Genomic DNA, 1,153,433 nt, shown 5'->3' with positions numbered 1-1,153,433 from the left:
GACAGCACTGTCCATCATTGTTTCCAGTGATTACCACATGTGAGCATGATACTGGAGACTTGGGTTTGTCACTTTTCTGGGAACCTCACAAGTACCAGCCTACTACTGAACTGAGTATGATTCTAATTTTAAAGACATCCACATACACATTTTTCATATAAAATGGACCCTAAAAGCAAGTACTTCATTTAATGCTCAACCAAAGACACAGAAAACTGTTCCAGGGCTGGAGGAAAAACTGACTGTGTCTAACCAACTTGCTGTCTCCAATGGACCATCTCTGAAAGGAGTTTCCCAGGGTAATTTTGATTATTCATGATTTCCCCATGTTTGACTTTAGAATCCAAAAGGTTTGACTCTTTTATAAGTATCGTCAGAGAATCCACTAACATCCTGGAAAGTGTGGATGCCTCATTAGATTGTTTAACTTTGTTTTACTACACAATAGGAGGCAGTTGAAAGTTTCTGAAGAAAGTATGTCATAACCCTGGGTTTTAGTATATGTGCTGCTAAAGCCGGCACATAACACTGGGTTTTAAAAGATTACTTTGGCAATAAGACTCTGGAGTGACTGAATGGTAGCACAATTAAAGGCTGAGAGGCATTTGGACCATTATGACTGCAGAGGTAGTCAGACTAGGGCACTGAAGCAGAACAAGTTAACTTTTTTGACTAGGGTAGATTTAAGATATAGAGTTTTAAGTTTGAGCATGAGATTGGTGGCCTTAATCAGGATTATGGAAATTAGGAGACTAACTGGTTTTGGGGAGGAAGTTTAGTGTGATTTTTGATAGTGTGTGAGGTCAGTGTAGAGATTCAAGCAGAAATGTTCAGCCGTGATTGCAACTGCAGGGACGTCTTCTACAAATACTTGCTTGAGGGCTGCAATCTGTGGAGTACTGACGTTTGAAATCCTGAGGATAAACATGGCTAATGAAGATGAACCTTGTAGCAGGAAGGTAAAAGTCCAAGTGTAGATTCTTTAGGTTGCTGACCTTTGGCTCTTAATAGCTTCTCTTTTTTCTCTAAGCTTCAAACAAATCATAGAAAACTGAATTAATTTTGGAAGTGGAAGGAAGAAAACATATTGAGAGAATAAAGAAAACGATATTGAAGAATTAAACAAGTTAGGTGTTTTGAGAGAAAAATAAATTATTTGAAGTGCTGCTAAAGTTTTAGAAAGAAACTAGCTTTAGAGAAATGTGACTTTAAACTGAAAATTTAGATATACAGCCAATCAAGGAATTTTTATGATTTAAACTTCTGTGAGATGGCCAACTGTATGAAAATTAGCTCGTATTTTGTTATATAGTTGATAAACCCAAAGTAATAAAAGTATGGAAACTAAGATTTTTCTCAGAAATAACCATGCATGTGTTAATTGCTAACCTTGTGAGAGTATAAATCAGTATCTGTAAGGCAGTGAATTGGAGTGAAGAGATAAAGACTTTGCTTTTAAGAAGCTTAGTGATGAGAACAAGGAGAAAGAATTTTGTAGTTAAAGGACAGGAAAGACTTGGAAGATAGCTCAGTTCTCTCACGATTTCCTTGCAGCTTCTTAATTATTTTTCAGTTAATTTTTGTATAATTTCAGCCTTTTTCTTTGCATATGCCATTTTAAAGTCACTAATATGTCACCAATTTTTTATACATCCAGTTTTTAGAAGTGAAGAAAAACTTGGAACACTTGCTGTCATGTAAATCTATAAACACAGAAATTAATTTAGTGCATACTATGAGTGAAGAGTTCTCACAGGGGTTTAAAGAAGATTTCCATGATAATTTGATTACAGTGTCTTGAAGGCTTCTCCTGTCTGCAAAATACTGATTCTCCTTCCTCTAGGCCCAGAAGTCTTGGAAAAATCAGAGAAATGTGGACATTTCTGTGAAAGAGATTATTTCTCATTAGAGGGTGATGCTACCTACCTACCCATCCTTCCCTGATAGCTAAGACTGGTATGAGCTACGCTTTTTCATCTTAGCAGTATTATTCGGCATTTTTAGTACTTCTTGACCACAGAAAATTAGCAATAGCTTTTAGAAGACATTTGGTTTAATGAGAGAGGAATGATGCTCGTTACCTTAAAGAATCAAGGTAACCCCAAATGAGATGAAAATGGCTTAGAGATATTCTATTGGCTCAGTGAATATGAGCACAACATTTTATTCTGAGATGAAGAGTTACAGATATATCAGCACTATTATCTACGTCCCTTTAGAAAATATAACAACTACTTCACTGTATTTATCTCTGAGGCTGGAGATGTAACGTGTATCATCTTTTCACAGCTTGATCTGAAACACGTCTTATACTTTACTCCTCTCTTGAAGTCCGTAGTTCCTCCCCTACTTGTGGCCATGAAAGTTCTTGGTGAACTGGGAAGAGTTGGAAACCATATTTGGAGCAAGACCACCTAACTATGCCAGTCTTCCACCCTGTAGTAATCTACATTTCTCCAATTTTCCTTATTTGCTGAATAGTCTAATACCAAACTTGAATCTTTCTTTCCATAATAACTCATAGTTTGTGTAGCTGTTTCAATCTGTTTTTAATTTTTATTTCACTGAGTTTTTCCATTACCATCTTTTAGTTCCCCCTCCTGAATTTAGCTCCCAGTTCTCGTGATCAAACCAGACTTTATTGTTGTGAACTTGTAATAATTTTAAAATCTCAGTTTCTGACATCCAGTCACTGACCACCACACTCCTCTTTTTCCCCTTCTGCCTCTGAACTGTCTTCACTTCCCCTCTGTCCAGCATAAAGCCCATTGTCCACTTACTTTCTCGCCTGACTCTGCCTTGTGCCAATGGCGGAGCATCAATGCTCACAGTTTAGTTAGGGATTAAATGTGTGGGCTCTGGACCCAAACGCCGAGAATCCTGAGTGCATGTACTATCTTTGTGGTATTCGGTAAATTTCTTAACAACTCTGTGCCTCAGTTTCCTCATTTTGTGTATTCCAGAGGTGGTTGTGGGCTCAGAAGCATTAATAAAAATGTTTAGAAGAGTGGTTGGTACATAGCGAATACTCAAATGTTTCCCAAGCTTGCGGTTGATGTTTGCAGACAAACTTTTAATTGACTGATTTCTTACAGCTTTCCTGATTCATCTTGCTCAGGACTTTAATGCCTTTCTGAAATTCAGTTGACTGCAGTTCCCATTTCCTTATTAATTCATTTTTCCCTCATGGAGTTTACTGTTTCACACTTTTTCCTTTCTTGTGAAATTTCTACCTCCTGTTCCCTATTCTTTATTCTCAGTTAATGAGTTTGCTTCTTACATCGCTGAGAAAATAGAAGTCAGCAGATGACATTTTCTCACTAGCCAGCTTCTCACATTGGTGCTCTTTTATTACAGTGACGGTATCTTTATCTCCATTTATTTGTGCACTGGATTGCGCTTCTTTCACTTTCCAGGATCTTTGCTGACTGAATCATCTTTTTCTGTCTTGCATCATCATTACACCTTTTTCTCTCTGGCATAATGTAATGTATATTAATTAGGGTGCAGGACAAATTTCCCTTGCTTCTGCATCTGTGCAGTTATTTGTTTCTCATCTTTTACAACCCTCAGTGTCTCTACGGACTGAGTTCCCATCCTCATGATAAACCGAGACAGGCTTTCACCCTAATTGGATTCTCCTTTGGTCCTTTAAATGTTGGATTTTCTTTTTCTTTTTTGATGCCGGGATCAAACTCATGACACCGTGCTTGCCAAGTAGGCGCTTGTGCCCTGAGCTAAACCCTCAGCCCCTAAATGTTGGCTTTGAACTAATAGAGTCCCCAGATTTTATTGCTTGGCTGTCTTTGTGTTGCTGAAATGAACTGAGTGACTAAAACTGAAGGAATTAATTTCATAGGTTTCATAAGAGGTGGTAAGAACTGTGTTGAGAAGGGAATAGGCAGAGTTTGTGGAAATGAAAAAAATTTATGGTCATTTGTACACTGAATATTAGATCATTTAGTAGAAAACATTTTACTTTTGATAAATTCAGTTCCCTGAATGTTTTCTGGGCACTGGCAGTGAAAAGGGGGAAAACTCAAAGATAAAGCAGAAGAGTTTATGGTGCTGTGTTCCTGAAATTAGTCAGGTTATTATCCTAATTCAGTGAATCAAGAGCCAAATCAGTACTGGAACCAGAACCAGAATGCTTGGTGGTTCCATATCTTGGTTAAGTTATTTGCTTCACCAATTGAAATGCAATGAAGAATAAAGTATAGCTAAATTACAAGTTTAAAGGTATTCAAGTGGAAAATTGCTAGAAAGGGCAATAAAATAACAATCACAAGAATTACAACTTTCCTTGATGTTTTTGACTTAACTACCTCAGAGTTTCTAAAGACATTATTCTTGCCTTTTTCAACAAAATGTCAGAATTTTCATCCAGCCATTACTAGAAGTTTTGTTTGGTATAATTAGATTTTCTTTTTGGAAACTGATTTTTTTTTGTAGGATGCTGTACTCCTAATGTAAATCTCCAGTCCTTTTTATTTTTTGAGTCAAGGTTTACTAAGTTGCCAGACTGGCCTCAGATTTGAGATCTTCCCAAGAAACTGCGATCATAGCTATGTGCCACCATGTGTGGCTGAAAACTGATTTTTAGTCAAGAATGAACTAGGGTATGGATGGGCAATTGTAATTATTAAAAACCCCAAGTTGATACTTGGAACATAATTTCATAATGCTATTATGACAAAACTACTTGTTTACCTTAGCACTTTTCTACTATTGCTACTTAGCACTATTTCTACTAAATAACACCAACAAGACTTGAACATAGTTAATTTATTTAGATTTCAATGTAATGAATATTGTGAAAGGAGATTTATATCTTTTGAATGTTTTGTATAATGACTTGATGAGATGGTATTAAAATCCTTCACAGGAGAAACAGTGATGAAGAAAGTGATATTTTTTGTATGGAAATTAAAAGCATGCTCATAGTCCTCTTATACTTAAAGAGAAGGGAGAGAGAAATAATGAAATACCAGATAACATGCCTGGACTTTTTGTGCAACTATCTTATTTAATGAACGGTAGGAGTTCAGAAATAGATTACAACATGAATTTTATGCTTAGCAGTTTTCTTTGCATGTGTACAAGTCTGAATGGCATTTTAAATTAGGGAGATCTACAGTGCGTTACAATGACTTCCTCTTTTTTAGCAATGCATTTTGTATGTGAGGCTGGAATCTTTGACCCTATTGACAGCTAAACAAATTGTTTTGTGTCAAGGTTTTTCCTCTTATTTGTTGACTGCTGAAGCATCTATTCTTTGCAAACTAGTTTATTAAAATGGATGGTCTTTGGCTAAAAATCTAATAATAGAGTAGGTTCTTGATCCATGGACATACGTCAAAATCATATTGATAAACTTCCTATTTGGCATCCAGGCTCACAACAAGTGTAGAGTATTCTGAACTTTTTATTTAGCAGTGGTTTCTTTACAAATCTTTACATCCTTTACTGGATTAAAAGTTAGCAAATGATTTTTGTTTCCTTTTGCAAGTTGAACATATTGATAATGCATATATCAAAATGCGTTCCTAAATGTGGCCCCTCTCCCAACAAAAACAAAAATACAGAAGTAAAGATTAGTCAAATAAAATGGAAATTGCTCTTTGTAGATTACTTATAGCAAAATTCTCTTATGTAGCTGCTGAACCTTTTGTAATCATGTGTTCATGTTTTAATTGAAAGTAACATCCAGGGAGGAGTGTGAGTGGGAACTAATTGTAAAAAGGAGGCAATTGAAAGCAAGTATCCCACATGTAGAGATCCCACAAGTTATCTTCTTGGAAATTAATAGTTTTGTTTTATTCTTTTTGAGTCTTTATCATGTAAGTAGCTGCCTTTATAGATTTTTAGCCTAAAGAAATAAAATTTTAGAAAAAAGTTTCAATTCCTCACCCCTAGATGAAAAGATAGGTAGGACAAGATAGCATTTCTTTTATTTTGGCCATTGTTTAAGTTAGAAGATGGATGTATTAAGTTAGATGCAGGACTGAATGTCTTCAAACCAGAGCTTTGTAAACGACAATTTTAGAAATAAGTTGGAACCATTATTGTTCAGCACTTGCCTGGGTACCTTAAGGAAGATCCCATTGTTTCTTACTCAGGAGTTTAGCCAAGCACAAATGCACTGTAAAGTGTTGCTGATTATTGATATTAAATATGTATAAAAAGATGTGTAAGATAGTTTGATTTGTGAAGAGTTTATAGTTCCTTATGAGACCCTGGCCTAATTATTAATGATTCTTGAGTTGGTTTCCATATGAAGAGGTGGCATGGAAGGTGGAAGTGGTGCTTAATTTTGCGATAGGGGCATTCTGTATTTCACATGTTCTCGAGTTTGCATGGGACACACAGGAATCTAGAAAGTATTTTGAAAAGTTTCTTGAAGGAAAAAGTTCATCCAGAACTTCACCTTGATTTTACTAACTGTTGGGAGAATAAGTGAAAAATTTCTCCATTTGCTTGGCTAGGGGTCCCCCAATCCTCCTGGCATTTCCTCCAACTCAGCATTTCTTGAGGCTATGCAGTCATAGGACTAAGTGTCTTGAGGGTATATATGTTTGTGTATGTATAGTAATATACATATAGTCTATTATCTATCTCTCTTTTATCATCTTTTAGTCATTTTGTTTCCAGAGCTACCAAGTGCTTAGCACATTGTAAGCTCTCAATAACTTTCAGTTAGTTGAGCTGAGAAGTAGCAAAGATACTCAGCTTCTCTGATCTTATCTACCCAGCCTCACTTCTCACACTTTCTAATTGTGGATATGGAAGGATGTGTTTCCTTAATTTGTTTTTCAGAAACTGTGTCTTGGCCATGTAGTGATTTTCTTATTTCAGTTTTAAACGAAGTAAGGAAGAGCCAGGACTTCAGCTTTAGTCCATACCTTTGTTCATATTCTTTGGTTTCTGGGTAAATAATGTACATATTAAATTTGTCTCTTTGTTTCTTCATGCATCAAATTGGCATAAATCACCTGGCTCAGGTATTATACATGTCTAAAATGGCATTGTCATTTAATATTTGACAGATATTTTAGACTAGAAACTTTAAAAAAGAAAAAACATTAAGTGAAACTGGAGTCCATAACTAATAAATTCAATCATACTTTTTCCTTAATGGAATCAAAGTGTTTCAATAGATATCCTATATCCACCAGATGGCGGTGTAGTTCTTCTGATTATTTGTAATCTAGGGGCCTAGAGTGAAATGTATTTTAAAGTATCTCCCTTTCACTTTTATATACAAATAGGAAAGAATGTAAGATTATCACTTTGTGATGTACTGTTATACATAGTTTTAGAGAGGTCCGTAATAGCCACAGAATAGCTGATAACAGAAATTGACACATAATAAATAACCAGAAATGAGAAAACATAGGGGTTTTTTGCATTATTTTTATATGAACAATTGTTTATAAAAAATTGCTAAGCATAGTTCAGGTGAAAAATAATGTAGGAAATATTATTGGATAGAATTTTAGTGCTCTTTAGTATTGTAGTTTTGGTGTTCAAAATAAGTGAGCTAGTTAAATCATTGGATATTTTTAGAAGTGCAGGGGCTGGGGATTTAGCTCAGCGGCATAAGCACCTGCCTTGCAAGCAGGTGGTCATGAGTTCGATCCCTGGTACCAATAAAAATGAAAAAGACAAAAAATAAAAAAAGAAGTGCAAAGTAATAAATATAGTTATAATAATAATAATTGTACTAATTCCTTTAGCTGTTATGCTTGAAAACCTCAGGATGGCCTTGAACCTGAGATCTTCCTGCTTCAGCCTCCCTATTAGCTGGGATTACAAACGTGCACCACAACTGTTCCCAGTGCATCTCCCCAACAAAGCCAGCATTAATTTTGTCAATCTAATCTCATGGCAGTGTCTTCAGAATGATTAATTCTAATGTAAACAATTGAGTATTTTTAGTCTTATATGGAAAAACGTATGCAAAATGGATTTTTATTGATTTTCTAGGATTGATTTTTATAACTATTTTTGTGTATAATTGTATCCTTAATTTTATTTTTTCTTTGGTCGTTTTAAATTAAGTTTATTGGTACATTTTAGATGTTTGTAATGATCACATGCATCATAGGAAATTTGTACCTGTACATGATATATCTTGATTTTTTCCCCTTCAACCACACTTTCCCTACTTATTTACAAAATTTTTGTTTCTATTTTTTTCCTTCTTTTCATATTATTTCCTTTTTCCTTCCTTCCTCGCCCCCAGTTTCCCTTTCCACTTGAACATTTTCTATTTTACAATATCTATTATATATTTTGGTGCTTATTTATACTTTCTGTTTCTCACACCAGAGAAACAAGGTCTTTATACATATATGTTTGATTAATTTCACTTAAGAATATGATCTCAAGGTGTACCCATTTATCTATAAATGTTTCAAGTTTATCCTTCTTTATGGTTGAGTATTATTCCATTGTATAAAAAAACCTCACATCTTCTTTATCCATTCATTGTTGTCAATCATAGTTGATGGGTACGTGGGCTGTTTATAAGATTTAGCTATCACAAATTGTGCCATTATAAAATGGGTGTGCATATGTCACTGTGGTGTGATGCTTTCAGTTCTTTTCATAAGATACTCAGAAGGTGAATAGCTGGGTAGAATGAAATCGCTTGTTTTAGTTTTTTGACAAACCTCCACACTGATTGCCACAGTGGTTTCACCATTCTACACTCCAGAAACAATGGAGAACTGTTATTTTTTCCTCACGGTCCCACCAGCATTTGTTCTTGGTTGATTTCTTAAAAGCAGCCATTCTTTCTGGGATGACATAGAATCTCAGCATTGTTTTAATTTGCAGCTCTCAAATGACCCATGGTGTTGACCAATGATGACCCATAAGGTTGAACACTTTTTCATATGTTCATTTGCCATTTCTACTTCTTCATCTGAGAAGTATCAAACTTTTTAGATGCCCACTTTTTAACTGGTCTTTAAACTTGGGAGGAGTCTAGCTTTTGGGTTCTTTATGTAGTCTAGGTAGTAGTCTTTTGAGGAATAGCTGACAGAAATTTTTCCCACACTGCAGGTTGTCTCTTCTCTCTGTTGGTGGTTTCTCTTTCTGGGGAAAAGCTTTTTAATGAGATGAGATCCCAGTTGTTAATTCTTTTTGCTAGTTCCTGTGCAATTGGAGTTTTGTTCATAAAGCTTTTGCTTACACCAGTGTCTTCAAGAGTTTTACTTATTCTGTATTCAGCAGATTCGGTGTTTTTGTCCTAATATTTATAATTTTGATCTATTTTGATTTTAGGATTAGTGCATGGTGAAAGATAGGAGTCTAGTTTTAATCTTCAGCAAGTAGAAAGCCAGGTTTTTTTGGCACCATTGATTAAAGAGGCTGTCTTTCTTCCAGCGAGTGTGTTTGGGTCCTTTGTCAAAGATAAGGTAGATAAGTGTCTGGAGTTTTTCTGCATCTTTTTATTAAAAGATTCCATTGATACTTGGTGTTTTTTTTTTTTTGCCAGTATCATGGTGTTTTTATCACAGCAACTTTGTACTACAGTTTCAAGTTAGGGAATGTGATGTACCCCTTACTTGTCTTTGTTGCCCTGAATTATCTTTGCTATTTTAGGGCTCTTCTGGTTCCAAACGAACTTTAGGACTGTTCTCTAATTCTGTGAGATATGCTATTGGAATTTTGATTGGGACTGCATTAAATCTATATAATAATTTTGAGTATAGTGTGTCCTTAATTTTATCCCCAATACTTATAATGTAATTGTTTTTAAGTTAATACCTTCCAAAATTTTTAAGTAAGTTTTCAGTCATATCAGTTTACAGTGATGATTTTGAGCCTTTTTAGGTCCAAAGCATAGTTTCGATTGGATTAGAGAAAACAAGTTTCATCACGACTTTCTTATCATTCACTAAATATGAAAAAAGCACCACAGCATGAACTATGCTTAGAAGACTTAGGTTTAAAATTTAAGAGTGAGTTACTATTTTTTTTGTTACTGGGGATTGAATTCATGACCTTGTGCTTGCCAGGCAGGCACCTATGGCACTGAGCTAAATCCGCAGCACTGAGAGTGAGTTACTTTTGAGATTCACTTTGACCATACTGGTTTCACTTAATGAAAATTACATAATGACCCAAAATGTCGAAAATTTTAATTAATGCATCTCCTAATATAGTCTTGTTAATAATTAGACATTTATTAAATAAAATAATCCAAGCAACAAGAGAAAACAAGTGTATACAATTCTTAATTATATCTAATTACAAAGAATTTGCAATGCATTTACATTCATAAAATCACTTCACTTATCAATGTCTGAGAAAACAGTTTGTGTTTATGAATTGCACATTTATAAGGAGTGAATTAGTTAACGTGCTAATTAGAAAACTCTTGTAAAAGAGAAAACAGTTTGTGGCGCACTTTTATGTTTCTGTTTTGCTTTTACAGGCATGAGTGGGTGGAAAAGCTATGGCTTAGCTAAAGACTTCTGAATGCACATTAGCATATATAGTCACACTTAGTGGGCACTTGAAATTTTTATTTCATTTATATTCTTATTACCACTATTCCTAATTACATCTTTTGAAGGTCTATTGTGTGTGAAGTCCATCAATGACATATAATTCTTATAATAGTGGCACAGAGCAGGCATCATTATTTTGCTTTCATAGATTAAGATACTGAGACTTAGAGAAACTGGGTAATTTATAAATGTCAGGCAGCTGATGAGTGGAACCTGACCTCTAAATGCCAGTTCCTGTAATTCCAAAACCAGTGCTTTAGCCAGGTTCCATGAACCTGTATTGTATATGTGCTGTTCATGTAGCTTTTAGTGAAGTTTATCAGTTTAATCAGAAAGGCTGTATTTGTAATATGTTAGGACTAGCTTAGACTTCTAATTGTGAATGGGTAACCTTCCATAAATCTAATTTATGGAAGAATAGGGACTTTCACAGAGGGAATTTGTCAGGTTATAATGATTCAGGCAGCAAGACAGAATATCTCAGTAAAGGACAAGGGCTAGGGTGGTGGGAGACCTGGAATCTTTTGTTTTGTCACCTCCTCCTTCTTATCCTCTACTTCTCCCTTTGTTTCCCCCATCCCACTTTTCAAGATATAATTACAAGCTAACCAAGACTCTACTGGGTGAAATCTGAGGCATTTTAAAAATATTTAAAAATTACTAAATTTATCACCTTCAACAGACTTAGTCAAAAATGAAATGTATAATTCCAAAACACTATTCTATTCTTAAAAGAATTTTTTTATACTTGATAAACTAAAATTGCTACTCAAAGGCTTTATGTGTTATTCAGTAGGAAAGATTTTCCACATATTTTGATGCTAAGTACCTACAAATCATTGAAAGAGCCATGACTGTGAATAGTTTTTTTTTAAAAGTGAGTAGATAGACCTGATGTGGTGGGTTTGGGTAAGTGAAAGGTTTTTAGGGTTTACTCTAACTTTGAGTAAATCCAAAATATAAGAGTTCTTTGACTCCCTGAATGAGGTCAGAAAGATCAATTTGAAATGTGCATAAAACTGCACACAGCACAACTAATCAAAGTAGAGCAGTGCAGGCCTGATGATGCACGGTTTGTGAACTGAATTGATGTCTGAATCGTTTTTTTCCTGCAGTCATTTGTCCATCTGTCCAAGTGACACTTGACAGATCCTTAATACCTGTAGCACATTCAATTTGGTATTTATTGATCTCTCTGTTACTTGCACTGTGTGATGAATTACAAGTCTTAACTTGTACACAGAATTAAAGAATCAGTTCAATGTGGTTGCCTGATTATGTGATTATATATGTCGCTGTCATACTGACTCAACAGTTTTAGACTGTGGTCTTTATTTTTATTGGCATTTTACTTGAGCAGATGATAATGAGTTGGTGGAATTTAGTTTACTTGGGTGAATAAGTTGATCTGATTATTTGATGTTAAAAGGATTTGGTGTTTGATTTAGATATACCCAGTTACATATTTAGTAAACAAAGTGCTGTGTTACATTTATGCAGTAGTCTAGAAGCAATGTTAATAGTAATAATATTAATACTTTTTATAATTATAATACAGATAGTAGCATTTATTTGTAGGAAGCAAATGTCATATATTAATGCTTTCAATATTACACAGAGGATCTTACTTAACAACTTCTTTTCTGGAAATAGAATAAAAATATGTTTCCTTGGGAAATTCACTTTTACTTCTGCCCTTAATTCCCTCCGGTGCAACACAAATCAGCTATAGTTGATGTTCTCTAAGTTCAAACCCAATACTTAAGTTTTAAGGTTGTAGGATTTGGGTTTACTTCTACTCTTAAAAATTTGAAGAATTCTATTTTTAAATTTTTTTCTTAATTATGTCTAACAAGTATATAATAAATATAGTTGAGTGAATAAAAGATATGATATAAAGCATTAGACCACTCTCAACTTACTGGTAAGTTGCCTAACCATCGAGCATCAAAAATGCGCTGGCCAGTCATTTATGTGTCTGCAGACCTAGGGGTAAATTAGATTACAACCTAGTGGTGAATGATGGACAATATACTTGTAAAATTGTAATAATCATAGATAGCAACAAATGCCTCACAGAAAAATAAAAGGGCATGTCCAGGTAGAATGAATAGAGAAGGATACTCTGCCAGGTGAAGATCCAAGGTAAGAATGCTGAAAGGTCTGGGAAATGCTAAAGCAAAGATCTCACAGTTGGGTATAGATTGTCAGGGACATGATGGCAGATAGTGAACAAAGAAAAATGATCTGAAATGAAGATTGGAATTAGAACTTGTTGAGACTGTATTGGGGCATCCAGGACTTAGTAAGTGGTGCTTAATTACTGGCAGAGACAAAATATTCAACACTCAAAGTTAGAGGAAAGGTTTATTTAGCTCACAGTTTGTAGAGATTTCAGTTCATGATCGACTGGCCCCAAGCTAGAGTGGCACATGGTAAAGAGGCAGCTGTTCATGGTAGCAGAAGACAGCAAAAGCAACAAGGGGAAAAGACAACACTCTGTCCCTTATATTGTATGAAGGTTACCTCACCATGGTAGATATAACTCTTTCAACTTCAACCTCAGCATCACACATTATACATACAGATAACTCTGAAAAGCCTGCCCCTCATGACTGCATGAAGATTTGGGGAACATCTAGACACAAGCCATAACATGCAGAATTTGGATTATGTTCAATTTTCAGTGAGAATTTAATGTACATCTAATTCTTCTGTTAATATAAATGTGTGTTCCAATTGTCTTTAATTATGCTGTCATAGTTGCCTATTGCCCTGGATTGATTGGAAATGTTAACTTCATGGTCATTTTGATTTTGTGGAAGAGGCAGAAGTTACGGGGGGGGGGCGATCTGGTGAGGACACACTACACACCCTGCCTTTCCATTGGATAATGCTAAGCAGCAGCATTCCCCACATTTTGGAACACGCCTCATAAAGACATGAAATAGCACTTCCAGAACTATTTCAAAAAGTCACAAGAACAATGGTAAGTTAGAAATGAGAGAAAGAATATTTGAGTGAGATTAGTGCCAATGTATCTCTTACTCTAAAAACTGTTAAAAACTGAAACATTTTCTAGATATTTAGATCATCCCTTGTATTTAGCCCAAATTCTTTTCCTTTGCTTGTGTCCACAGTGCTATCCTGCTAGTCTTTGAAGCTCAAATCTAAAAATTATTTCATTAAAAATAAGAATATTTTTCCTTACTCATGAATTGAAGATCTTTTCCAAAGTTCACTTTGAGGAATGAGAAGTAAATATGGTAAACTATAGGAGGAAATGAACAATATATTTGTGGAACATCCAGCATTTACAAATGGGTTTTACATAGTGAAACTTTTGGACAATGTAACACAAATGTCTATTTTGTGAAAAGGAGTTGGAGATTTTGATTTCCCTTTAAAATGCTTGATAGCTTATGTTAAGGATAAATACAGATAGACTCAGCAGAAAAATAAAGATTTTATTTTATCTGAGATAAAGGGATGTTCTACATATGTCATTGTAGGGTGACAAAGAGAAGAAAAGTTTTGAGCTAAAGTGCATAGATACACTTTTGTAAGCTTTTAGTATATATTATGGGGTACCAGAAACCTTTGAAAGACAAATTTCAAGTTGATTCATGTCTTCTATTAAAGTGAAGCAAAATTTTAGTGGGTCAAAATTGTGTGTGTGTGTGTGTGTGTGTGTGTGTGTGTGTGTATGAGTGTGATGATAGACAATGTCTAGCTTGGCACAATTTTCCCTGCAAAATATGAAAAGATGCATTATTTATAAATTGTATCACATTGGTTTGAACTAAAGAAATATAAAACTAAGTTATACAATTTGCCATATTAGTAAGTATTTCAGGGAGCAGTTACTTAATGTACTTGAAGTTCTGTTTCCTCACCTATAAAAATAAAATTGAGCCAAGGTCTTCCAAAGACTCTTATATTTCTAAGCTTTCTATAATTCTATGTGATTAACAGTGATATTTTTATAAATAATAAGGAAAGCAGAGGAGATAGTGTATTTTATGATCAGTTTTTTTTTTTTTTTTGTCTTTTCCCTTTTCCCTTTTTATCAGTACCGGGGATCGAACTCACGACTGCCTGCTTGCAAGACAGGCGCTTATGCCGCTGAGCTAAACCTCCAGCCCCTATGATCAGTTTTTGAATCAGGAATGATATAAAGGAAGAGAATATACAATTTTAAGAAAAGATTCTTTGAAGATTAGTTAGTTACAAATAAGCTTCTGTTTTGTAGACGACAATTTAAAAATGTGCAGTTTTTCCTCTGGATTAAGTGGATACCACATTCTACAAACAGTTCCTAATACTGGCTATTTCAAAATCAGTTTCTGGAAAGAAAACTGTATGTGTTTTTGCTTCCTGCATGTGTTTTCACACTCTGATGACCTGAAGTTGGTTCTGTGAATTAGTCAGGGTATTAAGTCATTGCTATTTCTTACTTCTTTTTAATCATGAAGTTCTCTATGATCCAAAGGCATATCAGGAAAATAAAGGCAATTCAAAGGTGAGAAATCAATGTAAATTCAAACTTGTGACAGTAACTTTTCTTGGGTTTGAATGTAGATATTTATATAGGAATCTTGAGTACTTCAAAGTTTGATTTCTTGCATGGGGAACATTTATCTAAAACTTGCTTGAAACTAATAAATTTAAAATGTAAATACCAAGGTATTTAATGGATATAACGTTATCATTGATAGATGCATTTGAAATAAAACCCGATTAGGTTGAATTTAGGCCTCAAAAATTAATTTCTTCCTATTTTGGTTTGTGTCTGGATGTCTCCCCAAAGCCTTATGTGGTCATGTGGGCAGGCTTCTAGAGTTTGTAATAGATTCATGGTCCAATGCTGGGATTATGGATGTGAGTGTTACACTCATGTGAGTGTGGCCTATATACAATATAAGGGACAGAAACAGTATTTTCTCTTGCATCTCCCTTTTTGCTCTTGTTTTTGCTGTCTTCTGCTGCCATGAGCTGTTGTTTCTTTCCCATGCCACTCTGTCTTGGAGCCAGCTGAGTATGAACTAACACCGCCATAAAACTGTGAGCTAAATAAATATTTCCTTCCTTAATTTTGAGGATCAGGTATTTTGTCTCAGCAATGAGAGAAAAGTAACTAACACAGAGTTTGGTACTAGAGAAGTGAGGTCATTGCTGTGACTATACCTTCCAGCCTTTGAGATTGGCTTGTGGGAAAAGTTTGGAAAGGTTCGGAGATGTTGCTGAAAGAGTAGTGCTGAAATACCTTAGCTTGTTCTGTATGGGAGTTTCTGGTCAGAGCCCAGCAGACCAGAAGGCTGATAGAAATGCTGCCAGTAAAGTTGGGGCTTGGAAGGTTTCTGCTGGAAAGAAGGACTACATTGTTTGTTGGACTCTAGATGATGTGTGTTATGGTTTGGCAAAAAGATGGCCTGCATTTTGCTCATGTCCAGGGATTTTGCCTGAGACTAAGGCTAAGGGCAGCAGGCTAATTAATCTGGCAGAAGAAATTTCTAGGCAGTCAAATGTTGAGGCTGTGACATAGCTATGTTTGGGGACTTTTAGCCAGATTTATGTGGCAAATCAAGAACAAAGAACCCAGCAGGATGATTTAACACATTGTAAGTTTTTCCAGAAAAGAAGCTCCAGTAAAGCTGTGGACTGCAAAGACAGAGCTGAGAAAATCTTGATTGCTGAGAAGGAGATTATAAAAGATGGCCTGGGGATATCACAAGAAGCAGCACATCCCTACCCTTTGAAACCTCTGCCCTGCAAAAGTGAAAGACTTTGCGTTGAGGAGAAAGCCGCAGAACACCATGTTTCAGAATGTTGATGGCCATATTATTTTCTAGCATGGTGGTGGCAGGGGCTGCACCAGGTTCCAAAATGGTGGTCGCTGCACCAGGTCCCAGAATGATAGCAGCATAGAGAATTTGTTCCTCAGAATGAGGTTCAGAGTTCTCAGTAATGCAAACACTCAATTCCTACAGCCTAGAGAGAAGAAAGCCTGGATACTGCTCCAGCTGGCAGCAAACCTTGTCATCAGTCACACTGCACTGGATTTAGGTGCATGCAGAACACAAGAACTCTGAGGTTAAAAGTAGTTCCACACAGATTCAGAAGGTCTGGGAGGCTAGGAAGTGTGCCTCTGGGAGGGCAGTGTGTGAAGCTATGAGGGTGAAGCCAGAGGTGCAGTGGAGGTCCCAGGAGTTTGGAGAAGCCAGGATCATGGATCATCTGAGGAAACCTTCAAGGAGGGAGAAGAACAGCTCCAAGAGAGAAGCCATGGGAGCTACAACCACTGGAAGTGCCATAGGGGCAGAGCCATGCAAGTCCTTTGGACCTTACAACTTACTATAGATTGATTTGAATGTTCCACATGGAATTATAGGACTCATTGTTTGCCCTGCTGGATTTTGGACTTTGCTTTGATCCCACTCCTTTGCATTCCTATTTGTACCTTTTGGAATGGTAATGTTTGTGTTGTGCCACTGAATGTTGGAAGTGTTTAACTTTCTTTTCATTTGTTTGGGGGCTTACAGCCAAGAGTTTGCCATACATCTCAGAGGAGGCTTGGTACTTGGACTTTTCAGCAATCCTGAAACTTCAGATTTTGGTAACTCTTAAAGATGGACTAAATGCCTTTTGCATAAAGGATGTGCATGAGTCTTTGGGGAACCAGAGGTGAAATGTTATGGTTTATGTCTGGATGTCTTCCCAAAGCCTCATGTGGTCATGGGGGCAGGCTACTAGAGTTTGTGATTAACTCATTATCTAATGCTAGTATTATGGGTGTGAGCAGTACACCCATGTGGGTGTGGCCTACTTACAATATAAGGGACAGGAGTCTCCTCTTGTGCTCCTCCTTTTTTGCTCTTGCTGCTTTTTCTGCTTATGTTGCCATGAACTGTATTGCCACCCTGCCTTGGAGTAAGCTGAATACAGACTGACACCTGCATAAACTGTGAGCTAAATAAACCTTTCCTAACTTAATTTTGTGCACTGGGTATTTTGGCCTCAGCAATGAGAGAAAAGTAACCAAGAGACATCCAGTATGTGTTTAATTAAAAAAAAACAGTCAATGGAGTGGTTAACATCAGGAAAATAAAAATAAAAAATAGATCATGAAGAATTTAAGGATATATTGAAATACTTTAGTTTCTCAAGACACTTACCAAGAACATTGCCTTTCCTCTCTAAATATTTTCATAAATCTCCAAGAATTCAGTTACTTTTGTTGGTCTCTGATTCCTCATATCCATGTCTCCAGCTGAGGTGCCTCTGTAGAGACTCATTCAGGCACTCAGTGTCTACAGATAATACCTCATTGGACCCTAAATTCGTCATGGTCAAAAATAAACTCTTTTACCCATCTCCTACTACTGGATTGTTTTCCAGTTACTCATCAGAAATAATGATCTTCCAGTAGCATGAGTCAGAAATCTTGTTCCTATGTTTCACTCCTGTACTTCTCATCTGTTATAATCATAATCTACTGTTTTTGTTTTAAAGGCATGACTTTTGAATCTGTCAATTTCTTCCTGTCTACTTTCTTTCTCTGAGCTACCCTCATGTCTCTTCACTCATTCCTTCATATTTACCCTGTGCTTATCCAAGGCTAGGGGAAAAATTTAAAAGGCAAATAGAATCATTTACCCTCTTTTTGAACACTGTAAAGATTTATCACTATCTACTAGGACAAAGAGAAATACATGACCTGGCCTCAGCCCTTAGATAATGTGTCCCCTGTCCATTATATTGCATTCTCTTTGATAGGGTCCTTCCTATCACTCTTTGGGGGTCCACTTGACCTATGAATTTCTTAAATATACCTTTCTTTCCTGCATAGAATTTAATAGTATTATTACCTAAAACATCCTTCCATGTTTATTTTTCAAATTAAATCTTATTAGCCTTCCAATGAGTAATCAGAAATTCCTATTTATTACTATGCTCAAACACCACTCCTCATTTTGATCTTTTAGTAAAAGTCACATTATGTTAATATACATTCTTGTTTGTTACCTCTTTTCATTCATTCATTCAGTTATTGAACAGTTATTGGGTGTCTATATGCCATGTATTTTGCTAAAGGCTGGGTGTGTAATGAAAAGAGAGTACTCATAATCATAGGCAAGACAAAGTAATTTCAAGTAGTATATATATTATAAAGAAAATAAAACTATTGACGTAGAGAATGTGAGAGGTACTTGAATTAGGATTTTTTTCAAATGCCATTAAGTGAATGAATGGTGTATTTTGGTTTTTAGTGTTTTTTTTCTCTGCAAAGAAAAAGTTGCAGAAGAGCTGGGACTTTGCTTCGTTGTGCACACATCATCCTAGCAGTTAGTATGGTGCCCAGCACATAGATTCATTGGGTAATACTGAATGAATGAATTTGGTTACTGTATTAGTTTGCTAGAGCTGCCATAATAAAATGCAAAAAAAAAAATAGGTAGCTTAAAACAATAGAAATTTACTCCAGCACAGTCCTGGAGTTTGAAATCAATGTGGCAGTGAGGCCATTCTCCTTTTGAAGTCTCTAGGAGAAGACTGCTTCTTTGTTTTCTTCTGCATTTTGGTGCTTGCTGACAATCTTGGGCACTGTTTGGCTTGCAGCTGCATGACTCCAGCCTTTATTTTCATCATTGTGTGGCCTTCTTCCCGATGTGTTAATCTGCTCTGTCCTTGTTTCCAGATATCTCTCTTATAAGGATACTAGTCATTTGATCAGAGTCCATCCAGATTCAATATGAGTTCAGTTTAATTTTATTTGCAAAGATCATATTTCCAAATAAGATCACATTCACAGGTATAGGTATGAGTGAGGGATGAAGCTAGTGTTTCAACATGTCTTTTGGGGAGATATAGTTAAATATTCATCCTACTATTTCTACTTCTCTAAGTCTAAAATTTAACATTTTAAAAGTTTGTTTTATGTATTTTAAAAAATACTTATTTTCCAGTAAATTGCACAGAAAGCACAAACATTTTAAAAAGGAAATACCCTTTTACTTTATATAGGTATGATAAATTATTTTGATTTGTTTTGGTCTAGTTGGTTGAATCTTAACTGCAGTGAAATCCATGACATCCTAAGAAATCAAGACTATGATGTGAACTAGATACCTCTCTTATTCTCTATTCCCTTAGCAGATGAGAACTTACTTCTCCGTATATTAAAAATAAATGAATATGGAAGGATATTCATGACACTCACATTATAAAAATTCACCCTGACATTTTTGCAAAGACTGTGTGTAGGATGTTGACATATTTTGTTATAAAATGACAGTTTTAGTGCAAGTTGTTCTCACTGTGACCAAGAGGAATGAGCAAAGAAAAGGCAAAGAGTAAGTTACAGCACTATCCATGTGTGAAGTGAATTTGTCAGGCAACAGGATGGCAGAAACATTCTCTGGAAAGGTAGCAAAGTCCTCTAGTGTATGATAAGGTTAGGTAGGAGGTGGAGAAGGGCTGCTTTGTCTCGTCTGTCTTAGAAAAGTCATTCTTGATTTTTCCATCAAATGATATCTTTGAACTTCATTAGTATTTTAAACATATTTAATTTTCTCAAATGATCTTTGTGTTCTACTTATTTTGTGTGCTATGCTATGTGATCTGCATGTATTTACTCAGTCTTCCTAACAGTCCATTCATACTGCACAGACAAGGGACTGAATCGCAGAGGTTACATAACTTGGAAGGGGGAATCACATTTCAACCCACCAATCTAACTTGAGTACATGTGCTTATCAGCCATGCCATATTGCCTGAATAGTCAGTGAATTTTAAATTTTTTTGTTCTATATTTGTATCAGTCATAAAACATAGCTTAGCATTTGTTATGTATAAAATTCTCAATAAATATTTGTATAAATTAATATTAGACTATAGTTTGCACAAGTTCTTCCAGTGTCTAGATCTCTTGCTTTCTATGTCGTAGTTTAAATATGAAGATGTTTATTTGAAAAAGAAATCCTAAATAAATGTAAGTAACTGACAGAAACTGATGAATGCCAACTTTGGTGTTTCCAGCTTCTCTTATGAATGTTTCTTTCCTTTCTCCCTCCGCAGACCCCACTTAATACCTATACAAATTTTGCACTTAGGAATTTTAAATGTTTTCCCTGAGAGTAGTTTAAAGTGTTACTCCTTGTCTTAGTTACTTTTTACTCGTCGCTGGGACAAAATACCTGATGCCCAAGTTGGGAAAGGAAAGGTTTATTTCTTACAGTTTTTGGAGGTTTCAATCCACACTCAGTTGGCTCCCAGGCAAGCTGGCATGGCTGGGCCACCTTTCATGGCTGCTGCAAACAGCAAACAGGAACAAGCAAAGAGCAAGACTCACCTTCTTCCTGCCATTACATCACATCCTGGCTCCACCCCTTTGTGGGTGGAGCACTGACACCATCAATCCAAGCACTAGACAATAAACCAATCACAAATACACAATGCAAACTCATGAGGCCTGGGGGACACAGACATAAACCATGACGCTGCTTTTTAAGAATGTTTATATTTTCAAGGGAACTAATCCCTTATCGTTTCAGCCATCAGTCAATAGATAAGAGAGGTATTTATTTGGGCAGTAAAGCTGCCCCTGACCTGCAGGAATTATACTCTTTTTTTATGTTAAATAAGTCATTTGTTAGGTCTGTTGGTAACTTTTTCACTTGTTTGTATTCTCTGTATATAAACATAAGATTAATTAAAGGCAAATAACTTTAATCAATTTAAAATCTGGCAATCTTGAAATAAAATAGTCATGTTGGCATTCATATGCTTGTAGGAAATTCTGCTACATAAGAATTTAAATTTAATTTTGCCTTTTTATTATGTGATATGTGCATCACAGCCTGTGGGCAATAGATGAGCTTTAATAAAGCTAAAAATAAATAAAATTGGAATGCTAATAAACCTTGTAGCTCATTAAACATTTGAGTTCACTAAGTATATATCTATTAATTTTAGATGAGACTACATTATATGTAGTCTTTATTATATGAAGGTTATAGTTAAATGATTAATATATTCAAATTCAATACAAAAACATTTTCTTCCATATCTTTTTGCTGACAATTCTTTACTAAGAAATTTCAAGGAACTGAAAGACTTAAAAAGTAATGATTAAATATGCAAATATGACAATTTATAGTATGTTCTAAAGAATTAAAACTTAAAAGATATGTCCAAATGGATTCTCTTACTATCTTCTTAAACTACTTTAATCTTCAAAATGTCATCATTTCACTAGGAAAGTGCTCTTATCTCTTATACCACTGAATTATTCTGCTTTATTTCTACATTTGAAAATTTTTCTGTTAAAATTTTCCTTATTTCATGAAAATATTATTGCATCATTTCCAAATTATTCTTTTTTCCTATGTCTTTTGAAATGCTTCCCAGTTTCTAACCTTAAAATCCACATATAGGTACTTTGAGAATCATATTTCTAGTGCTGCCATCAACTATCCATGAAAATAAATGCAGCTTATAATCACATGACTGTGGAAAAAGTGAGCATTTAAGTTTTGAATTTGCAAGGGCTGCCATGGCAAAGGACTACAAACTGGGTGTCTTTAACAGCAAAAGTGTATTGTCTCACAGTTCTGAAGTCTAGAAATCTGAAATCTAGGTATTGGCAGACTTATTTTTATCTAAGGGGCTGTAAAGAAGATTCCATCCTTTGCCTCTCCCCTAGTTTTCGTGGTTTGTTGACAGCCTATGTTCATTAACCGAAGGTTGCATCATCTGGTTTCTTCCCTCATGTGTATTGGACCTTCTCCTTGTATTTTTGTTTGTTTCCAAGTTTTCTATTTTTTAGTCATACTGAATTAGGGCTCACTCTAATGACCTTGTTTTAACTTAATCATTTGCAAAGATAATTTCCACATAAGATCATGATTACATGGGAATTAGGACTTTATTATCTTTTGGGGAACACAATTCAACTTATTACAACTCAGTTCCATCTAACATATAGTTAGTGGACATCTATATAGCTTTGTATTCCATTAGTATCATTTTATGTTAATATTAGTAATAATTCATTTATAATTATTGCATGCTACATGCTGAGCACTGCTTATGTTAATATCAATATAATTTTGGCAATATTCTTAAGATTTATATAACTTTCATTACTTTTTTTGGTGGCAAAATTGAGGCTTAACAGTGATATTAACCTGTGTGCCCATCAACAAGTGAATGGATAAGTAAACATGGAATATATACATAATGTAACATTATTCAGCCATGAAAGAATTATTTCCTATAATTTAAAGCAAAATGGATGTAATGGGAGACCATGTTAGGTGAAATAAGTCAGATACAAGGATAAATAGCATATGTTCTATCTCTTATGTGATGCTAAAAAATATATGAATAGAATGATAATTAGTAGAGCCTGGGAAAGGTGAGGGACAGGAGAGATAGAAGAAATGAGTAACAGGCACTTATTTTGTCTTAGTCGTATCTACTCTGGGAATTAGAAATGGCATGTGTCAAGAAAGGGAAGCAATGAATGACTGTCAGCATCTGTCAAAGGACACTTGCCCTTAATCTCCTCCTAATGGCAACTTACTATTGTTCTTAACAGTTAAGTTACCCTTTATCTCCTCTTCAAGGACACTATTAGAAAGGCTTCTTTTGGAAGTTAAAGACAGACAGTGTATATAGTTAGACATAAAGTCATTAATGAGCAGAAGTGGAAGAATGAGAGTTCATTATGTGTTTGGAAATGAATTGGTTAGTATTACTTCTAAATGTACCAAAGTAAATGTCCCATGTAAATATGGAAAGAGGAAAACACCAGGTCTCAGATTTATCTCATTGGCAAGAGAATCTAACATAGTCATGTGTGAACATATAAATATGTTAACATAAGATTAGTGAGGTCATTATTGTAACTCAAATATTAATGCAAACTATTATACATTAACATAAACTATAATAGAAATGCTTCTGACTTTACAAAGCTCTTCAAAATACATCTTGCAAGCTTTGAAATTAAATGAAGCTTTGGGTTAGATGGATTACTTTACAGATGGATAAAGGGAGTCTTCTCTTTCCTCTAGAGGCCAGAGAAGTTCTGTAGCTTAGCATAAAAAGAGGGCGTAATTAAACTTAATTATAAACATCATGTTTCTCATTACATTTTTGTCACTTCCACCACCCTATATTTAGTGCCCATTAATTCTTTCTGCCTGACTACATTTTTATCATGATGATGGCATGCACTTTTTTGTAAGCCACACTTTGAAGAAAATTTGAGACAGGTGGAGGTTTTGGGATAGAAAGACCAGGAAATTTTTAAAGTGTTTTTTCAAAAGAAAAAGACTCAAAACAACCAAATAATAAAAATGCTTAATAACAGTATCAATGTTTTACTGTTGCAAACCAAATGACCACAAATTTAGTGGCTTAAAATGATGTTAATTATCTCAGAATTTCTGTGGCTCAGGAATCTGGGTACAGTTTAGCTGGGTCCTCTGCCCAGAATCTTGCAGGCTGCATTTGTAGCATGAGCTAGGCTGCATTCTGATCTAAGAGAGGACCTGCTTCCAACTCATTCAGATTGTTGGCTCATTTCATTTCTGTGAAGCCATATGGCTAAGAACCTTGTCTTTTTGCTGGCTGTTGCTTGGTGGCTGTCCTCAAGCCATGGAAGCCACCTGCAGCTCTTGGAGGCTATCAGAAGTTACTTTCCAAAGGGAATTCTGTGAGATGAGTCCATCTATACTCCTGAAACCCACAAAAGTCTCTCCTGTTTAGTGTCTCTAGTGTCATGGGGGGGGGACTCTGTTAATGACTTTCATCTTATTAAATCAGGCCCACCCAGGATAATTTATGACTATTAATTTAAAATGAACTGATATTGGACCTTAGTTTTGCTGTATTCTATTGGTTAGAAGCAAATCACAGGCCCTACATACGTGGAGACTTCCCCACTTAACAGGAGAGTATTTGACACATGGTATGAACATCAACAAATGGTAATCATGAGGCCATCTGCATTTTGCCACTGTATTTACCCATACAGAGCTCAGGAGGACATGGTAGCACTGTGCTGGCAGTATAGGATATGTAGTCTTTTTTGACTAGTAGTTATTATTATCTTTTCGTAGGTGTGGAAACTTAAGACTTAGGACAATCAGACAACCTGGATGAGTTATACTCTTTCTATGTTGTGATGTTGCATATTCTTCTGAATAATTATCGAGGAGTCAAATGGAGAGTGGTGACACTAAAGTCTTAGAAGAATCCTCTATCATTTTCTACTATGATGTGGGCTGAACTTAGTTTTTGTGCAGTACATTTCAATTGTGGCTGCATACTTAGATTAGAAACACTTGGGGAACTTTAACGTATCAGAGATGCTCTGCTCTGCTTCACAAAATGAGAGACTTTGTGATGTACACCTAGCCACTTTGATGTTATAGCTTCTTAGTGATAAATATCATGCATAAAATGTTTAGTTCAATGTAAGAATTGAATAAATACTAGTTTAGAAGGATATTTGAAGGTGAAATAGGCCATTTTGGAGGGTAGTGTTTTTTCTGTAAATCAACACGTTTCAGTAAAGATAATCTAGCTGCTCAGTGGAAATGTTACAGAGGAGCTTTGAGAATGAATGCTTGGTTGAAGACCAAGATAATTGGATTATCTTCTGATTTTGAATGTAAGATATTATGTAAGATATTTGAATGTAAGATATGTTACTGATGTCCTATGAATTTTAAACAACTTGTAATTCAACTTGAAACACCTCAAATTTTGTCATTTTCTTAATTTTATGTGCTGTAAAAATTTGTTTCAGGAAAATCATTGTATTGAGGTGAGGAAGGAGGCATTTGTGGTTATAATAGTAGATGCAATGAGGGGTGTTAGGCAGATTGGCAGAACAAAGAAAGCTCTAGATATGTTATTAGAAAAGCAACTAAGCAAAAGTCATAAAATAATTCTACCATATTTCTGGAATTCCCTTTTTTAACTCCCACCTTAGTTATCATAATTTGCATTTTTGAAAATGTGGGCTAGTGTGATGGTTGATTAATGCAATTTGTTTAACTTAGATTCTGAACCCATTTCATTTGCCTCAGCTTGTGTTTCATTTATTGTATATTAACAATGGTATTGTCTATATGTTTTCTTTATTTGCTTTCCTTGTCGATTTCCTTTACAAAATGTTAAATTCTTTCTCAACTTTATTTCCATCATCTGCAGTTATTCAGTTTTCATGCAATTCAGGTTGGCCTGTTGATTGCCTCTCATAGCTGAGTCAGCACCTTTAATACATGTTACTGTTAAATTACGTTGGCTTTCCTGGTACTTCAACTTTGATTTAAACATACTTGAAATATATAATGCAGGTTTTAGAAATTTACATATAGTAGGTGATGAAATATTACATTTTGGAAAGTGGTAGCTGTGACTGTGCATTAAAGTATTTGAAAAAGCTTTTAGATTATTCTGAAGCTAGATATTGTCCAGCCCAACTGTATTTTTATCATATTGAAACAACTTGTAGGAACTGATGAATGGTGCCATTTAACAAGTACAATGGACAGAAAACTTCATATGTGTGATTAAGACAAATTACAAGGAGTGGTGGTGGTTATTTTATAATACTTTCCCCACTTTTCACATCTGTTCCTATAAAATGCAGACAGTGAACCCTTTGAGGGGAGTGTTCTGCATTCTAATGGCTGTTTCTCAGAAAAGTGTTGTCTGACCTTGGGCTCAGCATTTATTTTTTTTGAAGAAGAAGCTTCAGAATATGTTTCAAGTTATTAGAGAGTGAATTGTAGTCTCCATTTACTGCAAAGTATATATTACTTTCAATTCTCACATGTTCTGCCGTTCACCAGTACAATTAAATGGTCGAAGAAGAGGAAGAATAGAGATGGAAAGTCTTTAGAAAGAACACAAAATGAGAGTTTTAGCTCCTCATTAGTGCTTCTTGGTTGTTGTTTCAGATCAGATGGTAAAAAGAAGGATGAAAAAAAAACACATCCTTCATTTACTGAGATGACAAGATAACCTTGAATATTAAAAACGGAAATGAATTCAAAATTATTGATTCAGAGTTCTGAAGTATGTTACATATGTATAACATTTTAATACTTTCATTGTGCAAATTTTGATGAAGTATGTAATTTTTAACACTATGTATTTTCTGCAAAGTACATTGTTTCTATCATGTTTTCCAAACAGTACTGCGAAGACAAGTTCTGCAAATCCATTTTTACTGAAACTACTCTCTTCAATTTTAGTGCCATCTTTGCTGATGACTAATGAAATTATGTCCTCAGCATAGACCTCTTTTCAAACTTCAGGATTATATATCCAGTGGTCTGTTCAACAACTCCACTTTTTTTGTAATAGCCACAAAATACTTATTTGGTAACTAATACATGCAAGCACTGTTATATTGACTCTAGGAATAAATTAAGGAATAAAAAAGAAAAATTCTGCCTTTGTAAAGATTTCATTCCACTGAGGAGAGGAAATGGGATAAATAAGGAAAATATATGAGATGTTAGATGTTAAATGCTATGTAGGAAAAATTCTTGATAGGATTATTTGAATGGAGATGTTTGAAATTTTAAAAGAAGTAGTTGGGGAAAATTACTGAAAAGATGACACTGAGCAAAGTATAAAGCATTTACTAATATTAGGGTTAGGTTTTTATTCAATCTGGAAGGGAAAACATTTTTAGACTCATTATTTGTTTTATAGGAACACTAAAGCAAATCTTCATTTTAACAGAGTTTGTGTGACAATCAGAAAGGTAGTACATAGAAGGGAGCCCTCTTAGACTAAACTCCAAGGAGTACCTGGGAAATACTACTTATGTAGCAGTTTTTAGGCCTATTTCAGTGAAAGTGAGAATTTAAATCAGAGAATCTTCTGGAAGACTTGCTGTGAATGCTGGGTATCCAAATAAGAAGTCCAGATCTATTGCTTCCTGATCTTAGCTGCCCTGCGATGCTCTCTATTCTGAGAAATGCAAGTGTCAATTGAAGTTGCTAGAGAGGGTAAGGGAACCAAGTTGCCTAACTGGACTCATAGTAGAGTGGAAAATTGTGGTTTGATGGCCAGGAAGGACACACCAAATAGCCAAGGAGGACACTGAAGCAAACTGTTCCAGTCCATTGAGATGCAAGAGGGAACAAAGAGAAGAAAGAGAGACAGCTACTGGCTAAGCACACCCTCCTCTAGCAGGTGGAGGAAAAATGAGTCAGATGCTTCTCCTCAGTCTCATGTCTCCTCTGAGAAAATTCATCCTCTTTAATCTTAAGAGGAGCTGAAGGGGGAAGGTCCATCTTCTGTAACTGCTTCTCTAATGACTTTCGTAACCAATCTGGGAGAGTTGACTCTGTACTGGAGGAATGAAAATCTCTTACGAACTGCGCCAGTGGCATGTGTAGCATGGCACCTCCTTTCAGCTGGTGCCATCACAACTTCACCTTTTGCAATAACAAGTACCCTCTCCTCCAAGTGTTTCTGGTCTAGAAACTGCCTCCAAAAATGCATCTAGCCTGTTTCATAAGGACAAACTTGCCAATGTCTCCCATTTTTCAAGAGCTTTCACCATCATCCTCTTGAGTCTGGCCATATTCTGTTGGAACAAAGAACATAGTGGAGACTCAAATAGTACAGGAGAGAAGCTAAACACTGGGGAGAGAAACACACTGCACAGAACCAACACTATCACCTTAATGTTTCTCTAGATGTATGGAACTGTCTCAGCAAGACCACTCAAGAACTATCCAGCTGTCAGAATGGAATATCAACAGCTTACTGTAATAACTCACAGATCATTGTTAAGAGCCAGACATTCACATGAGCAGAAAGGGATTATAGATTTACCTGACACAGACTCCATACAGTAGTGGATCTACACAACTGCTTTTTAGAAACACCCTGTGGGAATCTTGATACCTTTGAGTCTGAGACCCTCTACTCCCTCAGTCGAGCATTAAAGGCACTGTTTCTGAAGTTGATCTGATACCGTAGCCAACAATCTTCCTGCCTCCAGTGTTTGGGCTGCTTTGTTTTTTGCATGAAAGCTGTAACATACTTCACTATGTGTATAAATTTCCTTTTGTAAACTTGGCCCACTGCAAACTTTCTGTGACTTACTTTACACTTCAACAAAATTTCACCATTAAAAGTTCTTTCTTTTTCAAGCATATGCTTCCTTTATATACATCTTTATTCATTTCCTTCCCTGAATCTATACTGTGCATGTCTTATTATAGTTTTCTCATCAAACAGAACCCACTTTTCTTCCATATTATATCTTCTTAACAGAAAAGCCTGATATTAGAATTGGTCTCTGGTCATCTACCAGTGTCCTTTTGCCTTTAAGAACTTTTTACCCTACTAAGGTGTCTGTACTTCCAAAGACAACCATTCATGAGTGGGTAGTTACAGCTACTGCTCTTAGACAATAAAGCTCCCCCATTGTCACTGCATGTGAACACCAGGAGATGCAGGGTACCAGTCAAGAGCTATTCCTGGTTTTGAGCAAGGGCTCCTATTGTTACTTGACATGTCTTAGAGTGCAAAGGATAACAAAAAGACTTTTTCATATCGGATGAACCAAGCATCATGTAGCCATAGCAGAAGCCAATCCCACAAAGGTTTTGAATTGTATTTGCATATTATTTTAATGCATAGGCTTACTAAAACTTAGGTAACGGGGACTAGAAGTAAGAGCCACAGAGTTTGGTGAACTACGTATTACATAAGCCAAACAAAATATTCTTAGACACAGTTTATACAACAGATGTTCTAATGTTCAAAAGAAAATTGATATATTTTATGGTGCCAATGGTTGCCAAGGCTCCTCCATGGTGATAGTGGTATCTTTTGATTGTAGTGCAACCTAGAAGATACTCACGTTTTCAGTCTACGCCAAGTCTCCCTTCAGAACAATCATTTTATCTTGAACTTCAAATGAGTTATTGCTCTTCTTTCAACTATGTGCACCCAGTTTCTATCTGATCCTTGTAAGTGAGTTTTGTGGGGGCCTTGTTAGTTACCCTGAGGTGGTGGCTGAATTAGAACAACCGTTAATTGCATCATCCTTTCCTATAATCTCTTATATTTCTTTCTTTCTGTTTTCCCCCAGGTCCCAGTTGTTATAGACTTTTTTTAAAAAATTTTATTTAAAAGGAAAAAGAGAAAAACACAAAACAAAACAAAGCGGTGTAACGGTACACGTAATACAGAACTACAAAAAAAAAACAGTAAGAAATCACCAGTTAATAGATGACATATTATCATCTTAGAAATAGTTGCTCAAATCGCAGTATCTAAGAATACAAAGTGGACATTCAAACAGTGAGACTGCAAACAGTTGTGTTCAATGATCCAACCAAAAACATTAATATGGTCAGCTATTTAACACCCCTAAACACACTTGCTATTGTATCCTTTAGAGCTCTTTTTTCCCTCTCTTTTTTACAACAAAATTTACACATTTTGGGTTTTATTACTCCTTAGTTCTTATTACTTTTTGGGGGGGGGAGAGAATAAAGTCAAATATGGCAAAACAAAGCTGTCAGTCAAAACCAAGGATAGACATAGCACATGATGTAAAACAGAGTACAAGGTTATCAACAATGGTTATCAACAATGTCTCTTGTTTCCTTAAAAAGAATTGTCTATCTCATTAGATATTATAAAGTTGAACAAAACAGTAGAGAACAAGACCAATAAAACTTAGGCATTGTAAACATTACAGGACTTCCAAAGGGGACAATAGACAAACCAGAATGGGCATCTTAGTGAATCTTATTGCCTTCAAAGTAGTTGCCTGTACCCTCAGACTTGATACTATCGCACAGAATGGAAGAGAGTCTAATCAGTCAAAACAAGATCGTGGGAGTATTACAGGACTTCAAAATAAGTTAATAGGAAATCAAAAAAAGTTACTATTATATATCCTGCTAATTTTTAAAAATTTTCCCCTTAATTAAAACAGACATAAGAAATAACTAAATAATATTTTTAAAGAATAAGGGAGAGATTGAGATAAAACAGGACATAACAATATAACAATAAAGCTCAAAGCATGACTTCTTCAGCAACCTAGTGCTTTACCACCAAATAACCCGACTTAATAGTAGTTACCATAGTGTCTGTCTTTTTCCTTGAAATATTTGAATAAAACTTCATATACTATAGCTTCAAATATTTCCATATCAAGAAGCCCAGAATAAAGCCTTTCCAATTAATAAGTGAAAACTTTATAAGGCTTCAAGGCCACATAATGGGGAATCATTGTCGGTGTCGCTCCCGGCCGGCAGGAAGAACACACGACAAGGTCTGGCGGTGGTCAGGCTTTTCTTTATTCTCTCCTTATACAGTCTGTCCCGAAGCCTCTACCGGTCCGCTCTCCGCGGCTCCTTCCGTGCTTCTTCTCTACAGTCTGTCCCGAAGCCTCTACCGGTCCGCTCTCCGCGGCTCCTTCCGTGCTTCTTTTCTCGTGGCGGGAGAGGCACTCACTTTTATAGGGTTACAGTGGCCAATCAGTTCAAAGCGCGTGATGCGGGCTGATTGGCTAACATCAGTTGTTGCTAGGCAGACTATCTTACAGGGCGGGTTGTTTACCAAGCAGGAAGCAGGAGATAAGCGCCATCTTAGCACACTCGATGGGAGGGGTAATCTAGCTCAGGCTTTGCTCTTTCTTACAGGCCTCACGTCCGCCAAGTAAGGCGACCGGGCTCGGCCGCGGCTCCCAACATCTCCCCCTATTTTATTTTACAAGAACAAGCGCATCGCAGCCCGTCCTGGATCGAGCGTAGAGGCCTATGCCCTGTATCTGAGGCCCACCATAGGCCCTTAGCGTAGACCCTGGTCGGCCGTCCCAGGGTCCACCAAGGCCTTGAGGCCCTCGTCCTTTTTTCTAGGGCCAGGAATGAACCGGATGGAACCTGGTTGCACATAGGCATGCACTCATTTCTCTCCACGAATCCCCTCGGAGAGAAATTTATCTAACAATCCAGCGGCTTTCGAGCGGAACGGGGTAGGGCCTGGCTTAGGTTGAGTCGTGCTGGGGAGGCACGCTCTTACCCGTCATTGACTCACCCACCCTGCTACATGTTGTTGTCTAGGGAGGAGAATGTGGGAAGCCTGTCACTTTTAAACGCGGTCGTAGGCCATGCGAGCGAGCCATGCGTATACAAGGGTAGCACATAGGGGAGCAAGCTGTTCCAGGCCCCCAAAAAGGGATTGTCCTGCAGTTCTTTTAGGGCTCATCTTGTTGTTGGGTCTGCGGTTGGCCTCTGGTGGAACAGGCCTGATCTTCAGTCGAGGGACTTGTTGCACGCGTCAACCTCTCTGGGACCCACAGTGGTTCTCGTCCCGGTCCCTGCGGAAAGACACAAACCGCGCCTCGGCTTCCTCTTTTGTATCTCTGCCCTCCTTGACGGACCCTTCTCGGGAGCTTCCTAACTGTGCCTGTTCAAACACCTTGCGTACTTCTACAAGTTCTTGAGAGCTCCCCCCGTAACTACCCTCACTCTTTAGGCATGCATGTATCATTTCCCACAACGGACGAGCAGAGACCGAAGCTCTACCCTCCCGTTCTGCTAGGGAAAGGTCTCTGCCCAACTTTTCCCAGGAGGGTAGGTTTACATGCCCTGTAGGCAGAAACCAGGGAGCAAAGCTGTCAATTTCTGCAAGGAAATTTTCTAGAGTCTTACGCCCCACCTTGAGGTCCTTGGACTTTAGGAGTCTCCGAAGGACCAACACCAAGGCTGTGTATCTTTGTCCAGTATGTATTTATATCTTGTTGTGTTCTATTATTTTGACTCACCTCGTGAGGCCTAGGAGACCGGCCACTTACGCGTGAGCTCGAGAGGAGTCTAAAAACCCTGTAGGTGCGCGCCACCCAGGGCCCAGGTTTATCCTCTACTCATCTGTCCTGCAGCACTGTATGGGGGAATGCTGTCCACTGCCACGTCTCGGGGCTGATCAGTTCCCCGAACGGGCCACCAGATGTCGGTGTCGCTCCCGGCCGGCAGGAAGAACACACGACAAGGTCTGGCGGTGGTCAGGCTTTTCTTTATTCTTTCCTTATACAGTCTGCCCCGAAGCCTCTACCGGTCCGCTCTCCGCGGCTCCTTCCGTGCTTCAGTCTGCCCCGAAGCCTCTACCGGTCCGCTCCCCGCAGCTCCTTTCGTGCTTCTCTCTACAGTCTGTCCCGAAGCCTCTACCGGTCCGCTCTTCGCGGCTCCTTCCATGCTTCTTTTCTCGTGGCGGGAGAGGCACTCACTTTTATAGGGTTACAGTGGCCAATCAGTTCAAAGCACGCGATGCGGGCTGATTGGCTAACATCAGTTGTTGCTAGGCAGACTATCTTACAGGGCGGGTTGTTTACCAAGCAGGAAGCAGGAGATAAGCGCCATCTTAGCACACTCGATGGGAGGGGTAATCTAGCTCAGGCTTTGCTCTTTCTTACAGGCCTCACGTCCGCCAAGTAAGGCGACCGGGCTCGGCCGCGGCTCCCAACAAATCATGATTATCACATATTTTTATATATTTGAATCATTACTTAACATTAGGGAAACTATTTGGTATTCACACATGCGAGATTGATTTATTTCACTAATGAGTATGGTCTCAAGCTGCGCCCATTTACCGATAAATATCTCAATGTGATCCTTCTTTATAGCTGAATAATACTCTATTGTATAGAAATACCACAACTTTTTTATCCATTCCTCAGTTGATGGACACTTGGGTTGTTTCCAAGATCTGGCGATAACAAATTGTGCTGCTATAAACATAGGTGCACATATATCACTGTGGTATGATGCTTTCAGTTCTTCTGGGAATATGCCTAGAAGTGGAATAGCTGGAATAAATGGGATTTCGAATCCCAACTTTTTGAGAAATCTCCAGACAGACCTCCACAAAGGCTGTACCAGTCTACACTCCCACCAACAGTGTAGGAGAGTTCCTTTTTTCCCACAGCCTCTCCAGCATTTGTTGTTGTTGGTTTTCTTGATCCTGGCCATTCTTTCAGGAGTGAGATGGTATCTCAGTGTGGTTTTAATTTGCATTTCTCTAATGACCAATGATGATGAACATTTTTTCATGTATTTATTTGCCATTTGCATTTCTTCATCTGAGAAGTGCGTATTCATCTCAGATGCCCATTTTCGGATTGGATCTTTGAATTTTGGGTGTCTGAGTTTTTTTTAATTCTTTATATGTTTTAGACAAAGAGTCCCTTGTCTGAGAGAGGGTTCACTAAAATCTTTTCCCAGTTGGTGGGTTTTCTTTTCACTATGCTGGAGATTTCTTTTGACATGCAGAAACTTTTTAATAAGAAGTGGTCCCAGTTATTGATTCTGGGAAGTATTCCCTGTGCGGTTTGAGTCCTGTTCATGAATTCTCTATCTACTCCTATGTCTTCAAGGTTTCTACCCAATTTGTCTTCCAATAGATTTAGTGTTTCTGTTTTAATATTCAGATCTTTGACCCATTTAGATTTTATTTTAGTACATGGTGATAGACATGGGTCTAGCTTTAATTTTCAGCAAATGGAGAGCCAGTTTTTCCAGCACCATTTATTAAAGAGACTGTCGTTCTTCCAGTGGACCTGCTTGGCTCTTTTATCAAAGATAAGGTGGTTGAGTGTGTTTGTAGTTGTGGTTGTATCTTCTAATCTATTCCACTGATCTTCGGCTCTGTTTTGATTCCAATACCATGTTGATTTTACTACTGTTGCTTTGTAGTATAACTTCAAGTCAGGGATTGTGATGCCTCCTGCTTTGTTTTTGCTGCTTAGAATTGCCTTTGCGATTCTAGGTCTCTTCTGGTTCCAGATGAAATTTAGGAGTGATTTCTCTAGATCTATAAGGTATGTTGATGGTATTTCTATTGGGATTGCATTGAATCTATACAACAGTTTCGGGAGAATGGCCATCTTCACAATGTTTGTTCTTCCTATCCATGAGCAAGGGATGTCTTTCCATTTTCTGAGATCATCCTCAATTTCCTTTTTCAGTGTATTATAATTTTCACTGTATAAGTCTTTCACTTCTTTCGTAAGAGTAATTCCTAAATATTTCATTTTTTTGCTTGCTAATGTGAAGAGTGTAGTTTCTCTTATTTCCCTCTCTGTGATTTTGTTGTTAGTGTATAGGAATGCTATTGATTTCTGAGTATTGATTTTGTATCCAGCCACATTACTGAATTTATTTATTGTATCTAAGAGTCTTTCAATGGAGTTTTGGGGGTCTTCTATGTAGAGTATCATGTCATCTGCAAACAATGGTAATTTAACTTCTTCTTTTCCTATCTTTACCCCTTTTATTTCTCTTTCTTGCCTAATTGCTCTGGCTAGTACTTCCAGTACTATATTAAATAGGAGTGTGGATAAAGGACATCCTTGTCTTGTGCCTGATTTTAAAGTAAAGGCTTTCAATTTTTGGCCATTTAGTATGATGCTGGCTATTGGTTTGTCATAAATGGCCTTTATTTTATTGAGGTAAAGACCATCTATTCCAATTTTCTGTAAAGTTCTTATCATGAATAAATGTTGGACCTTATCGAAGGCTTTTTCTGCATCTATAGAAATGATCATGTGATTCTTATTTTTGGCTTTATTGATATGGTGGATTACATTTATTGATTTGCGTATGTTGAATCATCCTTGCATTCCTGGAATGAATCCCACTTGGTCATGGTGTATAATCCTCTTGATGATTTGCTGCATCCTATTTGCCAATATTTTATTGAGGATTTTTGCATCTGTGTTCATTAGGGAGATCAGTCTATAGTTCTCTTTTTTAGTTGCGTCTTTCTCAGGTTTTGGTACTAGAGTAATATTTGCTTCCAGGAATGACTTAGAAAGGATTGCTTCCCTTTCAATTTCATTGAATAGTTTGAGGAGTGTCAGCATTACGTCTTCTTTGTATTTCTTGTAGAATTCTGCAGTGAATCCATCTGGGCCTGGGCTCTTCTTGGTGGGTAAGGACTTAATTACATTTTCAATTTCATTAACAGAGATTGGGTTATTCAACAGTTTTACATCCTCTTGATCTAGCTTTGGTACTTCATATGTTTCAAAGTATCTGTCTATTTCTTCTGTGTTATCAAACTTTTGAGAGTAGAGGTTTTCAAAATAGGTGTTGATGATCTTCTGTATTTCTATTGGGTCTGTAGTGATTTCACCTTTTTCATTTCTTATTGCATGAATTTGAGCTTTTTCTTTCCTTTTTTAAATAAGGTTGGCTAGGGTCTTATCAATTTTATTTATTCTTTCAAAGAACCAACTCTTTGATTCGTTGATTCTTTGGATTGTTTTCTTAGTCTCTATTGCATTGATTTCTGCTCTGATTTTTATAATTTCCTCTCTTCTTTTGGCTTTGGGCTTGACTTGCTCTTCTTTTTCTAGCTGTTTGAGGTGTAGCATCAAGGTATTTATTTGTATTCGTTCTGTTTTCCTGATGTGGGAACTCAGTGCAATACATTTTCCTCTGAGGACGGCTTTCATTGCATCCCACAGATTCCAGTAAGTTTTATCTGCATTTTCATTTTCTTTTAGGTATTGTTTAACTTCTTTAATTTCCTCTGTGACCCACTGATTACTCAAGAGTATGTTATTCAGTTTCCATGTGTTTGCGGGATTTTTGCAGTATCTTTTATCATTAATTTCTAATTTCAGAGCGCTATGATCCGATAACATGCAAGGGATGATTTCAACTCTTTTGCATTTGTTTAAATATGTTCTGTGAGCTAATACATGGTCTATTTTAGAGAATGATCCATGTACTGCTGAGAAGAATGTGTATTCTGATGTTGTTGGGTGGAACATTCTGTATATGTCTATCAAACCCATTTGTTCACAGGTGTGATTCAGTTCTTTTATTTCTTTGCTCATTTTCTGTCTGGTTGATCTGTCCCTTGGTGTCAATGGCGTATTAAGTTCTCCTGTTACAATTGTGTTTCTGATAATTTGAGTTTTCATTTCTGTTAATAGTTGTTTTATATAACTGGGTGCTCTGGAGTTTAGTGCGTATGTATTTAAGATAGTTATCTCTTCTTCTTGGAGTTTTCCCCTTACGAGTCTGTAGTGACCTTCTTTGTCCTTCATGGTCTTTGTTGGTTTAAAGTTCACGTTGTCTGCAAACAGAATGGCTACTCCTGCCTTTTTTTGTATTCCTGCTGCATGAAGTATTGTTTTCCATCCTTTGACTTTCAGTCTGTGAGTATCCTTCTGGGTTAGATGGGTTTCCTGTAAACAGCATATGGTTGGATTTTGTTTCTTGATCCATTCTGCTAGTCTGTTTCTTTTGATTGGTGCATTGAGACCATTTACATTAATGGTTATTACTGTTAAATGCTGGTTTATTGTTGGAATGTTATATCTCTGGTGTTGCATGTTTATCTTTCTGTTCTGTTTAATTATTTGCTTTGCTTAGTGGTTTTTTCCTTTGTGTATCTAAACTGTCTTTCAATATTTTTTGCAGGGTTGGTTTGGTGTTCATGAAGTTCTTCAGCTGTTCTTTGTCATGGAAGTATCGTATTTCACCATCAATTTTGAATGATAGTTTTGCAGGATATATCAGTCTCGGTTGGAAATCATTTTGCTTTAGGATCTGGAATACTTCACTCTATGCTCTTCTTGACTTTATTGTTTGTGCTGAGAAGTCTGCTGTGATTCTGATAGGTTTTCCTTTATAAGTGATCTGTCTTTTCTCTCTGACAGCTTTTAATAATCTATTCTTGTGTTGGATTTCTGGGATGGTGATTATTATATGTCTGGGTGTAGTTTTATTTGGAGTTCTATATGCTTCACTTGTCCTGATGTTGATTTCTGATCTCATGCTTGGGAAATTTTCAGCTATTACTTCTCTAAATATCCTCTTGACATCCTTCATATTGTCTCCTTCTTTTTCATTAATCTCTATCATTTTTATGTTATTATTCTTTGCATCGTCTTGCAGTTGTTGAATTGTTGCTTCCTGATTCCTTGTTATTTTTAAAAGATCTTTCCTTTCCTATTCACTAGCTGCAATCCTGTCTTCAAGGTCTGAAATTCTATCTTCACTTTCATTAAGGCAGTTTTTACAACTTTCAGTGGAGTTTTTTATTTCCTGTATATCTCTGTGCATCTGCATTATGTATTCTGTTTGTTTCTTATATTGCTCATCTAGGGATTCTGTCTTTTTGTTTAGTTCCTCCAATTTTTTAATCTATGTTTTCTTTAGATATATTGAGAATCTCTTTCATTTCTTTTATCATTTCTTCTTTTATCTGGGAGATTATTTCGTGTTTGAATTTCTTTAAATCTTCCTGGAGTTGCTTGTCAGTTTCAGTAGCTATTGTGTCCGATATTTGAGGTGAATGGCATATATTTTCTTCTATATACATTGCTCCTAGGGTTTCTTGAGATGGCTGGAGGTTTGAGGTTGTAATTTGGTCTTTCATTTGTCATTTTCCTATATTTCTGTGTTTCAAGTGTTATTTGAAAGCTTCCTCAGGATCTGTTGAAAATCCCCTTCTATGTTTGCAGCTACTGAGACTCTGGCACCACGCTACCCCAAGCCACTGGGCCTGCAGAACCAATGGCCCTCCTCTGCCTGCTCAGAACTCCGCAGTTCCAGACAAGCTGGGCCTCAGGGACACTGTGCGCCCACCTGCCCCTTGGAAGCTCCACAGCTCTCCAAGTGCAGCCGGGATGTGGAGGCAGATGTAGACGCCTCAAACCCACCTCTCCACTTCACTGCACCTGGAAGCCTGGAGGGACCCAAACAGTCTGGGTTCTGGGCAGAGTGTGCTGAGCACTCACCACAGGCTGCAGGGCCTCTGGAACCTGCAATGCTCCACCACCCGCCGAGACATCCACAGTCCTCCAGACACACAGGGAGGCCGATGCACGCACCCCAGATCCGCCCAGCCCCTCCTCTGCACACCGATGGCTAGGCGTGGCAGTCTGAAACAGGCTGGGCTCCAGGGATAGTGTGGGCCTGCCCACCTGTCGGAAGCTCAGCAGTTCTCCAAGTGCAGCCAGGATGGGGAGGCATATGTAGAGGCCTCAAACCCACTTCTCCACTTCACTGCACCCAGAAGCCTGGAGGGTCTGGAACAGTCTGAGATTTGGGCAGAGTGTGCTGAGCACTCACCACAGGCCAAGGTGCCTCAGGAATCTGCGATCCCTCCCTGCTTGCTGAGATATCCGCAGTCCTCCAGACACACGGAGAGGCCGATGCCAGTTGTTATAGACTTTTAAGGCCTCCTTCACTAAGGCTGACAACAGAGTATGGGATTCTTCAAACTTTTGTAACTAACTCCTATTATCTGGGGAAGACTGTATTATAAAATGTATAGCCATTAAACCCCCACTGCTGCTTCTGTAGATGCTCGTCAGTGTCAGTATACTTTTGGAAGAGTTTTGACACGTGATTTGAAAACACAAAACCTTTTCTTGTGCTATCTCTTTAATTCTGTCTTTTTTAAAATTTTATTTTAAAGAGAATAAAACAAACGAGGACAGAACAAAATAGATTGGAGCAGAACAATGCAAGCAACACAGCACTTCCAACAAGACAACTGGATATTAACAGTAGCTATCATAATGTCTCTTTGTGTGAAACAGTTGAACATACCTTCACATACAATTATATCAAACATAACAAAGTAGTATAAAGCCATTCAAGAGAATGAAAGTGTTACAGGGCATTCAGAACCAAATAACAGAAAATGAACAATGGCTACAATAATATCTCATTTTCCTTAAAAATCTATTTATACTATCACATATATTAAAATCCAGTAAGACACTACATGACAGAACCAATGGAAATAGAAGAACAAAAGCAATGTAGGATTCAAAACAAGATGATATTAAATCAGTAATGGCTGCCATCAACTAATGAATGAAAACATTATAAGGCTTCAAAACAATGTAATGCGGAATCATGATTACCATAAAATCTTAGGTACTCTTATCATTTCTTGTACTATGAAGATAATATGGTATTTATACATCTGAGTTTGATTTATTTTATTTATGGATATGGTCTCAGGTTGTGTCCATTTATTTATAAATATCTCAATTGATTTATAAATATCTCAATTGAGATATTTATAAATATCAAATGATCTCAATTGATCATTCCTTATAGCTGAGTAGTACTCCATTGTATAAAAATATCACAACTTTTTTATCCATTCCTCAGTTGATAGGCACTTAGGTTGTTTCCAAAATCTGGCTATTACAAATTGTGCTGCTATAAACATGGGTGCACATAAATCACTGTAACATGATGTTTTCAGTTCTAGGAATATGCCTAGAAGTGGAATAGCTGAGTCAAATGGGATTTCCAATTCCAGCTTTTTGAGAAATATCCAGACTGACCTCCACAGTGACTTCAGCAGCCTACACTCCCAACAACAGTGCCGAAGAGTTCTTTTTTCCCCACAGCCTCTCCAGCATTTGTTGTTGGTAGTTTTCTTGATCCTGGCCAATCTTTCAGGAGTGAGATGGAATCTCAGTGTGGTTTTAATTTTCATTTCTCTAGTGACCAATGATGCTGAACATATTTTCATGTTTTTATTTGCCTTTTGTATGTCTTTATCTGTGAACTGTGTGTTCATCTCAGATGCTCATTTTTGGACTGGAACTTTGGAATTTGGGGGTCTGAATTTTAAAATTCTTTATATGTTTTAGACAGAAGTTCCTCATCGAGGGACATTTCACTAAGATTTTTTCCCAGTTTTTGGGTTTTCTTTTCACTATGCTGGAGATTTCTTTTGACCTGCAGAAACATTTTAATAAGACGTGATCCCAGTTATTGATTCTGGGAAATATTTCCTGTGCGGTTCAATTCCTGTTCATGAGTTTTCTACCTACCTCTGTGTTTTTGAGATTTCTACCTACTTTGTCTTCCAACAGATTTAGTATTTCTGTTTTAATATTTAGATCTTTGATCTATTTAGATTTTAGTTTAGTACATTGTGATAGGCGTAGATCTAGTTTAGTTATTGGCATATGGAGAACCAGTTTTTCCAGCACATTTATTAAAGAGACTATCATTCTTCCAGTGAACATGTTTGGCCCCTTTATCAAAGATTAGGTGATTGAGTATGTTTGTATTTGTGATTGTATCTTCTTATCTATTCCACTGACCTTCAGATCGGTTTTTATTCCAGTACCATGTTGATTTTATTACAGCAGCTTTGTAGTATAACTTTAAGTCAGGGATTGTGATACCTTCTACCTTGCCTTTGCTGCTTAGAATTGCCTCTGCTATTCTAGGTCTTTCTGCTTTCAGATGAATTTTAGTAGTGATTTCTCTAGATCTATGAGGTAAGTTAGTGGTATGTTCATTGGGATTGCATTGAATCTATACAACGATTTTGGGACAATGGCCATTTTCACAAAATTTATTCTTCCTATCCATGAACAAGGGATGTCTTTCCATTTTCTGAGGTCCTCTTCCATTTTTTTCAAGGTATTATACTTTTCCCTGTATAGATCTTTTACTTCTTTTGTTAGACTAATTCCTAAGTATTTCATTTCTGGATGCTAGTGTAAAGGGTGTGGCTTCTTTTATTTCTCTCTCAGTGATTTTTCTTGTTAGTGTATAGGAATGGTATTGATTTTTGAGTATTGACTTTGTATCCAGCTACATTGCTGAATTTATTTATTTTATCTAGGAGTCTTTCAATGGAGTTTTGGGGGTCTTCTCTGTAGAGTATCATGTTGTTTGCAAATAATGATAATTTAATTTCCTCTTTTCCTATCTGTGTTGGTAAGGACTTAATTACATTTTCAATTCATTAATAGAAGTTGGGTTATTCAGCAGTTTTACATTTTCTTGACCCAGCTTTGGTATTTCATATGTTTCTAGGAATCTGTCCATTTTTCTGTGTTATTGAACCTATGAGAGTAGAGGTTTTTGAAATAGGTGTTAATGATCTTCTGTATTTCCATAGGGTCTGTAATGGTTTCACCTTTTTATTCCTTATTGCATGAATTTGTATTTTTTCTTTCCTTTTTAAAATAAGCTTTGCTAGGGGCTTGTCAATTTTATTTATTCTTTTTTAAAGTACCTATTTATTCTTTTTAAAGAACCAACTCTTTGATTTCATTGATTCTTTGTATTGTGTTCTTAGTCTCTATTGCATTAATTTCTGTTCTGATCTTTATAATTTTCTTCCCTCTTTTGGCTTTGGGCTTGACTTGCTCTTCTTTTTCTACATGTTTGAAGTGTAACATCAGGTTGTTTATTTGTGCTTGTTCTGTTTTCCTGATGTGGAAACTAAGTGCAATAAATTTTTCTCTGAGGACCGCTTACATTGCATCCAACAGATTCTGGTAAGTTGTATTTGTATTTTCATTTGCTTGTAGGTATTGTTTAATTTCTTCTTTAATTTCCTCTGTGACCCACTGATTGCTCAAAGTGTATTATTCAATTTCCATGTGTTATGGGGTTTTTGCAGTTTCTTTTATCATTAATTTCTAGTGTCACGGCACTATGATACAATAACATGCATGGGATAATTTCAATTCTTTTGCATTTACTTAAATATATTCTGTGGGTTAGTATATGATCCTTTTTAGATAATGTCCCATGTACTGTTGAGAAGAATGTATGTTCTGATGTTGTTGGATGGAACACTCTGTATATGTCTATCAAGTTCATTAGTTCACAGGTGTGATTCAGTTCTGTTATTTCTTTGCAGATTTTCTGTCTGGTTCGTCTGTTCTTTTGTGTCAATGGCTTGTTAAGGTCTCCTGTTATGGTTATGTTATTGCTTATTTGATTTTTCATTTCTGTTAATACTTGCTTTGTATAGCTGGGTGCTCTGGAATTTGGTGCATATGTATTTAAGATTATTATCTCTTCCTCTTGAAGTTTTCGCCTAACTAGTATGTAGTTACCTTCTTTATCTCTTTGGATCATTCTTGGTTTGAAGTTTACATTGTCTGCAAACAGCATAGCTGCCCCCACATTTTGGGGGTTCCTGTTGGATTAAGTATTGTTTTCCATCCTTTGACTTTCTGTTTTTGAGTTTCCTTTTGAGTTAGATGGGTTTCTTGTAGACAGCATATGGTTGGATGTTGTTTCTTGATCCATTCTGCCAGTCTTTTTCTTTTAATTGATGAATTGAGAGCATTTACATTAATGGTTATAACTGTTATATATTTGTTTATTGTTGACATGTTATCTTTCTGCTGTTGTATCTTTACCTTTGCATTCTGTTGAATTATCTGCCTTGCTTAGTGGTTTTTTCCTATGTGTATCTAGAATGTCTTTCAGTATTCTTTGCAGGGTTGGTTTGGTGATCATGAAGTTCTTCAGCTGTTCTTAGTCATCCATTTTGAAGGACAGTTTTTCAGGGTACATCAGTCTGGGTTTTCCTTTAGGATCTGAAATACTTCACACCATGCTCTTCTTGACTTCATTGTTTGTGTTGCAAAGTCTGCTGTGATTCTGATGGGCTCTCCTTTATAGGTGATCTGTCTTTTCTCTCTAGTAGCTTTTAATATTCTGTTCTTACGTTGAATTTCTGGGGTGGTGATTATTTTATATCTGGGTGGAGTTTTATTTTGGTTATGGCTATTTGGAGTTCTATATACTTCAATAATCTGTATGTCAGTTTTCATTCTCATGTTTGGGAAATTTTCAGCTATTACTTCCATACATAGCCTCTTAATATGATTTGTGTTGTTCTTTTTTTTTCATTTATCCCTATCAATCTTATGTTGTTTTTCTTTGCATCATCTTGCAGCTGTTGAATTGTTATTTCCTGATTCCTTGTTATTTTTGAAAGAGCTTTCCTTTCCTGTTTATTAGCTGCAATCTTGTCTTTGAGGTCTGAAATTCTATCTTTACTTTTGTTGAGGTGGTTTTTCCAACTTTCAATGGAATTTTTGATTTCCTGTGTATCTCTTTAAATCTGCTTCATGCATTCTCTTTGTTTCTTATACTGTTCATTCAGGGATTCTATCCTTTTACATTATTCCTCTAATTTTTTAGATGTGTTCAGCATTTTTTCATTAGTTTTATCATTTCTTCTTTTACCTGGGAGATTGTTTCTGATTTGCGATCCTTCAAAGCTTCCCACAGCTGCTTCTTTATTTCAGTTGATATCATTTAAGGCATTTCAGGTGTATGGCTTATATTTTCTTTCTATGTACATGGCGCTTTCTTGGGATGTGCTGGAGGTTTTGGATTGCATTCTGCTCTTTTGTTTTGTCATTTTCCTATATTTCTGTGTTTTGAGTGATGTTTCAAAGCTTCCCCTCTTTATGTTGCACATCAACTCTTTCGCCCTTGGCTCCTGGGACTGAATGGAGGTTACTGAATGTGGCCCAGTCAGGCCAGCAGACCTCCTCTGCCACCTCCAGTGTTCCAGGTAGCTGGGTGGGCTCCTAACCACTGGGGGTGATGGTCCAAAGCTCTCTCCAAGCTAGTGCAGGTACACTGGAACTCATTTTGCGTGCCCTTAGCTCCACAGATTGAAAGAAGGTTGCTGGACATGGTGCAGTCAGGCCCGCGAAACCTCCTGAGCTTAGTCTAGTGTTTCAGGAAGCTGGGTGGGCCCTTAACCGCTGGGAGCGATGATCTTAAACTCTCTGGGCCAGTGCAGGCATGCTGGGACTCACCTTGTGTGGTCTCAGCTCCCTGGATTGAACAAAGGTCACTCTTGTATCCTATCATTGATCAGACACTTTCACATTCCTTTTGAAATACTACTTACAAATGCTCCATTCTCTCCTTATAAGTAGCATTCTCGGATCCTATATGGGGTCTGTATGAGGTACTGCTTCCTCAACAGACCTCTGAATATTATGGTTTGGAGTATTAGTTGCCAACCTATAGCTACTTCAGCAGTTTTTTAAGGATAATGTTCTTTCTCATCAGGAGTGCAGCAATGAGTTAACATTCTCCCAACTACCATGTTTACCTCAAAATAAAATCTATTTCAGAGGGTTTTAGGGCTATGTCTTCCATCACAGATCCAGGAGGACAAAATGATTTCAAAGGAGTGCTTGGGTCACTTGTCACTAGCTCATTTGCTTTTTTACCATACTATACTGCAGCTGGAGGCCCTCACCAGATGCTGATGCCATGATCTCAGCATTGCAGCCTTCTACTACAGGAAATAAATTTCTTATGTTTAAATAAATTATTCAATCTGTGGTGTTCTGCTACAGATAAACAAAATAGACTGAGTCAGCAAATTTGAAAACTGGTGAAAAGTATAAAGCAGAAACTAGAGGTTAACTTTATTCTTTCATCTTGCTGTATATTCTGGTATACTGAATTTTTCAATCAAGTGTGTGGAAAAAATAATGAGAGGCGGGGAACAATGACTCTCTAATCAGGAGAAAGATAGATATAGAGTATCCTACTTAAGGAAGATCCTAAATAGCCCTGCGTTAACTTATTTTCACCAATACCTAAACAGGATAATAGCTTATTACAAAAATTTCCAAGAGTAAGCATGAAATAAACACTTTGGTAGGAAATAAAAGCATCACAAATGTAATGATTAGTGATTCTATCCTTTTCTCTTATATCATTTCTTTGCAACTTTACTTTTTAGTGTACTGAAAATTTGATTGTATTTATGGCATGATAGTTTGGTGAAGTGCTTTGAGTAGAATTAGAATGTAAGTTGTATTCTAACTTTTTAAGTATAAAGTTTGGTACACACACCTGCTATAAAAAGCAATCCCAAATCACAATAATTTTTATTTCTAGGTCATATTATAATTCAACAATGATTATTGGGAAGTAAAATTAAGACTAAGGCCCCTCTTACATACTTTTTATCATGTGGCCTTTGCTGTGCTTTGTTTTTAATCTTCAAAGACCTGAGAGAATTCAACAGGATATTTTTGCACTTATTCTTTTGATTTGCTACTTTTATAAGTTAGTTATATAAAAAAGCCTTTAGATGTTTGATAGATTTAAGTGATTCTGACCATATATATTCATTTGCCTAGAATTTGAAGATACTGTTTTAACATAAGAAAATAATCTTCATTGCATCTCATTTTTTAAGTACAAACGCTTCTTAGTTTTTTATGGTTGCTGAGGATGTTATGTTCACCTACTGCATTATGCTCAGTGATCTGGCAACCCTGACAGGTATTCTGTCAACCTCAGTAGATGATTATTATTCAGGGTCATCATGTTATAATTGAGAAGATTCAAAGCTTCTTTTTAACATCTCTATTGCAGCAGCATTTATGTGGATTTTTAAAAAACAAAAGCATGTCAGTTATATAGGTATTATATATTTGCACAAAACTTTCAGGTTCCTTTTCGAGTGAGTCACTCATGTGCTTAAAAGCCTTCATCAATTTTCTGGTAGCTTTCAAAACAAAGTCCAGAATCAATGTGGTTTTCAAAATATGGAGATTCACTTGCCTTAGTCCTTACTTTTTCACTTCCTGTATCTAAATTAGACTTCCATTTGTCTAGTAACGGGGAGAGGACTTTTGCCTGTGGTATGTCAGTCTGAAATATTCCTCACCTGATCTTTAAAACCCAGACCAAGTTCTCCCTTTGCTGAAAATTTCTCTGGTCTTTCAATGAATCTCTGTTCCTCTGTGTTCCTTTAGTACATTGAGTAGTATTTGTTTTATAGAATCACTTATATGTCACTTTGCTAGTAGTTTTCTTGTGCATACATATAGATCCTTGATTAGCCTACACCTTTCTTAGAAGCAGATAGATGATCTTACTAATATTTGCCAGTGTAGCTTGTATCACTATTGTGTATACCTTGGGTGTAGAACTTTAAGAAATGTTAATTTACTTTGATTAAATTTTATAATTATATTAATTTTAATTATTTACAAAATATCACTTAACTAAGAGTTGGAGGAGATACTATAAATTTTCTGTCAGTTTAAGGACGTCTAAGCCAGCTAACCTCAGTTGTACATTTTGAATTAAAATGTGCTTTCTTTCTTTCTTTCTTTCTTTCTTTCTTTCTTTCTTTCTTTCCTTCCTTCCTTCCTTCCTTCCTTCCTTCCTTCCTTCCTTCATTTGTTTCTCTCTCTCTCTCTCTCTCTCTCTCTCTCTCTCTCTCTCTTTTTTTTTTTGGTGCCAGGAACCAGACTCAGGACCTTGTACTTACCAGGCAGGTGGTTTACTGCTGAGTTACACCTCCAGCTCCCACTGTCTTCTTTCCTTATAAAATCTTTTCTGTGTTTCATATTAGCTTATACTAGCATATATATGTAGCAACCATCAAGAATTGCTTAGTTAGATGATTTTTATGAAATGGCATAACTTTTAACCTTTAGTAAATGATATCTTTTTGCTTTCTAATTTATCAAAATAAAGAACTGTTCTGATAGCCCCTTTTCATATCTGACTGAGTGGTCATATTTAACTACGTTGGTCTAAATGGAAATTTTGAACTCTTTTAAGGTTTTTCTTCCTTTATAACATACTAAAAGCTTTATTATTTTCTGGTCATAATAACCAGACAGTGGTACTTTATAAAACTAAATATAGCAAAACACTTTTTAAAAATGTTTTGAATGTATATATCTCTCTCTATATATGTAATGATTTATTGTCAAATAGACAGTTCATCAGTATAGACATATTAGGACATGTTAGGTGACAGAGTAATCCAGTTGTTTATTCCATCTCTATTTATATGGATGACACAATGCCATTGAAGCAAGGGAGAATTAGGCCTTGAGGCCTTGAGGTGGAAGATTATTTGCCTTGGGATGGTGTTGGTGGTGGCATCAAATCACAAGTGGTGATGATGGTGGTGGTGATGTGTGATTCCTAATATGAACTAAAATAGAAAATAAAATTCAGCAATAATCTTATTAGTTGTTGTGTATACAAATAAGATCTTGTATGTATATTTATAAAGGCAGCATGGGTTTGGAGGAGTTTGAGAACTATAGCTTCAGAGTTTCTAAATCAGATTCATGGTCAGGATCTAAAAATAATATGGTTTGTGTGTTAAGGGGAGATTTAGAACAAACTGTGACATTTTTCCTTGGCCTAAAAATATATTTTATGTTTAATTATTAGTATGAATACTAGTTTATTATATAATCAGTACACAGTTAAATGTAGAAGTGAACAACTTATTTTAAGTGAAACTAAAATAAATATATATCTTAGATCCAAATTAAGATTTCCAACTGGATATTTGTTAGCCGTTAGATTTCTAATGACTATTTGTTACATCATTGTAAAATTACCATAAATCACCCTTTGATCAATACTTATTCTCTCTAAATTTGACTTTCCACCACAACAGCAAGAATCTACTTGCTTATATTCTATGAATGCAAAGGGGCAAACTGTAGGAGACTTCCTTTCTCCATAAGGCTGTCCTCTACATTTTTTGCCTTTTTAGATCTTTTTTCCTGGTCAACTCCAGCCAATCACTTTTCTATCACTGTAACAAAATATGTGAGTTTGAGTACTGTTTAAAGAAAAGAAGTATATTTAGCTCATAGTTTTGGAAGTTGAAGTCCAAGATTAAGTGGCATCATTTATTTGGCTTTTGGTGAGCCTCTCATGGGTGATGATGTCAGGGCAATCGTATATTTGAAAGGAATAATATGGCTAACAAGAGAGTGAAAGGAGGCTGGGGCTCAGTCTTGCTGGTTTATAATAATTCACTCTAGTAGAAAATAAATAGGGCCCCACGAGAACTAATTTAATCTCTTCTGAAGGCAGCATCCACAATGATTAGATTACCTTGTACTATGCTGCTCTCTTTTAGGTCTATGACTACCCAACGCTGCTGCATTCACAACCAAGTTTCAAGTACCTGATGCTTTTGGAGGCACTTGCAGATCATATCCAAACCATGGCAGAAATTCTCAGTTCTACAAAATAAGAAATCAGTTTTATCCCAGTGTGATATATCAGACAGCACTTGACATTCTTGATGCTGTTAGTAATCTAAATATATTGGTGCAAAGAAGGAATGTGCAATATTTTTCAATGATAGGTAAATCTGAAGAGAAAATTGAAAGTTGGAAGCTTGGAAGGACAATTTTCATATTTTGTTATATGTGTTCCATAACTTAACCAAAATTATTGATGACATACTTGATCTTGGCTTTATACATCTGTGGGATATATCACTTGGGGGCCTTAAAGATTTGATAGAATGTTTATAATTTTATTTTTCATTAAAATACATGAGAAAATAGTGGATCTGTAATCCCTGTTAATTTTTGAAAGTTAATAGAAATTTAATTGCGACATCACTAAACATGTTGTAATTGTGTACAGATAAAGGATTAGAGAAGGATTGGAAAATGCAGCATCATTTGCTCCATTTTATGTACATATTAAAAATAAATATCCTGAGCTTGCTGTTACTTCTCTTCTTCCATGCCTGTCAATTTACTCTTTTGAAACTAATTTCTGTATCATTTGTGTGAATGAAATAACATAGATATATGTTATCCCCTGAAGGTCATCATCCAACCTAGATAGATTAGCAAGCAGAAAACTTAATATGTAGAATTGCTTTATTATTTATAACCTTCTTTTTGTAATAGTGTATGAATAAAGTTATGAGGATAATTAACAATGCTATAGGCAGTTTGTTTTAAGACAGAGTGACTGTCTGCTCTGCAGTTTTCCCAGATGTGCAATGAAAGAAATCACACACTCTTCCTTTATCCTTTCTGAGCACTGTAAGGTACCAGATGCCTGAAGTACTTGATTTGTTATTTATTGTTATTTTAACATTAAAGTAATGTTAATAGTTGTTGGGAGCTGACCACTTATGCTAAAGTATTTTAGCAAAATTGTGATTATATAATTATGAATATTACTAAATATGTGACATTAATTTAGCAATGTTTTGTTTAGAGGAACAGAATTGTAGGGCTGGGAAGGACTTGACATATTTAGTATATGACAGAAAAAAATGAAAATGAAGTTGATGTTTAGAGGAGTTTAAGAAAGAGCTGATTAGGAGTTTATATATTGAAGTTAGAGATTGGAGTCATACTACCACAAACCAAGGAGTGCCTGTGCAGCCCAGAAGCAGAAAGGCAAGCAAAAATGGTCCTCTACAGGTTTCAGAGGGGCATGGCTCTAACATCATCTTGCTTTTAGATTTCTGACTTACAGAGCTGTACAGAGAATACATTTTTGTTGTTTAAACCATTTAGTTTGTGAAAATTTATTGTGGCAGCTGTAGGACTAAAGACATGAACAGCAGCTTCTTTGGTATATGAAGTTCTAAAGGAGTTCAAAAAACATCCTCCCCAGGACAAAAAAAGAGATTGAGTTTTGAAATCACATTGTTAAATGCAAAGAACAGTTGTACCTCTTTCTAGTGTTGGTGTTGCCTTTGATTTCATCAGTAACAGTTTGATAACAACAAAAGCCTGTGTGTTCATTAAAGGGCTATTCCTTATGATTGATTAAATGAAATAATTCATCAAAGTTTTAAGCAGAGTGCCTGAAAGCTGATGGGAACTTTGTATATGTTGATGTTATAGTTATGAAAATGGTGGAGGTCTGGTGATGGTGATGGAGAAGATCCTTTGACTTCCCTAACTGAATAGTGAAAGAATTTGAATTACAAACCTGGGATGCTGTCAGATATCTTAGCCACTGATGAACAATCTCCAAGGATTACATAGGGAACAAAGGCATTGTGCACATACTTTGGAATAGGCTCATCTCCATTACTGTGATATTTGGTCAGCATATCTACATAATTATTAAAATATATCATTCTGAGATTCTCTCAAACTAAGGTGTAGAACCACTCTGCACAATCAAGTAAGAAAGAAAGGGAATCCCGTTTCAACATAATTAAACAAATAATACCTGCATTGAATTTGGATTTTCTGAATAGTATTTAGTTTGGACCTTAATCTTATGGGTAAGATAGACACGAGTCCTGTTCTTAACAGAATTTTCACTATAGAAAGTAGGAAATGCTAAAAAAGCTTTTTCTATATACAGTTCCAACCCATAAGAGGAACAAAACAAAATATGGAAATAAAAAGAAATTTGAAAAAAATACAATCTTTTAAAGAACAAATTCAAATGAAATAAAAATAAAAATAGTTTAAGACTTTATCTCTTAAAGAACGTGACTCCAAAAAGTCAGAGATCCAACAGGTGAAGAAGCCGTTCTGAAAACAGGGGAGCCTTTCTGGAGATGTCCCACAGGAGAACAAGACTGTTGCCTTTCTGAGCAATGGAGGCTGTTTTGTTGTTGTTGCTGGTAGTGGTGAATATTGTGCATGGAAATGCCAAGTTGGGGCAGGGCATGGAGAATTTTAGTAAGATCTGCACCTATGGTCTCAGTTAGCCTCTCTGGGCTAACTAAACCTCTCTTCTTGATGTGAATCTATTTGACATTGTTTCTTATATATTTGAAAGGTTCATCAAATTCAGAAAGCTGTGGCCATGATGGAAGAGGATAGGAAACAAAGTATGTTGTGCTCTGAATGAGGAGTAGCTCAAAAGAGGCCAAATGACTAAAATGTGAAGGAGAGTTTGGATACCAGTAGTGTATCCAAACTTGGAGGGTCAAAAATGGGAAAGGTGACTCCTTCATCAATCATGATGCATAATTGGGGATAAAGATGCGAGGGTGGTGTAATCTGCCTGTAATTCACTAGGTTTATACCTTGTAAATGGATAGTTCTAGTAGAATGGTTTTGAGAATCAACTCTGCAGTCATATTACCTATTGCCAATTCCACCTCTACCACCATCACTTACATCACGCTAGCGAGGATGTTTAACTTCTCCTGTCACTTTCCTAATGTGTAGCGAATGTATACCTCATGGAATGATTATGAGAATGAAAGAGTTAATGCACTTAGAGCAATGTCTAGCACATAGTGAACACCCCATAAACAAGAATTATTCTTTCACAGGAAAAAGTCTTGTAGAAAACAAAATTATATTTTTATGGACCTGAGTTTTGTCAATTAAAATAACTATCTTACGTAGAGAAAAAAGAGATAATTATAGTAAAGCAAAGGAAAAAATAATTTGATGTGTAGAAAAATGAAGTAGAAAGTCAAAATAGTTTTTTTTTTTTTTTTTTTTTTAATTTTTATTTAAGGAGAAAAGAAAAGAAAAAAAAAACAGTGAAATATGGGAGAATGAAATGAAAGTCAAAATAGTTTTAAAGTACATCTGCAGTGTTGGCAAAATAGTTGCCAGCCACATTGATTAAATGTGCTGTGAAGAGGGTAGAAATGAGACAAAATGAGAAGAACGTTTGTGCTTTACCCTGTGTTGGAGGTATTTTGAAGCCCTTTTTTGTGTGTATACAATCAATAAGAACCTGAGATACTGAAATGACAAGTGAAAATAAGCTGTCAATTTCTTTGCGTTGCTAAAAAAAGTTATGTTATAAAACCACTGCAAATTTTACACATTTGCTTTTGCTCAGAGACCTAGGACTCTATCAAAATCATTTGCTGAACCCATTTGGAATGTAAAATAAGGATTCAGAGATTAAAGAATCATGGTTCTATCAGAGCACCTAGCTAGAATGTTCTGTAGAAGTTAGAGGTTTTGTATCCTTCAAGTGTGCCCTCTAGAAAAAAGCTTGTTTAACTCTAGTAGATCCTAAGTGATAATAGCTACCATTCTTTGAGTGCCTATTGTATGTCATGCATATATGAGGTGCATTTATACATTATTCTTGTAGTCAACAATACATGTTGGGTCAGACTTTGCAGAGGGTTAAAAATAAAGCAGTGAACAAAATCTGTGGAAAACAGAGCATACATCCTGGGGTAGGGAATACAGACAAAAAACCAAATAAGCAGATATCTGATAAAATATATAAATAAGTAAAATTAACCAAAGAAAGCAGATAAGGAGTGCTGTATACATATATGGGGACAGTTTTAAATAGGGTCATTTGGGAAGGTCTCACTGAGAAGTGAAAAAGAGGAGTAAGTGCCATGGCTTTGTATGAGTAGAGCTCCCCATTCAGAGAAAAATGAATGTGTTAAGATCTCAAGAAGAATGATGAATGGTTTAAGGAACAGCCAAAAAGTGCTGGAACGGAGTGAATGGGGAAACACATTGAGACATTTGGTCGTGGAAGGCCATTGAGGTGGTGCATTGTTTATTTGGAAGATCTACAGACACCAGGTATATCTTTGGATTAGTCTGTGGCCATTCAGAAGGGTTCATTAATTAAAGTAGTGCCTGCACTTTGAAATTCCATGATATGAAACACGGAGCGTGATACTCATTACATAACTGGACCTTCACAAATCTGTTTAATAAATTAGGAGAATGAAGCTGAAGAGCTAACTCTAAATGAATTACTTGTGCAATTCTAAACAAATTACTTGACTTGCTTGTGATTTGGTTTGCAAACTGAGAACTTTTCACATTTTCTGAAAGATGGCCAGACTTTTCAGTAAGTCTCTTATTTTAACCTGTGGTATTGAATCAGTATACACAGGGAAAGACATGGATGACCTAAACCCTCTCTGTGCTACTCCTCCATCTATTTACCTGCTAACTCAACAGTTCTGCCTTTCTTTTTTCCTGCTCAGTTTCTGACAGTAAAGCTAAAGAGGAAGGAGGCTCTGGCAGGGTGACAGAACTCTTGGGGCATTTGTTCCTGTCAGAGGATTAGATGATATGTGTGAACAGACATTTTGGCTTAGCTAATGCTGAGTTTGGGCCCCTGCCAGACTTTTGAGATACTAACATAAACTTATCTTGTTTTGAAGCTATGCATTTAGGAAAACTGGTCTAGACTTTCTTTAGCAGCTACACATTCATCAAAATGCAATTGCAAGACTTAGGTGATGAGTCAGGAAAGACTAAATTACTGTGCCTTGAGGCCTGAGCTTAAGGTGCTTAAGGTGAGGGTTACAAGATAGTCTTAGAAACAGAGATTTACTCTTGGTGATAACAGACAGAATCAAAAGTCTTCATTTGAAAATGAAATTATTATGACTTACATATTTACTATTGCTGGAGTTAAGTTTACAGAACCATGGGAGAAATGATTTCTGGATATCACAGGAGTGTTCTGGCCTTTAGTCCTTCAGGGGAGGATTACTCATGTCCTAATGCAAGGCAAAGTCCTATCCTTTAATAGAAAACCTTAAACAAGCCCAGAAGCCAGAAAACCAGCTGGGTCCTTGTGGATGCTTCATTCTATTCAGATGAACATTAAGTACTGAAATGCACTGGCAAAAGCAGCCAGTGCTCACTATGCTTGATTACTGGCAGTTAAAAATAAGGCCTGTGTGGTGGGACAAGCTTTTGAACCAATGATTCATGGCTCTTGGACACGTTCATTTGATAAGCCAGTAATTCAGTCCTGTGCTCAAAATGTTATATGTATATTTTTAACCAGCAAGGAACTAGCTCACAGTGATAATTTAGTTAACCTTATTCACATTTCTGGTTTTCTTTTCTGTGCTATTTCTGTGGACTGACTTTGATTACTATTATTTTGCATTGTGATAACTGAATCACAAAGGGGAAGACAGAAATAGGCCAACCCTGTTGTGGCATAGTTGATGTGACAACAGGAAGAACTAGTATTCACGCATCATGCAAGCAGGCTTCCTGGGCAGCACCTTAGTTTAACTACTTCTGATTGCAGGGACAGGAAGTCTATGTCTGGTGATGGAAAGGGTGGGAATTCGATCCAGAGGTCCTAGTTTGCTTCTTTTCGCCATGATTTCTGTAGAACTGTATTGAAGATGCATTTTCATTTTTCTTACAGAGTTTCAGTCTTGGGAATAGTTCGATCCTTTGCCTTGTCCTCCAGATAGACGTCTTTCACTTTCTGCGGTCAACAAGTAATGAATGGAAACTTTGTTATGAAAATTATCTTTTCTACTTCTTTCCTTATGCGATACTTAATCTTTCTGATTCATTAGTGGTTTTTCTTTATGATATTTTAACTTATATCAGTCTTCCTTTATCTATTTTGCAGCCTAATTCTGCTTCCAGAATGATTGTTATTTATGTGGTTCTATTGTTTTGTCAAAGCTTCGCAGGTAAAATCTTAAACTTCTAGGCCTTTTCAAACCACTGTATTGAGTAAGGGAGGTATCATGGTGGGTATTTGGGTAAGTAAATCCGAGGCTATCTGCCTTGTTCCTTCGAATAGAAAGTGAGGAATTGTGATTGTAAATGAAAGGAACAATACAGAAAGTCAAGAACCACAGACCATCATCCCAGATTTTGTAGTGGGCAACAAGTTATGGAGAAATGCTATTGCACATATGAGTAGTTTCCTGTTGGTCATTGCTCAGTAGTATTCCATTGTGTGAATTTACTTATCTGTTTATCATTTGGTAGACCTTTGGGCTGTTTCTAATCTTTAGTTAAAATGAGTAAAACTAATATAATTATCCAGACAGGTATTTGTGAAGAAATATTGTTTTTATCTCTTGAGAGTAAAAACTTAGGACTGAATATTTTACTTTTCCAAAAGAACTGTATATTTTGATTTCCACAAGCAAAAAATGAGAACTTGAGACACATAGCATCTTGCCAGCATTAAGACTGTTCAGCCTATTCTTTACTTGCTTCAATAAACATGTGTATTACTGTAGTTTTAATCTGGATTTACCTAATGACTACTGATGTTGGAGTACTTTATATTTATTTTTGGCAAAGAACTTATTAAACTTTTGGTTTCTAAATTATGAGTTTCTAAATTAAGAATTTTTATATAATTTGGATACAATTTCTTCATAAGATATATTTTTGCAAACATTTTTTCTTTTCTGTACCATGAGTTTTAATTGCCTTAATGATATCTTTCAAAAAGTAGCAGTTTTTGAATTTGAAACATAATAAAACATAATTTATCAATTTACTTCTTTTAGAATATATGCATTTTGTTTCCTCCTTAGGAAAACTATTCCTATTCCAAGACACAAAGATTTTCTCCTAAAAATTTTGTAGTTTAAGTCTTAAGCTTATAATTTAAATTAGGTTAATTATTGTGTATAGTACATGGCAGGGTCAGGATTCATTTCTTCCTCTCTTCCTCCACTGTAGGATGTATAATTATTCAAGTACCATTGTTAAAAAGAATAATCTTTTATTATTGTTAAAAGAATAATCTTTTATTATTATTCTTTTAACAATGCTCATTAAAATATCTTGGTAATCTGTAAAAATTGTGTTTATACTTCTACTTTTTAATTATATTCCATTAATTTATATATCTGGTCTCATACCACAGTTTATTGATAAGTATAACTTTATAGTGTAGTTCTGAAGTCAGATACTGTGATTGTTTAGCTCTTATCTTTTTGAAAAAAAATCTACTTTCCATTCCTTTTTATTTTCCTGATAAATTTTATAATCAGCTTACCAATTGAAGATCATACAGTATTTTGATATTTTGAATCTTTAGATCATTATGAAGATCAGTAATACTATCTTATCCATGGGCATGGTAGATCTTTTCATCTATTTAGGTCTTTTTTAATTCCACTTAGCAATATTCTATAATTTTCAATATAAAGTTCTGCCTGTGTTTTCTTACATTTATTCATAGGTATTTCATATTTTTTTATTGCTGATGTGTATGATATTTTAAAAAATATATTTTCAATTATTTATTAATGTATAGAAGTCTGATTGATTTCTATATATTGATGTCATATCCTGAATCCTTGCTACAGTCACTAGTTCTGATAGTTTTTTCATAGATGCTTTGGGAATTTTCAAATGAGATGGCCATATCTTTTAGTGAAATTTCTTTTTCTTTCTTCCTAATGTGAAAGACTTTTATTTTTTTTTCTTGCCTCCTTGTTTGGAACTTCCAATATACTGTTATCTTGTTAGACTCGACAGAGGTTCTTTTCAGATGTGTTTATTAGTTTCTGTTTTCATTCTGCAGAATGATATTTATTTTATCATGACCCGTTGTTGATATTGTCAAATGCTTTTCTTGCAACAACTGATGTGATCACATAGGTTTTGTGCTATAAATTATAAATATGGTAGATTGAATTAATTAATTTAAAAAAATCTGTCTTGCATTCCTATAATAAATCCACTTAGTTGCAGTTTAGTATTTGTTTCATGTATTGTTAGATATGATTTACTAATATTCTATTGCAGATTTTGCATGTTCAAAGATATTTTTATGCCTATATTTTAATTTATTTCCTCTATTCTTCTCTCCTTCCTTCTGTCCCTCCTTCTTGCCTTGTTCTTTTTCTTTCTTCCTCCCTCTTTCCCTTTCTCCCTTTCCCTTTCCCTTCTTCCTTCTCTTCCTTTTTTTTAAAAACTGCGTTCCTCTCTTCATTTTCCTTCTTCATCTTTTTTCCTTCTCCTTCTCCTCTGTGTTTGTCTGATTTTGACTTAAGAATACTCATAGTCTCCTTAAAAAGAGACTTCGCCTCTTCTGCTATCTGGAGAAATTGTGTTAATTTTCAATGTAAAGTTCTGCCTGTATTTTCTTAGATTTATTCATAGATATTTCATATTAGCTGGTATTATTTCTTCTTTAAATGTTAGGTAGTATTTGGCATTGACCCTATATGGAACTAGAGAATGTTATTGATTAAGAGACAGGAATGTAGATGTTTCTAAGTAAAAGGTTAGATTTGTCTGTTTCTTCCTTTAATTTCCTTAGCATTTCTGTAGGCAAATGTTCTGCGTATTTTGAGGCTTTTCTGTTAAGTACATTCATTTTTATCATTGTTATATCTTCTTTATGAGCCAACACTTTTATTATTAATATACCTCTTTAGTCCCAATAATTTTTCTTGATCTAAAGATTATTTTTACTCATATTTATATAGGCACTCCAACTTTCTTTTGATTTTTATTTGCATAGGATATCTTTTTCTATCCTTTAGCTTGCTATGTTATATTTGAAGTGTTTTTATGCTGTTTTGCATTTTTATTAAATATTATATAAATTTAAATATGCTCAATTACACATATATAGGGCATATATTTTCAATGACCACAAATAGGCTTGAGACAGAAATTGAACTTAATTTTGAACTTGCTTTAAAGCAGAAAATATAATCTAGGAAGTCACAAATATGTTAAATATCTTCCAGTTTCTTTCTTCTGTAGTATCTCAAAATAAAACTGTAACCATCAATTAATGTTCATTCAATATTCTATATGAGTTTCTATTACTTTTTACTTTTCTCATATGATTTTACCCCTAATCTTTTACCCTTTTTAAAATTTTGCTTTTAGTTGGCAAATAACTCTACATGTTTAGTAGGTACAATGTGATATTTTAATGTGCATATATTGTAAAGGAAGCAAACTATCACACACGTTACCTCACATACTCCTTTTAATTGGTGTGTTTGTAATACATACTAATTACCTACTGGGGAAAATGAGTCCATATATTTATCCTGTCTTTATCATTTTTGATGCCTCTTCCCTTTCTCAACCCCAAAGTCTCCTTCCTTGTTTCCCATAATGTCTTCTTTGTTTTGCTTTTTAAATTATTTATATTTTGGGTTTCTCATATGATCAAAACTTCTGGATATGATTTATTTTACTTAACACTAATAGTCTCTGGATGTATTTTCCTACAAATAATTCAAATTTATCTGTATTTATGACTGAGTCATATAGATATATGTTCTCAGATTATCTCTATCCATTCCTTTGGCGATTGGTATGTAGGGTTTTCCTGCAATTCAGCTGTTGTGAACTCTGCTGCTGTAAAACATGGATATGCATGTTTCATTGTAAGACGATGCTTTTGCTTTTTCAGGGTGATAGCTAACAGAAGTATAGCTGGGTCAAGTTCAATGTCCATTTTTAGTTTTTTGAGGAGTCACTGTACAGATTTTCCTAGTGGTTGTTATGTTCTGACCAACAATGTATAGGTGTTCCTTTTCTCCATATCCTCCCCAGCATTTGTTGCTTTCCAAGTCCTTAATGATAACCATTTTTATTGGATTAAGATGGAATCTCAATAGTGTTTTGATTTGCATCTTCATATGACCACAGATGCTAAATATTTTTTATGTACTTATTGGACAGTTTTATTTCTTTTGAGAAGAGCCTGTGCATTTCAATTGCCCATTTTTGACTCTGTCTTTTGGTTACTGGAGTCTAGTGTTTTTGAGTTTTTAAATATATTCCAAGTATTAGTACTCTCTGAGAGGGTTAGCAGGCAAAATTTTTTCCTGTTCTGTAGATTACCTTTTCATTCTACTGACTGCTTATTGTGCAGAAGCTTTTCAGTTTGATAAAATGCTATTTGTTGATTCTTAGAATTATTTCTTATGCAATCAGGGCTTTGTTCAGGAACTTCTAGCCTATGCCTATGGCTTAAGCATATTTACTCTCTCTGTTTTTATATCAAGGTCTTTGGTTTGTTTTGATTTGACTTTAGTACTCTGTGAGAGATATGGATCTAGATTCATTCTTTTACACATGCATAACCAGGTTTCTGGCAGCTTTTGTTAAAAAAGCTTTTTTCTGATACTTATTTTTAGGCTTTTTTGGCCAGAAATCAGATGGGTGAATGTATATGAAGCTGTTTCTTTGTCTTTGCTCTTGTTCCATTGGTCTACATGTCTATTTTTGTGCTGGTATAATACTGTTTTTATTATTGTAGCTTGTGATATAACTTGTAATCAGTATCATAATGCATCTTGTTTTTCTCTTTATTTTCAGAATTGCTTTGGCTATCCTGGTTCATGCAGTTCCTTGTAAAGTTCAGGATTTTTTCATATAGTTCTGTGAAAAATATTGTTACTATTTTGACTGGAATTACATTAAATCTATCATTGGTACTAATATGGCCACTTTGGCAATATTGATTCTGACCATCTAGGAATATCAGATGTCTTTCTATTTTCTAATGTCCTCTTCAGTCTCTTTTCTTTAGAGTTCTGTTGCTTTCATTGGAGAAGTCACTCACCTCCTTACTTAGGTTGAGTAATAGGTATTTCTTCTTTTTGGAGCTACCATGAATGGGATTATTTCCATGAGTTTTTTCCCTGGTAGGTTCATTGCTGATGTAAAAGAATGCTGTAGAGTTTTGTACTGTGCTTTGCTGAATTTGCATACTGATTCTAAAAGCCTTCTGGTGGAATTTTGGCCTTCTATGTAAAGAATCACAACATCTACAAATAAAAATAGTTTGACTTCTTTCTTCCTTGTGACATCCCATTTATTTCTTTCTCCTGCCACATTATTCTTGCCAAACTGTATAGTACTATTTTAAACAAGAGGAGTGAGAATGGGCACCCTTCTCTTGATCCCAAATTTAGAGAAAACACTTTCAGTTTTTTTCTACTTAGTATGATATTGTCTGTGCATTTACAAAAAATAACTTATTAGTTTGAGGTCATATCCTCCTATCCTTATTTTCACAAGTTTTTCTAAACCAGAGCATAACACTGGATTCCACAAACATATTCCTTATTTTCTAGTATAAACTTTTACTTTAACATAATAGTAGCCAGATGTACATCTTAGTATCTTTGCCTAAGGGATACAGGAAGGAATATTTCTGTTTACCTACTTGGTACAACAAAATGCAAAGTGTGTGCATGTGTGCAGGTGTCTGAAACCAGGATTTTCACTGGCATGGTGCTCTCTTTAACAGGTTTGGCATAGGTTTATGAATATCACAGGGGGTTTAATACACTCACACCAGTCTAGAATTTGTTTTAATAAAAATTTGTTTTTGATTTTTCTGGTAGAAGTAGCCCAATTCAGTACAATGGCACATGAAAAATCAGATTTACAAATTTTGGAGAAGGTTAAAAATAAATGTGTCATCAAATTATTCATTTATAAATATGAAGATGTCCATTATTGTAAAATACATGTTTTGATAACAGAAGACTGGTGTGGGTGGATGATGATGATGATGATGATGATGATGATGATGGTAGTAATGATGACTTTGACATTGACTGTATGAGCCAGAGTTCCTGTAACAGTGCAATGGAGCAAAAATTGACCGATACAGACATGGGGAATACAGACCTCCTTGATTCAGATGATGAAGAAAACAGTAATGTGAGTACATATTTGACTGGTGGAAATGTTAAATGGTCACACAACCAAATAAAATGATCCAATTTTAGAACTAGGTCCAACAATATAATGAGGAGTTTGGCAGGGGTACAACATTTAGATAGAATTCCAGCACTGCCATTCACTATTGGAAATTGTAATAGACAAATGATATAAGATGCTGCAAAATACTCAAAGCCTAAAATACAAGTAAAACATTCTGCATGCACCTATAGCCATATTCAGAAACGTATTTATTATGACACCTCACAAGCTGAACTGGAAGCATTTATAGGTTTGTTGTATTTAATAGATATTTCTCATGGTAATTTCAGGACTATAAAAGACTTATGGAAAATCAGTAGGTCAAAATATGGCATAAATCGGGGCCCAGCTGGGAGGTGACAACTGGGATGTACCTAGCACAGGGGATGGGCAGAGGGGAGGGAGCAGTCACTGTTGCTGTCACTGCTGCTCCTAGCTCTGTGGGGGTATAGGGCATGGGAGAGCATCCGCTCATGGTGGTTTTATCTACTCCCTCCCTTAGTTTCTGGAAGAGGGGTACAAAATGCTGCTGCTTTGGCAATAGTTTCGCTTAAAATAAAGCAAAGGAAGAAAAAAAGTATGGCATAAATATTTATGCCCTTGTAGATGCAAAGACATATTTTACCTTCAATTTAAAAATTTATTGTGGAATTCAGTCATCAGGTCCTTATTCATATAGGAATAAACTGAATGATATTGTGAACGAGTTCCCAGACTTCAGAATGTGACATGAAACAATCAGTTTACCAATTTCCAATTGATGTTACATTTCTTAAAATTGCACAAATTGATCAATGCAGGAAATGTGTTCAGGAACAAGGCATAAATTCTGAGTGAAATGTTGCAATTTCAAAACAGAATTGTATAGTATGATCTTTGAATTTCGGAAAGATTTACCCTACTATTCAGCAAAGAAAAACAAACTGGCACTGTTGATGTTAACATTCCACCATGATGGAAATATTGACAGGGAAGTCATAACAAAACAGAAGCCTGAGACGGAAAATTTCTACAATGAAATCAAAGGTGGAGTAGCTGCAGCAATTATGATGTCACTTGAAACACAAATCATTGACCAATAGTTGTGCTTTATTTGATCCTAAAAGTGTGGCATAAATAATTTGATAGTTACAAAGAAAGTAACAAGCATAAAATACCTCAGAGAAATTCTCTTAGAAGACTGGAGTTGCAACTGGAGTTGCAATCCCAACAGCAAGACCAGTGAGATGTTCAGTGTATCCTATAAAAAGGCCAGGAAAGCAAAATGAATGTGCTCTTAGCATAAGCCATTCATGTGTATAGAACATGCTGTTGCCATGTGTGAAGACTGCTTTGGATGTGGTAAAGGAGGTAAAGAGAAGTAAAGGATTTTTTTGTAGAGTGCTATCAATGTCTTCATTGTAGTTCATATAGGAATTTATTCTGTTGTTCCGTTTTTAGCCTTTGTACAGCAAAAACTAGTTGATATTGAAAATTTAGATGTTATTTTATAAACAATATTAAAAATGCAATATTTTATTTTTCTGATATTTGTTTCATGTTAAGCACTCGATGTTTAATTTAATAAAACTCATAAGATTAAGATTAATAATTCATCAATAGAAAAGGTCTAAAAGATAAGTGAGTTTGACACACCCATGTGTATGGCTCTTTATGACAAAAATGTTTTATAGTCCTTGAAAATCATTCATTAGTACTGAGTCTTGTTAAAGGCTTTTTTGTGTCTATTGAGATTATCATGTAATTTTTCATTATTTCTATTTATGTGTTATATTACATCCACTGGTTTATGTATGTGTATCATCCTTCCATCTCTACAAAGAATTTGACTTGTTCAAGATGTATAATCTTTTTCCCCTAAAGAAAAACAGTTTATTTTGGATCATAGTCTTTTAATTGTTTATTGGTTTGATTTGTGTACATGATGATCATGTTTATCATGGGGAATTTGTGCCTGTACATGATATATCCTAGTTCCTTTGTTGTTTACATTCCTCTGCTCTCACTTCAACCTCTCTTTTCCTCCTAACTTACAAAGGTTTGTTTCCATTCTAGCCTTCTTTTCTCACTTTTTTCTTTTCCCTTCCTCTCTCACCCCCTAGTGTCCTTTTCCTTTTGAACAGTTTCTTCTTATTTCACATCATCGTACACATTTTGATTCTAATTTACACTTTGAGTTTTTCACACCAGAAAAACAATGAGGAATTTACACATGTGTTTCTGACTTATTTTACATAAGAGTATGGTCTAACTGTCCATCCATTTAGCTATAAATGTCACAATTCTATCCTTCTTTATGGATGAGTAGTACTACATTGTATAAAAAACCCATATTGCTTTTATTCATTCTTCAGTTGATGGGCATTTGAGTTGTTCCCAAGATTTAACTATTGCAAACTGTGCTGTATAAGCATGAGTATACATATATTGCTATGGTATGATGATTTTAATTCTTTTGGGAAGAAACCATGAAGGGGAATGGGTCAAATGGGACCTGTAATCCTAGTTTTTTGAGGAATCTCTACACTGATTTTCATAGTGGTTGCACAAATCTACATTCTCACCAACAGTGGAGAAGTGTTCTTTTTCCCTATAACCTCCCTAGGATTTGATATTGGTTGATTTCTTGATAATACCCATTCTTTGTGGAGTGAGATGAAATGTTGTTTTAATTTTCATCTCTTGAATAAACAGTAATGTTGAATATTTTTCATATATTTATTTTCTTTATCTGAGAAGTTTGTATTCATCTCAGATGTCCTTTTGGATTGGGGGTGTTTGAGTTTTTTCAGTTCTTTATGTGTTCTCATAATTAGTTCCTCTTCTGACTAACAACTGGCAGAGATTTTTTTTTTCCTTTTTTGTGGGTTGTCTTTTCACTCTGTTGGTAATTTCTTTCACTGTGCGAAAGCTTTTTAAGAAGATGAGATCTCATGTTGATTCTTGGTAGTATTTCCCATGTATTTGGATTTGTTCATAAAATCTTTGCCTACATTTCTGTCTTCAAGAGATTCTCTCTTCCTACAAATTTAGTATTTGTTTTCATATTCTGCTGCATGACTGAATTTGGTTATTAAGTGTTGTATAATCTTATTAATGATGTGTTGCATTGTTTTCAAGTTTTTTTTGGAGGATTTTTGTATCTATCTTCATTAAGTATATTGGCTTATAGTTTTCTTTTCTTGTTGAGTTCTTGTATGGTTTTGGTATCAGGGTAATGCTGGCTTTCAAGGGATTAGTGTGGCAATGCTCCTCTTTCAATTTCACGGGAAAGCTAGAGAGTATAGGAGTTAATTCTTCTCTGAGGTTCTGGTAAAATTTACTGGTGAGTGTGTTCAATCCTAGACTTTTTCTTGTTGGTATAACTTTTTTATTGCCTCAATTCCATTGATTGCCATTAGTCTATTCAGAATTTTTCTCTTTTTGTTTAATTGTTATGAGTCCTATGTGGGTAGGAATTTTTTTCTTCTACACTCTTCAGTTTATTAGAATGTGAGTTTTTTTGAGATATTTTCCCTGGGTTTCACTGGTATTTGTTTTTTTCTCTTTTTAATTTCTAAGTACATTGATACTGGTTTCTTTTCCTTCATTTGGCTATTGGTTTGTTGATTTTATGTATACTTTCATAGAAAAAACTTTGTGATTGATTAATCCTTTTTTGTTTTTAATCTCAAGGTTACTGACTTTTGCTTGAATCTTTATAATTTCTTTCATTCTATAAAATTTGCACTTAGATTGTTCTTGGGTTTTTAGGACCTTGCTATGCATCTTTCAGTTATTCATTTGGTAATGGTCTATTTTTCTAGTTTTACTTACAGCTATAAATTGTCCTATTATAACACCTTTCCTTTGTCCCAAAGGTTTTCTTGTACTACTATTTTTATTTGATTCTAGCAACTTTTTTCCTAATTTCTTCTGTGATCTATTGTTTATACAGGAATAAATATTTAATCTCCATGTGTTAGTACCATTGCTTTTTTTCTTTTGCTGTTGATACCTAGTTTCATTCCATTTTGATATGATAAGATGTAAGAGATTATTTCAGTTCTCTTGTACAGGAATGCTACTGATTTCTTTTGTCTTCATTTCAGAATACATTATAGCCTAAGATAATAGCCAGTTCTGGAGAAAGTTCTATGGCTACAAAGTATGCATATTCGGAATTATTAGGTATTTGATCTGTAGCTATTTACTAGGTCTACTTATTCAGTGGTATTGTTCAATTATGATATTCCTTTGTTGAATTTTTGTTTGTTTAATTGTTGTAAGAAGGATATTAAAGTTTCTACTATGCTTGTATTGCTGTTTATTTATTTTCAGAATTTTTTGTTTTAAGGGATTGGGTGCACATATATTTACAATTACTATCTCTTCTTATTGAATTGTTCCCTTTAGCAATATGTAGTGACCTTCTACATCTCCCAATCAGTTTGGCTTGAAGTCTACTTTATCTGCAATCAGGAAGCCTACTTCTGGCTGCTTTGGGGCTCCTATTGCATGCAGTATAGTTTTCCATTGTTTTCTTTTCAGTCCATGTGTTTATCAGTGATGTATATCTCTTGCAGGACACACGTAGCTGAGTTTTGGTTCTTGATCTAATCTTTCAGTCTTTGTCTTTTGATTGAGGAGGTAAGACTATTTACATTGAGTGTTATTATCAAGGGATATTTATTCTTGTCAATGTAATTTTTAAAATCATAATTCTTGTTTTCCTTTCATTTAACAAATCTTCTGGTCTTTCCTTTGGGAACTTTGGTGATGTTGACATTGCTGTCTTTGTTTAGCATTCCCTCAAAGGAAGCCATGAATTTCTTTAGATCCTTTTGTGATGGAAAGCTTTTATTTCTCTGTTAATTTTATTTTTCTGTCAACTGAAATGTAAGCCAAAATAAAGCTCTCTTCCTTTAAATGGTGGGTGTCAGGTATTGTGTCCCAGCAATGAGTAGAACAAGTAAGTTGAAGTGTTCACTCAAGCAGTGATTCTTATCCTGAATGGTTGTTAAAATCCAGTCATTTGTTTGTATCTTCTCTGCATAAATATCTTATTAACTGTATTATTGAACATCTTATTAATTATGATCATTTTCCGCTTATTTAAATCCTCAATAGTGCATTGAACATACCATCATTTGCTTGTTAACTCTTTCTCTCTGCAAATATTTTAACCATGTAGTTTTTGAGGTCTTTGCCTAAAACTTCCTCTACTTCTGTGCCTATCAAATCAGCTTTTGGAGAGTTATGTAATTTTTAAAGTATCTTATTGTCTTGTTTTCTTATATTCCTGTGTTTTTGTGTTGAGTGTTATACATTGTTTGGACTAGAACTGTCTTCTAGTGTAGAGATCCCAAACGCTGAATTCCACAGAAAGAACATATTTTCCCAATACCAGCATCCAAAGAGCTAGTCATATATTGACACATAATTAAGAGTTTAACATGTTTTATACTCTTTCAATTATGCAGGTATATTGAGATTTAGTAATAATTGATAAAATGTTGTCTTCAATTTATAAACTAACAGAAACCCTAAGTTTAGGTTAGAAGACCTAAGCAATGACCCTTAGGTCAATGCAAAACTCTGTGAAAAAAAATCAGTAGTAGTCACATGTAGTTGTTCATAAACATTCAGCCCTCCCATGTACTCTTAAGAAAAAATGAGAACTTAGGGGTATTGTTCAGTGTGTGAGAGCAGAGGTGGGGAAAAGAATGAGAGAGCAGCATTAAGTGGATCATGAAAGAGAATAATGGGAGATTGAATCTGATAATAACCTAACAGAAACACTAATTTTGAAAAAACCCTTATTGAGGGTTGAAAAAATCCTTAATGAGGGAGGACCCAATATGAGATGTTGAGATACTGTAGTATTTCAGTTAACCTTAATAGTTTGTATATAAAAGAAAAAAAATGTATAGAAAAAGAGAGAGGAGAAATAAAAACAAGAAAGAAAATAAATGGAAAGGGGAAACCCATGAGGGGGAAATAAGGTTATGAAAAGATGAGATTGTAGATTGGAGCTGAAGGGAGAGGTAGAGGAATGTATCTGATTGTTGAACTAAAAGTCGAGCAAGGTTAGATAACACCCAGAAACAACCTTTAAAGTTGGCATATGTGACTTAACCTACATGTGATGTTATATAAGCAACACATAGTTGTAACCATATGGATATGCATACAAAGACCTGTCACTTAATAAATCAAAGAAGAAAAAGAAGAAACACATACATAATCTATAGCAAAAACCATACACAGTGTGCTGAGCTCTAGGGCCTCTGGTGCACTGAGAATATTGATGGGTTGCGAGCACTCTTCCCATTAAAAGGAAGAAACCTCAAATTCCAAATTGTGAGTTTGCCGTGGAATCTATTGGCTCTATCCAATTCAGATACCAGAACTCTTCTTGTTTGCAGTTATGTCCCAGTTTCATCCATCCCTTCTCTGGCAACTTCAGTAGTCCCCTATAGTCAAGCAGGAAGAAGTAACCCCTACACAGAATGCCATTCCTGGGCTTTTCTCTGTCCTTTAGATGTTGAAAAGGTGTGAAAATGAATTTCCTATGGTGCTTTCAGAATGAGACATAATCTAAGGCAGTGTGGAGGGAAACCTATAGCATGCATATCGTTTTTCTTTTAAGACAAAATATATTAATATATGAATTGTTTTCTCTAAACTTAAACCTCACTATCAAGGTTTAATTGTAGTGTTGGCACTGTGATAAATAAGTGGGTTTTGGTTTACAGTTTTGGGCACTCGTCTCTAAAAGATTCACCATCATTACTCTACATCAATACTTTGGGGAGTCTGCTTTCAGATATAGTCTATGAAATGGTAAGATCATAAATTTGTGTTGTGTTAAGCCACTAAGTTTGTAATTGCGTGTTACAACAGTAATAGAAACCATCAAACATATTTTACAGGATTTAACAGAAAAATAATTAAGTATTGTTACTCTGGTGTTCACCAGTTTTTTTCCTCCTCTTCCTTCTCCTCCTCCTTTTTTTTTTTTTTTTTTGGACAGGATACTTCTATAGGCACAGTTATAGGCACATTGTTCATTCTGCCTTAGCCTCCTAAATTTTGGGATTACAGACATGTACCACCATACTTGGGTTTTTATTTATTTCTAATATACCAGTTATTTTTCTTATATTTTGTTTCTGTTTGAAGAACTTTCTTTAGCGATTCTTTTAGAGAAATTATGCTGGAAACCAGTTTTTAAAGGTGCTATTCATCTCAGGATAGTATTTTTTTATTTCTATTCCTGAAGTATATTTTCACCAGATGAAGCATTTAGACACAAAAGAATTCCTTGAGCATTTAAACAAGTGTTCCATTTTCTTTTTACCTCCATAGTTGCAATGAGAATTCATGATTCATTATAATTATTATTACCCTATATGTAATGTATCATTTTAAGATGATGGTATTGAAGATTTTTATTGATAGGTTTTATTTTCTATTGTTTTCAGTGCTTTTATTATGAGGTGTTCACTTGGTTCTCTTTAGGTATGTCTTATTGGAGTTTGCTGAGCTCTTTGAATCTGAAAGTTTGTGTCTTTGGCCAAAGTAGGGAAGCCCTTGTGTGTGTGTGTGTGTGTGTGTGTGTGTGTGTGTGTGTGTGTGTGTATGTGTGTGTGTGTCTGTGTGTATGTTACTGGGAATTGAACTCATGACCTCGTGCTTGCCAGGCAGGCACTGTGTTGTTGAATTATATTCCCAGCCCTTTAAGACATTATTTTTTGAAATATTTCGTTTACCTGTACTTTTTCACCTTTCCTTTTGATATTTTGCTGACTTCTTAATTATCTCCATTCTGCTAATGTGCACATTCTACTGATTTTTAAAAGTTCAGTTGTATTTTCCAGCTTCAAAATTTCTACTTGTTTCCTTGTTGTATCATCTGTTCAGAAGCTCCAGGGGCACAATTGGTTAGCTCATGGTGTTTATATATGGTCTCTATTCATTTGATGCCACTTTCTGTCTTTCCAGTTGTTTTAAGAATATTTGCCTTTATTTTTGTGGTAGTTTTCTAATACCTTCTTTAATATCCTTTTTCAGACATGAATGTCCTGTTAGCATTGTTATATGTTAGTTATATTTTTCTCACATAAGTTTACTTTTTATTTGTTCTTCATATGTCAAATTTAAGATTATATCTTGAACATTATGAGAACGTTATTATGAGAACGTTATGAGATTCTGAATTTTGTTAAGTACTATGGAAAATGTTGAAGTAAAATATGTAATCAGGCAGTTGATCCAGTTGGATTTATACAGAAAATTTTGCCTTATCTTCTTTTAATATTGCTTAAAGACTCTGTAGTGTTCTTCAGATCTGTCCTACGTGTGCACTTCTCAGAGGACAGTCTGTGACATTGATACTGGTCTATTTCTTAGAAACACCATAAGAAGAGTGATCCTTCAAACTTTGGTCTTCTGTCCCAGTTTGCCTGCTATTATCTAATTTTCAGAGTCCTCAAATTTCCATGCATTTTGCCAGGATTGATGGCATTGAGGGGGAATGAAGAGTCTATATTGTATAAGTAGAACCTTGTGTCACTTTTTAATGTTTGAAAACTTTTGTTTAAATATTTCTTATCACACTTTTCTATCATCTCTAGTCTCTTATTCCACATCTCTCAGTGGTCATGTTTTGCATCTCTAACATTTATGTTTTTCATTTTTTAAAAATCAGCTTGCCATGCTCTAAGTAATACTCTCAGATTTGATATTTTTCATTCTCAATTTTTTGTTCAATATTATTAGCTATACTTTTAATGCTGTTTGGTATGCCTAATGGATTTTATTAAGAGTATTTACTTTAGGTAAGTAATATTATTTTGATTATTTTTAAATAGGCCTAATATTTTCTCATACAGTTTTGTTCTTTGAATATTTCATTTGTATGCTGTTAGAGAAATCTCTGATCATTTAAAAATATTTGTTTTAAATTATTACATTTAAAGAGTGATATTCTGACCTCATGAGATACTGTTTTCTCTGTATTTGTTAGGTATGTTTCATGTTATTTTATTATTGTTTTTATTATTGTTATTGTATTTATTATTGTTATTATTATTATAATTGCTAAGCAGGAATTTTCCTCCGATGTGGCACAGTTTGGGGAAGGTTGCTTAAGAGATTTTATTTATTTATTTATTTATTTATTTTTTATTTATGTTTTGAGATGGTTTCTCTATATATAACACACTGGCCTTAAACTTACTATGTACTCTGGACTGTCCTTGAACTTGTGGTGATCCTCTTGCTTACCCTCCAGAGTGCTGAGATTACAGGCATGCACCACCGAATTCAGAAGTTTCATACTTGCTTCTTTAGAAGACCTTGGGAGAGTTATGATGGTTTTTGAGTTTAGAATTTCTGTAGCAGTGAGGAATATAATTTTGGGCCTTGTAAATAAGATTTAACATATACTACAGGTGATTTTTGTTTTTCCACTTACAATCATGTGCAGTTGGCAAATATTTTTGCTACTTCAGGGCAATGTGCAAAGATTTTAATGTTTCTTTTTATAGATAGAGCAATCCTTCCAAGTTCCCTATACTTATCAGACGGATTAGTAATAGCCTCACCCTTTCTGACCTTCACAGTAATTTATTTTTTCTAGATCTTGTTTGGATGTTAAAATCTCTGTTTTTGTAGTGTCTGAAACCTTGTGTTCTACCATCTCCTAGTCATTGTATAAGCTTTTGCTTTCTTTGCCAGTCTCTATCTATGTCTCTTTTTCTAGTATCTGGGTTTTTTTCTTTTCTTAATTTAAATATATGTATAGGTAGAAAACACTGGGCATTTTATTTAGCTTTGATCAGTGTGGTAGGGAGAGATCTCTTGAAGAACAAAAGAGTCAACTATTTTAACTGAACTTTTCATTTTGTGGCTAATATGTACTTACTTTTCTGTAGATTCTGTAAAAAATTAACACTAAAAGAATACTAACTTATGCAAAAAGAGTGCTAAAATTAAGTTAGTAGCAGCCCTATGTTCTTTTCTGAAGGTTCTCTGAGATATCTTTCTCTTTGTCCTTTCTGGTTTCTAGAAGTTGTTCAAGTTTCTTGTACTTCTGTGTTCATCTTTCTTTATATGCACCAACATCAAATCAAATGCTCCTCACATTATTCTGATTTCTTCTGCCTCTTTCTTCCATACTTAAGGATCTTTGTGATTAGTCATAGCAAGATAATTCAGGAGAATCTCCTTATTTTATGGCCATGAGAACAAGAATCCTAATTCTATCTGCAACTTTAATTCCTCATATAAAGTATCATTCACAGGTTCCAGGGATTAGAACATGAAAAACTTTTTGGGGAAGATGGGGAGCAATAGGGAGGGGTACTATGCTTCTCACAATAATTGCAAGAAAAAATTAACATTTTCTGAATAAAAGAGTTTCAGTGTAGTTGATACGCTATACAGGAATACCATGACCTAATAGAGTGGTACTGTTTTTATATTCTAATTGAAGTAGTAACATGTGGACGCAGGTAGAATGTGAAAATTTGGGTATGTATATTGTTTTCCTTAGAATGCTAATTTAGAAAGCAACAAAAAGAGCTATAATCAAACAATGCACAGATACAATGAAATACTGAATATACAGGTATATAATAGATAGAGACCAGAGAGGCTACTAATGATCCTACAAGGCACAGAAAAATCCCAACAAAGAATTAATTATCCGAACTCCAAATGTCAGTATCTCTATGAGTACCTGTCCTAATATAATGACTCATCTTTATTATGGTTTTCTAAACTTTATACTTTAGTTTTACCTAAATAACTGTCACTTCCAACTCTACTCATATTTTAATGGTTTCCATAATATCTAATTGGGTTGGGTGGTTTAAGAAGCAAAGTCAATGGAATAATTGGGGGTAGAAACACCATCCTTCTAGAGAGAGTCTGTTGTCTTGTCTGTTGACAACAATAGAGACAAGCCCAGTGTCCACCAGCTGTCAGTATATTATCAGGATAGAAAGTACTCCTAGTTTTATGAATTGAATGAAACTAGGATACAAGAACTTCTGTATATAAATATTGTTTGTATGTGTATTTATAGTCTCTCACTTTCACTTCCAATAGAACTTTAAATACCAGCATTATTTAAAATTTATTTTGTGTAACTTTTGTAGCTACAGTATTTTTATAGCTTAATGTTTTGAATGTAGTGCTATAGAAAAAACATAGAGTGCATAAAGAACAATATACAATATAAAAACCATTGTTAAACTTCTTTCATTCTGTTTTGAAGACCTGTATTGTTAATGTTTTGAGTCTGCTGTTGTTTATGCCTTTTGCTTTTTGTTTTTCTTTTCTGACTTTTCTCTTTTTTAAATAAAAAATTCCAAGAATAGAAGTAGAATACCCTTCTCCATTATAGTGAAACACTTTACACACACAGACACACATATACACACATATGCACACATGTATACACACACAAATGCGCTCCAAAACACGCTGTGCAGCCTGGAGCCAGGGACTGCCTCCTTAAACATTCTGGTATAACTTTGTAGAATCTAGTCAGAGATGTCACAGTCCCCTTGTTTGGATGGAAGATTAAGGAACTGAATTGATCTTTGCAAAGATTAGTATTTTAATCACTTTTGAAAACTATAACTTTTCCAAAAATTGAGGTGGGATGTCTTTCCTAAAAATTTATCTCGAAGTTCTAGAGAACTCCGTTGAAGAATATTATATGCCATTGAGTTTAATACACTTTTTTCTGCTACGAAACAGATTACAAATGACTTCACTTTTATGGTTCTGTGAATGTCGAAGGGCGGATAGAGCCTGCTTGAGTGTGGTTTGTGATTGGGCTGGCTTCTCTCTTGAGCTTGGACTGAAGTCTTTTCCTTCTGATTATTGCCTGTCTGCCTTTCTGTCTGTTCATCAACCCACCTACCTATCATCTATGTACCCTTCCTACCATAGCTTTGTTCCTTTGACTCCTGATGCTTTGTTTGTCTTGTGGCACTGGGTTCTGAGCCTTGGGTTTGGCAGGGGGCGCACCAGGTCCGGGAGCTGTCCAGCAACCCCTGGTGAAGTTCTCTTCTAGGCTCTCCAGCGCCCCGCCCCGGGCAGGGAACCTCTCTAGTAGGGCCCCCAGCCTGTCCCAGGCCCGCCACGCATCTCCGCGAGCCTCAGTTCCATCTCCGGAGTCTAGCGTACACTGGCTGCCTCCTTCCCTATGCCCCTGAGGAGATGCCTCGCTTTCCGCGGCTGCACAATGCAGCTCTTCCTCCTTTGCCTGTAAGAACAGCGGAACGCTTGTCCTAGCCTTGCCTCCTGCGGCTGGGTGTTCCTGGCTCTAGGTCTTGCAAGACAAGCACCCAAAATCGAGGGTGGGAGCAAAGACCGCCCATCAACTTAGCACCTTGAATTTAGGTCTTTGGATCACGCAAGGAGACTGGTGTTGCGGGGTCAGCGAAGGAGGGTGTGAGGAGGCAGAGGCTGCAGTGGCGCCGGGGCTCGCGGGAGCGGGCTGGGGACCGAGCAGCCGGTGCGGGGGAGCGCCGGCCTCGCCCTGGCAGCCCCTCCTTCTGCTTCTCTCCCCGCCCCCGGCCGCCCCGCCCTTCCCGGAGGAGCAGTCTCTCCGCGCGCGTCTCCAGGCTCTCTCCATTGTCTCTGCCTTTACAACAGGTTCAGGCGGCGGGGAGTAAGGGCAGTGCGGGCCGCCTCCCTTCCTCAGGGTGTTTTGAGTCCTCGCCTCTTTCGGCTCAGGCGCAAATTCCCGGGCGGAGCAGGTCCCCGCGAGCAGAGCCCTCCCTCCGGCCCCCTCTGGCCGCGCCGCCGCCTGGGCTCCGCGTGGGGGAACCATGAGCGCATCGCCGGCTCTAAGTTCTCCACGCGCTTGGGGGGGCCGCCCTTTTCTTTCTTAGGCAACCAAATCGTATTAATCTTCCAATTTAATTAATCTGAGGCAGCAGCAGGAGACGCAAACGCTATTTTCCCGCTTGATTCCAAGACCTCTTCGATTTTTATTTTTATTTTTAAAGAGCAAGACGATGGACTGAGCATATCCGCACCATGGAGTCTCGGGTCTTACTGAAAACATTCTGTTTGATCTTCTGTCTCGGAGCAGGTGAGTGGTCGCAGTGCTTGGGCGGGGAGACGGATGGCTCCCGCCTCCGGGCTGGCAGGGACACCCTGCTTTCCAGGACCCAAGTGGGTCTGGAGTGGGAATCCTGGAGAAGGGGGCGGATTCGAATTTGGATTTTTTTTTCGGTTTTCACATTGGAGACCGCGAGGCGGGTCGCGTCTTTAAGCAGGGTCTCAGGGCTGTGGGGGAAGTTTGCCTGGAAAAAGCCGTAAAGTAGGTCATTGAAATGAGACTGGGTGCACCTCTGTTTAAAGCTTGGCTGCTGATCTCTGGTAAGGCTCACCGCCACCTCCTAATATTGTCGCGAGGAGGTGGTTCTTTGGTTCCCTGCAGGAGGAGGCTTGTATTTTAACGGAATATTTGTGTTTCTTTTCCTTCCCTTTTTTTCTCCTCCCCATTCCACCAGTTTGGGGACTTGGGGTGGACCCTTCCCTGCAGATTGACGTCTTAACAGAGTTAGAACTTGGGGAGTTCACGGCTGGAGTGCGCCAAGTCCCCGGGCTGCATAATGGGACGAAAGCCTTTCTCTTTCAAGGTATGATCCAGCGTGACGGTTCCCAGTGCGGTTGCGGTTCCTATAACCCCGGGAGGAGTTGGCCTGGCTGCTCTTCCTAACTTTGTGTGGCCTCGTGTGTGACAGTATCTGAGCTGAGGTGTGAGGGGTCAATGAGAAAAACAGCCGCATCTATCTTTAAAGTGGCCCGTTTTTTCTCCATTCGGCACCCTCCTTCTACTCCTTATTTTGTACTCTTGCCAGTCTAACGGGTTGTCCCTTAATTAACGAATAGAAACTCCCGCGGCAGATGGTTGATTTTGGAGTCTGGGGAACAATGAATTACAACATAAATGCCTCATTTGGGTGAAATTGATTTAGGTAGGAAACAGGATATCTTAATCTTAGTTAAGACTTTATCTCTGAAAGTTTTAAGAACAATGGTCCCTGCAGCAAGACATTTCTTTATAAGGGTTAGTTTTTTGGAAAAATTAATATCTTTCAATATTTTATTGTGTATCACAAACACACTATATCTGAGGGAAGACTCGTTATGGAAAGATTGTCATTGTCCCTTTTCCACCAATGGCAAGAAAAAGGAAATGATATTCTTTTAAAATAATTTGAGAATATTTCAAGTAAAGATTAATCTGGAGGTATGCTTTTTGTAATTATTAATTTTTTTGCTTAGGATTGTAAAACTTTTTTGGAAGTAAGTGGACACTGGCTCTGTACAAATATTATTTTATCATTTCAAATTACAGTTAATTTAAATGTGTTGTGCAGTAAGAAGCAAATTCCAAAGTAATAAGCCTCTACTTTGTTTTTGCAAAGCTTTTGAAGCTTGCTTGACTCATGGAAAGATGTAACATGAGGTTTTTAATGGTAGCTAAATGTATGCTAGATTCACGGATAGTAAGGTATAGGTGAGGGTAAAGAGAAATGGAGATTAGTGTAACATAGCTGATGACCCAAAACATTGTCCCCCAAGCTGCCCACGTCTTTCTTTTGTTGTTTTTGGGACTATCACTTCAAAAAGGAATGCAATTCATAATTACTAAAGAGTTAGATATGCAAAATACAACCATGTTAACACATTTGCCATCCAGAAATAGGAATATAATAAGACTTGAGGGTTTCTCTAGTGGTGTTATTGCCTGTTTTAGCCAGTATGTGTCACCATGGACAGTAACACCACAGTTCACAGTTGGGAAAGAAGGAAACTGACATGTGTTGCATTTATTTAAAACAAGTTTGCCCTTATAAGAAATAAAAATGTGGCTTTCTGTTTTTTAAATGATCATTTTAATTATCTCTTTAGTGTTTTTATTGTGATAAATATTTATTGTGAAGTTTTATTTATGTAAAGATCTTTTTTTCCCGAGGGTGGGGCTTGGATATCAGTCATTGAAAAACAATGACCAAATTTAATAAAAGATACGAGGCTTAACTGTTAGCAAGGTTTCAGACTTGAGTAGAAATGTCATTAGGTTTAAGCTTTTGTTTTTTTCTTGTGCTTTATTTTGTTTTTATCACTGTGAAATAGAAGCAAAGTTATTTTAGTGCTGACAATTTGAATAACTACAAACCTTATAGAATCTAAAGCTTTTAATAAATGACATTGACATGCTCCTCAAATTTCTAATTTCTTAAAATTTTATTATTTTCTCCTTGCTATCTGTAAAGACTGCCTGAATTGTCACAAATAGAAACCTTCAGAGTTGTTCATTTTTATGTGAGACAGTTGAACAATTACATATCAAATAGTTCAAATTTTCTAGGGAACAGTCTTAGAAGACCAATGTCTTTGCTTGGTTATTTAAGAGTATTTTAGAAACATTGATTTCTGTATCAGTTGACAGCTTCTTCAAGGTGGGCATTATATTCCAAAATGAGGCACATGAATTATGGTTTCTTTAAGTCATCTTCGGTAACTAGATATATCAATAGTCATTGATGAGTTGGTTGTTTTTGTTTACTTATTGATATCAAGCCAAATATTGATATAGAGTAAATGCCTTTCAAATATAGTTTATGAGATTTGAAGATGTGGAATTTCATTTTCTGCCAAACTATGAACTTTATTTCATATAGCTTATCAATCAATAAGTATTTATTGCTTGCTGTGTTTCTCATATGTTACTGATGTGTTGATTATGCTGTAGTGATTTCTTTTACCTTAAGATCTGGATTCTGAAACCAACAAGTGGACCTTTGACTCTACATGGTTGTTCTGCACATTACCTTGGAAAGGTTCTTTTCTCTACCATTAGGGTAGAGAAGGTTTTGTCGAGAAGTCAGTTCTGAACCTTGCTGCTTCATTAGATTCCACAAGCTTTTAGAGAGACAAAGGCATATGGATTCTGAAGATTTTATAGATTCCATTTATATTGAATTGAGGACACTGCAGATATTTTATGTAGTGTTTAAAATGTCATAGCGGGAATAGTAACAACTTACAAAACCTGAGATGCTCTCAGATTTCAGGAGCTCATCATACAAGTTCCTCTGCAGTATCAAATTCTAAATGGATTGAAGACATTTTTGAGCTGTGACATTTCTCAGTAACAAAAATCATCATCTTCTGTGTCTTCACTTCAAAAAAATCTCAACTTACATATTCTCATTGATTTTTACTTATTTAGTATTGCTTCTCTTTTTGTCTACATTTTACTCTTTAGTGATTTCATAGATGCATGCAGTTTGGTACTGTATGAAACTGAATAATTTTGTAAATTATTATGAAATATAAATCTATTACTTAACATTTGATTATATGACATAAATGAATAGAAATATATTTCAGAGTCTTATCTTTTTTCTTACTGGACCAACCACACTATCAGTAAAATGTTTTTATTATTGCTGAATTTGATTTATGGCTGTGTAGGAAACTTAATTAATAGAATGTTAAATTAGATCATGCCTTAAGGAATGCAGCTTTTGATCTGTGCCAGTTACAATAATATTTTAAAAAAGTGTCCAAGTAATAGTTTGGAATGCACATCAATATCTTATAGTAATTTATCGCTATAGAATCTGACACATAGCCACAAAAATATACTTTTTATGCTTTTAAAAGAATAGAGGATTGAATGCTGACAATGAAAAGACCTATAAAAGAGTATAAAGAATTCTGAAATTTTAAAGAATAGAACACTACTTTGCTTTAAAGTCTAGGAAATATTTTTCCAAGATAATGATCCTAATAATATTTTTTCTTCAGAATAAAAACATTGAAGATCTGGAATGTGTGTATAGAGAGTCAAAATTCTAGGACTTGCTTGCAAAGTTAACATCAGGTTTATATCTTTGATTTAAGAATTCATCTGGCCACGTTCCAAAAACTGATAGTTTCATCCGTTGGCTTAAGAAGATTTCTTCTGAAGTATTCATAGATTTTATAATCCCATTGATCCCTGAAGAGAAGCAGATAAAATGAAAGATTATTTTTTCCTGAGCTGATAATTTCAATTATACTGGGTAATAATTTTAAAAGAACTTAAGATTTAAAAGTAAAAAAATGTTCATAGGTCTACTCTTATGCCAATATTTGAAAACAGGAATGAAATAAGGCATTTGGCATTGGGCTGTTGGGGAGGCAAAGATAACTGCATTAAGCAAAGTGAGATGGCAGTGAGTACTCATGTTTGGTATGAGGCTTAGTGAGCATCTGTGAATTTAGGGTTGATGGTCATCAGTGCCTCTGAAGGGTGGTGTTCTAGTAGTGGTCTGATAAAAAAGTAGTCTGGAGAAGAGAGAGTGTGAGGGTTCACAGAGGAAGAGAAACACAAGCAAAGGGAATAGTATGAGCCAAGGTCCTGAGCCTACAGTAAGCATTGCACATTGGCAAAAACAGAGTCTAGTGGTGCAGAGATATAGGAGTTGTGATATCAAATGAATCAAGTGAGTAAGGTAGGGATCAAATTACATGGTAGACTATATTAATTTAGTAGAATTGAAAAGGTACTGTTATACAAAGATATATTGTGGTGGGGAGAATAATGTTCCTCCAAAATGTCATGTCTTTGAAAACCCGATAATTTTATGTTACGTGGCAAGGGGAAATTAAGGTCACTAATCAGCCTAACATTTTAGATTCTAAGATATGTGAGGCCGTGTGATGTTTGTCTTTGTGCTGACTTATTTCACTTAACATAATGTATTTTAGGTCTCTCCATCGTCACAGATGACAGGAGCCTTCTTTTTAAGGCAGAACAGTATTCCATTGTGTCTATATACTGCATTTTCTTTATTCATTTATCCGTGATGGACATTTAGGTTGGTTCCATATATTGATTGTTGTGAACAGTTGTGCATTCAATGTAAAAGTTTAAATATCTCTTATTTTTGTTTGTTTATTTTGAGACAGGGTCTTGCTATGTTGTTCAGGCTGGTCCTGAACTAACTGTTTAGCCCCAGACTATCCTTGAAGACCCAGCAATCTTTCTACCTCAGCCTCCAAAGTACTGGGATTACAGACATGCATCACTGTGCCTGGCTTCTGTTTATCTCTTTGAAATATATTTCATTTCTATTGACTATATACTCATAAATAGGATTACTGGTTCATGTAATGTTTCTATTTTTAATTTTTTGAGGGAGCCTCTTGTCACCTGGAGGTGTGACCATCAAACTTGAGTTGTTTCTGTTTCTGAATTCTGAGTGAAGTACAGAAATAAAAGAGTGGAGTTCAGAGAAGTTGCAAAGTGAAAGCAAGGCTTAGTATGAGATATGGAAGACTCCTCTGGAGAGGAGGGACCCCAGAGTGGGGAAGGCTGTTGCTCCTGCAGAGCAGGGCTCACTTTATGAAGGTGTGGGCAGCCTACCTTTCCTGTTCATGCAGTGGAATTTGGTTTTAGATTAGGTTCTTCAGTTTTGTCCCTAAGCATGAAAAGCACTGTGATTTGATTAGCGGTGTTCATGAGCAGGGAAATGTGTTATGATTTGGTGAATGCTGGTGTCATGTGTCAGGGCCATTTCAGGCTTGGTTTCCCCAATCCCTGCCCCTTGTCTGTTTCTAGGAGGTTTTACTTTCCCTTGCAGGTCACCTTTCCTGTAGCTAGGGAGCCCTATCCCTAAACTCTGTACTATTTCCTGTAATAGCTGTGTTAAATTTTATTGTCACCAGAGGTGTTCAAAAATTTCCTTACCTCTACCTCCATGCTGACATTGGCTATGTGTTTTAGTTAACTTCTCTCATTGCTGAGATAAAATACTGGGCCCCCAAGTTAAAGGAGGAAAGGTTTATTTTATCTCAGAGTTTGTAGAAATTTCTGTCCATAATGGGCTGTTTCTCAGGCAATGTAGCATGGTAGTGGGGCATCAGTGAGTAGAAACAGTCCATGGCAGGGTAGGTGGGAGGTAGCAAGCAGTTATCCTTTCTCTTTTGCCCTTATATTCCATGCAGGCTCCAAATCTGTTGATTGGTGCCACCCACACTCAGGTTGGGCTTCCTATTATCCCACCCAGAACAATGCTAAACTAGTCAGGTGGGGGAATCCATTTATCATACCCTTAATCCACATGTACATACCCTTAACCCACATTCTCACACCCCAGAACCAGCCACTTCCAAAATGCCCCACATATGATCTCATGAGGCTTTGGGGCACATCTAGATACAAGCTATTACATTATCCTTTGTCCTTTAGATGGCAGCCATTCTAACGGGTTTATGTGATGTCTCATTGTAGTTTTAGTTTGAATTATAATTAGTGATTGTAAACAGTTTTTCATATACACATTAGCTATTACTAAATATTTTCCGGAGACATATCTGTTTAATTGTTGGTCTTTAAAAATTTGTTTGCTGTTACACTTTTTGCTTCTTATATATTGTGGATATTAACCCCTTGTGAAATGTATGGTTTACACATTTTTTTCTGTTCAGTGGATTAACTCTGCTGTTTCCTTTGCTGAGCAGAATCATTTTAGTTTAATCCCTAATTTTGCCTTTGTTGTCTGTGCTTTTGGTGTGATATTCAAAAAGTTATTCTGATCAATGCCTCATGGCTTTCCCCTATATTTTCTTTTAGTAGTTTAATGGTTTCAGATCTTATTTTAAATCTTTTATCCATTTTGAATTTGCTTTTATGTATACTGTCAAGGAAGAGTCCAGTTTCTCTCATCTGTTTATATATACCAGTTTTTTCAGCACCACTGCCTGAAGAGACTCTCCTTTTCCCATTGTATGTTCATGGCACTTTTGTTGAAAATAACCAAGGATAAGTGGATGAAAAATGTATCGATTTATGTCTGGGCTTTTCATTTTATTCTGTTGGCCTATATGTATATGGCTCTGGTTTGTAGTATGTTTTAGTTTCAGATACTGTTAAGCTTTGGTGTGGTCCTTTATGTTGTTTCTTTGTTGGTATTTTTTGGTGGTATCATTTGAATTTTAAGATTTTTCCCTCAATATCTGTGAAAAAATGTTGCTGGAATATTAGTAAAAATTGTATTGAATCTTTGGGTAGTACAGATATCTTAACAAAATTAATTCTCATAATCTATAAACACTAAATGTTGCAACTTCTGTTGCTGTAGGCTGGTTCCATTTCTGCAGGCTGGTCCATTGTAGGCTGGTTCTATTTCTGTGGGCCTGAGGCAGGGTAGAGCATCATGGTGAAGTCAGACTTCAACATCCCAGAAGCTAAGAAGCAGAGAGAAGGGGCTAGAATCAGAGATGAAGGGGTGTGGGAACAGGAATAGATCCCAAGTTTGCTTCCCCATAATCTATTTCTTGAAACTGGGCCCGATCTCGTATTTCTGTCTCCTCCAATAGTGGTATCAGATTATGATTACATTAGTGGGTTAGTTCACTGATCACATTAGAGCTCTCATCATCCAGTCACTTCCCCAAAGCCCCTCAGCAACCAATAAGCATTTGGGGGATATTTTTGATCCCAGCCATAGCACTATCTTTCCATTTGTTTGTTTTCAATTTTTTCACCAAATTTTATAGTTTTTATAACCTTTCATTTCCTTGGATAAATTTATACTGAAGTTTTTTACTTTTTCACAGTTATAGGAAATACTATTGTTTCCTTGATTTTTTCAGATAATTTGTCAGAAATATGGATTTTCATGTTTATTTTGTATCCTGCAACTATATTTAATTTTTTATTAGTTATGGCTTTGTTGGTGCTTTTTTCAGGATTTTGTGTGTATAAAATCATACATGCTACAAATAGAAAATTTCAACTTCTTCCTCTTCAACTTCAGTGGTTTTTCCTCTTGTTTAATTGCTCCAGTGCCCTGTCTAAAGATATTCTTGCTAGAACTTCCAATTCTGTCCAACATAATCATCAAGATTAGACATCCTTGTCTTGTTTCTACTCAAAGATGAAAAGGTTTTAACTTTTAAATACTGAGTATAATGTTAGCTGTGGTTTAGTCATATGTAACCTTAGCTGTGTTGTGATACTGTTCTTCTGTACCTAATTTGGTGAGAATTTTTAGCATAAATGTATGTTGAGTTGTATCAAAAGTCTTTTTTTTTGCATGATTTGGAATGATCACACATTTTCTCCTTATTCTGTTGGCCTATATGATGCTCCATTTTCATATATCACATTTATAGATTTGCGTATATTGAATCACTTTTATATTTTTTATATAAATTCCACTTGATCATGGTAAATGATCCTTTTAATGTGCTATTGAATTTGACTTGCAGTGTTTTGTTGAGGAATTTTGCATCTCTGTTCACCATGGATATTAGCTTATAATTTTGTTATAGTATTCTTGTCTGGCTTTGATATCATGATAGTGCTAGACTCATGAAATGAGTTTAGAAACAGTAGCTCTTCTTCATTTCTTTTAGGAGACTTTCAGAAGGACTGCTTTGAATGTTTGATAGAACTTAAAATGATGTCACTATGTTGTATGTTGTATGATTTTTTTTAAACAGAGACTTTTTATCTTTGATTCAATTTCTTTACTTGTTACTAGTGTGTTCAGTTAAATTTAGTCTTGATATGTTGTGTCTAGGAACTTATCCATTTTTTTAGTTTACCCAGACTGTTCTCGTATAATTTGTTTGTAGCACTGTCTTACGATCTTTTGAATTTCTGTGGGCTCAATCATAATGCCTTCTTTTCCATGTCTGATTTTATGTACTTAAATCCTCTCCCTTTTTTCTCTTAGGACAGTTTAAATTTATGTAAATTGTGTTTACCTTGACATAAAAGGAACAGCTCTAAATTTGGTCTATCTTTTCTATTATATTTCTGTTCTTTATTTTATTTCTTTCTGCTATGATTTTCATTATTGCACCCTTCCTACTAACATTGGATATAGTTTGTTGTTGTTTTTCTATTTCCTTGAAATATAACATTATTTGTTTGAGATATTTCTTGATTTTTTAATATAGGTATTTATTCTATAAACTTGCTTTTTAGAATTGCTTTTGCTCCATGTTATAAGGTTTGGCATGTTGTATATAAACTTATTTATTTCTAGATATTTAAAAAATTCCGTTTTATTTGGTTGTTCATTTAATTGAAGTAAATGGTTTAATTTTCATGTATTTTTAAATTTTCTGAAAGTCTTTCTGTTATTGATTTCTCATTTTACACTTGTGTTTGACTGCTTTAACAAGTACTATAGACTGCATAATTTATAAGCGATAGAAATTTAGTTCTCACATTTTTGGAGGCTAGGGAGTCTAAAATCAAGTTGCCAACAGATTGTGTATGTGGCAAGAGCCATTTTTCATGGGTGGAACCTCCAGTGTATTCCTATGGCAGAAAGGACAAATGGGCCTCGATGCCCTCTTCAAACTCTTTATAAGAACATCAGCTCTATACATAAGGATGGAATATTCACAATTTTATCACTTTCTCAAAGGCTCTACCTCAATAGTATCAAACTGAGTATTTTGTTCCAACATAGAACCTCTGAGTGACACATATACTCAAACCATAGCAATACCACTCTGATTAGAGAAGATATTTGATGTGATTTCATTCTTCTAAAACTTGTCTTATTCTTTTGCTCTAGCAAGTGATGAATCCCAGACTATATTCCATGACTTCAGAAGAATATATTTTCTGATGTTGAATAATTGTGTACATATCTGTTAGATCCATTTAGTCTTAAATATAGTTCAAGTCCAATATTTCCTTATTCATTTTTGGGGGGGTTATCTGGATCATATTTCCGTTGCTGAGAGTGTATTATTGAAATCTAGTACCATTATTGTTTTCAGTTTATTTCTTATTATAAATCTATTAATATTTACTTTTATGTGCTTACTTATAGTTATACAATTGTTTTATGTGTGGTCCATTTATATTTTCAGTTGTTATACCCGCTTGATAAATTGACTCCTTTAATAATAGACAGTGAAAATAATTCCTTCTCTCTTTGTGTAGTTTTTGCATTGACATCTATTTTATCTGAGTTAAAAATAGCTATTGTTAGTTTCTGTTTTACACTTGCATGGAATATCATATTGCATCTCTTTACTTATAGCCTATATATCTCCATAGGAGTGATATGACTATAATTATTACTTTTTATAGTATCTCTTTAACCATTCTTATCTTTAGATTAAAGGATTTAATTCATTTATCCTCACAATAATTACTTATAGGTAAGGATTCACTAATGCTATTTCATTCTTTTTTTTTTTTTTTTTTTTGGTTCTTTTGTAGATCTTTGTTCCTTTCTCATTTGGATCTTTATGATTTTCTCTGCTGATATGCATTGATTCCTTATTTTTTATTTTTTGTATAACTGTTAGGGATTTTTGCTTTTGATTATTATGCCACGCTATTTTAGGTTAGTTACAGGTTAAATATAATTGTATTAAAACTCTACAGTTTAAGCCTTTCCCACATTTTATGTTTTTGATGTCACAACTTATATCTTTTAAATTTTATGTATCCCTTACCATGTAATTGTAGCTTCAGTAATATTTAACAATTTTGTCTTTTATCCTTTGAACGAAAGATATAAATGGTCTGCATAACGTTATTGTAATATGAGGGTTTTCTGAATTTGACTTTTTGCTTACTTTTACTAGTGAGTTTTACACTTTTTTATGTTTCATTCTACTCATTAGCTTTCCTCAACTTAAAATCTCAGCATTTCTCAGAAGACATGTCTGGTGTTTATGAAATTTCTCAGCTTTTGTCTATATAGGAAAGTCTTTCTCCTTCATTTTTGGAGGACAACTTTGCTAGGTTGGGAGGTTTTTTTCCTTCTGGACCTTGACCTTTCTGTACCTGAATATTTATATATTTCTTCAGATTTGGAAAGTTTTCTGCTATTATTTCTGTAAATAATCTTTCTAGTCCTATTTCTCTCACTTCTCCTTAAATTCTTGTAACTCTGAAATTTTTCCATGTGATTCTGTTTTCCTGTAAATCCCATGACCTTTCTATATTCCTTTTCATTTTTTTCTACTTTCTGCTCTGCCTGTGCGTTTTCATATAATTTGTCTTTGAAGTTACAGATTATTTTCTTTTGCTTGATCAGTTTTGCTGATGTTGCTTTTACTGCATTTTTTAATTTCTTTCACTATTTTTCACCTCCACAAATTATTTTTAAAAAATAATTGCAATTTCTCCATTCCATTTTTCATATTGACCTTTTATTTTTCCCTGTTTTTATTGAATTATTTGTTAAATTTTTTCACATTTTGATCTTCATTAAGACAAACAAGTAGTTTTGCTTCTTTGTTAGGCAGTTCATATTTCTCTGTATTTCTTTGAGGTCAGGAACTGGGAGAATATTATTTAAATGGTGTTATGTCCCCTAAGTTTTGCATGTTTCTTACTACTTGACATTGATGACTATATATTAGAAGTAAGGACTTCAGTCTTTTTTTTTTATTTAAAGAGAGAAGGAAAAAAAGGACATAAAAAACAATGCAGTAAAAGGTACAAATAATACAGTATTTCTAGAAAAATATATACAGTACAAAATCACCAGTTAACAGGCTACACATTATCTTCCCAGAAACAGTTGTCCATATCACTAAATTAAAGCATATAAAGTGAACATTCATACAGTGAAATTGGAGACAGTTCCGTTCAATGATCCAACAAAAGCTCAGTAATATGGTTTTCCATCCTACACTCTCGAACATATCTGCGGTTATATCCCTTAGTCCATCTTCCTTTCCTCTCTTTTTTACAGTAACAATTAGACTTTTAGGGTTTTATAACTCTCACAGTTCTTATTACTCTTTTGAAGAGATAAAAACAAATGTGACTAAGCAAAACAGAGTCAGAACAGAAGGGAGGGCATAGCATGTGATGCAAAAATAGAATACCAGGTGATCAAAAGTGGTTACCATTGTGCCTCTTGCTATTTTTAAATTGAGTTGTCTATATCATCAGGTATAATAGAATTGATCAAAACAATATGGAACAAAACCAACAAAATCTACACTGAGGACCTTACAGGACTTTAAAAAAAAAAAAGGATGATAGTCAATCCATATTGGGCATCATAGTATATCTTATTGCCTTCAAAGTGATTGCCTATACCCTCAAACTTGATACTATCAAACAAAATAAAATATATAATAATCAGACAACAAGATGGGGAGAGTAATACTGGGGTTCAAGTCAGGTTAATAGGACAACAAAAAAGTTACTATAATATAGGTCTTTAGTCTTTGTAGATTAGCTTTGTCTGGAAAAGTCTTTTATAAATTCAGCTAGTCCAGTGAGTCTGAGCAAATCACTTGTTGTGGTTTGTGGTCAGTTTGTTGCTAAAGTTTTAAGGCAGGCTCTTCTGGTACTTGTGTCAGCAGGTGGTCAGACCTCTTGTCTAGATCCACTATGTGTACCTGTGCTTTGAATCTTAGCATGGGGCTGTATGATCTGGTTTGGTGCCTGGGTTGTCTTGTCTATAGGTACTGGAAGCTAATGCTGAATTTCATTGGTGCAGGGTTAATTTGCAGTTCTGGTACAAAGTCTGCTTCTCACTTGCTTTTTCCTACTTCCAGGTAAAGATTATGTCTCTTTAATTTATGCTGCCTCAGGGTGACATGGGCAATATAGAACTGTCCTTCCTACCCACTTCAAGGTGTCTTTTCTTTTTTCTGCACTTTACCCAGGTGCTGTAATCCACTGTTTCCTCATCTCTTCTGGTTGTATTTTCATATCTGGATAGTTGTTCTAATTGATGTTTCTCAGATATGATGAATACTTGAATGCTGAAGAGTTTCTGGACATTTGAATTTGATTAAAATTTTGTTGAGCTTTTATAATTGTAGTTGATACTCTATTGGGTTGAGATTTTGGGGTTATTTGATGTGGCATGTATATTAGTTAGTTTTTCATCACAGAAACCAAACTACTTAAAACAATTTAAAAGAGGAGAGGTTTAAATTGACTCATGGTTTCAGAAATTTCAATACATGTTTGGCTATCACCAAGGCAGGAACACTGTGGTGGAAGTGAGTGGTATTGCAAGGCTGCTGACTTCCTGGCTGTGGGAAAGCAGAACCCCAGTGAGAGATGTACTCTCTAACGTCATTTTCAGTTGACCACCTCCAGCTGAGCCTCACCTCCTAAAATTGCGTTTGGTTATGAACATCAGTGAACTGATCTACTCATGAATGTAGTGTCCCATGATCCAATCATCTTTTTAGGAATTACTTAACCCAGCTAAGCTGAGAATTAAGATTAACCATCATAATATGAATGCATTTGTATGCCAGATGGATATGAATCTTTGGTGGTCAGGGGACAGACTATAGTGGCCTGAATGATAATTCTTCAACTATTCATGTACTAATCCTTAGAACCTCTGAATATGTCATGTAATGTGGCAAAAGAGGATTAAATTTGAGGATAGAATTAGAGTCATTAATCAGCTAGTTTTAAGCTAGTTTTAAGATAAGGAGATTATCCTGGATAATCTGGGATACTCAAAAGAGTGTTCTGATTGTGATAAATGGAGGAATTGAGTTAATGTTAAGGTGATGTGATCTGACAATTGACTGGCTGGTGCTGGATTTGGAGCTGGAAATCAGAAAGTATACAGCCTTACGGAGATACAATTTTAGGTTAGTGAGACTCATTTTGCATTTCTGAACTCCAGAATTGTGAAATATAAATTCATGTTGATTAAGCCACTAGGTTTGTGGTGATTTTTTTATAGCATCAATAGGAAACTAATATATCTTTTAAGCATTATCATTAATTTATCTTACAACTGAATTGAACTTTTGCTTTAACCCTCATTCAACTCTCAAATATGCATCAGGGTGTTTTTGCAGGGTTTTAGAAGCTTGATCTCAACAGTTAATGCTGCTTTAGTCATTCAGGATTTAAAATAGTACTTATATGTAAACTCAGTCTTCATAGTTAGTCCTGAGTCTTTAAGGGATTCTTTCTGTCATTTAACTATGAGCGAATTCTGAGAATGGAGTGAAATCAAGCATCAGGTTTTCTTTTATATTCTTTTTCTAAAGGCATAGCTTTCTCCCTTGAAAGGTTAATACAGATGGGGGGGATTAGAAAACATAAATATTTGGGTAACAGAATAGACTTCCAGTGGGTGTGGAAGAAATAATTGTAAGAGTAAGAGAAACTCCAATTAAAAGTACCAGAGATATCTAGGGGCCCTTAACTACTATTTGATTTGGGTGAAGTTGGAGTCATCTTGGCAGGCTATATAACAAGTGGATGACTTTAAGTATCATGGTTGAAGTGTACTCCAAAAACCAGTAGCAGTAAAGTTTTTCTCCATTTCTTTGCCTTTATTCCACCTTCTAATCTTCATAGACACCTACCCTTTTCTCCATTGTTATTATTTGCCCATAATTCACTGCCTATAAAGTGCTAACTTGCAACTTGGGCATTAGACAGTAAAAGCCTATGGTGTGATGTCTTCTGTTGATTTTAAGTCATTTAACAAGTATTTACTGTATTTCATTTTTTAAGGATAGGGATCATAATACAATAGAGGACAGAAAGTCTATGTAAGTTATTTCCACAGATAAAAATCAGAACTAAAATCTCATTACAAATAATAAAGGAATTTGGGACTTTCTCTTTAAGAATGACTAGGAAGTATGAAAATTATAGTGGGTTAGACTATATGTGGTAATCATGTATGTTAGTTACTTTTTTGTTGCTGAAGCAAAATATCTGGTACTCCAAGTTATAGAAGAAGAGTTTATTTCAGCTCATGATTTGTAGCAGTTTTAATCTATATGCATTTGTCTCCAAGGCAGTATGGCAGAGGGGTTTTGCAGAGCAGAAATATTTCATGACATGGCAGGCAGAAGGCAGCAAGCCTGCCTTCAATTTTTCCTTTTGTTTTCTATCCAGGCTATAAGACTGTTGGTTGATGCCACCAACACCCAGGGTGAGGTTTTCCAACCTCACAACCAGAACTAGGCTAAATTAGTCAGTGGGCATATTTAGTTATTGCATACCTTTTATCACATTCACACTCTTAATTCATGTTCACACACTCTAGATCCAGCTACTTTTGAGAAGTCCTACTGATTAGCAGTTTAGGCATTAGGGGAACAGCAAGATATGAGCCATAAAATTCTGCGCTAGTCATCCCCACTAAGACTGACGAGCATCCCTTTACGCAAAAGGTATTTAGTCCATCTGTATGAGTTGCCAAAATCCTAACAGTTTCAGCCCTACCAAAAGTCCAAGTCCAAATTCTCTTGAGATTTACAGCAGATTCTTAGCTGTGATCCCCTGTGCAAATGAAAAGAGTTAAATGATTCTAAGACACAGTGGTATAAGATAAACATTCCCATTCCAAAAGATACAAATGGGAGATAGGAATGGGACCAAGACAAGATCAAAAGCCAGCATGGCTAACATTATAGTCTGTAGTTCCATGTCCAACATCTGGTACAATCTGTGGCAAGATATGAACTTCAAAGAGCTTAGGTCGTTCCATCTGTAAGGTATTGTGGGTGGTTGCAGCCCTCACGGCTTCTCTCTTGGATGGGATTTGCTTTTTACTTGGAATTTTTGTCAGATGATCTACATTTGTAGATCTTCTGGGGACTCCACTGCACCTTTAGCTTCATGCCCACAGGTTCACACACTGCCTTCTCTGGGGGATCTCCAAGGCCTTCTTTTGATATGTGAGTGGAAGCTTTTATGGCCCCACACTCTTGCATTCTGCATGTCCTTAAAAAAGCACTACATGGATGATATGAAGGTCTGATGCCTTCTGGAGCAGTAGCTGGACTTCCTTCTCTCTTGCCTGTAGGGGTCAAGTGTCTGGATTGCTCAGCACTGAAAACCCAGTCCTGGGGAACAAATTCTCCAGGCTGCAGCTATTCTGGAACATGGTGTTCTGGTGGTTTCTTCTCAAGAAAAAGTCATTCACCTTTGCAATTTTTTTTTTCGTCTTTTTCGTCTTTTTCGTTTTTATCAGTACCAGGGATTGAACTCATGACTGCCTGCTTATAAGGCAGGCATTTACGCTGCTGAGCTAAACCCCCAGTCCCCCACCTTTGCAATTTTGAGGTTGCTAATCTTGGAGTCCTGATGGTTCTTGTGATATCCTCAAGCCATATTTTCTATTTGGTTTATTTTCAGCTACCAGGTTTTCTGTTCTGTCTTTGCAGGCCATAACTTTATCAGGGTTTCCTTTTTGGTCAAATTCAAAACTTTTAAAATCATTCTTTTGTGTGTTTAGCTCTTAATTCTCAAGGCAGAGGTGACTAAAAGACCCTAACAGTAGCCATGCAGCTGCCCCAACATTTGATTATCTTGAAATTCTTCCATAATTAGTCTACCACCATTAATCTCAGTCTCAGACAAAGTCTCTGGACATGAGTCAAATGCAGATAAATTTTCTGCCAAAGCATAATACTTAAGATCTGGAGTCCAAAAGACAATGCAGTCCTTTTTCCCACTTGAAACTTTGATTTGGTTTTTTCCAGCTGCATTGCAGTCAATATTATGATTTTCTGAGCTCTAACAAGAATCTTACATCAAGTTCCATTCATAACATTCCAGGGCTGCTTCTTCAGCTAGCATATCCAAATCTTTTCAAACTCTTCCCACAAACTGGGTCCAAAGACTCCTAAACTACATGGCTAGTCAATGTCACAGCAATGACTCCATGTCTCTGCTACTAAATTTTTAGTTACTTTTTGCATTGCTGAGACAAAATACCTGATACTCCAAGTTACAGGAGGAAGATTTTATTTCAGCTCATAGTTCATAGAGGTTTTACTCCATAGTCAAGTGTTCCCAAGGAAAGGCAGTATAGCACAGTGGTATTGTACAGGAGAAACATTTCTTGGCATGGCAGGCAGAAAGCACTGAGCCTATCTTTCATTTTATATTCTATCCAGCATAAAAGCCTACTGGTTGGCCACCCACACGTAGAGTGGGGTTTCCCAATATCTACAACCAGAACTATGCTAAACCAACCAGTTGACTAATGTAGTTATCACACACCTAATCCAGATTACACACCTTTAATCCATGTTCACAGACTCTAGATTCATCCACTTTTAAAAAGCCCTGCCTATGAGCACGTGGGACTTTTGGGGAGACAACTAGGTATAAGCCATAACATTATATAACTATGAACTAATTATTAAAAAGTGAAAAACTCAAGTGTGGTTTTTATTGTTGATACTGTTGTTTGTGTTTTTTTTTCCTTACAAAATTATCTGAGGCCTCTTTTATCACTGATGTGGGCAATCACTCAGACTGCTTCAAAGCTCAGGGACATCTAAAGACACATGAGGATGTGTTCATCTAGCTCAGGTGCACAGTAGGGTACAGTTATGTAACTAAGACTTAGCACAAGTAAACATACATGCACTGGTTACTACACTATACGAGAATGTAAATATGAGATAATAACCTGTATGAGAACTACACAGTACAGATGCAGGTGGCTCTTGCTCTTGCTCTCTGCTCTGCTCAGTACTGCCTCTGTTCTTGCTGATATTTTTCACATGTGTATTCTTTAACCTTGTGACCTTATTTGTGAAAATCTCTCTTGGGCCTCCTGAGCAGGCTGACAATGTCCATAGTTGGCTGGACATTAAGGTGAGTGTTCCCATGCAGGCTGTGAAAGCAGCACCCGAAAGTGAGAGAGCACCCCCAGGAAATGGCTGATAAGCAAACCCATGCGTTGCCATGACTACCTGTAGCCAATTTCTTGGTGGCTGGAAGGCCCCCAAAACTGGGAATCTGTCTGGAGCCTGGGGATGGCCTGCAAGCATTGGATACTGTATACAAATTCCCTCTCCTCACCATGAAATAGCAACATGGGTGGCTTGGTTGCTTTTTGCTCTCTTTTGCTGCATCATTTAAGAGGTGGATAGCCATGTCTGGCAAGTAGGCCAGCTGCAGCAGAGATCGGTTGTGAGGTCTAGAAAGCGCTTCCTCCTCCAGATGTGTCTCCAGAAGTATAAGTTCTCATGTCTGAGAAAAGCCTTGTGAAAATTCTCCTGGTTTTGAATGCTAGGCCATCTATTCTTCAAAAAATGGAGGTAGAGCAACCCCTAGCCCAGCGAGTAAGACTGAGAGGGTGCCTACCTCTACCCAGCACACAATGTACATTACCCATACAACCATGCACATGCAAGAGCTGGCAAAACAATGAAAACAGAAGGTGAGTGAAATAATGGGGCTTATAACAACAGTTAGGCCCACAATAGCCAGCATGGCAAGCCCCTTCTCTGGGGGAGGGGAGCTGGGCAAGTAAGGCCTCTCCCACGGACAGGTCATGGGGTCCCTGGAGGTCTGTCAGAACCTGATCTAGATGGACCTGCTGGCTGCTGACCTAGCTGCAGATAAATTAGAGTGGCAGCCTTTGGATGTGTTGCTGACTCTCCGGAGGCAGTTGTGCCCTGAGTAGCAATCCCAGCCAATGGGCCAGGGCCAGAAGGCCAGAGTAGCCCTGGTGAAGCTGGAAAAAGTGACGCTGACCTCCATTTATCTTGATTAGGTACCTGGGTCTTGGGAGTTCCAGGAGGCCGTAGGCCACATGTAGAATTGACTATTTACTAGTGTCCTAAAAGTGTGTGGCATGTACTATGGTTAGTGGATGCCATAGCTGAGTCAACACTAATATACAGTTACCCAGGATTGTTTTACAGGACATACTGCATGCATAGAAGGGTCTAGAAGGCCCAGGTGACTTTGGATGTAGGCGCTTGCACCCACACCTATGTGATATTTTTGTTTCCCTGGTTGCTGAATACCTACTGGGGGTGGACATACTTAATGGTGCTCAGCTTGACATCATGCAGGGAGAATGCCAGTGGTGAATTCATGTGACAAAAATACTCTAAGGCCATCCACACAACACACTGCTGACTCTCTGATAGGCCCCCTGGGCGGTGTGCATGAAGCATCCGTGAGAGGATGGGACAGAATGTTTTGCAATTGGAAAAAGCAGAGGCAGTATTCCCTGCTCAGAACCTTTCAGTGTGGTCCACTTAGAAACCAGATTGGTTGTGGCAAATGACTGTAAACTGGTGCTAAGAAGGCAGGCAATGGATCTTCTAGATGTTTCCACAAGGCTATTTGCATAGCCCAACTTTGTGTCCCAGGACTTGGCCACCTAGGCCAAGTCAAACTCTGTGACACTGTTTTGTATTGATGATACTAAGTTAATCTCTGATTGTCTTGCAGATTTAAAAACCACTGTGCACAGTCCAAAGGATGCTTTGCTGGCATAGGGTGGAACATGAACAAAGACAAGGTCCAGGGAACTGGCTTGTTTGTCAGATTTTTGGGTGTTACATGGTTGGGTAAGACCAGACCCATGACAGTATGCCAATAATATAGGCATATGTGGACTTGCTAGGTTTTTGGTGGATGTACAGCATCCAGCTACCTTGCTGTGCTCTTTATACCAAATGAACAAAAGGAGTACATGGGGCTACTCAGATTCAGTGGAAGCTGCTTGCTGGATAGATGAAGTGGTAGCTGCTTTTCAAGACTCAAAGAGGGCTGTTGCACAGGTTCTAGCCTTATGAGTCATTGACCCTAACCATCAGTATAGATGATGATAGATTTGCTAGGGCCTATAGCTAACACAGGAAGTAGAAGCACCCTGCTGGATTTTGGTCATGGTTATAGAAGGAAACTGAGGGCTGGTATTCCCTGATTAGGAAATAGCAGTGCTATATGTTGCTCTACATGCCTAGAAGGAATCATGGGACAGATAGAAGGCTGAGTATGAATGTGAACAGCCCATCCTAGGAATGGAGTGGCACAGGCCCTCATTCTCATTCATTGGGGGGATGTACTTCCAACAGTGGGCCTCTTTCTCACCTAGCCCATTGACCAGCCATCAAACTGGCAATGGTTTTGGGACCCGTGATATATATTGCCTAGAAATGAATCCCAGAGGATGGACTATAAGACATGACCCATAAACCCTATACAAAAGAGAAAGAGGGACTTTTGGCTGGTGCTGGATGTGCTGATTGGTCTAGCCATGACACAACCCTGCAGTGGACAGTAGTCACTATCCAACCCAATACAGAAGTATTCTGATTTGAAACTGGAACAGACAAAGTCCAGCTAATAGGCAGAGTTGTGGACAGTGTGCTTGTGAAGCATGAAAAAGACTCCCAACATGTGTGTACAGACATTTGGGCTACCTTGAGGGTGCTGACATTCTGGCTGCTGACTTAGCAGCTCAGAAGTGACAGATAGGATGCCATCACTTGTGGGTTGCTGACTTATGATGAGGTATATGAGAGTGTGGCCAAAAAGCTGACCATATTAAGATATCATGGTTCAGGATATAAGCCCCTCCTATCACCAGGAAATGACCTAGGAGATGCTTTGACCGGGCATTGCTATGATTGACTGCTAGGAATAGCATCTGAGCAAGAATACTGACTGCTGATGCCATTAGGAATGGCATCTGACCAGGGGCAAGGACCATAGACTTAGACCTCCAAACTGAAGCCCAGGTCTTGAATGTTACACACCAGACTTTGATGTTGCTTGTGGATGAACCTGGTCAAATGAAAAAAGTTTTGCAAAACTATATGGTTCTCGATTTGTTAACTATAGATACTTGTGCCCTGTTTCATATAAAATGTTACATCTATACACTCCTGACCTTTGAGGGTGTGGAAGGTGGGGAACCACTCAGACTGCTTCAAAGTCAGGAATACCTAAGGACATCTGGAGATGTGACCCCACTCATCCCATTTGGAGATGTGACCCTGCTCATCTAGTGCAGGTGCACAGTGAGATGTAGTTATGTAACCATGACTTAGCACATGTAAGCATGCATGCACTGATTATGGCACTATACAAGAATGTAAATATGAGTTAACAACCTGTATAAGAATTATACAGTAAAGATCCAGGGGCTTTCACTCTTTCTCTCTGCTCTGCTCCCTGCTGCCTGCTGTTAGTGCTGATGTTTTACACACATGCATTCTTTAACCTTGGACCTCACGTGTGAAGATTTCCCTAGGGCCTCCTGAGTGGGTCAATACTCTTTAAAAAGAAACAATTCTGTTTTGAAATATTTATCATTCTGGTCAAATTTTAATTTTTTCATTTTATCAGATTGCCATTTGTTATTTCCTTTGTGTGTCATGTGAACAGCTCTCTTACATTGCTTTTATGAACTTCATAAAGTTTCTCATCTTCCACTAGGTTTTTGTTTTTATTTGACACTAAGGGAATATGCTGGTCATATGTGGAAGTATTTTCCAAGAAAATCATTTATGAGGGGTATTTTGTTATGATAGCTTTTCCTTTGCTATAAACACTTACTTGTTGAGACTCAGTTATTGACCACTGTAAATAAAAAGGATTATAGACAGTTTTGAGAGGAAGAAAAGGTGGAGACCATTCTGTTTCTTCTGTCTGATCTGCTCCAGGAACTCACCTCTTTGTCATGTATTCCTTGAGTTGTTCTTGACGGTCCCATTGCTGATCGTCTTCATTCAGGGAACCAACACAGTGATATTTCTGTTCCTGCAAAGGCAATTTATACAATAAGGACAATAAATTACTACTTTGAGAAAGTGCCTCATCTGGCATGGCTCTTGAACTTCCCTGGCCGGCAGCTGGTGGAGGATGAAGAAAGGAAGACAATATGTAGAAAACTGAGGTCAAGTGGAACCCTCTCTCCAAATGGGAGAAGAAGAAATGCTCAATGACTGTGGTGCATCTATTTACACACCTAACAGGCTGACGACAGGACCCCTCTGCCAAACAACTCACTCACCTGTCAAGTCCTGTGTTCTAGGGGTCAGGAACACCTGTTAGCCTTGGGTGCCCTGTGCCCTCAGGGCATTCTTGGGGAGATCTGTGTTATTGGCTCCTCTCCTGTGAGCATCTCCATCTTAGCAGCTTCCAACAAGGAAGGTCACATTCAAATGGTCTACAGACAAGGAAAGAAATTATGGAGTTAATTCTGAATTCATATTGCTATTCTATAATGTTTGGGACATGGGCTCTGAAATTGGAAATTTTGGGCTCCAGTCTCTGCTTGCTTGCTTTCTTTTCTTTCTTTCTTTCTTTCTTTTTCTTTCTTTCTTTCTTTCTTTCTTTCTTTCTTTCTTTCTTTCTTTCTTTCTTTCTTTCTGCATATTTATTTATTTTTTAAAAAGCAAAACAAAAAAGGGTTGAAATGATACAGAATTTCAAAAAAAATAACAGTAAGAAATCATCACATTATTACATATTGTTATCTTAGAAGTAGTTTTTTAAGTTACATAATCATAGCATAAAAAATGAACAGACAAACAATGACCGCACAAATTATTCTTTTTATGAACTAACAAAAACAGTAGTATGGTTATCTTTCACACTTAAACCTACATACAGTTATATGTGTATACTTACAAGTTCTTTCCTTTAGAGCACTTTCTTTCCCTTTCATTATGACAATATCTTTATTATAATATCTTTCATTATTTACAGTATCTTTCATTATTACAATATCTATTACTCTTTTAGTTTTTTATTATTTGTATTTTACACTAGAGAGACAATATATTTACAAATGTGAATCTGATTTATTTTATTTATGAGTATAGTCTCAAGTTGCCTCAATTTACCTATAAAAGTCTCAAGATCATCCTTTTTTATAGCCGAAAAATATTCCATTGTATAAAAGTACCGCATCTTTTTCATCCACTCTGTGGTTGATGGGCATTTTTGGTTGTTTCCAAGATTTAGCTATTACAAATTGTGCTGCTATGAACATGGGTGCACATATATTACTGTTACATGACCTTTTCAATTTATCTGGGAAAATATCCAGGAGGGGAAATTAGCTGGATTGAATGGGACTTCCAATCCTAGTCTTATGAGAAATCTCCATACTGATTTCCACAGTGGCTGCACCAGCCTACACGCCCACCAACTAGGGAGCAGTGTTCTTTTTTTCCCCCACAGCCTCGCCAACATTTGTTATCAGTTGTTTTCTTGATGGCAACTATTCTTTCTGGAGTGAGATGAGATCTCAGTACTGTTTTAATTTGCATTTCTCAAATGACCAGTGATGGTGAACATTTCTTCATGTTTTTATTTGCCATTTGTACATCTTTATCTGAGAAATGTGTGTTCATCTCAGATGCCTATTTTGAAGTGAGTCTTTGAATTTGAGGGACTTGATATTTTTTAATTCTTTGTGTGTTCTGGATATAAGCCTGTTGTGTGAAGGACTGTCAGCAAAAATTCTTTTCCATTCTGTGGGTTTTCTTTTTCATTTCACTGGTGATTTCTTTTGAAGTGCAGAACTTTTTACTAATATGAGATCCCAGTTATTGATTCTTTGAAGTACTTCCTGTGCAGTTTGCGTTTTCTTTATGAATTCTTTGCCTACCCCTATGTCTTCAGGATTTCCACCTACCTTGTCTTCCAGTAGATTTAGTGTTTCTGTTTTAATATTGAGATCTTTGTCCCATTTTGACTTTAGTGCATGGTGATACACATGGGTCTAGTTTCAGTCTTCAGTATGTAGAAAGCCATTTTTTCCAGCGCCATTTATTAAAGAGGCTATCCTCCTTCCAGAGAACATATTTAGCCTCTTTGTCAAATGCAAGATTGCTGAGTGTCTTTGTAGTTGTGTTTGCATCTTCTAATTTGTTTCATTGATCCTCAGGTCTATTTCTTTGTCTTGGTTCATTCTTTACTAGCTGTGCAAATGTCATCTTTTAACTTACCTCTGCTCTAGCTGGTATAGTGATGGTACTGCTTTTTAGAGTTGAGATGTAGATTATAGAAATAAAACTTTGCCTGACATTTACAAGCATTCAAAAAATGTTGACTGTTATTTTTACTTTGGGATTGTCTCAACAGCAGGTTATGTGCCCTTGGATTTTTTAGGGGTTTTGGGTGGAAGTGCTAGTTTTTGTGGAGGACTTGAGGTAAAGCAACTTTTGTGTGATAAAGGGAGGACAGGTGAAGGTGATCTATGCTGGGGAGAGCCTGGCACTGAAGGATTTTTTATTCTTTTTTCCCCCCCATTTTTTTACTTACTAGGACAAAGAGGGTATGTGCGTTTGGGTAGAGTGTGAGATTGAATGCCAAATTAGGGTTAATGGGTATGTATCAAACGCCATTGTACCAGAGTTTCAGAAGTGGGGGGCCATTGAGAAAATCAACAAAAGAAACATCAGGTTATAACTGACTAAAAGAATTATTTTACCTGGCCCTGTCTATCAGTGGTACTTTTTAGTAAGGCATTTATTTGGATTATTGTTGGGACCTGTTGGTCAAGGGCAAGATTCTAGGGAATTTTGAGTGATGGTTCATTGTAATATTGGGAGCAGCTCTAACATGGTCTTTCAGACCCTTTGTGAATTGGAGTCACTGATATCTCTGCTTACATTCTTGTTATCTTATAGTCTAACATAATTTTCAATGTGATCCTTTTAAAACATTTAAAAATCCCTGCCCTAGTGGATGTTACTTTTTAGCAGTGAAGACAATCATAAGACATGGACATAGTTTTAATTATAATACTTTCTCATTATTGGAACAAAACACCCAATACTATATCTACAAACTAAAAGAGGAAAGATCTATTTTGGCTCACAGTTTGTAGTAGTTTTGGTCCATGCTGGCTACAAGGCAGAGTGACATGGCAGAGTTGCGGCAGAGAAAAAAACAGCTCGTGGCATGACCACAGGAAGCAGTGAGTGACTGAGGGAGAAGGGAGATAGACTTTCCCAGGTCATGACCTCAGTGACCCACCTTCTCCCAACGGGCTTCATATCCCAACATCGTATTTAGCTATAAACTCATTGGTGCACTAATCTACCGATGAGTATCACACCTCCATGACCCAATCACCTCCTCAAACCCTACCAGGAGCACGTTAGATTTGGAGAACATCTCCATAACTAAACCACAACATATAATACAGTTCTTGCCACTGATTGGTCGTGAACTTGTAATAGTTAGCCATTTTATTCAAAAGGTAAAGTTCTCATATCCAACAGCATCCCTGCAATGCACTCCCATTGCTGCTTCATTACTTTTCAGACCTACTTTGTTTCTCTGTTCACTTTGTTTTAACTCCACTGGTCTCCTTTGTTCCTCAAACAGGAAAGATACTCTTTTGTCTCAGGACCTTTGTACTGGCAGTTCACTTTTTCTTTAGGTATGTGTATGTTTTTTTCATTGCTTCCTTCAAATGTTTCCACAAGTATCATTTTTTTAAATGAGCCCTACAATGATCATCAAGTGAAAGTTCACCTGTCTGCTATTCATGAAAGGATTCTTAATCTCCCTCACCCTGATCTATTGATTCCCTTACATTTACTATCTAACATAATGTCTAATTGATTTACTTTTTCCTTGAATTATTTATTTTCTTTTTGGCTACTAGAAAGTTAAGTTCCACAAACACAGGAAAGTTTGAATGTTTATTCACTGCTATCACAAGTGTCTGGTATTTAGCAAGAGCTTCATAAATATCTGTTAGGTGAATAAGCAAACTACCTTGTGATCTTAGGATTTAGCACACTGCTTTGTTCCTTCTTATAGCCTCTTGGTGGTGCACATAATGTGATCAGTAAACTACCAGTGAGTAAATACTTGTGGCATTGAATTAAGTCCATTTATTCATGGTAAATCTGATTGTTCTTGTGACAATATTTTATTTTATGGTTACATAATTTTAAAGAAGACTAAGTAGCCCATCTTATAAATCAGGTTACTGTCTTCTGATTTAAAGGAAAGGTGAGAGGCTTGAGAGATATAGAATAATCTAGTTCTGTGTTACTTAAGGCTATAAATTATTTTGAGGGGTCTCTTTCTAGCACACAATGAAGTATACAGCTTGTTCAAGAAATAGAACATCCTGATTGTCAAGAGACAATGAGAGTTTTAAAATTTGTTTGAAGGAATGTGATTTTAAAATTTTAATGGAGACACTCAAATCTTACAAAATTACTGAGAAACATTTCAAAGGCAGATAAGATTAATTTGGATTCTTTATGCTATGATACTTCTTCATTATTGCAAATAATTCAGGCATACTAGAGCACATCCAGAGAAAGCAATTGGGGAGTTGGAAGATTTAGAAACCATGCCAGACAAGGAAGGACTGAAAGAGCGTGAAAGCTTTAGCTTGGAGGATAGAAGACCATGATGTGGCAGTTTCTTTTAGATATGGGAGGACACTCCTGTATGGGAAGGCCTACATTGAGTGTTGTGTTTTATGTTCCAGAATGCTGTTTCCCAAGTGTCAGCTTGCTAATAAGTAGTTTACTGACTGCTTTATTAAAAAGACTTCCTTAGCATCCTAAACGTTTTGAATCTGAATCTCTGTGGATGAATCCTGGGAATCTATAGTTTAAAAAGATTTCTGTAATTCTGATTTTCAGTCAAGTTTTTCAGTCATTGTCCAATTTGTTAACCACTAACCACAGGTGGCTACTGAATATATGAAATGTGCCTTGTACAAATAAGATGCTATGTAGGTATAAAAATACATAAAAACTGTAACATATCTAATACTTTATGTTGGTTGTATGTTGAAATAATATGTTGGATATAGTAGATCAGTAAGTATAATATTAAAATTAAAATTTTGTTTATTTTGATATTTAATGTGACTGGAAATTTAAAATTACTTATGTGACTCACCTGGTTCTCATGTTTTCCACCATTACTGTGTAGAGTAAACTTAGGATCTATAATATCAGAAACAGTTCACTGAAAAATACTTTTCATAAAGTCTTCCAAAAGTAACTGATTTGTTTTATGAAATATCCAGTCTTATGATCAAATGTTTGTTTTATATTGAAGTAGGTATGAGATGAATAAAGAAAATGTTTTAATGGATCAGTGTGGGACTTAAATGATTTCTAAAGTCACATGTTTCAACTGAAAATAAATCACTTTCTCTTCCCTTTTAATTACTTTTCTTTTTTTTAATTGTAGCTTCTGATGTCTAGAACATCCTATTTTCCCATCTACCTAAAAGTCCTTCGCACTGTCAAAAGAATTATCTTTTAAATATTATGTGAAAGTGTTCTAATACTCTAAAGTTTGCTACTGAAAAATATCCTATCTTTTACTACCTGCTATGTTTTATAAATACTTATTCCTAATGGTAGTGACCCACTTTATTTCTTCCATGGACTGATGTTTTAGTGTTTAATCTATTTGTTTATCTATTTATATTGGGAATCCCCTAGGCAAGAACTGTGTCAAATTCTGTGTTTGTACAGTCTAACACATTGTACTGATGAACCATGAAATATCCCAGAAAAATTGCCAAATAGATTAAACATTTCAGCATGGAGCATAACCTGTATTTTTAGAACTTATTTAAATTTCCAGCAGTAATTGCTAGCTGAATATCCTCACTATGGGTTGTTTGTTGACATATACTTGAAACTAAGAAGAGTTCTTTCTGGAGACTGACAGATTGTTAGGAAGGTAATTAAAAAAGCATATAAAATGTTTGCTTTAGGCTACCAAGGAGATACAGTGTTCCTAGTAACTGAATTTTGACCCTGGATGTTCCCTGAGAGCCTGTAACTTTGAGGAGAGCATGCCATTCACTGATCTATTCTTCCTATAGTTCATCAAGTTGCTAATTGTACTATAATTTATTTAAAGTGTATAAGTACTCAAGAGTGGCAACTTATTTTATGATAATAATAATCATATGTTTTTTATTCCTTCTGAGACTGATTTTTAAGTTTGTTCTAAGTATTAGGGTTACTGCTTTTGTTAATACTTTCTATTCCCTTATGTTCAGAGTGAATCTATTTAGGATACTTAATAGATAATTTAATTCAAGCAATTTAGAAAAGCTGTGTGACTATGCCTTTTAAATTTTGCCTTTCAAATAAAAATAGAGAGATTTTTACTCTTGAAGAAGAAACACCATTCAATAAATAGAGAAATGCTTTAAAGTGACTCAAGGGAAGGGAATATTGAGTCCAAATTTGAATTAAAACAATTTGAACTCAGGCTTGTCTGGGAGTTTAGGGTGGTTGATGTTTGACCATTCTAGACTACCGAATTATTTAAAATTAAATTAAAAGACCAAAAATTGAAACTCATTTTAATTGGACTCTTAATATTATTAACTCAAATCTGTAGTACTCTCATTAAATTTTTTCTGAGGTTTGTCATTAATTTCTAAAGTAAGCAATAACCTTAAAAATACAGAGACATTGTTTTATGTTACATACTGTATAAGGTTACTATGTTATGGGTTAAAATTAAGAATTATTTGAAGTTGAAATGGAGTGGATTTGAGAACTCGAAGTATGAAGTTGAAGAATTCACAAGAAATAAAACCTATAGGGAGAAAGGCAAGGACACACAATAGATGTGTACTTATTGTCACTTATCTTAAAGACCGTAAGACCATGATGTAGAGGTCGAATTTTTAAATTTGCTGCAAAAATTTCATTATCCTTATCATAGATGCCTTTCTACAACAAAGCATCTTACAGTGCATTTTCATCCTTTTGCTGCTAAGAGTTCCATTTTAAATAATTGGATTGCATTTTCAATGAAAATAGTGCAATTTAAATAGTTCATTGATATCGTATTTTCAAATTAGAACACGTTTCAGAGACTAATGGGAAAAAATGAGTGTTCAATTTGTGAATCATTGACCAGGAAGGAAAGTGGTGAGTGGGGGAGAAGTCATCTGTTTAATGGGTGATAACTTTTTGTTATTTTGGTCACCAAATTAGTAAAGTCCGAGGGTGAGTTTAAGAAAGGGGCAGCTAGACTAGAGAAACTTACAGCTGAATCTTGTGTCTAACACTTTCTGGTAATTACATAGATATTAGACAAGCAAAAAGAAGAGTTCTTATTTCTTAGCTGCTTCATGAAAAATCTAGGAGTATTTAAATTGTACTCTTTCGTGTGTAACAATGTTTTATTGTCATGAGAAAAATACATAATATAGGAATAAATTCAGCACTGCTTGCTTTTGGACTTTTCTGAAATTACAATGTAAGCACTCAACAAATACACGCTCCTAAAAATTATTGGAATAAAGTGTTCATTGTCTTCCATATCTTAATAAAAGAAGTAGGTAAGAAAAGAATAATTTATTAAAATTTTAAATAGTGAATATTAAAATATAAATTCATAGAAAGGAATTCTTCAAATCATTAAATTCAGATATAGAATTTAGCCAGAACTAAAAAGTTAATGAAATGCTGGGTTGATACTGAGATACTGACAGTGAATACATTTATATTTCACTGAATTGAAAGGGTGGGAGTCATTCAAAATAAAAATATGAGAGAAGACCAATGAAAATATGAAATAAATATTCTAAGTTCTTTCTGTAGAGGAACTTTTTAATTAGATAAGTTGAAGGAAATGTTCTTTAAAAAATTGAGTGTTTTTACAGAGCAAAATCTGTCCTTGTAGCATTGTAAGTATTGAGTGAGACTTCATAAGACTGATTCAGCCATCAGTTTGTGTAAAACATGACTAGACCTGGTTGGTCACTGCTGGCCCTGGAACTCACTCTCACTGATGCAGAGTACTGCCAACATTGCAACTGAAATAGGCCATTTTGCATATGGCATTTTGTTCCTCCTAGGAGGAATGGGGTTTATAAATGTTAGTCAGCCATCTTCCTTCCTCCAGATAGACCTGGTAAGGTAGTTTTCCTGTTTGATTTTGAAATGTTCTTATGTTTGGTGTTACAGTTTAATTTTATTTATATAGTTTTATACAAACACATTACTGGTAAAAAGTAGAAATGACAACAAAGTCATACACAGGATATTAAGAGAGATTAAAATAAAGTAATATTGACTTCATCTCTTCATTCTGTTTAAGATTACCATGTGCCAGTTATATTTGATTATCTGATTATTCGCGGTGTTGATCAAACCCAGGACCTCATGCATGTTAGGCAAACACTTCACTACTAAGCTGAATGTCTAGACCTCTAACTGTCTATTTAGAGTTTTGCATGTGTACATCTTGTTATTGCCTGCAATCATAAATAATTCAAATTTGGGCTTGTTCATGGCTTTAATACATTAGTGCTTCACTATTATTCTGAAAGAAAATACATTGAAACTCTATACCAGGTTTCTTATCAAATTCTTCCTCAATTTGACCTTTAATATTTCTTTATGGATGTGAATTCATTACTCCTCTTGACTTATAGTAGAGAGGTGGTGTTGCATGGGTAAGTTTGGGACACTAACTTGGTCTACTATTGTCTATTTTCTAAACTGTGGTGAGCTCACCTGATAGATTTAGGTATTTCTGTTATTAAAAGAACCCATTTTGCTTTCATTTTTGATTCTTTGGATTCAATAGGGAACATTGTATAAATTGGTTAATAAGACATTCACAGCATCCTAGTCTAATTTATTCTTAGTTATATAAACATATGCATGTAATATAAATATTTTAAATATTTTATATGATAAACTTCAGTTCTCACATTCTTCAGATTAGCCCCAAGAACCAAATCATACTTTCCTGTTTCTTCTAATCCCTTCATCTGAAACCTCTGTTCTCCTCCTAAATTATTCATTATTCCTCCTGATTTCTTTGGGTGTTCTCTTTAGCATTTACATCTATATTATAATCACTGTTGCTGAGGAATTCTGGAGTCCCTATAGGAATAGGTTTCATTTAATAATATTGTCAGAGCTTTAATGGCATTGCTTTTCATTTCAAATTATTTTTTCATCTTATTGCTATTTTCCCTATTTTCAATTTTGTACATATTTTCAGATACTCTGAGGAACCTAGGCTCCAGAAGCTTACCTGTTCAGTAAGCCCGTTATCAACTGAGCATATTTGATTATTTCTATATATGCTTCTGATTTTAACTTTTTATAGAATGATAAATTATTGTTTATATTGATCCTCTGTTTGATAATTGAAAGTTAATTCTAATTGAATATAATCTTCAAAAATTAAGTTATAACAAATAATATTTGGGTAAACAATTTCCCTACAAAACTATTTATATATTATTATTTTGGAGTGAATAAAAATATCTCCTGATATCTTTTTTTGGGTAGTTAAGACAAGTGCTTATTTATATATTTCTATTATGTTTATTGTTACAGTTTAGATATACATAATGATCACATTTACCATAAGGAATGATATATCTTGATTTCTGCTTTTTTCCACTTTTCCTCCCCTTCTTTTAACCCTTCTTCCCCTCATTATTTACAAGGCTTTATTTTCATTTTATCTGTTTTTTTTTTCTCATTTTTTTCTTGTCTGTTCCTTTCTTTTCTCCTCCCCTCCCCCTTTCCTTTTGAACAATTTCTTCTATTTCACAATGTCTGTTATATATTTTGGTTGTTGTTTACACTTTCAATTTCTTACACCAGAAAAACAATGAGATATTTACATATGTGTCCAATTTATTTCACTTAAGAGTATGTTCTAAATGTCCATCCATTTAGCTATAAATGTCTGAAGTTTATCCTTCTTTATGGATGAATAGTACTCCGTTGTATAAGAAAACCACATCTTTGTTATCCATTCATTGGTTGAATTGTTTCCAAGATTTAGCTATTACAAACTGTGCTGCTGTAAACATAGGTGTACATATACTACTGGGATATGATGATTTTAATTATTTTGGAAAGATAATAATAAGGGGTATAGCTAGGTGAAATGGGACCTCTAGTCTCATTTGGTAAAAAAGTAGAAATAACAGCAAAGTTATCAGCAGGATATTAAGAGAGTTTAACACAAGGTAATACTGATTTCAACTATAATATTCTATTTAACATTACCATATGCCAATATTTTTGATTATTTTTTTTTGTCTTTTTCCTTTTTATCGGTACCGGGGATTGATTGATTATCTATTTTTGCAGTGTTGATTAAACCCAAGACCTCATGCCTAGTCCTAATGTTTTGAGGACTGTCCATGCTGATTTCCATTGTGGTCCTAGTTTTTAAAGGAATGTCCACATTGACTTCCACAGTGGTCACACAAGTCTACAGTGGACAAGTGTTCCTTTTCTCTCACATCTCTGCTGGCATTTGTTTTTGATTGATTTTTTTTATAACAGCCATTCTTTCCAGGGTGAAATGGAATATCAGTGTTGTTTTAATTTGCGTCTCTCAAATGACCAGTAATGTTCAACATTTTTTGATATATTTATTTTTCATTTGTATTTCTTCATCTGAGAAGTGTAATGGTGATTTATTTTGCTTTGCAAAGCTTTTTAATAAGATGAGATCTCAGTTGTTGATTCTTGGTAGTTATTTCCCATGCAATTGGGGTTTTATTCATAAAGTCTTTGCTTCTCTGTTTTTAAGAGTTCTGTCTATTCTCTCTTCCAGAAGATTAGTGTTTCTTGTTTTAATGTTTAGATATTTGATCCATTTTGATTTTAGCTTAGTACACGGTGATAGATGTGGGTCTAGTTTTAGTCTTTTAAGCCCGAGAAGAAAAATACTTCAGAAATAATAAATAAGACCATTCCGTATCGTAATCCTTTTTGTACAGCTGTTGTATGATGTCCTCAGCATGTGGAAAGCAGATTTTTCCAGCACAATATATTAAAAAGGCTATCTTTCTTCCAGTGAAGATGTTTGGCCCGTTTGTCAAAGATAAGGTGGATGAGTGTGTTTGAAATTGTTTCTGTGTCTTCTAATCTGTTCCATTGATCTTCAGGTCCGTTTTTTTCCCCCCAGTATCATGCTTTTTATCACAGTAGTTCTGTAATTTCAAGTCAGGGATTGTAATGTCCCTTGCCTTGCTTTCTTGGCTCAGAACCATTTTTGCTATTCTAAGTCATTTGTGGTTCCAAGTGAATTTTAGAAACATTTTCTCTAGTTCTGAGTTCTAGTTCTGCTAATGGTATTTTGATTGAGATTGTGTAACAATTTTGGGGAATGAATCTTTTTATTTCTTGAAACTTGCCAATACTGAGTAGGCATCCCTGTCACTTCATTTCTAGTACTTTTCCATTTACAGAGATTTTCCTTGTACTTAGCTTATGTTTATATTGTTAGGGTTATTTGTGAGTCTGCATTACTTTTATAATCATTAAAAAGAAGAGTTAGAAATATTTCTTCAGAAATACTAAATTAGCAGACCTGTCTCTCAAAATTATCATTATCCATATAAAAGTATTTTATCTGTTTTTTGTTTATATTTTCATTGAAACATGAAATTAAGTGCAGAAATCTTGAATGTTTAGTTTGCTAATTTTTTTTTTTTTTGTCTTTTAGAGACAGGGTCTTGCTACGCAGTTCAGGCTGGCCTTGAGCTCACTTTGTAACCCAGGCTGGTCTTGAACTCACAGTTCCTCTTGCCTTAGCCTCCTGAGTGCTGGGATTACATGTGTATACCTCTACACCTGGATTAATTTGCTATACTTTTAAAATATCAAACCAAGTAAATATTAGTTCCAAACTGTTCATAGAGACAAGATAGGACATTATGATGGTAAAAGGGTCAATTAACCAGATATATATAACAATTATAAATGTACTCAACATTAGAGTACCTACTTCTCTGACAAACATTGACTGAAGTGAGAAGTAGACAATACAAAAGTCAATATCTACTTTCAAAAATGGATAGCTTAACCAGACAGAAAATCAGAAAAGAATCAGAGGACTTTTTTTTTTTTATCACAAAAAGCATTATAGACCTGATGAATCTGTGTTAATCAGTTTTCCATCATGGTGACACACTACTTCAAACAATAAACTTTAAAAATTTATTTTGACTCGGGGTTTCAGTTCATGGTTACTTGGACTTACTGTGTTTGGGCCTATAGTGAGGCAGGCAGTGGGTCATGGTAGATGCATGTGGTAGAGGAAAGCTGCTCTTATCATGGCAGCCAGTAAGCAAAGAGAGAGAGATAGGAAGGATCCAGGGCCCTAATATAACTTCCAAGACATGCCCCCAGTGACCTGTTACCACTGGGTCTCACCTCCTTAATAGCAACCTGAGTTGGGGGCCAAGCCTTCACTACATGAGCCTATGAGGGGACATTTTATTCAGAACTGTAATTTGTCACCTCTGTTCACTAAAGATTCATAACACAAATTATATTCAGTCTACTTCCAAGCGTCCCTGTAGTCTTAATAGTTCCAGTACTGTTAAAAAGTCTAAGTCCAGTGACTCTTTTGTAAATCAAAGCAAACTCTTATCTGTAGGTGCCTGTAAAAACCAAGTGACAATGTCTTGTATTTCTAAAACACAATGGCAGAATAGGCAAAGAGTAAACATTCCTACTCCACACATAGGGAATAGGAGCAGAGTGATGAGAGCAAGATAGAAACTTGTCAGGGTAAAATGAAATCCTGTGATTCCTTGTCTGGCGTTTGGAGAATGTGTTGGTACAATGTGAACTCCAAAGGGCATCCCTACTCTTTTTTTTTTTTTTTTTTGTCTTTTTTGAGACGGGGTCTCGCTATTCAGTTCAGGCTGGCCTTGAGCTCACTGTGTAGCCTAGGCTGGTCTCGAACTCGAAACTATCCTCCCATCTCAGCCTCCTGAGTGCTGGGATTACAGGTGTGAGCAACCACGCCCGGCTCTGGGCAGCCCTACTGTTATGGTCTTGGAGGCAGCCCACGTGGCTGCTTTCTTGGGCTGGCTCTCTGTGATCTCTCTGTTACTTAAAGTGGGATATTGAAAGTTTTATTATTATTGTAATCTTCCCTTCAGTGCAGTTAATGTTTGCCATGTATTTGGATGCTCTGATGTTAGATACATTTATTGTTTTAATTGTCATAACTTCCTTATTAATTGACCCTATTACTTGCATAATGTCCTTCCTTGTCTCTATGGACAGTTTTAGAAAGAAATCTATTTTGTATGATTAAAAACCACCACTAAACTAAATTTGTGCATCACACATTCCTGGCATTTCTTGAAGTCCAGAGGTCATTACTACATCTTTTGCTATCTGCTCAAAGCTTCAAGACACTGTCTTCTCAGGAACTGCCTATGGGGACTCTGGGCCTGCCACACTGGCCTTTTAGTTCTTTTGGTCAAAGCCTCCATGAGCCCATAACTCTTGTATTATGCATACCTGAAAAATCACATAACATTGGCAACACTGAAGTCTACTGCGAGAAAGAGCTTAAATCATAGTTTCAGGGGCACTCTTAAGTGTCCAGATGACTGACCTTGAAGAATCAATTCGCCAGTGGCCTTGAGGGGACAGGGTAGTCCAGAGCTCTGTTTTTAAAGTAATTTACACTTTTACACCCTTAACCCGCAATGAGTGGGATATGACATTCCTATCCATTTTCTGGTCTTCTTAGCTAATATTAGAATCAACTGTTAATCTCTGCTTGTACTCTTGGGTTTATTTAGCCTGCATCTCCAAACCTGCCCTGATTTCCCCCAGTTCCAAAGGCTTCTGGAGCACTTGGTTAAGTACAGTCATAGGAGTGTCTCCACTTCTTGGTACTGATTTTCTGCATTACTTTTCTGCTTTCGTAACCAAATACCTGAGAAACATTGAGTTAGAGAAGGAAAGGCTTAATTGGGCTCATGGTTTCCTACGTTTTAGTTTGGTCCACTTTGAGCCTATAGTGAGGGCAGTCTATTGTGGTGGAAGTACAATGTGCTGAGTTTTGATAACTGTAAATCAGGTGCTCTCAACCTAAAATAAGATTACCGTGAACATTACCATGGCCCTTGAAAGCTCCCTGTGCCCCTTTCTAGTCAGATTTCTACCCCATTCTCTCTAATTACTACCTTGCCTTTCATGGAGTAGATTAAATTTTTTCATTTATTTGAGCTTATTTAAGTAAAATAATAGTATGTATCCCTTTGTTCTGACTTTTTCACTTAACATAATGTCTTTGGAATTTATCCATGGTATCTGTGTGACTAATGCATTTTTACTGTTATTATATTTTATGACTATATGATAATTTGGTATATTCATTCTTCCTGATAAATATTTGGTTAGTGTAAGACTGCTGTAAATATTCTGTACAAGTGTCTTTAGAGCTATTTATAGAAACTGGAAAACAGTTTTTAAGGTGGTTTACCATTTTGTGTGGTTCTGCACTCATATGGAAATGCATAAGAGCTCCAATTGCTCTGAAGCCTCATAAACATTTGTGATTTGGAGTCTTTTTTATGTTATCCAATTTAGTAGATGTGAAGGGGTATCTTGTTTTGATTTAATTTGCATTTTTTGATATCTTTGATCATATATTTTTGTGAAATGTTCAATTGTTTAAAATGGCTTTTTAGGGCTGGGGTTATATCTCAGCAGCACAAGTGCCTATATGGCAAGTACACGGTCATGAATTCAATCCCTGATACCCATACCCCAAACGGCTTTTCAAAGTATTTTTATTGCTGCTTTGTAGAATTTTTTCATATATGGGGAATACAAATCACTTGTAAAATATTTGATTTGTGAATATTTTCTCCTACTTTATGTATTATCTATTCATTTTCTTAATGGAGTCCTTTGATGAAGATATTTAATTTAGATGATATCTAGTTTAACAAGTTTTTTCTTTTTATGTATTAAGTATTTTGTGTCCTGTACAAGAACTCTTGTATTCATTTAATCTTAAAACTCTTTTTTACTCTGTGAATTATGTTTTCTGACATCTAAGTACAACAGAAAGAAACATCTAAACCATTTTAATATCTTAAGGCTTTGTCACAACATCATTGAGTACAGGGGCCAGGCAAATAATACACAAGACTGAGTATATAGGCAAATAACACACAAGACTGAGTATATGAATTATAAGGAATAGTTAGATCATTAGGGAATTGGAAAGTTGGGATCTGCTTTGTAGCTATTCAAATTCAAGTTTATGTATGTGGAAATGATGAAATAGGAAGAGATTATTAGCTTGTGACCTCTGTCCTAAAAGATTGTTGAGCTGTGCTGTTAGGAAATTATTTTTGTGCAGTGACCACTGCTTGAAGCATGTCTTCTTTTTAAAAGGAAAGTAGTGATCAGTCTATTTGATTAAAAACAAAAGACAAAAAACAATACTTCTTTCTTCTTCTTTTTTTTTTAAATGATGATATGTTATGAGGAGAAAAGTATGGCTTTGGTGATCTCATATCTAACAGAAAGATTTGAGATTTTTGGGAGGAGTGTTCTCTGGCTCTTCTTTGCCAGGAGGGGTTGAAGAAGATGACCATGTCCTAGGACTATCTCTGCTCCCTAGAGTTGATGTTGCTTGCCTGCCAGTCGTTATGTGTTCTGCTGGTACTTGAGGCTCAGTGTATGACGCTGTTACTTGTGTATAGGCCTTTTGCTGGCTTGATCAGAACCTCATGTTCTCCCCTAGCTGGTTGATTTATCCTGGCTCCTGATGGTGGTCTGGAGCCTTTTGTGTTCTTTCAGAGTAGCCTTGTTGAGCCTACTCTGTGTGCCTGGCCCCTCTCCATCACTCTTTATTAAGCCTCCTTACTATTTTTCTGATGATTTCTCTGTCAAAGTCCCTAACCAGACCTTGGAAAACCTAAGTCTCAGAACTCCCCTTCTTAGCCTGCTGCATGTCTAAGCTTACTTTGATGTGGCCGTACCTTAAGATATAGCACAGCCTGAAAAGCCATCATTTTACTAAGTTCAAGCAGGGAATGGGCATGAATTTTCTTCTGTCTCTTTGGTACTCTTTCTTCTTTAATGCAACTTCCTATTTACTAGGCCAAATCCTCAAGACAGGAGAAAAGTATATAGGCAAATAACACACTCTCTTCTTTCTTCTTGTTTTTATTTTCTTCACAATCCCTTTCAGTTTTACAATAATCAAAACTATTATCATTTTATCTTCATGTTTGCATCGCATTTTCTCTCATTTGTGGAAAGGGTACATTTAATATGATACTAAGGAAGTCTTTGAACCACATTTAAGAACCCTGTCCCTTGATATATTCAAGGAAGAAATTGAGAAATTTATAAAATTCTCTCTAGAGATATTAGCAGGCTTGCAAGGCTATTGCCTTTCTGTAAAATCCTATTTTTAAATTATAGAAGTTGAATATTACCTGGGCTTATTCTGTACTGAGCCACAATCTTGCCAGGCTGAAAGTTGCTTAGACTAGCTGAGGTGACTGCATTCAGAAGGGCACATTTCTAATTTATAAAATATTATTTCTGTTACACATAAGAAAATAGAAATAAATTCACTGTGTTAAATCTATTGTATTAGTCTCACTGGAGTTAAAAATTAGTTATTATAGGATACATATCATAACACTTTAGGATCACATACCTTAGATAGAACTAACAGATGTGAAACACACAGTAGAAAAATAATCTAATATACTTATTTCATGAAAATAAGGATTCAAGTATTCAACTCCTAAACTTCTTTACATTATTACTGTGCTGGTGAACTCAGTGTAGCCCAGCCAATAATAATAACAATAATAATAAATGCTGATGATGGTGACTGATAGGCTGAATGTCTGGCTCTGTCATTCTTTTCCTGTCCTGACCTCTTAACCCTAGAGCTAACGTAAGTGTAGAATGTTTTGTAATATCCTAAATTTTGATATCAGTCATTGCATAGTATGCAAGAAAACTTTGGAAACAATCAGCTATAATCTCTAGCACTCCCACAAGATACTCTCAAAGGGAAGTGACTGATACTAGCTTTCGAACATTATTTATTAAGTGTTAGAATACTACAGTGTACACATGGATGGTTTTTAATTTTGGAAGATGTTATAATTTAAAATCAAATAATGTTTATATGTATCATGCAGATAAAACTCAAGTAGAAATTAAAAGATCATTACAAGGAAAATGTAAAAGGTTGTCACATATAACTATATTTGCATAATGAAACACAGATGCTACTTGCTTGAGAAAAACTGGAAAAATATTTTATGACTTATTTTGCATGGATCATCTTAAGTGGGTTCCACTGTTTACAAGAAGATATACTTTAGCATATTGACTGAAAAGGAAAATGTGGAAGAAATATTACAAATTTTTTTTTTTTTTGGCTTGGAACATAGACTGCTCTACTACTGCAGCAACTTAAAATGAAATAGCAAGCACAATAATATTGACATGAAAAGTGATAATGGTTCCACAGGGACTATGCTGATCAATATTTCTAGTGATCCATAAACTGAGGACTCTCTTAGCAAATTTTGATATGATTAGACCACAGTAGTATGAAAGAAACCATTCCCTTCTTCTGTGTCAAGAATTTTCATTAAAGCAGAATATCTATGTTGATGGTGGTACCAAGAGACTGTATGGCAGTGCTGGAATTTTTGTTAATGTAAATGCTTCATTAACTATGGTGGCTCCTAAGGAACTTTTGTGGCTTTGGGGGTCAACAGTGTCTAAATACATACTTGCATAATGAACCACAGATGCTGCAAGAGCATTGTTACAGATGTCTGAAGTATAAATTGTCTCCTAAATGGCCTTAAACCATGTCAGTAGTCAACTCGGTAACTTCAAGGGATCTACCCCAATCATAATCATAATCATAATCATAATCATAATCATAATCATAATCATTCATTAAGTTATTAGTGCTCCTGGTGTAAATGTTTCAAGTCTCTCTCTATATAAATATACATATAGTACGTATATAGTATATATATATATAGTACTGGTAATCAAACTTAGGACCTCAGGCTTGCCAGTCAGGCACTGTGCTGTTGAGTTATATCCCCAGACCTTTATTATCATTTTTATAAGCCCAGAATAGGCACTGCCTTAACATGGAGCTCAAATCATCTTCTACTCTGAAGTCTCATATTATTTTGGGCTCTTAGTATTAAAGCCTATTCATAAGAAGGGACTAACTGAGGCTTCTCAAGATTCTCCCTAGAAATGGAGACAAATTGAATGTTGCTACCTCAATTTCTTTAGGGAGAGTAGTTAGTAAACCTGATTAATTTTTAGTTTCTGCCATTAGGTTGTGTATGTATGTATGTGTGTTTGTGTGTGCATGTGTGTTTATGTACTTCTGTTGATGAAAAATCTCTGGGTCAGAAAGTTCCAAATAGTAATCTTTAGCTTTTGAGTCATTTTCTTCACTTTAGAATACTGGGTTTGCATTAAAGAGCATGCTGTTCTTTCTCTAAATCAGAGCTGTCCAATAGACTGATGTGATGGAAGTGCGCAGTCCAGTGTAGAAATCCCTACCACCTGTGGCTAACCATTTGAAATGTGGCTAGTAAATAAAGAATTCAGACTTAAATTTTAAATTTAACTTTAATAATTTAGCCTTTTGTAGATAGTGTACTGATCTAACCATTGAATACTAATCTGTGTCTCATATTTTACTGTATTTTCTTGAACAGAACAGCTCTGCATGCTGTCTGCTATTTCTGACCCCTTTCATGTACTTGGTTCACTTTGTGTCAGAAGTCATACTACTTGATTAGGCAAGACTATTTTCAGGTAATGGTCTTTATCTTTTTATGCATAAAATCATTTGTGATAGGGAAAGTCTTATTTGATCTATAAAAACAAGACAAGACATATTAGGAAAGGTAACTTTTTAGAATAAAATTTGAAACCTGTATTATTTGATCACAATTTTGTAATTTTTTTAGGGGTTAAAAACTTTGAATTTTTCTGGTTTCTAAAGAAAGTTGTCTTACCCTACAATTAAGAAACTTCAATGGAATTTTGGGATGCTCATTATTTTCAGATTGGATGGAAAATACAAGGGATTGAAGGTAAATAATAAGGGACAAGTTGGACTTACCTGGCAGTTTATGTCAGGATTTTTTTCCATCTCTGTCTCTTTTTTGTATTGTGGATTGAATTTAGGGTCCTATGCAGGCTCGGAAAGTGCTGTACCATCAAGCTATAGCCTCAGATCCTTCAGTGTGACTTTTTTTGGGACAAATGGTTTTACGGTATTTGTCTTGGCAAATATCTAGCAGTTAGATTGCTGGCTAGGTATACAAATAGCTTGGTGTATAAGTAGCTTTACAAAAAGCTGCTTAACCACTTTGCTAAATGGTTATACCATTTTATGTCCTTACCAGTGGAGTCCAAAAGACTCACTTGCTTCACATTTTCCCTTACATCTGGTACCATGGGATCATTATTTTATCCATTCTAATGAATGTTTTTAGTAGGAGCTCATCTGGATTAAATCTGCATTTCTCTGGTGATGAATAATATATATATATATATATATATATGTGCTTGTTTATATATGTTCTTTGTGAAGTTTTTGCTTAGTTCCTTTTACTCATCTTTTATTAGTTTTTGTTATTATTGTTGAAGTTTAGTATTCTTTACATATCTCCTTATAGATTCTTGAAAAAATTTTCTCTCATGTGTAGCTTTTGTATTTATTTTCTTAATGAAGCTTTTTGATAAGCCAAAGTTTTAGTTTCTCAGGGATGATCTAACAGATTAGAACACTCTCAGCAGCTTAAACCAACATAAGTTTATTCTTTCACTGTTCTGCACACCAGAAGTCTGAAATCAAGGTGTTAGCAGCACTTCCTCTGAACAAGTCTTTCTTACTTCTTCCTAGCTTCTGTTGACTTCTGGCATCTGACATTCCTTGGCTGTTTGAATGCATCATTCTAATTTTTGCCTGCTTTCTTTTGATGAACAGAAGCTTTCTATTTTAATGAAATGCAGTTTGTCTTATTTTATAGCCAGTGTTTTCTGTGTTCAAATGAATCTTTTCCTCTCCCAAAGGTTCTCAAAGATAATCTCTTGTGCTTTATTCTGGAAATTTTATCAGTTGTACCTTTTATATTGAGGTCTGTGTTACATTTTGAGTTTATTTTTGTTTTTGTCATGTGATGATTTTTTATATTAATTTTTTTCCAGCGTGATCTACTGAAACATCCTTTCATCATTATGTTTCTTTGGTGGTTTTGTCAAAATTTGTTGATGGATAAGTATACTACTGTTTTTAAACTCTGAGTGATTCCTTTACTACGCTGTCCTGGTTATTGTGGACTTCCCAGTAAATGTTGACATTGGATGGTATAAATTCTCCAGTTCACCAACTTCCCACATTCCCTTCCTTTGTTGTTTGTTTCCTACCTTCTTTTCCAAGGCTGTTTTGGTTTTCGTAGGCCCTTTACACGCTACTGAAAATTATCATCTTCCTGTAAAGAGTCCTGAGGTTTTTTTCTGAAAAGCAATTACTTTAGTCATTATCATTATTCTGTTTATGCTTGTTTGCGGAAGAATTGCAAAGGTGGGTGGAAGAGTTAAAGAGTGGCTCCAATCCAGAAACCCGGTCTTTCTGGAATTGAATGCTTTGGATATTCAGAGAGATTGCTTCATTTTGGATAGTTATAACTTGCCATATCAAGCACTGCCACCCCTGGAATCTTCTTTCAGCTTATATAACGGGAAACTGCTCCCTGCCAACTCACTTGAGTCTTGATCTGCATGCACACAGCTAAGCCATTGGCCAAACTTGAGAAATTCATAGAATTCTTGGGAAGCCCTTTGCAAAACTTCTGGAGTTTCTCTGCACATTTTTCTTCTATCTCTGCCCAGTGAAGACTGCTGTTGTCCCTTTGAACATCATGTACTTTTTTGTGCCTCAATTTGGAAAGTACCCCTAGGCAGAAAACAAGAATTCTCTTAATGAAGATAGGCTGTGCTAACTCTTCTACAGTGTTTAAAAAATAGTGTTTTGGGGGCTTCCGGTAAAGATGGCGGATAGATAAAAGCAGAATACAAAGGCTCCCTGAGACAGATGACTCAGATGCCGAAATAAAACATCGTGGGGAGACCCAGACTGAGGGAGATGGATCCTCTCGACTCAGGAAGAAGCCAAAGTGAAAAGAACCAGTCAAACGTTTAGTCTGGGGCTACTATTGAGGCAGCTAAGATTCGTGCTCTTACATGCCTGAATTCCTGGAGCTTCAACTCGCTGATACTGCGGTCGCACTGAAGTGCAGTTGCACTTAAGTCAGAGGTTTACCTGCCCAATGGAGAACAGAGCCAGCAAGGGACTTTCATGGACCTGCACTGACCTGCAGTGAGTGCTGGGAATAAAACCCTTTCATGGTAAAGGGGCACCAACGGAGGACATTTTGGAATTCAGGAAGGACTGGCAAGAACAAGGAACAGCAGTGACTTCAGTCGGTTGTTCCCTTCCCAGATGAGATTGGTGGGATATGCTTGGCCTGGGTCACACCCCTGGCTGAGACCCAATAAGTTGTCCCAAGCCAATTCCCTAAGGCGCAGCGAAGGCCTTTGCAGGTTGACTGACCCAGAGGGGAGGGCCCAGCATATGCCGCCCCTGTTTGCACCTCAGTAACACACTGGAGTAGGCAGAAATACCTAGCCAGCATGCTTCAGAAGAACTGGAACCAACAAGGAAAGGGACGGAGACCTCCTCTATACACCTGTATGGAAGAAAACAAAAACATGATAAGAGGAAACCACAAGAAAAAGTCCCCATCCCCCATCCCTGAGAACGTTGATCCAGGAGAGGTAAATACAAAAGAGATTGAGGACAGCAAACATGCAACACCAGACACAGCATCCGTGAACATAAAGAGATATCTTCAGGACTTCATAGACGAGTTCAAAAGTGAAATATTTAATCAAGTAAAGCAAGATATAAGTAGATTAATAAAAGAAATGATAAGCACCTCTCAAGAAGACACAGATGGAAGAATTCAGGAACACAAAAAAGGAGAGAAATGTTTGATGAAGAATATAAAGAAAACATAGAATATATGAAGCAGGTTGCAAAGAGATTACCAGGAAATAAAAAACTCCATTGAAAGCTGGAAAAACTGCTTAAAAGAGACTAAGGATAGATTATGTAAAGTGGAAGACAGGTTTGCAATGTGTGATCATGAAAGGAAAAATTTCTTAAAAATAACAAGGAAACAGGCAGTAACAATACAAAGGCTAGAAGACTACAAGAGAATATTTAACTTGAGAATAAAGAATGTGAATGAAGAAACAGGGGTACAAACAAAGGAACTACAATGGCTATTCACAGAAATAATTAAGGAAAACTTCCCAAGCATAGGAAAAGGAAATGATATTCAGATGTATGAGGCATACAGAACTCCAGCCACCTACAACCAAAATAGAGCCATACTCAGACATATAAATAATCAAGATTTCAGAAATACAATATAAGAACAGAATATTAAAAGCCATCAGAGAAAAGAAACAGATCACCTACAAAGGAAAACTCATCAAAATCATGGCAGACTTCTTGACACAGACCATCAAATCAAGAAGAGCTTGGAGTGAAGTATTCCAAGCCCTGAAAGAAAATAATGTCCAGCCCAGATTGATGTACCCTGAAAATCTGTCTCTAGAAATTAATGGGGAAACAAGATGCTTCCGAGACAAAAAGGAACTAGGGGACTTCGCGACCACCAGTCCAACTCTACAGAGAATATTGAAGGACATTCATTCTAGAGAGATAGAAAAGTACCAGGATTCCAGGAACAGTGGCAGAGAGGCCTCAATGAATGGTGCAGAAAGTGGGATGAAGAAGAAGAGCAGACAATTAATCACAGAAAAAGAGCACAACAGAAATGAGCCAGAGAAGGTTGGCTAATCTGTAATATAGATGGCCTTGATACACTAAAAAAAAAAGAGAAACACAGGCAGAGTAGATCAGGAGGTAGGGCCCACTAAGATGCTCTTTATAGGAAATATAATTAACCTGAAAAAGGGTTTATGGACCGAAAATCAAATATGAGAAAACAATGCTCTATGTGACAGGGAACCAGAGAGTAACAGGGGCAATTCGGCCAGTATTTGTAGATAGGTTGGAAAGACAGGCTTTAATAGGTAAAGGAATACAACTAGAGGTCAAGTCCAAGAGGGAGAAGGTTCAGAACCACTTAGGTAATTGGCAGATTCCCCCCCTCTCCCATCTCAAAACTGATGAGACCCAAAATGCACAGTGCACCCTGGGGGAGTGAAAGGGGAGGATTGGGTTTAAAAAAGATGGCAGATGATATTGTTAATAGTGTACTAGGATTTAAAAACCCACATTACTCACACCCCTCTGCTTAGATAGATTTTATTCTGTCCCAGTTTGTCTACTTGCATTAGATCTGAGAGCACAGACAGCTATCCCCAAAATAACAGGATATACTACACTAATCATCTTTAATTTCCTATTAAGTTAATCTGGAACCCTGTATAACTTATACTGTTTTATCATGACTGATCTTAGTTAAATCTGGTTTGTTTGATTGCTGTTTGGTATTGACAGATTTTATCTAAAACTGTTATGATTGATAGTTTCAAGTCTGAAAGTATAGGCAACTACACTGAAAATGACAAGATTCACTACGATACCCATTCTGGTTTGATTATTGTCCTTTTTTGAAGTTTTACACTATCTACAAAGTTTTGTTTTTATTAACATCGTTATATACTGCTATATTCAATTATACTATGTCTGATGTTATAGACAATTCTATTAAAGATAACAAGAGACTACAAAGTAACCATTGTAGAACTCCATGTACAGTGGTTTTATGTCTTTTTCATTTCATGTGTTTATAGGAATATGTTTTGTTTTGTCTTGTTTTGTTTTGTTTCTCTCTTGAATATAGAAAGGATAGAAATACATGTTAAGACTCATGCATGTGTAGAACCTATAAACAGTTTACAAGAACTGATCTTATAATGCATGATGAAATGAACAACTAGTTGAAGAAAAAGAGACACTACGGTACCCGATGGCTGATCCTTTAGTGTCAAGATGTGAAATCCAGTAATACTATTACTCTTTTTTCAGAGTGATTTTAGCCTGCTTTGGTTTGTTTAATCTTAACATAAATGAAGGTATGGATAACTGCATATATGTTTAAGTGAATAGGATTGATAAACATATTACTAAGTTTTTGTTAGATATTTGAATAGAAATGTTTGCAGTCTCGCTGTTTGAATCCCCACTTTGTATGTTTCACTTTTGTAACTTGAATAACTATTTGTAAGAGGACAATATATAATAATCAACTAGTGATTTCTTACTGTTTATTTTTTCTTTGAAAATATGTATTATTTCTACCCATTTTCTGTTTTGTTTAGTCTTTCTTTAAATAAAATTTATGAAAAGTTGTTTTGTATATTTGCAGCATTATAGTTTTATGTAGTAGAGAGTAATTCTGATAGCCATTAGTGTACAAAGGCTGGAACAGGAAGTCTGGACTATCCTTTTAGAATGGATTGTAAATTGAATTACCATTCAATTGGATTCTTGAAAGCATGTGATATTTAAGGATTTGTTCTATAGAAAATTGAGGCAAAGTATATGGTATAGAAATAAGGAATGTGAAAAGGACCACAGGGTACACTTAGAGAAGTTCAATTACTTCTGGTAATTAGGGAAAATGTACCAATTTTGAAATGTCAAACTAGATAGCCTGCTAATTTCTGTTCTCTTTTATCCATTGTGCTTTCAGCTAAAAAATTTCTGAGGCATTGTCCAATGCACAACTGTGAATTGATCTGCTGTTTTAAATTATCGAATTTTAACAAATTTATTATGACTTTCCCAAAATTAATTGTTAGGCCATCAAGGGAAATTATTTTTAAAATATGAAAAATATCACATTTAAATGATTTCGTGCTATACTACTTTGTGAAGTTACTTTGTATTTCCTCACATTCAAACAGATAAATAACTGACAGAGAAAACCATCTTTAGAATTTTAAAGGATCCCACTTTTTCATGTATCTGACCTATTTATATCTTGAAAAAAAGAAGAAGAAACATTTGCTACATACAGTGCAGCACTTTTGATTTGCCAATGGTCTGCTTTGTTTTAAGGTAGAGTGCTTTTAAAAATGAGTGATATTCCTTTTTTTTTCCGTAGAATTTTTGTGTTAGCTTTTCATTGATATGACGAATTCTTAAGAATAACAACTTAGAGGGGTAAATGTTCATTTTGGCTCATGATTTTAGAGATTCCAGTCCAAGGCTAACTGGATCAATTGTTACGGGCCTGTGGTGAGGCAGGGAGTGTGAGGGAGCAGGGCAGCTCACCTCATTGTAGGCAGGGAGCAGGAGGATGAGACAGCCCAGGAGGAGTGGCTGGGGGATAAGATTTAGTCTTGAGACCCTTGCCCCCTGTAACTCTAGTGATTTACTTCTTTTAGTTAGAGCTGTTCATCTCCCAATAATCCTATAAACTGTGAGGCCTCATGGTGCAGTTACCTCCAAAAGCCCTATCTCCAAACATTTCTGTGTTTTCAATACGTGACTCTGGGGAAACACTTCATATTCAAACACTTCATAACAATGCTAATGCTTCATTGTTTGCTTAGATTTGTTAAGAACCACTGCAGTATATATTATTTCATTTAGAAAGAAACAAATGACCTTGCTTAAGAAAATATAAGCCCACTTCAAATCAATAGATATGTATGTTGTACTTACTCTGAGCCAGCTTGATTTTGGCATTTTCATTATAGAGAGACATTAATTTCTTAGTATTTTTTAATCAAATGTATAAACCTATTTTAATGGACAAAAATTCTTGATGACTCCTATTATGTCCCTAAATTATTTTTATTACATTGTTCCTTAAATTTACATAAACACAGTATAAATCCAAACAAATTTAAATACAGACAAATCTGCCAATAGAAATAAACACATTAGCTTAATATGAAGGATAATCTTTTTCTGGAAATCTAAATTGTTAAATCTAAATGAATGTGATACCTAGCATGCAGGCTTTCATAAACCCATTTCATTTACTGTTCAGTGACCCAATTCTACCATTACTTTGCTGTCAATACTGGAAAACTTCTGTCTTTATAATATTTAGTAATATAATTTGCCCATCTTTTGACCTGAAACCATGTTTTACATGTATGTTATTTACATGTATCTTTTTATATTTGTCGGGGATAATTGAAATAAGACTGCTGAGGTCAATGAAATTATAAACAAGATCACAAAGGTAGGTACTGAAATTTTATGACAGTCCATTAGAAGAGGTTTGTTTTCCAAATGTTTTGAGAGTGTATTACCAGTGGTAATATTTTAAAAATTGCTATATAAAAAGCTGCATAAAACACAACTCTTTCAGATAACTTTCAGACTCAGGAATGCAATCAGAGATTTTCAGTTTAATAAGCAACTAACTTTCTATTATGAATTGGAAGAGGCAAAGATGGAGTGAAGGGAGACCAAAAGTCTATGTCAATAGTCCAGAAGGTTTAAACAAGATTAAAAATGTTGGAAATTTTATTTGTCATTTTGTTACTCATTTTTTCATTTTATCTATTTATCACTGGGGAGGCAACCTTATGTGATGAAAAAATCTAACTTTTGTTATTTGTCTTTTTCTTATGAAATTGTTGAATGAGATTTAAAAACACATAAAATCTTGGTACTAAGTGAATCCTAAGTAAGTGGGAGCTGTTACTGATCCACTCACATTTATTCAGTTTTAAATTAGGTCAGCAGATGAGTTAAACTGGGGTAGTTAAACCTGAGTACTGTTCTCAAGGAGCTCAGTGTGTTGAGGGAGACTGGCAGAAAATCAAGTGAATGTTCTGCAGTGCAGTAATTTCTGCAGTGAAGACAGCTGTCAATAGATTGAGACTTACGAATACATCTCCAGTTCCACCGACTCTAATGGGCTCTTCAGAACTGCCTTCTCAATCAAGAGCAGTGTTGGATTGAACTGGAACTTGGGAAGCAGTTAGGACAGGTGGTAATTTTATGCGTTAATGACACAATGGAGGGCATTCTAGGTTGAAGACACAGCATTTACAAAGACATGGGGAGTTTAAGAGCTCAGGGCATTTGGTGGCTTGTGAGTGGTTTAGTGTGGGTAGGATGAAGCACGCATGTTGGGGTGAAGTTGAAAGTAAAACACAAATAATGTGGGCTGGGGATTTAGCTCAGTGGTATAAGCGCCTGTCTAGCAAGTGTAAGGTCATTAGTTCGATCCCCAGTACCACACACACACACACACACACACATACACAAAACAAAAAACCCACAAGTAATGCCACATCGAATTCTGGAAACCTACCCTCAGGCATCTGTCTTGCTTGTGCTACTGGTCATGAAAAGAACTGAGAAAGGCTAGGTTGAGCAATATGACCTAACTGAACAGGTAGAAAAGCATTCTAAAGCTGTGCTCCCAAATGGCAGGCAAATAGTGTTATGGATTCAAAGAACAGAATTTTTATGTTCTTCAAAAAGGTAAACTTTTCACCCTGGTCATAACCTTGTCACCAAACTTGGGGGAATGATTGCTCCCAAGTGAAGATTTCACATTTGAAAAAAGTATTCTAATACATGAAAAAGCTTAACATTAGATTTTTGCAGATAATTATGTCATATTAGTATTTCTGAATAAAATGAATATCCTCTTTTAGAAGCATTTTATTGATTTACTCTTAAGATAGTACTGTTACCACATTGGTATGGGATATTGTTACAAATAATATTTTTTTCATGAATTCTGTTGCATATAATTTGAATGCACAGGTAATTTTTGTTTCTTATAGTTTTACTTTTTAAATTGCTACCATAGTAAAGAATATAACCATACACACGAATGTATGTATATAGAAGAGTGAAAGAGAGAGAGGCTGATTTTTCTAATAATGACTATGATACCTTAAATTTCTTTAGTGTGTTCTTTTGATTTGGGATTACCAAGAGTGCTGTAAATATTCTTTAGAAGCATAATTAGTATGGTGTTACAGAATAATCCTTTACAGATGGCATAAAGGAATGAGAAAAATTTTACAAAGATCATAATGAGAATAGGAAATGGCGTAGTATAAATTCACTCATATGGCACAGATTACCACATGCGTGGGGAGTGTGGGAGCTGCACAAAATTAAATCCCCTCATCACACTCTATAAATTGCCATCTTGCAGTCATCAGGTCCTCCTCCTCCTCAGATGTTGAAAGCTATGCTACCAGACTGGCAGAAGAAATTTCATAGTTCAACATATTCACACTTAAGTTGATGAAGTCATTTATAATTGTGGCTGTTAAACACTGATGGTGTGCATGTTGAAATGACTGTTCATATCTATTAGAGAACCGTTCTACTCTTCCCATGATTATTCTGTTACCCATAAAATGTAATAAATATGTAAGTATTTTAGTTGTGCTAAAAGAGCTAGAGTTGTCTTGTTATTTGACATCAGGGCTTGGCTATTTTTTTATATTAAAGACTACTTTGAATGAAGATGATCACAATATGTGTGTGCTTGTATAAATGTATGTGTGATATATGAAAAGAGTACCTGTTATATTACACGCACTGTTCTAAATTTTTATACATGTTAGTCCTGGAAGTAATCTTTTGTACTACTGTTATTCTAATTTTCCAGATGATAACAAAGGTAACTAAGTCATGGAAAGATCCAGTAATTTTCTTAGACTAAAAAATGATAGAACTGTCATAGAACTTCAGTATTCAGTGACTTTGGTTGTATACATTTATTAAAAGTGCTTATTCTCAGTGAAGTAACTATTGGAGGTGATAATGTACTAAATCTTCTTTTTAAGAAGCTTAAAGAAAAGGATTTTAAAAGTTCTGTTTATGAAGTGATCATGTTTTTTTTGGCAATACGTATATATTTGTGTATGTGTTGCCCAAGCAAGAACTGTTTACCCTGATTTGAACATTATACAGTAATATACATGAAACATCATATTGGTGCCCCGTAAATACATACAAATTTTATGTGTCAGTTAAAAATAAAAACATAAAATGTGGTTGTTCAAAGTGTTTTTATGCAGTAAATGATTGATACAATATATATATTACCTAAATAATTCATATTGATTTTATTTGCAAAAACCTGCACAACTGTTACACGAGAGTAGTAGTTACTGATTTTCTTGATATAATCAACAACAAAAATGCTTTTACAGAATTTCCAGGGTATTCTGTGCTGATATACTTTCAGACATTCCTTTTGTGCTTTGGGGAGCACCATAATGAAAAATTTTGGTATCCTATTTCTCAGTGAGGTTGATTACCTTTAATGATGTATGTTTTAATGCTAAATCATCCAAATACTAAAATATAAGTAGAAGGTTTGAAGTTGAACCCCTTGGGTTTTGCTTTCTAGATAAATTTTAAAAATGAGAAAGATAAGCTCTATGGATTGTGGCTTGCTCATGTTGTTAATAACAGATTGCTCAGCAGCACAATCAAGTATTGTGCCTAGGTTTTCAAAGGCCATTTTACTCTTACATCTAGTATCTTTAGGAAAATGTTCTCCAGTGATATATGCTTTGACTTCAAGATGATTTTAAGATATTATGATTAAAAGGCACAATAGAAGTCTTTAATGCTGCATAGAAATCAGAATTAAATATAGACAATTGAATCAATTTTTTTTAGTTCTGTAAGGAAAACTGCTGATACCAAATGTGGGACAAAGAAGTCAGGGCTTTAGAAATCGGGAAATAAAAATGAGATTTTATGAAAAATATTGGCAAAAGTATTGGAGAAATGTCTCACAGATAAGAATCAACTTGTTAAGGAAACTGTTTAAATTCTTTTACAGTGTTTGGTTTCAAAAGTAACTATCTAGATGTACCTGGCTCATAGTAAAGCGGTCACTTAATGCTAGCTGTCATATGCTCATTTGGCTGCTTTAGTGTAGGGATTAGGAGCACAGTGTCTGAAGTAGACTGCTAGGGCTCAAATCCTGGTGTACCACTTATCAGCTGGAAAATGTAAGCAATTGCTTTCAACCTGTTTCCTAGGAAACATCTGGCAGTGTTTGGAGACATTTTGACTATCATTATCAGAGGTGGGATTCTACTGCAGGCCAGGATGCTACTAAACAATGTCTATGCGGAAGACAGCTCACCACAACAAAACATTGTCTGGTTCAAAAAGAGAATAGTGCTAAACTTGAGGAATTCTGACCTAGACAAGTAACTCAGTCTCTATATAAAATAGAGACAATTGTGCTTACTTAACTAGGAAAAATAAAGCACCTAGAAAAATGTCTTTCGTTATAAGTACTCAGTGAATGGCAACTTCTGTTGTTTATTCAGCAACTATTTAGAGAACCTTTCCTCTGTGTCACGCACTATCCTAGATATCACATATCCAGTGTAAGCAAAATGGGCTTAGTTCATACCCTTGATGAGACTGCTGTTTATGACTCCCAGAGCTGTTGCAAAGATGATCTTTGCTCCACAGGAACAGCAGCATCTATCATTGTTCCTACTGTCCCCTATCCCTCCTTCTCTGAAAGTATAGCACTTAGCTCCTTAAAAAAACAAAAACAAAAACTCTCCTCTAGATCCAGAAGAATGCACATTTATATTTCAAAAGAACAAAAATATTAACCCTCGCTTTTGCAATGCACACATCCAGACTTCAGTATCATGAATTCCTCACCTTGTGCATGTGGAGATATTGGTAGTATCTCTAAGCATAGTTTGAATCTGGGGAGGCATCTTGCATACCAGTGGTTCTCCAAAGAGTATCATTTTAGCTCTAGGGCTTCCTCTCTTTATTTCTCTCTGGCTGTGGATATCCTAGCTTTCCTTCCTCAGTGCTGGGATTCCTGAACGTCTTCGCAACCCTCATCCCTTTAATCTTTTAGACTTCCAGAAGTATCTCAGGCTGGTTCCCTTGTTCCTGTCACATAATGTGGCCCAGAGAAGGCCTCAATTGCAAGCCTTGGTTAAAGAGAAGACATTCTTGGAGTTCTAAGTGGGAAGTGTAATCATGGTTTTACCTAGAGGCTAAGCTGAAATGGACTATATCATCACATTTAGGCTTGTGTAACTGAGGCCCTATATGTGCATATTCCTAGGTTCAGAATCAGTTCTTACCAGGATGAGGAGCATATTGGGACCTCATCTCTCTAGTGTGGGGATAGAACTGATTGTAATTCATTTTGCTAATGATTGGTGTCTGGTGTTTCTAAGAAAAGCCTGTGTTGCTACATGCTGATTGAGTCATAGCTGTTCCTTATGTTGTACTCTTGTTTGCCCAATTCATGTGACTGGGCTTCTGTTCTGATTTCCTGTTGTTCCAGAAGTTCTTTGAGTAACACAGTGTCTCTGAAAAGGCTGATCATAGAACTATGATCTGTTCCTATCCACCTGTCTAGAGTCCTTGTACTTCCCCACTCCTTCCCTCCCACATGCCTTATGCTCCAGCCGTCCAGAATCCTGGTAGGTTCACAAATGTCTCATACTTCATAAATACATTGCTTGCACATACTGCTTCCTGTGTGTGGATTTTCAAACTTTAACAAGCCTGGATTCATCTTTACTCCTTTGACTTTGATATTGAATTGGAGGCTTTCTTCAGTATCTAATCAAAAGTTTGTTCAGTTATTTCATTCTTCTATATCATATTAGCTTCTGGGTTTCTCTAATGCCCACTAAGGTGTCTAGTGATGCCCAATTCAACCTACTGGCTTCATAAAGCCAAAATTTGAATTGGTCAAGATATGCTATAGTTCATTGAATTTTCTGAGTACCTAACTATAATGTACAATATTACTTCTGTGTAAAAATACTGGTCAATACTCTAAAAATTGATACACCTAAGATGTTTTAGAATTCAGTCATATTTATAAATTATGGATTAATCATAGTAAAAGTGTGTGCATGCATGTAAGTATTCAAACACATATATTTATATATTGTGTTTATACTTATACTTTGTAAAATAAGAGACAATGACATAAATTACATAAATAAAAATCAAATGAAAACCAAAATTAGAGCATGTGTCTAGTACAGTGAGTGAATGTGAGATTGTATTAAAAAAAGAGAGGGCAAGGGGAGATGTGAATGAATTATTGGCTGTCAGTGTTTAAGTAGAAAATATAATGTTGATTTTTGCATCTAATTTCCTAAATAAGAAATGGAGACTATCTTTCATATATTTATATGTAATTCAGGAGATAATCTACATGTGGTAAAGTGGAAATGTTCATTTTATCGTCCAAATTCTGGAAAGAAAACAATTTTTGCAAGTGGAATATGAATCAAACAGGAAGAAATCTACGAGTTGGAATAATATTCAGATAGGAAATGCTAGGATGAGAGAAACTGTTTTTAAACTCCACTTGGATATTATGGTTTCAAAAAAAGAATTGTAAATTCTAACTTTCCTAGCCTGCACTATTGAGATTGTTGGGTCTAGTTATTAATATTGGGTATACCTCCCAGGGTCTCTCCACAAACTTTTGTGTGGGGCAAATTGTGTTTGCCTCTGAGATTACAGGTACTGCCTACAGCTGTGCAGAGTCCAGTGTGGTTAACCTTGATTCAGTAGAGAATTAGGAGGGGAGGGGATGGACTTATTTTTACACAGCCAAGATAAACATACTGTTTTATCTTCCACACTTTGAGAAGGAAAATTAATACAATGCTATTCTACAAATATTTATTGAAAATCTCTTTCTGTCTTGGGATATAATTGCTAGTTGTTATTATCAAAAGAGAAGTATAGTATATAGTTCTTGCCCTCAAGGAGATGTAAATCAGTCTTCTTGAGAATGTAAGACTGGCATATAAACTGAATAGACAAGAAACAGAAAGATGTAAGCCAGAAAAAAGTGCTACACTGTAAAAATAATGCAAATGTATAGTAAATCTTCTAAGCCATTGACTACCAGGAAAACAAGAGAGTTCTCAAGGACATGGGATATGAGATGTTAAATCTCAATTGCAATACAATTCCAGAATTATTTTAATGTTCCATGTTCTTCTGTTTAAAATAGTATAGTTATACTGAAGAAATTATTTGTAAACTACTTTGTAGAATACCCATCCTTTTACCTGAATTATTTTCTATAATTATATCTTACACAACAAAAGAAAAAGCAAAAACTGTTTTTGAGTAAATATTCTGAATATTTTGCATAGGCCAACTCACAGTCACCCAAAGACTGATGACAGAACTGACAGAAGACAGCTGCAGTGTTACACTGGGGTCTAGAAGATGCTTCTGGTCATTTGGCTAGGATTTTTCTTTTGTATTTTGAAAATTTATAGTCTCTAGAAAACACCCAAGCTATAATTTAATCATTAGATGAGACAATTTCGTACCTGCCATGAGTTAGGTGCTCTTTTATTATTTTTTATAGAAACATGCTTCTCTTAGAATGTACCTCATTGTGTTCAGTAATCTAGTATTCTCTAACAGGGTTGGCAGTTCTTATCTTCCAAGGAAAAAGACGGTCTGTTAGTTTTAATATATAAAAATATAAAATATTGTTGGACAATATTTCATGTATATTCTTTAGTTGTTGGGATTGTCATCTACTCTGCCTTTTAAATTATAACATTGAAATAGTTGGCAATGCCTATTTTGAAGGTAAAATAAATCTATAACTTTCACTTAGTTACTTAGACATACAACAATATACTTCTTGTTATAAAAAAGATAGGGAAATTGGTAGCACAGTTATCAATAGACACGAGAGCCAGACATTGTTTTCTGCATGTAGATAACTATGCTAAAAAAGGATAATAACAAAACTGATACCTGCATTTGGTAAAGTTAGTACACAATGAGAGAAGATAAGATATATTTCCAAATAGGCACATAATATCAGTGATAGAAACAAGTGAGAAGTAAGTATTTACCTTCTTCCTATTCTGCTCCTACATCTTTTGGTCTTCCACAGAAATAAAATAATTTTACTTTATGGGGACTTAATGTCTTTAGTTGTTGCTTCAAGGAGTCAGTGAACTGTTTTACTGTTAGGGCTTATAGTCTAGATGCCCCTGACTCCCAACCAAGGTACCATGGAGTCATAGGAAGGGCTTTTCAGAGGAGGCTAGATCTAGAGTGTTTGATACTGGGATTAAGGATGTATGACTACTAAATTAGCCAACTGATTGGTTTGGCATAGTTTTGAGTGGATAATAGAAAAGCCTACCCTGCATGTGAGCTTTACCTCTCTAAGGGCATGTATTCTTGATACAATATAAGGGACAGAAAGAGGGCTGCTATCATCGCTTGCTGTTTCTTTGCTACTTTGCCGCTTGATTGCCTTATGCCTGCCATGAACTGTTTCTCCTCTGTGATGGCTTTCTGTCATGCCACCCTACCTTGGAGCAAGCTGACAATGAAAAGAAATCTCTGTAAACTGTGAGTTAGAATGAACCTTTCTTCCTTTAACTGTGAGTGTTGTGTAATCCTTAGCAATGAGAAAAGTAAGACAGAATTTGGTACCAGAGAATTGGGGTTGTTGCTGTGAATATACCCGACCATGTGGTTCAGGAGATTTTGCAACTGACTTGTGAGAAGAGTTTGGAAGGATTTGGAGATGCTAGATGAAGTAGCAGCCCTGGAATACTGTACTTGATGGGAGATTCTTGGTCAGAGCTCAGAAGACCAGAATGCTTATAGAAATGCTGCTGATAAAGACTAGACTCAGGAGATTTCTCTTGGAAAGGACTGTATTAGTTATTAGACTACAGAACCTGTTTGGCATGCAATAACAGAAAATTTGTCTGCATTTGGTCATATAAAGAGACTTTGCCTGGGACTGAGATTAGGGGCATCAGACCAGTTAATATTGCCGAAGAAATTTCAAGGTAGTAGAATGTTGAGGCAGTGCTGCGGTTAATGTTGAGGGCTTTTGCCCTCCTCTGCATTGAGAATCAAGAGCTAAGCACCAGAAGAATGATCTAAAACATATTGGGACTGCAGAAAGGAAGCTATAGTAAAGCTGTGGACTGCAGAGAGGGAGCTGAGAACTTGGTTACTGAAATGAACAGGACAATGTAAAAGATGGCCTGAGGATATCATAAGAACCAGCAGGACTCCAGCCTTTGGAGCCTCAGTGTTGCAAAAGTGAAAGAATTTGCTTTTAAAAGGAAGCCCTAGAGAACTACGTTCCAGAATTATGGTTTCCTAGGGAAGTTGTTCCTTGGGTTATGTTCATAGACACTCAACCCCTACAGCCAAAGGAGAAAGGAAACCTGGCTATTGTTCTATGGCAGACCCTGGATTCAGGCATGTGGTACTGGTTTTAGTCACATACGGCATGCAAGAGCTATGAGGTCAGGAAGGCTTCCACCCAGATTTTAGGAGAAGGCCTGCGAGGCCTTGCAGTATGTCCATGAGAGTGTAGTGTGTGAAGTTGTGAGTGTGAAGCCAAAGATACAGTGGAGACCCCAGAAGTTTGGAGAAGCCAGAAACAAGTGCACAGATGGAGCACAGCCAGCTCAAGAGAGATGCTGTTGGAGTTACAAACACAGGGAGTGCTGTAGAGGTGGAGTCACTAACGTCCTTTGGCGTTCACATTTTGCTACAGATTGCCTCAGGTATTGGACACAGAACTTCAGGACTTACTATTTATTGTGCTGCATTTTGGACTTGGTTTGATCCAATTCCTTTCTCTCCCCCTATTTCTATCTTTTTGAAATGGTAATGTTTATCTTGTGCCATTGTATTTTCACAATGTTTTAACATTCTTTTCATTTATGTAGAGATTGCCTGAAATGTTAGAGGAGATTTTGGACTTGGAATTTAGTAATGCTGAAACTATTAGAACTTTGGCAATTTTTGGAGATGGACTAAATGCCTTGCACATAAAGGGATGTTCATGAATCTTTGGGGTATCAGAGGCAGAATGTTATGGCTTATATCCAGATGTCACCTCAAAGCTTCATGTGGTCTTAGGTGGGGATTTTTGGAGCTGGCTGACTGAAGTAGGGTATGTGATGCTGAGATCAAGGATGTGATGCTGGGAGTGATTCAAGGGGTGATGCAAGGCTACCCCACATGGTGTGAGTTCTACCCACCCTAAAGATGTGTAGTCTGGATAAGATATAAGGAACAGAAAAAGAGTTGCTGCTTATTGTTCACGAAATTGCTGCTTTTGTGTCTTTTGCCTGCCATCGACTATTTCTTCCCTGTGATGCTCTTCTGCCGTGCCACTTTGCCTTGGAGTCTGCTGATTATGGACTGAAACCTCTACAAACTATGAGCCCAGTCTCCTTTCACTTTGGGTGTCAGATATTTTGTTTAAGCAATGAGAAAAGTAACCATGACAGAATTTGGTATGAAAAATGAGGTTTGAACCCATGTGGGCACTAGTCCATTGGATCTGCTGGATTATATGGCCCAGTGACAAGAGAAGCCTGCACAGCAGCCTAGATCTGTTGCAGAGCCTTGCCTTGTTCTGGGCCCCACTCAAAACCATCAGTTTTCCAATTCACTCCATAAATGAACTAGAGTAAAGCACCTAAATGAGGAATGTGTTGCCACTCAAATCCAATAGTAGGCACACTAGGCGTTGTGCCTCTTTTTTGGTTGTAGGGGGAGCCAGAGGCAACAACTTACCTTTTGTCTTGGGATCTCTACATGCCACACACCACTGGATTCTTAGGAATTTCATCTAGAGCTAAATTTGGTTCTTTTTGGTAAAAAAGAAAAAAGATATGGAAAAGAGATTTGTGAAACTTGAAATACCTAAAATATTTACTTTCTGACATTATTCTGTAGATAGAAAATGTTTGATGATCTGTATTGTAAAGGGTGATACTCCAGAGGAACACTAGAGTGAGTTACAGAAAACTCGAGAAGATGTATTACTTAAGGAATAGAATAAATGCTTGTAAGAAAGACATCTGGAATACAATACTCAAATAAGAAAGAAGTTTATTTTTCTTTCACATAATAGTTTAGAGGTAGGCAGGCCTTTCAGGACTGATGGGCAGCTCTGATACTTGAGATTATTGTAAAACCCATGTTTCCCTCTGTATTTTACTTCATGACACCTGGTTCTTATGGAAGAAGTTGTTTTATTCCCACCGTATCTGTAAAGGAAAGGAAGAGTGGAGGATCATCCATTCCTTTTTTAGTCATACATTCTGAATTGTAGCATTGTTACTTTTGCTCACATCCTAATGGCGTAGTATTAAAGATACTTGGCCACTTTAGCTGCAAAAAATACTAGAGAGTGTAGCTTTTAGATGATAAAAAATATGCCTATATAGTTTCATTACTAAAATAAGGGAATTACTGCTATTGGGAGACAACTCGCATTCTATCACAGTGAGATAAGCATTTTGTGGTATTGAAGTATTCCTGGTCTTCACTGAAGAATTCTCTACATGTCATTTTGGAGTGTATATACTAATCACATATTAAAGTGAATAGATAACTAGGGAAAACTCTTAGATGCTTAGTGAGAAATATTGCCTTGTAATGGGATAGACCCAAGCATTGTGGCCTCAGATAGGAGGCTCCTATAATGAATACATCAGCACTGTGAAGTATGTAGTTTTTAATAAGGTGAAGTCCAGTTTAGATAATAGCAAAGCTTGTGTGTTTTTGCAAAGGTAGTATCAGCATATAAATAGTGAGTTTAGTTTAGGAAAACTTACATTGGCAGACAAAACTTCAAGAAGGTGCTAGATGAGGCTCAGGGTAGGGTATGAGGATGAGTGGGGGTTGGTGTTGTCAAGTCTGGTGCATGGGTCAAGCTCAGAATTCTTTGAGCTGAAAGTTCAAAATGCATCATTTGATATATTTGGCATTCTGACACTTTTTAGCAGGATTTGTGTATTCCTAAGGGACAAAAGAGAGATTTGGTAAAATCTTGACAGAACATCACAACGTTGTCCATGTAGCCAGGTGTACAGGGTTGCATGCTGAGATGCTGAAACAGAAATTCACCTTTGTAAACTGGACCAAGACAGTGGAATGTGGAAGTGATTTATTTTATAATATGCACAAATTCCAAGCATTCCTTTTTACTGAATCTCTGAACAACAACTATTAATTCTAAATCTCACTTCTGATTTTCTGCCATTATGATCATAACTGGTTGAAAAACCAACGGAAGATACAGATCCTGGAGAAACAAGGGCAAAAATTGATGTGAAGGCTAATGTCTGGAACTCTGGACTGAGACGTTGATTACAGTGTGCTCCATGTCCTTTGTACTTTAAAATGTTGTTTTTATTCTTATAGTGAAAATAGTAATAACAAAAAAGAAGCTTAATTTTTATAGGTTAATTAAATGATACCTGGTATTTTGGTGTCTGGTTATTCGGAAGTAATTTGATCATTATAATTAAAGCAGGATAAAAGCAGAACAAACTCCAAGAATTGATGTCTCAGGTCAAATTGGCCTATTAGTATGAAGATGAAATTGTGCATTTCAGCATTTCACCCTTGCATAATTGATGGAGCACCATGTAGTATCTCTTTGACTACTCAGCAAAGATTTTGCTAGAATTGGCTTGTGCAGTCTGAGGTTGCACTATTTATAACCTTTACATTCTATGCACATGAAAATTTTTCATAGATATCTCTATTCATTATTCTTATTAATTAGTAGGTATCAATAAAATGTTAATAATATATAATAGAAGTTTTACTTAGATCATTTTACATTTTCTTTCTTATATTTTACACAATTTTCTACCATAATCAAGTCAAAACAGTTGTATATGTGTGGGTAGGAAGATAACGACCTTTATATAAAGACATTTTTTTCCTTAGTGACTTTGTAAATACTTGATCAGATCTCAAAGAAAACAAAGGAATGACCTTTGATTTATTTTTTATGTTAAAAATTACTGTTACTATCTTACTAGAGAAACACTACATAAACAGTAACTATATATATATTCCAGATATAGCTGGATAATATATGTAGCATAATTTGAAAATACAAAGATTAATCTAATTATAAAGTTATAAACTTTAATATTAACATATTATTTGTTAATTTAAACATCATTTCATATTTACGTGCTGGTGTCAGTCTATGAAAAAGCACTTCAGTCTTTTCATGTACTCTTAAGAATAGTAACAGTGAAACTTCAAATGTTTTTTAAAAGAAATTTAAATATTTCAATTATTTCAGATTTTTTTATGGCTTTAGTCAAAGCAAACTTATGTTCTATAATTTATTATAGTTCACAAATCTAGTTTTCCTTATGTATTAAGATACTGAGTCAGGATTCTAACTGACAAATTTTAGGCATTCAATGTGAGTTTAATGTTATAAAATATTTTGGATTGTGTTAAATACAAGTCCAGCAAATTCTTGATTCCTAAATATGCTATGTATGTTCAAGGTGTTAAGACTTCTATTTCCAGGCACTGAACCAGGATCAACAGGGGAATACAGTTTATTAATATTGTGGAGGACATCATCATCATCATTTTTATCATTATTATTAGTCATAATCATCTCTTTTATTTTGTAAGTTTTTATTAGTACATGTTGCTGTATCTAATGTTTACATTCCTGGTAGGGAGTTGGTGCATGTACATAACACATCTTAATTATTTTTTTATTTTCTTCTCTCTCCCCATTCCCTCCTGATGTCTCTTGATTCATTTCCCATTTGAAGATCTATCTCCTTACTTCCTATCATCTTTTATTTTGATTTTTATATTTTGGGTTTCTCACATAAGAGAAACTATGTGGTATTTCCTCCTCTTCAATATTAAATGGATATTTTGCAGGCATTTTTACCTTGTTTTCTCATGTTTTATTCTTGTTAGTTTGCTAGCTTGTTTGTGCTGGGGCTTGTGGGTTGATTAAAGTGCAAAGCTTTGTTGCTAGTATGGAGACTTTTTAATGGGTACTTTTCAGTGATGCCATCTAGATGTGGATAACTATTAGCCTTTGCTTCTGTCCCAGGATCCAGCAACCTCTGTTTATTTTATAGGGAAGGTTACAACATACTGGGTTCAGTAACTAGTTCTTTGGATTTGGGTCCGAGTATTGTTAATGACAGGAAAAACGTCTAAATATAGGCATCCGAACAAAAGCAATTAATAGAACAACTATGTCACCTTAGTTATAGTAATAAATTCAGCAATGATGACAATGTCAAAGGCAAACTGAATATTGACAAACCCTAAGAAGCATTACTGTACTGCCTTAACCATGGAAAAGAGATTTATAACTATAGTATAAACACTAAGACAAATCAAATATTTTTTTCAGTATGATGTACCTTTAGACAAATCAAATATTGACCTACAGTAAATATCTACTAAATAGAAACTAACAATAGAATAGCTTTCAACAATAAGAACAAAACTGAGGTAAAGACCATCTATTCCAACTTTATGTATTTTTTAAAAATAATGAATGGATGTTGGACTTTGTCAAATGTTTGTTAATCATATATTGAGATGGTTATGATTTTTGCCTTCGGCTTTGTTGGTATGGTATATTACATTTATTGATTTGTGGATGTTGAGCCATTCCAGCATCCCTGGGATGAATCCTTCTTGGTCATGGTGTACAGTCTTCTTGATGATTTTCTGCATTCTGTTTGTGAGCATCTTATTTAGGATTTTTGCATCTATGTTTATTAGGGAGATAGGTCTTTTCTGGTTGGATCATTCTCTGGTTTAAGTATCAGGATAATGTTTGCTTCCAGCAATGATTTTGTTTCCCTTTCAATTTTTTAAAAGTAAAAGTAAATTAATAGTATTAGAAAATGGTTAAAGATAAAAATTAAGAAAGAGAAGAAAAAAGAAAGAGACAAAACTACAGTAATACAAGACAGATAAGTGGAAGATAGGAAAATACTTAAGAGAAAAGATAAAAAGAGATGAGAGAAAAAATGCAAAAAGGGAAAAAATTCCAAATCCACAAAAAGCCAATGAAAGAAAGAAATCATAATTATATTAAAATATTATCATAAAGAAAGAAATCATATTTTTAAAATGTGTGGAACAGTTCTGAGGTTCTGAATGAGTTGCTTTTGGTGGAGGGATCTGCAGTCTTGGAATTCAGCCAGTGACAATTGTCTCTGCTTATCTTTGGGGCCTGTGGGTTTGTAAATTGCCATCCCTGTACCAAAGGCCACTCTTTCTACTCATCCCAGATTGTGGTAACTGTCCGAGCCAAAGTGTGTCCTTGCTTGCATTAGATGGGAGAAGCAATCAGTTTTTTGGTCTCCTATAGATGTAGGCCACAAGATTGGACTTTAAGCAGACTATTGATCTTTATGTGGATACTTGCTAGGTGTGATTTCTCCTTTCTGGTCCAAGCATTGTCCTGGTTCAAAATTCTGTATGATTTTACACGTATAATTAAAAAAATAAATTTATCAAAACAGAGTAAAATGGTCATTCATTGCCTAGATAATGCAAAAAATGGGAAGATAGGGACCAAAGGTAAAAAGTTTCACTCATATGGGATGGATGAGTTCTGGAGGTCTAAACTATAGCATGATATGTATAGTTACTATTAGTGTATTTTATACTTGAAATTTGATTAGAGTAGATATTAAATTTTCTCAACATGTATTTAAAAATGGAAGCTCTGATATGATATTTGTTTAATTGTGGTAATCATTTCACTATATAGATGTATATTTGCCAATATATATATGATTATATATATATATATATTTCACTATCAAAACATCATTTTATGCTCCTTAAAAATATGCACTCTTATTTGACCAAAGAAAGAAAATTCTAATCTGACCTTAGTTTCAGTAAACACCCATAGGTAAAATTATACAAAGTACATTGTTAGTTTATTTTAGAAACAAGTCTGTCTCTTTTCCACTGGTCCTTCTTTCTCTTTCTCCATTTTTCTGTCCTTCTCTTTCTCTCTGCTTAACTATGTATATGGGGAATAGATAGCACATTGTTCAAATCCATAGAAATTGTTACTATATCTACATATGAAGCCATAACTCCATCCTAGTGGTCCCATGACTAAAACTGAATATTTTGTTTTTTTCTTTTATTTTAAAGAGGGGAAAGAAAAAACAAACAAACAAAAACCAGACAAGAAAAGCAAGAAATGAAAGAGACAAGAAAAACAATAAAAACCCCAAAGCAATAGCAATATAGGCTTTCAAAACAAGATAATAGGAATTTAACAATGGTTGTTCATAGTAAAACTGAGTATTTTGATATTATTGCTTCCGAGTTGCTTCATTATTTATTAATAATCACTTTAAAACACCACTGGCTATTTTTTCAGGTGATTTTTTCAGGCTCTGCATAAAATAAAAATAGCATTGAATAAATTTTAGGTTTAAATTCAAGTATTCTCCATTTAAAAAGACCCAATGCAGTATGGGCATGTTGATAAGGTTTCTGTAGAACTTGGTGTTTGCTTTCCAAAGCTCTCCTTATTAGCCTGTTTTCCCCCTGAAGAAGCCATTCTAATGGTCTTTGCCCTGCTTTGAAGAGAAATTCAGTTTATGTTAGTCTTTGTCCATAAAAGAACGATCACTGATAATTGTCTAAGAAACAGAGAGTGGTGGGCAGGATTGTGTATATTAAGAATAACTTGATTAGTAATTGATATTTTGTGTCTCATTTTGGGATACTTAGAATGAGAAAACCTAAACTCATAAAATCACGATAAAGTTGTTATATGACTCTAAAGTCTACTGATTGTCAGATTAACAGTGATAAGTATTAAGAGCCTAATAGCCAGCTATGTGACAGGAGCAACTAACAAACTTTAATTTTTGAAGACTTGTTCTTCTGAGTTGAAAGTCTGTTTTTTAACACTATATTTTATTTTTATATTTGATTGTTAATGGGGCTTCGTTGATAGTTGCTTAATATATCTGAATTAATTTAGTCTGACCATATTAATGGTAATAAAAATGAAGCAAATTTATTCTTTTATGTTTTTTAACTTAATTTTCTGGCCAGCCCCAGAATTGAATATTGCAGTAATAATCAGGGAACTCAGATGTCCCTTGAAACATTATATAATGATCAAGATGAAAGGAGAAGGCGGAAATGTTAATTTCACAAATTGGGAAACACAAATGAGTAAAATGACCTTTCTCAGAATCACTATTGTTAGTTATTTAAGGAACTAAAATTCTTATCTTGTATAGTTGCTTTTTTATGAATCTCTCACTGGAATCAGTTCATGACTGGTAGTTTACCCTGCATAAAGCTCACAGTGATTAGGAAGCAGTGAAATACACTGTCATTCTACTGAGAACTTGCTGGGTGTCTTTGGGTGAACATGGGATTATCTCTTATCTTTTTTATTTAACTCACTGAAAAATGAAGTAGTAGTATTTCAGAGCTTCATGAGAGCAAAATGTAATGTGAATTCAAAGGGGAAAATGTGACAATTTTTTAAAAATGTTGTATAATATCACATGTACATCATTGTGTGTGTGTGTGTGTGTGTGTGTGTGTGTGTGTGTGTGTGTGTGTGTGTGTGCAGGTTATAGTTTCAGTCCCTGCTGTGCCCCTAGTTTAATGTTTCTTTGGTTTATCCTTTTATCCTTCTCTTGTTCCTATGATTACTAAAGAAATGACTTTAGATACCATATTTTGATGACTTCTAAATCTATATTGCCAACTTTGATTTCTTGTAAGATAAGATTCTGAAGTGCTAGCTTCATACTGGGCACTTCCATGTGCCTGTCTCATAACAATTTAACATTACTATTTCTGGAACCGTATGGAAACCATCATGCTCTAACTGCATTTACTTTCACTCAGTCCCTCAAACCATAAACTTTGGATTTGACTGAATTCATTTGTCTCCACTTCTTTTACCTTTTTGCATGTGGTTTATCAGTAACCAAGTACTTTAGGTTCTATTTTCTAATTATCTCCTGAAACTCACTGCTCCCATCTGTTTCACTGCCTCTCAGAGTTCTCAGGCCCACATGAAATCCTTGCTGGACTCAGGCATGATGACTAGTTGAAAAAATCTTTGTAAGGAGAGAAACAGATTTAAATATTATTAGGGAAAAGTAAGAGTTGGTGGCAAAAATGTTATATGTGTGGAGGACTGAGAATTATAATGTGATCATGACTTGTACTGCTTGGGTACTGTCTCTGCAGTGGTGGTGAACCTCTGGCACACATGCCGGTGTTTGTATCCTTGAAAGCTCTGAAAGGGCTTTCAGGTTTGCCATCACCAATCTAGAGAGGCTCTAGATCTTTACCTATGTCTTTGGGTCCCTGGCCTTGAGCGCCAAGTGAGGAGACCATCCTGAAGTATGAGGACTCAGGTCAAGTTTCCTTCCTTTTGTTGGTCTGCCACCCTCTCTCTCATTCTAATACAAGTGGGAAGCCCAGGAAATCCTCAGGTTTTAAATATTTGTGCAATGAACTTGATTAATTAGAATTGAAAGAAAGAGTAGTATCTTTCTTATCACTGCAGTCTGTGTTAAACAGGTCTTCTAGTAACCATGTTCATGCTGTAGATCTTCTTTCTGTATGTCATTCTGTTCCCATAAATGACACAGCAAAGCAGCAAGATAAAGACCTGGGAAGGGAGGTTGAATGCACTAAGTGGTCCTGCCTTGAGCTATGTCCTTATTTGAATGAATAAACTGCACGTTGAAACTGAGTGGAGGGAGGGGAGGACCTCACTTAGCATCCTGATGGGATGCAGGACAGTTGTATTCTGCAGGTTCCCTAAGCAGCTCCATGAAGATCATTAGGCTCCTTGGTGTTTACCTGGCCCTTCCCTCAGGGACAGCCTGACAAGCAGTGCTCTCTATCACTGATTCCAGTCAAAGTGAAAACTAGCAGTTTGATTGAGCAATGGTAGTTTAGGACTGTCAAAATGATGCTTACAATATGTGAAATATAATATAAATGCAGATGATCTGAATTGCCAAACTTCTCAAGACTTTTCCTGTTTTCCTTCCTTTTCTTCAGATAATCTTCCATATGACCACCAGAGAAAATTATCCCAAATACAGGTTGTTCTGTTTTTTAAATGATTTTCCTTTACTTATAGTTTTATTCATTGTGTTTTCTACCATAGTGATTTACAATTTTCTTCATGATACTCATTAGAAACTAGCCTCTTAAACCCTTCTTCAATTTTAAGGCTAACCTTTATGTGATATTTAATCTAAAAAATAAAATCAAATTGAAAAACAACAATAACAAAAATATACATTAACTTCACAAATCTGACTTCAAAAGCAATAGAGAATAATATGGAGATTTAATGCAGGTTCTTCTATGCATATCAAGCAATAAAATTACCTAAAATCTTTTGCTTTCTAAAGTTCTACCTTGTAAGAGAGCTGACACACATTTCTAAATTCTTTTTCTCTTGTGAATAGACCAACCACTCAAGCCATCCTTACCACAACTTCTGGTCTCTCTGTGGGTCTGACCATCATTTATATATTCAGTGTGGTCCTTCTTTGCTTCTCTGATTTGCATCCTCATGTGTCATCCTGCTTGGCCAGGCAAAGGATGCTGCTCAAGTTGTACCTGCCTGAAAAGAAGAGAACCCTAATACATATTTATAATTTAATTTCATTTGCTTTTATCTACCAAATTAAAACCAAGTAATGAAGAAGATTCTGTATAAATTAGTGGATTAAAGCTCACACTAGATGCAATCATTCTCAGAGAATTACATTTTGTATGCTTTCTTGAGGAAGTAGGAAGTTTTGAAGCTAGGGGGAATTGTGTGGAATCTTCTCCATAGCTATTTTATATCTGGTGGAAACTGAGGAGAAGCTATTATGTTAACCATAGTAGGATTTGTAGATTATTGTTACACCTTTAACTTGTAAATATGGAGGTAATATTTGGATGTTTCTTTATGCTACACGAAAGTTTCTTTTTCCTAAAAGTTTGAACAAAAACTGTGGGCGTGAGTTCATTGCTGATACTGGCTTCTTCATACCTTTGTATCCATGGTAATGAACACAGATAGGGTGATTACATTTTTGTTTTGTACATTTGTGGGCATTGAAAAGTGGAGAATTTGGATGAATTGTATAGCCATACTTTCAATAAGGCTGTGATTCTCTGCTGGATTTTTGCTACATGGATTGCCAGAGTGTTTGGAAATGTGTGGGAATACTTTGGGCTTTTACAATGCCTGAAGATTGGGTGCCACTAGCATTCTTTGGTGTGGTAGGGGACAGAATGCTGACTGTTCTGTAATGCACAGGACAGTCCTGAACAAGAAAGGAAAACTATTGAAAACTGCTTATCTAGTCTGATGTGTGGAAAATTAGAGGATAATTTTTTTAATCAGTACACAAGCCTCATTGTTCATTCCTATTAACTTTTTGGACATGCTATGAATAAGAAAACCTTGTGCTTAAAATTAATGAGTTGTTCGAATGACAGGATTTTCTTACCCACCTACTCTATTTCTATCCCTGTTTCTTCCATATCTTCTGAGATCTCTGACTTCTTAGGTTGCATTGGAAGAATAAATGATATGAAAGCACAGAGTAAAATTTCTCATTGCCTAGGCAAACTTTCCTTGGTTAGACTTTCTCTCAGCCTGGAAAGAAGGGATTGGGAATTAAGGACTATGCATTTCTTTAAAAAAACATATGGTGAAGTAATTTGATCGTAGTGCTTCATCCAGCTGGGGTTTAGCTCAGTGCTGTAAGCCTCTGCCTCTCAAGTGCTAGGTTGTGAGTTTGATCCCCAGTACCAAAAAACAAACGAACAAAAAGTTTCATCTACTTTATAGAAGGTTGAAATTGACTAATTTCAACTGATTTTTTTTAACCTATACCAAGTATTATGCTAAAGACATCAATGTGGAGAGTGACACAGAGATTTAAATTTACTTTTCTGTCAGGAAGTGTGAAAACGCTAAATGGTTATAGTGGTCCTTTAAGCCCTATTGTGGGAAGTTCATCTTTCTGCTCATTATTGATAGTGATATGACTATAGTTTCTGTTGTAGTTAGGGGTTATGCAGAGAACAATTAGAATCAGGGCATGGAGTTTATAATATTATTTTTATAATGGTCACCAGGAGTTAACACAAGAAAATGCAGGAAATCTCTCTGCAACAACAAAAACATAAAAATAGTCAAGGGCCTAAATCCCACAGCAATGTCCCACATGAGTCCAGATGAAAACTTAGAGCTCATGACAATGCCTCCCATGAGTCCAACTGGAGGTCCAGAGCCCACAAGGAGGACTCACGCCAGTCTCTTTTACTGATCTGTGCTGGAAAGGCCCAAAGGTCAGTGGTGGAAGCCAGAAAGTCTATGCCAGTGGGGTGAAGGAGCTGTGCTGGTGGGATGAGGGTTCTATGCTGGAGCCGCAAAATCACACTCACAACAAGACTAAGGCTGTCCTGAAAAGCACCACAGCCATCCTCAGCGACACAGAGGTCCCGAGCTCCTCTGATGACAAGCACAGTCAGGTACATGCCAGGAAGCTAGTGCTATGAGTTTATCCTGGAGACCAAGCAGCACACATCTTCTCCTCTTGGAGCCAGGAAGCAATGCTCGATGTGAGGACCAAAGCTTCTCCAGGAGAATCTAACGGCTCAAACAGCAACTCGTAGGAGAGTCCACGATGCCTCAATGCAGTAACGCAGTAATGCCTCAACACCCTGCTTCTCCTACTCCACCTATTTATGCTGGCAACTTTCCTCAGGGGGAGCATCTTCCCTCAGTGCCATGCTGATGTAATCCATGCTGATGTAGGCGTTAAGTTGATCGCCACTTCTTAATCCATAACAGTTTCTGACGTATAGAAATATGTCAAGAGAAAACTGGAAGTGCACTTCTTCAAATAAGCTGACATTTTGAAAAAGTCTCTTGAAATAAGGCTCCCTTAGTACCAGTCATTCCGCTGGCCTGTGATATAAGTGGTATATTTTAATATTATATATATATATCTTTGAGTTTTTATCGAGTCTAAACTTTGATATTTATCAGTTCTTTGATAAAATTTATTGATAGATGTTGGATTTTTATTGGTATATGTTTGTGTGCACAATATTACACTCTTCATGGGGGGTTGTTACATGTACATACCACGTCTTAATTGTCCCTTTCCCTCCTCAGTCCCTCCCTCTGTTGGTCCCCTTCCAATTATCAAAAGATGTCTCCCTGTTTCCTATCATCTAGTTTTTATTTTGCTCTTTAATTTATATTTTGGGTCTCTCAAAGATGTTATATTTAAAATATACTTTATAAAGACAAACTCTAATCTGTTCTAAACAAATATTTATGTATTTTTTTAGATACTCCCAGAAGCATAAAGGCATCCACTGATACAGCTGAAAAGTTTTTCCAGAAGCTGAAAAACAAACATGAATTTACTGTGTTGGTGACCTTGAAACAGATGCACTTAAATTCAGGAGTTATTCTTTCTATTCACCACTTGGATCATAGGTAAGTGCACTGCTGGGGTTTCCTGTGTTTTCACTGCATTGTTAAATGAATATATAAAAGAGAAGTAAGCAAAGGAAGCTATGATATATTTAGTGTGGATTTTAAGCAGAGTGGTTTGCTGTGTTGTGTAACATCACAGACAAATTATTGAGATCTGCATAAAAATAGAGGAAACTCTATCACTTTTTAGGCTGCTATGAGCTCATTCAAGTCACCATTCCTGAAATAAATTTGTTAATTTCTATATTCCTTAAAAGGTATCTTTGTCAGTGTTAAGGCTAAACTTACTGCTTTTTAATTTGAATCAGTGCCCAGAAAAGTACTGTGTTCTCTTCCTTTGTGAAATTGTTGGGTTTAGAGTTTAATAGTCTTATAATTTTAACCACAGACAGATAACTTCTTTTCTACCTTACAGACTGTAGCAGTTACAGCTATATTTCTGGATATGTGTTGAATAAAATTGCTTTCTAGTATCTTCCACCTTCCCTCATATGTAGAAACATCATTAAGAAAGCTGTTGACTGTAAGGGTGAGAAGGAGGGTGGAGAAAGGAAGAATCCATTCATATATATGATTGCAACTAAACAATACCATGCACCTTAAAGTGGTTCTTTCCTGCTGAAATAACCACAGTTGTATTTGTGGACCCTGGGCAAGTAATATAGCCTCTGTGACTTTCTAAATTGAGATAATAATAGTATCTACTTAATAGGTTGTTGTGAAGAAGCATAAAGAATTTTTATATCTAATATGTTGTACATGTATTACAGCTTTAATGATCCTGGTCAAGTGTGAGTAGAAACCTTCGTATTTGTTCTTAAAATGTGATATAGACTGGGCCTTGCAAATCATTGCTAATGTCTAAAGGCAAACACAAGCAAATGTATAAGAAGAGCAAACTATAGCAAGTCTGAAGGATGAAGGTCCTGTTTGCCTTGCTTTCTGGGCCTTGGGGTCCCATTTTCCCCGGCCCATCACTTAGCTTCCATTCTTTGCACTTCCTGGCCTGTGTTTGAAGGAAGGGTGTCATCCTGCTGAGTGGCTCAAAACTGAGGCAGAGTGAGGAAGGGAATGAAGTTCGACTTCCAAAGGATTACTGGGCTTTCCTCTGTTAAGGGATAGAGCTCCTCTTTAGGTAATTGAGACCAGGGGCAGCATTGGGCCTCTGTTCATGTTAGTTGTGTTCTTAGGTAACACGAGTCACATATAATAAACCAAGATTGTTTCTGTTGCAGAGCAACTGGATTTATTGCTGATTATCTTTGCTTACTAAGAAAATCTCTTTATTTTGCACACTAGATTTTTCCTCCCTGTAATTTTCTTTCATTGTCTTTTTGTGCAGACAAGGAACTCACTCAGCTTTTACAAGATGACATTATTTTCACGTGTGATGGCTACTGCTGCTTCTTTTTGTTTTTACCCATTTTGTTTCTGTAGTAACTCCACCTGCTCTTTTTGAGGCTTGCTGGTCAGACTTCATTTGTTTGTTGCCCTCATTTATTTGGGTTCCAGATGGTCAGTATTCTGTTGGTCCCCAGAAGAACAGAGTAACTGTATACATGTCTGACCAGCACAGACCTCTTATAATTGGCATCTACTTTCCAACTATATTTACTAAAATAGTTTGAAAATTTTCTTAGCATTTTTAGCTTTGTAAAGATATAGACAGGTGAAGTACTACCTAACTTCATCAAATGATTTGCTCTCAGGAACATCCTTTCTTAGTCTTACTATGCAGTAGATTTATTACTGTTATATGTAAGGCTTTGTATCCTCTCACTTTAATTAAAATAATTTCAAAATTATGGCAGTATGTTTTCATTATACAAAATTTGTTAAATGACAAGTGTAATGAAATAGAAAAACTTATATAAACCTCATAACCAAAAAGAAACCAATGAAATTCTGTTATATTTTAATACAATCATTTTGTCTATGGGTGTAAATTTACCATGTGTTGTTTGATCAGTTCCTTATTTTTAACTCAATTTTTGTATTTAAGGAATAATACTACAGTGAGGTGAATACAATTATGCATAGATCTTTGTGCTTCGTTCTCACACTTTCTAGTTATGTCTATAATTTATTTTACTTATTCTCCTTACCTTTGTAGCTTCCATAAATTTAATAAAATTTGGCTGAACAAATACCACATTGAGATATAATACATATTTCCATTACATAAAAAAAGAATTTAGTTTCACTTTCTGAGTAAGCTAACAATCCCGTTAAAGACTTGCCATGTGTCAGGCACAGTGCTGCATTAGTTTATTTTATCATTAGTATTCAGAAGTGGTTAACAGTGTAGACTCTGTATTCTAGTGATAGCTTTACCACTTATTGGCTTTGTGATGTTATGCAAATTGCTTCACTTTTTTTGTACCTCAGGTTCCTCATTTACAAATCCACATACACACTTGAAAATATTAGAGAAAAAAAAATCTACAGATGGTCCATGGACACACAAGGTCAACACTCTCATTCTTTTATTAAGACTCAGATGAGAAAAACAAGACTCAGAAGTGTTATATTGTTGGAAAGGCATTTACACGAGTTAAGTGGGATGAGGCTTAAACTCAGGTTTCATGGTAATAGAGCCAGCCTGTTGAGCCTAGGTACTGTGCCATCTCAATGCCTATGGAGATCTTTGGGCTGGTTCTCTTCTATTTTTTTCACTGCAACACCTAGCTAATTAGTGACAGAGTCAGGGGCCAAATCCACTTCATCTGTTTTTGAGTCTACTGTTTTTACCATTGTATCTCTGAGCCTCCTATCACCTGATAGACCCTGCATTATGACTCATATTGTTTGTTTCTTTTTTGGTGGTGGTAGGGACCAGAGATTGAACTCAAGAACTCATGCTTGCCAAGCAGGCGCTTGTGCCACTCAGCTGACCTCTAACCATGTTTGCTTCTTGTTGTTACTGTTTATCTTTACTTAGCTCTTTAAAAGATTCATTATTTCCAGGAATTTTTTTTTGTTTGTTCTCTACTCTGTTTCACACAAAAATAAAGTGTTGTATTAGTCAGTTTCCCATTGCCAAGATAAAATACCTGACACCCACACTTTGCAAGAGGAGAATTATAATTTGGCTCATACTTTGTGTCAGGGTTTTAGTTTGTAGTCGAGTGGGTACACGGCAGAAGTCGCATATTGCCATGGTTCAGGGAAGCTGCGCTATACATGGTGATAGAGAAAGTGGGTCCTAGTGCCAAGAATACATACAGCCCACTAGTGGATCCACCCCTCCAAACATGCCTCACCTTTTACCAGCCTAGGACTCAATGGATTAATCCACTCATGAGGATAGTTCCCTTTCACCTAATTGCTTTCCAAAATCCCTCCACTAAATATATGAGACTTTTGGAGGATATTTTAATCCCAAAGCATAAAAAGTGGTTTACAGAGAGATCTATGGGACAAGATAGCATGCATCTAGGTGCAAAAGACTTTTAAACAGTAGTGCATCTCTTAGAGACCTTCACTGCAGTAATGTTTGGTGCAGTCCTGTGCAATCATGTTTTCCTGCTCAGTATGCCAGTAGTCTCTTGTGTATGAAACCTTGGTATTCCACTAAAAGGCTTTTCTCTGTGTAACTCAGTCACCTCAACTGGCAGTGATTAGCGCAGGTCCACTGGTAAGGTTTTTTTTTTTTTTTTTTTTTTTCTTAATAGTTCATGATACTTAGAGGTCTTCTGCGTGCCCTGCCAATGGATAATCATTTTTCTGATTTTTCATTAGAGGTTGCATGAAGATGTGCTCAGGGTCTTCTTTTGAGCTCATGTTCTTGCCTGCAGTAGAAAGCTCAAGAGCAAGAACGTGTGAATTTAGACTCTGTGAGTGAGATTACAAAGTGTCTGCAGAGAATAAACACTAAATAAACATCAACGTTATTACTAGAGGTGATGTGAGCTATCGCTCTCCTCCTTATTCCAGCTCTTGACTCTAGTCTTTTCTCCACAAGACGAATTGCAGTGAGTTCCTGGCTCTCATGAAACCTGTTCTCAAATCTAATAAGGAGAAGAGTGGGACTGTCACCTCTCTTTATCAGCTTGTTCAAATCCTCCTCATATTTCAAAATTCTGCTCCTATTTCTGTGATTATGTTACTGATATTTCTAGTTTACATTACATTTCTTTCATTAGTTCCCAATGCATTTATAAAATGCATGTCATTCCTTTTGGCTTCTAATATAAGATATATTATTATATTTAAATGTTTCATCTGTATGCATACATAGTAATTGCATGTTCAGATATGAAAAACATCACCTACTTCTTTCAATCACAATTACTAAGTAAGGTAACAAATACTTAATGAAATATTTTAAAATTTAAAGTTTTAGGGGACAGGGATTTAGCTCAGCAATGTAAGCACCTGCCTGGCAAGCATAAGGTCATGAGTTCAATCCCAAGTACTCCCCCTACTCATTTTTTGAATGAGTAATATATCCCATGATTCAAACTTTAGAAGGCACAGAAGGTTATGAAGAGAAAAAACTCTCCTTCCATCCTTGTTCCTTGCTATTCAGGGTCTATTCCTAGGGGAGACCATTATTATCATTGAAGACATTTTGAAAAGAGAAATATAAAAGAGAAAGTAGAGCTCATCTAATCAGTGATGTGCCAAAGCCAGCTGACATCCTGGCCTTTAACAGTTAAAACTTTATGAGCTGGTTGACATTAACTTGGTAGATTGAAAGTAGACTTTAATACAAAAATCAGCAAATTATGGAAACCAACAAAGGCAAAAATGCACAGCTTTTAAAAATATATTTTTTGGTAATCCTTTGTTTTCATATTTTCCTTATATTATATTCCTTATACCAATGGATAAATTAACCAATATCTTAGGTTTATTTCTCTTGTGAGCACAGAACCAATTATTAAACATTTTATTAGTATACTGCTGCCAGTAATCCTAGCATCTAAAGATAACTACCATTAACAGCTTTTCAGTTCTATTCTTGAGTGAACTTGATTATGTAAAATTTTACATATTGGATGTCAATTTCTTTAATTTTAAGGATTTAATCATCAAGGATTGTGCTTCAAAATTGTAAATTTTATTTACATCTCTTATGATATTATACATGGTTAGATGCTAAATAAATATTTGCTGAAGGATGAAATGAGTGATGCTCAGAAGAAATGCCATCATGATAGCACTAGAAATCGTGAGAGGTACCTCAAAAGTGCCTACTGCTATATTGATACAGGGTCCTAATCTGTCCTGAAATGTCGTTAGCTCTGGTGTGAGAAATTCACTTACTAACAGCCATTGCCTTGAAACAGCTGAAAGTCAAGTTTTTAGAGGATAATGCCACCCGTAATGAGTTCCACTGCAGTATCTAAGCCACTGGGTTAAACTGGAAGCCTAATCACACAATTTGGACAGCTGAAAATAATGGATATGCTCTGGATTCTGGGGCATCTGAAGTGAGTTGAGAGCAAGACAGAAGCAGGAGAGCAGATGATCACAGCATCTAGGAATTAGAAGACAAGTCAAACCTTGGCTCTGAAACACAGCCAAACAAAGTGACATAATTATGAAGCTACTGAGAACCTAATCAGCTGTGCCCTGGTGTACTTTTTGACTTCTAGTCTGAGATGTTGTTTAAATGGTGTTTTTATACAGAGGCTATTTAAAATTTAGTGAGCACGATGTAAGAGGACTTTTGGTTTTTTCATCATTTCTATGTGTATTCATCATTACCTAAAAACAACAGACAATAACGTGGGGCACTTATCTGCAAAAACTAAGACACTCAGAATGATCAAAGGATTTTTGTCATCATTGCGATTTTCTGACTACAGTACTATGTTTCTAAAGGCAAGGAATATAAAATAGGGAATGAATTCAAGGTACTGATTTACTTATACAGAAGAAAACATATAAAAAAGTAAAAGTTCATTATAAAAGCAAAAATGTGTTTATCAGTAAAAATAAATGAGAAATTTCCACTCAATTTTAAAGGTGTCTGTTTCCTTTTTTCATGTTTTCCAAAGTGGTAGTTTGTTCAGGATACATAAAAATATTTTGTTGTCCCTTGGTACAGATTTGGTGTAGTTATCTAGACTCTGGTGTGTATTTTACAGCATTTCTCTTTTATTTCAAATAATCTTGGGATTTAGATAGATAAATTAGTTCTTGTGGTATTATTATTAGAATTTCCTTCATATTCCATGTATGCTATTATGCACCCAGCTTTGGACACATAATAGCATACATGGAAATAATTTGCATCAATAACTTTACCAATAAGTATAAAACTATCATAGTTTACCATCATGTGTATTAATAAACTTAAAGTTAAAAAATGACATTTTTCTATGGTCTGAATATTAATTATTATACATTCTGGTTAAGTAAGAATGTAGTTATGTATGAGGTTGATAAAATATATCTTTATATTTATGAGTGTTTGCCTTGTATTAAGCCATTTTTCTTTCTTGACATTAGTAAGTAAAAATTAAACTTGCTGGCAATATTTTCTTACCTTAATGGTTCTGAAGTAAAAGATGGCTTTGCTTATTATGGCTGAAATTAACAGACTGTTATAAAAGCTACTGCACTTTTTACTTTTTGTTTGCACTTTGTTTAATAAATAACATTAAAGATAATAGGATTTATAAATTAAAGTTCCAAACTCCAAGATATACAGAATTTTAAAAATTACTTAGAATTTATTCTCATACAGCGTGCCTATGTAATCATTTGTCTCTAACAAAATTGTATCTCTAATGCGTATTTTAATGTCGTTCCCTATTATTAGGAAAGTGGATATATATATATATATATATATATATATATATATAGTATAAGCATGAACTGAGGTCTGAGGTATAACCTCCTGTGTTTTGAGGAAAATAACTTGGTATTTCTGCTTGAATATTTTTATGCTTCTCATTTCTGTGCTACCATAATCATTCTTTTTAAATGATAGTAAAGGAGAATTATTCAGTAGAAATAACTGGCCGATGTGACTTTGAATGATCAGTCTGCTACTTTTTTTGACCTTAACAAATATATCTAAGGATTTAAAATTTTTCTAAATATTTAACTTGAGAATGGAAATTTTTAAAAGAATTTTTATTTCATTTAAAGAAAGAAAGAAAAGAAAATTAAAAAAATAAAAAAAGTAAATACAGAATTCAAAAAAATTAACATAAAATCATTAGTTGATATACTACATATTGTCATCTTAACAATAGTTATTAAACTTACAAAATAAAAGCATAAAAGGGGTTAGGAACTCAAACATTGACAGTGTAAACTCTTCTGTTCAATGATCTAATAGAAAATTAGTAATATGATCATTTATCTAATACACTATACATACCGTTATATCCTTTAGAGCACTTTCTTTCATTTTTACACTATCTATGACACTTTTTGGATCCTATTATTCTGTCAGTTATTATTATTTTTTACACTAGAGAGACAATGTGCTATTTACTAATGTGAGTCTTGTTTATTTCACTAATGAGGATGTTCTGAAGTTGCCTCCATTTACCTATAATGGCCCCAAGATTATCCTTTTTTATAGTTGAATAATATTCCATTGTATAAAAATGCTACATTTTTTTCATCCACTCTGTGGTCAATGGGCATTTTGGTTGTTTCCAAGATTTAGCTATCACAAACTGGGCTGCTATGAACATAGGTGTACATATATCACTGTGACAATACCTTTTCAATTTTTCTGGGAAAATACCCAGGAGGGGTTGAATGGAACTTCCAATCCTAGTTTTTGAGGTATCACCATATTAATTTCCATAGGAGCTGCACCAGTCTACACTCCCACCAACAGAGAAGTATTCCTTTTTCTCTGCATCTTCACCAACATTTGTTTTCAATTGTTTTCTTGATGGCAGCCAGAGAATAGAAAATTTGAGGTTGTTATTTCAGTTTTTTGCTTTATTTAGGACTTGTGATTTTATTATTTCCACTTTCACTATTTTTGACTTTTAGAGATTTATTTTTAATTTTTTAGAGATTTATGTTTAACTTTTAGAGATTTATTTCCCATTCTCATTTATTAAGGATTAAAATTTTCCTGTAAACATCATTTTTTCTTTAAGTAATGTTTCTGTATTCTGAATGTAGCTCATTTGTTTATTTTACTTGGCTGATATTTCAGTTAATTACCTTTTATACTTTCTTTGGTTAAAGTAATTTTTCCTATCCTGAAGGATTTACTTTAGCACAGGTAAAAGGATGTACACATTTTTTCAAGTAGATAATAATTTTTTACTTTTTTCACTATCATCTGAAATGAAATTTTACATGTATATTAAAAATTAATTCTTTTGTTCTTTGTTGTTTCATAAATTTGTATATTTTTGTTTCAGAAATACACTTACATGAAAAACTATTTTCATATTATAGTTTTTTAATGTACATATTTTAAAAACATAGATTCAAAAACTCCACATATAGATGTAACATATTTTGCTCATGTCTGATATTTAAAGTTTGTAGTAATCAGTGTGCTATGGGCACTGAACAATCAAAACGGGAAAGTGATGGTTTAGAATGGACCTTGAATGTCATCAACCAGTATGGCTATTTTGTATGTGCTATTTATTTCTAGGTTTTAGGGTATTTGATAGATTTGTAGATAAAGATGTAAATATAGATGTCAAGTTTGTGTTTTTAAATTTCATGGTATTTATATACATGATTACAGATTTTATTAAAAATTTTAATACATTACATAGTCTCATTAGCAAAGTTCTCACTTACCTTGTTTCTTCAACAATGAATTTAAAAATTTCCAATTCAAAAGGTGAAAATTAACACTTTATTGTTTGTGATTCAAAAATTTTTTTGCTTATTTTCCACTCATGTCTTTATAAGTTGTATATACTCATTTTTCTTTATTTCTCATTGATTTAAATGAACTCCATTTAATAAGGATATTAAGTCTTTATTGTTTATATCTTTTACTGTTTTAAAGTTTTTATTTTTATGTGTACTAAATTTTCTTAACTGATATCTAGCCAAATCAGTAATTTCTGTACCTGAAAGCTGGGATTATGTTAGTAACATAGAAGAATGTTTTTCCCCTCAAAAAGGAAAGAAAAACCCATTAGAAAATTTAAGATAAAGTTTTAAATTCTGTCTGAGAAATTTGTGGTAACATACATACAACAAAACTAAGTTTACCATGAGTTTGGGTAATTATTCAAAGTTAAGTGAAATCCTATTGATTTTGGCTTCTCTCAGTTGAGGAATGTAAAATACAAATAAAGAGCAAATTAAGTATTAAAACTTTATTGGGGATATAGATCTTTTGCAAATAGGAAGGGATCCAAGAGACTAAGTGGAAAGTGGGAGAAGAGGGCATAAAAAGATTTAAGATGCATATATACATGTGCCAAATACACACAATGAGTGTAAGCATCATATGTCACAAATATGAACTAAAACAAATATAATAATATTGATAAAATAGGTAAAGAATATACTAGAGACAGAAAGGCGGATGTGGGTGTGGAGGGGAAGGGGACTAAAATCAATCTAGATATGTTAAGTTCATTTATCTACTCCTTAAGGTGAATGTAAACTTCATGTACTCCAAACATATCCTAATGAAATAGATTTTAAAAATGCTTTTGAACATTCTTCTTTGGTTGTTGAAGAATTTGTGTCATGGGACACAAGAGCAGATATTTCAGCATGGTATTTCATTTTACAATTAATTCTATAAAGTAGGCATACAAGTAAATACTGATGGAGTCTTTTACTAATATTTTTTTGCTTGGGGGATCTGGAATGGTGATTATAGTACATCTACATTTTATTTCCTTTTAATCTGCTATACAGCATTCAAAGAATGGCTTATTTAAATGTGCTTTATCCCTACCAAATAAAAATAAATTGATGTTTTGGACTTAGATATAGGTGTGATTATCTCCTATTTGGCTGTTTAAGCTAGTGGTGCTAGTGTTGTTTATCTGCTAGCCCATTGTTTGTCTCACAGATTTGTAATCAAATTTCCATCACTGCAAAGAGCTGTGTTTCTGGGTCCTTGATTCTGCTCTACTAAATTTTTTAAGTACGTGTTTATAGTACATGAAGTTTATAACATAATGTACATAATACAGCTGCTAATCATCTTTTTTTGTTGATTTCTGAAGAAAAACCATACCACTCTAATTATTATAGTTTTAAAAAACTGGGTATCTAATAGTTCTAGTCTCTTTGTTATTGCCATTAAGACTTTACTGTTTGAAACTTCATTCTTTGATATAAATCTTAGAGTCAATTCATTAAGTTATATAAAAGTCATGTTGAGATTCATATTGAAATTGCTTTACATATACAGGTTAACATGTATTTTTATGATATTCAGTCTTATAGAGAGATATGGTTTATTTCTTAGTTTTTTTCATATTGTCTTGCATTTTCCTGCTAAGGCATATACCTACTTTATTAAATTTATTTTTGCAAATGTTACAGGTTGTGCTTTTAGCAAGGTAGGATCTTTGTTTTTCTGTTATATTTTAAAATTTCGTAAGATTTTTAGATCATATTTCTAGAAAAAATATTTTTGTATCAAAAATAACTTGTTACATAGTTTTAAATTGCTTTCTCTTTTGGCATTGTGATAAAATGTTTTTGGATTGAACTCACAATATAACAACAGTCTTTTCAATATACTGTCCAAGTTTAATCTTTTAATCCACTGTACATTAGCATGCACTGATATTACAGTATTCTTTTCTAGGATAATGTTAAGCCATTGTTGTAATATACTAGAATTTAATTCTTTGGCATTAAAACTTTTCCTTTAAATCTTTTGGTGTGAAGACTAAACTTCTCAAATCTTCTCTAGGCCCTTGATCAGTTACTTAAAATAATTTTACAAAAGGCTCATTAAAATTATAATGGTCTTTCTATCATTTATTATCAAGGAAATAGAATTCAGTTAATTTTAAATTTGTTTTATTATTTCATTTAGTTATGATTAGGAGCCAACATTTTAATAAAAATCTTAAGTGAAATATCATCTTGCTGTGTTTATTGATGATGGGGTGTGTTATCCCCATTACTTAACAAATCTGATTTCCTTTGTTGTATATAGTTGAATTTCATTGGTTTTAAAGAACAGTCTTATATTTTTGTGGTTCAAATAGTGTATTAATTTGTATCGTAATGGTGGAGTAAAAGCCATTCATTTCTTCCCGCTCTTTTCAGTGATTTTTATCTTTTCTGCACTTTGAAAGATGATTGAGATGCTGTCATCTAGTTTTTATACTTTAACTTCACTTATTTAAAATTCTAGGTATTGCAAAACATTTGATTATGAAATGGAATATTTTTGAGGATACCAGGTAGCCCACAGGATATGTGAATTACTGAATATTAGTTTAGTGTAACCAGTAAAGTACCCTCAACAGCGCTAAAAGGAGAGTAAGAAATGTTTTGAGCAAACTATTAAGAAAACACTCCACTTTGCAAAAGACTTAAGCTTTAAACTACATACTTGCACATTTAAACTTTAAGCCACATACGCATACATTTAGAACACATACACTTTTAAGAATTAAGCATTATGTTTAAATATTTTGCTGATATATCTGAAAAATGATTGTAATTTGTAAAATTTACAACTTCGTGTATTAATGAACTTGAATACTTTTTGCATGTTCATTAGTAAGTTGTTGGTGTTTCTGAATTAATAATTCATTTCTAAATATTCTTTGCCATTTTTTATATGGGTGTATTTTTTTAACTTATTCATAGGACCTGTATATATTATAAAGATATTAACTCACTGTTAGTCATAAATATCTGCATATATGCTACAGCTTTCCTAGACTGTTTGATTTTTATTAAAGTTTCTTTTAGTTACAAATCTACTGAAAACTTACAAGAATGATAAAAAGAAGTCATAATATTATCAGATTCTCCTGTTGGGAATATTTTTATCTCATTTCTTCCATCATCCTCTATGTCTCATTCCATGCCCCTTTAATTAATGAGAACTTTATAACCTTTAAGTATTCCCTATCATGCTTTTCATAACATGGATGCTGTCCTATATATTCACATAACCTTCTCTATCTATCCTTCCAGTCAAGAAAGCAACATTGTATTCTATATCATCCAGTCTACAAACTTCATGCAGATCTTATCAACTATCTGAACAAAGTATCATTTTCTTTGATTCTATTCAACAACATCCATTGCTTTTGATTGTCATTTATCATTATCTCCTTCAGTCTGAAGCAATTCCAGGCTTTTCCTGTTTCTAGAGTACTTATGGCATTTGAAGTATAGGTCCTTCATCTTTCAGTGCCACCCTTAGCCTTAATCATATGATGTCTGCTTGTCACTCGGGTCATGCATTCTTCTCAGGAAACTCAGAAATGACACCGACTCTTCTCGCTATACCAATCTGGAGGTGCGCTCTGTTAGTCTGTCCACTGTGGGTGCTGTTACCCTTATTCACCCGATCACATTGTTGAGCAGACAGGTAATCCTTTATATTTTTTCTTTTATTTTAATTTTATTTTATGGAAAAGATAGTCCAATTTTATTTTAGTACCCTCTTATACAGCAGACCTTTACCTACTTAACATCCATTGGCCTTTCCCACCTCTAATGGTTACTATTGTTTCTTAGTGATATGAATAAAACAATCAAATTAAAAATTGAAATATTATTCTTATTCATTTTCTGATAGTATCAAATGTGAGAAATATGTATTTATATAAATATAAATTCCTATAAAATCATTTCAAGACTTTTTATATTTTATTTTCAATGCATATCTGCAATCCTCAATAAGGCATGTTAAAATTAACTACTACGTCTTATTGGAATTTTTCATGTGTAATGAATAAAATATAGGAAAAATAACATCTTTTCCCCATAAACATGACTTGCTTAGCATTTCTTCCTTTCTCCTGGTAGCGTCTCATACACAGTATTGCTTAATTTTATTGAACTGAAACATCACACACTTTTATAAAAGCAAAATTAGAATGCACACACAAGATATATTAGACACAAATTTTGCAGAGATGGTTTTAAGTTTATCCTGATCTGAGTCTCCTATTATAGTTTAAGTTTTTTTTCATTTTCTTTTGCTATTGGTAAGCAAGCAAAATAGATTCTCATTTTTTAAAACATTTCTAATAGGTTCAGTGCATCGTTTCTTCATTTAAAAAATGAACTTTTTTTCTATTAGCTGGTAATATAATGATGTAAATATATGACACAATCTTTTTAACATCTACTTAATAGCACTGAAGGTCTTTGAAAGAGTTTTGTTCAATCACACTAAAAAATTGTACTTATTTTTAAACTTTCTATTTCTTATAATCAAGTTCATAGAATAATATGAACTAAAAATATGAAAACAATATAAATTATGTCTGAGGTCCTAAAATTACAAAATTCTCAGAAATATAAGAATTCTAGGTAGGAAAGGGGAAACCTACATATAGAGAAAATTGTCACCTTAGCAGTGTCTATTCAGGAAAAGAAAGAAAATGATGAGACGGGAAGTTTTTGAGGAACTTGATTCTTTGTCTCTGTTTTCTGTGTCTGCTGTGGTGCTTGCCATATTGGTGGCTAACAGATACCTGCTGGAATGACTGAGAAGTGCAGAATATCTTCTTGTATCAGGTGTCTTTATATTATCTGCTTATTTCTTAAATGCATCAAAATATTTAGTTTTCATTGTAAAGGAATAAAGAGCCTACCTCAGGTGGGAACACCAGGCATAAATTAATCTCATAAATGTTCATCAGAATCTTGGAGAAAGGTCCCATTTTCATTCCTGTTTGATAGACAAAGAGATTCAGTCTCTCTAGAGTACAGTAAACACTAGAAGATACTACAGTAAGCACTAGTATCTACACCTAAATCCAGCTACCTGGCATCACAATCTGGTCTCCTAGGCACTATCTTGACAACTTTTCTTTCTGCTCTTTTTTTTAGACCAGTGGTTTGACTTTTCTGTTTTCTTCAATATTGAAGAACTCTAATGATAGGGTTAGTTGTATTGCTTCTCATTGCTTCTAAAGACAGTAATATATTTTTCTGTGCTTTATTTTTTGTTATTACACTAAACATTTTTACCCAGCACTTTTCATTCTCACAATTTACTTCTTTAGTTCAACAGCACCACCAAGGCCTGCTGAGTTTGTTACAATATCAAGAAAGCCATCATTGCCTGCATGATTGGATAAATTATTCTGTTTTTTGAATTTTTGTAATTGCTCCTTCATCAAAACTTTATGATTAAGCTGGAAATTAATATCTCTAGCTTGGCGTTTTCATAATAGCTACAATTTAGGTGTATTTTGGCTAGTTAGGGGTGCTGTATTTCCATTTCAGTTGGGAGCAGTTGAGGTTATTTGCTTACTAAGAGGAAAATGTCATCTCAGTGGGTGGCCCGTGAGTCTTGTTGCCTTCTTCTATGACTCTTATTCATACTGAATGGTGGGCGAGACATGAAGAGCTGTGAAGCATGTCAGAAAGCAGATGCTGCAGTGTTGACAGCTCACTCTCCCTGGTGACTAATTCCTCTCTTTCAAACACAGTCTCCCTAGAACTTCAGTTATCTTACATGCATCAGTGCTTTTCTTTTATTGTCTGCCTGCAGTTTCAGAATATATTCCTTATATAGCTGCTGAAAATTCCTACACAGGCCAAGTCTCATTGGCTTAAAGGATTTTTATTAATTTTTAGAACCTTAGGAAAGCAAATTGTTAAGATGCTTTGAAAACAAATAAAATCATAGGACACTGAGGGTCTTGGTCACTCCAATTGGGTACATTCCTTAAAAGCCTCACAAATAATTTGTTTAAATGAAGGAAAAGATAGAAAGTTACCATTTGGGTAATATAATTTCCTTCCTAAATACATTATTTGTTCTACAAAGTGCAATTTCACATAAACCTTAGTAGGTTTGTAAAGCCTCTTAGAAATCTAAAGTTTTTCCTTTAGTAGTACTGGGGATTAAACACAGATGTTTACACTGATTTGCATCCTCACCCCTTTGAAATTTTGTTTTGTTTTGTTTTTTGAGACAAGGCCTCACTAAGTTGGCCAGGCTGGGCTTGAATTTATAATCCTGTCTCAGATTCTTAGAATGCTGAACATAGGCAGATGCCTAGCAGGCACTGGTATGGTTTTACATACACTTTGCTTCCGCCTTCAATGATATTTAATTCATTCTTAGATTGGATTTAAGCAATTACTAAATTCTTACCTTTCATTTCAGGCATAGTTGACCTAAAACCCACTGATAAATGAACCTAATCCAAAAAAGACAAATTGTATTTTATTTTTTTCACAAAATTAAAAAGCTTGACTTGACTAACCAAATTCAGAAATTAAAAAGAAACATTAATCTATATTTTAGAATAAAATGAAGTGCATAGTGTCTTATATCCTATGTGTATAAGCAATTAACTTAATAATTTCTTAATGAACATATTTCCTTGTGATCTGTGAATGTATTGATCTATTCCTGTGCATCTCTAGATCTTTTTCTTAAAATCAAAGTTGATGGACTCTGAGTATTAAATACAATATCTTTTTAAAAATTGTTATTTTAAAGAGAATAAAACCAACCAAAATAAAACAGAATAAATCCAATCAAAAAAAAAAAAAAAACAATGTGATACAAGACTTCAAAACAATATAATAGGAAATCAACAGTGGTTACCATAATGCCTCTTGTTGTCTTCAAATAGCTACTCATAACTTCAGACATAGTAAAAATCAAACAGAACAGAACAGAATAGAACTAATAAGAATAAAACAATAAATGCAATAAAGGACTTCAGAACAAGATAATAGTAAATCCAAAATGGCTATGATAATATGTGTTATTATCTTTGAGATAGTCGCCCATGCCATTGTATATATATATATATATATATATATATATATATATATATATATTAAAATCAAACAAAACAAAACTCAACCCAACAAAACAATGAAAATGATACAGGACTTGAAAACAGTTTAATAAGAAGTTAACAATGGCTACCACTTTCAGAAGGAGATCTCCCCTAGATGCTACATTGTGTATTATTATCCTCTGAATAGATAATCAGACTACTGACTTTGGACCTGCAAAGTCAGTGAAACACTAAACACTACAAGCATTAAGTTGTATTTTACTTAAGTAGCTATCATCTCAGCCTGTATTTCTCCAATCAACCAATTGCTTATGAGGGTGGAGAGAGACTTGACTCTTTTTGCCTCCCAGCCTGCATGCCGAAAGAGGCTGGCATCTGGTTCTCCCCGCCAGCAGCCCGTCCATGGTGCCAGCTTTCAGGGAGGGCTTGGCTTCTTGTTGGGTTCCTGTTCTCCTCTCCTGCAGTCTGCAAATGGTGCTGACTCATGAGAAAAGTCTGGCATCTGGTTTTCCCTCCATCAGCCTGTACATGGCACTAACTGACATGGAGGCTTTGGCTTGTTGTTAGGCTTCTTGTTCTCCTTCCTAGAAGTCCATGAATGGTGCCAACTCATGGGAAAACTCATGGCATCTGGTTCTCCCCCAAGTGGCCCACACATGGCACTGACTGGCAGGGAGGAGGCTTGACTTGTTGTTCCCTTCCCCTGCAGTCTGCAAACGGTGCTGACTCATGGGAAAAGACTGGCATCTGATTCTCCCCTCACTGGGCCGCACATGACACTGACTGGCAGTGAGTGCTTGGCTTCTTGCTGGCTTCTTGTTCTCCTCCCGAGCAGTTCATGAATGGCACCAACTCACAAGAAAAGGCTCGCATCTGCACATGGCACCAGCTGGCAGGGAGGGCTTGGCTTCTTGCTGGTTTCTTGTTCTCTTCCCTAGAAGTCCATGAATGGCGCCAGTTCACAGGAGACTGCTGGCATCCAGTTCTCCTCCCAGCAGCCTACTCATGGCACTAACTGGCAGAGAGGACTTGGCTTCTTGTTGGCTTCATGCTTTCCTCCCTCACAGTCTGCTAATGAAATAATTACATCTTTTAAACCTTACTTGAGTGCTAAAGCGTATCACATATCCAAGGGATCATTTGAATTCTTTTTGTAGGGAAATAGATTGATATTTATACTTGGTAGAGAAAGAGCATTAATATCTTATGCAAATCTTTTAAATAACCCTTTGATTGGAGTTTCATCTTCCAACTAAAATGAAATAATATTTCAGCTAACATTTTACCATCAAAAATATTTCATAACTACATCATATACATACATCTCTTTCAAGTCCTTTAAAACAGTCAGTGATGTTTACATTTAAATAATCAAACTAATCTAATATTCTTTAATATTATCAATCTAAATTTCATAGAAAAGTTATGATCATTTCTGAAGCTAGGAGTATATAATAAATTACAAAGTAGGAAGAAGCAACAGTGATTCTTTCTCACCCTTCACACATCGGTGAGACAGTTAGTTGGACAGTTATGATAGAGTTACACTTTTTTCTTCTTTTCATATATAGCTAGCATCTCCTGAATTGAGCAAGGACTATACACAGAAGAGCTTTGGAATTGCCATCAGGGCTGATATAAAATGAATCTGGTCTCCAGGCTGATGCCCTTTATTTGAGGAAGTGGAATCTTTCTGTATTGCATACAGTTTGTATTCATGGGTGATTAATAATATTAGGTGGAAATTATTTCAAAGATCTGTTTTTTCTATGTAGATACTAATTGATCTTTCACAATGTTCTAAAAGAACTAATGTTTTTCTCTCAATATTGAATGTCACATTTGCCATAAGCAGGTTACTTACTTGTGTGGACCTGTTTCTAAAATATCCAGTTCCATTACTCTACAGTTTAGATTCCTGAGTCCCTATTGTAGTTTTCCTTTTTATTGGTACCAGGGATCGAACTCACGACTGCCTGCTTATAAGGCAGGCTCTTATGCCGCTGAGCTAAATCCCCAGCCCTCCTATTGCAATTTTAATTAATATGATTTGTATAATTTTAGATTTGGTAGTATAAGTTCTTCAAATTTTGCTTCTGTCTTAAGGATTATCTTAAATACATTTGTATTTTCACCTTTATTTTAGTTTTAGAAACAGCTTGAATTTTGATTGAGATACCATTCAATTTATACATAAAATTGGGGCATGATTTACATATGTATGTGAAATATTTCTTAATTTCAGCATTGTTTTACAGTTTTTCAGACTTACTGAACATTTTCTATAAAATATATCTTGATTATGTGATATTTTGATGTTATTTTAATTGACTTGATTTAAATTTCTTTTTATATCACTTAACAATAAAAGTGAAGTCTTCACATTGATATTTTTTCAGCAAAATTGCTAAATTTATTTTTATTTATTTTTAAATTTTTTGTCTTTTTCCTTTTTATCGGTACCAGGGATCGAACTCACGACTGCCTGCTTGCAAGGCAGGCTCTTGTGCCGCTGAGCTAAATCCTCAGCCCCTGCTAAATTTATTTAGTGATTCTAATTATTATTATTTTTCCATTTACATGTTCATATTATCTATGTATAGATATAAAAACAATGATTCTTCATGTTTTGATTTATTACGCCTTTTTCAGTCTTATTGCACTGGCTAACCTACTTAATTTAATATGACATGGAAATGTGCTGGTTGATATTGTTAGGTTCCCTATCTCACAGGAAAAGGTTTGATATCCTACCATTGAAGATGATGTTTGTCAAAGTTACTTTTATTATTTTTGATAATTTTATTTCTCCTTAACTATATACTTCATTTATTCTTTGATATTCAAGAATAATGAATAAATATATAATTTTATCAATGATATTTACTACAATGATTAAGGTGATAATTTAATTTTTTATTTTGGCAGTTTTTTGTGAGTTTCAGTGGATGGATTTTAAATAAAAAACTAATATTTTAGTAGAAATACCATTTTGTTATATATCTATGTCATAGGTAAGTTGTTTATTTACCAGATTGAATGCAATAATTAAACATTGATAAGTGAAATTTATACAGAAACAAATGCTAAGGTGAAGTGGACAATAAAATTTCAGATTTTTTGTACAATTATGCATGAAACATACATATGTTTAAAATAAGTATAGCAGGAAATATGGCAAATGAAAGCTGATTTGTTAGAGATGGAAAATTTTCATTTTTAAGGATTTGTTAAACATATTATTTTAAATACTCAAAATGATAAAACATTTTAAAGGTACAACAAAATTTGCTCCTGGAGAGTCTCCGTATCCAACTAATGTTTTAAAAGTTTTATAGTAAATGCTTAGATACCCAACACTGTGTTGGGCTGTAGTTTGTTTTGAGATAACCTTTCTCTTTGTCTGAGTCATTCAGTTAAAAGTTTTTTTCCTCCCAATAAAGCTATTTGAGGAAAAGAATATCCCTTGTTATCTCCTGCTATCACTTTCAGAAAATGAATTGATCTAAAGACTGAGGCATACTTCTTTATGAAGCACATGGATCTAGTTATTTTTTAATATGTCACTTGGAATTGTATCTGCTAATGTTTATGTAGGTCTTTTATATCTATTTTTAAGAAATAAATTAGTTTGTAATTTTCCTTTCTTGAAATTTCCTTGTCAGTTTTGGACCTCATAAATGTGTCAAGGTATTTTCATTTTTTTGATAATCTCTAGAAGAATTTTTGAAAGATTGATTGTATTCTTTCCTTAAATTTTTAAAAGAATTCACAATCAATCCATCTGATGCTGGAGTAATATTTGTAGTAAGATTTTAATTACAGAATCAAATTTTAAAATAAATATTAATTATATTCAGTTCATTATTATCTGTTATATTTGAGGAATTGTGTTACTAAAGGATTTATATACATTTGTGTTGATTTCTGGGTAGTTTTCAATGAATCACCTACTTAAAAATGTTTCAAATCTATTGATACAAGGTTTTTAAATTCTTTTAAAAATTATTTAGAATTGCCCTAATTTTAAATTTATTTAAATAATTTATTTAAATGAATTATTACAATTTTATTTAAAATTATGACAAAACATAAACATTAGCAATCATAGGAAGACCAAGGTAGAAATACCAGTGATTCCTTTAGAAATTTGATTTATGGTGAAAAGACCAAAACAATTCTAAAGGAAAGCATAATTTAAGTTTAAATTACTTACAAGGGCCACACTGAAAAGAAGAGGTGCATAAAGGTAAGAGAGACAATAAATAAAGTAAATCTAATAAAAAAGTATGCATAGCAATATTAACATTAAATAATTCAACATAAAATTTACTGAACTAGTATTAGAGCTATTTTACTTTGAATGCAGATTTGTTCTATAGAAATAAAAACAAATATGGCACCAAAATGTAAATCAAAAATGGTTAAGATGAGGGGAAATATGAATACTTAGAGTAATAGTGGAAAATTAAAAAAATTCTCTTAATATTTGACAGACTCAGAGACAAAAATGAATATAAATCTAGGAGAAGGATAAAGTAATTGATACATTCTCTTTATTGCTTGTGTAAAGATATTAGACACTTAAAATGCATAGTACACATTTTTAAAAGACTATTTAAAGAAGGTGGCAAGGTACCAGTACATGCACATATACACATATCCGTCAAAATTTCTTCTGAAGTAGTTTTATGGAGGACACATTCAGATGTAATACAATAAAATGTTAAGACAATTAAAAGCCCAGTGATAAGTAGAAACACTCTTCTGTTTAATCCTTATGTCTTAGTGAATGTGATAATATCACATATAAATATCAACATGTCTAAACCAGTTTTATTCTTTAATAATAAGTGATGATGTAAGATTAATAAGCTGTAATTTCAAAAATTAAGGCAGGAAAACATACTAAAATAAAAATGTTAATGTTAAAAAAGACAAACTTTAATGATTTAGAAAAGAGAACCAAGATCAGGTACCTTAGAAATCACAAAGGATTTATACACCTTCTCCTTGTAAACAAAGGAGAAGTAGGTGTATAAATCTCAACACAGAGGGGGCTGGGGGATTTAGCTCAGCAACATAAGCACCTGTCTGCAAATAGTGCCAATTCCTGGGAAAAGGTTGGCATCTGGCTGTCTCCTCAGTGGACTGCACTGCTTCACAGGGAGGGCTTGCTTCTTGGTGACTTCTTGCTCTCTTCCCCTACAGTCTGTTGGAGAGACCATTTTTAATAACACTGAAGAAAGCTGCCTAATTGACAGTTTTGGTTCTCTACTGATTTACTTTCATATTTTGTTGGCTATTTTAGAACCTCATCTTACCAGTACTGTTAACCAATTTCTATAAAAGTGGATTAGTCTCCCATGTGTGCTTTTTTTTTTTTTTCGTGCTGCTCTTTGGGTTCTTCCACTTAAGCATTTTGAAACTGCTTATTGAAACTCCTTATTGAAACTCACTGTCATTTGCAAAATTGGGCTTAAGGAAGTGGACTTTATATATGATATCTTCATGGGATTATTGGTAAAAATGATTACCATTTATTGAGAATGTACTGTGTTCCAGGCTTCCTCCTTTATGTGAATTATTACATTGAATCTTTATTGTGCAGCTGAAAAAACCGGGGCAATGGGAGGTTAACTTATCTGCTCTGATCATTAGAAGTAGTGAGAGGCTGAGTTGAAGTCTTCTACTCTGAAGTGAGTGTGTGTAAGTACTTTGTAATTGTGCCTTCTGTGAGCTAAACTAAAGATATATTTAGCGCTACAACTGCATATGGCTTTTCTTTATGTAACTAATTTACAATGATGTTGTAGCTTAATGTACTGAGATGACCTGATCATTTTTCTATTTAGATTTCATTCAAGGCAGCAGAAAAATTCTTATTTTATGTTGTGTGTAACCTTCTTGTCAGATGAGACATGACCTTATTTTTATGCTTTGACTTGAGTTATGAAAGAGGTTGTTACAATGGATGATGTCCTGCCACTGTTGCCTATTTCTCTGAAATCTAATCTTAAAATTTGTTTGTATTTCTTCCAAAGAAAGAACATTGGAATAACAAGGGTATAAATTACTTCAAAGGGTAAAATTTATTTCTAAATTTAGTGACAACTAGATTTCAAAATTATAAATAACAGAACAGGGAGACATGATTTTTTCAAGTGTATCAATTTATCTTCTTGGAATATAAAATATGATTTTTGATTTAAGGTAATTAATGATCATTAAGGATGAAGAGGAAACAATAATACTAATAAGGTTAGAATTAGCTCTACTACTCAGATAATTATTTTTTTAAAAGTTCATTCTTCTTTTCCAATTATATATTTAAGGTAGTTAATGATCATTAAATATAAAGAGGAAATAATAATACTAATAAGGTTAGAATTAGCTCTACTACTCAGATAATTATTTTTTAAAATGTTCATTCTTCTTTTCCAATTTTATATTTTTTCTCAGCATCACAATTTTAATATGTTAATCAGGGCTCTTTATAGTAAGGTAAATTTTGGCAATATTGGGTGGAAGGGCAGTTTGAAGAACTGACAGAAGCCTGCTGCATCAGTATCTCAAATGAAACTACCCAAAGGGTGCCTTGGGGGATCAGCAAACAAGAAGCAAGACACACCGTGATCTTTGTGTAGCTGACAGTGCTTTCACCAATACTACAGTGTAGTGTTATCCTCCCCAGTATTCTTTATTACAGTTCATCAAGATTGTGAGTCTCAGGAAAGACCGTATGATTGATTGATAGGTTGTGTCATGAGCCTGACCATGGGTATACTATGGGAAGTAAGAGGGAGGATTTGGCCTCTGCTTTCTGAAATGAAAATGATAGCTAATATTTGCTATATTAATGAATGTTTCTATATACTGAATACTGTTATGAGTGCTTCATTAAATTACCTCATTCAAACAGGGGCCTGAATTCAGTCGCTGGAGCCAAACATGCTCAAGCTGAATCCCAGCACACAGTGAAGCTTTGCAACTTCACTCCAAGGTGGTAAGACCATGTTTGGCATCCCAAATAACCTGAGGATGCACAGGAGGTCCCTGGGGCCTAACTGGGCCATACCCAGTGACCTCCAAGTGGTTAGCAGGGGCCTGAATTCAGTCCCCAGAACCTAACATGTGTGAGTTGAATCCTAGTAAACAGAGAAACTTTGCAACTTTGCTCCAAGGCAGTAAGACCACACTCAGCATCCCAAATCACTAGAGGACGCACATGGGAGGTCCCCCCAGGCCTAACTGGGCCATGTCCAGTGACCTCCAAGTGGCTAGCAGTTGCCTGCAGTCTGCCAGGCAGTGGGCCAGATGATTCCCAGCACATGGGAGAAGCTTTGGAACATTGCTTGAAACCCGAAAATATGGGGGAAATGACAAAACAAAAGAGCAAAATGCAATCTCAGACTTCCAGCCCAACACAAGCAAACCTAGCAGACATGGACACAGAAGAAAATGTAAGCCATATATCTGAAATTCCTGAAATGGTAACAACTGAAGTAAAGAAACAACTCCAGGAAGCTATAAAAGAACTCAGATCAGAAATAATCTCCCAGGTAAAAGAAAAAATGGTAAATATAATGAAAGAAATGCTGAACACATCTAAAGAAGACATAGTTCAAAAATTAGAGGAACAATGCCAAAAAGATGGAAACCCTGAATGAACAATATAAGAAGCAAACAGAATGCATGAAGCAGATTCATAGAGATATACAAGAAATAAAAAATTTCATTGAAAGTGGGCAAAACCACCTCAACGAAAGGGAAGACAGAATTTTCAGACCTTGAAGACAAGCTTGAGGCTATTGAACAGGAAAGGAAAGATCTTTTAAAAATAACAAGAAATCAGGAAATAACAGTTCAACAGCTGCAAGATGATGCAAAGAAAAACAACATAAAATTGATAGGGATAAATTAAAAAGGTGACTGCACAAGTGATATCAAGAGGCTATTTGCAGAAGTAATAGCTGAAAATTTCTCAAACATGAGAATGGAAACTGACATACAGATCAATGAAGCATATAGAACTCCAAATAACCATAAGCAAAATAAAACTACACCCAGACATATAATAATCAACATCCCAGAAATACAACTTAAGAACTAGAGAGAAGAGACAGATCACCTGTAAAGGAAAAGCCCATCAGAATCACAACAGACTTCTCAACACAATGAAATCAAGAAGATTATGGAGTGAAGTATTTCAGATCCTAAAGGAAAACGACTTCCAGTCCAGACTGATGTACCCTACAAAACTGTCCTTCAAAATGAATGGAGAAATAAGTTACTTTCACAACCAAGAACAGTTGAAGAACTTCATGGACACCAAACCAAACCTGCAGAAAATACTGAAAGATATTTTAGACAGACATAGGAAAAAACCACTAAGCAAGTTAAACAATTAAAGAGTGGAAAGGTAAAGAATCAACAGCAGAAAGATAGCATGTCAAAAGTAAACCGATACATATCAGTTATAAGCATTCATGTAAATGGCCTCAATTCACCAATTAAAAGAAACAGAGAGACAGAATGGATCAAGAAACAACATCCAACCATATGCTGTCTACAAGAAACCCATCTAACCCAAAAGGAAACTCATAGACTGAAAGGCAAAGGCAGGAAAACAATACTTCATGCAGCAAGAACCCTCAAAAAGTGGGGGTAGGTATTCTGTTTGCAGACAATGTGATATTTAAACCAAGAATGATCCCAAGAGGTAAAGAAGGTCACTATATACTAGTTAGGGGAAAACTTCAAGAGCATGAGATAACAATCTTAAATATATATGTACCAAAATTCCAGAGCATCCAGCTATAAAAAGCAAGTACTAACAGAAATGAAAAATCAAATAAGTAAGAACACAATCATAACAGGAGACCTTAACATGTCATTGACACCAACAGACAGATCAACCAGACAGAAAATCAGCAAGGAAATAACAGAATTGAATCACACCTGTAAACAAATGGACCTGATAGACATATACAGACTGTTCCATCAGAATATACATTCTTGCCAGCAGTAGATGGGAAATTCTCTAATATAGATCATATACTATCCCACAGAACATATTTAAGTAAATGCAAAATAATTTAAATTATTCCATGCATGTTATTGGATCATAGCGCCATGAAACTAGAAATTAATGATAAAAGATACTGCAAACCCCCCACAAACACATGGAAATTGAGTAATATACTCTTGAGCAATCAGTGGGTCACAGAGGAAATTAAAGAAGAAATTAAACAATATCTACAAGGAAACAAAAATATAAATAAACTTACCAGAATCTGTGGGATGCAATGAAAGTGGTCATCAGAGGAAAATTTATTGCACTGGGTTCCCACATGGGGAAAACAGAACAAACACAAATAAATAACCTGATGCTGCACCTCAAACATCCAGAAAAAGAAGAGCAAGTCAAGCCCAAAGCCAAAAGAAGGGAGGAAATTATAAAGATCAGAGCAGAAATCAGTGCAATAGAGACTTAAGAAAACAATAAAAAGCATCAATGAATTAAAGAGTTGGTTCTTTGAAAGAATAAATAAAATTGATAGCCCCCTAGCTAACCTTATTTTAAAAAGAAAAAAAACTCAAATTCATGCAATAAGGAATGAAAAAGGTGAAATCACTACAGACCCAGTGGAAATACAGGAGATCATCAATATCTATTTGGAAAACCTCTACTCTTATAGGCTTGATAACACATAAGAAATGGACACATTCCTAGAAATATATGAATTACCAAAGCTGGATCAAGAAGATGTGAAACTGCTGAATAGCCAAATTTCAATTAATTAAACTGAAAATGTAAAAACGTTACCAAGAAAAAGAAGTCCAGGTCCAGATGGATTCACTGCAGAATTTTACAAGAAATTCAAAGAAGACTCAATGCCAACACTCCTCAAACTCTTCAATGAAATTGAAAGGGAAGCAATTCTCCCTAACTCATTCCTGAAAGCAAGTATTACTTTAATACCAAACCCAGAAGAGAAAGAGAGAGAGAGAGAGAGAGAGAGAGAGAGAGAGAGAGAGAGAGAGAGAGAAGAGAGAGAACCACAGGTCAATCTCTATAATGAACACAGATACAAAAATTCTCAATAAAATATTGGCAAACCAAGAGAGAAACTATGGAAATATTGCCTTTCACAGTAGTATCTAAAAAAAAAAAAAAAAAGAAATACTTAGTAATCAATCCAACTAAGAATGTAAAAGACCTATACGCTGAAAATTATGCTATGCTAAAAAAGGAGATTGAAGAGGATATTAGAAAATGGAAGGATATTCCTTGTTCTTGGGAAGAACCAACATTGTGAAAAATATGTATAACAAAACTGTTATACATATTTAATGCAATCCCAATCAAAATACCACTAATATACCTCACAGATCCAGAGAAAACACTCCTAAAATTCATTTTGGAACCAGAAGAAACCTAGAATAGCAAAGGAAATTCTGGGCAACAAAGGCAAAGCAGGAGGCATCTCAGTTCCTGACTTGAAACTATACTACAAAGCCACAGTGATAAAATCAGCATGGTACTGGCAAAGAAATAAACCTGAGAAACAATGGAACAGATTAGAAGATGAAAACACAACTATAAAGACACTCAGCTACCTAATATTTGACAAAGCGTTTAAACATGTTCAGTGGAAGGACAGTGTTTTTTAATAAATGGTGTTGGAAAAATTGGCTCTGCACATGCCAAAGACTGAAACTAGCCCCATCCCTATCACCACACAAAAAAAACTAAAGTCTAAATGGAACAAAGATCTAAATATTAAAACAGAAACACTAAATCTACAGAAAGACAAGTTAAGTAGAAGTCTTGGAGACAGGGATAGGTAAAGGATTCATGAACATAATGCAAACTACCTGGGAAACACTTCTAAGAATTAACAACTGGGATCTCATATTATTGAAAAGTTTCTGCACTTCAAAGAAATCACCAACAGAGTAAAAAGAAAACCCACAAAATGGGAAAGAATTTTAGCCAGCTACCCCCAGACAAAGGACTTATGTCCAAAACACATGAAAAGAATTGAAAAACGTCAAACCCCCCAAGTTCAAAGACCTTCTCCAGAAGTGGACATCTGCGATGAACTCACATTTCTCAAATGAAGATATAGAAATGGCAAATAAATACATGAAGAAATGTTCATCATCACTTGTCATTCGAAAAATGCAAATTAAAACAACATTGAGATTCATCTCACTCTGGAAAGAATAGCTTCCATCAAGAAATCAACTGATAACAAATGTTGGCGAGGATGCGGGGAAAAAGGAACACTGCTCTATTATTGGTGGGAGGGTAGACTTGTGCAGCCACTATGAAAATCAGTATGGAGATTTCTTAGTAGACTAGGATTAGAAGTTCCATTCAGTCCAGCTATTCACCTTCAAGGTATTTTCTCAGAAAAATGAAAAGGTCATGTCACAGTGATATATGTGCACCCATGTTCATAGTAGCACAATTTGTAATAGCTAAATCTTGGAAACAACTAAAATGCCCATCAACCACAGAGTGGATGAAAAAGATGTAGTATTTTTATACAATGAAATATTATACATAAAAAGGATGATCTTGAAGTCTTCATAAGTAAATGGAGGCGATGAGACTGTCCTCATAATGAAATAATTAAGAATAATATTTATAAATATCACATTGTATTTCTAGTACAAAAAGTAATAAGAACTATAGGAGTAATAAAACATAAATGTGCAATTGCTATTGTAGAAATAGAGGAAAAGAAAGTGCTCTAAAGGATATAACTGCATATATGTTTAAGAGTGTAAGATAGATTACCATATTACTAAGTTTTTGTTGGATCACTGAACAGAACTGTTTGCAGTCTCACTGTTTGAATGTCCACATTGTATACTTTAAGTTTGTAACTTGAACAACTATTTATAAGATGATAATACTATCAAGTAGTGCTTCCTTACTGTTTATTTTTTGAAATTTTGTATTATTTCTACTATTTTTTCTGTTTTGATTTTTTTCTCTTTAAATAAAATTTAACAAAATATTGCCAAACAGAATGCAGCAAATCATCAAGAAGATTATACATCATTATCAAATGTGATTCATCCCATCAGTGCAAGGATGGTTTAGCATACGCAAATCAATAAGTATAATCCAGCATATCAGTAGAGCCAGAAATAAGAATCACATGATCATTTCTATAGATGCAGAAAAAGCTGCAATAAGGCCCAACACTCATTCATGGTAAGAACATTATAGAAAATTGGAATAGATGTTCTTTATTTCAATCTGATAAAAGCCATCTATAACAAACCAACAGCCAGCATCATATTAAATGGCCAAAACCTGAAAGTCTTTACAGTAAAATCAGGCACAAGACAAGGATGTCCATTATCACCACCCTGTTTAATATAGTGCTGGAAATATTAGCCAGATCAATTAGGCAAGAGAGAGACATAAAAGGAATAAGGATAGGAAAAGAAGGAGTTAAATTATCATTATTTGCAGATGACAGGATACTCTACATAGAAAACCCCTAAAACTCCATTGAAAGATTGCTATGTATAATAAGTAAATCCAGTAATGTAGCTAAATACAAAGTCAACACAAAAATCAATAGCATTCCTATACACAAACAAGAAACTCACTGAGAGAGAAATAAGAGAAGCCACAACCTTCACAATAGCATCCAAAAAATGAAATATTTAGGAATCAATCTAACAAAAGAAGTAAAAGATCTATTCAGGGAAAAGTATAATACCCTGAAAAAGAAATCGAAGTAGACTTCAGAAAATGGAAAGACATCCCTTGTTTATGGATAGGAAGAACAAACATTGTAAAAATGGCCATTCTCCCAAAATTGTTATACAGATTTAATGCAATCCCAATCAAAATACCAGTAGAATACCTCACAGATCTAGAGAAATCACTCCTAAAATTCATCTGGAAGCAGAAAAGACCTAGAATAGCAAGGGTACTTCTAAGCAGAAAGGCAAGGCAGGAGGCATCACAATCCCTGACTTAAAGTGATGGTACATAGCTACTATAATAAAATCAGCATTGTGCTGGAATAAAAACGGATCTGAAGATCAGTGGAACAGATTAGAAGATACAACTACAACTACAAGAACACTCAGCCACCTTATCTTTGATAAAGGGCCATTTATATGGAAGAGAGATAATCTCTTTAATAAATGGTTCTAGAAAAATTAGCTCTCCATATGCCAAAAACTAAACCTAGATGCATGCTTGTCACCATGTACTAAACTAAAATCTAAATGGATTAAATATCTAAATATTAAAACAGAAACAATCTGTTGGAAGACAAAATAGGTAGAAATCTTGAAGAGATAGGGGTAGGTTGAGAATTATGACTAAGAATCAAAACTGCATGTGAAATACTTCACAAAATCATAACTGGGTTCACATTCTATTAAAGAAATTTTGCATCTTGAAAGAAATCTCCAGTATAGTGAAAAGAAAACCCATAAATTGGGAAAGAAGTCTTTGTGAACTGTCCCTCAGACAAGGACTTCTTTCTAGAACATATAAAAAAATTTAAAAAAAAATCAGATCCCCAAAATTCAAAGACCCGATCTAAAAATGGGCATCTGAGATCAATACACAGTTCTCAGATGAAGAATTACAAGTGGCAAATAAATACATGAAAATATGTTCAGCATCATTAGTCACTAGAGAAATACAAATTAAAACAACACTGAGATTTCATCTCACTCCTGAAAGAATGGCCTAAATAAGGAAAACTAGCAACAACAAATGTTGGAGAGGCTGCAGGGAAAAAGGAACTCTTCTGCACTGTTGGTGGGAGTGCAGACTGATGCAAGCACTGTAGAGGTCAGTCTGGATATTTCTCAAAAAGCTGGAATTGGAAATCCCCTTTGACTCAGCTATTCCACTTGTAGGCATATTCCCAGAACTGAAAATATCATACCACAGTGATATATGTGCACTCATGTTTATAGCAGCACAATTTGAAATAGCCTGACCTTGGAAACAACCTAAATATCCATCAACTGAGGAATGGATAAAGAAGATTATACAGTGGAGTACTATTCAGCTATAAAGAATGATCACATTGAGATATTTATAAATAAAGGGATGCAACTTGAGGCCATATTCATAAGTGAAATAAATCAAACTCACATGTGTAAATACTGTACAGTAGCCCTAGTGTAAGAAATTGAAAGAAGACATAAGATACAAAATACTCAATAAATACAGTGAAAGTATAAGAATCTGCTTAATGAGGAAAAATAAATCTCAGGGGAAATGAGGAAAAAAAGGGAAAAGAAAAAAATACCTAAAATTATATAAACACTTAGGATAGCTAAGATGATTGTGCTACAAATTCTGTAAGTTCTTGGAACAAAATAGTTAACATTCATAGGATTGGAACAATTGTGTGTATTATTGTATGGTGATCTGAGGAGCTCTTGAAGATCATTATGTAAAATAACAACCCCAGTTATCCTTCTACCACCTTGTTTATAAGGCCTGTATAATGCCAGTGCTTTAGGCTGTTTGCTATTGTTATTTTTCTTTTTTGTTTTGTGTTTTTTTAGGAATGTGTTTTGTTTTGCTTTTCCCTCTAATACAGAAAGGATAGGTATACATGTAAAGAGTCATACATGCATAGAACTTCTCCTAAACAGTTTGTGGTAATTGATTATATAAGGCACAATGAAATTAACAGCTACTTTGAAGAAGAAGAGACACTAAGGTACCCAGTGCTGAATCTGTAGCATCATGCTTTGAAATCCAGCAATACTATTATTTTTTGTTCAGAGTGATTTTAGTCTGTATTGTGTTAAGTTCAACATATATGAAGGTATGGACAGCTATTTTGAATAGAATGAGAGACATTATGGCGGTCATTGTTGATTTCCCTACTGTCTGGTTTTGAAGGCCTAAAATGCCTTCATCATCCTGTTCTGATCAGTTTAATACTTTTTTTGTTTTGTATGAATTCATTGTGTTTGAAGATGTGGACAACTATTTAGAAGCAAACAAGAGACAGTATGATAGAGAGTGATGATCTCCTGTTGTCTTACTTTAAAAACCTGTGTATCTTTTTTTAAATTTTTAAAATTTTATTTAAAAGGAAAAAGAAAAAACAAAACAAAACAAAGCGGTGTAAGGGTACAAGTAATACAGAACTACAAAAAAAAAAAACAGTAAGAAATCACCAATAAATAGATTACACCTAATCATCTTAGAGATAGTTGCTCAAGTCACAGTATCAAAGCATACAAAGTGGACATTCAAACAGTGGGACTGCATTGTGTTCAGTGATCCAACTTACATTGTTTTTTATCTGCTTTGTTCTGTTTTGTTATGTTTAGTTTTACCCTCTTTAAAATTTTAAAAACTTACCTCATTCAAGTCTTCACAAAAATTTCATGAGGCAAGTACTAGGTATATCTCCATTTCATAATGGAATAATAGCATCATTTTAAGAGGGGTATTGTGTGCTAACACAGACTTCTTAGTAGAGTTGGGGTTTAATACCTCAGTTATGCTGAGCCTTGGTAGCATGGCACAAGAGGCAGAGAATAAGTGCTGTCTCTTACTGTCTGCTCCATGAGCCAGAGTGTACTTCCTGAAATTTTCATTAATCAAAATACTCCCAATGCTTACTATAAAAACTTTTAAACATACAGCTATATAATATTTCCATGTCATCTTATATATTCATGTGATCTTGTATATCTTAATGGTGACTGACCTTGAAGATATTCTATTCCAAAGGTTTCATAATCAATTTGTGGGTTGATTCCTTTCTACTTGCTTTCCTGTCTTTTAATGAAAGCTATTAAATATTCACTGATATTAACCATATCAGAAATACTTTATTTTTCTCTTCTCAATTTTTTATTACGTATGTATTTTATATTTTAAAAACTGAATTATGATGGTAACAAGTATGCAAATTTTGCTGAAATCTTTGCCTTCAAATCATTTATTTTTTTATTTAAAGAGATTTTAAAAAACAGAAAAAAGCTTAGAAATAATACAGAATTTCAGAAAATAAACAGTAATAAATCACTTATTGATAAGTTACATATTGTCATCTTAGAAATAGTTGTTCAAGTTACAAAATTAAAGCATACAAAGTGACATTCAAATAACGACACTGCAAACAGTTCTGCTCAATGATCCAACAAAAACTTAGTAATATGGTTATCAGTCTTACACATTTGTTTTTTTATCTTAAAGAGGGTAAGATTAAACATGACAGTATGGAACAGAACAGTTCGTAGGAAACAATTTAAAGAAACACAGGTTTCAAAGCAAGTCTACTGGAGATCTTCACTGTCTATCTTAGTGTCTCTAGTTTTCTTCCAGATAGTTGTCCCTGTCTTCACACACATTGAATATATACTGAGCATTATAGTACTAATCAAGTCATTACAAGATGATGAAAGCTTTTTAGGTCTTCAAGACCTGATTTTGGGCAAGTCAATAATGGCTACCATAATGTCTCTCATTCTCTTCTTAGTAGCTGTCTTTATCTTTACATATGCTGAAATTGAACATAATAGACTGGACTAATATCACTCTGAACAGTGAGTAATAGTATTGCTAGATTTTATATCATAATGCTACAGAATTAGTATTGGGTTTCTTAGTGTCTCTTCTTCTTCAGAGTATCTGTTCATTACATCATGTATTATATAATCTGTTCCCATAAATAGTTTAGAAATTCTTCCCATGTGTAAATCTCTACATGTACATCTATCACTTCTGTGTTTTAGGAAAAAACAGATCAAAGCAAGACAATAAAACAAATTCCTAGAGTAACATGAAATGAAAAAGACATATAAGACCACAATAATAGGTGATCTACAGTAGTTACTATGCTTTCTCTTATTATTTTCAATAGGATTGCCCACATCATCAGGCATTATATAGTTAAATATAGCATTACATAGCTATTTTTATAAAAAATCAACTTTGAAGACATTGTACGACTTGAAAGCAGCTAATAATCAAAACTGGAATGGATATCTTTTACTTCTTGTCATCTTCAGAACTGTTGTCTCTACTCTTAGACTTGATACTATCAAGCATACCAAATTCGAATAAAATCAGTCAAGGCAAAATAGTGGTCTAACAAACCAGCTTCAAATAAGATCAATCATAGTAAGACAATGTAAGTAATACAGGGTTTCAGTTTAAGTTAATAGGAAATTAAGGATAGTTACCATGGTGTAACCTGCTATTCTTGGGATAGCTGTCTGTGCTCTCAAATCTCATATGAGTAGACAGACTGGAACAAAATATAATCAAACTAAACAGAGCGATAAAACTACTGTGGCTTTTAAATCCCGATACACTTTTAACAATGTTCTCTTCCTTCCTTTTTTAGCAATTCTTCACCTTTCATCTTCTCAGGATGCTTTGTATATTTTTGGTCACTAGCTCCTTTAGTTTTTAGACTAGGGGTCAACCTGTTATCTGAGTGAGGCTGAACTTTTTTACCTCTGAGCTTAATCTTGAGCTGTACTCCTTTACTTACTAAAGCCGCAAGGTTTTCCTTCCTTCCAGCTGTGTAGTTCTACACTGCACAAAACCTATCTGCAGCTGCTGGCCGAGTTGTCCCTATTTCTCTCTGGTTTCCTGTCACATATAGCAATTTTCTCATCTTTGATTCTCAGTTTATTAACCATCTTTCAGATATAGTGTATTTCCTATTCAGAGCACCTTGATGGATACTGCTTCCTATTCTACTCTGCCTGTGTTTCTTTTTTGTTAGTGTATCAAGGCTATCTATATTAAAGATTATAGCTTACCGTCTCTGTCTCATCTCTGCTATTATATTCTTCTGCTATTATTTGTCAGCTTTACTCCTTCATTCCACTATTCTTCCCCATTCACTGAGGCCTCTCTACCACTATTACTGGAATCCTGGTAATTTTTCCTCTCTCTCTCTAGAATGTCCTTCATTATTTTTTGTAGGGTTGAGTTGGTGGCCATTAACTTCCACAGTTCCTTCTTGTCTTGGAAATATTTTGTTTCTCCATTAATTTTGAGAGAGATTTTTTTCCTGGTATATCAGTCTTGGTTGGGGTTATTTTCTTTCAGGGTTTGGACTGTTTCCCCCCAGGCTCTTCTCGATTTGAGAGTTTGTGTTGATAAGTCTGTCATTATTTTGATGATTTGTCTTTTGTAGGTGATCTGCTTCTTTTCTCTGGCCGCTTTTAATATTCTGTTCTTGTGGTGGATTTCTGGAATCTTGATTATTATATGTCTGGGTGTAGATCTATTTTGGTTGTAGGTGGCTGGAGTTCTGTATGCCTTATTTATCTGAATATCATTTCTTTTTCTATGCTTGGGAAGTTTTCTTTAATTATATCTGTGAATAGTCTTTGTAGTTCATTTGTGGTTACTCCTGCTTCTTTGCTCACATTTTTTATTCTTAAATTATAAATGCTCTTGATGTCTTCTAGCCTTTGAATTGTTTCTTCTTGGTTCCTTGTTATTTTTAAGAGATCTTTTCTTTCACGATCACACATCATAAGTCTCTCTTCAAGTTTCAAAAGGCAACTTTAGTTTCTGTCAAGGCATTTTGCCAGCTTTCAATGGAGTTTTTAGTTTCCTGGTAATCTCTTTGGATCTGTTTCATGTATTCTAGATTTTGTTTATATTCTTCATCACAGGTTTCTCTTTCTTTTCTGAGTTCCTCCATTCTTTCATCTGTGTATTCTTGGGAGGGGCTTATTGTTTCTTTAATTAATCTTTTATATCTTGCCACACTTGAATCAGAAGTACAGTTTTAAATTCGTCTATGAGGTCACAAAGGTATTTCTTTATGTCTGCAGATGCTCCTGTCTAATATTGCATGATTACTGCACTAGTTCTCTTCTGTATTTACCTCTCCTGGGCTTATTTTCCCATGGTCAGCAGCTGAAGGTTTTTAAAATTTCTATCTCTTGTCATGTTTCTGGCGTTTTCAGGCAAGAGTGTCCTGGGGGTCTCTGGCCCTCTCCATATTGTTTAGGGTCTTTCTGAAGCATGCTGACTGGTGTTTTGCTGCCTTCCTAAATTTGCTGTTATCTGAGGTACACACAGGGATACAGGGATGGTGCAGGCTAGGCTCTAGCCTCTGAGCCAGTCGACCTGCAATTTCCTTCAGAGACTTAGGCTATACCTTGTGCATGTCACAGAGTTGTGTCCTTTTTTTCCCTGTCTACTGAGTCCCAACCAGAGGCATAGCTCAGTCCCAGCAGAGCCCACCAATCCTCTCTGCGTCAGGGGCAGCTGACTGATGCCCCTGCGGCGCCGGGCTCTGCCCAACTCCAAGACGTCCTCCAGCCAGCGACCCAATCCCCAGCCAGAAATTCTGCTATTGGTTTTATATCCTCAGTAGATAAATGCAGTATGCCAAAGTAATATCTACATTTCAATAATTACTGTGGCACTGTTTACATTAGACAAGATATGGAATCATCCTACGTGTGTGTTGATGGATGAGTGAATATAAAAAGTGCAGTACATATACACAGTACATATCTACATGCATGAGTCTGGAGGACATGATATTAAAGAAAATAAGCATCAGACAAGAACGACAAGAAATGCATTTCTTACTCATATGAGAGCTAAAATAGATCTCATAGGACATTAAGGTGGTTAGCAGAAGCTGGGAAGGGATGAAGGAAGGAATAATGCATAGATATAGGTTAACAGAGACAAAATCAGATAGAAGAGTGAAGTTCTCTTGTTTTATAGCCCAATATGGTTACTATAATTAACAATAATTTAAAATACACTTCAAGACCACTTCAAGAGATGATTTTGTATCTTCTCACTAAAAGGAATTGTAAGTATTTAAAGTGATAGATATGCTAATTATTGAGATTTGATTACATATTATAAACATGTATTAAAATCTCACATTTTGTTATATAGATATGTATAATTATTACATGTTAATTAAACTGTAAGAGTACTCTGGTTGGTGGCTTTTGGTTAAAAAGTTGTTTTATTCTTTATAATTTCTAAACAATTTATATTTTGACTATTTGAGTGTCTTTTTCATGTTAAAATGGAGTTTGTGCTATGTGAACACATATCCATGTATGAATTTTTACTCTCCTAGTACATGAACATATATGCATATATATGTATGTTTTAAGTTTTCTCATGTCTTTTCCCTCTAGTTGTACTCTCTTGAGGTAACTAATGTTAACATTTTGATATAATCCATTTTGGCTTTTTTTGTGTCAAACAAGTGTATACAGTTTTACCAAGCAAAGTGAGAATAAATAGCAATTTTTGTTAATTTACTGGTGCATTGTTATTTCTTATCTAGTTGTCCTTCTTTTCAGAGTACTGTTGTTCCACGTCCTTTCATTTTCTGTTTTTATTTTTTACTAGTACATGCTTATATTACGTAATGATTACATTCCTTATGGGGAGTTGATATGTGTTATATATATATATATATACACACACACACACATATTCTTAATTCTTTTCTTTATCCCTTTTCCTTCCTTTACCTACCTCCTTATTCCTTTCCCATGTGTACAAAATCTATCTCCCTACCTCCTGTTTTCTCTTTCATTTTACATTATATATATCTATGTCTATATCTATATCTATCTCTATATATAAATCTGTCATTTGTATTTATCATATAAGAGAAACCCTGTGGAATTTAGACTTGTGTCTAATTTGTTTCACCTAACATTATGATCTCAAGGTGCATCTACTTTCTTTAGAATGATTGAAGTTTATCCTTCTTTATCTCAGAGTAGTACTGCATTGTATATAAATGCCACATTTTCTTTATCCATTGATCTGTTGATGGACATATAGACTAGTTCTATGATTTAGCTATCATGAATTGTGCTGTGTAAGTGTGGATGTGTGTATACCACTGTAACATGATAACTGCTACTCTTTTGGGAAGATATCTAGTTGGGGAAATGGCTGGGTCAAATGGAATTTCTCATTATGGTTTTTAGAGGAATCTCCATACTTGCTTCCATAGTGGTACCAATTTGCAATCCCTCCAGCAAGGTAGAACAGTTACTTTTCCCCCACGCCTCGCCAGTATTTGCTATTGTTTGATTTTTTGATAATAACCATTTTTTCTGGAGTGAGATAAAATCTTAGTGTTGTTTTAATTTGTATCTTTCTGATGGCTAGCAGTGTTGGATGTGTTTTCATGTACTTACTGGTCATTTGTATTTCTTCTGAGATATATTTATTCTTTTCAGTTGTTCATCTTCTGCTTGTGTTTCCCTATGTTCTTATTGACCCTGAAAATTATAAAAAATTATTATTAAGTTTCAGTAATACAATTGGTAAATCCATTGAGTTACTTTTTTTTAAAGATTTGCTTCATATATTGTGGACATCAATGTCTGATGTCTGTATTTCATCTTATAAAATGCCATTTTTTTCTGATTTTGTGTTGTCTTTTCCATTAAGAAAAACTTACTTTATACAATTAAAATCTCCCTTGAATATGTGTATATCTTTCAGTATCTACCCTCCCATTCTTCCCAAAGTGCCTGTGTTCATTATCTGTAATTTCTTTTTACCAATTTTCTTTTCCTAAAAAGTGGATTTTCTCCCTAAAAAAGTTTTAAAAAATAGATTTAAATATGAGATACTCATCCAGAGATTGTCTTCATATCCTTGATGTGTCAGAGGCATTTGATACAATTCATCCCTGCCTCTGTCTGGTTTTGTGTCTGTCTCTCTCTCTCTCTCCCTCTCTGGCTCTGTCTGTCTCCATCTGTGTCTCTTTTTCTCTGTCTTTCAGCATTTGCTTCATCACTAAACTTTTAGAATTCCTCTCCTTTTTTTCTTCTGTCATCTTAATGCTCTTATTTGCTAGGTTCCTTTTTTGGTTCCTCCTCAGCATACCATCTGTGTTAATTCATCTCTGTTAGTTGCTTAGGTAATCACCATGTCTTCAGGCTTTCAATATGATCTACATGCCTATGATTTTTATGTCCATTATTGACCTCTCTTCATCTCAGACTTATAGATGTAATGTCTTCCCTATACATCCTCTTGAGTATTTATTAACAAGATGTACCTTATCTTAAGTTTGTCATATTTTATTTCCAAAATTACATTTTATTTTTAAAATTGAAATTAGATTTATTTTAATTGATAGGTTAAAAATTATATCTGATATGATACCATGTGATGTTTCAATACTTTTATATATATATTGTGTAGTATCAATTCATTAAGCATATCTATCTCCTCATATATTTATCATTTCTTTATCACAAATCATTCAAAGTTCTTTTACCTTTTTGAAATGTACATTATTGTTGTCTAGTCATCCTCTGTTCAATACCTTCTATTTTCTATCTAACTGTAATTTAGTATCTACTGATTAATCTTTCTTCATTCCTCCTTCTACCTTACTCTGTACTTTCAACCTCTGTGAGATCAATATGCTTTTGGAATCTACATATGAGTGGAAATCATGTAATCAGGTTTCTCTGTACTTGGTTTGTTTCAATTAATGATCTATAGTTCTATCCATGTTGTCAGAAATTGTACGCTTTCCTTCTTTTTATGGCTATTATGTATATGTGCCACATTTTCTTTATATATTTGCCAGCTGATGGACCTTTTGTTTCTATTTGTTGGCTGTTGTGAAGAAAGATGTCCCTTCAACATGCTAATTTCATTTCCTTTGGCTGTACACCCAGGAGTGGGATTGCTGGATAGCATGCTAGTTCTGTTTCTAATCTGTTAGGGGAATCTCCTTAGTTTTCCATAATGGTTGTGCTAATTGCATTCCCACCAACAGTGTGGAAATGTTCCCTTTCCTCCACATCTTGATTTTCTCTCTTTAAAATTGCTCCTCCAAGAATCTCTTATCGAAATCAATAAACAGCACTTACTTTCTACTTGTGCAAGTTAAAAAAGGTATATTCAAAAGCTCCGACTCCACTGTTTTTTGTTTATTTGTATTCAACATCAGCAAATTCTGTCAGCTGTACTTTCCAAGTATGTATAGGATAGAAATACTTTCCACAACATCTAGCACAACTCTCTGTTTCAGTACTAACAATTCTATAGATTATCACAGTAGCTCCAAAGTGACTTCTCTGATCAGCCCCCTTTTAAACTCCTACCTACCCATCCCTTTTAACTGTTGAATATCCTGTTGTGGTTGTACCATAGGTTTTTTCTCCTCCATTGTTTATAGTTTCTGATGCTAATATAACCATTTATTTGTCGTTGGTTAAAGAGAGAAGGGTTTTTTGTTTTGTTTTTTGGTCTGTGCTCATTCATAATTCCAAATTGTTGACTTCTTCAGCTCCAATGCTGGGATACATCAGACAAATCAGAACTTCAAGGAACTCATTATCATATTGTTCCTGGGATCCTGAGTTCCCTAGCTGTTTTTTTTTTTGGTCTTCTCATTCAAACGTTGTTGTTTTTTTTTCACTGTAATATTTTAATTTTCTCCACATTTTGTGATAATATCTGCTTGTATTCAGTGGGAGGAGTGGGAAGAGTATATCTACTGACTTTGGGGACACAGAGGTCACTTCTTTCGGTTTTGAACTGTATTTTCAATTTGTCCCCTGGGGCTCTTTTCTTTGCAGGTACCTGGAATTGGAAAGCAGTGGTCATCGGAATGAAATCAGACTTCACTACCGCTCAGGCGGTCACCGTCCACACACAGAAGTGTTTCCTTACATTTTGGCTGATGACAAGTGGCACAGGCTCTCCTTAGCCATCAGTGCCTCCCATTTGATTTTACACATAGACTGCAATAAGTAAGTATGAAATGAACTCATCTCAGTAAATGGAAGGTTCTCTGAAATGGCTGTTTATCCAAATTCCTTGTCTGATGTTTCTCTTTTACAGAATTTATGAAAGAGTGGTCGAAAAGCCTTCTACAGACTTGCCTCTGGGCACAACATTTTGGCTGGGACAGAGAAATAATGCACATGGGTATTTTAAGGTATCTATTGGGTACAGTCTGCATGTAAAGTGTACATGTAAATGCTTTCTATTGAGCCTAGGAAAAACATAACTTTCTATGGTGTGAAACAAAATTGATTTGTATAGGTTTTTATCTGTGTATTTTTTTCTATTTCTGTTTTTCACTTATGAGAGGGCAAGATAGCTTCTCAGTGAGTTTGATTTTTTAAGCATTATAGACATGATCACAAGGCTGCATTTGGGGCAGTTAACATTTCATTCTTGAAAGTAAGCATTCAATGTAATAAAAAGCTAACACGTTAACATACAAATAAACTCTTCATGACTGAAATGTAACCTTTGGTGAGGCTTTTACAGAGTTGTTCGTAGAGGATTAGAGGTTTTTTAGTCACAATCTCTTTGTATAAAACACTGCTTATTTTCTATCTTTTTCTTTAATATGTACTTAGAAGCATTTTTCATCTTTGGAAAGGATAAAAATGCATTCCATTTCATTTTCATGCATGAAAGATAAAGAAATAAAGTCTAAAGAATTTTTTGACTGCAAGCCTGCATTGTGACTGATTTCTCTCAGTGACTATAACAGTGCCTTAATGAATGATTACTAAATCAAAGAATGATAGATGATATGCTCAACTCATGAATTTCATGGGAAACTAGGTATTAATAAATTTAAAATTGGGTTGGATGGAAATTTATACTTTTAGAAAGATTTTTTAAAAACTTATTTAAACCTTGTTAGCACTAAAACAAGGTGCTTTGAATATTTTACTTCTGGCAAGCCCTGGCCTTGCTCTTATTGGTGCAGTGCCCTTTTGTCCTTTTATGCATATGCATAAACTTGCTCAGAGACTTAAGTAACTTGAACAAAACCAGGTAACTAGTAAGTGCCACATTTAGGGAGCTGACTCTATTCTTACAGATTCTAAAAAATCAATGCTCTTTTTCCATGTAAGGGTGGCAGATGCATGCTGTGAGTTCCAAATCTCTCCTCTGTTTAATTATGATAATTTTCCCAGGGAGACAGATGTGGCCTCATAGTACTAGCATATGAATTATGTGTCCATCTCTAGGCATCATCATCTTTATTGCAGTCTGTGAATGGTAATCCCTCTAGTTGTACAGTGCAAAGACTATGTAACTTTACGTGCTAGTTTTGTTTTCATGTTGTTACTTCCATAATTGTGTATAAATTGTATATAAATTATTCCTTCAATTTAAATTCAGGCAAATAACAGATCCAGTGACTGTCACATAGTGTACTGTTTATAATTCCCATGATACATTAAATTTATAAAGACACACAGATAGTATTTGACTGGAAAATCTTTATAAGTGCAATCAAAATTATCGTAACATTTGGTTAGGTCACAGCTGTCATTAGACACTCTGTTTGCATTTTTCAAAAGGATAAATGGAAATATCAATTGAAAGTATTGCGTAAAGTTGATGAAGGAAGTGGGGAGTTAGTGGATGAAAGAGGCAGCTGGACTGTTTCTGATGTGAACATTTCTGAGTTAGCACTGGCCTTTGCTTTTAGAACCCAGCAACCTGGAAGCTAATTGTACCTTAATGATCAAGGATGCATATATATATTTTGCCTTTAAAACATGTTATGAAAACTTCTGTGTAAAGTAGGCTATGTCTAGCTGGCATTTTAACAAATTTTATGCAAAACTTTCTGTATTCCTAAGGACGCGCCACTAAGTCTTACTGCAGCTGTTTAATAAATCTATTGTCCTTTTTGAATTGTGAAATCGCTTTTAAAAGAGCTCACTGGAAAATGAAAAATTCTCAAATGAGCATTGCTTTTATAACTCAGTTTTTCTTTTTCTTTTGGGTAGTTATAATAAATTCAAAATTGGTATCAGTGTTAAGGATGCTGAAGCCAGATGTGATTGTGAGGTTAATTTTTAAAGGTCATTTTCAAGTCCTACTTCAGTGGCTAACTAAAAATAACTTCTCAAAACAACATCACTGTTGCCACTTAATTATACCTCGACATTTAATCTTAAAGCTTTAAAAATATCAATAAGAGACTACATGGGTAATCATCTATTCTGCTTGATGAATTTCTTTCCCTATTGGTATTAAGTGGAAGTAATTATTTAAAAAGACTCTTTACTCAGGGATTTTGGTGAGTCTATTGTTTAATGTTTTCCTTCATGATCTTGAATATTGAACATAATTTGGACAAATGAGAATACTGTCTTTTAAATTTTTTTTTCACACACAGGGTGTCATGCAAGATGTTCAGTTACTTGTCATGCCTCAAGGATTTATTGCTCAGTGCCCAGATCTTAATCGCAGTAAGTCTATTACTTCTTGCACTGTGTGATGTGATAAAAAGTGTGCTTCTTACTTAATTTGTTCAGAATGTCAGGTTGAAATTGGAGTTCACATATAATGGTTTCAGCTTAAAGTTAACTATATGGAATCCCTTAGGAATACAACTTGACTAATGTCACGTTTGTATTTCCAGCCTGTCCAACTTGCAATGACTTCCATGGACTTGTGCAGAAAATCATGGAGCTGCAGGATATTTTAGCCAAAACATCAGCCAAGGTAAAAGCTACTGAGAATTATGGTGAAGGAGATTATTAAAAAAAATCCTTGAGGTTCCCAATAGTTCCTATTATGAAGGTAGATTTTCATCTTTGAGAGATTCCTTGTTATAATACACACATTTTGCTGTGACTGAATTTAAACCCTTGTTCAACAGAAAATCTTATAAATATTAAAACTGTAGCCATATATAAAACAAATGATTCAGTAAATCAGGAGGAATGAAGCAGATTATTTAGTTTATCCACTGCTAATGACAACAAGATATATTGTTTAGGTTAGTTTTACTATTATTTATTCCTATTTAGATTTTCATTACAAGCTAAGAAGCAGGAAGACTTTAAAGGATACAGGTACTATAATTGTATCATTTGATACTGTTGTAGGTTTAGTTACTATGTCTTGAGCATTTATCAAGTTTCCTGACAATTTCACCAAGTTTATCATTTTGCATTGTGGTTATGGATTACCTGAAGGATGTCATATCACTTATGATTTGTTATTTATGCAGTAAAAATTTTAAATTTTATTTTTCTCTTGAGTAAACATGTTTATGAAATTAAACATATGTTCAAATGCTTCTCTGTAATGTGGTTGAAACTATTTTTAACTAGCCTCCAATTTGTGCTTCATAAATTATGCTTTTTATTTTAAAGACAGGGAGCAAATTTTTCACAGAAGTCAGAAATGGAAATCCTTTCTTTAAAGGCTTACCTATGTTTATGACAAGTCATTGATGAGTACAGCCATGATTACTGCTCTACACTAAAACAATTAGATCCCTACTACAGCATTTTGCCTTTCTGTGTTGCTGGGATGGTGAACAATGTGCACCCATCTTTTGTGCCACAGCTGTCTCGAGCTGAACAGCGAATGAATAGACTAGATCAGTGCTATTGTGAGAGGACCTGCACCATGAAGGGAACCACCTACCGGGAATTCGAGTCCTGGACAGACGGCTGTAAGAACTGCACATGCCTGGTATGGCTTCCATTTGTGTTCAGACAAAGGGAACTCAGATGCCATTGCTCTTTAAAAATTTATTAAAACAATGTAATCATGAAAATTTGAAGACCTGTTTTCTCAAGATGCAACACTAAGTGCCAGCAAAACCTGGTCGCATCTAAAGAACTGTGTGTTGCATTATTAAAAACACTTTCTGGCTTGTAAGGATGATTATGGTTTAGAGATGCTATAAAGTTTAAGTTTATTGATATACACATGAAGTTAACAATTTAAATTAGGGTCCTTAAGGTGAGTCCCAAAGGATTCTCTCCTATAATTCTTATTATTCCCTGATGTTTTTATTAATGAATTTTAATGAAACTAAATTATGTACAGTATTAAATAGTGTCATATTGAACAATATAAAGAAATGTTTTCGTTTAAATGAATAAGAGCATTTTTAATAGTTTACTCCTAATGTTGAATACAAATTACAGAGTTTAAATAATATTTTTCTAATTACTAGTAAAGTAGAATAATTCATTGCATGATTATTCTAAAGCTGTATATTCATTTTCAAAGAAAACTTCAAAACGAGTTTGACTTTAGGCTTTAAATCCATATAAACAGTTAAAAAAACTGTTACTTTTTTCTGGAAAGAAGTTGGAATGAATTAAATTTGCCTTTCAAAAATTTCCCCATGTTTATCCAGGTTATTTAAAAGCAGAATGTTGTGTGTTAAGAACAATCAAGCTAGTAAGTAGTTAAAAAATAATTGTATGTGTATGTATTTTTTTATCAGCAGAATATATTCCTATCAGAATTGTAACACTACAAATACTGTAATGCTTTCTTAAAATCATTAAATCAGGACTGAAAATCTAGGCAAGTAAAATATAGAATGTAGTGTATTAAGGTCAGCAAAATGACTAGAAAAGACTGAGCAGCCAGCTTCCTGGGAGCTTGGGATGACCTTCAGGAATCAAATTCCCAGTGATTCTGTATGCAGTTTTGGAACTTCTTTAGCGATTGTCAGCGCTGCCTTGCCTTGTGTGGATAGCTTGTTCAAGCTTAAATGTCATCTGAAGATTCTGGGCCTTGAGATGAGACTTCCTGAGGTGTAGTACTCTCCTACAGGAGATAAGGACCGTAGCGCAGTTAGGATCAATTGCTGGAGAGAAGATGGAAACCAATCACCAACTGTGTCATAACTCAATTTGTATTACCATGGTGGTCTATATTATATGTATTGTGGTGTAAAGCTAAAGAAAATGGTGTTTTTTTATGTGAAGAGTTTGAAATTTAAAGAACAGATTTGAAAATCATTGAAGATTACCAATTTCCTACTTGGAAATTCTTTAAAAAATTGTTTGCTTTTTTAGAATGGAACCATCCAGTGTGAAACTCTGATCTGCCCAATCCCTGACTGCCCGCTTAAGTCAGCTCCTGCATACGTGGACGGCAAGTGCTGTAAGGAGTGCAGATGTGAGCATAAGTTTTATTAAGAATACTTTTTTTGACCAAAACTAAAACATTGTATTAATAAGTATGTAAACCCACTGGTTTAATCTGAACAAATTACATAGCTTTTAGAGAAGATGCAAATGGGAAGGATACTTTTTCTATTTTTGTTTTCCATTTTAAAATGCTATTCTTACATTCTGGTAGGACAGTTTGTTTGTTTGTTTCTAGGAAAAATGTTTTATGTATAGAAATGTTAGTAGGAAAGATTGTGAAAAAAGAACTTACTGAAAATTTTGCCTTTTATACTACTTAATGTAGCTCCTAAATAGAACAAGAATGTTCACACTGGGCCACATTAGCCAAGGAAATCCAAAATAAGTGACCCTTAACAACAGATGATGCACTCTTCTCTTACACAAATAATAGAACTCCACATTATTACGGGACTATTCTACATGTAGAAGAGCCATGGCTATATTTAGGGGGAAGAAAAAGACTCACACCAATGTGTGAGAAATCTGCTTTTTGGCACATTCATATACAGTTCATTTCTGGTGTTAGAAAATGTTTAGAATTATCTGTAGCTACTCACAAATAACACATTCAGTGACACAGATCAGTTCATCTATGTTACTTATAAGGAATTCATTGAAATTATTATTAGAGGGAACACTTAAAATATTTTGCTATTTTTGTTCAAAGGAGCAATATATGAACACTGAGTTGTTAGCATGTTGTAAAATATATAGTTATCCAAGTGCACATGTATTTGTATGTGTATAGTCATTGTCTTAGTTACTTTATGGTCGCCGCTGAGACAAAATACCTGATGCCCAAATTGGGAAAGGGAAGGTTTATCTCTTACAGTTTTTGGAGATTTCAGTCCACACTCAGTTGGCTCCAAGACAAGCGGGCATGGCTGGACTGCAGTTCATGCAGTCTGCCCACAGCGAACTCGAACCAGCAAAGAGAAAGACACACCTTCTTCCTGCCATTACATTACATCCTGGCTCCACCCCTATGTGGGTGGAGCACTGACACCATCAATCCAAGCACTATACAATGAACCATCACATGTGAACAATGCAAACTCATGAAGCCTGGGGGACACAAACATAAACCATGACAGTCATAAAGAAAGAGCCAAAAGAGGGGGTAGCCTATGATGGCACAGGAAAGAGAGGGAGCTAATGGCTGCTTCTGCTAGGGGTTTATGTTTGCTTTTTTTTTAAACTCTGCCACCCCTTATTCCTGCTTACACAGTATACTTTCCTACTGCTGGTGAGACTAACAAGTTATTGGAGAAGAATCAGGACACTGCTCTGTAGTTCATTGATTTAATTCCTCTGGAGCTCATTTATGTTTAATTATATTAGGCTTTACATTGAAGGCAGCCCATTTTATGAAATCATATTAGTCTAGTCAAGTAGATTTGGAGGAACTAAGAAAGATGGGATGGATTTGTTACACATCTCACTAGCTGATTTCCTTAGTGAGCAGTAATCTGAGTTTTGACTTGAATTTCTCTTAATATCATGAAGCTAAAGATTATACTGTATAGTTGTTTTTGTAGCTGTTTGTAGGTAAGAGGAAGGATTCTATATAAAATTTTATAATATAACAAGAGTAAGAATTGTATATTTTGTTTTAACTTCTTTTCTCCCATAATTCTATGTTATCAGTGAACATGACAGATTTGCATTAAGCGATGTCAATTTTGTTAGATACAGGCTGAGTGAAATAATGGACCATGGTAATGGCTGCATTAGTCAGAAGTGGTGAATTTCAGTTCTGATTTTACCATTTCCTCTGTTACAGCAGTAAACTGCCTATTAAATGATAGTAATACTGGAAATCTTTCCAACAAGCATGCATTTAGACTTAATGAAATGGTAAAATATTTTGAGATTCATTGAATGAAGAGTGTTTCTGCCAGACTTTGGTGTTAGTGATGGAAAATTGACTGTGTTTGCCTCATATATAAAATAGTAAAACTGGGAAAGCTAGAATTAATGAGTGAGCAGACCATAACATCACTGATTTAAAAAAAGCTAAAATAATTTATTTGGCTCTATCATTTTATGTGGCTAAAACATAATAAAGATAAAGTAGTTTTGTCTTTTTTGGTTATATTCAATGATATGTTGTAGAATATACAGGATTTATGTTTGTTACTTCTGATTTTAATGAATTTAGCATTTAGTAGAGCTACAGGATATTTCAGTAAACACTCATAAGTTTTTTATATAAGAAATACATACCTCATGTAGTAAGTATTTATGATAGATTATTTGAGGAGTCTTTCAAAGTATAATTTAAAAAGAAACAACTAACAATATTTTAGAAAACATGCTTTTGAAATCTTTTGTATGAGACAGATGGCATTTAAAGACAGTAACCCCTCCCTGGTTAGCTCTCTTAGCTTTCTATATCTGTGTTTACAGTGGGAGAAAACAATAGTTACGCAAATCCACCATATTTTTCTTAGTATGTATCTGTTACATACAAGGAAAAAGTAGTCTTAATTTTTTGTTTGTTAGTTTTGTTAGTGGCATCAATTTATAATTTAGGAGAGCTTAATTTTGTTAGAATAGAAGTTAACTTCTAAGGTGTTTTACTCTTTTAAATACATGAACACACTCATACCCTGCATTAGTTCTGTCTTCAAAACCCTTTTGATCAATGGCCTTTCTATTGACGTATTTTAATAAAATATATCCCTCAGTGAAAACTATTTAAAGAAATTAATCATTCATTGTTTCTAAGGTCCCTAGAGGGTAAAACACATTCCTGAACTGCTCAGTGTTCCTCTACCAAACTGAAGCAAGCAAAACAAATCTATGCAGCTGGTAACTTTTTGGTGTTCTTCATTCAATTCTTTTAGGCTTGTTTTGTCAGAATTATTTGGGCAGTTCTGAGCAGTCCTATTTTGTAGTTCCCTTTTTATTTTCTCTCAGTAACTTCATCTGGAGCCCTTCATGTCAGTATAAATACTGAGGAATAGCAAGAAGTTTGTTGTTCTGGGAAAGAAGTCATAGAGAACAATGCTTGTCCCAATCTTTATTTGAATATACATAAACAGTAGTGAGAAGAAAAGTTTAACTTTCTACCATTTAGCTGCTGACATGCAGTTAAACTAAAAGGATAAAATTCAAAGTCAAGAATGCAAATACCAAATCTTTAATAATAAGCACAACTACAGCAAAGTCATATCACTTCTGCAGGTGAGAAGGCACATTGCTTTGGCTTTCATTTGGTCTTTACAACTTTTTAGGTAGACATTGTCTCCATCTTCCTAATAAGAGAACTCTATGATTGGTCCAGGGGCATATTAGAGTTCCACAGAAGTTCCATCTGGAAGTGTGGTACTTTCTAGTCTATTTCCTTCTTTAAACTATGTATTAGAATTACTCTTGGTGGTCCAGTCTTCTTAGTGGGTAGCTAAGGTCACCAAAGGTGATGTGTAGTTCTAGATGAGTCTAGGCAGAATTATGAAGTAAACTGAGTTTGTTTTTGTCATTCTCCAGTCAAGCCCTACTGCCTCTGTCCTGTACCTAAGTCTTGGATTCTCAGCCAGCACAGTGAGATGCAATGTCCAAAATTCAACATAGTCCTACAAAATACAAAGTATAAATATTTTGGGTGCATTTAGTCCTGAAATAGGGTGGGGTCAAGATAATCACAGTATATAAAATTTCAGATTAAAACACATAAAATTTTTTGGAAAATACTTGTGTTCTATGAAATAGAAAGTTATTGAAAGAAACAGACACTAGAAAACATTTTAAAGCATTCAGTGCTTTCCTTTATTTTCTTTCAGTGGATTGTAAATTCAGGCTTATACACAGAACTCAGTTTCACAGAAAGAGTGTTTCAGGAAAATAGGGAATTTTAAGAGAATCTTATAGAAGACAATGCAGGAAGAGGAAGAAGAGGAAGAGGAGGAGGAGGAGGAGGAGGAGGAGGAGGAGGAGGAGGAGGAGACATTTATTCTCCATTACTATAGGAGAAATACAAGGAATGTGAATGTGAGCATCCTAATTGGTTGATGCTTGCCTGGTAGTAATAATTTAAGTGGCATTTTTTCAGAGACTGGCTTTGAATAAATTAAAATCATTCTTTTGACTGAACAACATCAGTTTCAGCGCATAATATAGATTACATTGTAATATGCTTTGTGGGGATTAGACATCAGATTATTATTCTTTATTTATTTATTTGTTACCAGGGATTGAACTCAGGACCTCATGCTCACCAAGCAGGTGCTTATGCCACTGAGCCAAATCTGCAGCCGACATCAGATTATTTTAAACTTTTTAAAAAAGTCTTCTCCACTTAGATTAAATGGATGTAGGGTTAGTAATGTGTTCATGTACTGAGTAGTTATGTCTCTAGACTGGAAGTCAAGTTTTGGGGGTTTGAATTGTGGATCTCTATAACTTACTAGCTGGGCATCTTTGGTCAAATCACTTAACATCTCACAGTTTCTGTTTCATTTTTTTTTTTGTCTTTTTCTTTTTTTATTGGTACCGGGGATCGAACTCACAACCACACACTTGCAAGGCAGGTGCTTATGCTGCTGAGCTAAAATCCCCAGCCCCTGTTTCATTTATTATGTGGAGATAATAATTGTACTTTTTACAGTTTGGGTGAAGATTAAATAAATATAGATAAAGATTTAGAAAAATGTTAGCTTTTATTGTTTTTATTCAAAGGGACATTCATGTTTATTGATAAAATACAGTGTAGTTAAATAATTTCATTGGGTCATAGGTCTTTATTTTTATCAGTGCATGTTTACAGTATGTATTACTTACATTTTGTGTGTGAAGTTGGGACTGTAATTCAGTTTTTCACCCCCTTTACTCCTCCCCTTCATCTCTTGATCTCATTCCCATTTAAGAAACATCTACTACCCTATTTCTTATTATCTATCTTTTATTTTGCTATTAATTTATAATTTGGATTTCTCATATAAGAGAAACCATGCAATATTAAAACTTGTTTTTTATTTATTTTATTGACCTCTATATATCAATTTGCAACCATTTTCCTACAAATGATTCAAGTTTATCTTTTTTATGGCAGAGTAGTACTTCATTGTATATAAGTAACGCATTTTCTTTAGCCGTTCATCTATTGATTCACATATAGATGCCTTTCAAGATTTGGCTATTACAAATTATGCTGCTATAAACATGTTTATGCATATATCACTTAAAGCCACACAGGACCTCATGAGATCTTTGAAACAGCTCTTTGCTGTAGAGCAGTTAGGATTCCATTATTCCCATTTTTATGAAAGAATAATGAAACCAGGGGAGGTGAAAGTGACTTTACTAAGATCAAACAATGGTATTACTGACACTGTCTTCTGTTATACAGTATTGCTTTTTCTAAGGCCATTCCCTTTCTCTTGATTAAAGTTGATATTCAGAACCATTTTCCACATATTATGTACCTTTGTGTGTCAGGCTTCTTTCCCTCATAATCACATTTGTGAGATTCATCCACATTTTCTGGTAGATCAAATAGGTAGGTGGAGGTCATTTATACTTGCGCTATTCTCATGTAGATGCAGATCATTCAATTATGGTATATATATTCTATTTGGTTACAGGTACATAAGGTTACATATTGTAGTGTCTCTTTGAAGATTAGTTACTTAGGTGTCCAGGTTTTGGCTATATGAATAGTTCTAAAAACATTCTTTTCATATTTTGGTCTTATATATGCTTGCATTTTTATACATGTGAGTATATTTCTTACAGTGTGTTGTTTGGTTACAGGATAAAACTTTTTTATTTTGTATGAAACACCATATAATGAAATAGCTTTCCAAAGTAGTTATACTGGTTTATCATCTCACTAACAGTGTATAGGGCTTCCAGTTGTTCAGACCTTCAAGAACACTTGGAAGTTTTGGTGTTTTCAATTTTAGCCATTTTGATAAATAATGTTGTCACATGGTATTCTATTATATTGTATTTTGAATTTATATTTTCCAGGTGACTAATTAAGATGTACATCTTTTCACAAACATTGCTTACTGGTGGACGCATATTGTGTGACATGCATCATTAAGTGTTTTTCTCATTTGTGAACATCATAGTTCATCATTTGTGAACTTACTCAAACCTGTGAGTTGCAGCCTTCTACATCCATAAGCGATGTGGTATGTAAATATGCTATGGCCTATTGCTCTTAGGGCCAAGGGAATAGAACAACACAGGATTCAATCAAGCATGTGAGAAAATGCAGTCAAGAGATGGGCTAAACATAAGACATGTAAGGTGCTGCTAATATAACAAAACTTACTGTTAAACAGTAAGCTTGTTCAGTAATAAATAGAAGGAGTGTACTCTAAAATGATGTAAAACTTAGTATAGTAAAAACATAAACTGGAGACATGGTTGCTAATCATTATAAAGATTAGGTACCTGTACAGAACTATATGTGTTGTGGTTCATAAAACTGACAGTGCAGTAGGTTTGCTTCTACCAGCATCACCACAAACTAGTGAGCAATGTTTTGAACTCTGACACCATGACAGCTACAACATCACTAAGTGGTAGGAATTCTCCAGCTTCAATATACTTTTAAGAGATCTCTATCATATTTGTAACCTGATGCTGACTTCAACGTTGTGCTGTGCACAGGCTGCTTTCATTCACTTTAAATAACACAAACTAAGAGAAAATATTATTACATGTGAAGTTTTGAAAAGAATAATTTTATTTCTTTTCAGAGAAAATGATAGTTTGGAGGTTTTAATTCTTTTATTTGAATATTAATATGGATGATGCACTTAAAATGAATAGCAAAATAAGGGGGAGGTTAAATAACAGCCACTCAGGTATTTGGAATTTTTTAAAAAAGGGACATTAAGTTAGAAAATTGAGTTGAAGATTTTGAACATGTGTTCATGACTTTTAACAAAAATCAGTGCAATGTAGTTTACCAAGAAACTAAGTAACTTTAAAAGGGGGAAATATATAACTTATTTAGGTATATTGAAAAAGAAACTAATGTTAGAGCAAAATAACCAATCAACATAGTTGTCTCTAGTGTAATAGTAGAAGAATAGAAAGTATCCAGTATATGCCCAAGGCTCTCATGCATGAACACAATTATAAATTAGCAGGGATTATAGCAATTTATGTGGCCACAAGATCAGAATGCCAATGATGGAATAGGGATTATGCAATAATGGAAAAAGTAGAAAATGCAATCAAAGAAGGCGTATTCTTTTACAGAGTAGAAATGGAATACTTTTAGAATGTTCTTGAAAGTGTGTGATCATTAAAGAATACTATGTGTTGTACTCAGAGGTTACAAGGAGACCAATTACATACAGGACACAGAATTTATAAAACTATTTATGATGGTCACCCAGAGTTAAATACAAGATAGTGCAGGAAATCTGTCCACAACACTAAAGACCTAGAAAATTCAGCTGAGGGCCTGGATCCCATAGCAATGTCCTGTATGAATCCAGCTGAAGACCTACAGCCCATGGAAATGCCTCCCACAAGTCCAACTGGATGTCTAGAGCCCATGACACAGACTCATACAAATGTGTTTTATCGATCTGTGTTGGGAAGGACCAAAGGTCAGTGGTGGAAGCTAGAAAGTCTATGCCAATGGGGTGAAGGAGCAGTGCCACTGGGTTAAGGGTTCTACACTGAAACTAAGAAGTGACACTCTAAGATAAGGACGAGGGCTCCCCCGAAAAGCACCACAGCCACCCTCGGTGACACTAATGTCCTGAGCTCCTCCAACAATGAGAACAATTGAGTACATGTCAGGAAACCTGCGTAACAAACTTCTCCTGGAGATTAAACAGCACACATCTTCCTCTCCAGAGCCAGGAAGTGATGCTCAGTGTAAGCAGCAAAGCTCCTCCAAAGTGAACCACAGCTGCTCTCAACGACAAGGTCCCAAGGTCCTTTGATGATAATGGCCAAATTCATATCAGAAAAGCTAGCTGTTGCAGGCTCCTCCAGGAGAACTAATGGCTCCAAACAACAACACTTAGGAGAACCCAAAATGTCTTGTTCTTTCTCTCCACATTTCTTTTTATGCTGGCAGCTTTCCTCAGGTGGGCCATCTATACTCAGTACCATGTTGATTTAATTCAGCTGATATGAAGTTGACCATCGGTTTTGAACCCATAGCACTATGTAACAAAAAACTGAAATGAACTGAAAGTCAGTGGTGTCACAGTTAACCATGTGTACAACCTTGTCTGAATTCAACCTCTCCTTTAGTATTTAAAATAATAGCAGGGTCAATTATACAATTCAGTTTTTTCCCTAACTTTATGTGTATGTGTGATAAAGTGGGCAAGTTTATTTGTTATTTTACTTTAAGATAAAAGCTTATTTATATTATAAGTATTCTTTTCATTAAAGATGAATAGCTAAGTATTTTACTAGAGATTTCAGAAAGATAATCTGAAGGTTTCCCAAATAATATCATTAATTTTATGCTTATATGTTTCAAAACTTCTTCAAAAAAGCATTTGGTATACTGCTCCCTTTTAAATAATATAAAAACTGAATAATGCCAAATCAGTGGAAAAATACTGAGCTGGCAATATATAATAAATAAGGCTAATTATAATTAACAATGTATTCTTCACACTAATACCAGAAGATACTACATGATACTTTTAAACGACATTTAGGAAAATATAAATCTACTGCTAATTATTTGGTTTATAGCAGAGCTGGGATGTCAGGAAAAGGCAGTGCAGAATCACAGGATGATGACAGCATTGCAGTGACTTCGCAGCTATCTCTTGTACGCCAGTTCTGAATACTATAAATTGCTTAACTATTATTCTTTCTTCCTAATCCTACTAAAGTCATTTTAACATTTTAATTAAAAATATTGGATATATAATACATATACATATGGATATATATACATATACATATTGGATATATAATACATATACATATTGGATATATAATACATATTCATTCAAACCATGCAGATAAAGCAGTAGCATTTGCTTTATCCTCCATCCTCAAACTTCTAGTCTTTGTGCATCATTCTAGATAAATTTTAATGCATCCATTAACATATGGCTATAGCTTTTTTATGTAAGTAATTTCCTTACTTGTATTTCCTTGCCCTTCTTTTCATTTTAATGTGTACAGTGTATTGATATCTCATATTAGCAAAAATTGCCACCTATTATTCCACTGTATGTTATTGTTAATTTCTTTCTTCTACAAAGTCATTTGGTTGCTTCTAATTTGTTTTTGCTTTGCTGATTAGAGGAAGTATAACAGGATATTACTAATACATGATCTCAATGTAAGTTTTGCAGCTTGGTCTATATAAAGGGTAAGTTAGGACTGAAGTTGCTAGGTCAAAAATGTATGGCCTTTTAAATATTGCCTGCTTTTGCTAAGCCACTCTTCAAAAATACTGTTCTGGATGTTTTCTTCCTTTAGTGAGGGAGTAGTACATAGAACTGCTGAGGGAAATCTTGGAACAACACTTTTCTCATCTAGGTCTTTGAAAAGGACATTAGGGGGTCTTTTTTCTTTTTTTCCAAGCTACTTTGGAAAGATAATGTCAAGTAATGGAAGGTCTGGACTGGTCATCACCCAGGAATGCTCAGAGAGGCTCTTGGGGACTGGGAAGCTGTGCACAGCAACCTGCTCATACTTGAACACCATATCTGAGGCCTGCAGGGAGTGAGAATCTGCATCCAGCAGCCCACAATCATCCAGGAACCCTCAATGAGGCCTGCAAGGACTGGAAGTCTGTTACCAGTGACCAATCCACACCTCAAAATCATCTCTGAGGCCCACCGGGACTGGAACTTGCATCCAGCAACCAGCAGTCATCTGAGAACTCTTGGTGAGTCCCATGAGGACCTGGTCTCTGAGCCCAGCAACCCAGAACCATAAGCAACCTCAGTGAGGGCTGCTTCCAAACAGCCTACCACATTGAGAAGCAACTAACACTTGGCATCCAGCTGTTTCAGAGGAACACAAGAAAATGCCAAAATGAAAAAACAAACCTCAATCTCAAACTTCCAGCTCGTCCAGATGAAGTCCAGGAGACATAGATATGGATGAATTTGGAAACACACCTGAAATCTCTGAAATGATAGCAAGGAAAGTAAACATACAACTCCAGGAAGCTGTAAAGGAAATCAGATCAGAAGTAATCACTCAGGTAAAAACATAAATGACAAACATAGTGAAAGAATTGATGAATTATCAGAGAAGACATAGATAAAAAAATAGAGGAGTGTAGGAAAGTGATGTACACCTTGAATGAACAATACAGGAAGCAATTAAAATACATGAAATAGATTCAAATAGATACTTGAGAGATCAAAAATTCCATTGAAAGCTGGCAAAACCACATGAATGAAACTGAAGATAGATTGTCAGACCTTAAGGACATGATTGCGACTAGTGATCATGAAAGGAAACAGCTTTTACAAATATCAAGGAATCAGGAAATAATAATTCAACAGCTGGAAGATGATGCAAAGAGAAACAATATAGTAATGATAAGTGGCAATGAAAAAGAAAACAGGACAAATGACATAAAAGATTATTTGCAGACGTAAGAGCAGAAAATTTCCCAGACATGGGAAAACAATCTGACATTCAGATAAGTAAGGCAAATAAAACTCCATTAGCCATAGTCAAAGTAATCTACACCTATACATATAATAATCAGTTTCCCAGAGATTCAGCATAAGAACAGAATAATAAAAGCTGCTAGAGAAAAGAAAGCGATCAACTATAAAGGAAAGCCTATTAGAATCACACCGGACTTCTCAACATAAACCGTCAAGTCAGGGAAGAGCATGGAGTGAAGTATTTCAAGTACTGAAAGAAAACAACTTCCGACCCACACTGATGTACCTTACAGAACTATCTTTCAGAATCAATGGAAAAATAAATTACTTCCATGACAAAAAACAACTGAAGAGCTTCATGACAAGCCAACTCACCCTACAAAGAGCACTGAAAGATATTCTAGAGAAAATCCAAGAACAAAAACAAAGAACAAGATACCAACAAGCAGGAAAGCTATTAAGCAGAGAGGAAAAGAAGGGAACCAACAGCAGAAAGATAACATGACAAAGATAGGCCAGTACTTATCAGTTATCACCATTAATGTAAATGGCTTCTATTCACCAAGCAAAAGATACAAACTGGCAGAGTGGATTAAGAAGAAAAATCCAACAATATTCTGTATACAAGAAACACATTTAACTCAAAAGAAAATTTGTAGACTGACAGTTAAAGGATGTAAAACAATACTCCATGCAATAAGAACCCAGAAAAAAGCAGGGGTAGTGATTCTGTTTGTAGACAATGTGAACTTCAAACTAAGAATAATCAAAAGAAATAAAGAAGGTCTCTATATACTTGTTAGGGGAAAACTTCAAAAGTTAACAATCATAAATATATATTCACCAAGTATGGAAACACCTGTAAGACAAATATTAATAGACTTGAAAAATCAAATAAGCAATAATACAATCATAACGGGCAACCTTAACACTCCACTGTTACAAAGAGAGATTAACTAGACAAAAAATCAGCAAAGAAATAAGAGAACTGAATCAAACTTGTGAGCAAATGGACTTAGTAGATTTGTACAGAGTATTCCACCTAACAACATCAGAATATACATTATCCTCAGCTGCATCCATGACATTCTCTAAAACAGGCTATATATTAGCCTGTAGAACATGCTTAAGTAAATGGAAAAGAATCAAAATTATCCCATAAATATTATCTGACTATAGTGTCATGCAATTGGAAATTAATGACAAAAGAAATAAAAACTCCATAAACACATGGAAACTAAATAATACCCTCCTGAATAATCAATGGGCCACAGAGGAAATTAAACAATATCTACAAGCAAACAAAAATGCAAATAAACTTTCCAGAACTTGTGGGATGCAATGAAAAGAGTCCTCATAGGGAAACATATTGTGGTGAATTCTCACATCAGGAATACAGAACAAACAGAAATAATAGACCTGATGATACACCTCAAACATCTGGAAAAATAAAAGCAAGTCAACCCTGAAGCCCAAAGAAGAGAAGAAATTACAAAGATTAGAGTGAAATTAATGCAATTGAGACTAAGAAAACATTAAAAAGTTAGCACACCAAAGAGTTGGTGCTTTGAAAGAATAAATTTATGAAAGGTCTTTTAATTACAGATAATCTATGAAAGCCCAGACAGGCATGTTTTACTACTAGCAGTGTTGTCTGGTAAGCTTATGTGGAAGTATTATTAAAATTAATTGCTTTTCTGCAGCCTCAGTACATTCAAGAATGACATGAAAATATATTGAATTCATGTTTTGTGAAATGAAAGTAGTTTTCTGGAAGATTACTTCCCTGTGATCCCAAGACATTATGTTGTGTGTATTTAATAATGTTTTATTTTAAAGTAATGGTGAACAGTCAGCTTTGGTTCTTCACTCTGCATTGTAAATTGTGAATTCGCTTCATTATAAAAATCCTCAAATAAATGTATTTTGTGAACTTCATTTTTTTTGTATCCCACTACATTTTCTCAAAAGAATTTCTCTGCCCATGTAATGACATTGCTTAAGTGGCCTAAAACTCTTCAGAAGAAAACTTTATACAAATCTGTCTGTGATAATAATGAACTCAAGCTGTCTAGCACTGTTCTACAGGGCTAAAAGTGTGAGTTTTTAGGTGATTGAAAGGCTACTTCTCATTTTTAGTAGTGTAATACTTTGAAACAAGTGAGAGTATTTCAGATTTGTACCAAACTAAAGAGCAATAATATAGGCATCATTCATATCAGAGTCAATTTAAGAGCAAAGAAAAGTACTTAGAAAATGCAGCTTCTTATCTCCAGCATAGTAGGTAATTGTTTTAAAAACGAGCTTATTTTCTTTTCAGTAGAGATTGTACATAATGGCATTTTGAAATCAGAATAAGGAAACATGATATATGCAATTTAAAACATCTTAGAAGTGGATTCTGGCAATTATGTGCAAAATGGTAACAGACCAATTACATAATGGTATTGAAAGGATATCATGCTATCCATTGGAGAATAAAGACACAGCACCCTGATCCTCAACAAAAAGTGCAAGACAACCACTTAGCAGTACCAGCCTTCCATAGTGTGCCTTGAAAACTGTATGTGATCTCTATTTTTCTGTACATATTTATGGACTATATAATATCAGTATAGATTAAGAATTAAAGAAGGAAAACAGTGATATAGGAGTAGAGCTTAATGAAATGATAAAGAATTTCTTTTTAGTTTAGAGATAGTTGCAAAGATTATAATTTAGCAATAGTTCTTGTGATGTAAAAGCTGGCCCCAAGAATTGTTATTGGGTTGGTGGCAGTAAGAATGGAGCTTCATCCAACTCAGGAATATTAAATTAGTAAACTGCCCAACAGATGGCTGCTTTAGTTCCCTTTCAATGCACATACGTATTCCACTCACATTGTATTCACATTATATGTGACTTTTGATTCTAAATAGCAGTGGGTCCTGTCCAAACCTTTTTATACCAGTTGCTGGTGGTGTCTCTTAGAGACCTGGGTACATGACCTCTAAGTTAGAACAAAGACATTGGGCCACATTAGGTTTTTAGGATTTGAGGTTCAGAGTTTGGAGGCTTTTAGTTGTAGTACACTTTACTTTTATTGTAGGAATAAAATAATTTCTAGGCTGCCTTCATAATTGTTCTTACTTACAAATATTTTCAACTTATAAAGAGATGCCATGCAAACGTTATGCAACATACTCAGCAACTCAGGGAAGAAGATTTTAAGTTCATATAAAACAATAGAAAATACATAAATATACCATTTATGATTTCAGTTGTTGGCAAGTAACCTCAATGACCCATGATGAATATACTGATAATTTTGCTGAGATCTCAGTTTTCATCAGACAAGCTAGATGGCCCATAAGCAGGCTTCTACATCTTAGCTCAGTACTTCTTCAGCTTTAATGGGGATGCAGATCACCTGGGGATTCTGTTAAAATGAAAATTCTCATTTAAGCTTCTAGGGTGGCACCAAGAGTTTGTATTTCTAAGCATCTTTCATGTGATGCCAATATTGCATGTGGAGAGACACACTTTGATTAACAGAGGCTTAGCTAATAATGGCTGTGCTATTCTTACCATCTAGAATCTCAGTGTAGCTTTTTCCCTTCTTTTTGATCTCAAATATGAAATAATCTCTGGCTATGTATCTTAAAGTTTATGTCTTAAGTAGACATTTTAGGAATGTTTTTTGAGTTTGAGAACATAACAGGAATCATCCCTCTGTGTCTCACAGTGGCTCCCAGTTTATAGGTGAAGAAAGTAAAGTTACTTTGCCTGCCTCCAAATAATGTGAACCACATTGTGAACATTTACATAATTTTTCATATACTTCCTCATATGATGTGTAACATATAATGAAAAAATTCAACATGAATGAAAGTGAGTTTGTGATGTTTTGGAGACAACAAATATTGTGTGTTCAAAAGATTCTTTGATTTGACTAAGCTTCGCTCCTCTGAAATCAAGTTGAAATTTAATTCTCATTGTGAAATATTAAGAGGATGTAAATTTACTCTATGATGTTTAGAGGCAAAATCTTCAGGAAGTGATTAGTATTACATAAGGTCTTCAGGGTAGAGCCTCCATGATTGAATACTGGTAATTTAAAAGAGTGAAAGGGCAGGGGAAGAGAAGGGAAGGGGAGGGGAGGGGAGGGGAGGGGAGGGGAGAGGAGAAGAGAAGAGAGGAGGAGATTGAGAAAGAAAGGGAGAGAGAACACACATACATGTATGCTGCTTTCTGTTACTTGTTGTGTGATACCCTATGCCCCTTCATGGCTGCGAGCAAGAAGGCCATCACCAAATGTGGCCCCTTGACCTGAACTTACAGAATTTTTTTAAAAAGATCTTTCCTTTTCTGTTCACTAGCTACAATCTTGTCTTCAAGGTCTGAAATTCTATCGTCACTTTCGTTGGGGCGGTTTTGCCAATTTTCGATGGGATTTTTGATTTCCTGTATGTCTCTGAATCTGCTTCATGCATTCTGTTTGTTTCTTACATTGTTCATTCAGGGTTTACTTCTTTTGGCACTGTTCCTCTAATTTTTTAACTATGTCATCTTTAGATGTGCTCAGCATTTCCTTCATTACACTTACCTTTCTTCTTTTACCTGGGAGATTATTTCTGATCTGAGTTCTTTTATAGTTCCTGGAGTTGTTTCTTTACTTCAGTTGTTATCATTTCAGGAATTTCAGGTATATGGCTTACAGTTTGTTATGTGTCCGTATCTGCTAGGTTGTTTTGGTTGGGCTGGAAGTTTGAGATTGCATTTTGCTCTTTGTTTTGTCATTTCCCTATATTTCCGGGTTTCAAGCGATGTTCCAAAGCTTCCCTCACGTGCTGGGAATCACCTGGCCCACTTTTGGCTCCTGAGGCAGACTGTAGGCAACTGCTAGCAGCTTGGAGATCACTAGGCGGGGCCCAGTTAGGCCTGCTGGTACCTCCTGAGCTTCCTCCAGAGATTTGGGACCCTGTTGGTGGTCTTACCAGGTGGGAGCAAAGTTCCAAAGCTTCCCTCTTTCCTTGTGAATCAACTCACAACAGGTTTGGCTCCTGGGACCTGAACTTACAGAATTTTTAGCCAAACTAAATTTCTTTGCTCCACCTCTTACCCCATCTGCACTACTGAATTACTAGCAATCAAAAACAGGCTAATACTACAGAAAATAGACACTGAAGAATGTGGCTGTTGGTAAAATAATAAATAGTGTACAATGTGAAGTAGCTTTGGAAATGTGTTATATGGATAGGTTGGAAAAGTTTGGAGAAGTGGGTAAGTAAAAGCCTAGAAAGTTGTAAGCAGAGTGCTATGAGTGGCTCAGCACAAGGAGAATAAGCATTTAGTCTCAGACTGAAATGAGGATATGCACACATGTCTCCAGGCTCTCGCCTGCAGTTTTGAGGGGCTCTGCCTTGACCTTAAGCCTCCAGGTCCGCAAAACAAAAATAAGCCTGTTTTCATTGCTACTTTCACTTATTCATTCTGTGGTATTATGTTAGCAACGGCAAATGGTATTATAAAAACCAGATGCACATATATATCTTTATATATATATAATGATGTGAGAAAGAATAGAAAAACTGAATGTAAATCATAGTGTTTGTTATTAAAATGAATTTATATATGCACAACTTTTATTAATTTATAGTACTTTTATATCGGACCACAAAGTGTTGATTCTGCAAGCTCAGGAAAAATAAATTCAAGGACAAATGTCTTCTGATTGGATTTTGTTCGTTTTGTAAAGAAAAAAGAAGGAAAGCACACTGAATTCGAAATTAAGAGTGCTGAAGTCACAGACCTATGTGGATTATTAACTGGAATTGTTCAAAGTCAGTGACCATGTAAAATTCTTTTGTGGTTCCAAAACCTTCCGGTTTTTATTTGCATTTTTATAACATGAGATGGTTTTCTAAATACTTCTGGAATAATTCACAGATATCTGATTTCCCAGATCTTTAGTAACGTGCTGTGCTTGAATAGAATGTGTAGTTTTAGTTTATACTGGGAGATTCTGCTGAGATGTATTGCACCGTTTCATTGTTAAATTAAGCAGTTCTGATGGAGCTTGTAACTATTAGTGCTTCGCATATACTGATGTCTTTTTAAATTTTTTTTTTTTAATTTTAGGACTTGTAAGAATAAGAATAATGAAAACAAACCAGTATGAGAAAACTTTAATACAATGCATTTTCCACAAGCTTAAATCTCCTTTCCTTTTTTCTGAAAATTCTCCCATGCTCTTAGAATTGTGTTTCAAGCAGCTTGGATTCTTGGAGTTAGTTTAAAGATGATGTTGTAGGAGGAGTTAGAGTCTGCACAAAAGCAACTGAGGACCGATGGCCCTGCACTTTCTATTGGTTTTTATTCAGCCTATTCATGCCATTTAAACTGAGTTCAAGCCTTCATAGTTTGCTGTAGAATCATTTGTCAGAAAACATGAACCATGATTCTTGTTTTTGCCCAAGTTGTTATTGTTAGATTTGGAAAACTAATTCTTTACTATGCCTGGAGGAAGAGGAAAAAAAATACAGCAGGTAATCCACTCTTTTCACATTATTTTGTAGGTATGTATTATGCTTTCAAATGAGTAAAAACTTGGTTTTTCCTGGTCATGAATTAGGACATCCTATAGTAAATAGTATTAAGAACTCGCTGTTTATGTTTATGCCTGCAGTCCACTTCAGTATTTCTCAGGCTCCAAATCTCAGAGAGGTCACTTTTATTTGTTTTCAGGGAAGAAGGGAGGGAGTGGGTTAGTATAGAACAAGATGGACATTGTATTTGTTCACTGATTTATTTAATCTATTAATGTCCCTTCAGACCACTGTTCCAAATCAGAGAGTAAGAGCTGAGGGAAACAATTGGTAGAATGTGAAATGGGATGTAAATTGGATTAATGGTCTTAGCTGAGTTTTACATATGAGTAGGAATAAGTTTAGGAACTGGACAACCTGAAATTTCCCTGCAAAGAGTAGTAGAGTATGGTAAGTTGAATCAAGGATCTTTCACTGAGTATCTTTATAGTTTTCATCTATTTAAAAAAACAGTTACTAACCACTTACTGTAATGTAGGCCCAGTGAGTTACTGGGTGTACACCAGTGCAAGAAGTGAAATTTCTCTTTGGCCTGTCAAACCAGATAATTCATTCAATGAGACAGACATTAATTAGGTAATGATCAAGTATACAGTGTTGCAGTATGAAGATGCTAAGTGCCTGTAGTAAGTGAAATTCAATTAGTAGGGTGATGATGGAAAATATTCCTCAGAAAATGATACTAGAGGTGAGAGTTATGAACAAATGGCATCAAACTAGTGAAAAAAGGAAGAATAAATATGAAGACCAAAAATTGAAAATGTGAGTACTCTGTGTAAGTGGTAGTGTGATTTAGAAGCATATTTGTAGTCAGGCCGCAGGATAAAGATGAAGAAATAGGAAAGTCGGATTGTCAGATTCAGCAGTTCATTTTTACCCTGAGGGTGATGGGATGTGCATTAGATGATTTAAGTGAGGTGAAGGGTCTGTTTTGTGCCTACCCAGGCAGAGCTGACGGGAGATTCATTAGGTAGCAGCAGTGCAAAGTGGTTAAATTCTAGATATGTTTTAGAGATGAATCAACAAAAATGTCTCATTATTAGATATGGTTATGAGTAGGAGGGAGAAGGCAAGGATCACTGCATAGTTATGGATTTAAAAAGACAGCAAATTGCCACCCCATGAGTTTGTGAATGCTCCTACTTGAGCTGAATTTAAGAGAATGGCCAAGATCATGGGTCAGTTTAGACATGTTCTTTGTGAGGCATGTTTTAGGCATTGGAGTCAAGATGTAGAGCAAGAAATTGGCTGTATGGGGCTGGGGTTTGCAATCTGGGAAAAAGCCCAAAATAAAGGTAGAAATCTGGATGTTTGAATTTGCTTTTATGTGGTTTTTGGGAATTTTCATTTTTAAACTTAATTTTCATGTCTGTTACTCAATTCTTTGTAATTTTGCTATGATTTTAAGGGGGCTTTAAAAATAAAACCTAATTTTTGGTACAACAAAAATGTACTATAATGTTGTTTCTTCTATTCAGTATTTTTCAACAAAAGATTTAAAAATTTATGTGATTCTTATTTTTTTCAAATACTTTAAAGGAAAAAAGGTTTACTTCTAATGTTCTTCTTTTCTTCTTTTTAAATTTGAAAATTTGGGGAATTTTTTTCTGTATACATAGGACAGTAATTCTGGTTAACTTTGTTGTTACTGAACAAATTAGCCAGTCATTCCAGTACTGTTTGTTAAAATAACCCTTTTGTTCTATAATCAATGTGCCACTTTAACTTACACTAAATATTCACATAAATTCTATAATTTCTTTTATTCCTTTTAATCTATTTCTCTCTAATTGTGCTAATTCTCTAGTACTTTGATTATTGTATCTAATGACACTGTTTATTACAAAACGTTGATTATTGATTGCTAGTAAGAATTTTCCAGGAAAGCAAATATGCCGTCATTCTTCTTTTAATGATTTCTTTGGATGAATTTCTTTTATTGATACTTCTAGATATCATTATCTGTTCCTAAATGACTTTAACATCATAGTCAATTGCCTTTATGATTTTGGTACCTTTTAAAGATAATTCATGGATACCACAACAAATTTTGTGGTTATTATTACTTGAAGATAAGTAATAATAAACAAATAATTCAAAACAAATGATAATTCTTTTGTATATATAAATAAGAGAAGTCTTGTGATTTAAGATGTAAAATATTTCAGAGGTACAGTAATTTTGGGTGTTGACAAGTTGAAGTGTTTGCTGTGAAAATGGAATGTTGAAGTGATGTACAAATGAAATTTATTGTATATAAGAAGATGAGGAGTCTACAAACTTATTGTGGGTGTTGAACAAGTTTTTCAGAAAATAAATTCTCCATTCAGAATTTCTCAAGAAAAATCTAACTTTCAAAAGAAAGAAAGATTGGTTCTAGGATTCAGACTTTGTGGTAACTAGGGGGTTGGTGGGAATGAAAGCCGAGAAGTGTGAGGATGAAAGCAGGAGAGACGTGTCTAACGTTGCTTTCCATTTGAGTAGTTGTGACCTAGAAGGACATGATATGAAAAATAGAGGAATGTGATGAGCTTGCATGACTCAAGATACTGATTTTTTTTCTGGTACCATTGTAGCACTGTGCAGTTACATTTTCAGAGAGTAAGCATTAGTAGAAACTAAGGGTCAGTCCCCTGTGTGAGATCAGACATGGGTGAGGCAACATGAGTTGTGTTACAGTCATGATATTTTACTTTTGGACAGTATTTCCCATAGAATGAAATAGAAATATGGTGTTAAAATGTGTGTTTTAAAAGAATACTACAGTTTAGTAGTTCATAAATTAGGTGGTCAGAGTAGCTAACTCCTAGGATTCAGTCTCAAGGTGAATACGCCAGTGAGTGGCAGGTGAAGAGTGAAGTCTCCAAAGAGTTCTGTGTAGCTCATCTTGAAAACTGAATGGAGTTTCTACTGAATGAACAGGCTACTGTGTGCCACACAAGGCAGAAGCTGTTGTTTATCTTGGCATCTCACTTGGTACACTAACTCATAGTAGATCCCCAAATGATTATTGAATCGTTTATTGCATAAATGTTTTCCATATTTCAGTTTATTTTTCAAGGATTTTTAATTCATTTTGTATCATTTGTCTATGTGAACAGTACGTTTAGATTATTGTACTCATGTATCTTTTCAAAAAGAATAATTTTTATAGTTTTCTTCAATGTATCATTTATTCTTCTTATATTTTGAAATGAGGACTGAATAAAAGTAGCTGTTATGTATTGCAGCAGCTGATAAGATTAATAGTGTTTAGAAATGCATAACTCCTGAAAACAATAGAAAGAACCCTCATTCTGAAATGGTTTCTTCTGTTACAAATGTTGCAGAATTTCACTGAGGTTAAGTTAAAAACAATTTCCTGATTTTTGAATATTTCCAGGATAAAAAGTTTCCCAAATAATATAAATGTAGTACATGAGGAATTTCTAAAAATGTACCTGGAACATGCCCTTTTGATAGTATTAAACACAATAATGAGTTTTTATATATACTGTAGTAATATTTAGTATAAATATTTTATATCAAAAGACTTTATTCCCAGATAAAACAAAATATATTTCACTAGGTGAGCAAAGATAAACGTTCATTTGTTTCCAAACTCCATTGTTATAAAATATTCCTACAATTTTATATCAGAGTCAGTATTACAAAGGAAAATTTATAAATGTTATACAAAATTTGTAGAATTCTGGCACTTATTTCTAAATTGTTTTTAGTGATATATCCTGTTTATATTTGAGTAACATAAGAAAATGCTTGTTGCTTTTCATCTATGGCAGTAGGAGTTACTGTCCTCATTAAAAAAATATTTTCTAATTTGAGCTGTGTGCTTTATTGTATGTTAACAACAGAAATTGAGCATAGTAAATAGTATTTGAGTCTGTGGAGTTAAAGGATGCGTGTAGAGGGAAGAGCAGTGACTAGATAATGCAGGCCCTTCTGTTTATTGGAAGGACCTTGGTATTTACTCCCAAGGCATCAGGAAACACTGCAGAGTTTTAAACATTCGTATGATGTGATTAAGTAGTGTGTTTTGGAGAGTTATTGCTTTTGCCCTGTAGAAATTGGGGTGGAAAAAAGCTGGAGTGTATATGGCTCTTAATACTGGCTAAATGGAGAGAGTGGGATTTGTGGGAGGAAAAGGTTGTGGAATTGGAGAGAAGCAATTCAATTTGTACATGTAGGAAGCAGGACAGGCTGCTTATGGTGATTGGATTTAAGGGTTAAGGGAAAAAATATTATGAATGAGTTTTTAAATCAGTTACATACAAAATGAATTGATGATTTTTCTTTTTCCTAGAGCTCAATGTAGGGCAAACAGATTTTTAGTTTAGTTTTAGTCATATTGAATTTAAGATGTCCTTGGACATCTATGAGGAAATATTAACATTTGGTATTATAAGTGTGAAGTCTAGAAGAAAGGTCTGAAAAGGAGTTGTAACTATGTCACGCATCTATACAGAGGTACTAATCAAAGAAAGTCATGGGAATTAGAGTCACTTAGAGATTAGAATGAATGGAAAATAAGGTATTCAGTCATTTAAAACTCTATCACCTTTCAAAATTATATGATGTGGATGAGATTATAAAATAGAATGAAAAAGAATTCCCAGAAACATCACATGGTAAACCCAAAGTAGCTCATGAAACACAGGGCACAGTGAGAAGGAGAGGGTGGCAGAGGGTAAGAAAAGGTGGGAGGGGTCAGGAATGTCACTGTCTGACATTTGTCATCGATATGGTTGTTTTAGTTAGATGTGCCAGAAAGGAAATAGATTAGAGTGGGCTCGGAGGAGTGGATAGAAGAAGTGATACTTTTTATAGTAAATTTGGGTTTGAATGGGAAAAGCATTGGGGGTTCAAGGATTATTTTCTAAAGGAGGGAATGGGAAGTAACAGTATTTCAGTATTAATGGGATGTATGTATTAGAGAGGTATTGAGAGTAACGGGCAGGGGATTATGTAAATTGAGCAGAAAGGATAGGATTCAGAGCATAATTGAAAGAGTTGACTATTACTGAAGGAAACATGTTTCTTGTATAGGAACAGGATGGAACAAGAAATTGGCAAAACACGTACTCAATGTAGAGATTTGTTGGAAAGGAAGTGGAAGGAATTGTATTTGTGTATAGCAGATTGGTTTTCTCTGTGATATGAGACCTGAGGAATTACTGGGAAGAAGAAATAGATTAAGTGGAGGTGGATTGAAAACTTCCTAGGAAATATAGTCAAGATTTTGAGAATTCAGGTGAAGTGGCTAACCAGGAGTAGTACTCTTTCTTTTCTTTTATGTTTTGATACCAGGGATCGAACTCACAACCTCTTGCTTGCCAGGCAGGCACTCAAGCAACTGAGCTTTATCCCCAGCCCTGGCATTGTGCTCTTTATCGATTTAGCTATCCACTGTCCTTCTAGAGGTATCCTATATATAAGCATGTAGAAAGTAGATTGATTAATTTATAACTGAGATTTTTCTTTCTGGATAAAGAATTTATAGTGCCAGAAAAATCTGATCCAATGTACAGATTTAAGGAGATTTACGTTAGATACAGATTAGGATAGTGGGGAGATAATCAGTGGGGAGGACGTTAATTCTTATTGAGCTGGAATTGATAAAGACTTGAAAAAATAAAAGTCTCGGGGTAGTTCAGAAGGCCACCTGGAAGTGTAAGGAGAAGGAGTCGGAGAGTAAAATGTCTGATTTAGTTGAGTTGGGGTGGGGGTGTTAAGAAGCCCAGAGACCAGAGTTCTGGATAAGTCAATTGCATGCATGTCAGAACCTCCCAGAATGTTATAGACAACAAATGAAGAGAAAGGCTGTCAAAATTGATAATGAATAAGGGAATGTGCAATGATGTGTGTGTATCTCTATTCTCTACATGCGTGAGTGGTAGAAAATTTTGAAACACACTCCCCAAAGAGCATATCTTTTTTTTCTTTTTTTGGTGATGGTAGAACAGTAACAATAACTATGTCTTCTGACACTGAGATAAGAATGTTTACTTTATGATGTACGTGAAGTATACGTTGCAGTAACACAATGATTTGAGAACTTCATTACTAAGTGGTATTATTGCTAGAAAACTAGGGTTCAGTGGAAGTAAAGATGTCAAGAGGTTGAAGCTATGGAAGAGTAGGAATTAGAATTCCAGAGCAGTCAGTTTGAAATTGAGGGGGAAGATTGAGGCTTGGGTGGGTAAACAGAGGAACACAATGTACTAGAAAGCTTGGTATTCAAGGCAAAGAGTGTACAGCATTCACCTCGCTGGCTAATTTAGGGAGAAAGAGATTGGAATTTTTGTCTGGTTTGCTCTCTCACTGTGTTGTGAGTAATGAATTCTGATGGAAAAATAGTAAGTTTGCTTTTATAGTATTTTACCTGTTTTTGCTGTTAAGGGAAAAAGCTTTACTTTATATTAAAATAGATTATTATTTAAGAGAAAGCTTCTGATTTTGGTGTACCTATTTAAAACTCAGTTTTTATTCAATTGATTATTAAGGTATTTTCTTTTTTTCAAGTAGTCATTCACAACTTTCATGAATAGCAACTACTTTGTCTGGTTTCCATTATACCTCTAATCATATTATTCTAGTAATAGTGATCCTAGGGATCCTTGTCATATAGAGTCTTTTGAACTAGGCTACAGTGTAAATTTCATTCATAGAAAATTTGTATAGAAGTCTAGATTAAAATGAAGGGAAATTAAGCCAGAGAGATGGCAGGGAAATTGAAAGAAAAGAAAGAGCTACAGTAATATAATACTGGCTCTTGTAGCAATACAGACTCTGGAGAATGGTAAAGATAATTCCAACATGTCCATTTGGGCAGCAAAGAAACAGAAAGAGGGTGTGCCTTTTGTTTCACTTTTAAGTATAGTATTATTTCTTTACAGTACATGCTTTAAAGGGTAAAGATTGATCCAGGAAATTTTAGTAGTTTTTTCAAAATCTACCAAGTTGTATCCAATTGTACCACTATATATGTTACCAAACTTCTTCACCAACACTGGATGTTTTCACTGAAATTTGGTTGTTAAGGAATAAAATAGTTATTAATTCTAAAGTAAGCTTCTCTATCTAGAGGTACAAGCACTCTAATTTTTCTCTTCATATCATTTTAGTAGTGAGATTTATTTGGATTTATCTTTGTACATAGTGCAAAGAATAGAAATGACTTCTACCAGAGTAAACTAGTTTTTGTAACTCTAGAAAGATTTTGAAAGGGGAAAATGTGACCTAGAAATTCCGTAGAATGACACTAAAATGTATTTGTTAGGAATTTTTATTTACTAGGAATAAATTAACAAAAATATTCATTAGAAATAAATCAAGTACAAACATCTAACCATAACAATTAAAGTACTAAGTTAAGGATGCAAAACTGGCAATAAGCAACCCTCTTATATTTACTGAATACTTTCTGTACTGGCTTCTGCAGAAACATTTTACATATACTTATCACATGTAATACCTTATTAAATCCCTAAAACAACCATGGAAGTAGATTATTATTATTATTATTATTATTATTATTATTATTTGAGGAGACAGATTCTGAAATGGTTAAGTGGCAGAGGTCATCACAGCGAAACCCTAGGTCAATATTTTTCATGCACTTCACACCCTTACTCACTCCTCCTTCAAACACCTTGTATTTTTATCAACTCTTCCTTTTGGTGTTATTTGAACCACAAGGGCATCACTATGAATGGTAAAGGCAGTGAAAAAAGGAGAGTTGATGAAAAACCAAATTTATCCAGCTGCTTGTTCATCCATTGATTCAACAAATAAAGCGATGCTACCATGTTCTAGCAGTAGGACAAAGACGAGGTAGGGAAGCAACATGGTAGGAATCTCTTAAGTCAGGCATCAGTAAAGTTTTATGTTTATAGGAGGGAGAGAGAACAATAAACACTAAATACTTTTATTTAAGAGAGAGAGAGAGAGAGAGAGAGAGAGAGAGAGAGAGAGAGAGAGAGTCAGTGCGTGTTTGCGCGTGTGTGTATTGGTGGTGGTGGTGGTGATATTGGGAATTGAACCAAGAACCCTGGGCATGCTAAATGCTAGGCAAGTATTCTACCACAGAGCTACACACCCAGCTCATAAATACTAGATACATTAAAATGATGTGAAGTTGAAAGTACCACAAAAGAGAACAATCAAGATGTGCGTATAGAGGTAACATTTAAATTGAGACCTGAGTTAAGTGAAGGAGTGAGCCATATGCCTATCACGCCAACAGTAGCATTGGGGACAATAAGGCTCTAGCTAGATGTTTGCTTGACTTTGGGTGCAATGAAATTCAAAAGTTCTGGACAGCAGAGCGCAGAAGTCTGAGAAGTGTGGGAGGAGATGACATGAGGAAGGGGCTGTGATTAAGACATGCAATTTTATTCTCCATGTCTTTACAGTAATGGAACAGGTAATTAATGATGACTTAAACCTGGGAGCCGGTAGTGAGTGTGATGCTACTGGGAAAGCACACAATTTGGCAACTAACTGGATACAGTTTGAAGCAGGAGTTTGTGTTGTCAACAGTTTCAGTTGACGTAAATGTAAGAATGACATACCATGCACGGAGGAAAAGATTTTCAGGAGAAAAGGACAAAGTCTAGAGGCAGGAAGTTGGAGAAGACAGGCATTTAATAAAAGTGGAAGAGGAACAATAAGAGAGGTGGCAAGGGAACTAAAGGCTGAATCTTGGGCATTTTTCAGAAGTTTTATAATTCAATTTTATCGGTCTTCCAAAATGTTATTACATTCGTTGGAAAGCAAGAGCTGCAGGGGATGGTAACTGCTGTCAGCTCTAGACGGGGGTCCAGTCTGTGTCACTTTTGAGCATTGTGAAGTTGGAGCAATTGTTTAAGGTTACCTTGATTGATTTCATTGTTTTTTTATTTGTTGTGAATTTTAATGAGATATTATGTGTTAACCAATTAATGTTATTAAATATTAAGTGGTTATTTTGTATGATGTCTATAAAATTACTGTATGAAAAGAAGTAGATATGAGGCATTAGCTATATTGATAAAACTAAATTCCTCCTTTTTTCTACTGCTTTCTAACTCTGCTAATTTTACAATTTAAGTCAATTCTGTAATGATTGAGGTAGTTTATAGATTTCCTTTTTGAAAATGAAGTGGAATGAATAGCTGATTTTTATGACAGTTTTAGAAAAGATGATGAAGTTTGCTTCCAATCTCAGTGAGAAGCGTCTGAACTGTAGTTACCTCACAGGCACTGATGCTTGTAGCCTATGAACTAGTCCCTTGAGGTCTCAGGCTGTCTATCTAAAGCAAAATATAAAGAATAAAATATAATTGAATGAAAAATTGAACTATGATTTTTCTTTAAATGAAAAATTATTTGTATAAAACCCAAAGAATATTTGTTAATATGTCTGCTATTTTTCCTTCTCCCTTTCACTTACTCTGTAATTATATTTTAGTTCCTATTACCCTGTCTGTCATCCCTAAATGACCCCAATTTTCTGATTGGTTCTCTTAGACCTACACAGAAGGCTGCTTAATTATTCAGTGAATTCTTTATGAGAGTCTGTAGTAATTTAATCTTCTCTATGAGATTCTTTTTGAAGCTTTCTAAGTTTTGGACAAGAAGGCTGTTGTCAAATTCTAATATATAGTTTTTCCTCCCATCAGTAGTATTTTAGGCAGAAGCCAAATACTTTCCCAAATATTTTATAATTATTATAATTATCTTCTGATATTGAATCACTTTTAGAAATGCAGAATTCCAATTAAAGTCATCTGACAACTCCATTCATAACCTGCTACCTTCATTTTTGCATTTAAGCTGTTTCACGCTTGCTGTCAAGCCTTATCTTTCTGAGTGTGTACTATATTCAAGGTGATATGTATAGAAACACGATAGAGGGATGCTGGCTGAAAGCTTTGGCTGGTCCTGTTGTCTTTTACTACAGTGGCACCCAGGAAGGCTACACCTGAGAAAATAGTGGAGATTTGTTTTCCACATTTAGTGGTCACCTGAATTCAGTGAGTATTCTGGTAGTGTGAGTTTGTGATTATTCTATCTTCCATTAATATAGGTTAATGTAGTTTAGCCTACATTGGTAATCCCCACTTTTTTGTAGAGTAAAGTGATTTAGAATTCCTTGATTTTGTTTGCATTATGCAATATACTCACATGAAATCATACAGCCTTATAAAGTGCTTGTTTCCTATCAGTGAATCCTCCAACATTAAAGTACTAAGAAATAACTACCAAAAAAAAAAAAAAGAAATAACTAAAATAGCTAACTTATCATATAAGTCTTAAAATATTTGTCTTCCATAATTTTGAAAAATTCCACCTTCTTATCTATCAACTCTGCTTGGTAATTATGGACTTCTCTGAGCACCATCTGCTGTCAAGGTTATAAACGAATATACCTCTCCCTTGTTTGTCTTTAGCAATACACATGTATTAACTCCATTTAATTTTTTTAAATGTAGAAGGAAAATTTAACCCCGTTGATTGGCTTTCATTTCCTTTGAAAATTGGTATTACTTCGTGTGCATGAGAGAACTTTTCTTGAACTGCACATTGCATAGAACTTGGTGTATGTTTCTCTCTTTCTCTCATATATGTTAGTATAAGTACTCTATAAATTTTTATTCTTCTTTTACTTCTATTTTCTATTTTTTAATGGTTTACATAATTTATTACTTGCTTCCTTTGGTAGTGATATTCTAGTTTTTTATTTTGCACCATTTCTGTCCTTTATACCCCAAGTTACAAATTTTGCATAGTAAGCAAGTGCTTACATATCACTTCTTCTCCTCTGTCTCCTTCTCCTTTTCCTTCTTCCTCTTTTTGCTTTTTTTCTTGGTGTTATTTACCCTTCTGTGTTTCCATTGTGAGTGAGGGCAGCATCCCTTCTCGGGTCACAGAGTGCAGTTGCATTAAGAATGCCCTCACCAGTCCTCTCTCTTTTCCAGTTCTAATGGGGGCTTTACCTCCTTGTATGGTTTAGCTAAATATAATAGCATTTTGGAAATATATGTGAAAGTGCCTAACTGACACTAATTCTTACTTTTGAGGAGGTGACAAAATAATGTCTTTGATAGGAGATGGAAAAGTTGGAAAAAATAACATGTGTAGTGAGAAGAGATATTATCTGACATTTGCTTCGGCAAAGTACTATATTTTGATCTGTGCTACATGTGTCCAGGCCGAGGGAAGCCAGAAGGAAAGAAAAATGACAAAAGCATATACAGATAGGATCAGCAAAAAACAACAGGGTCATGACAAAAACTTACAATCTCTTGGATACAAATATACTTTAGGAAAAATGGCAAGGAAATATAGGGCAAAATGGAGATAATATTGAAGCACACTGAATGTGTGCAATAAATAATTTTTAAAGGAACTCATAATGCATTATCTTCTCACCTTTACAGTAGCTACTGCTGAACAGAGCTCCCCAGGGAAATTTCCATTCATTTGCCTTTAGCTAAATTCTTTGATAAGCTGAACTGATGGAATAGACATCTTCATGAGGGTCCTCACCTGCCAGTCTTTGATTGAAACCTTTGTCAATGTAATCAGACATCAAACTTGATCCTTTTGGAACCATCTTTTTGTTGAATGGACTGATTTCATTCTGCAAGGTTAAATCTCTGTTTCTGTCAGATATTGCCTTTCATAGTCTCTAACATATTTATGAGTGTGTATGAATTTACCATAATACAATTCCCATAAAGTGGAGAAATACTAACTTTAATTGCTATCTTGTTTTCCTTTCCCCTCTGTAGTAGTCTTCAATATTCCCTCTTTGTCATTTGATTTTATAGCTTGAATGCTAAATTTGGAAAGTTGATCTTAAATTCTGACTGTTTTAACTGGTAAATGGATAGGCCTTTTCAGTGCTTTCAGAGTTTCTAAGTGTGAAGAATTTGGTTTGTGCTAAGTCAAAGCTTCCTGGCTATTTCTAACCCTATTCAGTCTGCAAAGTGTGTTCTATTTAATTACGGTCGCATGAAAACTAAGCATTTTCAACACTCAGCCTTTTATATGATTCCCTTTTAAGCCATATTATAGGTCTAGTGATGATAAAAGTGCCAGCATTGATTTACTTAGGTTTTTGTCCTTTCCATGATTAATATTTAGTGTTTTAAGTATTAAAGAAGTCATAATAGTTTGTTAAATACACTGCATAAGATCTTTAATTTTTAATTGCTACTCTCATAGCAAATTTAAAGTAGTAGATATTATTAGTAGTTTTTAATCAGTGCTACACAGTAAATCTCAGAAATTTATTCATCTTATAACCAAAACTTTGTGACCTTTGACAGCCTTCTAGCGTTTCCTCCCCTCCTGTTCACAACCTCTACCATTGTTCTACCCTCCTTGCTTAACTTTTGTAGCTTCTCCATATAAGTGAAGCCATATGGTATTGCTCTTTCTGTATCTCGTTCCTTTCACCTAGCATAATGGCCTCTAGGCACATTTTTGTTGTATCAAGTAATGGGACTGCTATCTTTTTAAAGGTTGGATAGTAGTTCATTGTGTGTGAGATTATTTGTATGTATGTTTGTTGTGTCTATGTATAATCAAATTCTCTATATCTTTTCACCTGTGGGTAGACACTATTTCTTGGCTGTTATGAATAATACTGAATTAATTTGCAGTACAGATATCTCTTTGAGATCCTGGTTTCCTTTCCATTGGGTACATACCAGAAGTGAGATAACTGGATCATGTATTCTAGTAGCATTTATTCAGAAATAAAGTTGTTCACTAAAAAATTGTTATGGTTTCACGTGCCTGCAATTTCAACATTGTGAATGCCGAAGGCAAGGAGATCACAAATCTGAGCCAAGTCTGAGCAATTTAGCAAAACTTTCTCAAAATAAAATAATAAATGGGCTGGAGATATTTCTCAGTGTGAAGGCTTTGGGTTCACTCCTGAGTACCACAAAGTTGTTGCTTAAATGTCCCCCAAACACTAATTAATTAGAGCTTGATCCTCACTGTAATGATGTTCAGAATTGATAGAGAAATGATTGTGTCATGAGGGTAGTGTTATGGTGGATACATTGTGCCAACTCTTAAGTCACATCTAGTCTCAACCCCTTCCTTTCAGGATCTTTTCCCTGTTTTGCTTCCTGGCAGCCTTGAGTTAATATGCAGAAAAGAATAACCAAGCTTTCTTTTGCCACGCCTTTTCATCATGATGTTTCTGCTAACCATGAACTGAAACCTCTGAAAGTGTGAACCAAAATAAATACTTAGTTCTCTTAGTGGTAGTAGTGCAAAAAACTGGCTAATTCATTCTTTCTTGACTAGGACTAACTATTTCACTTGACTTCATGGCTGAGAAAGCAACAGGTCTGTTATTTTATCTAGTTAATTTGTAGTCTGTTACACTGTTTTTCATGGCCAACTTTCTGTCCTTTTTGTTCTCATTTTAATCTCAGTTTCAATTAGATTGTGAGGGACTTGGGAGCAAGAAGTCTCCCTGGTTTGGATTCCAGGGGAAATGCTATGGTTTGTATCTAGATGTTCCCCCAAAGCATCATGCAGTCAGAGGGCTTTTTCAGAGGTGAGTAAATCCAGAGTGTGTGATATTGGGATTAAGAGTGTGTGATTACTAAATCATTCCACTAGGTTTGACACTGCCATAATCCCAGTTGTCTGGATAAGACAAAAGGGGCAGAATAATGCTGTTAAATTCTCTTGTTTTTGCTGTCTTCTGCTACCACGAATGATTTCCCCTACCTATGCCACTTACCTTGGAGAAAATGAATTATTGACTCTGCAAAGCATGTGCTAAATAAACCTTTATCCCTTAATTTTGGGCAGTAAGGATTTTGTTTCAACAACAAGAAAAGTAATTACATAGGAAAATATGTAGAAATGGAGAGGTAGACTTAGTTTAATAAGCACATGACAAAAATTTAAGTGATAGTATAGAATTAAAGAACAAACTCATATATAATAACTAGCAAAAGACAGACTGATTCTCTGTGGACCAATACTCCTTGAATGCTGAAGGTTGATCACAATTGTTATGTGGCCACAGAGCAATGCTCTAAATACTGGACTGACACGTTAATCATTGGGGGTTGTTGAAGAGGAACAAGAATTATGCAACAAAAATAATTAGAGGAAAAGATGTGATTTGAAGTTAAGACAATAGAAATGATATCCTTAATGATGTCTTACGTGAAAAGTTAGAAAAAGATTATGGGATGAATGGTCAAATAATACCAATCTTCCAGTTAAAGTGGTCTAATTTTATTAACCAAAGAACAAATTAATATTTTTATTATTATAATATACAAAATAAGTTCATGTATGTTGACACCATTTTTCCACTTTTGAATTTTAAAAATATTTTTGTATCTTTGCTGATAGTCTCAATTTATTCATGCATTGTTTTCTCAAGTTTGTTTAGCATTTTTATCATGGCCATTTTAAATTATTTTCAGGTCATTCATAGATCTGTGTTTTATTAGGGTCAGTTTTTAGGGGTCCTATTTTGATTCTTTGATTTGGTTGAGCACACTACCTGGTATATAATAGCCACTAAAGATCTGTGTATTGAATGAGAATATGAACAAGAACATTTCCATTATATTCTCAATAAATGCTGCTGAGGAGAAATTAACAAATATATATGATAGTATTATTAAAAGATCGAAACACATCTTTTTTTAAACCTAGTTGCAGAGGTTTAGTGGGAAATGTAATTAAATATTCATACATTATTGTGAGATTAATATTTCTATCGCAATTTAGCATTAGCTATAAATAATTTTACTTAATCTTACCTTAAGGAGAAAACAATTTGAAAATAAGAAAAAGTGTTGTATTTCAACAAATGTTTTGTCACAAAATTTAAGTAAAGTTGTGTTTAATGAGGCTCAATATCCAGTTTTATAATTCATACATGAATTTCTTCTTCTCTAGCTGTCTCTCCTTCCTCTCCCTTTCTCAATATCCTTTCCTCCTTCTCCATTTTTTTCTCACTTCCATTAACTCATTACTTTTTTGAGTTATAAAAAAGTAATTTGCAGTTAAGCCTCTGGAATAACTTGGTCTGATTCTTATAGTAATATCTATTAAATTACTTACGGAACTCACCTGAGATTGAGATTTATAGTGGAGGATATCCATATTGACTAGTTGGATTAGTTCTTTGGTGATTCTTCACATGAGTTATACATTAGAATTACCTGGCTGCTTTGAAAAGCTAGTAGTATGTGGGCCTTTTCTCTTGAGATACTGATTTAATTGGTCTGACTTTCATACGCTGATATTTTTCACAGTCTCAGTCTGTATAATTTTGTGTTAAAGTGAGGTTGTAATCACTGATTTATAACCTTGCCACTCAAACTATGATTACTGAAACTAGCATCAGTATCACCTGAAGGAAATTAAGCCTGAAGATTTTCACTCCAAAATCTCACATTGTAGAGCTACTGGATCTGAACCTGCATTTAAATAAGATCTCCAGATGATTTGAGGAATGCTTACATAAGATTTAATTGGCTCTGTTAAAAAGTTGGTAACAACTGAGCTGCATGCTACCAAGAGATAGGGGTTTGTTTCTAACACTCTTTATGTCAGTTGCCTTTGTATTATATTATTAAACTATTACAAATAAGTACATAACATAATGAGCAATGAAATGTAAATAAGAAAAGAAATTTTGTTTTGTAGAGATGAGTGATTTGGAAAAAATAGATGAAGTCAAATTACTTAAAATGGTGGTACTTTTAAATTGAGTCAGAATAATTGGGGGGAGAAAATAGTATTAGAAATATCTCTTTTTAAACTGTTGGGCAATTACCTATGCTATAATCACTTATTTTGGACTGAGATAGGTAATTGCCTAGATACTATTAGCTTTTAAAAGCATACTGATGATTCTAACATATAATTAGTGTTTAGGATCACCTAGTGGACTAATTAATGCAGGTATTTTCTATAAATCAAAATAATCTCAATAATATGAAGGCTACACATTTGAAATCATGAATTATTATGCTCTTTTCATATGGCTCATAACACTTCATATAATTATTTTGAAATTCTTACACATTGTGCCTGAGTATTTTTGCTAAGTAGTATACTGTTGTATGTATAGATATACCATAATTTGTTTATCCATTCACATCTTTGTGAATATTTAAAATGTTACCAAGATTTTGCCTATTGCTAATACAGTTTTTATGAACATTCATGTACAAAAAGTAAGCAGAATGCAAACGTGATGGAAATTTTGGGCAACACTTTAAAACATTTCACTTACACGTTTAAGACCACAGCGAGCATAATACTCGATACTAAAGAAAAGTACTCCATATATTACCAGCCAAAATTATACTAGGGATCTGATACTAAGTTTTCCAATTCTTTGTGTGTGCTGCATATTACTCCATGGGTTGAAGAGTATATGGCAAATATTTTTCCCATTTTCAAAAATTTCTTTTCTCTGTTTTGTTTCCTTTGCTGCACAAATATCTTTGTGATTTAATATGGCCACATTTGTTGATTCTTGCTATTTCTGGTGCTATTGGTGTTCTATTCATCAAAATACGTTTAACTTCTTTAGCTATCAGAGAAATGGAAATTAAAATTACATTTCGATTGCATTTCACTCCAGGAAGAACAGCTATCCTTAAGAATTCAAAATCCTAGCAAGGATTTTGGGAAAAAGAATCTTTATATACAGTATGGAGTGTATTAAGTATGTAAATTAGTACAGCTACTATGGAAGTTAACATGGAGGTTCCTCACAACACTAAAATTAGAGGTATGGTACCATTTGATCCAGCTATACCTCTTCATAGTATGTTCCCCAAAAAATTAAAGTCACCATCCTATAGAGCAGTGGTAAATAATTTATGACTCACATGCTGTAGCTGGCTGTTTGGTATCATTACAAACTCTAAAACTCTTATCATCACTGCTATAGAGCTATCTGCATATCCATGCTTTTTGCAGCCAATTCATAATAGCAAGTATATGGGATCAGCCTAGGAACTTAGGGCTCAATAGATAAATGAATAAAGAAAATGTCACACACACACACACACACACACACACTGAAGTACTATTTATCTATAAAAAAACAGATATATTGTTTTTAGGAAAATGAATGGAAATAGAGACCATCATGTTAAACAAAATAAGCCAGCTTCACAAAAACAAGCATCACAGTTTTGAATATAGCCATTGGGAGGGAAAGTAGAGAAGATAGAGAAGTCAGAGAATCAGAAAACAGCTGTTAAGAAAAAGGGAGCAAGACAAAGGGCTGTGGAAGGACAAGAGGAGTCAAGGATGGGTAGAAATAATATGGATGCATGAATCTGCCGAAAAGCAACCCGATAATTTGTATGTTTAATATGCATTAATAAAAAGAGAACATCAGTAGCATTTTAAAGAGAAATAAGGAACTTACTTAGAAAGAAATTACAGAAGCAATCCAATTCACAACAGCTACAAAAATAAAATAAAATACCTAGGAATAAATTGAATCAAGGAAGCAAATGACTTTTACAGTGAAAATTATAAAACACTGATAAAAGAAATTAATGACCCAAAATAATGGAAAGATTTCTCTTGCTTATGGATTGAAAGAAATAATAGTCTGTAAATGTTCATATTAACAAAAGCTACTCATGGGTTCACTGCAGTTTTCACCAGCATATCAATTATATTCTTCATAGAAATAACAATCCTAAAATTCATATGTAAGTGTCTTAATTACTTTTCTTCTGACTGAGAGACAATACCAGACACCTGCAAGTTAAAAGAGGAAAGAGGTTTATTTCAGCTTATGGTTTGTAGAGGTTTTGGTTCATAGCTGGCTGGCTCTGAGGCAGCGTTACACGGAAGAGGGGAATGGCAGGAGACAGGCAGTGAAGTAGGAAACCTGCCTTTCCCTTTCATCCCATTCAAGCTATGTGCTTTGTGGGTGTGCCAACCTCACCCTGGATGGGGTTTCTCTCTTCAGTAAACCCATTCAGCCACACCCAGAATGCTAATTCCATAGTCAGTGGCTAATTTAGTACCACATACCTTTAGTCCTAGTATCACACACCCTGGATCCACCAAACTCAGAAAAGCCCCACATATGAGTACACGACGCTTTGAGACAACATTTAGATAGGAGCCATAACAATAAGCAAAAGAGGAAAATAATTTTTAAAATCCCATTTGAACCAAAAAGTCTTTGAATAACAAAGTAGCCTTCACCTAAATGTACAGAGCTGGAAGTATCCATAACATCTGACCTTAAGACACACAGGGCTGTAGTGATCAACTACATTTTCAAGAATGATACCAAACACATATGTCTAAGAAGGGAAAGTCTTTTCAATAAATAGGGATGAGATATCTGTATGTAGAAGGATGAAACTAGGCCCCAATTTCTCATTTTACGCAAAATCAGCCCAAAGTGGATCAAAGACCAAATGATCTGAAACTACAAAGCTAGCTGAAGATAGCATAGGGGAAACACTTTAGAACACTGGATCAGACAAGAATGTTTTGGATAAGACTTCGAAAGCACAGATGACAAAAGAGTATGTGAGAAGAAGGTTAGTGTTTTTAATAACCAGAGAAATGAAAACTGAAGCCATAATAAGATAGCATCTCACTCAGCAAGAATGTTATCAAAAAAGCAAACAAAATGTAACACATTCTGATGTTGAAGATGTGGAAAAAAGAGAAAATTTTTTTAAATTTTGGGGGAAGATCTTAGTAATTTGCTAAGTTGCCCTAGTTGGCCTCTAATTTATGATACTTATACATCATTGGTAGGAATATAAATAAGTATGATTATAATAGAGAACAATAAAGAGATTTACCCTCAAAATGTCTAATACATAATGTAGCTATCCCACTTTTGGATATATATATCCAAAAGTAAGAGAAATCAGAATATTTAACAGACACACACAAACTCATGTCTATTGCTGTATTATTTACAATAGCCAAGATGTGGGATCAACTGAGGTGTCCATTGACAAATGTGAGAATAAAGAAAATATAGCATATCTGTCATTTGTGACAAAGTGAATAGAAATAAATGACATACTAAGTGAAATAAGCTAGCAGAGAGTGACAGATACTGTATGTTTTCCCTCATTTGTGGTAGCTAAAAAAATTGACCTTAAAATAGAAGAGAGTAGAATAGTAATTCTAGAGGCAAGATAGAATGGGAGGAGTAGAGGATGGCTGGACAACTTGCAAAACACAGATAGGAGAAATACAATAGAGTGAATTCTGTTCTAACAACCTATTACTGTATGTGTTTTATGAATAAAGAAATGTAAATGCTAACTACCTTGATCTGATCAGTCCACATTGTATACATATATGAAATATCAACCTTGTGCCTCCATAAATATGTACTATTATGACAAAAAAAGAAAAATGTACATCAAAATATTGTGGGTGCATGTGTGTAAAATGAAATGTGTAAGTCACATATTTATTGCCTATTACTTCTCAATTTCAAACAATAGACCAAATATTGATCCCTATACTGTAAGATGAAAGGTTTCTACTAAATATCCATGTGAACATTTCTTTTCAAAGTTTAATTTTACTTACCTATTTTCTTATTTCCTTTTTCTCTGCATAATAAGATAGTTTCAACTTAGTTATCTTTGGACAGCTTAAAAAAATAAAAGTTTCAATTCCTACCCTCAGATATTGTTTTAATTAGCCTAGCATTTAGCTGGGACATAGAGAATTTTAAATGTTCTAAGGTGATTCTAATATGCGTCTACACTTGAGAACCATTGATTCAAGAGGTTGGGACTTTTGGTAAAATCGACTGTAATAAGTCACTTGTAGCTTATGTAGGTTTCTCAATTGATTGTTCATTAAGACCCTCACTGAGGTATCTTACGGTTTTATTCTGGTTTTTGAGTATGAGTAGTCTTTCCCTGGTTCATAATTGTGTTATTCCTCCGTTACTACACATTTTCCAACATTGCTCTTCTGGGAAGCGGTTCTGATTCACCAGGGTAAGGCCTTGTTTTTCCTGTCTGAGTCAGACACAGTTATTCTGGGTTCCCCACTGTTTCCCACACTAGGGCTAATGTTCCCTGAAGATGGGATAGGTGCTTGCTTATCACGCTGCCCGGTGGACAGCAGGTTCTCGGGAAATGCTTCACATTTCCAGGCATGGCCACTCTTTCTGTGTATCTTTATGAAATTGTTTTGCTTGTGCTGTTTTTCATTTTGCTCTTTTCTCCTTTGCTGTGTCCTGCTGCATCTCAAGTGTAACGTTTAATTCTGCTGTCACTGCTGCTTCCTCTGCGCTCACTTGCCTCCTCCTTGTGTTTTCTTTCACTTGTCTTGTTTTACAGTTTGCTCCTTTTAACCAAGCCTCTACTTCTCTTCCTTGGCTTATAATCTTTGCATAATAAATGGATGGGGTTGTTAATGTAAATCCCAAGAAACCACTTTTAAAATGCCCTGTACTGCTAACTCTCCCACTGCCAGTCACAGTAATCTGCCTCTTGTTTCTATCTCTCTCTGCAAACTGCAGGCTGTTTTGAAACCTGTCAGTCTCTGAGTCTTTATATGAGATCTTCTTTTTTGTTTTTTTGTTTGTTTGTTTGTTTTTTGTTTCATAGAAGAAAGGTAAATAAAATTTCATAACACTAATAGAATAATAATAGTGAATACACTACATACTTTTTTACAGTGCAAAGGACCTTGCTTCATGTTCACAGGGTATTTTATGTTGAACATCTTCAAAACAACATGAAGGTAAAAGGTGCCAGTCATTTTGGAAAAACATTTCATAAGGTTTCTAAAGAGAAATTCTGGTTTTGACTAACTTCACTTTATTTTTGGTGATAGGAAAATATATATAAGATGATCACATGAATTCTAGTCCTGGCATTAGCAATGACAATGGACAACATTTTTCTTATATTATATACATGGTATTTTCTTTGAAAAATGAGAATGAAAACTTTTAACTCATGTGTGTTTATGTTCTATCTCTTTATTAGTATTTGGGTATTAACACCTATATTATATTTTCCTCCAATTCTTTACATTAATTTATTTTTCTTATCCTGAGTGGGCTAAATTAAATGACTGCATTTTAAAAAATACTTAATTCTGTGTTACAAGAAGTAGGATCAAGAAAACGACTAGTAATGGAAAGGTAGTTAAATCTGAAGAACTTTTGAATATACTTTAGTTTGCAATGTAAAGGGTAAAATTAAATTAGAGTCAAAAAATACTGAATCTCTCCTGAAAGCAAGGCTTTTTGTTGATATTCTCTAGGTACACAGTTTTTATTTTTCTATTATCTAGGATCTCTAACCCAAAGTACAAACTTGACAAGATATTTGAATTTTTCCTCTGAATCTTTTCCATAAATTATTTTTGTCCTCCCTTGTCTCTTAATCCCTGAGTACTGCTAGGTTTATGGTATTTCAGGCCCTGTTCTCTGTTTGGAAAGATAGGCTACTGACCTAAATTAAGCCCCTTTAGGAAAAGCACACTTTGGTCCTCTAGAAGCCCAAGGACATGATACACACAAAACTGGAAGACAGGGTTGTATAGTTACTCTCATTATTTCATTTCCTAAACTCCAGTATTAGTTTTGCAAACAATTAAATTCCCAAACAATTAATGAGAGTTAAAGGAAACAAATATGTATAATTAATGAATTTGTGAATTATTTAAGCACTCTGAACTTCTGTTCATTTTAAATAGCATTGACTCTCAGACTATTGGCATTAGCAAGGCGAAGAGAAGGAAGAAGTTTTGTCATCCAGTTGTCCAAGATAATTTTCCTTGAGCATGTTAACTTGTGTTACTCATGTTGTAAATTACTACTCTGCCATTAGCCAGCTACTTCCTTACTCTCTCACTTTCTATGTCAGAGGTTTTAAACATTTTACAGAAAAGTCCAAATCTTTCTGTGAGACCCAATCTGTAGAACATTTATTATAAAATCCAAAGATGAGGCCAAATGTAAAGGGAAAAGTGAGGTTAAGATAGAATTCATTCACTTATTTTCATTAGCCAGGAAATGGGGAGAAAATTAACCAAACTGAACATAATTTAGGAGTTTATTACGCTGGGTCAGTGTGGGATGCTGAATGAGGTCTGAAGATTAGTAAGACATTATTTCTCTCCAGTAAGAAAGATAAAAAATGTACAATAAAAGAGAAAAAAAGAAATTATGTTTAGTGCTGTGGTACAGATTTAAATGTTATTGAGAGAAGGGCGACATTAATTTGTATCAGTGAGTGCTCAGATATTATTACAACCATATTGTTAACAACTGACTCCAAATGAGTCAAGATTACACAAAAATGATTTTGGGCTGCATAAATGTAGCATAGTTGTTATCTTCTAAGAATATTGAAACACTTTTGGGTTTTTTGTTTGCATTTCAGTTTACCTCATGCACAAATTTATTTTATATTCTTTTAAAAACTATAATAAAGGCAGAAATATACATAATTATAATAAATAAGGCTTACCTCTTCCAACAACTTACAAATAGGTATCACATTGACTCAAAATGCCATTATATATGGTATTTTTACAAACTCATTTTTACAAAATACCATTATACAGGGGATTTTTACAAAGCAATCACATAAAACTCTTCCCTTTAAAAATATTTTTTTATTAGTACATGTTTTTAGTACGTACTGTTTACATTCCTTGTGGGAAGTTGGCACATGTACCTAACACATCATGATTCCTTTTTCATATTCTTCGTCTCCTCCTCTCTCCATCTCTTGATCCCCTTTCTCATTTGAGAGAGCTCTGGTTCCCCACTTCCTACTATTTGTCTTTAATTTTACTTTTTTATGTGTGTCTGATTTGACCCATCTTTTCTGAGTTGTCTTCCCAAAATGTTAAAGAAATCACATTATATTGATACTCATGTTTATTCTACCACAATTCATAATAATTATACATAATAATACATGAAAGAAACATGTATGTCCAACAACAGATGAATGGATAGGGAAAATATGGTATTCATGTCAGGGGAGTACTATTCTACCAAACAGGATAACCTTGAGTCATTTGTAAGAAATTTGATACACCTTGAGACTACACATTTCTTTTCTAAACATACAGCTTAATCAGTCTAAAGATCACTGATAGCTGATATTTCAAAAAGAGTATTAAAGAAGCCATGAGTCTAATTTTTAAGAGAATGTTACTAGGTTTTTATTAGTTCTATAGTAGTAGTAGAAAGGAAAAGCTCTTTAATGAGTGAAGAAATGTTTAGAGGTGAAATATTGTTATGTTTTTTCCCTACATATTCTAAAACATTTTTACACAGATTTAGATCATTCTCTGTATGAAGGTTTGTAGAAGTTAATTAAATCTCATTAGAGCTAACTGCAGTTGCTAGCTCTGTATTAATGATCCATAAATTAGGATTTTAATGTGTAATTTAGAATTTTTAGAATTTTACTGTTTTGTTCCATATATCTGTTTCTCAATTTGTGTTATAAAATACTTTTCGCTTTTAACAACCAGTGACTTTCATATGTGCATCTGGGTTGTTGTGACTTCCTATTTCCTGTTCATATGTATTTATGTTGTTAAAATGGGAAAAAGTGGAGTGAAAATAATTCATATAACGTTTTGTAGATTACATCATAATTACACTAGGAACTATAATTTGCAATGTGTAGCATAGATTTGGTAAGACAAATACCTGTCATCTCCTCCTATTTAATTGTCCGAAATTATTGTGAATACTGTTGCACAGTACCTGAACAAGATAGGAAGCTCTGGGGGACAGAATTCACATAGACCATAAAGTAAATCATACCCGTCGGAGTTACACAAACAACATCATCTATCGGTCACAGTAAATATGCATTTGACATTGGTCAATATTAAAAACTAAAATGTAGCTTTAGTCTATAAGGTCTAGTTTCTTAGTCTATATTTAAAATGTCTCTGAACAGAAGATTCATACCTAAAAATATATAGTTTCTAATCTTCTTGTAATGAAATACATGTAATATAGTCATCAATCAGCTCCACATAGAGTTTTGACAATATGATCCAATTAATTTAATTCTGTTTTAAACTGGCAAGTGATTTGGGCTTAGGAATCAAGGGTTACATTAAAAGAACTTAATGCTATATAGACAGATGACAGCACATTTATGAACACACAACAGAATTAAAGAGATGAACTCTCCAACTATAAATATGTGAGTGTATTTACATTAAAGAAGAAATAATCACAGTGACATGGTTATTCATTCACTGTTTCATTAAGTGATTTCTTTTACTTATGCTCTACTTGAGAATGTAAGCAGGCAGATTCTTTTCTACCATGGATTCTAGAGATGGTCCTTGAGACTTTGACACTGATACCTACATGGGCAGTCTTGGATGACATCAAGACATGGAGATGACCTGCTCTCCCTCTTCAGTTTAGACTCTCCCTCTTCCTGTGGCTGGCTCAGTTTCTTCATTTGATAGTTTAGCTGCCTGTGGGTCTTATTTTGATAAGCTGTCTGAACTTTCCCTTGAAGTGTAACTGTATTTTTCAAATATGTTTCCATTTACTCTCTTTAAAATTTATTTGTTCTGTTTTTCATCTCTATGGCCTTCTTAGCAACCTATCCTTCTACACGAGAATACGTAAAAGCCTCCACTGAATGACTTCTCCTGGCCACTCCATAATCCTGATTCTAGTCCTCTTTTACATTGTATGCCCAGATCCTGACTTTTGCAGGAGCCATCAATCTGGTCTCTTTAACAGCTGTCTTTGTGTACATCTGCCAGTGGAAAACACTCGCAGGAAATTGGAAGGCAGGAGGACAGAGGATTGGCATATTTCTTGCCAACTCCTTCTCTGCACTAGTTCTATCATGGGCAGTAGTTGTGCTATCATGATTGCAGTACTCTCTAGAGAGCTCCGCTTCCCTAACTCTGACGCACATTAGGTACTAGAAAATAATTTTCTCTTATTGCTCCATAGGCCTAGGGTGGTGATGATTTCTTGGTCTTAAGACTTGAGTCTGGATCTTTGAAATGCCCTTGTTTCTCTATCATCATTCAGTGTCTTTTGTTTCTCCTTAACATATAAGTTCATTAATTAGAACATTTAAGTTTGGTTTTTGTTATAATCAGTTGTGTATGAGTCTGTCTGCCCTCCTCAGTAGTGAGGACATGAATCACACCTTATTCATTTTTGAATCCCAGTACCTAGCAGAGTATATGGTATGTAAGAGTTCAATGCCTATTTGTTAAGTGTATGAATATTTTAATATGATTATCACTTCCTTAATTTTCTCTTCAAAATGTCCTGAAACTGCTGTAATTATATTTTTAACTCTTATACTGTTTTCAAGAATCACTATTGCTTTTCTGAATTTCCTCACATTTCTCCCATATAGAGCCTAGGGAAAATCTTTCTGACATTGAACTTCCATGGAACCTTAGAATTATGGAGAGTAAAGATAATTGGTCAAAATATAAATATAGACAAACTCACGTTGGGTGTCCCTAAGTGAAAGGTACTATGCACATCACTTGAAAGGGAATAAAGCAATTGTGACCTCACGCATTTCTGTGTTTTCTCCATCTTTGCCAAGCTCCATTTGGTGCCCTATTGTCCACAAGTTGCCTGTTTGCATCTTCTGAATTAAGAGTTTAGAACAGAAGGTCCATATGCTCTGCATGAATATTAACTTATCCTAAGATTTTGTATAAGGAGAATTTACCCTTGGGGTTTTGTTTGTTTGTTTTATAACTGTATAACCTTTCCCCACTAAGAAAGACTTAAAGCATACTCAATGGTTTGTATAGGCTTCAGTTATCAAGTCCTATAATACAGGCTAAGAAACCTTTGAATGATAGGTAATAAATAGAAGTAAGAATGTTTTTATTTGTTCTCATTATCTTGTAAAACATAGTAGTAATTTAAGTACTATGAAACATACAATATGTTAGATCTTGGTATTTTGAGTTTAACTTGCTTAAGTAAGAAAAAGATCACACTCTACACACTGGAGAGATATTTTTGCAGTGAATCAGGTTATTAAGTAAATGTGCATGCTATTTTAATTCATAATATGGTAGATAGTATGCAACTGACATATCTTAGATTCATTTTGAATATTCATGAGAGAGCAAGTTTCAGTAAGCCTTTAAGTAATATAATTTATACAAGTAAGTTGTATTTTTTTCTAGCAAGCTCCAAAAAATTTAAAATCAATTCACTGGTAGAGATGTATCATGTAATCAAATTTGTTAATAAAATCTGAGTAAGGAGAGTAGTTGAAATATGGATTTTTAAAAATGAGCATGGTTACCATTTTTTAAGTACATGACTTTTAAAAATCAATAGATTTTTCAGTGAAGATGAAAATTTGGATTATACCTGGGATATTAATATCTATGCAATACCATACTGATATTAATAATAGTATATCTAATTTCTGCTTTTAAAGGTAGTAAGAAAATGTAAATTCTAAAGAGTGAAAGAATTTCTTCTGTTCATTTAGCAGAATTAAAAGGAAGTGTACTTTTACTTTTTAAAATCTTCGTGGCTAAATAAAATCTGTATTCAATAAATATGAGGTATAAATTGCATCAGAGATTTACTTCTACTAGCCTTTGAACTAATGTTCTTGGTGTAGATCTAGATGTTATGGTCAACTGAAGCATATACAGTGGTAGCTTTCAAAGATAAATGATAAAAAGATAAATGATAAAAAATTATAAAATCAAATATTAGTTTAGAATCTTAGAGAAGGAACCCGAAGATTAGACTTTATTAGCCTCAGGGTAAAACTATCTGTTTAAGAGATATTTAACATGGGTAACTTGAAATTTTCATTTCAAAATAAGTAAATAATTTCTGTTGGCTAAATGTCTGTGTGAATTGTAAGTACTTTGTAAATTTCAGAAAAGTTTATACTCTATGCAGTATAACTCATTAAAACATGTTTCCTATTGAATCTGAAGTTATGCTTTAAATTTTTATATTGTTGGAAAGAAAACAAGGCAGGTCAGTTTAAAGTCATTTCAACATCCTAACTGAGATGTTTCAACTTGTATGCATTTAAAGTAATACTAAACTAGAAAACATAAAGCTTACATATCCATGCTGGAGTTAAATAGCTTCTAACTTTTTTTTTCAAAATGCTGTAACAGTGTCTTATAAAAAAAGATTCTTTTTCATATTGTATTGACAGTAATTCATTGTCATCCTATGTACCTACTTAATATGTTCTTAGTGGCACATCATCTATCAGGCATGTAACTGGCTATGAATGTGCTTTTTGGCACTCTTTTCTTCATAGTCCTGTTCTGACTTTCTAAAGTAAGTCATAAGTCATTATTCCTTTTGCACATCATTTCATCTTCTTAATTTGCAAAATGCTGACTTAAATTTACATGTACATTATAGTAGATTGAATTTAGGTTTATAATTCAAACAATTGGAAATAGATATAAAAGAAAACATATGAAAGACTTAGAAAATAATGTGAATAATTCTAAGCTGTTTTTCCTAATAAAATATCAATACATGTAATCTTTTTTATCCTAAAGCAATATGCCAATTTCAAGGACGAACCTACTTTGAAGGAGAACGAAATACAGTCTATTCTTCTTCTGGAGTGTGTGTTCTTTATGAGTGCAAGGTAAGGAATCTCTTTATGCACCTTTCCGTTTCACAAATATAGAAAATGTTTCTTTTAAAGCTCACCCTTGTAATACTGCTTTCAAATTCTAAAGCAAAACAAAAATTCAAAGTATTAATTATAGTTCTGATGTAAAGGAATTCTCATTACCTTTTCAAAATTTAAATGAATGATTGGAAAGTGGCATAAGCGCCTGTCTTGCAAGCAGGCAGGCGTGAGTTCGATCCCTGGTACCGATAAAAAGGAAAAAGACAAAAAAATTTTTTTTCAAAATAAATAATTTTTTTTCTGTCAAATTAAACTTTTATGAAGTTATCTTATACATTCTAAATTTCATTCAGCAATTTGTCTGCTGTTGTGAGGAAGATGTAAGTAAAGTTAAGCTCAGTTTGTTGTCACTCTTGATTTTGACCCAGGTAAGAGAAATAACATTCAGTTCAATTAAAAACAAAACACAAAGTTACTTGATAAAGGGTAACTGTTGTATGTAGGTTAGATGGAGACAGGTTTTAGTCCCTTTGTAGTATTCTTAAAGGGGCATTCTTTAAAATTTTAATTGCTTTGGTGTCTTGAAATATGTTTCTGAAGCCAGCATGTATCTTTTGAACTCTGCTTCCTGACCTGTAACCTGAAAAACTAATTATGTTTCACGAGGCTTTTAATATTTGCTTTTATTAATTATTATATTTCTTGATCCTATCATTGTATTTCAATTGACAGATCTCTTACACTTGCATTCTATCAGAAAGGAAATGTCTGCATCTAAAGTGTCTCTGTTAGGGTTACGTTTGATCTTTTATTGTACTCTCTAAATGCTTCCTGCTAAGCATGGTGATACACACCTATAGTTTCAGCAACAGGAGGCAGACATAGGAGGATCACTGCGAGTTTGAGGTCAGCTGGGGCTCTGAACGACTTAAAGGTCAGCCTGAACTGATAGTGAGACAAGAACAACACCACCACAACAATACTAACAGCAACAGCAGCAGCAGCAGCAACAACGAAATGTTCCCTTAATATGGATTTGAGAGTGACTTAGAATGTAGAGTACATAGAAAATAAAATAAGTGATTTACTTAGGTGATAGCACCAATAAACAGTGAGCATCGGTATGATTATTAAGAATTTGGGAAAGGAAAATCGTAAGACTTTTTCCAGAATAAATCAAGGCTGGAGGAAGATCTATTTTGTGCATCTTAATTTAAAAATCCTTTGGGATAAGCCAAGATGATCTATAAAGAGGCAGAGTGACAAATTTCATTCTAGAACATGAAAGCTATAGTTTCTTTGTGTCCATTAGATACTCCAGCTGCTTCCTTTTGGTTTTACATTGGCTTTCCTGTGATGTAGGTTACATCTTAGCGAGAACAGAGGCACGGGAACCTTAAACTGAATTACCGAACCTATATTTCAAGATGTAGTTTTCTACACCGTCACTGCACCTATGCCATGCAACCCTGTGCTGTCTGGTAGAACACTGATGCACTTACGAACATGTCTATAGAGTGAAAGAAACCTCTATTGAGAGAAGGATAGGGAAACTTAGAGCAAGATTTAGTAACTCCAGAATGAGAAAAGGAAGTCACAGAAATTAGAGTTAGATCAAGGACAGTCAGAAACTTTTGTCAGCTGGTTTCTCATGTTAATCTCTAAGGTTGAAATACCAGCTTTAAGGACTTGGATTTTTCATGTTGAAAATGTTAGGACTTTGGCAACTCTTGGAGATGACTAAATGTCTTTTGTATAAAGGATGTACATGAATTTTTGGGGGACAGTGGTGGAATGTCATGGTTTTTGTCAGTGGCTCCCAAGCCTCATGCAATTATGAACCTGACCAAATCTAGCAACGAAGTCTAGCATTGTGATTGGTTCATTGTCTAGGGCTTGGATTGTTGGTGTGTTTCAACCACCTAGGTGTGGAGCCAGGATATGATGTTTTGGCAGGAAGGTGTGTGTCTTGTGCTTGCCAGTTTATGCTTGTTTGGGGCAGCCATGAATGGTGGACCCACTATGCCACCTTGCTTTGGAGCCAACTGAGTATGGACTGAAAATCCTCCAAGAACTGTAAGAAATAAACCTTTGAAGAGCTGGGGATTTAGCTCAGTGGCATAAGTGCCTGCCTTGCAAGCAGGCAGTCCTGATTTCGATCCCTGGTACCGATAAAAACGAAAAAGACAGAAAAAAAAAAAAGAAATAAACGTTTGTTTCCCTAATTTTGGGCATCAGGTATTTTGTCTCAACAATGAGAGTGAAAATTAAGACAGATGGCATGGCAACTGTTTCAAGGATGACAAGATGTATTATGGTGGCCATTTTGCATTTACTATTGTTTTGAAGACCTTTATTGTGCTCATTGTTTTGTTTTTATTGGCTCTAGTCTATCCTATTTTGATGGATTTTTACTATCTCTGGAGGTACCTTAAGCTATTTTGAACACAACAGGAGGCATTATGGTAGCCATTGTAGATTTCCTATTGTTTGGAAGTCCTGTATCACTTGCAAGTGGTTTGTTTTGATTGGCTTTATCCTGTTTTTGCTTGGCATGGTTTTATTCTTTTTAAAATAAAAATAAAATAAATGAAATAAAGTAAATAATTTATAACCTAAAAAAAGAAATACCAGCTATAAATTTAAAAATCATGAGGGCGTCTGAATTCTCTTTATTGTGTGTGTGCATGTGTGTGTGAGTGTGTGAGTGTGTGTGTGTGTATGTGAGTGTATATATGTGTGTTTTCATTTGGCCAGAATATGTTCTATAATAATGATAAATCTGGTTTCAAAATTTTCTTGGATAGGTACTTATTTGGTTTTAAAGGTATTATATAAAATCAGCTGATTAAGCTACTTTACTTATAGGCTTGTATATAAAGAACATGCAGGTGCTCAGTAAACAAATATTAGAACACTTTTGTTCAAAGAAAAGCACCATTTCTTTCTTTAGAAGCATGTGTTGTCTGATAGAAATATGGCATAATGCACAATTTTTGTCAATCTAAATTTACTATATTTAACCCATATTGTCTAAAACATCATTTGAACATAAAGCAATATAAAACCACTAAAAATATTTCATATTCTTTTGTTATACTCTGCCTTCAAATTCTTGTTTGTATTTTACAAGCACAGTGTCCAAGAGCCACATATAGAATGTGAGTATTGATTAACCAACACAGTTCTATCAGATCATCAGAAACTTTGTAGTTTTTTACTAAATTCTTGACATTAAGGATACCCATTGTTTCTTTTCCCTTAGGCCCCTTACCTCCTGTAGTCTCAGCTTTAGATAATTGACAGATTTTTTACCCTTCCATTTTTGTGGCTGTCAGTTGCAGTCCTTATTTTTACTTTTATTGTCACTTTTATGGCCTTGAAAATATGTCCTGAGGGTCTATGATTTTAATAGTAACACAGAACAACATTGTGGTTTTGAATCTGAAATTACCAGAAGTGAACTTACTGTCAAACCAAAGAGAGACTACCATTTGACTCCAATGTGTACTTGCCTTCTACCACTGTTTTGATGAGAGGTTATGATCTGGAAAAAATCCTTTGCCCAGATAAGCTAGTAAAAGGCAGAAATTGAAAGCAGTTCTTAGAGAAATTGTATCTACAAATCTAAGCTGCTAAGTAGTAACTATAGAGGAAGGCTGCATGGTCCAAGAATTATGTTATTATTTCAGTTCTGATAGACATATTACTACATTGTCAATGATCCTTGGGGTTTTTTTTCAATTTATTTTAAATCCATGTGTGCAGTATATAATGGTTACATTTGTAGTGGAGGGTTAGTCCATGTATATAACACATCTTGGTTCTTTTTCACCTTTCTCTTCCCCTCCCTGACCCTTCTCTGTATTTTAGTTCCCCTCCTTTTTGCAAAAGATCTAATTCTTTATTTTGTATGATCCATATTTTCTTTTTCTTTATATTTTGAGTTTCTCATATATGAGAAACCATGTGATATTTAAGCTTATATATCTGAGTTATTTCACTTAACAGTATGGTCTCAGTACATCTCTTTTTCTACAAATATTTTAAGCTTATCCTTCTTTATTGTAGAATAGTACTCCATCGTGTAGAAATATCTCCTTTTTTTCAAGGTAGCAAGGTTTTAAATTTATTAAAGATATCAAAGGTAGGAAAATGAGTATCCTCTAAAGAGTGAGTGATTGTAAGTCAATTAAAGATAAGAAGTGTACTCTGCAGAGTACAGAGTAGGATGGTGCAAAGGCTCACAGAAGGCTACCACTTTTCTTTTTTTATCTATTAATTGTTGATGCACATATAGGCTGCTTCCAAGATTTATCTATTATGAATTGCAATGCCATAGTGATGGGTATGCAAGTATTACTGTAACAGGATGTCTTTAACGCTTTTGGGAAGATACCTGGAAGAATGATAGCTAGGTCACATGGAATTTCTAGTTTTAGTTTTTTGATGAATCCCTATAATGATTCCCAGAGTGGTTGTGCCAGTCTACATTCTTACCAGCAATATTGAAGGGCTCCTTCATAGCCTCTGCAGCGTTGGTTATTATTTGGTTTCTTGATGACAGGAATTTTTTCTAGTTTTAACTTGCATTCCTCTAATGACCAGAGATGTTGACATTTGTATGTATTTATTGAACATTTGTAGTTTTTCTTCAGAGATGTATTTAAGAATTTGGTTAAGAGATTGGAGATCAGTGATGCTAGAGGCATATGTTTGCTTCCAGGACAGGGTACTGCCATAGTCCGTAGAGCCATGCCTATTTGCCTTCTCCTTCTGAAAGTCTTAATTTACTTCAGTTTCCAGAACTATAGTGATTCCATTCAGTCAAAAAATTTTTGAATGCCAACTATGTGCCTGAAATATGCTAGGCATAATTAATGAGACATACAATTTCTGCCTTTATTTTCCTTTTCAGTTTAATGGGATAGCTCCATTCTTCCTGATTATTGTAATCTATGAGGCTACACCGTAAAGCTTTATAAGAAAATTTCAAAATGAAAGTGTTTAAAAAGCTCAGTTTTCTATACGTTATTTTTGAAGTGTGCTTTTGCTATATTTCAGGCTGTATCTTTACCACAGTTGTAATTGGATATGTAAATGTGTTGTAAAAGTAACCAGTAAAAGTAATTTACCCTGATACTTGGTAAATTACAGGCTGAGTGTAATGTGTTAGATTTTGCCCCACTGCTGCTTGTCCATTCTGAAGGTTTTTCAGTTGAATTTTAATGTCGTTTCTGGAGTGAGGCCTTGCCCTGTGCTTAAGTCGTCAGAATGAAAATATCAGTGGTGTATTTGAGGACGCTTGTCAGGTGCTGAATCTGGAACCTTATTAGTTAATTGATAATTAATCAGTTACCTGATTAACTGATAACTGTATACTGATTAACTGAATTAATCAGTAAACTGATAATTACAAATAATTTTGTAATTTTGATAATTGCAAAAACTGAGACACCTGTTTTCTGCTGTCTAATAGGACCAGACCATGAAGCTTGTTGAGAGTTCAGGCTGTCCAGACTTGGATTGTCCAGAATCTCACCAAATTACCTTGTCTCATAGCTGCTGCAAAGTTTGTAAAGGTAAGATTTTTCCATAAAGTAAGATTTATATGCAAGAACATGAATGGGTCTGGATATTATGTTAAGTAAAATAAGTAAGGGGCAGAAAGACAGATACCACATGTCTCCACTTAAATCTGGAAGCTAAGCAATTGATTTCAAACAAGCAGAGAATAGAATTGTGGTTACCAGAGTCTGGGAGGCAATAGGAAAGGGAAACTAGGGAGAGAATGGTTTTGGGTAGAGGGGTGCAGCTGCACAAGAATCATTTGCAATGTTCTGTATACAGTGGAAAAAATGTAGTTGACAAAAATTATTTGAATATTTCAAAATGGCTACTACAGTGGTTCCTAATACAAAGAAATGGTGTATGTCTGAGGTGCCAGATACATCAGTTACCCTGATCTGATCATTATACATTGTATGTATTTATTGAAATGTTGCACTGTACCTCAAAACTATGCACAATTACTGTGTCAATTAAAAATAAAAATAAAAATGTATTTAAAAGATTTACATGCAAGAGTTATTATATAGTAAATGAGTATAAATGATATGAAATAGAAATTTTTATAAGCAAATTATTTCTAAAGCCTACTAGTGTTTTCCTAAATTTTTCTTAAATTTTGTACCCCATAGATAGTCATGATGTATTTGCTGAAGTGATTTAAAACCAGGATGCTCTCAGGCTCTTTGCAAGTATCTGTACCTATATCTGAACCTCTCTGCTGGTTCTGAATCACCTCAATTTTGTTAAAGAAAATTATAAGTAAAGGACAGCTATGTTATTAATGGTAACTGTTGCTTAGGAACAAGTTTTTGTTTATTTTTAATTTCCCTTCAGTTTCTGTGACTGACTTATGATATTTTTTATTATAGCTGCTTAACATCCTCTCAGCATTTTCATCCTTTTTTACTCATAGACTTCTACACTAAGAAGATAGAGGCTATCAGAAAGGCTTTCTTTTAACTTTCTGTTGCCTCTAAGATCATAGGCCTGAAACCATTGAGTAGAAGAGACTTACCACTTGTGGTTCAGTATAAGAAAACAACAAGACTTGAGATATTCAGAAATGTAACAAGGCAGCGAATTTCCTCCATTAAAAGTATCTAAACTTGGGGATTCAAGCTTTAAACTAAAGCATTACTTATATAAACTTCTGCAAGGTGCCTCTAGTCATGAAACTATATGCATCTTCCTGCATTATAATGATGTTATGTATTTGTAACTCCTCCTTCTGAAGCAGACTATGCAATTTGAGGGAGCAGCTAGTGTTTATATTTATCTCTATATCTTTGTGCCTAGTGAAGCACCTGGATGTAGTTATTGTGTATGATGAATATTGATGTAACTGAATAACTAACTGCCCCAAATACACTAGCACTTGTGTAAAAGATGGCCTCTAGACTGATGCAAAGTCCATCTTACACAGAAAAAAATAAAAACAAGAAACTCAATTACTCTATTTCTAATCGAATCACCCACTCCATTTCTAGAGAACAGTAATTTTGGTTTTATTTTTGATTTGTGTTTTTAAAGCTCCTTTTCTATTTATTCAGTGAAGAATTGTAAATCTCAATTCTATGTGAAACCCTTTGGGAATTATATCATGGCTTAAAACTTGGTCTGCCCTTCAAGGAGTTTTCACGGTAGCTCTTGGGAACTGAGAAGCACTTTTCAAAGCACCATGATTAAATAGACATGGAATGAGGACCCCTAGAAAGTTCACCCTCGCAGTGCTGAGCCAGTGCTTTGCACAGAGCACATGTGGAATTTTATATGAATAAAGAAAACTCATTTTAGTCATTTGATTTGGGTTTTCATTTTGACTAGAAATTTTTAGCAACCAGAGACATGTTATACTGGTGATTTTTGAATTTATATGTGCATGGATAGATACCTTAGAGATCTTGTTAAATTCAGACACTGGGCTGAAGGTGTAGCTCAGTGGCAGATGAACTGGCAGCAGGGCCCTGGGTTCAGTCACCAGCACTGGAGAGTAAGATTTTAAAATGTAGGTCCTGATTCAGGAGCTTTGGGTTTGGCCTCCGTAATCTGCGTTTCTGATATACTCCAGGTGTGCAGATGTTGCTGGCAAGAGGAATATACTGGGTGTGGTTACCTACGGCTGCCTCAGTGACTGAAAACAACTGCTTTATTATAGATATCAGTATTGTTTGTCAGACATTCACATAGCTTTTGTTTAGATCGCCCCATTGGTGTTAACTGGGTTACTATATGATGTTCAGTACGAAGCTGGGCAGGGTGAGCAGATTCAAGATTCTCTATATACTGGACATTTTAGTAAGAGTGGCTGGGAGTCTGATCATAGCTTGGATTCCCTTCCCTACCATGTAATCACAGGACTTCTTAAATGTTGGTTTACGGCTTTTAAATGTGAAGTCTAGAACTCTTACAGCATTATTTCTATAATATTCCTTTGGTCAGTGCTGTCATGGGGCAGCTTAGATTCAAGAGGAGGAAAAATTAACTACATCATGCATTAGGAGATCATTAAGAGTTGTTATTTTTAATTTATTACAAGTGTCCAAGGACTATTTAGAGTTTAGAGAGATGAATAGCACAGAAGTTAGTCAAGACTGGATGGGAGAAGATTGGAGTAAGAAACTAAAATAGGGCTTTTCAAATGCCAAGAGAAGCCCAGATTACATCCATTTTGTTTTTAAAGAGACCTAGCATATTACAAAAAGCAAGTCGAGAAATGGAAAGTCTAGCAGTACTAAAAGAAAACAATGATAAAACATACCATGTACCCCTCTGCCTGAGATTCTGATCATAAATTATATGAGGAGAGACTTTGGCATCACTATTTTTAAAATTGGGTGATAAAGTCGCTTTTTTGCACCTAGGATTGTAAAACACAGACTTAGGTAATACTCAAACTAAAATTGCACAAGTTTACCCTTTTTGAATCATCTAGCATTATTCAAAATAAAGATTACATTAATGTCTGACTTCAAATATGCTGAATATATGAGTTCTTCTGGCATTCGGTGACTTCTAAACTAAAAACAAATCCAGCACTGCAGGCTTAAACTTTAAGTTAATTCCCACACAGATGTTGTAACAAATTCATTTGTAATAGAATTTGCCTCCAGTTCCTAGTGCTGTGTAGTAGTAAAGATGCATGTTGACATCTGAAAAAGTAAGTTGTTCAACAATGGTTAGTAGGTGTTTTCTCAGGGTAGAGCATGAGATGAAAGTGTTGACCTTTCTATCACAGGCTTGTCCAGTGGCTAGGAACCAAGCTGTGCCCTGAAATAAGGCTCTAAATTGTTAGTCACAAAATCAGATCTCACCAAGACTGATTTCTAGGTGCCCTGCAGCTGGCTATATTCTTTAGTATCAAGTCAGAAGAAATGTAGCAGAAAAGATTGTCACATTTGTTGTGTTTGATTGACATCTTAGGAAAGCTAAAAACAAATTGCATGGCAGAGAGTGATACAGAAAAAACTTTTACATACAGAAATGACCTATACTACTTTATATTGTCTTTTTTCCTGTCCATTTCTCTTTCTTGGCTTCTCTAGTCTCTGCTTGCAAGATCGTTCACTGGAGCCTCACTTCAGTATTTACCTCATCACACCTATTAAGCATAAGTAAGGATGCTTTCACTAGCTTCAGGCTGATTTGGTGTAAACTGTTTTCCTTGTTTGCTTCAGGATAAATCATAGATTCCCTCACTATTTGTCACCTTTATGACTCTTATTATCTATGAATTACTAATAACATTTTAATATTGATTTTATCTCATTTTTAAAAGTTTAATTTCATTCCTAAACAATGATATTTATAAAGTAATTTTAGTAACTTGCTATATTCATGCATTTTTGTATGACTTAAAAGAAAATCCATTGCTGATAACATTTTTTCCTTGTGCATCCGTGAACATGAAGTACACTTTGGAATACAAAGACACTATTATCTTGTAAATAGCACTTATATTCTGTTTTGTGTAAGTGGCAGAATAACCAATTTTGTTGACTTTGCCAAAGACATGGAGTATATAGCCCCCACAGGAAAAGGTGTATTGGCTTCAGGTAGCACTTAATTTAGATCACAAACTATTCCTCTTTACCTAAATGCATCTCTCATCTGTCTCTTCTGGTGTGACCGTCTTCAGAGTCAATGTGTTCCCAAGTAGATCTCTAATGTTCTTATACTCATATCACTATGACACTCAGGTAGGTGAAAGAAAAATTTCCTAAACACCTGAGTTGAAAAAAGTTCCAGAATGGAGTTTCAGTGGTCATTAGCTGAAATTGTGCTATTGAAATACATTAATAGATATGGTTTTATCCCATGTAGGGGTAGAGTCTATTTTTGTCCTGGAAGCAACTGGGATAACAAGGAGAAGTGTTTCATGCAAAGTATAACTTATTTTTTATCTCCCCAAAATAAGGAACACATACATGAGCAAAATCAACAAACACTCACCATGAAATTATTATTTTTTCTCCTCATAAGTGTGTATTAGCAATGTGTAAACCATTGTTACTCATCATCTTTTGTGAATACTTCACATGGCCAATTATAGAGAAATGCTTATTTACATCTTATTTTTAAAGTCTATACTTAATAAAAACACATAACTTTATGTATATTTGTAAAGTTTACAAGAAGAATACAGTGCTTAGTGTCCTTGATGTTAAAATCAAAGGAAGAAATATTTGTGTTATGTAATTCATCCACTTGACAATATTCAAATTTTCTTCTATGATATGGATTATAAGATATTGATTTTAGCTTATCAGTAATATTCTAAAAGCTAAAGTTACAAATAGTATACGTTATGCTTTATATAGATTATCTCATTTGAACCTCATATTCTTATAAGGTAGATTATATTTTATAGATAAGAAAAATGGAAAAGTTATTTTACTAACATAGCTAGTAATTTACACAGCCAGTAAGTGGCACAGATTGGATATAAACTTAGGTTTGCCAACCCCAAAGGCTAATCACATCTGAACAGAGACACAGCTATGAAGATAATAGACTACACTGTCAACTTGCACTCTGGTATTTTGAAGTTATTCCCTATAGATTAAAAACAACCTATTTCAACTAAATGTGAAATATTTTGCCCATTAGTAGCTAGCCCTCTGACTCCTACATTTGGTATCTAAGCAATAAAATACTTTGTGGAATCAATCAACATTTTTTGTTAGAAATATAAGTCAAAATAGTTATCTTATACATTGTCTATGTAAATTAGAATCTGATTGGAATTTTTCATTTTCAAGTCTTTGGCTTAATAAAATCCCTATCTGATAAAGAGAAAGTACTTTCTATCTCTTACCTGAAGCAGTGAAACAGGATCATGTTTTAATCTTATACTTGGAAAATTTTTCTTGCAGCAATTAACTAATACATAAGGTCTGTGTGTATCATGTCAGATGCTGAGGTAGGAGGGCTCCCCATTACTGAAGCAAGACTCAAAATATCATGGAATAGAGAATATTGGGTAGAATTTTAGAAATGGGACAAGAGAGAAATCCACAAAATGAAAGATTGAAAGACAGTTTTGAAAATCATTAATCCAAAAAGAAAAAATAAAAAAAAATCAGAAACAATACCCATACTTAGTCATAGTGCTCTCAAAGGGGTTTGAATGCTGCAGATAAAATTATAGGAGTTTCAGCACTATTTATGACTTATCTCTCAATTTTGTGTATCCTTAAGAGTGGATAATTTTTGAAATTAACTTTAATTTGCCATAAATACAAAGTGATCTGTGAAATTTTTAAATTTTAGTTTGATGATATGCTGAGCAATAGTACTAAAGAGGGTTTTTTACTAGAAAATTTTTTACTAGAAAATTTCCCCCTACAGTCACTGTAAAAATACATTTGGAATACATTTTAAGAAATGTGATCTTGACTTAGCTACTTTATAAAGAAGAAACTAAAAAGACCTAAGAGAAAATATTTTTAACTTTTCCTAACAATTTTACTCCTAAATAACAGCCTTAATCATCAGAATTCAGATTTTGAAGAATCTTGTCAAGAGACGTTAACAAGGGACTACATTAAATGCTGTTAATGACTACATATTTTTGGTTTTCATGCATCTATGTATTATTTTATTTTTATAGAAATCACTAAGCTATTTGATTTTTTCTCTCCCTTTTTAGTGACATTACTGAGTTTTTGGAGCATTACTTTTCTTAAGGGTAATGCTTTTAATCGCTAAATTGTACCAAGATTATTTTACTGTGTATCTTGGTTTCATGTAGCTTTGTTTTGTTTTTGTAGCTCTCACTCCCCTCTTTATGGGAGATATATTTTAATTCTGGAGTTATGTTCAAAATACTTGGTTTAGGTGCCATACAGTCAGAATGAACATCAAGAAATCCTAATAACCACCAATTTGATTATAAATAATTTGAACCAATTTAGAACTTCCATATTCATGATTTTCTCCAGTTAAAGTTTTTACTTGGCTGTACATACTGATAGATGAGTTTGTCCTAATGTACATGAAATATACTCTCTTTGTCCTTTTATATAGATGGACTGAAATAGCAATCCATTAGACAAGATAAAACTAGATAGATAACTTGTGCATTAGGCAATTTAGAAACTTTTTGAATCATGTATAATCATGTAATTTCCATTTATTATTGATTCCAGTGTTCATGCTTTTCATCTCACGATCTCACATGATCTTTGAGCAGGAGATTCAGACAGGAGTAAGAAATTCTGAGAAATTGCACATGATTGGTGGCTCTGCTTATAAAGTTTGCTTTCCCTTCATAAAGATTCAGGGGAATGTGAAATCTCTGTAATTCATAAAAATTTTCTTCTTTTGAATGGCCATAATTTGCCTTACATACCTCAGATAAGATTAAAGTGATATCATTTTCATTTATTGACACAACTGGAAATTTTTTTTATTATATGTGCTGCCAAAGTGAGCACATGAGAAATTTTTTAAAAGATGCTAAATTATGTTTTATTTATTAGTTTTATGACAGGCATGTTTTATCTACTTTTATTAGTTTTTTCATAGGTATTAGGCACGCTCAGGTTATCTTACGTTAGTGTTATCATCCCTTATTGTCACATTTTATTTTGTACTCACTATCTTTGTTTAAGATATACTGAGCTATGTAGAATACTAGGGACTAGATAGTATGCACAAAGTTAAACACATGGAATTAAGAAGTAGGAATTGAGTTAAATACAATGAACTTCTTTTTAGTACTCATAGTTTGTAATTCTACTGTAAACATTTCTAAAGGTATTGCTATTTTTAAAAACTGTTTAGAGAAAATGGCTTTAAAAGTTAAGTAAGCAAAGCTTATTTCTTTGGCCATCGTTTTATTTACCTTAGTAAATGTCCTTTTCCCCCTACAGGCTATGACTTTTGTTCTGAGAGGCATAACTGCATGGAGAATTCTGTCTGCAGAAACCTGAATGACAGGGCTGTGTGCAGCTGCCGAGATGGTTTTAGGGCTCTTCGGGAGGACAATGCCTACTGTGAAGGTAATCCTTATAATGATGTGTAGCTCAACTATGTAAGTTTCCTTGGATTACTGCATGCAAAATTTATGAAAATCCTAGGCTGTCAAGTTGATGGGCCCATTAAAAGCAGTGAATTTAATTTGAAGCATATTAATCAGCTAAAAATAATTATCCTTCAAATTAAATTTTTTAAAGCTATCTGCTATATGTCAGGCTAATAAATTAATATGGCTGGTTTCTTGGATTAGAAAATACTTCCATTGTGAAATTGCCTTCTTTTTTCATAATTAGATATTCAGATAACTCACATATTGATATTACTGTGGTTAGCAGTTAGAATGGTAGTTAAATTTTTCCAGACAATGTTGTGTGACAAAGGCAGTCAATGGTGAGATAAAGTACCTACTGCTAGTTTTTGTTTGCTACTATGAGTAATCTCAGTGCTTGTATTTATGCTTGGTGGTAGTTAGTAAATAGTTTCAATGGAGTAAATCATCTCCTAGTTACTCTTAAAATTTCTAACATCTAAGGTAGTTTATTCTCTCCTGGAGTCCAAACGCAGTCATTAGGCACATAAAATTCATTTTGCTTTGGCTTTGACTGTTCCTACAGGCCCCAAGAGTTCATGACATATACATTATTGCATCCTCAAGGCATAGATTTAAATCCTTACCATTTTGTGTGTGACTACCGGGTCTTGCAGATAAGAATATTGATTTGGAGATGTTTGGGTGTTAGAAGGATTTGTAGGATTCTAGGTTTACTTCTTCCAAATATTAAGCACATAATATATAGGTCCTTAGAAACAGAACACCTCTAGTGTAAACATGTAACCTCTGTTTACATACAAAAGGTATTTTCCTTAGTTTTAAAATGATTTTTTTCTGTCTTAAATTGACATTCATATTTTAAATTGACTTTTACATCATTTCTTTCAGTGCCTCTGGTTCAGTTCTAAAGAGACCTTTCTATTTTTTGCTAACGAAAAGACACCTGGCTTTTTTCCTCTATTTGTAATGCATACTTATGTAAAATTCTTCATTTAAAAAGATTTTATGTGGATTATTTTTACTTTCTGATTTTTACTTTCATATATAATGCAGAAGTGAACTTTCTTAGTAAAACAATGTATTTTCATCATAATATTTGAGATTTCTAGTGTGTTAATTTGTGTGCAAATCCACAAGATATAAATTCAGGGAAGTCTTTCTGAATCTTACCTTATGGTTTTTGTTTTTATCTCAAACTGCTTTTGCTAAGTATATTCACTTACATAGTAAATATTTGGTGAGCAACTGTGGTGTATCAAGCATTTTTCTAGGCACTAGGCAGTAATTGATGGACAAAAGTAATAACTTCCTATGCTCAAGAGCTTTGCATTTGGTGGTGGTACTAGGGTACTGGGTAACCATAGAAAAATAGAGAAAATTATTGTAACAAAAAAAATACTAAGAAAATGAACAAGACAATGTTCTAGAGGTTGACTGTGGATTTGTTTAGATGGAATGGTCAGGCTTGAGGGTGAAAGTCAAGGAAGGTGGTGATTTACCTGAGACTTGATAATAAGGGAAGTTATGGGACTGAACATTCCAATCAAAAGAAATAGCACAGTCACATTTGGGTGGAAATGGGAGGATAGCTGCAGTGTGGTAGGTAAACTTAAGTAGTGAGGTGTGCTGGGGAGAACAGAAGTGTAAGTAGTCGAAAGACTGTTGCAGTAGTCAAGACAGTGATGGTGTGACAGAGGGTGAGCAGGAGTGGGATATATTAATGGTATATTTTGAAAGTAGAAACTGGAGATGCTCATGGATAGTTAATTGTGGTGAAGAATTAAAAAGGGAATCCTGGAGGACCAAAGTGAGTTTCAACAATGTATGGATGGTCCTGTCATTATTTAAGAAATAATCTCAAGAAAAAAGTAGAGATTTATACTACATTCTTTAAATTGTATACCAGCATAACTTACTAAAATTTGTTTAATCATACATACTAGGTCATTTGGTTTTTATCTACAAATTTATGTGTTGCATTAATTACAGTTGTTTTTCATCTTGAATATATCATAATGAAAACATGTTTTTCAATTTTATGATATTTATTTGACATTTAAAGGTATAACCTTCAATACTAACAATGATGGAAAAGTTTATTATGTGGATCTTGAATTTTTTCCATATTAAGACTTCCAATATTATTGCACTTTTCATTCATTTTATGTTATACAAAACTGACTGGTTTTTGTTTTTAATAAGTTTTGCAATATGTTTTAGATTTGGTTTTCCTTTTTATGCTAACTTTGAAGGTGTTTTGACTTCTTAGAATCAATATGTTTGAAAAATGTTTATGTATTATTATATGACATGTATCAACCTCTGATCATGTGGAGTTCTGATCCAATAAAGTTAGACTTGTCATTATACATAAAAATAAGCATGTGATAGTATGCCAGTAGCATAAATTTTATTTGCCAAATTTGTGGAGTTGTTTTAATGACATTGCTGTTAATGAGACTATTGATTTATACTGTGATTTACTTGATGAGGGTTACTACAACGTTGATAAACATTGGAGTTCATTTATTTGTTTGACAGGTACTTATTGAGCACCTACTTTTCCAAGGCTAGAGCTAGAGGTGAAGCTATAAATGAAAATATGCATGACTGATATTCTCCTAAGGCGAGAAAGATCATTAACCCAAAGAGTAATTGCAAATTTGGCAAGTACTTTGATAGAGAGATACATTAACAGAGGATCTAATCTAGCTAGTTAAGCTGGTATTCGGGAAAATTTTATTTCAAGTAGAGTTTAATTCTGAAATCTGAAGGACAAATAAAAATGATCTAGCTTTAAAATTTAGAAGCAGCTATATAAACTTAAGACTCTGGATAGAACGAAGCACGGTTTAAAACAGAAAGAAGTCCAGGACCTGGAGAAAGAGCAAGGGAGAGGCATCTGATGGCAGGTAGGACATTGAATGTCACACAAAAGAAGAAAGCTTTCATGTTAAGAACAAGGGAAAGCCAAAGTAAAGATTTAAATAGAGAAGTGTCATGATCATATGTGTGTTTTAAATAAATCAGTTGAAATACACGATGTGGAACAGACTGCATGCATCATTAGTGGTCATTGGTTAGTGGAGGAGAGATAGTAATGACTCATCTTAAAAATGCAGATGGAGAAGCGCTTGAGAACTAAAACCAACCAGTTCTCATGATTAACTGATGATAGTAGATTAAGAAGATTGAAATTTGGATGTTTATTACCTGGTTTACAGCTTATGAAATAGGGAAATATAGGTGTTTTTCACTTAAGGAAAAGTTTGGGTCAAAATCATATTGGATTTGTAGTATTTCTGGGATATCTGATTTAATATGCTTTAATGTTGCTCTTAGAAATGTTTAAGTTGGACAAAAATCTTTTATATATATATAAAATAATCTCAGATTTATATATATATAAGAACTATATATATAAGAATTATATATATATATATATATATATATAGTTCTTGAGTACAGAAAAGGGGTTACTTGCAAAGTTTTGTGCAACATTTGAATGTTTTGTAGAAAAGATGCTTTGGCATTAGAGACAGGAAAATTGTATCTGAAATGTATGAGAAAAGAGAAGAGAAGCCAATGTCATAAAAAAACAAAGAGATTTTAAAATGTGGAAATCTGTCTTCATCCAATTTCTATTTCTATAACAAAGTACTTGAGAAAAGAAATTTCCTGAAGAACAGAAGCTTATATGGTTCACACTTTGGGGGGCTATGAAATCCAAGAACATGGCACTGGCATCTGCTTACCCGCTTCTTAAAAGCCACTAATGTATAACACCACCCTCATAATGTCATTTAATCTCAGATACCTTCAAAAGGCTCTACCTCATTAATGTATCTTCTGGAGATTAAATTTCCAACACATGAACTTGTGATGAGCATAATAAAACCATAATAGCTTCTTTTAGATCAAGAAAGATAAGGACTGAAAATTTTCCTTTGCATTGAACCTCACAGGTGGCACTGAAGACATTAGAAATAATGATTTTGATGCAAAGTTGGTGATAAAAGTAGCATGGAATGCATGGAAAATTGGCTAAGGACAAAGTGGAACTGAACAAAGGGAGATAATTCTGTTCAGGTGTTTGCTCTGATAGGCAGGTGAGAAAACAGGGGCATAAGAGGAAATGAAGTTAAAGAAGGGTTTTTATTTCCCATCCCATTTGTCCTTTTACATATTTGTTCCTTCTTTCCAGTTTTTTTGGCCAGGTAGATAACTTTTTGTCCTTGAATAAGATCTGTAATTCCTGCAATTTTTATGGACACACTTTAGTATTAGGATTTTTGACTGCATGGAATGTCCACCATTGACACATAAAGAATCAAGGTATATGGAAATATATTAACCAATTTAAGTTATGCATACATATAAAGTTTCTATTTTTGAAATTATGTACTTATCTCCATTTTGTGTCTTTCCTTTCCTATTAAAGTTTACTAAATTTTAAAATACTTTACCCTTGACTTGGCTGTATGTCCATAGATGTAGTCTATAAAAGTTGCCAAAAATAGGTTGGACTCATGTTTTCAGAATCATTCATTGCTATGTCTTTAAACTGAAAATTGTGGAAGACTTTGCTGTTTTGATCCTATCTTCTCTCTTCCTATTCCCTTCTGTAGTGTTGTGTTGGTCTCACTTGTCATTCTGCTTTTGATGGTGTCTTCAGGAGTCATTCATTCCATACATTTCATTCTTTAGTGGATAACATTTTTTGGAGCTCATAGGCATATTAGCTCAAAAGTATCTTATAATAAAGACACTTTTTCCTGATTCATAAAATTTGTCAAACTCAGGTATTTTTCTTATCCAAATCTTTAATTTTACACCACGAAGAGGAAAGGTATGTTTTGCATAAGTGAATCATTTATGTAATTTCAGATCACATCTAATTACAGAAGTCAACAAATTATTAATAACTAATACTGTTTATGAGATCTTTCAATTAAAAATATGGGAAATTTTTTGCTATAATCTGACCCTCATCCCAAAGTGCAATTCCTAAATGTATGTGTGCATGTGTGCGTGAGGGAGCGGGGGCAGTAGAGTTTACCCAGAACCTTCGCACTGAGCTACATCCCCAACTCAGACATTTTCAGTCTTGATAAGTTGCTAAATTGCTCGGCCTGAACTCAAATTTCCAGTCCTCCTGCTTCATACTCCCAGTGTGCTGGGATTACAAACATGTATCACTTACACTCAATTCATGATTCCTTATTGACAGAACAATTTCTCTTGGGTTCATTCAGTCTCTTTCATTCTGAGTTTTGTTGCCAGATGTCAGGGTTAATGTCATCTTCTGTTGAGGCATCGTGTCCCCATTGCTCTGACTTAACCAATACCTCTTCACTAGATTAATGCTGATGAAATGCTATTTGTGCTCCTTCAAATCTCCTGTCCCTTCTTGTTATTCACCACATAAATACATCTTTGTTGCTTACATTAACCAGTTTCTTCTACTTTGTTATGGCAGCCCTAACTAAGACAACCTGAGATTAGTAGCTTTTTGCTTTTTGGTTCAATCATGTATGATTTAATCATCTTTTTTTAAAAAAGATTTCCCAGTAAACTTAATATGCATAGATTTAATTCCTCATATTCTCTCTTATTTTATGTGATTGAACAGTTTGTACCTCATTTGTACTGCTTTATTGCCAGTTGTTCAATTGTATAATTTTTATATAATGTGCTATTTATTAATGAATTTGGATATGTTCATCTGTATGTATTTCCAGCAACAACAATGTAACCATCTTGTGGTCATAAAACAATTATTTTCTTTGAGTGATCTTAAACTTTTAAAATAGAGGCTACACATGCTTAAGAAATATTTGTTTATTGATGATACGAAGGGCTAAGATGTACTGAAGGGATGGACACCTTTAGGCTACCACATCATTAAAGAAAGACTCAAGATAATTGAACTTATTGAGCTGTTTTTATATTGTATCTAACGAAGTCTAATTGTGATACTGATTTTTGTAGCTAAAAGAAGATTTTTAAAATTTTTGAGTTACTATACATCATATTTTAAAAGAAATGTATTCATAACATTATTTACTTATATGTGTGTGGCTAAGTGATACGCATTAATGGGCCTCAAGACCTAGAAATTTTACCTTGTCTATCATTTTTTTACCAAACATGCTAAAATTTTGCCTAAGATTTTAAATCTATCTACCATTTGCAAACCAACTGACTTGAACTTGAGATGTGTAGCATGTACAAGCTGCTAAGTTAAATGTCAGTTGTATCTGGAAATTATAATCCTAAACACTGTTTTAGCACCTTTTATGGGCCTGATGTAGCGAACTCTTGAATGTAAACTACAAATTATTTTTCAGTAGCCACTTTCAGTACCTATTGTCTTTTTATTTTCCTTTTTGGATCAAAGACATATTGTTTTCTTCCCCTCGATGCCTTTTTAATGCTATTTTTTGATTAATGATGCTTCTTCTATTTGGTCTTGTTCTGTATTTCGGGAAAATCTAGACCCTGCATAATGTAGTGAACATAATTCAATATAAAACAAGAAATTAATACATTATTTTTCATTGTTTGTTCTTTACTATTACAAGTTGTTAATAGGGCTATTACAAAAAGCAACATCAACTACTATACTAACAACTATACAATTCCATGAAGGCATAAAAATATCTTTCACATGTATCATCTTAGCTCATCCAACAGTCTTTTGTAGTGGAGAAAACTGAAGAGATAAAATGACTGAGAAATCAAAAGACTTGCCCCAAATCATTTACACAGACAAAACCCAGTAAATTCAGGATTAAAGTTCATGTTATCTATCTTCAAATTCTACCTATTTTTAAAATTGCTTTTACTTTACACACTAGGCACTTAATTTTTTTATGTGACAGTAATATATATATATAAGCTTTTTAACACATCTATGTAAAAAGTGAGATGTTTCTAAAATGGGAACAAATTTATAGTTCACCCAAGAATCAACTGTATGCTATTAGAGATACTGTACTATAATAAGTTAATCCTGTATCATCTCTCTCCCTCTCTTCTCCTACCCTTTTCTTCTTTTCTTCCCTCCACTTTTTCTTCCTTTCTCTCCCTTTTCTTTCTTCCCCTTTCTTTCTTCTTGCTCTCTTTCACTTTCTTTTTTAGCTGCTTTCTATCTCACAACTAATTCACTTAGTGATGGATTCCTGACATATCCTGTATCTGAATATCATTAACTGAAATGCATAAACAGTCTGACAGGATTCTTTTAACAGTAAAATGAATGATAGTCTCACAGAGTTGCTCCAACAGATACTAAGAGAAAGATGTAGAATGAGCTGAATTCTTTGATTGCAAATCCAGCACAAGAGTCCCCACTGGAGCTAATGCAAGGCCTGCTAACAGAGCAAGGAAAAATGATCTAGAGAACTGAGCCTTATGGGATTAATTAGGGAATTCTAGCAGACACTGTAGCTCTCATAACTATAGTTAATGATGCACTCTCTGTGGTGTGTTATGATAGAATTTCTTAAATTAAAAAAAGTCCAAGGTTACTGTATTAGTCATGGTTCTCTGGAGGAAAAGAACTGATGTGATTTATTATTATGAGGAATTGGCTCACATGATTATAGAGGCTGAGAAGTCTCAAATCAGTCCCAAATGTCTGACTGGGCATCCAGGAGTGTGGTTTCAACCTGAGTCTAAAAACTTGAGAACCAGAAAAACCAGTAGTATTAATTTAGACTGAGGGGAGAAGAGGATCAAAGTCTCAAGTCAAGCAGTTGGGACAGTTGGCCAAGTTAAGCTTCTTTCAAAGGTGGACTTTTTGTTCTAGTGAGGCCTTCAGGTGGTTAGATGAGGCCCACTCACATTAAGGAAAGAGATTTGCTTAATCTAAAGGTTCAAATATTAATCTCACCCATAGATGCACTTAGAAAAATGTGTGACCAAATATCTGATCACCTATGGGCCAGATAACTATCAGAGACAGAGACAGGCAAGCAAGCAGACAGAGAGAGACAGACAGAGAGAGAGAGAGAGAGAGAGAGAGAGAGAGAGAGAGAGAGAGAGAGAGAGACAGAGAGAGAGAGAGACAGAGACAGAGACAGAGAGACAGAGACAGAGACAGACAGAGACAGAGACAGAGAGACACAGAGACAGATAGAGACAGAGACAGAGAGAGAGAGAGACAGAGAGACAGAGAGACAGAGAGAGAGATAGAGAGAGAGAGAGACAGAGACAGAGAAACAGAGACAGAGACAGAGAGAGTGCAAGTGGATATATGTTTCTGAAGATGAATTGGTGTTTTAATGGCATCACCTATTCATCTAACCAAGTAGAAAATTTGCCATGTAAAATAGCCTTCAAGATTAATACACGAGAATGTTACACCATTTTTATGGTGTAACATAAACATATTTATAGTAAAGAAATAGTGACCCTTTCCCCCAGAAAATCATTCTTTCTCTGATTGACTTTTCATATGGAACTTCTAAAAATCTCTACCAAGTGACACAGCTAAATTTGAACTTGCCTTCGGAGTTCTTCCGGGCTCATTTATCATCTACTCTCTGTGATTCTTAGTCTCAGTTTTCTCTGCCTCAAGAACAATTTCCAGTCATGTGTAATCTTGCGCACTGTGGAAATATTCAAATCAGAGGCAAAGGGGCATCTTTTTTTTTTTTTTTAATTTGAAGCAAGGGCCTCTTTCTGAAACGACATTTACATTTTAAAATCAAACCTGATAAAGAGTGAAACTTTTCTAAATGTCTTTGTAGGCATGATTTCTTCTGCAAAGCATAAAAATTTTCTCATTGTTTAAGGATGGAAGCTTTTTTTTTTTTTAAAGGACAAAAGTCGAAGAAGCAACCGATACTATCTATACACTATATTTTTTAAGCAACATGCCACTGTGGTATCTCTTTCTTAGCCATCTTATTTATCCCCCTAAAGATACATTCCTCTTGAAAATACTTATTTAAGTCTGTTGGAATTCGTGATTACTTCGAATGACACATAGAAAGGAAATAAAAACACCAGGCATTAAGTAGCAATATATCTATAGTGTATGTCCAATACTTTGTTCACTCTGGTGAGTGTACCATCTCTTGGCATTTTGATTTATGGTTTGCTTCTATCACTGGACTTTCAACATTCATTTATTCACAGTATCTTTTGATCACATACTTTATGCCAGGTCTAGAAATTGGTGCTACCCACATGACCATGAACAAAACCCTCCTTAATCCATGTTCTCATGAGTTAATTTTCTAGCAGGAGAAATATTTATATTCTCTGCCCATTTTCCAGATACAAATGGAAAGGAGACTTGTAATTGATGGTTTCGTGCTTTGTTAAAATTAGTCGTCCTTTTCTTGCATTCTCTCCATGTTTTTTTTTGTTTTTAAACCTCCTTGTTCACTGTTGGGACCAGCCTACCAATGTGAGCCACCACCTGGGAAGCTGTTAGAAATGTAACATCTTATACTTTATCTCAGACTTCCTAAATCAAAATCTGCTTGTTAATAAGATCTCTAGATGATTCCCATGCATACGAACATTTCAAAAGCACTAGTATAGGGTGTAGAATTTATTAATCACCTTAATAATCTGATATCTCTCCAGCACTCTTCAGCCTTATGTTCATCTGGAGATGAATTTAGTGTTCACATTCTCAGTTTATTTCCACCAATATACAGTTTCCTAATATCGTTTTTAGAGTATAGTTCAAGCTATGTCAAAATGAGACATAATTGCCTTGAGAATATTGTTAAAAATGTACATTCCTTGACACAGCTTTAATTCTTTTTAAGCAACTTTTAAGAGTTGCTTCTTAATGTTTTAAACATTTCCAGATGATTTTTGTTCACATAAGGACTGTTCTATTTCTATATCGATGTGATTCTAAGAATGGATTTGAAAAAAAAGTCATTGTTTTTGAGACTTTAGTTAATATCTTCCTGCCTTGAAACATGAATTATTTAACCTGTGCTTGTATTTTCCTTTGTATCAGGGTGATTTTAGTTTAAACCAGAATTTCTTAATCTTGCACTGTTGACATTTTGAACACATAATTTTCCATTGTGATGAGCTGTTCTTTGTATTGTAAGATATTTAGCAGCATCTCTGATCTCTGCTTCTGCTTTCTGGATTCTAATAGCACAGCCTGCCTACACTCCCAGTTCTGACAATTAAAAGCCTCTCAAAAACATTGCCACATTTCCCCGTAAGGGCAAAATTCCTCCTAGTTAAGAATCTTGGTTTAGACAACCCAAAGAAAAACAATGTGGTGTATGTATGATGTCCATTTCCAAAGTCCATAGCATCTGATTTTCTTGAAAGCAAAAGCCAATGGTGAAAAAAAAGTCTTAGTTATGAGCATAAGAATGCTGCCTGGCCCGTGGGACTAGTTCTAACATTCTGTGGTGACTGAGACATAAAGAAATATCGGAGAAGAAAAACTCATATTAACAAATCTACTGGTATGGTCCAGGCCCAAAGAATGAAACATTTCAGAGTCATTTTGTATATGTTAGTAAGACTGAAGATGTTGCATGGTCTCTGAAGAGTTTTGTAGCCTTGAGCATAGGAGCTCCACTGAGGGGGAATTACAAGAATTCAGGAATCTGTGTCAACATTGTTCTATGAGAACACAGAAGAGTCTTGGAGGATCCCAGGGGCAGGGTAGTGACAAGTAACAGTATGTGTTGATTTAACTCTAAACTGATAGGAATACCAGGACACACTCATAAGTAATTGGGAAAACACTGAACAGAGATGTCAGATTCATCAGCAACCAGAGATAGTTGTATACATTACCTATAATGTTACTGAATTTCTGGAATGGTTTCAAGTGTATTTGGCCCATTGTTCTCACAGATTGCTTAGCTTTGCATTTTTTATAATATGATAGAAACATTGACTGCCTTTAATATTAAAGAAATAAATACAATTGTTACCCTTTTTGTGGTCAACTGTATCAGTAATGAAAACAAATTTGATCAAATAACTTATTTGTACACATTCTTCATACATGAAGAGTTATTCTAGTATGTGCCAGGACTGATATTTTGAATATTGATATGTGGAAATACCTGTAATTATTTTTATAAAATACGTTAGAAAAATTGGGAGATTTAATAGACAAATGAATATAAAGTGTTTATACAGCTCAAATAAAAATCTCTTCATTGTTGATAAATGAGTGCAGTTTTGATGTTATAGAAAGTACATTATGCAAGAAGACTTAGATAAAATTGTATATTGCCGTTTACTAACTGTGGGAAACTGTGTGGATCATTTATTTCTCTGAGCCTCAATTCCTGCATCTGTTAAGGAGAATTTAGTCTCATGAGATTATAATGGAAGTGATTTTAAATAAGATTAAGTATGTAAAAATGTCTTCCAGAAAAATTAGTGCTTGGTAAAAGTTTGTCATTAGACTTTTGTTTTTTAACATGTATTAACTGGTGCCAGTGTGTTAACAATTTATGCAACATGAATTTGTTTTTAGAGTTGAAGTATTATATCCATTTATTGGACATTTAAAACAACATTATTCTTAGAGTCTCTATTATGATATTGTCTTATATTTGAAGTCAGTTCTCCTGAAACCTTTAGCTACTTCAGTAACTAAGTTACCACAAATTATTTTCAAGACCAAGCTATTTTGTAAGCTAATGATGTTCTAACTAGTTCTTGGATATAGAGTAGATACAATTTATTCTATTTTTTTAAAGTTGTTTATTTATTTGGTACTGGGAATTGAATTCACGACCTCACACTTGCCAGGTAGGCCCTGTGCCACTGAGCTATACCTAATTTTGTAAATTTTATGACGTCTCAAAATGTAACCATGAGGATTCTGGGTTTTTTCTTTCTTGTTGTATAGGTGTGTAAATGAACAGTAAGTTAAAATGCTTGATAATTACCTGTGCATGGAATTGTTTATTAATATTAGAGAGAAAATGGTTAGAATTAAGCAATTCATTCTAAACATATCTTTTGTAGGTGTCTAATGTGAAGCAGTCATTCATTATCATTTGGTCTCATTAGAGAAATGCATGTATGAGGGGGAAAAACTCACGTGGGAAGGAATTCATTTGAAGTGACGAATGATACCTGATTAACAATTTTTAAAAATGTAATCAATAGGAAAATTTTTTTTCCGATCCCAGTATTTCTGTCTTTTTGAGCACTTTCTTTCTCTTTCATTATTACAGTATCTATTGTATATTTTGAATCTTATCACTCTTTCTGATTTCATTTTTTATTATTTTTATACTAGGGAGACAATATGATATTTATAAATGTGAGTTTGATTTACTTCACTTATCAGTATGGTCTCAAGTTGCCGACATTTACCTATAAAAGCCTCAAGATTATCCTTTTGATAGCTGAGTAATATTCCATTGCATAAAAATACCACACTTTGGAGAAAAGGAAGACGAGAAAAGATTATGTATATGTTGGTAAACATATATAAATATATGTATGTATGTGTATTACACTAGATAGATAATTATACTATTAATCTCTGTTAGTTCATCAAAAAGAACAGTTTGTGCTGTCATTGTTTGCTTGATTACATTTGTGCCTGGACTTTATAATCTGAGCAACTAATCCTGAGATAACAATATGAAATATATTAACTACTATTAATTCCCTACTTTTTCTTTTTTGAAATTCTGTACCATTTCTATCCTTTTTTTCTGTTTTGCTTTTTAAAATAAAAAGAAAAGTTTGTTGCAACTCTATTAAGTTTATGTATAAGTGTATGTATTTAGCAAGATTAAAGTGCTAGCTTTTTCTTTCCTTCAAATCCAAGTTATATGTTAGTGTTATATTTTCTAAAAGTGCTACAGTTAGGTCACAATTTGTTGCTTGAAATGAAACTCAACTATTAGTATTCCTTTTGTAATTTGTTCTTTCTTTTTTACTAGCTTTCCATAAAAGAACCAATTTTAATATATAGTAAGATTATAATGTGTATCAGTATGTGTAGAAAAAATTTTAAGTTGGGAAATGGAAGGTATGTTTAACAGCAGCAAGATACTTCAACTGGAAATATGTAAGAATGGTAAAAATAAACCAAGTCTAACTTTAATTCAGTAATCCTAAGATTACGTTTAAGATTATATGTGGTGGTGTGAAGGAAAATGAAGCAACATTGTCAAAGTAGCAGACACTGTAGTAAATGTTAGTTTGATTGTTATTACACTGGAGAGAAATAGGAACACATTCTTAGGAGACAGTGATAAGAATGGAGAGTAAGAAGTAGATATAAGTTAAGTAAATCTGGTGTAAAAGCGTGAGAGATTTGTGTTATTCAATGGAGAAGGATCTAGTTTATTTGGGCCAATAACTACACAATTGCATAGTGAAAAGAACCCTCTGGGTTTCACACAGACAGGAAATTGGGGTTGGCTTTAATGAACAGGAAGTGTTGCTCAAGAGGCATCTCTTATTCATTGGTATGATATAAAAATAGATCTCTAGCATTTTAATAATACATCGGAAGATCTTCATTTTTACTTTAAATTCAAACCTAGCTTTGATTCTATCTTAAAGTAATTTTTCTTCAATGCAAAGAATATACTCCCAAAATAGAGTTTTTAAAATTGATAACTCCCTAAATAGAAATATGATAGTTAAGTTATGGGACTGAAATTGCAGAAATATATGTCTATGCATAATGCATTGTTATGAAGTCATATTTCTCAGTTGACATTAAGCATTGATTAAAATTATCAAATTGATTAAAATTGCCAAATTTATCCATGAAGGTTAGTCAGTGACTTATGTATAAACAAGGGGTTGAGAATTGGAGTGGCTACACATCTTTCATGTAAGCACTGAAGTAATGCTTAGATTAATCTAATTACTATGGATGGGTAGCAATTTGTATATTGATACGATTGAAATTCTTGTTTTCTGGCAAAATAAACATGTATTTGTTAAATTACTTTTTAATATTTAAAAATAATAGTTTGTCTTCTTGGAAAGAATGCTATTTAACTTGATGAATTTCAACTCCAACATGACAAGGCAGTCTTTCAAATAAGCCTGTCTGTTCTTTAGTTTCAAGCAAGCTGGATTCATCCAAGACAGCTACTAACCAGGCATGAATAAGCACAGACAAAAAAGTACAGAAGTAGAGACAGATGGGGTGCCCATGGCAAAGAGGTTAGGGAAACTACTAGGGAGGAATTGGAACTTCATGTGGGCCTTGAAATGCGAATTCAGTTTAGATTGCCAGGGAAGAGTAAGTGAGGAAGAGTGAGATGTTTTAGAATTTTTCTGCAACAGGAGGGATTTGTTCAGGAGTGTTAGTAGATTAAATTGCAAATATGGGAACCAGATTGTGGAGGAAATTATGAAGGATTTACCTCCAAATTTGCCAATCTGTAACATAAATGCCATTTGGAAAACTCCTGAGCTTCAGCAGATTTCTGTGGCTATGTTAATAGGGCTGCTGTTTATCTGTTCTTCGAGGTCACAGGTCATTGTGAGTTAACATGTAATGCATGTAAAGTACACTGTAGAACTCAAAATGTTATAAATGGTTCCAGTCGATACCCATGCAGTTTTATTTTACAGTCACTCGGCCTGGCAACCCTAGCTTCTGCTTCTTTATTTTACTCACATACCAGTATGGTAACACCTTATTTCCTACAATTTATTCAAAACTTAAATATTCTCAGAGAAATATTAATCGTATGTATTCTTTTCCCAGCACATCACTGGTTTTTTATTTTAGTTTATTAACACATGTGTGTGCATGTATAGTACACGTGTTTACATTCCTTGTGAAAAGTTGATACATATGCATAACAAAATTTAATTCCCTTCTTCAACTCCCTTCTCTTCTCTCTCCTCCCTCCCTCCCCACCTCTACCTCTATGAAAATGTTGATTCCATTCCATTTTTTACTTTTGGACATGTGTGTAGTATATATTTATGCTCCTTGTGTGGAGTTGTTATCTGTGCAAAACACATACAGATTCCTTTTTCTAGGCCTTGTCTCTTCCTTTCCACCCCTCCCTCCATCTCTTGATCTCTTTCCCCTTTGAAAACAATCTATCTCCCTGCCTCCTATTGCCTATCTATTATTTTGCACACAACTTCTTTTCCAATAAAATAGAAACTAAAATAACTGCCTCAGTTTCTTGCTGCCATTTCATAAACCCATGGAGTTTACTCTCCCTCTCTTCTTTAGCCCTAGTTTCAGTAGAAGGGAAACATTTTACTTCCTTTAGTGACGGACCCATCTTAGTACTGAACATCCTATCTTCCTATCCTCAGAGGAAACTTGCTCCAACTATTTATCCTCCAAACTCTTTCCACTTCTATTTTTTTCATTCCCATCATAGTTTAAATACTGTTTCTGTTATAAATCCACAACCCTTCTAGCTTTTGTATTATTTTTCCTCTTCCTCTTTATAGCTAAATTTCTTGAAACCATTCTATGTTCTCAGTATTTTCATTTCTTTGTGTCAGACACTCTTTTACTTGCGTCAGTCTAGAGTTTTATCCCATATTCCTCCAAGCCCAAACGGTCCCTAATAACTTCTGTGTTATTAGAGCAGACACTTTTTCAGTCTGTGTCTTGTTTGATCTCTAGATAATGGTTGATTGTACAGTCACTCTCTCGTTCATTTATTTACCGTGTCTTGATGATACTACACTCTATGGATCAAAGTTCTGATTTGCAAATAACAAAATTTATTCTGATAGTTTAAATGGAACAGAAGCATATTGAAGAATGTTAGGTAGATTATAGTATATGTCAGAGGAGAGGTGTACATAATATTCAAGTTAAGACAGCACCTATTCTATCTGGGTACAAACTGCTTTTGTCTGTTGGTGTGAGCACTACACTCACATATGCACTGTTTACTGTTCCCTGATGAGATCTGTGGTTGGACTCCTGAAGCTTCTGCTGCCTCCCTGAATGCTGAGTGCTTCTCCACCATCCTCCCTAGATTTCCCCACCTAGGTTAGTCAGGAAGTTCTCTTCTGAGTTACATTTTTACATGTGGTTATTAGTCCTAGGTCACAGGCCTAGATACTAGCTTCTAAGGAGACTAAACATCTGAGTTGAAGCTTTTATCTTGAGGAGACCAGGATCTCTTCAAAAACAGGAAGTATGTTTAGAAACAGTGATGGCCGGCCATTATTTTGACATTCATTTTCCTACAGCAGTCTTCTAGTTCTGCTGCTTCCTATTTAAGCCACCTTAATCAGCTTCTTTTCTTTACTTCACATTAATAATTAAGTTCTTCAGGGCTCTCATTCTGTATTTATTCCTTGACAGATGCTGTATAATACTATGGCTTTAGTTACCTTCTCCTTGTATATAACTACACTTTGATCTCCAGCCCGGCTGTCACAGATGAGTGAGCTCGAGACTCACATTTCTCACTGTTTCATGAACATTTTTAATTGAATATCTCATAAAAACCTCAATTTCCACATATCAAACACCGTGTTTATCTAACCCAAGTGCATTCCCCTAGTTTATGCCAGTAGAAACCCATGCACATGTTCAGGTGAAAGAGGAAGAAGTTATTTTTGAGAGCTTCTCTCTCTAGTCAAGCATCTAGTCAGATCTGGAATGCAAGCATGTTTAGATCCTATACTTTAAAGTATCTGCTACACCTTCTCAACATTGTACTGTCACAGACACAAGAACTGAAACTGATAAGTGAACTTTTTCCTAGTTTACATTTGTAATCATCTCTAATGTAACCTCTACCCTACAATTAAAAAGCTCTTGATTAGCAGTTCATATAGTATTATCCTCTTGCTCAAAACCTTTCAGAGGGAACACACCCCCCACACACTCTTCTCCGTTTGCTCATACAGGCATGGACTATTTAGCAGGTTGCACAAGAAGCTGGTAATAGCTATTGTTCCAGGCATTAGGAATAAGTGAGAGAGCTGAGTGGCTGAGAGTGAATCTTTACTTTCACTGTACAGTCTACTGAGCATTTCAAATTTCATATCACGTGGCATGTGACATATTAAAAATAAAGCTTTCGTGATTTACCACTGATCATAGAACATCAGATTCTTATGTAGGTGAAAGAACGTCCATAAAAAATAGCCCTTGCTTAAGTATTTAGTGACTTCAATGCTTAACTATTCTTCAGTTCTACCAAATTCTCCAGTTTCCAACATTTCTACATAGTTTTTCCTATTTGAGCTCTTCTCTTCTTTTTCATCTTGATAACTCTACTTCTTCTTTAGTCCTGTACATGAATATCACTTTCTTTTTACTTGCAAGACTAAGCTTGATTCCTCACTTTGTTTTTGAGGTGGCGTGCTTCTTATCGACTTTCATTACATTTAGTATTATTATTTGCCTCTCTTGTCAGAAATTGGTTCAGACACTGCAAGGTCAGATAGTGCATTTATTTTACTGGAGACTATGATCTGAGTACATTGGATGTAGTAGAAATTCAGAAATATGACATAGATAAAGTGTATATTCATTTATTCTCCATTTCTTTGTATTTTAGGTCCTCTCATCTTCTCCATGGCTAATGCTTTATGATTCACTCTCGTCTCTGTCTTCACCTGTCCTGTTAATTCAAGAACCCCAAAGTCAAGAATAATAAATTCTATTAAGATTAGCAAGATTGCTGCTATAATACAGAGCTTTTACTCTATAAATACATACATAGAGTTTACAATAACTGAATATAAAATTAAGGAAGCAAATTTGTGACCATTATTTTGAGATTTCAGAAAAAACATCATTTGTTTCAGTTATGTTTCATTCATATATTCTGGTGGATATCAATTTTCAAACATAACAGTTAATCTTTGGTAAACAAATTCACTGATGGCAATGACTTTAAAATATGATTTCTGATAATTCCTTTCAGTGTTAGCTTATTTATAAATAACATTTTAATCTATTCTTTACTTAATTTTCACTGAGCTGTCTACTTAGACTTGCAAATTTTATATTTTTTAAACTACTCTAATCTTTCCAAATGTTACTCTCAAATCTCTTTCCAGAATTAAGTTTCTCAGAACATAGTCTATTTCTCAGCTTGTGAATTAAGTTATTGATCTCTTTGCCAACTCAAAGCTGGTGAATCAAGACTTAGCAATAACCCATATAGGTCTGCACTATTCTTCAGTATGTAGAGTCTTTACAGTTGAGATGTATGACTTCAGTGTTTTATTGGCTGAACAAGAAGGCATTAGTGTTCATCAACATGCTTATATAATCCTTTTACAGGATACAGTTGAGATAAATGCCATAGCCTTAGAAACACAAAGTGCTTTAAAAATAACATTGACATCCAAGCTATAATAAGTTGGGGATAGCCAGAGATGTGTCAGAAGACAGACCTGTAGGCATCATATCTGAATGCCTGCTGACTCTGAGCTTAGCCTACAGGCAAATCCATAGTCTAAAAGGAACACTAATTTGGGTCTTAGGTCTAGAAGTGTTCTTTTTATGAGTGCCGCTAATTAACTACCTAAATTTATGCTAGAGGGATCTTCCAAAAACACAAATGTGAGTCTAATCTCCTCCTAAATCCTTTTCCATTTCGCATAGGATAAAGTCCAAATTCTTCATGGGACTCACAAATGCTTTGTGATCTGATTCCTGCCACCTCTCTAATTTGTCTCTGTCTTCTCTGTGCTTCTGTATCTTCAATTGTAAATTATTGAAATTTTAGTTAGATAATTTTAAAGTTCCTCTCAGATCTAAAAATCTATGATTCTGAATAATTACAGAATTCGCCTCAGCTTTCTCACAGGATGAAAGAGAATTTATAAATTTCTGTTTTTAAAATAGACCAGCTTGAAGTTCCCTGGGGTGAAAGAAGTTGGTGCAAGTGTAAGAAATAGACTTTACGCCTTTTTAAGTTTGGTGGACTGTGCTGTATATCTTACAAAATCTTGAAGAATCAGAAACCACTGCAACAGTGTAGACTGTTCTTTTTGTTAGATTTTTCAAAGTTTGCAGGTTGGTACTATCTTTCAAATTATCTTTTGATGCTTAATTAATGTGCAGAGAGATGAAATTACTTTAAGGTTTGTAATAGAGCCAAAATAGAATCCAGATTTTCATTATTACACTAAAATCTGTGAAAAGATTTATTGATTCATTTAAAGGTATTTAGCAATGGCAAGTCAGTTTTCTGGACAAGCTCTATTCCTTTCTGAATCTTGTATTCCAGTGGAAATAAATGTATGTCAGGCATATTACCATGTAATAGGATATTTTCAGAGACTGATAAGAATATGGAGATAATGGGGCTAGGGCAATTAGTAAACACCTATAATTCAAATTTTATTAATTGATAAATGATCTCACCTCGATTGTACCTTTTTTTTTTTTTTTTTTTTTTTTTTTTGGTACAGGAGATCAAACTCACAACCTTCTACTTGCCAAGCAGGCATTTATGTCACTGAGCTAAATCCCCAGCCCTGATTGTACCTCTCATACCAACACCTCAATTATACCATTTTGCCAATTCCTGTGAAATCTATTCACCCGTGTTCTCTCCTCATTCCCTTCTTCCATATGTTGTCTTTGTATCACTATAAATAATGTGCCTTCTTTATACTTGTTGGTTCTTTAAATGCATCATTATATCACCTTTCATATAACTATATTTCCATTATTTTTGTGTACAAACTCAAAGCAAATAGTTTATTCAAACATCCCTTAGTATTTCACTCTTTTGTGGCCTCCACTGTCTTCCGTAGATAGGAATCACTATAGTATCTAGCATATGTTTGACTGGCATAGACAGAAAATTTTCTTTTATAGAAGTTCCTTCTACTTTTGCAAGTCTTTGATTTCAAGCCTACCCTTCTTCAAAATCTACCCAAAGCCCAATGCTCGCATTAAGTATTCCTTGGTTGCCTCCACTGTTAGTCTTCAGTCTTCTTCTGAATACGGGTCCTCCTAGGATTTATTGACTAACTGATTTTTTACAAATTGCATGTGTCATATAAGATCTCATCTTATTCATGTAAGAAGTTCTGGCTTCTTATATATCTTTTACCTCTATTTGGAAGAAAGAGCAGAACTATGAAATTATTCATTTTACTAAGTATATACATTCTCAGATTTATATTTCTTTCTTTTTTTTTTTTTTTTTTTTTTTTTTTTTTTTTTTGGCTTTTTTCGTTTTTTACCAGTACCAGGGATCGAACTCACGACTGCCTGCTTTTGAGGCAGGGGCTTATGCCGCTGAGCTAAATCCCCAGCCCCTCAGATTTATATTTCACATTAGAAGTACAGGTATAGGATAACAATATGTCATATAACAACCATTGTTAAACTTCTACCATCTTGTTTTGAAATCGTGTATCACTGTTTTGTTGTTGTTGTTGATATTGATGTTGTCATCATTTGGCTTTTTTGTTTGCTTGATTGCTCTCTAATTTTTCTGTGCTTCGTTTCTCTTTTAAAAAGAGATATACAATCAAGTTGTGAAATTATTTTATGAATTATATGCATCTTAGTTTAGATGCTTAGTTTTAAAGCAATCACGCATTGTATTTTGAAAAGGAATTCATTGCTTTTTAGTCAAAGCACATTGTATATGATCCTTTTACACAATATGCACTGCTTCATAAGTTGGCATTGTGTTATTTTCTCCAGGTAGAATTTGTCTTTTTTACCTAATGCAGTCCTTGAAAGATACTGCATGCCCGTTATGTACTTACTAGATAAATGGATGAATATTTTTAAAAACAAATAGATATCTCAGAACTTGTAATTTCCTGATACACTTTGTAAATTTATAGGACAGGAAGTAGAAGAACTATAGTAAGATAATGATCTTGAAACTTATTTAACCACGCAGTACTTTGTTTTCAAGGAACTATCGACTTCTTATAGGGCTTACTTCTCCCTAAAATGTACCTTGTGAAATAATGACTTGAAAAATAAAAAGCACCTAACTGAGTGAAATGACACTGATGTGATCATTCTTTTCTTGGATTATAAGCTCTTTGAAGTAAGGATCTGTTTTGTATATTTCTTTGTACTGAATTTTGGAAGAAGCATTAAGGACCAAATGGTCTAGCAATGACTTGAATCTTGGAGTCTATAGCATGGTAAGCTCACATTTAAATATTTCCATCTGGTAGCCCACCCCAATTTTTTGTAGTTCTTTCTGTTTACTAGAAAGTTTTGTTGAGGCAAAATCTCTCTCTCTTATGCTATGCATCTATGGTTGTAGCTCTACCACTTGCAACCATCAGGTGACCAAAACTTTATCAAAGTGCTTTTTTCATAGAAGGCATTCAGTAATGTGCAGAGTCTTCAACTGAGTTAGGAGAATTGGACTCATTTAAGTTTTCAAATTGGAACTTGAAACTAAAATATACTCTGGACTAAATTTGAACATGATTTTCCACCAGATTACATTTTTGTTGTTCCATTTTTGTACCTGTGATTATCTGTACATGTAAGTGGAAGTGACACTTGTATAACTTTATAATTTTAGTACATAACTGAAGCTCTTTGGGGATGTATTTCTCTGAAGATAAGGCATGAGAAATCAAATAAGGCAAGTACAGTGTTGTGATGGCCGTGTGTGTGTGTGTGTGTGTGTGTGTATGCATTTTACTTCCTTCTCTCCCACAACACTGTTCTAAGTGATTAGCCTGCCTCTTTATATTTCTTGGTCACAAATCCAGTATGTCTGTGAGGTCCAAACCATTGAAGTTCCTAAAAGAGTTCATGTTAAGTAGGCTCATTGTCTTTGGTTCATGGTCCTACTGTAAGTTCTTTTTGAACATAAGAGAGCTTAAAGGAGAAGCATCTATAGAAAAAAACTGAACAAGTCAGTGTGTCCCATCCCTGTGAATGTAGTTTAGAATGCCAGTTTTTATCCATGCACAAATTATCCCTATTTATAGTTATCAACTAAATTATATACCAACTTACGAATGTAAATAGGGCCATATTAATCAAAGCAATAGTAAGTTTTCCCCCTACTTCCTCCTGTAAGACTTTTGTATCCTCAGAGTCCTTAACTCCAAAGTTCCTTGGGAGGCACCTGGCTTATTTCACATATACTTATGAGTTTCCTTTGCCAGATTTTCCAGCTATTCTTGATAGAGTAGGCTTCTTTTACAGGGCATTTTTTTGTCTTTGGACAGGGCTGTCACTAATGCTTGCTCTAAGACACACTCTGCCCTGGCCAACAAAGCTGCGTTCCTGTCTTTACCAGCAGCTATAGTCTATTGCCAAGGACTGCTCTTGTTTGTGAAGATTTCAAGTTAGGCTCAGAATAATTCCTCTTTCTGACAAACGCCATTTTTAGTAAGTTCTGTTCCTTACTCTTGGCACTTTTAGCCCCAAATTAAATTTTGTGCATACAGACTTCTTGATGGATGCCTCATTAGTTTTCAAACTTAAATTCTGGAACTCCTGTGTGATTTCTCTGAAATTTTCTTCTCTCTGAAGCATCCCTCTAAGGGTCAGACTGAGCTAAATATATTAACAACACCACATGATTCCAATTATGATCCTAGAAAATGAATTTTCTATTGCCACAAAGTTTGACTTTTAGGCTACAATTAAATGTGATTCTTTCCTCATAGACCAGTGCAGACATTTATCAATAGTATGGCATCATGAGAAGAATATTATTCTAGATATCAGAAAATCTGAGAGCAATTTTTAAATCTGCATAGACTAGCTTTCAAACATTTATTTATTCATTCCCTAAAATTTATTGGTTCCATAAAGTCCTATATAATTTGCATAAAATTCTGGTTACAGAAATGACTGAGTTCCTCAGTGATTTACCAGTTTAATACATTAGATAAAACCAGTTTAATACATTAGATAAAAAAACCATCAAATGATAGCCTACAAGTCAACTATGGCTCGCCACCCATTTTTGCAGATAAAGTTCTGTTAGAACACTTCCAAGCTCATTCATCTATGTATTTCATTCATTTATGTATTATATACATAATCATGGAATTTTTTTTTAAAAAGTGTTTCATCAAAGACAAATCATAAGTGAGAGTTTGGGAGTTGGCCCAAAAGCCAATATTTTAAAAAATGTATTTATTTTTTATTTAACTGATACATAACAATTATATATATGAATGGGTTAAATCAAGCTGGATGTATTTATATCCTCAGATGGTTATCATTTCTCTTATTTTTTGAAGCTTTAACTTTATTAACCTTCTCCTGAAATGTTGGCAGTATTGAAATGTCATAGTTGTTGCACAATCTTTACTCCTTGATCTGTTCTCCAATTTCCAGTTCAATTTTTCCCAGCACCAACATTGACCTCTGCAGTCCCCCCGACTTTCTCAGTTTTGTCCTTGAGTTTCTTTTGCTGTTTCCTTGTGGTGTTTTTCTTCCTATATGGATCATGTTGTGCAAGTCTCATTTTTCTTTATATAACTCAAGAAATCATAAGCTATGTCAAAGCCACTTGTCTTGCCACCACCAAAATGGAATCTCAGTCCAGATGCAAAGATAATATCCAGTGTAGTCATGACCATCTTGGTGTGCTTTCTCCAAATTTCTACCTTGTATACCATTGCTTTTCCATGATGAAGTACATGTAGGACCATTTCTTTCCTTTGAAACAATCAGTTGGTCATGAACTTCTAGGTTCAGATAGTTACTGTGTCATTCATGATGGTAAAAGAATCTCAGGCTGCCAAAGGAAAAAGTTATCATTTCATTATGGTGAAAACATTCAAAATTGTTTCTTCTATGTGTTTTTGAGATGTACAGTACATTAATGCTATGTAAAGTTACCCTACTATTTAATAGCACACCAGATCATATACTAGCATCTAAGTGGAGCTTAGCAACTGTTTCTCAACTTTCTTATCACAGACCCTGCAGCTCTTCCAGACTCTTACAATCCACATTTAACTCTGTGAGGTCAACATTTTTAGATTTTGGTATGAGTGAGATTACGTAGTAGTTGTCTTTCTATGCTTAATTTACCTCACTTAATTAAAAGATCTCCAGTTCCCCTCCATATTGTCACGAATGATAGAATTTCATTTTTTTTTTTAATAGTTAAGTAATATGGGCTCTGGGGATCTTGGACTTGCCTGCACCCTCAATTCTGGAGACAGGGCGGTCAGGGTTTGTGTCCCTGCACCATTCCGAGCCCCAGGACTTTGAGCGTTGTTCCTGCTGCACTCTACCGCTCAGCAGGTCTTGGGCCTGCCTGCATCAACTTCCCAGCTTCTTGCCATGCTCAGCCGGCTCAGGGGATCTTGGGCTTGCCTTAAGGGATCTTGGGCCTGCCTGTGCCCTCAATTCTGGAGACTGGACCGTGTGGGGCGAGTGTCCACACACCATCCAGAGCCCTAGGAGTTTAAGATTGTTGCTCCTAGCTGGCCAGGGAACTTCACGGCTTCCTACCGCACTCGACCGGCTCAATAGGTCTTGGGCCTGCCTGCACCAACTTCCTGGCTTCCCGCTAAGCTTGGCCGGCTCCTAGATCTTGGGGCTGCGTGCGCCCTCAATTCTGGAAACCAGGTGCTGGAGTTGAGTGTCCCTGCATCATGCCGAGCCCTGGAAATTTGGGATCATTGCTCCCACAAACCAAGCTTCTTGTGATACTCGACCGGCCCACAGGGCTTGGGCCTGCCTGCCCCACACCCAGTGACCCTCTCTCTATCTGGGGGACTGGGTGGCCAGAGTCCCAGGAGCCGAAGGCATAGAAGATGATTTCCAACAGGCCCAGGGGAAGCCTTGGAATAACACTTGAAACACGGAAACATATTAAAATGACAAAACGAAAGACCAAAATACAATCTCAAACCTCAAGTTCATCCCAAGAAACCTTAGGAGCTATGTGCATAGAAGAAAATATATGCCATACACCTGAAACACCTGAAATAATAGCAACTGAGATAAAGAAGCGACTCTGGGAAGCTTTAAAGGATTCAAACTAGAAATAATCTCCCAGGTAAAAGAAGAAATGATAAAAGAAATGAAAGAGATGCTGAACATATGTAAAGAAGACAGTTAAAAAATTGGAGGAACTAAACAAAAAGATAGAATCCCTGAATGAACAATATAAGAAACAAACAGAACACATGAAGGAGAGGCAAAGAGATATACAGGAAATCAAAAATTCCATTGAAAGTTGTAAAAATCGCTTCAATGAAAGTGAAGATAGAATTTCAGACCTCCAAGACAAGTTTACAGCTGGTGAACAGGAAAGGAAAGATCTTTTAAAAATAATCAGGAAATTATTCCTGATTCAGGAAATAACAATTCAACAGCTGCAAGATGATGCAAAGAAAAACAACATAAGATTGATAGATAAATGAAAAAGAAGGGGCTACTTAAAGGATGTCAACAAGCTATTTAGAGAAGTAATAGCTAAAAATTTCCCAAACAGGAGAATGGAAACTGACATCAGGGATCAGTGAAGCATATAGAACTCCAAATAGCCATATCCAAAATAAAACTACCCCAGATATATAATAATCACCATCCCAGAAATCCAACATAAAAATAGAATGTTAAAAGCTTTCAGAGAGAAAAGACAGATCACCTATAAAGGAAAACCTATCAGAATCACAGCAGACTTCTCAGCACAAACAATAAAGTCAAGAAGAGCATGGAGTGAAGTATTTCAGATCCTAAAGGAAAATGATTTCCAACCTAGACTGATGTATCCTGCAAAACTATGCTTCAAAATTGATGGAGAAATAAGATACTTCCGTAACAAATAACAGCTGAAGAACTTCATAATCACCAACCTAACCCTGCAAAGAATACTAAAAGGTAGTTTAGATACACTTAGGAAAAAACCTCTAAGCAAAGCAGACAATTAAACAGAATGGAAAGATAAAGATGCAACAACAGAAAGGTAACATGTCAAAAATAAACAAATATATAACAGTTATAACCATGAATGTAAATAGTCTCAATACACAAATTAAAAGAAACAGACTGGCAGAATGGATCAAGAAACAAAATCCAACCATATGCTGTCTGTAAAAAACCCATCTAACCAAAAAGGATACTCACAGACTGAAAGTCAAAGGATGGAAAACGATACTTCATGCACAGGAACCAAAAAAAAAAAAAAAAAAAAAGTAGGGTTAGCTATTCTGTTTGCAGACAATGTGAATTTCAAACTGAGAATGATCAGAAGAGATAAAGAAGGTCATTCATACTGGTTAGGGGAAAACTTCAAGAGGAAGACATAACAATCTTAAATTTATATGCACCAAATTCCAGAGCACCCAGTTATATAAAGCAACTATTAATAGAAATGAAAAAACAAATTAGCACTAACACAATTATAACAGAGACTTTAACACACCGTTGACACCAAGAAACAGATCAATGAGACAGAGAAGCAGCAAAGAAATAACAGAACTGAATCACACCTGTGAACAAATGGACTTGATAGACATACAGAGTGTTTCATCCAATAACATCAGAATACACATTCTTCTCAGCAGTACATGGGACAGTCTCTAAAATAGATCATATAGTAGCCTACAAAACATATTTAAATAAATACAAAAGAGTTGAACTTATCCCATGCATGTTACCAGATCATAGTGGCATGAAACTAGAAATTAATGGTAAAAGAAACTGCCAAAATCCCACAAACACATGGAAACTGAATAACACACTCTTAGCAAACAGTGGGTCACAGGGGAAATTAAAGAAGAAATTAAACAATACCTACAAGCAAATGAAAATACAAATATGACTTACCAGAATCTGTGGGATGCAATGAAAGCGGTCCTCAGAGGAAAATTTATTGTACTGAGTTCCCACATCAGGAAAACAGAACAAATACAAATGAAAAAAACTGATACTACACCTCAAACATCTAGAAAAAGAAGAGCAAGTCAAGCCAAAGCCAAAAGAAGGGAGGAAATTATAAAAATCAGAGCAGAAATTAATGCAATAGAGACTAAGAAAACAATCCAAAGAATCAATGAATCAAAGAATTGGTTCTTTGAAAGAATAAATAAAATTGATAAACCCCTAGCCAATCTTATTTTAAGAAGGGAAGAAAAAGCTCAAATTCATGCAATAAGGAATTAAAAAGGTGAAATCACTACAGACTGAGTAGAAATACAGAAGATCATCAACACCTATTTTGAAAACCTCTACTCTCACAGATTTGATAACACAGAAAAAATAGATTCCTAGAGAAATATGAAGTACCAAAGCTAGGTCAAGAAGATATAAAACTAGTGAATAAATCAATTGTTATTAATGAAATTGAAAATGCTATAAAGTCCTTGCCTACAAAGGAGAGCCCAGGACCAGACGGATTCACCTGCAGAATTCTACAAGAAATACAAAGAAGACTTAATGCTGACATTCCTCAAACTTTACAATGAAACTGAAAGGGAGGACATCCTGGAAGCAAATATTACTCTAGTACCAAAACCTGAGAAAGACCCAACTAAAAAAGAGAAACTACAGGCCAATCTCCCTAATGAACACAGATGCAAAAATCCTCAATAAAATATTGGCAAATAGGATGCAGCAAATCATCAAGAAGAGTATACACCATGACCAAGTGGGAGTCATCCCAGGTATGCAGGGATGGTTCAGCATACATAAGTCAATAAATGTAATCCACATATCAATACAGCCAAAAGTAAGAATCACATGGTCATTTCTATAGATGCAGAAAAAGTTTTTGATAAGGCCCAACATGCATTTCTGATAAGAACCTTACAGAAAATTGGAATAGATGGTCTTTACCTCAATATGATAAAGGCCATCTATGACAAACCAACAGCCAGTATCATAATAAAAGGCCCAAAACTGAAGGCCTTTACCTTAAAATCAGGTACAGGACCAGGATGTCCCTTATCACCACTCCTATCTAAGATAGTACTAGAAATACTAACCAGAGCAATTAGACAAAAGAGAGAAATAAAAGGGGTAAAGATAGGAAGAGAGGATGTTAAATTATCATTGTTTGTGGATGACATGATACTCTACATAGAAGACCCCCACAACTCCATTGAAAGACTCCTAGATATAATAAATAAATTCAGCAATGTAGCTGGATACAAAAACCAATACTCAAAAATCAGTAGCATTCCAATACAGTAACAACAAAATTACAAAGAGAGAAATAAGAGAAGCCACACCCTTCACACTAGCAACCAAAAAAATGAAAAATTTAGAAATTACTCTCACAAAAGAAGTGAAAAATCTATACAAAGAAAATTATAATACATTGAAAAAAGAAATTGAAGAGTATCTCAGAAAGTGGAAATACATCCCTTGCTCATGGATAGAAAGAATAAATATTGTGAAAATGGCCATTCTCCCAAAGCTGTTATACAGATTCAATGCAATCCCAATAAAAATACCATCAACATATCTCATAGATCTAGAGAAATCACTCCTAAAATTCATCTGGAGAGAGAAGAGACCTAGAATAGCAAAGACAGTTCTAAGCAGGGAAGGCAAGGCAGGAGACATCACAATCCCTGACTAGAAGTTATACTACAAAGGAACAGTAGTAAAATCAACATGGTACTGGAATCAAAACAGAGCCGAGATCAATGGAATAGATTAGAAGATACAACCACAACTGCAAACACACTCAACCACCTTACCTTTGATAAAAGGGCCAAACATGTTCATTGGACGAAAGACAGTCTCTTTAATAAATGGTGTTAGGAAAACTGGCTCTCCATATGCCAAAAACTAAAACTAGACCCATGCCTATCACCATGTACTAAATTAAAATCTAAATGGATCAAAGATCTGAATATTAAAACAGAAACACTAAATCTATTGGAAGACAAATTGGGTAGATACCTTGAAGACATAGGGGTAGGTAGAGAACTCATGAACAGGACTCAAACCACATGGGAAATACTTCCCAGAATCAATAACTGGGATCACGTCTTATTAAAAAGTTTCTGCACGTCAAAAGAAATCTCCAGCATAGTGAAAAGAAAACCCACAAACTGGGAAAAAAATCTTAGTGACCTATCCCTTAGACAAAGAACTTCTGTCTAAAACATATAAAGAATTAAAAAAAATCATAACACTAAAATTCAAAGATCCAATCCAAAAATGGGCATCTGAGATGAATATACAATTTCAGATGAAAAAATACAAATGGCAAATAAATACATGAAAAAATGTTCATCACTATTACTCATTAGAGAAATGCAAATAAAAACCACACTGAGATTCCATCTCTCTCCTGAAAGAATGGCCAGGGTCAAAAAAACTACCAACAACAAATGCTGGAGAGGCTGTGGGGGAAAGGAACTCTCCTGCACTGTTGGTGGGAGTGTAGACTGGTGCAACTATTGTGGAGGTCAGTCCCATTTGTTCTAGCTATTCCTTTTTAAGGCATATTCCCAGAAGAACTGATAACATCATACCACAGTGATATATGTGCACCCATGTTTATAGCAGCACAATTTGTAATAGCCAGATCTTGGATACAACCTAAGTGTCCATCAACTGAGGAATGGATACAAAAGCTGTGGTATTTTTATACAATGGAGTACTGGTCAGCTATAAAGAATGATCACATTGAGATATTTATAAATAAATGGATGCAGCTTGAGACCATACTCATAAGTGAAATAAATCAAACTCACATGTATAAATACCGAATAGTTTCCCTAGTGTAAGAAATGGTAAGAATACATAAAAGTATGTGGCAATCATGATTCCACATTATATTGCTTTAAAGTCTTATAATATTTTCATTCATTAGTTGAAATGGTTTTATTCTGGGTTGCTTGATCTTTATCATCTGTGATTGTATGAACAACTATTTTGAAGAAAACAAGACATTATAATAGCTAGTGCTGATTTAATATCATCTTGTTTTGAAGTCCCACCAAGCTTTTGTTCTTCTATCTCCATCAGTTTTATCATGTTGTATCTTATTGGATTTTGTTATATGTGATAGTATAAACAAAAATTTTTATGAACATGGAGATAATATAGTAACCATTGTTTGTTTTCTATTAGTTGGTTCTGAATGCCCTGTAATAATTTCATTTTCTTGAATGTTTTTATACTATCTTGTTATGTTTGATACTATAGTATATGAAGGTATACTCAAATATTTCAAGCGAAGAAACACTAATAATAGTTACTGTTATGTCGGATTGTCTTGTGGTGAAACACTATATTGCTTAAATTGTTCTGTTCTGACCTGTGTTGTTATGTCCTCTTTTATCTTAATGTTTTTTTAAAATAAAAAATAGTTAAATAATGTTATAAACATATACTATGCATATTATTTTTATCTATCAGTTGATGGACTCAGGTTAATTTTTATTTCTTGTTTACGTGCTACAATGAATGTGTGAATGCAAATATACTTAACATATTAATTTTATTCCCTTTATACTTGAAGTGAGATTGCTCAGTTATAAGGTACTTCTATTTTTAACTTTTGAGGTGCTTTCCGATTGTTTTCCATAATGAGTTATAATATTTTGTTCTCTTTAAGAGTATGGAAGGTTACACTTTTGCCAAATCCGTTATCTGTACTTTTAAAAAAATCTTTAGTCTTTTTTTGATAATATCTCTTCTTATTAGGGTTAGGTTTGCTCATTGTGAAGTTGATCATTTTTTCATGTACCTATTGGCCATTTATCTACTTATTTTGAGAAATGTCTACTGATACCTATTACCTTTTTTAATTGTTTTGCTGTTGAATTTTTGAAGTTCTTTGTAGATTCTGATTTTCCCACCCATTAGGTGAATAGTTTACAAATATTTTCTTCTTTTCTGGAGGTTGTCTCTGGTAGTACGCTGATTATTTAGTCTGCTCTGAATAAGCTCTTTAGTTGGATTTGACTCAACTGGTCCATGTTAGCTTTATTTGTTTCCTGAGCTTTCGTAGTCTTACCTACAAAATCACATCCTGTACCAATATCTTTAAGTGTTTACCCTGTTTCATTCTGGAAGTTTTCTATTACATTTAAGTTTTTAATCCATTTAAAGTGATTTTTGATAACTGGTAAGAATAGCCCTGTAGTTTTATTCTTCTACATGTGTATAGCCAATTCATCCAGTATCTTTTTTTAAAAAGATTATCTTATTTTCCAATGTGCCTTCTTAGCATTTTTTTGAAAATCATTTGGTTGTAGAAGCATGGGTTTATTACTAGGCACCATATTCTCTTCCATTGATATATTTGTCTTTAGTGTCACTACCATGCTGTTTTGATTACTATGGTTTGTAGTTTGTTTTGAAATCAGATAGTGTAATGCTTTCTTCATTGTTCTTTTTGTGCAAGATGGCTGAATACTCAGAGACTTCTGTGATTCTTTTAAAATAAAATTTAGAATGTTTTTCTAGCTAAGAACCACTCCAGATTAGTATTATAGACAGCTAAATTTCAGAAATACTAATAAGGAGGTTGTAAATGTATCTCAGAGCACTTGTCTACTATGTTTAGGGCCCTGTATTCAATCATCAGTATTAAGAGAGAGAGAAAGACAGACAGACAGACAGAGACAGAGAGAAAGAGAGAAAGAGATACAGTAAGTTATTTTTTAACCTTGTAGAATATTATGTAGTTTGTTGAGGAGAAAGAAATTTTAAAAATTAATAAAATATAATTAATGCACCAATAATGGAAACACTTTCACAGTCCCTAGTGAGCACTACATAGAGAAACTCGTAGTTCAATAGGAAGTTTTCACAGGAGAAGGGCTTAAAAATAGATTCTTGAAAGATAAATCAGTGCACTGGTAGACAAGGTCTCATAGAGTAAAGTCAGGAGAGGAGTAGCAGCTATGAGAAGGGAAACAGCATATGTAGAGATGCATAAATATGAAAGAATATGACCCATTCAAGGAATGATCAGAAGCTCAGAGAGCATTGAATGGGAAGAAGGGAAAAAGACCAGAGGATGTGCAACTGAAAAGTAAAAACTAAATGAAGAAGAGCTCTGTACACTACGATAAAGTTTGGAAATTTTAGTATGTTAGCTCCTCCTATGAACCTCTTTGCTCTACTTTCTCTTCACAGACATTGATGAATGTGCTGAAGGCCGCCATTACTGTCGTGAGAATACCATGTGTGTCAACACCCCGGGTTCCTTCATGTGCATCTGCAAAACTGGATACATCAGAATTGATGACTACTCATGTACAGGTAAATGGTGGCTCTTCATCAAAGAAAATATTTCTATGCTTTAATTTTACTTTTAATGTTTCTTTTAATCTTAATTTTCTAATATGTGTGCCACAACTACTCCATCCCCCCCCAAAAAAAAAAATTGAAAGCATGTCTTCTTGATGGTTAATTTTGAACCTGTTGTAAAGAAAAGAATACTTGATTATACTTGATATATTTGAGAATCATTGTTTGGAAGACAAGGAAAACTAAAGAGCCAATCTTATAGTATATTAAATTTATTGTTAAAAGTACTTATGTTCAAATCTTGTATGATTTACAAAAGCCAATATGAGAAACAGAACAGTACTTGTGTTTTGTGACAATGGGTTTTTTAGCAGAGGAAGTCATATAAGTAACGTACTTTTTTCAGAAATACATTCTTGGATGTCCAGGAAATGAGACTGATACAGAGAACTGAACTTCTTCACACTTTGGCAAAGTGCAGTTGAACACTTAATTTTATTTTGTGAGATACCACTCCTTTCAGTATCACCCAAGTTTTGCGGAAGGGTACCAAGAGACTTGGTTATCTTTGAAGTTGGTCCTAGGATAATGCAGCCTATTCTCTTCAAATTCTGTGACCTTCTAATTTATATTGAACATGAAAATGGTGCTATCAAAGTAGGTAGATGACTATGAGATTTGAAGAAATGCGAGTGTGAAGCAGCACATTCCTTTGGATTTCTGTTTTGAAGTAGAAAATAGATAAAAACATTTTATATCGTAGAATCATAAAATTGAGAACAAAGATGTTATACTGTTACACTTTTTACTCTTTCTTCCTTTGATTTTATAATCTTTTGTCAGGTGGACATTAAAAGATGTCTGCAGAGGATGAACCTCTGTAAGGCTCCCTAGTAAAAGTACAAATCTATAAAAAAGGTGCCACTTTATGTGCTTGTGTTAGTATCCATACTGTGTATTATTTGATAATTTGATATTCTTCTTGTAAGAGTTATAAGGAATGGTTTTCTTTTAGGTTCAAATATAGTGCTTATGAAAAATAATAGGAATAGAAAATAATGAAAGTGATTTCCCAATCTATGGGGCATATCTTGCAAGTAGAAAATCAATTTAATGTAGATGCTAATGAATTAACGTTTCTACTTTTAAAATTTATCTTATGCATTTCCACAGTATGGGAACAATTCTTCACTTTTTCTTTAGACAAAATTTAATCATGTTGAGTGGCAGAGTGACTTAAAAATGTTTTTCAACATAATAATATAAGAATATAGTATATTATATATATGTGTATATATATAGAATAAAGTGCACCAGTTTATTATGAGATTGATATCTCTGTTACTTTTTTGTTCCTGGACAAAAGACCTAACACCCACAATGTAAAGGAGGAGAGGTTTACTTTGCCTCACATTCGAGAAGTTTCAGACATGAATGGTGGGCTCAAATGCAGACACTGCACAGTGGAAGGCCTGCAGTGGGGCAAAGCTGCTCACATCATGGTGACCAGGAAGTGAGGAGAGAACAGAAGAGACTGAGGGGTTGATACCCCCTTGAATGTTGCACCAGCAGTAACCCACATCTTCTGTCCTGTACCCACTCCTACCAGCATATCAGCTGCTGAACTCATGTGTGGACCAATTCACCAATGAGTACAGTGCCTTAGGATCCAGTCACCTCCCAAGCACATGAGGCTGTGAGGGACACCCCAGATCTAAACCATAACAATTGATAATATTAATAAGCCTGAATTCCAATTCAGTTGTTAATAAGAATACTAAGATAAACTTAGTAATATTTGTGCTTTGGTGTTACCTCTTTTACTGCATCCTTCTTCCAAGTAAAATCCCACAAAATGCTGTATGTTTTTGACCTCTTAGGGAGAATTTTTATGAGGATTCCAATATATCTAGTGACAGAAAGGAAGTATCCTTTTGTAGGAATAGGAGTGCAGAGGAAACCTGAAATTATTTTGTGAAAGGCTGTTCAGGCTATGGTTTTTGTACCCTAGCCAAGAACTTCAAAATCTGGCAGATGATGAGGAATACATTTCCTTAATGAGGCACAGGCATTTCCAACTAGCATAATTATGTCTTTGCTCCCACTTAAAGAGAAAAAGGGGTTTTTGCCCTTAAATTTCCTATCTACCATGGCTAGGTCTACAAATTTGAGAATTCATATCTGTACCCCAAATTTGGATTTTTGCTGGAATATGAGTAGATTTTACTAGATTTCTTAGACCCAGGTCAGATGAGCATTATCAAAATCTTTATGTTAAGGCAGTCCAGCACCCCTCCCCCTTGCACTTTGATGTTAGCCTCTGTACAAAAGGCTCAAAGCAATGACTTCTTTCATGAGAGTTTACCTTGTGACTGAAGGCACCTTAGTTATACTATAACATTTTATATCGTAGAATCATAAAATTGAGAACAAAGATGTTATACTGTTACATCTAAAGGTGACTGAAGGCACCTTTTAAGAGTTCCCATAAGACCAGAGGAAGGCTTTATTTCTCTGGTAAAGATTATATTTATTTTCTCTGAATTTTAGTAACAGTCACTCACATACTTGCAGTAAAGGACCATATAGAAAAAAATGCCAAGACATTACTGCAGAGCCAGTCCATGATGCATATGGCCAAATTCTAAAGTTTTCTTTTTCATGTATAAATTGAGGTTCCAAATGTGTTTTGTACCCCTGCCACTTACTCCAGTTGGGTAGCCCTCTGTCATTGACACTCTCAAGTCTGTATCTAGCATACTTTCAAGATTATTTATTGAAACTAAAAATTAATCATGACCCATCTAATTTAAAGAAGATTCCAAGAGTGATACCCATTACTTTATAATCAAGAATCCTGGTCAATAAAACAAGACTTCTTTTGTTTGTATAACCCTATAGCCCTGGTGTTGAAATTATGTAATCACATTCTGTAGTTGGTAGAATTGCACTTTCTTTCTTTCTTTTTTTTTTTTTTTTCGGTTTCTGTTTCATGTAATTTTAATTAGATTTTCCTGATGTTTATAAAGTTTGGGGAATAGAAGAGTTAAAGACAATCTACCTGTATTTCCTTACTTTTTTTTAAATGAGGAAACTGAGGCTCATTGCCTTAAACATAGTTCTACTGGTAGTGAGAGACAAAATGGACCAGAAAATAAGTCCCCTTATCCTTAGCTTTTGTTATATTCACTAATCATACAACAATCAATAAAGTCAGATTTTCATATTTAAAATGCAAATACATTATTTTTGAATTTCCAATATACAGTAATTAAATTACCGTTCTTATAGATTTCACTTCATTAGTTTCAATTGCAAAAAGAATTTTTGTACAAATCTTGTAATAGTAATCCTAAATCAGAAATTACCAGAAGACATGTAGATCACCATGTTCTGGGCCTCTGATTCTATCACAGAGTTACACCAATGACTCAATTGTGCTGTTTTCACAAACAGTGCAGCAGTTTATACTTTTATAAACTTAATATAACTTCCTTCCAGTAAGGATACTAGATTTTTCCTAATTACTATTTCACAGTGTCTCTCCTTCCAGCAGTCTTTTCTGTCCTTTTATAAGACTGATTGAGTATAGCTACAAGGAAAAAGAAGGAAGAAAAGGGAAGGGAAGGAAGGGAAGGGAAAGGAGGGGAAGGGAGGAGAGGAGGAGGGAGGGGAGGGGAGGGGAGGGGGAAAGAGTCTAATTTACGAACCAGTATATTTGAAGCCCAATCCTCAAGGTCTTTATAAAAGTAACCTAATTTTATGCATATGGCTTTCTTGATAACTTATCTGAATGATTGGCTTTCTTATTTCACTTACATAAGCATTAGTCAAGCTGGTAAAACTCTTTGAGTTCTACTGTGCATCTTTTCTTGAAAATTGGTCTTATGTGATGAACAATGCGTGAAACATCTCAAGAAAAAGAGAATCAGGAATATTATTGGGAACATCCAAGAATAAACATCTGTGTGAAGATGCATTTATTTTAAATCTTCCTGGTACTTATCACTCTGTTCTGATTATTTTAATAAGAAAGAGAATTTCAACTCTTCTTTTGAGTTGATTCACTTGTCATCCTCCTACTGTCCTGCAGATCTTTAGGGTAGAGGCAGGAGAATGGGAAGGATGGAGGAGTATAAAGGAAGTACACTGATCATTTAAGATAATAGTTATCAAATAAGGCAGTATTGGCAGTTTTGGCTTCCCACTTGCCAGTAGTTTGTGACAATGTCTGGGGACAATTTTGACTGTCACATCTGAGAAGGGATTGTTGCTACCGGCATCTGACAGTGGGAGATCAGGGTTGCTGCTAAACATCCGATAATACTTTTCTTAGCCTAGATATCTTCTAGAGGAAGGAACTGATTTGCCTGGAGTCATTTCTCCTCAACACTTTGCTCTCATGACTGCTCAAATGAATCACTAATCTTCACTCTGCACAGGATATGTGGCAAGGAACTCCCCAGTTACATGACTCAAAATGTCAGTAGTTCCCAAATTGAGAATTTCTGTTTTGGATTTACTCCATCAAAATTGTAAGACACACACTTTCTTTTTAATTTCACTCTTCTACAAGGTTTTTATAGGTCCTGTATAGTGAGTGATGTCTTCCCTCCCTGTTTATGATAGGTACGCAATGTCCTTTGGTCCAAAAACAGAATCCTTCTTACTAAGCCTCATTCCCAAACTAAGTTCTCCTCTACCCTTTCTCCAGTCAAAACCTCACTCCAACCTTAACCTGGCAATGTGAGTCTTCAGTGGCAAAACTGGAATCAGAGTCTGTCAGGCCTCAGCAGAGCTAGCAGAGGTTTGCTAAGGCCACTCAATAGGCTTCTAGTGACTCTTACTGCTTCTATTATCCCAGAACCTTCTTATGCTTTAGTCTATGTCCCATTGTATGGGAGGTCCACAAAGTAAGTACAAAGAATTCTTGTAGGTACTTGTTAAACAACAAGCTCCCTCTGTATTCCCCAAAGAGTTTCATGCCTGAAAGTACTTAACATTTTATAGCTTTGAACATCCCTAGTGCTTATATTTTATGACCTCATTGTTGAAGTCACTTGATTTTCTTTTACATGATTAATATAACTGATTTTTTAAAAAGTTATCACTTAAGTTGTTGGGCTTGCTTAATTTGTTGATTAGAGAGGAAGAGTGGTAAATTTTGTGATACTAAGTTTTCTTCACTTTTGCTTTCTTACTGTTGACTAACATCTAAGAGTTTTGGATGGTGTCAGATACAAAAGGTTACAGAAAATGATTTACTTTGGGAAACTGAGGCAAAAATTTAAATCATTTGTAAATTATGCAGGTTCCTTCCTCAAAGAGTTGCCACGTGTGTTTGTTTAAAGTATATCTATCAAATTCTAGAGAAAGAAATATGCTTAATGTGGTTAAAGATAATATTCTGGAAGGACATAATTTCTTTTTTCCACTTTAATCAAAAATAATTTATATGGACTAACCATTATTTTTTCCTGCAAATATGCAATAACTTCATTATCAGCTATTTAAAAAGAACTCTTTATGGATTTATTAAGATCAGAAGTACATAACAAAACAGATAAGTCATTGGGCATGTTCCATGATAACTATAGGTCTATAAATGACAAAGGAAATTGAGATTACTGGGGGCAGTGACATGGGGGCTGGGGAGCTATAGAAAGCCAGTGAACAATGCTAAAGAGCAGGAAAGGCAAAAAACACATCAGCTTTCTCAAAAGTCCCAAGTAAACAAGTTATTTTAGTTTTGGGATAATTTGGATACTTTATGTCTAATGAAATAGATATCCTAGAAGAAGTGTTTAATGAATATTAATTACTCTCATTTTTATTGATATTGTTATTATCAGACAAGTTGTCCTTTTGAAGAAATATCTTATTTCTCTTGGATCCTTCTAATTGGGCACTTTTCTTTGGTTGCTTCCAAACTGAGTTATCAATTTTCATAAAGTAGATAGCTTTAGTAGAACAATGCACTCAACTGTTGTTATTTATTCAACTGTGTTTACTCTGGATCTGTGAATGAAGGCTTAAGAAAAGAAAGGAAAATGTTGGACTGAATAACAGTTTCTCTGTAGGTTAGAAAAACCCGTTCTTGAGAATTTGTTGTACTTCCTAGGACAGCAAGTTTCAGTGTATGCATCCAAAGGTCCTGTTGCAGATACTAATGTGCCCTGAGTAGAGAATAGGACCTCAAGATCAGACTCTGGTCAGTTTCAAGCAGGGAAGCTTTTATGAGCCTACTTTCTATTATGTGGATTTCTTTTCTCCAGAATCCCAGTCAACAATCAGATAATTCTATCATCTGTCCACTAGTTGCCATGACTATTGGAAAAGATTTTTGCAATTTTGTGAACAACCATTTCACATTATGTTTTGTTGAAATCAGCATTACAAACTATATTGAAAATTGTGTCATATGTCATCTTTTTTATAAAACATGAAAATAAGACAACTTTCATTTTTAAATTTTAAAATATATACCCTAAAGCTAAAAGATGCCTCATTTATCTCCTGCAGTATATTACATATTATTGCATATGAAGTTATTAATTTAAATTAAAAACATCACAAAAATAAAAGTACCAACCTTCAGAACTCAAAGGTGAAAGGCTATTTCTAAAAGAAATAGAATGCTAGAAGCACTTCTAGAGAAGTGTGTACCATACTCACTCGAATGAGTTCACATTTAGGGAACGGTAGGTGGGGTTAGAAAACTTGCAGAGAACAGAAGTGAGACATGTCTGCACAGCCAGTGAGAAGACCAAGGCAGTGTATGCCTCTCCTTCCTGAAACATATGTGCACGCATACAATTAGCAGTCAGCTCAAAAAGGAACAGGCTTCAAGGCTCAGGAAAGCAAATTGCCTTTTGAAAGAGGCACTTGGAAAGGAGTCTGTGCTTTGTGAATCTGCCAGTGAATAGGGGGAGCACAGCAATTCCAAAGGATGTCATACTTTTCACACCCATCAGAGCCTTTCTCTAGCATTGCAGTGCAGCTGTCATACCCAGGTCTATCAGCCTTGGTTTGATCTTGAGAGAACCCCATGCAGTCCCAGCAGCCTGGCTCAGGCGAGCTCACCTGTGCACTGAGATGGTAGGAGTTGTTTTATTAGCAAGCCTCACTTATTTTGACTTGGCTAGTCAGTAAACCCTTGTTCACCTTTGTTCCAAATGAATGTATTATTTGAGTTTTATTTCAGGATTCTTATATGAAAAGCATAGCACTGAAAGCTCACATGCGGGAGTAAAAAGATGATATGTTCCAGGAGTATAATAGCAGTGTCTTAGCAACAGACAAGTGTGAAGACAAGCTTGCTGAAGATGTTGCTCAGCACATGCCTTTCAGTTCCTTTTGGATTGTTATCTTTAACAAATTAACCAGAATGAAAGTTTGAGCATCTCTGTGCCTTCTCACTGAGTGTTCCACGGGCAGAGTTCATCTTCTCTTCTGCTGCTGATCCAATGTGGCAGGATTAGATTCCATGTAACTCCTGATGACATTGGCTTGTCTTGTCACTCTCCTTTACTCCACGGCCAAGGTATTTCCAGGGTGTCACATCTAAGGGGTATCACCTCAGTGACAGATCATTCTGTCTGCCTTATCTCTCTTACATGCTCCCACTGGAGTGGGGACCGCACCACTGACTTCTTGCATAGTGTTTTTCCCATCTGTTTCCACTTACTGCAAAACAAACTTTCTTTTCATAACTTCTGATACTATTTAAGAGCATTAGTTTTTCTTAAAGTTCTTTTATTGTGGGAACATGTTTTATTAATTATGTACTGATGCATAACAACTCTGAATATAGAAGCATAAAACAACAAATATATATTGTCTTCTAGTGTCTGTGGGTCAAGATTCAAGGCATCACGTAACTGAGTGCTGAGCTTCAAGGTTTTTCAAAAGGCTGTTATCACTACATGGGCAAGGATTGGGGAAGGACATTTTTGCACATTTTCCTATATGATTATTGACTGATGCGGTTCCTTTCTGATGGTTGACAGGAGAGGTTGTCACTAACTCTTTGCCAAGTAGGCCTTTCTAATATGGAATCTTGATTCATGAAGAGCAAAGGCTGCCAATAGGATGGAAATCACTAACTTTTGTTTTTTAACCCAACATTCTGTTACCTTTGCCATGGTCTTGTTTATTAGAAGCATATCACTAGGTCCAAACCACATTTAAGGAAAGAGGGTTACACAAGGACATAAATAGCAGGATTTGGAGTTCATTATGAACCATTATAAAGGCTGACAACTAGAGACTTTGACTGTTATGTCAACCCATTTCAGCCAAGTAGACAGATGTCACCAAATTAAAGATTTAGAGGAGAGGTAAGAATAGCGGAAATATTGCATGTAAGAAATGTGTGTGATTGTGGAAGACTCATAAGATAGCACATTTTTTTCACTTATTTATGCTGCAGTTTTGATATGGGTGTAGGATGAGGTTATTATAAATAGATGTAGTGTAAATCATTATAGTTGCAATGTGATACAATTTGTGATAAGCATTTAAAGAACTCTGGGGAATCTAGGGGAAATAGGTAATCTGTTGGATCTTGTGTAGACATCAATGACAAAATGACATTGAAATTAAAGTTTAAGGATGAGCAAACATTTCAGGAAAGGGAGAAATAAGAGAAGTGAAAGAAAACATTTTATAAACCTGGAATTGTGAGTACAAAAGTATAGGCTGTTTTATAAGAACAGTTTATGGGGATGGAATTATAAGAAATAAAGCCCCATCATAATGAAATTTCTGAGACACTTTTTAGGTTTTCTGAACCATTCCAGCAAGTGCAAATTTTAATGAAGATATGCCTGTTGAACTGTTAGCACTTTATTTTGTTTTAGTTGTGTATTCTTTTTTCTTTTTGTTGGCAAGTTGTTTGTTAAATTGATGATACTTCTAACATTCGGGGTAGGCCTAGGACCAAGGTGATAGGCACAGAATAATCTGTTACATTGGAACTTTTATGAAAGCTAATTTGCAGTGCAGACCAATGAGAACATGTTTTGAAATACTCTGGAACAAGCCATAATCTTTAAATTACTACCTCAGGCATTTTTTAAAAAACAAATTTGCATATATATGGTAGAGTAAAACAAAACCAATAAAAATAAGACAAGAAATGATTAAAAAGCCTATATAGCTTCTCATTAGTTTGTCCACCAAATGGAAAAACCTCCCTGGCCCACTTCTCTTCTTGAACATTTTGTAGCATTGTAATTCATGAATAATTTCTCACTTGGGCTTAGAATTTTCTTCCTTTAAAGACAGAGTCTCACCATGTAGTTCAGGTTGGCCTTGAACTCACTGTGTAGCTCAAGCAGTCTCAAACTTGCAACTATCCTCCTGCTTCAGCCTCCTGAGTGCTGGGATCGCAGCTACTCCCAGATCTCCTAGGCTTAGATTTGAATCCTTGTTGTAATACCTGTTAGCTGTGGTCTTGACCAAGCATCAGTTTCTTCATCTTTAAAACAATATTACATACATTTAATGTTGCTTTAAAATTAAAATAGATGCTGAGTAATTAGCATGATAACTGAAGCATCATATAGACTCAGAAGTAAAAGTTGTTATTGTTTCTAATAGTATTAGACAGAAAAGTACCCCCTCCCAAAGATGTCCACATCCTAATTCCCACAATCTGTGCACTTATGACCTCACATAGACACAAGAACTTTTCGGGTCTAATTAAGACTAAAGACTATGAAATGAGAAATTATCCTGTAGGTCTAAGTGGATCCCGTGTAATCACTGAATCCTTAAAAGAGAAAATCTCTCTTTACTGTCGTGAGGACCATGTGACTATAGAATGGGCAGAGAGATAACTTATGAATGGCTTTGAAGACAGTGTATGGTGTGCTAGTAGAAATGTGGATGGCCTGTTGAAGCTGGAAAAGGCAAAGAAACAGAACATAGAACCCCCAGAAAGGAGGGCCGTGCAGGAGTCCAGCTGTCAGGTTTCGGACCTCTGGAATTCTAAGGTAGGTGTATGTGATTGCAATCTACTGATTTTAGAATGATTTACTACAGCAGTGAAAAACTAGTACACTAACACTTTTAAATTATATAAAATAATTTTTAAAAATAATTGTCAGTTCCCATTTATTTTTGAATTATTAAGAAGAACTAGAAATTCTGGAACAATTCTGGTGTTTATAAGGAGAATTAAAGGGATAATCCATGAAGGGGAGGAAGATTCAATTTGTATTTATGTTCATTTCCCACTTTAATGATTAGTTGAGTTTTTTCATATTTGATTTTGCTGTAAAAATTAGAAATGCTTATTATTTTTAAAACATCATTTTAGCCTGCTTCTAATTAATATAAACACATAAAGTTATACCAAAGTAGACTCTGCATTTACCCAAAACAGAAAATTAAATATTACGGTATATTTTTTATGTACCTCAGTTCTAATGAGACTCTGACTATATTAGCATGAAGAAAGTTTGCACATGATAATTTTCAAAATACTATTGAAATTGCATTTATACATGTAGTGGATGTTGAGAATCACTCCTGTCACAGGTCTTCAAAATAGAAGGTTATTGAGGATGAGTTTTCAATTCAGGAAGGCTCTGTGCCAGCCAGGCTGTATGTAAGGCACAAATTAATGATCTGTGGTTCATGTCTGGCACTCAGTGAGGATTTATTTGGCTTTGGGAGCCTTCATTCAACACTTAAAGGGTCAAAGAGTTCATTAGGAAATTCTGGACTTCCAGCCAGATTTTCTGATATTTCTCTATTAGTTCTACATCTGCATTGCTTTACCTCAGCTGAAACTGTTATAGCCTCTTAAAGTTCTCTACCTTTTCCAAGGCACTGCTTTCCAATCCCTAAAACTCGGTAATTCCAGAAAAGAAACTTATGGTCAAATAAATAATAGAATTCTATTGCCAGTCAACCACATCCATTCATTCGATTTGTCTGATACATATAATGGAAAATTTTTAGTTTATAACCCTTAATTTACACTTTTAAGTGCTCATAGATATCATTATTTTAAGCGATAGAGATTTTAATATAGAAAAAGTATCAAAGCTTTGGCTTTTGTATGAGTCATGTACCTACTTCCATATGTCATATTTAAATAAAGCCAAGAACCAGTGAAGATACAAAAAGATTATTAGTTTTATTATATGCCATTAATAGTATTAGTTAGCTGATTATTACAACTCCTAAAAACTTAATCTATCTCAAAGTTCACAGCAGATCAAATCATTTAGACCAAGGAATATACAAAATTTGCTGATAAACTAGGAAAGATCCATAGAAGTGCAACTAATGGATGCTAGTTTTTTGTTTTTAATGGTGAGTCTCAATTACCATAACAAAATGCTAACAACAGAAATTTATGTTCTCAGTTTTCTGAAAGTTGGAATTCCATGACTGATGTTCTGACCTATATGATTTTTCTGATTTTTAGGCAGATACTTCTTCTTGTGTTTTCATACAGCCCACAAAGGTGGAGGGCTAGGCAGGAGGGAAAGCTTTCCACTCTCTGGTGTCTCTCTCTAAGCATTATCAGGGCTTCATGGCCAGAGTAGTGACTCTGAGTGTCCCACCAGACTGGCATCAGTCATTGTTTGCTCTGGGAGTCTAGTTAATAAAAAGGAGAAACAATGGTGGAGAAAAAAATCAATTTACTGAAGGTTTGGGCATAAACTCTAAGACTCAAAGGTAAAAAAAAAATGTTTTCCTGAACTTAGGCAAGGAGGAGAATTTATTGTTATTCTTCAGTCAGGGTCTCACATGTAGTTCAGGGTGGTACTGAACTCACAGCTGCAGCCAGACTGGCCTAGAACTCATGTTAATCCTCCTGTGTCAGCCTCCAGAATGTTGATATTACAGGCATGTGCTGCCATGCCCCATTTAGGAGCAGTAGATATTTTAAAGAGTAGAACAAAAGTCAGAAAATAAGGATGTTTACTGGAACAGGCCTAAAGCCCTATCAACCCACAGGTGAGTTGCCATTCTTTTTCCAGTTTCATTTGTAAACCAAGTTTATGAGGAAGTTTTCTCTCTCAGCCAGAGGTAAAGCTGGCAAGGAACTAGAAGTTTAAATGATGCTACTTGAGTATTTCCTATAGAACCTTCAGTTAAAGCAGTACCTGTTACCTAAGGACATTAGTCCTATTGGATCAGTGAGCTACTGATGAAAGAAGAATGTTGCTTTTTTACTAAGTCCATTGCAAATAGAGTTGAGAAGTGAGTTTGGAAGTGTAGGCTTTAGTTTGGCCATATTAATGGTGTTTTTTTTTTCTTTTCTCTTTATTACAGCTAGTGGTATTACACCTCCTTTGGCAATAATTCCTCTAAAATTTGTGTATAAACTGGATGAGTTCAGTGATAAACAACTGTCATCCAAGAGTGGAAATAGCCCTATGCAACTGCCTCAAATGGCCTTTGCAATCATAGATATCTGTCTTTCTGTGTGTTCTGTTAACAGAAAGAAATGTGATTTATTTGTATGTATGTAGGTATGAATGTATTTGAAGATTTTTTATTCAAATAATTGGAAAAATTGTGACTACCTTAATTTTAAAGAAATATCCTGTAAAGGTACAGGTGACCCGGAGAATATATATAAAGCTTGAGGAGGATGTGCAAAGACCAGAGAATCTCTGAAACTTTTGAGGGCCATTGCCATCTGTGGTACAGTTGCCATGGAAGGCCACATGCTCTTTGGGGACACACAGTACTGAGAATGAATTTTGTCTTTGCCTTCCAGTCACCCTGTAGTTGTCTTTATGTATGTTGCAAGGCCATGTATTTGCCAGTGCCAGGAGGCTGGCTGGGAGAAATATTTTACCTCCTTTGGCTCCCATTATGGGAGAATCACTCTACCTTCAACCTAGTCTCACACAATGAATGATGTTTCCGAAATGCAGGTGGTTCTGATCTGCATAAGAAAAAAAGGTAAGAGGAAAGAGAGGGAAAGAAAAAGAAAGGGAATGTTGGCATGAATTCTGTAGTAAAACTGTATATAAAAGAATACTGAATGCATTTTAAAATGTTACTGTAAGTTATGGGGTAAGTCATTACCAGGTGGTTGTGTGCAGTGAACAAACAGTTGGACATAGCACGCAACAGCAAGAGCACAACAGCAAAATTTATTAAGGCAATAGTGCTCGCAGAGGAAGTGGGCTCCCAACCAAGAAAGGAAAATGGCACAAGCCCTGAGGGCTTAGGGAATAGAGGTTTAAATGTTGTACCTGTTTTATAGGGCCCTCCATGGGATTCTCCCACAGTGTGACCGAACAGGTAATGAGTCACGCCAGTTGTGTCTACTGTACACGTCATTGCCCATAATTTATATGTATATGATGCGTGAATGTTCAATGAGGTCTTGGAGAAAAATGGTTACTGCAGGTTATGCAGGGAGGTCATTTGTCCATATGTCCTGGTTTGTAATTTTCTAGAGATCTTTGTTTTCCTTATCTCAGCCACCATGGATGTCATAAGCCCTAGGGCAAGAGTCCTGTAGTTACCCTGTGGGTATGACCCAGGTTCAACTGAGCTGAGAAGAGGACCTCATAGCTCCTTTTTGTGCTAGTATTACCAGGTTTTAGGCTGCTGGAGTCTCCTTTTGGAGATGGTTTCTAGGTTCTTTTTATTTTGAGCAACGAATTGGTCAAGACAAGTACAAACAATAAAGTTTTATTAAAGGTAGCATAAAAGGCAACTAAGTTAGATAGGAATATATGCAGTCAGACAGGTTTAGGCTCTCAAAGGAACCAGTGCAGAAGTCCAGATACCTGGCAACTGTGGGGAAATAGATACATCCTGCTGTGGGCCAGGCCTCAAGGCAAAAGATCAAACAAATGCCCCTATATCCTAAGGGCTGATACTCTAAATAGTTCTCTATCACTCTGAGAAAGCCAGGAATCACCATCCCAGTCCCCTACAGGAAGAGTCACTGCACTTTAAGCATGCTGCTTGCTGCATGACTTGCTTTCCCCTTTATCTCCAATTTAGTTTTAACTAAGCAGTGAATCTTGTTGGTTAACCACAGTTATGTCCCACCTTATGCCTATCTTGTGAGTTCTCAGGTTTTCCCCACCTTGGACCTGTCTCATCTTGTCGTTTAATTCTATGAAAGTCCCTAGAAAAGAGAGTCTTTAGCAATCCACTTGAGACCCCTTTTGTCTTTCAGACAGAAGCTTTATTTTTCTCAACAAATATATTCTACTGTTAACCTTCATTGTTCCTAAAATTCATTCTTTGCTTTTAGAGAACACAAATTCATACCAGACTATAGTAGGTTGGGAGTTTCATTCCCTATATCAGTGAGAAAAGAAACTGACTCTGTAGAGCAAGTTTGTGCCAGGTAAAAGTAGGAAAAGAAATACACACTACAGCATGCGGGTGTCCTACATGGAAGCGAGGACACAAAAACTCAATATGGACCATCCTTTTTGTAGTATCCACTCCTCAGGCTGACATCATGTCTGAGTCATTCTATTGAAAATATGCTCGAGTTCTCAAGAGAAGTCCAGGCATAGGGCTTTGGGAACTTTTCTGCTCATGTGTCCTGGGATTTTGTTATTAACAGGCCACACCTGCTTCCTTAGTTTGTTTTGCCACACACTAATCTCCTGTGTCCTTACTCCTGAGAAACTTATACCCATAAAATTTTTATGGGGTTCCAAAGGAGTGGAGGTCTCTGTTCTACAGTTTCTTCCACCTGGAAGAGGGTGTAGACCCTACCAACTGGAAGTTGTGTGTTTTCCAACTACTGTGGGGTTTTGTGGCTCACTGGCTGGATTGAGGAAAAAAAATCTCAGAAGACAATCAGAAAAGAGTCAGTGCCTATTGAGCTATCTGTTTTATGGGAGGAAAAATGTGACTTAACTATTCTGTTGGGGATGTAGATAGAATCCAAATGTGAGGGGCAGATCAGATTTCCAAGCTTCTAGTGGAGGAAAAAGTATGGCGAAGAGAGAGGTTAGACACATTATTGAGAGCCTGAGAGCAATAGCCTTAGCAAGATTACTCATATAATGGATCTAATTAGAAACAGGAACCTCAATTCAGGTGGCCATTTAAAATGTGGTGAATTAAGGTCATTAGTGACTCTCATTCTCTGCGCTCAGAGCAGTATTGGAGTTTGCTGTCTCAAATGGAGCCTCAGGTCTTCCAGAAGATTTCATGAAAAGATATCTTTCTAGTTCTCCGAAAATTCTAATTTTCCATTTCCCATGTAGAATTTTTATAGCTTGTCACTACATCCCTTGAGGAAGGATCAGAATAGTCCTGCCTTTTGATGTCCTTCTTGGAAAAAGCTACTTCTGTCAGTGAACCATAATTTTCAGGCTCGTAAAGTGTCAAGTTACTGATGCCTTTCCTGCTTGCATAGGTCTGGAAGACCACTTGTTCAAAAGAGGAACTAACTTTGGGCCTGTGGCATCAGAGAGGTAGGATTAAGAGTGCTGCCAGTTTTTATAACCTTAGGGGTGTCTAAGAGCATGGCCTGATATCTAGCAAGACATTCCCCAATTAACCACAAATAATCTTTGGTCTCCAAAGTGGCGCTGACCTGATAGAGAGTCAGGTCTTCTAGTTCTTATCTTGAAATCTTCCTCTGTTAGCATACTTGTAGCTGCTAGTACTGTCAGGCAGGATGGCTATCCAGTACCTGCTCAATGTAGCTTGTTGAAAAATATGCCAGCAAGCAGAATTTTTATTCTAACCTTTTGTTAAAGACTCCCACAGCAATTCTTCACTTTGGCATATGTAGAGGAAGAAGCATTTTCTTCAGGTTTTATTATACCATGCTGTAGGTTCTATCTGCTGGTTAATTAGGTAAGGGAAACCTAGCATAATCCCAACAGGTAAAATCCATTCTGGCCTTTGTGAGAATTTGAGGGTTACTCCTAATTTTGCAAGTAAATCTCTTCCTAACAAGGATATAGGACACTATGGGATAATTAGAAACTCATGGTTAAACATTTGACCTTCGAAGTGAATATCAGAATAGGTGTAAAGAATCTCTGACTAGGGATCCCCTCAACTCCATAGATCTAGAGAGGGTTTTCTAGAGAATCAAAACACAATGAAGTAATTGAATTGGCTTACACATGACATCCAGTGTAAGCCAAGGTTCCTCATAGGAGATAGTAAGTATCCATGGGCAGGGGCATTGTAAATTCTTTTGGGACTCTTCAGAGCAGGAAGTGAATGTTTTTGCTGGCCTATCCCCTCTCTAGGAGCAAGGATAGTTGATCCTTGTAGTTCCATGTGTCGGCTATATTGGCTGCCTCATACTCAGGGCAGAGCCAGGCAGTGGCTTGCTACAGTCATGTGTCTAATCCCCAGGCTTCTTGCACTTGATCATCCTTGGTTTTTCCTATGGACAATTTGAGTTTCTAGCATTTCCAACTACAGCTATCATTTTAGCCTTTTCTCCTTTGATCTCCTCCAGATCTCAATTGTTGAACACAGAAAAGGCCATGTCCAGAAATTAGATCGCATGGGTCTGGAGTCCCTTTTTAAGTCTCTTCATTAAACAGATGAGAGATATCTATATGCCCCTGAGAGGCAGGTGAGAATACAGAGACACAATCATTAAAAATATCTCTTCCTTGACAACCACTTCAAATACCATAGTTTCTGGGATTTTCCTGAGATAAAGGGTAACAAATGCATGATCATCAGTGATTTTACCCCTTCTTCTATGCTGTAAGTGGAAACAGTTTAGCTGAAAAATACTCTCAGAATTTAAGCTACCACCTTGTATCCATTGCTCACTACTTCTTAGTTCATATTGAATCCAACCTGTATTGCAATAGTAGATAAGCTATTCATTTTTAAACTGGCAGTGTCAAACCTTTTCCACTGATCGGGCAGCAAAGTGAGTGAAATCTGTGGGGCATTGGTCATGTAGTTTCTCATGCAAGTCTTGGAGCTTATAGAGACAGACAACTAGGTCTTGAGTTCTTAAAATGGCATTCCACACAGGGACACAAGATTGGATTTGAGCCCACAAGAGATCCCTTGTGAGACTCAGCAATTCACTAGACAGACCTCTCTGTCTGAAGTCACAGCATCTTTCATGTAAGCATAGAAGAAAAAGTCCCTTGGAGGGCTTTTGTCACCATAGTGGGCCCACTAACTCTTTAGGGAAAGAGGATTGAGCCACTCAATAAGGCTCTACCTAGTCCTTAAAAACTTCCATGAGGTCATAGTGGAATTCCTCCTCACAAGGATTCCCTTAGCCACTGCTGAGCCATGTGTTGACTCTGCTTAAGCAGGGTGGACTCACTGGGGAAACAATATCTCTTGCATTTACCCCTGTACTTTAAGGCAGTAGGAAAAAAAGATATTACACACTGTAGTGTAAATACTGTGTAAATGTAGTGTAGTTGTCACTGGCTACCGCCCATCCTTTAAAACTATGGCAAGCTAAAAGCCTTGGGAGGAGATGGGAGAGGAAAGAAGGGAAATAGGAATTGACTGGCTCTTGGTCATTTAATACTTCAACAGTTAAATTCAAAACGTTTTAACTTCACAAGGATTTAAGAAAATGCACAGCAGGAACGCTTACAGTGGGAGGAGGCCAAATGCTTTCACTATGTGTTAATCTTGTAGTCCAGCCTTATAGCCCTCCCAGTCTGCTTCTGCCTGACTTTCCCATACAGTGTGGTCACCTCCAAACTAGCAGCAATCTACCCTCTTCCCTTCCAGTCTCTGTGAAGAAACTGAACAATTACATTGGCTAACACCACTTGTCCTCTTGCTCACCAGCCCCACAGCATGTTAAGCAGTGACTGAAGAAACAGCTCAAAACAGCATTTGTCTTTAGCCCCATAACATTGCTATCTTTATTTCACTCACTTGGACATCTAGACCCCACTATCCTGTATGGCAGTTTCTATTATACTCTTCTCAGAAAATGTTTTTGTTAATGCAGTTTTCATTGGCTAAACAGACTTCCTTACCTTTTTACTTAGTGAAATGTTCTTCACCTTTGATAGCATAATAATGATGGTCTTATCTGTGAAGTTTCTCTGAATTCTTCTCATTAGAAAATACAAGTTAATTTAACATGAAACAAGTACATGTAATATTCACTTACGCAGTTTGGCATTTTCAATAAATTTCTTCATCTGCATTTCTTATTAAATTTGTATGATTCTGTTTTAGTGGTATACGAATTTATCTTTCCTCATTAAATTACATGTTATTTGAATACAGGGTTTATGTCTTTTTCTTTTCCATGCAACCAATATCCCTATTCAATAGTTGCCAAATCTCTCAAAAAGATTGGATAACTTGCCGAAGTTCTCAGATTTTGTACACAGAGGAGCCCTTATTCAAATAAAGAGAAAAAAGAACATTTTAGATTTTAGTGAAAGCAAAATTATCACTAGAATTCATATGAACTCAACATGGAGATACCAAGTTTGATCAAGTGAGTATCACCATCTTCAGTTTCATGTCCGTCAGGTCACATGTCACTGTGAATCCAGATGGAATTGTGTAGGGGCCCTTGTTTCCTACTCCTTGGCATTTTATTCTGTTCTCTTGGTTTGTTTTTGCCTCAAGATTCTCTCTAGGTGACTAGAATAGACATGTGCTACTGCACTGTAATGTAATCCTCCAAAAGGATTCATAAATCCCATCATTGAAGGTATGTCAACAGTGAATTATTGTACATTTTCTTTTAAGGCGCTATGCTAATAATGAGAACTAGCAGTTATTTGTGTGTTTGTGTTCACCATGTGCTGGGTGCAATGCTAGACACTTTATAAGCATCTTCTCCTTCACCGTCTTTCACATCAGCATTATTACTGTTTCCAGTTGATGCCTGAAGGAACTGAGACTAAAAACGTTTATAAAATACTTCAAATTTATAATTTTTCACATGCCTGTGAATTGGGGCTGTTTAACTAATCAACACATTTTGGCAAGTTACTCAACTCTTAGTGTTTTCATTTACTCTTTTATAAAATATAAATGAAAATAAAAATAATCCTTACATCACCATTGATGTACGGATTACATGAGTTAATGTATATGTAAGAAGTTTATAAAAGTACAGGGCCTGATTTTTTTAAATTTATCAACTGCTACTTGGAAAATATACTTGATGTTGTGGATAATACAAACATAAATAGGGATTTTTTCCTTCTTATTTATAATCCATGAAGGACAATAGAAACATATTCACTTACCATTCAATTAAAATTGATAAAAGACAAAATGAACTGATTAGCAGAGTTAGAAACAATGTGATATGGTCATCTTCTTGCATAAAATTAAAAAGGATAGATATGAACTGAGGGTTGAAAGAGTATATTCTGAATAAAAATTGGCTGGGAGTTAGGAAGTGAGGTTATATAAATATATCACTTACTAGCTGGGAAACTTAACCAGTTATTAAATCCCTCTGAGACGCCTTGGTAAAATGGAGAAAATGCACCTACTTATAAAGATATTAGAAGGATGAGAAATATTAGGCATGTAAAGTTCCTGCAACAAGGGGTATAAAATAGTGTATAGTTAATTAGATCGCATGAAATTCTGTTATTGAACTATAAAAGAAATTATTGTACCCAAGAAGCAAGTTGAAATTCAGAATATGAAAGCATTTCTTTCCAAGTCTTTTCCATTTTTGCTTCATTCACCACAAATTTGTTAAAAACAGAGACACTTAGGAATCTTCTTTTCCTCAATCACTCTTTGCAAACAGTTCATTAAGGGGCTTTTGTTTCAAAATACAGAATTCAAATCCAGATCCCAGTCTCTGTCTCTAACTCATCATACAAATTGAACTTAGCATATTTTCTGAATTCAATATTGGTTTTTCACATTTGCTTTTATGTCTCTAATCTGTTCCGCAGACAGCAGCTAAAGCAATAGTTTAAAAGCAGAATTTGGCCCATGGTATGCCCCTCCCCTTTTTTATTTTACCATTTGGTGGTAAGCCTTTGCAGATCTATGAGGTGTTCTACCTCATCTTTCTTGTTTCATTCCACACTTTTTTCTTCTTATAAGTTCATCTCAGTGATTACTTTGGTCCTAAAAGAACTCACAAATCTATTCTATCTCAGGAATTTCCTATATTTCCTTTCTTTTACTTGGAATACTGTTTGCCTTTTGCACATTGGGCTCTTGGAGCAGTGTTTGATGACTGAGCATCAGCAATCATTTAGGTCCATTAATTCACTCAAATCGGGCTATCAAGAGCAGGAAAAGACATCACTTTAAGTGCTTTAAAGAATAAACATACTGGACAGTGTGTAATATTTATTGCATGTGCATTCACACATTTTACTTTTTTGGATGTAGGATTTATATATTATCTCATTATCAGTTCCTTCTGAAGGCTGACGAACTATTCTCCACCAAAAGTTGGGACTGTATTTAGGTGAAGTCTTCCCTCTTTGTCATGTCCAGATGTAGGTCTTACTGTTCTTGAGCAGACGTTTAGGGTATATCTTTTCACCACTATAGGTGGCTGCTGTGACTATTTTCTTTTCTTAGTTATATCACCTAGAATTTTTCTCAGATATATTACACAAAATAAAACTCAGGTACTTGCCACACAGCGAGCTCATCTCTCAGTCAGATCTGTCAGCCCTTTACTTATGTTTGTTACTCTTTGCAAATAAAGCCAACTTTATCTGTGGGTTTTTTTTTTTTTCCTTTATCACTGTGTAATGACTCAAACGTATTATTTTCAGGTTGTCTCAGTAGAGTGCAATGATTGTGTTATTTGTGCACTGGCCTTTGTGTTCATAGTCTACTAAGAGTTGAATCTTCTTTGATAAGAAAAATACAAGGCAACTCTGAGGTACTTTCACAGAAAATGCCTTCTGGTATTACTCTTTTCTAGTTTGCCTTGTCCTTTCAAACGTTGCCCTGGTTAGTTTTCCCTAGTGAATGGGTTAATATTGCTCCAAGCAGAGTCTGTTACCTATGCTTCAAAATTTCTCAATGGTGTGTACAATAGGATCATTCCAGCAGAGAGAATTTGATTTTTTTTTTTTTTTTTTGTACCAGCAGTTGAATTCAGGACCTTGCTCTTGGAGTCAAGAGCTTGTGCCACTGAGCTATATCCCCAACCCCGAGAATTTGAATAATACTTATCAACAGAAATTCTACTAAAGTTTAAGAGAAAATAAAAATGCTTACTTTTAAAAGGCAGTCACTGGTTAATTTAAATATGACAACATTACATGAATTTCATTGTTTCAATTTGCTACATGTTTTATATATGTGTAATTTTTTCTGATACAAATATAATAATTTCACCCAATACAATCAATACAGAGAAGCCCAAAGAGAGAATTGAAAACCACTTAGCATCTGATCTGGAGATATTGCCATTAATATGTTAGAAACCCCCCCTTTTTTTTTGGTACTGGAGATCAAATTCACAGCCTCACACTTGCCAGGCCAGGCAGGTGCTTATGCTGCTGAGCTAAATCCCCAGCCCCTAGAAATACTTTTAATCTTTTACCTATGCAGGCAACTCCTGTGTATCTTCATTGTTTAAATTGGAATCACATTATCATATTGTTTTCTATTCTTATTGAAGCAATCAATTTAGTATCTATATTTTATTTTATTAATACTTCATAGTATAATTAATTATGACTATATAACTTTCAATAAAATAAGCTGAAATTTATTTATCCAGGCGTAAGTGCTAGAAATGTTAACTTCTAGTTGTTTCCAAAATTTTACTGTCCCACATCATATATGGTACAGGAATTTTTATAATCCTTTCAAATAATTTCTTTAACATGTAACTATATAAAGGGAGTTACTAGGCCCAAATTCTATACACTTTAATACTTCAAATTCATATTACCAATTTACATATTCATCAGAAGGGTATGAGAAAGCTGACTCTCTGGATTTTTATAATCACTAACTTTTTTCCTTTTTTCTGTCAATTTTCAATGTCTTTTTACAAAGAATTGTGCTAAGAATACAATGTAAGATCTATCCTCCTAACGAATTTTTATGTCCACAGTCCCACATGCTGTAGGAATCTAGAATTTATTCTTCATGTATAACTGAAACTTTATACCCGTTAAATGGGAACTTACCATTTCCCCTCCCGCAGCCCCTGGCAGCCACCATTCTACTCTGCTTCCATAAGTTTGAATATTTTATATAAATAATTTAAGTGGAATTTGTGAAAACTGTTTTATCATATGTGGCTATCAGAGTTTTATTTCCCATTTGTGAAATGCTTATTCATGTACTTTGATCTTTTTATCTATTTTGGTGTTGATATTTTTCTTACTGATTCTAATGATTTATGTATATTTTTAAATCATTTTGAGGTTCGATAGAAAATTATCCAGTTACAAGTCATAGCCAAACTCTTGCCTACATGATAGATTACCAGCCTATTCTACTTGTCTACCTGCCTCCTTGGTGATTTCAAAACTGTGTTGTGGAAAGTACAATAAGTACCTTACTGACAAATTTTCTTTAGCTTCACAAAAAACTGTAGATAGAGAGCAAAAATAGTATCATTTCTATCTCACATAGAAAAAAATTAACTGCGGAAATTTATAAACCTACAAGGCCTCATAATTTTTAAATACCAGGGTAACGCTTTCAGATACCAGAATTTGGTATCATTTGGTTCTGTCAATCTACTCATAGTTTCTTCTCATTATATTTTTTACTTCTATTTTTCATGCAGTGCATCAGGATTAGCAGAGACTTTCATCCACATTGGGCATTCTTGGAATGCCTTGCAAAATAATCAGTCATGTCATCATTTTTTTCTAAATGCATTTTATTGTGAGTTAACATTTGATTGAATTTTTAATTAATGGTGCTGCTCTTGAAAATAGAATGTCTTAATGAATAAGCTGAGGGAAATGAAATATGTTTTAACAGTCAAAGTAAGATCTCCTTTATATTGTTCCTGGTTCATTGTTTGGGTATATATTATGTACACATCACTATTAAAAATATATGTATTTGAATAGTAGTGGCTTTCACAGTATCATCTTATATGAAATATAAATCAGTGGCAACCTGTTAAGGAGAAAATGTGGAACAATCTTGCATGAAGCTAGACATAATGCTCCTTCTAAGTTAAATCTGATTCCAAGAAAATATAATTGTAACAGTGAGGATAAGATGTGGTATCTCTGGAAGAGGTTTCTTTTTTTCTCCCTTTGTAAAGTAAACACAGTTTCTCCAATGCTATTGCTCTTCAGCAGTAAGCAAGAATACTATTTCACTTTCTACAGTTTTAACACCCTTAGTTCTATGTTGTCACCCCAGTCATGTTGGATTCCACATTTTTGAAAACTGAAAGAAATATTCTGAAACTTCAGTGTTTCTGAATAGGAAAGCATCCATCTTATTATGTTTTATTGTTGATGTTGTATAATATGTCCTTAAACTCTGTCTATCTTATTCCTCAGCTATGAAGTATAAATAATATATTAACTATATTATAAGAAATCTAAAATATCATTTGGTCTAATATGCTTGTTGCTATGCAACCACATTCCCAAAATAGCAACTGAAGTAGTGCAATGTCAGTGAAAGATATTAAACAATGTACAGCATAGAAAATGACTGCACGTGTAATGATTTTACATTTTTCAGTTGTTAACATGAGTGTCTGCTAAAGGAAGAGGAAAAAAGTAAGTTTAAACCTTTTGGAGATTTGAGAAGACAGTACTTACTTGTGGAGATAGATCAGGGTTCACATCTCAGTTCTTTCACTTGATTGCTGAGCCACAGAGGGCAAAATACTTACCCATCACTTTTAGTTTCATCATCATTATGGGATGTCAGTATGTACTTTGTGGGGTTTTTGTGAAGATTTGGAGACTCAGGTGAAAGTATTTTACCAATCTCTTGCTGCCCAGTAAATGTTTCATAAATTTGAATCATGATGACATGATGTTAGCGATAGTCTGAAAGGTCTTGGAACCCATTTAATAACCCTTTAAGGCAGTGATCTTGATGAGCAGGTCAAGTGGGATTGTGGAATAGTCACAATGAGATTGTGTCATCTGGGATTGTCCCAGAGTTCTTGGATGAAGCTGCAGGGCAGTGGAAGAGAGCTGTTAATCCACCACCACAGAACATATGGTATATCTGGATAACATCCCTTGCATCTTCAACTTTTTTATACTGTTGTTTTATTACTTTCCCTACAAAATTTAGATTTTTCTCCTTAAGATTTGTGTTGCAGTTCATCTGTGCCTTTTCTCTAATCATGTCTTTTCTTTTGGAGTCACATGTTGTGTGCTGTATCTCCATTAACTATGTAACATTCTAGAGATAATCATAAATGATAGTACCTTGAAGAATGTTACATGACCTGTACACATCTTTCAATTCTCAAAGGTCATTTACTTTTTAATGGTACCTATAATAAAGTGATGATAATGGGGGGATGACATGGCTGAATAGAGGAGGAGCCTCTATCCAGAGTTACTCAAAGACACTCAACTAAGACTCAGGTATTTGGAAGAAAGGGGAGAGCCGTGAACTCTGAGGCTAAAATCTTTCTCACATAAGAGACTAATGGATCAAGTATAACATAGATAAAGGACTTAATAAAATGGCTAGCCAGTCCACTCTGCTTCCATGGGTCACTGGATCCAGCCAACCGCCTTCCACAGTTGGAATCTTAAAAGCAAAAAAGATATACTAAAATAGTGTGCCTAAATGAAATCATACAGGATTGAATTTGGATATAAGGTTTCCTGCCTCTTCTGCCTTTCTCCAAACAGAAGATACTAGTCCAGCAGTAAATTCTGCCTCCCCTATGATTTGCCAATTTTCCTTTCTTCTTCTTCTTCTTCTTCTTCTTCTTCTTCTTCTTCTTCTTCTTCTTCTTCTTCTTCTTCTTCTTCTTCTTTTTTGTTTTGATTTTTTTTCCCTTTTCTTCCCTTTCCTGTTGTACACCAGAGTGCTAACCGGAACTACCAGGAGCAGGAATAAAGACTATAGGAATGTATTGTAAATGGAACCCTCTCCTGCCTTGACCTCTAGTTAGAGGGGTGGGGAATTAAACAGCCTTGCACTTTGGACTGTGCAGTCCTGGGCTGCCCCTTTGCCAATGGAGGCAGGAGCAGAAAGACACCACACAGTATGCCCATCTCACTCAAGAAGGTAACATACTACAGCAGACTTGGGTGACATTGGCAGTGGAATTCATAAAGCAACAAATGGGAAGTTAGCATCTCACCTCAGAAGAGGAGTCAGAACTGAGACTGAGCAGCCTTGAACTGCAACAGCAGAAGCAGAGAACTAGACCGTAGCATAGCACTTCACCCTGCCCTGAAACAAAGAGTCTGACCAGACAGACACTTGTCAGTAGAAGAGGAACACAGAAGGCAGAGCAAAGACCAAAGAGCCAACTGTGCACAGGACTGAGGACAGTACCCTGTCTCTATCTGAAAACAGAACAGCAACTGAAAGAGAGAGACACAGCTAAGAGAAAAGGGATAAGGGTGGGGTCTAATCAAGGACACACTTGATTAGAAAGTACTTGCTGAGGACTCTGGACATCTGGAGGCCAAGATCAACCTCAAATCCACTGAAACCTCTACTTCAGGCCTACCAGTGCTCTCTAGTAGTTTTGGACCCTCCGTGAACATCAGAGGAATTTGATTTTATTTGATTAGATTTGTTTTGATTTGATTTTTATTTTTCTTTTTTTTTGCGAGTTTGTTCCTTTTTTCCTATTTCTTTTCCCTTTTTTAGTCTTTTGCCTATATATTTTTTCTAATATATTCCTCTTCTTTCCTTTCCCCTTTCCTCAGTGAACCTCTCTAGACTTAGTCATATTTTCATATGAATGAATAGTCTCTCTAATGTTTCTTGTCAACTTTGATTTCGTCCATTATTTCTCTTCTTTCCTATTTTCTAGTTTCCCAAAGCTTGCATGATCATTCTCCAGCCTAGCTTATACTTTCTTTATTCTTATCTCTCTTCTATCCACTATCCCTTTTAAATTCCCCCCACCACAGCATAAAATACACTCTACCAAGTAGAAACACTTTGCGTACAAGCTCCCAATTTACAATCAATAACATAACTGTTAACATAATTGTTAATCAATTACATAACTGTTAATTTCTTAATATAAAGGTACAAAATTAATTGTTAGTGACTAAACTGTGCCTGATATCATTTTTATTGCTAATTATACTACTTTAGGATGCCATATCTGTTTTAATCAGTTGTTCTCACTTCTGTAACAATATTGGCAATTTCTGGAGTAATAACCTCACCACATGCCATGACCAAAAGACTAGGGACTGAGCCAAATGGATAACAATATCTCACTGTTAATTAACTGGAAAGCTAGGATCTTGAGACAGATGCAAAACAAGAAACTCCTACACACAGAAGACAACCCTGAAGTATAAACAGACCCTGTGGAAATTCTGAAAATCATCAGTACCTAATTTGAGCATCTTTGCTATCATAGGATGGAAAACACAGAAGAAATGCACAGATTCCTAGATACATATGAATTACCAAAGCTGAATCAAGAAGATGTAAAATTTATAAATAACCCAGTGTCAGTTTATGAGATTTAAGATGGAATTAAAAACTTATTAACAGAGCAAACCTTGGTCGTGATGGATTCACTGAAGAAAGCTACAAGAAATTTAAAGTTTTAATGTCAATGTTCCTCAAACTCTTTAATGAAATTGAAAGAGAAGCAATACTCCCTAACTCATTCCTAGAGGCAGATATTACCCTGATACCCAAACCAGAAAAAGACCCAACCATAAAAGACAGCTAAAGTCAATATCCATAATAGACATAGATGCAAAAATCCACAGTAAGATCCTAGCAGAATACATCAAATCATCAAGAAGATTACACACAATGACCAAGTTGAATTCATCCCTGGAATGCAGAGCTGGTTCAATGTACACAAATCAATAAATGTAATATACCATATCAAAGGAGTAAAAGACAAAAATTACATAATCACATGATCATCTCAACAGATGCAGAAAAAGCTTTTGAGAAAGTCAAACATTCATTCATGATTAAAAAAAAAAACCTACAGAAAATCAGAATAGATGGCCTTTACCTCAATCTGACAGAAGCTGAGTGTGACAAACCAAGAGCCCATATCATACTAAATGAACAAAACCTGAAAGTTTTAACTCTAAAGTGAGGAACAAGACAGGAATGTCCACTATCACCACTCCTATTCAGTATAGTTCTGGAAACACTACAGGAGCAATTAGATGAGAGAGAAATAAACAGTAGAACTACAGGAAAAGAAGTTAAATTACCATTATTCACAGATGATATGATACCCCACATAGAAGACCCCAAAAATTTCACCAAAAGGCTTGTGGATTAAATAATCAAATTTAGTAGCATAACTGGATACAAAGTCAACACTAAAAGATCAACAGCATACCTGTGTACAAATAATAAACTCACTGAAAGAGAAATTAGGGAAACCACACCCTTCACAAAAACATGCCAGCATTCAGATCTTTGTACAGCCTATTTTCTCTGTCTGCCTCTTCCTGCCTAATTGCAACTCATCCTTCCGATTATAAAGTTATCTGTTATCATCAAATTTAGTAATTTGGTATTCCTTTTTCTTTCAAGAACTGCATAAAATTTTTGTTTTTAATGCTTACTGTCTGGTATTTCTACGTTTTTTCATTTCCGTTTTCCCAATTAAAGTAAGTTCTGAAGGTGCAGAAAACATTCCTATGTTTTCATCACTCTGTCATCAAAGCCTAATGTAGTGTCAGGTAGAGAGTACATGGTCAACAAATAGTTGTTGGAATAACGGTTAAAAATCAAATGATGGGTAATGAAGATTTATTCCATTTAATAGTAATGTGTTTCCATACAGTATTTGGTATTTTCCAATATATTTTCTTTTATGAAAATCATTTTCATTATTTTGGATGAAGTATTTGCATATCTCAATGTTTTATATGTCTAAAAATGTTAAATATTAAAATCATCCAGGATTAAGACTTTCAAAAGACTGATTGCTTCTAAGACTTCAACTCTAGAGAAAATTAAGACAATGTATTATATGCAAACCTGGAAAAGAATGTTAAAAAACATTTTAAGTCCAATAGTCTCATTTTGAATAATCCAAATCCCACAGTGACTTCTTATATGTTTTCTTCTTTAAAATAGTTCAGCATTTTATATAAGAGGAGAAATTGGATCGGTGTCAGTTATATAAAAGAAATGTACTCAATCAAAAGTTTATTTAAGACAAAACTTTTCAGCTTAGAGCCTTTTATTATAAAAGCATATATTATCCTTTAGGTTAAATAATTTTATAGGAATTGTTAGTATTGTACCAAGCAAAATTGCAAATTGTCCCATAGAGTAGAAGCTCTTTTAACCATTTATGACTTAATCTATACAACAGATAAATTGAAACCAAAACAAATAAAGTTGTTTTATTTTTTAAAACATTGAAAGAATAGAGAAAAATAACAACTTGAAAATTTATCAAATTAGATGCAGTGAAGAAAACTATAAGATAGTATTAAAATCTATTTTTCATTCAAATTTACATGTGTTGGTGTTTTCTTGTTCCCTTGAAATAAATTAAAGCTGAAAGTCCTAACAATTACAGAATTGGTGTGATTTATAGAAGTATGTCTTTTTACTAAAATCCAGAGACCTTATCCTTGTCTACTGACCAATGATTAAATGTTCATTTGTAGATATTAAGTTAAATTATTCAAGATATATCTGTATTTCTTAATTTTTTTCTGTCAATTATTCTGAATTATACTAATATAAAACATTTCTGTAGATTGATATTTTATGGAATGGAGAGGAACTCACTCTAGCTAGTAAATATCACACAAATGAGTTAAGAGCACAATATAGTATCCTTTTTTTCAGATCTTCTTTACCACCTAATCTCTTAGATACAGGCTTCTTCCTCTCTTCTGAATTTACTCACACAGTAATCAGAAGCAACTCCGTGAATAACTAAGCTAACCCTTTCACACATGCCTCTCTGGAATGCCATAAATTGCTATTGCATTTTTTAAAATTTAATTTTAAGGCTGGGGATTTATCTCAATGTCGAATGTTTGTTGAACAAGTGGAAAGTCCGGTGTTCAGTCCTCAGCAGCAATATTTTTTCTAAAGCTAAAAAAATTAATTTTACTGATGCATTTTAGATATACATAATGATAACATTCATCAAAAGGAATTTGTACCAATACAAAATATATCTTGATTCTTTTTTTCCCATTTCCTTCTCCTTACACCTCTTTCCCATTTCTTATTTCCAAATCCCTTTTTCTGTTTTTTCTTCTATTTTAATTTTTTTGTTTGCTTTTCCTGTCATTCCCTCTCCTTGTTCCCCTTTCCATTTGAATGTTATATTTCTACTTCACAGTATCTATTATATATTTTGCTCCTTAGTTTCTCTTATAGTTTCTCACAGTGGAAAAACTACAAGATATTTGAACACTTGTGCTTGATTTATTTCATTTAAGAATATGGTCAGGTGATGCATCCATTTACCTAGAAATGTCTCAAGTTTATTATTCTTAATGTCCAAGTAGTATCTCACTGAATTAAAAAAAAACACATCTTCTTTATGCATTCATCAAATGATGGGCATTTGAACTGTCTTCAGCCCTTAGGTTTTACAAATTGTTCTGCTATAAACATGGATTTGCATATATTGCTGTACAAAAGCTTTTTTTTTTTTTTAATAAGATCTCAGTTGTTGATTCTTTGCAATATTTCCTGTGTGGTCAGACTTTTTCATAAAAATCTTTGCCTAACTATGTTTTCAAGAATTCTACCTATTCTCTCTTCCACCAGATTTAGTGTTATTATTTTAATATTTAGATCATTGACACAGTTTAATTTTAGTTTAGTGCATGGTGGGAGATATTGGTTTAGTTTTAGTCTTTAGCATATGAAAAGCTAGATTTTCCAGCACTATGCATTAAAATGTCTATCTTTCTTCCAGGGAACATATTTGGCAACTTTGTCAAGATAAAGTGGCTGCATGTCTTTGGATTTGATTTAGATCTTCTAATCTGTCCACTTAATCTTTGGTTCTGTTTTTGAATTAGGTAATTAATTAATTCTTTGCCAGTACCATGCTGTACTTATCACAGTAGTTTTGTAATAAAATTCAAGTCAGGGATTGTGATGCCTCTGCCTTGCCTCTGTTGTCCAGAATTACTTTTGCTAGTCTAGCTCTCTTCTGGTTCCAAATGAGTTTTTGTATTTTTTCTCTAATACTGTGAAGTATGTATGATAATTTTCCTCTAATACTGTGAAATCTGAATGACAATTTGAAAGTATGGCCATTTTCACTACATTAGTTCTTTCTACTCAAGAACAAGGAATGTCTTTCTGGTATCTTCAATCTCCTTTTTCAAAATACTGTGCTTTTTCAGTGTCAAGGTCTTTTACTTCCTTAATTAGACTGATTTCTAAATATTTCTCTTTTTTTTGAATGCTACTGCACACAGTTTTGTTGTCTTTACTTCTCTCTCAGTGAGTTTTTATTTGTGTACTGCTGATTTTTGAGTGTTTGTTTGCATTCAGCTATGCTAGTGAGTTGGTTTTCTAAATCTACAAGTACTTCGGTAAAGTTTTTGGGGTCCTCTATGCACAGTATTATGTCATCTATAAATAATTATAATGTAATTTCTTCTTTTCCTATCCTTATTTCTTTCTCTTGTCAATTGTGCTGGCTAATATTTCTAGAACTATATTGACTAGGAGTGGTAATAGTGGGCATCCTTTTCTTGTTCCTATTTTAGAGTGAAAACTTTCAGTTTTTGATCGTTTAACATAATGCTATTAGTTTATTATAGACGGCATGTATCAGATTGAGATAAAGAATATCTATTCCAATTTTCTGTAGCATTTTTATCGTCAGCTGGTATTGAACTTTGGTGACTGTCTCTTTTGCACCTCTTGAGGTGATCATGTTATATTCTTTACTGTCTTAACATGATGCACTACATTTATTTATTTGCACATGTGGAACCATGCCAAATCCCTGGGATGAATTGTATTTGGTCATGGCATTATAATCTTCTTCCTTGCTTGCTGCATTCAGATTGCCAATATCTTATTGGGGATTTTTGCATCTGTGTTAAGTAGGGAGATTGACCTTTGGTTTTCTTTTTTGGTTTCATCCTTTCTGGTTTTGGTAACAGATTGATGCTTATTTCCAGGAATGAGTTTGGGGGTATTGCTTCTCTTTCAACTTAATGGAAGAATTTGAGGATTAGTGTAATTATGCCTTGTATAAATTTCTTTTAGAATTCAGCAGATAATGTGTCAGGACCTGGGATTTTCTTTGTTGGTAGTTTTAAAATTACTTCTTCAATTACATTGACATATTGAATTAGGTAGAAATTTTGCATTGTTTTGTTTCAGTTTTATTTATATGACCTGGAAATCTAATAGTTTCCCCTCTATTTTTCCCATATTATTAGAATACAGGTTCTCAAAGTATGTATTTTAAGTCCTCAGCACCAGCAAAACATTGTTTTCAAAGATTTATTGTGATTGATGAATTGAGATCATTTATATTGATGGTTTTACTTTTATGTATTGACTTATCCTTGTCATGTTATTTTCATGTTGTTGGTTTACTTTCTTCCTCCTCTGTTTAATACTTGCATTGCTTCATAGATTCATTCTGTTGGATTTCATGGACTCTATTCTTTGTTATTTTTCTCTAGAATTTCCTTCAGATCGTTTCGGACTGCATATTTGTTGATCACAAATTTCTTTAGGTGCTCTGTGTCATGGAAGTATCTTATTTCTCAATCAATTTTAAAAGATATGGGGCCTGTTAACCTGGATTGGAGGTTGTTTTCTTTTAGAGCTTGAAATATTTTACTCTAATCTCTTCTAGATTTAGCGTTTGTATTGCGAAGTCTACTATATTTTTGTTAGCCTTTCTTTTTTCTAACATCTTTTGTTTGTTTCTTTTCTCTAACACCTTTTAATATTCAGTGCTTGTGTTGAGTTTCTGGAATCTTGATTATCATATGCCTTGGTATAGATTTATTTTGATCATGACTAATTGGAGTTCTATATGCACCTCTATCTTTAAGTGAAACTCATTTTCCATGCTTGGAAAGTTTTTGCCATTACTTCTGTGAACATGTCTTTTATGTTGTTTGCACAATCTCCTGCACTTTCATTGACTTCAATCAATCTCATTAATTCTTTCTTACATCATCTAATAGCTGTTTGATTCATTTTTCATGGGCCCTTGCTATTTTTAAGAAATCTTTCTTTTTATGATCACTAACTTCAGTCCTCTCTTCTGTTACTGCATGGAAATATTGTATGGTAGGTATCTTTATTGGTAGTAGCAAGAACCCTTAGAAAATGACCACTTTTTAGAGATGTTTCCCTGATATAGCTGGCTGTTACATTTTGAATCTGTATTATGATCCTACTTCTTCAATTTGTTGGAGATGAGAAGTTGCTTCCTATTTGACCTAGCCCTTGGTTTGATACTGGCTTATGATATTATTTATGATACTCAGACAATCTCTGTATTGACATACAAAGAACAACAACTTAGAATAATAGTTTCACTTTGGAAAAATAGTACAATTCATACTGCTTTATCAGTAATGTTGTAGTCAGAGGTTATACATAGAGAACAATTAGGTTCAGGACATGGAGTTTTTAATATTTTTATAATGGACACCGGGAGTTAATACAGGAAAATTCAGGAAATCTATCCACAATACCAAAGACATAGATTATTTAGTCAAGGGCCTAAACCCCACAGCACATGTCCCACATGAGTCCACATAAAAACCCAGAGCTCAGGACAATGCCTCTTACGAGTCCAACTGGAGGTCCAGAGCCCACAAGAAGGACTCATGGCCAGTCTCTTTTATGGATCCGTGCCAGGAAGACCCAAGGGTCAGCAGTGGAAACCAGAAAGTCCATGCCAACAGCATGAAAGAGCCTTGCTAGTGGGATGAGGGTTCTACACAGGAGCTGAGAAGTCACACTCACAACAAAGACCAGGGCTATCCTGAAGGCACCACAACCATCCTCAGTGACACGGAGGCCCCAAGCTCCTCCTCCGACAAGCTCAGTTGGGTACGTGCCAGGAAGCAGCACATGTCTTCCCCGCCAGAGCCAGAAAGCAATGCATGATGTGAGGACCAAAGCTTCTCCAGGAGAACCAACAGCTCAGACAGCAACTCATAGGAGAACCCATAATGCCTCCTTAACGCCTCAACCCTCAACACCTCCCTTCTTCTCCACCTATTTATCCTGGCAACTTTCCTCAGGTGGAGCATCTGCATTCAATGCCATGCTGATGTAATCCAGCTGGTGTTAAGTTGACCACCAGTTCTCATCCCATAACAAGTAATAAGAGCAATAACATTAAACACACCCTAGAAAATGAAAAAGTGTAGTAACTATTAATTTTCCGCCTTTAACTGTATGAACAAGATTAGTAGTTATATAAAAAATCTTTAAAACACAAGATTTGTAGTTATATAAAAAATCTTTTAAAAACTAGAAAATTGTATACAGTAAATATCCCCCTCAATATAGCAATTTTACCCTTAGCCAAAAAAAATTTAAAAGATTTTTGAAGAAAAATAGAAGAAAAAGCTACTAGAAGCCAGGCTCAAGGAGAAAGGAAATTTATTCAAGCTTTGAGAACTCATGAAGAAGATGGAAGGGAAAGAAAGAAGGAAGAAACAGAAGAACAGACAAAAACAACTAAAAAACTAAAACTAGTACTCATACTTGTATAAAAAGAAGAACAAACAAGAAAAAGAAATAAAATAAAAATAAATAATAAAAATGAAAAAGCAGGAAAAAAAAAACAAAAAACAAAAAAACAAAAAAAAAAAAAAAAAAAACCTCTGTATGTCAGGGCATGTCTCTGTTGTCACTAGTATACAGAAAGGGCAAACAGAGCCCAGATCTGTGTTGAGTGATCACCAACAGCCAGCAGTAGAATTATAGCAGAATGTTGGAGAATTCCATTAAGCCTAAGACTTTATTTTCACTGAAGTTCAGGGTGATTCTGGTTTTGAGCTGTAAGGGCCTGCCTTTTTCAGCCCACAGCACTCCAAGTGCCTCCTACTGACTTGAACTTGACACTGCCAATTTGAACATGGCCCTTTGCTGGCTTGAACTTGGCTGTGCTTCGCCAGGATACTCAAAGCTGCTACATGTAGCCATTTAACAGCCTCTCTGGGTTCTGAGTTCAGTTGGCCCCTTTCCTATGCCTATCAGTGGAGTGATTTACTAATCACACATTTTTAATCCCAGTATCACACACTCTAGATTCAAGCACCTCTGAAAAATCCCCTGACTGTATGAGGCTTTGAGGGGATATCTAGACACAAACCATAACATTCCACTCCTGCCCTCTAGAGATACACACATATCCCTTTATGCAAAAGGCACTTAATCCATCTCAGAGAGTTACCATGGTTCTAACAGTTTCAGCATTACTAACAATGCTAAGTCCCAAGTTGCCTCTTAAATTTAAAGCAGACTCTTAGCTGTGAGCTCTGTACAAATAAAAAGAAAGTTAAATGGGTCCAGCATTCAGTGACACAAGATAAAGCTTTCCATTCCAAAAGTTACAATCAGGGAATTGCAATGGAATAGGACCAAAGCAAATACAAAATCCAACAGGCAAACATTAAGTCTTATAGTTTCATGTGTAGTATCTGCAGCAATCAGTGGCAAGTTGTGAATTCCAAAGGGCTGGGGGCTCTGCTTCTAAGGCACTACTTTGGCTCTCTGCTTGAGCCTGCTCTGCTCCTTGCTTGCAGATGATCCAAGTCACTGCTTCTCTAAACTTAGGTGATCTCCACTGTATCTTCAGCTTCACACTCACAACCTCACATGCTGCCCTCTCATGGATATACTGCCTGTCCTTCCAGGCCTTCTTTTGAAATATGAGTGCAAATTTTCCTGACCCCACAACTCTTGCACTGTGCCTGTGCCTATAACCAGCACCACATGGATCATGCCAATGTCTACTGCCAACTGGAACAGTAGCCAGGTTTCTCTGTTTTTTGGCTGTAAAGATCAAATGTCTGAACACTCTGCAAATAATCCTGGGGAACAAATTCTCTAGACTGTCCCCATTCTGGAATGTGGTCTCAGGGACTCTTTTCTCAAAGTAAATTTTTTCACTTTTGCAGTTTTGAGCATGTAAAAGACGGAATCCTGCTGCTTCTTGTAATGCTCTCAGGCCATTTTTTTTCAAGATCTCCTCTGTTATATAGTTACTGTCTATAGTTTTACTGGTGTTTCCATCTGGTGAAACTCAAAATTTTTTAAATTATTCTGCTCTGCTCTTTGCTCTTGATTATCAACATAAATCTGGTTAAAAGCCCCAATAGTAGCCATGCCACTGCTGCAACATGCAACTGCTTTGAAACTTCTTCTGCACAATTAATTAGTCTACTTCCCTTAATGTCAGGATCAGAATATGTCTCTGGACAAGAGAAAAATGCACACAAACTTTCTGCCAAGGTATAACACATATCTGGATTCCGGCAGCCAGTGCTGTGCTTCTTCACAAGAGTAACCTCCTGAGGATGGTCATTACTGGCTTTTTGGCATTCTGAACTCTGACCAGACTCTCTCACACATTATAGCCCCAGGTGTTCCTGCTTTACCTTTACATCTGGCATCTCCAAACCTTTCCAAATACCTCCTCTTCCCATAAACCAATTCCAAAGACTCTGGAGTTAAATTATCAGGTAACATAATAGCAATGCCCCCCTCTTCTCTGGTACCAAATGCTGTCTTAATTTCTTTGTTATTGCTGAGACAAAATGCCAGACACTCAAAGTTGAAAGAGGAATATTTTATTTAGCTCACAGTTTGTAGAGGTTTCAGTCCATAATTGACTGGCACCAAGGTGGGATGGCACATGACAGAGAGTCAACCATTTAAGGTGGTGGAAGACAACAAAACCAGCAAGACAAAACTCTTTCTGTCCCTTGTATTGTATGGAGGATACCCATGTAGTACTCACACCTTTAATCCTAGCCAGAATAATCCCAAACCATCAGTGGAGTGATGCTCAAGGCTTTTGAGGGGCCTCTACACATATACCAGAACAGGTATGGACACTGTTTCCAAAAAATTTAGCCTGTTGGAAAGTTTTGTTAAGAAATAAAACAATTTTTAAAAGCTTCAGAGTTGTGAAAACGAGACATTTAATGGGAAGTGCATCAGTAAGAAACATTTTCTTGAAAGTAATAGAATGTGAATTACATGTTCTAGGAAGAAAAGAATGTTGTTGAGTTGAAAAAAGATGGGGATTTTAGGCAAAGACACCATCATAAATGAAACTGTCATGGAAAAATACTTCTCCTGCTTCACTAAAGAAACCTCATTTTGCTCCCTTGGAACATTAAAAAATAAATCTACCTTTTTCCATACAGCCCTCAAAATAATGTCTAAAACATCACTTAGTGCTACTCAGCCATAAGGGAAGCTAAACTTGCAGCTTTTACAGGTAAATGGATGCAACTTAAGACCATACTCAAAAGGAAATAAATGAGGCTTGCATGTGTAAACATTATATTGTCTCCCTTGTGTGAGAAACTGAAAGAATAATAAAGTCTAAAAAGCACCAACAGATACTCTGGAATTGGAAGGTACTTTTCAAAACAAAAAAGGAACTAGGATGAGTGAAATGGAAAAGGATAGTAGGGAAAAGGGAAAAAATGCAAGTCAGTTATACTATTAGGGTTTCTTAGTTTGTTAAAAAAGGAAAGTTTTATTAATGTTGATTGGAAAAATTCTTATGCCCATATCTTGCACCCTGAACACTATAACCGTTCTGTTGTTATATGTTAGTTAATCCTTAAAAGGTGGGGCCCTACAATAGAACATGACTTTGACTTCTTAAATAATAATTTTCAGAGTGAAACCCAAAGAAGCCCTACTTATGAGATACAGAATGTTGAATAATGCTTTGCTTTGTGGTAAACAAATCCATAATGTTAAACTCCTGGCTGGAGTTGATTTGTAGAAGAGTTAAGAATTAACATATTTGCTTTTCATAAGATGCAAGATTTCAAATGAAAAAGACAAATTTATTTGTATCATTTCAAACTACTTTGTCACCAAGTAAAGTGATAGTGGAAATTAAAACTGAAGCATTTTGCAAAAATTTACAGGAAAAATCTTTAATTGAAATGCAAGAGAAAATAAAAGGGGGTACAGCTTTGACAATATCAAGTTGCTCCTTTAACAAAAGAAAATGAGATCAGAAAAGAGCTTCAGTTTCCACAGATCTGGTGCATGTGTTAAATGGTGGAAACGGGAGGTCCTTCCAGATGCTCAAAATTCCTTTAGTTACTTTCGTCTTGGTCTTCTAAGTCTTGAAGAGCAATGCGGTATGTTAGGGTAAATCCAGGGTTCGTAAACCTTGTGACACAGACTCTCCTTGAGTGACTGCCATGCCCTATGCAGAGCTGAGCAGGGATTTGTTCCAACATTTTTAGGTAATAAAAGAGATGTAAAATGAAGGCTGAGAGGCCAAGTTTTATTCATCTTTTAGTTACTAAATTGGGCATCTGTAAGTCCAGCCTCTAGGTCCCCACCACCTCAGAATAAAATGAAAGTTATCTTTTTAATGAGCAACTGGTTAAAGAAGTAGAAAGTCCTCTGTCCATGCACTGACCTCAGTGTCTGTGGTTTTTTTTTTTTATGAAATATAGTTTTGAATGAAAAACAATTGACTATGAAAGCAGTATACTATGAAAACATCTAGAAGACTTTGAATTCAATAAATTCAACTTTGAATTCCTAGTTTTTTCATTTAAAATTCTATGAAAAGTTTCACTTAACCTCTTCATGCCTCATCTATAAAACTAGCATAAAAATGTCATAGGATAAAGTAAATTATATACTGCAATATTTTGCATATTATAAATATTCAAGAAATAGCATTTAAACTTACACTTGAGTATAAGTACAGCTAAATAGTGGGACATTTCCCTATTCATATCAACTCTTTTATTATACAAGTACAAATTATATATCCTCAAAGTAGTAGAAAGTTAAATATTCAAAATATGCAGATAGATATTACTTCTGTGTGGATGATGAAACATCTCAACATGATTAATGAGGCTATTAGTAACATAGGACAAATAACAGTGATTCACTTTTTATTAAAATATAGTAACCAACAGGTCTATTACTATTACCCTTTTTCAGTAAATCAGGGCTAATTACCAGAATCTCTTTAGAGAGAGAAAAACAGTTTAGAAAAGAAACTTCTGGATCAAAATGATGTTCTAAAGCTTTTTATGTGTAATTCTAGGTCAGTAAAAAATTGTATTATATTGAAGTTATGACTGCTAGCAAATTACTATTGCAGTGCAAGCCAGTTTCTGAAGTTGGTGATGGTCTGGAGAAAATGATTTGTTAATAAATATTTTCATTATGCATCTTAAGTTAATTACTATGATATTAATAGGAATTAATAAGAATAATACCATATTAACCCAGAAACACCAAAGTGTTTTATCATACATTATTTTGTTATATGTGCCAAAACCATCTCTTAAATGTGAAATTCTTAAGGACTTTGTGTCAATTACAGTTGTAAAGGTGGTATCCTGTACATTTCCAAACAAGCTTGCCTTTGATGTGTTCATGTTGTTCTTTCTGTTGTTTCATTACTGCAGAGGCAACACAACTCTACATCCTGCTTCTAAACATACTATTTATTTAACTATGTCTTCATATTTTAATCCCCTAAAAATCAATGTAGTTTTAGATAGTTCTATCGACTAGATAATTCTATCAATGAGAAATGTTCTTTTAAAAAGCTTAAATTTCTAAAATTCTCCTGAGATGATTTCCCAATGATTTTTTTTAAAATAACGTCCAACTGTGAGACCCTAATATTTTTCTTTTATAGTAGACTCTGTTAAAATGCTGGAACTAAAATTATAGCCTTTCATGCTTCACTTTTAAAGTGACTACTTACGCCATTTATGTTGAAATAGTTCTCACCCATAGTTTAAATGAATTTGGCAGAATGAAATTATATTATTTGATTCCTTTGTATCCAAATTTAGATACACTTAATATAATATCATCTTCTTAAGTGTAATTCCATTTAAATAAAGGCCTGGTATTGTAGTCGCTGTATTGTACACTGAACAGAGAGGCTATTATTCTTATCCCTCAACTACATAGTCACTCATCTCCAGATATATAGAATTTCAAATTTAGAGTTACGAACTATTGAAAAAGTCATACATAAGGGAAAAAATCCTTCAGTCTGAAGGATAATACATCTGCATATTTGTGGAGGGCTTTCTCTGGACTTGGCAGAGGCCACACATCTCATGATAGAAGGCAGGCAGGTAGAAGATTAGTAAGGAAGCAAGTGAATATTATGACATGTTAACTAGGTGCTATGAAAAAAAGCTGGAGACCAACGTTGGGAGCATTTTAGGTTATGCATTCAGAGAAAGACACAAGAGTTCTTGAGGGACGAAGACCCTAGTAGAAAACTTGAGAATGGAGAAATGAACAGATTCATAAACTCCAAAACAAAATACTGACAAATAGCAAAGAACAGGTCCCGGTCCCAAGGTTGGGAACCCAGTAAGGCTGGGGATTGGATCTGAGCACATGTAATCACTTTGATCAGAACTTTTGTGAAGCTACATTTTGACTTGGGTTGTGTTGTGCTATAATACCTAAATGCTTTACCACACTCTCCCACGGGAGTGAGCATGCTACAACTACACAGTTAAGAATTCTGCAGAAGTACTTTGATTTACCACTGCATTTTCTACCCAAAGTGACATGGTAGGCACTGAATTATTTGCTAACTTTGTGTGTTATAAATTTAAATATAAGATTTTCTATTTTTAGTATGTTAAGTTATAAAGTATATGTGGAGATTTTTTTCCTTTTACTCTCTGATATTCACATAGCATGCCACCTTGACATTTTCGTTGCATTGATTTGCTCTGATTTTATTATCTTTGTTAGGAGTATGAAGTTAAATTAAATTAAATTAACAGATTGAAATAGATACAACTGCTTTGTATCAACTGTACTGTAGGAATTTCTGTGTCAGTTCATAGTGTACTCGCTTTTGACCTTCTCGTTCATTTATGGTGAGGGTGCCAAACTATGGTAGAAAATGTGAACCCAATAAGGATGGTTAGTTCCATTTAATAATTGTTCCTCTAATATGTCTTCCATGAATATATTCCATTCTTTAAAGAGGAGTCATTTATTTGAAAATTCAACTAGTTACTAATATAGTTCTATCAACATATTGCTATAATGTACAGGAGGGAAATATCTTCTTTCAATGTGCTTACAAAAGATCTTGTAGTACTTTCTCATAAATGGGCTGCTTTTTATTACCGTGTTAAATTATTTGGTCTGCTAATCTTGGACTAGGGTTAAGAAAAGGAATTTTGTCATTCTTTTCTATTTTTAAAGAATAGGGAAACAAGTTATACCTTTAGGCAACTATGTTCCTGTGTGTTTTATTTTCTATGTTGACAGCATACCTTTACCTTGTGAAGGGTTCTGGCTGTCAGCCACATTCAGAGAATTCTCCTATTGTATTTGTTTGTGTCTATGTGTATTGTCAAGTGTATTTACAGTTGAAATAAGTAACATTTGCTGTACAGTACATCACTGGAGATTGGAGATTTTGGTGTGTGCTTCATTTCATTTTCCTGATTTTAGTTTTGGTGTATATACTTTATCTATGAAGTTTTCTATAATTAGTATCCTTATAATTCATGAGAACAGATTCTTTATTTAAAGCAAAACATTGTTAGAAAAAAATTACCATTTCCCTGCACAAAGTTAGATTAAAATAGAATATATGCATAATACTCAAATGACACTTAGTAATAATGCCCATTTATATTTGAGCTCTAATTTTTAAAAGTTTATTTATTAAAATACTACTCAAAATACATAGGAAGAAATTTTGATTGGATTGACAAGAAACTCAGTTCTGAATTTCATAAAGCATTCACCAGGGAGACTACATTGTCAGCAACAGTAATTACAGCAGGTAATTGTGTCATTTACCCTGTTACAGACCACTGAATGTGATGAGCATGGGACATACCAGCTGTCATACCTTGTTAGCTTTCACATTCTGGGATTTGCAAAATCACATTAGGGTTTGCTCTTGGTGAATGGAAGAAAAACAAAAATAACCAAGATTTAAATCTAGACTCATACCTTTTACCATACACTAAACTAAAAGTGAAATGGATCAAAATTTAGATATTAAAACAGAAGCATTAAATCTGCTGGAAAATAAAATAGGTAGAATTCTTGGAGAAATTGGTGCAGGCAAAGACTTCATAAACAAAATCTCAACCACACAGGAAATATCACAAAGAATTAACACCTGGGAACTCTTACTAAAAAGCTTTTCCATGGGCTGGGGATTTAGCTCAGCGGCATAAGCGCCTGCCTTGCAATCAGGCAGTCGTGAGTTTGATTCCTGGTACCGATAAAAACAAAAAAGACCAAAAAAAAAAAAAAAAAAAAAAAAAAGAGAGAGAGAGAGAACACACAGTATAAGGTAAACATTTTTCCAGCTGTTGCTCAGGTAAAGGACTAATATTTAGAATATATAAAAAATTTAAAAACCCAGGCCCTTTCAAATTTAAAGACCCAATCCAAACATGGAAATGAGCAGATATTTCTGTGATGGAAAAGTAGAAATGGCAAATAAATATATGAAAAATGTTCAGAATTTCTGGTCGCTTGAGAGATACAAATTCCATCTCACTCATTCGAATGATTATTATCAAGACATCAACCAGTATAAAATGCTGGTGTTGCAAGGAACCTTTCTCCATTCTTGGTGGGAGTGCAGACTGGTGCAACAACTGTGGAAATCGGTGTGGAGATTCTTCACAAAGCTATTATAGGTCCCATTCCGTCCAGATATTCTCCTTCTTGGTATTTTCCCAAAAGATACAGAGTAGTATTCTAGTGTGTGTGTAAATACTATATTTTTTCTATTTGTTCATGGATGAGGATTACATCATTTTCAAGATTTAGGTCTTATAAACTGTACTGATAGATGCATTTATTTGTGAATGGATCACCATAATATGATGACTTTTAACACTTTCAGGAAAATGCCTAGAAAGAGAAAAGCTGGGTTTAATAGAATTTCTATTTTTAGCTTTTTGAAGAATCTTCATAGTAATTTCCAGTGTTGTTGTCCTATTTATATTCTCATTACAATATAGAAGTCTTTCTTTTTCCCTGCAGGCTTGTTAGCTTTTAAGATTTGTTTTCTCTAGTATTTTTTGTAAGTTTAGTTTTATTTCTTTTAACATTTTTATTTTTCATTGTACAAGTAGAATTGAAGCCTTCTTGGTCATGATCTTTTTAATATTTGTTTCTGCATTGTTTGCCATTATCATATTGATGGTTTTTGCATCTGTCCTCATTAGAGAGATTGGGCAGCTATACTCAGTTTTTTGTTTATTCTTATTTGTTTGTTTTTGTATCTTTGAAATTCATGCAGTTTGCAGTCATCTTGAAGAGTGGTTATATGCACCTGTCACAGCTTGGTTCTACACCCTTCCCCTTGCCTCCTCTTCCCTCCCTCCTCCTTCAATTTCCCTACCCCCATTATTTACTCTTGCTGATATTATTCATCTTAGCTCATTTTATAGCATATAAAATTTTATTAATTGAGGTTATTAGGTTCTTGTACATGGCAAAAAAATCCTGAATAATTCAACAACAATGAACCAGTAATAAATAGCTTACCAAATTAGAAAATCCCAATACCTGATGAAATTTATTGTCAAATTCTGCACAGAGTTCAGGAAAGTTCTAATACCAATATTCCTCAAACTGTTTAATGAAATCAAGGGGGAAGAAAGTAATTCCAACATAGTCATTGGATGTTAGTGTTACCCTATGTTCAAAATCAAACAAGGCCAAAAACTTAAGACATCAGACTAAAGATACATGCATACCAATGTTTACAGTAGCACAGCTCAGAACAGCTAAATCCTGAAAACAGCATGTATAGCTGTCTAAAGATGATTGAACAAAAATATATGGTAACCATACATAATGGCATACTATTCTGCTACAAAAAATGACAGATTGAGATATTTGTAGGAAAATGGAGTCACCTGGAAAATATAAGGTTGAGCAAATAAACGAGACGCACAAACATCACTCCATTTATTTGGAATTCTCCAAGTTTTTGGCATATACATTTGTGAATTTGCTAATAGTGTTTTAGACTTTGGCAGCACCTCTTGTGATTTTACATTATTTATTTCTAATTGTACTGATTTGCATCTTTTCTTTCCTGTTTTTTGTAAAATTGACTACAGTTTTGTCCATTTTATTTATTCTTCCAAAGAACTACCTATTCTATTCATTGGTTCCCTGAAATTTTTTAATGTAAATTTTATTGATTTCTGCTGATTGTAATAATTTCATTCTGTTAGCTCTATATTTAGATTGTTCTTATTTTTCTAAGACCTTACACCATTAGATTTTTAAATTGGGCTTATCTTAGTTTTTTGTTTGTTTAGCATTCATTATTGGCATTCATAGCTATACACTTCTCTCTTAGTGCTGCTTTCATTGCGTCCCATAAGTTCTGTTATACTGTACTGACATCATTTATGAACACTTATTTCTTCAGTGGCCCACTGTTTATTCAAGAGTGTGTCGTTAATTTTCATGCATTTTCATAGTTTCTGTGGCTCCTTTTGCATCAGTTTCTAGTTTCATTCTACTGTGATATGATCATGTGTGTGGTAAAATTTTAATTCTTCTTCATTTACTTAAGCATACGCTATTGGCTGTGTGGTCTACTTTGGAGAAAGTTTTGTGTGCAGCCAAAATATATGTGTGTTATGTTGCTGCTAGGTGAACTACTCTATACCCATCTATCAAATTTATTTGTTTGAAGGTTTGGTTCAACTCTATTTTTTATTAATTTTTTTAGAGTTCATTTAACTATTTGTGATAGTACATTACTGAATTTTTGCATGTCATTGTACTAATATTTATCTCATAGATGCAGAGCCTGCTAGGTTGGCAGTCTGACACCCATAGTGAGCAGGGTCATCCTCATACATTGCAGCAGAGGATGGGATGAACGTCAATTACTTCTGAATGTCCTTTTACCTTAGATAATTTAGAATTGCTGAAAAAGGAGATAAAAAATGCCAACCATTTGGGCTGTCAAGCTTGAATATTTCAACTTCATTTGGAAAAGATTTTGAGGTATGACAGTATGCTGCTTATTTCATTAATTGGGAATAATGAATACTTTTCTAAACACTATTATTCTCTAACATAGTTGGATGAAAACAGAAAGAAAACCGCTCAGGAATATGCAGCCAAGTAGACCTGAAAAAAAGCCCTCTGTTGCAAGAATTCAGCGTTTTAGGAGCTTTTTTAAAATAACAATTTAGATTTCTCTTTTGCTAGAACTAATATGTCATACCAGACTAGTTGATGTTTTTTTATGCAAATAATCATGCAGCAATACACATGAAAGGAGCACTAAATTTCAGTGAGATACTCTGCCAAAATCTCAGGATATAGCAGGTAGGGCAGTGATACTATTTCTGACATGGGGAGCATGGGCTTTTCTCTTGAAAGTGCATTTAAATACCAGATGATTATGCTGTGTTTACTTAGATATATAGGAGTGACTGGAATGTTGGCTGATGTCTTATATGGCAGGGCTAACTCTTCTTTCACCAATCTTTGATATGTTAATTGTGGTATAAAATAAAATGTCTACCTTGTAATCAGGAAATTCATAACCTAAAAGTAAAGATTATAAGGCAGACAAAGGCAATCCAGAGTGATCTATATTATAATAGAGAAAAGTGTAACAGGCTTAGAAAACAACATAGGCAAAGGAGTTGAGTTGGTAAAGTTCACAGAGAAAGAGAAGGAGAGTACAAATGAAGAAAACTTTCATATATCCATAATAAATCACTGACATCAATAGTATGTTCTAATAATCACTTATTCATATTCATATATATATATATATATATATATATATGGTTTACTTTTTCTCTTTTAGATAATTCTGTTGATCAACCATTTCAAATGATAATTTCATCATTATATTTTCCAAAATCTTATTAAGCATAGTCATGTAACCTTCAAAGTAATCATTTTGAAAATTTATTGATGAGACACTCTGAACAGTGGTGCACTCAACATCATAAGACAAGTGCTACTAGACACAAAAGACCAGATAAATATAAGTATAGTTATAGTGGGGAATCTCAATGTTCCACTATCATTAATTGATCAACTAAACTCAAAATTGACGAAGAAATATCAGAATGGAATCGAACCTCAAAAAATAGCCTAAGGGGCTGGGGATTTAGCTCAGCGGCATAAGCGCCTGCCTTGCAAGCAGGCAGTCTTGAGTTCGATCCCTGGTACCGATAAAAAAGAAAAAGACAAAAAAAAAAAAAAAAATAGCCTAAACAATTCAACAGAGTGTTGCACCTAATAGCACCAACGTACTTATTTTTTTCAACAGCTGTGGAACTTTCTTCAAAATACTCTATATACTAGCCAGTGGATCAACCTTAAGTGAATGTAAAGGAGTTAAAATTATGCCATATATATTGTCAGATTGTAGCCCAGTGAAACTAGCTGTCAAAAACAAAAGAAAACAGAAATTATGCAAATGAATAGAAACTAAACAGTACATTCAAATAAAAAATGAATTGCAAAAGAAATTGAAGAAGAAATAAATCAGTTTCTAGAGCTAACTGATGGTGTCAGTACAACGTGCCAGAAATTATGGGATATAGTGTAAATGCACAAGTGTATGTCTGGGAATGTTCATATGACAAAAGAGAATGAGTCCATGTTATGTTTGATATATTGTGTTAACTTGAGAAGCTTACAAGTTTAACTAACAGACTTAGCAGGGAGCCAGGGTTCTTGCTGTGTAAACACCCTCATCCTGTGCAAGAGGATGGCAAGGAGAGTGCTATACCCTCTCAGGAGGGACAGTAGGCTATATGCAATATAGAAGAGAAGAGGCTTGTTCTCCTCGCTTCTGCTCTTGTTGCTTTGCTGTCTTCTGCTGTCTTGAAGTGTTGCCTTGGTGCCATGCCACTCTGCTTTGTAGCCAGCTACTTATGGACTGAAACAAACTATGAGATAACTAAACCTTTCCTTCCTTAATTTTAGATGTCAGGTATTTTGTCCCAGCAACAAAAGAAATGTAACCGAGACAGCCCAAATAGCCTAACCATTAACCTCAGGATGCTAGTAAAGCAAGAATAATAATAAAAAGAATAATAATAACTCAAACCTAGTACAAAACGATCAGAGCCAAATCAATAAAATTGAGTCAAATAGAATCTCTAATCCTAGCTTTTGAGGACTCTCCACACTGATTTCCACAGTGTTGGCACCAGCCTACATTCCCACCAACAATGGAGAAGAGTTCCTTTTACCCCACAGTCCCGCCAGCATTTGTTATTCATTGACATCTTGATCTTGGCCTTTTTTTCTGGGGTGAGATGGAACCTCAGTGTTTTTAAATTTACATTTCCTGAGTGACCATTGATGTTGAACATTTTTTCATATAGTTATTTCCCATTTGTATTTCTTCATCTGACAAGCGTGTATTCATCTAAAATGTCCATTTTTAGAGTGGAGCCTTGAATTATTTACCCAGAAGAATGAAAAACATCATACCACAGTGATATATGTGCACCCATGTTTATAGCAACACAATATGTAATAGCCAAATCTTGGACCAACCCCAGTATCCATCAATCAAGGGATGGATAAAAAGATAAGGTATTTTCATACAATGGAGTACTACTCAGTTATAAAGAAAGAATGCTTTGAGACTTTTATAAGTAAATGGACATGACTTGAGACCATACTCATAAGTGAAATAAATCAAACTCACACGTGTAAATACCATATTGTCTTCCTAGTGTAAGAAACTGAAAAAGTATGTACAATCCAAAAATCTACAATAAATACTGTGTAAGGGTAAGAATCTCCTCAAAGAAGAAAAGTAACTGGGATGGGGGAAAAGAGGAAATAAGAAAGGGAAAATGAAAAGGAAAAAGACATAAATTTTTGCATATATATATATATATATATATATATGTATATATGATCCCTAAAATGACTATACTACTAATTATATTAGTTACTGGAAAAGAGCAGTTAATACTCATATGATTAGATCAATTTTACATGTCTATATCTGTTAATCAAAGCAACCCTTTTGAAGATAACAATATGCAATATTACAGCCATTGTCAAATTTCTATCTTGTTTTAATAAATGGTTTTTGGAAAACTGTCTATGCACATGTGGAAGATTGACTCTAGACTCATAATCTTCATCATATACTAAACCAAAATTAAAATAGATCAAAGAACTAAATGTTAAAGCAGAAACATTTAACTTGCTGGAAGATACATTAGGTAAAAGTGTTAAACTTAATAGGCAAGGATTTTCTGAGCAGAACTCTGGTTGTACAGGAAATAGTACAAAGAATCCACAAATTAGGCCATATCAAATTAAAAAGCTTTTGCACAGCAAAAGTAACAGCCAACAGGATGAAAAAAAACCTACAGAATTTGGAAAAATTTTGCCAGATATTCCTCACACAGTGGACTATTTAGAGTACAAAAAAGTAAAATACATTAGTCCTCTCAAAAATAAAAGACCCAATCAAAAAATAGGAAGGCGTCTCTGTTTATCAGAAGAAGATTGGATAAAGAAAATATCCATCCGCAGAACATGTTGACCAAGAAAGTGTAGTTTATAAAGAAAGATAAACCTGAGTCATTTGTAGGCAAATGGATGTACCTTGAGAACTTAATTTTAAGTATATCAAATGTTGATAACTTGTCAGGTATGACAGCAAGAATTGTGGATTCAAAGATCAATTATAAAAATTTCCTGCTTCACAGAATGTACTGAAGGGAAGAAACAGCTAAGAGAGTTAACAGTTCCTGAAAACATGATAAGAGCTGGTTTAGCACTCCCTCCCGAGGCACTGCTTGTGCCAGGGTTATTCTCAGTGCTTTCATTTCACTGCAGTTGTATTGCTTAAGAGATCAGGGCACTGAACTTCTCCAAGGTGATTCTCACAATTGATGACGAATATACCTAGCTACAATCCCTAACTTGTAGTTCTGTACTCCGAAAGATATTTTTAAAAATTGTCTTGGTAGATAAATTTGACCCAGTATACGGCTGTTTCTCATCTCTTTCCCACTTGTATTATTTTTACTATAGAAATAGTTGTTTAATAAACATTGCACACATCATGCTGGGGATTTTACTTCTGTGCTATCAGTAGGCTCAATTTATAGAGAGGAAACTGCTTAGGGAGATTAAATAGTTTGGCAAAGACTTCACATCTAGTAAAAAGCAAAGCCAGAATTTGAACTGAGAGGTTAGTCCCTTTCCTTAACTACTGTAGGCTCTGGCTTTCAAATATTACAGTGAATTGAACACCAGGCTCTCTGGGTTCTATGGGACTCATTTAAATTATACTAAAAGTTTCAAGAAAGATTTCTGAAGGAGGCATTGTTGATCTGTGATGAAGGTGAACAGAGAGACAAAAGTGGAAAAGGGCCTTTTTACAGGGCAGAGAATAGCATTAGTGAAGGCAAAAAACCAAAAACCAAAAACTCCATTTTTTTAAATATACAGAATCCAACTTTTATGCTCTTTGACCTTTTATAGCCATAAAATGATTTATCAATAAAATGATGTGATAGGTAGATTAATTATGATTTGATGAGAGCAAGGGATTGCACCCAAAGACTCTTTTGAATATGAAAGGCCTTGATAACTGGTAAAACAATAGACTATTACAAAACACAGAGAGATGAAGAGAGAATTGGGAGGAGCCCAGGGGAGAGATCAGATGTGTGCGAAGAGTCATTTTGATATGGTCTGAAGATGGTTCAAGATGACAGTGTTCTCATCAGGAGGCAATATTTAGCATCCAGTTAGCATCTGCAAAGCAGTGGGAATGAGGTTAGGGATGGAAATAAGAAATGTTAAGGATTGTCATTTTTTGGTCCCTGGGGTGTGGTGATTTGAGAGGAACGGATCAAAAAGTTCATGATGACTACATGATTCTGACTTGGGAGAAAGAAAGGCTTAAGCATAAGTTTAGTTACAGTTTACCTGTGAGTGGGAAATTGGAATGTATTTTCTCCTAAGGGCCCAGATGTTTTCCTGTGAAGTTGTTGCTGGAGTCATATGCTTGCAGTGAGGGGAAGGAGATGGACCAAGCATTTGAAAAGAAAGCAAAAGATATACAGGACTGCCACCTTAGAATACCATGAGCACTCTGCATTATTTGTGAATCTCTGAATATTTTGTAAGTTAGATTGAGAAACATTTCATACTGATTCATGGACTCCTTAACAGATATTCATTTGAGACCATTTTGTGCCAATCATTATGTCGGATATTGAGGTGACTGATAAATTAGACCCAAGGGTTTATCATCAAGATGGTGGCTTAACAGACAGCTTTTGAGTAGAGATTATTTACTCAGTTTATAGGTGCCATCTCAGTTTTCTAATAGGATCTTTATTTTATACTTTGACTTCCTAATTTTCTTCCTTGCCCTAAAAACAAAATAAAAGAAACACAACAAGAATAGCAAAATCCTAAAGAAAAAAATTTCCTTTATTTCTATTTATCTCAAAGCCATTTCCCAAGTCACTCATTTGGAACCTGAGATACCTAATGCCTTTTCTTCTCCTAGCCCACATATTGACTCACTTTGATTCTATATCTAAATGTGTGCTTCTTGGTCTATCATTTTTTCTATTTGACTTTAGAGCCTGTGTTTAGCACAGTTTAATTCGACAGAATCATAGGAATTACAATGTATAACATGCATAAGGTATAATTCCTGACTTAATGAAATTTCAGTCTTATGGTGTTGGTGCTACTTTCCTAACCATTATTTCTATGTCCTAGAGTATTTTCTTACGTTTCATATATACACTATGCACATAGTGCCTGGCATGTAATAGAGACTCTTATTTATTTTCTACCTCTGTTATGACTATTTTTGTCTCTTCTCCTTCTCCTCCTCTCCCCTTTCTTATTTTCCTCCTCCTCTCCTCCTCCTCCTCCTTCTTCCCCCCTTTCCTCTTCCTCCCTCCCTTGTTTTCTTCCCCCTTTTTCCTCCTTCTCCTTGTCATCATCTTCCTCCCACTCTTCTTCCTCTCCTTGTCTTTTGACTTCTCTTCTTCCTCTTCATCCGCCTCTACTTTTCCTTCTCCCTTTCTTCCTCTTTTTCCTCCCTCTCATCTTCTTAGTGTCCTACAGATTTCTATTAGAATGCTGATGAATAATTTGATTCAAAGGGGGAATAGAAGGAAGAAAGATGGAAGAGATAGAAGAATGCTATCTTTGTATCAGGGAAACTCATTTAGTCAAGGAAGTTATTTTCTCTTCATCTACATTAGCTTTTAGATTAATTTTATACATTTTATCATGCCACTTTTTCTTCTGTAGATGGAAGTGACTTTTTATTATTCTATAAACTACCAGATAATGTCATGTTGTTTCTAGTCATGGCAACACTATTCTTTACTGCTCCCTTTCAATCATCACCCTCTGCCAGCTCACGCATTTGATGGCCCTCTCATCCCACCAGCTTTTGTCTGCTGTACCGTTATCCTCTCCACATACCATGCTTTTTCCTGTGGTCACACTTTTCAGTTAAGCAACCCCTCTCCAGCTTTGAATACCTGTTTGGCTTGTTTCTCACAAAATGCTTTCCATGACCCTTCAGTCAGTCCTCTTCTCTGAGTCCTTTAAACCATATAAAACTTTTGTTTATAGATTTGAGTTTTTAAAAACAATGGAAGGTGATTCCTGGTGATTCCTGATTTTGTCACTTCCTACCTATATGATTTTGGACAAGGTATGTTATTGTTCTAAGAAATCTCTCTATTCCCATTTGTGAGTGAAGAATAATAATAGTGCCTACCTGAAAGGCTTTTTTGAAGACTGAGAGAATAACAGATATAGAAAACTTACCACAGTGATTTACAGTATACATTAAGGACTAAAAAATTAGGGTTATTAGTTATGATTTTTATTTTCTCTTACAGTGCTAAACAATTTCTACAGCATTTAACAACCTTCTAACAGTTTAAAAGTTCCTTGAGCCCATGAGCCTCAGATCATGCACCTTTCAGAACACTATAATCATGTTACAGAAGCTACAGAAACATGTTGAGAGAACAGATGTAAATTATTTGGCTGATAGCTGCAAGACTTTTGTTGCCCTAGAGTATGTTTAGACAAAGATTATTTTATGAAATACAAAATGAAACAAAACAACTTTTTGCCATAAAGTTAGAATTAGGATTACTCTGTGAAATTATTGAAGGGTAGGGAGGAAGTTTGAGTGTGTTCTGGTTAAGATTCTGATCAAATGAGAATCAGGAAAAGGCAAGAAGGAAATAAACCAAGCACGTCAGAGGGAGGAAATCTGAACAAATTCCTACTTGCCAAGCAAACAAGAATAACAAGAAGTCAGTATTGAATTGGTATGGTCAGTGAACAGGAAACTTGAATAGAAAATAAAACAAAAAATTACTTGGCATTAGAGTTTGAGAGGATTTGCTGCTGATGTGGGCATTAAACAAGTTGAAAGTCTGATTTCTTGCAGTTACTTTAAAAGCAGATTTTGATTAAAATGGTATTGAATTAAAAAATTTTTCCTGCAATGCAAAAGTAGTAAATAAGATACTCATAAGAAACAAATACCTTTTCATTAGTAGTACAGCAAGCATTTTTCCTTTAATGTCACCATTGAGAGTAATTACATTTTGGAAAGGGAAAAATATCCAAAATAAATATGATTTTAGATAAGTTTATAGATAAGTTTATGAGGAGTAAAAATGTATGTATAGAAGATGTAGGTTTTTGATAATGAATAAAAGTGTAAAAAGTAGGACACTGTACCTAAGAAAGCCAAAAGAAAATTTCTCCTTAATATAGTTAAGTAATAATTAACTCATGTGTATTATTTGCTAGGATTTTTATAATTATCACTGATGTTTATTAATTATGAAAGCTCTCCAATATAGGTTTTGACTTCCTCATTTTAGTCACAGAATAATTGACTAGCTTACTCAGGCTCATGTAACTGGGACAAAATGACATCTAAAATCAAACCTGTATGGGAAGCACAATGTGGACCAAATCACACTGCCTCCTGCTATTGCTCATTAAAATAGTACATAATTTTCTCATTTTCTTCTCACTGTGTCCTTCAAAATTAAATATATCTTAAACAGACTGGTTGATTGAGGACATTTAAAATCATATAATTTTATAAAAATATCCTCAAGAATCAGTAATCATTAGGACACAAATGTTTTGATTTTACAAATTTGTATTATTGGTGGTGAACACTGTCTTCATATACAGACTGCTAAATATCTGTGAAAACAAGGACAAAAAGAAGAGAGGAATGATTTCCAGTTCCTTTTTGTAGACTAAAAAATATTTAGAATTGTTGAATTTTAACGTAAGACATTCTTTAAACTTGGTACTCATTTTGAAGAGATATGCAACAGGAAAATTAAGAGAGTTCTAAGAAGCTGTGAGCAAGTTCACAGACTGAGTTTGATGGATTACAGATAACATGTTTTTCATGAATTCTTAAAATTGTCGCCAGTCATTTTAGAACACAAAAGAAGTCTCAGGATAGCAGATCCATGGGCTGCGATTCTGATGCTTTTCACAGGCCAGTGCAGATAACAAAGTATTTACTTTGGGAGAGTCACATCTGAGTAATAATACAGATGAGCTTCGGCAAAATCCATTCATACTTCAAGGCAAAAATCTGACCTACAGAAATGTAAGAGGAAAGTGGTTAAGCAGCTATGCATTTTTAAAGTAAACTATCCCTCTAAATGTGTACTTCAGTGCTGTTATTAAGTTCCTCTACAGACACGTACCCTTCTGTGCAATTCCCTGCTCCAAGTTTTATTTGGCCTTAAGTCTAAGGAAAATTGTTCTCGTTTCTAATAATTGGAGACAGTTAAAACAAAGGTAGTTTCTCTATATCTAGGGCCATGTCATGCCACAACCAAATAGTATATTTATTCATACGAAGTTTGTAATCCAGGAAAGAGGTCAGAAAAGATGAAGCAGCTTTTGTATATTATTTTAGCTACTGTTTCCCTAGTATTTCCAGATTTAGGCAGAATAGTAAATGAGACAGTGTACATGCAGGGCACTATATTTTAGTGGCTAAAGAAGTCCATCACAAGAAAGTTTCTCTGAAGACAGTGAGCAAGCCGTGGCATTACACTATGTTCTGTTAGCAGAAGAACAGAATCTGGAGTATAAATGTGCCAGCCACAGGATCAGAGGTGCTGATGGGCATGTCACATGCAGTTAATTGGGAGTAGTGGGCAGGGAATGTTGCCATCACAACACTGCCCTCAGACATTAGCAGCATTTGTTTGCCAAACTGGGTTAATTTTGAGTTTGAAGATTAATTTTTATTAGCTTGTGTTTACAGTACATGATGAACACTTTCATCCAGGGGGATTTGTACGTATACATGACACATCTCAAATTTTTTATCCCTTTTCTCTTTTCTCCCTCCAGATGTTATTTTCCTTCCCACTTATAAAAGCTTTGTTTCCATTTTTTCTTCAATTCTTATTGCCTTCAAATCGTTTTCCCCTTTCTTCTTCCCCATCCCCCATCTCTTCTTGTTTCCCATCTGAACAAATTCTTCCTACTTCCTAATATCCATCCTCTGTTTTGCCCATTGTTTATACTTTTGATTTCTCACAGGAGAGAAACAATATAATATTTAAACTTGTGTTTAAATGCCACTTGTATTCTCACATGGCCTGAGATATTACCGTGCAGGAGGTTTTTAGTTTGATGCGGTCTCATTTATTTATTCTTTGTAATACTTCCAAAAAAGTTTTGTTCATGAAGTCTTTTCTTATGTCTCCAAGTCTTTTAACTGATGTATGTTCCAGAAGATTGTTTCTGTTTCAATATTTAGATTTTTGATCCATTTCTATTTTAATTCAGTTGATGGTGAGAGGTATGGGTCCAGTTTTAGTCTTCAGCATGTGGAAAGTCAGTTTCCCCAGCACCATTTATTAAAGAGATTCTTATTTTCCAGTGAAGATGTCTGGCCCCTCTGTCAAAGATAAGGTAGTTGAGTGTGTTTGGAGTTAGTTCTGCATTATCTGTTCTGGTACTTCATTTGATACTTCTTGATCCTCAAGCCTGTTTTTTTTTTTTTCCTTATTTCCTCTCAATTGACACTATTTTTATACTGTAGCTTTACAGTGTGATTTGATGACCAGGATTGCAATATCTCCTGTCTTCTCCTTGTTTTAGAATTCTTTTTGATATTCTAGGTTTCTTATGTTCCATATGAATTTTAGGATTATTTTATTTAGCTGTTTTAGGAATACTATCAGTGTTTTAATTGGCATTGCATTAAATCTGAATGACAATTTCAGAATTATGGCCATTTTCACTCTACAAGTAGGTCCACAAATTTATGAATATTTGAGTTGCAAACTTTCACAGATGTGAATTGACCTCAGATTAGAACATTAAAACGTGATCAAATTGTGGAAGTGGTTCATCTGTCTAGCAAACATTCACAGTTGTGCCCCTGTGTGCTTACTGTAAGTGTGATAGTGTATGGTAGTATGGTGCTGAATCAGAGCTGAGGGTGTCTGGAAGCAAGAGGAAAAGTTTTACATCACATATTGTGTCAAAGGTGTGTAAGACTCACTTTATTGTGCTTCTGAATGAATCCAACTTAAGAACATTCTCCATGAATTGAACTTTCATAGGTTAGTGACTTACTGTGTTGGTTCTGCTTATTCAAGAACGGGATCTTCTCATTTGCAGACATCCTCGTTGATCTCCTTTCTCAGGTACTATAGTTTCCATTAACCTTGGTTAGGTTAATTCCTAATTCATTTTTCTTGATGTTGCCATGAGTAGTGTTATTCCCCTGATTTCTCTCTTGGTGAGTTTGTTATTGATGTGTAGGAACACTATTGATTTTTAAGTATTGATTTTGAATCCTGATATATTACTGAATTTTTATTGTTATCTTGTTTGTCTCTTCCTAGGATATCCTTAAGAATTTTTTGGTGTGCTGATTTGGTGATCATGAATTTCTTTAGGGGTTCCTTATTATGGAAGTATCTTATTTTTTATCAATTTTGAAAAATAATTTTTTGCAATTTGTCAATCTGGTTTGGAAGTTGTTTTCTTTCACAGTTTGAAACACTTCACTTCAAGCTCTCCTTGACTTTAAAGTTTGTGTTAAGAAGTCTGGTGTAGTTCTGATGGTTTTTCCTTTATAGACAATTTTCTTCTCTCCAAAAGCTTTTAAGATTCTGTTCTTGTATTGAATTTCTGGAACCTTAACTGTTTAAGTATCTCTCATTAGTTGATCACCAACCACAGCCTTGTCTTCTAGGTCTGATATTCAGTCTTCACTTTGGTCAGTGCTGCTATATATACTTTCGATAAAGTTTGTTACCTCCTAGAATTCTGTTAGATACTGTTTTATGAACTTCAGTTCTTTTCTCTATTTGAGCATTAATTTTTTATATCTTTTTTAGTTCCTCTATTTTTGTATCAGTATCTTCTAGTTCCTCTATTTTTGTATCAGTATCTTATCTGGACTCATTAATCATTTGTTTTCCTCAGATCATTATCTCTTTAATTATCTGTATAATTATCTCTGAGTTCATTAAGAGCCTTATTCACCTGTTTGTTACCTCTATTGCTACTATTTCAGTTATGATGTTTATGTGGCTTTTAATAGTATCCTTAATGCCTCCTAGATTTGTTTTGGGAGAGTTTGGAGTTTGGGGGGCATTTTGATTCTGTGCTTTCTCATTTTCTAATTTTTTAATTGTTTTATTTATGTTTTCTGTGTTTAATCTTGCAAATTGATTATGGTAGGTGGCTTTAATGCTAATAGCAAGACCTCTTTAAGTAATGACTACTTTTCAAAGATATCCACTAGGCATAGGTGGTTATTGGCTGTTAGATCTGTCCCATGACCCAATTACTTCTTATTAGAACAGGAAGGTGGCAGCTTGCTTGGCCCAGTACCTGGTTCTTTTGTGACAGACTATAGTATTTTTTATGACCTCCAAACAGTCTAGAGATTGGCATACAGAGAAGACTAACTGATAGCAGCAAATATGTCACGTTGGGTAAAGTAGTAAAATCAACAACAACAATAGTATCAAACACAGACTGAACAATGACAGACCATAATAACTAACACTGTACCACCTTTAACCACAGAAACAAGATCTATGACAAACAAGAGATTATATGAAGAGATATTTAAGTTGGAGAAATTAATGCTTTGATCTGGTTACTTTGTTCTGTAGAAATTGGAACTTGATCATATTTGGTAGTTCATTAAAAAACAACTTCTTTTAATCATGTGAAAACAAGAAAGCATTTAAGTATGAATATAAAGCTAACTCACTCATTTGCCATGTAAAGGTCTGTGACTCTAATATTGAACAAGGTCCGAATAATAGCAAACACCATAGTGAATAATAACTTGCTAACTACGAAGCAACAGAAGATTGAGCAAACAATGTAAAGAGATGAAACTGTGTAAACATTAAAACTTATGGTTAATTACAAAGAATATTAGGATAAAAAATAGGTTGGAGTAGTGGAAAATGTAAGCCTTAAATCCATCAAGCAACTCTAAGCTTAGTGCTCAATCCAGTATTTTGGTGTTATGTTGTGATTCACAGCTTTTAACACTTTCTAGTTCTGTGATCTTGAACAAATTATTTATTTATTTGGCTCTCCAAGCAAAATTTAATTTTCTGTAAATTTGTGAAAATGTTTCCTAATTAATATAAAGGTTGAATGAGATAACGTATGTTACAAAGTATGTGTATGTAGTAATCATTGAATCATTGCTATGTTATTATACTTCGTTCAGGTTCTCAAAGATTTTTAAGAGCTATGGTATTCTAAAAACAGAAATAAAAAGTACACCAATGATATTTATTTTTGACTCATGCCTTCTTCCATCCTAAAACGTGTGAAAATTGTCCATGCCAAATACTTCATTCCACATAAAATCGTTCTTGGATTCCCACGTGACCCTAATAGAAATTACTTTTTCCTCCCTCATTCTCTTACAATCTTCTGTACATAGAAGTTTATTTCTTTACTTTATTAGTATTCATAATGAATCATAAATCTTGTCTTACATCTCCAACTAAACTTGGAGTTTAGTACTCTGAAGGGTGCCTATTTTTGTTTATAATCATCTTGTGCCAAGAAGACCCTAAAATAAAATAAACTTTGAAGAAATGTATTTAATTCAACATAAGTGTGGTGATAGTTAACAGATAATTATTCATGTGCATTTTGGCAGTAGGTGCACTTTGTATCACATTGAAGTTCTTGAATAAAATGGGGCTAAATTGTCTTGTACATCAGTGTTAGAATCAAGATGACCAAAGCTATGCGAATTTCGGAAGGGACTGTTTTTGCCTCTCAGCACATTTTTTTTCTGGGAACAACTCATTATTAATACTAAATTTAAAGCTTAAATTAATGCCATTCATCATTATTAAGACTGATGACATTTTTAGTGTGTACTCTGAAAATGATTGGGATACATTAAACTATCAATTTTAGGAGTTAATCAGTGAAAAAAGTAGTATCATTGTTATAAATAACATCTCCATTTGGGGGAATACAAGTGTGTATATTACTTTTTTATACCTTGTGGAGGAATTTTACCATATTAAACTTTGTTGGCATAAAATCAATTTTGTGTTATATGTATAGATGCAGAAAAAAATAAATTATGGCACATAGAACACATCTTTACCAACTATCTCTTTAAAATTTGGATTCTATGTAAAATATAGTGTGAAGACACACTGAAATTTCTTCTGTTTAGTGCTACTGAGTAATGATGTTTTCTTTCTATATGTTTACTTTTCTCCATTTCATTTAAATTTCAGACTTATTCAGTGAATTAGTAAATTTTGATCAAAATAGCAATTTGCTAATATTTTAATGAAGAAGTGTTAGAAAAGTGGATTTGGGTTATCACATGACTTGAACTATAAAATATTCATTGAAGATTTGAAAATAGCATTAGCTCACATGGATTGGATGATCAGAACATCAGATCCAAATATCTGTCTTTCAGTATATGTTAAATAAACTTTAGAATTCATTTACTAGTGCATTCTGGACTGCTCTTCTCAAACATTGGACCATGATATTGATTTAAGTTTTATCTTAGAATTATTCCTTCTTTATTTTATTTAATTTTACCTATTATGTGTTGAAAATGTTAAATAAGTAATCAGGTATGTGTGAGTCTGAGAAATGGTAAGGCATTAATATTTGATCAAAAATGGATATGAAGCAGCAATAGTTATTTACTGAAATAACAAAATGCTGTCTTATTGCTTCATTTGCATTCCATTTGTGAAGGGCTATCAAATCAAACTTAATTTTCTGTTAGACATAGGAATTTTTGAAAAATTTTCCAAAGGTCATAGTTTAATTTTAGTAGTTACTATGCATGCCATTATAACCAACTTAAGTATTGTGAAATTTAAAGTTGATAATATAAAGAAATTACTATTTTCTGTTTTCATAGTATGTCCTAGTATCTTAAGTTTTTTAAATACTCAAAGTCAAATCAAACACTAGTCTAGTGAAATCAGTGCAAAAAATAGCTCAGATCTTCAAAACTACTTCACTATTTACCATCTAGTTTATAATTTTACGAGTTTGGGTTGGCTTTAGTGTTGGCAGAATCAGTTCGTACCATTGGTTTACTTATTCATTCAATCATTCATTCAAGAAATATTTTTGAATACTGAAATGAAATACAGAGAACACCCAAAATTCTTGTCTAAAAGTTTACAATCCCAAGTTGAGGCTTGAAAATATAAACTAAGAAGAAGTGGAAAATTATGGTATAGTAGAATTGTAGAGTCTGGTATATGGTACTGGGAAAAAACATGATGGCCTAACTTTGTAGGAGGAGTAAGAGACTCAGGTATTTTCACAAAATGCATGGTCTTTTAGTATAATTTTAAAAGATGGTGAGAGTTTTCCAGTAGAACACAAATTGAAGAACATTTCAGGCACAGCAAGCAGAATAAATAAAGGCAGAAGTACATTTCAAAGCCTACAAACTGTCTCCACAGTTTGTATATTCACTCATTTAAATAGCCACAAGGGTAAATGATGACAGATAAAATCAGATCTTAGGTTGAGTAATTATTTAACTTTCATCGAACATTATCATACTGAGTGCTAAACCAAATCTTGTTAGGCCATTCTAACCAGTGAGTACAGTCTAAATAAGAAGACAATCAAGGCACCAATGAGTAGATAGCATCTAGTCAATCAGCAGCTGTCTTTAAAGCACCTATAGCTGTCGATATGGAGATTTATAGAATAACTGCAGCATTCTCAATTGTATTAGGAAGAAAATGGGCAGCAAGCACAAACTTTAGAGTATAGATTTATTTTGCTCCAGGCGTCAGAATCCAAAGGCAAGAGGATACCTATCCTTGTGGCTCTGACATTTTGTGGCTCCAGCTATAGTTGTACCTAGGAGGCCCAGGTTTAATCTAGTCATTTCTAAGCTACCAACAGTAAGCAGGAATTTATTTAAAAAAAAAAAAGACTCTGAAATATTGATACTAGAGAGTAAGGTGGCATTTTGTATACTTTTGAGTAAATCATCCAGGAATTTTGAAAACAAGATGTTCATTAATAAAATTCTAAAACCTTAGTGATTAAATATCTTCTTTCTACTAACTTATTAAAATGAACTCTAAGAATTTTAATACAGGGAATGATTAAAACCGTCATGACTCTGCATCCTTATAGCATGAGACAAAAAATATCATAATGGAATGTTATTCTTTATTTTTTAAAAATGAAACACAGGGTATTCTATTTCACTTGTTGTAGTAATTTCTTTTAGTCAAATCTTGTCTGTTGCCAAGAGCAATTTTTTTGTCTTTTTCATTTTTATTGGTACCAGGGATCGAACTTAATGACCACACACTTGCAAGGAAGGCGCTTATGCCACTGAGCTAAATCCTCAGCCCCTAGAGCAATTTTTTTTAAAGCTACACTGATATATTACCATTATAATATCATAAATACAGTGTTTTAAAATGAAAAGGAAATATTTCTGTGTTTTCATGATTTACATAATACAGAGTTAATGACTCAATCAATATATCTTTAAAATGTACATTTAATTTTTGGCCCCTAAGAAATTTATATCAAAAAACAAGTAATAACCAGTGTCACTCACTATAGTGATTTTAGGTACCTAAAGTGTTTCCTTACATGCTTTGTTTCCTATTCATCTTGACCTTGATGTTAGTTTTGTTTTCTTCCTCAAAACTTACTGAATTTAATTTTTAGATTTGCATTTTTGACAGACACTGAATTCTAAAGTTATCTATGATTATTTTTATAAACTTGGCAAGTGACAAAAACTGAGTTACTTTATCTTTAAACTAGTGATAGTAATACTAGGTTTGCCTCTGTCATACAGTGCTGAAAGGATCAAATAATTCAGTAGTTTCCAAACATGATATATGTAGTCAAAAGAAGTATAGTATTAGTTGTACATTTAGTTGTACATTAATTGTACATTTTTGCATTTGGTTTTGCATATGTTACAAAACCAAGTTTCTCTTATTTCATTGATGTCTGACACATTCTTTGCAGCGGTAAGGAACTTGCTAAGGGGGTCAAATATTCCTCAACAGCTTGCATCAGTATATTTATATCTGGAAGTATGGAACAGTTGTTGATGGAGGCACCTAACTATGAGAACTTCAGTTCCATTATGCTGTAGATCATGACTCATGCAGCCAAACAGTTCCTCCTCCTTCTATTACCCTTTACATTTTACAGGGAAGAGTAAGGTGGCAGACTCATTTTGGAAGAATAAATCCCTGTGTATTAAGAGATTCATGTCAGAAGAATAGCTTGCCAGAGACTATACAGGTGACTTTAGAATATACTTCTGAGTTGGGCCTGGTGCAATCCCAAGGATCGGTTTGCGGCCAGCCTGGGCTACATAATGAGTTCAAGGTCAGCATGAACTGTGTCGTGAGACTGTCTCAAATAACCAAATATATATATATATATATATATATATATATATATATATACTTCTTAGAATCAATCCCTATTTATTTGCTTCTACCACTGATGTGCCTTTTCTTCAAATTCCTTTGTGTTTAGTGTTTCTGGAAATATAAATTGCATGTAGTTTTGAAAAATATAGAGTACTTCAAAATCTGCAGTCTTCTTTAGTTTATAATTTACATATGACTGTGACTGAAAGAATTACCATGTAATAACTAAGGTACTAGTACATTTAAAAATATTTCACCTTTAAAAAAATATTCTTAACAAAGTTATATTCTTTATTTCAGAGCATGATGAGTGTGCTACAAACCAGCACAGTTGTGATGAAAACGCTTTATGCTTCAACACTGTGGGAGGACATAACTGTGTATGCAAGCCTGGCTACACAGGGAATGGAACCACATGCAGAGGTAGGGTGTTTCAATGCCGACTCCTCTTCCATTATGTATAACACAATCTATGTCTCTATTCCTTATCATCACTGATCTGTACCTTAGAGACACCTTGCACAGTTGCTAAGAGCCTTAAAATCTGGCTCATACCAAACAGTTCTGCTCCTTTGTCTCTGTTGATATCAGCCACAGAGGTTTTCATATCTCTCTTCATAAAACCACATCGATGAGACCATTCTGAGCATTTTTGTCCAGAACTGCTCTATTCTTAGCATTTGCAATTTCCACATTTTATACTCTAACTCCTTTGTTCCTTCTACAACCTCTGATCTTCTTCAAGATCTTCTTTTTTTGAAACTTTTATTCTATCTACTTTACCTATATCCAAGTTTCAAACATTTCCATCTGAGCCTAATCATTAACAAACAATGTCAGCTATTTGTCTTCCAGCATCATCAACTCCTTTTATACTACTATCATCCACTGTGAAATATCTCCATTTTGGGTCATTCAAACGGTTTTTATTCTGCACATTTTGTCATGAGCTGTTGAGAACTATTGTAAAAGATTAACTAACCATGTATATGGTATTTGTAGAAGTTATAGTTCTTCACTTTAGCTGACTTGTCAGTGCCAGTGGGTCATTATTTTAGTTCAGATTTTCATTTTCATCAATGACTATTTCAATTAGTTCTCCACCATCTATTAAGTCACATTTGCACATTATTCTTTTTCTCTTCATTAGATGAGGTAAGAGGACTAGCAGTCCATTTTGGAAAGTCCAACAAATCCCACAGGATAACATTAATATGCCTTATTATGTCATATGATTTACCTAATTTAGGCATTTTGAACTGTAAATAGTCCCATTCTTCAAATATATTGTTTCATTTGTTTTAAGTTTACTGTAATCAAATTACTATGTTACTTTCTATACGAGAGATAGGAAAGACAAAGGAATAATTAGTAATGCAATAGTCCATGCAGTGCTCTACAGTTGTACACTGAAGTGAGATTTCAGTGGACCAGCAGATTACTCTGGTTTCCAAACCCATGGACCCATAGTTGTATTGTAGATCACATGAAGAAGGCTTTCTAAGTTGGAAAACTATGCAAATAGTTCGTTTCAGTAGCCCAGTTTTTATTAGGTCTTTTATTTAGGATATTTTTTGAGTTCTTTATACACTCTAGATATTTGTCTGTTTTCCATATTCTGTAGTTTGTTTCTGCACTTCGTTGGTTATTTCCTTTACTGTGCAGAAGGTTTTTAATTTTATGTGATCCCATATGTTAATTATTGATGTTATTTCTTATTCAAAAAAGAGCTATTGAAATTATGGAGCATGCATAGGCAGGTAATTGTTATATTTGAAAAAAGGAGAACTTTTAAGAATCTGTGTAATGTTTTTGAGTGTTTAGACAGTAGCTTCCCAGAACAAAGTCTAGTTCCTGGGTGTATCTGCTTTGAACAGGAGTAGTCAAGATGTGAGCACTGAATCTTTGATTTCTGTGCTGCAACAATAAGCTGCAAACCTTCTAAATTACTCCAAGAAAACTTGATTTGGAAGATCCATTCTTTATTATTTATGAGGTTTAAATTTTCACTTTATTTTCAGATAGTCACTGAACGAAGTATACTTCTTGTATAACATGAAAACAGACTTAAAACCTAGGATCAACAGAGCCACATAGCGTCTTTGGATACATCCTTTAATTCAACACCACAAGTACAGGTTTCTGCATTTCACTACTCTAAGTACATCTGTCTAACTAGAGAAAATACATGCAAGAAAACTTTTGCTCTGCCGCCTGGAACATCTAGCTGGTCTAGTGTAGTTATGTCAGATCTTGTCATTAAGAAGCAACTCCTGAACTTTACAGAGCCAAAGAGTAAGTGGAGAGAAGTGGAAAGAAAAGTTTATAAGGAGCTTCGTATTACTCATCTTGTTTTTATCTTCTCTGATTTTTCTCATCTGTCATATTTTCTGATTTATGGTGCTTCTTCTTTGAAGGCAGCACATACTAAAAAAAGCACCCTTGCAGTGGTTCAAACTTGAGCTCTTGTTCCTACTCACAGAAAAACTTTTCTTCTCATCTCCAAAATCACTTTAATGCATCAGGCACTGCAGTAGCTTTGCCTTTGATCCTACATCCTGACCTGTCTTTAGCAGAAGAATGTCAGGCTTTCCCTGAAGACCACTCTGGGAAATGCTTCTGATTGTTGATACTTCTGAGCCACCAGGACTGGCTGAGGACTTTTTGAAGGGTGGGTCATTTCTCTAATGTTTTTAAACTTTTCCCAGTATGTAGAATGGTGAAAGTTTCATGGCATTCAATTGTTTCCTGTTTCACAGTCTCATTTTCTAGATTATAGTTTGTTCTGTCTGAGATAGTTGTCATTTTTAGGTTTGTTTTCAAGTTGGATTGCTACAATGAGATACAATCTGAATTTTACTGCATTTTTCATTGTATAAGATTATTGGTTTTTGTTAAAAGAAATTTCATTATCTTATTTTACAGATGAAATATTCCTTTAACATTGGAAACAATAATGCTTTACTAATTGTGTTCATGTTTTGTGTATATATTGAAAATATAACATTACTGCGACTTTACAATAGGTTTTACAATCTGATGTGTTCATCTTCATGGAATGAATAAAAGTTGTATGGGGGGTTATTTAACTATTTACTTCTAAAACTCTGAAATCATGTATCTGACTTATTTTATCTGACTTATTCATATATCTGAATTATTTTAGCATTTTGCAAAGATGGCTGTAGAAATGGAGGTGCCTGTATTGCAGCTAATTTGTGTGCCTGCCCACAAGGCTTCACTGGACCCAGCTGTGAAACGGGTAAGAATATCATTTCATCTTCTAGAAAATGAATTTTTATGGAAATGCATAAAGTAATCCATGAGGAAAGTAATGTTTCAAGTGGGGTCTCAAAGCATGGAGCTATTAATAAGGGAATGCTAAGAGGGGGGAGGTGGATTGTTTCAGTGATGCATATTCACTAGGTGATTTCCCAAAGTCAATCTGAGGAGGTTTGCAGCTATTATAACTAGACATATACTGAGATTTTTCAAGACAATGTGTAGGATAGCCCCAAATTTCATGACTACAATTTTTAGTGCCCATTAGGAGCTCTTTTTTCTGAAATCTATGAATAGAATTTAAGCTTATGACCATATCTGTTCCTAGGATATGCCACTACCTGAATCCATATTGAGAATTTTCAGTAATTTATTATTGTGTATTTAGAAAATAAAGTTTTTTTATGTATATCTCATCCAAACCCATTATGAACTTATGCTTTCTGATGGATGTTAATACTAGAAATTTTAAAATTACTTTTAAAATAATACACAGTCTGAATATAGGTATAACACCAAAGTAACATATTATGTCAAGTGAGAAACATACCTTAGGGACAAAAAACTGTTTTGAATATTAGATCCTAATTAAAATCATATCAGTGATAGTTTTGTTTGCTATTGTTTAAGTAGCTCCAGTAGTAAATGACCTTAGAGTCTGGTTATTGTGCCTGAGACAAAGGTTCTGCTAGTAGTGATGGTGGTTATCATTGCCATACTGCTTTCCATAAATCCCAGTGTCATAGCTGTAGTTCATGTGCTTCATCTGTTCCACTTGCTGTCAACTGGTTACTAAACCAGTTTTTACTAAATGTTTTTACTAAAAACGTTGATCAGAATATGAGGCAGAAGATGCTCTGCCCCCTTTGGGAAATAAAATTTTACTGAATAGACACTGCCACTATGCAAAGAAAGAGTCTCACAATGGGTCTGCATCACGAGATCATCTCTTTTTATAAGTACCTCTAAATAATGTTTTTCAAAATTCAGTGATTGACTTCCTATCTTTAATACTAATACATAGAAGTATTGTAATATTTATTTATTTGCTGTATTCAGCATTGAACTTGGGACATTCACACTGAGCTACATCCCCAACCCTTTTTGTTTTTTTCTTTTTTTGAGACAGTGTCTTCCTAAATTACTACGTTACTGAGGCTGGACTTGAATTTTCAGTCCTGCTGCTTCAGCCTCCCAAAATTATGGGATTGGAGAGCTGTTTCATCATGCTTAGTTTATAAGACTCTTTTTAAAGGCATTCTTTCCTAAATTAAAAGTTATCCAAACTTGTTGCATATCTGAATCACTTATAGAGCTTGTTAACCTATTAGCCATACAGGTTTTTTGGTGATTGATTATCATAGGATCTACTTGATCAAATCATGTACCTCTAATACAGTGGTCCTCCAAATTTGCACTGCAAGCTCTTCACTACTATATGCACACACATCAAGGTACACTGAGGACTCCCATACATCTCCACTTGTGGTGACCAGTTTTCTTGAATATAATACCTTAAACTATTTCTGGAACCTGATTTGGATACTAAAATTTTGGCTTTTTAAGGACTTTTTGAAAGTGTGAGTATAATTGTATGGAATTTCAGATAAAGTCTATCTTGAAAAACCTGGAATGAACATTAGCTAAGTCTAATTCTACATATCATTCTTCCTCAAGAAACAAAATCAAATGATAAGATTAAGAAAATGATGAATTTCAAAAAATTAATCTTAGTAATGTAATATTTAAGACTGGAATAAAAATAACCCACTAGAATTTTTAGCTCTTATCTGTGTAATTACCATTGAACTTTAAATCCACATGAAGATGATCTCAAATTGACCCTAAAAAGCAGAGTAATGTTTTGAGAAGAGAAGTAGGTTTAAAGTCTAGTTCTACTGTTTACTTTTTAATGTTTATGTCGGCAGTTTACTTAATCCTCAGTGTCTTATGCCCGCTATTCATAAACTTACTTTACAGCTCTCTTCCAAAGCAGCTACTAGCTCCATTACATATAAAGGTATTGAGTTTACAGTGATTATATTTCCCCCTTCAACTCAGAATAGAAGCTGAAAGTGAAGTTTTTCTGCTCTCAAACTCAGGCTTCTTATCACTTTTTTTTTGAGACCTTAAATCTGATTACCAAACATATCATATCTTTCATGACTTCTGCCTTCTCTTTTTCCTCTCCTCCCACCAAAACTAGGTTATTCATTATTATTCTTTATTTCAATAGATAGCACTCCTATCCACCAAGTTTTGGGGGCATCGCCCAGGAAATCTTTTCACTCTCATTTCTTGCCACATCCAGTGAAATAATCTTACTTGCATCTCTTTATCTCTTTTCTGGGTTCCATTTATTTCCTTCTGGTTGACCCTGTAGTAGTTCAGTTCAGGAGTCTCAGGTTTGTCTCCCTCCTTCCCAATCCCCACAGAATATCAGAACATGATTGTATCACTCCATGCAGGAAAAATAAAAATAAAACTTCAGTGTCCTCTGTTATCCTCAGGATAAAGGCTACTTGTTTTTTTATGCACTGGGGATCCACCACAGGAGTGCTATACTACTGAGCTACATTTCCAGCTGTTTTTCTTAATCTGAAACTGAGTCTTGATGCATTACCTAGGCGTTCCTCAAACTTCCAATCCTCTTGCCACAGTCTCCCAAGTAAACAAGATCACAAAGAGAACCAACAAGGCCACATTTTTAAACATAAAGCCTTCTAGCTGTTTATTCACCCAGCCTCACCCTCTTATCCTCCTATCTCCTTATCTCATTTCCATTCCAGCATCTTGTGTGTTCAGGGTGAATCTTGTTCACTTTTGTTCCCTCAAGACCAAGAATAAAGTCTTAGTATGATTAGTAAGTGTGAACCTTAACAGATGGTCTCTCAGTACTTGGTGAACAGATAAATAAAACTGTGGGTTATCAATTAAATGATGATGAAAAATGATGTGGTAGTTTCCTTATTTGTTGGGCATTTTTGAACATTAGTTTAAAGATGACATCAGGAACATCTGATCCTACATTCTTATATGGCAAGTATTATGGTTTATGCCTAGATGTCCCCCAAAAGCCTCATGCAATCTTAGATTTTTAGAGGTGGATGAATCTAAAGTGTGACTGGAATTAACAGTATGTGATTACTAAATCAGTCCACTGATTCATTTAGCATCACTATAATCCCAGTATTCTAGATTCAGTATAAAAGGAGGAGAAAGATGCTATTAAGGTCTCCTGTTGCTTGTGCTGTCTTACACTGCCACGAATGGTTGCCTCTATGCCATGTGCCACTTTGCTTTGGAGCCAGCAAATTAAGGAGTAAAACCTGTGCAGAATTGTGAGCTAAATTAACCTTTTCTCCCTTAACTTTGGGCATTGGGTATTTTATCTCAGCAATGAGAGAAAATTAAGACAATGAGAGATGAAGTAATTTACATAAAATATGACATTATTGATCCTTGTCTACAATCTAGAACTCATTCCTAGTGTAGCATTTTTCTCCTCCCTATTTTCCTCTCTCCTTCCTTTTTTCCTAAGTTATGATGTCTGTCCAAGAATTTATCATACAACCATCCTTTACCAGCTCTGTGCTTTTTGTTATGCTCCCACTTGCAACTGCAGAATAACTCTGGTTTTAAATGCTGATGGCTGGCAATTTTTCATCCCTAGGTATGCAAAGTATCAGGATTTTCAGGATTTGTAAGTGTAAAGAAGGCCTAGCTTTGGCCTGCTGCAATTAGATATTGGCTGATACTTAGTAAGAAGACTGAGTTGTGGTCCCAGTGACCATCTCACAATGGTATCACTGAACATGAAGTAACAAAACGTACTCTTTGAAGAGGCAATATGACTGTACATGACTTTTACCAACTCTTGTTACTTTAAGTGAGAAGGTCTCCCCATAAATTCATGCCTTCATTTATTTAGTTTGTTTCTTCACTGTGTGTGTCTCAGTAGAAATGGTTGAATTCATTTACAAGCTTCATAACAGACCTACTTGTATGCTTTATACTGAGAGAAATTAATTTTTATAGACTTCTTTTTACACACTGTACAAAACTACCCACATGTACAGCATAGCATCATTTTTAATTACACACCCTAATATTCCATCAGTGTTTAACTTGGATTTAGTGGGGCGATTATTTCTTGGATAATTTAATAAAAAATGTTAGACGTCTGTGTGCTGAGGTTTACTTAACAGCTCTATGACTGCCATTCTATATTTATTACACAATTGCTAAACTTCAACAAACATGTGTTTGATAACCTAATTAATATGCAAAACTGTCTCATTATACTAAAAGTAAATCTTTCAGTAATGATTTAAGGTATAACACTGAAAGATTTGACAGTTGCCTATAAATAACCACTGACTTAAATCAAGTTACATTGTTTATAACTGGGAAAAATTTGGTGCCAAATGGCAAAGCTGAAAAATCATATGCTGAAATAAGAAAGGGGAGCTCAGATGTTTTGGTGACAAATGGCTTCTTTTTTCCCCCCTGTGTGTAAAATAATGAGTCTTAGCCACAGATCAAAACATGAGATGAGATTTTAATTATCTGTAGTGAGTAGTTAAATGAACATAAATTTAAGTTGCATTCCTGGTTTTGTCATGTTTTAATATATGTAGCTTTAAAGCATGAAGCACATGTGAGTTTTGGTTTACTTCAAAAATAACTTCTGATGGATTGAAGCTAACTAAAAAATTGATATAATTATTTTATTGGTATATGTTTGATATTATAGCATAGGTAGTTAAATCATTTTTAGCAAAAAAAATATTGTTTTCCTGGTAGTGTGTAATATTGGCATTTATTATCACTGTCAGACTATTAAGTTCCTGGATATGGTTGAGTTAACCCATTTCTCATCATTCATAATATGTATGTATATATATATATATATATATATATATATATATATATATATAATTTTATGATCGCTAAGCTTTTTAAGGCATAGTTTTCAGAAGTGTACATGAATTTATAACATTTAACATAGGAAGATAAAAATTTAGAAGTGAGAAAATTCTCAAAACATTTTGATATCACATACCTTTTCTTGCCACAATGATTTGAAATTGCATTTCCAGAGCATATACATCTTTCTGTGATAGAACAGGAGAATTTGAGTTGAAAATTTGTAATTACTTTAAAAATCTTGCCTTAGCAACAGAAACTATTTTGTAACTAAACAAACACTGTATATAGGAATCGTTATTAAACTTTGTTATAATGGAGAAAATTTGGGAAAAAAGAAACCTTGTTTCATGCTTATCACTGTCTATAAAAGGTCACTTTTCTGGATCTGAATTTCTCAAAGGAAGAAATGTAGAAAAGGTCATTGGGTGGATTTTCTGACATACATTATGCAAGGTATCTACAAATCTGCCTACAATGATATCTCTGTTCATAGATGCTCTGTTCATAATTCAGTTCTGAAACTCAGGCTTTAATGATAAAAGTGATTAAATTGCAGTTGATGAATATATGGGTATTAATCAACTTGTGTTAACTAGGAGTTTCGATTCTAATAATACTCTTCCTATTTTAGAATAAAAAAATTTTATGGTAACAAAACCATTCTCACCAAAGAGTTTTTGGTCGTACTTCAAATATAAGTTATCTTAAGTTCTCAACACATATGTTTATATTATTTATCCTTTACATATTTAAATTAGAGTTTAATTAATGTTATGCCAAATTTTTGTCTTCCTTAAGGCATTTAACACTTTTAAGAACATAAGACAGAGACATCAGCCTGAATCCTAGGCCTTGTTGTCCACCAGCTGTGTGAACTTTTTCATGTTATTTCATTTTTCTGTGTCTCAATTTGCACTTATATAAAGTGAAGATGCTAGTAATATCAACTATATTGGCTTGTTCTGGAGATTATATGAAAACACATTCATCATGTCTTGGATTTGATAAATTATATGGTTATATAAATTTTTTAGTTTGCAAATATATGTATGTATGTATTTGAGGCTTTCAGGCATCTTTGAATTAGCTGAAGATATTCTGAGAATTACAAATGAAAATACAATAATGGTTATTGCAACACCTGTTTCTAGTTTTCTCGATTCATCCACAGGCTAGCTGTACTACACTTTAGCTATACTACACTATAATAGCTTAAAATAGTTAACAAAATTTGTCTTCTTTACTTATGATTGTTATATTTAGTTCTAGTGAAAATCTTTAAAGATTAATGTATTATGGAAATTTAACCCTTGGCACTATTCAAAAAGTAGTTAAAAGTTCCCAGTGCTAAATCTCAGTCATTTGTCCAAGTACCCCAGGTTAATTGAAAGAAAATGTTACTCACTCTTTCCATGTATCAATCATGTATAATATATAAGAGCTGTGATGGGGAATTTTTCAAACTTTTTTATTTTAAGGACTACTTAATTAACTTTGAAAATGAGGACACATCATAGACTTAATGTAAGGGGAAAAAATAACTTTCAATCTGTTAGCGAGCATATCTCCATGGAAATATGCCAAGTAGATTAATTGAGTAACTTGGACAAGAACTTTGCACTAAAAATATGGATAATTTTTCAATGAATCACATTTTGTTTAACTTGTATTATGACTTTGAATTCCTAGAATTTATATCCTCTGGATTTTTTGAAGCAAGTCAAATAAAGTAATTTTAAAGTATGTTTTATTTTGTGTAAAATAACCAAATGTTTCAGTAACGTTTTAAACAAATAATATATGCACTTGGCATAATTTTTAAAAGGACAAAAAGAATATAATGACAACTAAATATCCTTTGTACTTCTTCCCCAACCATTGCTTTTTCCTCTTAACGTGTGCCATAGAAATCATGTTATCCTAACTCTTCCTTGGAATGGCTCAAATAGGAAAGCCAGTCTTAAAAAGGCTAGCTGCCATGCATAAAGTAAAATTTTAATTTGTAAAAGTCTGTGTTGCCAGTGGAAGTACATATCCTAGTGTAATGCTTTTTTCTTTCTATTTGTTTGTCCCCATATGTTGGCTAGAAATTTTCTATGATGTTTTAATTCATAAATTCTAAAATTGTTTATCCTTTTATTACATAGATGAGCTGATGAACATCTTTCATCAGATCTGTGAAGGAAAAGATACAAATGATATCCTGGCGAGACTTTAGAAAATAATAAAAACATAATCAACTCTCTGGGACTCAGTTTTCTCTTAATCAAAATATATCTTCCATGAAACATTTTATTTACACTTAAATTAATTATGCTTATGCATTGCTCTCCTTAACTGTATGTTCCTTTTCTTTCTTCTTAAAGGATATACTTCAATAATTTCTAAGAGTAAGTATATTAGTGGCAGATTCTGTCTTCATCTTTTTCATGCCATTAGGTTTCTTGGATATAGAATTTTAAAATAGTAAGAGTCTGCCTTCAATTCAATTGTTATTCATTTAAAATTACTGAATTTTCTTAACTCTGATTGTCTCCTTTTCTTTAGATCCCTTTGACTTTAGGGTACATGGCTTCAAAACTTTGTTCTGAGAATGAGTTCAGTTTCACTTGGTTTCTTGGGGGGGACGCCTTTAGATGATTAAATTAATGATTAGATTTGAGGAGCCAATTCTTTCCCCAATTTTGGAAAATATCTTTATTTCATGTAACATTGCATCTTTCCCCTACTTTTAATTTTTTCTTTCTGAAAAGTAATCCGTTGATACTGAGGATTGAACTCAGGGCCTTGAGCTGTATTCTCAGTCTTTTTTTTTAAATGGGTCTCTGTAAGTCACTATATAGTCTAGACTGGCCTCCAATTTCCAGTCCTCCTGCTTTAGCTTCCCAAATTACTAGAATTACAAGTATATGCACCAACATACCTGGTTTTTTTTCTGGACTATTCTCTGGACATGTACTGAACTTTATCTTTGTTACATGTTTTTATTTCTTTTGGGTTTTTCATCTCTTTCTCTCTCAATGTTGTGCCTCTTGTAATTTTTCATATTGGTCTCAAGTTATCTCCTTAACTCTGTCTACTTCTTTAACTTACTCATTAACTTTTAAAAACTTTAATATATTTTCATCTCTGGGAAATTTTCATTTGCAGTCTTCTGATTTTCTTCTCTTAGATTGTATTGTTTTCTTATGATTTTTGTTCCTTCTCTCATGTCTTTAATAATTTTAAACATTTATATTATAATCTTTATGATGTTTTTCTATTGCTTGCCTTTTATTATATTTATGAATTCTTACCTGTGATGTACTGTTGTATTTTATATTTTGTACTTTCATGTCTTACCTAAATGTTTCCATTAAATCTTTACCTGTGACATCTGAAGATTTTTCTCTCTACAAAAGTTCAAATTTGCTTCTGCAAATATACCAGAAATATTAAAACCCATATTTTACACTAATTTCTTAGAAAGTGGCATGCCACATAAGTTGTATAAATTTTAACTTCAAAACTCCCATGAAAGAAATCATTATTTTCTTTTTACTCAAGCTCATGCAAAAATACTATCTCCTAATCATCTGTACTGGTGGAGTGTGTGTGTGTGTGTGTGTGTGTGTGTGTGTGTGTGTGTGTGTTTCTATGTGTGTTTATCTATATTAGGAGGCAGCTGTCTAAGGACGCTAGTGTGTTAGAGTATTGGATCTTTTATAGGCCCAGGCCTCTCTCCTACTAAACATGTGGAGCCACAAAAGCCAAATCTGAGATCCAGCTTCCTCTTGTGCCACATAGAAATTTCACTGTCTTAGCAATCTGAGTTAGAAATTTAATATTTTATCTTTAAGTCATGTGTATGTGAGTTATCATGTTATCCAGATACCTGGAATTTAATAGACAAGCACCCATTTTAGATGTATGATTTTATTAATGTGCAGTAACTTTTAAGAGTGAGGAACTTTGTTCATAAATGTACAGACTGAGATGGAACTCTGGTGACACAAATGAGTTGGAACATAGGAAGGATCAGAGCTACACAAGCTTCATGGAATTTATTAGAAATAGAGCTGGGGATATGGATGTGTTTTTCTCTTTATTATCTTTTAAATTCTCTGAACAGAATCCATATATATTAGAGCTTTCTTATCTGTGACTAGTTTCTACATTTTTGATCATATAAGACTCTGGAAGAAGTTACTTTTTCAGCTGACTTTTGACTCTGCCTGTACAACTTACTGTTTTTTGAAAACACATTATATTCTTCATAAATTTTTAAAGGTTTAGACTAAAATATGGTTTAACAAATACAGGTTTTCAGTCAAGTCAAAGAAGATCATTCAAGTTCTTGAAAGTCATAGATTGGGAAAGAGAGGCAATATGACAAAAATCAGGATTCCATTATTCAAACTACAAGCCAGTAAGATGCAATAACATTGTGACACTTAGCAGAAATTTTAAAATGGCTCCCAGTGAGCTGATTTCAGCCTTTAAATAAGTCTACACTACTCCCACTGTTTTATTTTTGTATTTTTAATTCTGATCTCTTCAACCTTTGGTCCACATTTTGAATCCTTTGCTCCTACCCTTTGGATTTCTTCTTTTCTTTAGTTATCCTTTATTCTTCCCTAACCCTTTTTACTCTATTCCGCCCAATGGAGAATGGGTTTCTTATAGAATCTGGTAGAATCTACAATTTTGGGTTTTCCATAGGGTTTAAAATTATTCCCTGTCTATAATAGGCCCATGAATATAGTGAGATATAAGTACAAGTATCAACCAAAAGTATTAAGTTCTACCTCTCAAAGAAAGTTCAGACTTAAAATAATAGATAGTATATGAAATAATATAATATTCTCCCTGAATTCTGTAATACTTACTCCCATACCTGCATATTACATTTACTTTGGGCCAATACTTTTAAAAGAATATTGGCAAATTTGAGAGTACATGGGGAAATGGTTTTTTGGGGAGATTAAAATCCTGATAGATATAAAAAGGTATTTTAATAAACCTTGGATGTTTAATTGGGAAATGAACGAAATTAGAAAATTGAAATGCAATTGTAAAAGTGATCCTTAAGTGCATGAATAGCTATAATTAATATGTGTGTTTTGTATTCCATTATTCTATGTAGCTCTGAAGAGCAAAACTAGTAATTTTACTAGAAAGCAAGCTTCAGTTCAGAATAAGAAATTCAGTAATCTCAAGAACCATGCAAAAAAGGGATGGAAAAGCAGAATTGAGAGGTCAGATATTACAACACTTTATATATGGATTTATTAGGTATATATATATATATATATATATATATATATATATATATATATACCTGTGTGTGTGTGTGCGTGTGTGTGTGCACGCAGGTATATGTGTGTGTATGTGTGTGTGTATGGATTTATTAGGTAAACGTACAGGATCAGAGGTGGGAAAATCACAGTGGCCATCTATAGGATCAGGGCAGAAGGATCCAAAATGACTATCTGTGCTGGAAAACCAGAGAATCTGGTAGAAGTCAAAGGATGAAGCATTGGTAGCTCACTGTAGAGTCCAGTATGAATCTGTGTGATGTGATAAAAAAAATCTACACAGAAAGACTGAAGAAGCGGGAAACCAAAATATAAAGATAGTGGTAAAGACTGGACCTCCTCCAAGTAGGAAAACATCATTTTAGACTCCCTTTGATTCCCTCTGTAATATCACCTATTGGATAATGCCACTCACATCCAACTTGGGGTCTCTACCCATCAGTTTGCTGACTTACATGGCAATTATCCACAGACAGAGAAAGAATTTTATTTATCTGCTGGGTGGTTCTTACTCAAATCAAGTTGACATACCTCAACTAATGATCACAGGGACACTTAAGATTTCTGCACTAGATGATTTTAGTTTCTTGAGAGTGTCTAGAACTCTTCATACTTCATGATAACAACTCCTTTAAACTGCATATTTGATAGTAGAAGCGATATAGCATGCTGACTAAGTGTTAGTTAGGTTACGTTTTGGATGGCTCTCTGGGTCGAAATCAGGCCTTCTCACAGACTACTTTTGTGTCCTGTGGCAAATTGCTTAGTTTTTATATGCATGTTGAGGATTTCTTTTTAAAAAACATTTTAAGGAGAAAAAATAAAGCAAAATTTCAAAACAAGCTAATAGAGTAACAATGGTTAATACATTGTGTATTTTTATTGTCAAACTAGTTACTCAGAGTACAAGATATTGACATGAAAAATTGTCTAAATAATATTAGCACAAATCTTTCTTTTCAATCAACCTAGAGAAATTAGAAGTATAACTCTCTTAACTATTATATATATATATATGATATATTGTATCATGCTTTATAATATATAGTATTGTCTACCGAATGTGAGAATCTAAAACAGTAAATAAGATCCAAAACATATAATAAATATAGTAAAATAGGAAGAAACTTTTGAAAAGGAACAAGAAACTCAGATGGGGAAAGGAAGAAAAGAAGGAAGGGAAAAGATTTCCTTTTTGAGAAATGGCCTGATAATAATAATGCCTTTTTGATTGTTAAGAAAATTAGATTAATTGAGGCACATAAACTGCTACAGCAGTGGCTCCATAAATATTAGTTATTATCATGACCTTACCCGTTACTCCCTATAAAACCTTCTAAAATAGTTATTAGCAAAAGATGAAGAAGCTGAATGTTTCACACTTTGCTTTGGTCTGTAAAGCCAACAAAGTGAAGAAACAAGGAATTATGCCCACAGCTGTTGGATTATCATAGCATGTGCTCCTTCTGCTCTGACATTTGACCTCCTGCTGCATCGTGAAATGATAAAGTGCCTTTGAAATGGCAGCAAACTTTGTGGGATATAAGCAAATTACCCACATTAAACTTTTATTAGGTGACATGTGTGAAGATAAAGAAAATAAAATGCAGCTGTTTAATTTTGGTGCTTTCTGACTGTCTAAATAGATAGTGAATAGTGTATCTAAATGACAGGAAGAGAACAAGTGGGCACAAAAGTGTTACTAGTACCTTTTAAGTGACCGTTAACTCCCAATCTCCTCTAAGAAGTTTAGTAACCTCAGAAGAAATTGCTCTAAAGAAGCATGAATCCTGGAGCTGTTATACCAGCAGTTGTAATTTACAGGAGAAAGACTCGGGAAAAACTCCTACCGGTGAGACCTAGGAGGCAAGCAAAGAACTGATTAAATGTGTGAGAAGTACATTCTCAAGTGAGAGACAGAGTTTTCATTGCCAATTTTCCCAATATTTGTGTCTACATGTAATTATAAGGTTGAACGAGAGTGAACACCTATAGTTTAATCAAACGCCTTAAGAAAGCAAGTTAATTTATCAAAAGACATCAGCTAAAAAAAAAAAATAGAAAGAAAGTAAATTAAAGGAACTGTATAGCTTTTGTCTAGATGGGCCCTGCCAGAGCCTCATGCACTTTTGTAGGTGGAGCTTTGGGGTTGGAACACAGGTATATGATACTGGATTCTGCATGTGAAAAATGGACCAATCCATTGATTGATATAGCATAGTTGTGGATGATGGACTTACTTAAGAGGGAGACCCTTGCACTGTATGACAGACAGCACCCAATATGCTGGAATACAAATTGAAGGAAGGCAGGATTGCTGCTTCCTGCCTCCTGCCCTGCCATGCTATGAACTGTTTCTCATCTCTGATGACCGCTAGCATGTCACCCTCACTTAGAGCCAGACCGGGGCAGGGGGAGGAGGGAGGAGGAGGGAAAAGTGGCCTAGATCTCTTTAATGGTGAGCCAGGGCCACATTAGGGGAAATGTATGCGTGTGGCATTTACTAGGACTTGGTGTGCAGTGTGTCTTCTTTTCTAATGGATAATGTTAACTGTAACAACCAGGAAACTGCTGTTGGAAGGAAGCAGGTATTCTAGTTGACAGGGGAAGCAACTATATGTCTAATTAATGTCTTACAGTAATAGTTCTCAGCAGATTCTAAAAAATCAACTATACTTTTTTCCTTGAATTAAACATTTTTTTAAAAAATGGCAATTAGTTCTGGCTTGCCACTCCCTGCCCCCCTGCCATCCCAGTACACTAACTGAGTAACTATAAGGTTAGAACACAGAAAGTGTTTTCAGATTGACCAGCATTATGGTCTAAGTATGAACTTTGGAATCAGGATGCTGGCGTTCACCCTTTCAGCACTGCCATTTACCAGCTATGTGGTACTGGGTGAGTGACCCTACCTTTCTTAATTCTATGTTCTGTGCTGTGGAAAGGGCTTAATAATATTACCTTTACAGTGGGTGTTAGTATTAAATAAGTTAATTCATATAAGCACTTGCATATCATAGTACCTAGCAAATATTAAGTATTAAATAATTTTTAAGTAGTATTATTAAAATTTTCTTAAAAGAAAGTATAGACAGAAAGTTGGTTAAATGTTAGCAAGGGATGAATCTGGAGTTATCATATAATGGGCACCAGTTTTGTCTGGAACGATAAGACACTAGAATAGATAGTAATGCGGGTTCTACAACACTGTGTTCGTTCAATCACAGTGAATTATATACTCAAATATAGCTAAAATGGAAGTTTAATAAATATGTATTTATCAATAAAAAAGACAAAATATAAGTATGGATATTAGGATTAGATTGTCTCACATTCTTTTTTCTTTTCTTTTTTTGCCTAATCCATGAAACATATATGGATATTTCAGATCTAACACACTGACGTCTTTTACTGATGAGTCAAATAAAAGGGAAGACTCCAAGGAAAAGCATTTTCTACAATGTCCACTTAGGGAGTAGGGCTCATTTTGGTAGTCTAAGGAAAACCGAGGTGCAGAATCAGTGGAGAGACCATTCCTTCAGCAGGGTCCCCCGCCTTGGAAGCGAAGCACGACTTAGGAGCTGTTCCTATTGCCACAGATAGAAGGCATAGGCTTGGAATTTATAAGACTAACTCAGCCATGATGCTTACCAGTAATAACCAGATGTGCCCACATGTGTAACTTCCTACTCCATGTAAGTCAAATACTCAACACAGATATTGAGAAATTAAACAAACTCTTCTAGCATCATAAAAATTGCTTATCATTTTTAAACTAGAAGTTTCAACAAATAAACATAAAATTGGTTCACAAAAGCCAAAAAGTTAGACCCAGGCAGGACATTTTCCCTCAGGATTGCTTGCAACTAACTTGATGGATCATAAAAAGTTTACTCTTTGTTACACTGAATTACTGAAGGATAAAATTTTTCATCTATTCCTGTGCTACTTGTAACATAGAGTTAGACTATGTCCTCAGAGTTCTTTTGATTCTGATTCTGTAACTCATACCAACCCAGTATAATTAGAGATGAAAAGACACAGAATCTCAAAAAATTGGCTCTGCCAATGCATATAAAGTCCTGCATATGCTATTTGGTGATATGATACATATTCGATGGGTTTAAATGACTATTAAACTTGTATTTACGCTGTTATTGTTCAAGTAATAATCATCATAAGCTACTTCTAGTTTTATTTCACTTTGATTAGGGATAACTGTATACAACTTCATGCTTAAAATATTTAATATCTCATTCAACAACTAGTGTTGGTTGAGGTATCATTGCTCATGTATACTTCATGTAAGGCTGTGAGGCTTTAATAGTTCCTGAACATGTACTGAGCACCGACTTTGTACAGAGCACTGCTCTAGCCACTGAAAAACATGACAGGGAAACAAAGTGAGCTGCATTTTTGCCTTTGTCCCCTCAAAATAAAACCTTTACAACTTGATAATTTAGATGCTAGCATGCTCTAGAGTCAAGTAATAAATTAGTCACTTCAATATGTGTGATTATGCTTAGACAGGCAAACCTGTGGGGGGAAAATTACTATCTCTATTTTGTTAGAGAAAATATTGCCTTAAGAGACTTTCAAAACAAATTAATCATATGGTGTTGCTTATCATAGTTGTTTAGTAAATTCGATATAATTATTTTAAATACCTTTATAGAAATGTGGGAGAAACATGAGAATTAGATAGGTAGATAAATACTACTACTCTGTTTGAACAGAGCCAGTGAAAATCATCCATTTTAAAAAATTGAACAGCAACAAAGAAATGCTTGCTTTAAGAGGTTTCCTGTATATGTAACACACGTATGTGATGCATTTGATATGACAACTGCATATATGTCACCACTTTTTAAAGCCTGTTTCTTCTCACTAAACTCATTGGAACAATGGTGTTCATTTGCAGGTGACTAAGTCACCAAAGAATATATGACAATGTCTGGAAACATTTTTGGTGGTCATAATTAGAGATACAGAGCTTGTAATAGAGAGAGACTAGGCATGAGTGTTATTGTTAACCAAGCTACAGAAAAGAATTATTCAGTTCTAGTTTGAAAACAAACAAACAAACAAAAACTCTCCTCACCTTAGGAGTAACTGCTGTCAACTATTTCAGTGGATTTACACACTCATACATCATTCACACCCACATACTGTGCAAATGGGTAATTATAACATAGCCCGCTGTTTTTACTCATCACAGGCTAGAAGTCTTTTTTTGTCAATATATTTAGTTTTATCTCATTTTTGAGAACTACATGGCATTCTCTTATGCTCATATAGATACGTCATAATTCAACTCTTCTATTAATATTTAGATTGTTTTCAAGCCTTTACTATTTCAAATGCTTGCAGTGAATATCATACATATATATATGTACAGTGCAAATGTGAAAGCATTTTTTTTATCTTAAAGAGAACAAAACAAAACAAAATAGATCAGAACAAAAAAAAAAATGCAAGCAACACAGGATTTCAAAACAAGGCAACAGAAAATCAACAGTGACTACCACAATGTCTCCTGTTCTCTCCGAAATAGTTGTCCATTTCTTCACACACAGTGAATTCAAACAAAACAAAACAGTATAAAACTGATCAAAACAAAAGAATGAAAGCATTGCCGGCCTTCAAAACCAGACGATAGAAAAATCAACAATGGCTACCACTGTTCTCTTCAAAATAGCTATCCATACCTTCACACGTATTGAAATCAAATAATAGAAAACAGACTAAAACCAATCAAAACAAAGAATAAAAGAATTATTGGACTTCAAAACAAGATGACAGAAAATCAGTAATGGCTACCATAATGTCTTGTTTTCATTTTTTTAAAGAGAAGAATATATTTATTGAGAAAAGACAGCTTCTGCCTGACAGAGAGAGACGGAAGTGGTCCCAAGTGGGTTGCCCTGTCTTGTTTTCTTAAAAGTAGCTATTCACACCATCACATGTAATCAAATCAATTCTTGTAAATTCTTTAGAAGTTCTAGACATGTATAAGCCTTACATATACATCTATCCTTTCTGCATTACAGGGGAAAACTGAACAAAACAAAAGACAAGAAAAACAAACAAACAAAAAAAAACAAGCAAGACAGATAAATAACAATAACAAAGATTCCTAAACAATAACAATATAGGCTTTCTAAACAAGGTGGTAGGAATATAACTAAGAGTGTTATTTTGCATAGTTATCTTTAAAAGGGTTACTCAGATTGCCAGGTATAAACATGCAAAATTGATCTAATCCTATGAACGTTAACCGTTTTGTTCCAAGAACTAGTAGAATTAGTAGTACAATCATTTTAGCTATCTTAAATGTGTATATACAAATACATCTTCCTAAAGGTGAAATTACAAAGTCAAACTATATGAGTATTGAATGTTACCAAGTCCTCCAGGCAGGAAATATTCATGTTAATAGTCTCACCAGATGTATATGACAATGACAGGGATGTTTCCAATTTTGCAAATGTGTTTTAACAAAAAAGATTTTAATATAAGCAAATAAAATTCGGTTTGGGGAATGTTTGGACAGTCAAAGACACAACAACCTGTGAGGCTGTGTCAAAGATTATAACAGTGTTCATTGGAAAGTAGAATGTAGTCATGATGGAAATCTCTCTGTCAATGGGCATAAGGCTGGGAGGACTGACTCCATTCAGGTGTATTCACTATCTATAGCATGTGAAAAGTTACCAGAAAGCTAATGGGTTCTGTGCCTTGTAATTCACTTCGTTATCTGCCTTCATCTTGACTCCCTGGTGACTTTTATAGCAGTTGTTTACATTTTTTTAGTGACCTAGCTTTTCAATAAGGCAAAGAAAAATACACCTGAAAAAAAATTTTTTCCCTTTGAGATTATTGGAAAGGAAACCATAAAGAAATGAATTCTAAGAATGAGATATTTGATTAGAAACAGAATTGGTAAAACATGAATTCAAAAATTACTTCTTCTAATTTTCACAATAACAACGAAAATACTACCAATAAGCCTCAGGTATATAATACAATAAGGCTACTTACTGCAAAAAACTGGTTAGAAACCGTGATGAGGTTGTTGATGAGAGTGTCCTGCAATAACAGATCTCAAATTTCATGATTGCTTTGTTAACAAATACTAAGGAAATCTCTAACATGTATATGGCGTTTCAGGCAAATTGCTGTTTTTGAGCATCTGTCTTTCAGACAAGCCAGTCTACTAGTCATCTGTGAATAGGTGCTGAGTTTACAGAGCTAGGAAAGCCAGAAACTTTCTCTCCTTGTGAAATTTAGGCTTTTAGAAAGAGAAGTCTACATTTAAAAGTTGATTGTATAATTATTTAACTACCTTTGTGATCACACTTGAAGGTACTATAGAAGGATATAACAGAGTACCTGACCTCTGGAATATTAGGAAAGGTATCCCCTAAAGAGGTGACATTTGATCTAAGATTAGGACACTATCACTCTATAATGTGTTTTGAGACACAATACCAGTATCCACAATTTAAAGCAGAAAGTTTAATTTGGCTTACAATTCAAGGAAATTCAGTTCATGGTCACCTGGCTCTAAGGCAGAAACATCATACTGGAAGGGCACAGCAGAAAAAAGAGGCTTAGTTCATGGTAGCCAGGAAGCAGAGCAGAACAGTGTAAGAGAGAAAGTGGCCAGGGACCAGATCTAGTGCCCAAGGTCACACCTCCAGGTCCCACCCAGACACACCCAGATATGCCCCTCCAATCTGCTGGTCATTTCTTAATCCAGTCACAATGATATTTCAGGATTGCTGGTCACTTGTGCCTTTGAATGTTTACAACATTGTGAATCACTTTTAGGGAGTAGTTCATGCTTTCTACTGTCATCTTTCTCTACAATCGAGCTTCCTTATAGAATAAAAACTTCATAAAGAAATTCACTATAATTAATAGTGACTAATAATTAATAGTTCATGACACCATGAATGCCTAAAAAGTAATTCATTTATTTATGAATTTATTCATTCATCAATGTCTAACATACACAATTACCGTTCTAAACACCAAGTGACACATATGACAAGGTCACTGCCTATATCCTCCAATCTTTCTTGTTCACTTCCTTTTTTATCACAATTTTTTGAAAGCACTAGGAATTGAATCCAGAGCTTTTGCATTGAGCTACATCCTCGGCCCTATTATTATTATTATTATTATTAGACAGTGTGTCACTAAATCATTAAATTGCTCATATTAGGCTTAAACTTTCTATCGTCTGCTTTAGTTTCCTGGAGTGCTAATTGCAAATTTCTACATGTGACTGTCTGCATTCTTCCAACATACTCCCCTTGACTCTTTCAGTATGTGGATGCATAACCCAACCAATAGTCTAACTTTTCCTTCTATGTTTTTTAATCTCACCTTCTTTATTCTACCTCAGCTACATACTCTTATGGTTATAATCTTGACACTGTCTTTACCAGTCCACAAGTCTTACTTTCAAGCTTTCTATTCTGGATACCATTTTCTACCCTTCCATCTCACATACTCTACTACCTTTATTTTACTACTACTTCTTTAAATTTTTTTGGAAATATTAATTATTTTGCCTGAGCACATTTCTTATACACAACCTGATTCCATAAATCATCATACCATTTCACCTGGTTCACCAATCTAAAACCTCACTTACGAATGTTTTTAACTTCCTTATCGTTTCTCTGTGCATCCTTTTCCCCAGGAAAACCCTTGTCTAATAAATGTTTGGCTCCCTCCATTCTGCTTCTGAGAAGCAGACCATGGATGGTGAAAATACAGTTTTTCCTTCTAGCCACTCTTTAAATTCATGCATACAAACCTCAAAAGAGAATACAGAGCCTTAGAATGGTTTTCCCACTCGAAAATAATTACTTGATACCCATTTCTGTCTCATCAGCCTTCTCACAGCTGTCTCTACCAGACTTTTCATTTCCCAACCTTTGACTCTCACCTCTTTGGGACCTAAATGAAAAGGAGGAACTAACCTTGAAAATACTTGGGAAAAATTGTAGGATACAGTTGCTTCATATTTTTTATCCACGCTTCTCCTCGAAAGTGCCTACTGTAATATTATTTAATGTGAGTTTAATTTTCATTGAAATTTAAAAATTCACGCCATTGTCAGTTATATTTACATGTTCTCAGCCTTAGTTTGATCTTGTTTCTTTCTTTGCCCAAATTCAAACTTCCAGTGTATTTTTAAATCCTCTTGTCTTCAATTTAAGATCATATTTTCAATCATCTTTTTCAACAGACTTTTTATTACCTTATTACCTCAAAGAGCAAATGGCTGCAAGTCTTTTAAAAATCCTTTCACTTCAAAAAGATCTTTGAATTCTTAAACAATATATATTTCACTCTTTCATTCAGTCTTTACAAAGTTAAGTAGCTAAAATGAGCCACATAATGGTTTGTAACATAACATTTTAAGTGTTACAAGTTACCCTGAAGCTAAGATTCATTTCTTCTTTTGACCCATGTGTTGATTGCCAATGCTGAAGCAACCATAACAGGAAGAGTTTCAGATATTTAGCAGGATGACTTACAGTAAGATCCTTAACAAACACATGACCTCTCTGTTATGACTCAAATTAGAAAGTCTTCACTGGTTCATTCTTCCTGTTTCCGTTTATCAAGTGTGCAGTATAGATTATAAAACCAAATTACCTTTTTGCTTTTAAATTCTGTAAATGGAAGATCTTTAACTACCTCTTCTCTAATTATCTATGCAAGACTAGCTCTCCATTAGAGCCACATTGATAAGTAAAAAATGATGGCTTTTATATTTAGACTTTAGAGCTAAAAATGGTTTATTTACTGACAGACCTGAAACTATGTACATGTGACAATCACCTGAAGAAAAATGGCATTATTCGTGTGATTAGATAAAATATTAGGAGAATGAGATGTAACTGTTCTATACAAATGTTTACATTTAAAAAATTGGTCTAGGGGCTGGGGATTTAGCTCAGTGGCATAAGCGCCTGCCTTGGAAGCAGGCAGTCATGAGTTCGATCCCCAGTACCAATAAAAAGAAAAAAGAAAAAAAAATGGTCTCAAAATTATATTACCATGTGAGGACTTTACTCACCAGATTGTATCCATATTCACTTCTATACTGGTTTAAAAATATTGGAATAATTTGAAGTTAAAACTCAAGTGCTTTCTTCTTTTTAGAGCATTTCAGAAATACACATTTGTTATATAAAATGAGCTGAAATGTAAGCACACAAACAATAAAGCACCCTGAGGCACCCTTATTTGATTTTTGGAATTTAAAGTCAATTCAAGAAAGTCAGTAAGCCTAAAGCCTTCTGATTTTTGTTTCCTGTATTAGTGTTTGGAGATGTCTAGATAAGAATTTGTATTTTATAAATTTGTAATGATTTCAAACAATAAAGCTAGTTTAAGGATGTGAAGTACTATCATAAAAGTAAATTGTTTTTTGATGTTATTTCTAGAGACTAAAATACATCAGAAGAATATATTCATGTCGTGGGATCAATATTTCGATGCTAGATTTTAAAACTTATTTGTAGATTTAAATACACATAATAATTCTTGATCATTGCCACAGTTACGAAAAGTTGAGTGTGGTGTGATTTGTATTGGCAACAACTAATGTGGTTGCTCTGTCTTGCAGTCTTGAAATGAGCCAGTTACTGTGGAGCTTCACAAGATACTTGGTAGGCCACTTTATTCTGAGGGACAAGTCCCCAGTATGTGAGGAGAGAAGGGTAGAGCAAGCCTCTGAAATCCATGGAATGGCTTCTGCCCTGCTTTTGTACCCTTGAAGTGCCCAGAGCTATCTCTGTGGTATTTTATGTCACAGCTCATGGATGTGTGAGGTGAAGCAATGAGAGTAACTGGTTTCCCTTTTTTCTTGATTCAATCTTAATGGAAACATTTCTCACCTTAACTCACATGGCATTTTACAGGATTATTCTGTATTATGATAAACCCATAATAGAAGAATGATGTTACGCATTTAAGGTTATGTCAAAATAGGAGTCTCTAATAGAGAATCATAACATAAAGTGCTACAGAGTTCATTCAAACTGACTTTTAAGGGACTTGCTTTCTCCACAGAAACTTGTAGAATATTTTATTTTTTAACTTTTATAATTTTTATTAGTACATATTTGCCATAGTTAGCAGTCACATTCACTATAGGGATTTATTTATACCTGTATGTAACAGGGCTTCTTTTTTACCTCATTTTCTTTTCTCTAGCTCTTATCAAAACCAGTTTTTCCATGCTAAGAATGTATGTTTTGAATGGCTTAAAATATAAACAACCCCATAAAAATGTTTTAAACTGTTTTAAGTGTTTTACTGTGACTTAACAATTTCATAGAGCTATAAAATGTATTATGTCATTTGACACCCTCAGGAAGCCCTTGAGATACATATAACTATAGGACCCACTTCAGAGGCAAGGCAATGGAAGCTTGACAGTATTAACAGGTTTTTTTTTTTTCTTTTCTCACACAACAGAAAATTGCAGAACTAGAAATTAAAGTTTTGTCTTCTAATACCAAATAGACCTTAAAAAACAATTGGCCCTGTGATTTAAATCAGTGAGAAAGAAGAGCATATGTTAAGCTAATTGGTGTTAAAACTAATCTCATATTTAACAGACATTCTTCAACTTAAGGGGTAGTACTAAATAGTTCTGTATTATATGATAAGATATCTGGAAAGTTAGGATATAAATTGTTCAGTTAGCATTTTATAGCATCTACCAGAATACGGTTCCATTCAGCATCAGTCTATTTCATCTGTTGTTGGGGATCTTGATGGACAGATATAAGGCCAGAATGCTAAGCAGTATCATTTATTTCAGAACAAAATAATTGCCTTGGTGCAGCAACCTGAGGTCCCATGTAAATACTTGCCCTTGCACTTGAAGAGATTCAAATTAGTTTTTCAAAAATTCTAATCTTTTCTGTAAGTAGCCCCATGGTACACCGGGGAGGATAAATGAACTCTGAAAGCTAAATCAAACTTCTGATTTTTTAAAACTAAAACTTGTCAAGTTGGCTGCCCATGTGCTTAAATTAAAGTACTATGTTCTCTTCTTAATCAAAAAAACAAAATAACAATTCAGGGCATAGCCAGTAAACTCAAATTGGAAGGAACCTTGATCTAGCACTTGCCAAAAGCTGGTTTAAAATTTCTTGTTTTACAGAACAACAATCAAAAGGTCATCAAAATTCACACCCCTAAAGTTCCCTGAACTCCAACCCTGTACTGAATAAAGTAATAACAAACAAAAGAATGCCTCTGAGAAATGCCTCAGAGAAAACCAAAAGCTGAGATTGAAACTAGGAAGCACAGGTGGATTGTTGAAGACTTGTTTCTCTGCAAAACCATAATAAAACATTGACTGTCACCTTAAGACATTGCTGTTATAAATACTCTTGGAAATGAAATGAGGAAGAAAAAAACTCTTCTATAAAAAAAGTTGTATGCACCATTTTGTTGGATGTTAAAAATTCTCCATATCTCCCCTTTTCACTTTATTTCTAGAAGGCTGTCTTGCCTAGTGTAGCTTACTCTTGCCTGGAAGTTTCTATTAACTTAAAAAAAAATTAGTTATAATCCTTTTGGAGAATGTACAAGGTAGAAACTTTATTTAAATAAACACACACCTGTGATATTTAAATCAAATTAATTCAGTCTAGAAGAAAGTGAATAGCCTGCTTATAACTCCACTGTGACACTCCCATTGCTTTCAGAGCATTTTCTTATTACTGTCGACCTTCTCTTCATATCCTTATGCTTTTCTGGGTCGCAATCAATTTTTATTTTCAAGTTCTTACAGAATTAAAACTTCTATTGTTTTCTGCAACCTACAACTGAAATATTCTGTGATAAGATGGGAGTTGTTTATATTTAAACATACATTTATTTCTATATATTTAAAAATATAGTATATTTTTAAATGTTTATACAAGACAAAGTGTGACTCCAATAGTTAATTTAAAAAATTAGTAAAATAGAAACAATAAAAATACTAGTTAAGTAGTAGTTTAGAGAAAAACACTTAAAACCAGTATAAAACAGAAACAGAGAGAAACTATGAATTCAAGTAAGAATTTGTTTCAATAGTTGTTTACCAAAACTATATTCAAGAGGTAATATTCAGTACTGTAGGATACTCAAATGTAAGTGCAACTCAACTCTTATCTGAAAGGAATTTAAATTCCAGTACAGGGCAGTGGAAATGCACATATTGCTAGAGCACAAGAGGCTTCACAAAGTTTGAAGGATGGAAACAAACTCCAGATGGTATATCTAGGCAAAATTTAAAAGCACATGTTAAGTTTGTTTGCATTATGTGTTAAGGGTCACGGAGAATGGGTTAATGTTATATCATAAACAAAGATGTGCTAGTTCATTTGGAGTTGGTTTTAAGGCAGCAGGTTCCAGGAGTGAAGCATACAATAAGTGTCTCCTTGGGAATTAGATAATGATGAAAATAGGGATAGTGATGATGACAACCTTGCACCCTATTATTCAACAGGCGCCTGCTGTTACAATAGGCCCTGGGAAGGCATGGGATTTAATGATGTGAAAGCCTCAGTGCCTAATTCCAAGATCCTTATGTTTTAATGAGGAAAGAGACCTAACCAAAAAATCTACCAATAATTGGCAAGTATGCTTCCATGAAGTCTAATGGAAGAGAGAGAGGCCTGCTGTATTGCACAACTACAAAACTGGCAACCACATTGTGCCTGAAGGTGGGATGTGATCTACCCATGAATCAGAAAAAGGCTCTATTGGGGCTGTAGGGTAGAATTGAGATCTCAAGGAAGAGTAAGTGCAGTGAAGGGGAAGAGTTTTGAGGTCAGAGGCTGCAGCATGTGCGAAGAGTCAGTCATAGAGACAGCATGGTAGATTCCAGGGATGGAAAGGAGGCCTCCAAGGCCAGAGGAGCCTGTGTGTGCTGAGGCTTTCAAGGAAGGCGGGGACCAAGCTAGTAAGGTGTTTGTGTTGTTAGTATTTTGACCATTCCTTTGGACAATTCAGTGTTTTAAATATGCAGGTTTTGAGTTGCCCAGAGAGCACTTTGTGTGGGTGTATAGAAGAGACTAGATGAGAGTAAAATTAAGAGTAGAAAGAAGTGTCAGGAGGCCGATTCAAGGGGAGAGTTGCCAACTGGGATGAAGATGGGAAGAATTAAAATGTGTTGAGCTAGAACTGTACAGCAGATTCTATGCTCAGTGTTCCAATGCATCATGTGGAAGATAATGGAAATCCATACTGCCTTGTCAGAGTAAGTTCACATTTTCACTTTCCTTCCAGTCCCGCTGCATTCAACAAGCAAGATTCAGTTCCATTAAGATACTAACCAAGATATTAGAGCCAACTAAACACCCAAAAGCAAAGACCATAAACCAAGATTTCCTCTTACCATATTTCCTATCAAGTTACTCTTGTATGTGTCAGGTATAGGTAGACGTCAGTGCCATGTTGAAAAGATAAAGCAAGTCAAGAAACTCACGATTCTAGGCCCTTATGAAGCAAAAAGGCAAGTATTTATAGATTTACCTGCCTGCAAATTCCTGATTTAAAATGAATCCTCGAATTCCAAGTATAGTATCTGTAGTCACTTAAAACTCTAACATTCTAAGTTAACTATACTAATTACTAATAACAATTAGTAATAATACTATACTAATTCCATATTGTACGAATTTATTTTGCTCAAATTATTTGTTCATTAAACAAATATTTAATCACTAGTGTTTGCAATTATCACACTAGGCACTAAGGACTTGACAATGAGGTAAACAGATGAAAGTTCCTCTCCACATGACACTAATTTTGTAGAGAGAATAAACAAGATATGTAAACAATATATAGTATGGTTAGACAAGAATTATAGTAAAGCAGATGCATCCTATAATTTTCACATTTAAGTTCAAATAATAAAATAAAGCTTCCAAAATGTTAACCATGAAAAGATCTGAGTACAGAGTGTCTTCATATTGAGCATTCTGTATTAAATTTCCCAGAAAACACAGTGTTTGTCTTAATCACAAAGGCAAAGCAGAGAATGGACAGCATCAAGTATAGATGTGTTCAGAGATTGCAATTTTAGGTATACAAAGGTAGCCTCACTTAGTAACTTTATTGTGTATATATCTTGAGGAGATAAGACAAAAAGCTATGTCAATGTTGGGGGCAAGTATATTCTTAGAGGAAGAAGAAACATAATTGCAAAATCTGTAAGGCACTAAGATCTCTCAATTTAACTGGTCTTTTTCTTCATGCTGATTTATACATAAAAATTAAATTTGTAATGATATTTAACATAAATACCATTTTCTGTTGCTACAATGCAAGTAAGATTAGATGGCTTTTTTCTTTTAGCCTTCCAAACTGCATCTCATGTGACTTAACTAGAGCCTTCATGGTTTTTTTGTCACAAGATCTGTGGTATGTTTTAAAAGTTTCCCTAAGGTTAAAAAAAGAAAAAAATATATAAACAGAGTAAATGGCTGTATTTTCCATGGTAAGATAATATTGATAAAGTCTATGATGTTAAAGACAAACATTTTACATGTACTTTTAGATTTTAAAAAAATTTATTAATTTATTTATTAGTACATTTGTGTAGCACATAATGTCTACATTCCTTGTAGGAAGTTGGTACGTGTACATAACACATCTTAATTCCTTCTCTGCATTCCCTTTCCCTTCTCTCCCTCCCCTTCACCCATCTTTTGATTCTCTCCCTCTTTTTTTGCACCTATTTGCTGTACATACTGTTTCTGTTCCTCGTGTGGAGTGGATACATGTACGTAACACATCTCCATTTTTTAACCCTTATCTCTTCCTCGCTACTGCCTCCCTCCTTCTCTTAATTTCCCTTCCTGCTTTTGTTCATTTTTTAATTTATATGTTTTAAATATTTATGAAATTTAACTTCTTCCTGTAAATATAATTTGCACCAAGTTTTGGATAGAGAATGTAGGATAAAAATCAAACAAAAATAAAATTTAAAAACAGGCTTGATGATGTGAAAGCCAATGTCTCAGAGAGCTCTTGGATTATGTGACCCAGGAAGATCTCTTCGTACTAGCTGTTGTCTCAGGAAGCCAGTCACACAAAGATCTGAGTACAGAATGTTCCCATGTTGAGCCTTCTGTATCATTTCTACAAAACAGTTTGCTCTCCCATGTACAATTTAAATTTCTCTGCATTGTAATTATTTCTCATGTTCAGCATTTTAAAACACATTTCCTGTGGTTTAGAAAGATCTCTGTTTCAAAGATGCCAGTTACTTTTTCCTGAGCTATGTTTGCGCGTCTTTCCTATCTATTAGCTTCTTTCTAGTTATTTAATTATATTCAGTGATCAGCACAAGTTTCCTTTTAAGCTGTGAACTTTATAAGAATATATTCCATTATTTGTTCTTTTTTTTTTTAATTTTATTTAAGGAGAAAAGAAAAAAAAGCAGGGAAAGGGTACAAGTTATACAGATTTACAGAAAAAAAATGAACAGTAGGAAATCACTAGTTAATGGATTACATATTGTCATCTTAGAAATAATTGTTCAAGTCACAAAATTAAAGCTTGTAAAGTGGACATTCCATCAACGATACTGCAAACAGTTCTGTTCATTGATCCAATAAAACTCTGTGATATCATTTTCTATCTTATACACTTAAATATACATGCAGTTATATAGTTTGGAGCACTTTCTTTTCCTCTCTTTTGTACCATGACTATTACACATTTTGGGTTTCATTGCTCCCACGGTTCTTATTACTTTTTTGGAAGAGAGTAAAACCAAATGTGACATAACAGAACAGAATCGGTCAAGTCAAAAGGGTGGACATAATAGATAATGTAAAAACATAATACAAGGTGATCAACAATGGTTACTATAATGCCTCCCGCTATCTCTAATAGAATTGCCTATATCGTTAGTTATAATACAATTGAACAAAACAGTAAAGAATAAAACCAACAAAACCAAAACATTGGAGACATTGTAGGTCTTCAAAAGTAGATAAAAGTCAACAAGAATGGGCGTCATAATGAATCTCATTATCTTCACAGCTGATGCCTAAACTTTCGAACCTGATACTATCCAGCAAAACAGAATAGGGGAACATCAGTTAAAAACCAGATGGTGAGAGTAATACAGGGCTTTAAATCAAAGTAATGAAAAGTCAAAGTGGGTTACTATAATAGATCCTGCTATTTTTCCTTTAATTAAAAGGATAAAGATAAAAAAGTAAATAATGGAGTGGAGATTGAGATAAAAGAGGGCATAACAACGAAACAGCGCAGATCAAAACATAACCATTTAAGCAGAATAGTGTTTCACCACCAGATAATTCTAACCTAAAAGTAGTTACTATATTGTCTTTCTTTGAAATCCTTGAGTACAACTTCGTATACTGTAGCATTAAGTATATCAAAACGATGCAAAACCATTCAAGAGAATGACAGCATTACAGAGTATTTAGAATTGACTAACAGAAAATGAATAATGGTTTCTGTATAATCTCCTTGTCTTTACAAGGTTTTTGCTTATACTATCGTACATAATAAAATCCAGTAAGATACAACCTATTTAGACCATTGGAGACAGAAGGACAAAAGCTAGATGAGACTTCAAAACAAGATGATACTAAATCAGTATTACCTATTAAGATGTCATTTTCTCCAAAATAGCTATTCCTATCATCCAATCTTCTCTGCCTCATTTCTGTTGAGCTCTTTTTCTGTCAGTAGCTGTCAGTTTGTCTTCTTCATTTTGTTCTCTGCTCCATTCGTTGTGGCCTCTCTGCCATTATTTCTGGATTCTTTGTATTTTTCTTTTTTTAGAATATCCTGCAATACTCTCTGTAGAGTTGAATTGGTGGTTGCAAATTCCCCCAGTTCCTCTTTATCCTGGAAGCACCTTGTTTTTCCATCAATTTCCAGGGACAGTTGTGCAGGATATCTCAATCTTGGCTGGAGATTATTATCTTTCAAAGCTTGAATTATTTCCCCCCATGCTCTTCGTGATTTGATGGTTTGTGCCGAGAAATCTGCTGTAATTCTGATGGGTGTTCCCTTGTAAGTGGTCTGTTTCTTGTCTCTGACAGCTTTTAATATTCTGTTCTTGTATTGAATTTCTGGAATTTTTATTATTATATGCCTGGGTGTTGGTCTGTTTGGGTTGTAGGTAGCTGGGGTCCTGTATGTCTCATACATCTGAGTATCTTTACCTTTTGCTAAATTAGGAAAATTCTCCTGGATTATTTCTGTGAGTAGCTTTTGTAGTTCACTTGTTTGTGTCCCTACTTCTTCTTTTATGTTCTTAATCCTTAAGTTATGGATCCTCTTATCATCTTCTTGTCTTTGTATTATTGCTGTTTGTTTCTTTGTTATTTTTAAGAAGTTTTTCATTTCATTCTCCCATATTACAAGTCTGCCCTCCAGTTCAGATAGTCTGTCCTTAGTTTCTTTCAAGCTGTTATGCCAGTCTTCTATAGACTTCTTGGTATCTTGGTAGTCCCTTTGAACCTGCTTCACGTATTCTATGGTTTCTCTGTTTTCTCCATCAAACAATTCTCCCCTTTTTTTCTGTTCTTCCATTCCACCGCCTGTTTTTTCTTGGGTGGTACTTAGCATTTCTCTAACTATTCTGCATACTTCTAGCTTCAGGTCGTTGATAACTTCATTCCTGAATTGTTCTTTCTACTTTGCTTCAATAAAGATGGTTTGGTCATCAGTTTTCTTCCTTTTAGGATACCACTTTTACTCTGCTCATTTTTTACTGTCATATATCTTACTTTTTTTATCACTTAATGAATATGCTTCTATTAAGTGCATGTAGGCTGTTTCCTTTATTCGGAGTTATACTACTTTCTTCCAGGTTGGGTATATTCTGTCACGCTGTAATCTCATTTTGCTTGTAGTGCATATATATATATATATTTTTTTTTTAATTTTAAAGACAATAAAACCCAACAGAACAAAACAGGGTAAAGCCAATCAAAACAAAGCAATAAAAGTGATACAAAACTTTGAAGCAAGATAATAGGAAATCAACAATGGCTACTATATTTTACCTTGTTATCATCACAATAGTTGTCTATACCATTAGACATAGTAAAATCAAATAAAATAAAACAGAATAAAACCAATCAAAACAGACCACTGAATAAAGCAAAACAATAAGTCAGAACAAAGCAAAACAGAAATATTGAATTTCAAAAACAAGACAGAAGGAAATGCCCTATATTTAATGTGTTGCATACTGTTATTCTCCTAGTAATTGTTCAGACTACTGGCCTTAGGCCCCCAAAATCAATCAAAAAATGCAAACATTTAGTTGTTTTTGTAATTTAGTTGTTTTTTAATTCAGTTTTTTAAGTTAGCCTGTCCTGCAAGCCCGCCAGCGGATTGCTTACAATGGAGGCAGGGGTGGAGCGGGGTATTTCCGTTCCTGATTCTCAGCCCTTCTACTGGTGGACTCACAGAGAGGGCAATTTGGCTTGTCGCTTACTGGGTACTGCTTGGTTTGTGCACTTTACTGGAAGAGCGAACTGGCTTCTCAGTGTGCTTTTCCTAGATCTAGCATGGCTTGTGCCGACTCACAAGGAGAATGAGCTCTGTAGTACATAATTTTTGTTTGCGGTTGTTGTTGTTTATTGCTCCTATGCCATTTCCATATATTTTCCACACCTGTGGGAAGTTTAGTTTAGATTTTTCATTTCACTTTCCTTTGTCTCATCTGACAATTTTTTCTTATACTGAGGATTTTGTTCCAATCATGAATTTCTCTGACTCGAGGACCTGCAAGGCTGAGGGGGTAAGTAAGGGAGTCTTGTACTATTGGAGCTGTGCTCACAACTCTAGGATTTCATCAGCTGCTCAATGTGAGAGCTCAGTTTACAGCTGGGGAAAGGTCCTCTTCTTTCAGGTTCATGCTCTGGATATTTGCATCATTCTTGATTGTGCACTTTCACTGCTCTTCAGTGTCAGCCTGGTGTGTGCATCTCTTATTTCACGTTTTTCTCCAACTGGTGTTTCCACCATTCACTAACTAGTAGAAAATAGCTATTTATTTTTCTTTGGGCAGATCTGGGAATACAACTGAAAAATCTCAGAATTTGGTCTGTCTCCAACACTGGTTACTGGAAATGAAGTAGAAAGAGGAATTCGGTCATGTCATATGCCTGCAGCTGGCTGCAGAAACTTTAGTTTTCTTTCATAAACTGTTGCATCGTGTGTGGCTAGGTATAGATAGTGATTTCAGATGTTTCTGTAGGAATCTCTGCTTTTTATTTTATCAATAGGAGATTAAGTTGCAAATCTCCTGTTACCCTTATAATAGTCTAGGTTTTGCATATGCAATACTGAAATATTTTTACAGAACATATCTTAAAATGGATGAATGTTATATTTTCTAAAATAAATTCCTACTACATTCTTAATTTTCCAAGCTATATATTGATATTTCTTAAGAAAAATCAAAATTATTTTTATCAAAAATAACAAATATTGGGCTGGGCATATAGTTCAGCAGCACAAGTATCTGCTTGGCAAGCATGAGATTGTGTTTGATTCCTGACCAAAAAAAATAAAAAAGTAAAAGAATATTAAAATTACAAATATTGATCACTTGGTTATAAAATATGTATATATAAATAATGATAGACTAGAATTTTTTATGAACAGAAGAAAATAATAAATGACCTTGATAACCCATTTAGAATTACTTTTGCTGATAAATTTATCATTTTACTAGTAATAAAAAAATCCTCTCATTTCTTATGTCACCATCCTCTTCATTTTCTTTGTTTAATGTTTATGTGAGTGGACATTTATAATCTATACACTGAGTAAGAAAGTCTTACAGTTGATACTGAGCCCTAATTATTAGCTAAAATTCCAACTAAGGTTGAAATTTACAAGCAGCTTTAGAACTTGTCTTGGTTACTTTTCTCTTGTTGCTGGAATAAAAACACCTGACACCCAAAGTGAAGGAAGGAAAGATTTATTAAGCTCACAGTTTGTGGAGGTTCAGTCCATAATCGGCTGGTTCAAAGGCAGAGTGACATGGCACAGGGGCAGCACGCCAAGGCAGCAGCTAAAGCAAAGGAGAAAACAAACCTCTTCTCCTTGCTAATATTGTGCACAGGCCACCCTCCCTGTCCTCCAGGGAAGGTGTAGCTCTCACAAAATCTCCTTGCCCTCCTTTGTACAGTATGAAGATATTTACAAAGTAAGAACCCTGGCTCCCTGCTGAGTCTTAGTTAAATTTCTAAACTGCTCAAGTTAACACAAATGTATCGACCATAATAGAACTGAATCCAGATAAATAGTATTATATAATCAGATTATTTGTGCGTTTTTCCCATTTTCTAGCCATTGGAGTCCAAGAGATGGTTTGCCTATGGTTAAGGATGAGAACTTTTCATCCTGTGTGTATGAAGTTAGAGTGCTTCAGATCTCATTTTGTTCTTTCAATAAAGATATTTACCAAATATGGAAATGTCAACATTGTGCATAAAATTAATTCATTCACTTGATAAATATTTATTGAATGTGTCCCATGTGGCAGGAATTCTTCAAAAACTAAAGATACTCTGATGAGTAAAATGAAATCACTGTACATCTTTTGTACAAATTCAGATAAGCAATAAACCTGTGAAAATAAGCAGTTACCTAATTGAGATCTTAATAAGCATTCTCAAATTTGAACCATTTACTATTTCAACTCTATCACTGCTGATTTGAGCTCTGAGACAATGTATTAGTGCTGCAGGCTAATTACCAACTTGTGCCTGAATTATGTGCTGTGGGTGACAGGCCCATTCACACTGCACTATTCACAAGGCACCACTATGCATAAAAAATACACAAAGAGGGGGAAATAAATAGGTAAAACTGAAGATTGCCCCATTTGGTACTCTACCATGTAAAGAGAGGAAAATGGTTACAAGAGCTATTAGAAGACTGACTTCACGGTAGATCTTCCTGTGCTCCTAAAATGGCTTTTGTTTAAACAGCTGATTTCAAACCCTTCTTTATATGATTCCACCTGGCATTTCTCTCATATATAAGTGCTTTTCTGAGTTTCAAGTTTCTTAATAAAGTGCAAAAGGGTTGTTCTGACCTTGATTTCTTATGGAAGAACGTCAATAGGATTGTCAGTGCAGTTTCCATGAGTGGTTTAAAATATTAGCTGTCTTTACAAGGAAAGAAAGCAGTACTATAGTACAGCATTTTGCTAAATTTGCACTTTTTTATTCTCAGAACACATGTATGTGCTATAACTAAGTGACACTATATTCACAGTAATAGTTACACCCAAGTCTGAGATGTGAAAAATGAAGTTTAAGCTTCAAGGGCCAATTGACAAAAAGATTAATAAATGATCATTGTATGTTTAAAAAATAATACTTATACAAGCCAGATAATCAGCATATAACTCTTTTAGCCAACACTCAAATTTAAAATTGTATTCAACAGTTAATACAATTTATTTTCAGTTTGACATATTTTAGGTAGTGACAGCAACCAGAAAATACTTTGCATGTAACATTTAAAAAAATTGAAGTATACATTATTCAATTTATCATGGCTAATTAAACTGCTGAATTATCTGCTTTGATAGTTACAAATGCCATCTCCTTTGATGACATTGGCCACGTAATAGGAGACTGCCACAGTCTCAGTTGTCTATGGGTCTGTGATTGATCAATTTTTGACAACAAAGCCCTGTGTTAACAGGGCTTCATGGTAAAGCAGTCACTGGAAAAATTCATTTCACAATGTTTCACCTGATTGTGAAACACAACATCACCATACATGATATAGCAACATGATTAAATTTCATTTTGCTCACATTTAGTAGGACCTGTGAGGGTGTGCAGAAATCAATGGGGGATCAGGAGCCTGGAAAATCACATACTTGAAGAATTAATGAACTATAATTCCGTACTGCATTCTCAATCACATCGTGCTTTCTTTTCATTAATGGAAGTAAATTGGTTTTCCATTTCCAGGGTGCTTTTAAAAAATGCAATCACACTTTTGCTCAGATTAAAAAAAACCGCCACCTGTTTTTAAGATGGGTTTGTTCTATCATGAAACATTTCAGTGGGAAATTTATAAAGAAGAATTTATCTGCTATGTTCACTCAACCTGTTGAAGTGCCTTGAAAGCAGCCTTTAAATCCCTGGACAGAAATTGTAACTAATTTCCCAGCTCTTGTTTTTTGTTTTTTTATGTGAAAAATATTTTTGAGTTAGTGTTCTCTAATAGAGTGATAATCAGAGTATTCTCTGATTACAATGAATATGGTATCATAAAAATTTTCACAGTCCAAAATATGGTTAATTTTAGACTTTTTAATATCTCAATATTTCAAATTATTCCTGGGATCCAAAATCTAAAAATCCTTGGACATGGTGTATGTGCGCTAAAAAATGTAAAGTCTGAGTATTGATATCTTTAGTAAACCATAAAATAGAGCCATTTATAAATTTATATTATGTTTGGTTTTATTTATTTTGACAGTGATTAGGTAAAGAAAATACTTCTCAAGCAAGACATATTACAGATATTCATTCTAGGTTAAACATAACTGTAATAAAGCATGCTCTGTGTATGTCATATACATAATCTCTATATAGTACACATAAATATAGTATATGCACATATACATACTTTAAAGTGGTCAATGACCATGTGCCAGTCTAGTTTTGTAAAAGTAAATTCTATCAGAATTTATATATTAGAAGCAATTTTACTAATTGTTTTTATACACAAATCCCTCAAATTATTTATTTATCTTTTCTTTAAAGTACTAGAGATTGATCTCAGGGCCCTGGGCAAGGTAGGCAAGTGGTCTACCACCAAGTTATATCCTCTAACCTTTGTTTGGCTGGGGAATGGGGAGCTGCATCTTTCTGACTTGCTAAATTGTGGAACCTGTCTCTGAACTCCTGCCTTTGATTTTCCTGCCTTATCTTCCAACTGGCATTACAAACATCAGCAACACAACTAACCTCAAATTCTACCTTTTAAGAATTAGGTCATAAAGCCTTTCTGTCGAAGTTATTCTCCTTTAAATATTATAGTGACAAAAATGATAAACTGGAAGTATAGAATATAATACCTTCTTTTGGATTAATATCGTCCAAAGCCTATGCTTTTAGGTTCCCAATATTGTGTTTTATTTGCATGATATTAACTCAGATAAAAATGCAATCTGAATAGACTACTCTCTCAAATAGGAGAATAACAAGATTATAGAGAAACAAATGTACTTTTTGTTATTAAATGAGCCATATTTTGAAAATTAAGGTTAGCCTCTATGTGAGTTTTTTAACTTTCTCTCATGCAATTATAATCTGCTAGGTTTGAGCATCTCCCTTATACAAATTAACTACATTTTCCATCAAGTTAGTCTTCATGGTGTTTCTTTTAAAAGCATCAAATTAATTCTTCTCCTCTAGTCTCCCTTTCATTACTAAAGCTTTTACGGCTTCCAGGTTTGACAAGAAAAATAACTATACCTATATTTTCACTTCTACTTCTGTAAGTATCTAGTATTCAAATTTCAAATTTACTGTTTTCAATTAGTGTGATTTTATGGGTTGTCTATATGTATGCTATTTCTGTTTACCTGGGTGACCTTTTCAACTTCAAAGAAGCCTACATATAAATACATTTTTCCAGCATTCCCAATTTTTCTTACCATTCAGCTTTGGATTATAGGAAAGGCCTCATCTGTAAAGAGAAATAAATGTATCTCTCAATATATTGTAGTCAGTTCACTGTCTGAAATAGGGAGATAAATAATGTGAAGTTTTGCAGCCCAATTTAGGTCTGCTAACATAGGCATATTTTTGTGTCCAAGAATAATGGCCAGGTAATTATGGTAAAGAAATCCTAACAACAAACACAGTATGAACAGTGACATACAGTAATGAAAATGCATTCTCTGTTTGCCTTCTTCCGATTTCTAGTCTATGTTCAGATACATGCAAACGTCATCATTTCCTTTCATCACTGTCTTTCTCTGGCCTTTCCCAGTACTATTTCCTCTCTTCTTCATTTTCTTATTACCCGAGGTTACCTAAGGAAAATTCTGAATTGACTACAGTGCTAACAATTTTCAACTCTGATTCCTATTTCAAGAATTTTTTAAGGTCCTGATTAAAATAAAATTAGAGAGAGAGAGAAAAAAAGAAATTCTTAGCGCCTGAAGCAGGAGGATTGTTTCAAGTTCAAAGTTAGCGTGGGCTACGCAGTGAGGTCAAGGCCAGCCTGAACTGCATAGTGAGACCTTTTCTCAAAAAGAGAAAATAATAACAACAATAATAATAATAATAATTGGTAGACTCTGCTAGCCTGGGACTTAGCTATCTCTAACATGACATTCACCCAATTTGGTGCCGGGGCCAGAGAAGTAACTTATCTCTCTAAGAGTGACTTCTGTGTTCTCCTTATAGTTCCAGAAATAAACCTCCTGCTCCCCTTTTACGCGTGCGCCGAGTCCTCTCCAATCCCAAGACTCCGCAACCACCCAAGCGCTCTCCAGTCAACCCCAGTAAATTTTTGTTTCCTGTTTTGTCCATGCAGGTGCTCCTCAGATCAGTTGTTCATTTGTCATTTTGCCCAATTCCCAAACTCCTCCGCCAGCCAGACCTGATAAAATTCTTCCACTTCTTTGTTCTCACTGACAGTGATGCATCTCTTCTTCAGCCCTCCCATGTCTGCAAGAAAGGACTCCTTCTACTCTCTCCGTCTCTTTTATCACATCAAAATCTTATCGGTAATAATAATAATTAAAATAAAATAAATTAAAATTAGAAGCAACCCATTTGGTACCCCCTCCAGTCATTCAGGAGCTATCCTATTCCCTATTTCTACTCCCCATTCTTTTTCGCCAATAATTTTCCCCCTCTTAAAAACTAAATAAATAAAATAAAATTAGAATTTTTCCCTAAAATAAGAAAAGTATATTTGCTTTCTTTCTATCTGTTTTCTTCCTCTTTTTTTTAAAAGAACAGAATCCTGTTAGTATTAGGGATCTTTAGCTGAGATATCTAAAAACAAATTAGACAACAAAGCAAGTAGTATAGCAAGTACAGCACCTCACAATTTTCAAAATACTTTTCACAAAAATAGTGCAAAATAAGCATTATTGTCTTTGTGTTTGCAGATGATAAAACTGGATTAGCAAAATTCGCTGCTTTGCCCTAAGTCAAAGTCATCAAATAGCCAGTGTCAGCGTTTGAATACAAACTGTGGCTATAGATACCAATAATAGATAACAAATTATTGTAGTCCCTGCTGTTTTTGCTTTTTGTTTAATTATATGGCAAATATCTACTTGGGTAGATGCCAAAAATGCTATGGACTTGGTGATTAACATCTTATTTTCTTTTCCTAATTAATATCATCCATTTCTGATAAACCTACATTGTGTGCTATTACTTTTGCCAAATGTTATCCTCTCTCTATTAGTGATATCTCAGTGCTAATTATGTATTGATTTCTAAAATTTCTCTATTTGAATTTTTAATTTTCTCAAGAGCAAAAGTTACAGTAAACTTCTGAAATATGTATCTTCTCTAAAAATAATTCTGCATGCTAAAATTCTAAGAAATAACTTAAACTTCTAATCACTTGCTCACTACATCAAATCAACCCTCATTACATAATTTTCCTTCTTAAATATCTTTTGAATCTACCTGAGAAGTCTTTCCCAGTCTCCATCATGTCATTGTCCTCTCTCCCCTGAACCCTTAGCAGAACCTCCTGAGGGCTCTCTCTGCCTCTGTGGTCCCTCCCTTCAATCTGTTACCCAAACTGGTAGTAGAGTAACTGGTCAGAAATGGAGATCTGTCTAGCTGCTGTCAACTTCTGATCATCTAGAATGTAAATTCTAAACTGAGTCCTGTCATCATTTACCACTCCAACTTCATCGCTTCCCATTCCTTGCTGTTTCTTTTAGGAAGAATTGGAACACTTTGTAATTGAGAATTTGCTTAATATGCTTTGCCTGCATATTTAACAATTTGTATTCTCGTATTTAAACCTTACAGGTCAATGAACGAGGTATAAAGTTCTGTTTACAAATAAGACCACAGAAGCCTAATGATATTTAAATACAGTCTCCCCCCATGTCATTCCATTGGCAAGTGTTAAAGCAGGTATTAGAACTCATGCACTCTGATTTTAGAACTCTCTACAGATCAGGTTAGGAGTTTCTGGTAATTATGACTAAATATTTGCTCTTCTTTCTGTTTACAAGTACATTTCCCTTTCCGCAGAGATTCCTAGCAAATGTGTTCTTTTCTCGAAGCACTCTCTATTTTGGTAATTATTTGGTATTATTAATTAACACAAGTTAAACTTCAGGGCTAACAATATACTGACTTTCTTTAATTCTAAGACACACACATTACACATTTTAATATGCCAGAGTCAGTATGTGTCATATAATCCATGGTGTGTCATTGTTTAATTGGCAACATTTTCTTCATAGTAATACATACAGTTATTATTATGTGAAACTTAAAATTAATAAATTAGTAAAGTTGGATTAAAATGTGGCAGTTGTTAGAATTAGGCATCAATTTTGACACTAAATCTCTTGAAGGCTAACAGATAAACAAAGAAAGGACATCTCACAGAGCTGAGGAAGAACATGCAGAGGGGCAATCCCAGGGGAGAACATCCCGGTTTCTTAGGGTAATGGCTTTCTGACTTTGCGGTACCCCATATCACCTGTGGAGGATAGGAACATATAGCTTATGAGACCCTGTTTCCAAAGATTTGACGTCAGGGGAGAGATTTTTTAAAACGTTCATTTTTATCAAGCATCCTTAAAATTTTGATTTGTAATCCACACTCTTATACTCACCCGTTTCATGATTGCAAAGCTATTTGTAGTATTTAGTACATAAATGGTGCTTAACAAAGGCTATGGATTGCTAAAGGGGATAAAACCAGTAATACCCTCTTTCTTTAGCAAATACGAAGGACAGATATTTACAGGCTCTCTTCCAGTAGCATTTAATGAAAAAAAAAAAACAGGGTATAATCTAAAAGCATGTCGAAACATAGATTTACAAAAACCAAAGTATTACAGCCTAAATGTATCACTTGTATCTAAAATAAAAGAAGTGGATTATTAGCAAGTCCTGTGTCCAGGAAGATCTCACAAAATTTAATACACACATTTCATATTGTGTATATAGTCCAATAGGCAGAGATTTTTGCTCATAGAGCCTCACCCAGTACCTGGTATACTGAAGATGTCCACTATATGCTTTCACCAACATAGTTTCTTAATAATTTCTCACACTTCCTTGGGGATACTATGAATACGGAGAACCAAAATAATCAGCACTTAGGACTGCTAAAATATGTATATAATTTATCTTTTCCTTTGATGATGACAATTATAGGTCACATTGAATATTTCTCTTTTGTGTTTCTTCGTCAATCAAGAATTTCTTGAATATAGTGTAGCCCTGTTACAAAATACATACATTTAGCTTCCTACTACTCTCTTCTGTGGGGGCAATTAACTCAAATAACAATTCACTACTTACACAAATGTGTTTTTAGCTAACTTTAAAGACAATTTTTAGTTAGAATGGTAAAGTGAACTATCATCTCCTTTCTTTACTAAAATGATGTAGCTTAATGACTGGGAAGAGGAACATTTTGCAGTATAACCAAGATAATTTATTAAATCATGAAAATGTGCCATTATCTCAAATTATATACTTTTCCTAAATAGTTGTCCTACTAGTACCATCAATATGTTACATTCTTGGCCCACAGAAAAATGCATTAAAGTAAGATTAGTGTAGTGTAATCAGGGTAGGAAGTTTTCAACCAGAAATAGTCATAACATTTTAGGAACCAGAAAAAAACTGGCAGTTCTCTACATTTTATGATAATTGGGACACTAACCTTTTCTTTTTTCTAATCTGTCTGTAAAATTACTTAGCATATCAAAAAATAGAATAGGCCATTTCAATTTAGAGGTATCAATGAACTGACAGCTCTATATTTGCAATGAGAATTAATATTTATAATGATGGCTTCGGGACACAGAAAGATTCTTCCAAACCAGCAGAGAAAGAATGAGTTATGTTCAACACAGTTTTAGTAGCTAATAGGTTTTCTTATCTCCTAATTATTTAGCAGTGTTCATTTAAGTGGTACATGTGATGATCTATTTAATTAGGTTCACTTTTCAGTTGTGCAGGACTATCCTTTCTCAAAACAGTATAGACAAATTATGACTTACTGGGGTTAACATATACATATTCATATACACATATTTTCACATGATTGCCCCTTTAAAGATGTGATTTCCACTTTAAATTTTGAATTTAAGTTTTGTTTAGAAACAGAGACTGGATAATAAATAAAACCACCTATAATTTCCATCTTTTTTCTAAGATTTTTTTTAACCTTCTGTAATATTTTCTCTTGAACATCAGAGAATGATATAGTTTGTTTATGGACTTTTTCATGTACCTAGAAATAGTAAAATGAAAGTAAAACTCAGTTAAGTTATCCATTTTGTATTTTGTATCAATTTTTCCCTTTTTACTTGTCACATTTTCTTAGCCTATAATTATTTACAAGTTTTATAACCTTAAAAAAGTGCTTTAAATTATTGATTTTGCTTTGTACGCAAAGTATCTGTTTCTTTTCCTCAATGGTTGAATATTTGAAATTAAATTTGTATTCTCTCTCTCTCTCTCTCTCTCTCTCTCTCTCTCTCTCTCTCTCTCTCTCTCTCTGCCTTCCATCACTTTTCAACTTACTTCACTTTACACTTTTCTTGCTCCCTTCTGAATAACTGTATCCAGGGCTCTCTCTTCTGTTTTTATTTGAACCAATGTGATACTGTTAACAATTTTGTCTCTGTTGAAATGTTATCTTCCTTTTACAGTTCAAAATGTTTTTACTTAGTTTCTCTCATCTTTTCATTCCTCTTAGTCTTACTTTTCTTTTGAATACTCTGGTCTAGCAATTTCATCCTCTCATCTATTTCCATGGTTTCATTTACATCAGGATATTTCAAGTATTCAATTCCACACTTTGTTTCTAAACTTTGTTGAACCCCAGACTGAATTTTAACATTCGATTAGACATTGTTACCAAAATATCTCATAAGCACTCATGTTTCAAAGTGGTCTTTCACTATTTTCTTTACTAGTCACCAAGTTTTGTAGATTCTTCCCCCTGCGGATTTTCCCATCAATCTTCTCTGCTGCAAGGATAATTATCTCCATATTTTTTCACCAGTTCCATTCTGTACTTTAGCTGTCATTCCACCACGTTCCTTTGTAAACTACCTCCAAAACATGTTACCACACTTCTCTAACTTTCATTGGTAAACAGCTTTCTAGAGGCTAAATCCAGACACAGGACATTTTGGGGAGTTTATTTCCTTTTTAGCCATGTTGTTTTGGCAGTTAATGAAAGTAGTGTTCCCTTTGTGGTATACCAAATTAGAGTTTAGTAAAAAACCTGTAACCAAAATGAAGCAAAGCAAAAAGGTAAAGTGAGACACTCCCAAAGAAGAGGTTAGGAGCTCTGCATCTGTGTTGGGACCAGCACCTTTTCTAGGACAGTTAACAAGTTCTGTAGCAGTTCATTAACTACATTTCACAGTGCTTAATGTGCTAAGAGAGCTACAAGAGACAATCTTATGCTCCAAAACCTCTTTGTCTTCACATGATTTCCAGGATAATATCTAAGATTCCAGAAACAGCAAACAACCCTCATCAAAATCTAGCCCCAACCTATGTATCCTTCTCTTCTACCTTCCCCCCACCTATGAGCCAGTTTTCCAGTTAGCTTTCCATTACTATAATCAAGTATACGTAATAAAAAGGAAGAACAGTTTATTTTGGCTCTCAGTTTCATAAATTTCAGCTGATAGGTAGTTAGCTTTGTTATTTGGCACTGTAGAAGCATGGCATATTATGGAAGGAATGCAAGGCAGAGCAGGCTTATTCACCCTGTGACGTCTAGGAAGCCAGGAGGCCTAAGAAGAAATAAACATCCCAGTATCTCCTTTGATGGCACACTTCTAGTGATCCAACTTCCTTCTGTTAGGCCCAAACTTAAATTCCCTTTATTCCAATAGTATCACACACTGACAACCAAGTCTTTAATATATGGGGCTTTTGGGGACATTCCGTATCTAAACTGAAACTTTTTATACTGAATCACTCACGCATCTTTGATCATTGTCATCCTCCATATTTAACATCGACTGTTCCTTCTCTTTGGAATTCCTTTCCCGGCTTGTCTGTCCAGTTAGGTTAAAAATCATTTGCCCTGCATGTCCATAATGTTGGTGTAAGCCTCTGCTACAACCTTTGTAAATTTACTTATAGTGACTGGTTAACTGACTTAACTGCTGAAGAGATGTATCTTCACTGGATTAGTGCCTTTAATAAAGTCTCTATAGCCATTAGAAGAGGTTTCCACAATAGTGCCAAAAATCTGAACAGCTACTCTTAAAGTAGAGGAATACCTGCAGTTGAATTTCCACTTCTGCTTCTTGAGTTTGAGTCATCTTTGATCTGGTCTCTCATTCTATTACCAGCCCCCTCAGGGCAGTCACACGCTAAGCCTTTCCGCCTGGTGCAGTGTAGCACTTGCTTCATCCTTATATACTGCTCATACATCTCACATACTCCAGGGCAAGATCTACCCATTGGTTAGTACCAGATAGCATTTTAGACCAGATCCTTCAGGCAAGCCTCTGTTTTCCTGGAATGGCAAATCCTTATCACTCAATCCTGTTATTGGCAGCAATAACTGCCCTACATGGTGCTTGAAATGTATTGGTTGGTATCCAACCATGTTTATTGGGTTTAATTACATGAATCCTAAAGTAAATTTCAGGACCTTATTTGCCCGCTTTTCACACCAGCTATGCTGACATAAAGTCATCAAATTAGAGAGACTGTACCTCTGCCTTCTTGTATATTATGGTGATTAAAGAAAATAAGAGTTTATTTTGGTAGCTTATCCATGCTGCAGGTTGGTTCTTTCTAACTGCTGTGCTTGGTAGAGTGGATCTGGAGGCAGCATGTACTTTGAGCATATGTGTACTTAAGCCTGAGAGACTTAACAGCTTAAACCCCAGCTCCCCAGTGCCTGGTGCCTAGACATCCTTTCTTTAATCAGTTCCCCACTGGTAAAATAAAAGAAGCAGGCTTTGAAAGATAAACATTATGTGATCCATCCCCAGGCAGAGTTGTTGCTGGGTTTGTCTCCTGCTCAGACAGCTTGCTCAGAACCTCAGCCCTGTTGCATCACACAGATGGCAGCCCACAGAACTCTCCGATCAGGGGATTGAGTTCACATTTCCTAGACTCTTGCTGTGCTGTCCTTGGCAAATTTTAATAAAGTCAGCCCGAGGTTTAGTGTGGTTTAAAAGGTAGTGTGATTCAGTTGGGGATTCTTATATCCACCCTTCACTTCTGTGGGCTAAGCAGCTGATTTGTAGTAGAGAGTCTTTGAAATAGATGATGGTGTCACCTGGGGAACAGGGCTCGTAAGTTTGAGGAAGGACCAAAAGGCTAATTTTATTTATTTTCTCAATTGTTGTTAGTAACATAAGGGGTCAAAGACTGGAAAGTAATATCCCCATCTTTAGAATCTTGAGTTCATGTAGAGTTGGAGATGATAAGGCACAACCAAAATAACTCTGAGGCAAGTCAATTATGCTTAGAGACATGGTGAGCCAGTAAGTGTGACGTTTTCAGAGGGTAAAGGAATTCCACAAAAAGATGTTAAAACTCTACTTCTTGGGGCTGGGGGTTTAGCTCAGCGGCATAAGCACCTGCCTTGCAAGCAGGCGGTCGTGAGTTCAATCCCCGGTACCGATAAAAATGAAAAAAGACAAAAAAAACTCTACTTCTCACTCCTAAGTCACAAATAAGATGAGCAGTCTGCTGCCCACTGTCATATCTCCCGAGCCCCAGCCGGCTCTGACTTGGCTGCCACAGACTGCATGAAGTGGCCATTGCTTTTTATACCATCTGGGAAGGACTGTCCCAAGACTGACCTACTCAGTTCAGTTACCATTCAGAGTTGTAGCACTCCTCTGCACATTTCCTACATTCCAAGAAGGAGGCTACACAGGTTAGGAGGTCACATGTGTTCCTGAATATGGTTTGTTGTAAGACTTCCCTTTTTTAATGTGTGACTGCAGTAATGTTCTCCTCTTAAGTAAGTTTGCATCCTAACACAGGAATCCCTAAATTCGCCTCACACCCTTGCTACCTCCATTTCCCCTCAGTTGCTGTACTCAAAGGCTGATTTGGGATCCTTTATAAGGAACTATTAGTTAACTTGAGTACTCAGAGATTTTTAAGCTATTGACAGTTATGTATCAGTAAACAATTAAAAAATGATTTCTAACAAATGAGTTGATCATGTGCCTCAAGCTGAAAATACATGCTGTTTTTTCTTGTATATACTTTAGTAGCTTTATTGATTTAAAGTTTCCCTCAATAAACTACACCTATTTAAAATATAAAATTTAATATTTTTATATATATCTTGTATCTGAAAAAACATCACAATAAAAAAATTTTAGTGTTCCTTTTTTCAGTTCTTATTCTAACTTTCCTTTGTCTTCTAAGAAGCCATTGATTTTCCTTGTGTCATTACATTATCACACGTTCCCTAGAATTTATTTAAGTAGAATCACACAGTATATACTGTATTTTTCCTGTTTTATTACTTTGTTACTACTGTGGTCTTTTGATGTTTATTGTTGATAGGTATTTGGGCTGGTTAAGAAGCCCTATGCAGTGTAGGCTGTATTTGTGGGTCTGCTACTTGAGAGTAAGATGGCATTCATTCAAAAGATTCAATGTGCTCTTCTTTTAAAATTTCTAGAAGCAGAATGTTACACTAAATTGTAGCTAAAGTTTGGAATCAACCCAGAAGCTTACTTGTGATGATGTATAGTGTCCTACACATGGAACATGCTAGGTACAATCTGAATTCTTGTGTTTTGGGCCTCACTGATAGTAGAGAGTAATCAAGCACAAAATATTTTATAGCTGGCTATATCATATTTGGATAAAACTAGTATGTATAAATTACCTAAGATACTTAGGTATTACATCGGGGGGAGGATGTGTGTGTGTGTGTGTGTGTGTGTGTGTGTGTGTGTGTGTGTGTGTGTAAACAGAAAACTATATCCATGAAAATCAATACTCTTTAGTAGGGAGCACTTAGACTCTATTTTCACGTTGTCCAATTCATTGTTCTTTCTAGTCTTACTCTATGATTTACTTTCTAAAATAGGTATTTTAGCATTCATAATATGTATCTCACTATATTTTTGATGTACTATGGAATTACAGAAATAGTTATTTTAGTGTTTCTTTTTTTCATTAGTTGTAGAAATAATTGTTTCAATGCTTATTTGGGTTTTTATTTTGAGGATAAGGGAAAGCAATTCATATATTTATTGTTAGAAATTCTTAAAAGTATTTGATAAGGTTTTTTGGATGTGGCTATGAAATCAAAAGGCAGTCTAAAACAGATTTATTTGACATCTGCTTTCTTGATGTCAAAGGTTATTTGAGGTCATGAATCAATCTGGGAGATAGAGCTGAAGAAACTCATAGGAAATGTTCACCTTTAATCAAACCTCCATGGCCCAGTTGAATGGGTAGATAAATAGAGTAGATAATAGAAGCTGACCAAATAAAATCTCAGAAATGAGAATCCCAAATTATAGGTCATATTTTATGGCACAATTGGGAATTTTGGTCTATGAAAAAATAAAATTCAAAAGTCAAAGTAATAACTTTGAGAAGGAGTGGGATGCAGTTTTATTAATGTGGAGATTTTTTCAAAATGTAAACACACGTAATTGAATCCTGTGTTCTATCTTCATTTTTATCATGCAGTCTTAATGTCATGTACCAAAAACTCATTTGATAAATGTCTATTTTGTGGAGAATTCCATGTAATAAGAAAACAGCTGATAGTAACTATTGGCATATGTTTTCCCCCCTAACACCAGAAATTACATGGAAAAAGCAAGAATCACATGCAGAATTTTGAATAATTTAATTTATTACATGAGGCCTGTGAAATTTAAGTACAGTTAATCTGAGTACAGATAATATTTGGGACAATTAATCAGAAAAAAAATTATTATTTTGAAGAAAGTATCTGGAGGCTTATAGCATGTCTAGGGTTTAGAAATTTTCTTGGAGACAACTATAAGATTTTTGAATCACATTTACAAATAATAGGCTATAAAAGATAACATTTGGCCATATGGCTCAGCGGCATGGCACCTGCCTGCAAGTGCAAGGTCTTGAATTCGATCTTTAGTACAAAAATAAATAAATAAATAAATAATAATAATAATAACATTCATGTGCTTTATCATACTGAAGAATGAAGAGATGTAGAAAAGCACTCACTGCTCACCATCCAATCCTTTTGTAACATTAACATTTTGGAAAAATTTGTATTTTTGGTAACTGAAGATGTCATCAAATTATGTGCAGTGAGCAAATTATCCAAATTAAGTACTAACTTAATTAAGTACTAACTTAATCAAGTGGTGTAAAGATAATCTTTAATAAATACATAATTTTGCATCATTGACACCAAATTAGGGTAACATCTCTGTCTTGTGAGCTCCTGATTTTTGACAACCAAACTTATTGTTTCTATGACCAGTTGCCCAAAAAATAATTATGAATGTTTACATACACAGCTTGTTTCTCCAGGGAGATCTTCGATTTCATTTCCTCTGAAAATATTCTGGTATGTAACAGTATAGGAAGGTGCTTTGTCCTAGAAGTAATAAAAACATTTAATTTGCATCTTAGTTATTACCTGGTGAGTAAAAGGCAGCATCACAGGGAGCTCCTCCAGTGCGGGTTGGGTATGAGGTCCTGTCTGTGCTACTTTCAGTCTTCTGAGGGTATCTCAGACTCAGCATAACCACCTCATCGGCTGTTTCCTGATTTGTCCAAATCCTATGAGGAACACTATTTTGAGATTATTTTGTAAAATTGTCCAGTCTTTGCTACTGTTTTCTTAGTGAGAAATTCAGTTTTCTCTTTGTAAGCTGGAGGTTGTACTGAAGGAGATGAAGAAGAGCCTTGGGAAAGAAAAGGGCTATTGATAGATGATACAGAAGAAAATCGGCAGGTAGCACACATATTAATATGGGTCATATTCTGCCTATACAGCTCTGTCTCTCTTACTGGCTGTTGGGCTTCTCAGAATCATGACCCATAGTCTGTTCTCTCATGTATCCCCAAAGCCTAATAAACAGCAACTTCTCAGTCATATTCACTGCATGAGTGATTTATTGTAGATGTAAACACATATGACTTGTATATATTGCACATGCTTCTAGAAAAATAATGTCCATGTTCAAGAGGAAAGAAATCAGAAAGAAGAATTCACCACAAATTATACTTAGATTTCTACTGCATTATAAGCATGAAAAATAGGTATTAGATAGTTTAAATAGCATGTAATATAGAGTTAGCTAGGAAAATATTTTAGCCACTTAATTGAGGTAAGATAGATACATAAAATCATGCACCTTTAATGTACACATCCTGACAATTCTGTGGTTAAGTATACACCTAGGAAATCAGTACAAAGCCATAAACATGTCCATCACCTCCCAGTTTCTTCCTACCCCTTGTATTATTTTTTCTTTTGTTTTTTGGTAAGAACATTTAACATAAGTGTGTTAATGAGATTTCCATCACTTTGACAAGGCACCTAAGATAAATCAACCTACAGAGGGAAAAGTTTATTGTGGCTCACAATTTCAGAGGTTTCATCTATGACTGGTCAGTCAACTTTTGGGCCTTTGGTGTGGCAGAACATGCTGACGCTGGAAGTGAGTGGTAGAGGAGACGACATAATGTGTGACAGCCAGGAAGCCAAGAAAGAAAGAATGAGGGGCTAGGGTGCCAATATACTCTTCAAGGACATATCCCAGTAACCTACTTTCTCTAAGCATGTCTCACCTGGTAAAATTTGCACCATTGCGTAATAGTGTTATCAGAGCCAATGTCCTTTGGGCAACATGTCAAATCTAAACCATGACAATAAGATCTACCCTCTTAGTCATTTTAAATACAGTGTTTATAGCAATAGTCATTATTACTACATAGTTGATCTCCAAAACTTATTTTTCTTGCAGAACTTAAACTTTGTGCCTTTTAATCATCATCTTCCAGTCTTCTTTTCCTATCCCCAGGCAATCAGTTTTCTACTGTGTCCCCGTGAATTTGACTACTTTAAATCCTATAAATAAGATCATTAAAATATTTACTTTTTCTATGTCTGACATGTTTCACTAAACAATACCCTTCCAATCCATTTGTCACAAATGACAAGATTTCCATTTTTTACACTCAATAGTACTCTGTTGTATATGTATACCACAATATCTTTATTCATTTTCATTGGCAGACATTTAGGTTGTTTCAACAGTTTGGCTACTGTGAACTATATGCAGTGTAGATATCTCTCCATTACTTTGGCTGTGTAGCCAGAAGTGGAAGTGGTGGATCATGTTAGCTCTATCTTTAATTTTTTGGGGGAACCACTATACTATTTTCCATAAGGGCTAAATCAATATATTCTCACTTACCAATATGTAACTTTCGTTTATTTTTAATAATTAATAATTATCCTAACAGGTATTTAAAATGTCATCTAATTCTAGTGGTTTCCTTCTGTATTTCACTGGTGATTACTGACATTAAGCTCCTTTGTATACAAGAATCTGGTAACAATAGGATTAACTCATTTGTGAAGGCAGAGTCCTCATGACCTAAGCACCTGCTAAAGGGCCCATCTCTTAACTTTGTTGTACTGGGGAATACATTTTCCCATATGAACTTCAGGAAGCACATTTCAACCACAGTAGGAGTATTAGCAGCCATAGCAAATAATCAAAATGTATTATGACTTAAATATAATAGAAATTTATTTCTTATATAATTGTCCAAAGTGTTTCTGATTGATTCAAAATTTGGAGAACGCAACCCTTAACTTTTGTCTTCCCCTTTTCTTCCTCTGTTTTTTATGATCTTGTCAGCTATATCCAGCTAGCAGAATGAGAATAAATAGGGTGAAGGCAGCATACCTGCTTCTGAAGCCTTGGCCACTCATATTCCACAATCTAGCTGACGGCCCATTAAGAAGAGAAAGATTTCTGTGACCTGTTAGCAAGCAATCTCTGTCACAGTTAGTGTACTATAATATTTTGATCCTTTCTAGGTACTTAGTACCTTATTAACAGGTAGTGCGACTCTATTTTCTTCAGTGTAACTAGAAAATTAAATATGGGAGTAAAAAAATGTACAGTGAGGTGTAATTCATCCATTTTTCCTATGTGTCTAGTAATTTCACTTTTCTAGTTAGTGAGTTTCTATTCTAGGCACTATAGACACTGGAGTGGAAAGACTTAGAAGCCTTATACATGGCTTGGGCGTAATGTGTGCCTGGGACTCACATAGATGTGATCTAACAGAGTTTTCTATTTTTTTAAATAATCTTCTCTAGAAAGTTAGAAATAGAGAGTGCTTAATTTTATATCTGTGCATTATAGCTATATATATGCATTATATTTGATATGTTTCAGTTAAATAGTGGGGCAAATTTAAGGTTGACAACTTATCTTTAAAATCTCAGATTTAAATTTCAAAGAAGTTACTATAACTTTGAAAGAAAATGTTGCTTAAGTAAAATAATACAGTAGACATCAGTGTGCGTTATATTTTCTGATATACAAACATTAAAAATGGAGGAGAGTTTAATCTTTCTGGCCTACCTATCTGAATTTTATCTTTGATGTTGAAGTCTAAATTTCCCTCTATTTTATGCTAGTCATTGTGGTTTAGAATGTAGAAGGCCAACACTTAACATTTTAAACCCACTATAGAATCATTTCCTCAGAAGAATTAGAAAGGCTTCAGTCTATTCTATATTACTAAATTTAAATTGGTTGAAAACTCCACATAAAAATCCAGATGCATCCCATTTTGATTCAGTGTTATTTGTTAAGAACAAATTCATTAGAGTTCAGCAAATATTTATTGAAGCCTACTGTGTATCCATATGTACAGGGAGGAGAATCCATCCATGTGTAGAGGGCAGGAACTGGGAGGGTCAGGACCATTCTAAGAACACAGGATCTGTGAAAGACACGCAGTGCAAGAGAGAGAAGATACCCTTGATTTGTTGCTGTGACACTCATTATGTAAATGTTACATATTAGCTACTCTTCTAATTCATTCAAATTTTATTCACAAATTCTAATATCTTTTGTGTAAATCTTTTCAATTTATAAAAGTAATGTATATTTAATTTCATAACATTTATAAAATGAAGAAAAATATACAAATCATCTGTAATGTTACTGATTGGAAATAACTGCTATCTTATGAATAAGATACTTATTTACATGCTGAAGTAATAGTTTGTTCGTAATTTTAGTCTACTTTTTACATATTTATCAGAAGCATTTTTGGCCAGTAAGAATTTTCAAAAGCATAATTTTAAGAAAGCATAATATTCCCTTTTATACATGTCTCATAATTTATTTAACCATTCCTTCATCGTTGTAGGTTTAGCATTTCCTTTGCCTTAGCAGCTGAATACTGAGGCAGTTCGCGTAAAACTAGATTTCCAAATGCTTCATCTTGCTGAATCATTCTCTGAGGTCCCTAGAAAGACAAACTCCTTACATGCCTTTTGCAGATAGAATACAGTTACAATCTGCTGCTAAGCAGTAGCAGGATACATTCCTGGGACACATGTTCTGCCACAGAAACTGCAAGGAGCTTGTGGTAATTTTGTTCACATAGAGATCACTTTCCTTTTGGTCCCTTCATGTCGTCTCTTCTATTACAATGAAACCTAACAAAAGAAAAGTGCATGTGTATATAAATGATGATGTAAAGGAAACTAGATACAGAAAATAGATAAAATACCTGGGAGTTAGTAGCGAAATAACTATCAGTTACCTTACTTCTCTCTTTCCTTTTATTGTACAAAAAAAAAAAAAAAAAAAAAAATCGGGGACTGGGGATTTAGCTCAGCGGCATAAGCACCTGCCTTGCAAGCAGGCAGTGGTGAGTTTGATCCCCGGTACCGGTAAAAATGAAAAAGACAAAAAAAAAAAATCATCCCTCAAATCTGAACTAAAAGATTCCTTTTTTCCTTTAAGATGCATTGCCCCTGACCCTCTGCAGAGTAAGAGTAAGTCTGTAGGATGGAACACTCAGGATTGGAAACTTTTCACTTAGCATTCGGGGTTGCTTTAGTAATGAAATTGGATTGTACAACTGAGCTGACTGATCATGAAGAAATAGGTTGCTAAGGTGAACACAAAATATAATTAGTCTGAAGAACATTTGATTAAGTGACCTCATATTGACAGGACAAGACAGTCACCATCAGTTTCTGTGGTTAAGAGGTTTTAGAGCACCATTAAAGAATATATACGTCCTCAAAAATCCTATAGGCCATTTCACCTAATTGTAATTAGGAGGAGTTATTGGTTTTCTTGATTGCTTTCTTTTAGGTATTTTTCTATTCAATTATCTATGTGAGAAAGCATGCTGTTTCCTTGCTTACTGAAAAACCTGCATCGATATAATGGTGTTTGGGCAGACATGCAAGTGGTTGTTAATAAAATGGCCTGAAAACAGACTGTCAGACATATGACACTTGCTCAAAGCCTATAGAAGCCATTCATCAGTGTGTTTCATGGTTAGGACCCACTCAAAGGCACTAGCTGGCAACTCTTATTCAGATATATAGAAACTGTAGTACTGCATTTCTTTGTTTATTGGCATTTGTGAGCCCATTTCACTCATAGCAGTATTTCTTGTGATACAGGTTTGTCAGTTAGTTTGCAAATAAATACAGAATAGCTATTTTGGCTGTCATCTTACCATTCCTGGCATACCATTCAAAGCTCATTTTCCTGAATAGCCCGGTAAGTGAGCACATCCACTGCATAAGGCCTTTAGCAGTGCTATATTAATAATTAGAAACCTTGCACTATATTATTACACAAAAACACTCTAGCCCTCTTATTCCTAATGGGTAGTTTGAAAAAATCAGCTTCTTCTGAAAATAATCTTAAAGTAGATCAAGTAGACAGTCTAATCCTTGCTATTAGAAAGTGGCTCTGGGAGACACAGATATTAAGCTTTTCTGTTTTTGCCTTGATTAAGAGCAGTCTACTTATTATTATTAAACTAGAAGCAGATGTTTCACATTCATGTTCTCTTAGGGCCCTAAAACTCACACCATTTAATACAAAAAAAAAAAAAAACTTTCTTAAAAGTTAGTACTTTGTTATAATGTAAGAAGCAGGTAACTTTTAAAATTGCTAGAATTTATGAATAAAGCTGGAAGTTACTACTCAGACTGGTTTTATTTCAGTGACTTGGGTTTCACTGAACTTTTACCGATCTCTGAAATAGTGAGGTAGTATCTTTCTTTTCTAAATTCATATATTTGTTCATGTCTAGGTCTCATGATATCTACCTGATATCTGAATTATTGATACTTAAACTGTATTTTTTAATAAAAGAATGAGCTTTGGATGTATTCTGATACTGTGTATTACATGTTTAGATGATAGACATTTGATACACATTAGATAAATGAATAGAACTATTAAGTATAAAATTCTAAGTATACAGGCTGCAAGGATTTTTAGGGTTTTAAGAAGTTTCCAGAATTCCCTTTGTTCAATACATTGCTTATATATCTCAAGGAATTTTACTTCTATGTTGAGCCAGAAATATTTACTCATATGCATACTGATAGTGCTACAACAGACACACACACACATGGGAGAGCGGGAGAAAGAGAAAAGGGGGGGGAGAGAGAGACAGAGAGAGAGAGAGAGAGAGAGAGAGAGAGAGAGAGAGAGATTGTACGTGGCCTTTATGCCCAGGAGCTCAACTGTATTCTTTGACACTCTTCCCCCTAAGTTCCTATGGTTTGAACTCTCTACTATTAATCCTCACTGTCCCTTTTCCCAGGGAAATGTCTCAACTCTAGTAGTTTCGTCCAGTCAAGTAATTTTGGTGGCATGAGTTTCAGTTAGGTTACCTTTCTGTCTCCACTCCTATTATCTTTTTCCAGACTTTGTGTCTCATTTTGTCATCAGCACGTAAAACTCACTGTTAACTCAGTCATGATCCTATAATTTTGAGCATTTATTCTAAATTTTCTTGCTTCTGAAGCTTTTGTAAAAAATGTTTTATTTGTCTTAAAGAAGAGACACATGATTAAAGAATATAAATAACATTTAAGCATTCAGATTGAAATACAGTAGTCCCGTACTTTCATAGCAGCCTTTCTTAAAAGAAGATCATCAGCTCAGCTCAAAAACCAGAAAACAACCCAACGGACTATTTTCTCATCTCCTAAATGGTATAGCACCAGCCCCATACTTTAATTCATTACTTATACAAGATGCCTCAGACATTAGGGCTTACTTTTCACCTGAATCCCATTAGACAAGCTACAAGGGTGCCCACTTCCATGCCGTGCTTTGATTAATTAGTCAGTTTTAAACATTACCAGGAGATGGTGGGCTATGATAAATAGGGATTTAGATCACTTTGCTCTCACCTCTCCATTCCAGCATAATTAAATCACGAGTTTCATTCCTCTTGAGTTACTTTTTTTTTTTTTTTTTTTTTTTTTTTTTTTGTCTTTTTCCTTTTTATCGGTACCAGGGATCGAACTCATTGACTGCCTGCTTTCAAGGCAAGCGCTTATGCCGCTGAGCTAAATCCCCAGCCCCTTGAGTTACTTTTTAAGTCTTCAGCTATTTCGACTTCATTTCTAATTTTATAAACTGCAGAATTTTCCTTTTTGTTATTCCCTAGCACGTAAGATAAAGGTGTTGGCTCTGCGCATTACGCCTACCCCGACTTCTGTCTCCTGCCTTTTCCTATCTTGTATCTTTCCCATTCATCTTCCAACTTCTATCTTACTTTTTTTTTACATTACCATGAATAACATTTAAGTTCTGTTCAATAACTATAAATAAATATCCCATGTTCTAACTATAATTCAAAAATCTATAGCATTTTTATCATTATTCCCAGTCAAATATTAAGCATAAACATTTTATTTTTAAAATATATTGTTGCTCAAGAAGTTTCTAATTGACAATCATTTTTATTTTATTCTTTGTTATTATTTAAAATCAACTCCATCATATCTTCCGGTGTATAGAATCTTCTATATTAGAGTTCTCTGTATTCCTACCTTGAATCAGGAAGATTGAAGTACTATAAGTATCATAGGAATGAGAAATCGTATCTGAAAGTTAGACCTTCCATGACAAGGAGCTAGAGGAAATTAGACCTTACGGTGGAAAAAGCTAGGGAAGTGAAAGTCTTTAAGGCTGAACCAGACTGTGTGCAAAGTATTCACTAGTCAGTCCAGACTTAAGCACCAAGGAAAGCCAGAGCTCATGATATCCCCTAATACTGTTCGTGATGACTTTCCAAGAATAATGTCATGGGCCCTATCTCTCTCAGGTAAATTTCAGAAATTTCTCTCTTGTTTAACTCTTAAATCTATACACAGGGATGATTTTTGGTAGTCAGAAACCTGAAAACTAGAAAGTTATGAGCAACAGCTTTTTTTAAAGGTTTTTCTCTCTTAAAATTCACCGTTAGTGAGAGATAGGATCTCAGCAGGTGTGGTACAATCTGCCATACATTTTAAAAAGATCATCTGGCTGCTATGGATTCAGAATGCACTATAAAGTGGAGCTAAAAATGGAACTAAGGAAATTAATTAGGATTATATAATAGCACAGAGAAATGAGAGCAACATGGATTAGAATGGCAAGCATGAAGATGGTTAGAAGTAATTACTAGACTCTGGCTATATCTAGTTGACATTACTGATAGGATTTGCTGATGAATGTGATAAAGGGTATAAAACAGAGAAATTAAGAATTAATCTAGCCATTTTTACTTGAATAAGTGGACAGTGTTGCAATTTTCTGACTTTAGTAACTTTAGCAGGAGGAATTTTGCATCCAAATGGCAATACTGAGTGAGAAATTATATGTTCATGTCTGGACTAGTATAGAGAGACTTAGGATGAAAGTGTAAGTGATGAAGGGTATTATTTTACTGGAAATATTTCAAAAAAGAACCACAAACTCAGTAGCTGAATAAAAAAGAAAAAGGAAACAAAAAAGGAAGGGAAGGGAAGGGAAGGGGAGGGGAGGGGAGGGGAGGGGAGGGAAGGGAAGGGAAGGGAAAAAGAAAGAAAGAGAGAGAGAGAAAGGGAGAGAGAGAGAAAGAGAAAGTAAGTTACATTAAGGCATCAATAGAACCTTAATTCCTGAAGGCCGTAGGAAAGAATCCTTCCTTGCTTCATCTTCTGGTGGCCCTGGTGCTGTCTGGTTTGTGATTACATAACTTCAATCTCTGCTTTTAGCTTCAGATGGCTTCTTCAGCATATCCCTTTTGTCCTCTTTTATTTTTCCTCAAATGTATTGTTAATTTTAAATTCATAGATAGAATTGCAAGTGTTTATTATATACAGTATGTTTTGAAATTGTATATATGCATTTTAGGATAGTTAAATCTAGCTAACTAGCATGAATTACTTCACATAGTTATTTTGTGGCCAAAAGATCTAACATTTCCTCCCTTAGCCTTTTTCAAGAATAAAATTATTGCCATTAACTGTAATTTCTTTACAATAGATCTCTTGAAATTATTCTTTCTGTTTGACTTTAATTTTGTATCCTTTGGCTAACTTTTCTGCAAGCCTTTTAGTCCCCTTCCTACTCTACCATCACTACCATTCTACTGTGTCTACAATAGCAACTATATGAATGAGATCTTCGAGTACAGGTCAAACATCCTTAAACTAACTGTCCAAGATCTGGAACTTTTTGAACACTGTGTTGATGCCACAAATCGTAAATTTCACCAACCCTGTTCTCATATGATGGATCACAATCAAAATGCAGGCACCTAAATTACTAAAATGTTACATAAAATTACTTTCAGGCTACCTGTACAAGATGTACAGGAAACATTAATGAATTTCATGGTTAGACCTGGATCCCCTACCATTTCATTATCTATATATGCAAACATTCCCCAAAAATCTGAAAAAAATTCGGAAATCCAAAACATTTCGGTTTCCAAGCATTTCTAGCATAGTACAGAGCCTATATTTGTTTCTTGCTGTTTACCTAGCTCATTACACTTAACATAATATTTTCCAGGTTCATCCGTGTCATTGCAAATGACAAGATTCCATCTTTTTGTATAGTTGAATATTATACCTTTGTGTGTATATATATACGTTTTCTTTACCCATTCATCTATTGATGGACACTTAACATTCACTCTATAACTTGCCTATTGTGAATACAATAGGCATTGGGAATATACACCCAGTAGAAAGATTGTTGGATCATGTGGTGGTTCCATCTTTATATTTTCAAGGCACTTCTGTACTGTTCTGCAGAATAATAATAGTAATTCACATTCCCATCAAGTGTATAAGGTTTTTTATTGACAGTCTCTACACTTACTATCTTTTGTCTTTTTGATTATAGCTATTTGAGAGGAATGAGGTGATATCTGTTTATAGTTTTGGTGATTTTTTTATAGGTGGAAGATGTGTTCATTTTCATTGTTTTCTGCAGTAGCACCTTTTCCTGAAAATCAGTTGGCTGTAAATGCATGGGCTTATTTGGGGGCTCTCTGTCATTCTATTTCATTGTTCTGTGAGTCTGTTTGTATGCCAGTGACATGTTATTTACTTACTATAACTTTGTAGTCTATTTTGAAATGGAATAATATGTTACTACTTCGATACTTTCTATTCTGAATTTTAATCATTTTCTATAAATCTTGGGGTGTTTTTTCAAGAGTCCTCATTTCTTACAAAGATATTAACTATTGGTGTTAGAATCTATACTTAATGCAGAGAGATTTCACATAAATATTTTTACCTAATTATATCTTTAAATACTATTTCCAAATAAGGTTACATTTTGGGGTTCCTAGTAGACATTATGTTTTATGGGACACTATTATACTCAGTTCATTTTCAATATATTAGTGGCATCTGAATATTAAAGCCTTGAAACTAGGTAAAATCATTTAGAATTTAGCAGATAAAAAAGAAAAGGCCTGATGATAGTTCCCTGGAGGACTAAAGCTTTGGGAGATTAAAATGATAAGATCTGCAAAAAGATCAAGATACAGAGGCTAATGATGTAAAAGGAAAACTAAAAAAGAGTGATGTATTCTTATAACGTGAAGAAAATACTGACATACCTGATATATTGCAGATTTGGGTCCAGACAATTGCAATAAAATTAATATCATAATAAAGCTAGTCACAGGATGTTTTGTGTATATGCTGTGCATACAAGTTACTTTTATAGCCTCTCAAGTACACAAAAGCATTGTACAAAAATAGACATACCTTAATTTGAAAAGTACTTTATTGCTAAAAATGCTAACAATTATCTAAACCGTTGGGAAAATAGCAGTTATAGTTTATATGTGAATTTGTCCCCAAAGCCTCACACCCTTATTAGAGGATACTTTATGAAAGATGATTATGGATGGGGAATTATGGAGGTGCTGCCACTGGTTTGATGTTGAGGAGATAAGGCCTGGCCAGAAGAGGAAAGTCACTGGAGGTGTCACCTGGAAAGGTGTATGTCCCTTCCCAGCTACTCCTTTCTCTCTCAACCTCCAAGTGTTTGATGAGATGAGCAGCTTTCTTCCAAGCAGGCCCTTCTCCCATGCCATATCTGCCTTGGACCAACCTATAATAGACTACAGTCTTTAAAAAATGAACTAAAATAAACCTCCCCTATTTTAATATTTTGGTTTTGAATATTAACTTCAGTGACAAGGAAGTGACTGGTAACGGACTTTTGCTACCAGAGAAGTGGAGTTATTGCTGTGAATATATCTGATCATCTAATTCAGTAGGCTTTGAAACTAGTTCACAGGAGAAGTTTGGAAACATTTAGAGATGCCCAGGACATGTATATTGTGCTCTGGCAAAAAATGTGTTTCCATTTTGCTTATGCTGTGAGACTTTGTGAGGGACTAAGATTAAACACAAAAGACTAATTAATCTAAACGTCATGACAGCCCAGTGTTGAGACTGTGGCATGAGTACTATTGGTAACTTTTGCTAGATATGTGCTAAAAATTGGGAGCAAAAAGCCCACGTGAGTTTTCAGCTTTCCCATAAAGGAATCATTTGCAAATTTGGGGCCCAGAAAAGCTTGGTTGCAAAAAGATTAACTTTAAAAAGAGGCCAAGACAATAGGAGCGATCCCTTAAGAGCATCCTGGGAATCAGCAAAATCCCACCATTTAGAGTCTCAGTGTTGTAAAAATGAAACATTTTGCTTTGAAAAGAGAGCCACAGGAAACCCTAATCAAGAAAGTTGGCCTAGAGAATGGCCACTTCAGAAATTCAAGATTTGATTCCCAGGGATTTGGTTTATGGTGCTCATCCCAGTTATTCAGAAGTCTTTGCAATCATGGTTCAAGGAAGCCTGGCTGCTGCTTGAGCTGGCAGCAGATTTTGGTATCATCCATGTGGTGTTGGTTTTGCAGGCATGTAGAATGCAAGAGTTATGAGGTCAGGTTGACTATTTTAGAAGATGTCAGAAACCAGGAACTGTGCTGCTGGGAGGTCAATACAAAAAACTGTAGATATGACCAAAAAGGAAGTGAAAGGTGCTAGGAAAATGGAATATTAGCAAAGATACCTTTAAGAGCCCATGGGGTTGGGCAAGTGGGGCCATAGGTGAAGGGCTGCGCAAACCAAGGAGGCCCACATCTCACCGTGATTTGCCCTAGTGCCAGACACAAAACTACAAGAATTAATGTTTTCTTGTGGGGTTCAGTCTCGCTCTGGTCACACTGATTTCTATCCCCCTTTCTCCTTTTTGGAATAGAATGTTTACACTGTGCTGTTTTACACTGGTAATGTTAACTTTCTTTTTTATTTTTATAGGGACTGCTAAGAGTTTGCTTTGGTCTCAAAGGAGAATTGAAACTGTTAAGAATTTGGCAATTCTAAGAGATGAGGCAAATGCATTTTACAGAAAGAAAAGTACACAAGTTTTTGGGGGACCAGGGAAAATGTCATAGCTTATATCTAGAGATCCCACCAAAGCCTGATTGGATAACAAATGGAGCCCCTTAGGAGAAGGCAGGCAACTGGGAAGTACCTGGAAGAGTGTGTCCAAGCTTCTTTCTCCCTCTGCTTTCTAAATTCCATGAGGTGAACACATTGTCTCTGCATCAGCCTCTTCCTCTATGCCATTTCTGCCCTCAAGCTAGCCAACGATAGACTGAACCTCAGAAACAAGCAAACAAATATGATAAACATGAGAAAAAATAAGCTTCTTCTCTTTTAATTGATCGGTGTTGAATACTGAGTCACAGCAACAAAAAAAGTGACTAAGATAGGCATCAGTAGACACACTCCATGCAGGTTACCACTAACTTTCAGTTGGTAAAAATTACGTATCTACAGAACTCAATAAATTAGAATGCAATTAAACAAAGTGGGCCTGTATTTCACAGAGGAGAAACTGCTGAACTACTAATGAGTCTTTCCCTATTTTGATTTAGATTTTGTTTTATTAGACTACATTGTCAGTAAAATATTTTTAAAAATACTGCACAGGCCATAATTTCTTTTAAATAGAACATAATATTTTAAAAAATACTACATAGCACATATATAAGGAATTGCATATTGTGATGAGTCATCTCTACCGTCAACTTGATTGGATTGAGAAATGCCTAGAAAATTATTACAGCAAACTTCTGAGTATGTCTGTGAGGGTGCTTTCAGAGATCATTTGCATGTGAGACATCATGCTGAGTGAGAAACCCTTCCCTAGGGTGAACAGCACCACACAGCAGGGTAAGGGTCTCAGATGGAACTAAAACTGAGGAAGAAGGCAGCCCACCAGCACACACTCTGTCCTTCTCTCTCTGCTTCCTGCTGACATGGATGAGCAGCTTTCTTCTTCTATGCCATCCCTCCATGACATTTGTGCCTCATTACAGGCCTAAAGCAACGAGTGAAACTTGACCCAGATAAACCTTTCCTCCCTGGAGATGATTTTCTCATGTGTTTTGTTTGCACTCATAGATATTTGACAACAATTCTGAGTACAGAATTCTAGATTCAATATCATTATTTCATTGTTTTAAAGCATATAATTTAATTTAATTTTGTCGTGTTGGCAAGGAATTTACAATCTAAATATAAAATTTAAGTGGAAAGACAAAAAGGCTGAAGCTAACTACTTTTGAAAAGGGAGAATTATATAGGAACTTCTTTCCTAGAATTAATGACATGGATTAAATCAGTGTAATATTTGTGCAAACTTAGTTCCCTCTTGCCCCCAGGAAAAAAATCTTACAATAGGTGTTATAAAGGAAAAATACAGGGAAATTATGAGGGAAAATATAAAACTACAAGTAATAGGAGATCTAACATAGCTTCCAGAGTCAGGAAAAGCTTCCCTTCAGAAATTGATCATACTGTGAAACACAGACAGATAAGACACTAAAAGAAAAGAAGATGAAGAAGTAGAAAAAGAACATTCTAGATAATGGAGATAGGATATGCAAAGACTGGATAATAAACGATATATTAACATGAAGCTAATGATAAAATAACACGAAGCCAGCGTGTCCTGACCTTCTCTCTGGTATTTTCTCCAGACGTGTGGAATGTGAACTTGGTTTACCTGATATTAACATGGGGGGAACGATTAGTGTATTAATTGAAGTAATTAAGGTGCACTGCTTTTTCCACATTTCTGGTATTTTCCATAATTAAAATGTTTATAATCTTTTTAAATGAAAAATGTACTCACAAGGATTTGAGATTGCATCCAGACTTGGGTTGGAATTTGCACTTATCAAACAGTTTATTTCACTGTTATTCATCTGGTTGGCCAAGTGCTGGCCTCGGGAAGCAGTGTACTTTCAGGGCAAAAGGGAAATTGGGGTAACAGAGATCTGGTCAGTGGTGTGGCTCTCAGTGATGCAGGTGCTATCCTTTCTTGTCTGTGACACGGGGATAAGAATATTTTCACCTGGAAGTTATGAGAACTAAATAATATCCTGAAGAAATTATACCTATGAATTTTTAATACAGCCCATTAACCTTATAGGTATGAACTATAAAATAACAAAAACAATATTCACTGAACCTGAAATGTTATCTATACCAACTACCAATTCCAAAAGGAGAATTTTATGGCTTTTGAAGTCTATTTAAAGGTTTTCATATTGTATTTTGAAAGTTTATATGGACAAATATGCTGTACATGAAATTTTAGACATTATACCCAAATCCTGCAAACTCTTAAAAGTAACATAATTCTCAAATGAGTTTATATTTCTTGAACACTCACCCTAAATGTTGACAGCAGATTCCCAGAAATTCAACAAAAGACAGAAGGAAATGACCTTGTGATTAAAAATAAATGCTTCAGACAATCTGGAAAGCAAATAGCCCTCATGTGAGCAATCAAGAGTTGATTAATTGTTTTGATGATCTTTAATTTCCTGCTGTTTGTCAATACAATTTAACTACCAGTGCATGGGATAATGATATAAATAAGAAGTATTATGTTTTTGTGAGGAATTATGTCATATTTTATTAACAGTGAATGATATGAAATAAAATGCTCTCATTATTTGACCTTACTTCCAAAAATAGTATACTCATGCTAACAAAAGAAAGCAATTGAATTCCTTTTTATTTCTGTGCATGAGAGTAGCAATTATTGGATGCTCAGTTTAAGAGGGAGTGCCTATTGAGGTCCATTTTATGTATGGATTTAACATGTGTCCGTTTTTACTGTTCATAATTATTATAGTAGAAATAACAATATACATGAGGACATTTATAACTATTTCATTATAAATAAAATTATCTTTTATATATCACCAGCAAAAGTCTATCCCCAGTCTAAATCTGCCTTCAGGTTTATTATGTAGGTTGACTTTGATCGCCACTGGGTGACCACCTTCCGCGACTGTTGTGGGATGGCTAAATGCCTTCTGGATGCACTTTGGCACAGCAGTATTTTAGCATCACTCTCTAGTTATGGACACTGAAAAGGTCCTCGTTGTCCTGAAGGAATTCAGGAACTATTTTGCTTTCTAGACAGAAGATAATTTGTTGCAAAATTTATTTTAGTTTTCTATATAAAGAAGAGTATCCAATTAAGGTCTCAATGAGTAAGACTAAATCATATGAGTTATACCCCTTGAGCTAATATTTCTGAATAATTTTATTCAGTTTAATAGATCTAAAACTTCTTGGAATAAAATAACATTTTTATCCCCAAGATAAAAATGGTGTTTTCTGTGTACCTAATTCTATTGGATAATATAAAATTAGGTTTTAACTTATCAAAGAAAGTACCCAAGGAATCAATTACTTGACTATTTTCCTTTATTATACAATATGTAAAAAAGTGTGCATATTTAAAATGAATAACGTGCTGCTGTCTTTGCTTAGACATTATATAGACAAAATATACTCAACATAATTTTGATGGGATTTCATTATTTACTAAATATTTACTGAGTAGGGATATTCACACAGTCAAATAGCTTATAGATGAAAGTGTTTGTCTTTTTAAATCTCTGATTTTAATTAGGGTCATGGACTAAACAAATTTTGGCATGAAGGGTACTCACTGGCAATTCAAGCATGCTTTTAGTTGTTATTGACTTTAACCCAAACAGAAAATTTTCAAAAACAAAAACGATCAAAACAGCAGGTGGGGGAAACAAAATGATAGAACAAAATTTTCCAGTGATTGTCCCTCCTCCTGACCCACAGACATGTCAGTTTAAATAGTTTCTCATGCACAAAAATACCCTCACAAGAATGACAAAAACCATGTGAGTGAATACTGATCTGTGTATATAATAATAATAATAATAAACATGCATTGAAGAGTGTGGAATGGTACCATGATACCAACATGATCCATTTCCCCAGTCCAGGCAGCACAGTGTGGAAGAAAGAGAGTAGTGATCATAAGACTTTGTCCCCTTCCCTAATTCCAGGACCACCACAGTAAAACTCAGCCACCAGGCAGACACACTAAATCTAAGACCCCTAAATCCAAGTGGGTACCTCTACATGGAGTCTCTTGAATTTCCCTGGTGGTAGGCAAGAACCTAGAACCTTTGCAAAATGGGCTCAAGATCTGACCTAAACACTGAAACCACCTGAATATAATAATTTTGGCTTCTAGAAAAATATCAGCGCAAGCAGGTCTTGGCAGCTAAGCGCTTCAGATGCACCCAAGAGCTACACTCGTGTTACTGGACACTGGATTCCACCTGGTACTGTACCAGCCATGACAATCCTGAGTTTAGGGTCCTCCCAGTACTACAGTGGCTGCAATGACTGTGATGGCTCGGGAACCACACTAGAGAACCTGGTAGAATTTCTATATGCTGTCTAGAAAACACTCACTTCACCTATAGACACATAATAGACTAAAAATTAGAGAATAGAAGACCTGAGTAGATATTTCTCAAAAGACATACAAATAACCTAGAAGTACACATATATGTAAAAATGTTCATTATCACTAATTTTTGGGAAATACACATCAAAACCATAATGAGATGCCATCTCACTCCTGTTATATTAAAAGACAAAAGGCGGTGAATGTTGGCAAAAATGTGTAACAAAAGGAAACCTTGCACACCATGTAAAGCAGTATAGAGGTCCTTCAAAAAACTAGGGACAGAACTGTCATATGATCCAGCAGCCTAACTTCCAGGTATTCAGCCAAAGAAAATTAAATCAACATGTCAAACAGATATCTGCACTTCTGTGTTTATTTCACTGTTATTCACAATACTCAAGATACAGAATCAACCTAAAGATCCATAAGTAGGCTAATGATATAAATGCATTCATGCAGACTGGAAACATCATTCCAGTGAGTTTTGATTATTTGTTGCAACATGGTAAGCCTACAGGTATTCTGCTAAGAAAAATAAACTAGCTTCTGAAAGACAGATACTCTTGCTGTCAGTTTTATGTAAAAACTAAAAAAGTTGATCTTTTTAGAAGTAAAGAGCAAAACACTGTTTTCCAGGGGCTGTGGTTTCAGTGGAGGAGCACTTGGGAAAATGGTGGTCAGCAGGTACCAAAAACCCCAATAGATATGTTCAAGAGGTCTGTTCTCCAGCAGGATGACTATAATTAATGACAGTATTTTATATCCTTGAAAAATGCTGAGTGGATGTTAAGTGTTCTTACCACAAAAGCTTTAACTGTGTGAGATACTCCATTTGATAATTGACTAGGTTTAATCATCACCGAATGTATACAAATGTGTAAACATATAGCATACAGTAGTGCATGTATGTTGCAGGGGAATGAACTGAAAGCCTTCCACATCAGGCTGCACACAACAAATACACAAAATTTTTATGTTAATTTTAAAATAAAATAAATTTCACAAAAAATAGCCTGATTTTAGGAGCAACCAAGAACCTTTCGGTGGGTGAATGATGAAAACAAATTATAGTACAGCTGTACCAAGAGGTTAGTCAACATGTAGAAGAACACATTCACCTAGGGAATGTAGCTCAATGATAGGGCACTTGTTTATCATGTGTTAGTGTATGAGTTCAATCCCCACTACACCTTCCTCTAGAAAAAACAAACTCCTGTTGCACCTAAAGATCTAGATGAATCCATAGAGATTTATCTTGAGGGAGGGTTAATCCCAAAAGGTTCTACATTGTTTGATTCCATCCATAGTACAGTCTTGAAAAGTTAAAAAGTATACGTGCTAGTGATTAGCAAAAGTTAAGTAATGTTAAAAAGGTAAAAAGATAAATACTTACGGGACAGTACTGTTTTATCTCTTGTGTCAGAATCAGTATCTTGGGAATAATATTGGGCTATAGTTTTTCAAGATGTTCCCAATGGGTTGAACTGGGTAAATGAAATAGAATTGTTTCTTATACTTTCATGTGAAAATATGGTTACCTCAAAAAGCTGAAATTTAAAAAAAAAAACAGTCTCCCCAAAACAAAACAGTTAAGACAATAAAAGAAGTATAAAATGATGTGTCATATATTGTATAACTAGTTTTCTTCACTAACCTAAATTGTACGAATATGTAATATTGAGCCATGGGATATGTTTTTCATAAATTGAGTCATATTTTACAGGAAATAAGACATTTCAGTACATAAGTCATTACCCAGCACATTTTCTTGAACTGTTAATAGTTTCTGTAGACTATTGTCTTTCTTTTCTCATTGCTGAGATGAAATAACTAACACGGAAAGTTAAAGGAGGGAAAGAGTAGAGGTTTCAGTCCACTATTTTCTTGCTCCAAAGCAGAAGGTCACATGGCAGAGGGCCAACTGTTTCTCACAGCAGAAGACAGCAAAAGCAATGAGGAAGAGAGGCAAGCCTCTTTCTGCCTTTATGTTGTGTCCAATCTACCAGACTTAGGGCAGAGCTAATCCAATCAGTGGATTGATTCAGCAAGTAGCCACCCTTAATCTCAGCACCCTTAATCCCAGCATTACACTGCGAAGCAATTACATATCCAAGATTCAGCCACTTCTGAAAAAACTCGATGACTATGTGAAGCTTTGGGAGGGACATTTCGACACAAACCATAACAAACAATATAGTGATATTTCAAAACTTAATAATTTTGTTATATCCCTGTACCACATATGCCAGTGTTACTTGATATTGTTTCTATAATTCTTTTCACTTTTAAATTTAACTTTAATTTTTAACAGTACTATATCATTTGTCATAAATGGAAATAATCCAGAAAAATAAATATATAACAACTAAAGTAAAATATTTTCCCACGGACATACCATACCACCAGGGACTGATAGATCACAATTTTGGGAACACTATACTATATGATTGTAATTCAGATTTTCATAAATTTAGTTCACTTAAAAATAAAACAATTATAAACTCAGGACAGAAATTGCTCCAATCTTATACATTTTTATTTCTTCAGCACTAAGAGGTATTTACAGCACATATTAGGTATTTAATAGGTGATGAATGTTACATTAATGAATAAAGCATATATTTTTGTACTCATCCTCTAAGATATTTCCTTAAAAAGTAATAAAATAATGCTTAAACTGTATATGAACATATATTATGGCAGACCTATGTTTATATCTCCAGTCTTCCAAACCCTAAAGTAATATCGTTCATGTAGCATTTCTGTTAGAATTCAGAGAGTGTGTTTGTAGTCAAGGAAAGATGCTATGTAATGTAATTGGTGGACGGCAAGGTAAGGCAGTGTGGAAATAGGCCTGGAGCTTGGAAAAGGAATAACAAAAGAGAAAATAAATTGAGAAGTAACAACTGGAATATATGTTGATTTCACAAGGACTGAGATAAACTTACAATTACTCTAAGGTAGAAAGGAAGACTAAATTGAAGGCCAAATATCATGAGAAAGTTGCCTCAGTGAGGAAATCTTTGTGCTATATTAATAGTTACTTTGAAAGACTGAATTTTTCTAAAATGAAAGATTCTTAAGCTTCTCTTCATGGTCTTCTTCCAGTGAATCTCTCTTCTAAAGCTTAAATCTCAAACCTGTTTTCTTTTGTCCAGTTACTGAGAAATGGCACAATTTTCTGCATCATTTAGGATGAAAGAAAAGACCATATAAACTGAGATGGGCACAGCATTTTGAACCCATTTATAATTGGAGGCTTATCAGTCAGGAAGGCCCCTGAAGAACAAATAGATTCTTTCTTAACACCTGTGAAGCCTCAGTGAATGGAGGCAGGTCAGAGTGCCTATGTGCCCAGCATGTAAATGGTTGGCTAATCTGGCCACTAACAATTTTGTCAGTAGGAATTACTGGCTGTAGGAGCTAATTTTTAGGAAGAGAAATCACAGAGGCAAACCTATGCAAAATTCAAAAATAATGTTGAAATGTTACAGTGACATGAAATATTTGGTTTTTTTCCTATTACTTAGTATTAATCTAAGAGAATGTTTAACGTAGTTTTTTACTGAAAGAAACTATATCAAAAAGTAAATGAGTAATCGCTTATTTGGGAAATAAGTATTCATTCATTGTTCTCCTTCAAACAAAACATCAGAAAAGAGGAAATTTGAAAATGAAAGTTATATATACTTCCATGAATTTGCAGTTAGGTGAAGCTGATATAGGAAAGAACAGATTCTACCAATTCAAGTAGACTAAGGACTGTAACAAGCAGCTGGCCTTCCCTTCATCCTGAGACACAACACTGTTCTTGACCACTGCAGCAGGTATAGGAAGCACATAAGGAAAAAATACCCTACCTTGGCAGATAGAGCCTTCGATCACAGTATGGGCTTCTCAAGATGGGAATGGGTACATGCATTTCTGGGAACCACAGTGGTGCAGTCAGTACATTAGATTATTTGGCAAGCTCTCCATTTATCCAAAAGACCTGGAAAACCACTAATTGGTCTATAGACCCTCTGAAAATTGCTAGTCATTGTGATAGGGAAGGATATATATGAACCACACATTGCATCCTAAAGCTCCTGCCTAGAAGTAATACTTATCTCCCTTCAAAGGCTTAAGAAAGTCACAGACCCACACCTGACCTAAATGAGATCGAAAATGACCAAGAAAGGACTGAAGAACTAGAAGTACAGTAATTGGTGAGAGTCAATCAGGCTTCCAGTTTTTACAGTTGAATCGTTTTTGTAAAAGAAGCCTTCCAGACACTTCTGCTAGAACTACTACATTATTTCTGCACAGCTTTTAAAAACCAAGTGCCTTTAGTGATTTCATATTGTTTCACTTTCAAAGATTTGTTGGCATTAAAAACTATAGTAACCTTGTAGGAGGAAAATCTGGTTTCTTTGGAAGAAACAGTTGTATAAAACTTCATTTTTGTTTGCTCTGTCAACAGACATCGATGAGTGCTCTGATGGCTTCGTTCAGTGTGACAGCCGTGCTAACTGTGTCAACCTCCCGGGATGGTACCACTGTGAGTGCAGAGATGGCTACCATGACAATGGGATGTTTTCCCCAGGGGGAGAATCATGTGAAGGTCAGTACAAGGAGACGACCTAGAGTCAAGAATGCCTCTTCATTTGAACAACATACATTAAGATGTCACTAGTAGACATTAGTTAATACTTAGATCTGAATTTTTTATAATTGTTTACAAAAAGTAGTTGAAAACATGTTAATATCAATTTTTTGCTTGATAATTATGATAGTCTATTTTGAGATAGAATTTGTGACACTACACCAGTTTTATATGGATATTTTCAACTGTTAAAAGCTATTTCATAGTGCAACCTGTATTATGAACTTTTGAAAATGCAAAATCAGACCAAAGACAGTAGAAAGAGAATAGATGTGGAAAGCAGCATAGAGGGAAAAGAAAATTTGACGATGATGTAGCCAAGGAGAATCTGCCTAGTACATGACGTGCTGGCTCTGGAGTGTATGCCCATGCTTGCTGGGCTGGCAAAGTAAATACTGTTTAGTGAATGTTGAATGTTGGACACATAAGATATGGTCCCTCCTTCCAAGAAGTTTTAAATGCAGTAGGAGTAGAAAATTCAATCTTATTGTATTTGGCTAACTTTTAATTATTTTCAATGAATTGACAATTTTGCCCTTGTGTACTTTCAACGAACAGTGATAGCTTTTAGGAACAAGGCAGAATCCAGTGAACAACTGCCAGGAAAATTATTACCAGCAAGTGTGCCATCAGAATTCTTGGCATGGCAATAGGAGACAAAATTTGTAAACTTTCTTTATCATTCGTATTTATACCTTTTTGAAGCAGTAATAACCTTGGAGGAAGAGAAAGTGACATAGTCAAGGAAGGCCTTGGAGAATCTGACTTCAAGATGCCTGATACCCAAATGTTACACTATCTCTTATCTTGGGGCTTCAAAGGGTTTTCTTTATATTAAAAAAAAAAAAAGTAAAACAGACTTGGGTAATAGATATCAAGGCTTCCTCCCAGCAGGCTTCACCAGCAGCAATAGATGGAGCTGTGAGTTCATGAGGATTTTCACAGAGAAACAGGAATGTTGTTATCCTACCAGGGGCTAAAACCTGGTGTTTGCTAACAGACACTTAACTGTGGTCCTAGGGCTTTATCTTGCACTTGCAAATGCTACAGAGTGATTATTTCTAGCCCTGCATAGAATGCCAAGAACCACAAATTGCAGTTTGGAGACAGATCAAACAGTATGATTTTGCTTCTCTCTGATAAGCTACTTTGCTTGTATTCTATGGTGCTGTATTAAGATTGGCGTTTAAAAAATCATATACAGAAAAAAATGATATAAGCTGACTGTAACACTTCAAATTATATAGAAGTATACAGGTTATAGTTAAAAACATATCTTTATTTTATCTTCGCCTTTCACCCCATCATTTCCACTTACCATCTAGGGTTAACTGTTAATTTTTTCCATGCCTTTGAGCGGGAATAGAAAAAAAAAAACATACTTCTGATGTCTTATTTTAAATTTATTACTGCTTTGCTATCTGAAGTGAGATGTACTAATTATCTGTTGTTTTATAAGAAATTACTTCCACAAATTAGCTGAAAACAAAACAAAATAGCACCTCACTTATTCTCTAGGTCATATAGCTTGGATGAAAGCCACTTCTTCAAATCTCTCATGAGATTGCAATCAAAAGTTTGGCCTTGTGCTGGGTATGGTGATACGTGCCCATAATTCTAGCATCAGGAGGCTGAGAAACAGGAGGATCACTATGAGTTTGAGGCCAGTTTGGGATATATAATGAGTTCAAAGCTATTCTGAACCAAATGGTGAGATATTGGCTCAAAGAAAAAAAAAAGGAAAAAAATTGACCAGTGAAACTAGGGAAATCTATTTCCAAGGTGAGTCATGTGTCTGTTGCTACCCCTCAGTTTCTTAACATATAGATCACTCCACAGTGCTATTCAAGACATGGAAGCATGTCTTGCTCCCTAGTGAGCAATCCAAGAGAGAGCTTCAGATGGAAGACACAGTCTTATAACCTAGTATCAAAAGTGATAACATTATATTTTACAAGCTAATGTCAGATGTAGTGTTCCTTCCTGTCACAATATGTGACTGTGGCTGAATAAATAGTGAAAGATTACTCAGAGACAAGACTAATTACTGAGAGGTCCAGAGAGACCATTCCAAAGTTTCAGAAAAATAGCAACAAATTGAGACCTGTGAGGCTATTTGTAGCTGAAGAGCATTAGAAAAACACTGTCGAAGAAGAGCATTTCAACACTTGTGTAGGAGTTTTGGTTGGAGACAGGAAAGGAATAGGAAGGATTGTTAGGAGACACGGGTCAACCTAGTTTAAGCAAACTTGTTGGGGCACGGGACTCAATAGTCAGAGCAAACGTCTCTGAGTAGAACTTGTTACTGATTCTGCTGACGGTTGTCCTGCGTATCTGCTCTAAACTTTAGCTTAAGAGCCTGGGAACTCTTGCTATGAGGTCTACTCCTTTCAACACTTATTTCAAGCACTTCTCTAGCCAGAGTCTCCCCCACACCTCCTCCCATATTTTACTAGTTACGAGCAAGTAAGTACAGCTGGAATTCAAGGAGGGGAATTGTTTAATGTTCAACTTCTAAGTAGCAAGAGCACGTAGGGACCATCACAGAAGCAGCGCTTTACAAGGGTGACAGTCTCCAGAGTTCGAACGCTATCTCCTTAATTACTTCCCTCCAACTCTGATACAACCACTTCACACCTCCTTCCATCTCCTCAATCTTTAGATACTTCTTCCTTTCTCTTCATTCTCTATCAATGGCCTATTTAACTGAGAAGATAGACGTGTCAAGAGAATTGCTTCCTTTTTTTCACGTTTTTAAAGAAAAAAACAAAAAGGGTAGAGATAATACATAATTTCAAAAAATAGTAAGAAATCACTAGTTGATAATTGTATATTGTCTTCTTAGAAATTGTTGTTCAAGTTACAAAAGTAAAGCAAGTGGACGTTCAAATAGCGAGACTGCAAACAGCTCTGTTCAGCTATCCAACAAAAGCTTAGTAATATGATTATTAATCCTATACACTTAAACATACATGCAGTTATATCTTTCAGAGCACTTTATTTCCCTCACTTTTTTACATTAGCAAGTACACATTTTGGGCTTTATTACTCCTATATTTCTTATTACTTTTTATAGTAGAGACACAATGTAATATTTATAAATATGATTCTTATTTATTTCCCTAATGAGAATAGTCTCAAGTTGTCTCCATTTACTATGAAGGCCTCAAGATCATCCTTTTTATAGCTGAGTAATATTCCATTGTATAAAAATACCACATCTTTTTTTATCCTTTTCACTTTTCTATGACCCATAGATTACTCTCAGGCCTTCAACTTTCACTGGAAGAAGTGGCTGTCCTCCCGTCAAAACCAAACCCCTCACTGTGTCTTGCATCTCTTCCTTTCTGAGCTATCTGAGGATTTTGCATCAGTGTTTCTGCCTTCTTTTCTATAGTATTACATATTGTTTTATTACTGCATTATTCCCATCTACATACAATTTGGAGTTGCAAACATCTTTAAAAATCAAACCACAAACGAACTACTCGACACCATTTAACTCTTCAAATATCCATTTTCTGCTTCCTTTAGAGCAGAACTCTTTGAAAGAATTTTTTCTAGTTATCTCTGCCTTTTTTGCATCACCTGAGGCTTTATTACCCCTACTTTAAAGATTACTGGAAATTTCTATTTTGATAAATTCATTGATGGTGAATTACTGTCTCCTTTTTCTTTTTTGTCTCCTTTTTTGACCATTCAGGCATTTGCTCCAATTGATCATTCTTTCTTTCAAGACGTAACTTTTTCCCTTGGCTTTAGGGATACTGCTTTCTCTTAGCCTATAGGCATTTCTTAAATAAAACAAACATCTTTGGCTTTCCTGGCATTTCTTAAATATACCAAACTAATTCCTCTGCATGTGCGGTCCCTTTTGCATAAAATAACCTTTTTCAAGACTTGTGCATGGTTCCTCTCTCATTTAGTTTAGGTTTCTTCTTAAATGGTGTCTTACTCATTTTCTCATGGCTGAGACACAACATCCAAAACTCACAATTTAAAGAAAGAGAGGTTTACTTTGGCTCACATTTTCAGTCCATGATTGGCTGGCTGCAAGGCAAGAAAGGCATGAAGGAAGGGTCCAGGCAGAGGAAACTGCTCTCTTTATGGTGACCAGGAAGGAGAAGGTTAAGGGGAGAATGAGGAAGGCAGATATGCGTTTCTAGGTCATGCCCTAAGCACCTTCAGGCTAAGCCTACTCTCCTGCAGCAAGTCAGCTAGAGCACCCAGATCCATGACCTTCCTACAGGCCTGCCTCGGAGGGCATTGGAGATCTGGGAGTCTCTTGATCTGAGCCGTAACACATGGTTTGCCTGAACACCCAGCTTGAAGTAGTCTACCACTACTGCCGCTCTTCACTTGCCCTGCTTCAGTTTGCCTCACAGAAATCATTGGTTCTCTTGAAATTAAAGTATATATTGATTTGTTTGCTTGTCAGCCACTATATCTCCATGGTAAAAAAAAAAAATGTCTGGCACTTGGTAAATGATGAAATTATGAGGTTATCTAATGGAAAATAGACAATCTTTTTAATTAGAACTATATAGATGTATGAAATATAGTGAATATAGAGAAAGTATATTTAAAATACAGTGATACCTCAGTTAACAAACTTCATTTTAAGATTTTGGGGAAGACGGCTACGTTTGTGTTGATATGAGTAGTCACGGTCATGTTTGTCACACAAGGCAGAGTTTACAAATGGAAACAAAATTTCACCAAACCCAATTTGTATGCAAACAGAGCATTTATGAACCAAGGTATACTATACTTGTAGATCTATAGTATTGGTCAGGATAAAACATAAATAGCGCACTTGTGAATGTTCAGTCCATTAAGTAACAAGGACCAAGGACGTTAAAATAACACATGGTAAATATAAATATAAAAAGCAAAGTAATGGATTCTATGATAGCAGAAAAGGATTTTCAAGTAAATTCCATGTGCACAGACATTTTTATTTTTAAAAGCTCACTATTCTGGCAGACAATTGTACTATCATCTACCAACAGAATTTATAAAGATTAGTTTTAAAAATCTACTTTCTTAGAAGATAAAATGCTCCAAAGGAGTCTTCAAAGAATCTATCTCTGTGTGTCATTAATAAAGACTAAAAAATTGAACAACTGTCCATTTACTACAATTTCAGTGATTTGGAGAACTGTAATATTAGTATTTAGAAAGATGCAATTTAAAGAGGATGACTTATCTGGGAAGATGCCGTTTTTCTTCTGTTGCTTTAAAAAGAAGCATTACCAAGTAGACAAATTCACGCTGTGTATATTCACTCTGAAGTATAAGATCGATTCTTGAAAACATGAATAAGTACTCTTTCACCACATTTTACGCTACATTTATATGATCTACCGCATAAATGTTTATAAGCTGCATTTGTACAAATCGCGTGTTATTTTGCTCATCTGTTTGTCCTACATGCTTCAACACTCCCTAGGTAACATGCCAGGGTGCCTCTTTCCTGGTCTAGACCATCATTTCTACTGTGCCTAAAATTAGTTTTTCTCTAGCACATAAACCAGTATTTCTTTCACATATAAATGTATTTTGTCTTCATGTTCACATTTTCCTTTCTTTCTTTAATTTCTGGATAATCTTCAACCTGAAATGATTTTTTAACTTACGAAGACCATGATATTATCTTTTAACTGTTCTGTTCAAACCAAATGCTGGAAATTCTTGACCTAAACCAATAAAAAGAACACAAATGAAACAAACTGAAATTGAATCCAATGAGTAATTGCTGAACATATGTCCACGTACATTGAGACACTTTGCCAGGTATCTGTTACATAGAAATATGAAGTAAAAATGGTCACTTTTCTCTATTTGTGGAAGACATAAACTATGTTGTCATATAAGATATAAAGTAGTGGATTTTTTAATAAATGAAAAAGCCACAAGACAAGTGGAAAATGATTGCAAAAATTATTTGGTTTTGAGAAAAAATATAAATGAGGAAACAAAGATAACAGTTATTACTTTTTGACCTCAAGAGAGGTTTCTCAGAATACCTAGCATTTGTATTTGGACTTTTGCTAAGTATGATAGTATTATTGGGAGTTAGAACAGGGAGAGATGGCACAAGCAGAAGAATTATATTTAACTGCATTATGTGTGCTTTGAATTTGATCTTGACAAGCAGAGTGATGAAAGTATAACTACACCAAACCTGTATTTTAATCCAACTGTATTTTTGAGTTCAAACCTATATACTTCAATTCTGCTTAGAAGCCCAGAGGAAAGCGTATTCAATGTATGTGACGAGCGTCTACTTACATCCCTTCCCTCTCTTCCACTCCCTACTAAGCTCTTGTTCTTTTTTCTGTATATAACATCAATCACATTTTTTCAAGGGAGAAATCTAAACATTTTTTGATCCTTCCCCCTCCCTCATATTCTAAGCCCACAAATCACTAGTCATCTTGATTCTATCTTTCTTATCTCTTTCTGTGTATTACCAGCAGCTACCACCCAGTACAGCACTGGGCTTAAAAACACAAACTTAGGATCTTGACTGTTTAGGTTCTACATGGATCCTATACCTTACCTGTGACCTTGGGAAAGTTATTTAAGCTTTCTGTGTCTCAGTTTTCTAATCGATAAAAGTATGAATTCTTGAATCTTCACAGGTTGTTGCGAGGGTCAGATGAGTCAACTTTAAGTGATATGTAAGTAAAGTGCTCAGAACCTGATACACAGCAACCACTATATAACTCTTTCTCTTGCCTGGACTACTGAAACACAGTACTTACCCACATTTTAGCTTCCATCTCTTAGTACACTAGGTCTATTTTGTAAAAGCAAGCCAAAGGTATCATTTTAAAATTCAAATCTGATGATGAATTTCTTGCATTTCCCTCAAATGATATTTTATTATCCTTCGATAAAGTTCAAATATGTTAACAAGAGCTTTACATGGATGCAGTGCACCTTCAGATGTATGGCTGCCTACTCTGTCCTCTCATGGGACAGTCCAGTCATGCCAAAATTTCTACATTTGCAGCCCATTTTTAATTAATTAATTTTATTGGTACCTTTTAGATATATATACTGATTGTGTTCATCATAGGGAATGTGTACCTGCACATGATACATCTTGATTCTTTTTTTTCCATTTCCTTCCCCTCCTGTCAACCCCATTTACCCTCCTAGTTTACAAATGCATTGTTTCTATTTTTATCTTTTTTTTTTCTTTTCACTTCGTTCCTTCTCCTCTCCTTAGTTACCTTTCCTATTTTAATATATTTTTTTCCTACTTCACAATATCTATGATACATTTTGGTTCTTATTTAGTCTTTTGATTTCTCAACCAGAGAAACAATGTGATATTTATACATGTGTGCCTGATTTAGTTCACTTAAAAATATGGTCTCCAAGTGCATCCTTTTACCTAGAAATGTCTCAGATTCATTCTTCTTTGTGGCTAGGCAGTGATCCATTTTATAGCAAAACACACATCTTCTTTAAACATTCATTGGTTAATGGACCTTTAGGTTATTTCCAAGATTTAACTGTTACAAACTGTGCTGCTATAAACATCAGTGTGCTTATATTGCTTTTAATTCTTTTCAGAAGATACCAAGAAGTTGAATAGTTGGGTGAAATGGAACCTCTATTGTTTTTTGAGGTATCATTGTGGAATAATTTCTACCAAAAGTAGAGACAGGTCCCTTTTTCCCCACAGCCCAACCAACATTTGTTACTGGTTTATTTTTTGATAATAGCCATTCTTGGTGGAGTTAGATGGAATCTCAGTGTGTTTTGATTTGCATTTGTCAAATGACCAATGATATTGAACACTTTTCATATATTTATTTGATGTTTCTAGTTCTTCATCTGAGAAGTGTCTATTCATCTCAGATGCCCATTGTTTGATTGAGTCTTTAAATTTGTGAAGTCTAATTTTTTTGAATTCTTTATATATTCTAAATATGAATAATATTGTATGTCAGAAAATGGAACAATATCCCTTAATCTTGGGCAGGAAAAACCAATATAGAGAAAATGGCCATACTTCCAAAATTGTCATACAAATTTAATGCAATCTCAATCAAAATACCAAGAGCATGCCACACATAATTAAAGAAAACAATCCTAAAATTCATTTGGAACCAGAAGAGACCTAGAATAGCTAAATGAATTCTAGGAAACAAAGCCAAGGCAGGAGGCATCACCATCCCTGCTTTAAATTATACTACAAAGCTACTGTGATTTAAAAAATAGAACCAAGGATCAGTGAAACAATTCAGAATACACATAAATAACCCTAAAGACAGCCATTTTATCTTTGACAAAGAGGCCAAACACCTTTATTGGAAGAAAGATAGCCTCTTTGATAAATGGTACTACCAAAACTGGCTTTCGTCATGCTGAAGACAAAAACTAGACCTATATCTCTCACCAAACACTAAACTAAAATCAAAATGGATTAAAACAGAAACTCTACATCTGATGGAAGAGAATACAGGTACTCTTAAAGACATAGGTATAGGCAAAGACTTTATGAATGAAACCTCAAATGTACAAGAAATATTACAAAGAATCAACAACTGGGATCTCATCCTATTACAAAGCTTTTATACAGCAAAAGGAAAATAGATAACCGACAGAGTGGGAAGATACTTTTGCCAGCTATTCCTCCAGCTTGTCTTGATAGCTTTAAACTAGAATTTCAAATATAATCTTGCCTCAAAACACTCTATACTATTTTACTTCCTCTTTGCATGGCTAAATCTTCTAATTACCCTATCTAGAGAATTCATAAGCATGAGAAATATTCCAAACAGCTAACCAATGTTATAAGAAACAAAGATTATTCAAAGAGAGGGACTTTTTTTTATATCACATGCTGCCACCTAAATCAAGTTTCATGAGAACTGAGATTTGACCAATGTACTTATCAACATTATTTCTTCAGTGATCACTCACTAAAGGCAATTTCCATATTTGTACAGTTATAATTTTTATGTATTGTGAGTTTTTAGAGTGCAAACTCCTGACATCCAAAAATGTATTCCAAAGTGCAGAACCATTAATCAGCTAGGAAAAGATTCTACATTGTGAAATAGTAAGGTAATGCTATATAATAACAAGTAGAAAAATGAAAAAAACTTCAAATTAGTTTAAATTCCCTTGGAGAGCAAGAAGTAGTATTAGTTTAGCATATAGTTGATGCCCATGCACCTCCCCAGGTAGGCAACTACATGCCAACCATTGTTTTGAAAATTTTATTCAGTTTCTTTATGAAAGGTGTGTTGCATTTAAGAAATAATATTCTCCATGTGCCTAGACCTACCTTGTTTGTCTTTTTCACCAAACCCAAGGACACTCTCTGCATTTATGAAAAAAAATGTTACTTGAGTAAAACTTTTATTTTTAAGCATCAAGCAAAATGAAATGATTGAAAAAATCTAGCCTTTGCCACTAGTGTAATAAAATGTTTATAGTTAGAGGTATCTGTAAAGTTTTTGGTCAAAGAGATCACTCTTATAGTTCATGTTTTCTCTACTTACTATAATTCCTATTCCAAGACTATTAAATGGAAACAAAGATAAACTCATCAAATATACCATATGTGAGTAGATCAAATAAGAGCTAACTTTCACAATTGCATTTTTATCACAGAGAAGTTTTCTATATTCTGAAAAATGTGTATTAACATGATTTTAATTTTTAAAGTATATGTGCATGGTAGATAACATTTTTCACTTTTATCATAGTCTACAATTATAAGCAATGTTACCCTTGACAAATCAAGCTGTAATGAAGTTCATTGTATTAATACCATATTCAACCATGGTCCCAATTCATCAGTTTTGTTGAAATGGGAACTAATTAAAATGAAGGCAAATATAAAATATTGTCTGGCTTATTTTCAGGGCTACATTTATGACAGAAGTTATGTGTTTAAGAAATTAAATGTGGCCAACCTACAATCTTGAACAACCCAAGTCTTCAATTAATGTTAAAATTAAGTAATTGAAGAAAGACATTTAATAAACTCAAGCTTTAAAATCTTCAGGGGAGATCAGTATACACTTCCCCTAGTTAAAGATATACATTCCATCTTCTCTGTAACCGGCTTCTCCTGTGATTTAATTCTTTCTTTCTTGACCTTTACTTAGATGAAACAGATCAAATGGGAAATAACTGCTTACTGCCACTCACACAATCTCTCTGAAATATATTTTGGCTTGTGACCTTTAAATTATGGGGTAAATAAAATGAATCTCATCTCCTTTTATGGACTTGATCTATGGGTCAAGATACGTTTGCTTTTCATCTGTATGAAAATGCTAGAGGCTGTGATTGCCATGGAATAGGTGAGGGGGGGTGAAGAATGGGGTACTTGCCAACTGAGCCAGGGAGGGGCTGAAAAGACAATATGAAATGGAAAGTTAAGGAAGAATGGATTTTTCCTAACAGAGATAGTGATTGCAGATGACCATTTGCCCTTCGTGGGTGCATATGAGGTTCTCAGGACAGTGTGAAAATACCTGACTGTACAGGAAGGGCAAATAGGCAAAAAGCTGCAAAGAAATTACATGTACGGTGGAGTAGCTGTGAGAACAGAGTCTGAAACTGAACAAAATACCTCAGGTGTCTCATGAAATTTCTCTCTCACTAAGAAGGGATGTCTTGTAAGCACCAATTTAACATTAGGGTTGATATTCCCAATAAAATTTCATGGACACTTTTAGAGTTTTCACTGCCCAAGCTATTTTGGCTTGATAAATTGAGCTATATTCTTACTTTCAAAAAATTCGTGTTTTATAAAGCCTGATGATATTTACAGAGATATAAATAAAGTTGAAATTCTAGCCAACGTATCTGACTTTTAAAATCAGTAATATTTTCCTGTGAAATTCACAGATTGTTCACATTGCTTTAGTCAGCATTTAAAGGGAAGTGCGTGCATTAGGGTAAAAATTAATTTATAGTTAAATGCTTTATGTCAGGGGACAGCTTGCCTGCTTGCAATTGTTTGGAGATGAATGTATTCTAAGCAGGCTGCATGCTAATGTTCTTGCCTAGATATCGATGAGTGTGGGACTGGTAGACACAGCTGTGCCAATGATACCATTTGCTTCAACTTGGATGGCGGTTATGATTGTCGGTGTCCTCATGGAAAGAACTGCACGGGGGACTGCATCCATGATGGGAAAGTCAAGCACAGTGGTCAGATTTGGGTGCTGGAAAACGACCGGTGCTCTGTGTGTTCATGTCAGGTTAGTCTAAATACAACATTTTATTTGGGTTTGAATTTGCATATATTTTTTGATTAACACATACATGAATTTCAGCAGGAAAACAGTATAACAGAACATTTTCATTAAGCCCAACTGTTGCCCATGTCCTTTTCTAGTTAGTCCTGCACCTCTAAACCTGGCAGATACTGCTTTCAGTCCCTAGAGATTAAGTTAATTTTGCCTAAAGCTTTATATAAATGAAATCACTTTTTATTTTTAAAAATTTACTTGTTTATTTATTTATTGGTTCTAGTACAAGGAATCAACCCCGAGAATCCTTACTGAGCCACAGCCACGCCATTCTTTGGTGGTGGGGAGGGAGATGGGAACTTGCTATGTTATTCAGTTGCCCAAGCTGGGCCTGAACTCAGGATAATCCCTCGCTCTCCCAGAGCGCTGGGATTATTTGCATGTACCACTATGCAGGCTTATTTTAAATCTCACAATGCATACCCTGTGTGCTTGACTTCTTTGTTTCCATATTGTTTTACATTTTCATTCATATTGTGATACATCTATTCCTAAACAGCATTCTAATACCATCATACTGCAGTGTATCTGTCTATTCACATAAGATTTTATTACTAACTATGCTCATTCTTCTATTGTGATTTATATTTGGATATTAAGTTATATTTGAATAAATCATATTTGAATAAATTTAAAGTTATATTTGATTAAATTTATAAATGAAACCAGAGTAGACAAACTATGAACCAAAAATTAAAAATATCAATATGGTCTATACTTCACTTGAGAAGTTTGTGTAATAGGTACCCAGATAATAATAGAGACTTAAATTACAGTTAAATGAAAAAAAGTATTCTGAAAGAAATTGGAGTTTGTACAAAAACATAAATTCAAAAATATTGTAGAAGTTCAGCAATCTGTAGAACTTACTGATATCTCTCAAACACACATTTGCCTTCACAGAAAACAAATTTAAGTTAGTATTCAAATTCAAATTACTATACTATCTGCCTCCTACACACACACACACACACACACACACACACACACACACACACACACAGACCATGTAGCAATTATCATATGACACAGATCACCAAGCAATAATCTCTTTCTGGTCAAGTCATTTGAGGACAATTGTATAGAAAGAAAATTTGAAGTCTTAGAGCTTGGGTAATTTCTGTTAGCTGTAAAACAGCATTTTAAGGAATTTTATTATGTTAGGTAAAAATTATGAATTATGTCAACCTGCAAAATGGCAGTAACATACTGAGGAATGGGAGTTTTAGGTATCACATTTTCCCTTTTCCTACAGAATGGATTTGTTATGTGCCGAAGAATGGTCTGTGACTGTGAGAACCCAACAGTTGATCTTTTCTGCTGCCCTGAATGTGACCCAAGGCTTAGTAGTCAGTGCCTCCATCAAAATGGGGAAACCTTGTACAACAGTGGTGATACCTGGGTCCAGAATTGCCAGCAGTGCCGCTGCCTGGTAAGTTCAGCTACATAAAAAGATCTTGGAATCTAAACAGGAAAGCAGCCTTACTTTCTCTGTCCACCAACACAAAGTACCCAGCCACAGTGTTTGCAATTATGAAAATATGTGTCTGACTGGGACGATGAAACGAATGACCTGAGAAAAAGCATTCTGGAGTTGACATGGTGCACAACCTTGCATTTGCTTTTTCTGGGAGTGATGTCTCCTTTCTGAGTATTCACATGCCTCTGGAGAAGAAAAGACTCCTCCTTCACCATCCCAGCCAGCTTATACTTACTTAAAAACAGTTATGAGGAAAACAGTGGCATTTTGGGGGGAAAATTCTTTTTTTTTTCAACCAAAATTTTGTTACCCTATCTACTTCTGTCCATTCATCAGGCTTAAAAAAAAACAACTAACTTATTTTCCACCTAAAACTGTTGTCAGTGCTATTCTGGTGGCACTTTGGTTTGCATGTTTTATATTTATTATGTAAATATACTATTTATATATTTACTACACATTTATTTATTACACATCATAAAGTTGGATTTATGTATAAATTTGTGAAACTCTTTCTGGAAACAACAGGAATAAAATGAAATGAAAATACCAGTGTTTTTTCAGTTGAATAATTTTTATTTCTTTCTAATTGTATGAATAAAAAGAGAAATTGCTTTCTGTGTTTCTATAGCAGAGTTTCACAGAAGAGATCACTTTTAAGTGATAGCCAAACTCCTTTCTGTTTGTGAGAAGATATTTTAAAGGCAATGTTTTTTGGTTGCTTCTTTTTTATACTTTTCCAACCAAAAATCAATTAGAAGATCAAGGTCAGTTTCAGCGCCTGAAGGATGCTTTTATCTTTGAAACCTTGAGATTCAGAATCACAAGGAAAATAGGAAACTAGTGGGAATTACATTTTTAAAAAGATAAAATTTCACAATTTTCCCATGTGGAATAAGAAAGACTAAAACCAGTTCCTAAGCATATGTTTGTTTGGAGCATATTTTAAAGTCCTTGTATGTATTAGTTAGCTTTTCTGTCACTGGGACACAGTATCTGACACCCACAACTTAAAGGGCAGGTTTATTTTGCTCATGGTTTCAAGAGATTCAATTCAGTGTCAACAGGCTCCAAGTGAGGAACATGATAACAGCAGTTCATTTTGCTCAGTTCATGATACCTTGGAAGCAGAGCCCGGAAATAATGTCATAAGAAAGGACAAAGGGCCAGACATAGACCTTAGCACAACACCTACCTGACATACCAAGAAATACACAGAAGCAGGTTCCGCAATCCTCAGAAAAGATCTCAAAGTCAATGACATTCTTCCCTGCTACATCTTGCCTCTTGTCAGCTTATCAACATGGTGCCTAAATACATCTCCTTAAACCATACTTAATTTCTGAAAGAGTTGCCGGCCCAGATGAAACACTGTAACCAGAAAAGGCTGCAGCTAAACTCCTCCCCCACCCTGCCCCCTATAGACTTCATTGTAATTCTATATCCCCATCCTTAAGGACCTGTGCGCCAATGAGATACCTGTGCATCCCTAATGGCCTTTGGGGCACTGCCCTAAGCTTAGATTATTTAGATCCCCCACGCCACGTGTCCGAGAGAGTTTTGCCAGAGAGAGTTCGCCAGAGAGAGAGAGAGCTCGCCAGACTCCAGCGCGCCAGTCTCCACTCCCCGTGTTCCCGGAGACACCACCGGCCCCGGGTACAGAGATGCCCAGGGCCGGCGGCGGGGGCCCCCTCCCCGCATTCCCGGAATAAAGCCACCGCTGACCACTACTTTTACGGCCGTCCACTCCGCTCCATTCCTCCCACGGACTTCTCTTCTCCGCCTCCCCCTTCTCCCAGACCTAACAATTTCCAAATAAATACAATACTAAATTCATAATTCCATGTAATGTAATACACATGCCCTGTGTACAATAAAGAGTGCCCTGAGATCTCAACAGTTCCATCATCTTCTGAAAATACAAAACAGTCTCTTCTGAGACTCAAGGAAAACTCTTAGCAGTAAACCTCTGTTAAAATAAAAGACAAATTTTATAATCCCAGGTACAATGCCTATGGTAAACTTTCTCATTCATAAAGGGGGAAATAAGAGGATAAAAAGAATACCACCAGAGCAAGACCAAAACCCAACAGGCAAACATTAAGTCATGTTTCCACATATGTTATCCAGCCTCCCCAGCGGTGACATGTGAGTTTCAGTGGGTGTGAACAGCCCTACTCCTGTGACCTTGCTGTTTGCAGCCCACGTGGTTTGTCTCTTGGTCTAGCTCTGCTCATAGTCTTTGGCTTTCCTTGAAGATTACAAATTCCTAACATCTCCAACTTCCCATGGTCTCTACTTGTATCTTTGACTCCATTCCCACAGCTTCATAGATGTCTTCTTAGGGCTCCTTTCCTGGCTTCCACAACCTTTCTTTGAAATCCAGGGGACAACTCACTAAACCCATAAGTCTTCATTCTGCATGCCCATAAAACCAGCACCATGCAGGCAAGGGTGGTGTCTGCCACTGCTGCAGGCTGTAACCGGGGCCCTTTGCACAATGGCTATAGTAAACTTTAAGTACGCAGGTGATGAGCATAGTGAAATGAACTCTGGGAAACCAACTTTCTAGGCAGCTTTTCTCTAGCAGGGGCCAAGGACTCTCTTTTCAAACGAAAAGTTTACACTTTTGGACCTTTAAGCTTGTGATAGGTAGAATCTTGCTATTCCCTTAATGCATCCTTCTTCTTGTCCCTGTACAAAGTATGTTTCTTTTTAATTGCATTAAACTCTTCATCAAGCACGCCTCCTTTGGCACCAGTGTCATAGGTGGTTCACTGACTTTTTCTCCCAGTTCTCACATATATGTCCAGCTAAAAACAGCCCTTAGTACCCATGCCACACAGGCTGTATGTTGAATTGCCTTTGAATTTTCACTTTCAGATCAGTTAATACACTGTCCTTATTCTTTCTCCACAAAGTCTCAGTACATTGACAAGATGTACTCCATATTTGCCAGAATGTAGTACACATGACCTCTAGTCCAGTTGCCAATGTAGTTCTCATTCCCAATGGAAGCCTCCTGGCCTTTACTCTTTGCATTCCTGTCAGTATCCTGTCTTCTGTGCTACAATCAGAATCACCTATCCTCTGCTTGCAGCATTCTTAGGCTTCACTAGCCAATGTCTCCAAAGTTTTCCAGATTCCTCCCACCAACCAGTTTCAAAGGCTTCTAAGCCACATGGTCAGGAATAATCATAGCAATGACCTCGTTTTTCTGGTATCAGTCACTAAGACACAATACCTGACATCAACAATTTAAAAGAGGAAAGATTTAGGTGGCTTACTCTGTCAGGGGACTGGGCCCATAGAGGCGTGGCTACAAGGAAGGGCATGTCAGAGCAAAGCTACTTAGTTTATAATAGCCAAGAATTGGAGCAGTATAGCGGTGACAGATAGGAAGGGGTGAGGGACCCCAAGCTGCACGTTCATAACCTTCCCAGACTCACTCAGAAGTGTGTTCTACCAATCCTAAACCCAAACAAATTGATTCTCCTCCCTAACTGCCACACTATACTGAAAAATGTAGCTTTTTCTGTTACTGCACAAAGAACTGTTGAATCCCCTTCATATTTCAGGTTTTCTTTGTACATAGACAAAGTTTTCTCTATGAGAAAGGGATAAATGAGAAGTTTGGAGTAAAAAGATGAAAATGGTATCTTGTGTCAGAAAGTTAAATAGAAACCTCTTCCACATTAAATAACGTCTTTGTCAGGAAAAGCTAGAGGGATGCAAATTTTATTGCTTTGAGAGAAATGGTTGTGGCTTTTGTGTTATTGCTGTTGTTCTTTAATCCTTAAAGATTGTTTAAAAATTCAACTGCAATATAGATAGAACTCTGATAGAGCTTTTGCAGATTGCCTGCAAGATTCATGGGCTTTGAAGGTCGAAGTATAACTATCACTCAAATAAATTGAATATGCTGTAACACTGTTCTGCTTACCTCCCTCTCTGCCTCTTCCTTCCCCACCCTTTCTCTCCTTCTGCCCTGTTCTCCTCACAGCAAGGGGAAGTTGACTGCTGGCCCCTGCCTTGCCCAGATGTGGAGTGTGAATTCAGTGTCCTCCCGGAGAATGAGTGCTGCCCCCGCTGTGTCTCAGACCCTTGCCAGGCAGACACCATCCGCAATGACATCACCAAAACTTGCATGGACGAGATGAATGTGGTTCGCTTCACTGGATCCTCTTGGATCAAACATGGCACAGAGTGTACTCTCTGCCAGTGCAAGGTAAAACCCATTGCATTCAAGTAGTGGGCATTGCCCATCTGCACCCAATCTCTGAGATGCAAATGTGCCTAACCTGGATGATGGGAAGCTTCTTCTTCTTCTAGCTATTGTTCAAACAGAGGTGGGGAGAATGGCACTCAACTTTGTTAGTATCAAAACTGATTGTCAAGTACACTCTCTGATGTATATTCTGAGAAGAAAGTGAATGGATTGCAACCAGCATGATTAGTAGAAGCAACGCACTTAAAATTGCCTCATGTATCTAACTGTAAACGTCTTTTAAAAAGCTGCAGCACCAAACTTCATGTTTCTTCTGTCATGATGAAAGACAATATTATTTTATTGATTTTTATCTAGTTCTTTTATGAAGTCTGTAAAATATATTGACAAAGTAGATACACTACATTTTCTAAAGTGGAAATCAATAAAGCAAAATGGGAATGTTTCTCAGTTTGTTGTGGTCAGTTACATTGAGTTGAAGAATTTAAGGTCTGTGTTTACCATATTTTATTTGTACAGTTGGTGAAAAATCATTATAAAGATTTTTCTCTTTATTCTCATAGGAAAACAGTACCTTTTACTTCAATGAAAACAAAAATATAGATAATATAGCCAGGAGTAGATAGAGTTCAGAGTGATCAAGTTGAAAGCATTCGGATCATTATTTCTATAAAATTTAATTTAGTAGCCTTTGTACTTCAGAGTCATAATTTTAAGATCAACAGTAAAATTAAATATGTAATCTAAAGGTTAAAAACAACTATAGCAACAACAAAGTAAAGATGTCAGTTTTTCTCAGCATTGCATGTTTCTGTCTACTCTGGTTTTTAAGTGAACATTGTATTTTGTAAATTTTTTTCAGTAGAGCAATTTAATTCAGATTCACTTAGTTTAAATTCTTACTGGAGTGGGTTGGTTTAACAGGACAAGGAAACATAAAATGATTTAGGGTTTGAGATACTTCTTTTATCTTTTTCAGACCCAAATTTCTAGTTCTTCCAATCAGTGCAATTTGTCAATCAAGCAAGGCTTTTTCAGCGAACATTTGCTACTATTTTCTAAGAATACATTAGCAAATTTGAAAGTAACTACTACTAAAAGTTAGTAATGATGTAGATGCAGTGCTACTTCAATCTATGCTTGATAGGAGTACATTTTACAGTGAATTCTCAAAACTTGAGCACCGATGACCAACAGTGAGTTCTTTCTGTCATTTAATTACTCAATAGAGTTGAGTCTTTCTACACCCTTAAGCTAATAAATTATTGTCCTAAGCAGTGGCAATAGAAATATATACCAAGAGATGGCATGAAAATTACACTAAATATAGCTCAGACAGGTACTTCCAGCAAGAAAAATACATTTACTAACAGGCAGAAAATATTAGAGTTTTTTATGGAATACAGAGCATGAATGAGATTACAAAAAGTTAGTATAATCTTTTGCCTCTTGATAGGAATGTATTATGTACTCCAGAAAGTGTATTTTGATATTAAAGCTATTTATTCTTGTCAGACAAGTGCTGATTCTTAAAGTTATTATCTTATACACATATATTTTAATGACAAGTTTAATTTTAAGAAAATTATTCTGTTTGGAAAAAATTTATTTTATTACATTTATTTTGTGCTATTTTAAAAACTAAAGTTTTTGCAAATCTAGCTTTAGTTATTTTATTGGAGATGATGAACATTCATTAAAACTCAGTATTTTCAGGGCACTGATTTTTATTTATTACTTCTCCATCCTACTCTGACTTGCTCACTTTTTGGCAATAAATAGTGACAAATTTGGAAAATTCTAATTTGATTTCTAGCCTACAAAATTTAATTTTTACTTCATAGCCATAATTTTGGTATCTAAACTAAGTAGTGTAAAGGTTTAACAACAGTGTGGGGTATTGTGCTGGTATAAGAATATAGTGATAAGAAAAGCCAGGTACAATCATTTCTGAAAATTATTGTCTAGCAGCTTATTGTCTAAAGCTATGGTATACAGGCCATTTAAATTAATTAAAATCAAATGAAATTTGAAACTCATTCGTCAGGTACCTAGTCACATTTCAAGGGCTTATAGCCACATGTGAGTGCTTAGCACAGGTTAGGGAACATTTCTGTCTTTGCAGAATATTCTTTTGGATGGCAGGAATGCACCCTAAGAAATCAAGTTTCCAGGAGGCAATCCATGGTATATCACATTAATTACATGACTGGGCACCTTCCTTCATCCCTCTGTTGATCAGCTTGATCGTTTGAAAAATGAAAATAATGATACTTACTTGGGATATGTAATGATACCTACTTGAGAAAATTACTATAAGAATTGAAACAATCCACAGTAAATCCCTTACATTACTAACACATCAGAGTAAATTCTCAGTAGGTCCTAGTTGTTACTATGTACACCAAATAAACATTAATAGAGTCATGGCACAAATAATATTACAGCTGTAATGGGTACCATGCGACATGTACCATGCCAAGTGACTGTGCAGCATGTGAGCCAGGTACTTACTGAGGAGTAAATATCTCCTCAATAAGATTGGAACTGAAGATTAGGAGCTATAAAAGGGTAGGGTTTTCCCTTTTACCTTTTTGGAAATTATTCTCAAATTGTATTTGCTAAGGTTAAAAAAAGAAAACCTGCATCACCCATTTAGTCTCTCTCAGCTGGGGCTCTCTATGTCTCTTCTGCAGTTTGAGAATCAGCCAAAGATTTGAGGGAGGTCTGTGTTCATTCATTCTTTATAGATATTCTCCCCATCAACTTTGAGCTACTCTGCTAGCCCACAAACTGTCCTCTGACTTTTCAAGCCTAAAAAAGTGTGACCTTCTGCTTGAGTTATAGCTGCCCAGACCCAGCGAGTGCCCCAAGGGGAAGAAAAATGAATCTCCCACAGTACATTTCCCTTCTTTCAGGGTTGAAACTCCTGCAGTGTCAGCCTGCCACTGTCCATGCCTTTCAATTGTTATTTTAATATTTAGTCCTGATTTTGCAGTTGTTATCTAGAGGAAGATTAGCCTTACATATGAAATTAGGCCATTACTGAAATAGGAACCCCAGTGGGATGTTTTATTCCTCTTTCCTTGAAGTATGTTTCCCTAATTAGGGAGCTGACAGTCATATAGCATGCAGAACATTTGTCCTATAAATTGCTAAACATATTGACATGGAATAAGAGAAAAACTGGAAGACTTTCAAAAATAAATACCGGTAGAGCCTTCATAAAACACACAGATGGGACCCATGCCAGTGGCTTTACCTTACAGTGCTCTGGTACTACTGTCACATACTCTGGCAGAAGGCACCACCAGTTCCTAGCTCTATTTCTATTCAGAAGCCCCACAGTATAAGGAACTGATTCTCTCAGGAATTAGTATTCTCATCACCTCCTTGGACCAATAGATTAGGAGAGAAGGTGTAACCAGGCTATTGTTAGAAAACTTATGCCTCCAAGCAGAAAGGCAAGGCTTTAAAATGCCACTAGAGAGCTCAGAGATGATTTCATCTCACTTTCTCCCAGAATAATACTTCTGCTTAATAGTCATTTAGAAGGATGCGGACCAGGTTCAATTGATAGTATTCTTTTTGGATACACAGACTGGCTTTTCCCCTCATTTGGTGCACTTCAAAAAGAGATAGAACATTACATTTTCTTTCTTAAAGTTTTATCTTATAGAAACAAAGACCTTTTTAGTCATATTATAAGATAATACATATTCATTCACTGAAAGTCAATTATCTGAGAGAAAATACAGAATGGAGGATGAGTTGTAGTGACAGTTCATTAAATGTGAGTTTTAACCCCAGCTCTACCACTTCTTAACTGTGTGATTTTGGACATGGTATGTAAGCTTCTTGATGTTAAATTTTTGATCTAGAAAGTGTGACTATTTATAGTGAGCCTACTGGGTATGCTGTGAAGTTGAAATTAGATAATGTACTTAAAATTCCTGACAAAGTGTCTTATACAGAGTATACACTCAAAAAGTGCAAGGAAGTCATCATCACTGTGATTATAATAATGACATTAACATTACCATCATTAGTAGATAGCTGGTTAAGAAAAGTACGAGTACAAGAAGAAGGTATATAAATTTTCCTTCTTTTAGTACTTTATATCATTTTGATACTCTCTTATAAAACTAATTATATTTATCCATCCCTTGCTGGACTATTTCCCACATTTCATCTCTACATTATTTTCTCCACCAATTTAAAATTCTCACCCAGACTCCCTTTGAGTTTCATTTGTCACTTCACAGTCACTTCTCATGCCGTTTCCCTGGGCTTTCAGCCTCCCCTGGCATGCAGCTGTCTTCAGATCCTGATTTAAATATCACCTCTGCAGAGAAGTCTACCCTGGCCACCGATCTAAGCAGACAGTCTTTTGTTCATTTCGTAACACCGCCTAATTGATTTCCTCTTGTCTGAGTTTGGGCTGCTGTCACAGAATACCTCAGACGTGGTGGCTTAAACAACAGAAACTCACTTCTCACAGTTTTAGATGCTGCCAAATTCATTTCTCACAGTACAAGATCAAGATGCTGGCAGATCTGGTGTTGTAGATTGTCATCTTCTCCAGGCAGCCAGCAGAGAGAGAAGCAGCAGCGTTCTTGCATCTTTTTAGACAGCATGATTCTCGTTCTTAAAGGCTCTACCCTCATGTCATAATTAACTCCCAAACACCTCACCTCCTAATATGATTACATGGGAGATGCGGGTTTTTGAGAAGACACAAACATGCAGTCTGAAACACTTTTCCTGTACGTCTTACAATTTGTTTTCTTGATTCTTACTTGGTTTCTCCTGCAGTAAAATGTAACTCACTCAGGTTAGTACCCGGGTCTACTTTATTTAGTAATGTATGTAGTCTTTCATATACTAAATATCGTGAGCTAATAAATAAAAGGGTAAATATGATACACATTTAAGCTGTTTTACTTGCCATGTATGACTGGGTATAAGAATTCTGCAAAGGTAGTCATCTAAAGCTATCTGATCAATTTTCAATATTCAATAGAATAAACTCTACAGTTAGGTTTGTATGTACTAGTCAATAGAAATAATCATTTACTAATCGCTAAAAAATTAATACATCATCTTTCTTTCTCTAGAATGGCCAAATTTGTTGCTCAGTGGATCCACAGTGCCTTCAGGAGCTGTGAAGTCAGCTGACTGATGAAAGATTTCTGTTTCAAGAATGTCCTTTCATTCAAAAGACCAAAACAAAAGTTAAACTTTAAATTGGACAATTTGTGGGCAGTTAAGTACAGCTTTGTTAATAGCTGAGTAAACTTTCAGTTCTGAGGTCTGTGGAGCTTGAGAAAATCACAAAAGAAAAGTTGTTGGGGAAAACTGGATCCCAACTCTGCCTCTACTGCTCTGGACGTCACCCTGAGAGAAGGCTGGGTGGGCGTACCCACCTCAGAGCCACCCTGATACCCACCCCAACGCCAGAGAGGAAGCAGGAGCCGTGGATCTGAGAGTCTCTGGCTTCACTGGTGCAGAAGTTTTCCTTCTAGATTAGAGTCTTCATGAATCAGTAGGGTCTCACTGCGAAAAATCAAATGTAAGGCAGTGAATGAATTATATTTTCAGAAGTAAAGCAAAGAAGGTATAACGTGTTATGTACAGTACACACTCCGAAAAGAAATCTGAAACAAGTTATTGTTATGATAAAAATAATGCACAGGCATGGTTACTTAATATTTTCTAACAAGAAAAGTCACTCCTATTTCCTTGTTTTACTGCACTTAATATTATTTGGTTGAATTTGTTCAGTATGAGCTCGTTCTTGTGCAAATTAAATAAATATTTCTCTTACCTTATAACATGTGTGAGTCTTTGTGTCTTGTTTAATGTGTTCCTCTTTTCCATAGAAAATTCAAAATATGAATTGCTTTCTAGTTCTGCTACTGAGAAGCTCCCACTGTGTTAATTCCCAAGTGAACAGTGACTGTCACTAAATCATATGCTTAAGTGGGGATAAAGTGGATATCTTTCTAGATCCTGAATTCATTTTTCTACCTTGCTTTTGTATAATAACCAGGGAAGCTGACCTATACAAAAGGTATCAATGGGTTCTCTCTCCTCTGGATTCTGGTCTGGTCTCAGTTGTATTGCAGAAGGAACACTGGTAGCATAGCAGCCTGAGGTAAAACTTGGACATTTATTTCACTGGCTTCCTTTTTACCAGGTCACCACCCTGACTGGCTGTGTCACCTTACTGAAGGCTGCAGCTCCTATGGGCACCTTCCCTGTCCACCCACCCTATTTTACATATTATATTAGCTTCCTCTGCCTTAGAGATGGTAACAACTACGTCCTTGGGAAGTCCCTGCTCTATTTCTTGTTGGTTTTCCTATTTCCAGTCACACCCTTATAACGGTCCCTTTGTTAAACTCTTTAATCAGCCATCTTAATTGTGCCATCTGTTTCCTGCCAGAATTCTGACAGATAAACATAAGGAGGGGAATACGTGAAGGTTGAGAATGTCTTCAAGAATTGGCTCTTCACATTTGGCTATATAGATCCTTCTCAAGGTTAGAGGAAATTATTCCATGTTAAATTTCTACCAGAATCGCAAGGGAAGAACAAATATAAATCCAGAATGAAAGTTATTCCAGTATAATTTTTCCACTTTTCTTACATTTTATACTGGGATGAAAAGAAATAAAAGTATCATCAAGTTAATTTTCAGCTGCATAAAGGCATTTTTCCTTTAGAAAAAAATATAAGATGACCACTAAGATGGTACAGAAATGTTAAAGTAGCTTTTAGCTATCCTGTCACCATTGCTATGGAAACAACCTAAGATGGGTTGAGTGGAGGAATATTTATAATGTGTCAACACTTAGGCATGTGTAATATTCATTGCCTGTGTAAATTCAAGTACTCCTGTATGTTCCCTGGATTTATCATACAGAATTTTTGTAGCCTTTTTATTTACTTTAAATTTTCAGCAAAGCATAAGGCTTATTTTTGCCTACTGTTTTACCATGATAAGTAGCAGTTTAGTGTCCAGGAAAGTATCTGTTAATTTGAAAGCTTTGCCACATTCCTTTTTTAAAAATAGGTTTATCATTTCATATTTATTACTGTTAAAACGAATTTTACTTGTTTTTATGACCGTAAAAAATTGTGTACTCGTACATTTATATCCATTCACTAATATATTCATTATATAGATATGTTTCTGGAAGGGGGGTGAGTCTGGAATTTCATAGTCTAAATCATTTTTAATTCCTTATAGTATTCTGAGCCTCTTGGTGATTCAAAGACTCACACTTTTCATAAATGATGGAATGCAATAAAATTCATAATGCTGAGAAGAAAGGGAGAAAAACAAGACAGTATTTTTATCAGAGCTATTAAAGAATCTGTTCACAATGAGTGTTCTCCCTTCAAGGGGAAATACTTTAAAGAGAAGATCCACCCCCCCCCAGAGAATTACTGTTTTATCTGAGGACCCCTACAAATAGTAATCAACTATTGATTAAGGACCGTGTCCCTTGAAAACAGACAATTAATGCCTTATTCTCACTGATGATAATTGACAAAATGCGATGGTTGAGTTACACAAGCATTATGGGAAAATGAGAAGAAACATGAATTTAAGCTGAAGGTACTTAGCCCCTTTAAGTGCTGGGCTTGATAGAAATGGTTCTTATTATATTTCCTTTGTTTCTCTTCTAAGGGGAAAAAACAGCAATAATAGAGGACTTTGAAATATGTTTCTTTAGTAAGTAATATAATCTATATAATTTACCCACCTGATTGAAAGACTGCCACATTCCTGTGTTGCTTATCTTTTGTGCTGGTGAAGAGTTCTGGGTGTGTTCAGTTACACTGCAAAGTCATGGAAGACTTTATCCTCCCAATATGCGGTTGTCTACAGCTGAAGTTGAGACACCCTGCAACTGCCTTACAGAGTGAACAGTATATCAAAAGTCTAAAGCAGCAGTCAATATTCTCGAGTGCTGGAGTACAGGAGTTATTCAGTTGAACAAAGCTGAAGTTACAGGTACTGAATAAAAGATGAGCCTCGGTTCACTAAGCATTACCTCATCTATCAAAATTCCATACTGCTGACTAGTTAGGAGTTCTTCTGAAGGTCAGCAGATCCCACAGACACCTGCATGGTCTCAGTCTTATTGATCTAGTACTTAAGCATTAATGATACCAATTGTTTTTAGAGCAAGACATTTTGTCTTTTATTTTTGCAAAGAGAGAGTGTTTATAGTCCAATAGTCAATTGACCTCAGAGAGATTCATGCTGAAAGGACGCTTGAATGCAACTCAGGAACAATATGTTCTCAGTGTGCCGTTCAATGTGGTAGCTGGACCACTCCCTCTGCAGCCACCGTGGCAGTGGCTCTCTGTGTTCTTACTGCCTGTCCATTATTGATGCACTGTTCTGAAGCCTGGAGTTCAGTGTCTACCATGAAATGATTGTCACCTCTTTGCAGAATAATTGCCCTTACTTAAAAGAACTGCAGGTAGAGAGGCAAAATATCTTAGACTATAGTGGCTCCAAGTCTGTGGCGACACAAATTGGCACAGGTTAGACCCTTTGCAAGAGTTTGGATTAGGATTATCTAAGTCTCGGTGTCTTTCATGCCTTCTGTCTGCCAGGAGGCCATCTTGCTGCTCTGAGATTAAATCACTTTTTATAAGGTTGTTTGCATGACAGATTCTGAAATTTTTCTGTACTCTGAATGACAGATGGCACAATATATGAATGTCACTGCCAAAATATTTCATTTAAAACATGCTGTCCTATTTATTTTCAGTGTTAGCTGCTTTAAAATAAGTACTTAAATAAGAGTGTGACTACATGCAAAGGTAGAAATGATGCTGAGTTATTTTCAATAATCTATCTCTTTCACTGAACCACAGCTATAAATAGGGGGAAAGAGAGAAAATTTTGTGAACTATAATTGTATGGCTAAAAAAAAAAAGAAACTTAGAAGTATGTTCCTCAAGAGAGATGTATGACCATATGAAGAAAATACAAACCCATGCTCAACAAATAATTTTTGAGGACCCCCCCCCCATTCTAGGCACCACTATTCTCTGTGCGATGAACCTGTGGAGCTTGCTAACTTTACCATCATAGGATTGTTGTGAAGGACTCTCCAGGAACCATAGTGAGCAGTGTGAATAAATTGTAAATATTCATTTAATGCCTACGCACTCAATATTAACAAATAATATTTCTAATAGTGACAAGTACTGTGACATAAAATTAGGCTGCGTTGGGATGGCAATAGAATAGGGATCATAGTTTAGCTAGGGTGGTTGAAAACCTTCCCTAAAGTAAAGAACTTTAGAGCAAACTCTTGAATGGAGTGAGAATGAGCCATCTGCATATCTAGATGGGCAATTACCAGCCAAGAGAACAGGCTCAGAGCTGAGGGGGTAATATCTCGAGAAATGGGGTAAGCTCGCTGAATAAATGGGGTAAGCCCGCTGAATGCTTGCATGTAAAGCATATAATCAGAGCAGTGCTGATGACCTAGTGAGATCCTCCTAGACCATGACTGCGGGATAGGGTTTTTATTCTTACTGACATGGGAGTCATTAGACGGTTCTGAACATAACTGTGCCGTAATCTTACAGATCACTGTTGTTACTTTGTGGAGAATAGACAAGGGTAGGAGTGGGGCGTAAGAGGTGGCCAGTGGGAGGCACCCCAGGTGGCATTCATACCACAGGATTTCAGACTGATGTTAACGACTTGGGCTAGCCTAATAACAGTGAAAGAGCTAAAGGAGTTAATATTAAAGAAGCCAATTAAATGAGGAAATGGGTAAGAGACTAAATATCACAAAAATGTCAGTTTTCCCCAGTAGTCTAAGAAGGAAAAAGTCTTTAAAGATGGCAGTAAATTATTATAGAGAAACAAATGCTCAAAAATGGGCAAGACTGTTAGAAGAAGTACATTTGAAGACAGTGGCATTTGCGCTACTATGTATTTGAAAAAGACATGAAGGTATAAGGATTGAATCAAAGTTGAATAAGAGATAGATAAGTAGGGAGATGCCAAAATGTTTGTGCAGATATGTAACTTTGGAATATACACAGAAGGCAAATAATTTAATTCTTTTCCACAATTCTGGTCACTAACTGAATTGTATTGAGAACTGCATCAGGAATATAAATAATTTCCCTATAAGGTCAACATTGAAGGTATCTCTCTCTCTCTCTCTCTCTCTCTCTCTCTCTCTGTGTGTGTGTGTGTGTGTGTGTGTGTGTGTGAGTATATATATATATATATATATATATATATATATCCTAAAATTCAAATGGAACCAGAAAAAAAACTCAGAACAGCCAAAGAAATCTAGAGCAAAAACAGCACAACAGGAGGTATTGTGATACTATATTTCAAGTTATACTACAAGGCTATAAGAACAAACCCAGCACACTTCTAACACAAAAATATAACCCAATGGAGTAGAACAAAAGACATCAAAACAACCCATACACAATCGGCCTTCTGATTTTTGACAAAAGGATCAGAAACATACATTGGAAAAAGCATGTTTAACAAATGGTATTTTCCATGAGAAAACTGGTTTTCAATGCACAAAAGATTCATAATAGATCTGTATGTCTCATCCTGTACTAAAATGAAATAAAAATGCATAATACCAGAAATTTTGATGCTACTGGAAAATAACATAGGGAAACACTTGAAGCTATAGGCACAAATAAGTACTTTCTGAACAGGAAGTTCAATAACATGGAAAATAATACCAAAAATAAACAAATGGAATTACATCAAGCTAAAAAAATTATACACAGAAAATGAAAAGCCAATTACAGGACATAAAAAAATAATTTTCAGTTACTCTTCCAATAGAAGACTAACATCTAGACTACATAAAGAAAAAAGTAATCCCCCCAAACAAATGATACAATCAAAACAACAGGCAAATAAACTGAATAGATTCTTCTCCAAAGAAGTACAAATTGCCAATAAGTTTGCAGAAAAAATTATCTTTAGCCATCAAGGAAATGCATATTAGCAGTATAGTGAGACCCTCAGTCAGGATGGCTATCATGAACACAAATAGCAACAAGATGGTGGGGAGAGAGAAATCCTTTGACATTGTTGGTGGGAATGTAAACAAGTATAGCCGTAATTGAAATCAATATGGAGATTCATCAAAAGAACTATGAATAGAAATTTCACTTGACCTAGCTATACTTGTCCTGGGTATAGTCCCAAAACGAAGTCATCATAAAATAGTGGTACATGTATGTCCATGTTTATGTAGAAGCACAATTCAAATATCTAAATTTGGAACTATCCTGGATGCCCATCAACAGATAAGTGGATTTAAAAATAAGGTGCATACACACAATGGATTATTATTCAAACATAAAGTAGAATTAAATCTCTCAATTTGTAGGAAAATGCAGTGGAACTTGAACCATAAGGAAAGTAAGTCAGACATAGAAAGTTAGGTGTCACATGGTTTTTCTTACATAAGAAACCTAAAATATAAACAAATAAATGAGATGGTAACAAAGAAAAAGTCTGAATGTTTGGAGATGGAAAAAGGGATTGGAGGATGGGAGAGGAATAGAAGGAAGAGAAAAAGAAAAGGGACAAAAATGGTTAAGATGTGCTATAAATGTGTAGTAACTTTCCCAAAATGCACATCACAATTTATATATTGCAAGCAAGCACTAATTAAAAGAAAATCAATCACTGAATCCTCTCTATACACCTATTTATATCTATATCCTTATATATCTATATCTGAACATATCAATATCTATCCATATATATTTAAGCTCTTGAAGAAAAAAGATAAATCATCCCATATGAAAAGAGCAAAGCATATGCATAGATATTTCACCAGCAAAACTGAAATGAACATATGAAAAATGTGCCTGGGCTCAGAAGCCAAGTAAACGTTTGTATCTGAAAATACTGTGACAAAATTGGGGAAATGACAAAATTTTCAAGTCTGAGAACATCAATGTTTGATAAAGATGTGAAAGAAGAGGAACTTGTAATGCCAGCAGTGTTTCCAAAATCACTTTGGAGGACAGTTTCATACTCAAATAAGGGCTGTGCACAGTCCTCATGCTCCAGCACACAGAGCCCTCGTGCCTTACCTGAGCAGTACATTAGCAACTCGCCTTTTGTGGCTACTAAGGTTGGCGTGAATGAAATGCAGTAAAATTCAGTTCCTAGGTCACATGAGCACCATTTCAAGGACTCAATGGCCCTTCTGTGGTTGGTGGTTAGTGACTGCTACAGAATGGTCTACATATCTATCACTGTAGAAAGTTCAGTTGAACTGCACAAATGTAGAAAATTCTCGTGAAGACACAGAAACATTACTAACCACATAATATCAGCCAAATGTCAGAAACCACTCAATTGTTAACCAATAGGTCACCACAAAAAATGTGCTATGTTTATATTGTGGAATGATCTACAGCAACAAATTTTTTTAAATTTGAATATATATATATATATATATATGAGGATATTTTGTGAAATTTAAAAACATGAAAAACAGCTTAAGTGTTTTAGAGGGATATATTTATACATGTATTAGTATTTTTAAATGCATGGGAATTATGAACATTAAATTAGGACAGAGGATATCTCTGAGATGTGAAGGAGGACGCCAGGTATACAGGTATATAACTGTGCTGCTAATATCATATTATTCCATATACTTTAAGTATTTCAAAATAATGTAGCCTATCTCTGACATTTGTGGAAACTGAATTTACAAATTGCTTACATCTGTTATTTACTTATATCTCCATGATATAAATAAATGGTTTTATAAACATATGCAATTTTATTCAGAATATATGTTATAGATTAAGTGAGTTTTTCATGTACGTGTATAGCTATTACAAGTTTTATGGAGGCAAGGCTTTTGCAGCAGAAGTATGTACAGTAATATCTAAGCATTTGTTATTTCTAACTATTTATTAAAATAAATACAGCACAACTTAAAGACAAATTTTATATAAAAATTCACTTTTGCCTAGCAATCTTTATTATTTTCATTTTTGCATATTTGTTCATGTACCTTCCTATTTTATTTTGTTGCAGTAGTAGTATGTGCTATTTTCTTTCTACCTTTGTTAGCAGTTTTCATGAATACTAGTACAATTGTTAGATTTCTATGAAATTTTAATGGCAAATAAATATTTCATTGATTTGTGGGAAATAGACTTTATTTCCTTTTATTTTCTTTCACTATTATAAATGCTGTTATAACTCATATCATGTAAGCTATTTCCTTAGACAATTTCATCAAGCATAGATTTAATGAGGCAAGTCATGAACAACTCTGTATCATACTGTTTAACTTGTTTTATTGGTTTTCCAAGAGTTTTACCAATGTACAATGCCACTAGCAATGTATGGAATTAGTTTTAAAACAAATTTGCTACAGTGAATATTATCATTTTAATTTTAGTCTTCTATTGCGTTTCTTTCATATGTGTAAAATAAAGCAGTTCTGCTTTAAATTGAATTTCTTTAAATGACTGTAAACTTAAAGATTTCCAGGTGTTTATTTGATATATGTGAGTTGCTCATTCATGTAGAGACATTATCACTGCCTACTTATATCCTAGGCTTACATACATATTGTGTGTTGACATTTATATAAAGGAGAAAGAGATAATGCACAGTTATTAGAAAATTCTTTAATGAATTTCTGCTAAAGCTTTCCTCAATGTATTTTTATTTTATGGGTTATTTTCACTTTTATTATAAAAAATTTCGGGTATGTACCATTGATAACTTCTATTTCTTTAAAATTAACATCACTATCTCTCCCAATAACAGCTTCTGCATATTCCAGGAGTGAATATGAAGCTCCCTACCACCTGGCACTTCTGGAATTTTCTATTTGAGCATGTCTGAATATTCACCTGAAATCCATTTTCCTTAAATTGTAACTAAGTTTCTGAAATGCTGGCCTTAATTCTACTCATGGGGCCCTACTGACGAACTGATCCCTCTTCTTCCAGTATCAAAGTTTTTCCAGGTCGTTCAGTCTGTCCTCAAGAATGACGGAAGTTGTGCCTTCCCTCATGGTCTCCAGCTGCTCATCTGTGTATGTGTCATGTCCAGAAACCAACACTGTGTTCTGGGAGAAATATCTTCAGCCAAAGATATACTTGGTTTAAAATCTAATGCTATAAATTGAGACTCCGTTACTGGACATCTCTATCTCACAGAGAAGAAAAATGTATTTTTTCTCCATATGACTAGTGATCTTTTCAGATATATTTGAAATTCATAAAAACTGTGAAATTCTAAATAAGACATTTATATTCAAATTATATCCTCCCAAGTGTGTTTATAAAATCATCTTTCTAAGGGCATATTCAATGCTGTGTAAAATCACATTTGATTCAGTGATGTATTACTATTCCATAAAGAATCCAGTAGCATGTATTTTCTCCTTCAAATTGAATTTTTCTAGTAATTTTAGTTTTTGTCTGTAGTAAATACATTTCTCAGCACAGGTCTTTGCACATCATTTCAAACAGACAGTCCAAAGATATCCTTGCCTTGCTGTGAATAAAGCGGTTGATTTATGTTAATAATTTGAAATGTTTTAACTGCAATAAAGTCAGTATAAATAGAATTATATCACTTTTGTTAAATTCTCATTCTATGTAGAGCAAAACACTAGTAAACTCTTTCATCAAATGATGATTAACAATAAATACAGAATTATCGCACTGATATATTTAACCCCTGTTTTCTAAATATTAGTTTTTGCTATTCTGTGTGTCACATTTTAACCATTCCGGTTTCATCTTTTTTATTCAACCCATGAAAACAGCTTCTACCTTGACTTTCCCACATGTGAACTATTTTATGTATGACTTTTATTTTATTTTTATTAGCACATGTTTTCAGTATGCAATTATTACATTTATTATGAGTGGCACCTGTACATAACCCATCTTAATTCTTCTTATTTCCCTCTCCTCTCTCTTCCCTCCCCACCCTCTGTCTCTTGGTAAATCACTACTTTTACAGTGAGTCTCCGTCCTATTACTCTTACCATCTGAGAACTATCATTTTGTCATTGCTCTGAGGCAGAAGGCTACTTAAGCAGACTCTCTCCAAAGAGAAACTCTTTGGACACTCTTCTGATGAAAGTGACAGGCTGAAGTCAGAAAGCAATGAAGCCCAAGGGAGCCTCTTAGGTGACTTCTGATGCACCCTTTCCTTCTGAAAGTGACGAAAAAGCGATAACTCACGTGGGATTCACGGAGTGACCAAAAGTGGAAGCTTTGAAGCCAAAGCTGCTGTTCACAAGTACTAAACTGCAGTTGAAGAGCTAAGCCAGCCATGTACGATCACACACACACACACACACACACACACACACACACACACACACGGATTATTGAGGAGCAAACCGGTTTTTAAAATTTCCTATGTGTAAACAGAGAATGAATTACGAATGAGGGTCCCAAAGCCTTTCATGAAATCCATATTGAAGGAGACCACATTTTCAGACCTGTATCCACATATAAATATGCTGTATACACAAATAAACCTTGGCTATCTCGTTCTCTAAGCACCAAACTCAGCTGGGACCCTCAGGATCTATTACTACAAAAAGTGCCCTGCCTTTCCAATAAGCTACAAAGTTCTTACAGCTGCAAGTGGTAACGCCTCAGAGCTCCAGAAACTGATTCTTGTGATTTATCGGACAAATGGGATAAAACCACTTAAACTCAGCAATTGGGATATTTTTTCATTATTTGACTACACAATCAATTGTATATACTTTCCCTCAGCAATGATCTGACCAAAATTACCTCTTTTGAAACCCAGAAAGACAGACTCTGATATCTTTTTGTAACTTGAGTATATTCACCTGTAAAATGGAATTAAAAATATCACTTACTTCGTAAGGCTTTTGTAAGGGCTTGATGAAATTACCCAAAATTCCTCTGAAAATTCAAAACGATCCGAATGTTGTTCAACACAAAAATCAAGATTTGTTGAACATGAATCAACATTCTTTCTTACTTATTAAACTTCATTTTGTTACATCTCATTTTCTAAAACATGGACGTAGAGCTCAACACATAGTATGTTTCTATTAATAATAATAGCTAGCATATAAATCTGTCAAGGAAGTTACATTCTATTCATTTAATTATATCACATTTAGTAACTGAGTTTAGTGGCTTTAAGTGGGAAAATAAATTTTAAGATTGATTATAGAATAAAATATATGCAGCAAGGCATGATATAAATAATTTTATGAACTCTAAAACAAAACAAAACAGATTGAAAAGATTTTCTTGAACTTCAAACCAATTCTCAAAATTATAGTGAAAGTGGGCTGGGGATTTAGCTCAGTGGCATAAGCACCTGCTTTGCAAGCACGCAGTAGTGAGTTCGATCCCCAGTACCCACCCCCCCAAAAAAGTGAAAGTGATCATCAAAACAAAGGAAGAATAACAATAGTAACTATTAAAGGAGGAGCACTCCGTGGGGCCTGTTCATCTCATACCATGTCAGTTGCCCTGTGAGAGAGAATATAACAGTCATATGTTGCGAGAATATAACATTTCTAACATAGAGCACTTAGCTTAACCAGTATCTAATGTTCCACTAGAAATTTGAGACTGTGGCTTATCATTTGGCAAATGATTAGCAAACTGAAAATGCTGTGGAAAATATATTTTCAATAATGTGATGCCAGAAATACCTTGGTAGGCAGGTGGTATGCTTACTGAATAGTAGCTCTAGTGGAACAGGTTGGCAACCAATCCTAACAGTTCATACTAGCTAATGTGTTCTGCAATTCAAAACTATCACAAAAAGAGATGCCTTCAGGAAAGGGGTGGGTACTTTATAACTAGATATGAAAGGAAATAAGAAAAACTTGCGTATGTAAGTTTTCCAAGTGTTGGAACGATCTGTAATTACGACTTCTTGATCTCAAAACAGTAAGTCATGTGCTGGAAAAATCCTTTGTGTAAACAATAAACTTCTGTGGATCAAAGTGAATATTCTAGCTGCAACAATGACATTCATAGAAATTTTCAGTCATCTTGAAATGATTTAATTTTAGCTACCTTTACTTAAGAAAAGCTGGGGAGTTAAGGAATAAAATTAAGCTGCTTTGAGATCAATGTCTCACGGTTTAATTTGTTAGTTTATTTTGTCATGTTATAACAAAACACCTCAAACTGGGTAGCTCATAAAGAAAGATGTTTGCTTAGCTCAGTGTGTGCAGCAGAGAGCGCAGGGCTGAAGAGGAATGGGGTGAGTGGCGCCTCAAAACCACTACATGTGGAAATCGAGCTCCCAATACATGCAACTTGGGGGAAATAATCATCAAGATCAGGGTTGACTGTGATGATCCATGTCCATACTCCCACAGTGTGGTTACAGGTACATGGTACTAACTGCAAGCAAACATTTGCACATTTTTAAATGTGGAAATTGCCTGGCAGATGAAACCATGAGAATGGGCTAGAGGAGTTATAACTAATGATCTTAAAATAATTTTTAGGCAGGCAGTGCACTGGCAAAGAGATACAGCCTCAAGTCACTGACTAAGGAGGACAACAAACAAGAAAGAGCATCCCAAAGGGATAGGATCTCCTGGAGTAAAGGAACAGAACTGTCCTGGTTATTAAGGCTCAGAAGCTTCGCAGTGTTTAGCCCACTGGGTTATATTCAGCCAGTGACTACTGTGTCTTTGTTTTCCTCCCTTTAAATGAGAATATTTGTTACGGTGGATGTCAGGGATGGATTCTAAATTTATAAGCCAGAAGTCTGTAAGGAAAAATAGATGAGAGGAAAGAGAGAACACGCATTGTGTGAAGGCCCCAGGTTTTGAATTCAAAATGACTGTAATTTGTACGTGGAAAAAAGAAGAAAATAAAAATTTGGCCATCAGAAAGCACAGACTATGGTAAAAATGCCAGTGTTCATCAATAGCCACCTCGTTGTGTTTTTTGCTTGAATATAGATAGAAACTATATTTCCGTGCTTTCTTTGCTCACTTGACTATATTCTAGCTTATGGAATGTGAGCAGAAGTAAAATACTATAGTTACAGGCACATCCCACAAAACATCCTGCAGTGAATTCTGAAATCTTAGAAGAAGATCAGAAAAAATACAACACATATCTGTCTTACTACTGATATTTTTGTACAGCCTCCAAAACTAAACTGATCTTGCATTTTTAAATTATTTTGAAAATAATTTACTTCATGACATAAAAATTATACAGAATTCAAATTTCAGTGTCACAAGTAGAGTTCTAGTGGAACATATCCTTGCTCACATTTATTTGAACATTAAATATAACTACTTTATACTACAATGAAAGTGTGGAGCACTTGCCACAGAAGATATGTGGTGTTTTCATGGTTGTACTTTTCTAACAATGCACCACAGTAATGTAGTTATAACCTATCAGGATTAGAGCTATGTCATTTTATCATAACATTTTACTTTGTTTCTATGATTTTTTTTTTTTTACCACCTGCATACACATCAGCTCAAGAGAAGACAGGAAGATAAACATAGACCTCAAATGGCGCATTTCTTAAGAATAGAGCAATATGGTTTTTTATTATATTAGTTGGCAAAATGGAATGTTTTTATGCACTGACGTTATACTTAGGATAGGCTAAGTAAGAGCCCCTGCCCATGACATTCATATACGTTTGATCGTGTTACCTTTAATAAAGGTAATATGAAAAGGACTGCAGATAGAATTAAAATAAGAAACGCAATGGGGAGATTAAGCTGCTGGTCTCATTGTAATCACAGTGGTTCTTATAAGAAGGTTTCAGGGGACTCAGAGGAGTTCAGGGGAAGAGATGAGATGGTGGCACACAAAGGGTAGCTGCCAGTTGGGAACCATGGGTGAAGGAATTCAGGAATCCTCTAGGAATGTGAAAAGAGCAGGACAATAGATCATCCTTTAAATTCTTCAAAAGGAAGATAGCCAGGCCAATGCCATGATATTAACCCAGTAATACTCTCTTTAGATATCTTTAATCTAGACCTATAATAGACAGTAAAATTGAGTTGTCAAATAATTTTTGGCAATTTGTTACAGTAACAATAGAAAGTAAAAATAATATTCATTGATATTTCTAAGCTAAGAACTCATCACAATATTCCCAACGCAAAGCAAAGCAATGTCCAGAAAATTAGAAAATTTTTAGCAACTTAAAATTTCCTCACAAAAGTTAAAAAAAAAAAAAAAAAAGATGAAAATGAGGTGGCAACCTGTTTTCAAGTGTTTGCCAAGCAGACAGAGCTATCAACTGATGGTAGTTAAACTGTGCTTGACTGCAGTAAAAGAAATGTACCCAGAGAAAATTAATTTAAAACTAACAGTTTTAAATTGATGAAAACAAGTTACTCAAAGAGTTAGGATACTGAGAGCAAAACAGTCACTAAAATTATGGAAAAAAAATTGGTATGTATTAAATCCTGATGAGCAACATATATTTTTATTTTCACCATTTTTCCACCCCGAATTGCAGTTACTGATTCATCTGTCTGGAGCAGCTATATTAGAACATATTTTCAAAGAAATTGAGAAAATATTATTGAGCACACTCAGAAGCAGAATCACCTTGGAGGTAAAAATATGTATGGAAGAAAAAAGAAGTTGTGCTTGGATAAATTCACACTGATAGAAAAACAAGGTATTGAAAGTGTGTAGTTATCAGCAATTACTTTGCAGAAAATATTTGAACTACTGTGTGTTATTAAAGCAGGAGCATCAGCAGTGACTTATTGTAAATTCCATTAAATTTCCTCACAAGAAAAGTTGGGGAGACCTTGACTAACCCTACCACAGAGCAGATCAATGGTTTAGCAGTGTTAGGAATTTCTTGTTACTATTTATCTTTTTTTTTTTTTAACTCAGAAATTTTTCTGAACAAGAAAAACTGCACTTGTCCACTATTAGCAAGTTGTAAATAATTTGTAAGCAGCCTTATCCTTACAATTATAATCTTTTGTGGCTACCACCTAAAATGTCAAAGGAAGATAGAACAAAAATGTAAGCCTTTCTGAAGCAATGTGCGTAAACACTAATTTTTTTTGACATCAACCTGCTCTGCAGAGTTGATAACAACTCTGTTACATCTGTTACAAAAGTAACATCAACCTGCTCTGCAGAGTTTCTATGCTGTAGATATAAAAGGAGAAACAAAATCTCCATGTCCACACATACTCACTTTGATATTTTACCAAGTTCAGACTATCATAACTGTTTTGATACCTCAATGAAAATACAAAAGGATTTTCCATATTTTCAAATCCACATTTCAAAATCATTAAGCTGTAGAGTTTTCTCCTAGTCCTCAATTGACTACATGTAATGACATATTAAAGAACAATCTAACAGAATCCCACGAATGCCTTCCAAGGGATGAAGGTGTTCAATTAACTGTGTAGACTAAGGTAGCCATGACAGCACATGCCTGCAATCCAAATACTTGGTAGGTGGAGGCAGGAAGATTGTGAAAAAATGCTAACCTGGGCTATGTAGTAAGAATAATCAAAAGCAAGCACATAAACAGAAATTTTATGTGCTTACATGTTGATATCAGTGTTTAGCAGAATATATCTCTGTAGAAAGTCATTTTAAAAGAACAAATTGTATGAAGTTCCACTACTGATCAACATTTACCAAGGAGTACATGTAATCATTTCAGTGATATAGAAACTAATTTTGACTCTCAATAACAGTGTACACCCACCTATCATAGAGTTCAATTTTTCTCATTATTAGACTTACATTACATTAATTGTGTTTGGTTATTATATTTTAAATTTCATCAAAATAGTATTTGGTAAAATTTGTTTTCTTTTTATAAATGTATTAGATAATATCTTTGATTTTGCCTCAAAGTCAGAAGTCCAAAATATTTATTATTTGATCTTTATATAAGATGTTTTCTGGCCTCTGTTCTAAAAGATGGTGCCATTCAATGCACTGTATTCCCTAATCACTACTTGGTAAGTTGATTACTAAACATTCAATTGGATCATGACATGCATGAGAAATTAAATTTTTTGATAAGTCATTAAGATTTTTGCAATAAGAGCAAATGTTTATTCTGATTTAAACCACCTCTTAACTACATGACTGAAATTCACAATTAAAGAAATTTTGGAACTATCTCTGGTCAATACTAAGTCACTTCAGGAAATGACTGTTTATAAGTTACCCAATGCAAAGTGAGTCGGCATCAAGGATTTCTTCTTTTACTAATTCAATAAACATTTATTCAAGGCATTATGAACGAGGTAGTATGCAAGGCTGACTTGATGCTTCTCTTTGAAATTATTAATGCACACAATTGAACAGCTTAATGTATGTGCATTGTGTGAGCACATGTATCAATAAATCTCAGAAGCCCACACAATCACTTGTTCAGTGGAAGTCTTTGTTTAGACAAAGAAAGAACAAGCACTTTTTCCTCTCCAAAAGGAGGAATTTCTCTTCTCTTTAGAATGATGCTAAACTATTCCCTGCCTGCAAACTGAAAAAAAATACATTTCCAAATCTGAATGGGACATAATTTGAAATGTCCCCCAGAGAGAGCACCAGGCAAGCTTCTATAATAAAGAGCAGCCATCAAATTGCCTATATTTGTCCCAATTGCATGAGGAACTAGAAAAAGCAAAACAAAGAGAAATGTTTCTGTATTTGGCATTGCAGAGTGAACAATTACCTGAGGTGGAAATTATTTTGCTTTCTGGTTCAGAGTAGAATTGAATCTATAAAATTAAATGATATAAGTATAGTTTGGTTTTAATTATTTTAATCATGTCTTTAAAAAATATTTTCTGGATAGAATATGGCCAAGTATCACAAATCTTATTCTGATCATCTGAAACAGTATTTCTCAAATGTTCCTGAGCCTGGGGGCTGGGGATTTAGCTCAGCGGCATAAGCACCTGCCTTGCAAGCAGGCGGTCGTGAGTTCGATCCCTGGTACCGATAAAAAAGGAAAAGACAAAAAAAAAAAAAAAAAGAAAGAAATGTTCCTGAGCCTGAGAATTACTCAGGTTGAGAGGATATTTGTTGATATGTTATGTCTTATATCCTGAAATCTTGTTAGGTATGGTAGAGGTGTCAAGATTTTTCTCTTTGATGAATTCACCTCGGAGGTTAAAGTGTTTTCTGAATTTTAGAAACTGCTTCTCTTTTGCCTTGTTAGACACCTTTGAAGCTAGTTTTGTGGCTGCAAATGAGTACAATTAAGTAGATGCACCTGGAGAAAATTTGGAGGGCAATGCAAGAGAAGTCGCCTTCCTGCCTGGTTTGGTTATTTTTGTTCTTAAGCATGGATCCGGTCAGGTTTTCTGAGGTAACATTTCATTGTCCATTATCCAGTTTTCTATGTTGTACAATGACAATTTTAGAGGTAGTAGTGATATCGTTTTCCTAGTGTAGTTCCAGGGATGAGCTGTGGTTCTTGAACTGTTGCAGGTGGTCCAGACAGGAAATTACTTTTGAAACTACCTCTCAAAAATTTTTATATGTATCTGATTTCCTATATCACATCAGTTCCCACTGCAAATACAAAGAATGGTTTCTTTTTTTCAAACTAAATCGTGACTAATAAAGAACTAGAGAGCAATGTGGACGTCACAGCAGCAGGCTCTCGGGCAGCATTGCCACTGGTAGTTCTTAGAAGTGCGTTACTTTCACATTACACTGCGCAGGCAAATGTTTTTGAGAATAATTCATTAACAGCATAAAAATATCATTAAGTTTCCTTGATGAATACTTGGACAGCAAATACCCTAATAAACTGGTATCCCACACCCACATGTCTACCATACAGCAGAGGGTGACAGTAATTGTTTAACCTCTCCTCCAGACAGAGATTTATCTGGACAACAGACCCTTTCTGGGAAGGTAGAAACATGTGGGAGGACAGAGAAGAGACCCACCAGGATGTAAGCTTCATAACAGTGGATGTTTTTCTTATTTTTTTTTTCCTCTTTCAGTGCTACATAACTATACCCACGATAGTATCTGGCAATCAAAATTATAATTATGCATGACACTCAATAAACATCATTAAAAGATGAATAACTCTGGTACAGTCTAAGGGTTTACTGCTTCTTATTAAGGTCAAGCTTCCAGGTCCATGTGCTGCTCCAGAGTTAGAAAAAAATAAAGCTTTTTTAAAAAGTGTTTCAAGGTTTAGAAACAAGTATAGGCTTCCAGTAACCTGGTTTGGCTCCCAACATCTACATTTCTGAATACTCATACTTTTATGAAGTGTCGATGGGATAGGTTACTCTATTTATTTATTTATTTAGTGGCAGAGTTTCACTGTGCAGTTCAGGCTGGCCTTGAACTCACTGTGTAGTACAGGCTGGCTTGAACTTTTAGCAATCTGCCTGCCTCAGCCTCCAGAGTGCTGGGTTTACAGGTGTGTGGCACCACACCCAGCTTCATCTGTTGTCTTGAGTTAATAGTTCAGCTGTGTTTATGAGAATGTGAAGCCTACCCTCTGATCTTTTGGCATTCTAAACACCTAACACTAGATAAGTGCAAAGATAGGAGCTATATCTTAGTAATAAGAGCAAAATCTAAATTATCAAAATCAGCTTCCATGTGGAGAGTCAAGTTACCCTCAGACAACTTAAAATTGGGCCCCAGAGCACTGAGCTGATATTCTTTCCGTCCCTCCAACTACAGTCAAGATGAGTCCCAGAAATTTCAAACAAGTTGATAATTGAGCTCCTGGTTCCTATTTTAGGACTGTTTTATTGTAACACAGCTGCTTCCCCAATTAGCTATAAAATGATAAAAGGTCACTTTTGAAATAAAAGTTGTAAGTAAAAGGTAAGTATGAGCCAGATATTTAAAACATGTCCATAATAAGTACTGGCATAAAATCTCAGTTTTATAATTTAGGACATTCAAGAAATTTTACTTTAAGTCAGTGCAGGACTCAAGTGATAAGGTCACAAGCAGTTTTAATTAAACACAGAACTAATGTACCATATTGTAAATCTTTTCAATCATTTAGTACTTTTTTAACATTCCTATTTGCAGCAGTATCCTATGCCCAGGGAAGATAGTTAGGAAAGTTGGAAAGGATTAAAATGCATAAAAGGTCATGGTTTTCATAAGCACAATCAAAACTCCTATCAAGAAGTGAGGGGAATTTCCATGCACAAATACAACAACTTTCTTATTGATTTTGTAAGCCTTCTAAATTTTTTATTTGCTAAGATATAGTAAGAGAGGAAATCATTTTTTTACTTTCATCTTTCATATACTCCAAAGCCCATTCCAAGTGTAAATATTATACCTAGGTCTTAAATATAATTCCAGGATCTTATTACAGCTTACAGCTCTACTGTTATATAAGAATGTGGCTCAAATTTTTAAAAATATTTTACTGCTCAGCGTTAGAGTCTCTCTCTTTTCTTTTTTGTCCTATATCAGGCAAAGTGAACAAGAAAGCCAACGTGTCCTCCCTTTGGACACTAGTGAGAAGTTCAAGCCACAGTGAGAACTCTCCAGCCAGCCACGCTCTGTGACCACTGTAACATCCAAGCCACTTTCTCCTCAGGGCAGATTTGGTCTTTATGGACCAGATCAGGAGCCTCCCTTGTTCTCCCCTAAATCCTACTGTATGAGTAAGAAATATTTTCATGCCTTCCTGCATTCTATGTGAGTCTAGATCAGTCTCAAACCGAATATAGGTGTTGGGGAGCATCTCACTTCTGTGGCATGGCCACAGCACACAATCAGCACTGCCCCAATGACTGCAAAACTCTGTATCTTTGACCTCCCCGCTTTAATCCTCCCAGTTTTATTTTCCACAGTGCATCCAAAGTGTAATTTAAAAATATAAGTTGTCCAGCAAGCGCAAGGTCGTGAGTACCCAATAAATAAATAAATGTAAAATTGTATAACTTGCTTCTTCATTCAAAATCCTCCAGTAAAGTGAGCTTCCATCTGTTGCTCTCTGTAGTTCTCCCCTTAGCCTCTACCCTGCCTGGCCGCCATACCCTGCTCCTTCTTCCTGAGGCTTGCTAGGCATGCGCCTCCTCATTTTCACTTGCTGTTCTCTCCTGGGATTTCTCTTCCTTTGCTATTTTTAAGAATATTTTAAACATTGCTTTCTTATTTTCTTCATGTTTCTGCTCAAATTTTGCTTTGTAAATGGTTTCTTTTATGATCATTTACATAAAAATAGTAATTCCTTCATCCTCTGACACTCCCAATCTTTATTATCCTCTTAACATTGTTTGGAGCACTGATCGTGTGTGAACATGTTCACTATCACATCATCTGTTTATTGTCTGTTTTCAACTAGAAGCTAAGCTTCCTGAAGTCAGAGACCTTCTTTTGTTCATTGTTATATCCCCAGTGGCAAGTAATTATTTGTCAAACAGCATACACACACACACACACACACACACACACACACACACACACACACACACCACATAATCCAGTTTTAAAAATACCCTCTGTGATGAATTAACTAACCTAATTAATGAATTCTTTGCTTCTTTTACAAACATACAGATAGACCATAAATAGCACTGACATTCTTTTCTGATTCCTGTCCCAAATCCTTTTTCTCCCTGGGTGAGCAGACAAGGAGCAATATGTAGAACTAAAGAGGATGAGCTTTCAGTGTGCTGCTAAGGCAGCTTCAGCTTGTCGTAACTTTTGTGCTGTTAGGTTGAATCAGTATGGCAGTTATTTGAAGACAGAGAGAGCTCTGTGTTTGCATTTCCTCCAAAGACAGGAGCACTTATTGAAAGTTCTTAGAGAATGTAAAAATTGGAGTGCATGTCAGGAAATTCAGTTCCTTTAGCAAGCAGCATGAAGCGAGGGTCTAGTCTAATGGGAATCTGTGCATAGTTTATAATTTGATTGTCTACATTTTCTGTTATTGTGGTTGTTGTTGTTGCTGTTGTTGTTAAGCCACAGTTTTAAAAGTATATCTAAGCTATATTTAAATGCAAGAATGGGGGTAAATGATTTCCTGACTAGCAGGACCCATAGAGACCTGATGTGATTGTATTTTGATCTTGTGATAATTCTGATACTAGATGTGAAGTCATGTTTCTTTCGTCCTACACTTGAATGAGAACCCTGTATTTTTTTTAATATTTTAATTTTGCTTTATTTTTAAAACATCTTTAGGACATTTAGTATTTTATGTCTATATACCTTGGTTTCTACCACTCGTTCCCCTTGTGTTTTTAATTGCTGTGGTAGTCGGGGTTGTGAGGAGAACAGTTAGAATCAAGACACAGAATGTATAATATTATTTTATGATGGTCCCCCAGAGATAACACAAGAAAGTGCAGGAAATCAGTCCACAACACTAAAGATATAGAATATTCAGCCAAAGGCCTGAATCCCACAGCAATGACCTACATAAGTCCAGATGAAGACGTAGAGCCGCCCATGTGCTTCCCATGAGTTCAACTGGAGGTCTAGAGTCCATGAGAAGGACTCACACCAATCTCTTTTACAGATCCATGCTGGGAAGTCCCAAAGGTCAGCAGTGGAAGCTAAAAAGTCGATGCCAGCAGGGTGAAGGAGCTGTGCTGGTAGTCAAGCTCATAATAAAAGACCAGGGATGAAAAGCACCACAGCCATCCTCAGTGACAAGAAGGTTCTGAGTGGGGCTGGGGATTTAGCTCAGTAGCATAAGTGCCTGCCTTGCAAGCAAGCAGTCGTGAGTTCGATCCCTGGTACTGATAAAAAGGAAAAAGACAAAAATAAATAAATAAAAGAAGGTTCTGAGCTCCTCTGACAATAAGAACAGTCAAGGATATGCCAGAAAGCCAGCGTGATGAGTTTGTCCTGGAGATTAACCGGCACACGTTTTCCCCGCCAGAGCCAGAAAGCAATGCTCCATATAAGGACCAGAGCTCCCCCAAAGTGAACCATAGCCACTCTCACCAAGCCTCAACCTCCTCATACTGGGGAGCTAGTCACGATGAGCTTCTTCAGGAGAACCAGCGTCTCAAAGCAACATGTAGGAGAACCCGTTTTGCCTCCCTGGTCTTCTCCACATCTTTATGTATGCTGACAATTTTCTTCAGGTGGAACATCTATCTATGCTCAGCACTATGCTGGCTTAATTTAGCTGGTATTAAGTTGACAATTAGTTTTCAATCCATTTTGTTTGGTCTAAACAAAAATGAGTGGTTGGACTTGGGAAGACCAACCAATATAAGTTATGTGAAGGCAAGGGAAATATTTTTGGGTAAGTCCCACAACCTTCAGCCATATTCTTCACCAAAAATCAGTACGTCCAGCTATGTTACAAAATTTTATTGCCTAGTGTAAGTCAGCACCCAGTGTTTCTTAGCCTGACCCTCAAATTTGGGCCTAAAGTTGTCTGGAAAATAAATAATCTTTATGAACTACTGTCCAGATGTCAAAAGCAGCTCACACAAAAGGCATAGAGAGGCTCAGGGACTACCAGCAGTAAGATTTCCATACCTTACATTTCACGGTGATGCATCAATTTTACTTTGAGTGAGGACTTCTTAGCAGATTAGGGAGTTCTGAGTGTATCTGTATAAGTGACATGTGTGCCAGGAAGCTGAGGAGTGAAGACTTATCCCAGATGTGGGTGGCACTGACCAAAGCCATGGGCTTATAGTTTGGATAGAATAAAAAGAGAAAGAAACAGAAAGCATTTCCCTTATTTTGGAGGAACCCCTGCCTTTGCCACTGCCTTTTGACACTGGTCTTCAGTCCCTTCAGCCTCCCATAACAGACTCTTCAGACATTCAGCAAACTTCAGCTTCATGACAGGCTCTCACCAGTGACTCTGCCATCATGATCTTCCAGGCCTTTGATCTTGGACTGCTTATGAATCCTCCAGCTCTCCGCACACAGGTGGCCATTTTAGATCCTTCTGTCTTTGATATGGGAGACAACCATTGGAACTCTTCTGATTTTTATCCTGTAAGCCTGCCTAATAAATCCCTTGTATAATCAGACATATATTTTATATTGACTTTGTTCCTTTGGAGAACCCTAACTAATGCACCATAGTTGATTCTGGTCCCAACAATTGATCCTGGTCAGTGGCAGTTTTGAACCATGTTCTCTGTCAGAGAGGCAGGTGTCTTGCCCCTGAGCTCTATTAGTGTATCACATGTTGGAATGTCTCTTCTGATCTCAAATATTGTTCCTTTCCTTACAGTCGCACACTGTCTGAAGGCGAGGCTACCATTTTTGTAATGTGTTTGTATAATAGGTCATTTTCCCTATCTTTTGTTTTGAGTCTTATCTTCAATCATGTTTCTGTAGGCAGCATAAATATACTGCATATATAATAACTTATCTTATTGCGGTATAATAAATGATTGCTTTTTCTACATCCTTAGCAGTGTTAGAACTTTACAACTTTTAAATTCTGTACCCTCTCCCTTTTCTTGTTTCTGCATTATTCACTTTTGTGAAAGGTATCATTCCACTGTCCTTCAGTTTCTGTCATTTTTCTGCATTAAAATAGCCACATTTTTTCTGGCTGCCTCATTGCTTTTCTCTTATCTTTGCTTATTTCACACTGTTTTATTATGTTGCACTTCTGTGTGTTTTTCTATTATCCTGAGCAGGGTTCATAACAATTCTTGAATAAATAGCTTTCTGTCTTCCATCAGTTTTAGAAAATTATTGTTCATCATTTATTTGAATATTGCTTCTGCTCAATTCTCTGATTGCTTTCCTACGGACTCCTTCCTAACATGGTACTCTCTTCTTTAACTTGATTAGTTCCTTTAACCTTAAATTCCATGTCAACTGATTTTAATATTGCTGTACCTAGTCTCTTTGTGTTTGCATTTGCCTAGTGATTCTTTATTGATCAGTCTCTTTTTTATAGTGATTTTATTATTAATTTCATGTTGCTGCTAAACAATTTGAAACTCTTGTTTTTAATAGAATATGATGATTTCTGTCTTGAAATTTTACACTGAAATAATTATACCTAGTTTTATTTTTTGCTTTTAACTTTATTGGTTGGTTGATCTTGCAGCGCATGCTTGGTTCTGGAGAGTTGAACACTCGAACTGCTCAGCACAGGGCAGAAACTGCATTCAGTAGCTGTGTCTCCAGAACCCCTTCGTACGCCTCCTACATATTATTTCATTTAATCCCCTATGCATGCTGTTAAAGAATTCATCCATTTCCCCTAGTTTTATGTGAGGAACGATAACCTGTGTAAAACTATGTAGACACACTCTCTCTTTGAAGGTCAGGTAAAGCACAGACTCTTTTCTGAGAACAATGTGAAGTTAATTCATCTTCTTTGGAGGAAATGTTTCGATTTTATCAAATGTTATGGAAGACTAGTTGGAAGCTTTCCCATGTAATCTTTCCATATAGAGTGGTTCACATCCACAAAGCTGCCCAAAGCATCCCATGGTTCCTCAAGACAGTGTGGCAATAATGGAGAACAGGAACAGGAACAATTACAATAATATTGGTTGTGAATAATTGATTGGTTGCTTTGCACTTCCAAACAAGAATAATACTGTTACTATTCAAGAATTTTGCAGATCATTATAATTATCCTCTTGCTGCAGATAAGGAAATCGAAGCTTAAAAGAGCCTAAGAATTGTGCTTGAATTCATTCAGCTCCATTGAGAAGGCCTGGATGCAATCCATCTTGGTCTTCTCATTCTTCCTTTCCATTAAAAGACAGATGTTCAAGATGAGGTCAAGGAAGTTCTCAGGCTACCCTAGAGACTCTTGGTGTAAAGCAATTGTTTCACTGATCTTTGCTGTGATTCAGTATGTGACAAATACAAAAGGAGGAAAGATTTATTCTGGCTAACAGTTTCCACTCACAGTTACTTGGGCTCTATGATTTTGGGCTTACATCAGTGGGGAGAAGACAACAGAACAAAGCCACCTGCTTCGCACAGTCAGTAAGCAGAGAGATAGAGGAAGGGCCTGGGTTGCTAAGATCTCCTTCAAGAGCATGCGCCCAGTGACCTAACTTCCTTCCACTAGGCCCCACAGTGTGAAGGTTTAATCCTCTCTAAATAGCACCCCAGGCTGGCAGCTAAGCCTTTAGCTCATGGCCTTTAGGGGACGTTTCAGATCCACTTCGAATAGAACTAGAGTATCGCAGTTCCACCTCAACCATGCTTCCTCCTGAGAAACACAGTCCAAGGAGATCTCACAGCTGACACAAGAAGCGGTAATGGAAGATGTTACCCTGCTTCTTCTGATCAGGCTCAGTTTTGCCTTTCTGTACTGTTCTGTGTTACATGGCATGCTAAGGCTAGTTTCCCGCTGCCTAATACTACCATTTCTCTCCTCTATGCTGATCCCTGGTCTTAACTCCAGTTTCTTCCTGTAAAGTATTAAGTGATCACTAACAAAACTAAAACTACAAGAGACTTTAGAGATAAAATGAACAAACACTGTGAAGTAGTAGAAGATAAGAGATGCTTTTTAGAGCAAAAGCTCCTAAGTCATAGCTCGCTTCCACCAGGCCACAAAACTGATGGTTTCATATGGTTTAAAGTGCGATCTCTCTCAAGGACTGACTGAGAAGGCCACCTAATGATTCTGCATCTTCCTATCCCAACTACCTTTTACAGAGGCTAACTTTAGCCTTGAGGAAACAGAATTTGTAATCGACTATTCTTCCATTACATAGGACAGAATAATAGGGTAAAGACTGAGGCTATAAAAATTAGACCCAGTGTCTGACTGCTTACTTATGGCTGTCACTGGCTACTGATTTATATGATTATGTTTTCATCTTTAGTCACTCATACTTTCTAATTTAAATACATCAAGAATTAAATAAAATATTTCCTGAAGGCCTTTTTTGGTATGTGTGTTTTTATGAAACAGTCATCTTTATGCTCCAAACTCATCAGAGCTGAAATGGAAATAAAATCATCGCTCTGGCCTTAAGACCTAAAAATATCAAGATAGGTCCAAATATACATTTACTGAACTTAGTATATATTTTCTTTCCTTTTTTAAAAAATTTGTTACCATAGTGCTGGAGTCTGAGAAGTCCATGATCAAAGCAGCATCACAAGGCCAGGGATTTATTCAGTGGCATACGTGTCCTCGTGGCAAGCATGAGATCATGAATTTGGCCCCCGGTACAAAAGAAAAAAAAAGTACCGTCACAACTTTACTACCAGACATAGTATGTCTTAGTCCATTTGGGCTGCTGTAACAAAAAATATCACCCATAGATGGGGTAGTTTGTAAGAAACAGAAATTTAGGGGCCAGAGATATAGTTCAGTAGCACAGCACCTGTCTGGCAAGCGTGAGGTTGATCCATGGTTAAAAAAAAAAAAAAAATAGAACTTTTTTGCTCCTAGTTCCCAAAGATAGGAAGTCCAGTATTTAAAGTGCCATCAAGCTCAATACCTGGTGAAGGCTTTCCTGATTTATAAAGGGTGCCTTGTTATACATCCTCACAATGTAGAAAGGCTAATGGTCTCTGAAGTCCCCTTGAGCAATAATACAATTCATAAGCACAGAGTCTCAAGACTTGATCATCTGAAGACCCAGTTCTTAATATTATCACACTGGGGGTTAGCTTCCAACATATAAATTTGAGGGTAACATCAATATATAATAACAATAGCTTCTATCTGTTTGTCCAGTTCTCTCAAGATTCAAAGCTCGAGGTGGGAACATCTGATTGTACAAGCCCAAGTCACCTCCTGCTGCTGATTGGCAAGAACAGAGGCTCTGACAGGTCCTACTTCTATAGAATAATTTTTTCTTGTTAAGATTTAGACCTACAATATCTCCCAAGAGTCTCTTGTGTTCAGAGATGGAACTTTTAGCAGATGCTTTGATCGTGGGGGTGCAACACTCATCAGCGGATTAATTTATGGAGGAGTTCAAAGATGAAGTTTCTGTTAGGAGTGGGGCCCAGCTGGAGGCGGGTCACTGGGATTCCTTTGCAGAGCACATCCCTTCCTGTTTCCTCTGCTTCCTGGCTGCCAGAGATTGAGCAAATTTTTGCCAGGCTCTTTGGCCATGCATTTCTTCCTTGGAGCCAGTCAACCATGGAATGAACCCTCTGCAATCATGAGTCAGTAATAAGCATCTTCTCTTTGAAGTTGCAGGTACCAGATATTTTGTCCCAGCAACAAGCAAGTTGACTAACAAACACAGTTCTCAAAATAATTCTAGGGCTCAGTGGCTCAAGGTTAGAGGAAAAAGAATTTTTTAGGAGAATTTATTGTGAATTTTTAAAAGTCAACAAGTAAAAGTTTAAAAAAATGAAACTTGAAAATGGGAATGAATTGAATACATTTTCTTTTTTAAAAATGAATTAATTTTATTGGTACATTTTAGATATATATATGATGATTCCATTCATGATAGGGAACCTGCACATGGTATAGCTTGATTCTTTTTATTTCCCATTCCCCTCCCTCCCCTTTCACCCCTCATCCCATCCTCATTTACAGAAGCTTGTTTCCATCTTTCCTTCTGTTTTCTTTCTGCTCCCTTTCTTCCTCCCTTTTCTCTCCCATCTTCCCTAGTTCCCTTCCCATTTGAATATTTTCTTCCTACTTCACAATATCTGCTTTACATTTTGGTCCTTATTTACACTTTCAGTTTTCAAACCGGAGAAACACACAATATTTGAACACAGTTATCCAATTTATTTCACTTAAGAGTATGGTCTCAAGGTGCATCCATTTATCTAGAACATTCTCAACTTGATCTTTCCTTATTAGGATAAAAGTAATCCTTAAAATCACAGCACTTACTATAATGTCTGCTACATAGCAATATTCTCAATAAATAGTTGTCATACTATGACAAGCTACCTTTTAATTCAGCATATAACTAAATACCAGACACTGTGAAAAGCAATTTATATGCATTATGTAATCCGATTGCTACTATTTTCATAAGTTGCAGAGCAATTAGAACAGGCCTATCTAGAATGAGCTGGGAACAAGAAAACTTCTTCACACATGCACTTTGATCCCAGAGATGGTCTGCTGCCACTTTTATTTCAGTTCAATTATCTCTGAGTTCAGTATTATGATCAATCTAAGTGTATCACAGACTACAAACAGAACAGAAACTAGAAATTGTGTCTCTTTCCTCTCCATCTCTAATTGCTTATGCAATTTATCCAAACCTGTATTTCTTTGTCAGTTTGGGGAGGGGGATTTTTGAGGAGAAAAAAATAGTTTTACACACTTTGAGGCATGGTCAGAGGCTGTGATTTTAAAAGCAGGAGGAAATAGGAAGATTTTCCTATTTATTCTCTATTTACAAACACAGGATTTCCACGTACATAAGTCACCTATGTCATTCCTAAATAGAACACATAGGAAAGAATGCATGAATCCTCGAGAACTTAAAAAAAAAAAAAAGTTGACAGCTCCTAATTGACTAATTAGTGCTTAGTGAAAATGACTTAAATTTGAGCACTCCCAGATGAGCAGCAGGAAAAGGAACCAGGAAACAAATTCAGTGTCTTGAAGTGGGATAAATATGATTGTTAGAAATCAGCTGGCCCATTTTCCTGCCCACTTTTCTTGAAGTAGTGCAATGTTTTCTTGAAACAATTTGCAAAATTCGTGGAACAAGGCATTACTCAACACATAGTTTGTTTCCCCTGTAGCCTAACCCTACCCCAGTCTGCAAAGGAAGTTTTTTTTTTTTTTTTTTTTTTTTTTTTTTTTTTTTTTATTTAAAAAAGAGAAAAGTCAGAAGAGAAAAACAAAAGGCATAAACAATAACAGCAGATTCAAAACAATGACAGTAGAGGTTTTTAAAACAGAATGAAAGACATTTAACAATAGTTATTATAAGACATTGATCACTTTTTTTCAAATATAGAGATTATTATTAATGAAAATAGAAAAGAAGAAAGGAAATTTAGAACAATACCAAATTCAAAAAAATTATCTTTGTAGACTTGATAGCTGTTACATTTCTCATTGTTGTCCTAAAAAATAGTTGCCAAAGTCACAGACTCAAAGCATAAATAGTGGTTAGCCACTCAAATATTGATAGTACAAATCCTCTGTTCAATGTTCCAACAGAAATTCAGTAATATGGTCATCTATCTTATGCACCATGCATACGTTTATACTCTTTAGAGCACTTTCCTTCCCTTTCCCTTTCACAGTATCTATTATACTTTTTGGATCCCATTATTCTGTCAGTTTTTATTGTTTCTTACACTGGAGTGACAATGTGATATTTACTCATGTGAGTCTTATTTATTTCACTAATGAGAATATTTGCAAGTTGCCTCCATTTACCTATAAAGGCCTCAAGATCATCCTTTTTATAGCTGAGTAGTATTCCATTGTATAAAAATACCACATCTTTTCATCCACTCGGCAGTTGATGGGCATTTTGGTTGTTTCCAAGATTTAGCTACCACAAATTTTGCTGCTATGAATATGGGTGCACATATATCTCTGTGATATGACCTTTTCAAAATTTCTGGGAAAATATCTAGGAGGAGAATAGCTGGGTTGAATGGAATGTCCAGTCCTAGCTTTTTGAGGAATTTCCATACTGATTTCCATTGTGGTTGCACCAGTCTGCATTCCCACCAACAACGGAAAAGAGTTCCTTTTGCCCTGCATCCTCGCCAACATTTGTTGTCAGTTGTTTTCTTGACGGCAGCCATTCTTTCCAGAGTGAGATGAAATCTCTAATGCTGTTTTAATTTCCATTTCTCAAATGACCAGTGATAGTGAACATTTCTTCATGTATTTATTGCAAAGGAAGTTTTGAGGGTGCTCTTCCTGATTGTTATCTGAGAGTATACTGGAACACAGCACTCAGCACCCCACAGTTAAAGGAGGAAAAGTTTTCTTTGACTCATGGCTTCAGGGACTTCTGTACATGGTCATCTCCATGCAGAAATGCCATGGTGGGGCAAAGCTGCTTAGGTCATGTGACCGGAAAGCAACAGAGGGAGCAGTGCCAGAGAGAAACTGGCTAGGGGTCAGATACAGCACCCATGTGCTATATCTCCGTTACCCACCTAGACACAGCCCGAAGTGTGATTTACTAACTCACTGGATGCCTCTAAAGCATCAAGCTGACACTGCAGCTGAATGTCACCCAATTTACCTGTGCGCTCATTTATTTACCTGCACATCCTGGGTGTCTGTTAAACGTTAGACACTGAGTAGGCTCTGAGAAGCACCAATTAACCAACAGATACAGTCTCTACTGAATTACGTCTTCCACAGGAATAGACATTAAACAAATGACCAACTAACTTTCATGATATATGCTATGAAAATATGGGGACAAAGTGCAGAATCCAGTGAGTGAAAGGGAAAGTCCAGACCCTGAAATAGTCTCCCTTTTTCTCTTCTTCTTCCTTCTATAGGATGACTTATCTTGTGTACTTTTGCAACACTGAAGGATACAGTGTGGTGTCAGTGTTTGCATAGGCCATATCAGCTCAGAGGCAGACAAAGTCTCTAGAGAAGTGCATGAGCTCTTCCATGTAGTGCTCCTGTCAAACACTCAAGTGTTCAGCTACTTTCAGACTCCCTCACTCCTCAGGGAAGCCCTCAGCAACACACTCCCAGCCAAATCTCAGGTATCGTTAAATTCTACTAGCAAAAGAGTGCCTATCATGGCAGATACTCATTTAATGTCTGTGATAGTTAATAGGGTTGTACAGTTACCATGCATTTTGTATGTCCTTAAATCTTCGTATGGCTTCATTGCTAGGCAATTGTTCTTGTCAAAGTACTGACTTTGAAGGTCTTTATGTAAAAAATATAGACATTCAAGAACTCGCCAATATCTATGTGCAGCTGAAAATTATTCATTTTATTTTTCTTTTATTTTTGCAGTACTGGAAATTGAACCCAAGAGCACTCTACAACTAAATCCATCGTAGTCTTTTTGTTTTTTGTTTCAAGACAGAGGGGGTCTTGCTAAGTTGCCCATGCTGGCCTCCATTATGATCCTCCTACCTCAGTCTTCCAAGTGGTAAGAATTATAAACATGTGACACTACACACAGTTGAAAACTATTTCCTAATAATGACAGCTAACATTTAGTAAGCTTTCCATGCTGAATATATTCCACATGTGATATCTTGGAAGTATTATTGAACTACTTCATTAAATAGGCCAGGACTGAGGGTTTCACAATTTAATTTATTCCTTAAGTTTAAATATTTCATTTTGAACAGAAAACTTCAAGCCAGAGCTTTTGCTGCTATTTAATTTCCAGGCTACGTTTTTTATATATCACCTGGGGCAAATTACTGAAATCCTTGTACAGAGATTGTTAAAGAGGTTAAATTAGATAACTCTAAGTCCTTCCCAGCTGTACAATCTCTCTAATTCAAATCCATGTATCCTACCTTCTATTTGGAAGAGAGAGATGGTCATAGACAGTTTAAATCATTTGCTTTCACCATTCAAAGGAATACTCTCAAAAATGAGAACAGAATTATTTGAATGTCATCTAGACAGAGGCAGTATGCAGTATGTCTTTATTTTCAAAAATGTTTTCTATTTTCTACTGGATATTCTTTTCATATACAGTTTTTAGTTAGATAAAAAGTTCAGAATTGAAAACCTAGCCCTTCCCAATAAACCTAAAGCAAATCCTAATGAGGATGTGCTCGATTTAAGTAAGAGTAAGAATAAGAATAAGAGAGGGCAGGAATGTTCCTTACTACATTCTCAGCAAGCTTTTTAAAAATGGCATTCAGGTAAGGTATGTCACTATGGCTAGCATTCAGACCTCTGGGAAGTTGGAAATGAGTATTATCCTCTCACACAGAGCACAAGGCTGAGTTCAATTTTCTGCCTTATCCCTGAATTTTTTGTGCAATCATTAAAAAATCTTCAAAGTGCTCTTGTAAATTTTCTGTCTTAGAATAGAAAAAAAGAATATTTCATGCCTCACCAGAGAGCTGTGAGAAGTAATTTTTGTTTGTAAATGTTAATCAAATGATAGGCATGAATACCTGCAAAGTACAGTTTCTCTGTAATTTAAAACTGGCCAGGTTATTGAGTGAGGGCTGAGTAATTATTATAGTTCAAGTTTTGTATGTAATTTGGTGACATTATTCCCTCTGCATTAATTTGCATCTAGGTGGGAGCTTTAAGGCTTTTTGTAGAGACAGTGCCCATAATGATTTATTTAAATTCTGACCATGGTTTCTAATTATGTAAATATTCAATCATCTCTGTTGCTGACTTGACTCTTAAGATAGTCACAACATATCCTATACTAATATTTGGAAAGTTTTCCTGACTGTTATGCATTAAGTGCTATGAAAAAAAATATGTGTGACAAGGAACAAAAAATGAAGCTGAGGGTTTTTAAATAATTCACCATTCTTCCAAAGTAAAAAAATCCAGCACTTTCACTAAAAATTACTAACCATGCACCCAGGAGAATAGAAATTGCTTTTCTTCATCGGAAAAGTTGGGCGCATCATCAGATTTTCCATTCATTTGAGTGTGTTAACCAAAGCAGCAGCACATGTTCTTGGCCATTGCAAGGCAGGAGGGCACTAACTTCATAGTGGTCCATTTTTCATGTGCAACCTCAGAGAAAAGAGCCAAGCGTTAGCAGCTCTCATTATGTCTCATCATCCCTCACTTTTACCGCCCACTTTCTCCCCAAATTGGTGACTTACATTTGCTAAATCCCTCCCCCTTACTCCCTGGATAGCAGCCACCCTTGATTCCTTCTTGCTCCCTACAACACCAAAACCTGCCCATTCCAACCCCCATCTGCAGGGAAGTCACTGCTAATTCTCACTACCGTAGGACTGACTTCCCACGTCCTGCTGATCTCACCGGGCACCAATTCCTTTTTTTTTTTTTTTTTTTTTTTTTTTTTTTTTTTTTTTTCGGGCACCAATTCCTAAGCGGGCCCCAGTGGCACAGCCTGTAAGCCCACCACACTGAAAAACTCAGATAGAAGGACCATACATAAGTTTGAGCCCAGTCTGGATAACTTAAGTAACTTAGTGAGTCCCTGTCTCAAAATAAAACATAAAAACAGCTGGGAACGTAGCTCACTGGGAACTCCCTAGATTCAATTAGCCTCCTGCAAGAAACAAAGAAAAACGTTTCTTCACCACTCTCAAACAGTGCACTCTGTCTCCTTCTACTCCATCCAGGTCTCACAGTGCCTGGTTCATTCTTCTTCAATTGATATTAAATATTTGGCATTTATTTATTTGTCTTCCTTCTCTATTACACCTTCCTCCTACCATGAAAATTACCTTGATATGACATTTATTTATTGGTTTTATGTAGTTATTGTCTCTCTCCCCACACCCAATACTCCTGCAATTGATCAAAACTCTCCCCACAGAGTAAATGCTGACTGGTTAAATAAATGATTGGATGGTGACTGCTAAATCTCTGCATTTAACTAGGTGTTAAATATCCCATTGTCTAAAATTAAGGAAAAATATTCTTAACATCTGACATTTACGTCTTTTGTCATGATTGCTGGGGAGAGGACTTCCTGTGGATTCTCAAGTCCTTTATACAAAATTGCATATGACTATGTATATCTTTAAAGTATTTCTAGATTACTTGTAATACCTAATTGTTATGGCTTGTATCTAAACACACACACACACCAAACACTTATGCATTCATCAGTGGGAATTTTGTGAGGTGGCTGGATCATGAGCTAGGTTATGAATGTGGGATAATTAGCTTAGTCAAGTGATTGGGTTAAGATAGATGTAGGTGATGGAATTACTGGATAGGGAAGTGCCTCTCTGGGTGTAGGTAGCACTAACCAATAAGCTTGTAGCTTACACAAAACATGATGGAAAAGAAAGAGGCAGGCTCGCTGTCTCTTTCTAGCCCTTCTATGGACTGTTTCTCTCTGCCATGCCCCTCTCTCATGCTTCTCTGCTTTGGACCCAGCCAACTATGGACTGAAATTTGTAGCTAAAATAAATCTTTTCTCCCTTAACTTGTAGGTGTCAGGTATTTTACCAAAGCAATGAGAAAGTCAGACACTGGTACAATGTAAATGTACAATAGTTGTTATACTTCATTGTGTAGGGGAAAATCACAACAAAGAGTTTGTACATATTTAGTACAGATGTAATTTTTTTACTATTTTGTATTTGAAGTTGGTTGAATCTATGAATGTGAAACCCAGGAGTAAGAGCATCAACTGTATTTACTCCTTGCCCCATACAATGTCTTTTGTGAGAATCAGCTGTTCCTAGAAGACCTTTGCTATTCTTCCCCATGAACACTTTGTTTAACTCTACTGTGCTGCCCTCATTTAACTGAAGAAATCTTATCTCCTTTACTATCTTGTTAGAGATGCCATAAAAAAGTACCATGATGGGTGGGTTCATACAACAGAAATGCATTACCTCAGAGTTCTGCAGGAAATATATTTAGAATTAGATGTTAGCAGTGTCGGGTTTTTTTTTTTTTTTTTCCCCCTGAGGGGTATAAGAAAAAAGTTTGTTCCTTGTCTCTTTCTCTTAGCTTCTGGTGCTTTGATGGCAATCTTTGCTATTCCACGGCCTCTGATTCATTCACTCAACCTCTATACACATCTTTATTTGGTGTTCTTATGTGTGTGTGTCTGTATCTGAATTTCCCTTTCTTAAAAGTTACTAGTCATACAGGTTAGGACTCATCTACTCTTAATTATGTGATCTCCCTCTAAAGAATTACGTGGGTAACAACTCCTCCTAACTATATCTACAATAACTCTTGTCCTAAACAAGGTGGAATTTTGAGGTAGTAGCCATTAGGATGGAGTTGACACATTTGAATGCATAACACCTTCTTTCAAAACTTAGATAAAATATCACCTTTTCCAAAAACTGTTCGTTGTAACTTTTAGTTAAAATCTCTTCCATGTTCTTAAATTGCTGGTTTTATATATGCATTCTTCTTTTCATGACACTTACATTCACAAACTCATTCTTTATTTTATACTTACAGATGTACGGGAATAATAATGATTCTTTTCCCTTCAACAATAGACTTTCATTTGGGACACATCCCTATAGTAAAAGATGACTAACAAGAGAAAAACAAGTGCAAGTTTATTAGTATGTATATTTTACAGGTAATGATTTGTTCTCTGAGAAATAGCTTTGAATTTCAGTTCATATAACATCCTCAATATAGAACAATAAATTTGAGAGGAGTTTCAAGACAAAGGAAAAGGATATAGAGTCTCTAGGAGTTGTAAACTATGGGAAGGCAAATAAGTAGCAATAAAGTCTGGTTATAAATATTTTTCACGTGTATTCCTGTGATTTTATCTGTACTTTAAAAATACCTGAAGAAATCTTTAGTAGTTAAGCTTTTTTGTACCCAGTAGAGAGAAGAGGAGGGTATCTTTGGTCTGGGTGAGTCTATGTCTCACTTTTAGAAAAATGGAAGGCAGAAAACTTTGCAAGATGCACTTCTTGAATGCTTTCTTCCCAACAAGCCATTATATTTGGGGGTTACACATTTTGGTTTCCCCCGACACTAACTTTGTGTCTGGGAACATGAAGTAATAAGATACACCCTCTCACTCCAGGGAGCTCCTAGACTAAAAAGAAGGGAACTAAATTTTCTGGAAGGGCAGAAATTTCTATGTCTTTATAAATAATAACTTTTTGTCAAATTCAATAATTAATTTTCAAATTACTATCTTTAGTAATAGACATATTAAGAAGCAATGATATAACAAAAGAAGAATATTTTCACAGAACAGATGCCTACTTTTATCAGGAAAAATTGAAGGAGCTTCTGGCAGACCAAGTAGAAAGCAACAGCCCCCAGGCTTGGGGGCAATAGTCTGGGAGAGCCAGGGAAGCATGAGGGAAGTATGAGAGGCTAAAGGAGTTGCGCACACCCAGAATGTAGCAGTGTCGGGTACGTAGCTGGAGTCAACAGTCGTGACATGAATTTTGTTTTGAATCACGATTAAGAAATCAGATGTGCCTTGATAATGAATACACTTCTTCTTCTCCCCAAATTTGTTGAAAATCTCAAAGTTTAAAGTAATTGTTAAGAGCTACAGCAGCCTCTTCATTAGTTTTTACTGAAAACAGTCCGAAGAAACCTTTCCCTTCTGGCTTATGTAAGAATTCAGTGTGTTGATAAAGGGAAGGATTAACATACATAGTGAATCTTGTGTTTAAAGGGGAAGTATGTTGAATTTTCTCTTTCCTTCTCTTCCTTTCCTAGGCTGACAAGGGCAGGCAAAAAGAGAAGGAACATTTAATAAGAAGTCACATTTAACAGGAAGTTATCTCATGGCAGATAGAGAGCTGCTAATGGTTTTAGCAGCCAAGGAGCTGTGCTATCATTTTAGAAGACAACAGTAAGTTCTACATGTCACTCACACCCCAGTTATTACTTTCTCAGGCAAGTCACCGATTTCTCCACTTTGGTATGCTTCCCTTATTTCTAATATTTACTCTAATAATTGTATTTTTCAGTGTTACAGTGAGTACAAGCTGATTTTACACTTCTTACTGACATTCTTTGAAAAATGCCTGATATTCTTTGATGAATGCCTATCTAAGACACTTGCATGTATGCCTAATGGAAATTGGCACTTGTTTTTTCTTTCTTTTCATTCTCTCTTCTTTCTTATTTCTTTCTTTCTTTCCTCCTTTCCTTCTTTCGTTGATCCTAGCAATCTCTCTGTGAAAGCTTCATAAATACAAGAAGAAAACTGCATACTTAGAATTATTATATTATTATTATTATTTGTTACTGGAAATTGAACTCAGGACCTTGCACTTGCCAGGCAGGCATTCAGGCCTCTGAGCTATATCCCCAGCCCTGCATACATATTTGGCTACTATTAAAATTTCCGCTACTCTAAAAGCAGAGACAATCTCATACGTATAGCTGTATTTCTCAATTTATCTAGTAGCCAGTAACTGTTACAGTAGCCAATAACTTTTGGTTGAAATCCAATATTTTAGAACTAATTTTGAAGGCTTTCAGATCTAATAATTCCCACAGGACGTGTAGCAGGTTGGTTGTGAATGTTCCCTGTTGTCTATTCTTTTTGGCTGGTTCTTTTTCTTATTGTCTTATCTACTCATAGACTTTGTTTCATCGCTGTGTATGGGATCTTGTTTTCCAAAAATTTATCTAGAAATAATTTGGAGTATAGGACACTATTATGTTTCTCTAGAAAGTTTTTGTCTGTTTCTCTAAGAATTTGGGGACATTGGTAATCATGGATTGTTTTAATCAACTTTTTGTTTGAGATTTTCCAAGTAATCTGAATGGTTTAGAGTCAGGGTAAGAGAGCCACTTACTCCTAAAGTATAGTATTTTGGGATCCAAATTTAAGATGTCAGTAGTTTACCAAGTTTTATGTTCAGCCTTTACACTTTTTTCAGATAACTTTTTAAAGAGTGGAATATATTTGTTGAGATAAAGAAAGCTTCCATTGAGAGAGAGACAAAGGGGTCCCAAGTGGGTTGCCAAACACTGTCTTTTCTAGGAAGTTTTATGAAGCAAAATCACAAGGTAAGAGGGTCCCAGATGGGGAAAACATGAAAACTCCTAAAGCAGGCAGGCGTGAGGTAGGACAGAACTGTGTTCAACCAATAAGATTAATTGTTCAGGTAAAATTGAGTAAATTGGTGACAAATTGGGAAGTGAGTCATGTAGCAAGGGAACATGTTTAAAGAGTAGTGACTCTTCCTGCAGGGACTTGGGATGGTGACTCCTGGCTTCCTCAAGGTGATCAATACCTATTTAGAATATCAATCCCTGATGTTTATACTTAGGGTGTGGTTGCATTTGTTTTGCCTTCTGTCTTGAGATCTGGCCCACTGCAGATGTCTCTCTCCTCCAATGTCTTCTGCATTGACTCCTTTGAAGGTCCAGCCCTGTCTGACTCCCTATAATATTTCTAACTAACACTTAGATGCTTTTAACATTCTCCCTGCTGAAGAAGTATCCCAAACTGCCATGAGGGAAAAATGGATGATGATCAATTTGGCTTCTTCAAGCTGAAGGAGGTTGTAGATGTTGTTTGGCAGTCAGGGATACTCTGCAGAGGTTCCATCAAAGGCCCTCCATAGACACCAGGAATTTTCATCTTGGGTAGGCATGCAGCTTTAAGTCTGAAGGAAACAAAGCCAAATAAACAATCACATGTACATGGACCAAATAATTGAATCAACAGGCTAATTATGAGTACAATTAACAAAGATCTTTACCAGGAGGACCTAGTAATGGCTTCCCATAAGGACGATACGGAAGGTTCAGGGAATTTTGGAATCTGACATGTCTTGATTTGTCATCTAATATCTTGAACAGTTATTGTGATATTAGCAGAAGGGTCAGAAATGTACACACATTTAGTTTTTACAATTTACAAGTATCTCTTGCACTGCTGTTAGAATGTCTAATGCCATATGATTTTGGAGGATGACCTGCTCATTAATTTTGCCTTTGTTTATTTAGGAGAAAGACCAGCTGTGGTGTCATTTAAAACTTGTCTACAGTTAATTAAGGCCTCAATTTGTGTCATGTAACTTTTTCTATGGACAAGATTTGGTGGTCTGAGTAAAAGGAATCTAAAAGAAATCTAGTTTTTGTTATTGGTTTCTTCTGTATGATGCCTTGGAGTTTGGCACTTTCTGGGCAAGAGAAAACTTTAGTCAAAGCATGTATAATCAAAGTATACAAAGACATGTGTAATCAAATCAACACCATTAGAGCTGACAGGTAAGTTTAGAAACTGTTTAGGGGCTGGGGATTTAGCTCAGTGGCATAGTGCCTGCCTTGCAAGCAAGCAGTCGTGAGTTCGATCCCTGGTACTTGTAGGGAGCGGCTTTGAATAGCTGCTGCTGCCCTGCCCCTCCTGCCTGAGGGCATTTTGTGTGTCAGCCTACATTTCCCATGATCCTCATGTCCGCCTACATTACCCATAATCCTCTCCTGCTTACATCATATATCCGGATGTGATGGTGACCTATCAGATAACACTCTGTGCCCTCTTCCTGCCCTTGGCCCGCCCCCCACCCTATATAAGTGGTAGCCATTTTGAAAATAAACGAGACTGGATTGGAATCGCATCCTGTCTCCATCTCTCTTTTCTCTTGCCCTGTCCCCATCCCCAATCCCCTCTCCAGGTGAGACCCACAAACTGGTCCGCAGGCCAGATCAGGTACTGATAAAAAGGAAAAAAGAAACTGTTTAAAGGATAGTAGTCATAACTTATTGACACTTAGGTCTCTTTATTGATGGAGTCTGAAGTCCCTCTAGCTTTAAGTATAATTATCTCTAAATTTTTGATAATGTATGAAAACAAGATTAATACATTATTTTGACAAGTGAAAAACTCTTAAGTTTTTATATATGAACAATAATATGTACTATATTTGTAAAACACTTGTCTCAGCATTTTGATTAGTTGACAACTTGGATGTGTATATATATATATATATATATATATATATAATCTACACAGGATTAACTCTTTCTGGAATTAGAGTTGGGATTTTAGGCATAACTAAAAAGAATAAGTGAAGAGGAAGTTTTCCCAGTTACAGTTCAAGTAACATACTTCTGTTGACTGTTGTTTAAGGTGCGAGGCCTAGAAGGAAGACCAGAGTTGAGGACAAAGAGACATGCGTCAATGTCCAGCACTAGGCTGGTTTTTACCTCTTGTCATGACTGTTCAGCGCTCCTCAGCAGAGGTGACTGGTAGAGCTGACAGTTTGGCCACAGGGAGGAGGCAAAGTGCCCTGAGGCCCTTTAGCTTTTCAGGACCAACTGATAGCATGGGTTTGAACTCTGGGGTCTTGGCCTCAGAAGGCAGTTTGACCTCCAATGGCCACCTTTTACAGTCAGAATGTGGTTTGGGTGACCTCTTATGTGGCCGACTAAGGTGGCCTAAGATGGCCTGACTTTGCACAGTAGTAGCATTTGATACTTGAGATCTGTTTCTTTTAAGGCCATAATGAAGGCAGCCACCTTTTGGTCTCTTTGTTTTCTCTCTTTGGACTTCTCCCAGTCTTGATTATAGAATATTAAGGAGGCAATTTTAACTAAAGTATCAAGTGAACTCTCTGGAGCAAAGGCTATCTTTTGTAATTTTTCTAATATTTGGGGTGACTGGGTAATAAGTCTTTAAGCAAAATCTGTTACTCTACTGAGTCATAATCTAGGGAAGTGTATTTTATCAGTACCTCCAGTAAACTATCTAAGAAGTCAGAGGGGTTTTCAACTTTCTCCTTAAAAAATAGCTGAAAATTTAAAATAACTAGAAGGCTTAGTTTTTGTCCTTCTTAGACCTTCAGGGGCACACATTTGAAAATGTCTCCTGCTCTAATCTCCTGTCTGGTTGCTAGACCAGTAGGGGTCTTGGGTGGCAACTGTTTGTGCTTCAGTGGGAATGAGTGGTTCCTCTGGCTATCCTCTGACCTTCTAAAATTAACAATATGAGATTCATCTCCAAATGCAATAGCAAGAATCAATGTTTGATTTAAGATTAACATCACATCTTTCCAATTTAGCTCATAAAGCTCAGTCAGTCCTCTAAGACACTGATGTACTTAGCAGGGTCATCTGAAAATTTTCCTAGTTCTAGCTTTAAGTCACTAAGAGAAACAGACCTATGAATGGGGACAGTCTCATAAGGATTATAATTATATTGGAAGTATAAATAAGAATTATTTCTTAACATTAAAAAAGTTTGAACATCAAACAATTCTAACCATTATTTTCTCATTTTTACAGTTTGCCTTTAGTAGTAAAAAAATATCATAATTAATACTTCCCTCTGCGTTCCATTCTGGCTCTAGAGGGTGGGTAGGCCATGCACGTGTGCAGAGAAATGTCAAGTGGCTCTTTTTCAACATGGAAGGTTCTAACGTCTTCCAGGGTTTAGGAATGCATTCCACTGGAATAAGGACTTTGACACTGAGCTGCCCATGTCTGTAATGTAAAAAAGCAAGACATAGGGTATGAAACATTTTTTGTACCAGGTATAGAACTCAGGACCTTTTGCTGATCTATGTCTCTAACCCTATAGTACAAGAGGCTTTGAGCTACCTATCTATGCAAAAAGGATATAATCATGTATTCTTTTCTTATTCTTATTTGATATTCCACTCCAGGGCATGTGGATGCTGTCTTAAAGAGTAGAAGACAAAATTCAACCAGCCTGTCCACCCTGGAACTGGTATAGTGCTGTGACCCAATGCAGCTCCTGAGGTTCTTGGGGTTAAGGACTATGAGTGGATGAGAAAATAAAAAAACAAAAGACAAAACTGGGGTTGGGTGGAGCCATTATCCTCCTGATGGCAGGAAAGGAACTGCTCACCCAGTGAAGCAAGTTTATTTGTACCCTCCAAAGAAGATTGTCAGTTTCAAGCCCACTGCCTAGCAACTTGTTTGCCTGGCAGGTCTGGGCTCCTTTCCTTCTTGGTGCTGTAACAACTTGTTTATCTAGCTTGTTTTGGTCCCTCTGTTTTTTCTGGGCTTGCTTTAACCCCAAACATGTGATCAATCTCTAGCTTCAACAGCTCCCTACAGTACAGGCCGTTTTATATTTCTCAGTAGCTCATAGACTTTGTTTCCATAATACATTCATGAGTTACTATGACAGGAATGTTTAAAGAAAGAAGCATAACTTTGTAATAGACTATTGCTTTTGTTCATTGGAAGAGGCTGTATGTAAAAAGGAAAGTTGGTAAAGAGGATTTCTCTGGCTGTGCCATGAAGGCGATCACCTCTTGAGATAGATAAGGCAACAAATGACTTGGGGAATTCCAGTCCTGGGCTCTGGAGCAAAGAAGCCTCCGAGTCAGTTGTGTTACCTATCTAATCACCTGAGCAATATTTCCTAGCAACAGTACATGGCTATGCTTTACTAAAATATCTGTATCTTTGAAGCTCACAGGCTAAATTTATAAATTATTATCTAACAATCACATTTTATATATTAGCAAAAGCATATCAGTCTTCTATGCACACATACAAGAAAAGGCTATTTACTCTTAATTAACATAGGTAAGGCACAAATGGAAATCATTCCCCTGCTAGCTGCTGTAAAATGTAAACAATGGTTGCAAACTGCCTCAGTTTAATCTCTGAAGGGAGAAGTAGTGTAAGTGATTTTAAAATCTACTGAAAAGCTTAGGGAGCGTTTCTAATATACTAGCACAGAAATAAGCTTAGATAAGTGGAGATTTGTCTGTAGCTGGGAGTCAATTTCTATTGAGGAATCCTTGGGTGTCCTCGCAATAACCCCTCAGTTGTTCTCAGTTCTATTGGCCTACACAACCAGAGATCAGTTTCCAGAAAGGAATCCAGCTGTCTGTCTTGTCAACATTCCACTGATTCCATTGGCCACCACTGGCTTCAATAGGGATTCACCAAAGACATGCGGGGAAACCGTCCTCTGCTTTTACAAGTGGCAGCTGCTGTAGGAGTGATTAATTAGATGGCAGAGTAAACACTGTTTGTCAAGGTCCTATAAGGAACAGTTGAAAGTCTGAGCAAGATTATTGTCTAGTGCTTTATAAGTTTACAATAAAGGTTTAAAGTCTGCAACTTATTATTGAAGTAGTTTCATATAAATGAAATACTGGAAAGTCTCCCTTAGTCTAAAGGTGTTCACCTAAGTATGCTGTTTTTGGATATTGTTTCTTCTGATTTCACCCACAAGTTGGTTCTTTCCACTGTGTTTCACGTTTAGTCTCCCAAGAGAGACTGTTGCCCAGAACACCAAGCCACAACATGGCTTTTATGTGTGCTCTCCTGGACAGGCAAAAGTCACAGTCTCATCTGACCCAGAGATGGGTTATGTGTTCCTCATCAAAGATGACTTCCCATCTTCAGTGTTAGCAAATGCTTATTTTCTATGGACTTAACACAGTAAGAGAAAAAGGTTGAAACAGTCCAGATTTCTTTTCTAATTTTTCAAACTTATAGAATGGAAAGTACAAAGTGGGGGAAATGATTGGAAGTAAAGCTAAAGAAACAAAACTGAAGCAGAACAGCTTTGACCCTTCCTCTAGAGTGCAGAGGAAGATCAGAGTCAGTCTGTCTCACTGAAATCTGTCCTCTACGCCTTTAAAGCCAGCCACCAGCCTAGTGTTATTTAAACAGTAGAGAGGGGGCCCAGTTTTGTTGTAGGCATGTATATTTTTTTGTCTGAACTAGATTTTGTTTAAATCCATTTTATAGAAGCTTATATTAAACTCTACTAGGGGCATTCTAATGTTATTCTCTCGATCTCTCTTGTCTCAATAAAGTCAATCAAGGAGCACCAGTAAATTTAGTAACTAATTCAAATGCAACATGTACATGAAAAAAATAAAGTGTCCCATTAAAAAATTATAAATTTATAATTTTTGCATGTTTTAATTTAGATTTATCATTATTTTAACAAAACTATATCAGAGACAAGGCAATTATAAACAATGGGCAAAGACAAATCACAGGCAATTATGTCAAGTAATTAAAACAACAGGCAAAGACAGAGCAAAATTTGAAGCATAAAATTTGTTACCTAAATTAGCCCCAGTCCAGAGTCTATGAAACAAAAGCAAACTCTTACCTTCATCCAATGGTCTCAGTGGAAGACCTCCAAATGTTATAGAGAAAAGAAATTTCCAGCTTACTGGAGGTCTGATAAAAAATTTGTGTCCTCTAAAATCAATGAATTTTAGAAACAATGGAGGTTACGAGGTTAAGAATATATTTATTACAAGAAAGAAAGCTTCTGTCTGAAGAAAGACAGAAGGAGTCTTGAATGGGTTGCCCTACACTTTTTTAAAATAATATTTTTATTTTATGGAAAGAAAATAAAACGAAACTCATGACAAAATAATGGAAAAAAAGCAATAGTTAATGCAGCATGTGTTGTCTTTAAAGTAGTTGATTAGGATACAAAATACGGGGATAAATTTCTCCAATTAATATTAGCACAAATGATATTTCCTTTTAATGAACTAAAAGACACTAATAGTATACCTGATTTGCATTTTTCCTTTTCTCTGCTTTCTTTCTCCTTTCATCATTCTGGTTCCTTTTTCCTTTTGAACAATTCCTTCCTATTTCACAATATCTACTGTGCATTTTAGACCTTAATTATTCTTTCAGTTTCTCCCACCAGGGAGACATTATGATGTTTATATATGTGAGTCTGATTTATTTCATTTATGTTATTTATGTGTATGGTCTCACATTGCATCCATTGACTTATAAAAGTCTCCAGTTTGTCCTTCTTTATGGCTGAGTAGTATTCCAATACACATGGCAAATAAATATATGCAAAACGTGTTCAGCATCATTGGTCATTCAAGAGATGCAAATAAAAACAACACTTAGATTCCATCTCACTCCAGAAAGAATGACTATCATTCAAGAAAACAGTCAATAACAAATATTGGAGGGGCTGTAGGGAGAGGGGCTGCACTACTGGTGCAACAACTGTAAAAATTAGTGTGAGAGATCCCTCAAAAAACTGGGACTAGAGGTTCCAGTTCACCCAGCTATTTCCCTTCTGGCTATCTTCCCAAAAGAATTGAAAACATCATATCACAGTGATACATTTGCACCCATGATTATAGCAGCACAATATTAATAGTTAAATCTTGGAACAACCCAAATTTCCATCAATTGATGAATGTATAAAAAAGCACTTACATTTTTAAGGCTGTAGAAACTCTCTGAAGTCCTCAGCTGTCCCAGGATGAGCCCTGTTAGATGGACTGACCTTATTAGGACAACCCTCCCCTCTTTTTAGCCAATTGTTCTTTTTAAAATTGTTCTATCATCTCTCTGATGCCGTCAAGTAGATAATTTTTATCTCTATTGAATTTTTCTAGCTTTTCTCAATGAGTTGGTTCAGAGTATGTAGTCCATCACTGATAGATATTGAGGTCTTGAAAACCACAATGTTCAACTGAGTCAGTCCTTATTTTCTAATTTTAAAAGACTGACATTGGTTTTGGCAGATTTTAAATTAAATGTAGTAGGAATCCTGGATTGTAACCTGAAAACTGGATAACATTTTGAAAGCTAGCAGGAAACGCTAACAAATATCAGATTCTGTGCCTCTAGAGTTTGGCCAAGTGCCCTCACAATTTCAGACTGATATATGATGCACTGAAACTTTCATGAGTGTCAGCCTTAACCACCTATGAGGCTGTTTTTATCTTGGTTATAGTAAAACGTAAGAATTAACATCAGAATAATTTAAATTATTTTCATAAAGAGTACACTTATCAAAACAGCAGAACTTGTCAAAAGGCAAAAAGACAGAAACTGTCCATATAAGCCCAGCAAATCAGGCCACAAATGCAAAATTTGTTCTGCAGTGACTTCATCATTATTTAATCATCGCTATTTATCTACTATGGTATTTATTCCTGTTCATTAGGACTCCTGAATATTAGAGCGTAGTGATGGATACTGAAGTTGGGAAGAAAACACTGACAAGGGAAATGATGGTTCTGTTCTCCAAGAGTATTGCCCACTTCCAGACATCACTTTATTCTGTTGCTCTAAAAAACATTCAAAACACAACCTCTGTGTTTTGTTTCACCACCTAAACATTCTAGGACTGGGTCCAACAACTGGAGCTTTGTGTCAACAAGAGGTGACCATCTGCAGAGAGCACAGTGAAGAGGAAAAGAGCAGGACTTGGCATGATAAGGGCAGCATCCAGATGTTGTTGGGCCAGGGCGGGAAAGAAATTGGTGCACATGGTCGCCTGAGTTCTATTTTCCTCGCATACTGCCCTGTGTATAGATGGTCCTCTCCTAGGTAACAATTCTTTGTTCTTACCTCAGCTTTCTTTTAATCATGACCAAGCAAATATCGCAGAGAGAGATCTGCTCACATGAATTACTGGCTATCGGGAATGGGGCCACAGATGCGACGGCACTGCTCTCACCGTATTTACAGACGAGAAATCTTAAGGGCTGAGTAAGAACTGGACATTTTCAAACTCCAGCCTAAAATACTTTCTGGAACCTTTCCAAGAATTCCTACCAACCCTAGGGAAAAGAGCTGCTAGGCCAAGCATATTCTCTAAGTATGAAAGATAGAAAAGTGAATAGATTTAAAAATACTGTGGAAATCAGTCAAGTTTCTCATAATAATTGTCCTTGTGTCTTAAAATCAGGGCTATGACCAGGAAGTTGTAATGTCTATTTCTCTACTCTCTGTGCATTGTTAATCATTCGCCCAAAGGGTCACATCCCAGTGAAATTTAAATATGTGTGAATAAGCAGGTTGAACAAACCCTGAGAGAGCATGAATGTGGAAGCTAAAAACAAACATGTCACAAAGATGTTTTGAAGAGTTAAGAAGTAGGAAGTTCAAAATTTACAAGTGTGAATGATTTGAGAATTAAAGAGCAAAGCAAGAGAATAGAGACGGGGGACTAGCTCAGCAGCACAAGTGCCTGCCTGACCAACACAAGGTCATGAGTTCAATCTCCAGTACCAAACAAACAAACAAACAAACAAAATAAACCCACACACAAAAGACAATGCAATGGCATTAACACCACAGTAATTCATATTTCCTTGGGAAAATAATCTGCTGGTGAAAGCCTTAATTGTAGAATTGCATTCTTGTTACTATTAGATTTCTATTACATTCATTAATTAATTACTTAAAGCTAAACTTGTTTGTTCAACAAAATTTTAATTAATACAATGATTGGAACTCGTCAAACAAAGAATTGTTTACTAGCAGCCCTTTGGGAGCTGTTTAATGATCAGATCAAAATGATTTATAATTAGGTGGCAATTATTTATATGTAAATGATAGTTCTACAGGGCCTGAGAAAGTCTTGCAAAAGTTTATTCTCAGGAGGTTAGAAATTCCTTATATAGTGCTTTACAGATAATGTATATATTATTTTCTTAGCATAGTAGATACTTACCAACAGTAAAACAAGTGTTTCCCCTGTTGAGTTTTACAAATTCTAAACTTGTAGCAAGTAAATTGGTAGTGTTTTCTTATATTTTATTTGATGCAATCTTTCAAACAGAAGCTCATCAGTAGAGAGCATTGTCTCCATTGACAAGAACCAGATATAACAAAATCAGTTTAAATCAGGCTCTTTTATTTCTTTCCTTCATAGAAAACATTATAAGCTGAATTGTCTGATTTATTTTTTCTTTTTCTTCCCATTCTCCCTTTTTCCTGTCATTCCTTTCTTTACGGTTATTTTACAAGAATGTCCTGAACCTTTATGCTTAAGTGGGTGGACACACTGACCACGTGTCTGTTAAATGCAGTTTTCAAGAGAGACACTTTACATACACATAGAGCTTTTTATGTGAAAAATTTCTATTTTACTCTTCATAATTTATTTAACATATTTAGAGGTACCTTTTATTCTGTCACTCAGATGTGGGAACTAAGTTTCCGAAAAGCAAAGTATCAGACTTAAGATCAATAATTACTAATTAATGGGATGGCTCTTATTATAACATATAGTCTGATATTAACCAATCTTATGTACACAACATTTATAGGATAAATTTCATGTTTCATGATTGTGCCACATGGGTACATGGGCAGAAACTGACCTGCCTGTTAATCATTTCTTCTGCCTCTCTATTCCTTACTTCTTCTGTCTTCTCTGGCTAAGAAAACCCTAGCATCTGTTGACTTTACATAAACTTAGGCCTGCACCAATTCTGTCTCCAAACTCAGTCAAAAACCAAACATGAAAAAGGCAGGATTTTTAAATTTTCTCTCTAATGTTGCCTACAAACGATTATTTTTGGCCCTAGGTCAAGACTGCTTTTTGTGTTGCCTGTAAGATGAGACCTTGGTCCTTATCTAATGCTTTTCTCATGAAACTGAGCATGAGGGTCATGCAATTTGGATGTGACTTTGGCTTTTAATTTTGGGTAATGTAGCCATGATGACCTAGTGTCACCTTGGCTGTGATAATTTTACATTTGTATTTGTGTAAATGCCCAGAACTAAGCATGTTTTATTTTTGAAAAATCTAAATAATTTTCTTGAACAAGCACATGAGCTCCACATCTTTGCTTGTAACCTTTCTGAAGATGTTAATTTTTTTGTCTTGAAAGATTTGTGGATTTCAAAAATACGATCAGTAGGACAACATGTCCTCTATTAATCTTGGATAAAAGCAGTTTGCCCATGAAAAACAATGGCTCTAAATTCGAACAATATTCCATGTAAATATTTGTGATGATTCAAAAGCAACCTCAGGGGAAACATGATACTGAAAATCAGGCATATTTTATTTTTTTATCATTATGTATATGCATATATTAAAATAGTTATTATAATGTATTTGCATATACAAAAAGTAAAATATTAAGCACATACATGTAAGCAAAAGTATACTATTTGGAACATATCTCATATGTATGTATTTTATATATTCATAGAACATATATTTATATGTCCCAGAAACCCTCAGTCTGAGGTTATCTTACTTTTTCTTTGGTAAGCTATAAAAATGCATATGTTGACTGATTTATTTTATCCTAGATGAGAAAAAGATGGAGTGTTTTCAGAGAGACTCCTACTTATGTCTTTACTGTCAGGGACATTTTGTTCTCATTTTTATTCTTGACTAAACCCTTGGTGGAAGAAATAAGAACAGAAACTGGCAGATGTGACATTTGAATTGCACCAACAATTTGTGTATGTAGGCAGCTGCGTGTATCATGCTTACAATGATGACACTGTCATTAAATATCCTTACTATAATCACACATGAGAAAGAGTTGCTTACCTAGAATTCTTCCCACACCTCCAGTCTACCTTCCCAAATGCTGCACATTCAATTGACAAAAGGTAATGCAGGAAAAAATTTAAGGCATTTTCTACTTGTGGGTAGAGATGATGTTACTGTTAGATTATTTATGTATTTCTTTATATTATTACTTATAATTTTAGAATTTATTACTTAAAATAAAACTAAGTCATATTATTACAAATGAGTTTCATCGTATCTTGTAAGTACTTGCATGCAGTTTCTGCAGTGTTCACCACCAAGTATTCTAGAAAATCTAAGAGGTATCTGATGCCTCTTTGGCACTTTGCTGCTGCTGCATGAGCTTGCAAAGGTACCTTTGGGCATCATCATTCTCTAGCAGACTCTTTTCCCACAGGAATAATTGCCAACACATGCAAGTCCCATATTAGTATTTACATAAATGAGCAAGAATTGGAATGCCTCCCTTCCTCCCGTGCTACAATCTGTCAGAAAGTTCTGCAATTAGCACTTCTTGTATACTAACATTTCTGGTGTTTTTGTGTGAAACTAATTTTTCAGGCTTTTTTAAAATTATGTGGTTTTTTCTCTCTCTCTTTCTAGACATACACCCAGGCTGGAGAGGTATTTGAGTGACAGCTACCGTTTTACACTCAAATTTCTTATTCTTTTTCAATGACAAAGATATTGTTACAAATGTGTTATCCCTGGTTCCTTCTTCCTAACAGATAAATTCTTTTTTCAGGAGGTTGCTCAGACCCTGTGAAAACACACCCGAGTCAGGGCCATACCAAAGTTTTCTAGACTTTTCAGAATGTCAGCATGTGACATAGATTAAAGATAAAATTCTTGTCAAGAAATAAGAACACATTTATGAACGAATAGAACGGAAAAGTCATTTGATACTCTGATGTTTCATTCCAAAAAAGGAAAAAAAAGTTAATGACAATTTCAGAGGAGAGAAACTTAATATTTAATAGCCATATTAATTTATTAAGAGAATTATTAATAGTCAGCTTGGAATTTTAACTTTGACCAAAAATTTTGATGAAAGTAACTCTAGAGATGGCAGCCTTATTTTGCTAATTTCTTACTACCGTAGATTCAAAATTTTCTCCTTTGTAAAGTGGTGATCCTTAATATAATATGAAGAAAATTGTAATCTTAGGTGTTACACTACTCCTTCGTGGAAGAAACCATGTAATAATTTTTCAATTCTCTTCCTGACTCAGCTTTGCAATTCATATGTATCTAAGAATCTGCCTATTGCTTCTGTTTTCTGTCTTATTAGAACACAAGTTTTTGAAGTAGGTGTTGATGATCTCTGGATTTCTGCAGGATCTGTTGTGGTTTCACCCTTTTCATTCCTAATTGCATGGACTTGAGCTTTTTCTTTTTTTTTTCTGTTAAGCTTGGGTAGTAGTTTGACAATTTTATTTTATCTTTCAAAGAATCAACTCTTCAGTGCATTGATACTTTGTATTAGTTTCTTAGTCTCAATTGCATTAATCTCTGCTCTGATCTTTATAATTTCCTTCCTCACTTGAGCTTTGGGCTTGAATTATTCTACTTTTTCTAGAAGTTTGAGGTTCAACATTGGGTTATTTATTTGAGCTCTGTCTGTTTCCCTGATATGAGAGTTTCATCACTACAAATTTCCCTTATAGGGCTATTTTAATTGTGTCTCATAAATTCTGTTATGTTGTATTCTTATTATTTATTTATAGATATTATCTAATTTCTTCTTTAATCCCATTGGTTGTTCATATGAATTTTATTTAATTTTCATGCATTTATGTAATTTTTGTGGTTTCTTCTGCAATTGTTTTCCAGTTTTGTTGTACTATAGTCTGATAACACGTATAGGATAATCTCAATTTCTTTGCATATACTTAAGCATGTTCTATGAGGCAGTGTGTGATCTGTTTTGAAGACCCCATGTGCAGCTGAGAAGAATGTGTACTCTGATGTGGAATGGAACATTCTATAAACATCTGTGCTAATTCCATTTGTTCACAGGTTTGATTCAATTCTGATATTTAATGTTTGTTTTTTAAATGTGAAAACCCACATTATCTTTTGTAAATATTTGTAAAGCACACACATCAAGGTTAGGTCACCTTAATATTTTATAATTTTGTGCAGGGTCCTTTTCATGTGAGCCCTCCTAACCTCATGGCAGGGTTCTCCCTTCTGATTCTTCAGAATGATCTGTTTCAAGTTGCTCAGGGGCCAGACCTAAGCACAGTAGGGCAAGAAAGGCTCCATCAAATCTCATTATATTGTATAAACTCTTCTCTCCTTCATCTCAGGCCCCAAAAGGGTATTCTAGAAAAGATGAGCAGGGCTAAAATTGATGTTATTTACACCTGCTAAGCATATTGACAAGGTTTGCCTTTAAGCAATGCATTTCTTATTCTGATTAAGAAGAACCAGGATTTAAAGTGGAAATGTGTTACTCTTCCCTTAGAATTCAAAGAACTCTTTTCCTATAGCCCCAAATTTCCTCTCAGTATGGAGCTGTCAAGATGATTTGGAGTAGACAATAAATTACTATATAAATAATATTAGAGTAATAGTCACATGCAATAGAATATCAGCTGATTCATTAGGCAGAATTTATTGCTCATACTGATGACAAGAGTCTCAGCGAAGTCTGGAGTTATGTACTATGAATATGATGCCGATGACTTTGTGTACACCAGCCTTTTGAGAACAGAAATGGATTCCACAAAAGAATCCATTTCTGTTCTTAAAAGGTCACATTAATTAAGTTCATATTATCCCAGGAGTCTGTGGGGAACTATCTCTTGGTGCCTTACACTGTTCTCTATCCTGTTGGCCTCATAATTGCTCCCAGAAAGACCTAAGATGAGCAGTCGCCAAAATAGAACATTCTGCACCCCTTGTGGTGTCTAAACTGTGTCTATTCATTTTTCTGGTCTTTTGAAGGGAACTACTGGTTCCACATTGTACTCCAAAAAGAGCAAAAAATGGGAGATTGACCTTTGCTCTTTATGTTCTGCACTCTTCCTGGGTTACAGAGAAGGGCTGCCAGCCATCTCCACAAATTTTCATAAACTAACCCTTTAAGGTTCCTTTGGAGTTTTCTATATTTCACATGGGCATTGGGAGTGGAAGAAGGGGGAGGAGAGGAGGAAAGGGTGCCTCTCTGGCCTCTGATCTCTTCTTATGAAGGCACTAATCCCTTCAGGAGAATCTCACCCTGCCGACCTCATCTAACCCTAATTTCCTCTCAAAGGCCCTACTTCCAAACATCATTAGGATAGAATTTGTGTTTTTAAGGAGACTGAGTGTAGTCCAAAGGGGAAATAAGTAATGTGACACGATAGAGAGTAAAATATAAGAGGAGAGAGACTTTAGGATGGAAGGGGTGAACTTCCTGTAGGGGTGATGGGCTGTGAGAGCTGAGAAAGGAGCTATTTGTGAAGAAATCAGGTTGAACTTATTCCAGACGCAGCATAGCAAATGGAAAAGTTTCAAACATTTGAAAAGCACAAAAGGCACATGTGACTGGCAGTAGAGGAGATGATGTTCTTAGACTAGAACTGCGGCACTGCAGATATAGGGAGGGTGAATCAGAAACACAGAGCTATTAAAGACTTATGAAAGATGAGGAGAAGGGAGAATTAAAGTGTCCTTTGAGCAAATATATCCACTGTTTGCACAGAAGGGATTGTGAAGCTGTTACCTAGAAGAGTAAAGCAACTCTGTAAACTCAAGAAACTGGTAAGGCACAGGCACAAACCAGAGTGTTAACTTACTGAGTTAACTACACCTACAATTAGGGCTAATGATTTTGGAAATAGTATTTATACATACCTGAAAAAGATGTTCAGATAACACTGAGTTGACCATGCTGAAAATAGTAATGCTATATTCATAAGCTTTTACCCAAAACAAGTTTAGAGATTTCAAAGTTGGTAAAATGAATTCCAACATGAAACTGATTAAGATCAAGCAATGGATCATGAGTTAGCATATTATATTTGGATTTGCCTCCCCTTTATTTATTTCACTTTTATGATTATTCTTTATTATGAGAAAAAATATTTTCTGAATTAACGTAAATAATGAATAATTGTAATGGCTAATGCTTATGTAGAACTTATTTTGTTCTAATTTCTAAGAGCTTCATATGTAATAATAACTAAGATAAATAGTTAATTTGTTCCCTACAACAGTGCTGTCACTTGGCTTATTTGTATATGGTGGAATGAAGGCAGCACGGTTAGCTGAACTGATCATCATGAGATGGGGCCAGCAGTGAATGGGCATAGGTGGGACTCAAATCCAACAGGCTGAAACCGGAACTCATTTCCTCCCCAGTAACAGCACCCTCCTTCATGATTAAGAAGATGAATGAATTCAGGACAGTGTTAACTTAATGAGTTAAATACACCTGATCATAGATTTAACAATTTTGGAAGTAGCATGTATAAAAACATGTTTATATATTAGCTGTAGAACCAAATAGAGAACAAATGCCAAGTATAAGGGGTTCAGACCCACCCAATGAGAGTCTCTATTGTGATTTCTCTCCTAGATTTTGCTGATTGATCATCTATGTTTTCTAGAACTTATTTGTACTAATACACTATGAGCTGTTAAATTCAGCCAGTTAATAACATTTACCTATTTGTGAAAACTGTTAACAGATATATTGCTATAAATATTGTGATCTAACAAACTGAAAGCAAAATCAATAATTATTTGTTTAGTATAAGTCTATTTTTAACTTCCTACCATGTGTCAACCACTGTCCCAGGAATTGAGGACCCTCAGAATTTAATTTCTCTGTAATGAACATAATCTTGATTTTATCTTTTGAATATGGAGAAAGAGAATGCCTGGATTTTTATTATGACATTTTTACAGCCACATGTTGCTATCTATTAAGTATTATTTTTCTTCATCATGATGCAATTTTCTTCTAATGAGTAATACATCAGTATTACCAAAATTGTCAGTACCTCTATAATGATTCACCTTCAGTGATTTTTCTTGAAGGATATGTTGTTAAAGATGTCACTTATTGAGAAAGAGAGAGAGAGAGAGAGAGAGAGAGAGAGAGAGAGAGAGAGATGCTATCAATAGAATGCTAGTTCAGCATTGCACTTAGTGATACAGTAACCTGAAATTTGGTTTGGGATACAACGTTGTAAATGGTTCCTATAATGGTCACTTGCTTTGAATTCTTAGTGGTGTTTTCTAACTATTTCTAGATGTTGTCAAAACTTTTCCAATGTTTCATTTTTATAGCTTAATAACCTTGGCCTACTTATAGGGAATGTACCTACGCTGGTTTTCAACAGATTGTATGGTATGTGGAAGATCAACTTTTAACTTCAATGAGATGGATAATTTCAGTCCAGAAGAATTTCAATCTAACTTTGCATCCTACTGACAGGGAAATAAACATTTTTCTTTTTTTCAAATTGTGCAGTTTACAAGCAACAATTGACAGTTTTGTCAGACTTTCTGAGGTTAGATCTATCACAATGGCTCTTTAAAGTCTTACTGATTAGCCACGAGTGTACCTATAACCACTTTTTCCTGTCCAAGTTCAATCCTGTAAGAGTTTTCTGTCGTGATATTGCTAAATAAATGTTAAGGCTGGCAAAGTAACTGTTAATCACCTGCAAGCCAAATGGTGGTGATTGGACAGCGAGAAGTCCAAGTACTTGCTATAGGCCAAAAGGTGCAAGGTCAGTGTGGCTGTGCTTTTCACTTTAAATACCTGTCATAGGTAGCATGAACAGTAGCTCACTTCATTTTGATAATGGCTAAAGAAAGGAATAGTGAAATGATAATTTAGTAGGAGCTGGAAACCATTTTTGTGTACTTGAGCATAATTAATTCACATATATGTTCCTATGGGCATATGGTTATTACTATTTTTTAGAAAATACCAATGGAAAATGATCTGGGAACAGAACCCACATTTTTCTACTGCCTATCATGGTAGGATGCATCTTTGTTAAACATTATGATCCCTACAGAGAAATAATGTAAGTAGTCATGAGCTAAGCTGTCACTGAAATAAATACTGCTGGGAATAAGGACACATAAGAATTGCATTTTAGTTTTCTTTCATTTCCTGCTCTCATCTTTTCAAGAATACCATCCATGTCTCCTCTCTGTTCTTTCAATTATAAAATTTCCAAACCTGTTTTATTTTCTTTCTGTCTCCACCCATTTCCCCGAAGGTCCCTTTTTCTAAAAATAGAGACATAAAATACTTTTAACAATCATTCACTGAATGGTTTATCTCTTAGAAAGGACATCTTTAGACTTTTTAATATAGTCCTTTAAAGACAATTCCTTTACTACTAGAGGCAGATGTAAGACTGGGACTCATGATCATTGATTGGCAAAGAGGAGAAGGAAACAGTTGTTATGATTCTGCAGTTTTCAGTATTTCTGGGCCGTGAAGTCTGTGCCACCTGCATCACAGTTTCCTTGGTCTTAGTTAAAAGTGCTCTTCATTGGAGACCAAGGCATAAAGATCACAAATTTCAGTGCAACTTGGGCAACTTAATGGGATCCTGTTTTGAGACAGAGAAAGAAAGAAAGAAAGAAAGAAAGAAAGAAAGAAAGAAAGAAAGAAAGAAAGAAAGAAAGAAAGAAAAAAGAAAGAAAGGGAAAGAAAAAAAACGAAAGGAAAAAAGGGCTGGGGTGTAGTTGAGTGTGAAGGCCCTTGGTTCAATATGCAATACTACAAAAAATTTTTTTTTAATTTAAAACCTCATATTAGGACACCCAGTAATTTTGATTTAAATAAATACAAGGAACTTCAGTGCATTCTCTGTTTCAGATGTGCTTGTGTCATGCCATCTTGCCTTGAGAACATCGTATATTCATTTCATTATACAATGGAATTTTGAATTTCTGTGTGCTTCTGTTTGTTTGAAACACTTTTCAGAACAAGCCTACTGTTGTATAGGATAGGTACCCATCTTTGTGCCTTGCCTTTCCCCTAGTGCCTCTGTAGATGGAGACACTGAAATGATAAGGTCAGAAGGGATTTGCTCAAATTCACAGTGAGTTCTAGATTTGAAAATATTTTAATTACAGAGTACTACTACCAAAAATCATTTGAGTAAATTTAGGCTTTTAAGTGAATCTGTGTTAGATGTGCTGTGCAGAAAATATTTATGTTCTAGTAATGTTGCTGTCTATAATGCAGTGTGTACCAGTGCAGACATCAAGGTTGCAGCATAGATCTTTTTCATTTGAAGTGATGAGCAAATTTTAAGAGAAAGTACAATCCTGGTTTTTGAGAACTAGTTTTCCCTCCAACTTCTGAAATGAATGTGTTACTTATTTAGATCTCCAATAGTCTAATTAGAGATGTTAGAGGAAATAATTTCAAATACTCGGTGACAGGTTGAGGTGAATGTTCTGCTTGGTTCACTGTTAGAACGATGTTTCCACTAATATAGAAAACATGCCTTTGACTAACGGTCCCTTTTGAATTTGGCGTCTGATTTGAGAACTTTTCTATTAAGGTACTGAGGCTTAAGGAATGTTGACATTCATCCAATTATTTCTTATTTTCTTTAGTTAAAAAAATAATTGAGCAGTATGATGTGGCAAATTTCCATTGAAAAAAAGAGAGTCAAGGATAACAAAAAAATTGTTTTTAAATTGATTAGTAGCTCATTCTTTCATCATTTTCCCTTTTCCATCCTCTAATGTCACATTCCCTTCCCACAGATTTTAATTCCCTTTCTCCATCTAGAGCAACTCTGACGGCCTGTCAGTTCCTGGGCTACATACAGGATCGAGCTGCTTTCCAGCTCCATCACTTTTACATCTCCTCCCACCCCACCTCTGTTGCCCAGCCTGTGGGAACCTTCTTCCTGACTTGGGGGACCAGACTGGCTTCCCACCGGACCAGAGACCAGGCCAGAAGGGTGAGAGTAACAGCTGCGGCCGGAGCTCCGCCCAGCCTGCAGGAACTTTCGCCCTGACCTGGGGAGCCAGGCTGGTCCCCCACCAAACCCGGGGACCAGGCCAAATCAGAGACTGTGGCAGCAGTGGCTGGGAGCTCCACCCAGCCTGAGGAGACACTCTTCCTGGCCTGAGGAGCAAGCCAGAGTTCCCTGCTGGGTCCAGTGAGTGGGGCCATCACAGGGTACCCCATCCCAGGCTGGTGGATCTCTCTCCTACAACTGGAACAACACTTGAAGCTTCCAAATATAGGAAAATGACAAAACAAAAGTCCAAAATGCAATCTCAAACATCCAGCCCACCCCAAGAAAGCCCAGGAGCCATGTGCTTAGAAGAAAACACGTGCCACATGGCTGAAATACCTGAAATAAAGAAGCAAGTATGGGAAGCCTTGAAGGAATTCAAACTAGAAATATTCTCTCAGATGAAAGAAGAATTGATAAAAGAAGTGAAGCAGATGCTAAACATAGCTAAAGAAGAGGCCATTAAAAAATTAGAGGAACTAAACAAAAAGATAGAATCCCTGGATGAACAATATAAGAAACAAACAGAATACATAAAACAGATGCAAAGAGATATACAGGAAATCAAAAACTCCATTGAAAGTTGTAAAAACCTCCTCAATGAATGTGAAGGTAGAATCTCAGACCTCAAAGACAAGATTGCAACAAGTGAACAGGAAAGAAAAGATCTTTTAAAAATAACAAGAAATCAGGAAATAACAATTCAACACCTACAGGATGACACAAAAAGAAACAACATAAGGTTGATAGGGATAAATGAAAAAGAAGGGGACAACATACAGGATGTCAAGAGGATATTTAGAGAAGTAATAGCTGAAAATTTCCCAAACATGAGATTGGAAACTGATATCAAGATCAATGAAGCATATAGATCTCCAAATAGTCACAACCAAAATAAATCTACACCCAAACATATAATAATGACCATCTCAGAAATTGAACAAAAGAATAGAATATTAAAGGCTGTCAGAGAGAAAAGACAGATCACCTATAAAGGAAAACCTATCATAATTACAGCAGACTTCTCAGCACAAACAATAGAGTCAAGAAGAGCATGGAGTGATGTATTTCAGATCCTAAAGGAAAATGATTTTCAACCTAGGCTGATGTACCTGCAAAACGGTCCTTCAAATTTGATGGAGAAATAAGATACTTCCATGACAAAGATCAGCTGAAAAACTTCATGTTCACCAAGCCAACCCTGCAAAGAATACTGAAAGACAGCCTCGATACATTTAGGAAAAAACCACTAAACAAAGCAGACAGTTGAACAGAGCAGATAGATAAACATGCAACAGCAAAAAGATAATATGTCAACAATAAACCAATTCATAACAGTTCTTACTATTAATGTAAATGGTCTCAATGCACCAATTAAAAGAAACAGACTGGCAGAATGGATTAAGAAACAAAATCCAACCATATGCTGTCTACAAGAAACCCACCTAACTCAAAAGGATACTCACAAACTCAAAGGCAAAGGATGGAAAACAACATTCCATGCAACAGGAACCCCCCAAAAAGTGGGGGTAGCTATTCTGTTTGCAGACAAAGTCAACTTCAAGCCAATAATGATTAGAAAGGATAAAGAAGGTCACTACATACTGGTTAGGGGAAAACTCCAAGAGGAAGAGATAACTATCTTAAATATATATGCACCAAACTCCAGAGCACCCAGTTATATAAAACAAGTACTAACAGAAATGAAAAACCAAATCAGCAGTAACACAATTCTGACAGGAGATCTTAACATACCATTGACACCAAAGGACAGATCAACCAAACAGAAAATCAACAAAGAAATAAAAGAACTGAATTGCACCTGTGAACAAATGGACTTAATAGACATATACAGAGTATTCCACCCAACAACAACAGAATACACATTCTTCTCAGGAGTACATGGGTCATTCTCTAAAATAGACCATATATTAACTCACAGAACATATTTAAATAAATGCAAAAGAGTTGAAATTATCCCTTGCATGCTATCGGACCATAGCGCCATGAAATTAGTAATTAACGATAAAAGATACTGCAAAAATCCCACAAACACATGGAAACTGAATAACACACTCCTGAGTAATCAGTGGGTCACAGAGGAAATTAAAAAGGAAATTAAGCCATACCTACAAACAAATGAAAATACAGATACAACTTACCGGAATCTATGGGATGCAATGAAAGCCATCCTCAGAGGAAATTTATTGCACTGAGCTCCCACATCAGGAAAACAGAACGAATACAAATAAACAACACGATGCTACATATCAAACAGCTAGAAAAAGAAGAGCAAGTCAAGCCCAAAGCCAAAAGAAGAGAGGAAATTATAAAAATCAGAGCAGAAATCAATGCAACAGAGACTAAGAATACAATCCAAAGAATCAATGAATCAAAAAGTTGGTTCTTTGAAAGAAAATAAAATTGATAAGCCCCTAGCCAACCTTATTTTAAAAAGGGAAGAAAGAGCTAAAACCCATGCAATAAGAAATGAAAAAGGTGAAGTCACTACAGACTCAATAGAAATACAGAAGATCATCAACACCTATTTCAAAAACCTCTGCTCTCAAAGGTTTGATAACACAGAAGAAATAGACAGATTCTTAGAAACATATGAAATACCAAAGCTAGATCAAGAGGATGTAAAACTGCTGAATAACCCAATCTCTATCAACGAAACTGAACATATAATTAATTCCTTACCTACAAAGAAGAGCCCAGGCCCAGACGGATTCACTGCAGAATTCTACAAGAAATACAAACAAGACCTAATACCAACACTTCTCAAACTCTTCAATGAAATTGAAAGGGAAACAATCCTTCCCAAGTCATTCCTGGAAGCAAATATTACTCTAGTTCCAAAACCTGGGAAAGACCCAACTGAAAAAGAGAACTACAGACCAATCTCCCTAATGAACACAGATGCAAAAATCCTCAATAAAATATTGGCAAATAGGATGCAGCAAATCATCAAGAAGATTATACACCATGACCAACTGGGATTCATCCCAGGCATGCAGGGACGGTTCAACATACGTAAATCAATAAATGTAATTCACCATATCAATAAAGCCAAAAGTAAGAATCACATGATCGTTTCCATAGATGCAGAAAAAGCCTTTGATAAGGTCCAACATTCATTCATGGTAGGAAGTTTACAGAAAATTGGAATATATGGTCTTTACCTCAATATAATAAAGGCTGTCTACGACAAACCAACAGCCAGTATCATACTAAATGGCCAAACATTGAAAGCCTTTACTTTAAAATCAGGCACAAGACAAGGATGTCCTTTATCACCTCTCCTATTTAATATAGTACTGGAAGTACTAGCCAGAGCAATTAGACAAGAGAGAAAAATAAAAGGAGTAAAGATAGGAAAAGAAGAAGAAGTTAAATTGTCATTATTTCCAGATGACATGGTACTCTACATAGAAGACCCCCTAAACTCCATTGAAAGACTCTTAGATATAATAAATAAATTCAGTAATGTATCTGGGTACAAAATCAGTACTCAGAAATCAATAGCATTCTTATACACTAACAACAAAATCACAGAGAGAGAAATAAGAGAAGCCACACTCTTCACACTAGCAAGCAAAAAAAATGAAATATTTAGGAATTACTCTTATGAAAGAAGTGAAAGACCTATACAGGGAAAATTATAATACACTGAAGGAAGAAATTGAAGATGATCTCAGAAAATGGAAAGACATCCCATGTTCATGGATAGGAATAATAAACATTGTGAAAATGGCCATTCTCCCAAAACTGTTATACAGATTCAATGCAATCCCAATAAAAATACCATCAACATACCTTATAGATCTGGAGAAATCACTCCTATGGTTCATCTGGAACCAGAAGAGACCTAGAATATCAAAGGCCATTCTAAGCAACAAGGCAAGGCAGGAGGTATCAGAATCCCTGACTTGAAGTTATACTACAGAGCAACTGTAGTAAAATCAACATGGTACTGGAATCAAAACAGAACAGAGGATCAATGGAATAGATTAGAAGATACAACCACAACTACAAACACACTCAACCACCTTATCTTCAATAAAGGAGCCAAGCAGGTTCACTGGAAGAACAACAGTCTTTTTAATTAAATGGTGTTGGAAAAACTGGCTCTCCATTTGCCGAAAACTAAAACTCGACCCAAACCTATCACTAAGTACTAAATTAAAATCTAAATGGATCAAAGATATGAATATTAAAACAGAAACACTAAATCTATTGGAAGACAAATTAGGTAGAAACCTTGAAGACATAGGGGTAGGTAGAGAATTCATGAACAGGACACACGGGAAATACTTCCCAGAATCAATAACTGGGACCACCTCTTATTAAAAAGTTTCTGTAAGTCAAAAAACATCTCCAGCATAGTGAAAAGAAGACCCACAAATTGGGAAAAGATCTTAGTGAAGTCCCCCTCAGACAAAGGACTTTTGTCTAAAACATATAAAGAATTTTAAAAAATCAGACCCCCAAAATTCAAAGACCCAATCCAAAAACGGGCATCTGAGATGAATACACACTTCTCAGAGGAAGAAATACAAATGGCAAATAAATACATGAAAAAATGTTCATCATCATTGGTTATTAGGGAAATGCAAATTAAAACCACACTGAGATTCCATCTCACTCCTGAAAGAATGGCCAGGATCAAGAAAACCAACAACAACAAATGCTGGAGAGGCTGTGGGGAAAAAGGAACTCTCCTACACTGTTGGTGGGAGTGTAGACTGGTACAAACTTTGTGGAGGTCAGTCTGGAGATTTCTCAAAAAGCTGGGATTGGAAGTCCCATTTGTTCCAGCTAGTCCACTTCTAGGCATCTTCCCAGAAGAACTGAAAGCATCATACCACAGTGATATATGCGCACCGATGTTTATAGCAGTGCAATTTGTAATTGCCAGATCTTGGAAACAACCCAAGTGCCCATCAACTGAGGAGTGGATAAAAAAGTTGTGGTACTTCTATACAATGGAGTACTACTCAGCTATAAAGAAGAATCACATTGAGGTATTTATCAATAAATGGGCGCAGCTTGAAACCATACTCATAAGTGAACTAAATCAAACTCGCATCTGTGAACACCGAATAGTTTCCCTAGTGTAGGAAATGATTCAAATATATAAAAGTATGTGATAACCATGATTCCCCATTATATGGCCTTGAAGCCTTATAAAATTTTCACTCATTAATTGGAATGGCTTTATTCTGGGCTATTTGATATTATGGCCTGTGATGCAATGAACAGCTACTTTGAAGAAAATAAGACATAATAATAGCTAGTGCTGATTTAATACCATCTTGTCTTAAAGCCACACCAAACTACGGCTCTTCTGTCTCCATTGATTTTATCATGTTGTAATTTGCTGGATTTTATCGTATGTGGTAGTATAAACAAAAATTGTTATAGGCAAAGAGATAATATAGAAACCATTGATCATTTTTTCTGTTAGCTGGTTCTAAATACTCTACAATGCTTTCATCCACTTGAATGGTGTTACAGTCTTGATATGTTTGATGCTATAGCATATGAAGTTATATTCAAATATTTCAAAGAAAAAGACACTATGGTAACTACTATTAAGTCGGGTTATTTGGTGGTGTAGCACTAGGTTGCTGAAAGTGTCATGCTTTAACCTGTATTGTTAGGTTGTTATGCCCCCTTTTATCTCATCCTCTCCCTTAAAGAGAAAGGATAGAAGGGAAAAGAAAAAAATGCAAGTTAGTTATACCATTAGTGTCACTTAGTTCACTGAATAGGAAAGGTTGTGCTAATATTGATTGAAGAAATTTTTATGCCCATATTTTGTACTTGAGTGACTAAAGATAATGATATGTAATTTATCAACAATTGTTACTTTTTTATTATTTTGTTGTGAAAATTTGTTTTACCTTTTCTCCTTAATATTAACAAATAAAGTAAAAAAAAAAAAAACAGAACATTGTAGACATTGTAAAACTTCAAAAGCAGGTAACAATCAAACCAGAATAGGGACCCTAGTGAATCTTGTCATCTTCAGTGTAGTTGCCTATACTCTCAGACTTGATACTATCAATCATAACAGATTTGAATAAAATCTGTCAATACCAAACAGTAATCTAACAAACCAGATTCAACTAAGATCAGTCATGGTAAAACAGTATAAGTCATACAGGGCTTCAGATTAAGTTAATAGTAAATTAAGAATGATTACTGTACTATGTCTTGCTATTTTTGGAATAGCTGTCTGTGCCCTCAAATCTAGTGCAAGTAGACAAACTGGAAAGAATATAATCTATCTATACAGAGTGGTGTGAGTAATGTGTGTGTGCACTGTACATTTTGGGTCCCGCCAACTGCCTCAGTTTTTTTTATTGGAAGGATGGCAATCTGCTATTTACCTAAGTGGTTCAGAACCTTCTCACTCCTGGACTTGATTTCAAGTTGTATTTCTTTACCTACAAAAACCTGTCTTTCCAACCTATCTGCAGGGTGCTGATCAAGTTGCCCCTATAGTACTCTCTGGTTCCCTGTCAGATAGAGCAATGTTTTCTCATGTTTGATTTTTGATCCAAAAACTCTTTCAGATTAATTATATTTCCTATATAGAGCAGCCTATATAGCCCCTACCTCCTGATCTACTCTGTCTGTCTGTCTCTTTTTTAATCTCCAATACATTGGCTAACCCACTGGTTTCCTACTGAGATTCAGAACCCAATAATACCCATCAAAAAGTGTTAAAAGTTAAATTTATTTTTATTCACTATCAATTTATTTCATTTACTTATTCAAAAAACAAATTAGCAATCATAAGTGCCATTTGAAATTGAAGCTAGAAACTTGTCCTTGCTAGGCAAGTGCTCTACCACTGAGCCAACCCTCAATCTAGTGAAATTATTTGTTGATATTTTCAAGGAATAAAGAGTTATAAATAGAAAACAATCCCTTAACTTCAGGAAGGCAAGTGATCCATTGTTATCAGTTACCCAAAATGATTTGATTATGATAATTAAGCCTTATATTTGGCTGAATCAAATTTCTGCCAGTGGAGAACAGGGAGATTGAGAGAGTTGTGAATCACTGACTTTCGGAAAGAAGAAAGGATTCACAATTTTCAGTATAGAAATGTTTTCATAATTAAATTCAAGCATTAATTTATTACATGAGTTTTTAAACAATGACTTTCAAATGATGGATGCTGTTAGAATGGACAGCTCTTGAGCTGACACCGTGTAAAGCAAAAGGAATAATATTACATTGTAAGAGCAATCTCCAGTGGAAAACACACTAGAACTAAAGTCAAAAGAAGATTTGAAACCTGGTTCTACAGTGCTGGAAGACATTGTAAAAGCCAATTACAGTCTCTGAGCAACATTTAACCTAGCTGTAGCTGTGTGCTCCTAGACCTTCATTTATAGAATTAAAATAGTCTACATGAAAATGTGTAAATTTGCTTGGTTCAAGTTAGAAGATCATTAAACGTTTCTCAAATTTTAATTTAAGAAAAGAAAGGAGAAAATACCAAAATAATCAGTCTATCAACTACAAATACTTTCCCATTGTGTAGATAGATAGATAGATAGATAGATAGATAGATAGATAGATAGATATCCACCAGTGGTACCTTCTGCAGGGTATTGGTTTGAGGACCTGTTGGCATCTTTACTTCCTGAGGCACGTGGCCAGAGGAGTTCCACAATGAGCTGAGCACTCTCTACCCATGAAGTGGAGAAAACCAGTATTATTCAAAACTTGGTAAGAAAAAGAGTATGTGTTTCTTGACATCCCAGTAGGAAGTTGATGCCTTTAAATTTACCCACAGGAGCAGAAACTACTGTAGTCTCACCAACAAACAAGAGAATGCTGCTACTTGAGGTGCATCAAAAACTCATTTGAAACCCCAGTGGAGAATGATACTTTGAGTGGGCAACAAAATAGTTATTCCTCTATGGGGAATGCCTAATGTGAAATATTTGATATATGAAAAAAGAGAATTGTCACTAGTGGTATCATAATTGAAGCCTAAAAGATTGTACAGAAGAGATGCTTTGAAACATACGGAAAACCAACACAAATAGAAATCTCCTGAGAATACACACAAGATATAGAAAGCTGGTCTAACAGACTTAGATAATGGCAATTCCAAAATAAACAAAAAAAGAAATGCATGAGAGAAAAGCTTTCTTTTTTCCTTCCTTTCTCTCTCTTTCTCTCTTTCTTTCTCTTTGTGGTATAACTTTCCAATAGTGTGCATAATAATTACATTCATCTTGGAGAACTGGTACATACATGTATCTCAACGTGATCGCCTTTATTTCTCTTACTTCACCTGTTTTCCCTTTTCTGTCTCCACAGAGTGTGTCTTTCCTATCAGCTCTCTTTTATTTTGTTCTTTATACTTTGAGTTTCTCATATAAAAAAAAAAACCATGTGCCATTTATCCTTCTGTGTCGGATTTATTTTACTTTCCATTATGGTCTCGAGATCCATCAATTTTCCTAAAAATGAACCCAAATTTAATCCCTTTTTACGCTAGTGTAGCTGTCTATTGTATATATACTTAGCATATTTTCTTTATCCATTCATCTTTTGATGGCATATATGATCTCCTTCCATAACTTAATTACTGTGAATCATGATGCTAATAAACATGAGTGCATTGTATCACATAATATTGTGACTTTAAGTGTTTTGGGAAGATACCCAGAAGAGGTTTGTCTGTGTTGAGTGAAATTTCTTTCTTTCTTTCCTTCCTTCTTTCTTTCTTTCCTTCCTTCCTTCCTTCTTTCTTTCTTTCTTTCTTTCTTTCTTTCTTTCTTTCTTTCTTTTATGGATTTCCCATACCGATTTCTGTAGTGTTTTTACTGAGGCAGAAAGATCATTAGTTCAAGTATCAAAGAACAATAAAAGAAAACTAAGTAAAATTCATAGAAAATAATTGCAGTACAAAATAATCAAAGTTAACCCTCTGACAGATATAAATAAATGATTTGTTAATTTATGTGATGAGCTTTGGAAAACAAAGGCATATCATTTTAAAAGATTTCTAATTAAAAGTCATCTTTGCATTCCTGGAATAAATCATACTTATTTTATTGAATTATTTTAGAGGCATGGTGATACACTCTGTTCTGTAATATTTTATTTATATACATGTTTTAATCTATATACATAATAATATTAGTTTAAACTTCTCCCCCAGATTCATGAAACTAATGAAACTCAGGAGCCTCTTATTTTTATCTAAAATTGCAATAGTTCTGGAAAAAATATATCTTTTTTAAATTAAGAAAAAATGTGACCTTTATGTTATCTCTTGTGCCTGGTCATTTCTTAATGATATCTAATTATTTTCTAAATTTCTCCACAGTAACCAATCATTTACACATTGTTTTATTAACTTATCCTTCTAAGGGGTTAGTTTTATATTTGGCTACAATAACATTCTATAACTCATCACTGAGTTTTACCTAATATTTTCTTATGTATTTTTGAATTCCCTTTTTAACTTCTCTATTATTGGACTGTGTTTACATTTCCTTGAATTCCTTACCTGAATTATTATTCTGTTTGATGTTTACAGTCAAGCATCAGTAAATTATAAATTCCCTCCATTCTTTCCCTCTTGGGCTTCACGTTCTGAGTGTACTTGGATTTTTTCTCAAGTCTCCATTCCCACGATGCCTTCCTAGACTAGAGATAGACTGACTGTTTACTCTTTACTGCTGTTTCCTTCCTATTCTGCACTTTAGTAAATACTCCCAATGACACCCAGCAATTTTCTATTTTTGGAGTTCCATGTTCTCCATTTGTCCTCATTTCCTGAAGATTTAGCATCTAGCTCACTGTATTAACCTCAACTGTATGTTATACAAGCCTGAGGCATAGTCCCAAGAAAAGCACTCCTATTTCTCTGGAGCTCAGAAGTTTTCTCGCACATAGACTTATGCTGCCAAAAAAAAAAAAAAAAAAAAAAAAAAAAAAAAAAAAAAAAAAAATCTCAACCAAATTGGGATGAATGTTTTCCTCCTAATCCTAAATTCATACTTCCACTGTCCTTTTAGATGATATCTCCAATGTCATGGGTTCCATGCTCCTTAATCTCTACAACTATAATCTCATCCTATGCCAGGGGTTTGGCTCAGTGGCACAAGCGCCTGCCTGGAAGTGCAAAGTTGTGAGTTCCATCCCTGGTACAAAATCATCATCATCGAAGAAAGCACCTCCCTCCCTGGTAAGCAGTGGTGGTCTGGCAAACCGTGGCCCTTCCAGGGGGAAAAGCAGCAGCAGCTCCTGAGATCTGTGCCATGTTGGAACTTAGGATGCTGTGAAACCAAACAACCAGCCTGCCTCCCTGCTAAGCAATAGTGAACCTACTGATGCTGATGCACAGCCTAGAACCAAATATCCCATTCCCCTATCCCCCTTCTCTTTCCACCCGCCCCCACCCATTAGCAAATGGGAAACAGAAATCTGAGGGTCTCCTGGGAGGTTGACATAGTAAATAAGGGGGACTTCCTTCTACCATCTCTTTGAAGGCAAATATTTTTATTACTGTTTTGCTCTTTTCTGATTAATGGTACTGCTCTATTCAATATTCTATTTTGATAAGTTCTATAGTGTTCTATATTTCATCTCATTTTGATATACGTGATTGAAAGAACAACTATTACAAAGATAACAAAATATACTGTGATACTTATTTCTGTTATGCCGGTAACCTGCTGTGAAGTTCTGTACCAGTTTCACTGTACGATCTTAGTTGGCTTTATTCTGTCTTGTTCTGTTGTATAATTTCAAAATAAAATTTTAAAAAGATCATCATCATCATCATCAATCATCTCATCCTCTTCAATATTTAAGGTATTCTTTTTTTGAGCAAACTCTAAAACGTCAGTATTAAATCAGAATCTCCATGATACAAATTTTAAACTGCCCCTTCTGTTCTCTCTGCTTTCTGAATTTCAAAATTTTGACCGTTTTCAAATACATGTGTTCATGATTGCTTTTCCACTGTTCCTCAGAGTTAATGTTTCTATTCCCCTCAAAGTTTCCATATTACACCAATTTGACAGTTTTCTCCCTATTTTCTTTCTTCTATGCTGTCTCTCTCTCTACATGTTTGTTTGGAAAATACTGATTTAACTCTATCTCTCTGCCCCTTCTTTGCTCATTCTCACACAAACAAAAAGTATATTTATTATTCTTCCTGTAAATCCAAAATGTACCTTCCAACCTAACAACATTTTTCCTCGTACAGATTTCCTCCCACCCTCTGGATAACTAATGTCACAATTTATCCTGTTTCTTCAAAACTCTGGTGTTTTTCTTCCTTCTTAGCAGATGACTTTGCTTTATCTTTCATTGAAAAAAGAAAGCCAATGAGAATTTCCACAAGCTCACACCACAACTACCTACTTCAGAAGATCTAAACGCATGCCCTGGCCCCTTGTTGGTTCCAGTAAATACAAGGCCTTTCTCTCTACTTATGGGCTGAAATTTTTATTCCTACCTTTAGGGGTCTCATCTGGCATTTTTAACATCTGACTTTCTCTGTTCACTCAGTTATGTCAACAACATATACCAAGTCCTAATATGAAAAATTATTTTCATACTTATTTCCCCGTTATCATTTTTCTATTGTTCTTTCAACCACATTAAAGAGTTACAGAACTTCACTATTTTTATTTTCTCCTCTCTCATTCCTTCTAAAACTGATTGCAATCAAGCTTTCTTATTTGCCACTTTAGCAAAACGTGACACCTTGAGACTCTTTCCTTGGAAGGATTTTATGGTTTGCCTTCTGCACCACTCCTCTCTTGATCATGCTACCTCGCTGGCCACTTCTGTCGCGTCTGCCCTGCTGGTTCTACATAATCTCTTACATTTTAAGTCTGCTCAGATTCCGATTGTCTTTTCTGCGCTTGCTGAGCTCATCTCATTTCATGGATGGTGTCATTTACACACATGCCCATCGTTTCTGTGCTCCACCTTAGTCCTTTCTTCTGAATTACAGATTTATAATACTTCACTTTGTAAGAGCACACCTTTGAGGTCATCTTTGATATTTACTCTCACATAATATATTATTTATATACTCCAGAAAACTTCTTTTCTTAGAAGTTGCAAATATTTTCTCCAATTGCTACTAGCTTTTCCATTTTCTGAAAGTTATATTTTATTTTTTAAAACTTTTTTCTGTTGTTGGTATATGTTGTGGCACATAATAAATACACTCATCTTGGAGAATTAGTACATATACACAATGCATTCCCTGATAATTTGTATTCTTTTTTCTCTACTCTCTCCATATCTCTGGGTTTTTGTCTTGTTTTGGTCCAGTTCTTTTTTATTCCCCTATTCCTCCTTCTGGAATTGGGATGTTTACCCTAGGCCATTGTGCTCTGAGATTATGTAACTTATTTTTGATTCTTTTATTTTTACAAAGGTTCACAGACCAGAGTTTGCCTCAGAAGAGATTTGGATTTGAAGTTTTTAAAAGTGTTGGAACTGTTAACACTTTGAAGGTGGGATTGCAAGTGTTAATCTTAATTTGTCAACTTTTTCAGATAAAGAAACACCTAGTAGACTAGCAAAGTGTTTTCCCGGATGTGTCTTAGTGAATCTTGGAGCCCTGGTCCCAAGCGTGTTCCCAAGCCAGTTCCTCTCTGGAACTGTCGCTGCTCTGCTTCCCAGCATCTGTGAACTAAGGAGCTTTGGTCAACCATGAAGTTTCCACCACGGAATCTATCACCAAAATACCCTGAAATTTTCATCTAAATTAAACCTCTCCTTCTTTAAATTGTGGGTGTCAGTTATTGTGTTTCAGCTGTGAAAAGCTGACTAATACAGAATATGTTAAAGTTAGTAATTTGGAGAGCTGAAAAAAAATTGCCTTCACGAATATCACAGTTTCAAAGGCTAGAATTATCTCTGGCTCAGACAACTGCCAAATGAATCAGGATTGATGTTTGTATGATTTTTGAATTAATTATTATTGGAGCTGGAGATGCATGGATTTAATGCAGTTAATTTTCATTACAGTTGTTTAGCTGAAGATTAAGTATATAAGTGGTTAGCTCAAGTCTTATTTGACCCCCTCAAAATGTATTTCATCTGTCATAATGTTCCTGCTAACTTTGAATTTAGTTATACATTTTCTACAGGTGCCTCACAAGCACAGATTCATTATTAATCACAGAATTACAAGCAATGCAAGCTAAAGTTATTTTAAGTCATAAGTGGTTTTATAGAAATAGTATTGAGTAGCTCACAAGACTTGGAAAAATCTGCGAAAGCAGCCTTGGCAAACAGACAAGGATCAAGAAAGCTGTGGAGGCATGCTCCTTACACTGGTGTGTTTAATGGCTCCACTCACATTCCTTAGGAGAACACCTTGACCTCTGTTGTCCACCAGCCAAAGTGAATTTGAGCCTCTTTTTAATTTTGGTATTATTCGTTCATAACTTGATATGCTTTCGTTTTAGGCCATGTTCTGCGTGCTGTGGGTATATTAACAAAAATAAAATAAAGATGCTTACCTGTATGAAGTTTATGGCAGTAGGGAAAGGACAAAAAATAAATATGATAAATAAGGGACATATGTAATATGATAATGTGCCTAGTTCATGTTTCCCTGAAACAGAGGTGGTATTTTCCCTTTTGACACCCATGATAATAAAAACAGATGCTTCATCACACATACCCGCTGAGACATTTCCATAATATGAGGAAAGAATTAGATGTTGGGAGAGAAAAAAATGTAAGAAAAATATTGCAGTGTTGGAAATTGTCTAATTTGTAGTATAAATGAATGCTTTTTGTTATTTCATATTCATTTAAAATTTATGGACCACTTTGCTGTAGGCATTGCAAAGTCATTTACACATATATAATCTTATTTTATCCTCCTAACATTCCTATGGACACTGAATTATTATTCATCTTTTTCTGTGACAAGATAATCTGAAGTTTACAGTGGTTGGTTAGCTTTTTTGAGATTAGAGAATATGATTTATGTGTGAACACATTCTCTTTTTCTTTTGTTCTAGAAAAGGTAGACTTTTTTAAATAAAAAAAGAATTAAAACCATACAGAGTTTCAACAATGGTTAATATATTGTGTATTGTTATCTTCAAAGAAGTTGCTCAGATTACAAGATATAGGCATGAAAGAATGATCAGATAGTTTTTGAGAGCAGAGATTAGTAGCACAATTGTCTATCTTGTATATATATATCTTTTCCCTTTATTTTCTCCTTTCCCCCCTGCCAGTTCTTTCCTTTGGAACAATTTCTTCCCCTTTCACTTTACAATACCTATTGTAACTTTTTGAATCTTATTTACTGTTACTGTTTTTTACACTAGGGAAACAATACAATGTTTACACATGCCTGTCTGACTTATTTCACTTGTGAGTGTTGTCTCAAGTTGCATCCATTTACCTATAAAAGCCTCAAGCTTATCCTTATTTATTGCTGACTAGTACTCCATTGTATAAAAATGCTACATCTTTTGTATCCATTCCATGGGTGATAGTCACTTGGGTTGTTTGGCTATTACAAGATTTGACTATTACAAATTGTGCGCTGTAAACACGGGTACACATATATTGCTCTGGTATGATATTTTCAGTTCTTCTGGAAAACAACCAGCAGGGGAATTGCTGAATCTAATGGATCTCCAATCTTAGCTTTTTGAGAAATCTCCAGATTGATTTCCAATGGTTGTACCAGTCTACACTTCCATCAAGAGTTCCTTGTTTCCCCATAGACATTATTTCTGGATTTATTTATGAAATCTCAGTGTTATTTTAATTTGCATTTCTTGAGTTATCAGTGATGTTGAAATTTTTTCATATGTTTATTTGCCATTTGTAGTTCTTCATCTGAGAAGTGTACTTTCATCTCAGATGCCTATTTTTGGATTGGGTCTTTGAATTTGTGGGGTCTGGTGTTTTCAGTTCTTTATATGTTCTAGATAAAAGTCTAATGTCTGAAGGTCAGTTAGCTAAAAGTTTTTTTCCCATTGTTTGGGTTATCTCTTCCCTCTGTTGGTGATTTCTTTTGATGTGCAAAAGCTTTTTAATAAGATGAGATGCCAGTTGTTGATTCTTTGAAGTATTTCCCATGTAGTTTGCATTGTGTTCATGAACTCTTTGCCTACCGTATGTCTTTAAGATCCCTACTGTCTTTCTCTTCCAGTAGATTTTAATATTTTATATTATATTTTAATATTTAGATCTTTGATCCACTTTGACTTTAGTTTCATGCATAGTGATAGGCATGGGTCCAGTTTAAGTCTTTGACATATAGAAAACCAGTTCTCCAGCACCATCTATTAAAGCAGCTATCTTTCTCCCAGTGAACATGATTCGCCCATTTGTCAAAGACAAGGTGGATTGAGTGTGTTTGTAGTTGTTTCTGCATCTTCTAATCTGTTCCACGGGTTCTCAGGTCTATTTTTTGTCAGCACCATGCTGATTTTACCTTTCAAGTCAGGAATTATGATACTTCTTGTCTTGCCTTTTTTGCCCAGGATTGCTTTTGTTTTTCTAGGCCTCTTATGTTTCCAGATGAATTTTTGGAATGTTTTCTCTAGTTCTGTGAGGTATGTTTGTGGTATTTTTTATTGGAATTGCATTAAATCTGTATAATAACTTTGGGAGTATGGTCATTTTCACAATGTTGGTTTTTCCTATACATGAACAAGGAATATCTTTCCATTTTCTGAAATTCTCTTCCATTGCTTTTTCCAGAGTACTATAATTTTCAATGCATAAATCTTTTGCTTCCTTTGTTAGCTTGATTCCTAAGTATTTCATTTTCTTAGATGCTATTGTGAAGGGAGGGGAAATGTAGACTTTTAAGAACTTTTTATCACCGGGTTAAATCATGTAGCTATACACTGTTTAGTAATTTCTGAAAAGGCATTACTGTTAAAACAAAAAAAAGCTCCCATCCTTACACAAATAATATCTAGTACTCCATTGGGATACTTACGGTTCAAAAGGCCTTGCCTTGTGTTTCTTTCACTGTGCTACCTCTCAGTTAATACAGATTTAGTTACTTTAATCTTAACTGATGCAAAGTTTACTGTGCGTTCATCTAAAAACCATATGGCTCCAGTTCCCCACCCTAGGCAAGATAAATTCCAAAACTTTTCCCTGATCCAAGAGTCAAGTTTAATGATTTTACCTATGGCTTTTGGCAATATATCAAAATAATGAATTGCACCTCCTACAGCCCATGGTTGATTATTTCCACTTCTGAGGATAAGAAATTGGAGGACAAGAAGTAATTATGGCATCCTGCTCTGACTGCTGAAGTGTTGTCCATCCATAACAAGTCAGACCATAAAACACATCAAACTGCATAAAAATTACCAGCAACTGGAAAAGTGTTTCCCCTGACCTCAGAGGCACTCAGAGTCACTGATCTGGGGGTTGCAAGCAGGACCATTATTGTTGCTTGTTTTCCTTCATTAAGTGTTTACATTTGTCATTCTGCTTGGCAATAAGCTCAAGGTTATGCTGTCAGTGCAAGATCATTAGCTTTACAAATTTTCAAAAAGTGTTTGCCTTAGCAAATATTCTTTCTAACCTCAGTGAACATGTTTATGTCCAGGTGTAAATCCTGTTGCTGGAAAAACTGCTTGCTAATTATACTGGCTTCTGTTTTTTATTTCTCTGTGCATGAACTGGGCAACATAAATTCATCAGAAACGTTTTCTTCTTGAATGGAATTAGCTGAATTTTTAGCATAAGCATAGGTAGGTGTATCCTGGTAGGCAATTTCCTCCTCTCATTTGCCCAAGACAAGGTCTAAAGATCTGTGCCTTTTTTCCCTTAGCATCACCAAGGAAACTGTAAAAAGTAACAAATGTCTAGTTATTTTTGGTTAAAATTATGTCAGTTTAATGTCAGAAAATGTTCTGCCTAATGAATAGCTCCTCATTTTATTCTCTGCAATCTCCTTGAAAAGAAAGTTTTCCTGGTTCAGTGAGTGGTGGGGAAAGTTTAGAAAAACACCTCAGACTTTACAGAGTAATTAGAATAAGGTAGATACTGTATGCAAAATTTGAGCTACAAGGATAAGATGGCTATATTTTCCAAAAAAAGCAAAAACAAAACCAGCAGTCCAGAAAAAAGAATGACATGTAGATACATATTCACAACAGTCTGATAACTGCAATAAGAAAATTATATTTTTCATAGAGGAAAGGACACAAAAATAAAGAAGATAGCTCCCACTGGGGAGCAAATTTATAAGATTTCCTATTGGAGGTGAAATTTTTGTTGATCTTACAAGTAAGAATCCAAAGATTTGACTTATAATCTGTTTTACATTTCACATATGTTAAATTTCACAGTGTTAAATTGGAAATATGCACTCATTATTTCTTTTTCTTGCCTGGGCCTTCAATGTATAGTTTGTACTTCTTATATCTCCAAATTAAAATTGTGCATGTATTTACATTCTTACCTAATAGCTTCAGGTAATAACTGTAATGACTAGAAAGCTATTGGCCATTTGTCTGTCTCCCACAATTTGAAGGCAAACAACATCATATTTTCTAAAAAGAAAACCTGAAACCATGGGGTTAGGGGAAAGGACTGAGATATATCATGAAAACACTGAAGCAGGACCAGATGAGCTGGTTGAAGATGATTTCAGAGTCTGATCTCAAGGAAATCTTTGTGCTATGGAGTACGTGACCTTTATAAAGGTCATCCAGGAATCTCAGTGCCAGGGATATGCTATCCTCCAAATTCGTTCAAGGCCAAATTCTGCTAAATGTCAAAATGTAATAAGCAAGTAAACACCAAAACAGGGCTTTTAAAGTCAGAGACTTAGTTTCCATGTCTGGTTTGATGTCACTGAAAATGCGTGACTCAGTATAAAATCATTTCACCTACCTTTGCTCCAAAGTTATGGTCAATTATTAAGGTTTCAAGAAAAATAGAATGATATGGATACACACTCACACACATGCGCACACACGTGTGCACACACTGAGAAAGATTACAGAGAACTGGCTAATGTGTTGGGCCAATAGAAAGTGACAAATTCCTAAATTTTTTCTAAAACAAGCTGGATGACAGAAGAGCTGATGTGGCAAGGTTCCAGGAAGAAGCAATGTTTCAGTTTTGAGTCCAAAGGTATGAAAAAGAAACCAGTGTACCAAATTAAAGATAGGCAGGGAGGGTTCCTTCAATTTTACTTATGAAAGTCAGACTTCTAATTTTCTTCAGGCCCTGAATGAGTTAGATAAAGGTACGTTAGATACAGCAATCTTCTTTATCCTACCTATTAATTTAATATTTAAACCTCATCCAAAGACATGCTCATGGAAACACGTAAGTAAAATGTACACTTGTATTCCTGGGAGCCCTGTAGCCCAGAAAGCAGAGACATAAAATTGACCATCCTACTATGCAAACTTGCAAAGTAAATTAAAGCAGCAAATAATACGCATGAAGCAGTTCATATAACCCTTCTTCATCTATCACATGCTAAAAAAAACCCAGGTTCCTCATTATCTTATTCAGGAATTCATTATTCATCTGTATGTAAAGCCTGTCACCTACCAGCCACAGTGCTTGGCTTGAGGATTAAATGGTGAGCAAAACAATTCCTGACCTCATGGGCAATATCACATGCTGGATAAGCACACATTAATCAAGAGATGACAAATATAAACATTGATGAATTGTACTTATTGTTCAGAAGAAAATAACGCAAGAGGATTATCAACTGAAAGTGAGAATAGAGTAGGTTTGGTAGAGAAGTTTTCTGTGTTAGTTTTCTCTTGTGACAAAATATCTGAGACAAATCAATATTTGGTTTATTTTGGCTTGTAGTTTGAAGAGTTTCAGTCCATGCATGCTTTGGGCTTATGATGACATAGACCATCATGACAAGAATGTATGTGAAAAGAGGCCTATTTACCCCATGAGAGCAAGGAAACAGAGCAAAAGAGTAAAGTGGTCCAGATTCTAATATTCCTCCAAGATCACTTCCTGATCACTTTCTTTCACTGGTACCTACTTCAAAGAACTTTCACTACCTACCACTAGTGCTACAGATTGGTGACCAAGCCTGCAGCACGTGGCCCTTTGGGGAGCGTTTGAGATCGAACCAGAGAAATTTCCTTGAAAGAGTGAAACAAAAAACTGAGATTAGAGGATAAGAAGGAACAGCATATATAAAGATACATAAAGCAAAGAGTTTGTATTTGTTAAACAAATGTCCACTGAGCACTTTATTCCTCAAAGCCCACTTTTAGGCAGTCGGATAAATCTCCAAACAAACCAGCTAAAAAGCTCTGCTTTCAAGCAGCTCAGTCTAGCTCGAGGTGGGGCACAGAAATGCAATACACAAGTTATACAATATGCCAAGATGTGAGAAGTAGCATGAGAAGATTAACAATACCCAGTAGGATTAGAAGTCTCAAGAATATAGGAAAAATTGGCCTCATTTAGAATCTCAAATTCTCTAAGAAAAGACTTAGTGATGGTGAGAGATAGGAGTATGTTACAGGATATTCAAGAGAGAGTAGTCTGTAGAAATAAATATCCATAGGGACTTTTGTACTTAAAAGATATATTTGAGAAAAACCACAGAGGCTTATACTAACAACTAGCATATAAAAAGGTAGGGAAAGCAGGATATAACAACATACTGGGTAAAGAATAGACCAGATTCTTTATAGAAGTATCTCTTTTGCCCTTCACAACCATGGGAGACAGTTACCTCCATTTTACAGGTGAGAATGAGGTTAGGAATTATAAAGTACCTGATAACAAAATTCTGTTAATCTTTATTTCTATTTACCCAAAAGGTTTGAAAGATAAGAATGTGATTGGTTAGGAATATTGACTTTGGAAACTGACTGCCACAGTGTGAACCTAGTTCTGTTAACTACAAACTGTGTGGCACTGATCTCATTATGCAACCCCTCTGTTCTTCAGTTTTTACATTTGAGAAGACAAGCCAACAAAATGCCTCCAACACCTCACAACTTGCCCCAACTTGATTCACGGGATCAAAGAAGAGAGAATCAAAAGCCACATTCCCAAGTTATTCAAATAATATTAGGGGGTATTAAAAAATACCATAAAGGCATTTGACAAACTCACAGAAGATATAAGTTGGTCCTAATAAAAAGATACTAATAAAAAAACTAGCAAAGGTAAACAAAATGATATAAAATATGAATGCGCAACATAGAAAACAGAGTACATAGAAATACTCCAAATAGAAATTCAACAGGTTACAAATTTTTTTGAAAATGTGAACTGTTGAAGTGATCAATGTGAGGACAGAGTGCCGAGTTAGAATGACAGGGCTGTTGTTGATGACCAATTAATGAGATATCAGCGGTGCTTCTGTTCACAAACTTTATTTGTTCTGCAACTTAGGAAAAAATGATCAAATTTGTTTTTGTATAGAAAAGATGGACCCAGTTTTCTTTGTTACCCAATGCAAAATTTGCAAACAATAACAAAACTTTTCCAAACCATTATGAATGTGAACCAAATTGTTTGCAAACAAATGTGTGCCTGAACTGAAGCACCACTGTACTTACAAACAACAGAAGGACATGAAACATAGCTCTAATGCTTCCTAGATGATGCAAAGAAAACTAATATAAGATTAATTTGAATTAGTGAAAAATCACAAGAGAACACAAGTGGCACAAAAAGCCTATTTACTGAAACATTAACAGAAAACTTTCAAAAGAAGGAAGAAGAATTTTATGTATATATAAGTATTATATGTACAGAGCCCCAAATTTCCATCATTAGCAAAGAACCTTTCAATGACACATGGTAATCAAAATCCCACATGTTCAACACAAGTATAGAATCTTTAAAGTTGTTAATTATAAAGGAAAACCCATTAGACTTCCAACAAACTTCTCAACACAATCCTTAAAGGTCAGAATTATTTCAAACCCTAAAAGAAAATAATTTCCAATTCACACTAATATATCCTGCAAAACTATCTTTTAAGATTAATAAAGAAATGAAATATTTCTACAATAGAGAGAACGTAAGAAGTTTGTGACCACAGAGCCAACACCCCAAAACATCTGATGGATGTCTAGAAAAAGACAGTGAAATTAACGATAGCAAAATATCTAATAGAATGAGTACCCTGGATAGGGTTAGCAGTTAAATAGAAGGGAAAGGTAGATCATCTACAACAGGGAAATAGTACAGAATGACACGATGTCATTACCTATCAGTCAATACCTATCAGTATCTCTCAATGTTAGTGGCCTCAATTTCACAATCAAAAGACTTACACTGGCAGAATATATTGAGAAATAAAATCCAATAGTAAATTGTTCATAAGAATCACATTTGACTAAAAAAGAAATTCACAGACTCAAAGTCAAAGAATGGAAAACCATATTCCATGCAATAAGAACCTGAAAAAAGCATATGTAGTTATCCTGTATTCAGACAAAGTGGACTTCTAGCCAAAATTGGTCTAAAAGACAAAGATCACTACGTATTAGTTAAAGAAACAATCCAACAGGAAGATTTAACAATTAGTAACATAAATGCACCAAATAATGACCCAACCAAATTCATAACACAGATACTAGTGGGCAGAAAAGGCCAGATGAACATAAACATAATTATACTAAGGGACCCCCCCCAGTACTCCAATATCACAAATATACAGATCAACTAGATAAAATAATCAACAAAGTAAAATGAGAGTTGAACCAAAATTTAAACAAAAGGATTAAATAAATACCTGCAGTCTATATCCACTACACTTTCTTCTCAGCAACACATAGAAGTTTCTCCAAAATACTCCATGAACTAGCCAATAAAGCAAGCTTAATTAAATGTAAAGACGTGTAATACCATGCACATTAAGATCATAGCACAATGAAATTAGAAATCAATAAAAGAAAAACACCAAGATTATGCAGATGCATGGAAACTAAACAAATACACAATGGTTTACAGAAGAAATCAAGGAAGAAATAAGACAGTTTCTAGAGCTAAACAATACCAGTACAACATATCAGAGTTTATGAAACACAATGAGTACAGTTCTTTGAGGGAAGTGTATACATGTGAATGCCCACATCACTAAAGCAGTGCAAATATGAATAAATTACCCCACAATGCCCTTCAAAATTCTAGAAAAATAAGAGCAATTGAAACTCAAAGCTAGAACAAGGAGAAGAGACAAAGATCAGTGCAAAAGTCAATAAAATTAAACAAAAAAAACCAAAAAAGCAAAACAGAGTCAATGAATCAAAGTTTGTTTTTCAAAAAAATAAAAAAACTATTATCCAATTTAACCAATAAAGAGAGAAAAATCTGAAGCAAGAGAAATGAAAAAGGTGAAGTCAAAATGATTAGCTGGGTGTCTACTTCAAACTTGTGTGTCAGTAAATTTGAGAATTCAGAAGATATGGATAGATTTCAAGATACAGATGAATTGCAATAGTGAACCAAGATTTTTAAACCCCAAATAATTCAGCAATAGGCAATGAAATTGATGCAGTATTAGAATAATATAAACTATCAATGCGGAAAAGCCCAATTATGAATGGATTTACTGCTGAATTCTACAAAACTTCTGGAAAAATTTAACACCAATATGCATCAAGCTCTTTAATGAAACTGAAAGGGAAGGAGTATTCCCAGCTTATTCCAGGGAGCTACAATTACCCAGATTTCAAAACCAGACAAAGATCCAACCCAAAATAGTGAACTACACAACAGTCTCTCTAATGAATATATCTGCCAAAATCCTCACCGAAGTATAGGCAGAGTGCAACAAATTATCAAAAAGACCATACATTAGGACCACATAGCCTTCGTCTTAGGGGTTCCAGGGATCCAAATCAGCATCTAATGTATCACAATAACAAAAACAAGGACAAAAGCTACGGTCACCTCAATATATGCGGAAAAAGCATTCGGCAATATCCAATATCCTTTCATGATAAAACTACTGAAGAAAATAGGAACACTATAGAAGGATCTTATCTCAATACAATAAATATCATAACAAACCTACTTATATCAAGTGGGGAAAAATTATAACTTTTCCCTCTAAAATCAGACACAAGTATGTCCACTCTTACCACTGCTGTTCAACATACACTTGAAACATTAGCAAGAGTTATTGAACAAGAAAAATAAATAAATATATATATATATATATATATATATATATATATATATATAGGAAGTCAGCATCATCCCAAAATATCCACCAGAAACTCTTAGAATTATTAAAAAAATTCAGCCAGGTGTGGTAACACATATCTGTAATCCCAGCACTCAGGAGGCCGAGGTAGGATGATCTTTGTGAGTTCAAGATCAGCCTGGGCTGGGCTGGAGGTTTAGCTCAGCGGCATAAGCACCTGCCTTGGAAGCAGGCAGTCGTGAGTTCGATCCCCAGTACCGATAAAAACGAAAAAAAAAAAAGATCAGCCTGGGCTACAAAGTGAACTCAAGGCCAGCAGGAACTGCATAGCGACACCCTGTCTCTAAATAAATAAACAAACAAACAAATTCAGTCTTGTAGAAGAACACAAATCAACACATAAAAATGAATATAGTTCTTATATACTAACACGCATGATGATAAATAAATTGGGAAAATATAACATTCAAAATAGCACCATGAAAAATTAAATACTTAAGAATTAACTTAAAATCTATATGAAACCAGAATTGCAAAAGCAGTCCTAGAGGATAAGAGCAAAGCAGGAGGCATCACAATTCCAGAACTGAAATTATGTTACAAAGTAATAATGATACAGTGATAAAAACAGCATGGTAAGCATGGCACTGACATGGAAACAGGCATGAAGGTCAGTGGACAAGAACAGATGATGAAGAAACAACACCATGCATATTTACCAATTTGATCCTTGACAAAAGTGCTGAAAACATTAGAAAAGATGACTTCTTCAATAATACGTGTTAAGAAAACTAGCCATCCACATATAGAAACTTTAATCTAGACCCATGACTCCATCATGTACTGAACTAAAATTAAAATGGATCAAAGAACTAAATGTTGAAATGGAGACATTTAATCTGATAGAAAATAAAAAGGCTAAAACTACTGAGGTCATAGGTATAAGCAAGGATTTTCTTAACAGAACCCCAGTTGAACAGGAAATAACACTGAGAAACAATAAATAGGGTTATATAAAGTTAAAAACTTCTGTATATCCAAAGAAACAACCAATGGCATAGGAAAAACAAATTACCAGCTACTTCTCAGAGGACTAAGACCTAGAATATATAAGAATGCAAAAATATGACTCCCCCTCCCAAATGATAATCAAGAATGGGCAACTCAAAAGAATAGATACTTCTCAGAAGAAGCACCGTAAATGGCCAATGAATATATGAAGATATGCTTAACATTTCTGGGCATCAGACAAATGCTAATTAAAAGTACACTGTATCCCATCTTACTCTGGGAAGAATGGCCATTAGCAAGAAATCAAGTAACAACAAATGCTAGAGAGGCTTTCACTGAGAGAAAGGAACCTTTTTACATTATTAGGAGTGTAAAGTAGTACAAACAAAAAATTAAAAGTAGAAAATCCATGTAATCCAGTTATTCCTCTTCTAGGTGTCCTTCCAAAAGAATTAAAGCCATCTTACCATGGTTATGTATGCATATCTATGTTAATAGCAACACAACTGATAGCTAAGTCTAAGAAGCCACTTGTATGTCTGTCCATCAATAGATACCGATAGATAAAGACAATGTGATATTTATACACAATGTATGCTATAAAGAAAGATAAACTTGACTAATGCAATGACTGATACATTGTATCAACTTGAGAAATTTAGAGGCTTAACAAAGTGGCTCAGCAGGGGGTCAGAGTCCTCCTCTGAAGCACTCTGAGTCTGTACAATAGGAGGGCAGGGAGATGATTGCTCTCAGGCAGGTAGCCAACATAAAATATAAGGGAGGCAAATAGGCTTGCTCTCCTCCCTCTCTTTGCTCTTGTTTTTGTGTCTTTCACAGATGTGAACTGTTGTCTTCTGCCATGTCACCCGCTGATTATTGACTGAAACCTCCACAAAATGTAAGCTAAATAAACCTTTCCTTCCTTAATTGGGGCATCATGAATTTTGTCTCAGCAATGAAGAAAAATAACTAAGAGAGTTATTTGTAGCAAATGGATGCACCTTGGCACCATAATGCTTAGTGAATAAATCAAATGCACAAGTTTAAACACCATGCAGTCACTCTTACATAATCAACCCATATAAATTCATATAAATGAAGGTTAACGTAAAAGCTAGGAAGTAGGGAGATAGATCTTTCTCAAATGAGAAGTAGATCAAGAGATGGGGGTGGCAGGAGAAAGGGCAGCTAAGGGGGATTTAAAAAGGAATTAAGATGTTACATACATGTACCAACTTCAAAGAAAGAATGTAAATTTTATATATGGCACTAATAAAAAACATGTGGTACTAATAAAAGCATAAAGGATTACTATTGGTTATCACATTTCTAAGGAAGATCCAAGGTTCTTATAAAATTTTAAAATTAAAAAATATAAAGAAAGAAAGCATTTCGGGTTTTCCAACAAGAGTCTGAAGTAACATATGATTTACAATGATGTATTTGAAAATATGCCCTGGAGACAGTACTAATCACAGTACTAATCACTGTACATGTGTGATTAGTAAATAATCTAGGATTGTTTGGGTATTTCTGATTTAAGCAGGTGGTCAATTGGGGAACCAATTATCAGTTAGAAAACTGGTGTAAAGAGTTCCAAAGCCAACTTGGCAGATTGGAAGATGCTAGATTATTTGAGAAATATAGTCTCAGAGCAGAAATGGTATAGGCTACACTTCTTTTTACTTACAATCTTGCTTGTTTTTTTTTTTTTTTAAGAGGAAAAAGAGAAAAACACAAAACAAACCAAAGCGGCGTAAGGGTACACGCAATACAGAACTACAAAACAAAACAAAAAAACATAACAGTAAGAAATTACCTGCTAGTAGATTACACACTATCTTCTTGAAAATAGTTCCTCAAATCACAGTATCAAAGAACACAAGGTGGACATTCAAACAGGGAGACTGCAAACAGCTGTGTTCAATGTTCCAAAAACATTGATAAAGTCAGCTATTTAACACCCCCAAACACACTTGCTGTTATATCCGTTAGAGCTCTTTTTCTTTTTTTTTTTCCCTCTCTTTTTTACAACAAAATTTACACATCTTGGATTTTATTACTCCTTAGTGCTTATTACTTTCTTTGGGGGGGGGGGAGAATACAGTCAAATATGGCAAAACAAAGCTGTCAGTCAATACCAAGGATAGACATAGCACATGGTGTAGAACAGAGTACAAGTTTATCAACAATGGTTATCAACGTTGTCCCTTGTTTCCTTAAAAAGAATTGTCTATCTTATTAGATATTATAAAGTTGGACAAAACAGTAGAGAACAAGACCAATAAAACTTAGGCATTGTAAACATTACAGGACTTCCAAAGAAGACAATAGTCAAACCAGAATGGGTATCTTAGTGAATCTTATTGTCTTCAAAGTAGTTGCCTATGTCTTCAAACTTGATACTATCATATAGAATGGAACAGAGTCTAATCAGTCAAAACAAGATCGTGGGAGTACTACAGGACTTCAAAACAAGTTAATAGGAAATCGAAAAGAGTTACTATTTATATATGCTAATTTTTTTGAATTTTTTCTTTAACTAAGACAAACATAAGAAATGACTAAATAATTTTTTTGAAACAATAAGGGGGAGATTGAGATAAAACAGGACATAACAATATAACAATAGAGGTCACAGCATGACTGTTTCAACAACCTAGTACTTCACCACCTTATAACCTGACTTAATAGTAGTTACCATAGTGTCTTTTTCCTTGAAATATTTGGATAAAACTTCATATACTCTAGCTTCAAATATTTTCATATCAAGAAGCCCAGAATAAAGCCTTTCTAATTAATGAGTGAAAACTTTATAAGGCTTCAAGGCCACCTAATGGGGAATCATGATTATCACATATTTTTATATATTTGAATCATTTCCTACACTAGGGAAACTATTCGGTATTCACACATGCGAGATTGATTTATTTCACTAATGAGTATGGTCTCAAGCTGCGCCCATTTATTGATAAATATCTCAATGTGATCCTTCTTTATAGCTGAATAATACTCCATTGTATAGAAATACCACAACTTTTTTATCCATTCCTCAGTTGATGGGCACTTGGGTTGTTTCCAAGATCTGGCGATTACAAATTGTGCTGCTATAAACATAGGTGCACATATATCACTGTGGTATGATGCTTTCAGTTCTTCTGGGAATATGCCTAGAAGTGGAATAGCTGGAATAAATGGGATTTCCAGTCCCAACTTTTTGAGAAATCTCCAGACAGATCTCCACAAAGGCTGTACCAGTCTACACTCCCACCAGCAGTGCAGGAGAGTTCCTTTTTCCCCACAGCCTCTCCAGCATTTGTTGTCGGTTTTCTTGATCCTGGCCATTCTTTCAGGAGTGAGATGGTATCTCAGTGTGGTTTTAATTTGCATTTCTCTAATGACCAATGATGATGAGCATTTTTTCATGTATTTATTTGCCATTTGCATTTCTTCATCTGAGAATTGCATATTCATCTCAGATGCCCATTTTTGGATTGGATCTTTGAATTTCGGAGGTCTGAGTTTCTTTAATTCTTTGTATGTTTTAGACAAGAGGCCCTTGTCTGAGAGAGAGTTCACTAAAATATTTTACCAGTTTGTGGGTTTTCTTTTCACTATGCTGGAGATTTCTTTTGACATGCAGAAACTTTTTAATAAGAAGTGGTCCCAGTTATTGATTCTGGGAAGTATTTCCCGTGCGGTTTGAGTCCTGTTCATGAATTCTTTACCTACTCCTATGTCTCCAAGGTTTCTACCTATTTTGTCTTCCAATAGATTTAGTGTTTCTGTTTTAATATTCAGATCTTTGACCCATTTAGATTTTAATTTAGTACATGGTGATAGACATGGGTCTAGCTTTAGTTTTCGGCAAATGGAGAGCCAGTTTTTCCAGCACCATTTATTAAAGAGACTGTCGTTCTTCCAGTGAACCTGCTTGGCTCCTTTATCAAAAATAAGGTGGTTGAGTGTGTTCGTAGTTGTTGTTGTATCTTCTAATCTATTCCACTGATCTTCAGCTCTGTTTTGATTCCAATACCATGTTGATTTTACTACTGTTGCTTTGTAGTATAACTTCAAGTCAGGGATTGTGATGCCTCCTGCTTTGTCTTTGCTGCTTAGAATTGCCTTTGCGATTCTAGGTCTCTTCTGGTTCCAGATGAAATTTAGGAGTGATTTCTCTAGATCTATAAGGTATGTTGATGGTATTTCTATTGGGATTGCATTGAATCTGTATAACAGTTTTGGGAGAATGGCCATTTTCACAATGTTTGTTCTTCCTATCCATGAGCAAGGGATGTCTTTCCATTTTCTGAGATCATCTTCAATTTCCTTTTTCAGTGTATTATAATTTTCACTGTATAAGTCTTTCACTTCTTTCGTAAGAGTAATTCCTAAATATTTCATTTTTTTGCTTGCTAATGTGAATAGTCCAGTTTCTCTTATTTCCCTCTCTGTAATTTTGTTGTTCATGTATAGGAATGCTATTGATTTCTGAGTATTGATTTTGTATCCAGCCACATTACTGAATTTATTTATTGTATCTAAGAGTATTTCAATGGAGTTTAGGGGGTCTTCTATGTAGAGTATCATGTCATCTGCAAACAATGATAATTTAACTTCTTCTTTTCCTATCTTTACCCCTTTTATTTCTCTTTCTTGCCTAATTGCTCTAGCTAGTACTTCCAGTACTATATTAAATAGGAGTGGTGATAAAGGACATCCTTGTCTTGTACCCGATTTTAAAGTAAAGGCTTTCAATTTTTGGCCATTTAGTATGATGCTGGCTGTTGGTTTGTCATAAATGGCCTTTATTATATTGAGGTAAAGACCATTTATTCCAATTTTCTTTAGAGTTCTTATCATGAATAAGTGTTGGACCTTATCGAAGGCTTTTTCTGCATCTATAGAAATGATCATGTGATTCTTATTTTTGGCTTTATTGATATGGTGGATTACATTTATTGATTTGCGTATGTTGAACCATCCTTGCATTCCTGGGATGAATCCCATTTGGTCATGGTGTATAATCTTCTTGATGATTTGCTGGATCCTATTTGCCAATATTTTATTGAGGATTTTTGCATCTGTGTTCATTAGGGAGATCGGTCTATAGTTCTCTTTTATAGTTGAGTCTTTCTCAGGTTTTGGTACTAGAGTAATATTTGCTTCCAGGAATGACTTAGGAAGGATTGCTTCCCTTTCAATTTCATTGAATAGTTTGAGGAGTGTTGGCATTAGGTCTTCTTTATATTTCTTGTAGAATTCTGCAGTGAATCCATCTGGGCCTGGGCTCTTCTTGGTGGGCAAGGACCCAATTACATTCTCAATTTCATTAGCAGAGATTGGGTTATTCAACAGTTTTATATCCTGTTGATCTAGCTTTGGTACTTCATATGCTTCTAAGAATCTGTCTATTTCTTCTGTGTTATCAAACTTTTGAGAGTAGAGGTTTTCGAAATAGGTGTTGATGAGCCTCTGTATTTCTATTGGGTCTGTAGTGATTTCTCCTTTTTCATTTCTTATTGCATGAATTTGAGCTTTTTCTTTCCTTTTTTTAATAAGGTTGGCTAGGGGCTTATCGATTTTATTTATTCTTTCAAAGAACCAACTCTTTGATTCGTTGATTCTTTGGATTGTTTTCTTAGTGTCTATTGCATTGATTTCTGCTCTGATTTTTATAATTTCCTCCCTTCTTTTGGCTTTGGGCTTGACTTGCTCTTCTTTTTCTAGCTGTTTGAGGTGTAGCATCAAGTTATTTATTTGTAATCGTTCTGTTTTCCTGATGTGGGAACTCAGTGCAATAAATTTTCCTCTCAGAATGGCTTTCATTGCATCCCACAGATTCCGGTAAGTTGTATCTGCATTTTCATTTTCTTTTAGGTATTGTTTAATTTCTTCTTTAATTTCTTCTGTGACCCACTGATTATTCAAGAGTGTGTTATTTAGTTTCCATGTGTTTGCGGAATTTTTGCAGTATCCTTTGTCATTAATTTCTAATTTCAGAGCGCTATGATCCGATAATATGCAAGGGATGATTTCAACTCTTTTGCATTTGCTTAAATATGTTCTGTGAGCTAATATATGGTCTATTTTAGAAAATGATCCATGTACTGCTGAGAAGAATGTGTATTCTGATGTTGTTGGGTGGAACATTCTGTATATGTCTATCAAACCCATTTGTTCACAGGTGTGATTCAGTTCTGTTATTTCTTTGCTCATTTTCTGTCTGGTTGATCTGTCCCTTGGTGTCAGTGATGTATTAAGGTCTCCTGTTACAATTGTGTTACTGATAATTTGAGTTTTCATTTCTGTTAATAATTGTTTTATATAACTGGGTGCTCTGGAGTTTGGTGCGTATGTATTTAAGATAGTTATCTCTTCCTCTTGGAGTTTTCCCCTTACGAGTATGTAGTGACCTTCTTTGTCCTTTATGGTCATTGTTGGTTTAAAGTTCATGTTGTCTGCAAACAGAATGGCTACTCCTGCCTTTTTTTGGATTCCTGCTGCATGAAGAATTGTTTTCCATCCTTTGACTTTCAGTCTGTGAGTATCTTTCTGGGTTAGATGGGTTTCCTGTAAACAGCATATGGTTGGATTTTGTTTCTTGATCCATTCTGCTAGTCTGTTTCTTTTGATTGGTGCATTGAGACCATTTACATTAATGGTTATTACTGTTAAATGCTGGTTAATTGTAGGAATGTTATCTATCTGCTGTTGCATCTTTATCTTTCGGTTCTGTTTAATTATTTGCTTTGCTTAGTGGTTCTTTCCTTTGTGTATCTAAACTGTCTTTCAATATTTTTTGCAGGGTTGGTTTGGTGTTCATGAAGTTCTTCAGCTGTTCTTTGTCATGGAAGTATCGTATTGCACCATCTATTTTGAATGATAGTTTTGCAGGATATATCAGTCTTGGTTGGAAATCATTTTGCTTTAGGATCTGGAACACTTCACTCCATGCTCTTCTTGACTTTATCGTTTGTGCTGAGAAGTCTGCTGTGATTCTGATAGGTTTTCCTTTATAAGTGATTTGTCTTTTCTCTCTGACAGCTTTTAATAATCTATTCTTGTGTTGGATTTCTGGGATGGTGATTATTATATGTCTGGGTGATTATTATATGTCTGGATTATTAAATGTCTGGATTATTATATAATCACCATTATATGATGGTGATTATTATATATAGTTTTATTTTGGTTATGACTGTTTGGAGTTCTATATGCTTCACTGATCCTGATGTCAGTTTCTGATCTCATGCTTGGGAAATTTTCAGCTATTACTTCTCTAAATATCCTCCTGACATCCTTCATGTTGTCTCCCTCTCTTTCATTAATCCCTATCATTCTTATGTTATTCTTCTTTGCATCATCTTGTAGTTGTTGAATTGTTGTTTCCTGGTTCCTTGTTATTTTCAAAAGATCTTTCCTTTCCTGTTCACTAGCTGCAATCCTGTCTTCAAGGTCTGAAATTCTATCTTCACTTTCATTAAGGCGGTTTTTACAACTTTCAGTGGAGTTTTTTATTTCCTGTATATCTCTGTGCATCTGCATTATGTATTCTGTTTGTTTCTTATATTGCTCGTCTAGGGATTCTATCTTTTTGTTTAGTTCCTCCAATTTTTTATCTGTGTTTTCTTTAGATATATTTAGAATCTCTTTCATTTCTTTTATCATTTCTTCTTTTATCTGGGAGATTATTTCGAGTTTGAATTTCTTTAAAGCTTCCTGGAGTTGCTTGTCAATTTCAGTGGCTATTGTGTCCGATATATGAGGTGGATGGGATATATTTTCTTCTATATACATCGCTCCTAGGGTTTCTTGAGATGGGCTGGAGGTTTGAGGTTGTAATTTGGTCTTTCGTTTTGTCATTTTCCTATATTTCTGTGTTTCAAGTGTTATTTGAAAGCTTCCTCAGGATCTGTTGAAAATCCCCTTCTATGTTTGGAGCTACTGAGACTCTGGCGCCGCGCTACCCCAAGCCATTAGGCCTACAGAACCAGTGGCCCTCCTCTGCCTGCTCAGAACTCCGCAGTTCCAGACAAGCTGGGCCTCAGGGACACTGTGCGCCCACCTGCCCCTTGGAAGCTCCACAGTTCTTCAATCGCAGCCAGGTTAGGGTACTCACCACAGGTCGCAGTGCTTCAGGAACCTGTGGACCCTCCCTGGTTGCAGAGATATCCACAGTCCTCCAGACACATGGAGAGGCCGATGCAGGCACCCCAAATCTGCCCAGCTCCTCTGCAGACCAATGGCCAGGCGCAGCAGCTAAACAGGCTGGGCTAGGCTGGTAGTGTGGGCCAGCCCACCTATCGGGAGCTCAGCAGGTCTCCAAATGAAGCTGGGAATGGGGAGGCTGATGTGGAAGCCTCAAACCCACCTCTCCCTTCACTGCACCTGGAAGCCTGAGGGAACTACAGCAGTCTGGGTGCAGATATCCAGAGTCCTCCAGACACGCAGAGAGGCCAGTGAGGGCACCCCAGATCTGCCCAGCTCCTCCTCTGCAGGCCTATGGCCAGGCGCGGCAGCTAAACAGGCTGGGCTAGGCTGGTAGTGTGGGCCAGCCCACCTATCGGGAGCTCAGCAGGTCTCCAAATGAAGCCGGGAATGGGGAGGCTGATGTGGAAGCTTCAAACCCACCTCTCTCCTTCACTGCACCTGGAAGCCTGAGGGAACTCCAGCAGTCTGGGCGCAGATATCCAGAGTCCTCCAGACACGCAGAGAGGCCAGTGAGGGCACCCCAGATCTGCCCAGCTCCTCCTCTGCAGACCTATGGCCAGGCGCGGCAGCTAAACAGGCTGGGCTAGGCTGGTAGTGTGGGCCAGCCCACCTATCGGGAGCTCAGCAGGTCTCCAAATGAAGTCTCAAACCCACCTCTCTCCTTCACTGCACCTGGAAGCCTGAGGGAACTCCAGCAGTCTGGGCGCAGATATCCAGAGTCCTCCAGACACACAGAGAGGCCAGTGAGGGCACCGCAGATCTGCCCAGTTCCTCCTCTGCAGACCTATGGCCAGGCGCGGCAGCTAAACAGGCTGGGCTAGGCTGGTAGTGTGGGCCAGCCAACCTATCGGGAGCTCAGCAGGTCTCCAAATGAAGCCGGGAATGGGGAGGCTGATGTGGAAGCCTCAAACCCACCTCTCTCCTTCACTGCACCTGGAAGCCTGAGGGAACTCCAGCAGTCTGGGCGCAGATATCCAGAGTCCTCCAGACACGCAGAGAGGCCAGTGAGGGCACCCCAGATCTGCCCAGCTCCTCCTCTGCAGACCTATGGCCAGGCGCGGCAGCTGAACCACAATCTTGCTTGTGAATGGAATGTTACTCTGAAACCAAGTCTTAGGCCAGAATATGGCAAATGTTTAATCATGATTGGCAAAAAGGCACCAAAGACAGTATTTTTATTCTGTACCTGCTGCCTCATCAGGCCTTGCAAAAAGGCACGTGGGAAGTGATTTTAGGACTTTCTGAGAGAAGCGCAGCCAAGTTTCTAGCTGAGCTATGTTACAGGTGCTCTGTGGAGTAGGAATGTTGGACCCTTGGGACTTCAGCTTTAGCTCTAAGGAACTCTCAGATTGGGTTCCTCTTTCATGTTTGTGCAAGGGCAGAAGAACCAATAAAACAACTCCTAGCTAGTCACGTTTCTTGAACACATTCACTTTTTAAATGAAAAAATAAATCTGATATTCTTAAGATAATCACAAACTCCAGGATCTTAGATTTTGATAATGATAATACAAATTTTAGCGCCATCCTTGAAGCATTGATTTCTGAGGGGGGTCCTTTAAACAGTTGTAGCTAACTCTTCCTTCTTCCTCTTAGGACAGAGATTAGAATTAGACAATATAACCGTTTAAAATCTAAGCATACCTCACATTACCTATAAATAAACAATTTTAAAAGTAACTTATCAATGTAATAGGAAAGTCTTCCAGCAAGTCCTGAACACACTAAATATAAAAAATATCTTCAGGAATCCAAGCCTATATGCTTAACACACATTTTCATATTTAAGTGTAAATTTCAAGACAAAGATCTTGGGAATGCAGATAGTCATCAGTACAAAGGGCAGAGATAAAAAAGAAGGATAGAATGAACTTGCCTGTGCATATTGTCAGAAATTCACTTGCCTAATTACTTGAGTAGACTTGCTCAATTTCATTTCCTCATGGATAATAATCATACTGGTTTTACTAATTATATGTTATTATTTAAATCTCTCAATGACCCAGAATGTAGATATTATTATTATTTCTTTTATATAAAAAAGAAAACCAAGATACAGATAGGTAAAGTGACTTGTCTAGGATTATATAAAAAGCTTTATAGTATTATACCCTTTATCACTATAATCAAAATAAGTGTAAGGATTTTCTTTTAATTTCCTAAACAGAAAATTGAGTTACTGTCTCTAAATAAAAGTTATTGGAACATTCTGTTTCTTCTTACAAGGCCCAATTCTGTCTTAGATTTTAATGACTCTTCTTAATTGAACAGTGTAGTTAATTGGAATTTAGGAGACTTTTGGAAGTGTTCTTGTTACAGATAAGATTTTTATTGATCATTCAGTAGAAAGACAACATGAAGATACATCATTTTAAATATTCAGATTTGAGAATAATGTGAACGTTTTTCAAGTTTATTCTTATTTTTGAAGTAGGCAGATAAAATTATATGTGTTGATCTCATTTGTGCTGCAAGAGAAGCACCATTTCCAAGAGGCAGGTAAAAGGAGAAGGCAGCCTGTGGCGTAACCAGAGGAGGAATCTCAGGAAGTAGGGTAGCTTGATTTCTCCTTTTCTCCTGAAGGAAGGAGGGGTTTGGCTCATCATCCAGGTCAGGAAGCTGTGAGGAAAACTGTTTACATAACATTCCCCACTGGCAGAAGGGCAGGAGCCCTCCCTTAGCACATTTCTCTAGGGGACTGCCCGTCTTCTCTCTGCCACTCCAGGTCCTGAACTAAATTTAGGGATCTCCTGGGAATGCCAGCTGGAGAGGAAGAGGCCACACTGTAGCAGCCTTGAAAGTACATTCACATGATGTCTTACCTGGAAACATACACAGGCTGGGGACACTGGGCAGTGCTGGCTTCCTCCTTACCCTGGTTTCAGGGAGGAAACCCCTCCTTCGGGGGCTGCGTAATGCTGGCACAGGTGGGGTTATACATTTTACACGTGCAGCACAAAGCCCCCTCAGTTTTAGATACCTTTGTGTGTTCTTTCCAGATGATTTTATTCTCTAGGTTTGAGGCAGACTCTTTTTGTGACACACAGCCTTGCCAAGCTCAGGTCCCAGATCTGTCTTTTCTAGATGTGAAATCTTGGCCACATCATGCTTTAATGTCTCACCTGCTATACGATACAACTGAGAAGTTGTTAATAGTCCCTAGTACAATATAGTAAATGTCCAGCAATTGTTTGCTGCTTTAATAAAATTTATTACATTTATTCAGTGTAGCCTGAGAATGAAACAGGAGATTAGAATAAAGTACTCATCATGTAACTGTATATTTGTGACTTAACTATCTATAAAACATTGTGAATTAATATATTTAATGAATGCCATTATTATGTTACAAACAGTCTGAATTAGTGAATGGAATTTTAAAAACCAGAAGTTGGGTGCTAGCTGTGCTCATTGCTACAAGAGTGTAATTTATTTTACTGCTTCTCAGTTGACAGAATAAAGAAATATGTGTGTGTATACTAACTTACCTACTTAGATGTATTCATACATATTTCTCTCTCTATATATAAGTATTTATAATTATAGTATACTAAACTTAGTTTATACTGTCATGTTCAACTTTAATCCATTACTGTACAGATAACGCTACCCTCTACCCCACTCCAGCAGTAAGAGCCCCAGCTCTCTCTGTCTTCCATCCATTCACCTATCTCTTCAATTCCAGTGTGTATGTATAATAGTATCAAAATCGTGAGCCTGTAACCTCATGGAATATAGTGCTTCTTGGCTCTTAGTTATTTTGCTTTTGATCTTATAGACTCCAATCATTTTCAAAGCTATGTAGAGTCAATAGTTTTTCCCACCGCCCACTTTATCAAAATTATTTCATTTGTTTTATTTTTGTGGAAGGATATATTTACCTATTATATGCTTATAATTTTAGTATGATTAAATTCTTTTATTATAATTTGCCTTTCTTTCTGAGATAACAGTTTCTCAGTGATTTGTTTTTTAAGTGTGCATACCTTAAGGTTAACTCTTTGTGTAAGGATCGGTGGCTTTTGACAAGTGTATTATGTCACATGTCTACATTTCAACATTTTACAGATTTTCTCCAGTGTATCTATAGTGTTACCTTTTCCAGAAAATCAAATATTTAAAATAATTTTACTCATAGAATATGCAGTGTTTTTAGAATGACTATCAATATGTATTTAAATTCCCTTCAAATATTTTTGCAGCACGACATTCTATTTCTTTTTATTGTGAAAGCCATTCCATGTATAGATGTACCACAGTTTGTTTATCCATTACCCTTCTGAAGGACATCTTGATGGCTTCTATTTGTTGGTGACTGAAATAAAAATACTATAAGCATTTACACACAGGTTGGTATTTGGGGACCTGTTTTCAGATCAATGCAGCACATATCCATGTAATTTCTAATTGTGAGCTGACAGTACATCTAGCTTCGCGAGAGATTTCCACGTGTTATCCAAGATGGCCCACACAATTATACATTCCTACCAGGCATTCCTGGTTATTCCTCATAGCAGTATCACATCTTTTTAATATAGTCATTCTAATAGATTATATCATTTTCATCATATTTTTAATTTCTAATTGCCTAACAAAAAGTATAGTGAGTTTATCTTGAAGGCAGCCTGTGGCAGTAACCAGGGGAGGAATCTCAGGAAACAGGCATGCGTGATTCTCCTTTTCTCCCTCCTGAAGGGAAGGAGGTGTTTGGCTCATCATCCAGGTCCGGGAGCCCTGAGGAACACTATTTACATAACATTCCCCACTCACAGAAGGGCAAGAGCCCTCACTTAGCTCGCCTCTCCAGAGGATGGCGTGTCGTCTCTCTGACACACCAGGTATCTTCTTTGATGAGATGTCTGCTTAGGTGTTTTTCAAACAGAACTATTTTCTTATGGCTAAACCATAATAATTCTTCATTTATTTTTATAACTATCTGATGAGACTTGTGTTTTACAAATATTTTCTCCAATCTCTCTTCTTCCTTTTAGTTTTAGTTTTGGTACTGACGATCAAATCTTGGGCCCTGCACATACTAGAAAGTTTTCCACCACTAACCAATAGCTCTAATTCTTAATTTCATTTTCTTAATGGAGCCTTTAGCAAAGAAAAAAAACTTCAATTTTAACAAGTAACCACTTGAGTTTTTCTTTCACGAGTCATATATTTGATGTTGTGTTTAAACACTCCTCACTGCATAGAAAGTCTACATTTCCTCCTATGCTTTCTTCAATAAATTTTATTGCTTTTCACTTTACCTAATTCCTTTTTATTTTTGTGGAAGGATATAAAGTTTTGTGTTCAGATTCACTTTGTTCACATATAGATGTACAATTTTCTCTAGTACTATTTGTTGTAAGTCTGCCCTTTCTCCATTGAGTGATTTTATTCCTTTGCCAAAGATAAACTGGCCATTATGATAGTCATATTTCTGAGCTATCCAGTCTGTTACATTCTTCCATGTATCTGTTTCCTCCCAATACCATGCTGTCATAATTATTGTAACTATTCAGTAAGTCTTGAATTCCAGTAATGTGAGCCCTCTGACTTTGCTCTTTGTCTTCAACATTGTGTTGGCTATGCTGAGTATTTTGCTTTACCACATGAACTTCAAAATCAGAGTCACACTTTTTCAATATCCACAAAATTTGACTATCTTTGTTTGTGACTGTAATTGATCTAAATATGTGGATCAACTTGGGAATAACAAACATATCAAGAACATTGACTCTCCAGTTCATGAATGTGCAATATTTCTCCCTTTGTTTACAACTTCTTCAATATCTTTTATCGATCTCTGTAGTTTCCCACATGTAGATATTACTATATTTTTTAGTTAGATTTTTGCCCAAGTGCTTCGTTTCTTTTGATGATGTTATAGATAGTAGTGTTTCAACTTAAAATTCCTATTGTTCTTTACTGTTGTATTGGGAAACAATTGGCTTTTGTACATATTAGCTTTCTATCCATTTTATTTCTTCCCCAAATGTATATTTGAATTCCCTTTTATCGTCTTCTTTCACTATTTTGAGCTTCCAGTATGATGCTGAGTAAGAAGAGGTAAAAGAGGACATATCTGATACAATTATCTTGCTCCTGATTTTAGTGAGAAAGAATGTGACTTCTGAACATTAAGCACGATGTGATTATAGGGATTTTCCATGTTATTTCATGTTGTGTGAGTATGACTTTCTGTGGCTCTCTCCACCACTACTCACTCCACTGATTTTTGTATCCATTTGCATTTGAATGCTGAGCTCTCTTGCCACACACATACATTTGAATGCTACTGCTCTTAGATGAGACATTCAAAAACCACTAAGTTAAACTGAGTGTGAATGTAAAGTGTGCACTTCAAAGATCTCAACTGAATAATACTATCTTTTTGCTTTAAGGAATATGAAATGAAGAAGTTGTGATCCACATCTTCAGAAACTTACAATTCACTATGGGTAACAAGATAAAACACCTAATAACGGCACTCATCAAACTAGATACAGGTAATAATAGAAGCAAGCTTGATAAGTTCTGCTTGAAGGGAGCCGGGAAGATTAGTAGGGAGATTATATTCACATTAGGCTTTGAAGGATGAGAAGGAAAGGTGTGTGGTTTAGGCATGGGGACCACAGGACAGTGGCAAAGCCACTGACTATGAGTGGCATGTGTGTGGCAACAGGGGGGAGGGACTCAAGAGGACGAGGGGATTCCAGAAAGTAAACCTGTGCAGGTTGACAGTGCTCGGACTTCAATTTAAGAAATTCTGGTTTGTTCTGTATGTAAAAGGGGGAGAGATTACAGATCTGATTAGACAGGTGAAGTATTATAGCAGAAAAGTGAAAGAAAAGAGTAAAATGAAAGATAATTGGGAAGGTATGGAAGTTTCAAATGTGATAGAAAACTTCTATTAGGACAATAAATTTCCCAAGATCATACTTTAAACAAACACCCATTTTGATCACTGTCTCTATGGTGAAGTATTTTAAAGTAAATTTCATACATAGTAGCACTAAGATCAGGGACACAAAAAAAGGAGTGGTTTTGAGGAACTAAGAATTTGCTTATATACACGTTGACATAATACAAAAAATGTACAGCCTACATAATAGGAAAATGTTTGGTCATTATGAACAATCTCTTTTCATGTCTACTTTTCTTTGCCACTGCCCTGGTTACTTTTCTTTCACTGCTGAGACAAAACACTCAACACCCAAAGTTAAGGAAGGAAAAGGTTGATTTAGTTCACAGTTTTGTGAAGGTTTCAGTGCATAATCAACGGACTCCAAGGCAGAGTGGCACATGGCAGAAGAGTGATAGTGCATGGCTGTGGAAGACAGCAAAAACAAGAGCCAAAGAGGAAAACAAGCCTGTTTCTCCCTGTATGCAGGCTGCCCACCCCACGGCTTATGTAGCATTCACACTTATACTCCCAATGCCAATTGTGTTATTGCTTACTTGATTTTTCATGTCTACTAATAATTGTCCTACATAAGTTTGGTGCTCCTGTATTTGGTACATATATATTAATGACTGTTTCTCTTTCTTTTGAAGTTTCCCCCTAACAAGTATGTAGCAACTTTCTTTGTCTTTTTTGATTATGCTTAGTTTGAAATTCACATTGACTGCAAACAGGATAGCTACTCCTGCATTTTTCTGGGTTCCTGTTTCATGGAATGTTATTTCCATTCTTTGACTTTCAGTCAATGAATTTCTTTTTGAGTTAAGTTTGTTTCTTCTATACAACATATTGTTGGCTCTTGTTTTTTGATCCTTTCTGCCAGTTGTTTCTTTTTATTGGTAAATGAAGGCCATTTACATTGATGGTTATAATTGGTATGTATTGATTTATCTTTGTCATGGTATTTTCCTGCTTTTGGTTCCCTGCTTTTCCTCTGTCTTTAACTGATTTCCCTGCCTGGTGGTTTCTTTCTGTTGTTGTTTTTGAAATTGTCATCATTTTAATCTGTATCCTTCAGTATTCTTTGTAGGGTTGGTTTGGTGCTCATGGATTTCCTCACTTTTTCTTTATTATGGAAGTATCCTATTTCTCCATTAATTCTGAGAGATAGTTTTGCAGGGTACATCAGTCTGGGATGGAAGTTGTTTTCTTTCAAAACTTAAAACTCTTCACTCCAAGCTCTTCTTGACTTGGCAATTTGTGTTTGCAAGTCTGCTGTGATTCTGATGTGCTTTCCTTTATATGTGATCTGTTTCTTTTCTCTAACAAGTTTTAATATTCTGTTCTTGTGCTGAATTTATGGAATCTTGATTATTACATGTCTTTCTTGGTTTTGTTTTATTTTGGTCATGGCTTTTTTGGAGTTCCATATGCTTCATTTATTTGTATGCTTAATTCTTTATCCATGGGTGGGAAGTTTTCTACCATTCTTTCTTTGAAAAAAAAATTTTAAGGCATTTGTGCTGCTTCATCTTTCTCACTGAGTCTAGTGAATCTTACCTTATTCTTCTTTGCTTTGTCTTGTGGCTGTTGGATTGAGTTTTCATGGTCTCCTGTTATTTTCAAAATATCTGTCTTTTCATGATCACTAGGTAAAATTCTTTCTTCAAGTTCTGAAATTGTCGACTCCATTCAATTTGTTGAATATAGTTTCAATGGAGGTTGAATGTCTGTTTGGATCTGTTTCGTGGATTCCAATTGTTTCCTCTGCTGGGCATTTTTTTGTTTCCATCATTTTTTAAAGTTCATCTATTCTTTGATATATCTCTTCTCTAATATCTTTGATTTTAAGCATCATTTCTTTTTGTACCTGGGAGGCCATTTTCTCAATAGTCTTTTCCACTTGGTTTTTCACTTCCATTGTTATCATTTCAGAAAATCCAATGGCAAATGTAGCCAAGGAATCCCCAGGATTAACAGCTAAGACAACAACACCTTAGGTAGTTGTTACTGGACTTGAATATTTTGAGCAATAAGTTTCAAGCAATTAAGAAATAAAAGTAATAAAACCATATGTGGTACAAACCATATATGGTGTCAGATCACTTACATTGGGTTCGTCATCCATCCGTTAATTTATTCATTCTTTTACTTTGCACTCACTAAATATGTATGTACTAAAAAGTACTTTTTACAGAGCCTTATAAAGCATAGCTTTTGTTGTTGCATGTGCTGAAATGTTTTGCTCTGTGTGTGTACAAAAAATCATTTGTGTTTACAGATTCTTGGAATGATAAAATACATATGCCAATTATTTGTCTAGTGCTAGTATGGTCTAGTGAGTGCTGTTTGGTGTCAATGCTGGTTTTGCAACACAAAATAAAGCAAAAGTCCAAAAACATAACAGCTGGAGAAGAAAACCCTCAGCAAGGCTGTCCTCATGAGTCCTTTCTCATCTACCAGTGAAGACAATTCAGCAGTAGATTCATGCTTGTGGGAGCACTGATCACCTTGTCTTCAGATGACAGAGATAAACTGACCACCCTAGAAGAGGTCCTGACAAAGACAGCTTTTCTCATCACTGAGTAATGAATATCCTCAGCTCTTGTGATGCTAGAATAAATGAATTCCCACCTGTCATAGATTATCAGATATTTCTGCATCTGTTCAACAAGAGCAGCATTATTAATAGTGCAGTGAAGCTAGGACTGACTGCATCTGTGAATCTGCAGCCTTTGTTCCTTTTCTAATCTTCTGTTTTGCTTTGTGTTCCCCAGATACTGAAATAAACATGCTCTTTTGATGCATGAGGACATCTGATCTAATATTCTTTAATCAAGGTAATCTTTCAAAAAGCATCCCAGTATTCTTAGAAGGACTTTGAATACCTAGGTGGAAAGAAGAAAGGGCTTACTGCATATATTTAAAAATTCCTATTCATAGCAGCATCTTGCAAAAGTATTCTAATCAGCTGTCAGGCAGCCAGGTCTCCTAACAGCTTATGGATAGCCCCAATGTTCACAGAAAGATGGTGAAGGGGGTCAGGCTGACAGATTGTTTTTGCTGTTTTAATGAGCACAAATTAACTGATTTTGCAGAAAAATCTCTCTGGATTCTGACAAACAAAACCTCTTTTACAATGTGACATGTTTTCTTCAGGCCAGCTTGGTTTCTTCATGTAGAAGTTGACAGTTCAGCTTATATGTTGTGGTTTGTTCCTAGTTATTACTATTATTTTCCACAGTGACTCAGCCTCTCATTTTCCCACAAACACAAGAGTTTACAAGGTGATCTCTTGTATATATATATATATATATATATATATATTCCCATATAGGGTGTCTAACAACAGATGCTACTGTCTATTGGTTAATTCTATCAGAGCAAATGTTTTTTTTTTTTTTCTGAGCATGAACAATCATAGAATACATTTTTTCCTTTCAGATTTTTTCATAACCCCTACCCAACCATCCAGGTCCAGCTAATCCCAATACAAAATTTATGTCTATTCTAATCATTGGTTACTTTTGTTTTCATACAAAATATGTGAGCAGGCTAACCAACAAAAACATTAGTCATTGGAAAAAATATCTTTCAGTGTTACTCGAGGCCATCCCTGAATGAGTTATGGTAGAGTTGATGTTCACTTTCAGCTGACATTTTTATTCCTAAACAAAACATCCATAAATCAAGATTAGAATTTTTTCATTTCTATTAGTTTGTCACTTGAGATGTAGTTCATATGTGTATGATTATGGGTGTGAGTTGAAAGAGGTATTGCTATTGTAGTAGAGGAGGATGGCGTAGGGGCTTTGACTTACTTGTATGAGCACTCCTGGCTTCATTGTGTTCAGTGATTTATACTAGGTATACCACCTCTATTTTACGATGGACTGTTCCTCATCCTGCCCAACCTTGTGACTGGTTATGCTAGGACACATCATGTGATGAGCAATTGCATTGTGTAATCATGTGGTGTGTCATGGTAAACTGTTTCATTCTATGTCTGGAGTCTATTTAAAAAAATAATAATTCTCAGTGGAAAATTAGATAGCCCTGCTCCAAAAATGCAGGATTTTCTGTGTTGACCTCCAACTGGGACACAACACAATTCTAGAGCTAAGCTAAGCTAGAGCTAAGCTAGAGCTAAGCTAGAGCTAAGCTAAAGAAGCTTAGCTTCTTTTCTTACAACTAAAACTTCCAACACCTCTGGATCTGCTGATTTTATGGTCAAGTACTGGCAGTTTCTTGTCCTGCATCTTGGACCTGTTGTAGAATCTGCTTCAGCTCTAAATTTCAAGCCACTTAAATTGGAGGCCTTTCCCACTGCCTGGCATTCTGACTAGAGCAGTGTTTCTATAGGAAACATAGCTCATTAAGCATAGTGATTCTTTCAGTGCTAGAAAGTGCAGCATACATTCACTTGGTAAAGATTTTAGCATGTTTCTGGCCGTTGGAAACCCATAACAAATTTTTTTTTTCTGGTGCTTGTCATTGCACACAAGGCCTTCACACTCAGCTGTATCTCTAGACTCTATTTTTAGTTTCTGAGACAGGGTTTAACTAGGTTGCTATGTTTCTGACAATGGGCTTGACCTTGCAACCCTTCTGCCTCAGCCTGCCAGAGTGCTGGGATTACAGCACATACCATCAGTGCCCTACAAATCATATGAATGTGTCAGAACCCTGAATTTTCTTAGGACTCATATCCTATCAAATGAGATACATATCTATTACCAAAAATTTTGACTGGTAACCAGCTTATGCTGATTGTCCTCCAAAACTGTAATACCATTGGTAAAATGGCTCAGTGATGCAGATGTATTTGGACTATGTTATGACTAAGACAGGAGAGTTATCCTTGGACAACAATGTAAATGTATATGTTTTTCAACTTTATGATGTTGCCATAAAGTTGTTTCTGGTACTCTTGTGTGGTAAAAATAGAAAAGAATGCACTTGAAAAAACAAGGACAACCTACCATGTATCTGAAGATGAGCAAAGATACTGCCTTTGGCACAGCTGTTATAATTGGAATAGCAGTTTAGCAGACTATGTGGTAATCTACTCTCTTCAGCATCCACTCAGCTTCTGCAGAGTGAAACTAGTGAAAAAGAGAGGAATGAGAAGGATGACCATTTGCACATATAGAGATCTTTAAGAATGGCGTTACTTTCCATCATCCATCCTCCTCTGACAATGTATAATTTTTATTCAATTGTTTCAACTGAGGGTAACTGATTGGGTTCAGAGATTTCTACTTTGCCTTCCCCATTATAACAACTCTTACTCCAGTGGCCAAGGGCCCCTGTGGAGGTTATGTCAGCAGCCAGCCTGTCAAATCTAAGTTATTCATTCAGGGATAGAAGTGTAACCACAGGATGGGTCCACGAACCCAGCAGACTTAGTACAAGATGAAGTTAGACAGAACCCCATGTATATCTTAGCCTCTGACTCTTCCCGAATCTAATAGGAGGCTATTATGATACTTTTGAGTACCATGTATCACTCAGTATTCAGTAATCCTCAAAATACTTTCATATTCATCTTTCTTCATTGCACACATACCTTAATAAAGAGCTGTTGGTGCACTCTGAAGTAAGATTAATAAATAATTGGCATGATACATACTGTTCATTTGATGGTCCCTGGGCTAGAAACTCCCAAGGCTTATGACTTATTAGAGTGACTACTGTTAGTTTGTTGAACTAAAATTCAGTCTTCTAAACATAGTTTATTTTACTTGGACAGGCTAAATAGTAGAATAGTCACTTGCCCATTAATTTGTTCCTAATGATACTTCTTTGATTTCTATACATCAGGCCCTTGAGCATCACCCTGACAGAAATAACAATTATTGTGACTTCCTGGGTTCTGTTTAAGCAATACCATGTAGCCTCAATTGTTTTGATGTCTTGTTTCACTCTAAGTCAGATCTACAATAGCCTTTCTTACCATTGGTTTTATCATTCAGAAGAGAACTCTCACTGTTCTGGGAGAGATAGGATATCTGATATGGCAAGTAATCAAAAATTTTATAGGTTGAGAGTATGTTTGTCTACTTTTAAATAATACTGTTGCATCCTAACAATGCATTCTTTTGTCCTTGGCAAATGATATGTCCTGAGTCTTCAATGGAACTTAATCATCCAGTGACTCTTCTGACCCTGTGCTAAACCTAATATTTAAAGGTTATGTGTTGCTCCAAGAAAGGCGAGTCCCAGGGCAAGGCAGGTTCTCTACAGCTGAGGTAGACACTGAAGATAATGTCAGCTGGCATTTGGCCTTGACCACATGCCCTGTGGCTGGGAATAAATTCTTGGTGAGACATCAGAGAGTATATCTCCATGTTTTCCAGTAGTCACTCAGAGGCTTTGTATTGGTAGGGTTATTATTTTGTGAGAAATAATTGCAGAGTTCAGATTTCTTTTAAAGAGCAGATTTCATCCAGGAATGTTGGTGCACATCTGTAATCCCAGCACTCAGGAGGCTGAGGCAGGAGGATAACAGCAAGTTTGAAATCAGCCTGGACTACATAGTGAGTTCCAGGCCATCCTGAACTATATAGTAAGATCCTATCTCCAAACAAAAAACAAACACAAGACTTGCTGGGCATAGTGGGGTGCATGCCTATAATCACAGGATTTGGAGGTTGAGGCAGCAACATTGTGGAGAGTTTGAGGCCAGGCTGGGCTGGGGTACATAGTGAGTTCAAAGCCAGCCTGGAATATATACCAAGATACTTTCTTAAAAAAAAAAAGAATAGACTTTAGCTACCACTAAAACACTATGATTCTCTTTATAATTTTCTGCATTATTTGTCTATTTATATAGAAAACCAGACTTATCTACTTCTTTACTTACCAATCTCTCAGATTAACTTTTTGAACAAGCGTACACATTTCCCTTTATTTTCTGAATTGAAGGAAATCCTTTAGTCCTTGAAAAGAGCAGTGTTACAAGAGCTCTTTTGAGGTCCTTTAGATGGATGTCCCAATCTTCTATAGTCATTTTCCTGTTACCTACAGTGAGTAGACTACATTAGAACACTAATAAAAATGGAGTCCACTTGGTGTGAAGACCATCCAGACACAAGGAAGTGGTGATTTGGTTCAGTTGTGGAGAAGGGAACTAAAACATTCAAGTCAGAACTAAATTGACTGAATTATTTTTATTGACTGGGTTTTAAGCTTTACTTCTTTGTCAGAGTAATTTTTTAAACATGCTATATCTAATGATACAATTTTCTACTTACATCTAGTGATTTGTTATTATCTTTAGGATAAAGTGCAAAGATTTCAGCACAATCACTGATGATCAGCTGATGCCTATCCACCCATCCATACCAGCGTACTTGAGCGAGGCACAGGAGGCACAGCACTGAGTCTCACAAAGACCTGAAGCGAAAGCCATCCAGATCCCATGGCTTCAATCTGAAATATACCCTCAAGTTCTCATAGGCACATAGGCAAAGCTTTTGGAAAGCAACTGGACCAGTCTTTCATCAATCCATTATTCTATTGATTGATCGTCATTTGATAACATGATTGGGAAATCACGGAAATTTAAGAGGGGGACCTCACTGAAGGGACTTAGACATGGAGGCATTAATTTAAGGACTATATCCTGTCCCTGGCCCTTCCTTTCTTCTTTCACACTCTCTTTGCTCCTTGGTTGCCATTAGATAAGCAGCTTCTTCCATACAGTTTTGGTTCCACTGTGATGCACCATCCACAATGCATCCAATTGACTGTGCATTAAACTCTGAAATGATGAGGCAAAATACATATTTCTTCTTTAAGACTCGTATATTAAAGGCTTGGTCCCTAGAATGGTGCTATTCTGAAGTGGTAGAACCTTCAGGAGGTAGGCCTTAGTGAGAGGTCCTTAGACCATTGAAAGGATGTCCTGGAAGGGAATCATGGGACTCTGATCCTTCCTCCTCTAGTGTGCCTCCTGGCTCAGAGTTGAATGAGCTTTCTGCTTGCTCAGGTGCTTGTTACAGTGCCAGTCAGTACCCTCCTCAGAGATTCAGTATAATGATCTGCCCAATCTAGAAATGCAATCTCCAAACCCTTGAGCCAAAATAAATCATTTTAAAATTATTATCTCAGGTGTTATTTTTAAAGTGATGCAAAAGTGATTAATATGCTTCTTTTTTTGAGAAAAGAGTACATCAAATCAAACTCAGGACTTCTTGCTTCCCAGGTAGGTACTGTGCAACTGAACTATATCCTTGGTCCTATCATTTCTTTCTTTTTTTTTTTTTTTTGAAGTAGTTATTATAAAAGCCAATGCAATCTTTTGTGCCTTAGTAATTCTCTCACATTATTTCAGCATTTTTCTCTCTTTTTGGACAAGAGCATCCTTACATCAGTGGATTCAGCACTGAATGCCTCCTACCAAAATCTACTGATAGCAGTGTTTGGAGTTCCACCTCAGTAGGGAGTTCTGTTCTCATAATCATTTTTTTTTTTCTGGTTTAGGTGTTGAGTGGTCCTTGAGATGCTACCTTTCCCCATATGGTATGTTTGGTGGATAGAACTGGAATAGATGGCCCTTTGCCGGTAATCCAATATTATTGGTAAGCTGCCCCAACCTCAAATGCCATTTGATTGGTGGCCAAGTGACAAGTCTATCACACAATGTAAACTGATAATCCCAGAGCCTTGGGTTGTCCCTGCTCTCCTCTTTTGGCCTATCCTGGGGATGCTTCTTGTTTAAAACTGGAAAGCTTTCTTTGGAAATGTGACAACACCTCGGCCTGCTACCACATCTTTTCTTTTGTTGGGTTCTTTAAATAAAGAACATTCTCAGTCCTCCTGGACAGCTATTCCTTGACCCTTTCAGTGGATGAATGAACTCTGCAGAAAAAATTGGAATCTTGTCTCTACTTTCTGTTTTCTTCAATATTCAGATTTATTTCCTTGTTTTCAAAGTTGGGCAGTGACACACGTTTAAGCTCGTAGTATAAGAATAATCATCTCTGCTCCGTCCTGAAGGAACAAGAAGTGGGCTGAGGGTAGGAGGAAGTAGGAAAACATTTTAAATTCACCGTATTGAAGAGGTCAGTGAAGATATATTGCCAGAGAGGCAGAATGAGATGACAAGAGACACATCTACCCAAATGGTTTATTGTCCTTTACAGTCAGCTCTCTGTGCTGGGCCCCAGCCTGGCAAGGCTGGCTTGGATCCTCACATTCAGCCCCAGCACTATTGATTTGCTTAAGGCTATGAGCCAGGATTTTCTTCCAGCCCATACAAAACTAATCAAATTAATGGATGCTGCTGCTGGTTCTCATCAAATGCTATTAAAATATAACTCTTTCATGAATAATTCTAAACATTGACTCAAAGCAATTGATTACAAGAACCACATATCTCAAATGGGAAGAATAATTGATGTTTTCAACATGCAAATGGCTTGTAAAGAATTCTGAGATCCTAGTTACAGGAGTACAGTTATAATCAGTTCATTTGAGTTCTAGAGTTTCTGATTGGTATTTATTTCTCAGTTTTGCCTTCCAGAGAACAACATGTAAAAGCTTCAGGTTTATTTTATTATCTCAACTTTACTCTGTCCAGCTTTGCTTGTGAACCCACTAAGTGATTTATCTACACTAGCAGAGCTGTGAACAGCTAACAAAGAAATGTTGAATCATTTGGGGGCAGAACATTTCTTTTATTCTAAAAAACTGGCATCTCCGATACACAGTCATCATGGAACTGTCTCCCCATCCAACACAGTCAACTCCATGCAAATATTAGAAGCACTTGAATAGTAAGTGAGAGTATAACATCCATGTCTCAGAAATCATATTCACAGTTCCCACTCTGATTAGAAAACAATCTATTTCTCATGGTTTGTCTTGATTGGGCTATTAGCACCTACCTTCACCATCCTTACTTTGTATACATCTTCCTAGTTCAACTGTGAAACTCTTAGTTGAACTTTTTTTTAATTTACTATCTTTACTCTTCCTCCCCCATTTCATGCTGTTTCTCAACTTAACCTAGAAGATTTAACAGTGCTCACTACTTGCCAGGAAGAATCTGAGAGTTTGAGAATGTTATGCTAGTTAAGTGAGAAATACTTAAAATTCTTAGTATATTACTTCATTCTTAATGTATATCAAAGAAGAGAGGGAAAGAAACTAATGGCTACCACTTTCAACCTCTTATAACTGTAGAAGCCAAAGGTAGCTTGTGTTAATCTCATGATGTTGCAGTAACTTTAGTATCAAAATATTTATACAAGTGCTTCTTTTCCTGATGTATACAAATTTCTTTGAGTTGAAAACTGTATTAAAATAAAGCTGATGCATAATTCCTCCTCATGTCCTGGGTTATCACTATAGTCAGGACCAAATAGTGTATAATCTAACAGGTGATTTAAATATATATCTATAACAGAAGAGATACTAAAGATATATTAATAGACAAAAATGGATAGGTGACATAACAAAATAGTGGGAAACTCAATCCTACTTTGGAAACTGAGAAAGAAATCATAAAAGACATTATGCGTGAGTTAATCCCTGCAGTTCTGGTACAAAAGGGGAGTCTAAACAGAAGTCACTGAACAAAGTAGACTTGAGTGGATCAGTGGATACAGTCTTCAGTGCCAGACAAAAATGCCAATTTTATGAGTGATTCTCAAATTGATATATGCAAGCAAATTTCCTATAAAATGCTAAAACTTTAGCTCAGCTTCAGCTTTATCCCAAACTCACTGAACTGGAACTTCCAGGTGTAAAGCATGTCTAGATGTATTTTTTAAATGCTCCCCTGACTAGAAATTCCTCAGACATGTTTTCCATCCTTTGCAAACACAGTTGAATGGAATTTCCCAGTATACACTGCAGGTAGGCAGATTGTAACTGGTCAGTGGAATGCAAGACGTGATGTAAACCACTTTCAGATGTGTTCCTGACACTTCATAAGGATATTCCTCTTTCTTTCCTTCCTCACTGACTAGCTGGATTCACAGAAGACTGGGTCTCAGACAGACCCTCAAATAAACAAGATCTGTTCATTTTAGAGGCCATTGTGATATTCAATGATAGTTTCCTGGTATATTTAAAAGCAGATTCAAGACATCCTAATATTTCCACAGGTAATTTTCTAGTAGTTTTATGGCTAGCAAATGTGAATAATAATTGCAGAGTCATCTTTTCTGATTTGGTTTTGCTCTTACACTCATCTTACATTTTCTTTCAGTCAAGAAAAGCTATTTAGGGTGGATAGATAACAGCAGACTACAGAGGCTCTCTGAGATAGTCAACTTAGATTCCAAAAAATAATACAGTGTGGGGAGTCCCAAACAGAGGGAGATACACCCTCCAGACCCAGGAACAAACTAAGCTGAGAGAAACCAATTAAAAATACAGTCCCAGTACTACAATTGGAACAGCTACAGTCTCAGAGCTGCTACTTGAACTTGCTGCCGCTGCTGCACTTGAACTGGTGCAGCCAGGATAGCCCGCCAGTTTCTACTCACTGGAAATGCAAACGCACTGAAGGCAGGAGTTGGTGAACCAAATTGGGAGCAGAGCTGGCAAGGAACCCTGCATCAACCTGCAGTAAGTGATGGGAAATAAAATCCATCCATAGAGAAGGGGGAGCTCCAACAGATGACATTCTGGGACCAGGCACACTGGCCAGAACAAGGGGCTGCAATGACTTCACTCATCTATTCCCTTCTCAAGCAGGACTGGTGGGGAGCACTTGACCTGGGTCACGTGGTGGACTGAGACCCAATAGGCTAGCCGAAACCAAGTCCCTATGCCTGACAGTGCACCCTAATGCAGTGAAGTCTTCAGGAGGTCGACTGACATGGAGGGGTGGGCCCAGCATAGTCTGCCCCATTTTTTATCCTCTAGTACACTGCAGTGGGCAGGAGCACCTAGTCAGTGTGCTTCAGATAGACTGAAACCAACAAAGAAAGAAACTGGGACTCCTATATATCCCTGTATGGAAGGAACAAAAAATATGAGAAGAGGAGGCAACAATAAAGGGTCCCCAGTCCCCAATCCCGAGAACATTGATCCAGGAAAGGTAAATGCAAAGGAGAATAAGGACAGCAAACATACAATATCAGACACAGCACCAATAGAAATAAAGCAATAGCTTTGGGACCTCATAGACGAGTTCAAAAGTGAAGTATTTAACCAATTAAAGCAAGATATAAGTAGAATAATTAAAGAAATGCTAAGCACCTCCCAAGAAAAGACAGATGGAAGAATGGAAGAACAAAAAAAAAAAGATGGAGAAAATAGAGAAAATGAACACATGAAGCAGATTCAAAGAGATTACCAGATAATTAAAAACCCCATTGAAAGTTGGCAAAACTGCTTGAAAGAAACTAAGGATAGATTATCCAAACTGGAGGACAGGTTTGCAATGTGGGACATGAAAGGAAAAAAATTTTTTAAATTAACAAGGAAACAAGCAGTAACAATATAAAGGCTAGAAGAATATCTATAACTTAAGAATAAAGAATGTGAGTGAAGAAGCAGGGTACAAACAAAGGAACTGCAAAGGCTATTCACTGAAATAATTAAGGAAAACTTCCAAATCATAGGAAAAGGAAAAGATACTCAGATGTATGAGGCATACGGAACTCCAGACACCTACAACCAAAATAGATGTACATCCAGGCATAATAATCAAGATCCCAGAAATCCAATGTAAGAACAAAATATTAAAAGCTGTCAGAGACAAGAAACAGATCACTTACAAGAGAAAACTCATCAGAATTACAGCAGACTTCTCTGCACAAACCATCAAATCGAGAGCGTGGGGTGAAATAATCCAAGCCTTGAAAGAAAATAACCTCCAGCCAAGATTGATCTATCCTGCACAATTGTCCCTAGAAATTAATGGAGAAACAAGATGCTTCCAAGATAAAGAGGAACTGAGGGAATTCACAACCCAATCCAACTCTACAAAAATAGTACAGGACATTCTAAAGAGGGAGAAAAGCACCAGGATTTCGGGAACTGTGGCAGAGAGGTCCCAATGAATGTAACAAAAAGCAAAATGAAGAAGACAAACAGACAATTAATGACGGAGAAAGATCATAACAGAAACGAGGCAAAGAAGGTTGGATATAATTTCTAATATCTATGACCTAAATACACTAACTTAAGGGAAAAAAGAGAGAATTGCAGGCAGAGTGGATCAAGAGGTAGGGTCCACTGATATGCTCTTTATAGGAAATATAATTAACCTGAAGAAGGGGTATATGGACTGAAAATCAAATATGAGAAAACAGAACTCAATGTGATAGGGGACCAGAGAGTAATAGGGGCAACTGGACCAGTATTTATGGATAGGTTGAAAAGACAGGCTTTAATAAGTGAAGAAATACAAGTAGAGATCAAGTCCAGGAGTGAGAAAGTTCAGAAACACTTAGGTAAAAATCAGGTTGCCCCCCCAGTATAAAACCAAGAGTGTTGGGGAGACCCAAAAGTACATCCTGGGGGAGTGAAAGGGGAGGAATAGTCTTAAAATACAGCAGAAGATATTGCTAATAGTGTATCAGGAATTAAAACCCTTATTACTCGCACCACTCTGCTTGGATGGAACTTGTTCCATCCCAGTTTGTATATAAGCACTGGGTCTGAGGGCACAGACAACTGTCCCAAAGATATCAGGATATAGCACTGTGGCCATCTTTAATTGCCTATTAACTTAATCCAGATCACTGTATGACTTATACTGTTGTATCATGACTGATCTTAGTTAAATATGATTTGTTTGATTGCTGCTTATTACTAACAGATTTTATTCAAAACTGTTAGGTTGATGGTACCAAATTGGAGGGTATAAACATCTATACTGAAAATGACGATTCACTACGATACCCATTCTGATTTGATTACTACCTGTTTTTGTAGCTCTACACTATCTACAAAGTTGTATTTCTATTAATTCTGTTATGTACTGATATATTCAGTTACACTTGAACTGATGATATAGCCAGTTCTGTTGATGATAACAAGATACAGCACAGTGACCATGGTAGAACTCCTTGTACAGTATTTTACATATCTTTTTAGTTTTATGTGTCTATAGGAATATGTTTTGTTCTGTCTTGCTTTGCTCTGTTTCTCCTTTAATATAGAAAGGATAGAAATACATGTTAAGACTCATGCTTGCGTAAAACCTATAAACAGTTTATGAGAACTGATCTTATGACACATGATGAAATGAACAAATACTTTGAAGGAAAAAATGGGCACTGTAGTACCCAGTGCTGATTCCAGAGTGTTATGATGTGAAATCCAGCAATACTATTAATCTTTGTTCAGAATGATTTTAATCTAGTATGTTTTGTTTGGTCTCAACATAAATGAAGATATGGATAAATGTGTACATGTCTAGGTGTATAGGATTGATAGCCATATTACCTAGTTTTTGTTAGATAGTTGAACAGAACTGCTTACAGTCTCTTGGTTCAATTCCCATTTATATATTCCATTTTTGTATCTTGAACAATTATTTGTGGGGGGGACAATATGTAAACATCAACTAGTGATTTATTACTGTTTATTTCTTTTCTTTGAAAGTATGTACTATTTCTGCCCATTTTCTGTTTTGTTTTGTCTTTCAATAAAATTTTTAAAAAGCTATTTATAAATGTAGGTAATTTCTATTATGTTTAAGTTACCAGGACTACATGGACAAAATAATGAAGTCAAAGAAAGTAGTCTGTAAACAAGTAAGTCCATGAGATATGAAGGTGGTCTCTTTCTAAAAAGCGAGACTGGAGTGATATTCTTATTTAGAGGTGGCTGGCTTCACTGCACCCAAATACTGTGAGAAGAACCTGAAGGGCTAGGGCGCAGGTGTATGTGTCAGCTCTTTAAATGCCCTTTAAATTTGTACTTTAGGATTTATGAAAGGTGGTGGATTACTGACATGATGAGAAAGTCCTGCTAACAGAGGCTAGTAAAGCAATCATAAAGGGAAGAAATAATTTAGAACTGTAGAGCCATAGGAAACATTAAAGTTTAAGTTTGGCCTGGCAGCTCCTGGGGATTATGGCCATTGATTTCAGACAACATATCCACTTGCTCTAAACTAAGGGATCTGAACTTCTATTAAAAGCAGAAAGAGATTACACTGCAGCTTGTAGAGTTTGAAACAACAGGCAAGAAACAGAAAATTGGAAACTGGCTTTTATGTTCAGTGGTAGGCAAGCCCAATGGGCTCTGCTGAAAGCCAGGGACTGGCAGGACTGGGACCATGAGTGTGATGCCTATGTCACACTTGTGTGATCTGCTGCAGATGACACAGAACTTCCATAGCCATGAACATACCTGATCTTCAGAACCCTGTGAAGTAGTCTCATGCTGTGATGAGCCTAAGGCTCAGCATCCATGACCCATGTCTTCACAGCCAGTGCTTGTGCTATCTAACTACAGCTTGTCCACCTTCACAGATATTTTTATGAGTAAAATTTAGGTGAGTGCTCCAAAATATTGTTTCTAGATTCTGTATTCGAATTACGTTAATTGGAACTGGCCCCTAAATAGTTTTGTTTTCTTTTTCAAATCTGCATATGTATTCCTCCTCTGACACTGAGGGCTGTTCAAAATGTGCAGAGTTCCATTTACTTCCCTCCCCCAAGAAAGCAAAATCACGAAAGAAATCAATTGCAAAGGCACAAGTAGCTTTAGAAACAATCTGTGTTGTGGGTGTGCAAATGTAGTTTAAATCTAAGCACCTGAGAATGAACTGATTGCTTCTGTCATTTAATTCAAGTTTATCTGTTTCAATCTGATGATTTAACTTGTAAATTACATCCCAGCATCTGTAGAAAATTTATTTTAAAATATGTAATTTGGGTTCTTCAACAATAAAAATTGATAAAAGTCAAGCATTTTATGTTTCAACAACTATTCCCAAGGTCATCCACTAAAGATTTTGTCTGTAACAGATATTGTGACTTTTATGAATGTTTACAGATGTAATGGGAAATTAGAAGATTTTTGGGAGCAGACAAACTGGGTTTAAATCTTAGCTTTACATTTTTTCCAGCTTTCTAATCTTGAGTCAGTCAATAAACCTCTCTGAGCCTTTGGTTCATAACCTATACAATGGAATTAACCGTATTTGCTTGTAATAGTTAATGTGATGATTAAGTAGGATCATTTATTTGCCCATAGAAAATATTCAGAATGGTATGGTTAATGTGGGAATTGAGCGAAGATCTGGATACAGTAGTAAATGTATTAAGGCAATGAGCATCTCTGCATTCATTTTGTTATTATAATCCTCTATTATATGGTATAGTTGTCCTCAGTTATATAAATAAGTTCTTGAAAATTCCAGTAGTAAATCATTTGTTGATAAACAACTCAAGTTCTTTTGAAAACTCATGCTGGAAAATAAAAGTAGGAAATAAACCTGTGAACTATATTAGACATGTGATACCACAGACTAAATTAAAATATCAATAGTATTTATACATTAGTAATATTGTTTCTCAATCTTGTTTTTCAGTAAAATTTTTCATAACTTCTATCTCACAAAGTGTCTGTTTTTGTTTGGAAACTGTCAGCTTTCATATGCTAAAAATATGCCCCCTTGTTTTTTATCAAGAATGTTCCAATCTTCCTGTCTTGTTTGTGTTGGTTTTGTGTTTTCTCTCATATTGCCTACTCAGCTTCCTCTGCCTTTAGAATTTGTTTTATAAACACCGTTTCTGTGCTCTCAAATCTCACTATGCTCACTGGGCCTTCATGGTGACTTCGACACCAAGAGAGGTTTAAGAAACCAACCAATGGATTTTGTATGCAACCCTATCCACTGAACCTACATTTCTGAGTCTCCTACCTACCCCATGAGTACTGGACTCATGAGGACTGTGTGTTGAAATTCCTTTTATAAAAGCCTTGTTCCCATGTATACAGTTTTAAAGTGTGTTCACAGTAAAAACGTCCCTTTTATTTCTAGGGTTTCATTGCCGCAATCTGCATTTGTCCTCCTCATCTGTCTGATCTCTTTTCAATATAAATATCTGCCTCTTTTCAAATTATCATCAACAGAGTGACTTGTGAATTATGAACACTATACATAAACTCTAGTTGTTCAAATGATAATAAAATGTTAGTTTAGTCTAAATGGCAGTATGGCAAATATATACAAATTTGATTCCTCTATCTATATTGGTTCCCAATATTCATAATATTTTCCACAACAACATGTTTAAAAGTCAAAATAAAGATATAGGGATAAGTGGGAAGAGTTCTAGTTTGCCTGCTGTGTAATTCAATGAGTTTTTCTTGTTCTATTTAAAAGATCAGAATTGGATTCAGAGGGGCAGAGCTAGAGGAAATCAGGCTATATACAATGGTGAGCCCAGTGATAGTCTCAGAGGGAAGAGTCAGTGTCAGCACAAGCCACGGAGCAGCTGCAAAACATAGCTGGCGTTTAAAACAAGGCCCAGTGAAGACACGTAGATGATAAATAATGGTGGCATCTTGAGGACTCTGCTGAATGTCAGATGGTCCTGCTGGTATCAGGAGCTATCACTTACAGGAACAGTTTAAAATGCCTTATTAGCATGCCTCTTTTGTGTTTCCTACTGGATTATGCTGGCAACTTAAAGGGCAGCCAAATAAAATAGCAGTTTGTTGTACATACCAATGATGACATGCGGCAGACTGATACCCATTCGCATCTGACTGTCTGTCCTTACTGCATTTTCTACTGTGCTTTCAGCAAGTAGTGCTTTTGGACACAATTGTGAAATCTGAGGTTACAGGAATAAAAAGAAGTTTTGTACCTGATTGACTTTTAAAGTAAATGGGAAAAAATTCTAAATCACCTTAATAAGATTTACTGCTGATTATAAAGTAATACAATAAGTACCCACCATGGGGGAGAGAGTGGTAACCATGGTTACATAATGTAAATGGGCTTGTGGTGTTGAGATTTATTTCTAATTGTATATTATTAAGCATATATTTGTAGTTTTGTTTAATTTTCCATTGAAAATACAAATGAAACACTCAATAAATATAAGATGCTAAAATTGTGTCAAATTAGGCAAATTCTGCACTGCATGGAATACTATAATTACTGAGCAGTAGAAATATAATTTGCTCATAGTCCTGAAGCATTACTACAATTAAGACATCACATTTGTTAAACTTTTAGAATTACTGGTTAGTGGTTTTTAAAATCTTTTTTGTAAGTCTTAAGTTTCTCTGAGTTTGCTATAAATCTTTTTAAAAAAAAATTTTATGTCCCTCATAGTTCAAAAGTTTTAGTATTTTGAAAGTTCTATAAAGTCAAAATCTACTGGTAAGTGACTCAGGATCCAAGACTAAATATGAATGAATTTAATTTTAACTTTGGTATTTTTTCAGCTTATAATCATTACTTACTTTACTTACTAGCTATAAATATATAGCAAAAGAAGAAAGGAGAACCATGTATAGTATAAGAGATCACTATCATTATATACCATTGAAGCTCTGAGTTCAAATATTTTTAACTACTAAAACACCATCCCTGGAAAATATTATTGTATACTAAAGTTAGGGAAACTTTTAAATAAGACTTTCATATTAATTGATAATTTTTCTTGGCACTTTATAATACATATAAAAATAGTGCTCTATGTTTATATTTTTTTGAATGTTCTGATTAACAGATCTTCTCATTAAGTACCTTTCCCTTAATTACTTCATGTAAACAGTCTCAATGTTTCTGATAAGGAGTACATACTGAAAATAAACACTTTCATAAGCAACTTTGTTTTTCATTCTACATGAAAGTGGTCTTCAGAATGAATAAAAATATAGTCCCAAGAGAAGTTATTTATATGCTCTAGAACTAAAAATTGAGTATTCTAGATTATGCAAATTTGGTAATAGCTAACATTGCCACATGGTCAGGGGATAACACTTCTTTGGACAAAATAGTCAGTGTTTACTATAGTGAGCTTGATCTCTGTGTTTTCAGTGCCAGAGATATTTATGATTCTAAGTATACCATACATAGCTATTAAAGGTGAAAGAAACAGCAGGGGCATGGTTCCAACTGCTTAGAAAACAGTTGTAGAAGATGTTTATTAAAGCTGGCTCTCAAGTGACAGATAAATGCATAAAATTCTATTATGTATGCTTAATTCAGCATGCTGCAAATTTAAAAGCAGATAGATCAAAACAAGAGATATTTAAAAAATAATAAAGACAAAATTCATCTATGTCACTGTGTGATAGGAAAATATTGCCTTAAATGTGATCTTCTTTTGGTCTTGCAAGGACTGTGTTGTCACATTTATGAAACAAAATTAAAAGCAAATTAGTAGGCTTTCATTTCTTTAATTGCCTTGTACCAACCTTTAAAAAGATCTACTTAAGTGGGATTTGTGAAGCCAAGATATTATTGAATAATTATTGATTCATAATTCTTTTTTATTACTGTGTGATGTCTAGTTTAAAAAATAAACAAATGAAAAAATAAAATAAAAAAAGCACATATAAAATAATTCTTTTGTGTACAGCTTTTTCCACCACCCAAAATTCTGCTGCATAATTTTTGAGGTGTCCCTTGCTCAGGACTAGTACATGTTTCATTTTCACTATCCAGAATCATTATTTATAGAAAAAAATGTGCATTATTATAGATGATGAGCTGTGAAATCTTCACATGATTACAATGTCAGTTCCTTGGTTGTCTGGAGCTTTTTAAAATGCCAATAAATTTGCGAGCTCCCCTAAATGTGCCTTTTAACCTTTGTTCCCAAAGGTAAAGGGTAAGATTTTTAATCAAGCAGCAATTTATCTTTAATTAGGAAAACATAATTAGGTATTATCACCTAATTGCAATTACTGGTTGGAGAAAGTCACATTTCATGAGCAGTGACCCATATTGGACTATAGCTCTCGTATGACTGAATTTTGCATCTGTATTTATATTTGGCAGCTAGCCAATGAAATTTAAAAGGCAATCACTATGCTGCTGTGCAATTCAGGTGTCAAAGTCACCAACTCTAAATAAGAAACCAAGAAATCCTTCTTAAACCATAACTTAGCTGTATCTGTTTCCTGCTCAGACATCAAGTATAAATCAAAACACTTGTATTAAAAAACGTGAAATAGGCTAGAGAATTATTCCACACTTCATTTCCGGTATTGTTAAAAATAGTTTAATGTCTCAAGGCACCACTATGGTTGAACATCAGATACATGGGTAACCAGCTAATCTACTATGCTGTAAAGTCAATAAATAGCTTGTGCAATAATTGAAAGCAAATTTCTAGAGAACTGTTAAGTGTACAGTAGGCACGTGTATTATAATACAAATAGAAAACAATGAGTCCTAGAAAAAGCATGTTGAGCACCGTTGTGGCATTGTTTGTAATTCTTTACTTAATACTACGTAAACCTTACATTTACAAAAGAAAAGACTAACTTTTTAAAGTTACACTCAAGGTTGCTTTTTGTGCTATCTCCATATAAGTGAATGAATCTAGTTCGTAGGCGTACTTTTAGAAGTTGTTGGATCTTGATCAGCTTCTGTTGCACTGGTAGATTCATTCAAGTGAGAGCTCAAGTTTTCTGAGGTCAAATGGGAGGATTTGTAGACAATCTCATTGAAGTCAGATCTGATGCAAACCAGAGGAGCGTCATTCAATTGGTCTTCCACTGAGACCTGTGTATTTTCTCGAGTGATTCCCATGTCTTTGCTATGTTCTGATGGAGATTTTCTTTTCATGCGAGTGTAAGTTTTGTCTTGATTCTCCATGCCTTGCTCGTTTTTCAAAAACCGTCCAAAGAACCAAATGAAGAATCCAAACCACGCAAAAGCTATCAGGCTTGGAACAAAGGCCAGACACTTGACATCAAGGCTAGCCCCTATGAATCTGCTGTGCAAGAACATGTCACCCTCAACATATGTTTTATTAGTCCGAGGGTTAGTATGATTAGACCTCCATTCCCAAGACAGTTTGGTTCTGTTCAAATCCTTCAAGCTTTCTGAGTCTTTCACTGTATATATCTTCTGCCCTGGCCCAATGTACTGTCCATATTCATGAGGTTTATAAAATATTTGATTCTTCCACATATTAAGATCCAAAATCAAGACAAGAAAGATAACTCCATAGTTAAACCATTTACCTGCATTTAAAAAGAAATATTGCATTAGTCAAAGACCCATAAAACCGCAAAGGGGTTTTCTCAATAAAATGAATATAATAATATCACAATATAAATTGTCAGTGTTTTTGACTTGCTAACAATTAATTTTTGACAGTGCTATGCTACAATAAAGAGAATTGGCAAATGAAATTTACTAAATGTATTCTAGGCATACAAAAAATTTATTCAGATCCCTGAGTTAGTAATTTATAATAGTAGTGAGTTTCCTTCTTTTAAAGCACCATAATTATATTCAAACTTGATTCCATAAAGGGTATTCTGTACAAGACTTCATTTAATGTTGAAAACAAAGTTATAATGAAATTCTTAAGAAAGTTCAATGTATGATTGAACATCTCCTATAGTCTTATAATTATGTTTGGGGAAGAAATAAATCATTTTAAAATCAACCACAGTAGTATATCAATTGAATTCACATTGTTATTTGTAGGTGACCTGTTGATTAAACCATTAGTTGATGTAATTCAGATCAATAACCCTTGAGCATTCACTTTAAGACTTTAGAAATAATTGCATCGAGTCCTCATTGAACAGAATGCATTTGTCAGACATGTAAATATAACCAAATCTAATGAATTGCTTTATAAACATGGTCTGAAAAAAACTAGCTACTATTATTTCTTTGTAGCATTTAAAATATTACACGAATGTTATTTAGTGATATTCAAATGGTATCTTTAGATTCTAATATAATATTTATTATGTTATAAAAATACTACAATATGAAGTAAATAATAGTAATAGAATAATGTCTATCTCATAGGTTTGTTGTAGAAAAGCAGTAATATATGTCACAGGCACTAAAAGTTTTATTTATAATTTTATGTATTAAGCTAAAAACTATTTTCTTTTATATATGAACATAATACTATTGAACATTTTAAAATTACTATTTCATCTGTTTATGCAGTTTGCATGCACATTCGACTAAAATGTATAGCTACTTTAAAATGCAGCAAATGTGACTATGAGGAATTTAGGAGAGTATTCATTATATTCATTAAATACTTTCACGCTCCTACTACATACAAGGTTGGAGGGCATCATCATGGCTCCAAAATTTACCTGCTGTGTGATTTTGGTCAGTTGCTTAAGTTCTCTAAAGCACAGTTTCCTTATAAAAACTATATAAATATAGTATTTATTAAAGTTGTTTATATTTCATGAGATTGTTAGATGATAAGCATGATGCCTATTAAATAAAAAAGTAAAATTATTAAAGCCTGGCTTAAACCCTGATAATATCCATTTGCATGAGAAGGTACAACTTGCTCTCTATAAAGAATGTATTGATGTTAACACCTTTTTGTTTGATTAGATCTCTGGCTTGACTTTTCTTTTGTTTTATTATTAGTATGAGACTTTTAGTTTGGAAGATTTAGGCAGTGATTTGAACTTAGTGCCAAATGTGACAAATACATTGTCATGTCTGGAATTAATGTTTCCGATTGTTTTCTAGCTTGAATATGCAAAACAAAAAATCAAATACAAAGGCAAGCATCCTTACTAAACATTCCTTATGTTCTAATAGACAGTGTAGAGCATGTTTGTAGATGGTGATGATCCATGTTTCTATCTTTCAAAGGGATTTCACCATCTTGTTGGGGAAATAGAACAGAGACATCAAAAAATACTAGGAGACGATATTTGAGTGGTGCCATAGGAATTATACAAACTATAAATGTTGCAGATGTGGAAAATATGGAATAAATATTTAGGGATAATTTCTCCAGAAAAGATTTTGGAGGAGAAAGTAGTTCATGTGGTCACTGAAGATTAGGCAGGACAGAGCACACTTGGGACGGTTTTATATTTCTTTTAGTATATGCTTTAGAGAGCTGCATATTGAACAGCATATTGAGAAAGATGAAGTGATATAGAAAAGCAGAGGCAAGGGAGGAGACGAGGAAAAGTTTGGAGAATATTCCTGGAAAAGAAAGGTAGACAGGATTACAGAGAGTTGAAGAGGAAAAGTTCATAGGTTCTCATCTTCTATCAAAAAGGCACTAATCTGTAGTTTCCATGGCAGACGAAGGTGTAGAGAGGCACTGAGTTTTCCTTTTCTCTAGGAGAATCCCCTTATTCTCCACCATGAATTGTATCTATTACAAATCTAGACCAGATGGTAGAGGCAAGTGTCCGTAAGCCTACATGCCTTACCGCCACTTTCTTGACTCTTAGAGGTGCCTTGGAGGAAATGTGTGCGCCTCTTTAGGTCTTTGTAAAAAAAAAAAATCACAAAACAGCACAATCTTTACAAAGGGGTCTCTTTTTCTAGTTTTTGCTTGTTGTTTGTTTTTGTACTGGGACTCTAACTCAAGACCTAATGCTTGCCAGGAACGTGCTACTGAGTTATATCTCCAGGTCTCTGTTTCTAGATCTTGAAGGATATTAAAATAGAAGAGAGAAATACCCTAGAATCAGGGAAAATGAAGAGGAATATTTAAGAGTTTGGCAAAAGAATAGTTTCCTGGTAGGGAGGAGATGCTCAGTGTGTGGTAACAGGCAAACAGAAAACTCAAGAAAATTACAGAGTGTACGAGCAAGTGAGTAGATGTTGAGAAAGGGCATTAAGGACAAGAGGAGTTTTTTCCACTCTTTCAAATCTTTTTTCTAAAAGTCATGTAGTGTTGGGTCAGCCTGACCACTTACTTTTCATAGCGAAGAGGAATTTTATTTCTCAGATGACCTGACATCTGAATATTTAGATGGGGCAGGCAAGGAGCAAATTAAAAATCCGTTACCTAACTTCAGTGAAAGGATCCCACTACTTCACCCAATATTTACCAGTTTGCAAGAGGGAAAATATAAATGACAAAAGGTTCACACTGGAAATTGGCAGGTAGAAGTCTCATCCTGATACTAAACTTAAATAACATTAAACTAGGTAACCTATTTAGCCTCTCCTGACCAGTTATTTTACATTCAAATTAAGAAACCAAACTATGTATCTTTTTTACTTTTTGTCTTTTTGAGACAAGGTCTCACTATGCAGTTCAGGCTGGCTTTGGGCTTACTTTGTAGCCCAGGCTGGTCTCAAACTCACCATGATTTTCCTGCCTCAGCTTCCCAGCTGATGGGATTACAGGTGTGCACCACCATGCCTGGTCAATATGTTTTAGTTCTATATAATTCTGCCTTTCTTCCCCAAATCCTACTTACTAGCTATCAGGAAGAGTCCAATTCTTTTCTGTGAAAATAGAGAATAACATCAGTGTAATGACTTCAGTGGATTTTTTTGTGAGGATAAAATGAGAGGCTAAATTTGAAAGTTTTCAGAAACATACGGTCTGCCAAAAATGTAGGGTGGCTTTATTTCTCCAATTTCTTTGTCATTCCAAGTAATATTAGGTCTTAGCAACAGAACAGAGGAAAAGAAAGGCACTGTAAGGCTTGTAACAAAGATATTTCGTAAATGTTAATGGATATTTCAGTTTGGATAAATTGGCATGTATTACTGAGCACTCACATCTGCAGGTAGATTCCATGGGACCACTTATCCAACAGGACTCAGTGTGGAGCTATATGTGAATCTGCTTGTAGCTCTGTGCCCCATCTGAGAAGCTGTGTGGGACTGGGGACACATGACCTGGGAAGAGGACACTGCTTCACTCCCATATCCCCAGTGACATCACACGCTCTCTGACTCCTGTGGATGGAGCAGGGTCCATCTCCTACTGTCATGGTCGCTAAGCCTAAAGTGGAAGCTGCTAAAAGAGCAGAAGAAATGACTCGTCTTTTATTTTTGTGTGATCATGCCACCTGATATGATCTCAAGTCCATTTATCTATTTGTCCAGAGGAAAGATGTTTATCTTTTTCTCTATCATCCATTTTTTCATTTTCCTCACACAGTATTTTATGAGCTGGATAATGCTTTCTCATCTGTAAAAGACACATTCTTTTACTTTGTGGAAATCTAGTAGACAAAGCCAGATAGGGCATTTCTGTGTTATTGTTTGTAAAGTGAGCGAGTTGAGCTATGTAATCCTTAAGGTTTTTCATGCCCCTAAAAGTCTCTTTGATGAGTCTGTGAAATAAAAATCACCTAAACCTTATGTTTTATGATGGCTTGGAAAAATCTCACCATTAGAGCAAAATAGATGAAATACACAATTTTTACATGGAGAAAGATTTCCTTAAAAACATATATTCTGAGAAACTCTGCTTGCCATAAAAAAATAAATCTGAGTCCCTGACGTGACCTACATGGAAAACACGTAGCATACACAAGGGGAAAGAATACAAAGTGCTTATAATGTACAGTCATTTTCCATTTGTGCATGTGTGATCCAGAGTAACGAGAGGTTTGGTATTTCAGCATTAATCATATGAGAGCTTTTGCATTTCCTCCTGTTGTTTCAACTACATAGCATAATGTAAATCAGCAAGGAGGCAGAGTAAGAATCCATACGTTATTGCCATTAATTTCCCTATTGAAATATCTCACTGTCTTCTCTAATGAGAACCCACTGTGTGGTGTTGATAGCATTACCTCTTTCTAGCATCTTGTACATTTAATGAATCTTTCTAATTGTCAAAATGGTATTATAATGAAAACTGTATCTTTTTACTTTGTGGGAGTTTGTGAAATCCTGTGAGAGTTAATTTTAAAGGGATTCTTTATTAAATATCCTCATTTAACATACCAAATGGCAACAATTTGGTGGAAAGTTATTTTCTCAACTAAGGAATAAATCTATAAAGGACCAATATTTTACCATAAAATTAACTTTGATGAGTCAACTATAAAGCTATATTATTTTTAAATCCTTTACTCATCAGAGTTGCTACTTAGCCTAGTGAGTCAACTGTGCCAGTGGTCAATCCCTAGTAATTGTAGGACACTAGTTGGCCACACATCTGAGACAGGTCACATTCCACAAAGCCATTTAGCATCACCAGTGGGACAGCTGGAAACCATGGTGCTGAAGACAAGTTTCAGATAAATAAAAGGATAGTTTTCTATTACTCTTTTTGATCATATTTAACATCTTCTTATTCCAGACAGAATGGGAAACAGGGCTCAGTGAATTAGTACCTCTTCAAATTTCTCTCCACGTAATTTAGGGCTAGAAACCATATTAAATGCTTAGGACATGAGGAAACCATTCAGTAAACTGAAGATATTTATTTACTAATTTATGAATTGATAATGATTCTTAAGACTTAAACAGCAAATGAATATAACTTCTCAAAGTGTTTCTCCTGTCTTGATACTTCCTAAGTGGGAGACTATTTCTTTAGGATGTAATCCAATATGACAAGTACAGAGTGTTTGGTAGATCACTTTGTTATAATAAAATAAAAACAAGAGACCACGTAGGTGTACTTTATTAGATGATCCTTGGACTACGACTTATTAGTGGATATGAACTATTGTTGTGTTTATTTCTGCTCTCAAGATTGTGGTTTAGGATTTTGACACATATGAACTCAGAAAAATGTCTGTTTTCCAACATGAGACTCTGAGACAATAGCCTAGAGGAAAATGTAATCAGATTCTAATGTTTTGAATTAAAGGCATGTGTTACAACTATCTGATAGATTCTAGGCTGTTGCTGAAATAGAGTATAATCTGGAAAACTGGGAAAAGTAAAATATTCATGTCTCAAACATTATAATTAATTGCACACTGCAAATCCTTCCTTTGGCTGTGGAGACAATTGTTGATGGGAGGTAGAATTTTATCAAAAAACAATGCCGTATATGCATAAATGAAGATGAGACACCTCAGCTTGGGTAAGGAAACTAGCTCAGGTCCGCAAGGACTGACAGGTTATAGGCAAAGCAACCATGGAGATGAATTTTAAACAAATAAAAAGAATTGATGCTCCATAAGCAAACATAGTTAACTCTTAGACCTGTACAAATGCACTGAAAATGGAAATTACTTCACAGAGAGACTAGAAAAAAAATCCCAATTGACAAAACAACAAAAGCTCTTTGTGTACTTTGGATAAATTCACAATCTTCAGAGACTGTCATTGTGTACAAGATTCATCATATTTTCTTATAATGAGTCCCTTGCTAGTATTGCCACATGGAATATTCTGCTGGATGGACCACTGTCCTACCCCCTTCTCAGCTGGTCTCCTCATCTGACTGACATGGGAGAACACTTTCAGGAAACAATCTCTGGTAACCTGTTTGCTGGAAATTATGTACCTAGGAAAATAAAATGAATCATTTTTATTCATTATGTTTCACAGTCTCACCATTGCAAACAACCTATGCTCCCACACGGCTCAGGAAACAGAAATAGAACACAGAACTACAGAGGCTTGTTTACTTCCACATTTTCCACTTTTGCCAAAAGGGTTCCCGTGGGCATCACTGTGCCAACAGTGTGAATTCTCTCCTCACGGCTGCACAGGCCTTCCTTCTGGCCTTTCGACCAACCCCTCCTAATTTACTCAGATGATGGCCACCAATGGGATACTTCCTTTGTCTGGCTGAGATGACAGATGGCAGAGCTTCCACTGGGATTGGCATTAATAGGACTCAGAGGAGTTTCTGAGGCTGAATTAAGAAGCCACTCCTCTCACTCTCCCCCCAGAGACAATGCACCATGTTTTTAAATCCACCTATATACTCACTTTATAGGTAAAAGGGAAGAGGGAAGAGGCTATTATTATATAGTTGCTTTCAGCATTTACTTCAAGAGAAGAACATTAGACCTGGACTAAATGCTCAGTGTGACTTACTCACTACCCAGTTACCCCCTCTGTTACTGGAGTCAAAATTCCAAAAACTATGTATTTTAACACATCTTTGGGTAAAGATGATTTATTTTTATAAGCTGTAGCCAAGCTTATAAAATGAAAGCTCATACATACTGTAGCAAACCATCTGTCAAGGGGGATCCAGATGAGCTAAACAGATGCAACAATTTAAGTTCTTTCTGACATGCATAAATAAAGCTAGCTTAGAATCAGGATTAAAAAATACTCAAATCCTAAATGCTTTTAAAATATCAATGGGAGTTCATCTATCTTACATAACCATCTACACACACAGTATTTCATCAGAAGAGAGCATTTTTCCATTCTTGGCTTTTTTTGTGCCTGAGGACTCCAGACAGTAGATAATGGCAGAGGACTCCAAACAGTAGATAAAAGATAAGAGAGCTCTGTCTCTGCTCTCCTCAATGTTTTGGAATTAGATAGGAAACACAAACTCTGGATGAATAAAATGAAAGGCTTCTAGTGAAAAATAATGTGAAATTTTATGGACCACTTACTACATGGCAGGCAGTTTTCTGAGTGCCTTGTACACATTCATTAATTCTCACCACAATCCTGTGGGATAAGCACCATTACTGCCCCCACTTAAGAGACAAAAATTGAGCCTCTGGGATGTTAAGCAATTTATGAGGGCCACACCAGCAGTGCACACAGAGCTAGAGCCCTTATATGCAGCCTCTATGCTCCACTGGTTTACAATGTACTGTCATCTCTAGATCATACGACCATAGTAGCTGCAAGCAAGATGGAGACTCTTGGACTCTGGGAGACCCTTAGATGTCCTTGTCTGGGCTCTTGTAGTATAGAAAAAAAACAACAAAAACAAAACAAAATAGAAACACAAGTCGGTAAAGGAAAGAGGAAGCAATCTAGGGTCTGAAAATCCTCTTCCTATCCCTGGCTCTGGCTTCTTCAGTGATCACCTGGACTAGCACCTTTCTGCAATCACAATCCATCTTGAGACATTTTCTGTTGGACCCTGTTCTGAACTTTCCTGCTCCTAGAGGGGCTCTATAATGTGCCTTTCTCATTGGCCACTCCATTTCCATTAAATTTGCATTGTGCACTTTGGCTTTTGATTTTAATAGCTGCATGTGAAAATAATGAAAGCTGAGATAAGAGGAATTCTGTCAATAGAAAATGTTTCTCAGACCCCAGTGTTGCTCCAAGAATGGTCCTTGGCCTCCTGTTCAGGGATCACTTGGAGAGCCGAGAGAATGTTTCAGGCTCACTCTCATACCTCAGACACTGTATTCTGGGTGTGCTGCTGAAGGTTTTTTTTTTTTTTTTTTTTTCCTCGTTCTTTTAACAAGCTTTTCAAGTGATTCTCACACTCTCACTGATGGATACAGGGTTTTGTTTAATCACCTCAGTGGCTAGACTATGTTTTCTTATTAAGGAAGCAATAAAACCTCCCTTAAAAAAATACAACTGTGGAGGAGATAGTCTACAAGTTAGCTTCAGCAGTTCACGGCTCATATGGAGATTCACAGGGTTCTCACTGTTCAAATATGAAAATACATATGACAGTGCAGTATTTTGGAAATTTTCTGTGGTTTTCCCCAGAAACAATTGTCTTATTTAGTGGTGTAAAATAAAAGGCCCTTCACAGAGGACTAGTTACTAGTGCAGGGAAGCAAAATCTTCAGCTGAATAAAAAAGAAGGAAGAGCACAAGTATCAAAACAGGGAGGAGGAAAGTTCTGACTCTCCTGAGCCTCCGCGTCTGTAGCCATCTTCTCAAGAGTTTTAATCCAGAATCTACGCTTTCATAGAAACAAGCTGCATTTAGCACAAATTGGATTTAATTTGTTTATGGTGGAGCCCTTCACTCCAAAACCCTCACCCATTCTATTTTATTTTAAACTTAAGCTTAAGAATATCCACAGCCATTCTTGTAGATCCAGGAAATCATCATTTTCATGATGAATTTCAGGAAAAAACTCACATGTGGTTCCTCAATCAGAAAGGAACAGATCTAAATTATCAATATTACTTGAGAAACTTTTCCAAAGTCTCATTCCTGGGGCCTTCTTCAGACCAAGTAGATCAGAACCATTATAGATGGAGCACAATAATTCCTATGTTTATAAAGGGATTTGGCAATTAGCAAACTGTACACCCTCACAATATTCCTATCTTCTGGGAAATCTTATTAGTGTGCAACATCCAATATAAAAATTTAGCCTTTCTTTTCAGGTTTTAGAAAATGCTGTTTGGTGGGATAAGGGTTTGAAGCCATGAGTCTGCCTCTCTCTAATTATATAGAAAGCTTTATCCTAAAGCTGCACACATAGCCCCCTTCCAAGGTAGCACGATTTTTAGATGTAATTTTATATTAATTCTTAAATAAAGCATTCAAAATTGTATAAACATTTAACACTACAAGCCTTGAATCTACCCCTTCTATACATTTGTATATATAGCAAAGCCATTTAAAATAGTATTAAAATAAAAATTGTTTTTAACAGCTTGATTTTTTTTTCAAATCACTGTGTTCCCTAATTCTTTCCTTCCTTTTTTCTTAACCCAGTGCTCTGCATTTAAGCAGTTTATTTTTATCAGACATTCTCATAGCCAGAGACAATATTAGTGCAGTGACGGCCTGGGACAAGAGCTGAGAGCAAGAACAGATGGTTCAGGCAAAGACCCACCCATAGGGATATGATGATGTCCTGTGTGTGATAGCTATTTTAGAAGTCCAAGAAGGTAGCTTGCTGCAGAGATTAAGTGGGGACTCTGAAACCACACTGTGTGATCTGAACTCAAATTGATTGATTTATCCAGTGAATTTAATAGAAGGACATCATTCATTTTGAATAGGAAAAGACGCCAGCTGCATTTTCCCTATTCATGAGCTCATTCTCTAATTTAAGAAGGTCTCCTCACATTCAAAGCAAAAAACAGCCCCCTATCTGAGAAGCAAAGGTATTTTTTTTCCTCTAGTACTCAGACATTTTCTGTGCTTGGGCTATTTTTATTCAGCAGCACAGACGGTAGTGTAAGCACAGATTTCTTCAGCAGTTTTTATTATAGCAGGTGTGGGATTCTAGGCCATTGTCCTTAAAACACACGTTCATTCCCTGAATGTGAACAGCTTGAGAACTAATACCACTCTTTATCTACGATCATTCAGCTGTCTGCTTCTTGTTATAAGTTAAAAAAGAAAAAAGGTACAAAATGTAACTCCAGGAAATCTTTTTTAGATAAAAATGAGATGTCATGAAAGAATATTATAATAAATCATATTTTAGTCATTGCAAAAGTAGAAAATATCTGAAAATGAAACAATCTGGGGACCCACAAAAGAATCACTTGATACAAACCTGTACTCAGTCACAGATGTAGATTTTACAAAATCAAGTAAGTGGCCTACTTTATCATACAGTATATCATAATCACAGGCATATAGACTGACTGGTGCACTGAATACTACTGTCTTATCTTAGCAGTAAACAAAAAAGAACAACGTGAATTAGTGTTGAATGCATACCAAACTGTGAAAAAGAATCACTCAATGAGCAAGATCAAAGCAGAGTGATGCATGGCAGATGGTTCTTGCCTCTTTGCTAATCATACAAGGTGTGTGATGAAGCAAACAAACAAAACTACAGGAAAGGACATTGTTCCCAATCTCCCTCAAAATATTTCCCCATCTTTCAGCACATTTATCCCATCATCCTTGCCATTCCTGAAGCAACTCTGGAAGTCCTCTTTGGTGAGTCTCTTTATAAGATGTGATAAAAATTCAGTGAATGCTGCTGATGCCATCCAATAAAAGTCAGCCTCAGAAAACATTATAGTATGTCTTCATCCACTTTACTTACCAGATCTGGTATTATGTGGTTTCTGATTCTTCCACAAAGTCAAAATAACAGTGAAAGGTAAGTACTTTGAATCAATTCAGGACATCAAGGCAGCCACAACAGCACACTAAGGACATAAAATAGGACTTCCAGAAATACATAGAAAGTAGCAAGCATGATGAGGTGTGTTTTAGTGAGGAGGATATTTTAATGCAGGTTCTTGGCAATGATTCTTTTACTGTAATACCTTTAAAACAAATTTAAATATTCACTGTATTTTTTATCACACTTCACATACAGGTATGCTGGACCTGCCATTGAAGGGATTTGTATTTCCCGGCTCTCTTTCATTCTAATAAGACTATTTTCTAGCTATCACCAATACAACATGAGTGGAGGTGACATATTTCTTTTCCACATGAAGGTGGAGAAGAAGCAAGTAAGCCTTAATCATTTTCCCCATTCTTTTCATTTCTATCTGCCTACTGGTTGCTAACAGTGAAACTGCCAAAGACACTGAGTCTCCTACGGATGGTACTATGTTTCCACTCAACCTGGAACCACCACTTACTGTCAGAGAGAGATAAAATTAAATATATGCCTCTTAATGTTATAGTTTTGTTCTTTTACAGCAAGCCATGCCTAGGAGATCATCCAGCTCTGTTCAAAGTCAGATACCACACCTGTTATGTGAATGTGATATTCTTCTTTGAAGATCTTCTGCAAGAAAGGGATCTTGAATTGCATGTGAGGAGTGTGCAGGCCAGGAAGGTTTACATCAACATCACCCATGAAGTGTGGAAATTCCCAGTCCTGTCAGAGAAAATCAATATGAAAACATGTTTGTGATTTGTTTCATTCCTAACAGCAAAACACTCCAAATTAACTTTTTATAAACATTTATTTTAAAGTCATTTAAATGCAGACAGCTGTTGGATGTATCAGTTTCATTCTGTGTGATGGTTATTTTATGTACATTAGGTAGCACTACGCATTCAAAATAAAAATTAAGTCATAACTTAGATTCTTGGATTTTTCTCTTTGATGTGGTAATGAGAAACTAACACAGAAATGATTTACATCTATGCATGTTCATCTCTTTCATTCCAGAGAGCTTGTCTTAAATTTTCAGAGAAAGGAACAGATGTACATTTAATAAATCTGGAGTAAATGTATTATATTTTGCCTTGCTACTTTTCAACAATATGAATTTGATAATAGTATGTACTGTATAAGAATATAAAGTAAAGAAGTTTTGATTAATTTCACCAAGTTTTTCAACTCATACCCAGGGGCTTTAATTAATCATCTCTGATACAAACTATTACAATGTGTACAAATATCAACGACTCCGGTCTTATTCTTTTGCAATTCAGATTGATTTGAGCCAAAAGATAGAGTAGCTGACGTGATAGCATAAGAGACCCATTGTGAATTAATTCCCAAGTTGCCATTAGTTATTTCCTTGTAGTCAAGGTGAAATCGGGGAGAATAACCCTCTCTCTTAGAAGGAAGGGAAATGGGTGCACAGGAGACAGGTTTAGGTGTCTCATCTACTAGTTGTTTTTAGCTAGCAGCATCAAATTAGAGGTCTTAACTAGCATAAGAAGAAGAATGCTAGGTCTGTAGAAATTTTTGAGGGGGATCACAAGCCTAAATATAAGTTATGTATAATTTTACTTTAAATACCTAAATTACTACTAAATGATCAGTCCTATATTTAGTTGATATTTTTAACCAACTTGAATGTAAAGCCATCATGAACAAAATATTAATTCATTACTTTCAATATATTAATTAAATATAAACAGTTAAATTTATCCAAGGTTTCTATAAATACAACTGATAAACATCACTAATGACATCATGCCTGGACATTTTAGGGGTTTTAGTGTCTAGTCCAACCTGCTGGCAAGGCAGGGAAAGCAGAACCCTGAGGACGGACAGTGTGTGGGTGGTGGTAACCATCAGAGCTGCTAGTGTCTACCCGCTTTCTGATCTATGGACCATTTCAAGCTGCTCCTAGGAATTAAAGAAAATGCAAAAGTGCAGTAGCATCCTTTTATCAGTTGTGCATAAATTTCTCACTGGTTTCACCATCCCTCATGTTTCAGATACCATCAGCAAACAGATATTTAATTTAGGAAATTCAGAAAACCTAAAGCCCTAGGGAAGAATGAGCATTTTGATATTAGTAGAAAACAAATTGGTCATAACACCTCTGAACTGTAACTGAGGTTGAAATGTAGCACTTACTTTTTTCCTTGCACTGATACCATCTCTGTTCTTTTTATGTTATTTGGAGAATTCTTGCAAAGAACGCTGACAATAAATTTAACCTTTTGTTAAACTACAACTGATGAAAAAGTATGCTTGGTAAATAAAACAATTACAGTGATAACCTGGCTCATGAATTCAGTTCTCTCCACTCAGTTTTTCTGGTCGCAAACCAAACTGGAACTGGATTAGAACCGAATGAAACTTCACTGTAAAGTCAACATTGAACCAAATCATTGAATTTGAATCAATTCTTGTCTAACACAGTTTGCAACCAAAATTGTGGTAAGAATTGTTGTGAATCGAGGCATCACTGTAGTACAACAGTATCTTTCACTTGCTCTGGATAAGGATACAGTATTATCAATAGAGTTACTCGCTTTTTAATTTTTGATGTAAGAAAGTGAATGTTTGTTATTAGCAATTGGGCCAGTCTTTTATAATTGTCTTCTTTTTGGAAGGGCAGTTTTTGAATGCTCCTATTTAATTTTTCCTTCTGTGAAACTAACATTTTCTACTGGGTGTGAAATTGGTTGAAAGTGATCTCCAGAGATTTCTTGTGGACTGTGATCAAAATCCAATTTTCTAAAAAAAAATAGTTTTTCAATAATTTTTCTCCTGTAAGGAAACAGTGAGTAGAAGAAAAAAGAGAAAAGAGATATTCTGGGTCTTTATCTGGAGGCTTAACTTTTGTTTTCAGAAGAGATCAGGGAAGGGAGTTGGTGCCCGGGAGTGAAGGGGTGAAATGTGAATGAATAGGTAGTACCACATAAGAAAGCAATTTTAAGAGAATAAAAAAGAGACGATGTCTTATTCATAAAGTCTCACAGAGCCACTCCTAATATAGTCATTACGTGTTGTTTTTCAAAAACTCTTTAACTTAATCTCTTGACTCCCTGCTGCATTCTCTCTCACAATTAACAAAATTGCACTTCCATTCCTACTCTGTATACATTCTCAGGTTCAATATTCTTATGGATATATTTGCTACCATTTTGCAGGACATTTTGACCTCATTTTAGTGGAAAATGAAGGTCAGTGAAACCTTGGGTATTTCTTTAAATAAAGGAGAAAGGGAAGACAGAACGGCATTTTTGAATCTCTAGTTTCAGTCTCTTCATCTACAAACGATTACCGAATACATCAACTTCACAGGCTCTTTGGGAAGGTGAGATAATGCTTCGACCACATTTGACACATTGCTGGAGACAGAGGGTAGAGTCATGGAAATGACTGATAAGCATGGCTCATTTCCGAGTATGATTCTAAGATCTTTATTCTGACAGGGAAGCAGAGGAAGCAGACAAATCTGTTTTCAGAGTCCCATACTGGTCCTTTCAAGGTTAAGGTAATAAAGAAAGGCGTCTTCTCCTTTCTGCCAGCATCCATTGTATAGCTACTTCCTTACCTTTAACTGGCACTTAGGTCAGAGTTGAGTTCTCCCAGAGGCCCCTTTGGGTCTGGTCAAGAAGGGTTGTTTCCCTTAGAGGCATAAAGCAACGGCCTCATGAGGAGAGGAAAGAGCAAGAGTTTATTGGTTTCTTCCTCACGGTATGTGACATAACTGTGGTGAGGTCCAGACAGCACGGTGGTATTCACTAATGGTGCACAAAAGGGACGCATTGCTACTATGTATGTGGAGGAAGGAGATACCAACGCAGGCAGCCAAAGACAAAGAAAATCAGCAGATAAATTATTAAAATCTTGCAATGTTCTAATATCATCATAGGCTATATGAATATATTTATGACTATGTATATACATGCACACACACACACACACAAATGACCCTGAAATCTTGTTATCAAAGATTCATTTTCCCCAGCTTTACTGAGGTAGAATGGAAAAATAAAAATTTTAAATACTTAACAAAAGTCACAAAGGGATGTTCTAATAAATATGTTTTATGAGATGTTGTCACAATCTATTTAAATAACATATCCATTTATAGGTAAGAAAATTTGCCTCAGAGTAGTTAAGTCACTTGTCCATAGTGACAAAAATGCCATGCAGCAGAGCCCCGGATTTATCTGGCTCCAGATAATATACATTTTCTGCTAGGGGAGGCTATCTCTCACCCTGAAAAGTCACATTACTTCCTGTTTTACATTTAGAATTGAAATTATTTTTACCTGTTCTGTGCATTCTTACTGAGAAACAACTACTAATCTCTCAATGAGCCAGTGGCAAGAGAGATTTAAACCATTTTTTTTCTTAGAGGACTTTCCTTTGAGTCATATGACCCTAATGTGAACAAGAACATCAACTCTAATTCTTTCTCCATGAAACAAATGTCTGCAGGAATTGCTGTCTTCTAATCAGACTGTAATGAGTGGTGAGATTCAACTAGTGGATGATTGACAGCAAACACTGCGACTGTCTTGACATTGTGACTACGAATGCATAACCAGCCATCCACAGATTGTATACAAGTGCTATGAGAACCATATCTTTCTGCATGCATGCATGGAAAGTATATATTTTGAACACAAGATAAAAACATTTAACTTGAAGAATGACAATGAAAATGTGTTGGACTTCCAGGAGAACATGGCAGATAGATAGTAGCAGCTACGGAGGCTCTCTGAGATACCCCATTTAATATCCAGGAATGGTATGGTACGAGAAGTCCTAAGCAAGGGGAGATACGCAAGGCCGACACAGGAATGAACTAAGCTAAAAGAAACCAACTAGAAATCCAATCCTGGTGCTATAACAGGAACAGATAAAATCTCAGCGCGGGAAGCTAGAACCCAAGCCACTGGAAGCCATGATTTGAATTTCCTGCTGCTGCTGCTGCATCCAAATCTGCAGGGCAGGAAGAGAGACACACGAAAGCTCTGAGGGCAGGAATCTGCGAACGGAGTTGAAAGCAGGACTAGCAGGGAGCCCTACATCGACTTGCAGTGAGTGAGTGGAACGGGACCCTTTCATAGAGTAGGAAGCTCCAGCAAAGGACATAATGGGACCGGGCAGACTTGCCAGAACAGGACGCTGCAGTGACATTAGCCACATATTTCCCTCTCAAGCAGGATTGGTAGGGAGTGCCTGGCCTGCACCAAGCAGCTGACTAAGACCCAGTAGGCTAGCCCAAAGCAGGTCGCAGTGCCTGGAGGTGCACCCTAGCAATGAAGCCCTCGGTAGATTGACCTGGAGGGGCAGGCCCAGTAGAGGCTGCCCACGTCTGTGTCTCCTTAGTACATTGCAGTGGGTGGGAACACCTAGCCGGCCCAATTCAAACAAACTGTAACCAACGAAGAGAAAAAAGTTGGGCCTCCTACATTTGCTTGTATGGAAGCAACAAAAAGTATGGGAAGAGGAAGCAACAAGAAAGGGTCCTCAGTCCCCAATCCTGAGAACACTGATCCAGGAAAGGGAAATGCAAAGGAAGACAGAAAACATGCAATATCAGACATGGCACCAACAGACATAAAGCACTGTCTCCAGAGCCTCATAGAGGAGTTTAAAAGTGAAGTATTTAATGAAATAAAGCAAGATATAAGTAGAATAGTTAGAGAAATGCTAAGCACCACCCAAGAAAAAATAGATGATGGAATGGAAGAACAGAAAAAAAGGGGAGAATTGTTTGATGGAGAAAATAGAGAAAACATAGAATACATGAAGCAGGTTCAAAGAGATTACCAGGAAACTAAAAATTCTATCGAAAGCTGGCATAACAGCTTGAAAGAAACTAAGGATAGATTATCTGAACTGGAGGGCAGATTTGTAATATGGGAGCATGAAATGAAAAACTTCTTAAAAATAGTAAGAAAACAAACAGCAATAATACAAAGGCTAGAAGATGATAAGAGGATCTATAACTTAAGAATTAAGAACATAAAAGAAGAAGTAGGGACTCAAACAAATGAACTACAAAAGCTATTCACAGAAATAATCCAGGAGAATTTCCCCAATTTAGCAAAAGGTAAAGATACTCAGATGTATGAGGCATACAGGACCCCAGCCACCTACAACCCAAACAGAGCTACACCCAGGTATATAATAATCAAAATTCCAGAAATCCAATATAAGAACAGAATATTAAAAGCAGTCAGAGACAAGAAACAGATTACTTACAAGGGAACACCCATCAGAATTACAGCAGACTTCTAGGCACAAACCATCAAATCATGAAGAGAGTGGGGAGAAATAATTCAAGCTTTGAAAGATAATAATCTCCAGCCAAGATTGATATATCCTGCAGAACTGTTCCTAGAAATTGATGGAAAAACAACGTGCTTCCAGGATAAAGAGGAACTAGGGGAATTTGCAACCACCAATTCAACTCTACAGAGACTACCGCAGGATATTCTAAAAAAGGAAAATACCAAGACTTCAGAAACAGTGGCAGAGAAGCCACAATGAATGGAGCAGAAAGCAAAATGAAGAAGACAAACTGATAACAAACGACAGAAAAAGAGCTCAACAGAAATGAGGCAGAGAAGATTGGATGGTAGGAACAGCTATTTTGGAGAAAACAAGACATCATAACAGCTAGTGCTCATTTAGTATCATCTTGCTTTGAAGTCCCATCAAGCTTTTATTCTTCTGTCTCCATCGGTCTTAACAGGTTGTATCTTATTGGATTTTATTATATGTGATAATATAAGCAAAAGCTTTTATAGACAAGGAGATTATACAGAAACCATTGTTCATTTTCTGATAGTTGGTTCTAAATACCCTGTAATACTGTCATTCTCTTGAATGGTTTTACATTGTCTCGATATGTTTGGTGCTACAGTATATGAAGTTATAGCCAAAGATTTCAAGGAAAGAGACACTATGGTAACTACTTTTATGTCAGGATATCTTGTGGCGAAACACCATTTTGCTTAAATGGTTATGCTCTGACCTGTGCTGGTTTGTTGTTATGCCCTCTTTTATCTCAATCTCCTTTTTAAAAAAATTATTTACTTTTTAATTTTTATCTTTTTAATTAAGGGAAAAAAGCAGGATACATTATAGTAACCCACTTTGATTTCCTATTAACTTGATTTGAAACCCTGTTAGCCCTCACCATCTTTCTTTGACTGATTTTCCTCTATTCTGCTTTGCTTGATAATACTAAGTTCGAAAGTATAGGCAAAACTGTGAAGACAATAAGATTCATTATGACGCCCATCTCGGTTAACTATTATCTTCTTTTAAAGTCCTGTAATGTCTCCAATGTTTTGGTTTTATTCTTTACTATTTTGTTCAATTTTATTATAACTGATGATATAGGCAATTCTTTTTAAGATAGCAAGAGGCATTATGGTAACCATTGTTGATCACCTAGTATTTTGTTTTTACATTATCTATTATGTCCATCCTTTTGATTTGACTGACTCTGTTCTGTTATGGCACATTTGGTTTTACTGTCTTCAAAAAAAAGTAATAAGAACTGTGGGAGTAATAAAACCCAAAATGTGTAATTGTCATTGTACAAAAGAAAGGAAAAGAAAATGTTCTAAAGAATATAACTGAATATATACTTAGGTGTATAAGATAGATAACCATACTACTGAGTTTTGTTGGTTCATTGAACAGAACTGTTTGCACTCTCACTGTTTGAAAGTCCACTTTATATGCTTTAATTTTGTAAATTGAACAACTATTTCTAAGATAACAAGTGTAACCTATTAACTAGTGATTTCCTACTGTTTATGTTTTCTGAAATTCTGTATAACTTGTACCCTTTTTCTATTTTTTTCTTTTTCTCCTTAAATAAAAAAATAAATAAATAAAAATAAAAATAAAGAAAATGTGTTGGGCCACTAAGTCCAAGAAAGACTCATCCTGGAATAAATATTATATAATTTTTATTTACTTTATTATTCAAGAAATGTTATCAGCATTCAATAATTCAAAGCTTTGTCACCACTCACTACTATTAAATGTAGTAAAAACTGAGAGGCCTATCAGATTTGTGCCTCATTAATGTGAGAATTAGTTAGACACATGATATTACCGTATTTCATTTCTCATTAGTTCACAATGAGATACACGGCATTAATAACCTCCAACTTTTCATATGATTCATATATGATAAACAGTCAATTTCCATTCAGATGAGCATATATTCCATAAAAAGTAAATGAACAGTGGCTTGATATAGATCTGATCTTTTTTCTCACATATGGCAGCTTACTTCTGCCTATAGCAATGACACTCAGTTACTAACCTCTATCATTCATGGCTCACATTTGGATAGAATTTCAGTGTATGTCAGTATTTAGGAAAGACACCTTGGATTTGTCATTTTCCAATGTTTCCTCTTTCAGGTTCATGCCTCAGGATCAAGGAAAAGAAATTTCATACTATTCAGGGGAATTCAAGCATGAAACTAACACTGCTTTTGAATTCCCTGACTAGCATTCCATTTTTCAAGTCAAATGAAGATGTCTCGTTTTCATTTAGGGAAGAATTAGAGGATAAAAAATTTAATAACACTGATTACTCTACTCTTCAAAACTAATGCCATGTAGTGTCAGAACAAAAGTTATATTTTTGTGATAAAGATTAGCCATCAGGCTTTTCAGGAAATTAAGACACAGATTAGATTAGATTTTACTGAGAATTGATGGACCTTTAAAACAGAATAGACAATAGATTCTTAAATGTTGCTATGAAATAACATTTTTTTCAATGTAGTAATGTGTGTATCTCCTCTTTAGGCACATTGATTTTAAACCTCAAATTATTTCAATGGTCAACTTTATAGACATATTTGCTTCTTTGTCGAATTCTACTCATTTATATTTCAGAACTGAATTTAGGTCCATGCATATCAACACATTATTCTACCAAAAATTTCTCCAGCTTGTAAACTGTTCTTTGCTTTTCTATGTTTAGCAGTGTCCTAGCAACAAGATTTTAGATGACAGTAAGCAGTGGTGGCCTGAAAATTGTACGTATGCTTTGGGTGATATTTTTGTTTCTTATTAAGCTAGAGTGCCTGCATTCTTTCAGCAATCTTGTGCTTCTTCTAATTGGCAAAGTTGCCATAGTATCACTTGGCTCAGTTAATCCTTGGAAGCCTTGACCTACAGTAGGCTTTGCTTATTTATTTGTTTACTGTCTGCCCCTCCACACACACTGGTATGTAAGCTCCAGAGAGTTTAGGGAAAAGAAATTTTTTTTCTGTTTTGTACCCTGCTATATTTACCATACATAAAACAGGGGCTTAAGAGTAAGAACTCAAATATTTACTGAATTGATGAATTGACCACTCCAAAAATTAAAGATATACAGTAATTTGTTTTAGGTTTCATAGAAATGAAAACATAAGATACACTGAGGTAAAAAGAAACCACACAGTAAATGTTTAATATATAAACATTACACATCACTCTGAGATTCATTATTACCAAAAATGGTTGTTTGCTTTTTTCCTTATTAACTAGGCAGACTGGAATCATGATCACAAAGTAAAGGAGAAAATGTTAAGCAGAGAGAGAGAGAGAGAGAGAGAGAGAGAGAGAGAGGAGGTCAAGAGTAAATATTATGAGATGAGGCAGTAAGTGTTTGGGGAGTTGATTAAAAATGCATGTTGGGATAATCAAAGATACCCTTTTAGGCACCAGGTAAATTAAATGCAAAGAAGCTCACGAGAAAAGTCTAGCCAAGACAGAGAAGGAAGAATGAGAATATAAACTAGCCAGTGATTTAGAAAGGTGGAGGGGTCATTTGCCATGGCGAGAGACAGGAATGTAGTGTAAAACAGAATACAAGAGATGCCCTGCGGTAAATGAGAAGACTGCTCAAAAGAAAGGCAGTGGGAGGTCACTTCTTAGATGCCCTTTGGTACCAACTATTTTCTCATAGCTGTACTCCAATTTTCTTTTAATATTCACTGTTGCTTTTCTCTTAAAGTACAAATGATTTCCATAATCTTCCTCTTAGAAGACCACATGCTATCAAAGGATTTTAAATCCATGGAGGAAAAGTTTGGGGGCTTTCTGAAGTAGGGTTTTATTTAGTAGTACAGATGACAGACCTCCTTCACTAAAAGCAATCTAAATCATACTGTAAATTTTTATTTGAAATGTTCTAAAGAACCTGATCCACCCCCCCCCCGCAAACACCAATGAACTCTAAAACTTTTGTTGGCTGAGAACATCATACTAAATGGACAAAAACTGAAAACTTTCACTCTAAAGTCAGGAATAAGACAAGCATGTCCATCATCACCACTCCAATTTAGTTCTGGAAAAGTCAGTGAGAGCAATTAGACAAGAGGGAGAAATAAAAGGAATAAGGACAGAAAAATATTAGCATTATTTGCAGATGACATGATACTCTATAGAAGACACCAAAACAACACAAAAAGACTACGAGGGTTAATAAGCAAATTCAGCAGTATTGCTGGATACAAAATCAACACGCAAAAAATCAATAGCATTCCTGTACATACACAACAACAAATTCCCTGAGAGAAATTAAGGAAATGCCTCCTTAAACAATAGCATAAAAAAAAGAAATACTTAGGAATCAATCTAACAAAGGAGGTATACACACAAAAAATACAAAACTATAGAACTCTGAAAGAGATTTAAGAGGATTAGAAAACGGAAAGCGGATTTAGCTCAGCAGTATAAGCACCTGTGTGGTGGGCATGAGATCATGAGTTTGATTCCTGATACAAAAAAAAAAAAAAAAAAGAAAGAAAGAAAATGGAAAAACATTCCTCACTCTTGGGTAGAAAGAACCAACATTGTGAAAATGGCCATACTCCCAAAACTGTTATATAGATTTAATGCAGTCCTGATCAAATACTATCAGCATGTCTCACAGATCTCAAGAAAGCATTTCTAAAATTTATCTGGAAATGGAAGAGACCTAGAAGAGCAACGCAATCCTTAGAAACAAAGCCAAGGCAGGACGCATCAAAACTCCTGAATTGAAATTACAGGACAAAGCTACTGTGATAAAATCAACATGGTACTGGAAAAAACAAGCCTCAGAGTCAGTGGAAAAGATTAGAAGATGCAGGCACAACTACAAAGGCATGCAACCACCTTATCTTTGACAAAGGGGCAAACAAGTTCACTGGAAGAAAGATATCTTATTTAATAAATGGTGCTGGAAAAACTGGCTTTTCACATGCCAAGGATTAAAGTTAAGCACATGTCTATCATTCTACACTAAACTAACTAAAAATGGATCAAAGATCTAAATATTAAAACAGAAACACTAAATCTCCTAGAAGACAAGGTAGGTAGAAATCCTGAGGACATGGGAAGGGCAAAGAGTTCATGAACTCAATGCAAACTGCATGAGAAATACTTCAAAGAATCAACAATGGGGTTCTCATCTTATTAAAACGTTTTTGCACATAAAATACATCAATAACAGAGTGAAAAGAAAGCCCATACAATGGGAAAAATTTTAGCCAACTGCCCCTCAGACAAAGGACTTATATCTAGATCATATAAGGAACTGAAAAATATCAAGTCCCCCAAATTCAAAGACCCAGTCCAAAACTGGACATATGAGATGAACATGAATTTCTCAGATGAAGAAAATACAAATGACAAATAAATACATGAAGAAATGCTCAACATCACTGGTCATTTGAGAAATGCAAATTAAACAACGAGAGTCCATTTCATGCCAGAAAGATTGGCTGCCATCAAGAAATCAAACAATAAATGCTGGTGGCACTGTAAGGAAAAAGGAATACTTTCTCCCTGCTGATGGGAATATAGACTGGTACAACCACTGTGGAAATCAGTCTAGAGATTCCTCAATAAACTAGTATTGGAGGTACTATTCTGCCCAGGTACCGCCATTCTGGGTTTTCCCCAGAAGAACTAAAAACATCATGCCACAGTGATATGTGTTCACCTATGTTTATAGCAGCACAATTTGCAACATTTAAATCTTGAAAACAACCCAAATGCTCATCAACCACAGAATGGATAAAAAAACATGTTCAAAAATATACGGTGAAGTATTACTCAGCTATAAAGAAGGATAAACTTGAGGCTTTTATAGGTAAATGGTTGCAACTTCAGACCATAATCATAAATGAAACAAATTAGACTCACATGCATAAATATTGTATTGTCACCTTAGCATAAAAAAACTGAAAGAGTAAATAAGATCCAAAATATACAATACATATTGTGAAAAATGAAAGAGAAAGAAAGTGCTTTAAAGGAAAGAACAACTGAGAGGGGAAAGGAGAAAAGAAAGAAAAGAAAAGGTTATATGTATACATGTATACATATATGTATAATGTATGTAATATTGTATATATTATATTACATATATGTAATATATTGTATTACATATAAATTATATAGTACATTATGTTATATATATGTATCTAATATATGTACATACATTACTTTATATATTATACATAATATATTATATATGTAAAATACAATATGTAATACATTATATAATATAGATATATACACATACATATATATAAATATATATGTATGTATATATACAATATAATACTACTAATCTCTGTTAGTTCATAAAAAAGAACAGTTTGTGTTTTCATTGATTATTTTTATGCTTAAATCTTGTAATATGAACAACTGCTTTTAAGATAACAATATGCAATATATTAACTAGTGTTAATTTCCTATTTTTTTGAAATTCTGTGTAATTTTTATCCATTTTTGCTTTTTTAAATAAAACATTTTGTTGGCTGAACAATCTAGTTTATCATAAGGATATATTTTACAGTATTGTTTAATGTGCTTTCTTAATGTTTCTTCTTACAAAAGCTATTATAAATTTTCCTGGTTAATTCTGAAGGCAACATACCTCAGTGAAAAATATGCATTAGTTTAGGATTTATAGAGAAAACAAGTATGTCAGATACATAGCAGGTTTGAAAAGCAGGTATAGTCCATTACTTTTAAGAAAACTTTCCCTAGGGCTCTGGCAGTATATTTTTAAAACAAACTTAATTACATCAAGAAACCTTGAGAGCTTCATTTGTTTAAAAACCAAGATGGAAATGTGTCTGATGAAATGCACTGAGACTCATTTACAGATGTCTTGACCTGGCAGAGTAATGTGATGAAGGACAGAATAAAAGTCAGACTTAAAAGTGTTTACAACTAATGGAAATGCATCGTGTGGCATCTAGGAATAATGGAAAATCAATATTCTTCACTAGGGCAATGCAGCGCCACATACACAGAGACGGGTTTTTTTTAACATCCTAAAGGCTCTTATGAAAGAAAAAGGGGCAAACCATTGGCTAGAAAGATTTGCTGATGGCTAAAATTAGTGAGAAGTCTAAGGATATATTCAACATGGGCAATTTAAACAATCCTCCATTAGTTATTCAACAACTTGACCTACTGAGTACTTCTTAAGAACACGTTAACTACATACTAAATTGAAAATATTCTACTCAGCAGTATATTCTTCTTATAAGGAAAGAGTGAAATCGAGGGGAAAAGGAATTTGATAACACATTTTTGTGTTATTTTTCAGATTCTGGCTTCAGTACAAAAGCACACATTATCTGCTTATTGGAGTTTATTGTGTTTTCAGGTTTGGTACAAAATGTTACTGCTTGCGTATCTGCTCTGGCTTTCCATTTGCTGCCAGCAATGATAACACTCAATTGTCAGAATGAGTAATTTCTTCTATGGATTATAGAGGAAAATTAATTGCACATTCAAAACAGAGTAGATGTTACTGTCTTTGGTAAAATTAGTATTTAATATTAAGGTAATTGTTCTCTTTAAACAAATAATGATGGTGGAGATCAGTGGGAAGATTTGATTTAATATAAAAATATTCATCTCACAAACAATGGAAAAAGTATGCAGTTGATCCAAATGTCAGATGGTTGGCAGAGGTAAATGACCTGTTAAGTTTCCATACAACAGTTTAATTTCTATGATTATGTCTCTTTTTCAGGATTAGCCCCTAGAGCACATACTACATTTGGAATCAAAGATCAGTTTATCAGCAAATGGCAACATACGATGCCAAATAGTGTTAAGTGTTCTGAAGAAAAACAGAGAAAAGGGGATTGGAAAGTAGTGAGTAGAGCTTGGATGCTGTCTTAAGTGGTCAATTTTGTGAGTGTTACATCTGTCTTTGGGGGCAGGGGTTGGCTTCCAGACAATAAGAGGGAGGAAAGAGGTTTTCTCTATCCCCACTTTTGCTCTCATTGCTCTTGCTGGCTGCTGGCTTGAAGTGTTGCCCGTCAACCGTGCCACCCTGTCTTGGAGCCAGTTGATTATGCACTAAAACCTCCACAAACAGTGAGCTAAATAAACCTTTCCTTCCTTCTTTTGGGGTATCTGGCATTTGTTCCAGCAATGAGAGAAAAGTAACCAAGAGAGTCATGAAGAAGAATTGAACCAATTTGGTTCAAATGCAGGAATGTTACAGCAGTCATGGCAGTGTGAATGATGTGCGTGGAGAGTGGTAGACTGGATATACAGGGAATAAAGTCCAATCAGAACAGTTGGTATATAAAATGATGTGGTTTAAACAACAACATTCAGAGTGTAGGATCGAGATGTACTTTGAGGGTCGGGGATATAGCTCAGTGGCATAAACACCTGCCACAAGATTATGAGTTCAATTTCTGATACCCACATGCCTCCAAAACAAGCTGTATTTTGAAGCTATCACCACCTGGATTGCTCAATGGCTAGAGCACCTGGTGAATGTAGGAGCATTTACTAATAAGGAGACTATTGGAGAACCAAACAACACACTTGTAGAAGATATGAAGTGGTAAGAAATCCAGAGAGCTATTTAGAACATGCTAACATGGATATCTTCTATCATCTTTTAGGTATCTTCTATTGTTTGAAATTACCCTCCACAAATCACTGAAACTTAATTGTGATTATAATAGAATGCAAAGACGGAATTGTTAAGAAGTGGTGATGAATGGGTTAGTGCCATTACTGTGCGCTTGTTTACTCACTGCCATGTGATGATGGACCATATGGCTCTTACCAAGTGCCAGCTCTTGGTCTTTTTTCCAGATTCCAGAACATGAGCCAAATAAATCTTTGTTGCTTATAAGTTACCCAGCCTGTTGTATTCTGAAATAGCTACAGGAAGGGACTAAGACATTCTACAAGTCAAAGAATTATGCAGGTAGTGGGAAGCTTAAGGAACAGGCTGAGGCTGGAGATACTATAGGTTGACTCACTGATATATCTATTAATCTACAACCACAAAATTGGATAAAATCACTGCAAAGGGAGTACACAAAGCCACAGGAAGCGGGCCAGTGACAGCAGTGAGTCACTGAGATATTTACAATTTGGAAGAGAAGCCATGTCAGAGTGGGCAAGAATTTTTTTGGACAAAATCCTAATAGTACAAGAAACAAAAGCAAACAGAAAATGGAGACTACACCAAGTTGAAAACCTTCTGCACAGCAAAGGAAATAATGATCAGAGTGAAGAGGCAACATCAAGATTGTGGGAAATATTTCATATTATACATTTCACAAACAGTTAATATCAGACTATATAAAAGAACTGTAAAACCTCAATAGCAGTAAAACAATTTTATTTTTAAAATGGCCAATAGGTATAAAATAAACATTTCTCAAGAGAAGATACACAGGGGCCGGAGCTGTAGCTCAGTTGTCTGGCAAGTGCAAGGTCCTGAGTTTGATTCCCAGTACAGAGAGAGAGAGAGAGAGAGAGAGAGAGAGAGACAGACAGACAGAGAGACAGAGAGACAGAGAGACAGAGAGGCAGACAGAGACAAAGACAGAGAGACATACAAATAGCTAAGCATATGAAAATACTCAATATAACTAATCTGAGAAATTCAATTCAAAACCCTAATGAGATAGCACCTTATTGCAGTAAGAATGCCAGTTATCAAAAGAGAATAGATAAGTGTTGTCAAGGATATAGAGAAAAGGAAACCCTTGCATGCCGCTGACAGGAATGTAAGTTATGACAGCAATTATGCAAAACAGTATTGAGATTCCTGAGGAAAAGAAAGACAACTAAAGATACAACTTCCATGGATTTCAGCAATTCCATTCCTGTATATATATGGAAAGGAAATTAAATCAGTATGCTTAAGAGACATGTGCACCCCATGTTTACTTCAGCACTATTTAAAAATAGGCAAGAAAGGGAAACAACCTAAGTGCTCTTCAGGTGATGAAATGGATAAAGAAATTGTGCTACATATACCCAATGGAATACTATTCAGCCAGACAAAAGAATGAAATCCTGTCATTTGTGATAATTTGGATAGAACTTGAGATAAATGAAGAAACCTGGCAGAGAAAGTCAGCTGCTCCATGATCTCACTCATGCATAATCTAAAAATGTTGTTATTATAAAATACTGATGTTGTGGTCTAAAAACATTGAATAGGATGGTAGTTGCCAGAGGCCAGAGAAAGAAGTATGCATGCAATGGGGAGCCTCATCAATGAGTACTAAGTTATTGTTGGTTAGGAATAAAACTACATGATAGTAATTATTTATCTTGTAATTCAAAAAGCTAGAAGAAAAGATTTTAAAATTTTGCCATTAAAAGAGATAAATGTTTGAGAAATCTTTAACCCGATCACACAATGTATACATGAATCAAAATGTCATTCGATCTCTCACTAAGTGTACATGTTTTGTGCTTGTATGAGTTGTTAAATTTAAATAAAATAATGAATATTGAAAAAACAAAGGAGCCAATAAATACAGAACTCTTACGAAGAGCTTTGCTGTTTGAAACAAGATAGAGATGCCGTAGTTGGCATTAGGATGATTGCAAATAATTTTGTTAGCATAGAGTAAAATGAGTCCAAATCCATTTTGATTGGGATCAGTCCATTCTTACTCATCAGTAAGGCTGATGTTCCAGCAGTTAACTATTCTGACAAGCACCCTTTGTGAAGTCAAAATGCCACTTTTATAAAAAAAATTAAGTAGGCTGAATTCTGGGTCTTCAATGCACCAGGCTTTTAGAAACATTGCTTCTGTATCCAATGTGGTTTCCATCTGCTTTCATCTTTCTTAGTAAAGACTTCAAGTTCTGGAACGACTCCAGAGCCTTTGCTTCTGACCCCATAGACAACACAATGATAACATGCAACAAAAAAATGAAAACCTTTTGAGCAATAGATTTGAACTGTCCAACTGCCCATGACTATCTTCAATGAGTTTTAGGTCAAGAGTATTCATCTTCTCAGCTCAAGAAAAATTATCCATCCTCAAGTAACAGAGCAAAGACTGGGAAAAGAAGATATATTGGGGCAGGTTAGAGGAGCGGAAAGAATAAACTACATTTTGTTGCTTCAGAATTATATCCTCAGTGAATTGAAAAATTTTCTGAAACTATTGCTAGTTCAGAGGTCAGTGGCCAAGCAAAGTCTAACATACATTGCTTTCCTTGTTGGACACTTATGGGAGCAATAATCTATCACCCTTAGAGTACCCTGAAAAACAAATCTACATGCTGGGGTAGAGAACCTTACTTCAGCACGTTAGCGGCTATGTATCTTTCCGCTGACACACTCCATTCAGAAAACCCCACTGTGGCTATAGCAGGCTTGTTTTATAGGTTCCACATAGCTCTAACAGAGAGCATATAAAGTCTGCATTTCTAAAAATCCTCGATGATACACTCAAGTTCACCATAGGATGGTATCACACTGAATTAATACAATAGTTATTAAATGCTTACTGGAGGTAAAGCATATACTCTCAGAGCATAAAATAATAAATAAAGAATATGCTAAACTCTCTGTTTTAAAGTTATAGATAGTAATAGTTATAGTCAGTGGGATTGTAGGAATCTTTTCATTGAGCCCACCAAATTACTGATAAGGAAAAGACCAGAACAAATTCGGTAGCCCCTGATATGTATTCTATTATCTCTCCATCCATGTGACTGAGAATTCTTCATGAAACCTTTTTAAGAGATATGTATTTTCATAGTTTTTAAAAACTAACCAAAACAATAACAACAATAGTTGCCATGAACTTGCTCTGTGCCAGGCATTTGAATCACTTAATCTACTACAAACCACATGCAAATATATAAACAGTACTTATGATTTTTTTTTCTCATTTTAATATGGGAGTAAACTGAGGTCAGGATGTCTGCCCCAAACCGTACAACTGGTAGCAGAAGAATTGGCTTCTAGAGCAGGCTAATAGCGAAGACATTTTTACTCATCATATGAGATGTGCCATGATTCTTTAATGCTACGATTGTCTAGAAACCTAAAAATCAAATGTCATGCTAACACGTGCTTCTGTTTAGTACTAAGTGATAGTGGTAATGGAAGTGGTATATTGAAACTTACCTTATAATAATGTTTCATCTGAATAATTTTGCCTCCTGGAACCAATTTTGCATCCATGAGAAGGACAGGTCTATAATGTTCATCCTGCAAGTTACTGACAAAGCCTGAAAAATATTCAGGCTGAGGTGTACACTGAACTTCAGGTAGCTTATGGCTATCTTAGAATTTTTACTTTAAATGCATAGATTATGCTCTAAACTTACAATATTTCTAGCAATAAATATTACCTCATTTAGTCTTTATACTTCTGTTTTCTCATCTATGAACGTTTTCATCATGCTCAGTACTCTCATGGCAGATTCCTATGGCCTTGCATGGGGAAGCAGGATGGAGTTGGGATGATTTAGTACACACAAGTGGTAGCTATGAAAATAAGCAACTTGCTAAAGAGACAATTTATTTTTCTTTGGAACTTATGGAATGATGATTTGTGTTGCTAATATATTGTGGCTGTAGATACTTTTATATTATGTATGTGACTAGAGGCAAAGCAAAAACAAAAACATCTATGAGGAAAACAAATAAATATATATGTATAAATATAATTTACTATATAAAGCAGTCTAACAAGTTATTTTATCTATTTTACGTCTTTCTTGTTCCGTATATTAATGGGAGGTTTAAATTATTGTGTTTTAAAGAGGACATTGCTTCAAAGATTAGTTGTTCTTGTTCATAACTGTGGTTAAGAGATGAAACAATGTTCATAAGGTTACTAAACACTTATTCAATATCATTCTTTATATTTGATTTTAAATACAATGATCAGCGTGAGCAATATTAAAAAGTACATTTGTAATGCCATTATGAGGTTGAAGCTTCCTAACATGTCACTGCACAGTATATCAGATTTCTAATGAAATGTGCCATATTTAGAAATTTTATAACCTTAAGCATATGTTAACGCTGGACACAGAGAAGTAAGAAAAATTATCCGAAAATAATTTTATGCTACCTCAGGATAACAGCTCATAAAAGTCTTGCTCATAAAAATTGGTGTGCCTGTGGTTCTGAAAATTGACTTTTAATACGCAGAAAAGTTATATGGAAGTAATATTAAAAATTAAATATAAAACATAAAATTTTGCCTTCGAGCTTTGAGTTGTACTTGGTAAGCCATAGGTAAATGTGAAATTATCATATTTGCTAGTTGCCATAGGCTTTACTTTATGGATATGTGCAACATAAATCAATTAATGCTATTTTTCTCGCGGTAAATCCAAGTGCACTTGATTCACTGCCCCTCCTAGCAGAGCACTTGACAAATCAACATCACCATCAAACTATTCTGCAGATAAAGTATACCCAGAAATTAATTCTCTGAAAAAGGTCCCGAAGTCTTTTACAATTACATGATTTATTGACTGTTCTTCACTCATTATTGCTAATTCAGAGAGTCCTGGACTTTTGTTATCATATTTATCCTTAAATGGCAAATCCACTATAACAACTATAACCATCATCTAATCATGCATCATCTTTTCAATTACTCTTAAACAAAAGTAGGACTTCCTTTCAACCTCTTGAGACAAATAAATAGAACGATTAGTAATTTTAATGCAAACACTTGCAAGATATGCTAGTTAGCTCAGGATGAAACAACTCCCCATTGTATTTCTTGATCCCCAACACACAAATGATCACAGTTAAAAACTTTTCTGTATTTCCCCTCTAAGCCAATGGTCTGTGATTTAGCATGTGCTCAATGATCACTCACAATGTGATCAATAAGTTACTAGTGTATAATTCAAAATAAAGAGACATCTTTTACATAACAGGAAATACAGTTCCCTTTTCTAATATTAACACTTCTACTTAATACACCTGCAGCTGGACAATGGAACTGATGCAGTGTTATCATAACAGCTAACACACTGAGCTCCTGCATGAAGTAAGTTCTATAGTAAACACAACTATCTACATACCCTTCCTTGTTTCTCTTTAAAATAGTTCTAGAAGTTAGGTTTTATTTTGCCCATTTTGGAATTGCAGACCCTAAAGTTAAAAGAGATTTCTGATCTGCCCACTGTAATACTGCTAATAAGTAGAAGAGAAGGAGAAAAACCTAAGCACACCCAATCTCATTCGGGCAATTTATTTTTATATTGCATTGAGTAAGGTGAACTATTTTGACTGGCCTGATTCCAAATAACCTTAAATAAACCATTCCTTCTTTTATCCCTCTAACTGAATTAGGTAGAGATGCTTTTCACAACTATATAGAAGAAAAGCCCTCAGATTGTCTTTCTATTTTGTTCATTTCTTCTTGCTATTTCCAACTATCTTTGATTTCCACCACCATCTTCTTGCATTTAAATTTTTCATGCTTCTACTACCACCACTAAGCTAACATCCATTTTGGTATTCTAGCTAACAGCTAATCTCTCTGCTTTTTAAAAAAAATATTGTCTCTTACTTTTGCTATCATGATATGTTTGCTAAATATCTATATGCTCAATAATTATTTGTGTCACTCGCTATTCTAAGCATTGAAAAGGAACCAGGTATAGATGCTAGGCTCTGCCTGCCAGTTTAAACATAGCATAAATATACAAATAAATAACTTACAAAAATAATGTTTATTAAAGAAAACATAAACCAGAATAACAGGATGGCAGAGACTACTGTAAGGTTTAGAAGGTATTTCTTTAAGGCAGAGCCTCTGCAGGAAACGCTACTGAGTCCTGTGATGCGTACTATGGATGCTACAAAGTCCTGAAGAGAGTCATAGGCAGTACTGTCTAGCAGGAGCAAATGACAAACAAGTCAAATAAACATCACAATGGAAATAAACAAGGGGTTGAGAAAAAAATAACGAAGTGAGCATTTGGGGGGCCACGTAGGTAGCAAGGCCCCCTGAGCTAGGACTAGCTGAGGCTATGAATAACCAAGACTTACAGAAAAAGACAGAGAATACAGAGCAAAGTAAGTGATCAGTTATCTATGTATGCTAGGTACTGTCTGAGGTCTTAGCAACACAATCATGAATGAAAAGCATGCGCTTCCTAACTTCTTAGAGATTCGAAACACTAATCAAATAATGATAGGGGGAACTGACTTTGGTTATTTCTGATTTAACCTGATTGGTCATGTCCATCCATCCCTAAAGAATTGCAATGTCACTATTTTTGGTATATGTAACTTCCTTGGCTATTTTCCTCAGCAACCACACCAAAGAAACTTTTGTTAGTTTCATAATAGATCATTGTGTGGTATTAACTTTCTACATTTATGTGTTGATCACAATAATTTCTTGGTATCCATGGTGCTAGAATCCCTGTGGATAACAAAATCTAAGAATGCCCAAATCCCTTATATAGGGTGCTGTAATATTTCCATTTGACCTATGTACATCCTCCTGTGAACTTTAACCCATTACTAAATTGCTTATAACACATGCATAATACAATGTAAATGATATGCAAATAGTTGTTTCACTGTATTGCTTAGGGAATAATGTGAAGACAAAAGTCTGTACATGTTCAGTACAGATGCCAATTATTTTCTGAGCATTTTCCATTCATTATGGGTTAAACCTACATATATGTGGGACTCAAAGACACAGAGAACTGAATGTAAATAATCCTTCAAGGCATAATTTGTTTTTCTCTCAGTTCTTAAAGCAATACTAAATGCATAGTAGAAATAAAAAAAGAAAAAAAAAACCCACACAACTAAGTGCTTATTATGTGGCAGACGATATATTAGGCTCTGGGTTGCCAAAGATATAAACAAAATCTCTGCCTTTAATAAAGTTCCTCTTTTGATAGAGGAGACAAACACATTACATAGCATTTATAATATTACCTGTAAGTATTATAATGGAAATTTGAAATGAATTTTATTTGGACATAGTGGAAAAGGCATGCCTGCCTCATTCAAACTGTCAGAGAATGAGTTGAGTACCCATCATGCTAGGATGTCTTCTGGTTTAATGATGACCACAGACTGTTGTGAGTATACAGATCACCACCAACTTTAGAGGTAGGATACAACCATATCAATCACTCATCTTTGTGTTAATTTGTGTTGCTTTTAAGTACAGACAAAATGAACTTCTTTGTATCTTAAGTATCTTAGGCTTCTTAGTATCTTAAGCTCACTTATTGCAAGGTTATCTAACAGATTACCTTTTCACCTCTCTTTTCTTGTAACATTTTGAGTTAAGTCCTTTTGTTCTTGCAAAGTTAGATCCTGTTTAGTAGACAATGTTGTAAATGCAATGCTGTAGAATTGCCACAACGTTCAATACACATTACTCCAGTGCTATTACGACGGCAATAAAAATGGGAATGCTTTGCAAAATTTTCTATAAGCAAGCATAAAATTTTTTGGTACCCAGTGTTACCCTGAGTCAATCTGCCAACTGCATCCAACCACAGAACAGATAAAAATGGACTTGTGGCTTAAGATCAGCAAGACTATCACTGACAAACATGAATAAAACTTCAAGATTCCTTAGCCTATGATTAAGACTATATTTATTAGTCATATTTAAACTTATATTGACTTTGTATTCTTGTAATCATTCAGATTGATTGCTATTCATATTGATTGAAGTAACATTGGCCTGAAAGCTTTTGGTTAGTATTTAGACCACATTGTCAGCCTTTTTAGGGTCAATCTTAACCAAAGCCAATATTTTGTATCCTTGACCACCAAGGCAATTAATTTGGTAAATGACTATAGCATAACCTTGACTACTCTGGCAATTAATTTGGTAAATGACTATGCCATTAATCATGTAACCATGCACCATTTCCCCCAATGTCTTTATAATTAGTAAAAAACTTTGCGATGTTATTTACCTTCTTGAAATGGAACTTCAGGCACACGCACACAACCACAAACATACCCACACACACACACTTTTATAATTATTTTCACATATATTTGACCACACAAATTAAAACTATGAGAGTACAGAAATTGCTTGTTCTAAGTAAATATATAATACTTTACATTGTCTACAAATGCATGCTTTATATAAATTGACTTTCTCTTTGGTTCTGCACTGCCAAAGTAATTAGATTATATGAGGATGCGATGGAAATGCAATAGGATCACATTTTGTACCTGAAAAGTTAGCAACTTTTTCACTTCTTAGGTACTGTAGTTGCTTTGCTAACATCTAAATAGAGTTGGTCTTCAAGTACAGTTATTTTATTATTTTTCTCCATTATTGCTAACTTTGGAATATGCTTACGAAGTTATCTTTTAATATACTAGTCCATTCATGCTAATCTGTTAATTCTACTTTTAAAAGGTTTCCCTGTAATGAGATAATTTTTAAACTGAAAAGGGCCTATGTATAAAGATATTTTTTTCTGTTTTACTGTGTATTATGTTGAACAAGTGGAAACAACCTTATAGCAGAAAAATGTAAAACAAAATATGGTATATAATTCCATGGAAAATTATACAGCTATTCAAATTGAAATTCACACAAACTTATCACAGATAGACAAGTGAAAATATATAATAAAACTGAACAAACACTAAGTGAAAATTTATAGATGTTCAGTAAAATAAAACAAAACCAAAAATAGCAAAATACAACAAGGCTTTATAGTGTATTAGTTTTGTTACTGTAGTACATTTAAATATTTTTAAATGGTTTTCTCCCCCCACAGTCCGCAAATGGTGCTGACTCCCAGAGAGAGACTTGGATGTGGCTGTCCCCACTCTGGCAGTGGCCTGCACATGGCACTCAGTGATTTCCCTTTTCAAATTTCTAAGGTGTCTATATACTATTTTAATTTTGCACACATATACACTGTATATATTTTCCCATTTTTCAGAGCAATTGTTATGTTTTTGGTTTTAAATGTGTCTTTCCTTCTAAGTAGCCAATGTTTTCTTTAAACTCCAAACCCTATATCCTCCTGTAAGTCCTACTTTTATTTACTTTTGGTTGAAGCAATTCTCTTTCAGTTCTGGCTTCAAAGGGGTTATAATATTACCTTCCTTCCTTCTATGTCCCTAGAGTACTGTGAAATTTAATAAGATAACATTCACAGGGCATGTTATGTGCCTCAAAGAAAGTTACTATATAAAAGAATAATGGATTATAATTATTTATGTTACTATAAAATTCAAAGAGATATTAGAGCTATACTTTAGCACAAGTAGACAGAACTGAACTAACACCAATTATAGGCTGAGCAATATCCCTTAACACCAAATGCTAGTAATCCAGAGGTAGTTTATAATTCTCTTTCCTTGTACATATTGGTACCAAAATAAAAAAATCCAGTTCCTTTCATTGTTAAAAACATAATATTTTGATACAATCTTTTAAAAATTATAAGTAGTATTTCATTTAATTTTACTTCCCGCCTCAGTTAGTTTCAACTGTATATACATATATTCTGCATCTATTTACTGGAAATAAACATACAAACATAAAGTCAAGGGTAAAAGGCAGATATTACTGACTACTAGAAATCAGCAATCTCTGAGTTGAATTAGAGCTAATGTAGTATGGATAAACACTAATGAATGCACAAAACACCATTTAGTTATTCATATGTGATCAACCATTTTCAGAGCATTTCTAGTGAAGGGATATGTACTACTTCCTAGAAAAGTTCTGACACTTAGAATATTCTATTCTACATTTAACTAGACCCTAGTCACCTGTAGTTCTGTTTTATGAAGCCTACTACATGTTTTCCTCTCTCATTCATTCTTTTGTCTGTGCTTTACTTATTCATTAATTCACTCATTCAATTAATATTTATTCTATTGCCATCATGTAGATACCAGGCTCCAGGGACACAAGAGGACTAGGACACTTCTCTGTCCTAGAAGATCTCACAGTCTGATGGGGACACAGACACTGAGATAGATAGATGACTACACTGAGATAGATAGGTGTGGGCTTTGTTGCTGGAAGGGAGCAAATATGGCAAGAGACAGAAAAGAAAAAACTAATCTAGTTTGCTTTCATTTAAGAAGGCTTCCCAAAGAAGTGTAACTTTGTTCTCTGTTTAAAAAATGACACATTTTGCCAGTTGAAGAAATAATGAGAGCACGAGGACAGATGTGAGTGGATGAGGCCAGTGTGAGGGACAGGGACGGGTACAGCACGGCTGGCTGTGAGAGGTATGGATAACGCGGAAGGGGTCAGTGTTTAAATGTTTTATTTTCAATGCTCACAAAATTGTGTGTTATACCACTGGAGCCAAAGTGAGGTTCTGTACCTCATTATTGGTGTGGCCAGATTTGTCCTTAGGAAGACGTGGAGAGAGCATTGACCAGTGTAAGGAGAGTCTTATACAAAAGCATAGACAAGATGTCCTGCGGCAGAAAGGCAGAAGTGAGAGTTGACAAATTAATACTAGAACACATTGAAAATGGGAACCAAAAGAACAGAAAAAGTAAAAATTAAATTATTTCCCTTACTAGGGAGACAGAATAATTGGTGATATCATTAAAAACAACAAAATATCAAAACAACAACGGAGCAATTTTGTGGAAAATTCTAAGGTAATAAAACAAGCTTTGCTCTGTTAAGTATATGAGGTTTCTATAGGATGATGATGGCGAAAGTTTTAGAGCTGTCAATGACACAAAAAGTCCATGTAGCATGTGTGCCATCTGTTTGCCAACATTTATGGGATATTCAGGTGCGAATGCCCAGATGACAGCTGAAAATACGGACCTACATCTTGGGGAGAAAGTCAGAAGTAAATAACGTGAGTAAGAAAAAAATTTAGATAAATAGCTAATAGTGTACTCTGTGATCTCCCTAATTCTGTCAATTCTGCCAAAGATACCTTTGGCATCACGAGCCCATTTAGAAGACAATGATATAAATGGCATTGGATGCGGGATCTTAAGTCAACTACCTTTTGCTTCCTTATAACCACACATTTGCAATAATATTATTTCAGCGTGCTTTTTGTGACTCATGCTTTTCCAATTGATCTTGTCATTTGTCATTCTCCCCTATCATGTCACAGGACTCTATCTTTTCTAACATACCCTCTAGAAGAAAAGCAATTCAAGGCTTTTCAGGAACTTTGTTCTTCTTGAAAACTGCCTCACTCTCCCTCACGATTTCCAAGAAATTATCACTGGGTCTCAAAATTACACATATAGCCAGTTCTCTCTTTTACCGAGCAACATCATTATTTTTTTCTTCTGACGCACAACAGAAATCTACATAAATCCATGAATCTGTTGGGAAAACGGCAGGAAGCCAGCGGGTTAACCATCACTCTGTGTGATGTTCTCCCTCCAGTGCTAGTGATGCTCCTTTTGCTGCCAGTGCAGTCCAAAGGTTCCCTGTCCTGCCTTCTTCTCTGGGTTGTGCCTTCAGCTGGTTCACCCTGATCCCATGATTGCTATTTCTATTCTGTTATCCTCTTTCTTCTGGTGCTATATAGAGGCCATGAAGCAAGATTCCCAGGTATTTCCAAAATCTCTGTAAAATGTTGGAAAAGCTGTATTACAATTTTCTTAGGGAACACTCTCCCAAGAAATCATGCATATATTTCTGGGAGTGGAGAATAAACCCTCATGGCTTGCTTCCTTCTACCTTTGCTTCCTTCTTTTGAAGACTTGAAATTTCATCAAGCCTCTCTACGTCAGCTCTCTATTTCCATAGAATAGGTTATTTCCCCAAAGACTTCTCAGTCCATCATGCAAACGGATTCTTGGCAGGCTAGTCCTGCAGGCCTCTGCAGGTATATCTGATCATGTTTGGCTCAAGGCAAATAGAGATTAGGTGATCCTGTGTAAATGCCACACATCTCCCGTGGAGTAGCCAGGGCAGAGTTTATGTAATTCAAAATAGGCAATGGAAGGGAAGTGTCATGATCAAACAGAACTGAATCTGTATCTCAGCTTTGTATTTTGAGAAACTCAAAACATTACTGTATGATTAAATTCAAACAGAAGTTTGATCAGTGTACGCAATAACCACCAAGAGATGGACAGTTTCTAAACAAGATACTGAACTAAAAAGGCCAGCCTGTGCACAGAAACTTCATTTTTCAAATTATTCTGCATCATTTAATTTTTACAACTACATTCATGAAGGTTCAGTTACTTTACCCTTTAGAAATAATAAAAACACAGCACTGTGTATTCATTTACTTTGGGTTTGCTGCCTTTATTCTTTTTCATATTAATAAAAAATAATATATTATGAGTATGATGATCAGATTAATGCTATGTGCATGCTTTTTCAGTGATATGGATCTGCACAGAATTTTTAAAAGACTTGAAAAGACATAAAATTTTCTTCTATGACTAATTATATAGCCTAATACTACTAAAAATTGTTTCCCAAATTAAAAACACTACTTTCTTCTCAGTGAAATGTTCTTTTTACAACTTTTAGTTTCCACACATACACAGCTATCTTAATGAAGAGACAAAGAGAAAAGGGAAGAGATGGAATAAAAATGAAAAGAAGATAAATTTGTTTGCCAGCCTCCTACTTGACTTCAATGTAGAAAAGTCTGTATTAAGGATATTTGCCAGGAAATTCAATTTTAGCTTTGTTTTTTATGCCATAGCCATACATCTACCAATGCCAACTCTATGTGGAGAACAGACACTTTATCCAAAAGCAGTTCAGTTTCCATAAATTACTCAGGATGAATTGTCAAATATATTCTGAGTTATATTCTAATTGTTGTGTGTCACTCAGATTTTGACAACTGGAATAGTTTGGCTTGACTTTTAAAATTTTTTCTATTAAAGATCTTCAAGTAAACTGTAATTAAATCTTTCCTGTGCAATTCAAGTCAGATTTCTGTCCCAGAATCAGAATTTATTTGTAGGCACTAAGTGTATAAAAGTGATGTGATGCTGGTTTTTCCTAATGAAGATGGGATATTCCCACCAATGTAGTATGCAAATCAGACACACAAGCTTAATATTGCATGGTTTCTCTTATGTGAGAAGCCCAAAATATAAATAAAGAACAAAACAAAGTAAAACATAGATAATAGGAAAAGGGGGACAGATCTTTTGCAAAAGGAAAAGGGACCGACCCAGAGATGGAGAGAGGAAGAAGAGAGGGAAGGGGAAGTGAGTGAAACAAGAGCCGAGATGCTTTACCTACGCATATCGATTTGCCACAAGAAATGTAATCATCATGCAGTGCAGACATGTACTACTGAAAACAAGTACAGAAAACAATAAAACGTCAATGATGTAAGCTTATGTTTTAGATAAGAACTAGAGTCGGTTGAAAGCACAATCCACTCTGACCATTCACCCATTCTTTGTTTTCCTTAACTCAACATTTAAAAATAAATGTTCTCTGCCCTTTTGGGGATGCTATTTTTGCTTTTTCTGGCTGAATTAGGTGGACTTTTCATATGGCAAACTTCTCATCTGCTAGATTGTGACTACGCTGAAGGCAAAGACGCTGTCTTACACGTTTTGTCTTCTCAGTGTCTGGAACAGAAAGATCATAAAGACGTTGTGAAAAGAATGGATGAGAGAGGAGTGAGCGAGTGCTTTGATCCTAAATGAAGCTGAACTTCACTAAATTAGGAAAAATACACTAAACTGTCAGGGTAAGAAGGCTGCTGCTTTCCAAGGAGTTCTTTGTGCTTCTCTGAGAACATGAAATGCAGGTTCCAGAATGTATTCTTACATGGAGTGACAGGGACCAGCAATCAGCACTCTGCCACAGACATGTCCACAATGAAAGAGAGACAAAACACTCAGAAAGGAGTAGTTTTAATGCTTAAATCAATACATCTCAAACAAGCCTAATTTCCGCCATTATAATTCTGCTAATGCACCCAGACTGCTTGATCCAAGTTTCATACCTGTTAAAATAACAGCTTCTATCATATTTTGCAAATGAGTGACTCTTTGAAAATGCAGATATAATGAAGAATTTGACATCCTATTTGTTTAAATAATAGAACAGAGATTGTATACCAGAGGAATTGGAGACTGAGTTAAATGGACTATTAGCAGTTAGACACATAAATAACTAAACATGCCTTTCCATAAGTTTGAAGATTACACTTCATCATACTTTATAGTCTACATTCTTGAAAGATATGCAGCATCGATATCAGTCTGTAGTACTTGAGGAGGGGCAGAATGCAATTCTTTGAGTGCCTGTATTGGTGGATCTGTGTTCAAATTTTATTCCTGATTGATACTAATATAGCGTCAAGTATTCCCTGGGATTGGGAAAGGATTTCAATCAGATAAGTTTGTTTTAATTGTATCACTGCATGGGAAATTAACCCTGCAGTTCCAGGTGAGGGTATCAATGAAACATTTCCATTAAAAAAATCAAAACACTTTTTAAGAATGGAAGGAGTGAGTGAGCCTTGCAAGAAAGATAACCTCTGATGAGGAGAGAGGTCCATTTGAATGATTCCAAGCTCTTACCTCAAGCTTCTACCTGTGTTAAGATATTTTTCACCACACTCTTCCCAAATATCCCAGTGCCAGGTTTTCTTAATGAAAAATCACAAAAACTCTGACATTATTCTTTTTAATATAGTTTATGTTAGCATTAACTACCCAAAGGAAATTTAAGAAAATCTCAAGAAATATAAATACAGGAAATGCAAAAAATGTGTTTAAATGTGTATTTCTGAGACTATAGCAAATTAACATCATCATCCGTTAGGTGCTAAAAACTTATTATCTGGTGTATTTTGATTTAAAGTCAACCTTGGTTAACTTCTGAGATGTTCTCATGTTAAGTAATGTTCCCATTTTGAGACACTCTCTGTAATAATGGTTTCTATATTCTCTCACATGTCCCTCTGCTTTTCATGACATCTAGGTAAGACTAATAAATGCTGAGCAAAATAGTTTCACACTCTGCTGGTCGCAATGTATTTGTGATAAACCCCCATAAAAGCACAATCAAAGTTCTCTAAGCCTTTGGGATTCCCCACCAAGGCTTCCCCACAGTTTCTTAAAGTCCCCATTTGGAAGAGCTGCACTAAAAAATGAGAGAGAGAACAGTTAGCTGATGATAGGGTACAGTTTTGGTCTTTGCCTACTTCTCTGAGTTTAAAAAAATGGTGCTGCTAGGCCAGTGGCACAGGGCCTGCCTGGCAAATGCGAGGCTGTAAGTTCAATTCCCAGTAACCAAAAAACCCCAAATGTGTGTCTGTGTGTATATATATATGTATGGTCTTCTCACTTTGATCTCTTGATTACTGTCTCTTGTAAAAACATCCCTTCTAGTGTTAAGTCAAATACTGAGTTTTCTGAAGGGAGGAACATCTTACCTGAGATTATAGTGGAAGTTAAATTCTTGAGGAAAAGTGCCAAGTACAAGAAAGTTAGTTCATTATTTAGAAGTTTGTGTCTCCAGAGGTCTTCTGTGCTTGTATTGGGAAGATTTGGGTTTATAACATAAGGACATTGTTATGGTTTGAAAACTGGTGGTCAACTTAACGCCAGCTGGATTACATCAGCATGCATTGAGAGAAGATGCTCCACCTGAGGAGGGTTGCCAGGATAAATAGGTGGAGAAGAAGAGAGGTGTTGGGAGGGATTGAGGCGCAAAGGAGGCATTGTGGGTTCTCCTACGAGTTACTGTCTGAGCTGCTGGTTCTCCTGGAGAAACTTTGGTCCTCACATCGAGCATTGCTTCCTGGCTCCGGAGGGGAAGACATGTGCTGCCTGGTCTCCAGGATGAACTCATCACGCTGCTTCCTGGCACGTACTTGACTGTGCTTGTCGTCGGAAGAGCTCAGGGCCTGACTGTGCTTGTTGTCGGAAGAACTCAGGTCCTCCATGTCGCTGAGGACAGCTGTGGTGCCTTTCAGGACAGCCCCGCTCTTTGTTGTGAGTGTGACTTCTCGGCTCCAGTGTAGAACCCTCATCCCACTAGCACAGCTCCTTCATCCTGCTGGCATGGACTTTCTGGCTTCCACTGCTGACCCTTGGGTCTTCCCGGCACAGATCCGTAAAAGACAATGGCGTGAAGTCCTTCTTGTGGGCTCTGGGCCTCCAGTTAGACTCGTGGAGGCGTTGTCCTGAGCTCTGGGGTCTTTGGTGTTGTGGATAAATTTCCTGCATTTTCCGGTGTTAACTCCCGGTGACCATTATAAAAATATTATAAACTCCATGTCCTGATCTGAATTGTTCTCTGTGTACAGCCCCTGACTACAGCAGACATGTCCTATGTATGAAACACATATATGTTTGGAATCAGGAGGTAATGCTGAAAGATTGGAAACATTCAGTAGAACTCATACCTTTGTCTTCCGTGAGTACTTAAAACAGGCACTGCTGACCCTAAGTGTTCTTAGGAGCACATGAGATTCCATGCTTCTATCATAGGCTTGAACTTCTATAGCTCAAATTTATTTCTATTTTTTTTTTTTTTTTTTTTTTTTTTTAGCCTAAGGAGAAGTTCCAAATGCATGGCTTTTGAAGTCATTCCTGAACCTGTTACACATGGGAAAATTCCTACCTTTTCATCGAGAAGAATATTTACCATGGAATAAGGGGATACAGGATAGGTAGGCTTGTTATAGGCAACTAAGTTAGATAAAATATAGGCAGTCAGATAGGGTGAGGCCCCTCAAAGAAGCCGGTACAGATGAGATACTTTTCAACAGTGGGGGAGACAGACACCTCCACTGTGGCCAGGCCTCAAAACAAAAGATAAAGCAAATGCACTCACATACTTCCTAAGGATAATCAGGGATTGATATTCTGTACACATGTTCTCCCCTGCCAAAGCAGCCACGAGGGATTGATATTCTAAATAGGTCTCTATTACCCTGAGGAAAGCAGGAAGAGCCATTAATTTAACCCCTACAGGAAAGGCCTCTGTTCTGCCCTCTTGCTATGGGACTTGCTTCCTCATTTGGCCCCAATTTAATCAATTTTACCTGATCAGTTATGCTCATAATCTTATTTCTTGACCACAGTTTGTTCCACCTCATGCCCACCTTGCAATTTTTCATTTTTCCCCACCTCAAACCTACCTCACCTTGTGGTTTTGCTCTATAAAATCCCTAGAAAAGGTAGGGGCCTTGGCAACCCACTCAGGACCCCTTCTGTCTCTCTCAGACAAAAGCTTTCTTTCCCCAATAAATATATTCAGCTCTTAACCTCCGTTGTTCCTAAAATTCATTCTTTAATTTTACAGAACACAAATTTGTATCAGATATCTAGAAGGTTGAGTTTCTTTTCCCTATATTAGGCTTGATATTTTTGTTTATTTTAAAGAGAAAACAAAACCAAAATTTCAATACATAATAATGAGAGGGTAATGATATTAATAACTTATGTATTGTTATCTTTAAATTATTTACTCAAGAGTACAAGGTGTCTGCATTTAGTTGTCTAAACAATATTATCACAAACCTTTCTTTTCAATGAACTAAGAGAAATTACTAGTATAACTACCATAACTATATATATATATGTATACATATATAATTATATCTGTATAGTACAATTTATTTATATATAATTTATTTCAGCTTCTTACACTAGGGAGACATGATATTTATACATGAGCCTGATTTATTTCACTTATGAGTATGGTGTCTAGTTGCATCCATTTACCTATAAATATCTAAAGTTCACCCTTCTTTATGGCTGAGTAGTACTTTATTGTATAAAAATACATCTTTTTTATCCATTCTTAGGTAGATGGGCACTTCAGGTTGTTATGAAAATCTAGCTATTACAAATTGTCTGCTATAAACATGAACACACACACACATATAGTACAGTGTTCTTAATTCTTCTGGGAAGATACCTAGAAGGGGAATAGCTGGGTCAAATGGGACCTTCAATCCTAGTTTTTTGAGGAATCTCCACATAGATTTCCAGAGTGGTTGCACCTGTCTACACTCCCATCAACAGTCAAGAAGTGTTCTTTTTTCCCCACAGCCCCTCCAACTTTTGTTATTGGTTGATTTTTTTGATGATAGCTAATCTTTCAGGTGTGAGGTGGAATCTCAGTACTGTTTTAATTTGCATGTCTTGAATGATCACTGATGTTGAACATTTTTTCATTTATTTATTTGCTATTATTATTTCCTAATCTGAGAGGTGTGTGTTCATCTCAGTTGCCCATTTTAGGATTTTAAATTTGGGAGGTCTCATTATTTTTAGTTCTTTATATGTTCTTGATAGTAATCCTCTGTCTGAGGAACAGCTGACAAACATTTTCTCCCATATTGTGAGTTGTCTCTTCACTCTGCCAGTGGTTTCTCTTGCTGTGCAAAAGCTTCTCTATATGGTGAGATCCCAGTTTGTCGATTCTTTTTTATAGCTCCTGTGTAATCAGGGTTTTGTTCACAAAGTCTTTGCCTATACCAATGTCTTCAAGAGTTTTACCTATTCTATCTTCCAGAAGACTTAATGCTTCTGTTTTAAGATCTTTAATCCATTTGGATTTTAGCATAATACATGGTGAAAGATATGGTCCAGTTTTAATCTTCAGCATATGTAGAGCCAGTTTTTCCAGCATCATTACTAAAAAGGCTATTGTTCTTCCAGTTTTGGCACTTTTGTCAAAGATAAGGTGGCTTTGTGAATCTGGAGTTGTTTCTTAATCTTCTGTGTTCCATTGATCTTATGGTTTTTTTGTGGTTTTTTTTGCCATTACCATGCTGTTTTTATCACAGGAACTTTATAGTATAACTTCAAGTCAGAGTTTGTGATGCCCCTTGTCTTACCTTTGTTGTCCAGAATTGCCTTTGCTAGTCTATGTCTCTTCTGGTTCCAGATGAATTTTAGGACTGTTTTCTTTAATTCTCAGTGACATGTTATTGGAATTTTTACTGGAATTACATGAAATCTATATAAGAGTTTTGGAAGTATGACTGTTTTCTCTGTATTGGTTCTTCCTACCCAAATGTAATGGATATCTTTCCTTTTTCAGAGTTCTGTAGTTTCAATGTAGAGATTTTTACATCTTTCATAGATTGATTCCTAGGTATTCCATTGTTTGTGAAAGGGTTTGTTTCCCTGTTTCTCTCTCAGTGACTGATACCTGTGTACAGGAAGGCCATTGATTTTTGAGTGTTGACTTTGTATACAGCTATGCTACTGAACTTTTTTTCTTGTCTGTTTGAGACAGGGTCTCACGATGCAGTTCTACATGGCCTTGAGTTCACTTTGTAGCCCAGGCTGGCCTCAAACACACAGCAATCCTCCTGCCTCAGCCTCCTGAGTGCTGGGATTACAGGCACCATGCCCTGCTAAACTTGCTTATTAAATCTAATTTTTTAGTAGAGTTTTGAGGTCTTCAATATAGTTTCATGTCACCTGCAAATACCAAATACTTAACTTCTTAATTTCTTATCTTTATTCCGTTTATTTTTTTTCTCTTGTTTAACTGCTCTGGACAGTTTCTAGGACTATGTTGAATAAGAATCAACATCTTTGTCTTGTTCCTGAATTTAGAGAGAAAGTTTTCAGTTTTTGTGTACTTTAATGATGTTGGCTGTGGGTTTGTCATAGATGTCTTTTGTCAGATTGAGGTAAAGACCATCTATTCCAATTTTCTATAATTTCTTTTTATCATGAATGGATGCTGGGTTTTATCAAAAGCTTTTTCTGCATCTCTTGAGATGATTGTATGATTTTGCCATTGACTCTGCTAATATGGTTAATCTTCTTGATGATTTGCTGCATTCTGTTTTCCAGTATCTTATTAAGGACTTTTACATGCATGTTTATTAGGGAAATTGGCCTATAATGATCTTTCTTAGTTGGGTCCTTCTTCAGTATTGGTATCAGGGTAATGCTTGCTTCCAGGAATGAATTTGTGTTTATTGCTTCCCTTTTAATTTCATTAAAGGATTTGAGAAGTAGTGGTGTTATGTATTCTCTAAACTTCTTATAGAATTTATCAGTGAATCAATCAGGACCTGGTCTTTTCTTTGTTGTTAGGTTTTTAATTACATTTTTATTTCATTGATTGATAGGATTTTCATATCTTCTTGATTCAGCTGGTAATTCATATATATATTCATATATATATATATATATATATATATATGACCACTTCTTATGAATTTTTCCATCTTATTAGAATACAAGTTTTCAAAATAGGTATGGATGATCTTCTGTATTTCCATAGGATCTGTTATGATTTCACCCTTTTAAAATCTAATGGCTTGGATTTGAGTCTTTTTCTTTCTTTTTTGATAAGGTTGGATATTGGTTTGTGGATTTTATTTAATCTTTCAAAGAATCAATGCATTGATTCAATGATTCTTTGTGTTGTATTTTAGTCTCCAATTCATTAATTTCTGCTCTGATCTTATAATTTCCTCCCTCATATAGCTTTTGGTTGAGCTTCTTCTTTTTTCTAGAAGTTTGAGGTTCACCATTAAGTTGTTTATTTGTGCTTGCTCCATTTTCTGATATGGGTATTTACTGCTATAAATTTCTTTCTTTGGCCTGCTTTCATTGTGCCCCGTAAGTTCCAGTGTGTTGCACTGTCATTATCATTCAATTGTAAAAACCGTCTCATTTCATCTTTAATTTCATCTGTGGTTCACTGGTTGTTTTGAAGTGTGCTGTTTAATTTCCATTTGTTTATCAAGTTTTTGTGGTTTCTTTTGTCATGGATTTCCAATTTCCTTGCACCACGGTCTGATAGTATGCATGGGATAATTTCAATTCTTTTGTATTTACTTTAGCATGCTCCATGAGCTAATATATGATCTATTTTGTAGAACATTCTGTGTTCAGCTGAGAAAAATGTGTATTCTGATGTTGTGTGGTGGAACATCTCTAGACATCTACTAAGCTCATTTGTTCAAAGTTTGATTCGTTTCTAATATTTCCTTGTTGTTTTTTGTCTAGTTAACCTGTCTTTTTGTGACAGTGGAATATTGAGATAACCCAATATAATAATATCAGGACTTATTTTATTTTTCATGTCCATTGGTATTTATTTCATATGATTGGGTGCATCGCAGTGTATTTGTTGCATACATATTTACGTCTGTCATCTCCTCCTCTTGGATCTTTCCCTTTACAGGGATGTAGTGACCTCTTCATCTCTTTTAAAGTCATGCTTATAATTCACTTTGTCTGCAAAGAGAATAGCTACCCCTGATATTTTCTGAGTTCTTGTCACATGGAGTGTTATTTTTCTTTTTTGACTTTCATTGTGAATTTCTTTTTGAATTAAATGTTTCTGACATGTAGTCTGTTGTTAGCCTCTTGATCCATTCTGTGTCTTTCAATTGTTGAATTTTCATTTTCAATTGTTGAATTAACATTGATGATTATAACTGATATGTACTGACTTATTCTTGTCATATTATTTTTCTGTTGTTGGGTCCCCTGGATTTTTATTATTTTCTCCTCTTTCTGTTTAATTGCTTGCCTTTCTTTCTGTTGGGGTTTGTGGAGCTGTAGTCCTTGTTATCTCTTTCTAGAATGTCCTTCAAAGCATTTAAGAGTGCTGGTTTGGTGTTCATAAATTTCCTCAGATGTTCTTTGTCATGGAAATATCTTATTCATCCATCAGTTTTGAAAGATAGTTTTTCAGGGTACTTTAATCTGGGTTGAAGGTTGCTTTATTTTAGAACCTAAAATATTTCCCTCCAGGCTCTTCTTGACTCGAGAGTTTGTGCTCAGAAGTCAGCTGTGATTCTGATGGGCTTTTATTTATGGGTGATGTTCTTTTCCCTAACAGCTTCTAAGATTCTATTCTTGTGTTTAATTTCTGAAATCTTGACTAGGATATGCCTGGCTTTAGTTTTTTGTTGTTGCTGTTGTTAATTGGAGTTCTATATGCTTCACTCATCTGCATGTCAAATTATTTTTCTATACCAGGGAAATTTTTTGCCATGATGTCTGTGAACAGTGTTTTAAGACCATTTGGGGTATCTCCTATTTTTTCATTGACTCCAATGAATCTTAAGTTATTCTTATTTACCTAACCTAGCAGCTGCTGGATTGATTTCTCATGGTCCCATGCTATTTTTGAGAAATCTTTTCATGATTGCTAACTGCAAACCAGTCTTATATATCTGAGATCCTGTCCTCACACTGGCTTAACCTGCTGCAAATACCTTCAGTAGAATTTTTATTCTCCTGGATATTTGCTTGAATCTGCCTTATGGATTACATATCTTTCTTATTCCGAGCATTCATGGCTTCCAAAATTTACTTAAGCTCATCTATATCTGCTATAGCATCACTAAGCATGGTCTTTATTTTGTATATCATCTCTGTAGTTATCTGAGAAATCATTTCTGATTTGATTTTCTCTTAAGCATCATTGAATTACGTTTTTGTTACCACATCAGAAAGGCCAAGTGGAAGGCTTTCAGATTGCCCCATCTCCTTGTTCCCTGGGTTTACCTTTGGTAAAATGGATGTCTGGGGTAGTATCTTGTTTAAGTGTCTTCTCATACTTTTTCTCTTTTTAGTTTAATTCCTCGGATGATGCTGATGGGTTGTTTTATTGCTAATATTTAGGACTTGCAGGTAATGACTACTTCTCTGAGGTCTCTCCCATGTATAGCTGATTTTTGGGTTTTGAGTCTGTTGGAAGATCTTACCTATTCAATTTGTTGGAGATGAGAAGTTGCTGCTTGTTTGGCCAAGTCCATGGCTCTTTGGCACCGGCCCACAGTATTTTGTGTGACCTTTAGTCAATCTCAGTCATGGACTACCAGAAGAAACAGCAATTTGGAACAATTATGTCACTTTTGGCCCCATGGTACTAATAGCATCAAATACAGCCTAAAAAATGAAAAACTGAGCTAATTATTACTTTGTGAACTAGATTTGTGGCTATATTTCTAAAACAAACCAGAAAATTATATGCAGTATACACGTATTTAATACGTCATTTTTCCCTCAAGGGTTAATATTTAAAATAGGTTAAGGAGAAAAGAGAGAAGCAAAAGAATAGGAAGAGATTAGAATTAAGGTTGGAGGACAAAGGGAGGGGGAATCACATTAACTTGGAAACTGGTGCAGAAGACTGGAGGAAAGAGAGAAGGAAGAGACAAAAAGAACAGAAAAGAAAAACCACAAAGAGTCTAGAAACCTCATTAACATTCATATAAAAGCAAGATTACACAATGAAGGAGGAAAAATAAGCCCAAAAAACAAAGCAAAAAACAAAAACAAATCCACCACCTCAGCAACAACAACAACAACAACAAAAAAAAAAAAACAAATGAAAAAGCGAGAAGAAAAAAGTCCACTTCCAAAGTTGTCTCTGCTTTCACAATGTGTGGAGAGAGAATCTCAATCTGTGCCAATCTATCCCACCAAACCAGCAGTAGCTTTTTGGTGGGATAGTGGATAACCTCAGCAAGCCTGCAAATTCTGGTTGAGACCAGACTCTTTTGACTCACTACCATTCAAGCACCTTCCATGGATCTGAGCCCACGGAATCATGAGTTCTGATCTCAGCTGGCCTTTCTCCAAGATGGATCCAGGATAATTCCTCTCTCTCACAGGAGGACCACAGCCAGCAGTGCAGTCCTTCACATCCACTGCTCCCCTCCCCTGATGTACCTCTTCATTGAGACCTCTGGGGCCACAAGCCATCACAGTGTGTCTGCAGGTTCGAGCTGCTCCTGTCACACACTGAGTCCCATCTCAGGGAGAAGGTGCCACTGGGTACCTCCTCCTTCTTCACTGAAGTTTCTCTCTTCACCCTCTCCATGGGCTTCAATTTGTGCTTCAGATTCTTCCTAGTCCAAGGGACCCACTTCCCTTCTTGTCTTCGTCACACTGCTGTATTTCAGCATCTGGATGGTGACACTGAGAGAGGGTCTTTCTCTGCTGCTTACTGCTCCACCATCTTGGTCTCAGGCTATTCAGGCTTGATTTATTTGGAAGATTACACAATGAAAAAAAGATTCCTTTTAAGCGAGTTTATGTGTATGTTTGTGTGTAAAGACATAAAATTAAGAAGATTTACTAATAATTTATTAGTAAATTAATGATCTAATTTACTAATTAGTAATTAATGACCTAACCAAATGGAGAATCAATGTCCTCTTTTAAAAAAAAACTAAAATTAATTCAATGCCCCCCCAAATGATCTCTTTCAACATGGTATCTCTCAGTGGGACATTGAAAATAATATGCCACTTTAGAGTTGAAGATTTTATTTATATTTGGCCTATGTCATCTTTTTCCCTGTGCTGGAGGGCTTGTCAGTTAAAGTTGACATACATTGTCAACTACAGAGTGGACACTCAGCTCTGGAATCACTCTGCTGATTCAAATTGTATTCTGAGGGGAGTCGGTCTTACTGCTTTTGACACAATTCATCAACGTATACTGAAGTGATACAGTCTGAGAAACAAGGAACAAAGTATGTCTTGATGCCTGAGACCACTTCTACTACACATTGTGTACAACAGTCTAGAAATAGACTCCTTGAGAATGTTTGATACTGGGGAAAGTGAAAGCGAGTGAGATTAAAGATAAGCAGGAGAGAGGGACTCTTTATTGTGCATTTTGCCTATTTGTTTCTGAGGAAGATATGATGGGCAACTACACCATGTATTTTGAAGCAAGACAACAACCACATTTATGTTTTATAAATAACTTGCATAGAACAGGCATATCACACAGGAATGAAAGTGGTACAGGTAAATTAATTCAGGTCCACCTTTGAAGAATACTCCAACTGGTATGCGCCATTACTTAAACAACATGTTATTCTAAAATTATACATATTACCAAGCATTTAGTTCAAAGTAATCAGTTTAAGATAATAACAAAAGGAGAGCAGGGAAATCAAATAAGAAGGTTATTTGTCCCCAAACTTAGTCTTAAATAATTTAAATTTACTCAAAGGTAACTAAAGCAAACAAATAAGATGATTCAATTTATTGAACCAATAGAACTTTAGCAGGAAATAATCCAATATTTTTAAAAACACAGTTTCACAGAGCTCAATGGTTTGTTAAAAAGACTAATAGATGAGTTATAAGATCTCTGTGGAGCTAGAATAGTTTTCTATAGAAGTAGGAAACAAATATCTTAGGGCAAGATAAAGATATTACACTACCCCAAATTATAATCTTACTTGCAGAACCATAAAAGAGAATCTAATAGCATCATGGCACACAGTTCAGATATATAATTGCAATTTTAAAATGTAGAGTTAATACATTTGTATATGAGAAACAATAAAAATCAGAAAATGAGTAAATAACAGTGACCTGTTGACCATGAATGTGCAAAGCAATCAGTTTTCTATTCATCTTAATACTTTAAAAATTGTGTACTAATGCAGTGAAAAGCAGAAGCACTGAAACAACACCCAGGATTTGGAGGAAGATTTATTTTACATTTATAGACACTGATCAGGATCATTCTCAAAATATCAGGCCCTGATCTCTGGTGGTCTAGGGCTTGTATGATATAAGCAAACAGGAAGTTCAGAGGCAGAATAATTTGGTAACTGGGGATTAGTTTATACAATGAGCATCACAGTGACCAGCTATTTCTAAGAAACATGAGCAATGAGAACTAGAACAGGAGCTATTAACTAACAAACTGAAGTATGCTGGCTAGGAGCAGGGGTCATTTTCTGCTATTCTAGACTGTCCATTGTATCTTTAACCCTTCACTGAGCAATAATTATACTGATAACATTACTAATAGATATGTCATTTATTTATATATTTATCTTATATATTCCTATGTTACTAGTATGCATGTATTTTGTCTGTTTTATAAAACCAAAAATGTAAATTCAGATGGATATATAAGCTACTTAAGGTTTCATCTGCTCACTGATAGTTTCAGAAATTCAGTTTTGGACTGAAATCAAGGGGCTGCTTTTTCCATGATTCCATAAGCCAAAGTAAACCATTTCTTCCTTTAAGTTGTTTTTCTCAGGGATTTGAGTACAGCAAGGAAAGGTTAAGTGACATAGTGGTGTGCATCTACAGGGGACTTTGGAACTCTGGTGCTTTAATCTGTGTTTGCATTCCAGCTTGCATGAGGTATACAGCCTTCCTCTCCCATGGGTTTCTGATATAATGTACAGGCCCAAAGCAATAGGTCTCAGCCATCACATACTAAAACCTCAGACCTTTTTTCTTTCATAAATGATTTTCTCAGGTATTTTGTCACAGTGACAAAAATGCTAACACACAGAGTCATAGAGTGTTTATCTATTGTTGATTGGCTTATTTAATTTTAGATTTGATGTAAACTTTTCAGGTGAGTGTGGTTAACTAAAGGAGTGTCAGAGACAATCAGTAACCAGTAAGTTTTAAAGAATTTCCTTATTTTTTGTAGGAAAATGGTCTGGCAGGGATTGTGGGATTTGATTTCTGAATTGCAATTATTATCTCTTTTTCCACTTTCTTTTTCCTTGTCTTTTTTCTTAATTGTCCAGAAGAATGTTAAAACTCTTTCAAGGAAAATATCTCAATCTAAATTTGCAAGACCCATGCCTATTACCATGGACTAAACTAAAGTCTAAATATTAACACTAAACCTACTGGGAGAAGTAGGTAGAAATCTCAAGGATGTAGGGGTAGGCAAACAGTTGATGAACAAAAAACAAACTTCACAGGAAGTACTTCAAAGAATCAAAAACTGGGATCTCCTCTTATTAAAAAGTTTTTACACATCAAAAGAAATCACCAACAGAGTGAAAAGAAAACCCAGAGATTAGGAAAAGTTGTTTGCCAACTTTCCCTCAGACAAAGGACTTTTATCTAGAATATATAAAGAACTGAAAAAACAAGGCCCCTCAGATTCAAAGACCCAGTCCTAAAATGGGCATCTGAGATGAATACACAATTCTGAGGTGAAGAAATGCAAATGGCACATAAATATATGAAAAATTTTTTGACATCATCAGTCATTTGAGAAATGTAAATTAAAACAATATTGAGACATCTTCTCACTCCAGAAAAACAGCTAATATCAAAAAATCAAACAATAACAAATGCTGGTGGGGCTATGGGGAAAAAGGAATCCTCCATTGTTTCTGGGAGTGCAGACTGTGGAAAGCAGTATGAAGATTTCTCAAAAAAGTAGAATTAGGTGTTTCATTCGATTCATTTATTCCCCTTCTGGGTATTTTCCCAGAATTGAAAACATCATACTACAGTGATATATGCGCATTCATGTTTATAGCTGCACAATTTGTAATAGCCAGATCCTGCCCATCAACTGAATAATGGATAAAAAAGATGTAGAATTTTATACAATTATGAAGAATAATAAACTCCAAGTTTTTATAGGTAAATGGATGCAACTAGAAACCATATTCATTAGTGAAATAAATCAGGCTTGCATGTGTAAACACTATATTGTCTTGCTAGTATAAGAAACTGAAAGAATAAGTAATATCCAAATGTTACAATAGATATAGTAAAAGGGAAAAAAACTGTTCAAAGAGAAATTACATTGTTTTAACAATCTTGCATGCCTGTATCTGGTAGCCTGAGCAATTACTTTGAGAGTAACAATGGAAATATGATAACCATTGTTGAATTCCTATCATCTGGTTTTGAAATTCTATATCACCATTATTTGCTGTTGTTGTCATTATTGTCATTTTGCTTTTGTTGTTGTTTTTTAATTATTTGTCTGCTTCTTGATTTTTCTGGGTTTTTTTTTTCTCTTTAAAATAAAAAAAGAAGAAAAATGCCTTTCATTCTCATACTAGTAAAACAATGATTTTTTTAGGCCACCCAGTTTGCAAACTCTCCCACCATCCTTCAATATGTAATATATTTTGATTAATTAGCTTTTTTGGATAAATTATTTCTGCTTTTTTATCCTTTGTGCAGGGAACACTTTGCCAAATCATGCAAATTGCAGCAAACTGACTCAGATAAATGGTTTGTGCTTGTTTAATTTAGATTAGTTCACTAATTGTTCAGGACAGAGGCCAGAAATCTCTGAGGCATAAACCATTGTCAGGACTTCATGACCTATGAGTAAGGAAAAGTGGGCCTGAAGTTGTTTTATCACTGCCGGTCCAAGCACGCTAACTGTACACAGTGGGGGGAAGCCATTAACTAGAAGCTGCCTGAGGAAAAGGGGGTTGATTCTCTAGAGTTTTCTGGGAGCTGAAATGTTGTAAGCCTATCTAACCTTTAAAAAAAAGTAGGGAGCAAAGTCAAATCAAAAAGGTAATAAAAAAAATCCTATAGCCTTTAAACGTGGCAGATGATTAGCTCTGGTTCTGATTTGACAGCTGATACACCAGGGCAGTTCCACGAAACTGGGTGGCTCACTTGTTGTATTTTACAACGTACTTTTAAGTTTCTTTTATTACACAGAACTATTACTTTTGTGTCTCTTAAAACACCTTGGAACTCCTACTAACAGTGAGTACAAGTAAGGATTAAGACATCCTCTAATAATTCCCGTGTTCAGTCTCTATCCTCTTTATTTTCCTTTTTTATCTCAACTTAGACTTACTTTTGAACAGCTCCCGGATGAAAGAACTCAGTGCTTGCCCCTGTAGTTTTCTTTGGAGTCTCATTGTTTTGTGTTCTCCTTCATCAAGTGTTCTTTTTTTAAAGTTAAAAATCTTATTAGCACGTTTGTGCAGTACATAATGATTACATTTATTGTAGGAACTGGCACATATAACACATCTCAATTCTTTTCCTGTCTTTCCCTTCTTTTTTTGGCCAACCTCAGGTTCATTCATTTGAATTACATGTCATTGTCAAGTCAGTTATCATGCCTAATTATCAATTTACATTGATAGGCAAAAAACATATAAAATATGTAATAGGGCACCTAGGTTTAGTAGCAAGTGTTTCTTTTCACATCCTTCCTGGAAGCAGTCATATTCCTTCAGCTCACACTGGTATGTTTACTGCCTCACCTGGACTCCATGAACATGGCCATAAATCCTGTCCTGGTTTCTCCTTATCCATATATTCATTCACATGCTTGCATCCTTCACCATGTGGTAGGGCTGCAAAATGCCTCATGCTGTGGTTATGCACTCTTAACATGTTCTAGCTGCTTTACAGATCTCTGGACCCAAATGCAGGCTACGTTGACCATCATGGGCACAGCATGCCTCGGGTCTACAGAAATCATGCTTCCTTTAATATATGAAACTGCTCACATGGTCAGAAACTCAAACATGCCCATGGGGATACAGATGTCCACAACACCAAGTCAATTCGTTTTTCTTCTGTGCAACTTTCAGCCCCATGCTCTCTTCCAAGAGCAATTACCAGACATTTTTTCAGAGAACAAATTTTTGCAGTGCTTGGCCAAGTAGGTAGATGATTTTGTTATGAAGTACTGATATGTTCCCAAGTCTCATATATTTTTAAGGGAAAATGACCTCAGCAGCTAGTAACTGAGGAAAAGGCAGCAGGAAGTCGCCCTGGCTGTTAATGAGAACTGAGTAGTGGTGATGCTAGCACACCTTTCCCCAAGAGTAGGAAGCCTGCCAAATCGTGGTGTTTATATACCTGTTCCTTTGGTTATTAGATTTGATAGGTAAAATGTGGTGCACCTTTACTTTAGTTGATTTCCCTTGAATTATAAATAAGGTTTACTTTTCTTTGAGAGATTTAGTAACCATTTATATTTACCAGGTTTCTCTTTATATTCTTTTCTCACTTTTTATCTACATACATTTGTTTCATCTTATTGTATTTATTCACTTGGTATGAAGATTTAGGTTGTGATTCAACTTCATATTTTCCCTTATCTAGTCAATTATCTCAGAATTTAGTGAATAGCGTATCTTTTCCAGCTGATATGAAATACCACCTTGATTTTACATTAAATTATCCTATATGTATTTTAGATGGTTTCTAAATCTCTACCCTACTCCACTGAACTTTATTTCTTCTTAATGCAAAACTATTTTGGTTGTGGATTCATGATATATTTTAGAATCTGGCAATGCATCCCAGACTTTTCATTGCTAATTTGGCATATGTAGGTTTTCATTTTAAATGGAGAATTGTAAGGTTAAAAAAAAAGTGTTGATTTGGTTATAAACACATAGTTTATATAGTATTGACATGATTATACATGTGATTTATATAGTATATATGCAATAAAATATATACACATGATTTATTTGGTGAAATTAAAATATCAATATCTTGGATCTTCCATTTCAATACAAAGTATTTTTTATATTTGCTTTTTAAATGTTTCAGCAGAATGTTTAAGGGCCTTTTCACATAAAACTTACATTTTGCTAACTTTCTGCCAGCTAGTATATCATTTTTGTATGGCTTGTAAACAGGATAATTTCTTTCACTGCATTTTCTAATTAAGTCCTGATTGTAGAAAAGCTACTTAATCTGTATGTATCAATGTTACAACCACAAACTTTCTGAAACCTAATAGTTTCTCACTATGCTTTGCTGATTCTCTTTATTTTCTTAGTACTAGAGCATGTAAGCTGCAAACATGACAATTACACATCTTGCTTTATTCTACTGATGACTAATTCTAGAGCAACGTTTGATTTGGGGTAACAAAATGGCAGATGTTGTGGGCTATTGAAATTACAACAATTTCATATCCTTTGCAAATGACTTACTGCTTACGAGAGCCTGGAAAACTAAACATGATATTTCCCAAGATTCCTTGGATTCTATTTGGAATATTGCTTAAACCAAATACATGTTCCCCAATGAGATTTGGAGGGCGGAAGTGAAGGAAATTTGGGCTATACTTCTGTTCTGCTGATTCTACAAGCCAAGAACATGATCATAGAGGTTTAGGGGCTTTCTCAGTCATAGAAGAAATCCCAGTAACTTGTGCACATTTTTGTATGTGGTCAGGGAAGTGCACAGAATATTCATTTTCCTACTTGCATAGTCACACACAGGCAGTAGATCTCATGGTACGTAGGTTCTGGGGATCTGAAGGCATCTGGAAGCTAAGTCAGAGCTAGCTCTACTAACATTTCCATAATCATTTCATAAACAATTAGATCACATGGCTTTTCTGTTTACACTACGTGGGTAGGTTTTTGTGGTCTGCAACTTCAATGATAGAACATCTTTATCTTAACTTCAAACGTAATTTTAAAGGTGTATATTGAGAATTCTATTATTTATCACTAAGTGTGATGTTGGCTTTTGAAAATATTTATGTGCATGTGTGTGTGTGTCTGTGTATATATACAAATATATTTGCTTAATGCTTTTAAAATACTATTAAAATATTTCTTTAATTTTCTTCCTATCAGTGGATATTTGCCACTGCTAATTTTATGGTTTTCCCCTAGGTTTCCTTACTTTCCTGCTGTGACAATAAATTTACAAAGGACATCCAATATATTAAAGATTTTACACACTATTTTAAGCCCATGGTCTGCCATCATTTGTGTGTGTGTGTGTGTGTGCGTGTGTGTGTGTGTGCATGTGCACTTAAAGGATAGGATTCATTTCATTTCTGATAAAGTAGATCTTTTTAATTTGGCCTACAGTTATATAATACAATAAATCCCTTAAACCTATCAACTTTGATTTATCTTTAAATTTTCACCAGAACGAAATTAATATACTGTATTTAAAAAGAAAAGCTTAAGGAGGATAGAGCTAAAAATAAGTCTGCCTCAAAGAAATAACTTTGAGGATTATAGAGGTAACTTTGTAGATTGCCATGGATTTAATAATTAGAAATGTTTAGGTTATGATCTTAATGAGATCTAAATTTATCAAATTATTCTCACATTTATCTCATATTTTTTACTTTAATTTTAAATCAGGACATTGTGTTAAACTTTACAAATAATCAATTACCTACAGGATATAATTTTTTATTAAAAGTTATTTTGTCTTATGAACGTTTAAAAACACTTTCCCTAAAAATATTTTTAAAACAAGATCCTGCAAACTTCAGTTCTAATAAAAAGCCTGTACTATCTCTAGAGATCAGAAATCAATAGTGCTTTTCCTGCTCTGTAAACAGTCAGCATTTCCCACCCTAAGTCAGTGGTTCTTAATCATTCATTGCTCTTCCCTTTGCTTGATGATTCACAAAGGGAAGAAATACCTTGGGGCTAGGTTTATCTTCACTAGCACTTGCTGTACACATTTTTTTCCCGAAGTATCCTATACTTCTTAATTCAATTAATGCCAAGATACTTTGAACACACACACACACAAAATGAGAGAGAATGCCATGGAGATAATCTAATTTCAACCCCTTTTGGGCAAAAAAGTGCCACTCACAATTATTTTAATAAGCATTTCATGAGAAAAGGAATAAGAACAAATGTGTTAAGTGTGTTCACTGACTTAGAGATGCCTTCTGATGTGAAGGTGTGTGTGTGTGTGTGTGTGTGTGTGTGTGTGTGTGTGTAACACTGATGGCATGTTGTAGCACTAGCTCTCAAGGATCTCTTGCAAGACTGGGTATTCTCGTTTCAATCAGAAGGTACATCATTTATTTTTCTACTATATAGTTGTATTTTTGATCCTTTGGTAATCTGGAGAGTCTCAGTCTGTAGCAAAGGATGTCTCTGGAGGACAAAGGGTATGATTCACTGGAAGCAGAATTCTCCTTTCATCTCCATGGATCTCCCTCATAGCAGCTAGCCCTCCTCACTTTCATCTTTTCCCCCTCTTGCCCTTCCTTTTATTTATACCTCCCTCTATCCCTCTCTCTAACCTCCAAATACTGCCCTTTTTATCCTCTTCCCACTTCCTCCTCCTTTCTTATCCTTTATTCTTCATAACTGCTGTGCTACACTCTAACCCTACTAATGCCACCAGGCACTATTACAGTCTAATGTGCCCCTCAGAATTCGTATGTTGAAATTTAACCATCATGGGATAGCAGTAAGAGGTGGAAGCTTTACGAGGTGATTAAAGTATAAGGCTGGAATCTTCACAAATAAGTTAGTATCTCATAAAAAGATGAGTCACTTTTCTGTCCCTTCTACTACGTAAGAACAAATTTGCATTCTTGTGAGAAAGAACACAGCAATAAGGCCAGCACTTGGGCTTCCCAGCCTTTGAACTATGAGAAATAATTTTTTGTTCTTATGTCTTAACCAGTTTGAGGTATTTTTGCTATAGCAATACCAATTGACTATGACTTTCTATAAGATTTTACAATTGCAAGGAAATATTAAACACAGCAGAAGAGAATAGAAGGTATAAACAGCATTAAATTTCAAAAAATATTTCAAAATATTCCCTTTTTGTATGTTTAATTTCATAATAGGACCCCAAAGGCACTTGAACTATAGTATCATATATGTTTATGAATTCTCTAGAAATTTGATACATCTCACTGAAATCATCGAACAAGTAACTTTGTTACAGATGTGGAAGACACTATAGTACTTTATAACTGATGCTGATATATATATATATATAGTCATTTTAGGGGAAGTGGCTAAGGTTTTAAAAAGCTTTTAAAATGCAACCTTAGGCATTTTTCCAATACTTAATGGATTGTTCTGAAATATAAAACTAGGAATTCAGAAATTATTTCTGGTTTCCCATAAGGCTTCATTAATCATTGCAAATCACTAAAATTCAGTAAAATATCACAAAAGTTTGCTTTCCTTTTCTCTGCAAATGTAATGCTGACAATTCCATAATGAAGCTTACAACATTGAATGGATAGGAAATTCTCTACAATACAAATTAATAGCTCATAGCAAATAGGAAATATATGTATTCATGCACCTATGTATGAAATAGATGCATAATGGTGGTTTTTCTGGCATGAGAACTTTTATTCTTCACCATCAATTCACTTATTTATTCATTCCCTTTTTAAAAACAATTTAGATAAAAGTTTACTGAAGTATTGACCCCCATCTTATAGACTATCACAATAAGATTTACAAAGGCTTTCATATCACACAGCAAATTTAAGAGCCAGGATTTGTGTTCTATAAAATATGATTCTAGAATCTGTTCTTTTGCAAACCATGATATATAGTTTTTCCTGGAAGCTTTTTGCAATAGGTGACCAGATATTGTGTTATTTGGCCAAAGAGTAGGGATCAACTAATAGTTCTTAAGAAATTAACAGTTAGTCATGTTAATTTTCAGGTCCTACATTTGCTCTATGATTATAATATAATGTGTCTTCTACAAACAAACTAGTCTTTGCAATCAACCCCAAGTATTTTCCCTTTTAAACTGTCATATATAGATTTAATAGTGAAATGGCTTCTGATCTTTGGTATATTAAATAATATTTTACTGTTTGAGTAACATAAATTTAGCTTAATGTAGTTAAGACTTCTTAATCCTCTACAGTGTTACTGTGTATACTTACAGACATACACATTTTTAATCTAAAACCAAAAATACTTCACCAACAAAAATATTTTGTGTCAATGGTATGTCACAAAGTTTTTAGAAAATGCGTGAAAATCTGAATTGTATTGTTACTATCATTCATTTTAAATTTTATTGATAGAGATTTAAAATCCAAGGCCTTTTCCTTCTATTCTAGATTGTGGCATTAATTAGCTATATGACCCTAAATATATCACTTAAGCTTGCAAGCATGCATTTATTTCTTGGTAAAGGATATATATAAATACTATCTTATTTGATTGAGTTGCTGTGACAATCAATGAGGTAATGCAAATGTTAGAGAGTCAGAAATTTTGAAATACTTTTTAAACCTGAAATATGACTTTAACAATTTTAAAAATTTAAATGAAGTCTTGTTCAAAGTTCTAGTTTATTTAGACTTGATTAATTTGCTAACTTTACATCAAATGAGCATTTAGATTCATGGTGAAAGCCACCAAGAGCGCCACATTTTGACCCCATTACGTTGACACTCCTCGGGGGCTTAAGGACTTCTATACTTGCCTTCAGGCTGGGTGTCCATCGCCTGTCACCAGTGCCAACCATCAAGGCTAAAGCTCACTCTTTGGCACTCACTATGTGCCATGTCTGTTTCCTCTGCCATTTAGTAGATTCTCTTCCAGTCTTCAAACTCCTAACTATTTGTTGCTTTCTCTGGAGCCCCTGAAGAAGCTACATAGGATCTAACTCTTTTTTATGATGTCCTACTTACACTGTCTGACTTCTTGTTTGAGTTGCTTGCTTTCCTCCGTAAATTGTAACAGTCTCCTTATGTTGAAAGTCCATTTTCAGAATATCTTTATAGGGTTGGCTATGTATCACAGTGACTTTTTTCTGTCTTAGGTTATGTACCAGATACTCATTCAATATTGCCTTTTAACTGTGCCAAAAGCTGAGGAACAAGGGGATGTGGCCTGCTGCATTCCTCACAGAGAGCTCAGTACAGTCGAGTAAATCCTGTTCACCAACCTTCAGAAAATACTTGCAAGATCTGTGCTGAGTGAACCCAGGGGCGTGACTCAGAACCCAAACTGTAGGAAATCAAGGCAGTACCTCACAGATGACCTTTGTACTAGGAATCTTAGAAAAACTAAGAACCAGCTATATAAGACAGGTACCAGCTTGATCCTTTAGCTTCCCAATCTGACTGAACTAAAGGAGTTTTGGTTTCACTGAGACCCAGAGCAGCATCTGGTTTTTTCAAGAGTCTCACTGACTGACAATCACATGCTCCTAACTCTTGGTTCAGTAGCTATTAGTCACATGGCTTTGTTCATTAAAGCTAATGATATGCATGATGCATGCTGTTTTCCTAAAGTCAATGAATCCATTCCCTTAATTACATTATCAGTCAAACACTTGACTAAAATAAAATGCCCTAAATTGAAAATCAGTATTAGTACAGTAGATACAATTTTATATTTTAATTACTTGTCTTGGCACTTTTGACCTGCATAGGAATTGAATAATGAAGAATATAACTTTAATACTTACCAAGAAAAAAGTCGTCACTGAAGGAGCAATGTATAGAAAGACACTTTTATACTAAATGCACACTAAGTGCCAGCCACCCTTCAGTCTATCTTATGGTCTTTAAGAACCCTAATGAGGGAAATACAATAGATTCCTTTAATAAAAAATGAGAAAAACGGATGGTTCAGAGAGGTTGAGAAGCTTCCTCAGTACAGAGCAGACAGGGTGAAACTCAAACTTATACTTCTCCAAAGCCTATAATCTTCCCTGCCTTCACTCTCTTAATTTGTGATCGATCAGAGCTGATTTTTAACCTGACTCCTCAAACCATGTCGAGTTACCTCCTCTCTCAATCTTCTCACATTTCCTTTCACATTTCCATAATAGAAATCACTTTTTGTTTTATTTAGAAAATATTTTATTAGTATGTGTTTTAAGTACATATTGAATATATTTCTTTTGTGGAGTTGGTACATTTACATAACACACTTAACTTTTTTCATTTCTATGCTCCATTAATTAGTGTCTTCTTCTGCACCAGATTCCAGGTCCAAAGGACAGTTCTAATTGACACTTTTTATGTTCAGTACCTGGCAAATTGTTGGCATTTAATATTTCCTTATCAAATAAATGATACTTATACTGTGCATTCTGAAGCAAGACACTGGAGAAACTGATCAAAGACACTTCTTTTAACACTAATGCATTCTCCAATTTATGACAAATACGCAAATTGAGAAGTTTTGATAACACAATTATTTATCAGAATTGAAATATTAAAAAACACTCTCCAGTAGTTTTTTTTAATTTTTTGAAATTGTAATGAAATATTTAACATGATAAGAAACTGAAGTCTACTGTAAATCTCTTGGTATCAGTTATAGTGGAATAAATACAGATTTCATATAAAATTAATTTTCAGTACATGATATTTTATTTTATTTGGTATTGAGGATCAAACTCACAACCAGGCAGGTACTATGCCACTGAGCTAAATCTCTAGCCCCAATAAATGATATTTTAAAGTTACAGATATTTTACATTTATGTTTAGAAAACTGTATACCCACAAAAATATAGAATTGTACTTGCTGTGACAAGTGCATTCAACTAGGCTATTTTATTTTTAGTCAAGCATGTGTGTGTGTGTGTGTGTGTGTGTGTGTGTGTGTGTGTGTGTGTACATGCATGGTTGTGTGTGTGCTTATTTGATTTTATTTTGTAAGAGCCTGGCTGGAAGCTGGATTTGTCTAAAAATTCATATTAATTATTTTTCCTACTTAAGAATTTAATGAGGAGAAGAATAGCACTAAAATATTGTATAACTTATTTTTATAGAAATGTTTTTATTGCTCCTATTTCATTGGTATGGGAAACTGAACTTCCAAAAAGATTAAGTAACATAACTGGTATGCCAGAGCTGATAAGTGATACAGTCAGGATATATCTTCTTTGGGCCTCCATTTACAAATATGTAACAGAAAAGCGACTCTTTCATTTAAACGTGCTTGATTCATGTGATAAATTAATTGAGATGTCCTAGCATAGACCTGGTTCTTAGTAAGTAGTCACACATAATTACTGAATAAATTTTATTATTTTAACCAAATCTGTTTGGGTATTCTTCCACAAAATACATGTGCTCGAGGTCACAAGAATAAAATTTTAATCAGTCAAAAGGAATTAGTAATTGTCACTGAGCACAGCTGTGGGGAAAGGAAGGGTTGGGGCAGCCACAAATTCAATGCCCAGGTAGTTGCTAAATCTAAATAAAAACAGTAAATCCAGTGATTAAGAAATGTTAAAAAAAAAAACCTGTGGGTTTGTAGGAAGCTTAGAAAGACAGTCATGTTGTTCATTAAATTTCAGTCAATTTCCACTGCATCATCATTTCATGAACAATCGCAATCCAAACTGTCTATATTTATGTTTCACTTGATAAGAGGTTCCTTTTTAATTGTGTAAAAAGTCTTTCATCTTTGGTATGCCATTTATATACACAGAGACAAATAACTCTGAAGATACTGACATAAGAATTGAATTTACGGTATCAGCGATGGTCTGGCCTCACCAAGGACTCTGACTTAGAAAATGTCACTGTTACTAGAGCTGACAAAGATCTCAGGGCATTGAATCTCTCATGCGACAATTTATACTCCAGCATCCATGGTCCTTTAGTTATATTATATTGCCTCAAACTCTACAGAAATTAAAAAGATATTTAAAGAGAGTAAATGGTACCATGTATGAGGCTTTCATTACTGGGGGAGAAAAGAAAAAAATTAAAAGTATCTCATTCAAAGAAATGTCAGAGTTATTTAAAAAGCCTATCTTTGAGTTATTAATCAAGTATTCAAATGGATACCTCCACACAAAAACTGGCCAATTTGGAAGTACCATGATGTCAAGCTTTGTTTACGTATTAGTTAATGGACAGTTGAACATTTGAAGTTAAATTCCCATAGTAGCAGAACAACATTTCTTAATTTTAGTTTAGCTGAAATATAGTAAGTTTTTAAAAAGATACAAAATGATATGAAAAAATACTACTACGTTACAGTCATTTAGCATATTAGAGACACCTTGTTTCTGCTGCTATGTAGGTTTCCTTCTGCAAGCGTGTATACCTGGGACCAAATGTAGACAGCAGCAGTAAGGTCCCTGCACAAGCCTCCATGATATATGACTTCTGCAAGTTGATGATGGTAATTTGTTGCTGTCATCTTAGAGTCTTTAATTAGAATCAAGACTTAAAGTGGTCCAATAGGTGAATCACTAGCCTTATGTTGATACTGAGCACTTTAACACAAGTCAGAATTGAGATGTGCTTCAGATATAAAGGTACAACAACTTAGTAGAAGAAAAGAATTTAAAATATTTGAATAGAATTAATTTTATATCGATTGCATGTTAAAATGCTAATACTTTGCATATATTGAGTGAAATATATTATTAGAATTAATAATATAATTCTAAATAATTTTAAACTGTGGTTACTGAAAATCTTAACATCTCAAGTGGTTCACATTACATTTTCATGATATTGCATATCTTCAGAGGGATCCTAGGGTGCAGAAGTTTAGGAAGATTTGGGGTAACACTCTAGCACAGTACCAAATAATTTAAAAATAAAGGTTTCTTTAAACCAATATATAAAATTAATAATTTTAGGGAAAAACAAATATGGCTCATTATTAGGGAAGGCAAAGGAAAACCATGAAATCCTGCTTCCTATTAAGATATCCATTATCGAAAACAAAATAAAACCAACAAAAAAGGGAAAAAAAAACACAAAATAACAGCGTTGATGAGGATGTGGGGAGACTGGTGCCCTTGTGCACTGATGGGAGGAAAGTATTTAACGCTATGAAAAATAATATGGTAATTTTTCAAGAAATTGAAAAGAATTTCTGATGAGGCAACACTTCCACTTATGAATATGCACCCAAAATAACTGAAAACAGGAGTTGCATACACATGTTTAATACAGTATCATTTATAAGAACAAGAAGATGGAAGTAACTCAAGTGCTCATGGCAGATAAATGAATAATAAAGTATGGTATATAAATACAATTCAATATTATTTAGCCTTAACGAGGAAAAGTCTAACACATACTACAATGTGAAAGAACCCTGAAGACATGCTAAGTGAAACAAGCCAATCATAACAGAAAAAAAAAAAAACATGCTTGCAAGTGTATGCAGTACATAGTCAAATTCACAAAGCTACAAAGCTTGATATATGCTCAGCACAAGGAGAGGAAAAGGAATGAAGTTATTCTTTACTGATAGAGAGTTTGAAAGAGCAAGATGAAATGAATGGAAATGAATGACAGTTGCCTTAAAGTAAAATATATTATTCAGACACTTGTTCAGGACTGTTGTGGCAAGTGTCAAGATTGTCAGAGTAAGGAGACAGGTTGGGCTCAATTTGTATTATAAGGTGCATCTAGTCCAGACAGCTGGGAATTTTTAGCCAAGGAGCAGTGTGAGGCTGGCTTGAGGGTTGGTGGAAAGCAAGTTACTAAGAGGAAACATCAACAGTTGGGGCACTGTTGCTAATCCAACATCACAATATCCCAGATTCAGGTGGACCAAGGTGTCAGCTACCCAGGGAAGGGCTGCTCTTGACTGAAGTAACTTGACTGAATTTTATTACAATTAGGGTAGGCAGCCTGGAAGTCAAGGCTGAAGGATGAGAGCTAAGGTAAGAAGAGGACTCAGAGGAGCTTCACTAAAGTTTGATCAAGGACACAGACTCAGTCAGCCATGCAATACCGGGAATGCAATTAGCTTCCTTGAACTATGTACTTGAAAACAGTTGAAATAGTGAATCTTGTGTTATGTATATTGTGCCACAATAAAAAAATATTTGGGGTCTTATCTTGCATGAATTTTTCTCTTCTTTTTCTCACTCTCTACACTGAGAAAATTTCAAAGCTATTTTCTTACATAAACAAGGATCTTATCCATAAGACAATGTTAAGTCCTGGGCTTGTACAAAGATTTTAGTATTTTAAGAAAATTGTTTTTGGGGCTTAGTTAATAGCTTAGTGGTGTAGAGTATGTTCAGCAAGTCCAAGGGCCTGGTTTCAATCTCCAATACCACCAAAAATAAAATAAAATAAAATAAATCTTGCTTTCCTTAGATCTCTCTTTCCCAAATTTTGTATCACTGCTACTATCCTAGAAAACTTCTAAAATGTTCCCATTTTATGTGTGTCCTTCTGAATATAATTCTGCGCTATTGGAGTTGACTGGTTCAGACTACTGATGAATCTACAATGTTTTAAGTTGAGCATTTATTTTATTATAGACCTAGTTCTCATTAGGGTGTTTTTGCTTGTTTTACTGGCACCATACTACAGTAAGGTATTTGGTTTGTACTGAGCAGTAGCACTCTTTATACCTATTGCTACTAAGCCTCTATGCTGTATTTGCAGTTTAACTTATATTTGGGCTGCTGTTGGTGAGTGGTGTTCAAAGTATTTTTCACATTAAAAACCGAGCAGATTTTTTTGATAGGAATCTGCAATAAAATTGAAGGGTTTCTGATTCTGGTAGGGTACTGCTTATTCCTATTACAGCCTCTCAGCGTCTCTGTGGAAGTGAGGGAGAAATCTGATTTGTGTCTTGACTGTCAAATTATATTTTCTTATTTGGGGCATCATATCAGGTCCCTAACTTCCTTAAGCATCTCACCCTGATTTCAAGTAGTCAACAAGACAAGATGTCACTGATGTAACAGAAAACTTTTACTTATGTAAGCTATGTTTTAACATTTTTGACGCTTTCTTTACACAAGTTGAGTCTAACTCATGCCCAGGACCACAGGCAGGCATACAGAGCTATTAATGGTGCCCTGCAAGATCATAACATTGTTACGTAATTTTGGGGGTTATTTTTGATGACTTGATTGTATGATGTTGGAGCATGGACTGAGTAGGTGACAACAGAAAGCCTACAGACGAGGGCATAATGCTGTGCTAACTCTGCCTGCTGCACCCACCACATGCAATCCTTCTAATTCAAATCTATGTGGATCAAACACTGCAGGTCAAGCTCTGCAGCTTGGCAAATAAAACAATGATTATCAATAATAATTCAGCCCACACAGATGAATATGACTCTGTAAAAATGGGCATTTATGTTGTTAGGTAGGTATGTAAGTATTATTAGATAATTATTAGCCATGGGCTCGTGTCATTTCATTGTAGTGTGGAAATAAAAATACACAAAAAAGAAGTTTTGTTACTTATCTACACTGATGGCCCAGGTCAAGCCAAAAGTTTGGACATTCATGTGTTGTTAGTGGTCCGTGACTTCTCTGTGGAAAGACTCAAATTCCCTAGAAATAAGTTGATATGGTAGAAGAAAACACAAGATGAATATTAGAAAAATAGGTCAAACTCTTGATAAAAGGTATATTTCAGTTATGTTATAACCTCATAACATTTGCTCTGTTTAGCTACAATTTACTACTGTGCCTGATGTGTAACACTAATTTTCCAAAAGTGGCTGAGTGAAGTGGAAGAGCTAATAGTTTCCTGGTGGAACTATTTACTTAATGTCAGAATAAAATGCTCTGTTTCTGTAAAACATCAAACCCCAACCAGAACTTAGAGTGTTAACAGTGCTGAAATACTTGATAGCTTTTATCTTTCATGGCAAATGAAGTTAATCCAACTCAATTTGAGTCAGCACACATTTTATGAAACTCTTACTGCAACACACTGACGAAATAGTGGCAATACTAAGCTCATGCCATCAAGGAATTTAGTTTAGTGGGTTATGCACTGTTTTGGAAATTACAAAGGAAATCGGCCAGAACTAATGCAATTAATAACTTCCAAGATGGTCTTTTAATATAGATATTAATCACTTTGACAAACAGCTAAGGTTTTTGATCAACTAAAGATAATAGTCAAATCACATTTATATGATGTCCACTATTTAGAAGTTGGTTAACTAGTTCACTGCTTTACAGAAAAAAGGACACCTTTGCTAACTGTCACAGAAGTTCAGGCCTGGGTCTGGTTGTTTAACTTGCCGTGTGTCATGTGGCAGGATTCATTTTCCTTAACAGGCGGTCCCAGCTCCCACTACCCAGCTCCACATGTGTGGAGATATAGAATTAAAACACTGGGTGTTTCTGACCTTGGCCATTCTGGAGTTCTTACTGACTGAGAACTTCCGTTGTGCACCGTTATCTGAAAGGATTGACTCCCAAGATGGGATATACTTGAGTAACTTGCGACTAGAAAAAACGACCACTCCTGTAAATTGAGGTATAACAGTAAGGAAAAAAAGTTTTTCTATAGAATGGAAGGAAAAATTATCCATTAATGGCCACAATAAAATATAAACATAACAGATGTTAAAATACAGAACATGTTCATTATCCCAAGACATTCAGTGATTAACTATGCACATTTCCTTTTGTTATGCAAAAACATGTAGACACTTTATTGAAAATTACAAGCGTTCCTTGGCAAGCAGAAATGAATGCTTCTTTCAGTTAACATACTGTTTAACACCAATCAAATTTTCAATGGAAGCATAAACATCTTCCACTTAATCATCTTGGTAGAAATTATGCATTTGAATTCTGAATATAATCCTGCTAGTCTTCTAGCAGAATTCAAACTCAAACAAATTTTGTTATTTTTATTCATGCTCTTAGAAACAGTATTACTCAGGACAGTTTTATGTATGAATGTACTATAAATTCACTGACATTGTGATAATTTTTAAAAGCAGTAATATTTATTTATTTATTTGTCTTTTTCATTTTTATCGGTACCAGGGATCGAACTCACGACTGCCTGTTTGCAAGGCAGGCGCTTATGCTGCTGAGCTAAATCTCCAGCCCCTAAAAACAGTAATTTTTAAAACATGAATGATATGGTTGTGATCCCCCCTCTCCAATTTTTAAATATTCACTAATCTTCTCATTAAATTTTCATTAACTTTCTGGATGTTGAGGATGTTACAAGAAGGGATATATAACCCATTTGTCTTTATATCTGGATTAGACTATAGGCAATAAATATTAAATACATGTAAATATAAGTAAAGGCCTCACTGGGTTTTCAGTGACTTACTTTCTGGGTAGCTCACTTTGGTGACATTCTATGGAGAGGATCACACAGGAAGTGATCCTGAGTACAGGAGCACATGTGACTCAGGCAGGGGATAAGGGACTATAGCAGACAAGAGAGTTCCTCTTATAACTGAGAAGGTGGAAAGAGGTGAAAAATCTGTTGAGTTTTTAAGAAACAACAAACAGTTCATTACTGTCACATGTTGGGTGAGCAGTGTGTGAATGGAGAGAGTTGAGGGTGTCAGTTAGGGTTGGCATGTGAAGGACTTCATGGGACACTGGTCGTCCTCATATGCTACAAAAGGAATCCTAATAGAGCTCTTTTATAAAGGAAAACTCACAGTGGATGGTGCAATCACTGCCCTGATTTATCACACACTCTTTTATGTACAGCCTTCTGAAGCAATATAGAGCACCTACACTCTCTTCCCCTTGACAGTGTGTCAAGTACATGAAGATAGTAGCAATTTCCTCCCCTAGATCTATGCTTCAAGATTAACATCCCCATCTCTACCATCATTCCACTAATAACATCATTCCTCTAATAACTGTTAGTGGGTCTCCTAGCACTCTGGTTGCCAGGCTTTAGACATGCTCTCCATTTTTCAATGCCTCTTTATTAACAAACTGTCTACAGTTTAACATAAAAGGTAGAAATCACAAACAAAAAATGTTGATAAATTTAAGAAGATCTAAATTCAAAACAATTACAGGTGCTACAATCCTAAAATAATCCAGAATATGGATTTCTAAATACATATGTCAGGATCACATTTGGGCTAAGATTCAATAGAGTTTATAGTGTTCTATGTTGCCCTTTTATACATGATTTTGTGTCAGTGAAAGAAATTTATTCTCATTTTATTGCATTAATAGTTTAAAGTTCAAAATATATGAAGGAAAGCACATACGGTCATTTATTATGATGTTTAAAACTGCTTTATAAAATTCAACAAAATTCTTTATAGAAACTTAGCAAGCACTTTTCTTAATGTGCTAACAGATGCCAGGGAAAAATGAGTGATCAGACAAATGGTGAAGAAAAAATGAGCCTCTGTAAAGAAATGAGATCAACTCATGAGCTGAAAGTTCACAAAACAAAATCAATATACATCCAGCACTGAGGAGAAGGAAATAAAAGCAGTTTACCTAACAAGGAATGATCAAAGCCCAATAAGATTTTTTACTTTGGGCTAGCAAAAGATTGAAAAGAACAGTATCAACAAAGATGTGGAGAAAAGCGGGCATATTTCCTATTGCTGCTATAACAAATTATAAAAAATAGAGTTTTAAAACAACAAAAGTTTATTATCTTATAACCCTAGAGGTCAAAAGAACAAAAGAAAAGACAATAATAGGAAGTAGGGAGAGAGATCTTTCTCAGTGAGAAAGAGATCAAGAGATAGAGGGAGGGGAAGAAAAGGGAGGAATGGTACGAATAAATGGAGTTAAAATGGGTTAATTGCATGCATCAAACCCACACAAGGAATATAAACATTATGTGCTGTAAACATGTACTAAACTTTAAGAAGTTAAAAATGCCTATCACTGTACTCAAATCAATAGGGCTGTTACTAAGACTGTGTTCCTTCAGAGGCTCTAGGGAAAAAACAATTTTTTGCCTTCTCTGATTTTTCTTGGCTACTGGTTACTGGCCAGTATTATTTGGCTAATAGCCCCCCTCTCTATCTTCAAAGCCAACAGTGTTGGTAATTCTTTCTCATGATTCTGTTTCTCTGCTATCTTCTACCTCCTTTTTCTCTTTTAAAGAGCCTGTCTCTTCCCAATATCAGTACCTTATGTTCTGTGAAAGTGGAGAAAGCCCCACCTCCACCCTGCTGCTTATATCAGAGGTGCCTCATGGGCCCTGCAGGAGAGGACAGAGACCCTGCTCCAGCCCTGCCACCAATGGGAAGCCTTGCAAGCCCTGCAACACAGAGTGGCAAAGGGACAACCAAAGGACTGACCTGAATAAGGATGACAGCACTTTCTGGTAACGTGGGAGTTTCTAGGTAAACAGCACTTTCTGAGAGTTTTCCTTACTGCTGAGATTGTGGGGCAGAGAGACAGGCTTGGAGTGGGTGACAGCTGGGCAGGGACTTGAGATCTTGTGAAAAGCTTATGCTGAGGAAGGACGATCACAGGGCCTGTATTCTGTGTCCGGAGGGCAGGTTTGGGGTGTAACCTGTAGAGGAACGATCTGAAGGAGATGGGATTTAGTCCATTGATTGGCTTGTGCTTTTTTTTGTTGTTGTTTTATGTTTGCCCACATTCAAAAATCACTAGTGATCTGCCTCTCAATCACTGTCAAGGTTGCCTTAAATGTCTGTACTAAAACATAGACCTCTTTGCTTTGGTTAAGGGTGCTCACAAGTGGTTTGTGAGAGTCCAGCTCATATCGATACCATTGTCGCTGAGTTTTCTACTATAGACAAGGTGACATGGTTGGTGCTGTCAATGGAATTTCTCTGTATACCAACATTTGGGTTGTCTAAAAGTCATACATAATAGTGAGGCGCATTCCTAAAACACTGGCACTGGGCCAAAGAAGCTGCAAACTCCAACACAACAAACAAACAAAAATAAAAACATGACTACACAAAGTAACAAAATGCCTCCCAAACTGCCAGCTCCCATAATGGCAGTCCAGCGAGGGTACTGAGGGGAAGGAAATCATAAGTCACACAGTAGAAATGTCGGAAAAGATATCAATGGAAGCAAAAAAAAAAAAAAATTCAATAGGTACTGGGAGATTTCAAACAAGATATAACTAAATAGTGACCCAGACAATACAAATGATCAGCAAGTCTAGGTTATATGTCCATCAACAGATGAATGTATAACAAAATGCATTTACATACAATGAAGTGGTACTCTACCATAAAGAAAGGTAAGCTTGAGGCATTCCTAACCAAACGAGTATAACTTGAGACCATAATGTTAAGTGAAACAGTCTGACACATCAGTTTAAAATCTTGCACGGGTTGGGGGAGAAAGGGGAGTAGAGAGCCAGGGAAAGAGTAAGAGAGGGCAGAGAGAGAGAATAAAATAGAAAATACATAAGTAGGAAGCAGGGAGAAGTTCCAAGTATTCCATTGTTTCAAACCATTTTACAATGAATGCTACTTTTTCGGTTACACTATTAGTTTTTTTGTTCACTGAAAAGAATGTTTTGTTCTTCTACTTGCTTACTTCTTCTGGGTGAGAATCTTTTTGTCTACGACTTGCACACTGAGCACATTTTGGCCATTCATTTAAGATCACGTTATACATTAACCATTTTATTAACCATTAACCATTAATATTTTCTAAAGATTTTTTATGAAAATTTGTTTTATTTTTCATAGAAGAGTGTCTGAGTGATTTCTTTATGAATATCTACTTATATTACATTAAAATAAAAATAATGACTGTAAAATCACATTACACATATATTTATCAATTAACGAAATCAGTATTTTACTCTGTAGTATGCTTTTTAAAAAGCATACTACTGGTGATTACCTTAATTTTTCCCTGCATAATCCAAATATCTCAATATGCTAACTTTAGCTGATTAAACACCAACCCTAATTTCACATAATCTTAATTTCCCTGTGCAGTGCAACTTAACATATTTGCAGGTTCCTAGGATTTGGATGTCAACATCTTTTGGCAGGGCATTATTCTGCCTAGCATACCAGGAATTTCCTATCACTTGTGGTGGGAATATTTACTTACAGCATTTCTGGCAGTTTGGCAGAATTGTCTTCCTTGGTTTCTAGAATTGTATGTAGTTATATATTAATTAGATTCATAAGTATTTATAGCATAGTTTAATAATATATATCACAAAGAAATGTTGAAAATATTTGCAGTGGTTTTCTTTACTCAAATTCAGTGATGAGCCACTCTTTACCATGGCCTCAAGCAAGTTCCAGGCCATGTGGTGATGGAATTGACCTTATAAAATGACCTTCTAAAACAAAATACTTAAGTTCGACTTATTCTTACTGAAAAGAAATCACTTTTCTAACAGTGACTTATTGATGTGGAGTTAGAAAGCGTTCTAGAAGCTCCCTGTGACTTGTAGTAGAAATAGTGCAGGTGTCTAACACTCGAGAGTTCAAGGAATCAGAAATTTCTGAAGGATGTCTTATTATTCATTTAAATATTTACCTGATTGAGCCAATCTCAGAAAATACACACTGTATTACTCAAAGAACCCTAGAGGTAAAACAGAATGTGTTTCATAGACACAAATGAAAGAAGTAACAACATCCTCTCTGTGCCATTTCCTGCCTGCTACATCCACACAAGTCACTATGGTTACAGACTTTTCCAATTAAAGTCTTTTGTGAGAATTCCTGCTTTATGTTTTCCTGTTTTTGTTGCTACAGTCCAAATACTTTCCCTCATCAAATAAACAACTTTTTATTCTGTTATAGAAAATGCAGTAGCATGTATATGAAGATACATTGGACACTGAACTAGAAACATCAAGTGATTTTATATCTAGATACACACACAAGCTAATGTCATTATTAACATCAAGTAGCTTACATTTGAAAACAGATCACTGTTACCTTTGAAAATTACCAAAGCTTCACAAATTCTGTTATGATCTTTGAATGCTTTAATTCATTTGGTGTAGTTTTTCACCCATGACAATAAAGATTTTTATTCCTAATGTATAAGTCTTTGGCTTCAATCTTCCACCAATCCATTCTCAAGGAAGCCTTTCTGGATGGCAGTTACTAGGTTAATCTTAGTAGCCAGAACAGTGTGAGTCCAAGGATAGTCATAAGCTCACCTTTTTCTTTTCCTAAGTATTAAGAAAAATTCGCATTTATAACTTCTTCGCCTGATCCATAACCTAGAGAGGAGTGATAAAAATCCCAAACCTTCCACTTTTTAAACCTCTTTTTCAGTAGTGTAACAGCTCTGCTGATGATATTTATGAAAGATATCAGTTTCAAAAAAGTTTATCTGAAGAAACTCTGGGCTCAGGAATGTGTGCAAGGATTCTATTATGTTGATTTTGTTTTTTAAAATACAAAGAAGATGTAATGAAATCATAAATACATCTAAAGCCTACAGAAAATTCAATGCAGCAATTTGTCTAATTTCAACAGAAGCTGAAGCTCTATAAAAGCAAACTTTCCAGTTTCTAGTCAATACAAATATGATTTTTCTCTTTGAAAATTTATAAAAAGTAGCCTGTACAAGTGCATTAATACTAAACCCTAAAGGTACTCAGTTATCCTCAGTTGAAAGTTTCCTAGCATCTTCCATTTGAAATTAAGTTTCAGTGATCATTTATGTACTGGCTTAGGTTTAATCAACATCTGTTGAATATTCTTTGTATTTGACCTTATTTACTCAATATAACTCTCACAACTTTTTAGTAAGACAATTATATACATACTAATAAAAATTCAGCACAATAATGTAATAATTATAATCAAATATCTAAAAACTTCCATGAACTTATAAGAAAAGAAGCACTGAATTTTATCTGAGAGAGGCAGGCAGTACTTCACAGACAGCTTACCATTTAGGGTGAGGGTTAAGGCTGCCTGAGAGCCATCTATCTGTTCGATGAGCCATGCGGGCACATTCATGAAAGGCCCTTTTATCACATGTACATATCCTGAACCATAAAAAAGGTATAGTGAGTTGGGCAATCAACATGTACTCCAGAATTAACAGAGGAATGCAAGGAGTCCTGTGAAGGGGAAAAAGTGGTGATGACAGCAAGGAAGAGAAGGCCAGAAGCTGGACATGAACTAGATAAGAGGCTTTGTGTGGCACACATAGAATTCTGAGCATCAAATTTTTATATTAAAAATTACCTCAGAGAAATGGAGCAAGACAAAAAAGCAAAGAAAAAAACAATGTATCATTATAGATGAAATTGATGGTATCCTGAACTAAAGCATTCCTGTAAGAGTCTACAGGAGAAATAAATTCAAGAGATAGCAAGAAGGATGAGCAGACGTGATGTGACTAGATAAGTGAGAAATCTTTCACATTTCCAAGGTTTTCTGGCTTGAGGGACTGACTGTGTATTAATAGGAGGAACTGATCAGAGAGTAGTTTTAGATATGATAGATGTTCAAGGAACACCTCTGTGGATATTGCTGGTTGGCGGTCATATCCAGGTCTGGAATCTAGCAGAAGTACCTCGACTCAAACACATTGGGGAAAGATCAGCATAAAGGCAGAATTTAAAATCACAACAATGGATTGAACAGTCTTGGAAAAATGCTGAGATAAGAAGATAAGGGAGCCCAGGATAGAATTTTGAAGGATACAGATACCTAAGGAGTAGAGAAAGGGGATTTGACAAACTGGATTGGAAAGAAAAAGACACAGTTTGGCAGTGACTCTCATTTGGTTTCACAGAAACCAAAGAGAAAAGTTTCAAATATTGAATCATAGATAGCTCCAAGAAATTATTTCACCCAACATTATTTCTATACTCAGTGTAGGAACCACTAATTCTCATATTTGTAATCAGAATTTATATACTTCCATGACCTTGTCTTTCCCCTTATTCTTCCCAGGTCTATCTTAAATCTATAGGAGAGGATAGGGGATAGGGATGCAGGAAAAATAATAACAAAAGAATTAGAGAATATCTGTCTATCCATCTATCAATTTATCTATCCATCACCTATCTATCTCTATATCTATTTTTCCAAAATTTTATTGTGAAGCTGGATGTAGGATGCAATATTGCATATGACCAAGAAAAATATTTCTAAAACTTTTCTCTCTCCCAAGATTGATTAGCTATGTCACTTGTCATCTTCCTGTCTTTTATATTTCTTTCCCCACAACTTCCAATCTTCTAGCTCTCCTGTCCAATCCATGAATAGGAATACCAAGTAGGCTGCTGTGCTCTTCTATTTGGCATCCATACGCACAACCCTATTTATTAAAACAAAATTTATCCTTGGGATCCACTCTTTTGAAAGGGCCTAGAAAAGGATAAAAGAGCTTCTTAAAAAAACTACTTTTGATTTTTCCCCTAAGCATGTGTATTTTTGTTATAAAACTGAAATATATATCTTTAGTTTATGTTATTTGTCTACTTTAGATTTTATTCAACTTGCCAAATAAATGTGCTCAGCTATTGGAATCAAAGAAAAATTAAATAAATGGGAAGCAGCTCAGACATAAATATCATTGCAGCAAAGGGACATATCTAAAATGCATTTTCATTTTAAAAAATTAGAGAACCACAAGCACATATTTAGTTTTGGTTCTTTATCTATGCACAATATCCACTATAGGCATGATGTACTTTTAGGACAGAAATGTGAAATTTAGAAAAAATCCCCCCATCTCCATGAAATGTAATGAATTCTGAGCACCATCTGGCAGCTTTTTTCTTGGGGTTCTACTATGTACAGTTATTTGAGTCAAACCAACAGCAGTAACTCACTTATTAACAGTCTTACCTGAGAATAGTGAAATCGCTGCTGATCTAATTAAAACTTCACATTTTCAGCAAATCCTCAAATGATTCTAGTATCAGCAGAAATAAATGGGAAATCCACGAAACTACCTTTTAAAGTTCAACCAGGTAATTTTAAAGCAGATGACTGTGGTCACAAGAATCATCTGTAATGATTTAAATGAACAGCTTTCTAAGCTGGTTAAACAAGAAACTTCTAGAGATTTGCTAAGCAGAGAATCCATATCTTTGTAAAGGTTCTGGTGATTTTATGACCACATAGCAGTGAGAATAACCCCTCAGTGCACACTTCAAACTTGGCAGGTTATGGTTATGACGCGTTATTTCAAAGAATTCCAACTTCTTTACACACCATCACGTTATAGCTTTTCTTGACTAAAATAGAAGTAATTATGAACAATCAATTGTAACTCAAAGAAACACAAAATGTAAACAGAGAGCAATATAAAGGATAGATAGTAAGAAGTAGGAAAACAGACCTTTCTCATATGGGAAAGGGATTAAAAGATAAAGGGTAGGTTAAAAAAAGAACTAAGCTGTGTGATGGTCATGTGGCAACTCTCCACAAGAAATGTAATCATTATGCACTGGAAATACATACTAATGGAAAATAAAAACTGACAATGAGAAACTCATAGTTCAGTTTTTAACATCTTCAAGACAGTATGGTCTTAGAAATCATGTACTATGATACAGGGACAAGTGGCAGCTGCTTATACAGATTATATAATTTTATTCTATACAACTTATATAATTTTGATACACTGAAACATCATACTTTAAGTGCTTTTCTGATTTAACCATCACAAATATCCTAATGTGGGTCACAAAAAACTGTTTGTCATCTTACTGATGAGAAAGTGGTTTACTACGGATATTATTTCATTTGATGTGCACAACAGTACAACAAGGCATGAAAAGGTGCACTGGTTTTGGAGTTGCAGCAATCTGGCTACTAAGTCCTCATTCTATTGGGTCCTGAACCTATCTGTGTGTTTGGAATATTCTCTTTTATAAAATTACACATAATGGTATCATCAGTGCAGTTGGGTTTGGTAGATTAAATAAAGTACATCTGAGTATCTAGGACAATGCTCAATGCACAGTAAGTACTCCATATGAACACCAGCCTTTCATTTTGGTTTCCATGTCTCTCTGTCCCTCCATCTTGTCTCACCTTTATTCCAGTGGTGCAGTTTCCACTGCCCAAGTCTGACCTCAGCAGCTCTCTCCTCACTTACACCGTGAAGTGTTCTCATTCTGGTCTCCTGATATTGGACACACTCTTAGTTCGATTAGACTCTGAATCTCTTCTTGCACTGCACTTCCCAAGGCTTCTCTTCTTGCCTAACTCTATAGTCAGTAAACTCTGTCTTGAAAATTACATTAAAGTAATAGGTGGAGTTTAGAAGTCCCTGGTCCTAAAATGGGGCCCTACCATTACAGATTACCTTCAGCTTCAAAATCTTTGAGGCTCAAAATCTAGGTATGAAAAATTACTTTAAATGTTTGTGCTACATTAAAACACAAGATTCTGTGATTTACTGAACTTTTTTGTCTAAAAATAACTTTTTTAATTTTAGGTATGAGTTTAAAATGAATACTTGGAACTACAGAACATTTCTCTACGGCTTCTCTGATTTCTTCCTGCTCACAAAATCTCTTTTGATGCTTGTTTCTTGGCTGTATAATGCTATCTTAAAATCTAATAGAAGTGCCAATAGAAGGATTTCATATACCTGGCACAGTCCATTAAAAATAATTACACAGTTTGGGAAGGGATATTTGAAGTGAATGAAATGTCCAGGGGTTACATTGTGGCCTCACCTGTACTTTCCACCTGAAGTACAGTCATACTCTAAACTTGACACCCTCCTCAGAGGAACTGGGGGCCTGCAGGGACTAAATGTGTACACCTTCAAGACAGTACAATCTTAGAAATCATGTGCAGTGGCAAGTAGCAGCTGCACCAGAGACTGCCAGGGCCAACCGTCCTCCCCTCAAAGATGGCAGTGATGACTGTAACTGAAATGTTTTTGCAGATTGATGAGCAGTGCCAACAACAGGCAGAAAAAACCCCACATTTCCACAGGAAAAATACAAAGTTGGTGGAATGATATCCTACTGCCTCATTGCAGCTTTGCAAATACTACTGGCCATGTGCAGTGGTAAGAAAATGATATCTTTCCAGTTTTTAAATAATGTTTTAGTTCTCTTTTAAGAAAACACCTCAGGGGTTGATACATTTTATTGTAAATTGGGATAAAACTTGAATGTCTCTATTTTCCACTTACTTAACCAAACCTCATAATTCCTTCAAGCTACATTCTTTCCACATTATATATAAAGACTTAAATGATCTTTGAGGCTCACAATAATCCCTCACAGAACTTAAGCACTGTTTTAAAACAGTGATCTGTCATATATGCCAAGGAGACTACCTGTTTTTATTCAAGTGAATATGATTGTCACTCTGGTACTCATGTTTATATCCTGAGATGTTTTACGTGATAACTCCAACGCTTCCAACTCTCTTGATTCCTTCTGCCAAATATATCATATAACATGGATACCTGTCAAGAATTCCCATGCCCCATTCACCCAGGGTACCCTGTGCAGATTGCCTATTTGGTTGGTCACAATTGACTGTGGAAACTCTATCAAGTTTTTGGAGAGCAGAAGCTGAGACTTGTAATAAATATAATAGATTCTCTTCTATGATTGTCCTTGAACTCTATCCTGGAGACATCAGTGATGTGGGAAAGACAAAATGGTGGCAATGAGTAAAGTTGAGATTCAGCTCCTTAGCCATATACCACGAAAAAGTAGGTTACTGTCATTAATCTGGGAATTATTTATAGCCTCTCCCTGCATGTCATTATTTGGGGTCCATACTAGAACTTACAACTTCGCAGAAATTACATGGAATACTTCCAGAGCTTAAGAATATGTTAAAACTTGGTTGACAAACATTTTAAAAACCTTTTTTTCTAAGTAACATATAAAGAAAACCAGTTGAACTAATAGCATGAAAAATATATTGCAACTTGTCAAAACACCGTATCTATTTAATTAAAATGAAGTTATGCTTATTTCTCTGGCCTATATCCTGAAAGAACTGAAACCACTTTGCAAATTGAGACTTCTAATGAAGTGTCCTACTAAAACTCAGGTCATGCAGTATTAAGATCAAATCTACTAAGATTCATATGTCTATATTTTAATTAGCCAACCTACTTCTCAGAACTATAGAAGAAAAGCATGCTGAAAATCTGTCACATGGTGAAATATTTGTAGCATGCAATCTCATATTATCTTTTTCAGTGAATGAAGAACGGCTTTTGAGAGGATAGCACTTCTCTGAAGTGCTTTATGATCACAAAGAAGAGTCATGTATAACACTTAACTGTGCAAGTTATTCAGATTTTATTTAGATATTTAATTACTATCACACTTCAGTGGAAATGACCTAATCTAATATTATGAATGGTTCATTTCTCCTAGTGTTAGTAAACATTTTACATCTTGAAAAATCACGTATTCTTGGGCTTTTCCCATTCCTTTATTTATTCTTTTGTTCAGCAATATAATTAGCATAAAACTGCCATGTACTTAATTTGAACTTGGTATAGGGATAAAAACAATTGGTGAAGCATTTCTTATCTTGGAGGAACTTACATGTTACAGGAAATGCAAGGTAATAGATACATAAATTACAAGAAAGATCAGATTGAAAAGGTGTGTCAATAATATAATGATTTACTAATTCTTATATTTGAATTATCCTTCTTTTAATAACTTCTCCTCCAGATGGCTTCTTTCATTACCTTGATGCACACAAATCTATGATATCACACACACGACAACAGGCATGTATATACACACACATATTTATGCACATATACACTTGATATATCTATATAGCAATATAAATACATTTCTAATGAGTCTACCACCTACTTTCCAATTTATTTTTATCTTTTCAAAAATTTATTTTATTTTAATTGACAGTAATTGTACATATTTACGATGTGATACTATGATCTTGGTAAAACTGTGAAATGACTGAACCAAGTTTATTAACATTTCCACCTCTTCACCTATTTATTAGTTCTCTACGGTGAGAACATTTAAAATCTACTCTTCTTGTAATTGTGGGAATATATTCTTATTAACCATGATCACCATGCTGTGTAATAGAAAGCCCCCACCTTACTAATGGAAGCTTTGTATCCTCTTACCCATGGACACATATCCTGTCATCCTCATAGCTCCACAGGCCTAAATCCAAATTCATGGTATTTTTCTCAAGCTACATATTCTGTCACATCTCTTAGCATTTGTGAAAAGCACCTCCATTATTTCACTCTACTATTTTAAATACTGCAGTAGCATATTTAGTTGACAAACACTTCTATGACATTACATGGATCCTGCGATATGTATCAGGTGAGTGCACCTGAGTAAGAGTGAGTAACACATGGCTCCCACTTCTAAGAGTCCACCAAAGGCAGGGAAAACGATCAGAGCTATTGATGCTACTAAAACATTCATCTTGAGTTACTCTCCTTTAATTCCAATATATGCATAACATTTATTTCTATTTTTAAATAACACATTTCTTGTGTTTATTTCTATTGTCACCACCCTAATGAGGCCTCTAATATTCCATACATAAAATGCCACACTCACCATGCAAACTTGATTTTCTTCTCTTGGTATATCTCTTTTTAAATCAATCTTCAAGCTTTAAAGGAATCATTCTTAAAATAATCATTGTTTGCCACCACTTGATCCTTAGAACTCTATTTGGCTCATTATTATCCTCAGGATAAAGTTCAAAGTCTTCAATGATCTTTTTTAAGCCCTTCAATAATGTGGCTTCGATATACATCTGCCAACTTGTATAGTATTAGAACTCATATACAGTCTTAATAGCAGTCTCCTTCATTGTCGATTATAGTTTATATTTTTATACTTTTCATTATTGGCCATGCACAGTTCAATGCATGGCCACCTATATGAAATTAATACGATTATTAACCCAAGTTAATTATCTAATTTCAAAGTCACACAGCTAGTAAATGGCAGAGCCAAGATTTGAACCACGAAAGTCTGACCAAAGAGCCAATACCTTAATCAGTTTGCTTCAAAATCCAGATAACAGGCCAGACATGGTGCCACATGCCTGTAGTTTCAGTTACGCAGGATGCTGAGGTGAGAGGGTTGCTTGAACTCACAACTTCAAACCAGGCTGTGCACGATAGTGAGACCCCCATGTCATAAATAAGTAAATAAAATTTAGATGACAGGAACCTAACAATAATTGGCTTGGGGCTCCAAGATGCAAAGCTATAGAAGTACAAAACTGCTCCAGACCTGCCTATAGTCATACAAAGTTACTTCTGGCTTTCTACATTTATTAGGCACTTGTTAAGTGGTTGCTTCCTCAGTGCTAGATTACATTGATCCAACTAAAAACTTTAACATATTTTAATCATTTCTCAGCCCATGTTATGGTTTGTGGCTTGATGTTCCCCAAAGCCTTATGTGGTCCTAGATGGCCTTTTGAAGATATGTGATGCTGGGTTCAAGGTATGTGATTACTAAATTAGTCCACTGATTAGTTAGCCATACTCTGGTCAGGATTAAGGATGCCCAACTCTGGGTGTGAGTGCTATCTGCCCTAAGGGTGGGCAGTTTGGATAAGATATAAGAAATAGAAAAAGAGTCATGGGTTCTGGGTCACTGGTCAGTTGTTGCTTGATGGCATACTGCTGTCTGCCTTCTGCCTGCCCTGCTTTACTACGAACTGCTTTTCTTCTGCCACGCCACCCTGCCCTGGTGCCATCCAACTATTAACTGAAACCTCTGCAAACTGTGAACCAAATAACTTTTCCTCCTTTGATTTTTGGTGTCAGGTATTTTGTCTCATCCAGGACAAAGGTAAGATACCTGAATCTCCAAGAGTCCAATTATATAAAGTGCCCTGGAGTCCAGTTATATAAAGCACCCGTGAGAATAGGCTGATTTCAATGAACACAACTCCTCCAGTCCACTGTCATCACCATAGCCTACTCCTGATACTCAGACTCAACTCCCCCATTCACTGAAGAGGTGAACTGATTCCCGAGCTTATCCTAACCTACATCCACTCATCTGGTTCTTCATGTCTCTCTCTCTTTCCTCCTCTTCTTCCTCTCTCTTCCTCTTTCTTCCATCTTTTACTCTCTCCCTGTCTTTTTCTTTCTAGCAAAAATGGTTTTACTTATGAATGTGATCAGGTTACAGATACTCTCTTTCTCCCTAAAGAACTCTCCCAAATAAAAACAGACTTCCTCTACTTTTCCATGTACATTTCACTTCTTAAATTATAAATTCCTCAATGCCGCTACAAACTGTTGTAAATTGTATCTTACCAATCTTCGGACTCTTTTCACCATATCCTCTGTCCCCTGATACGCAATGGGAGTGAACTGACAAATGTTTTCTAAACTTAATGAGAAAAAAATCTGCATTCTTTCTTTGATGATTAGGCTACTAGTACCATTTTGGAAAACATGTTCTTGCTTATTGTTTGTAGTTTTCAAAGCCTACCACCCTGCTAGTATCATCTCTTCCTTATATCTTGTCTATATGCATCTTCCTTTCATGAATGCCTATGATACCTTTTTTGTCCTTATTCTACAAAATACATTTTAATCCCTATATTTTAGATACATTTTTCCTTAACCTAGCAGCAAAGGTAGGGAATTGACCATACTGAAAGTCAAATACTTACACAATGAAATGAAGAGAAATATAACAGAAAACAATGGTAGTAGTTGCATTTTTAAATCAAAGTTTATAGTATCTTCCTATGATATAAGTTGAATTTGCCTATAATTAGAAAAGCCTAGGATCAACTGCTTTTAAATCATTTAAGTAATTTCAACAGGGACAATTCATTTAATGAAACTGCTCCCTCCACTTCCACTAACTTTCTACTTTTTCATTCTTCCTTCCTCTGAAATGTGTAACCTTGGGATGACTGGATCACTATTTAGTTAGCTGTGGATTTTTTGGGACACTGTATCATACAGTTTCCAATATGTTGAACATGTAATATAGAGCTTTGTTTCCTTAAATTAACTCCCTTTCCACAAGTACTAGCTCCCAAACCTTTTCTGGAATGGTCCCAGAGGTGAATACAGCTAACCTGAGACTCAGTGTTGCATTTCCCATCATCATTCTCATCAAGCAGCACTGACTCTGGGCCTCCCTCTGCTGTACCCATGTCAGGACTGCACTGTGAAGGCCTCAGTAACTCAAAGAAGAATAGAGAACAAGTGATGTGCTGATGTGCCACACAATAAGAAGTGCTAGGAAAGTTCCACAGTGGAAATGATCACACGGTGTCCATAATCTCAGAGTTCAAGTCAATCTGGAAAGGAAAAGGACTTTTAGAGACATCCTAGAAGTATATGATCATCAAGAGTTGAGACAGCAAATTTCATCTGGGATAGAGCTGGAGCAAAGAGACATGGGAGAAAAGAGAGCCAGGGCCAGATAGGGGAGGGCATTATGACAGTGTCCCTGGAGTTTGAACTTTACTCTTGAACTAGGAGGAGTCACCAAAATATCTGGGGGTGAGAAGTGATGTGTACAACATGACATTTCTGATTGCTACAATGTGTATATGAATGCCCCCCAATCCTTATCCAGTCACGTGGGGAGGCCGTTCAGAGGCAGCTGAATCCAGTTTGTGATTGATTCATGGTCTGTTGCTGGGATTATGGGTGGGATGTGAGTGCTACACCTACCCTAGGGCTGGTAGGCTGCATACAATGTAAACGGCAGAAAGAGTTATCTCTCCTGTCTTGTTGCTTTGTTCTGCTGCTGCTGCCATGAAATGTTGCCCCTTGGGGCTGGGGATTTAGCTCAGCGGCATAAGGGCTTGCCTTGCAAGCAGGCAGTCGTGAGTTCGATCCCTGGTACCGGTAAAAATGAAAAAGACAAAAAAAAAAAAAAAAAAAAAAAAAGAAATGTTGCCCCTCTGCCATGTGCCACCCTATCTTTAAGTCAGCAGAGTATGGACTGAAACTTCCACAAACTGTGAGCTAAATAAACCTTTTTTCCTACCTTCGGTGTCAGGCATTTTGTCTCAGCAACAAGAGAAAAGTAACTAAGAGACTGATTAAAAGATATGGAGACAGGCTGTATGGAGCTTGTGGTATCAAGGGACACTTATCAGCTCACATTAATTAGAGCCAGTACTACAATGATTACAAAAAAAAAGAAGAAAGAATTGAGGAATGAGTGACAAAAAAAGATGATTCAGTAGGTCTGTTTGATTGACTTGGTGGTGGGAGAGAGTAAAAGGAAGTTGAGAGAATTAACTTTCAGTGTTTCTTTTAGATTTTTCTTTATATTAGGCATTTTACTTTTAGTGTTGAAACCCAAGTTCTCCTCTTTCCAGGATTGGCCCTCTGCCATGGCCTTTGCACTGCCCAGTCAGTTCAGGAAGGGCACAGGATGATCTGAACCCAGCCTTCCCTTTCTAGGGAGTTTGGAATTGGGCCTCAGAGTAAAGGATGGCTACCCTCTGAGATACTGGCAGTGGCCTTTTCTTTTCCATATGAACTATAAAATTGAAAAAGTTACTTTGCAGTAGGAGATAAAAAGAAAGTGGAAGTGAAAAGCAAAGATGAGGATGGAGTATAAAGGCGAGGTCTGGGTCCTCTGTGACACTTAAATCTCTGCTTTCAAGTGTCCCTGGGGGCAAATGTATCCCTCCTCTTGAAAGGTGCAGGGTGTTCCTATAATGCAGAAATACATTCACTCTTTGATTAAGCTTCCCTGGCAGGGTTATTGTTACTTGCAGCCAAAATGGTCCAAACTGATATATTCCCCAGCATGAACTCTTCATCTTCAGTCAATTGGTCTCTGGCTGCTCTCTGAACACTTCAGCACTTTCCTGACTCCTTACATTTCTGTGACACTTTTTCATCTACAATGTCTTTCCCTTTCTAGTCTTGCTGACTCTGCCTATATAAATCTTGGCTATATTTCCATTTTTTCATTTGTCTTTATTTAGTACTTCTTGATGAATCCATAATATCTATAAGTTGTAATGTTATATTTTTCCACTTGAAGTTTCTGGTTTCAGTGAACTTATTTAGAAGAATATTTAAAATGTACATGAATAAGGTGATGGGCAGTGAAGGAATATATGCTCTTACACATAAAATTTAAACAAACTCAAGGGCACAAAAGTCTTTTAGGCCACTAATACCTTTGTCTTCAAGGTATTGTAAACATACCAGTGGGCTGTTTAACCAAAGTGGACACTTAACATTAGGAAAGTATATGATTTAGGGGAGGAAAGAAGATAAAAAGTTCTATGTAGAAGTCATGCATACTATGTAACTGCATAAGTGCTACAAATTCAATTTGCAACTATCTAGAGTGGGTTCTGTAGCTAATAAGAGACAGCCCTGGGACCTGCCAGTGCTATTTCATTCCAGCTCCAGGTTTTGCTCTACTCAGCTAGAGTATATCACAGGAAATGACAAAGAACTATGTCAAGGTTTTATGAAACAAAAATATACAATTTTATCTCTTCAAATAATTTTTACACTATATTTTAGAAATAATTTATTAAAAATAGTAATAGACTATACAATGATCTTGAATCCAATGCCCAGCATATGTTACAAGCGGCAAAACAAACAAAACAACTATTGCTTTCTTTTGAAGCAACACAGAAAAGCTTTCATAAAGACCCCTCTTTCCTCTAGAAAAAAGAAAAGCAGTATGGTACCCTGCAAAATCTCACATAAATTCAGAATACAATGGAATCTCCTTTCCCTTCAGCAATGGTAGCCTTTGTTCTGCTGACTTACAATGCCACAGGAGGGGAGAAACCAAAATTGCCTCATGAAAGCAGTAAGAAAATGTCTAGCAAATGGATGGACATTTAATTTGCAAGATAATGTGCCAAGAAATAGCTAATGTCTCTTTCTGCCCATTCAAATGAATATTCTTAAAACCCAAACATTCACATGAGAAGATTACATGAGTAACACTGGTTCGTGTAATGTTATTACAAGAAAAAATCTTTTGCTAAGCAGGACAGAAATATTGTTTACATGAAAATGGAATGATCTCTGGTGAATACTGAGAGAAAGTGATAATTTCCATAACCAGAAAAAGCATTTTTACAACACTTCATTTTCATGGCTATAAAACCCCGAGTTGTACTGACAAGTGGTTTTCCCAGTTTTGCTGGCTTTATATCATCATCATCTCTGCAGCTTTACTAAATGGCATGGTTTGGGTTTTGATTTTGATTTTGTCTTTTGTTTTATTTCCCTGTAAGCCTTGGAGGGAAATATCACTAGGCTATAGTACTTCTATAGACCCTCCTTGCCATGTTCATAAAATGAATTTTTGGTGTTCCTCTCATAAAAGCCCACTTAGATTTTCCTCCCAGTAAAACTGCTGAAAATATATCAGAGGAGGCATATTAAAAGCAACTGTAAATATGTCCTTGTCTAGATTTATGGTGCTCGCCATTTATAGTGTTTGTTATACTGAGAACAAAGCATAGAGCAGTTTCAAAGAGAAGACACTTACCTGCATCACAATAAGGAGGTCAAAGACTAAGATGAAAGAAGCAAGAAATGCTCTGGAAACCTCATCACTGGGCAAAAATCCCCGATTCAGCTTGTCCCAGCTGATCCAGTCAGTTGTAATGACAAGTACGACCACAGAAGTCAAAGTAAAAAGAACTGTCCTGCAAGGAGAGAGACATTTATCACATTACACAGAATAATACAGATGCTGACGAGTACACAGTGCCTGGGTGGTGTTGTCTCCCAAATACCTACCTCAATGCGCACTCACCAAAACTGAGAAAAGAAATAAAGTACTTTCTTTCAAAAACAATTAGGAAAAGTTATGATAGTATCTCTTCCAAGGTTTCTTTAAAGAATTTTAAAATAACATTTATGAAACAAACAATTAACAAGAAAATACTAAAAGTGACCTTGGTTAATGGAGTAAGTATCCCAAAGAGAACATTGGTGTGCAGTTCTTACAATACACATTGCTTAGCTGAGGTAGCAGGCACACAAGTACAAAAGCATAAAGTAGTTGTTCCAAGTGAAAGGAAGGCCTTGGACTCTAATACCCTCTTCAGAAGAAGAGGATGAATAGGTGGACAGGGTTAATGATGATCCCCATGGGCTGATGAGCACATTAAAGGAAACACTTCTAACCCCTAACATTGTGGCTTCTTCTACTAGGATGCATACAATGAAGACTTGCAACTTACAGATCTCTTTCTATGCTGTATCATCCATTCCTTGTTTACTGTTACCATAAGATGTTGTGTAATTAATTACCCACAGATTTAATGAGTGTTCATTGAGCTTGAAGCATTTCATGTAATTAAAATGTCAAATTATACTAATACAAACATTCAAAATAGATTTAAAATGAGGGTAGTGAAAATGGAATCATCCAGGTATTGTAAGAAAGTAGGACAAGTCTTTGTTTTGGGGGCTTTATTATTACTTGGATTTTTGTAAAACGTAAGAAGGAAAGAATCTGTATGCTTGAAAAACTAAGATATTTATGAATGAATCCAAAAAAAAAAAAAGTGGAAAGATACCCTGTGTTCATGTATTTGAAGAATTTGTTAAAATATCCATGTGATATCCAAATTGATCTACAGATTCACTGCAACTCCTATAAAGATTTCAGTGACATTTCTTTTCACAGAAATAGAGAAACAATTCTAAAATTCACATGAAATTGTAAAAGACTGTTAATAGCTAAAGGAGTTTTGAGAAAAAAGTTTGGAGGCATTATCATGATAATCAAAATGGCAGGATGCATGGAATAATTTACAAATATACAGAGCTCAGAAGTAAATTCACACACATATAAAATTGACTAGTGTTTGATAAAAACCACTAAGAATACAAATTAGGAGATAGGTAATCTCCTTAATAAATGGCATTGAAAAACTGAATATCATCATGTAAAACAATGAAATAGGACCTTTACCTTATACCACATAAAGCAATTAATTTGAAAAGAATTAAAGACTAACATATAAAGCCTGGCCCGCCTAGATGTTTGTTTTACTTAATATATCTTATGTATCAATATATAATACCTGTAAATTAAGTGAGTTTATTGTTACATTTTAGGTACACACAATGATCACAGTCATTATAGGGAGTTTGCACCTATGCATGATATAACCGGGTTATTTTTTCCCATTCCCCTATCCTCCCTTCAATCTCTCTTCCCCTCCTCCTTTACAAAACCTTTGTTTCCATCTTTCCTGCTTTTTTGTTGTATTTTTCTTTTTCCTTCCTTCCTTTCCCCCTCTCCCCTCCCTAGTTCCCTTTCTCACTTGAACATTTCTTCCTACTTCACAATACCTAATATACATTTTGGTCCTCATTTACACTTTTAATTTTTCACACCAGAGAAACAATGAGGTATTTACACATGTGTGTGTGTGATTTGTTTCACTTAAAAGTATGGTCTCAAGGTGCAGAAATGTCTCAAGACTATTCTTTATGGCTGAGTAGTGTTCTGTTGTATGAAAAAATACTACATCTTCTTTATACATCTATCAGTTGATGGGGATTTGGATTGCATCCAAGATTTAGTTATTATAAACTGTTCCTTATAAACATGGGTGTGTGCATATTGCTGTGGAATGATGTTTTTCTTTTGCAAAGATACCCAGAAGGGGAATAGCTGAGTCTAATTGGGCCTCTGATCCTAGTTATTTGAGGAATCTCCACACTGATTTCCACAGTGGTTGCAGTCTACACTCCCACCAACAGTGGATAAAGGCTCCTTTTCCACCACAACCCCACCAGCATTTGTTCTTGGTTGATTTCTTGATAATAATAGCCACTCTTTCTAGAGTGAGATGGTATATCAGGGTTGTTTCAATTTACATTTCTCAAATGACCAGTGATGTTAAACATTTTTTCATAAATTTATTTGTTGTTTCTACTTCATCTGAGAAATGTCTAGTCATTTCAAGCCCATATTTGGACTGAGTGTTTAAATATGTGGGGGTTGCTTTTACCTTTTTTAAAAAACATATTCTAGATAGTTCTAAATAGTAGTCCTTTGTCTGAGCAAAAGTTTTTCCCACTCCACTGTCCCTTCTCTGTGTTGGTAGTTTCTCTTGCTGTGTAAAAGCTTTTTAATAAGATGAGATCCCAGACCAGGGATGTATCTCAGCAGCAAAAGCACCTGCCTGGCAAGTGGAAGGGTGTGAGTTTGATCCCCAGTACAAAAACAAAATCCCTGTTGATTTTATGATAGATACTATGAAATTGGAGTTTTATTCATAAAGTTTTTGCCAATGTCTTTAAGAGTTTTACATATTCTGTCATCGTAGAGCTATCATAATAGATGCAGATAAAGCATTTGACAAAGTCCAACACCCATTCATGACTAAAAACTGCAGAAAAATTGGAAGAGATTGTCTTTATTTCAATCTGATAAAAGCTACCTATGACACACTAGCAACTAACTTCATACTAAAGGGACAAAATCTGGAAGCTTTCACTCAAAAATCAGAAGCAAGACAAAGACATCCACTGCCACCACTCTTATTCAATATAATTCTGGACACATTCGCCAGAGCAATTAGATAAGAGAAAGAAATAAAAGGAGTAAAAATAAGAAAGGAAGAAGTTAAATTATCCAGTATATGATACTCTGAAGAACTCTTTGTAAGTGTTCTTCTGGCTTCATTATTACTTCTGTTTTGACTTCTGTAGTGCTACAGATCTCAAGAAATAGTTACTGGTAGCATTTTATTACTCCGAAGGGAAATTAAAGGGAGTATTTAATATTTAATACTACAAAAGAAATAAAAATGGCAACTATTAAATATGAATGTATACATTTCAGAAAGAGAATCCTAAAAACTAAGTCTCAAGAGATTGAAACAAAGAAATGAAATTGAAGAACCAGTACATTCGTTGATCACACTATATCTAAAATCCTGCTCAATGTTATATTGATCAATTGATCGATAATTTATTACACTAATAATTCAGTCAAAATCTTCAGTGTAAGAGTCAAGACCACTATGGTTAAATCAAAACAGTCTCTTTTATGTGAAACTGCCATAAAGGAAATAGTAATCGCACATTACTGTCTTCACTGTATGATACTTTTGATATACCAGACACTAGTATAAATGAGTCACACAAGTAACTTTTATAAAATTTTGGCCACAACAGTATGATTGTCACCTCTAATATAAAAGTATAGAAACTGAGTCATAGGAAGTTAAATAACCAACCTATTACAAAAAGACTTTATCAGTGACAGAGAACATAAGATAGAGGGAAGAGAAGGTGACTCAAGCCTGTTTGAGGGGGGCAGTCTGTGTTATAACCACTGCCCTGCACAGCCTCCCACAGGAAAGCATTTGAATATTAACCCCTGTTATGATGTTTCTACCTAGAATGTACTTTGCCTTCCTTTTTCATTATACTATTGGAAAAATATTTTCCCAAGTATTTCTCATTTAAAAATAGAAGACAGAGACAGGTACTGGCAAGAAACAGTTAAAACAGTCTTGTGGCAATGAAATTGGGACTTCATGGGTATCAGTCATCTCTGCAGCATCCTGGGGATTATTTAATCAATAGAGTTGAAAAGGAAGATGTTCACTCTGGACTACTCTGAACTTGGGGAGCTCCAGATTGTCTTTTAGCTAGGATCCAATTAAATGATTACCTGGATTATTTTCCTTCTAGACAGATGATAGCCAGTGCCACGCATTCTGGATCATCAGTTCCACTCTCTCTGGCTTCTGGCCACCAACCAAATGAAAAGAACTCATGCATAATTATCAGCTTGAGTGGTTAGTCTCCTCAACTTCTTGGTTTCAAATTTCCAGTTAGCTGTATTCTTTTCCTCATTTGCTGTTATTATCTATTAAATTAATGGGATTTAGAATGTGAGACCAAGAAGGATTAACAAGTATTTTCTATTCTGGGGGTTCCCAAACTCAGAGATAGGCTCCAAGGCAAGACAGAGTTGTTGCTAAACAAGGGTGAATTTATGTTTACTCTAAGTTGTTGGTTTAAAAAAAAGAAATAAATCACTTCCACAGAGGTTAGTGTACCTGCTTTTGTCATACAGTCTGTCAGTGACACAACCAACATGAAGTCTGATCTACTGACACTGAGCAAGGATTTTCCTATCATAGGTCACTGTTTCTGTTCAGCCAGCAATCTGAAAAAATTTCCCAATATTTAATCATATTGTCACCTGTAGAAAATGTTCATCTTCAAGTATACTCCAATAGTGACTACATATAGCGAGTAGGGAGAAACACATGTAAAGTCCAGATCACTCCTAAAACACGGTTTAATTTGTAATTTATCCTACCTTTCATCCTAAATTCTGTATTTTAAAACATGAACTTTTGTGTTGTTTTTAAAACATGAACTTTTTGTATCTAAATTTGGTTAAATTGTTTTCTTCTGTTCATCACCACTTTTAGGTGATTTATTGAGCAGTCATACAGTCTGAAAGGATTAAAGAGATAGAAGAACTGGCATCAAGTTTGAATACTCCACAAGGAGCACACTCATTTAGAGTTAATTACTATGCAATTTTATTAAAATTAAACCAGGTAGCAGCAATATGCAGAATTACTATGTTAAATTAAATAAAATTACCAATATTTGACCATGTTAGCCTACTAAAAATAGCAATTTTATGTGATCAAGTATAATAAATATGCTTTTACATGGTTTAATGTGTTAGTCATTACTGTATTTTTTATCTGAAATGCTGATACTCTTTGATTCTAGTCATGAATATCATATTTCTTTCTGATTGTGCGACACAATTATTATAGTCTTAAGGAAAGTGAAAAACAATTATTCTTTCTATAATATTCACGTTAAAACGTTGGAACTCAACCAAAAGAAGTCAGATAATATTTCATAGTTTCTCACTGAAAAATAAAACTGAACACTTTTTAAAATGAGACGTTTAAGGTTACCCTGGTAAAAGGATGGAGAAACAGAAATGAAGTGTTGTGCTTTAAAGTGATAAATATATAAAATTAAAATGTGTCATGATAATGAAATTCAGAATGATTTCATATCATAACTTCTAACCATATCATATATAAGAAAACTAAATAAAACAACCATGAATAAGCAGAACACTTTCTTTTACTTTTTACTGCAAAAATAAGAGCCAGTTCAACTACGTAGTTCCCCTCTGAACAGTAAGTACCAGCACATTGAAGTCACAGATGGCCATGAGAGACTGCCAACACTTTTCATTTTGCTTGTTTTAATTATCAATGTTGCCACTGCAACTTTGCAAGAAAAATAATCACCATTTGTGTCTTCAAGCTAGCTCAATGCAAATATGTGGCTTTACTCAGCTCTTCAGACCAGCTGGTGATGTCAAGGTTGCTCCTGAGAAACAATGACTTTTTGGTCTCTAACTCTTGAGATTAGGAAGTACCAGGGGCGGACAAAGGTAACATTTGCCAAGTGACCTATCACAAAAAGCAGAGCCTATCCACATGCCTTTCATTAGGTAAAAGCTTCTGCTAGTTATTAGACAACCTGAACACATTTCATTAAAATAAGACTCCTGAGAAAGGAGATGCAGTTACCAACTCATCTCATTTGTGGCTCCACTGGGATCCGAAGACTGTAAAGGAAATTATTAGAATCTAATGTTGTCTATTAAACCACACATTGATGTGTTATTTATCTTTATATCTTTCAATTTCTTCACCAAAAGAAGTGCCCAGAACACAGCAGGAGCTCAAAAAGCACTGCACAAATGGAAATGAAGAGATAACTTAGTAATTCTTGGTCCTGAAAAGCCCTAAGAGAGGTGGCTGAAAAGTCAGCTCTGAGTTTCAGCAGTTAGTCACACAGATTATAATTTATAGAAAGTGTTCTGTATTCTAGTCTAAGTAAACAATACTGCTGTTGTGCCCAAACAAGACAACCCTGTGAGACCCTGGGCATTGGCACCTTGATATAGGAAGTGACAAATGATATGATCATATTTCCTTTAGTGGCTTGAATTCTTCTACCCATAACCCATTGTTTTAAAGTTATTTAAAGTTACTTAAGGGTGTAGGATACATTTAGCCTTGGTTAGAAGGAATCATTCTACTTTCTTTGTGTTTTGCATTTTTAACTACAAAATAAAATACATATGTCAGGAAAAAATAATATTTATTAGACTGAAAAATTCTTAGGATGTGGATTTTGTCATTTTATTCCTGCTTAGCAATGACTGGCATGTTACTGATGCTTAACAAATACTTAAATGGATACATTGGACTGTCTAGCCTGGGATAGAAAATGCTCATCCCTCTACCTCACCAGATACAGATGCTAATGTGATTTAGGGTACTTCCTCCCATGTTTATAGAGTAAAGAAGGAGGCCCACGTAATGCAAAATTACGTTAGAGGCTTGAATGGGCATGTCAGCACTAATGCATCTCTCAGCAAACCAGGAGCCCAATGTTTTCTCCTTGGGGATTGCCTTGTACATATAAAATAACTCACCAATTCAAAAGAAAGAACCAGACATACTCTTGTAATCTTTGCCCTGGTACAAAATATTACTAGTAAAAAAAGTAATAACAATAATAATAATATAGTGATTAAGGATAATTCCAGGAATAACTCCATTCTTGTTTAATGAAAATACAATGATAGCTATGACTCTCTTTCATTTACTTGTTCTTTATTTTTTGGATTTCTGAGACAGGGGCTGGCTGTGTAGTTCAGGCTGGCCTTGAATTCATTATGAATCACAGGCTGGTCTCAGATTTGTAGCACTCTTCTGCCTCCATCTCCAGAAGGTGGGATTACAGGCATGTACCACCACATCTTTTCTCTGAATATACGCTTGACTCTCAAAAATCGAAAGTAGAAATTTTCAACTAACCAAAATTGTATGTATTTTCTATTGTTAAGATTAAAAAACAGAAACTCTAGAATTCTAGTTTTCAGGCATTGAGTCGAGACACTGTTTTATTTCATTTTAAATGTAGGATAAATTTATATAATGGGTTAAAGAAAAAGATTCTCATAATATTTTGTGACTTTAGTAAACCCAAAAATATTTATGTAAATCAAAAGCAAAGACAAAAGTATGTTTGAGGTTTCATCTCAAAACCTCTTGAGGTAAATATATCTTCAGGAGTTTTTCCATAAAAACATATTTTTATAACTCTCCAAAAGTACCCTGACCAGAGAGAAATTTTGTCATGACCATGAATATATGATACAGTGCGCAGAAAAGTAGATATTATAAAATACATTTCTGGTATGACAAACGTTATGCAATAGGGACATGAACAGTCCTTAAAATTAGGCAAAATATTGAAAGTAATGTTTCATATCACAATAAAAGATCAAAAACTAGGTTTCATAGCAGACATATATTACTCTTAAGTACTAAGTGCTAAGGACTATTTTACTCAAAGGATTTTAAATAACACCTAAAACTTTATATTTTGAGATATATTTTGGGTTCTTTGGAAATATTTGGGACAAACTTAGAAAAATACTACTCTACTCAAAAATCAGGGAAGAGCCTGCTAGAATTACTTATCAGGGCATCAATTTATAAGTTTGATCTAGTTATGAACTGATTGCTGACATTTTAGAGCCAGATTATTAACCTTGAATTTTGAAGTTATATAAAGTGAAATTTCACAAATATTTAGAAAGACTTTTGACAGAAAATGTTATTTCAATTACTGTAAAAGATTGGAAAGTAGGATTTCTTTTTTTAATATGAAAGTCATGCTATTATACATCCAAGAGCACAGAGTACTGAGGAAATGTTTATTGAACATCCACCATGCCTAAGACATATAACTAGTTTGCGGAGACACAGCAATGATTTCTACCCTTAGGGATCTTGTCACCAATTGAAGAATGCCAATGATACACATGCAGTCATACTTAAAATTAGGTAAAAAACCATGATGCTGAGAAGCTTCTCAGAGTATCTAATTTATTTTCCTACAGAGCACTTGGGAAATTAAATTGTAGGTAAAGGATGAATGAATTTCTACAACACAATGGATGCTGAAGGTAGAAAGAGAAATTTGCAGAAAGATATAGAAATTGTAGATAGATGATTTAGTGACACATGAAGGAAGAGTGGCAGATGTGTCCAAAGTTACCAGAATGCACAACTAAAAGGACTGTGAAGCCACTAAATGAAGTGAGAAATATGAAAGGAAGCATAAATAAATTTGGTTTTAAATCTGTTGTTGAGCATAGGTGGGAAACTGGACATTTACAAAGGAACTAACAAGTCAGTTGCAGATAGGAATCTAGACCAAAGAAAAGTCAAACAACTGGATTTAAATCACTTAAAAACTAATAATTGTTAAAGACACCAAAAGGATTGAAAATTTCAAGCTAAGCCAGAAATAAAAGAAAAAGTATATTGGGCAATCATGTATAAAATCTTGAAAATTACTGCTTCTTGGGTAGAACTGGAGAAGGATGCAGACTAGATGTGACTCGAGATGTATGAGGAGATCCAGAAGAAAGCAGTAGAGATGTTCCTTAACTAATGATGGGATTATATCCTCTTAAAGCCTAGACAAAAAATGCATTTAATTTAATATGTTAATCTACCACACCACAGAGCTTCCCAACACGGTATAACTGCCTGTCAAGTGTGGATGGCACATACTTGCAAATGCATGCTGGCCTGCAGCTGCAGCTCTCTCCTGCCACCAGCATCATGAGAGAACCTATCATACGGCACATCACTAAGTAGAAAAAGAAGTACCGCTTCAATTAATGTGTAAGACTTGCACATTATCATAAAGTAGAAAAAGTAAGTCAAATCTTCACAAGTCAGAGATTGTTTATATTACTGTAGATAGAGACAAGAATTTAAAAACTAAACTAGTGGCCCATAACTCCAAAACTACACAGAAGTTCTATAAAATAAAGCTTAAAGATTAAACAACATGGAACACACCAGTCTTTAATATGAAGCTGCTTTAAAACTTGCAAATTTGGATGCATAGTTTCAGATACTTTTTCTGTAAACTCAAAATCAGGCTTAATTTATTCCTGGGGTCTCTATTGACAAAGGGAAAAAATAATTGAGGAAATTATTTAGTAATTTATTTTAAAATAATTTGGCTGCAACTGAACAAATAATTGACAGTTTCATGGGAGCTTTATCAAATATCCAAGGCAAAAGTTTTAATACATCAATTTTTCATTATGAATAGAGAGGAGCTACTTCATATCATTTCATTTTGTACAACCATATTTCTTAAATAGATTTTGACTCTAATTTGATCATTTCCTTATTAAGAAAAAATAACTGGTATGTGTATTTTGAGTGGAAACTACATATTATCACAAACTCTGCTCATGAGTGCTTTATAATATAATTAGGAAACCGGCCCAGTCTATAGGAAAAGCAAGCTATCATGTACCTAACTTTAATCAAATGGAAACAAGATCTCCAGAAGGTACTAAAATTATCCCGTGCCTTGAAGAAGAGGGAAAAAGAAGCCGAGACACAGAAACATATCAGATAGAAAGATAAAATTGATAAGCAGTATATTATATTGTGAAGAAATCAATAAATCTGCTTAGATACAAATGATATGGAGTATGGATTAGGCAGAAAAGCAAGATAAAATTAGATATTTATAAATCAGTCTGTATATCTGATGGTTTAAAAAATCTCCAAGGTAGATTGATTTGATGCTATAGAAAAGAGTTCCTATTGATTGCTTTTTAAGTTATATAACAGCCTGCAAAATCTTTTCGTTCTTCAGAATGAGTTCAGTTCTCAAGAGAGGAGAGAACTCAGGTGGAAGAAGATAGAAAACAATGTTATAGGAATACATAAATGAGATGCTTATATTTCAATCATCCTGATACAAAAGGCAAATATAAAACATACTTGGAATGAAAGCTAATGGAACATAATGTTAAACTTGAATAACATTTATGAACCAGAGTATCTGAGAAGAAAGCTACTTTGAGAAAAGAAAGCAATAAAATATACATTCAGATACCCTCAGAAATCTACATTTCTTGCCCCAGATTTCCTAGTTCTTCATAGTAGGCAAAATTCTAATTCTAACATGATCCACAATGATTTTAACCTCTTCTTGAGTTTGAGTAAAACTATGAATATGGGATTTACACCTGAGATTACATTATTTTCTATGGCAAAGGGATTTCTGCACATTTAATTAAGATTACTGATCAACTGAACTTATACAATCAAAATGAGTATTACCTAACTGGGTCTCACCTAATCGCCTAAGGTCTTGAAAAGTACAGAGATTTCTCTGGCTAGTCATTGTGTAGAAAACTGGAGAGATTCCAAGCATGCGAGGGAGTCCTCTGTTGCTGAGATGGAGGGAACCTGAGCCCAGATGTAAGAGAATGCTAGGGGCTGAGAGCAGAGACAATGGGGAATTCAGTCCTATAACTACAGGTACTGAATGCTGCCAACAACAGAAATTATTTTGAAAAAGTATCCAAGGTTCTTGTTAAGACACTTGGACTATAGCCTAACCAGAGAACCCAGCCAGGTCTTCAGAGACTTCTGATCTATAGAACTACAATATAATAAGTGGGTGTTTTTCTAAAGATACCAAGTTTCCGAAAATTTGCTATGCAGAAAATAAAACTAATACAATTTTAGAAACTTGGAATTCTTGAGATACTAATTATTATTTATTAGAAGCATTTTCTAGGTGAAATGCAGAGCTGAAATGCTTAGATCTTGATATTTAAGACAATAAAGATCAACTGAAAAGTTTATCTATCTAAGCTGGAAAACATACCTAGACTCCAGTGAAACTTTTAATTAAAAGAAAATGCTTAGTTAATTAGGAAAGCAAATTACACTTGAAATAAAATCTGGACCAGCTTTAACTGCATACATAATTGTAGAGGGTAAACTATGTCTTTGCCCTCTCTTACAACTCAACAAGAAAGAATATTGCCTTCAAAACACATCCAGGCATATTCAACTCCTTCCTCACATCCACATGAAATTTCTCTCAATTAAATTTAACTACAATGGCCCTAGAAGATCATTATCAGGATATATGTCATGAAAAAAAAACTGTTCATATATTTAAAAATTGTCAAAAGAAGGAGAGGGTTTCTACTAGTCATAAGTCATACTCATTATTTTGAATAGAACTTTTTTATTTAATGTATTTCTAATTGAAAAGTAAATTTGTATATATTTATAGTATACAAATAATGTTTTGATATGTGTATACCCTGTAGAATGTCTAAATCAAGATATTTAACATACACACAGTACCTCATGTACTTATTTTTTTTTTGTAGTGACAACACTTGTAATCTACTTTTAGCATCCTGCATCTCACAATTAACAGTGAGAAGTGTTATCACAAGAGTATTCTGGACAATGGGGAAAAAAAACCCCGGCACCCAGCCTCCTGGCCAGTGGAGACTCTCTTCATAAATTGTATCTGCCAAAAACTCAGAAGGACCACTAGTAAGGAGAAGTTGACTGTGTGTTAGGAGGGGTGGGTGGGTGAGAAATGCGAGGTAGTGGAAGGTGCACCAAAGAGCTGAGGCTTAATGTAGAACTACCTGACATTAGAGACAGAAACAATACTTAAAAGAGAAAAACAAATAAAAATTATGAGATTTGGCCATTTGACCAAGAAGAGTAAGAATAGAGGGACATATATTCAAGGGCTCTGGTGATCTTTATTGCAAGTCATCTTCTGGAAAGGATAAAGGCCAGGAGATCCTATTTATAAAAGAAGAAAGGCAGGTGAAGTACGAATAAAATAGGAAGACCTCTCTTCATTACTAGCCATGATTCTAGACAACTGATCAAGTGTAAGAACAGAAACTCCATTTGATCTTGGCACTAGTTACACTACACTTCAGTTTGTAAAGACTTAATTTCATCACCTTAATTACACTGACAGTCATATTACTGGATTTCTCAGTGAACTGAATGAAAAATTCAACATTCAATTTTAAAATCATTAATAGGTTTACAGATGTTGTTGAAATCATAGACAAAATAGAAGGTAATTATAGTTCCAATGACATAACATGTAAGTAACTTTAACAGGATAAAAATAAGAGACCTGATAGAAGTTTGGAGGATGCAAAGGAGACGAGGTGGAGAGACTCATGAGGCCATTATCTACAGATAGAAAATAGAAAAACCAAAACTAGGAAAATAAATAAGAACCACTTATTGCAAAGAGTACCGAGAAGTGTATTTGAGAGTAGTATGTGTAAACTTCACATTTTTGATAGATGTTTAAAAAGTAATAATTACTGTTTAAAGTTGACAAAAATTAGAGCAATAAAATTGTTTAGGATTATGAAAACTAGGGGATTCAACTACAGGATGTTTAGAGTGTTTTGGAGAGTGGGACTGCAGTGGTAGTGGTTTGCCTTTAAATTTACACCTTTTAGTACTACTTGAGTTTTTGTTTTTATGATGCATATGTGTTAAATATAGAGTACTAAAATACCAAACCACTTACCGAGAAGTCATTTTAGCTTAAACATCACATGATAGAGAAAGGAAAGAACTTCTTTCACAATTTGAATTACCATAAAACTGGTATTATCACACAACAATCTGACATAGATAAAAAAGGGATCTGGGGGCAGGAGGACATGGGAGAGAAGAGTGGGGAAGAAGAAGTAAAAAGAAGCAAGGTGTGATATGTATTAATTTTCGAGATTAACACATTTATTACATATACTAGCAATAAAGTAAAAAAGATTAAAAATAAATATAAAATATGACCAGAGAAAAAGGCAATTTCCACATGAAATATTGCTCATTGAATTTCCAGGAATGCTGTCGTTAAACTTCAAAACCATTCAAAATTATGGATAGAGAGTAACAGAGTGAAGAGAGTCTTTTCTGTTTTTTATATGTGTAATCCCCTGCCTCAGTACTCTCTGATATATCTCCATGAACCCAACAAAAACAGAGAAGTATGATATTGTGAAATAATGAGGCTATGGAGCACTGTGAACTGAATGATAGGTTTTTAAATCGTGACAACTTTGGAAAACTGCCTAGAATTACATAGTGAAATTGAAGACACATTAGTTCCAAGCCACTTCTAGGTTTATGTTAGAAATTCTTTTATATGTGCACTAGAATATTTCAGCTCTATGACCATAACACAAAAAGCTACAAATAAATATAAAACAATGAATGCATAAATTATATTAATTTAAAGAAATATTTGTGGAAATGAAAAAGAATAACTCATGAGTACACCAAAAACAGATGAATCACAAATGCTGCATGAAAAAGACAGGAAATAAAATAGTATATACAATTTTGGGACAGTTAGAAATGGACAACTTAGATTATACTATTTATTGATGCATATATAATTGGTAAAATTATAAAGAAAACCTAGGTAATGATTATTTTAATGTATTAAAAGTTACACTTGCTCTAAGGGAGAAAGGAACTATGATCTGGAAAGAAAAGGCGTGAGTTTTGGGGGCCTTTATAGTGGTATATTTCTTGACATGAACATTGAGTACTTGACAACTAACATTCAACCAATCTTTCTCCTTTCTCTTCTCTCTATTCCTCCCCCATATCTTTCAGTCTTCCATATATGTTATTTCTCAGAATTATGAAAACATTTGGCCTTCATCTCTTCCCTGAAGAAAAGATACCATGACGGAGTAGAATCCTCCACTCTGAACACCACAAGACTTCATTGATGAATAAGTCAAAAATTTCTTTAAAGGCCATAAAACTAGAATTTCCATTAACCACAACTAGTCCCCTTCTATGTATTTTCCCAAAAGAGTTAAAGACATAGTAGAATGACATTTACATACTAATGTATGTAGCAGCACAACTTATAATAGCTAAATCTTGAAAGTACTGTGCATGTCCATCAACAGATAAATGAAGAAAATGTGTTATTTACACACAGACACACACACACACACACACACACACACACACACACACACACATACATAGTGGAGCACTAGTCTGCCTTAAAGTAGGATAAACTTGAGTCATTTATATGAAAATGAAAGCACTTTGAGACCATAATGTTAACCAAAGCAGTTCGGTAGCTAATCAAAATGTTAAGTGTTAGTAAATTATCCAGTAGTTCTTCAAAACTATGTGGACTTATCATTATTCTTTTTTCTTAAGTCAAAAAATGGAAAAAAATCTTGATATTTAACAACTTATGAATGGGTAAGTAAACTTTGTTTATCTATGCAATTAAATATATTATTTGTCAATAAAATGAAATATCAATAAGTACAACATGATATACCATGGATAAACCTCTAAAGCATACGCTAAATGAAAGAAACCAGCCATAAAAGACTATAGAATATGTAATACCCTTTACATGAAATATACAAAACAAGTAAATACATAAAGACAGAACACAGATTGGTGACTGTCAGTGCTTGGTGAAAAGGGAGAAGGGGAAAATGCCGTAATGGGTACAAGATATTGTTTGGGGATGATAAAAATATTTTGAAATTACTTGGGGCTGGTGATTGCACAGTATTGATATGAAAGTACTAAATGTTGTATTATTATATACTTTAAAATGGTTTATTTTATGTTACGTCAACTTCATCTCAGTAAAAAATATGAAAGCCATGAACACCCATATCCTGAATTTGTTCACTTTATCTCCCTCTCTACTGCTCACACTGTAGTCTAAACCACTGAAATAGTGCCCTTTCTCTCCCAGATCGCTAAGACAGAAGTAGGAGCACGGTTAACCACATAAGTGGTTTTCCCTCCTATAACACATACTTTCCAAAGCAGCCAAAATGACCTTCTAAACTCAAACAAGGTCATGTCATTCACTTTTGCATTGGTGTTTCACTGCACTTTGAAGGAAGCCAAAACACTACCTTACGCTTTTTACCCTCTCCACTGTGTACCATTTATACTCTGCCCTTCTTCTGTCTCTAGATCTTGCCAAGCTCTGCACCACAGTGTAGTGTTTGTGTTCACTGTTCTCATTTTCCTTTGGCTGGATATTTGTTACACAGTGTTCAGTTTAAGCTTCAGGGAAGAGTTCTCTGAACTCACAGCAAAAGCAGTTACATAGGCACTCTCTCTCTCATATCATCCTATTTTATCCCATGACTGCAACCTTCACAAGCTGTTAGATTTCTCTGGCTTGTTTGTTCTTTATTTTCTTATCACTCACTTTCCCCCAGAATACTTATTTTGGGATCACATTGCTTAGTTTTAATTCCAACTTTGTCATTTCTGGGACAGCACACATCATCTATACATAATTCATAGGGTTGTTTTCGGATTTAAACATGATAACTTTGAAAAATCTTAAAAATTTTGGTATATGATAAAAGGTTATCATATAGGCCACTTACTACTATTATTATTTCAGATTTCTTTAGTGAACTTCTATGTAAATCAGAAAATTAATTTTATGTAGTCAACAGACATCTTCATCTTTCTGTCTCTGTCTCTGTCTGTCTGTCTGTCTCTCTCTCTGTCTCTCTCTCTCTCTTTCTCTCTCTCTCTCTCTCTCTCTCTCTCTCTCTCTCTCTCTCTCTCTCTCTCTCTGTTAGTTTGATGGCATTAGAAAAGTGTCTGCTTTGTCAGGTTTTGCGGCTCTAGTGCAGTTTGGTCTCTCAGACAAATATGCTCTCTAAATCACAAGGTAAGCATGACATTATTTACTTCCTCTGCAGCAATTAAAGAGACATCTCTGCTGCCTGTACATTATCACAGTGGTGATGAAGAGCACCATTCTTGTCTGAGGGATCTATGAGCAGTTCTTCGTACCCCACCCCACACATTCTCTACTCAGAAGCACCAATTCCAGTGTGCCGAGAGTTACACAGCCAAGAAAACAGATATCAAAGGGAATAGCACTAATGTGGGTTTACTCAGACAATGTAGGACAATGTACAGATTTGTGTTTGGTAAAAGAAGGTAAGTGACTTAGGATGAAACTTGATGAACTATTAAAAAATCATGCCGAGGAGATAGAACATTGAGAAGGCATTCTAAATTTCCAACCAGTATGAGATTTTTCAGGTAAAAAATAAAAATGAAAAACAATGATCATATAACACAGACTTAAAAGAAAATTACTCAGAAATGATCCCTTAATTGCCAAGAGACTCATTAAACAGAGTTTTACTATATTAACTGAATGTCTGGGTCGATGAAAACAGTCAGTATTAAACTATTTGCTATTATATTGTGAACACTTTGAACACTGTGAAACTGAATTAGCAATACTTTAGGACCTAACACGGAGATTCCAATTATTGAATCAAATTGTTGTAAAACATTAAACAAGTCTATTCTCTGAAAATGTTAATATGATCCTCCAGGATAAAAATATGCCTTCACTGAAATAAACTATAAACTAAAAGAATATGACTTCATTACTTTGTCCTAGCAGGTAAAGGAATATGTACATTTTGAATTTATACTTCCTGGGTAGTTTTCATATACAGTAATATACTTTTCAATTATTTTTCCTTATGAAAATCATAATGATAAAGAATTCCAGAAAAGGCATAGCACCGATGATAGCAGTTCAGAGACATGCCTGATTATCTCCAGGGACAGTCCTTTTATTCACATGGCATTATCTTATTTTAAAGGTATTGTATGAGAAATAGATAAAAATAATAAATACAGAAGTGATCATGTTTTTATAAATGATATAACATTGAATTGAATAAATGGAAAATTTAGAGCAAAATTCATGTTATAGGTAACAGTAACTGAATTTTGCCATATCATTAACTTTCCAAAATGAAAGTCTTATCTATTTCAAACACCAGCTGATTTAAATTGAAGTGTTAAGTTATAAATGCCATTTATTCTCTGTGACATAGCAAAAGAAAGGAATAGCCTTAGGAAAAGGCAATTTCAATAAAGAAGTACTGCCCAAAAAGTGAAGGGATTAACAAATTATGAGCATTAAACTTCTCCTTCCTTAGCTTCCACTAATTTACTTCATTTACTAAAACAGCAATATTAAAAATGAATTTTATGCAATGAAAATAGTAGCTTATCATATTAATTTTATGGGTATAAAATTGCATGATGCAATTTTCATTCTGGTGGCTAATTCAGTATGGATGGTATTGGTGTCCAGTGATAAGTTCTGAACATCAGATAAAATATAGCATCTCCATTTCTTTTAAATATACGGCACGAATGATCAGGCTGCTCTGTTTTACTGGTTCTACAACTGAGTGACAAAAAGGATGCTGGGTCACGTCATAACCCTCTGTTTCAATTTTCTACTTCCTGCTAAAGAGGTTTCTTTCTGTCTTGGCATTACACATCTCCCTAAAACAAACAAGCAAATAACCTGTTTTGTATGAGTATACACATGTATGCAGATGAATGTTTGGACACTGGAATACACATGGACATGCACATTTCATAATGTGTGTACATATCAACTGAAAATTTTAGGGGACTATTAACATATTAGTATATTAAGTATACATAGTATAAACCTTTCATACTAAAAGAGATTTTTTTCTCCTTATTTTTGAGGCAAAACTTAGCCTTTATATAAAGATGCTCTGTACACTTAGGAAAATCTCTGGAGAAGCTGATTCATATCTATATTAGTCTTTATCATTTTTTCCTTTTATAAAAGCCCACAGAGACTTCATTTTAATTGTAAAAACATTGGGTATTTGTATTTCACTTTACATCATTAAACAAAATAATTTTCCAACTCTGAACAGAGGACATTATCTTGTAATTCATACCCAAATCAGTAGAGAATTATAAGAATTTTATAGGATGTAACGTAAAGAAAAAGCTAATAGAGAACTTCATTGGATGGCCTTCCTGATTGGCTTTTTATTGAGTTTTACTTTAATGCTTTGTTTTAAATTCCATTAAAAATCTGGCACACATAAAGGTTTTTCAAAGGCTCCTACTTCTCCATTTATCACTAAACTAGGAAAATTACCCTGGTATTCTTCAAAAATATCATGTCACAATAGCAACAGCAGGATTGCAGAATATCATAATACTTTTCATATATGCTTCTATTACTTAGATTAGACTGTTTTCTCAAGCTTTATTTTTTAATATGATTACTTCCCACAGCAATACTATTCATAAGCATATGTAGAACCAACATTTGTACATAAACCTTTAAATGAATACAGTGCCAAATTAGACCATCTCTTCAATATCAAAAAGCTTTTTTTCCCCTGTGTTTCCTGGGGGAGGGGGTGGCTCAGGATATAGTTCAATAGTAGAATACCTGGTATGTGTAAAGCACTAGGTTCAATGTTCAGCATCATACATGACAAAATTAAGTCAATCAGTCATTCAGTCAATCAAACAAACAAATAAAGCTTTTTGTCTATGAATCTAGACTTTTGGTCTCATAAAAACCAAAACCATGGATTTTATGATCTTCACATTATAGTTTCCTATTTTAGATCCAATGGAATATATAAAACATTTGGTTTTGAGACAGCTAGTAATACATTTGATGTTAAATCTTATATTTATTAATTATATAAAAATAAGAAATTCATTTGCCTTCTTTTGGACTCAACTTCTATTCTCTCCTTCAATTGTTTACTTAGGGAATGCATAAGTTGCTCCATAAATGATCTTGGTTTACTCATGGCTTTACTTTCTTCTTGATTTTTTAAAAAAATTGTATTTTAAGCAGGACCAAAACATAGTATCTGTTTTATAACCTATGTGTGCTTATTGTTCAAAATTATGTATTAAAAAAAAGACAAACCACAAAGGGCATGAGATCCTGGTAGAAGTAGGAAGAAACTCTGTACTAGTCATAAAGTTATCATCAGACCGAATACTTATAACTACAAGCAAGACTACTTCTAAAACATCTTGTTAAAATTTTCTTTCTCTTTCTTTTTATTAGTAAAGTTTGATTAACGTGCTGACATTAAGATTTATGCCCGTCTGCCTCTCCTCTTACTGCTGGCTCATCCATCCAGGTTTATTTTCCCACTGTCAAACTAGTGAGAGGTAGAGAGCTGTAGGATGGTTTGACACTCAACAAAACAAGCCAAGCCACTGTCAGATATTTGTCTTTTTACCTTTTAAACTCATGTAGCCTAAAGTACATGTTGCCATGGCAAATAATGATTTTCAAAGTAGCCAACTTTCAAATAAGAAAAGTTCTGAAAAGTAATTCCAGTGAACTCATACAACTTATCATCTTACAGTGGGTTTTGTTCGTTTGTTTTGTTTTGTTTGTGACACTTTTATTGGCTACTGTATTTGGGGACTATTAAGAGCTACACAGGAACAAAGCAAAAAAAAAAAAAAAAAAAAATAGAAGCCCAGTACTTGAGGTGGGATCCTGGGGGTAGTAACTGGCCAGGTGGGAGGTCAGCAGTGGCTGAAGAATCCCTGAGGATGGTTATATTTTAATGGCTTCATCCTACTTGGACCCCTGAAAAGCCCCAGACACATCTTCTGGGGAAATTTCTTGGGTCCTGCCACATTGTCATTGTGGCTCTCAGTCTCTAGGTAGACTTCTAGAAGCATGCATAGCCACTGCAGCTGGTTGGTCAAGAGCTGGTGACTGGGCTGAAGGCCACAGAGCTCCTTGTAGTGCACACTGACCTCACTCTCCATGGCCCGAATGTTGTCATCACTGCTGTTGGTTTTTTCTCTCTTCCAATTCAGACAGTGCTAGAAAATAGTTGGGACAGAGGGGTAGCCAGAGTTCGATACCATAGCGGTCTGGAGTTTGGGTCATGCCCCCTCACTGAGAGCCATGTAGTAAAGATTGGTGTCCCCAGCTAGTCCTGCTTCCACAGTGTCCTTGGTGTAATGCAATTCCATATAATCATCATGGACAATTGTCACCCACTTCACCAGGCAAGAGGCAACTTGGGCAGGGAAGAGGTATTGGAAATCACTGGTAACCAGGACAATGATGTGTTCCAAGGACACAAACTGTTTGTGGAGGGTCAACTGGGACTGCACCTTGGACTTCAGCAGCTTCATGCTTGTTTCCACGTGGCTGGCGCTCAGCGAATGATCAGCCATCACTGTGTGCTGGGGTTGCTCTTTGGGGAAGTGGAGGCCTCCCAGCTTCTGTACCCACAAATAGTGATGACCTAGGTCAAATACATATTCTCTCAAAGTTAAAACGCCAACTTTATCAAACTGGTAATATTGGCTGATTTGGAGTTTTCTTTGCATGATCACCAGGATACAAAGAGCTCAGCACCGAGCTCAGGGGATAGTAAGTCCCCTGCATGGAGGGAGGTGATCAGCTCCATGACACTTTGATTTTCACAGATGGGATGCTGAGGTTCATGAGGTAATAGAAAGTCAGGTAAAGTATGTTATCTTCTTTACATTTCAGGTCAACCATGACAGACAGACAATGTCTCTTTAGCATCTCCTTGCACTGAACTCCTAAGGTGGGTATCCGTTGCTTCATGGTCTGCTCCTCAGCATCTGAGCCACTCTTGTCATCTTGGGAGTTGTTAGGAAGCTTGAACAGAGCTTTTGTTTTATCAACTCTGCCACTGATGATCACAGCCAAGGTCTTATCACAGGCCTGCCCATAAATGGTGGCCTGCAGAAGGAGTATGTAGAGGGGAGGTGGCAGATGTCTGGCTGTCTCATATTGCTTGTGAGCCTGGTCAAATGGCATGAACAGGTACTCCTGCACTGGAAGGGAAGCCTGCATGGTGCTACTGAGCTGAGGCTCAAGACTGCTCAAGTACTCCTTCAAAACCTCAATCTCTTTGAGGATTTTCTCCATGTTAGACAGATACTCTTGGCCCTTCGCTGCCAGTGTTTTTCACTGCTCCAGCTCCCAGTCCAGAAACACCAAGGTTTGTTGGTGAGGGTCTCTCATGGTGACTTCAGCCTTGCGGAGCCTCCTTGTAAAATTCCTCTAAACTGACCAGATCAATTTCTTCATGCTTTGACTTGAACTCCATACACTTAGTGATCTCCTTCTGCAGATTCATCACCTCATACAGTAAGTTCTATAGCTGCAGATGATTGCACCTACATTTTCCTTGGCCTCATGGGTCTGATCTCTTCCTTTCTTCAACCTGCTACAAGTTAACTGGTTAAGTTTATTTAAAGTCATGAAATGCACACAGCTCTAGATCCTGTGTTCTTCAATTTCAATTGCCATATTCTTGCCACCTCTGCTCTTCAGGTCTTGGATCTCAGCCATTCACCTCTGTAACTTCTGGCATGTGTACTTGCGCTGCTCATGTCTCTGCCAGGGTCCTCCTCGGCCTCCTCACTGTAGTATTTTCCTTCCTGCCTAGTGTCTGATAGATTTTGCTTTCCTTCAGGTGGATTCCATCACTGTGGATGACTTTGAATTTCCATTTTTTGCTTGATTCTGATGACTTGATGGTTTGGTTCCTCACCTCACAGCTAGGTGAACTCTACACCTGTGTTCTTAATACCAAAGACAGCATCTGAGGAAAGATGCCCACCTTATTAGACATCAAAAAATCACAAGTGAATGTGCAGAGCACCATCTTACAGAATGACCTTTGTAAATGCAGTAATAACAGAAAACTGATAGAGAGCCATGCTTTCTCAGTTTTCTCTAACCCACAGATACCTTTAGGAATGACTCTTCTGGTGTCCAAGAAAGGTCTCTTGTATGGAAAAGCTATGTGCCACGAAGGGGACTGTGCTACTGCAGGTCCTTTCCCTGTCCTGGGAGCAGTGGGGAAATTGTCCAGGGCTGATTGTAGCCCAGAAAAACAAGTCAGCATGACCAAGTTGAAGATCTTCAAATGTCATTGCACTTCTTTAACAATTTCATGGTGATTTTTTAAAAAGAAAAAATTATTTGTTTCTAACCAATATTATCCAATAAACTTACATGCTTCAATCTTCAGCTCAACAAATATCAGTAGTGTTACAATGTGGGTCAGGTTACAATGTCATAATAAATTTTTAGTAATGCTTCATTTCATGTGCTTTTCTCCTCTAACTTAAAGAAAGCATTTTAATTTAAAATGGGTAATGCTATTTCTTATGAAGATCACTATGATTATTTACTCATCATAGTAAGTGCAGAAATATTCAGACAAAGGGTCAGTCTCAGGGGATGCCATGAGGCAGCTGTACAGAAAGAGAAGACTTGGCTGTGGCAATTCACAACCTTTGTATGAACCCTCACTCATCCACTCAAGTAGCTTTGTAATATTTATATTAAGCATAATCTTTAGCCATCAAAGACTCAGATTCTCCAATTTAAAGAATGGAGTGGTAATAATTACTTCATGGTGTGATACAATGATATTGGCAAGTGATATGGCTTATGTTATTTATGCGGCACACTGCAGGGATTCACAATGAAGGCTGTTACATAACTAGAAAATCTAGAATAAGAACTGCCACCTCAGTCAGACACTGCTCAAGCCACTCAAGAGCTACTTTACCCCATACATAGCTTAGTAATGTAAATAACAATGATTTGGTAAATGCTACAAGGACAACAGAGCAAGAATATGAAAAACAGAATATTTTTAGGTCAATGCATGGAATACAACAATAAAGTACAAGCTATCAACATGAGCCTCATAGGTATAATTTAGTTTTCTAGTAAGTACATTAAAAATAAAAAGATAACAATTTTAATAACATTTAATCCAATGTATTCAAATTATAATTACAACACATATAAAATTCTGAATTTGACATACTACATTCTTACTGAATTCTAGACTGTGTTCTGTGCACATGACACTACGCTTCTCAATCAGATATAGTTCAAGCACTCAATGGCCACATGCAGCTAGTGGCTCCTGTAACTAGAAAATGCAGATGAATAAAGTGCCTGGATGAATTATCAAAATTTATCAATATTCACCTCAATATTCTAGCAGCCTATCAACACAGTGAAAACTACTCATTTGCTAATTCTGTAAAATTTAAATGTGATTATCAAAGAAATATGTGTTCTTCATTGAGATGCCTTAAAGAAACATTGAGTACTGAATTGTGAAAAGCTTTCTAAGGTAAAAAGTAATTACAAATGTTTTGAACTCATCTTTAATGTTTCTTCAAAAGAGTTTGAATAAATATAGAATCTTTCATCTAACAAGGTTGATTTTTCTCTTATAAGAGTTTAAATAAAAGAAATGTCAAAACACTCTAATCTTTTTTCCCCTGGTGATGCTTTAATGTTAAAAATACTTCCCTAGTATATATACCATATGTCATTAGGAAACTAGAAAAAAAATTTTAAGTGAATGAAACTTCATAATCAGTCATATGAGCTACAAGTCTCTTAAATTCTTGAAAGAAATAGAACAGTTACTATTCAGTAAGGCCATGTTTGTTCATGTTTTACAGACAGTAATTGCTTACAATAAAAAGAACTCTTGTCAAAGCAAAAATATAAACACACATCTTCTAAAACATAATTAAATGAGTAGAAAGGTATCTTTAAACTTTGAAAGGCTTTGTGCTGTTGTACATCAAATTTTATGTCACATATGCATTTTGTTTATATTAATGCCTCCATATTGTTTTGGCCACTACTAAAGTGAATTTAAAGTAATTCAAGACATAGAAATTCCTAGGGAAAGATAATTAAGTCTCAATCATTAAAAAAGGTGATACTCAAATTGTGTTCAATCTTTCTAGACAGACAATAAATATTCATAATCTCCAGGTTTTCACAACTCATTTGTTTAAAAGATATCAGACTCAAATTATTCTAAAGAAGACACAAAAGTTAAGTTATGAAAGATTATGGTAGGAATAATTCTAGATCAACCCCAAATATATGCATAAATGTGTGTATATAAAATTTTAAAATAAAAGCACTATATTTTCTCATTAATTTCTTCCTTGCAGCATTTTTGTTATTCTGCAAAGAAAATGTGAAAAAAGTATCTCCTGCATGATGTTTGATTTCAGGGAGTAGAGGTAGACAGAGACAGGGGCAGCAAGCAGGAGTAGCTGTTTTGGTTACAGCGCTCCCAGAACAGCAGTGTACAATAAAATCTATATTTATCCTCAGTTCACAGACATTCTGGTCAGAAGACAAGTTTTATGTGAAAGTGAAATTTGAAGACAGACATTTGTAGCAAATAATATTCCAGCCACAGCTAACAGTTAAGGATGACAGGCTGAGTCCAGCCACTAGTGGAAAGCACTAGGCACTCTGTGGAGACCTGGATGGAACTTCAGTCCCCAAAAGGAATGGGAATGACAAACATCAAATGTAGTCATAGAAACCTACTCACAGAATTGGTGTCAACATCACAAGAGGTCAGGAAAACTCAACAATGCACACTCGGGTGGAAGAGAAGGGCTCACTTCAGGTATGAGACACTGAGCCCAGAGCATCAAGACTGTTACTAAGTTAACATGAGAAGAAAGCTCTTCCAATGGGTGTGCAAGTTCTTCTGGTTTTCTTCCTTGTTCACCTGATGTGATCTCTGCCTTGACCTAGTGTATGGACTATTAGAGAAGCTGGTGAACTCTCATGTATAAACATCAATATAAATAAAATAGTGCATAAATCCTTTATTCCTTTGTATGAGAAAGGGCGCCCCAGCAGAGATGGAGGTCAGTTGTCAAAGCAGCAGGAACCCCATCATAAACAGGAAAAGGGAAGGCTCTAAACAACACTGGGTATAAATAATGTCCAGGTAACAAAAGCTTTTTTTAAAAAGACTTAAAACCAAGAAAACTATTATCATATATTGCAATTAGCAAAGCAATAACTTGTAGCAACATTGTGCATTTTTAAGGATGATTAAATTGTAAATATTTTGATTTTTAAAAATAAGAACTTTTTTTTCTTTTTTCCAGTACCAGGGATTGAACTCACGACTGCCTGCTTGCAAGGCAGGTGCTTATGCTGCTGAACTAAATCCCCAGTCCCAATATGAACATTTCTATGATCATGGTAAGTAATGCTATTTTCTGAAACAGAAATCAGGTTACATAAATACCCATATCATGACTTTCTTTAAAACTGTATTTGTAAAATCTTTGGGGAGATTGTGATATCATAGTAAATTCTAATTCATTATATTATTAGCTATAACTTTCAGTGGAAAATCCAAGAATGTGCAGTAAATAAAGCAATGAAATTCCACATTGTATAAATCCACATCAAAATTCTCACAAAATACCCCTATATTATTTATAAGAGTAATTTCATCTTGTTATTCTGGTCAAATCATTATGATATGAAATTTGAAATGGAACTTAGTGTTATTGAAATATATAATTGCATAACTTTTTCTTTCCTCCCTTTTAAAAGGTCAAAACATGACATTTTGTGTCCACATTCAATGCAATAATGTATAGTTAAAGTGTAGTCATGAGATTCTTTTATCTGATCACTAGAGATTTAAATACTGTCAACTGCATGTAGATACAATAAAAATGCAGAAATGAAATTATATACACATAAAAAGCCTTATTTCTTTGAAACTTTGTAGCTTATTTTATAAATATTCATTCGAGTAAAATTTACATGTATAAGTTTAGGTACATATAATTACATATATATCTTTGTATGTATGAATGTATGTGTATTTGTTTCCAAGTAGGATGTGTATGTCTATATAAGTTTTTACAAAACTGCTGACTAAAAAAGATGTCCCTAACTAGAGTTTTCCATAATATAACTAAAGTTATAAGTTACTAAGACAGTAAATAGGAGAGGCCCTGGAGACATGAAGCACTGTCTGGATTGCCTATCTGCATCAGATTAGCACATCGCTGCAATGAAGAGCAATTCCCTAGCTCTTATCAGTGTCCAGTAATTATCATCCTCATACTGAGTTGTGAGAAGATTGTTCTTCAAAACTCATTTTTAGTTTCAAAAAATATTTTTAAATGTTCATATAAAAATATAGAACAGAAAATAACATTATCCTTGCAATAATTTAGTGGTTGATTACCTTGCCAGTATGGTGCTATTCCTTAACTGTTTTGCATTCCACTCTCTCTTCTATGTGCCCATGTACATGTACATCTTTGGCAGTGTCAATATACCATAGCAATTTTCTGGAAGCCCTGAAGTTATATTGAATTTATAACCGTAGTTCTACCACTTGCAAGCATACTTTTGAACAAAGTATGTAGTCTTTCTATACCCAAACTTTCTAACTGTAATGTATGGTCAACAATTTTACCCTCCTAGAGACAGTGTTATAATGGCATTATTACTTTTCTGTGTTTAACATTTAATTATATGATGTGGAACATTTTAACAATTTTAAACTACAGTCCAAAAATATTTACTGATGCATAGGTATTTGTGTTTCATACATCAGTAATTTTTTAAATTAGAGGCTCAGCATAGAGAGGGTTGCATTTTTTCTCCTTCTATCCCTCTTTCTTGCCTCCTTTCTTCATTTTTGCCCTCTTCGTTTAGTATAAACACTAGTTACTAACAGCAAGAAATATGATATCTTACTTCATTAGTTTTTAATTCTTATTTTAGGGGCGAACAGTAAATCTTTGTTTATTGGATAAGGGTGCTGCTAACAATTCCTTAATGCCTTCAATGTCTGCTATGTCTAATCTCATGTTGGATGTTTTTCATAATCTTGTTAGGAGGAAAAATCTGTGGCTCAGATTCTTCAGGTCATTTGGATAGGAAACAGATTCTTCCATCCAAGAGTACATCAAATTCCTGTAAGCAGCAAACTTAAATCTTAGGAAACTTTCAAAAGTGAGACTAAAGCATGAGAAGTAAACAAGAAGAAAAAGGAATATGTAACAGGGGTGGAGAAAGAATTCCGTTTAAAAAATGACATTAAACCAAATCTTTAGAGGGGAATGAAGTTTAATGGGTGGAAAAATAAATAAATAATCAAAATAAAAGTAAAAATAAATTTTAAAAAGGAGAAAAGGCCCAGTAGGTAAGTGTAAGTAAAATAGTTGATTCCACACAAACCTGAGCTTTTTGTCTTATGAGGTTGAAGACAAAAATCATAAACTAGAGAAGAGGAGGAATGTAGGAAATAACTTATTATTTATTGCAAATAATATGAAGAAAAATAGCTTCTGAGGGGACTCTGAAAGAGAATTTTCTCAGGTGCTTCCTTTTTTTGCTCTTATGTAGATAAGCATGCTATAGGAACTTGTTTTCACAGGTGGTTCACTGATTTTTAACGTCTAAAGAAAATTAGTGACCAAGCTAGCCATGTTCAAAGGAAACCATTTAAAGGAAACTAGGTATTCTGTATTTTTAAGTTTCTCTAACTAACTTAGTGTAGCAGGGAGATAGCAAGAGGCCTGGAGGGAATTAACCAGGAGCCCTACCCACTGGTGGTGTAGAGATTCTGTCCTGTTTTCCAAGGTTTGGGGATCAGTTTCCTGACCTAATAGGAGGCTCCCAACAATAATCAAAACAATGACTTTCAGAAAAACATAATGTGTACTAGAAAATGCTGAGGATGAGCAGGGCCCTGTGAAGGGTACGAATTCTCTGGGGGACACCTGCCCATGATGGGAGGGGCATGTGAGGAGCGTTCTGGCACAGAGAGGCCCACATATGGGAAGGCCAAGCAAAACGAAGGAGTCAGGGTGACTCAGTCAAAGATACCCCGATATAATGGCCAAGGCTAGGCCTCTAGAGGGTCAACAATCAAAGGCAACATTAAGTCGGTGGGATTTGTTCCCCCAGAAATAAGATATTCATACCTCTCCAAGAAAGTCTTTGTTCTGTTTAAAGTTGCAATTATTGGTGTTTGCAAAAACATAAACCCACTTCTAAGTCAGTCTTTTCTGTTTGTATCCCCATAAGCTGATCTCAACCTTGCTGAGATCATGTTTCTATATAAAAAGTCACCAGAAAACGGGTGGCAAACCTATGGAATGCCTGTGCCAGTGAGCTGTTAGTATCACTGAAGCTGTAGAAGGTTTGCCACCACTGCCCTAGACAGGGTGCCTTTTGCATCCTGTTCACACCTTCTTCAGGTTCATTTGCCTGGAAACTCTTTGCTTTCATTTTACAATAAAGGCTGCTTCTGCTTTCACTCTACAATAAACACTTCTGCTCAATCCTCCTCTCTCTCTACCTTGTAATTCTTTCTGTGTTGAGATAAAAACCACTAGCCTGAAGGTAACATTAGCCTATTTTACGTGTCTCTTTGCTATAAACATTTTTATCTGCCCATTCTTACCTTGTCTTCTTATCCTTTTTCCAGTATTTACTTTTACATTTCTAAATTGCCCAGCTACAGGGCTTAAATTAGCACTTAATTTGGTGTACATGTTATTTTCTTTTACTAAAAGTTCTATCTTAGGTCATCCCTTTACCACCTGTCTGCTTACAGGCTGATTAACTAAACTATTACAGCACATGATCAAAATCACCAGAGAGGAAGCATATGTGAGTCATCTGGAAAAACTAAAGTTTTTCAAGAGATGAGAAAAGGCCATAAATGGAGGATAAACGGGATGCCCAGGAGCCTTGAATATTATACTCCAAAGAAGTCAGCATTTTTTTTTTTCCTGTAATGAGGCTACAGGCAGAGAATGTCTAGGTTGGGTGAGTAATCGTTTAGGTGGGGAGCTATCACCAGGAAAGAAAAGGTTTCAGGAGTGACCTAAGCCAAGCCACATTAAAGATGTTACTGTTGAATGTCACCTACTTGTTTGTGATCTCTATCACTTGTGCCTGATTTATATAGAGTAAATGACTTTAAATATTTTATTTGACCAACCAGGGTACAGAGACAGTGGCCTAAACACTAGCTAGCAGTACTGTAGATTCACTGTCAGCTAGCAGATTATTTGGTGTTTCCAATTGTTTTGGAGCCTGGATTACAAATTATTTCAACATATAGTTTTTCTTTTTCTTTTTCTTTTTCTTTTTAATTCACCTTACATATAACAAAAGGAAAAAGCTATAAAATGTGTTCTCACTAATCTGAGAAGTGATCAAACTACATAGGCTTCATGTTGCTCTCACAGACAATTAAATGCTGGTTCTCAAGGGAGCTGAACCTATCGTCTTATAACCTCCCTTAGAATTCCCTCATTGAAAGAAAAGCCTTCAATCCCTGGCCTTAGAGACCTTGAACACCAGTGTCCTGAAGCAAGCTTTGAAAGCACCAAGCTCTCACAGCTCATAAATTGACCATGACAGATCTGTCAGTAACCACCTTTTAAATGCCTCCCTGGGATTCCTGGTTTCCATTTTAGGAGACCTGGTTTCATTTTATATCTCATTCAATTATGGTTATACTTCAGCTTTTTCCTTTAATATGTAAATCTATTTCTGAGATGAATGCCTAGGCTTTGTAGCGAATCCATTAGAGACGGCTTTCACTCTGGAGGACTGAGCGTCCTCCCCACAAAACCACTGCTTCCTAAGATGAGGTGAAATGTAATGCCCAGAGTGCCAGGACATGTACCAGACTTCGCATCTCCCTGAAGACTCTCTCCAATCTTGATTGACCCTATGTGAATTTCTGGGCACTCACTATGGATTCTAGCTGTTTGCTAATTTCATTTCTGCAGATTTCAGCATAGAATAACAATGAGCATATTTGTCCAAAAAAAGAGATTGTTAGTAGTGTACCACAATACATTTGAATGCAAGCCCCTAGAAAAACAAATAACAAAACCCCCAGTTTTTCCCTATGTTAAATATATTTACCGCTTTGTCATTTAAAAAAGAAATAGAGTGTATAAAAATCTTGCCTTCTCCTCCTATTGCTTCTTCTTCTCTAAAACTTTTTACTAGCTAACTTAAAGAGTAATATTGTAATAGCTCCATTATTCACTAATGGTATAAAGTGCAGCTAGTCACTACCACACAGATTTCTCTTCGAGAGAGATAAAGTAATGATCTGAAGATTGGAGCAATAATATAAGTGGATTGTAATTGGAAGGCCTAAATACCACTACTATGAGCAGAAATGGGAGCTGAGCTAGTGCTTATACTTTCCATTAAATGGACTGAAGATTGCCTGACATACACTTAATAGTGGCAAATTTATTAATGAGGCAGGGTTGGATACCTAACAGCTAATCCCAAACTCCCATTCTCCCTCCTCTGCTTGTACTACTTGAGATGATTAAAAATAGGCACTATTTCTGAGAGACTATCAGTCAAAGATATGTGCAGGATGCAGTAGATGGAGGGCCCTGAGATGATTTTAGACTATCAAGCACCAGCTCACTGGAAGGTACTGAATAAATTAAACCAAAAATATAAACCCCAGGTTGATGTGTTTGAACTTCTCAGCAAACATTCTTCATACATATTTAATTGCTCCATTGAGACCGTTACTGTTTGGAAAGGTTCCAGGCATTATTTCCATTCCATTAGTGAGCTTGCAGGGTGTCTATTCCTTAACATAAAATGATTGACTCTGTAAGTGCCTTTTCCCTTACTGACCTGAACACTAATTGAGTTTGTGTATAGATTAAAAGAAAAAGTGTTTTCAGATAATGTTCAAAATATATTGCTGTCACTTAAATTCTTTATAGGAGGAGAAAGGGAAACATTAAAATAATGACACTAAATGTCCTATCTCAATTGGCTTTTTAAAACATGGTATGCTGCAAAATAAATTACAAAGCTGAAAAAAGGCAGCAAAAATAGATTTTTCAATGTAAAAATAGTCATCTCTGAAGACAGCATAAATATTTGTGGATGTGTTAATACCTTGTTCTAGCAGCTTCCAGCTCTCCTTATGGTAAATTTATTTATTGTAAGAAAACATACAAATTTTCTGTACATTCTATTACAGAAAGTTAAACCCTAAAATATCTTATTACTTAGTTCTACTTGAGAAGGAAAACTAAGTCTTATGATCCTTTAGAAACAGACCTAAAACTGGTGAAGTGTACATTTTTTGCTTACAAAGCAAAACTTCTAAATTCACTTATAGTTCAAAAAGATAAGATACACCTTAATGCTTATTTAATGTAACCTTGCTTGAGAAACTGACTTCTTAGTTTTCATATTTTTCCAAACCAATAAATAATCATCAAATTAAAATTCAAAAAACTCTATCCCAATTAAGCATAAGCAATTTCTAAAAATCTATGCCTATAATAGTTTTAATGCTACACATATAAAGTTTTATGAATTGCTGTGTACACTGTAAACATAATGTATTTTTTTCAATGGTCAGACACCATGTAAAAATGTAAGCTACCTTTTGGGATTACAGAGTTTTATTTTGTTTTGTTTTTTGAACTCCTTTCTCTCTTTCTTCCTTTCTTTCTCTCTTTCTTTCTTTTTCTTTCTTTCTAACAATTACTGTGAAGCCTCCCAAAGGAATTCTTTTTAGTCTTATTATAATAACTGGAGTTCTCAATAGCACTTTCCTAATTTCTGATTAAATTTTTTTCTAAATAAGTGAATTTAAAGAAATAAATGAAATCTGAATAGGAAAGGAAGAAGTGAAATTTTTTGTTGGCTTAGGACATTATCTGATCTACAGCAAATTAAAAAGCCTCTGCAAAAATCCTGTTAGAACAATTGAAGTCAGTGAAGTTGCAGGATGTAAAATCAATATAGAAGAAAATCAATAGTATTTCTACATGCTAATAATGAAGTGTGACAATAATTAAGAATAAATCCTACCTGAAATAGCATAAAAATTAGCATGCTTAGGATTGTTTAGTCAAAGAGATGACAGACTATACTGAAAACTTTTAAAATATAGATAAAGATCTAAAAACAAATACATTGTGATATCTCCCATCTTCATAGATTAGAAGAATCACTATTATTTAAATGCCAAACTTTATGCAAAGCAATTTATTCTAAGAATTCAAATATATTCCTCTAAGAATTCAAATGTATTCTTCACAGAAATAGAAAAAATAAGTATGAAACCACAAAAGATGCCGAATAGGTAAAACACTCTTGAGCAGAAAAAACAAAGCTAGAGGTATCACGTTATCTGATTTCCAAATACACTACAAAGTAATAAGTCAACTCCATAACATATTGGCACAAAAACAAATACACTGCTCAAAGGAACAGAATAGAGAACCCAATAAAAGTTCAACATATTTACTTATAGTTAATTGATTTCTGCTATAGGTGCCAAGAACACATGATGGAAATAAGGAGTTTTAGGAAAAGCGGATATCTACTTTGCAAAAGAAATCATATATTATCACATCCTATATACGAAAATCAAGTAAAAAGCATTAAACACATACATATAAGACCTGAAAGAGTGCAGTTACAAGAGGATAGCATAGGGGGGAAAGCTTTATAGCACTGAGATGGACAATGTTTCCCACATGTGATGTCAAAAGCACAAAAATGAGCAACAAAAGGAAAAATAGATGAGATTTATTACACTAAAAAGTGCTCATCACAGGAGAGAAGACAACAGAGTAAAGACAAATTAAAATAAAAAACAGGGCAAAATATTTGCTCAGTGTACCACAGATAAAGGGTTAATATACAAAATATTTGAAGAACTCAATAGAAAAAAAATGGGCAAAAATCCTGAAAATTTTTCAGAACACATACAAATGACCAAAGGGCATCTAAAAAATTCTCAGAATCATTACTTATCAAGGAATACACATTAAAAGTTTAGTGATGTGTCACCTCATACCTGTTAGATTGGCACTCTCAAAAAGATGAGTGACAACAATTGTTGGTAAGAATGTAAAGAAAAGTGTTAGTGGGTTTATAAATTTTTGCAACCATTTTGGAAGCACAGTATGGAGGTTCTTCTAAAAATTAAAAGTAGAATTACTATTTTATAATCCCATTTCTGAATACCTATACAAAGGAAATGAAATTAGTATATGTTCACTACCAAGTTCACTGTGAACATTACTCACAATAGCTAGGCAATGGAATCAACCTAAGTGTCTGCCTATGGACAAGAAATAAAAATTTACTTCATATTCACAACAGATACATATGCAGCCTTTAAAAAAGAAAGAAATCCTGTCATTTGAGACAATAGAGATAAACCTCTAAGACACAATAAGTGAAATTAACTAGGCACAGAAAAAGACAAGTACTGCATGATCTAACTTGTGTCTGGAATCTCTAAAACTTAAACATAGAAATAGATAAAAGTAAAAAAGCAGAGTAGGGAGAGATGGCTTGGAAAATGGGAGATTTTCACAAAAGAATACGAAATTTTACACAAGAGAAACAAGTTTCAGAGATCTACTGAGCAGCATGTTGATTATAGTTCATGTAAATTTCAAAATTGCTAAGAGAATAGATTTTAAATGTTCTCATCACAAATAAATGATAAGTATATAAAGTGGTATGTTAATGAGCCTGTTTCACTGTTTACTTGTTTCACCATATATATATATATATATATATATCCTAGTGACACATAGTACTCCATAAATATATACAATTAATATTTGCCAATTAAAAATAAAATTTACAAAGAGAAGTGAATTTTGGATTCATTCATACTGTTTATTTTTTAAAATTAGGAACATATAGCCTCTTCAATTCTAGTAATGAACAAAGAACCCTTAATTGCATAAAATTATAACCATTTCTGTGTATTCTGAGATGACATTAGTTTGACTATGACCTGTACTCACTCTAAAATTTTATAGATAAGTGAAGACTAGCTAGATAAATTCTGTAAAACAAAAAAGAAAGTGGAGAAAAGTCTTCCAGACATTAAATATATTAAAAAGGTCCACTAATTTAAAAGGTTTAGTATTGATAAAATATCAGAAAATGGATTAATACACAAGACTAAAAGTCTGAGATAAATAATAATATGATGATATTTCAAATTAATGGGGGAAAGATGGATCATCCAACAAATGATGACGGTATTCCCAGCTACCAGGTTAAAATTCATGTTAGATTTTTTTCAACCCATTCTTTCAAACAAAAGAAATTCCAAATGATCAAAATCTTAAACAAACACACAAAATATGAAATTACAAATACTAGAAGGCAAAAAGAAGTTTTTATAGTCTCAGAGTAGAACAGAACTTCTTTTTTGATTTAAGAGAAAAAGACATAGAAAAGAAAACAAAAAGCAAAAAAGACAAACAAACAACAACAACCCATAACAAAAACTGTAGACTTCCAAAACAAGATGATAGATGATAGGAATTTAACCATGGTTGTAACATTGCATATTGTTACCTTCAGAGGAGTTGCTTACATTACCAGATACAGACATGTAAAATTGATCATATAAGTATTAACTGTTCTTTTCCAAGAACTAATACAACTGGTAGTATAGTCATTTTAGCTATTTTATGTGTATATAGATACAAATTTATGTATTTTTCCTTTTCCCTTCCTTCTTTCCTCTGTTCCCCTATCCCAATTACTTTTCCTCTTTGAGAAGTTTGTTACCATTATACAATATTTATTGTAGATTATGGATCATACTTCCTCTTTCAGTTTCTTACACTAGAGAGATAATACAGTATTCACATACGTGAGTTTAATTTATTTCACATGTGCACCCATGTTTATAGCAGTACAATTTGTAACAGCCAAATCTTGGAAACAATCCAAGTCCCCATTTATTGAGGAATGGATTAAAAAGATATGGTGTTTTTATACAACGGAGTACTACTCAGCTATAAAGGAAGATCGCACTGAGGCTTTTATAAGTAAAGGGACACAATTTAAGACCACACTCATTAGTACAAAAAAACTTCTGACAATTACACAAATCCTGGAAGAAGCCATGAACAGAAGTATTTATAAAATAGATCACATAAAAATAAAATATTTCTGCATAGCAAAAGAAAGAAAATCTACCAATACAAAATAAAAATTATCAATCTCAATTAAATTAAGAATAACACAAATTAAACTTCAAAGGATTGCTACAATGTTATCTATTAAAGTCAAAGATTCAAATTTTTACCAATACATTGTACTTATAGAAAAGGTAACATTTTAGCAAAAATACTTTAAATCTATTTTAAAATTATTAGTGAATCCATGCATAATCTGATAATGGTAGTTTTGATAGAAGACAATTTGTTAAAACATACCAAAATTAAAGCGTACATTTCTTTTGGTCCAATAATTAAACTTTTAGTATCACACAGTATAGTTTTATGCAATTCTGAAATAATATATGCAGGAAGATATTCAATGTAAACATCTGAAAACAACCAAAATTATATGATAGGTAGGTGGTTATGTAAATTATGATCCACCTATGCCAAGTAATAAGAGCACCCAAAGACATTATTAGATAAACAGAGTTGCACAGTACATTGTCTACAATATACCTTATTTGTATGTAATAAAAAAGCAATAAAGCATGCATATGTGTGTGCTCAGACATCATGTTTGAATGATACAAAAGAAATTAACAAAAGGGTTTTTTTGACACACAAGAACCAGAGGGCAAGAAGCTTGAAGATGATGGAATAGGTAAGCAGCAGGGTAAACAGCCTCTATGATAGAAACAGTCCAGATGTTGGAATATCGCATTCTGGAACAGACAAGAAGGAAGGAAGTGGGTCCCCTTGACCCAGGAAGAACCTAAAGTGAGCATTGAAGCCCACAGAGAGAATAAAAAAAAAAAAAAAAAAAAAAAAAACAAAAAAAACACTTAAACAGAAGAAGGCAGTAGCTGGTAGTGCTTTCACCTAGAGCTGGAACCAGCATGAGAGAAAAACCATTGAAACCTGGGGACACACAGGCACAGAGAAGGTAGTGCCTGTCAAGCCTGAAGGCCTCTGTGTGGAGACATGATGGTAGAGGGGAGCAGTGGACTGGAGAACTGCACTGCCTGGTGGTGTGTGTTGACTCAGTCTTCCCATGCGTGGGTGATTGGTCAGGGGCCATTTTGGAATCCGGCAGGGTAAGCCCAGAGCCAGAAGGGCAACTGGCTTCATTCAACTACTCCTAGAAGACTGGTGGAAATTGCTTGGACTGAGTCCTGCCCCTGTACGCATTTCCTACAGCCATCACTGATGTTTACCTAAAGTTATCCCCAACCAGCTCTGCCTGTCCTGTGTATACTTTATGCATACTTTACATAGTGAGGGCTCCCTACAGTTAACCAGCTCAGGAGGGAGGCGGCAGCCTGCCTAGCCCCTGCTTGCACTGTACCAGCCACCTGTAGCCCTACACCAGTGCACCCAATGGTCACCATCAGATATGCCTAGCCAGCACGGGGTAGAAAAACCAAACTGTCTCGCTTCAGAGAAATTGTAGCCAATACAGGAAGTGCCAGGAATTCCACTACCCCCTTGTCTGGAAGAAACCAGGAACATGACAAGAAGAAGAAGACGCAAAAGGCAGTCTCTGGTCTCCAACCCATACAGTTCTGGTCCAGGAGATATAAACACAGAAAAGATCAGGAGTTGCACATCTGAAGTTTCTGAAGCAACAGCAACTAAAATAAAGAAACAATTTCAAGAAGTTATAAAAGAACTTAAAAGAGAAATACTATCTCAGGTAAAAAGAAAAAAGAGACATAATAAAAGAATTGCTAAGCACCTCTGAAGAAGACACAGATGAAAGAATACAGGAGCATAGAAAAAGGAGGGAAACATTCAATAAGGAATATAAAAAAAATAGAATACAAGAAACAGATTCAAAGAGATTACCAGAAATTAAAAACTCCATTGAAAGCTGGCAAAACTGCCTGAAAGAAACTAAAGATAGACTGTCAAACCTTGAAGACAGGTTTGCAGCTTGCGATCATGAAAGGAAAGATCTCTTAAAAATAACAAGGAACCAGAAATTAACAAGATAAAGGCTATAAGATGATAAGGAATACATAATTTAAGAATAAAAAATGTGAGTGAAGAAGCAGGAGAAAACACAAATGAAATACAAAGGCTATTTACAGATATAATTAAAGAAAACTTCCCAAGCACAGGAAAAGGAAATAATATTCAGATAATTGAGGCATACAGAACTTCAGCCAGCTATAAGTAAAATAAATCTACACCCAGACATATAATAATCAAGATCCCAGAAATTCAACACAAGAACAGAATATTAAAAGCTGTCAGAGAGAAGAAATAGATCATCTATAAAGGAAAACCTTTCAGAATCATTACAGACTTTTGGACGCAAACCATCAAATCAAGAAGAGCTTAGAGTGAAATATTCCAAGTCTTAAAGAAAATAACCAACCCAGATTGATGTAGCCTGCAAAACTATCTTTCAAAATTAATGGAGAAGTAAGATGTTTCCATGACAAAGAACAACTGAAGGAATTCATGACCACCAAACCAATCCTACAAAAAATACTGAAGAACAACAACAACAACAAAATACTGAAGAACATTCCAGAGAGAGAGGGAGGGGGAGAGAGAGAGAAAGAGAGAGAGAGAGAGAGAGAGAGAGAGAGAGAGAGAGAGAGAGAGAAAATACCATGGTTTCAGGAACAGCAGCAGAGGGGGCTCACTGAAAGGGACAGACAGTGGAATGAAGGGGAAAAGTAAACAACCAATGGCAAAAATTAGCATGGCGGAGATGAGGCAGACGAGGTTAGCCATAATCACTGATATAGATGTCCTTGATTCACCAATAAAAAGAAACACAGGCAGAGTGGATCAGGAGATAGGGTCCATTCATATGCTTTATATAAGATACACATTTAACCCAAAAGGGAGTTTATAGACTGAAAGTCAGAGATAAGAAAACAACGCTGTGTGACAGGGAAACAGATAACAGTGGGGGTAGCTAGCCCATTAGCTGCAGATTGGTTAGAAAGCCATGGCATCTTATGCAATGGAAAACTACTCAGCTATAAAGAAAGAAAATCTGAGGCTCTTACAGGTAAATGGATACAATTTGAGATCATGCTCAGGAGTAAAAAGGTTCAGAGTCACTTATGTGAATAGCAGGTTGCCTCTCTAATATAGTATCTAAAGGAGTTAGTGGGATCCAAAATGTACATATATCCTGTGAAAGTGGAAGGGGAGGAACTGTGTAAAAAGGGAAGGGAGTGGCCATTATTAATCTATTGTCATGCTTTGAAACCCATGTCATTTTCATTGTTCTGTTTAGTTTGGTTTTACTGTTTGTCTACTTGTATTAGATTTAATGGCATGGACAGCTATTCCAAAGATAGCAGGATATATTATGGTAACCATTTTTGATTTCCTATTAGTTGGATTTGAAGCCTTGTATTGCTTTCACTATTAGGACTCTCTGTAAGCTTCCTTGATATCAATTATGTCACAAACAGGCAAATGAATCTAATGAATATAACAGGATGTCATTTTTACTCAAGTATCTCTTAATTTAATTTGACTTTCGTCAAAATTATTTTTTGAAAAGGAAATGCATGCACAGGCATATTAAAAACCCTACATTAGAAAATATAAAGGACCCCCAAATGGTGAAGGTTATATTAAGGTTATTTTTGAAACATCAGCTCATGTGCAATGTGTCAAAAACAAAAATATAAGATAACTAAAATCTAATGTAACTTCAGGCAAAATAAAAGAAGTATAATATTTAGGATAAATGGTCCAAATGATAGATCACATGTGGTCTTCATGATTAATTCAGTGAACTACTATTAAAAGATAAATTGATAGAATTTTCTAATCCTATTGAGAACATTTGAATTCTTCACTAGGATTCAGTATTAAATTAGTCCTTCGACTCCTGAAATGATGAAAAAAAAAATGCCTTTGTCTTTAGATACTAAAAATGCTGAAAATAAATTTGAGTTATTAGAGCCATATAAAATCAAGATGTCATGAAAATGGAATACACTGCTGGACTGCTTCTCCCCTTCCTCCTCCTATTTATTTATTTATTTATTTATTTTGTACCCAGAATTAAACTCATGACCTCACGCTTGCCAGGCAAGCACTGTGCCACTATGCTCCACTGTGCATTTTTCCCTGGCCCACCTTCTTTAATTTTATTCTTTCCTTAAAATTTTAGTGAGAGGGGCTGGGGATTTAGTTCAGTGGCACAAGTGCCTGCCTGATAAGTATGAGGTTGTGAGTTTGATTCCTGGTCCAGAAAAAAAGAAAACTTTAGTGAGTGTTTACTATTACGTACAATTGTATTGACATTTGAGATTTTAAAAAATCAATTTAAAAGCCTCATGTTCCTATAATCTCAAATATACTTCACATGGAACAGATTCATTCAGTAATGTCTCATCTGTGCTCAACTTTTCTCATAAATTCTAGGTTGGAAAACATACAAATACACATTCACATTTCTCTTTTTCTGGAATTTCTTTGTACTTTTTTAAATGATGTGAGCATATGTGCAGGTTTCACTGGCAGAGTTATAGCCATAACTGTACAGAAAAAAAATTATTTGTGTGACTGATTTTTCTCATGAGTCTATAAATGGATCTGAGTTTCTTGAAACTCTTCACACAAAAGTACTTAATAAGTATCTACAGACATCATTGTTTTATTTATTTAATTTTTGGTATTGGGAATTGAACACAAGATCTCACACTTGCTAGGCAGGCACTATGTCACTGAGCTATGTTCCCGGCAAAAACTGTTTTATTTAGTATGCTTTCAGTGCACGTGGAAATAACATTTTATGTGTGTATAACAAAAATACATTAGTTTGCTTTGAATTTGTACTATTTCATTGGTGACCTTGAATTGTAGGACATTTATTTGTTCAACAGAGATGTGTTTAACACTTATTATATATCATGAATTGTACTGGGTAACAGCAATTGGATAGAATGATCTAAAATAACTATAGTCCCTGTGTCTATGAAGTTTACAAAGTAATGAGGGAAGTATAAAAATGAATGTAATTTGCAGTGCAAAACAGCAATAAAAAGCAATACACTATTTGAGCACTATCTGGGGACTTGGGAAGACTTTACTCCAGAAATGATATCTAAATCATGTCTCAAATAAGAAGAATTAAGCAGATGAAGAGAGAGTTTTCTAGGAAATAAACCTGACATAAAGGTATCAGGTAAAGGAAAACTATGAAATATACATCATATTTTTTCATGTCAATCAGTGCTTACTAGAGAAACAGCTTTAATACAAGATAGATAAATATATAAGAATATACAAGACTGGTTCACAAGGACAGCCCACAAAGTCAGGTGTGGAAAAGTGTGAAAGGTCTGTCTGCAGAAAACCTTAGGATCCAGCTGAAGGCTTAGAGCCCACTATAGTGTCCCTGTGAATCTGCATAAGGAGACTTTAGTGTCTGAAGTGGGATCTGTGCTGGAAACCAGAAGGTGGCATCCAAAGTGAAGTTGAAGACTGGAGCTCCCCCAAAGAAACAGAATCAAGGCTCGCTCCTCTACTTTCCTTTTTAATGATTCTGGTGATAATTCTCCCTAGGGTGAATCATTCACAATGAGAACTATGTTGATCCAATTTAGCTGTGTGTTTCTTACTCAAGTTATACAATCAATTAACTATCAAACTCTTGCTGAAAACTAACAACAAAAAGAGTTAAAAAAAAAAAACCCCACTAGATATCCTGTAAGTGCAATATTCTTTAAAAGTATTAAGAAGCAAATAATGCAGTATTATTGAGATAAAATACAGTTGACAACAAGATAATGCAGTATTATTGAGATAAAATACAGATGACAACATTCTAGACAGTTAAGCCTCACAATTGAAAGCAAGTTTGCATGTAAGAGTTTTGCAAATTCTAACTCTGAGAATGTGGAGAAGTTAAAAATAAAAGCCTAGTTATCTGTAGAGTGGGGCTATGAAAATCATTCCTGACTTTTAAGTTTGGAAAATAAAAAGCTACATCCTTAAGGGAAGGTGACTACAAATAAAGTAGCCCTTGCATCAGCTCTCATCTAAGCTTTGTTGCTTCATTCTCAGTGAGTGCTGATATCTCAGGCCTTGACCTACTATTGAGGAGATTTTGAAGTACTACATATTAACAGAAACAAAAATCTACTCTGAAACAAAAACCACTATTTTAGGTATCAAATTATTCCTATAAAGTATCTTTCAATTACAAACTGACTGATACAGAGGAAATAATGACAAGGGATCCAAGGAAGACAGGTATTACCAATGAGAACAATTGGAGTCCATAGAAACATTCAATAAAAATGCCCAACTATTCTGATAGACTGTTTTCTATGTTTGCTGAAATTCAAGAAATAGTGCTTGAATTTTCAAATTTTGAAAAGGAATATATGACAAAAGTTATCTATAGATTTAATGCAGTCCTCATTGAGGTACAAATGACATTCTTTTCAGAACTAGAAAAAAATTCTTAAGATTCATATGAAAGGGAAAAAACCCCAAAATAACCAAAGCCATCCTGAGCAAAAAGGGCAGTGCTAAAGATATCATAATTCCTGATTTCAAAATATACTACAAAGTCATAGTAACAAAAATAACACAGTACTGGCACAAAAAATAGATGAATAGACCAGTGGAATAGAATAGAGGACACAGAAATAAGCCTATGCAACTCAATCATCCTATTCCTGACAAAGGAGCTAAAAATATACATTAAAGAAAAGATAGCTTTTTAAACAAATACTGCTGGGAAAATTGAATAACTTCGTGTAGAGCTCTGGAAATAGAGCCTTACCTCTCACCATTTACAAAAGTCAATTCAAAATGGATCAAATACTTAGGTATAAAACCTGAAACTTTGAAAATTTTAGAAGAGAACATGAAAGGATTGAGTAAACCATATGCATAGGCAAAGTCTTCCAGAATAGGAATCCAATAGCACAGGAAATAACAAGAATTAACAAATTTAAAACCTTCATTTGCACAACAAAAGAAACAATTAGCAGAGTGGAGGTACAACTCATAGAATGGGTGAAAATCTTTGCTAGCTATTCCTTCTACAGAGGACAAACATCAGAATATATAAAGAAGCGCACGTGTGCACATACACACACAGTAAGCTAATCAATAAATGGTTGAATTAAACAGATAATTCTAAAAAAAAAAAAGAGGCACAAATGCCCAATAAATGTTCAACTTCATTTAGTCACCAGGGAAATGTAAATCAAAATTACACTGAGATTCTATTTCACTCTAATCCAAATGGTCATCATCAAGAAAAAACAGCAAAGTCTAGTAAGGCTGTCAGAGGGACCTCTCCTCCACTGTTGGTGGGAATGTAAATGGGCCTACCCCATGGATATGAGGTGGTCAAAAAAACTAAAACTTGAGCTATCATTTGATTCAGTTATACCACTCCTCAATATTCCACAAAAGAATTAAAGACAACATACAATAATGATATCTGCATAGCTATGTTTACGGCAAGTTAATTCATAATAGCTAAGCCAGGAAAACAGTCTAAAGAAACTGATGATGAACAGATAAAGAAAATATTGTAATGTACATGAAAATGCTTAATTATTCATATAATATAGCTGAGGCTTCAACTTCACCTCATTTATTTAATTTGAAATTTGCATTACAAGAATAAAGATAGTCAAGACTAGGTGAATGAGCTGGAGGGCATTCTGCTGATCCTGGACAGCTGAAGCATCACCCCCGATAACCCCTTCCTGATCAGCAGGTGGTGGACACCATCCATGATCTCACCAAGGACAACAGCCAAAACCAGAACTGATTGCCAAACTGGAGGACCAGGGCCTGGCAGATACCTTCCTACTGAAAATTGGGTTAGAAGTTGAAAAGATGGGGAAAAAGCTGAGCCTGAAGTCCACTTGTGACCTTTTGCTAAGCGACTGCACTCTTTACTCAAACATTTGAATTCTCAGAGTCTATTCCACAGAATTTTCACTGTGGCAGTACAGGAAATTGCAAGTATCTGAAGATGTCTAAGTACACGTGCAGGAACCTCTGAATTCTTTAGGTAATAGAGCTTAGAGTGTGTGTGAGCTACAAGTGCAAGTGTGTAAATTTTGCTTTCTTTTCATGCATTCTGTATAACTATACGGTGTGCCTTTGTCCCCTGGATAGAGTGCATTTGAGTTGCAGACCATATTTAACTGTGGCAGCAGATAATCTCTGGATAGGCACAACTCTCATCTGCCAAAAACAAGAAAGCTCAGGCAGTTCTCAGAGCCAAGGAAAGGGAAAGAAGAGAGGTAAAATAAAGCTGATAAAACTATATATTTCCAATCAGATTAATGAGGTGAGAATTAACCCCTCTGATATATATATTCAGTAAAAGTATAGATGAACTGAATACAATTAATAAATACGATCATATATCTGGTGAACATATACAGAATTATGCATCGCTAGAATACCAAAATACAATTTTTAAAGTATATCAGATTTCCAAAAAAGGTTTAATATATGTTCAGAAGATATATTTTGATAAATTTTAAAATGCTAAAATTATACAAAGTATATATTATAACCACAACTCAATTAATAACAAATAACTAAAAATATTGATGTCTAACAAGTAATACTGAGATTCTGTAATGCATATATGTGAAAATAAATATGTGTGTGAAATAATGAACTAGTTATTTGTTTCAGCATTTAGACAATGGGAAAGAAAAACTAATAGAAAATAGGGGAAATGAATAGAAATTAAAGTAATAAAATAGGCAATCAAAAGAATTCAAAAAGATAAATATTAGTTCTCTGAGAACACTAATATTAAGGTTACAGGAAAAACATTTTTTTAAAAAGTGGTACACATAGCCTCATCAGGAGAGAAAAGGAGCAATACTACCAATTCTGCAGATCTTAACAATATGAAAAGAAGATTAAGGACAATTTTATGGAAATAAATCTGAAAGTGCAGTCAAAAATGGTACACTTCATTAGTACAGACTTAAGACAAAAGTAGAAATGTGACTATAAATTATCCTGCAATGATTAAAGAAGTTGAATCATTAATATAGAACATGTTCTCATAGAGAACACTCTGGCTCAGATACCTTCATTGGATTTTTCCAAACATTCAAAACAGAATTTAATTTTTTATAAACATTTTCTGAGAACAGGAAAAAAGAAAAGTCCTGTTAGTTATTTGAACCACTTTGGTATAACATTCATTCCTCACCTAGTAGGAGAGGGAAAAGACAAGACACAGAGTGTATAACACATCTAACTGATGGAGGAATTCCAGAACATATAAAGAACATTTTGATTATGAAACAACAGGTAAAGCAATGGAAAAAACGTGGTAGAGTCCTAAAAGAGCAAATTTCAAAAACACAGATTTATAGTGGTCAATATAATAATCAGGGGAATACAAAAATAGCCATAATAAAATGTTACTAAGCAAGTACCTGACTGGATAAAGCCAAAAAGTCTGCACCATATTGTGAAGCAAAGGGGTGTAAGAAGCAACTTGCATACAATGCTGGTTAGGATGTATGTTTGTAGTAAGATTATGGAAAACTGCATAGATTGTCTAGTAAAGATAACAATACATATACCCTTTCCTCTCCTCTTATGCTAAAGTTATATGTGCAAATTTATAGTCTGAGATACATGTGCCCAAGACTGGTCTTAGAAGTACTGCATTAAATAGCTAAAAATGAGAAACAGGGACATATGGGGACATATCTCCATGGTACAATATTTGCCTAAGCATGTAGGAGGCCCTACATTTGATCTCCCCTGTACCTACTGGTTTACTGGGGAAAAAAAAATATTCAAATTCCTGTTAGGAACACAATGAATTCTTAAAGTTAAATTCATGTAATATAACACATGACATGATAAAAAATAAGGTATCTAGAGACACACATTAAAACATGAACAATATAAATCTAATAAACATGAGTAAGGAAAAGAACATAGAATGCAGCTATGTAACAAAAGAGAGAGAGAAAAGAAACTAAACTGCATGTACAATTGGCAAAATCATATAGGAAAAAAGTCAACGATCACCACAAAGTCCAGATGGTGGTTAATGAGGCGGTGGGAAAGTTAAAAGAATTTCAAGATCCTACAGGGTCTGGGACATTGGCTCTGATGTATTTCTTGTCTTAGTACAGAATACAAAGTGGTTGCTCATATAATGCATTCACTGTGTTTAAAGCCATTTTATATGAGTGTATCTTATTTCTCAATTTAAATAAAACACACTTTAAGTACATTGGTTAGAGTATAAAATAACCAAAAATTCAGAGGCAAGTGATGGTGTCAGGCCATCTAAGAATTAAAATTTTCATTACAGCTTGAGCAAAGAGGGGCAGAGGAATTGCAAATGGAACATTATATAAAGGATGAAGTTACCCACGGAGTCTGATAACACTACCTTTGAAATCCTAGTAAATGTTACGAATTCATAAGAGCAAGGAGAACCATTGAACACCTTCAAACAGGATTAGGCCAGAATAAGATTTGTGTTTGAGACATTTTATTGTGACTTTTAGAGAGGATGAGTTAGAGGAAGCAAGAATGTGGGCAAGAAAAATTAGATAGTTGCATTTCAGGAGATGAAGGGTGATAACTTGAACTAAGGAAGTGGCAGGGAAGAGAATAGATCTGTAAAGCAAGAAGTTTCAGGACTTGTACTGGTAGATGTAGAGGTGATGAGAAGAAAATTAATCTAAGTGGAAGAAAGTGAAATGGAAATGGGGGGAACAAGAGGGAGAGGGGAAAGAGGAACCACAGAAAAAGATGCAGAGAGGGAGAGGGGTGGGGCTGAGGAAGAAGACATACTGAACTCCATTTGAAATGATTTCTTTTTTACAAGTTTTGAAGTCTCTAGGACATTCAAGATCAGGTATTCAGCAAACAATACAGGTTTCTCATCCACTTGGTACATATTTATTGTTTCCTGGTGTAGGCTCTGAGAATGTAAGGATAAAACTAGAGGCGCTGCTCTTGAATATCTGATGTATCTGAAGTTCAGGTAAAAGTTGGGGTGGAAACTGAGAAGAACAGTCCATAATTTGCTCTATGTATCATATTTTTTGGAATATGAAAATTATTTGTGAATAAAAGTATTTCTATCAAATCACAGCATAGAGAACTCAGTAAACTGGATAAATAGAAAATAATGCAACGTGGCATAATTAATTTTCAGACCAACTTGATCACCCTTCAACATCAGAGAAAGGAAAAAATAATAGTGGGGAAACAGTAAATCTCACAGAACTGATAATAAGGTGGTATTGAAAACAGCTTGCTCAGATCATAATAGAAGACTGACTCAGGAACCTGATTCTGAAATGAGGATAATAGAGTGCTTGAAGAGAACACGCAGTAAAGCACACTGTTAGCACATACATGGGAAATGAGGCTGCACAAGCCAGTAACTCACAAAACTGAACAAAGGGAGATTTTTTAAAAAGCTTTGGTTTATGTTATTTTTATAAATAAATATTCCATTGCTCTGTTATGCTGACTATGGCTCTATATTAAAAGTATTGGAATTAAAAGTAACACTTTTCTCCAAAGCCTACACGTGTAATTTACAGTAAGTTTTCTTCCAATATAGTTAAAGGCAACACTTGTTAAATGTTACATCTGAATTATGGCTCCCAAAGGATACCTTCGACAGTGGAGTGGGCAGAAATATGCGCACACGGGTTGTTTGCAGCTTTGTGAAGCAGGGAGGCAAATGCAAGGGGAAGGCTCAAGGAGATTAGAAGGCATCAAGAGATGTTTTCTGCAAAAGTGAACAAAGGCGGGAAAGAAAATCTAGAAGTGAGTTGTGCCAAAATTCCTGTATGATTCATGTTATCTGTGCTACATGCTATTCGTTCTCTAGTAGCCATGAACTGGGAAATTAAAACAAAAATCTGGCTCATACATAAACATGGTGCTTGTGGTTTTGGTTTTATTTGCTACTGATATTTCTAAGAACAAAATGATCTTGACTAGGCTAGCAGGTTTTAGTATTTCCAATACAATGTTTAGTAAACATTTTATCTTAATATTTAATGTCACTGCCAGAACAGAAAGTCTCAAACATGTCTTTTTCCCTCTTTATTTTATGATTAGTAGGCTTATTTGATATTTGACATCACTTGTTGAGTGCCTGGTGTACAAAATCCAAATTTTTATTTCCAAACCTGCCCTTCCACTAATCTTTCCATTTCTAAATGGTGTCTTCACCAGCTGTTCAAGGACCTAAGTTTCAAGTCATCTTTGAATACTCTCTTTTTGTTATTCATCAGGTCTATTTTCCTTCTAAAGGACTCTGAAATCTATATGCATCTGTCTCCACCATGTTATGGCTTGTGTCTAGATGTCCCCCACCTACCCAGAGCTTCATGTGATCATAGGTGGGGTTTTTAAGATGTGGCTGCATCTAGAGTGTGTGATACTGGAGCCAAGACTGATTGATTACTAAATTAGTCCACTGACTGGTTTTACAGAGCTTTGAGAGTGAATAATAGGAAAGCTCTCTCTGGGTGTGAGTGCCACTCACTATGGGTGGGTTACCTCTATGAAAAATACGGCACAGGAAGAGGCTGCTGTGGTCACTTGTCACTTGTTGCTTCCTTGCCTCTTCATTGCTCTGTTACTTCTGCCCACCATGAACTGTTTCTCCTCTGCAGTGGCTCTCTGCCATGCCACACTGCCTTAGAGCCAGCCAACTATGGACTGAAACCTCTACAAACCACAAGCTTTAATAAACCTTTTCTCTCTTAACTCTGAGAGTCAGTATTTTGTCTCAGAAATGAATAAAGTAACTAAGACACACCACTACCTGTTGGGTACAAACGATTACAATACCATATGCAATGCCTTCATATCATTAATGCTCTGCACAGAAATGACAGCAATTATTTTATAAAATTTTGCTGTAACTTCCCACTGCAGTCTTTAGGTATCCACAAGACTGCGTACTACAACTTAACTCCCTACTACTTCTTGGACCAACCTTACCTCAAATAATCCGTAATCTTTTCATACTATTTATACTGCTTCCAGTATTTACAAGCCATGATGGGCTTATTTCTATTCCTGGAAATGCTAAGTTTTTTCTTTCCTCAGAACTGTTGTATCACCCATTCCTCTGCATTGTCATAGATCTCCACAAGGCTGGTCCCTTCCTGTCATTCAGTTTTCTGATTAGGAATTCAGAAATTTCCCTGGTCACAGAATTTGAAGTAGCTTCTTTGAAGTACTACCTGAACTACCTTCCTTGTGTGATGAACAATTATGGAATTAACTGGATGATTACTATTTATTTATTCAAGTCTTAATCACACTGGAATATAAACTTCAGGATATGATAACAAGTGCCTCATATGGTTTTCTCATACATGTCCAAGATCTGAAATAGTGACTGACTTATAACAGGTAATAAATATTTGCACAAATTAGTCAATAATTAATCTCTCACCAAAAATTGTGAACAAAAATCCTGTCATTTTCTTTCCAAAATATCTCTAGACTCTACCTACACTTTCTCATTCTCATTCTCATTCTCATTCTCATTCTCATTCTCATTCTCATTCTCATTCTCATTCTCAGCTGTTTCCTCTGGAGTCCAAGCCAATGTGTCAGCTCTCAGGGGTGACTGCAGTATCTTCTTAATTAGTCTCCTTGCTTCTCTCAGTAGCCAGAGCAAAAATGTAAATGAAATCATAGTATGTATCTATTTAAAACTATCCATTTCTATCCCTTTTTAGGAAAAAAAATAACTTCTAAAATAATCTAGCCTCTGACTGTTGCCCAATTTTTCCTAATATTTCCTCCCTAACTTACCCTATCCACAGTTTTTAAAATATTTTGATGGACTAATAGTGAAAGTATAGTATAATTTCTTTGGGCTTTCCCAGTACAGATCTTGATACAGACTTGCATGATACATCACTGTGGGGTCTAGGCCTGTAGCTGGACTCGTGGAGGATATCACTATGGGCTCTAGGTCTTCAGCTGAACTCACGCAGGACACTACCATAGGGATCCATGCCCTCAGTTGGATTCTTTGGTTCTCTAGTGTGTAGACCGATCTCCTGATCTTCTGCATTTGACTGTTTGGGTGAATATTAAAAATAATCCTATGAATTATGTGTTCTGTATTAAATCTTTACCCTTGTAAACCCTGACTACAATAGTTGGTATGATATTTATTATATACATCTAATAGTTTACTAAAGCTGCTATTGCAAAGTACTACAGATTAGATGACTTTAAAAAGCAAAGTTATTTTCTCTTAGTTTCAGAAGCTCAAAATCTGAGATAGTAATATTCACAACGTTGAATTTTTCCCATGGAGTCTCTCCTTGACTAACAGGAGTTTTGTGTCTTCATATGGTTTCTGCTATGTACCCTAATTTCTTCTTATTATTAGGACACCAGTCATTGGACTAGAGCCCACCTTAATAATTCATTTTAACTTAATGCTTCAGTCAAGAGGTGTGAGGGGAACAATTAGAATCAAGACACAGAATTTATATAATATTTTATGATGGCCATTCAGAGTTAAACACGAGAAAGTGCAGGAAATCTATCCACAACACTAAAGACCAGGAATATTCAGCCAATGGCTTGTATCCCACAGCAATGTTCTCCATGATTCCAGAGGAATACCTAGATCCATCCAATGACAATGCCTTCCATGAGTCCATCTGGAGGTCTAGAGCTCATGAGAAGGATTCATATCAGTCTCTTTTACAGATCTGCACTGGGAAAGCCCAAAGGTCAGTGGTGGGAAGCTAGAAGGTCTATGCCAGCAGAGTGAATAAGCTGTGCTGATAGTTTGAGGGTTTTACACTGGATCCGAGAAATCATGTTCAAAATAAGAACCAGGGCTGCCCGAAAAGCACCACGGCCATCCTCAGGGACACGGAGGTCCTGAGCTCCTCCAACAATAATAACAGTCCAGTACAAGCCAGAAAGCCAGAATGACAAGTTTCTCCTTGAGATTTAACAGCCTACATCTTCCCTTCTGGAGCCAAGAAGCAATGATTGATTGATGTAAGGACTAGAGCTCCACTCAGGTGAACCACAGTCACTCTCACCAACAAGGTCCCAAGCTCCTCTGATGACAATTGTCGAACTCATACTGGGGTGAAGATAGTGATGATGAACTCCTCCAGGAAAACCAACAACTCAAAACAGCAACACTTAGAGAAACCTGCAATGCCTACCTCTTCTTCTCTACATCTATAAAAAGAAAGTAAAGATACTTTAAAGATAATACCACGGGGTAAACATTTCTCTTCCAAAAGGAAGAAATAGAAGGATGGAAAAGAATGGGATCAAAGCAAGACTGAAATCAAGCAGGGAAAATATTAAATTTTGTTTCTCTGTCCCAACAACTACTAGTAATTATAATGAGAAGTGAATTCTGAAGGGCTTGAGTTCCATGCCTCTATGTTGTTGCCACTTGCAGCCTGCATGACCTCTAAAAGTGGCTTTCCCACTTGTGCATTCCTTTCCTTAGTATTTATTCCATGCTCTAGACATCTCCAACTTCTTAAAGTTTCCTTCTAGCCTCAGTTTCACTCTCAGAGATTAATGCACTGCCCTTTCAACACTATCTGGTCTCCCACAGTTTCTTCTGAAATATTGGTGGAACTCTTTCTGATCCATGACTCTTGCATTCTTCAGGCCTGAAAAACCAGCACCATGTGGCTGATGTGAAAGTCTTTTGCCCGCTTGAGTAGTAGCAGCCATAACACTTTGCATGTGGCTGCAGAAGCCTGTTGGTTGCCTGGATGAATGAACACACAAAATGAATCCTTCTTTTTTTTTTTTTTTTTTTTTTTTTATCAGTACTGGGGATCGAACTCACAACCACACACTTGCAAGGCAGGTGCTTATGCCGCTGAGCTAAATCCCCAGTCCTTACAAAATGAATCCTGAAAAATCAATTCCCTAGGAAATTCTTCTTTATCAGTGGGGTCCCAGGGATTGTTCTCAAAGGACAGCTTTACAGTGTTGCACCTTTAAAGTAGAAAAGGTTTGAGCATTACTGATTACTAAAATGCCTTTGAACTATCTTCCCTATTATCCTGCTACAAAATACTTGGCTTCTTTTCAATGTATATCTTCAACAATCTAATTCTCTGAGGTCCCAACTTTGCAAATACATCCTTTCTGAGGAAACTAAAAACTTTTCACATCGAATTTTTGCTTCATATTGTCACTGTACATCAGGCTAAAGTTAGCCAGCAGTATACCCATGCCACAGCCCAAACATTAGGCAGCTTTTACATTTTGTCATGTAGTCTAATTAGTTCACAACAGTTAGTTACTCTTGGTCTCCTACAAAATCTTAGGACTTTTGGACATGGGTAAAATGAACACAAATTTTCTTTCTGGATGTAACACATATAGCCTTTAGTCCAATGGCCAATAGACTCCTTACTACCAACAAAAACCTTCTAAGTCTGATTTCTACTGTTTGCATTTCTACTCACCATTGGAGTTTTCTGAGCGCTTGACCAGTAACACACATTAACCATTTTTCATAACATTCTAGGGCTTCTCTGGCTTGCTTCTCCAAATGTTTTCAGACTCTCCCCCAAAACATTTAAATCACAGTCAGGTACAGTTACAGCAACAATCTCCTTCTCCAATCTCTGTTTTAGTCACTTTCCACTCACTGGACAAAATACCCAACACCCACAACTTAATGAAGGACAAATTTGTTTTTGGCTCATGATTTCAGTAAATAGTTGGTTGTCCCCATGGAAGAAACAGGATGGTAGAGGGGCATGGCAGATGAAACCCATAATGAGAAATAAATTAAAATGGACCATGTACCAGATAAAGTTGCTTTAAAATTATACCATTTTCTTATATCTTGGCATCCAAGAAGCAGAGCATGAAGGGAGAAGCTGAAGACAAGAATGTACTCCAAGAGGTCACACACCAGTGACGCACCTCCAACCAGACCCTGCTTCCTAGAAGCACATTCATCTACTGAGCCCACTGGTAGACTAATCTACTTACAAGAATAGTAATCTCATTATGTCAGTTACCTTCCACATACATGAGAGTTTTGGGAGGCACTTTAGACCAAAACCATCATAATTACCACAATATTTTAAGGATATTCCCAGTGACATTATATTTGCATTCCTCACCCCAGGTTAAAGAAGATGGTCATAATACCTTAATGAACTGTGGAATAGGTGAATAAGATAAACTTGAATAAATATTGGTAATATTTCTCCCTGACTATACATAATTGTAAGTGGTTCCCTCATAGGAGAAAAAATGCTTCTCTCATGGGGCTACATTATTTTTCTATCCTTTTATTAAACAGTTAAAACACCATGTAAATGTACAATTTGTTTTTGTGATGTTATTTAGATAAACCAGAATTTCCTTCTGTATACTAAAACAACAATAGATAGCATCTACTTCTCAGAGATTCCAAAAAATATGTGATAACATATTTTAAGTACCATCCTTTGAAGAGAGTTTCAGAGATGTGAGTACTTTTCTTCCTCACATGATCCAGCCAAGGCGCTTTAACCTGCTGTCAGCACAAATTTACTAAAGAAAGTTCCTAAAGTACAGAACATCATGAATGGCTTAAATCAAGTCATGGATGTAGGCAAATAATAATAACTGTCAAATTCATTAACCTCAAAAACCTGCATTTGGTAAAATCATACCTTGTGTAGGAAATGTATGTCATGGTATAGTCAATGGTGAAGACATTCATATGTTAAAATTGATTTATTAGAAATAATAACTATCTTTACATTGCATAAGTATAAAATTAGAACTCAGTGAAAGATTAGAAGAATATAAATATATAAACATGTATAAGTTGTGTGCTAAACAAAAAAACTCATTTATTCACATGGAAAAAAAATCAACTAAATTGCATTTCTAAATTTCATTTTTATAATTTCAACACTGACAACATCGTTTATCTCCAGAAACTACTACTGCAGTATTTTCACATTACAACTGGGGTTATTCAAATCTATGCCGAGTACATTTTAATGTAGTTTAATGGCAGTTTTTTTGTTTGTAATTTCCTGTTTGTGATAGTCAAATCTCATGTCATTAAACACTGTGTTACTTCATGGTATATTAGAAGATAATACCAGTCAGACATATTTTTAGAAGAGTGAGAGTAAAAGTGATGTGTTCTCTGTTGATTGGATAAAATATGTATTTTCCTTTAAAATATAGTCTTTGTTCCTTTGTTCCTTTGCCCATATTACCACTACATGAAGACGTGTGAAGTACAAGGAAAATGCAATAGCCAGTGATTCTACCTTTCCAAGACTGCAAGTACAAATAAAACATTCATATCTAGGGGCACTGAATTTAACATTCCTACTCTATAGAAGAGGGAAGGAAAAGATGCTAGAGAGATGCCTGATGGCTCTACTCTAAGCTTTCAGGATACATCTTTAGAGAGACTGAAAAGAGGACTAAACATGACTGAAATTAAGTGGACCCAATAACAAAGGTATGGTGAATTTTTAAAAATATTTATTTACCATCTGATGTCAGCTGCCCTCACTAATTTACCATTGCAAATGTTATCACTTGCAGAGTAATTCAGCTACTAAGAGTATTCAGAATCATGGTAAAGATTCTAAATACTCTTAGTAGCTGGAAGTGGGGGGACCATATTTATATGGCAGATTTCAGCTGAAAGAAAGAAAAAAAAGAACTTTCCAATGACTTCTAAATTCTGCTTCATGTGCTTTCTAATTCTTGACATTTCATCAAAATACTTCTCTTTTAGATTAATACATTGCTTTTAAAATTCCTTAAAAAATTCATTACCCACTCTTAGCTCCCTTTTTTTCTAGAGTAGGGACATATGAAAATATAGACAAGAGTTATAAATGAGTATATAGGTGATGGTCTAAAAGAAGCTATTTAAATATATTTGTATTTTGTGGGTTCTTAGGCAGACTGACAATGACAGAAAGCTGTAAAGTTTTAGATTGATATATAGATACTGTATATAGATTTTTAAAATATTTTAATGGACTAATAGTGAAAGTATAGGGTAAAGGATTATGATGAATCTGAAACATATGTTTGTACATGCATGTATGTGTAAGTAGGCTTTTGTATACATGTAGGCTTGTATACATGTATAAGACTATGTTTCTCTGTGTGCGTATATATAAGATTATTAGAGAAGATACAAGTATACCTGGAATAAGAATGAGGTTAAAGTTCTTTTCATTGAGTGTGAAGGAAAATGGTAAAGGCTGGGGCACAGAGGAAAGGACTTTCACCAAAACCCAGGAGAGAGAAGTAAAAGCACAGAACACAGTAAAATATAAGAGAGCAAAGGATTAGACCTAAAGTGATGAATCATATTTGTGAAGTCCTCATCTTTGGAAAGGATGATCCAATGGCTGCATGAGGGGAAACAATCATACTTATCAGAAATGTTTTTGATTTTGGAGTTTCTATTTTTCTTTACTGTGCAAAAATAGCTATTCAGGTTGATAAGTGCAACTGTCAAAATTGCTGATCAACGCTTCTGAAAAGTAGGATCTTCTTCCTCTCCCCCAATGGTACAAATTCCTGAAAAGGACATAGAAGTTCCTGTATTCACTAAATTGTTTCAAAGTGGTGTGAGGACAGCAAAGATGTAAAATTAATACAGAGACTTTTGAGACCTGGCATGGGGAATGATATAATGACCAGAGAAAGTAAATGATCAGATAATACCAATTTAGTCAGCACTGTCCACACAAAAGGCTGAGCCAACAACTGAGAACAGGAAAGGTGCAGACAGTTTCCTTCCTCCATCATCATAAAATAGGGCAAGAAAGTCAAGATGATAAGGTGGAAGAGAGAGATCCATACAATCAAATACCTATGCAAAATGATGTTTTCACTAGCTATGAATGAATCTTCTGAAGGTCATTTTTAAAACTTATTTAATTTGAGACGACAACATTCAAAATTCTTTCTGCTATTTTTCTAAATATATAGGATATTGTTATCTACAGACAATCTCCTGTTTAATAGAATACCATGAAAGAGACCATGTAGACCAAAAACCTCACCATTATCACTAACTAATGATATAAAATGTTATAGTTCCTCCAAATCCAAATTCCTAGCAGCTGAGAGTGTGCTCATGGAGAAGACAAAGTCAGTATAGATAAAAAATACATTCTAAACAGAACATCATATATTTGTGTATATATACACACATGCATACATATGTATATGCATACTGCAGATATCACCAACTGAGATGGAAATAATATCAGTAAGACAAACAAGCACAATTAGAAACTTATTATAAAGTTGGAACACTGGCTATAACAAAGCTGTGATTATCTATGCAGAAATATGCAGTTACAAAATCTCCAGTTACAAAGAATAGGTGATTCCTTAATAATTAGAAGGTCCCTCCAATTATTAGAGAAAGGAATAGATGCCTTCTCTTTTCTCCTTCTGTTTTTGTTCACTTCCTTACTTTTGACATAACAAGATTCTCTAGGATGATCTTCTATACTATCAGTCCTGGACCTAGAAAAGGTCATTTCTTCCAAGATCCATGGAATTTTTAATTAGATAATAGTAACAGACAACAAGACCTCAATGCTGAGTGTGCTTCTTATTACAAAGGTATCGTTCTGTTTAAGCTCTCTCAGCAGACAGAGGTACACACTGTTATGTCCCATTTAACAGCGGGAGTAAATTCTGAAAAATGTGTCTTTTTCCTCATTGTGTGAATACTATACCATGTACTTACACAAACCTAAATAGTAAAGCCTACTACACACTTAGGCTCTATGGTATAACCTATGGCTCCTAGCCTACAAATTTATACAGTATGTTACTGTACTGAGACTACAGGCAATTGTAACCATGCAATCTTTGTATCTAAGCACAGAAATGCTATAGTAAATATATTAGACAATAAGAATTTTTCAACTACATTATAAGTTTATGGGACCATCATAATACACGTGCTTGGTCACTGACCGAAATGTTGTACATATGCATGACTATGTTCTAACATATATACAAATGTATCTAAAGCTATTTCAGTATTTGTCCATCTGTCTATTAAGCAAAGCATATATGTCTCTGACTCTAAGCCAGTTCCACATTGCTTATTATAGCATTGCTAATCTGTAAACTCATCCTTCAAAAGTGAAAAATCTGGTTTTCATCATCCACCATTCATCATTCATTGATCCATCCCAGTATACATGTAAAGAAGACTCACGATAGTTAATTGATACCACTATAAACATCAACTTTTTAAAGCAGAATAGAGTTGTTTGTATAGTTTCTCTTGTCTTTAGCGTTAAAGTTCCAAGTCAAAACATCATTCCCTCAAGTTATATATATTTGCATTATTCTTTCCCTTCACATTCAGTGCTACATAATGTCTTTCAACACACAGCTTCTGTTGGGTAGATAGTGTTGCACTAAATAAACATGCTAAAGCAAATTCAATATTTACTTAGGATGTTACTTTGAATTGCTTTGATAATTATTCTAAACACTTCACACCTGTCCAAACACATAGCTGACCCATAGATAAGGACTATTTAGTATCATGAAATTTTAGAATGCAAAGAATTTTGTAAGAAAATGTTTGAATATTTTGTTTAGCAGATGCATTGTCCTGGAGGAGCACTGACTCACTATTTTCCAGGGAATAGAATCATTCCTTGATAAGCTAAAATGTTTAATATCTTCTCATTTTGAATATTTCCTGATAAGTTGCTGGAGTTTTGCTCTGGTTATTATTGTCAACATTTAGTACATCATCTGTAATCTTATTTTCAACCTCCAAATTCTATTTTTAAGAAATTAAGTCCTTAAATCTCCTAAAGATAAACCAACACGAAAAGTATCATTTGGGATTTTATATATGAATTTGAGTAAATCATCTGTTAATACATTGTTTTATTGGCATATTAAACTATATACTGAACAACTTTTTTCATGTGTAATTCCTATAATTGAGAAAATGATATACAATTACATCAAGTTAAACTACACAGAATATCTTGATTATTACTACTGCCTTATACAAGCTGTTATCTTACTATATCCGATCATCAAAAACTTCTTTAGATTGAATTTTATTGATTTTTTAACAAAACAAAAAATAGCACCCTGGAAAGCAATATGACAGAGTAAAAAGACTATTACACTGGGATTATTAGTTCCCTGTGTTCACTGCCACAGGGACATGGACTCATTTTGAGACGCGTTTTGTGGCTTATTTGCATTTCCATTTCTTTGTCACAAAATGAGGGTATTAGGGGTACAGCAAATAAACACTAAGGTACTTGGATTTTGTGCCTTTCTTTGGTCAACTTAAATCCATTTGCAAGGAGAAAGAAAATATAGTAAATATGTATGTTAAAAATATGGCTGATGTTGGTTAAATGTGTAAAACAATTAAATATATTTGTCATGGTATTTTGCAGACATTGAACACAGCCAGCCCCTACTCAGATCTCAGTTTTTCTTTTTCACTATCTATGCAAAGCTTTTTTTCTTTAAAACATGCCTAATAATGGTAAAACATCTTGTAGAACAGCAGTACAGATGAAAAGAAACAGAGACTATAAGAGTCCAGTACCAGGGACACAGAAAGCACTTAATAAATGGTAGTTGTTCCAAGATAAGATTTTAGGGATATTTCAGTAGAGAGGTTTATGGTTTTGATCTAAATGTTCCCAGAAGTCTTGTAATCAGAAATGGAGCTTTTGGAAGGCTACTGGATCATGGGAGTAATACTCACCAGTGGACTAAAACATGATGAGTTCATAGCTAAATGGGCTGTAAGGACATGGTGCCTAGTTAAAGGTGGTCACAAGAGGCAAGAATTGGAAGGGTATATTCTTGTCCCCAGATCCTCCCTTCCTCCCTGTTCTCACTTTTTAGCTGCCATGAGTTGTGCAACTATCCTGCCATGTTCTTCTGGAATGTTCTTTCTGCCTTGGAACCAGTCAACCATGGACTGAATTTACTAAAACCAGTTGCCAAATAATTCTCTCTTCTTTTGTGTTATGGGTATCAAGTATTTTTCCTAAGCTAGGAAAGTGACTAATGCAAGATATAATGACTGACAAGCAATGTGTCTTACATAATTTAAAGAATAAATATCTTTTAGTATCTATATGCAACAATTCTAACATTCTGACTTCTTGTGTGTTTCTTTTTCTTGGTTAATATTTCTTGTTATGGCCGAGATATCAGACATGTTGAAGTGAAAATAACAGGTTTCCTTTTTTGCTTAGAAGAAAACCTTCCAGATTTTTACTGCTACTTATGATATTAGCTATTGATTTTTCAGATATGATCTTTATTAACCTTTCATGGTTAATTTGAGAAGAGGCTTTTTTCATGAAAGGGTTTTGAATTGTATCACATAATATTTCTGTATTTATTGAGAAATCATTATTTTTCTTACTCTGAAAGCAGAAGGCATTCACAGGAAGAGATCTGACCACTAGGGAAAATGTAGGATATTGATACTGCGATGTAACCATCATTGCTGTGGGGAATGCATGCTAAATCTGGGTGGTAGTAGAAATCTGATCCCAAAAATAGACTCATCATTGATGGGGACTGTCACTAGTCTAGATTTGTGTTGGATAAGCCTTCTCTCCACTCTCTAGTTCCCTTAGCTTTGATCCATGGCTCACTCAACAAGTAATGATTTGTTCTACCTCATTGTGGTAAATAATTTGCCCTGTAGACAACATCAGAGTATTAGTTACTTGCAATTCTGGTTTTGAAAACCAATTAGTTGTGAATTTCCAGCAGTGACTAATGTAGCACAAAATTGAGTTTACAGATTGCCAGTCTGAGAACCAGTCTGAACCACAGTGAATTTTGGGCGCTAAGCATTCAACAGTACTTTGACGATATTAAGGTTTTATTGTTCCCTCATTCAGTCTGCAAAAAGCTGATGGACAGGTATGATCCAGATGATTTAAACAATGACAATTGTTTGTATAAAGTCATCCCAAGTTTTAAAAAATCTTAATTCAAGCAGGTAAATGTTGATCAATGCATACAAAACTAAACATTTTATTTAGAGAGCTGTCAAGCCAGTAAACGACATTATTTTAGTAACATATGTCTTAAGGAGACATTTACATAGTGGTCATTTTTAAAAATGAAAATAAATACCTCAACGTATTCCGTGAATGGTCAGTAGAAGATGTAAGAAACAGCAAGAGTTAAAAGATCTATAATTTTTAATAGGTTGAGTCATAGTAATATTTGTAATTTTGTCAGCATAAATAGTGCTGATAGAATCCAGACATGTTCTAAGTCAAGGCATGATTTGGAGATGAAGAATTGGGAATAATAAGTGAATTTTTCATCTACTGAAGAAGACAGTGCAGTCACATTAAGCTTAGGAAAGAATCAAAAGACAGGCTTAGATTTCTTACCTTATTGAAAGAAATCAAGTTGCCAAACTTGGTTAAATGCTGCTTTCTCTTTACTCTAATTTATTATGCATTTTAAATTAGTACATTTATTCAAATTTGCATGTTATACTATACCTAATATTGTATATTATGCGTGAACCTAAGAAACTTTGAAAATATGACTGCTACTTTAGAAGCACTGTATGTATGACCAAGGTCTCATGGCTCAGGAGAATATTCCATTTAACCAGCACTTTAAAGACTGAAGAGAAATAACTGTTTTCTAATATCTGCTACACAGAGAATCTAAAGTAACTCCTAACCTACACATAAGGGCATTTTGTTCCAAAGATTAATAAATCCATGATGGCTCTTGAGATTAATATTGCTATTTCTAAAGTTTAATAACTACAACAAAGGTATATAAAAAGGTAATATTTAAGCAATTAAAGAGTCATTTAACTTTTTTCCCTTTCAACTTCACTTACCTTTAGTAAATGAAGAAAATATTCCTAAGACAAAAATCAGTATTAGTTTCTCTATAGGGACAGTGTTGCATTTCCTCGGTTCTACATACCTCAACATTTATATTTTAATAAATATTAAATATATTTTATTAAATATTTCTCTATTTTTTCAGAGAAAATAATTTATGATGAACCCATTAACCATAAAATCAAAATACCTTAAATTATCTTTTGGTTATTTTCAATTGTCTCCTATCTGAATAAATTTTCAAAACCATCACAGAGTATGGTAGAATTGAAGTCCTTATCAAAATAATCAACTCAGTAAGAATGTTTACTGTATGACAGACACCACTTATCCTAGATTACACGCTTCTGTTCTTAGAACAGGATCATTCAGGACATCGAATTACACTTCTCCCAGGGAGTCTTATTAAAGAAATATACAAGCTGCAGGCTGCTTCTTTGTGTAAGGGTTGCATAACCATACATATACAAACTGCCTTGAAACCTAATGAACTGATAAACTCAACTTGCACATCTAAGTTATTTAGAGAGGCACACACACCAAAGTTCTCAGTTAGAGAAATATAATACCAATAGATATCATAATTAAAAGCAAAAGCCATGGGCAAGGAGTATCCTTGGTATCTTTGAGGGCCAGACAGAGGCAATTGTGGCTAGAGCAGAGGAGCTGAGAGGAAGAGATGAGACTGAAGTCCTGTAGATTGAGGCTCCCTCCCACTAAGAATGAGCTAAGCCAGGAGACACAGAGGTATTGGTTGCGGCTGAGCCTGTACATACAGGCAGTGATGTCCCAGAGCAAATAAGGCAAGCATCAGAGCTCAGGCAGCCTAGCCCAAACATGCAGGCAGCAACCCTGCATTGCCAAAGAATTTTCCAGCACTGAAAGGAAATGCGCAGATCAAAGCTCAATCAGCATCAGCCAAGTGAGATGGTTCTCAGATTTCCCGGCCTAAATTCTTAGGGACATGACAAATAAGTTATTATTCTTGAACTCAATGTGATAAAGATAGAAATGTTTTTTAAAATTGCTATTTATTACTTTAGTTCATTTCTTTAAATTATTAAAAGATGATATAGTTTTAAACATTTAGACTATTTATTCTGTCTTCTTACTAAAAAATGACAATTATACACCTAGTAAAATTTCATCACAGAATTTATAGTTGTTTTAATTCAGTTTATAATATAAGTAATTAAAAATGTGTTCCATCTCTTCAACAGAAATGGATATAAAATAGATAAGGTAAAGCAACAGATTGCCAAATCAATAAGTATATTTAATTCTTCTCTAGGAAATGCTCATTTACAAATATTTTCCTGTGTCTTTTCCACCTTCTTGCTTGTTGGCTGCACCCTATCTTCCCAATTCTTTCTCTCTTAATCATTCCTTGACCTAGAACACTATCTGGCTTCTATGAAGATCACTCCAAAAAGTCACGTTCGCAAAGGTCCCCACTTATGGTTTTCTTGAAGTAAGTCCCACGGAAAATCTGCATTTCGATATTACTTGATCTATTGTTGCTTTTGCCAAATGTCAAGATAAACTCTCTTTTTATGATATTTATGACACAAACTTTTTGGTTTTTCATTCTTTATGTGCACACTTTCTGCCATTTTCATAGGCATCTGCCTGTTCTTAAGTACGAGAGCTGTTCAGATTTCACAGTAGCAGATCTTTATTCTCACTCGGTACCTAATCACTTTCCTTCAAGCACCATTTACATTTAGATATCATCTATATGAAAGTAGACATATAAACTGAAATTTAGTTCTTTCTATATTTCTGTCTCCAACCTCACTACCAAGCTCTACTCTACATAAAAAACTGTTGATTGGGCACCTTTTTAAGCACATTAACCTCAACATGCTCTACTTTCAACTCATTATTTCCTCACTTAAGACTGATTCTCTACCAATACCTCCTATCTCTGGACAAAGTAATCACCTCTTGAGTTGCTCAAGCCTAAACACTGTAGCTCAAGCTACACCTGACTTCTCCCTTGTCCCCATTCCACCTGCCTAACTAATTATGGTGTGTCCCATTTCCTGCTTATTATGAGTGGATGCATTGGCTTTGCTCTAGATCCTTATAAAACCAAAATCTGGAGCTTTCTTAGCATCACATCACAGCACCCATACCCATGGTTAGTATTATCTCTTCCTGCCCAACCTCTGTATTTTTCACTACACTAAATACTACCAAAATCCACATTTTTTTCTTTCAAATTTGTGTTCTTGGAACCCTGGACAGCACTTACCACCAGTAAGGAGGGATTATAGCAAATTTATGCAAAGGTTTAATGAAACACAATAGTGTATAATGCTGACTAAAGAAAAAATGCTTGAGTCTGGCTGTCCCCAATCTGTCAGCAGCCCACACATGGCACAAGACAGGGCTTGCTTCCTGGAGAAACACAAGGTGAAACACAATTGTATGCCTGTGGTACTTTGGTGTTCCACTGACCTTGCAGGTCTAGGTACAGTGGTCTGATCATAGGTTCAGAGAATAGTGGTATGCAATGTGGCATCTGGGGGGATCTCCTTCTGAGGGTGGCAGCCATCATTGATTCCCTATTGTCTTGTTTTGAAGTCCTATCATTTCCATTGTTTTGTTGGGTTGAATTTTATTCTCTTTGTTGTTTGAGTATGCTAAATCCAATGGCATTAGCAGCTCTTTCAAAGATAAGATGTATTATGGTAGCAATCTTGGACTTACTATAGGGTTGTTTTAAAGTCTGTTACTACATTCATTGTTTTGTTTTATTGTTTGTATTCTATTCTGTTCTGTTTGATTTTTAGCATATCCAAAGTTACCTGCAACTATTTTGAAGACATCAAATGGCATTATGGTAACTATTGTTGATTTCATAATGTTTTGAAGTCCTGTATCATTTACACTGGCTTGTTTTGATTGATTGTATTCTATTTTAATCCTCTTTAAAATGAAAAACACAGTGTGTAGTGATGCCAGAATTAATATCTGGACAGGAGATTTGAAGCACTATTATTTTCAATCACTACTACAGTATACTCATCATGTTGTATTTACTTAAATAAGTTAATCAAATCCAGCTACTCTTAATTTAGCAATGTTAGACTGTACACAGGACACATGACTATATTCAGGCATAGATCTCAGAGTTAAATCTCTAAGTTATTAAAATAAAAACTTTTTAAATGAGTATATCCACACAACATGAGAAAACCATAATCAGACATAAGTCATATTTTTATCTATATTTTAATCAGACTTTGTATCTCATATCTGCTGAGAATCAGTTGAAGTACATTCTTGAGTTTTTTGGGTTTTAGAAGTTTTAAAAGTATCCCTACTTGAATTTCAGCCTACTAACTTAAGCTATGTGTACAGTTAAGGTAACTAACTTACTGGGTCTAATAAAAACTGTTTTCCCTCAATTACAGAGGCAGCTTTTAATCAAGAATGGACAACTAGGTCTACAGAAACATACTGAAAAGAATTAGAGAATACATTAAATTGTAATTAGTACATCTCTCTGAGAAAGTAGAAAATGTACATTTTTTTTCTACTCAAAATCTTCAAGAATCTTCAGATTTAAAAAAATTTAAAAGTGATTTTTTCCAATCACTTTGGAAGACTTTCTAGAGCACCCTTAACTTATTGTTGTCCAGGCTTTGCACGAATCTTTTTACTGGTGAAGAGTTCAAGACTACATTGGACAGACACATTCATAGGGGTGCACTATTTCAGGGAATTTTCTCATACATGAAAAGGAAGTCTGCTTCTATAAGATTTACACAAAGTGGTCTATAGTATGCTTTCTGGAGCAAAGTAGAAAAATTATTCTCTCTTTATCATTTTAGTCTTACAATAAAAATAGTATCATAGGCTACAAGAGATTGCAAAGGCTAGTAAAAAAACATTTCTTTTGTCAAAAGAGATAAATAATAAAAGGAAAGAATAGAGGGGTTAAGAGAGGGAAGAAGAGAGAGAGGGAGAGGAGAAAGAAAGTCCAAAGTAATCGTACAAGTCATAATGTGAGATATTGGCGGAGTTATTGCTAAAACTCCTCTCCCTGGCATTTCCCCTGATTCTTAGGTGTTTCATTATTTGATGTTTCTATTATTATCCTATGAGTCTCCCATACCACATTTAATGTAAATTAAGATATACTTTCTAGATTAACTCTTATCTGGATAAAGTCAAACAACTAATTTCACTTTGTTATACATTAATAATCATGATATTAAAAGCAGGAAATATATTACTCACTACATTTGCTTCCTAGTTGAGCACTAAGAGGATCAAGGATAAGAGATGGCCACCCAGAATATTAACCCATTTGAAAATACAAGACACCAAAAAAAACATATTAGCCTCTTTACATACCAAAATGGAACAGAAGTACACAACTCTATACAGATACATACAGCAACACATTACTATCATTTTGCCTTCCAGCTTCTCCTCTGCATGCCAAGTAATCACAGACCACAATATTTCCCAAGTATATTGCCAATATCTCACTTAACTTATCATATTTATAGTCCCCACCACCAATGTCTTTGTCCTTTTTTGTCCAGCCCATAAGACCCATAATCAGCTTTATGTTATGTTACACAACATTTCTAAGGATGAGTTTCTATATACATCAGTAAGGTACCCCCCATCCCCAAGCCTCAGTGACTTAATACTCACGTACTCTACTTGTTCCCTGAGTTGTTAAGGAGTTGGGTTTAGCATGCCTCTTTTCAGCTAGGCACAGGATTCCACAACTGCTACCAAGAAAAGAACTTCTTTCAAGGGCTTCTTAGTGAACACTAAATGTTTCTACTAAGATTTGACACCTGCCACTTTTCTTCACAACGTCATTAGTCAAAGCAAATCATGTAATAAGAAAGGGCAGAAAAATAGAATCCTTTCATGTGTCTGGAAGGAGCAGACTCCCAAACCCTTCTTTTGCCAGTCCCTCAACTAAACACAAATGAGATCTCCCCTTATGTAATAATGATAATGAGATAAGTCTCTAGGAAATATCAACACAAAATGCTTCCAAACATAAGCATACCAACTGTTTGTCAAGGGAATAAATAAAACAGGATGACAGGAGATAAAATGGACACCTGCTATGGCTTTTGTCTGGGTGTCCCCTCAAAGCCTCACATGATCATAGAGGCCACTGAGCCTATTGTTTGTGATTGTCTTGTTGTCTAGCACTGGATTGGCAGTGTAAGTGCTGCACCTGCCCAGACACGGGTAGCCAGCATACAATATAAGAGGGGGAAAGAGGCCTGCTTTTCCTTTTTGCCTTTTTCCTTCTTGTTGCTTGTAGCTGTCATGAATGGCTGCCCCTCAGCCAGGCCACCCTGCCTTGGAGCCAGGTGAGTATGCACTGAAAGCTCCAAAAACTATAAGCTAAATAAACCTTTCCTTCCTTCATTTTGGGCATAAGGTATTTTGCCTCAACAAGAGAGAAGTGACCAAGACAACATCATATTACTTGTTATTTATGTATCTGCTCTTTTGCTTTGGACAGCGTCAATAAAATTAATGGTTGGTAATACCTCTAAAAACAAAAGAGCATAGAACAATTAAATTAAATTCTCAGACCTTTATTCCATTTATTATCAGAAGTTCTGAAAAAATGTCTTTGGAAGAGATCAATGAATATTCTTTCTTATTTACTATTTCAAATAAATCCATAATTTATTCACCCAGTGCTGCAGTAACTTCATCTTTGCATAGTTAAGGAGAAAAACTGGGATGGTTTTTGTAAGTGTAGAGACATTTGTTACTAATTGTCAAGGAAAAACACAGTTATACAGCTCCAACAGACATAGTTCCTTATAGGTATTTGTGAATAAAAGCAGATCAAGGACTGAGAGATAAGTTCATTAGAACAAGTCACTCTTTGTTCAAACTACTGCACATAATCACTCTGAAACTTATAAATACGCCCTTTGAAAAATTTCTCTTCTACCACATATTTTTACACGAGTCTCTCTTTCTTTAACTGGAACAGAATCAAACTATGATTATATGAGAGGGTAACATAGAGTATGCAAATATTCTTTTATTAAAAATCTTGCCAATGTTTCCTTTATTCTAGGTCCTAAAGCTAAAAAGAAAAACAAACGCTCCTAATACTGGCTAAATCCATTTTGTCTGGAAAGCATGAAAGATCTTTTTCCTCCCAACATGATTTCTATGTGCAACTTTTTGCATTAGATTTTCCTTTTTAAAAATAATGAATAGTGTTGCTTTAAAAATGCAACTGTACAAAATGGATAAAATAGAAAAATATTTTAAAGTAGAATTTAAAATTTTAAATCAATTATTTTATATTTGATGTGATTCAAGTAGTACTTTTGAATAACAGTAAAAAACTACCTCTTAAATACATTATCTAATGATTGATTTTACAGAAACAATGACTATAAGAAGAAGTATGAATTTTGATTTACTCTCCTTTTAAGAATATTACCTATTTTTCAGTGACTATATTTAAAGCAGGACTGCACTATCGGTTCTCTAGGTTGGCCTTGAACTTGCTATGTAGTTCAGTCTAGCCTTGAATTCATAGTGATCCTTTTGTCTCAGTCTCCTCAGTGCTAACATTGCAGGCATGCACCACTATGCTCAGCTAAATTATAGTTTTTAAAATGTTTAAATTATGTTTTATATTACATATTTGTCATGTATTATAACATATGCCAAAATTAATTCTTTGTATAAAATAGATTGATAACAGACTGGAATTAAAATGTTTAAGGAAAATTATACTAAGATACTTAAGAAAAAAATCTAGCATGGACTTCTTTCATCTGAAACTGTAATTAAGCATAGCTAATGATAACAGCCACGGGACCTTCAGATTACTACAGGCAGGGCTCACCTATGCAAATAATGTATGCAAACATGGTAACTGGCATTAAGCAATCATCAATAGACCAACCTTGATAATAGATTAACTAATACAAAGTGTGTATACCCAGCAAATGGATGATCTTTCACAAGCCAGTTCATAAACACTTATGACATCTCTTCCCTAGTTACAATTCTTCAAACTCCTGTAAGAGAATTCTGTAGCATAGGCGGTTTCTCAGAATTACAACTGTCTTTAGCACAATCAGCTAAAGAAGAATTGAAGGTAATCATTTGGAAATGTGCACACCAATTTATATAACCTCCATTCTCCCAGAAGGTGTAAATTATAATGACTAATGTGTCAGAGATCTAGGCCTATAATAACTGCTCTCGTCTCATAAGGTTGTCAGGATTAAATGAGTAAATACATAGACTGTAAGGTCCAATGTTTATAACAAAACATACCTTCAATATATATTTATTATAATTATTATTTTTAGACACTTTATATGAAGCAAAAGCAGAAAAATATATGAAGGTTAAACAGCACAATAAAATAGGTCAAATGACTCATAGGGATAAAATATTAATAAACAGCTACAAACCATATTTATTTTCACATTATCAAAAATCCACTTTTGTTTACACTAAGAAAAGAAGTTCAAGATGTCATATATCTTTAGTACTATTTAATGATAGTGCTGATGCACAAGATATAACATAGATTGATTTTCTTCAAACACATATTTATCATGATTCGGGTAGCTTTCACATTGAAAAAAAAATCCAGAGTTATATCTAAAAATAGAGTTTTCTCCTTTCCTTTCAAAAGGCAGGTGCATGGGCTGAAATTTTCCAGCATAAACTATCAAAAATTAAAGTGCTTCTTATATAACTTTTCATAAAATTGGGAGAACCATTATGCTGGCAGAATAGCCCAAAGTCAGATGCCATCACCTTTTTGATACCTCTACATTGCTAGGTTTCCTCTATTTTAACATATTGAAATATATAAAAAAAAATGGTGACTGCATCAAACATAAATCTAGCAATAAAAATATATTGTTTTAAATGCCAAAGCAAGAAAACAACGTAAAGAAAATCTGACAATGTTTCACATGTTATTTGTAAAGAGATTTCTTTTATGTATTGCTTCCTCAGACCATTTTTTAAAATTTTGTTTTGTTTTGCTTTGATGATTTGAAAACTTACTTCTGGTCAAGCAGCACATCACTATATTAGCACAACTTGCTTTACCAATGCACACAAGATAACAGTTTATAAGATATCATGCAGCAATATTTAAGCAGAAACTAACTCAGAAAGTAAAGATGATTATATTGGCACTTTTCTAGGTAGAACTCTATTCTACCTATCTAAGTATCTAGTAAGAATTCCATTCTATCCATCTACCTATATATCTACCTGCCCTATTGTATTCTATTCTGTTCTATTCTATTCTATTCTATTCTATTCTAAGAAAAACTACATATAACTCAAGTCTTTTAGTGAATGAGGCAAGGCAGAAATAAATAAAATATTTCTTACCAAAATAAAATGATCCTAACTTTTCCTTTCTTCCAAAATGCTCTTGCAGATTTTCCCCAATCTGGATAAGTTTTGTCCTGAAGCATCATATCAGTGACCTGAAGCAATGAAAGAAACCTATTTAGCACTTTCAGATCTTAAATTCAGTTTTAAATAAACTTGTAACTTACATCCAATTGAGAGAAAAATATGTACATACGTTAACATTAAAATATGTGGAGAGATAAATATTAGAATCATATATACCTCATTAAAGTAAAAACATGTATTTACATATTTTACATACTGAATGAGCACAGTTTATGTCATTCAACATGTTAAACGTTGAAACTTTTTTAAACACCAGTTAAGATTACTATTTATAAGAAGGCACCTTTGAATGCTAATGTTTCCTCAGAAACAAACCCACAAAGGATGACTGATAAACACAGGGAACATTTACATCTTTATTACACTAAAGACACACTGCCAAGAATGATGGCATGTGTTCTAAGAGAGAGGAGGGATTTTGAGTATTTTGGAGGGATTAATGGCAATGTGTTATAATGTATTTTTAGAAATTTAAATGTTCGCCAGATTTTTAATCACATTTCATTGATCAATCATTTATAGTAATGTCTGTAAAATAAAAACATCACAGAATATCTTCTCTCACATTATTCACCAGATCCTGCACTGTGTGACTTCTCTAAAGTCACAATGATCATGAAAGGTCAATCAGTTCAGGACACTGAGATAGCCTCCATAGGCAACTAAGGACACTTTAAGTAGCACTTGCAGAACTGTTTCAAAAAGTAGGAAGAATGCTGGGAAAAGTAGATTCGAAACAAAGAGGGACTATTTTGAAGAGGGTGATGGCAATGTATCTATTGCCATAATAATTTTTCATTTTAAAAAGTCTCCACATTTTTCAACTATACCTTGTATGTAACAAATAAAATGCCATATTCTTGTTTCTCTAAATCAGAAAGTATGAAATACAAATACACCTTGATATATCTAGAGTTTTTGCTCTCATTTATTAAAATATTATCTTTTTTATTTCCCCGTTTTTCATTCAACTACATGTGCAGCACAGTACTTACCCACAGTTTTACAATACAGCCACCCAGTTAGCATTCTCCCACCTAACATTCTATGCCTTCCTCCAAGCTCTTGCCCATATGCAGACTCTGCCTGTCTTCTTCAGCCCACGCTGCAGCACCACTGTGGCGTCCTCCCTGTTCTCTCCTCTGGTGCAGCCCTTCCATTTCCTGACCCCTTCTTCTTCTTATACCATGTATCTCTCTCCATCTTCGACTTTATTTTCATATGTACACACATCTCTCTCTCTCTCTCTACTAGGCTTCAAAATCCCTGAAGGTGAAAAAGCATCTTCTTATCCTAATGTCTAAGGATCTTTGAAATACAGTGGACTAAAGTATTTACTCAAATTGGAAATGACAAAATGAATTAAGATATAAATACTTGTTTTTAAAGATCTATTAACAAAGTAAATTGCTCATTAGCCACATAATATATTAATGGTTTCAGCAAATGTCCAGTGTGTCACACAGAGGTAACCTGTTAATAAAAGCATTTTAAGAGTCTTATGAAGATAAGATGTTAATATCTTTTTTCCTAAAAAATGAATTTGTGTTTATTCGCACATTCTCCCCCTCATCTTTTCTTTTCCAGAAAATCAACCCTCAACCCTCCCTTAAAAAGGAAAGATTATTCTACTAATTAGAATTTTAATTAATAATGTTAAACTCAAATACACAAGGCAGATTCAAAATTAAGAAAGTTGATAAAGAATGGCATACATTTCAATGAGTAAGGAAGAATTTTCATTACTCATTAAGGTCTACTTATCACATGACTTTAAATCTTTAGCATTGCACTTATGCATATCTTCCAATATTTGCCTTGAAATAGATGAGGTCTAATTATTTTTAAGGAATGATTGTGAGTTAATGAGTAATTTCTCTGGATCACTGACCCCTTTCAAGAGCTTGCTTCTCAAGCAATCACAACTTACTGTGTTACACAGAGGCCACAGTATGCTTCCTGAATGCCCTCTCTGGCTTGCCATTCCTTGCCATGCTCACCTCAGAGGCAACCAGAAGAATGGACAATGAACACAATTCCAGGAAAGATTTCAGCTTGACTCATTTGTATTCTATCTCTGAGAATAAAGTTCCCAAGATTCTCTTGGTTGATAGGCACTAAAGTTAGGTCCCTGCCCTTCATCGAATACCAGTAGATTTATGTCAGCTCTGCCTAATTTAGGCTTATAATAATTTTATGTGATGTAGCTTCACTGTTAAATCTGCAAAGATTCACCAACCAAGCAGTTTTAATATAAATTCCCAGTTAATTTCTTTAAACTGTCAATCATGTTAATAAATGTGAATGTAACTAGCATTAAGAAATCAAAAGAGAAAAAACATTTGCTCATTTTAAAAGAAATCGTTTGTTTTTGATTTTTCTCTTCTATTTTTTTGATCCTTTAAGATTACAGAATTTTATTCCAGATTAATGCCCATGGAGTATTTTTTCCTCCCTAATGATTAATGGTATTTATCAAAATGAGCAATGGGAAAAAGATAGAATAAAATTAATCATAAATCGAGTGAATTTGTCATTAAAAATTTAAGTTGAAAGCAGAGAAATTCAAATCCTGTATATATTGGGGCATGACGGTCTTTTAACTTCCCTTAAGGAAAGATTTGCTGTTCTTCTAAACATACCAATTTCAACAACTGCTCCATCATTATCTCCTTGAATAGCAGCAACGCATGTCAAATATTTTATCAAAACTTCAAGGTCAAGTAAATAAATAATAAACATTATAGGGTTCAACAGGTTTTAAAAAATATTTAATTAATTCTGTTCAATATTTATCTGTTTCCTAGAAGAGTTTGCATGACAACAAACATTTTCAAGGAACAAAATGATTACTGGCTAGATTTTATTCAATTTTCAATATTTTCTCTAGGGCATGTTCTGGGAAATACTTTCGTTTCTAGAGAAAGGCAATCTGCTGCTGTATGACCAATTATTACAGCAGCATGCTTTGTAAGAAATGACATTCAAGGATAAAGCATTTTCTCAGGAAAGTGGCAGGATGAGGCTAAAACACATTCTTCCTGAAGCCAAGCAGCTGGTCTTTTTCACCCTAGTTCCAACTCTTTATTTTAAATCATATCATCAGATCAATCTTGGGTCACTTGCAGCTAAATTGGCAGCTGCAAAGACAGTCATTAAAGGGATGCATTCAATAAAGGAAAATCCAATTACCTTTTGCATTAGAGAAATCAAATTCATTTCTTTGTTGGTCAAGGACAATCTTTGTGAGGAAAGATGCAGGAAAGGGAGACTAAAGCAGAGGTAAGAAGGTGGCCATGCAGTATAAATGCAGTATAAAACCTGTTGCTGCTTCTCTCACAGGCAGATACTAGAATTTGAAATGGCAGGTTTTTCTTTCTAAGGTAGAGAATTTATTTAAATGTTTGAAGTTCACAATCCTCCCCCTCCTTCTGCTTTCCTGTCTCCTAGGACTCTGCCCAGAACACAGAACTTCATTATACCACTTACCAACTTACACTTTGTGGAGTCTTTCTCAGGAGCCTACATGCTATTTTAGGAGATAGGTATTGTGCAATCTGAGCAAAAATATACATTTTGAAGTTTAGAAGTCAGTAAATGATTGTGAAAACAATTTGCCTCTGCAGGCATCCAAGTGAAATCTTTGTTCCACTCTGAATCAGGCCTGTCAGACGCTACAGCAAGAACAGCCGCAGCAAAAGAGAAAATGACAGACATTTTCCATAGAGCTTTATGGATTACTATATTCTTAGGTGTACTTTTCTTATTAGTAGTCATAGTAACTTTATAAAATAAATAATTATTCCCCACCTTTCACCAATGGAAAGAGAGGAAAAAACTCCATGATATTAAATAATAAACGAGGTCACACACCTAATATCCTGTTACATGCACCAGGTCCCAGCCTGGGGCCAAATCCTAGCTCTTCATTTCTTACCAGTTTTTATTTAAGGCAAAGCAATTAACCCCTTTGTACCTCAAAATGTTATTCACCATCCATGAACCTATAATACATATCAGCAGGAGTTAGAGTTCTGCTTCTTTTTCCTCTTTACCCCCTTTAGTATCCTATTTTACTATGTTACTCTTGCTATTAACCTTTAACTAATATTTTATATCTCTATTTTATTCATCATTTTAAAATCATATTTTCACTTTCTCATCTATGAAAGCTTTTTACATATTATTTCTGTGATTTGGGGGTTTAGGAATGTTTATATATTCTGCATTTTTTTAACACTGACCCTGTAATTAAATGGACTAGATGATCTTTTCTAGTTTCTTGGCTAGACTTTGTCCACAATTTCCAATGCCCAAACTTTGTTCTATATAAATTTTTCAGAAAAGAAGATGAGAATCATGTTACCTATAAGCAATTTTTTACACCTGGCCAATAACTAGATTGAGTAAAAAATTACTGAATCATACTTCTTTCTTTAGGATTGAAAGCATTGCTTCATTGTCTAGTAATACTAGCAAAAACGTGAGAAAACTAGAAACTGGGGTTATTATTATTACTATTATTATTATTATGCTTTTACTGATGAGTTGGTTATATTGCTTGGATGTCAAACATATTTGTTGTGCTTTCATGGGGGCATATTTGAGTGTGACACTCTTGCTAAGCTTATTGACCTATGTCTTTCTTTTCTAGGCATGATTTTTCTTTTGAATCTTAATAGTCAAGCTTATTTATTCTGTTAGGTCTTTTTGAAGTCTTATCCTTAATGATTATTTTTATTTTTCATCAATTTAAATCTTTTAGGGACAATACTATGCATATTCTTGTTTTCTGTATCTTCTATGTCCATCCACTTCTTAAGTTTTAGTTTTGCTCACTTCATCATGAGGTATACTGTGGATTTTATGATGTGTTGATTAACATTTGTGGAAATTCCAATATGATCTTTATTTCTCTAGTTTTTCCTCTTCCACATTTCTATCCTGAGTCTCCCATTTCTTGTTTCATCTTCTGTCTCACACCATCATCTTTGAATTCTTGGATCATTAGTTTGAAAGTTTATTTTATGAAGATAATTACTTCACTAATGTTTTTCTAATTTATGACTTTTTGATCATCATTTGCTCTCTTTTGTAGTAAGATTTTCCTGGTGATAGTTTCTTCAGCAGTTCTTGGACGGATCTTTCTGCTCTTTTCTTCCTCTATTATTTTTGGTAACAAACTCCTTTTGTTGGTTCTTTGGGGACTGATTGCTCTCTGAATGATGAGTTTTCCTGACTTGCTCTCTACAGGGGATTTGCAATGGCAGAACACAGTCCCAGCACCATACCCGCCCTATTGTTTCAGGCTTTTTAGGTCATGCTACCTACCTTGGGGAAGTTGTCCCTTTCCAACTTTGCCTTTGACCAGGAACCAATATGCCTCCTGCCATCACTGCTGTGAAATATGGTTGATTGACTGTTACTGCATTTGTCTGCTCCCTTGTCTGTTTGACTGCGCTTTGGAGTTAGAGACATCATTCAGTCTTTCTTAAAAGACAAAATTAACATCTTTGATTCTTATTTACTGTGTTCTTTTAGTCAATTGTCGAAATCTCACTTTAAAACAAAAATTCTATAATGTTATTTAAAATTATCAGTAAGAGATTTATTTATAATGATACACACTTTTGGCAATTTTGAGACTATACTACCAAAAACAATTACTATATACTAAATTTAGATTGTCTATATTTTTAAGTGTCACTCAGATGACCTCATAATATTTAAAGTCAGCTTATGTTAATAATCTTTTTGTTAATGTTTTCCCCAAATGCAACTTTGTGAGAAAAAAATAAAGGTAATATGTTTGTAAGAATTTGAATGTAAAATGGTTTCAATTTTTCTGAGAGATAATTTAGAAGAAAAGCTTTGTTTTAAATTCAGTTTTAGTGATTACATAAACATTTAGTTAGGATATCTGACTACCCATATTAAGACACAAATGAAAGACATGAAATATTTAATGAGTGAAATGCTAAAATTCTATAAGAGCATTTAGTGTTTAAGCATTCAGAACTTAAAGAATGTAGTGTTAATATTGCCCCATTTTGTTATCCTCTTCCATGTTATGAAAATTGCAGTAAAAATAACACTAGAAATGATAATTTCATAGATTTCTACAATTATCTTTTATATGCTTGGATAAAAATTCTGCCATAAGTGTTATTATACTCAATTTTTTATTTCCTTATCCACCTAAAATTAATTATTGGCAAATTATTGTTCCATAACTGAAATAGTATTTTTCTGATTTTATAGCCATTTTTACTCAAATTTCATTAAGGCTGTGGTTATTAACAGGTACAAATAAATTTTAGAAAAAATAGTTACATGGCATTATATAAAATGTCATTTAGTACCAACTAAACATGCAAAGGAATTAATAACACCAAGCCTTCAATATCAAGAGAACCTATACTTTTGTCATTTGTTTTGAAATTCTGTATAGGGTTTATTTGAAAAATAGGATGAAAGTTCCAGAATTATCTTTAATTTGTAAAAGCAAAGAATTTTAAAGAGTTTTGATGCGCAAAGAGTGTAATTCAAGAAATACTTATAGTCAAAGACAACATTAGAATAAGAGCATCTTCACATATAGAGGCCAAGAGGAGAGGATGCTTATCACTGTGAAAACCATGACTATGAGTTATGAACCACGATCACAAACCAGAAAATATCAGCACTTAAATTGGAGAGGATAAAAGCTAGGGAGCAGAATTCCAGTATTTTTTTCCAACTATTCACATTACTCATGCTTCCAAGCATATAGATAAAAAGTTTTTCTTACACTGCAGCCATACACCCCAAAATTCTCTTAGGAGCATTATAATTGTGGCATGGACACTGATTCTAGTCAGGGGATATATTCAATTGCTTACAGCTTTAAGGCTAACATTCTCCCCTGCCCTTTCTGCCCAAATCTGGGAAAACTGATACAGAAACTTGAGTGCACTATCCTTTGACATCAACTGGAATTTGACACTATATATGTAAACCCTCAGTTTAGCTACCCTCCCATAGACAATATAAAATCCCTAGGCCTTTCTTAACTTTTTAAAACCATAATCAGATCTGCATGGATTCCAAGATGATCCTTGAAACTGATTCACTTTATGAGCAATAAATCTTTTATACCTTCTCAGTGTATGACAGCATCAATTTCATATCTGAACAAATTTTGAGTGTGGGTCCATTCTATTTGCATGGAGGAGAAATGACAATTTAAAAAAATCCTCATTATAAGTAGAGTCTTTCATGAATTTTTTCTTCATATCTTAATCGATATCCTATATTTTTTATGGTACAGTGGCATATTCCGATAGAAATATCGCATCACCAAACAGAAGCTTTCTATGAATTGAGATGCCAGGGTAACTTCAAGATATTCCTGAAACTTTTCACTAATCAAAGGCTACTATTCCTTCATACAGAATATAAAGAATAGAAAAGATTCTGATTATAGCTAACTATATTCTGATCACAAAAGAAATGCTATAAATGCAAAAGATATGAAGTGAAATTAACCCTGAAAAACTCTCACCACCAGAATACAGGTCATGTAATTGCAAGGATTACACTGGTTTTGTTCATACTCTGTCCTTATCACCTAGCATGATATGCTGTGGGATGGCAATTAATATTTAGTGAATCAATGAATCAATAAATGAATGAATGGCTAAACAAAGGGCAAGTAAGAGGTACGTGGAATGCAAAAATATCAAAGCAGAAGGCTGAAATAAATGGCCTATTCAAAGTAGCTCTTTCATTTTCCCCCACTTAAAGTAACTCCAGCAATTACTGATAAGGATAATGATGCTAATGGAAGTGATCAAACATAGTTGCAGCAGTGATAGTATTTCATGTATAGTAGAATATCATTCTCCTAGCTACTGTGTCTCTTCAACTGCCTAGAAAGACAGAAAGCCTACAGTTAAGATCATCCCTAAAAAATCTATAGACAGTCTTTGTCAACTCCTGGAAAAACAAAAAAACTAAATATAATTTCAAATAAGAGGGATATTAAATTTAAGATATGCAATAATTCACATAATCCAAGTGATATTATATATAGTACATAATTAACAGAAGAACAAAAATGCATATATGAATCTTGTGTTTCAAATATTCAACTGTAGTATACTTCTCTGTACCTTATGTGTGCCACTGTTATGTTGTGTAACTCTGGGATGGAGAGTCCAGCTCATGGCCAATGTTGGCCTCTGAATGCTGCAGTTTCTGCCTTTATGTAGTGATTATTTTGTTGGTGCCTTTGCATCAGTTATAGAACAGCAGAGTTTTCTTATGTACTCAGCTTAAATGAATTTATATGGAAGCCAAGTCTACATCATATTCCCTGGAGAAAAACTGTGCTGCACAGGACAATACGTTTAATGCTTTTCCCTTTTTTCTACCCTCCCCACCACAATACACAGGCATGCATATATGAGCAGTCTTAGACAATAGCACTTCCAGCTGAGACAAAGAAAGATCCAAGCTCCAGCCAGAAAGGACTACACATACTCACTGAGGAACGTTAGCTGAGTATACAATTAAGTAAATGGAAACCATGGACGAAACTTTCCTAAATTACCTAGTGATGCCTTGAATGAATTACTACAAGAAGGACCTGAAAATTGCTGGGAAACATCTACTGGTGAACATTAAGCCGAGAATATATTCTACAGCTTTTCAGAAGCACAACCAGGATTTCATAAGGCATGAATATTAATGCACTTGCTTATTATCTCCAATGATAGCCTGTACTGCTTTTGTGATGTATTGCACCTTATTGCTGGATCCCTAGTGATTTACAATGAGTCATGGACTGTTTTATTATTAAGCAAGGAAATTGGGCATGTCTCAGAATATAGAATCATTTAGAGAAAGACATCTGAATCACCTGAATACAGAAATATACACAATCAAAAAGTACCTTCCCAGGCAAGTTCAGCAGAGTTTCAAGTAGTATGTTAAACAATACAAAATAAAAATGATGTGCCCTGGTACAATTCACTTTACATAATACTGAATTATTATTTAAAATAAGCAGAAAAAATGAGAATGATTACTGGTTTACTGACCAAGAAGCTAGCAGAAAAAAATATTTGCACCATCTTTTGACATACTACTATTCTTCATAGTGCCCTAAAATGTAAAACAACAATACCAGTAGACATCTATTGATTAGACATTTATTTTTTTGTTTTTGTCCAGAACAAGCTTTCATTATGACTCTTTGCTCCGTTGTGTTAACACAGACAATTATTATACAAAAATTGAATTATACAAAATGTACCATAATATGATGGTTTCGCAATTGTATAGAGGAATGGGGCAGGGGCTAGTTGGAATGAAAATAAAGGATACTTTCAGAAATTTAATTGAAAAAACAATGTTCACTAAAGAACCCTTGGAACACAAAATGAGCAAACACCTTCTCAAATGAAAAATTAATCTCATTTAAGGATCCCCAAAAAGCCAAAGGAATAGGATCAGTCTCCCAGAGCCAGCATACCCTGTAATCATTCTGGTATAATTAACATCTATCAGAATGGTTCAGCCTACTCTGTAGGGTGACAAATACAAAGCTGAGACCAGTGTGAGATAAAAGGTTCCACTGACTTGACGTTCCTAATTTTGTCAGTGAGTGGAAAGTCCAAGAGTGAAGCATCAACCATCTTCATAACTATTTTCAGAATTCAAGAGGTTACAAAGGCAACGATGAAGTAACATAGCATATCAACTTAAGCAAGCATTGTTTCTATGTTCTATTATTGCCTGAGACACACAATTATGACACTATGTGTGACATTCATAATATCAAGATTAAAAAATAAAGTGTATCTTTGTAAAAAGAAATATTTACTTAATATTCAGTGTCTAAAAAGAAAACCAAATACTTTCACTTCAAATAAATGTTAAAGATTGGTTTCAGGGCCTATTTTTAAAGTTATACTTTGTAAAAGTGCTTTAATCAAACTGTTTCCTGCCCAACCAAGGGAAACCACTGTTCAATTTATGATCCCCAATTCTTTGTCTTTCATTTTAGTCTTGCCTCATCTGGCTGAATCCATAAATAAAATAAAATATAATAATTTAGATGTATATATGCTATGTTTATAATTTACAATATAATTTTCCTGCATCTGGCTTTTGTCACTCAACATTATTTTTCTAAGATTTATCTACATTGACTCAAATGGCTATATCTTAAGTCTGTTGTGCATCCATTAGTAACTTATTTTCCACTTTTCAGGTGTTTTTTCTTTTAAATTGATGAGCCTTATAAATACATGTCAGTTTTATCAGACTTTCAATAAACAAAAATTTTGAACATTTTAATTCTTTTGCAGTGAATTTACTTTTGGAAAAACATTATTTTCTACTTACAGTTTTACCTTACTATTTTATACTGATTCTTCTGTTTGTTTCTTCCTTAAGATCTTAATATTGTTTTCTTCCTTCTTTGTTAGTGCTTTTTCTTTTCTACTCATAGCATTATGATGGTGACTGTATCAATTACTAAATTATTCAGTTTATTCTTTACAAAATTTGATCAAATGTGATAGAGTGTGTACAAGTTTAAAACTGTCATAACTTCACTATGTATTGACACTTTTTAATCCTAAAAAAATACTTTGCATCCCCCTATATCAATTTTATCATAGATAGGGTTTTCTTGGTAGGTTTTGCAGTCTTTAAAAATTTCTGTTACTTTACATTTTGGGCATGACTCTGAAAACAGTATGTTCTGGGCAGACTTCTAAGAATGACTGACAATGACGCTCACCCTTGTCTTTAGAAATTGTGACTATGGTGAGGTGTCACTTCCACCAATTATGTTATTTTATATAATAAAAAGAAGATACTTGGGTGGGCCGACTTAATCACAGGAGCCCACTGATATGAGACATCAGAGATACAAGAGCTTGAGAAGGATCCAAAACAAAGGATAGTCTCCTTTGCCAACATGGAAGTGACAACATGAAAGGTCATAGATTATCCAGGGATAACAGTAAACAGCAACTGCATTCTGCCTGCAAACTGCATGAGCTTGGAGGGAGCTTTCTCCCAAGCACTCCCAAGCTAGGAGTCCACATTGGAGAACACTTCGATTTCAGACTGTTGAGATCCAGAGAACCCAGTGAGTCCAAGTGAACTTCTGACCCACAGAATTGTGAAATAACAAATGTGTAATTTTCAGCAACTAATTTGTCTTATTTTTTTTAACACAACCATTAAAGCTAATACTCAACATATATGGAAATGTTTCAACCTAATCTCTGAAACAAGATTAATCAAGCTAATGTGACCATCTTTATTATATTAGTTGTACTCACTAGCATGACTTATCTCTATCCCTTCATTTTATACTTACTATTGCTGACTTTTCTTTCTTTCCTTTAATTTGATCTTCCCTTTCAAATAGATTGAGTTTTTGTGCACATTCTTCTCTATGGGGTTGGATATTATATTCTTTAGTTATTACACGTTGAAGTAGACTCAGTAATTTTCCTGTGCATACTTAATAAAATCTAATATCACCACTATATCCTTCAAATTTCAAAACATATGACTCAATTCTAATAATACCATCCCAATTTATATAAAAATTTTCCAGAATTATACTTTTACCTAGATTTTATCAAGATGTTCATTCTTATAAAGTCCTTACACTACTTTCTCATATGCCTAGTGTTTGTTTTTAAGTATTAACACATATTATTATTCAAAAATCTCATTGTGTATCAGATTGCTTCCTGTTGCCTTTAAAAGTTTCTTTATTAGGATCTCTAAGAGAAAAATTTGCTCTTATTTTTCTAAAAATTTCTCATGACTCTTATACTTACAAACAAATGTTTATTTTATGGGGCATTCTATTCTGATTTCTTTTTAGCACATGCAAGATTCTATTCTACTCTTCACTGCTGTTAGAAATCAACAATCAGTACAGGTAAGGTTCAACTTCTGACACTTTTATGATTTTCTTTTGATAATATATAGCTTTATTCTCAAATATCTTGACAAGGAATTTTTTCCTGTTTAGCATTTATTGTAATTCTCAAATATGAAGGCCGTACATTTTAACAATTAGGAAAACTCAGAAGCCTTGTCGTTTTTCATCAACTATTGCTTCTCCTCATTCTACTTTCACCTTCAAGAATTATTAGATGCATATTGTAACTTTTTCCATGTCTCTTGCCTTCTTTTAGATATTTCTCTGTCCATCAGAGAAAAGGATATTTTGAAACAGGCTATTTTGGCTATATTTTATATGTTTATAAATTTATATATTTATTATTAATTCTCTATCTTTGTCTAAGATTCTGCTTAACTCAACAACTTCTTATTTCAATCACTGTAAATATTTATAGCATTCTTAAATTCTAACTTTGGCTATTTTCAAGAGAATTAGTCTTTCATTCCTTATATTTTCAATATCCTTTTTATTCACTTATATCATTACATTCTGTACTATATAGATAATTCTAATAAATACAATCTATGTGGATCTGATTCTACCACTTCATTCACTATTGTTTCTCATGATACTTGTTTTCTTCAAAGTTTTATAATTCTCAATTATATAATCATAATTACTGGCCTTTTATTTTATAAATTGATTTTGTTAATGAGCCCCCCCACCTCTGAAAGAAGTTATGACTTATTTGTGAAAGGTGTATGCAAACTTTCATTGTAAAATCACTTTAAAATACAAAATCTTTATAGAGTAGAATTTTTTTTTTACCTGTAGGTAGTGAGAATTTGGGTCTTTAGCCTACTGGAGGAACAGTTTATGGTTTTAAATTCTCAGATGAGACTTTGGTTTTTCCTCTCTTTATAATCCATAAGAAGACAACTAACTTTCTTTGTGCCTTGCTATCTAAGGCATGTTTTCACTCCACATTTTCTTGAGAGTATAGGTTTCCATGGTCCCTGGCTTCAGGATGGCTGTTTCTGATTTGACTACATACTGTGTAAAGGACTACGTTTAGTCTCTGCCTCACCTGAGTGTGGAAAAAAGAGTTCCAAGTCACCAAGACTGGTGGTGCCCTAACACCAGGGCATTTCTCCCTCCTTACTTGGGCTTGAATCACATTGCATCTTTGATCTTTAGGGGTATCCTAAAAAGTAGCATGTTTTTAAAGGACTCTTCTTTTTCCTTTTTGATTTTTTAGTAAAGAATGACACAGTCAGGGTGTTTTATATTCAGAAGTTTTGGTTGCTGATTACCATTGCTTTATCCCGTTTATCTAACCCATTGCATTCCCAAGAACACATCAGTTTTTCATACCTCTCCTCTCAGCTTCATTTTAGCATTGTATAGAATGTAATGTTTTAACAAAGAATTCAAGTTTTCATCATTAATTTTAGAAAGACATGATTAATGTTCAGAAAGGATTAATAGAAGCATGAATAAGGATATTCAGTAATTTTCAGTGGCTCACAGCCAAATAAGCTCCACAGAATCTCTCTTTTGTCCGCTTATACTGGAGAATTAAGTCTGGTTATGCTAGTGAAATATGTCTTCCATCCTTGTACATACATCATGTCTACCTTTATTTCTCTGAAGTAAGTGAAAAAGTAATCAAGTTTTTGCTTCACACTGTTGGGGACCTAACATGCAGCCTCCACTATGCACTGTGCCAATTCACTGGCTGAGCCCATGGTCTTCCTTACAGTGGGGATGGTGAACCCATGTTGTAGGCTCTGCAGCAAATACACTTTAAGTGATCTTCTTTGTGAGGTTTCACTCAGGGAACATGCAGTCTGTACCCTGGAGGAGTGTAGAATCAGCCATAGAATTACGGAAGTCATTTGAGTGGGACACCACACAATGTCACCTACAGACATTACTACGAGTCTGCCTCCTCTTTTCAGCACTGATTGGGACCAAATAGATTTTACATTTTATAGCTCTTCACGTTCTAGAATAGGAATCCAAGATACATATATGAGAAAGCCTCCATAATAAGCTCATTCAGTTTTTTATAAGGAAACCATGATTTTTTAACATTTGTCTGGGATAAAGAGCATGAAGGGCTGTATGTCAACCCACAAGATAGTTTTTAATTTTTTCTTTCAAACTTTAAAGATTTTACAATTATGAATAAAGTACTATAAATCTAAGAAGTTTTTAACCTATACAGTTATTAATCATGTGTGCTACTCCAAATATTTCACTGATCTGTTATGAAGTTACGTGGGCCCTCCATTTGTAATAATTGTAATCTATAAATTGGCAGAATCACTGAGCAACTTTACCATCTTGCTATTGTGGAACCTTAGTCTAAGGCATTCAGACATATTCACCTGAAGTAGAACCTAGGTTTCTATATTTTTCCCCATAGTCCTACAAATAATTTTCTAATACACCCTTCACTGAGAACCATGTTTGAAATGACAATACACTAAAATATGTTTTTAATCTCTGAGGTTGAATAGCATAAGAAATTCAACAAATGAGAATATTTCATATAAGGCTAACCATTTCTCAAGTTTTAAGTTCCTTTTTACAATACTTAAATTTATTGGATGCTATTAAAAAGTACCAGGGTATTGCAGAAATAGGTTGTTCATTTTATTAAAATCTTCATTTCAAGTGGCCATTTTCATTATTAGTTCCCTAAATGGATATTCTTACTGAAGTCTGAGACTACATTGTACACACAGCCCATGAGGATCAATCCTTGATCTATAGCTGGCTCTATCTGTTGTCTCTGTTCAGTTAAATTAGCTTTTTGCATAGGTCTGCAAAACTTCTGTCAAAAAGCCGTGCTTGGTGATATTCATTGACACAGAGGTAACTCCAGAATTTCATACAATTTTCAGACATTTCATCTCTCATCTAATTTTCAAGAAATTAGAAGGAATGATTTAAACTTTGTACATTTATTCATGAAATCTATTTTTTTCCAAAATCACTACCAAATCCTCATACAGTGATGCAGATGAGAGGATTTTGACAGCATTTCCAAATACTTTTCTTAAGTGTTAATGAACAGATGCACAGTAATGCTTTTTATTGGGGGGGGCTCTTTAAGATTTCCCTTTTCATTCCTTTTTATACAGAACATGTAAGTTCTAAAAGCTACTCAGATTTCATTTTGTTCTACAGAAAATTAAAGACAATATTTTTGTCAGACATAGCATGCTGTCATCTTTTGTACACTATAAGCAAGTTAATAAAATTCATGCTCATTATAATATACGTTTAAGTTAAACATTTTTATTTCCCACAATATTCTACTACATAGGAACAAATCTAACATTGTTTTAGTGTCTCTAGTTTATTAAAGCTATTCTCTCATCTCTTTGTTTACTCTGATAGAAAATGCTCTCAAACTTAACAGATAAACACCATTTTATGCAATAACATTTGATTGACAGAAAGATTCCTACCAGGTATTTGAAGTAAGTATTAACACTGCAAAGTACATATATCCCTAATTATGGCAATTATGAGACATGGAAATCATCCATTCATTTATAAATATTTGTTAAAAATTAGCACTCTTGTAGATTCTTGGGTTATATCATGTAAACAAACAAAAATTACAGGGTTTACATTCTAGGGAGAGAAGCAAAACTTAGCAATAAACATATGAATAAAGTACGTGGTCTCAAAGGCAAAAATAACATAAAAATTAAGCATGGTAAGAAAAAATAATCAACATGGAAATCAATCAAGGTAAGAAAAACCAGTAAATGACGATCAGTGACATGGACATCATTGAGCAGGATGTGAGACAACAGGAGTGCCGGGAGGAGTTGGTAGCAGAAGGGGTTATCATATTGTATTTGGGATGATAAGGGTAGGATTGGTTGAGAAGATGATGTTTGAACAAGACGGACAGCAGGAGGGAGACGCCATACACAAGGTGCAGCAGAACAGGAGCAAGGAAGTTGTTAGTCTAGTTTGCTAGTTCCTTCTATCCCTCACCTGCTAAGACAAGAGTCAAAAGCAACTTGTACCAGCTAAAGAGACCCAAGAGCGGCACCATTACGGCTGAACTACTCTAGTAACCACAAAAGTCCACCAATACTCTTAAAATCTAGCTCTTTCTCAGCTTATGCAGCCCATGAAACAGGTAAGAAATAAGATCCAGTCTGAAATCAATGCCAGAAAAACAATAAGGAATAGGCACATCTGGCTAAATAGTAAAATAAGTATTCAAATGCAAGATGACCAAAGCCAATGAAAGGGAAAACAGAACTACAATTTAAAGATGAACCTAAGTCATAAATAAGTTATAAATAAATTGAGATATGGAGATGCAAGTTGGTCACATTTGCCTGCTAATTTAGTGTCATCTCTAAGATTTGTATTTATGGCTTCCTGCCTCATCAAGGGATCCCTAATTATTGTAAGTTATTTTATAGATGTCTCCCATTTACATGAGTTATGGGAAAAAAACATTTTTTTCTCCCCATGTATCAGGTTAGATTCTCTATTATTTATCTATTATCAGATTTATTTGGAAAGGGATTTGATTTTATCAACTGCTTCCTGAAATACAAAGCAAGCCATATTGATTCTTCCTTAGAGGTAATAGCTAGACAGATCAGGGTAAGTGAATCATTGGTGAGAACTCTGAGTTCAATTAGGATACTGCAGAGGGGCTCTCAGCTCTGTGTACTGCACCCTTCCTCACATGAAACCACCATCTAAGAAAACAAATACTGAGAGTCAAAGGAAATGAGTTATCCTCAAACTCTAGAACACACTGTGCTGCCTGAAAAGTGTCTCCTTCTTTGATTTAGTTCTGTACAAGACTCAAACCCCAGCTTAAATGCAACATGCTCATTGTTTCCATTCAACTCCTAAGTTCCTCCAGTTAGAGATTTCATCTTATTCCATTTGAATCCCCCCATACCTTCTTGCATAGCAAGCAGTAGGTCATTAATGAGTGTCAAGAGCAAAAATACATGGCTATTGGCCTCCAGAAGTTTTCAATTGTTTGATAAATGATTAAATTAATATGTGATTTTTCAGGCCAAAAGCATAAAGAGAATAATAAGAGGAACCACCTATGCTCCAAAGTACTATTCTAGTGTATAATATAAAAGTATACATTTTTAAATATGGAAAAATTACAACTTTGCTTCAACAAACACATAGGTCAAAGTAACAAATTAAAATGTTTAAAATCATCATGACCTTAAATTTTCCCCAATTATATTTGCCCCTCTGGATTAGACTGATACAAGAGAGATAAATATGCAAACATAAAAGTCTGGATACAGTGGAAGAACATATATACATTAAATAGCTTTAAGAAGCCTCCCTGTTGGGAGTCTATCTGTGTAAAGTACTAATATCTACAACAAAACTTACCTGCCTTGAGACAGAGAACTACCATGTTTTATATAAGATTATTTTAAACATGCTCCGATGTCCTCCCACTGTTTAAATCACTTCCAAAGACAAAGTTCACCCTATTCAAAGATAGGGTAACTCTTTCATTCCACCAGGGATCCACTACTAAAAAGCACATTCATAAGTGAAATTGTAATGTGATTGCAAAGCACCAAGAACACAGGCATATAGTAAGGGGGGGAGAGAGAAGAAAAAATTCCTTAGGCTGTTCTTGTGCTGTTATAAGTAACTCTTTTATAAGTAAATTCATAGCTTGTTTCTTTTTATTTTCTTCCACAAGAATGCTCTGATGTGAAGAATACTAACCTAACTCCCTCTTAAGCACAGTAATATTAATGCTACAGATACAATATAGCAGCTCAAAATTATCAGAAATAGAGTTCAGCTTTGAATATTAGTAGATTTTTAAAAACATATGCTCCTTACAAAGATAGGCTCAATGTGATAGCACATCATTCTCATTTCCACCTACCTCTTTCCATAAGCAAACTGGCTAAATGTGCACATGAAGATGTTTGGCAGTAAGCAAGTCACATGTGCAAGCCTCTCTTTCTGCATCGTTTCACGTGCATTTAAAACTCAGAGAATTTAAAAAATTCGTTATCAGTTAAACAATGTGCAGAATGAATGATACCACTCATAAAACTAGCCTTTCTAGATGTGCCAAACCTAGGTTTCTGGAGGAAAAAATGTTCTGATTACTTTCACAGTGGTATAAGGTTCACTGGACAGGCAGGTCAAAAGTGATTTCTGACTCAGTCATCGGCGCCAGTAATGGGAGGGCTTCCCCAGCAAGCTATAATGGCATCTGTCAAACCCTAACCTTACCTCACTATTAGAATCCCAAAAGGCCTTTTCACAAAAGTGGATGTTTTCACAGAAATTCTAGCCAAATCACCTACGGATTCCACATTCCACTTACTGAAGCATCCTTAGGATTTCCTGTGGGGCATTTATTACTTTGTGTCTCAGATGGCTACAGAATATTCTTTCATTATAGTTCTATAAAATTACATATATTTACCATTTTAAAGTAGGTATGAGAATGATCACAATATACAAACTTTTTTTCAAATATCAACCAGATTATTTTTTGCTGCACATCATGTTAAACAAAAAATGATCAAATACCAAATCTGTGATTTCATAGAGTTGAGAACATCTGATTTAGTTATGAGAACAATAGAAAGTCAGGGCTATTCATAGCACATTACAAAATCTGGTAGGATTGTATCATATAAACTAAAAATAATTTTTCTGACTAATAGAATATGACTAAATTTTATGTGTGCAAGAAAAATTTACAACCACAAAATGATTTTAATTCTTGTGAAGACACCTAGAAAGGGACGGCTGGATCAAATGGAATTTCTATTTTTAGTTTTTTGCAGAATCTTCACACTGATTTCCATAATGCTTGTACTACTTAACATTCCTACCAACAGTGCAGAAGAGTTCCTTTTCCCCCACATCCTTGCCAGCATTTTCATTAGAGTTTTTGACGACAGTCACTCTTCCTAAGTAAGATGGTATTTCCATGTAGTTTTAATTATCATATTATAGGGATACATTCATTCTCATGTTTATAGTGACACAATTTGTAACAATTAGATCTTGGAAATAGTATATATGTCTATCAACAGATAAGTCAATAAATAAAATGTGGTATTTATACACAATGAAATACTACTCTTCCATAAGGATAAACTTGAGGCATTCATAGATAAATGGATGCAATTTGAGGACATAATAGTAAGTGAAATAAGTCAGACACATACCTGACATATCATATGATTTCTCTTACATAAAAAGACTCACAAATATATGTGCAAATAAAGAGCAAGATAGAAAATAATTAGGAATTAAGACAATGCTCAAATTATTCCCCAAATTACCTACTTAATTGTGTCAAAAATATTTTAATATTTTTGCTAATTTGTTGCATTATATCACAAGTTTGGCTTGGTTCACTGAAAAGAAGGGTATACACTATTGTTTGCTTCTTCTTTGGAAGACAACTTTTCTGTCTGTCTTGTACTTAGCATAACTACTGTAAAGATAATGGTACATGGTGCATTAACTATTGTTATTATACTATTATTTTGCTCTGAAATTTTGTTTTATTTTTTCATAAAGTAAAAAATTAAAATAAATTATAACCACATAAGTTCAGGAAATAAAAGTGTCTTGTTTGCTTGTTTTTAACATTGATGTCTTTTACAGAGTTTTGCTGCTTTGATAATGTTAATAACTACCTTTTCTTCTATGAACTATCTCTTCCTAACGGAGAAGAGCAGACGGCTAAAGTCCGGAACACAACTTTTAGGTAAACCTTAAAATTGAGACTTTTCCATTTTTTTTTCTTTCTTAAAATAGGCACAAAAAATCATTATTCAATATTTGCAAACTAAACTTTTTGGCCCAGTTCAATGAGTTTAGCCTGGAAAGCCATGGGGCTTTAGTCACTGTTCAGGAGTTCTGCTCCGTAGGCTGTCCACTGCCTTGTACTTGAAGAGTCCCTGAAGGTGTAATGTCAGACAAATAACAGCCCTTTTCCAAAGGCATGTATTTAACGTTGAAGAGAAACAGGAACTAGTAAATCAATGATAACCAGTAGCTAAGTTCAAAGACACAGATATAAATAGATTTCTCTGGCAGCAGGGAGGAAGAGCATCAAAATCATATTATATCAATGGAAGTTTTCTGAAAGAGGTGACATAGTTATCTCAAAGGAAGATAAGAGACAGCTCAGGGAACAAAAGAAAGAGTATTTAATCAAATAGAAGTCTACAGGCTACCGTATGAGATCTTAGTACACGAAATTATGCTTAAAGTAATGAGGGTTATATTCATTTTCTATTTTTTCTATAATAAATTTCTATATATTTAGTAAAATAACACCCATGACTAGCCCACAGTTGTGAAGTCAGAAATCAAGGCTCAGTGTGGATTTCCTGTTTTCTTTCTCAGGTTCACAAAGCTGAAAACAAGGTAAAGGTAGAGTTGTATTCCTTTGTGGAGGTTCCGGGGGAAGGCCCTCCTATCAAGCTCAGTCTGGTAGCTGGCATTATTCTGTTCCATGCATTCTGCATTTCCTTCTGGGATGTGGGCTAGGTTACTGTCAGTTCCTAGAAGTCACCTTCTTGGTTGTCTTCCCTCACTTTTAAAGCAGTCAATGGAGTACTAAGTCCTTTTTATGTCCTGGGATTCTCTTTTGCCACCTCTCTTGTGTGGCATCTCCCTGAGTAACCCCTCTGCTTTTATTTATTGCTCATAAGGCTTCATATGATCTCACTGGACCCACTCAGATAAACCAGGCCATTTTTCTTATTTTTAAGGTGCACTGATTAACAAGTTTAATTTTATCTGCAAAGCCTTCTCCCACTAGTATTTAGATTGGGTTCCAATAGCCAAGGAACAGCAATCTGAAAGGCCAGTTTTAGAATTCACTCTGCTACAAGAAAGCATGTGCTGGGCTTGGGAAAATTTTGCTAAGTGTGAAGGAAACAGCCAGTTAACAAATATGTGGAAAATTAGCAGATTCTGTGAGAAGGGGACAATCAGCTATCAGCATCCATACTTTTTTATGGATACCCAGAACAAGGAGCTGGGGTTGTCCTTTCCCATGTCTTCTTAGTGTACTGCTTGGCTGTATGTTAATATTTGTGACATTTCTTACCTAGCTTGACTCTAATTCTATTTCTTAAACCTATTTTCACTTGCACAAAACCTTTCTGCATGTTCTCTAGATGTTCAGAACTTACTCCAGTTCTCAAAATAAGTTGCTTCCAAGACCACAGTGTGTAACCCTCTAAGACTGTCCAGGCAATGTGTCCATCAAAAAAAAAAATACAGTGATAACATGGCAGGAAGGAGGCAAAAAAAATGTTCAGACATGCTATAGTATGACAAAGGTATTGTCTGATTACCATGTTGTAATTAATCATATAGTTTATAATTAATCATTTCCAGCTTCATGTCACCTAAAAATATCAGTGCCTTCAATTATGTATTCTGAAAAATAAATAAACATCCAAATTAACAGACCAGTGAACTTACTAAGATTATATCGATGCAAACCCAAATATACACAATTGTACTGACATTTGCCCAATAATAGAGAATATCTAAATACACAATTATATACTTAAATAACATAACTATTAGTAATAATTACCCCATATAAATGGATAAATATTAGAAATAGATGAAAATTTTAACGAGGGTAAAATTATCTCTAATTGGAGGTTTACATTTTTCACTTTTTATTAGACATTTATGAATTTTCTAAATCCTACATGATTTTACTTATATATTCACATACACCAAGACAACTGGTGGTTACAAATGGTTATAATGATGTTTGTGGGAGTATTTTATTACCTAAAAATAAATGACAGTATGTAAAAGGCAACTACTAGATCTAGGAAGTTATTTTAAATTAACAATCTTGGTTAAAAGGGCGTTTTGTTTAACTGCATAGCAAATGAACTGATTTGTTGTACTTTTGCCAGTCAGAACAACCAGGAGATAAGGCACCTGCAATTGTCTTGAGTCTCAGCAAGCAGATGCAATGATAAAAGATCATCAGTAACAACTGACTACTTACCATGTTCTAGGCATTATGCCAAGCAATTTACATATACTATAACATTTAATGTTTCGCAGACTCTGCAAAGAACATACATTAATTCCTTTTAAAGGTAAGAAAATCATAACATAGAAGTATTACATGATTTATCAAGGGTAATTAAAATATATCTTTAAATAGTAGATTTCTTCTCTTGTTTTACTTATCTCTTGCAGTAAATTTGGGAAAGATGTTTAGGAACTCTGACTTTTGAACCCATGCTCTTCACTAAAATGTGATATTTACAGGTTTGGAACTGACTGAATGGCCTTATCCAAAGAGTTTGATTAATGAAATAATTCCCCAATTAAAGCGAATGCTGAGGATTAATACATAGATTCATGAATTGGATGAAGATGTATAGTTCTATGCATCAAATCTGCAGATGACAGAGAGCTGGCAGAGATAAGTAAACCAGAGGAGAAAGATCAAAGCATCTATTAAAAGACTATAAAATAGACTTGGATCCTATAAGCTAAAATAAATATAGTTAAATATAGGTTTCCATTATATTCTATTATTTACACAAATTAGACAAGTACAAGTGAAAGTGAATAGCTCAGCCGTGACAAAGATATGTAACATAGGGTTAACTGTCAATACATTCAAATTTGGTCAATAAATTCATGTGATTATCACAAACAGATGTCATTATGGGGTAAATTAATAGTGTACCTAAAATCTGAGAAATGTCAGCTTAACTTTTTCTGTGTTGGTCAGTAATCATGACTGGATTAATGTATGCTGTGTGGAGTTACTGTTTTGTCTGTTTTTGTTTTGGAGCTGTGTTAGAATTCACATTTTGGGAGCTGGGACCTTTGCACTAAACAACCTCCCCAGCCATGTTTTGTTTTGTCTTACTTTTAATTTTGAGATAGGGTCTCATTAAGTTGTTCAATTTGAGCTCAAACATGGGATCCTCCTGTCTCAGTTGTCCAAAGTGTTAGAATTTACAGATATGCACCAACATGCCCAACTTGGAATCTACATTTTACATGAAATTTTGAAAAATGAAAGGGATAGTGAAGCATCATAAAGTCATGTAAATTAAAAAACAATTTAAGTTATGGATACCTGCCTAGAGAAGAAAATATTTGAGTGAATTATATATCTTGAAATATATAATAGCATATTTTAATAGAAGAGGCAGTTTGGTATGGTCTCAAGAGTTGGAATAAAAATCATGGGACATGCAAGCTCAAGAAAAACGGTTTTGGGTCACAATGATGATTAACTATCCAGTAGAATCATCATGAGCTAGATTGGGCTTTCCCATGATGTAATGAAATCTTCATTTCTGGAGACACTCAAGCCTCATACAGGCAAGTCACTGGCAAGGTTATAAAGAAAAATCCCACCATCACTGAAATTAACAAGGCAATCATTAAATTCTCCTCCAAAACTGAGAAATTACAATTAAATGAGTGATTTGTAACTGTAAATTTTAATCATTTCATACCCCAATCAGTGCTCACTTTATAAGCTGTGAAAATAGAAAAGACTGAATTATTAATAACTTTCCTGAGGCATGGTGAATTGGGTGAGGCAAAGATCTGAGAAAAAGAAGAAATGTGAAGAGTGTCAGGCTGTGTATTCCCAGAATAACACCATTAATTAAATTTGCAACAATCTGCTTCACTGTACCTGCAAGAGCACAGCCACAGGCAAATGTAGAACACAAATAAGCCATAAATAAATAAATATTTCTGTTACAGTCCAGGCTTGTGATTATGTTTGTAGAAAGAATAGACTGTAAGATTTAGGTGGTAGGACTGCAGAGGTTTTTCATTTTACATTGAGCCTTAAATGAACTGTAAGGGTAAATATTTTGTGTAAAGAAGAAAGATAGATGTTCAGTAATAGTTTCTCCAGGATATATATATATATATATATATATATATATATATATATATTCCATCTATCAAAGTTTACAGATTTAGAATCTTAACCACTAAGTCCAAAACAATTGTGTATCTTTCTTTTCTAAAGAAATGCCCCCTTTTGAAAAAATAAGTACTGCACTATAAACTGAATGTCACTACAAGAAACCTTATATTTTCTTAATGGTTGATAGCATGATTTTTGTTAATCTGATAAATGCAGATCAGTCATTTGTTAATCAGAGAAATGCAGCTATAACAGCAGTTTTTCAACATGAATAGCATGACTAGCTGCAGTATTCTATATAAGACATACTGAACCTCTCTCCTCGTTTTCCTAATATCATTCTCCATTATGCTATACTGAGTCTCAGCTGCTATTTTTATATTCTTGACCTCGTTATTCTTTTCCTCTGCTGTTTTATACAATTCTTTGAGAATAACATTTGAATTATCTTGAGCCTATCAACAGCACTAATTCCGTAATTTTGAAAAAAACATATAATGCAGAAAAGGAAATGGCCAAAGGCAAGTGAACACACCAGATTTTAATGTCTATATTGGATTATTTTAAATGAAAAATATTCCCTTTCAGTTTAAGTCCACCAGGCCTTCATTAAAAAGCTGAAAGCAAGCTCTCCGCCAAACCTTTTTTGGACTCAAAATTTAATTCCCTGACTTCTTCTTTCAGTGTAAAAAGTAAAAATTGGTCATCCAGTACTGATATGTCTGAATCTTTTAAAATGGTAAGTTCTGCACAAGATGACAGGATCCAGATTAACAAATCATCCTTCTTGCTATTAAGGAGTCAATAGTTTTAATGCGGATCTCTACACCTGAGAACACTAGTTAACACTGTGCTCTAAAATAATAATGAGATACCACCCAAACATCTCAAATTGACAAAGATGTATTTACTCATTCACCCATTAATTTCACTGGTATTTGTGGAGTGTCTACCATTTGTGAGATGTAAAACTGTACATCAGGTATGGAGAACAATATAAAAGCTGCTCATAAACACAAAATTGCCATGTGGTCCAGTTTCTCCACTTCCAGTTATAGACACAAAAAAACAGACAGCGGGGACTTGATGAAATACTTGTACAATGTTCATCGTAGACCTCTTTCTAATATCCAAAAGGTGGACACATTCTAAATATCCTTCAAAAAATAAAAAAGGATAATTTTTACTCTTAAAAAAAAAGAAATTCCAACCCATGATATAGCATGAATAAACTCAAAGATATATTATAAGTGATACATACTGCTAAATGATACAAATGTTGTATGACTCCAATTGTAGGAAGTATCTACTATGGTCAAATTTATGAAGTCAGAAACTAGAATGGTGGTTGCCAGTAAATGAGTAGAAGAGCAAAAGAAGTAATCTTTTAATGGATATAGAGTTTCAGTCTGGAATGAGGAAAAAGTTTCTGGAAATGAATAGTGGCAAATGTTTACAGAAAAGTGAATGATTAATCTCATTGAACTATCCATGCAAAATGGCTAAAATGGTAATATTTCATGCTCCATATATTTTACCATAATAAAAAATCTTAAGTACATATATTTTGCTTCAAAAGCTCTAGTTTTTTTAAAAATCTTTATCAAAACAATAACAAAAAATTGAAAAGATTTTACATACATTTCGTTATTATTTAGAATAACACAACACTAGAAAAATTTTATGTGCCCAACAATGAAAGAATGGTTAATTGAGCTAGGTTAGATTCACAAGGTTATAATGCAATCATCAGAAAGATTTTAATAACAATGAGTAACTGCTTATATTATTACCCTAAGTAATAAAACAAATACATAAAACATTTGTAAAGAAAATAAACATTTATATGGTTTATTGTTACACAAAGTGATAAGAATATAAGAGAAATTTTCTTCATTTTTATTTTTCATTGCTTCTTCTATTTTATTTCCCATGTGCCCATAAATGTCTTATACAAATAAAATATTGTAGGGGAGAAAAGAGTCACGGAAATATGTACTTGAAGCTGGCCATCAGTCTTGTAAAACCAGGATTTTTCTACCTGGCCTACTGAATATAAGCACTTAGGAAATGAAAAACACTGGAGCTTACAAGACGAGAGTAGATAACTTACAGTTCTGGGTATGTTGGACACCACATTATGCTAGATCTGCAATACAATGTAATGCAAATCACAGAACTGTAGATCTATATGTACCATTTTCTATAACCTTCTAGGAAAAAAATTAAGACTCAACAAGCTAAGCAAGTTTATAATGGAATGAAATGGCACAAGTGAAAACAGAACCCCATCATCTAATTCCACGTCCATGTTCTCTTGTCGACATGGTTTCTAACACCATCATTCTACTCAGGACAAGAAAAGTCCACTTCAGCATCAGAATTGCATTGGTCTCTGAGACATGTTTAGCCCAAGTCAACTCTGTATGTCCAACAGGCCACAATAAACTCAATATCATTATGTTCAAGGATTTGACAGTAGAAGTATCTATAAAAACATTCAATATGGTATATTATACATTAAGCTCAAGTAAAATGAAGTACATTTTATAATATATAATTATGAGATAAAATACATTTTCTAGGATCCATGGATCCTATGTTTAACTTAAAGTAGAAAAAAGATGTAATAATCTCCAAAGAATTTGTGGCAATATTTATAAAATTGAATTTTGGGGAATGGTTACAAAACTAATTTATTAATTCATGTATTAAACAACTACAGTGGGCTAGATATAATACAGAAGCCAAATATTGTAAGCTTTAAGAGACTTGACAGACTCTAACATTTTTCTATTTAATAAAAAAAAAACTTACAGATTTAGAATGGGAGGCTAATATCAGAGACACAAGTAAGAAGAGAATTATAAATTCTGTGCTAAAATTGCCCTTATTCATTCAGTAAGGAAGATTTTTCAGAATGCTTTCATCTGTATGAAGAGTATGATTAGAACACTACTAATAAGATCATTTCATGACAAGGTTTGTGGCAGAGTAATCACTTCAGCAATAAAACATGTTCGTTTTAGAAAATTTTATTTGTTCACTTAGACATAGACTAATCTTGTGCAACTCATTCCATAAAAACTGAATTTTTTGCAAAACTACAAGCATTTTTAGTTTTTTTTTTACTCTGAAGAGAATAAAATCAAAAGAAATAAAACAGAATATAAACAATTAAAATAAAACAATGAACATGATATAAGACTTCAAAACAAGATAAAGGAAAAACAACAGTGGGTACCTATCTTCAAATTAGCTTCCTAAACTATGCTGCACAGTAAAATCAAACAAAACAGAATGGAATAAAACCAATCAAAACAGAGGACCTGGGAACTCCAACCAGCAGCATGCACAGCCAGGCTAGACCTGGGTTCCTAGGATGCCTGTCTTCCCCGCAGAGGACCTCACCAGACCTGAGAGCTCCAGCAAGTGGTGCACACAGGGCCAAGCTACACCTGGGCCCCTCCCGCAAGTGCTGCCATCCTAGAAGACTACCTCACAGAACTCAGTAACTCCAGCCAGTGGCGTGCATGGGGCCGGGCTAGACCCAGGCTTCTCTGGCCACATCACCTGTCTCAGCAGATGACCTGAGGGGACCCAGAAACTCCAGCCAGTGGTGCACATGGGGCTGGGCTAGACCCAGGCCTCTCCGACGACTCCCACCATCCCAGGAGTGGACCTCGTGGGACCCAGGAATTCTTGCCAGCCATGCAGGTGGACTGGGCCACAATCGGGCCCCTCCCTTGTCCCTGAAGTCCTGGGCCTAGGAACTCCATTGAATGATGCACGCGCCACAGTCCCACCACTGCCATTGGGGACCTCCCAACCTCCTGGACCTAGTATTGTTGTTCATCTTTGGCTCCCACACTCCCCCCAGAACCTTGGACTGTAGTTGATTTACCATGCAGTATTGAGGAAAGACTTGGTAAGAAAAAATCAGCAGGCTTCTATCAGTGAGGTGAGCTTATCCCTAAAATAGGAATAGAATTTGCCACCTTCAGCGGGTAAACGGAGCAATAGCGAAGCCCCCTCCAGAAGTAGGCCATAGGTGAGTTTGGCAAATGGGTGGATGAGTCCTTCCTCCACACAGAGAATATCAGGTAGATTTAGGAGGGTGCCAATAAGACTTCCCTCAACCTGGAGAAAATTAAGGGGGTCTGTTGGACACCTAGAGACACAGTACGGTCCCAGCCGAGATAAACACTATAAACAGGGAGATCTGGTGACTCTGAACAATCTGAAAACATAGTAACAGCAGGAACTAGGAGTTGGTTTCCATCAGTACTCCTAGGCTGAGAAGCCTAGGAAGAACATAGGGCTACCAACAGGTCCGGGAGGGGGAATCTGGGTGAATGGCCCACCTTTTCATTGTGGAACCCAGCAATTGGACAAATATCAACCTTACAGTAGGACCCCAAGATACACACTACCAACAGTTGACACTAGTAGGATTGAAGGACCAAATATTAACCTGAAAGGGGAAAATAGAAAAACGAAAAAACAAAATGCAATCTCAAACATCTAGTCCATCAGGAGCAAGTACAGTAGACATTGAGGACTTCAAAAGTAACACACTGGAAATCTCTGAAGATAGCAAGTGAAATAAAAAAACAACTCGATGAGGTTATAAAGGAAATCAAATTAGAAGTACTCTCCCATGTAAAGATAGAAATAACAACCTTAGTAAAGGAGTTGCTGAGCACAGCTAAAGAAGAAATAGAGAAAAACATACAGAACCATGGGAAACTGATTGAAACCTTGAATGAATAACACAGAAAACAAGCAGAATTCATGAAACAAACTCAAAGAGACATTTACTAAACAAAAAATTCTATTCACAGCTGGCAAAACAATTTAAATGAAGCTGAGAATAGAATTGCGGATCTTGAGAATAGGATCACAATTAGTGATCATGAAAGGATAGAACTTTTAAAAATAACAAAGCAGCATGAAATGTCAATCCAGCAGCTTCAAGACGATGCCAAGAAAAAAATATAAGGCGTCAGTGAAGATGCAGGAGTCAATGCAAATGGCATAACTAAAATACTCAAGTAAGTAATAACAGAAAATTTCCCAAACATGGGGAAAAATCTGATATGCAGATAAGTGAGGCATATAACACCAAACAGTCACAACCAACATAAATCTACACCCAGATATATAATAATTAAGACCCAGACATGCAGCATAAAAACATAGTACTAAAAGATGTTAGAGAAAAGACACAACCCACCTATCAAGGAAAGCCCATTAGAATCACAGCACACTTTTCAGCATAAACCCTCAAGTCAAGATGAGCTTGGAGTGAGGTGTATCAAGTCCTACAAGAAAACAACTTTCAAGCCAGACTGATTTACCCAGCAAAACTTTCATTCAAATTTAATGGAGAAGCAAGATACTTCTATGACAGACAACAACTGAAGAAATTCATGTCCACCAAACTAACCCTAGAAAGAGTATTGAAAGACATATTAGATAGAGATAAAAATGACCACAATCCCAAGAACAACAGAAAGAAACCACCAGGTAGGTCAAGCAATTAAACAATGGAGAAAAGCAGAAAGCAAACAACTGGAACATAACATGGCAAAGTTGAGCCAGTAAATATCAGTTATATCCATAAATGTTTATGGCCTCAGTTCACATATCAAAAGAAATAGGTTGACACAATAGATCAAGAAACATGATCCCATGATATGCTGTATACAAGAAACACATCTGATCGGAATGGAAACTCATAGATTAAAGTCAAAGGATGAAAAACAGTATTCCATGCATCACTAACTCAGAAAAAAGCCGGAGTAACTATGCTATTTGCAGACAATGCGAACTTCAAACCTAAAATGATTAAAAGAGATGAAAGTCAATATATACTCATTAGTGAAAAGTTCAAGAGGAAGAACTAACAATTATAAATATAAATATAAATATATATATATATATATATATATATATATGCACCAAATACAGGAGCACTCAACTATGTAAGACAAATACTAATGGACATGAAAAACCAAATACACAAGAACACAATTATAACAGGGGAACTTAATACACCATTGTCACAAAGAGATAGATCAACTAGACAAAAAGTCATCAAAAAAGAATTGAATCATACCTGTGAGCAAATGTATTTAGTAATTGTTTACAGAGTGTTCCACCCATCACATCAAAATACAAATTCTTCTCAGCTTCACATGGGACAGTCTCCAAAACAGACCATATATTATCCCACAAAACATTCTTAAGTAAATGAAAAGGTATTGAAATTATCCCATGTATACTAACTGACCATAGTGAACTAAAATTGAAAATTAACATCATAAGAAGAAATGGCAGGGGGCTGGGGATTTAGCTCAGCAGCATAAGCGCCTGCCTTGTAAGCACATGGTCATGAGTTCAATCCCCAGTACCAATAAAAAAAAAAATAGCCTTTCAAAAAAGAAAGGCAAAACCTGCATAAATATATGGGACTTAAATAACAAGTTTCTGAACAACCAGTGGGTTACAGAAGAAATAAAGCAATACCTACAATTCAATTAAAACTCAGAAACAACATATTGTAATCTGTGGGGTGCAATGAAAGTGGTCTTAAGAGGAAAATATATAGCAATAAATTGTGATATCAAGAAAACAGAACTAGCACAAATAACCTAATGCTTCATCTCAAATTTCTAGAAAAAGAAGAGCAAGTTAAACCCAAAGCTCATAGAAGAGAGGAAATTGTAAAGATTAGAGCAGAAACCACATACAAAGAATTAATGAATCAAAAAGCTGGGTTTTTTGAGAGAATAAACAAAATTGACAAGCCTCTAGCTAACCTTATCAAGAAAAAGAAAGAAAGAAACCCAAATTCACACAATAAGGACTAAAAAGTAGGAAATTACTATAGACCCCATGGAAATTCAAAAGATGATAAATATCTCCTTAAAAATCTCTACTTACATAGAGTGGAAAACACAGAGGAAATGGACAGATTTCTAGAAACATATGAACTACCAAAACTCAACCGAGAAGATATAGCAATTTTGAATAACCTAATATCAGCTATTGAAATTGAAAATATAATTTAAAAACTCACCAACAAAGAAAAGCCAAGGTGCTGATGAATTCATGGCTGAATTCTACAAGAAATTCTGTAGAATTCATGGCAAGAGAAGATCTGATGCCAATATTCCTTAAACTCTTCAATGAAATTGAAAAAAAAGAAATCTTTCCTAAATCATTCTTGGAGGTAAGTATTACTCTGATACCAAAACCAGAGAAACACTCAACCAAAAGGAGAACTATAAGCCAGTCTCACTAATGAACATTGATGCAAAGATTCTCAATAAAATATTGGCAAATAGAATGCAACAAATCATCAAGAAGATTATATATCATGACCAAGTGGGATTCATTCCAGGAATACAGGGATGGTTTAACATACACAAAATCAATAAATGTAATACACTTCATCAACAGAGCCATAAACAAAAACCACAGTCATTTCAATATATGCAGAAAAAGCTTTTGATAAAGTCCAACACATGTTCATGATAAAAAACCCTTCAGAAACTCGGAATATATTGTGTCTACCTCAATCTCATAAAGGCCATCTATGACAAACCAACAGCCAACATTATACTAAATAGATAAAAACTGAAAGCTTTTACTCTAAAATCAGGAACAAGACAAGGATGTTCACTATCACCACTCCTATTCAATATAGTTCTGGAAATACTAGCCAGGGCAATCAGACAAGAGAGAGAAATAAAAGTAGGAAAGGAAGAAGTAAAATTATTGCTACTTGCAGTTGACATGATACTCTATATAAAAGACCCCAAAAATTCCATTAAAAGACTACTAGAGATAATAAACAAATTCAACAGTGTAGCTGGATACAAAGCTATACATCAATAGCATTCCTGTACACAAACAAAAAACTCACTGAGAGAGAAATTAAGGAAATATCACCTTTTACAATAGCATCTAGAAAAATGAAATACTTAGAAATCAACCTAATGAAGAATGTAAAAGACCTGAAAATTATTCTGTGCTAAAAAAAGAAAATTGAAGAGGATATTAGAAAATAGAAGGATATTCCTTACTCTTGGCTAGGAAGAACCAACATTGTGTAGATGGCCATACTCCCAAAACTGTTATACACATTTAATGCAATCCCAATCAAAATACCAATAACATACCTCACAGATCTAGAGAAAACACTCTTAAAATTCATCTGGAAACAGAATAAACCTAGAATAGCAAAGACAATACTGGGTAACAAAGGCAAAGCAAGAGGAATCTCAATTCCTGACTTGAAACTATACTACAAAGCCACAGTGATTAAAAAATCAGCATGGTACTGGCAAAGTAATAGACCTGAGGATCAATGGAACAGATTAGAAGATGCAAGTACAACTACAAAGATACTCAGCCACCTGATATTTGACAAAGGGGCTAAAGATGTTCACTGGAACGATAGCCTTTTTAACAAATGGTGTCAGACAAACTGGCTTTCCACATGCTGAAGACTGAAATTAGACCCATGCATATCACCATGCACAAAACTAAATTCTAAATGGATCAAAGCTCTAAATATTAAAACAGAAACTCTAAAGCTACTGAAAGACAAGGTAGGTAGAAGTCTTGGAGACATAGGGGCAGGCAGAGAATTCATGAACAAAACACAAATTGCACGGGAACACTTCAAAGAATCAGCAACTGGGATCATAAAAAAGTTTCTGCACTTCAAAAGAAATCACCAATAAAGTGAAAAGAAAATCCACAGAATGGGAAAAAATTATAGTTGGCACCCCTCAGACAAAGTACTTACATCGGAGAATTCCGGGAGAACATGGCGGATAGATAACAGCAGATGCAGAGGCTCTTTGAGATACCCAGCTTAGAATTCAGGAATGGTGTGGTGTGAGGAGTCCTAAGCAAGGGGAGATATACCCTGCTGACCCAGGAACGAACTAAGCTGAGAGAAACCAAATGGAAATGCAATACCTGTGCTATAACCAGGACAGATAAAATCTCAGTGCAGAAGCTGGAACCTGTGCCTCTGGAAGCTGTGAATTGAATTTCCTGCTGCCACTGCTGTGTCTGAATCAGCACAGCAGGGAGTAAGACACGCAAAAGCTCTGAGAGTGGGAATCTGTGAACAGAGTTGAGAGCAGGACTGGTGGGGAGCCTGGCATTGACCTGCAGTGAGTGAGAGGAACGGGAACCCTTCCATAGACTAGGAGGTTCCAAAAGAGGACATTCTGGGACCAGGCAGATGAGCCGGAATAGAACACTGCAGTGACTTTGGTCACATATTCCCCTTTCAAGCAGGATTGGTGTGGAGCACTTGGCCTGGGTGATGCCGCTGACTAAGACCCAGTAGGCTAGCCCAAACCAGGTCCCAGTACCTGGTGGTGTACCCTAGCAGTAAAACCTTCAGTAGGTTGACCTGGAGGGGTGGGCCCAGCAGAGGCTGCCCAGGTCTGTGTCTCCCTAGTACACTGCAGTGGGTGGGAACACCTAGCTGGCAGAATCAAACAAACTGTAACCGACAAAGAAAAAAACTGGGCTTCCTATATACGCTTGTAGGAAGGAACAAAAAGTATGGGAAGAAGGAGCAACAAGAAAAAGTCCTCAGGCCCCAATCCTGAGAACACTGATTCAGGAAAGATAAATGCAAAGGAGAATGAGGACAGAAAACATGTAATATAAGACACAGCACCAATAGACATAAAGCGATATCTCTGGAGCCTCATAGACAAGTTCAAAAGTGAAGTACTTAATGAAATAAAGCAAGATATAAGTAGAATACTTAGAGAAAAGCTAAGCACCGCCCAAGAAAAAACAGATGGTGGAATGGAAGAACAGAAAAAAAGGGGAGAATTGTTTGATGGAGAATATAGAGAAAACATAGAATACGTGAAGCAGGTTCAAAGAGATTACCAGGAAACTAAAACCTCTATTGAAAGCTGGCATAACGGCTTGAAACTAAGGATAGATTATCAGAAAAGGGGACAGATTTGTAATGTGGGAGCATGAAATGAAAAACTTCTTAAAAATAACGAAAAAACAAACAGCAATAATACAAAGGCTACAAGATGATAAGAGGATCTATAACTTAAGAATTAAGAACATAAAAGAAGAAGTAGGGACTCAAACAAATGAACTACAAAAGCTATTCACAGAAATAATCCAGGAGAATTTCCCTAATTTAGCAAAAGGTAAAGATATTCAGATGTATGAGGCATACAGGACCCCAATGACCTACAGCCCAAACAGAGCCACACCCAGGCATATAATAATCAAAATTCCAGAAATCCAATATAAGAACAGAATATTAAAAGCCATCAGAGACAACAAACAGGTCACTTACAAGGAAACACCCATCAGAATTACAGCAGACTTCTCAGCACAAACCATCAAATCACAAAGAGCATGGGGAGAAATAATTCAAGCTTTGAAAGATAAAACCTCCAGCCAAGATTGATATATCCTGCACAACTTTCCCTAGAAATTGATGGAAAAACAAGGTGTTTCCAGGATAAAGAGGAACTAGTGGAATTTGCAACCACCAATTCAGCTCTACAGAGAATACCGCAGGATATTCTAAAAAAGAGTAAGAACAAGATTCCAGAAGCAGTGGCAGAGAGGCCGCAATGAATAGAGCAGAAAACAAAATGAAGAAGACAAACTGACAACTAATGACAGAAAAAGAGCTCAACAGAAATGAGGCAGAGAAGGTTGGATGGTGGGAACAGCTATTTTGGAGAAAACAAGACATCATAATAGCTAGTGCTGATTTAGTATCATCTTGTTTTGAAGTCCCATCAAGCTTTTGTTCTTCTGTCTCCATTGATCTTAACAGGTCATTTCTTATTGGATTTTATTATATGTGATAATATAAACAAAAACTTTTATAGACAAGGAGATTATGCAGAAACCATTGTTCATTTTCAGATAGTTGGTTCTAAATACCCTGTAATACTGTCATTCTCTTAAATGGTTTTACATTGTCTTGATATGTTTAGTGCTACAGTATACGAAGTTATACTCAAAGATTTCAAGGAAAGAGACACTATGGTAACTACTTATATGTCGGAAAATCTTGTGGTGAAACACTATTTTGCTTAAATAGTTATGTTTTGACCTGCACTGTTTTGTTGTTATGCCCTCTTTTATCTCAATCTCCTTTTTTTATTACTTACTTTTTCATTTTTATCCTTTTAAGGGGAAAATAAATAAAAAATAGCAAGATATGTTATAGTAACCCACTTTGATTTCCTATTAACTTGATTTGAAACCCTGTATTGCTCTCACCATCTTGTTTTGACTGATTTTCCTCTATTCTGTTTTGCTTGATAATACCAAGTTTGAAAGTATAGGCAACAACTTTGAAGACAGTAAGATTCATTATGATGCCCATTCTGGTTGACTGTTATCTTCTTTTGAAGTCCTGTAATGTTTCCAATGTTTTGGTTTTATTCTTTACTGTTTTGTTCAATTTTATTATAACTGATGATATAGGCAATTCTTTTTAAGATAGGAAGAGGCATTATGATAACCATTGTTGATCACCTTATATTTTGTTTTTACATTATGTTTTATGTCCATCCTTTTGATTTGACTGACTCTGTTCTGTTATGTCACATTTGGTTTTACTCTCTTCAAAAAAAAGTTATAACTGTGGGAGTAATAAAACCCAAAATGTGCAATTGTCATTGTACAAATGAGAGGAAAAGAAAGTGCTCTACAGGATATAACTGCATGTATATTTAAGTGTATAAGATAGATAACCATATTACTGAGTTTTGTTGGATCATTGAACAGAACTGTTTGCAGTCTCACTGTTTGAAAGTCCACTTTATATGCTTTAATTTTGTAACTTGAACAACTATTTCTAAGATGACAATATGTAGTCTTTTAACTAGTGATTTCCTACTGTTTATTTTTTTCTGAAATTCTGTATAAATTGTACCCTTTTCCTGTTTTTTTTTCTCCTTAAATAAAATTTTTTTAAAAAGTAAAAGAAAAACCAAAGTACTTATATCCAGAACATACGAAGAATTGAAAACATCAAGCCCCCAAATTCAAAGACCCTCTCCATAAAATGGGCATCTGAGATGAACACACATTTCTCAGATGAAGATATACAAATGGAAAATAAATATATGAAGAAATGTTCACCATCACTGGTCATTCGAGAAATGCAAGTTAAAATAGAATATTTCATCTCACTCCAGAAAGAATAGCTGCCATCAAGAAAACAACTGATAACTCATGTTGGCGAGGCTTCAGGGAAAAAGGAACACTGCTCCACTGTTGGTGGGAGTGTAGACTAGTGCAGCCACTATGGAAATCAGTATGGAGACTTCTCAGAAGACCAGGACTGAAAGTTCCATTCAATCCAGCTATTCCCCTCCTGGGTATTTTCCCAGGCAAACTGAAAAGGTCATGTCACAGTGATATATGTGCACCCATGTTCATAGCAGCACAATTTGTAATAGCTATATCTTGGAAACAACCAAAATGCCCATCAACTGCAGATTGGATGAAAAAGATGTGGTATTTTTGCACAGTGGAATATTACTCAGCTACAAAGGAATAATCTTGAGGTATTCATAGGTAAATGGAGGCAACTTGAGACTATCTTCCTTAGTGAAATAAATAAGAATTATGTTTATCAATATCACATTGTATCTCTAGTTTAAAAAGTAATAAGAACTGTAGGGGTAATAAAACTCAAAATATGTAACTGCTACTGCAAAAAAGAGTTGAAAAGAAAGTGCTCTGAAGCATATAACTGCATGTATGTTTAAGTGTGTAAGACAGATAACCGTATTACTAAGTTTTTGCTGGATTGCTGAACAGAACTGTTTGCAGTCTCATTGTTTGAATGTCCACTGCGTATGCTTTAATTTTGTAACTTGAACAACTATTTCTAAGATGTAAGTATGTAGTTTATCAAATAGTGATTTTCAGTCTTTTTTAGGAATTCTGTATTATTTGTACCCTTTTTTCTGTTTGCTTCTTTTTACTCTTTAAATAAAATTTTTAAAAAACAATGAAAACAATACAGAACTTCAAAACAAGACAACAGGAACACAACAGGGGCTACAAAATGCATCTTATTATCTTCAAAGTAGCTGGTTATACCATAAGACATAATAAAATCAAATAAAACAATAAAATCAATCAAAAGAAAAGAAAACCAGGGCTTTGAAAAAAACGTAATAGGAAATCAATAATGGCTACTATAACACATTTTGTTATTTTTGAAATACCTGTCCATGTCATCCAATATGAAAATAATCCAAACAAAACAGTAAAACCAAGCTAAACAGAACAATGAAAACAATACAGAATTCAAAACAGGATATAAATTCATAATGGACATGCCTTTCTCATGTAGACATCTCCTCCCCTTTTACCTTCACATCTTGTATTGTGCATTTTGGATCCCATTAACCTCTTTAGTGTTTTTATACTAGGGAGACAACACAATGTTCACCCACATGACTCTGAACCATTTCACCCATGAGCATGATCTCAAGTTGTATCCATGCACCTACAAGAGCCTCAAGATTATCTTTCTTTATAGCTGAGTAGCTTTCCATTGTATAGAAATGTCATTTCTTTCTTATTTATTCTGCAGTTGATGGGCAAGCTACTCCTACTTTTTTTCTGATTCTCTGTCACGTAGAGCATTGTTTTCTCTCCTGTAACTTTTAGTCTATGACTTTGCATTTGAGTTAAAAGTGTTTCTTAAACATCAATAAAGCATACAATTGAATCTTGTCTCCTGATCCACTCTGCCCATGTATCTTTTTATTGGTGCATTGAGGCCCATCTACATAAATTATTATGGCCAACATGCATTGGCTCATGTCTGCCACGCTATTTTCCTGCCTTTGGTTCCCTACTTTTCCCTCTGTTCAGTTGTGTCCCCTGCTTGGTGATCCCTCTCTGCTGCTGTTTCTGGAACTATGGTCTTTTTTATATATCTTTAGAATATCCTTCAGTATTCTTTGTAGAGTTGGCGTAGTGGTTGTGAATTCCTTCAGTTGTTCTCTGTCATGGAAGTATCTTGTTTGTTAATTTTGAAAGATAGTTTTGCAGGGTACATCAATCTGGGTTGGAAGTTGTTTTCTTTCAGGACTTGAAACACTTCACTCTAAGCTCTTCTTGACTTGATGGTTTGTGTTAAAAAGACTGTCGTGATTCTAATGAGTTTTCCTTTATAGGTGACCTGATTCTTTTCATAACAGCTTTTAATATTTTGTTCTTGTGTTGAATTTCTGGAATCTTGATTTTATATGTCTGGGTGTAGATTTATGGTAGGTTATGGTTATCTAAAGTTTTATATGCCTCTCTTATCTGTATATCATTTCCTTTTCCTGGGTTTGGGAAGTTTTCTGCTATTACTTCTGTAAATAGAATTTTAATGTCATATATGTTGACCTCTGCTTTTTCACTGATACCTATCATTCTTAAATTATTTTGCTTTGCATTATCTTGCAGTCGTTGAATTGTTATTTCCTGGTTCCTTATTATTCTTAAAAGAGCTTTCCTTTCACAATCACAAGCTGCAAACCTGTCTTCAATGTTTGATTGTCTACCTTCAGTTTTTTTTTTCCAAGCAGTTTTGCTAGCTTTCAATGGAGTTATTAATTTGCTGGATATCTCTTTGCATCTGTTTCATGCATCCTAAATCTTTCTTATATTGTTCATTCATGTTTTCCCTCATTTCCTTATGTGCCTCTATTTTTAATCTGCCTTCTTTCGAGATACTCAGTAATTCTTTTATTATGTTTTTCATTTCTTTTTTTACTTGAGATAATATTTCTGTTTTAATTTCTTTAAAGCCTCAGGAAGTTGTCTCTTTACTTCTGTTGCCATAACTTCAGAATGTCAAATGTGCAACTCTTCCATGTTTTCATCTCCTGGACTTGCTCTGCTTGGATTGGGGTCCAGGGTCTGCCTTTTGTTTCTTTGTGTTGACATTTTCTTGGGTTCTTCCAAACAAGTAGGTAGTTGGGTCCTAGGTACTTCCCGCACTGACTACAATTTCTCCAAAGCATGACCGTTTGGTTCTCCTGGGTTCTCCTGGCCAGGGCTGGCTACAGGTATTCAACGGTGGCCACTGGATATGCTTGTGCAGGTCAGGCTGCTGTTTTTCACAGCCCATGCTGGCTACCTCTGGGCAGTGTCTCCCAATGGCTGCTGGAATGCAGATGGGGCCAGGATGGCTGCTGCCTTCTACCAAGCTGGTTACCTGTAGGCAGTGTCTTCCAATGGTTGCTGGATATTGTGGCTGGGCAGGGCCAGATGCTGGCTCCCAGCCTGAACTGGTTACCTACAGGTAGTATCTACCAATGGCTGCTGGAGTGTGCACTGGTGCAGGGCTGGCTGCTACCTCCCCTACCAACCTGGTTACTGGCAGGCACGATTTCTGATGACTGCTGGAGTCTGCACCTGAGCAGGGCTGACTGTTGCCTCCCAACCCGAGCTCGTTACCTGTAGATAGTGTCTTCCAATCACATTTTTAGTTTTTTGGTTTGCCTCTGCCACGTTTGTATTAAGGAATTTCAGGTTGCCTTTAGCATATTTGGTTCCACAATTTAGAACTTAATTGTTTCACAAAAGTTATTGCTAATAGCCCCCAATATTCATTTTTCTAATTTAAAAAAAAATGGTTGTTTTCCTTTGGTTGTTCTTCATGGTGCTTCTAACCATGAATATGGTTAAATTACATCATTGAGATCACGGCTTAAGTGAGTCCTAGAGTACTGAAAGGCTCGCCACATTCACATCTCTGCCTCACCTGCCCATCCTACAAAGTCTAAGATTGCTGGCCCCTTCCCATTCAGATACCCTTGTACTGTGACTCAGGCTTTAAGAAATGTTTTTAAGCTATTATTTTTATTTCAAAATTCTCATTCCTATATTTCAATCCTGTTATCTTTAGTAGGATTTCTGCAGCCCCTTGCAGTGCTATAGTTCTATGACTTTGTTTCAGATCCTGGGTGCTATGCTTCATGTCTACCTTATTCTGTTGTATAATATATTCATTCCAAGACCACTGTGAATAAAGGAAGCATTGTGTCCAACCACTGTACCTTGTACCTACATCCTCAAGATCACTTGGACCCAGCTTAATTATATCAAGTTCCCTCTCATCCAGAAAGGGGAAAAAAAGGAATTTGTTTCAAAATGGATCTCAGTGCTAGATAAAAACACCAAAAGTTTTGAGGAAAATCCAGTTGACATGGCACATTTAGGTGACTGCTTCAGTAACTCTATATACCACATTAAAGTGAGATATATCTTAAAATGTAAAAATAAATCATCATGTTCCCTAGAATATTACATTTTAGAGATTGTAATTTTTAGATACAGGATAATCAATAACAATGTAGTGATTATTATTATTCTATAATGAATCTGAAATAATTTTTCAACATAATTTTGGCTTAGCAAAATAAAGCCAGTTTTGTTCTTTTCATGTTCTAATGCTATAAATTCCAAGAAATGAGAACTATGGCAATCAAAACCTTTATCATAGTGCTTTCACAAGTGTTGTGCCTTTAACTGAAGTCTCTAAGGCACAGCACACAAAGATAAGAATTTGTTTACTAGCTGTTTCTATTATCTTTTTGTACCTTTGGTGAAAGATCATTTCAGAAATGCAGACATATCTGCAGATGGAATTTCAATAATATTTCTAGATAAATGTAGATCTCATTCAAGAAAAAAAGGTTTTAGAGTATTTTAAATTTTTCCATGTCTCTCTTATGTCATGAAATAATTTTGTAGACAGAAAATATTAAGAAGGTATGAAAAGCGTGGTGAGCAATTTAAAAATGATACATTCACTACTGGAAAATTTTAATCTTATTTCTCAAACGTGACTGGTGCCTAGACTTCTGTTAAAATTCCAACATTGTGGATTTGCTAAATCATTCTTCCTCAGAAACATGTGCAGGCTTTGTAGTAAGCTATCTCCAAAGTATGTTAGACTTGACTTCTTCAAATAGCAAAACCTTCTTTAAGGATTTTTGACAGATGCATAAGGTAGTTACAAAAGAGATCTGAGACTGAGCAAGCATTTCTGCTTCTCTGGTCTGTGTTGTAGGAATTAAGTCTACATTGTCAGTTACCCATGAGAGCAGATCAGTCAATATACACCACAGCATCCATAGAGATTTTTCTAGTATGCAAAAATCACTTAGAAAAAGTTGGTCAGTGACTCAGTGACTAATTTTGAGAAAGACCGTCATGAAATATCTACTCAGAAGATCATGCAATCAAAGGGACATTAGTCCATTATTAGGAAATGGAGACACGATGAAACAAATGCAATTGGCACTGTGATCTGTATTCATGCAGCCTGAGAACAGCATAACTTCATTCACATAATCATTCAGTCAGTCTTAATGATATAGTAAACAGATACATCTGGAAGGAATCACTAGAAAAAATACAAAGTACAACACATCTCTGTGAAAACAATAAAGTTTTTGTAATACATACTTCTCCCCCAGGGAAGCCTGAGTGTCCAGGTAATGGGTCCATATTAGGTCACAGCAGAAAGACTAAAGCCAGGTTGGGTGACAGACAAGGGAGCTGGTGTAGAAGATATCATAATGAGATATTTTGTTCAGCTCTGTGTAGAAAGGGAAAATATAGTGTGGATAGGAGCCAAATGCCACTCCTGGAGAAAATCCAGAAAGTTAGAGAACACTGAGGAGCTGGGAGAACAGAACCAAGAAGTGCCACTCAGTGAAATATGTGAGACCTAAAAGATAGACATCAGGTCACTGTTGTAAAAGAAGTTAATAGACATTCAAAAACTAGGTTCGACCACAAGTTCTTTGTTCATAGTTCCTAAAGTTAGCTGTGGTTCTCTTCTTATGTTGCTGACTACTCATTTTCAATTTCATTTTTCTGTAGTTTTCTAAAATGCTCATGATTTATGGAGATCCAATATAGCATATTCCTACTGTATACCTTAAATTCACTTTTGAGAGTCATACTTTACTGATAATTCTCCAATTTTATTGCATAAATCCCACTGTAGTTTTTATATCCAAATACTTATAATCTGATGCTACACAGATACCTCAAACCAATATGTATATCTGATATCATCACACAATCTTCACCTTCTCAAGCCATGGATCTTGGTGATCAGGGTCAATACAACACGTGGCTCAACTAATCATGCAATAGAAGTTAAAGAATAAATTAACCTACCATAACTATAAATATAAATACAAATATAAATATAAATATAGGGACTAAGTATAAAACAGAACAACATGCTGAAAGCTGGAAACAAAATGGTAATAGGATAATAGCAAAATGGTAATACGATAATAGCTAACCTAACAAAGTGGTTCCTGTGTGTCAGACATCTTTATTAGTCCTCCACATGAGTTAACTCTTTACGCTTACTAACTTAAACAAGTAAGCATTGTGCTAATTTGTGTCCCACACATGTTCACAAATGGGAGTATAACTAATTTTTTTACTTTATTCACCAAGTTCCCATAAAGAGGGCATTATTCTCACTTTCTTTTTAAGAATATGGGAGAAATAAAATTGACAACATTTATGAGTATACCATAATACAACTTTCATATTAACTGACTTACAAGAATGTAAATATCAGATTAACAATAAGGAATAAAAGTCTAGGGCACATAATTAGTAAGTAACCAGATTGAGAGTTGAACTCTGATATCGGCAAATTCAGCATTCTTTCTATTATTAGTAGAAAATGATTCTCTTTATCATGTTCTGCTTATTAAATGCAGAACACACACAACAATCTTCAAAAACATTCCCTCAAAACACAATTTTAATCACAAACTTTGGGGGATTAAAATATATTTATCTTAAGTATTGAATGAAAAAAATTATGATGTGTAACCCATTATCCATGATAATCCTCTTGCCCGAAACTCATAAAGCCCCTTGATTATAGTCACTTAATAACTGTGTAGCCTTTGGTACACTCTCCATTTCCTTAACTGTAAAATAGGAATAATAAGAAATATACCTAATAGCATAGGGCCTATGTAAATCAATAGATTTAGAAAATTTAAAAGGCTGTTATATCAATGAAAATTAATTTTCAATGCTATTATGACCACTGCAATACAGACTTTCTTAATTTAACAATTTTAAAGTGTCAGGACTTTCAACTGAGGCATGCTGTTTGGACTTAGGACCTGTTACTCAGAATTACAACCAATCTTTTTTGTACAGTTCTACACATCTTATTTATAGAGCTGCAATAGCTTTTTTGTACAGTATACCTTATTTATATAGTACTATAATATTTGCTGAATGTACTGTACAGTACATATTCTATATTTTTATGTTCTGTTATATATCACAGTACTGCACATATGAGTTATGCAAACAAAAATAAAATTATTAAGTTGGAGTTTCCTTTGGCCATTTTTTGGTCTGAGTATTGTAATGTAGGATTCCTAATTTAGTCACTGATTCACTTAATGACCTAGTTGCAGGACCTTAACTTGGTTGTTAAACAAGGAATGTCTGTAATTCATGTCAAATTACTAATTCTCAAACATTGTAAGGAAATCTAACATCATTTGATAACTGTATTGTTATACAGAAAAAAAGTATTTATAAATAAGAATTTCAATACATTAAATAGCATTCTGTCTTAAAATAAGCTTCATTGGTGGATGGTTCTCTACAGTAAACAGTTTTTAAAAAGAAAAGGAAAAATGAAGAAACTAGGATATTCACTAATGTTTCTGCAGTTTAATTATATAGTTATGTCTATGTGTTTGTATAATTTACTTAATACATGAAAAGCAACTTAGGTGCTAAGATATCTAAATCATTCCTGAATTGCCTTAGTGATCTAAAATGGTTAATGCTGCTTATATTTACAGGAAGCTCACTCTAAGGAGTGGCTTGGATACCTACACATGCTCATGATTTATTTTTATCTTTGGAACACCTTCATTAAATGTCATGTTTCTTTCCAGGATGGTAACAGGGTCCTGCTAATCTACAATCTGCCATTTTTCTCAGCCTTCCCTTGGCCACAGATTTTATGCTTTCATCCACTGTCTGACTAGAAACTAGAAACCTGGGTGGAGATGAGCATTATCCCAAATTGCTTACATTTGTTTTTGTGCCTTCTCTGCCATTTCCACACCAGCACTTTTTTCCTACCAAGAATCTGGTGACTCGAATTCTTTTGTAAAGTTCCTTTTTTGTGGCTTTAAGAAGCATCTCAATTAAGCTCATTCTGCCAAAAGTTTCACAAAGTTGTAAAGCAATTAGCAATAATTTTTTAATGTTTTTACTTCTAATAGTATGTTTGGGAAGAACAGTAAATATACTTGTTTTAGGAGATCACTGCTAATTCACAGGCATCTAGAAATTATATGCCTCACAGTTAGATATCAAATCTTGTAATTATCTGGCTGCACATTATACTCATGAATTTCAAGCATGAATGGGCAAAGCCTACATTAGAAATTATGGGCCCACTGTTTAGGGAAAAAAAATGCTAACACCAAAAAAGAAGCCAGCATTTGGTAAGCTCTCAAAAGCACAGCTCTGCAACTGTTTCAGCCTGATTAACCATTCACACCTTTGCATTTGTTTTAGAAAACTAAATCGTCTGCAATTTTTTCTTGACAAAAAAAAGTTAAAAAAAATTTTTTTTAAAGTAAACTGGACACTGGAATCTGGTTTTCCTGCAACTATACACAATGAGATCTGACAACTAATGTCTTTTAAAGGAAAGGAAAAGTGAAGAGAAGGAGGAAGAAAGAAAAGGAGGAGACATGGATTTTAAGGTTATTACTGATTTTGCAGCTGAAGAGAAAGACTTAACATTTTGAGGCTCTACAAGTACCTGCCTTCCACTTATCATGAGTGCAATATTTGGTGATTACTGATACCACTCATACATTCCACTGCTAAAATATTATTCCTGGCTCTGTATAATTCCTTTCCAGGCCCTCTCCATTAATTACTGCTTGTTTACATCGTCCTAAGTAGCATAGTTTTTCCTATATGTCGCTCATCCCACCTGCACCAGCCATCATACAAGCATCACTTCAGCCTCACAAAGCCATCAGCATCTTGCACTGGGCTACTCTTCCTCCTCCTCACTCTCTTCTCCACTTGCACATTAGCTACAATCTGTCAGCCAGCTGTACCACAGCAAGGATGCCAAAAGCAGGGCAGGCACCCACTGCTGTGGACATCATGGTCAGTAATCACTTGCCTGTTTTGTTGCATTCCTATTGTGGAGAATCTGTGCAATTGATTTTTTCAGGGCTTGCTAATGTCTTTAAGCTCCCAAATACAATTTAATTTTTATAATAATATTTCTAAAGTTTATTATTTTTCATCTTACTAAAACAATGTATACCCAGTATACGAAGCCCAACAATATATGATTAATTTTTAGATACCATGGCAACCAAAGATTAAATTTGAATTTGAATTTGAATAAAGGAACTCTGCCTCCCTTAAAATTCTTCTCTTAGCTGGAACGCATACTAATACAATTTTATGTGGAATCTTGTCAAGCGCATTCAAGAAATGTCAAACTATATTTTTAGCCCCGCAGTTTGCTTAATCCCATAAGACTTTATCTTGCCTTTATGTTGACAAATGAACAGCACTAAAATATCAGAGATCTGAGCTTCTGTCAAGATTCACTTCACATCAAAACTTGTTCATGCACAGCTGTTTTCTCAAAAGTTCTGAATTAAAATCTACACTTGCTTTACCTTTACAATTCCCCTGGGTTTGCTTTGAAGTTCTGTGTTGTCACCTCTTAATTGACTCAAAACTTTAATTTTATAGACAAATCAATGAAGTGTTGTGCAAATATTAAGCAACAGGAAAACCAGATGAGAAGCTTCTGATTCATTGCCACTGACCAGGAAGACAATCTTGGTTGATCTGCTACATGAACTTGCTTCCTAAATGGCATATCTGGCCCAAATTCCCTTCTCTTCATGTTTCGCTACACCTAGTCCATTTTGGAGAATATAAAATTATTATCTTAATACAATTTTTTAATTGGACTCTACTAAATAAGCAGGCATAAAACCATATATAAAGTTAAATACATTTCTTATTTTTGGCTTAAATTCAGGATTTATTTAGAACTCAAGAGTCCATCCAGAAGAAAAATTAAATTTAGGGTAGTTAAAAGTTCAAATTATCTACTTTATATCAGGACTATATTTTTAAATTCTGCATTTTTCAAAACATTTTAGTCTCTTAATTTAGTGAGACTATGATTTGTCCACTGCAGACTCCTTACCTTTTGAAAAGTATACCTGAAATAAAAATATTCCTTAGAGAGCATAAACTTTTCATTGTACATTTTGATCACCATGTATAATTCATATAATTCAAGTCTTAATTCCTATAGGCAGAGAAAATTCTGGCAAATGACATAACACTAACATCAGGTATATTTATAATTTGGATGACCTACTTAATGCTGACCTCATTTGAAACAACAACAAAAAAAAAGCCTGCTATAAGAAATAGCAATTATACAATCCTGGTAATCTTGGTATCAGTTCACATTTGGCTGAACTATAGGAATGACAGTATGGTGAAAATAAAAAGATGTCAAATTTAGTTAAAAGCCTTCATTCAGAAAATTGTAAATTGTTTTAATATATGAGACATTGTAATTTTGCAAATTAAGTTATACTGCCACTATTAATAATCATAATTCCACATGCCTTATCTTTCATCTCACAGCAATTCACAGGTATGTTCTCTAAGTATAAGCACTAAAAGTAAGACACCTTTGTGCGAATGGCAACAATACTCACTAGTGTTTATTGAAAGGTAAAGAATCAAACTCAAGCATATGGAGAACAGGACAAGCAGGCCATTTGCTGGTGGGAGGGTAGACTGGAAAAAAGTTCACAGGGCTGACACTGCATCATTACAATAGGTAAAATTACAAAATAACTGTGTTCTGTTTTAGGAGTTCTGTTTTAGGAGTAGAGGTAGAGGTGCTTGTTGTGATAAGGATAAAGAGGAAATATCTTGAATAATTTTACCCAAAGCTGAGTGTTTCATGGAGGCTGGTATATTTTTTATGGAAACCCACAATATGCTGTGTACACCGCTCCCCTCAAGTTACAGACCTAGCACGATAGGGTAGGTAACATTTAATAAGCTGTATACTGCTTTGTGGCAATGCATCCTTCCTTGGGCTTCTACTACCCAAAAGGAAAACTATTCCTCTTATTATCCATCATTCCTATCATGCTACTTCTCTGAGATAAGCTGTTTAATCTCCAAGCCCTAAAAGATTCCTTTGCTTGGCTTCTCTCAGTTTTGATAGCTGATAGTGATGACTCCATAATACCTGACGGTTTGACAGAAATATGTCAAAATGTTCCCATGTCAAACTTCCTTGAATTACCTTAAAGAAATAGTCCCTAATCTTATCTATATTTTAGAATCTCTAGGAATCTTTTAGATGCCTAACAAAGAGACCACAGACAGACAAGCTAAATCACTCTCTGGGATGGGGACACAGGCATCTAGTCTTTGACACTTTGAAATGATTTCAAGGTGCAGACATTTGAGAACCACTGACTTAAACAATTCACATTAAAACTGATTGTTTCACTATGCTTTTATATATATATATATATATATATATATATATACTGCATAACAGCTTATATACACTGATATCTTAATATTTGTATTCGTTTAAGATTTGCACTACACATATTCATTAAGAACCCATCTGTACACCATTTTCTGATGATACAGCTTGAGCTTGATGTCTCTCTGCACCCATGCTGGTAACAGCTGATCTGACCATAATAACAAGCATGTCATTAACACTGCAGTGTTATTATGAAAATGTTTTTGCCCACTTGAGCCTTAAATGTTTGGGTGTAGTAAGTGCTTAAGTGGTACAAGAATTCTGTTGTTTCCATCAACTATCATTAGAATGCAGGGAGTTCTTGTCTTTCTGTCTGCCAAAGGAAGGAAAGTTAAGCTCTTACTGGATGGGTCAGATTATGAAAGGAACTGTTTGCCTGAAGACTTTTCTACTAGTACATTAAAAATAAGGGGATCAGTTATCTTTGTGACTTTCTCCATCTGTCATCTGAGATTGATCATGTCTGCCATTCTGAGCTACAGCCATCTCCAGACTGTGAGGCCTCAGCCCAAAAGCCTGATTGGCAAACTACCAGCAAGCCTTACAAAGCTTCATAGAAGTGAAGGTGACAGACATCTGCAGACAGGGATCCGACCTCTGGTGCTAACAGGAAAGCTGGAGCTGGGGCTGCAGAGGCAATGAATTTATACAGTAGAGAAGAGGATTTGGTTGTGGATGTGGTCAACCACCTTACTGAAGTTGGAGGGCATTATTTTTGGTTGAAGAACTAGCAGCCAGAAAATAAATAAGTAAATATCACTGAACAAGAGTCTTTATCAGGTTGGCTGATGAGCAGAATTTGTGCTAAAGTTCTATTATATATATATAATAGTATTTTATATTAAATAGATCTTTAGCACTTCTTTGCATGGGCTATACTCTCTGGTCCTACACAGTTGCCCCTCACCCCATAAGACCTTTTATCTTATACCTACTATTTCACACTTCTATTAGATCCTCCTGGCCTTGAGGACATTTGAATTTGCAACTCCAGCATCATTTAATGCAACTTTAACACATAATGCTGCAGTCATTCATTAAAATTTCATCACAGAATGATGATTTTATATCCAAAAGAAGTTTGGTAACATGTGACTAGATAAAAAAGTTACAGGATAAAAACTTCTATCACTATGAGCATTTGCCAAAGTGAAGGGCTGGGCTGACTGCAACCTGTTTGTCATATTTAATACATTACAACATTTACTCTCTCATTCATTTATTATTACTCTGTAAGTTAATAGTATACATTGGCTACATAAATTAATAAGTAAATGAATGAGACCTTCAGCAAGATTTGAAATACCAACGGTCTACAATTTGAGAGCATCAAAATTTGGTGAAATATTTCTACATTACGAATAGAGACAATTTATTTTATAAGATTTTCTTTATAAAAACACTTTATGGGGAAAAGGGAGTTGGAATGGAGGCAAAGATTGTATCTTAAGAAATACTGGAGCTAAAATAATAACAAAAATAAATTTGGATGATTTTCCATTTAGTAGAATACACTCTGACCCTCACAAATCTCTAGAAATCAAAGAAAGTGTTTTCTCAAAAATAATTTATAGTATATGGAGAGTAATTTGGAGATGTTAATAATTTCAGAAATACAGCAATGGTTCAACAACAGAGACTCACAGAGCTAAAGAAAGCAAAGTATACAAATAGATACCAGTAAGTTTTTTTTTTTTTCTGGTTTTCAAAAAAAGTTTTTTTTTCTGGTTTTCATATAATCTAAACAAAGGGTTATTTTTAGATAGCTATCATCTAGTTGTGCAGAAAAATGGTTCATTTTGTTACTTTTTAAAAGTAAAATAAAATACGTTTTTAATCTGTACTTAGATTTGCCAAAAAAAAAAAAAAAAACAAACTTCCATCGAATATATCATCCCTAGTTGAGTCTAAAAATGCCAAACAGAAGTTAGGATAATTATAACGTAAATCCAAGAAAAATACTCAAACCTTGAAAATCACTAGCTTTCCTATTTCACCAGTAGCTACAGGTTCACAGAATATTTTATGATGCATTTTGAATCCTGCTAAAGAAACATTTGTCTTCTCAGTGAAGCAGCCTGGGAAGTAACCTCCCCGGTTACTTGCTCCATCTGCATCACTTCCCTTATTTAGGCTTTACTTCTCATCTCTCCTCTGGTTAGCAGTCATAGAAAGAACAATTTAGAATTATTAAATAGGTACATGTAGGTGTTCTAACTTTCTTTTTCTTTGCCTTGGTCTACATCATTAAAAGATTATTGATGTAAACTTTATCTTTTCTTTTAATTGAAATCTTTGGGAAAGACAAAGGTATTTCTTTGGCCTTTACTTGACTAGTAAGTTATAACAGTGTGCTTAATTGACTCTTGTCATTATAGGATATTATATCCAAAACGTGACTTGAGTTGTTTCACTAAGCAACTTGACAGACTAGTAAAAGAGAGAAAAATCAGGCCTAGGTCTGTTAGAAACTTTTAACATGTATCACCAGCCAGGGCTAAAGAAGATCTGATATTATGTCACAATGATATACGCGCACCCATGTTTATAGCAGCACAATTTGTAATAGCCAGATCTTGGAAACAACATAAATGCCCATCAACTGAGGAATGGATAAAAAAGTTGTGGTATTTTTATACAATGGAGTATTACTCAGCTATAAAGAATGATCACATTGAGATATTTATAAATAAATGGATGCAACTTGAGGCTATACTCATAAGCAAAATAAATCAAACTCACATGTATAAATACCATATTGTCTCTAGTGTAAGAAAAGAGTACATGAGATACAAAATCCTGAATAAATACAGTGAAATGGTAAGAATCTGCTCAAAAGGAAAAAAAAATAGTATCTCAGCGAAAAGGAGAAAAAAGAAAAGGAAGGGAAAAGGAAAAACGTATCTAAAATTATATAATCACATTTAAGATAGTTAAGATAACTGTGCTACAAATTCTGTAAGTTCTTGGAACAAAACAGCTAACATCCATAGGATTGGAACAATTTTGCATGCTAGTGTCTGGTGATCTGAGGAACTCTTGAAGAACATTATGTAAAATAACAACCCTAGTTATGCTCCTGTCATCTTGCTTTGAAGGCCTATATTGTCATTGTTTTGGGCTCTTTGCTATTGTTATTTATTTGGCTTTTTTGTTTTGTGTTTTTCTAATAATTTGTTTTGTTTTGTTTTGGTTTGTTTTTCCCTCTAATACAGTAAATATTGATATACAGGTAGAGGCTCATACATGAACAAAACTTCCCCTAAACAATATATGAGAATTCATTATATTATTTGTGATGAAATGAACAAGCTACTTTGAAGCAAAAGACATATTATGGTATCCATTGCAGATACCATATGGCCATGCTGTGAAATCCAGTAATGGTATTATTCTTTGTTCAGAGTGGTTTTAGCCTGTTTCATATTGTTTAATTTCAACATACGTGAAGATATGGACAGCTAATTTGAATGAGAACAAGAGACATTATGGCAACCATTGTTGATTTTCCTATTGTCTGGTTTTGAAGGCCTATAATGCCTTCATCATTCTGTTCTGATCAGTTTAGTACTATTTGGCTTTGTATGAATTCATTGTGTGTGAAAATGTGGAAAACTATTTGGAAGAAAACAAAAGACATTACAATAGCCATGGTAGGTATCTTGCTTTGTCAATTACATTGTTTTCTTCTGATCTACTTTGTTCTGTTTTGTTATGTTTAGTTTTATTCCCTTAAAATAAAAAAAAAAGTTCTGTATTTCCTAACCAGTCTTCAAATATATAAGCACAGAGAAGTATTATGTCAAATATGGCTTTAGGAAACCCATAGTTAGGGCTGGGCCTGTAGCTCGGTAGAAAAGTGCTTAACTAGCATGTCTGAGACCTTGGGTTCCATCCTCAGCGCAACATAAAAAAAAAAGATAGAGGAAATTTTTCCTCAACTACTTACTAACAAAATAGTCCCATTGTTACTCAAATACTGCAATCACTTGAAACATGGAGTAATAGCTTTTATGAAGCAAAAACAAAACGTAAGTACAAGATTCTCCAGAATTATATATTCCCCTGATTTTTGGAGAACAATTAACTACAAATGCTGCATACACCATGAATATAAAAAAATTTTTTAGTACTCTCAAAAATCCTTGAGGGCAGACAACCGCTAAAGGACAGCAATTTCACACACAAAAAAACATCTAGCACTTAAATGACCAAAAATTGCAGTATCTATATTAAATGAAAGTACAATGTAAAACTTGTTCTTTTACCTTTATTTTTGTTATATATCTGACTATTTATATATGTATATATATAGTCAATCATATAACAAAACAAGTACTGATTACTAATATTAGCTAAGACTATAACTTTGAATAAAAACCTATGTGGTTTTATTTTTGTAGTACTTTCAGAACCTTTTATTTAGAACCTATTGTGGGCCAAGCACTATTCTAAATAAGCATTCTAAATAAGTATCTGTGTATGCATGTACACATATGTGTGTTTGAATGTATATATGAATGTATAAATAAGATTTTATAACAGTATTATTTTGAATGTAAGATATATTAATATATTCAAATAAACACTATTCTAAATGTGTATACATACGTATATATATTTACATTTAAGCATGCACATATATTCATATATAAGCATTATTTTGAGTATAAGATATAATTATGTTAATATGAATATCACATATATTTGCATATAAACAGTATTCTAGATACAATATACTAAGAATAGTTCTTGCCCTGGAGGATGTGTCGTGTAACAGGTAAAATATTATAATGGGAATAATGTAAGTTACTCTAAAAGAACTACAAAAGAAGCATACAGTTTCTTTTTAAAAATTCTGACTGAATATTAAGAATCAGCCATCATGTCATTATATCATTGGATTACTTTTTTTTTTTAACCAGGGATTAAACTCACAACCTCAAGCTTACCAGGCAGGTGCTTATTCCACTGAGCTAAATCCCTGGCCCCTCACTGATTTTCAAGAAAAAAAATCAATGCCTCCTGGCATTTATGCATACTTCCTAAGGTGACTGATGGATAAATGGTCATCAATAGGCATGAAACATTATGTTAGAAAAATTGTAAAGAATGTGTGGACCAAGGGGAACCTGCCTAGAGCAAGTATAAACCAAGTAATAGAAAGAAAGTGAAACAGAATTGAAAGAGAATGAATTGAAAATGAACATCCCTGCCTCCAATGGGAATGTCCTTCTGTAAGAAATGTCCCCAGTGCTTTTCATACTTCAGCATAACTTAATTCAACACCTTTCCCTAAGTGCCTTTCACATTCTTGGTGTAACATATTCCATAAATTTTTAATAAATGAATATAAATTACATACAATATACCTCTTACCTACCATAGAATATTTTGATATTTTTGAGCTAATGAATTTAGGAGACTGATAACAAAAGCCAGAACTTGTACTACAAATCTTAAATATCTGTACATTATATTTTAATCCTTTTTATTTAAAAGATTACTTTCATCATATTCTATTTACATTTTTTAAAATTGTAGAGTCCTGAAAATTAGAAGATCTGATCTCTGTTTGCGATGCTATCTGAACACAGAAGAGTAGACCCTCCTGTCTTATTAATTTTTTAGTGAGAACTTATTATTTCAAAGGTACATGAACACAAAGCTAAAATATTTATAGACATTAAAATATTTATACATGCCAAAGCAAAATGACCACATTTAATTCCCTCTGTATTTCCTAATGAATAAAAAGAAACTATAAAAAATAATTTCTTCTACTTTTTCCATCAATCAAATGATGAAAAACTGGCAGTGTGTGTTGATAATTGCAGGTGCTTCCATCCTTGGGTTTTGTATGTGTGAAAATGTGGGTGCCTGTCCAGATCCCTTAGCCTCTGGTGCACACCATTCTTCATAGCACATGCACAGTGGGCAAGGTCAGGGGCAGATTCTGCCTGACTCTAAGTGACTATATTTTTACTTGTCTTCTTTCTCCTCTCTTTCCTTTTAATTTCCTTCAAGATTTCCCTGAAACACTTCCTTTGTACACTGTCTGTCCCCAAATAGGAAGGGTTGGGGAGAGAAAAAGGAAGAGAAGAAAGGAGGACGGAAACTACCTAATGTTCAATCCAATTTCAGTTTTCACTCTGTAAAGTACAAATGCAACATATATATTTTCTAAGAATTGGTTAACTAATCAGGAATGAAGCTGAAGTTATGAAATAGTTCCAGTGAACAGGCAGATAAAGCAAAAGTGAAAAACCCAGCATGTTCCGCTCTGGGGTCCATCTCCAGTGGTCTGTTCCCTTCCGTTTTCAAATTCATTTATTCATTGAGTTTTCTGTGTTCCTCTAATCTATGTTTCACAGTTCAAATTCATTTCTATTATAAAAAAGGTATTACTGTCACTTTATTTCTGTCACTAAATCAAGTTGAATTATGCTTTTTGTTATTTTAAATATCAGTGGAACAGAAATAATTAGAAAACAGGCACTGATTATAATATAAATTGTCAAGCTCAATTGCAGATAGAACAATAAGCTAGATCTGCTGTTGGTTGTCTTCCAGGTTATTGTTCATTGATAAATTTAGCATATGAGGAAAGTCTAATATATAATGACATGTATATACTAGAAATGCTTAAAACTACATCTAATTTTATTAAATGAAAATAGCACAGACATTTCTTCCCTCTTTTTTTCCTTCCTTCCTTCTGTCCTCTCTTCCATCCTATTTCCTTCTTTGCTTGCTTTCTTAGTAATTGTGTAACAATCACAGAATGACAATAAAATAAATATATTTTATATTTGTACATATATAATTATATATTCTATTTCATATTTTTTGTATTTGTTGAAAGGAATATTTTACTTTCAAACACTACAGAAGTATTTCCTCCCTCTGTTCTAGACTGGGAACATGAATAAGTCTTAAACATATGTGATTCTTTCTTTAAGTCCTTCTAACTTTCCAATGAAGTTTAACCATTTCCCTGTCTTAAGTAGTAGTCACATGCCAGCTCTGTTTCCGAGTTGGGATCACGCCCATGTGCCAACAACATAAATGACAATCAAGGCATATTCTGGAAGGATTTGCAAGGTTCACTCCACCAACTTTGTTTTATACTCTCATCCTTTACGCTCAAGGATTATATCACCAGTGTGGAAGAATTGCATTGATAATCTATTGTCACCATCCAAGGTTGTTCACAAGCATGTGTCTTCACGGTTATATAAACAAATGTGATTGGAGCAAATACATACCCTGTTGAAACAGGTAGACTGAGGAAAGGTGGTAAACAGAGCTGATGGCTCTGTACCTAGTACAATATGGTTCTCTTCCCTCCACCTTCCCAATACTTAGAATATCCACGGGGCAGCAATAAGTCACAAAACTGAACTAGAAAAATTAAACAGCACTTACATGCTATTATTATCTATCTCTTTTTAGGCCTCAGTAAATGCTTGTTGAGCACCTATTTTTTTCGGGTTCCATGATGGGTGCTAGGAATACAAAGGTGAACATGACAGACACTGCAGCTCTTTTCAAGAAGCTCCTATTCAAGGAGGAGAGAAGTGTTCAGCTTTTCTCTTAAATAATGTAGTCTTTTAAAATAAAAACAACAGCAACATAAATATTAATTATAAACTCTAAATAAATAGAAAATATGCAACAAAATAAAAGGCAAAAATGGTCATTCTAATATTTTGATAATGTAGTATTTATACAGAAAAAAACAATTAAAACAGATTTTTTCTAAAATCTTATTTTTCTGCAATCTCAACAAAAATTATCAAGCAAATTTAAAATTTTTATTTCTTATTACAATTAAACTACAAAGGTTTTATTTTATTAACCCAAAGGTATCTCCACATGTGGGCACTGAATAATGTTGTCTTGCTCTGATGAAACTACATGCTTCAAGAAAGACAACCTGTTAAAATCAAATACAATTTTATAATCAGATGCCATAACAAGCCCTGGAAATAAAGGTAAAGCTAATTTAAACAACTAAATCTTTTTCTATATCTATGACAGCATTTTATGATAAAATCTTTTGCTAGTAGGGGCACATACATATGAACCACAGATACTATCTGTGAAAGCTAAGCAATGTCTGTGACTACTGGAAGTTGATATACATGGCATATGTTTTTTAGAATAAAGGCTGCTTTATGACTACAGTATTCGGCATCAGAATCATGTTCTTAGACCATGATTCTACTTCATCTTATTTGTTTCCACTAAGAAATTCAAATTCTGTTACTGTAATAAGGCATGCTACTTACTGCTGTAAGAAAAAAGCAACTCGAACAGCATGTAGCAGGTGGAAAGGGGATGATTAGCTATGCGTCAGTGTGAACTGCTTTTTCCCTCTGTTACTAAGTGAGGAGCAGAGGAAATAGCCATCACAACGGCTAGAGCAATGGTGTGAACCATTTAAAGAAGAATGCCTGAACTGCAGCCCAAAGATCACTTACTTATTGAAAAGTGCCAGTCCTACAGTTTATCCTAAATACTGAGGTTTTAGTTTAGAAAAACAACTCATACATTAGCACCTTTTGTTTGGTTTAAAAGAAAAATAAATAACATTCCTGCCATAAGTTTGCCGCAGCTGATCTAGAGAATCCCTACCACCGGAGACCTTGGCAGAGGCTGAAGAGGTGATGGCAAGAAAGCAGCCGTGCTATTGGACCGACCAGGCCTCTTCCACCCCTTCCTTGGTGCACATCCCATTGGTACACACATGGACATGATGTTGCACAAGGCAGCCAGCACTGCTGCTTTGTGCATATCTTCATGCCAGAACTCCTGTCAACAGCAATGGCTAGGCAGAGTGTAGGACTACAACACCCAACGCTTTATATATTTCTTTCATCTTAATTCTTGAAACCTATTTAACAAAGAATAGTGACCTTAAGCTGGCATTTTATGCCTATGTCCTCTGCAAAGGGCTTGCTGCAAAGCCAAGATACATCAGATTTGCTCAGGAAATCGTACCTACTAGAGCTTGATGCTCAGTAGTGTGAGGGCCAAAGATATTTCTCCAGTTGGTTGTGATCAGTCTTATCTTTGGATCACATAAATCCTTGTATTCTTTTAGAATATGCAAAAATTCTGAATTATTCCAAAAAAATAAAAATTTGCTACTTTGGAATTTCATTAAAGCTCTCACTCTGATTGCTAATGTAGTCACCTGCTTTTCATGACACTCAGGCCCATCATTGTTATTCATTTCATGGTGAGAGTTCTATACATAGATGAAGGTCAAAGCTACCTGAGACTTTCTCTCATGAGGAAAACTCATATTTTTTAAAATGTTATCAATGTACACATATGTAGACCTATAAATATTTATATGGAAATGACTGCCCAGTGACTGAATAAAGTGGGAATAGAAATGTTGTGCTCTGGGAATTCTCCCTGTGTGACTACACTTGCAAAATAGGAGAGCTCACACTTCCCTTTGATATTTCCATACCTGAATCTGATGGGGAAAGGTCAATATTTCATATAGCACAAGCAGAAAGAGACTTTGGATCCTGCCCCCGTTTGCAGAAAGGAAAAGATATGAGGCCTGTGGGACTTAAGATCACATTGAGAGGTTAAACTTAGAACATAATTTTCATAATTCTCAACCCAGTTCTAGTTTTGTAGTAAAGCAGTCCTCTTAAATAGGACATTTTATCAGGCTAGTTCACAGAAATGGATGATATTAAAATAATTTATCTAGGAGAAACTATCAAGTTTTTTTCCCCAACCTTGAAGAGAGACCAAATTCACAGGGTCAGCTGTGAAATTCTTTATATTCCCCTTAATCGCATGAGAAAGCAGACAAGTACATTTAGGTGATTTAACCAGAAAAGATTAAAATTCTGTGGTCAAAGCTACATGATGAGTCAGGTGAAGCAGAAAGATAGTAAACTGATCTGGCCAAGTAGAGCTGTATATGGTATAAGGAATACCAACTTGAAGAAAAGTTGGGGAAAGAATTGAATCAAATTGGGTCACAGACAAATAATGATGCTATAATAGAAAATGCTTTAGACATCATATGACTGACAGAAGCCTGAAGATTCCAGAGTGAGCTCCTGAGTCTCTGTAATCTATTGCTTCTTTGATTTCTATTAGGCTCAGTGTCAAACAAAGTCAGAATTAATGCCCTACATCATCTCAACTTACTTCAGCATTGGCCATTAAAAGAAAACTCCAGATACTCAGGACCTGGGACCAAGGAGATGGGATGCTCACACTCACTCCTGGAGCTCTGTAGAAACCCAGGAACGATTGGAAGCAGGCCCCTTTGATCAGTGACTGGCCATGCCTTCCCTTCAGGGGACCAGGGCACAGATAGAAATGTGGCAGTTATACCCACCCAATTCAGCACTTTCAGTCCTACCATGGGGCCACACATTTATTATTTACAGAAAGTATGCTTCACAGGTAAGAACTTTTAAACTCATTTGAGAAATGTGCACACTGCATCTCTAAGGAGTGCATATTATTTATGGAAGGTTAAAGCATGGAGACAATTTCAGAGAACTCTAATTTCTGAACTCATAGTCTAATTCTCTATTTCCACTGTATTGACAAGATTCATCCTGGCATCAAATCGACAGTCACAATCAATGTAGAAATTTTAAATAGACAATCCCCATATTTCAAAGATGTGTTTTCCAAACTTTACATAGCCCTTTCTAAACAAGTTTTCCCAATGGAAATGAAAATTATGATATGAGGCAGCCTCACTACAATGTCTAGCCTATTCTAAGTAATATTTCTAGTGACTACAAATAAAATAAATCATTAAATTTAGATTTTAGTATTAACTGTGGAATATGTCTAGTCATCTGTTAATATCTGAAAATTCAACAGGTTAGAAGAAAGGTTCAAAAAAAGGCTTGAGAAACTCCTGTTTTTACAGGTGTGTGACATTGATCAGTATGAGTATGATTTTTAAAAATGTATTCTTGGCTGATTTTGCTGTTATGAGAACATCAGAGTTTACTTAAACAAACCTAGACAGTACAGCCTACTACATGCTAAGGGTACATGCCATATACCATTATGTATAAAGCCACTGATGGGCAAAACATCATTGTGCAGCACATGACTCTACTTGACATTTTTCCAGGACAATCACAGTGTGCTTATTTAAGCTCAAACGTTTGCCATTTCCTGAAATCGCCTGCTCTAAACAAGAAGGAAAGACATAAACACACACAACACTAACTCTGTTGTGACAGTCTACTGATGGGATCCAGGATAGATCTGTACAAACACATTCATGCCAAGTCTTGCTAGAGTAAGACATCGTCTTCCCTTGGGTAGATTGCCTCACTTTCAAATGAATGGACTGATAAAACTAATTACCTGCTCTTGTGAAAAGTGTCGATAAGTTATTCTACCCTTATGGGAGTTATATTCTCTGTCTGTGATTTTCTAATAAATTTTTAAGATCTAGAGTCTTCTAGCAACAATTTAAGTTTAATTAACTAACACAATGGTTAAAAATAGAAGTCACATGCCTAACAGATGAGCTCAGCATGAAATACAGATTGTCCATTTGTTGTGGGTTTTTCATACTAAAGAATAAGAATGCAAAAAAGTGGTAAAAGATAAAATTCTGACAACATTTAGCTGCCATGAAGTGCATAGTTGGATGAACAAAGCAAATATCTCTATATTTTTAAATTTAAAAAAATACTTTCAGAGAGTATTTTGTATGGTCTTCTGAGATAAGACAGATCATATACTTTACCTGATAGTTATACATGTTGGAAAAATCTTCCCAAGATTATTTATAATTTTGCAGAAAAGAATTTTCTGTAATTTCATGAATGTGTATATGGTTGTATGCTTTAAAATGTCCACACACATATATGCTAGGAGAGAACTATCACTGCACTGAAATTTTTCAGAGATCCACAGACACTACATGTAATTTCTGGAATTATCTATAGTATAATGTATTCCACTCAGAAAAGAAGTAATTATTTACTTCTAAACATCAAAAGCAGCATCTTTCCATCAGTTACAAATATGCCTTCCATCTGATACTTGTTTGAAATGGGAGAAGTTAAAATGCTCTTACCATCCAGGCTGTGACAAAGTCCCCCATCCAGGTCCCTACTGCAGCTAATTTCATGAAACTTTCATTGCGGATGCCCATATAGTCTGTAATGATATATGCTCTGTGGAAACAAACACACAAGACATTGCCTGGACTCAGAGAACCATCTAACGAAAGTTTCCTGGTTCAGTAACACACAAAGGGATTTTCCATCACATTGGTCTAGGTATTTGAAAAGCTGGAACGAGCTCTAAAGGTGTCTGGTTCAGTTTCAGTTAGACACTGGAAGACTGCTTGTAGCTCTAGCAATTACTATTGTGGGCTTCACATTTCACCTGCCACACAATCAACAGCTTTTGAAAAATCAAGTACTGTGCAAAAGCAACATTTGAGTTTTACTCAAGAAGGAGTAGAGCATAAAAATGTGCTGAATTACCTTAAACGGGGAGAGAAAAGCTAACAGGGCCCTTGTTCTGGGAAGTCAAAACTACTAAAAAATTGCTGTCAAGGTTTTAGATTTAATGTCAGATCTGAATAACATCAGGGTTTGAAAAAAAAGTTCCACACAGTTAATCACTGTAAAATTGGATTTAAAATGTAAGATGTAAATTAAAACTGAAATAACAGCAAGCACAATAAGCAGTTTTACCTCTTTATTTTTCTCTAAATTTTGTATGTGTTAATAACACCAATTCATATCCTTCAAAACTCAGAGAAAGGTTCCAAGATATACCTGATCATTAAATATCAATAATAAAGCCATGACATTATTCTTAAACTTTTATTCTACTTTCTCATTTTATAAGTTTTACTAATTAAGTATTACTTTTCCCATTTTTCAATTTCTCTAAAAAAAACTGGGACTCAGATCAATAACACATGACTAATGAATGGTTGCTCTGAATCAATTTTCTCTCCCTCTCATTTTTCTTAACTGTTCCATTCACTTTTTTACTTTAAATTTTGTTGCTTCTCTTATGAATGATAATACATGTATATTTTAGAGTTTTTATCAAACTTGATCCTTTTTTTTTTTCTTTGAGACAAGGTCCCACTTTGCAGTTCAGGGTGGACCTGTACTAATTATGCAGTCCAGGCTGGATTCGAACTAACAGGGAGCCTCCCACTTCGGCCTCCCAAGTGCTGGAATGACACAGGCATACGCCACTACACCCAGCAGTTGATTCTTTGTAGATTAATTTCTTAATAGATGATGTTGTATTTCTTTTTTATTTATTAAAATTATAATTGAAGTTACTGAAAGGTAAATAATCTCTAATCATAATTTTTCTGGAGTTATTTCAAATAGTTTTGTTACGCATATAATAAACAGATATTTAAACATCTCTATTTAGATAAAGCAAACAAAAAGTCTTAAAACAATTATTTTTCCAAAGCTTTACTTACCTACCTTAAAAGATCTACGCAAATGTGTCACAATCTCACTCCAAAATTTTGGATCTTGAATTCTAATTAGACTTCCATCATAACTCAAAATATTACAACTATCATAAATCACAGATTTACAATGAACTAATCTTCACAAATTACAGCTCTCCTTAAAATACATTAGTTTGAATAGCACACTGAACTCTGAAAAAGTGACATTGTAGAACTTCACATACAAAATGATTTTAAGGAGTGATTGAGAATTAACTTTTATTTGCTATGTACACTTTAAACACAGTATCCTCATCAACTTTCATGTAAGTGCAATGAAATGTACTATTATTTCACAGATACAGAATTAAAGTTCAGAGAGTTTTTGCAACTTGCTCAAAGTAATAAAATGGTAGACAGGATTAGAATTTAAATATGGTTGAGCAACATTCAATTTAGCTCAAATAGGGCCAGGGATTTAGCTCAAAGGCCTAAGCACCTCCCTGGCAAGCACAAGGTCATAAATTCAATCCCCAGTACGCTCCCCCCAAATTAGCTCAAATATAGGGACATAACCATTATGCTGCATTTTCTTCTTACAAATATTAGTGAAAATGTGAAAAAGCAGAGACTATCTCAGTTGCCACCCAGTATTTTAGCAGACAACACAAATCAAAATTGATTTCCCTTGAAGATAAATTATAACAAGAAGTGAACAGTAGCAAGCTGAAGGTTCAGCTCCTTGGAGTTACATACCATGAAGTCTTGGATCCCTGTCCTTTTTAGCCTTACTCATCTAAATACCTTCCACTTGAAAGCTCCCAACTTCTCTTGGACACTGGTGTTACTTCATTGAGTATCATTGTCACTGAAAAGCTCTTAGGAAGTGAAATCAATGTACTTTTGAATGTGATCTAGTAATTGTCTAGCTCTTCAATGATACCTACTTTTAAAAAACTTGCTTAATTTTCCTCCCTATCTACTTTTGTGAATCAGTCCTAGACTACAGTAAGATAGAATGAAAAATTCAGGGAAAGTAGTGATAAAAGTATGAGTAAAAAATAGAATCATTAGGGGCTGGGGGTTTAGCTCAGCGGCATAAGCTCCTGCCTTGAAAGCAGGCAGTCATGAGTTTGATCCCCGGTACCGATAAAAAGTAAAAAGACAAAAAAAATAGAATCATTATTTTATTTTAGTAACTAAGGGCAGAATGAACACACTCTCAGCAGATCAATAAACAGGCCTATAAGAGCTAAAAAATCTAAATAATATAACAACATTATATCCTCTCATAAATCTTAAAGTAATTAGAGACTTGATGAGCCAATAAAGACTAGAAAAAACAAAATATCATATTAGAGATTAGAAACTTGATGAACCGATAAAGACTAAAAACAAACCAAAATATCATATTAGAGAGATCTGAGGGAAGTTTAACTGATAAAACTATGTGTATCTTGTCTCTTATAATACAATCAAGAAATATTAAATATTAATGGATATGCAAATCAAGAAACAAGTTCTTGAAAATATTATGACAAGTTTGCATATTTGAAACTCTTTGTCAAAAGCAGCAATAACAACTAATCTTCATATATGACTGTTCATTTTAAAATACATTACTTTGAATAACACACTGGACTCTACAAAAATTAAACTGTAGAACGTCACACGCAAAATGATTTAGAGGAGTGACTTAGAATTAAATTTTATTTGCTAGGAGGCATCATTAAAATTTCAGTTTTGTTGAATGCTTTAGTTGATTACTTTATTTACTCATACATGTATTGTTTTCATTTATACTTTAGCTGTTATTCCCACTATAAACATATTTGAAAAACTTTGCAGATCTACCAGTCTTCCAGGTAAATATCGACCACACTGATACAGTCTTTAAAGATCTGATATGAATTTCTTCTTTGGCTTTAACTTCTTAGGCTCTTTATTTTTCTTGAGGTTTCAAACTTCGTTGTCAACTCCATAACAAATATGTAAGAGCTATGAAAGGTTAATTATCATAACAGATCATCACAAGAACAACTAAAACTATTGTACCTAATGAGATCCATGTGCTAAGTGAATTACACAACTTCCAGGTGAACTAGTGAATAAAACTGTAATATAACAAATCAGTCTGAGTCTTGGGCACTAAAAATAAAATTTCCAGTTCACTTCAGTCTATCACTTATGCCTAAGTAGATACAGTCAAGGCCAGGTGATTTAGGGGTTGATTCTCTGGAAGTTTAACAAGAGGCAGTAAACATGCATTACCAAACCAATATGGATTCATGCTTCAGTGAAAATCCATCTGTGGCCAGCTGGATTCATAATGTCACAGCTGTTTCTCTCAACCATGTTTGGACAACATAAACAAGATTGTGGGACTTCATACACAAGTAAATCATGAGTAAGGAGTTGACTTGCATGAAAAGAGACCTGCATTAAACAAAGATTCTAACACAAAAGCACTAAGTAGTCATAATATATTGAGGTGAAAATCTGCCACAACCAAATTCAGGAAAGTAACTTAGATCTCTTCATGTTCAGAATGAAATGATGAACAGTCTTTAACCATTCAGTAAACATTTCCAAATAACCACATTTTAGTATCTTTGCTCAAATTGTCTAGTTCTTGACTATTGCAAGACTTTGCTTGAGCTCAATACTACATGTACAGAGCCAGACCTAGGATATGAAGCTATAGGACAGTATCTACAGAGATGTCAACAATGCTGCAAACATGTATTCAAAGTAGCCTAGAATGATAGATAAGACTGCATCTAGACCTAGCAATGTTCACTAATAAAGTGGCCACGTTGAATTTCTCAACCTTTGCCATTATATCCCTCCAATTTCCATAAAGAAGACATAGAAGACTGCATTTTACTGACAAAGTCTATCCTGATTATAATACAGCCACCATATATCAACTCCTGATCTAATTTCAGTAAATTTCATCTGAGCTAAACAGAGAAAACATTGTATTGCATCAATCACATCCCTTTCTTTATCCTCAATATTTGATTAATTACTAAGATTATTAAATATATATGATTAAGGTTATTAAAGAATATATTATTAATGTATTAAATATATGATTAAGGTTATTTCTGAAAGGTTCTCTAGTATATGCTGGTTTTCTACCATCATCATTATCAATGTATTATATAATTCGGGGCATAATCCTATCTTCCATATTCCTATGACTGGTTACCCTTGTAGCAACTTGTGGTAAAGTATTATACTCTATAGAAGAGCAAGATCCCTGCAACTAGAAAGTGCTAAGTTTATAACTTCTATATTTTGAATCTGGAATGTTCTTATAAGGCTCATATGCTAACAGTTTGGTCTGTAGCACATGGCACTACTGGAAGGTAATCTTTAACATGCAGGCCTAGTGGGAGATCTTTAAGTCACTGGAGATTTGCCTCATGGAGACACTGAGACCCCCCCCCCACCTTCCTCTTCTCTTTTAGCTGCTCCTGTCCATGAAACGAGCAGCTGTACTCTGCCATGCATTACTGCCAGGATGTGCATCTCGCCATAGTCTCCCAAGCAAAGGAATAATCAACCATAAATTTAAATCTCCAAAACTAGGAGTCATAATGAATCTTTTCTGCTTAATCATACCGATTTAAAAGAACCCTTTAAATAGGACTAGATCTCAATCTACTATGAGGCCACTGTATAAGATAGTACATCAATTTGTTGGCACAATTGAGATATATAGCAAAAAACATATTACACATATGAAAAAAGAAAAAAAATTTGCTTCACTTCTCTTCAAATGAATAATGCCAAACTACCTATGTTGTTTCTACTCTAATGTGAAAATTTAGAGTTTTCCAAGGTTAAAAATGACATACCTCAGAACTAGCTTTAAAATTTCAGAATTTGTGTGGTGATACATTGCTCTTCTTTCCTAGTTAATTTTGATTTTGGTCTGCTTCACCAAAGTAGAGTCTACAGTCCAATTTGATGTTCAAAATGAGCCTGTTTTCTACTTTCAATTAATTAGACAAACACAACCAGGACACTTCATGTTTTTATTAAAGCAATTTTTTAAATAAGAGAAAGGATAAAATTTTGTAATTCTAAGCTTGTTGCCAAGAGAATGCTAATAAATCTCTAAAAGAATCCAGAGAAGTACAAATTACCTGAAAGCAATTTTATATCAAACTTAATTATATTTTAATGTTAAATAATTTTCAATGTGTTTAGAACTAGTCAAATACAATGTATATCATAAACTGCCATCAGTTTTATTATTGCAGAGTGAATTACAAGATGAGTCAGAATAACATTATCTAACTTACCCCACAGAAAATGGTTCCTCTCTCCAAACCACTTAAAAGAATATTAAATAGTTTAAAGATTTTTCTAAGATTTTGTTGCTGTTCCAAGTAGGACAAAATGCAAGTACAATCTTAATGACTATGTAAGTATAAAACATATAAAAAGTCAGGCAAGTATAAAAGATATAAAAAGTCAAAATAGGTAAGAATATTGGAACAAAAACACTGGGACATCAATACAATTATCAACTTTGTAAGAAACTCTAGTTTGACCTCTGTGTATGATAAAGTAAAGAAACCTGACAAATGAAATCGCTTTTTTATGTTCTACAAAATTTCAGATTCAAAGCATCAGAAATAACTGTTCTTTCTTATCTCTTGCTCCCTCTTATTATGAACATGAACTGAAACACCTCTTATTCACATTCCCTCTATTCACACTATTTCCCCTTCACCCATTCTGTATTCTTGAAGAAATTTTAGGCTCCATTAATGTGCGAAAGGAAGAAAGGTGCTGTCTTTTCTCTCAAGACACTTTGCTGCATGTCAGTTTATATTAGAGAAGCAGTTGTCTTGTTTCATATTTATATATTCACTGAAAAAATAATTACATAATGATATCTCATGATATACTAGATCATCAGCCTGATGCTTGTAAACTCATAAATTTCCAGGAAAAAAATAGCACCCCGAAGCTTGTGGTCACTTCCTGGATTATCATTCTTTCATTGCTTTTCTACTAATTTCTTCCTTCCCAAATCACCATTCTCCAACCCTCAGGGTCAAAGAGTAAGCAGCAAAGGTAATGTACAATGATACCTAATGCTGCTGCTCTTTACTACAGTACTCTCTTTCTGATCATTTAGAACCAAGACAAAAACCAGAACACAGGGAGGAGAGAGAAGAAGAGGGAGAGGAAGAAGGAGAGGAAGACTTAGAAAAAGAAGGGAAGAGGGAGGGGTAAAGATTGGCAAAGGAGAAGAAGGAAGAGAAGAGGAGGGGAAGGGAGGGAGAGGAAGGGGGAGGAGGAAGAAGGAGGGGAGAGAGGGAGGAAGGGAGAGGGAGGGGAAAAGAAGGAGATATGGGGGGAGAGGGAGGAAGGGAAAGGGGCAGTGGGAGGCAAAGGAAAAGGAAGAAGAGGAGGTGAGAGGACAGAAGGATGGAGGCGGGAGAGGGAGCGGGAAAAAGGAAAGAGAAGGGAAACCTGAACAAGGAAGGGAAGGGGAGAGAAGGGGAGAGAAGGGGAGAGGGCAAGAAAAAAAGGAGGGGAAGGGGAAGGAAGGGTAGGTGGAGAGGGGAAGGGAGGTTGCAGTGGGGAAAGGAGAGCAAAGGAGAAAATTTCTCTCTAAGGGATTATACGACAAACAACCTAGTGATTATTAGTAACCACATTTTATCCTCTGTGAACTGAAGATCAAAATCTGCAGCAACAGAACAAAATAAGAGGTTGTGGACCAAAAAAGAAAGGATTCAGAGGAACTGGTTCATGCAACAAAGGAAGGAGAGAATATGGAAGGTTTGGGAGTTCAAGTCCTGCTTTTCTGCATTCTGGATTTCTGGACCATCCTGTTACTAGTTAGTGATCACAGCCTTTCTGTCCCATCTTTGTTCCTAGGCTTGATGAGTTTCTGTTCCAGTGGACAGAACCATTATCAACCATTATCAAAGAAAGGTACTAATGTCTAAAAATGCAGTACTGAATATTTTGCTCAATTTTAAGGATACAACAATCCTTTCATCTCTTCAGAAAAAGCCCACTAATTTTTCTGAAACAAAAGCATAATCAGTATATCTGGTTTCCAGACTATTCCCAAAAAAATAAGGATAAATGTATGTGTGCCTACTATTTACAGCACTGCCTAAAGCAAGGGAGAGATTTGTGCTTAAATGTTAATGTATTGTTTATAGAAAGTTTATAAAGGTGTTAAAGTTTGGAGTAACACTTTCCTCTTCAGTTTAATACATATGTGTGTTAATATATACATATATATGAATATATGTGCATGTATATGTATATAGGTACATGCAGGTTTCAATCTGTTGAAATATGTCTCCATTTTTAGATACGTGGGGCAAATTAAGGAGTGTCAAATGAGTGACAAAAAGAAATGGCTGTACATGGAGCAGATAAAAGAAGATAAATCCTTGAAACAGTTATCCTTGCTTCAGTTATCTCACAGGTGTTGTTTCCCACGGAGTTCTGCAGTGCAACATGTAAACCGCATGCAAGAAAGGTCTATGTGTTGACTTGGTGGAAAAAAATTACATTTTTCTCCTGTAGTATCTACTAAAACAGAGAAATATAAATAAATAATAGAAAAACTTACAGCATAGAAGAGATGACAGCCATAGAAAGCAGATTGCAGAACGGTACTAGTCATGGGCCCAGCTTCTCTGTATAGTGACTCCTTGTGTATGTGTGTTAGGAAAAGGGAAAAATTCTGTATCTGAACTCAATAATGCCCAGGGACTGAAGATTCAGTACTATTGAAGAGGGAGAGAGAGGAAGGATGGACCTTCCATGCAAGGGGATCAGTGGAAATTCTGCATGAGTTGTTGGGCCACCAGGTATCCTGATCCAGCCCATAAAACCAGAAACGTAATACAATATAACTTAGGACTTCCACTCCACTTGGTTTATATTAGCTTATATTTGAATATATATGGGATCTTTGCTATCTGAAGACATTCAAGCACAGAATGAAAAGGCTGAGTGTGTTTCACAACCTGTGAAAAGGTTTTGTGTGTGTGTGTGTGTGTGTGTGTGTGTGTGTGTCTGTGTGTGTGTGTTTCATAAAATTGAGAGTCTCACTATTTACCATACTGTTTGTGTGGAAGAAAGAAAAAAAAAAGGACCAGCCCCACCAGTCTTATTAACAACTGAAGGTAAAATGCTCAGATTCTCATAACCACAAGCTCCCTTCTCCTGAATATCACCTGTTAACAAACCTATCCATGAACAAGAAATTTTCCAACCATCTCTTGATTGCCCATTCTTAAATTCAAACAGACTTCATATATTGCCATGTATTTCAAGGAAATCTTGAAGTTAGATGAAGAAAAGCTCAAAACTAAATAAAACCAAGGAACTCAGTGGAAACAGACAATACAAAAACCAAAGAAAAAGAATGAGGACAGAATAAATACATTCTAACACCTGCAAAGTCAACACTCAATTACATGCTCTCTATACAAAATCTTCTAAAACAAAGGCTATATAAAGGTTGAAAGTAAAACAGTAGAAAAGTTAACACTTCAAGCAATAACAATAGGAAACCTAGTGTAGCTATATTAAGTTTTAAAAGCAAATGCTATTATAGATTGAGAGGGATCCTTTCCAGGGAAAAGAAAACTTTCAATATATCAAAATATTTGTTAATTGAGTCACAAAATGATAAGGAAAATAAATAAATTCATATAGAAAGTATCAAATGATGTTTTTCAATAACCAGTAGAATAAGTTGACAAAAAAGAGCAATACAGATCTGAATGAAGGTATTACAAACTTTATGTAATTAAGATACATAGAATAATTCAAGAACACAGTTGATCCTGTAAAAAGACACACAATTGGCCACTCCTTGGCAAGTCTGATCAAAATATAAAAAGAATGAGAAAACATCAGAAATAAAAAAGTCAGCATTGCTACAGATCCTGCAGCAATTAAGCACACAAGTATGGATTCTAAGGAACTATATGCCATCAAAAATGCAAATTCGGATGTGATTGATGCATTTCTAGAATAGCATTTAGGAATTACCGATGTACACAGAAATAAAATGGAATAAAAATAGATTGTAACTATTCACAAAATTTAATCTATAATTAGAAGCTTCCCCACAAGAAAATTCAAGACCAGATGTGAACATGGCCACCAAGAGAAATGTACAGGAAAGCTCATAGCTTCATTATTTATAAAAGCCTAAAGCTGGAAGCAATCCAGTCTATCAACGGAAGAATGGGTAAGTATATCATGGCACAGACACGCAATGGAGGCTATTTAACAATGAAAATGAACAAATTACTACTCTACACAGCCTGAATGGATTTGGGAAACTGTTGTAAAAAAGAAGCCTGACCAAAAAAAATAGAACATATTATATGGTTACAAATATATAAAACCCAGAAACAGGAAAAACTAAACTATAACAGCAAAGCATTATAAGTGGTAAAACTAAGAAGCAAAGCAAGGATTTGAATGTCCTGAAAATGAGACGGTGCTGACTTCGGACAAAGGAAGAAGTTTATTATCAAAAAATTCAACCATAGGCATTCTGGAATGCTGGCAACTTACTTTCATTTAACATGAACAATGACACATGGAGGAAAGGATAGGCAATCACTTAATATCTTGTAATAATTTACAAATTAAACTGTACATAGATATTGTATATTGCTTTACGTCGGTATGCTATTTCTACTTTTAAAAAAAAGTACAAAAAAAGCATCTTTCAGTATAGTGAAGGCTCCAGAAATGGTAGCTATTATTATCATCTTATGGAGAAAACTTGGAATGATAAAAGGTCGGCATTGTTTCTAGGAAAAATTATTCTTACATTGGACTAGAGGATGTCACTTCATTGACAAGAGTGACGTGATCCAGGCCTGCCTGTTGAAACAGGGCACTTACTAAGACATCCTGACTAAAGAAGAAAGCAAGAGAATAATAAAGATAAATGAAATAAAATGAAAATTAATGTTGTACTAAGGGCATTTAGTGACTAAAATATAACTTAGTCCCTACTTTAAAGTCTATGGACGATTCACATTGGGAAATTAGATTGAGTTTCTTCCTTGACGTGCTATCTTGAGGTGCTGCATTTTAAGTACATTTCTGCTTTTTAACTGATCACACTTCTTGATACATCCTAACAGAAAACTCACAGTATAGTTTCCAACACGGTTACCATTTTTTACATATAGTAAAAGTGAATAATGTAGAAATTGAGTCAACTGTCATTTTTTTAAATTTTATTTAAGGAGAAAAAAGAAAAAAAACAGAAAAAGGGTACAAGTTCTACAGAATTTCAGAAAAAACAAACAGTAGGAAATCACTAGTTAATTATATATTGTCATCTTAGAAATAGTTGTTGAAGTTACAAAATTAAAGCATATAGAGGGGACTTTCAAACAGTGAGACTGCAAACAGTTTTGTTCAATGATCCAACAAAACTCAGTAATATGGTTATGTATCTTATACACTTAAATATATGCAGTTATATCTTTTAGAGAACTTTCTTTTCCTTTCTTTTGTACAATGACAATTATACATGTTGGGTTTAATTACTTCCACAGTTCTTATTACTTTTTTTTTTTTTGAAGAAAGTAAAACCAAATGTGACATACCAGGACAGAGTCAATCAAATCAAAAGGATGGACATAATACATAATGTAAAAACAAAATACAAGGTGATCAACAATGGTTACCATAATGCCTTTTGTTATCTTAAAAAGAATTGCCTATATCATCAGATATAATAAAACTGAACAAAACAGTAAAAAATAAGACCAATAAAATCAAAACATTGGAGACATTAGAGGACTTAAAAGAAGATAATAGTCAACCAGAATGGGCGTCACAATGAATCTTATTGTCTTCATAGTTGTTGCCTATACTTTCAAACTTGGTACTATCAAGCATAACAGAATAGAGGAAAATCAGTCAAAACAAGATGGTGAGAGCAATACAGAGTTTCAAATCAAGTTAACAGGAAATCAAAGTGGGTTACTATAATATATCCTGCTATTTTTTATTTTTCCCTTAATTCAAAGGATAAAAATGAAAAAGTAGATAATAAAAAGGAGATTGAGATAAAAAAAAAAGAGGGCATAACAACAAAACAGCGCAGGTCAAAACATAGCCATTTAAGCAAAAAGTGTTTCACCACAAGATAATCTCGACATAATAGTAGTTACCATAGTGTCTCTTCCCTTAAAATCTTTGGGTATAATTTCGCATACTGTAGCATCAAACATATCAAGACATTGTAAAACCGTTCAAGAGAATGACAGTATTACAGGGTATTTAGAATCAACTAAAAGAAAATGAATAATGGTTTCTGTATAATCTCCTTGTCTATAAAAGTTTTTGTTTATATTATCACATATAATAAAATCCAATAAGATACAACACGTTGAAAGTGATGGAGGCAGAAGAACAAAAGCTTGATTGGACTTCAAAACAAGAGGACATTAAATCAGCACTACCTATTATGATACCTTGCTTTCTCCAAAATGGCTGTTCCTACCATCCAACCTTCTCTGCCTCATTTCTGTTGAACTCTTTTTCTGTCATTAGTTGTTAGTTTGTCCTCTTCATTTCACTTTCTGCTCCATTCATTGTGGCCTCTCTGCCACTGTTTCTGGAATCTTGGTATTTTTCATTTTTAAAATATCCTGCAGTAATCTCTGTAGAGTTGAATTGGTGGTTGCAAATTCCCCTAGTTCCTCTTTATCCTGGAAGCACCTTGTTTTTCCATCAATTTCTAGGGATAGTTGTGCAGGATATATCAATCTTGGCTAGGGGTTATTATCTTTCAAAGCTTGAATTATTTCCCCCACGCTCTTCGTGATTTGGTGCTTTGTGCCAAGAAGTCTGCTGTAATTCCGATGGGTGTTCCCTTGTAAGTGACCTGTTTGTTGTCTCTGATGGCTTTTAATATTCTGTTCTTATATTGGATTTCTGGAATTTTGATTATTATATGCCTGGGTGTAGCTCTGTTTGGGTTGTAGGTGGCTGGGGTCCTGTATGCCTCATAATCTGAGTATCTTTACCTTTTGCTAAATTAGGGAAATTCTCCTGGATTATTTCTGTGAATAGCTTTTGTAGTTCATTTGTTTGAGTCCCTACTTCTTCTTTTATGTTCTTAATTCTTAACTTATAGATCCTCTTATCATCTTCTAGTCTTTGTATTATTGCTGTTTGTTTTCTTGTTATTTTTAAGAGGTTTTTCATTTCATGCTCCCACCTTACAAATCTGTCCTCCAGTTCTGATAATCTATCCTTAGTTTCTTTCAAGCTGTTATGCCAGCTTTCAATAGATTTTTTAGTTTCCTGGTAATCTTTTGAACCTGCTTCATGTATTTTATGTTTTCTCTATTTTCTCCATCAAACAATTCTCCCCTTTTTTTTTCTGTTCTTCCATTCCACCATCTGTTTTTTCTTGGGCAGTGCTTAGCATTTCTCTAACTATTCTACTTATTTCTTGCTTTATTTCATTAAATACTTCATTTTTGAACTTGTCTATGAGGCTCCAGAGATACTGCTTTATGTCTATAGGTGCCGTGTCTGATATTGCATGTTTTCGGTCTTCATTCTCTTTTGCATTTACCTTTCCTGGATCAGTGTTCTCAGGATTGGGGACTGAGGACCCTTTCTTGTTGCTCCCTTTTCCCATACTTTTTGTTCCTTCCATACAAGCGTCTGTAGGAGGCCCAGTTTTTTTTTTTTTTTTTTTCTCTTTGTCTGTTACAGTTTGTTTGAATCTGCTGGCTAGGTGTTCCTGCCCACTGCAGTGTACTAGGGAGACACAGACCTGGGCAGCCTCTGCTGGGCTGGCCCCTCCAGGTCAACCTACTGAATGCTTCACTGCTAGGGTGCACCACCAGGCACAGGGACCTGATTTGGGCTAGCCTACTGTATCTTAGTCTGTGGCGTCACCAGGCCAAGCGCTCCCCACCACTCCCACTTGAGAGGGGAATATGCGACTAAAGTCACTGCAGGGCCCTGTTCTGGCTAGTCTGCTCGTTCCCAGAATGTCCTCTGTTGGAGCCTCCTAGTCTATGAAAGGGTCCCCATTTCTCTCACTCACCAGAGGTCGATGCAGAGCTCCCTGCCAGTCCCGCTCTCAATGCCGTTTGGTTCGCTGATTCCAGCTCTCAAAGCTTTCGCGCGTCTCTCTCCCTGCCATGCAGATTGGGACACAGTATCGGCAGCAGGAAATTCAAATCGGGGCTTCCAATGGTGCGGGATCCAGCTTCTGGACTGAGATTTTATCTGTTCCTGTTATAGCATCAGGATTGCATTTCCAGTTGGTTTCTTTCAGCTTAGTTCGTTCCTGGGTCATCTCCCCTCAGGTAGGACTCCTCACACAGCACCGCTCCTGGATTCTAAACTGGTCATCTCAGAGAGCCTCCGTGGCTGCTGTTATTTGTCCGCCATGTTCTCCCCGAGTCAACTGTCATTTGAAAATTTATAAAACTTATATCTGCTTTATTTATTTTAAGGGGTAAAGTAAGAAGTCACCTCAAAGCAATGTTCTTTCATTTCCAAGAAAAGGACTACAGAGTAGTAGGAGGCCAAGCTGCTGATGAAGGGGCAAAGAAGGAAAGCGGTTCGTAGCTCCTGGGGTAATCTTTTTCTGGGGTAATTAATGGAAGCCCTTCTACACTCAACCATTCTGCAGCTAGGGCACCAACATGGTTTACGTAGTATCTGGGCTGCACCGAGCATTGCTGCTCAGACAGAATTCCATTCAACTATGCAGGCATAAACTTCAATAGTGAAACCATGCATTAACAGCAGAAAGACACAGAGGGTCTAACTATTTCTTTGGCTGGTATGTAAAAAGCACAGACTCAGTAACCACATATTGGACAAAGGAAGGCACTGTTTAAGGTTGATGAGATGTGTGAATCTTCTAAAGGGATATTGGATTCTGTGTCAGTCAGCTTTCCCGTTTTGGAATACAATACCCAATATCCACAGTTTAAAGGAGGTGAGGTTTAATGTGGCTCACAGCTTTAGGAAATTCAAACCATGTCAGGCTGGCTTTAAGTCAGAAAGCTCATAGCATAAGGGTGTGGCAAAACAAAAATGTTCATTCATGGTATCCAGGAAGCAGCAAAAGGGAAAAGTACCACAGAGAAAGGGGCAAGAGACCAGACACAGCACTGCAGCTCACACCTCTGTGACTCAGTGGGAAGTATGTTCCACCTGTACCCTGGGTGGGTCCCAAACCAATCAAATTGTACACCCAGTTTAACCATCAGACTTCTTGGTTCATAATCCAACTAAAACTTCAATGTTTTAATTAAAAAGATTAAAATACCTCAACTTGAAATTTTATTTTCATTTTGTAAAGAATCCATACCACCAACATATGATGGCAGAGATTTCTGTACAATCTGATTAAATTTGCTTGATGTACCTATATTATCCCCCACAAATACTGACAGCACAGGTTTGGAGTAATAGTTAAAGATCTGTATGGGAATTTTTTTTCAGGCAACTCAAGTACAAGGAGCTTAGAGACATACCCAGCCTGGAAAGGCTAACCACTTTGAATGTCTTCCAGTCATCTGCATCTTAACATAAAGGCAGAGGCATTCTTCTGAGGGAAAGGATCAGCTATTTATTCACTGTTTTAACTACATTGATTGATTGAACACCTCCTATATGCTAGAAACTGTGCTAGGTGCTAGAAATACAAAGATGAATAAGACATGGCCATTACCATTTAGCAAATGAAGAAAAGACTTTCACGCAAAGAAAGGAGCCCTGGAGGAAAATGCTGTAGGGGTGAGAGGGCAGAAGAGTATAGAGGATCAAAGCTGCCTGATTCCTACAGCATGTAGGGGAGAAGTGGAAAAGGTCTTACAGAGGGCAAAAGTGTTTAAGTAGAAGACAGCAGATGTCCAAAGGCAAAGGTTCTAAAGTAGGATGCTACAGCCAGCAGTGAGGGCAGCTATGGGCTGCTGCTGGAAAGCCCACTGAGACAACAGGTGACTTGGCAGATGTTCCAGTCAGCAGACTCTACAGAGCCTTACCCAACACTTGCTTTTTAAACGCTCACATAAATGGAAATACCAGAAGAACAAACCACATTCTCTTACTCCATTATCTATTTCATCATTATAGTTCTTCCCATTCAAGCTCTACCAATCAAAGTTCTTCAGAGAAACAGGAACAGCAAGCAGGTGATAATGACCACCTAAATGATAGATAGAGAGTAGATAGATAGATAGATAGATAGATAGATAGATAGATACATAGATCACAGATAGTAGAGATGAAATAAATGCATACATTATGAGATTTATTTGAAGGAATTAGCTAATGCAATTGTGGGGCTAGCAAGTTCACAATCTAGTTACCTAGATTGTGTCCAGCAGGCTGTAATTTTTCAGGCAGATGCTGAAATTTCAGTATTCAAGAAAAATTTCCTGTTTCTCTGGGGATCCTCGGTTTCTGCACCAAAGGCCTTTCAGTTGATTGGATGAGGCCAGCTGACACTATCAGAAGAAACCTCCTTTACTTAAAGATACATGAACCCAAATGTCAGTCAGTCTACAAAGCACCCTCATAACACCTAGATTAGGTTTTGATTAAATAACTAGATAATATATTCTAGTCAAGCTGACTTGTAAAATTAATCTTCGGAGAAGCCATGTCATTGATTTATATTTAAAGACATAAAAAATAAAATCCTCATACAACTGATATACTTAAAAATTCTTACAATCCTAATTTTAAAATTTGACATAAATTTCTATAATACTGATTTCGCTTTCACACACACATGTACACACACAAACATGCACACACAAAGTGGTATTTAATCAAGAAGAAATGGTGTTTCCTGCTGATTCTATATTGGTGTTTCACTGATTCTGTAAAATTAGAATTCATTTAGAAATTCTTTAATATTTTATAATTCAAACTATGGAATTGTATATATTTCTGAAATTTCAAGACACTCTCTCTGAGTCCATACCTAAGCACTAATCAGTCATGAGTTTTATTTCATTTCAACACAAGGCTGTCTAGCTCAGTTTTTCCCCCAACTTCTTTCTGAAATCCTTATTTTCACTAAAATGATTTGCGCTGTCAAGCACCAACTTCTTACCTGAAAAGCTACAAGTTAACAAGTAAATTGCTCACATTCATGTCCAACCTGAAAGCACTTCTTTGAAACCCAGAGGTATTCACTTTTAATTCCTCTTGAACAAAGAGGTCATGTTTAGGTTAGGTAATTTTATCAACTGACCTAGTTTTTCCATTAAAAATAGACTATCCCTTGAAAAGAACTGTATACCATAACTACCACACTGAGCTCAGCAGTCATCAGGCTGTAAGAAACCCTGAAAATAGTTTAGTGACATAGGAATCACTGACAGCAAGAACCTGGAAGATGAGAAGCCATTTCTGGAATCTGGATCATTTCTGGGCAGTATATAAACATAAGTAGTATCTACCTCAGTGCCTAAGGTAACAGGCATTCAGTGTACACTGGTAAAATCAAAAAAGAAAGAGAGAGAAATTCCACACTTGGATGGGTAAATAAAAGTTGGAAGCTGATATCAAACCAAACAGAGTATCATATATATTTGTGTTCAGTGTACTCATAAAAAACCCACACACATTCATTAAATATTTTAGGTTCATTAAACCTCAAAATTACACTTTTAGACATCTTCACAAAGCCCTTAATTTAAATGATGCATTACATATGAACAAGTGGGTTACAGGACAGAAGAAGGGATAAGAGACACATTGTTAACCCTTTTGATCACATGTGTCATCTGTGTGCCTCACCACCCCCAGAACAGTGGTCCTGAGCTATCAGAATCCATGGTGGGATTCAGAATATTAGGATTAGTAAATAATTGAGGCCAAATTATAATTGCTTGGCCAGTTGAAAAGTCAAGTCATAGGGGCTGAGGATTTGGCTCAGCAGCATAAGCACCTGCCTTGCAAGCGCACAGTCGTGAGTTCGATTCCTGGTACTGGTAAAAAAAAAAGTCAAGTCACCAAATCCAGGGAGATAATTTAATAGCAATGTGGACACCAGGATATAAATTTAGAAAATCTTCATATGAACAAGGAAAGTAGCTGATGGCAATTCCTGGGCTGAAAAGCAGACCCTCTGGTTACACACAACCAAGCTTTTCATCCATCTCTGGGAGCTGGGAGTGAAGACATGCTAAGAATACCCAACAAGGGCAGAGAAACAAGCCTAAGGGCTGCCTCCAGATAAATATCTATGTTTGAGTTTGTGAACCTCGTCTGATTATTATTGTCAAGGTATGCGTGTACAATGCAAGGGAAGACAGGAAGACAGCGCCTTTTATTTCACACTGCTTTAATAACATTTTCAGGGCTTAACTTCACTGAATAATCCACATGCAAATAAAAGCTGAGAACAGAAGTTGGGTGTGGTGGCTCATGTCTACAATCAAGCAGTGCAGAGGCTGTGACGTGAGAATGCCAAGTTTGAGTACCACCTGAACAACTTAGGGACACTCATCCTCAGAATTTAAAAAGGAGCTGGGTAAGTAGCTCATTGTGAAAGCCCAGGTTCAATCCCCAGTTGAGAGTGGGGGAGGGGACTTAAAGTAGACAGCAACCGTACATATTTGATGTCATTGTAAATGAATTGTTCCTTTTTTCTTGTCCATTTCATAGTACAACCTTACAGCTCTAAGCACGTACCTTCACGGACACCACAAAAGAGTCCAGGAGCTATGGTTTTCTGTTTAATCTTATCAGACCCATCCCACTGATTAAAGCTACTTCCTGAAAAAGCTGACCTAGATTTTCATTTGCTACTTTCCAAAGACTACTTTCAGCTCCCTGCACCACTGCCCAGAAAGACACGTCCTATCCACTCTTCTGTCCAGACCATCCTCTTTCTCAGTCCTGGCTATATATTAATTCATCTGAAGAACTCTGAAGAGAAACTGTAGGCTCTTTCACAAAGGTCCTTAACTAGCTAAGCTGTTGTCAGATGCAAGCATCAGTATTTGTCTGATCATCCTGGTGATGCTAACACACAGACAGATCTGGAAACCATTTCTTTGGGCTAAAGTTCCTGTACACTGCCCCAAGCAACCTGGAAGGCAATTTCTGGCAAGAGTCTCCACACTAAGCCACAAAGGGTATCAGAAGTCACTACAAAGGACAACTGAAAAGCGAAATATGCTACAAGAATCATAAGTACTGCAAGAATCACAAGTACCATAAGAATTATAAGCACCAAAATGACACCATTAAGCACATTCATCTAGATTAGGAATGATCAAAGCTGGGGCCCATGAAAAGGGAACTTACAACCTACAGACTTTAACAAAGAGCCCTCATTTATTCATCAGACTGGGTGTTTAACAGATCAGCAGTCAATTTCACTCAGAAAAACTGCCAGTGTCTCTCTCAGGAGGCATCTAGATTTTGCTTAGGGTACCTAATTCCCTCTGCACACTCATGAAGAAATTATGGAACTATCAAAGTACAGTCTCTTTCCAAATCTTTGATTTAAAAGCACAAAGTAAAAGCATGACATGATTATATCTTTAGTGGATTAACAAAACCAAGATTTATTTAAATACAGCCCTGCTGGTTGAAACCAACTGACAACATAAAGTGGTATGTCAGACACACATTGCATTCAAAGTCAAGATGTTAAGTAAAAGACTCACACAAACTACTTTTAGTCATTTTGGAGTTTCTTCCCCTAAAAAGAACAGAAACTAAGTTATGAGTAAAGTGGAGCTAAAATAAAGTTAATATTAGCTTGGTTATATAGGAATTTAGGCAAAATCTCCTTGCTAATAGCTGCCTTGTATTCCCAAACAGCTCCTAATAATGGAAAGCAAAATGTAATCAATGTGTTTCAAAACCATAGATGGAATTACAGCCATTTATGACAAAGATGGAATTACAGCCATTTATGACAAAAAAGCAACAAAATTTTTCCAAAATTTATCTAAATAAATTGTGATAATTTTAAAGAAGTGAAAAAACATCTATACTCAGAAAGTGAAGCTGAAGAAAAATGCTGTGTTCATTGTTTTTCTTAGAAGTCAGACATTAATGCTTTAAGAAATTGGGAGGGGGAAAAAAGTTTTCTTTCTTTTCACCAATCTCTATTTAAAAGTTATAGTGCAACAAAATAAAAAGATATTCAATAGTCCTGCTTCCATTCATCTCCTGCACACAGTGCTATCTAGGCACTCTGGGCCCCAGCTTTTCTGTCTCTGAGGTTCTGCACAACACTATTCCCCATGCATAGATTACCACTTTTATCTTTACCAGAGTATCAATGCTTCTTTTCCTCTTGAAGTAGAAATAAAATTCCCATATATCTCTCCACCTTCTTTCTGAAACTATGTTGGTTTCTCTCTCTCTAAATCATAGACTTTTTTTTCCCTTGTAGTAAAGGCAGGCAGTTAATCAAGTTTTGTGGGTTAAATAAATGATATTTTCTTAAAAACAATTGTAGGTCATAACAATTGTAGGTCAGTACTGTATTTTATCATCATGCCTCATAGATGAATCCCTAATTTAAGATGTTGTTACATCTCAATAAATGCTGACCATTGTATTATCAGACGTATGTCATAATAGACATTATCAGTGCCAGCTATGCTAATAGTAAAATAATGGGAAGTTGTTCCCAGAATATCTTCTTTCTCTCTCCCTTGATAGTCAATTTGAGGAATAAATTATTATATATTGGTTACCACTAGCCATACATTGACAAGTAGAAGAATTTCGTCTTTAAAGAATATTCAGGAGCCCTAGAACAGGCAGAGTAGATTTTGGCATCAGAGTAGATTTTGAATCAATCACTACATAGGTGATTCAACCAATGTGTGCTATGCATGGCAAACGGCTTTGAGCTATAAGGGAAGATAAAAGGGAACTGCTACACTGGCACACAGAAAAATGCTACAATTAAAAACAACAACAGGTTATGCGTTAGGTCAGGGAGAGTGACCTGTGGAAATAGCAACAGAAGGGAAATTTAAAGGTAAGAAATGTTATCTACCACAACAGGAGCACGAAATTTAAAACAGAAGAATTAAAACATGCAAAAATAATGAGACAAGAGACACAAGAATGCTTTCAGGGTCCTAAAAGTACCGTGAAGTTAAGCAGTTATTTGATGGAGAAGGAGACATGTGATGAGGGACCAAGCCAAAAATGTAGGTAATAGACACATTCTCTACTGTTTAAACTTGATCTTTTAAAACTTTTTTTTATTTTAAAGAGGAAAAACAAGCACAGAAAAATTAAAAAGCAATCAAGCAAATAAGCAAAAAACAACAAAAGTCAAAAGATGACAACAATAACAAAGTAGTGATACAGGATTTCAAAATAAGATGACAGGAATTTAACAATAGTTACTGTACTACATATTGTTAGCTTTAAAATTATTGCTCATGTTACGAGATATAGGCACGTAGTGGCTGGGGATTTAGCTCAGCGGCATAAGCACCTGCCTTGCAAGCCAACAGTCATGAGTTTGATCCTCGGCACCGATAAAAAGAGAAAAAGGGGGAAAAAAAGGTACACCAGATACAAGCATGCAAAATTTATCAAACAATATGATTTCCTTTATGGATAAAAATTATGTGGTATTTTTATACAGTGGAGTACTACTCAGTTATAAAGAAGGATAAACTCAAGGTTTTTCCAGTTAAATTTAATCTTGAATGCAAAGGGAACTTTTAATTGTTCCCTTTAATTGGAGTCATGATTAATAAGGTGACAATGAGATGAAATTAGATCTGTTAGGAGGCAATTGCAATAAGTCATGTAAAAGCCAAGGTCTGGCTAAGCAGCTAGTACAGAAATGAAAAAGCAGAAATACAAGTAAAGCTATTATTAAGAGGAAGAAGCAATAAAATCTCACCATTCAGAGCATGATGGTAGTAAGAAAAAAGATGGAGTTAGGAGCAACTTTATAATTGTTAGCAACCAGAAAATCATCAGGCAAGGAGCCTTTCACCAAATTGGAAAATACAGAAAGAAGAGCAAATTGGAAGAGAAAAGACACATTTGGTTCTGGAGAAGTTGAATTGTAGATGCCTGTGAAACACTAGCCACATGCCCCGTAAGCTGCTTAATACAGCTTACTGGACTGTAAAGACAAAGTAGCATTCAGGATGGAGGTAAAGTTTGCATTTTATAGTTTCAAAACTAAGTAAAATTCTACAGGGAGAAGAACAGGGAATTGAGGTTGCTCATCTCAAAGCAGTTGGAAAAGAAGAGTCCACACAGTTTAAAGAGAGGGCTGTTCCAGATACAGGAGAAAAATATAGGTCAGTATTCCAAAGAAATATAACAAAAAATGGAAAAAAGAATCCTGAATATAATAAGAATATTTTAAAACATTAATAACATGGAATGCTTACATAAGGTGAAAAAATTAAGAACTGAAATACATCTATCAAATCATTGACAATCAGTTTTCGTGGTGGAGGAAAAGTAAATATTAAAGTACAGAGAAATGAATCAAACAAAAGGAGACCACGAATATTGGCATTTATTTTAACGTGAAGCTTGGCTGGAAAGGGACAGAAAGACACACCAATAACTAAAGGACCCAAGATTCAGCAGAAAGACACAATTTCACTTCTAATGGAGAGATTTAAACCAGAGGCATTTTCTCATATATCATAGTTATTTCCATACATGATTTTTCTAAGTTGCTGGAGTGTAGAGATACCAATGCACACAGAAGCTCCTTCATAAATATTACAGTCAGTGAATAAATGGAGGAGTCAATTATTTAGAATATGATGAACACAGACAGACTTGAAAATTAAGCCTGGTGTCACAGATTAAAACACAGAGAAATATATACATCTGGGTTTTAATATAATGTTAGAAATAATATATTGCATTACTTCACCAAAAAGTCTTATAATATTTAAACTTTAGAATCTTCATTTATAAATAAGAAATTCAGAGCTGATCAAGAACGAAAAAGAGGCTTTGAATTAATCCCAACTCTGGTGGATTGGTCATAACATCCTAGACCACTGTGTTGAAGAGGATTCTGAGATTCTGTCCTGGAGCAGAGGATTGTAATGGATGCCTATGCCGAAGGAGGAAAGAGAAGTAAATATTACACAGCTTCAAACCCTAGGTGGTTCGTGTGTTTAACTCATGGAACTAAATAAATATTTAACTCCTGGAAATATAAACAGATAAATAGATAGATAGATAGATAGATAGATAGATAGATAGATAGATAGATAGATAGATATAGAGAGAAAGAGACTGCGAAAAACTATATGCACACTTCAGGAAAAGAAATATAGTATGATAGTCTTTCAACACATGATGTTATGCTTATACGGGAGACCCTAGAGAATGTTGTATATCACAGAAAACTCACTATATGGCCAGCACATAGCATCAGTCTCAAAGACCAAGGTTACCCAAGCAGCAGTTCGCTATGCTAATAAATGTCTGGAAAATGGTGGCTACCATTTTGAAGGATCTCTTCTAATTGTAGAGACAGAAGATAGCTTGTATTAATTTCTTGCTGTCTCAATAAATTTAGTATTAAAATACTTAAGTATTTCTTTCTTGAAGCAGGTATACATTATTTTTGGGGTAGATTTTATCACTGTCTCTCTGTCTCTGTCTCTCTGTTGTCTGTCTGCCTCTATCTGTTTATCTATCTATCTGTAATCCCAGTACTCAGGAGGCTGAGGCAATAGGATCTGGTGAGTCAAGGTCAGCCTGTGATATACAGTGACTTCCAGGCTAGCCTGGACTACACTATAGAGAAGAAAAACAAAATAATGTTGATATTGTCACTGTTACACCATGATGATAAGATTGAGAGTGAAGCCAGGAATAGTGATATCTGGGATTTATTATGAATTGTGCTGCTATAAACAAGGGTATGCATGTAACACTACAATATGATGTTAAAACTGTAAACACAAAGACAAACCAAACATTTAGTAAATATCGAGTAAATGGAACAACTTTACTTTCACAGTATTTAACACCAAGAGCAAAGAGTTACCTATGTGAAAATTCATAAAGTTTAGTGGTTGTACTAGTAAAGATAAATCAGATAGGGAATTGGAGGATGAGACCAGTGAAATTTGAAATATTAACCAATAAAATATGAGAAAGAGGATAAAAAGTGAAATAGGGGTTTTATTGAGGAATAAAAGGAAATAACAATAGAAAAAATTTAAAAAGAGAAATGAAAAGAGAAAACAATAGATAATAAACCTCAAACATCACTCTCCTCCACAAAAATCAAGAAAAGAGAAAGAGAAAAATACTGAACCAGTTAAAAAAAATTCTCTGTATTTTTGAGTGAGTGGTTCCTTTCCAGGATCTGCGTTCAGGCTTGGAAGCTAGAAAGTAATACTTTTCTCAACACAGGTTTACAATTTGTGGGTTTGTAAGATACCCTCCATGTTCTAGGGGCCCTCTCTTTGTATGCTCTAATGAGAATGCAAATAAAACTCTACCACAAAGTAATCCGTAATTCAATTATCACACCAGAGACAGTCTTCATACATAAGAACAGAGTGTTCCATATACAAGTATCACTTATATCGCTACCTGCATTTCATTTACCTGTCTTCTTTGGTAGGACATGCTAGACATCTTGTTGGTCAGCTTGTTTTCTTAGAAAGTTCTTTTTTTGGGGGGGGGGGGGATGGAGAATCTTAAGAGGTTCTTGTGATGTTTCAGCTGTCTATTTACCAGTCTGCTCCAGAATTCTTTTGCAGGGTTCTTTAGGAAGATACATAATTGTTTGTTCTTCTTCTAATATAATTGATCATTTATACAGACTGGTCCCAATCCTCTAAAGAAAGTTTCACTATGATATTTTATGCTTGTTATTTTTTTTTGTAACCTAGAAACAATTTATGCATGACATATTTAGGATCCAATAACATACAACCATTGGCCAATGCTTTGTGTTTCAAGTGACATTGTAGTTACTGCATATCTTGTCAACAACATCTACTCTGCCTTTGATTTTGTCGCAAAATAAGACCACTTCGGGTTTATATGTTAAGGATTCACTATCACTTTTGTTATTGTTGTTGTTTTGAGACAAGGTCTCACTTAGTTAAGGCTACTCTGAAACTCCCTGTGAGCACAGATTAATCTTGAACTCACAAATTCTGCCTGCCTCAGCCCCTCCCATGAGTGCTAGGATTACAGGCATGTCAAAACTTAATGGAAGATATCTAGAAGGGAAATAACTAGTTAAAATAGAATTTCTAGTTTTAGTTTTCTGAAGAATCTCTACACTGAGTTCCATAATTGTTACTAGTTTGCATTCTCACCAATAATGTAAAGGGATTCTCTCTACCTTTCAGCCTTCCCAGCATCTGTTATTATTTCATTTATTGATGATAGCCATTCTTTCTGAAGTAAAATGCACACTTAGAGTTATTTTAATTTACATTTTTCTAATGACCAGTGATGTAGAACATTTTTTCATGTACTTATTGATCATTTGTACAGAGAAGTGTCTGTTCATTTGAGTTGCACATTTTTGATTGGGTCTTGTATTTATGAGGAGTCCAATTTTTGAGTTGCTTATATATTCTAGATATTAGTCTTGTGAACAAAAATTTTAATTATTCTTTTTATTGTCTCTTCACTCTGACAATTGTTTCTTTTGCTGTACAGAAATTGTTTAATTTGATATGATTCTATTTGTTGATTTGTGGTACTATATCTTGTGTCATTTGCATTCTGTTCAGAAAGTCCATGCCTATGCTTATGTTTTTAAGAATTTTATCTAATTTGTCTCCCAGAAGATTGTTTCTGTTTTAACATCTAGATCTTGAAACATTTTGATTTTTAGTTTGGTACATGGGTGAGACACATGCATCTATATTTAATTTTCACGTTATTCCAGTGCCATTTATTAAAGATGCTATCTTTCCTCCAATGTATTTTTGGGTATCTTTGTCAAACATCAAATAGATGAATGTGCCTGGGGTTATTTCTGTATCTTTGCTTCTGTTGCATTGATTTATATGACTGCTTTTGGGTCAGTATCATGCTGTTTTTATCACTATAGCTTTGTAATTTATTTTTAAATCTAGATATCTTCCATAAAGTTTTGACACCATACTATAGTGTTACAGGCATACCCTTGTTTATAGCAGCACAATTCATAATAAATCCCAGAAACAACTATATGTCCATCAGCCAACAAAGTATAAAGAATGGCATTAACACACCATGGAAAATAGTAAACTTAACTCCTTTGTAGATAAATACATACAGCTTTGGACCATAATGTTAAGTGAAATAAATTGGACTCACAAGCTTGAATCACAATGTTTCTCTTATATAAGAAATACAAATTATAAATAAAAGCAAAATGAAATATAGATAATAGCTAAGTAGTGAAGTGGATGCTTCTGACATGGGAAAAGGATCAAGAGATGGAATGAGATAAGAAGGAGAAGAGAGAACGGGGATGAAGAAGTGAACTGAGATGTATTACATACATGTACCAACTTCAAGAATGTGATCATCATATAATGCAAGCATGTACTAATAACAATTAAAACTAACCAAAAAAGAATAAATGTAATATAAACATACAGGTGGAAATAGAAAGGAAAAAATACTAGAGACCAAAACACTGAAATGAAGACTGCCTTTGGTGGTCTCACTAGTGAGGTGGACTTGCCCAAGAAAGAAATCGTCAGTTTAAGAATACATATCCATAGAAATTTCCAGTATCACGAAAGAAAGGCTCAAAGATATTGCAGTGAAATAATGAAGAACTGTGAGATAACTACAAACAAATATATACCTAGTGGGAATATCCAAAGAAGAAAAATAGAAAGGAATAGAAAAATATTTGAATAAGTAACGGCAGAAAATTTCTCCAAAATTAATGTCAGATACCAAACCATAGCTGTATAAATATCAGCAATACCAAGCAGTATAATCCCAAAGGCTACACTTAAGCATACTATGTTTAAACTGCACAAGGGGCTGGGGATTTAGCTCAGCAGCATAAGCGCCTGCCTTGCAAGCAGGCAGTCGTGAGTTCGATCCCTGGTACCAATAAAAAGGAAAAAGACATAAATAAACAAATAAATAAATAAATAAATAAATAAACTGCACAAGATAAAGGAAAACATGAAAAAATCCCAAGCAAGCTAAAGAGGGAAAAATACCTTACCTATAAAGTAGTAAAAATAAAAACTATATCTGATTTCTCTACGGAAACTACATGTGATAGCCAATTGATTGTGTCAACTACAGTAAAAAACACACAGCTAAATAGTATCAGCACACTATTGAGTGTACAGACCCACCCTCGGGAAGACTGTCACCAGAATGATACACAAGGGAAATGAAGAAAGTCTCATTTGTCCTTCTTCAGTAGAGCTCCCGTGTCCACTTTCACCTCGTGTATGATCCTCAGTTTTCTATCCTCAACCCTTTGGCCTCCTCATACAACTGTCAGGGGATACTACAAATCAGCTCCAGGCCTTCCACTGGATCCTTCAGATCTCTGGTTCACAGACAGCTCTTTTCCACTTTTCCATATTTGTCTCTGTGGGTGGACACTGTAAGCCAATCTCATAAATTATTATACACTTGTATATCTTGCATAAAATCTATTTCACTAGCAATCACTGACTGACAAATCATGTAAAAAAGAAGAGAACAGAGTAAAATATTGAAAGTAGTGGAAGAAAAATACAAACACTAAGCTGGAATTATGTGCCCTGCAAAATTCTTCTTCATGAAAAGAAATACTTTCTTTGGCAAATACAAATTGAGGAAATTTGTTGCCAATAGACTTATTTTGCAAAAAAAAAGTTCTTCAGAGAGGTAGAAAATTATATGTCAAAAAAGAAAGGAAATACGGAGAAGGTAAAGTAGAAAAAAATAACACCAACCTCAGGGCCTTTGTAAGGGTTTAGTTAATAAGATAATTTAATAACCTATAAATCAAGCAAATAGCAACTGCTCAAAAATGTTTAAGACTTTAAAAGAAACCCCATATATTTTTTAGTTGAAATACTTAAACCTAATAAAATTTAGGTTCTAAAATATTTGTATAATAAGACAAAACCAAGGAAAATTAGAGGGGTGAAAAGGAGGGTTGGAGAGATGAGTGAAAGGAAAGAACTCAGTTATAATTTAGGCCACAATGTTTATTACCAGTTGGTTCCAAATAAATATTCCAGTTATCTTAACAGCAGCTAGTCACTAGAAATTAGTAGCCCTAGATTTTGGTTGTAGTGACTGCTCCTTCATCTTGATTTAACTTTCTAGATGTACCACATTCATTTTGTTTACTAGATTTTACACTGTAAAGGTTTAGTTCTGGGGTTTGCTGGGTCACAATGAAGTTGTGCTCACAAACACTGGGTCACCATTTTCAACTATGACATGAGACTTAAGATTAAAAAGCAACAAAAGTAAGTCAGTGGTTTGTGAGGAATAGTTAATAAAGACTAGTTAAAAAGGCAAAGATGAAATATTGTGTCTGTTCAAGAAAAAAGAAAATACAAAAGATTGTACCAATTCAGGCACATGACCACAAATAATACAACCATTGCCATTTGTCAACCTCAATGCTGTGTGAATTCTAATAGCAGGTGCTAAGATCCCTCAGCACGCCAAGTTACAAAATACTAGAATAGGTCGCATCCATGGGTAGCCCATCTCAAAAAAAAGTGAAATTTGCCTCCAAATGGCTGAAAATTTTAAAAAATATGAGAAATAAAGGGATCATAGAGAAGTATGAGGCAAAGTCACTGAAAGACAAAGACTATCACTGATACTAAAAAAAGACAATGAAAGTGAGAATGGAAGAAACTTCATTAAATTCAATGATGAAAAAATGGAAGCTACAAAGATACAGTTTAAGATGAGCAGAGCAGAGCATTCTGGCATACCAATTAATATCCTGTTCCTTGGACTTCTAATAACACATAATTCAGGAATTCTGTAGTTCTCTGACAAAATATACTATCCACAAGTTACAGAAAAATTCTTCCCAAATGAAAAAGATAAGGGGTTGTGCTGAGAAAAGTGTATCAAAGAAGAAAGAATTCGCACAGTAATATACAGTGTTCATAAAATGTGTCTCTCCTCAACTCATTACAAAACAGAAATTTTCCTCCAATCCAAAATATATGTGATGCCAACTAAATAATACAAGATACTTGAAACAAAAGCAAATCAGAATAGCAATGCTTACACCATTTCTGGAGATCTTTTGCTTATAACATATATTGAGGGTAGGAAAATATAGGCTCAAAGTAAGATGTATTGAGAGATATTAGAGAAAAACAAAAACAGTAGGAATAGAGTATCTTAGTTACTTTCTTATCACTGAGACACAATACCTAAGACCCACTCTTTTAAAGAGATCTGGTTTATTTTGGCTCACACTTTGTAAAGGTTTCAGTCCACAGTCAGTTGGCTCTAAGGCAGGGTCACAAGGCAGAGAGACATGGAAGACCAGAAAAAGCTCATGGAACGACAGGTAGGAAGCATACAAGTCTAGAAAGGAGGGAAAGAGTTAGACCAATCCAGGCCACACCCTGTGACCTACCTCCTCCAAACAGGCTTCACCTTACAAATCATTTAGCTGTAGACTCATCAGTCAACTAACCTACTACAATCCTACACTCCTACAATCCAGTCATCTCCCAAAAGCCCTTCCTATGCTTCAAGAGGACCTCTGAATATATATCTGAACAGAGAAATATAGAGGGAGTTAGGGAGGATATATGATAAGATGAAGAGAGACCAAAAAAAAGACAAAATTATATTGAAAATGACTTAGCGAGGGGAAAAAAATTACAAAAAATCAGTCAATTTACTTCTCCATATCAAGGCTTTTCCACGACTAAATTGGCTAAGACAAAAGAAATTTATCATCCTAATTCTACAGTTAAATAAATTTGGGTAGTTTTTTAAAAACTGCTTTAGATAGCCAACTCCTTTGTGTGAGAAATGTTCCTTAAAACAAATATAAATCCTACATGCTTTGCTGTGTTTTCTTCTCGATATTAATGGAAGATGGTCTGATTCTATCCTCTAGGAAATCATTTTTCTTTCTTATATCTTCCCTCAGGCATTTTCTTTTCCTGGCTGAATAATTGTTCCTCTCTTTGTTTTTCATGATTCTAATTTTCTGAACTTTTAATTATCTTTATTGGTTTCCTAAGCATCCTTTGCAAGTCTCCCCAAGCCCACCTGGGAGTGATCTAATAACAAAAAGCATATGAATATGTATAGATCATCTTCTGTTGCTTGTAGGAAATCAAGCAATTACACAGGCCTTATTTCCTTCGACCATCACCATCTCCACATAACACAGACATTACAGGCACCAGGTCAATGAGGAAAAGGCATCTTGGACATTGCTTGACAGACACAAGAATACAGATGCATGAATGTGGACTCAAAAGCAACTAGTCTACATAGTGCAGGGATACTAGAAGCCAGGAACAGAAAACAGGGGCAGGACTCCAAGGGAGCTTGTGTGCCATGTCAAGGATTTTTACATTTTATCTATATTGGACAAAGGATGTTGTATGCAATCTAGTGCAGGGTCAATCTTGTTTAAATGTGAGGTTATTCTGCTCACTCTATGGAATGAGATCTGGAACAGATGGGAAGGTTTTATGCCAATAATCTGTGGGGACACTGGGATTCCCCTGCAATGCACCAGGTAAGAGACAATGAGTCTCAAACTGAGGCAGGAGCTATGCCTGAAGACTTGAGCACACAGTCAGGGAATATTAATGGAAAGAGGAAGGATAGCCTATAAAAGAGACTGAAAATAGCCAAGAAGAAGGAAAAGAGAGTAGCCTTCCAAAGCAAATACAGCTCTGCTATGGTTTGAAAATGTATGTTTTCACAAACACTGAAATCTTAACCCTTAAACTGCTGGTAGTAGGAAATGGAGTTTTCTGGAAAGTGATTAAATTATTAGGTGATACACCCATGAATGGCATTGGTGCCTTTGTAAAGAGGCCAAAGAGAGACCCCTCACACTTTCGCATTATGAAGGCGCAGAGAAACAGTGGCTTTTGTGAACCAAACGAAGATGCTCATCAGACGCTGAATCTGCAATTTGATCTTGAACTTCCCTGTATCTTGAACTGTGAGAAATAAATCTATGCATGATTCTAATTATATAGTCTATAAGCTACATGGTTATGGAATATTTTATAGCAGCTCAGATGGACTAAGAGAAACATCCAACTCAGAGACTGGACAACAGCCCCATAAAGGCAGCAAGAAGCCTCAAAGTTGGTGTAATGTAGGGCATCAGGAATGACTTCAGTGGGGATACCTTCAATCAGAGAGGCAACAGAAGGAAATCCGCAGTGAGTCGAGAAGTAAACAGTGTGAAATAAAAACTACTCTGTCTGAAAGTTTTATGGTGATAAAGAGAAATAAGGTAGTAATTTGAGGGAAATTTAAGAGGCAGAGAAGGAGTTTTGCTTTGGGGGATGTTATATACAGGAGAGAATCAGCAGAATATGAGAAAAGCCGCACAAAGCATTGTATTTTTATGGATGAAAACACATCATCACTTGGTTAATGAGCAAGCCTTAGCTAAAAATAGAGTGAACCTGGTATTAAATATTCCATGCTATGAAGTATTAGTCATTAATGTATGTAGTAAATCTGACAATTAGAATGTTTAAATAGAATTTATTGTTCTATGCATGCATATTTATTTATGTATATTTCCAATCCTCTATAGCACTGCTCATAGGGAAAATAACTGATCAGTACTCTGAATAAAAAGAATAAATTCCATTTCTTTTATATGTATAATCTTTTATATACAAAACAATACTGTATATTAATGTCCAACATATTAGCAGGTAATAGAATGCTAGTGATTTCCATCTAGCATGTTTATGGGGCATAAAACAACTCATGTTTTTAGTTTTTAGCTTCAGAATTACTTTTGGTGCACTTCCATAATATAAAAGTACCTAACACTTTGTCTGACCCATTATGTAAGATGAAAGAATTGAAATGAACTTTATCACTACCTTTGGAGTCCTGATATACCTGATTCCTTTGTTCAGAAAGAATCATTCAAATCTTAATACAATTTTAAACACCCATGAAAGCTTTTCCAGTCTGATCTTACTATTCCTCTGCAGTCTATATCTAGCAATCCCATTAATATGTTATCAGATCATCATTCTTAATGTTCCCACTACTACATGACTTGCTTAGCTGTCACTGAGCTGTGGCTTCTAGACTCATTTTAGCCTCCTTGCTTACATCCTATTTGCCTTGATGATCTTTTCAAAGTGTTTTGCGTCTATGCATGGCAAAACAAAATTCTGTTTCTCATTCTCCTCTTCACCAATTGCATTTGACACAGGAATTCTAATCTTCAGATTCTGAATTTTTGCTTTTATAGCATTCTAAACCGCACTCTGCTCAACTCAGCTCCCCATAAATACTTCATCTAGAGTATCTTTAATTTTATTAGTATATCAGGCTCTCCATATTTAATCTGAAAAGTTTTGCAGTTTTGCACTGCTCAACCAAAAGTTTGGTTTTTTTTTTTAAAAAAAAAAACAATTTTAAAGCTTTAAATGCCCTGCTGTATCTAACTTTTTAACAAATCTAAATGATTAAATGGCCACATATGTACATACTTCCACCACCATGAGAGAAAGTGTTCACTATATGACTCCTCCATTTTGATGATGGATGATGCTTTGGTATGGGAGTGGTTTACCTCCCAGGGGTTTATGAGTTGAGGGCTTGGTCCCCAGCATGGTGATGCTGAGAACTGACAGGACCTTCAAGGGGAGGGTGTCTACTGGAAGTTAATTCGGTTTTTAGGGACGCTGCCCCTAGAAGGAATTAAGGACACTCTTGTGGGACCCTGAATTAGCTCAGGATAAAAGGTGTTATAAAAGAATAAGCCTGATACCTTCTCCTGGCTTCCTGTCTTACCATATGATCTCTCTTTTGTATATATTCCTACATGATATCAGCATTATCTCAAAAGCTATAAGCTAAGTAACCTCTTTACCAATTATACAGCTTCAGGGATTGTGTCATAATAATGAAAATGGGCTAATGTAGATGAACAAACTGTAGTGTGAATACTAATCTGCTCTACCAAGTACTTTGTGACATAGCATTTAGAGCACAAAAAATAAAATATCACTGAGATCTGCAAGACGGTGACAAAAATAGATACTACTCAGTAACCAGAAATCTATTTAAGTATTTTGTGCTGAAGGACTCTTAAAAATAAGAAGAAAAATGCTGATCCCAAGAAAAGTCCTATTTTGTTAAAATATAATCAGCTGCTGCTCTAACTTAAGATCTCTTTAGAAGAACGGTAATAACTTCAGGTTGTTCACTTTTTTTCAGGTCTTCACTTTCTTTTAAGATAGCCTGAGGTTGACTTTGCCAATAACTACATAATAACAGCAGATTTCTAAACAGATGGACAAGAACCAGATGTCTAAAGTAAATTAACACATCATGATATCACTCAATCCCTTGAGCAACTGAAAGACATTCATAAAATGATAGGCTGGCCCTCTGTCAATCTGAGGCAGGAGATGCCTACAATAAGAGGAGATCAACAAAAAACATAAGAGAAGCACTGTCAGGAAACAAGAAAGGAAGAGCTTCTCTATTCATCACACTTTAGGGTAAATACCTCTCATATCCATATTCAGTATTATTTGGAGGAAGTGAATCAGATCCAGTCCTTCCAAGAATCATAAGACAAAACAACAACAGCTAACAGAGATATTGTCACCAAAAGCCCAGCTGTCTATTTCCCAAGAGACTTAGAAATAATAGTATAGAATCTGGCTCCCAGACTTGAAAACTCATGAATTTGACTTTGGCAGCAATCTGAGAGGGAAGCTATCTCCTTGGAGATGTACTCAGAGTAGACTTCCGTAAAACGCAGAATGCAAAGGGTTATATTTAAAGGGAGAAGTATAAACATCACAAGGACCAAAGTCCTTGTAGTTGCTTGACTAACACATTCTTTCTTGATAGCTGGGCACATGTAGAAATCCAAATTATGATCAGTAGTCTCCTGGTTATCCTAAACTTAGAAAAAAAGAGGTTAAGTAGATGACAATTCTCTAATACTAATAGGAAAAATGCTGTCTCTATGTTCAAAGGCTGGGTATTCTGTGCCATAGAAGCAGTGTCTCTACCGTTCTTTCCGGGAAATGTGCTCAGCCACGTCACGCCATCATGGACGTCCATGAGGCTAACACCTCCAAAGGGTCAAAGATATTTTCTGTCTTGTTCATCACTATGTCCCATGTATACTGATCACATCATTTCAATTTTTTGATTTGTAGTAATTTTTATTATTTTAATTATAAATCATCGTGGAGCCCAATATAATTCAATATCTGTATAGAATGTGTAATGATCAAATCCTGTTAGCATCCCTATCTCCTTAATATTTGTTTAATTTTTAAAATACAATAATTGTATATATTGATGATGCACTGGGCAAATTTCAATACAAGTATATAATGTATACTGATCAAATTAGAGTAATTATCTACCTCTTTTATCATTACTTTGGGTTTGGATCATTTGAACATTTCTAATCCAGGTATTCAGAAAATATGTAAGTTGTTATGAACTACCGTCACTGCACTGTACTGTAGAATTAGAATTTACTGCTTTCACCATCCCTTTCTTTAACTCCTTTTCAACATGAATTTCATGCAACCACACTTCCCAATCCTAATCATGGAATTTACTTATTTTTCTCAGTGTTTTAAACAAAGAATTGTCAAGCAAACATACAAAAATCTTAAAATAGTAAACCCAATAAAGCACACAAAAAAGTTAATGAGTGCTAATGGCTAAAGACTAGACTCTTCCTAATTTGATGATAGGGGGTTTGTGCAATGCACATAGGATAAGCCGAGTCACTGGCACACAGTAGGAACTTAACAGTTTTTAATTTGATTTTCCTCTTTTCTCTTTAGTTGAATGTCTCTTATACACATACACTTACATAAAAGTGTGCAGATGTTCCTCTAATTTTCTGTGTTCATTACTTAATAATGAATGAATTTTGAGAAATATCGACATGGATGCCCACAGTATGGGTTTTCTTAGTAATGATGGAACTCCTGATTTATTTCATAATAGAAATGGGAAGCATTAAATATTGAATATGAATGAAAAGATTAAAGTGGATATTCCTATTGATTGATTTATGCTCTTTTATCAGCCATCTGGATTTGATCTTTGTGCTAGAGATGTCAAAAGTAATTTTAAAAATACTTTCCCCTAATGCATTTCCTTCATTACTCCTTCTGGGGCTTTCTATATAATCAGAAAGCCAGCCAAAATAAAAATTTAGGAGCTATTACTATTAATAAATGCAAGCTCCTGGATAAGGTGTCAAAACATTTCCAACGGGCCAAACTTTAACCTCCAATTCATTCCACTCACTTCTATCCAATTATCAAATGCATGCCGCTCTAACCAAGGTGCACATTTTTTAAAGTTTGACATTGACATGCACCACACAGAGATCAGAATTGGGCAGAAGCCCATGACTTACTATGATTTATATTTTGTCATTGGAGCTAATGCACAGTGAATGGTTCAAAATCCTCTTCCCTTTCTGCAGCCCTTTAAATAGAATCAAGCATAGGAGCAATATTAATTTTAAAGTTAACTTACTCTAATTGAATGGCAATGCTTTATTATAGTCGTGTATCAAGCAAGGACCATAATACATCATAAGTGACACAGCTAAAGTAGAACCTTTCATGCTTTGCCTTTCATTTTGCTTGATTTTTCATTCATAAGCTTTTCAGATGCCACTGTTAGAAGATTAATATACTCTGATGGTAAATTAACTAAATCTTCCCTTTACTAGCCACAACATTCCTAAATCATACACAATAACATGCAAATCAGTTCATACGTTTTCAGAGGTATATCACTTTTACCACGGAACCACATAGCTAAAAGGATTTTCAGCAATCATCCAGTCTATATGACTTCCTTCAATCAATTCCCTCACCACTCCACTCTTGATGACCTTGTCCGTTAGATGATTCTGTCTCAGTGAGTTAATGACATACTTAAAAGACCTATGTAGCACTAGTCAATGAAAAAAGATGGTTCTCAGTGATATGGCTGATTTATAACTTCCTAGAAATTAAAAATAAAAAGGACACCTGTTTGATTGTGTTAAGAAACCAAATGTGACTTTTGTGATTATCTGTGATTTTCACAGTAAATATTTAGCTAGGCTAAAACAAAAGTGTGAAGTTTGTGCTAATGCCCCTCATCTCCCTTTAGCAGGATTATAGACACCATGATTCTTGTGATATCAACCATGAGAATAGAACAAGAAAATAATATGTGTAAAATGTGCTCTAAAAAAAGAAACTATGCAAACTTAAAAAGAATGCAAAAGGACATAAAAGGATAATATTTATAAAAGGAATTGATGATAACAATAATTAAAAATACCAAAGAGAAAAGGATCTTTGATTTTATATTGTAAGGAGCTGGAAACATAAAATTCAATTTAAATAATGTGACAAATTCCAATGCATTAGTCATTCTTTGGAAAAAATACTATTTAGTCTCATAACTTCTAAGTGATTCCATATTCTCATAGATAGAATACTTTACCACACTGATTTCACACTTTCATACCATTTCCCTCTCTCTTGGAAACACTTGCCCCTTCTAACCATTTCCATCTCTTTCTAATTTCTAGTCATGTTTTTGACTGCAACTTAAATGTCATTGTTTCAAAGGAATTTTCCTGCTCCAACCCCACTCCAAACTATGTCAGGTCAATTCCTCTTATACATTTTTTACTATTCATTTATTAGTATTTGTTTGTCATACATACTGACTAGTTACCAATGTTTATAGCAGCACAATTCGTAACAGCTAAATCTTGAAAGCAGGCTATATGTGCATCAACAGACAAATGGATTTTAAAAAAGTGGTACTGGATTTCCAGGGAAGGGAACAAAAAGCCAACAAGAAGCCAAGCCCTCCATGCGAGTCAGCACCTCCCTGGGAGTTGGCTGCAGCGGGAGGAATCAGATGCCAGCCACTTCAGGCACAGGGACTGGGAAACAAAAAGAGCCAAGGTTTCCCCCATATACACCCCCTCCCCCACAAAGCAATCAGCTGGTCCAGAGACACAGGTTGCAATGATAGTTATTGAGGTAAAATGCTTGTAGTGTTTAGTGTTTCATTGACTTTGCAGGCCTAAAGTCAGTAGTCTGATCATCTACTCAGAGGATAACAATACACAATGTAGCATCTATGGAGGGTCTCCTTCTAAAGGTGGTAGCCATTGTTAATTCCCTATTATCTTGTTTTGAAATCCTCTACCATTTTCATTGTTTTGTTGAGTTGGGTTTTATTCTGTTTTGTCTTGTTTGATTTTATTATATCCAATGGCATGAGCAACTATTTCAAAGATCTATTATGGTAGCCATTTTGGATTTAGTATTATCTTGTTTGGAAGTCCTTTATTGTATTCATGGTTTTGTTTTTATTAGTTCTATTCTGTTCTGTTTTGTTTGACTTTTATTATGTCTGAAGTTATGAACAGCTATTTTGAAGACAACCAGAGCATTATGGTAATCACTGCTGATTTCCTATTATCTTGCTTTCAATCCTAGTATCACACTGTTTTGTTTGATTGACTTTATTATGCTTTATTTTGCTTGGTTTTGTTATCTTTAAAATAAAAATTTAAAAAAGAAAAAGTGGTGTTTATACACAATAGAGTACTACTCTGTTATAAAGAAGAACAAATTTGAATAATTTGTAGGAAGATGGATGCACTTTGAAAGTATAATGTTAAGTAAAATTAAAGACCAATTACAGACTTTCAAAACATTTTGTATTCCTCTGTTTTGCAGTTTAAGGAAATTATAATCATTAAGATATTTGGTTGTAGTATATGGTCTATGTAATACACACTCTATGTCTGTTTGGGGGTCTATCCTATCAATATCCATTAGTGGAAGAAAGAATAACTAGTCCTTTGTCTCTGTGCATGAATACTATAGAAGCTCTTCCATCACCACCCACAATAGTATCTGATTTCTTAGTGTGTGGCTGCTTTTCATCGATTTCTTCATTTTTGTCCCTCTAAGTTGGCTTCACCAATGACTATTCCCCTGACATTCTCACTACCACACATGTGACAAGAGATGATGCCATTGTCATACCTCTGGTGTTCTGTGGAATGTAATAAAAGTAATTTCATCTATAGAAGCCAGCATTTAAGCACTTTCTCTTCTCCCTCTTCTGCAAAGTGTGCTCTCACTGCACATCACTGAGGAAAGCCTCCTATTCTAGGTTTCAAGCTCCTCTTGGTACCTGGACTGTTTGCTGAGTTTAACTCGTCTCTGCTTTGCTTTTTCAAAGCAACACTCAGTCATAAAGTGTGAGTGAAAAACGCACTTCAAGAATTCTATGACCTTATCCACTTGTGAAGAATCTAGAATATAAAAAATGCCTACACAAAGTTACATATTTCATCTCACACAGTGGTAAGACAATGACTTATTCCTATATTTAGCTCCATGTCATTTTATTATAAAGAGAAGTAATTGGCACATATCAGATTCTCTATGATCAGCACAACTATTCTTTTCTACCATGAAATATTCTCTTTCATATTCCAAGATGATGCATCTTTTTGTCATTTAGGATAGCTATACTTTTGTCCCCTCAGTTCTACCAGTCTCATAATTAATCCTCCCCAGCCCTATCAATGGCACCAGAAAATGTGCAAGGTATGTCTGCAAAGAACAGCTAACACATCCAAAATAGATAGTTGCAATGCAGCTTGAATAAAAAGTGATGACTGGACTACATTTATCAGGCTTTTTTTTTTCAGGCTAACTGGAAAATAAACTGGAAGCATGCAATTTTCAATCATTTCTGTTTTTATACCCCAGCTTCTCTTAAATAAAGATGAGATGTACACTACTGCTCTTTCCAAAGCCTTGAATTTTTAAAGAATACAAAGTTGATTGTATTCTGCCCTCTATTGTGCCAACTGATTTTACAATGCTGAGAACAAAAATATCTCCCTTTCTGACCTTCATTTCAATCAGTAGACATTGTCAAGCCTGACATTTTATTGTCCCTTCCTACGTGGCATGCTGTAAACAGAAACATGATTGTTATAAATTGTTCTTTGAATTTGACATTGTATAAATTACACTGTGTACTCTATTTTATTAAATGGTAAAACTCAAAGGGCTTTCTATCAAGAGGCCAACCTATACTACTTTGCTACTTTGTTCTCCTAAGAAATGAGACTTAATGTTGGCAGGTTAAGCAAGAGACCTCATCATATGCATTCTGCCAGAAAATAAGTCTCTAAGTCTTTTTCCTAGGATAAACTTTAAGCCATGTAACCTGATCTATTTAATGTGTTTCTTAATATACAGAGGCCATATACTCTATGTTAGCATGAGCTTGTGCCTGCACTCAAAAAAAAAGCACAAGTCAGACATTAGCACATAAACAAAAATAACAATGGGAAGGAAGTAAAGAGGGAACCACTGCTTGTCTTGTCTTTTAATCATATTTTAAAAATTAAAATTAAAATTTTAAAAAATCATTTTTAAGTTTATCATATGTCTGGATGCATACATATTATTTTTAATATACTAGCACTAATGCGTGGGATATAAATAGCAATAAACTAGTCTTCATAAAACGTAGAGCCTCATTGTATAACTATTAGGCAAACACATGAAAAAGTAAAAAAAGACACTGTAGGGCAAATACTGCTAATTACAATTATATTGATAATATATTACATGGATAACCATAGATAATCACAGAAACAGAACAAGAGTTAGCAAACTATGATACTTTATAAGTAGTTATCACAAATTATTTGTAGTTACAGGGATACCTCAGTTCACAAACTTAATTCTTCCCATGATTCTGGTCGCAAACAGAAATGGATGAGAACCAAACCAAATTCAAATTCAAAGGATAGGTTCAGTGTTGACCTTGTAGGGGAATTTGATTCAGTTTTTGTCTAATTTGATTTGTGATCAGAATCGTGAAAAGAATTAAGTTTATTAACCTAGATATCACTGTGATTGTATTGGAACATGACTGCTTTTGTTCTACAACAGCAAAACTGAAGGAACCTATGGCTCACCAAAACTAAAGTGTTTACTATCTTTACAAAAGTTTGCCAGGCCCTACTCAAAAAGGTTAGAGGAGGGAAAAAAAGATTACTATGCACTGGCCTGATCAAGAAATGCTTGAAGAACAGGTAGAAACCAGGGGAGAAAGTGAATGAAGGAAGAACACTGTGACCATTAACTGGCTATATCCCTTGACTGGAGTATATATGTGGATTAGCGGACTGAGGGTGAAATTCCACCTCAGTTTTGAGTGGCACCAGCCATAGGCTTGTACCCTGGATGGTACAGAAACTGGAAAGAAGAAGGAAGTGTGACCATTTGGAAGAGCTCCAGTCTCCTGAGCAGGTGCTTCCTTTGCTGTCATTGCTTTTGGACCTTAATCTCCACATCTCTAATTTCTTCAGCCTTCCAAAGTAGACTTGCACTTGCAACTCTCCATTGAGCTTCTAGGCCTTGGACTGGTGCTTCTTGCTTGATCTCTCTTGTTCTGTGACTTTCATCTTCTGAGTCTGAGCAGTTACTCAATCACCTAGCTCTTCAACAAGCAGATAAGCATTACGGACTTTTCTGCTTTTTCCTGAAAGGATACCTAATAACCTCCTTTACATAACTGTAGATATATTTTCTATCAGTTGTGGCCCTCTAGAGAAATATAACTGATATAAACACTGCCAGCTGGACAACCACATGAGCCAAAGTACAGAGGTGGCAGTCTATGGAGTATGATGATACATAGCTAAGCTGGCCTCAGGTGGCGGGGGTCATTTTAGGGAAGTGCAAAGTGAGTGGAGTAGATAGTTTTCAATTTGACACAAGACTGATCCAAAGCACCTAATGCCAGATGAAGAACTAAGAACTTTCTTTCTCTCTAGTCACCACAGAAGAGTTTTGGGGCAGTGTTGGTTTTGTTTCAGGACGCAGGTAAAACAGTGAAATACGTAGTTTAGAAAATACCATCATTTCTTATTTCAATAAAGTGCCCATTTTATCTAACTAGATCAGTTTAATGCACAGCAAAGATCATCTAAGAGATTTTATAACATCTCTATAATTCTAGCTTTCTTTTTATTAACTTCAAAGAATATTTAACATTGTTATTTATAGTTTCTTGTCCAGCACATACTTGTGTCCCTTATATCTGTGATCCATATTTTCTTCACATTTAATACTTGAAGAATCAAAGCCCTGAGCAGCAACAGGGAACAAGAGTGGTCTTTGACCCTGTCCCTTTTGATATACAGGACATACAGGTGCTGTCATTTTGATTTGCCAAAGGTTAAAGCTTAAACGACAGGATAAAAAGTGCAGTCCTATGAAGAGCTAAATATACTAGGATGAGCTCCCAGGCAAATGGTTTTTGATATTCTTACTCCTGGCCGTTGGCTATCCCAGTCTACCTGGGGCAATATCTCAGCTTAGAAAAGCTTGGCAAGCCTGTGCAAGTGAGCACGACAACAGTCATATGGCCCATTTGCAAACTATCTGTGCCAACAAAGCCCCTCTGAAGAATCTGGGTAAATTCTGTATAGCATTGTAGGTTTTATAATAGATATATTCTCAGAGCACCCAGGATTCTTCTAAGAAAGACTCTTTGAAACTTCAGATTATCCTGGAGCCAAATTCACCTCTCAAGGTCACACATGACCAGATTAGACATCATAATGTTTGGCAAAAAGTTAGTCATTAGCAGACCTGTTAATGACAGGGATCTACTAATTATTAATAGTGGATAAAACTCACACAAGCTTGTAGTTTCAAACTCTAGCTCAAAAGACTATAACATCCTCCAAGCATGTTAATGCCATCCAGGGCCTGGACAAAGTCCAAATCATGGATGAGGAATTAGAGAAACCTCAATGTCTCCTAGCAGATGAAACAAAACCATCCACCTAATTATTAGGTCATACAGCCCATTTTCCTTGTAAAAGAACAATGACCTTAGACAGGGAAATATTCCTTGCGAGACCCAGTTAATCATATAAATGTAACCTGAGACCTCATTTAGATTACCACCATTTTGGCTTTGCCCACCTTCATGCTTGTCTGTTTTTCTCTCTGTTCTCTCTCTCTCTCTCTCTCTCTCTCTCTCTCTCTCTCTCTCTCTCTCTCGCTCTCTCTCTGTCTCTGTCTCTCTCTCTCTCCCTCTCTCTCTCTCTCTCATGCTCTCTCTCTCTCCTTTCCCTCCCTCCTTCTCTCTCTCAAAATCTATCACTTAGAAATAAATTCAAATTATACTCTATACGATGGCCTATGTGTCTTGTCTGAAATCTTACATCAAAACTCAAGCAACAGAGATATGCTGTGGGTTCTTCCTGGTGTTAGGACCTCAGAGTGTTAGGAACCAGCTTCCCAATAACAATAGGAACATTCCAAATTTAAATGGATTTAACTCATTCACACTAGTTTTATGGAGAATATTTAGGTTAACAAACATGAAAGGAAATATTCAATAAAGGAAAAATCACAGGCTCTAAAATTAAATTTCAGCTTAATTTTACCAGTGGACATCCCCTAAGCTAATCATTTAATATCTCTGAACATGTTTTCCCTATGTGTAAATAATATAAGCATAAACTCACTGGGTACCACGAGAATCAAAGAGAAAATTTTTGTAAAATCACCCTGAATCTTCCCGCTACTCTACAACTCTTACTTTATTACAACTTCATGATTTTTATAATCGTTCCTAAAGTGTTGGAGAGGCCCTGAAGATACTAAGACTTTTTGATTTATGCAACAACCATACTATTTTTCACAACAAAACTAAGCTGTTATTCAACTTTTCTGCTCTCTCCCAAGTTACATGGGAGTTTTCTAGAGGCTATGTGGTTTATGAAGTCATGACTCTACCATCTGATGGAATGGTATGCTTGTTTAATTTCACACTTGGTGGAATTTTCTCAAATCAATTTTTAGAGTCTTCAATAAACTTTAAGCATGTAAAGAGTTCCAATATAAAAACAATTGAGGACTACTGTTTCATGAATTTCTTCCAAGTGTGGTGGTGAGTGCCTACAAACCGAGCATGTAGGAGGCTAAGGCAGAGTGCCAAGACTTTAAAGTCAGCCTGGGCTACAATGTGAGCTTGAGGCCAGCCTTGACTACATAGCAAGACTTTCTCTCAAGAAAACCAAATGAATAGAATAGAATAGAATAGAATAGAATAGAATAGAATAGAACAGAATAGGTTAGTGCTCCTTTAGGATATTTTTAAGCAAAAAAAAGCCCATCTTACATATGTGTAGACTAGAGAGAGCAAAAATTCTAATCAAAGTACACAATTTGTGAACTTTTCAATTTAAAAATAACAAGACAAAATGAATAGCACTGCAATTGTTATATCAACTATAGTATACATGGAGTAGTTTTTACACGGTTCAGATATTGCTGTAAGTATACACTAGGAAAGCCCAATACATTCCTCGCTTAAGAAACCTTGAAACAATCAGTAAACCAAGAATTATTGTTGAGCTATTTTATTTTATAAAATTAATTATAATTGAGTATAATTTGCAACTAAATAGGTCTAATTGTGTGGAAAAGACAAAAGGTAAAATGATTAGAACAGGAATAGCTCAATGACAGTCACAGTGGACAGTCTCCCTTATCCTTGGTCTCAATTTCTGTAGTGTTAGTTACCCACTACCACAGAAGGTCAATCTCCCAGTGCAAAAATACCAATGGAAATGTCAACAATTAACAAATCATTAAGTTTCACACTGCCCTTCTGGGAACATAATTAAAAATCTCACAACAAAACCCATGTCTTCCCATGAGCTAGAGGCATCCACCATGAGAAAGAAGAAGAAAATCAAGAAGCCAAAATATATCTTCCTATTAGCCAGCCAGTACTGCCTGGGAGACAAGAAGAGTAACCACCCCATGCCACCACCTCACCCTGGTAAGCAATGGGCTGATTTGGAAGAAATCAGGCTGAGATGATAGCAACTAATTTTTTTTTTAAAATCATTTAATTCTTGTATAGTTTGTTTGACTTTGCAAGCTTATATCTGGTAGTCTGAGTGTGTATTTGGAGGATAACAATATGTATTATAGCAATTGTGGGGGATTTCCTTCTGTCCTGTTTTTGAAATCTCATATTTTGTTTTTACTGTTTTTTACTGTTTTTTTACTGTATTTTACTATTTTTATTCCCGTATTTGATAACCTGAGCAAATGTTTTGAAGATAACAATATGTAATATAACAACCATTGCTAAATTCCTATCTTTTTGTTTTGAAAATCTATATAACTATTTATTGTCTTTTGTTGTTGCTGTTGCTGTCACTTTTTGCAGTTGTTGGGTTTTTTTTATTTTGTTTTGTTTTGTTGTTGTTGTTTTGTTTTTGGTTTGTTTGCTTCTTGATTTTTCTGGGTATTTTTCTCTTTTAAATAAATAAATAAATAAATCTCTCACAGCACACTTCCACTGTGTTTCACCTGGCATGTAACTCATTCCTTGTTCAGTAAGTCCATGCATGTACATTACCTGATTTTAGCAGCTGGGCTAGAAACAGATCAATCAGTCATACAACTATCTCTATTGTGTTGTGAAGACTGTCTTATTACAATAAACTAAACTTTATCATAGGTGTGTTTGTACAAGGAAAAAGCAGTATATGTAGGTTTTATTATGATTTAAAGTTTCAGGTATCCCCTAGATGATTTGGAATGTATCCCCCAGGAAAGGAAGGACCATTGTTATAAGGAAAAAAATCATCATAGTTTTCTTCTTGGTTCTGCAATCAGTATATTTATAAATCCAAATAATATAATCAATACTAGTTTAATTAAAGTAAGAAAAAAATGTCCTCAAGAAACAAGACTCGGGGAATTAATCCTGGTTGTGGTAATGTAGGTTGTAAGTACTGTTTGGCCTCATGTTATCTCCATGCATAACATTGCTAAAAATGAAAAATATTTTTAAATTTTGAATATCAGTATTTGGCTTGATAGTGAAAGAATCTACCAGCACCTCAAATATACAGCACTTGTAAATGATCCTCGACAATCTGAATCTCTGCTCTCTCCAGATTTTTATTTGGGATTTGAGCCAGAGGCAGAAAAAGTCAAGTGGGTCTGGGTCTGAATAGACATGGAGTTAAAGACGGCTTACAGAACTAATCCAGCCCTAGAAAGGAGAACAGGACAAACAGGATGAAGTCAGGAATGAAGAAAGGCAAGCAATAGCCAAGTGTCCCTGAGCCAAAACATTTTAAACATTCACTATCCTACTGAAATAGAAACAACAGCAGAGACTAGCATCATTTTCCTTTCTTAGTTTTCGGATCACCCCACTTTGTTGAAACTGATGGTTTCTAGTAAAGTGCCCTTAGATGATTTACAGCAGAAAATCTTGGTAAAGAAAGTCACTCAATTTAAATCCACCTCCATCTCTCTCTCTCTACCTCTATCTCTGTCTTTCTCTCTACAAGCTGTGATTTCAGAAGACACTGTTTTAAATAAAAAGTCTCCCCTTTATATCTTTTCCCCCTCTCTAGAAAACATGCCTGTAAAAAGGGGACTAGAGGGACAGTATTTTTATATACTTTCTAACTTTCTTAACTGTAATGTTCAGGAATGATTAGGAATTAAGATAAGGAAAAGCATTTTTCTCTTTCAGGGAGAAATGAATACATATAATTTCAAAGGAATACACATTTCATCATGTAAGAAACAAAGGCTAAGATCAGCAACTAGTGAGAAAGCACCATTTTCTACCCCTGAACATATCTCTCAGTATATTTTCTCTGTTGCTGTAAATATATTCTCAAATCCCTACAGGAGGGAGCTGAAGGTGATACCCTTTTGAACACATGCCTGAGTCAAGGCCCCAGTGATGATTTGGTGATCAGGGACAAGCCAAAGTGGTTAACTCAGGGTCTCCAGAACTATGAACCACTTTGAAATGACCATGGTTTCATAATTAAGATTCTCACTTAAAGATCAATGCATACATTGTATGTTTGTACTGTGCAACTTTTTTTACATTTTTATTTAATTTTTAAACCCTTCTTAAACCTATAGTTATGCTGTAAAGTTGCCCCAGTAATTACTAATTTAATCCAAACTATATTTATTGAGCAATTGTTACACATGTAAAGCACTTGCGTAGACAATATGGTAGGTAAACTAGAAAAGACTGTCAAATTAGCTTTGGCAAATTATGGAAATAAAACAATTACATTAGCCCTCCAAAATGCAACATGTCCTTCATTTAAAATAAAGGTTTAATAAGATGGCCCTTATGAATTAATAGCAAAACATGATTATGCCAGATCTGTTGAGATTTCTAACAGTATGAAAACATCACTGTCTATACTGGTAGCACTTAGTTAACATTTATCATATATTAGACAGACATGGCTTCATCCTAACACCAATACTAGGTAAATGTGTGTTTCAGTTCTGCTTGGTTTAGATGATGCAGAGAAGCAAAGGGTCACTGGAAAGTCCTTCCCTATGAAGTTTCTTACTCTTCAGAAACTGGATTTAAAACAAATTTTCACCCCACCCAAGGTGCACTGGTATAAATATCTGTGAGAATAGAGAATAGAGAGATAGAGAGCTCTTTTATACAGGCAGCAACATTTGGCAGGAAGTTCAACACAGTCATTGTTATGCCACTGTCAACATAGGAAGCCCAGGAGTAAATTAGGCTCAGCGAGGGAGCCTGAGATCCAGAGAGAAGCGCTAAAAGGGACAGGTCTTGGGAATTCAAGCCATCTCACTAGGTAGAGAAGAGGAATTAAACAATCACCTCCTGACAGTCAACTTTCAGATACAGATTGTCATGGTTTATGTCTGTGGCCTCCAGGCTTCATGCATTTGCATTACGCATTTGTGATTGGTTCATTGTCTAGCGCCTGGATTGGAAGTGTGAGTGCTACACTGGCCTAGGGGTGGAGCCAGGATGTAATGTAATGGCAGGAAAAAGGTGTCTCCTTCTCTCTTGCGGGTTTCTGTCTTGCTGTTTGCAGCAGCCATGAACTGCGGCCCCACCATGCCAGCCTGCCTTGGAGCCAACTGAGTATGGACTAAAACCTCCAAAAACTGTAAGAAATAAACTTTTCCTTTCCCAACTTTTGGCATCAGGTATTTCATCTCAGCAACCAGTAAAATGTAACTAAGACACAGATAAAAAAGGAAAGATACCTAACCTGGAAAACTAAATAATAGAATTGCCCTGTAAATAACAACTTCCCTGTACAGTTGAACTATCACTTTAGAACACAGAGTATAAATTTATATTTCAGATAATTATAATAATTATGATAATAATGCTTAAGTACTTTTTATATTGATAAGCTATACTAGCAGTGGCATAATGACATACTTCTGGCAATGGCTTTTCTAAAACAACTACAAATATGTCAGCAATAGCTTAAATAGTTACCATACAGAACTTTTTAATTCCATTAATATTGGAAAGACTTCAAAAGTGCAAGCGTAATATAAATGATGATTACATTATATAAAAATGTCAGAGCCAAGTTTAGTACTCAGCATGTCCCATTAAAATATTACAATCTTAAGGCCTTAGGACAAAGCATCACTCGTAATTCTGGGTTTAAAAAACATATATATATATATATATATATATATATATATATATATACTACACACACACACACACATACATATACATATATTACACACACATGCACGCGCACACACACACACATATATAAATGTGTTATTTTTGCTGAGACAAAATACTCAACACTCAAAGTTAAAGGAGGAAGGTTCATTTCAGCTCACAGTTTGTAGAGGTTTCAGTCCATAATTGGCTGGTTCCAAGGCAAGGTGGCATGGCTGACCACATCACAGAGGAGCAATCATTCACTGTATATATAGCAGGGCAGGAAAAACGCAGCAGGCAGCAAGAAAGAACAACAGCAGAAGCAGCAGCCTGCCTCTTCCTTTCATCCTTTCAAGGCTTTCTGCCTCTTGGGTGGTATTATTCATACCCAGAATGGGTCTTCCTTAACCCCAGCATCACATATCCTAAACCCAGCCACCTCAAAACACCTACCTGTACCCTATGACTACATGAGGCTTTGGATGACATCAGATACAATATAATATAATACAACATAACATAAATAACTTTGAATGCAATATATAACCAAAGTTGGACATTATTTGTTGCAAGTTATTTTAAACACATAAAACTTCCTGTCTTAGAGGATTTGCATGATATTATGAAGCTGTTGGGGTTCAAAAAACCCAAAAATTGGGTTTGGGGGGGGGTTTGGTATTTAAAGGTAAGTTTATTCAGGAAACTTTTTGGTATTTAAGGATAAGTTTATTTAGGAAAATGGGTTCAATACAAATCAATAGGAAAAATACAACCCGGTAGGGAAAGGATAAATAAGCAAAACACATGACAGAACAATAAGAATTTCACCAAACAAAAAAAGCTATGTGCTAGCAATAAAATAGTAAAAGTTGCTTTCTCTCTCTCAGTGCTAACCAGGGAAATGGAAATTAAGACAACAGTGAAATGATTTTATACCAGTAGATTGTCACAAACTAAAAAACCCTGACAATAATAAATGTTAGTGAGGATGTGGCTCAGACATAATGCTGCCAGGGATACTATAAACCTTTATAAGCATTTATGAAAACAATTTGTCATTATTTAGTAGAGTTGAACCTTTGGGTAAACAAAGATCTTTTGATTCTATTCTTTATTACATTCCCTAAATAAACATTTGCACATGTGTAGCAAAATATGTTTATACTAACAGTCATAGAAGTATGGTATAAAAGGCAAGTAAATAAACTATTCTATTCCAACAATAGAATAATAGATAATTTGTAGCATAGTCATACATGAGATATTTTACTACCAGGGAAATAAATGAAATACAGTCATAAGTTCAGAGTTAAAAAAAACAAATTACAAGAAGTTCAAACAAGCAAAAGTAAGCAACATGTTTTTGATTAAACATACATATCACATATATATGCATGTATCTATATATATATGTATAGCATAACCCTTTTTAAATAAAGCTGTGAGAAAAATTAAAAACAAAATTCAAAACAATCATTAAGAAGTAAAGCAGGGTGATAATAACAATGCTCTCAATGATTTGGGCAGCAGTATTCCTTGTATTTTTGTACTTTATAAGATGTTTCCAATTTGCTTAAAGTATTTTATATTTTATATAGTCATGTGTCACATAATGACAGGGTTATGTTAGGAGATGTGTGCTACCCACTTTACACCCAGGTTACATAAGGCCAGTATCATATATGCAGCCTCTCATTAACCAAACGTCACCTGGTTGCAGACTGTATTTTTAAATTTCAATGTCTTTAATGATTTCTATGTAAAATCATGTCACATAATTTTTACAGTTGTAATTATTTTCAATTTTTCTTCTTTCCTTCCTAGAATATATATAGCATATTATCTTGTAACATATTATCCTGTAACATATTATCCTCAATTCTATTTTATTCATCATTTGTGCTTTTAAAAACATCAATTCCAGCATTCTAGAAGTTAACACAGAAGGATAAGTTTGAGCCCAGACTGGGCAACTTAGTGACCTTAGCAAGACTCTGACTCAACACAAAAATTACAAGGTTGGGGATATAAATTCCCAACACAATATTTTTAAGAATCCTGTAAGAAGGAGCTGAAAATTTAACTTAGTAGTAAAGCTATAAAACTAGTATGAGCAAGGTCCTGAGTTCAATCCCTACCACAAAGCAAACAAAACCAGAAAAAAAAAAACTATCAGAAGAAAAGAAACATGGCATTTATTTTCTTTATGAGAAAAACATTGAATAACTCTATAGATGACAGATCCATTGGAATAGAAAATCTGGAGAAAACAGTAGCTTTAGAACTAATAGATACAACTTCTTTTACATACAACTTTGCTTTGGTCAAATTTTCTATACTATTCCATGTTTATGAATAACATGGGTACAACTTTGTTTTATAATAAACACTGCAATTAAATATTATCATATCATTTTATTAGAATTCTATTTATTTTGCAGAGGAACAATATAGTACTTTTGTTGAAATGATCTTATATCTTAATTTGATAGTGTAAATTCCAATTAGAATTAAAAATATTTTAATATGGCTTATCTGGGTACATTTTTCTGATGTACCTATCAGATGTAAACAGTTTTAAAAGTTCCTCATATTAAGATTTCTCTGCCCCCATCTTGGTGATTCTGGCTCTGGCTCTGAAATGGTATACTGTATATGTGACATAAAATTATGCTGATTGGGATATGTCCCAAGCAGTCATTGGGTCCCTGAGGATCCAAGCTCTGCCTATTTCAGTAGCCTGGCACAATCCATCAGAGGAGCACCCCAGCTAATGATACAGGTCCTAGAGGTGTTGAGCTACACCCAGCTCCATGTGAGGCCCTGCTGCCATACTTCAGGGTGCACCCTGGCCAGCCACACAGGTTCTGAAAGTACCAAGCCCATCTAGCCAAGCCCAGATCCCCAGAGCGATCCATTGGGGAGCACCTTAGCTAGTTGTACACATCCTGGAAATTTCAAGTACCACCTAGCCCAGCATAAGACCCCGATACCATACTTTGGGGCTGTATGCTGGCTAGCCATATAGATCCCAAAGATCTGAGCTCTGTCCAGTGGAGTATCCCAGTGAAGTCCATTAGGGGAGAGCCCTGGCCATTCACTTGAGTCCTAGAAGTTCCAAGCTCTGCCTAGCCCAGCACAAGTCCCCAGCATCATACACTGGGAATGCACCCTGCCTAGCTACATGGGTCTTAAAGGATCAGGGCTCTGCCCAACCCAGCAAAACACCACAGCACCATCTATCAGGGGACTGCCCTGGCCATTCACATAGGTCTTGGAGGATCCGAGCTCCACACACATGCAAAGCAGCACTCAGGGACCATTCCTAGAGGGTCTCATGGGTAAGGAAGAGCTCCATTCAAAGATCCCCCAGCACTGGATAGGGGAGCTCCTGTGAGCAGAGTGAGGGCAGAAGCCCTATCCATTATTTTTCCATCACCTTGGGAACCTCAGTTCAGAATAACTCAGATGTCTGGCCTATCGCTTTACACTGTGGGACAGTCAGTGCAGTAAATGCCTTCAACTTAATCAGTTCGTCTGGAGGAACCCAGGAAAATGTCAAAATGAAGGAGCAAAATGCAGTCTTAGACCTCTACCCCACCAAATGCAGTCTTAGACCTCTACCCCACCAGGAGACATTCATATGGACAAAACTGGAAATAAAACAATTGGAATTTCTGTAATGATAGCAACTGAAGTAAAGAATTCCATGAGGCTATAGAGGAAATCAGATCAGAAATAATCTCTCAGGTAAAAAAAAATGACAAATATCATTAAGAAAAGTCAAGATGTTTTTTTTAATCTAAAAAAAAAGATTTAAAAAATAGAGGAACAGAAGAATATGAAGGAAATCTTGAATGAACAATAAAGAATTCAAATGCATGAAACAAATTCAAATAGATATTCAGGAAATTAAAAATTCCATTTAAACCTGACAAAATTGTTTGAATGAAACTGAAGATACACTCTCAGACCTTGAAAACAGGATGGAAGCTAACGATCACAAAAGGAAAGATCTCAAAATATAACAAGGACCCAGGAAACAATTTAACTGCTACAAGATGATGAAAAGAAAACTATACAAGTTTTATAGGAGTTAATGAAAAAGTAGGAGCCAGCACAAATGACATAAAAAGGTTATTTTCAGAATTAACAGTAGAAAATTTTCCAAGCATGGGAAAAGAATATGACATACAGATAAGTGAGGCATATAAAACTCCAATTAGCCATAACTAAAATGAATCTACACCCAGACATACAATAATTAATTCACAAGAACAGAATACTAAAAACTATCAGAGAAAACAAAAAGATCACTATGAAGGAAAGCCCATCATGAGAATCATGGCAGACTTCTCAACACAAACCACCAAGTCAAGAAGAGCTTGGAGTAAAGTATTTCAAGTCCTAAAAGAAAACAAGTTCCAATCCAGATTGATGTCCCTACAAAACTATCTTTCAATATTAATGGAGAAATAAAATATTTCCATGGCAAAGAATAACTGAAGGAATTCATGACCACCAAACCAACCCTACAAAGAGTAATGAGGGATATTCTAGACAGAGATAAAAATGATGACAATTTCAAGAAAAACAACAGAAAGTAACTATCAGGCAGGGCAAGCAATTAAACAGAGTAGAAAATCAGGGAAACAATAGCAGGAAAATATCAAAACAAAGGTAAGTCAATATATACCTATTATAACCATCAATGTAAGTGGCCTCAATTCACCAATCAAAAGAAACAGACTGGCAGCATGGATCAAGAAACAAGATACCACAATATGTTGTATAAGAAACCCATTTATTCAAAAACAAATTCCAAGGCAAAAAAGTGAAAGGTTGCAAAAAACTATTCCATGCAATAGGAACCCCCAAAAAAGGACAGGTAGCTATTCTGTTTTCAGACAATGTGAACTTCAAGAATGATTGAAATAGATAAAGAAAGTCACTACATTCTTGTTGGTGGAAAATTTCAAGAGGAAGAGATAACAATTATAAATATGGATGCAATAAATATAGAAGCACCCAACTATTTAAGACCATTATTAACAGACATGAAACATCAAATATGCAATAACACGAATGTAAAGGGAAATCTTAATACCCCATAAATCAACTAGGCAAAAAAATCAGCAAAGAAATATCAGAATTGAACCAAATATTTTAACAAATGGATTTAGTAGATGTTTTCAGAATGTTCCAACCAACAACATCAGAATATACATTCTTCTCAGCTGTACATGGGTTGTTCTCTAAAGTAGATCATACGCTAGTCCACAGAACATGCTTAAGTAAATTCAAAGGAACCGAATTATCCCATGCATATTGTCTGACAATATAGTGCAATAAAATTGCAAATTAATGACAAAACAAATCACAAGAATCCCATAAACACATGGAAAATAAATAACACTCTCTAAACAACTAATGGGTCACAGAAAAATTAAAAAGAAATTTTACAATATCTACAATCAAACAAAAATGCAAATACAACTTACTGGAACTTGTAGACCACAATGAAAGAAGTCCTAAGAGGGATATTATAGTGCTGAATTTTCACATCAGAAAAATGGAATGAACACAAATAATATAATGTTTCACCTCAAACTTCTAGAAAAAGCAGAGCAAGTAAAGCCCAAAGCTCAAAGAAGGAAAGAAACTATAAAGATTAGAGCAGAAATTACTGCAAGTCAGACTAAGGAAACAATATAAAGAACTAATGAATTGAAGTTTGTTCTCTGAAAGAATAAAATTTATAAACCCCTAGCCAACCTTATCAAAAAGAGGGAAGAAGAAACTCAAATCCATGCAAAAAGAAGTGAAAAGGGTAAAATCACTACAGATCATGTGGAAATTCAGAAGATCATAAATATTATTTTGAAAACCTATACTCTCATAGGATGAAAACCAAAGAAGAAATAGACAGATTCCTGGAAACTTACAAATTACCAAAACTGGATCAAGAAGATATAAAAATCCTGAACACAATATCAGTTAATGAAATTGAAAATATAATTAAAAATTCACCAACAAAAAAGTCCACGTCTTGCTGGTTTTACTGCAGAATTTTGTAAGAAATTTACAGAAGATCTAACATCCATACTTCTTAAACTTTTTAATGAAATTGAAAGGGAAGCAACTCTCCTTAACTCACTCCTGGAGACAAGTAGCACCCTGAAACCAAAACCAGAGAAAAAGACAACCAAAGAAGAGAGCTACAGGCCAATCTCCCTAATGAACATAGATGCAAAAATCCTCAATGAAATGTTAGCAAACAGAATGCAGCAAATCATCAGGAAGACTGTAAATCATGACCAGGTAGGATTCATCCTGGGAATACAGGGATGCTTCCACATATGCAAAACAATAAACACAATGTACCATATCCACAGAGCCAAAAACAAAAATCACATAATTATCAGAATATATGTAGAAACAGCTTCTGATAAACCCCAACATTCATTCGTGATAAAACCCTAGACAAAATCAGAAAAGATGGTCTTTACTGAAATCTGATAAAAGCCATCTATGACAAACCAACAAATGGACAAAATCTGAAAGCTTTCATTCTAAAATCATTTTGTCTTGTGACAAAGATGTCTACTATCACCACTCATATTCAATACAGTTCTAGAAACATTAGCCAGAGCAATTAGAAAAGAAAGAGACATAAAAGGAATAAGGATAGAAAAGGAGAAAGTTAAATTATTATTCACAGATGACATGATACCCAAAAAGTCCACCAATAAACTTTTAGACTTAAGCAAATTCATAATCATAGGTGGGTACAAAATCAACACTCAAAACTCAATAGCATTCCTGTATACAAACAAACTCACTGAGAGAGAAATTAGGGAAACTGCACACTTCACTGTAATATCCAAAAAAATGAAATAGCAATCAGTTTAACAAAGTAAAAGATTTATACATTGAAAATTACAGTACTCTGAAAAAAGAATCTGAAATTCAGAAAGTAGAAAGATATTCCTTGTTCAAATCCCTTGATAGGAAGAACTAATATCATGAAAATGGATATTCCCAAAACTATACAGTTTATTGATTGTTTTTTACTTTTCTGTGCTTTTTTTCACTTTAAAATGCAAAAATATGCTAATGTAATTTTATTAATGGAATTGTGGGACTTCATATCTCTAATTTACAAGGTTTCCAGAAAAAACAAACTGCTTGATGACATTAGAGATTTCTTTGTTTACTCACTTAAAGTTTTACTTGTTGAAATTACTCAACTCAAAACAAATCCTAAGAATCATTAACATTAAAAATAATTAGAAACCATAATTGTGGAAGCCCAAAACTCAGGATTTAAGGGTATATCAGGAGAAAGCCACTATACAGCAGAAATTTCAGATTTATTTGCCATAACAAAAAATCAGTGTCTTTATGTATAAATGATGATTACAAATCAGAGAAGCTTTTACCTCTCCATGTGAGTAATCTTAGAAATGTGCATATATTTTAATGCCACATGGCACAGAGCAGCTATAAAAAATAAATTGGGAACCCAAAAAGCTAGAATACCACTCATCTAATTAGGATCAAATTTAGCTGAGTTAAATCAGGAACAAATGTAGTTTGTGATTCCACAAATACATTATTTTCAAATTTATGACAAGTGATTATTTCAGGGACATGACAACTATTCTAAATTAAATGTCATTAAAACTACAGTTTAAACTAAATTAGAAGAAAAATACAGAAAGATATTTACTGGGGAACTACTATATGCCATACGAAGAAAAAAAAATACTATGGCTTAATGAAACATGTTATGATTATGTGTTCATAATGTCAGCCCTGAATATATAAAGTCTAGTGTAAATATAAAATCACTGATTTTTTCCATTATAAAATCACCTATTAATCAGAAATTAAAATTTAGAACAAGAGTTGAACTTACACAATTTTTTTCTGTAGTGAGCAAGATAAATATTTTAGGCTTTATTTCTGTTGCAACAAATCTATTCTCTCATTGTATTCCCAAAGCAGTTATATATAGAAATATTTAACAGACAATATCCCAGCACTTGGGAACCCAGATCATCATCAGTTCAAGGCCATCCTGGGCTACATAAGTAAGTTCAAGGCCATCCTGGGATACATAAGTGAGTTCAAAGCCAGCCTGCTCTACATAGTGAGACCCTATATTTAAAAAAAAAAAAAGCCAAACCTTAACATATATCAGAAAAATACATAAATGAGCATGGTTGTGTTTCAATAAAGCTTTATAAGTTGATATTTAAATATTATATAATTTTTATGGGTCATGAGATAGTATTTTTCCTTTGATATTTTTAAGCCATTTAAAAATGTGAAAGTCATTATCAGTTCATGGGCCATACCAAAACAGATGAGAAGAAAAATTCAGCTTGTATATTATAATTTGTCAATCAGTACTGATTTAGAAAATAAAATATAAAAGTACATACATGAAAAAAAAGAATTTAATGTTTCTTATGACTTTTCTGGTTCTAAAACGGTACTTGGACAGACTTACTGAGCCTCTATGTACTTAGAGAAAAGACTCCCCAAATACCCTTGATTTGAATTTTATTTTAAATAGTGTACCTTTGAGAATAAAGTTTAGTTTGCTTGCTGGTTAAATATAGTTTGCTTCCTTTCTGTCTCACAAAATTTTATAGTGAGTTTATAAGATCTGTTACTCAATGTATGTTGATCTATTTTTAGACACACAAAAGAAACATAGTAGCCCTTCCTTATTCATGGGAAACCTTCCAAGATCCCAGCAGAGGACTGAAACTGAATACAGTACTGAACCTTATACATGCTCTGGCTTTATCTCTATGCCCTGCAGCACTGTTATATAGTACCAGAGCTGATCTGGTCTCCGAAGTCTGAAGTCCTGGTATCTCCTCTGCACCACTATTCTTGCAGTCTGGGGCCATCATTAAGTACAATGAGGAGCACAAGCACTGCAACAGTTGGTCTGACAACTAAGACAGTTTCAAGTGATTAATGTACAGGTGGGGTCTATAGCATGCACAGGATTTCTTTTAAAAAAAAAAAACAGGATAAAACAGAGAGTAAAACCAATCAAAACAGACCAGTGTAAGAAATATAGGAATTCAAAACATGAAATCAATAATAGTTACCATAATGTCTTTTGATGCCTTCAAAATAGCTGAGATAACTTTGGACATAGCAAAAATCAAACAGAACAGAATAGAATAAGAGCAATAAAAACAAGACAATGAATGCAATAAAGGACTTCAAAACAAGTCTATAGTAAATTCAAAATGGCTACAATAATATGTCTTGCTATCTTTGAAACAGCTGCTCCTGCCATCAGATTTGATATAATCAAACAAAACAAAAGAGAATAAAACCCAACCCAAAAAACAAAGGAAACAATATAGGATTTCAAAACAAGATCATAGGAAATCAGCAATGGGTAAAAACCTCAGAAGGAGATTCCCCCTTGATGTCACATTGTATAACACTATCTTCTGAACCCATGATCAGACCACTGGCCCTAGACCTGCAATGTTAGTGAAACACCAAAGCACCACAGGCATCCAATTGTATTTCACTTCCATAGGTATCATCACAGCCTGTGTTTCTCTGGATAAGCTGGTTACTTATAGGAGCAAGGTGTGTGTGTGTTTGTGTGTGTGTGTGTGTGTGTGTGTGTGTGTGTATGGATACTGGTAGTTTTTGTTTGGCAGCCAGCCCATGTAACAGAAGGGGTCAGGGTCTGGCTGATCCAGTCCAGTGGTGGCCTGCTCATGGTGCTGGTTCCCAGATTGGGCTTGCTTGCTGGTATGGCCTTGTTCTCTTTATCCCCAGTCCATGAATGGGGCTGACTCACCGGGAGAGGCTGAGGTCTGGCTGTTCCAATTGGCCTGCAGCCTGTGCCTCCTTCCACCTCTTTTGATGGCTTCTCCATGCACAAGATTTCATCACACTATTCAGGAAACGTGCACAATTCAAAACTTAGGAATGGCTTATTCCTGTAACATTCCACTTAGTAAATTTGGACTGTGACAAGTAGTTAAGTAAAACTGGAAAACGAAATTCAGGATCATTAAAGACTCCGGCACTGTGACTATCCAAAAGATTTTTCCCTGAGTCCTTCAATTATCACCAACACTTGAATTGCCTCTGGTGCCAATGACACCATAGATGCATCAGTTGTGTGTGTGCACAGATGCTGTCAAAATGAGGTGTACCTGGCACAAAGCCACTTTCAGTGATTGGAAAGAGCCATGTCAAATGCATTGTAAAAGATATATTTTCCAATGACTCATCCAGGTGAATTACTGGTTATTGTTTATTGTCATATCTGAAAAGAAATCAGTTCTGTGAAGTCCTAAATGTTTCTGAATCCATGGCATATCTCTTTGCTCCAAAGGTGTGATCCAGCAAAATACTAGTTGAAGAAAAAAGTATTAATAATATAAAATGTCTTTTAAATAAATGATGTTCTATTTTTCAAAATTAAACATTTTGGATAATTAGACTATTTCTTTACACTAAGTTTTTGTCATCAACACAGAAGTTATAACTGCTTAATTCTTGTAATTTTCCCTTCTGAATTCTGTCTCTTACATTTTACATTTCTATGAGTTGCTTGTTTGTACACAATGTCAAAAATATGGATCTTTTTCTTTTCTTCATGTAGTCTAAGTACAACGACATGTTTTGGTATCAGAAAATTTCCAAGCTAAGTCTCCGGAAGAAAAACATTTTCTGTGAATAAGAATGCACAAGATATGAAATGAGAGTTGTCATCCCATGGGATAATACAATTATGCTGTCAGAATCATTACTTTAATTTTGAAGGAATCAGACAAAATTATGAATAGTAACACCCTGCATCTTTTTTCAAGGTCACAACTTCAAGAGAATTATCTTAATGACCTAAGTTCTTAAAATGTAATCCCTTTATATAAAAAAGAAGGAAAAGCTTAGAACATAATTCAGCAATTTAACAGATTGTATTTCAAAGTAAAAGCAAAATCTTTTAGGAATCATTCCTTTCAAATCAACATAAAAGTGAAGTGAATTAACGAAGCTCAGGCCTAAAATGTTACATTACAATGTTTGGTCACTTACAAGATGGAAAATTCATTAGTTCAAGTCATTATTTATGTTTCCATGTAATAAGCTTTTGTTCAGTCCATTCAAAAGTAAGCAAGCAAGAAAAATGGTTATTTTTGGCAAACATTCTCTCAGAGGCTGTAAACTAAGACAGTTTAGTCATTCAACGAAAATAAAACTCTACACTTTGCCCAACATCAAAGAAAAGTTCTTGACCTGTTTGAAGCAGCCTGCACCTGTGAAATGCTCACCTAAGAGCAAGAAGTAGGAAACAAACCCAGGTTTGGAAGGCCATAAAAATGTGACTCACTGGAGCAGCTATTCTAATGAACACTTTTCACTGCCTTCAGCAGGTTAAAAATATTAAAACTTCATTCCTGCTGAGCATGCCTGGGCCGTTTCTATTTGTTAACTCCCCAGGAACTTGTTGTAATATCTCCTGGTGAGTATAAGATTGTACCATATCCTGTAGCTGCCAGCTGGTAGGAACAAAAACACCTGGGCAAGGTACTTGTTAAACGGCGTATTTCTTCTCTGTGGCAGGCTCCACAGACTAAGAAATCTGCTTTTTAGTTTGGCTTTTTTTTTTTAATTGCTCATAGTGTCAAATCAATTGTTTAAGCCTTCCTTTTACTGCCACTGCTCCTGGAAATGGCTGGGTTTCTTTTTGTTATGTCCCATGAGGCTAGTTATTTTACAGTAAACAATGAACCTACTATTAGTTCTTTATCCCTCACTGCTCTCAAAGGCTCACATTTATTATACCAAAGTTGAACTATTAAAAGGACAACTATTTTTACCCATGCGTAACCAGAAATTAACATATTGCTGTGGTCACTGATTATTCAAATATAACAACTTTGCATAATTGGGAAAATATGGTGATTTGCTATCCATATTTAAATCTATAGTATAAATGTAAGATGATGAACAGAATCTCTCACATATTAAAGAGCTTCCAAATCCATGAGCTGAGAGGTATGAGCAAAAAGTGAAAAACTTTCTAAGACCACAGTAATAACCTATTATTATTTTTTGGAAAGAATTACTAACATTTTATTAAGGATGTTTTGTCCTTGCCTTTGGCACTGAAGTTATGATTTGCTTAAAAATTATGTTGTTTTATATATACCTGTAATTGAAATCCAATTCTTCCCATCATTAATTAAAAGAAAAACCAGGCTCATATATCAAGGAAATTTCAATGTCACACAAATTCAGAATGCAAGATGGGTCTCAACTTTAACAACAACTCACATTTCTCTGAAGTCATATCTTCATTAGCTTTTCACATACCATCACCTCATGTCTTTCAAAACCCATTCCAATAATATCTCAGAGAACACAAAGAATTTTTCGCATGCCCATTTTAAAAGGAGCCACCTGGTGTTTGCCATTTTCCAGCTCTTCCTCCCATGATGACGTCAGTTCACTTTGGTGACTATGGTGGCACAGTTATATCCACTTAAAAGGGAGATGACTGGGTTTGCAGCTCAGCAGGTGCCTTGCATCATGGCTCTGGGTTCAGTGTCAGCAATACACACACACACACACACACACACACACACACACACACACACGGAAAAAACAAAACCTAAAAGGGTACTTTACTATCATTGTCATCATGGCTGCTGGCACTCAGTCAGTGCCAATCAAGCAAGATATGGCATGATGCTACAGCAACACCATGGTACTGTAACTCAGCTTTGATGGCATACATAAGGAAAAAGCCTCTCCCTAATCTTCACACAGCACTACCTAGCCACATTTCCAATATGCATTTCCAATACTGCCCTGTGCCCCCAGATTCTTATAATTTACCCCCACTGCAACTCAGGATTCATATCCTTATCCAACTAAGCCAAAAAATAATGTTGGAAAACATGTGACAGCCAAGTTCAGCCTTCCTATTAAATACTACTAATCTCAGTTCGTCAGAAAGAAGTTTCTGCTTTCAATGTTAAACTGATCATTTTTTTCAGGCCTATATCTTATAATCTGAACATGTTGTATATTGAGGATAACAATATGCAGTATATTAACTAGTGCTAATCTCCTTTTATTTATGAAAAAGCCTTTAGCTTTTTCCATAGTGGTAAATTTTTATTTACCTTTTGAAATTCTGTGTCATAGTTTTTATTCTTTTTTGTTTTTAAAATTAAAACATGTAAAAAGTAAAAATAACAGTTGAGGTCAAGATTGTCTCTATCTTCCTCTAGAGAATCCTCTTCTAGAAGAAGTCTACACATCCTAACAGGAAAAATAAAATACATTAGTGTTCCTACTTTGTAAGCTTACATCAGGTACTACTTTACAAATGAAAAAACTAAGGCTCAGAACCAGAACTGCAATGAGAGAGGTTGGGCTTGAAAAATAAAAAGAGGAAATAAGGTCCAAAATGTGCAACAGTTATTGTGAAATGGGAAGAAACTGCTCAAAAGGAAAAAGGCACTAGGATGGGTAAAAGGGGAAATGACAGAAGGGAAAAGGGGAAAAATGTAAGTTATACTATTCATGCCTCTTAGTTCATTAGACAGGAAGGTTTGTGCTAATACCAATTAGAGAGATTTTTATGCCCATATCTTGTACTTTGAGCAACTACTTTAAAGACAACAACAGCTGATGCATTAATAATCGTTATTCTCCTACACTTTGGTCATGAAATTTTGTTTTACCATTTATTATATATAAACGAGTAACTGCATAATTTGTGAAACCCATGGCAAAATGAAAACATGGGGCTTCTTTTTCAAACCACACTGCACCTTTCAAGACTGCAACATCAGAGCATTAAAGCAAGTGTGAGGCCTTCCTGAGCACAGGAACTGTGCGCCTGTGCAGAGCACATGCCCGTGAAGGCTGCCCTGCACAGAGAAGTGAAATAACTTGACCAAGGTCACGGAGCTACTGCATGCCCAACTTGGGATATGAACAGAGGGCTGATTCCAGCTCTTAGGCTCAAGGCCACCAGCTGCTGTAATTAGCATGCAATTTCCCACCATCTTTCCGGTATGTTCACTCTTGGCCAACACCCAAGACGACAGACAGCATAGCTCAAATTCTAGCTGGGAATTAAAAAATAACCCGCATAGAAATTCACGTGTACACACAGGTACTACTGAATCAATCTGAGAAATAAAACTTTACCACTGTGGAAAAAGCTACAGGAAATACTGGAAATATTGAGTGGACTCTGGAGTGAAAAGGAAGACTAGGAAAAAATAATGCATTAGTGTTCATAAATAGTAGATCACATCCCTTTCTAAATTTTGTCTAAATTGCCTCAACACAAGGCACGCGCCACCTTCTGAAGGATTCCAAAATCTGTGATATCAACCCTTATGTAAAGTCCACTCTACCTCTTCCTTTCAAATGCTCTTGCTGTTTCTGAGACATTATGAAGTTTTCTAAGAATTTAGTAATCTTTACTAAACACAGTTATTAAACATCATTCTGCTTTAGCCCAGAATCACTGATATATATTTTGCTACATTCCCAAGTCAGACAGATTTGGAATTAAAGTTTCATTTATTGCTATTACTTACTAGTAATGATATCTTGAGGAATTTATATATCTCTCTGAGCACTATATCTATGATTGAAAAACATAATGCATAGTAAATAAGCATTTAATAAACATTAATTTTCACTTTTTTATTTTTATTCTTTTATTTTTCTCATAACATCTGTAGGGCTGAGCTTTGTAAGCTTACATCAGGTACTAATAAGTAAGATTAATTTTCAATAAATAAATCTATACTCAGATGGGTGATTTGTCCATGACAATCTAAGTAGACACTTACTACCTTTATTAATAAAAAGTCATTTTTGATCCTCAAATGTATCCCATTTTATATGATAAATTTCATGATTACTTTGCCCATAATGCATTTGTATAATTTCAAAAGTTATTTCCAAAAGTTATTTTTATTGATGTAAAATAATACAGGGAAATTACAGTAATTCATTAACGAATATTTAAAATTAGCATTTATTTCAGGAATTTGAGATCAACAAAAAATTAAATACATTTTCTCACTGTCTCATAACATTTTTTTTCAGGACCAGAAACATTAAGAATTATACTGAAACAATCACACAGCCTTTAGCTTTATCTTATAGGAATAATTGCCTGTACCCTTTCTTCTACCATTTATATTCTGGATATTTCTCCTTTAATGTCTCTTAAAATACAGTGCAGACTGGAAATCAATCTGCAAATATAGAGCAAGGCTCCATGCTTTGCAGTGCCACAGCACTAGAACTGGTTCTCTTCCAGCTCCTTCCAGCACCTCTCCTGGCTTCCCCTTCCCATGGCGCTCCCTGTTGTCCTCATTCAGCACCCACCACATTGCTGTTCATCACCCTTTAAAACCAAGACATGTTTGGGTCCCCAGCTCCTCAGTGGCAGTTGAGAAACCTCATTAATAATATTAATTGGAATTTATTAAACACTAAATGTGTGCCCACTATTTTACACACATTATTTAACCTTTAGAAACATCTCATTAAATATAATTGCAGAGTTAAAACAAAATAGAAGCACAGAGGGGAGCCAACAGGAACAGAAGCAAGGAGTGGCCCATGGTTGATCTGGTGCTTGACCTTATGCTCTCAGCAGTCCAGTATTCTTTATTTGGTGGCCTGAATGAATAAAAATCTCTAAACATCAAGCATAGAAATGCTCAAAAATGGTCTGATTATTAATATGTTTTAAGAGTTTATACTATAGAACGGATAAACATTAAATTTTTGGATGGAAACCTATGAAAATGTGGTTTTCTAAATCAGTACTTTAAACCATAAGTTATCTGCTTGGTACTTGGACACACATCTGACAAATAGCAGTCACTTGATAAGCATTTGTGAAAGTGAAGGGTACACACTATGTTCAGTTAAAGTCTTGGGTGTTCTGTTTTATTCTGTTTTTTCCTTATTCTTTCATTGCCAGGTTAAGCTCCCTGTTTCAAGCAAATATTCTAAACACTCTGAGCCCCACATAGGGTCAAATGACTTCAAATTCCTGAATGCTTGAACTCAATGAAGATTTGGGGGCTTGGCCATAGAAGCAAGAACCTATCAAAAAAAGTAACTCAGAACCCAGGAAAGAGGCAAAAAGCAAAAGACATCTTTTCTCCTGAGGATTCAGGGAGAAAGAGAGCACTAGGGATACAAAATCTGTAATGACAAGAGCAGTATTTTTAGCATTCTCTGAGAATGCCTTCCAGGATGTCTGAGCAGGTGAGAGAAATAAAAAACTATGGATCCAAAGAAAGGAGGAGAAGGGAATAAAGCATAGTATTTGCTTCCTGTTTTGATTTTTCTTTCTATTATTATCCAAGAAAGACACTGCTCTGTTTCTTCAACATCATCTGTAAGTTCTCGACACCAATTTGGAGTAAATGAGAGAAGTCTCTATTGGAGAGAACCTGTTAACCTTCATCTATAAGGAGCGCGGCAGCCTAGCTCCTACCAAACCTAGAAATAATGCCAGAAGCTTCTTCAGTGCTCAGTGTGGCTCTGGCTACTGAACTGCAATGCTGAGCACTATTTCTCATGTGCAAAAGGCCTGTATCAAACTACGGATGAACACCAAGACTCAGATTTACACACCCTCCCCCACCCTTGCTTCACCCAGACGTCTGGATTGGAGCCCAGGAATCTGAATTTTCAAAAACACTCCTTACATGATTTTTAAGCACACAGAAATTCGAGAAGAAATCACTGGCACCAACAAGACCGTAAAACATCACATTTATTGGAGATGACTGCCATTACCTATTTGTGAATTCAATCCTGAAATTCTCTAAATTTCATCACTGTTTTTTCCTACAGTCTACCAGAATGTCTAGGATGCCACAGAAAGCTGTTAATAACTAGATCAGTAGAAGACACCTGCCCCTAAATACCAAGTTTTGATTTACTACTGATTATAAAACCATAAACAGTTTAATTTTCTTTCAATTTTAGTTTATCAGGCATCATAACAAAATGGTAACATTTTACATGCTCTGTTAAAAGGATTCAAAGTGGTTTGCATTTCCAGCTCATAAATATGTTAAAACTCACATTCCTCATCGTTTTTATGTACTTTTCACTCCATATACCTAAACCTTAGGCATTGCTGCATTCTTGTGCAGCCAAGTTGGAGGCCTGGGTCATTAATTATTGTGCTCCCAAGGTCTCCTGGATAAAACGGCATCAGTCACGTGCAAAGGAAGGGTGAACACACACCTGGTCAGAAGATGGATCTGAAGAGTAGAGCCAGCCTCCTGCAGCTGCATCCCTTCAGACAGAAGGAAAAAGCCCCTCTGGCATGGGGTACAGCTGTGCCGCTTTAGAAACCTAGCTTTATGCAAATCTCACATAGAAAATTGTAAGTTTAGCCTAAAGATAAAAGGCGATTATCTTGATAAAAAATTATGAAATTTATAAAGCAAAGAAAAATACACTTTCTATCCAAAGAGGTTCTTGAGTGCATTTTAAATATTTCTGTAAGAAATACAAGGACGATTCATATTCTGTTGACAAATTTCCAGTAACTTTTCCACTTAATCTCACAGGTCACAAGGATGACTCCGCCCCTTCCCCCTAGGGAATGATGCTTTTCCTTACCACTTGCCTTTCCTCTGCATTGCCTCTGGAAACTCAGCTCTGGAGCAACCAGAGAGAAATCATGAAGAAGAAATCCCAGTTTCTGAGGCTCCGGGAGAGCAGGAGCCTTGAGTACCTCTCATTTTCTGGAGACTGGGTGTACATGGTAATGCACCCAGAGAGCACTGGGACTTTTCACAGGGTTGTAAAGTTAGGAACCAGGACACAGTTAACAAGAGTTAGCAACATCAGTCCCACTCCTTTCCCTGCCATTGAGATATGTATAAAACAATCACTTTCTCTTTGGGGCTGCGTTCTCATCAAAGGAGCTTACTGTCCTTCCTGACACCTCCACATGCACCCAAATGGGAACAAGTCCATAGAGAAACTGGTAAACTGGCACACCAACGGGGATACCATGAATCATGAATGTCGGATCCCACAGATTGACTGACACAAGACGCACCCCAACTCCTGATCCCTTTCTTTCCTCTGTGCAGGCATTCACAAAGCAAGTATGTTAACTCTCTCATACTTTTCTCACAGGTACAGACAGTCCAAACACAGAGGTAAATCTTTTTGAGGAGATGTGACTAGCACTGCCTTTCTCCTCTCTACTTTGAGAAAGGACCTGTTGTCTGGAGCTGCATCCTCGAACCATGAGGCAAGGAGTGAGAAACCAAGCCAGTGTGTACCTGTCGGTAGAAAAAAAAAGATAAAAAGAACCTAGAAATCTGATAGCATCAGAGAAAAGTCGAACCAGTTTGAAAAATCTTGTATGTTAACAAGAGAAATGAGAAACCTAACCCCTTACTTAAATTATTCTTCATTATATATTTGTGCCCAAAAGTCACAGTGAATGTGTCTCTAGTGAGCTTCCTAACTTTACCTCCCACTGCCTTCTGCCTACTTGATTCAACTTTCCAAACACAATGAACTCCCTGAGGGCCAGGGCAGGGAAGGCGTGGCTACACAGTGAGTCAAAACCAGCAAGCACTGCACAGTGAGAAGCTACCTCAAACAAAAGCCAACAAACAATAACAAAAGCAAACAAACTCAGTCCCTGTTCTTCATTCAACACACAAGACGCCCTCCTACCCAGCCTCTGTCTATAATGTTGCTTCAGCCGGGAACCTTCCTTCCCTCTGTAGCTACCACCTTTCCTCTGCACTGCTAGGACTTTCCAGTATTATCTCTTCTCACCAGGCCCTTTCACCACCCTGTGCCAGTCTGCAGCAACTGCCCTTGGTCCAGGGCTCCTGTACTTATACATTACTTCTAAATTAATATAGGTCTGGTTATGGCTTATATGTAGATGTCCCCCTGAAGCCTCTGGCACTCATTGGTAGGGCTTCCCAGCGGTGGCTGGATCTAGGGTATGTGAACATAGATGAAAGGTATGTGAATATGAATTACGGTTGTGTTAACTGGATTAGTCCACTGGCTGGTTTAGCAGTGTTCTGGTGTGGGTGATTAGAAGGCTCAACCAGAGGATGGATGACAGCACCCAAAAGGCTTATTATGGTCTGAATGAGATAAAAGGGAAAAGAAGGCTGCTGCTACTACTTCACTGCCCGCTCACTGCTAACCTTCCTTGTCAGCGACTGCTTCTCCTCTGCAAAACTCTCTGCCACACCACCCTGCCTGGGAGCCAGCTGACCGCGGACTGAAGCCTCTACAAAGCGTGAGCTAAAATAAACCTTTCCTCCTTTAATGGTAAGTGTCGGTATTTTGTCCCAGCAACAAGAAAGTAAGATTTTCTGTATTTCCTATACAGCTATGTTTCACATAAGAAGTTGATTTAATACTTAGGAGGGGATTTTTTGCTTTTGTCTTTTGGTTTTTTGCTGAACCATAAAAACATTTAAAAAAAAAAAACACTTTATTATTTATGCCATAATTTCAACAGGGACTTGAGGCACCTTATAAAATAAGCCACATAGCTTACACTTAGTAAACCATTACTTAAATCAGCATAATTAAAAGCCATAAACACTAAAGATGTTAATCCACTAGCTCTATGCTCATTGGATAGCCCCAAACTCCTGGGGCAACAGATTGTCTCACTGCTAGAGAATTTATCAATTCAGAGAAAATGAATAAAGTCTTTGTTCTCCAAGGTCAAACAGTCCCTCCAACAAAACAATGGCCTCAAAAGGGAAATGATGACCCATGACACTTAGCTTTTTGACTCTGGTCCACCATGTCAATGGGAAATTTAGTAACTATACAAACAGCCCTGACCTCCTTCAGTACAGCATGAAGACACTCATTAACATCTTTTATGTAGTTCCCCCCACCCCTTTTTGTAACAGCATCTAAAATGTACTCAGAGTGATTATCCTTAATATCCTGAATACAGTACAGTATGATTAACTGTAGCCTTCACTCTGTACATTAGGACTCTAGATGTATTAATCCATGTATCTGCAAATTTATGTCAGCCATTATAGTTCCCCACAAAAAGTCTATTGAAACTGAACATTAAAATAAACACATGCTTCTCGTTGTTTAAAATTAAAGAGAGAAATAGTAGTTTATCTTATCATGTTGGTAATCAAGAGAGAAAATCCTTTTGTTAAAGAAAGGAGTGGATTCTAAAGAAATTTATTCCTTGAGTCATTACATAACTGACACTGCAAAATATTTCACAGAAGTCTTCACCAGTAGAATGACAGAACATCCATGCTGCTTCCTCCAACACCACTTGATAAAATACCCTTTCAACTTAAACAACTTCAGCATAAGTTAGGAGGCAGAATCATGGATTTGGTTTTGGTTCAAATTATAAGCTCTGATCTTTATTTTAAAAATTAGCATTACTTTCCTGCTAATTTTCTTACTTTAAAAAATGAATAAATAACACAAAAATAACTTTTAATTTAACATAAGCATCAATATTTATGCAAATACTTTTTGTTACAGGCAGCTGAGTTTGATAGAAATATTACAGGCAGTCAGACAGGGTTGGAGCTTCAAAGGAGCCAGTGCAGAGAGGTTCAGCTACCTTGCATCCTTAGAGGAGACAAACACCTCCCAGTGTGGGCCAGATCTCAAGACAAAAAAACAAAACAAATACAACCACCTCCTAAGGATCCACAGTCCAAATAGTTCTCTATTACCCTGAGGAAGTCAGAAGTCAGCATCCTATCTCCCTACAGAAGAGTCACTGCTGTTAAGCATGCCCACTTACTAAATGATTTGCTCCTCCATTTGCTCCTAATTTAATCATTTTTACTTGAGCAGTTAATCTTATTGGTTGACCACAGTTCTGTCCCGCCTTATGCCCACCTGGCAAATTCCCATTTTTCCCCACCTCTGACCCATCTAATCTCACAATTTTACTCTAAAAAGTCCCTGGAAAAGACAGAATTCTTGGCAACCTGTTCAGGATGTCTTCTATCTTTCTCAGAGAGAAGCTTTCTTTCTTTCAAGAAATATATTCCACTGTTAACCTCCATTGTTCATAAAATTCATTCTTTGATTTTAGAGAATACAAACTTTTACTGCACATATAATAGGTTGGGAGTTTCATTCCCTACATCACTTTCAACTTTTTGAAACAAAACAATTCACTGGTTCAAACAATTCTGATGGCTCTGAAAAGAAATCTTATGGTATTGACCTACTTAATTTTGATTTGACTTTAAAATGTCCCATCTCGGGAATGGGCACCACTGCTCTGCTGTCCAAGCAGCATAGCAGGATTCGTAAACTCAGCATCAATAAAAAATTAGCAGGACAAAATATAATGAAGCGAAGGTACTCAATTTGTAAAGAGGTAAAGAAGTCGGAGAGGGGAGGAGATGATAGTTATCCTGGGAAGAAAGAATCAAGGTAGGGGACTCCATAAAGATAGAGAACCTAGGAGATCTGCATTCCCAGCTGCTTTAACAGGGGGTAAGAGACCTTCCCTTCCGCCTGGAACTTGCCATAACTGGACTGGCTTCCTGGCATCTCTTTCTAACATGATTTTTTTTTCTGGTGATTTACATATAGCTTCTGTTTATTTATTCCTGACTGCCTTTCCAGGGCCTTATCTCTGGGGTAGGTGGTGGGTTGGCAAGAAGGTTCCTTATTCATGGTTAGTTTAGTTAGTAAGAGGGGACGGGTGTCTGTTTATCATAGTACCATACTACTCTAGAGTGGATAATATAGTGTGACTATACAGAGAGCTTATAATGAGCCTAGAGTGAATATGTATATGTTAGTGTATAAGTGTGAATAAGAGCTTTCACCAGAGATGGTCCTCCCAACATGTCTCCCAGGAATCGATGAACATACTGGAGGTGGAGAGGGACAGATGTCTCGGCTTCTCTTTATGTATTTAGATTTGTAAACTCAGCCTGTCAACTCTTCTCGGATCTTTGGTGCAAATCTCAAGGCCATTTCTGCCTTAATCTGGTTTTTCTCTCTTTCCCTACCCCTTGCCATCAATCTACTTCTCAGTGAATTTCTCTAGCAGAGTTTTAACTCCTTCTTGTCAGGATTAGCCAGAAGACCTAATGAGGCCCCTGTTCTATTTTCTTGTTTGCAAACTTCTGTACCTACAACAAGTTCCCCATCATATTTTAAGGAAGCACATTGTACTCTGTGGTTTCCTTTTATGGTCTAGCCAGATATAGACCTCTCAGAAATTCTTTCAAAAAGACTATCTATGCCCATAAGTTCACTTTGACATACAAACATGTTTAGAATTTCCCTAATACTACAAGAATTTTGCCTTTAAGAAATGATTTTAAATTTCCCCCCTTTTATCTGCTTGCTGCCATATTTGAAAGGAAAAATTAATTAACTGCCATTTAATGGTTAATTAATTATAACCATGAATTAACTGCCTCTTTGTTAGTTGTCCTTAGCAACCAGCTTTAGACACTTTTCTTCCTGAGTCATGTGTCCTCTATAAAATCAAGAAATTGCATATAATTTTAATTGGCTTTAACATATCTGCCAAGTAAGAAATGTAATAAGAACAATGTACACAGTAAAGACTGAATTGACACCTTGAATTGACAGAGCAAGATCATATTTAGCCACACAGAAACTTTTTTTTCACCTGGCAAGTATACTGGAGGCTACTTTAAGAAATTAATTTGCATTTTATAAAGCAAACTAACAATAAAATAGTCAAGATTATGCAAATAACTCAAACTGTCCATGTATGGTTTAATGGCTCACATCATTCTGCCATACTCCTAAAACATTTCTTCTGCTTCAAACTAGAGTCATATACTGAAGAAATACAAATGTAAATGTAAATTCTTCATGTTTTAGTAAAGAAGATGATGAAAGAGTCTTGGAAGACAGGTTTTCCAGACTCGGTGTCCCTTACAGTCTCTGAGCCGTCACTTTCTGCAAGAAGTGGGATGATATACTTCAGGGTCACCCTGACTCCTCAACAGAGAAAGCTGAATGAGTAGGTGACTCCAACAGCAGGCATCCCCCATCATTTCACTCACAAGTCAAAGTTAATGCTTTTTAAAAGAAAACATTAAAATTGAATTTTTAGGCTTATATCTTGATTTCATTTAAGAAACTGGACCTGAAAAAAATTATTAACCAACCATTATGTCCACAATTAGATTTTAAGACATCTTTGCCATTTCAATAACCACTTATGGTTCCTTGTCTTATCATCTATAAAATAAAATCCCCCAAAGCAAAACTGAAATGGCCTACAGCTCATCCTTCCTTGCCAGTCCACAGAGCAAATCATTAAATGACTACCGCTTATGCTCATGGTGGGATGCCCATAATCCAACAGCTATGGTCTAGGGCAGACTGGGATCATTTGGTTAAAATCATGGCTCCCACATCTAGTGCTTCCTACTATTTATATCTTTAAACTTTACTAACTTCTACTCCCAATGGTGACACTGCTGGAAAATTTTATAAAACTAACCGAATGGCTTCCAAAGTTCTCTTTTGCGTGACAAACACCTTATTCATTTGTTTAGTTAGATGCTTCAAATCAGTTCCTTTTCACATGCCCCACATTCAATCCTGCTTTCTCACTACAGCAAACAGTACTATACTTGCTGGACACTGGATGGAGAGAATGTGATAAGGTCAGTGTCTCTCCTAAAATTCTTATGCCAAAACCACTAATTCACTTAACACATCCCTCTATCTTTTCTAGGCATCTTTTTCTCTGTCTCTGATAAAAACTTTTCCACCTCCTTTTCATGACCCAGAAACCTATTTTAAGTCCATCTATTCTAACTCCTCCACCTTCAATTTCTCACTATTTCTTTATTCTCCCATAGTATAAAGTTAATGACTCAGCTACTGTACTCTTAAAGCAGTATAAAACAACAATGACAAATTAAATGCCCACGAATATCCTTATGGAGTGACTTGTTTCAGTAATTCAGTAACACTGATACAATAAATCTCATTTTCTTACAGGCAGTCATGAAAGAGAGTAACACTGATATCAGGTCCATCCTGGAATTTGTGGTTTAACTGAAATATGTGAGGATAACAGTAAGTGTTATATCACGCAAATAACAAGACTTTCTCTCAAAAAACTCCATTGAACGCACTTTTTCCTCAGTTTCCCTATTTTAGTCATTGTATTGCTTCAAGATCCTGTCATGACAGGGGTCATCAGCAGAATGGGGAGAGTAGCAATCCCTAGCCAGCACACTTCAGAGTAATAGTAGCCAATACAGGAAGTGCCAGGGATCCCCAATATCCACTTGTCTGGAAGAAACCAGAAACATGACAAGAGGAAGAAACAAAGGAAGTCTCCAGCCTCCAACCTAAACAACACTGGTTCAGGAGAGGTAAACACAGAAGAGATCAGGGGTTGCACACCTGCAGTGTCTGAAAAAGGAGCATCTGACATAAAGAATTATCTTTGGACATTATAAAAGAACTCAAAACAGAAATATTAATACAAGTGAGGGAAGATGTAACAAAAATAATAAAAGAAATGCTAAGTACCTCTCAGGAAGACACAAATGGAAGAATGGAAGAGCATAGAAAAAGGAGAGAAACCTCTGATGAAGAATATAAAAAATCTAGAATACATTAAACAAATTCAAAGAGATTACCAGGAAATTAAAAACTCCATTGAAAGCTGGAAAAAGTGCTTGAAAGAAATTAGACTATCAAACTTTGAAGACAGGTTTGCAATGTGTGACTGCAAAAGGAAAGATCTCTTAAAAATAACAAGGAGCCAGGAATTAAAAATACAAAGGCTAGAAGATGACAAGAGGATCTATAACTTAAGAATAAAAAATGTGAGTGAAGAAGCAGCGGTAAACACAAATGAAATACAAAGGCTATTTATGGCTATAATTAAAGAAAACTTCCCAAGCATAGGAAAAGGAAATGATATTCAGATATATGAGGCACACAGGACTCCAGCCAGCTATAACCAAAATAGATCTACACTCAGACAGATAATAATCAAGATCCCAGAAATTCAACAGAAGAACAGAATATTAGAAGCTATTAGAGAAAAGAAACAGATCATCTATAAAGGAAAACCCATCAGAATCATGGCAGACTTCTTCACACAGACCATCAAATCAAGAAGAGCTTGGAGCGAAGTATTCCAAGCCCTAAAAGAAAATAACTTCCAGCCCAGATTGATGTACCCTACAAAACTATCTCTCAAAATTAATGGAGAAACAAAATGCTTCCATGACAAAGGGAAACTGGGGGTGTTGATTATAACCAATCCAACCCTACAAAAAATACTGAAGAACATTCTAGAGAAAGAAACCAGGGTTCCAGGAACAGTGGCCGAGAGGCCTCAATGAGTGGAGAAGAAGTAGAATGAAGGAGAAGAATAGACAACCAAAAGAAGAAAAACAGCATAACAGAAACAAGGCAGAGAAGGTTGGCTATAATCTCTAACACAGATGGCCTTGATATACTAACAACAACAACAAAAAAAAAAAACAGGCAGAGTAGATCAGGAGATAGGATCCATTGAGATGCTCTGTATAGGAAATATAATCAGCCTCAAAGAGGGTTTACGGACTGAAAGTCAAAGATGAGAAAATAATGCTCCATGTGACAGGGAACCAGAAAAAAAGCGGGGGTAGCTCACCCATCAGCTGCAGATTGCTTGCAAAGATGTAACACTTATATAAGGAGAACTACTCATCTATAAGGAAGGAAAACCTGAAGCTCTTATAGGTAAATGGATACAACTTGAGACCAAGCTCAGAGATAAAAAGGTTTAGAACCACTTAGGTAAATAGCGGGTTGCCTCCCTAATCTAAATACTAATGGAGTTAGTGGGATACAAAATGTACAATGTACCCTGAGAAAGTGAAAGGGGAGGAATTGTCTAAATAGAGAAAGCTGAGGTCATTGGTAATTTTGTATCATGATTTGAAACTTATATTGTTTGCATTGTTCTGTTTACTTTGGTTATATTCTGTTCCAGTTTTTCTGCTTGTACTAGATTTGATGGTATGGACAGCTATTTCAAAGATACCAAGATACACTATGGTAACCATTTTTAGTTTTCTATTAACTTAATCTGAAGCCATGTATTTCACTGCCTTGCTTTGACTGATTTTATATGAATCTGTTTTGATTGCTGTCATGTCTTGACTGATTTTATTTGAATCTGTTATTTTTGATAGTATCAAGTCTGAGATTATAGGCAACTAGTCTGAAGACAATAAGATTCACTATGATACCCATTCTGGTTTGACTATTACCCTGTTTTGAAGTCCTAGAATGTTTCCAATGTTTTGTTTCATTGATTTTGTTCTGTACTGCTATGTTCAGTTTTATTGTACCTGATGATATGGGCAATTCTATGGAAGATAATGAGACATCATGGTAACCATTGTAGATCACCTTGTATTATGGTTTTAAATCATGTACTATGTCTATTGTTTTGAATGACCCTATTTTTTTTCTTTTTTCTCATTTGGTTTTATTCTTTTCAAAATTAAAAAAAAATGATCCTGTCATGAAAAGTGCTAGGACCTTCTTCCTTCTCCTTCATTTATCTTGAAGGGTAAATACTTTTCTTCAGTGTAAGACACAGACCAGTCAATCTCCAACAGCTCTTACTTACCAAAAATACCTTCCCATCCAACTAAGTTCTCATGAGTTGCTAAAAAAAAATCAAGTGTTCTATCATTACTCAAAACTTTCTCTGATTCCAGTCATCAAAAACTAATCATTCAACTCTTATTTCATACTCCCAGTTTCATTAGAGAATCCATCTTTTCTTTTCTGACCACCAACTTTTCCTTAATCCTTTGTCAAGCATCTTTTCAACTTTCAATCGAAACAATTTCCTTGAACTTCACCAAATATCTCTTAACAATCAAAGCCAATGGATCTGTGCAGTTTTCACTTTTTCTGCTGGTCAAATTATTTTAAGCCTTCTGTTTTAAATTCTTAACTTTAAATTCTTAACTCTGTAATTATAAGAGCAAGTTTAAAGGCAGATAATCCTTGGTTCATATACAACTTGACTACTTAGAATTTGTACAGCCTATTTAATTACGAGTCTCTTTTTATATGTGATATTTTAGTGAAAATCCTGTCTCTTTCATTAGACTGTTATAAAAACAAAGCAAGTTAAAACATTAAAGCTACCACAGAATGAGCAAACTTGGTGGGACATTAGTCTCCTTTTCTCTCACCCAAAGTAACAATGCTGCGTTAGTCTCTCCTTCCTCCTTAGTAATCTTTCCTTTACTGTTTTACTGGTTTCATTTCCACTTATCTGCTAAATATGAGAATACATCAAAGTCAGTCAAGTTAGTTACTCTTCCTTCCTCCTCCTCCACTTCCTCTCCTTCACTCCTCTCCTATTCTTCCTCTTCTTTCTTTTCCTTCTTCTCTTTTTCTTCCTCTTCTTTCTCTCTCTGTCTCTCTCTCCCTCCTAATCAACCCAAAAGCATAACCTTTCTTCTGTTCTTCTGAGTCTTCTTCATCTCATATAATCTCCATATGTCTAAAACTTATCTCTGAAATCTGCTACTCTCCAGACACACATTTCTCTATAAATGTTGCCATGATTCTAGCAAAAAAAATTCTCAAAATGTCCACAGTGCCTAAAAAAGCAAGTCCACAGGCAGCTGGACATGTCAAGTTTAAACCCTCTACAATTATCTGCATACCTTAGCTGCCTCCAATGCAACTGAGAGATACCAGGGGAACCATGCTGCTGAGCCTTGGTCCTCCAAGGTCAGCTACCAAGATCCCTCCCCAACTCCTTTCAGGCTGGAAGCTCAAGTCCATCAAAAACTAAACAAATCCCAAAAAGCCTTCGATAAGGTCCAACACTTATTCATGATAAGAACTTTACAGAAAATTGGAATAAATGGTCTTTACCTCAATATAATAAAGGCCATTTATGACAAACCAACAGCCAGCATCATACTAAATGGCCAAAAATTGAAAGCCTTTACTTTAAAATCGGGTACAAGACAAGGATGTCCTTTATCACCACTCCTATTTAATATAGTACTGGAAGTACTAGCCAGAGCAATTAGGCAAGAAAGAGAAATAAAAGGGGTAAAGATAGGAAAAGAAGAAGTTAAATTATCATTGTTTGCAGATGACATGATACTCTACATAGAAGACCCCCTAAACTCCATTGAAATACTCTTAGATACAATAAATAAATTCAGTAATGTGGCTGGATACAAAATCAATACTCAGAAATCAATAGCATTCCTATACACAAAAAACAAAATTACAGAGAGGGAAATAAGAGAAACTGGACTATTCACATTAGCAAGCAAAAAAATGCAATATTTAGGAATTACTCTTACGAAAGAAGTGAAAGACTTATACAGTGAAAATTATAATACACTGAAAAAGGAAATTGAAGATGATCTCAGAAAATGGAAAGACATCCCTTGCTCATGGATAGGAAGAACAAACATTGTGAAAATGGCCATTCTCCCAAAACTGTTATACAGATTCAATGCAATCCCAATAGAAATACCATCAACATACCTTATAGATCTAGAGAAATCACTCCTGAATTTCATCTGGAACCAGAAGAGACCTAGAATCGCAAAGGCAATTCTAAGCAGCAAAAACAAAGCAGGAGGCATCACAATCCCTGACTTGAAGTTATACTACAAAGCAACAGTAGTAAAATCAACATGGTATTGGAATCAAAACAGAGCTGAAGATCAGTGGAATAGATTAGAAGATACAACCACAACTACGAACACACTCAACCACCTTATTTTTGATAAAGGAGCCAAGCAGGTTCACTGGAAGAACGACAGTCTCTAATAAATGGTGCTGGAAAAACTGGCTCTCCATTTGCCGAAAACTAAAGCTAGACCCATGTCTATCACCATGTACTAAATTAAAATCTAAATGGGTCAAAGATCTGAATATTAAAACAGAAACACTAAATCTATTGGAAGACAAAATAGGTAGAAACCTTGGAGACATAGGAGTAGGTAAAGAATTCATGAACAGGACTCAAACCGCACGGGAAATACTTCCCAGAATCAATAACTGGGACCACTTCTTATTAAAAAGTTTCTGCATGTCAAAAGAAATCTCCAGCATAGTGAAAAGAAAACCCACAAACTGGGAAAATATTTTAGTGAACTCTCTCTCAGACAAGGGCCTCTTGTCTAAAACATATAAAGAATTAAAGAAACTCAGACCTCCGAAATTCAAAGATCCAATCCAAAGATGGGCATCTGAGATGAATATGCAATTCTCAGATGAAGAAATGCAAATGGCAAATAAATACATGAAAAAATGCTCATCATCATTGGTCATTAGAGAAATGCAAATTAAAACCACACTGAGATACCATCTCACTCCTGAAAGAATGGCCAGGATCAAGAAAACCGACAACAAATGCTGGAGAGGCTGTGGGGAAAAAGGAACTCTCCTGCACTGCTGGTGGGAGTGTAGACTGGTACAGCCTTTGTGGAGATCTGTCTGGAGATTTCTCAAAAAGTTGGGACTGGAAATCCCATTTATTCCAGCTATTCCACTTCTAGGCATATTCCCAGAACAACTGAAAGCATCATACCACAGTGATATATGTGCACCTATGTTTATAGCAGCACAATTTGTAATCGCCAGATCTTGGAAACAACCCAAGTGCCCATCAACTGAGGAATGGATAAAAAAGTTGTGGTATTTCTATACAATGGAGTATTATTCAGCTATAAAGAAGGATCACATTGAGATATTTATCAATAAATGGGCACAGCTTGAGACCATACTCATAAGTGAAATAAATCAATCTCGCATGTGTGAATACTGAATAGTTTCCCTAATGTAAATAATGATTCAAATATATAAAAATATGTGGTAATCATGATTCCCCATTAGGTGGCCTTGAAGCCTTATAAAGTTTTCACTCATTAATTAGAAAGGCTTTATTCTGGGCTCTTGATATGAAAATATTTGAAGCTAGAGTATATGAAGTTTTATCCAAATATTTCAAGGAAAACGACACTATGGTAACTACTATTAAGTCAGGTTATAAGGTGGTGAAGTACTAGGTTGTTGAAACAGTCATGCTGTGACCTCTATTGTTATATTGTTATGTCCTGTTTTATCTCAATCTCCCCCTTATTGTTTCAAAAAAAATTATTTAGTCATTTCTTATGTTTGTCTTAATTAAAGAAAAAATTCAAAAAAATTAGGATATATAAATAGTAACTCTTTTCGATTTCCTATTAACTTGTTTTGAAGTCCTGTAGTACTCCCACGATCTTGTTTTGACTGATTAGACTCTGTTCCATTCTATATGATAGTATCAAGTTTGAAGACATAGGCAACTACTTTGAAGACAATAAGATTCACTAAGATACCCATTCTGGTTTGACTATTGTCTTCTTTGGAAGTCCTGTAATGTTTACAATGCCTAAGTTTTATTGGTCTTGTTCTCTACTGTTTTGTCCAACTTTATAATATCTAATAAGATAGACAATTCTTTTTAAGGAAACAAGGGACAACGTTGATAACCATTGTTGATAAACTTGTACTCTGTTCTACACCATGTGCTATGTCTATCCTTGGTATTGACTGACAGCTTTGTTTTGCCATATTTGACTGTATTCTTCCCCCCGCCCAAAGAAAGTAATAAGCACTAAGGAGTAATAAAATCCAAGATGTGTAAATTTTGTTGTAAAAAAGAGAGGGAAAAAAAAAAGAAAAAGAGCTCTAACGGATATAACAGCAAGTGTGTTTGGGGGTGTTAAATAGCTGACTTTATCAATGTTTTTGGAACATTGAACACAGCTGTTTGCAGTCTCCCTGTTTGAATGTCCACCTTGTGTTCTTTGATACTGTGATTTGAGGAACTATTTTCAAGAAGATAGTGTGTAATCTACTAGCAGGTGATTTCTTACTGTTATGTTTTTTTGTTTTGTTTTGTTTTGTTTTGTTTTGTTTTGTTTTGTTTTGTTTTGTAGTTCTGTATTGCGTGTACCCTTACGCCGCTTTGGTTTGTTTTGTGTTTTTCTCTTTTTCCTCTTAAATAAAAAAAAAAAAAAAAAAAACTAAACAAATCCCACTACTTCCTGGACTCGTCCTCAGTTTCCCCAATCTTTTGCTCCAATTGCTTGTGATGGTTATTGCTAATATCACAAATTTCCCACTTCACATGCATTTCCTTAGATGGCTTGGGAGCTAGAAGCAAAGGAAAATTAAGGAAGTGTGACATCCCTAATGTGCTGTTGGCCCTGGGCTAGAAGCTTTCACCCCATCCTGAGAGGTAGGTAGTACTGTTGCATGTTTCACAGCTTCAGGTATAGGAGTTTCACGTTTGTCAAATTGAGAAATCATTAGACGTTGCTTTTCTTCTTTTTCTTACTACAAATTCCCAATGTTCAGGATGGCTGGTGCCTAAAATTTGTCATAACAATCCCACAGCTCTTCAGAAGCTATTTGTTCTGTGTTCTTCTCATTTAGGCTGTCAGCATTTAGCCAAGTAAGAGGCTGGGCCTCTAACTTTAGTCCATAAAGCTGTCACTACAATCCACATGGACAATTTACAGTGACATGGCCACAGGCATGTTAAGAAGAAATACATGTAAGTGTCATAGTCAAATACTTGGTGGCAATTTATTCTGCTTTTTCTGTTGCTCTAATTTTAATGAGCACACTGCACATTCTCATGCAGGACCTGCAATCCATTAGAGAATGCTGCTGTATACACTATGTAGTCTCTTGCCTGGCACACAATGATTTGCTGACAAAATGAAAATCACGCCATAATTCCTCAGTGTGACAAGAGGTAAAACGGGGCAAACTTTTGTAAATGACTTATAAAATGAATGCCGTAACCCATTTACACTTTTTTAAAAGAAGGAGCACCTCAAGATAAAAAAGTAATCTCATATTTGCAAACAGTTTAAACATAACTTGCTAGCACAAATGCTGACAGAATACTCACAAAAACTGAATTTCTCTCATTCTAACAATGGTGACTCTGAGAAAATGTGACATGAGATTATTTCAGTTACTTATTTACAAATTTTTTCTCTAAAAGAAATTTTCACAATTTGGCAAGAAAATGAATGCCTATGAGCTAATTTTTTATGTCTATGTTATTCTGATATATTTCTAGGCTATAGGTCCTTTAAACCAACAAAAATATATTGTTTCCTTTGAGTTTTTTCTTTTTCAAAGTTTACAGAGGAGACTGTATAAAATACTTTCACAATAAAATGCTTTTACAAAATAATAAACCAAAAATCTCAAGAAAAGTTTTAATAGAAGAATTCATATGAGTTTATAGAGCTTAGATTTCACTTGCTTCATACCCGCAAAATAATTTACTGCAATAATTATATGTATATTACAGAAACCATTTCCCTTCCAAAGATGAAACTCTTTCAGAATGAATGTGTCTGAAATTTTTTTTTATAGATCACCATGACAACTTTTACTCCTGCAATGTAGGATATCTGTTAACTGCTTGAAACAATGTAGAGGAAGAAATACCCTGAAAAAAGAAATAGCGTTTGGTTCATCTTTAAAATGATATTGCAGAAAAAATACAGAAACCTGAGGAAATGATTGCATTGGTAGTCATAGCATGGAAATGCTGATACCGTTAATATTACCCATCAATGCCTTTCCAGGGAACACCTGGAGAAACAGTTTTCTATTGTAATTATAGAAATCATGTTGCCCAAGAAAATACAGGCTTTAGGTTTTCTCTTACTGATTTGACTATCTCTTATGGAACAAGTAAGCTTTCATTTTTGATTCAAGGTTACTAGATTCTTAGTGAATATATTATTTTGAGTAGGTTAAATTGCCCAGTGGCTGATGTCAATAACATGGATGATGGCTGTTCAGAAAAGCACATCTCTATTTCACACATCTCTGTATTTCTTATTTTCTCCAAATTAGATACTGAATAAAAATAAATAAAACACAGCTGTTCTCAAATAGACTGTTATCAACATAACTGAAATGAAAATGTTTCTGCAATAATTTACTTTTACATAGAATAACTTTAGTTAAATAAAACTGGAATATCTGCTGAGATCCTTATTTTGTGGTAGAAGCCTGCACAGACTTCAGATGGAGCAGGTCCAATACCCTGGGCATGATGAATGGGTGCTCTCAATGTAGAATAGCTCACCTTCACACAGGCTTGTTACCCAGTATACCATGATAATACACATATCTGTATATCTGTCATATATGCATCTGTATATATACATATATGTCATATATATATATATATATATCTGTCATATATACATATATGTCATACACACACACACACACACACACACACACACACACACACCTTTTTCTTTACAGTAAGACAAGGTCTCATCAAGTCGTCCAGGTAGGACTCAAATTTGTAATCTTCTTGTCTCAGCCTCCCAGAGTGCTAGGATTAGAGGTGTGCACCACCATCCCTGACTCCATTTTACTTTTCTTTCTCTATAGAAATAAATCATAGAACAGAGAAGGTTACTGTTTACCCCCCATATCTAATAGGTGGCAGGATAAGGGTCAGAATATAGATTTCCAGACACTTTCAATGGTCCTTTTTTTTAGCTGTTCCTCAAAAATTTACAGTGGGCAGGTTATTCTGTTCTTGACAAATCTTCAGCTTTCTAATTCATCAGCTGGTCACTTTTATACTGAAACTTAATGGTAGCACTGATTCTGTGACAGATCCTCCTTCAGACCTCCATGGCATTATCTGCCACTATGTGCTAATGTGGAAGAGTTCAGTTTGTCTTCCCTTCCAGAAGCAGGAGAATTTCCTGTTTGTAGCTTAGGGGCTTCCTAGAAGAATTCCTATGCCCTCTCACATGCTGTCTCCTTGTAGCACTTGTATCCAGTCAATCACTTTGGGTATTTGTATACTTACCTCCCCATAGAAGTTCCTTCAGAGCAGAGCTCCTGACTGTTTAATTTAGTCTCATGCCTGGAACCTCACTGAACCATGACTGACTCACAGCATGTGATTGGGAAATCTTTCCAATAAATAATTCACCCAAAAGACACTCTTACCAACTTGGTAATTCAGACACACAATTTACTTTCCTAATAGTGGCAAAAGTTCACAAAACATGGCCACTGCTTTTGTATTTAACATTTCGAGGTAAACTATAACTTTTAAATAATATAAATGAAAGACAGTCATCATTTAGAGTTATTTCCTCCCAAAATTCCTATTCACCAATGGGGCTGAGGTTTCTGGCTTTCTCTTAGAGCCCATAATATCTCCCGAGTATGACACTTGCCATGGTCACCGGCCTGGCACCCTTGCTGAAGCATGCAACAGCCTACTAACCTCTGCTCTGCATCTTAGCATGCACCTGCCCAAAGACGAACCAAAGCTGACCTGCATCGTTGACTTTTAAGCCTACAGGTGACCTAAATGAGACTTTCATTTCTCAGTCCTCAAAATGGTGTTGAAGGAAATCGTCTCCAAACCTAAAGTACTATATATATACACTCTTTCTCTTCATTGATCCTTCAGTTAGGAGTTTGGAATGACAGTAAGTGACAGGCACAAATTTTGAAACCAAACTTTCTGGATTTATTGGAACTCCATCCCCTAGTGGTATGGAAACTTGAGCAAGGTATAGGGTGTCGCACTACCTCACTTTCTTCACTTATAAAATATTTCATTTATAAAATATGGTCTCTCTGAGAAGGTTAACACGAAGACTTCAAATGATACGATACACATGTTTTATATTCATTTTATATACACATACATATCTCGTAGCACCTGGAACATGATGTTACTTGTTGTTCTCACTGGATTGAATAGGAAGTCTGTTATTCATCTTACCCCCTACATCAGCTACTTTTCCACAGTTGTTCATTAAGTATAATTTATTTTAAAAATAAAAAGAAGAAGTCAAGATCAAGAACTTGCTACCTGCTAAATTTGTCGCACAGTTTTGGAAAGCTGTATTCTAACTCCTACTGCTGCTATTAACTTTACAAAATTCTTTCCAATGCTTTACTCAAGTAAGTATAGTTAAGATTCTAAAACTCTTAATTTCTAAAAAAAAAGGCATTAAAATCAAAGCTAAAATTTGAACTTGACAAATGAGAAGCAGGGAACACCTTTTGCTTGCAGGATGTAAACAAGTGGCTTGAGAAGAAGAATTTGAAAAAGATTCAAAATATTGGTCTTTCACTGATCCTGGAGGAAAATTAGTGGGCTAATTTTCTCACAATTTATCCTAAAATTATGAGTGCTGTAAATTTAGATATGAGAATTATACTATGTGCTAGGGATATAGCTCAGCAGCACACTGCATCACAGAGAGAGACTGCTTACCATAGTTTGTACTCTAGGTTAAAATTTAAGTATGAAACTGAATCATCCAATTTTCTAAACATTATAAACACAGTAATAAACGTGTAGCTCAACAATAATGCTTAGAGTAGAATTAACACTGAGGTTAGTTTCCAGCTAGGGCTAGTCTGAATAGTATTGGATTTGGGGCATGAACATTTTTCAAGAATAGGATCTATCTATAGCAACAATCTTATTGGTGTCCTTAATAAAAATATCACTACCGCATAATCTAACTCATAAGTCACAAAGCTAAAGGAAAATTCTGCAGTATAAGATGACAATGTACTTTTGATATTTAAAATATGTTTTTGTGAAAAATTCCAATCCCTTGAAGTTTTATTTATAGACATCTTTTATTTGAAGCACGCCATATGGTTTTTAAGATACCCTCTGTCTGGAGCATTCCCAATTATCATAACCAACACTGTTCAACTGAATTTCAAAAATAATTGTTCCTATATTCAAGGAGATCTGCAATAAAATCAATTTCCAGGTTATGAAAAAATTAGTCTTTCAAAAAGTCTTAACATAAATGCAAAATGTTCTTCAAATTAAAAGCATTTCAGTTCCCTTAAACATCTTTAAAAATTTACAAGTTACCTGATATGATTCCTTTCCAAATCTAGATTAAGATTTATAAGGGACATATTATAAGTATACATCTTTTAAAACAGGAAAATATCTTTCTTAATATATAAATATCTAAATATCTTTCTTAATATATGTCACTGCTCTCAGAACTTTTGGTACCCAGAGAATCTCCATCTAAATCAGTTTACCAAAAGACCAAGGCAAGACCTTCAGGGTGTTTACAACAAATATTAAAAATATGTCACTACTTATCAAGGATGAAATTTTTCAATGAGTTCTTTGATCTATACCATTTCCTTTCACTTATAATTACCTAACTTGGTGAAAAAAACCCCAAAAATATTTAAAGGTATCACATTCAAATTTAAAGGCCATGGGTGTCCTATCTGAATTAACTTTTATGTTCAAATAATTTTAGTGCACTTTTACTCTGTAATAGGATGTTAAATGGGATTCTTCTGGCCTTGCTTTAGGCTGATGTGCAAAGCAAGTGCTAAACATGCTCAAGTTCCAAGGTTGTGCCTTTTGTCATGAGTTCTTGATACAAAGCAAAAAGTCCTTCGGTATTTTCTGAGTGATGAGAGTGTTTTGTTATTATACAAACTGCTATGCATTACACCCAAATTTATGCTAGCAAAGTAATTTATGATTGTGAGGTGGGGTACTGCCTGGACCATAAAGTCAACCATGGATTAGTGGACTGGCATTCTGATCTCCCATTTCTGTCAAAGGGGAAATAAAACTAGATACTGAGTACAGCCATGTGGCTAAAGCTTTAATCAGTCTTGCCTGTTACATGAAACCTAGATTTGGTTGGAGAATATCTTGATGTGCTGAGAAGGAGTCTCTGATACACAGAAGCTCAGTACTCAGGACCCATCTAGATTTTGCTGTCCTAAGTATCTCTTCATCTAGATGTTCATTTTGTAGCCTTTAGACTAAGACAGAAACTGCAAATGTCATGGCATCCATCTGAGTTGGTTCCAGGATCTCCTAAAGATATCAAAATCTGTGAATACTCAGTTTCATCATACAATATGGAATAATATTGCATATGACCTGGGCACATCCTGTATTTTTTAAATCATCCCTAGGTTATTTATCATATTAAAACAATATCAATGCTATGTAAGTGGCTACTATGGTCTTTTATAATGATTTGGAAAAAGATTCTATACATTTTCAGAATAATAATAATTTTTTAAAAATCTTTCACATCTGCAAATGGTTATTAAATACATGAATTCAGCATCTGTGGATACAGGGGCCAACCATACCATAATGCTTTCCTAACTTCCATGTCACTGTAGAAAGTGTTTAAACCTGCAGAATGGTGAAAACTCCAAATGCATAGCCAAGGTGAACAGAGGAGCAGGTAGCTGAGGAACCCAGGATTTAGACAAGACATCTGAAGTAAGGATGTAACAGGACATATAAAAATGAGCCTCTGAACCTATTCTGTCTATAAAAACTCACGGTACTATCAAAATAAAACTGAATTTTAGAACATCTAGCTTGTGTCAAAATCACTACACAGACCTTACAAAGGAGGATATCAAGACCTTTTTTCATAGCCCTGATCTGGACACCCACCTTAGAAGCAGGAGAGATTGGGAGAGTTTGGTAATCCTTCAGGTCAAAGAGTAATTTTCCTGCACTTCATGCCCAAGGAAAAAGATGTCCAAGAAACTCCTGTGTCTCCTAGCACCAGTATAGCTTATGCCTAAGAAATCTAAAGAGAAAGAGACTCTGGTTGGCTACCTGATCTGACAACATTCCCAAGAGTGGTCCCTACACTGAGGACAAAGCACAGTTACAGAAGGTGTGGAGCAAAGGATGTGCAACTGTGTCAGATGGAAACCGCTTTGAGACAGCTGGCAGGAGTCATCTTAGCTCCGCCCAAGAGGATCCTTAGGACCAAGATGGCAACACTAGTATTGTCCTGGGAATAAGGATGGAACCAAAATTGACCTGCCAAATGAGATTTATTCACCCACATCAAGAGAGCACCATGGGAAAGATTCCTAGCAGCATTGTAGGCAGGTCTCCAAAGAATCCACAAAAAAACACCCTCAGCCACCTAGAAAATCTCAAAAGAATTGGCCATGATTGTTAATTGTAACTTTTTTTGTTCCTACTTCCTCAACCTGTCACTTTCTGGAAAAGCCAGATGTAGCATAGAAAACTGCAGGAAAAATCAAAGCGCTAAGATAGTAAAATAAAGACACCAACCAGTCCCCCTTCCCTGTCTCTGGCCTGAAGCAGCCCAAGTCAGGAAGAAAGGGGTTCCAACACAGCATCAAAATGTTTGGGTACTACCCTGTATGAAACAAGACTGCTTCAACTAGACATGACCAAATGAATTTGTTTCTAAATAAATGATGCCAGAAAAGTCATGAGATACAGCTTCTGTGTCATCAAAGGAAATGCAAAGGGGGTAAATAAACCCCTTAAATGATTACTAAAAATGTCTGGAAATTTTGAAGAAATCTAATCATTCAATGAGAAAAGTATTTTCCCAGAATTTTCTAGAATTGCTATGTACTGAGTTATTATGTGCTACATACATGTAATCTACATACTAACCCTATGAACTGCAGGTATTATTATTGTCATTTTTGTATGCGATAACAAATGAAATTTAGAGAAATGAAATAACTTACCAATATTGGTTTTCATTGAAGGACACAACAGAGATGGTATCTGCAGACAGATCTCACAGACAGCAAAAGTGGTAATCCTATCAATGCATCATATTGACTTACTCATTGGGTAAGAGTTTTAAAAATCACATGACAAGTTGTGGAATGCTGGTTAAGTCCACATGGTTCCTTTTGAAGTTTCCATTTTATGCTCAAGTTCATTAGCGTCTCCCATAACCCTGAATGATGAGCAAGGTGTAGGTGTGCGGTCCTCAGTCATTCAAAGGATGAATACCCTCACATTTTCTCATCTCTGTCTCAGCACTGCTCCCACTGACATTCTTTAGTTTTCCTGTTAAAACATCTCAACGTCCCTACCAAGATGACATGTCATACAGCTTGATCAAGGCAAATCTAAATCAGTGCCTCTAAGTGGTTACCTGATTTACCACTTGACAGAAGGGAAAACATTTAGTGAAAGAATACATAATGTACAATTTTTCTCTTACAACATTAGTTCTACCAAAGCCTAGTTCTACAATAATTTTTAATTATATGCCGCCAGGCTTCAAGTACATTTTATTATTCATTTATTCTTGAGAAATGGAAGGAAGCCTGACATCTCTTGCATATATGCATAGCACTTTTTTTTCACTGTTGTTCATTAGAACAGTTGTGGATATCATCTTTTATCATTTTGTCATTATTATTATCCTCCCTCTAGCATCAAATTGCTATGGCAACTGTGGTGTCAGGGAGGGGTTAACAACACATGTGACACTCTACAAAATTTATTGTGTTTGCAGATTGTGAGCTCCCCACAGGACATCAAAGACATCCATATGTATATGAATTTCCCTCTCCATCTCTGAGCTCCCCACCCTGAACTTTATATGCAGTCCGTGAAACAACTGGGAATCCTTCAAAATAAATGAGCCCATAGTATGTAACACATAAAGGGATTATTATTGTTGTCTCTAATTATCTCAAATCCCAAGGATCATAATAAATGAAGTCTCAGGAATAATGAAATAATAAATTTTCATTTAGAAGAAGTTGTAACCTGAATATCCTTAATACATGCCATCATTCTAGCATGTGGTTCATATTGCCCTTGAATATCCTCAGGGCTGTCAGTAAAATTCAATCTTCAGTCTTTACTGATGTAAATTCTTAACTCAAAGGAATATAAGATATTCTTTGAGAAACAAAACATGACAGATAGAAATGGTTTAAGAAGTCACCTTTTAGTAATATATTAGCAAGTAATCTCCTAATCACTTTTTTACCAGGTTGAAAGTTCCTTGAGATTATGTACTTTACAAACACAAATGCCACAACATATTCATGCTTCACCAATATTAAGGTTTAAGAAGAAATGCCCATGGACTAGTCAAATTACTTAGTAAAATTATGAACACATTATGAAGCAAGAGTTTTTTTTTTAAATCTTCCATGAAATAGTGAATGAAAAACAAAAACAGAAACAAAAAACACCCTGCAGAATGAAATGAGAAACAGACACACCTATTTTTCCTGGATATGATGGAAATGGGTGACTTATGAACTAAATTCACATAATTTGTGTGGTCCAAAAATTTAAGCCAAGGTATTAGTATCAAGTAATTCAAGATTACTACAGCCGGATTCAATCAAAATGGCGGCTTGCTAGGGGATCGAGTGAAGAGACTCTCCGGAGAAATCATACTAGAAGCTAGAATATGACAACATGGAGAGGGCCAGACAAATCGATAGCGATTCTTATTAACCAAGACAGTGCAGCTGGAGGATTTAAAGTCGTGCTGAGACCGTGAACGCTGATAATGGGAGGCTGCAAATTCCGCGCCTTTAAATCAACAAACCGACCCATGGACCCAGCAGGAAAAGCTGTGTTGGCTTTTGGTGACTGCGGGAAACTGAGACCCGGGACTCCGAGTAGCAGCCAGGACTGCACCGCTGCACCAGAGGAGATCATACAAGGCTCTGGAGTTCCAAAGCCAAATGCTGCGCAGATTTCTGACCGCTCCTCACTGTGCCAGGAGCGCACGCTGTGCACCATTCCACGCTGTGCCGGGAGTGCGGGAAAGGTGGGCAGCTTGGTGTGCAGAGGACCCGGGACGAGGACCTGTGCCGGACTCTGGTGAGTACTGGGAACCCCGCGGCTGCTGGGGCTGGCCAGAGAACATCTTGGAACTGGACAGTGCCCGCCACCATGGGGAAATCAATAACACAGAATCTGGCAGCAGACATTTTAGTGTTGGGCAGAAACTTCAGCTCGGTGACATCACCAGGTCCCTCTGTAGGGAGGGCTGGTGGAAGACATCTTGAAATTGGGCAGAGCCTGATTATGTGCTGGCTTCAGCTCCATACAGAGAACTAGTGGGAGACATCTTGGATTTGGGCAGATCTGCTGTTCTGGTGCTCCTGTCACAGAGAGGTCTGGAAGAGAACAGCTGGGATTTGGGCAGAACCCTGTGCCATAGTGACATTAGTCAGCTGCTTCTGGTACAAAGAGAACTGGCAGGAGCTACTGGGGCTAAACCAAGCCTCTGCTTGGGGCCCAATAAGCGGATACAAAATAGTCACAACTCAGTGACATCCAAAAAGTACAGCCTAATTTACGGATTAACTGGCACAGAGGCTGGAGACTAGCCTGTACCGCCCCTGCATCCCAGCCTACCCCAGATAACAGCAAATTGGGAAGGACAGCAAAAACTCAAGTCAGCATGCTTCTGAAAGGCCCTAAGCAATTCAGAGAGGGCCAGAGAACCCCAAGACAGTCTGAAAGAAACCAGAAACATGACAAGAGATAAAAATTAAAAAAAAACCCCAGCTGCCCAACATGAGAAAGTAAGTCCAGGAGAAGTAAACACTGAAGAGAACAAGCACAGTAACCATCCATTGCTCGACACAGCATCAGCAGAAATTAAAAAGTACCTACATGATCTCATAGAGGAATTTAAAGCTGTATTCCTGACCCAAGTGAGGCAAGATATAAAGAGATTAATTAAAGAAATGACAAGCCCCATCCAAGAGAACACAGATGGAAGAACTGAGGAAATCAGAAAAGAAAGAGAAACTTCTGAAGAAGAATTTAAACATAACTTAGAATACATGAAACAGATCCAAAGAGAATATCAGGAAACTAAAAACTCCATTGAACACTGGCAAAATGCCTTGACAGAAACTAAAGACAGCCTTCTGAAACTTGAAGAGAGATTTATGGCATATGATCGTGAAAAAAAAAAGCCTCTTAAAAATAACAAGAAACCAGAAAGAAGCAATTCAAAAACTGGAGGATGACAAAAAGATACATAACTTAAGAATAAAGAATGTGAGTGAGGAAGCAGGAGCAACCAAAAATGAAATACAAAAAATATTCACAGATATATTAAAGCAAAATTTCCCATGTATAACAAAAAGAAATGATATCCAGATAAAAGAGGCATACAGAACACCAGCTACCTACAACCAAAACAGATCTATGCCTAGACATATAATAATCAAGATTCCAGAAATCCACCAAAAGAACAGAATATTAAAAGCAGCCAGAGAAAAGATGCAGATTACCTACAATAGGAAAACTATCAAAATAACAGCAGACTTATCAACACAAACTCTTAAGTCAAGAAGGGAGTGGGGAGACATATTCCAAGTCCTGAAGGAAAAAAATATGCAACCAAAGTTCATATACCCATCAAAACTCTCTCTCAAAATTAATGAAGAAATAAGATACTTTCAAGACAAGGAGGAACTGTGGGAGTTTGTGACCACCAATCCAACCCTACAGAGAGTGCTGAAGGACATTACAGAGAAAGAGAGGAAGAGATACCAGGATTCCAGCAACAGTGGCAGAGAGGCCTCAGTGAACAGGGCAGACAATGGAATGAGGTAATAAGGTGGACAAATTATAGCAGAAAAGTGGAGTAGCAGACATGAGGCAGAGACGGCAAGCTATAGTCTTAGGTATAGACAGCTCTGAAACTATATTTTAAAAAGGCAGAGGTCATTGTTAATGGTGTATAATGATTTAAAAGACACAGTAGTCCTATTGCCATATTTAGTTTGAATTTAATTTGTTCTGGTCTGTCCACTCATGTCAGATTTGAGGGCACAGACATCTTGAACCAAAAATAGCAGGTTATACCATGGTAACTATCCTTACTTTCCTACTAACTTAAACTGAAATCCTGTATTACTTACATTGTCTTACTATGACTGATCTTAATTGAATCTGAATCATAAGACTATGGGTTTGCCTTGGCTGATTTTATTTGAAATTGGTATGCTTGTTAGTATCAACCCTAAAAGTAGAGGCAACTACTCTGAGGATGACAAGATGTAAAGGATATCCATACGGGTATTAATTAGTAACAGTTCTCAAATCCTACAATGCTGTCAAAGTTAAGTTTTTATAAAAATAGGTGATACTATGTTTAACTATAATAAGCCAGTGTTGTGGACAAATCTATTGAAAATAACAAGAGAAAACATAGTAGCTACGGAAGATCATTTATATTGTAGTCTTATATGTCTTATCCATTGCATGTTTTTCTAGGAAATTGTTTTGCTGTCTTGCTATGACTTGGTTTTCCCTATAATAAAGAGAGGATAGATATATATGTAGAAATTCACACATGGGTTTTTTTTTAAATTATTTATGGGAACAGATTATATAATGCAAGATGTAAGGAACAGATACTCTGAGGAAGAGACGCTGAGAAACCCGAGGCTTATTTTGTAGCATTATAATATAAATCCTAGCAATCTATTGTTCGCTGATTAGAATGACATTGGACTGGTTTCTTGAGTTCAATTTCAGCATATGTAGAGATGGGGACAGCTATCACAAAGAGAATGAGAGATGCGATGGTAGTTACTATTGTCTTCCCTAATTTGGAACTTGAGGACCTAAAAAGACTTCATCATCCTGTAATGATTTGATTAGTTCTATAATATGCAATAAGTATATAAAGTGGGTGAAGATAGGGACAACTATTTGTAAGAAACTAGAGACAGTTAGATAATGAAGATCTCCAGTGGACTTGCTTTGAAATCTGTATTTCTTTAAATTGTTTTTTTTAAATGTTATGTTCTGTTTTGATATGTTTAATCTTACTCTCTTTGAGATGTAAAACAAATGTGTAGGACTGATAACCATATTACTGAGCTTTTGTTCGATCATAGAGCAGAACGGTTTGTAGGGTTACTTTTTGAATGTCATTCTAAATACTTTAATTCTATAACCTGAACAGCTATTTCTAAGATGACAATGTGCAACTTATCAACCAGCAATTTCTTACGATTTGTTTTTCTGTAATTTTGTTTTATTTCTACCCTTTTTTATCTCCATGTATTTTTTGTTTCTTTTTCTTTAAATTAAAAAAAAAAAGATTACTACAGCCTAAGTTTTTGATAAAGCAAAACAGACAAAATTCCATGGATTATAAACTCCAAACAATAACCAGAATCTAGAAACATCAGAAAATAGCAAGATCAAAGACTGATGACACTGTATTTAGCAAATACCTAATATAAAACAATTACGTTTAAACTGATACATGAAAAACTTCTTTAAATATTTTAGATGATTTAAAGTAAATGCACAAACACTGGCAAATTAAAAACTAGTAAAACTTCAGAAGTTACAAACTTAATTATTAAATGTGAAGTAAAATGAATAGGATAAAAGGCAGATAATACATAGGTGAAAATCAAATTTGTGAAATGAGGTATGAAGACATCGCTCAGAAGTACTATATAAAGCCTAACTGTGATCAGAAAACATTGCATAAATGATACAGAGTCTGTTAAATTTTCTGAGACTTTCTGTATAGCTCACTTACTGCATGACCAATATTCCATGGAGTTTGAGACACATATTCTACACAGCTCGAGAATGCAAAGTATCCCTACAATGCCAGTGTTCTGCATTTTTCCAATAGATCAAGTAGCTAATTATGTCATCCATATGTATTTATTTTTCCTATATGCCTATTTTTTATTTTTTCTTGTTCTTCTGTTAATCATTGGTTTTCTTTGTCTTGAAACTATGTTAATAGATATGTCACAAAATATTCCTAAAAAACTGAACATTCTTTGTTATATAGTACATGATCATCTCAAATAATTCAGAATAATCATATCATGAAATAAAACAACCACACGTGACAAATAGAAACAAATTCTTACTTAACTATGAATAAAAGAAAATTCCTTCAGTCCTAAAGGTATCAAAAAGAAACATAAAACACTTATTTAAATTCAGAAACAAGACACCAATGCTTTCCATTATCACTAAAATTTAACATGATAATGAATATTTGTGCCAACACAAATAATAAAGCAATATGACATGAAATATATAAGAATTCAAAATGAAGAAACAAAGTCTTATTATTGATAGATGATAAAACTGTCTAAACAGAAACCTGAAAAAACACGCATATAAATTATTCAAATTCTGAAGGTATCTGACCAGTTTGCCAAGTCTGAGAATATTATATAAAAAGTCAGTTGCATTCCTTTAAGATAGCAAGAAATAATCATAAATCTTAGTTTAAGAAAACAACTAAACAATAATTCACAACATTCACACAAAATACAAAGAACCTAAATAGTGGTTTTTGGAATAGTTTATAGGAAGTTACTGTTCAATTTTCAAGAATGCTGTGAATCAGGGCTGGCTCGCCCAGATGTAGTTGCCTGGCAAGCACTGGAGGTTTTGGTATGAACAGGATTCAGATTCATATCTTGCCAAACAACCAGAGCAGAATTACAACAGTTCCCAGGTCACAGGAGCCCTTGTGTTCATTCAGTCATCGCCCATGCTCTCAGTCCCTCATCTGGAAGGACAGGAATCTGCATTCAGCGTATCCTCGAAGACAAAAATACACCCTTCAAGCAGAGTAGTTATATATCCACAAAGAATGGAAAAAGATGTCCCAGTGCTGCCTTAAAGCCGGAGAAGAAAGATGGTGTGTCCTTCTGTGCTGAACACGCTCATAGGAATGCCTTAGCACTTCATGCTCAAATGAATAAGACCAGCCCAGGGCCTATGGGTGAAACACTGCTGTGCCAGCTGAGTTCACATGCTGAGATGCAGGTGGGATCTCAGACTCCAGAAAGTATCCATAGTGAAGCCAGTCAAATACTGCATGAAGACAGCTGGAGTGATGGGGACAAGGAACCCACTACTGGGAATCAGACATGGAAAGGTGACCCTGACAGCGAAGCTGATAGCATAGACAGTGATCAAGAAGATCCCCTAAAACATGCAAGCGTCTACACAGCAGAAGAAGTGGCCCTGATTATGTGTGAGAAATTAATTCGCTTGCAGTCTTTATACATTGATCAGTTTAAACAACTTCAGCACCTGCCCGAGAAGAAGTGCCGGTACTTACATAACCGCAAAGTGGAACATGAGGCTTTAGGCAGCGGTCTCCTGACCAGCCCAGAGGGACACTTAGTAAAGAAAGAGAGATTTTAAAGTGATTAAAATGTCTCCAGTGTATTGCCAGCACTATGGAGTGGAGGAAGCCTTACTAAACATGCAACTGAAGGAAGGCAGAACGCTGGCACAGATGGTGGTGCCCAGGAAGCCCATACCACTCATTCCATTCAGTGGTGCTTGGCCTTCATGGATACTGTTCGTTGTTCTAATCAGTCTCTTCCAATGAGCAGATAGTGCTGCACCCAGACTTGTCAGGATATGAATCAAGTGCTCTTCAAACACTGCTTTCCTCAAAGACAAGAATACACCCTGCCAGGTATCTGAAGAGGTCCCCTGCAAGCCATTCTGAGGATCCCTGTTGTCCACTGAATTTTGAGCTGCCTCCTCAGATGTACAAGCCCGAGCAGGTACTGTTTGTGCCAGACGATCTGGAAGCTGGCCCCATGGATCTGTACTTGAGTGCTGCTGAGCTCCAGCCCACTCAGAGTTTACCACTGGAGTTCAGTGATGATTTGGATGTTGTAGGTGATGATATGCAGTGCACTCCTTCACCCTTGCTTTCTGATCCTTCACTAATGCTTGAAGATCATTCAGTCAAAGAAATTGTTGAAGGCTCAGTTGATATATTGGGCTAGATGCAGATGGCTACAGATGGGTTCAGATCCCAGGGATCTTGAAATCCTGAGAAAGTCTCTACATCATTGCCTCATAGTGGACTGGCTACTGCAGATGGGAAACTAGAACCCACTTCTATCAGTTGACAGTTTATTCCAGGCACTATTTGATTTGGTGGATTTGAATTTTCCATTCTTTAAGCAAGTATCTCTGACCACCTCTTATTTAAATGGGGCAACTCTGTCTTCTTTTCCTTCTGAGCGCTCTAGTGAAATAAAAGCTAAATTTGGGGAGAATGGCTCAGTAGTGTCCAAATGATGTGGATTTCTTCCCATCCTGGGCAAGGAGGACAGGTAATCCCTATCTCTGAAACTCAGTGAGTGTTTGGAACTTTGTCTAATAGGAAAGACATCTTTGGAATGGCATTTCCTAATCATGGGCAAAAATCCCCAGCTAGATAGGGGCTGCGTTTAAGAATGGTGCCTTTGAAATATTGATTGTCCCAGTGTCTGGTTATCTACCCAAAGGCCTGCATTTCAGCCTTTCATTATCACATCCACTTAATCTGGCAGTCTGAATCCTTCTCGGTAACTGAACTCTTGACTTCTTGTGAGAAATATTCCATAGGACTGGGCCCTCCATAACCATGTATCTTCTAATCTATGTAAATTTCTGTGGTAATTTATGTAAAATTTATGTAAAATACAGTAAAAAATTTATTATGTATAGTTTCTATTAAATGTAAAGAAAACTTGAAAAAAAGAATGCTGTGAATCCACTGATAAATACAACTTTCTAAAAATAAATTATATAAACCTACAATTGAATAATTATGCTATTGCATATTACAATTACTTATGACATTAAGGTCACTGAAACCATTGTTTCCTTCTGGTGGGAACACTGTATAATAACGTGTTATTCAACAATTCTTCCTAACTCCACATTCAGTGATATCAGCTTAGTAATTTGACATTGGTCACGGTAGGAGAATTTACCACATGGAACTTAGCAAACTACAAATAATTTCCCTTCTTTCCATTTTCCATTTTAACTGTGATCTAGTAAATTGTGTCAACAATTTACTGCATACCACTAAACCAAGGAATAAATCTATCAAAAGTTGTGAAAGACCATTATGGTGAAATTCAAATTACCTTCAAAATAATTTATTGAGCATTTATTATGTAGCAGACATTGTCCAGGAAGTAACCATACAGATATAAAAAATTCTTGTTTTTACTTACCCTGTATCAAGAGGAACAATAGACACAGCGGGTTACATAGTATAAAAATGAAAAGGAATTGTTCCAGAAGACAAGAGAACAATTTTAATTAGTGACTAGTGAAGGTTTGAAAACATTTAGAAGAAAACACAGTACAATAATCTGCTGAGCTCAATTTAAAGAAAGATTTCTTCAATAAGCAAACATATACCCGATAAAGGAAAGAAACTTATGAAGTAGGCTGGATGAGAAAAACTTGAATGAGAAAGGACTATAATTAAAGATGAATAATGAGTGGAATGAAAACTAAATAAATAGGAAAGTGGAACATATTCAAATCTGTAAGATACAACTCAACTTCAAATTTACCTTTACATAGATTGCAAAAATACCAAAAGTTTTTGTTATAATTTAAACATATAATTCTAAAATTTACAAGGAACAGTGATGGTAATAAGACAGATCAATTTTCTTTTTCTTTCTTTCTTTCTTTCTTTCTTTTTTTTTTTTTTTTTTGTATCAGGGATTGAACTCATGACCTTGCACTTATCAAGCAAGTGCTTGAGTCACTGAGCTAAATCCCTGGCCCCTAGATCAAATCTCTAAGAAGACTAAAGTTGAGAGTTTTTGACACATTAATTTGATTTATTGAAAAGTTACACAGATTTAAAAAGAGCATTAGCATAGGGATAGGATATAGACTTCACAAACTTGGAAAACTGACATTTCAGAGGTAGCATTAGAGATCAGTGAAGCAGAGACTATTATAACTAGTGTAAGAGAAAGTTTTAAAACAATTAGAAGAAAACACAAGATGTTTTCATGACTTCAATTAACAGAATTTCAACAAGACACCGAAAACACAGTCCATAGAGAAAAAAAATGTTATGATGTCTGGGGAGAAGGGTAGTAAAGTGTGATTAGAGGTACAGATGAAGTAAGAATAACCATGATCGGATGGAATCCACACAGTTACAGTAGAGTTTCAGGTGCCTGGCATTCACTCCACTATTTTCTCTACTTTTGTATGGATTTGAAATGGCTATGGAAAAAATACAACACACACTTTGAAAATAAAGACTCATATCCAGAGCATTTAAAGAACCTGTGAAATTTTAATAAAAAATAAAAGAATTCAATAGCAAAGAAAATGAACACAGACATGAGTGTGAGTATTCCATAGATGAGGATTATGAAAGATTAATATGCATATGAAAAGATGTTCAATCTCATCTGTAATCAAGGAATTAAAAATTAAACCACAAAGAGATATATTATATGATATTATATTATATTATATTATATATAACTGATAAAAATTTTAAAGTCTGTGACTCAGTAGGAACTGATATGCACCTGGTGGACATGTAAATTGCCACAACCAATCTGAAGAAAACACGTATCATCTAAAACCCTACAGTTTGACTCCAATTATATCTGTTGCCTGTATTTATGTGTACAAAGAAATATGCTGAAAGAATATTCTTAGCAACAATATTTGTCCTGACACAAACTATAAACAACTAAATTTTCTGCTAAGGACAGTAAAGATATTTATTGTGAAATTTTCCTACAATACAGCAATAAAAGTGAACAAATCTTTGTCATAAACAGTAACTTTGATATAGCTAAGAAAATAAAGTTGAGTGAAAAAAGCAACTATATCTTACATGAATATGATTTGACTTACATTAAGCTCAAGAAAGGCAAAGATATTAATTAAAATACATTCATTAAGTTATAAAAATATTAAAGACAAAAGAACATTTTATGTGCTGCTTTCTACAGTTGACATATTTCACAATACAAATATTGTTTTTGATGCACATAACAACTTTGGCAGAAGTTTTATTTCTACAGTGTGATATGCCATCTATAATGATAACTGTGATCTAGAAAACTGCCACTATATTAATTATTAAAGTCCAAAACCCACAGCACAGTACAGAGCTAAGCCACAGACAGCAAAGAGCTAGAAATCATTCAGTGGGAGAAAACAGTACATGTCTTCATCATGTCATAAAACACCTTAACATATCTTTCATCTGGCAAAAAACAAAATTAAGAAAACTCTGAAGTCTTCAACTGTCTCCCAGTTGTTTTCCTTTTCCTTTCACAAGTGCAATTCTAGCTGTTTTCATCTGGAATCAAATAGCAATCAGACACAGGGAATACAGGACTCCACTCTCCCCACTGAGTATCTCTCACAACAATTTGTTATCCAGCATAGCCTGTCTAGCTAACTGCAAAACCTCAACATGTTAACACTGCTAGTAGGGGGAAATCATTTAAAACCCAAACCAAGCTGAGTTTAACAGTAAAGTTTATAGGCTTGAGGGTAACAGTGCACTCAATTTAAAGGCAGGTTGACATAAACAGCAATGAGTGGAAAAAATCAATACTCCGGGCTAACCCTAAAGGAATGCAGTTGTCTCCTAGCTGCTTTCAAATTTCTTAATTCAGCCCATTCTATGTTTATCTACTTAAATGTGACACTGTGTCTTATTTGTTTTTTATTATTTCTCTCTATAGACCACTGTTTTCTTGAGCACAACTCTCCTTTCAACTTCAAATGCCAAGCATTAGATATACAGTAAGCACTCAATAAATAGTAAGTTAATAAATGAATGATGACACAGTAAATATATGGGCATTCATCTACTCAACTCGTCTGTTTTCACAGATAAGAAAAATAAGGCCAGTCAAATTTTTTCAAAATACCTAGTGGGTTGTTTGTTTATTTGCCTTCTTACGATACCAGTTTGGAACTCAGCAGATAGAACCACTAAGGTACACACACACACACACACACACACACACACACACACACACACACACGTTGGGGGGTGTTATTGTGAGGAATTGGATCACACAATTTTGGAGACCAAAAACCACAAGATCTATCATCTGCAAACTGGAGACCCAAAACAGACAGGGGTATAACTAGTAAGGCTGATGCTGAAAGTCCCAGATCAGGGACCAGAGAAGGCAAGGTGAGATCTCTCAGATAAAAACAGAAAGCAGTAAGGAACAATTTTCCTTTCCTTTGCAATTTCTTTCTGTTTAGGTTCTTAACAGATTGGATGATGCTTGCTCAGATCAGGGAAAGCAATCTGCTTCCTTGAGCTCACGGATTCCGATGTCATCTCAGCTAGAAATGCTCTCAAAGACATACTCACAGAAGGGTTTAATCTGTACATTCTGTGGCCAGTCAGATTAGCACACAAAATTAACCACCACACTTGTGAGTCAAAGGCATGAAATACAGTATTACATTCCTACAGAGTTGGGTTTTTCAAATAGTAAACTAATTATTTATTTTATTTTTTATATTTTTACTTTGAGTATGATTTATTGAGGGAACAGGCAATGAGCACACTCATAGTAATCCTGAATCCAAGACCAATCTAAACACAGCTACAAAAAAATTCATAAATTATGCATTTGAAAAGTTCTAACAAAAGTTTAAGGTGCAACCATTACAGACTTAATTGCATTACATTTCATACATATATTTCAATCTGTTGGAACTCATAAAACACCTTTCCTTGAAATTATTTACATCAATTACAATATCTAATGTTAATGCTGTATCATGCAAGACTAAATATTACTGATTTCTTTGAGAGGTTTTTAAACCAAGGACAACTGCTTAATGCTCTGTTTTATCATTCTCTTTGAATAGTCTAGACTCTGGAAGTTTCTTTTCTTTTAGGATCTCAGTTACAAAAGTGAAAAGATGTTTATTGTAGCTTATCCTACTAGATGTTCATAGCAGAAGGATTTTTAAAACTGAAATTTCTCATGGTATAATTGGTGGAGCTTTAATTTATCTCCTAAAAATTTGGTAATGAAAAAACAGGGTCATTTGTGACTATATGCTCCAGAAGTCTTTGGAACTGCTTTGTGGAAGGACTTTGAAAAGGTTTGGAGATATCATATGGAGATAATTTAGAATCTTTAAGCAGAGGTAAAAAGTTAATTCTGATGTGAGCTTAGAAAACCACAATGCTGGCAGGAGTGCAGAGAGTAAAGTATGTGTGACGTTTCAGATTGAAATAAAAACTCTATCAGGAACTGGACTAGAATCCATGTATGTTACGTTATGGCAAAGACTTTGCAGAAGACTGAGCTTAAAGGTTGTGAACCAATTAACCTGCTGAAAGAAATACTAAGACATCCCAATGTTCAGGCTGTAGCATGAGTGCAGTTTTATACTTTTAGACAGATTTGTAGTGTGACTCAGGAGTAGAAACTAAAATTTTTGAGTTTGTCCAGAAAAGAAGTATATGTAAACTTGGTACCAAAGAATATGGATGCTGAAAAGACTAGCACCATTTAAAAAATCAATCACTTTGAACCAGGACAAGAATAAATCTTAGGTATGTCTCAGAAATCAACAGGACCCTACCATTGCAAACCAAAGTGCAGAAGTATAAACATTTCACTTAGCAATAGGGCCCGTGATCCCCTGCTTGAGAAGAGAAGGGACTGACTTCCCTAGATTTATTTCACCATGCTCAAGCATCCAGGCACTCAGAATGAACTGAAGCCATGGTACTAGTGGTCTAGCTGCTGCTTGAGCTGAAAATAGTCCTCAGTTGTCCATATGACGCTGCTTTTATGGACATGTAGAATACAAGTATTACAAGGTCATGGGAACTTTCATCCAAATTTCAAAGAAACGACTGAGAGAGCAGGAAAATTTTGTGATAGGGTTGGAGTCACTACCAGGAGCTCAACAGTATGAAATACGAAGCTGTAAGAGTGGAAGCCAAAGCTGTGTTAGGATGGTAGAAAGTTAGAGATGCCAAGTATGTGGAATGTCTGCTGAGAAGAGCTACAGTCACTAAGCAAGACAATCCAAGAGAGAGGCCACGTACTGCAACCAATAAAACCATAGGTGTAGGGTTTTCCAGCCCTCTGAAGCTTACATCTCATAATCATATGCCCAGTTGCTGGAAGAGAGGTACAGAATTTAATGTTCACCCTGCTGGATTCCAGTCTCGTTTTAATTCAAGTAAGTATTTATCTATTGCTCTCTTTTGTAATGGGAGTGTTTACTATGTGTCACTGTATTTTGGGATCATATAAAGTGCTTTTTAAATTTTACAGAGGTTAACATATAAGAGCTTGTCTTGAATCTCAGAGAAGACTTTGGACTTGGACGTTTGCACAGTTTTGAAACAGTCAAAGCTTTAGGAAAGGAATTGAGGCACTTTCAGTTTTACACTGGGTAGTTACAACTTGTTAGGCAGAATTATAACCTTACTATTTTCTTTATTTAGAGGCAAAACATTAATGATATGTGTCAGAGTGTCAAGGTGGCAAAGGGCAGAATATGATGGTTAACCCAGATTGTCCATTTTTATCAGCTTGAAATGGGTCATGAGAGTATGAACTTGTGTACCATATCTGGCCCACAATCCTTTCCTGTTTGGGTTCTTTCCCTTCTCTCTGCTTCCTGGATGCCTCTTAACAGACACAGAAAAAGCCTTTGACAAAATCTAACATTCATTTATGACAAAAACTGATGAAAATAGATGTAGAAAGGCCTCATCTTGTTCTGATAAAAGTCATTCATGATAAACCTATGCCAATATCATATTAAATAGGGAAAAATTGAAAACTTTCCTTGTAAAATCAGGAACAAGTTAAGTATACCTACTATCAATACAACTGTTTAACATAGTACTGAAAACTGTAGTCAGAGAAACCAGACAAGAGAAAAAAAAATGTGGATAGGAAAGGAAAAACTCAACATTATTTGCAGACAACATGATGCTTTATATAGAACACCCAAAACATTTTAGAAAAAGACTCCTAGAATTAATAGTAAATTTAGTAGTGTAGCAGGATACAAAATCAATTGTTCCTGTATCTCAATTAATTCACCAAGAAACAATTTAAGAAAAAATTCTATTCACAATAGCACCAAGAAAAATTCAATCCTTTGCAATTAATCTTGCCAAAGAAGTGAAAGACCTCTACAATGAAAACTACAATTCTCTGAAAAAAGAGAAGACATTATAAAACAGAAAGATAATCTCTATTCCTAGATAGATGGAACCAATATAGTCAAAATATCCATACATCTAAAACTGGTACATAGATTTAATACAATTTCAATGAAAATACCAATGGCATTCCTAACAGCATAGGAAACAACCAACAGAGAGAACAGACAACATACAAATTGGAAAAACCATTTTGGCAGCTATTCCTCTGACAGAGAACTGTCTAGAACTTATATATCTAGAATATATAAAGAATTCAAAAACTTATCCCCAATAAGAGATCCAGTCAAAAAGTGAGCAACTGAAATGAATTGATACTTCTCAGAAGAAGCACAAATGGCTAATAAATACAAGGGGAAAGGTTCAACAACACTGAGATTCCTTCTTACTCCAGAATGAATGCCCATTACCAAGAAATCAAATGCTAGAGAGTCTGAGGTGGAGGGAGAAGCCCTTCTGCATTATTAGGTGGAATGTAAACTAGAACAACCATTATACAAATCAGCATGTGGTTTACTCAAAAAACTAAAAATAGAAATTCCACTTGAGCTTGCTATTCTTCCAGGTATCTTCCCCAAAATGTTAAATACATGTTACAGTGACACATACATACCCATATTTATTGAAGCACTTTCATAATAACTAAATCTTGGAAGCAGTCTATTTATCCATCAATAGATGAATGGACAAAGAAAGTATGGTAATTACACTACTCTGTCATAAAGAATTTTAAAAATTGAGTCATTTGTAGGAAAATGGATCTGGAGACTATAATTGTAAGTGAAATAAATGAGACACACAAGCTTAAAATTACAATGTTTCTCTTATCTGAAAATCCAAAATGTAAATAAAGAGCAAAATAAAAAAAACAGATACTAGGAAGTAGGAAGATAAAGATCTCTTACAAAAGGCAAGGGGACCAAGAGATGAATGGGGTGCATGGGGGAGAAGGAAGAAATGACAGGAGGGGAAGTGAAAACTTAAATATGTTATATATATGTGCCAATTCCCCACAAGGAATATAACTACTACATACTTAGAATATGTAATAATAAAACTGTTAGGGGGCTGGGGATTTAGCTTGGCGGCATAAGCACCTGCCTTGCAAACAGGCGGTCGTGAATTTGATCCCCAGTATCAATAAAAAGAAAAAGTTTTTAAAAGAATTATAAAAAATAAATACTACAATATAAAAATCTCTTCATCTTTTTTAAACTTTTAATTAAGTTTGACATAAAATTTATAAATTCACCAGCATCCTTTAATTGAAGGCAAAAAGTAGCATCAGCTGAACCCTGTCTAATCTATTACCCTTCGCTAACCAAAGCACATTACGTTACAAGCATTCTACCACATTCTACTCAGCCATTCCTGAAAGAGAAAGAAGAAATTTACAAACTCATGTCAGAACATGCTTCTATGCTTAAAAAATGTTGTCTTCTTAAAGATTAAGATAATTATCTGCACCTCTGTAGAGGTGAAAAAATATTTGGATCCAAATCAGACCATGTGTGTGACCTTTGGCAAACCACTCAGTAATCCAGGACCTCCATAATTGTATCTGTTAACTAAGTGAGTTGGCTTTACATATGATAGATTCTGACTGTCCAGAAGATCATCAAGGATCTGTTTTCAGAGCCAGCACATTGCTATGGATTAATTCTAATCTTGAATACTGATTCATTCGCTCACTCATTCATTCTTTCACTCATTTACCTTAAGCCCTTGTTGAAGATCCTGGAACACTGGAAGTGTTACGATGTTCTTTAAAAACAGTATGTTCCCTAAATAAACTGCTATTTTCAGTAAATAATAAGCATATACTTCAAAGATAGAAAACCTGAAAGTATATAACATCTATTTTACACCTAAGTGAAGTGTGCTAAAAGCCTGGACTCAGATTTCCATCTTAACTCTACTTGAAGAATTTTATCAGTACCAATTGTTGGGCATATTGATATCCAAGGAAAAGGTATGAAAATCTAGAACATAACTTTCTATCATTAACTTAATCATTGTTAATAATACGTGAAATGTGGCAACAGCACATCCTGTGTCTTTCCACGTGGCACAGTAAGATGGAACTATCTCTTGTGTAACAGTCCTGACAAATTGCAGCACCTGAATCCAATCACGAGAAAACAGCAGATAAATCCAAACTGAGGGACACTGTAATATCACTCATCTATTCTCTTTCACATTGGCAGGTTATAAAAATCTTAAGAACTTCTTAAGGTTAAAAAGAGATGAAGGATACGTAATAACTAAATGCAGTGTTTGATTCTATAATTCATCTTACATAAATACATATTCGCCAGGAATGATCATTAATAGAACAGGTGCCAAAATATGTGTGTTGACTATAGATTAAGCATTAATATCACATAAGAGTTAAATACATTTATTTTTATAATTACATTTTTGAACAAAAATGCTTTTATTTTCATAAAATAAAGCTAAAGTATTCATGGCTATATATAAAATAATGTGCACATACAAAGCGAAAATGGTAGTGTAAATATGATAAAAATCCTAATATTTGATAAATATGGTTTTTGTGAAGTTTTTGTACTTTTTCCCTTTTTTGGGAATTTTAAATTACTTCTAGCAAAACAATAAGAAAATAATTGCATAAATATTTATTGCTAGTGAGCAATCTGGAAATGAAAGATGTCCAGGCACGCACAGTACCTCACCTCGTTAGTATAACCAAAAGACAGGTAATGAAAAACTCAAGTATATAACAAACAATTATATACTATGATAAATGCAATAGAAAAAATAATATATATATTATTTATGATAATATATATATATATATGCTTTTTTATGACCTTACACTTGCCAGGCAGGCACTTGTGCTGCTGAGCTAAATCCCCAGTCCAGTAATCCTTATATAAGAAAGCGAGCAGAAAGGTTTCAGAGGGAAGCACTGAGGTAAAAATCCCAGCACATCTCTTGGAGAAGGTGACATAAAGCAGAAGCATGTGGAAACTCAAGACAAAAACAACAAAGGTGTACAGGGAAGCATGTGCCACGGTCAGGACTGGGTCCTTGGGTTCTTAATCACAATCTAAACTTATAAGGAAAGGGAAGAAAAGTATAGCAGCAGAGTAACAGGAGTATAAAATCAGAACAGCCTGTGGAACAATTTTGGACAATGGGCATTCTCCAAACAAGACAGCAACACTGTATATGGCTGGAAAACACACAGCAAGGAGCAAGCCAGTAGTGCAAAATGGAGTTTCTCATTGGAGCAAATGTGTAAGAATAATCACAATACCAAAAAGGTGGTAACCTTTACAGTAACAGCATTACCTGATATGGTCAAAAAGCAGTTAATATGCTTTATTGTGCAGAGGATGGAAAAGAATAGGATTTCTACTGACACCTGAAGCATCACAGCTCCAGGAGTGAGCTTCAAAAGGAATGACACAGGCCTCGGAAATGTCCTCCAGAATCCTCTGTGAGCAGGTGGGTGATGCTTAGATTCCACTAGAACCCGATGAACTCTTTGTCAAGAATTGTAGCTGTGTAATGAATCTAAATCTGAAGTTTTATCACGTATGTAATTGACAGAAGCTTGGAAACACCATCTGTTATATTTAAACTTCAGAAATTTTCTCTAGAAATATTCCTCTCCTCAAGAAAAAAGATTCTTTAATACAAGTTTAGTAGAATAATGAGATGTCCCAACCACCTGTGACATTTTATCCCCCGAAATACGTCTGAATTCACACATTATTCTAACATTTCAACATCACTAAATATAATAAAAATAAAAATCTCCCTCAGAATTCTTGTTTTCTACCTTTAAGTGAGATGAGTTCAATTTAACATTTACCCCTTTCTCCACATTTTTCACCTATCCCTTTAGTTTATTTTCCTAAAGTCCCACATGAGGAGTTTTTGCTCATTTTATTCCTACATTACCACAAAGAGAAGCCTATTACAAATACTTGCTAAAAGAGTCTATACTTTATCTAATTCTTTCTTACGTCAAAATCAATCCTGTATAATTCCAATCAGTTGCATACACTTTGGGTATGGTATTTAGATACCTTTTACACTACTGTGTTGTCTGACTCATTGTTTTGTTACTATTACTGTCAAGCAGACTTGAATCTTTAGCTTATATCAACATTTTCACCCATTCCTTATAACCACCAGTTGAATGTTATTATCTCATTTTATCCAAGAGAAAACTGAAATCCAGAAAAACCAAGTTGTTTTTCAAACGTCAAGCACTATCTTATATGCGGTATAGCAACTTAGTCACCTTTTGGTTATAACTAGAAATCTAGATTCTAATCCAAGAAATACATATTTAGAAAAAATGAAGGCCAAAACAGGTAGATAGACAGACAGACAGATAGATAGAGAGACATCCAAAAATATAGTATTTTATGCCTATAGCAAATAATTAAACACTTGTCTATGTTAAGGGTATCTAGTAAATTTTTAGAGAGGGTGCATTTGCCTCTCAATCAACATAATCCCTTGGGTTTGTTTTCATTTGTTATTTATTTTCCTTCCTCCCTTCTTCTCTCTCCTTTTCTTGTTCCCTTCCTTCCTTCCCTCTTTTCTTACATTTACTCAGCTACATAGAGCTCTCTTCTCCAGAAGTGTGCAATATAGACATCTAATCATACAAGGGGACACTAAATAACCTTGATCTTGTTTCTTAACAGTCTGACCCTCTAAGTATCTGTGATCAATCCATGCTCTCTGGTCCATTCATCACAGAAATTACTCCTTCAAGGCTGAGGCGTGTCCCTGTCACATGTGCCCACATGGCAACAATTTTTTATCCCATACATTGTCCAGATCACTTGATTTGTATTGGCTTCACATTCTCTCACATGTATTTCTGTCCTCAGCACAAACCATGTATGCTCTCCAGCAGCAGCAGATGTATCAGCAGTATACACTTTTCCTGCCTGTCCTTGCTGTAACGCCCTAAGGCACAGTCCAGAGGAATGGCTGCATCTCCTGACAGCTGCACTGGGCGATACTACCTACCGGCTCACAAAGAGTAAATGTCAACCGTTAGTTGTCTCAATCCCATTTCGTCATGCTTATCTCCTAAGAGCCTTCCCTATCCTCACGTGAACACTTTAAGAAAAACTCAGTCACCTTAATGTTCTCAATTCAAGTACAGGGTTTGCAGTTTTCTAAGAGGAGGATTGGGTTCATCAGTCAACATGAGTAAAAACATTCAGTATCTTGTTAAAGCCACTGAACTGTGGTCTGACAATTAATCTGCTTCCTTCATTTGTAGTTCTTGATTAGATGCCAGATTTCATTGATGTAATTCACCATCTGGAAATTAAATTAAAAGGAAGCCTCCTATTTCTATTATATATCTCTGTACTTGAGCAATATTTTTTTAAAGTTCGAATGTAACACATGTGACTACTATGTCAATGTGAATTGTGAGGATTATTTTGATCCTTATTTTATTCTTATGCATTGTTCTCTCCTAACATTTCACACTTTTTACATTTCAAAATTGTTTTTCAAGCAAATAATTATTACCTACCCACCCAATGGCATTTTAGAACTGAAAGCAACCTAAACATCTTGCTTCTTTAATATGTTCACATTCTACATGCCTTCTATGATATTTATACTTCATTTTACTACTGAAGCACATGCACAGCACATGCATTCTGCAGGAGACATCTTCAAATCCTCACAGTTCTCCACTTCCCAGATGCTACCAGTTGAGCAGCTTTTCTCTGCAATTTTCTTACATAATGTTTCTGCTTTGCATCCAGCTGCCCATGGACTAAAACCAAGCCAAAATAAACCTCTCCTCCTTTATGTTGCAAGAGTCAGGTATTTTTCCCCAACAGTGGTACAGATGAGCAATATAACCAGGTAGATCTCCATAATTTGGCTCAGAAGAAAGGATCTATACAGTACACTGGTCAGTATATTTGGATAGGACATCATCCTATCCAAAGTGTAGCTGGCTTATTTTAAGCTAATGTTAAAATTCAGCCAAACTGCCAGCACAAAATCTACAACAATCTGGTTGTAGATTTCTACATATTACTCTCATGGTTTTCTCTTCTTAGAGTTTTCTAGGAAACTGCAGTAAAAATTAAGGCTATTCTCAGGCAATCACAGTGATTATGACTCAAAATGCTAATAGTCATGTCAAACTGACTACCACAAAAGTGGTGTTATTAGACTCATCCAATACTGAAAACATAAAATTCAAGGAGATCCCTTTTAGTCACCTCAGTAGTGAAGCTAGAATTTGAAAATGAAGTCACCCATTTTTTGCCTTGTGCTTTGGAATTCACAAGCTTCCTTTACATCCTTTCTGACCCTTTCTGTATTCTCTAGCTAAAAAATAATAATAACTATAAAATCACCATTATTTTTCAGTACTGAACCTGAATCTCAGAGAGACTAAGTAACTTGTCCTAGGCACACAGCTAATAAAGGCTCAAATTTAGGATTCTAATTTTAACTCCTTGGTTTTTCACTCTTTCAGGCTTCTTTTAGTGTTCAAATAAAAAGAGTAAACAAGTAAAACACTATAAAATCTTACTGTGTTTGTGAGAATCTGTGTGTGTGTATGTGTGTGAGAGAGACAGAGAGAGAGAGAGAGAGAGAGAGAGAGAGAGAGAGAGAGAGAGAGAGAGAGAGATTGTGGCTGAATCGAGGGTCTTTGAACTAAACTACAACCACAGTCTTTGTACATTTTCTTATTTTGAAACAGGATCTCTCTAAGTGGCTACACTGCCAAGGTTGAGCATATCATCCACCTGCCCCAGATTCTCAGCGTGCTGGGATTACAGGTGTGTACTATTATACTCACCTAGAATACTCACCTAATACATCATTTATACAGATTTTATTTTGTATGAAGGATATCTGTACTAAATTTGAGAATCAAGGAAAAGGCAGGCCTATGACAGGCAAATCCACAGTACACATACTTTATTGAGCAGTACTTAAAACTGCATGAGAGGAATTTCCTGAGCAAAAAAAACTTCCAGAAACAGGCAGAAGGCCACTGTCAGAAGAAAAAGAGGGCAAGAGATTTCCAGGGTAGGAAGGAGAAATTGCAGCAAAAGCTCACCTGTCCAGGCGAGGCTGCTCAGCAGCAAGGTGAAGACCATCTGGGTCTGTGTATTCAAAGGATAGCAGGGATTTGTTTTTCATAGTTAAGTCTGTCTCAACTACGGTTACTAGATTGGGTACAGTTTCATAGGTCATGCAAACTATGCAGGCTCTAAATAATGAAGTATATGCTTCTTTGGTCTACATTTAAAGCAATTCTATGTTCCAAAACTTGAGTTTGGTGCTAGATAATCAACTGAGCCTGCCATGAAGAAGGAAACCATATAGAGGCCAGGTCAGGCTATTATGCCATGACCACTCTTCCCATGTTTAATGTAACAGTAAACAAATTTATCATCAAAAACATTTTCATTTCATCTTTGAAATGGAAAAGAATAATAATCAAATCCATAAGTTTCCTGATGTTTATACTTTTAGTAAATTATTTTATAAGCTCTGCACTGTTCTCAGACTATAAATACAAAGAAATAAATGGATTTTTCAAGTTTTGTAGTTCCTATCACCAAACTGAGTCAGCACCAGATATGGTATAAATTATTTACTGAATAAACTGATGTGTAAATGGAAGAATAGTCTTTGGGTTTTGGAATTTCTATGTATATAGGCTCTTTTCTGTCCTCGACCTTTTTCCCAAATGGGGTGGAGATTGTGTGCTAAATTCTGGCAGCTAGTTAATTTTGATAAACTGTTGATTCCTTAAAACAGCCATTGAGGCGATACTCCAAAACTGTTACAGAGATTTAATGCAATTCCAATCAAAGTCCCATTAACATACCTACAGATCTAGAAAAGACGTTTCAAAATTCCTTTGGAAACAGAAGAGACCTAGAATAGCAGCAGTAATCCTGGGAAACAAAGGCAAGGCTTGAGGCATCACAATATCTGACTTGAAATTAAACTACAAAGCTACAGTGATAAAATAGTTATGGTCTTGGCAAAAAAAAAAAAAAAAAAAAACAGACCTAACGATCAATGGAACAGATTACAAGATGCAGAGACAACTACAAAGATACTTAGCCAGCTTATTTTTGACAAAGAAGCTAAACATGTTCACTGGAAGAAAGTCTCTTTAATAAATGGTGCTAGAAAAATTGGCTTTCCACATGCTGAAGGCTAAAACTAGACCCATGTTTATCACCATGCACAAAGTCAAAACAGATCAAAGATCTAAATATTAAGACAGAAACACAAAATCTACTGGAAGACAAGGTAGGTAAAAACCTTGAAGACATAGGGTAGGCACAGAGTTCATGAACAAAATGCAAACCACATAGGAAATACTTCAAAGTGTCAACAACTGGGATCTTTTCTACTTCAAAAGATATCACCAACAGGGTGAAGAGAAAGTCCAAAGAATGGGAAAGAATTTTAACCAGCTGTCCCTCAGACAAAGGACTTATATCTAAAACATATAAAGAACTGAAAAACATTAGGCCTCCAAAATTCAAAGACTCAACCAAAAATGAGTGTCTGAGATGAACACACACTTCTCAGAAGAAGAAATACAAATGGCAAACAAATACATGAAGACATGTTTAACATCACTGGTCATTTGAGAAATGTAAATTAAAACAGCATTGTGATTCCATCTTACTCCAGAAAGAATAACTGCCATCAAGAAATCAACTGACACCAAATGTTGGCAGGAGCTGTGAGGAAAAAGGAAGACTTCTCCACTGCTGGTGGGAGTGTAGACCAGTGTAACCAGTGTGGAAATCGGTGTGGAGATTCCTCAAAAAAGTAGGATTGGAAGTCTCATTTAATCCAGCTATTCCCCTTCTGGGTATTTTCCCAGAAAAATTTAAAATGTCATGCCACAGCAATATATGTGCACCTGTGTTTATAGCAGCACAACTGCATTAGGTAAATTGTGGAAACAACCAAAATTCCCATCAACCACAGAATGCATAAAAAAAGATGTGCTTTTTTATACATTAGATTATTACTCAGCAATTAAAAAGGATAATCTTGAGGCTTTAATAGGTAAATGGGGGCCATACTCATAAGTGAAATAAATCAAACTCACATTTATAAATATGATATTGTCTCCCTAATATAAAAAATAATAAAAAGTTAAAAATCTGAAGGAGTAATAAGATCCTAAATATACAACAGATACTCTAATAATGAAAGAGAAAGAAAGTGCCCAAAAGGACAGAACAACTAGGATAAGGGAAAGGAAAAAAAGGAAGAAAGGAGAAGATTATATGTAAGTTGGTAAACAAATATAAATGTATGTATGTATGTGTCTGTATGCTAGATAGATAACTATATTATTAATCTCTGTTAGTTCATCGGAAAGAATAGCTTGTGGTGTCACTGTTTGACTCATCAATTTTGTACCTAGATTTTGCGACCTGAACAACAACTTCTAAAACAACAATATGCAATATAATAACTAGTGTTAATTCCCTACTTTTTTTGAAATTCTGCATTATTTCTAACCTTTTATTCTGTTTTGCTTTTTAAAAAAAGTTTTCTAAAAACAGCAATCAAATACCATGAATACTTAGAACTCGAGAATTTTTATAGAAAACTGAAGTAAACATGCACAGTTTCTGACTCTGGGTTTAAATTATAATTCAGACTTGACCAAAATTCAAGCATATTCACTGAAATATTCAAATAAAACTTCAGAATTTAAAAGCATAAGAAAAAATGTTAGGCTAATTCCCCTAGCTTATAGATGAAAGTGAATGATGTCACAAGGTCACAAAGCTGGATGGCAGCCAACAATCAAATAGAAATCAGGAATTGTGAGTTCAAAGTGAGTTATTAAATTCTACTATACCAGGCAACCACTTCAAGAGAACAATACACAGATGGTGGACAGTAAAAGATTTAAAACCACTGTGCTTTTTAGTATTTTGACTCTCCTTACATTGATATCCACACAATATAGAAATAACTAAATAAACTATGTCCGTGAGCAGATCACGATTCACTGAGAATGGTAATTCACTACTAAAACACTGATTATTTTCACTGAGAGAACCGAGCTTTTTCTTCTATCATAGACCTGATTACTGAGTTTGACCAAAAGATCTAGAATTCTTCGACCTCACTTCTTCTTAATTTTTAACTTATTTCTAACACACGCCACTAGTTATTAGAAATGTTTAAGAGAATGCCATTAGTGACTAAAACATCCTTGTGTTACCGCATACTAGTAGAAAAAAGACTTCCTTTTGCTGACTATCTGGACCCACCAGATTCTATCACAAAGATTTAGCAAGTAGAACTTTTATTCTGCTCAAAGGAGCTTTCTTGTAAAGTTGGGGATTGCTCTACACTGAATGAGGAAGAATCAAAGGCATTAGAAGGAAATACTAGTCATGTTCATAAAGCCTTCATTAAAACTTCTAAAATTTCTAAAGACACAATTTCATCCACTGATAATTAAGAATGTAAAGTCTCTTATACATGAATATAGTATAAAAGACATCCCTTACATAGTATATAGTCAATATATATTGATATTGATTACAAACTTAAAAATAAAATTTAATCAGAAATGATTCTGATGAAATAAAACTTTAAACAAAACTTGATATAATAACCACATTGCATTTATTTTTTAAGAGAAAAAACATAGAAAAGAAAAAAAGACAAACAAACAACAACAAATACAAAACAAACACAACATAGACTTTCAAAACAAGATGATTGATAATTCTGCTGAGCTACATGGCAATTAACAGCATCTCAAAACTGAGCTCTACCAGTCTTCTATATGTTCACTTCCTAATACACAACTCTGGCACACCAAGGACGATGCATATCCTCAGTGAGAACCAGCCAGAGAAGCCTCATTTTGACTCTTGAAGTGTGATATTCGAACTGTACTCATGCAATGGAAATGGAAAGATTTGCCTTGTCTACAAAACTGGGAAACCAGCATTAGCACAAGATGCTGAAATCTGGTTTCTGGGCAGAGCATTATGTTGGCATTTTCTCACAGATACTTTTACTGCATATTACCACCTGTTTATCACCCACCTTGGCCTGCCCCAGGGGCAGTAAGCCTTCACCAGCTATGGCATTAGCCCACTAACCCATAGGCCAAGCAGTGGTTCAGCTATAAGTCCATTACCTACAACACAGACCTGCTCACAGGAGAGACTGACTTCTTCAGGAACAAGCTGGATCCACGTAGTGTTTAAGACCAAGAACAAGACTGTAATCCCAAAGAAGAAAGGGCCTGTTCAGCTGGCAGGTGGCCAGAAAGGGCTCTCATCTCCGTCTACCTCTAAACCCTCATGTAGCTCTGCAAACACTATCTGCAAATGAGCACCACCTCCACCTCTCCACCAGTCCCACAGTAGTGATTTACATTCACAGAAGGCCCCAGGGGAGGCCACAACTTGATTCTGCATAATTGTAAGTATTTTGCGGAGTGACCAAACTCCACCCTCTAGCAATAGCTGCGAGTTAGAGGGGCATATGTACTGAGTTTTACCCACGCGTCCTTCCCTTACGCTCTTCCTAGTGGCTGTGCCAGCCTCTGCCTGCAAAAGCTGTGGGGAATTTTAGATCTTAAGTGGCCAGAGAAATTTTTAAGAGCTTTCCTTTCTTTGCACAGGTGACCTTCAGTCCCTTAACAGTAATGGAAAAAGTCTCCCGAAAGAAACCACTGGTTTTTAACTCAAGAAACACTGGAACTGCACAGATGTATAAGCAGCCACTAGTCACACGTGGCTATTTAAATTACATGAAAAATTCATGTCCTCAGTTGCCTTTTCATTTCAAGAATTCACCTGGCTAGCAGATTCCATAATGGACAATACAGAGATACGAAATGTTTCTATCATTACAGAAAGTTACTTTGAACATCACTATGTTAGAATATTTTCATACTTGTCTTCATCAAACCAGTTAATTTTGTTGATAGATAATAAAGCCTTAACTTCATGGGTTTCACTGTTTCATGAAAACTTTGAGTATATACTTGTACATTCTTCATACTGTTTACCAGGAGCATATTTCACTATTCTCATTTTTCAGTTTTCTATAAAATCTTCCTCATCAAAAAAATAACAATCATAAAAAATAAAAAATTTTAATGCTTAAAAAAAGATGATTGGAATTTAACAGTGGTTGTTATATTGCACATGGCTGTCTTGAAAACAGCGGCTTAGATTACCAGATATAAACATGGAAGATTGATCTGATCTTGTAAGTATTAACTGTTCTTTTCCAAGAACTAACACAATTAGTAGTCATCTTAGCTATCTTATGTATATATATTCAAATTTATAACTTTTTCCTTTTCCCTTCCTTCTTTCCTCCTTTGCCCATCCCATTATTTTTCCCTTTTGAGTAGTTTCTTATCCTTTTACTATATTTATATTACATACCACATTTATTGTAAGTTTTGGATCTTAGTCTTTCAGTTTCTTATTCCAGATATTTACACATGTGAGTTTGACTTATTTCACTTATGAGTATGGTCCCAAGTCTCATCCCTTTCCCTATAAAAGCCTCAATGTGACAATAAATATTGAAATAATGAAAGGGAAAGAAAGTACTCCAAAGGATAGAACAACTGGGATAGGGGAAAGGAAAAAGAGAAAGAAAGGAAAAAATTATATATATATACATATATATATATATATATATATATATATGTTGGTAAACACATATGAACACATGTATGTGTATGTATGCTAGATAGATAACTATACTACTAATCTTGGTTAGTTCATCAAAAAAAAACTGTGTTGTCACTCTTTGGTCACTTTTGTGTCTAGATTTTGTAACCTCAACAACTTGGAAGACAACAATATGCATTATATTAACTAGTGTTAATTCCCTACTTTTTAAAACTTGTGTATCATTTCTATCCTTTTTCTGTTTTTTTAAAATTAAAAATTTTAAAAAGTGTCCATATGATCCTTCTTTATAGCTGAGTAGTACTCCACTGTATAAAAACTCCACATCTTTTTTATTCATTCCTCAGCTGATGGGAATTTGGGTTGTTTCCAAGGTTGGGTTACTACAAATTGTGCTGCTATAAATATAGGTGCACATATATCACTGTATTATGATGTTTTCAATTCTTCTGGGGAAAAGGCCAGAAGGATAGCTGGGTCAAATGGAACCTCTAATCCTAGCTTTTTGAGGAACCTCAACACTTATCTCCACTGTGGTTGCACCAGTCTAGACTCCCACCAACAGTGGAAAAGAGTTCCCTTTCCCACTGCCCTGCCAGCATTGGTTATTTCTTGATCTTAGTCATTCTTTCTGGAGTGAGATGGAATTTTAACTTGCGTTCTTGAATAAACAATGATGCTGAACATCCTTTCATGTATTTATTTGTCATTTGTGTTTCTTCATTTGAGAAGTGTGCACTCATATCAGATGTCCATTTTTGGATTAGGTCTTTGAATTTTAGGGGCCTGATTTTTTTTTAATTCTTTATATGTCCTAGACAGAAGTCCTTTGTCATAGTAACACTTGGTAAAAATCTTTTCCCAATCCATGGGTTTTCTTTTCATTCTGTTAGTAATTTATTTGGATATACAAAAACTTTTTAATATCATGAGATTCCATCTGTTGATTCTTTGAAGTATTTCCTGTACAGTTCAATTTTTATTCATGAACTCCCTTCCTATCCCTATGTCTTTGAGATTCCTACCTACTTTGTCTTGCAGTAAATTTAGTTTTTTGTCAATATTTAGATCCATTTTGATCCATTTTGACTTTAGTGCATGATGGTAGACGTGGGTCTAGTTTTAGTTTTTGGCATATGGAAAGCCAGGTTTTCCAGCATCACTTATAAAAGAGGCTGTCTTTCTTCCAATTAACATGTTTGGCCCCTTTGCTGAAGACAGAGTGACTAAGTGTGTTTGTAATTGTAGCTGTATCTTTTAATTTATTCCACTGATCTTCAAGTCTATTTTTATTCCAGTACCATACTGATTTTATTACTGTAGCTTTGTAGAATAATTTCAAGTCAGGGATTGTGATGCCTCCTGCCTTGCCCTTATTTCCCATAATTTCCTTTACTATTGTAGGTTCCTTCTGGTTCCAGATGAATTTTAGGAATGCTTTCTCTAAATCTATGATGTATGCAAATGGTATGTTGATTGGAATTGCATTAAATCTGTATAAAAATTTTGAGAGAATGGTTGTTCTTCCTATCCATGAACAAGGAATGTTTTCCATTTTCTGAAATCCTCTTTGATTTCTTTTTTTCAGAGTACTGTAATTTTCACTGAATAGATCTTTTACTTGCTTTGTTAGATTGATTCCTAGGTACTTCATTTTTTTGGATGCGATTATTAAGGATGGACAATATTGTATTCTCTGTCTCAATATCTTTATCCAAACGAAGATGAGAAAGAAGAGAAATAGGAGAAAGAGAGCCCAGAAGGCAGCAATAGATATGGGTCTGGTCTAACTTCCAGTGCTAACTAACTAAAACTCTGAATAAACCAATGCTTTCTCTGAGTCTCTGTCTCTCCCTGCTCTACTCCCTCAGAGCTTCTGCAAGTGTATGTGTTTTGAGAAGCTAGGACAACAAAAACTGCCTCTGTCCAGCTATTCAGCAAAGTGTGCCACTGAATAAAATTTGTCGGACATGCTGTTAATCTCAGGATTTCATCTGCACCCCATTTTGGAAAAATGATGAGTCTGGACATACCATATAAGCTTCCTACTGAATGTGTTCAAACAGATGCTGCTATCCAGAATAAAATCCCACTCTGAGAAATGGTATCTTAAACAAAAACATAATTAACCAAGCAAAACACTCAATAGGCAATTTGGATAAATAATCCCTTTTTTCCTGACCTCTGCCCAGAGCTGAGCACCACTGACTTAAATGAAGTCTGTTTCTGGTGAAGTGTCACTACAGGAGTAGAATTCATTATCATGAATGCTTTCCAAGCAAAATACTTAAAAAGGTCTAGGAGTTGTTCAAAGTAAATTATATACTTTTAGAAATTTATAATACTAGGTCACATTTATGTGTGAACTGCTGGAATAAATGGTATAATAGGTTAGTGTCCTAATCTAAATAATGTAACATATTTATTAAAATAAAGGCTCTACATTACTGTAGCCATTTCTAATTAAAATTTTGAATGTGTTTTACTTAATATATTCCATTCACTAAAAGCTTCAGAAAAGTGTTAAGAGTTCATAGGTATCTATTGCATACTGAGAACTTTTTGCAAATTCAGTAGCTCTGGCACAATTTTGGTCTTTCCTTAAAGTATACATTTCATTTCCAAATGACCAGAGACAAACTCCAATACATAGGAAAGAAGAAAAGATAATGAATTTCTTGAAGAAAGGAGTTTTTTCTTCATGCAGTCAGAAAAGATTCATTTTTGCCTTTTGTTACCATTTTAGAAATCTAGTTGACTAAGTAGGTTAAATGCTACTCCCTAAACACTGGTATTTCCCTGTCTGAGTTAAAGACAAAGCAGCGCAAAGCCGCACCTGCACACAGCTGCCACACAGCATGCACTAAGCCAGAGCAGCAGCCTGGGCACCGAGAGCAGCCAGCACACACCAGCCTGGGAGTGATGAATGTCTGACGCACCAACTAGACAGTCTAATTAAATAGAGTGGTTAATTACTAATTAGCATGTGATTTACATGGATAGAAACACTCAACTTGTCAGATGTTAAAAAGAACCTTGCAAAAAAAAGCAAAGCTCTGTCATTTCAAAGATCTATTTTAAAATGACGTATCAGAGAAGTTTTTTTACTATTATGTCTAGCCGAAACACACATGAACTTGCTTTATCTTGCTAAAACTGAGGTCCTTGTTCTATTTAAATAAAAATTTTACCTTTCATGTCATGAAAAGTTATAAAGCCTAAATGCCATAATATTGTAAGTGGGCAGGGGCAGTGTAACTCCTCTTACCCACTTAAACATCACTAATCAGCTGGACAGGGATAGTTCTCACTCTTTACATATTTACTAGCTGCATCCAGGAAGGATTTTATTTCAATTCAAAACTCCTCTACTTAGCCAGTCCTGTGAAATCTACTGTCCATCCTGTCCTTAAACCTTAGACTGTAGGATCTAAGAGATGGTGTCAGGAGAATCTGAGATCTGAGCCTTTGGTTTTGAAACTAGATAAGACTTGTTCCACAGCCACCAGGCTTGGGGGCCCTCCCTTTTACTTTTTTTTTCTTTATTGGCATCTATAGAAAAAAATACCATCTGTCTCCTCATTACCCTAAAAAGAAGGAAGAATGCCAACCTATACTTTCAATTATTTATCATCTAAAACATACACTATACACACATGCACAAAAGGCTTCACGAATAACATTTTCTCCTCTTGTGAAAAGCATAATGGATAAACAGACACAGATTTCTAAATGGGAAGATCAAAGCCATGTCCATCTTTACTAAACATTACTGTTTCACTACCACACCAAAACCAAGCAACTAATAGTACCTTTCCTATCTCCTTAGAGACCATGACATACTTGCTGTTTTGAAACAAAAAGCCATAGACAAAAGATAACACCGTAAAATCACAACACACTTGCAGGAAAGGCTTGACGATGCAGGACTGCTGTAAAATCCATCAGTGTGCGGCCAGAATAACACCCTTCTTCTCAGTGGAATAATCTAAGGATGCTTATTTGCAATGCCCCTTCCTGCTGCCCCGCACCTCTGGGAATGGGTTTTCTCCACAAGCACCCCGTGGTGACACCGGTGACCGCTGAAGGATGAAGTAGGCTGTAGCTAAGGTGCTTGATGACACCTAACAGTGTCATCAAGGAGCTACGCTCATCATTCCCTTCTACCCTCATCCCCATCAGTCCTGAGAAGAAAGAAAACTGTGATTTTCTGCATCCACTAAAGAGGAAAGGGAAAGGCTACCAGGGTAAGAAATTAACTGTCAGGTTGTGTTTTGTTTCGTGTCGAGTTTAAAATACTCATTGACTGAAATGTAGACTCATGTAGTGAAAGCCTTAAGGGGAGAAGAAAGATAATCCAAAAAGCAGTAATTAAGTTAGGAGGAAGAAAGTTGAAGAGGAAAGAACAGAGACACTTTGGTGGTGGAAAAGAGGCAAAGGGGATGCTGCTGTGGTCACGGGATAGTCCCATTCTCAGGGGAAAGTCAGATGGTTCAGGTCCTAAAACGGATCTGAGGGAAACAGAGCTGTAAGACATTACACTTGCTAGCCGGGGACTTGGATGCAGCAAGTTGGCAAGACCCTGTCACAAAATAAAAATCAGCAAAAGCTAAGAGGTGTCGTTCAGCAGAGAGGCCCTGGGCTCCATCCCCAGGGCTGAAAGAAAGGAAAGTCTGGGTTTAGCTCAACAGCTGGCTGCCTTTGAAGCAAAGGAAGCGGAAATGCTATGGAAGAGCTGCAGGTAACAGGGACGGCAGAGACTGTGGCCGTCAGAAAGCAAGGATAGCCAAGTGGACTCTCAGAGGTCAGAAATGTGTAAATCCCACAAAAACACGAAGGAGCCGGGAGGTGTGGGATAGTGCTGCCCAATCTAACTAATCTGAGGGTACGTAGTCACTGGGTAACTAAGTTTATTCTTGTGCATTTTTGTTTTATTCTTGTTTTTGAGTCAAAATAGTGGCTTCTGTAACTAAACCTGTCCCCTATAAAAATTTTCTATATTCAGATTGTTTCTTAAACTCCATTTTTTACATAAATGGATTCTGTAGTTTTACTAGAGGTTTGTGGTTTGTGTCATTGTTACCCACTTTTATATAGTGAAAGAAAAACCCTGCCTTATGATGCATATTTGAAAGGCCACTGTTGCTGGATGTGGCTGTGGCATATGCCTGCAATCCCAGCACTCAGGAGGAAAGAGGATCACCATCAGTTCGGGGCCACCTTGAGCTACTTCAGCAACTTCAAAGCCAACCCTCACCACATAGTGAGACCCTGTCTCAAAACAAAACAAAGCAATCAAAAAATAAAAGGCTATTGGGGACTTAGTAGGGACCTAGGAATGTACTACTATTTTGCTGTTTCTATGAGAAAAAATGCAATCTGAGTTCTAAGGAAGCAACTTATAAACAATATTTTGGATAAGTATATATAGGTTACTGCAAACCTCTTCTGCAACTAAATTCTCCCAAGCTCTATCCCCTTTATGGCTATGTTCAGTACAAAAGTTTATATACAGTGCCCCCTAGTGGTACCAACACTTATTTCCATACATACAGACACAAAATTTCCAGCTAAATGTATGTTCAGTAAGTCCCCAATTTACAAGCATTCGAGTTGCAAACTTTCACATATATGAATGGACCCTGTATTTTATTTTTTATGCTTTACATTATATATTTGTGTCAAATGTAATAAGACAGTTTTCATCCTTATGAAAGAATCTGATTTACAAACATGCTCCTGGAACCAAACTCATTCATTAAATCAGGGACTTATTGTATTTTATGGCAGTCTTAGAACCATACAATTTGATTATTTTAAATTTGGGAAATACTTAGAAATATTATTTGAGTTTATTATATTATCTAAAATTAATCCTTGTTCACTTAATTATGGAATGAAAGAAATAAACTCTTTGAAGAATCAATGACTAGAGGTCACCCAATGTTTTGTTCTTTATAAATTATGGACATTAGTATAGATACAATAGTGACTTATTTAAGATAGTCTTTCTAATTTAAATTTCGTCTTCACTTTTTTTAAGTTCATGTTTTTCTCTTTCACCTCATGTTCCTGGACAGATCTTATAGATAGTAATATAGTAATAACAGTCAAAAAGAAAACATTTTTCCCACAGGCTTTCACCATCAAAGACTGAAATCAGGTCTCTGATTTATACATTATTATTATCATCCTCGCCCCAAGTTTTTTCTTCTGCACTGACTTGTTAAGGTTTTTTAGAGCCTCTGAACAAATAAAACTTCTAACGTGAAGCTAATAACAGAAATTATGGCAGGCTCTTCGCTGTCTCAGGCTAGATGCAAGGTAATTTTAAACTCAATTAAGTCATATTATTTTCACATACTTGTCATAGTATTTCACAGAACATGGAAAAAACACAATCCAACAAATAGAAGTTATAAGGAAAGATCAGACCAAAGAGAACAAAGAAACAGGGAAAAAAGAAAAATGCCAACATAAAAGCACAACATTAAGAAAAAAACAGTAGTAACCGAAAGATGCAGGAGTCCATTTTCCCTCCTAAAAATAAATGATTAGCTATAAAGAAAAGCTTGCAACTTTGGACTGGGTAGTCTAACATATCTTTTGACCATACCTAGACCTGCTTATAATTACCAAGCAACATGAGGCCAGGAAACTGGCTACTGTACATTATGGTGGTTTTCCAAGTGCTGCCACAGAAGCAGGAGTGCTCCAATCACCTGGGAACCTGCCAGAAATTCTCAAGCTCTCTCCTACATTTTGACCTCTTCCTCATATCCTGCTTGAAGAAAGCTCAGGAGCACGTCCCTACTGCTCTCAGTGGCAAGGATAAAAGACTGCGTTATTCTCTGCAGTGCAAAGTTACCCACTGAACTCCAAGGGGCCTCTCAACTTGCCTCCACCTGTTACTATCTGCAGCCATTTCTGCTAATTGCTTATCTGCTGCGGAGTACCCAGGGACTCTGAATGTGGTACTCTGAATTCAGGGACTCTGAATGTGGGTTACCTTCTCCCAGCCTTCCCACAATGAGGAAGACCAGGTCTGCTTTTCTGTAAAGGCACATCCACACCCGAGGTGCCCATTTTTCTCCCTATGCTCCTCTCCATCTCAAATTCATACCAGCTAAGAAGTTTAGAATCTGCCACTCCGGACCAGGTCCATGGTGCATATCTGTAATCCTGGCTACTTGGGAGACTGACACAGGAGAACTGCAAGTTCAAGGCTGGTCTGGGCAATTCAGCAAGACTTTGTTTCAAAATTACTCTTAGTGACATTAGGGATTGAACTAGGGCCTGCCCGCTGAGCTACACTGGCAGTTATTTTTCTATTCTGTATTTCAAGATAGGGTCTCACTAAATTGTCCAGGCTGACTTAGAACTTATATTCAAATTTTAAAATATTCCAGTAGAGTGCTTGCCTAGCATGCAGGAAACCATGGGGCCCAATCTAATACAAGACACACAAGCAAGTATCGGGTCCTGACCTAGATTCCCGATCTTCCAAACAAGTGTATGGCAAAGGCTAAATAAAGAGACAAATTGTATGAATTTTAGGGCTCCAGGAGGGTCAAAACCCTTTAATTGAGCTCACAAGGGCTATGACAGGCATTCTCTGGATTAGCCCACTTTTATTAGGACTAAGACAAAAGGCGGGGAAACTGAGGAAAGCACAGGAAATGAGCAGGACCTCAGGGTCACTTCAAAGACTTCCCCAAGTAGTAGGTTAAGCCAATTTAGGAGAACCATCTTATCTCCAAGATAACATTTATGGTAGAATTGAGACTGCAGGATTAAGATGTCTGCAGCTACAGTCTTTATTTACTTAGTGTTAGAGCCAGGGTGTCTTCAGCTGTGGCCTTATCTTGCCCTTTGAGGTATCTCTGGCCTCACAGGCCACTATAGGCCTCATCCAGGACCAGTGATTCATAGTGGTTGACTTAATATGAATCAGCTCCCATTGCCAGGCAAGGTTCTGAGACCTAGCACAGACTCACAGATAAACATAGGAAACCCAATTAGTAAAATTTAAATCCTGCTCAGCACTGCTGGGTAGTGGTCCCCAACAAACAAAGTTGCTACTCCTCCTAACAGCAAGTAAAAAGCCAGCAACTAAACAGTCAACTCTTCTTGCATCTGCCAGGGAGGTCACAGTCCAAACTGATGTGCCAAAAATGAAAGAGATACATGCATACCCATATTTATAGCAGTACAACTTATAATAGCTAAATCTCAGAAGCAGACTATATGTCCATCCACAAATAAATGGATAGAGAAAATGTGACATATGCAATGGGGTAGTAATTAACCACAAAGAATGGTTGCTCTTTGAGATCATAATGCTAAATGCAATATGTCAGACACAGAAAGTTAAATATTACATAGTTTCTCTTATATGAGAAATCCAAAGTATAAATTTTAAAAAAAACAACAAAATAAAAGACAGATGATAAGGGCTAAGGATATAGCTCAAAGTCCTGATTTTGATTCCTGATACAAAAAAAACAAAAACAAAAACAAAAACATACAGATGATACGGAAAAGGGAGACAGGGCCGGAGATTTAGCTGAACAACGTAAGCACCTGCCTGGCAAGCGCAAAGTCATGAGTTTGATCTCTGGTACCAAAGGAAAAAGAAAAAGAAAGGCAGACTTTGCGGCTTGACCAAAAGTTGATAGCGCATTACTGTACTGCAAATTTCTGTCCTTCATTCACACTCAACCAGCACATTTTGAAAGACCTACTCTTAACAGTTCCTCTTAGCCAGTACATCATGTTCTCCTTTCAACACAAAATTACAAAGTAAACAACAATTTGAAGAGACTGAACAAGCAATCTGAGTATCAAATATAGCAGGAATGTTGGAACTGTCAGAGGAGGAATTTTTAAAGTTGTTATCAACACAGAAGAGCATAATGGGAAAAGTAAACCACCCACATGAACAAATGAATAACATCAGTAGAAGATAGATATTATAAAAAAAGAATTTTTTGAATTCTAGAGATCAAAACTGCTACTTCACAAATGAAGAATGCCTTTCACGGACTAATGAATAGACTAGACATGGCTAAAGAAAACATTCTAAGATTTATATTTTTAAAATTTATTAATTTTTTTCTTTTTTCTTTTGAGACAGGGTCTTGCTATGCAGTTCAGGCTGGACTTGGCCCCACTTTGCAGCCCATGCTGGTCTCAAACTTGAAACAATCTTCCTGTCTTACCCTCCCAAGTGCTGGGATTACAGGCATGAGCCACCACACCTGGTTTATTAATTTTTTAAAATTAGAAAATAAAAAATCACAAGGCAGTATAAATGGCATCAAAAAATCCATTTACAGGACTGATGAGAAAAAGATCCAAGATGGGTTCTTTTCCCCACTACTGACCAGAGCTGCTGTGACTGGCAGGAAGGGATCAGAGATGGCACCTGTTCCCACCATTGACCAAAGCTACTATAACTTGTGAGAAAGGGATTTGAATCAGTGACCCATTTAGTCCATTGACGAGACTCAGGGACTAGAGACCAGCAGAAAGCCAAAGACTCAGAAGATCCCCACTAGAGTCCACACAATGGATAGGCGGGGCTAGGGATGCAGAAAAGTCCAAAGTAACAGTAACTATATGAGCCAGCAGATGAAATGTGGAAACTGATCAAAGATGTTAGCCAGCTGGCAGAAGCAGAAAGCCCTACCCTCACAAGCACACAGGCCACTACTGGGGACCTGTAGCCACTGTGGGCCAGGAGAAAAAGCAGTCAGCCCTATTCCCATAGAGATGCCAGCTACCATCAAGAACCTCCTGCGGATAGCCAGTGCTGGCCTGGAGAAGAAACAGCCAACCCTATCTCAGTAAGCCCAATGGACACCAATGGGGACCTGTAGCCAGCCAGGCCTTGGAGAAGCCACGTGTGTCTGGAGAAGGCTGTGCCATGCCCCACCACCTCCCCGGGTGATTAGAAGAAACCCTGGGGCTTGACCCATACTTTATACTGCAGATGGGAAACCAATGCAGGAAGTGCCTGGGACTCAACAACTGGCTCGTCCAGAAGAAATGAGGCAAATGTCAAGATGAAGGAGCAAAAGGCAATTTCTGCCCTCCAGCTGAAGAAGTCCAGGAGACACAGACATGAAACCAAGTGGAAGTCGCACCCCTGAAATTTCTGGGACAATGGTAACTGTAGTAAGGAAATGACTTCATGAGGCTGTAAAAGAAATCATATCAGAAATAATATATCCAATAAAAGAAGAAATGACAAGCATAATAAGAGAGTTGCTGAGCATATCTAAAAAAGACATAGATTTTAAAAAGAACATAAGGAAAATGAGGGAAACCTTCAATGATCAATACAATAAGAATTGAAATGCATGAAACAGATTTAAAGAGCTACTCAGGAAATTAAAAAGTTCACTGAAAGCTGGCAAAACCACTTGAAAGAGACTTAAGAAAGACTTTCAGACCCTGAAGATAGGATTGCAGTTAGCAATAATGGAAGGAAAGATCTCTTAAAAATAACAAGGAACCAGGAAATAACAATTCAACAGCTGCAAAATGATGCAAAAAAAAATAACTCAAGAAGAATAGGTATCAGTGAAACAGCAAGAGTCAACACAAGTGACATAAAATACTATTAAAAGAAATAATAGCAGAAAACTTCCCAAACATGGGGAAAGAACTTGATATACCAATAAGTGAGGCATATAGAACTCCAACTAGCCATAACCAAAATAAATTTACACCAAGACATACAATAATCAAGATCCCAGAAATTCAGCACAAGAAGAGAATATTAAAAGCTATTAAAGAAGATAGATCACCTATGAAGGAAACCCATCAGAATCATCACAGACTTCTCAACACAAACTTTCAAGTAAAGAAAAGCTTAGAGTGAATTATTTCAACTCCTGAAGGAAAACAACTTCCAACCCCGATGGATGTACCCTGAAAAATTATGCTTTAAACCTAGTGGAGAAAAAAAGATACTTCCATGGCAAAGAACTGAAGGAATTCGTGACCACCAAAACAACTCTACACAGAATACTGAAGGACAGTCTAGGGAGAGGTAAAAATGACCACGGTTCCAGGAACAGTGGCAGAGAGGGATCACCAAGTGTGACAAGCAATTGAACAGGAGAAAAGTAGGGAGCCAATGGAAGGAAAATAGCAAGGGAGAGATGAGTCAGTTCACGTTGGCCATAACAATTAATGGAGGTGGCCTCAATTAACTGATAAAAAGAAACACAGCCAGAATGGATCTAGAAACAAGATTCATCAATATGCAGTATATAAGTAACATTTAACTCAGAAAGAAATTCATAGACTGAAAGTCAAAGGAGAGAAAACAATGCTCTACATGACAGGGAACCAGAAAAAAGCACGAACAGATTGCCCATCAACTGTAGAATGGATAAGAAAGATTGGCGTTTTTATAGAATGGAAAGTTACTCAACTATAAAGAAGAATAATCACAAGGCTCTTGTAGATGAATGGATGTAATTTGAGATCATGCTCATGGGTGAAATGGTTCAGACTCACATGAGTGAACATCATGTTGTCTCCCTAGTATAAAAACTGAAGGAGTTAGTGGTATGCAAAATGTATGATATTGTGAAAGTAAAAGGAAACATCTAAAAAGGAAAAGTGGTACCCACTGTTAATTCTCTACAATCTTGTTTTGAGGCCCTGTATCGTTTTGTTTTGTTTAGTTTGGTTTTATTATGGCTGATGATATGGCGTTACTTTGAAGATAACAAGATATATTACCATTGCTGACTTCCTCTTATCTTGTTTTGAAGCCCTGTACTGCTTTCATTGTTTTGTTTTGATTGATTTTATTATTTTTTTTTATTTTACTGTATCTGATAGTATAGGCAGCTACTTTGAAGATAACAAGAGGCATTACAATAATCATTATTGATTTTCTTATTCTTTTGTTTCGAATTGTATTGCATTCACTGTTTTTTTAAACTGGTTCTAATCTGTTTTATTTTGCTTGGTTTTATTCCCTTTAAAAAATCAGTTTACATAAATAATAGCAGACAACTTTCAAACTACAGGCCAGAAATTTAACATCCAGATAAGTAAGGCATACAGAACCTCATGTAGTCAAAATCAGAAAGCTTCTCAATGATACAACACAGTCAAAATCTTTTTTTTTTTTTTTTTTTTTTTTTTTTTTTGAGAAAAGGTCTCACTTTGCAGTTCAGGCTGGCCTTGAGCTCACTTTGTAGCCAGGCTGGTCTCAAACTTGCAGTGATACTCCTTCCTCCGCCTCCCAATTGCTGGTATTACAGGCATGCGCCACCATTTCCAGCTCAAAATGTTAAAAGTGCAACACAAAAGCAGAATCCTAACAGCTATTAGAAAAAAAAAAATCACTTAAAAGGTAACCCTATTTGAATTACAATATAAACATTAAAGACAGCTTAAACTGTTTCAAACTCTAAAGAAAAAAAAATTCCACAGATATACTCTGCAAAATTCTTTGAAACTTGATGAAGAAATAAGGTGTTTTAATGTCAAAGATCATCTTTAGAAATTCATGATCACGGGGTTGGGGATTTAGCTCAATGGCATAAGTGCCTGCCTTTCAAGCAGGCGGTCGTGAGTTCGATCCCCGGTACCGATAAAAAGGAAAAAAAAAAACAAATAAAAAAAATTCATGATCACCAAACCATCACTCCAAAAAGTTCTTGAGGACATCCTAAAAAGTGATAATAAAACTAAAAATGCCAAAAGGTCTAATAGAATGAATGCACCAAGAAGGGACATCAATCAAGCAGAAGTGGAAAAAAGGGAATCCCCAAAAAGAAATTAATACAGTGACAGTAATAAATCAGCACTTTTTAGTAATAACTCTCAAATTAGTGATTACTATTCCCCAATCAGAAGACACAGATTGGCAGACTGTGTCAAAAGACAAACCCAGTGGTATTCTGTGTAAAAGAAAACAATACTTAATCTTAAAAAAAACCTCACAGATTAAAAGTCAAACAATGCAGAACAGTCTTTTATGCAGCAGGAGCCTGAAATTAATCAGGAATGGCTATCCTATTTTCAGACAAATGGATTTTAAGCCAAAATTGATTAGAAGAGACAAAGAAAGTCACTATATATTGGTTAAAGGAACAATGAAGCAGGAAGAGATAACAGTATACCTACTGAGCATCAGCATGCCTAACTTTAAAAAATAAACACAAGTGTACATAAAAGGTTAGATACTCATCACCACAATTACAGTGAGGAGGCACAATATCTCACATCACAAATAGAGCAACTAGCAAAAAGATCAACAAGGATGTATGAGTTTTAAACCACACCTTCAAATAAATGGAACTGACATATATCTACAGAGTGTTCTACTCAATGAGGGTACCCATTCTTCTAAGCAACACATGGAACTTTCTCCAAAATAAGCCATAAGCTAGCACCTGAAGCATGCTTCAATAATTATAAAACAATAGAATATCGCATGCATATTATTAGATCATAATGCAATGAAACTAAAAATCAATGACAAAAGAAACCCCATAAATTATGTAAACACATGGATATTAAAAATACAATCTTGAATAATCAGTGGGTCACAGAAGAAATTAAGGAAAAAGTTAGTCAATTTCTATAATGAAGTGTTAATACCAGTACAACATACCAGAACTTCTGGGATAAAATGAAAATAGGTCTAAGAGGGAAATAAAGAGTATAGAGCTGTGAACACTCATATCAGTAAAAGAGAGCAATCCAAAATAACATAATGATAAATCTCAGAGTCCTAGAAAAACAAAATAAACCAAAGCTAAAGCTGGTATAAAGAAGGAAATTATAAAAATCACAGTGAATGGGATGGCTATGTAGCTCAATAGCATAGCACATGCCTGGCAAACATGAGCTCATGAGTTTGATCCCTGATACAAAAAAAAAAAAAAAATCAGAGGGCAAATTAATTGAGACTAAAAAATACATGATCGATCAAAGAGTTGCAAAATATTTGCAAAATAATCAAAACACACAAACAAATCCTTAGTCAATGTTACCAAAAAAAAGGAAAGAAATTAGAAATAAAAAGGTCAAAATAACAATGGACACCAACCAACATCCAGAAGAATACCTGCACTCCAATAAGCTAGAGAATCAAAAAGAAATGACTAGATTACAAGATACATATGAATCACCAAAGGTCAACCAAGAAGATATGAAAACACTTAACAATCCAGTAACAATGAAATTGAAGCAGTAGTTTTTTAACAATACTTAATTATAAAAGCCTAGAATACAATGGATTCACCACTGAATTTTGTAAGATCTTCAAAGAAGATCTAATGATAATACTTCTCTAATTTCTTAATGAAATTTTAAAAAAAGAAATACTTCCTAACTTGTTCCTGTAAGCTAGAATTATCTTTATTCAAAAGTAGACAAGGACTCAACTAAAAAAGAAAAGTATAGGTCAACTGCTTTACTAAAAATAGATGCAAAAGTCTGGCAACCAGAATGCAATGACTCTTTAAAAGGAGCATACATCATGACTAAATAGTCTTCATTACAGGAACACAAGGATGCTTCAACATATGCAAATCAATAAAACTAGTACATTACATAACTAGAAGCTAACACCAAAATCACATGATCATCTCAATAGACAGAAAAAAGGCCTTTAACAAAATCCATATCTATTCATGATTTGAAAAAACTCTGACGAGAATATAGACAAGGATTTTATCTCAATCTGATAAAACTCATTTATGGGCAAACCATGCAGGGCCCAGGAAGAGAGACCAGCCAATTCACCCTTCTTGTGAGCAGTGCAAACCATGAGACCCAGAAAGAGAAATAAGCCAAATTGTTCTTCCTATGAGTTAGTAGAAGCTATGCTGGGTCTGGGAGAAGTACAAGAAGAAGACAGTTCACCCTTCCCGTGAGCTGCGCAAACCATGCAGGTCCAGAAAGAGACACAAGCCAACTGCCTTTTCCATGAGCCATGCAAATCATGTGGGGCCCAGGAAGACAGACAAGCCAGTTCACCATTCTGGTGAGCCAACTAGCACACAGGCTAAGAATTAAGAACACTACCCCCATCTTCACCCCCATAAGCAACCAGGTGATTCAGGGACTGGCTGAGTTGGTAGCAACAGAGGTACGAAATGTTTTTATTGTTTGGTTGACCTTGCAGGCCTAAGGCTGGTAGTCATTCTGAGCATCTATTTACAGTATGCAATATAGCAAACATAGGGTATTTCCGTCTGTCTTGTTTTTGAAATTCAATACTGTTCTTACTGTTTTATTTTTTTCTGATTTATTATTTTGTTTTATTCAATGTTCTGTTTTAATCGGTTTTATTCTATTTTGTTTTATTTGATTTTATTAAATTTAATGGAATGGACAACTATTTGAAAATAACAAGATAGAATATGGTAGCCACTGTTGATTTCCTATTATCCTGTTTTGAAATTCTTAACCACTTTCACTGCTTTATTTTGTTAGGTTTTCACTTTGCTTTATTTTGTTAGGTTTTATTCTCTTTAAAATAAAAAAAAAATGACAAACTTATAATCAACATCATGCTAAATGGGAAAAAACTAAAAGCTTTTTTCCTAAAATCAGGAACAAGACAGGACATCCACTATCACCACTTCTATTCAACATAATACTTGAAACTTTTACCAAAGCAATCAGATAAAGAAACAAAAAGGATATGTATACAATAGATTTTTACAGAAGTTTACAGATGATATGATCCTTTATATAGAAGGCCCAAAAAATTCCACCAAAAAATGGCTAGCACTAATAAACAAATTCAGTAAGGTGGTAGGATATGAAACCAACACACAAAAATCAATAATGTTCCTTTATACCAATAATTAACCCACAAAGAAAGAATTAGGAGAGAATATATTTTTATGACAACTTCAAAAATAACAACAAAGAAATAAAAAGTCTGTTACAAAAACTATTAGTATTCTGAAAAAGGAAACCCAAAGGGACATCAGAAATGAAATGATAGCCGTTGTTCCTAGTTACACAGAGCCAATATATTCAATACTTTCTGAACTGACTTACAGATTTAATGTAATTCCAATCAAAACATCATCAGCTTCCGAACAAGACTGGAGAAAACAATCCTAAGCTGGATTTCAGTTGTCTCACCTCCTAATATTCATGTATGAGTCATAATATTTCATAGAAAGTCATAAAAATCCAACTCAAACTATCTTTGACCAAAAGACAATTTATTATCTCAAGGTATAGAAAGAGAAGATGAAGTGAAGTACAAAGTCAAAGAAGAAGCTGAGCAATAACAGAGGTTGTACTTGGGTTCATTTCCTGACTCATACATCTGTTCTCTGCGAGTTAATTCTTCCTCTCAAAACCAATAAATATGGCCAATGAAAGTTCCAAGACATTCAGCTACTAGGGAGGTTGCTAACAGTTTGGAACACAACTGTTCCCTAAAGGCTCATGTACTAAAGGTTTGGTCCTTCCAGTGATGCTATGGGAAGGGGATAGAACCTTTAAGAGGTAGAACCTGGTGAGAGAGGGCATTAGGTTATTGAAGGCATGTGTGGGAAGGGAACCACGGTGCCACAGCCCCCTCTTCCTTTCCTGACCACAGCATGAGTGGTGTTACTCCACCACGTACTCTCCGTATGTGTGCTGCATCACCACAGGCCCAAAGAAAGAGAGTCAGTCAATCATGGACTGGAACCTCCAAAACTGTGAGCCAAAATAAAACCCTTTCTCTTTATAAACTGGCTATTTCAGGCATTTTATTATAGTGATAGAAAGCCAACTAACAGGGACACAAGTGGAAATATTTTTTTTTAAAAAAGAATTCAACTCATTGTGAAGGTCATGTATTTAGTTTCCTGTAACAAAAGAAAAGTTCATTTTCTTTTTCAACTTCCATCACAAATCCTTTCCTTCTATCCCTACCCCTTTTCAACAAAAGCCATTTTCTATCAAACCTAATGTTTTACAATGATTAAAAGCAAAATGTGATTTTCCTTAAGTATATAAATTCACTAAGCCAAAGGGAAAATTGAAAGCTTTTCAATTCACTAAAAAGTCACAGTGGTTGTGAATTTCACTTCTAGATGATAAAAAGCCACATCAAGTGTTTTAACAATGTAACTATAGATAATGTCCAGAATCATATAGCCTTTGCACGGTTCTGTTGTTGTTGCTGATTTGCACATTCTTTTTTGTTTGTTTTGTTTTGTTTTCCAATATTTTTCATGCAAAATAATAAACCTTAAATATTATATGAAAGTTATTCTATGAACAAAATTTTTACATATCACTATATGCTGTACAAATTGAGGCAGGTAAATCTCCTATATTAAGGAATTAGAATATAGGACTATATATTAAGGAATTAGAATATAGGAATTAGAATATAGAATATAGGAATAAAGACCTATCGAACTTCACTGAATCACAACATTGTATAACTATATACTTTGAGGAGACTATTATTAATGAACATACCTCAGAGATGGAACTACCTTACATCTAATGGAGAAAGTGCAAGAACACCAACATAGCTTGACCTCTAGTAAACCAAGAACCCTTTAAAAAAAACAATGGTCCCTCTCCTCAGAGAAAATAAAACCATTTATGAAATTTTGCCCCTTTTTTCAGTTCAAGTGATTAACTACCCAGAAGACATTTATAGGCTTTTCTGTGGATTGAAGTTGGTTCCTTGCCTAGCAAAATTAATAAACCTAAATATTCATGAATATTTCCTTTCTTATAAAAACATTCTCACAATAAAACCAGAGTTTTGAAGGAATAAATACCAGAACTATAGGTATTTTTAAAGGAATATAATACAAACAATTTTATATCTGCTGCCTGAGACAAAATAGAAAGTAAGTTTTCTTGCATATGCACACATCCACTTGCTCCTTACAATCTCCTCTCCTGCAACCCTTCTAGGACACTCCTCTCAATCACATGCCCTAACACCAGTCTCATATAGACTCCAGCTAGAAAGTAGGATTGCATTCTGTCACAAAGACTACAATATGACTAAATGATATCCAAGTGTACATTGAATGCCTTTATTCCAGAAAGACCACAAAAAAGAGAAAGAAAAAAGAGGAGGAAGGAAGGAAGGAAAGAAGGAAGAAAGGAAAGAAAAAGAGAGAGAGAGAGAGAAGAAAAAGAAAAGGAAAAGAAAAGAAAGAAGCAGGCAGGCAAAACTCTAGCTCAGGAACTACCAATTTTTTGACCCTTCTGTGCCTAGTCAGGGATGGTCTCTGCCTTCTGTAACTTCTTATACTTTTTAAAATTCAATTATTTAACATTTTTTCCAGGCCTCTACTTGTAGGTGACTGCCATCAGAAGGTATGCTTCCCATGGGCAGTCAGCACAGGCATGACAGTCAGCACCATCAGAAGACTTCCTTCCTGCAGGCAGCAAGCATGGCCAGGGACACATAGCCAGGTAAGCCCTGTGTACCTGCAGACCATCATTGGAGACTGCTGTTTCCCTTCAGGCAGCCACTGCCCACTGGGAGAATCAGAATCTCCAAGAGGATAGCAACTAAAGTAAAGAAACAATTTCATGAGACTATAAAAGTAATCGTATCAGAAATAATATATCAGGTAAAAGAAGAAATCACAAGCATAATGAAAGAATTTCTGAGCTTATCTAAGGAAGACATTTTTAAAAAAGAGGAGGTGCAGAGAAAGGGCTGGGTGGATCTGGGGCGCCTGCATCCGCTTCCCCATGTGTTTGGAGGACTGTGGATATCTCAGCAAGCAGGCAAGCATCAGGGTTCCAGAGGCCCTGTGGCCTGCAGTAAGTGCTCAGTGCACTCTGCCCAAAGCCCAGACTGTTCAGGACCCTCCAGGCTTCCGGGTGCAGTGAAGTGGATAAGTGGGTTTGAGGCATCTACATCCACCTCCCCAATCTGGCTGCATTTGGAGAACAGTGGAGTTTCCAGCAAGCAGGTGGGCGCACACTATCCCCGGAGCCCAGCCAATTTGGGACTCCTGCACCACACCATCTGGGTGCAGAGGAAGGGCTCGGCGGATCTGGGGTGCCTGCATCTGCCTTCCCGTGTGTCTGGAGGACTGTGGATATCTCAGCAAGCAGGCAAGCATCAGGGTTCCAGAGGCCCTGTGGCCTGCAGTAAGTGCTCAGAGCACTCTGCCCCAAGCCCAGACTGTTTGGGACCCTCCAGGCTTCTGGGTGCAGTGAAGAGCATAAGTGGGTTTGAGGCATTTACATCCACCTCCCCCTTCTGGCTGCATTTGGAGAACTGTGGAGCTTCCAGCAAGCAGGTAGGTGCACAGTGTCCATGGAGCCCAGTTTATCTGGAACTATGGAGTTCTAAACAGGCAGAAGAGAGCCATTGGTTCTACAGGCCCAGTGACTTGGGGGAATTGGGTGCCAGAGTCCCAGGAGCTAGGAACATAGAAATGGATTTCCAACAGACCCTAAGGAAGTTTTCAAATAACACTTGAAACACAGAAATATAGGAAAATGATAAAACGAAAGACCAAATTACAACCTCAAACCTTCAGTCCATCTTAAGAAACCCTAGGAGCAATGTATATAGAAGAAAATACATGCCATTCACCTCAAATATTGGACATAATAGCTACTGAAATTAACAAGCAACTCCAGGAAGCTTTAAAGGAATTCAAACTCCAAATAATCTCCCAGGTAAAAGAAGAAATGATAAAAGAAATGAAAGAGATTCTGAATATATCTAAAGAAAACACAGTTTAAAAAATTGGAGGAACTAAACAAAAGGATAGAATCCTTAGATGAGCAATATAAGAAACAAACAGAATACATACTGCAGATGCAGAGATATACAGGAAATAAAAAACTCCACTGAAAGTTGTAAAAAACTCCCTCAATGAAAGTGAAGATAGAATTTCAGACCTTGAAGACAGGATTGCAGCTAGTGAACAGGAAAGGAAAGATCTTTTTAAAAATAACAAGGAATCAGGAAATAACAATTCAACAACTGCAAGATGATGCAAAGAAAAATAACATAAGATTGATAGGGATTAATGAAAAAGAAGAGGACAACATAAAGGATGTCAAGAGGATATTTAGAGAAGTAATAGCTGAAAATTTCCCAAGCATGAGATCAGAAACCAACATCAGGATCAGTGAAGCATATAGAACTCCAAATAGTCATAACCAAAATAAAACTACACCCAGATATATAATAATCACAATCCCAGAAATCCAACATAATAATAGATTATTAAAAGCTGTCAGAGAGAAAAGACAGATCACTTATAAAGGAAAACCTATCAGAATCACAGCAGACTTCTCAGCACAAACAATAAAGTCAAGAAGAGCATGAAGTGAAGTTTTCCAGATCCTAAAGCAAAATGATTTCCAATGTAGACTGATGTCTGCAAAACTATCATTCAAAATTGATGGTGAAATACGATACTTCCATGACAAAGAACAGCTGAAGAACTTCATGAACACCAAGCCAACCCTGCAAAAAATATTGAAAGACAATTTAGATACACAAAGGAAAAAACCACTAAGCAAAGCAGATAATTAAACAGAACAAAAAGATAAAGATGCAACATCAGAGAGATAACATGTAAAAAATAAACCAGTATTTAACAGTTATAACCATTAATATAAATGGTCTCAATGCACCAATCAAAAGAAGCAGACTAGCAGAATGGATCAAGAAACAAAATCCAACCATATGCTGCTTACAGAAAACCCATTTAACCCAGAAGGATATTCACAGACTGAAAGTCAAAGGATGGAAAACAATACTTCATGCAGCAGTAATCCAAAAATAAGCAGGAGTAGCCATTCTGTTTGCAGACAACGTGAACTTTAAACCAACAACGACCATAAAGGACAAAGAAGGTCACTACATACTTGTTAGGGGAAAACTCCAAGAGGAAGAGATAACTATCTTAAATATATATGCACCAAACTCCAGAGCACCCAGTTATATAAAACAACTATTAACAGAAATGAAAACTCAAATTATCAGTAACACAATTGTAACAGGAAACCTTAATATGCCATTGACACCAAGGGACAGATCAACCAGACAGAAAATGAGCAAAGAAATAACAGAAATGAATCACACCTGCGAACAAATGGATTTGATAGCCATATACAGAATGTTCCACCCAACAACATCACAATACACATTCTTCTCAGCAGAACATGGATCATTCTCTAAAACAGACCATATATTAGCTCACAGAACATATTTAAACAAATGCAAAAGAGTTGAAATCATCCCTTGCATGTTATCAGATTATAGCGCCCTGAAATTAGAAATTAATGATAAAAGATACTGCAAAAATCCCACAAACACATGGAAACTGAATAACACACTCTTGAGTAATCAGTGGGTCACAGAAGAAATTAAACAATACCTACAAGAAAATGAAAATGCAGATACAACTTACCGTAATCTGTGGGATGCAATGAAAGCCATCCTCAGAGGAAAATTTATTGCACTGAGCCCCCACATTAGGAAAACAGAACAAATACAAATAAATAAATTGATGCTACACCTCAAACAGCTAGAAAAAGAAGAGCAAGTCAAGCCCAAAGCCAAAAGAAGAGAGGAAATTATAAAAATCAGAGCAGAAATCAATGCAATAGAGACTAAGAAAACAATCCAAAGAATCAACTAATCAAAGAGTTGGTTCTTTGAAAGAATAAATAAAATCGATAAGCCCCTAGCCAACCTTATTTAAAAAAGGGAAGAAAAAGCTCAAATTCATGCAATAAGAAATGAAAAAGGAGAAATCACTACAGACCGAATAGAAATACAGAAGATCATCAACACCTATTTCGAAAACCTCTACTCTCAAAGGTTTGATAACACAGAAGAAATAGACAGATTCTTAGAAACATACGAAGTACCAAAGCTAGATCAAGAGGATGTAAAACTGCTGAATAACCCAATCTCTGTTAATGAAATTGAAAATGTAATTAAGTCCTTACGTACAAAGAAGAGCCCAGGCCCAGATGGATTCACTGCAGAATTCTACAAGAAATACAAAGAAGACCTAATGCCAACACTCCTCAAACTATTCAATGAAACTGAAAGGGAAGCAATCCTTCCTAAGTCATTCCTGGGAGCAAATATTACTCTAGTACCAAAACCTGAGAAAGACCCAACTAAAAAAGAGAACTATAGACCGATCTCCCTAATGAACACAGATGCAAAAATCCTCAATAAAATATTGGCAAATAGGATCCAGCAAATCATCAAGAAGATTATACACCATGACCAAGTGGGATTCATCCCAGGAATGCAAGGATGGTTCAACCTACATAAATCAATAAATGTAATCCACCATATCAATAAAGCCAAAAGTAAGAATCACATGATCATTTCTATAGATGCAGAAAAAGCCTTCGATAAGGTCCAACATTCATTCATGATAAGAACTTTACAGAAAATTGGAATAGATGGTCTTTACCTCAATATAATAAAGGCCATTTATGACAAACCAACAGCCAGCATCATACTAAATGGCCAAAAATTGAAAGCCTTTACTTTAAAATCAGGCACACAAGACAAGGATGTCCTTTATCACCACTCCTATTTAATATAGTACTGGAAGTACTAGCCAGAGCAATCAGACAAGAGAGAGAAATAAAAGAGGTAAAGATAGGAAAAGAAGAAGTTAAATTATCATTGTTTGTGGGCGACATGATATTCTACATAGAAGACCCCCTAAATTCCATTGAAAGACTCTTAGATATAATAAATAAATTCAGTAATGTAGCTAGATACAAAATCAATACTCAGAAATCAGTAGCATTCCTATACACTAACAACAAAATCACAGAGAGGGAAATAAGAGAAACCACACTCTTCACACTAGCAAGCAAAAAAATGAAATATTTAGGAATTACTCTCACGAAAGAAGTGAAAGACCTATACAGGGAAAACTATAATACACTGAAAAAAGAAATTGCAGATGATCTCAGAAAATGGAAAGACATCCCTTGCTCATGGATAGGAAGAACAAACATTGTGAAAATGGCCATTCTCCCAAAACTCTTATACAGATTCAATGCAATCCCAATAAAAATACCATCAACATACCTTATAAATCTAGAGAAATCACTCCTAAAATTCAACTGGAGTGAGAAGAGACCTAAAATAGCAAAGGCAATTCTAAGCAGCAAAGGCAAGGCAGGAGGCATCACAATCCCTGACTTGAAGTTATACTACAAAGCAACAGTAGTAAAATCAACATGGTACTGAAATGAAAACAGAGACAAAGATCAATGGAATAGATTAGAAGATACAACCACAACTACAAACACACTCAACCACCTTATCTTTGATAAAGGAGCCAAGCAGGTTCACTGGAAGAATGACAGTCTCTTTAATAAATGGTGCTGGAAAAACGGGCTCTCCATGTGCCAGAAACTAAAGCTAGACCCATGCCTATCACCATGTACTAAATTAAAATATAAATGGATAAACGATCTGAATATTAAAACAGAAACACTAAATCTATTGGAAGACAAACTGGGTAGAAACCTTGAAGACATAGGGGTAGAGAATTCATGAACAGGACTCAAACCGCATGGGAAATACTTCCCAGAATCAATAACTGGAACCACTTCTTATTAAACAGTTTCTACATGTCAAAAGAAATCTCCAGCATAGTAAAAAGAAAACCCACAAACTGGGAAAAGATTTTAGTGAACTCTATCTCAGACAAGGGACTCTTGTCTAAAACATATAAAGAATTAAAAAAACTCAGACCCCCAAAATTCAAAGATCCAATCCAAAAATGGGCATCTGAGATGAATACGCACTTCTCAGATGAAGAAATGCAAATGGCAAATAAATACATGAAAAAATATTCATCATCATTGGTCATTAGAGAAATGCAAATTAAAACCACACTGAGATACCATCTCACTCCTGAAAGAATGGCCAGGATCAAGAAAACCAACAACAACAAATGCTGGAGAGGCTGGGGGGGAAAAGGAACTCTCCTACACTGTTGGTGGGAGTGTAGACTGGTACAACCTTTGTGGAGGTCAGTCTGGAGATTTCTCAAAAAGCTGGCATTGGAAGTCCCATTTGTTCCAGCTATTCCACTTCTAGGCATATTCCCAGAAGAACTAAAAGCATCATACCACAGTGATATATGTACACCTATGTTTATAGAAGCACAATTTGTAATCGCCAGATCTTGGAAACAACCCAAGTGTCCATCAACTGAGGAATGGATAAAAAAGTTGTGGTATTTCTATACAATGGAGTATTACTCAGCTATAAAGAAGGTTCACATTGAGATATTTATCAATAAACGGGCGCAGCTTGAGACCATACTCATAAGTGAAATAAATCAATCTTGCATGTGTGAATACCAAATAGTTTCCCTAATATAAGTAATGATTCAAATATATAAAAGTATGTGGTAATCATGATTCCCCATTATGTGGCCTTGAAGCCTTACAAAGTTTTCACTTATTAATTGGAATGGCTTTATTCTGGGCTTCTTGATATGGAAATATTTGAAGCTATAGTATATGAAGTTATATTCAGATATTTCAAGGAAAAAGACAGACACTATGGTAACTACTATTAAGTCAGGTTATTTGGTGGTGAAGCACTAGGTTGCTGAAACAGTCATGCTTTGACCTGTATTATTATGTTGTTATGTCCTGTTTTATCTCAATCTCTCCCTTATTCTTTAAAAAAATTATTTAGTTATTTCTTATGTTTGTTTTAATTAAGAGGAAAATTTTTAAAAAATTAGCAGGATATATTATAGTAACTTTTTGATTTCCTATTAACTTGATTTAAAGTCCTGTAATATTCCCACTATCTTGTTTTGACTGATTAGACTCTGTTCCATTCTGTATGATAGTATCAAGTTTGAGAGTATAGGCAACTACTTTGAAGGCAGTAAGATTCACTAAGATGCCCATTCTGGTTTGACTATTATCTCCTTTGGAAGTCCTGTAATGTTTACAATGTTTAAGGTTTATTGGTCTTTTTCTCTACTGTCTTGCTCAACTTTAAAATACCTAATGAGATAGAAAATTCCTTTTAAGGAAGCAAGAAGCATTATGATAACCATTGTTGATAACCTTGTACTCTGTTTTTACATCATGTACTATGTCTATCCTTGGTTTTGACTGACAGCTTTGTTTTGCCATATTTGACTTTATTCTCTTCAAAAAAAAGTAATAAGAACTAAGGAGTAATAAAACCCAAAATGTGTAAATTTTATTGTAAAAAAGAGAGGGAAAAAAGTGCTCTGAAGGATACAACTGCAAGTGTGTTTAGGAGTGTTAAATAGCTGACCATATTAATGTTTTTGGTTGGATCATTGAACACAACTATTTGCAGTCTCTCTGTTTGAATGTCCACTTTGTTTGCTTTGATACTGTGACTTGAGCAACTATCTCTAAGATGATAATATGTAATCTATTAACGTGATTTCTGGGTTTTTTTTTTTTTTGTAGTTCTGTATTACTTGTACCCTTACACCTCTTTCTTTTGTCTTGTTTTTTCTCTTTTTCCTTTAAAAAAAAAAAAGAGGAGCCTAGGCAAATGAGAGAAACCTTGAATGAGAAATATAATAAGGAATTATAATGCATGAAAGATTCAAAGAGATATCCAAAAACTTAAAAAGTCAATCAAAAGCTGGTAAAATGCTTGAAAAAGACTGAAGATAGACTTTCAGACTTTGAAGAAAAGGATTGCTGCTAGCAATAATGAAAGGAAGGAGCTCCAAAAATAACAAGGAACCAGGAAATAACAATTCAACAGCTGCAAGATGAAACAAAAAAAAATAATTTAAAAGTGATAGGTATCAGTGAAGAAACAAGGGTCAACACAAATGAAATTAAAAAACTCTTTACATTAACAGAAGTAATAGCAGAAAACTTTCAAACATGGGAAATGGATCTGGCATGCAGATAAATAAGGTATATAGAACTCCAACTAGCCAGGACCAAAGTAAATCTATACCCAGACATAAAAATATTCAAACTCCCAGAAATTCAGCACAAGAACAGAATATTAAAAGCTGTTAGAGAAAAGCTTACTTATTAAAAGCTGTTACAGAAAAGTTTGGTTTTAGTATGTTTTCTATTATTTGATTTCATTACGTGTGAAGGTATGGACAGTTATTTGGAAGAAAACAAGAGACATTATGGTAGCCATTGTTGATTTCCTACTGTCTTGTTTTAAAGTCCCATAATGCTTTCATTCTATTGGTTTTATACTATTTTGTTTTGTTTGATTTTCTTGTGTGTGAAAGTATGGACAATTATTTTGAAGAAAACAAGAGACATTATGGTAGCTCTTGCTGATTTCCTATTGTCTTGTTTTGAAGTCCTGTGTTGCTTGCATTGTTGTGTTCTGATTTCCTTTGTTTTATTTTGGTTTTATTTTGTTTTGTTTTGTTTTGTTCTCTTTAAAAAATTTTTCTTAATTTTATTTAAAGAAAGACTAAACAGAACAGAAAATGGGTAGAAATAATACATACATTCAAAGAAAAAATAAACAGTAAAAATCACTTGTTGATGGTTACATACTGTCCTCTTACAAATAGTTGTTCAAGATACAAAAGTGGAACATATAAAGTGGGAATTTAAACAGCGAGACTGCAAACCATTCTGTTCAACTATCCAACAAAACTTAGTAATATGGTTGTCAATCCTATACACTTAAACATACATGCAGTTATAAAAAATGTTTTTTCCATGCTCTTGTATACGGTTAGTCACTCAGCACAAACTTTTAAATCATGAACCAGGGGAAATAACTGAGACCCTGAGGAGAGGCCAGTAAGTAAGACTGAGTTTTTGACCTCAGGCCTCAGTTTAAAATAAGGAAGGGCAAAAACATTATTGTAGTCAAATGTAGGAAGGAGAAATGTTTTGCGAGCACTCAAGGAACCTGGGACAGATAGATTGAACCTTGATAAACAAGGGAGACATTCCACAAAGGCAGGAAGTAAATTAGGAACAGAGGGGGACATTAAGCCATAGCTCAGGCCAGAAGAACAGACCTGCAGATCTGAGAGCACTTGGATCACGAAGGGTGTTGTCATTCATGTAAACCAATTCCTACATGAAGAGTAATGAATTTTAGATGGCAATTAGCATGCTCACATTCATATTTTATTAAGTTCTCTTGGGCTTCACAGTGGAAAAATGGATTGCAAAAGCTGGGGCTGGCAACAGAAGGACCAATGTTGAGGCTGTAGTAATAATTCAAATGAGAAATTATAATGGTCTCTCTTAAGTAAAGAAGTGGAAAAGAAAAGAAAGAAATGCAATAATAATAATTAATGTCTCTCTCTGACACACACACACACACACATACGCACACACATACGCGCGCGTACACACATGTGTTCTCTCATTCTTGCATTTGTCCTCACTCACTGGTATTTCAGCCACTGACAAAAAAGGTAGCATTCATTGAGCATTTACTATGTAGCAGTCTCTTCCCTAAGGGCTTTATATTTGACTACATTTAATCCTCCAAACAAGCCAATTTTTTATTACATAGATAAGAAAAAAACAAGTTTGCAGCATAAGCGCCTGCCTTGCAAGCAGGCAGTCATGAGTTCGATCCCCGGTATCGATAAAAAGGAAAAAGACAAAAAAAAACGAAAGTTCTTGAGATTGGAGACATTATCTTATATATCTTCTCTTTTATATAAATACTGATATGTGACATCAAAATAATAAATTTAAAATTTTACAGATTGGCCCTTACAATTATTCAGCAGGGGAACAAAACTTAATGGAAAGAGATAAATGCCCAGCTCCCAAAGAGCTCACAGACTGTATGATGACTTGTTAAGTATGCTTTGGAACAAAATCCTACATTTTATAGAGGTTATACTCAGAAAATCCTAAAGCTCCCAATAATACTAACATTTCCAGGGTTGATGATTTCATGAACTTAAAGGAGACACAGTTTGACAATTAGGAGAAAACCCTAGAGCCTGCAAGATTCTTTATCAGTAAGAAAATCATCACTGATCTCAGTAAGCATGCAGCCATCATGTTGCCCTCTGGTGCCTTTCTGAGACTCTCTGGCCATACTCCCCACAGGACTGGACAAAAGGAAGCACCCACTTAGGGGCAGAAAGGACACTTCCATCACACATATTTCCCTGGAAACTAGTCAAAGTGTAAAAGAGAGAAAAGGATATTTTATTAAATCCCTCTTAAGTCCACTTTAATTTCCAAAAGCACTGGCATGTAATAATATGCTAATTTTCATGGACAATGTAGCAATTTAAAGTAGAATTAGGAATATACCCTGATGAAAGGCTGAAAATCTCTTGAACCAGGGGAGTGTGCTTTTATTTCTTTTCTGCTATTAACTTGCTCTGGGACTGTGAGAAAGTCTCTTAAGCCTCTCCCAGTTTCATTTGTACCTCATTTGTAAAATAAAGAATAATACTTAACAGCTACCTCACAGAGACATAATGAAAGAAACAATGAGCTAATGTAGACCAGCAACATGCTTTGAGATCTTTGGATGAAAGAATCAGCACATTAAATCCTAATAAATTTTAATGAATTAAAGAGGCACACAAGTTGTATTCAACATATACAATTCACAGCAATGAACAGTGATAACATATGCTATTTAAAAACTTTTATGGAGTGACATATGAAAACATTTGAATACAAGATCATTTTCTGAGTGTTTCCTTCTTTTAGACTAAAACCCAGTAGTGCTCAATTTCATCTTCGTCTAAAACTGTAGAGAATAGCACAATTCCACAATGGGACTTTAAAGGAAATGTGGTGTTCCCATGAAGTCATTTCTGGATAATAAAATGGAATAGAAGTCTAATTTCTGCAACTTCAGGTGAAAAGGTCTCAGATTCACTTGAGGGTTGAGCCTTGTACACGCCCACGTGTCTCCTGTGGGTTCAAAGTAGGAGGAAGGTTGCCAGCTACTAGAACTGATAGCATTCTAGACTAAGGAATGATGATGTGGTTCTTCAGCATCTTCCATTGTAAAAACTGTCTTTAAAGAAATGTTTCTAATCAATTTTCTTATAATTAACATTTCTTAAGGCAAATCAGCTTCTACATTAGAAAGTATTGGCCCTGATTTTTATGTTAGTTTAAATCTTACCAAACGGCAATATTTCTCATTTTGGAGATATGCCTTAAAAATATGTATATCTGAGTGCTAGTATATATATAATATGGTCATTATCTTATTTAAACAAATTGCATTTGAGGTATACAGAGATAATACAGAAATAGAAGTCTATTTTTATAAGAATCAGGAAGTGCCACTGGTTGAGAAAGTTGAGTAATTTTAAGATATAAACTTTTAAATGAGAGTCAGTTATTCCAGATTGAGTATGAAATCTTGGGCATAAATTAAAATAACAGTTCATAATAATTGTCTGGGAAATAGAGGGACAGTTTCTATGCAGCTGGAATTCCTAACAACAGCTTTGACATTCTTGAAAGCTGAAACGGCTAAGTACAGAATCATTGAGCAGAAAGAATTATCTGGAAAATAAATACATCAAATGGAGCCATCAATCTTATTAGACTCATATATCAGAGAAAAGATATTCAATACTCAAATGTTAGGATGCTTTCAACTGGTCTCTGAAAAAAGGGTAGAGAAAACAGACATGTGTAAGTAAACTATAGACTGTGGAGTAATGAGGCATTTAAAGCAGTAGCAATAGCAGTAGAGATTCTAGGTCTTACTTTTGTGAATCTGAAAAAAACATTTCAAATACAAATGAGTCACCAGGAAAGCAAAACAACAAACTCACCTGTCAGCCTACTTTCATCCCATGGAGACCTGAATCATCAAGCAGTGACTAGAAAGCAATGAATAACACCAACGTATGTCCAAGAGGAACAAATTCTGAAAACGTGTCCCAGAAATAGCAACATAAAAGTGAAAGAAAGTCACATCCATCTGTAAACCTAATTTTAAAATATTTTACCAGAACTAGATAACAAAAGATAGGATGTTTCTACCCCCACTAACTTCTTCACAACACAGAGTCAGTAAATATCTCCAACACGCTTTCTCACTCTCACCTGTCTTGCCCACAGTGTCACTTAGCAGAACATGACAGCTTCCCACCAAGCACAGAGAGGGCCTTTCAATCTTTTTAAAACACTGCCCCATTACTCCCTACTAATCATCTAGACTTGGATTCTAAGCTGACAGCTATTTCCTGTCCCTAACTGAGAAACTCATAAAGAAATGCTGCTATAATTAAAAAGCAGTGGTTTCTCTTTATGCTAACACTTAAATACCCACTTGTAAACATCTTGAAAATTACCAACTATCATTCAAAACCACCTCCTTTTGACCCTTCCTCGTGTAATTTCATTGATAACCACTGTTAAATATTTTATGTGATTCTTTCCAGAATCTATATCTCCTCAAGTCTAAATATTTCCATTCTACTTTGAGCAATTTAATGGCACCCTTCCTGAAGGGGAGAAAAAAAAAAAAAACTGAAATACTACCAAGTGAATGTAATCATAATTTATGATCTTGCCAGATTCCAGTCATTAAAATCTGAAAAATGAGTGTCATACATATTTTTACATAAACTAAATCTTAAAATTCAACTCTTCTCTGTGGCCTGCTGGTTCAAACCAAGCATCAAATAACTCCAACTCACATACCTAGGGCCCGTTTCTCTAGATGCTTCTAGACATTATTTTTTACCAGCATCCTTCTTCTGTGGAGACTCACCACCTCATAGCACCTTCTTGTTATAAGAAACTATTTGACTGAAAGTTTTCCATTACAACATTTCAAGTTTTCATGTTTCCCATGAACATGAAAATGTCTTTCCAAGGATTTGCTCTGTGATTCTAAAGCTGTTCTGACTAAAAAAGAAGTATAACATTTTAGTTGATACAAACTTAGAATCTGATAACAATACCCTGACAAACTAAAATTGGTGGTTTTATGATTTACTGAAGACATCAGAGTTGAAAACAAGATTCCTTTCTATCTGCTAACATTTGTGTATTTTTTGACAAATATAAAATAAATATTAATTTTCAACTTTCTGGAGAAGACCAAGAATGTGCAGATATTAGTGAACTCAAAAATAGATAACTGAGTAAGTATGAAGTATTAAAATGACTAATACATTCATTTTTGTTATGAAGATGAAGAGATGAATACAAATCTTAACCTTAACTTAAAAGAAGAAATGGCCTGGCATGGTAGTGCCTGCCTGTAATCCCACCACTTGGGAGGCTGAGACAGGAGAATTTCTATGGGTTCCAAAGCAGCCTACATAGTGAGCTCAAGGCAAGTGTGAACTGCACAGTGGAACCCTGCTCAATAAAACAAAGCAAAAACAAAAACAAATTTTAAAAGATGTGCCTAGCCAATAAGCACATCAAAAAGTCATAACTCAGTACTTATACAATTTAAAACAATACTAAGTTTTTTGTTCAACTTGATTAATTACAATTTTTTAAACTGACCCAGAGGACGGAAGACTTCTAAGAAATAATTAACTAAAAGCCTCAGTGAGATATCCATTCACAATAAAATGTATAAGCTATGTAACACAATGCAAATATCATAGAAATACATAGAAATAAGGTATCAACAAAAAAACTATAAAACATCAAAATATGACAAAATAAACATTAAAAATGACAGAAAACACACTGAAAAAAAATCCTAGTACAAACAAAAGTTTGTTAAGTCTGCCATAACAAACACCAAAGAATGTATCAGTCAAAAAACAGAAATTGATTTTCTCACAGTTCTCAGGGATAGAAGTCAAAGATCAAGTCCTCAGTAGTTCTTACTGAGGCCTTTTCTTTGGCTAGTAGATAGTCACACCCGGGCTGTGTGTTCACATTGTCATCTCTCAATGTGTACCTATGTTCAGTGTCTTAATAACTTCTTCTAAGGACACAAGTCACCTGGTTAAGACCCAGTCATGTGACCTCATTTTCCCTTGATTATCCCTGTAAATACCCTGCCTTCCAACTCAGTAACATTCTGAAGCACAAGGTTAAGACTTCAACACATGAGTTTGGGAAAAGGGGCATGATTCAGTTCTTTAAGTATGGAAAGGAGAACAGGATACTTTAAAAAAAGAAGTAAAACTTAAAGAATGAAAAATGTAACCTGAAATTTAGAATGATTCATAATTTCATCAGTAGCAGCTCAGTTCCAAGTTTAGAAAACATTTGTGATAATGCTGTAATATGAAACAGAAATATATGGAGAATAAGAAAAAAGATCAAGAAAAAAAGAATGAGCTGGTTCAATTTATGACTCACTGAAATTCCAAAATTTATGAAAGTGAGAGAAACGCAATACCCAAGGAAATACCTGTTGAGAATTTTCCGAAATTTATGAAAGACAAAAATTCTAAAACTTGGGAATCTCCCCAAAAATTCAGACAAAAGGAATCTATAACTATATGCATCAGAGTGAAGTACAACAATTCAAACACAAAAAAAATCTTTAAAGCACTAATAAAAGGGGTAAATCATTTTTGCAATAGAATAAAAATTATAAAGACAGCAACAACACATACTAAAGAATATTAGAGTAGTACCTTCAGAGGCAGAAGGAAAACTAATAGTCAATTTTTAATTCAATATCCATTTATATCCTCATTCAGAAAAGGTAAAAAACAAGAGAAAAACTTAGCTGTGTTGATAACAAAAAGTTAACCATGATCAAAGGTAAGGAAAGATGGTGGCTTGCTAGGTCGCTGGGTGGACAGCCTCTCTGGAAAAACAGCTCAGATGCTGGAAATTGACAACACGGAGAGGGCTGGACAATGGAAAGGGACTCTCACAACCCAGTAGGAAACAGAAGGAAAAAGAAAAATAGGAAAAGGAAGGAAAAATATGAGTGGAAGTCTGGAGCCCAATGCACTCACTGAGACAGGTCCTGCGCTGTGCTGGGCATGCTGTGGAGTCAGGCGATTCAAGGTCACATTGAAGCCAAGATTGTCAATAATGGGAATTGGTGAGTCCCCGGCCCTTGGCGGGAGGAGTGGCACAGCATAGAGTGGAGCCAAGGTCGAAAGCTGCATTAATTCTCTCAGTGAGTGCTGGAAATTGGGTCCTGCGGTGGGTGTCGCTGGCTGGAAGACATCTTGGAGTAGGGCAGAGCCCGGTGCTGTGGTGGCATCAATCAGCCGCCTCTGGCCCAGCGAGGACTGGCAGAATCTGCTTGGGCTGAGCCACGCCCCTAGTCAGGACCCAATAGCCAGGGATGAAATTGTCATGATCCTATGACATCCGCCACAGCATGGCCTAAGTTGCTGAAGTCACTTGCCGGTTGACTGACTCAGAAGAATGGTTAGCCCATAGTCCCTGCTTTAGCCCCAGATAACAGCAAACTGGAGAGGGCAGCAAAACCCCCATCAGCACGCTTCAGAAAAACTGTAAGCAATACAGAAAGAACCTGAGACCTCCACCACACACCTGTCTGAAAGAAACCAGAAACATGACTACAGATAGAAATAAGAAAAAACCTCCAGCCAATGACCCTGGGAAAATAAGCCCAGGATAGGTAAATACAGAAGAGAACCAGTGCAGCAATCATGCAATATTAGCCACAACGTCAGCAGACATAAAGAAATATCTTCTTGACCTCATAGACAAACTTAAAACTGAAATTCTAATCCAAGTGAGGCAAGATATAAAAAGATTAATTAGAGATATGCTAAGCCCCTCCCAAGAAAACACAGATGGAAGAATGGAGGAACCCAGAAAAGGAAAAGAAACTTTTGGTGAAGAATATAAACAAAATCTAGAATACATGAAACAGATCCAAAGAGATTACCAGGAAACTAAAAACTCCATTGAAAACTGGCAAAATGCCTTGACAGAAACTAGAGTTAGCCTTCTGAAACTTGAAGAGAGATTTATAATGTGTTATCATGAAAGAAAAGATCTCTTAAAAATAACAAGGAACCAGAAGGAAACAATTCAAAGGCTAGAAGACGACAAGAGGATCTATAACTTAATATTAAAAAAGTGAGCAAAGAAGCAGGAGTAGTCACAAATGAATTACAAAGACTATTCACAGAAATAATTAAGGAAAAGTTCCCAAGCATAGGAACAAGAAATGATATCCAGATAAATGAGGCATACAGAACTCCAACCAACTACAACCAAAACAGATCTACACTCAGACATATAATAATCAAGATTCCAGAAATCCACCACAAGAACAGAATATTAAAAGCAGCCAGAGAAAAGAAGCAGATCATCTACAAAGGAAAAATCATCAAAATAATGACAGACTTATCAACACAAACTCTGAAATCAAGAAGAGCCTGGGGGGAAATAGTCCAAGCCCTAAAACAAAATAACCTCCAACCCAGGTTGATGTACCCTGAAAAACTCTCTCTCAAAATTAATGGAGAAATTAGATGTTTACAAGAAAAAGGAGGAACTCTGTGGGAAACCCTACAAAATAAACTGAAGGACATTCTAGAGAGAAAGAGAAAAAAATACCAGGATTCCAGCAATAGTGGCAGAAAGGCCTCAATGAATAGGGCAGACAGTGGAATGAAGGAGAAAAGTGGACAAATAATAGCAGAAAAATAGAATAGCAGAGATGAGGCAGATAAGGTAGGCTATAATCTTTAATATAGATAGCCTTGATACACTAACAAAAAGAAAAAGGCAGAATAGATTAGAGGCAGGATCCATCGAGAAGCTCTAAATAGGAAATATACTCAACCTGAAAGAGGGTTAATAAACTGAAAGTCAAAGATGAGAGAACGATGCTCTGTGTGACAGGGAACCAGAGAGACATAGGGACAGCTCATCCAAGCATCCGCAGATAGGTTGAAAAGTTATGACACTTTTGTGCAGTGTAGAACTACATAGTTGGAAGGAAAACTTTGTGGCTTTAGTAAGTAAAGGAGTACAGCTCAAGATCAAGCTCAGGGGTAAAATGGTTCAGCAACACTCAGATAGATAATGGGTTAATCCCCTAACCTCAAAACTAAAGGAGCTAGTGAGACCCAAAGTATATAAAGCATGCTGAGAAGGGGAAAGGTGAGGAATTGCCTAAAAAAGGAAGGCAGAGAACATTGTTAATAGTGTATCAGGATTTAAAAGTCACAGTAGTCTTATTGCTCAGTTTAATTTGATTTTATTTTGTTCTAGTCTGTCTACTCATACAAGATTTGAGGGCACAGACAGCTATCCCAAAAATAGCAGGCTATACCATGGTAACTATGCTTAATTTCCTATTAACTTAAACTGAAGCTCTGTATTACTTACATTGTTTTACTATGACTGACCTTATTTGAAGCTGGTTTGTTAGACCACTGTTTTGCCTTGACTGATTTTATTTGAATTTGGTATGCTTCATAGTATCAAGTCTAAGAGTAGAGGCAATTACTCTGAGGATGACAAGATGTAATAAGATACTCATTCCAGTTTGATCATTAACTGTTTTCGAAGTCCTACAATGTCTCCAAAGGGGTGTTTTTATTAAAATAGCTAGGTAATGCTATGTTCAATTATATTATGTCTGATGACGTGGGCAATCCTATTGAAAATAACAAGAGAAAGCATAGGAACTACTGTAGATCACCTAATATTGTGATTTTATATGTCTTTTTCATGTTTTTCTAGGAATTTGTTTTGTTGCCTTGTTATGATCTGATTTTCCCTATAATACAGAAAGGATAGATATACGTGTAGAGATTCACACATGGGGAGAATTTCTAAACTGTTTACAGGAACAAATTATGCATTATGTGATAAACAGATACTCTGAAAGAAGAGACACTAAGAAACCCAATGCTAATTCTGTAGTATTATAATATAAAATCTAGCAATAGTATTATTCACTGTTCAGAGTGATATTAGTCTAGTCTCTTCGTTCAATTTCAGCATACGAAAAGATAAGGACAGCTACTACGAAGAGAATGAGAGACATTATGGTAGTCATTATTGACTTTCCCAATGTCAGGTCTTGAGGACCTAAAAAGCCTTCATCATCCTGTTATGATTTCATTAGTTCTATAATGTTCAGTATGTATTCAGTGTGTGTGAAAATGGGGAAAACTATTTGGAAGAAAACTAGAGACAGTAAGATAGACAGTAAAGATCTCCAGTGGACTTGCTTTGAAATCTGTGTTTCTTAAAATTGTTTCCTTATGATCTGTTTTGTCCTGTTTTATTGTTTAATCTTACGCTCTTTAAAATAAAATAAAAAATTTTAAAAGTTAATCATGATTACTTCCAAGTACATTAATTACAGATGATATTTATTATATTTTTCTGAAATTTGCCTTCTAATTTCTAATATTTTAACATTAATAACTTAAACAATTAAGACATATGCATATTTGTTAAGACAACTGAGAAAAGAATAACTTAATAATCATTTTCTCCACATTAACTAAAACTCTACTTTTTTTAGTGTATCACATTTTAGAGTCCATTAAAAGAAATACATGTATTTAAAGTCTCATTTTTTTAAGTCTCATTCTTTTCCAATAAAATTTGTGGCTAAAAAACGGAAATTTAAGGCAAGAAGTGGGATGCTGACTTGGAATTCAGGTGAAATAGAACTATAAAATTTTATTAACAAAATACTAATCAGTCATCAAATAATACAAATTTCTATTTGAAGATTCTGCTCTGACTGCAGTTTTGTTTCCCTGTCTTGAATCTTTTATATCGGCAGACAGCAGGACAGCCATGGAGCAAGGCAGGAATCCTGCTGGGATCACATGGTTAATCTTAGCTTGTTTTAAAAATTATTTTTTAATCACCTTCGTTTTTAGTTTCTAGCATTTGCTTATCAACATCTTGATTATTTTTATTAACATACCTGGCACTAACTATAAGCTATGTGCTACTGCTAAATCTTTTCTTCTAAACAATACCCTATACAAAAAACATGTGAGAAGAAAGGCAGTCAGATACAATCATACCTCCCTTTAGAGGAGAACAGCTATTATAGTGAACATCTAAAGTTATGTTCTTTGTTACAATCACTTCAATGTGGGTCAGTTGCAGAACAGATCATGATAAATAAGCCAGCCACACCATCTTTTAGTTCTTTCTTTGAAAGAGGCCATGTTTGCTTTTGTTTTTGCCTTTTTCTTTTATCAGATTACCTTTTGTGTCTGAATATTATTTTCATATAGATATAAAGCTTTGACCTTGTAATTTTCAAGGTTTCATTGCAATTTTTCTAGCATTTGGACTTTGGCAGAATCCTTCCAATTTCCTTGTAATAAAATGACTTTAAAATAGCATTCCACACTTTGCTTGGTGAACACAGATGATTTTTTAAAAATCTCTAATCAATCTATAAGAACACTTAAGAATTTTAAATAACTGTTTGCATTCTGTGCATGCAGAGATTATAGATATGTTCTTCTCAATGTTTCTGTCAAATGATTCCCAGTTTATTAATTTGTGATCTTTATTCATGTTGAGTATTTTTTTTAAAAAATATGAAAGAAAGACTGTTCAAATAAAACCATTGCCCAGGAACTGCTTCAGCTCAAAAAACCTTTCACTGGAAAAGTGCCTATTTTGCTAATATTGCTTTAAAAGTCTCTCCTCCAACATTTAATGGAATGGTTTCATCTCACAAATAAAAGAAGACACTTCAGCATGTGAACTGATTTTACACTAAACATTCCATTTGGCACAATTGAAGAAAAATAAGTTAACAAACAAATAGTAATAGATGGTGACAGAATCTTTTCCTCTTACCTCCTCAGACAGAAGATCTGGGTAATAAATGCTTAGATTTAAACCCAGGGCACTGTATCCAAACTGTTTCATCATCTCTTCTCCTCTTTAATGGCTTCTAAAAGGGTCTATCAATAAGAGAAATTTATGTTCTAATTTCTTGCACTTAGAATTCATATCTTTCCCCACAGTCATGATTTTCTTTAAGTAACAAAGAAATGTTAGTAGATACTGATAAAAAAGAGATTTACTGCAGTAGAAGAGGTTGGGTACTCATCACCGAATTGAAACACTATGTCAAAGTAATACAGTTGTCAAGCCTTCAAATAAAGCAAAAAGTCTTGGCATTTTTTTCAGTGACTCCCCGGTTTTGACCACTCTGGTTTTGCACATTTACGCAAGGTCACACAGAATAATAGTATAGGTCTCAAGTTTGTTTGTCTGTTTGTTTTCTAAACACAACCCAGGATAAGATTGTATTGTGTATTTTGATCTAACACACACACACACACACACACACACACACACACACACACAAAATACAGTTCTTGAAACAGTACCTATTCTTAATATGAATCATTATTGATATTTTTATTCTATTCTCTTTTTAATGCTGACCCCATAGACTGGAGCGTGAATTGCTAACTGTGACCTTGAGTAAGTTCTTTATCTTCCCTAATCTCAGTGTTTTCACTCATTTACAAAATTATGGGCTAAAACATGTCAAAATTTTGCACATTATGAACTCTCAGTGTATGTCAATTTCTTCCTATTCACACATTCTATTTCCACTTCTAATACACTGCAATTGAGCGATTTGGGTATAATTTTTCAGGAAAGAGAGAAGCAGACAAGATGACTTTAAAAAGAAAAAAGGGCCTTTTGTTCTAAAGCTAAGGGGAAAATATTAAAATGCCATCTCAAAACCTCCTCAAATAGCAAAGTAGATCAAATAAATAATAAACTAAACCAGGAAAAATAAATCAAAATAATTTCACCATCAATATTTTTTAAAATCTTTCTCACTAGTATTCCTGGAAAGTTTAATTTATAGATGCTTAATCAAAATAAACATTTTTTAAAAATATAAGACACTTCACAAGAAGTTTGTTCAGTAAATTTTATATAGAATCTATGTCAAAATAAATAAAAGTCTTCTAAAAAATAAAGCAGTCACAAGTCCACAGATTTGACAATAAGTTGATGTAAGCCACAGGTGTTTACTTAGAAGAAAAATGGCAAGGAAATAAGAATGCATGAATTCTTGACAGTAGCTATAGCAAACATGTAGACTGCATTTACTTAGCTGACATCTCTCTTTGTGGATATGGATACACTGGAATCTAATGTCACTAATCATTCATCTGGGCATCCATTTCCCTTTCTTCAAAGCCAGTCACTCTAAGTCAGTCACTTTGTTTCTTCAGGGCAATTAAGTGGACTCAAATATTTGGCTTTCCTAATATTTTAATCTCAAAATAATATTCCCATTTATAGATTAAAAATAAAATATTATTTACCGATACAATAAAAAAAAGTTCACATCTCTTGAAAAAGGAATTTTTATAATAGATACTATTTTCTTGTTCATTTGGACTTAATTTCATTAGGCAATATTTTACTATTTTTCTCTTCTACATTAAAGAATTTAGGTCTTGATAAAGACATTTTGATTATTGGATCTAAATAATCACTCCAAACAGAAATCTTATCTATATGCTTCCTGACAGGAAAGTTCGTAAGTACTTGAATATCCTTCTATTAGAAAATTCATTATTATATCTATATCACAAGCATATTGGTTTCAGATGGCTTTAATAAAAAGTTCTTTCTTACATTAAACCCAAACCAATTATAAATAAGAACTAGCTATCTTTTGCTCTTCTCTAGCACTATAGCAGATTAAGTCTGCTCACAACTATACAAGACATCTCATCAAGTATTTGAGGATAGGCTAAAACTCAGATTTCACAGTTCCTTGACATTGCAAGAAAGTTTTTAACCATGCAGACTGGCCTTCAAATGGAAGCAGATGGTGAAGAAACCTTACAGAATATGAACTGAGACTTGGTTAAAATGAGTTAGATACGATCTGATACTATAAAGTACTAATCATTTCCTGATGAGGGAAACCCAATGTACTTAAGACTGCATTATCTAGGGTTTTTTTTTTATAAGTTATCTCACACTAGTGACTCCTCAAATCCAAAATATCCCAAAATACAAAAAAATTTTCAGCACAGATATAATGAACAAAAAGTTTCAGATTTTGGAGTAATTCCAATTTCAGATTTTCAGATATGAGGCACCTACGTGGCAAATTCTATGCAAATATTACAAAATCCGAAAAGTTCCAAAACCTGAAATCCTTTTGTTTCCAAATATTTTATATAAGGTATATTCAGTCTATAATTTTCTGGCATACTTTTAATTCAGGTGAAGGAGTGTGGCAGTTTGGATGGATTTCCAACTTGACTCGTTTTGGGATCCACCCTGGGGACTGCTGGAGCACACTTCTAGGTATGTCTGGGTAGGTCAAAAAGGTATGACCTTGGGATGAGTATCTGTTCTCTAAAACCTTCCCTGGTCATTTTGGGCTCTGTATACCTCTGGGTCAAGCTAAAAAGGGAGTTTCAATGTTGACCGGGGTGACTGATCAACACTACCAATGAGAAATTGGACTGCTACTCTACAGTGAAGGGAGGGAAGGATATGTCTAGAATGCAGGCTATCCTTGGATCTCTCCCAGTAGTACTGTGTTCTGTTATAAAGATCAAAGGGAAACAACAACAACGCAATCTAGGCAGAATGAAAAATGATCAGAACTTTCAGAAATGAATGAATTACAGGCCAGTCTGCATGGTTAAAAACTTTCTTGCAATGTCAAGGAACTGTGAAATCTGAGTTTTAGCCTATCCTCAAATACTTGATGAGATGTCTTGTATAGTTGTGAGCAGACTTAATCTGCTATAGTGCTAGAGAAGAGCAAAAGATAGCTAGTTCTTATTTATAATTGGTTTGGGTTTAATGTAAGAAAGAACTTTTTATTAAAGCCATCTGAAACCAATATGCTTGTGATATAGATATAATAAAGGCTTAGGTCCCCCTGCCAAATACAAAACCAAGACCTCCTGAGGTGCTTGCTGAAGCCCAAGGGAATGTGGAATGGGTGGGAGAGAGAGAGACAGCTATAAATACAAGCTGCAAAAACATAACACATTACAGAAACAAGGATTGTAATTTTCATGAGTATTTATTTATTTCATTAGTATGTTTGTGCATATTAAGCAAATCTGTTTATGATATAATGTTGCTTGACTTAACATCAGTATTTAGGTCTACATTATAATATTTAAATTATGGAATGTCAGGAGAAAAATAAGCATCACCTGAAGACAATCTCTGCTTTCTATTCTAGGGAGAGAATTAGTTCATTTCCATGTTTATGCAGCATAGTTGAATATTAGGTGTAATTAAGAAGTTTCTATTGTATTTGGAGATAAAGTATGTGGATGGAGATATGTCTAGTTGTCAAGTTGAAAAAATGTATCCTGGATTGTGACCATTAATCATAGTCTGTTGAGTTGTATGGATTAAAAAGGCCTAGCAGTTTAATGGAGCACAACTCAGGGTATCTGTGGATGACTGACCTGTAGGCCAAAAAACTGAGAGGGGAAGACCGGACCAAAGATGGGCAGCACCAACCAATTAGCTTGTAGCCTGAACTTGATAAAAGGGCGGCGGGGAAGAAAGTCTTAGGTTTTGGAAGAGCTCCAACTTCACCATCATCTTTGGACATCTGTCTCCAGTTTCTTCAGACTTCCAGTAAAAACTTGCACTGAGGACTCTATTGTGAGCTTCCAGGCCTTTCACTTGGACTGGTTTGTCATGCTTGATCTTTCTTGTTTTGCAGCTTAAGTCTTCTTGGGCTGAACAGCTACTCGATCACCTGACTCTTCAGCATGCAGAGAGCCACTGTGGACCTGCCTGCCTCTGATACCAAAAGTCCACCTTATACGTCTCCCAGCATCATTATACACATATTTCCTACTGATTTTGTTCCTCTTATGGAACACTAACACAAGGAGGAAGTAAAGTTGTCTCTGATGCAAATCTTGTTACAGTCAATTGATCACTTTCTCCTATAGTCTTTTCTTGATGCCAATTTCTTTAGTCTCTTCACCTATCTCCTCTACCGTCATCCAAACTCCTAACAGACTAAGGAGCATATTAGAGTAGATAAAATGAAAATCACATGGCTGTTGCTTTTCCACAAGTGCTTTTCTGTACTGCATTCAGGATTATTTTCAGCATGAAATAATGAATCACTATCACAAACACATTCAGTTTCTAGCAAGGATCATCTTTCTTTAATGAAGAAAACAGTGAGAATCTGCTAAAATCTGACATGTAGAAGTGAATTGTAGGGAAAAAAAGAATGTAATTTTAGACAGTATATTACTTAATTATCACACTAATCCTATAAAATAGATATTATCAATTTTTTACTCTATCTCTAGGAAGAAATGTGACTAATCTGCATTTCTCTGAAGCAAAAATGACTGCATTTGAATTCTGACTCTGCCTAATACATTATCAGCAACATGACTGTGGGAAAATTGCTCAGCCTCTGAGTGGCCAGTCTCTCCTGCTGAAATTGTGTAGCATTAAATAAAACTATACATATAAATCATGTTACATAGCACCTGGCAAACCATAAGGTCTTGGTGAATATTATCTATAATTACTACAGCTCTAGAAAAGAGAGTTTAAAAAGTAGCTACAGCAGGATTTGAAGCAGAGTCAGTCTGGCATCAAAGCCAGGAAAACATGTAGAGTCAAGGACACAAAGAACTAATTTTATTTTTCCTCTAGCAAATATAATTTGTCTTCCTGACTATGTCCTTTAATACAATAAAAAATAAAAATAGGATTTGGGGGACTAATAAAAGAAACAATGCAACCAAAGACATAGCTCAGTTACAGATTTCCACAGCAGCAATTTAAAGACAAAAAACCAAGCTAAAAATAACTAGGTCATAGAAAATATGAGTTACAAGGCAGAAAGTGGTAGCTCAAAACAGGACATTTATGAGCAAGCAACAAATTTATTTGCTGTTACATATTTGAAGGTAAATGTTAAATGACATATTGATTGTGATGATTTAAATGCATTGTCCTGCTTTGTAATATCTTTCTGAATTTCCTGGGCTTTAGACTGCCCTTTACATTTTTATGAGGAAAGTCTAACACTGAGGAAGATAAACTATCCAATAGATTACATATTATTAACATTATTAACATTGATAGTAATATTGCTAAAAATATGGTATCTTAGCAAAACTATTTTCCCATTGTAAAAAGTTGAAGAGGTTATATTAAATGCATGATAACTGATAGAGCAAAGCAAAAATTTACTTCTGGCATAAGGTAAGATAGAGGGACAGATCATAAGGTTTGCCCTTTCATTATTAGGTAAGAGGTTAAGGAAAAATATAAACAGAAATTCCAAGAAGCATTCTTTTCAGTACTAGCTACCAATCAATTTCAAGTGTATTTAATCATATGCATACTTTTAAAATACTTTAAATAAATAGAACAAGTTCTTAAGGGGGACACTGGGGATTGAACCTAAGGTCTCTACACTGAGCTACATCTCCAATTTTTCTTTTATTTTTTTGAGACAGTTTCTTACTAAATTGCTAAATTGTCCAGAATGGGTTCAAACCTGAAAATCCTCCTGTCTTTACCTCCCAGAATGCTGAGATTACAGGTATGTAACACCACACATGACTATAAACATACTTCCCAGAGGGAAATTCCAAGTGACATTTTCTTTAATTTTAAACAAACAATATCTGAATTTTCCTATAAAATGAAAGTGCTCTGAGTAAAATTGGATTTTAAATGCTGAAGTTTACTGAAAGGTTTCTAATATTAAAACAACTAGAGAAATACACTTGGGGTTTCTCTAGACACCTAAGTATTCAAGACAATGAGTGGCCATCACTCTGAGTCATATAAAAAAAACTGGGATAATAACAAAGACACATCTTCCAGAGCCTAACAAAAGGCAGGAAATTTTTCTCCTACAATTATGCTTTAAAGTCAAGTCACGAAAGTGTATAGGAAAAGCTCTTTGTTCAATTGAATCAAGGCTGTCTTTCTTTGTGGGAAAACTAGAATAGTTCTGTGAAAAAAGCTAAGCCAACTCTAATTGTGTTATAATCCATGATTCTTCTTGCTTAATATACCTAAAGATAAAGATAAAGATATATCAGTGGTAGTTTAAGCATCTGAAAAATTCCTCTACTGAAGCAAATATCATTACTTAAAAATTAAAATGTCTAAAATTTGGCATATAAAAATGGGTGATAGTGGTAGTCATAGTTGTAGAAGATATCTGGAACTTCCTCTAAACATGGGCACCTAAATAAGTAGCTCCGTGAGAATTATACTGGCTTGGAAACCAGTCCAAAGCCAAGAGCCCAAAATTGTCAGAGCACCTTTGAAGGCCATGATCTGCAGACACACAATGGTTTCAAGTACATGCCACTGCAAAGAGCTGCTAATCCAATTTGAGTTTTCAACTACCTATACTCCAAAGTAGCATGCTTCATAATATAAGCAGTACCTCCCTAGAAAAAATTAACAATAATGATGACAACAAGAACAACAGTGCCGTAGCTGGAAAGGCCACACCACTTCATATGGCACCCGAGTCTTTCATAACCATCATCTCATATGCCTTCAAACCAAGGGTGAAAGGCATTTTTCTTCAATTACAAATATTAATATAACTCCAAAGACTTAAATATGTGGCCTAAACATCTAATAAACAGGGGCAACAGTCAAATTGTCTTACTGAAAAACTTACCTTCATCCAATTAAAGTCCTTATCTGAATCCTCTAACCCTTCATGGGCTATTCATTGTTCCAACACCAGAGTTCTGACCTTAGTTACTTTATTGTTCTTTCCTTTTTTGAGTATAACAAAATTCATTGTTCCAACACCAGAGTTCTGACCTTAGTTACTTTATTGTACTTTCCTTTTTTGAGTATAACAAAAAATATACAGAGAAAAGAGTAGCACTCCTCTGACACTTTTGTATAAAATGAAAGTCATTTTCCCATAAGAGTAAGACACATGACAGCATAGGAAAATATGGCAACTCTAGAAACTACAGAAAAACATCTCAGAGAACATGTACTGTTCATGCTCACTGTGGTCAAAACACCCACAGACAATCCACATTAGCACTCTTCCACTGATCAGATAAAATACCTGACATCCAAAATTTAAAAGTTTATTTTGGTTTCTAGTTTTTAAAATTTTTTACTAATAATTACACTTATTTTGGGAGAAATGGTACATATTTATCATATTTTGATCATTTTTATCCCATATTCTCCTCCCACTTTCATCTACCCCTTTCGATATCTCCTTCCCTATTTTCAAAAATTCTACCTGTTTCTGACCATCTCTCCTTTATTTCACTCTTTAAATTATTTGTATTTTGGGCTGCTTATATAAGAAACACCACACAATATTTAATGCTGGAGAAAAGACAGCCCGTTTAATAAATGGTGCTGGGAAAATTGCTTAACCACATGTAGAAGAATCAGTCTAGACCCATATCTCTCACCTTGTACAAAAACCAAATTAAAGTGGGTCAAACATCTAGATATAAAAGTAGAAACACTGAATTTCTAGGAGATAAAAATGAATAAAACATTTGAAGGCATAGACATAGCAAGTACTTCCTGAGCAGGATCTCAAACATATAAGAAACGATACCAAAGACGCAACAAATAAAATCATATCAAATTAAAAACCTTCTATGAGGAAAGGAAACAAAGAGTGAAGAGAGGTTTATTTTGGCTCATGGGTTCAGGGTTTCAATCTTTGGTCAGTTTGCTCCAGGTCAGAAACAACATAGTAAAGGAAAGCTGCTCAACCTGTGGCAGGCAGGGATCAGAGAGAGAAAAGAGAGGGACAAGAACACATCCTCTATGATCATGCCCCTAGCAACCCACTTCCTAACAATACATTCTGCTATGAACTCATCAATGGATCACTGGTGAGTGTAGTGCCCCCATGATACAATCACTTTTCAAAGGTCTGCCCTGAACGCACAAGACTTTATCAGGCCATGCTAAATCTAAACAATAACACAATCTTTATTTTTCACTGCTGGAAGGAGGAATGTCTAGCTCAGCTATTAGACGCACACAAGGTTAGCAATTCACTTTGCTCACTTAGCACTATCCTTGACCCAGTCAGCAAATGTAACACATGAACCAAAATAGAAAACTCATTCCACCCAGCCAAGTCTGCAGTTTGCACCTCCAGACTGTACATATCAAGATATTTATGTAAAACAGAAATATTTTAATGTTGTTTTAAATTCATCCCTTAACTCAAAGTAAGCACTTCTGTTTAGAAAGCAGCTTTAGATTTTCTTCCCATCTACAAACTTCCTCATAGGTAGAAATAATGACAAAATATGATGAGTAAATTGAAAAGTTTTGAAGGGCTGGCTGAAGCTAAAGAACAGAAAATGTTATTAGTATACCTAATACAATAATACTAGGTATAAATGATAAATGCATTACTCATAGAAAAAATAACTTAAAATGCACATCTAACATTTCATCAGTAGAGTTAACTTTTGGTGGAGACTATATACCACAGTGTCACTGACCTATTTATAAGGTCCATTTTTGTCTTTCACTCTCTGATAATAATTTAGAAGTTTATTAGCTTTGCTTACTTCAACATCATTTAAAATCACAGCTTTATAGAGTGGTAAGAAAGAAAACTGTTGGAAATAAAACTGAGTAAGTCTGTCTAATTAACAAAGATTTATTGAGCACTTTCTATGTACCAAGTAGACAATGAGACTAAGCAATGTCAATGCTGAAACAAAGAAAACACACAACAAAACAGGCTTGCTCTGATCGGAAGAAACAAAATCATGCTGAACAACATACTACCAATGTCTCAGTGGCTTAACACAACCAACCTTGGCTCCTCATTCTCATTATTACATGTTTCATATAAGTATGCAAAGGCTCTGACACTCAAGGACCTGAGCAGATGAAAACCCATCACACTGAAACTATGTCACTGAAATAATGTGACTGTCTTGGGCATCACAGCAGAGAGGAAAAAAAAATAATGACCCATACATTGGGAAAAGGGATTGTGGAAAATAAATGGCACACGTCATCACAGTGTGTGACCAGGGCAGTGTAGAGAATGAATGGCTGATGGGAAGGGGCTACTTAACTAAGTGCACACAAAGTTAGGGAGACTCCCAGGAGCAGCCCTGACACCAAAAACTCTCGGGCTTTTATTTAGAATATCAGTGTAAAAGAGAAAAACAGTTTAGGCAAGAGAGTGTCTCAAGGCTGGGCAGTTTTCTTGGGGAAAACGGAAGGACAAGGGCCAGACACAATATGCTTCACCTATCTAACTTGTTTAACTGTTCAGTCCTCATGGAGGCTGAGAGCTTTTGCCTCACAGTTTAATGATTCACTCCTTGGCCATGTCCCCCATAACATGTCACTACTGGTAACAGGTCACATGATCTACCTAAAGAAAGGATGATCAAAAAGTAAAAATAGTGAATTTCTTTATCAAGGATAGAAGAGTCAAAAGGTGGAGAGCATTGTAAAAGTGTCCTCTTAAGCCATTGCTCGGACAAGCGGTGGTAGCTCCAGGGGGAGAACTACCCAGCGTTTTCCTGAGATCTGAGCCATGTTGGAACTTAGGGCCTGTGAAACCAAGCGGCCAGCCCGCCTCCCTGCTAAGGGGTAGTGAGCCTACCTGCACATGGGCTGGGAGTCGAGCATCCCATCTCCCTCGCCCTCTTTGGCAGATAGGAGCCAGAGGTGTGAACATCTCTTGCGAGGTTGACCTTATGCAATATAGCAGATAGGGGGTATTTACTTCTTCCATCTCTTTGAAGACAAATACTGTTATCACTGAAAGAGTTTTGGCCCAGACAGGACACTGTAGCCAGTAAAGCCTCAGGTGGAACCAAGGAGCTCCATCTCCCCCACCCCTAGGAATTTACCTCTGGCACCAAAAGAGTGCCAATGGGCTACCTGTGCTTAGGTTCCACCCCAACCTAGGCTACTTATATGCCTCCACTCCACGTGTTCCACAGAGAGACTGCCGACCCTGGGTGGGGGAATGCCGCGCCCCAGGGGATCGGGGGTGTCTCTCCCTGCATTTTCAAATTAAAGGTCATTTATATTTCATACTTCTTTTCAGCCGCCACTGGTCCCCCACAGTTCTATCAATCTATTTTGCTTTGTTCTGATTAATTGTATTGCTCTATTCAATAGTCTGTTTTGTTAAGTTCTAGAATGTTCTGTATTTGGTTTGATTTGGCTATACCTGACTGAAGGAACAACTATTGTGACGATGAAGACATCGATTATGGCACCTATTACTGTTATCTTAGTGACCCGTTGTGACATTCTGTACCAGTTTCACTGTACTGTCTCGATTGGCTATGTTCTGTCTTGTCCTATTGTATTTTATTTTGAAGTTTCATAAACTTCAAAAGTTTCATAAACTTCAAAATAAAAAAAATTTTTTAGGTGTCCTATTAAAACTCATAAAATGATGGTAAACACATGCAGATTCAAAGGAAATTAAAATACAGTGTTGACTGACATCACTGAAATGGCAGAATGTGAAACTTTGGATCCTCCCTCAATAGTTCTCTGCAAAAACTGCAATAACTAGCTGAGAAGTTCCTTCACTGAAGGTGAGTGTGAAAGAAGTCAAATCAAAGCCAACAGGAATATCAGATACATCTTCCATATCTTTACCCCTTATTCTCAGAGCAAAGACATGATCAGGAAAAAAAGCCACATTTACTAGATTTTCCATAGCAGAGGAAAGAAAATAAGGGATCACAGGTCTAATAGTCTTTCTGGAAGGCTGTTCAAGGAAGGCTCTGACTTCTTCCTTGCCTATTTTAGGAGTAGTAATGGCACCTGGCATAATCTAGATGTCTGAGGGCCACTAAGAACAAAGACAGTCATTTAACTAGCACATTAGCACTCACCATGTTCATGCATCCAAAGAATTAATATCGTCAAATGTCCATACCACCCAAAGTAATCTCAACAGTCAATATACTCCCTATCAAAATCTCAGTGGACTTTTTTACATAGATAGAGAAAAATCATAAAATTCTTATAGAATCATAAATCTGAAATAATAAAGAATGAAGCTGCAGCTATATTACAAACCTGTAGTCGTTAAATCAGTATAGTACTAGCATAAAGACAGACATATACATCAATGGAACAGAACAAATAGTGCAGATAGAAACATACATATTTAGTCAACTGATCTCTAATAAGTTGCTAAAAGATAGTCTCTTATAACAGGATGTGGAATAAAACTGTAACCTGTTTTACATCATTCACAAATAAATTTAAAGTAAATTAAATGATCTATGACCTAAAACTATAAATCATCTACAAGAAAAAGTGAATGCTACATGATTTCCTTGGCATAATGCCAAAAGCACAGGTAACAAAAGCAAACATAAACAAAAGAAACAACGGAAGAAAACACTGGCTATAGAATGGGAGAAAGAGCAACATAAACATCTGTAGGGATTAAATACCTAAAATATATAAGGAATTCTTTCAGATCAGCAGTGAGAAATAAAAACAAAAACCAACTCAAAATAGACAAAGGATTCGAACAAATATTTCTTCTAAAGAAATATAAAAATGACCAGTATCTGTATCAAAAGATGCCTAACAACACAAATCATCAGGGAAATGCAAATCAAAGCACAGCAAGACACTGCCTTACATGTCAGAATGGCTATTACCAAAAACAAAAAGACAACAAGTGTTCACAAGGATGTGGAGAAATTGTGACTGTTAAACACTGTTGGTGTGAATGTAAAATAGTACAATTGCTACAGAAAACAGCACAAAGCTTTAAAAACGAAAGAACTACCACTTGACTCGATAATTTTACCTCTTGCTACACATACTTGAAGGAAACAAAATCACTACCTTGAAGAGACTACATCTGTATTCCCATGTTGACGGCATCACAATTCATAGGAACCAAGATACAGAAATGACCTAAATGTCCTTCAATGAATGGATTAAAAAAAAATACAGAATATCAAAAATGTTAGAAATCTTGCCTTGTAGGGCAATGTAAGTGAACCTAGAGAATACTATGCCAAGAGAAGTAAGTCACAGAAGACCAACACAACATGGTTCCACTTACAGGAGGAATCTAAAATAGTCAAACACACTGAAGAAAAATATAACTGTGCTTGTTAGAGGGAGTGGCAGATGGGAGGTTACCAATCAATGATCTAAAGTTTCTGTCATATAAGATACAACATTGTGCCTATAATTAAAAATATTGAATCATGCATTTAAAAATTTGTTAGGAGGGCAGATCATGTGTTAAGTATCTTCCTATAATAAAAAGTATAATTTTCACCAAAAGAGCATATGTGGAATAAAACATAGCGTAGCAAATATGATATGGCTGAAGCAGAGTGTTATGAGAACACACAGAATATCTGACCTGATCCTAGAGTGTTAAATTTTTCCCGGAGGAAATGATGCCTGAATAATCACTGTAAGTTTGCCAGGGCACTGGCAGTAAAGGGGTGGCATGTGAGGGCTTCAGTAACTTGCTCTGACACCCAGAAGTGAAAATGTTCTATCGTTAGAGCTAAAAGAAGCTTGGAATTTCATCTTTGGGCAAAAATAATGAAAATTCAGAATAATTAGGTAAGCTAAGGCCGTATTACTTAGAGTCTTATAAGTCAGGGAAATAACTCGAGGCTTTATGATGAAAGCAATGAGATTGCACTAATAGAATCAGGGATGCACGTGTTTTAGAGAACTGTGACCATGTGGGGATAATGTAAGAGGGAAGCTATCGCAGCACCCAAGGAAAGCTGACAAGTGCAGGAAAGACAGACCTATGAAAATGGGCGTGAGCAATGCTCAGCAGGAAAATAAACGAGCCTTGTGATTTACTCTGTGTGTGAGGTAAGAGAGGACAAAAGAGAAATACCGACTGCTAGGTAAATGTCTGGCCTTAGCCACTGGGCGAGTATCAGTGTTACTCACCAGTGTGGAACAGAAAAGGTGGGAAGAGATAGGGGATGGGGAATGAGTGTTCGGTGTTGGATTTCAGAGGTTGACTACTGCTGAAATAGTTGAATGGATATTTCCAGCAGGTGTTAGGGTAGTAAATTGGAGAGAAAGCCAGGGAGAGACATAACTATTTCAGAACTACGTACGTAAGGATAATTAATCAAACCTAGAAGGTGAGTCTCATAAAAGAAGTTTAGATAGAGTAATACAGAAAGGTTAAAGCCTTGTGTGTTGACAGCTTTATGAATACTGAAAATCAGCATCTCGAGAAAAAAAAATACAGAGTAGTAGAGAATATGCACTTAGGAACCAAGGAAATGGAGCACCTCCAGAAAGCAGGAATGGTGGTGTCCAGTGACAGAGGAAGAGGTCAAATAGACTAATGACTGAGAAGTACCCACTAGATGGTTTGACAAAGAAGCCATAGGTGAGACCACATGAATTTCTGGCATACCCAGAACAATGGAAAAATTCAGCACAATGAGCAAGACTGACATGCAAGAGAGAATAATCAGCAAATTGATAGATTTCAGAACAGAGATGAATGCTGGGAGCCTCCAACAGTTTTTACATGAGGGTGGGAATGTAATTTTAAGTTAATTTTTAAAGAGTTGATAAATCTACACTGAACACTAACAGACATCTATTACAGAGAATGTTTTGCTTCTATCTTTTCTTGCAAGCAGTTAAAGGGCATTTTATACTTCATTTTGCAAAATGTAAAAGATAATTCTGGGGCTCTCCCTGATGCTTTCCCTGATTAGCAATGAACACTATGACATTACCAGCTGAAATGGTTTTATTGTATTTTTTATATTTCCGCTTGCAATATAATTCTTACCTCCCAGAGTAAAATTCAAACTCATTTCCTGCTAAAAGGATATCCATATAAATCTATGTGTCACACAGAGCTCACAAGGAAGTGCTAAGTGATTTTAGTAAGAATTATTTGTCCATGCGCAGACTGCACTAAAAATGGCCAAATCTCAAAACAGTTTTAAATACAGGTACTTTCTCATACCTAAGTGAAACATTATACCATTACTCCTAAATTAAAGCATTATAGAGTACCCATAATCTGATGACTCTAAGAATTTGTACTGTGCTAAAGACAAAAATAAGATAATTCTGCAAAGGTTTTGCCTATCCTAAAGTCAGAATACTATAATTATCCTGGATTTAACCCTACTTCAGCAGTTTTAAGGGCTGAGCATTTACCTTTTTTATAATGAATGATAAAAAAATATATATGTTTTAGGCAACAAATCACAAGATAATATAGCTGTAAAAAGTCAAGAAGTTATTAGCCAATTATTATTTCTACTTTATTATAAGTAGAACTTGAAACCATCTCCCAAAGACAATCATCTACAGAAGAAATCTGACAAACTCCTTCATCATGACGCAGGATATTATTGAAAAAGGCAAGTATACAAATTGTTCTCCTTGTAAGCTAATAAGTTCCACTTGGGCTCCATACCCACAATTAGGCTGGTCCTCAAAACCAGAACAAGTCCCTACTGACAGACTTGGAAAGAATCCCTTTGCAAAAAAAAAAAAAGTGTCATTTACTGGAAGGGTGTTGTTAAGAATGTCACTGAGAATATTCTCCACATTTTAGAGGTCTTCTTCATGAAAATTCCTAAGAAAAAATCTCTATTTTAGTAAGAAAGGATTCGCAGTGCTTCTCCCAACTATACAGAAAAAGTAGTTACAGCCACTATGCCTGCACTGAATTCTCTATTATTTGCTAATATTGTACACAACTATTTTAATGCCTCCCCATTATGCTCACCATCCAAGAAATTACCTAGAAGAACACTGAGGAGAACACAAAACTAGTACAGTAAATGGAAGAGAGCAAGGAAAACTCCCATCCATCACACATGGGGACTTCATGGCCATTCTCCATATGTGTAATGCACCTATTGGCTTCTTTCTGTGCTTTTTCATCATATACAATGCACTATTTCAATGCATTCCTTTATCTACTTCTGGGGAACAAATTCTCAGAAAATCCAGAAGATACTTATCATCCCACAGTTTCTGCATATCAGGAATCTGTGCTGCTTTAGATAGGATTCTATAATTTTCCCTACCACATCAAATGAGGCTACAAGCTTGTCACACTTTCGTTTGAGAAGGTCAGTTCCCAAGCTTGCTCACATATCTCTGTACGGGCCTTGTGTTGTTGCTGGTTGTTGTTTAGACAGTTACATGTCATGTGGAGGCTCTCAGAGGGTGGCAACCAGTCTCCTGCACAGTAAGGGGTCTGAGAAAGACAGCAAGTAAGGACAACGAGACAAAAGCCCACCCACCCTCAGAAGAACATCCGGAATTCTACGTTAGAAACCAGTGCCCAGGTTCAACCTGCTCTGGAGGGGAAGGAAACACATCAGGACTGGGCTTGAATATCAGGAAGTGGGAACCAGCGGGCAATGGAGAGGCTGCCACTGCAGTTACATCATTTCCTCACACTCCAGGGACCAGTCTGTGTTCATGTTGGAATCTAAGATGGAAAAACTTACTTGATAAGTCTGCCTTAGGCAAAATGGATTTTAACTGTCTTAAACTATAGCTGTAGGTACAAAAAATGCCACCAAATGGGTTCATTAGTCCTTCATGATTCTTTTTCTTTTTTAAATTAAGTTTATTGGTACAATTTAGACACACATAATTATCACAGTCATCATAGGGAATTTATACCATTACACCATGTATCTTCATTCCTCTTTTGTTCCCAATCGCTTCTCCTCCCTTCAACCCTCATATTCCTCTTATTTAAGAAGCTTTGCTTCCACTTTATCTTTATTTTATTGCTTTTTTCTTTTCTCTTCTTTCCTTTTTCCCTTCCCCCTTCCTTGTTGCTCTTTCTGTTGAGCAATTTCTTCCTATTTCACAATACCTTTTATACACTTTGGTCCTTATTTACACTTACGGTTTCTCACACCAGAGAAACAATGTGACATTTACATATGTTTGTCCACTTTATGTCACTGAAGTGTATGGTCTCAAGGTGCATCCATTTACCTAGAAATGTCTCATTTATCCTTCTTTATGGCCGAGTAATACTCCATTGTATAAAAAAATACATCTTTTTTATCCATCCCTAGGTTGATGGGTATTTGGGGTGTTGCCAAGATTTAGCTATTACAAACTGTGTTGCTATCACCAAATAATTTTATGATATTTCACTAAAACATGGATTTCTATGACTTTATTTTTGGCCTTGTAACTCATTTTCCTATATACATTTAGCAATACTCCAGTTTTTTCTTGAAAATAGTTATTTTATTTTAAAATAATTTCATCTTAATGGTACCTAGAAGTGAAATATACAGGGAATTAGTCACAATTGTCTGTGGATATTCAGTGTGCATCAAATCCAAGATCTCCTTTTAGAACATCGTGAGGTGACCCACTTTCCCTCGTTACTCTGTTTCTGTGCATCAATTTTACGCAGGAAGATCAGACATTTAAAATCAGTCCTGGACATTAAAGTCTATGCCTTTTCCTCTGTGTTGTTATTATAGGACCCCCTTTCACTTTCCAAAATGTCCTGGTTTAGATTATAAAACACAAAACCATTTATTTTTACATAATGTGGGATTTTTTTTAATTTACATTCTGTTTTTTATTAGGGTCCACTTGAGAGTCATAGAAAGTAGGAAAGAAAGAGTTCTCTTTCTCTTCTTTTTCTAGTGGGAAAGATTCAGAAAAAAAATAGAAATTGAAAATGTGAAGTTCTCTTGCTGACACTTTTCCCCATCTCTTAGTTCTCCAAGCAGTGATATGCATTCAACATATATTTAGTAAAAACAGAAAAGACTCAGATCACAGAGGACAATCCAAACAGAATCACAGTATGTCACGAGTATAAAATACACTTAAGAATAACATGACAGACAAAATAAATGAAAGACACACAAAAATATGAGCACACCTGTCTTAACTGTTCAACTTCTAGGTACACTTCAGTGACATAAAGTCCCAGAAGAGAAAATGACTTATACATTTAGTTCCCTACCTCCAGTTATTATTATTCACACTATGCCAGTGTTGGTGTGGGAAGGGAGCTCTGCTGCCATGGCATCCAGAGGGGTACATAATAAGTTCAGCCCCAGTTGGACCAAATTCAAGTGGTTAAATTGGTTCAACTGACCAAACTCCCCATATTTTTCACTTGCTTCAATTGTGTAAGAAAGTAAAGCATTTTATAATTTCTCTGACTTATTATGCATGTTTTATTCATATTTCCATAGTCTCCCAGACTAGAACACTTTGCCTGAATTCATTAACTTAGCTCATTTACTAACCAAGGATGATATGCAAAGTATGCAATACAAACATATCATGTGAAGTGCCAACCAGAGTGGGGGCATTTACCAAATCAGAATGTGTCTTAGCTGTAAATAAGAACTGAACCACGGCCAGTAAACTTGCCATAGTCCAGTGTCTAGCTAACCTTAATGCTTTCTCTTCTTCCTATTGTAACAGAAAATGTCCGTATACTATAGTTTCTTAGTTGCCCAGGTAATAGTTCCTGTTCCAGTTCTGGTTGCTTTTTTTTTGTTTGTTTTAGAAACAGCTGCTCACTGTGATACACAACTGGTAGCTATGATTTACACTGTATAAACTAATCCTCAACTGACAAACCATTCTGCCTCTTGTACTTCCTGCTTGCTTATCCCACATAAGTCCTAGACCACCAGAGATCAAGGCCTGATCCCAATCCATGCCTGCTGACATAAATAAATCTGCATCCAATCCTGGGTGTTGTTTCTATATTTCTTCTTGCTACTGTACCATGAAATGAAGATGCTCTAATCAAATATTTCCCAATTAATGTGTTTTGATCAGCTCTTTGGTACTATCACTGTACCTAAATAAATAAAAACTAGATATTGATTAAAATGTATTCATACATTTTATGTCAAGCCATAAATATCAGGATTTTTTAATCTTACTATATATTCCCTTTAATAGAAGAAAGACTATGTGAGGTGAAAAAGGATGTTAAAGGCATCATTATAGGGAGAATTAGAACACCAGAATGTATATAATTGCTTGCTGTTCTCTTTCCCAAAAGTAAGACAAGGCTGGAAATTAACCAGTCTTGTAGACTACAGATGAAAATGCCAGACCCTAATCAGTCCATCCTTGCCTCACTCCCCTTACAGGGCGGCCATGGAGCAAGAGAACAGAGATGGCAGGGAAGGCAGGGATAAAGCTGATCAGGGCTGGTACTCTTAATCTCCAGCTTTCAAGGCTGGGTTTTATTTTCAAGGAAACATGGCAGCTTAAGCAGGAGTCTCCCACAGTGATCAGTACCACTGTTCCTGAAATGGTTTTGGTTCTTCCCATTGCAGATACCTGGTATGATTACACTTGCACTTCCCAGCCTCTTCGTGCTTCAATGGTCCAAATAATTAGTTATAATCAAAGAGTTGTGAGCATTAGTGAGATATGTCACTTCCAGACAGAATATTTCATTACTTCTCTGAGCAAAGAACCAGCAAGAGCAAGCGGCAGCCCTCTACATTATAGCTTTTATTGCAGTCTTAATCCCACAGGGAGAATGACTAAAAGCAGGTCTCTCCACACCACTCACAGTGAAAATGTAGTGTGAGCAAAAAACAAACTTTTTTGTTTTAAGCCACTGAAATTTATGGTTTGTTACTGAAGCATAACCTAACACATCCTGACTACTTTAAGAGTGTTTTATTGGTATCACTCTTATTCTACTTCTGAGATACCTCAAAGGCTTTTAACCTGGAGTCCATAAGATCCTTCATATTGTACATAAATTTCAGACAATAGGAAAAGAGTGTTCTTTTAATTTTCCAAAACTGTTGACTTTACCACTGTCTTTGTGCTAATTCCTAAATAACCCATGAGTTTTGTCAACATCCCCAACCTTGACTTGGATCAGCTAGTCTTGAATCCTTACCTTGTCTTGTTACCTGTCGTCACTCACTGACAGGCTATGACCAAATATGTCCATGTCCTGATCATACTTGTTCAACTTCAGGGAGATCTCAAGTTAAACTCTAACTTGTTTCCTCAAGTAGACGTTCAAAACATGTTTTTCAAAAAAAGAAAAAAAAAAAAAAACAATTGGGTGACACCCAGAGAAATCAACAGTGTCAGTGTCTGTTTCTCTGAAATAAGAAAATAGCTACTGTGAATTTTTAAGAAACTTTTCAAAGCTAGAAGGTTTTAGGCAATAAGTGAATTCTCAGAAAATCATTAACCAAATGAATGTACAAATCTAGCTTCTGTACTACTTTAGATGATTGAATTTTCATAAACTTCCCCTATTGACTCTTCCCAGATGATGTAGTGACACGATAAAACCACCTTCTCCAGACACCTATTTAAAGCTGAAATTTCCTACTCATCTTTCTCTTTCTGCTGAGCTCTACATTAACACGAGACCAAACATTGCTTCTACAAGACCTATTCTAAGAAAACCTGTTCACTTTGCAATTTTATCAATATCCATATATTCAATTAAGATGCATCTATAAGGCTGAGAACATATCTCTGTGTAGTTAGTCATAACATTTTATTATCAGTCACTTACTTTGAATACTTAACTATAAATTTGTATATTAAAATTTGCTAATAAAAATAAATTGCTTTAATAAATAATTTGATTACCAACAGTGGATATAATATATATACATATGTATATATATATATATATTATGTACAAAATCATATTAAATGATATATGTTTTCTAATATATTAGAAATAATAGAATATACATATATAGACAACTGATAGTCAAGAAGCTATCAAATGTATGAATTTTTTTCTAAAAGAGTATCGGAACTTTAGATGAAATATTTATCTTATGTATGTGAGTTAAATATGCATATAGATGACATATTCTTTCCTATTACTGCACAGGATGCTGAACAATTTACGTTTCACAATGTAGTACCTGGGAACCATCACCCTAATCTTGTAAAAATGTATTGCAGAGAAAGAGAATGAAACATGTAGGCTACAAAAATCTAATGTCCTCTTTTCCTTTTTTAAATTTTTAAAAACTTTTTTGATTTATTATTGCAAAGGACACAGAGGATTTTAAACATTCCATAAGGGTACTTAATATGTTGACAAAAATCAGAACTTTTTAGGGTCCCAAGTTCTATTTTTCCATGCCTTCTGACACTTTTTAAATTACATTATTCACATTTGCTTCTCCAGAAAAAAAAGAAAGAAAAATAACGTGTCAGGGCCCCCTAGTGGTTGTCTACAAGAGACCTAAGCAGACAGACACACTCAGTTCCCAGGTGATCCCCTTCTGGAGGAAAAAACAGACTGCTCAAGTTCACCAAGACAAAAGCGTTATCCTCCTCACTGGAGCCAAAGGGTAGACAGATGGCAGCCATTCCTAACTCAGCAGCCAGGGCAGTGTACCGAGCTGTGCTGCGACTGATGTCTTAGCAGGAAAACATTTGAATAACAAAATGTTGTATTAACAGAACTGTTCATTGGTTTTCACCAATATTCCAAGAATAACTATAGGATTAACAGAATACAAATAAAATAATGTGTCACAGAAATGACAGTTCCTCGGATGATACTGGACCATTTCTTTCTAATTGGTTAAATTGGATGATATAACTTTCAGGAAGCTTCACAGCTCAGGCTATAAAATACATCAGTTTTCCATGTCTGGAAAATAATCATTTCCTGCATGTTCATCACTGGAAGTTGGAACTGGGATGGAAAATATTCACTATTATATGAGCTCTAGAAAACAGATACACATGCATGTGCACACAGAGCCCACTATACAATTATTTTGCATGATGTTATCCATAATTCCATCCATTTTTTCCTGACTTTCCAAAACCTTAAAAGTTAACAAATAATTATTTAGTAACCTATTGTCTGCAAGATTTTCTCTTCTGAACTCTAATAAAATATTAGACATGTGTATTTTCTTTTCATTGATGCAAAATAAGAAACAGCTTATATACTTTCATAAAGATGAGTTCCAACAGTATTTGAGCCAAAGCACTATAGATTCCATATACAAATTTCACATAATAAATAAAGCATATTTATGGTTATACATTATACATTACATATCATCCACAAGAAATCCATATTTAATAAATATCAGGTGCCAAGTGTTCATTTGAACATTTTTTTCATGAAATGGGTAATTAGTATAGCAACACATTAAAAATGTAAGATTTTTGCCTTAGATTTGATATTTGGGAGCAACAGATATAGCTCGTGGTACAGTGCTTGCCTCGCATAAAACACACAAAAAGAAAATTCACATTATTTAATTATAGTGGCCAAATTATTTGTTATTATCATAGCAACTAATATTTACTGAAAGCTAAAATATTGAGAAACTAAAATATATCTTTTCTGCTGTTCTAGCATCAACTAACATTTATCAGGAGCTCATTATAGTGTGAGCATCGTAACAGTTGTTTTCCATACACTGTCTTCTTTTTCATAATACTAAGGGGTACTAATATTTGACTGTACATTTGAGGAACCCAAGGGTCAGAAAGTGAAGTTTATCCAAGTTCATACAGTTAAAGGATGTTAAAATAAAAGATCATGCCATTTCTGTCCACACTGCCTGCCATACAAAACAACCTCAAGGCTGTTGAGATTTTTAGCAACCCTAAGTTGAATTTGTTTCTCCACTTTAGAGGCACACATTTTCCTAAGACTATTATTGATGATGGTGATGTCAAGAATAGTGATAGTAATGACAATACTGTAACTACCCACTTCTAAAAAATGAGAAGACTCTCTAACTCTTCCAAATGATTTTCACCAGAAGAAGCAAAAATGAGGGTAACATCAAGGTATTCTACTTCTTGATTAAAACTTTTCTCCTGTACAAGCTGACAAAATATGTGATAAGGAAGTTAGAGCTAACCCTAACTCTGATAATGATCACAGAACAAACTCAAACTTGTCAATATTGATTATGGACAGATTATAATGCAGTTTCAAAGTATAACAAGGTTGCGGCATTGATTATGTTTTTCAAGGATGTTTTAAAACTTCATCAATTCAGACAATTTTGACTGAATATATGGTAATTTGGAATATGCTGTGTTATTTTACCTTTACTCTGTCAAAACCACGTAAGGTAAAACTGGTAGCATTAAAAGTGAAATATTAAACCCTATTTCTGATTTTTCTGGGTAAATAAATCTGTCTCTCTCTGTCTCTCTGTCTTTCTGTCTCTGTCGCTCTCTGTCTCTGTCTCTCTGTCTCTCTGTCTCTGTTTCTCTCTGTCTCTGTCTCTCTCTCTCTGTCTCTCTCTCTCTCTGTCTCTCTCTCTCTCTCTGTCTCTCTCTCTTTCCCTTCTCCCTCCATTCCCTTTTCTTTCTCCTTCCTTTTTTGTCCTTCCCTCCATTCCTCTCTCTCTCCCCTCACTTCCTCCCTTTCTCTGGAGGCCCACTGCATCAGTCATCTTCATCAGACTTAGTCATTCATTACCAACTTTTCTTCTGCCACCAGCCCATTCCCCACAACGGGCTTTGCCCCTCATTCCCAGCCTTAGTAATTAATGATGCTATTATTGTGAATTAACTGAACAAGCAAGTCAATGTTTAGCCTAATTAAGAGTGAAGCCAACAAATTAGTTAAAGCACCACTCCAGCAGAATTTGCATTCAGCCTTGTATTAGCAGCCCAATGAAGCTTCTCAGCTATTGACTCAAGTACTTCTAAGCTTCATTAAAACTTAAAGCTGAGCTCCTTCCTTCCCACCCAGTTCCTAAAACCTGCCCCAGCCCCACATCTCTCGACCCATACCTGATGTAGTGTTTTTATTACATAGCTTTGGAAATAATATTACATATTTTGAAATTCAGTACAATTCAAGTCAATCACTATGTATATAAGTTTTGTTAGTCTGGTTCATACAAAAGTTTAACATTATTCAGCAGCACAAGTACCTCCCTGACAAGCACAAGGTTGTAAGTTCAATCCCCAGTACCAAAAAAAAAAAAAAAATTAATACTTTTCTTACTACCCCCTAAAACAAATTTAGCATCTTTAAAATCAAAGACACAAAATAATACTCCTTCCTTAGAAAGCAATGTAAACAATGGTAGCAGGTTAAGCAACTTCTACCTTAAGAGCAGCATGGAAGGGGCTGGAGGTTTAGCTCAGCAGCATAAGCACCTGCCTTGCAAGCAGGCAGTCGTGAGTTTGATCCCTGGTACCGATAAAAATGAAAAAGACCAAAAAAAAAAAAAAAAAGAGCAGCATGGAAATCATGATTTTTAACAGTAGAAATGTATTTTCTTCCTACTTCTAGATCAGTGGTGATTACGTGTATCAAGCATCATACACCTGCTCCATAAATCTATAGAGCCATTACGTGTCAGTTTTAACAAAAAAAAAAGGAAAAAAGAGAAAAGTTCAAGTAAGGGATCTGAAACATTACTGAAGTTTTTGAGAAGTGCAAATTTAGACCAAAAAAAATTTTTTTAAGTATTTCCCTGAGTGAAAGTTCACCCTGAATTTTTTCCATTAAAAGGTAATTCAGCCTTGGGAGAAATAATGTGAAGTCTACACTTCTGGTAATAGAATCTGAAGCTATAAATTGGAAGGTATTTTCTGATACAATGTGTGACACACTGACAGACTCATTCTTTTAGAAATGAGGATAAATATGAGAGCTTCTGAGGCTAAGGCCCCCAGATAAGCCATGTGTATGGACTCTTGCAATCTTGAAGTTTCATCAAGCCCTCCAAGACTAGGCCAATCTGCTGCTTGATTTTCCTTTTCATCCTTGCATTAGAATCATGTATTTCAGATCTTAGAAAATGCCCATGCCAAAATTTCTCTCCTGCCACTTTTGCCCATATATTAATGTATCAATTAATATTTGTAAAAAATTCTCTGGAAAAACTCAATATAAGAACAATAAAACAGTTTAGTGACTAACACTAGAAAACATCAGCCTTTCATATCCTACCCTATGACAGACTTTTTGGAAACTTACTCCAATTCATAGATGCATTTTTATCAGTGCCTAATGACCTCATTGATAAACATAGTAGTTACCACTGTAATACTGGAATAAGGATATAAGTATATAAATATAAGTATATGCACATAAGTGTTTCTATATACTATTCTTTAAGCTTTTAACAGAATATAATGTAAGGGCCAAGCACATCATGAAACAGTACCTATTGTGTTTAGCACGTGGGTGTCTTTAAAAAGTTCATTAACAATAAAGACGCATAATTCAACAGTAACTTTCAGAAACTGGGAAAAAGAGTCCCTTCTTTCACTAGGACAAACCCATGAATGAGTCCATCAGTGCTAAAAACATGCCATTTGCTGCCATCAAGTGGCTATATTCAGGATATTCTTAAAAAAGCAGTGGACCTGAGCTTCAGTTTCACATCCTACATTTTTTATCCTTTGGAGGATGAGGATATTTGAAGAGACCAAGAAAGCCTTACCTAAATGAAAGTTTTATACTATAGATGCTATAAAACTTACATTACAGGAAATTCTTCAGAAAGATAGCTTCAAAATGTGTTTGAAGCGTACAAAAGTTGAAAATCATTCCCAGCCATGTTGGATCTCCTTAGTATCCAGCCTGCAAAGTCTTTGACCTGGACTCTGGAGCACAACTACCTGCACTCCTACCAAACAAAGATAAATACATTGGCTTTAAGATACCTGGATGAACACAGAGGGAATCAGAAAATTCATTTCAAATCACTTTTAACCAAGTCAAATTCCACTGTGGGTAAAAATGGTTTTGTGTTTATTCCCTATTAATGTTGCACTTCTTCACGGTTTTCATGCTGTATGAAAATGATATGGTGGCTACTACCTACCTCTCTTCCAAAATAGAATAATTGCTTTGCCCCATTTTGAGGAAGGGGGTATTTTCCCTTTTTTTCCCCAAAAGATAAGTGGCACAATTCAATGAAAGTGAACGGTTACTACTGTAAAAACAAAGCCAAAACTCAACTGCACCAGTCCCATCAGATTCTGAGATGGTAACGTTCATCTTAGAGTATTGCCTCTTTGGATTGAAACGTACATGAAGGTGACTGTGGTTAGCCACAGATAAATCAAAGTGGGAAGAAGTTTTTTTTTAAAAAAGGAACCAAATGGCTTTACATAATAAAAAAATACTCCCGATGATTCAAGGGCTCCAGGGAGATGTAAGAGTGAGAAACTCGAAGAGGTTTTGTAGCTTTCCTCAGACAATTCTGGTTTCTCCAACCTTCTGGAGTCTCCACTCCACCCCTGTCTTCACACCTCCAGTTTCACATACTGTCTTCTCAGGGTCACACTGCCTGGCCTCTCTGGCCTCCCTTCTTCTGAAATCTAGTGGAAGCCTTTCTTACCCTACAACTACTGCATTGTGCATGTACCTAAAACCAGTACCATGTGAATAATGTCAAAGTGTACTGTCAGCTGGAACAGTAGACAGGTGCCCTTCTCTCTAGGCTGTAGGGGTCAAATACCTGGATTACTGAGCGCTACAGAGCAAATTCCAAGGAACAAATTCCTTAGGCCACTGCCATTCTGAAACATAGTAGTCTGGGACTCTCTTATTAAAGCAAAGTCTTTCACCTTTGCAATTTTGAGGCTGCAAAGACTGGAGTCCTGTCAGTTATTTATATCCTCAGGCCATCTCTTCTATTCTCCTGTTGTTTCTCAGCAACCAAGATATCCTCTGCTCTAATTTTGTAGACTGAAACTTCTCCAGAGCTTTCTTTCTAGCCAAAACCAAAACAGTTGGTTCAAATCATTCTGTTGGACTCTTTGCTCTTGATTCTCAATATAAATCTGGCTAAAAGTTCTAGACAGTATCCATGCCACTGCCTCAACATTATACTACCTTGAAATTTCTTCTGTAAGACTATTTAGTCCACTGCCCTTAATCTCAGTCTTGGGTGAAGTGCCTGGACAAGATCAAAATGAAAATAAATTTTCTGCCAAAGCACAATCTGGAGTCCAACAGCTAATGAAGCCTGGTCTTTACAAGCTGCATTTTTATCAGCATTCGGTTTCCTGAGTTCTAACCAGAGTCTCCCATCAAGTTCATCTTACAGCATTCCATGGCTGCTTCTTCAGCTGGCATCTCCAAACCTTTCAAACTCTTCCTGCAGCCAGTTTCAAAGGCTCCTGAAACCCATGCCCAGGAAGTATCACAGCAATGGCCTCACCCTTGGTACTAAAATCCGTTCTTCTTATTTCTGTGGACAATATACTCAACACCCATAACTTAAAACAGGAAAGATTTACTTCAGCTCATAGTCTGTAGAGTTTTAAGTCCATAGTCAGCTGACTCTAATGTAGGGTGGCATGAGAGAAGGGCATCACAGAGGAGAAATAGTCCATGGCAAGCAGGGGAGAGTCAGTGAAGCAGCAAGCAGAAACAGCAAGCCTGCCTCCCCTCCCTTTATATTTCATTCAGGCTGTAAGACTACTGATTGCTGCCACCTATGGTAGGGCTTCCACTATCCGCACACAGAACTATGCTAACTCAACTCAGTGGACTTATTTAGTACCACACAAACCCTTAATTCCAGTAGTATCACATGCCCTAGATCCACGTAGCTCTGTAAAGCCCCATCTGTGAGTGCATGAGTCTTTGGGGGAACATCTATATACAAGTCGTAACAGGGGCCAATCCACTTGACTCTTCTCAAGTCAATTCTGGCTGAGGTTGTGGTCGAAATGAACCTAGAGATCTGTTCTCTGTAATGAGGGAGTGTGGAATTTTTCTTTTCTGAAATCCTACAGCCATTCATCATTCACCCTAGTCCTTCAGTCTCAAAGCAAGGAAATGAATCTTAAAATGCATGAACACAAGTCTAGCTATCATTGGAAATTCCTGAAATACTTTTGGTAATGGTTAAGTCCAGTATTCCAAGAGAGATCCATAAATAAGAATTTACCTGAATCCTCAATGCGAATCAGAGTCAGTGTAAAGAATCTTGCAACCCTAACAAAAACCCACTCAGCTGTGATGTGTGTGTGTGCTCACTGTCCTTAACATCTCTGGCTCCATTATTTTGTGTCCCGTATAGGATGAAGGAATACCTCACATAACATGTGTGTCCTGGAGAACCTCAAAAATACAACTGTTCCCTCACTTAAAGAGCTGATTTCCTTCCAAGTTTATGTCCCTACTTTAGAGTGTTCAATAGCCCAAATAATGTGCATCATAAAAATTAGTCATACATCTTTTGTAAACTATTTAATTTGTATCCATAAGACTAAGTAATTTATCCAAGGCTTTGGATTTTTTCAAAAAGTAACAACTTTAAGACATTCTTTTACTAAAGGAGGCTTTTCCAGCTAAGATGAGGCAAATTCCTGGAGTTCAAGTTACATAACAGCCCATAATACCATATTTAGACTTTGAAGAAAAGAAAACCATACACAGATTTAAGTTAAGATGCTATCCATAAATTGTAAACTAAGAATCTCTTGATTCTTTCCATCTTAAACTCAGTTTTCATGATTAGCATACAGAGAAAAGCTAGTAGGAAAATGGTGAGTAATCAGATTCATGTTGACCTTTCAGTATGCTATATTACTACAATCCACTATTTAATAGTTCAACTCCTTTATTACTGTTTTAAAAAGGAGATTTACCTAAAACAGAACCTTGGGCATGCGGCACAACCTCTTTACTCCTCGGTTTCTTGATCTATACAATGGTGATAATAAAAATACCTATTGTATAGGAAGCAGTCTGATATTTGAGACAGTTCATACTAAGCACTTCAGAACTGTTAGCTTTTATTAATATTATTGTATTATTAGCTATTTAATGTGTTACAGTGAGCAAGGGTTATCTATTACCAAATTTAATTCACTGTTTTGAAATTTGTTTCTTTGTATAGAATAAGCATTTCCAGTTAACACAGACCTCAGTCGTTCCATATAAAAATACAAATAAACTCAGATGAAAGGTCAACTTCCAGAGAAAGGATATATTTCCTATACTACATATTATTCTAGTAATAGCTTTAAAAATATAATTTTAGATGGTTCCCTTCCCCTTCTTGTGCCAGAGTACTACGAGTGCAAAATTTCCCAGAGACCCTTACTTGTGTTAGGTGACTCTAATCATTACCCATTAAACAGGAGCAAAGGCTGAGGCAAATTCTGAGTAACTCCAAGTTACAGGCTGTAACTCCACCATTTAAAAACAGACCCCGAAATGATGGCATTATCCTAAGTACAAAAAATAATTACAAAGCATTTCAGCAACTGTCTAAGGCCTGAGCATTTGAGATTAAAAACTTCATTCTTGAATTTACCAATTCTTCTTATAGATTAAAGTATAAAACCTTGTGAAATATCTGTTTTCCTTTTGCTATTCATCTTCTTTAATGGAGGAGGAAATAAAACCAATAAAATTTTAAATAACTTTCCTTTCAGCATTGAACACTGGTGGCCAAAATCGATACCTAACAACAAAACAACTCACATATAGAATGGAACAATAATCATGCCTCATCTAACACTTACAACATAAGATTATTCCCCAGCTTTCTAATCTATTGGAGAAGATAGATCAAAACCTTCTTTAGTAACTATTTCACAGTAACTATTGCACTGCACAACAAACATCTAAGGCAGTATTACCACCACTGACCTATTTCTTAACACTTGGCCAATCTCCTTCTATGCTTCCCTCATAACTTACTGAGTGCAAACCTAGAGGAAATTATACTGAGAAACGATACCAATTCTTGTGTTTTATTATATAATTAAAGTCCTAGATTAAGTTTTTTTTTTAAATCTACCTATTAACACATCTACAAGGTATGATGATTTGATAAGTGTGGATCACAAACTCACAGTTAATTTAGGGTGGCTTAGTCTTACAATGATCCATTTATTACAATGGCATCACAGTTGAGACTACCAAAAAAGTAAAAAGTAATGCTACCACTATCCAAACACTTTTATTTATCCAGGCCTGGTACAGCAATGGAATTGTAACCCTAAAGACTTTCGCCATACCCTTGCTTTACTAATTAGATAAATACAAACAAGTCACTAAGTTTTCTGATTATCACAGTCTTTATTGCTACAATTAAATTAGTACCTGCCCTCAAACTAACCCCACAGAAAAGTCCTAAAGGATAAGGAACAAAATCTAAGTACTGTAAAATTCGACAGGCATCTTGAAAAAAGATATGCCTTAAATAAAAAAAAAACATGAATTATCCCTATTTAGGTTAGAATATTTGTAAAGGAGATTTTACTTACTACAAACCAAAAAGTTCTGGTTGAATCCTTATTAGTTCCAAATAAAACACTCACCACAGAAGAGAGGGGAAAGATCACCTACCCCATGTTGCCATCCATCAGAAGAATTGTGTTGTATATGTGAGAGAATATGAAGAGAAAGAGAATTGTGCTGAAGAACATTGTCATCCATGACCCATGATCCTCTCGAAACATTTTTAACCGGAGCACCTGACCTGAAATATAAGCATTGTCAGAAATCAACATACCTTGTAAACCAAATTTCACACATCTTTGCTTTATCTTCGTGAATCTCAGTTTTCTTGCTACATTCTTAAGTCTTTTTCCATAGAACTGTCTTATGGGTGAAATCACTAGACTATGTCTTTTTTGCTCGTTTGTACATAAATGATCCTGAATAAAGTCCATGGGCACTCACATATCGTATGTCATCCTAGATCAAATGGTACTAATGTGGAATTTCATATTCAGAGGTTGTTCATTATGCTGGCATGAAAGTAAGATGAAGGAGAGCATACTCCTTTCTATTCTTTTCTTCATTAATATGTTTTTGGGTCATGCCAAAATTACTGAAAGCAAATGGTGAAGAGATTGCATAAATTTCATATATCCATTCTTATATATATCCATTTCATATATATATCCTTTCATATATCCATTCTTAACACTGACTGGATGATAAAATTAATGGTACAGGAAGACTTAAAAACAAAATAAAGACTCTGTCATAGGATACAGGAAACTCAGCCATACTCTTAGCTAAATAGTTCATACGTATGAATGCACAAATGAGCAAGTTATAGAGATAGGTATTGTTTTTGGCAAAATAGAATTTCCACCATGAACCCTAAATCACATTTTTCAAAGAAAATGCTAAAATCAAAGTAAATGTAAAAATGTAAATACTTTAAGAAAAAATATTAAAATTAACCCTAAAGTAAAAATTACTAAAATCAGAATTAATCCAAAGAAATATTTTAATTTTCAGGAAAGGAAGGAAATGATACAAGTACCCTACAAATAAGGAAGAGTTAAAAGGAATGTGGTGGGGGTGAAGAAGAAGGAGAAGAGAAAATACTATGTAAGAAAAAAATTAGGATAGGGCACTCTGGGCTCTTTCAAGATACAGTTTCTCTATTATAACTATCTCCATTTCTGAGAAAGTATATCTAAATAATAAGGTAAATGATAAAGATGTAGGAACTACAATTAAAAGAGCAGACCTAAAATCTTAAAATAAAATTTTTACTAGAAAAAATATTACTTTTTTAATGATATGAAAGTTATGAAATATATATGAATTTCCATCTGGAAATGATTTCCCTTAGGGAGAGACAGTACATCTGATATTGCTTCCTGAGCACAGGAAGAAATTATCAAATTTTCTATTATATCTCACTTTTCTTTAAACAGCACATTAGATGTCATTTGGAAGCCAGGCTAACAGAAATATTATCATAGCTAAAAATTTAGATAAAGCAAAAAAAATACAGTTCAGATTATATCACCTGGTTTCTTGATCTGTACAGCAGAAGAAAGCAAATATGAAAGTCAAGGGACTGTGACTGTATAACCCAAAAACATGTGGGAAACTAGTAACACAAGCGATATTAGCACCTCAAATTTCAAGATTATAGAACTTATTGCTTAACTGATTCAAGTAACTCTTATGAAGATAATGATACACAGAGTTTTAACTATTCTTATTTTTTGTTATAAAATTGTGTTTTATTTTCACATAAAACTAAAACAAAATAATTATGGAAATCCAGAAATATTCAAACCTCGACATGATACATTGTCATAAATATTAGGATAAATAGTTATTAGGCATAAAATAGTTGAGAGCAAAAATATATGACATAAATATCGTAAAGCAAACTATAAATAATGTTTATTCCTTGATTGAACAAATATTTAGTGTGTGCCTACTACATGCCAGACAAAATCCTAGGAGGTGACCATAACAGCTGTGAGCAAAACAGGAAATAAAGAGGAGATGGGCATAATTCAATTCTCATTTGGGTATTTAATGGAAATACGAACTTATTTTAGACTCATGGACACCATTCATCCAGAGTTCCTCTGGCTTTAAACCAAGACCTATTTATTTAATTCAGTAACTGATAATGAAGAACCACAAACACTTGCAATTAGAGTTTCTTTAAGTTTAAATACAAATTTCTTTCTTGAGTATGACAAAAAATTCACTAATGGGTGTATTTTAATAGTCAAACAATGATGCTGGTGATTTAAAATGCTTTGCCAATAAAACACTGTGAATTAATTGTGCACTGGCTGAAATAACACAAAGTTAGTAAAAAGAAATGTGACAGTGCCCTTTATGTTTTCACAACCAAGTTCACTGTCTGGCACTAATATTAGCCATTACGAGTCATTTAAACAAAATGCCAGGTTAACATGGCTTGAAATTCACTGGGAAAGTACTAAACTATATTAAGGCTGGAATTTGTGAGGCCCAAATTTTCAGTTAAATCAAGTTATAAAAATAACTCATAATTCAAATTTGGGGTAAATAATGTTATGAAAATTTCCATAAGTTAAACTGTAAGTTTGACTTGATGGACTAAACATGCACATATAGATAGTCATCAGTTTACTGCTCTGACAAATGACTTTGCCATGAAATCTAATCAAACCAAGAACCTTGGAGCTAGCTGAGGATGTCACATGAAAATACACAGTCTTCACTCTGTAAGATGACCATATGTGTTAGTTTTTCCTGGGACAGCAGTGGTTTCTACCTATTACCTTGGCCTAATTATTAACAGTGAACCTCTCCTTTTTTAAGCCTACTGGGTTGAATATAAATGACAGTCATTTCTCACTATCCACAAAAAAATTGGCTCTAAAGTATTTTATGGATTCTCAAATTCATTGACACTCAGAGCCTCTTATATAAATGGTACAGATTTGCATAGAACTCACCTACACCCTCCCATTTACTTCAAGTCATCTGTGGAACTGCTTACATACTTAATAGAATATAAATGCTACATGAAGACTGTATTGTTGGGCTGCAGGTATAGCTCAGTAGAACTGCACCTGCCTGGCAAGTGCAAGGTCCTGAGTTTAATTACCAGAACCAAAAAAAAAAAAAAACAAGGACTATACTGTTTATGAAATAATGACCACCAAAAAATATGCACATTTTCAGTACAGACATAATTTTTTTCAAGATTTTCAATCCAGGCTTAATTGAATCTGTGGTATGGTACCTGTAGATAAGGAGGGCTGATGGATAAACCACTTTTTGTATGGCTACAGAATTCAGAATTTTATAACACTTTCCATTAGAAGTATATCAGGAGATAACTGAGTGAAAACAGTTTCTATAGATAGGTAGAAGTAATAGGCATCTCTAAGAAAAGGGTACTATTCTGACATGGTCAAAAACAATTTTCAAGCCTACCATCTCTAAGAGAAAGGTACATTTCTGACATGGTGACTTAACAAATTACTAATATCGTGCTCTCTTTGTTTCCTAAGCAGAAACTTGGAACAAGATTAATTTAATTTAGAAGGAAAATGTTGCATTACACACATGACCCCAATTAGGAAATAGAAAAACACAAATGAAGGGTATTCTGTCAAGAAGATACCAAGTATAATCAAGTTTTCTGTTCCAAAACCTCCTGTATAAGTTTGGGTTACCATTATATATAAGGAAAATGCCAACTGCAGTTATTTAAAGGAGTATGTTTGGTTTGTTAAAAGTCAAAAGTTAGAGTTAGCCCATGAGGGAGTCCGGAAGAACATGGTGGATTGAAAGCAGCAGCCTCGGAGGCTCTCTGAGTAACCGCACTTGGAATCCAGGAATGGTGCTGGGCAGGAAGTCCTAGGCAAGGGGGGATATTCTTTGCCAACCCAGAAACGAACTAAATTAAGAGAAACCAACTAGAAACGCAATCCCTGTAATACAGCAGGAACAGATAAGGTCTCAGCACAGAAGCCGGATGCCGCGCTACTGGAAACTGAGATTTGAATTACCTGCAGCTGCTGTTGCATCCCAGTCGGCACAGCGGGGAAAGAGGCACGAAAGCTTGGAGAGCGGGAAGCATTGGAAGGAGTTGGGAGCGGGGCTGGCCGGGTGCCCTGCATCAACCTGGGGTGAGTGAGCGAATCAGGACTTTCCATAGAGAAGGAGGCTTCAGCGGAGGATATACTCAGACTGGGCAGACTTCCCGGAAGGAGATGCTGCAGTGACTTCAGTCACATATCCTCCTCTCAAGTGGGATTGGTGGGAGTGCCTGGCCTTGCCTGGCCTGTGAGATGCCCGCTAGCTGAGACCCAATAGGCTAGCCCAACTCAGATCCCAGCACCTGTAGGTGTACCCTAGAGGTGAAGCCTTCAGTAGGTTGACCTGGAGGGGGGAGCCGGCATAGACTGCCCAGGTCTGTGTCTCCCTGGTGCATTGCGGTGGGCGGGAACACCTACCCGGTGCAATTCAAACAGACTGTGACTGACAGGGAAGGAAGCTGGGCCTCCTATAAACACTTAAATATAAGGAACAAAGAATATGGGAAGAAGGAGCAACAAGAAAGAGTCCTCAGCCCCCAATCCTGAGAAACATGCAATAGCAGACATGGCACCAATAGACACAAACTGCTATCTCCAGAGCCTCATAGACGAGTTCAGGAATGAAGTTATTAATGACCTGAAATAAAACATAAGCAGAATAGTTAGAGAAATGCTAAGCACCACCCAAGAAAAAACAGATGGTGGAATGGAAGAACAGAAAAAAAGGGGAGAATTGTTTGATGGAGAAAATAGAGAAAACGTAGAATACATGAAGCAGGTGCAAAGAGATTACCAGGAAACTAAAAACTCTATCGAAAGCTGGTATAACAGCTTGAAAGAAACTAAGGATAGATTATCTGAACTGGAGGGCAGATTTGTAATATGGGAGCATGAAATGAAAAACTTGTTAAAAATAACAAAAAAACAAACAGCAACAATACAAAAACTAGAACATGATAAGAGGATCTATAACTTAAGAATTAAGAACATAAGAGAAGAAGTGGGGACACAAATAAATGGACTACAAAAGCTATTCACAGAAATAATCCAAGAGAACTTCCCCAATTTAGCAAATGGTAAAGATACTCAGATATATGAGGCATACAGGACTCCAGCCACCTACAACCCAAACAGAGCTACACCCAGGCATATAATTACCAAAATTCCAGAAATCCAATATAAGAACAGAATATTAAAAGCTGTCAGAGACAAGAAACAGATCACTTACAAGGGAATACCGATCAGAATTACAGCAGACTTCTTGGCACAAACCATCAAATCACAAAGAGCATGGGGGGAAATAATTCAAGCTTTGAAAAATAATAACCTCCAGACAAGATTGATATATCCTGCACAACTGTCCCTAGAAATTGATGGAAAAACAAGGTACTTCCAGGATAAAGAGGAACTAGGGGAATTTGCAACCACTAATTCAACTCTACAGAGAATACTGCAGGATAGTCTAAAAAAGGAAAATACCAAGATTCCAGAAATAGTGGCAGAGAGGCTACAATGAATGGAGCAGAAAACGAAATGAAGAAGACAAACTGACAACAAACAACAGAAAAAGAGCTCAACAGAAATGAGGCAGAGAAGGTAGGAACAGCTATTTTGGAGAAAACAAGACATCATAATAGCTAGTGCTGATTTAGTATCATCTTGTTTTGAAGTCCCATCAAACTTGTATTCTTCTGTCTCCATTGGTCTTAAAAGGTTGTATCTTATTGGATTTGATTATATATAATATAAGCAAAAACTTTTATAGACAAGTTTATATAGAAATAATTGTTCATTTTCTGCTGTTTCTAAGTACCTTATAATAATGTCATTCTCTTGAATGGTTTTATAGTGTCTTGATGTATTTGGTACTACAGTATAAGAAGTTATACTCAAAGATTTCAAGGAAAGAGACACTATGGTAACTATTTTTATGTCAGGATATTTTGTGGTGAAACACTATTTTGCTTAAATAGTTTTTACCTGCGCTGTTCTGTTGTTATGCCCTCTTTTATCTCAATCCTCTTTTTTAAATTATTCACTTTTTTCTTTTTATTTTTTAAGGGAAAAATAAATAAAAAATAGCAGGATATATTATAGTAACCTACTTTGATTTCCTATTAACTTGATTTGAAATCCTGTATTGCCCTCACCATTTTGTTTTGACTGATTTTCCACTATTCTGCTTTGCTTGATGGTACCAAGTTCGAAAGTATAGGCATAACTGTGAAGACAATAAGAATCATTATGACGCCCATTCCAGTTGACTATTATTTTCTTTTAAAATCCTGTAATGTCTCCAATGCTTTGGTTTTATTCTTTACTGTTTATTTCAATTTTGTTATAACTGCCAATTCTTCTTAAAATAGCAAGAGGCAGTATGGTAACCATTGCTGATCACCTTATATTTTGCTTTTACATTATCTATTATGTCCATCCTTTTGATTTTACTGACTCTGCTCTGATATGTCGCATTTGGTTTTACTCTCTTCAAAAAAAGTAATAAGAACTGTGGGAGTAATAAAACCCAAAATGTGTAATTGTCATTGTACAAAAGAAAATGCTCTAAAGGTTGTAACTGCCTATATGTGTATAACTAAAGGTTATAACTGCATATATGTGCATATATTTAAGTGTATAAGATAGATAACCATATTACTGAGTGTTTTTTGGATCATTGAACAAAACCGTTTGCACTCTCACTGTTTGAAGGTCCACTTCATATGCTTCAATTTTGTAACTTGAACAACTATTTCTAAGATGAGAATATGTAATCTATTAACTAGTGATTTCTTACTGTTTATTTTTTAAATTTTGTATTACTTGTACCCTTTTTCTGTTTTTTTTCTTTTTCTCCTTAAATAAAAAAAAAAGTTAGAGTTAGCCCAATGAGCACTCCGCACACCAGTAACAACAACAAAAACCTAAAACCAGCTTATATTATAAGAAGTATATTACACTTTCTTCTTACAGTTTCTTTTTCCTCATGTTTATTCCCTAGACAAAATATAATTAATTTTCCACATACAAAATTTTTTAAATGTAGTCTTTATTTTGCTACCAAGATGCAATAACTACAAGTAAGACTTGCCCCAGCACACAATCAATATTATCAGAGCTTGATTTAGCTCCATTTCACAGCTTCATTTCCTTATGGTGGGATTCTCATCTTAGCATTCTCTGACTTCTTCTCAACATAGGAGTAAACATCCTTTGTGACCTGTGGTCCCAAAAGGATGGGAGCAATCTCTGAAAATTTTTTAAAATTTTTTCCCATCCAAAAGTTGATACTTTTGCCCTACCACTTCTAGAGAAAGTCATGGGGTTTGTTCTACTGGGCTCTCTGGGGTCCTGAAGAGTCAGGTGCATCAAAAGCAATGACAGCTAAATCAGTGTGATGTGCTCCACTTCAAGAGCCAAACAAAACTAGTACTCTGCATCACTTTGATCCCCAAATAGAAGTTAAGGTTTCCAAACACAGCACTGAAGTAGATGGAGCCACAGATGGAAGTACCCTTAGTTCTTGAATCACTGCTTGGGATAGAGAACTTCATCGTGTTTCGAGATTTAAATGAATGAGAAATTCAATTGATCTCCAATCATCATATATTTTGGAGATTTTTATTACTACAGCTATCATTATCCACCAGATACAAGATAAGCGATACAGCAAAGGCCTTGAGAAGGCAGAAAACAACAGGGTTAATGCCCCAAGTCTTTATTTCCTTTATTTTTCTTCATGTTCTTCAAGTTCTCGAAAAGAAAAATTCCATATGTGAAATACAGAGAAAACACATCTGGCTGGCAGTGACACAGTGTCATCACTCCGCCTGTTCAACCCAGAAGACCCAAGGCACAAACTCTGCGTAACTTCTCATCTATTGTGTGCCTCACACCTATATAAACTGTAGATCAGTCAGAACGGCCTCACCATATGGAATTATTTATATATCAGCCTATTATCCTGCCCACATAATAGGAGGAGCTCTAGAGGGCCCTCCAGAACTTTAACCTTCACTTACTGACCAACTAGCCACCTCCTAACCCTATTCCTATCTTAGCATGAAACTTCCACTTCAGTATTGAACTTTCTTCCCCCTGATATCTTTGTTCCTATGCACCCTGTACTTGTATGACACTTTCTCTGCAAAACTTCAACCCCAGTTCAGAGCTATCATTTTGGTAAACTGCTGTGGAAAAAAAACTTCTACAACTAGGTTGATACACCATTACACCATCATGATCGTCATTCAACTACTCCCAAGTGCTGTATGGTTAATTCATTTGTTGATCTTTTGTCAATTATTTTTCCCATCTTCCTCAACAAGTATTTCAATTTTCACCTGAGAGTTTCATAGTAGGATTGTTTGACTCAGAATGTGATGCTAGTACCAAACTTAAGGAGGTATCATTGCCATCAGACTAAATTTCCTTCAACCTCAGGCTCACCAACGTTTGTCTGCTTATCTATCTTTAGGGCTATTTCCATTTCCTTCCTTCATTTCCCAGAGAACTGTCATACTCCTTTCAATGAATACTCCCCACGTTCTTTTTTAAACAATATGCTGCCCTCTCCGGAGATCTCGTTCCAACTATTTTTTCTCTCCTTTTATTTACATTCAATCTCATCCCTTCATCATTTTTTCACCTCTGCTCAAAAGTCTCTTAATTCTAAAAACAATGTTTACTTGACCTCATATCCTTGAACGCATCATCCATTGTCCTTGTTTTTTTCACACAGAATTCATCAAAGAGTCATCATAACACTCAGTCACAGAGACCTTGTTATACAAACACAATACTGTAGTGAAGTTATTCTGGCAAATGGTCATGATCTCTACCACTACAACTCTAGTAGAAATTTATTGACCATTAACTTACTAGACATCGTAGGCATATGACATAATGTCCTTTTGACTCTTATCATGATGACATCCCTATCACCAAATGTACCTATTCTTTTTCCTATTTCCTGATTATTTATAGTCACCATTTTAGGTATCTTTCCTTCCATCTAACTCACGATGACATTTCAATGGTCTGTCTAGAGTCTTATCTTTATCGTAACACTGGATGATCTCACTCACTGCCATGGCTTTAACATTCAATATCTCCAAATAGAGAATTTTTCTCCTGAGTTTCACCTGCCCACTGTCCTCTTCTATGTCCTATTGACAAATTAAACTCTGTATGCAAAAACAAAATCAATGCCCTCTAACATCGCTCCAACACACAATGTGCCCCCGTTTCCAAACTGGCCTTTCTCATCCCTAAACCCTCATCTACTTCTGAATTTACTTTCTTATCATTTGCAAAATAACTCAAGGTATAATTCATTTTTTTATTTTTCCTTCTTGAACACCATCCATTTTGATCAACAGTCCAATCATTTTATGTCCTTACAGCCTACCTTTCTCTCGGAACTTAGGTTCTCACTGTCCCTTGAGACCATAGCAGCAACCTGGCTGGCCTTTCTCAATTTCAGCCTTCTCCTTCTCAAATTCACCTTGTACATTCTACTAGCTCTAATAACTGAAACACAAATGTGTTCACATCATTCCTTCATTTAAAAACCTTCCAATGGGAGGGGAGGTCAAGAGGAAGTAAAAAGAAATAAAATGTGTCGTGTACATGCACGTTTCCCATGATGAATGAAATCATGGACTACAAACAGATACTAATAAAAATTTTAAATTTTTTAAAAAACCTTCACCTTTTCTCCCCATATAAAATCCAAGTTCTTCCATGTGGTGTATAAGGTATCTCATGGTTTGACCCATGCTTACTTCTCTCTCCCTATTCCTAACTTCCCATTCGATTTCCAGACCCCAGGCAGGCTATGGTGTTCTTCTGTATGCCCTGTACTGGATACTCTGTATAGGACACTCTTCCTTCCCTATCACCCAGCTAACTGCTATATTTCTTGTAAGCCTCAAAATACAAGTCGGATGTGATCCCCTCTAGATTACAGTGCTCATTAATGCTTTGCATATTGGAATAACGACTCAAAAGAGCTTGAAGGATGGACTCTAGAGGGAGGCAGTAACTTCTTTTCAGTGTTGACAAGGAGGAATGGCTACTTGTCACAGCCACAGTAAGGGGGGCTGGATTACACAATGGTTTAGGCCCACTCCAATGCTGGGATGATTTGCTTGGTCAATGACTGATAAGCTCAACATCTGCTAATTCAAAAGAATGTTCATTTTTTTAAAGTATTAACCTTACCCGCTAAAAGAAAAAATATTTCTCCTTATCTTTAATCTATCACTATGCCTTTCTAATGTATGAAATGAACCTAAAGTAACACATTGATATTTGTTTGAAGTTCAAATTAATGTTTAACATTTTTAAACATCAGAATAATTGCCTAATGTAAGCTTTATTTCCTATGGTAAGAATAAGAGAAAAAAAGAAAATAAAATTGGATTATAGCACTTAAAAATTAATTGAAATTCACTTCCAATCATACTACACTAAATTGTAGTATAGGAAGTATCCATTACAGATCTGTATGAATTTATAATTTCTAACAACATGTTTTATGCTTGAGGTTTACTAATGAAAAATTAGCAACATAATAAAATTAACTAAAATAAGAGAATGGGGCTGGGGCATAATTCAGTGGTAGAGCATACTCTTCGCATAAAGAAGCCCTATGTTCAATTTCCTGCACAAAAAAAAATGAAAATTATATATATATGAGTTATCCCATGGATCTCAACAAACAAAATTATCAAACTCACCAAAGTATCTTTAGAGAGACAAGGCAATCTAGTTAGACAATCACAGATTTATTTAGTAATACAAGATCATAAAACTTTCGTTCCTTAAAAACATTACTCAAATCAAATTATTTCTGTGTAGAAAGAGAATTTTAAAATATTCTAAATATTCTAAATATTTTAAAACAGATGGTTATCACCCCTTATTAGGAGACACTAAACCATAAAATGTTTTCTATTCATTGAATCTGATGAAAAAAATAAAACATTGAGATTGAACTCTAATTCATATAATATTAAAATTATTTTACAATGATTATAAAATTCAAATGAGGGTCTGAGAAGAAACAAAACTCATAGCTAGGACCTAGCAGAAAAATTAGTGCTGTCATATCTAGAGTTTAATGCCAACTTCAATAGTATATTAAGATAAAAATTTAATAAAATATTAATATCCTAAATGAACACATTAATATAAAGTTTTCTTAGGAAAACACAGTAATAAGCCTTTTGTTTTGAGAGACACAAATATGACATTTTCTTTTATATTATGATACTTTCTATTCAACCATCCTTAGATTTAATGATTTTAAATTGCTCATTGCTCAATAGGAAAAAAGTGATTCCAAAAAGACATACTAAGTGTTGATTTATTATTTGTTACATTTTCTTTTTTAAAAAACTGATTATCAATAAAAATAATTCTAAACGTATGCTACATCTTAGCTTGGAGCCTAAGAAAGGTTTAGCTGCATGCTTCATTATTTATACATACAGAGTATATAGTACTATGAAATCAGTCTGGTTTGTATTTTATATATGTACCAAGTGCCATCATATGAAACGACATCTTTAAGGTCAAAACCCACCAAATATTTGCAATTTTATACTACTGTTCAAATTAATGAAACATCACAAGCTATTTTGATTTAAAACATTTTTTTCAAAAACATAATTATTCCAGCCAATCATGGTGGCATCCTCAGTAATCTCAGCACTTGGAAGGCTGAGGCAGGAGGGTGCTTTGAATCTGAGACCAACCTGGGCTACTCAGTGAGTTCAAGGCCAACCTGAACTACATAAGGAACTACTGCTTTAAAATATTATTTCAACATTTAATAATCACAGTTTTTCTAGTCTATTCTAATTCATGTGAAAGTAAATGAAATATTATCTGAACTGTTATAGGTGGTGATTCAAAAAATGTATTTTAAAATTGGTAATGCCATAGGAAGTACAGTTCCCTGTTCTTAAAAATTAGTATCACTATTAATATTGAATTGTTATATCTTCATCATTATATGGATACCAATTCTGAAAAACAGTAATATATTTGTAAAAATATCTTCATTTAATTTCAGACATTATATTAATCCAAGTACAAGCTGGTTTCCATGATTTTGAGCAATGCTAGTCAATTGAAGGTTCACATGCCAGTCGCCTTGACCATGGGAAGGGTGGAAAGAAGAGGGTCTTTTCTCTCACAAATGGAAACAACAAGAAGACAGAGGTTCTGCTCTATCAAAGAAGGGAAAAGGAAAATATATATGTACATATATATATGATAGTTAAGATAGCTATACTGCTAGTTTTTCTTAGTTCATTGAAAAGGAAGGTCAGTGCTAATTTTGTTTGGATACTATCTATCTCATGCTTGTACCTTATATCCTGAGTAACTACTCTGCAGATTACAACATGCAATGTATTCATTATTGCCTACTATCTTGTTTGAAATTCAGAGTCTATTTTTCTTTTTAAAATATATTTTTAAAAACATAGTAAAAACAAACAAACAAAAGATTCTGCCCTAGCACCCACAATTTCAGGATTCTGCTTATCTGTACATTATGTTCAGGTCTCTCTGACTTTTCTTGAATTTAGGTGTCATTTACAGCTGTCCTCTAACCCTGACTGGTGTCTAGTACCTGGAAACTTACTGATTCTCTCTATGCATTCCAGTATAGAATTAGCAAATAAAGTTATTAAAATTCAAAAAAACACAGAAATGATTATTAGTTTAAACACAGAAAGAGGTTTAGTTTCATTGCTATGCTTTTTAACCCCCAATAATATCCTAGAGAAATGGCTCAAGTCTTTTGTTTAATTAATAAGGAAACTGAGGTGCAAATAGTTGAGATAACTCACCACTAGTGACATAAAAATTTTAAGGCAGAGTCTGGGATTCTGTTGAAATACTTTAAGATGAGTTAGGAAAAAAAATCTATCAATTACGATTTCTTTCAAGCTAAAAGTAAGAACCCTTTGGACAATTATACAAAAATTTTATAACAGAAACTAAAATTGAAAAGTAAAGATGCAGCCCAAAAACTGGTGTTTTAATTCACTCGAAGTAAAAAGAAGTATCTGATAACCCCCCAAAAAAAGTCTTCTTAATTAAAGTAAATCAGACTATGAAAGAATTTTATAAAAAATTTAATAAGTTATATTACAAAGTCATTATAGTCATTTTCTCTATTTTATTTAAACTCTGAACATCTTTAAAAACTAGAAAAAATCTGTATGATTTTAAATACTATTGGTTTTTATATCTATGGTGTTAGCCCATTTGGCAAAATCTTAGTTGATAATGTTTTCATAATTAAAATATCTATTTACTACATATCTGTTCTGTGCCTGCTATGGGCATAACCAGTACTTTCAACTGTGCAAATAACGAAAAATTTGAAGTGAGACAAACACAACCAAAAATATCTTTATGCAAGTTAGGAGTTAGGAAGCAGGAAAATAGTGAGATAAACATTTGAAGAACACCAGTAAGTGAACTTAAAATCTTTACTTTAGATTTAATTTGGAGCCAAACCCATTAGAAAACCAAGGAAATAAAACTAAGTCTGGAAATGCTCCAAGGTAAAGGAACTGAATCTGAGTCTAATGCAGTAAGATCTTCCAAAGAATGTAAAGTTGTCTCAAAAGTAAATTATCTCCAAGACTTCCAATTAAGCAAATGCAAATACTCTCTGGAGAAAGACAAGCCAAATTTAAACCCTCAGAATCTGGATAGATTATATTATTTAAAAGATTAACCCAGAATAAAGTTCATCAAACATTAAAAGAAACCCTTAAGTGGAAGTTAACAGAAATATCAAATATAGTGTTTAAACAATCCAAGGGCTTTGGACTCTAAATTACCAAATATTAAGTAGTTTATACCTGTTGTGTCTTAGGCAATCTTCTCTCTTACATATATGAAACACGGTTTTAAGTTTTGATGTCTTTGTCCTCTAGTTATACCAATATCACATGACTCCTCTATAGATTTATTTTCCTTATTATGACATACTTTTCTGCATGTTTCTGATAATTTTCTCTACTGGATGTTAAAAATCATGAATTTTTACTTTCTGAGGTGCTCAACATTTTACATTCCTGTAACCACTCTGGGGTTTTGTTATAGGATGCATTTAAATTACTCAGAAATGATTCTATCTATTGAGTCTTTTAAGCATGGCAAAATAGTAAGGCAATAGAAGTTTTTAGAATTTTTCCCACTATTATTCTTCTGAGTATTATACCCGATTGCTCGAAATGACAAAATTTTCACTCTATGGGCACACTATTCCTGGCCTTGTGTAACCTGCAAGAACTTTCCTTGACCTGCTTTTATCTGTTCATATTCCCAGCCTTGAGCAATTTCTCAGAAGCTTGTGCTAATTGTTTCTCAGTTGAAGACTCAACATCTGCCAATCGTTGGAATTCTTTCTGGTGCTTCTCTTTCCTCTGGCTTTCTGCTATACAGATTCTAGCTGTCTTAGCCTCTACACATATCCTACAATCCTCTTCAATGCAATGAGACCCCAGGCTCTGCCTGATATCCCACTTCCTGCCTTTTAGCCAGGAAGCTTACTTCAGAGAGTAAGATGGAGTAATTAGATGGCTTACTTATCTGAAAAGACAAAGAAAAGATCTTACAATCAGACAGTGAAAACAGATTACCTTAAAAGAACAATAATCATACTGACAGAACACTTCCCAGCAGCAACAGTGGATGTCAAAAGATAATGCTCCAAATTGCCTGGCAGGAAGTAACTCTAAACCTAGAACTGAATGTGAAGCAAAGTTATCTATCATAATGAAGACAGCTGTGTGAACGCATAAAAACCATGAGGCAGTCAAGACTTGAAGGGTCCTAAATTCTGAGAGAAGCACATGCACTTTGATGAGCCCAATTTATTCCTACATATCCCTATGGGCTTGCTGATTTTCATTAACACCTGGGTACTTTATGGAAAACTGTGGCCTAGAGTGTGAGGCCGTTTCACTGGGCCACAGGTAAAAACTGAAACTCAAGGCTACCACAAATCAGGACATGAGGAACGAAATATCAGAAAGTGGAAAATTCACTCAAAATTCTAACACAATTTCTCATAGAGCATTTTCTGACACCCACACTGTGTAGGTGAGAGGGAATGTCAAGTAGGGAACAGCCGATATAAGAAAAAAGCTAAGCACAGACTTTGGCAGTCGCTGAGGAAACAGAAATTGGAGTTTATGGTACTACATCAAAGTAGAACTCCAGGGAATGTCCAGACTTTAAATTGTACACATGAAGGGCTATATCATACAAGTAAGGACAAACTAAAGACAAAACAACTCAAAGAAAGCTTTTTTATCCTGTTGCTGGCACTGTAAATTAATTCAAACACTGTGGAAAAGTGTGGAGGTTTTTCAAAAAACCAAAAATAAAACTACCAGCTATCCCACTGTTCAGTACATGTCTGCAGGAAATGAAGTCAGCACGCAAAAGAAAAAACCTTTACACTAATTTATCATGCATTATTCACAATATCCAAGATATGTGCTTGTCAATGGGAGAGTGGATAAATAAAATATGGTACATATCCACAATGCGGTAATTTTCAGCCATAAAAATGATATTTAGTCATTTGCAGTAAATTAGACAGAACTGGAGGACACAGGCAAGCCATGTGGGGCTTGAGTGGAGAAATAAGCCAATTTGCCCTTCTTGTGAGTCAGCAGAAGCCATGCTGGGCCTGGGAGGAGTAACAAGAAGCCAGTTCACCTTTCCTGTGAGCCAAATGTCATGCAGGTTGAGAGACAAGACACACACATACACACACCATATGCAATCAGTTGATTTGGAAGACAAGCTGAGTTGATAGCATCTGAGGTACCAAAACAACTTAATGCTTATATTGTTTGATTGACTTGTCAAGGCCAGTAGCCTGTGTATCTACTAAGAGGATAACAACATGCAATAGAGCAAATATGGGGGATTTCTTTCTGTCTTGTTTTTGAAATCTAATGTTGTTCTGTTTTGTTCCATTTTATTGAATGTTCTGTTTTGATTAGCTTCATTCTGTTCTATTTTGTTTGGTTTTATTATGTCTGATGGTATGGGCAGTAATTTTGAAGATAACAAGAAGCATTATGGAAGCCATTGTTGATTTCCTATTATCCTGTTTTGAAATCCTGTATCATTTTCACTGTTTTTTTTTTTGATTGGCTTTATTATTTTGTTTGGTTTTATTCTCTTTTAAAAAAACCTTTCATTCTTCTATACTTCATTGGTTTTATTCTGTGCTGTTTTGTTTAATTTTATTATGTCTGATTGTATGGACAGCTATTTTTGAAGAAGACAAGAAACATTATGGTAGCCATTTTGGAAGTCCTGCATCGTTTTCATTGTTCTGTTCTGATCAGCTTTATTCTGCTTTGTTTTGTTTGATTTTATTCTCCCTAAAAAAAAAAAAAAAAAAAAAAAAAAAGAATTGAGGGCATCATGTTAAGAAAAATAACCACAACATAGAAAAGTAGGTATCACATGTTTTATCTCATGTGTGGAAACAGATAAAATAAATATAACTTGAAAGAAGAGGGCTTTAGAGGGACAGGGCAGAGGATTGAGGCTGGGGGAACCCAAAAATATTGCTATTTACTTACGTGAAAATGGAATATATGTTTCAATTTTTAAAAAACTGTCACAAAGATTATTTTAAATGAAAGAAAACACAAAACCTGAGAGACAATAACCCCTATAAATCTTCATTTAAGTAAATTTCCACAGGCTGCCCTTGAGGGAGAATGAGCCTAACTACAGACATGACCATACAAGAAACATGTGAGAAGAGGTAATAGCGAGAGAATAACCCGATAAATGTATCAAATTTAAGAAAACTTATATATGTGTAAAACAATAAAAATGCAGTTTAGTGATGTTAAAAAAGAAACAGAATACTGAACAAAATTCTATGTAAGTAAAAAGAGGTTGCTCACAGTTAAAATTTTCTGAAGAACTTTGATTACTTGGGAAGTGATTAAGCTATTGATTTGTCATACATCCTTTTAAATGCACGTTGTAAAGTTTCAAGTATAGCCACTACTAATGTGTAGGTACTAAATGCGTAATTGTTGGATCCAGTGTAGAAAGAGAACTGGAGTAGAAAAAGAAAAGGAATAAATGAACAAAATTCCAGAAATCCAAAAAGAAAGAAAGAAAAACAAAGATGGGAAAGATGTGTAAACAAAAAACACACAAAAACAAATCTATAAATTGAGGTCCTAATATAAATGTAATATATTGATCTTGCCACAATATATAGTATTTATGAAGAGAGATCTGAGAGCACAAAATAGAAGTAAAAGTGTAATATTCAAGCAGTAAACACCTGCTTTACCTTAATGAATGCTGGATACAATGATAACAGAGAAAAAGAACTTGTATGGAAATAACCTTTAATTATTTAAATAATTAAGTAATTGCATAGGGCAAATTTGTTTTATCAATGTTACTAATGATATTTTTATCTCTACTATCTTCACATAATGTGTTGCCTATTTTTACTGTTTTTTGTATCTTTTTAGTCAAAATGTTTGTATGTACATTAACAATGAAATAATAGACACCGGAGTTAATTTTATGTGATTTGTACCCATGTAAACTGAATGAATAACAAAATATAATTTAGATGTTGACATTATTTCATCTTTATGCATTCAGGCAGTAAATTTTAATTTACTGAGACGTGGAACTTATCTCACATATGGGAAGAATAAACAAGCAACCTCACACTTGCTAAGCAGGCGCTTATGCCACTGAGTTAAATGCCTAGCTCCTGAGCTGGCATCTTTTACTGTCTTAGAAGTAGCTATTTATGGTGTCTGGGGGAACTGATAACTAAGAATGAGTTCATGATGAAGAATTTTGATACTGTAACAGGGTACATGCCCCATTGATTTAAAACAGTGATACTACTACAGGGGCATTTTGAGCTCAGCATCACATCTGTAAAAACCTTCATGTGTGTCTGGGGCCACCCCGGCTGGCACATAGCCTACATTTTAAAAGGCATTTTTAGATTGCTTTTAATTACTTGAACTCTCAATTGTTCTTTTCACTAAATACATTGGGTTTTCATTTCCATTTCCAGGGAGAAGAAACTTAGAAACAACTTTAGAAGAAGAAAACTGGCATGTTGGAAGTCAGAACCTTTCACAGTACCCAAGTCTCTCCTGGAAAACAATTCCAAATTCTGCTCTGCTCCCCCAAGGGGTGGGTGGCAGCCAGTACAGGACGTCTGTGACTACAGAAATCTGTTTCATTTTGGAATTTAAAATGAGGAAGACTGCAGACATAGCCACATTTCAAGTATACAGTCTTCTGGGAATAAAGGTGATATATGATCATCATAAATTTTCTTGCTTCTTATTTCTTAATTTCTTTTGAACTTGGGAAGGGAAAAGGAATGCTTCCTATCAGCCTCCTAAGGAGCTTTAAAAAAAATCAGTGGTGAGAACAATAAAATATTTTACAAAATGACAAAATTCAATCAAGTACAGTGGCTCATGCCAGTGATCCCAGCTACGCTGGAGGCTGTTATAACAGGAAGGCTGCAAGTTCAAGACCAGCCTGGAAAAGTTAGGGAGACTCAGTTTTTAAAAAAAAGGAAAACAAAGCTGGAGGCATACCTCAAAGTAGAGCACCCCTGGCCTGAATACATAGTACAGCTAGAAAAGAAAAGAAAGGCAGGAGGAAAGGATGGAGAAAAGGTAGACTTACATTAGTTCAATTACCCAGACACTAACAGGAATTTTAATGAATTCCAACTTTTATTCTCTTGCAAACTACCTGGGCTCTTTGAAGTCACAGTGAAAAGACCGCAAAAAAAATTTAGGTTAATAAGTTGGCACGGATTGACCAAGAAAGCCTCAAAGCAAGGTGCCAAGAGTCTTGATGGACCAAGAGGAATGTAATAAACAGACAATGTCATGCTAATAGAAACTCACGTTCACCACAAGAATCACCTTATTGTAAAACCTTTGCAGACACTATTATCCACAAACACCCAGAGATATTTACATTATTAAATACACTAAAACAAAAGCACAAATAGCAGCTAAATCTGCCTGTATCTAAATTTAAGATCCAGCAGCATTTCCTCCTTTGTTTTACTTTCAGGAAATCCTTGTGAATATCTTATTTTCTAGTATGTCCTTGAATTTGAACAAAATAATAAGAATAAGAATAATAATTAGAATGCAAAATCAGCCTTTCCAGATAGTTAAGGTACTGCTCCAATCTCTTAACTTTTATTTCTTATTAGGAAAACCCATTACATGCACATTGCCTACAAATGCTAGAGAAAAGAAAATAGGCAAATGTTGAGAAAAACCAAAATTTGTGAGAAAACGGTTGATTCACAAAAAGACACTTTATGATGCAATTTCCTAGTCCTGCTGACACACAGATGCTCTGCACAGAAAACTGGACAATCTGCACAGAAACCAAAAGATTTAGGGACACACAGAGCAGAGATCAAAAGGAAAGTCACCTTTAGAGTCTAAGACTGGGCAATTGAGAGATCTGGTAATAAGATGAAAACAGCCAGACAGGGGTAGACATGAAGAAGCAGCAACAAGGGAAGTCAGTGAAGAGAAAGAAGTCAGCTGAGCAACAGGTGGGACAGATCTATTCACGGACTGTTGATGCAGTGCATTTCTGTGTGGTGTCTAACCTTAATTGCTGCTGTGAATATTTAATTGGGAAATGACATACACAAAAACAAAAAGGCAAATGGCATTAAAACAAAGTATAATTAAATACCAACTGAGCTGAGTAGGAAATGTAATACATGACAGAGTAAAAATGAATTTAAAAAAAAGGTAGAGAAATAAATTTTCATTTACCTATTCCTCTTGACCAAGATCTTTCACATAATACTTCATTCAAATTTCACAGTAAGCACAGGATGTATTTGCCACATTTTGTAGATGAAAGAGTTGACGAAAGAGGAATTGCAAGATTTGTTTCAGGTCACACAGCTAATAAGTGGGACTTCTAGGACTTAAACCTGCCTCCACTGGACTCCCAATCTTTCCTCAGGCAACAATATTTTATAAAAGAGAGCCTGTAAAACCACCTGAGCACTGGAAAATGACAAGCACATATCTCCATTCATTAAATATCTCCTCTCCCAGAGCAAGTGCAAAGGCCAAATAATCAGAAAGAACATCCTTCTACATTTTTGAAGCACCTAGACTAGAAAGAACTAGCTAAGTGGCCAGGCAGATAGACACAAACAAACCAATACACACAAAATTCAGAAGAAAAGTGTCTCACAGTTAAAGGGAACACAGGAAATGCTTTAAGTTTCAAATGGGGTAAGATCATATTATTGTAAATGACTCAATAAAGTCATGATTTTTAAAAGATGGGAAGCTGGGCAGTTTTGTAACTGTAGCCAGAGAGGCCAGTGACAAAGCAGAACATAAAGAAAGGCATGGATCGCAATACAGAGCAAGCAGGAGTGTGACTAAGGCTTCGGATCTCCAGGGGAACAGGAGCAAACGGCAGAAAGGTAGACTGGGGTCACACTGGGGAGGACTTTGCATATTTGACTAAGAAATTACACTTACCTTGGACACAGTGAAGAGCTAGGTTTCCATGCAGAGAAGGGGCAATCTCACAATTACACATTAGAAGACAATCTCATAAAAAGTAACCCATCCTTTAAAGGAAGGACTTTTAAATGGTGCTGAAATAGCACAGTGGAAAACACTCTAGAACTGAATTAATGTGATGACAATAAGTAGCTTTTACAAGGGGAATAAGTGCAAAGATCTTTTAAGGATTACACCAATGAAACACAGTGAGTGATGGGCTCATAAGTGTAACAGAGAGGGCAGAGAATGACCTGGTCATTCTGGAAATGGCAGTAATAGAAGTTGCAGGTATTGACGGCGAGAAGTGGGAGAGTGTGGTAGTGAAGAGAAGTGACAGAGTGAGTCTGCAGTTCCAGCAAGACATCAGAATGGACAGCATGGTCGTAGAGAGAGACTGAAATTTCATGAGTGGTATTGGACTTGGAGATATAGACTGGAGCAGCAGGGTCAGCCTTAGCTCAAGCACTTACCTCCTCATGTTGGACTTCCCACCCATAAACTGGAACTGCAGAAGTTTAGAAGTGATCAATGAATTTTTAAGAGTTAATGAAATCACCATAAGAGATAGCATACAAATAAAAACTGTAATGAAACAGAAGATATCATCTCACGCCTTTCAGGATGTCACTTCTGGGTATTCATCCAAAAGAACTGAAATCAGGAATTCAATAGAGATAGCACTCCTGTGTTCACAACAGCCAAGATGTGTAAATACCCTCAATGTCAGTCAATAGACAAATGTATAAAGCAAATATGGTACACATGCACTATTGAGCTTTTAAAAAGAATGAAATACTGACATATGGACAGGGATAAACCCTGGGAACATTATAGTACATGAACTAAGCCAGCCACAGAATATCAAATACTGCATGGTTCCACTTATATGAGATAACTGAAACAGATACACAAAATCAAAGAGAGAATAGTGATGCTGGAGGCCCAAGAGAGGGGACTGACCAATCATGGGCCTAAGGTTTCAATGAAGCAAGATAGTTCTAAGCTATCTTGCAATAAGTTCTAGGGATCTGCTGTACAAAACTGAGCCTACAGTCAGCAATAATGTATTCTAAACCCAACAGTTTGTTAAAAGGACAAGCCTCATGCTACATGTTTTTGCCACAACAAAATATTTTTAAAAGAAAGACAGCATAATATTAAAAAAAGACAGGAAGAATGTAAAGTTGGAGACATATTCCTGCAGTTTCTGAGCCATGTAAGCAGCTTTCTTGCATGGTTCACTGAATACAATTCATGGTCGAAAAGCATATTGAATGTCCAACTGTATTACAGGCACTATTGCCATTAATCCCCCTCAAAATATTCCTCCTTGCTTCAAATACACTTATCCCATTGCTCTTGCCACTTTCTGAAGCAGTTCTGGAAGTTCTCTTTTGTGAGTGTTCTTTAGTCATGCCACTGCAACCGCCTCAGGGTCCTGCATTCAAAACATTTATTTTACACAGCCATTTTGACTTTTAAAAAGATCCAGAAGTCACACAGTGCCAGGTCCAGTGGATGAGGTCAATGAAAGGGGACACTGTACTGTTTGTATCTGACAAAAATTGCCATACATATTTGACCAGTGAAAAGTGTTGAAAACATAGGATGAATGTTTAAATACAAATGCATTAAAAGACATGTTGCCAACAATCCCCTCAAAATACTCCCCTCTTAGAATACGTTTTCCATTATTTTTGGCAATATGCCCTTTACTGTAATGAGTTTTTTTAAACTATAAACACTCAGTGTATTTTCTGGTCATCCCCTTGTACATGTAGGAAACCAGAAACTAAAGAAAAACCAATAAAAAAGACAAAAACAGAAAAGGGCAATATGGAAGATAAGTCTCATCATGGAAATGTAATAAGAAAGTGTCAAGGAAAGAACAGTTTACAGTATCATATTGTAGTGAGGTTAAAGAGAATAAAAACAGAAAATAGGATTTGGTGTTTAAAAAGTCAGTTGAGACTGAAAAGAGCATTTTCAGAAACAAGGTGAGAATATTAAAGTAATTGTTTAAAAATATAGGTTACAGCAGGCAGCTGGGGGACTCTGTAACGTGGGGTAATACCCAATACTCTGGCTTTTCTACTCATAGTAGAAAAGTATAAAGACTAGTAAGACCCACCAGAAGCATCTATACTAGTCAGCCATTAATTTAAAAATAAAAAAGGAAAAAGAGATTAGATAACATCTAGAGCCAGACAAATACTTAACTGAAGAAACAAAATCAAAAGCAGGCTTCTAGTTAGCTAATTAACTACTTAGCTGTCCAAAGCTTTCCAAAAGGACAAGCAGGATAAAATAAGCTTTGGTTTAGGTGGTGACTGATTCTCAGGTGAGACTGCACTGGAAAACCTTTGGTGTTAATCTTGGTAAGAACTTGGCGACAAGTTTAGAAATTAAAGTATTCAAAATCTCTGTAGGAGGTGTGTTAAAAATGGAACAAAAAATGATGATTGCTGACGACAGAAAAATAACCATCAACTTTAATCGGACTAGACCAGATGGAGCCTTCATACACAAAAAGGGCAGTGTCACTAATTATATAAAATAATGTTCCAGGCGGGGAAAGAATGACGTCCCTTTTAACAGCATTAATCACAGCTCCCTGCAGCCAGTCTTACACATCCAGTAGCAATATTTTTGTCACACAATGTGAGTGTGTTTGACAGTTACGTTCTATCATAGGCTGTGCCCTTGATGATAAGAGTGTTTTAGAGAGCAAAAATAGAAATGAAAGGATTTCCCTACTCACTGGCAAATAACACTAGGATATCAATCTGTCAAGCTAGTAGGAATGACTCAATGCTACAGACCAAGAGACTGGAATAGAGATCAAGGCTTTCTACAGAAATCTAAATCAGCCTCAACCAGCCAGTGTCTAAAATTACAATTTAAGTCTGTCTGTGCAACTAGATGACAGAGCAATTACTAAAATCATTCATTCCTGCTCCGACACGGTGTGAATCATGAATCCTCATGAAAACTTCTATTTGCCTGATAAAAATCTGAAAGAAGTATAAAAGTAAATATAAATGAAATAACTGTTTTGAAAATTCTGATAAAAGGCTCAGTGGTACAGTACCTGCCTGGCAAGCATGAGGTAGAGTATAATTCCTGGTTCAAAAAAATAGAAAGAAAGAAACTTCAGATAAGAACTGAGACTCTTTCTGTTTATATTTTTCCCAAAGACTTTTTAAAATTTAATTATATAATCTGTATACGTTTATAATATGTATAAAGAGAAAAGATGGAAGTCCAGGAGACAGAACACCAAGGCTTCATAACTGGTTTAGCCACTGCCCCTTGGGGTAACAAACAGCCAGTTACATAACTTCTCTCTGCTTCTCGTTCCTCATAGGTAAAATAGTAATATAATATTAATCACTTCAAGGAATTGTTGTTAAGATTACATTGTGATTTATAGAAATCACCTACTGAAGTGCCTGCTAGAAGGCACACATTCAGGACGAGTTAGCAGTATTACTTCCTTATCATGCTACAAATAAATCAGATTTGACTTCTGTACAGAACTCATCACATTTAAAACAGAGCACAGGAAGCTGTTAACTACATGGACAGGTTAATGAATGACTTCAGGTAATCGGAATATGCACAAGGAAGTTGTAGCAAGGAAGGCTAGATGACTGGGAGCAGTAGAGAGGAAAATAGACTATCATGTTGTTATTGCAAGTTCAGAAAAGAACCTAGATCTACTTTAGGCTACTGATTAAGTAGAAAACCACAAGAAGCCACGAAATGTATCCATTGGCTTATGGCATTGTCCCTTAAACTCTTACAGTGGTACAAAAACCCTTTGATTTTGTTTTAGTCTCAGGAGTTGAACAGACAGTACCACTAGAAGCTAGCAATTGCATATTTCAGCAGTAGTACTGCAATGATACTGTTGTACTTGTTTCTCTCATAATGTGAAGGATTTGTGGACAGAAATGTTCAAATAAATACAAAAATAAAGGCAGCATCCTATGACTATCCTAAATGTTTAACAATGCAACAATGCCAAGTGTCTCTCAACTAATAATAGGGTTATGTCTCAATATGAATACATCATAAATTGAAATCATGGTGAGACAAAAAGGGACTGAATATAGCTAATCTACTAAACACCACAGTTTAGAAACACAGAACATTACAGTGTCAGTTGTCTCCCACTGTAATCACCTGGCTGGCTGGGAACTTTGGTTCCCAACCCTCTACCGCCACCCAGAACCATGAAAGAGTATCAGGCCCAAATACTGCTATCCCAGGAAAAGAACAATACTCCACGACAGATTTCTACTGATTGTGTACTTTTTTTACACCATAGTAAAGGCGAAAATTGTAAGTCAACCAATCACATGTCAAGGATCACCTGTATGGTGGTGTAATAAGGTAACATCATCTGGAAGCCATTTGATACACTTATAAATGATATTTAAGGACCCAGAGTTTGAAGAAACATAATAAACATTTAGCACACAATGTACGTTCATGTTTTTTAAATATCCATAAGAAAACAAGCAAAAATATTAACAGTAGCAGTCTCTAGATGGGAGGACTGCAATAGAATTTTTCTTAGAAATTTGTTACATTTTGTAAATTCTGTATGTTTTACTTTATATCAATAAACTAAACAACATTTTTAAGAAAACAAAGAGGCTTGTAATGCTGGTATTAAATCACTGAAAATACTGACAATGAATTCCGCCACACTGGCATCCTCATCTGAACTCTCTCCCTTCGTGCCTTCCCTTCACTTAGGTTTAAGGCTTCACAATACAGCAGGGGTGAAGAGAATGAGGCCTTAAAGCCTTAAATTCACCCTTCTCTTTCCCTATCTAACCTTCATTCTCTCTCTGATGGCCGCGTGGTAAATCTCCTAGATCAGACAAAAGTCCTGTGACAGTGGTGCGAGGAAACTGCCGTGGAGGAAGGAACAACCTTCACTGCACCCACAGTGAAATGCGGCCACACCCTCCCACTCCATTAAAAAAAAGTTTTCTCCTAATTTACCTTCTTCTATAGTTTGAGGACACTACAGATAGTTTGAGTAAACATTAGTGGATTATTTTTTGCTCCTCCTTCTTTCTTTTACAACTATTATAATGTTGTTCATAAGTCAAATATAGTCATGTCCACACCCTATGAAGCTTCCAGCTTTCTCTCACTTTGATCCCAAGCTTGCAAATACCTCAAAGCATTTTGGCTAGCTCTGCAATCCAAAATGAATTCATTTTATGAACAATAGAGAAGAAAAAAGAAGAGCTAATGTCACTGCCCAATTGCATCAGTCCAGCCATTCTTCCACACACAGATGTCTCAGTCAAGGACAGTAAAAGAAACCCATTGTTCCCCACTATTTTTTCTCCAACTCTCTGTATTCGACTCTTTCATGCATTCAACTGGAAGCTGCAAGCTCCAACAGCAAGGACTGTGTCCGTTTCACTCCCCACTGAACTCTGAGCACACCATGTGGCACACATAAGGAGCACCACAAGTATCTGGGAGATGAATTAATTTATTCCTTCAACCACCAAATCAGATTCACAGCAGGGATATGGATGAATAAAATGTGATCACAATCTAGAGGAAGAATAAGCACTCATTAGCACTAAAACTCTCAGAGACCTGCAAGTCCAAGAAAGGAAAGAAATATGCAGTGACAGGATGGAAAAAGCAAAACCCAAGAAAATATAAAAGCACGTCTACTAACTCAATTTTTTCTATGTACATAAATGTTATTAATACCTCCCTCTCTCAGTCCATACCTCATACCTTCTCTACCTCTCTCTTCCTCGCCCTTGCCACACATTTGACATATCAATTGGCTGCAGGATCACCACTTACATTTGATTGAATGGATTTAGCCAAATGCATTCTTGTCATCTTTTGTATTCTTTAAGATGCAGCAGAGGAATATGGAAAAAGCAAAACATTTTTCCCTTTCATATTGGATTTTTGTGTCTAATATCCCCCAAAACATAGATTTAAGTCCACTGAAGTATATTAATAGAAATGGAAATGTCCATGACAATTTTTGTCCTAGGTGACTAGATATACTTAATATGTGGTCATCTAGAATACTGCTTCTGTTAATTGCATTTCTGCAAAAATAATAACAATTGCATTTAAACAAAAAATAATTATCATTTGCCCATGATGGAAGTGAACAAATTTTATTGAAGATTTCAAAATTTTCTTTATTACTATATTAAAGTATATTGGGTGATTCTTTGTCTTATATGAATTCAATTTGTATTGATTTTCTAGAGATAATATAATGCAGGCTATAAAGGTAACTTGCCACACAGTGGCAAAAATGGGAATGACTCTTAAACCTAGAAAACAACCGATAGATTTGCTCCAATTCTATTGCAGATGCCATTCAGATAACCAGTCCTCTCTAGCAGGAAAAATGTCTCTTTTTGTAGGTTTGCTTGGACACAAAGTCCTCTGTATGACAGAATGATAGGGCAGATACCTTCATAAATCTTATTAATTTATATAAATATGTAAAAGTACACAATTTTAAAAATGATCATAAAACAATGTGACTTTTTTATTACTAGATATTGTGTCAATTAATATTCGCTAAACATAAGGCAGTTTCATGTGGTGCAGGACAACTCAAATCCAGTTGCTATGTTCAAGGATTTAGAATTTGTTAGTTATGCCTTTACAGTCAGGTTTCTTACCTGGAGTCTAAGGCCCCAGAGACAAGTAGATAGATGAGGTAGTATCTACTCAGAGACAGTAGATAGATGAGGACTATAAACCCTTTCAAGCAAACTCAATGGGTTTCTATATTGGTATGTACATTTGCCACGGTCATGCATTTCACAACACCAAATTCTCAAAAAGACCAGTAGTGGCAACTTTGAGGTTTTAAAAAAGTATTCCATTTCTCAATATATATTCAGTTGCTCAGAATATTTTTTTAACTTTTCCTCTGGAATGTTTCAGTGCCTGGCATACTTTTTGTGAACAATCTTAGTAATGAAAATTTTCCTCAGAGGACAGGTGTGATTTTTAAAGTCATCCAAAAGCATGGCAGGAAAATGTGAAAGACAGATAAAAACACTTTATAAGTTTTTATTAAATTTAATATAAATATAATGAGGTACTTTATTAGGTGATTATAAAAATACATTCAAAACTTAGGTTAACAACATCTCATTGAAAAGCATTAATAAATGCTATCAGTACTTTAGGAATAATATTAACCCAAAAAGGAGAAAATCACACTTTATTCTTCATTCACTGTGCAAACATTTATTGTCTATAATGTACCAGGCACTGTTATAAGTGTTGAGGATACAAAAATTAACAAAGCAAAAATTCCAAAAATAGCAGTTTCCATTCTTCCTCTTATATAACAGTACAGTTCATTTAACATGTGTTGCTTAACTATGAATATACTATGAGTATGTAAATCTTACTACAAAATATAATTTTTAAAATGGCATGTTACAGAGAAAGTGTTTGGATAAAAAACCATTAATGGAAAAATGCAACATACATTTAACATGCACGTAAAAATATTTAGAAAACAAAAAAGAACTCAATCAGTGTAACCAAAACATACAAATAAACAGTAATGATACTGTTTGATAATTCTCAGAATATAATCATTTAGCCATATTCCCTACATTCACTCATATGATCTATTTAAAAGCTGAAGACAGAGTTTTGAAGATTTGGAAGCACAGGATAATAACATTAGGCAATGGAAAATAATGCTTTCAGCAAGCTGGAGCCTCTCTTTTATAAAGTGTAAGGTTGTATCAGATTCAGAAATTCCTAGGAATAAAAACGTGTTTGTTCTAGGCCTAAGTCACTTACCTAAATTAAATGAATGAATTAGTCTTCATCTTTTTCTAATCTGAACATTTCAGGTTATTTCTAATATAGTACAGATCAAAGAGCCCAGAAATATAATTTTCTGACATTAGTATTCAAACACAGATGAAAAAATAAATAATTATATGTGGGGTTTTTTTGAAGTACAGAATTCAGATACAACAACAGACGTAATAAGAGAGATATAATGGAAAATGTCAGTCCGTGTGGTTTGCCAGAAGGGAGATTATTGTTGCTTGACACTTTCCCTCAGAAGTGCCCACCACACCACCTATCCTGTGAAACTCAAAGGAATACAGAGAAAATGAATAAGGAACCTTCGAATATGAACCTCATTTGATGCCTCCAGCTGAAGCTGTCATATCACTCCTTTTTCTGCAACTTGAAGGGGAACCAACAACCTTTGAGAGACAGGAAACACACACACACACTCTCTCTCTCTCTCTCTCTCTCTCTCTCTCTCTGGCTCTCTAAATGGATACTTTGATATACAAATGTTGAAATGAGTACTACTTTGGAATGAAAAAACAACAAGGGACTAAGTTGTCTGGAATTACAATGTAAAAGTATTTTTTAGGTACACAGAATATTAGTCATGACTGCTTTGTCTTCCTCTGTGGGTATTGCATTGGGGAGATGGAAGCCAGGGCACAACTGGGCATCAATTGATACAAAAGAGTTGCCAGGGGTCTAGGAAGAAATACTCCCTCTAACAGGGCTTGGTGAAGAACCAAAGGCTGAAAATACTGACATCAATGTCAGTATTTATGGCTTCATTTTTCGTCAGGCCTCAAGTTCATGGTAGTTTAATATATGTAGGTTGAGTGGAAATGAATGCATTGCCCTAAATAGGTAAAGATTTATGTTTCAGTGGTAGAGACACCATGGCAACTCAAAGATTTGATCAGTACCTATAGACACCTCTGATGTGAACAGTATGCTCTGTCATTTGACGTTAGAAAAACAGTATCTTGTCTGTCTAATGATGAGCTCATCCACTAATTTCAGTGCTTATTTCACTTGGATATTAAATAAATAATTGGTCAATCTCCTAAAAATGAACTGTTTACATTTTAAATTGGCTGCACATAAGGTAGGACACACAAGGACTTCATTCAAAATATGAAGATATGATTCAGAACACTACACTAAGATCATTAAGAATTATAAGGGGGGGTGTGCTGAAGCAGGAAGATGACAAGTTCAAGCCCAGCCTGGACAATTTAGTGACTCAGCGAAACCCTGTCTCAAAATAAAAAATAGGAACAGGGTGGAGGAATTAGCTTTCTTCTACCCCAGCACAAACAAACAGAAAATTTTAAGACTTAAAAGTCATTTTAATGAAATAAACTTTATTTAGTAAACAATCAGTTTCATTTGTACAGCTTTGAGGAAATAAAAATATCATTGTTTTCTTCATCTGTGAAAATGCCAACTTGCTCATTCAAACTGATCTTAGAAAAATCAAAATCATTCTTTGCTTAGACAATACTGTCTGGCAAAATCACCCCACATTCACTTACAGCACAATACTCAGGGAATCCATGCTCACTAAATATGAGAGTGATGACAGTTAAAGAATTGGGTTTTGTTTTGTTTTGTGGAAGAAAAGGTTGTGCCATTGGAAAGATGGCATTTGAGTCCATAAAGGCAGTCAGTGAGGAGAAGATAAGCACTTGCTCAGTCTCTCTCTGTGGTAGGAAGAAGAGGAAGGAGTCCTGTGCCAAGAGGTCAGATACCCAGATAACTGTAGTTAGGCAAGGAAATAGCCCAGGCCAAACTGAGCAACAAGAAAAGAGGACTGCCTGGGTTGAATAATCCCCAAGAAAAAACCCCACTGGGGAGATAAAAAAAACTCTCAAAAACTGTGGATATGTTAAATATTTTAACATTTTTCTCTAATGTCAGCGCTGCTCCTTAGTCCACATCTCAGATTATAAGCACTCCCTTATGACCTGAAAAGGAACTGTATATTTTTCAAGTATATATTCAACTTCAGTAGAACATATTTTTCAAATATTATAACTAATTTTAAAGAAAATTGAATGTAGATTATTAATGCAACACATGAAAATTGATCTAATGAAATTTTCTACTGCACTGATAATTTCATCTAAGAATAGAATAATTTATCCTGTTGTACTTTCAGTTAAGTTGTATTTTTCTGTATTTTATATTCTATAACTCCCTCCTGTAGTCAATTGATCTCATCACCTGTACTCAATTTCTTAGAAAATTTTGTTATTAAAACATCAGCAAAAGCAGTAATTCCTAGGGCTTAGTGACCTTTTCCCATCCAGCAATCAAGAAGTCAGATTTTTCTTTCCATAATTTCACAGTATCGACTTTCCTTGAGTGGTAGCCAAAAAACAAAACCCTGAAAGGTACCTTCCAAGTAGCACCACAACAGATCTAATAAATATTTTATTCTTTTTCTAAGTGTAACTGAACTCCATAAAATCAAGTAAATTTCAAGACACCTTAAAGCTAGCAAGAATAAAGTTACTAATGTCACAGTTTAAAAATTCCATCAATACCTCAAAAGTTTTCCAGAAAAGGTCAAGCAGAAAATAAAGATCTTAAAGCCTTTGGTCTGTAATTTAAAAGAAATCATTTCCTAGAAGTGTTTGGTTTTCTATTTAAAGATACTGTAATGCTTTTGTCCTTGCTAAACTACTGTTGGGTTTTAACCATTTATCCATTTGTTTATGATAAAGGTGAAATACTACCTTCCTTCCCAAGACACAAGCAACTGTTTTTACTTAATGTTACTTGACTAATTAATGATTTGTTCTCTAACCTATCAATTTAGTGCAAGTGTTAAATAGCACTGAATCTAGGGCTGACTCCTCCAGGTCACTGTATATCCCTCTGACTTCTGAAACATTCATAGTCACCTTTGGGTGATACTACCATGATCTGTCTCATTCCAATACCTTCTGCCCATACCTTCTCTCCTCACAATGGGAGCTATGTAATCTTTCCTCAGTATTCAGTCTTATCTCAGCCTTTGGACCAATAGCATCCTCATGAGAACGGAACTTTAGCTCAATATAGAGCACAAGATAGCAAGTCAACCTTACTATTAGCCCAGCTCTGATAACCAACTCTTTGGCAAAGTTCTAGGGATAGGCCTCTGCTGTGTTCCTGAAACCAAGACCCAACTGATCCACCTGATGTTGTAACTAGGTCCACTGCTCATCTCCCTCTGTGGCTGGTTTTTTGTTTTGTGGGGTTTTTTCCCTGACAAAACCAATAGATCTGCTCTCTGAGTACTATAAACTACCTTCCTGAGTGCAGTTCAACTCATTCACATATACTAGGTACATAGTTATATTCTGGTCCCCTATTCCTCTCCAACATCCTTCACTCAAGGCCTTGCCTCCATTCAAACTTCCAAATCTCCCAAATGTCCTCCAATGCAGCATTGTTAACAGTGTCATATCTGACTCTGGCTCAAAATATAAGACAACCAATTTTACAAGACAAGACAATTTTAACAATTCACCAACAATATGCATAATTATCAAACTGAAGTTTTGATAAATTTATAAACTTAAACAGGTTAAGAAATCAAAAGGTTTATCAAGTCATGCAATGTTACTATTCTCTGTAGATGTCACCATTATCACCACATTGCAGACCAAAAAGATCGAGCAAATTTTAAATAATGCCCTAAGAAATGGAATGAAATTTACTGAATACTGAATCCTCTTCTCTTAAGTTATTAAAACAATGATTCATCAAAAAGATTCATAATTTCATAGAATAAGCACACTTTTATTATCTTTTTGAAACATGTATCTTTAAAAAACGTGTTCAGATGCTTCATCTATTGTTCACAAATCCAAAAAATTCAGTTGCTCTCTGAAACTCTGCTCTCATTTTGTAAACTACCAGTTTCACTTTATAATGTTCTTGGTAAGGAAAATGCCAAATGCAAATTAAAGACACCAAGTGAATAATCTATTGTTGGAAAGGCATTTGGAGGAAAGTAACTCCCATGCTGCCGGTAGAAGCATAACTTGTTCTACTTTTTTCATAAAGCTATTGTACAACTTGTTTCCAGAACATTAATAAAACCATTTTTTGAGCAATTCAAGTACTCCTTTCCTAGGAATATTTCTCATTTAGACAAAGATGTATAATGCAAAAATGTTTCAATATCAATGGAAAAAATCTAAGCAAATGATAAAATTTTATTCAATACATTACATCCAAATGATAAAAAATCAGTCTTTAAAAATTCTTTTAATATCTAAAGAAATGGGAGAGATCTAGAAACACAGTTATACTCTAATTGGCTAAGAATTGTGGATGATAGGTATTTTTAGTTCATTTTTTTCATCATTCTTCTTTTTCTCTTTCTTCTTTTTCTCTTTCTCCCCTTCCTTGCTTGCTTTTTTGTTCTGTAGTTCACAAATGTCTATATTAACCATCCACTGTTCTTACAGCATTCTTCCAAAAAAGAAAAAGAAAGTTACAAAGAATGTATGCTAACTTAAGGGCATGAGACTAACTTCAAGTATCATAAAGTAAGGGTCTAATGGATTTCTCATCTGATTCCTCGATAAACTAACAGGAGTAACTTTCCACAGGTGCTCTTTGCTTGATGCAGCAGGTTTCTAGTCTTCCTCTGGTGGCAGCCACCCCCATCCTCATGACCCTGCCCAGCAGATCTCCAAGGAGGATCTTCAAGAAAAAGCAAGCAAGCAAACAAATCAATCAAAAAGCACCGCATTCAAGTACCCCTTCAAATACAATGTGCTGTCTCAAATTCTACCTGTTTAACCCCACCAGTGGATTTTTACTACAATTATAAGGATAAGACATTTTGAGAACATACTAAGGAAATATTTGTGAATGGGCTCAAAATTTAAAAGTAAAACATTCTCTCAATTCTAAAGCAACCAACTTAACAGGAAAGGATCACAGATGATACAAACATTTACTGAAGGCCTCTTTCTGGCTTTAACCAGTTTCATATTCATATACATATGAGATTAATATGAATATATAGGAATCTTTATTGTAAACATCTTCAGAACTACACAAAGTCACATAATTGAACAGTGGCAAATGCAGCTCTGCCTGCCTCCAAAACTCATCTTCTTCCTAATAATGACTCTACCAACTGAAAAGAAGACAGAGAATATGTGTAAAGTATCTTGCACTGTGTTGGGCACTGAATAAGTGCTCAGTGAATGGTAGTCACTTTTATAATTGCAAAAATTAGCGATTTTTATACATTTTGTCTTCAGAAAAGTAAAATTTGAGAACATATCTAAAATGAGTTTCAAAGGTTTTCTGTTGGTCAAACTGGCTTATAATAAAACAAAGTTCATTTTCCTATACAACTCCAATGAGTAGAATTCAAACTGTGATAAATTCCTGTTTCAAACGATCACAGTATGAGGCTCATTATTATACTTCAAAACACATATACAGGGGACCGGGGAGTTAGCTCAGCAGCATAAGTGCCTGCCTGGCAAGTGTGTGTTCGTGAGTCTGATCCCCAGTATCCCCAAAAAACCACATATACACACAGTCAGTGTTTTATACTTCTCATAAAAAGTCCTTCACATATACAAAACATGAGTCTATCTTTTTTGATGATACAGGAGACCTTGAACAAACTTACAGATTAGGAGCATAAATTGCTACTGTGGTCTAGAAAGGCAAATTCACTAGAACACATACTCAGTAGACTGAGCTCTAGATAATCCAACTTTCATTACTTTACAAAGCTCATCACTAAGAGAATGCCTTCAATTGGAGCTAAGACAAATATTTTGGGTTTATTAGTTAAACATATGCAAGAACAGACTGCAAGCAATACAAGTCTAAATAGAACAGAATAATGACAGCTAATCTCCTGCAGCAAGATTAGGGTATGTATTGATTTCATAATAACATGAAAGCATCTTTTATGAGTATAGGGGCTACACTGTCAAAATCTTTTTTATATTGCCAAAATGTTTGGTTACCAGGATAAAAAACACACTTGATAGGTATCCATTGTCCGACAGCTGCTTCTTCCAAGTGGAAAATAATGATCACTTTCTTGGGTGAATTGAGAATCTGAAAGTTCTCAAATCATTCAGGTAAGTTACTTTAACAGCTACTTGTAAAGTTGCTATTGTTTTAGAGCCAATCCAGCTTTCTGTAGATCTCCTTAGACTCCTGGTGCTATTGCAAATGCTAACAAATCAGTTCAGGAGTTGGATTTCAAGGCAAGTGTAATGTAAGAGAAAAAAACCTCTCAGAGTACAACTGACTACTGTGTTGGACACTGTGAAGTAAGTCACTTAACACCCACATCACATGGTGTTTTCACCCATGGAACCTGTTCAGAGGACACTATAATAGGTTAATGAGATCAACTTTCTTTTGGGACTCTTAGAGGCACTTTTTCTCCTACATCCTAGATATCTAAAATGGCTATGACTGGTCTGGAAATGTGTGTTTTAAACAGAGCCTATTATTATCAATCACTACTTAGATGCTGGCCATTAATAACCATTATTAATCATAGCATATCCTGAAAGTCTAGCTTGATACTGAAAATACCTAGAAGGCTATAAGGAAAACATATCTAGAGACTAAATGATAAGCCCAGATCTGTCTTACATTCCCTTCATCATCTGTAACATGATACTGGCAAATCTTTTACGCCACTTTCGATGGCTTTTTAAATAATGTGGGTCAAAGATATTTTCACTCATCTGTGTATACCCTTCCCACCCATCACAGAACATTGCCCAGTAAATGTTTAAGGCCAAGAACCACTAAGGTGCCAAACCTGGGAGGGAAGAAGCCATCTAGAAAATGGATCCTCTGGTCTTGGCTACTCCAATTCATGATACCTCAGATGACCCATGAAACTCAGTCCTTCCTGACCTTCTGACCCACAGAATCATTAGCAAAGTCAAATTGGTATATTAAGCTACTATTTAGATTACATTTTTGGTAGCAATATGTAAGTGAACATGAGATCACAAAATAAAAATGAATTACAAAGCACAAAGTAGAGAGGATTCATGAAAAAGTGGTTTCAAATAATGAGTAATATTTGGGTTAAAACAATAATTGGTAAAGGAATTATAATTCTTTGTAATGAATATTAGGTAGATGACAGGAGCAAGACATTTAAATATTTAAACATGGATTTGTGTTGATTTAAATATGGATTAAATAAAAAGTTTGATAGTTTTTTCATGGAAAGAAGTCCAAGAGAGAAGCTTAGTTCAAACAACGCCATAAAGGTGACAATAAGATACTGAACAACATACTGTAGCCAACTGGATGACTACAGTTTTCATGTAGTAAAATGTCTCACTCTTGCCTTCCGCTGCTTCTACCCTTACCTAAGCCTCTATGACAACATAAGACGTCCAGAAAAGCATTTGAAGTGTTTGTGGTTCCACTCTTGCCTCTTAAAGTTAGTTTTTGACAGAACAACTAAGATAACTTAAAAACATAAATGAAGTCACATCATCCCCCAACCAAAGCACTGTGAGAAATATCTATCATATTTAGAATAAAATCCAAACTCCTTGTCTCTTTCCTAAAAGATACATATAAACCTGATTTCTTTCTATGTCTCCAAACTCATCTCTTCCCACTTTCTACCTGCCACACTCCATTCCAGAAACACTGGCCTTGTGGCTGTTTCTGGACAGATCAAGTTCATTTCAACTGTGGAGATTTTCATTCCAATTTTGCCTAGACTGTCTTCTATGTCTCTAATAAAATCCTGTTCTTCCCTGGTACTTGATCTATACTACTGCTCTTCCCCCATTAGACTGTTTAATAATAATTCATAGTTTTGATGGTAACCTGACATTTATAACACATTTTCTTCTCTCTTTCTGCCCTGACTTCTCTTATAGATCAAAAGACAAGGATTTTATCTTTTTGTTCATCACCATATTTCTACTTCTTAAAACAGTGCTTGATGTACTTCAGATATTCAACAAATATTGCATGAATGAAAAAATGAATGAATGAGTATCAGAGCTTAGGAGAAACATAAATACAAGAACATATCAAACTGAGATTACTATAGTTAGTAAGGCTTATTGCAAAGCTGGCCATGACTCATGTCTGGGGCTTGGATCTGGAGAAGGTTCTCACCATTCCATAACTAATAAGTGTGATTTACTCTGCCTAAACTGTCCATCCAAACATTATATATAAAGTCTTCATCTATCTATTATCCCCTATCTGTCTCCTAATTCTGGAGGCCTGAATTTTGTCCTATGTACTTTTCCCTTTGCTGATTTTATTTTGGACCTGTTTGCTCACCACAAAAAATCACAGCCCATGTCTCAGAGTATACTGTGATATATGAATCTTTTTATGCATCATCGAAACTGAGGGCAGCCTAGGGAATATTTTGCCAATAACTTGTAACATAGATTTGAAGAATAAAGTAGTGATTGTCCAAAAGGCAGGTTAGGAGAAAGGTGACTGCAGTGGCCCAAGAGAGAGGTAACAACAGCAGCACTAGAAAGCAAAAGAAGTGCTGCCGTGAAGATCAATTTTCCAAAGAACAGTTTTACAAACTTTGGGTGAAGACACTGGATCACGAGACGTTAAGAAAGGAGAGAAGAGGAAGCTGACACAGTAAGAGCAGACTCTTAAACAATGAAGAAAAATCTAAGAGTATGGTGGTTTTAGGGTACATAGCCCAATTTTGAGAAAATTGTACTGGAATAAACGCACATGAGCTGATCTCTTTAAAATGTCAGAAAGCTTGAGGATTAAAGAAGTATTTCCCAAAGGAAATACTAGGACACAGGCTAATACAAAAATCAAGAACATTAACATAAGCTAAACTGTAATCTTGGTGAGGGCAAAAACCTCTGTGTGATTTGCTCAACAGCATATTCCAAGTGTGCAAAAAGGATGTTATATATCGTACACACTCAACAAACCTTTAAGGAAAAAAGGAAAGAGAAATCATGTTAAAAAGAGAAGTCTTAGAATACGGAGGAATGGTGGAGAAGTGTGATTAATACCTAAAACCAAAGTGTGATTATCTCATGTTAGTAAACTAAGACCAGTGGAGAGAGGGTAGTCCTCAAAGAGAATCACCTGTCTGGGAGATCATTAAGGAGTCAATAAGTAAAAAATAAAAGACTGATCACATTGCTAAGAGTCCTCCCAGCTGGTTAGACTTCCTTGCTTTAGGATTTCTAGTGGATACAGGCTGTGGGAAAAGAACCTGGGAAGGCCTTCAAGCCACCCAAGCTACGTAGTCCAAGCTGGCTTTTGACCTGAGTCAAAATCCTCCTGGCACAGCCTCCTGAGTGCTACATAGGGATGATATAAGAGTGTAAGTCTATGCTTTGAGCTTCCTTCACTGTTCCCAGGATGGTGATGTCTGCAAGAGGGGTGTAAAGGCACATGCCTTTGGTGGATAGACCGGCCAGGACCCCAAGACCCAGGACAACAGCCGGCCCAGCACACAGGCACACACATGCTTTTGGCAGGTGGAGTAATCTGTAAGATGAGCATCATGGAAATGTCTGAAGCAGCAGTGAGGAGCCAGCAGTTGGCCTCTGGGGGACTCCACCAACAAAAGACTAGTCCCAGCCCCCATATCCAGAGGCCAAGGTCAGCTCCATACCCAGCACATTTCTGGGCCTTAAAATGGACACTATCACAGAACTGTAAACACCAGAGGTATTTGAATACTTTTACTATCCCCTACTCTGTCTGATTGGCTATCCTTCTCCTGTCTGGTTGGAAGTCATTTTGTTTTGCTTTGTATTCTATGGTTATTTTTGTATTTACATATTTTTTCTTCTCTCTTTTTCTGGTCTCATTTTTCTATCTTCTCTTCTTTCCGTTCTTTCTTCTTTTTTTTCACTGTTTAGTCTTTCTACCTTGCTGTTTTTTTCCTTATTGATCCTCTTTCTTTCCTTAACTACTTCTTAAACTTTCACGTGAGTAATCATTGTTTCTGCCATTTCTGATTACTCTTTCACATTCTGCTTCATTTCCCAAAACTCAGGCGGCCATCCTTTGACCTCCAGCTTTGACTCTACTATATCTAACCTCAATCATCATATTAGCCTGTCCTCTACCCAACTTGATCTCCCCACCCCACAAAAGTGTAAATTACTCCACTAAGGGGAAAATCACTGCATCAAGTGCATGGTGTACATTTGATTTTGTTATATAACCTCAGAGTTTGCTCCTGGAGGTAGCAGGTTAATGGTCACCACAGTTTGTCAGTAGTTAAGCTGTACTTGAAACTATTGCTATTACTAACTGTACTGATTTAGCCAGGATGTAATATATATTCTAGTCGGTTTTTCTCCCCTATATAACACTGTGATTATATGGGGTCACAATCATCACCACACCCTAATACCAAAAACTGGGAGCTGAGCCAAATAGTAATCTTGCACCCGTTACAAACTGGGAAGGTAAGTACTTGGGATGGCTATAAAGAACCACCTACATCGAGGGGACATCCCTGAAGAAAAGACATCTCCTAGGAAAGCCTCAATACTAGTGATAAAGCTATCTAGCATAAGAAATTGGCAAGCATCAATATAGAAAACAGTAAAATTTTAAAAAGATTAAATAGAAAACTATAAGATACAGGAGCAAAATAAAACCCAGACCCCCAGCCGACTCAGGGCAAACCCGGAACTCAAGAAGTCAGATGAAACTGGAAGTTAAACACTGAAACTTTGTGTCTTAGAGCCCAGAACAAAGTCCAGAAACAGCCCACCTTGGGTAAAGGGGCAAAGGAAATTACCAGCATTTAAAAGGAAAACACTGAATTAAACCTCAGACACTTTATTTGATAGCTGCTTCAAAAACTGGACCTAGACTATAAACCTATATCCCTACAACCCACGTTGCCTTCCTCCTTCAATCAGCCACGTCCCGGCGCCATGGTGCATGCCCCACATCCCCTTGAAGATGAAAGGATCTATTTCCCAAGCTGCTGGCCAGGTTGAGCGCTACCTGAGTCTTCTCCAAGAACAGCCCTTGACTGAATAGCTCCTGCCCAAAGTCAAGCTCCCTTCCCAGAATGGCACTCACCTGATGGTTTGCCCATGGGAGTATACAACCCCAGCCCTGAACTATGGGGAAGCTCCGTGTTAGCTCATGCGCCTGACATGTACAAGGTCCTGGGCCCAATCCCCAGCACTGCAAACTAACAAGCAAACTAAAATTATACTGAAGGACAATTCCAGCTTCCCGGCTCTCTGCAGTGGGTTGACAGGGATCTCACTGTCACTGTACTGGACCCCAAATTCTCCCTCTGTTTTCTCCTGCTTTGCTTTCTTCCTTTCCCAGGACCACTCCCCATTAAATGTCTTGCATCTCCTTCACAGTCTGTGATCCCCAGGGAATCATATTCCCTGCCAGGAAGAAGAAAGAATCACCTACTGCTCTGAGAATGAAATAGTAACAGAATCTACATATTGCTTTTTTTCATAACTTCAGCAACGTGATTATTATGGTCTATCCCTCAAATTTTTTTCTTGTTTTTAGCTAGCCATTGTGGTACAACCCTGTAATCCTAGTACTCTAGGAGACTGAGGCAGAAAAATCGTAAGCACCAGTTCATCCTGGAAACTTAGCAACTTACCAAGACCCTGTCTCAAAAAAAGAAAAGAAAAAAATTAAAAGGGCTGGGGATATAGCTCAGAGTGAAGGCCCTGGGTTCATTTTCCAGTATCACCAAGCAAAAACCTCTCGTTTTAAAAAAATGCAGCACAGGAAAGTGAAAAAAGGAATCTAGTTTTCAAACAAAATTGTTCAAGCCCCACTACTATTCATGTGACCTAGGGCAACTTAATCTCTTTGACCCTTGGTTTCTTCACTTTTAAAGAAAAGGCAATAGCACCTATTTTATCATGTTGTTTTAATGATTGGCTTGGGGGATGTATGCAAAAATCACAGTAAGAGACCAATGCTGCTTCCTTCCTTTATATTCATCAATGAGGCATGTTTTTAGAACTGCTTTCCCATACAGCCATGCGTCTGCACCGATACAAACCCCACTGATGAGCACCATGCAATTATGAAATGTTATATGGTTAATAGATGGCATATCTGATCAGTAAGGTATAAGAAGGTATTATTCATACTGCACAAAATCAAACACAGAGTAGTAACTTACTAATTACTGAGCATTCACAATAAAGGAAATAAGATGTGGAGTATTTTACATTTTATATTTTATTTAATCCAACAGACAGGCAGGCATGATGCCAATTTCACATACATAAAATTGATGATGCTCAGAGAATGCAAACTGCTCACAAGGAGATGTTATAGCTCCAGGTTACAATACTTGCCTGGCATGTACAGGCTTTCAGTTTCATCCTGGCACTGAACGAGACAAAGACAGAGGCCGAGAGAATTGTTCAAAGCTAGACACCTAGTAAGTGGTAGCATAGAATTTATTTCTGCATCTTTTATCAAATTATCTGTTATGAATTAAAAATTGATGGTCAACTTAACACCAGCTGAATTAAATCAGCATAGTGCTGAGCATAGATGTTCCACCTGAGGAAAGTTGCCAGCATAGAGACATGAAGAAGGGAAGTGTTGTGGGTTTTCCTATGTGTTGCTGTTTGAGCCGTTAGTTCTCCTAGAGGAGCTCGTCATGACTAGCTTACCAAGTGTGAGTTCGACCATTGTCATCAGAGGAGCTCAGGACCTTGTTGGTGAGAGTGGCTGTGGTTTGCTTTGGGGGAGCTCTGGTCCTTACATCGAGCATTGCCTTCAGGCTCTGGAGGAGAAGATTGTGTGCCTTTAATCTCCAGGAGCAACTCGCAACTCATCATGCTGGCTTCCTGGCATGTACTCGACTATGCTTATCATCAGAGGAGCTCAGGACGTCTGTGTATGAGCATGACTTCTTTGGCTCCAGTATAGAATCCTCAACCTACCAACACAGATCCTTCAACCGCTGGCACAGACTTTCTAAGCTTCCACCGCTGACCTTTGGGCCTTCCAGTGCAGATCCGTAAAACAGACTGGCATGAGTCCTTCTCATGGGCTCTAGCCCTCCAGTTGGACTTGTGGGAGGCACTGTCATGGGCTCTACGTCTTTATCTGATCCTATGCAGGACATTGCTATGGCATTCAGGCCCTTCGCTGAATATTCTGTATCTGTAGTGTTGTGGATAGATTTCCGGCACTTTCTTGTGTTAAACTCTGGGTGACCATCATAAAATAATAGTATAAACTCTGTGTTCTGATTCTAATTGTTCTCCTCACAACCCCTGACTACAACACTATCAGATCTATTTCATGGACTTGCCCCAAATGGAGGTTACCTGTGGCTCACCAGCTACACAAAAGTGCATAGGGCCACCCTAGAGAGCATAGCTTTCAAAGCAAAGGACAGAACTGTAATTCCTAGCTTGACCCTCAGTGTCCATGGTCTCAGTTCCTGCTGCATGATATACTCTTCATTTCCACACCAAACCATGCAGTGTCTACCCTCTCACTGCTGCTGTCCTCCAGTAGACTGGTCTTTTCCCACGCACTGAAGTTAGCCCAGCCCTCGTCAGTATGATCCAAAATGAGTATCGCTTCTGCTGACCTTCTGACTTGCAGGCCTTGGCAGTGGGAAGCAGAATACTGGTGCCATTAGAGTTGGAGTGTCTGTTTGTCAGAGATCCCTGTTTTAACTTCTCATGTTTGCAATGGCGGAACTGCTGTCACGAAACAAGTTAACCAACCCCTTAGTGAACTCTGGTCGTGCCTCTTTAAAGAGCATCATTGGTTTACTTCTTGCAGAAGTCCCTATTTTTGTCACAAAGGCTTGTCATCCAACTGTTTAAATTTTCATGATGCTATTTCCACAATCTGCAATAATTGTTTTAATCAGTTTCTGTGTGCACTGCAGGACATAGCAAGCAAAAGCTACATTCTTTATGCTTAGCTTGCATTAGCCATTACTCTCTCTAAGGAATAGCTGTTTACAAGATGCCAAGGACCATTTTTTTTCCTAGGAAACCTCCCTTCAATACTGGATTCTGCCTTTGTCCAAGCAGGAACAAGTCCTGCTTCCTGTGTTGGAAGAAAATGATAGCAAGCACAGCCTCTTTGAAAATAGGTGAGGTCCTTAATCTCCATCAAGAGCAAGAGAACAGTAAGGAGGGAGGCTGCATCCTTTTCTCTCTGAAGATTCACGTGTTGACAAGTCTGTGAGGGCATGGGGAACCTCATTCCCGGTGTCCTTACACAGCCCGCCTTAACTAGGACCAAGACACACAAAGCCGGATTGTTTAAGCCTAAAAGAGGTCAGGCAGCCACACCACTCTCAAGAGACTGTGACTGCTACTACTGTACACAAGGTGTTTTGGGGGGCTCACTGTCTCATCTTCATAAACGGCATGAACCAGGAGCACAGAAGGAAAAAGAGCAGAGCAGCAACTTGGAAGGCGAAAAACAGTTGTCTGGAAGACTCCACTTGAATGGATACCACCCTACCAAAAGAAAAAAATAGCTGATTTCTTGTCAACAGGACACTGGATCAAGGCCACTCTGCACAAAAAATCTTTACTGGAGTTCATGGAACAAGCATAGATCTCTAGAAATGCTAGAGAGACGTGAATGACAGTTATCACCACAAACAAATGCCATAAATCTAAAAACGAACTTTTTGGGAAAGCAGATTGAATGAATTTATAACACCAAGAATGTACTGATCTAGCTAATGAAAGTAATGCTTTACAATATTAATGCCTATGAGCCTATTTCCATGTAGAAACATACAAAGTATTTTAATTAATAAGTGACATGCAATAATATTTTCATAGGAATGGAACAATTATTTTAACTCTTTGCTTTCCACCTAGGTAAAATCTGATTCCTTTTGCTACAGAGGAGGCCACTTATTATGTTTCCTTCCTAAGATGGATTTGGTTGGCTTGCTCCTTGGCTTTTAATCTTTGAACAAAGACTAGTATTTGTTTTATGTTTTCATTACCAGAAGGATTTTTCAGGTTATTGTTGGGTTCCAAAGAAAGTAATATGCATAAATTACTTCCAAGCACAATATTAGAAATGGGTGGCCAAGGTATTCACATTTAAAGGAAATCAGTTGATCTATTCCTTTATAACCACTCAGAGCTATCCTTCCTACCTCAGTTTGAAAATGTAAAATGTGCTCTGAAGAACTAACCAGTTGACTTTGAAGGCAATTAAGATTCACTAAGATGCCCATTCTGGTTTGACTATTGTCTCCTTTGGAAGTCCTGTAATGTTTACAATGCTTAAGTTTTATTAATTCTCTCTACTGTTTTGTTCAACTTTATAATATCTAATGAGATAGACAATTCTTTTTAAGGAAACAAGAGACATTGTTGATAACCTTGTACTCTGTTTTACATCATGTGCTATGTCTATCCTTGGTTTTGACTGACAGCTTTGTTTTGCCATATTTGACTTTATTCTCTCCCCCCCAAAAAAGTAATAAGAACTAAGGAGTAATAAAACCCAAATTATGTAAATTTTGTTGTAAAAAAGAAAGGGGGAAAAAAGAGCTCTAAAGGATACAACAGCAAGTGTGTTTAGGGGTGTTAAATAGCTGACCATATTAATGTTTTTGGTTGGATCATTGAACACAACTGTTTGCAGTCTCACTGTTTGAATGTCCACTTTGTATGCTTTGATACTGTGATTTGAGCCACTATCTCTAAGATGATAATATGTAATCTATTAACTGGTGATTTCTTACTTTTTTTTTTTTTGTAGTTCTGTATTACTTGTACCCTTACACCGCTTTGTTTTGTTTTGTGTTTTTCTTTTTCTTTTTAAATAAAATTTAAAAAAAAAAGAACTAAAAGTTGGCTGGATATTAACTCACATCTGATTTGTTTTGCTGAATTTAGTTAATGTAACTCTGAACTATGAAAAATCTGTTTTGTTCTTAGTATTAAGATCTCATCAATTAGGGCTGGGGATATAGCTCAGCGGCACAAGCACCTGCCTACAAGTCATGAGATCAAACCCGTGTACCAAAAAAAAAAAAAAAAAACTCACTACACTAGTTATTTTTGGCAGACTTTGAAAATGAAATGCGGTGAGGAACAGATGAATAATTAATCTTCATGTGTATAAATAATATATCAAGAAGAAACATAAGAAACAAGAAATCTTGTGTGTCTCCAAAATAACTAAAATCAGTTCTCCCCTGCCCCAGTCCCCAGGCCTTTCCACTGAGCGTCACCCCCAGGTGTGTTTCTGGTTTGTTGGTTTATTTGTCTGGTAGGTTGGCTGATTAGTTGGCTTTGAAATAGTGTTTGGTTAATCACAAAGGTGCCCTGGCAAGGCTCAAACTTGTCATTCCCCTGCCTCAGCCTCCTAGAGTACTGCGGTAACAGGCACACAACACCCAACCTGGATTTAAAGTCCGGGCTTGAGAACATAACGTGACTAGTTTATATACCTTTTTCCTCATTTATTTAGTGAAGGTTACTTGAATATATTAATGTAAACACTTTCAGATTTTACACAAGGGGAAAAGGACAAATCTACATAGAATTCTTACATGTCAAATGGATACAAAATCTCAGCTGAAAACTTTTGGAAGAAAAAAACTCAAAAGGGAGCTTTGCATTTTTAAAAGCACTCTAAATCCAAATGTTCTTATTGAAGTATCCCAACCTTACCATCGCTTAACCTAGAAAAATAAGCCCCAAAATAGGGAAAATCTTATTAATGAAAGAATATGCTGCAGACAAGTGAACATTTTTACCATTAATCTTAGTTCTTTCTCCTTCAAACATTTTAAATAAATCATTTGCCTTCTTCAGGAGCTTAAATAAAAACCTAACACAGAACACTAAGTTGCTATAATCAGTACCTTCCACAAGACGGCGCCCGTTCCCAAGGAAGAGCGCCCCTGTGTGTGTCTACACAATGTTGACGCTCTGACTTACAGTGAATTTTAAATTGATTTGTTACAGATAATACCTTTTATTTAGAGAAAAAGAGCAAAACAGAAAAAAGGGTAGAAATAACACAGAATTTCAAAAAAACAGCAAGAAATCACTAGTTGATAAATTACATATTGTTATCTTAGAAGCAGGTGTTCAAGTTACAAACTCAAAGCACAAAAAATGAAAATCTTTTAGATGAGAAAATTCTTGAAAGAATTATAATGAAATTTATGTGTGACAATTAAAATGCACGCTTAGAGAAAATGCAGCTCTCTGTGAAATGCTGTCAAAAGTAGGCATTAGTGAAGTAACTTGAAAAGTGAAAGATCTAAACATAACACATCTATACAAACCCTGTTTAATGCAATAATGTGCAAGAGAAATATAACACAAACTTCATAGATAATTCTAAATTTTCTAGTAAACGTTTTTAAATGTTAAAATTAAATTTATTTTCCTAATATTTTACTTAATCCAGTATATCCCAAATTATTATCACTTCAACATATAATCGAATGTAAAATCACCAGCAAAACCCTTTGTACTATCCTTGTCCTGTTCTGGTATTCACGTTACACGTGCAGGACTTTTCAACTGCTCAGCAGACAGGCGAGGCTAACAGCTACTATGTCAAGGAGTGCACAGCGGAGGAATCCGGTCTACTTCACTGAGCACCACTCTTAATTCACGACTTACAAACAGCATCCACCTTATATTTCTCAGGTTATATCATGTGCACGTGGAAAATTGCAAACAGACTTTTTTTTCTCATGCATGCCACTGACAAAAGAATGCAGAAATGCTTTTTGGCTATGTATCATATGAAAATAACCAGTCCAAGTTCTGACTTTTTAACTGAATCTCTAATTTTTAACTGAATCTCTCTCTTTCTAATCTCTTAACTGAATAATAGCCTATAAATATAAAATAAATCTCCTGGTTGTTTAATAACGTCCGGGTCACTGACATATCCCAATGTACAGGAAGCCATAATAGACTGAAATTTATAAGCTGTCTTATAAATAAAATAGATAGCACATGTCACATGTATAATAAAATAAGCAAATAGACTTAAAAAGATTTAACTAGCATCTCCACCTTGCAGGTTTTCGAATTCTCCATTTACCTAGCTTCACTAATTAAAATTTTTCTGCATGTAAAAAGCAAGTATGCCCTATTTACTAATCCCAATTCTCTTCTTTCAGAATATATCCTACTTCTACATGAACAATGGCAAGTTGATACAAAAGCCTTCTGAACAAAAATGAAAAGGGCTGGGTTTTTTTATTAGGCCATGAGGTCCTGAAAGTAGACTGAATTTTTTTTTTTCTGGTCAAGCAGAGGCAGGGGTTTAAAAGAAAACTTTGTTTCTTTTACAAGTCGTGTTTATGAGGGCTGTGAAACACAATCGCTTTGAGAAACCAGGCAACAAGAGGTCACAGAGCTTCGGGCTCCACTCCATGAAACGTGGCTACGAGGGACCTTGTGTCTGGACCTGAGAGTGATTTTTCAGAAAACGTGGCACCCAGTTCCAAGGCACCATCACGGATGCTGAGCTGAATAGAACTTTTCTTTGGGAATTGCATGCCCAGAAAGAACAGGCATTAGTCTGTAATTCTGGCACTCTCCAAACTTAGACAAATCTTATTGGCAAGATAATTTTGAAACTGGACATGAATGAGTGACAGGCTGATTTTCTTCCTACACATGAAAAACAAAAAATAAAAATGCAAAGTCATTAGAAACAAAACATTTGAAAGTTCTATCACCTTATGACATGATCAGTCTTATGCAGTATTCAAGTAACAGTATATTGTCCAAGAAGTTATAAAAGTACCAAAGAAGCAAAAGCTGTGCTGATGAAGAAATCAGTGTCTTAGAGTGTAGACATTTGTAATTTATAGCCTCTATGTACGTGATTCGCTGACTTGAGGACAGGTATTGTGCATTTTTACATGTGAAAAAAGTTAAGGCTTACAAAATTTTCTACTAGAAGTTGAAATAAGAAAGTGCAAACATGCTTTTGGAAAGTCTTAGAGATATTACAATGACATGACAGAAGCTTTAATTTACATCCTTGTACATGTATCACCCTTCCAGCCTGATGCAAATGGGTTCCCTGCCTCAGGGTCCATCACAGCCTTCTTGTAATATTTTCTTAGCCAGCTGGAGTCACCTTACTCTGACTCATTTCTTGGAGGCTTAGTGGCCGCTTCAGTAGCAACTCCGTACACCAGCCCACTCTCAGTTATTCAAGATAACACAAAAAGGCCCCTAGATACATTATTTCAAATGCAGCAGAAACAAATTAAATGTTCCCTCAATAATCTGGAATAAATGAAAATTTTAAACAGGAAGTGTTTGTCACGTGCCCTGATGAGATCTGCAGAAAACATTAACGGCTCTCTTGAAAATACAGCAGGCAGGTGAGGCAGCACAATTTGGAATCCAAACTCTCCATGGAGAAGAAACAGCTTACATAAGATCCAGAATTAGGAGGAAGCATGAATTGCATCTCTCTGTATCGTAGCTACACACACACTGATAACATTTGTCCCACCTACTAGCAAAACTTTAAAACTTCCATCAGGGTAACTGACACAAAGTGACATGGCACTTTCTCTGATCTCACCAATGGGGAACAATGGAATTACATATGGAATTATACACTGTAACATGTAACATTCATTACCACCATGGAAACTTTGCTTTCTACTTCACCATTCAGTTTCATTCATACTGAATACAATTCTTTAAACTTCTTTGATGATAAAAGCTTTATAAAACACAAAATTTGCTTTATTCATTAATCTACTGTCATTTATTTATGACCAAGGACAATGTTACAATTCTGCTTAAGTGCTGAAATTCTTACAAGAATAATGTCAGCATATATTTTGGATAAAACCATTTATATTTTCAGGTAAGACATATGAATATTTTAAAAATGCAATATAGAGTTTTCAGATCCCTAACCTAAAATGCTTGGCAAATTTATTTATTGTTAGTAACTGGGATAAGCATACACCAATCAACTAGAAATACAGGTTTCCAGGAACTCCTTTCACTAGATATTTTCAATATCTCACTGATATATATTTGTAAACTAATTGCATGCCATATTTAAGACACTATGTCACCTTCTCTGTTCAGAGATTTCAGTAAGATGTTTCCAATGAGCAATTTTATTAAATGCTTACTTTTTTTCTATTAAACTTTCTCATTTTACAATGGCTTAATATAATGCTACAAGGCTTTAAAATTCCTGAGACACACAAATGTGATTTTTTTCCTTTAATCACTACTGTTCTCCTTCAGAAAAAAATTTTCAATCGAATTACATCAAATTAACAAAAGAAGACATTTAGCTACACATTATTTTTATCACCAGGTTTTGGTGGGGGTTTTTTGGTGCTAAAGACAATTGTTTCTTTTCATACAAAAAGTGTAGGTTACTCCTTACAACTATTTTGCAAACTGATACATTTTGCTATTTTATCCTTTATTTTCTGTGCTGGAAAAGTAGTTATTTGACATGAAGCAGATCAGGATATAAGCTGACCACATCTTCAGCAGCTTTCTGCGAAGGGTTACAGCTGAAATCATCAATAACTAGAAAAGACCCAGCAGTGTAGCTGTTGCCTTGTGGAAATAATACATCATTAACTACACAAGTCATCTGATGTAAGAGCACATTTTCAAAGCTTTAATACTCCCTTGCTCCACATTTCCCAGCTTGCAGCTGGCAGGAAAAGGAGACCGAATCTACGGAGACAGAGTGAAGACCTGGGACTCCAGAGGACTCAGGGAGAAAAGCAGTGCCACAGTGCACCGGCTTGAGTTGTGATCTGTACAGAGAGCCTGAGATTCTTCTCAGCCCAAGCCGATGTGTGCCTCCAGAGCTTAGCTAGACACCATTCCAGGAAGGGATGGACTGAACCTGACTAGCTGTGCGATGACTTCACTTCAGGACTCCCTGCGTTCCAACCCTACCGTGACTGTGTCAGAGACAGCCACAGTCCTTAAGCAGGCTGGAAGGGACCCTCTGGGGAGTCTGAGCTAAGGGCACAGGCCCAGCTAAGCAGCTCTGCACTGTAAGTGATGGCAGTGAGGCCCACACCTGAATCCCTGCCTGCTAGTGCCTGCGTCCTGCATGGATCTGGACATGACTGTCTCCCTCATCTACCAGCTTGAGCAATGTCCCAAAACTGGAGATTCCAGAAGAAAACCACACATTCAAAATCACAGAAAAGTAAATTTATTTATTCATTTTCTTTCCTTTCTCTTTCTGTCATCAGTACACATGCAGTTTTCTTTTTTCGTTGCTGTTACTGTACTTCTTTTCTTTTTTTTCCTCTCCTTTCTTCTTTCTTCCTCACCATTTTCCTGGGGTTTGGAGGACTTCCTGTGTCTTTTCTGCTTCTTTCTTATCTTGCCTTTTTCCCTTTTTTCTTCATTTTCTTTTTGCTCTTTGCCTTTTTTTCTCTCTTTACATTTTCTCTCTTACTTTTTACTCCCCATATTTGTTTTCTCACTTCTTTTTACTTTCTATGTTTTGTAAGTTTTTCTTTTTCTAATTTTGTACTATGGGTATACATTTTCACTCCATGTATTTACAGTCATTTTGGGGAGTTGGTACATGTACACAACACAGCTTGTTTGTTTTTTTAATTTGTTTCTCTCCTCCTCCCTCCTCTTCTGGGTCTCCTTTGTACTTTTTCATTCTTATTGATATGATTAATCTTAGTTCATGTATGTGGTATATAATGTCCGTGTTCACTTAGGTTATTAGGACCTTGTACAAGGCGTTTCTTTACTCAACCTATTTTCCTATCCCCTCCACCTTTATTCTGATTCCGCCGAATCCCTTCCCATTTGTAAGCAGTTTCCAACTTTAGCCATTATATACTGTCAGATCATTTTTTACTGTCACCTTTACTTAATCTTATAACCATCCTTCAACTCCTCAGTAGCACTCTGTCCTATTTCTCCTCCTCCTCATATCATATAGTATAAGGTTTCCAATTTTTTCTCTCACATTTTCTCATCCTCCACTCCCTATATTTTTAGTAGCATAACCATAAACTTCTATTAATTGTTAATTAACTTTTAAATTTACTTTTGAATTATTTTCTTCTATTAATATAGATATAGCTGCTGTATTTAGCACATATTAGGTGTGAATCAATCTGGGTTTCCTTACTGTTTGCAACACAAACACGGATTTCTTCTCTACTTTTACTGGATTTTTTTAAAGAGAATAAGACCAAACAGAAATCAGTGACTATGACACAGGAATTCAAAACAAGATAATAGGAAATCAAGAATGGCTATCCTGCTACACCTAGTTATCTTTAAAATAGCTGCCCATACCATCAGACCAGACTAAAGAGAATAAAACCTAACAAAACAAGACAAAGAAAATGATACAGGACTTCAAATCAAATTAGTAGGAAATTAACAATGCTTACCACCTTCCCTTTCTAGAAGTTTCCTCCCCTTTCACTTTCACAATATCTATTGTACATTTTGGATCCCACTGTCAGTTTTTTATACTAGCATGACAACACAATGTTCACTCATGTGAGTCCAAACCACTTATCCCATGAGTATGATCTCAAATTGCACCCATTTACCTATAAAAGCCTTGAGATTATCCTTTATAGCTGAATAGCTTCCCACTATGTACAAATAATGTATCTTCCTTATCCATTTTGTCATTCATGGGTAAGCTGTCCCTGCTTTCTTCTGGTTTCCTGTCACATGGAACATTGTTTTCGCTCATTTGACTTTCAGTCTATGAATTTCCTTTCAAGTTAAATGTGTTTCATGTATATAGCATATTAATGGATCTTGTTTCTTTATCTACTCTGCCTGTGTTTCTTTTTATTGGTGAACTGAAGTCATTATAACCAGCCTGGACTGGCTTTCTCTTCCATGCCAGTTTCCTTCCACTGGCCCCCTACAGTTCCCCTCTGTTCAGCTGCCTGCCCCACTCGGCAATCCCCCTCTGCTGCTGTTCCTGGAACTGTGGTCATTTTTATTTTCCCCTAGAATACCCTCAGTACTCTCTATAGGGTTGGTTTGCTAGTCATGAATTCCTTCAGTTATTCTTTATCGTGGAAGTATCTTATTTCTCCATTAATTTGGAAAGATAGTTTTGCAGGTGTCTCAATCTGGGTTGGAAGGGGTTTTCCTTAAGGATTTGAAATACTTCACTATAAGCTCTTCTTGACTTGATGGTTCGTGTTAAGAAGTCTGTCATGATTTTGATGGGTTTTCTTTTATAAGTGATCTGTTTCTTTTCTCTAGCAGCTTTTAATATTGTGTCCTGTGCTGAATTTCTAGGATCTTGATTATTTTATGTCTGGCTACAGATTTACTTTGGTTACAGCTATAGGAATCTCTATGCCTCACTATTGGTAAGTTAGGTCCTTTTCCCCTGCTCAGATGGGAAATCCCATGTCATTTGTGTTGATCCCTGCTTTTTTACTGACACCTATCAGTCTTAAGTTATTTTTATTTGTATTGTCTTGTAGCTGTTGAATTGTCATTTCCTGGTTTCTTGTTATTTTTAAGAGATTTTTCCTTTTGCAATTGCTAGCTGCAATCTTATCTTCAAGGTCTGAAAGTCTATCTTCAGTTTCTTTCTAGTGGTTTGCCAGCTTTCAGTGGAGTTTTTAGTTTCCTGGATATATCTTTGAATCTGTTTCATGCATTCTAAATATTTTGTATACTGTTCATTCAAGGTTTCATTTTCCTATGCTCCTCTATTTTTATCTACATCTGCTTTAGATATGCTCAGCAATTCTTTTATTATATATTTTCTTTCTTCTGTTACCTAAGATATTATTTTTGATCTGATTTCTTTTACAGCCTTATGAAGTTGTTTCTTTACTTCAGTTACCATCACTTCAGAAAACACCAGGTTCGCAAAATCCAATGTCTTCTACGTCTACATCTCCCAGACTTGCTCTTCAAGGGCTGAAGGCCCGAGACTGCCTTCTTCTGTTCCTTTGTCTGGACATTTTCTGGTTCCTCCAGCAGAGCAAACTGTGGGGTACCAGCCACTTCCCATGTTGACTATGATTTCTACAAGGCGTGCTGGCTGCTGCTTCTCCTAGCCCACACTGGTTACTGGCAAGAAGCACCCCTGATGGCAGCCATTTTGTACATGCAGCTTCTCCCCAGTCTGGCTGCTGTTTCTCCTTCTTCTCTAATTTTAAAAGTGACATATTTTATGGCATATTAATATCTAATTTGTTCAGGATAATACAGCTGTAGCTGATTTATTTGATACTACCAGGGCTAAAAATTGTTGCTAATAATGTGTTCTCTCTGGAAGCTAACACACATAACATTTGTGACATTAACAATGTAGGAATATACTCCCAGAGAACTCAGCATTGGGCCAATTACACTCAATCCTTCCCTCCCAAATTAACTGAGAAGGGTGGATCTTAGGGCAGAGGCAAAGAACTACCATTAGCCACTCCTTATGAACACCAATGAAAAGCAACTACCCAAAAAGATCTCTATGCTTGCCACAAAGCCTTTAAAAAACAAGCATCCACAAACTTTAGCACAAAACAAAACAAACAAAGCAAGAATGATGAATTTAACAAATAAAGTCCATGGAAAAGTTTTAATCAGAATTCCAGATTACAAAGTACTCTGAAAGCACGGGCAGCAAAAATAACAAATGCAAGGACAGAATTTCAGAGCTAGAAGACAATGATTTCTTCAAACACCAACCATTCAAATACCTTAGAAGCAACAAGAGATCATAAAAATGGATCCAACTGCTGCTAGATGATGCAAACAAGGCCAATTTAAGATAAACTGGAATTAGTGAAAAATCAGAAGACAAAATAAATGGCATTAAAAACCTGTTCACAACAATAATGGCAGAAGACTTGGCAAACATAGGGAAAGAAGTAAGCTTACAGACAAAAGTGTGGCATATAGACCCACAAACAGCCACAACCAAAAAAGAACCTGTCTACACAAAATTATACCTCAGCAACAGAAGTCCACCAGAGAGACAAAATTTAAAAGTTTTAGAAAAAGGCAATGAGTCTCCTATAAAGGTCAGAAGGGCTTGCAATGAAGTGTTTCAAGTCCTAAAAGATAACTTCCAACTCCAACTAATACACATATCAAAACTTTCTTTAAAACTGATGGAGAAATAAGGTATTTCCATGAAAAGGAGAACTTCAAAGAAACTCACAATCACCAAACAAACATTACAAAATTATAAAGGAAATAGACCAAGAGCCAACAATTCCAGTAAGTCAAAAAGAATAAATACATCTGGCAGGATAAGCAGCTAAACAAAAGGAAGAAAATAAATTCAGAAACAGAAAAATAATGCAATGACATCTGAATAAGTCAAAACCTTTCAGTGATAACTGTCAACGTGAATGGTATCAACTCCCCAGTCAAATGATACAGACTGGAAGAACTGATCAAGAAACAAAATCCAATGATATACAGCATGCAAAAAACGCAACTAGTTCAAAAAAATTCACCAAAAGATGACAAACAATAGTTCATTTAGCAAGAATCCAGAAACAAAGGAGAAATAGCTATCCTAAGTTCAGACAAAATGGATTTCAAGCCAAAACTGATCAGAAGTCACAAAGGACACACATATTGGTCAAGGGACTAAATCAACAGGAAAAGATAGCAATTATAAACACGCATGTACCAAATGCCAGCATGCCCAACTTCATAAAACAAATACTAATGGATATTTTTTAAAAAACAGATAAATAACAATATAAGTCTAGTGGGGTACCTAAACACCACACCACACTGTCACAAATAGAGCTACACAAAAAAATCAACAAAGAAATATTACTATTGAACTAAACCTTCAAATGAATGGATTTAGGCTAGGTGTGGTGGCACACACCTGTAACTCAAGAACTCCTGAGGATGAGGCAAGAGGATTGCCATAAATTCAAGGTCAGCCTAAGCTACATAGCCAGACCCTGTGTGGAAAAAAAAAGGGTTGGGGATTTAGCTCAGTGACCTAAATGCCTGCCTGGCAGGTGCAACATTGTGAGTTTAAGCCTTGGTACCAAAAACAAAAAAGAAATGAATGGACTTAATATATCTTTACATAGTGTTTTACCAACCAAAACAGAATGGACATTCTTCTCAGCAAGACATAGAACCTTCTCTAAAACAGACCACATACTAGCCCATGAAGCATCTTTAAGTAAATGCAAAAGAATCAAAATCATCCCATGCGCATTACCAGCTCATAGTGCAATGAAACTAGAAATCAGTGGCAAAAGCAGCCACAGAAACTATTCAAACATGTGGCAAATGACATACCAGACATACTAGAACCTATGGGACACAATGAAAGCAGCCCTGAAACAGAAATTTATAACAGTGAAAGCCAGTATTAGAAAAACCATGGGGCCAGGAGTTAGCTCAGTGGCGTAAGTGCCTACTTGGTAAACGCGAGATCGTGAGTTCAATCCCTGGAACCAAATAATAATAATAATAATAATGAAAACTGTGAGCTCAAATACATAACCCAATGATGTACCTCAAGGTCCTAGAAAAATAACAATGTAAATTTAAAGCTAGTATAAAGAAAGTAATTATAAAGATCAGAACAGAAATTAACAAAAGCAAGACCAAAAAAAAGAATAAAAGAACCAATAAATCAATCAGTCAAGGAGTTAATTCTTTGAAAGAGTAAACACAATATAAGGCATGGACCAAAAAGACTGTCTCTTACAGAGCAGAAAAAGGCTAAAGGACAAAGCTTTCTTTTCAACAAGCATAGGAAATTAGTAGTACCGTACTCTGTAACTTTTTAGCCATTCTCTTAAGTTCACAATACACCATATATTAACCTTTGTCATCCTCTAATTATTTTGTTGGTTTTTTTATTTTTATAGAAATAAGAGTGTGTTTGTTTTCTTTATGGATATCTATTTGTGTTACATCAGAATAAACAAAATAAACAAACTCTTAGCCAATCTTACCAAAATAAGGGAAAAAAAAGATATAAATCCATGCAACTAAAAATGAAAAAGGCAATCAGCCAGGCATGGTGGCAGATCCCTATAATTCCAGCACTTGGAAGGTTGAAGCAGGAGGATCTCTGTGAGTTTGATGCCAGCCTAGGCTATATAAGACAGTTTAAGGCCAGCCTGCATGACATAAGGAAGCCCTATCTCAAAAAACCAAAAAGAATGAAAGAAAGAGGGGGGAAGGAAGGAAGGAAGGAAGGAAGGAAGGAAGGAAGGAAGGAAGGAAGAAGTGGAAGAGAAAGGGAAGGAAAAAGAAAAAGAGGCATAGAAGGTCTTCATCTCAAGCTGATAAAAGCCATCTATGATGAACCAACAGCCAAAAATCATCCCAGAAAAACTTTACTATAGTTACATGTGGTATCTTCTCTCATGTCAAATAATTTAAATGGCTTAAACTATCATCTGTCCAAATCAAAAACATTGTGGGTTAGTTATGATTGATTTGGCTGATTTACCCTTGGGTAAAATACCCAGGTTTCTCTGGTGTATCAAGACGGTGCACGTATGGTAGCTTTCCTGGCTCCTCTCTGGGATAGAGCTTTTCTAGTAAACTGAGGATGAGGCTCACAGTATTTGCAAAAAAACAATAATAAAAGTAACATAAAATGGGAAAGAGATGAGAAGACCATCAAGGTAAGATAAATTACCCTCAGTGTTTTTCCCGTTGCTCCCGGTAGGCCAGACCCAGGAGTGATGTGATAATTTGTCATTTTTCCTTTCAACAATAAGTAAAGCAGTTTAACATATTTTTGTTCTAGGCCCCATCTCAAATTGGATTCTTTGAATATTAAGCAGATAGATGATCAATGCACCCAAAGTCACAGCACAAGAAAGGGCAAAAAAAAAAAGAGATTGAAACATGAATTTATGAAAGAAATTCTATTGGATACGATCCTTTGTGACTTTTAGAATAAAATGAAAAACATAAACCAACTTGAATTTCTTGAACCACTGACAGCATGAAGCAGTAACATATGCCAAAAACTCAGATGCAAATCTTCAGTCTCAAAAGGACTATAGAGAGTGGGTTACATTCAGCAACAAGAAGTCCTGTGCAACTCAGGCACACGTGTGCCTGCACAGCACACCTGTGGCTTCCAGCACACCTGTGGCTCAGCCCTTCCTGCTGATTCCCACACCTGAACAGAATGACTCCTTTCACATACATGTGTGCGTGCCCACACACATACACACACACACACACACACACACACACACACACACACACACACTTTTCCACCACACTCCTCATGCTGCAGTCCTGGGTGTAAACAAATCATAATGCTACAGAGTTACTATCTGTATTTAATTTCTTAAAAGCACATCATTTACATTAAATTGGTATTCTTTAAAAAATGTATAGATTTCCAAAAACACTATGAGCTAACAATTAAAAATTGTTGGCCTTCAGGAAAAACCCTCTCCCACAGATTTATTTCAGTTGTCCCACATGTCAATCACTGTAACTTTTTAAATGTTTAAAATAATTTCTTAACATTTAAATATATTTGATCTTCATAAAATATAGATCTCTGGTCTCTCCAAAAAATCAACGTTTTGGCAACACTGGATCTGAGCTCCCACAGGATGGTGATTAGCTGGACCTACACTGCCATTTGTCACCACGGTTTGGGGGCACTTCGGTCTTCCTATTGCTTCCACCGGACTGAAAGCAAACGTCAGTAACTATTCCTAAGCATAGCTGTATGTTCTTTAGATAAGAATTTTTTCAAATGAAACATTTCTGGTATGCTGTCAAAAACAGGAAAATGAAAGATGCACAGTGAAAATCATGCATTTCAAAATAAAGTAGAGGTGAAGGAAGAGAATTGCACATGACTGGAGCACAGACTTTTTCTGTGTTCAACATCAAAGAATAAAAGTTGGTTTTGTGGGTAAAATCATTGACAAAATAATTTGGACCAACTAGTATCCATTACTTGCAGCTCAAAACAACTGAAGTTTCCTTGTTTTTCACAGAGAATTAATACAGTTTGTATTAACCAGTTCAGCTCCCCTGGGGATCTCCTATTACTTGTAAAGATACGAGAGAAAACTCATCAAATATCAAATGTTGTTTACTAACGAGAAAGCATAACTCCTACCTGTGTCCCTAGAGGGATTTCGGTCACGCTGGCCTCACTCCATCCCTCTGGGTCCAATTTAATGTCACCACTGCCCTTTTAGAAATGAGGAACTTCAGGCGAGTATGTGTCCAGGTGGTAAAGAAACCAGTACATTAGACAAGTTACACTAAACTCAGCTGGTATGTACAGAGTGCTTACTGTGTGCCGTACTCAAAATGGATTTAAACTGAAGAATAAGTAACATTTAAAAGAACACTAAAGGGGTCAGGGATTTAGCTCAGCGGCACCTGCCTGGCAAGCGCGAGGTAGTGAGTTCGATTTCAGTTCAAAACAAAACAAACACTAAAGGTGCAGGATCAAGTATCCGAGCATCTGTGTTAATTAAAAACAAAAAAGAAGTAAAGGTTTAGGAAAATAGACTATCTTCCAGGTTGTATTCTGGGATTTCATTCTTGATCTCTTACCCCTAAAAAGAGACGAATTAACTCCATAATTCCTTCCTGCTTGATGTAATTGAAAAACAAAATTTTTTCTTGTCTTCACTATTTTCATTTCCTTCTACAATATTATTGAAGAAAGTTTAGTTGTAGTAATACAAAGAGAAAAAATCTATAAATACCAACATGAGGAAAAGTAGCATAGAAAAGTAAGAACAAATTAGAATAGTGAAAAAAAGTCAAAAATCAATGACCAGAGTACAACAAGTGAAAAGAGATATGGATTTTTCAGTTCAAATTAAGAGAAAACTATAACAAAAATAATTATGCCAACTGCTATAATAATAAATGACCAAAACAAGTATATGCTTTGTAGGTTTAAAGTGGAGAAAAAATTTTGAAAACTTAAGTATTGAGGTTGGTAAAGGGCAAGAAATAAACCTCAAGAAAAAAAACAAAGAAAATAAAAAATAGTAACTGAAAGAGAAACACAGTAAGAGTAGGTAGAAGCAATGCAGAAATAAAAAAATACTTAAAATATTAAAATGGAAGTGAATATCTTAATAACATACAATTAACAAAAATGTTTCACTGCCTCAGCATAAATTTCAACTTTTGGCTGTTACCTAGTAACTTAATATTTTTATTACATTTCAGAATCAAATAAATTATTAAATAGCAGCTTCATTATAGCTGTGACTATCTGAATACTGGATGAAGCTGATAGCTTTATATACAGCATTAGCATTAACAGAGATTCATGTTTGTAAAATATAAATATATTCATACACAAAAAGATTTTGATTAAGGTGAATTCTCAAACTAATCATTAACTTCTTGAATAATCCCTATGCTAAACAGCACTCATTAAACATGAAAGTTTACTGTGCACTAAGCCTATTAAAAAGAATAAAAGTGATATTTTCTTTCATATTTAAATTGTGGGACAGCACTTTCAGAATTCAAATCCATCAAATATTACCATTTCATAAAAAGCATAGAACAAAAGCTGTATTCATTTAGAAAATATTGTCTCTATCATCAGTATCAGCACATTTAACTGTGAGAAAAATCATTTACAAAATACTTGGGGACAACTTGTATTTATTACTGTCTTTCCTAAAGCATTCATCGCTATTGGGAATCCCCTTCTTAATTTTTATCTCCTGTGGCATCTTTGATGCAAGTATCTACTCATCTTCCTACCTCTTCTTTGACAATTTCCTCTACTCTTTAGACTCGGGCTTATATTTATTTCAAGGTATTTTCCAAGGCAATAAAATGCATGATTTGTGTCATTTCTTATCTTTCTTTCATTGTTCACCCCTCAATAAAAAGTATCAAGTATGAAAAAAGAAAACTATAATTTATGAATATTACAGAGAGTTCATAATGCTATTAATGGTATTAAGAATTTAAAGACTGGCTACATTTCATTTCTTTGCACCACAGAGCAAGATATAATACTTGATATCAGATAAAGTGGGGAAGCATCTTTTTATCTTAACTGGCATAACTAAAACTTGGAAATATTTTAAATTACCTGTGCAAGTGAGAGATTATCAGCAAATTGTGCTCAACCTTCTTCTAAAAATATGTCATATAATGACTTGTGATATTTCATTCTTTGGTAATCTAATTATTTGGTAACATAAAACACAGTAAAGTAGATGTTTATAAGACAGTATCTTGCCCCCCACAAGTCTGACTGGCAGCACAGGACTCGTGACAATGTCTCATGCAAGTCTGTTTCATGGATCTGCATTTCAAAACATTAGCATTTGGATTTGTGAGTTTTTTCCATTCCTTATTTCTGTTATCTGCTCTTTATTATTTTCCCCTTCCTAATTGCTTTTGATTAAATTTGCTCTGTTTCTAACCTCTTCAGATGAAAGTAGAAAAATAATATAAAACCTTTCTTTTCTAATATAAATAGTCAAAATAGAACTCACCTTTTAGCACCGCTTTTGCTACATTTATCAGTTTTGATACATGCCATGATAACAACTCCATGATAAAATCGTAGCGCCTTAGCACAATGAAAGTTTTTTTCTCATGCTGGACATCTACTAAGGGTCAGTTAGCTCTACCACACATGGTCTTTGCCCTAGAACCCAGGTAGATAGTGTGCAACAGCCATCTGCAACCCCGGTGATTGCCAAGGAGAAACAAACTGGAGGGTCTTACATGTGTGATTTAATTGTTGTAATCAGTATTTGCAAGGGAATTTAATACATGGCACATAATTTATAGGACTATTTTATACTTATTCAGAAAATCAAATGCAAAATAATGCAAGAGATCTGCCCTCACACTTGGGACTCAAAGAATCCAGATGAAGTCCTAGATCCCACAGCAATATTCTGCATGAATCCAACTGAAAACCTAGAGCACATAGAAATGTCCCCCACAAGTCTGACTGGCAGCACAGGACTCGTGACAATGCCTCATGTAAGTCTGTTTCATGGATCTGCACTAGCAAGGCAAGACACTAGAAAGTCCGCGCTAGCACGATGAAGGATCTGTGTCAGCAGGTTGAGAGATCTGTACTGGAGCCAGGAAGCAATGCGCAAAGTAAGGAACACAGCCTTCCCAAAAAGAACCACAGCCATTCTCAGCGACAAAGTTCCAAGTTCTTCTGATGATAACAGCCAAGTCTGTACCAGGAAAGCCAGCATGGCAAGCTTCTCCAGGAGAATCAACAGCATCATGTCTTCCTCACCAGTTCTCCTTTTTACGCAGTTGGTAACAACCCTCAGGTGGCCCTCCAAACCCAGCACCACACTGATCAGTTCAGCGGGGTCTCACAAGTTGACCACCAATTGTCAATCCACCATACTAATGGTCTTGCTCAGAAATCACCCTGCTTTCCACTAACCTGTCAGAACTAATCACAAAGCCGACAAGCATAATCCCACCATGTGTCACAGATGGTGAGACAAATATGTCTGATGAATTACACAAATGACAAATATCACCAGAATATACAATCTGTGAGAACAAAAATTTCAAAGGTTTCATTTGCTGCTCTATATCCAGGGTCTAGGAGGAGCCTCCCACATTAACAGGCACTCTAGAAGTCCTCTTGAATGAATGCAAGACACTGCTTTCATTAACCTTTCTTGCTTATCTAGGACGAAAACAATGTCTAGTCTTGCCAAAGTATTGTATCCAAAGCTTATCCTCCACCCACTGCTGACAGTTTTCTAAGGCAGAGTAAAAATATTCTTGTTTTATATTCAGTTTATGTCAGCAAGAATCAGCTGTTCAATAAATTATCTTGCCCTCTTTTAAACATGGATTGATCGGCACTTGTGTTTACAAAATTCAGAGGAGAAAGTTCAGTAATCTGAGCTTCCTGCCACACCTGACCAGTTCTGCAGGTCTTGGGCCTGCCTGCGCCAACTTCCAAGCTTCCTTCTGGGAAGCTTCCCAGCTCCCACACAGCCTGCTTCAGGGGTCTTTGGCCTTCCTGCAATCTCAATTCTGGAAACTGGGTGGCCGGATGTGAGTGTCCCTGCACCACCCTGAGCCCTGGAAGTTTAAGATCATCCCTCCCACCAGCAAGGAACTTCCCAGCTTCCTGCCACACTTGACCAGCTCCACCTGCCTGCCCCACCCCAGGTGATCCTCTCTCAATCTGGGGAAATGGGTGGCCAGAGTCCCAGGAGCTGAGAGCATAGAAGATGGCCCAGCAGGCCCACGGGAAGCCTTGGAACAACACTTGAAACATGGAAATATAGGAAAATGACAAATCAAAAGACCAAAATACAATCTCAACCTCCAGCCCATCCCAAGAAACCTTAGGAGATATGTATATAGAAGAAAATATATGCCATACACCTGAAATACCTGTAACAATAGCAACTGAAATAAAGAAGCAACTCCGGGAAGCTTCAAAGGAATTCAAACTAGAAATAATCTCCCAGGTAAAAGAAGAAATGATAAAAGAAATGAAAGAGATACTGAACACATCTAAAGAAGACACAGTTAAAAAATTAGAAGAACAAAACAAAAACATAGAATCCCTGGATGAACAATATAAGAAACAAACAGAATTCATGAAGCAGATTCAAAGAAATATACAGGAAATCAAAAACTCCATTGAAAGTTTTCAAAACCACCTCCAAGAAAGTGAAGATAGAATTTCAGACCTCGAAGACAAGATTGCAGCTAGTGAGCAGGAAAGGAAAGATCTTTTAAAAATAACAAGGAATCAGGAAATAACAATTCAACAACTGCAAGATGATGCAAGGAAAAACAACATAAGATTGATAGAGATAAATGAAAAAGAAGGGGACAACACAAAGGATGTCAAGAGGATATTTAGAGAAGTAATAGCTGAAAATTTCCCAAACATGAGAATGGAAACTGACATCAGGATCAGTAAAGCATATAGAACTTCAAGTAGCCATAACCAAAATAAAAGTACACCCAGACATGTAATAATCACCATCCCAGAAATCCAACATAAGAATAGAATATTAAAAGCTGTCAGACAGAAAAGACAGATCATCTATAAAGGAAAACCTATCAGAATCACAGCAGATTTCTCAGCACAAACAATAAAGTCAAGAAGACCATGGAGTGAAGTATTTCAGATCCTAAAGGAAAATGATTTCTAACCTAAACTGATATACCCTGAAAAACTCTCCTTCAAAACTGATGGAGAAATAAGACACTTCCATGGCAAAGAACAGCTAAAGAACTTCATGCTCACCAAGACAACCCTGCAAAGAATGCTGAAAGACAGTTTAGATATAATTTGGAAAAAACCACTACACAAAGTAGACAATTAAACAGAACAGAAAGATAAAGATGCCAACAGCAGAAAGATAACATGTCAACAATAAACCAATATATAACAGTTATAACCATTAATGGTTTCAAATCAACAATTGAAAGAAACAGGCTGGCAGAATGGATCAAGAAACAACATCCAACCATAGGCTGTCTACAAAAAAACCCATCTAACCCAAAAAGAAACTTACAGACTGAAAGTCAAAGGATGGAAAACAATACTTCATGCAACAAGAACCCAAAAAAAGTGGGGGTAGCTATTCTGTTTGCAGACAATCTGAACTTCAAACCAAGAATGATCAGAAGATATAAAGAAGGTCATTACATACTGGTTAGGGGAAAACTTCAAGAGGAAGAGATAACAGTCTTAAATATATTTAATATTTAAATTCCAAATTCCAGAGCATCCAGTTATACAAAGTATTAATAGAAATGAAAAAATCAAATTAGCAGTAACACAATTATAACAGGAGACCTTGACACACCACTGACATCAAGGAACAGATCAACCAGACAAATCAGACAAATCAGACAACCAGACAAATCAACAAAGAAATAACAGAACTGAATCGCACCTGTGAACAAATGGACTTGATAGACATATACAGAGTGTTCCATCCAACAACATCAGAATACACATTCTTCTCAGCTGTACATGGGACATGAAGTCCTAGATCCCACAGCAATATTCTGCATGAATCCAACTGAAAACCTAGAGCACATAGAAATGTCCCCCACAAGTCTGACTGGCAGCACAGGACTCATGACAATGTCTCATGCAAGTCTGTTTCATGGATCTGCACTAGCAAGGCAAGACACTAGAAAGTCTTTGCTAGCACAATGAAGGATCTGTGTCAGCAGGTTGGGAGACCTGTACTGGAGCCAGAAAGCAATGCACAAAGTAAAATAGACCATATACTAGCCCACAGAACGTATTTAAGCAAATGCAAAAGAGTTGAAATTATCCCATGCATGTTATCGGATCATAGCACCATGAAACTAGAAATTAATGATAAAAGAAACTGAAAAAATCCCACAAACACATGGAAATTGAATAACACACTCTTGAGCAATTAGTGGGTCACAGGGGAAATTAAAGAAGAAATTAAACAATACCTACAAGCAAACAAAAGTACAAATACAACGGAATCTGTAGGATACAATGAAAGCAGTCCTCAGAAGAAAATTTATTTCACTGAGTTCTCACATCAGGAAGGAGAGTTCAGTAATCTGTTTAGGCTCTAAATAGAAGCCAGAAACCAATCGAGAAATAAAAGGTATGTCATTTTCTTGAGGCTGTACTCATAGACTCATGATGGGGTTATGATGAGTAGGAATCTGAGGGGCTGGATGCCCCTCACTACAACCTCCCTCCCCACCACAATAGAACATGTTTCCATCTCCAGAGGAAGAAAGACATCCATCTTACTCCATGCATAGTTCTGAAAGTTGTTGAGATTGACCTTGCCTCCTCCAATCATAGAATACCACTGCAGATTCAGCACTGATTCCCGGGACAGAGATAACAGCCAGGCATAAAGAGACGCCATAAGAAACAGCTCACCCAGCTTTCCTCACTTTCATATCCCACTGCGGGGAGGAAGTCGGCACTGACACCCCCATCACAGAGCCAAAATAGGGAGCTGAGAAGATCAAATAAACTGCAGAACAGGGACCTCTGATTGTGCACTATCTCAGAGGAAACTCAGAGATAAGGCATTCGGGTTTCTGTAAAATGCTAGTTTTAAATACACTCCATTTAAGTAAGAAATTGAACAAAGTTACACAGACATTTATTAGTGTTTGCCTTTCATTTAAGGGGAAATGAGTGCAAAATGAAATGTTATATTCTTGCCATCCCACCTGACTCCCTGTCTCCCCGCGCTCCTCCTACTCTCTCCTGCTGACTCTGTTCTTTCTACTGTTCACCAAACGTTCTGAACACACCTGTGGTTTCCACACTTGCCCTGCCTTCATGCGCTGTCTTCTCCTAGAAAACATAGAAATGGCTACCTCATCATATTCAGGTTTCTATTCAAATGTCACCTTACCAGGGAGGGAATTCTGACAACTTTCTGGACTCTCTCCCCATCTCCTTGTACTGGATCAGTCACTGTGTTAGAGGGCAGTCATAGTCACAGTGTAGAATTGGTGTCTATTTGTTTACTGTCTGTGTTTCCCACTAGGATGTCAATTTAACCAGAGCAGGCACTTTTTTGTTCAATGGTAGATCCCCAGAGACAGAGAATGTTCAGTAAGTTATTTATTGAATGAAACAAAATCAAGATCCACACTTCGGTTCCCATACTTTGCCAATGAGTTCAGAGAAATCAATAAGCATGATCCAAAGAGTGAACAAATTCAGGCAAACACTAAGTTTCAAAAAAAAAAACTGACACAAATACCTTTACATCTTAACATGTACACGTGAACATAAATCTGTTTTTTTTCTTTTTCTTAGTCTCTTGTAGGGTTACAAACAGATTTATGTATCCATTTCTTTCTGCATACTCAGAGCTTAGAGTGAGGTGATCTAAGGAGAATTTAAATTTTCAATTTTAAAAACAGAGTGACATGTCTTGGGTTGAGTATACAATGGAGAGGGACTTAGGCAACAAAAGTCATGCAAATGAAGATGTTATTCTTAAAAGAAGGATGAGGTCTTCCTCTCACTCCCTTCCACCTCCTGTCTACTCTCACTGACTTCACCTCTAAGCTGAACTTGACTGCTGAGGTCAGCTGCTCTCCAACACCTGTGCACCTCACTGCCTTAAGAATGATGAATTCAAAGTCATCTTCTCACATGATTTTGATCTTGCAACCCTTGTGATAAAAAACTTTTAACTTTCTTCTTTCATTTCATGTATTTTGCTTTATATATAAATTTACACAACTTTTTGGAATTAATTTTTTCAGGGAGAGATGTGTTACATGGCTTCCTAGTGCTTTCAGGATATATTTTATGGTCCTGAAGCTGAAATTCAAGACCTCCATTTCCTAAAGAAAAGAACAAATCTGCCCAAAGGGAAAACCACCTTGTTCACACTCCCAATACCGTTTCCCCCTTTCTTCCCTCAGTTCTGCATTTGCCATTTGTCAGATGGAAATGCCCTCCTTCTCCTTTCCCCAGATTTTCTGTTGGTGTTTCTAGACAAAGCTCAGATTCAGGGAATGCAGGTCACACAAGAGATTTCTGTTGGATATGGTGAGTTCATCTTTGCAGAAGGTACTCAGAGACAGCTCAAGATGTACCAAAGAAGCTTTTACCACATGCATCAGCACTGAGCGCCCTGGGTCCCACAAACTCCTACTTCACTGCAAACCTTATTGACCATTTCTGTTAGGAATTACTTCTTACCCTTCAGAATGGATGGTTCATCCCACTGACAAGGCAATTATCGTCTGCTGGCACTGCAATGACAGTGCAGCTATATTTTCCTGTATCTGTGTTTAATCTGTATGTGATAATGCAGCTATATTTAAATATGCCTGTGTGGTTGCTTTTGCCAGATTGTAACCTCCTGAAAGGCAGAGGCTCACAGCACCTAGTACTATCCTTTGTGAACAATAAATACTTACTATGTCTGTCAGTGATAGTGTTGAAAATAGTGTTGCTGTTCAAGAATACACTGAGGACATTTAAAAAGGTGAATACAGGTTATAAAGTTGGAAGAAACACTCACATTGATGTTCAAACCCAGTCTCTCAAGTTTATTCATAGATAGGATTTGTTTGCCCACTCTTAACTAGTTTATTCATTCCAGGATCACAACCTCAAAGACACAGAAAGTATCATGGCAACCATGGACTAGCCAAGGAAAGTTATGATGTGTAATCACATTCCTCTTAAGTCAAAGGGCAGAAATTGAGTCCAGCCTGGAACACCTGATTACTGATGGCTGCAAGGACAGGAGCATTGTGCTGAGTTTCTCTGGGTTCAGCTTTGTCCCGGAATTGTACTCTTTCTTGCTGGGTCAGTGAAATAACTTTCACCAAAAGAAAGGGCTAGTCAGGCAAAAGGCAGTGCCAGGAAAGATCCCTGAACACAGACAATGCAGAACAAAGCTGTAGGGAGTGGCCCAGCACAGTCCAGTTCTAACGCAGACAGACGAGGCTTGCAGCTGCCAGTCTGCCATCTGGGCTGCATGAAAAGGTGCCCATCTGGGAATCGGCAGGCTGCTCAGTCATGTTCCAATTTTGCTGCTGGCTAATGTTGTGACCTTGGAGCCAGGAAAATCAACCCTGTACCTTTCTATTTACCCATCCACAGCCATGTAAAAATCAAAAACACAGAACTGCTTCTATCAACCACCATATTCAAAGTGAGAGATAGTGTCAGGAGCACCACTGTGATGCACACTGTGAAGGAACACCACTGCTGGAGAAGTCCCTAAGTCCAGTCTGAGGCCCTGTGTATGTATAAGTCTTGAAAGTGCCTTTCTTTGCTCCCTTCTGTTCAGACCCCTGCACAGTAACACAGCCACCATATCATTCTATCTCCTCCCACCATGACTTATTCACCCTTTCAACTGAGATCTTCCAGTCCTGCCAATTGTTACCATCCTTGTGAGTTTATCACATCTTCTAAGTAACACTGTATTTTAACTCAGTGAAAATTTTTAAAAAATTATTCTAGCCTGGCCCAGTAGCACATGCTTATAATCCAGCTACTCGGGAGGCTGAGATGAGAGGACTACAAGCTGGCATGTTTGTGAGATCCTGCCTCAAAATTTTTTTAAAAATTTAAGTTCTGGAAATGTAGCTCAGTAGGAAAAAAGCCCCTGAGTCCCATCCCTGGTATTTAAAAAAATTCTAGTTGTAATAATTAATAGGGAAGAGAAATGAAAACAAACCAGAGAGAAAAATACCAATATTCTCTCAAATCACACAGCTCTTTCAGCCTGGACTATTTTTTTTTTTTTTTTTTTTTTTGTCTTTTTCCTTTTTATCAGTACCAGGGATCGAACTCATGACTGCCTGCTTGCAAGGGAGGCGCTTATGCCACTGAGCTAAATCCCCAGCCCCTAATTTTTAATTACTCTATCATTTGAACAAACAGAAACTCTATCAATGTGGTTTTAAATGAATGAAATAAGCAAGAGCTCTTCACTTCCAATTTTCCTACACGTCATTTAATTAGTCAAGTTCCACACCCGCTAGTTACATCTCACTCACAATTGAGTGTTTCTCCTCCGGATCATGTGTGTGGATCCTAATGCCTGCTGCAACTCCATTTGATAGTTACCTTCATTCGGAACTTCTACTTTGACCTCCCATCAGTGAGAAATGAGAATAGAAGAAGACAGTCATTGTACCTGAAAAAGAAAGGTCCTTTGGCCTCTGAATGACTCATCTGTACCAAGCAGAATAAAAAGTACCTAGAAAAATACACTGGTTAATAACTGCCTAACGGTCACGCTTTACCCCAAGTTAGTTTACTAGTTCCTTGAGGTAACTCTGTGGTGTGTATATCCTCTGTCCTGTGGGAACTAAAGCAGTCAGATGATTCTAGCACACTGAAGCTGCAGGTGACTGTCCTTCAGTGCTAACGGATGTGCTGCTGACTACACAGCAGACTCAGGGAGGCACATCATAAGCAGGTGGGAGGAAGCAGCTGTATCTTTGGCTCTCCCCTTCCTTCTGGGCTCTGGGAGAGAGAACACGAAAGAAACAAGATTAAATCTTTGGTCTACAGAGTTAGTACCCTTCGTAAAACCAAATATTCTTTTGATGAATGTGTTCACTGGGGTTTTTTCAAAATATTAATATTTTTCCAGGTTATTTCGCCTAACCTACCTTAATGTGGTACATATAAATAAACTGCTTTAAAAAAAAAAATATGGGGGCTGGGGATTTAGCTCAGCGGCATAAGCACCTGCCTTGCAAGCAGGCAGTCGTGAGTTCAATCCCTGGTACCGATTAAAAAAAAATAATAATAATATGGGTAAGCGCCCCTGGTGCAGGCCAGGAGGAGAACCAGTGCTCCTGAGATCTGGCCATGGTGAGACTTAGGCAGCTTATTTTTCCACCCTCATAGTAAGCGCCCCTGAGGGGGATCAGAAGGAGAACCAGTGGCTCCTGTGAGCCTACAGGTGCTCAGGCTGAGAATCAAACATATGCCCACCCCATAACAACTGGGAATAGATGGCTCAGCATTTCTTGGGAGGATGACTATATGCAATATAGCAAATAAGGGGGGTTTCCTTCTATCTTCTGTTTGAAGGCAAAGGGTGTTTTCACTGTTTTGTTTTGTTATGTTTGTTTTGCTCTTATTCAATATTCTCTTTCAATTGGTTTCATAATGTTCTGTTTTTGGTTTGGTTTGGTTTGATTTGATTTTGCTATATCTAATTGACTGGACAACTATTGTGAAGATAATGAGATATACTATACTTATTACTACTATTCCAATTTCACTGCATTGTTTCATTTGGCTTTGTTCTGTCTTGTTCTGTTGTATTTTTTACTACCTTCAAAATAAAATTAAAACACACACATATCTTTTGCTCTTAAGAATTGCTGTTGATATAAAAGCCTTAGGAAGAGAAAGTGAGAGAATGATGGAAGCTTCGAATTTGAGGCCATCTGATCTACAAGAGGCCAGGAAAGGGGCTTCCACTGCACCTGACAGGTAGGTCCCAGAAAGGCTTTGCTAGAGTCCTAAATAAGATGCCCAAAATTGTGAGGTACCAGAGAAGTAGGTGGAAATGCGGTTTTTATAAAAAGGAAAGATTTGAGGTAAAAGTCATTACAGATTTAAGAGAACCAAAAAGTTGAAGCAAATGTAAGTCATAGACAGTATATCACTGGATGCCTTAGAAGTTTTTGTTGACTATGGTCAGTCTTTGAAAGAGTGACTGCAGGTCAGGGATTTAACTTAGTGGCACAAGTGCATGCCAGGGAAGGACAAGGTCATGAGTTCAATTCCTGCTACCAAAAAAAAAAAAAAAAGAAAGAAAGAAAGAAAGAAAAGAAAAAAGAAAGAGAGAGAGAGGCCATAAAATGCAAATATTAGGTTTGCCTTACAGCAGGGATCCAGGAAAAGTTTTCTGTAAAGAGCCATATAATAAATATTTGCGAGCATACTATGTCTGTCACATCTACTCAACTCCTCCTGCAGTCACAATGACTACGGAAGAAAATGCAGGTGCCCTGTTCCAATAAAGCTGAAAATTAAAAAAAAAATATGCCAGAATATCATTCCAAGCTTTGGAATACCATTTTTCTCTAATGTGAATTCTTTTATCACTTTTAACTCTAAAAATAAAATTACATGCTCTATGAAAAGGAACTGAGTTTTGGCAGTTTAAGTGTCTAAAAAAAATAAAGATTCTAGCATTTATTACAGACTGGTTAAAAATGAAGGTAGTCACACAACATTTAAATAGTATTTGTCAAGGGTATCAATTATTGTATAATATTTTAAGAGGAAAGAATTTAAAATTATAGATGTTCCAAGTAGCACATGACTAAATATCTAGCATTTGTCCAAATAATGCTCTTGAAATGAAATCTGTATTATCCTGATAATAAAAAAATAAAAATAATCAATTGCTGATATTAATGCTGAATAATCATATACTTTTACTAAAATATACTATCAACTACTATGACAATAGTTTATTTTGTTCAGCTATTTATATATCAAGTTAACACAAAGGAATTCAGACTATACTCAGACAATTGTATTAAAATAACATTTTTGCTCTCCTAAATATTTGAATCTTCATGTTTTCAAAGCTCTGAATCATCATGACTATCATGCGTACATTTTCTGGATACCTGAATCTTTCTTTCTCTTTTGAAAAAAAAATCTTTCATGTAGCTCAAAAATATAAAGGAAAAAATCTCAAACTAGGTTTAAAACTATGACAACAAAAAGCAAACAAGTATTTAGTGCAAATTCATTATATGGTAAAATATTACTAAGCCATTTCACATTTCATGAGAAATATTTCCTATTACAATAAAAAGAAACAGGGCCAGGGATTTAGCTCAGCAGCCTAAGTGCCTGCCTGGCAAGTGTGAGGTTGTAAGTTTGATCCCCGAGATCAAAAATAAAATAAAAAGAAACAGAGTAAAATCTGTCTCCTCAAATCTCTTTATAGATTGAGAATGCTTTTTCCTTTGTAACTAGCTACTTAAAATTAAAACAGACCTAAGTACACAGAAACCATAAGCCCTTTAGTAGTTTTCACAGTATGAACAAGAAAAGTGCCCCTTCATAATGTACTAGAGCCATAATGTTATTCTTTTTAGCCACTTAGAAACCATTCTTCTTTAAAATTTACAGACCGTAAGGAAAGAATCATGGTTTTTATGCAGCTATCTCGAGGGAATGAAATGCTTAGGATAGCCAAACAGAAGTCTGTAATCCACTTTCTACATCTGAAATACAAAAGACTCTGATCCCAGAAGATAGGTTTTTGAAAGTAAGGTTACTGGATCATGAGGAATTGATCCACTAAGAGCCTGACTGGACATCATTAGTGGGAGGCCATGAAACAGAAGTGGAGTCTAGTTGAAGAGAATGGATCATAGTGCCATGACTATGGGGACAATATTTATAAACAATTTATCAGCAAGGTCTGACCAAATCTAAATCTTTTGCCAGCAAAACCTAACCTGAACTTGTGTGAAGACTGTAGTCTTTATCTCACTTCATCTGAATGTCTATTGAAGTAGACATTCAGTTTCAGAAATATCAACGAATTTAACAATGGGTTATTTAGCAGAGTGTCCTACTAACTACAGGTGCAAAGGAAACATATTTGGCCCCAGGATTTTGAATAAAAATGGCAGTTCTGGAGCAAGGTTAATAAACACAGGCTGTATGCTGTTCTGAGCACCACTCACAATAAATAGGCCATCACCTAAGCCTTCATTACCTGAGGCCATCATTTACTTAATGCACTGTCTTCCCAAATCACATTCTCCTCACAACTATGTCTCTGTTTCTTTCTTTCCAGTGAGATGACCTCAGACTATCTTCCTGCTTATCTTCAAATTCACTAAAAACTCAGGGTCTCCCATAGCCCCATCCTGCAGACCTACTGCTGTTCTACCCCCAGGGCAGGCTGGCCAGAACAATCTCAGTCCTGAATTATTGCCAGCAGTTCCTAAACTTTCCATTTCCTTTGTACTTCCCAATCACTCCCTTTCCAGTTCCCCTTAAGTTCAGCTTCAAAATTAATCGCATCATCCCCTTATACCTTGCTTGAGTATTTTCCTTGATTTAAAAACTATAATGGGAAGAGATAAAGTCTAAAGTTAATACTGGGATTTAAGACTGAAGAACTCAGACCCACCCTACCTTTCCAAAGATCCTCCAGCTTTTTCCTAACACAAGTCTACTCCTTCAGTGAAGATAACTACTAAATTTTCTCCACCTTCTAAAAAACTGAGTTATTCTCACCTACTTTGTTCACACCATGTTCCCCATAACCTGAATTTGGTAATGAAATCTTTGCATTGTTTCTGACCTTTTTAATCCACTCATGCTATAGACTCAATTAAATGCCACATTGCCAATAAAGCTTTCTTTTGCTTTCATGGCCCACTGTGATCTCCCCTCTTGAATTCCCACAGCACTTATAGTCTCCACTATTTATTTGATACTTGATATGCACTTCCTTACATTAACAGAGTGCTTAATTTTTCATGTGTATGTACCTTATCTCTTTAACCAGATTTTAAATTCTTTGTCTCATGTTTTATAAATGAACAAATGAATACCCTTCCACAGCTCACAATAAAATGGCAAAATTGGCAAGGTCAACATATAAAAGATAAAGAAATATTACTTTATTTATTCATTGAAACTTACTGTGCCAGGCATTCTTTTAGGTAGTGAGAATTAAATAGTAAGCAATAGCAACATAATCCCTGCCTTTTTAAAGGTTTAATGGCATAGCTAGAAAATCAGACACCAATAAAACAATAGCACAAAAAGCTGTATAAACAAACATATGCTTGGGGAAAAAGCCATGCAATATGAATGGCTTAGCATCATTTTTAGATGCTACACTATCCACTCATTCAATAAGATAGGCTTTTGTAAGGTAATTGGATCATGAGGGATTGATCCCTGATGAGATCCTAATTTGATGGTATTAGTGGAAGGCGATGGAAATAGGAGGTGAAGTCTGGTTGAGGAGAGTGGATCATGGTGGCATGAGTATGGGGAAGATATCTGGTCCCTGGTCCCATCCTCTCTAGTTCTTTCCTGTTTTCTTTGTTAGCTGGCTGCCATGAGGTATCACTCCTCCACCATACCATTCCCTCAGGATGTTTCTGCCTTGGAGCCAGCCTATAAAAGGTTAAAGTCTACAGAAAGAAACTGAAAGAGTATAAAATTGAAATGTCAAGGGGATGTAATTTTCATAAATCCTAACCCCTCAAAAAGACTGAGTTTTAAAACTAAATAATTTTTACTCTTGTTTCACTTGTGTATTCAAATTATGATTCTACCTGAATATTCATAATTGCCAGCTGCCGTAACAGCAGCTCTGGGTAGCTGATACAGGAGGATCACAAGTTCAATTCAGGCTGGGAAACTTAGTGATTTAGCAAGATCCTATCTTAAAATTAAAAATGAAACAGGGGTGAGATATACCTGAGTTCAAAGATCCTGAGTTCAGTCCCCAGCACTGCAATAAATAAATGACTAGCCATAAAACTATTAACATTTACTTCTCACAGAGAAATGAAATTGGTAAGACATGTGTTTACAGGATCATTCACTCTTCTTAACTATGCTTTTAATTAACAATATTGTCTTTTGAAATTTGCCAAGAGATTTCCCATAGTAAAATGACAGAAGACTTACAAATTAATGAAATGAAAGGAGTAGCCACATTCTAGTTAACATATTGGTTCGTGTTTTGTTACAAAATTACAAAAAATGAAACTGTTTAATTGATATCACAAAATTACTCAGATCATTTTGTAAGCCATCTCAATATTTCTTCAGTAAAAAGTTCTGTGCTTCTCACTCTCCGCAAAATACATACAGCACCACCATTACCATCATTGCCCCACCACCACCTACGACAAACTCACCTCCTCAAATCGTTACAGCTGACACTTAGCCTTTTTAAATGAATTATGTACAAATGCCAGTTATTTGGAACAAGCATGGCAACTTTTATCACATTCCAAGCCAGTAAGAAAATTTGTGTTTTGCATTAAACTTTGCATTCCACGTCACCCCTGGCTGCAAGCTGTCATTTTCAAAGCACCCTGCTTACTCTTTGGATGCACGTGCTCACAAGCAGAAGCTAGAGGGACATTTTATGTCTGACAAGAGTGAGTCTGAGAGAACATCACAGAAAGAAATGAGAGACCAGGCTTGGAGTCGAGCAGGGGTAAGTAATTACCGAGCTTTGGATATCAAGCAAAGTTTTATTCTACACATGATAGAGCCATTTAGCAATACAGAAAAAATTATTCTAAAATCCATTTTAAAAATGGAGGAGAGAACTTTTAGGAGGAAATGATAAAGAGTTCATGAACCAAGAAAGAAACAACAACCGTAAAGACAAGAGACAGAAAAGATAAGCTGGTAGTTTATTAGGAAATTGAATCAGAAGACCATTTACTCAAGATTTGCAGGTTCTCTAATACTCCATATAATTTCGTAGCTTTTTAATTAAATAAGAGAAAAGGATGCTGTCAAAAATAATGATGTTGACATTATAGAATCTTTTCAATTCTGAGCAAAAATTAAGACACTTTTGCATTATTTTAAAATAAGTTGTACTCAATAAACCACCTAGATCTGGAATATTTTTTCAGAGCTATATTACATGTTCTAACCAAAGAATGCAAATGTAAGTCATAATTGAAAGGTGGTTTTAGTATAATAATTTGTAAAAAATAAAAAATAATATGTAGGAATGACAAAACCAAGTGTCCTGTCCTTGTTACCTTACCATACGATTCTCAACTAATATTTAATAAGACAGATAACTTTTCTTCAAACTGAAATTTTTGTTCTATGTCTGCTGCTTTCTATATTGAAAGAATTCCCTACGTGTGTTACAAAGACATCCAACCATTGCTTGTAACAGATCTATATTATTTTATTTGCCTGCTACTCTCTACCCAGTTTTGGAAACAATCTGTTTCTCACCATCCACTCCTAAGCTCTTACATCTGTATGATTACTATACACAATGCCATGTCTGTTCAGTACTTGATGGATGAGCCAACTACTGTTACAGCTTGTGTGTAGATGACCTCCCAAAGCCTCATGCACTCATAGATGGGGCTTTTTCAGAGGTGGCTGGATCTAGAGTGTGTGACTGATTCATGCTGCAATGCTACTGTTAAGAGTCCTGGGATTAAAGGAGGGTCATTAATATATCGGTCTACTGATTGGTTTGGCACGAGCCCTAATCTCAGTAGACTGGAAGAGGCCTGACTTGCCCCTTGCTTGTTTTCTAACCTTCTATCTATTCTTTATTATTTCTCCTCTGCTGTGCCACCCTGCTCTGCAGCCAGTCAATTATGGACTGAAACCTCTACAAACTAAGTGAAATAAACCTTTCCTTCCTTAACTTTTGGGCTTCAGATATTTTGTCTCAGTAGTGACAAATACCTATGCAAAATATCTATGTATCCTCTGTGTCAATGACTTGTCTAGCCATCCACTTTGGTATGCCCACACCCTGGCTGGGAATTATTATTAAAGAATGACTGTGCTTTTGTTGTAACATGACACTCAACCACACCCACCAATGCTTTCATTTTTCTTATCCCATTTTACCTATCAGCCTCATCCAAACCTTTGGTCTCTTGCTTATACCCTTCAGACCCACTTTCTCCCTTAATCTCCTTTCCATGTCCGGCCAGAACAACCTCTTAATTAAATCAACAGCCATTTTCCCAGAACTCTCCATTTATTTTCCATGTTTTGTTTCCAATATAGCAAACATAAGCAGTCCCCACCCAGATGAATCACTCTCAAATTCTGTTCCAGGTGACTGAGCTCTCAAAAAGAAATCTGCTTAGTAATTCAAATTGGGTCATTTGAATTTACAACTGCTAATTTTGATAGCCTTTAGCAATAGTTAGCAACCCTTTCATTTGTCCCTAGTTAGTTTACTTCCACATTCCCCAGGATCACTGTTTCAAAGGCATGGCCACTATCTTTAATCCCTGAGTCATCAAACCCTTCCACTCTTGGCTTTAGTGCTTCTGCACAGTAAAATGGAGGTTCCCATGTGGGGAGACACTCCCTCCTTGCTCCTCCACTCAAACATGTATTTCAAAGCACCACCCTTTATCTCACTCACACATGTATCTAAGGAACCAGGGTCTCTTCTCTTTTCCTTTCCAAGCCTCAATTTCGACCTGTGTTCTAAGTGCCAGGCCAAAGAGACCTCCAGAAATGCTGCCTTTCTTCTATATCTTTAACTTATCTTCATTCCATCTAATTCCTTTCCCCTATGATGACAGGCAAGTCACTTAATCTCCTCATTCAACTGTAATCACCACCAACAAACATATTTTATTCTGAATAGTGAAAAATATGGCTAATGGTTTCAGATGTAAAAAGTTAGAATATAAAAGCACTATTCTGTGTGTATCATATATATGAATATTCATATCTTTATTCCTTAAAACACTGCCAGTTATGTTTAACGAATCTCTAGACTGAAAATACCCTTATGCATCTATGAACTTATAATTGGTAAACCCAAAGCTCCACTATTAAATTATCTTCCTAACTGATCCAATTTCAGCAGTGAAAACTAGTTTTTTTTCCTTCCAGCTCTCACCTTTCTTTAATATACCATACATTCATTTGTTTAATCACTTGCCTATAGGAAATGAGTCGTTATAAGACCACAGAAATCAGGGGCTGGAGGTTTAGCTCAGCGGTATAAGCGCCTGCCTTGCAAGCAGGCAGTTGTGAGTTCAATCCCTGGTACCAATAAAAAGGAAAAAGACAAAAAAAAAAAAGACCAGAGAAATCGATTGTTCAAATTCACAGTCTAGAACAGTGGCACATGATAAATGATTGCTGAATATTTGTTGGGCAAATATTCACCACTTGATCATTTCAGTCCCTTCCCTGAAAATTTAAAGTCAGGAGCAAGGAAGTCAAGTCATTCTGCTTGGGTGAATATAAACTGCTAATCGAGATGAAGCGGGAATGATATACAGGTAGAAACAAAAAGCATTCTGATAGAATTAAAAGTCTGCTTCTATTTCTCCCAATCTCCAAAACAAATTCTATCCTAGGTCTCTGTGAAATGTCCCAATAGCCTCTAAACTTAATCTAATTTAGTTTCTTTTTCTGTTGTGTAATACCAAGAAGTTTCTTACATGCTGTTCTGTGGATAGATAGGTTCAAAATAAACCTCCTAAAGCCAATGTTCAAAAAAAATGAGGATAAGAAGTTAGTGTTCTAGTTCTAATTCCCTGAATGGACAATATATGTAAATACCTGGGCAATGGTAACTTACTTTAATGAAAGCAGTGTAATAAGGAAACATTCTCTTTACAATTCACAAACTCTTCACTATATCATACTCAGGATCTTTTTATGAAATAAGACCTATTTTCATGTCTTTTCTAAACACAATTACATACATATTCATTTTTCTCTAAAGTCATCTTTTAAATGACGTTTGAAACTAACTTTACTCAGGCAGTAGGCAAAGTACACCATTAAAGAGAATAACTAAAGAACCTAGTTACAACAAGGCATAACAAATTAAGGCCAAAGAACAAACTGAAATGCATCCTAAATTGGCACTTAGAAATAAGGAAGTTCTTTCTTGGAGAGAGGAAATTAAATAATTAAAAACATCACATTTCCTGGGTTATGGTACTTACCAAACAAACGCTGATGGAACAGAAATTTCCCAGCTATTAGTCCTGTGAGAATGGCAAGTAGCCATAGAAGCACCTTCAGAATCTTCCAGCCAACTCCTCTAGGGTATTTATTTGTTACAAATGAAAAACAGTTTCCAACAACAATAACATTGGCTTCAGTTTGGCTATGGGAAACTGGATCCTCCGCAAATATTAGGAAGTTAAAGAAGATCACCAAGTAAGCCACAATCATGCGAGACCAGGGATGCTGGAAATAATACCGAAAGTCTTTACCCATCCTTCAAAACTGAAATGCCGCAGTTCACCTGTGGGAGAAAAGATACACACAGTTAGCATGGGGAAAACAAGCATTAACTCTCCTCCTGCTAACTGTTCAGATTTATAAAAGCTCAATAACGAGGGATTTGGAAAACATGACACCTTTCCTACTTGGGTCACCAAGCTACTTCCGAGATTAAAGAAAGCAGTATCACCCCTTCCTTATCACCCAATCGTACCTCTGACAAGCTAAGGATTTGAGAAAGGAAATAAAAGAGTAGAGGGGGAAGAAACGATGTCGGCACACAGAACATGGCTCCAAATTGAGATGGGGGCTGAGATGACATGGAGAGGCAAAAACACAAGATAAAACTGAGGCAATGCTTCTCCTCTTTTAGATTCTTTTACTTCACAGTCAGAAAATAGTCATTTAGAGACTTCCAGAAAGATGATGGAGTAGTAAGCATCAGGGAAAAGTCTCTCTGAGAATCAACATCCAGACACTGGAATATAGCATCATGAGGAAGACAGGGAGGAGAGATGTGGTTCCCCTGGACCAAGGAAGAATATAAAGTGTGAATTGAAGCCCACAGAGAGAGTGAAAAGAAAAAATTCAATGAAGAGTAAGGCAGTAGCCAGTGGTACCTTCTCCCTGACATGGAACTCTGCATGAGAAGCACTGTTCAAACCTGGGAATGCCCAGTCACAGTGACAGTAATGGCTGGTGAGCCCAGAGGCCTTGGCAGAGACATGGCAGTGGAGAAAAACAGTGGATGTGGAGGACTGCACTGGCTGGCAGTGACTGCAGAGGACTTAGTCCTCCCAAAGGGGACAGCAGTTAGTGGGAGCCATCTTATAGACAGGCCTACTGAGCTCAGAACCTGAACTGCTGCCAGCTTGCCAGGCAGCTGCTTGGGCCACTAAGCTAAATCCCCAAGCCTCATATAGCAGCTCCCAACTGGGCTTAGAGCTGTGGAAACTGCTTGGACTGCAGCAAGCCCAATGAGTCTGGTCTGAAGGCAGTTCTACTGATTTTATCTACTACCCCAATCAAAAAGCTACTGCTGGCTTTCTGGGACAGGTCGGCATGATTTGGAACTTTGTCTCCAAGACTGTCTACTAGAAAGACAGAAAGATTCCTGGAAGTGGACTATTTGATTTTCTCTTTTTTTAATTTTTCCTCTCTCCCTCTCTCTCTCTCTCTCCCCCTTCACTGTTTTCATATGAGTGTGAAAGAGCTTCCCAAGATCTTTGGGGTATGGTTATGTTCTGCTCTTCCCTTTATCTCTTCCATCTCTCTTTTCCTTCGGTCTTCTACACCACTTTCCTAAAGTTGGTGTGATCCCCCTTTGTCTTCTAATCTTATTTCTAATCTCTTTCTCTTCTTCCACTTCTCTATGTTCTCCTTAATCCAGGATAAAGTTTAATCCCCAGGGGCAAAATGCACACACTAAGCACTTACATATTACATATAATTATCTGATGTTTTACATTTTGTTATATAATCACAAATCTAGTTCATATGGCTAACAGTTGCAAATTAAGGGTTAGCTCAGTTTGTCCTTTTACAGGCTGTTTGATGCTACTGGTACCACTATAGCCAAAACTGACATAATTGTTCTAAACAGCTATTGGTCCTGTAAGGCCACAACGGACACTGACTAAGGGTCACACAAACTCCGGCACAGTGCCAAAGAACCAGGAACTACATGAAACAAGCCACAACTTCCCATCTCCAACAAACTGAAGAAATAAAATCTTCCCACAGATTCAAAACCCAAAAACCAAATACACCTGGAAGGTACCTCACAGGAGTAATCAACACCTAAGGGTCCTGAATACTAGCAATAAAGCAACTCACCACAGGCAATGTACAAGCATCGAACTGGAAATTAAACTTAAAAAAGACAGAAAAGAAAAGGGGAAGACACTGAAGCAAAATGCAACCCTAGAAATCCAGTTCATCAAAGGTAAATCTAAGGGGCAATGAGGTGGGACAATCTGAAAGCCCCCCACCAGGTCTCTCTGAAGTGAAAATAATTAAGCAACTGAATGAGGCTCTGTTAAAAATGAAATCAGAAATAATCTCTCAGATAACTACAGAGATTACCAACATACACACCATGCTTAGCAATGTTACAGCAGCACAGTGAAAAAAATCAGACAAGCTGAAGAACACAATGGATGGGGCTGGGGATGTAGCTCAGCGGCATAAGCGCCTGCCTTGCAAGCAGGCAGTCATGAGTTCGATCCCTGGTACCAATAAAGACAAAAAAAAGAACACTATGGAAGTTCAGCATAGGAAAGAACTGGAAAGATTCAAGCAGATATCCAGGAGAATCAACAGTCACTGAAAGTATTCGAAGCAGACTAGGCCAATGTGAGGACAGGATCTCAGATACTGAAGATAAGTTTGCAGTTAGCAACCAGGAAATGAAAGATTTCTCAAAAACAGCAAGGGACCATGAGAAATCAATCCAGCAGCAGCCAGTTGAGACAAAGAAGAATTTAAGGTTAATCGGAGTCAATCAACAAGCAGCAGATTCCACAAATGACAATTAAAAAATGTTCTCAGATACGGAAAGAGTTTTCAGCATGATAAAAGAGAAAATATAGAATAAAAATAGCTTTTATTTCAAGGACGTGGAGAAAAGCCTGGCTTTCTCGGGCCAGATCGTGGGGCATGGATATACACATAACTTCTGACCATGTCCCTTAGGGGGGGAATCGGTGAGGCGCGAGGAACTGATTGGAGTTTTCTTCACAGGCAAACAGGCAGGGGGCAGGGGAGTTGCAATTAAGACTGAGGAAGAAGCAGGAAGTGGTGGGCGTTTCTGCTTTGGCCTTCCACCACCTTAGACCACTGCCTAATTTCTACTAAGGCAAGAACCTTTCAGATACCATGACACAAAACTTCCCTGATAGAGAAAAAGAATGTGACACACAGATAAACGATGTATAAAGTACTCCAATTAGCAATGGTCAAAAAAAAAAATCTATAGCCAGGCATATCATAGTCAAGATTCCAGAAATTCAACCAAGAATAGAATCCTAAAAGCCATTAGAGAAAAGAAACAAATCACCTATAAAGGAAAGCCCATCAGAATTACAGCTGACTTCTCAGCACAAACTCTCAAGTCAAGGTCAGTTTGGAGTAAAATACTCCAAATTCTAAGGAAAAAAATATCCAACCCAAAATGATGTAGCCCACAAAACTATCTTTCAAAATTGATACAGAAATTTGATACTTCCATGACAAAGAACATCTGAAGAAATTTATGATCACCAAACCACCATGCCAAAATATTCTGAAGGACATTCTAGAAAGAGATCATAAGGGACTACCGCTCCATGAACTCCAACAGAAGGAATCCTCCAGGGAAGGCAAACAATTAGAGGGAAGAACAAAGAAGGGGGATCCAACAACAGGAATATAACAGGACAGGGATAAGTCAATACATATCAGTTATAACCATCAATGTTAATGGACTCAATTCACCAATTGAAAGACACAGACAAGTAGAACATATCAAAAAGCAAGACCCAACAATATGTTGCACACAAGAAATACATTTCATTCAAAAAGAAATCCACACATTGAAGAGGATGGAAAACAATACTTCATGTGACAGGAACCCAGAAAAAAGCAGGGGTAACTATTCTATTTGCAGACAAAGTGAATTTTAAGCCAAGACTGATTCAGAGAGATAAAGAAGATCACTACATCCTCATAAAGGGAACAATTCAAGAGGAAGAAATAACAAGAAAACAGTCATTTAAAAGTTAAATGATTATAAAAGTAAAGTGAATACATATTAACAAAAAGTAAACAATGAACATACCCAACCCCTCTCCTCAGACTTTTCATCACTTAGTAACTTGGTGGACAGACATGCACGTCTTTTTCCACATATTGACAAGTGTGTGTATATGAGCCTTTCCCTTCTTTATTAGTACATACTGATTATGCAGATTAAATGGTTTTATTCTGGTAGGTTTGTGCATGTACATAACATACTTTGATCATTTGTCCCCCACACACCTTTCCCCCTAGTTTCATATTTTGGGTGGTTTCATTGCATACAATATATCTTGATCATATACATCCCACCCCGTTACACTATCCATTATTCCCTTATTCTTATCTAATAATATTGTCCCTTCTATTTAGTTATCTTTTTTGACTTCACATAATAGAGACAACATGTGTTGTTAGTCTTTCTGAGTCTAGCTTATTTCACTCAGCCTGATGATCTTCAGATGTATACATCTGCTTGCAAATAATAAAATTTTTTTCCTCATGGTTGAATAACACTCAGTTGAGTACATAGGCCACATATTATATATGAACTTTTATAAAAAGTTCATGTTCTAGTTATCAAATAATTTCAACACAGATAAAGTTTATGAAATAGTAAGTCTATGATAAAGGAAGTACCTTCCAGGAGGAATTGGACAAGTTTGATTTGGGGAAGAGTAGAGAAAGGGGGAGATTTCACAAAGGAGAACCTGCCTAAGTTTGAGGCTGACTAGTATGATTCTTTTTCCCAGGTGAGGGCAGGGATTCTCCATCAAGTCAACAGTAAAGTCATTTGGAAAGGGATAGAGGAATTGCAAAATAGATGACGTGCTGACAGCAGTAAGTCATATCCTGGACACACACTGGAATCACAGCCATTTAAATATACTCAGGTCCAAACCCTCGCTATACTTTTCCCTCTTTCCTCTTGCAGAGCCAGCCTGCCCAAAATCCACACAAGCTGTGACTCTCACACCAAAAGGCTTGCCTGGGTTTATCAAGGGCTTTGTTAATGGCTAATTAATTCTAATTCCAGGGTTTCTTTTGATGAACTCATTTAGCTCTCAGACTAAGCCACATCTGTTTTTCTTTTCCGCAATAAAACTGTCGAGAGAGTAACAAAAATAATAAAGGCAGTAATTTGACTGTCATCTGCCAATTTCTGACTCAGAGATTAAAAGAGGGAAAAGGGACTCTTCCAAAGTCTACAGTGCTGAATAGATCAGGCTCTTTGCTGGATATCTGTAACCATCATTATGCCATTTTTGTCATGGCTATTATTGTTCTCATCTCTTCATTTTAGAGGGCATGAGCAGACACTCAGATAGTTTACGTAAGTCTTCCAAAGTTAGCCAGCAGGAAGACAGCACTTATCTGAGCCTCTAACCCCAGGGCAAGGAAGCATCCCCTGCAGGGTACCAGGTCTGTTTCAGGTACTTTCCCTGCCTGGATGGAAAATCCAAGGTCTAGTTCCAAGCATACTCTCCAGGGGGTACAATCTTCCCTACAGGCAATTATATTAACTTGGTAATATATACACTTTGATAGCCCAAGAAAATATATGTGAGTTAAAAAGTCCTCCATAAATCTGAACATTTGGGGGCAAATGCCATCAATAAAACATTTTCAATCTACACATAAATGAAGTACAAAGATTACACGCAAACCTGAAGTGCTTCTAAATCAATGGGAAGATCCAAGGACAGATCCAGGACTACCAAATCCCAATCCGATACTCTAGGATGATGAATGTCAATTAAATTTATAATCTAACTTAATGAAAAGTTATTTTAACTAATTTAGAATAGTAACATGAACAAGCCAAAGGATTCACAATATGATTTAGTCAAACCAATAGTGACTATGCTTCGGATTCCTAAGCAACTGCTTGTAAGTAATTTCAAGTTCCTTATAGTCTTCATGAATAGTTTGAAATATCTATTCCCGAGAGCTACAGCTCAAATTATTTAGGAATGTTGACTATCACAAGATGCCTGTTTTGTTTTATATTTTGAACATGAGGTTCATCACCCACTATGGAGATCTACATAAATTATGCTTCACATCAGAGAGCAAAGCAAGCAGGGAAGGACAAAAATACACATTTACATTTTCATGATATTCAATTCACAACTGGGTCATCTATCAATTCAATTTCATGCAACACTTTCAAAAGTGCCCAAAAACCACTACCACCGAATCTAACTCTATAGCTAGCCTTTAATCTTTCTAATATACCACAGGATTGAAAGTGCTTCTTTTACTAAGATATTGGGCTATCATGCTTACAGCTCATTCATTTCCAGCAACAGTTTCAGTCACTTACATACTAGCAGATTGAAACAGGGCCCTAATATGCATCACCTGATCTTTTTTATGATAAACATGGGTAGATAATCCAAAACTTGAAGTACTATCTTCTAGGGGGTTCCAAATTTCAAATATATAATAACTTGAACAAAATATCCACTTCCCTTCTTTATAATTTCAGATACAAGGTTGTCAAGTCTGCCTGGTCATCTTGGTCCCATTTTCCAGTTCTTAGGTACCGGCATGATCAGCCAGAGCACCAAACCAATTTTTACTTCTGTCAATCATATAGAGTATCTTTATGATTACTGTTAAAACCTAGGATTGGAGTTTTCAAACTGACAGCGCTACACAGGGCACATACTTTGCAAATCTTTCTTTGCACATACTTTGCAAATTTTTTGAAATTCAGTTCTGTAACCATATATAAGAGTATACTTTTATTGCTGCTCTTAACAAAATAGTGAAATATCCTACTTAGAGTTTGTCTTTCTCACTTGATCACAAACTCCTCAGAAAGACCTTAAGGGCTGTTTACTCTGAGAATACAGTCCAGTACTGAGCTCTAAGAGGTAGTCCACAGGTCTCTACTGAATAAGCTCCTCATAAAGAGACAGCCACCCTGTACTGCTTAGGTGAGATGAGATAAAGGCAAAGCTATATGACATTCAACTTCCACTAAAAGAAGAGGACCTGCAGCCAGGTCCAATGTTATCGGCAATGAGGATTTGGCCAGTAAGACCAACGATATATCCCTATCCAACGTCTCATTTCAACTCTGTATTATCATCATCATCACCACCACTACCGTCATCAACAATACTAGGGGCTAATATTTACTGAGCACCATATACCATATACCACTTATATTAATGAGCTTTTTCTGTACTCCCAGAGGTGCACTCCTGAACTACATCCCCAGCCCTTTTGAGTTAATTAGTTTGTTCATTAGTTATTTATTTTTTTGAGACAGTGTCTAACTAAACTGCCATGGCAGAACTTGAAATTACAATCCTTTTGTCTCAGTCTATCTCAATGCTGGGATTACAGGCATGTATCTACATTATATTAACATTAATGTGCTTTATAAGCATCTCTTCTAAATTTCATAATAGTCCAGTGATAAATGCTTCTATTGTGCCTATTTCACAAATGTTGAAACCGAAAGTGAGAGTTTAGCAGCTTGTGCAAAACAATAAAACTCATCTATATCAGACTTAGGATTCAAATCAAAGCCATCTGGCCTCAACACTCTATACTATGCCTTATCCACACAAAAACATACATTCCAAAATCTTGCTTTTACATGTTGGCTAGAAAGTTTCTGACAACAAAACCATCTGATATAAAAGAGTCACAATACTTCTAAATAAATGAACATTTATTACTGTTCAAACCACAAACGTGGGAGCGTAATCAGAAACAATTGTTGTACATGTAATGTCAGGACTGCCTGAATTTTTTTCCTCATCTTTAAGCATCAACATAAGCAAGTGAATTGATCACACTGTACTTTTTAACATACTACTGACATGCATTTGCGAATTTACAACTACATCTCAGAAAAAGACAAATTCACCCCATTTAATCCCATCTCATAAACAATGCCACTTGTAAGTAGATGCTACTTGAAAAACTCAGCTTTTTCACATAACAGCAGTGATTATGTTGGTACCCACAGGTACTGAAACTGATGGCTCACAGGCCTTCCACAATGCTTTCCAATTCTAGAGAGACTGGTATTTTTTATACTACATATTAAGAACGTCACAAGTTTTACTACAAGTTTGTATTTCAAAGGAATATAAAAGAAAGTGGAGAGATAAAAGGATACCCTAAAAGAAAGGATATTTTGAGCAAACACACAGAAGAGATAGCTGGGGACCCAAAATAGACATGTAGCAGTAGTTCTGTGTGGCTGAAACACAGGGTTCTAAAAGGTATTTTGTGAGAATTAAAGATCATTTGGGGCCAGTCAAGAAAGAGTATACAGGGCCAGGGATATAGCTCAGTGGCACAGAGCCTGCCTGGCAAGCATGAGTTCAATTCCTAGTACCACAAAAAGAAAGAGTACATAAAAGTGTTGGTCTGTATTTTACTGAGCAGGGTCTAGGAAATCATCAAAGCTTTCAGAAGAAGAGTAATATAATCACACATAAAAAGTGATGGCATTCAGATTCAATTCCATAAAAACAGCCATTCACCCAACTGTTCAATTTGAATGCTTCTTACCTGTTATTTTGTGCTAGGCCGTAGCCTAGATGCTGAGGATACTTGCACCTAGTAGGCAGTTAATAAACAGTTTCTGATGGATGAATAATTGCATAAATAGATGTTTGAATGATAACAGATCTTGGACAGCACCCTAGGGGTGAGAAAGTCCCTTAAGATTCCATTCCAGAGAGAGTTGACTGAATAATGTTATTAATTATCCATACATTTGATCATTTCTTTGAAGAAAACGAACACTAAACAGATAAAAGTGCATAGTATTTTAGAGATCTGTTAAAGAACAGTAAAGCAAAGCAAAGTTAACAGAGTACTTCAGGAGTAGGGAAGCTGCAGTTCTCACTACAAGGGAACAGTGGATGAAAGGCATGGATACACAGTGGCAATCCAGACAGGGAACAGAAATTGTTAAGTGTTTCTGGATGAATACTTAGTACCTTTATCGAAGTGCAAAGAAGCTAGCATGACTAGATGAGATGTGGGTCCAGGAGAACATGAAAAAAGGGGTGTCCAAAAGGTAGAATTGGACCACAGGCAGACCATAAGGCCATCCTACAAATTTGGGCTTTTACTGTGAGTGAAATATAAATACTGTGAGTGAAACAGTGAGAAACCCAAGAATAAATAAGGAGCAAAACAAAAGTTTTTTAAAAGTTTAAAAATAGAAAACAGGGAGATAGATTGTTTGCAAATGGAAAGGGAAGCAAGAAATGCAGAGAGGAAAAGGGGGGCTGTAAAAAGACTTAAGGTGTGTTATATCCATGTGCCAATTCCTCCCAATGACGTAATCTTTATATCCCATAAACATGTAAAATAAAAGTGAAGAAAAAGAGGGGACACTTTGCTAATCAAAATACTGTACAGAGGGCAAGGAGCAGAAACAGGGATGCTAATGAGAAAGTTGTTTCCAAGTAAGAGATTTCTGTAGTAACTTAAATTAGACACAAGTCTAGGCAGCTAAAACAGCTCCATTTTGGAAAAGGAAGAGATGACAAGTTAACTGACAGACTGGACCCGAACACAGTCTCATCACTGTCAAAATCCAGAATGGAACTGCCATTTTCTGAAACAAGGAATGGATTTCCTGAGAGGAACAGAGGTACAGTAAAACAGATGTAGGTAAACCACTCGTGTTAACATTTTTGAGTGCTTTTTACATGCTACATTATTGTAATGCACTTCTCACATATTATCTCAATTAGTCCTTATGCTGGCTATGTATTTACAAAAAATAAAAATTTAGAGAAGTTACAATCTGCCCAAGGTCATACAACTACCAACCAACAGAGACACACTACTTCTATATAACACTACATTTAATATTTTAATGGCTATTGTCTTCTTAACTGTGAATATAAAACATGGGATAAAGCTTCAATGGGAAAGAGATAAGAACTATTAGGGAAGGACTTGTTCCTAGTAGGAATTCAATAAATATCTGCTGATAATGAATAAACAGAAATATGGATGATGAATAGATAACCGATCAGCCTTGGAGGAAAGGAAAAACACTAAACATTCCATTCCAGAGACTCTGGGCAATGAGAAGTCCAAACTGGTACAAGGAGAAATGAGTTTTAAAGGCAGATAAATGAGATACATATGCATTTTCCTGGACATATAGTAAGAATAGGTCTCAGTATATGTATTATCTTCCATTGTTACACATAGACACGAAGAGAGGATGCAAAGCATTTCACATAATCCAAGTGTTTAATACAGGTTTTAAAAATGCAAACAGCTATAATAACAGAAAAGTTGGAGCTCTTACTTTTATGCCAATACAAAAGACCGCACAACCTTTTAAATAAAAAGCAACCTTTTAAGTCAATCAATGAAAACACCATAAGAGGCTTTGCGCAGACACTAAGATGGCATTTGTGGTACCTAAGCTAATTTAGAAGATCACATCCATAAATCACTTCCTAGACTTTATCTTCACATTGTTTCACCTTTGAGTGGTTTTCTTCCCTTGTTTTTATCCTGCAGTCCTTGGAACAACAATCAAAGTAGGTTTTTATAACAAAACCCAAAAGCAAAGTAGGCCTAGAGGTCCTCCTAAGGCAACTTTCCACTGAAATAGTGAAATACTAATGAACTCTATAGTGTCATAAACATATCATCAGTGTAATTTTAAAAATGTGTAGCTCTCCTCAGTAGCATCTGTTTATGATAAACAATGGATTGCCACAGTCAAACTGTAAAGACAATGCCAAAGAAAATATTTAATGAATTAGATATAATTCTAAAATGCTCTATAATATTCTAAAATGCCTAAACAAGCAAATTAAATAAGACTGACAGATATAGCTTTCTGATATCAAGGATTAGATGAAGGAAAATATCAAAATTCCTAATTGCTTTTAAACTAAAACACTGCTAAAGTAAGTGTGAAAGTATATCCAGAGCGTTAAAAAGTCTGTATTTTACAACAGACATAAATTATATATAGTTTCTTCTACTACTGTATATATTCAATACACTGAGTGAGCTTTTTTCTCTAGACAAACTAAAAGCTTCTGACAGTTCTTGGATTTCACACAACAGGCCATTCACAATTAAGAGGGAAATGCATGGCCTTGTATTTAACATCCTTGTACTCAAATGTTTTTCCCTTTTAGGTTCCCAAGACATATGCATGCATAAATACTAAAGTAACCATGTGATGTTTACTCCTATCACACATGGGCGCGAGCACACACACACACACACACACACACACACACACGGATGTTCCACAGAATTTGAAATAATGGCAGCCAAAATGCTAACCCATGGGTCAAACTCACTTGTGGGCCTGTGACATCGTTCAGAATAGAAACTGAAAAACACTTCCATTTATCATGAAGTTAGCAAACACCCAAGCCCCCTTTTAAAAGGACTGCACCTATGAACTGCAACCTGTTATTTAATAACAGAAAAGGGGCTTTCCTGCGTCCCTGTCCTAGGAACCAATGAAGCGAAGAAAGTTCAAGGTCCGACCGGGCCCGCGCCCGAGCCCGGACCAAGCGGCGCCGCCTGCGGGAGGCTATGGCCCGAAGCTCCTCCGCCCTGCCCTCGGCCGGCGCGGCCGGGTGCTGCCTCCCACCCGCCGCCCCGGCCTCTGCAGCGGTCCCGGGAGGGAGCGAGGGGCGTGGGCGGGCCGGCCGGGGGCTGCGCCGGACCAGCTGGGCTCTGGCGCCGCAGCGCTGGCGCGTACTCACCGGGGGTCGCGCGGCCGGGCCACGGCACTCGGACTCGCTGGGCGCAGCCCGGAGCGCGCGGCAGCCTGGCGGGTAAGCGCGGAGACACGGGCCGGCGGCGTCGCTGCCGCGCTGCCGCCGCCGAGCTATAAATACCGGCTCGGCCCACACGGCCGCCGCCTACGCCGGGCGCCGCAGAGGCAGAGTCCACGCCGCGGGTCGGACGCGGGAGCGAGGGCGACGGCGCCGCGCAGGCACCGCGCTCCCGTCCAGCCGTTCGGCGGCCTCCGCAGCGGGGTCTCGGCCTGCGCCGCCCCCACCCGGCCGCCAGCCCGCCCGCATCGCGGGCCCTCGCCCGCGGCGCCCGGCCCGGCCTGGCCGCCAGCCTGCACGCTGCTGCCGGCACAGCCGAGGTGGGATGGGATCGCCACGCTCGGGCACAGGGGATGGCAGCCGCCCCTTCCCTTCTGCGGGAAAGGCACCGCTGTGCAGGTTACCCAGGAGTTCTCCGAGAATGTCCTCACACCGCTGCAAACTTTCTGACGCAGCCTAGGGTCACGGAGCATCCTTCCTGCACTCTAGTCTTGGTGATGGTAAGAGATAGGCATGGAGAAACAGCCTACGGAGTATGACAGGTCTTAACACTATCGCTTCTCTGGCCACACACGCGCATCTCTGCGATTACATTAACTCATACTCACATGCATAGTCATAAGCACACAAATTCACAACTCAGACATGCACGCATGCACATATACACATCCATGTGCATACACATGTACACCCAGCGGTACACACAGTTTTACACCTGCATATGCAAAGGCACACACATACACATGCACAATTATTAAACCTTTTGCAGTGTAAGGCTCACAGGAGCCTAACATTCTTCTGTAGTGTTTACACGAGTATTTGAAACATGGAACGGAAGAACTTTTGACCATACTAAAGGAATTCCTTTCTTCTTTATGTAGTCTGCTTTTGTATAGGTATAGACATAGACAAACACGTAGATAATATTTATTTTGTTTCCCTCTGTGCCTTATAGCAACTGCTACCTCAGTTTACTGGTTGCTTGTTAGAAGACACTAACCCACATGCTTACAATCCATGCTGATGAGAGTGATCACTAGCTCCTGTAGTGAAATGGGGTGATTCATGCATGACTACAGTAACAAATTTATGGAGGATTAGCCTTCCTCTGGACTAATGATTCAGAAATGGGTCGAGCAGAAAGAGGAAGATTTAAAATGTCAGCATATTTTGAGATGGGGTAGAAAGAGCTGTTCCCAAATCCTGCAGTGCAGAAGTACTTGGAAGTCCACTGCCACATTTCCCATTGTGTGATTTCTTTCTCGTTGCTAAGAATGACCACATATTATCCATGTAGCAGTGAGAATTAGTAATCATTTTATAGAAGTCTTGGCCTGGTAGGATTCTCTACTGTGTTACTTTCATGAGTTTTTTCCAACCAGTTGTTTCCTATACATGTGCTTTGTTCATTTTACTATATTTCTTTGTACTTTTTGCAACTTCTTCCCCCCCCCCCCCAACAAGCTGAGAACTTCTAGGGAAAGAGACTAAATCTCATCATTGGTATCTTCACAATCTGAGTAATATTTATAGTGATGACTCAATAAAATTGTGGATGACTTTTGCAGACTAACCAATAGGTTCTACTGCTTTTACAATTATGATTAGACCCGTGAGATAGCTGCCACCCATGGAGCCAAGTCTCTATGTCTACCTTCAAGGAAAGAAGCACGCAGACCGAAGAATTTCAGACCAGATCTCACACCTATCCAGAGTAATAGAGGAAGGACCATGAGCCAGTAATGTGGCTTTTTGATCCTGATTTCTAACCTGTCAATTTATACTTCCTCCCCACTTCAGGAACAATAGGATTTTTAAATGACCTGATGTATATAAAACACCTATAGTGCCAAACAAGTAATAGGTGCTCATAAAGCTATTCTTTTTCCTCAAACTTACTGTTCTACCTAGGGATGTAGCTCAGCAGCAGGACACTTGCCTGGCAAGTGTGTGGTCCTGATCAATTCCCAGTACAAAACTTAATTAATTTAAAAAATCAAACTTACTTTCTATGACAACTTTCCTCAGGGTCAAATCTACTGGTCTGGTATATAAATGGTGATTGCTTACTCCCACCAAAAATAGCCATTTCTCAGTATTGCCCAGTTTTTGAAGAGTACAGATGAAAATTCCAAAAGGAAACACATGCAAGACTTCGGATCTTCCATGCTCCCCACCCACATTTCTACCCTAAACCTCTCCATTTCTTCCCTGTGTAAAAGTCCACCAAACTGACCACCTCTGCAGGTTGTGTCAGGGTAATGACAGAAATGGTTTGAGTAGAAATTTTAAATCATATTAGCCAATCATCTGCCTACTGTACTCCTTCATACAAAATCAGTCCTGAAAATAGGCTTAAAAACATGTTTAAATTCCTGATCCAAGAGTTAAAAAATCAGAAATAGACACATTTTCCTGTCCACCTCACATATCTCAGTAGTTAATAATACTATTTACTTTGCATGTTAAATAAAAAGTAAAGAGACAGGGTTAATGCACATTTCAATCATTGGTAAAATCTTAATTATGGTAAAAGCATATCCTGTTTAAGTGGCCCTTTTAAAACAAGCTGGAAGCATCTGTCCCTCTACCGAGTCGATAGAGGAGCACTTTTGTCTATGATGTGATGGACTCCAAATGAAACTATTTTTAACTTCCAATAGGTCAATCAGGATGATGATAATTGCACACTCTGAATATAAACAGCATAATTTCCCTATTTCCAAAGAAGCAAGAATAGAAATGTGAACATGATCTATAATTTTCTGCTAATATTAAGGAATAGTGACTCCACTGCCAAGATTTTCTTCAGCAGTTCAAATCTCAAATGCCCACCATATGCTAATATACTTTAGGCCATTTGTTCTAGCTTTTGTCTGGGAAAAGATGTCAACTGCTGGGTATACTAAAGCCTGTGCCCTGGAATCTGAATTCTGCCAAATGGCAGTGGTATTGTTCATGATGTTCTAAGTGCTGGAAACTCCTTCCAGAGATTGTTTCCCGGTTCTTTTTGTCCTAAAGAGAGAAATGGTCAATACACATGCATGCAAAATGCAACAAGATTTTACATTTATTAAAAGTGGAAAGGAAATATGTCACGCTGAGGAAATGCAGGCCAGTTAAAACATTAGGGAAAAAAGTGGTAGAAAAAATACATACTACAGTGTGAGACTGGGCCACCAAAAGAGAAAGCATAGTGGCCATTGTCTTTTATTTCGTCCCATTTTTTAGGCTGATGTCACATCTAGGCTGTCCTATAAAAAAATGTGCTTGATCTTGCAGGAGATCTGAAGATAAAAGTTTCTGATTGGCTCCAGGTGTAGTCCTTGTGAACTCTTTTTCTGCACCTGTGTTCTGGATTTCTGTGATTGACAGGTCATACCCACTTGCTCAGCTGACTGGCCATGCCCTAATCTCCTGCCTCAGTATTATACTAAGGAAAAAATTAATCTACTTGTATATTATTAGTACCTGCTTCACAAGTTTCTTATGGATTAAATACTGTGTAACACTTTCAGCAGTTAGTATGGTACATATTAAACTGTCCATAAACGTTGGCTCTTTTATGATCATTAATATTCATCCTACCCCTTCCCGATTTCTATTTTGCATATCCCACAGAAATTCTCTAAAGGACTTAGATTCACTTAGTCCTAGAAATTGCAGGTCAAAGGCACTTTTATGAACAATTTTTAAAGCAAAGAAATTATGCAGAGGTGTAGACATAGAGTTGTCGCTTGATGTGGCAAGTTATCACCCACAGTCTTAGACTGGGCTGCCCAGTAGAATCTGCAATAATTCAGCAATTCCTTAAAGGTCATTCATCCTGCAATGACAAAGAGGGGCAATTGTACTGCTCACTCCCTTTGCAGAATGCCTCCTCTTACTTTCTCTGTGTCCCACACTCACTCCTGCTCTGAAAACTGAACAGTGCCTCACGTCCAGGGTGTGGTGCTTGGTTGTGATGATCTCATCCCCAGGAATGTGACTCTTAGTATTATATGTCAGACTTGCCTGTGGGCAGCCTGGAGCTGACCTTCCCTTTCTTCCTAGCTTGATTTCTTCTAAAACAAATGGTCTTTTTCTTTTTCTTCTACAAAACTGTTTCCAACATACCACACTTAGACAAGTTTAATAAATCTAGCCCAAGACAGGAGACACTTGATTTAAGAACACAAAAAATACACTGGCTTTTAAAAGCTCTCTACTTCATGTAAAATACCAAACTTTTAACATCAAATGAGTAAATACATCCAAATCAGCTAGTCCATAAAAGTACTGCAAGGTACTGAAATTTCAAAGATCAACGTAATGTATGGGTTTCTTCAGGGAACTTGTGATCTAAATAAGCAGACCCAAGATGGCTTATCATCACCATAAATAATAATATAAAGTGACATAAGATGGCAGCCAGCTTCAAGTCATCCTGCTTTATGTCTGCATCTTCTTTCTCTTAGAAAGATACTAATCATTACACTCAGGGCCTACTCCATATAGGGGATGATTTCACTTGGGGTCTGTAGCTGTGTATTTTTGTACACACTCTGAAAAATGTGTCCTTAAGTGATACAATCATTAAATGAACACCTAGGGTGTATTTGCATAAACTAATGGAGATGGGATGTCACTACATGATATAATTTTATATGACCACCATTGTATGTGCAATCTATCATAGAATGAGATGTCATGTGGTACATGAATTTAACTACATCTGTGAGGACCCCATTTTAAAATAAAGTCATAGTCTGAGATTCTATATGAACATGGATTTTTTGTTCATGGGGGACACTATTTAATCTGCTGCATTTAAATTTTTAAATAAGCATATATCTTTTTTTTTTTTTTTTTTTTTTTTTTTTGGTCTTTTTCCTTTTTACCGGTACCGAGGATCGAACCCACGACTGCCTGCTTGCAAGGCAGGCGCTTATGCCGCTGAGCTAAATCCCCAGCCCCAAGCATATATCTTTCATATGAATGAATATATATGAATATCTTTCATATATCTTTCATATGAAATTTACAAACAATCACTGCCTATTTCTCCAATATAGGATAAAAATAAAAAGGAGAAATGTTTTTTATAGCTACTCATGTTTTTAAAAAGCCCTTCAGTAAATGTTGTCTATTTTATTTTATTTTATTTTATTTTTATTGGTACCAGGGATCAAACTCACGACTGCCTGCTTGCAAGGCAGGTACTTATGCCGCTGAGCTAAATCCCCAGCCCCTGTAAATGTTGTCTAAATCCCTCACATTTGTTTCAGCATTGTACTGGATTGTAATTTTAATGTGCTTCTGTTTGCAGAGGTACATTAGGCTTCTGAATGCCAAAATATTGCATGCTATTTAAGTTTTCATCCTAAAGTGCAAAACCATCCTTTTTAGGATGGTCTGCCATGTCACTTCAATGTTCAGGGGATAGATAATTCAATAAAAAAAGATAAGTCCATTGATACAGCTAATCCACAGATGGTAAACACAAAATACATGATATTACATCAGACAGTAAGAAGTACATAGAGACTAAGGGTGTAGCTCAGTGTCAGGGCACTAACCTGGTATGTGTGAGACCTGGGTTCTCTCCCCAGTATCAAACAAAAATAAATAAATTTGATGTGGGTCCCAGTGGCCAGAGCAGACTTCCTTAAGTGGCAATTACAAACAGAAGTTAAGCTAGTTCCTCACTGTTAGAATTTTATGCCTATTTCCTCCACTATGTTCTTGTAGAGATAGTAAATAGTCCACATCCTACCTTAAACATAATTCTTATAACTGGATTTGATGTTTAAATAGTATTTATTAACGTAAGTATTTTGTGGCCAAGTGCTTTTCTCATTACATTGCTGACCACTCATAGACTGAAGGTGCTGTAGTATATCCACTTTATTACAGGCACTGGTCTACAAACAAGCAAATACAGGAAAGATCAACAAAGATAGCCAGGCATGGTGGCACATGCCTATAATCCCATTACTCCAGAGGCTGCAGGAGAAAGATTGCCATGAATTGGAGGACAGCCTGGGCTACATAGTGAGTACAAAGCCATGCTGAACTGCTCAGTGAGACTTATCTCAAAAAAAAAAAAAAAAAAAAAGCAAACAGAAAACAAAAACAGAGATAAGGAAAGAAACAAAGACAAAAATTCACATATCAGGTAACTCCACTAGAGTGGGGCTTGCAGTCCAGTATTAGATTAAATAGAATAAACTGAGGTATCATGCCCTTCTCAGACTTTCACACTTAGTAAATCACTTTATAGTTCTAGGCCTCCATTTCTAACAAAACTGAATTGGACAATCTCTAAATTTCCCACTGACTCCCACAATCGATTATTTAAAGGTAACAGTACTTGACTGACAATTGCTAAGGAGATATATTAAATACAATTCCAATTCAAGCACCCATCAATAGCCCAAGTCTTGAGTAGAAAACAGTAATAGAGATCTGGGACCTTGCATGGGTGGGTTCACTGTGGGAAGAAAATGACATTATCTATTTTGAAGCAGAGTTCTCAGCTGGCAAATAGAAATACCAGGAGCAGATCTACCCTGAAGGAATACTAGCTGCCAAAAAACTAGATGGGAAGTTCAGTGGCTTCAAGAAAAGACTGAATTAATATATGCAAAACAAAGAACCAGACCCAAAGTAAACGTCAATAAATAACACAGCTGCTACTATTGGCTTGTCCCAGCAGAATGGGATTACACTTAGCCAAAGTAGAATAAATGCTCAGGCATGACGAGGCTTGGTTAGGAAAGTGTTTCCCTGGTGGGCATGCTCATACCTGCCACATGCTTACTCCCTGCACCCTGACTTCCAGGCCCAACCCACCAAAAGTGCAAGGGCAGATTTCTGGCTTGGTTAACTAAGCTGATGGTGCAATTCAGTGAAATAAAGATTACTAAGCTTGGGGGTCGTCTCTGAAGGAAAATAATAAGTTTTGTACAGATAAATCTACATCCCAGGCAAAAATAAAAAAGCCGAGCTGAAGTAACAGATGTGACAGCCATGGCACTCAGGATGAGTCAGTGTTTCTCTAAGTGTGGTCTCCAGGACATCTGTGCTACAGTAAACTAAGGTGGGTGTGTTAAAGCACAAATTTCAGAGCCCTACCTACTGAAGTAGAATCTTTTGAAGTGAAGTTCAGTAGTATTTTTCTGGATTTCTAATGATTCTTGTGCATATTAAGGTTGAAGAGGTATTATCCTCTACAGATAAAGCTGCCTAGGGAGGATGTAGAGAATGAGGACAGAATGCAGTCAGGGCTGCCTCGTGGACACGGCCTTGTGGTACTTAGATTCAGTCACTTCCTACCACCTTTAATTCTATCTAAATTTGAGTCATTTGTGGGAAAAAGGATGTGCTTTGAGGCCATAATGCTAAGTGAAGTAAATCAGACACAGGAGGTTAAATATCTCATGATTTCTCTTGTATGAGAAACCCAAAGTATGAATAATTTACTGAGAAAAGTAAAAGATAAGAGACAGACTTTGTGGAGACCAGAAGAGGATCTGAGGATGACAGTGATGGGAGGCAGGGAGAGGGAAAGGGTAAGTACAAGGGGCTAAAATGCCATTTGTATATGTATCACTTTCACAGGAAGAATGTATTTATTATATATCACAAATATACACTAATAAAAACAGTATGTTCAGCCCCTCCAGACTCCTAAATATTTGCCCTCCTATACCAAAACTTGCAAATTAGTGACAGTTTGGCTTATGGGTTAACTTTTTGACTTGATACTACTTTAAAACTTAAACTTAGTCACAAATATTTAAAAACTAGCAGACTTCACATTAAAAAACAAAAGTGAAACTCATTTCCAACTTCTCACAACGAGTAAAAGAATAGTTTCCATAGAACCCCCTCCTCCCTCTTTTCTTTCTCTTTTTTTCTCTTTCTTTCTTTTTTCTTTCTTCCTCTTTTTCAGTGCTAAGAATTGAACCCAGGGGTTTTGCATTTTGCACTGTTATCCCCAGCCTTTGTTTATTTTAAAATTTTGAGACAGCATCCTCCTAAGTTGCCAAGTTACCCAGGTTACACTCCAACTTGCCATCTTCCTGTCTCAGCTTCCCAGAGTACTCGGATTACAGGTGCAGTTATCTCACCCAGCAAGTCTCCATTTCTGAGTGACAACCAGCAGCCCAACAAGGTCTCCTTCAATTGCTGAGTTACCCCCTGACCTCTGGGAAGAATATGATGCTTATACTGCATACTAAGGAGAGGTTTTTCACTTTGGCCTTCCTATCCCACAGTGACTTCCCTAGGGGGTTGGGATGGTGACTGCTGACTTCATTGGGTAATTGGGAACTATTTAGAATATCAATCCTTAGGATATGGATTCATTTGTTTGATTCTTTGTCTTAAGGCCTGGCCCACTATCTCCCTAACAGTTGCAAGGTATCTGGGCTTCTGTACTGGCTCCTTTGAGGATCTAGCCCTGTCTGACTGCCTATACTATTTCTAACTAACTCAGCTGCCTATAACACCAGGCTTCAAACCATCCACATTGTTACAGATCCCAAAGCCCCCCTGAGTATGGCATATGGTTGATGGACGCCACATGGCACAGACTCCACTTATTCTGTGTCTTTGTCCTTTTCTGGATGAAATAGTTTTGAAGTCTTAGGTCCTTTGGAGGCAATGGGAACACATGTCTTAAAAGTAGTACCCACCTCAGATCAAAGTGAAGCCTGATGTGATACAGCCATGCTCTGCCTGCAGGGCTGGACGCTGCTAACACAAGTTCTTTGGACACCTGGGTCCTCCAGGATGAGCTCTGGGAACCCCCTCACTGTTCCTGTTCCTGTAGGCATGAGAGCCTGTTTGTTCAGTGGAGATGTTCCTCGAGGTCTGCAGAGGGCTGGAATCTATATTGAGTTAGAAGGATGACTATACTGAGTTAGAAGGATGAGTTAGAAGGTGAGAGGGGTTGGAAGCTCGTCCTTCCCTCAAGTACAGAACTAATGTTATATATTTATAGATAACTTTTATTGTTTCATTGCTATAAGTGTCACATATTAATCTGAGTACCTTGTCACTCAAAATTACTAAATTACAACAAATGTTTCTTATCTGCTATACAGGAAAAAAATGAAACATTGGCCTTTGAACTGGTGTTAGAAGTTACTTCAGTTAATCCACTATGAGCACATAAAGTTACAAATAAATGAACAAACAACTCAGACAATTTTGTTCTCTACACTTTGAGATAATTTTCAGTCTTACTTAAAAGATTGTGGGTATGGGGCTGGGAATTTAGCTCAGTGGCATAAGCGCCTGCCTTGCAAGCAGGCAGTCGTGAGTTCGATCCCTTGTACCGATAAAAACGAAAACGAAAAAGACAAAAAAAAAAAAAAAAGATTGTGAGTATGTTCTTCCTCATTCCGTCATCTTCTATCTGGCATAAATGTGTAATAACATGGAAAGGAAAAAAAAGAAAAGGAAATTTTACTTTTCTATATGTTCCGCCTGTGAACCTGGTTGAAATGTTTTATCTAAGACAGATACTATCTTAGTCTGGAATATCTGCCATATTATTTTTAATTTCGGGACACCGTGAAGATTAAATGAAATAATATGCATAAAAATCTGGTATATCTTGGTACATCTTCTATTGTTTTCTTTACAATCTTTTCTTCCAGTGGATAGCAAGTCTAATGGAAATCCTCAGACCTTTAAATTTACATATGATTACTTCTACAAAATTTTAATGGAGAAATATTTTCAGGGCATTTAGGTCCATGACCTTACTTAGTGTCTCTTAAAATATATTACAGGTTCAATTTTTCCAATAAGTCTATTATGGTTTTAATTATCACTATTAAATAGAATGATCAATAAATAGAATTATCTGTACAGAAAAATATTTTCAAATTTCAATGGATTGACACTTGTTTCAAGCAATGTTTAGTTAATTTTTTGCAAATATTTGTAGTCTGCTATAGGTTAAAAAAAAGGCATTTGGGCCCACTCATAGAAAAAAGGCAAACAATTACATTATCATTATATTTCAATATAGAAACTGAGGGGGAAAAAGTGTATTGTGAGAATACAAAGTACTCAACTGTTAGTTTTACCTGAAGCTATGGAAGAACCACGGGCTGGGTTGTGATCATGTGACATTCAGCATCAGCTACTATGTCGGGCACAGGCGCTCAACACACCCTGCCCGGGACTAAGGACCACGTCAGCTTCCACAATGCGCTACGTCCCTCTCCAAATTAGCCACCCCATGTGCACCTCGTGTTCACTCCGTATTCGCCCTGTGCTGACTCTGTGGCAACCCCTGATTGACCACAGTTGGGTATATTGGCCAGAGCCCACGTTCCATCCCAACCCTGCCTCCTTGTGGCAGCCTGTGATTGGTCACGGTCGAATATATAAGCCAGAACCCGCAACAATAAAGCGGCAGTTACCTGTTACCCACAAGAACGTCCTCTGTCTCATTGGGGGGCTGCGCCGGTCACTACTACTCTATTAGAAGACATAACTCATTTATCAAATTTAAAATACTTAGAAATGCTCACAGGACACTTGCAGAACAAGTTCTGTGCAATCCAAGATTTCACTACATGCATTTAAGAGAAATATATCCAGAGAACTTTAAAGAGATCTGATTCCCAACTGTATCAAGGCCCTGGCCTGAAGCACTGATCTCCTGCTCAGAGATCCGACAACAGAATAAAACACAGACAAAACATATATTTTAGTTACAAGGGGCATCAGGACAGTCAAAGCCCAATGGCAGATGGGGACACAAGGCTCCAGGGTTCTTGGCCTTTATTGGGTGCCCACCATGACTGGGGGTGTGCTACTGGGCTGCAAGAAGTACTAGTGGTGAACTGCTAACTCTGTTCACGTGCAAGAACTGAGGAACAACATGCTTTTGGAGAAACACACAGGAACAGATCATGGTTAACTGTTAACCTGACTGTCTGCTAATTGCAACTACTGAGACAATATTTGCGTGACTGAAATCCTCAACTGTCATGTGACCTTACTTGAAAGCACCAGAACTTCACAGACTGCTTGTTAATCTCAGCTCTGGCCATCCATTTAAAGATTAATCTATCCTTAAGCCAGCCAGGGGTCTCACCACAAGTATGAAGGTCTAAAATGGACTCATAATGTAATTTTATGCCAATTTATTAATATTAATTATTACCTTCTCTATATCACATCAAGCTAATCTTCAGCAAAACTACCACTATTGCAGATAATTTTTGATAAGTGGTTCACTATATGTAATGGAAAAAGTTAAAGTATTCCATTGTACTTATGAATTTCATACATACTAAGATATAGGTGTTTATAAAAACATTTTAATTTTGTGAGTAAGCTAAAATATGTTACAATATAGCAGTAATCAAAGAGCATTAATCATGATTCACTGCAATTGGGAAAACTACTTTTTAATAATTCCCAAGAATTTCTCTGCAGGATTTAACAGCAGGGAAACAGAAATTTTCTTCAATATGGGTGGTAGATGGTTATCTGGGTTCAAATAAGGAATGAGTAACTGTCTTCCTGAAGCTCAACTCTCAGGGAAGTCAGCTGACATTTGTAAATAGCACACAATGAATCTTGGATGCCCAGAAGAAGTTTTGAAAGAATGAACACAAGTTATGTACACACAAATGTCTAGCCTTACTAAAGTTTTTAAAATGCATTGAGATCCATAAACTTTTACCTTTTTATAGTCATCTTCATAGTCATTTCCACAAGAGACAGAGAACATTGGGCATCTACACCCACATCATCACACTCATAGTTAAGCCATTCAATGACTAAGTGCTCTATGTCCCCAAGGCTACAACTTTAGACACGTGCAAAAAGATAAAATGCTGTGAACATTAATCTTTCTTGATGGGGTCCAAATTTCTGCCCTTCCCCCACCAAAGAGGCATAATGATCCTTTAGCATCTTTGCAAATGATCAGATTTGAAATTAACAAAATAAGAACTGTAATGCAATCATGAGAGGTGGATTTGGGTCATTTCTGCCACTGCTTGAATTATTTAACCTCTATGATTTTAGAACCTGAATGCATTTTTATGAACTTTACTAGAGCCAAGAATTTGTGAATATGGAATATTAAAGATTTTAGGAGCTCTATGAATATCTAAGCTTTACTGTATTCAAATACTAAGCACAGTTTCATCCCATAAAAAGGGCACTGAAAAAAATTGAATCCATTTAATTTTTAAAATTCTGCACTTCAAAATAAGTCATTTCAAGGAGTAACAAGCAAAAATTTTATTTATTTTGTAACTTTATGCTCGTAAAAAAGACAGGAATCAAACATACAGTCCCGGTGCTACTATTGGAACAGCTAAAGGCTCAGTGTTGCCGCTGCAGCACCTGATATGGCCACAACTTACCGAGCCACCCAAAATCCCACCACTTTGACTCACTGGAAAAGCAGTCACACTGAGGTTGGGGTCGGTGAGGTGAACAGAGAGCTGAGCTGGTGTGGAACTTGTATTGACCTGCGGTGAGTGATGGGAATGGGCAGGACTGGCAAGAACAAGGGGCAGCAGTGACTTGAGTCAGTTGCTCCCTTCCCAAACAGCATTGGTAGGTGAGCTTGACCTGGGTCACACCCCTGACTGAGACCAAATAAGCCATCCAAACTCCTTCCTTATGCCCAGCAGCGCACACTAATGCAGTGAAGGCTTCAGCAGGTTGACTGACCCGGAGGAGAGGGGCCAGCCTATGATGTCCCTGTTTGTGCCTCAATAGCACACTGCAGTGGGCAGGATCACCCACTTTAGAAGAATTTTAACCAACAAAGAAAGAAACTGGGGCCTCCTGGAAGAAACAAAAAATATGGGAAGAGGAAGCCCCAAGAAAAAGTCCCCAGCCCCCAACCCTAACATGGATCCAGGACAGGTAAACACAAAGGTGATTGAGGACAGAAACATGCAATATCAGATATGGCACCAATGGTCACAAAAAGATAGCTTCTGGACCTCATAGATGAGTTCAAAAGTGAAATATTTAATCAAGTAAAGCAAGATATAAATAGATTAATAAAAGAATTGCTAAGCACCTCTCAAGAAGACACAGATGGAAGAATGGAGGAACACAAACAAAGGAGAGAACCATTTGATGAAGAATATAAAGAAAATATAGAATACATGAAACAGGTTCAAAGAGATTACCAGGAAATTAAAAACTCCATGGAAAGCTGGCAAATCTACTTGAAAGAAACTAAGGATAGATTATCCAAAGTGGAGGACAGGTTTGCAATGTGGGATTATGAAAGGAAAAACTTTTTAAAAATAACAAAGAAACAAGCAATAACAATACAAAGGCTAGAAGATGACAGGAGGATCTATAACTTGAGAATAAAGGAGCTGGGGTACAAACAAAGGAACTACAAAGGTTATTCACCGAAATAATTAAGGAAAACTTCCCAAACATAGGAAAAGTAAATGATATTCACACATATGAGGCATACAGAACTCCAGCCACCTACAACCAAAACAGAGCTACACCCAGGCATAGAGTAATCAAGATCCCAAAAATTCAATATAAGAACAGAATATTAAAAGCTGTTAGAGACAAGAAACAGATCACCTATTAAGGAAGACCCATCAGAACAATGGCAGACTTCTTGACACAAACCATCAAGTCAAGAAGAGCCTGGAGTAAAATAATCCAAGCCCTGAAAGAAAATAACCTCCAGCCCAGATTGATATACCCTGAAAAACTGTCTCTAGAATAAATTAATTAACAAGATGCTTCCAAGATAAAGAGGAACTGGGGAAATTTGCAACTACCAACTCCACAGAGAATATTGCAGGGCATTCTAGAGAGAGAAAAGTACCAGGATTCCAGAACAGTGGCAGAGAGGCCTCAATGAATAGAGCAGAAACAGAATGAAGAAGACAAGCAGACAACTAATGGCAAAAAAAGAGCACAACAGAAATGAGGCAGAGAAGGTTGGTTATAATTTCTAATATAGATGGCCTTAATACACTAAATTTAAAAAAAAGAAAATCGTATGTAGAGTAGATTAGGAGGAAGGGTCCACCGAGATGCTCTTTATAGGAAATATAATTAACATGAAAAAGGGTACATGGACTGAAAATCAAATATGAGAAAACAGTGCTCTATGTGACAGGGAACCAGAGAATAATAGGGGCAACTAGACCAGTATTTGTGAATAGGTTAGAAAGACAGGTTTTAATAAGTAAGGGAATACAATTAGAGATCAAGTCCAGGAGGGAGAAGGTTCGGAACCAGTTAGGTAAATAGCAGGTTGCCACCCCCCCAATTTAAAACCAAGGATCTTGGTGAGACCCAAAAATGCACAGTGTACCCTGGGGAGGTGAAAGGAGAGAGACAGTCTTTAAAAAAATAGCAGAAGGTATTGTTAATAGTGTACTTATTACTCACACCACTATGCTTAGATAGATTTTGTTCTGTCCTAGTTTGTCTACTTTCATTAGATCTGAGGGCACAGACAGCTATCCCAAAAACATCAGGATATAGCACAGTAATCATCTTTAATTTCCTATTAACTTAACTGGAGCCCTGTATGACTTATACTGTTTTATCATGACTGATCTTAGTAAAATCTGGTTTGTTTGTTTGTTGTTTGGGATCAACAGATTTTATTCAAAACTGATATGATTGATAGTATCAAGAGTATAGGCAACTACACTGAAGATGACAAGACTCACTATGATACACATTCTGGTTTGATTACCGCCTGTTTTTGAAGTTCTATACTATACACAAAATTGTGTTTTTATTAATACTGTTATGTACTGATATATTCAAATATACTATGTCTGATGATATAGCCAATTCTATTGAAGATAACAAGAGACCACACAGTAACCATGGTAGAACTCCTTGTACAACGGTCTTATATGTCTTTTTCATTTCATGTGTTTATAGGAATATGTAGGAATATGGGGGTTTTTTTTTGTCTTTTTTCTTTTTTTTGGTACCAAGGATCGAACTCACGACTGCCTGCTTGCAAGGCAGGCGCTTATGCCGCTGAGCTAAATCCCCAGCCGATAGGAATATGTTTTGTTTTGTTTCTCCCTCTAATATAGAAAGGATAGAAATACATGTTAAGACTCATGCATGCGTAGAACCTATAAACAGTTTACGAGAACTGATCTTATGACAAATGATGAAATGAACAAATACTTTGAATCAAAAGAGACACTACAGTACCCAGTGTTGATCCCGAAGTGTCATAATGTGAAACCCAGCAATAGTATTATTCTTTGTTCAGATTTTAGTCTGCTTGAGTTTGTTCAGTCTCAGCGTAAATGAAGATATGGATAACTGCATGTATGTTTAAGTGTATAGGATTGATAACCATATTTCTAAGTTTTTGTTGGAAAGTTGAATAGAACTGGTTGCAGTCTCGCTGTTTGAACCCCCACTTTATATGCTCCACTTTTGTATCTTGAATAACTACTTGTAAGAGAACAATATGCAATCATCAACTAGTGATTTCTGTTTATTTTTTTCTTTGAAAGTATGTATCAATTCTACCCATTTTCTGTTTTGTTTAGTCTTTCTTTAAATAAAATTATTTTTAAAAAGACAGGTTTGGTAAAAGTTTAACTTACTTGAATCTATACATTTATCTTGTATTTATGAGTGAGTAGTGGACTTATCCCTCCTATCTTCTGATTATGAGGACAGTAAAGTGACAATATGCATGAAGTTACATGTCTGCAGAATAAAAATGCTTGTTCTATATTTGTCTACACTAATATATTGATACTATGTGAAAAATACCTCTCTGATTATATGCTAATTAGAACTAGAAAGCTGGAATATCTGAAAACAAATGCAATGGATAATTTTTTGTCCTAATCTTATTTTTGTCATATTTATGCAGCTGCCTTTATCTGGGAACATAAGTTTATTTTTTTCCGTATAAAAAAAGCATCACAAAATGATTTGAAGTATGGATGACAACCCATTTTTAGAATTCATCCTCAGCTTGCAGAGTTCTATGCCTTAATAATGCACATTTCAGTTTAACCACCCAGCAGTCATGACTACGATAATAGAGAAAATCAATGCTGCTGGGTCAGCCATACCTTCTGAAACAGCATAAAGGGAAACGCAATACTGTTCTGAGAAATAAGATAGGGTAGTTTATCTTACAGTGGTGTCTGCCACCTACCAAACTTTAGAATTGAAAATCAGAAAAACCTACAAGGAATGGAAAGACTCAAGAGACAGATGAAATCTTCTGTTTTCCACCTAGCAAAGCTATGAAAAGAAAGGAAATAAAAGCTTTGCATAGACTGTATCTACAACACTCCACTGAAAGTGAATTTTTAGATCCACTTCAAATAACTGGTTCAACCAACTTCCCTCCCCCTAGGTATTTAGTGACTTAATCAGTAGCCACGGTGTAATGTTGCCTCTCTTCCTATAATTCTGTGTCTTTAGCTTCTTGTTTGTCCCATGTTGTCAATATATGCAACACATCACAGAGAATAATGAAAACCCCACCAGTTTTGCTAGAATGATGTGATACAGAGATGTATTTCAAATTGGAAGAACAAATGATAAGAGATAAAAGAAAAGTTGTAAAAAGAAATAAAGAGTAGAAAAGGGTATTATTAAGATATGTGATTCTTTTAAAGTACCATTAATATGTATATTGCTTCAATTTCTATTTCCAACTCCATTCAAAAACATATAAAATCCTGAATTAGATCATATGGGTAATATCAAAATGTTAAGATTCAATGAACAGGTACAAAATTTAAAAATAAGAAATATAGGCTAAGGAGGATAGGGGTAGGAATACAGATACAGATTGGTTATAGAAAGCATTCACTTAAAAGTTCATTTTATTTTCTATTAAATGAAATGAAAACGTTAACAGCACTTACTTTTTTGTACTTTCCCCTTTATACAGAAAACACAGGATTAACCATACACAGATAGGTAGAAATGAGAATCTATTTGTATAACTTTATCTCCAAGTTTTAAAATGCATGGAGGGAAAAAACAAATTCTTCTTTCAGGAACACTCTGATGGTTCTCTTAAGATTCTGCTAACTCAAAAAGGGATCCTGGAAGAGTGAAACCTTCTTCCCCATAATTTTGAACTGCTAAATGAGTACACATATAAAACTGTGCCATAGCTAAGTACTCATCTTAGGTCAGACAAGCCCAGAGTGCATATATTCTCCTTGCTTTTACATGTTTTTTTTTTCTTCAAATAACATCATCACTGATGAGACAAACTGAGCAGTGGCTCTAAATTTAGTACACAAAATTACTGTCTTATAATAATAAAGTTCTTACATTTGCATAAAAATAGGTGCTATAAGTAAACTGTATGCAAGTAGGGAATAATGAAATAATTCATTTTATAATTCTAAACTTAGAAAATGATTTTTCTTATTTTTCAGCATTAATTCTAAGTAGAATCAACTAATTCTAGTACAATATACCTTCAAAAATACTGTAGGATGATCGTGTTCATACATTAACATAATTTATGGTCTGAAAAATAAAAGATAATTTTTTAAAAGCTCAAATAAATGATGTAGTTTCTAATCAGTTAACTCTAAGATATTTAAATAATTTCTACTGATTTCTAAGATGTTGTCAAATTAATAAAAATTCTAAACTCTACTGATTAAAGATCATGAATTCAAATATTGCTTTTGTTAAGTCAGGATTCCAAATGGAAACAAACAAATGTATTCATCTCAACCATACAATAAAGGAATCTTCTTTTAACTTCCTCATTATAATTTAAAATAATTATGGTTTTAGTTGGAAATCAAATTAACTTTTGTTTAATTCTACCACTCATTGTTATTTAAATCTTTATCTTCTTCCACTTCTCTATTTTCTCCTTAACTCCCACAGGCAAAATTAACACATTAAGCACTTACATATTACATATAATTATCTGATGTTTTACATTTTGTTATATAATCACAAATCTAGTTCATATGGTTAACAGTTGCAAATTAAGGGTTAGCTCAGTTTGTCCTTTTATAGACTGTTTGATGCTATTGACTGACATGATTGTTCTAAATAGCTGTTGGTCCTGGTATTCCACAACTGAGATAGACTAAGGGTCATAGAAATAGTGGCAAAGTGCGAAAGAACCAGGAAGTACATCAAACAAACCACAACTTCCCGTCTCCAACAAACTGAAGAGATAAAATCTTCCCACAGATTCAAAACCCAAAAACCAAATACACCTGGAAGGTACCTCAGAAAAGTAATCATCACCTAAGAGTCCTGAATACTAGCAATACAGCAACTCACCATAGGCAACTTACAAGCATCATTCTGGAAACACAGAAAAGAAAATGAGAAGACCCTGAAGCAAAATGCAACCCTGGAAATCCAGTTCATCAAAGGTAAATCTAAGGGGCAATGAGGTGAGACAATCTGAAAGCCCCCCACCAGGTCTCTCTGAAGTGGAAACAATAAAGCAACTGAATGAGGCTCTGTTAAAAATGAAATCAGAAATAATCTCAGATAATTACAGAGATTACCAACATACACACCATGCTTAGCAATGTTACAGCAGACACAGTGAAAAAATTAGACAAGCTGAAGAACACTATGGAAGCTCAGCATAGGAAAGAAATGGAATCCATAAAGCAGATTCAAGCAGATATCCAGGAGAATCAACAGTCACTGAAAGTATTCGAAGCAGACTAGGCCAATGTGAGGACAGGATCTCAGATCCTGAAGATAAGTTTGCAGTTAGCAACCAAGAAAGGAAAGATTTCTCAAAAATAGCATCAGACCATAAGAAATCAATCCAGCAATGGTCAGATGAGACAAAAAAGAATAACTTAAGGTTAATTGGAGTTAATCAACAAGCAGGAGATACCACAAATGACATTTAAAAAATGTTCATAGACAACATAACACAAAACTTTCCTGATAGAGAAAAAGAATGTGGCACACAGATAAATGATGCATAAAGCACTCCAATTAGCAATGGTCAAAAAAATCGACAGCCAGGCACATCATAGTCAAGATTCTAGAAATTCAACACAAGAATAGAATCCTAAAAGCTGTTAGAGAAAAGAAACACCTATAAAGGAAAGCCCATCAGAATTACAGCTGACTTCTCAGCACAAACTCTCAAGTCAAGGACAGTTTGGAGTGACATACTCCAAGTTCTAAAGGAAAACAATGTCCAACCCAGATTGATGTACCCCACAAAACTACCTTTCAAAATTGATAGAGAAATTTGATACTTCCATGACAAACAATATCTGAAGAAATTTATGATCACCAAACCAGCATGCCAAAATATTCTGAAGGACATTCTAGAAAGAGATCATAAGGGGCTACAGCTCCATGAACGCCAACAGAAGGAATCCTCCAGGGAAGGCAAACAATTAGAGGAAAGGGGAAAAAAAAGAGGGGAAGCTAATAACAGGAATATAACAGGACAGGGATAAGTCATTACATATCAGTTATAATCATCAATGTTAATGGTCTCAATTCACCAATTGAAAGATACAGACTGGCAGAATGGGATTAAGAAGCACAGCTCCACCATATACTGCATACAAGAAACATATTTAATTCAAAAAGTAATTCATAAACTGAAAGTCAAAGGATGGAAAACAATACTCTATGTGACAGGAACCCACAAAAAAGCAGGGGTAGCTATTCTATTTGCAGACAATGTGAATTTCAAGCCAAGACTGATTCAGAGACATAAAGAAGATCTAGTGACCTCATAAAGGGAACAATTCAAGAGAAAGAGATAAAAATAGTAAATATATATGCAACAAATACTAGTGCACCCAACTATATAAAACAATTACTAACAGACATGAAAAATCAAATAATCCCTAACATAATTGGATTGAGATACCTCAATACCCCATAGTTATAAAAAGACAGGACAACTGGACAAAAATCAATAATGAAATATTAGAACTAAATCAAACTTTTAAACAAATGGACATAGTAGATGTCTTTGGAGTTTTCCACTACACAACATCAGAATACACATTCTTCTCAGCTGCACACAACATGTTCTCCAAAATAGACCATATAGTGGCTTATAGATAATGCTTAAGTAAAGGCAAACGAATAGAAATTATCCCATGCATACTATCAGACCATAGTGCAATGAAATTGAGAATCCATGCCAAAGAAAGCCACAAGAACTTCATAAACATATGGAAATTAAATAGCACCCTACTGAACAACCAGTGGGTCACTCACAGATGAAATTTTAGAAGAAATTAGATAGTTTTTACAGATGAATGATAATGACAATACAACATATTATAATTTGTGGAACACAATGAAAGCAAATTTAAGAGGGAAAGTTATAGCAGTAAATATACCAGACAAACAGAGCAAGCACATATAAACAACTTAATTTTGAACCTCGAACTTGTAGAAAAAGAGTAGGTTAACCCAAAAGCTCGTACAAGGGAGAATCAGAGCAGAAATTAACACCCTAGAGACTAAAAAGACTATACAAAGAATCAGTGAATTGAAGAGCTAGTTCTTTGAAAGATTAAATAAAACTGACAAACAACCAATCTTATCCAAAAAAAAGGAGAGAAAAGACTCAAATCCATGCAATTAGGAATGAAAAGAATGCAATCACAACAGACTCTGCAGAAATCCAGAAAATCATTTATATGTACTTTGAAAACTTGTATTCTAAAAAGATGGAAATCATAGAAGAACTGGACAGATTCCTAGATACATATGAATTAGCAAAGCTGAATCAAGATGATATAAAAATCTTAAATAACCCAATATCAATAAGTGAAATTGAAGATGCAATTAAAAACCTATCAACAAAGAAAAGCTCAGGCCTTGATGGATTCACTGGTTAATTCTACAATTTAGAGAAGGCCTACCATCGTTACTTCTGAAACTCTTTAACAAAATTAAACAGGAAGCAATAGTTTCGAATTCATTACTGGTACCAAGAATTATCCTGATACCAAAACCAGAGAAGAACAACAAGTAAGAAAGGGAATTATAGATCAATCTCCCTAATCAATTGATGCAAAAATCCTCAGTAATATACTGGCAAACAGACTGCAGCAAATTGTCAAGAAGACTGTATACCATGATCAAGTGGGATGCATTTCAGGGATATAGGGATGGTTCAACATATGTAAATCCATAAATGTAATATACCATATTAACAAACCAAGGACAAAAATCATATGATCATCTCAATAGCTGCAGAAAAAGCTTTTGACAAAGTCCAGCCCCCATTCATGATACAAATCCTACAGAAAATTGGAATAGATGGTCTTTATCTCTATCTGATAAAAGCCATCTATGACAAACAATCAACAAACATCATTTTAAATGGACAAAAACTGAAAGCTTTCACTCCAATATCAGGAACAAGACAAGGATGTCCACTGTCTCCACTCTTACTCAACCTAGTCCCAGAAACTTTAGCTAGAGCAATTAAACAAGAGAAAGAAATAAAAGGAATCAAGATACGAAAGGAATAAGTTACACTATTGCTATTTATAGATGACATGATACTCTTAGAAAACCCCAAAAACTCCACCAAAAGACTACTAGATTTAGTAAGCAAATTCAGTAACGTAGCTGCTTACAAAGTCAACACTCAAAAATCAATAGCCTTCATGTATACAGATAACAAACTCACCGAGACAGAATTCAGGAAACAATACCTTTTACAACAGCATCCAAAAACATGAAATACCTATGAATCAATCAAACAAAAGATGTAAAAGATCTCTACATTTAAAACTACAGTACTCTGAAAAAGGAGATTGAAGAGGATATTAGAAAATGGAGAGGTACCCATTGCTCTTGGGTAGGAAGAACCAATATAATGAAAATGGCCATACTTCTAAAACTGTTATACAGATTCAATGCAATCCCAATGAAAATTGTAAAAGCATATCTCACAGAATTAGAGAAAACAATCATAAAATTCATCTGGAACTCGAAGACATCTAGAGGCAATCCTGGGCAACAATAACAAGACAGGGGGCATCACAACACCTTACTTGAAATTGTACTATAAAGCCACTGTGATTAAAAAACACACACACACACAGTGTGGTACTGGCGACAAAACAGACCCAAAGATCAATGGAACAGATTAGAAGATGTAGGAACAATTCCAGACTCACTAAGCTACCTTATCTTTGACGAAGGTGCCAAACACATTCACTGGAAGAAAGATAGCCTCTTTAAAAATGGTGCTGTAAAAACTGGCACTACATATGCTGAAGATTAAAACTGGACCCATATCTTTCACTATGTACTAAGCTAAAATCAGAATGGATTAAAGATCTTAATATTAAAACAGAAACATTAAATCTTCTGGAAGACAGAGTAAGTAAAACTCTTGAAGACATTGATATAGGCAAAGACTTTATGAACAAAACCCTGGTTACACAGAAGCTATCACAAAGAATCAACAACTGGGATCTCAGCCTACTGAGAAGCTTTTGCACAGCAAGAGAAGCCACACAAAGAATGAAGAGATAATGCACAATGTGGGAGAAAAAATTTGCCAGTTGTTCCTTAGGCAATGGATTACTATCAAGAACATATAAAGACCTCAAAAAAACCCAGTCCTCCCAGATTTAAAGACCCAATCCAAAAATGGGTATCTGAGATAAATATATACTTCTCATATGAAGAAATATGAACAGCAGATAAATATGTAAAAAAATGGTCAACATCACTTGACACTTGAAAATGCAGATTAAAACAACACTAAGATTCCACTTCACCCCAGAAAGAATGGCTACTATCAAGAAATTAAGCAATAACAAATGCTGGAGGGGCGTGGGGAAGAAGGAACCCTTCCCCACTGTTGGTGGGAATGAAGACTGGCACAACCATTGTGGAAATCAGCGTCGAGATTTCTCAAAGAACTAGGACTAGAGGAGAGGTCCCATTCAACCCAGCTGTTTCCCTTCTGGGTATCTTCCTAAAAGAATTAAAAACATCATATCACAATGATACATGCGCACCCACGTTTATATAGCAGCACAATGTGTAATAGCCATATTTGGGAAACAACCTAAATGCCCATCGACTGAGGAATGGATGAAAAATATGTGGTATTTTTATACAAAGGAGTAATATTCAACCATAAAAAAGATAAACTAGAGACTTTTATGGGTAAATGGATGCAACTTGAGACCACACTCATTAGTGAAATAAATAAGAAACACATGTGAAAACATTGTATTGTCTCATTAATGTGAGAAACTGAAAGAAAAACATATGTATATGTGTATACATATGTATATAAAAAAGATAGTTACACTACTGATTTCTCTGAGTTCACTAAAGAGAAAGATTTTTGCTGGTATTGTTCAGACAATTGAATGCAGATGTCTTCGTTCTTAGGTGAATGATTTGAAGATGAAAATACACTATGTATGTACCACTGTTACCCCTGGCAGGGTATGGAGGAAAGGAAAGATGCCCCACTGCTGTTGAATTCTTTTTAAAAAAATTATATTCATTAAAATGTGGGCCTTTAAGGCCCTTTATGTGTTTCAACTCTGAAGATTCCCGTGTGCACTTTGTTGATTAAGATATGTTCTTTCATAGCTCCCTGTTTTCAAATAACTTTAACTTATTTTATATCCTTAATAGACTTCAGCATGCGTGAAATAATAATTATACTGTTTTGCACAGAATTGACAGATATCATCTGTCAGGCAAATTAAAGTCACTGTTGCATCATAGTTTGGGCCTCAGTTTACTTGTAATATTTCTGACAATATTAATATTTCACTTAAAGAACTTCAGTTCATGACAGATAAGTCATTTTTCATGGGGTCATCACCACAGTGGAGTTAACTTTAGAACCCTAGGAAATGTGCAGAATTTTGCTTGATCAAATCGGCAAAGTGAGGCATTGGCAACTGTTGGCTACATTTGGGTCTTGTCGACTAGTTTCCAAATCCCCCCGTTTCAGGACCCCTATTCTGCCAGCCACTCCTTTACCTCAATCATTTCTCCAAAGGTGTAGATGATGATGAGTGAATAAAATCAGGAGTAGAGAGCAGTGAAAAGGCCTGGAGTATAATGGAGCAGAAGAGACCAGTGCCTAGCATACCTCCCCAATCCAAATACACAGCATCATGCTTACTCCTTTCTTTCCACAAGCCGATAAGCCTAGATGAGTGTTCAAATGCCACGTTAGGTGATAGCCCCAGACTTTGAGCTCAGAATCCTTACAACTTGTACACAAAAGCAGTATTTCTTTTAAAAACTTACTGCAACCAGAAACAACCTACAATAGTAGAAGGCTTACTCCATGTATAAAACTATGCAAAGCAGCAGATATCCTAAAATTTGACACATTAAAATTTGAATCTACAAAAATTTTAAAAGTACAACACAACTTTAGGTGAGAGAGCTTTATTTTTGCTTTCTCCTGCTCTACCTTTCTGCTTTTCCTACCTAACCTGTCATTATCTTGTATGTTCAAAATGACGTTGCTGATGGCTGATGGTGTTGTTTTGCATGTGTGAAACTGTAGCAAAAAGATAGTGGCACAACAAGCAGGTCTCTGTCTCCAGCATATGTGGAAAGACAGCTCTTTGGTTTATACCTACCATGCAATTTTCACAGCCCATTACTGTTTATGAGCTTAGGTTCTTCACCTTGTGTACTACCTTGATTCCAAACAAGTGACCTACTTTTCACTTCATGATCTGCAGATGCTTTTTCCTGGCATTTTATAGCCAGGCTGCCTCATTTGAAAACAGACCTCTGTGTATCCTTATAACACTTCTCTTCTGTCTTCAGCAAGTCACCTGCTTCAGTTCCTCAGACAGCTGATACTCAGGTATTGTATTGTCAGAACTGAGACATTCAGAGTTGATGAGATGCAGGGGATGGTTTCCCTGATTCCCTAAATATCTCTGACTGACCTGTAACAAGACTTAAATTCTTAATTGTTGAGACACTGATAATTTATGTTCAAAGTTAAAATGTTAAATGACCCCATGAATTATAAGGAAAGAATAAACAATAATCTAAGAATAGGTACTTTTTACTTAACATCAATATAAGCACTCACTGTATATAATTGTCCTTAAAAGTGAAAAGCTAATGAATTAATTGCTGTTCCCATTTTCCAGATAAACAAACAGACTCATGGAAGGCCTAGTTAATTTTTTATGGGTGACAGCTCTAGTAAGTGAAAGGATGAGATTTGAACTCAGGCCTCTGAACCCAAAGCCCCAGGTCACTGCCCTGAGTATTGATAGTGTATCAGGACAGCCTTGATCGGTCATTCACACCTAGTTCAGAAGCTGAAGTGCTCAATAAAAATTTGATGAATTGAACCTTGCTGTGAATTAGTTTACTAGATTGGCTTCCAGTTACCTGGCAAGTATTCTGAACAAACAAGACCGTGGGCAAATGAGATGCTTAGCAGGAAGGAAAGGCACAGTCCAAAGGTCAGAACTCAGCATCAGGAGACCCAGGTGAGTCACAGGCCCCAAAGGCCTGGAGATACTCTCAGCTCTGTTATTTTTGACAAAGGGGCCAAGTTTCTTAACTAGAGGAAAGATAGCATCTTTAACTAATGTACTAGGAAGACTGGCTATCCACATGGCGAAGGTTGAACTTAGACCCATATCCCTCACTATGCACAAAACTACAATCAAAATGGATTCAATACCTAAACATTAGAACAGAAACACCGAATCTTCTGGAATAAGTAAAACTTTTGAAGACATAGTTGTAGACAGAGACTTTCTGAGGAAAATCCTGATTGCCCAAGAATTACTATCAAGAATCACTACCAAGAATTAACAAGTGGAATTACATAAAATTAAAAAGCTTCTGCACAGCAAAGAAAACAACTAACAGAGTAAATATACAATCTACAAAATGAGAAAAAGTTTTACCAGTTACTCCTCAGATAAAGGACTAATATCTAGAATATATAAAGAACTGAAATAAAATTAGCCCTCCACCCTAAATTCAAAGATCCAGTTGAAAAGTAGGCATGTTAAATGAGTAGCCATTTCTCAAATGAAGAAATACAAATAGCCAATAAACCCATGAGAAAAATGTTCAACCTTGCTAGCATTTGAGAAATGCAAACTAAAGCAACACCAAGATTCTACCTCACCCCAGATAGCATGGCTGCCACCAAGAAATCAACCAGTAACAAATGCTGGCAAGGCATTGTTGGTGGACAGTAAACTGACAGAACCACTGTGGAAATGCCTGAAAACCTAACAGTGATACACCATTCTGCCATAAAGAAGAATAAGTAAGTTATTTGCAGCATAAGTACATCTTGAGACTATAATATTAAGTGAAGTAATTCAGACACATCAGAGACACATTAAGCTTCTCTAATATATATGTATATCAGAATAAAAGACAGATAATAGGAAAAAGAAAAAATCAAATTCTAATCCAATGTGGACTAAGTATCTAAAAGTGTACCCTGACTTAGTACGATTGTCTTACATGCTTTATATATTTTTTGGCCTATTAGTCTAGTTTTAAATCTGTACATATAATAAATAATTTATAAGGTTTATAAAATAAACAAATGAATCTGATGCTGGAAAAATAGGCAGATAGGAAGAGAGGGGAAAAGAAGGGAACAAAAATGTTATGTACATGTACCAATTCCCTACAGTGAATGTAATCACTGTATCCTGCAAACATGTACTAAAAAAGTCAAAAAGGAAAAAGGAAGAAAAGAGAAGAAGAAAAAAAAAAAAAACCCAAGGAGACCTGGAGAAAAGAAATTCTACACTGTTAGAAGATAGTAGTGAAGCAAAAAAGAAAGAAATGGGTCAGCAAAAATAAAGAAGTATCCAAAACAGTTCTGGGCTCAAAGAAGACTGCTGCTATTGTCACTGCTTTCCCTTTTTAATAGCATTCATTTAACATCGCACAGCTAGGCAGTCATCAAGAGAGATTAGAACCCACAGATTTTTCTCCTAGGGAAACACTGCCTCCTGTATGCTGCTAAAAGTATAATTTAACTCATGAATATTTGTATTTGTCTCATGAATATAAACCATTATTTCAAATGTATTTCTATTCCAGATTTGAGCTAAACAAAAGATCTATATTCTGTGGAACACTATTTCATCTCCACTATAAACATCTAAGATGTGTGCTAACAATAAGAGTATACCTCAGAGTATACTGGGGATCTGCCTCTCTATTCTACTCCTCTGTTAATGAGCTAGAATAGTTCAGTGGAGAATATCAGGGCACTGACAATGACTATGGGGGGATAGGAAGAAAGATAGGAAAGGGAGAAGAGAGAAACAAAATAGTTTTCAAAAAGAAATGAAACCAAGGTGAAAGTGGACTGCAGATTATGTGATGAAAGTCGGGAAAATGAGCTGCGATTTCATTGGACCTGTGCTATTGTTCTGTGAGAGAATAGTTCAGGGGAAAACAACAGCTAGTGAGTTAGAACTCTGAAAGGAGCTTTTAAAAGAGGAAGTGTAGTGGGCCCTGCAAGAAAGCTGGACTGATGAGAAACAAGTGGGCTGACCATGTCACTGGGCCAAAGTGTGAAACAATAAACTTTAATGCTATCTCAGAGAGAGGGGAGAAAATATTCAGGATGCAAAGGGTGAGAAGAAAACTGGTTCAAAACTGAATGAAAAGCAACCAGCAGCCTTATGGGAAGGGTTGGTAAGAAAATCACCATGGGGTCAACTGGGATGAACCACTGTCTGTGTCCATGGGGTGGGGACTCAGAGAATACTGTAATGTTGTTGTTGCTGTTTATGTGTATGTGTGTTTTATTTGTTTGTTTATTTATTTTGAGACAGGATCTCAGTTCAGGCTGGCCTCAAACTGAAGTCAATCCTCCTGAGTGCTGGGATTACAGGTATACACTACTACACCTGGCTCAAGAATACTGTAGTTCTACAGTGAGGCCAAAGGGAGTATTGGACCTAAGACTCAGAGTGATAGTCTCAGCTTCTTCTTAATGAGACAGCCCCGTCTAATTCTAGGATCAACATTAATTGATTTAAAAAGTGTGTTCAGAATTGTCAAATGCAAGGACTAATGTGAGGTGGAGGCAGTAGGCAGAAACGAGAAGAATCATGTTGAAAACTTTGCGATATAATTATTAAACAGTACAAAAGAATTTGACATTTTTCTCACATCTTTCTTTTACTTTCCTCTGAAGGTAGTCAGATCCCCATTTTACAAACAAAATAAACATCCCCATTTTAGGAACTTGCTGTCCAAGTTTTCACTCTAGGAACTAAGGAATTGTACACTGAAGTGTATTTATTCTTAAGTTTGGATAAAGCAAAATGTATCGTTACAAAATATATTTGGCTATTTGTGACAGAGAATGTAAATAATATGGTTTAATAGAATGAAATTATTTATCTTGAATGTAAAATACTTCTGGAGGTATGGGAGTCACAGTCAGCAAGGATCCAGGTTTCCTCCCAACTTTCTTTTCTAACTACCCAAATTTGTGATTTCTATCATTAAGGTTCTTTAAGTAAAAGGCACTAGCTAGAACCTCAGCCATGATATCTTCATTCCAATAGAAAATAGGAGAAAGAGAAACAAGGAAATAAAAAGGGGAATATTGTCCATTAATTAGCTGCATTTAAGCAGTCTTTCAAAAACACTCACACAACTTTTTAGTCCCACTAGTCAGAACATAATCACATCTAGCTGCAACAGAAGCAGAATATAAATTTTTAGCTGAGCATCTTGCTACACCAAATCCTGTTCCCATTATTAACGTAACATGTTAGGAACTAAATCTTGCACTCACACATCTCTAAATACAGGTCACCACACTGATTTAATCAACTCCTCAAAATACAGGACACATTGAAACTTTCCTATTAAGTCTCTGATATGGAATACTACTTAGTAAAAGGAGAATTCATTTTAGATTCATACCATGAGGCTATGGTTTTCAGTAGTTTCAAAGGAAATTTAATATAGAGATGAAAGGCTTTAACTCTCTCATAATTTTGCTGAGCATTTCTCTCCATGCTACCTGTCAGGTATTTGCTATGGATTGCTTTCTTTTTCTACATTTTTTTGGTTAAATTTATTTTTACAAAACATGATAAAACAAACAAGCAAACAAAACCTTGCCATGCTGACTCAGCTTTTCAGTGGCCCCTTGAACCATCTCTTAAATAAATCACAGACCCCAATCCGCAATTTGGCTAACATGGAAATGCTTGAATCTTTTGTGAGTACAAAAATACTTAAAGAACACTGCTATTACCTGTGGGTGGTACTGCGTTCTTGACAGGGGGTGACGGGAGATTAAGAAAAACCTTAGATGTATATTAAAATGAAAAATGGGACCAGATGGACCTGGCCTCTTTAATGGAGAGACAGTGACATTGTCTCAGTCCCAACATCTTTATTTGTATAAAATAAAATAAAATAATAAAATAAAATAGGAGGAGAAAGCACATGACAGGATCTAGAGTATAAAGTCTTAGCATTTGCTAAGAACACCAAAAGCAAAACATTTTTAAGAGCCAGTCCAGCCCCCACATGCACAAAGGCTGCCATTTTGACTCTCCCACAGGTAGCCAGTGCAAGCCAGGAAAACCAGCCAGCCACACCTTGGAGAAGTTGCAAGTGTCTAGAGAAGCCTGCCCTACACCCCACCACCTCCTGGGGAACCTGTGTTAGAAGAAACCCAGGTGCCTGATTCATCCCCTTACACTGTGAAAAGGTAGCCAACATGGGAAGTGCTTGGGACCCCATAACCTGCTCATCCAGAGGAACCCAGGAAAATGTCAAGATGCTCAAAAGGCAATCTCTGGCCTCCAGCTCACACAGAACAATTCCAGGAGACAGGAACATGGAAGACAGAAGAAGTCACGCACCTGAAATTTCTGCGATGATGACAACTGAAATCAAAAAAGGCTACTTGATGAGGCTGTAAAAGAAATCAGAACATGGGGCTGGGGATTTAGCTCAGCTGCATAAGCACCTGCCTTGTAAGCAGGCGGTCGTGAGTTCGATCTCCGGTACCAATAAAAAAAAACACAAAACAAACAAAAAAAAAAGGAATCAGAACAGAAATAATGTCTCAGGTAAAAGAAGAAATAACAACATAATAAAAGGGTTGCTGAGAGTATCTAAAGAAGACATAGATAAAAAGAAGAGGAGCATAGGATAATGAGGGAAACGAACAAACAATATAGAGAAGTATTGGAATGCATGAAACAGACTCAGGAAATTAAAAATTCCATTGAAAGCTGGCAAAACTGCTTGAAAGAAGCTGTAGAATTTCAGACCTTGAAGACAGGATGGCAGCTAATGATTGTGAAAGGAAAGATCTCTTAATAACAAGGAACTAGGAAACAACAATTTGATGGCTGCAAGACAACACAAAGAAAAATAATTTAAGAATAAGAAGTGTCCATGAAAAAGCAGGGCTTAACACATGACATAAAGAGACTATTTACAAAAGTAATAGTGGAAAACTTCCCAAGTATGAGAAAAGGAACTGACACACCAATAAGTAAGGCATATAGAACTCCTACTACCCATAATCAAAATAAATCTACACCCAGACATATAATAAGATCCCAGAAATTCAGCACAAGAACCAAATACTAAAGGCTGTTAGAGAAAAGAATCCAATCACCTATAAACGAAACCCATCAGAATCATGACAAACTTCTCAACACAAACCATGAAGTCAAGAAGAGCTTAAAGTGAAATATTTCAAGTTCTGAACAAAAACAACTTCCAACTAAGATTGATATACCCTGCAAAACTATCTTTCAAAATTAACAAAGAAACAATATACATCATACTTCCATGACAAAGAACAACTGAAGGAATCATGATCACTAAACTAAACCTAAAAAGAGTACTGAAGGATATTCTAGAGAGAGATAAAAATGACCACAGTCCCAGGAAGAGCAGCAGAGTGGGATTACCAAGCAAGGCAGACAGTCGAATGGAAGTGAAATGTAGGGAGCCAATGGCAGGAAAAAAGCATGGTAGAGACAAACCAGTGCATGTTGGCCATAACCATTAAGGTAGATGGCCTCAATTCACCAGTTGAAAGAAACACAGCCAGAATGGATCAGGAAACAAGATCCATCAATATGCAGAATACAAGTAACATTTAACTCAAAAAGAAATTCATAGACCAAAAGTCAAAGGAGAGAAAACAATGCTCCATGCTACAGGGAACCAGAAAAAAGTAGAGGTAACTTGCCCATCAACCACAGAACACTTAAGAAAGATCTGGCATTTTTATACAATGGAAAGCTACTCAGCTATAAAGGCTAACCTTGAGGCTCCTATAGGTAAATGCTTTTGGGTGAAATGGTTTGGACTCACGTAAGTGAACATCATGTTATCTACCTAGTATAAAAACTAACAATTATGTACAATAGATTTTGTGAAAAGTGAAAGGGGAAGAAACATCTAAAAAGGAAAGGTGGTAGCCATTGTTAATTCCCTAGTACCTTGTTTTCAAGTCCTGTATAGCTTTCACTGTTTTGTTTTGATTGGCTTTATTCTGTTTTATTTTGTTTGGTTTTATTCTCTTAAAAATAAAAAATTAAAAGATTTAAAAAAACATTTTAAAAACTATGTGTACTATAGTTAATGAGGAAAAACACCAAGGTTAGACACCTGTTGATGTGTAACTGAGCTACAGGTCTACTTGTTTATATAGTCTGTCTGTGACACTTGTGTCCTTGGGACTAGCTTTGTTTTAGTCTGAAGGAATTTGTCCACCTCAGGCTCGGTGGGGGCTTAACCACTCCACAGAACACAAAGAGTACTAGATAGTACTAGGAACTATCTTCTGGATATGCTATTTAAACATCAGAAGAGTTTGGGAAGATCATTAACACCACTTAAAAAGAGTGAGAAACGGGGAAAAAAGCACTGTGTGTTCAAAAAGGTTTAAAAATAGTCATTTAACCCATCCTACACCACGTGAGATGGTAAGAGATTCAAGATTGTGTTACTAAGGCACTACTTCAACCCAGAGTGAAAATTCACTATAAATGATACAATAAAACCTACCTGCTTTGTGCTTTCCTGCATTTTGATTCCAATCTGCATCTTTATTATCAACTCTTTTGAACCAAAATGTTTCATTTCCTTTATTAAGAGCTATACATCATTTATTAGGATTAATTCAGTCCAGATTTCACTTAGAAGAGTACAAAAGAGATATTATTAGCTCTAACTGATCTTTAACCTAAACTCCTGTTCGTCAGCAGCTGATTCAAACACTACTAGGGCCAACCAGAATGAAAGGATCTTCAGTCCAATTTTGTTAAAAGATTTAGCAGTTTGGCTATGGTTATATAATTATATGCAAGTTAAACTCAGTCAAAGTGTGGTACCTAATCCTTTATTTTTATGACCCAAGGAGTTCCTTTCATTATTTGATGCCTTATTAAGACATAGCAATTAACAGTGATATTATACATTTATGAATCTACAGTAATACTTAGGTTAAAAATGCTTTTTGTAGACAATTTGGTGCACTAACATTAGTGTTAGGCAAAATTTTGCTTCCATTCATGAATTCTGCCCTGTGTGTTGAACATGACTGTGCCCATCTTCCAAGAATGGTAGAATGAATTAAGTTCATGAACCAAGGCATCACTATATTTCAGATATCTAATGCATCAGGGCCTCACTCTTTCTCTCTCTTTCTCTCTTTCTCTCTTTCTCTCTTTCTCTCTCTCTCTCTCTCTCTCTCTCTCTCTCTCTCTCTCTCTCTCTCTCTCTCTCTCTCTCTTTCTTTCTTTCTTTCTTTCTTTCTGTTCCAGAAATTGAACTCAGGAACTCACACTCACTTGGCAGGTGCTCTGTCACTGAGCTATATCCCCAGCCCCATCAGGAACTTTATAAAGTCACATCTTACTTGATTTTCACAGAAGGCATCAGTTATTGGTATAAGACAAGAAAGGAAACTGAAGCTCACGGGAGTTATGTAATTTTGCTCATGGTCATTTAAATTCTTTGGCTTTTAAAAAGCAATGCAGAATTTTATAACATAATTAGCTCCCAATTAAATAAAAAATGATTCTCCTCTAACAAAAGTTTGGAATTCAGAGAAAAGGATGGATGAATGATTTTTACAGCTTTATGTATATATACACTATGCATAAGCATGTATACCACTTATATTAATGTTATACACATTATATTATTTCTATGATTAAAAAGAATTTATGGGTAGTTGACATTTTAAAATCATTATCTGACAATTAACAAGACAGAGGATCCAGGTCAGAAGTCAGTCCATAGCCCAAATTCTTATATTGTTTTTTCATACTTTTTAAATGTTAAAATTGAAATTTTATGCAAAATTCTTTTTTTTTTTTTGTAGAATTCTAATTTGTGACATCACTTGAAAATCAGAAGAGCAGTTACCTGGGCTTGAGTTCCTATGAGGCATTCGTCAGTTGGAGTTGCACTGCGACATCTTTGACATGGAACCTGTCCTTCTGAAAAGCAGGCTGCATTTATCAGCTTCATTCATTTATGTTATCTAACTGTGCCCTGGATGCTTTTGGGTTTGTGACCTTGAACTGATGTTCAAAGTACCAGCTTTGCCAAGTTCTAAGCCTGTTTTCCACGTCCACGACCTGTCTTCCCTCCTGTGGCAACTCATGAACACTGTAATCAGCCAATTTGGCCAAAGCTGATTCCACATGGGAACCAGGAAGACTTTTAAGCCTAAACTTTCTCCTACTTTGTGGAACTGAGACTTCCTAAAGTTATTTCACTGTTGCAGGTAGCTAGAACTGCTAATTTGTAAAGCAGATACAGTTCCTGTAGTAAAAGACAGAGAACAGGGATGAGGTAGGACCTGGGACACACAAGATTTTATTGCATCATTGTAACACACTCCCTATTTGCATAAATTTTCTTAAAATGGTGCCATCTTTTTTTTTTTTTTTTTTTTTTTTGTACCAGGAATTGATCTCAGGATCTTACACTTGCCAGGCAGGGCGCCATCTCTTCTAAACATTTGTCCTGGGGCTGGAGATTTAGCTCAGCGGCGTAAGTGCCTGCCTTACAACAGGCAGTTGTGAGTTCAATCCCTGGTACCGATAAAAAGGAAAAAGACAAAAAAAAAAAAAAAAAACCCACAAACATTTGTCCTATCCTTGAAAATTGTTAACTTCCTCTCTCTATGCTTCAGTTTCCAAATCTTTAAAGTTAAAAAAATAAAACCTGATTGTATCTCGTCCATCCTTCCATACAGGATTAGATCAGGGCACAAATAAACCTCTATATATTGTGTGAAAATTGTAAAACTCTGAAAATCTAAGGTATTATTTTCAGAACAGCTCTGGCAAATGTTTAGTAAGTGGTGACACAAAAGATGAGGAAAAGTAGGAAAATGTGTGTGACTAGGACACAGCAATGTGCCTAAGGCCCTTGAAGCTTAATGACAGAAAATAAGTGCTTTCTGGAAGATTCCAGGGTGGCCTTCACATAACTGTGATATTGAACTTCCAAATAATATAGGGGAAATAACTGTTAACTCCCAACCCACTAGACGTCAGATACACCAAGTTCATGTACTCCAAAATTGAAAAATGAATTCTAAGGATAACAAAGGCTAAGAATAGGAAGTTTTATTGTGGCAGCTCACAAGAGAGACGGGAGACCCAGAAAGTGGGTTCCCCATGAGCCCACTTCTCAAAGGAAATTTTATACAGCAAAATTAGGAAGTGAATATGAAATCCCCAGGTGGATACCACATGGGTGAAAACTACCATCAACCAGTAAGATTAAAGTACGGTTGCTTAGGCAATATTATCCAGTGGGGAAGCAAGTCATGTAGCAATGTACAAGGAAAGAAAAGGAACTTTTTTTGGAAAAGATGAGTCAGGAGGTCCTGGTCATCCACTTTTGTGACTGATGCTATTCTAGACTTTATTAAACCAGGTAATATCCATTATTGTATACTGTTTACCCCTCAGGGAGGTATGCAGGTTTAGTCATTCCATCTTTATCTTGAGGCCTGCTCTTGAACAAAAGTGCCTCCAGTCACAGTTGTGATGTGTTCTCACCTACACTGACTGCTTTGCCTAGAATATTTTCACCTAATTTAGGGGTCTATAATAACTGGAGGTTCCTTCTCTTCAAGACTGTGCATACAGTGCTCCTTTCTAAACATGTCCAAGGGGGAGTTATCTCACCTCATCAGGACTTCTGAGCAGTGTCAACTTCTTAAGCAATTTTCCTTAGTCACCAGGGGATGAATCACCCAAAACTTTGCAAATGAACTCTGCAATTTTCTGTCTGCTCAAGGGTGCAGTTAAAACTGGTAAATCAGGGCAAAGCATTGTGTCAGGAACAACTTGGTTAGGATAAATGCCTCTCTACATCTCTTAAATTCAAACAAATCATAAAACTCAGATTAAAATTTGCTTACTTCTGAAAATAACAACCTGTTGAGGAAGCAGATGTTAAACTTGTTTGCCATCGTCTCTGTAAAAGAAAACAACTGCAGTGGAACTAATTAAAATATGTGTACTCAGCATTATTTTATTAGTAAGTTGTAATTACAGTATATTGGTCTGAATAGTATTTTTTCATAGGGAATTGTATTTGTGTACGTTTATCAGTCTAACACTCTAAAAACAAGATCTACCTTTCTTACCTAGGAGCAATAGAAAAGCTATATAATGTCTTAAAACTCACTTTCCAAAAAGAAAGGCATGTTCTTAAAACCATCAAATGAAAAAGAAATTTCCGACGTTACCATGCAAATGTATCTGAACGAATTTTGAATAATTACTTGATTTTTACAAGTGGTCATTCTAAATCAGAGCAGTTAAAACTGACCTTAGAGGAATACTCAAGTCAGCGTATCTTTTCAGAGAAAGGAAAACTTCATCTCTGAAAGTGTCCAGCTAAAAAGAAAAGTTCCTTTCAGATTGCCTTGGGAGAAAAACGATAGACAACTCCTCATATGCGAATTCCCATTTTTAAAACCAGTAAGACAGAAGAACCTATTCGCGCAGCAAACAGTGCGGACCGCAGCATGGGTGAGCCCTGAAGGCTCCCGCACATCTGAGCTCGCGTGCGCAGGGTAAAGCAGACCTTTCCACCCCGAGAAGCCCTGGGCGGAGCGGGGAACGCCGTGGAGCGCGGGGCTGGGGCAGGGCCGTCCCTCCAGCTCCGCCCGGGTGGCGCTCGGGGGCCACTGGCTAGGGGCGGAGCAAGAAGAGCCGGGCAGCACCCGCGGCCCACCACCGGGGCGGGGCGGCGCGGTCGCGGGTGGATGACGCGCGGGGCCGGCGGAGTCGCCGCCACTTCCTGGAGCCGCCGGCCGGGGCCGCTAGCTGCACTCAGCGCCGGAGCCGGAGCCCGCGGCCGCCGCCATGTCCCACCAGACCGGCATCCAAGGTAACGGCGCCCGGTGCGGTCCGGGCAAGGCTCCCAGAGAAACGCCGCGGGCCCCCGGGGAGTCGCCTTGCGGGCGCCGGGCTTTCACCTCTCGGGGCTCCGGGTGCCGGCGTCCGGCCTGGTCCCTTGCCGGCCTGGTCCCTTGCCGCCCTGGCCGGCGCCGCCGCCACGTAAGGCTCGGAGCGCAGCTCGTGGGAGCGGCGGAGGAAACCCTGTGCGGAGCCCGGGGAAGGGGGCGTGCCCTGCCCGGTCACTGCGCCCCGACCTCGCGTCCTCCACCGGTGGCGAGCGCGGGGAGCGTGCGGGCCACCGGGGTATCCTGGCGCGGGCCAGCCGGGCGAGTTGCCCCTGCGCCTGGTCTGGTGCGAAGGAGTGTGGCAGGACATTGACTATAAAAAGAAATACGCCAGCCGAGTGTAGCGGCACACGCCGGTACCCCAGCACTCGAGAGGCTGAGACGAGAGGCTCGCGTGAGTTCGAGGCCAGCGCGAACTGAATAGCGAGACCTTGTCTGAAACAAACAAACAAAAAAGCAAGCAAACAAACAAGGAAAAATATGACAGTCTTATCTCGGAAGGGGTGCTTCCCAAACTGCCCGCTTTTCTTCAGATGGGAGGATGCCGTGTGTTCTGAGAAATCCTGAGTGTGAGCTGTGCCTAGGTCTTTTTCCTCTGTTCTCTGCAGAGCAGTTGAAAAGTCCAACCTGTGGGGTTGCGTTTTAGTCACCCGAGCAAGCCGCTGAATATGCATTTACTATATATCCAACTTCCATTATTTCCGGGTTTGAAAATGGGCAGCCTAGAAGCGCTAGCCTCGTATGAATCAGATAGTATACCCTGGGGTTACTTACGATCTCTTAACGAGTTCTAATATAAATGAACTCAAGCTCTCCCTGTTAATAAGACGGAGAATATGAACGCTTGTCTGGTTTGTTTGTAAAGGTTTTTAACACCGCCCCACACACCCCTGCAGGCACACATCAGCAAAAATACTCTTGCGTTCTAAAAGAACTGTTGTATTTGCCTGCATTGATTTTACATTTAAATACGTTATTACTCACTTTCTTGTTAGAGCCTTGTAATTACACGCTATCTAAATAGTGATTGTTGCTTATAATAGCTGCACAAGAACGAAGTTGAAATTTTATTAGGTAAACAAAATTAGATTATTAAATGTGTTTTTCTCAGTTTACCGTAGTCTTTTGAGAAATACAAATTAAAAAAATATGAAGAGTATAAAATCTAATACATGTTATTGGCTTTTTCTTGAATCTGGATAGGGTATCATACTGTACTTAGTGGCAGATACAGAAAATGAATTGATGAAGGTATCTTTATCTCACACTTGAAATTGAACTGGAAGAGCATGAAAGCAAGTTTTCAACATTTTTCAAAGGAAAGTGTTTAAAAATTGTAATTTGCCCATTAATTAGTAAGTTCATTGAGTAATGTCAGTATATTCATGCCATTGTTATTTCTGCTACATATTATTTAGCTAAACCAAATTGGAACTAATGTACTTTATTAATATGTGTTTTTTCATACCTATATTCAATGTCTACTCTTTTATGCTTGTTTTATAATACTAATAAGAGAATGCTACACACTGTAGATGTTTTCTTTGTATTATTTATTTTTCCTTCATGTAGGTACCAAAATGAACTAGTCATAAGTATAAAAATATTTTATACTTTTTTTTAAAGAAAATATTGTTTTCCACAGCAAGTGAAGATGTTAAAGATATCTTTGCCAGAGCCAGAAATGGAAAATACAGACTTCTGAAAATATCTATTGAAAATGGTTAGTTAAACATTTTAAAATATTATATGCTACTGGATTATCGGGTGTTAATTATATTCTTAAATTTCTTAAGTTTACTCAGTAACTTAAACTATCAGTTAATGTGAAGCAGGTTCAAACCTTGCCATAAGAAACTTAGAATACTCACATTTTGTCCAAAGCCCCTGGTTGTGTTGTTTTGTTTTTTTCTGAATTCTGTAGTACTCAGAGAACCATAAAGATGTTTTTCTGGTGTAACATCTTTCTCTTAACTGTTTGTGTCTCAGTGTGTGCACTATAGTCCATTTCTGCATACCTACAAGTGTATGTACCTTGTGAATAACTGTACAGTGAAGCTTGTTTTTAAATACAGAGGACTTCAGACTTTCCTAGTTTTCCGCCTGACTGCAACCTGTGCCAAATGTCACTTTTGTTTGTTTGTTTGTTTTGGGAAAGCTCTGAGAATGTAGCAAACTCTTAAGTTCTCTAAGCAGAGAACTGAGTAAGAGAACCTTCATAATCAGGTAATTGGAATTTGAAAAATTATTGTTATAAAATTATTATAAATAATGTTTTAAAGTATTCCTGCAGGGTAATTCCTTAAATAATTTGAAAATATTTTACTTCAGAAAAATTTACTTATCCTTTCTTGGAAGTAGATTATTTTGTTTTCCATTTTCTGCTTATATATGAAAGAGGCAGAGCAGTTTATTACAATCTATAATTGTTTTGTAGACAATAAGTGTATACTGTAAATATAGCATATTTTAGAAATATTTAGCTGAAAGTTTTCAATGCCATTACTTTTCTAAGGGACCAGTTAAATAACTAAAATGGAGAAGCTCATCTTATTAACACCGCCTCAGAAGGAAAATAGGTTTTATTTCCTATGATATCACTTTCTAGTTTTTGTCTTGAGAAAAATTTTAATAAGGAAACTTCAAAGAATATAGTAATACAAATACTTGTGTCTCCCCTTAATATCTGTTAATATTTTATATTTTTCAATCGTTTTTAAATTTCATTTTTTTCTAATATTAGTGTTTCTTTTAAACAGTTCTTGATTTCCTTCCTGCTAGGCAACTCTAGTCAGGGACTTTTGTATTTCTACCATCCTTTTCGCATGTATGCCTGAATAGATGCAGTGCTGGCTTGAGTTTTTAAGTTCATATAAAATGGGGATCATCTTGTTCTGCATGGGTTTTTTTGCTATAAATTTTTACTATCAATTTTTTAATTGATAGTAAATTGATTTTGATGGAGAACTTTGGTTTTCTTTTAAAATATGAATAGAATATTTTCATATAACTACTATTATTGGTAAACATTGAGACTGTTTACAGTTTTCATTACTAAAGTGCTGTAGTAAACACTATGTACATGTATGTAAAAGATTGTGTGAATATATTTATAATTTTACTTAATTCTGCAAAATAGCTCTGAGTAGCTAGCTATACCAATCATGTTTCTAGGCAAACTTTTGAATCTGGGGCATTATGACCAAATAGGAGGTAAATCTGGTTTTATTTGTTACTGAACAACACAGTATTAATTTCAGAAATTATACTTTTGAGTGTTAGTACAGTTATTTAAATGCATTTTGCTGGTAATTTATAAGATAGATATTTTGAAAACAACAAATATAATTACCCATTGGTCATTCATCTCAACTGTTAGTCATTTTTATATATTTTATTTTTCTAGTCTTCATCACACTACCACTTGGTATTTCAGATCATTTACGTGTTTTTTTAAAAAATTCTTTTCATAGAGCAGCTTGTGATTGGATCATGTAGTCAGCCTTCAGATTCCTGGGATAAGGATTATGATTCCTTCATTTTGCCCCTGTTGGAGGACAAGCAGCCATGCTATATATTATTCAGGTTAGATTCCCAGAATGCCCAGGGATATGAGTGGATATTCATTGCATGGTCTCCAGATCATTCTCATGTAAGTAATTTTTTTGTTGTTCAGTCAACATGAAATGCTACAAATGAGTTTTTCCTGATACACTTTTAGGCCAAGTGCAGGTTAAGCAATACTCACTTGTCTCAGCCTCGTGGGTGCTGAGATTGTAGGCATGCTCCACAATGCAATGCCTGGCTTAAAAATAATTTTTTTAAGTAGTATTTTGTTCTTGGAATTCATCTTACCCCTTGAAAATGAGGAATTTTTAAAATTTATGTGTTTTTCTAAAAATGTAATGTACTATAGTTCAAAATCTTAATAGCTGTTGATAATATTTTCAACGGTAATGTTATGATGGTTATTTGTACCCAAAAATTTTAGCATATTGTGCAAGCTACAGCTCTGTCACAGTTTATGTTTAATGTGCATGGGTTCTTAAAACAGTCAGAATATGCTTCTGTAATAATATGTGTTCATCTGCAAAGTTCTAAGTGAGCTTTCTTAACTATATAGGTTCGTCAAAAAATGTTGTATGCAGCAACAAGAGCAACTCTGAAAAAGGAATTTGGTGGTGGCCACATTAAAGATGAAGTGTTTGGTACAGTAAAGGTATAAACCCCTTTGTGATGGGGGAGTGGGACTCACTGTGTTGCCCTGACTGACCTCAGACTCCTCAAATACTTCTCTCTTCCGCCTTAGCTCCTTTAGTAGCCAGGACTATGGTGTGTGCCCCAACTCCCAGCAAAACCTTATATTTTTATGTGGATTCTGTGTGTTGCAGATAAAATAATAACTGTTAGGTTATGGATAATTGATACAAATTCTGATAGCTCTATAAATATGTGAAAAAGAAAAGAATTATGTAAATTAATTACAGTGAATAAGTAACTTTAAACTTATTCATTTGTGTATAATTAACCTTGAGAATAATATTAAAACATACTTATCCTTTTAAAATATTTACATTGTAAATACATATATTTACACATATATGCACAAGAAAAATAGCTTTGGACAGGTCTTGTTTACTTATTCAGAGAGATTCTGACTCAAAAAGTAATGTAATCTGGCATCCAGAGCACAAGAATGGATGGGAATTTGTTGCTTGTTCACCATTAACTGAGATGGCTGGTTTCTCAATTCTCTGGGTCTCAGTCTTACAACCAACAATATTTTGATAAGTAGACCTCTCTGGCATACTTCTTTTCATATCAAATCCACAAAAATTTTCCATGAATAGTTGTAGGGAAACTATAAACTATTTGATACTGAATTCAGAATCTAAATTTGGTGATTACTGGATTACTGCAGGACAGCTTTCCCCAAAAGTTTACAGTTGACCTTTGTGCTTGAAGTACGACCAGCTTCATTATTTAGCTGGCGTCGTCTCATTCATGGCACCAAACTCATACAAGATACTAATTATCATAACAGTTCAAGAAATGGAAAAGAGACATACCCCTTAAAGAGTCCTGAAATCTTTACATAGCAGATTAAAGAAACAGAAGAGAAAGAAAAATTTCTAATACTATTTACTTTCATTTAAAATCTTTTTTGTGAAATTAACAATCCTGCTTTTCCTGGAGTGGCTTCACTCTGGTTTTATTTCTAGAGAATAATCATAGTCCATTGCTGTGCTTACAGGAAGATGTATCCTTGCATGGGTATAAGAAGTATTTGTTGTCACAGTCTTCCCCCGCCCCACTGACTGCAGCAGAGGAAGAATTACGACAGATTAAAATTAATGAGGTAAGTTACAACCTTGAAATCCGGGCTAGAATTTTAAGTTTTCAAAATGCTTTCTTTCTAGTCAATAGATATTTGGGTAACTACAGAATAAAGATACTCAGGCATTTAGGTTTATGTATGCTCTATAGAGACAAGGTTTTGTGCTTAGTGATTTCAAGAAAAAAATGTCACATGAACTTTGCTTTCTCATGCAGTATATGTGTCAGACTAGTAAATCTTCATGTGAGAAGTACAACTGTTATAAAACTCTGTACTTTGTAAGCCAGGTGTGGTGGTATACACCTGTAATCCTAGCACTCAAGAAGCTGGAGCAGGAGGATCATTGCAAACATTTTATGTGTAGTAAAGTTACATAAAGCAGGAATTTTTGATTTTTGATTTTCTTTCAGAGACTAGTAACGACTACAAAGAATAAATAAATGCTGTAAAATGTTTAAGATTTCTAGACACTTTACAAGTTAACTTCTATCAACTGGAATGGAGATAGTATAGATTACTGTTTGAATATGTGTTGAACATGTTAAGTCATTAAATTTCAGTTATTATAGTTTATCATATTTTAATGTGTTTTTGCAGTCATTCTAATTGATTGTTGGAGTAACTACTGTATTTCTACTGAAATTTTATGGAAAATAAACCAAAACTGAATTATTAAGTTTAATAAGCTTTATTAAAGTATTAAGAAGTAGCCAAAAAATTATTCAAAACCTAACAAACTAATAGAGATCAATCTGGAAAATGGTTAAATAATGCTTAATACTAAATTGGTATACAGCATCTATTATTACATCATTTTAACCCAAGTTACTGGAGGAGAGTTTCTTACATGATTTTTTTTTTTGAAAGTTTGATAGTTTGTTTTATTCCTTGCAATCAGAGCCCAGAGGACCATTTTGGGGTATGCATTTGCATATGTTTTATGATGTTTTCATTATCTAGTATCATGCTGTGGAATCTCCATTCATATTTTTTAAAAATAAAATTTTTATTTGACTTTCTGTTGCTGCACTGCAAACAAGACCCTATACTAGCTGTCATTTATTGAGTATAAAAGCCTTAAACATGAGAAGCTTTCTTGGTGTCATTCTGTTTCAATCCATGCACACTCATATTTGTAGTAAAGAAAGCTCTAAATCTGGAACTACTGTAGTAGTGTAACTCCTTGAGCTGTGTTATGTGTTCATATACTGTTTGTATCTCTTTCAGTTGAGTGCATGGTGTTTGTGTTGCATTTTATGTCTAGCAGAACAAAATTTTTATACATATTGTATGTGTTTTACTATTCATAAACTATCAAGTACAAATTTGTACCTAAAGAGATAATCTTCAAAGAGTTTAACTTATTGAAATAGTGCCAACCTAAGCATAGAAACAAACAAAACCCCCGAAGTCCCACTCAGACTGCACATTCACTCATTCACTTTGAACATCTCATGTAGAAGTATCATGCATTCTGCATGTCAACAAAGTGAACACATGTAACATGTAACATAATTTGCTTTTTAAGGTCACAGTGTTTCCCTAAGTATTAATTTTCAATTATAGATTGGGAAATGTTGAATGATGCTATTTTATAGAAATTGGGTTTTCTTATTTTTCTCTAGGACTGTTGTAATCACTAAGTTTTACCAGTACACTGTGTCTATCACTTAGGTACAAACTGACGTTGGCGTGGACACTAAGCATCAGACACTACAAGGAGTAGCATTTCCTATTTCTCGAGAAGCTTTTCAAGCTTTGGAAAAACTGAATAACAGACAGCTGAACTATGTGCAATTGGTGAGATATGTGTAATGTTTATAACTAAATGGCTGCTCATTTTGGTAGTTTACAGCTTGAATAAGATTTATTTTTAATAGACTAAAATTTTCAATTTGTTTCGTATTTTTCATTTTTTTAAATTGTAAGTTATACATGTTGATTATGAAAATATCAAATGACACAACTGCATAGTTTGCTCATCTCTTGGTTTTTTAAATACATTTTAACTTAATTTGTCTGCTTCAACATGTATATTTTGTGCCTTGTTGATAGGAAATAGATATAAAAAATGAAATTATAATTTTGGCCAGTACAACAAATACAGAACTGAAAGATCTGCCAAAGAGGATTCCCAAAGATTCAGCACGTTATCATTTCTTTGTGTATAAACATTCTCATGAAGGAGACTACTTAGAATCCATAGGTATGTGACACACTATTTTTGGCATGTTACTTTCAGTTTGCATGTTGATGTTTTGGCACTATATTCTCATTTATTCCTTACCCAGAGAGTTTAGTTTGCAGGTGGCACGTGTGCCGCAAGAGGCTGTTTGTATCATTGACAGCTCTACGAAGTTCAGTATCACTGGTGGTGTTGTAGTTGTATTTTATGTATTTGCTCTAAGTGCTGTGGTGCTAACTGTATTTGTTATTGTTTTTACTTAACAGTTTTTATTTATTCAATGCCTGGATACACATGCAGTATAAGAGAACGGATGCTGTATTCTAGCTGCAAGAGTCCTCTGCTAGAAATTGTAGAAAGACAACTACAAATGGATGTAATCAGAAAGGTACACTTACCTCACTGTAAACCCTCAGTTTTTTCTGGTTATTTCTATGTAGCATGTGACATACTGTGATTTATAAAAGAAAAAAGTTCTGATTATTAAATTCTTAGGATCTCTAAGTGTCTGAGGATGACCTGTCATGATCCTCAGCTCTGTAGACATAGGGTAGCCACAAGGTACATGTGGCCTTCTTCCTGCCTCAACTCTCTTAAGTTCCAGAATTACAGGTGTGCGCCACCATGCCCACCTTTTAAAACTTCTCTTGGATAATGCTACTAGAGCTACATACTTCAAATCGTTTCTGGACTTATATTAATAAGAAGCTGTAATCTATTTATAACTGTGAGTCCTAGGATGGTTAGGAGTCTTTCTGGTTGTTGGGGAAGAAACAATAGATAGAAACTTTGGAATTTTGAGAACTAAGGTATCGTTTTTCTTAAGTTTATTTTCTTAAATACAAAAAAGACATATGGAAGATACAGTTTATTTTTTAATGATTTGACTCTTAAAATGCAGATCTTTATCATTTACTGGTGGTTTAGGTGCTGAATTATTTGAACTTTTTAAAATCGTAAAATTTAAAAAAAAAAAGATTGTAAAAATTACTGTAGCATGGATAGTACCTTTTTTTTGAGACAAGGTCTTGCTGTGTAGTCGAGGCTGGCTTTGAATGCACTGTGTAGCCCAGGCAAGCTTCAAAGACAATCCTGTCTTAGCCTCCTGCATGCTAGAAATAACAGATGTTGGCTGAATCTTTCTATAAAGGACTAGCTGTTAAATACGTTATGCTTTCTCAGGCCACATAAGGTCTCTATCCCATGTTGGTTTTGGTTTTTACAACCCTTTAAATGTGTAAAACAGACTTGACATGATCTAGACCATTATTTACCTACATTTATTCAATAGTGATTCCACCCAAGAGTTGAAGGAGTCATGAATAGTGTTTGCTGAATATATAGTAAACCAAAACAGAACCCACTGAGAATATAACACTGCTTCTACTTTCACACATTGAATAGAGCAGGAACAGCTAACAAGTGGCAAGTGTTTGTAGCTGATTCCATGTTAGAACCCTCTTCCCCTCAAAAAAAGATGACAGTGAAACAGTGGTCCTTAATTGTGTCTTACCGAAACGGGTATGCCTTTGTGAATATTTATACTTTAAAACTGGCTCATTGCTTATGTTTGGTTTTGAATGTTGCTTGAATGTGTCACACTCTTGATTCTCTGTTCTATAGATTGAGATAGACAATGGGGATGAACTGACTGCCGACTTCCTCTATGAGGAAGTACATCCCAAGCAGCATGCACACAAGCAAAGTTTTGCAAAACCAAAAGGCCCTGCAGGAAAAAGAGGAATCCGAAGACTTATTAGAGGTCCAGCTGAAACAGAAGCAACTACTGATTAAAATTGTTATGTTAAAGATTGCAATACTAGTTTTTAAAAATTCAGCTTTTAGTACAGGAGAACTGAAATCATTCCATGTTACATAGTAGAGGGAAAAATTGTACTTTTTGAAGAATAGCACTTTTCACTTCTATGTGTTTTTTAAATGAATGTTATAGAAGACTCATGATTTCTGTTTTTGAGTTAAAGGTAGAGTTTCAACATAGTAGTATTTAATTTTGTCACAGTTTTCATATTGTTGACTCCACACTTTTCACATGATTCTTAAAATTTTGTATAGTTGGGCCAGTTTGAGAAAATCTAATGTCTTAAAGTAGAGTATATGTCTTACTACTCTTTAGTGAGACATCTTTTTTCTTAAGAAGCAGGAAGACCTTAAAATAGTTATACTCCTTGCTGCATACGTTAAGAACCAGGTTAGGTTATTTTGTAAGCTGAAAATTTAGTGTGCCTCAGTTGCTTTCTCTAAGGAGCAATCTGACTCTGTCAGATTGGGATCAAGTCTGTGACTTTCACAACTAATGCTTTATTGCAGCAGTTTTTTAGATTTGACTTTTTGGAGTTTTTTTTAATGGCATTAAGATTCATGATGATCAGCTTAGTCTGAAATTAGGGTACTAGATATTTTCTATACTGTAGGATTTCTGTTGCCATCGACTTTAATTCTTCAGTACTAAAAAAAAATATTTCTTTCCAAAGTTAGTCATTTCATTTTAAATACTGTGAGGCCAAATGTTTATATTCAGATTAAAATTTAAATTAGTATTATTCAAAAGGAACCAAAGCTAAAGTGAAAAATGTTAAAAAAGTTTTAGAATTTTTTTTTCTCCAAAAACCATGTATGTATAGGCAAATTGTTACCACTTTTTAGCAAATAATCAAATTGAAAATTGTTTTAAAGTCCTAGTTCTAAACAGTCTAACACAGATAAACACTTAGCCTATGAATTTTGTTTCAATTAATATTTTAAAACATACTTAGCTTTTCTCTAAAGCTTTGCATCTTCATTTACAACCTAAAGAGATTTGAGCCTCATATTTCTTTGATACTTGAAATAGAGGGAGCTAGAACACTTCATATTTAATCTGTTAAACCTGCTGTGGAGCCATAACTTGGAGCAATTTTCTAACTGTAGGTACCCAGGATTTGGAATTTCTTGACCTAAACTTCATGCTGCATAAAACAAATACTAGAAGTACACATTTCATACTATAAACATGAAGATTCATTGCATAACCTTAATGTCTAAGGTAATACATGCACCTTTGAGAAATTCCATGTGTGTTGAAATAAAGAATATAATTATGGTTTGACAAGTTTTTAAAAATAGAATTAAGAGTATTTGTGTGAGGTTTTTGTTTGTTTGTTTACAAATAGACTATTTAAACTTGCAGAATAGTCAACAGTAACGCTATACTTGTTTACTAAAGATACACTCTTAAGTTTTTCCTTCGGTGCACAAATAGACACATATACACACAAATTACTGATTTAAGAATCCTGGCGCTATGTTGTAGACCATAGCTGAAGCTGTAATTTTCAGTCAGGATGATTACCTATTATGGTAATACGAAGTAACTTACTAGTGAATGTTTTTCCTGTATAATTCATGTGCAATTATACTCAAAATTCCACTACACTACATGAAAGTAAATGGACATTCCAAATATAGATGTGATTATATAATCTTAAACTAATTAATATTAAACCAATGATTGCTGAGAATCAGTGATGCATTTGTTTTAGAATATAACTCATTGTTTATATTATGTTTTAGGTGGCACTAGATGATGTGGTGAATAATGTATTCCCAATAAATTTATATAGCAATCAGAAATTACATGCCTTCTGTGGATATTTTATAAGTGCATTTTATATTGCAATAAAAATTTTTTCTCTTTAAGTTGTGTATGTTCTGTGCTATTTTTCTAATATAACTTGTTTTAATTATTGGATAAGTTTGCATAATTCAGTACTTGGTGATAAGCTAGAAATTGTGTTCATGTGGTCATTTATTATTTAGCCTGCCTGAGTCTAAAAATAGTTGCAGTTATAGAATAGTTAGATTATAACTTCCTCACTATTATAGCAATAATGAAAATGCTACCATAGTTTCTTAGTACCTGTTGAAGCACCTTAGTACCACTGGGTAATCAACTTTCTTGACACTGAATTCTTTTTTTGTTAGTGTGTATTTGTGACACATAATGATTAAATCCATCCTGGGAACTGATAAATATACATGCCACATTTTGATCATTTTTACTCCCTCTTTATCTGCCCATCTTCCTCATTTCTCAGATTCCTTTCCCATCCCGATCATCTTCCTATTTTCTGCCATCTCATACTTTGCTCTTTTTTTTTTTTTAATTTTATTTAAGGAGAAAAAAGAAAAAAAAAACCAAAAAGGGTACAAGTTATACAGAATTTCAGAAAAAAACAGTTGGAAATCACTAATTACATATTGTCATCTTAGAAATAGTTGTTGAAGTTACAAAATTAAAGCATATAGAGGGGACTTTCAAACAGACTGCAAACAGTTTTGTTCAATGATCCAACAAAACTCAGTAGTATGGTTATCTATCTTATACACTTAAATATATATGTAGTTATATCTTTTAGAAAACTTTCTTTTCCTTTCTTTTGTACAATGACAATTACACATTTTGGGTGTTATTATTCCCACAGTTCTTATTACTTTTTTTTTTTTTTTTTTAAGAAAGTAAAACCAAATGTGACATACCAGGACAGAGTCAGTCAAATCAAAAGGATGGACATAATACATAATGTAAAAACAAAATACAAGGTGATCAACAATGGTTACCATAATGTTATCTTAAAAAGAATTGCCTATATCATCAGTTATAATAAAATTGAACAAAACAGTAAAGAATAAGACCAATAAAACCAAAACATTGGAGACATTAGAGGACTTCAAAAGAAGATAATAGTCAACCAGAATGGACGTCACAATGAATCTTACTGTCTTCATAGTTGTTGCCTATACTTTCAAACTTGGTACTATCAAGCATAACAGAATAGAGGAAAATCAGTCAAAACAAGATGGTGAGAGCAATACAGAGTTTCAAATCAAGTTAATAGGAAATCAAAGTGGGTTACTATAATATATCCTGCTATTTTTTATTTATTTTTCCCTTAAAAGGATAAAAATGAGAAAGTAGATAATAAAAAGGAGATTGAGATAAAAAAGAGGGCTTAACAACAAAACAGCACAGGTCAAAACATAGCCATTTAAGCAAAATAGTGTTTCACCACAAGATAATATCGACATAATAGTAGTTACCATAGTGACTCTTCCCTTAAAATCTTTGGGTATAACTTCGTATACTGTAGCATCAAACATATCAAGACAATGTAAAACCATTTAAGAGAATGACAGTATTACAGGGTATTTAGAATCAACTAACAGAAAAAGAACAATGGTTTCTGTATAATCTTGTCTATAAAAGTTTTTGTTTATATTATCACATATAATAAAATCCAATAAGATAAAAACACGTTAAAACTGATGGAGACAGGAGAACAAAAGTCCCACATTTTGATGGGACTTCAAAACAAGAGGATATTAAATCAGCACTACCTATTATGATGTCTTGTTTTCTCCAAAATGGCTGTTCCTACCATCCAACCTTCTCTGCCTCATTTCTGTTGAGCTCTTTCTCTGTCGTTAGTTGTCAGTTTGTCCTCTTCATTTCGCTTTCTGCTCCATTCATTGTGGCCACTCTGCCACTGTTTCTGGAATCTTGGTATTTTTCATTTTTAGAATATCCTGCAGTAATCTCTGTAGAGTTGAATTGGTGGTTGCAAATTCCCTTAGTTTGTCTTTATCCTGGAAGCACCTTGTTTTTCCATCAATTTCTAGGGACAGTTGTGCAGGATATATCAATCTTGGCTAGAGGTTATTATCTTTCAAAGCTTGAATTATTTTCCCCCACACTCTTCATGATATGATGGTTTGTGCCGAGAAGTCTGCTGTAATTTTGATGGGTGTTCCTTTCTTTGTAAGTGATCTGTTTCTTGTCTTTGATGGCTTTTAATATTCTGTTCTTATATTGGATTTGTGGAATTTTGATTATTATATGCCTGGGTGTAGCTCTGTTTGGGTTGTAGGTGGCTGGAGTCCTGCATGCCTCATACATCTGAGTATCTTTACCTTTTGCTAAATTAGGGAAATTCTCCTGGATTACTTCTGTGAATAGCTTTTGTAGTTCATTTGTTTGAGTCCCTACTTTTTTTATGTTCTTAATTCTTAAGTTATAGATCCTCTTATCATCTAGTCTTTGTATTATTGCCGTTTGTTTTCTTGTTATTTTTAAGTTTTTCATTTCATGCTCCCACCTTACAAATCTGTCCTCCAGTTCTGATAATCTATCCTTAGTTTCTTTCAAGCTGTCATGCCAGGTTTCAATAGAGTTTTTAGTTTCCTGGTAATCTCTTTGAACCTGCTTCCATATTCTATGTTTTTTCTATTTTCTCCATTAAACAATTCTCCCCTTTTTTTCTGTTCTTCCATTCCACCATCTGTTTTTTCTTGGGCAGTGCTTAGCATTTCTCTAACTATTCTACTTATTTCTTGCTTTATTTCATTAAATACTTCATTTTTGAACTCGTCTATGAGGCTCCGGAGACACCACTTTAGGTCTATAGGTGCCGTGTCTGATATTGCATGTTTTCTGTCTTCATTCTCTTTTGCATTTACCTTTCCTGGATCAGTGTTCTCAGGATTGGGGACTTAGGACCCTTTCTTGTTGCTCCCTTTTCCCATACTTTTTGTTCCTTCCATACAAGCATATGTAGGAGGCCCAGTTTTTTTGTTTGTTTGTTTGTTTGTTTGTTTGTTTTTGTTTTTTCTCTTTGTCTGTTACAGTTCGTTTGAATCCACCGGCTAGGTGTTTCCACCCACTGCAGTGTACTAGGGAGAAACAGACCTGGGCAGCCTCTGCTGGACCCGCCCCTCCAGGTCAACCTACTGAATGCTTCACTGCACCTGGGTGCACTGCTAGGCGCAGGGACCTGATTTGGGCTAGCCTACTGGATCTTAGTCCACAGAGTCACCAGGCCAAGCACCCCCCACCACTCCTGCTTGAGAGGGGAATATGCGACTAAAGTCACTGCAGGGCCCTGTTCCGGCTAGTCGGCTCATTCCCAGAATGTCCTCTGTTGGAGCCTCCTAGTCTATGAAAGGGTCCCCATTTTTCTCACTCACCGGAGGTCAATGCAGGGCTCCCTGCCAGTCCCGCTCTCAATGCCGTTTGGTTCGCCGATTCCAGCTCTTAGAGCTTTTGTGCGTCTCTCCCCTGCCATGTGGATTGGGATTCAGCATCGGCAGCAGGAAATTCAGATCGCAGCTTCCAGTGGCGCCGGGATCCAGCTTCCACAGATTATATCTGTTCCTGTTATAGCATCAGGATTGTATTTCCAGTTGGTTTTTCTCAGCTTAGTTCATTCCTGGGTAGGCAGGGTACATCTCCCCTCACGTAGGACTCTTCACATGGCACCGCTCCTGGATTCTAAACTGGTAATCTCAGAGAGCCTCCGTGGCTGCTGTTATTTGTCCGCCATGTTCTCCTATACTTTGCTCTTTGAAGTTTATAATTCTGACACTGAATTCCTACAAAGATTTCTTGTTCATCAAAAAATGCAATCCTATGTATGCAATTCATTATTAAATAGATTGTTTTTATTGGTAAAGTAACAAAATATATGTTTTATGAAAGTCAAAGAAAATTCCTTACTTTTTTTTTTTGGTCTTTTTCCTTTTTATCGGCACCAGGGATCGAACTCACGACTGTCTGCTTGCAAGGCAGGCACTTATGCTGCTGAGCTAAATCCCCAGCCCCGAAAATTCCTTACTGAGCTGACTAAAAATAATTGTAAGTTCACTATGGCATTTCTACTTAGAGAACTAAGATAATGTGCCTAAAGAGTATATGGTGAGCCGTTGTATATATCGTTTTCAATTTTCATTGCATATATAGCCATATTGTGTTTCCTAGCTTCCTGTTTACCAAATTGTATTGGTAACAACCTGGACCATACCTTTATATGTATGTGACCATTACTGAACTAGCTATATGACTGAATCAGTTACATATTGCAAACATACTAATGCATAACAAACTACCAAATGTGGTTTAGAACAAAGGAGATCATTTCTCTAAAGTCCACTGTTGGCTTGTGTCCATGGCAGTAGAAGGAGAGAACAGAGATGAAATTAGAGACAGAAGTAGTGTACAAGAGCTCTTGAGGCCTAGGCTTGGAATGGAAGCATAATCAAAACATGTTTCAAGGTCAGCCCAGATGTAAGGGTTGGGGAAATAGACTACTTTTTTATGGGAAGAATTACAAAGCCATGTTGCAAAGGGCATGACTATAGATGATGAACGATTCTAATCTAGCATAAGGGATATGGGAAAGAAGTTATTTAATCTTTTGGGGCCTAATTTCTTCAACAAGGAAAAGAATAGAACGTACTCTCCACATTACTTGTTTTATTTGCATTTTATATGTATGCATTTGAATCACTTAATGGCTGCTGGGAGTTTAGGTCAGCAGGTATGGAGTGCCTGCTTGGCAAGTGCGAGGTCTTGAATTGGATCCCCAGTACTGAAAAACAAACAAAAAACAACCACTTAATGGTTTAGCAGAATAGTTCTGAACATATGACAAAGTGATTGTAACCAATACAATGACATACACATGTAGTGGTGAAGGTTACATCCATACCTGATGCCCAAGAATCCTCACAGTGCTATTTACTGGCTGTGTAATTTTGGGCAAGTTATTTTGCTTCAGTTTCTTCATAAAACGTAGATAATAACTACTGAATTCATAAATCCAGGTAATTTGAACAGACTCATAATTGTTTAATAAGTGTAACTGGGCTGTGCATGTAGCTCAGTGGTACTTAACCTATTATACATGAGGCTCCAGGTTTGATCCCCAACACCACCAAAAAATCAATACATAACTTTTCAAAAATTTTAAGTTTATGTAGAAGACCACCTGGATGGCTCTCTTTGAATAAAGAGCAGTTACCTCCACTTTAGCTAAATCTGACCCTTTCTCCATGTACTGATGCGTACAGAGCTGTCTAAGTTGGCTCTAAGCAATGTAAATAGGGCTAACTGAAGTACTGATGTGTAATCTGTGAAGCCAGGTGAAAGTTGTTTTCCTGCCTCAGTGTCAGCCTCTAAATGGTTGAGGCCAGTAGGATGGCAGAGCGTCATAGCTCCAGGGCTGTCAACTGGGTTCCAGGCTCAAGATAAAGAGACTGTCACTTCCCAGGGCACAATAGCTTGCACACCTAAAACTGAAGCAACAGCCTCCTAAACATTAAATGCTTACCTACTTGTGTTACACAGATTGATCTTGCTGCATATTCTTCTCTGCACATTGCAGAAGTGCTTTCTGGCCTCCTAGATAGCCTAGCTCACAAAACTCACATAATTGTTGCCATTCTCACAGTCACTTCTGTAGCCACTGCCTTCATGAATTAATAAAATCCAGGTTAGGTCCTGGGTCAAGGTCTTTGTTCCATGAACCCTCATCTAGACCAGATGCAGGATCCCTTGACTGCCCTTAACTGTATATATGTCTTAGTGTTTTTATTCTCACTGTGGGTTGCACTGAAGATGGTACATTGGAATTGATTTGTCATGGAGTTCCAAGGAGGTACACTGGAATTAATTTGTCATGGAGTTACAAATATAAACTTCCTGGAGTGTGATGAGGATGGGAAAAGGGACCTTTATAAGTTTACATATTAATGTATACTTTTTTTTTTAAGGTGAAGCAGCTATTCTGGGAATCAGTAAAGTGAAGGCTTGTGCTGACTCCAGAAGAAATTCTAAGTCTGCCAGGTGGACGAGGGAGCTAAGCACATTTCAAGAAACAGAAGAATGGGCAGTACACACAAATACACAGCTATGTGATTTTCAAAAAATTCTAAGATGTTTAGTTTGTTTGGGAGAAAAGCATGTTTACACGGTAGCTAAAAATATGAGCTAGAAAAATCCAGTTGTCTATGGATATTTGAAACTCTTCCTGGATGAGATAGTCTAGAAAGAAGGCGCAAATACTCATGATAGAATCATAAATGTTAATAACATAGGAGGGGGAAGATAGGCATTCAAAGGAAACTGAGCAATTGAGATGCAGAAGAAAAATCAGAAAGCTTTACAAGGAGGGAGTGGAATTCTATCCAAATTGAAAATAAAGTCAGGTGATTCTTGTCTTCAGTGATAACAGACCAGGATCGGATCAGGCCTCCTCCACAGCCATCCTCTGCTTGAAGGCATCAGACAAAGAAGTAGCAAAGAAATAGAGTCAAGGCTCAGGAGAAGACAAATCCAGAGACAAACAATGGGGGCCGCTATCTTATTGGGAGGATATGCTAAGTCTGGAAGAAGTTCCAAGTTACCAGGCATACGAATTGGCTCATCTGTTTCCAGTTCTTTGGGATAATAATTGAGGTTTGTATATCCAAAGTCACATGGCAATGTAATCACATGCTGTGTCACATGGTAATGCAATGTTTAATTTTTAAGAAAACTGTCAGACTTTTCCACAGCAGCTGCAACATTTCACACTCTCATCAGCAATGTGGAAATATTCCAGTTTCTCCATATTCTCAGTAACACTTATTTTTCACTTGTGTTTTTGCTTTATTTTTAAATTAAATGAAATGTAATTTATAGTTTTTGACACTGGGTCTTGTAAAGTTGCTAAATTGCCTAGACTGGGCTTGAATTTGCGGTTCTCTTTCCTTATCCTTCCAGTGCTGGGATTACAGGCATGTGCCACCATATCTCACATAATTTTGTTTTAAAATTCTTTTTATTATAGCTTTTCTAATGAGTATAAACTGGTATCTTGTTGTGGTTTTGTCTTTCCCTAATAAATAATGATATTAGGCACATTATCATATGCTTAGAGGCTATTTGTACATCTTCTCTGGAAATATTTCTATTAAATACTTTGCTTATTTTTAAACTGGGTTATTCATACTTATTATTGAGTTTTAAGGATGCTTTATATATCGTGGACAATAGATTCCTATCCTATGTCTGATTTGCAAATAGCCCATTTTGTGGATTATCTTTACCTTTTTGATGATGTTTTGTGGAAAAAAGTTTTAATTTTAATAAAGTCTAATTTATTGTTTTTTAAAGATTATGTTTTTAGTGGCATAGCTAAGAACCTGTTGTTGAATACAAAAGCAAAACTACTTTCATCCTTGTTTTTTCTGAGGTGTTTGTCATTTTGACTCTTTTAGGTATTACATCTTTTTGGTGTTAATTTTTTTTGTATATTATATTAGGGAGGGGCCCAACTTCACTGTTTTGCATCTTAATATTCACTCATTTCAGCATCATGCATTTCATTTGCTTGTTTGTATTTTTTAGATAGGGTCTTGCTATGTAAGGTTGACCTTGAATTTACAATCCTCTGTACTGAAGACTACTTTTATCTCATTGCATGGTAATTGCAAATCAGCTGGCCATATATACAAGAGTTGGCCTGCTGTTTATATGTGGAGTCTCATTCTGTCATTCTTTTATATGTCAATCTTGATGGCAATACCGTACTGTTTTTTGTTTTTATTTTTGTTTTTGTTTTTTTTGAGACAGGCTAGTTTAGGCTGGCCTTGAAGTCACTGCATATCCCAGACTGGAGCAATCCTCCTGTGTTGGGACCCTGAAGAAATTGCTACAGCTCAGAAAAACACCAAGGCCATAATAATCCAAGCAATAGGGTGCTAGGCAGTGGTGTTGACATCATCCTTTTGAGTTTATAAATAAACACGCTGCATTGGTTGAGCAGTTCCTTCTCTCCCATAAGGACAGTAGGGGCCCACCTAGTCCCAGCTTTTGTCTCTTCTTTATTTTCTCATCCTCTCACCATTCTTCCCCTGGGGAACGTCTAGAACTGCAGCTGGTTACTACACTCCTGCCTCAGCCTACGAGCACTGGGATTACAAGCATGTGCCACCACGCCTGGCCACACTGTCTTGATTGCTGTTGTTTTGTAGATTTTGAAATTAGGAGTCATGGATATTTTAATTTTTTGTCTGTATGTATGTGATATGTGTGTGTATTTTGATTCATTACATTTCCATACGAATTTTACTTATTAATACAAACACCTGTTAGGATTTTGCTAAGAATCATACGGAGTCTCTAGATTATTTTGCAGAGTACTGCCATTTTGAAATTGTTTTCCAACCTACAAACATATGGTGTGTTACTTAATTTTTTTCAGCAATGATTTGTAGTTATCTAACTCTTGCACTTCTTTGACTACATTTATTTCTAAGTATTTTATTATTTTGGATTCTATCGCAAATAAAATTTTCTTAAAATATCTTCAGGCTTTTCATTGTTAAAGTATAGAAATGCAGTCCATTTTCATATATTTATCTTCTCTACTGCAACTTTATTTTCCTGTCACCTTAAGTACTATTCTTCTACTCATCTGTGCATAAATTTCATAGGATTTACATCTAAAACAAGTAACCTACAAATTCATAGTTTTGTGTTCTTTCTCTTCATTTTATTTCAAATCTTCTCCCCATCATGTCCTCTTCTGCCTCCACCATTCTTCATCCTTTTTGTTTTACCGGATAATCCTGGCTAAAATGTCCTGTACAGCACTGAATAGAGGTCTTTGTGGTGATAGTAGACATCTTTGTGCTCCTGATCTTAGGGAAAATGTTTTCAGTCTCATAATTAAATACATCGCCTGTGGGATTTTGAAGGTATCTTTTGTCAGATGGAAATAGTTACTAATTATTACTAATTTGTAAGTGATTTTTTTCATAAGAGTGCTGGATCTTGTCTAATGTATTCTCTGCATCTACCAACAATACTGTAATGTAGCTTTTCAAGTTCTGTTACAGTAGAATATTATTTTCACTGATTTTCCTATGTTGAGTCAACCTTGCATTTCTAGAACAATTCTACTTGATTTTAATGTATAATTCTTTTATGCTTGGTGTATAGCTCACTTTGCTAGAACCAATTTTCTAGAATATTTTAAAAAGATTTTTATTTCTACTTCTGGCACTGCTTTTGAAACATCCCTTAAATTTTGTTAATTTTTTATTCATTTTAAAGTGTTTCTAGATTTTTCTTGTGATTTCTTCCTAACTAGGAATTCTTCATATCTTTGTATTTGTGAATCCCCCAGATTTCCTTATTAATTTTTTTTATTTTAAAGAGGAAAAATACCAAGGAAAATAAAACAATAAAATCAAGCAAAGTAAATCAGAATAAGTGATACAAGACTTCCAAACCTTATGAAATCAACAATAGTTACCACAATGCCTTTGTTGTCTTAAAAAATAGCTGCAGATACCATCTGCGGACATATTAAAAATCAAACAGAACAGAATAGAACAGAAAAAATAAAAACAAAACAATGAATGCAAAAAAGGACATCAAAACAAGCCAGTAGTAGGTACATAATGGCTTCCATAACAGGTCTTGCTATCTCTCAAATAGCTGCTCATGCTATCAGAGTTAACATAACAAAAGAAAATAAAAACCCAACCCAGCAAAACAATGAAAATGAAATGGTTTCTGGGCAGAGATCTCCTCCCATGGGTCCTGTGGAGAGATAGACTCCACTGTGGAGTCTATCTCTCCACAGTCTGCAAATGGCGCTGAGGCTTGGGTCTGGCTGTCCCCATTCCTTGTTATTAAGTTCTAATATTTTGCACAGTTGAAATACATACTTTATATGATTTCAACCCTTTGAATTTTATTGGGACTTCTATTCTTCAGTATCTGTAAGTGGTAACTTATTCACTACATAGATCTTTTCAAATGTGTTTAAATTAGATTTTTGGAAACAGATTTTCTTGCATTATCTGGGTAGTACCTAAAAACAATCCCAGGGACACAAGAGAGCTTTGACTACAAATCGAAGAGTACTTTTATGATGTCATGAGAGTATGGGTGTATTTCTCATTTGTGGCTATTGATGTGCCTTAGTCATCAGCTAATGAATAGACAGCTTTCCTTAAACATCTAGAACCAGTAAGTTCAGTCTTTTTGAGGGAATCTGTAGGTCTGTCAAGGCCCACCATCCACACTCATCCAGGCAGTTACAGTCTGCCTTAGTTTTCACTTCCAACTTACACAGAATCCTTAAGTCAACCAGAGGTCAGAGCCAACAGCTTTCTGAACTCTTTTCTGAGCATGCATGTATCACATATGAGTTTCTAGGTTTCCAGAAATACTGTGGAGCTTTGCGTATGAACAGTTTTTTCTTTCAAACTTTTTGGTTAGCCTACTGTTTGTTCCACTGCTACTTAAGGTAGCTGTGATTGAAACACTTGCCAGGAAATGCCTTTGATAAATGACATCCATAGGGAGGATTTTAGCACCCAGGAAACTCTAAGCAGGTGAAATAATGTAAGATTTTGAGTGATGTCTTCATAGCAACCCCTAGACAGGTCAAATAATTGTAGCTCATTCAAAAACACTTTGAAAAGGTTCCAGTTCTGTTCTGTTTGCTTCCTCTGGTACCAAGAACGAAGGCTATATATCCTCCCCCCCAAATACATAGTAGATGGAAAATTAAATACCTTTTCTTCAAAGGACAGATCATATAGACAAAAAAATCAACACAGAAATATCTAAGTTAAACTATACTACAGACAAAATGGACCTGACATACATTTATAGGACATTTAATCCAAAAGCTATGGAGTGCCCATTCTTTTTTAAGTAGAACACGAATGTCTTAACAACAAATTGATGCAAGATATTTTAAAAGGATTGTATAGAGCCTACAAAACCTCTTTAGAGACAGAGTCTTGCTATGTAATTCAAGCTGATCTTGAACTCTCTATGTAGGCCATTCTGGCCACCAACTGAGATCCTCCTGCCTCAGCTTCCTGAAAGTCAAATTTATAGGCATGCACCACCATGTCCAGCAAAAGCCTATATATTCTTTTCACAATAATATGGAACACAAGCACTGACATCAGTTTTCAAATTTTATTACAGAGAAAATTAACAACAGTCCAGGTAAACTATAAGTCAACAATAAAAAAAGGAAAAAAATTCAATGTCTAGAAACCCAAACACATTCCCAAATAACCCAAGGTTTAACCTATGAAATTTGTAGAAGTGAATGACTATCAAGGATATATACATTACCAAGATGTTTGGGAAGGAGCTCACATGATATGTACGGATAACTTTACAGATTGGAAATGGTGTTAAAAGACAAATATTACTGTGTCATGAGACCCAAGCTTGCTCGAATTTGTGCTATTTCTCTAGGCGTCTTACCAAAATGGGTGTGTATATATATTCACACATATCTTGTCTGTGCCAATAGAAGTTTCTGAGGTTTTAGCTATTTATTAAGATTATGTTATAGCTCTGTTATCTTAACACAATGCTGGTCTTAACTTAAAGACTTCTCTACTTTAGCTGTTTTAAACTGTACTAGCATACCAACATCATATAAGTTCTATTTTTTTCTTGACATGAGAGGTCATTTAATATGTTAGTCTCCTTTTTTTTTCTTCTAGGTAATTATTTTCATGATTATAGTTTTCAAAATACACCATTGGAAATTCTGGTTACTCAGGATTCAGGTATTATAGAGTTTCTTTTTGTTATTCTAATTCAAAATTTTTTAAAGTATTGTTCTTTTCCAGGAAACATATACCTGAAGGCCAGAAAAGAGTTTATGCTGAATAGGCATTTCCTTTATTTTATTTTATTTTTTTCTTTTTAAGACAGGGCCTCACTATGTAGTTCAGGTCTCAGCATTCCAAGTGCTGGAATTATGTGCTTGGTCATTCACCTTTATCCAACAAAGTCATCCAAGAGCAAATCTATTGCTTTATCTTTGTAGTATACTTTTAAAAAATGTACAAAGTCACACAAGTCTTCAGATCTAAAAAGTTTTCTCATGGACCTAAGCAATGAAGACTCAATATAAAAACAATCATTTTAAGTGGTTACACATAAAGTTTGTTATATGTGTAATACGCATCTCTTCAGACATGATATAATCTTCTAGCTGTAAATAATATGACTTTCGATTAGGCATACAGCATAAAAATATAAAAATTCAATTACTGGTTGAGTTCCCTACTCTGCATTTTTCATGAGTCCTCAGTGGCATATAAAGTGTCTGTATAAAAAAGTCAGGTATTAAAGTAACTTCTAAGAGGCTGAGGATTTAGCTCAGCAGCATAAGCACCTGCCTGGGAAGCATGACGTTGTGAGTTTGATCCCCGGTACCAAAAAATTAAAATAAAATAAAATAACTTCTAAGGATCCAGACTTTACGTGTCTTTTGAATTTGTTTAAACCATATCAACAACATAATTTACATAATCTTTGTCACTCCTGTTTTCCTTTTGCTGGCGATTACTTTCAGGTAAGTTCTTTTGACTTTCCTTAGATGAGAAAGGACTTCAAGTGTTCACACCAAATGCTGATTCATCCTCAGTGTATCCACTTTATTCTCAACTAAGTTTCCTGATGCATTTCCTCTCTATATAATTTCACATTTCATTTGATTCAAGGCTTTCTTGAGCTCTTATTTTCACTTTAGTTTTTTAAAGAGGATACATTTTCCTCAAACCCCAAACTATAATTTCTACAATTAGTTAATTTATTAGGGTTACAGAAGTTTCAGTCCACAGTTGACTGGTGGTAGGGCCCACACAGGAGGAGCACAGCACAGTGGCACCAGGAAGGAGAGGCAGGATGCATATTCTTCTCAACCATCCATGACTCTCCAGGATAGATTCTTTTTTTCTGTTTTTTTGAGACAGAGTCTCACTATGGAGTTCAGGCCAGCCCTAAGATCACTTTGTAGCCCAGGCTGGTCTCTAACTTGTAATGATCTTCTTGCCTCAGCCTCCTGGGTGCTGGGATTACAGGTATGTACCACCACGCCCGGTTTCAGGATAGATTTAATAAAACAGCACCAATTGCATGGCTTCACTGATTTTAAGGCCAGGCATCAGCTGTGGGAGGCAGGTAGGGCTTTATTTGGAGAAAGCACTTCAATGTATAGCGCTCAGATGGAGCACCTTTTCTGTGGTAGCATGTGCTGTTTGAACTGGGTACATGTCATCTGCCCACCTATCAATTCCAACTATTGCTCCATCAGTGCCAGTGACAGAGATTACCTTTACTGATGACAAAGTCTCCCTGAGTTCTGACCAGCATTTCCAATGAAGCCTTCCCATCTGACCCTTTATCTTGTTAATTTTAGTGATATCTTCTATGTCTTTGTCTAGAGCAACAATTCTTAGGAGGGATTAAATTCAGACTGTCAGAAATGGCTGCTCCCAAGAGGGCAGATTCCAAGATGGCTTATAATGGGCCATTGTGAAATAGAGCTTTGCTCCTGTCTAGTATTTCAATATGTAAACTTGCAAAAGCAAGAAGTTGATGATCACTGTCCTGTTTAGCCTGAGACCTTGCCCAAAGACCTTGCTACTGGAAACTGTTACTTTCAAGGTGACTACTAAGCCAGGAGATAACAAATGGGATTAGGATAAACTAAAAATGCCATGGAGATTCTTCTTAGTGGATAGTCTCCATGAACTATGGCCTTTGGTTAGTTTCTGGTTCAGTTTTCCCATTGCTTTCATGGAAGGGCAAATTTTCAGATGTCTTTTGCCATTTCCTACCCCTAAATATTTCCTTGGCTTGAAAAGAACCTTTGTATGGCAGTGCTTCCTGGAACACAGTGACGACAGCATGTTCTTTCCACTGACTCATGAAGAATGACTGACCAAAGAGAAATAGGGAAGTGATGCAGAGTTTTTTCCAGCCGTGGTTCAACTTATTCTTATGGCTATTCACCAATCTGTAATAGCAAATGCTTGTTTTAGTTTTCTTGTTAGTATAGTTGGCAGTATGCATTTCTATTTTTTTCTCCTCTTCTTCCTCTCCGTTTCTCTGTGCTGGAGATTGAAGCTAGAGTCTCCTTATAATAAAAGTTCTGTCACTATGGAAGGTACTAGGATGCAGTCCATTAAATTTTTAACTTTTAAAAGAGATGGAAACCCTATCTAAAAAGATGCAACCTAGTTATCAGAATGTTCACAATTCCAGATAATTAAAAACATTAATGAAATATTTTTAATATCAGCTTGGTTCTCATAGAACATTAAGAGAAGCTGATAATTAAAGTTTAACTGGCTCATCCACACATACATCAGAAAATACAGAAAGAAATGTGGTTGCTCTTTCTGAAAACTGGGTAGGCTAGCGGTTCTCAGCTATGCCCTCACTGCTCACTGGTTTGCACAATCAGTTGTTGGAAGCAACATCAAAGTATCAACCCCCTGTCAAATGTCTTTACAAAAATTTTTTTTTGGTATTTTAAAAAATTAGGGAGTTACATATACAGCAGTCACCATAGACCCTGCAAGCCTGTCTCGCAGGAAAGTTATTTCTCTTCAGAACTTTTGCACTAGGCCTGTCCAGTAACCGCCAAGAGCAATCATTCTGCTTGCTGTTCAGTCAAGAGAGTCAACAGGATTAGAGGTCTGTGGTGCATAAGAAACTTTCAGGCCAGCGGAAGAAACCATGTATTTAACATTTGATTTGTTAGCTTCAGTTTACTATATTATTGCCTTCAAGTGTTAAGGTATGGCCTTACAAACACTATCTAGAAAGATGCAATCTAGTTATCAGAATGGTCACAATTCTGATAACTGAGAAGTTATGCCTACATCTCATAAATGTATCATTTTATTTGATGAACTGGAAACATGTCTGAAGTTATACTGTGACATTTTCAAAATTAACAAAAGGTTTATTTTCAAAATTTTTATACGGTGTGATCAGAATCCTTAAAGTCAATACGCTATTTTACATACATGTCTTTATTTCGTTATCAAATTATATGTTTAAAATAAGTATCAGGTGTTATAAACCATACAGTGTCTCAAATTGTGTTGGCTCCCGTTGCAATCAATTTGAACTGAATCATCTTATTTGCTGCTTTATTTTTCCAACTAGCAAATATTTCTTGTTTGCTCACATACTTAATTTATACAGGTCACTGGAAAAATATTCTATCTTTATTTCCCAGCAGACTATTTAGGAAGGTCTCAACAGTACACTATAAAAGATGCTCATCTTCTGCTATGCTTTGCTTTACCTACTTTTGTTCTGGATGTGAAATGAAAAACAACACAGTGATTACTAAATGAATAAACAGATACGGACACCGGGCATTCCTCCACGCACAACAGATTGTCAATATTCTGGCTTAGTAAATTTCTTCCTTCTGCTTACCTAAATCTATAGGCATTTTGAAATGATATAAACCAACTAAGAAATTTACACTTAGAAGAAATAGTTTTAAAAAATGTATTTGCCAATACTAGTGGAGGTGTTTTACTCTGTGGTAAAACAGCTGATTACCAAAGACCAGGGCCTGAGGAAAAGCAAAAGCCTATGCACTAAACCTCCTGGTGTACTGTAAGCATGATGGGATGGGATTATCATGGAAGAATCATCAGAGGAGTCACTGTATTTTCCAATGCTGCATAATAAATCACAACAACTTTAGTTGCTTCATGTAAGACATTTATTATCTCACAGTTCAGTATGGCACAGGTCGTGGCATAGCTCAAACAGGTCTCATCCTGAGCATCTTGTACAAAGGCAATGCAGTTGTCGGTCCTGTGGTGTTATCAGAAAGTTGCAATATTCTTCTCAGTGATTTCAGCCTCGGTCCTTGGGGCGAACACCTGAGGCCACACTTGTTTCCTGCTGACTGCCAGCTGCAGGGTGGCTCTCATCTGCTCTAGGATTTTGTAGGTTTTGGCTGTTGTGGTCCTCTCGTAACAGGGCATTCACTTCTTCAAGGCCACAGGAAACTCTGACTTTCTGTCAGGTTAGCCCTGCTCCTCCCAGGCCCATTCCACACACTGCCTTTTGATACTCAAACTTAGCTGGTGAGGGCCATTACCTGCATCTGCAAAATTCCTCTAACTTTGCTATGTCATACAAAACAATGGCCACATCACACTGGCATTTCATCAGGGGATGTATGGTTTATAGTGAATGTTGAAAATAGTGTCAACATGATTTTGTAACTGTGTCTATAAACTTTTAAATGTTGCATCACTTTAATAATTACAAAATGTTTGCATATTTTGCATCTTTATTTTCATGAATGTTGAGAAATACAGTGGATATTAATCCAATGTTATAGATGAAAAAAGCAAGGTTCAAGAAATTAAAAGAGTTTGCCCAAAGTTTTCAGCAGTAGTGGCATTAGCTGGCCTTCAGACCAGGGCCTTTCAACCCACAGCACACTGCTCTTCCAGCTAATATTCAAGTTTTCTAATTGTACTTGTTGATGTTTGAAGAAATGTCTTAGGATTAATGTGAATCCCAGGTTGACACTAAGAAAAACCTAAATGTTGATAGGATGACTCCATTTAATTTGCTGGAGATGCAATATATGCTTTAATAACCATTGCATTGTCCCATGCTGCCTTGTTAAAGATAAAGAATACTTTGAAAAAAAGTATTTTTAAAAATGGTATTGACAGTTGAATATAAAAAATTATGAGCTGGGGATTTAGCTCAGTGGCATAAGTGCCTGCCTGGCAAACATGAGGTTGTGAGCTCAGTCCCCCATACCAAAAAAAAAAAAAAACCAAAAAATGAGTCTATTCTGATGAACTTGTTATCTCTTGCAGCTGCTGTTGAACCTTTTAAAAAGCAAGAAGAAACAAAACAATCATATTATACTGCTGTTCTGAAATGTACGTGTAGGAGAAAAAGGATAAACCCCATCCCCTTCATTTTTAAAATGAATATAAAACTTGATACCTTCTTAATGTCTGGTCTCTTATTTTTCTTTTCATGCAGACACTGACTAGCAACAAAGTACATAGTTTCAACTGAAGTGGAATCAGCATCTTTCATCTTTACATCCACATAATCTTCAATTGTCTTTTCTTCATCTTCAATTTCTTCTTTAATATCCAGCTTTAAATTGAATGTTAAAATTTTGTTAAAAGTTTCAAATAAAAGTAAAATGGACTGTAACTTTATTTAAATTTGTCTATTTTTTTTAGCAACATGTATTTTCATTTCACTATCTTCTTTTATCATCTTATTAGGACTTGAAGACATATTGGACAGATCTTAAACAAACAAATAAATAGACTGATTTTTGCTTCTAAATATGTTCACCCTTTGCCATCTAAATTTTGTATTTATGTTATCAATTCATTGCTTATGTGTTCACATCAGTAGCACAAGGTGACCTAATTCTTGACAAGCTTTTGGACTTGGAATCCCCTATGTGTCCCCCAAAAAGTCAAAAGAAAAAGGAGGCAAGGCCGTAATAATAATACTAAAAAATAATGATTGTGAGAGAGATATATAGTATTACCAGGATGAGATGAATTTCTGGAACCTGTGAACATAATCTTATCAGGAAAAACAGGGTTTTGTAGATGAAGTTAAGCATCTTACAAGAAGATCACCCTGGAGATGGTCACTAAGTCCAATGACAAGCATCGGGATATGAGACAGAGGAAGAAAGTCATAGAGAAGACTAAGTGGCCACAAAGCAGAGATGAGGGATGGGGTTGGAAGTCAAGTAACACTGCTGGAAGCTGGAAGAAGCAAGGAGGGATTATCTCCTATACCCCAAGTGGGGCCTGGTTTGCTGACACCTTGATTTCAGACTTCTGGCTTCCTGAATTCTGAGATAAGAAATGTCTGTTACTTTACATCATCCAGTTTGTGCTTTTGTTGTTGTTGTTTTTTGATACTGAGAATCAAACTTATGACCTTGTGCTTGCCAGGCAGATGCCTGTGCTGCTGAGCTAAATCCCCAGACCTGTACTTTTTTTTAAAATGATAGCTCGTGACAACTAATAAAGCTTGGATTTGAGAAAGAGATTATTTGAGAGGTACAAATAAACATTCCAAAAACCCTTCCAAAAAATAATCTTTGAAAGTGTTTGAGCAATGCCAAAATGCAATGATATAAAGGCTCATTAAGGGACCCTTCTCAGCAATATTTGCATCAAAATCTTACTTTGTAGTCAAACCATGTTCAAATTTTAAGAATGGGGAAAGAGTATAATCCTCCCCGAAGCTTCATGATTCTTCACCACTAAAAGAAGAACTTGTCACTGTGAGAGATTCTATATTTTTCACTACTCACTCAGGTCAAAGTTTTGAGGGGTTTTTTTGTCCACGCAGGCCTGGCCTAAGAATCAAACTGTAAGACAGTGAAATACGAGGTGCCACCTTTAGCCTTCCCTGCCTCTTTTTCCCCCGTCTTCTCTGTAGCTTCATTTTATTTTATTTTATTTTAGACAGGGGCTTGCTTTGTAGTATAGTCTGGCCTTGAACTCACAGTGATCGTCCTGCCTCAGCCTCCTGAGTGCTGAGATTTTAGGCATGTGCCATCATGCCTGGCATTGTTTTACATTTTTCATATATATACTTTCTCAATATTATACAATATATACCATGCTCTGCCTAAGTCTGTATATGAATGGTTGAAAAATGGTACCTCTTGCAGGGTAATTCTAGTAGACTCTGGAAGGCTGAGTAGAAAGACTGTAAGGTTGAATTCTACCTGAGCAAATCAGTGAAAGCTTTCAATTTAACCCTCAGTGCCATACACATATGCATGTGTGCACATGCACACACACACACACACACACACACACACACACAGAGCGCATTTCAAGCCTAGGCTTCTCTTCTGACCTCCAGTAACCAACAGGACAAAGAATTTTATTTCTCTAACACGAAATTTTACTTTTTATTGTGTCACGTAAAAATTTAACTTTTTATAATACTAACTTCTATACATATTCTCTAATGTGAAGCATATTTTATGTAATATAGCACTACTAAATTTGCAGTATAGCATAGAAAGCTTTATAATATATCAATTTATAATGAACATGAAAATTATTACATATAGATATTGCATTTACGGTTTCCTCAGAAGAATATGGCACCAGAGCAAATTACACCTTTCTAATCGTAATTCCAAGGACATAATCTAATATATATATATTAGATGTTGATGGAATATATATATATGTATATATATTCCTCACCCACCCAGATTTGTGATTTGTGGCATTGGTTCTTTTCTCATCAGGTCACAAAAATTATAAAGTCAGTGTAGGTGTTTAGCTAATTTTAAGAAAAATTTATGCATGACAGTAGACAGTTCCATAAATCTTTAATTTTATAAAAATCTCAAAGTTTTCAAAATTTACTACATAGGAAAAAAAGGACATGGCATAAGTTTCCTATTATTTTATTATTCAGTTATCTTGCTTATACGTTATCAATGAAATGTCTACTATAAAAAAAAATCAGGCAATGTATTCTATGATAATTCCACAAAGTATTGCAAAGTAGAATGGGGAACTTTTTTTTGGTACCGGGAATGGAACTCATGACCTTGTGCTTGCCAGGCTGGTGCTGTGGTGCTAAGCTATCTCCCTGGCCCTGCAATACAGACCTTTTACTAGCAATACTATTGTGACAGAAATTTGAAAGGCAGTCATGATTTTTTGTTAGTATGTTTCTGAGATGAAAATGCTGTTGGTAACCACCCTAAAAGTAACAAAAAAATAGGGCCAGGAATATAGCTCAGCAGCATAGCACTTGCTTGGCAAGCATAAGGTCCTGAGTTTGATTCCTGGTACCAAAAAAAAGTAACAAAAACAAACTGAGTGGACCTCAAAAATCCTTTAGTTCTAGTTTCATTTTACTTGAAGAAACGAGAACAAAGAATATACATAATACATATACATACATACATATGCCTTTTCTAGGGTTCACAAGTACTTCATGGTTGAGCTGAGGTCAGAAATATTTAATGCTCTTTCCATATTTCCATAATATGCATTCTATATTGTCAGTGGAAAACACTGCAGATGGAAAATACCATCTCCAGATGTCAAATTTATCTGTCTAATATGACAACTATAAATGCAAAAGAGAAGCGTTAGAAAAACATGAATCTCGCACTTACTAATAACTGAGGTTCACGTTTTTCATCCACAGCTGGAAGTCCAGTTATTATTTCCAATAAAACCTACAAAGAAAAAGGAATTCATGGATGCCACACTTAAGACAACATATAGAAACCAAAATATGGGATTTTTAAAGAAGTTACAGCCTTAGCCCAGGAAGCTGCATCTTGATTATGAACTCTCAGTGTAGTTTCTGCAACAGCACACGTGGTGGCTTCCAGGCATTAACACGGAAGAACATGGGCTGTGGGCTTCCCTCCCTGCCTTTCCTTCACACACACCTTGCAGCTGTCATGTCCACAAAGTTTTCTTTTCTGTTTACAATGTGCTAAAAAACCAGTTCCATTCAGCATGTATGTTGGAAACTCTCAATCCTTTTCCTTTCTTTTTTTTTTTTTACCAGGAATCAAACTCGGGATCTTGCACTTGCCAGGAAGGCGCTTATGCCACTGAGCTATATCCTGGCCCTCCTGTAGGGGACTTTTCAGAAGAATAACTTCCTCTGTCTTCTGGGAGAACATTCTTTTTTAAACATTAGGTATATTCTGTAACATTGTGCTTTTACTTGACAGTGCAATAAAGTCAAATTTCCATGCATGGAACAGATACAAAACAATAAGATGAATTTAAAAATTCCCAATTTTTTCCAAGCACCCACACCTATCCTTTTGTCTTAAAAATGCTCTGGAATAGACTGCTTGATCAGAAAATGTTAAAAAATCAGATTAAAGTATGTATTTTATGACATCACTTTATGCTTTGATCTAAGCTTTATCCTATTTCTTGATGTTAGGTGACAAGTAATTTCTGTAATAATTACAAAGGTTAGCTAAAATTTTTTATACAGTGGAGCTCTTACAAACTCTCTGCTATAACTTGAGGTTCAAGTGAAAAAAATATATACATATATGAGAGCTAAGCAAGAAAAGTGTAGTGAAATATTCCACTTGAATTTCACAACTGCAGAACAGTAGCTACTACAGGTTACTCACCACACCAAAGCTGTAGATGTCAGACTTGGGTGTTATTTCTCCTCGCAGAGCTTCCGGTGCCATGTAAGCTGTCGTGCCTACAATCCTGCTAGTCATGACTGTCTGGGTAAGCTTCTCAGAAGCCCGTGCAAGCCCAAAGTCAGATATTTTGGCAGTGAAGTCTTTATCTAATAAGATATTTGCACTGAAAAAATGTAAATTTTGGAGAAATGTTTCACATTTTATATATATTTATATTGTATATTTTATAGTAACTATTATAAAAGCCAACAATTTGTATAAATAAATCTAGAGTTCAAACTAGTGCTAAAGAGAAATGATTGTTTTCCTTTTTGTTTCTTGAAGAACATTTATAAGAGTAAAAATGAAAAAAAAAAAGTAAAAAAATGAAATAAAGCTTTCTAAACAAGAGAAATACTTCCATTACTCTACAAATAACTTATTGGGCAACTTCCTACAGTCTTCCAAAGTATCATTTTTCTTTTTGTCTTTCTTCTTTCCTTGTACTTTCCCTTCTTTTCCTTTCTTCCTTCTTTCTTTTTAGTGGGATTTGAATTCAAGACCTTCTGCACATTATGTAAGTGCTTTACCACTGAGCTACAGCCCTGGCCCAAACATACCATTCTTTTTCTTTTTAAATTTTACTATTTATTTTTATTAAGACATAATATATATACATTATAGATTACATTATGGTAATTCAATATATGTATACAATGTATGTATACAATGAATCAGGGCAAAAACAAGTTCTATCTTTCTAAACATTAATAATTTTTTTTTTTTTTTTTGTCTTTTTCCTTTTTATCGGTACTGGGGATCGAACTCACGACTGCCTGCTTGCAAGGCAGGCACTTATGCTGCTGAGCTAAACCTCTAGCCCCAACATTAATAATTTTTATGGGCTAAGATTTTTAGCCTCTTCTCATCATTTTCAAGTATGTCATTAAGTTATTTTAACTTATTCATCTTACTGTCTGAAAAAGACACAGAGGTGTTCTCTGCTCTCCAACTGTGTTTTGGTGACCTCTATGAACTTATTGCTATTTCTCCACCTTTACTCTTCCCAGCATTCTATACTTCCTATACTATTCTCTCTTTCTGCTCTGTTGTAGTCTATTCATCCATAAGATTGAGAACATATGGTACTTTTTTTTTTAAATGTTTGGCTTTTAAAATAGGCCAAAAGTACCATATTAAAGTAACTCAATTATTCATTTCCTTGAACTATTTTTTTCTCTGTGCCATCTGGGATCTTATGAAAAGGGAAGATTATGGCTAAAAGATCTTAATTTTTTCATTATACACAATCATTTATACATTCAATAAAACCTTATTGAGCTCCAGATGTATTGTAGTATTTAAGCTTAGAGCTAAATAGAGAGGAAAGCTTAGAATGCTGTGTGTGAGAAATGCATTATGAATAATTTTCAAAAATTATTAAATACTACATGATGTTAATATTAGAGACAAAATGCTGAAAAAAAAAAAAAAAAAACCCATGTGCCTGGAAGAACTATGGAAAACTGAAGGAATGGTGAGAAGCAGGTTTGGTCTTGAGGACTGTTAGAAGTTGATAGGTAGATGAGAGAAAAAGGTCTATCAGGCAAATGGATCACAGTGATGAAATAACACAAAAGCATACGGTATATATGAACAATGTCAAGAAACAAGAACCTAGAGAGAATCTGAACTCTCTGAGCAACAGGAAACTATCTGCAGTTTTCATGGAAGGTAACTGATGTGACTAACTTGACTTCTAGGACCACAGCCTGGCAGTGTTCTAAAGAATAGACAGGAAGGGGTACAGATTAGTTTTAGGTTGACTAGGTTTATAATGAAGCCAGCAAAAGATACTGAAGGTGTAACTCTTAAATACACACAGAACCTTACAAGGGAAATAGAGAATAAGAAAGTCTTAGGTATGGGTGATAGAGTAAACAGTGACTTTTTTTTTATTTGAAAGAAAATACAGGAAAAAACATTTTGAGATGAAGAGATGATGGATTTGATTTCTGAGGTACTAGCTTGAAGGTCATCATGGGACATCCAGGTGAGGAGATTTGGTATAGGATTCTGAAAATACAAGACTGGGGGTAATGATACAGATTGAAGAGTCACCCACATACTGGTAGCAGTTCATGTTGACTCAGTAAGAACATGTAGAAGGACAGAAGACATTAAGGCAAAGAACCTGAAAAATACCACTAATACAAGGATAATAATGATGGATCTCATTTTTTCTACAGCTTGGGGGTCCTTCATACATTTCCAGAAACCTTTCTTTATGTCTTAGCTCACTCTCTCTTCTATTATATTCTTTTCCTCTTATCTAGATCCATCCCATAAATATACAAGCATGCAATAATCTTTGTCATTTTAAAAAATGTTTCTGGAATGACACATCTATTTCTAGTTATCCCACTTCAGTAGCCAAATGTCTTGAAAACATCTCTTTTCTCAAATCTCAGTTTTCTAGCTCATATTTTGTACTCAACTGAAACCTTACCTTTGATTCGACTATTATGCAGAAACGCATCTCCATAGCTATTAATGACCTTTATGATACTAATCTAGTGGTGGAAGCACTTCATCTCTTTCTATGCTACCTATGTTACCTTTCTGAATGTATACTTTCTTAGGTTTCTTTTTTGGATTATTCTCTTCTACTTCACTATTAAGTTTTAGGGTTCATTCAGCCTTAATCTTGAGCAATTTTTTAAATCTTTAAGTAAATACAATTATATAACTCAATTATCAAGCATACACAAGTAATATACATATTTATATCTTCATCTCAGACTTCTTTCTGCTCTTGCATATCACACTAACATTTCCACTTTTAATCTTAAAAGAAACTAACACATAACCTGTATGAAAGAAAATACACATTTTCTGCTCCTACCTCTTTCTATGTAAATGATTCAAGCCAATCTCATTCCAGAGTGTAATTTTGGATGCCCTAATTCCTGGAGTCATTCCTGGTATGTTTCCCCATAGCCAAATTATTGGCATGTCCCACCATCTTAATCTCTCAAAGCTGCTCAAGTCTCTGCACCGGACTGCCATCACTAAAATGCCTGTAACAGCCAACTATCTCTTCTCACAGACTGTTCTCTATACGAGAGTCCATGTGATCTTTTCAAAATTTAGGTATGATGCCACATTTTACTGTTTCAATGCATTTCATTATACTTACAGTGAATTAAAATCCTCACTTTGGTCTACCAGGTCCCGCAGATAAATCTTCCTCCTGTTTATCTCACCTCCATCACCGTCTCACTTTCTGCCCATCATTCTTACTGCATTTATTTCACTTCTTCTCTCTTTTTTCTTTCTTTCCTCCCCTCCTCTCCACCGCCCTCCCCTCCTGTCCTCTCTGCTCTTTTCTTTTTTGGTATTGGGAATCAAACTCAGGACTTTGACTTGCAGGCAGGCGCCTGTGCCAGTGGCTATACTCCCAGTCCTTATTTTGCTTCTTGTAGCCAATCATGTCCCACATTCTCTTTCACTATGGTCTTACAAACATGGTTTCTCTGCCTGGAAAGTTCTTCTACCCCTTTTCTATAATCATTCTCCAGTTGTGGCTACCTAGTTCCTACTCATTGTTTGGATCACAGCTTAAGTATCATTTCCCTGGGAACTGTTCTTTACATTAATGCTAAACTTTGTTATTATTTTGTGATTTGAGTGATGTCAAACATTAGTCATGCTACTACATGGATAGTCTGAGAACTGAAAGTACTACTGAGAGCAGATGACAATGATTCAGAAAATGGTTATAATGCAGAAGCTAAGAAAGAAATAAATTTTCACAGACAAAAAAGCCAACAAAAAAACCAAAAGCAAATCAAAATCAAGGAGGACAATTACTGGCAACAGGCCCCTAGGTTTACAATAAAGGGGATTATAAACGTCCACAAGGAGAGGCACTTTCATGAAGTCATGAGGAAAAAAAGCCTAGCTGCTCTAAATTAAGATATGTATGTGAACAGCAAATAAAAAGAGAGCAATTATTCTTTAAAGATGGCTTTCCAAAAGGTTTTCCACAGAAGCATTTACCTTTTAATATCTCTATGAATATGATGGTTTTCATGTAAAAAACTGATGCCATTAGCTGCACCCTGAGCAATCTTGCATCTCATGTGCCAAGAAAGTGGGGGAGTATCATCCTTATGAAGAAACAAACCAATTTAGAAAAAGAGGATAAAAAAGATCTGTAGAAAAATATATAAGAGTATTTTTCTAGGCAACAACTGAAAACAATATTGTCACTAAGAATTTAGGATTGCAATTTTTTTTAACTTGATAAAAATAATTTCTAAATGAGACCAAACAGGAGTTAACATTCATAATTTGAAGGCTAAAGTATAAATAAGCACCTTCAAAATCTAGGCTGGAATGGTAGTTTTGTGTTTTAAATTTTTACCTAAGAGACTGGCAATCCCAGAGGTTTACATAAACATGGTCAATGTTCACAAAACAGGAAACATACTAAGTTTAATGTGGCTTACATGACCCTGCCGCAAAGTAACTTTTACTATATCAACATAGAAACAGAAAGCTAAACAATCTTATGAATAAAATATCTTACCAAGCAAGACAGCCTGTCTAGCAAGGAACCATTGGGCATGTAAACGTACACCAAGCAGAGATCATCACCATCACTTGAAAAACCAAGGAGTTCTACTAGGTTTTCATGCTGACACCTGTGACAGATCATTTAACATGCATAATTATCGTCATGAATATGTATTCACTGGTAGGTTAAAAGTTATTCAGTTGAGAGGAGAAAAAAGAAAAGGAATATTATAGATCATTGATGATGTGGTACATGTTTCTGCCTACATGCTTACTGTACTTGTTCATCATTTTCTGTGAACAGTCCTTTTTTCAGTAATACTGGTCAACCTTAGAAGCAAAATCTCTATTTTATAGCCAACACTCAATGATTCAAATCTTGAAACCTGTAACAGTCTGCTTAAGAATTAGCCTAAAGCTTATATCTCTACTCACTACAAATTTTAATGGTTATACAAAGATGATTCCAGAAAGTCTCCTGAAACTTTTATAATACTTTCAAGAATTCTGCAACATGTTAGAATACTCTAACATGTTCAAAATATCTTTAGTCATATCAAGTTCACCCATCTCTGATCTTTAGTCATATCTAATTATCTACAACTTAAGTTTTTTAATACATTCAAGAGTACTAAAACTAAAGAGAGATGCAGTATAACAGAACTGCAGGCACCTGTGGGATACCAGGGCTCAGTATTTACATTCCCTAAAGTCAAACTCCATCTCTGTTACTTCTTGGATATATGACCTCCGTCCAGGTAACAACCCTACTGAGCTCTGCTCCTGTATCCCCCCAGTACAGAAAAATATTACCTATTATATCACATGGATGCTACAAGAATTAAATGAATAAGTTTTTGTGAGCCTAGAAACATACCTGGTGCATGACAAATGATCCACCCAGTACTTACTTGTTGTGTTAACTCAAAAATGACCTAATTCTGGCAATACTTTTTGCCAAATTGCACTCCCTCTATCCACACACATATTTTGAGAAATATAAACTGAAGCAGTAAGTGCTCCATTTACCACCAAGTTGTCATATTTTAAAGATGAGTCATTAATATTTTCTGAATTTGTATTATCTATGAGGTACTTTGATAATTTACCTGCTTTGCTTTATTTCATCTTCACAACAGGGTACAATTAATATCCCATTTTACAGATGAAAAAACTAATGGACAGAGCATTAAGGAATTTGCTCAAGGTTATTTTGCATGTCCAGAGATTGGCACTCATTAAAAAATGGTAAAACTTGTATTCGGTGGTGATAAGATAGTAGTGAAGCTTGAAACTGTAATACATTACTGAAAAGAATATAAATTAGCATGGTTTGGCCCTCAGGCAGCAGTTCGGAGGTACAGCATATTCTTAGCAAGTGCATGGTGCTGACATTAGTCATAGCAGTAAATTAATATCTATGAAGCAATTTGAACATATATTTGAAAAGTCTTTGAAAGTTCATGCATTCTGACCTAATAACCTTTGCCTAGGACTTCAACTTGATGAAACAAGCAGAAGTGTATTTAATGTTTTAAATCTTTAAGGGACTTTAATTTGCAATACTGAAAGTTAGAAAATATAGTAAGGTTAGTAAAATATGATCTTCATCTACATTAGAATGTTGCAAATAATTTAAAATGTTTTCAAACTTCAAACTACTTTTAATGACATGAGAAAATGCTATATAGATATCCTGAATCAAGCATATCAACCTAAGGTTATCTCTGAGTAGTGGATTCAAGAGATGGTTTTTATTATTTAAAAGGTGTTTTCCTGTTTTCCCAGATTACCTACCTTGAATAAGCTTTTAGAATTGGCAAATGTAAGGAACACAAATTCTGAAAAATGTTTTGATCTTACAGTGTACATTTACTTTTATGGAGGTAAAAAAATTCCAGTCTATTAATTATTTCTTGAGGTTACATAACTACAAGTAATGACTTACAGCAAAGGCCTCATGGATGTAATTTGATAAATCCTATTGGGATTTAGAACAAAAGCTCAAACTCTGATATCAGATCTGGATTTCAATCTCATCTCTAACACTACTGATATGTGACCTTAGGCAAGTTATATAGTATTTCTAAATCTCAGTTTAATAGAAGAGGTTATATAAGTTGTTGAGGCAATTAAATAAGTAAACACATAGGAAATACATAGCATAAGTCCGGCATGTTGTGTGTACTCAAATATAAATCACTGTCATTGCAAAAATAAACTTCCTGATTCAATTTTTCTACCCTTCTTGATGATGATTAACATCTCAATATTGTGGGTCACTGCCTTCTAAACATCTGTGCATATAATATTTCTCTAGTTACTTTACAAATGTTATCTAAGGACCTGTTATTCTATAGATTTTTCTTTTTTAGTATCCCTACAATTGATTTTTCATGAATTCTGGAAGCAAATCACACAATTGTTGATAACAGAAGTTCCATGTAACATTACTGTGATTTAAAATATTGACTGCTATTAACAGACATATGAGTATATATAGTCATAGAATTGAAGAGCCCAAGTCAGTAGTCTAAATACTTTCATTTAAGTTTTATATATCTGTATTTACAAATATCACTAGTTCATGATTCATTTTGTGTAGGAAACCAGGTTTCTACACTTTGTTTTATTCTTTTTCTTTATACCACAGTGCAAAATTAATACTTACTTTGCCATTACTTTTATTTCTTGATCAAACTGTTGTTTTAGTTCTTCAGTGCTAATATCAACCATCTGAAAAAAGCATCATGAAACATTATGCAACACAATAATCCCAAGATTCCTAAAACTGAAAGGGTACTTGCAAGAAAGAAAATTGAAATGCTTTATTCAAAATAGTAAGGTATTATATTCATCTAATAAGGATCTAGAATTATCAAGGATTCATTCAAGTTCCACAGTTTGTCAGTGACTGGAAAAAAATACAAAACTCACTGAATTGTTGTGGGAACAAAATAAAGTAACATAAGACTTCATTGTACAGAAATTTTTTTAGGAAGAAAAATCTATGTAGTAGAAGACAAGCAAATTTGAATACAAAAAGAAAATCAAAATCTGCAAAAGTATTTGCAACATCTATGAAAAAAAGTGGCTTACAGGTTTACAATATAATAACAGACTTGCAATATAACAATAGGCTTACAATATACAAATCATTAAGTATAAAGGAAAAGCTCCACAGAATGGGATAAAAGACAGACAAAATGTTTTGATCTCTTAATGTGTATTTTCCAAACTTCATTTCCAAATGAGAAAAGTAATGCAAATACTTACATAAACTTTTCTTAGTACTTCTATCATTTAATTTTGTTTGAACCAAGGCACTGTGTAGAGATCTTCTCAACTTTGTTATTGTAAATCTCTCAAAATTACATGATCCTATGTAAGTGTGCATAACTGCACTTTTCTAGGATGGAGTTCAGAGCACTCAACAGATTTTTAAATGTTAAGAACCACCAGCTTGGGGCTGGGGATTTAGCTCAGCGGCATAAGCGCCTGCCTTGCAAGCAGGCAGTTGTGAGTTCGATCACTGGTACGGATAAAAATGAAAAAGACAAAAAAAAAAAAAAAAGGACCACCAGCTTAGTATAGTGTTTAAAGAAAGTACATCCCAAAATACATCAGAGCTTACATTGCAAATTAGGAAACAACTCTTTTATTCCTGGAAACATAACTTACTGCTGCAAGCTTCTTTACAGCCACAGTAGTGTTGTTCACATAGCCTTTATACACAACTCCAAATCCTCCCTCTCCCATTTTACTGCCACCAAGAGAAATAGGTCGTTCGTCAAAGTTATTTGTGACACTCTTCAATTCATAAAATGAAAAACAATGAAAACCTATGTCAATAAAATAAGGAAAAAATTTTTAAATAAAAAAGAAATTGGTTATAATAATTCTGATACTTTCTCACTTTGAGGACTTCATACAAATGCATGTAACTATCTGCAAATATAACTTTGGATAAGGCAAAACAGAAGAGAGTAAAACCATCTTTAAAATACAGATTGTGACTTTGACATGAGAATTTCGTTTGGTCATATCATAAACCAAATTCTTATGGAATCACCCACCCAAAATGCTAATGAGACACTGGTGAATCTACTCCATTCATCCAAACTCTAGTCACATATTTTCTTTTTTAAAAAATGACCCTTGTAAGCTATAGAAACATTTACTTATTTTTTCTTAGTTTCTGGGTTGTCTGCATGCCCTATTGCTTCTAATTGCTGATGATTATAATGAAAATAGTACTTCATAAATTAAGAGGAAAAACTCCACAAGAGCCACTGCCAGTGTGTTCCTGATTGCTAAATGACTTAAAACCAACAAAAATTTACTTTATAACAGTGATTATATTAATGATAAACCTACTAGAAGAAAGCACTAAAAGTGGTACTTACATGTATCACTAACTTCTAAACTTCTATTTTCTGGACCTGAGGAACCAGGTGGGATACAGTTTTGGTCAAGAATCTGTACAGGTGTCACAGGTGTACTACTTTTTTCATAGACAGACAGGTGTTCCTGCTGAATTGTTACAGTTTCTTTAGATGGTAAAGTGTTAACAGGTTTGGGAACAGCATCTGCCAAATTGAATAAAATACTAAGTTGTCTTCACATAGGAAAAAGTGTCTGTGAAAAAGTTAAACCAAGAAATCTATCCATTTAACAACATTTCTATTTTCATAGGCTTGCCCTACAGTCTCACAACACAAACAGAAAACAGAAAAATCTGTCTAGTAAAAATGTATCCGTTGTGATGAAGATGGGTAGAGGATTAGGCAACATTCACAAAAAGTGGTTCATGAACTACCTGCGTAATAAGCAATGAAATATTTGTTTAAGAACATAGTGCTTGAACCTAATTCTGCAATCCTAGTTCAATAGTGTAGGAGGAAGCCTGGCAATCTACATGTTTAACAAGAACATTGAATGATTCTTATGTACAATACAGGCTGGGAATCACTGGTGTAAATGACATCAAGAGGAAAAAATTAAGGTTATGAAGAAGACAAATTAACTACATTAACTAGACTCTAACATACCAGAATGTAATATAAAGAAATCATGATCAGAGTCCTGTGAGTATGGAAGTTGAAGGTGGAAAAAAAGAGCTCAAAACAGTAACTTCTTTCTTCTAGTCTACACTACACATCTGAGGTTTATATCTATCTAAACTTCCTCCTGGGTCCAAGCCATCTGACATTAATGATGCATCAGATTCCATTATGAAGCTTCTACCACCTCAGCAGCAGAGTCCTTTTATCTTGGGTGCTGCTGAAAAGTTGGGAAGGGCTGAAAGAGTAAAGGGACTCAAGTATCACATTTGTCTACGGAAAAAAAAAAATAAAATAAAATAACAGTAAGAAGAAACTACTATTTCTCCCTTTTATCGTCCTACACTAAACATTTGAAATTTTTGAAGAATTGAACTCAGGACCTTGAACTTGCTGGGCAAGCACTTGTGCTGCTGAGCTATATCCCCAGCTCTACCCTAAATGGTGACACCCTGATCACACCCAGTTTACCTGGCAGCAAAAGGCTCGCAGGAGCAAAAAACTCATTTTGGATCAAAATATCCACAAGATCACCAACTGTGCAGTTTGTGGTACCCCAGTCAAACAGTAGTTCAGAAGTGGGACTTTTTCCAGTTTGAATTAAGGCTTCAAATCTCCTTAAAATCAAGTAACAGAGAAACGAAATTAATATAAAAATGAGTTCATACGAAAACAGAATGAATTCCTTCTGTCCCTGTGCTGTTCATAGTACTTTCTATAATATTAAAGCAAGGGACAGCAGAACTAGCAAGAGTCACAATGAGACAGAAACAACTGGTAAAAGGAAAAACAACACTCGAGATAATAACAAAAGTTAATCTTTGCTGGGCACTTCATCTTTATGCAGTGATCTGCAGGATGCACATATACAAAATCCTGTAAAAATACTTAGATTATCATACTAATTTACTAATGAGAGAGCCAAGCTTGGCAGGGCAGAGGGGCGGGCAGGTGCTGGTAGACACACATATCCAATAAGGCGATTCCAAGTAGAGATCCAAATTCAGATCTCTCTTGACATAAGAATGTGTTTTCAATTTATTTAGCTGTATTATTTTCTATTTGACTTATTAACTGTTAGCTACAACATCTTTAATAAATTAGCTGGCTTAACCAACATAAGTAAACTTAGGGAATTATTCCTTTGATCTTAACTATACTTAATTGAAGGAAAAACAGATTCTTTCATCCTTCTATTTTTCTTTTAAAAGTAACACTCAGGGACTTGACCAACATAGCTTGAACTGTTTTTCCTCCAAATTTTTTTAATTGATTTTTGTTTTTGGTATCAGGGATCGAAATCGAACTTGCAACCTTGCACTTGTCAGGAAGGCACTTATGCCACTGAGCTAAATCACCAACCCCCTAATTTTTTATTTGAAAAAATTTCAAATTTGCAGGAAAGTTGGAAGCATAATACAATAAAGTCATTTAACCTTCACCTATTTTCACCTTCTCTCCTTTTCTCTGTCCCTTCTTCCCCCTCTCCCTTCCTACTGTTGATATTTACCCAACTACTTTCTCATGATTAAATTCAGATTGAAATTTTTGTTAAGAATACTATACAGAAGACAATATCATCTTCCCACTGTATTATATACAGAGGCACAAACTAGCATTACATATTAGTGGTGACACTAAGTCTGATCATTTAGTTAAAGAGGTGGATCTCACATTTCTTCACTATAAAAGAAACTTCACATTTCATAACTCACAAGAATTGTGAATAATACTTAAAATCATTTGCATACCCTGTTCATCAGCAATATTTTAGGCCCACTGATAAGCTCTGTATGAACCAGTTATTCACTACTGATTGAAAATTGGCTACTTCCTCAATCTACCATTATTCTAATATTATCTGCTGGCATTATTTTACAAAGAAAAACTTTTTTTCCCTTCCTCACACTACTGCTGCAACTCCTGGCTTTCAAGTTTTAAATCTGAGGTTCTACCAAGTAATTTAAGATGTTTACCTTTCATATACAGTAACATTTTCTGGAAGGACTAATAAGAGAGCCAAAACTTTAGGTTCTTTATTAGGTTACAGCTGTAAAGAAGAAAAAACACTTTTTCTTTCTTCTCCTTATCAGACAAATTTTGATGTAAGTTTTAACTCCAATGATTGACAAAAATAAAATCTTTATGTTTTTCACTAAATCAAGCAGAGATGGTTGGTTAGAGAGAAAGAGTGAAAATTATCCAGACAGTGTTAAAAATTTCTGGCCAAGATCTAACAAGTCTGTTCGTAGACATGTATACTTACAAGCAATAATCATAAAACATCAATTTGAAGAACTTCCAAAGGATATTGTCAAATGTGCATTAGAGATTTACACTTAGAAATTTAGGCTCCAGAATTTCACTCGATTCTTGTAACACTGTCATGGTCCTTCAGTGTGGAAGTGCAAAGTCTAAAGCAGAACAAACTGCCTTTCGCTTGACAGAGAACAAGAACAATCATGCGAATCTGGACTCTAACTCGTAAACTTCACTGCAAAATCACAATATTAAACAAGCAAAGAGAAACAAATTAGACTGCTATCATTTCCACAGTAGAAAGGTTCACTTTCTAAACTTTAACATTAGACAGTACTCATACCTTCATCATTCTTGTGATATAAGAATTTAAAATGAAAAAACTCTTTATGTTACCTTATGTGAAACTGGTTGTATCTATCATCACCAGATGGTTTTTTAATAGCAACAGCCAGTTTCTTCCACCCTTCTTGAGGATCAATAAAATCTGACAGCTTCCTAATTAGGCCAACATTGAGGCAGCGCACATATGTTGATGGTGTTATAGGTTTGTTCATCTTCTAGTCCTGAAATATGAAAAATTTTCATTAAAAATTTACAGTAGCTTTTAAAGTGCTACATGTAAGCTTATATATAGCTTGGATACTGTATAAAATACTGGCAAATGACTATACGTGGGAACACTCCTAGTCATCTAGGTGATGTCCTAAGGAGAAACCCAAATTGAAATGAAGCCATCTAATTGTCCTCCGGGTTTCCTTTCTTTTTTCACCAATAAATATCGATAAACATTGAAGGACTTTGTTCTGACACTCATACTTTTCAAGTGACATTAATACAAAGAAGCAAAAAGTTTACTTTATCTGAAAATTCCTTTGACATGTTCAGGAATCAAATGTTTTTAAATTTAAAATATTTTTCTCAATAGGTACTTATTTAGTATTAAAAACGTATGCAGTATTGTTTGATAAAAATAAAATGAAAGTCATGAAATAGCTTACATAGCATTACAAGATTTATTCCACCACAGAATTGGTACGAAGCTCCTCTTCTGACTCTCCACACTTTCTGAGTCCATGAGATCTGCCTGACGGCAATTCACTTCCTTCTAACCTAAAACCTATGGTTCACCACTTCAGCTGCTCTGCAGAAAGAACCTTTATTTTCTTACTCATCTTTTCTTCTATTACTCTACCCTGGAGGGCTGCACGCAGAGATAAATCTCACAATCTGACTTGTAAAACAAAGCTGCTGAATACTGCTGTAGAGAAATAGAAATAGATAACTGAGAGCAGCATGAACACAATTTGTAATACCTTGTTCACTGGGCCCCAGCACTGCTGCTGTCCTTTTACTTGTCTCTTCTTCCTTAATGAATATTGCACACTTTTACCTCTCTGAGTGGCTTTTACTTGTACTCTCCATCCCTTATTCTCAGCAGGTAGTAACCTTTTCTTCTAATTAATTAAGACAAATGGACGCTGATATCCCTCCTTCAATTTCTGCTTCTCTATGTATTTTTATTTTTAAAATACAATATGATTAATTTTTGGAGTTATGATATAAAACAGTAAAAAGCAAGATCTCTGTACACTCCAGATTTCTATGTTGGTATTTGCTTCTTTTGGTCTTCCTTGACTACCACACCCCAGAAGATACGCATGTGCCCACCATCTAATTATCTTTCATAATTGCACGATGTATTTGAAATTATGTATTTAGTTGTTTATTTGCTGTCTGTCTCCTCCAGTGAATTTTTAAGCACCATAAGTTCAGAGGCCAAGCTCATTTTATTCATTATACTGATGTTAAGTATTTATTTTAGGAAGGAATAACTTATTGCCCAGTACCCTACGAAGCGATTTATATAATTTACTTAGTCCTATCAATGACTAAGACAATTTTGTCTTCTCTATTTTGCAAAGGTAGTAATTGAAAGATCTAGAACTCAAACTCACTTCTGACTCCAAAATTTATGCATGTGTCCCTGCTTCTATAACCTGGTGCACTGTCCATGGCACTCTTTTTTTTAGAAGAAACATTCGTTTTCTTTCAGTCATTTGTATATTCAGTGAACATATTTATCTGTGTTTTATACTCATCAATGGGAAAGCAGGAAAAATTTTTTGTTCTCAAGTTGCTCAATCTATCAGTGGAGACAATTAAAACGAGTGACAAACATCACAAGAGATACATTTAGGACATTAGGGGATGCAGAGAAGATGCACCAAGAAGAGTTCAGAATTAGGCACAGTATATCACGACAGATACAGTAGACTAAGAAGTTAAAAGAATGAGGGAAAGGGAATGACCAAAAACTCAAGTGGAAATTCCAGGCACAGCAAACAACATGGGAAAAGGTGGGAACAACGTGGGTGGGGCTCAGGCAAAGAGGCTATGACGGCTGCGGTGCTAGCCACAAGATTCCTGTGTGAACGGAGAAGAAATGAGACTGCAGCGGCCCCAAGGCTAACTAATGATGCACCTCATGTGTTAAGACAGAGTTTAATTTACATTGTACTAAAAACTACAGGGCAGCCATGTCAGACATTTTAAGGAAGTGTCACTTGATCTTATTTGATTTGCTGGATTCCTCTGGATAAAAAGTAGAAGAGCTGTATATCAAGGCAAGACCAGTTTGGAAACTTTTGCAGTTATCTAGATGAGCAGAAGTGAGAGTCAAAAAAAAAAAAAAAAAAAAAAAAAAAAAGTAGAGTTAGAGGACGGAGAAGAAAAGGGTTAGAAAGCTTAGGAGGCCATATCAAAACAATTTCATGGGATCAGAGTTAGAAGAGAGAGAGAGTGAGGGAAAAATAAAGATGATTACTGGGTTTGCAAAAGGCCTGATTCTGGCGCCACTCAGAGGACCTGGCACCAAGCGGATGTATACAAGGCCGGGCTTGGCACTAAGTTTTCAGCTTACTCTGCGTAAATCCTATATGGGAACTGAGAGCACATATGCACATAAAGTTGAGGCAGCAAGTGAAAGTGAAGATGCCTACTTGGAAAGTATAGAACGGGAAGGGATTAGGTAAAAAGAATTTAAAAAGCATTAACTCACAAAGGTAAGTAGCATATCAGAGATTTCTAGCTTAGGGGACAAGTTAGCAAAAAAGACTCCCAGAGGTCAAAGAAGTACTAATGGGTATTTTAAATGTGGGAAACAAAAAGTCCAGTGTTGATTTAAAAACGATTCTAGTGGAAAACCAGCAGCAGCTCCTGAGATCTGTGCCATGTTGGAACTTAGGACACTGGGAAGCCAAGCAAGCACCTCCCCTCCCTGGTAAGCGGTGATGCTCTGGCAGACTGGGGGGGGGGGGGAACCACCAGCAGCTCCTGAGATCCACGGCCATGTTGGAACTTAGGACGCTGTGAAACCAACAAGCAAGCCTGCCTCCCTGCTAAGTAGGAGTGAACCTACTAATGCACGGACTAGAGTCAAACATCCCACTTCCCCTAACCTCCTTTTCTGTGTCTCCCCCGCCCCGTTAGAAATCTGAGTGTCTCCTGGGAGGTTGACAATAGCAAATAAGGGGGACTTCCTTCTACCATCTCTTTGAAGGCAAATATTTTTATTACTGTTTTGCTCTATTCTGATTAATGGTACTGTCTATTCAATACTCTGTTTTGATAAGTTCTATAATGTTCTGTATTTCATCTTATTTTGATATACATGATTGAAAGAACAACTATTATAAAGATAACAAAATATACTGTGATACGTATTACTATTATCCCGGTAACCTGCTGTGAAGTTCTGTACCAATTTCACTATACGATCTTACTTGGCTTTATTCTGTCTTGTTCTGTTGTATTTTACCACTTACAAAATAAAATAAAAACAATTCTAGTGAGGATAGGGCCTGGTGGCACACATCTGTAATACTGGCGTTAGGAAGGCTGAGGGCAAGAGGATTATCATGAGTTCAGGGCTCTCAGTAAGATCCTGTCTCAAAAAACCAAAACCAAATACAAACAAACAAAAAGTTGTAGTTTAACAGTAAGAAAAAAACAGATTTTACAAAATGGCTCTGGAGAGATGGTAACAAAAGGAGAGAGAGAGAGGTAAGGAGATGAGGCACAGAAAGAGGGAAGATAGTAACTCTCATATTTTATCTGAAGACCCTTTACACTCTTAAAAATTACTATGGACACTATAGGGCTTTTGTTTATTTCAGCAATATTTACCAATGGTCATTATAATAGAAACTAAGAAAAAAACTAAGAAATTTAAAGATTACTTAATTCATTTAAAACTAACAATAAATATGCATGTTGGCATATATATTTTAGTAAAGATAGTTTTGTATTCCAAAGAAATAGAAAAGTGTCATTATTTTACAGTTTCACAGATCTCTTTAGTGCTTAATGGAAGATGGTTGCATTCTCACATCGGATCTGTATTCAATCCACTGCAACATGTTATCTTACTTGATGCATCTGAATAAAGTACAGCTTCACACAGATACATGGTTGGAAAACGGAGTTTTTAAAGAGTTTTTTCACGAAGTAGTTGTTATGTTTCTCTGATACTATAAGTTGATAAGGAATAATTTCCTTTTTTGTTCAAATCCATTTTGTTCATGGATAAAATGAAAAGAAGAAGAAGAAGAAGAGAAGCAGCAGCAGAAGAAGCAGCTATAACAAAATTTCAAAGCATGTCAACCAGACAGCAACAATAGTATACACACTGCACATTGTCCTCCCCAAATCATTCACCCAGAGCACAGTACATCTATATTCAATTGTCTGAACAATACCAGCACAAAACTTTCTCTTCAGCAAACTCAGAGAACTCAGCAGTATAATTATCTTAACTATTTTTATATACATATACATACATGTTTTTTTTCTTTCAGCTTGTCACACTAGTGAAACAATACAATATTTACACATGTATGTATGTCTTATTAATTTCACTAATGAGTGTGTTCTCAAGGTACATCCATTTTCCCATAAGTGTTCAATTAAAGAACAATTTTCTAACAGGTAAGCTGAAGTTACCTGTTAGGATCTAAAGTTGTTATCAATGAATATAGCACATTAAAATCTGCTGTACTCAATGAATCTTCTACTCATATGGAAATTCATTTTATGACTCCCCTGAAAGAGTCCCAGCCACCCTAGACATACTTGTAGAACTATAGGGGTAAGAATTGAAGGCTTAAGCTAGTTGATGATACAGATGAGACAGTGAATAGAGTACAGGTGAAAGGATCACTCTCAAACAGGAGAACCCTTCTGAATCCAGAGAAGCAACAAGGTCTCAGTACAGATATATTTGAAGGAAATGGAGAGTTCTCAATCAGGGTTATTTTCTCTATGAAAGAGAATATGAAGTCATCTAGGGTAAAGTAAAACAACTGCCCCAAGCATCTCATGGCTCAGCTATTAAATGCCTTTTACCCTTCCAAGGCCAACTCAAAAAGCACTATTGGCTTCCTGACCTTCTTTTATAACAATTAATATATTTTACTGTTTATGGGTTTGCCTTCTCTGCCAGACAGTGTGCTCTCCTGGACAGGTCTCACGTCAGAGACCACACAAAAAATATGTGTTGAATGAAAGTCTGATCGTTTTTAAAGAGAAATCCTATCTACTTAGATTTTGCAGATGCTTTCTTCAAGTTATTTCTCCTTACTTATCCAGATTTTCTCTACTGTGACAGTACAGTGTGACTGACAAAGCTGTTAAAGGAAGAACTACTTATTAATCCTAAAAACCATGTTGAAATGTAGAGAACTGAGTGTTTGAAAAGGCTATGTTAGGGCCAGGGATAAAGTGTATAGCTCTTGGCACCCAGACTTCTAGAAGAGGTGATGGTGTAGGAATACCAGGAAAAGGAAAGGCTTTTGAAAACCGTTCCACATGGGGGCTGGGGATTTAGCTCAGCAGCATAAGCGCCTGCCTTGCAAGCAGGCAGTCGTGAGTTCGATTCCCGGTACTGATAAAAAGGAAAAAGACAAAAAAAAAAAAAAAAAAAAAGAATCATTTGAAAACTGTTCCACATATATGCTCAGAAGTTCCAAATTCCAGAATTTTTGTGTGTATGTGTGTGTGTTTGAGACAGGGTCTCACTATTCAGTTTAGGATGGCCTTGAGCTCACTTTGTAGCCCCAGTGTGCCTCAAACGCTCAATGATTCCCCTGCCTCTGCCTCTAGTGCTGGAATTACAGGTGTGTACCACCACACCAGGCCCAAATTTCAGAACTTAAAATTTAATCTTAAACATATTCATATACCATTCCCAACCATGTATTTGGAGGAACATAAACCACAATATTAACTGTGTGTGTGTGTGTGTGTGTGTAATGCTGAGGACTGAACCCTGGGCCTTCTACATGCTAGGCACTCTACCAGTGAGCTCCAGCTCCAGCAAGGGTAATCATCTTTTGAAGATGATCTTTTATCATGATTTTGTTTCACTCTGCTTTTCTTAATTTTCAGTAAAACAGACTATGTAGACTAACTAAAAAATGTCAGCTTTTTCAAAGTTTAAGATTTACTTTGATACATTTAAGATTAATAAAAATGGAACAGGGTATAGGTGATAAGTGAGTAAATAAGTATCTTCCATGATGTTTCTCTCATACCATTAATTTTTATGATGAATAAAAACCATATCTTCAAATAAGACAACTCAGAAAAGCATACAAGGTGAGGTGGCACTTGAAAATTATACTAAAATCAGTGTTTGCTTTCCAATCTCACTCAAATGTCCAGTGTCTTTCCACTCGTATGCCTGTTTTCAAACAGGCAAGCACTATGCCCACATAGGTGTTCAAAGCATTCTTGTCAAACGAATTAAGTTTTAAGATTGTGCTTTGTTAGCTCTCTGATCAAAGGAAGGAACTATACAAGGATAGAGAGAAGATGAATTTTGAGGCTGCATGGGCCTGGGTATTATAGCCAACTGTAACCAGGGATACTATCAATTTCTCTGGATCTTGGTTTATTTATCTGAAAAACAGAGATCCGAATTACTTTTTGAATAAAAATTAGCAAGTGTGAAAGGTCTAATCTTGTTACAATAATTCATACAAAAAAGGAACAATTATTTTATGGAATGTTATTACAATTATTTACTTTATTATTTTGGTTTTTTTGAGACAAGATTTCATTGTGTATTTAAGGTTGGCCTTGAACTCATCATGATCCTCTGGCCTCAACTACGGAGTACTGGAATTAGTGGTGTACATGGATGGGTCTGGGTGCATCATAGTCAACTGTGACCAGAGCCAGTAAATCAAGGGTAGAAATGAAGAGGAAAAAGCCAGTAAGACTGCAGAATAGACAGCAGCACAGACGAAAAGGGTCCCTGTCTCTCCATGTTGTACTGGGCATCAAACTGATAAACTCATGCTTGCCAGGCATGGGCTTGTACAACTGAGCTATATTCCTGGCTGTGAGACTCTGGAAGTTTTGAGAGGGGTGCAATCAGTCTTTTTTTCGTGTTTGAAAACTGCTGACACTAGAGGACGCTGGAGTAAGGCCAGAAAAGTTTGAAGAGAAGAGACCAATTAGGAGCGTATCAATAATCCAGATAGGAGGTGCTCGTGGCTTCGACCAGAGGGGTAGCATAGCAAAGGACCATAAATTCCAGGATGCTAGTTATTCTGAAACAGAGTCAACAGCATCCTGTTGCTGATTAACAGAGGAAGAAAACAGTACTGAGGCTGTTGACTTGAAGTTTCCTGGCATGTAATGAGTGAAAACTGGAAAGCAAAGTTAGGCCTGGAGGATCAAGAGTGTAGTTTGAATAGGTAGAAACCAAACTGTCCATGAATTGGAGCATGAAAACAGGTGAATAAAAGAAATCTGAACTTTCCAACACTCTTTTTCAAGAATTATTTCCAGGAAGGGAAGTCAGATTTTAATATCCCTTTCTTTTAAAATTCCTTGGGCAGACACAGTTTTGAAGCATTATCTAATAGTTCTGATTCCAAAATGGCTAAAAGGGCATCCTTCGGGTTTGTTCTTTGTCCTTTTGTTTCCTCTTTTGCTTCGCAACTTCTATCTGCTAAAGCACTCACCTGACCCTACAACAGGCTTCCCCACTTTCTAATTCCCTGAAGGCTGGAGGCCAGAGAGAAAAGTTACTTCAAACTCCGACGGCTTTCCAGGTAACAAACATATATGCTGCGCTCCGGCCTCGCTTCCGGGTTCTCCGGAGTGGATCGCCCCTGCAGAATGAGGAACACACGCTGGAAGCCTACACCCTGAAAGAAGGTCCCTCTGAGCTACAGAACCGCTGGCAGACGCCCCTGCGGGCTTCAGATTCATCAGACCAAAACCAACTTTCTGGTTCCCAAGGACCCACCCAAGACTTTAACCTTAGAGAACTTAGGCAACTCACTTCTTTTCTGATGTTTCTCAACCTGATAGTAGGGCGATTTAGGTTCCGCAACGCCGGGAGACAACCCTGGAGCAGAAGCCGGAAGGCGCCGCGAACCTGGGAAAACTTTCGCTGCAGGAGGCACGGGTACCTCACCTGAGGCGACCCCGGCGCAAGGCGGGCGGGGCGCCGGCGGCAGGGCCAAGGTTTGGAGACCAGATCAACAGGAAGCACGCGAGTGGGGCGGGGCCACCGGGAGTGGGCGGGACTAACCTGAAAGGCCCCGCCCCCGACTCCCGGCGGCTGCTCCTAGTGGAAAGTCCATGCCTTGAGTTGGGCCCTTTAAATCGACCCCTGCCGGTGACTGACAAATTTTAGGGCTTCCGGGCATGCGCACTCGGCATAGCTGAGGACCGCCCCAACTGGACCGGAGGTAGAGCCCCGGAGTGGCCAGTTCTGTGTCGGGGTTGTACTGTGTGTGGATCCGTGGTGGGTCAGCGTTGAGCAGCTCCTCGCTTCCAGTTCCCGCCAGAGGACTGGGATGCGGGCTAGAACCCTGCCTTGGGATGGCGGGGGAGGGGTGGGGCTGAAGGCCGCGCTGCCCAGGCTCGTTCCGCCGAATGGGGCGTCGGCCGGGCGCGTTCCCCCGCTCCAGGGGGCCGGGGAAGAACTCGGAGGAGACGCGGCTGCCTCCTTTGGTTTCTCCCCGTTAGCAGGACCCTTGCCCAGCCCACAGATCCTTCACGAACGCCTCACTGCCCTCAGCAGGCGAAGCCCCGCGCTCACTCCATTTCCGGTCCACCCTTGCGGAGACCCTAGGCTGGCGTTCCGCTTCGGCACTGCGCTTCCTGAGTTCTACCTATTTCCCTAGCTTAGAAGGCCTTTAGTTTTTCTGGGGAAAGGTAAACTTTATTCTTCTTCCAGGGCCAACCCCTCTAGCGGTGGACGTGTTTTTCTGACTCCTCCAACTCTTGTTTCAGCAGATGCGTTCCATCAATCACGTTAGGAAAGTGTCCTTTGTGATTGTGTTACTGTTCACCCAGTGGCCATCCGTGGACCACGCAGTGGATTCTCAGTCATGGACAGGGCTGTCGGTGTGTGTACTCCATACCCCAGCATGACCTTCCCCCACTACACAGCCCTTTCCCCTGTCTAAGCTGCTTTTCTGTAACACGTTGCATTGTTGTGTATTTTGTTTCACATTACTTGTGATGTCTCCAGTTCCCTTTCGTTTCTCTCTTGATGTCTTTAAGGATTAAGAGAATGTCTTTTAGGCACTTTCTTCTTCACTGAGACAAAATATCCGACACCAGCAGTTTAAAGGAGGGAAGGTTTATTCTAGCTTACAGTTCATAGAGGTTTTAGTTTGTAGTAGGCTAGCTCCAAGGCAGGGCCGCATGGTAGAAAAGAGCTGCAGAGATCTTTTCAGGGGAGGGTGTCTAGGAAACAGAGCCAGAGGAGCAGGGAAGGGAGACGGGCCCCATCCCAGGGACTTACCTCGACCGACCAGACCCCACCTCTAATAGCAAGTGAGCTATAAACCTTTATCATCCAGCCACCCTCCAAGAGCCCCCAGCTGTGAGCATCACCTTGGGAAATTTATGGATGTAAATCATAACAGATGGCTACTCCTTGCCTTGCATTGCTCTTCTTGATTTTCATAGGCAAAAGTAATCCCTTCTCCTTTACTTATGTTTTCTAATAGTATTGTAATACCAGTATTGATTGCAGCCCTTCTATGATCTTAACACTTCTAAATGTGGGCTAATCATTGGTAAGGGAGATAATGTTACTGCTCATATGGAGTTGACCTTGGGTTGGGGCCAAATAGTAAATAATAAAAAAAGAGGGCCAGAGATTTTACTAAGTGGTGTAAGTGCCTGCTTGGCAAGTGCAAGGTCATGAGTTCAATCCTTGGTACCAAAATAATAATATACAGAAAAAACATTGGATAGAAATACTGTCCAAAAGATTAAGTAGGATTTTCTAAGAGAATGACTTGCAGGTTCCTATAGATTATTGGTCAGGGAAATTTCTAAGAACCTGAAAAGATGCAACTATATAATTGAAGAAGGAACAATTTAGCAGGAACAGTTATCATGAATCTAATAAAAAAGAGTAGTTAACAGAATAATGGGTCAAAAATACAAGAAGAGTTTGAAGAATGGACAAGGTCCAGAACCTTAGGTGTCTGGAACTCAATAGTTTGGACTTTACGATAAGTAATTATTGGGTTTTAAATGTACTGGCAATGAAATTTATCTTTTAAAGTAACATTCTGACTACTAAACAAAGAAAGGAGCATAGTGGCCAAGATGTAGAAGAAAGGATTAGAAACCTTCACAATGACTAGGGGGTTTAGTATAAGAAGTAATACTGTAGGACTGACCGAAGGAGGATGGGTTTGATTGGGGAGTCAGGTATTTAAAGTTTGATGGAGGGCTGGAATTTAGCTCAGTGGCTTACGCGCTTGCCTGGTAAGCATAAGGTCATGAGTTTGATCCTCCGTACCAATAAATAAATAAAAAGTTTGGTGGAATTTGGTGATCAGAAACTCAAAGAAGTTATAACCATAGGAACAGATGACCAAAATGAAGTGGAAATAGGAGGCCGAGGATGACAGTGAAGATCTGAGGAACCAGGATGCTCCATCCGGATGATCATATTTGTGCTAGATAAGAAAGTGCTACATAAGAAAGTGGTGAGCCAGAAGGCATCCATAGATAAAGAAAAGAGTCATCAGGGATCAGTGAGGATGACAGCAGATAGGAAAGCCTGATGGCATGATCTGCAAAGAAACTGGTTGTTTTGGAGACAGAAGAGGAAGAAATGGTTTGGAAACATCAATGGCAAACAAAACATAACCATTTGGTTCTAAAGGCTAATAAGTGTGAAAGAAAAAGTAGCCTTCAGCTGCAAAGACTACTTAAGAAGCAGGCTGTGGTAATAGCCACATTTTGATTAAAGTGAGAAATGGGACTATGCAGGCGATTATAGAAAATGAACACACCTTTCTTTAAATTTTGTTTTTCCTAGAAATTTAAGATGCAGAGAATTTGTTCTGATGTTTACATGACAAATGGAAAGAATCGGGAAAGGAAGTAGTTTGCTAAATTGGTCCAGGTTAGTAGACTACGTGGTGGCAGTGAAATGAAGGATCATATGATGATAAATATTCTGAGGCATGTGGCTACTACAGATAACTAAGTATTAAGACAATTTATTTTTCCCACAGCTCCATGTGGTATAGTCATGATAGGTTGTATGTCAACAACAGAAAGCTTTCTCAGAAAATATTCTCTTGTCTACTGCCCAAGAGAACCTTGTAAAAGTTTCTTCCCTCTGATGCTAATAATATGGCTTGAATTTTCCTCTGGGTTAATTTAAGAATTCTGTATTTGTGAGGACTTTAGAGAAGACTTAAGGTCCAGGGTTAACTTAATCCTGCTTCAAAATATAAACAGGTTGTAAGTTGATATTTACAACTTTACTTACCAGTTTAAACTTTTTCTGTCTTATTGTCCCTTCTCATGTTCTAATGTCTACTAAAAATCTGGCCATAAGTTTTCAGAAATTAGTGGACATGTCTATGGCCATACCAGCCTGAATGCACCCAATCTCGTCTGATCTTGGAAGCTAAGCAGGGTCGGGCCTGGTTAGTACTTGGATGGGAGACCGCCTGGAGAAGACGGGTGCTGTAGGCTTTAAAAAAAAAAAAAAGAAAAAAAAATTAGTGGACATTTTATGCTCCATAAACCAGACAAATCATTGTGAAATAGTCCTGTTTTTTGTCTGTTCTTGGTGGGCCTGTAGACACTGTTTTTAAGATAAACTTGAACTTAATCCATTTTAATCCTGAATATTATGTAGGAGCTTAGAATAAGTAAAAAATGAGGTTATAAATCACTAGTTATACTGAAAATAGTTTTCTTACTCAGTTTGGTACAGGTATGTCAAAGTACAGATGATATATGGCCATAAATTATTAGTGTCATTTATGAGAGTTCAGTATTAAAAGGGAGACAGAACTAAGCAATTCTTGCAAACCAATTTTTTTTGTTGTTGTTATTATTTGCACCTTTTCTTCCTGGTAACTGACTCTTTGTTTCTTTTGTAGGCATTACTCTTTAGAATGGAAGAGGATACAGATTATAAAGTCTGGTTTAGCTCTTTGTGTTTTATTAATGGGCATGTTGGATTTCATGGTACTATAAAAAGCTCACCAAGTGACTTTATTGTTGTTGAGATTAATGAACACGGACAATTAGTTAATAAAACAATTGATGAACCTGTTTTGGTTAGTAAAATGCTACCAGAGCTGAATAATTTTGCCAAAAAGCCAAAATTAAGTCTTCAGAATTTACCCCTTGATAACAAAGAAGAAAATACTTTGGCTGTTTGCTCCAATGGTGACCAAAATCATCAGTCGGAGTCAGAAAAAAAAGATACTGTTGATGGCAGGACTTGTAAACAGAAAGAAGAAAAAGCTGATGTGTTAAGCTCTTTTTTGGATGAAAAAACTAATGAATCACTGGATCAGTTTGCCTGTGATATAAAAGAGAAGTGGAATTCAGAAACTGAGTCAATTGAACAATTCCCTGAATTTTCATTAGGCAGAATCCTTGACAAAAACCAGAGGGCTAGTTTACATAGTGCTATTAGGCAGAAATTTCCTTTTTTAATAACTGTAGGAAAAAACAGTGAAATTGTTGTAAAACCAAACCTTGAGTTTAAAGAACTCTGTCGGTTGGTGTCTGAAGAAGAAGCATTGGATTTTTTTAAATATTTGGATGCTAAGAAAGAAAATTCCAAATTTACTTTTAAACCCGATATAAACAAAGCCCACAGAAAAGCTGTCCATCATTTTGTCAACAAGAAGTTTGGAAACCTTGTAGAAACAAAGTCTTTCCCTGAACAGAATAACAATGCTAGTAATCCAAATATAGTGATAACAGTAAGATTTCGGGAAAAAACACACAAGCATGGAAAACGGTCCGTTGTTGAATGCCAAGAAGGAAAAATTGTACATACAGGTAATTTAATAAAGTATCATTATTTTTTTAAATTTAAAATTGAGAGGAAAATGAATAAATAATTTGAACAGATGACCAGAGAGCCACTGGAAAGGGTATATGAGTCTGTTACTTAATGAAACAAAGTCTTCCAAGTTATACTGAGTGTAATAAATTAGCTTTATTGGTGGAAAGATGAGTAAAATAGACACATTTTGGGCTTAGTAGTATAGTTAATTTTGGTTTCCTGTTTTGAAAGTCATCTTAATTGAAACTAAGCATTTAAAGAAGTATATGTTTGCTGTGCTTCCTAAAGTAAAAAGAGTATTTGGAAAACAGATCTCCCTACTCACGGTATAGAATGTAGCTCTGTCAGTCTGCTCTAATATGTGCTGTAATTCCTCTGATGGATGGAACAGTTAGACTTTTTTTTTGGTACCAGGAATTGAACTCAGGATCTTGCGCTTGCCAGGCAGGTACTGTGCCACTGAGCTATATCCCTGTCTGAAACATGTTTACAGATTCATTTAGTAAATAAATTTAAACAAAAGTAGCAGCCCAAATTTGCACAGATTTGGATGTCATAGAAGCAAAATTATACTCTGTAGAACTCCAAGGTGTAAAGTGAAGAGTTGGGACCTTAAAATTGTGTGGGTTTGAATGTATGTTGTGATTTTAGTTTATAGAAGTTTATGAAATTTTCAGTATCTCTAAGATTTAATTTCCACAAATATAAAAACTAGAATGTGCAAGAATATAATTTATATATTGCAGCTGCTTTTTTTTTGTTTTTTTGTAATCTAGGATTATTTTTATTTCAGCTTTTACCCTGCGAAAAGAAAATCTGGAGATGTTTGAAGCAGTTGGTTTTTTAGCTATCAAACTTGGTGTGATTCCTTCTGATTTTAGTTATGCAGGCCTTAAAGACAAGAAAGCCATCACCTATCAGGCAATGGTTGTTAGAAAAGTGACTCCAGAGAGGTAATAAGGTATTGCTTTATAAAATAAAAGTTCCTTTTATATTGCATCAAATAAATAAATATAAGATTAAAAATTCAATATTAAAAGTATATTAACCTCAGTATCAATATTATTTGATTATAGGCCACCAGCACATTTTTACATTGTTATAGTTACCTTGTAAATAGAATTATATCTTCAACTTGTATTGAAAAATTCAGGAAGTTCTAGGATAGAAACTAAGAAGTAGGAGATTTTTAAATTGTCTAAATTTTTCTAAACATTCTGTACTATATTCAAATAAGCATTTATTCATGAAAATGTCTTACAAGTCACTTTTTCCTAATCACTGTAATACTTTCATAGTTCCTTGCATTTAAAATATATCCTTGTTAAATAGAATGTGGGGCTGGGGATTTAGGGGGCTGGGGATTTACGACCCCTGAGTTCGATCCCCAGTACTGATTAAAAAAAAAAAAAAAAAACATAGAATGCAAGGTACTCAAATTTTGTTTCCCTTCAGTTTAGTTTTTTAAAAATATATTTTGTAGTAAAAATGTTTTTGTAAAAAAATACATATTCAGTGTAGAAGATTTAGAAAGTAGAAACAAGTATAAAAAAGAAACAAAAGTCACTAATGATTCCACTCCTCAAAAAATAGCTGCAATAAAAATTTTGATTTATTTCAAAATATTTTTCATACACAGTACCACAGGCACATAATATATATGAAAATTATATTTCACATGCAGTTAATATTTTAAAAATAATATGTGAAAATTTATGTCATGAAATATTTCAAAATTATGTCCATAATATAGATTTATTTAATAGTTATCTATTCTTGGAAATAAGAATTCTTTTCCAATTTTCATGATAAATAATATTGTGATTCATATTCTTATAGTTAAATCTGCATCTTGTTTATATTTCCTTAATATAAACTTCAAAAAGTTGTATCATTGGATCAAAATTAAGTTAATGTTTTAATCCTTAGTCATAAATAGTTAAGTATCACTATTCATAAATAAATTTTTCCAAGGTTTCCTTAACTCTCATTTATGGGACAAAAACAACAAGTATGGGTGTGTTTTTGTGATCAAGAACGGCAGTATGGGAAAGAAAGAACTTTGAATTAGGTATTTAGGAAAACTATTTGGAAGGACAGTAAGCTAAGAATTCTACTTTTAAAAGGCTTTTTTTTTTTTTTTTTTTTTTTTTTTTTTTGGTGAGGACCCAGAAAATATGGATATAAAGGAAAAATTTATATGGGCTACTACAATACCTGGAAATTTATGCTAAGAAAATTGCAATTATTGCTTAGATGTTGAACAAAAATTGAAGGTTTGATTAAGAAAGTGTTAAAAACAGAATTTTTCTTGGTAATACTGGGAAAAGAGACTGAGAAGGGAAAGAGTCGAGTCAGGGGACAGGATGGCCCAACATTGGAGTATGGCATACCGCGACTTTAGGGTTCACTGGGAAAGTCAGGAGCATAGTTGGGAGGTTCTGTCACTTGAGCTAAGAAGTCAGAAACCTACACAGGTAAAGTGATAGCATTGGTAACTTATATTCAAGTTCCTAAAGGAACTGTGCGTGTACTCCTGTAATAGTGAGTATATATTTGTTGAAATAACATTAGAGTATTCTAAAATTAATATTGCATTAATACCTATATTTTGATTTGAGGAATTATCCATAAATGATCATTTTAAATCTTAAATTGAAGAATTTTTTAAATAGATTTAAGTCTATGATTTATCACTTTCAGGTTGAAAAATATTGAAAAAGAAATTGCAAAGAAAAGAATGAATGTGTTTAACATTCGATCCGTAAGTGATTCCCTTAGGCTTGGTCAGCTCAAAGGAAATCATTTTGATATTATCATCAGAAATTTAAAAAATAAAGTAAATGATTCTGCAAACCTGAGAGAGAGAATTCAGGAAGCAATAGAAAATGTTAAGGTAAGAAAACTCATTTTTAAAATAGAGTGTTACAAGAAAATCATCATAGGTCCTTTCTTTACAGTGAAGAAGGGCAACTTATTTTTCTTGTTTACATGTACGTAAAAATATTTTTTAAAGTGATAATTAGAACTATTTGGCTTTTTTCTTAGTACATTTTTATATTAAAACCAAACATAAGCATAATTTTAAAAGCATAGTACAAAGTATGGAGTTTCACAAAGAAGGAGGGACAGTCTTAGCATAAGAAGAATTTCTTTTATCTTTAAAATGTCTTCCTTGTGGAGTAGTATTTTAGTCAGAGAAATTTACTTTTTGGAAATTTTGTCTAGTAATTCTTTTCACAAATTTTTAGTAAATATATTCTAAGATTGTGCATAGTCTTTTTTCTTTTTAATCTAATTTTGAATTTTCTTATATATATACATATGATAAATTATATATAATTTATTATGTCTTATACTAAAACACTACTTAGGTTTTTAAATGACATGTGCTAGGTTTGTAAATACGCATTTGTGAACATAGCTTTTAGTCTCATCATCTTGACTAGGGGCTAGCAAATTTTTCTATAATGGATTGATAATATTTTTTGCTTTGTAGGCATATGGCATCCTTTTCTAATCAGTCAACTGCCATTGTGTGAAAGCAGCTATACAATGTATAACTGAATGAGCAGGCTATGCTTCCAAAAATGTGTTTATAAAAATGAGTACTGTATGGGCTTTTAATGCTGCAGTTAAAAAAAAAAGAGTACTGTATTGAGCCAAATTTGACCTCTGAGCTCTGGTAGTTTGCCAGTCCCTGATCTACATTAGTAATTCTTAACCTGAGGAGCTTTAAAAAAATACCAGCAGTTGGTTTCTACTTTCAAACCAATTAAATAAGATCATATGGGGGTGAGGCTTTGCCACTGGTATTTTAGAATAAGGTCCTACTTGATTCTATTCTACTGCCAATATTGAGAGACTCCGAGCCAAGTTTTCACCACGAAGACCTTTTTCACACAATTTTATAACTCTCTTAATAGGAAGACAAGCAAAGAATGCCTGGCTGCCTTACAGTCAGAAGATTACAGCTAAAGATTTTTGTCTTACAGTTTTTTAAATTAAATTTATTGGTAATATATATATCACATTCATCATAAGGAATTTATACTTGTACATGATGTATCTTGACTGTTCTTTTTTCCCATTCCCTACCCTCCCTTCAACCCCTCTTCTCCTTTGTTTCCACTTTATCCTTCTTTTTTTATTTTATTTTTAAAATTTTTTACCACTTTCACCTATGTGTAAGAGTTCCCTGGTTCCATGTTTACATCTTTTTCTCCCGATTGACGACTTCTTTCCCATGACTGAAAAGCTATTTCTAAAATGATACCTCTTAAAAAATGGAGGGGATGTCTGTGGACTCTGATAGCATTTATCGTCAGTCTTTCCTTAATATTTATGAAGGCACAATTGCCTGTTATAAAATTCCCATTAGAAATAATCTTAGGGTTAGCCAACTGTCTTTAATTCTCATGATGGAGTTGAATGACTCTAAAAATAAGGAATCTGTAAACTTTTCTTTAGAGAGTTATAGCCCTGATTGTTCTATATAATTAATTTGTAGGAGTAGTAGTTATTCTGGTCATTCTAAACTATTTCATTATATTTTATTCAAATTTAAAGTGATGAAACATTCAGCTATGAGATTTAATTCAAGAAGTGTCTACCTATCAGCAATTGTGTTTTGTACTTTATGTAAAGATGCTGTTCCTTTCATGTGGTGCTAATAACAAGCTAAACCTCTTTTATTCAGTAGTCTTTTGGGTTGTTGCTCAGTAACAATTATTGGCTGGAGAAACATACTCCCCTTGAGAAGGGAGTGTGGAAGAATCTTTTTGTCTCTCAAGAAGCCATCTGGGCTTTGTGTTTTTTTTTTTGTGAGAACACAACCACTGATGAATTTCTGTAAACTTTACAGTAATAAGTTATAATTTTCTATTTCTTCTGAGTAATGATGACTCACCTGCGTGTAAGGTAAAATTCTCTGCCTTTCCCCTGAAATCTAAGCATGGTGATTGCTTTACCAGTAGAACCCTGCCAAAGTGATACCATGGTACTTTTTAAATTGGGTAGGGGCATGCTTTAAGAAACTGAGATGAGCTAAATAATAAACAAATATGTAAAGGAGTCAATACTTGGACTTGAAAATGAATCTGTTTCTTCTCAAAATTGGACAGCAGAAGAGTCTTAGAATAAGTAAGAACTTCAGTGCAGACATCAGATCTAGTTATTGGCTAACCAGCTCAGCCTAGATTGCTCAGAAGATTCATTCCTTTAGCAATGACAGTCACATTTCCCCAGAAATCACTTAATAATGTGACTAGAAGGCTGACTTTCCCCACTGTTCTTATGTGCTGTATTTTTGTATTCATTTATTTTTTACATTTTATTTTTGTATTCATTTTTTTGCATTTTATTTTTAAAATTTTTATTAATACATTGGTAGTGATTTTTATTAATACATAATGATTTTATTTATCATAGAGTATTGATACACTTACATAACCCATTTAATTCTTTTTATGTCCCCTTCTCTTTATGCTTTCTCCCTTCTAGTCTTTAACTGTTATTTTTTCTACTGGTCCCTGTCTATTACTGATTATAATTTTTTGATTAAAATAATATGAAGAGAAATATTTCATTAATTTTTGATATAATAATTAAATTTAACATATAGGATAATATTTATATTCATAGACTAAAGGTTTTGTTAATTACTACGGACCACAGAGATTTGGGCAGGGAAGGAAAGTTCACACAGACCAAATTGGATTGGCATTGCTGAAGAGTGAAATGGTATGAAGTTTTAAAATTATTATCTACTTATTCATTTTTACATATTACACAAGGTAGGCTGTTGCTTTTTCTGACTTGTGTAACTTATGTATACACACATTTATACATATATGACATGTATTAGATCACTGAATATAAAGTAACTGCTAATATAGTATTATATTATAAAAAACAAAGTATATGTAATATCTCTTATGTGAGATTGGACAGAGAGTTGTCCAATAAGCTGTAAATTCTTATAGAGTATTCCTTATGAGGAAATATCTAGTTGTATAAATTAGGTGTTATACAATGTGGAAGTTCAGAGACTAAGAGAACAACAAATTTGAAAACAAGATATGACTAGTTTTAATGAAACTAAAAATATGTGTCATATGTATGCTTCATTGTCCAATTAAAATGTACAGGTGTGCTTTTAAGATGTATTCATATGTAGTCATGCATGTATATATTTTTACCCTGGAGTGGAGTACATATAATGAAGGAAAACTATAAAACTTTTGAACAAATGTAAGATTCATATGATAATATTTTACTCATATTTTCATTTGTAAGATGATATGTCACAGTTTAAATATTGTTCTTATTTCATTCTCCAAGAAAATGTCAACTCACATATCTTGTGGTCTTGTGTCATACTGGATGTCCCATCTTAAGTTTTATTAAATTTTATTATGGATGCTTATTTAATATTTTCTAATAGGAGTAAACTTTAATAGGACAAGCCTATGCCTCTTGCTCAACACTCTGTCCAGTGCCCTATACAGTATCTAGCATATCACAGGGGCTTAGTATTTGTTTACTTATATTAGCTTCTGATTGAATATTTGTTTGGATGATTGAATACTACATAACCCAGGCTGGCCTCAGACTCACAGCACTCGTCTTGCCTCAGTCTCCCAAGTGCTGGGATAACAAGCATGCACCACTGTGTCTGGCTTTTTGTTTTCTCTCTCTCTTTTAAAATAGGGTCTTCCTATGTGGTTTAGGCAGACTTAAACTCACTGTGTAGCCCAGGCTGGCCTCAATCTCATGGCAACCTACCTCAGTCTCCCGAGTGCTGGGATTATATGTGTGTACCACTACACCCAGCTCTAAGTGACCTATTTTAAGATCCTTTCCCACTGTCAGACACACACAGTATTTAGGCATAAATTCCAGTGCTGGAGACAGTAAGTAGTAAGATATAAACAGCATTTTCCAAAGAATTCAAGGAATTGAGACTTCAAATGATGTTAATGGCTCACCATTCTCCAGTGCTTGCTTCCTGTCTAATTTCTGTCACAAGTGTTGATCAAGTCTGAGTACTTTACACTTGTGTTCACACCTCAGTTGAAGAATGGTAAATGTGCACAAGTGAATGGGAGGGGAGCCCTTTCTCTATTCTGTAATATTTTAAACCTATGTAGAAAGTTAGGTTGTACAGAAGGTTTTCTATATGTAAAATTGTCTATTTAATTTTGGAAAGTCTAAAAAGAAATTTATAACACCAAAAATCATTTATCAAATGTGTATTCTTTAAGGTAGCCTAGAATTTGCATATTTTAAAAACAAATTTTGACATTTTTATTCAACCTGTGTTTTCTTGCTTGGTTTTTCAAGGTAAAGGCTGTAAAATTATTTCTTACACCAGAGGACTTGGAAGATCCTGTAAATAGAGCCAAGAAATTTTTTCTTCAAACTGGTATATAAGTTGGTTTATCCTGTATGTTCCTGTAGAGATATATAATATAAATGTTGTATCAGCAGGAGGACATTTATTACAATATACATAATAATGATAAGATAATTATGATAGATAAGAATGATAATAATGATAATAATAATGATAAGAAATAGATTGTAGTTTGAATCAGTTTATTGCCTGACTTAAGCACTTCATTTATTTTTTATTTTTTGGTACCAGGGATTGAACTCCCAACCTTGCGCTTGCCAGCCAGGCGCTTACAACTGCTGAACTACATCCCTGGCCCCAAGCACTTTATTTTTACCGGTTAAATATTCCTTGAAGGTAGGAGAGAAGCTAGAAATCGTTTCTTACTTTTCTCTGGCCAAGGTTTTCTGTGGGGAAAAAGAGTTCCAAATTCTAAACTGGTACTGATCGTAGTATAATTCATTACAACCACGGGAGACTCAAACATAAACTAAATGAAAGTTCTATATTTTATGTATTGCTTTTCTTTTGTCTTTTTTTTTTTTTTTTTTGGTCTTTTTCCTTTTTATTCGTACTGGGGATCGAACTCAGGACTGCCTGCTTGCAAGGCAGGCGCTTATGCCGCTGAGCTAAATCTCCAGCCCCTATGTATTGTTTTTGATCTTGGTGACATTTAGCCCAGAGTGTTGATTTTGAAAACTTTAAATTAATGTGATGGCTTTTATACAGAGAGCTTAATGGGATGCAGTAAAGAAAAGTGGCTCCAATTAAACTGCTGGGGCTTCTCTTTCTACATAAGGACTTTCCAAATGAGTGATCTTGTACAGATAATTTAACCCCATTGTTTTAGTTGCTTTGTCTCTAAATTGAAGCTAATAACAATACTTAAAAGACTGTTAAGAGATTTAAATAACACCCTTAAAACAGTGCCTGGCACATATTATTTGATGGATAATTATTAAATTAAATATTATTTATATTAAATAATAATGCCACGTCAGCCACCATACCACTTCAGGTTCATTCAAATGTCTGATCTACTTACATGAATATACTGAATTTCACTGAAATAAAGAAATAAAGAATATAGTTTTCAAATTATTTCTATTATTTTAAATTATATACATATTGCATAGAGATAATCATTCACAAGATGTAATATGTTTTTTCCAAATCATGATTTGTGAACAATGTATGCATTTATACATGTTAGGTGAAATCTAATTAATACTAAAGGAAATTCATTGTGACTTGCTTGTATATGTTGTAGAGTCTGGCAACATAATTTTTTCATGTTGGTGATTCTTAAACTAGTGTGCATAAGGAACACCTAGTGAAGTTACTGGAATGTCAGATATAAGGAACTACTTGATTAAACATATTTGCAGTGGAACCCATGAATCTACATTTTAAAAAACATTCTGTTAAAGATGCCTCGTAGTATACTTGGAGGATCTAGATCTCAATTCTTTCTTATTCTAAAAATTCTGTGTATATATCTATAAAACTTTAAAAATTTCTAGTCCAGAGTGTGTAGCTCAGTGATACAGAGCTTGCCTACCATGCTCAAAGTCTTGGGTTTAATTCTCAGTATTGAATACTACATCCATCCATCCATACACATATACACAGACACGTACATACATAAACCTTACCAACGTCGTGATTTGTTTAATCTCTGGGATTTTCTGTTTTTTCTTTCAACAGTCTTCTCAATAACTTCAAATTAGCTCCATTTCTAAGAAAGGAATTCTATAAATCATTTTTAATTTGGGACTTTTTTGTTTCAGCTAGGAGGATCAAATAATGAATGACTTTGCATTTCCAAAAATAGCTCTTTAAGCATAAGTAGGTATAAATGATAGTGTCAAATGTCATCTTCATATTTATGGAGATTGTCTCTCATTTAGATAGCATAAGGAAGGGCTTCATAAGTGACTTTTAAGTAAAAACAGGTGTCTATCTGATTTTCTGTTCATTTCAGAGGATGCTAAAGGTACACTTTCACTGATGCCTGAGTTCAAAGTTCGAGAGAGAGCATTGTTGGAAGCATTACATCGCTTTGGCATGACAGAGGAGGGATGCATACAGGCATGGTTCTCTTTTCCTCATTCTATGCGCATATTCTACATCCATGCATATAGTAGCAAAATTTGGAATGAGGCAGTGTCTTATAGACTTGCAACCTATGGATCAAAAGTGGTAGAAGGTGATTTGATCTGTTTGGATGAAGATATTGATGAATACTTCCCAAATAATAAAGTAAGTATTATTTCATCAGAGAGATGTAATTAGCATACCAGGAACATTAATTTTCAGAAGCCCTGATTGTGGAAACAATTTAAAACTAAATAGGCATTTTAAGTATGCATGTATATGGGTGTGTGTGTGTGTGTGTGTGTGTGTGTGTGTGTGTATGTATGTATTTTGTTTCCTAATTCCCTGATGCTACCTTGCTGTTAATTTAGGTGTTAGTAAATGGAAAAATAAAAAAACTTATGAGAATCATTTTTAATTCAAATTAAAGAACTGTAACTCAAAACTCACTTGAGGAATAACCAACAAAGATTTGTCAATTCTTACAACTAAAGACCTTTGGTTGATTCAGGCACAGTTACATCTTCTGGCCTGAAACCTAAAATAGTCCTTTTTTTTTTTTTTTTTTTTTTCCTGTGTTCTATTTTTTCTTTTCACTGTAGTAGATCCATTTCCAGTCTGAATTTTAAGATTCTTTTATGGTATTTTAGGAAAAATTGGAAAAATATAGATTGCACAATTTAAAACAGACGAATTCATGATTGAGGAACAGTTAAGTAGCAGAAGTATGTTTGTTAGTTAATTGTTTGATAGCAACCTGGAAGGATACTCTAAAAAACAAAGCATGGTATCCTGTACTTAACTGTGTGTTCAGTATTCACAAATTAATGTTTATAAATTATTTAAATCCCAGAGTGGTAGAGATGCCCATAAATCTGTGAAAGACAGAACATAGGAAGAGATGATAAGAGAGATAGTAGTCCCGTGTACTTTATCCTTTGTATTTTGATCAGCACACATCTGGGCATGTGGAGTTTTATATCCATTTCTGACTGCAGTGGTTAAAAGGGGATATTTACCCCTTGTAAACAGTTAAGCCCCAAATGAAAAACAAAAAGAGGAGGGACATCATGAATGAGTAGGGAGAACTGAAGGAAAAGCAAGCCAATTTAGAGGAGATTTAGCACTCCACTATGTGATGAATGTTTTAAAAATGTGACGTTGCTCTTACCCATGTGGAAAGATGATACCTGACTTTATACTTGAGATTTTCTATGGAGGAAAAATTAGAATTATTTATTCTGTAATTCTCTTTTTCCTTCTCTTTTCTTTCTTTTTTCTTTTTAATTTGTTTTTCTTTTTGTTTTTGAGACAGAATTTCACTATGTCCAGGCTGCCTGGCTTTGAATTCACTCTTATATCCCAGGATGGCCTCAAACTCATGGCCATCCTCCTGTCTCAGCCTCCTAAAATGCTGGGATTACTGGTTTGTGCCACATGCCTGGCTTTATTCTGTGATCTGTAGTAACATTTCTTAAATTTAATTCATCATATACCTTTTGTTTTTTCTCCTTTCTGTGATACCTACCACTGTTCTATGAAACCAAGGTTGACACATACTATGCCTGTGTAGAGTATTTTGATACCGTATTGTTTGAGGAAAGAGGTTGGTGAGGCCGGGGAATTAGTTGAACAGAAACAGATCATGGATTCAGCCTAGTAAAATAACAACTTTGTAATTTGGGAAAAGCATATTGGTGACTGAAGTGAATATATTGCCTTTGAGCAGCCCACCTTTCTCCTTTTATTACAGCATTAGTTCTCAACAGTTGAAGCTGGAAGAATTATTCTAATTTTCATGTAATCTTCTTTGGCACAAACACATTGTTATGAGAAGATCCTGTTTGAGTATCTTTATATTCATCATAGGAATCAAATTATACAAATAGAATTAGGAAAAATTGATGCAGTTTAAACATTTGGGGACCTCTCATTTTCATCATGTTTTTTAAAAATAGGTTCATCTAGTAACTGAAGAAGAAGCAGCAGCTAGTACATATGCAATACACCAGGTAAATTTACTTAAAATTTTTCTGTCATTTTAGACTTTAACGTAGCCATTGTCCCCCCACAAAAATGTTGGCAAGCTCCCTCTTTTTAGTAATTTAAGTTATCATTTATTCACTTACTTTATAGTTCTATAAACTTTCTTTTTTCTTTTTTTTTTTGGTTTTGTCTTTTTCCTTTTTATTGGTACCAGGGATCGAACTCACGACTGCCTGCTTGCAAGGCAGGCGCTTATGCTGCTGAGCTAAATCCTCAGTCCCATTTCTACAAATTTTCATAAACAGATACAGTCATATGACTACCTTGGAAATCAATTTAAAGAATAGTTTTATCTCTCCCTCAAATTTCGTCATGTACTTTTTTTTATACCAGAAATCGAATTCATGACTGTGCGCTTGCAAAGCAGGCAGTTATGCCACTGAGCTAAATCCCCAGCACCTCAACATGTCCTTTATAGTTAACCCCCACTCTTGTCCCCAGCCCTGGAAACCACTGGTTTATTTCCTATCACTATGGTTTTGCTTTTGAAAGAATGTCATATAAATGAAGTTGCACAATGTAACCTATGTGTGTGACTTCTTTAACTTGTGTAAGAACTTTGAAATTCATTCATGTTGTGGATATTTGAGGGTTTTCCTTTTTCTGACTATCTTTTGGTACTATTCAACCAAACTATCTAGAAGTCATCAGCAGGCTGGGAATATATAGCTTAGCAGCATAGTGCTTGCCTGGCAAACGTGAGATCATAAGTTCGATTCCCAGTACCAGTAAAAACAAAAGAAAAGAAGTCATCAGCAAAGGAAGAAACCTCCACAAAATGCAGTGTTTGCTTACAAGCAGCTCAGGAAATAAGCATTGTGTTTGTTGTGACTTGGTTACTTCATGGTTTTTAAATAAGAATTTAAAATTGTTACCTAAAATACTAGTTATGTGATGGAGCAGTAGAGGTCACTCTTTGTGTTACAGGATATACTTTTAGGATTGCATACTTTCACAGAGATTCAATCTTTCTTACCTAGTTAAATCTTGAATCATGGTTTCTCTAATGATACCTGCTTTGAGTTAGTTACCTTAGTTATTGAAAGTCCTTGATTTTCTTTACCTGGAAGCATTAAAAATATAGTGTAGTGTCCAAAGAATGTTTTAGGTGATTAAAATATTTATCTTGAAACTGTGTTTTAGAATGTCCTAGTCATAAAAGTAAAATGCGAATATATCTCTTTTAGAAGACTATTTCATGTGTTTTTTTTCTTCTTCTCATTCACAGGTAGTTCTTCCAGTACTTGGATACAATACTCAGTACCCAAAGAACAAAGTAGGACAGTGGTACAGGGAAATACTAAGCAGAGATGGACTACAGGCATGTAGGTTTAAAGTACCTGCACTGAAACTGAATGTACCAGGATGCTACAGGCACATACTAAAACATCCCCATAATCTCTCATATCAACTGATGGGAGATCTTGAGACCAATGTCAAGATGCAAGGTTTCCACATTGATGAAACAACTGTATCTCTTTTGATCTCTTTTGATCTTGATGCTTCCTGTTACGCTACAGTTTGTCTGAGGGAAATAATGAAGCATGACATTTGAAAGGGGTACCCTTGATATTAAAATCACTCTTGGAAGGAAATGGAGCTACAATTTCTTTCTTTCTTTTTCTTTTTCTTTTTTTTTTTTTTTTTTTAAATCTTTTTGAGACAGTTTCGCTGTAGAGTTCAGACTGACCTTGAACTCACTTTGTAGCTCAGGCTGGCCTCAAATTCACAGCGATCCTACTGCCTCTGCCTACCCAGTACTGGAATTACAAGTGTGTGCCACTGTGCCTCAGTTAGAGCTAAAGTTTTTGAGAATATTCCATGTGCTAGGAGCTTCACAATTGTTGCCTGTTAATTTTCACAGCTTCCCTGGAAGAAGTTCCATGAGCGTGTCAGAGTCAGTTTAAGATCTGTATAACCCCAGTGACTCTGTTCTTTCTATCATATCGTGCTTCAGTGACCTTTGTTCAGTGTCATAAGATTTTTTAAACTACCAAAAACATATGTTGTAACATTTAAGGAAAAAATATTGTAAAGTGATATTCAAATCTTCTAGCTCATTGGTGGTGAACCTGTGGCACATGTGCCGCAGTGGAGACGAAGAGCCTGGTCTGTCAGCATGTGAGCCAAACCACCCCACATCACCCCAGCAGCCAAGCTGGATTAATTGCAATGTTGGCATTTTGTGATAATAAGCAGGTTTTGGGTTGCATTTTTTACACCTTTATGAGATAAATAATCTTTGATGAATGATACATTGACTCCCTAATTTTTTTTCTGATATCTGAAACACAGGTTTTAGAATCAGACAGGTCTGAACTCTGGCTACACCTCTGACTTTGGCTGGTATCTTAATGTATGTTATTCTTTTTAAGAATGGAGGCAGCTGGATGTGGTGGCACACGCCTGTAATCTTAGCACTTAGGAGGCTAGGGTAGGATTGCTGTGATTTCAAGGCCAGCTTAAACTACATAGTGAGCTCAAGGCCAGTCTGAACTACACAGTGGGATCCTGTCTCAAAAAAAAAAAAAAAAAAAAAAAAGAAAGAAAGAAAAATACAGTATCAGCTTCATAAGTGGGAAATAAAAGAAATATGTGCGCATATTGTGTTGGTAGAAAAAGAAAACATTTTGCCCATTTGAAAATTTTAATGTCAGTTTAACTCATCCACATTCCTAAATTGTCTTTTAAGACAGGGTTTCACTATATAGTTCAGGCTGGCCTTGTGGTACTCACTGAATAGCCCAGGCTGGCCTTCTGCCTCAGCTTCTTAAGTGGATTACAGGTGTGCATCACTACAACTGGCTCTCATATTTTATTAACAACTTTTTTTCGAGTTCAATTTGTGGGGGGTGGGTGACTTATGTATTGAGAAGTTCTGAGCATCCTTTGAGTGCTGGTATGATTATCAAATTTAAAGAGCAGTATGGAAAATTATATATCAGTAACCAGGCACATTAATATACTGTAAGTTACTCTAACAACTTAGGGAGTATTAGCACAAGAGAATTAAGTTCAAGAGAAGAAAAAAAGTTGAGTGTACTGCAAAATTTCTTATTATATCTTTTATATATAATGAAAGGAGTTAGAAATTATTTGACAAACAAGCCTTAAATACCTAATGTAAGTAAAATGAAATATACTGAATTGATAGCAAGGATGTAGTTATTAAAAATAAAGGATTTAATAACACTAGAAAGTGTTACCCATCAAAGCAAAGCATGTGTATTACATGAATGCTGTAATATACTGAATCTACTTTTTAAAAATGAAAGGCATGTTGGCATAGTGATTAAAAAGATGCATATTAGATACTAATTCTCCCAGTTTGAACTTTAGAGATCTGCTTATATGTAGCACTGGGCAGATTATTTAAACTTGTATACTTCCGCTTTAACGTTTATCAATTAGATGTTAATGCAGGTATTGCTAACTTCACAAGATTATTGTGAGGCCTTCCTGAGTTGATTATGTAAAACAGCCATAAGGAGTACCTGGCACTTAATTATTGCTAAAAAAATGTCTGCAGGTACAAGTTTGAGAGAGAAAGGAGGAGTGAAAATGTACACTTAAGGTAATGGAGTGCTTAAATTACATTTTAGTCATTATCTATATTATCATTAAGTAAACACAAAAATTGAATATTATAGTCTTGAGGTTTCAAAATTACCTTCAATTTTAATGTTATTGAAGGTGAAATAATGCTGTTTTATAGAAAAATAATTTTAGAAAAAAGTTCTATTTCATAAGATAAATTATATGCTATAAATATTATCAGAAAATAAGATATCAACTATTAAACCCTAGTTTTCTTTCAAATGTCATTAGAAAATATAAAATCATAAAATGCTATCAATAGTATTTCTTCACCTGTAGGTGGCACTATAATTTTAAATATCTTATTTAGTATTTAGTACAGTAACTGCTGTAGTCATGTCTAAAGATCCCTAAGTTTTTTTGTCATTATAAAATATATTTTGCTATTATGTGAAAAATATCAGTAATATTTTCCAACATAATTTTTTTCAGGTTAGGAACTTTATTAATGTACTTAGCCTAAGTTTTCATGGGCATTTCAGATCTTCTTAAGTATGCCCTTTGGTTTAGTTATCAAGGTTACATCTGAAAATGAATGAATAATAGTGCCCAAGGATCAGTAAGTGAAATAATTTTTAGTTTTCTTAATCAAGATTTTTTGTTTGTTGTAATAAAAGTTTTGACCCAACTAACATTTATTTGGGTGTCTGTTGTGCTAGTATCTTTATTTTAATCCATATACCCCCCATGGGGAGGTAGTAGTCTAACTCCCTTTTTGCATATTGGAAATATATCTAGTTTATTGACAATTCAAGGTCAAACCAAATAGAAGGTGTTAAACTTGATTTTGGTGCTAAGATCAGTAGGGCTTTTATCTATGTAATATCTGCCTTTCAAAAACAAGTATTTGGGTAGTAACTTCCAATTCCACCAATTTGGATATTACCTTCCATTGACTAATAGGCATATCGAGGCATGTCTTGAAAGAAACAAAATTCCTTTTGAGATTCTGGACCAAAATAGAAGTAAAAGAGATCCTACAGGAAATTCCTAAATAATTTTTGGGGCTGTTCCACAGAATATTTGGGGCTTGCTTTACAGTGATATACAGAATCATCATAGGTCCAAGGCAGTTATTTGAGATTCTTCCTGGCACAACAATAAAAAGATCATTTAAAAAATACAAATATGATGAGGAAGTTCCTCAGTTCTCTTTATGTCTTCTCTTCAGTCATTCTGTGTAAGAAGAAAGCTGATCGATCCTAGTTCACGTACATCACTAATACTTGTTGATTTAGCTATTCAACAGAAATACAGACTTCATGCTCAGGAATATCAGAGAGAAACAATATTTAAGTAGAATTTAATAACATTGTTTTATGAAATTATCTCTACTAAGAATGTGTTTATGGCAACTTAGCTTTCTCATTTTTGTGATGTTTTCTTTAAAACTAAATTTAATTTTAGAAACAAATCATTTTAAATGTATTAAATAATAGTGTGGATGTAACAGTAATTGTGATAGCAATACATGAATGATTAAATTTTGAGAAATACTGGTGTAGTTGAGAATCCCTGAATTTAGATTCTACCAGTGCTGTGGTGTGTGACTTTACTGAATTTCTCTATTGTGGGTATTCTCAGATTTGAAATATTAGTCACAATTTTCCAATCCTGGATAGTTGTGTCAAACAAAATGATGAAAAATACACAAATTTGAGATATTAAGAATAGAGATACTAATGATCATTTATGCCATATCTTGAAGTTTAACTGATAGGGACTTCATTTTTGAAAATCTGCTCAAACAATGAGAACAATGTTTACCAAATTCTCTGTAAATTCCAGCTAGTGTTTCTATAGTTAAGACTACTTTACTGTGCTTTCATTAACAATTAGTTCTATGACTTTCTATTGAGGTCTGATTTAGCATCAAGAAATTATAATTCACTTGCAGAGTTTATTGTCTTTTATTTTTGGCAAGGTGAAGTAACTATTTCTGCATCTGAGAATTCAGCAGTTCAAGTTATATACTTTAAGAATTATCGGGGCTGGGGATTTAGCTCAGCGGCATAAGGACCTGCCTTGTGAGCAGGCAGTCGTGAGTTCAATCCCCGGTACCGATTAAAAAAAAAAAAAAGAATTATCTAGGTTAGTATTCTTCATCATTTTCCACTTGGAAACAATGAGTAGGAGGCCAAAAGTTAAATGAAACCCTGTATAACTAAATGTAAAGTATTCTTGTTAATGAAAGGGTAGGAAAAGAGGTTGGAAGAGGTAACAGAATAGAATTTTTTTCTCTACTTCTGAAATGCTAGTATTTTAAACAAGAATATATTTTTATATTCTGGATCAAAAACCTTGAAAACCTGAACCTTATGATTCAGAGAGGGGATGATATGGGAACTGATGACGTCTGATTGCGTTTGTTCAGTATGGTTTTGGTAACTCATGCTAAAATTGCAAGGCAGAGAAATTTATGCATTAAACATTTAATAACACCAGTAGCATTAAATGTAAATATTACAGTTTAAAGTTTACTGTGTGTTTTGGCTTTCACTTTCAGATTCCTGATAGGTTTTGTCTTAAAGATAGCTTGGTGTCTTTGTGTGTGTGTGTTTTTCTTTTTTATCGGTATCGGGGATTGAACTCATGACTGCCTGCTTGCAAGGCAGGCGCTTATGCCGCTGAGGTAAATCCCCAGCCCCAATAGCTTAGTATCTTATAGTAGTGTTTTAATTTGTTTTTGTTATTCACTTGTTTTTGGAGGTACAGGGAATCAAACCTAGAACCCTTACATTGAACTACATCCCCAGATCTTTTTATTTTTTTAAACTTTAGGACAGAGTCTTGTTAAGTGGTTAAGTTACCCAAATTGGGTCACATTTCTGATCCTCCTGCTGTGGTCATTATACAGTGCCACACATGTGGTACAGTTACAGTATACAGATTGTCTAAATACATAATACAGATATTTGAGTGATTCTCAATTAGAGGCATTCTGTACTTTTTAGTGAGAAGGCCTGAAACAAGATAAAATTCCACCCTTTAAGGAGTTAACATTGCACTCCCTTTAAGGACTTAACATCTTTTTTCTTTTGATTTGATATGCAAGAAGTACAAGACTAAATGATAAAAGTGAGAAATAAGCAGCATCTCTATATTAGTTTATGGCTCACTATGACCAGTAATGTTACTTGACCTTTCAGTGTCCCATTCTGAATCCTTAATTGATACTTACATTAGCATTTCCAAGCATTTTGGGATCTCTTAAAGTATGTTTTGAACTATTAAGTCTAAATGCTGTTTTCTAAAAATCTACTAGTTTAAATAATGGGGAATGGTGTTAACGGAGTTAATCTTGGGTAATTTCAGTGTAGGTTGTCAGGAATACTTCTTAAGGAAAATGACTAATCTTCTTAAGCAGTTCATTTTCTTTACAACTTTGAGGCAGGAGTTAATTTACTCTGCCTGTGTACATAAGCCCTCTTTTACTAAAGGAATATTTTACTTATGGGAAGGAGTTAGGATAGCTGTGAAATCATTTAGATTTACACATTGGAAAATATTAAAAGTAGAAGATATATTGTCTTTTTAATTATGTTTCCCTACCAGTGTAAAAATAAAATCTGCTGCAAGGAAAAATTTAGCCATGAAGTCAAAACAAGAGCTATTTGGTTGCTTTAAAAGTAAAGAGATCAAAGAGCTGGTCACTCCTTATCTGAGGGTGTTTGGGTAGCCAGGATGGGATGGAGTAACAAAGGGGTAGGAACTCAACTCTTTATGCTTTTATACAAAGCCATCCTTTCTCACTAAACCTTAGTGACATTTGCTTAGACTAAGTCAAGGATTCTGCGTTTTTCATTACAATAGAGTTTTAATTTTGATTGTTTCCATCCCACCCTTTAAAGGACTAGTACTCTTTTGTAAAAAGGGAAGGGGAAGATTTTTTTTTCTATGGAAATCTTTATGATTTCTTTAAGTTCTCATAAAATGGATTATTTTACAAATGATTTTCAAGATAGAATTAATTTTAATGGCACTAATTCCATGTAATATCTCAAGGGAATCCAACAAATTTTATTCTATTTTTTTAAATGCAGTTTTCACATTAAGGAGCCAATAGCAAATTAGGAAAGCTCTTATTTTTAAGTGCAAAGAGCTTTCTCCTAATACACTGAAAGACAACTCTATTTAATTTGATAGCAAATCATTTGATGACTATGTTTTCTATGTTCTTGTCTTTTCTCAGTTAGATTATTGTGACAGTTTCCGAATTGTGTGGCCTCTATCCTTCACTCTGTCCAGTCTGTCGTCTTATCCTGTTGTCACTTACTGTCCTAAAATTAGAAATCTAAAAGAATTCATATCATTGTGTGTAGACTGTGTAACATTTCAGTGGCTTCATAGTATTTATGGAATAAACTCCAAATCCTTTCAGCATAACACTTGTAGACCTGACCAGTATGGCCCCAGATTGTCTTTCAAATGTCATCTGTTCCACTGGACATACTTTTTGTTCAGCTGTTTGCTTTTTTTCACAATTACAGCAGAATTTCTCATGTTATGCACCTCAACCTCCCATTTCCATTGACAAACATCTCATTTACTTACATTAAATGTCACGTGTATCTTCTGTTTCATTGCTTGCATTCTATTATGCCTATTTTATTAAATATCTAGATCATCTCCTATGAGCTATTCATGGCATTCTTTATACCTCGGGTACTCGTCAGTATCCGTAATATATAACAGATTTAACAGAATGTGCCATAAACATGCTTTATCAGAATTATTTGTTAAATATACATCTCAAGAAAATTCCAAAATAGTCCTCTTTCCTCCAACAGAAAGTTTAGCATTTTAAAATTTGGGTATCATGATGTTTTTCCACTTTTATAGGAATTGTCAAGATAATATTCCAGTAAAAAATAAGAGTTCTAAATGAAAATCTTAAGGCAGAGGATGAAAAGGAAAAAGCAGTAAATAAGTGATTAAATATAAACATTAACTTTATAAATGATAATGTTTTTCATCTTTGCCTCTTATCTAAGTAGTAAGTACATAGTAGAGTTCTGCTTAAAGCTTTGAAAAAGCTGTCAGTTAAGGTAACTATTATTTTTACAAATGAGGATTCTAGGATTTGAAGAGTTAAGTAGCTTAGATTGTAAAGAGAGGATAACTACTTTGCTCTGCTGATTCCTAACGCAAAGCCCTTCAGTTCTCCACTAGATATATGTAATATTCTGTGATGTTAAGATAAATTGGGAATGACTAATTTTAAGTACTGTATTAACAAGAGCTGTCAATTATTGAACATCATTGTAAGCATTTTATATCTTATCAAAAATACTTATTATTTTTATATAAATACTTATTATAGAATAGTTATTATATACTTTTATATAAATACTTATTATAGAATAGTTATTTTCATTTTATAATAAAGACATGGATTGAATGCAATTAAACTTGAGAAAGGTAAAACAATTATCGGGGACTAATAAAATACTAAAATATAGATTAATAAAGTTCAGTGAATCGCAAGCTATGTAAGTAAAAAAAGCATCATTGAGGTACATCATGGTAAATTTGTCTTACATCAGTAATAAGGAGAAAAATGTTAAAGGCAGAGGAATCTTCAAGGAATGATGTGAATGATAATTTCATAGAATAATGATAGAATATTTTAAAGTAAAAAAGTTGGCAACTGTTTACAGATTTTCACTAAAAAGTATTCTAAACAAAGTGTCCTGCAGGCATAAGATAAAGGGTCCGGAGTGAAAAATCTATGGTGAAGAAGTGAATGATAGAAGGGAAGAGTGGTAAATATATAATTCAATATAAACAAACATTAGTATAAAATGATAAATGTATCTTCTGGTTGAAAGGGGACATGATACAAAGCAGGTACTAGGAAGCAATGAAAAGTAATAATCTAAGGCTGTTATCTGTAAAAAGGATAATATATATAGATTAACTTTTATTTTTAATGAATCAGGTGTATGTGCTATAAAATCTCTGATCACTTAAAAAATAAAATGTATACAAATTAGGAGAAGGAAATAAAAAGAATAATAAATAAGAGAAAATTATGAGAAAAGCAAAAGGGAAATTTGGTAGATTTAAATTCAGATATCAATAATTGCATTTACCAAGAAGTTACTCTAGTTAAAAGTTGTTAAACCACATTTTAAAAAGCTAGTTACACATTGTTAACATTTTAAGCAGAAGATAACATACAGATTGAAAGTAAAAGGAAGCAGGAAATGGGTGAGGCAAGTAGCAATTTAACATAGTGTTATAGCTTTGTAAAAGTGAGAAAAAATTGTATGACAAAAGACTTCATAGCTTCTGTTTCCATTCACTGGGAAAATACAACAACTTTATATTTTAATGTACCTCATAAATTGAAAGACTACAAAATAATTTTAAAGAGCATGAATCTCTTAAAGTAGGAGACAAAAGTCAATGAGATTCTATAATTGAAAAGTAGAATTAAGTTGGTCTAACAGACACATATAGTATACTTAACAAATGCAGATCTAGGTTCTCTTTAAGCATGCAAAGAACATTTACAGAAACTAACTATAGCGTCACAAATTTTTAGATGACTAAAACCTATGGATATATCTCTTGCCATAATACTGTGATAATAGAAACAATGAAAAGATAATTAGAAAACCTCTATATCTTAGAAAATGAAGAGATACAATTCTAAGTAACCCATGGACAAAAAAATTCAAAAATGTTTGAATTGAGTGATGGTGAACAGTAGTGTATATCAAAATTTGTGGGATGCACTTAAAGCAGCATGCAGAAGGAGGCTATATCCATAAAGCTTATAGAAGAAAAACAAGGCTATACGTTAACAGGGCTATGCATCCATCTAAAAATGCTAGGAAAAGAGCATTAAAATACACAAAAGGAGGGATGCATTACTTAAAATGAAATTAAAAAACAATGAAGAGGATATATAAATTTAAAATTGGTTTGTGGAGCATATTAGGAATGCGATATCTTTGATGATGCTAATAGGAATAATGCAATCACATAATCAATATTATAAATGGGAAAGAATTCACTGTATGTGTACATATGCATATATATTTATATATCAAGGATTAATTGCCTCACACTTCCAAACAGCCAGAACCTCCAGGGTGGTCACTGCCTCACTTAGGATTCCTTAGAGTCACAATCAGGACAATATTTCATGATGTATTTTGAAATCATTGAAGGTGGCAAGTATGATGAACATTTGTCACTAGCTGCTTTTCCTCAACGTTCTAAGTATAGCCAAAGATTTGCCCTGCCACTTAAATATCTGCTTGCAGAAATACAAGGTGGCCACTGGGCTAGGAACCTACAGGATAAGTTTGCATTCTACATTCCCCCGAGTATGGCTAGTTAAGGACTGAAGAATGTATAGCTACAGACAGAAGCCCCAGACCTGTATGTGTATATAACATTGTTATGAGTGATTTGTTGTCAAGTATTCAGGCAAGATGCTGGATGACCAGTATAACAACATGTGATCTATAAATTAGAGCTTAAGGTTAATTTGGCATAGGAAGAGAAATTAATTAAATTAAAAATTATCTTAAAGAGTAAAACAAAAAGCAAACCAAAACAACAGAGTAGAGCAGAGTAAAACAATGTAAATAAAACAGGATTTCAGAAAAAGCAGAAATCAACAGTGCCTACCATAATGTCTCTTGTTCAAAATAGTTGTCCATACCTTCACACACAATAAGTTAATACACATCAAAATGGGGTAAAAGAAATCAAAACAAGAACGAGAGCTTTAAGGGCTTTCAAGACCAGACACTAGGAAATCAGTAATGGCTACCATAATGTCTCTTGTTTTCTTCAAAATAGTTGTCTATATCTTCATATATATTGGAATCAAATAATTGAGAATGGGCTAAAGCAAATCAAAACCAAGAGTAAAAAGAAAGTTTAAATACAAGAAACATTTTTTAGAGGACTATCCATTTTTCCATTATCATGTATTTTTTTTTAAGAGTAGAATATATTTATTGGGGAAAGAAACCTGTCA

General features: G+C 35.5%; 5 protein-coding genes, 1 long non-coding RNA gene and 5 pseudogenes across 19 annotated transcripts; 7 read left to right on the top strand and 4 right to left on the bottom strand.

Moving 5' to 3' along the window:
* The first annotated feature begins 73,222 nt into the window (after positions 1 to 73,222).
* On the top strand, positions 73,223 to 433,367 carry Nell2 (neural EGFL like 2). 2 transcript variants are annotated; one of them, XM_003476087.5, is made up of 20 exons: positions 73,223 to 73,672; positions 74,097 to 74,225; positions 143,447 to 143,597; positions 183,101 to 183,274; positions 183,366 to 183,462; positions 185,680 to 185,752; positions 185,926 to 186,008; positions 186,861 to 186,989; positions 188,336 to 188,438; positions 233,190 to 233,281; positions 238,749 to 238,851; positions 246,214 to 246,342; positions 278,353 to 278,478; positions 340,035 to 340,157; positions 342,901 to 342,996; positions 410,346 to 410,486; positions 421,581 to 421,774; positions 423,081 to 423,257; positions 427,309 to 427,533; positions 432,651 to 433,367. In XM_003476087.5, the coding sequence occupies exons 1-20, from the start codon at positions 73,618 to 73,620 to the stop codon at positions 432,699 to 432,701; spliced, it is 2,451 nt and encodes an 816-aa protein (XP_003476135.2). In that variant the 5' UTR covers positions 73,223 to 73,617; the 3' UTR covers positions 432,702 to 433,367. The 2 variants fall into 2 exon arrangements, with proteins under 2 accessions (XP_003476135.2, XP_063110667.1); XM_063254597.1 differs by lacking the exon at positions 73,223 to 73,672 and adding an exon at positions 73,811 to 73,962.
* LOC106028940 (small ribosomal subunit protein eS24-like) lies at positions 269,624 to 270,005 on the bottom strand (annotated as a pseudogene).
* A 38,269-nt stretch (positions 433,368 to 471,636) lies between the features above and the next one.
* On the top strand, positions 471,637 to 502,079 carry LOC134477161 (uncharacterized). Its single transcript, XR_010049072.1, has 4 exons — positions 471,637 to 471,734; positions 473,689 to 473,753; positions 499,431 to 499,532; positions 501,868 to 502,079. It is a non-coding gene; the product is annotated as an uncharacterized LOC134477161 (long non-coding RNA).
* Positions 502,080 to 548,757: 46,678 nt separating this feature from the next.
* Tmem117 (transmembrane protein 117) lies at positions 548,758 to 1,036,712 on the bottom strand. 3 transcript variants are annotated; one of them, XM_003475852.5, is made up of 8 exons: positions 1,036,576 to 1,036,712; positions 1,024,301 to 1,024,605; positions 946,673 to 946,805; positions 765,561 to 765,660; positions 705,758 to 705,855; positions 637,286 to 637,445; positions 561,026 to 561,155; positions 548,758 to 549,750 (listed from the first exon to the last, which is right to left on the bottom strand). In XM_003475852.5, exons 2-8 carry the CDS (start codon positions 1,024,575 to 1,024,577, stop codon positions 549,104 to 549,106), a joined length of 1,545 nt encoding a protein of 514 aa, XP_003475900.1. In that variant the 5' UTR covers positions 1,024,578 to 1,024,605; positions 1,036,576 to 1,036,712; the 3' UTR covers positions 548,758 to 549,103. The 3 variants fall into 3 exon arrangements, with proteins under 3 accessions (XP_003475900.1, XP_063110666.1, XP_013014956.1); XM_063254596.1 differs by lacking the exon at positions 1,036,576 to 1,036,712 and adding an exon at positions 1,036,100 to 1,036,238; XM_013159502.3 differs by lacking the exons at positions 765,561 to 765,660; positions 1,036,576 to 1,036,712 and having other exon boundaries at positions 1,024,301 to 1,024,552.
* Positions 657,138 to 659,327, bottom strand: LOC106028941 (THO complex subunit 5 homolog; annotated as a pseudogene).
* On the top strand, positions 858,147 to 859,631 carry LOC101788892 (KAT8 regulatory NSL complex subunit 2-like; annotated as a pseudogene).
* On the top strand, positions 877,604 to 878,119 carry LOC134477193 (tubulin polyglutamylase complex subunit 2-like; annotated as a pseudogene).
* Positions 1,036,713 to 1,072,419: 35,707 nt separating the features above from the next.
* Positions 1,072,420 to 1,083,868, top strand: Twf1 (twinfilin actin binding protein 1). Of its 2 annotated transcripts, XM_063254593.1 has the most exons (10): positions 1,072,420 to 1,072,573; positions 1,074,295 to 1,074,372; positions 1,076,123 to 1,076,301; positions 1,076,773 to 1,076,868; positions 1,077,904 to 1,078,008; positions 1,078,886 to 1,078,906; positions 1,079,662 to 1,079,787; positions 1,080,043 to 1,080,193; positions 1,080,439 to 1,080,560; positions 1,081,796 to 1,083,868. In XM_063254593.1, the coding sequence occupies exons 1-10, from the start codon at positions 1,072,549 to 1,072,551 to the stop codon at positions 1,081,964 to 1,081,966; spliced, it is 1,074 nt and encodes a 357-aa protein (XP_063110663.1). In that variant the 5' UTR covers positions 1,072,420 to 1,072,548; the 3' UTR covers positions 1,081,967 to 1,083,868. The 2 variants fall into 2 exon arrangements, with proteins under 2 accessions (XP_063110663.1, XP_063110664.1); XM_063254594.1 differs by lacking the exon at positions 1,078,886 to 1,078,906.
* Positions 1,083,869 to 1,099,552: 15,684 nt separating this feature from the next.
* On the bottom strand, positions 1,099,553 to 1,125,473 carry Irak4 (interleukin 1 receptor associated kinase 4). Of its 4 annotated transcripts, XM_063254590.1 has the most exons (13): positions 1,125,277 to 1,125,454; positions 1,124,954 to 1,125,103; positions 1,117,317 to 1,117,486; positions 1,115,133 to 1,115,278; positions 1,114,005 to 1,114,187; positions 1,113,280 to 1,113,440; positions 1,112,270 to 1,112,334; positions 1,109,612 to 1,109,726; positions 1,109,080 to 1,109,189; positions 1,105,018 to 1,105,201; positions 1,104,025 to 1,104,087; positions 1,100,832 to 1,100,990; positions 1,099,553 to 1,100,710 (listed from the first exon to the last, which is right to left on the bottom strand). In XM_063254590.1, exons 3-13 carry the CDS (start codon positions 1,117,475 to 1,117,477, stop codon positions 1,100,669 to 1,100,671), a joined length of 1,389 nt encoding a protein of 462 aa, XP_063110660.1. In that variant the 5' UTR covers positions 1,117,478 to 1,117,486; positions 1,124,954 to 1,125,103; positions 1,125,277 to 1,125,454; the 3' UTR covers positions 1,099,553 to 1,100,668. The 4 variants fall into 4 exon arrangements, with proteins under 4 accessions (XP_063110660.1, XP_005006592.2, XP_063110661.1 ...); XM_005006535.4 differs by lacking the exon at positions 1,124,954 to 1,125,103 and having other exon boundaries at positions 1,125,277 to 1,125,473; XM_063254591.1 differs by lacking the exons at positions 1,124,954 to 1,125,103; positions 1,125,277 to 1,125,454 and adding an exon at positions 1,116,928 to 1,117,155.
* A 96-nt stretch (positions 1,125,474 to 1,125,569) lies between these two features.
* Pus7l (pseudouridine synthase 7 like) lies at positions 1,125,570 to 1,144,089 on the top strand. 7 transcript variants are annotated; one of them, XM_013159326.3, is made up of 10 exons: positions 1,125,570 to 1,125,688; positions 1,128,292 to 1,128,378; positions 1,129,373 to 1,130,288; positions 1,131,089 to 1,131,248; positions 1,132,999 to 1,133,191; positions 1,135,939 to 1,136,037; positions 1,137,640 to 1,137,721; positions 1,139,676 to 1,139,953; positions 1,141,747 to 1,141,800; positions 1,143,063 to 1,144,089. In XM_013159326.3, exons 3-10 carry the CDS (start codon positions 1,129,388 to 1,129,390, stop codon positions 1,143,387 to 1,143,389), a joined length of 2,094 nt encoding a protein of 697 aa, XP_013014780.1. In that variant the 5' UTR covers positions 1,125,570 to 1,125,688; positions 1,128,292 to 1,128,378; positions 1,129,373 to 1,129,387; the 3' UTR covers positions 1,143,390 to 1,144,089. The 7 variants fall into 7 exon arrangements, with proteins under 7 accessions (XP_013014780.1, XP_003475901.1, XP_013014779.1 ...); XM_013159325.3 differs by lacking the exon at positions 1,125,570 to 1,125,688 and adding an exon at positions 1,125,700 to 1,126,157; XM_063254587.1 differs by lacking the exon at positions 1,125,570 to 1,125,688 and adding an exon at positions 1,125,701 to 1,126,157 and having other exon boundaries at positions 1,126,239 to 1,128,378.
* Positions 1,128,841 to 1,128,959, top strand: LOC111753354 (5S ribosomal RNA; annotated as a pseudogene).
* Positions 1,144,090 to 1,153,433: the final 9,344 nt, after the last annotated feature.

This window comes from Cavia porcellus, unplaced genomic scaffold, assembly GCF_034190915.1.
Source record: "Cavia porcellus strain 051 isolate PalLab524CR breed Dunkin Hartley unplaced genomic scaffold, mCavPor4.1 scaffold_8, whole genome shotgun sequence".
Lineage (NCBI taxonomy): Eukaryota > Metazoa > Chordata > Mammalia > Rodentia > Caviidae > Cavia > Cavia porcellus.
The sequence above is the reverse complement of the archived record's forward strand: the minus strand, read 5'-3'. Positions and strand labels throughout refer to the sequence as shown.

Coding starts and splice junctions, on each gene's coding strand:
- Tmem117 (XM_003475852.5), bottom strand. CDS start 1,024,577: ATGGGTAAAGACTTTCGGTATTATTTCCAGCATCCCTGGTCTCGCATG. Junction 946,806..1,024,300: donor GTTCCATCAGCGTTTGTTTG/GTAAGTACCATA, acceptor CTTATATTTCAG/GTCAGGTGCTCCGGTTAAAA. Junction 705,856..765,560: donor ACTTTGTCACAGCCTGGATG/GTAAGAGCATTT, acceptor TCATTGCTTCAG/GTCACTGATATGATGCTTCA.
- Irak4 (XM_005006535.4), bottom strand. CDS start 1,117,477: ATGAACAAACCTATAACACCATCAACATATGTGCGCTGCCTCAATGTT. Junction 1,112,335..1,113,279: donor CTGTAAAGAAGCTTGCAGCA/GTAAGTTATGTT, acceptor TGCTTTTTTCAG/ATGGTTGATATTAGCACTGA. Junction 1,105,202..1,109,079: donor ATTCATAGAGATATTAAAAG/GTAAATGCTTCT, acceptor ACATTTTTTCAG/TGCAAATATCTTATTAGATA.
- Twf1 (XM_063254593.1), top strand. CDS start 1,072,549: ATGTCCCACCAGACCGGCATCCAAG. Junction 1,076,869..1,077,903: donor AAGTGTTTGGTACAGTAAAG/GTATAAACCCCT, acceptor CTGTGCTTACAG/GAAGATGTATCCTTGCATGG. Junction 1,079,788..1,080,042: donor AGCTGAACTATGTGCAATTG/GTGAGATATGTG, acceptor CCTTGTTGATAG/GAAATAGATATAAAAAATGA.
- Nell2 (XM_003476087.5), top strand. CDS start 73,618: ATGGAGTCTCGGGTCTTACTGAAAACATTCTGTTTGATCTTCTGTCTC. Junction 185,753..185,925: donor GTGCCCAGATCTTAATCGCA/GTAAGTCTATTA, acceptor TTGTATTTCCAG/CCTGTCCAACTTGCAATGAC. Junction 278,479..340,034: donor TGATGACTACTCATGTACAG/GTAAATGGTGGC, acceptor TCTTTATTTCAG/AGCATGATGAGTGTGCTACA.
- Pus7l (XM_013159326.3), top strand. CDS start 1,129,388: ATGGAAGAGGATACAGATTATAAAGTCTGGTTTAGCTCTTTGTGTTTT. Junction 1,131,249..1,132,998: donor AGAAAAGTGACTCCAGAGAG/GTAATAAGGTAT, acceptor TATCACTTTCAG/GTTGAAAAATATTGAAAAAG. Junction 1,137,722..1,139,675: donor GAAATTTTTTCTTCAAACTG/GTATATAAGTTG, acceptor TGTTCATTTCAG/AGGATGCTAAAGGTACACTT.